We start from the raw sequence: 1,153,433 nt of genomic DNA on the forward strand, positions 1-1,153,433 counted from the left end.
ACCCCATCCTGGGTTCCCCTTGGTGTCTAGTTTTTAAAAATGCACAGGTTTCGTAGGTTTTCCTAGATGCCGGCTGAGCTAGAGACCAAAATTCACAGCTAGGCACTTTGCAAAAAACACGTCAGATTTCAATTAAAAAATGTGGTGTGTCCATGTTGTGTTTCCTGTTGCAGGCACTGGGCCTACCCACACAAGTGAGTTACCATTTTTTATCAGGACACTTGGGGGAATACAGAATAATAGAACAAGTGTTACTGCCCCTTGTCTTTCTCTACATTTTGTTCCCTTCCAAATGTAAGACAGTGTGTAAAAAAGACATTTATTTGAGAAATGCCCTGTAATTCACATGCTAGTATGGGGACCCCGGAATTTAGAGATGTGCAAATAACCACTGCTTCTCAACACCTTATCTTGTGCCTATTTTGTGGAAATACAAAGGATTCCTTGATACCTATTTTTCACTCCTTATATTTCACCAAATGAATTGCTGTGTACTCAGTATACATTGAAAACTCATTAAAAGGTCCAGCTCCTTTACTGGCTCTGGGTACTTATGGGTTCTTGAGGAAACTGCAACTCCTCTATATCCCGCAACCAGAAGAGTATAGCAGACGTAACAGTGTATTGCTTTAAAAAATCTGACATCAGAGGAAAAAGTTACAGAATAAAACGTGGAGAAAAATGGCTCTGTTTTTTACACATCAGTTTCAATATTTTATTTCAGCTGTTATTTTCTGTAGGAAAACCTTGTAGGATCTACACAAATGACCCCTTGCTGAATTCAGAATTGTGGCTACTTTTCAGAAATTATTTGTTTTTTGGGATCCAGCATTGGTTTTGCACCCATTTCGGTCACTAACTGGAAGGAGGCTAAAAGCACAAAGAATAGTAAAAATGGGGTAAGTCCCAGTAAAAATGCCAAAATTGTGTTGAAAGTTCTGGTTTTCTGATTTAAGTCTGCCTGTTTCTGAAAGCTGGGAACAGGGTGATTTTAGCATCACATATCCTTTGTTGATTCCGTTATAAAGGAAAAACCCACAAGCCATTTTTTGCAGTCCTTTTTTCCCATTTTTAAAAAAATGAAATGTTGTATTTTGGCTAATTTCCTGGTCTCGAGGGGAGCCCACAAACTCTGGGTACCTCTAAAATCCCTGGGATGTTGGGGAAAAAAGGACGCTAATTTGGCATAGGTAACTTACGTGGGTAAAAAGTTAGGAGGGCCTAACCATGAACAGCCAAAAAAAGGCCTGGCAACTGAGGGGGGAAAAGGCCTGGCAGCGAAGGGGTTAAAGGAACAGGCCTCAAGTGGGAGATACTAGTGGCAATCACCACAAGATATCACTCTGGGCTGGTGATTGATTACTGTATCTGTGTCATGTGCAGATTATCCATGAATGCTCTAGCAGAGTTTGTCGAATTTTCAGGGGCTCAAGACGAACAGGGATAAATCATGTCTCTAACCTCTAAAGGTGATAGGTAAAGTAGAATGTGAGACAGTGTCAATAATCGAGATCAGAAGAGAGCTGAAATACCTACAGGTTCAAATTTACAACACTAATGATCTGCTACTGGCAGGCAACATCAGTAGAGCACTGTCTCCAACAAGGAGCTGGACAGTTTTTTGCAAGAATCTCCCCCATCATCCATGGTCTTCCATGGGTAGGCTAGCTATTTCCAAACTGATAGTACTTGCCAGATTGCTGAACTACTTTGAAGAACCTTTCCTATTCTCCTGATAGTAATACAGCAGAGAAGTATATGCTTTCCAGTCAGTTTTGATCTGGGATACAGAGAAACGAAGAGTAGCTCTAGGAAAAACCTGCTAATAATAGCTGGAGGCAAGACAAGGGAATCCAGTTAAGTATTATATGGCACACTTCTGCTTTCTCCTAGTGCTGGTGCACTGTGTGCAGCCTAGTGCCAGCACGGCCACCCTTGCAGCATACTGCAAGGGTGTCTGCATTACAAGCAGGATTGTATTTGTGCAGGAAGGGAAATCTTCCTATACAAAAATAATCCTTATAGGTATTTTCCTTTTTCTATGTCTGATACACAATACAGCACACATAGGAAAATGAAGTAATGAGGAGAAATAAACATATCTATCCTCATTACGTCTGGGAGATACACCATTTTTGTGCAATCCAAGTTTTACAGACATTTAAATCTGTAATTGCGTCAAAATCGATGGGTAGATGCATGTGAACGCCCTTGCTTAGCCAATTAAATGCCTCTCTGGCGCAAAGTAGCACAAGGCACCGGTACATGCTACTTTGTGCCACAAGTCACCCTTGCATGGCTTTGTAAATCTCTACTAGCATTATACGTCTTGGCTGCACCAAAAATCTGGTGCAGCCATGACAATTTGTTTTAGTAAATCGGACCCAAATGTCAGAACCACATGGATTATGTGATGGTGGTACTGGTGGACGTTTTGTAATTAAATGGTGTTTTTCAACCACTTGTTGAAGTAGGAGAAATGCACCTGTTAACAGTGCGACATTTCATGACAAGCTGCCCTAAAAAAAGCTGCAAACACCACATGAGGAATAAGGGTAAAGAAACCTTCAAAATCCAAAATGTTGCAGCTCCTCTTAGTACAACAGGAAGGCAAAAAAAACTGTGGGGCATGAGACTGGGAAAGAAGATGACAGATGCATAATGGGAACACATGTTGGAATACCATGGGCGGCTCCTCTGCAATGGCGGAGGAGCGTTGCACCCCTCACCAAGAGGCAGGAGATGAAAAATGAAACAATAGTTCCACTATCTTTTCATTTTCCATCTGCTGGCTCAGCCAGAAGTACAGGGAGGGGTGGGTGGGCTGGGTCATGGGAGGTGGGAGGTGGGAGGGGGAGAATAGGAGAGAATGCACCTAAGTGCACATGTGTGTTTGGCCAGCCATCTGAGGCCGGCCAAACACACATGCGCACTTAGGTTTCTCCAGCATGGCTGTGTTTAACAGCCGGGCTGAAGAAACTGCACAGACCCCAGGGCTGTGTCTGATCAGAAGTCAAAGCCACTCAGACCAGTCTTGGAGCTGCTTTTATGCTATGTTTAGCATGAAAGCAGGACCAGGATTTTTGGGGAGCCTGTGCTGGTGTCCCAGTGAATGATGGGACACCACAAGAAGAGGAGCGTCGAGCGAGGTGGCAGGAGATAGAGGCAACAGAAGGTAAGTGCCTTTTTTGTTTTTATTTTTATTCCTTTATTTCCCCTGCCGCCTTTGTCCCCCGCACCCTGTCCCCATTGAGGTTTGCGGCGGCCGCTGCTGTGGAATACACAAAAAATGTGTCTAGAAATCACATATTCAAATAAACCGATTTAATTGCCTATCGATCAATCAATATTTGTAAACCACGGCTACTCACCCATGAGGGTCTCAAGGCACTGGGGGGAGGGGAATGGCCTCATCCGAAGAACCACATTTTGTGATTCTTTCTGAAGATGGGGAGCAACAGGCTTTGTCTGAGGTGCAGGTGGAGGTTATTCCAGCCTGTTTGCTGCAGTGTAGGTGAAAGATCGACCTCCGGTGGAGGTTTTGCAGATGTGAGGGACGGTGGCCAGGGCTATCTGGGCGGAGTGGAGGGATCTGGCAGGGGTGTTGAAGGAGACGCAGTGGTTCAGGTAGGCTGGTCCTGCGTTGTGTATGGCCTTGTACGTGTGGGTGATAAGCTTGAAGGTTATTCACTTCTCGACCGGTAGCGGTCCTCAGGTGTTGGGAGATGTGTTCTCGGCGAGCGAGGTCCAGTCTGTGTCTGGCGGCGGCGTTCTGGATGAGTTGATGTTTTTTGATGTTCCTAGTTGAGGTGCCGGCGTAGAGGGTGTTGCCGTAGTTGATCTTGCTAGTGACTAAGGAGTGGGTGACTCTCCTGCGACAGTATGCTGGGATCCATCTGAAGATCTTCGAAGTTTGCAGAGTGTGTGTAAGCAGGAGGAGGCGACAGAGTTTATCTGCCGGGTCATGGATAGGGAGGAGTCGAGGAAGATTCCTAAGTTGTGGGCGTGCTTAGTCGGTGCAGGGGAAGGCGCTGATGGATGTGGGCCACCAGGAGTCGTCCCATTTCCGAAGATGATGAGCTCCTTCTTGTTGGAGTTGAGCTTGAGGCAGCTTTTTCTCAACAAAGTGGCGACGGCTTCCATTCCTGAGTGAAAGTTCCTTTTGGCCGTGTCCAGATCTTCGGTGAGGGAAATGATGAGTTGTGTGTCATTGGCATATGACACAATGTTCATACCATGGCTTCTGACAATGGCAGCAAAAGGGGCCATGTATACGTTGAACAGTGTGGTACTCCGCAGTTGACTCCTGTGGGTCTGGAAGTGTAGAGTGGGAGTCTGACCCTCTGCGTTGTCCTAGCGAGGAAGGAGTGGATCCATTCCAGGGCTCTCCCGCAGATTACTATGTCGTGGAGTCTGGTGGGCAGAGTGCTGTGGGAGACCCTGTCAAATGCTGCTGAGAGGTTGAGGAGTATGAGTGCTGTTGTGTGGCCACGGTCTAGGAGTAATCCGATGTCGTCGGTGGCTGCCAGGAGTGCTGTCTCCGTGCTGTGATTGCTGCAGAAGCCAGACTAGGAGCTGTCCAGGGAGTTGTTGGCCTCGATGAAATTCTATAGTTGTGCGTTGATTGCTTTCTCTAATACTTTGGCAGGGTAGGGTAGCAGTGATATGGGCCGGAAATTCTTTAGTTCTGAGGGTCGCTGAAGGTTTCTTCAGGAGAGGGCATATTTTGGCCTGTTTCCAGTCCTCGGAGAAGGTGAACGTGCTGATGGAGCAGTTGATTGTATTATGAAGCTTGGGGGCAATGGATGCGCGCTGGCTCTAATGTAGATGTGATGTGGGCAGGGGTTAGAGGGGGCTCTGGAGTGGGTGCTGTTCATGTTGTTGGCTATTTCCTCTGTGGTGAGCGAGAGCCAGCCGTGGATGGTCTGGCTGGGCTCTGAGGGGTTGGGTCGGTCACAGGTTCCAGTGCCAGGATTTTCCAGGAGGAAGCTGTCGTAGATGTACCAGATCTTTTGGTGGAAAAAGGAGGAGGATTCGTTGCAGAGGTCCTGTGACGAGGGAGATGCCTGTGGCTTCGGAGGGGGGAATCTGTGAACTCGATGACTGAGAAGAGTTCCTTAGAGTTGTGTGAGGAGGAGTTGGTGCACTCCTGGAGTGCGTTCTTCCTTGCGTTCTTGATTTTTCATTCGTGGGTGGCGGTTGTGGCTCTGAATGAGGTGACGTCTTCACTGGATTGGCTGTTTCTCCATTTTTTCTCTAAACGTCTGCAGGTATGCTTTGAGTCTTGGACTTCAGTGGTGAACCAGCTGGCTTTCTTAGGTACGCGTTTGGCTGATGTCAGGCAGAGAGGGGCTAGACTGTTGGTGCATTTGGTGATCCATGCTGCTATGTTGTGGTTGTCAGAGGAGGGACTGAGGGATTTGGCAAACAATGAGGTGAGTTGTTCGTTGGTGATTTTGTTCCATTTCCTGTGGGGGGTCCTGGAGGTGCGCGTGCGGCTGCTGGGTGCAGTGATTGTGAAGTGTATGCAGCGGTGGTCGGTCCAGTCTGGTGTGAAGATGGTTTTGATGGTGATCTGGTTGCTTGAAGTAAAGATGGGGTCCAGTGTGTGTTGTGTGATGTGTGTGTGTGTGTGTGTGGAGACCAGCTGTCTGAGGCCGAGGGTGGTGAGGTTGTCGAGTAGAGCGGTGGTGTTTAAGTCGGTGCGGTCCTCGAGGTGGAAGTTCAGGTCACCGAGGAGGAGGTAGTCAACTGACGCCAGGGCCAGGGGGTAGCGATGTCTACAATGTTGTCTATGAAAGCTGGTTCTGGAGCCGGGTGGCCTGTGCACCCCGGTGCCGCGGATGGAGGAGTTTTGGTTGGAGTGGACCAGGAAGTGAAGGTGTTCCATGATGGTGCAGTGTTCTCCTTGAACGGCCTTGACACGTAATGAGCACTTGTGTACAATGGTGAGTCTTCCGCCCGGGCGGGAGGGCCGGTCCCTCCTTCGGATCCTGTAATTATCAGGTATTGCGATGGTGATATCTGGACCCAAGGTGGGGTTGGTCCAGGTCTCGGTAAGGAAGGCGAAGCCCGGTCGGGTTGTGTCGATCAGGTCCCAGAGTTCGGTGGCGTGTTTGTGGAGGGAGCGGATGTTCAGGAGATGGCAGTAGATGGGGTTGTGGAGATTGTTGGTATCTTTCTATACAGAGAGTACCTTCGGTTTGTTGGGGCTGGCACTGTTGTAGTTCCTGCAGGTGAAAGGTCCGTGGGTGTCCTTGGGGGAGATAGTGCAGCAGTTGTTGAGACATCCGGTGCTGAGGTGGAGGAGGGTCTCGGAGTCGTAATGGAGGCTGTCCAGAGGGTGGTTTAACTATATACATGTATCTCCCAAATTAAATAATAGAATCTATGCTGAAGGAGGATACTCCTGTCCTAGATGCAAAACACTTGAAACAGACATCTACCATATAATGTAAGAATGTTCCAACATAATTGGGCTAGTCTGGTGGCCACTACATCTGAGCTCTCAGGGAGATAGTTAACATGCAATCCAGGAGAATTCCTGTTACAACACATATCGATGGATAAAATCATAGTACCATAAACAAGTTCATAGGTGATATATTCTGGTCAAGAGCAAAATGGCTGTGCCATGGAAAGTGACTGCTGCACCTATCAGGTCCATACAATAGAAGGACCTGTGGAGGTGGGCAATAGCGGAAAATGTGGACACAAAGAAAGGATCCTTTTCACTGGGGCAAGGACCCTTGAAAGGGAAGAAGTCCTGAAGGTACATGTGCAAACCATGATCCGGAAAGAAGAATCTAAGCTCATAACTTAAAAACAAAGAAGAATAAAAAAGCCTACAACACTGGGATAGATGAAAACAAGAATCAAATGTATGAAGCACACTAGTGGCCTCATTCACAAGAAACTGGTGATTGATGCACCAGTTTTCCTGCACTGCCCAACACCCCACGAATGTTGCCATAGGAGCGTCAGACTTACAAGATAGTGCTCAATGGCGCACTGTGTCCACAACTGCATCAGAATTTCTGACACAGTTGTGGTGTTAATCCTTACCATTGCTGCACTAGTGTCAAAAATGTTGACTTGAGTTCAGCAGTTCTGAGGGGGGCCCATTGAAAACAACACAGCGTCACTTTAATGCCTGCCCTGAGCAGGCGTTATTTTTTTTTTGCTCTGGCGCAGTGAAATCTTGTAGATTTCACAGCGCCATTTCTGCAGGGCTTTTTGCAGGGGTACATCTACCTTGCATACATTGTACCTGGTGCAGGTATAATGTGGTGCCAGGCCTTACAAACTGGTTCAATGGTCCCATTGCACCAGTTTGCAAATGCGGCTGTGTGTGAGGGACGGTTTGCACAACCATTGCGTAAAAAAAAAAATTACGCTACTGTGGTGCAAGGGGCTTATACATGAGCCCCTAGGAATCTCAAACAAAAATAAGCATGTCTGCTGTCTAGTTGTTGGAGTTATGTTTGACATTTCTAGGCATACTAGAAATACAAATATTTTTCATTCAAACAATAGTTAAAGTATAAAATGGAAAAGATGTCACAATGTTAAAAAGATTTGAGGGCATATTTACAAGCCCTTAGCGCCACCATAGCTTCACTTTTTGTGACGCTCTGGGGGCGCTGTTCCCTGCGCCATACTTACAAGGTGGCGTTATGCCACTTTTTGTGGCTTAGCACTGCCTTGTAAATATGGGCCCCCCAATGCAGTTTTCTACCCACGTAACACCCATTGCTTTTGACACTACCCCACATTTGCAAGGAAATGTAAATCTGAGGCAGCGACAAAAACTAACAGACAAAAACTAACACGTTAGTATGGCACAACTCCTTTTTGCATTCTCAATGTGTGCTTTATTCTGCAACACACATAGAAAGAGCAAAAGGCCATTAATGATTGTCTAAGTGCAGGAAGGTGTCCCTTTCTGTACAAGAACGATCATTAAATAATGATAATTTGCTACTTCTGTGTGTGCTGCATTCTGCAGCACACATAGAAATAAAATAAAACCACCATTATTGATTGTTTATGTGCAGAAAGAGACACCTTCCTGCTCATAAACAATCATTCCCTGCAACGCACATACCCTTGCACTATGGTGCACAGGTGCCTGCGTTGGTGCTAGGCAGCTAAATTTAGCGTTAGGGGAGACACAGGGGTGCACCGTATTTTTGTAAATACGGTGCATTCCTGTGTTTCTGAAATGACGCAGCGCTGGCAATTTTGGCGCAGCACAGCTCCACTTTCTTGTAAATATGCCTCTTAATGTACACCTGTAAAACACCACAAGACCAACAAAGAATGATTTTTAGAAAGTCAGATTTTGCAGCTCTTCTATAAAACGTATTACGTGACATAAAGATACACAATCTGTAGTTTAATCTTTTCAGGGAAAAGTTAAAAATAGCTACAAAGCAAACTCATTAATGATAAAATATTAAATGCGAATCGAGGGTTAATAATGAACATTTTGATTATGAAACTATAAAATATGGTCACGAAGATTAAAAATGGGGAGCGGTGTGCCTCCTTTTCACTAATTTAATGAAAAAAGTCTATCGCTGAAGGGTAAATAGCATGAAATTCAAATAAGAAAAGATCTATGTGGAAAGAAGGAAGCAAAGGGAGCAAGTCTTTTTTTAAAGAAACAGTCCCAGAGTTAATAACTTGCAGTAGTTCGCATCTCTTTGGTAACACAAACCTGGCACAAAATGTTATGGAGGAATTTAATAGTCAATGCAAATTAGGATTTGCTTTGCATAGAATCCCAAAGTAACGCAAAGTTGAGTTATGTGCTACTTTACATCAAGAGTGTGTCCCAAGGGTTGTGCATGGACGTTCAAACACAATCACACATGGATTTGATGAAAATCACTATCTATGAACATTGATAGACAAGGATTTGTGCCAAAACCATAACACTCTTCAAAGCAGACATAACAAAAATATTTTCATATATCTTCATTTTGCAGCATTCAGGCAAAATGGGAAAGCCTTAAAGCAAGGATCCCCTTCCACTACAAAACCTAGGTGCATATTTATCAAACATTCATGCAATGCAGAGCAGCAAGCAAGAGCTGAATACCTCCATATCTACTACGATGTGGTGCTCTTCAGCTCTCCCCTAATGCTGGTGCACTTGTGGCTGCTCAGCACACACACAGGCACTCTTGCGTCATGCTGCAAAGGTGCCTGCATCATGGACAGGATTTTCTTTATGCAGGAAGGGATACCTTCCTGCAGAAAACAATCTTTTAAGGCAATGTTTTCATGTGTAAGATGCAGAATAGATTGTGCGTTGAAGGAAGGATTAACGAGGGGAAATAGATAGTTCTGCTTCGTACGCCTCACTGGGGAAGGTGCAGCATTTTAACACGTTCCTTAGCTTTAGCAAATCTGCAAATGCACCAAAATCCATGGGTGGATGTATAGGAAAGTCCATGCTCCACCCATGGAAGGCCCCCCACAGATGCAATGTAATGCAACCCAACACAAGGGGCTGAGTTGCATTACATTTTTTTTGCCAAGACATGCAAGGCTGCACAAGTCGACCCTTAATTTGGTATTTACTAAGCCATGCAACATTTTGCGTCATGGCAACCACGATGCAAAATGTTAGTATAAGGGTTTGTGCATCCCTGAACATCTAGAGCCCAGATTTACTATGACACTGGGTGTGTGCTTAGGCGCTTGGCTGCCAGAAGTGTGCATTCACCTGGGGAGAGAAACAATGCACCATATCTAGTAGGTGTGGCACATGTTTTCTCTCTTCCTTTAACTCATGGTGGCGCATCAACTTTAGTGCAGCGTTGGCTTGTGTCAAATAATAGCACATCTGGGCCTGAGTGCTACCTGTTTAATTTTTAATAAAGAAAAAGAAAAGTGTTTTTTGCAGTCACATAATCACAGCAGAATGGGTAAGACAGTAAAACAAGGGCGTGTGAGAAGATAATCAAATATTTATGTAATATAGAAAAGGAGGCTGCATGTTTTTAAAAGGTGATGGAGGAAACTGTATCATCTCCCTTGAATATTTGTCAGATCCCATCTGATATGCTTGAAATTGTCAAATGATTACGAGGGCGCGACAGAATAAAAGTCCTTCATAGCTTAGAGAATACAGGACATTTTAGCATGGGCCTAGGCAAGACTGAGGAATCTCATTCACCCGATTGTAATACTTTACACAAGAGTGATCCCACTTGTTCAGTTCGGAAATAATTCTGTAAAGACCAAAGTTAACTGTACTTCCAAATCTGTCAAATATACTGCATATGTTAAATATAATTCTGGATTTATGAGTATTAAACGTTAGGGATATTTTACAACTTATCCTTGATAAAGTTAGATTGAGGGTTTATGTCCATTAGAGAGCCGCAGCAGACTCTGCTTTTGTTCAACAGCACTTTGTAATATGATTGTTCACATGGCATATGATTGTGGTAAGTTTGGGAATTGATTTAATATACCTTTGACCATAAGGCAGAATAGACAGGGCAAAATATCAAGATGAGTGCAAATCAATTAGAGGGCACAATCGTATTATGATGCTGTCATTTTCTCAAAGTGGGCTCCTAACTGTAATCCCTCCGGAAGTGATGGCTAGTTCCCAGGAAAATGCAGATGAACTGAATTGGTATCTCAGTCCCAGGAAAATGCAGATGAACTGAATTGGCATCTCTCTTCCCTCAATACGGAGAAGTTCTTGATAAACCAGCACTTCTATAGAAAACATCAAGGGGCAGATTAACTAACATCTCACAATGCAGCACAGCAAGGCAACTCGCAGCACTGCACTTAACTCCTTTGTTGCCAGGCCTTTTCCCCCTCAGGTGCCAAGCCTTTTTTCTTGGCTGTTTGGGGCAGTTTGCGCTTAGGCCCTCATAACTTTTTGTCCACATAGGCTACCCATGCCAAATTTGCGTCCTTTTTTCCAACAACCCAGGGATTCTAGAGGTACCCAGACTTTGTAGGTTCCCCTGAAGGAAACCAAGAAATTAGCCAAAATACAGTGTAAATTTCGTTTTTTCCCAAAAATGGGAAAAAGGGATGCAGTAGAAGGCTTGTGGTTTTTTCCCTGAAAACGGCATCAACAAAGGGTTTGCGGTGCTAAAATCACCATCTTCCCAGCTTTCAGGAAAAGGCAGACTTGAATCAGAAAACCCAATTATTCAACACAATTTTGGCATTTTACTGGGACATACCCCATTTTTACTATTTTTTTGCGCTTTCAGCCTCCTTCCAGTTAATGACAGAAAGGGGTGTGAAACCAATGCTGGATCCCACAAAGCTAAACATTTCTGAAAAGTAGAAGAAATTCTGAATTGAGCAAGTGGTAATTTGTGTAGATTCTAGAAGGGTTTCCCTCAGAAAATAACAGCTGAAATAAAAAATATTGAAATTGAGGGGGAAAAAAAACAGCCATTTTTCTCCACGTTTTATTCTGTAACTTTTTTCTGTGATGTCAGATTTTTGAAGGCAATATACCATTACGTCTGCTAGACTCTTCTGGTTGCGGGGATATATAGAGGCTTTAGGTTCATCAAGAACCTTAGGTACCCAGAGCCAATAAATGAGCTGCACCTTGCAATGGGTTTTCGTTCTATACCGGGTCTACAGCAATTAATTTGCTGAAATATAAAGAGTGAAAAATAGGTATCAAGGACACCTCTGTAATTCCAAAATGGGCACAAGATAAGGTGTGAGAAGCAGTGGTTATTTGCACATCTCTGAATTCCGGGGTGCCAATACTAGCATGTGAATTACAGGGCATTTCTCAAATAGACGTCTTTTTTACACACTGTCTTACATTTGGAAGGAAAAAATGATGTAGAGAAAGACAAGGGACAATAACACTTGTTTTGCTATTCTGTGTTCCCACAAGTCTCCCAATAAAAATGGTACCTCACTTGCATGGGTAGGCCTAATGCTCGCGACAGGAAACGCAACATGGACACATCACATTTTTACATTGAAATCTGCATGTTTTTACAAAGTGCCCAGCTGTAGATTTTGGCCTCTAGCTCAGCCGGCACCTAGGGAAACCTACCAAACCTGCACATTTTTAAAAACTAGACACCTAGGGGAATCCAACATGGGGTGACTTGTGGGGCTCTCGCCAGGTTCTGTTACCCAGAATCCCTTGCACACTTCAAAATTCGGCCAAAAAAACACTTTTTCCTCACATTTCGGTGTCAAAGTTCTGGAATCTGAGAGGAGCCATAAATTTCCTTCCACCCAGCGTTCCCCCAAGTCTCCTGATACAAATGGTACCTCACTTGTATGGGTAGGCCTAACGCCTGCGACAGGATATGCCCAAAAATACAACGTGGACATATCACATTTTCCAAAAGAAAACAGATCTGTTTTTTGCAAAGTGCCTAGCGGTGGATTGTGGCCTTTAGCTCAGCCGGCACCTAGGGAAACCTACCAAACCTGCACATTTATAAAAACTAGACACCTAGGCAAGTCCAAGATGGTGTGACTTGTGGGACTTTCACTAGGCTCTATTACCCAGAATTCTTTGCAAACCTCAAAATTTGGCCAAAAAAACACTTTTTCCTCGCATTTCGGTGGCAGGAAGATCTGGAATGTGAGAGAGTCTCCCGATAAAAATGGTACCTCACTTGTGTGGGTAGGCCTAGTGCCTGCGAATGGATATGCCCCAAAACACTATCTGGACACATCAAAATTATCAAATACCAAACTACCTGCTTTTGCAGGGGGGACCTGCGTTTTTGGTCGTGGGTTCAGCAACCATCTAGGGAAACCTACCAAACCCAGACATTTCTGAATACTGGACACCCGAGGGAGTCCAGGGAGGTGTGACTTGCGTTGATTCCCCCAATGTTTTCTTACCCAGAATCCTCAGCAAACCTAAAATTTAGCTAAAAAAATCAAATTTTTCCCACATTTCTGTGTGGGATCACGACACCGGGATAAATTTCCTACCACCCCTCAGTCTCCCAGTAAAAATGATACCTCACTTGTGTAGGTGGGCCAAGTGCCTGTGACAGGGAAGAGCCAAAAACATGTTGAAATTAAGGGGGAACCAAAGCGGGTCCAAAAGGGCAGTTTGGAAAAAAATATTTTAGGCTGACAAGTGCAGCAGAATTTTTATCGGTATAGATGAGACAATGCTGGGTGGTAGGAATTTTGTGGATTCATGCACATTCCGGAAGGTTCAATCACAAAAATGTGGGAAAAATGTGTGATTTACATCAAAGATGGAGATTTGCAGAGCATTGTGGGTAAGAAAATGGTGCGGGGTGCATGTGAAGCACACCACCCTAGAATCACCCAGATGTTTAGTTTTCAGATGTGTCTAGGTCTTGTGGAATTTTCTACATGGCAGCGCCCCAAAGTCCAAAAAGTGCAGCCCTTGTCATTCCAAGTGGGCAGATTTTGAGAGTTAGCCAAGCTCTTGTGGTCCAAATGTAAAACCAAAACCCCAAATAATCAAATGTCCCCTTGCTTGCGTGGGATAAGACGTTTTAGTGTGCGGGTGGAGAGCTGAAAGACTGTTACCCCATCAGTTGGCATCAAGTAGACTTTCTGCCAAACCCCCCGGGTTGTGGATCAGGGGTAATTGTCCCATCTGCCCACTAGTGTGCAGAACAACTTTGACACCATTTATTTGGGGTGGGGGTATAGCCACCCTCTTATTTTGGAAAACAAATCTTCCCTGGTCTCTGGCGGGCTTTCTGCCCCCTTTGGGGGCAAATGGGCCTTCCAAAACTAGGCTGATCTGTCCCCAAGGGGGGCAGATATGGCCAACAGTAATGTGCCTCCATGGGGAGCGACCCTTGTCCAAGGGGCTTCCCCTCCAAACAAAACACACACATACACACACCAATCCCTGGTGCCCAAGTGGTTTATGCCCCCCGGGGGCAGATCAGCCTAATAGAAATAGGCTGATCTGCCCCCAAAGGGAGCAGAAATGGCCTAAAATAAATTTGCCCCCCCAGGGGAGCGTGAAATTGGCGCAAAAAAATAAAAATCCCTGGTGCCCATTGGGTTCCGCCCTCTTGGGGGCAGATTGGCCAAACAAAAATAGGCAGATCTGCCCCCAAGGGGGGCAGAAATGGCCTAAAGACAATTTGACCCACAGGGGAGCGACCATTGCCCAAGAGGTCACTCCTCACATATAACAAAATAAAATAAACAAAAAAAAAATCCCTGCTGTCTAGGGTTTTCCAGCCTAATTACCATAGGCCGATCTGCCCCCAAGCGGGGCAGAAATGGCCTAAAATAAATTTCCCCCCAGGGGAGCGTGAAATTGGCGCAAAAAATAAAAATCCCTGGTGCCCAGTGGGTTCTGCCCCCTTGAGGGCAGAGTGGCCTAACAAAAATAGGCTAATCTGCCCCCAAGGGGGGCAGAAATGGCCTAAACACAATTTGCCCCCCAGGGGAGCGACCCTTGCCTAAGGGGTCACTCCTCACATATAACAAAATAAAATAAACAGAAAAACAATCCCTGCTGTCTAGGGTTTTCTGCCCCCTCGGGGGCAGATCAGCCTAATTGCCATAGGCCGATCTGCCCCCAAGGGGGGCAGAAATGGCCTAGTATAAATGTACCCCCACCCCCCTACGGGAGCGACCCTTGCCTAAGGGGTCGCTCCTCATATATAAAAAACAAATGTAAACATAAAAAAATATATCCCTGGTGTCCAGGGGTTTCTGCCCCCCTCAGGGTCAGATTGGCCTAAATGTAATAGGCTGATCTGCCCCCAGGGGGGTCACAGAAGGCATAAAAATACCCCCCCCAAAGGGGCCGCTCCCCTCATTCAATAATATTTAAAAAAAAAACAATTACTGGTGTCTAGTGGTTTCTGGCCCCGTTGGGGGCAGATTGGCCTAATAAAAATAGGCCGCTCTGCCCCAAGGGGGCAGAAATGGCCTAAAAGTAATTTCACCCCACGGGAGTAACCCTTGCCTAAGGGGTCCCCACATCTTAAAAAAATTAGCCCTGTACCTAGGGGGTTTCTGCCCCCCCGGAGGCAGATCGGCTTAATGGGGGGGCAGAAATGGCCTTAAAATAATTTGTCCCCTGGGGAGTGGCCCTTGCCGAAGGGGCCGCTCCCCTCATGACAATTACCTGTAAAAAAAAAAACTCCCTGGTGTCTAGTGGGCATTTCTGCAGCCCGATCGCATCCCGATTGGGCAGCAGAAATGCTGACAAAGACATCAAAGGAAAGGAAAGGCATTTCCTTTCCTGTCATGTCTCTCTCGGCCCCTCCACGTGACCGGAGGAGAAATGCAAAAGCATTTCTCCTCTGATGAGGTCAGCGCACGATTGCACGCTGACGTCATCAGACGCCACAGGCGTAGTGGGAGGGGTGGAAGGGCACGCGATTCCCTTTCTATCCCTGCAGTGGAGGTGCCGAGCTGAGGCTCATGGGGGGAGCGCTAGCGCTCCCCCCTGAGCCAGTCCAAGAACATACCAGTTACGTCCTTGGTGCCTCAGCGCCGCAGCCAAGGACGTAACCATTACGTCCTTAGCAGCTAAGGAGTTAAAAGGGAGACATTGAAATGCGTCATATTTACAAATATCTGGCACATTTCTGCTGCCTTGTTACACTGACAAACTGTGTGTTGCCTACAGCCAAGGCAGGCAACTTTGCACAATGGTGCAAGGATGCCTGTGTTACAAGCAAGATTGTTTTTTTTTTGTTTTTTTGTAGGAAGGGACACCTTCCTGTGCAAAACAATCCTTAGAGTAATTTTCCATGTTCCGTGTGTAAGGTGGAATGCATTTGTGAAATGTAGAAAAAAGAGGTAAGGAGGAGAAATAGAGATATTTCTCCTTGTTACGCCTGGGTCTGGGAGGCGTACAATTTTGATGCTTTGGCAAGTTTACAACTCTTTGTAAATCCGGGAATGTACCTAAATCCATGAGTAGAGTGTGAGAACTCCCACACTCCACCCATGGAATGCCTCCCTTCTGCAAGGTAACGCAAGGCAGTGAAATGTGCTGCCTTGCTTTAACTTGGATTTAGTACATCATGCAGAGCCATGCAAGGTGGCTTTGCATAGCTTAGTAAATCCTAGTTAAGGGTTTGTGTATCCTTGGATGACGCAACCCCTTAACAAATGCAGGCCAGATTTACTAACATGAATGCTGCTTCTCCTGAGTCAAGAAATGTGGTTGATAACAATTTTATTTTAAATGGACATTTTTGGTTTCTCAACGCAGGTATGTACTTTTTAAGAAGAGGTTTCCAAACTTGGGTTAGTTATTACATTACTTAAACATCGACTGTTGAAAAAAACTTCAGCACTATGGGGAACATTTGCTAGCCCTTTGCACCACTGCTATATCACTTTTTATGACACTCCAAAGGTGCAGAGTGCAGACCCATATCTACGAGGCCACACAAAACCACTTTGCGTGGCTTTTCATTGCCTCGTAGATATGGTGTAAAGCAATGCAGCGCAAGTCACTGTGTTGCCTTACACTGCATCAGGGGGGCGTTCCATGGGCGTTGCAGTGGATTTTCCCACGCAACACCCATAGGTTTTGACGCATTCCCAGATTTACAAGGACGTGTTAACCTGGAAATACATCAAAATTGTACACCTCCCCAGGGGAGGCATAACAAGGAGAAAGATCTTTATTTCTCCTTGTTTTTTCCTATTTCTATGTGTGCTGCATTCTGCAACACACATAGAAAGAGGAAAATGCCTCAATGGCTTGTTTTTGTGCAGGAAGGTGCTCCTTCCTGCACAAAAAACAACCCTGCCTACAACACAGACTCCCTTGCACCACGGTGCAAGGGTGCCCATGTTGGCCCTAGGCAGCAAATTGTGCACCGGCACTGGCTGAAATGACAGGAATGTACTGTATCTCATAAATACAGTGCATTCTTGCCCTTTCGAATTGGCATAGGGCAGCACAGCAAAAAGACTTGCTTACAGTTATTGCATTAATGAGCACTAGAAAACTTTGCTTCTTCACGTGACATGATTAGATTTATCAGGATGTGATTTTCCTATGTTTTTATTGGAATTTTACCCACATTTCATTCCCTGACTTTAATTTTGAGGTTCTTGTCAAATGGTTTTTCCCCTGCAATTTAATCGAGGTAAAGGTTTAAGCTATGACAAACTTGAGTTGATAAACCATTAATTGTTGTGCAAGATTAATTATGTTGTGAGATTTTAACACCTACATAACGAACACAAGTTATTCTTTATTTCAGTTTGTGACAGTGGATGAGAATTATTTGACTGGTTTGGGAGATACATTTAAAAGATAGATGGATAAGTGAGGATCTTTTATATTAGATGGCATTGTGTAACATTGCTTTGTTTAGGCGTTGCAGTAATACACCCGGAAACAGTAAGATGTTACGCGATAAAAGCAGCAGGTCCACATTTGATTATGTGTTTTTTGATTATGAACGTCTTAGTAGGATTTTGTGCTAAAAGCTGTTTAAATAAAGAAAAAGTGACCATTGCTTCCTAATATTGGAATTCGAGCTTGGTCCCTATCAAGCATTTAGGGGCATTTTTATGAGAGGTTTGCGTCATGTTTGCATCAAGCATCGTGGTACATGCATGACCCAAACCTCCAAGTCGTATTTCAAAAGCTACGCAAAGCCACTTTGCGTGGCTTTGAGTGGCTCCAAAAATATGGAGTAATGCAACACAGCCCAAATCGCTGTGCTGCAGTACTCTGCACAAGGATGGCATTCCATGGGCATTGTGTGGGTGTTCCCATGCAACTGCCATGGTCTTTGATCCATTTCCACATTTACCAAACCTGTAAACCTGGGAATGGGCCAAAAAGATTAACCTTTCCAGGAGAGGTATAAGGAGGACAAATATCTTTATTTCTCCTTGTTATTTACTCTCTCTACGTGTGCTGCATTCTACAGCACATTTAGGGTCTCATTTACAAGGCCAGTGGTGAAGGGCAGTGCAGCAAATGCCTTGCTAATTCACCCTGCACTACTGGGGAAAGGCTACAAGATACAGTGCATTTCTGTCTTCTCCCCCATGCTGGCGCACAAATTACTGCCTAGCGCCAATGCATGCACCCTTGCACCACAGTGCAAGGATGCCTGCATTGCGGGGATGATTATTTTTGTGCAGGAAGGGACACCTTCTGCACAAAAACAATCACAAGAGGTGTTTTCCTCTTTGTATGTGTCCTGCAGAATGCAGGACACTTAGAAACAGGAAACAACGGGGAGAAATAAAGGTATTTCTCCCCATTGCGTCAATCTTATGCCACCCCTGAGGTGGCGTAAGACCCTGTCGCATTCCCAGACTTGTAAATCTGGGAATATGCCAGATTCCTTAGGGTTCCATGGGTGTTGCGTGGAAACAACACAATCAATGCAACACCCATGGAACACACCTTTCACAAAGTGTTATGCATGAAAGGGGACCATATTTACAAGGCTATGAAAAGCAATGCAAGGTGGCTTTGTGTGGCCTAGTAAATTTGGGCTGGCACACTGCACCACTGGAGCATAAAAAAAATTACGCTCAGGTGGAGCAGGCTGCTACTAGGCACTCATAAATGAGACTCTTAGAGTGATTCTTTTTGTGCAGGAAGAGGGCACCTTCCTGCACAAAAACAATCCTTCATGCAACAGAGGCACCCTTGCACCATTATGCAAAGGTGTCTGCGTTGGCTCTTGGCAGCCCATTGTGCACAAGGGGGAAAGGACAAGAAAGCACCACATGCCTTAAATATGGTACATTCCTGTCCTTTCCCATTGACGCAGCGCAGCAAGGTGACTTGCTGTGGTGCACTCCACCCCTTTCCCATAAATATGGGCCTTAGTGTACATATACATTCCAAAACATTCTAATGTTTGAAAAGGTCAGTTGTGTGGTCTCAGAACTCTTAGGTCAGTAGTCTTTCTGATAAAAAATAATTTAGTAACTTTTCCTATTGAAGACAATGTTATTGTAGTATATAGTTCTCTAGTAGCCAAGGTCAATGTGAATGGGGAAAGAAATAGTAAAATATGGATGGGGAAACCTCCCAGTAAAGAGCACTAATGATTCAAACATTTTAGCCAATGTTCTCTGGAAAGGAAGGTAGTGATAAGATGACTGGTGATATAAAAAACACTATAAAGATAAATCAGAACGATTGAAGGGAAAGATGTGTTTAATAATGCTTGTGTTCAAATAAATACATAATTTCAACAAAGGAATCTTGGTGGTTTTCCCTCATTTCCTATAAAATCCAATCTAAATAAGCAGTGCATATTTTAGAATCAAACTGGGCCAAATATTTAACCCCTTCACTGCCAGGCCTTTTCCCCCTCCTGTGCCAGGCCTTTTTTTGGCTATTTGGGGCAGTTCGCGCTTAGTCCCTCATAACTTTTTGTCCACATAAGCTAGCCAAACCAAATTTGCGTCCTTTTTTCCAACATCCTAGGGATTCTAGAGGTACCCTGACTTTGTGGGTTCCCCTGAAGGAAGCCAAGAAATTAGCCAAAATACAGTGAACATTTTTTTTTTTTTTTTTAAATGGGAAAAAGTGGCTGCAGGTGAAGGCTTGTGTTTTTTTCCCTGAAAATGGCATCAACAAAGGGTTTGCGGTGCTACAATCACCAGCTTCCCAGCTTTCAGGAACAGGCAGACTGGAATCAGAAAACCCAATTTTTCAACATAAATTTGCATTTTACTGGGACATACCCCATTTTTACGATTTGTTGTGCTTTCAGCCTCCTTCCAGTCAGTGATAGAAATGGGCATGAAACCAATGCTGTATCCCAGAAACCTAAACATTTCTAAAAAAAGGAGACAAAATTCTGAATTCAGCATGGGGTAATTTGTGTAGATCCTACAAGGGTTTCCTCCAGAAATTAACAACTGAAAAATAAGAATATTGAAATTGAGGTGAAAAAAACAGCACTTTTCTCTACGTTTTACTCTGTAACTTTTTCCTGCAATGTCAGATTTTTTAAAGCAATATACCGTTACATCTGTTGGACTCTTCTGGTTGCGGGGATATATAGGGCTTGTAGGTTCATCAAGAACCCTAGGTACCCAGAGCCAATAAATGAGCTGCACCCTGCAGTGGGCTTTCATTCTATACCGGGTATACAGCAATTCATTTGCTGAAATATAAAGAGTGAAAAATAGCTATCAAGAAAACCCTTGTATTTCCAAAATGGGCACAAGATAAGGTATTGAGGAGCAGTGGTTATTTGCACATCTCTGAATTCCGGGGTGCTTACACTAGCATGTGAATTACAGGGCATTTCTCAAATAGACGTCTTTTTTACACACTCTTATATTTGGAAGGAAAAAATGTAGAGAAAGACAAAGGGCAATAACACTTGTTTTGCTATTCTATGTTCACCCAAGTCTCCCGATAAAAATGATACCTCACTTGTGTGGTTAGGCCTAGCGCCCGCGACAGGAAATGCCCCAAAACACAACGTGGACACATCACATTTTTTGACAGAAAACAGAGGTGTTTTTTGCAAAGTGCCTACCTGTAGATTTTGGCCTCTAGCTCAGCTGGCACCTAGGGAAACCTACCAAACCTGTGCATTTTTTAAAACTAGAGATCTAGGGAAATCCAAGATGGGGTGACTTGTGGGGCTCTGACCAGGTTCTGTTACCCAGAATCCTTTGCAAACCTCAAAACTTGGCTAAAAAAAACACGTTTTCCTCACATTTCGGTGACAGAAAGTTCTGGAATCTGAGAGGAGCCACAAATTTCCTTCCACCCAGCGTTCCCCAAGTCTCCCGATAAAAATGATACCTCACTTGTGTGGGTAGGGCTAGCGCCCGTGACAGGAAATGCCCCAAAACACAACGTGGAACATCAAATTTTTTGACAGAAAACAGTGCCTACCTGTGGATTTTGGCCTCTAGCTCAGCCGGCACCTGGGGAAACCTAGCAAACCAGCGCATTTTTGAAACTAGAAACCTAGGGGAATCCAAGATGGGGTGACTTGTGGGGCTCTGACCAGGTTCTGTTACCCAGAATCCTTTGCAAGCCTCAAAATTTGGCCAAAAAACACTTTTTCCTCTCATTTCGGTGACAGAAAGTTCTGGAATCTGAGAGGAGCCACAAATTTCCTACCACCCAGCGTTCCCCCAAGTCTCCCGATAAAAATGGTACCTCACTTGTGTGGGTAGGCCTAGCACCCACGAAAGGAAATGGCCCAAAACACAATGTGGACACATCACATTTTGTCACAGAAAACAGAGGTGTTTTTTGCAAAGTGCCTACCTGTGGATTTTGGCCTCTAGCTCAGCCGGCCCCGGGGGGTGGGGGGGGCAGAAATGGGCTAAAATAAATTTGCACCCCCACCCCCCCCCGGGGAGCGACCCTTGCCTACGGGGTCGCTCCCCTTGCGTGACATTGGCGCAAAAAAAAAATCCCCGGTGCCTAGTGGTTTCTGCCCCCTTGGGGGCAGGTTGACCTAAAATCGGCCGATCTGCCCCAAAGGGGGGCAGAAATGGTCTAAATACAATTTGCCCCCCAGGGGACTGACCCTTACCTAATGGGTCGCTCCCCATCTCTAAAAAAACAAAAAAAAACAAAAAAAAAAAAAAACCCTGGCGCCTAGAGGTTTCTGCCCTCCCTGGGGGCAGATCGGCCTAATAACAATAGGCTGATCTGTCCCCAAGGGGGGCAGAACGGGCTAAAATACATTTACCCCCCCACCCCCCAGCACCCCACCCTCGGGAGCGACCCTTGCCTACGGGGTCGCTCTCCCTTCATGACATTGGCGCAAAAAAAAAATCCCCGGTGCCTAGTGGTTTCTGCCCCCTTGGGATACAATTTTCCCCTGCAGGGGAGCGACCCTTATCCAAGGGGTCGCTCCCCATCTGTAAAACAAAAAAAACAAAAAAATCCCCGGTGCCTAGTGGTTTCTCTAATCAAATTAGGCTGATCTGCCCCCCAGGGGGGCAGAAATGGCCTAAAATAAATTTTCCCCCCAGGGGAGCGACCTTTGCCAAAGGGGTCGCTTCCCTTGCGTGAAATTCACGTAAAAAAACAAAAAATCCCTGGTGTCTAGTGGTTTCTGTCCCCCTTGGGGGCAGAAATGGCCTAAATATAATTTGCCCCCTAGCGGAGCGACCCTTGCCTAAGAGGTCGCTCCACACCTCCAAAAAAATGCCCCCCCTGGGAGCTACCGTTGCCAAATTCTAATACAAAAAAAATATCCCTGGTGTCTAGTGGGCGTTTCAAAAGCCGGATTGCTTGCAATCCGGCTTTTGAAACGCACAGACAGACTTCAAAGGGAAGGAAATTCCTTTCCTTCCCTTTCAAGCCTCTCTGGGCCTTACAGCGCGATGGGTGGAGGCCCTCTGTGATTGTCAGCGCGCTATGCGCGCTGACGTGACGGGGGGTTGGGGGTGGAAGGGGAATCACCTCGTCCAAGGCACCGTAGGGGTTAAGCCAAAGTATTGTGTTTCTTGCCCAGCATCTGTACAAACTTTTTCAGGAGACCCATGTCAATAGAGTTACTGGGTGTCAATTAGAAGTGTTACACTGGTATCCTGTGGCATAACACTACTATTTAACCCAAATACACAGGAGCAGATTTGTCATAGTGTTGCTTTGCCCATGCAAGGGGGCGCAAAGGTGATGCAACACTAAAGTAAAATTTATCAAGCCACTTTTGATAAACCTGAAAACGCAAGGAGGCACAAATCGCTGCGTTGGTTACTCTGCCCTAGAAAACCATTTAATGGGTGCAGCGTGGGTGTTCCCACACATTCACCCATGGATTTGGGTGCCTTACCAGATTTACCATTACTAGTAGACCTGTGAATGCATCAAAAACCTATGCCTCCTTATATGAGGCATAATAAGTAGAACTATTATTAATTCTCCCAGTTATTTCCTTTTTCTATGTGTGTTGCATTCTGAAGCACACGTAGAAAGAGGAAAATGTCTCTCAGGATTGTTTTTGTGCAGGCCGGGACCCTTTCCTACACAAAAACTAAAATCCTGTTTATCATGCAGGCACCCTAGCACTATTGTGCCAAGGGTGCCTGCATTGGTGCTGGGCAGCACATTGTACGCCAACGCAAGAAGATGCCAGGAATTTGCTGTACAATGTTAAGTAAGATGCATTCATTGCATTTTCCCCATCATGCAGTGCAGAAAGGTGATTTGCAGCACTGCTTTGCCTGATGTATTGATAAATATGCCCCTTAATTGCCTCAATGAAAGCTATCTATTGCTAGGCCATCTCTGGAAAAACTTGAATATCACTGACACATCCCAAATTAATCTATACCTGGTTGTTATAAATGCATTAACTTCATCACCATGCCAACCAAAGTACTCCTGCTGTTGGATGTAGCATCAAATAAGGAATGACCTGCTGCCACTGCAGACTTAAAACAAATAACTTTTGCACACCCTTTTCCATGCACCAACCTAATGAACCCTTCCCTGCCCCACTATATATCTTCCTTGTGCCTGCGACCCAAGACCCTTTGGAGGTTATCAGGTGATCTAGAGAGTTGAAGATTTTAAAAGAGGCTACTGAGTTGCTCAAACAAGATTCAGGATCCCTAGGGCATTTTAACAACCCCCTTGCACCATCAGTGCATCACTTTTTTTGACATTTTGGGGCGCAGAGTGAAAACCCATATCTACGAGGCCACGCTAAGACACTTTGCATGGTTCTTTACGGCCTCCTAGATATAGTGTGAGTCAACGCAGCCCAAGTCGCTGTGTTGCCTTACATTGCGTATGGTGTGCATTCCATGGGCATTGTGATGGGTTTCCCCACGTAACACTTATGGGTTCTGACACAGTCCCAAATATAAAGGACATGTAAACCTGGGAATGTGACAAGATCTTATGCCTAACCAGAACACCTGCAACGAGAAGAAATATCTTTATTTCTCCTTGTATTTTTCCACTTTCCATGTGCGCTGCATTCTGCAGCACACCTAGAAAGAGGAAAAGACCTCCATGGATTGATTTTGTGCAGGAAGGTGCCCCCTCCTGCACAAATGCAATCCTGCATGCAACATAAGCACATTTGCACCATGGTGCTAGGGTGCCTGCATTGGCACTATGCAGCCAATTGCTCACCAGCGCAGGGGGAAGGGATGGTATTTACGATGTACAGTGCATTTCTGCCCTTTCGTTGTGGTGCAGGGCAGTGCAGCAGGGTCACTTGCTGCACTGCTCTGCACCACTACTGTTGTAAATATACCCCCTCTCTCTACCAAAAGATGGTGTCATTCTCTTACCCCTAGTAGACCTTTCAACACCCAAAAAACAAATAGCTCCTCTACTGCCAATGGACAGCTGACTAACTGACATTTTTGTAAGATATTGGGGCTATTCATTGAAGGGCTGGAAGCCCCACTCAAGCAACAACTACAATGCTTGCCACGGTGACCACAAAAGTAACTAATTTAACCTGTGGTTAGCCTGCTGGTAGCTTGCCAGAAAACAGTCAGCTTTAACTTTGACTCTAACAGTAATAAGGTATTTATGCAGCACACAATATGTAACGGGAAAACACAACAAAGAAAAAAAAATATTTTGAATGTTATAGTAAAATGATACCAGAATGACAAAAATCCGATCATTAGAATCGGATATATTCAGTTTTTAACTTTTTAGTGAACATAGAACCTAACAGCACACTGTGTCCCTCGCAGTGATCTGGTTGCGCTAGATGGGAGGAAAGTCACAAGTTTAGGCTGACCACAATGGAGCGCAGGTCGGATAAAGAGATCAGGTTAGTTGTGCTGAAAAGTTACCTTTTGAGTCTGGTATGAAGAGTTACATTGTTATTGGAGGAGGTGGCTGAGCATTGCGGATAGTCGTTGATGTAGCGCGAAGAGCAGGCTGGGTGTCGAAGGCAGTTGACGCTGTAGCGTGATGAGCCAGTCCTGCATCGTGTACAGTTTTTGCTGTAGCCACACATTAGCAGTTGTCCTGGGCTGTTACTGTGAAGTGAAGGTCTCATGTTGCTAGTCATCTCTGTTAGTGCAAAGAGAAGGTCTCGCCAGGTGCCAGCCAAAAGTCCAGGACGTGCGAAGGCACCTCACGGGGTTCAGGACCTCACTCCAACAGGGCTCGGGCAGGTCCAGCAGGTTAAGTTACACCAGGTCAGCTTGGCAGTTGAATGGAGTAGCTCACAGAGAAGGTCAGCCAACTGACACTAGGGCTCATATTTATGGGCTTTTGGTGTAGCGCAATGCGGTGTCACCTTGTAGCGCTGTCCTGCGTCAAAACGAAAGGGCAGGAATGTGCAGTATCTATGGCATACAGTGCAGTCCTGTCCTTTACTCCTGAGCTGGAACACAATGGGCTGCCTAATGCCAACACAGGCACCCTTGCACCATGGTGCCCCTTTCTGCAAAAAAAACAAAGATATTTGTCTTTGTTACACCTCTCCTGGGGTGGTGTTATGTTTTGGTGTATCCCCAGGTTTACAAGTCTTGTAAAACTTGCGATGTGTCAAAATCCATGAGTGTTGCATGGGAACACCCACCGCAATGCCAATGGAACACCTCCCTTACGCAGAGTAGGGCAACACAGCGATTTGCATTGCCTTGCTTTACTCCATATCGATGAGGCCATTCAAGGACAGCCAAAGTGGTTTTGTGTAGCCTCATAGATTATGATTTAAAGGTTTGCTCCGCCATTGCATCACAAAAAGTGACGCAAGGGGCTTAAAAATATGTCCCTTGGAGTCACACTGGATCTTCTTGCCTTCATCCCATGCTAACCAGTCTTCCTTCTCAGACAGCAGGGCAGTCCTTCAAGCAGCAGGAAAGTCCTTCCATAACTTCCACAGGTCCAGGAGTGTTCCGATGGGTGGCCCTGGAGCTCTACATTGTATACCTGGTGCCAATCCTTGTGTGGAGGTACTAACTGTCCTACCCCCCACACCTGATCCTGGAATGTTCTTCCCTTCCCTTGACAAGGCTCCAAACTGTCTGGGGTGACATAAGGCAGGGTAGGCCATGTGTCAGATCTGTGTGGGCAGGAAGTACCGCCCTTTGAAGTGTATGTAGGCTGGATACCACCCATTCCCAGTCCTCCTGGCAGGATGACCCATTGTGCCCACACCTAAACTCTTTTTGTGTTACTGTCTGGCAGAAATACACAATTCCCAAGAGCAGAGCCACTCAGTCATGTGACCCAGGACACTGGCTAAAGGCACAAATGGTTGGGACAAGAAAATGACAACTTTTTAAAAGTGGCATCTTTAGAATTCTAACGTGAAAATGATTTTAAATTACAATTCATTAAATTGTAAAGTTGATTTTAAGTGCAAACAGTATATTCCTATCTGCTTCCTATCTAATTAGCACATAGTAAATGTAAAAGGGCAACCACGTGTTGTGGGAAAGATAGGCCTTACCGCAGTAAAAAAACAACTTTAGGAGGTTTTTTTTACCACTGGGAGATGCGAAACTTAAATATACATATCCTACTGTTTAAATACAATGCGCCCTGCCCTATGAGGCTTTTGAGTACACTTTAGGAGTGGTTTATAAGTATTAAACCTTTAGCCCGGCCTAAATATTCAGTTTTATTTTGCCAGGTGGAAATAGCAAAACAGCACTACAGGATACAGTGGCAGGCCTGAGACATGTTGTAATTATCTACTTTAGTTGGTGGCACAATGAGTGCTGCAGGCCCACTAGTAGCATTTAATTTACAGACCCTGGGTACTGGTATTAGCATTTACTAGGGACTTGCAAGTAAATTAAGGGGCATATTTATAAACTTTCACACAGTGCAGCAAGCCACCTTGTTGTGCTGTGCTTTGCTACTTGAAAGGACAGGAATGTGCCGTATTTAACATAATATGATGCATTCCTCTCCTTTCCTTGTGCTGGCGCCCTTTCGACTGCCTAACATCAACGCAGGCACCTTTGCGCTGTGGTGCAAGGGTGCCTGCATTGCAGACAGAATTGTTTTTGTGCAGGAAGAGACACCTTCCAGCACAAAAACAATCCCCTGAGGCATATTCCTCTTTCTATGTGTGCTGCATAGTGCAGCACACACAGAAAGAGGAAAAAAAGAGGAGAAAAAAACATTTCTCCTTGTTACCTCACCTGGGAAGCATTTTGGTGCATTCCCAGGTTTACCACTTTTGGTAAATCTGGAACGCATCAAAATACATTAATGTTGCATAGGAACACCTACACTCCACCCATGGAACGTCTCCCTGGGACAGAGTAACACAACAGCAATTTGTGCTCTGTTGCTTTACTCTAGATTTATTAATCCAAAATATGCCTTGGATTGTTTTCGTGCAGGAAGATGCCCTTTATTGCACAAGAACAATCCCCCTTACAACGCAGGTACCTTTTTACCATAGAGGGAGAAAGAGATAGTCTCTCTCCCTCTTTCTTTCAGCTATCATCTCTCAGCTAGCTCTTTATCACCTCTCTGACTGTCTTCTCAGTTGTTACCGTGTGTTATGTACTTCTCACGTGTCACACCCTCCGTCAGTTTTCTCACCCATCTATCTCTAACAGCTCTCAGGCTTCTCCCATCTCTCAGCTCACGCACTCATCTGTCTGCTTATCTCATCTCTGTTACATGTCCTCTTCTCACGTGCCTCCATACCTCGGATTTCTCACGTGCCCCCTCCCTACTTCTCTCAGCTGTTTATTACCCACCTGTCTCTATGACCCATCTTTCATTTGCTTCCCGCTCCATCTTTGAACTTCCCTCACTAGTCTGTCCCTTCATGGTTTCTTACACCTGTCTCCTACTCTGCCTCACTGGTGAAAAAGAAACAGTTTGGTCTCTTCTTACTTCTCATGTGAAATCCATCACTGAGATGTCTTTCTCACCTCCGTGTATCTCACTGGTCTCCTTATCACCTATCACGTGTCAGTCTCCCACCTCTCTCCCATTCCGGCACCCATCACTACTTCATCTATGTCTTTATATCACCTATCTTTTGCCTATTCCCTTCCCTACTTCTCTCTCAGCTGTCTCTCACTAGTCTCTGTCACCTATTTCTAACCTTTCCACCCTCCCCACCTCTCAACTATCTATCTATCTTGTCTGTTATCCCCTTTTTTCTCAGCTCTTCTCCATCAGTCTCTCTTTAGCACCTTTCTTACACCTGTCTCCATTGGACCCACTGAACTCTATGTCCCTCCTCTCTCACAAGTTTTTTTTATTTTTGCATTCCTCGTTCCTTCAAGCCTGTATTTATCACTTCTTTTTCAAGTGCTTCTAATCCTATGTTTCTGTCTCTCTTAACTGTCTCAAATCTGCTTCTCATGTCTCTGTTCTGTCTTCCTCTCTGTCTGTCTACCGTATGTTGCTCACTGGTCTCTCTCTTCATCATCTCTCACCTGCCTCTCCTTCTCTCGCATATTTCTCTATTACTCCAACATCTGTCTCTTGGTCTGTCTTAGTCAGCTTTCTCAATGTTTCTCTCTTAACTACAAGTTAGGCCCGTATTTATACTTTTTGACGCTAAACTGCGCTAACGCAGTTTAGCGTCAAAAAGTTTAGCGCCGGCTAACGCCATTCTGAAGCGCCATGCGGGCGCCGTATTTATTGAATGGCGTTAGCCGGCGCTAGCAGACCGGCGCTGCCTGGTGTGCGTGGAAAAAAACCACGTACACCAGGCAGCGCTGGCGTTGGGGAAAATGGCGTTAGGGCGTCTTAAAAATGGTGCAAGTCAGGTTGACGCTAAAAAATCGCCTCCACCCGATTTGCGCCATTTTTAACGACGCCCAGACGCCATTTACATGACTCCTGTCTTAGTAAAGACAGGAGTCATGCCCCCTTGCCCAATGGCCATGCCCAGGGGACTTATGTCCCCTGAGCATGGTCATTGGGCATTGAGGCATGTAGGGGGGCACAAATCAGGCCCCCCTATGCCACAAAAAATATTTTAAAAAAAAATATTTATACTTACCTGAACTTACCTGAATGTCCCTGGGGTGGGTCCCTCCATCCTTGGGTGTCCTCCTGGGGTGGGCAAGGGTGGCAGGGGGGGTCCCTGGGGGCATGGGAGGGCAGCTGTGGGCTCATTTTGAGCCCACAGGTCCCTTAACGCCTGCCCTGACCCAGGCGTTAAAAAGTGGCGCAAATGCGGGGTTTTCTGCCCCGCCAACTCCCGGGCGTGATTTTTGCCCGGGAGTATAAATACGACGCATTTGCGTCGCAGTCATTTTTTTGGACGGGAACGCCTACCTTGCATCTCATTAACGCAAGGAAGGCGTTCACGCAAAAAAATGACGCACTTTACTCATACTTTGGCGCTAGACGCGTCTAGCGCCAAATTATAAATATGGCGTTGGTTTTGCGCCGAATTTGCGTCGAAAAAAACAACGCTAATTCGGCGCAAACGGAGTATAAATATGCCCCTTATTGTCTCTGCAGAGCTGTAAGCCACGTTTCCTTGCTCATGCTAACCATGCCTTGAGTAACTGCCCATCTCTGATGTTTCAGTATCTCTCGTTCAGGCTTGGTTCCTGAGTCTAGAAAAAATGGAGGGGCATATTTATCATTGTTGTTACATCAACTTTTTGGCCCCCTAAATTGTGCAAGGGCAACACAACACAAGTCAGATTTATCAAACCACGCAAAGCCACCTTGTGTGGCCCTGCATGGCTTGATAAATCTGGAATAACGCAAGGCAGCGCAAATTGCTGCCTTGCATTACTGAGCCTCAAGACGGTATTCCTTAACTGGATGGTGGGTGTTCCCACGCATCCACCCATGGATTTTGGCGTATTCACAGATTTGGCAACACTGGTAAGCCTGGAAACGTGTGAAAATGCTACGCCTTCCCAGGGGAGGTGCGAGAAGGCTCATCGTTTTCCCTTTCTACCTATGTTGCCATAGAAGGAGGAAAATGCCTCCAATGGTTATTTTGTGGACGAAAGTGTCCTTTCCAGCACAAAAATAATCCTGCCTTCAACGCTGGCAGCACGATGTAAGGTGCCTGCATTGCCACTAAGCATCCAGAAGGGCGCCAGGGCAAAGAAAGAACAGGAATGCGCTGTATGTTAAACATGGCGCATTCCTGCTCTTTCACACAGCACAGCAATGTGGTTTGCTGCACTGCGTGAAAGTTTGCTATATTTGGCCCTTAGCTCAGTAAAGAAAAGTTTACATTTTTGGTACATCTGAAGGTTGTCAACATCTTTTCTCACAGTCTCCGACAACTGTGTACTTTTCTTTTTTTTTTTTTATAGTCATTGCAAACCTCTATTAAGAAACAAATAATTGTGCCTTTCCTTTACTTACAGAGCATGCTCAATCACGATTTCCTGAGGGATCCCCTAGTTGATCAAATCTGCTATTTAAAGAAACTTTTCTTTTGTTAATAAACGGTTTCAGACTTCAGTTGGTGTGTGTGCAGATTTACCTTAACAACAAACACATCTTTCTCGTGTTTGACACTCTATATCTGCAATGTCTCCTTTTATGTTCTCTCTGTTCCTTGAACATCCATTAGCTGTTCCTTGTCTTTAGTATCTCTGCTGTATCCCCCCCTCTCACATACATGGGAACAGCCAGTAACATTGTTTCCAGGTCCTTTCATCCGGCAACAATATATTATGTTGCACGTTTGATCTGTTCTAGTCCTGCTGCAGACTGTTGTGATGCTGTCACAAGACATCCTGCAAAGGTAGTTGAGGAGTACTTTGAGTTAAAGCCTCAGGTCAGGAATGGTTCTATTGTTAAGGATGCAGCTTTTTTCAGTGCAGCTTCTGCTGAATTAATGTGTTATGACAGCCAAATGTGCCTGTTCCCTGAGGGGTTCTGAAAGTTAAAAAGATTTACGACAGCCCGATTACATTCTATTCATGGCACTGCTTATGTAAGTTTTTAGGCCGGAGTTCGCACGTCTAGTGTCACGACTAGGAGGGGCAAGCCAAGGATCGCAGCTGCTACCTCTTGCTACCCCTAAATGATGTCCATAGCTGTAAGATTATTACCAAAGACTGTGCTTCATCATATACAGATGCGGATTAGTAGTACACATCGCACCTGGCAAGAGAACCCCGTCACCCGGCAGCTGGTTTCATGAGCAGCCTGGTTATCAGTAGGTGTGATGAAGTAGTGTGATTGGTTGGATGGATTGAGGGGCATGTCTGAAGTCTGCCTGGAGAAAGACTGCTCCTCAGGTTGACTCAGTCTGCATCCAGGAGTTAGCTGGAGTGAAGCCAAGGGCAGCTGCACAGCCTCTGAGAGTTAACCAGTTCCTGGTTACAAAAATACTTTTCATGCGTGCTGCCTCACGTAATATAACGTTTGTCACATCCCATAATGAGAGAGGGAGGGAGAGAGAGAGAGTGAGTGCGAGTGTGTGTGTGAGAGAGTGAGTGTGTGCCTCAGAAACTACTGTAGCAGCAATGCCTAAGCAGACGTCACCACCCAGTCCTCCTTGACCACAATGGGCTTACTTAAACTCACAGTACACAAGGAGGAGAGGAGCTTCTCAAGCATAAAAGTAGAGGCAATCCACACTTCCAGACCAGAAAAACTGATGGTCTGACAAAGAGAGTCAATGGGAGAACACAACAAGAATAATTGTCTGTCTGTGTCACAGACATCTAAAAAAATGTAATTTGTTAGTGTGGACATCAGGCAGGGGAGGAGGAGGTTGGAGAGTGATCCACCCATGTTCTCGGTCCCTTACTTTTCCCTTGATTTCTCTTATTTGTTGAACAGCCCCTTCCTTGCTTTTATAAAACCTCCCAAGGGAAGACAGTGAGAACATTTGGGTGATTTCCAATTAATTTCCTCTTTCATTTTATTTTGAGTAGTAGACAAATGTAGAACATGTCCACACGTGTGAACTGTACCTCTGACACCAGTCAAAACCATACAGTGTGTATGAAGAAAATATAAGACCCCACGTTTTGGGGCAATGTAATTGATACCCCATAGGAGGCAGCCCTATGCCCTCCTGCCCTGCCAAAACAGAGAGACTTGCAGGTTGCTGTTGAGGGTTGGCCTAGTTGAACAAGTTACTTGCCTTTGATAACACCTTATCTGGTATAGACAGTATTTAGCTGCAGATGCCTTACCTTAGAATTATACCAGGCATCAGACTGGATCCAGAAGTGAGCAGTACCCCTGCACACCAGTAGGTGGCATTGTTCAGCTCAGAGTGTATCCTTGGCATCATCCTCAGCACATATATAGGTGCTACCCAGGCGGGCTTATGCAAGTTTTATTTTTAAGACTTTCCACAGCAGAAGCACAAAGTCATGAAAAACATTGACCACTGCTGTGGAGAACTAGGGCTCTAAAACGGATATAGCCTTGTCTCTAGAAATCCATTTGCAGCGTGGGGAGGGTGGGTGGATTGGTAGGGAATTTTCAGCTGGATATAGTCTCTACGATATAAGACGATACCGAAAGAAGGTAACTTGTTGATTTGATAGAGAATTCTAGCTGCAGATTCCTTATCCTAGAATAGATACCCAAGCTATTCCATGCCTGGAGGTGGGTCTGTGGACCAATTTCAAATGAGGAAGTCCTGAGGACTGAATGGACAAAATGCCTGTCACGATGGACTTGAATGTCCAAGCAGTAGTGTTTGCTAAATGTGTGAAAGGAAGCCCACTTTGCTGCCTAGAAGAGATCTAGGACTGGAACTCCATGTGCTTACGCAGTGGTTGCAGCTTTAGGTCTAGTGGAATGAGTGTGCAAGAACTCAGTTGGTTGCTTCTTGGCCAATGCATAGTAAATTACAGTACAGAGCATGATCCATTTGGAGATGGTCCTTTTCTGCACAGCATGACCCTTTTTAGCTCCGACATACCATGCAAACAATTGATCATCCACCCGGAATTCCTGTGTGCGGACCAGGTAGAATGACAACGCTCGTTCGGGATCCAAACAATGGAGACATTCCTCATCCTTGGAAAGGTGAGGGGGAGCATAGAAAATAGGCAAGGTGATGGCGTGACCTACATGAAAGGGCATGACCACCTTTGGAAGAAGGAAGGCCGTGTGTGAAGCACCACTTTATCAGGATGGATGGATGGATAAATAGGGCATCTTAGATGAAAAGGCCTGTAAATCACCAACTTGTCAGGTAGATGTTATAGCCATGAGGAAAGCTGTTTTGATGGTGAATAACCACTGGGGACAAATATGAAGTGGCTCAAAGGAAGCACACATTAAGAATGTAAGCACTAGATTCAAGTACCAATGAGGCACGATAAAAGGAGAAGCGGGATAAATATGAGCCAAACCTTTCAAGAACCTATGTACAATAAGAGATTTGAAATGTAGGCCAATCAGGTAACCTAAGCCACACATTTCTTCCAATGGCAGGCTTATCCCATTTTGGTGGAGGAACGCCTGGCTGCCAAGATGACAGCCTTTGACTTTCATCCAGAAGTCTGTTATTTTAACTGCTACTGCTCAGTTGCCACACAAGAAGGTGGAGACTGGACAGGTTCACTTGGAGAACTCTCCCCTGCTGGTGCGAGAGAAGATCCTCCCAAAGGGAAAGCCTGAGCAAGGATCAATTACCATGCTCAGTAGCTCTGTGCCCAATCTGGTGACACAAGGATGACTTGGGCCCAGTCGTCTTTGATCTTCTTGAGAACTCTGGGCAGCAGTGATATGGGAGCAAAGGCATACTGGAAGCCTGAGCTCCAATCTAGATGAAACCTGTTGCAGAGTGAGAGCCGCCTTGGAAACTCAGCATGTAAAACTGCTGACTCTGCATGTTCTTGATGGAGGTGACCAGATCTATCTAAGGCTCTTATTACCACTGGAAGAAACCTTGCGGCACCTCCGGATGGAGACGCCATTCATAATCCACTAAGCATCTGTGGCTGAGTTTGTCCGTCCGATGTTCGAAGCGCCTGCGAGGTGTTGAGCCACCAGGGACATGCTCCGATGTTGCAACCATATCCAGGGACTCAGGGCCTTTTGACCAAGGGTCTATGACCCCCCCACCATTTGCTGCAGTACAACATGGCAGTGATGATGTCTGTGAACACCTGCACCAGCCTCCGCTTGAAGGAAGGCCTTCAATGCTTGTCGGATCATCCGCAACTCCAGCAGATTGGTCTCCGATGGAATTTGGACTCTACATCAGAGACCTCTGCTCTCCACCTCTACCAGATGGCTTCCCCAGAGTGACGCATCTGTCACTAATGTGAGATCTGGTTGGAGAAGGGAGAGGGATCTGCCACTGACCCAGTCGTGGTTCATCAACCACCACTGCAAATCTTTTTCAGTTCCCTCCAAGATCTGAACCATGTCTGAGAGATTCACCTGATGCTGTGCCCACTGGAACTTCAGGTCCCACTGCAAAGCCCGTGGATGCCATCTGGCATGTGTCATCAGCAGGATGCAGGAGGCCAGAAGTCTCAGCAGCCTCAGAGTATGTCTCACCAAAACCCAGGATAGAGGCTGAAAAATTGGTATCATAGCCTAAAAATGTTGGATGCACTGCTTGGAAGGATAAACCCAAAACTGCACTGTGTCCAGAACAGCTCCAATGAAAGGGATCATCTTGCAGGGACTCAGGTGTGACGTTGGCATCTTTACAGTGAACCCCAGAGTACACAGGAGGTTCGCTGTAGTATGGAGGTGGGAGACGACAGCCTGGGGTGAGGCTGCATTCAAATGCCAGTCATCGACATTAGGGAAGACTGGCACCCCTGATCTCCGCAGATGAGCTGAAACCATTGCCATCACCTGGGTGAACACACGAAGGGCACTGTTCAGGCCAAAGGGCAGCACAGCACACTAAAAATGCTCATGGCCGACTATGAACCGCAAGCAACGTCTGTAGGCAGGCAGGATGAGGATATGAAAATATTCGTCCTGCAAGCCCAACTCTACCATCCAGTCTCCTGGGCCCAGGGTAGACAGAACCTGAGCCAAGGTGAGCATTTTGAATTTCTTTTTCTTGAGGAGGTAGTTGAGGGGCCACAGATCTAGGATAGGCTGAAGGCCTCCGTCTTTCTTCGGCACAAGAAAGTAGCAGGAATAGCAACCACAACCTACTTCTGGCATCTTTACTCTCTCTATGGCTCCCTTGGCCAAGACAACCACAACTTCCATGCGGAGAAGAGAAAGATGATCCTCTGTCAGTATACCTTGAGATAGTTGCGTGGGGAGAGTACTAATCAGGAAAGGGAGGGAGCAGCCCTTTTGGACCAACTTCTAAACCCACTTGTCAGGTGTTATGGGCTGCCAGTGGGACAGGTGATGATGGATCCTGCCACTAACTGGGTGACCATGACGGTATAAGCTGCAGAATTGGTAGTCGACTGACCCGACCTCTGGCTGCCTGATCCATCTGGCTTGTGGATACTGTGCCCTCAGCTGTGCAGGGGCTGGGGAAGCATACACCGCACAGTGGCTGGGTGGGAACTGGCGTGGTTGGCAGCTCCTTCCACAGCCATGAAAGGGATGAAAAGTGGACTGGGAATGAGACGGGCGGGCGGAAGATAACCCCAATGCAAGGGACATAGCCCAACTGTCCTTAAATCTCTTGAGTGCCGAGTCCATTTTGTCTCCAAAGAGACGGGAGCCATCAAAGGGCATGTTCATCAAAGAAGATGTGACATACCCGGAAAAGCCAGTAGTACGTAGCCAAGCATAAGGACCACAGTCGACAAAACCGCTCAGCCTAGCAAGTTAGTTGTGTTGAGTTCACATTGAGTTGTGAACTTTGCTGCATCTTTCCTGTCTGCTACTGCTGGGGAGAGCATGGCCCGGGCCTCCTCCGGATCCCTAGGCAGCACCTGCACAACTGTATTCCATAGAGCACGGGAGTGGCAGCCCAAAAGGTATGCAGGGTTCACAGTATGCAATGCAAGGCTGGTGGAAGAAAACATTATCTTCCCAAGTGACTCCAGTCTCTTGGATTCCCTATCCAGGAGTGGTAGGGAACACACCAGGGTTGACAATGGATGTGGAAGCATGGACCACCAAACTCTCAGGGGTAAGGTGTTACCTGGGAAAACGTAGGTACCCTGGGGCAGGGCGATGGGAAATTGTCCAGTTCACAGGAGCCCCTGTGTTGGGTTTGGACCAGGTACCCAAAAGGGCATCTGTGAGAGCTTTGTTACATGGAAGGATTGGTTCAGATGACAAGACTCCTAGCTGAAGCACCTCTGTCAAGACATTAGTCTTTATGCCAACTAGGGTAACTGAAGGTTGAGGGCCTCCGCAGCCCTTAGCACCACCATTGCTAAAGACGCTCAGTCCTCCATAGCCACGGTAGGGGGAGAAAGCATGCCAGCATTTGGGGAAGTATGCAGACCACTGGCTTCACTTAGTTCCGCAAACCAGTCCATGTAATTCCTATAAGGCTTGGCTTAAGGGTCCAGTGACACCTCCCATTCCTCCCTGAGGCCAAGCCCATAGAAATTGGGCTGAGGATCCGATCTGGGATGCAGGGCTCCCTGTGAGAAAAGGCCTCTTTTTTACATGGTTAGCCCCCACATTTTACCTGGTGTATGATGTAGCATAGATGTGGTTAGTTCCCAGGGCCCCTGCTAACGATGTTCCCTGTGCCAGAGCTCTTTCCTTAAACTGTTGTGATGCATTGGCACAATTGGAGACACCTTTGGCTGCCACCATAAGCACCTAGTAAATGATACTATTAAGGATAGGCTCCCGAGGGCAGCAGCACTGATTGTGCCACCCTATAGGGCCCTGCATCCAGGAGCACCCAGCACTGTCATTGCAGGCTGAGTGCCCAGATGCAAACCTAAAATGAAAACTTGACATGGCACACTGCCTGTGTGCCCTGTCCACTACACATTGCATGCAATATAGGTAAGTCACCCCTCTGGCAGACCTTCCAGCCCTAAGGTAGGGTGCACTACACTGTATGTGAGGGCACAGTTGCCAAATCTGGGACATAGGCCCTCATTATGTACTTGGCGGTCGAGACCGCCATGCCAGCGGTAATTCCCGCCACCGGCATGGCGGTCTCGACTGCCACATATTGTACACAGTGGGGACCGCCACAGATGGCCTTCCACCACCACCAGGCTACCACCGACAGGCAGCCTGATGATGGCGGAATTCTTTATCCCACAGGGCAGCACTGCAAGCAGTGCTGCCCTCCGGATAAAGAACCCTTGTTCTGCCAGCCATTCCCTGGCGGGTTCACCCACCAGGGAAAGGCTGTCAGAAGGGGTGTTCCAGGGGCCCCCGTGCCGAGCCCCATTGCATAGGCCACTACCCGATTTACGGGCAATGATCTGTGCGACGGGGGCTGCTGCCCCCGCCGCACAGCGGCATTGACGTTGGTTCCATATGGAGCTACGGGCAATGTCCCGGCCTAGCAGAATGTTAATTATTCAGCCGGCGGGGTCTCAAGGGGGCTGGCGGTATGTGACAAGACCGCCAGCATGAACTCCGCAGGGATTCCCGAAGTGTTCATAATGACCCCCATAGTGAGGGAACAGAGCAGCCATTTTAAAATGCATGTGCTGGACACTGGTAAGTACGTGTTTCACAGCAACATGTTGGCCACTCTGAACCATTGGTGTCAAACAACTCAGAATGATAAATCCACACTGGTACCAGTGTTGGATTTATTATAAAATGTACCCAGGGGTCACCTTAGAGGTGCTCCCTGCAAAAGCTAACTACTCTGGCATGGTTGCTGACTGGTTCGATCCAGCCTTTCACCGCCAGACATCCAATCTACAACCTTGGAGTGAGAGCATCTTCTCTCTGAGTTGCAAACCAAAGCCCTTCCTGGGTGGAGGTGCCAACACCCCCTCCCTCAGGAATGTGCACTGCCCTGGCAGCAAGCTTCAAAGGGCTTATCACCTTTGAACCTCGAGCCCCAGGCCTGCTGCTAGCAGCAGATGACAACCCCTTTAGCAAACCCCCACTTTTAGCAGGAGCATCAGCAGGAAATTCAAACAAAGGGTGGGAGGAGTGGCCCCCTTCCATGCACCACCCCTAATATGTTGCCTGCAAGGTGGACACTCCATTTCATTTTCCTCCATCTTGGATGGAAGGAAAATAGCCAATCGGGTATAGGGAAGTGACCTCTCCCCACAGGAAGTCACTTAGTGGGTGTAGCCAACATAAGGTAGACGATCCATTGATCACTACCAGGTTCCCCATAAAATGCCCACTAAATACAGTATTTAGTGGTCATCCCTAGACCAAGAGATCAGATTCAATGGACAAAAGAAGGCCAGCACCACGAAGATCTGAAACATAAGGCATGTGGACCAGCTGCACCAAAGAAAAGGCTCCAAACCCTGCCTGCTGCGCCTAGGACTCTGCAATCTCAGCTGAGGAGCTGCTGGACAACTGGACAACTCTGACAAAGCCTGGAGGTCCCCTGCAGTTTTTGTAATCTCCAGAGAACTCCCTCCAGAGTGGAGGCACCACTCTAAAACCTCAAGAAACCAGCAAGCCAGTGAGGGTCACTTCAGTGACCAGCCACTAACTTCTAAACCGGACACCACAGCTGGACCAAACTGTTATTCATTGACAGCAAGGACAAACCCTGCCAGTGTGTCAAGTTTGGTGGCACTGCACCCTGCAACGGCGAAAGCGGGCAAACACCCTGGGTATTGGTCAGCCAACATCAGACTGCAAGAATTAACAGCCCACCTAGGGCTGCAAAAGGACCAGGAGGAAGCCCCTGTCAAAGGACTTCAGGAACACCCTGGACCTCCCACCAGAGTGCCCCCGTTGGCCTGCAAACGACCCTTGAACCAACTTATATCCTGCTCCTGAGGGCATCCTTGTGCACAGCTCCCGGCTCACTGATTCGCTCTGCACCTGACTGCCTCATGCCTTGCACTGAAGAACCTGTTGTACCCTAAGTATTCCCCATCCTTTGCGACCTTGAGACTCCAAGGGGTCTCCCAAGATTCAACTTTAAACTTACCTGTGCAGTGCTTTCCTAAGTGGTCCCTCGCAGTGGCCCTGCACCAGCTCCAGAGACATTTTCCCGCTGCTCCTCCCGGAATCGGGAGCCACCAAACTTCTCCAGCTGGTACAGCATGCCCACTGATGACCTCAACCAACCTGCAAAAGAAGAACTTGGTAAACCAACTGTACCATTTTATATGTATTTTTAAAGGTGATCCTACATTGATTCCGATGGTGCGTAATTACGCACAAAAAGACTATTTTTATTAAACTTTAAAAATCCATATCTCAGAAGTACTTGACCAATGCCGATGATCTTCGTCTTAAAATGTATATAACAATCTGAAGTATTTTTATAAATTGGTCTCAAGTGATTCTTTTGAGTGTGTGTTACAAGATTGGTGCTGTGAGTACAACAAATGCTTTGCACTTCTTCAAGATTGACCTAACTACTCGACCAAGCTATCTTAAAAATCAGAGCATTAGGAGATCTAGTTTTTACCCTTGTAAACGAACATGTGGTTGGCCTGGACCCCTAGCACAGTGTGCCTAGTTGTGCACACTACATACAAACTCCTGATGCACATGATACTGTGTTGAGTGCGGCCTCTCTGTATATGTATCTGAGCTGGGGAACAAAATGGGGGAGGCGCCTCTGGTGGGCGCCAGGAGCATCGGCATCGGGACTGGCACCGAGAAAGGTCAAGGCGGCATGATCATCCTTGGGGCCCCACAGAGGCCGGTGCCATCAGCACAGAACCAGCAGGGGCTCCTCATGACCCTGTGGTGCCCAAAGGCGCACCAGAGGCGTCAGCCCATTCAATATAACACACACATGGTGTCATAAACTTATTTTAGTTGGGCAGTGGTCACTCTGACTCCTGGAAACTCGGTTAAGTGTTGTGTTGTCCCAGATGCAAGCTCAATCGCTGTGCAAGGCCTCAAATGTAGTCGCTCCTGCATCTCGTTGGCTGACGGATGGGAAGAAGTCAAAGCACAAGAAGAAGCAGAATAAGTCAAAATGTGTTTTGACATACGAGAGTGTCCTAAAGATTTTGAATGCATTGTGGGACTGCCCTCTTGCCTGGGACCTCGACTGACACAGATGCGCAAGCAGGGCTGCCATGAGCTTGAAGGTGCACTCCCTCAAAGCCTTCAGGTTCAACACAAGGGAGTTGGAGCACAACATCGGGTCATGGCCTCGCTCAAGGCACCACAGGCAAACATGATGTTGATTTGTAATGAACATCAGCAAGTGACAGGCGCCGCAGGGCTTGAAGCCAGCCTTCCTGATTGACATTTCTGCCATTCCGGGAGGAAAACCTCAAACAAACTTTGACAAAACATTGGAAAAAAGCTCAGTCAAAAAAGACAGAATGTGTAGCTCTTCCCTGATTGGTGCTGGCTGGTACGGAAAGAACTGATGTCAGCGTGCCTGGGTGGCGCCTATATATGAACTGCCAATGTCACTTCTGGCGTGGACGACGCAGATGCTGCATGCAGAGCTGAACTATGCCACTTACTAGTAAGCAGGGGTACTGCTCACGAAAAATCTTCCTGATACAGTTGGATGCCTGGGATTATTGTAAGGTAAGGAATCTGCAGCTAGAGGTCTCTTTCAGATCATATTATTTCATTTTGAACTACTCTAGATGTTCTCGTTCTTCGCCAATCAGGAATCTACTGCATCTGATATTTAGCCAAGTTCACTCAAGCAACACTCCCACGCAGCTTTAAAAACTAAGGAATAGAGGGCACTGTTGTCATTATTCAACCCAGCTTTTACTAGCTACTAAGACAAGCTTGATCCACCACAAACGTTTCCTTCCAAATTTCTCTGTTTAACTCAGCGTTTTTTAGGGCTTAATTTGTAACATGCAGAAATTAATATAAAATAAAAATAAATGCCATTTCCCAACATTCTCTGGAGTCTGAACAAGACAGCATATGCATGCAAGGTAGACCTTACTGCCCTCATTGCAGCTGAAGCTCCATAATCGCAGATGCACCTGATGGCCTATTATATGCCTTGCCTGTGGGGTTGACAATCAGCCTACCAATACTGTGAATGAGAAAGGTTCGCTCTATTGGTGGTCTTTCTTCGGTTTCTATGACCTTTGTGGACATGGAGGGATTGATCTGTTGTCTCCTGTGACAGTGACCCCTGAAATAAATGCCGGTGGTGACCTACAGCAACCACTTGCAGAAATGAAGATGTGGCTATAATGTATCCACAAGTTAACAACTGCCACTTGGTAGTGTTGGTTAAAGAGAAACAGAGGAAGATGGCAGACAAACCCGCCTCGCTGAAGTTTATGAGTAGTCATATTTTTCTCATAGGTAGGAGGTGACAATATCAGGAAGGCATTTAAGGAAATGTGACATGGTTCTTCTTCAGATATGGGAGCTGAGAGTCTATTTGGAGGTGCTGGAGAGATCCTATCTGCATTCTTGGTTATTTAATTAACAACCATAATCAGCCATAAATGTAAATTCTGACAAGCAAATACTTAAAAAGGAAGTCCTTTAAGATAAATCAAAACTGTGAGCCTGATTTGCTGACTTGAAGCCATGAAGAACAGAGAGCTGTACTACTGTGATTGTAATGGGACCAGCTAAGCTTGGGTAAACACTCTTAGAACGTGAGACCACAGAACCAGTGGTTCTAGTTTACATCCCAAACAGAAGAAAGGTAAATAAATCACATGAAGTTGTGGGCATAAGTTTGGATGCGAGAGAACCTAGCAACCTTTCCTTTAAAAGGATCATAACCTATTATATCAAAACCTCCCAAGAGGAAAAATTAAATTCTTTCCACTTAGTCCATGTCTGAAAAGTGGGGCTAGTTTTCTTTTTCTTTCACACAAACACAGCAAGGCAACTTTTGTGCAGGAAGGTGTCCCTTGAAGTACACATGGAAAGAGAACGTAACACGGAGAAATAAATGTTTTTCCTCGTTATGCCTCTGTCAGGTATGTGCATCATTTTGGCACAAAGCCAGGTTTACAAGTCTTTGATAATATTGGTTTGTTTCAAAATACATGGGAAGATGCATGGAAATGCCCATGCTCCACCCATGTAATGCCTACCTGATGCAAAGCAACACAAGATAATACTATGTGCTACGTTGCATTTCTTTGTATTTACTAAACCACGCATAGCCATGCACATCAACTTTGTGTGGCTTAGTCAATGGCAAAAAGGATTTTGTGTTGGAGCTGCGCCACGTTAGTAATGCAACCCTGATGCAAAATCTTAGTATAGCTGGGCTTTAATATTTGGTGTTCTGATCGCATCGGACATAATACACACATATATACACACATATGATTTATCAAGTAGTCCCTCCAAGTAAAGCCAGCCCACTTGGACCCAAAGGATGGCACATTACTATGATCTCACTGAATTAGGGAGCTAGAGGGAGACCGGATCTATAAAGTGGATGCTATTTCTCGAGTACAGAGTTGCTGATCCATTCAGTCAGGGTTGTAAAACATTTATCCCAGAAGGACCGATCCATGACAGATTTTCCATCTAACCATTGACATGAAGACTGATTGTAGGAAAATATAGCAAATATGTATATCATAAACATCTGGCATGGTTCAATCTTCATTGACCAGGAGTAAACACACTTCTCTTAAGACAGGACACATGAAGGCTGCCCACCACATTGTGAGTATTGGGAGGCCACTTACACTTTTATGCCGTAATTGCAGGTTGTGCAGAGTAGGATGGGTTCTTTATCACACTGGTAAATACCTCCATTCTGAGGTTTTTACTGAGTAAAAACCTTGGCATATTTATCACATTTTTGCGTTGTCCGTGTGCCACACAATGTAGCTCAAGGGTGACGCAAAACCAAGAATGATATTTACCAATCTCTGTGAGGCCACCTTGAGTGAGCTTATGTGGCTTGGTAAATCTAGAGTAACGAGGGGCAGTGCTAGTTGCTGCCTAGCATTACTCTGTGTGGTGGAGGCATTATATGAGTAGAGCATGGGTGTTCCCACGATCCTGCAGCATTCCCTGATTTACCAACACTGGTAGACCTGGATACGTTTTAGAGAAAGGAACCAACAAGGAAAAATAAAGATATTTCTCCTTGTTGCACCTCCGATGGGAAGGCATACAATTTTAAGTATGCTGCATTCTGCAACAACTTAAAGGCATTTTCCTCTTTTTAAGTATATTTTTACGCAGGGAGGTATCCTTTCCTACACAAAAACAATCCTACCTGTAAAGCAGACACACTTGCTCCATGGAGCAAGAGTGTCTGCATTGGTGTGGGGCTTCAGATTGTGCGTTAGCACAGACAGAGGACAGGAGTGTGCCATATCTTGATAGATATGGAAGATTCAAGTCATCTTCCTTTGAAGCAGTGCAACAAGCTGTCTTGCCACGTTGCATGAAAAAATGTTGCATCTGGTCCCCTGTTTAAAACACTGACTGGCTTATTTACAAGCTCCATGGCACAGGGCACCAAGTGATCTTGCTGAGCTGACCTGCGCCACAGGGAAAGGGCAGAAATGTGCTATATTTACAAGATACGTAGCATTTCTGTCTTCTTCCCCCTGTGCTGGAGCACAACGGGCTGCCTACCTTCGATGCAAGCACCCTTGCACCATGGTGCAAGGATGCCTGTGTGGCAGACAGGATTGTTTCTGTGCTGGAAGAGACACCTTTCTGCACTAAAAGAATCCATGGAGGTGTTTTCCTCTTTGTATGTCTGCTGCATTCATAGAAAGAGGACAAAATGAGAATTAAAGCTATTTCTCCTTGTTCGACTCCCCTGGGGAGGTATAAGATTTTGACGCATTCTCAGGTTTACAATGCCTTGTAAATACAAGAATGCGGCAAAACCCATGGGTGTTGTATGGGAAACCCCACCGCAACGTCCATGGCATGCCTCCCTGATGCAGTGTAAGGCATCTCAGCAACTTGCGTTAGGGGTTGCCGTACACCATATCCACAAGGTCATGAAAAGACATGCAAAGTGGCTTTGCATGGCCTTATAGATATGGGCCTGCACTATGCGCAGCCCGTGCGTCTCAAAAAGTGATACACCAGTAGCCCATAGGGCTTGAATTCTGAATGTTTCACCTTTTTTCTAATATATTTTGATGGCTTTGAATTTTTGAAATTTGTTCGGTAAAAACAGTGGAGTGATACAAGTCCTGCAGAACTCGGACTATCATTCAATGCCCAAACTTTTGCATGCACAGCGATCGGAACATAATCTCTAGCTCTTAACCAGGGCCTGCGTGCTGTGGTGACGCCATGGGGCACTGTCATCACAAGCATTTTACCCACCCCACCCAACCTCACGAAGAGACAGCAACTCAGTAACAAAAAAGACCCACACGCCAACCGAAGATCCCCTATATAAGGATAATGGAATACCAATAAATACAAGCTTGCAATTGGAACCCTTCTTCACTGTCAGAAGCCGGTCAAAAAGGGGGAGCAACTAAACAATGCTTGTCTTTTTTGTTGCTACCAGCATTCGAAACCTGTTGCATTTGATGGCTCTGCGCCTTCAGAAGCTTGTTTGCGCCTCTGTAGGGTTTCCTGCAGCCAGCTGGTTTCAGCCTCGCTAAAGGCGTCCGGCAATGTGGTCATTCTTTGCTGCTCTTCGAAGGCCGCCACCCCTCAAGAAAGCATTCTCCGTAAAAGCCCGCTTAGTCAAGATCGATGGGTTCACTGCTTAGATAGACGGCGAAACTACAGCGCCGATGACGCATCCATCCTGCTGCGTCCAGTAATGGGGCCTCAATTTGTATTCCGGATCGGTTTCCTTTTTGTTCACAAGCAGACAAGAACCTTCTTTTAATTTCTCGTTCTTTTATTTCCAAAAAAGCACCACCGCATTTTTAATACTGATAAACATTATCCATATTAAGAACAGCATATATATTTATGCATAGACACACAGGAGTGTCTATACATAAACATATACATATATGTACATGTATGCATAGATCGCAACACATACATAAATATACACCTTTATGTACATCTCCGATTATACAACACAGTCTCTCACTCCCTCGAGGAGATAAACATTTGAGCACTTTATGTTCAATTTACAGTTTGAAATGACATTTGTACATAGGCCTACTCATCCTAAAGTGGCACTTGTTTGTGTATGTGATTCTTACGCCGCACACTGAAGGTTGACTCAGACCCTTTCCTTGTTTTCAGCATAAGCATCCCAGCATTAGAATTCAGTGTGTCCCAAAAATATTTGCCAATGTAGACCGGCAGTAGACCATTATGTTTTGCATCCAAAGTCTGGCACAGCGTTGTTGCAGAAGGCTGGCACTAGTACCCCACTGCTCAATATCACCACCCACAGGTTCTCAGATAAGCCCAGCGCTAGTGGACAGGTTCACCCGTGGGGCTACAGGTAGCAGCTCCCCCACACCCCTCTGTTGAAGCACACAAACACTAGCAGGTACAAATCACCTACTACTCTGTATTATTCCCCCATACACAGCGCTGTAATGCACCCCAATGCGAGCAGACAGCCTAGTGTGCCCTATGAATCCCTCACCAACAGTACTGGTGATTTTACCTGAATGGTAGCACGCAGGGTTTCCTGGTGGTTCGATATCTATGCGTTTAGTGTATTTGGAAATCAGCGTTAGTGACTTCACCCTTATACTAGTGTACAGGATTGTTTGGTAGTCGAATAAATATCCCACACACAACACTTTTAATCCTGTGTCTCCTACCGGGCAGGATTGTCTTGTGTTCCATATCAGTGAGACACAGGTGCCAGGTGGCAGGAACTGATGGTTCAATTGAGTGAAATCCACGCTCAGAGCTCTTGGGACGCACTTCCATTCCTACCACTGCTTTGTGGCTCCACCATTTGTACTGATTTTCCCCAATCCTTTTTTCCCGAGGTTACCTTTTGTTCTATTGATGCCACTCTTCATGCATGTCTTAGCAGGCACTCCCCAAGTCTTGTCTTTGATGCCACTCCATCTGTCATAGTCAATATAAGGCAGAACCTTGGGGAGGTAGGACCAAGTACTAATCTGCCAGGTCTGGTGGCTTAGTGGACTAATGCGTCCACTATAGGGGCCTGTGTTTGACCTCATGGTCACAGGTTCAAATCCCGGCAGGTTCACTCAGCCTTTCATCCAAAATTCTGAGGTCGATAAAATGAGTACCATTGAGTTGGGTAACAATAAACATCTGTTATTCAGCGCCAAGATGCCTGCGGGTGAACGTGCGCTTTACAAATACACATGTTATGTTATGTAATCTCATCCCCAGTCGAATTTACGTAACACATGCTTCTGTTATGCTTTATATAGAACAAGGAAAACCCCAGAACCTTTGAGGGTTAAAGAAACACACACCTGCTCTTCCCTCTTAAGAGGCAGGACATCACCACCATCTCTGTACATGGAAAGGTACTGTGCTCAATCACCTTCACCCCGCAGAGCACCTCTCTTAGAAACTTGGCTTACACGGAGTCAGTATGCAATGTGCAATTGTGATTGTGATTGAGAACCAGATTCATCAAAATGTCCCACAACGCAGCAAGACAAATTGCTGCGCTAGGTAACAGGAAAAGGAATAGAGCAGGAATGGAATGCACCATATCTATTAAGATATGATGCATATCTGTTCTCTCCCTGTGCTGATGCACTGAGGGGCAGATTTATGGAAAGTGGTGCTGCACCGAGTGCAGCAGCATTTTCCCTGCACCCCTTAGCACCGCCCTACTGCCACCATGTGTGCGCCATATTTAAAATATGGCACACTATGGCACAGGGTAGGGGGCAATAGCATAATTTCTCATTACGCTACTGATGTACTCTGCAGAAGTAGCACCAAAATATTGGCGCTACTCCTGCAAAGTACATAGGGCCCCATTCTAAAGAATGGAAGGCCCCTTTTAACACCTGCTCCTGAGCAGGCATTAAAAGTGCCGTCAAAAATGGCACAAAGAAATCTCACAGATTTCCTTACGCCATTTTTCTGGCTCTCCTAACGGGGTAACGCCCCCTTTGCATACATTATGCCTGGCACAAGCATAATGTAGCGCTAAGGGGTACAGAATGGTGCAATGCATGCATTGCGCCAGTCTGTAAATACATGTGGATTTTGGCCTCCTTGGGCCACATTAACGTAAAAAATAATTACATTAATGTGGCACAAGGTGGCGCTAGGGCATTATAAATATGCCCCTGAGTGCTGCCCAGCTCCAATGCAGGCACCGCTGCGCAACGGTGCAGAGTACCTGCAATACAGCAGGATTGTTTTTGAGTACAAAGGGACACCTTCCTGCATAAAAACAATCCTTAGAACCATTTTCCTCTTTCTACATGTGCAGCAGAATGAAGTACACGTACAAAGAGGAAATAACAAGGAAAAACAAAGATATTTCTCCTGGTTACAGCTCTGTTGGGAAGGCAAACCATTTTGACACAATCCTGGGTTTACCAACCTTAATAAATCTGGGATTGTGTCAAAATCCACGAGTGGATGCAAGGGAACGCTCATACTTCACTCATGGAATGCTTTCCTAATGCAGAGTAATGCAAGGCAACAATCTGCACTACCTTGTGTTATTCTGAATTTACTGAGCAATGCAGGGCCAAAAGATGCCTTTGCGTAGCTTAGTAAATCTCACTTAAGCCCTTGCATTGTCTTGCACAACATAACAGCGAAGCAAGGGCTTAGTAAATCTGGGCCCAGATTCTTTTAATTGACAGTACAAGTGGAGAAAATGTGGCTTAGGGCTGCATTGGTTCATTGGGGAAAAAATTGAATCTAATCCTGTCTTCTCGACAGAGGGAAGTTGTGTGATCCAGCCAAATTCCTTTACTCTCCCTTTTCTCAATTTCAGTGAAAATAGGAGCACACAAAACAAGCCGATAAACCAGTATTGAGCATTATGCAAAAAGCTGGACATTTCCCTATATGTATAAATAGTTTCCAACATGTAAGTAGCTGGCCACGTCTCTCTGCATGCATGACCACTTTGAGAGGCATATTTTCCTTTTGATGCAATTGGAATGCATGGTTGAAAAAACTAGCAGTTTTGAAGGAATATTGAGCATTACAAGGCTCACAGCTGGGAACAAAAAAAAAAATCAGGGAAGGGCGGTACATGGGATCTGTTATATGTTCATTGATTGGGAATGACCTAAATTCACGAACGATTTTATTTTAGGAGATAATAGATCCATTCTGTTGAGTTCACACTTCGTGAGTTTATGTGTCTCAGATCCACTTTGAAAGATTAGACTTCAATTGCAGTACCATCTTGGTCACCTACTCAACTGGCATCTCCCTCAGTTTCCCTTAGTCCTGCAACCTGTTATGGTTGTGACTACTCCTGCTTCTGCAATCAGACCAAGGGAAGGCGAGGTAAAAGATTATGGTTGTATAAGCAAAGGGGGTCTACAGATTGCGCCAATAAGCATCAAAGGTTGACCCGAAACTGGAGGAAGGGTGGAGTGGCATCAAATATTGTCTGCATAGAGTGCCAAATATTCTTCCACAAGCCCTATATGCCCATTAGGAAAGTCCTCGAGGCAAACCTTGGGCTAGAGTGGTATGGCACGGTAGTCTGCATTGTATTGCCACGGTTTCTGATTGGCACAGCATAAACCTCTTGCTCAAATGAGTGCACTGGGTTACTGACAAACTCAAAGGCGACTTCTCATTGACAGTCAATAGAGACACAAACAGATGGTTGGTGAATAGCAGCGGAAGATTTCTAGGCCAGCGGTTTCATTCCAGAAACACATCCTGATAATTGAGCGGCTGACTGTAGCTTATTTGAACAGTACCTTGAGAGCATTCTCATCAAAGATAGTGTGCTCTAGGGCGTGAGAACAAGGGCTAAAAATAACACCAACATCATACACTATTAGTCACAGGGCGTGCTGATGCAGGTAACCAGCCACCGAGAGGAAGGCTGTAAAGCCAAGTGACCTTCATGTGTCAACCGTTCTACGGGAACAGAAGCACCAACGCCTAAACCAGCAAAATAATGCCCATCTACCTTGCAAATCTTTATCTGTGAGGATGGATACAAGTGAGGATGAATCTCTCAAAAATATGGGGCAGCTAAAGTTATGCCAGGAACTGTTTTAAGCATCAACATTAGTTCAAATGTCCAGCTTTCATATGGAGAAAGCTTGGCTGTCCTACAAACGTCTTAGTCTCCACACTTTCAAACAGGTCCCAGGCCGGTCCTCATCTTATAAAGTAATGTCTCATCTCGCTGTGCAAGCTCCTGCATGTCCTGCAATTGAAGTGTGCATGCGCAAGAAAGTGATGTTGATTGGAAGCACAGAACATCTCCCATCTGGGAGTTATTTGTACTCTGGATGGGAACCTCTCCTCTACCTGCACCAGATGCATTTCTGCCCTCCAGAAACAGCACAGGGACCTTGCAGGTACATTGCTTCCTGTCAAAGAATGTTAGTGCCGAATGACTGTCAATTTCTACAATACCCACTGCACACATCCTCTTAGTCGTATCACAAAACCTCTTCTTTTCAAATAACTGCAAAGCCTGTCCACATCTTGTGCTTACATGACCCTTCGTACATGCCTCTGTTTCTGCCTGAGCTCAAATGTCAAGATCATTGAAGAAGCAGCAATGAAAGAGAGAAGGCATAGATTTGGGCATTTCTCCTGCCCCTCCATTAACAAAACAGTTCATTTCAGAAAATGCAGAGAGGGTTTAGAGGTTGTACAGAAATACTACATCATGTTCAACAATGTATAGGCTTTTCATCTCACAAACCTTGGCAACATCTGGGTCACCAAAACATCTCCATTGGTAATGACAAAAAAGACGCGCAAGTAGCAGAATGCATCGTGACGTTGGCTAACATGGATGGCAGTGCTGGACCAATCACCTCCTAGTGGTTGAGCTAATAGAGCACTTTATTGGTTTATCTGTAAACCACCGTCACTTCATTTGGCACTGTAATGCCAACTATTTCCCATATGCTACAGCATCTAAGGTGTGTGCAGCAGAGAGTGAGCCCTGTTGTGTGTTGGTATAAAAGTATGACTGCGGTAAGAAGTGGAGAGAAGGTGGTTACATATACCATGCAACACTAAGTCCAAAGACAACTGTTTGAAGTCCCCAGATAGGCCCAGCATATCGTGCCTGAAGCTAAGTAGGACAGGAGCCTTTTAAGATGCTGACATAACAAGGGGACTGAGCGACTGTGGTAGCCCTAAAAGCAAAATATCCCACTCCCCAGCTCAGTCTTCTAGAAACAAGTCAGAAAAAAATGAAGAAATGTAGGATGCTGCTGGCCATCTTGAGTGTCTCTGAGGTGCAACATTGGTTTTTGAAAATTATTGTTCAAAATGTGACTGGGTCTGAAAAGACCTTAAATGCATTTGACTCACTGAATGGACTCCGGATCCCTAACAATACAAATGTGCTTTCTGGCTGTGAGGGACCAACTGAGATGAAAGTAAGGACATGCCACTGCCCCATTGCCTTGATACATCCAAGGAGCTTTTAAAGTCAAAGCTGATATCAGGAACTTTTGAAGGAATTCTTGGGGTTCTGCATGAACACATTCCAAGCAGAATCCAGGAAACCGAAGAAAAGTTAAAATGTAAAAAAAAAATAGAGGGGAGTAGTGGTACTGGAATATCTGTTTTAGTAGGGGATAGGGACTTGTTGCACAGAAGCCAGCAAGACGAGTTTACATTCCCCAGTATAAATGGGCGCAGGCCACCATGTTTTGCTGGTAAACGTCAACTTGTACCCTTAGGCCACCCAGGAGCCATTTTCTTCTTTCAGCTTTTGGGGGCTGTATGAGAGTTGTTCTTTATTGGCTTGTGTAACGGGTGGTGCTCGGTCACAGTTCAAATGCAACCAAGACAGCCGTTGTGTCCTTTTGCTGCAAGTGCCAACGTCCGCCACATCCCATTTGGCAAAGTGCTATCTGGCATCCAACGCGTCCAGGTACTCCAACGAGGCCTCGTAGCAGAAGCGATACTGCTCCTAGTGGTGGGAGAGGAAAGGAGACAAGAAAGGGATTAAACATTATAATGACAAAGGGTAGACAGTCCAGAGAGGGCATGATTCCTCAGAAGCCAAGAGAAGGAGAACAGAGGGAAAAAGATAGGGAGGCACCACGGGTAAGTGACAGCGGCAAGACAAAAGGGCAGGGCAGTACTGAATCAAAGAAGCACAGAAATAGAAATAACAACAAAAAGCAATAATACAGACTGCAGTACTGAACGGGTGTGTGAATGTAACACTTTATAATTTAAACAGACACTTTGCATGGAAACAAAAGCGTAAACCTGCATTCACTACAGCCAAGTTCTTTTAGTCTTTGCTCTTCTTCTTTCACAGCTGGATGGAATTAGGAAGGAGACTTGGGGCCAGATGTAGGAAATTCCGGCTTTGCGACTCGCAAAATGCGAGTCTGAGCGACTCGCAATTTGCGACTCGCAAAGTCGGATGCAGGATGGTGTACCTGACACCATCTGCGAGTCGTAAGGGGGTCGCAAAGGCCCACCTCATATTAATAATGAGGTGGGTCGTAATTTGCGACCCCCTTGCGAGTCGCAGCACTCACAGGGATGGTGGCCTGCTGGAGACAGCAGACCACCATGTCTGTGACTGCTTTTAAATAAAGCAGTTGTTTTTTTTGTAATGCAGCCTGTTTTCCTTAAAGGAAAATGAGATGCATTACAAACGAGTCAGTTTCATTTTTTCAGAGCCATAGTGGCCATAGGACCACTGCCTGCTCTGAAAAAATGTTTTCAGGGCCATTCACAAAGGGGAAGGGGTCCCATGTGGACCTCTTCCCTTTTGCGAATGCGTTACCACCAGTGTGAAACTGGTGGTAACTGCGAATTGCTTTGCAACCACTTTCGCGGTCACAAAGCAATTCTGCATCGCGATGCGACTCGCAAATTGGAAGGGGAACACCCCTTCCTATTTGTGACTCGCATTCCCATTTTGCGAGTCATTAACCAGGTTACCGACTCGCAAAATGGGAATGGGCATTGCGATGTGGCTTTTGCGCCTCGCAAACAGCGATTTTCGCTGTTTGCGAGGCGCAAAGGACTTGCTACATCTGGCCCTTGCTCTTTAAACTAAAGAGATACTTTGGCATGCAGGGCTTTGAAAAGTGTGTCCAGTGAGCTCTAGCCCCGACTCCGTTACTCCACCACTTAGCTAAACATTATGTAGATTTCCCAGTTACAATATAACCAACATGCATCTTATACTTCCGCGAATCAATTGGAAGTTAATTTGCTTAAATCAAAAGTGGTCTCCTTTGGGAGGAAAAAGCACTCAGGCTTTAGTTGGTATTATAAAAGTTGTAAACTTGTTTTTGACCAGTCTTATAAATATTTAGGGGTACATTTCGATTCCAGGGGCAGTTTCGTTAAACATAAGAAGGAAATTTAACTCAAAGGTGTGGCATTGCAGGAGGCTTTCTCTAACTTATCTAAAGTTTTAAAGGGGCCGACCGATCTTCCCCTAATGGAAGTTATGAGAGCAAAGATTATCCCTTCGCTGGCCTATGGCCAAGAAATTTTGTTGGGCAAAGGCTCTTGCCTATTAAATAGGCTGGTCAATACACTCTACAAGAGAGTCTTCCATGTCCCGCGCCTGGCTTCACCCGCGCAGGTACGATTGGAATCTGGGCCTCCGGATTTGGTGGCAGTTGGTGCTTTTCTGAAGTTTTGTTATAAATTGCGTCAGGTCACAGACGGTCACCTGGAGGCAGTCTTGTGGCAAGAAATTAGTGAGTCGAAATCGAAGCGTACTTATTCTCATTTCTTGGTTGAATGTAAACGGCGACTTGATGCAGGTGATCTTTGGGCAAGTAATCCCCCCATTCTCTGTTTAAACTAGATGTTAAAAGGCTTATTCAACTGTATTCTTATCATTCAAACTGTTCCCTCCTCGTTCAAAGGAAGCATGCCTGGGCAGTAACTGAATCCTTTAAGCCAGGTACGTCTTCTAGTTTTTTCTCTTGCTCTTATGGGTTTTGGTTGAAAAAGGCCTTCATGGCCTTAAGGATGGGCGATTATTTTTTTTAAAAACATCTGCCCCAATGGCAGCTATCCCCTGGGGAAGGTGTGACATGTAGAGGCTCTAGTAACACGGACGAAACCATTGATCATGTGGTTTGCCTGTGCCCAGCTTTACTAAAAGAGTGTAGATTTTTGCTTCGGAGCAAATGGAATGAACTGGGAATCCACTCCTGTTGACAGGCTATCATCCAATCTTTGGACCCAGGCAACCCAACGCTAAATGTGTTATTGACTAAATTTATTAAAATTGCACAATCTAAATTCAATGGCGCTGTGAGCAATGAACAGGTATGATCGGAACCTCTTCCAAGCTCTTGCCACATTGCCCATGATTGGTTAGGTCGAGGAGTTCTAACGGCATATGTTGATATTTAGTGCAATTACTATTTAATGCACCATGCACTTTAGGGCTGTGCCTATGTATTTTGTCTTTGTGTATTATGTGGGGTTCCGGGTTGGGTGGTTTGTCTTATTTTTATATTTCTGGTTTGTTTTACACTTTTAGGCATGAATGTCTTCTTTTAATATGTCATGTGTGTTTAATTTATGGTGTGTTTTTAGCATGAATTTAGTCTCTGAGGGCATTTATTCTCGATTGCTTTTTTGCTTTTTTTGGATTGGATGTTATTATCTGTACAATAAATTATTATTCATTCATTCAGTTGCAATACTTATTATTCCCTAATGAAAGGAGGATAAATGATAGTTGAGTTTAGGGGGGCAAGGACTGGTTAAGCCTGAATCGCCATCACCGTGATTTGTCATTACTTTGACCTCCTACTCAAACTTCTGCCCAACCAGTTTGGGCAGATTTTATAGGACGGGCCCACTGGGACAAGGGAGTATAAAGCAAGTAATGTCTCTGGAAGACTGATGAGTCGCTCATTTAGCTGCCTCGTAGGTTTCAAAGAAGGCCACAGGCTTTTGGAAAGAGACAGACACTGTCCTGATTGTGACTGAATATATGCAGTGACTGAAAATATATCAGGGGCATCATCCTCATGATTTATTAACACTAAAACATGTAGGTTTCATTCCATCTGTCAATTATCGCCTTGGTTGGCATCGGGCCAGTAATCCCCTGTAGTCACAAGTGAAGACAGCTTCTGGGAGGTTTACTTCTTTAACGGCAAAGTCAGAGACTCTTGCATCATCACAATTATGGCAGCCTTGATCAGCTGTGCAAGTGTGGTTCCTGGGTTGGAAAATAGGTATGAATATGTACTTGTTAAGTTAGAAATCCCAAACCTTCAAGCACAGACATCAACTAGAGTTACATAAGAAGTGGAAGCTGATACCATTGGTTTTCATTTGGTACCCTTGGCTACGTTGGATTCAGGGGCATGCAGGCATAAATAGAAAATGAAAAATGGTCCAACAGTTCTGTTTACTTTCTGTTTTACTTCAGTATACACTCTTTTCACACCCTCGAAGGCTAATAGGCTGCTGAGTAGCTAAAGGCAGGAGAGTGGGCCAACCATGTGATGATATGGATTCTTAGCAAGTGTGTTGTAATTTCTGTTAGATCTGAAATTCTGTGACTTGATGCCCATGTTTTCTGAATGAGCCGATCAACAGTCAGGGTAGAACTTCCTCTCAGTGCAAGACAGTGTAATGAACGATGGGCAACAAGGTTGCTGATGCTCACTGATCTCCTAGCAAAGGAAATGGAACTAAGAAACAAAGGCCCATATTTATACTTTTTGACGCAAACTTGCGCCAGCGCAAGTTTGCGTCAAAATGTTTGACGCCGGCTACTGCCATTCCAATGCGCCAGCCGGGCGTCATATTTTAGGAATGACGGTAGCTGGCACTGCGGCCTGGTTAGCGTCAAAATAAATGACTCTAACCGGGCAGCAGAGGCGCAGGGAACACTGGGGGTTGTGTGTCAAAGAATGGTGCAAGTCAGGTTAGAGTAAAAATAAAAATGACTCTAACCTGACTAGCGTAATTTTTTGACACACAATCCCCATGGAAATAGACAGGAGTCATGTCCCCCTGCCCATGGCCTTGCCCAGGGCACTTCTGTCCCCTGGGCCTGGCCATTGGGCACAGTGGCATGTAGGGGGACCCAGGTTAGGCCCCCCATGCCACCTAAAATAAAAAATAATAATTACTTACCTCTACTTACCGTAGATGGATCCCCCATCCATGGGTGTCCTCCAGGGGTGGGCGAGGGTGGCACCTGTGGACTGCTTCCATGGTCAGAAACCATGGAAATGAGCCCACAGGTCCCTTAACGCCTGCCCTGACCCAGGCGTTAAAAAACAGCGCAAATCCGGCTGGGCGCCATTTTTTAAGGCCCTCCTCCTCCTGTGCGTCAAAATGACGCAGGAGGATAAATAAGGCGCACATGCCTTGGAGTCATTTTTTGCACAGGAATGCCTATCTTGCATTTCATTAGCGCAAGGTAGGTTTTCACGTCTAAAAAATGATTCAAACTCCATAACTTTGGCACTGGACGGGTCTAGCGGCAAAGTATAAATATGGAGTTAAGTTTGCGCCGAATTTGCTTAAAAAAATGACACAAATCCAGCGCAAACAGAGTATAAATATGGGCCACTGTTTTAAATAATACAACATGATGTAATCTTTTTTTGAAGAGCATCTCTTTCGATGGGCAATATTAGTTGTGATGTCAAAGCTACTGTTCCTAAAAACATTATTCATTTGATTTATAGAACCACCAATGGTCAAAATTGGAACTCACTTTGGCCTACACAGCAAATGTATGTAGCACCTTAGAACATGTGACTGCCTGTGCATGCTGTGCTGCTTGTGTGTGCGCCTCAAGTGTGGTACATAAAATGTGTTCCATTTTGGGTAGGCCTCGGCAGAGTTCAGGGAGTTCTGCTACGTGGAACTCCTTGAAGTGACGAAAAAACTCAGCAACACTATGCGGGGTTCCACAAGCGGCTGTGTTTGGGTAAGTTGCGCTGTTTGCACTGATTTTATTACCAGGAGTTTTTTCTTGCTGTAAAATCAGCCCGAATGGCATCACGCGGAGAGCCAGAGGGTGCTAACTTCTGACTGCCGCTTGAGTAGATTTTCTACTTGAGTGGCAGCTTCTTCAACGTGAGCGGCAGCTTTCTCATCGCAAGCGGTCACGGCCTACTGCAGCTACTCGCGTTCTGAAATATCACTCGCACTTCCCAACTTAACGTTGGTGTGTGCGAGCAAGTGAAAAAACTGCGTCACTTTGCAGAGTTTTTCGGAACTCCACGCGACGTGGGAAAAACTCGGTCAACTCTGCTTGTGGAGCGGAATTCTTCACCCACCCCTAATTTTGGAAAGCCTGGGTCCTACATGAGGTGATATGCAGTGAGGATCACAGTTCATTCAGGAGATGTGGACTGCTGACATTTCTGGGGGCTGGGAAGAAGATACAATGAAGGGATAGTGGCACAGCAACCTCTCTGAACATCAAAGGCTGGAAGGGTGCTAGTCAGTAGGGCCTAGGCAGTGTTTAAAGTAGATGGTGGGTCTGATAAGGCACATTGTGGTATCTGGAGAAAGGCATGCTCTGCATCTTTTAAGTAGTGGAATGTAAAGGGATTCTAGATTCCTGGAAAGGAGACTGGAGAGGCTGAGGAATGAGTTGGAGAAAGAAGTGCTGCTGTGGCAATCTATGTGGATGAGATATTTTGAATTATAATAAAAGATCATCTTGAAGACCTAAACTTTATGGACCATCTTTTCTACACTGCCGACGAGGACTCTGTTTGTCTGGGCTCGCTTCTGAAACCAAAGAAGATTTGAACAAATGTTAAGTAGATGAATTTATTGTATGCAGTGTCACAGAAGGAATAATTGAACAGGATGAGTGGATGGAAGCAGTAGCTAATGATCCTGTGTTACAAAGTGTATGTCATTCTCTCAAGAACTTGTGAGATTCTGAGAGCTTGAAGGATTCTGAAACATTGAGAGGATTCTGGAGTAAGGGATGAGTTGTCTATGTCAGGCGAGTTATTGTTTCGGGGCGGAAGAATAGTAGTCCCAAGTGTTTTGACTAATAAAATAATACAGCTGGGACACACGGGACACCAAGGAATAAGTAAAACTAAAGCTAGAATTCGCCTAAACTATTGGTGGCCAGGAACGGACTTGAGTATAGAGAGAGTAATTAGAGAATGTCCGGACTGCTGTAATAGTGATAAGATTTATAAAACAAGAGTACCATCGATGTGTGTCAGGAGTTTGTCAAGCAGACCGTGGGATGTAGTTACTATGGATATTCTAGGACCAGTTCATGGAAGAGCAGGAAGCAGTTACATTTTGGTTTTAGTGGATCAATTTACCAGGTGGGTCGAGATGGGCATAGTCAGCAGTGTGGAAACTAAAAGGATAATTGGTCTTCTTGAAGAAATTTTTGCTCGAGAAGGATTTCCCAACTCTATCTTGACAGATAATGGTCCGCAATTCATCTCCAAGGAAATGGAGGAGTATCTGAGGAAATTGGGGATCAAGCATAAGTTATGCTCATTGTACCATCCAGAAGGGAACGGAATGGTAGAGAGGTTTAATAGGTGTATAAAGGAATGTGTGCAACTGGAGGTGGCAGCAGGCAGAAATTGGAAAGAAGGTTTAAAAACATTTTTAGTAGCATACCGTTTTACTCCACATTCGACCACTGGGGCAGTCCCTTTTGAGTTGTTCAGAGGTAGAAAAGTTAATACCATATTAGCGCCAGGATGGGTGTCTAGGGACAAAAACAAGGCAGTTTCCTGCTGCTCTCAGGAGGAGCATGACAGGAACAGTGAAAAAGTTTGAGTGGAAAAAAGGAAAGTATATTTTGATAGAAGAAAAAGCGCATGTTCTCTCAATGTAAAGGTAGGAAATGTGGTTTTGATAGGAAACCAATATTAAGTAAGAGTGCGAGTAAATATTGGGGTCCATTTGTGGTCACTAAGTTGTTCAAGAATGCAGTCAAAGTTAGTGACGGATGAATATGGAATCTCAATCGTGTAGTGATCTCTAGGAAGAAAGATGTTTAATTCTTCTCTGTTTTATCTGCAAAATAGTTTTCTTGGAATAATTTATTTTTAAGAAATTCCAATATGTGCTTTTATTGTATCACTTTAATGAACATAGTTTTTTTTTTAGTTTTATGTTTCTAACTATTTTAATTGAGGGAAAGGTGTGTGGTATCTGGAGAAAGGCACGCTCTGCATCTTTTAAGTAGTGGAATGTAAACGGATTCTAGATTCCTGGAGAGGAGACTGGAGAGGCTGAGGATGGAGTTGGAGAAAGAAGTGCTGCTGTGGCAATCTATGTGGATGAGATATTTTGGATTATAATAAAAGATCATCTTGAAGACCTAAACTTTATGGACCATCTTTTCTACACACATGCTATAAGAACACAGAATTATAAAAGAGGGGAGGCTTAGGCCTTTGAACCCTTATGAGGCATACATGGGTGAGGCTGACACCCAGGTATGACTCTGAAGCTGCATCCGTGGCCAGTGTTGTAGGAAGGTCAGGCGAGTGGAAGAACAAGCTCTGTCATTTTTGGGCAGATCAATTACTTGATCTTGTACGTCCTAATGCAGGCAGGGCTTCTATGCTCGGACAACCATAGTCACAGCACAATCAGTAATGCCAGTGAACTCCTGTGGGTGCACCACTGTCAGAAAGCTTGCGCTATGAGGAGCCTCCGCACCAGATATGCCTAGAGTGAGGAAGCTGTAGCCACATTGACTAACAATCCAGGTTACAGATAAACGTCAACCTCTGACTTCACTTCAGGAGGTTACACTGTGGAGACGTGGGATTAGCAGATTGTTTTTAACAAAATAAATATGTTTGGGAACAAAGGCACCCGATATTTTACGAAAGTACAAGCATTATGTAAAGTATTAAAAAATGATTGTACAATAAAATTGTTTAACAATAAAATCCTGGCTGGTAAATATTTTGCTAAAAGACACAGCTAGTTTCGAGATTGGTACATTATTTTCACCATAATTGTGCCCATGAAAATTGTAAGCTTCTCCAATTCGTTTGTTTTTCCCTTGGTTTGAGCTGATCGAGGGGGTTAGTCTAATAATTTCAATCAACTCTAGGGAGCAGACTAGTTTACTCTCTTGGGTACCAATGTGTAGAGACATTTCCCATTCCAATAATTTGCTTATCGTTTGTAGTCTTGAATGTTGTGTGTACAACCCTCTAAATAACCAGATCTGAAAAGAGATATATTCAAGAAACCTCTGCATCTACAAGTGATCTACTCTCTATGACAACAGTGACTGTTTATGGTACTGCCTCTCATGCTGGTGCAAACAATGGAATTGGAGTGCCTCTCTGGAGGCGCATACTAAAGAGTCTTGATCGCTCTTCCAAGGGGCATAGTACAAAATGTTGGAATGGATGGACCAGGTAAGATGTACGTTAGTAACGTAAGGCAGCAAAGCAGCAGTGAGAAGTAGTGGCAATAGACAAACTTGCCGGGGTTGTGCCAGCTCAGGTGCACACAATGGTGCTCACACACCAGGATTGCTGCTCCTAAGGAGATTTTCTCCCAGCTGTTCTAGAATACTTGTTTGTACCCGCCCTGACTGAACGGCACTCACCAAGTAGTCTGCCAGGGTTAGATGTGTATGTGCAGATAGCTCCACGGAAATGTCTATCAGGTTCCCATTGCTTGCAGTCTGCGGTCTCTGCAGATAAATGAACGAGAGCTGAAAAGGCCGCGTCCCCAGGCAGAGATGCCAAAAGATAGACTGGATCTGAGCATTAGAGGGAAGGCTGCACAAACGCAGACACCTCAGCAGGTCTGGAGGAACACTAACAGTGAAGACTATGATCCTTCTGGGTCAGAGTGTACACACACTATCCTTATTTAATGCCACTCCAGGGTGCCCGTGGGCACTTGAGGGGTTACAGAAATCAGTTGCTTAGAACAATGAGGTTGAATGAATAACAGTGTGGCAAGGGGAACCTTTTCATTTGACAGCACCTCGATGGACAAGGGGACCCCAGTTTTGAAGTGAGGAGACAAAGTTTTTAGGATTTGGCCAGGAGAACGCTCCAAAGATCCCGGACTAAGTTCTCCTGTTTGTCCTTCTGCCTGCTTGTCTTCTACATCAGTGCCTCCTACAGTTGCCTGACAGTGACACGTGATACTGTACAAAATACAAAAAAGAATGAAACAATAACGGTCTTGTGTGGCTACACTCGCTCTTAAGCTCCTGTGATATGGTGATCAGCTAAGTTGGATCAAACATTAGGACAAGAGCTGCCCTCTTGCCTTGTCTAATCATTGGATGGCTTCAATTAAGCACTAGTGAGTGCTCAATGTAGGGACAAGAAAACATCTTCAGTCCTGTTCTAAAATACCGCTTTATGGCTTTTTAGGTCCAGCAAAGCAGCGTGCAAGCACTTCTTTTCCGACGTGTTGAATGTATTTGGGCATTTACCCATGCCCACCTCACACCCATCACTTTCACTCGTTCATGGGCTTGCCTTTCAAAAATCCTCTGGTGACATTGGTAAATGCTTTAAGTTTGTCCACCTTGCGGCGGTTTTGTTACCGCTTTGGGGACCGACCCTGTTACATAGATAATTGCATGTTTGCCAATATGTTTGACTGCAAATGAACTTATTTTCCTTTTGTGTCTCACTTTGCGCTCACGGTGGCCATGGCACTTTGAATTGACTTGCTTATTTACTGTTTTACGTTACATTTTCAATTTATGTGGCAAGAAAAGTCCAGTTAGGAATTTAGAACACTAGTAGCTCTAACTCGAGCAAACGCGAGACCTATTGCATTGCAAATGCTTGTTTAACATATTAGTGCTAGGAGGGCCTCTGTACCTCACTTGACACCAGATGTCTTGCAGAAACTTTGCCTAGTTCTCTTTCAAACTGCTTGCACAGGCATTAGAGTTGCTAGTTATAAAGAATTAGTCAGACAAACGAACCCCAACAACAAGTAATGTTATGTGGATGGTTTGGTACCAGAATTTTGGAAAGAGTGAGGCTAGATCAAAATAAACTGCTTCGGTAATGACCTGATTAACCTCATCGGGGAGACAGTTGGAATTAGATCAAATTTTGTATCAAAGCCTGTTCTAGCTGCCACAAAGCCTTAGTGATACAGTATCAGCCTGGTCAGGGAGGGATAGGAATTCTTCAGCTTTCTGACAGTCGTGGCAGGCCAACACCATGAACCGGGTAAGTGCCTGTCACACTGGTACTGAAACGCTTTGCAGACTGCCCTTCTGCACCAGATGCCTGTCACACGTCCTCTGCTTTCCAGGTCCTTTGCTGGGCCTGCAATGAGGAGGTCAGGGGTAACTTGTGGTACCGGTGGTCTGTATGTTTCTGCAACAAGCACAGGATAACTATGTACAAAGGAATAAAGCCCTGGCAGCAGAGTTCACAAGGAAATGACGGCGGATCTATTTAGCCCAGCCACTCGCATTTGCCTCCACACCATTTACTAAAAACGAAGAAAGAGAAGGGGCTTTCCAGAAATCAACCAAAAATAGTTATGGTGCTCTACCTACTAAAATAATAAATACAAAAAACACTAATAACTGTAAAGTAACACTAGAACAAACTTGTCACAGAGAGCGGGTGATTCTGTGCAGCTCTGGAAGGAAAAATAAATCTGTTGAGGTTCAGTGGCGGCCGCTGCAAATGTCAAGGGGAGGGGCGGGGGGACAAGGGAAACAATAAAAAAGTAAATAAATAAATTAAACTTACCTTTCCTGCCGTTCCCACCGACTCCTGCCACCTCACTCTTCGCTCCTTTATTTGGGGTATCCCAGCATTGGTAGAAACACCAGCACAGGCTCCCAGCAATCCTGGTGCTGCTTCCATGCTAAACCTAGCATGAAAGCAGAACCAGGCTTGGTCTGAGTGGCTCGAACTGCCGCTCAGACACAGCCCTGGGGTCTGTGCAGTTTCTCAACACAGTCGGGCTGGAGAAACCTAAGTGTGCATGTGTGTTTGGCTGGCCTGACACGGCCGGCCAACCATACATGCACACCACTCCACCTCCAATGACCCAGCCCAGCCCAACCCAGGCCCTCCCAGTCAACTATAGTTTTATTTTTCATCTCCTGATTCTTGGCCAGGTGGGAGACGCTCCTCCACCACTGTGGAGGAGCCGACCCTAGTGAGGTCATGTTCTGGTGGCGGGGAAAGTTGAGAATCATGTAAGCAGGCAAGAAAGTTCCAGCCACAAAAGGCCATTGCTGGAATTCTTAAAGCTACAGCATGTTTTTTTTTTAATCAGTAGCATTGGTCCTTCATTCTGTCTGCATTATTGAGCACAAGTGGAGAATGAAGGAGAGCAGGACTACAGAGGGGCACTCACACTATCACATACAAGCACCATTCACAAGCCAACAGAAAACTTACTAAGGACTCGACCATATTTGGCTTGTAGTTACGAAGAGTTTTGACGGCAAAAAAGACATCAACCATCTGATGGCAGCGTATCATTTCCAGAATCATAGCTGAGGCACAGAAAGTACCACTGCGCCCACCACCATTCCTGCAGGGAGATAAAAGCACACAGTGAGTCAGAGGATGGTGCAGGAATACAACTATGGTTGCAAGAGATGGTGAAAGTGCTAATGATGTCACCCTCCCTCTCATGTTATTCTAATGATGAAGAAACATGTACTAGCCAGTACACATGGTTAAGTTTCTATTATACATAATCAATTTATGAGACTAACATTTACACACAAAAAAAAGAAAAAAGAAAAATCTGAAAAATTTAACATATTCTTCATATTTTTGTCTTACTTGGTGCTTCCAGACAAAACATGTTTGTCAAATGAGACAGTCTCCCTATGACTTTTTCGGGGCTTAGTCTCAAACAAAGATCTTCCTTTGATAAAAAAGAGATGCCTTTTGCATCCATATACAGATGATCAAAGTCACTGTATGGTCAGCATCCTAAGGCTGACACTTCCCTCATCTTCCATTGTAAAGATAGCACCTCCCTCTCGTCAATCTAAGCCTAGCACTACTCATATTATTTTCTCATCCCTTTTCTTCCCTTCCCACGGCTCTCCTCTGCTATCCCGGCTCGCCCTATAGCAGTGAAAGTTTGGCACCCCTCCTCTCCAGCCGATACAAAATATACCATCTGATACCACACTACACAGCATTCCGCCGTCATGATGTCACATCCTATCTGCTTCAGTACCGACATGACATATGCACCCTCCTCCTAATTTATTTGTGGTTAGCTCCAGAGAGGTGTTTCGATCCTAGCACATCTATTCATTCATCAGTCAATAAGCACTCTCAGAGACAAGCTGAATATTATGCAGCTCTCCCATCGAACTGCTTCATAAACAAGCATAGAAAGAACCTCGCTTTACACACCATCAAAGACAAGCCTTGCCTGGTGTAACTGTGTCCGACTTCACCTCATACGATGATTCACTGTTGGTGTGGACAGACCTTGCCCAGCAGATCTAAGGCATAGAACAAGAAAAGCTTTTCGAATTGCACATGAAAATTCTTCTGATAATTCAGAGAGGCAGGGATGGAATTAAATTTAGATTTTGCCCTGGCCTGCTGTCTTCCACAGTTTGATGTGTCCTTACATCCAGTGGACCAGCGTGTTAGACTTTTCTTTGGAAGTGGTCACAAGGCAATAGCCATGAGGAATGGAGAAATCCCGCCTCCATGTCACTTCTTGCATGAGTACCATACCATGCTACTTTTGAAAAAAGGCATCCTGGCCCATCTGAGATAGGTCTGTGCTTCTAAAAGTCCTGTAGTGTATGGAGGGAAGCAAGAACATACCGGCTGAAGCCTTGCACCTGTCGGAATGCGTCAGAGGCTTGGAGACCTTGCAGAGAATTTGGTTGGTGGAGAACTTTTCATTGGTACCAACGCTTTTACTTACTACAACACTGAATACACTATTATACTTCATTCTAAAACTGACTTTTGTGCCACTTTTGAACAAGGAGGACTCTTTTGTCATCTATTACAGGTAACGAAACCGTTTTTCTATACTATTAATTAGAACTTGCTTTTCTTTTTGTATTGATTTTTTTTTAAAAAGGAATCTGGTGTGGTTCCATGCTTTGTTACCAGAGATGGAATCAAGAAGTTGATGTTAAGTTTACATAAAGGTTAGGTGGGGTTGGTTATACTTTGGGGGAGCTGCACACTAGCCTAATAAATAGTCAAAGGACCTTGGCTTTGCTCCCTACTTGAGAACTACTTTCCATTTTTAGAAATTCCCCTCTTGCTCTGTGGGGATCTCTTTATAGAAAGTACATCTTCGGATATAACACATGATTTCCCAGTAAAGCAGCAAGCTGGGAGAAATGCCATATTGGTGTGGCCCTCATTGTGTTCAATTTTCTTTTTTCACAAACAAACTCTAAAAGGTCGACCCAGAAAAATAAATGGAAGGTTTAGTACGCATTCTCCTAATCCAACAGAATCAATGCTGAGATTTATCAGGGAGAATTCACTTCTTTTGGCTTCAATGTAGAGTACTTTTATATACTCTCCTCTCAGATGGAAGGAAGTGGGAAAGCATCGCCACTGGGCTCCCCAAATCCTCACTTATTTCACTTGTTCAATTATAGAGTGTTAGACATGGTCCTTTTTGCAGGGTCATCCCCAAACCTTTTGCCTCCTTCCTCCCAGTTTTTCCTGACCTGTTTTTGTTTGATTTAGGGCTCTGGGCACTTTACCACTGTTAACCAGTGCATATGCTCTCTGTATAATTTGTATTGGTGATTGGTTTATCCATGATTGGCATATTTGAATTAGCAGTAATTCCCTAGTATAGTGCACCATGTGTGCTCAGGGCCTGTAAATCAAATGCTACTAGTGGGTCTACAGCACTGATTGTGCCACCTACATGAGTAGCCCTGGAAATATGTTTTAGACCTGCCATTGCAGTGTCTGTGTGTGCAGTTTTAAACTGCCACGTTGGCCTGGCAAGTCCACCCACTTGCCAGGCCCAAAACACTTTCCCTTTTAGTACATATAAGGCACCCCTAAGGTAGGCCCAAGGTAGCCCCATGGGACTGGGTGCAGTGTATTTAAAAGGTAGGACATGCACCTGTGTGTTTTTCATGTCCTGATAGTGAAATACTGGTAAATTTGTTTTTCACTATTGCAAGGCCTGTCTCTCCCAAAGGTTAAAATGGGGATTGCCTTGAATGATCATGTACGTGTAATTTCTGATTGGGAGCAGATAGAGATTTGGAGTCTCTGGGCTCACAATTTAAAAATACATCTTTTGCTGAAGTTCGTTTTTAATTGTAAATTTGAAAAATGCCACTTTTAGAAAGTGAGCATTTTGTTGCTTAACCATTCTGTGCCTCTGCCTGTCTGCTGGACTGCAAGTCTGGGTCAGGATGACAGTTGGGCTGTTTGTGAGCTCACTGTAAACAGTCACACAAAGGAAGCTGGGGTGTGTCATGCATATCCTGATAGAGCTTCCTGGGCTAGAGTGGTGGGAGGAGCTGACACTTCCACCAGAATAGGGCTATGCTTGTCCTTACACAATACAGTCTCCAACCCACCTAGAGTGTGTCTTGGACCAGAGCAGAAAAGGCAGGGTCTTGTGCACTACAAATACGTTCCTTTTAAGTCTGGCTACTGCAAAGACAGAAATGAGTATAAGTACTGGACTGCTGACCCCACAACTACAGAACACTTCTGGATCAAAAGGAGACTCTGTCAAGGAGATGAGCTGAAGAGCTGTGAGGAGGAGGAGTGCCCCTTTGTTGTGTGTGTTTTGCTGGTTTGACCTGCAGTTGCTGCTTCTGCTTTGGAGTGGACAAAAACTGGACTTTGCTGTGTATCCCGATTCTGAAGTTTCTCCAAGGGCTTGGACTGAGCTTGCCTCCTGTTAAGAAGTCTCAGGGACATCAAAGACTTCACCTGCCAACCCCTGGGTTCTCTTGCTGAGGACTCCTACTTGCCAAGTGGTGCCCACTGCAGTTCCTGGGTTCTTGGGGGTAAAAGCTGGCAGAAAAACAAGAAGAACCAGGCACAACGATTCGGATGCTTCCAGAACCAGAGCCGCTGCCAGACTTTGTGCCACTGACTGCACCCAAAGCCATGGTTTCCTCTGCAGTGCAATGACCACGACCGTCGCCACAGACCCAGCGCCGCTGCCTAAAGCCGCCACAGCACCTCTGAAGTCCTGTGACATTGTGAGTCCAGAGTGCGTGTCACCTACGTCCGTGAAACCCGACTCTGCAGTGGCGCCTGTAGCCTCATGGTGTGATCACGACACTGCAAAGTCGCCTTATCACGTCTTGGCTCGCTGGAATCATCTACCCCATTGGATCGTAAGGAACCGACGCGTCACCACCGATGCCGCATCACCTCCCCTCAACCATAAGGAACTGATGCCTCACCTACATGGTAGCAGTAAGGAACCGACGCCGCACCAGCAGCCCCTCACCTCCCCGACACTGTGCAACATCTTTGTTTCCTCCTTTCTAAAGTACTGAACCCGTCCATGCAACTCCTTGACTAGCGCCGCACTCCCTCACAAGTGGCGGCGGACTGTTGGGAATTACTCCACCATTGACGTTGTGATAGCCCCAGTTGGCGCTACTGTGTTTCTAAGTGCTTTACTGGGATTAGGGGCCAGATGTACCAAAGGTTTTTTCCCATTCTGTGTCAATGGGAAAATGTGTTCGTACATATGGCCCTAAATCTTTAAAAATCCATATCTTTGCTTGTGTATGTCGTATTTTTGTTGTTTTGGTCTTGTTTTACTTAGATAAATATTGGCAATTTTTCTAAACTAGTGTGGTGTCCATTTATAGTGTTTTCATTGTGTTACTGTGTTTATGGGTACAAATACTTAACAAATTGCCTTTGAGATAAGTCTGACTGCTTGTGCCAAGCTACCAAGGGGGTGAGCAGGGGTTATCTTAGGAGTGTGACTCCCTTACCCTGACTGGAGTGAGGGTCACTAATTAGACAGGGTGTAAACTGACTGCCAACTAGAGACCCCATTTCTAACACAGAACATCCATTTATTGGCACATTCCGAGGTAGGCTGTACTCACAAGCAGTGCACAATGGTCCGGCCCTCTCCACTCTCCTCCTGCCACTTCTCCACCTGTGCCAGCAGGTGCACGAAGGCCTTCTTGGAATCTGGGGTGTCCCGGTACGCCGACCACCTCAGGAACTGGAAATGCCTCACCAGAAGGTGCCCTTCCTGCAGCTGGAGGCAAACAATGAGGCAACAGTGAGTACTGTACATGGACACTCTGTGTACTGAAATATACAGCTTGAGCAGGTACCACCAGCGGGAGCATGAGGGAGCAAGACTGCTTAGAACTGGCTTTGCAAATACAAAGTTGTATGTAAATCTATCTAAATTTTTTTTAAATAAACTGTACTAAACAAATGAAGACCACCTTAAAACGGATGACCGTTAAAGCTAAACAAGGGGGTCTCAATTCAGCTGGGCCCCGAAGAATACTTTCGCAAAACTCCAAACATAGCCGAACCGGAAGGTGTACAATCCACCTTGGGTTGTCAGATCTTTATAAGACGCTGTGATTAGCCACATAAATATGTAACTTGCCCTTTAAAAAAAAACATCTGTGCTGCACATTCCAACCCTTGGAACCTTCAGAAAAGCAAAGCAACGGTGAAGCCACTCTGATCATTTCCTGTCTCCCTCTCATTGGCAGGTACGTGGGGCCACAGGGCCAACTTGAGCTTAAAGGCTCACGGCCTCCTTATGAATGTTTGCTGTGTGTAAGGGCACCAGGACAAGCTGAAGCACCACGAGACCGTGGTAGGGACAGGCTGCAACCATACCATCAGATATCAGTGTACTTCTCTCTTCTACAGCTTTTCAAATTGATGTTTCTTGACGTTTTATTCAAAATCAAACGCATGAATGATGACATTCAGGGGCAGGGGCGTAGCTGAAGGGGGGTGTCTGGGGTGTTACAACCACCAAAATAAATGTGTTCTGTAGTAAATAGTTGGGCACAAATGCTTTCAGTCGCCTATGGTGAGGTGTGTATCGGATTTCACGTGAGATTTTCTCTTACTCTCTCTTTTGAAGGTCTTAAAAAATGTTGGTTCGTTTGAAAAAAATGCGTTTTAAGTACTCTTAACGCACTGCCCCTTATGCCTCCCCAGTGCCTTGCTACTCATATTATGTATTTTCACAAGATACACCAGCGTGATTATTGAGAAATCTGAAGCCTCCCCCCCCCTTTCCAAATCTTCCTCACCGAGTTCCTTCCGTGTGCAGGGGTAGGTTTGTCACAATCGCAAAGCGCAGAATGAATAGATAAATGAAGCAGCGAGCACTTGTGGTCTGGGGTAAGCTTTGTAAGGGCCACCGGTTCTGCTCCCTGTGGACATCTCACCCCGAGGCTGCGAGACTTCGTCTGCCAAATCGTTTTCTTGGATATTCACCTTCTGGCCCTCCGAGTAGCTCTGGCTCAGGTCGAAAGTGATAAATGGTGATTCCCACCTGGCAGCTGTACTTTGACCAGATGCGATGCAATGCGCAAGCAGGGGGCAGTTTCCATCCCGAGTGGGGCAGGTTTTGTTACTTAACACCACCCTCTCATCAGACCATCATGTCCTCTCATGGAAGCCCTTAGCCGTCGCCTGCTCTAATTTAGTTGCGTTTACCGATCACAGAAGACCCCAATCGAAGCAGCCCAATTTCGTGCCCCAGTTTTGGGAAAAGCCCTTGGAAAACAGTGCACTGGGGGTGGGTTCATTTGCACTCACCCTTCGTAAACTAGACCCATACCTGTGAAAGGCGTGAGATGTTCACAGTTCCCCCCGAGCTACCTCACAAGTTGCTAGTCCCAGAGTAGAGAAACAAGCACCGTTGTACACACCCCGCCTTGTGGAAACAAAATACACAACCGCTGCGTTGGCGGGGCACTTTTTCAAACATTCCTCTCCTGCAAATCCATTGGTTCCACTGGGCACAGAGTGCACTAATGGACACAAATGCATCTCCTTCAGAGGATCATTAATTCTCTGGGATCCTGTTGTAGAGATTCGGGTGTTCAATGATTCCTAGGGTAACCCTTTAGAAAACCCCTTAGCCCCTGGTTTCAAATAATATATTAGGAAAACTGGCCTTTAAAATATTTTGTTTGTCCCTATTTTTCAAAGGTTTTGGAGAAAGTGACGTTCTATCGCCCCCTAACACTTACAAAACCTCCCTTGCAAAATAGGGTTCACTCAATATGCCTAACATCTTGAGGGCTGGTCACAGGTCCTTGCACTATGAAGAATCAATTTCAAGGGTGTGTTGCACTGAATGCAATTGTCCTTGTCTGGCCTGATGCACTCTACGCCACTGCACTCTATTATGCACCACTCTGCTCTATGTCAATGCACTCTTGCCCACCGCAGTCTATGCCAATGCACTCTACTCTGTAATTTTCAACTCTACGCCCCTGCACTGTACGCCGGTGTGATCTATGCAGCACCACTGCACTCTACACCATTACACTCTATGCCACTGCACTCAGCCCTGCACCACTCCACGCTGCTTCACTCCACTCTGAAACAATGGACTCTAAACCACTGTACTCTATGCCACTCTACACCACTGCACTCATTCACTTTACTCTGCAATACTGCCCTCTCCAACGCTGAACTCTATGCCACTCTAATCTGTATCTCTGCACTCTGCCACTCTACTCTGGACACTGTACTCTATGCTACTGCACTCTAATATGCACCACTCTAAGTTACGTCACTGCCATCTACAAAAGTGCATCGTACACCGATTAATTCTATGCCACTATACCCTGCAACACTCTATGCAGCTGCACTCTACGCCACTATACTCTGCATCACTCTACGCCACTGCACTCTAAGTCGCTGCACCACTGTACTAAACGTCATGGCACTCTACACCACTGTGCTCTGCACTACTTCATTTGATGCCAATACACTTTATGCCACTCTACTCTGCATCACTCCACTTTTGCCATTGCACTCTGCAGCACTCCATCCATGCCACTGCACTCTACAGCACTATACTCTACACCACTTTACATCAGTCTACTCCCTACCACTCCACACCACTACACTTTATGCCATTCTTCACCACAATACTCTAAGCCACTGTACTCCACACCACTGCACTCTACTATCCAACAAAAATCTATGCAACTGCATTCAACAACGCTGTTTTGTATGCCAGTGAATTCTATGATGCTGCACTCTATGTCACTACAATGTGCACCATTTTATACCAATGCACTCAACACCAGTCTACTCTAATCAACACCACCTCCACTGCAAACCCCTCCATGACACTCCACTCTCCTCTATTCCACTAACTTTTAGCCATGCTAAAGATCAGCCACGCTGTTATACAATAATCTCTAAAACACATTAGCAAAGCCAATAGCTCTTGACTAGGCGGGACCTATTGGTTTTGCAAATGCTTTTTTGTTGTCAGTGGTTATGTCTCTGAGCAGCAGGGAGCCCCTCTACGGCTTTCACACCATTCTACAGAGAGTACTTTATACCACCCTCCTGTAGTTAAAGACTTACCCTGGTGAGATTTTGGACCCGGAAAAGTCTAGCCACAAGGTCCTCATCCGCAGACCCTGAAACAAATTCCACCTCCATTGGGCCATACTGCTGGAGGCCTGGCTCAGGCCAGTACTGGAAGCAGGGCTGTAACAAAAGAGCAAAACAGATTAATGCCGTTTGATCTCTCTGCAGTTCGTCATGAATGTGAACATACACGATTTCGCATTACCAATACACACCCTGCCCCCAATTGGCCAAGGTCATACACTTAACGGAATGGAACTAGAACTTGAACACACCATACATTGAAAGGCTGCACAAAAGACCAAAAAAAGTAAGGGCTTATCTCAGTCTCTGGAGCAACTGCGAGGAAGTGAGTGACCGAGATAAAGCGGCAGAGAGAGAGAGACACTGCTAGCATAATGGGGTGGTGTATAAACAGAAGGATGCGAAGAGACCGAGTGAAAGGGGAGTGGGTAATACTACTGACAGAAAACACTGTACAGATACTGAAAACACGCCTTAGAAAGCACTGTGTTGTCATGCTAATGCTAGAAAGCACTATTCAGAATCGGATGCTGAAAACATTTCACAGAAAGCATTGTGGCGCTGTCTGTCTGACAGAAAGTGCTATACAGATGTTGAAAACATTCCATGGAAAGCACGGCGGTGCCATACTACTGACATAAAGCGTTATTCAGATGCTGAGACCCTTCAGTAGAAAGCACTGTGGTGCCATACTGCTGGCAGAAAGCGCTATACAGGTGCTGATAACATTCCATAGAAAGCACTGTGGTGCTATACGGCTAACAAAGCACTATATAGACGCTGAAAACTTTCAACCGAAAGCACTGTGGTGTCATACTAATGACAAAAAGCGCTATTCAGAATCAGATGCTGAAAACATAGAATAAAAAGCACTGTGGTGCCCTACTACTGACAGAAAGCACCATACAGATGTTCAAAACATTCCATAGAAATCACTGTGGTGCCATACTACTGACATAAAGCGCTATTCAGATGCTGAAAATATTCCGTAGAAAGCACTGCAGTGCCATACTATTGACAGAAAGAGCTATACAGATGCTGAAAACATTCAATAGAAAGCACTGTAGTACCATACTAACGATAGAAAGAGCTATGCAGATGCTTAAAACACTCCATAGAAAGCACTGCGGCGTCATACGTCTGACAGAAAGCTCTATATTGACGCTGACAACATTTCATAGAAAGCACTGTGGTGCCATACTACTGACAGAAAGCGCTGTACGGATGCTGAAAACATTCAGTATACTGCCTGACAAAATCGGGCCAGCCTGCTGTAATCCACGCTACTGAGCCGAGACCGCGGTTTGTCACCAGCTATTAACAGGGCAGCCAGCTTTTCAGAAGCCTTGTGACAAAGGCATTCTAGGAATAATTGGATCTTAAACGGAGTAATAAATCTCACGAGGCATCGAACCTTCCAGCGGCCAGAGGCATCATCCGATAGTATGCTTTCAGTGGCCACACCCGCCTCCCCCACCCGGGCTGCCGTCTGTCCGCAGAGAACCTCTATAATCCGTCCAAGCGGTGGGGGAATTCTTAGAAAGCAGGAAAGGTCATTTACACCCAAAGCTGCGGGGATGGGATGGGGGGGGGGGGGGGGGGGGGAGGGCTCTGTTTACCAGTGAACCTCGTTCTGCAGGAAACTCAACCCCTACCCAATGGAATATGGACGAACCAAGGGAAATAACCGACCCCTCTCCCAAGCGCAGTATGTGGGCATCCTGCTCGAGGGAGCACCTCCTAACCCAGGGAGCATGTACCCTCGCAGCTTCCTACCTTCGTGCAGTGCACATTCCAAAACGGAGCTTTCTAACTGCTGAGAGCGCATACTCTATACAGTGCCCCTCAACCTCACGGAGTGCTTACACCATCATAGAGCTCCCCAAGCTCAAGGATTGCTTATTCCATCACAGAGCTTCCAAACTCAGGGAGTGCTTAACCACTACAGAGCTTTCCAAGCCAAGGGAGTGCTTACACCATCACAGAGCTTCCCATGCCCAGGGAGTGCTTACACCTCCACAGAGCTTCCCAAGCCCAGGGAGTGCTTACACCATCACAGAGCTTCCCACGCCCAGAGAGTGCTTACACCTCCACAGAGCTTCCCAAGCCCAGGGAGTGCTTCCACCATCACAGAGCTTCCCAAGCCCAGGCAGTGCTTACACCATCACAGAGCTTCTCAAGCTCAAGGAGTGCTTACACCCTCACAGAGCTTCTGAAGCCCAGGGAGTGCTTACACCATCACAGAGCTTCCCACGCCCAGAGAGTGCTTACACCATCACAGAGCTTCCCAAGCCCAGGGAGTGCTTACACCACCACAGAGCTTCTCAAGCTCAAGGAGTGCTTACACCCTCACAGAGCTTCCCAAGCCCAGGGAGTGCTTACACCATCACAGAGCTTCCCAAGCCCAGGGAGTGCTTACACCACCACAGAGCTTCTCAAGCTCAAGGAGTGCTTACACCATCACAGAGGTTCCCAAGCCCAGGGAATGCTTACACCATCACAGACCTTCTCAAGCTCAAGGAGTGCTTACACCATCACAGAGCTTCCCAAGCCCAGGGAGTGCTTACACCATCACAGAGCTTCCCATGCCCAGAGAGTGCTTACACCCTCACAGAGCTTCTCAAGCTCAAGGAGTGCTTACACCTTCACAGAGCTTCCCAAGCTCACGGAGTGCTTACACCCTCACAGAGCTTCCCAAGCCCAGGGAGTGCTTACACCACCACAGAGCTTCTCAAGCTCAAGGAGTGCTTACACCCTCACAGAGCTTCCCAAGCCCAGGGAGTGCTTACACCACCACAGAGCTTCTCAAGCTCAAGGAGTGCTTACACGCTCACAGAGCTTCCCACGCCCAGGGAGTGCTTACACCACCACAGAGCTTCTCAAGCCCAGGGAGTGCTTACACCACCACAGAGCTTCTCAAGCTCAAGGAGTGCTTACACCTTCACAGAGCTTCCCAAGCTCACGGAGTGCTTACTCTACCACAGAGTTCCCAAGTTCCAGGAGTGCTTACACCATCACAGAAAATCCCATGCTCAAGGAGTGCTTCCACCATCACAGAGTAATACCAAGCTCAGTGAGTGCTTATTCCGTTGCAGGTCTTTCTAATCACACAGAGTACACATTCTGTCACAAACCTTAATAGCCTCAGGCAATGCATATTCAATCACAGAGCTTTTAAACACCAGCAAATGCGTATTCTATCACAAAGGTTCCTAAATTCTGAGAGCACATTTTCCATCACCATTCTTCCCATCCTAAGAGTGTGCATTTTATATCACTAGGCTTTACAAACTCAAAGACAGCATATTCTGTCACAGAGCTTTCCGAACTTTGGGAGTGAATACTCTGTCAGAGATTCCCAGCCTTAACAAGTGCATACTCCATTGCTGAGCTTCCCAACCCCAGAAAGTACATATTCCATCACAGAGATTTCCATCCTCAGACTATGTAGTCCCGAAGATTAGCAAACCCTGTGACAGAATATGCACTCCCTAAGGTTAGAAAGTTTTGTGACAGAGTATGAAGCATTGAGGTTGGAAAGCTGTGTAAGAGGGAGTGCATATTTAATCGCAGAGCTTGCTAACCTTAGGGACTGCATATTCTATCACAGAGCTTTCCATCCTCAGAATATGTAGTCTCAGAGATGAGCAAATCCTGTGATGGAATATGCACTCTGAGGCTGGATAGCACTGCGATAACATATGCACTCCACAGCTTTCCAACCTTAATGCTTCATACTCTGTCACAGAACTTTCTAACCTCATGGAGTGCATATTCTGTCACAGCATCTTCCAGCCTCAGGGAGTGCCTAATTTATCATATAGCTTTCATAGAACAAGAGTGCAGTGTCTATCACTTTTTGCCTTCTATCCTCAAGGTGTCCATATTTAATCACTGAGTTTCCTAAACCCACGGAGTTTGTATTCAGTCACACAGCTGCCTAACCTCAGTTAGCAAATATTCAATTGCATGGTCTCAGACAGAACTCACAAACTTGGACATTGGTAGTCTATCCCATGGTAAAAAATATAATGCCCTAATTAAGGGGGCTAACAAACCAACATAATCCAAGACCTCCAAATCCCAAGGGTTAACATTTCACTTCTGGGCCCCAGACTTTATTTCTAACCACTTGGTTGAATATTCCAACCCAGGTCCAAGGCATAGAACTTCCTAAAGTAATGGGTTAACAATTCACCTCAGGGCTTTAGGGAGAAACATACCAAACCTACGAGGTTAATAATAATTGTTATGATCTCACACACACAGAATTCCACTCTCAGGGATGAACAATCTACAGTAGGAATAGACCTTCCTCGCATCGGTGGAATAATAATTCACATCAAGGTCTATCCAGTGTTAATGGTGAATAATACGGTTGTATGATGGAACCACGCATGCGACAACCACGCATGCTTGAACAACGCGGTCAGAACCTGGACTGCGTTGTTTCCATGCATGCCTTTACCACGCATGCCTCTACAGCGATTTTTCGTAGTAAAGGCATGCCTAGTAAAGGCATGTGTGGAAACAGCATGTGTGGTTGTCGCATGCCACCCCCTCACCCTAAAAACATAAGTACCCCGTCCTCCCTAAAAACCCTTAAACCCTTAGGAAACTACCCTGATACCCCCCACCCACCCTGAGCCCTAAAACCAACCCCCACGCCCAAAAATAAACCAACCCAACCCCTAAAAGCTAAAACAACCCCGACCACTGCCCCTAAAAACAAAAAATACCCCAACCCCCTACTCCCGCCCCTAAACTTAAACTACCCCGACCCCCAAAAAGTAAAAATACCCAAACCCCTGCCCCTAAACTACTGATACCCCTCACCCCCTCTAAAAACTAAACTACCCTGACCCTCCACCCCTAAAACTACCCCGACTCCCCACCCCTGCCCCTAAAACTACTGCGACCCCTCAACCCCGTAAAACCTAAACTACAGGAACTCTCCCACCCGCCCCTAAAACCCAACCCCCCTACTCCCCTAAATAGAAAATTACCCCGACCCCAAAACTACGACGACCCCTCACCACCAAAAACTAAAAATATCCCGACCCCCCCAACCCTGCCCCTAAAACTACAGAGATCCCCCAACCCCGTCCCTAAAACCGACCCCCACCCTGAATAGAAAATTACCTCAACCCCATACCCCGCCCATAAAAACCCGACCCCCACCCCCTAAATAGAAAATTTCCCTGAACCCTAAACTACCCTGACGCCCCCACCCCGAAAAATAAAAATACCCCAGCCCACTGCCCCTAAAACTACAGCGACCCCCCCCCCACCCCGGCCCTAAAACCCGTCCCCCGCCCAGAATAGAAAATTACCTCAACCCCTCACCCCTTCACTGAAAACCCTACCCCCCCATAAATAAACTGCCCCCAACCTTGGCCCATCCCTACTTACCTAAATGCGTCCTCTCCCGATGGCTCTTCCTTTTTCTCTGCCTTAACCACGCATGTGAGTTGTTCGGCACAAGCGTGGTTAAGGCAGAGAAAAAGGCCTGCGTTGTTCAGGCAAGCGTTGTTCCACTTGTGTGAACAACGCAGGCGTGGTTCCGGACGCGTTGTTCCGGATCTTTCCCGAATAATCCACTTCAGTGTCTCAGGCATGGATCTTCCTAACCACAGGTGTTTAAAAAAGGATGTTCATATCCCAAGGAGTTAATAATCTGCCTCAGGAGTTCAAGGAAAATACCTGATCACCTGGTTTATTCAGATTCACTGGTCCCTACCCCCCCACCTCACACACACGCTTTCAGTCCTAGTATGTTTATATTGGTCTGAGATGAGGTAACGTCAATTCCCCTTTGCTATATTAACATCTTCAGTTTAGAGGAATGTCCATCCAGGAGTCTTTGCCCTCAATAATCAGGTCCGTCATATGTTCATTGTTTTTATAGCCATCGCTAAACATTCTACAACTCTACAGTAGATAATGAAGTGGAACACTGACACATGACTTGTAACTTGTCAGTTTTCCCCGTCTCAATGGTTTGTGGTTGAGTTCACCTCTCCTCATGGAAATACCCACTGACCAGTTACATGTGGTGTTTACTGAATTCAGTTGAGACATAGGACGTTTTGAACCCTGGGCTGCATATTATTAGCCATCCAACAAATACAATTCTAATTAAATAAATAATACCCTTATAAAACACCCAAAAAATGGAATATGGAATCCATATCCACATGAATCTGGAATTCTGTGTGCTACAACTGGAGCGAATACAAAATTACTTGGAAATTGTAAACTTGCATTTCCACCAGTGGTAGGTTCTTTCAGTAGATTAGCAATTGACAATGTCTATTATGAGATCTGGGCAACAATAATCTGCTTTCTTGTAAGGGTTTGCCGAACATTTCAACATCATCACAGTGGGTTCTGAGAGGCACGTCAGAGTGATCACACCATGCAAGCAATGACCAGTTCATAAATAGATGCCTTTGCATCCCAACTTCAGTTCATATAAATGTTCCGATCTGAAATGTTGCCTGACAGAACAGATATTGCTGATTCAGTTCAAGCATGCTTCCTGCTATTCAACGTTGGATACGTACCCAGGCGGAGTTGGACTGATTCAGCTGGTTCAGCATGACGATGGTGGTGCAGCCATAGTCGTACACTAGCCTCCAAAAATCTGTGATGGTGTTCTGCAGAGGGTGGAGGGTTACGATGAACGTGGAGCTCTTGGTGTAACTCTGCAGGGGAAGGAATAAAATATCTGAGAAATTAGGTAAGACAGGCAAATAATTATTTCTTGGGTACATTTGCCAAAGATCAAGGCAATGGAATGGGGAAGGGGAACTATATCACAGGACAAAAATATGAAATCCTCTAATTCGATTCCACTACATTGTAGTAGATGTTAAGAACAATAAATATACAAGACCCTGATGACATAATGGTAGGGAATAGAGGAGACGATATTTTTGTAGATCAATATTATGTCAACATCGTGACATACTATCCGAAATAGGTTTTATTAGGAAATCGTTGATGTCCATGGCTGATGTTGGGAGTACTGCAGTTAGCTGTGGGGATTCTTAATTAAATGTCTTGAAGCCGCTCAGACTGGTATAAAGGAGTCTGCTTTCCCTGCTTGTAAGTCTGTTCATTTGAAGAGCTGCACATGACGGGATTGGAGTGAATCACCACTTAAGCCTGCAAAGCAGTTGAGGATGGTTGAGGTTCCATGGAGAACTACTGCGCAACTCAGTGAAGTAGGAGGCCTTAAAACAGTTCAAACATTGTGGCTGAATCTGCGACTTCACTGGATTCTGAGGCTCTCAGTAAGTTTGAGTCTCCAAGAGGGTGAAATGGACAACTGCGGATGGATGTGAGAGAGATGACTGAAATTTAAGGGCACTTGGGAAATGAGGTGTACCTTCAATGACAATCTATGGAGCTATTCAATGTGGCCATGGATGAGTGTCTGCTGAATACAATTTGCAACTGTGTAACTCAATTCCTTTTAGTCATTTATCCACGCAAATCTCTCACTTACTTTTCGGTGCTCTCCTCAATAGCTCCTACCTTTGAAGCTCAACTGCTTTTCTCCCTCACTGCCCTGACCGCACTGCAGTCCCACCTTGCCTCTTGAGAGCCTCCATTTCCAATTACGCTATTTAAGTACTTTCACTCTTCACATTTCCCTTCTGAAAACTGCATCTGTCGTCCATGCTTGAAAACTCCTACGCCCCACTCACTGCCTCCCATCCGCTTCCTTTGCTCTGCAAGCACTTGAAAAGCTGAGGTCACACTCTGCTTACACCTGGACCCTGACCGCTGCTCTCTCTTGTTCCTTTTATCAAGAGGCATCACTGGCCCAACCTACACACTCCTCGTCCCTCGCTCATTTCGTGCTTCTGTTGGCTGATGACACTGATCTGACCTTGTGGTAACCGCACTTCTTGCGTGTTTTACCCTGGTTTCACCTTTGCTTTTAGGTAATATTCCCACTTTTTCTTTGTATGATAACTTATGCCAGCTTACCTATTCTCATTCAAAGAATCAGCTGTGCAGATGACATTCGCTCTCTCCTGATTCACTAAGGTAACTGAATGCTTGTGTGCAGCATACAATACTTAGTTTGTGCCAATGGTTTGATGTTTGATTTAAATTCAAATTTAGACCCCAGGCAAGGGCAACAAAAGCAGAAAAGGGAGGAAGGAGAATGAAGGGAAAGAAAGCAACACAGTGACCTAGGGAGAAAGCGGGAGGACAAAGACTATGCAAGGGTGTGATGAAGAGACATGATGTGTAGGGTGGTGGGAGGGGCCCAGCTGTGATATTTGATAAACTTGGCATTTGGCAGCTCTGGTGGAGGGCTCATGAGAAACACAGCACTTATTTTATTTTTACAATTTAAGCATTGTAGGGTGACAGATATTTCCCTCTGGCGTCTAATGTCGCTCATTCACTGAAACACACAAATCGTTCCACTGTTTTTATAGGGCACTACACTCTCATTTGCAGGTCTGTCTTTGGTGATGTGAGGGTCACTCTCTAACCTTGAACGCACCACACAGCATCTGACTTCTCTCCTGCATCTCTCTCTCCCCCGCCTTTCACTTGGTTTCCTGCTTTACTCTTCTCTTCCACTGCTCGGCAATCTTTCCATTATCTTAGACTCTGTGCTAACAACCTCTTCCCTCGCTCGCTACTGACGTTTCCATTAAGATACTTTACCCAATTAAAATATCTTTGCAATATCCACACAACATTATCTAAGAGGAAAGTCTCTTATCTTGCTAATGAGCTAATTAGACTTAGTAAACACTGACTCACAAGAAAAGCTTTAACTCTGCTATTGATTCCCGGAAACAGGGAAAGTACTCTGGTGTCAAATGCTTCAGAGGAACTAATCCTCCGGTTTTAACAGAAGCAACCGTCAGTGCTCAAAGGGACTACTGAAATGAAGACACAACAGTCACCATTGATAGGGAGCCTGAAAGAAAGTCGAAGTTGCCACCACTCCTACAGGCTGCTGAATGGAATACAACCAAAACTGCTAACCAAGGCTTCTCAAACTAAGACACAAGCACCACTGCTCATAGGTGCTACTAAAATAAAAATATGAAAGCCAACATTCACAGGTTTCACAGAAGAAGACAGAACCACCACCCCTCAAACAGGCTACTGAAAAAAACAGACAACCGCCCTTATTCATTTGGAGTACTGAAAGGAAGACGCAACCGGCACAGCTCATACAGGCTTCTTAAGTAAAGACACAACTGCCATGGCTCTTACGAGCTACTAAAATCAAAACACAACCACGACGGCTCATACAGGCTACTGAAGAGGAGACTCAATCACCACCATCCATATAGGCTTCTGAAATGAAGACATAACTGGCATAGCTCACATGGGCTAATGATAGGAAGATTCATCCATCAAAGTTCGTGTGGGCTTCTGAAATGAAGACAGAGATGCCAATTCTCATAGAGCTACAGAAAGGAATCACAACCATGACCCCTCCTACAGGCTATGAAAGGAAGACTAGATTGCCACCACTTAAATTGCTGTTTAAAAGTCACAATTCCCATCACTCATTTAGGCTAATGAAAGGGACACACCACTGTCACCAATTATATGGGCTTCTGAAATGAAGACACGTTGTCCACCGTACATGCATGCTTCTCAAGGGAAGACAACAGGCACAGCTCGCAGGGGGTAATGAAAGAAGATCCATCCCCTGTTTTTTTTTACAGACTTCTGTAAGGAAGACAAAAATACCACTGCTCATACGGGCTACAGAAAGAAAGATACAATCACCATCACTCGTACGAGCGACTGAAAAGAAGACTCATTCGCTACCACTCATGTGGCCTTTTGAAACCAAACAGAACTGTTTAAAGGGGCTATTGAAATGAAGACACAACAATAAGAACAAGGAAGGATGACTAGGTAAGGACCTAACCATAAACCCAGACTATTAGAAACTGTGCAAAACCAAAAATGAAAACTACCCTGAGCAGGAACGTAATGGCTTATGTAGAATATCTTTCGACTAGTCATAGTTATTAGCAATTTCAATTTTATTGTGACTTGGTGGTGGCGATGGCTTGCTCCAAGTAGATGCACAGAAAATTTGCTGAACACCTACCCATGAACTGATATCAAATTGAATGCTTGTGCCACTGCTCTTGAATCAAATATAAATTACACTTTAGCAAAAATGTGCTACTGTAATGGAGTTTTATTATGACACTGTAATGAAAAAGTGTTAACCAGAGGCAGAGGTGGTCCCTGCATGGGGGCGGAAGTGTTGACCCACTTCTTTAATCAACTACCCACCTGAACATATATAAAACACATTTGGTGTGGATTCATACCACAGCAGGGCTGGGCTGCAATTCTATTTTTAATTGGCATCAAGAAGGGAGGGGCGTGGCTTTTCCATAGAAAGCTGCAGTACTGTCGAGTTAAAATGAGCATGACAGACTGATAGACCTCTGGACTCAGCCAGCCTGACATACTGACATAGGGTTTCTCACTCCAAAACCACTCTGGGTTGAGGTTATGAACTGGGGTAGCAAAAGCAGCTCTCGTATCTTCACTGGTGCGCTGTGTTGACTTGCCTATCCAATCCCGGCACAGCTCTTAAGCTTTGTAACATAATAAACTTCATAAGGGTTAAGTTGGGATTGTCTCTTGACTTTAGCACAAAGAAACCCCAAGCCCTCCCACAGTGGGTCTAGACAGCGAGGGGCAGGTAGAGCATGCAACATGGCTAATTAGGTGCCATTTTGTTTTAAAGTGCACAACTTTTGTCTGTGTTTTTTGATCATCTTCTGCCCGGGCCTTCTTCCTGGTAGTGTGTGGGAAGATATGGACTGGAGAGGTCCATGCTGACAGCTTACAATGGCCGTCTCGCTCAAAGTGCAAACATTTAATTGGACCTTTTAATGAGGTAAAATTATTTTTACCATGCCTCATGTTCTTCAGGAGACAAACATGTAAAATAATAAGAGGAGGTGGCATCACGGTTAGAGCAGATGACTTTGGAGTGGGAGATCTAGGCTCCAGTCTCTATCAGCTCAACATTCTGAGATTCTGGGCAAATCTTTTAATCTCCTGGTACCTCAAAAATAATGAACGTCACCTTGTCTAATGCAAGCGCCCCAATACCATCGGGTCGAGTCAAAACTGTAAAAAATAAATAACTTGGAAATTGTGTCCAAGCTGACAAATGTTCCTTTTATCCAGTACAATTTTCTTTAGAATTAGAAGATATTTTTCAGACTTTAAACACTGCTACCCCTCTTTAGCATAATCAAAATCAAGGGAGAGAGTTCAAATGGCATTTTCTGATCACTTCACACATCATCGCCGCATCCTAATTACTTCCTTATATCTAATATATTCATTATCTATGTTAGGAATAATCACATTTGGTAAAGAGGCATGCCTGGGAAAGTTTTCAGTGAAAAATATAAATGTAGACATGGGTTGCTACTAGAAATGTGCATTACAAAGAAAGATGCCCTAAAGTGCTGTTTTATTTCACCATTTAAGGGACCACCTATGGTTGAACCACAAAGTCCCTTATACAATACCAAATGTACAGGGTTCTTTGGTGTGGGGGGGATATGGGAGGGGGGTTTGTGTGCACGTGCATGTGTGGGCTTTGCTTGCCTGTCTTCTAATGCTTCTCTGAGGTGACACTGCAGGCAAGTAAGCCACCCTTGGCTGCAGTTCCAACAAGTACACAGTTCCAAGCTGTAATACAATGAATGAGCAAGTGAAAAGACACTTGTGTGCGTGTAGTACCTGGGTAAATTATGACAAATGGCTGAATGTTATCTATCATTCACTTACGTTCTTCAATACAGTAATTACAATTTGCCTTCCCACCCCTCCAGAGTTGTGGTTTGGTATCACGCTAATGTAAAGCCCATCTGCATACATTTGTCTGTGTACGGAATATTAATATTATGGTGTCCTTTAGCCTGAAATCCCCTTGTGCCAGTTGGTGTCACTCGCTTTGCTTACTCTGTGAAGGGAGAAGATTACTTTTACGCACCACCACTTTCAAAAGCCACCACTGTTTCTAATTGCACTTACGTACAGAATTGCGATTTTTGTATTGAAATGTTTTATTGAACTATCAATAAAATTACTATTATTGTTATCAGCAATGTTTTTCACTTACTGCCATTGTGTTGTATCAGTGTTTAATTCCTCTGATGAGGCACTCAAGTGTGGAAAGCATATTGAGGTTGTGCACGAGTGGGGCTCTTATCTTGTCTTAGAGTGTTGTTTCCCAAGCATGTAAAAGGAGAAAGAATGGAGAGCTAGGGTGTATGCAAGCAAGTTAATTTGGTAACGCTACACGATTGTGCCTGACCCCAGATCATCATCTTTTCCTTTACCTTTAGAGAATAACAATTGCCTTTACAGACTGTGTACTGCCTGTTGAAACCAGGGTTTGTATGTATTATCATGCAGGGATGTATTGAATTGTGTATTAAGTATATGGCAGGGTAATGTAGTGTTTGTAAAATACTTGGTTAGAGCTGAATTGCTGTTTTCATAATAAACCACAGATTAATTTAGTAATAGGGCTGTTTTTAAGAATAAGTGGTGCAGCGTAGATTGCATGAGAGTGGAGTGGCACAGAGTAGATGGTTTTAGAGTAGAGATAAGTGTTGTAGAGTGGAATGGTGCACAGATAGAGTTGAGTGGTGCAGGGTAGAGCGCAGTGGTGCAGAATAGATTAGAGTGACTTCGAGTGGATAGCATAGAGTGCACTGTAGTAGAGTGGAGTGGAACAGAATAGAGGGCATTGGTGTAGAGTACAGTGGCATAGCGTACCGGGCTGCAGAGTGGAGTGACAGTGAGGCATGCCATAGAGTGGAGTGGCGCAGAGTGGAATGGACTGGGGTAAAATGGAGTAAGCATGATGTGGTTAAGCAATGCCACTACAGCCACATCTTCTATTGAAATGACCAATACATTTTCACAGACATACAGGCATGCAAACGATAAAATGTGGAAATGTCATCACTTAGTGTATTGATTTGTTTTGATGTAATTAAAATGTTTTCCCACCACACTTCAGGATTGCCATCACCCAGCATGATTGTCATTGAAGTCATCTCACGTTGAAGTCATAGAAAGAAAAGTAAATACCAAGCTCCCTCAGACGACAGAATCTGACATTTGACGTCTGTCTTCGTATGCAGAGCAAATGTGACAAAATAAGAACAAGACTCAAAGGCCTGTTTACAGTAAGGGAGCACTTGGAGTATACTGTAAATAAGGGACTAGCTCAAACTGGACAGCCTAAAACAAATAAAGCCAGCAAACAGAAAGCAAGAAAATGTGAGTTACAAACCACAAAGCCAATGGTAAGGAACCGGAGGAATGCATTCCCATGGAAGCTCTCCCATTGTCTCCAAGATGTTGTCAGTAAACCAGACAGCTGTGCTGTCTGCTAGGCTTCAACCTAGAAATTTCTTACAACATGAAAAGAGCCTTACATTGTACTGAGATGCATCTCTTAAGGCAGTAGAAAATTCATAATTGTAGAGGTCAGGTTCTCCATAATGCAAACTGAACCAGACCAGCTTTGAATTTAGTGGTCTGCCCAGAGGTGTACAACAGCTTGGAAGAAGGTACTGTGTGTGCAAGTTTAATTCAAATGTGCTAACTCTACCAGACTGGCAATGATAGTAGTGATCAGCCCAGTGGAGCCCAACGAGCAAGGGAGGTGTGTGTGTTTGTGTTTGTGTACAAGGCTCTTCCCTGTAAAACAAAAACACTATCAGACCATCATATAATGGTCAGTCTAGTAAAGTCCAAGAGAACAGGAGGAGAAAGGGAATGTGCAAGGCTCTCCCACATGTACACATCCTAAACGACCAGCTCTGAATATAGTGATCAGACTTGTGGTGTCTAACAGCACTGGGTGACTTCTGTGTGCACTTGTTTGTGTTTGCGCAACACTCTTCCACACATGCAAATTTTATCAGTGCAGCTCTGATTATAGTGGTATGTCAAACGGTAATCCACAGGATTGGGGAGGGTGTCTGTCTGCGTGTGAGTGAATGTGTGTTTGTGTGCCTGTGAGAGAGAGTATACACAAATGTCTGTGCCAGGTTCTCCTACACTTGCCAACCTGGCTTGATCTGCTCTTTTTAGGGTCGAGCCTGCGTTGCATGCGCTCGCGCATGCGTATCGCAGCGAGACGCTTTAGTATTTAGAAATGGGCTCGGAGCCCTGTCAACTTCACGTCAGCGTTTTTTATTGGTTTGTGGGCTTGCCTAATAAAATCTGCTTGCTTTCATTAGTGGAAGGCATGCATACGTCATGCCTTTTCTGGTAGCTAGCCCTCCTCGAGCGCACCGACCAAGCACAGAAAACATGCGAGGCTCGCTGTTTTCCATCGGGCTCGTGGACTTCTTTTTCTCTAATTTACGAGCGCGATCTTGCTTGGCAGAAGTCGAGCGCTTTACGTAGTTAATTTTACTTTTTCAGGCTATGTACATAAATGCACTTTTGCCCGATAGGTGAAAAGTCGGGTTAGGAGTTTACAACGCGATCAGCTCTAACATGAGCAAACGCGAGACCCGTTGCATTGTAAATGCTTGTTATATTAGTCAGGTTAGTTGATGCTTTAAGCGGGTTGAGAAAGGGTGGAAGTCTTATTAAGTGAGCTAGGATTCTTTTACAAAATTGCAGCCTAAGTAATTAAGTGTATGGCCTTAAGCATTTGAACGAGTATCCTGTGACTGACACAGCAGAACACCGGACCAGTCTTTGGCTACCTCTGTATGTGTTGTCTCTTAATGCATTTAAACACCACACAACAATGAGTACATACACCTAAAGTAAGCCAGACATATTAGCTTTGCCACAGCTTGTCAGCGCTGCTTTTTATCCACTATCAAATAAATGAGTAACAATAGTGATATTGTTGTGAATAACTTGTATTGAAAATGTTTCAATTCTAAAATTATCAGATGGAATTAAACATACAAAAGTCTATGGAAGAGGGGCTAGTCTTATGAGTTCTTCAATCACTCCTGTTCACCTTTCACTTCACTCATCTGCAATCTCTCACGCTGTTGGGTACTAATCACTTACTCCCTTTTCTATCCACACCTATCTGTCCGTAAACACTCCTGTTTGCATGTTTCACCTCTTTTCTCCATCACTGTTTAGTCAATCTGTCCTCCTGCAAGTACTTTCTTTCATCGCCTCCCCTTCACCATTTTCTCTCTCCTTAGAATTTTCTTTTTCTTTTGTGCTGAGAACATTACAACAAACTCCTTCACACACTTTCCTACAGAAAGGTAATCACAATTGATACATAATCCTCCTCGGCTCTGTGCACTCTACAAAAAGGCCAAGTATCAGATGAGCATGTAGTCTGAGGCAGAAATCAGGAGGGGGAATGGGAGGGTGTACGTCACGTAACCACCCCCAACTTAACAGCTTACGGGAAAATGTTATGTTTTTTTCCTCCATTGAGGATTAAAAAAACGAAAGAGTAAAATAATTCCTATTTATTCTCGTTTTACAAATATCACGAGTATTTTTTCCAGGATGCATAGACCCTCACCCACCTAGGTAGCATGCTTCATCACAGGTCGTGCTTCATGCTGGGTGGGCAGTTCAATACTCAGAAGGCCTCTCAAAAAAGGTCTTCAGAGGCATCCCTACTACATACAGTATGTGTAGCAAAGCGCTGTAAGAAACAGGTATGTTGAAGTACTCTATCAACAATCTCTACCATGCCAGATCAGTGTACAGAGAGGGTGCCAAGTCCCTCACATCCCATGGAGAGCCCTCCCAAACTATAACATGGGTAAGACCCATCACCAAATAGTGTGTTTCCTATGAACAAGATGTATATAATTATTATTATATATATAAACATATATAAAGCACTGACAGAATAGCAGCTCACGTTTTGCTGTGCCCACAATATAATGCATGCTGAGTATGTAAAGTATGCTCACAGCTTTTTACAGTGTGGTTGTGATATAATGATCTGAATGAATATTCATACAGCAATACCAGTTTTATATTGGTGACTGTCTTTGTACACCTACGTGCTGTTTTGTTTTGTAGGTTCATTGATTTAGGAGCACGTGAGCTCCCAAAATGCGGGACACACTTGCTGGGGTGTTGCACACATATATAAAATCAAAGTGCCTTTAAAGCCAAAGGTAGGACTACATGAGAAGATAGTAGGGTCATATATAACTGTCCTGAAGAAACGCCACTTGACCCATCTGGGCAGCAATTCATGAAACATGTCGACCACACAAAGGACCAAAGAATAACTGATGTTCAATTAGTCCGCACTACAATTTAGTCTTGCCATTGATTACCTTCAGAGAATAAAAACAGCACATACTGGCTGACTATAGACAATCCTAATGGGGCAAGGGTAAGAAAAGGTCTCGACCAAAAAGCCCCTATTTTTGAGGGGCATGCTGGGTATTGTCCAGCGTGGACCACAACCCAATAATAATGCATGCCACCTAGGTAGGTAATAGATCCTCGCATCCTGAAAACAATACTGGTGATATTTGTAAAACAAGAATAAATAGTCATTCTTTGCCTCTTGTTTTTTTCATCTCCAACATAACGTCACATTTTTTCTGCCTGCATGTAGTCTGAACACCTTATGACCCACTGATAGGTGCTGTAAGAAATTGGCAGTGCTTTCAGCTTCCAAATCCAACACTGAGAACCGTGTCCATTTATCAACACCCATTCACAACCTAAACTCACCCTGACACTTAGATGCGATTCAGTTACGTGAATGAGGTATGCAAGTAACTTATCTTGCATGAAAAACAAAACTATAGGAAGGCAACATCTAGCAATCAAGGCTCTAATATGCTATGATTTTGCACAGGCCTGCATCACTTTTGTGGCGCAGCCCCCGCGCAAAATAATTTTTGGCATTTACTAAGCCAAGCCACTTTTTTGTGGTTTAGTAAACACAAGATACAACGCAGAACATAGTACTGCCTTGCGTTATATGGGTAGGCATTACATGGGTGGAGCATGGGCATCCCCATGTACCAACCCATGTATTTTAATGAAAACCTATATTTACAAAAACTTGTAAGCCTGGGAATGCACCAAAATGGAGTGCCTATCGGACAGAGGTGTAAAGAGAAGTATCTTTGGGCCAGATGTAAGTAGAAAGCAAATTGCGAGTTTAAAAAAACTTGCAGAAAAAGCAAAGTCTGCATTTCTTTTCTAATTGGCAGTGTTCCTTCTTTCTGTTCCTCACCTGACGCCTAGCCACTTTACCATTCTTTTCCTTTTCATCTGATAATTTGCATCCTTCCTCGGCTGACATCCGGAAACCACTATTTTCTGTTTCTTTCAGGACCACATGAAAGTTTATGTTTTCTTGCTATTTGCTCCCTTGTGGTGCATCACTCATCACATCCACAGCCCCCCACACTCTCTCTGCTGCTCGCACCCTCCTGCTGATCTATGCTTCCCTGGCATTCTCTAGTCCAAAATCTATGGAGGGATGTGCCCCCCTCCCTTGGACACAGTAACGCAACGCAACGCAGCGATTTGTGCTGTGTTATTCTAGATTTATAAAGCCATGCAGGGCCACGCAAGGTATCCTTGCATGGCTTGATCAATCTAACGTAGTAGTTGCGTCACCTTTGCATGGCACAAGGGCGACATAACTACTTGAAAAATATACCTCTCATTGCATAGTATGTTTTGACGTATCATTGTATTGTATGGCCTGTAATTGAATAATATGGTACTGTATGGCCTGTCATGGTTTGGAGTGGATTGGCTTGTCAAGGTATGGTATGGTATGTCTTTGTATGGTATGCGCTGTCATTGTACAGTATTGTATGATCTGTCATTGTATAGTATGGTATGGCATGATATGGTATGGTCTTATTTTATAATATGATATAGACTGTCATTGTATAAAATGGTATGTCATTGTGTGATATGATATGGTATGGTATGGCCTGCCATTGTGTAGTATAATATGGTACGGACTGTCATTTTAAGAAATGGTATTGTATGGCCTGTCACAGTACAGTGTGCCATGGCCTGTCATTGTATGGTGTGGCATGGCCTGTCATTGTATGGTTATGGTATGACCCGTCATTGTATGGTATGGTGTATCATAGTATGGGATGGCGTATCATTGTATAGTATGGTATAGCCTGTCACTGTATAGTATGGTATGGCCTATCATGGTATGGTATGATCTGTCTTTGTAAAGTAGAGTGTGTCATTGTGTGGTATGGTATTGTATGGTATAGACTTTATTTGTATAGTGTGGTATGGTGTGCCACTGTACAGTATGGCCTGCCATTGTATAGTAAGGGATGTAATTGTATGTCTTGGGCTGTCATTGTATAGTATGGTATGGCATGGTCCATCATTGTGCAGTATGGTATATCATTGTATGGTATGTTATGGTCTGTCATTCTATGGTATGGTGTGTCACTGTATGATATGGTATGGCCTGACACTGTATAGTATGGTATGGTATGGCCAGCCATGGTAGAGTATGGTATGGTTCGTCATTGTATTGTATGGTATGATATGGACTGTCATTGCATAGTATGGTATGGTCTGGTTTGACATTGTATAGTATGGTATGTTATGTTACGGCCTGTCATTGTTTAATATGGTATGTCCTGTTGTATTGTACAATATGTTATGGTCTGACATTGTATAGCAGGTATGGTATGAACCTTCACTGTATGATTTGGTATAGTATGGTCTGTCATTGCATACGAAGTTATGGTACGGTCTGTCTTTGTATAGTATCTCCCATCATCGTATGGTATGTTATGGTCTCCATTGTACAGTATGGTATGGAATGGCCTGTCAAAATATGGAAATGTATGGTCTGTCATTTTACAGGATGATATGGTATGGTTTGTCATGACATGGTATGGCCTGTCACTGCATTGTATGGTATTGTCTTACATTGTCTGGTATGGTGTGGTATGTTATAACCTGTCATTTTATGCAAGGGCACAGCATGGCTTGTCATTGTGTAGTATGGCATGGTGTACCCAGTCATTGTGTGGTATAATATGGTATGGCCGTCTTTGTCACTGCATATTACGATATGTTATAACCAGTCACTGAATAGTATGGCATTGTAAGGTAAAGTATGGTGTGGTTTCTTATTGTATGGGTGTGGTGTGGCTTGTCACTGTATAGAATGATATGGTACAGCCTTTTATTGTATAGTATGGCATGGTGTAGCCTATCATTATAAAGTATGGTATGGTCTATCACTGTATTGTATGGCATGGTATCAACTGTCATTGTATGATATGTTATGGTATGACTTATCTTTAAAAATTGTGATATGGCCTGCCTTTGTATAGTATGGTACGGCCTGTCATTGTATATTCTGAACAGTTATTTTATAGTATGGTGTGTAGTGGTATGGCTTGTCATTTTATAGTATAGTATGCAATGGTCTTTAATTGTATAGTATTGTAAGGTATGGTCTGTCATTGTATAGCATGGTGCTGTGTGGCCGGTAGTATAGTATGTCATAACTTGTCATTGTATGGCTTGTCAAGGTAGGTATAGTATGCTATGTTATTGCCTGTCATTGTATACTTGGGCCTGTGTTTGTATAGTATAGTATGTCATTCTATGGAGTGGAATTGTATGGTACAGACTGTCATTGAATGGTATGGCCTGTCATTGTGTTGCAAAGTATGATATGGTATGGTCTGCGTTTGTATAGTATGGTATAATCTGATCTAACATTGTATAGTGTGGTATGCTATGATATATTATGAACTGTCATTGTATAATATGATGTGGCCTGTTATTGTTGATTGTCTAACTGTATGTAAAGGTATGGCCTGACATTGAATATTATGCAATGGCATGGCCTGTCACTGTACCATATTGCATAGTATGGCCTGTCATTGTATAATATGGTATGGCCCGTCATTGTATAATGTCTCATTGTATGATATGGCCTTACATTGAATAGTATGGAATGGCATGGCCCGTAATTGTATGTTATGGAATTGTATAGTATGACCTGTTATTGTAATACTTGGTATGGCCTGTCATTCTGTAGTATGGTATGGTCTGTCATTGTATTGTATAGTGTGGTATGGCATGGCCTTTTATTGTGCACTATGGTATGGTATGGTTTGTCATTGTATGGTGTGGCATGCCATTGTATAGTATGGTGTGGCCTGGAATTGTACTGTACTGTAAGGTACGGCTTGTCAGTGTATAGTATGGCATAGTCTGTCACTGTATAGTACGGCATGTTATGATATAGCCTGTCATAACTTACCATATAAAAGTTATCATGCAGATGTGTGTGTGTGTGTGTGTATGTATATATATATATATATATATATATATATATATATATATATATATATATATATATATATGGAAAATGTCACTTACCCAGTGTACATCTGTTCGTGGCATTAGTCGCTGCAGATTCACATGCTGTGCATAGTCCGCCGTCTGGTGTTGGGTCGGAGTGTTACAAGTTGTTTTTCTTCGAAGAAGTCTTTTCGAGTCACGAGACCGGGGGACTCCTCCCACTTCGGTTCCATTGCGCATGGGCGTCGACTCCATCTTAGATTGTTTTCCCCGCAGAGGGTGAGGTAGGAGTTGTGTATGCTAATAATAGTGCCCATGCAATGGAATAAATACGTATGTACAAAATGAAGGTTTAATGTAATATATTTACAAATGTTCAAGATCTACTTCTAAACGGCTACAGGCTCCCGGGGAGGAGGGTGGGCGCATGTGAATCTGCAGCGACTAATGCCACGAACAGATGTACACTGGGTAAGCGACATTTTCCGTTCGGTGGCATGTGTAGCTGCAGATACACATGCTGTGCATAGACTAGTAAGCAGTTATCTCCCCAAAAGCGGTGGTTCAGCCTGTAGGAGTGGAAGTAGTTTGAAATAAAGTTCTTAGTACGGCTTGACCTACTGTGGCCTGTTGTGCAGATAACACATCTACACAGTAGTGTCTAGTAAATGTATGAGGCGTAGACCATGTTGCTGCCTTACATATTTCGGTCATTGGAATATTTCCTAGAAAGGCCATAGTAGCACCTTTCTTTCTGGTTGAGTGTGCCTTTGGTGTAATAGGCAGTTCTCTCTTTGCTTTAAGATAGCAGGTTTGGATGCACTTTACTATCCATCTGGCAATACCTTGTTTTGAAATTGGATTTCCTGTATGAGGTCTTTGGAAGGCAATAAATAGTTGTTTTGTCTTCCTAATTTCTTTTGTCCTGTCAATGTAGTACATTAGTGCTCTCTTGATGTCTAATGTATGTAGTGCTCTTTCAGCTATGGAATCTGGCTGTGGGAAGAACACTGGTAATTCCACTGTTTGGTTTAAGTGGAACGGTGAGATGACTTTTGGTAAGAATTTTGGATTTGTTCTTAGAACGACCTTATTTTTGTGTATTTGAATAAATGGTACTTGTATGGTAAACGCCTGTATTTCACTTACTCTTCTTAGAGATGTGATGGCAATGAGAAATGCAACTTTCCACGTTAAGTATTGCATTTCACAAGAATGCATGGGTTCGAAAGGTGGACCCATGAGCCTTGTCAAGACAATGTTGAGGTTCCATGAAGGAACAGGTGGTGTCCTTGGTGGTATAATTCTCTTTAGGCCCTCCATAAACGCTTTAATGACAGGTATTCTAAATAGGGAAGTTGAATGAGTAATCTGCAGGTAAGCAGATATTGCTGCGAGATGTATTTTTATGGAAGAGAAAGCTAGATTTGATTTTTGTAAATGTAGTAAATATCCTACTACATCTTTTGGAGATGCATGCATTGGTTGGACTTGATTATTATGGCAGTAACAAACAAATCTTTTCCATTTACTTGCATAGCAGTGTCTAGTGGATGGTCTTCTAGCTTGTTTTATGACCTCCATACACTCTTGTGTGAGGTTTAAGTGTCCAAATTCTAGGATTTCAGGAGCCAAATTGCTAGATTCAGCGATGCTGGGTTTGGATGCCTGATCTGTTGTTTGTGTTGTGTTAACAGATCTGGCCTGTTGGGTAGTTTGACATGAGGTACTACTGACAGGTCTAGTAGTGTGGTATACCAAGGTTGTCTTGCCCATGTTGGTGCTATTAGTATGAGTTTGAGTTTGTTTTGACTCAATCTGTTTACTAGATATGGAAGGAGAGGGAGAGGGGGAAAAGCGTACGCAAATATCCCTGACCAATTCATCCATAGAGCATTGCCTTGAGATTGCTGGTGTGGGTACCTGGATGCGAAGTTTTGGCATTTTGCGTTTTCTTTGTTGCAAATAGATCTATTTGAGGTGTTCCCCAAATTTGGAAGTAAGTGTTCAGGATTTGGGGGTGAATTTCCCATTCGTGGACCTGTTGGTGATCCCGAGAGAGATTGTCTGCTAGCTGGTTCTGGATCCCTGGAATAAACTGTGCTATTAGGCGAATGTGGTTGTGAATTGCCCAATGCCATATTTTTTGTGTTAGGAGACACAACTGTGTCGAGTGTGTCCCCCCCTGTTTGTTTAAATAATACATTGTCGTCATGTTGTCTGTTTTGACAAGAATGTATTTGTGGGTTATCATTGGTTGGAATGCTTTCAACGCTAGAAATACTGCTAACAATTCTAGGTGATTTATATGAAACTTTCTTTGATGTACGTCCCATTGTCCTTGGATGCTGTGTTGATTGAGGTGTGCTCCCCACCCTGTCATGGAAGCATCTGTTGTTATCACGTATTGTGGCACTGGGTCTTGGAAAGGCCGCCCTTTGTTTAAATTTGTACTGTTCCACCATAGAAGCGAGATGTATGTTTGGCGGTCTATCAACACCAGATCTAGAAGTTGACCCTGTGCATGTGACCATTGTGATGCTAGGCACTGTTGTAAGGGCCGCATGTGCAATCTTGCGTTTGGGACAATGGCTATACATGAGGACATCATGCCTAGGAGTTTTAATACCATCTTTGCGTGTATCTTTTGTGTTGGATACATAGCTTGTATCACTTTGTGAAAATGTTGAACCCTTTGTGGACTTGGAGTGGCTATCCCTTTTGTTGTGTTGATTGTCGCTCCTAAGTATTGCTGTGTTTGACACGGCAAAAGGTGTGACTTTGCATAGTTGATGGAGAAACCCAGTTTGTAAAGGGTTTGTATAACATAATCTGTGTGGTGTGAACACTTTGTTAGCGAGTTGGTTTTGATTAACCAATCGTCTAGGTACGGGAACACGTGTATTTGCTGCCTCCTGATATGTGCAGCTACTACTGCTAGACATTTTGTAAAGACTCTTGGTGCTGTTGTTATTCCGAATGGCAACACTTTGAATTGGTAATGTATTCCTTTGAATACGAACCTTAGGTATTTCCTGTGCGAGGGATGTATCGGTATATGGAAATACGCGTCTTTTAGATCTAACGTTGTCATGTAGTCTTGCTGTTTCAGTAGTGGTATTACGTTTTGTAACGTGACCATGTGAAAGTGGTCTGATTTGATGTAGGTGTTTAGTGTTCTGAGATCTAATATTGGTCTCAGACTTTTGTCCTTTTTCGGTATTAGAAAGTACAGTGAGTAAACTCCTGTGTTTTTTTGTGTTTTTGGTACTAATTCTATTGCGTCTTTTTGCAGTAATGCTTGAACTTCTAGTCCTAGAAGGTCTATATGCTGTTTTGACATATTGTGTGTTTTCGGTGGGACGTTTGGAGGGAGTTGGAGAAATTCTATGCAATAACCATGTTGGATAATTGCTAAGACCCTAGTGTCTGTTGTTATTTCCTCCCATGATTTGTGGAACTGGCTTAGTCTTCCCCCCACTGGTGTTGTGTGAAGGGGTTGTGTGACCTGTGAGTCACTGTTTATTTTGAGGGGTTTTGGGACCCTGAAGCTTTCCCCGGTTTCTTGGGAATTGGCCCCCTCTGTATTGGCCTCAAAAGCCACCCCTTTGATATTGTCCCTGGTAGGTAGGTGGTCTTGTTTGTGAGGTGCTGGCTTCTGTGGCTTGACCTCGAAACCCTCCTCTGAAAGTTGTTTTGCGAAATGTGCCAAATGTGCCTCTGCCCTGCGGGGAATAGAGTGCGCCCATGGCTTTGGCTGTGTCAGTCTCCTTCTTTAATTTTTCAATTGCAGTGTCCACTTCTGGGCCAAACAATTGCTGTTCATTGAACGGCATATTGAGCACTGCCTGTTGTATCTCAGGTTTGAAGCCAGATGTGCGCAGCCATGCGTGCCTCCTTATTGTCACAGCAGTATTTATTGTTCTGGCTGCTGTATCTGCTGCATCCATAGAAGAACGTATTTGGTTGTTGGAGATATTTTGCCCCTCTTCAACCACTTGTTTCGCTCGTTTCTGGAATTCTTTGGGGAGGTGCTCGATGAGATGCTGCATCTCATCCCAATGGGCCCTGTCGTATCGCGATAGGAGTGCTTGCGAGTTGGCGATGTGCCACTGATTTGCAGCTTGTGCTGCAACCCTTTTCCCAGCTGCATCAAACTTGCGGCTCTCCTTGTCCGGAGGTGGTGCGTCGCCTGATGTATGCGAGTTGGCTCTTTTACGAGCTGCTCCTACGACTACTGAATCTGGTGTCAGTTGTGATGTAATAAAAGCAGGGTCTGTGGGCGGTGCCTTGTATTTTTTCTCCACCCTTGGAGTTATTGCTCTGGATTTAACAGGCTCCTTGAAAATCTGTTTAGCGTGCCTTAGCATTCCCGGGATCATGGGAAGGCTTTGATAATGGCTGTGGGTGGAGGACAGGGTGTTAAAGAGGACGTCATCATCAATAGGCTCCGAATGTAGAGATACATTATGAAATTCGGCTGCCCTAGCTACCACCTGTGCATATGCTGTACTGTCCTCAGGTGGTGAGGGTTTAGTTGGGTACGACTCTGGACTATTGTCCGATACTGGAGCATCATAGAGGTCCCATGCTTCCTGATCATCCTGGCTCATGGTGGTAGGAGCTGGTGATTGTGGTGGAGTCTGTGCCGGTGATACATGAGTTGACTGTGGTGGAGAGGGTGGTGGAGTTACCCTCTTTACCACCTTTGCTTGTGGTGGCTTGTCTTGTTGATGGAAGTCAAGTTTCCTTTTCCTTCTGATTGGGGGAAGAGTACTGATTTTCCCTGTACCCCTTTGGATAAAGATCCGCTTTTGCTTGTGATCTACCTCTGTAGTTTGTAATTCCTCCTCAAATCGGTGTCTTTTTAGTTGGGAGGACAGTGCTTGTTCCTCTGAGTAGGAACTGGTTTTTGGTTCGGTTGCCGGGTGTTTTGGCACCGAAACCGTGTCTTTAGTTGTTTTTGGCTCCGACGAGATCTTTCTCTTTTTCGGTGTCTTGGCCTCTCGGTGCCGACCATCTTCGGTGCCGCTATCTCTGTGCCGAGCAGCTTCGGTGCCGCTGTCTCTGTGTCGAGTAGCTTCGATGCCGCTATCTCGGTGTCGAGCCTTTTCTGCACCACTCTCTCGGTCCCGAGAGTGTTGCGTGCCTGTGTCTCGACCTTAGTCGGACGACTTCGACACCAGCTCGCCCTTTTTCGGTGCCGATGGACGGTCACCTACTTTATGGGTTATGCCATGGCCTGTTGGCAGTGGCGTCCCCTGGGCTTTGTCTGTTTGTTCGTGTGATCTTTGTTTCGACGTCTTACTCACGGTTGGTTGCTCGTCGACGTTGAATTCTTCGGAATCCGATTCGCGGATGGAGAAAGTTTCTTCTGCTTCCTCCTCCTCGAACCCTTGTTGTCCTGTCGGCGTGGAAGCCATCTGCAACCTCCTGGCTCTTCGGTCCCTGAGCGTTTTTCTCGACCGAAACGCGCGACAGGCCTCACACGACTCTTCCTTGTGCTCGGGGGACAGGCACAAGTTACAGACCAAATGTTGGTCTGTATAAGGATATTTACTGTGGCATTTAGGACAGAATCAGAACGGGGTCCGTTCCATCAGTCTCGATGTTGCACGCGGTCGGGCCGACCAGGCCCCGACGGGGGATCGAAAATACCCCGAAGGGTTACCGGAGCTCTTTAAGGCTCGGTGTCGATTTGCCCTAACTATCCCGATACCGAACGAAACAATACCGACAAATTTTCCATTGATTCTGACTAACTTTCCGACCCGAAACACGGAGCGAAAAGGAACACGTCCGAACCCGATGGCGGAAAAAAAACAATCTAAGATGGAGTCGACGCCCATGCGCAATGGAACCGAAGTGGGAGGAGTCCCTCGGTCTCGTGACTCGAAAAGACTTCTTCGAAGAAAAACAACTTGTAACACTCCGACCCAACACCAGACGGCGGACTATGCACAGCATGTGTATCTGCAGCTACACATGCCATCGAACATATATATATATATATATATTTACACGCACACATATATATATACACACACACACACACACGCCGACATATATATATAATAATGTTTTTGTGCTACAGTTGTACAACTTGTCTGGACAAAACAGGTTGACAAAGCCAGAAGATTTTGTATAGTTAAGAACAAATGACTTTGCAACAAGCTTTTGTAATGCAAAAGGGTCAACTAATACCGTTCAAACGTGCGACCTATTGGGTTTGACAATGCTTGTTCATGAAAAGGGAAGTAACACTCTTCCTCTTCAAGTTTAGCTTTGGCTGAATTGCAGCTAAAATTGAATTAATGACTGAATGTGTGATGCAGAGCGTGCTCCTTAACATAGGGAGCTGCACATATAGGGCAGACAGCAACAGGTGAGGTGGTGCACCAAACTAGCTACCTCCGATATGAGGGCGCAATGCAGTGGCAACATCAGGGCCCTGGTGAATCCAGAATGAAAGGTGAATATCATGGTTCATTGGGGATGTAGGGAATGTGGGGGGCCAAGGGATTTATAAACTCCAGGGCAGAGACCGTTGCATGTTTTTGGCACTGCACCTGCCCGTTGCTGGTATGACTCACAACACATCCCCAGAAAGCCTATGGGCGGGCATGAATCTGCAGCTTGACTAACTGGATCGACCATGTTAGATGGAGAGGTGGCGGATAGGAGCTGGATGACGGACGCCGACAAGCTAGAGGATGCCTCTTCGGTCAACGTGCAATCCTCATTAAGAGGTGGTTCTCTAAGGCAGTCTTCTGTCTGACTTTGTACCGAGCCTTCAGGGTGGAGGGAGAATGGGATATGCAGCTGTCCACACAAGATTAGGAAGTGAATCTGGAACCTTGTGCTGGGTCTGGGGCCATTCAAGCTGTCCTAAGCTTTGGCTGATTTCATGTCACTTTTCCCAGCATGACCAGCATTTACTGTTCTACTGCAGGCTGGTGGTGGTGCCACTGACCAGATTTCAGCTCAGCAGGGTGTTAACCGTGGCCTTGGCAGTGACAGGCACTGATGCAATGCACTGTAATACCCACGCTTCCACAGTTGGGTTGTTACAATTGTGGCTAGCCTAGGGTCACAATCCAGCCAGGATATGTGGAATGGCTATGAATGTTAAAAATCAATTTTTCCTAAAATTGTCTGTGAAATCATGATGATATATTATGGTTTCCACAGTGCTCACATTTATCTTCTTAAATCATGTCTGAAGGCCGACAGCATATGGTGACAAGCGTTGGGAGCATTTTTCGACACTCTTGGGTGGGCTGCTGCAAGAGCGAGAGAGTCAGATTGGTTGATTAAGGCAGAAAGGGAAGTCATGTCTTCCGCTAGTTTGGTGTCGGTACTTCTGCCTGATGCAAGATTTTGAGTTAAGGAATCTGGAAAGGAACCTTCCTCCTGGATCGGATATATCACCACTGTAGTAAACTCCTTCATCTCACTGAATTCTTCACCCCTCCCTGCATAAACACTGTAAATGTTCCATTATTTTATTGTTGATATTTTGACCTTGTACAGTACTCTAGTGTCCTCAGCTAGGTTTGTACTGGACATACATATTTACATGCATTTATAGGAGGGAAAGATATGCGGGTTTATGTCACTAGTACCTAAGCAACTGGGCCTTGAATGCCCATGCTCTAGCTTGGGATGTATTAGCTTGGTCACATATCATTCCACGGAAGATCTTGTTGACTGAACAGGTTTATCTCCAAACAAATGTAGACGGTGGGGATCCTTAAAATTTTAATTTCTTCTAACCTGGTAGGTGGGCACACAGCCAGTTTCCACTCCCCTAGCCGAGGACCACCGGCCACCATTAGAGAGCTCCAGCTGCCAGGCAGAATCGCTGAATCCTTCAGTGTTTCTGCCCACCCAGCAGAAACATTGAAAGCAGAGTGTGTGTGCCGAGTGGCTGACATGTTTTTAGCCCTACTGGGCATTCTTTTCTTCTTCTTTTGTTTTTTTACGGAAACATACTCCCAAACACCTTGAATCTCTTACCTATTATTTTCCTTGCTATTGTTTGTTTCCAGGGTGAGGCAATTGTCCCTGGGAACAGGACTCCCAGTGGTGGGTGGGCTGCCAGATCAAGTGTTCCCAATGCCAGAGCAAGCAAAGGCTGCGCCAATGGAAATCCTGCTTTCCCCACAGTTCTAAATGGGATGGTGTGACCACGAGATTGAAGGGCAGAGCATACACTTTTTTTGTGAGTATCCAGCTTACACCAACCTCTACATTAGGCCCTGGATACTTAAGTGCTTCTCTCACAGGTGCTTAGAAGGGGACCAGTTTGGCAAGGATTTGTACGTGTTGAGCAATGAGCTGTTTGAAGCTTTGATGGTGGCTTTTCCCTGGAATCACACTGCTTTGGGGAAAATACTAAATGGCCTTTTAGTTATGTTTGTCTTGTAGTGAGGTAGGCTCATGGCTGTCATACTTAGTCAGAAAATGTATTTGTTGCAGTTTTCTTTATTACAGGTGCAGGCATTGGCGGGTTCAGGGATGGGGCATATCCAGGGGAACTTTACTTCTAACACAGAATACTCTACCTACAGCTCATTGGGTAAGGTGGAGTGGTAGTTGCACCAGGGATGGAGGTACTAACCAAGTTGCCAAGAACCTCCTCTTGGATTGGGCGTCCTCTGGGTTGCTCCGGGTTGTTTGCCACGCCTTTTCAGGTCGAAGCCTACTAAACAGCGCATCTGTATGGTTTGCTAAATACATCTTGGGGACATTCAGAAAGCTTCCCCTGGTAATGCATTATGCCTGTTGCTTACCATTGGCTTTGTAACTCACATTTTCTGGCTTGCTTTAGGCTCTCCAGTGTGAGTTTGCCCTTCCCAAGGAGCAAAGCCTTTTCACACCAACTCCCTTTGTATTTTTTCACAAGTGCTCCTGTCTGTAAACAGGCCTGTAAATCTTCTCCTTAATCTTGTCCCATTTGCTGTGCATTCAAAGGCGAAGGTCCAAGGTCAGGCTCTGTCTTGATATTTACTTTTTTTTCTCTGACTTCAAAGCAAGAGGATTTATGTGACAATCCTGTTGGATATTGAGGTTAGAACATTGTATTTTTGTAGCAAACAACATTTAAATTAACCGTACAATCATTTCAGAATGAATTAGGAACAAAATTAAGCACATTTTTGTTAATTCTAAAGTGTGTTGGAAACAAATCCTTAAATATGATCAAAACAAATCACTACAATAGGTGAGGCCATGTCCACACATTGTTTGTGCACTGTATAGTTTTATTAGTAAAACTGTCTGTGCCAATGAAATTGTCATTTCAATTGAAAATATGTTGTTGAACAGCAATGTGCTACCACACCATGCATACTCCCACTCTATGCCACTCCACTCAATGCCACCACACTCTGCGCCACTGCACTCTACTCTGCACCACTCCACTCTCCTCATCTCTACTCTACTCTGTACCAGTCTACTCTACGCACATGCACTCTATGCCACTCTACGCTACACCACTGCTTTCTTTGCTGCTGCACTCAACACCACTCCTGTCTAGGCCACTCTAATCTATTCTGCACAGCTCCATTCTATGCCACTATACTCTACCCCACTCTGCAACACTGCTCTCTACGTCACTGCATTCTATACCAAGACACTCTACGCCAGTACACTTTACTCTGTAACACTCAACTATATGCCCCTGCACCCTACGCTTATCCACTGTAGGCCACTTTAATCTACTGCACTCTATGACACTGCACTACACACAACTTTACTCATAACCATTACACTCTATGCCACTCTCCTCTATGCTATTACACTCTACCCTGAATACATTCACTCTATGCTACTTTACTCTAAAACAATCTACACTATGCCACTCTACTTCACTTTGTGCCACTCCATGCAACTGCACTCTATGCCACTCTACTTTAAACCACTATACTCTACACAACTGCACTCAATATCACTTCACTCTGTCACTGCACTGCGCTCTGCACCATTGTACTCTCTGCTACTATACTCTACACCACTGCGCTCTACTACACTCTATTTTGCAACACTGCACTCTCCACCACTGAACTCTATGCCACTCTACTCTGCACATCTGTGCTCTATGCCAATGCACTCTATGCCACTCGACTCTGCATCACTGCATTCTATGACAATGCACTCTACGCCACTCCAGTCTGCTCTACGCCACTGCACTCTCTGCCACTCTACTCTACCCCACTGTGCTCTACAATACTCTATTCTGCACCACTCCTCTCTGCTCCACTGCAATCTATTATGCATTACTCTAATCTACAATGCTGCATTGTACACCACTTATTTCTATGCTGCTGCACTTTACGTTAGTGCACTCTGCGTCAATATACTCTGCAACACTCCATGCCAATAGACTCTACACCAGCCTACTCTAGTATACGCCACTCCACACCACTGCACTCTATTCCACTGATGCTGCACTGTACGATGATGCACTCTGTACTCAGTGCCAATGCATTCTATGGCAGTGCACTCTGTGCCACTCTACTCCACACCATTGGATTCTATGGCAGTGCACTCTGTGCCATTCTACTCTGTGCCACTGGATTCTATGGCAGTGCACTCTGTGCCACTCTACTCTGAACCACTGCATTCTATGCCAATGCACTCTGTGCCACTCTACTCTGCACCGCTGCACTCTGACTCAACTGTATGCCACTTCAATTCAAAACACTGTCACTCCACTCCTTGCCATTTCACTCTACTCTTCAACATTCCACTCTATGACACTCTACTGCTCTTCCCCATTCCATTCTACAACCCTACTCTGTTCTTTGCCATTCCATTCTTTGACACTCCATGCCACTCTCCTCTATGCCACTAACTTTTAGCAATGTTGAAAAGCAGCCACACTGGTGTACAACACGGCTTAAACACATTGGCAAAGGTAGTAGCTCTCACATAAGCAAGACCTATTGGCATTGCCAATGCTTGTGAAATTTTGGGGCTGCTCCCCTGTAAGGGAGCACAAATTATACAAATACAAAAGGTGGGAATTGTTGGTATTCTCAATGATGAAATGAAATGCCATGTAGCTAGACACGTGGAGAAGTGGGCTTATCATCAGTCTAAAGATCTTTATTACTTATTGTTATATTACGACCATTAATTTAAAATCACTTTAACTACTATATACTATATTAATGAAATGGGTGTTTCTTGGAACAGAGATTATTTTGAACTATATTATGCAAATTACAGTACGACCCAAAATACTTTTTCTCCTTCCTCGAAGGAAGTGTTTATCTTGACTCTGGTCATTCTTGAAGCTTGCACCATTGCATCTCACTAATTACTGCTTATGCGCTTGAAACCATATATGTGAACACATTCATTTATCGCCTATACACATTACTTAAAAATATAGGACCAATTTATAGGTATATAAGGATCCAACAACATTTTAATGTTTTTGAGTCATACGTTTATATGCTTACTGTAGGTTATGTGCAGCCTGTCTTGTACGGCTTTGTGCAAAACAAATAATTCTCACCTACCCTCTGTTCTTTAATGCCAGTAGATTGGGTAGTAATAATAATTTGCTTTAGAGTCATTCAAAAACAAGACCTCACAGGTGCGGTTTCCTGGTAATATGTAGAAGGTCCAACCCCTGTGAGCAGACTGAGTAGCCCCTTTTAGTTCTTGAATATACTGAGGAGGGACAGGAACTAGGAATACAGCCGGTCTGGCAAACATTATTCAAGCTCCTGGGATGGTGGCCTTCGTGGCAGTGCTGATGAGTCTAGACAAGGAACTATCGCTTGGAATGCTTCTCTCTTAAGTGACCTGCACACCGGCACCTTAACGCCATTACCCACACACTTAATATCGAGATCCATGCTCCATGGCCCCGCAAGTGACTTACGTCGGTCAGCGCTGCGTTGATGTAATTGTTGCTGTCGCCGTCCATGGAGATGAGGAAGGGCAGGCAGCGATCAGGGGGTAGGACATCCATGCTGCGGTTCTTCTCACGGTTCCGGGGCAACAGGGCGATGCTGCACTCCTCCACATCTAGCTGGGCTGTGACGGAGTTCAGCGTCTGCGGCAGAGACAGCATGCACATGGTAGGCAATCCAACAAAAAGAAAGGCAATTGCAACACCACAATTCAGCTTCAGGGGTTTGCCATATAATCCATTGTTTTAAACTAACACAATGCACTGAGTCAGAGTACTTAACTCTCATTGGGTCACTGGGTGCTGACCTTACTAATTAAATAAGGAGGAGTGGCCAAACGGGCTTGGCTACCTATGGTGGTTATGTGAGAAGGGATAACAAGAAGCCTGCTCTTCCTCAGTGACATGGCCTCAGTCAGTGTTTTTGGAGGATGTTTCCCCGTGCCAAAACTCGGATACACTACCCTCGCCCCACAGCTGTGGGGACAAGAAACTTTACAGGGCTAGGTAAGGTTACTGTTCTCTCCTTACCAACTAAAGCAGGGCGTGTAAAAGGGAACAAGGTGGAAAAAAGGTTGGAGCCAGTTGGCTATATGGGTGGACTCAAGCATTGGTAGAGGTCCAAAACCACCTACGGCTATTATAATCTGTTTCCTTCCTCCATTGTAATGGTGATGCACAATGGAAGTATTAATATTGGACAGCATCAGAGGACCATATTCTAGGTAGATACTGGGAAGGATCAGGGTAGAGTTCTCAGTCGACCCTACCCCCTTTTTACGGCCATAAGCCAATAGCATGTAAACTGCTACACAACAATAACTTTGTCTGCTTTAGATAAATTAAGGAGACCATAACTGAGGACGTGATGCCCTGTGGGTTACGGTTGCACTACAAACCTGGGTCTTATAACCCAGATGCACCTCTTCGTTCCGAGGTGACTTAAAGAGCTAGCTTGGGAGGAAGCCTTAGTTGTGGATGTTAAGTTTGTGGGATGTTGGTTCATTTGAGCACTTCACAAGCCAGTCATAAAGGAGAGGTTTCACCCAACATGTTTTGCGGAACTAAATGGCCCACAATACACAATGTTAGAGTCACTTTTTCCTTCTACACTAACTGAAAGATGACAATTGCCAGCTGCCAACGTTCTACTATTTTCTGTTCTTTACACAATTTAAGTGGAAAAGGCGCATGGTGGTCCATTAATTTATGTGGATGCTGTGGCATGACCGATCAAACTAAACTGTCTATCAAACTAAAGTAAAAAGGTGCTGCTTTTCTATTTGAAACGTGGCAGAGAGAAAGAAAGCAGCTACCAAGTATTAACTTTCAGTAGCAAAAGTTGAAAAAGTGCCAGACGTTACATTGGAGTAATTAAAATATCAAGATGATTCTGAGTTGTGGTCCATTGTTTGCTCAAAATATGTTGCGTGGCACTTCCTCTAATGAATGGGGATCAGAGAACAACTTTTCTAGAGGGCATGTCTTACATTTTGCTCACTGCCACGTTTATTGGGTCCCATAGTCTTGTATTTATAATCACCACAGTAAAAATACAAGTACCAGAATGAAAAGCAAGGATATCTCATACCTGAAGTATAGTCCATTTTCTAGCTACCTGAAATAGGAATGAAACCTCCAACACCTACCAAGCAGAACTGCCACAGAACTTCCCTTTTTACCAGATCTCACCATTCTTGTGAGATGAACCATTCTAGATAGTTTCTAGCAACCTAAGGAACCATCTGGCACCCTGTCCGCCTCCTATTTAATGACTGTGAATGGTACACCGTCATTCTGTTTGAATCCCGCCCACACCACCTCATCCACCCTTCCTCACCTGAAACTCCTCCCGGAGCTGCGAGGAGTTGCTTTGGGGGTCCACTCTCAGCATCTCCTTATATGCCAGTTTGAGCTCGCTCACCGGGACCGAGGTGTCTCCGCACAGACATGCCTCTAGGATGGCATCATGGATAAATATGTACTGTTCCTGGAGGAGGGAGAGGAGACATATTGCAGATTACAAGCACAAATCAAAGACGTGGACATTATTAAAAGACACCTCCCGTGAGCACCCTAGAGGGGATTGTTTCTTATAATTTTGTGAGATCACTGGGAGAATATTGAAACGAATAGTGATGCTGAGTGTGCGACATCTCGTCAATACTTCAATCCTTTGTCTCCAATGACGAGCAGGTGACCCATAGGCAGTGCATAATACCATCATAGGAATTTTTTTAAGTAGGGTTTGGTAAAGTCCTAGTTCTGTGGGTATTTTAAAAATGTTCAAGTTTAGCTTGAACATTTTAGCAAGTAGAAGGCAAGTAATGCTCAAGAGGTGCTAAACTCATGTAATGTTTTAGGTCAATATAGGCCTCATGCCCTTATGTTTCTTTCCTAACAGATACTTCTTTCATCAGCCCTTCCTTTCCCCATCTTACCCAAAGCTCATACTACACCACACCACACCACACTGTGTTTTACATCGCACTGCCCGGCTCCCAAAAATGAGTGTCCTATCACCCTACATTCCTCTTCCCCAAAGCACCAGAGCACGTAATCCCTGCTGACCTGGTTTATTTGTGACTTATCTCGTCACGTTATCCTGGAAAAAGGGATTTTTCAAATGGACATGCAGGCTCAAAACCCCTTCCCCTGCAACCTACGCACAGATCGCTGCAGAAGTCACAATACTGTACATATAAACAGATAAATATCATGTGCATTTATTTGAGGCATAGCTAGAACATGATGTATGGGGAAAAAATCTAGCAGTTTTCTATCACTTTATACCAATAACCATATTTTGGAATGGTAGCAGTCTGTTTCATGGGATTGCCTGAACAGAAGAATATATGTCTCATGTGGTCTGTATTGGCTAGATTTCAATATGTACGTTCAAACCAAAGTTGTGCTGTTACCATGTTTTCTTGCAGCATAAAGGCACGTATTGAAGAAAAAAGGAGTGAAAGATGGACCACTCAAGCATTAGATGATAATCTATGTATGAAGAAAGAACATGACTACATTTTCATCTATGTCGGAAGTAGTTTAGTGTCATAGGTGTATATATAGATCGCTCGTACCATGTAGCAGTAAAACAATGTAGCAGCGCATGAGTATTAGTGTAGGACAAATGTGTGTAAATAGACACAACAGTGCCTGTGGATATTTACCATCTTTGGGGTTGCCTTCATTATATGGATTATCCAGAGTTAATACAAAACAAAGGAAAACTGCCCAGAACTTCCATTGATTATTATATAGGCTCTAACTGGTTGACCTAGGAGCGACAGAGAAGCACTAACACCCATCCTCAATGCCTTTATCGACTCGGCCACATTCCCAGACATGTGAAAACATGCCACTGTCATGTCACTGCATAAGAAAGCATCCGCTGACCCAGTCATGTTTTCCAATTACAGACCTAGCTCCCTCTTACCATACTCAGCAAAGGTCCTAGAGAAACTGCTCAACCGATGACTCACCTATACACCTCAGAAACCACCAGCTCCTCAACACCATGCAGTCTGGATTCAGTCCCAACCAAGTGCAGAAAACACTCATTGATGTCACAGACAGCATCTGCATGACCCTTGACAGGTGAAATACATTAGCCTTCATTCTCCTGAATCTCTCTGCAGCATTTGACACGGTCTCAAACCCCATCCTCATCAGTGGCCTGCATGAGATTGGCATCCAAGGACCCTGTCTACACCAGATCTGCTCCTTCTTAACAGATAGAACATAAGATGCCAGCCTGACACTTTACTTCTCGGAAGTGGCAAATTAATCTGTGGAGTGTGTCAAGGTTCATCCCTCCCCACAGTCTTCAAGGCATAGATGATGCCTCTGGCCAATGTCATCCGCACACAAGACATCAAAATCCTTCCTTATGCCAACGACTTGCAACTCATACTCTCCTTCTTGGACAAGAACCCCAACAAAAGAAACAAGTTCACTGCATGCATGACTAAAGTTGCTATCTGGATAAAAGCCAACTGTCTCAAGCTCAACACTGACAAGATAGAAGTAGCAAGAACACCTCAACACAGGAACTCCAGCTGGTGGTCAGTCGAACTTGGACCCACACACAGCACCCATGCCAAGAACCGCGGAACAATCATCTACAGCAAACTGGACGTTACCACACAAGTCATGACTGTCACTGCATCCTGCTTTTACATCCCGAAAATGCTAAGGAAGATCTACAAATGGCTTCCAAGCAACACCAGTAAAACTACCATTCACTCCCTAGCTACCAGCAACTAGGACTACGGGAACACCCTGTAAATCAGGACTACCAAGTAACTCTCTAGAAGACTAGAAACCATCCAGAACTCGCCAACCAGATTCATCCTCAACCTTTCACACATAACTCACATCACACTAAACCTAGGGAAGCTCCACTTGCTCCGAGTACCCAAACACACTCATTTCAAGCTCCCCTAACCCACAATCAATGCACTACACAGTTTAGGCCCCACCTACCTGAACAGTCACATCTCCTTCACCAACCACCCAGATGCCTTTGCTCCCAGGCCTCCTATCTGCACACACCCAATGTATACACAGAACCAGAAGAGGAGGACTGGCGTTCTCTAACATCACTCCTAAAATGTGTAATGGGCTCCCACTCCACATCAGAGCCTCCTCTTTTCCTGAAGTCAGCAAAAAGCTGAAGATCTGACTTTTTAGTTAACCATCCTACTATAGGCAGGGCTCCGCACGCACACACCTGCTCGGCTCCAGGATACCCTTGTGGGTGATAGTGTGCTTTACAAATACACATAACAGGGAAGTAACCAATAAGAATGGGCATTATACATCAGCATTAGTATATACTCTGATGAGCCCACCCAGGAGTTGCAAAACAAAAACTAATATACTACCAGTCACAGAATTTCCTCTGAAAAGTCCTCCCATGGACAGTAGAGGTGCAACCCAGGAGCAACACGTAGGAATGGCACTATACACCAGTAATATGTGATCTGAGGAGCCCACCTGGGATCTGCAGGGGAGCAACGAATATGCAAACAGGCATAACGTATGCTCTGTGGAGTCCACCCAGGAGTGGCAGGTAGCAACCCATAAAAAGAGTTCATATATAGCCATCTTTGGCATGCACTTTGGGTTGCCCTGCCAGGAATGGTAGGGAGCAAAACATGAAAATGGGTATTAAACACCCAGTAACGGTATACTATGGAGAGTTCACCAGAACCAACAGAGAAGCAACCATTATACAACCAACTATAACATAATTTCAGAAATGAATTCAGTGCAGGTTGAAGGGGGCAGAGCAGGAATTCTTTCCCTAAGCCTTTGCTGGCCCAAAAAGGGAAGAAGCCCTTTACTGCTCAGCTCTTCACCTTGCATCTTGATGCCATGACCGGACATCCTGGCAGAAAAGGTTATATAGAGCTAGGATAAGGGGCAGGCACAAGATGACACATCTGACCCTCAGAGCAGGGCAAGGCCTAGTCGGCGCAGACACAGAAGACAAAATATGACCGAGCAAAGAAAAACCAACAACAAACAGGCTCAGATACCCCCTCTCCCTTTTTTAAATTGAAGATGCCAATGCGTTTCCAAAACGTTTTAGACTGGTACTTTCAATGCCATTAACAGCTCAGGTACTCAGATGCACAAAACAAAAATGCAATAACAGGTTTAGAAAATGTACGCAAACTTACTGTTTTAGCAGGGTACCACCCGACTGAGCCTAAATCCAAGGCAAGACTTCAGAGGGTGGGAGAAGCACAGCAATGGTTGATCTGGACCACTCAGTGGGTTTGGCATCATAGATTATAGTTGGTTAAAAGACGGAGTCAAGGCAAGGCACAGGGTAAGGGGCAGGCACAAGGCCTCTCACCTGATCATCAGAAAGCTATATTTATTTTGTTCAGTTTCCATTTAAATAGTGTTTCCTGTTATGAATGGCCATTAAAGCAGCAATTAGTAATTTAGAAAGGGTTGCAATATTTAGTTCCTGGTAAGATCCTACAGTTTGTATTTCAGAAATTTACTGGTGCGATATATTTCACTTATTGCACGTTTTCCCCTAAAAAAGGGTAATGATGTGAATACTTTTGGTGCTTTCTGGATCAAAATCTGCATCTTCGGTGTTCTGGTAATTACTGTACATGCTCCTCTGGTATATTCAAGCAGGCTTGGCCTGCCAAAATGTACCTGGGGAAAATTCCAGGGGTGCAATTTTTATTATGATGACCCTATTGTTTATCCTAAGCAAAAAAAAAACATTGATCAGAAATACCATATGTGCAGGTGTAGGAGCTACAGCATATATCGGAATTCACAACCATTTTGGACACTTACCTTCTATCATGAAGTATTCCTTTTTATATTTTTCCTTAGGAATGAAAAAAAACACCTCATTTTTTCTGACCGAAAGCTGAAACTCACTTTTTTCAAGACATCCTTCTGGTGACTTACCTTCGGTCTTTTGTTATAGCTAGAGTGTTGCGGAGTGCTCCTACTGTTTATTTGTTGCTGGAGATGGAATGCAATAACAGTAGCTCTCATGCATGCTGATATAATCATAGATACTGGATAGAGGGGAAATCTAAAGCTCTTCCAGCCCAATTGGCAATGTGCGCCTGTGTGCATTTGTGATGGAGTTCTAAGCGCCAAAATCATGCCTAAAAACAGACCCGATTCAGGTGGGAGACTCACGGTTTTTTAGACCGAAATGGCTTAATTTTAGCTGCCTTCCTTCTAAAATGCATTTGTTTAATTGTACGTCAGTATTGAAAATACCTCGGTCTTTTTTAAAAAAAAAACCTCTCCCTCTTCCTTGTTTCAAAATGTTTGCTTGTATGCCTGAGACAAGCTCTCATTCAAATATGGCCGACTTTGTAATGCACAGAAGAGAGTCCAGCCAGTCGGCGTGCCACGGGAGAGCTATGGGGCAGGGAAAGGGATGGGGAGAGGTGGAGACGAATCTGCTCGCGCGAGAGTATAGACCCTTTTCATAACAAAAACAGCTGACTTCCGAATAATGAATTAGTCGGCACTAAGCTGGTTTAGCTAATAAAGTATCGAACTTTAACGTCATTTACATTCGTGGTTTAGTATGACTCCTGGCAGTTTATTTAAAGACTCTTGAGAGTGAGTGAGAAACACGTAGGACAGATTGCAGAAGACACGCTTCTTTTGATGCCAACGAGAAATGTCAGCTGCACGATAGGAAAAAGCACTTCAGAGGGATAATGAAGCGCAAAGGCGGCCAAGACGCCTTGTGCCAAATCATTCATTATAGAAACGCCCGGGGAGTTCTGGCCGATCTCGGAGTGAGGCGTTTACACCAAGCTGAAGTTGCAGAGTGGGTTCTATTAGCAGGCCCACCCAGGGACATCCCTGGCACTTGGAGTTGTAAGGTTACCATTCTGCTTTCACAGTGAAGAAACCCAGGCGAGTTTCCTAAAAGGCTGAGAACTGCTCTTGAACGTGGCAGTCATCATAGTCAATTATTCGTGGATTTTTCTCGTTCTTGTTACTGTTGTTTTGTGTTCATGTGTGCATTTACAGGTGAAGGAAAGTTCTAGAGTCACTCACTGGAAGAAAATATATATTTACAGAGAATGATCATTCATTGTAATGCTTATTTTGCTGTAGAGGATCTCAATAAAATTGAAAGCCTTGCTAAATTATCAGTGTGGGGGATTATCAAAAGTGTTCAATCCAAGGAAGGACGGTGCACTGGCTCAACTTTGCTAATGAGTGACACAGACCCTACCCTAAGGAGACGGCCCCTGGGGTGCTAGAAGGAAGATAACCCCAGTTAATCCTCTTCTACTTTCTTGAAAGTTCACCTCTTGTGCTGGCAGAACGACTCACTTCTTACAATCAACGCATTCGTGGCTCCAGTCTTGAGAAATCACGTCTAGGGCCTGTTTGGACTGCATGCCTGACACCCAAAGAAACCTTTGCTACTGCCTGATACTTTTCCATTTCCTTTAATCATAGCACCCATCTAAGCTTTGGTCGTCCCATGTAGAGTTCCCTCTATGATCTGGGGGAAAGTCCGGTCTAAATAACTATCAAATCTATGGGCACTGGCTACTGAGTTCCCCCTAAATTTGGTGGGGCTACAGTTTAAATACACATCCAGTCTCTGGTCGCAGACTAGAGAGTTCCCCTCTATGGAGTTAGGAGAGTTTAGTTGTTATATAGATTCAGGTTCAGAACTGAAATACTCAAATTTGATGTGCATTTGTAGCCGCAATGACACTCAGGCTACTATGTCAACCTGTCTTTGGCCATAGTTTGGGGGAGGTGACCCTAGGCACAGTAGGGAAAGCATCCAATACACAAATTCCTTTGGTGCCACACTGCCTGTGAGAGTGGTGGCAAAGTTCAGTACAAATGTTTACTCAATCTTTGTTCTCTTTCTAAAAAGTTGCTGGGACCTTCCAGGAGCGGGGAAGATCCCCTAACGGTAAAACCAGTTCGACTTATTTTGATGAAACTGCTAGAAGTTTCCTGGAACTCTTCCTCTTCTGTACCAGTTTTGTATGCACTCTACTGTGTCTGCAGAAAGATGTTCAAGCCGCTTTGCTGTAAGTCTTTAATCTCTCTAGCAAAATGGAATTACTTGGACTTGTTTCTGTGGCTGATTACTGTCCTCTAGGATAGAAAGAGTTCAGCATTCATGGGCTCTCCAACCATGTTTTTTAGACGTACGATCATCCAGATCCCAGGGAAGCCATCATCCAAGCCCATTATAATGTTGGCATTGCAGCTGCAAATGCTAAATTAGGCGAGACCGGTTATTAGTGATGACGACACCTGTCCATGGGTCGACTCCTGCCAAGTCATTTAACAAAGGCTTACGAACAGATGTAGGCAGCAGCATTTTGTCCCTAAAACACTTGGGCCACATGGGTACAGGCAACAGAGAGCTGGGAACGCATTCGTGCCCCATTAAGGACTTGCCTCATGAATATATCTGAAAGACACTATAGGAAATAGACCACTTACAAGTTTATGTAGAGTTTGGCAGATGCCTAACATTCACATGCACAGCTTCCCATCCACTGTATTGAGAAACAACTTGCGTGTAGCTCAGAGGTTTCTTCTGTTTGAACACACAATAAATTATGCGAGGTAGTGGCTTGCCTGTTTGCATACCTCCTTATTTCCAACCTTAATCATTTACCCTGCAGTTGCCTAAAAATTAAAACTTATTGGGCCGCTTAGTATGAAACTGAATAGTTAAACAGGCATTAGAACTACTTCTTGAGGCAAAGGTTCCTCAACTGCAGCTTTGTATTCTCCAGCGGCCATTTTATTTCAAGTGCAGCAGTAATCCGTGCTCTTTTTAAAGAGAGCCCCATGAAGAATTTGCTAGGTATTTACTAAAATCTGAAATATTCTATTAACCCCTTTAGTGTGTGTGACGACCATTGGCCGTCACACGCACACCCTCCCTGGTGTGGGTCACAACCATAGGCCTTCACCAGGAAGGCCTTTGAAAAATGCTCCCCCCCAAACCCCTCCTCTCATCAATCTGTGACGTCAGTGCGCCGCAAGGGAAAAAGGCCAAAACAGCCTTCTCAGATGCCAGGGGGCATCAATGGAAAGGGGAGAGTTTTCATTGATCCTGGCACTGTTTCAGCCAGGAAACAGCACTAGGCCCACCCAGGGATTTAAAATGGAGGGGGAGGGGGGGTCGGACCTTATGTAAGTGCCCCCGGGGGTATTATTTTTCATAAAAGAGAATGTTTCCCCCCTTGGATAAAACAAATATAAAAAATGGAGGGTCGGCCCTCCTGACATGGGCTTACCCCCCTAAGAGGGCATAATTTTTTTTATACAAGTGTGGTTTCCCTTGGTGTCGTGATCGGCTTCCAGGGAAACCACACATGTATATAAAAAAGTGATATTCTCTCTCTCAATATATACATATATATATATGAATATATATATATATATATATATATATATATATATATATATATATATATCAAAACAAATCCCTGTCTGGACAAAACGTAACCTCTCTGAAGAGCTCTAATGAGAGCGAAACACGTGTCAGGGGTTGCTTATACTTATTCCAGGTTGGCTTGAATCAAACCAAATCAAATAAAAAAAAATTATAGAGCGCGCTACTCACCTGTGAGGGTCTCAAGGCGCTGGGGGGGTGAAGGGGAGGGCGGGTGAAGGAGGATCACTGTTCGAACAGCCATGTATTGAGGTTTTTTCTGAAAAGCAGGAGGTCTTGGGTCTTGCGGAGGTTGGTGGGGAGGGAGTTCCAGGCTTTGGGGGCGAGGTAAGAGAAGGACCTGCCTCCTGTGGTGGTGCGTTGGACGCGGGGGACTGTGGTGAGTGCGATGTCGGCAGATCGGAGGTGGCGGGTGGGAGTGTGGAAGTTCACTCTTTCGTTGAGGTAGGTTGGGCCGGTGTTGTGGAGGGATTTGTGTGCGTGGATGAGGATTTTGAAGGTGATCCTCTTGTGTATGGGGAGCCAGTGAAGGGATTTGAGGTGTGGTGAGATGTGTTCGTGGTGAGGGAGGTCTAGGATGAGGTGTGCGGCTGTGTTCTGGATTCTCTGGAGTTTGCGTTTGAGTTTGAGTGTGGTGTCGGCGTAGAGGGCGTTACCGTAGTCTAGCCTGCTGCTGATGAGTGCGTGGGTGATGGTCTTTCTGGTCTCTGATAAGGTTTTTTTCAGCGTGCGGAGTGTGTTGAAAAAGGAGGAGGTGATGGCGTTGATTTGCTGGGTCATAGAGAGGGAGGGGTCCAGGATGATGCCGAGGTTGCCTGCGTGGTTTGGTGCGGGGCCTAGGGTGGTGGGCCACCAGGAGTCGTCCCATATGGTTTTGTTGGGGCCGGAGATGATTATTTCGGTTTTGGTGGAGTTGAGCTTGAGGTGATTTGTTGTCATCCAGGTGGCGGTTTCAAGGAGTGCAGCGTGGAGGTTGGTTTTGGCGGTAGTGGGGTTGCGGGTGAGGGAGATGATGAGTTGGGTGTCGTCTGCGTAGGAGAGGATGGTGATTCCATGTGGTCGGAGGATGTTGGCGAGTGGGTTCATGTAAATGTTGAAGAGTGTGGGGCTGAGGGAGGACCCTTGGGGGACTCTGCAGATGATTTTGGTGGCAGTGGAGTGGAAGGGAGGTGGACTTTTTGGGTTCTATCGGTGAGGAAGGAGGTGAGCCAGTCTAGGGCTTTGTGTCGAATCCCCGTGTTGAGGACGCATGTGCGGAGTGTGTGGTGGCAGGCCGTGGAGAAGTCCAGGAGGATGAGTGCGACGGTCTTGCCCTTGTCGACCCTGGTTCTGATGTCATCAGTACATGCGATGAGGGCGGTTTCCGTGCTGTGGTTCCCAGATTGGGAGGGGTTGAGTGTGTTGCTTTCCTCAAGGAAGTGGGATAGGCAGGCGTTAACTAGTTTCTCCGCGACCTTGGCGGGGAAAGGGAGGAGATAGATAGGGCGGTAGTTGGAGTGGTCGTCCGGTCCGCTTTGGGCTTTTTTAGGAGTGCAGTGATTTTTGCGTGCTTCCAGAGGTCTGGGAAGGTGACGGTGTTGAATGAGGTGTTGATTATGTCGCGAAGCTTGGGGGCGATAGTTGGGCTGGCTTTGTTGTAAATGTGATGGGGGCAGGGGTCGGAGGGGGATCCAGAGTGGATGGAATTCATAGTTTTTTCCGTTTCTTCGTCAGTGGTTGGGGCCCAGGTGATAAGTAGGTTGGGGGGGTCAGAGGGGGGTCTGTGTTGGATGGGTGGGGGGGTGTGTGTGGTTTGAAACTGTTGTGTATGTCCAGGATTTTGCGGTGGAAGTGGTTTGAGAGGGAGTCACAGAGGGGTTGTGTGTGTGTGTGTGGGGTCTATGTTGCTGGCTTTGGGTCTGGAGAGCTCTTTGATGATGATAAAGAGTTCTTTGCTATTTTGGGAGTTGTCAATGCGTTCCTTGTAGTATGCTCTTTTGGTGGTGCGTATGAGTTGGTGGTGTTTGCGAATGGAGGTTTTGAGGGTGGAGGAGTTGGTGGTTGAGGGTTCTTATCGCCAGGCTTTCTCCGCTTTGTGGCATTTGCACTTGGAGTTTAGTGGTGAACCATGGGGCGTTCTTGATGTTGCAGGTGGTGATGTTTTTTCTGAGGGGGCTAGTGAGTCTGCCAGGTAGTGATCCATTTTGTGAGGTAGTGGGCCACAGTGTTGGGGTCGTTGGTGTGGGGGGGGGTTCTGTGCCAGTTGGGAGTTCAAGCGTTCTGTGGGGATCTTGTCCCACATGAGGTAGGGCGTGGTGTGTTGGTGTGTGGGGGGTTTGGCGAAGGAGAAGTGGACGCAGTGGTGGTCGGTCCAGTGGAGTTCGGTGGTGTGGGTCTAGGTTATGTGTTTGCTCGAAGTGAAGATTGTGTCAAGTGTGTGTCCTGCTGAATGGGTGGGTGCTGTGACCAGTTGTTTGAGTCCAAGGTTGGTGAGGTTGTCTAGGAGGGAAGAGGAGTTGTGGTCTTGAAGGTTCTCAAAGTGGGATGGTATTTTACCAGTCCAACGCTGTAATACTGTGCCTGGAGTGGTAAATGGCTTTTGTCATTTTACAGCTCAGCAAGGTTGACACTGTGTCAAACCTATGCTTAAAGCCTTTGCTGTACAAATGGCAAAAGACTTTGGCCCTCATTACGACTCTGGCGGGCGGCGGAGGCCGCCCGCCAGAATTCCGCCCTCCGTAATACCGCTCCGCGGTCAGAAGACCGCGGAGGGTATTATGAGTTTTTCCCTGGGCTGGCGGGCGGTCTCCAAAAGACCGCCCGCCAGCCCAGGGAAAAACTCCCTTCCCACGAGGATGCCGGCTCGTAATAGAGCCGGCGGAGTGGGAAGGTGCGACGGGTGCATTTGCACCTGTCGCGTATTTCACTGTCTGCCAAGCAGACAGTGAAATACTTGTAGGGGCCCTCTTACGGGGGCCCCTGCAGTGACCATGCCATTGGCATGGGCACTGCAGGGGCCCCCAGGGGCCCCGCGACTCCCCCTCCCGCCATCCGGTTCCCGGCGGGAGAACCGCCAGGAACTGGATGGCGGGAGGGGGAGTCGGAATCCCCAAGCCGGCGCAGCAAGCTGCGCCGGCTTGGAGGATTCCTGGGGGCAGCGGGAAACCGGCGGGAGACCGCCGGTTTCCCTTTACTGACCGCGGCTAAGCCGCCGCGGTCAGAATGCCCCGCGGGGCACCGCCGGCCTGTCGGCGGTGCTCCCGCGGCCCTGGCGGTTCTATACCGCCAGGGTCGTAATGAGGGCCTTTGTCCTTATCTAGCTCGGCGTGGATAGCACTGTGCTGATCCTATGCAAAAAAACTTTGCTAGATAAACAGACATTTGAGGTGAGCAAATCTAGAGTGTAGCTGGTGTTGCTGGATGCTCCTTACTGGAGCTGCTCTTCACCTAAACTTGGGAACTACCCAGAGTTCTCTTTTCTTTTTTGTATATATATATATATATGGAAAATGTCACTTACTCAGTGTACATCTGTTCGTGGCATGTAGTGCTGCAGATTCACATGCTATGCATAGGTCTTCTGACATCTAGTGTTGGGCTCGGACTGTTACAAGTTGTTTTTCTTCGAAGAAGTCTTTTTGGAGTCACAGGATCAAGTGATTCCTCCTCTCAGTTCCATTGCACATGGGCACCAACTCCATTGTTAGATTGTTTTCCGGCAGAGGGTGTAGGAAGGAGTGATAGAGTATAGAAATACAAAGAGATGTCCATGCAAATGTAAATGTATACACATATTTACAAATGTTAAACTTGAACGACTACAGGCTTCCGGGGAGGAAGGAGGGTGCATGTGAATCTGCAGCACTACATGCCACAAACAGATGTACACTGGGTAAGTGAACTTTTTCGTTTGATGGCATGTGTTGCTGCAGATACACATGCTATGCATAGACTACAAAGCAGTTAGTCCTCCCAAAAAGTGGTGGCTAGCCTGTAGGAGTTGAAATTGTTTGAAATAATGTTTTTAAGACAGCGTGGCCTACAGTGGCTTGTTGCTGTGAAAACACTTCAACACAGTAGTGTTTTGTGAATGTATGAGGGGTTGACCATATAGTTGTTTTACATATGTCAACCATTGGTATGTTTCCTAAAAAAGCCATTGATGCACCTTTCTTTCTTGTAGAATGTGCCTTAGGAGTGATCACAAGTTGTCTCTTTGCTTTGATATAACATGTTTGTATACATCTAACAATCCATCTTGCTAAACCTTGTTTTGATATAGGATTGCCTGTATGTGGTTGTTGGAAAGCAACAAAAAGTTGCTTTGTTTTCCTAAAATCTTTAGTTCTGTCTATGTAGTACATAAGAGCTCTTTTGAGATCTAGGGTATGAAGAGCTCTTTCTGCCACAGAATCTGGCTGTGGAAAGAAGACCGTCAATTCCACTGTTTGATTGATGTGAAAAGGAGATACTACTTTTGGTACAAATTTAGGATTTGTTCTTAGTACCTTATGTTTGTGCACTTGGAAAAAAGGTTCTTCAAGAGTGAATGCTTGTATTTCACTAACTCTTCTTAAAGAAGAAATAGCTGCAAGGAAGGAAACCTTCCATGTTAAATATTGAATTTGGCAAGAGTGCATGGGTTCAAAAGGTGGTCCCATGAGTCTGGTAAGTACAATATTTAAATTCCATGATGGAACAGGTGGTGTTCTGGGTGGAATGGTGCATTTTAAACCTTCCATGAAGGCGTTGATAACAGGAACTCTGAAGAGAAAAGTATGCTGAATAGTCTGTAAGTGTGCAGATATTGCAGTAAGGTGTATCTTGATGGATGAAAAAGCCAAATTTGATTTCTGCAAATGAAGTAAATAGCATGCAATATCTTGTATAGATGCAGTAGGTGGATCTAAGCTCTTAAATTGACAATAGTAGACAAATCTTTTCCACTTGTTTGCGTAGCACTGTCTAGTAGTAGGTTTTCATGCTTGTTTAATTACTTCCATACATTCTGATGGAAGATTTAAATAACCAAATTCTATGACTTCAGGAGCCAAATCGCTAGATTGAGAGCATTGGGGTTTGGATGCCTGATTTACCTCTGTTTTGTGTTAACAAATCTGGTCTGTTTGGTAGTTTGGAGTAAGGTACTTCAGATAGGTCTAGTAGTGTTGTGTACCAAGGCTGGCGTGCCCAGGTTGGTGCTATGAGTGTCAGGTTGAGTGACGTTTGACGTAATTTGTTGACTAGAAATGGAAGGAGTGGGAGAGGGGGAAAAGCGTAAGCAAATATCCCTGACCAATTGATCCATAGAGCATTGCCCTTGGGTAGGGGATGTGGGTGTCTGGATGCGAAGTTTTGGCATTTTGCATTTTCACTTGTTGCGAATAGATCTATGTCTGATGTTCCCCATTTTTTAAAGTACCTTTGAAATACTTGGGAGTGAATCTCGCATTTGTGTGTTTGTTGGTGATTTCTGCTGAGGAGATCTGCCAACTCATTGTCTATCCCTGGAATGTATTGTGCTAGTAAATGAATTTGATTGTGAATTGCCCATTTCAAAATAGTTTGGGCTAGAAGGGAGAGCTGAGATGAATGTGCCCTACCCTGTTTGTTGAGATAATACATGGTTGTCATGTTGTCTGTTTTTATGAGAACATTCTTCTGTTTGAGAAGGGGTTGAAATGCTTCGAGGGCAAGGAACACAGCTAATAATTCTAAGTGGTTTATGTGTAGCTGTTTCTGTTTGACATCCCATTGCCCTTGAATGGTCTGATTGTTTAGGTGAGCTCCCCAAACGATCATTGATGCATCTGTTGTAATTATGGTCTGAGGCACATGGTCTTGAAACGAGCACCCCTTCATTAAATTGCTGCGATTCCCCTAATGAAGGGACATATGTGTTTGGCGGTCCATCAACAATAAATCTTGAAGTTGACTGTGTACTTGTGACCATTGTTGTGCAAGGCACTGTTGTAAGGCCCTCATGTTTAATCTTGCATGTGGGACTATTGCTATGCAAGATGCCATCATTCCTAGAATCTTCATGATAAATCTTACAGTGTATTGTTGATTTGGCTGTATGAGTGGTATTAACTTTTGGAAAGCTTGTATCCTTTGTATATTTGGATATGCTAGAGCTAATTGAGTATTTAGGATAGCACCTAGGTACGGTTGTACTTGTGCTGGTTGAAGGTGTGACTTTTGGTAGTTTAAAGAGAACCCTAGTGTGTGCAGAGTTTCTATCACATAACAAGTATGTTTTTGGCATGGTGTAAGAATTCTTGATTTTATTAGCCAATTGTCTAGATATGGAAAGACATGGATGTGTTGTCTTCTTAAGTAAGCCACTACTGCTGCTAGACACTTTGTGAACACCCTTGGAGCTGTTGTAATGCCAAATGGCAACACTTTGAACTGGTAGTGTTTTCCTGCTATGACAAACCTGAAGTGTTTTTTCTATGAGCTGGTATGTGGAAATACGCATCTTTGAGATCTAGTGCAGTCATAAACTCTTGTTTTTGCAGTAGTGGAATAACATCTTGCAGAGTTACTATGTGAAAATGCTCTGACAAGATGTATAGATTGATTGGCCTGAGGGTGCCATCTTTTTGGGGAGTTAGCAAGTATGGTGAGTATATTTCTGTTCCTTGTTGAGACTGTGGAACTAATTCAATTGCTTGCTTTAACAGTAGAGATTCTACTTCTTGTTGTAACAGAACTGTATGTTCCGGGACAACTTGTGATATTGTGGTGGAATGTTTGGAGGGGTGGATATTAGTTCTAGGCAATAGCATTTTGGATAATTGATAATACACTGTTGTCTGAGGTGATATTTTGCCAATGAGAGTGGAATTGCTGTAGTCTTCTCCCCACAGCAGATGTGTGGAGTGGATGGGAGGGAAGGAACTCAGTGTTTAGGCTGTGATGTTGTTTGTTTAGAGGATTGGAATTTACCTCTATTTCTGAAGTATTGACCTCTATATGATCCTCCAAACCCACCTTGTTGATACTGGGTCTGTTATGATTGCTTTGTTTGGGAGGTGGAAACCTCTGAGGATTGTGGCTTAAAACCTCCTCGAAACTGGTCTGCGAAAGGAGCCTCTATATGGGGTGGTGGATAAAGCGCCCATTGCTTTCGCAGTATTCAAGTCCTTTCTCAATTTTTCAGTAGTGGTATCCACTTCTGTGCCAAAGAGGTGCTTTTTATCAAAAGGCATATTAAGTACTGCCTGTTGAATTTCTGGTTTAAAACCAGAGGATCATAGCCATGCATGTCTTCTGATTGTGACAGCAGTGTTTATACTCCTTGCAGCTGTATCAGCAGTATCAAGGGCGGATCTTATTTGATTATTGCTAATCGCTTGCCCCTCTTCTACTACTTGTTGTGCCCTTTTCTGGTGCTCTTTTGGGAGATGCTGCATAATATCCTGCATTTCATCCCAATGGTCCCTATCATACCTGGTTAAGAGTGCCTGAGAATTTGCAATTCTCCACTGATTTGCTGCTTGTGTAGCAACTCTTTTCCCTGCTGCATCAAATTTTCAACTCTCCTTATCAGGAGGTGGTGCATCTCCTGAAGACTGACTATTTGCCCTCTTTTTTGCTGCACTGACTACCACTGAGTCAGGAGGGACCTGGTGAGTAATGTAATCTGGGTCAGAAGGTGCAGACTTATACTTTTTATCAATTCTAGGTGTGATAATACTAGCTTTTACAGGCTCGCTTAACATGTGGTCTGCATGTTTAACCATGCCTGGTAACACTGGGAGACACTGGTACCTTGAATGTGTAGAAGACAGTGTATTAAATAAGAAATCTTCTTCTAATGGCTCTGAATGCATTGTTACCCTATGATAAGATGCTGCCCTGGATATTACTTGGGTGTATGCAGTGGTATCTTCTAGAGGAGAAGGTTTGGATGGGTAAATATCTGGGTCATTATCTGGGATGGGATCAGGATCATAGAGATCCCATGGGTCTGCCGTACCTCCTTGTGAATATAAAGAATGTGTTGGTGAGAAAGATAATTGTGGAGATTGAGGAGAAGTATGGAGAGGTAATGGTTTCTCCTTTTGTTTTTGCACCTTTGGTGGTAACTGTACAGAGTCCAATTCCTCTTAGAAAGCCAACTTTCTTTTTGTCTTTAAAGGAGGGGTCGCTTATGGATATGTATTCTGGACTGTCTCTCATCCATAACCTGTAAAATTGGTTCAATTTCAGGCTCTTCCTCAGAAGTCTTATGAGATTCTCTCAATTTTTTTTAAAGTCCTTGTTCCTCTGTATATTAGGATTTTTAGGGCTCTGAAGTGTGTAGTTTTTTTGGTCCAGAATAGGTAGTCGATAGGCTCGGCTCCGAAGCCTATTGCCGAATTTTCGACTCCGAAGAATGGGCTTTTTTTTTACTGGAGTCTGAAACGGTGCCTTCAACAGGTTTACTAGACTCCGAAGTAGAGGGAAGAGTGGCCTTTTTCGGCGCTGACCCCGAAGGGCGGTCGCCAACAGTCTTTTTTCGGGCCGAACCATGGCCTCCCAGCAGTGGTGTGCCCAAGGCCTTTAAATGTTTTTTCTGCAGGGGTGTAGGGGCAGGCATACTCACATGCTGGCCAGCTGTGATGGGTCTGTCGTCTTCTGACTCTTGTTCGGAGACTGTGCTCGGATGGAGATTGCTGTCTGTGCCTGCTTTTCCTCCATGACGTCGAGATGTTCACTGCTTTTCAATGCCATTTGGAGTCTTCAGTCTCTGCGATCTCGGAGGGTCTCCTTTGATCGAAATGATAGACAGGCCTCACAATCTTCCTCCCGATGGCCTGGAGAAAGGCACAAATTACAAACCAAGTGCTGGTCTGTATAGGGGTACTTCGCATGGCACTGAGGGCAGAATCAGAATGGAGTCCGATCCATCAGGCTTTGCACGCGGTAGGGCCGAACAGGCCCGTTTGGGGCGCACGCGCCCCGAAGGGCGGAAACAATTACGTTTCCGACGGTACTACTGGTTCGATGCTAGATGGGAAACGCGGTCGAAACAATACCGACGAGTAAGAAGGTTTTCTATGGTTTTCCGAATCAAAGTCTCGGAGCGAAAGGAAACACGTTTGAACCCGACCGTGGAAAGAAAACAATCTAACAATGGAGTTGATACCCATGCGCAATGGAACCGAGAGGAGGAGTCACTCGATCCCGTGACTCCAAAAATACTTCTTCGAAGAAAAACAACTTGTAACACTCCGAGCCCAACACTAGATGTCGGAAGAGCTATGCATAGCATGTGTATCTGCAGCTACACATGCCGTCGAACATATAAATATATATATATATATATATATATATATATATATATATATATATATATATATATATATAGAGAGAGAGAGAGAGAGAGAGATAGAGCTTTCAGGCACATATAAATTCCAGGCAGCAATACAAATGTCAAGATAACTCTTGTGATTATGTTCCTGCTAGAGAAAGCGATCTGACTTTTGTCTAGTGGCAGTTTTGACACAATAAAGTATCGCATAAAGTTTATATGCCTGCTGCAAAGAACAGATCTGTATTTTATGTGAATAGCTGAGTGGATTAGTAAAGCCAGCCATTACCTGTAATTTGAAACAAATGAAATGTATGTGCGAAGGGGGCTAGAGAGACATAAAGGGCACTTTTGCTGGGTGGTAGCGAGGTAATCTGAGGAGGAGGTCATGGGAGGGGGAGCAGTAAAAATGACTGTCGCACTTGGCGCCACCAATGCTAAAGGCTGTGATGAAGAGCATGTGGCAAGATGAAGTAATAGTGTGTCTTTTCTGTTTTTTTCAGTGTCTTTAGAGAACCTGCTGGTTGAGGGAAGGAGTGAAGGTAAAGTGTCTGACATATACTGTTGCACGGTGTCTGACATATACTGTTGCACACATCACACACACTCACATACACCCACCCACCAGCAATTTTGCAAACAATGTATATGCCTTCTACGTAGGCTAGTGCTTTAGAGGGACAGTTTATCCAGTAGAAGGGATGGTGTCTCATTGGATTGTGCTCAATCTCTAACTCAGGTTATGGAGGACAGCTCTGAGGCTGGATCAGAGACTGAGACAGCATACGAGGGAGAGGACAATGGAGCAGAATCTGGGAGTGATTTCTCAGTTGGCGGAGTCCCATCCGACGACTCCTCTTCCAGTGATTCTGGGGGAGACGACGAGGACAGTCGTGCTGACCCTTCACAAGCACAGTCTGTGCAGTGGGACAACAGCGGGTTAGCCCAACCCAGAGAGCAGGCGCATGCGAAGGCAAGCACAGAGTGCAGTCTTAGCAGCCCCCCAACTTAGTCCCGTCCAAAATTCCACCTTTTACTGGTGACGCTGGATGTAAAATCAATACTACCAGCTTTTTGCCAAATGGCTACATCAATCTTTTTTGGGATGTTGACTTCCTTCTGCAAATTGTGCAGCAAACAAATTTGCTTGCTGAACAATTTCTCAGGGAGCATGGAAGCACTCTAGGTCCCGTTCTAGGGTAAGCCAGTGAACTCTCACTTCAAAGGAGGCGTTGGAGATGTTTTTGGGCCTTACGCTCAAAACGGGACTAGTGCAGAAACCCACCTTGCAGTCCTATTGATCGGCTTACACAGTTTGGGTAACCGCCATCTTCTCACTGTACATAAGCATAGATTATTTTTTGCTATTGCAGCACACGCTGCATTTCAATGACAGTTCTGCTGCATTGTCCCGGGAATATCCAGACCATGACAGGTTATTTAAAATTTGGCCTGTCTTGGAACATTTGTCTACCAGGATTCCGGAGAGCTATACTCCTGGAAAGAATATAGCAGTCAATGAGACCTTGATCCTGTCCAAAGGGCGGCTGCTGTTCAGGTAGTACATCGAAAGCAAAAGAGCTCGCTATGGCATCAAGCTGTTCACGCTGTGTGAGAGCTCTACTGGCTACGTGTACAGCTTGAGAGCATATACAGGGAAGGACTCCATACTAAACAGTGGGGATTGCCCTCCCACGTTAGGGGTCACAAGAGAGATTGTACACCCAGGGATATCCACGGAAGTGTGGCTTATGTGGATTCCCCAAAGTTTTCTCACCTAGAATACCCTGCAGAGGTCAAATGTTGAATAAAAACAATATTTTTACTTGCATTTCTGTCACATAAACTACAGGAATCTGCAGTGATCCGCAAAATTCCTACTACCCAGCGTTTCTTCATGTGTCCTGCTAAAGACGCTACCCCACTTGTGTGCCTGTGCATAGTGCACGTGTCAGGAATGGATCACCCCAGGGTCAACATTAGCCCTCATGCTAGGCCCTTGTGTTATCCATTCTTGTGGTAGGCACTAGGTCCAGGCACACCAATGGGGTAGCCTTTCTATTGGGACAAGTTGGGGAATGCTGAGTGGTAAGAAGTTTGTGGATCCGTGTATATTGCTGTAGCTTATGTCACGGGAATGCAAGGAAAAAAAGTGTTTTTATTCAGCGTTTCACGTTTGCAGGGTATTATGGGTAAAAAAAAAAAAATTGGAAATCCACACAAGCAAAACCTCTCTGGACTTCCCTTTATGTCTACTTTTCAGAAATGTCTGGGTTTGATAGATTTCCTTAACTGGTTCCCGATCCCAGGACTAATTAATACTCTCACCTTAATTATCATTATCACCACAATACGTTTTGGACCCTTCCCAGTCGTGGGCACTTGGCCTAACCACACAATTTTTATCGGGGGATCTGGGGTAAGGCTGGGTAGAAGGAAGTTTGTTGCTCCCCTCAGATTGCAGAACTTTGCATCACTAAAATGTGAGGAAAATGTGTTTTTTAGACAAATGTTGAGGTTTGCAAAGGATTCTGGGAGGCAGAACTTGGTGCCCACCAAGTCACCCCATCCTGGATTCGTCTAGGTGTCTAGTTTTCAAATATGTACAGGTATGCTAGGTTTCCTTAGGTGCCGGCTGAACTAGATTTCAATATCCACATCTAGGCTCTTTGCGATAAATGCTTCAGTTTTCAGGGGAAAAATGTGATAAGTTCATATTGCGTTTTGGGGTGTTTATCGCGGGCACTAGGCCTACCCACAAAAGTGAGGTACCATTTTTATCAGGAGACTTGGGGGAATGCTGGGTGGATGGAAGTTTTTGGCTCCTCTCATGTTGCAGAACTTTACAACTGCGAAATGTGAGGAAAATTTGCTTTTAAGACAAAATTTGAGGTTTACAAAGGATTCTGGGTGATGGAACTTTGTGAGAGCCCCACGAGTCACCACATCCTGGATTCCCCTAGGTGTCTAGTTTTCTAAAATGTACAGGTTTGGCAGGTTTCCCTAGGTACTGGCTGAGCTGCAGCCCAAAATCCACATCTAGGCACTTTGCGAAAAATGCATCCATTTTCAGTGGAAAAATGTGATGTGTCCACATTGCGTTTTGGGTTGTTTCCTGTCACGGGTACTAGGCCTACCCACACAAGTGAGGTACCATTTTTGTGAGGTACCATTTTTAACGAGAGACCCGGGTGGGAGGGACACAGAATTGCAGAACAAGTGTTATTACCAATTGTCTTTCTCTGCATTCACGCCTTCTAAATGTGAGACAGCATGTAAGAAAGAAGTCATTTCATAATTCACATGCTAGTATGGGGACCCCCAAATTCAAAATGTGCAAATAGCCACTGCTTCTAAACTCCAAATCTTGTGTCCATTTCGGAAATATATAGGTTTCCTTCATACCTATTTTTCACTCTCTAAATTTTACCAAATGAATTGCTGCATTCCCGGGACACAACAAAAACTCTTTGCAAGGTGTAGCTCAGTTATTGGCTGTGGGTATCTCAGGTTCTTGGTGAACCTACATGTTCTGTATATCCCCGCAACCACAAGGGTCCATGGATGTAACGGTATACTGCTTTTGAAAATATGCCACAGTAGGAAAACGTTACAGATTAAAACAATTTCATATTTTTTTATTTCAACTGTTACTTTCTATAGGAAAAGCTTGAAGGGTCTACACAAATGACCCCTTGCTTAATTCAGAATTTTGTCTACTTTTCGGAAATGTATAGCTCTCCGGGATCCACCATTGGTTTCATATCCATTTCTGTCATTAACTGAAAGGAGGTTGAAAGCACAAAAAATTGGGAAAATGGGTTATGTAGTAAAATGCCAAAACTCTTGAAAATTTTGGTTTTCTGATTATAGTCTGCCTGTACCTAAAATATGGGAACATGGTGTTTTAGCATTGCACACTCTTTGTTGATGGTTGTTGATGCCATTTGCAAGGAAAAAAACACAGATGCTTTCTTCTGCAGCACTTTGTTCCCATTTTTCCCCCAAAAATGAAAATGTCACTTACCCAGTGTACATCTGTTCGTGGCATTAGTCGCTGCAGATTCACATGTTTGGCACAGTCCGCTGCCTGGTGTTGGGCTCGGAGTATTACAAGTTGTTTTTCTTCGAAGAAGTCTTTTTTGGTCACGGGACCGAAGGACTCCTCCCTCTTCGGCTCCATTGCGCATGGGCGTCGACTCCATCTTAGATTGTTTTCCCCGCAGAGGGTGAGGATGGAGTTGTTTGCTATAAATAGTGCCCATGCAATGGAGTGAATATGTATGTACGTTAAGAGTTTATAATAATTATTTACAAATGTACAGATGTTTAAGATTTATGATCTACTTCTAAACGGCTACAGGCTTCCCGGGGAGGTGGGAGGGTACATGTGAATCTGCAGCGACTAATGCCACGAACAGATGTACACTGGGTAAGTGACATTTTCAGTTCGATGGCATATGTTGCTGCAGATACACATGTTTGGCATAGACTATAAAGCAGTTACCTCCCCTAAAAGCGGTGGTTTAGCCTGTAGGAGTTGAAGTAGTTTGGAATAATGTTCTTAGTACAGCTTGGCCCACTGTAGCTTGTTGTGCATTTAGTACGTCTACACAGTAGTGTTTAGTAAACGTATGAGGCGTAGACCAGGTTGCAGCCTTACATATTTCGCTCATAGGAATGTTTCCTAGAAAGGCCATTGTAGCACCTTTCTTTCTGGTTGAGTGTGCCTTTGGTGTAATAGGCAATTCTCTTTTGGCTTTAAGATAGCATGTTTGAATACATCTGACTATCCATCTAGCAATGCCTTGTTTAGAGATTGGATTTCCTATGTGTGGTTTTTGAAAAGCTATGAACAGTTGTTTTGTTTTCCTGATTAGCTTTGTTCTGTCAATGTAGTACATTAGTGCTCTTTTGATGTCTAATGTATGTAGTGCCCTTTCAGCCACGGAATTTGGTTGTGGGAAGAACACTGGCAATTCTACTGTTTGATTTAAATGGAATGGTGAGATTACTTTTGGCAGAAATTTTGGATTTGTTCTTAGAACTATTTTATTGTTGTGTATTTGAATAAATGGTTCTTGTATGGTAAATGCCTGTATTTCACTTACTCTTCTGAGGGATGTGATTGCAATGAGAAATGCGACTTTCCAGGTTAGATATTGCATTTCACAGGAATGCATGGGTTCGAAAGGTGGACCCATGAGTCTTGTTAAGACGATGTTAAGATTCCATGAAGGAACTGGTGGTGTTCTTGGTGGTATAATTCTTTTTAGCCCTTCCATGAATGCTTTAATAACTGGTATTCTAAATAGAGACGATGAATGAGTAGTTTGTAGGTAAGCAGATATTACTGCGAGGTGTATTTTTATAGATGAAAAGGCGAGATTTGCTTTTTGCAAATGTAGTAAGTATCCTACTACGTCTTTCGTAGAGGCATGTAATGGTTGTATTTGATTGGCATGGCAGTAGTAAACAAATCTTTTCCACTTAGATGCATAGCAGTGTCTAGTGGAAGATTTTCTAGCTTGTTTTATGACCTCCATGCATTCTTGTGTGAGGTCTAAGTGTCCGAATTCTAGGATTTCAGGAGCCAAATTGCGAGATTCAATGATGCTGGGTTTGGATGCCTGATCTGTTGTTTGTGTTGTGTTAACAGATCTGGTCTGTTGGGTAGTTTGACATGCGGTACTAGTGAAAGGTCTAGTAGAGTTGTATACCAAGGTTGTCTTGCCCATGTGGGTGCTATCAGTATGAGTTTGAGTTGGTTTTGACTCAACTTGTTTACTAGATATGGAAGGAGAGGGAGAGGGGGAAAAGCGTATGCAAATATCCCTGACCAACTCATCCATAGAGCATTGCCTTGTGATTCGCGGTGTGGGTACCTGGATGCGAAGTTTTGGCATTTTGAGTTTTCTTTTGTTGCGAACAAATCTATCTGGGGTGTTCCCCAAATTTGAAAGTACTTGTTCAGAACTTGGGGGTGAATTTCCCATTCGTGGACTTGTTGGTGGTCTCGCGAAAGGTTGTCTGCTAGTTGGTTTTGTATTCCTGGAATAAATTGTGCTATTAGGCGAATGTTGTTGTGAATCGCCCACTGCCAAATTTTTTGTGTTAGGAGGCACAATTGTGTTGAGTGTGTTCCTCCTTGTTTGTTTAAATAATACATTGTTGTCATGTTGTCTGTTTTGACAAGAATGTATTTGTGTGTTATTATGGGTTGGAAGGCTTTTAACGCTAGAAATACTGCTAACAGTTCTAGGTAATTGATATGAAATTTTGTTTGGTGTATATCCCATTGTCCTTGAATGCTGTGGTGATTGAGGTGTGCTCCCCACCCTGTCATGGAAGCATCTGTTGTTATAACGTATTGAGGCACTGGGTCCTGAAATGTCCGCCCTTTGTTTAAATTTTTGCTGTTCCACCATAGAAGCGAGAGGTATGTTTGGCGGTCTACCAACACCAGATCTTGAAGTTGACCCTGTGCCTGTGACCATTGTGATGCTAGACACTGTTGTAAGGGTCGCATGTGTAGTCTTGCGTTTGGGACAATGGCTATGCATGATGACATCATGCCTAGAAGTTTTAGCACAAATTTTGCTTGTATCTTTTGGTTTGGAAACATAGCACTTATTACCTTGTGGAATGCCTGCACTCTTTGTGGACTTGGAGTGGCAATTCCTTTTGATGTGTTGATGGTTGCTCCTAGATATTGTTGTGTCTGACACGGTTCTAGGTGTGATTTTGTATAGTTGATGGAAAACCCCAGTTTGTGAAGGGTTTGTATGACACATGTGGTGTCGTTTGCGCATTTCTTTACTGTGTTGGTCTTGATTAGCCAATCGTCTAGGTAAGGGAACACATGTATCTGTTGTCTCCTGATGTGTGCTGCTACTACTGCTAGACATTTTGTGAACACTCTTGGTGCAGTTGTTATTCCGAATGGCAACACTTTGAATTGGTAATGTATTCCTTTGAATACGAACCGTAGGTACTTTCTGTGAGAAGGGTGTATTGGTATATGAAAGTACGCATCCTTTAGGTCTAATGTGGTCATGTAATCTTGCTGTTTGAGCAGTGGAATGATGTCTTGTAGTGTGACCATGTGAAAATGGTCCGATATGATGTAGGTATTTAGTGTCCTGAGATCTAATATTGGTCTTAATGTTTTGTCTTTTTTTGGAATTAGAAAGTACAGGGAGTAAACTCCTGTGTTTTTTTGTTGTACTGGTACTAACTCTATTGCATCCTTTTGCAGTAGTGCTTGAACTTCTAGTCCTAAAAGTTCTAAATGTTGTGGTGACATTTTGCGTGTTTTGGGAGGGATGTTTGGTGGGAATTTGTGGAATTCTATGCAATAGCCATGTTGGATTATTGCTAATACCCAATTGTCTGTTGTAATCTGTTGCCAAGATTGGTAGAATTGGCTTAGTCTTCCCCCCACTGGTGTTGAGTGAAGGGGTTGCGTGACTTGAAAGTCACTGTTTAGGTGGAGGTGTTTTTGGAGTCTGGAATCTTCCCCTACTCCTTGGGAATTGACCCCCTCTATATCCCCTGAAACCTCCCCTTTGGAAGGAACCCTGATATGGTGTGGTTCTTGTCTGTTGGCTGGTGGTGTCTGTGGGTTGGCCACGAAACCCCCCTCTAAATGGAGTTTTTGTAAAAGAGCCTCTGCTCTGCGGGGAGTAGAGTGCGCCCATGGCCTTGGCCGTGTCTGTGTCCTTTTTAAGTTTTTCAATGGCTGTGTCCACTTCAGGGCCAAAAAGTTGTTTTTCGTTGAAGGGCATATTAAGGACAGCCTGCTGGATTTCAGGTTTGAAGCCTGAAGTGCGGAGCCAAGCGTGTCTCCTTATGGTGACAGCAGTGTTGACTGTTCTCGCTGCAGTATCGGCTGCGTCCAGTGAAGAGCGGATTTGATTGTTTGAGATCGTTTGTCCCTCTTCAACTATTTGCTGCGCCCTTTTTTGGTATTCTTGGGGAAGATGGTCTACGAGAAGTTGCATCTCATCCCAGTGAGCGCGGTCATATCTGGCCAGCAGCGCTTGAGAATTTGCGATGCGCCACTGGTTGGCTGCCTGTGATGCTACTCTTTTTCCTGCCGCATCAAATTTTCTGCTTTCTTTGTCCGGAGGTGGGGCGTCGCCAGATGTATGGGAATTTGCTCTTTTGCGAGCTGCCCCTACTACTACGGAGTCAGGTGGTAACTGCGAAGTAATAAACACTGGATCTGTGGGTGGTGGTTTGTATTTTTTATCCACCCTTGGGGTGATGGCTCTTGATTTTACGGGCTCTTCAAAAATTTGTTTTGCGTGCCGTAACATCCCCGGTAGCATTGGGAGACATTGATATTGGCTATGTGTAGCCGAGAGGGTGTTAAATAAAAAATCATCCTCTATAGGATCGGAATGCAGTTGGACATTGTGGAATTCTGCAGCCCTAGCCACCAGTTGTGAGTATGAGGTACTGTCCTCTGGCGGTGACGGCTTTGTGGGGTATGAATCTGGATCATTGTCCGGCACTGGGGTGTCGTATAGGTCCCAAGCGTCTTGATCCTGATTATCTTGACTTATGGTAGTTTGCGCTGGTGAGTGCATTTGTGGCGGTGTTTGTGCCGGCGATGCCTGTTGTAATGGAGAGGGCGGAGGCGTGACTTTTTTAACCACTTTGGCTTGTGGTTGTGCGTCATCCTTGAGGAGACTGATCCTTCTTTTCCTCATTATTGGGGGAAGGGTTGATATCTTCCCTGTGTCTTGCTGGATGTACAGTCTCTTTTGTGTGTAGTCTGATTCTACACTTTGGAGCTCTTGTCCAAATCTGTGCATCTGGCCACTTATTCCTTGTTCCTCTGAGTAGGATGAAGGTGTGGTATTTTTCGGCGCCGAGAGAGAATCTTTTTCGGTTTCGGCACCAACAGAATTTTTGTTCCTTTCGGCATGGATTCTCGGTGCCGATGTTTTTCGGTGCCGGTATCTTGTTTTTGTTTCTCGGAGCCGCTTTCTCGGCTCCGAGGTTGCTCCATGGCGGTCCCTCGACCGGAGTCGGGTGTCTTCGCTATGGGCGTGCCCTTTTTCGGCGCCTTCGACGGGTCGCCTGTTTTATGGGTCGAGCCATGGCCTGTTGGCAGTGGCGTCCCCTGGGCTTTCGTTTTGTCGATGGTTTTACTTTTCGACGTCTTACTCACAGTTTGTTGCTGTTGTTCGACGTCGGAGTCTCCGGATTCTGAGTCCGGAACCGAGAATGTTTCCTCTTCGTCGTCGAAACGTTGTTTTGTCGGCGTGGACGCCATTTGTAGACGCCTGGCTCTTCGGTCCCGGAGTGTTTTTCTGGACCGGAAGGCTCAACAGGCCTCACAGGTATCCTCCTTGTGCTCGGGGGACAAGCACAAGTTACAGACCAAGTGCTGATCTGTATAAGAATACTTACTGTGACATTTTGGGCAGAAACGGAACGGGGTCCATTCCATCGGCTTCGATGTCGCACGCGGTCGGGCCGACCAGGCCCCGATGGGGGAATCGAAGCTACCCCAAAGTCTTCCGATGATCAGTGTCGATGTACCTAACTATCCCGATACCGAACGGAACAATACCGACGCTTTCTTCCGAGATTCTGACTAACTTTCCGAACCGAAACACGGAGCGAAAAGGAATACGTCCGAACCCAACAGCGGAAAAAAAACAATCTAAGATGGAGTCGACGCCCATGCGCAATGGAGCCGAAGAGGGAGGAGTCCTTCGGTCCCGTGACCAAAAAAGACTTCTTCGAAGAAAAACAACTTGTAATACTCCGAGCCCAACACCAGGCAGCGGACTGTGCCAAACATGTGTATCTGCAGCAACATATGCCATCGAACACAAATTTTAGCTGTATTTTGGCTAATTTCTCGGTCCCCACCAGGGAAATCGATAAACCTAGGGTACCTTCAGAATCCCCAAGATGCTGGGGAAAAAAGGATGCAAACTTGGCGTGGATAGCTTATGTGGAAAGAAAGTTATGGCGCCCCAAGCATGAACTACCCGAAATAGACAAAGAAGGGGCCAGCACTGAGGGGGTCTGGGGAAAGGCCAGGCATCTAAGGGGTTAAAAGAAATTAGTGCAACACTCAGTCAGAACCTTGGCTCTCTGGGGCTAGTTGTCATGAATCATTTTTTGGCAAACACGACTCAAAAAGCTAGGTATGAGTTGAGGCAACTGTGCAAGTTGAGGATGACTAGCAGCAGATAAATTCCAGAAAACTCGACTTCACACTTAGGAAATACAGTTTCTATATCTTTCAATATTTAAGTGAGAAGACTTTTTGAATCAGTCTGTAGAAGAAAATGTTATGATGCTAAGGTTAGTTTGCATAGCAGTGAAGTAAAGCATGCCTCTTGTAGAGTGTACCTGCACCCAGGAGGATTTGTTGGAGTCAGTCACTTAGTACTAAAACAAACTTGTCCTTAGATTAAAATGGGCACAGCACTCAGTGACAAGCCATGTTTTCAGTTGCTCAGCGACAAGCTATGTTTTCAGCTGCGTCCTAAACCTTACGTCATTGAAGGTGGCGCAGAGCTGGACTAACGGCCATTCCAGTTGGACAAAGCCACAACATGTTTCCTCGCAAAACGAAGATCACATGGTCAGAGCAGGGAGACCTCCGAACAGCTTGTTGCTTAGCTACATGGGAGCTTTGCCATAACTGGTATCATAAAAGAACAGATACGAACTGCGCCAAGGAGCCCATGAAGGGAATAAAAGAGCACATTGATGTGAATATGATATGAGCTGTGACAAGGGGCCAGTGGAGGTGATGAACAATTCATACTGTGTAAACCCGATACAAGCTGCAAAATGGAGCCAATGGAGGCAATAAGCAGGGAGGTAAAAATGATACAAGGCGCAGATAGAACCGATGAACAATGAACGTTGATGTGAACATGATATGAGCTGCGACAGAAGTGATGGAGGTGATGAATGATGCAGACGACTGCGAGCATGGTAGGAGTTGTCAAGGAGCCAATGAATGCAATGAACAATGCACACTGACATAAATATAATATGAGCTGGGACAGAAAAAATTGATGTAACAAAACAAAAGATGTAAATTGATGCAAGCATGGTATGATATGAGCTGTGGATGAGCCAATCAATGTAATGAGCAATGCACACTGATGTAAACATGATACAAGCTTCATTAAGCGATCCGTGCAGGCTTCAAAGCAAAGGAATCGCCAGAGGAAGTTTATTCCCCTCCATCAGGAGTCACGCTGCAGATTACTTGATATATTGAAGCTTGGCTAGAGCTCCTTGCAGGAGCTACATCATTTTCCCAGAGGCTATCACAGGTAAGGCCAAAGGTGAGGTAAAACAAGGGGTTACAGAGCCGTTTCAGCTTAAAAAAAGATATATATAGAAAATCAAAAATAAAAAAAACTCCAAAGCTCGGCAGCCATATTTCCTAGGTAAATGAAAGATGGAAATCAAATCTGAACCCAAAATCCGCTTCAGCCTTTTTGTCCGACTGGTTGCACTTGCGAGAATATGTCCAATGGGAAATACATGAGCCTTTTAACTTCATGTGTTCCTCCACATTGAGCTAATACAGTTTCCTGAAGTAGGCGATATGTGGTCACTTTGGGCTGTCAGACTGCAACTTTCTGCACCATAAGCCACCGGGGAGGCTGACAGCAGATCCCCCTGCACAGAATGCAGTGCCATCATCCAGGCAGGCCAATAAATAAACAATGAATTAAACCCAGATCTGTGACTGGGGGTGAATGTTTGATTTGTTCAGCATTCTGTCCATCATCTGTTCTTTTTGCATTTGTCACAACAAGTGAGTGAGACAGCACCCAATGATCCTGAGGGAGAAATTGAAGAAACACATATTTTTCTATTAAACTGAACTTGGAGGGAGTGTAGCATCAAAGCTGAAGACAAGGAGCTTTACTAGTCAGGTGGGAGCAGGAAGCAGGCCCAATGACAGAGGCCAAAAAGGAGATCCAATGAGCTCCTCAGTGTCGCCACAACAGCCTGTGATCCTTATGTTTTTCCAAGGAAGGGACAAAGACAGGGGACTACACACAAACGAGCCTCGTCCAGTGGCGCCGGTAAATGGGTGTCTTGGGCATGGGTGCAGCACTGCAGGCAGAGGACAGGATCAGTATAGCTGAGCAGAGGGCAGAAAGAATAAAGGGTATCAGTGGCATTGACACTCCCTGGGAAAACCCATTTAAGAAATGGTGGGATCATCTGCTAAAGACCTCAAGGACGAGGCATTGAAAGACAAAACCCCATATGGTGCCATACCTGCAGCTCTGACCTCTGACAAGCAAACTAATAAAACTGAAAGGTTAAGCGCTGCAAGACAGACTGTGCAAGGAATACAATGGCCCATCACTATAATTAAAGATTGTGTAAGGTCAGATTATTCACTGTCTTCAGGGGTGAAAAGCCTAGGGCGTTCAAACAGAGTATGATGTCTCTTCTACTATTTTGATGACTTTGGGAATCTGATACTGTTAATCGTCTTTGTGCTCTTTAGTTTTTTTTTTTAATCCATTCCTTGTTTCTCTTTCTTTTTTACCATTTTCTTTTGGTTGCACACTAATTGCTACATCATGTTTTACTCTCAACCAACATTGTTTTTCTTTCACCTTCAACCCCTTCTGCTCTTTCTGTGGATGCCCAACATTATTTAATCTGCCTTTCTTTTTTTCTTATTCTTTTATTTTCTCCCTTCTTCTGATCCTCCTCAAAGTCTTTTCAGCTGTTTCTTATTTTCCTTTTTCCTTTCTATTCCTTTTCGGTGTCTCTCCTAACCTTGTTCCTATCTTTCGCTCCTCCCTCATCCGCCTGAACCTTGGCCTTTTCCTCCCTGCACCACCCTTTGTTCATCTAACCTCACTCACATTTTGTGTCTCTTTAAAGAGGGGTTATCCGGCCAGGCATGAGGCTGACGAGTCTAATGCGGTACAAAGTGCTACTCTTTGCTTACAGCGTCGAAAGTAATGCTGGCGAGGCACTGCACCGGTCCATAAAGGACTAGAATATCAACAGGATCACTCGAATTATGCGGCAGGAAAGGACAACATTATGCATCAAAAAATAAGTATTATTCAGCATAGTGTGCCACATTCTTATGTCACTCTTACGTCACTATTTTGCCATTTTTTCACACATGTTAACAGAGTCTGGGAAAAAGGTTTCACCGCATTAGTATCAGTTTAACACAATTGTCAGCAACTGAAAACATTCCTGCCTCAGTGCTGCACAGGGCTGACCACTGCGCAGCACTGTTGTTAGTAATGTCTGATCTATTTGATGTACACTTGTTTGTTTAAACCCTGCAAATTATGCAGATGGTGATGGATTATATGGCAAATGCGGCAAATTCATAATTATACGGAACAGCTGTGGCCGCACAACTACATACGTCCATTGGTCCTGAAAATAACGCCCCAGACAATTAGGTTTTAGAGAGTGGGCTTCTATATCCTAGACTGAGCTACATGGTAGAGCTGAAATTAGGTGACTAGCGATTTCATCTCACATGTGATGATTAGGTTTTGGACAAAGTCAGTCCCATGTCAGGCGAGGTAACGGCCCGTTCAAAAATCTCACCATTGCCTCCCACAGTCGAACTCTGGAGCCAGCACATCGTGTGAGTAAAAAAGCTCAAGCACGGCAAGCAATGGCTGGAGAGAACACAAACGAGTCGAGTATGTTTGGAACAATCAAAATGCAATATTAGAAGATAATAACGAAACAAAAGGGAAGACTTAAGCCCTCACGCTCCGCGACCTGATGTCCCCGCACACAGATGTAGCAGCGCGGAGGTAAAGAAATCACTGCTGGGTACAGCGCTTCTTCTGCTCATCTCGGCCATGAATCACCGGCGCGCGCTCCTGCCGGCGCTTGTAGGTTCGACGGTGCCAGCCGCCAAGGGTTATTGCCTGTGCTTTAAGTTAATGAACACATTACTCTGGAGTAATTGCTCGCTACCTGTGAGCCAGGAGCCTCCCCTCTCACCCTCATCCCTTCACCACCCCCAGCAAGCAGCGCATTAATCACCAGACGAGCACAGCTGACTGCTTCCAAGGGATGCTGTGATACTGCAGCCTCAGACAGCAGTGCCCACTGCGCGCGCTGCCATCTGAGCTCTGGGCCTTCCTGCCAAGGAGGACCGTGCCAGCTTCCGCGGGCAAGGAGCAGACAGCGGCGGCGGCCCCAGCACACAGGCAGGCGAGCAGACAGCAGAGGTACATACACATCCCTCACAAGCAGGCTAGGCACAGCACAGGCAGTAGCAGTACAAACACTTCCCTCAGACAGAGGCGAGCAGGCAACAGAAACACTGCACCCAGACACAGGCAGGCGATCAGACAGCAGAGGTTCAAACACTTCCCTCACAAGCAGGTTATGCACAGCCCAGGCTGCAGCACTACAAACACTTCCCTCACAAGTAGGTTAGGCACAACACAGGCAGCAGTGGTACGGACACTTCCCTCAGACAGGCAGGTGACCAGGCTGCATCAGTACAAACACTCCCCTCACAAGCAGGCTAGGCAGCAGCAGTACAAACACTCCCCTCGGGCACAGGCAGGCGAGCAGACAGCAGAGGTGCAAACACTTCCCTCACAAGCAGGCTAGGCAAAGCACAGGCAGCAGCAGTACAAACACATCCCTCAGACAGAGGCGAGCAGACAGCAGAGGTACATACACATCCCTCACAAGCAGGCTAGGCACAGCACAGGCAGTAGCAGTACAAACACTTCCCTCAGACAGAGGCGAGCAGACAGCAGAGGTACATACACATCCCTCACAAGCAGGCTAGGCACAGCACAGGCAGTAGCAGTACAAACACATCCCTCAGACAGAGGCGAGCAGACAGCAGAGGTACATACACATCCCTCACAAGCAGGCTAGGCAAAGCACAGGCAGCAGCAGTACAAACACATCCCTCAGACAGAGGCGAGCAGACAGCAGAGGTACATACACATCCCTCACAAGCAGGCTAGGCACAGCACAGGCAGCAGCAGTACAAACACATCCCTCAGACAGAGGCGAGCAGACAGCAGAGGTACATACACATCCCTCACAAGCAGGCTAGGCACAGCACAGGCAGCAGCAGTACAAACACATCCCTCAGACAGAGGCGAGCAGACAGCAGAAACACTGCACCCAGACACAGGCAGGCGAGCAGACAGCAGAGGTTCAAACACTTCCCTCACAAGCAGGCTAGGCAAAGCACAGGCAGCAGCAGTACAAACACATCCCTCAGACAGAGGCGAGCAGACAGCAGAGGTACATACACATCCCTCACAAGCAGGCTAGGCACAGCACAGGCAGTAGCAGTACAAACACTTCCCTCAGACAGAGGCGAGCAGACAGCAGAGGTACATACACATCCCTCACAAGCAGGCTAGGCACAGCACAGGCAGTAGCAGTACAAACACATCCCTCAGACAGAGGCGAGCAGACAGCAGAAACACTGCACCCAGACACAGGCAGGCGAGCAGACAGCAGAGGTTCAAACACTTCCCTCACAAGCAGGCTAGGCAAAGCACAGGCAGCAGCAGTACAAACATCCCTCAGACAGAGGCGAGCAGACAGCAGAGGTACATACACATCCCTCACAAGCAGGCTAGGCACAGCACAGGCAGTAGCAGTACAAACACTTCCCTCAGACAGAGGCGAGCAGGCAACAGAAACACTGCACCCAGACACAGGCAGGCGATCAGACAGCAGAGGTTCAAACACTTCCCTCACAAGCAGGTTATGCACAGCCCAGGCTGCAGCACTACAAACACTTCCCTCACAAGTAGGTTAGGCACAACACAGGCAGCAGTGGTACGGACACTTCCCTCAGACAGGCAGGTGACCAGGCTGCATCAGTACAAACACTCCCCTCACAAGCAGGCTAGGCAGCAGCAGTACAAACACTCCCCTCGGGCACAGGCAGGCGAGCAGACAGCAGAGGTGCAAACACTTCCCTCACAAGCAGGCTAGGCAAAGCACAGGCAGCAGCAGTACAAACACATCCCTCAGACAGAGGCGAGCAGACAGCAGAGGTACATACACATCCCTCACAAGCAGGCTAGGCACAGCACAGGCAGTAGCAGTACAAACACTTCCCTCAGACAGAGGCGAGCAGACAGCAGAGGTACATACACATCCCTCACAAGCAGGCTAGGCACAGCACAGGCAGTAGCAGTACAAACACATCCCTCAGACAGAGGCGAGCAGACAGCAGAGGTACATACACATCCCTCACAAGCAGGCTAGGCAAAGCACAGGCAGCAGCAGTACAAACACATCCCTCAGACAGAGGCGAGCAGACAGCAGAGGTACATACACATCCCTCACAAGCAGGCTAGGCACAGCACAGGCAGCAGCAGTACAAACACATCCCTCAGACAGAGGCGAGCAGACAGCAGAGGTACATACACATCCCTCACAAGCAGGCTAGGCACAGCACAGGCAGCAGCAGTACAAACACTTCCCTCAGACAGAGGCGAGCAGACAGCAGAGGTACATACACATCCCTCACAAGCAGGCTAGGCACAGCACAGGCAGTAGCAGTACAAACACATCCCTCAGACAGAGGCGAGCAGACAGCAGAAACACTGCACCCAGACACAGGCAGGCGAGCAGACAGCAGAGGTTCAAACACTTCCCTCACAAGCAGGCTAGGCAAAGCACAGGCAGCAGCAGTACAAACACATCCCTCAGACAGAGGCGAGCAGACAGCAGAGGTACATACACATCCCTCACAAGCAGGCTAGGCACAGCACAGGCAGTAGCAGTACAAACACTTCCCTCAGACAGAGGCGAGCAGACAGCAGAGGTACATACACATCCCTCACAAGCAGGCTAGGCACAGCACAGGCAGTAGCAGTACAAACACATCCCTCAGACAGAGGCGAGCAGACAGCAGAAACACTGCACCCAGACACAGGCAGGCGAGCAGACAGCAGAGGTTCAAACACTTCCCTCACAAGCAGGCTAGGCAAAGCACAGGCAGCAGCAGTACAAACACATCCCTCAGACAGAGGCGAGCAGGCAGCAGCAACAGAAACACTTCCCTCAGACACAGTCAGGCACATCACAAAGAGCAGCATCACACTTTCCTCATATGCACAGAAAGGAGGAGTAGCAAAGGCAGTAATAACACAAAGTAACAACACACACTTTGCTGCCGGTGCTGCGCCTGGCCTCTCCGTATGAGGGACGTGTGCTGCGGCCATGGGCGTAGGAAGTGTGGGGGACGCGGGGGATATATCCCCCCCAGATTTTGGAGTGGGGGGGACACGGGGGACAAGGGTGGGGGGGACGAGGGGACAAAGGATTTCCCCTTCTATGATCTGATTTGCAGGGCCATGAGCGCGGAAAGCGCGACCTATACTGGCCCTGCACTTGACCTGTGACCTGCTTCCAGCTACCTGCGACCAATCTGATCATGAGGGTGATGTCACAAAGGCCACTCTCCCTCTGCCCTTTTGTTGTGCTGCAAGCACAGGAGGAGTTCTTTCACACCTTGCCCCCAACAGCCCACAGCTGCCTGGAGCCTGCACTTCTGAAAACAAAGGGAGAGAGAGGCCCTTTGTTGATTGCTGTCTGAAATCCGTTCCTGCCGCCCTCTAGCCTGAAGATAGCAGCAAGATTTAAATAAGGTAAGGAGGTTTGGGTAATTAAATAAAGTATTTCCCTTACTTTTTAAATAAAGTGCTGTGTTGCTGAGCATCTCCCTTTTTTATACATTATTGTTGGTTCACTGTAAGATATGAGCAGGGCAGGTTTTAGCGCGCTTGTGTGACAATGTCTGTTAGGGCCCTGTTTCTGTCGCCCTCTGTCTCCCTTTCACCAGGGTCTCCGACTGCCACAGTGCTAATTATTGTCCCCTGAGGTGACTCGGTGCTTGAAAGTGGCTTTGAAAGCACCTGCTGGGTGTTCCTTGCCCCGGACAGTTTTCAGGCAACAATAAAAATTTCAATCCGGTGATTAATGGTCTTCCTGGAGAGAGATTGAAGTTTTGTCTAGTGGAAGTTTTGAGTCATCATAAAATAGTACTAGCGCAAAGAGATGCATACAAACTGCGAGGTATAGATTAGAACGTTATGGTTGTTCCCCATTTTTTCATTAACTTAATGTTGCAAAAGGGGTTAATTTCAGTGAAAATCAGTTCTTATTATTAAAGAGAACCCCCAACCATGGCGTTATGTTTTAAATTCTGAGCCTGGGCTTCTCCAGACTTGGTACTCTTAAACTATACCTGCTACCAGTATGGATGGCCTGTGACTCCCACACCTTGTAGTCCTCTGTCTTATGTAACATGTCCTATAGACTGAGTTACACACATATGATGATTCTCTGTGTAATGTCTGTGTGATGTAAAGCGCTCTGACACCCTACACTGGTATGAGGGATGTATGATGGAACAACACATGTGTACATCACGCATGCCTTAACAACGTGTTCTCAACAACGGCCACGTCTTTATCATGCATGCCTTTACCATGCACACCATTACCATGCAAGCCTTAACAGTGAATTTCGTTGTAAAAGCATGTTTGGTAAAGGAACATGCATGGTAAATTCTTCCCACCCTGCCCTCTTACACCTGATACCATACTCCACCCCGCCCAAGCACTTAAAACTCCCCCTTCCCCTCTACCCTGAGCTCTAAAGCCCCCCGCCCTGAGCCCTAAAAGTAACCCTGCCTGTCCTAAATACTACCCCGATCCCATCCCCACCCTAAATCCCAAAACCTACCCTGCACTGTCCTAAAAACTACCATTACTCCTCCGCCCCTTCCCTGAACCCTACAACCTACCCTGCCCTGTCCTAAAAACTACCTTACCCCCTGCCCATGCCCTAAACCCTAAAACCTACCCCGCCATGTCCTAAAAACTACCCGACCTCCCCGTCCTGTACCTTAAAACGAACCCTGCACTGTCCTAAAAACTTCCCTGACCCCACCCCTGCCCTGAACCCTAAAACCTACCCTGCACTGTCCTAAAAACTACCAGACGCCCCTGCCCTGAATTCTAAAACCTGCTCTGCCTGTCCTAAAAAAAACTCTGCCTGTCCTAAAAACTACCCGAACCCCCGACCCCACCCTGAATCTTAAAACCTACTCTACCCTTTCCTAAAAACTACCCTGACCCTGCCCCCACCCTGAACCCTAAAACCTACCCACCCTGTCCTAAAAACTACCTGACCCCCTGCCCTTGCCCTGATCCCTAAAACCTAGCCCGTCCTGTCCTATAAACTACCTGATCTCCCCGTTCTGTACCCTAAAACCTACCCTGCACTGTCCTAAAAACTTCCCTGACCCCACCCCTGACCTGAACCCTAAAGCCTACCCTGCACTGTCCTAAAAACTACCAGACACCCCTGCCCTGAATTCTAAAACCTGCTCTGCCTGTCCTAAAAAACTCTGCCCGTCCTAAAAACTACCCAAACCCGATCCCACCCTGAATCCTAAAACCTACTCTACCCTTTCCTAAAAACTACCCTGAGCCCTGCCCCACTCTGAACCCTAAAACCTACCGCCCTGTCCTAAAAACTACCTGACCCCCTGCCCTTGCCCTGAACCCTAAAACCTAGCCCGCCCTGTCCTATAAACTACCTGATCTCCCCATCCTGTACCTGTAGGAAAGTACCATCTTGCCTGGCATGTTACCCCCATTTTTTTCACTGTATATATGTTGTTTTAGTTGTATGTGTCACTGGGACCCTGGTAACCCAGGGCCCCAGTGCTCATAAGTGTGCCTGAAGGTGTTACCTGTGTAGTGACTAACTGTCTCACTGAGGCTCTGCTAATCAGAACCTCAGTGGTTATGCTCTCTCATTTCTTTCCAAATTGTCACTAACAGGCTAGTGACCATTTTACCAATTTACATTGGCTTACTGGAACACCCTTATAATTCCCTAGTATATGGTACTGACGTACCCAGGGTATTGGGGTTTCAGGAGATCCCTATGGGCTGCAGCATTTCTTTTGCCACCCATAGGGAGCTCTGACAATTCTTACACAGGCCTGCCACTGCAGCCTGAGTGAAATAACGTCCACGTTATTTCACAGCCATTTTACACTGCACTTAAGTAACTTATAAGTCACCTATATGTCTAACCTTTACCTGGTAAAGGTTAGGTGCAAAGTTACTTAGTGTGAGGGCACCCTGGCACTAGCCAAGGTGCCCCCACATTGTTCAGAGCCAATTCCCTGAACTTTGTGAGTGCGGGGACACCATTACACGCGTGCACTACATATAGGTCACTACCTATATGTAGCTTCACAATGGTAACTCCGAATATGGCCATGTAACATGTCTATGATCATGGAATTGCCCCCTCTATGCCACCCTGGCATAGTTGGCACAATCCCATGATCCCAGTGGTCTGTAGCACAGACCCTGGTACTGCCAAACTGCCCTTCCTGGGGTTTCACTGCAGCTGCTGCTGCCAACCCCTCAGACAGGCATCTGCCCTCCTGGGGTCCAGCCAGGCCTGGCCCAGGATGGCAGAACAAAGAACTTCCTCTGAGAGAGGGTGTGACACCCTCTCCCTTTGGAAAATGGTGTGAAGGCAGGGGAGGAGTAGCCTCCCCCAGCCTCTGGAAATGCTTTGTTGGGCACATATGTGCCCAATTCTGCATAAGCCAGTCTACACCGGTTCAGGGGACCCCTTAGCCCTGCTCTGGCGCGAAACTGGACAAAGGAAAGGGGAGTGACCACTCCCCTGACCTGCACCTCCCCTGGGAGGTGTCCAGAGCTCCTCCAGTGTGCTCCAGACCTCTGCCATCTTGGAAACAGAGGTGCTGCTGGCACACTGGACTGCTCTGAGTGGCCAGTGCCACCAGGTGATGTCAGAGACTCCTTGTGATAGGCTCCTTCAGGTGTTGCTAGCCTATCCTCTCTCCTAGGTAGCCAAACCCTCTTTTCTGGCTATTTAGGGTCTCTGTCTCTGGGGAAACTTTGGATAACGAATGCAAGAGCTCATCCGAGTTCCTCTGCATCTCTCTCTTCACCTTCTGCCAAGGAATCGACTGCTGACCGCGCTGGAAGCCTGCAACACTGCAACAAAGTAGCAAAGACGACTACTGCAACTCTGTAACGCTGATCCTGCCGCCTTCTCGACTGTTTTCCTGGTGGTGCATGCTGTGGGGGTAGTCTACCTCCTCTCTGCACTAGAAGCTCCGAAGAAATCTCCCGTGGGTCGACGGAATCTTCCCCCTGCAACCGCAGGCACCAAAAAGCTGCATTACCGGTCCCTTGGGTCTCCTCTCAGCACGACGAGCGAGGTCCCTCGAATCCAGCAACTCTGTCCAAGTGGCCCCCACAGTCCAGTGACTCTTCAGTCCAAGTTTGGTGGAGGTAAGCCCTTGCCTCACCTCGCTAGACTGCATTGCTGGGAACCGCGACTTTTGCAGCTACTCCGGCCTCCGTGCACTTCCGGCGGAAATCCTTTGTGCACAGTCCAGCCTGGGTCCACGGCACTCTAACCTGCATTGCACGACCTCCTAAGTTGTTCTCCGGCGACGTGGGACTTCTTTGTGCGACTTCGGGTGAGCACTGTTTCACGCATCCTCGTAGTGCCTGTTTCTGGCACTTCTCCGGGTGCTACCTGCTGCTGAGAGGGCTCCTTGTCTTGCTCGACGTCCCCTCTCTCTCCTGGTCCAATTTGCGACCTCCTGGTCCCTCCAGGGCCACAGCAGCGTCCAAAAATGCTAACTGCACGATTTGCAGCTAGCAAGGCTTGTTGGCGTTCTTTTGGCGGGAAAACACTTCTGCACGACTCTCCACGACGAGTGGGATCCGTCCACCAAAGGGGAAGTCTCTAGCCCTTTTCGTTCCTGCAGAAACCTCAGCTTCTTCTGTCCAGTAGAAGCTTCATTGCACCCGCAGCTGGCATTTCCTGGGCATCTGCCCATCTCCGACTTGCTTGTGACTTTTGGACTTGGTCCCCTTGTTCTACAGGTACCCTAGATTGGAAATCCACAGTTGTTGCATTGTTGGTTTGTGTCTTTCCTGCATTATTCCTCTAACACGACTTCTTTGTCCATAGGGGAACTTTAGTGCACTTTGCACTCACTTTTCAGGGTCTTGGGGAGGGCTAATTTTCTAACTCTCACTATTTTCTAATAGTCCCAGCGACCCTCTACAAGGTCACATAGGTTTGGGGTCCATTCGTGGTTCGCATTCCACTTTTGGAGTATATGGTTTGTGTTGCCCCTATCTCTATGTTTCCCCATTGCATCCTATTGTAACTATACATTGTTTGCACTGTTTTCTAAGACTATACTGCATATTTTTGCTATTGTGTATATATATCTTGTGTATATTTCCTATCCTCTCACTGAGGGTACACTCTAAGATACTTTGGCATATTGTCATAAAAATAAAGTACCTTTATTTTTAGTATAACTGTGTATTGTGTTTTCTTATGATATTGTGCATATGACACTAAGTGGTACTGTAGTAGCTTCACACGTCTCCTAGTTCAGCCTAAGCTGCTCTGCTAAGCTACCATTATCTATCAGCCTAAGCTGCTAGACACCCTATACACTAATAAGGGATAACTGGGCCTGGTGCAAGGTGCAAGTACCCCTTGGTACTCACTACAAGCCAGTCCAGCCTCCTACAGTACCCTAAAACTACCCGCCCCCACCCTGTATTGTAAAACCTACCCCGCCCTGTTCTAAAACTTACCCCGACCCCACACCCTGAACCCTAAAACCTACCCCGCTCTGCCCTAAAAACTACCTGACCTCCCCGTCCTGTACCCAAAAATCTACCCTGCACTGCCCTAAAAACTACCCTGACCCCCTGCCCTGAACCCTAAAATCTAACCCACCCTGTCCCAAAAACTTCCCGGCGCCCCGTCGTACTCTAAAACCTACCCAGGCCTGTTCTAAAAATTACCTCGCCCCCACCCTGAACTCTAAAACCTATCTGGCCCTGTCCTAAAAACTACGTGACCTCCCCGTCCTGTACCCTAAAACCTGCCCTTCATCAAAGGCAAATGCTAGCTTTGTGCCCACTGTGCATGCGCTAGTGGTTGGCCCTAGGGACCAGATGCCAGTGATCATTTGCAACTCCCGCGATCCTGGATGTTGCCACCGATCCCTGCCAGCACACTTTGGAGGGTTCTGTGACCTTGGTGTCCTGCTCAGGCAAGAAAGGTAAGCTGAATTGCCCCACCATTCATGATCTCACCACAAATGTGTTAAAAATAAAGCCACTGTGTCCAACACGTTGGACGGTCCCTTTAAAAGCTGTACAAAAAGTAATGGATAATTATGAACCTAATCTGGAAACCCTAGAACAATTATCAACATCCAAGTCCAGTGGTGATGTGTCTGCTCGTGCTCGTGGTTTGCTTGCACACTTTCAGAGAGGAACAACTGTCCTAGGTCTTCAGATTGCTCTCCAAATACTGCAGCTTCTGGAATGTTTGAATATTGCCATGCAAGGCCGCCAGCAAACTATATCTGGGCTACTGGCTGCTGTGAATGTAGCAAAAAGTGCCATACTGAAGCTTCGTAATGATGAGTCATTCAACAGTCTGATCCATTCCACTAACCACATGACTTCTAAGTACCATCTTAATGCCATTGAAGTGCCACGACTGCGGCGAATCCCTAAAAGAATAGATGATGGAGCAGCAGAAAGTTTTCATCCTGCAACCGTGGGGGACTACTATCGACCTCAGTACTTTGAACTTTTGGATACAGTTTCTGTTCATCTCACTCAGCGTTTTGACCAGGAAGGCATCCAAAGATATGAAAAACTTGAACAGGTGCTTTTAACAGGCAGTGGCATGGACTCTATTGCTCAGTACAAAGAAATTGACCCTTTGCTGCTCAAAGCTCAATTAACTATATTATCAAGTATGTTCAAGTACTCTTCAGTCCCAGAACTGGCAGACATACTCCGAAAAATGCTTCCAAGAGAGGGAGCTTTCTTTTCACAGGTTGAAAAGCTACTGCAGATTCTTTTAATTATTCCAGTATCTTCTTGTGAGGCTGAGAGAAGCTTCAGTGGTCTCCGCCGCCTGAAAACTTGGCTAAGATCAACTATGTCCCAGAAAAGACTGAATCATGTTGCCATATGCAATATACATAAAGAGATGATGGACTCAATTGACCTACAGACAATAGCAAAACAATTTGTCCTCCGCAGTGAACGGCGCAAGAAATTATTTGACTTTTCAAATTCAAGTTCATAATTTTACCTACAGCAAGAAATAATCATTTCTAATTAGGCCAATTGCATGTTGAGGTTTAGGAATCTCACCAAGAACATTTAGTTTATTCGTCCTTTTTTTGTCCCACCTTTGTTTGCTTGGTGCATGAAGATGCGAGATTTATAAAAAAAATTTGTGCATTTGGTCCAATTACTTTGTGAATGTAAATAACAATAAAGCATACTTGCAAACTGTGACTACAAGCATGCCTTTCTCAATATTTCACTTAAAAACTATGCGATTGTATTTGTTTACCCGGGTGATCTCACACAATGGGCGATTTGTATAGGGTCACTTGAAAGTCCTCAAGGTTGTCCCTGTCCCCCCCAGAAATTTACTGTCTCCTACGCCCCTGGCTGCGGCTACCTGCCCCGCGCCCCACTGTCTGCGAAGAGAGACTGGCTTTCCTCACATTCGTTACAGGCGAGAAGAGGCACTGCACATTTCTCTCACATCGACTTGGTCAGCATCGACTGCGTCAGCAGCAGAAGTACAAAAGCTTCTCGCTGACAGCAGCAGCGCAGAAACTTCCGCTAGGAGCAGGCTAGTTGCCCAGCATTGTGCAGAGGAGTTTCCCCTCATACAGAGAAAAGACTCAGAAAGGGAGCAGCAGAACCTTAACACAGCCCGTGGACAGAAACAGTTGACTCACGCACAGACTTGGCACAGCACAGGCAGCAACAATGCAAGCAACTCTCGTGACGTGCACATGTCCGAAGGCACAGCATGGGCTACAGTGGGGCAAGTTTACGCGCAAGCGCGCACGCACGCGCACAGGTATAAACTGTTCATACACAGACATGCACAAACAACTGAGGCAGGCATGTGTGTGGGATATACATAGTTGGCCCCACCCCTCACGAAATGCAAAGAAAAATACAAGATAGGAAATTGGGAAATAAATAGCACGCAGCCTTGGAGTAACACGCATTTCGAAAGATATTAAAAGCAAGTTGTTTAACATCTCATTTTTAGAAGGGATTCATGAGTTATCTCAGAACTGACAGTTCATGTTGCGCCAGTGATGGGGAGGGTGGAGACACACGCAGCAGAAGGTAGCGCAGCCAGAACACGCGTGTATACATATGCATGGAAGGGAGATGTGATCTTTTCGAAAATGATCCCTGAAATTACTCAGCCACTTCAGCTAAAAATGCTAAAAATATGCAATATTCCTTCATTGAAAACCATGAGAATCAAACAGCTGCAGTTAGCAGCTCGTTGTGAAAAAGCAAAAAATATTTTCAAATTCGATCCTGGGAGCAGCCTCAGTAATGCTTCACCCAGTAGTCACTGAATACATTTTTTTGAATAAAAATCACTGTGTTGGCCCTGGTCCCAGTGTATTCCTCAAATTCAGACTATTAACTGACTTCAGTTATATCGTATTATGCCACTGCTGCAAGACACTCCAATACAGCCGTTTTCTGTGAATTACCCGGATCTCTAACTCAAGAGGTTCTCTTCTGCAGTTTTCCCCTTCATTTCAAATTCTCTTTCGTATGAAATGACTAGGTTTACACTGCCACTTAATTACGTTAAATGCGGTGCACCTTGATGGCCCCAGCAAGGGTAGGTATAGTTCTTAGATGTGCAGATTTGAAATGGTAGAATGGTCAATCACTTAGGTTAAGGGACTTGGAGGGACTTGGAGAGAATGTTACGTTTGTTTATTGAAAAGAAAAAAAAGCAGTGGAGGGAGACGTGTTACTTTCTGTAACAATCGTCACATCATATATCTGTTCTTTTGTTTTTAATTTACATTTCTTGAATATTTCTCCTCCTGATCACAGATGACCATGCCGATACAGTGGCAGGGAAAAGTACAAGCTGGTGAAATAGCTGGTATTCTTCTAAAGTAAATGCATGCTTTTCGTCCTTAACCTGATGGGTTATAGAGATACTTAAGTTCTTCTTCAAGGCTGCAGAACAATGGTCAGATTTATGTACAGCTGATACCCTTTTTGGGGCAAAACAATCGATCATGCACGGCCTCTCTCCGTGCCCAACTAGATGGGCTCCACTCACCTCCGTCTGGATCATGTTGATCCTCCGGGAGCAAAGTGTCTTCACGCAGTTGTAAATGTCCACCACGCCCTCACACTCGGCCATGTCCAACATCACGTCCAGCACGATGTAGCACCCTGTCCGTCCAGTCCCAGCGCTGTGAAGAGAGGAAGATCTTGAGACTTCTACTCACTTAGAGTACTTTAAGGACATCTAATTAAGGCGCAAAAACTTAAAAGTCCTATCGCGATATCCCACCACTGTTGCTTGTCTCACACAGACCCATTGGGGATTTGCTGTTTGTGTTTCTGTGCAACTTGCTAATTACTGTCATAGAACAGAGGACACTCATTACTTTTTAAAGAAAGCAGACTTAGATCTAGAGCTCTTCAGCAGGGTTAGTATGACTGTAGCAACAACAGACCTCTCTATGGAGCTTGAAATGAGGATCATGGCAGTTATCACTTTTAGGAGGGTTTAGCTTAAGCGTGGTGGTTGTTTTCAGCTCTTTGTGGACTTAATCGAAATGCTACTACTTAGTGGAGTTGGGATGACGGACACTGATGGGGATAGGTCTTACGTGGAGGTTGGCATAAATGTCGTGGCTGGACAGGAGTCTCCAGCAGGATCTGCATAAAGGAGGGGCCTGGCTAAAGTACTTAAATTGAGTACAACATTATAATGGGGAGTGACACCAACAATCCACAACTACTGATGAAAATTTTTTATTGGGCCATATTGACTGGAAGATTTTTTTTCCCATTTCCATTTTTTAATGTTGTAGTTATAACGTGGGTTTTGGCAAGCTCATGAATAGGTTTTACCTGCAGTGGACGACAACAGGCCCCGCATCCGGAGGAGTTGAAGCCTTAACTCGTCTGATGAAGGCCAAAAGGCCCGTGGCATGGTAAGGCACCCCATGTTCTGGCCACGACGTGAAGTGAAACTGCTTTACCTCATGCCTGGCCGGATAACCCCTCTGTAAAGAGACAGAAAATGTGAGTGAGGTTAGGTGAACAAAGGGTAGTGCAGGGAGGAAAAGGAAAACCTTCAGGCGGATGAAGGAGGAGCGAAGGATAGGAACAAGGGCAGGAGAGACACGGAAATGGAACTGAAAGAAAAAAGGAAATAAGAAAAAGCTGAAAAGATTTAGAGGAGAAACAAAAGAAGGGCGAAAATAAAAGAATAAGGAAAAAAAGAAAGGCAGATTAAATAATGTTGGGCGTCCAACAACATACGAGGATATAAAAAAGGAAAACCAAATTAAAAAGAACAGACTAAGAGCAAAAATCGTTGAAGGTGAAAGAAAAAAACATGTCGAGAGTAAAATATGATGTAGCAATTATTGTAAAACCAAAAGAAAATGGCAACAAAGAAAGAGAAACAAGGAATGGATAACAATCGGAGAGGACAAAAAAAAGAATTGAATGTAGGAAAAAACAAAACAACAGAGCAAAATAAAGATGGTAAAACAAATGAGATAAAGGAAATGAGCAACTCCAGGCTGAAGAAATTGAAAAAATGGCATAAGAAAGAACAAAATAAAGAGAGTAATAAAAGAAACAGCAACTATAAGAAACCTCAAATGGCAAAAGAAACTGAAAAACAAAGTAAGACATTAAGAGTGAAAATAAGTACGAATCAGTAAGCAAGCAGATATGGGCAAATGACTATTCACCCATAGTCAATGCTCCTGCAGATTTAGACAAAAGTTCAGACTGCTTTAGACAAGGTCTTCTCAGACGGGGATATGAGGCCAGTCTACTATGGATAACGTCCTCACAGTCTTTGATAGGACACTAAATTCACAAAGACAATGTCCCTACAGAGGTGGCAAGAAGGCCAGTCACCCCTCGACATTGTTTCTAGAGATTTCGACAGGCAACCAGACTTCTATACACTATGCCCCCACAGATTTTCAATTAGTGCCACGCATGTGGCCTCAATTAGGACCCTCTTCTCTCTGACGTGAAAGCAAGACAATGCAGCAGCTGTGGATATTCGTTTCATCCAGGTGCAGGGTTGTTTCTGTTGATTAGGGGTGAAGGACATACATCAGGGCCCTTGTAGGAGCCTGTTTCAATGTCAGTACCAAGCCCTACCAGGACCTGCTCCACTTAAAGCCATGTCTGGCTTAGTGCTGGAATGCAAGAGTTATGCCACGAGTACTACAAGAATGAGTCACAGCACAAAACCTTGTTAAGTGGGCCATGCATTCCTTAACTTACAAAGCAATTGCTTTTAGAAAAAATATAGCTAGACCACCGACTTGAAAGCCGACAATATAAAGAATAATTTTCTAGGGGAGGTGATTCACACCAGTGCAGCATAATGGATTCACCTACACAGGCGCCATACCCATAGTTTAGGTACATAGTTATTCATTCTGAGTACAGGAAGTTAATTATCCATCACTGAAACTCCGTGACAGCAATGGAGGACAAAAATACCTAGATCCTGATTTCATAGAAGAGCCATTCCTCCCCTATCACACCCAGGGACACACAAACACAATGTACCCGCTCCATTGAGAAGGTCCGCACTTCATACTCCGCCATGGTCTCGGTTTCTAACAGCGTGATCTTGATGTCACCATAGAGTTCGGAGCTTTCCGGCCAGTACTTGGAGCACTTCACCTGGAAGACATAGAGGGTACCTGAGCTCACTATCGATCAGATGCACAAGCCTTCGCGTGGACAGCAGACTGAGAAAGGGCGCTGTGCATGACATCTCTTTCTTTCCTTTTTTGTCTCATCCCAACCTCTTCTGCAGGTCATGCCATGCTCACCTATTCCTGGTCTGTGCATTTGGGCACATTCTCAAACAAACATTCGTCTCTCACTTGTACTCTCATTGTAAGGGTTGCCATCTGATTTTTTTTCAGTTCTGGGAATGATACATCTCTGAATATCTTTTTTTCTGTACTAGTCGTCCATCTCCTCTACTCTTGGAAGCTTTCTACGTTTCCCCCAGTATTTTAATTTTCTCTCTGCACCAAGATACATGTTGAGCTCTATGACTCACAGAGTCTGGACCAGTTTTACTCTTTCTGCTCCTAAACACAGTAGTTAGATGTCTGACAAACAGCATCCCGTCTTTCTATCAGCGGTAACAGTATTTTATTGCTCTCAGAGTATGTTGCTGTCTCTTGCACTGTTGGCCCCTCCCTCTCACAGGCATACTCTCCGCCCTGAGAGGCTTTCATCTAGTCACTGGTATCCCCCTCTTCTAGAATCCACTGGGTAACGTACCCTTCCCACCTCCACCAACTTTGTTATCATTACTATGCTGGAGCAGTGTTCCTGCCACACCATCCTCCAGAAGTCGTACACCATCTCTTGCTTTGGACCTGCAGGCGAAAAAGACGAGTCAAATCAGGAAATATCTCTTAAAACCTTCCTTAAATGGTCACTCTTTACGGTGATCATAGGTCATGCAACATCGTTCCCTTCAACAGTCCATAAATCCCATAGCCTTTCTTGTACCTCTATGCAAGCGGTCCTTATGAATCTATCACACAGAGCTAGCACTGGGCTTACGGTCACGTGAAGGCACATAGCAGAACAAGCTCTGTCCTTACAGACACACGAATAGCACAAGTTTTTCAGCCATTTGAAGACAGATACAGCATTGACCGTGGTCACCATGTGAGGGAATGGTGCTAAACCATAGTATTGTGTGCAGGATAACATCCTGCAAAAACATGTCCAGAATATCGAGTAGCATTATATCCTAAGGTCAGCATATATAGGTTTACAATTCTTAATACCACGTGTCTTGAAGATATATACAGTAATATTAAGATGTGTTTATGTCTGTGTCAGTCCACCTATCTACTGAATTCACAGTTTTATCATGAATAATTTTACAACAAATGTTACAGTGATATTATCAATGATGTCATAAAAGAAGTAATGAGAAATGTAATTTCTGGGGTAATTAGCAGCGCATGGCGAGGGCGTGAGTTCTAGCTACCTTAGGTCACGAGTTATAGTTACTTGAAATAACTAACTATAACTGCTGAATTTCTATTGTTTGCACTTTTAAAATGTGAGCCTAACTAGAACGTCCCTGTAGCCTTTTTCCAGTGAATCTCTATGTTTTTTTGTAACAAAGAAATGTTAATTACTATACATTAATCTAATCACAGCGGTGCATTGTCTTTGGCGGTGGACAGCAGGGGTTGGCCGCAGGTCCTGGCCTGCAGCCAACCCCCCTCTAACCACCCAAATCTATGCCATGAACAGCATTTGGCCATGCGCAGCAGAGGTTGTCTTCAGAGCTTGACCTGCAGCCAAACCCCCTGGACCACACTAGCCCCACACCACGCACGGCCAAAGGCCGTGCGCTATGCGGACGGGCCCCTATTGAAACTCCAAACCCCGCACGACCAAAGGGGTTTTGAGCTTAAAGAGGTCAAAATTAAATACATTTAGGTGGGCTGCACGGACCCATGGGCCATGGGGACCACCACCACCCTGGGCCAAACTAATAATATTTTTCTGGTGGCCACGTGGACTCCTCTCGGGCCCCAAGGACCAACATCTCCCCAGGACAACATAAAAAAATATAAGATGTGGCAGCATAGACCCACCCTCATGCCCCGAGGACCACCACCTGCCTGGGGCTACATTCTATAAACGATGGAAGGTGGCGGGGGGTAGGAGGGTGGGGGAGGGTGTGTGGGGGGGACCACCACCTCCCTAGGACAATATATAAAAAGTATATGGGGGGCACACAGTCTGTGCCCCAGGGACCACCACATTCCCAGGGCTATTGTAAAAATATCTAAAGGGGAGCCACAAGGACCCCCAGGACCACCAACCCCCAGGGCAAAATACTTTTTTTTTTTTAAATAAAAGGAAGGGGGCCACGAGGCACCCTTCCCTAGGTAGATTTCAGCCCCGGGGAACCCATCCCCTGGGGCCCTGCCACATGTTACTGTGTGTCCAGGGCAACCAGTGTAAACTTATGGGGACCGCGAGGAGAGCCTCAAGCCCCCCGCAGTGCTACCTGCTCCTGTCTGCTGTCTCCTGCTGGAGTCATCATTGCTTCTGCATGCAGGGAAGCTACTACAAATAGCAGCTCCCTGCGTGCAAATGCAATGTTTTCATCTTGAGCCCTGCCTGTACGTTACGGGCAGGGAAAGAGATGAAAACTCTGCTTTCAGCAAGCAGGAGCATTTTTAGAGCTCCTGCTTGCTGAAAGCGGAGTGTTCGCTTTTGCTTGGTGGGAGTTGCCAGCTCCCGCCAAGCAAAACCAAACAGCTACCTCCTGAGGGTGTGTACCTCGGCCAGTCACAGGAGCCAGCTTTCGGGGGTGCTGGTTCCCAGGGCCATATATGGCTCCAGGATGGGGGCAGTGCAGCACCCATCCTTCTTTTAATTTAGCCCCGGGGAGGTGGTGGCCCCCAGGGCCAGGGGTCCACAACAGACTCCCTCCTCATTACATATTGTTGTCCCGGGGAAGTGGCGGTCCCTAGGGCTCGGAAGGGTCAGAGCAGCCCCCCCATCTAACTTACTACAGTGGGCTCAGGGGAGGTGGTGGTCCCAGGGACGTCCGCGCAGCCCTCACACATTAAATAATTGTAGCCCCGGGGAAGAGGTAGACATCAGGGCATGGTGTTTACATTGACAGTAGCATACAAAACGTTTCCATTTTGCAGCCTAACACTGTCTGGTTGTAGGTTTTCCTGCTTCTCTCAGAATGTTCATACATTCTGGCAGTAGTTTTACGTAACCAAACTATATGACTTCGGGAGCCATATCGCAAGGTTGAAAGATTTGGGGTCTGGATGCCTTATCTGTCCTTGATTCTGAGTAAGAAGGTCCGGCCTGTTTGGGAGCTTCTCGTGTGGAACTGGTGATAGATCCAGAAGTGTTGTGAACCATAGCCGACGTGCCCATGTGGGAGCTACAAGGATCATAGTGAGAGATGTTTACATGAATTTGCGAACTAGAGATGGGATGAGTGGGAGAGGCGGAAAAGTGCAAGAAAATATCCCTGACCAATTTATCCATAGGGCATTGCTTTTGGGCTGAGGGTGTGGGCATCTGGACGCAAAGGTTTGGCATTTTTGTATTTTCTGCGGTGGTGAAGAGGTCTATTTGGGGTGTTCCCCACTTTAAGAAGTGCTGTTGAAGGACTTGTGGGTGTATTTCCCATTCGTGGACTTGTTGCAAATTGGTTGCCCATGCCTGGGAGAGACTCTGCCACTAAGTGAATGTGGTGGTGAATTGCCCATTTTCATATTGTTTGAGCAAGATGTGACGCATAGAAGAATGTGTCCCCCCTGTGTTTTGCAGATAATACATGGCTGTTATGTTGTCTATACGGACTAGAACCACTTAATGAAAAAGGCGTGGAAGACAAGCCTTCAGTGCTAGGAAGTCTGCTTGAAGTTCCAGGTAATTGATATGTAACAACTGATAACTGGGATCCCGTATACCTTGTGTTGGGAGGTGAGCTCCCCAACATCTCTGTGATGAGTCTGTAGTCAGAATGATTTGAGGCACAGGGTCTAAAAAGGGTCACCCCTTGGAGAGATTAGTGGAATCCCACCATTGCGGAGAGTGGTGTGTCTGGGGGTCCAACAACACTGGATCTTCCAGATGACCCTATGATGAGACCACTGACAAGACAGATGCTGCTGTAGGGGACGCATATGCAGTCTGGCATAAGGTACAATGGCAATGCAAGATGCCATCATTCCTAATAGTCCCATCACAGTTTTCACTGTGTAAGTGTGGTCTTCCTATAACTGGGAAATCAAGGTTTGAAAAGTTTGAATCCGAGCTGGACTTGTATATGCTAACTCTAACTGCACATTGAGCACTGCTCCTAGATAAGGTTATATCTGCATACGTTGGAGATGGGATTTTTGAAAGTTGATTGCGAATCTCAGAGTGGGAAGGAGATCCACTGTTAGTTGAGTGTGTAGCTGACAGTGTTGTGATATACTGGCTTTGATGAAATTGTCGGTACTGAAGACTTCTGTTGGTGTGAAGGGATCAGCTCCAAAGCATATGTGGAGGCTTTCTTGGTCGGTGCTGAAGTGATTGGGTCGATGGGTCGACTTGATTCCAAAGCTATATGTGAATCGACTGAGCCAGAGGTCGATGCTGAAAACTACATAGTCTTGGTTACCTTTGGTTCTGGGTCAGGAGGCTGCGCATTCGAAGGTGATTTTGCATCCGAAGGTGATTTTCAGATCCGACCATGGCGGTCCGGTGACCTCTTTGTAGGGCTTTTTCAAAGTCATCAGAGAGTAGAGGTTATTCTACTCACAGGTTATGCCGACATCACTGGTTAACTTTCAATGTCAGATTGTCCATCTGACTCAGAGCCCTCGATGGAGAAGGCCTCCTCTTGGTGTGACTCCTCCTGCGCATGTTTTTCCTTAGAGATATCAGACCTGTCGTCTGGAGTTTCGGACGCCATTTCCAACTGACAAGCTCTTCGGTTCCAGAGCGTCTTGTTCAAGGGAAAGGAACTGCACGCATCACAACTCTGTTAGTTGTGATCCAGGTAGACACAAATTACACACCAGATGTTGGTCGTTGTGGGGAACTTTAGAGTTGCATCGAGGACAGAACCGAAATAGAATACGTTCCATTAGCCCTGAATAATCTGACTCCATGTGGAGGAGTAAGCCTGAGATGGGCAAGGACGCGCCAAAAAGCGGCGAGTTGGCTCCTGGAGCTGAAATTCAGACCAACAAAGCAATAGAGAGAAAACGTGAGGTACAATACCGTCGCTGATAGAAAGACGGAAGAGAACTTTTCGGAATTGACGGAGCCAAGAGAAATCGAAGCAAGAGGAACACGTCCAAACCCGATGGCAGTGAGAAAACAATCTAAAGACTTGATGCCCATGCGCAGTATCACCGAGAGGAGGAATAACTCGATCCTGTTACTCTAAAAGATTCTTCAAACAAAAACAACTTGTAACGCTCCGGACCCAACATTAGATGGCAGATTTATGCAAAGCATGTGTATCTGCAGCCACACATGCCATCAAACAAAATGCTTCTTCGCACTGGTAGGGTCCCAGGGGGACTCCTGGACCAAGGCTAGTGGCTCAGGGTATCCCTACCCTGGCTCCTTTTCTTTTCTTTTTAAAAAACATTTTTATGGTAGTCTCGGCTGAAGCAAAATGGCTGTTAACACTTTTTGGTTGAAGTGTTGGCAGCCAATAAAATCTCAGCACAAGATTGGAACTATTCGCGAAGTTGTTGTGACCCAGATATACAAATTTGAATTTCCCTTAATATCTCGAACATTCCTGAAAGGATTTACCAATATATAAGTAAAAGGGTGATATGCAGATTAAAAGCTATCTTTTTGCCAAATATGGTGCAATTCGGTCCAGTGGTTCAGGCATGTCTAAAGAGTCTAGGGTAATTGACATGGGAAACACACTTTTTTTTACCCTTCATCTTTTTTTTATCCCCGCCTGACGGATCAACCCAAAACCTTCTATGCACATCAAGACCCAACTTCACACTTTTTATGGAAAATTCTGTGATGATTCAAACTGCACCAAAGATATAGCCAAATCAAAAAACGCTTCTTCAATGGAAACTAGGTGCTAACTATAACAACCTACTGGCGATTGCCAGTAGGTAATTATGTATCTATATTCCGTAATCAAGGGCCAGAGGGACTGAAACACGTTTGGAATGTTTCTCTTGCCATTCCACTATCGTGATGTGAATAAAAAAGTAAATTTACTCCTGATGTGAGAGAGCAACTCAATTTGTTTGCATCAGTAACAAGTTTACAAGGTAAGAGCAGCATGAGCGCATGAGTTGCTGTACCACTGAAGCAAGTGCACCACATATCTGACACAGGACCGCCGTGGAGATATATATATAGATATATATATATATAAATATATATACTTACATATATTCACAAAAACACACTCTCAAAGTATCCTGGTAGTGCAGAGACAGACAAAGCTAGCAAGGAACTCTTGATCACATTTCCCCAAATATCAGTGTCCACTGTCGACCCTGACCATGTGGCAGGAGAAAGAGGAGATCGCACACTCCTTTCACCCAAAAGATTCACTTTGTATATTAAAAGCACAGACTTACCTTGTGTGGCAATGAAGTGATTGGACCTGTGATAGCCCTGCAAGAAGGAAATGAAGTGTTGAGTTATAGCTTGCTCTTGGTTACCTGTCACAATGTTCCATTTTCCAATAACACCTTCTACGGGACATTAAAAATGATTAATAAAATGGTCAGATATATAGCAATGCTAAAGCCAGCTCTGAAAATGCCTGCTGTGGGCAGACTATTTTCTTCAACCAGGCAACTCAATGTCCATGTGGTGGCTGGGGAAAAAACATACCTGCACCACTTGATGGCCCTATTTAACCGAACACTTGCATTCACAATAAAAAATATGTACTGTAAAGCCTATTACACTATCCGCTGATTGTTAACCTGAATCAGCAATATCTGCTCTAAGGAACCAATAGCCATGTGAAAGCCAAACATTTAACTATGTGCTAAAATTACTAAACAAGTCAAACTAAAGTGCTCTTGAACGACCTGGAGTCAAGGAGATTGTGTGGCCTACCAATAATGCAGCAGGGTGCTTCCCAAGATGGCACTGTACATGTTCATTGCCATTACTAAGCAAGCAAATAATAATGCAGACTAGAAAATATTCTCTTTGCTGGGTTAAAGTTGCACTTCCACTTTTACGAATATAGCAACTATTTGATTAAAGAAACTGCAAGAGAGCTTTATTCTAGGGCAGGTGACAAAACACACTTGGGAGTGGGGCATTCAGCATTGCTTCATGGTGCAGGAACTACTGACATTTTTGCACTTACTCCTCTCAGCAACGATCCCTTCAATCCACCCTTTACATTTTCTTTCAGTCTCTAGGACCTGTAAAAACCTTAGTAGAAGAAACACTGGGAAACACTGATATTTGTACTGAGAGTTCCCTGTTCAAATGGGCATGGCTTCGCCCCCACATTTATGATATACAGTTAATCGAATGGCACAGCTATGTAAGGTATGATAATGTAATGGAAAGACAAGGATACTTTATCATGAAGGGACCCATTCAATAAAAAATATTTTTTAACTTATAATTCAAAAACTGGCTGGAACAAGATTTTAGGAATGCTGCAAGGAGAAGTACTTTAAACAAACAATTGTAATGCAATGGGTCTCACATTTGTTCGAGTTAGAGCTATTAGCGTTGTAAACTCCTAACCAGACTTTTCTTGCCACATATTTTGAAAATGAAAAGTAAAACAGTTTCACATAAGCAGGCCGATTCGAAGCGCCACGCCATGAGTGTGAAGGAGACACACAAAAGGAAAAAGATGTTCGCTCGCAATCAAACGTATCGGCAAAAGTGCAATTACTCATGTAATAGGGTCGATGGCCAAGGCTTTAACCAAACAGCCCCAAGGAGAGACAAACGTAAAGCATTTACCAATGATAACAAAGGATTTTTGAAGGGCAAGCCCATGAACGAGTGATAGTGATGGGTGTGAGGTGGGCGTGATTAAAAGCCCGAATAGATAACTAACCCCACGTCGGAAAAGCATCATTTGCGCGCTGCTATGCTCAACATAAAAATGGAAATGTGGCTTCAGAACCATCACGTTCAGTGACAGAATGTTAAATTCTAATTCATGCACTTATCCTTAGACAGAGGACCCTAGTTTGATTGTTTCTTTGTCAGTAGTTTCAAAATACCTTTACAATGGGGAAGGGAGATTTGCAAAGTAGTCTCTCGAATTGTCTCTTGGGTATTTATCATTCTTCCACGAACTACTTTTAGTGATCAAGGAGCTTGCTAAAATACACGAGACTGTCAAAAATCAAACTTCCACAAAACATGAAACCTTTTAGGATGCTCTTAAGTGGTACACACTCCTGTCAAGTGACATGAACAAATCTAAATGAGGTCTTAAAAATATACACTGCAGCACTCACAAAACTAATTTCTGTGTGGCAAGTCCGGATTTTGTTTATTTTCACTCCATGTTGATTTACTAAGTTTCTAACTTTGAAAGTGCTTCCTCATTCTGTTTAAAATTTCTCCCTTTTAAAACAGAGAGAAGGTAACATAAAAGAATTGTGAATATCTTCCTGTGAATTCAAGATGTAAAGGAGGACCACCAGTTGCTATAAAGCAGTGGTTCTTAACCTGGGTCTTGAAGGTGCATGATTTTTTATAAAATGAATATTAACAGATTACTAAAGTGTATATTGTTAAGTAAAAAACAAAATGGAATATTGAAAAATGTAAAAAGCACTGTGAAATGAGGGAATGTTGAACTTTTGGCAAAAATATAAGTTAGTATCCCCAGGTACATTCCTAAGGTAGCACAAAGTGAGAAAGCAGCGTCTAGTATGAACACTTGGTGCCTCATATAAATAACCAGCAGCAGAAAATGCTAACTGACACACTGCATATTGCTTTGTCTTTTAGAAAAAACACATTTTGAAAAGCTTTAACCTTCCCATTAAAATTAGGATTTTTACACGTGAATTAAATACAATATTTGTTAACCTGTGTGCTTATTTCTTTATTTTTGTGTATTGTTTTGAGTTTAAAATGATAGAAAGTATTTAGACCAGGCTTCCTGTAGTAATTCAGTAGGGGTCCAAAGAAGTCAAAATTATATGAACCACTGCTGTGGAGAGTTAAATGTAACTTAACAATGGCTTGCACCGAGGATACTAGGCACTCATGTTAGCAGCAGTGTGGCATTTTAAATGAAAACATATATATAGTCTGGGTTGGAGTGGAATCTTAAGATTTGATGCAGGAATGTGAGGGTGGAGAGATTCTGGGAGGCGGATGGAGAGGCAGTGAGTGAGCTACAGTAGCGTCTGCTACTACTTAATGTTATAACTGACCTGTGAAAGAAGATTTCTGTCAACAAAGGCTCGTTTTCTCCTTGCTATACCGGCGACAGGCTGAGGGAGATGATCTTTGCACATTTGGACATTGCTTCCTGTGTTGATCACAAACTGGTTTTCCTGCTCTTTTGGTGGTTTCAGGACCAGTGGATATCTTTCTGGGAGCTTAGGTTGTGCTTCCATACTGCTGCGAGTCATTTGAAATTGACTTCAACGCTTCCTTGTTTCCGATACTAATACAGGAAATATTACTTCTATTTCCTGTAGAAAATTGACAGAACCCAGAGGCCATTTTGGATGGTTGGGCAGAAAGAAGACAACAAGGGCAACTTCCTTAACCCCTTCTCCGCCACGGACGTAATGGTTACGTCCATGGCAGCGCCCGTGTGGCGCCATGGACGTAACCATTACGTCCGCCCCCCCACCCCGCCAGGCCAGGGCTGAAAGGGGAATCCCTTCCCCTTTCACCCCCACCCCCTGACTTCAGCGCGCGATCGCGCCCTGATTTCATGAAAGGGGGAAAGACGCGCTGGAAGCCATTTGCTTCCAGCGCGTCTAAGGGAGAAGGTGAGTTTTTCACCTTTGTGCGGGGGGGATGCCTCAGAAAGAGGCATCGAGGGAAAGGAAAGGGTTTTCCTTTCCCTCGATGTCTCTTTGAGCATTCCTGCTGCCCGACACAGCAGGAATGCCCACTAGACACCAGGGATTTCAGTATGTGTGTGTGTGATATTAGTGCAGGGGAGCGACCCCTTGGGCAAGGGTCACTCCCCTTTGGGGGCAAATGTAATTTTCGTCGTTTCTGCCCTCCTTGGGGGCAGATTGGCCCTATTTTTAGGCCGATCTGCCCCCAAGGGGGGCAGAAAGCCACTAGACACCAGGGATTTTATTGTTGGTTTTTATTTTTTGTGTTGGGGGCGGCCCCTTGGGCAAGGGTCGCCCCCAGGGGCCCACATGTATTTTTAGGCAGGTCTGCCCTCCTTGGGGGCAGATTGGCCCTATTTTTAGGCCGATCTGCCCCCAAGGGGGGCAGAAAGCCACTAGACACCAGGGATTTTATTGTTGGTTTTTATTTTTTGTGTTGGGGGCGGCCCCTTGGGCAAGGGTCGCCCCCAGGGGCCCACATGTATTTTTAGGCAGGTCTGCCCCCCTTGGGGGCAGATAGGCCTATTTTTTTTAGGCCTTTCTGCCCCCAAGGGGGGCAGAATCCCAATAGCGCCAGAAATATTATGTTTGTATGTGTGCTTTGTGTTGGGGGGTGGCCCCTTGGGCAAGGGTTGCTCCCCCTGGGGGGGGGGGCAATGTATTTATCGTCGTTTCTGCCCCCCTTGGGGGCAGATTGGCCTTATTTTTAGGCCAATCTGCCCCCAAGGGGGGCAGAAAGCCACTAGACACCATGGATTTTATTGTTGTTTTTTTTTATTTGTGTTGGGGGGCGGCCCCTTGGGCCCATATGTATTATTGGGCAGTTCTGTCCCCCGGTGTGGGTGGGTGGGGTGGCGCTTGGCTGGGAGTGTGCGTGGGGCTTGGCTGGTGGTGTGGGTGGGGTGGCGCTTGGCTGGCGGTGTGCGTGGGGTGGCGCTTGGCTGGCGGTGTGCGTGGGGTGGCGCTTGGCTGGCGGTGTGGGTGGGGTGGCGTTGGCTGGCGGTGTGGGTGGGGTGGCGCTTGGCTGGCGGTGTGCGTGGGCTTGGCTGGTGGTGTGGGTGGGGTGGCGCTTGGCTGGCGGTGCCAGCCAAACACCAGTCCACACACTCATCAGCTGGTGTGATTGCTGTATCAGGCATGTGGGCGTATGAAAGTGATGGGCCCTTGACTGGCGCTGTCTGTGGATGAGAGTCTTGTAATGTGCTGGGCCCGTGGCTGGCGGCGTGAATGGTCTTGTGCATGTCATGTATGAAAGGTGTGTGAATGGACTGTAAAGCGGTTGGTGCCTTGTCGTGGCTTTACAGCTCACGAGCTGTGAGTCATTGGTTCAGTTTTTTGGCCTTTCAGTTATTACCAGTGCATTTCACTTTTGTGAAATCTCTTATTAATAAAATTTGATCTACTGAACCATCACTCCCCCTCGTGCCAAATTCAACCAGTATGTGTGGTACAAGTGACAAAACCTGCTCCGCTGTAATCAGGTGTCGCAGCACACTTGAGGCACGCTAGGTGTCTCAGGTGGGACCCCGATGATGAAGCATGCCACCAACTTGGTTGGTGGGTGAGGGGTCTTTTTCACATAACCTAAGTGCGTTTCTTTTCACAATTTTAGTGTTTGACACATCACAGACGTATGTGGACACATCAAAATGATATATTACAAAACTACCTGTGTTTGGGGGGGAGGGGCCACCTGTGTTTTTGGTCCTGGGTGCGGCCTTCATCTAGGGAAACCTACCAAACCCAGACATTTTTTAAAACTAGACACCCCAAGGAGTGCAGGGAGATCTGGCTTGCGTGGATCCCCCAACATTTTCTTACCCAGACCCCTCTGCAAACCGCAAAATTTGCTTACAAAATCATATTTTCCTGACTTTTGTTTGTACGATCACCGCTCCAGCACAAAATTACTACTCCCCAGTGTTCCCCTCAGTCTCCCAAGTAAAATGACACCTCACTTATGTGGGTTCCAAAGCAGAGTCAGTCTAAAGATGTATAAAAGAATATGTCCTTATAAACTCGCTGTGCTATCCCCTCTATCTTTACAAGTTTTGGGCCTTATTCTGTTGCAGGCACCTAGCCCACCCACACAAGTAAGGTATCATTTTTACTGGGAGACTTGGGGGAACGCTGGGTGGAAGGAAATTTGTGGCTCCTCTCAGATTCCAGAACTTTCTGTCACCGAAATGTGAGGAAAACGTGTTTCTTTAGCCACATTTTGAGGTTTGAGGATTCTGGGTAACAGAACCTGGTCAGAGCCACACAAGTCACCCCATCTTGGATTCCCCTAGGTCTCTAGTTTTCAAAAATGCACAGGTTTGGTAGGTTTCCCTAGGTGCCGGCTGAGCTAGAGGCCAAAATCTACAGGTAGGCACTTTGCAAAAAACAGCTCTGTTTTCTGTGATGTGTCCACGTTGTGTTTTGGGGCATATCCTGTTGCGGGCGCTAGGCCTACCCACACAAGTGAGGTACCATTTTTATCGGGAGACTTGAGGGAATGCTGGGTGGAAGGAAATTTGTGGCTCCTCTCAGATTCCAGAACTTTCTGTCACCGAAATGTGAGGAAAATATGTTTTTTTAGCCAAATTTTGAGGTTTGCAAAGGATTCTGGGTAACAGAACCTGGTCAGAGCCCCACAAGTCACCCCATCTTGGATTCCCCTAGGTCTCTAGTTTTCAAAAATGCACAGGTTTGGTAGGTTTCCCTAGGTGCCGGCTGAGCTAGAGGCCAAAATCTACAGGTAGGTACTTTGCAAAAAACAGCTCTGTTTTCTGTCAAAAAATGGGATGTGCCCACTTTGTGTTTTGGGACATTTCCTGTCGCGGGCGCTAGGACTACCCACACAAGTGAGGTATCATTTTTATCGGGAGACTTGGGGGAACGCTGGGTGGAAGGAAATTTGTGGCTCCTCTCAGATTCCAGAACTTTCTGTCACTGAAATGTGAGGAAAATGTGTTGTTTTAGCCAAATTGTGAGGTTTGCAAAGGATTCTGGGTAACAGAACCTGGTCAGAGCCCCACAAGTTACCCCATCTTGGATTCCCCTAGGTCTCTAGTTTTCAAAAATGCACAGGTTTGGTAGGTTTCCCTAGGTGCCGGCTGAGCTAGAGGCCAAAATCTACAGGTAGGCACTTTGCAAAAAACACCTCTGTTTTCTGTGATGTGTCCACGTTGTGTTTTGGGGCATATCCTGTCGCTAGGTCTACCCACACAAGTGAGGTATCATTTTTATCGGGAGACTTGGGGGAACATAGAATAGCAAAACAAGTGTTATTGCCCCTTGTCTTTCTCTACATTTTTCCCTTCCAAATGTAAGACAGTGTGTAAAAAAGACGTCTATTTGAGAAATGCCCTGTAATTCACATGCTAGTATGGTCACCCCGGAATTCAGAGATGTGCAAATAACCACTGCTTCTCAACACCTTATCTTGTGCCCATTTTGGAAATACAAAGGTTTTCTTGATAGCTATTTTTTACTCTTTATATTTCAGCAAATTAATTGCTGTATACCCGGTATAGAATGAAAACCCACTGCAGGGTGCAGGTCATTTATTGGCTCTGGGTACCTAGAGTTCTTGATGAACCTACAAGCCCTATATATCCCCGCAACCAGAAGAGTCCAGCAGACGTAACGGTATATTGCTTTCGAAAATCTGACATTGCAGGAAAAAGTTACAGAGTAAAACGTAGAGAGAAATTTATGTTTATTTCACCTCAATTTCAATATTTTTCTTTTTCTGTTGTTATTTTCTGTAGGAAACCCTTGTAGGATCTACACAAATTACCCCTTGCTGAATTCAGAATTTTGTCTACTTTTCAGAAATGTTGCGGTTTCTGGGATCCAGCGTTGGTTTCATGCCCATTTCTGTTACTGACTGGAAGGAGGCTGAAAGCACAAAAAATCGTAAACATGGGGTATGTCCCAGTAAAATGCCAAAATTGTGTTGAAAAATTGGGTTTTCTGATTCAAGTCTGCCTGTTCATGAAAACTGGGAAGCTGATGATTTTAGCACCGCAAACCCTTTGTTGATGCCCTTTTCAGGGAAAAAAACACAAGCCTTCTTCTGCAGCCCCTTTTTCCCATTTTTTTGAAAAAAACTAAATTTTCACTGTATTTTGGCTAATTTCTTGGCCTCCTTCTGGGGAACCCACAAAGTCTGGGTACCTCTAGAATCCCTAGGACGTTGGAAAAAAAGGATGCAAATTTGGCATGGGTATGTGGACAAAAAGTTATGAGGGCCTAAGAGCGAACTGCCCCAAATAGCCAAAAAAAGGCTTGGCACCTGAGGGGGAAAAGGCCTGGCAGCGAAGGGGTTAAAAAAGCATGCAATTCTGCATGTCTTGCAGCTATTTTGAATGGTCGGGCAGGGGGAGAAAACGAGCAGTTTCTCATAAAGTATGTTACAGAGTGTATTTGACAGTCATTTTGGAAGTTGTCTTCAAGTTCATCCGCATATGCTTGAATATATAAAATTGTGATTTATAAGGGTATTTTCTGCTTACGGTGACAGGCACCAACAGTGTTAATTATCTACAATTGCAATAGCTCACCTGCTTACGGTGACAGGCATACCAACAGGAGTAGATAAGATCCACACTGTATTTTGGCTGTACAACCTCTATATTGAGGTGTCTGTTCTTGATTATTGCATGTCCAAAGATATGTCAATTTTTTTATATTAATTTTATTTTGCCATGTCTTCTCGCGCTCCACCCCCAGCGTTTCTTCAATGTTCTGATGAATTTGCAATGTCATGGGAAGATTGGTTTAAAGTATTTCCGGCTTATGTAGAAGTTCTTGAAAGGGATGAATGCCTTCCAACTTGGAAATTGGCCTTGCTAAAACATTGTTTGGGAGGTGTTGGTCTTAAGGAATTCACAAATCTTCTTAAACTAGGAACCAATATCTGGCTTCCTCCAAGAATATGGAGGACAATTAATGCAGCACCTACAACCATCCTCTCAGTATCTGTTTGATATGAACCATGTCACCATTTCATATACCAATTGATTACTTGATCCCTCATTGGCAACAAAACTGGGAGATACTGTATGAAAGGACCCGTGGCACTTTGCTGGCAACTGGATGGCACAGAAACAATTTATAGCAGCACACTAAACAATCACTCAATGCTAACTAGACATGGCGCTTAATCACCAGACCACTTGGTGAGGCTTGTGACACTGGGTTTCTTGCAGTGCACCTGCAGCAAGTACACCTAGATTTTCAAAGCTGTACTTGGATCTGGGGTCTTTCATGGGCCACAGAGCCTTTAAGAAAGTTAACAGAAGTGGTCGAAGTGCCCCTGAAAAAACTAAATTGACCAAGAAGTGCTGTTACAATTTAGTGCAATGAAACATTGCTATAATTATCAGCAGTTTAGGTTAGACCAGAAGAAACCATGCCTGTGGCAACTTGGCACTACAATGGAATTCGCAAATGCAGTCAACATGTAATGACATCGACAAGATCACTGATGCAACCTGCGAAGGCATCTTTCACTGTCTGAGGGGTCGCTTGGACTTTGGGCCTGAGGAAGATCCCACGATGAAGATTCTGCCCCTTCCCCAACAATAGAGAGTGCAGCTGCGTAATCATAACTGTGTCCAGGCCTCCTCCTCTCATCTGACCCAAAGATGTGTGCCTGTTCAAAACTGCACTGCCAGAGGATCTTCAAGAGACTATTGGGCTTGGCAAAGACAATCGCTGCTGTTTTTACAAAGAACATGTGTTACCATGCACATGGCCGAGAGCACTGCTAGTATCAGACCCAACCGACAACTCATCGTCAGAAGAGACTGCACAATGAACTAAAAGAAGTACTGTCTGAAGCCAAGACCCCTGACATATATAAGAACTTTAGCAGACACGGGCTTATCTATAATCTAAATTGTGACCACTCTCTAGCAAAATAGTCAGGCGCAGCTCCTCTGTTAGGGCGGAGGACCGTCTCCCCCCTCCAGCAGCTGCAAAATCTTTTACCAAAAAACGATAATAAACTATGTTTATTATCGTTTTGCGGTAAAAGAGGTGGGTCCACAGGCTTGACGAGCATTGAGGGGGAGTGCACAGCACTCCTCCTCACTGAGCATGTATGCTTGGCCGTCCGTCTCGGGCTGGCCAAACACACATATGCAGTAGGCTCTCTCCAGCCCAGCAACACAGTTGCTAGGGCTGAAGAGAGCATACACAGGCTTCCAGTCTGCCTGGGAGCGCCCTGGCTGGGTGCTCCAGCCAATCCTAACGCTGCTCTGAGCAGGGTCAGGATTGGCCGCAGGATAGGCTGGAGCCTGTGCTTGCAGCCTGCGTTAGGGGAGCACCACTGAGGTGACGGCGGCGGCAGCGCTGATGACGGCGACAATGAAGGTAAGTTTATTTATTTCTTATTTTTAATTAATTCAAACCCCCCCCCCCCACGTGCCACCCCATCACCGGTTAGCACCGCAAGCAGCTCCCGAAAATAGTCACTGTCTCGGGGAATTGAGAGGCCATAAGGCTTAGTCTTAGAGGCCTCTTGAATGTCTTATGTCCTGATCTTGTTGAAGTATCTAGGAGTAACAGAAGATAAATATTAAGTTATCAACACCCAGATTTACCAAGAAGTAATGCAACACAGTGCAGCAAGTAAAGCAGATTAACAACTCAGGCGCAAAGCGTTTGTAAATCTGGGCCTAAGAATTACGGTGTACTTTATTTTTACTTGCTGCATTTCATGTGCAGTATTAGGCTGTGTGTCATGATTAAAGTGTTGTTTTCTGCTACAGTAAAATCACTGTTTTGGCTGAGTTATTGACTTAATATGTTTAAATGAACTGTAAGTTTCTACCCTACACCATCTCCCTGACTAAGCCTTGTACCCCTGAACTTTGCTACTCTGAGAGTCTGCTGCGAAAGGAGTGCACGGTTTTATGTCCAAATATAAAATAAAACTCCACGGCACCAGTAGGGAAAAGGCAGTTACAAATGGACCGCAGTAGATGGGGACTCTCAAAAATATTTCCACACTATAAGTCCAAACATACACATACACACACACTGAAGGGTTTAGCACCAGAATATTGTGAGAAAATATTGCTACAAAAATATTAACTTTCGGAATATCTGCACGGTAAGTAAGTATAAGTGAGTATAGGTTTATTATAATTAACTTCACAGCTATGTACCTTGAGTATTCTCAAGGTACATAGACGTGGAGATACTAATTTTAAATCTATACTTACCTTTGCATACTTGATGATGTTTAGGTAGTTAATAGTTTGGATGCAGTATTTTTGGAGCACGATAGCTATGTCCACAATATTCAGACATACAACCCAAGAGGAGTGAATAGACAGATGCAGGAACACACACATCTGCCTATAAAGGCACAAGCCGGACCAGGGCGAGAGGTGGGAATCAGTACTTTGTCAAAGCAGAGGGATACTTACTTCTCGGTTTATCCGGATCTGTGTGACCCCAAAGCGGGCACGTCAGGAGGAGAAAAAGAAGAGCAGAGACAAGGAAAGTTAGAGGAGAGCATTGAGGAGAAAACAAAAGCTCAAAAGACAGCAGGAGATATGGGCACCTTGTCACAGAGTGCAATAGCACCAGGCAGGAGAATGTGCTTTCAACTCAGTTTTAAAAAGTCTCTCTTCACACCACCGCACCTTTAAGTGTGTGGTACTCACATCTATGTAGTTGGCATTGATGTAGTCTGCATTGGGATCCCCCTGCATGGGGTGCAACTTCACTCGATGACGATCATCTTAAAAAGAAAAGAAAGGAATGCAATGTCACATTGTGGAATTTACAAAAAACAACTAACTCGTGAAAAGTCAAATGCTGGAGAATGTTTAATTGTTTATCTCTGTCGCCAGTTTCTGAATATTGATATTCTTCATTAGATGCCCAAAGCAAAAATTACTAAACAATGCTCAGACAACGATTTATTACTTTTCCCATCGAAACACAACCGTATAAGACCATTCTGTCGCCAATTAACGAGAAATGCCAGGGCCATTTTTGTCACCAATGTTTGAAAAGTGCTACATGACAATAAGAGGATAGAAATGAAACCTATTATAACATACACAGATTCATTTCAGAGTGCTGAAGGAAACCACTGATGCCACCTGGCCTTAGGAATACAGGGTGGGCAGCCACAAAGTAATCAACATGGGAATGCATGCTGGCAGGCTACCGCCTTCCTCTGGACGTCTGGATGAAAGGCTTATCTCATTAAGGGTCTTCCATTAGCTGGAAAACTAGCGGGCTCTGTAGTCACTCATCACATTTGCTGCTGACATCCTTAACTGTGTCTCTGGGTTCCAGGAAACACTACATAGACAGTTTTGGCCTTTGGTTGTCTGGACTGGGCCACCATTCTCCCAGGCCCCAGCAAAAAGTTGCACCATGGAGCAGAGAACTCCTTTATCTGCCAGTGAGGTGATGGAGCAACTACTCTCTAAAAGGGCCATCTCTACCATTCAGGCCAGGGAAGCAATCAGTTCCTCTGCTTCTGCCTGCCACCTCAACCTTCACCAACTTGAATCAGGGTGTTGTTGATCTCCAGGTGGACACCTAAAGGAGGCTGTAATCCCACTTACTAAAGTAGGCTTCGTGGACATCTGCCAAAGGGTGAAGTGATGGCAGTGTCAGGCAGGAGGGGAAGCAGACCCATGAGGCAAAGTGACAAGTTCCAGTGTCCACTAGGTGGAGGTACACAGAAGCCTCACAGGGCAAAAGGTGGGGGCATCGTTGTCTGTGGGACAAAAAGCACATTCCAAATCAATAGAACCCATGCTCTCACACGTCAGGTCCTCCCATATGGTCCTGGGTTCCCCTTTGTGGGACTTCCAAAATATCTGGGCACCTATTCGATCTCAGCCTTACACACCTGGCACGACTGCTGTATCACTACAATTGGAGATTTATTCTCTGGTGGCCACCTCCTCACATTTGAAAAACTCCAGGAAGACTTTCACCTCCTGGCAGGGCAGTTACTCACTTGTTGTCAACTCCATCATGCCTGTCTCCAAGTGTGGCAAATTAGAGATGGGGAACCTCCAGTTGATACAGTGATTCAAACTCTACTCACGATTAGTGAGGGTCAACAACTAATTACATGGTTATATAAAGCTCTTAGAACCCACACTGGCGCTTCACTGTCACCTTCACTCTAAATGCGAAGATGACGTAGGGAGGGTGCTCCATAATAAGGAATGGGAGCAATCGCTGGTCTTTCCACACACGGTTTACTGCAAAGCGAGATTTAAAAACATACAATTTCATTGCCTACTTCAGGCATCTCTCACTACCATGCAATTGAACCAACACTTTCCAACATCAAACCTGACCTGCCCTATATGTCAATCAGATGCGGCAGATCTGCAGCATATATTATGGTCCTGCCCTCCTTACCTACGTGCAGGCCACACCACACTACTTTGCAAGAGACTACCGAGCTCCCAGACTTGAAAACCTAGGAGGTCAGTGCCTAGGCATTTTTAAGTGCAGGAAACACAACATCGTTCGTACACGCTTTGCTAGTTTAGCTCTGCTATTAGCCAAAAGGTTCCCTTACCATCCATTGGCAGTCCCCAAAACCACCACCCTTGGAGGCATGGCAGGATGCAATGAAGAAATAGGGAACCTAAGACGGCACGGCTCTTTGTTCTGAGGAGGCATATCACATACGGAGACGTCCCATCTCTCCAGAGTTGGACACCTTAATTACAGTTCATTCACCTCTTTACCCCCGGGGACTCTTCCCCAAATTCTACCACTCGGAAGCCTTCCGCCTGATGCCAAACTAAATTCACACTCCGCATCTCATCCCCCCAACAACTGAGGAGCTATTCTATCCCCCTTTCATCTTTTGCATATGTGAAACACCTTCCCCATGCCCGCTGCTCAGACTCACTTCGTTTTACAATCACCTTGCCACTTTGTGGAGGTGAGTCACCCTTATGCACCCTCCTCTACATCATTTACCAGCACCTTAGTAGTACCTGTCTCCATCCCCATCCCTCACCCCGTCCCATCCCAGTTCCTCCCCTTTTTATTAACGTTCATCGTTCTCTTGAGACATACTAAATATTCTATGTCACTTGCAAATGCTATTATTGTCATTGTGACTTTTGCATACGTTTGTTCAAATGACTGTAAAAGCTTGGTTTTCATTTTGCCTGAATGTCAAGGTGAAGAAAAAAAAAAAAACAATCTTTAAAAAATACAAAAACACAAAGCACGCTCCAACAGTGATTGTCCACATCAGCAGAGAGTGTACAGATGACGTGGTCCAATTGTTCAATAAGAACAACTTCAGAAGAGAGGGTAAAAGCGAGGTTATGTCTACCATTTACAAGGTGCGTATCCCCGCACGTGACTAGACTGTCACCACTGTGCTACTGGCAGATGTAAACTGACCTTCCAGGGAACAGGTTTCCATTGACACCACTGCAGGGCATGGAAAGAGTATGTGCATTTCTGGAATGATACTGGCTCTTCTTTAGCCTCCTCCCCCTTCAAGAGACACCACCCCGTCGACAAAGTCCTTAATTTCCCAGAAGGCCTGCTCTCACCTGGCAGGGGAACATCTGGGTGGTATAACATCAGGCCAAAGGCTGCATCCTGCACTTGTTGGGCCCAAAGGTAAATCCTGTTCTCATCAGTCTGAAGCTTTATCGATGAAGAGTGTTTACGGATGGCTTTAGAATTGGAATCGGTATTTTTCTGTGCTCGGGGACAGGAATGAGATTCTAAATCAATCTCCCTTTGCACATGGGTCAGGAGTTTGCAGACACCCTATAAGGTCAATGGGAGGAATGAAGGGTACCCTTGGGAGCATTTGATCGTGTACTGTAGGTAATAACTCTTATCCTTTCTAGGAGAGGGATGCTCTTTTTTCACTTATGAAATTTCTAGGGAGGGCAGGTGGAATTTATGCAACAGGATCGGCTACAATATTCAAGAATGAGCAACATTTTCAAAACATTGTGTGGCAGGACTGTCTCGCTGTTTTGCCATTTTAACACAGTTAAATCAAATACATAAGCTCATTAGTATCATTTATACACCTCAAAACAGCGATCATCACCTGATCAGTGACCATTTTCATTTTGCAAGGGGTCTCCCACTGCGTGGCACCACTAGTTCACTATTTCTTGGTAACTTTTGATCCGTTTGAGCCAGAAACATTTTTAACTATGCAAATTATACAGAAAACTCAATGACTTGAACAAAACAATTCCAGTGGTCTTGCTTTAAGGTTACATGTGGGTGTGCTTTGATGCGACTGAAGTTGTACTTCCTACGGGATCAAAATGGTAAATACTGGGTTGTTTTCATGAAGATTGAATTCATTGACAGCTCTGAATAAACAATTGTGGCAGTCTTGTTGGAATGGGCGAGGAGGGCAGTACCAATGATTGGAGATGGCGGTGTGGAGGTATTGAGGCTAAATGTGGAAATGGAGAAAGATGGATGTACCTTTGCATCTCAAATCATCTCTGCCACAGAGGTCACCAAAACAAAACCAGAACCAGAGAAGTGGTTCCTTAAAACTAAAGTGCACATATTACAATAACAAATGTGTCCGTTAACTAAGGGTGATAGATCTGTTCTAAGGAGCCTTGGTTCTGTATTTGTCTGATAACTGTTCTGACAGACCTGCACTTTGGGTGGCGTTTAAATTGTCTGTGGTGAATCAGGTGTGTGATAGAACATCTCCTGTGAACAAATACCTCCATCTGTATTCACACAAAACAGAGTCAACATATCTTGGGTAAATGTAAAGAAATGCCTCATTTTGCATTGTCATCCCTACAGTTTCAGACTGATGGTGCTAGTTTTCCAATTTTGAAGGTGCACGGAGTCCTGCCAAGCAGGCCTCAGTGCCACGGCTTCGACCCTTAAAACATGTGTCTGATTGGTTCACCCACAATTGGCATTAGTTAACTGGCACCAGGGACACTTGGAACCTGTAAGTTAAAGTGTCCCTTGTGGACTGCAGCACTTAGTGCCACCCAGAGGGAGAAAAAGCAAAGCATGACTCAAAGCCTACCATTGCTGGCTGGCAGACGTTTTCAAACTGCTAAATCAACTTTGCCATTTAAAATAATGACAAAGTCCAGACCTTCCTTTTAATATACATGTCACTTCTAAGGCAGGCTTATTGAGCCATAAGGAAGGAGGCTGTATATTAACAAGCATTGGGAAAGCCCATGGGTCTCGCCTATGCAGGAGCTCTTGGCGACCTACAATGCAGTGGAGTAGTTTAGAGTGTTGCATAGTGGAAATGAGTGGTGTGGAATGGTGTTGAGTAGAGTGGTGTAGAATACAATGACGTAGAGTGCACTGGTGCAGAGTAGAGTAAAAAGTAGAGTACAGTGGCATAGAGAACAGTGGCATAGAGTGGTGCAATGTATAGTGCCACAGAGTGCAGTGGTGTAGAGTGGAGTGCTGCAGAATGCAGTGGCGTGGAGTGATGCAGAGTAGAGTGGCATTGCGTGCCAATGGTGAAGAATGCATTGGCATAGAATGCAGCAGAGTAGAGTGTCGTAGAGTACAGTGGTGTAGAGTGGCGGTGAGAGCTGTGTGTAGAGTGATGTGGCATAGAGTTGTGTTGAGTAGAGTGCAGTGGCATGGTGTGCAGTGGCGCTGAGTACAGTGTGCAGAGTAGAGTGCAGCAGCATAAAGTGGTGGGGAGTAGAGTGCAGCGGCATACAGTACAGTGAAGTGGACTTATGTAGAATGCATTGGCTAGGGTGTTGCAGAGTTTAATGGCATAGAATGCAGTAGCATAGAGTGCAGCAACACAGAAAATAGTGGAAAAAGAACAGATGACAGACAGAATGCATAACAAATCAAACATTCACCCCCAGACACAGATCTTGGTTTAATCCATCAGTTTTTTTGCTCACCATGCCATTCCAGTTTGGACCCAGCCATTTTCAAATCAGTCTTAACCCTGCTCTCATGGAACAGTACAGCCCGAACTGCCAGGCCAGGTTCTCCCAGGACCAGAAAAAAGCATCCTGGGACCGGTTTTGGGGAATCACCCATAATCAGCCAGGCTAGCTTGAATCTGGTGGCATAACAAGCATGGAAACCACGTCTGGCAAACCCTTCCCACTTAGGGGGACAAATACAAAAAGAACAGATGACAGACAAAATGCTGAACAAATCAAACATTAACCTCCAGAATGCAGCAGAGTGGGGTAGAGTGCAATGTTTCAGAGTAGAGTGTCAGAGTACAGTGGTGTAAAGTGGGGGCGAGAGTTGTGTGTTAAGTGCAGTGGCGTAGAGTAGTGTTCAATAGAGTGCAGTGGCATAGAGTGCATTGTTGCAGAATATATTAGAGTAGAGTTGTGCATAGTAGAGTGTAGTTGCCCAGACTGGAGTGGTGTAGCGTGAATTGGCAAAGAATGCAGTGGTATAGAGTGTACTGGTGGAGAGTAGAGTGCATTGGCAGAGTAGAGTGAAGCAGAGTAGACAGGCATAGAGTGAAGCGGCGCAGGGCACAGGTGCGTAGAGTGGAGCAGGCCGCAATGGTGCAGAGTGCAGTGATGTGTAAAATGGAGTGGTGTAAAGTGGAGTGGTGTAGAGTAGAGTATGCTTGGTGTGGTAGCAAAATGCCATAACCGACAACACATTTACAATTAAAATGAGAATTACATTTGCACAGACATACAGTTTTACTAGCAAAACTATATAGCGCACAAATGATTCTGTGTGGAAGTGGCATCACCTAGTGTATTGATTTGTTTTGAGAAATAATAAAGTATTTGTTTCCAACACACTTCAGAATTAAGAAAAAATGTGCTTCATTTGTGCTTTCCTAATGCTGGTATATTCTCAAATACTTGCACAGCTCATTTAAATCTTGTTGTGTGCTACAAAAAAAAAACCCTTCCCTATCCGCAGTTCCAGGAAGATTGTCACCAAAATCCTCTCACTGTGATGTTAGAGAAAGAAAGTAAATGCCAAGCTCTGTCAGAAGACAGAACACGACAAGAACGTGAACAACTCCATGATGGACAAGGAGCCCACTCTACTTGAAAGAAAGAGGGCATCTATGCCTTAAAAAAACAAGATTATCTTTCTCTCGAGAAAGTAGATAATCTTTCTAGCAGGAAGTAGACTTCTCTATGAGGAATAAAGAGGCCAGATTCACCAGGAAGAAAGAAGGGAGCAGTACCTGGAAGAAAGAGGACCTCTGTGACAGAAATAGGTCAACCTCATGCAGTAAAAGAGAATCACTCTCCTGGTAAGAAAGAGGACGCCTCTACCAGGAAGAAACAGCCCGGCTTTAACACCACAAATGAATCCAGTTCTACCTAGAATTAAGAGGCTACCCGTACCCAGAAGAAAGAGGACAATCAAGAAAGAGGCCAGATTCTTGGGGATTAAAGATGCTGCCTCCACAGGGAAGAAAGAGGCCAAGTAACCTCCATGAAAATGTTCACTGTACCAAGATGAGAGCCAAATATACATAGAAGATACAGGGTGACTGAATCCAGAAGAAAGGAACAGACTATCTACCAAAAACTGACAGACTATCTACCAAAAACTGACAGATTGTCTACCAAAAACTGACAAACGTAACCTAGAATAAGCAGACTGATTCTATCTGAACCAAAGAGGCTAACTCCACCATTGGGCTCCTTCTTAGGAAGAGAACTGATTTGTTATGCCTTCAATCCCATATTAATATAATTGTGTACATTACTGTCACTCCTCTGCAATAATGGAGGCACATGTAGCAAGTCAAAAGAAAAAACCGTGTGTGTAACTGGGACTAAAGCTTTCACTTTGGGATTTAAAGTCCAGAAACAGAGGGACCTCTGACACATTTCAAAAACAGATCTGCCTTAGGACGAGGAGGACAGCCAACCAGTCAGTGAAATAGCAGGTGAGTGCAAAGTGTTTGAAACAAAGGCATATTCTAATCCGTGACAATTACAGATACGGACTGAATCCCTCTTCATATCATGTACATAGTCCATTCAGTGGCCAAATAAATCCCCTTTATCTTTACAGTTGAAACAAAGATGTGCGAGTTACATTCATGCCAAGCCCTGGCCTGAATTCTGACTGGTTGTATCTTGGATGGGACCAATATTTTTGTTCCTATAGCTGAAGGGAAGGTGATCCTTATACTTGCTTCAAATCTCTAGACTAAAATATAGAAGTAACTGCTACATGTATTTTACCAGACTGGGACTGCATTTAATCAATCAAAGGTAAGTTGCAAGTCCAGGTAATCAGGAGACCCTGGTGTTAGTACATCAGCACTTCGAAGGAAATCTAAGTTGTTAATTTATGTAAAATATCGATTTACAAATGTAGGTAATTGGTGCACATGCTGTTGCTATTCTTAATCCGGTATAATATAGCAAAAGTTCCATGTTGCTTGTTTTCCATGCTTCCAACATATATGTACGCGCTCGAGCGGGCATTGATTGGTAGTGACATCTTTATTGGTTTACTTACAGTTCTGCATGGTATCCTGTCTCCCTTTGACTTTCTCCTTTTTCTTCGACACATCCCATCCTTCAAAGAAACTCTGCAATGAAGAACATAAGTCGTGTGAAAAGGAGTTGCTGGATGCCCTCTATAAGGGCCAGCCAGGTATTAAAGTAATATTTCTCTTAACAATATACTTAATTTCCCAAAACAATTACTCTTACCATTTCTAACAAAGACAGAAACAATACAATAAGACAGGTTCTACTCCAGGGAGTATTACTGACAGAGGGGTCCTTCAACATGTTCACTGTCTTCCCCCCACCATAGAAGGAGTCATGCTTTATCTCCTCGAGCTCATAGATGCAGGAACCTTTCCTCTTCTCAACTGCACTAAAGGTACAGGGAGTGCAGAATTATTAGGCAAATTAGTATTTTGACCACATCATCCTCTTTATGCATGTTGTCTTACTCCAAGCTGTATAGGCTCGAAAGCCTACTACCAATTAAGCATATTAGGTGATGTGCATCTCTGTAATAAGAAGGGGTGTGGTCTAATGACATCAACACCCTATATCAGGTGTGCATAATTATTAGGCAACTTCCTTTCCTTTGGCAAAATGGGTCAAAAGAAGGACTTGACAGGCTCAGAAAAGTCAAAAATAGTGAGATATCTTGCAGAGGGATGCAGCACTCTTAAAATTGCAAAGCTTCTGAAGCGTGATCATCGAACAATCAAGCGTTTCATTCAAAATAGTCAACAGGGTCGCAAGAAGCGTGTGGAAAAACCAAGGCGCAAAATAACTTCTCATGAACTGAGAAAAGTCAAGCGTGCAGCTGCCACGATGCCACTTGCCACCAGTTTGGCCATATTTCAGAGCTGCAACATCACTGGAGTGCCCAAAAGCACAAGGTGTGCAATACTCAGAGACATGGCCAAGGTAAGAAAGGCTGAAAGACGACCACCACTGAACAAGACACACAAGCTGAAACGTCAAGACTGGGCCAAGAAATATCTCAAGACTGATTTTTCTAAGGTTTTATGGACTGATGAAATGAGAGTGAGTCTTGATGGGCCAGATGGATGGGCCCGTGGCTGGATTGGTAAAGGGCAGAGAGCTCCAGTCCGACTCAGACGCCAGCAAGGTGGAGGTGGAGTACTGGTTTGGGCTGGTATCATCAAAGATGAGCTTGTGGGGCCTTTTCGGGTTGAGGATGGAGTCAAGCTCAACTCCCAGTCCTACTGCCAGTTCCTGGAAGACACCTTCTTCAAGCAGTGGTACAGGAAGAAGTCTGCATCCTTCAAGAAAAACATGATTTTCATGCAGGACAATGCTCCATCACACGCGTCCAAGTACTCCACAGCGTGGCTGGCAAGAAAGGGTATAAAAGAAGGAAATCTAATGACATGGCCTCCTTGTTCACCTGATCTGAACCCCATTGAGAACCTGTGGTCCATCATCAAATGTGAGATTTACAAGGAGGGAAAACAGTACACCTCTCTGAACAGTGTCTGGGAGGCTGTGGTTGCTGCTGCACGCAATGTTGATGGTGAACAGATCAAAACACTGACAGAATCCATGGATGGCAGGCTTTTGAGTGTCCTTGCAAAGAAAGGTGGCTATATTGGTCACTGATTTGTTTTTGTTTTGTTTTTGAATGTCAGAAATGTATATTTGTGAATGTTGAGATGTTATATTGGTTTCACTGGTAATAATAAATAATTGAAATGGATATATATATTTTTTTGTTAAGTTGCCTAATAATTATGCACAGTGATAGTCACCTGCACACACAGATATCCCCCTAACATAGCTAAAACTAAAAACAAACTAAAAACTACTTCCAAAAATATTCAGCTTTGATATTAATGAGTTTTTTGGGTTCATTGAGAACATGGTTGTTGTTCAATAATAAAATTAATCCTCAAAAATACAACTTGCCTAATAATTCTGCACTCCCTGTATTCCTTGGGCTTTCTTTCTGTTGGCCCACTGATTCCAGGTCTGGTACCCACTCAGTGAAACCTCCAGCCTTAAGTATTTTATTTGGATTTAAATGGATACAAAAAAAAGAATGTGGCTTGGTCACCGGAGACCAGTGCTCACGTCAATGGCTGTTATAGTACTGGTGCTGAACCAAACCTGAGGTTGGAGAAAGAAAGATGAACAACAGAACAAAGAATCATGGGAAGGCGTGAGTGTGTGATGGTCTCTAGGAAGAGGTCACAGATTGAACTATTCCAGTGAAACTATTGATAACACTGTGGCATGAAAAAGCTGATCCTCAGCATAACCTTATAACGTTTTGATTTCTAAGTCGATGCCATGTGTATTAGGCATTACCTTCTGCTGTCGAAGATGGGAGCAGCACTAGTTTATTCTCAGTTTGGCACTTGCCTTAATTTAGTTGGCACAGGGGAGGCACATTCGCGTGGCACTATGAAGGGAAAAAAACAACCCCTTCTGTATACCTTACATGTGCCAATAGGTCAAAAAGGTAAAATGCATCCAAAATCAAATGCAGAGCCCCCCCCAAAAAATGTAAAATTACATTTATTTAAATAACATTTTGATTTAATTATTCAATATTAAACATACTTTCATATAAAGATATGAACATGCTTTCTCAATATTATAATATAACAGACATATGTAGGTGCGTAATACTCAAATAAATAGACTCCTCCCTCCTGATCAACAGTCCCTTGTAACAATCATTCCACTAAATTCATACCACATTGCCACTGTTTAAAAGAAAAAGAAAATTAATATCTTAAGGGTGTGAACAATTGCAGTAGGCAGTGGTCTCTTTGCACTTCATCACGTCAGTACCACTGCAAGCACCACTGCAAGCACCTCAAAAGAAGGTGGCTTAGCAACAAAGACCCAGCCGACAGAACTGCGTACAAATGAGCACTCAACCTACATCATGGCCAAATACGTGAGATGGAAAAAAAAGCCCTGGCATCGCTCATCAAAGCTAACCCAACAATAGCAGAAGCAGCAAGTAAAAACCCCACAAAGGCAACAAGTAACATCTCTCCATCTCAGGCCCTATGCGACAGCCTTGCATATTTTTTTCACGACAAAAATGTCTACAATATACAGAAACGTCAACCCACCAACTCAAGCCTGAAGATGTTTTCAACAGCCATACCTGCACACACACAGCCATCTCAAGGCTTACCACCTGAAAACACCTCACCACTGGGGACACATCATGAAGTCCAACTACTCAGAGGCCCTACCCGATCCATGCCCCCCATCGTATCTTCAGCCTAGGAGCACCCAGGATTGGATTTTAACTTTCCACCCTACTCAACACCTTGATGAATTCTGCCATCTTCCCTGAAGACTGGAAGCACACAGAAATCAAACCCCTGCTGAAGAAATCTTCAGTGGTACCCAGCAAACTCACCAACAGTCCCATCTCCCTTCTTCCTTCTTCCTTTTCTGGCCAAGGTAATTGAAAAAAACATTAACCAACCACACACCATCGACCTCGAACACTATCACCTCCTGGATGGCTCCCAATCTGGTTTCTGCAGCAACCAGAGCACTGAGACAGCCCTGATCGCTGCCATAGATTACATCCGGCCCCTCCTCGACAAAGGAGATTTAGCGGCCCTTATCCTCCTCAATCTCTCGGCAGCCTTCCACACCATCTCCCACCACACGCTGAATGCCAGACTTCACAATATACGCATCCAAGGAGCTGCCCTTAGATGGATCGCTTCCTTTCTCTCCGACAGAACACAATGAATTCACCTTTCATCCTTCAGCTCCAGACACAAACCAGTCATCTGCGGAATTCCTAAAAGGCTCATCACTGAGACTCACTCTTCCATGTCCCCCCCTTGCTAACATAGTGAGATCCCACAGACTCAACATTAAATCCTATGCCAACAGCACACAACTCATCCTCTCCCTCTTTGGAAGTTCCACTACCACCAGAACCAACTTCCATGATGCATGACCAACTTGGCTAACTGGATGCAGAATACCTGCATGGAGTTCAACACAAACACGGTGGAAGTCTTGATCTGTAGCACCAATAACTCTCCTTGGGACTGCTCCTAGTGGGCCACAGAACTGGGTCTCACTCAAACCCCAGCAAAGCATGCCAGGAATCTCTGTATCATCTCGGACAGCAAACTCACCATGAGATCCCAAATCAACACAGTGTCACCCTCCTGCTTCTTCACCCTGTGCATTTTACGTAATATTTTCCAGTGGCTTCTCCAAAACAGGAGACGCACCATCACCCAAGCCCTCGTTACGATTTGACTGGACTACTGTTGCAGAGTCATCTTTTGCCCTGTTCAGTCCCATTCTTTTGTTGCTGACTGGTGCTGATAACTGTCTCCGACTGTGACCTGGGCTCTGTCAGCCAGACCCAGGCCAGTGCAATGTTAAAACATACACATGTAGTTGAGTACACTAGGTATTAGGGTACCCTTCCAACTGGCATAACAGACCCTGTAAGTCCCTAGTATATAACAGGGCAAGGGTGTACAATATGCCTATAAGCCCCTAGTATATAAGATGGCATGGAGATTAGAGGCCCAGGAGAAGTTTTGCACTTGCATGTGTGCACTGCTGTATGCTGTCTGTCCTTTTACATGCAGGACCGCCTTTCAGCCTGTCTTTAAAAGTTAAATTCATACCATTTGCATAACAGCCCCTATAAGTCCCTAGTAAATAATATGGCAAGGGGATGCCAGCTACCTACAAGATCCTAGTACATATTAGGGCATGGGTGTAGAGGCCCAGCAGAATTGCTGCCCTTTGCATTTGGGCCCTGCTGGAAGTCTTCTGTCATTTTTAAATGCAGCTCGATTCTGCAGATTGCATTTAAATGTAAATGATATCCCAATTCGACTTCGGTGATATGGGCACTTTAAATATGATGATCTACCTTATTTTCACATATTAGGTACCCCCCCCCTCCCCGGGTCTCCCCTAGGTGTCCAGGAGGGAGTTTGGGGGGGAGGGGTTAAGTAACTATAAGCAGGGGCCTAATAAAAGAAGTTTTTAAAAACCCTGGATAGGGAAAAAACAATAATTTCATTCCCTCCAACCCCCATTATAGATACTGGCCTTCACTGCAGTACTGTATTTCATTGTGATTGTAGTAAGGAAAAGCCAGAAAAGTCACTCAAGGACTTAATATTTGTATTGATAAACCCAGCAATTTGACATTGAAGAATTTATCCCAACTTGTACAGAAAATAAGTTATGAGGCTTTTCTTTCTGTAAGCCAAAATCCAGCCTTCTGAAGGTCCTGTCTGATTGGTCAGTGCTAACAGGATTAGCAGAGCTGCTTGATTAAGTGATAAGTGGCTGTCCAGGGGAGAGCCCATCTGGTGAAGGGCATCTCTGGGGCAACACAGGAATGCCAGAGCAGAGGAAGGGGTAATAAAACATACAGCCTCAAAGGAGAGCAGGACAGGAGGGAACACCAGTTCACCTAACCCCTACCTTCTGGACTCCTCAGCCAGATACAAGGCTTAAGGAAGGAATTTGCAGATGTTAGGAGGAGGAGATCTATGGAAACGGCCACACTGGAGGATGGTTTAGTCAGCTCTTAGTGCTCTGCTGAAATTTCAGCCATCATGGATTTTGGAAGAATGGTGTTTTCTGGGACGGGAATATGCCACACTTTGGAGGGAGTGGTCATGCATCTGGGTGTCACTCAACATTCTTTTGGGTGGGGTGCCCCCTTCCTGATCCCCAGGAGCTGGGAATAAATTTGTGAGAGGTGCATAGCCTCTCAGATCTGCTGCCTGAAACTACAAGAGAAAGAAGGCCTGCCCTGCTGGAATATGCATCTGCACCCTTGGCGTGCACTTCTGAGTGAACTATGCCTTCAGCACAATCTGGTAATACACCCCTGGGAACGGTTCAAGAAGAACTCAAGAGTGGACTACCTGCAGCTAGAGGTTAACAGAGTTTTACTCACATCATCCCCAGCAAGAGTCCCCAGCCTGAAGTGCATCTAGTGGACTTTTAAGGATTTGGCCCGGTGCATTGTGGGAACTGTGGTCCAACTTTCCAAGGACCAGCCAGGAGATTCTGGACCCTTGGATTTGTGTTTTGGACTCTCTGTAACCAGCGAGGACTTCAGAAAACACCTCCTGAAGTTTGGAGAATTTTGGTAAAGTTGACACTTTGTGTTTCTAAGCACTAGAACGTGTATATTCTTTACAAATTCATATCTCTGGCTCACTAGATTGGATATTTGTCATTTTGGTGTCTATTTACTCATACAAATATAACTATTTTATAAATTGGTGTGGAATCTTTATTGTGTGTTGTGTCTCACTTATTTACTGTATTGGTGTTTTTGAATGCTTTTCACTTGTGTCTCGTAAGTTAGGCCTGCCTGCTTGGTTACAGCTACCAGGGGTTGAGCAAGGGGCTAATTTACTTTACTGAACCTATATTTGGTAAGTGGCCTTATTGCCAGTAGTAGGTTCATACTTACCACTACCAATAACCCCTTTCCAACATTTTGGTGTTCAGCGGTGTGGATGAGGACTTGTGTTCAAGTTACACCATACAGTGTTTAAGTTGAGATCAGTAAAAATCCAGTAAATTGCTTTAGAACAAAATTTTTGATTTTTTAAATTTAGACTAAGCTGATTTTTAATTCATTGTTTTGATTTTTCTATATTTGTTCTAAGTCAGATTAATAGTTGTTGTGACCCAAAACTAGGGATACCATTGAGCTGGACCTGGCTGAACTGACTAAACTCAATGTAGCTGAACTAAGGTTTTGCGTAAGGCTAGGGGGGTACCTGCCACTACCAGGATTAAGGTGGCAGCATTGGTTAGTTCCCTGAAGGCCTGGGCCAGGTCAGTCCAAGAGAGGGAAAGGGAGGAGGAGGTGGCGACCCCCTCCAACTGCATCACAGAGGAGGATGAGGAGGATAGAACTTTCATTGCTTCCCGTACTAAGTCTGTCACTTCACATGGTGGGAGGAGGGCAGGGGCCCCTACTCGGGAACCACCATTGTCCCTTGCAGAGAGACAGCCTGAGGCCCAATTAGCTTTAATGGCTTTGGAGCAGAAGAAACTAGAGTTGCTAAGGAGCAGTGGGAGGAGAAAAAAGCAAACAGAAATGGTGGCAGTGCCAATGAAGAAGATGTTGAGGTGCCCACGGGTGGGCGGTTTGATTCCAAGCTTCCCAAGGGAATAGTACCCATGTACATAGACGGGGGCAACATTGCCAAATGGCTAATTGCATTTGAAAGGGCCCTTGGGATGTGGAAGCCCAACCCAAGCAGTGGGGTTCACTCTTGTGGGAACTGATTTCAGTAGCTGGGAGGGACCCTCCAGTGGGAGGAGGCTAAACCCTACACCTAGATGAGAAGATGCTTAGTTGAGAAACTTGGCTTGACCCCAGAGCAGTACAGGATAAAGTTCAGAGACCCCCAGAAAGTGAGTACTCCATCTTGGGTGGATTTTGTGGACACCATAGGGCGGGCACAAGAAGGCTGGATTGTTGGTAACCAAGTGAGTACATATGATGGACTGTGGAATTTGTTTTTGAAGGAGTACAATTTGACTCGTGTACAGGAGAGGTTACGCCAGTATCTAGTAGACTGTGAAATGTCTAGTTCTAGGGAACTAGCCAAGGCAGCTGATGAGTGGGCCAGAACCAGAGTTTCCAATCAGCACCAGGGAAGTGACCAGGAGAAAGGAGGACAGGTCCCTGCCCAGGGGAAAGCCCAGTGGGAAAAAGGTAAAAAACAGGAGTCCTCCCCAGACCCACCAAAATCTGTGAAAGGAAAAAGGGGAGGGGGGAGGGCTGAGCCAATCCAACTTCAAGGGGAGAGGGTATCAGGGAAAGAATGGTAGGTTCTTTGATCCCTCAAAGTTGGGAAAGTGCTTTGACTTTGGTCAGCCAGGGCACAAGAGAGGAGAAGCTGTCTGCACAAAGAAGCTCTACACTGTTGGGCAGACCCTGGGGATTGCTGGTGTAAGTGTGGGGGTGGAGAGTGCCCCAGAGAGGGGTAGTGAAGGGGCAGAGGCAACCTTAGTATCCTTTGGTGGGGTGGAATTTGTAACCCTTGCCACTTTACCTCCAAGTATGGACAAGTACAGGCAGAGGCGTAACATCAATGGAACTGAGGTCGAGGCTCAGAGACAGGAGCCAGTGTGACTGTGGTGGGAGATACACTGGTGTCTCAAGATCAGATGCTACCTGGTGAGTTTCACCAGGTGACCTAAGCAGACAGCAGGACCAAACTCCATCCAATGGCTAAGGTGGATTTGGAGTGGATAATTGTGACAGGCCCTAAGAAAGCAGCTGTGTCACCTGTCCTTCCAGTACAGTGTTTACTGGGAAATGATTTTGAAGCTTCTGAGTGGTCAGAAGTGGAGAGAGGGCTTCATATGAGAATATTGGAGCTCCCTGACTGGATATGTGCTGTGACCAGGTCACAGACTGCTCGGAAGAAAAATGCTGGACACTTGGACCCTGCAACAAAGGGCCAAGCCTCCATGGACAAGGGTGCTGGGTCGGGTGAGCTAACCTAGGGAACTCCATAGGTACATGAAGAATCTGACTCTGATGAAGAATCTGACCTCTGGGGATGAGACTCCATACCTAACAGATCTATCAGACTTGGCAGAACTGACAGGAGCCGATGGACCCTCCAGAGAGGAGTTTTGCCAGGGGCAGAGCGGCAGATTGCTTTAAAGCAAGAGAAAGGGGATGCCAGTCGATTTCACAGGATCTATTGGGAAGATGGGCTACTCTATACTGAGGCCAGAAACCTCAGGGAGGGGGACCACCAGGAGGTTGGTGGTGCCCCAAAACTACAGAGAGTTCATCCTGACTGAGTCATGATATCCCCATAGCAAGACATTTGGGGGCAGAGCAAGACCTGGAACAGGTTGGTAAACTATTTTGATTGGTCTCATATGTCTCAGAAGGTAAAAGAGTTTTGTAGCTCCTGTGTCACCTGTCAGCCCAGTGGCAAGACAGGGGCATGCCAAGGCTCTCTTGATACCCCTGCCAGTGATTGAGACCTCTTTTGAGAGGGTAGGGGTGGACATTGTTGGTCCCCTAGAACCACCTACTGCCTCATGGAATAAGTATATCCTGGTGGTAGTGTATCATGCAACAAGATATCCTGAAGCAATACCTCTCAGAACAATAGCTGCCCCTGTGGTGACTAGGGCCCTGCTTGGTGTGTTCATCAGTGTAGGTTTTCCAAAAGAGGTTGTTTCAGATAGGGGCACAACCTTCCTGTCCAGCTATCTGAAGGCGATGTGGGACGAATGTGGTATTACCTATAAGTTCACCACCCCATAGTATCCCCAGACCAATAGTATGGTGGAGAGGTTTAATAAGACCCTGACAGGCATGATTAATGGGTTGTCTTAAAACAGGAGGAGATGGGATGTTTTCCTTCCATGCCTACTGTTTGCCTACAGGGAGGTCCCACAAAGGGAGTTGTTTCAGTCCGTTTGAGTTGTTGTTTGGGCATCCTGTGAAAGGGCCATTGTGCCTGCTGAGAGAGTCTTTGGAGAAGCCTCTCAAGGAAGCAGAGGACAATGTGCTTGACTATGTGCTGGGGAAGTTCCCAATCATGGCAGCGTACATGTACAATGCAAGCTGGAAACTGGAAGCTAGCCAGGAGCTCATGAAGCACTGGTATGATCAGAAGGCTGCAATGCCTGAGTATATTCCAGGACAACTGGTATGGGTGTTGGGGCCTGTAACTCCTAGGGCCCTCCATGACACGTGGACTGGGCCCGATCCAATCATTGAAAAGAAGAGTGAGGTTACCTATCTGGTAGACCTTAACACCCCCAAGAACCCTCATAGGGTCCTGCATGTCAATAGATTGAAACCCTACCATGACAGGGCAGGCATGACCATGTTTAGGGTCACAGATGAGGGAGAAGAGGAGGAAACTGGGCCAGTGCCAGACCTCCTCTCCAGTGATGTGCAAAATTGGTCAGTAGAGGATGTGGTACTCTCTCCCAAATTTACAGACCAACAGCACAGAGAATGCAAGCAGGTGCTGGAGCACTTTACTGGTCTGTTCTATTTTACCACAGGTGTCACTGATTGGTGTGTCTACCACATTGACAATGGTGACAGCCAACCTGTCAAAGTATACTGTACAGTTTGGCTGACCATGTCAGAGAGAGCATTAAGGCTGATGTAGCTAAGATGCTCTAGTTGGGGGGTAACTGAGCCTTCTGACAGTCCAGGGGCTAGTCCAGTGGTGCTGGTGTTGAAACCTAATCCCTAGGGGGGAAAGAAGGAATTAAGGTTCTTTGTGGACTACAGAGGACTGAATGCAGTCACAAGGACTGATGCTCACCCTATACCTAGAACTGATGAGCTCATTGATAGGTTAGGGGCTGCTAGGTATCTGAGTACATTTGATTTGACCTCAGGATACTGGCAGATTGCCCTCACTGAAAGAGCCAAAGAGAGGTCAGCATTCTTCACACCAGAAGCCATTACCATGTAGTGTGGTCAGTTTTACGTATATTTTGCGCATTAGCTTCAGGCCTTAGGCCTCTGTGCACTTTGCCCTAAATATATTTTATTCATTTGCTAACAGCTTAGAGCCTCTGTGCACTTTACTCTAAATGCTTTCTATTAGGCTTCGTACTGTTATTTTACAGAATAGCCAGTTCTACGGTGTTGTTTTTTATTCATATCACACTGTTTTGCCTACTTCAGCACTGGAGTTCTTCATAACATATTCACTCTGTGCTTTAGTCAAGGATACAGTCTGGTACATTGCCGATAGACGTGGTAGGAGTCTAGACTTGCCATTCCTGCGTAGGAACATTTTGTGATACCGATGACATGTTAGTTATAAAATCACTTCCTTGTCCCAATACATGCAAGAGGGAGATTCCGACCAGGGAACCACAACTAGACGCTGACTGCCTCGTTGCAGATGCTGAACCAGATCACAGGCCTTTGCTCAGGTTTGAGTGTGTCCGTCTCCCTAGTGATACAGAAAGGCAAGCTGAAAGCTTAAGATGCTGTGCTCCAAATAGAACAAGCAGAGGGAGAGTAGAAACGGTTAGGAATTATGATAGCTTTATTTCTATGTTTTACTCTCCTGGTTACTATATCAATCCTACTATGTTGTATTGTTCTGGTTATTGCGGCTCACGCCTTAATATCTAAAATACAGTTGTTTTATTAAAACATTATATAAAACTTATATTGTCTTTGTCATTTGTATATGAGACCATATTGTGAATGAGAGAGTTGGTTTGGATCTGAGTGACCACGACTTCCCTGAGAAGTTCCAAAGATGTCATGCGCTCGGCTGCCCAATCATTTCTTCCCCGTGGGAGAAATGAGGCACTGCTAGTTAGCCGGAGCAACAACCGGATTTAGGGTGACAGAGACCCTTACACGTGGGTCAGACTCAGTCCCCCACACCGTTATCGATCCTGCTGCCTAGAAATCCAGTAGTCTCATTTAGGATAATGAGAGCCCACGCGACATGGCGCCGCCAACGTTTGGTCTGGCTCTAATGTTTGGGTCCGACTGACTCTCTCGGTCTCGTATATATTTTGACTCCTCGGTTCCGTATACGGAGACGTCCGTGGGGCTGAGGGTTTCCGCCACAACAGGTTGGGTACATCCTCATACTTTGTGGTTGGTTGTTCAAGCTTGAACTTTGAAAGGAAATACCCCGATATTGGTGTGCCTTCTCTGTCCTAGAGCTATTATTGTTATACTAATGGCGAATCCAGTTGTAATAAATATACAGCTTAATATGCGATTGCCGCTCACGGGTCATCTGATAGCACATGGACTGACGGTCCAAGGGGGTCCGGTCACTTTTGTGGTGGACGCCCATGTAGCCTATAGAACAGAACTTTTTTATTCTTGGGTCGTATTTCCAGCAGCTGATGGGGATACAACTACTTTTCACGAATATACTGTTGCGAATGTCCCTGGACAATACAGGGCTTATGCATACTTAGAAATACCTTTATCTTATCAAGAAAACCATAATTGGCTTGATGGCGCCCTCCCACATTCAGTAACACCAGTAAGGTTAGGTCCGTTGAGTAATGATGGTCCGACCTGGCCTTTATTGGCTACATATACACCATATCCTGGAGTGGCAAATGTGGCAGTGGCTGAGGTGCGTCGTTTATATGTGGAATTAACTGCAACGTACAGACGATTAGTTCAGTTTGTGATGCAGACATTAAATACTAATGCAGCGCGTGCTGCTCCAGCTCACCCACATGCGGTGGTACCGGGAATCAATCCGGCCACTGTACACTCTGTAATTGGCAAAGTACCGGCTAAACGTGAGGAGACTCCATTTTGGCTGGTGCAAAAAATTAATACGCTGGAAGCAGTATTTCCCCATACGGGACCTCAGGATAAGCATAGAATTTTGACGATGTGTTTGCCGTATGGGATGGTTCCTACGGTGGATCTTTGTAATACTTGGGGCACGGTGTTTGCCGCACTCTATACTACAGCACACGGTACACCGACTTTGGCTAATTTGCCGGAGGTGCTTAAACAAATTCAGGATGAATATGGGGCTGCCCCTGCCTTAGATTTAGGAATGCAATTGATGGGTAATTTTGACGCTGTTTCTTCTATTATTTTGAGTAATCTCAATGGGGAGGCTGTAGCACTAGCAGTGCAAATGCGTCTTCGGGACGTTCCGCAGATTAATCAGGAGCGGGAACTTCTGAGAATAATAGCTGAAACATATTCTAGTATTGGTCATGATAGCCTAGGGGCTCGACCGCAGAAGCCACAATTGCAGGGTAAAAATAATAAGGATAATTCTAAGCAACAGCAACCTGAGGGTGCGAAAAAGCGCTGGGATAAGAAACAGCAAACACCTAAGAAAGATGGTGGGCAGTCTCCGCAACCGGAGACCCCGCAAAATAAGTATAATCTCAGGAATAGGGATACTTTGAAGATGCCTGATAGATATCAATATACTGATACGCGCCAATCTCGTTCCTTTCAGGACTCCTCGGAGAAAAGAAGTGAGAGAGGTGGGCGGTCAGAGCGGAGGACGGAGTACGTGAAACCGAGACAGGATTCACAACGCTCAGCGGAGGTTTCTATTAAACAAGAAGAGAAACCGCTGCAACAAAAACAGCAATTTAAAAAAAAGAAAGTGGCAGCAGTTTCAGTTAGACATGCCGCTCAAGAAGAGAGTTCTCTTGACGAACAAGACATGGGCGTTAGCGCTGTTAGACAGCGCGGCAGAGGTCACAATAGTTTGCTGGAGTCTTCTAGAGCATCTGGAGGCGAAAGCAACTGATGACTTCATACAAGTCGAGACGGCGGATATGCGAGTCTCTGATCCTGATCAAGTATATCTTGTGACTCTACGATTAGAAGGGGACATTGACCGCGTTGTACACGCCATCTTTTGGGACCATGTGGTGAAATCGTATGATGTCCTGTTGGCCGAACAAGATTGGCCACTGACTTTGTTCGCGACTGTCCGGTTGGGGAGGAGGTTATTGCGCCTTCCTTTTCACCACTTGTTCCGAGAGAACTAGCGGAGTCATATGGTAAATCATGGGCTCTAGCACAAGCCCCCGCCCTATATAGAAATAATGTGGGGTGGGATAAACATTCACCTTATCATGTCATTCCCATTAAAGGAGAACCTCAGCCACAGCTGCAATATCCTATTAAATTTGAAGCAAGGGCATCGGTTCGGAAAATTCTTACACAATTGGAGTACCAAGGTGTGATTGAGCCTTGTGTCTCGCCGATGAATAATCCCTTATTTCCGGTTGCTAAACCGGACCATTCCTATAGGATAGTGGTGGATTACAGACATTTGAATAGTCATACACGCACATATGCAATACAGAATTCACATAGCGCTGCGCTTATGAATAATATAGTGCGTAAAAAATACAAAACAACCTTGGATATCTCAAATGGATTTTTCTGCCAGAATATAGCACCCGAAAGTCGGGACTATACCAGTTTCAGTGTGTTTGGCTCTCAGAAAAAGTTTTGTCGTTTACCTCAGGGGTATAAGAATAGCCCAGGACTGTTTTCGGCTCGTGTGACTGAACTTCTGCACGAGTTGGACCCTGAGGCGTTATCATATGTTGATGACATTTATTTGACGGACTATGAGATTCTACAACATCTCAGACGCGTATCGCGCATTGTTGTGGGTTTTGCTGATATTGGTTATAAGTTTAATTTTAAGAAATCGAAGATTGCCTTCCTCAGTGTTATTTTCCTGGGATATGAGTTATCGAGTGAGGGCAAGAGCCTGGCGCCACATTTTTTGGAGAAATGTGCTTTACTGCAGCCTCCTAACACGGTTCGGAAGCTCCAGTCATTGTTGGGGTTTCTGAATTTTGGCAGAACTTACATTCCTGATTATGCTACACGTATAAAACCCTTATATGAACTGATTCGCCCGAATTTTTCAAGTAGATTTTGGACGATTGAGCATACACACATACTGCGAGAGTTGCAGAATGATCTCTTAGCGGTTAAACATTTACACACACAGGACAATAAAACTCATTTGGTCATCAGGGTGATTCCTGGGGCTGTTGGATTTACGTATGTCACCTTTAATGAAGGGGAGACAGTCCCGATAGCATACAAGTCCCACTTGTATTCTGCTGCAGAACAAAGTTTTGCACAGACTGAGAAAATTCTCACTGCAGTACAGATGGCGGTGATCAAAGAAAGACCGCTAGCCCAGGGCCAACGCATTATTGTCGTTTCCCCAATTCCGGCCTTAGAGGCTGTAACAAAAGCGAGTGTTCCTAATTCGAAAGCTTTACACCCGCGGTGGATACAATGGGCTACGTCTTTGACGGCCACTGATGTGGATTACATATTTGACCCTAAGCTGCAGACTCAAGAATTTCTTCAATATGAAATAGAGTACCCAGTTCCTGCTGGCACATTGCCTATTGACCAATATGAAGTGGTCATGTATACCGATGGCTCTGCGCAACCGGTGGTTGGGACTAAACAACAGTATTCTGCTGCATGTGCGGTGGTGAGCGGGACTATGGAGGGGGAAGTCTTCTGCCCCCGACATACTTATACTAAAACCTTGGGAGATTGCACGGCGCAGGTGGCTGAGCTCAAAGCTCTTTTGTTAGCGTTGGAGCATGCAGAGCCGGCGATATTGACCTTGCTGGTCTGTGACTCCAACTACTGTGTGCAATCCTTCAATGAATATCTGCATTATTGGAAAATGAATGGGTTCAGAGATTCTAAAGGCAACACCATTAAACATAAATTGTTGTGGGGTAAGGTTGCGGGTCTGAAAGAAACGCTTCCTAAAGTCCATGTTGTACATACACTTGGACACCAGCGCGTTGGAATACACGTTGCTGGGAATACTTTGGCTGATGAGGCTGCAAAGTCGGCAGTGGCTATCGCCACTGTAGCCGCGGTAACTCGTTCGAGTTCAAAACCAGACATAGAGATTTCGGCTGCCATAAAAGCTACGGCTGATGGCACGCCATTTCCTAAAGGATTCCCTTCTAAATATAGTTACTGCTTGAGTGGTGCACTAAATGCTGTTGTTAATATTCCAGGCGTTGGTGTACGTGAGTTACCGAATAAGATTGAGAGACCTCGATTAATTTCTGCAGCACATGAAGGGGTGGCATCTGCGCATGCTGGTGTGGCTGCCACGATTTCACTTTTACAGGCCCGTTATTGGTGGCCTGGTCTCTATAAGGAGACAAAGCAGTATGTCCTTTGTTGTGACGTCTGTCAACAAATTAAAGCATCGTCGGCTAGACGCCCGCAGCAGACTCCTCTTCTGATATCAAATAGACCATTACAGTGTGTGTACTTGGACCATTGTGGTCCACTGACACCAGATAGTGCATACAAATACATATTGGTTGCTGTAGATTCGTGCTCCAGATTTGTGTGGGTCTGGCCACAGCGCTCGGCTGACGCTCGGACTGTTATTAAAGATTTGCGTATCTTTGTCGATACATTTGCAGTTGCGGCTTTTCATTCAGACCAGGGCCCTGCTTTTGCCTCTAAGGCATTCAGGGACACCATGGCTTCGTTGGGGGTCCAACTCCAATTCTCGTCTCCATTTCATCCTGAGGGAAATTCTGTCGTGGAGCGTTTAAATCGTGATTTAAAGCAATCCTTAACAGCCAGGGTTATAGGTACGGGTCGTAGTTGGCTAGCCCACCTGTATGGAGTACAGAGAGCACTTAATAACTTGCCTAGAAGGTCACTGGGGGGTCGTACTTCATATGAGTGCCTGTTCGGAACACGAATGTATGCTCCTGATCTAGATGGTCCTGGTGTGGAGGCGGCAGATACGCCCTTTGACATAAATGATTGTGTCACTGTTTTGTAGGATTTACAACAATTTCGTGAAGATAACTCTTCTGCGAGTGCTGCCTCCTCTGGAATTAAGGATGAGCCAGTAACACCTACTGGTTGGATACCCAGGGTTGGGGATCTAGTGCGTGAAAAGGTCGCAGTAAAGAAAGAATTTGGTCCTTCTTATCGAGCACCTGTCCCGGTGTTGGGGGTGAGCGGCACGAGAACTGTGATTTTGCCGCCGCTGCAAGGGGCCAAAGGAAATCGTTTTGTTTCCATTGATAATGTCAAGTTACAACATGTGGCCGATTCTGCACAGCAGACCAAGAGGGACACCCAGTAGTTCCGGCATCCCTCTCACTACTGGGGAAGAAGTCCCGCTGCAGGTGATTTGCACCGACCCTGTTTCCTCTCCGAGCTTTGGGGAGGGTGGAAGATGATCTTGCGATTGTTCCACAGTCAACGATTGATATTGATTCTTTTTCTCAAGTTGCTGTACGTTCTACTGATGTTTCTGAACATGTGATTTATAGCGTACCTAGGAGAAAACCTCCATCAGCTTCCTTGTTCACTGTTGCACCTTTTGCAAGAACTGCCTCTGGCTGCTTCAACGACGCGGATGAGGCTGTATCCAGCTCTTCGTCTTCGCTGTCTTCAATCCGAGGTCCACGTAAGCTACTCAGTTGGCTTAAACGTACATATTTTGTTATTCCTTGGAACTATTTGTGGCTTTTTATGGCTGTACTGACTCTTTTTTTATGGTTGGGATTTGTGGTTACCTTTTTTCTAGTAATACATGGTCATTTTCTTCCTGATCGATCAGACATTGAGCACGTGGAGACTGTGTTGAGACCACATTTTTCGTCTCATATGGTTCGAAGAGACTTATCCAATGTGAACATTTCTGCAATACCAATTCCGGATGGGATTGTGTGGGATAAAGTAATGTTTGATATATATGGTCCCACTGAATTGATTCAAATACCGTATGTTCTTAAGTTATCAATGAATGATATTGTTATTCCAGGCATTGTTTCTGATGATTGGGATGTGAAGACAGTAGATGCTATGCTAAAAGATTTGCAATATTATACTGTCTATGACGATGAAGATGCTTACCAATTTAGAGATAATCATGGTGATATGTTTTGCTACACCTATTATGGACACCACTTTATTCACAAAGCGAGTAGCCCTAAGTCCATCTTTAATTATGTACAATGGGAACATTGCTCGACTCCTCCACAAGGGAGTTCGAAAACGTATAATGATAAATTTGCATATTTTTCTGGGCATGATCAGCGAAATGCTAAGTCTTACTATTTTAAAGTGACACCGCATTCTAATAAGCAAATTTTGTTGACCGATACTAAATTACTGTATTCTAATTCGTTTGTATCTAAACTTTCGGTCGAAGGATATGAATACTGGTTGAAGACTGTTGACTTGAAAAGTGTTTGGGGTACGAAAAATTGGCAGATGCAAGGCAGAGATACATTATTTCGAGCATGCATTATCCCTGTGCAAATGACTTTCCTCAATGACACAGTACAACAGACTAGTTGTTTGGGCTTGGCATCGATTAGAGAATTGACTTTGCCTAGTATACCTGTCCCTTCTAAATTAAATAACTGGCAGCACTATGTGAATGCTACTTTTAGTGAATTTACGCATTGGGTCCAGAATGGTACGCTTAACGCTTCATCGTTACATCCGGGCGGGTGGTTATTGTGGCCTGTAGACACTAATCAGTGTCATCAACGTTTTGTTACCTCTTCTGGGGGGTTCAGGACTAGTAGGGCAGACCCTCGTTACATTTCACCAGAACATGCTGATATAAAAACTACATACAGTGTGGGGAAACTTTGTCAACAATGGTTGAAGTACTCCACGCTGGGTGCAGTTAAGTCACACCTCAAGTTACTGTCTAATGGTACTGATTTACAAGATTTCTTATCAGGTCCCAAGGTGCCCCGGAGAAAAAGGTTCTTATACGAAGTGTATAATGAGTTTTGGAAACTTTCCCAGCAGGAGGCTGCAGCCCGGTTAAGACAGATTGATCAAGAAAATCTGCTGCAGACTTTGTCTGTTGTTGATAATGGCATGCATACCCTTTCTGACCGTGTTTACACGATTGACAGCATTGTCTCTTCTGCTATTGACATTATAAAATCAGACATGTCTTCTTTATATCATGGGTAGAGTCAGACACGATCTATCATGCAGCTGGGTTGGACTCTTCAGACCTTGAAGGCGGGTCGCGTTCCATGGCAGCACATTCGTGCCAGAGAGATCTTTATCTCCTTTAATTTAACTCGTCAACAACAATTGATGGCTAAGAAGGAAGCGACGTATGTTATGTTAAATATTGAAAAGTTGGAGAAACTGCCTTTTACGGTGGCTGAGATTCCGTCAGCTGAGTGGTTGATTCATGGGGTTATTAATTTGCCTATCTCCACTCTGCAATTTACTTCTTGTTTGAAGCACATTCCGGTGGGTAGATATGAACTATTGGGTGACAGTTACATACACAAGGTGTGGGAGCTTCCTTTTCAGTACAGATGTGTTAATGGTTGCGGGAAGTTTTTCTTAGCGGTAGCGAATGTGAAGCTTCTGTTAGCCATTCCATGGTTTGTAAACAGCTGTCCTTGCACGGAGCGTGTAATGCTTCGATTGCTAACTTAGCTTGTTATCTGAAGGGAGTTCCAGTCCCGGTAATTAAAAACACTTTCCAGGTGCTTTCTAACGGCAGTTACATTGTTCTTAACAGCGAACGCTGCTGTGGCATGCGTGCCGGAATAGTTTACGTCGTTGTCGTCAACAAGGCCGTTATGTGCTGCGGGAATGTGTTGTTTCCCCCTACTGAATTTAGGGAGGTAGCGGACATCTGGCCTCATATTGCTACTTCCAAGGTTGATTTCGACAAGTTGAGTCGGCTGAAAGCTTTATTGTTTCAAAAGCATGTGGCCCTTACATCTGCTAGCGAGACCTACGCACTTCAAGTGGCAAGGTCATCGGCGGAGATACAGTCCCTTTTGAATACTAACTTTCCGAGTCACTTCGGTGAACTTGTGGGACGTATATTTAATGCATCCAGCACTGCTGGTATTGCTCATTTTTTCAAAGCCGTTGGTGTTGGTTTCGTTCACACCTTCTCTTCCATATTCGGTTTGATACCTTCGGCTATACACTCTATTTTCGGAAGCATTTTTGGGGGTTTCCCGATTACTTTGGCTTTATTGGCTGGAGTTTTGCTGTTGTTGCTATTTTTTCGCAATGGCTGTCCCGCCGCAACGAGATCCTGTATTGCTGCTCCCGTCAGCACAGCTGTGTCGTGAACGCATGATGCAGTGTTTTGGAGCAACACTCCTGGCTCATCTGGAGTGTGACTGGTCTTTGTCGTTCCGACCGGTTTTGGATTGTGTGCAACCCGTGTTTCGATGCCTTTGGTGCTCGTTTGAACATGCACTGGCTTTCTGTCTCTCACTGCAGCGCTCTCCAGTGGTTGATCTTGATCTGTTGATGTTCCCGATTAGGGCTCATTCCCAGACTTGTGCACTACGCTTGCGTTTGCGTCGTGAAGCGGATTATGAGATTCCCTTCCTGGAGGAAGATGGTTTTGTCTCTTTCCTTGGCACTACACGGGGTGCCGCCCTGAATGGTTTTGGGGCTTTGGAACACACCTGCTCCATGGTACTTTGTGGCGTGGATCTTCCGATATTGACCTATCTCGAAGTGGAGGAGCTTCTACGTTCTATTGCTTCTGTCTGACAATTGGATTTTTTTTCTCTCTCTCCCGACTAAATTGACACTATATTGCAATTCGCTCTATCGTCACATGTTTCCTAAATTTATGGCTTTGTTGTCTTCTCATCTTGTCGAAATGTTGGGTTTAAATTTAGGTCATGTTTTTTTTTATTTTTTTTTATGTTGTTGGAACCACTTGCTACCGACAAGGGGAGGGTGTAGTGTGGTCAGTTTTACGTATATTTTGCGCATTAGCTTCAGGCCTTAGGCCTCTGTGCACTTTGCCCTAAATATATTTTATTCATTTGCTAACAGCTTAGAGCCTCTGTGCACTTTACTCTAAATGCTTTCTATTAGGCTTCGTACTGTTATTTTACAGAATAGCCAGTTCTACGGTGTTGTTTTTTATTCATATCACACTGTTTTGCCTACTTCAGCACTGGAGTTCTTCATAACATATTCACTCTGTGCTTTAGTCAAGGATACAGTCTGGTACATTGCCGATAGACATGGTAGGAGTCTAGACTTGCCATTCCTGCGTAGGAACATTTTGTGATCACGATGACATGTTAGTTATAAAATCACTTCCTTGTCCCAATACATGCAAGAGGGAGATTCCGACCAGGGAACCGCAACTAGACGCTGACTGCCTCGTTGCAGATGCTGAACCAGATCACAGGCCTTTGCTCAGGTATGAGTGTGTCCGTCTCCCTAGTGATACAGAAAGGCAAGCTGAAAGCTTAAGATGCTGTGCTCCAAATAGAACAAGCAGAGGGAGAGTAGAAATGGTTAGGAATTATGATAGCTTTATTTCTATGTTTTACTCTCCTGGTTACTATATCAATCCTACTATGTTGTATTGTTCTGGTTATTGCGGCTCACGCCTTAATATCTAAAATACAGTTGTTTTATTAAAACATTATATAAAACTTATACTGTCTTTGTCATTTGTATATGAGACCATATTGTGAATGAGAGAGTTGGTTTGGATCTGAGTGACCACGACTTCCCTGAGAAGTTCCAAAGATGTCATGCGCTCGGCTGCCCAATCATCTCTTCCCCGTGGGAGAAATGAGGCACTGCTAGTTAGCCGGAGCAACAAGCGGATTTAAGGTGACAGAGTTCCTTACACGTGGGTCAGACTCAGTCCCCCACACCGTTATCGATCCTACTGCCTAGAAATCCAGTAATCTCATTTAGGATAATGAGAGCCCACGCGACAACCAGTTCACAGTAATGCCCTTTTGCTTAAAGAATGCCCCTGCCACCTTCCAAAGGTTAGTGAACAGGGTCCTGTCTGTGTTGGAGCAGTTCAGTGCAGCATATCTGGATGATATAGCTGTGTATTGTTCCACCTGGCAGGATCACTTAAACCACCTGAAGGAAGTGCTTCAGGCCGTGCAGCAAGGAGGTCTGACTATTAAGGGCAGCAAATTCCAGATAGGGCAGAAGTCTGTGGTGTACCTGGGTTACCTTGAAGGTGGAGGCAATGTACAACCTATCCAGGCCAAGATACAAACCATTTTGGATTGGAAAGCTCCTACCGCCCAGACACAGATCAGGGCCTTCTTTGGTCTGACTATAGAAGATTTGTTCAGAACCATGGGACTATTTTGGCTCCCTTGACCAAGCTTACCTCTCAGAAGAGGTCAAAGAAAGTGATTTGGACTCAAGACTGTCAGAAGGCTTTTGACACTGTGAAGGCTGCCATGTGTTCAGCACCAGTGTTGCTGGCCCCTGATTACACAAACAAGTTTGTGGTGTAGACTGATGCTTCAGAGCGAGGAATTGGGGCAGTGTTGGCACAGGTAAATGATCAGCGGCTTGATCAGGCAGTTGCCTTCATTAGCAGGCGACTTCTCCCCACAGAACAAAAATGGAGTGCCATCAAGAGGGAGGCCTTTGCTGTGGTCTGGTCCCTGAAAAAGCTGAGACCGTATCTGTTTGGTACTCACTCTGGTGTTGAGACTGACCACAGACCTCTCAGGTGGCTCATGCAGATGAGGAGGGAGAATCCCAAGCTTTTGAGGTGGTCCATTTCCCTAAAGGGGATGGAGTTTACAATGGAACACAGACCTGGGGTTGCACATGCCGATGCAGATTGACTTTTAAAGATTTTTCCACATTGCTGATGAGGACTACCTTGCCTTATTGCCAGTGGTAGGTTCATACTTACCACTACCAATAACCCACTGTCCAACAACTACAGAAACACGCTTTATGTGGGAATCGAGGCCCACCTAGTCCAAAGACTACAGACCTTCCAGAATGCCGAAGCAAGGCTCATCCTGGACCTTCCTTGTCGCATCCACATCACCCTCTACCTCAAACTCCACTGGCTTCTGGTTCAGAAGAGATGCCAATTCAAGCTCCTCACCCACGAGTTCAAGGCCCTGCATGACTACGGACATGCCTACATCAACCACCACCTGAGATTCTACAAACCCTCTAAACAACTCCACTTTGCCTTCCTTGAGCTGGCCCATACCCCCTGCATACAATGCAGCAGAGCAGGAGGATGCCCCTTCTCCTACCTCACAGCCAAGCCCTTGAATGGCCTCCTCCTGCACCTCGGGACTTCCCCTTCTGTACACAAGTTATGTAGGATGCTGAAAACCTGCCTCTTCGACTGACACCCTGCCAGATCCTGGATACCTTCATGGGTGACTAGTCACTCTCTACAAGTCAATTGATTGATTGGGGTGCAAAATGTGAATACAGTTATAGTATTGCAGTTGCAGAATACTTTATCCATTATCTGGATGAAGTATGTACATACAATGTAAGTATTTACACATTAGAGGTACTATGCAAGCAAAAGAGGCTCAGTGTATGTGAGAGGTTGAGTGGTGATGTGAAAGGTGTGTATTACAGTAAGCAAGTCACAGTATTTTGAGCCGTGGAGGGTGGGATTTGAAGTATGGTATGACTGCAAGAAGTTAATTCAGTACAGTGTGGAAGATACAGTATGTGTGTAGTTGGTGTAGTGAGAGTGAAAGTTATAAGAGGTGTGAAAGGCTAAACAAGGGTTCAAACTGTTCACTCTAGATGCAACAGGCACAGTATTTGTGTACAAAGCGCTGTATAGTTTTAAGAGTTATACTATACAGTTACTAGGTACATTAAGGATGTGATAGGTTCAGTAAGTGAAAGTGGGACAACAGATGTATAAGCGCATTGGAGAAAGAGACAGGGAATGCTACAGTAAAGGTGAGACAGAATATGAGCATGTGGAACAGTATGACTGTATAAGGTCCAAAAGATTGTAAAAAATACAATATCAGAGTAAGAGGCAAAATTTGTATAAACGTAAGAGAATTAATATGGAAGAAAAAGGCAGCGTCGGACTGGCCTATAGGGCAATCAGGCAGTGTCCAATGTGCTGACCTGACTGGTCAGTATGTGGGCTGATTTTTTGTCTGTTTGTGGGTCTGTTTTATGGGCCAGTGGGCCATTTTTTACTGTTTATTTCCATAATACTAAAACAAACATTGCCTGAAGCAAGCTCAAAATCCATGCAGTTCAAAACATTCCCCAGTTTGAAAAGATGGGCCACTTTTTATCTACCTAATGAACAAGTTACTTACCTTCGGTAATGCATTATCAGGTAGAGACAGGATCTAGTCGCAGATTCTTTACCTTAGTATCCTCCCCAGGCACCAACCTGGATCTGGAAACTTTTGCCAGAGTATGTCTGCGCGTCGGCAGAGGGTGCTGCACAACTCCCTATTGATGTCGTCCATCGGATGTGATGTCAGTGGAGTCAATATAACTCCCTCGCTGACGTGCTGGGTCAGTATCTTCTTTGACTATTTTCTGCACTCAAAATGTGGAGCCACAACAGAAACTGCCGATCAAAACCGAAATCTTTGAACAAAAGATATTTTTGTGTCAAATAATCACTGAATTCTTAATTCAAGGGGTTGATTTCCACAATGAAATCTTCTGAGACAAAAGAGGAACTCAGTTCGCACAGCTGGGAGGATGGAATAGTCATTAAGGAATCTCAGTCTAGATCCTGTCTCTACCAGATAATATGTTACCAAAGGTAAGTAAATGGTTCATCTGATAGAGACATCTAGTCGCAAACTCCTTACTTTAGGGTCAGATACCAAAGCACAGTAACACAAAGGAAAGAGTGCGAACTGAGTCCCTCAAAAAAGTCTCCAAGTATCTCAAAATCGAACTATAAAAAGAGAAAAAAGATCAGACAATTATAATAATTAAAGAGAGTAATAATATACTCTACAACATCAAAACGTATGAAATTAACTATGGGTAAATAAGACAATAAAACAAGACAGCATGGAAATAAGCTCATCAGGTTTTATTGTGGAACCACACATGCCGGAACAACGCATGACTTAACAACGGAACCACAACTGCGTAGTTTCCACGGATGCCTTTACTACACATGCTTCACAATGGATTTCATTGTAAAAGCATGCCTAGTAAAGGCATGTGCGAAAACGCCTGCGAAACTGCATGTTTGGTTCTGTCATGCAATCCTCCCACCTGCCCTGAGGCCCAAAACTATCACCACCCCTAATACCAAAACTACTACGATTAGCCCAGGAGCCCTAAAAAAAAACCAAATTTATTAAAATACCCCAAAACCTTACCCCAGCACCTATAAACTAAAGTACCCCAACCTCCCACCCCATAAAACTAAACTACCCTGACCTCGCCCACCACGCCCCATAAAACTAAACTATTCTGACACCCCCACCCGCCCTAAAAAAAACCACAAAAAAATATAATTAAAAAAAACTTTTCTGAACCCGCACCTCTGGCCCTAAAAAGTAAACTAATTCAAAAGGCCAGGGCACTCGTATGAAATAAAATAAGAGTCTGTGCAGTTAGGTTCTTGGTCTTCGGAAAATCAATATATAATCCAAACAGAGTTAAAGTTCAGTGTCTTTTTTGTTGTGCGAGGTTTTCATACATGTTCATCACATCAGAAAGATTCCATATGTGGTCATCACAACATCATCCAACAGCCAACACGTGTTTCGTCTACGAGAAATTAATCTCATTGACTTCCTCAGGGCAAAATATAAGTAAGGTGTTAACATGAATAGATGGCTTATCCTAATCAAGTAAATCTCTTCAAGATAATGTACGATCAATAGAGAAAGAGTAGTGGGAATCACGAGACGGGGGCAAAACACTATTATCCCCGAGTCTTCGTGAGGGAGTACTCATAAGTCAGCACGTATGGATCCAAAATCTTTTACGGTGCGATCTAGAAGAGAAGATCGCTATACTAAGGAAGTAGTGACAAGCATAAGCAATATGGCATGAATCTAAAAGTAAAAGGTCACGTACCTATAAACAAAACAGTTATTTTGGGTAAATTCTTGTGTTGGGGGCGCTGTGTCTTGCTCCCCGATAATTAAGCTAGAGGTATAAGGTATAGAAGAGACACAGAGTAAGGTCTCAGGAGTGTGTGTGAAACTCCTCGGCATGACGCTGTTAGGTATGGAGTACCCCAACCTCCCACCCCATAAAACGAAACTACCCTGACCTCGCCCACCACACCCCATAAAACTAAACTATTCTGACACCCCCACCCGCCCTAAAAAATAGAAAAAATTAAAATAAAAAACTCTTCTGACCCCGCACCCCTGGCCCTAAAAAGTAAACTACCCCGACCCCCCACCTTTAAAAACAAAACTACCCCAACATCCCCTACTCGTGCTGAGCCCTAAAAAAAAAAACAACCTCCCCACCCCTGCCCCTAAAGACTAATGTACCCTGACACCCCACACCCACCCTAAGCCCTAAACCCACCCCCCTGCTAAAAACTACCCACCAACCCTACCCCAACTCCATTTACCTCACTGTGTCCTCTCCCGATCCTTCCTCCTGTTCTCTCCTCCCTTCTCTTGCCCTTCCTTAAACCTTCCTCCACCCCTTTAAAAATAAACTATCCCGCCCCTCACCCTAAGCCCTAAATAAAAAAAAAATACCCAAACCCACCACTCCCACCCCCTATATTTTTCTTTTTAATGAACCACTGCATATTCATTTTAAATACTGAATCGAACAGTACAAGTGGAACCTTGCAACCACTGCAGATCCATTTTGAAAGGAAATAGGGCATTTGCCTTTGCTTATGGAATAATGTGTTATATATTTTTTAGTAGTGACAAAAACAGAGTACATAATGCTGAATCGAGCAGGGCTTTTTATGTTTGCTGATTAAAACAATTCACATGTCTTTTCCTTGCTACTTAGAACAGTAAACATTTCTATTCCTAAAATAGACAGTACACATGTTGTCTCATTGCTGATCAGAATGGTGCATGCCAGTCCATGAAATTTATGCCCACAGTTACCAAGTATTATCTAAAAATATACCTAAACCCCCGCCACCCCTTAGAAAAAAATATCCCGCTCCCAAAAATCCCTTAATCCACCCCCACCCCTGCCTCAGCCCCACTTACCTCACTGTGTTCTCCGCTTCCTCTCACAAAATGAATGGCTTTTTCTGTGCCATATGCGTAGTTCTGCACATGTGTCGTTAAGGCACAGAAAAAGCCATGCCTTGTTCAGGCAAACGCAGTTACGCTTGCATGGGAAATGTCTGCGTCATTGTTAAGGACGTTTCCAAGCTCATCCAGGTTAGTATTTCAATTGTATATCAGAAGCGACATTACAACATTGAAAGTCTTCTATTTAGAAGAAAACTGGTCTAGTACATGAGAAATAGACTATGTACCTATAATAATACCTATGAGGAAGTACATCCTCGCTAGTAAAGGAACTGTGTAAAAAAACATTATAAAAAATTATATAAACGTTAAGAACATGGATATAGCATCATCCATGATCAATATCATTTAAATTATATTCTTAGAACAGGTCTAGAGTGATGAAAAAGACCAGAAATCATAAGAATGCGGGTGAGCCCTAGCATATTTCATGGGTAAAGGCTCCTGGGGGGAACCACTGATATGGAGTCATAAACAATCAAAAAACATGGAATAACGAAAATCAATATGTGTTAGAAGTGAACTACAGAATTGAATATTAAGCTACTTGTTCCCTTAACGGGTTGAGAAACAATGCAAAAACACCCTGTTAATACTGTGGAAAGGACCACAGTCCATAGTAAACATTTGGGATATAAATACACTTTTCCCCCATGAAAAGTAGAAGAAACATCTTCAAGATATTACTAATATATATTTCCACTGACATAGGAGTTAAACAGACAAACGCCCATGTAGTATCAATGCAATTACCAGTCGCCACTAGATAATTATAGTTAAGACCTAGATTGTATATAAAAAAGCATTTTTGTTGTTTTTACTTGCCTATATCTTTGGTGCTGCTTGACGAATCTTCATGAAACTTTCCAAAAAAATTAGCCAGTGTTGTCAGCTGCTGTCTGTAAAGTTTCTGGGTGATTCGTCTGGCGAGTGGGGGGGGTGGGGGGGAGAGGATGTGAGAAAGAGAAAGGTTCCCTAAGCACTTTTTCCCCATTCATTTTTCCATAGGGATTTTGAACAGCGATAACGCCGAAACTACTGGACGGAATTACACTAAATTTGGCAGATACGTAGGTCCTGGTCTAGAAAGTGACCTTTTTTTTTGTTTTGGTGTAAATCCATTTAGTAGTTTTTGAGAAATGAATGGGAGATGCATCTCCCCATCTTGTGCTGAAATCAATTGCCTGTCAACACTTCAGCCAGGAAGTGTAGGCAGCAATTTTGGGACTCAGTAGCCGAGTCCCAGAAACAAATGTAAAAAAAAAGAAGAAAAGGACCGGGTTACAGACATCCTGATCCCTTAGCTCTTGTGGTGGAGTCCCAGAGTGACCCATCTGCAGTGCTAAAAAGCATTAAAAAAAAATATTTGCAGCAGACCGCTGAAAAAAAATATGAATTGCGGGCTCCCACGCTTCGTCTTTAAGCCCCCGGATGGGCCAAGTCCTGGGGTATTGTTTTAATGGAGTTTAATGGAGTGTGGGGGGGCACCTACCCCCCCTGCTGCCCTGGGGACTGCCACCTCCCTGGGTAAAGTAGAAATTATGTGCAGGGGGGCTGCGCTTCGGGGACCACCACCTCCCTGAGGCTAAATTAATTATTGGCATGGGGGAGGCCTGTTGACCTCCACAACAGCCCCAGCGACCGCCACCTCCCCCTGGCTTTCATAGTATTCAGTGTGGGGGGGGCGCTACCCAGGGCAAAGATTGGAAGAAAAAAAAAGTGAAGGTGTTTCAGACCCCCTGTTGTCCCAGAGACCACCACCTCCCCATGGCTATACTTGTTGGAGGGGGGCCACATGGCTCCCTCAAGGAGGCATTGATGGCCTTAGGGAAAACATCCCCCAGTGCCTGCTTCTGCTATGTCCCAGAGTGCCCACTCTCGGGACATAGCTGTTTGCTGTGGCTTGGCAAGGCACAGCAAACACTCCGGTTTTTGATAGTGGGACCTCTCAAACAGTGGGGTTTAATTTCTGTTCCTGCATGCAGATATCCCATAAAGCGCATGTAGTAAAATAAATAGGGGCCAACTTACAACAAGTAGAATCATGTTAAGATGAAAACAGTTGTACCTATATTAGGTATAAATAATTAACCTCATCAAACATAACATTTATAAATATCTCCATAGAGAAGAAGTACCCCTGAAAAAGGTAAAACCCTTCCGAAAATAAGGAAGTCTTGAAAGCAAGTGCAAAAACTTACAATTCCAAAGAGTCCATATATTAATTAGCCTACACAAGAGACTGAACAGAATCTACAAAGAGATACATCTCTATGATGACCCACTATCAACTGACATAAGTCAGGAAAAAAATAATGTTCAAAGAACATGTCAACACTATAAAATAGTCTACACTAAAGTGTAGAAAACACGAAAACTGTGATGAGTATCTAATATGAAATCTTTAAGACTGAAACGGGGAATGTCTTAAAGCCCCCAAGAAGACACTTCCTGCTTATAAAGTATCCAACCTACCAAAATTAGAAGATCTGATATTACCATATCATAGGTAAAAGTAAATATACACCTCAATTAATGTAGATTAAACGTATTCGACAGTACAAAAAGCACTTAGTAAACAAACGCCCTTAGTATTGTAGAATTCTTATAAAAAATCTCTTTGAACAGAGAATAAACTATGTACTGACACTCCCAAAGAGCTGGTAATATTTCCGCTACCCTATAAGGAACACTAATATAGTCCATAATTTCACAAGTTAGAAAAGAACTTACTCTGTAGATGGAGTGAATCTGTACCCTCCATTGAAGTTGTAATGTCTCACAATCCCATGTTGTGTATATTACATAGATGCTCTCTAGCATACTAGCAGATAATGAAATACTCTACTTAGAGTATGGTATATACCATAAGGGTAACAATTCTTAAGCACAAGTTTACTTCAGAGTAAAGTAAATGATATTACCTTGATTCAGGTGTAGTAAACCGGGACAAACCTCTAAGCTGTTTTTATTGACAAACGAAGTAGAAAGGCATTACTTTACATCAGGTAATGATGATAAAAAAGAAACCTTGAACATCAGGAATGAAAAGCTCCACTGGTTTTGGGGGAATTAACACTTGAAAAGCTCGACCCACTGGGCATTTCAATGAGGTTATAACAAATATATATATCTAACTGAAAAAGCCTCCCGGCCCTGTCGAATTTTAGGAACAAGTAACACCCTACTAACAGTAGAGAAGTTATGAACTAGCCAAAAGAGGAACTAAGCTTATTTTGTGCTCCACCCCTGCTGTCCTGAAAATGCCGTAAATGTAAATCAGCCTAAGCACCAAATAAATTGGCACCATCAAATGGCATCTCAATCAATGTAGATTGGACTGGCTCTGAAAACCCTGAGGTACATAACCAGGCACGGTGATGTAGCACAAATGAGGAAGCCATAGCTCCCCCCCATAGAGTCAGTGGTGTCCATGCTGCAGGGAATGATTAATTTAGCTGCATGCGGTCCATCGTGAACCATACGAGTAATAGTACTCCTTATGTCTTCCGGAAGTGAACGTAAAAATGTTCGCCAATAAGTCCCATGAAGAATAAGAAAAACATCCAAGCACACAAGATGTGTTCACAGAGCATAGAGCTGGACTTGTGGAAGACAAAACATGCCTGCCACAGACGTCTAGACTCCTGGAGTCTCTATCAGGTGGAGCATGTTGGTGAGACTCCATAACATGGAAAGCTAAAGTGGCCTGTGCCACCAAACTTCAATGAGTGGGGTGTCTTATTAGATAGGGCGGATCAGCAGAGGAAGGTCAGTGGCTATGGGATATAGCCCACTCAACAGCAGCACCAGTATCAGGCTTAACCCACGTTTCCAGCAAGACATCATGTAGCACTTTGCTATAAAGAAGCACTGGTTCAACCCCTGTGTGACTGATGGATGACATCAATTAGGGGATCTAAAGCTAATTCCACTGAAGAAAGAGCCCAATCCAACACTTCTGCAACCCTTTTTTGGAACTCTGCAAAAGAGGAGCTCGCCTCCATAGCAAGTCCATGGGGTGAAAGTAGGCCTGAGGCTGGAGAAGAATCCAAGCCACTGTCATAGCCAGCTGTGGTGAGGGTCAAACTCCTATACTGCCTGTCCACCATGTCCCTCAATAGGAACCGCATGAGGGAATCCTTCTGGAATAAGGCCAGGGATGACAGGCATGGTTGGCACCGTCCCCAACATCAAGGTGATTCCCCGACGTCAACTTCGACTTCAGATGGAGAGAGGGATGCAACTTCGATTGGCGCCACTAGTGGAGTCGCGGGAGTCGGACGACCAGATACCAGTGCCGAAGGTGGAAACCCCGAAGGGCTGAACACGGGTGCCACGATTTGTCAATTGACGCCAAAGCACTAACTGAAGCCGAGGGCGAACCCGCTAGCGTGGATATAGTCAAGGCACATCATACATCCTTGAGACCCAGAGGGAGGGGATTGACCAAAGAAAGCGTGAAGTGAAGCATAATATTCATGAATCAGGTCTAGAGTCACCCTGGCTCCTTGCAAAGGGGCAGACTCCAACCTCATCTCCTCAACCAAGGAATGAGGGGAGGTCATATGTGTTTAAGTCAGCAACTTATGTGACTTCAACCACGTGCAAGACTTATCTTTGGACATCGATGGAGAATGGCGTCCACAGGAACGACTCCTTGAACAGTGCAGTGAACCGACATCAGTCCGAGAAGGAGACGTCATTCGATGGGAAGACAGAGATGACTGACATCCGTGTAGCTAGAAGCTTCATTCAATGCTCTCATAGAGCTTTCTGCCATTGTTGCTGACAGGAGTTGCACTCGTTGGTGTCATGGTGCTCACCCAGGCACCATATGCAAACGGAATGGGGGTCCATTGCCAACATTTGATGTCCAAAGGACCTGCAGGGATTAAACCTTGAAGACCTAAAAAGCACACTGTTTAATATGACAAAAATGTCGAAGTAGGCCGAAGAATTGCCTTATCAGATCCGCGTTGCAAGCACGGAATAAAAAGAACTGATGTTGGCGAAGGAGTTATATGGAATCCGCTCATGTCACATCAGGTGGAGGACATAGATACAGAGTTGTGCGATGCCCTCTCCTGATGCGCAGACATACTTGGGAAAAAGTTTCTGGATCGAGGCTAGCGCGTGGGGAGTATTACGTAAGGAATCTGCGGCTAGACGTCTCTATCAGATTTAGTAATGGGACTACTTTATTTATGTGCCCCAGCACATTTTCAGTCTCAGTCCTACTCTGGAAAAAGGTACCATATTTTCTGCTGAAATGGAAGGGCTCATTAATCAATTACACCCTGTAGCCAAGGGAGTTTTTGGCCTGACCCGAATGTTGCTGACTGGAGCAGGCTCCCCTTTTAGGGTTGCATGATACAACCACGCATTCCTGAACCGCGCATCCCTAAACAACACAGTCTGAACCATGATTGCATCTTCACTACGCATGCCTTTACAATGAATTTGGTTCTAAAACCATGATTTGTAAAGGAATATGCTTGGTAAATTGCACAACACAGCCCCCCGCCTTGTGCTCTAACACCCGATACCCCAGCCCTACAATACAACCCGCCTGAGCCTATAAAACAGCCCCTACCCTGAGCCCTAAATCCCTGCCCCCCTACTAAAAACTACCCCAACCCCAGCCCTCTGCCCTGAGCCCTAAAACTGCCTCTTACCCCCGCCTTGCGTCCTAAAACCCAGCCCCTGCCATTAAAACTACCCCAACCGCCGTGAGCCCTAAAACTGACCCAGCCCTTAAAAAACACCCCTTCCCCTCCCCCACCTCTGAGGCCTAAAACCGCCCCACCCCTAAAAACTACTCCCACCAACCCGGCCTCAGCCCCACTCACCTCTACCAATCCTTCTTGTTCCTGATCTGCCCATCCAGTCTGCTCTTTGCCTTAGCCACGCTTTTGGGTGGTTAAGGCAGACTCCAGGCAGATTCATGATTAAGGCAAGCATTGTTCCGCTTATGTGGAAATGGCACACTTGGCTCACACCACACTGTAAAGGCCGTTTCCCCTCTTTTAGCAATAGATAGTAGTAGACAGTAGTATTGCACAACTAATGCATCAAACATCAATTCATTTAAATACAAACTGAAATTAATCCATATTTACACAAGCAACATAAAAATAAGCCAAAGCAACCTACTGATGAAAACAAACTCTAGCTTAGCTGCTCCAAATTCTATAGAAAATAGTCCCATTCACATGTTTCAGCACAGAATTGTTTTTAATGCACTGTGTAAAGAACATTAATTTAATTACATGCATCATACTCAAATCTAATGCCAGTATCAACACGGACAGCTAACAAAAATGCATTTAAATCCACTTAGTTAAATAAAAACAATTGCCAAACAAGTTATGTGAAAATGCACCTGCTTATAATCTGCCAAATTAAATCACATTTGAATAACAGCTTAAACAAAATCTAAACAAACTGCATTGAAAGAAACTACAGTGACATAAGAATTTAAACATGAAACCATAGTATTAGGAAGGCAAATCATCTGTTTTAACTGAATCAAAATTCAATTTAATTGTAAACAAATCAAGATGGCTTTGGTACACCATCTGAAATTAAGGTAATTAGATTGCATATTATTATCCTACCAATGTAAGAAAAAGTATTCCACATAATATAAACAAATAAAAAGATGCCTTCAGAACAAAGTCAATTATCACACTAAGTAAAATACAAGTTCTATCTAAATGGAAAATAAGTGTAATTTATAATCCAGTTTGTACTGTAAAAAAATAAAAAACAAGCAAATGAGGGCAGTGATGCATGGAACATTGAGGAGTATTATCTGAACTCATACTGGGATCTCATTTAAAAAAAGCCCACGGCTAACGTTCACGGTGAAGAGTTTTCAAGAAAACCAAATGTGCTTATCTAACCAACCACTAACATACAGAAAATGCACAATACGCAAAAATGCTTAACACTGTCCCAGAACTCACTTATTAACATGTCAACTGCAGAAGCCCATAAAGAAAAGCTTTAAGAAAATAGACATTTTACTCTTTCAATTAACTGTTAAATATCACATATAAGCACAGCAAGGTCCTGCTTCGATAACAAACATAAATCAGTGCTGGCCACTAAATGAAAACCCAAACAGAAGGCACAACCGTGGAACATACTCACATTCACTTAGTATTAGCGTGCTAAAGTCTGAAACTGTAATTGCTGTGTATTTTAAAACAAAATCAAAAGAATGCATGTACGTCCAAAAACTGAAATCAAAATTAATTCAGATTCAAGTTGGAATCTATTACAAACTTTAAGACTATTGCAGTACTCGACTGGGAAATTAATTAAATGCAGTTTCCTATTATAACAGAAGGAAAATATAATTGAAACACAGGTGATGCAATAAAAATAGAACGTAGTTAGTACAGTAAAAAGAGCATTACATATTTAGACTCCAGAAACTCTCCTAACAAGAAAACATATTTCAACACATTTGCGAAACCAAATGAATGCAATTCATCTATAAAAATTAACAAAATAATTCAGGTTAACACAACCTTCCTTATTATAGTGAATCAAAAATCAAACTAATTAGAATCCAAATATCACACAACTACAAGAGAACATCCAATTAGCATGGTTAATCAAACTTTGGTGCTATGCGACACCCAATTCGAAAATCAAAATTATCTGAATGTAAATGTCTACTATAAATACAAATTGTGCAGTAATTCATAATTAAAAAAACAATATTAACCAATGTGTGCAATTGCTCAATTAAACAATATTTATATCCCCTTGAAAACAAACATGATGGCCAACAGCGCACCAAAAAAATGAAGTTATTTGAACGCACATGTGACATTTTGACAAACATAAATGTAAACAGCCTTTTCGGTTGGAAACCAGAATTGGTTTGCATGTCTACGACTTTCAAATATTGAAATCATTTCAAGAACTAGGTACTCTAAAAGTCCCAAAACTAACAAAAACCTTCATTAGAACACCAATATTATTAGTTTTAAACATTGCAGCAATACAAACATGAGAGTAAATAAATTTAGAAGACTGATTACTGTACCAAACATGTACGAAAGTGAACTACATGAATTTTGAGTAATAAATCATGAACAAAACAAATCAGAATGAAACGATTGCATAACAAAAACAAAACGAAATACATCCCCAATCTGAAAAACTAAATCAATTGTGCATCAATTGCAACAACAGAATTATAAACGACTAGACAATGGGTTCAGTTAATCTACTAAAGTGGAATATATTTGGATTCTTTGACTGAAAAACACGTAGCAAGCAAAAAGACATATGGGTAACTGCAGTAAGTCTGATGTGTCGCTAATTAGATTGTAATAGCATCGTAATACAGATAAAGAGTCACAATCCAATGTGAACGTAAAATCAAAATGGAAGATTGCTCAGGGTGATACACTAAACAAACATAATGAGTACACATGCAAACATTAGTTTTCTTTAACTTTAGTACACTTATGATCTACTTTGGAAATACAACAAATGGAATTTCAGAAGAATGTACTGGAAACCACACACAAATTTGAATATATGCAAAATCACAGTGGACATTCATGGAGGACGAAATGAAACTATTGAAAATGAAACATTAACCGAATACTACTACAAACATTAGGGTATTTGGATCATTAAATCAGAATAAAAAAAAATATATATCAAACTTTGCTATTAAACAGCACTTAATAATCAGGACCCAAAAATCAAGATACCCGACTCAAACATTGTTACTTCAAATAAACTTAGATGAAAAATATATTCAAAAATCCTTGTTAAAACTCAGAAAAAATCTGATAGCACTGCAAATGCCTCTAAAACAAACTATAACTTAAAGGGTACTGGAAAGTAGGTTAAAAACAAAAGGTTTTTGATGCACTTTGGTTACTTAAACGAAAAAAAAAAAAATTAATAAACAATGTACAAAAACAGATCATAATGCCTTAGGTATATTATGTAATGTGACTAATCAGAGTGCACTATCACCCTGACACAAAAAGATGAAGTGTATAATCAATCTCCACATTAAATGCAACTTTGCACAATTTGAGTTTTACATTAAAAAAATGAAATATATTTGACGGAAATATGTCTATTAAAGCACAAAGGAGAAGCTAACACAAATGTCACATGCACACAATAAATGTCATTATTGTGAGACTACTGATTTGGAAATGACATTGAAAAGTTTTTTTTCTTCTAAAACCAAAATAAAATATATATGAATTACTATGTGTATGAAAAAAAATCGATTGTGTTCAGCAATCCTAGCTAACTGCATTTTATCAGATTACTACCACAAACATGAAAATGTTTTATTTGTCTCAAAGTAAACTGAGAAGTGATATCAATTTGAATGCATTCTATCCTAAACCAAATCTGACTGCCTACAGAACACCGGACCAGGTTTTAAATCCACTTTCTGTACTAAGGCTGGAACTACATCTATTTCAAGTGCAATTTGCATATGATGCCAAATCTTCATGTAATTACTATAATAAATGTAGTATCAAATCAATGCAATTAAAACCTTTTTACTAAATAAAGTAATTCAGATAATGTTCTTGAAATAATTGATGTAGAATGTCATCTACATAATCCAAATTAAGTGAAACCGAAACACACTACTCAGCCAAAAAAGGGCCACTTCTTTTCAATTAGATATCTGAAAGCAAACCTAAAACATTATGAAACCAAACCTAAAACGAAATAAAAGAAAATTAGAATTAGAAAATGCTACATTGATTTAACTATAAAAATGAATCACCAGGTGTCGACAATGGGAGCAGATGTTACCTGCTTGACTAATTCCTGTGAACCTTGGCAAATAATCACCCTGTACCTCACCCACTGTGCCAAAATGGTGAGTGCTTAATACTTGGATAAATAAATGTGCTCAATGCCAGATAAAAACAAGACTTTTGTCTGTACATCAGTAGAAATGCTGCTAGAATTGGAAACTCTGTAGGTGTATGACAACCAGGTAATTATGATGTGCTCAAAAAAGTAAATGAAATGACATAAAACAAAAAGACACTATTTACCAAAACCCATACAAAAGCTTCATGACATGTAATTTTTGTATTGTTTCAGGAAAGAAATTGAGAGGGCACTAGTAAAGAAAAAAGAAACTTCAATTGTTGGGAAAAAATTATTGCAAGGGGAGGTTCTCTCACCTGGGGCTTGTGCCCTTAGAGAAAAGGAGACAGTGTTCTCATATTACTGGTTCAAGGATAAATGCTTTGTATCTGAAAAGTGATTTGTTCCCTTGATGGATGGAGCAAACGTGTGGCTACCCAATACCCATTACAAACAGAAGAGCAGCTGCTCAGTCATTTATATAAACAAGCATTGGCAAAGCAAATAGGTTTTTTTTTCTATGTGAGATTTATTGGCTTTGCTAATGTTTATTTAGCCATGTTGCAAATGGCTGAAAGTAATGTAAAAAAGCTGCATGACAGCCAGCGTTGTCTGCGTTATCGTGCTTTTTAAAAAAAAAATCAGTTAAGCTGCACTGAAACTAGCACTGCTGTATAACTTAGCGAAAACACACTGACAAAACCAATAGATCTCGCATAGGTGAGGCCTATTGGCTTTGCCAACGCTTGTTATGGAATGCCATGTGGTAATTTCTAAGTATTTCTATAGTGTTTACAACGGCTGAAATGCTAATGTTACAGAATGGAGACTGCCCTTACTGTGTCCAGATTCAGAAGCATTTTAGCATCTTAGGACCATACAAAAACTGTGAAAATGTGCCATAGAAATGTGCTGAATGTAACATAAGTTGTAGGTAGACAGAAAAGTCCAATAGGTTACAGCTTTTATTACAGTGATGCTTTAGGCTCTGTATTACTTTGGGTGCAATGGTTACAAAAGAACCAAAAAGCACCAGTGACTGATTGATTAGTTGTAAAATATAGAAATAACCAGTGTTCAATGGGTGTCCTAGACCTTTTGGCTTATGTGCCACTGCATCTGCTGCACCATTCAAATCATGGCCCCTAGTGCCTGCAAGTTAACTGCGCTTGTGACTGCTTGCTCAGTAGCAACATATACCATTAATTGATGCTCAGTGGGTTCCCTAGAGCTTTTGGCCCCTGTGCCACTGCACCATCCAAATCATGCCCCTAGTGCCTGCAAGGTAACCGTGCTTTTGATTACTTATGCCACTGCATCTGCTGCACCACTCATATCATGGCCCTACTGTCTGCAGCTGACATGGAGAAATCGTTCATATCCAGCAATGTATGTGTTCTGAAAAAGACAGTTGCAGACTGAATACAAAATTATTTTGTAGGTAAACAAATAAAAAAGCTTTCATAAAGAGTGTCTTTAAATGTATCCAACACTCCAGTAGAAGTGGCCACAGATATCAAAAAGCATATGCTTTACACATCAAAGTGAAAACCAACCATTGGTAAATTGTGTTATAATGTGGCTGGCTCTTTCCTGTGAAAATATCTTATTCTATATCTGACAGTGAATGAGCCATAAACAGTGTAAATTGCCCAAGATCATCACATGTTAGGCTGATGCTGAAACTGAAATGCGGTTTTGTACTTTGTTCCTGAAAAAAGGCAGTTTCACAAATTAAATGGACTCACGACAAACAGAAGAATTTTGCAAAAAACGTGCAAATGTTTGTGCAGATGAAGAAAGAACAAGATATCCTTTGAGAATTAAAAAACGGCAGAAGCAGGCTCCATGGAGAAAGTGAACTGCATTCCTTTTTCCTAAAAATGCTGTCACTTTGAAGTCAGCATAAAGCAAAGTAACCAGACTCCCAGGAAAACACAGCTTGACCTTTGATCTTGATCTTTAAATGCCCAGCAAACGTGACCAGATAAGATCAAGATTTAAGGGCCCAAGGGCCCGTTGACAGAAAAGGAGTTGTGGAAGTATTCAGTGAACATGGCTTTCTCATCAGTGAACAAAGTGAACCTGAACAGCCTAAAGCTAATAAAGCCAGTAAATGGGAAGCAAACATGAGTTACAAACCACAAAGCCAATGGCAAGCGATGGGCAGAATGCATTCTCTCATGTCAAATTTCTGAATCTCCCCAAGATATCTTTCGCATACCACACAGCTGTGCTGTCTAGTAGGCTAAGACTTAAGGAGTTTGACAGGAGCCTACTGAAAGTACAATGTTTCCTATTTGAAGTCAAAATCACAATTAGAAGGTTTAATTTATTGGAATATGTGCGTTCTACCAGCTGCACTATATGCATAATTTTGTACTGGTGAATCCTGCATAATACAGGACACTCACAGGAGGCCTTACCTCATACTCCTGCTTGAAGCCGTAGCCCTCTGCTGTCTTCATCTGGTTGATGTGCTGCAGCAGATCTGCCACTCGGACTGCAGGGTGCAATTGGCCTGTGTGATAGGGGGACCCCTTGCGTCCACATGGTCGGCGAGGTGAGCCACCCAAAAGGCTGCTGGATTCATTGACGACACTGCTGCGTGGATCTCCTTTGGAGTAAGACAAAATCACCATAAGAGAATTATAGTCAAAGAAACCACCATACTCTGTTGACATGAATTCAAACAAATCAACCTCACACAAATACATATGGCATTGAAAGACATATCATACCTGGTAAACTAAGTAAGATGGGTTACTTGGAACTAGAGGTAGCATTAAACACACAGTTAAATGTTCAAAAACTGTGCTACTCACTACACAGGTGAATTTATTTCAAACGACTAATTAAACTATTAAACTTTGACCATTTCCTCTGACCTCGTACCCTTTCTGCTTCTCAGTCTTCTGAATCAGCCCACCATATAAACATTTCTACTTGGGTCCCAAAGAACGGAAGATGGAAACTATATATCTGAATTATGGAGTATGGTCTCTGGGTATAAACTGGACATATCCTGACAGCACATTCAAGACAATCTGCACCGCTGATTCTACGCATGACCCTGAAAAAGAGTTTCTTATCTAAACCTGCAAAGACCCCCTCCGCCACCCTCAATACAAGTACCCACACACAACTCTGCCAATGTGCATAGATATGGTCTGCAGAGTTACAAGCTAATCCATATCTGGAAACATTGAGTGGGTGGATCTGCAGACTTTTGGCCTGCAACTGCTGGCCATCATCCTTAAAAACTGGCATACTCCCACTACTCTGACAATGGATGGGTTTTACCAAATAGCTCATGGTTAATGTACTACAGGAGTCACACCTATATTTACCTAACATGTAATAGAATAGGATGCAGGCAGAAAAAGACCCACAAAGGCCTCTGCTAATCCACTTTTGGGAATGCCACGACTTGGTCAAAAGATGTACATGTAGCTGACAATTGGCCCTAATAAACTAGGGCAGCCTTCATGCACTATTGTTTTTTTAGCAAACAGAACAAACATTGGCAAAGCCAACAGGTCTCCCCTATGCAAGAGTTATTGGCTTGGCCAATGTGTTTTAGCCATGTGGTTCACCATTGTGGCTGCAGTTCAGCATGGCTAAACGTTAGTGGGATAGAGGAGAGTGACATGTAGTGTTGTAGAGTGGAACGGATAAGAGTAAAGTGTTGTAAAGAGGGGTGGCAGAGAGTGTTGTGCATTGGAGTGGCACAGCGTGGAGTCGTTTAGAGTGGCATACACTGGAGTGGCATAGAGTGGACTGGTGTAGAGTGCATTGGCATAGAGTGTTGCAGAATATAGTGGCATATAGTGCAGTGGCATTGTATTCAGTAGCGTTGGAGAATGTAGTGGCGCAGATCAAAGTGGTGCATAGTACAGGGCAGTGGTGCAGAGTGGTGTGGTGCAGGAAAAAGTGGTGTGGAGTGGCATAGTTGAGTAATGCAGAGGACAGTGGCGTAGAGTTGAGTGGCAGAGAATGCAGTGGCACAGAGTCCAGAGTAGTGTTGAGTGGCATATAGTGGTGTAGCATAGAGTGGTGCAGAGTAGAGTATAGTGCCATAGGGTGCAGTGGCATAGAGTAGAGTAGAGTGGGGTGGAGTTCAGTAGTGGAAAAGTGCAGTGCTGCAGAGTAGAGTAGAGTGATGCAGAGAGGATTACAGTGGCGTAGAGTACAGTGATGTAGAGTGCAGTGGCATAGAGTGTAGTGACAGACTGCATGAATGTGGAGTGCAGTGGCAGAGTGGAGTGGCGCAGCGTGAAAGTGGCGTGGAGTGCAGTGGCGTAGAGTAGATTGTTTCAGAGTAGAGTGAAGAGGCATAGAGTGCAGTGGTGCAGGGTACAGTGCAGTTGCATAGAGTGGCATACAGTGTAATGTGTAGATTGAAGTGGTGTAGAGTACAGTGGTACGGAATAGATTACAGTGGTGTACAATGGATTATCAGAGTGCAAGGGCGTAGAGTGGAGTGTTACAGAGTAAAGTGCCTTGGCATAGAGTGTAATGGCATAGAGTGCAGTGGCGTGGAGTGGCGTAAAGTGGAGTGGTGCAGAGTAGCGTGCACTGGTGCAGAGTTGAGTGGCATAGAGTGAGTATTCATAGTGTGATAGCACACTGCCATTACAGACAACACATTTTCAATTGAAAGGCCCATTACATATGCACAGACATACAGTTTTACTAATAAAACTATACAGTGTACGGATGAAAATGTGTGGCTAATGCATCACCTAGTTTAATGATTCGTTTTGATCATATTAAAGTTTTTGTTTCCAACACACTTCAGAAATAACAAAAATAGTGCTTCATTTGTGCATTCATAATTATGATATATTCTGAAATACTTACACAGTTCATTTAAATGTTGTGTGCTAGAAAATAAAACCTCTTTTCTACCTCCAGTGTCCAGCCAGATTGTTGCATAAATTGTCTCACTTTGAAGTCAGAGAAAGAAAAGTAAACAAGTGCCCTTGGAAGACAGAGCCTGGCATCTGACCACAGTCTTTGAATGCACAGCAAATGTGACGAGATAAGAACAAGTTCTAAAGGTTTGTTAACAGAAGCAAGTTTGTGGAAGAATACCGTTAACATGGTTTATGCAACATGTGGGGATGAACTGAACATGGAGAGCAAATAAAATCAGCAAATGGAAAGCCAGAAAGTGTAAGTTACAAACCACACGTTGCAAAGGCTGAAGGAAGATGGCCAATAAGGAGCTATAGAGACTTCCCAGATGACAGCGATTGGCCAGTAATGGAGGAACATATGTCCATGAGGTGACCCAAGGATAGGTAAGCCTATGTAAACCAATAAAATAGCACTCTGAATGAACCTCTGCTCTTCACGTGCTGATCCTAAATAATCACCACTTCTAGTGATACCATTTAATATTGCAATATAAACTGAAACACCAAGGTAATAAACAATGTCCAAGCCACAACCTCCTGCTATACTCCACAGAACCTACCTAGTTTAACGAGGTCTGAATGGCCCCTAGACATCTATGATGCCCAGTACCCCTGCCAATTATACTACCCGCTCTTATAAGGTCTTGAAAGTGTTTCCAGGTTGGTAGTGTTTGTGGACAAATGTCATTTTATTGAAGATGAGGCACACAACATCAGCATAAATTGGTCATAAAGTAGTGGAAACCACATCAAAAACTACTTACGAAAAGCGTGAGGTAAGGATTGCAGTGTACAATGACAGAAAAAAGATACTAAATCTTTGGATGAGATCGAATGAGCAATATAAGCCTAAATGCTCAGTACCAATAAGAACCACCTTGTAGCTGTTGGTGGGACAGGGACCAGGCTGCATGTCGTTGTGGTTTTTCATGAGCATGAATCCAGCTTCAGGCCCTAACAAAGTGTCATATACTAACATTGGACAGCTTCACTTGGGTCTAAAAATGTGGGGCGGCTGTTTCCCAACTTCCCCAGCTTTCATTCTATGCCATTCACCACTGGTCATGAGCATAAGAGCCAGAGCAGCAATACAGGGCAAGCTCTTTTTCAGACCGCTTATGCAAGCGATTAATAGCATCAAGAAAACAAACAGACATCCACTATACAGCATATGATATAGAATTTTAAACAGATGGGTCAACATGGCAAAAGATCCTGGAATGACAAAGAATAAATCTGGTGAAACAGACGTGAGGCAATAACTTTAGCAAAGGGATATGGTCATTAAGTTATACAGAGGTGAAGCTTGAAGCGTGGGAGGAGATGTGGGTGATAGGTCATACAGGTGTACAGACCAATATGACAGTAGGTAATGTAAACACAAATTGAATATTGTCAGCATAATGATATGTCTTCATATGTAAATTATACAGCAGATAAGCCAATGGACAGACATAAAGATGAAAACGTAAATCAAAATCAATCCTTGCAATAATCCCTATGCCCTGGAGTGAAACTGAGAGAAAAAGTGTTTCAAATAGAAAGTAATCTGTCTGCCACACAGGAATATACCGATTTCAAGAAGCCCTTTCAATAGATAGACTTTCAAGAGGATGTAGCAGAATGGAGTGGTCAGTGGTGCCATAGGGGACAGAGAGGTCCCAAGAAATGAAAGCCTTCCTTGCAGTCTTTGTCTCATCATTCGGAGGTTCTACAAGAGGTGGTAAATGGGAGTGGAAAGGGCCCATTGTTCCACATTGAAAAGGGGTCTGTAGCTGTATTTTTCCCCGGTAACTGAGAGTCTGCATGTATTTTTCACATTCCCATTGGAATAACTCATAATTGGATGGTGCAGGGATGAACAATCTGCAATTCCAGTGCCTTTACTTCCAGCCCCCTGAGTCGCCGAACTGGTAATCAAGTCCTACATGGGACAATGTGCTTTCACTCATAAAAGTTGAGAAACTTTAGTTTTTACCACATCAGTTCCTACGGACTATCAGCATGTGAGGTTAGAAAAAGGTTCTATAGATATAGGAACACTTTGCTGTGGTACATTAAGCCAACCGTTGGGGAATTGGCTATATATCCATCTGCCCAATTAGGAAGGGAGGACATGTAGCTGATTTTTACTGCCCGTCAATGCCAGACAAACTAGGTGCAGTAAAAAGCACAAAATGCCCCATTCGAAGTGACCCCCATAGCAAGGGGGCACTTTTTCTTTTTAATTTTCAAACACAAAAACCCACCTTGGGTTTTTGTGTTTGATTTTTTTTTTTTTAAAGGCTAAAAACGATGCCTTTCAGCTTTGTCATGTTTGACGGAGCCATAGGGCAAAGTTCCATCGCATTCAACAGGAAACTGCCTTGACAGTAGTACCTTTGAATGCTAGAAATGTCTGTCGGCCCGATGGACATTTCTAAATTTGGCTGTCGGAACCACCGCCAGTGCAACAGAGTATTTTATTCTGTTGACCTTGTGAAAAACGGCTCAACCACCAAGAATTAAATCGGGCCTAAAATCACAAAAGTGACCGAAGATCCGGGACACAGTGGCAGGGGTCACGCCTAGACTCCAGATATGACCCATCCGCCAGAGTAAAAAAACTCAGGGAAGGATATTGGGGGTGAAGAGGCTATCATACTTGGGCAGTACAGTTACAATTACGAGGTTGACACAGTCCTGTGTGGACAGTGAAATAAGTGAAGGGTGGAATAGTTGAAATAATCTCAGCTGCTTGTAATAACTCGGAAATCCTCCTACTCTATCGTTTTAGCTTGTCTGTATCATTGCAGATGGAGGCCAATGATATGGTAAACAATCCAGGACCAGTTTTAACCCTGTAGGGGCAAACAATAAAAGACCCGCCCAAAACCAGATTTTCATACGAATGCTCCCTCTCTCTAATACACAGATGAACTAAAACACAATGGCCTGGAATGTGGTCCAGAGTTATTATCAGTGGCTGAGATTAACATCCATTTTTATCTAGGCTGCTCAGTTCTGTGTGCAGCACTTTGGCTGCATGCCTTTAGGCCAACGATAAACTGCTAATACTTTATATTCTCAATATTACACTTTCACAAATATAATAAACAGAATAATTTAATTATTCTTGTACTTCAAGGATCTGAGTGCTAAGGTGAACATTTGCAAAAACACACTCAGTGATAATTCTTCTGACCAAGTTTACAGCTGGCTGGGCACCGGGTTGCTATGATGTGTAGTTGAATATGGCAAAATCGGGAAACGTTTCCATATGACTCCAAGTTCCTAAGTTGGGGAAATTTGTAATAGTGAACTTTCACTCTCAGTATGTGGGGGAAGTGGTAAGACCACACTCGTCATTTAAGATGAGTTTGTCAGGAAGCTAGTGCCCCAAAACTCAATCACAATGATATCTTTATAATAATGACTTCAGAGAAATCACTAAAGCATTGTTTGATTTAAATCAGACTACATACCGAGCTGGAAGCATCTCCTCTGGCCAACAGCCATCTATTCTAAACCCATTTTAACAGACACAAATATAGATCAATGCGGAATTATTGGAATGTGACATCTATAGAACAGAACAAATCAGCATTTCATATATTTAAAAAGACCACGCACCAGAACCCGGTCACTTTTCACTACATCTCATTTCAGCCTGTCACTCTCCTACTAGAGTTGCAACTAAACTGTGAGAATCACAAAATAAATTTTTAAGACAATAGAGAAGCCACAGGACCTGTCCTTCAAAAAATGCTAACTTCAATACCAAACGTGTAGACTAACCAAATTACTAACCAGTACCTCTCACTGAAAAAGACTGGAAAACATTACCACTAGGCTTGAAACAGATACAGTAAATGCCTTTGAGCAGAGCACCTGTGGCTATGGTCTTTAGAAAATGACTTATTTCTAAGCAGTGAAACCTAGGGAGCCTGATTAAAGGCTCATATTATTGAATTATTGCGTTCCTTGAGTTCGAACTTAGGTGAAGCTTGGTTGCAAGGACTGAGAATAGCATCTTAGTTGGAGCAAATGAGAGCATCAGTCGTGGAATACTTGCTCTCGTTGGCATTAATAGACTCGGTCACAGAATAACATCTCAGTTGGTAACAAGGTATTTGATTAGGTAACAGCATGAATACTAGGGACCTATCTCTATAATTGTTAGCAATGGTAGGCAGGGAGCTGCAGTAGCATCTCAGTTGTTAAAGTTGGCAGGCATGGACCTGGAGTAGCATTTTAGTGGTTGACACTGGCAGGCAGGAAACTGAAGTAGTAGCTCAGCTGGTAACATTGACAGGCAGTGACCAGGAGTAGCATCTAAGGGCCTGATTTTTATACTGGTGGTAAGCATACTCTGTTGCAAATGCAACGTAGTATTCTTATTGTCCTTATTATGGTCTGCCTGCCGAATTTAGATGCAGATGGACAATAGTTTGGCAATGGTGTAGACTAATCTGTCTCCAATGCGGCTAAACTTGCCGTCGGCATGACAGAGTAAGGACCATCGGAGAAATGGCCCTAGGTCTGCTCGCCAAAGATAGATGGATGGACAAATAGGTATTTTTTACTGCCCATCATTGTCAGGAAAACCCTGGTGGTAAGGGGCAGTTAAAAGTGAAAAATGCTCCTTCGCAATGGGAGATTGCTACCATGGTGAGGAGGGCGTTGCTTTTTATTTTGAATAGGAAAATCTCACTTCTGGATTTTCTTTTTTGAAATAAAAACAAAAATAAAAAATAAAATAAAATAAAAATACTTTTCATGTTGATGTAGCCATGTGTCAAACTTAAAAAAGCACTGACAGGAACTGCTGTGACAGGAGTTCTTGTAAATGCTTCAGAAATGATTGCCGGCTGGGTGGTCATTTCTAAATTTGGTGGGTGGGGTTCCCGTCAGTTCAACAAAGTAATATACTCCTTTACCCTGATGCACTTAACCTCCACCCATCCAATTATAAATTGGGCCCTTAGTTGTTAACATTGGAAAGCAGGGACTTAAAATTCCATCTTAGTTGACATTGGTAGGAAAGGTCATAAAATTCCACCTTAGACGTTAATATTGGTAGGACGGAATAGAAAGTGACATTGAATAGGTGATTTCTTGATAAAAGTGATAGAATGGTCTGGAAAAACAGGCTTTATTGGTATGAATCTCAGAATGGAAAGCCAGTTAGTCACAAAATGATGCCACTAATTTGGCAAACAGGCATTAAAAAAAGTACATAAAGCGGTTTCTTCAGATCATGTTAAGGAGCATATTCACAAAATGTTTTTGCAGTACGCCTGTATAACAACTATTATATACATTTTTAAAAAGTCAAAATAAATTATTTTAATTTAACATTTTTCCCTATGGGGTTCTATATTAAGTCTGCCTTCATTATTTTCTATGGGATGGTGTTGAGGTACCAGTTACTGGGTATGTATGGTGCTGGACATAATAGTGCTCCTTTTTTGTCTGTAGTGAGTTAACACTCGTAAATTCGGTGCCATCCAGTTTCAGCGGTTGAAGACATGTAAGTCTACACTTTTGATTAACTTTACACACATAAGCAGTGAACAGTCAAAGTAGCAAAACTAATCTAATGTCTGAGTAAACTTACAAATGGACAAATGGAGATTTACTTACGTGCAAGCTAATATAAGGATTAGCATCACACAGTTATCAATTCCACTATCACTGCAAGCAAGAAATATCCAGGATATGAGCTAGAGCAGGCTAGTAATCAATTTAATTAAACACTGAACTTCCAGAAGGAATTCCTTAGACTGACTACAGAAACTAAAGGGAAAATCAGAGAGGGGTGACAGGCAGGAGATAGAAGAAAAAGGGAATTACAAGGAAGGAGTTAAGAGAGAAAGATGAAATTTGGTGAGGACGTAAACAGGGAAGTGGGGTAGAGCTGGCAAAAAAATTGAAGAAGGGTGCAGAGTAAGAGTGGAAGGAAGGCAAAATTAAATGGGGGTGATGTATACAACAGAATGAACATGTATGGAAGAAAGGCAGGGAGATAGTTTGAAAAACAATGGATGGGAAATAGGGTAAACAATGCTTCCAAGAAGGTGGTATGAATGGAAAGACTGGAATAAAAAAGGAAACTGAAGGAAGAGAGGACTAGAAAGGAGGGGTAGAAAAAGGAAATATAGAGTGACATAGCAGGTTAAAGGAAGGATGTGAAAGAATGAAGAGAGTAGGTAATGGAGGAAAAAGGGACAAACAAGTATGGAAGGGTAGACAGGAAGTGAAACATATGGAATTTTAGAGGGAAGGAAACAAAGAAGGGGGATTGTCAGAGTGAGTGACGAAGGAAGTGTAAAAGTGAAGGCCTGGAGGGAGAAAATGAAAGAAGTGGAGTAATTACCAGAACAAAAGGAGGGTAGAAACAAAGAGAGACAGGGAGGAGGAACAGAAGGAGGGGAAAAAAAAGGAGAGAAGACAGAAAAGGAAATCAGGAAGGAAAAAGGTGGATGGAAGCAAGAAATGGATGAATAAGGGGGAGAAGTCAGGATGGAGGCTTGCAGAAGATAGAAAGATTGCTGCGATAAAAGACAGTCAAAGAATGAATGTGCAAATGAAGCACTGATGAAGTATAGCGGGAATAAAAACAAAAGAAAGAGCAAGACGTTGAGAAGGAGAAGCGCATGAGTGGTTAGACCACGGACTAATAGAAAAAGGAGGACCTAGCTGGGGGGTGTAAAAAATACAGCAGCCATTTTAGGACCGTCCTTTATAAGCTGAAGACAATTAAGGGCTGATGGGCAGCTGTCGGCGGCAGCAGGCGGAACACTCTCAGCGATAATGACTAAAAATTTAACAAAAAATAGGATGAGGAAAAAAGAATAGCTTTGCCCTCTGGGCTGCTGCTGCCGTCTACAAGACAATGACTGCTGGTAACTGGATTAATCCGGGACTCTGCACTGCCGAGATTTGATAAAGCAGCGCTGGAAGATGCCAGAACAGATGCCATTAGCATAAGGCTTAAGAAGGGCAAGCTTGGGGGGGGGGGGGGGGGGGGGAATTTGTGCGAAGAGTTATCAGCAGACAGGTGAGTCCAGGAGGCAGGAGCTGAGGAGGGTTGTTGGAGCTCAACAGTAACCCTTTCTGAGCCTGGAACTCCGAGGACTGTCCCCAATAAATTACTAAATTCAAACTCTGAAGCAGGCCAAGAACAGACTATAAACTTGAAAAACTCACCCTCGGTGTCAGAAGGGGTACAATAGATCAATATAGCGCAATTACTTGAATGTGCTGCATGTTAAATACACTATTTCCCCCAACACATATCCAACTGTTACACTACTTAGTCAGAGGGCCACACGATATGATCTTGCTACAGCAGATACAACCACAGATGAGACATCTAGGCAGGTTATCACTCAGTGTTTTAGTGTGTGGTGATTCGTTGCTTGCACTGCGAGAATGGGCTGCCTGGGAAAAGGATTTCAGAGACTGTTTGAGCCAGACCCCCCATCAAAAATATGCTCAGAACCATCTCACACGGGATCGACAGTTACAATCCTAAAATCACCTAGCGTTTCAGATTGTGGTAGCAATGTGACTTCTACAAAGCTACTGCTTGCAATCAATGAGACATATCCATACCTCACACTTCCATACTGGTGTTTAGTGCCACTCTGGTCTCATGCTCTTCAGGGGAACTGACATCTCCATAATGGCGGCGGAAGTGGAATTTTTAATTAATGTAATGTGTATCTAACTTTGAGGGTGGGGCCTGGCTGAAGCATAGCCTCTCCTATGCTTCAGCCCTACCCTATCCTCGGCCTCCCACTCTTAAAGGGCAAGGAAACATGTAACAGATTAACATTCTTTGAATAGCCAATTCTCTGACTTCCCAAGTGTAAACTTTCCTTCTCCTTCCTTTTATCAAGTATCCAGAGCAGTGGCGTAGCGTGGGGGGTGCCGGCCGCACCGGGCGCAACATCTGGGGGGGGGGGGGGGCGCGCTCACACTCGCGAGTGCTAAAATCTACGGGTTAGGGGGCGCAAATTACTTGCCTTGCCCCGGGTGCTGACAACCCACGCTACGCCACTGATCCAGAGCATTCACTTCTTAAACATAGCAAAACAGTTCACCAACATGGTGAATGTAGCTGATGGCGTCATGTTGTGAGCATAAATTATTAAAATAATTAACAGCTCTACCAACCTGGCATCGGCCCTAATTTAAAATGCTATATAGTAGGAACTTGCTGAAGGTATGAGGAGAAAAGCAATGAATCCTGCCTTCAACTTAGGAGAATTTGATGAACAAAATTTAGTGTGAAATTATCTGTTGTATTAAGCATGTGTTTGATTTTTTGTTCTAATATCATTTGTTTGAAATTGGTTTTTGCCCCAAAGACTCTAATGAAAAAATATTTGATCTGAAATTAAAAGTTCTAAAAAATAATTGAAATGCTAACATGAAAGGACATATTTATAATATAAAAAGACATTACATTTTAATTAAAAATATATTTTGACGGCACACGCATAGTCAGAATTACTTTATATCAAACACATTTTTTTATTTTAACATTGGAAACCCTCTGTATTGCAGACTCTAGGAAATTAATACTTCCCTCGCCGTGGCTTAAAAAACAAAAACAAAAAACGCTTTCTGTGCTTTGCCCATAACCACTCTTTAAATGGTCAAACATTGCTCACTTCCGGTATTCAGGTCTCCATCGCTTACCTGCTTGACTTGCGCAATATAAGTACCAATATATACACACAAACATGGTCTATCAGAGTAAAATAAAGCATACATCTAACAGGTTAATGCACTAGCTGCAGGTAAATGGTAGGACCCCGCAACCTAAGTGGTGCATCTGCTACGATTGCCACCCAACAATATCCTGAACCTCACTGTTCTAACAAAAATACATTTTCTACCTATATTGGTACATTTTTTCTTTTGCAGAATAATTTTTGTAGAAGAGGTTCATTTCTGAATAGGAGGCACCTGGAACTTGCTTTATTTCTTGAACGAAAATGACTTTGTTCTTTCAGTCGAAAAAACAAAGCCAATTTAACAGATAATTTGTGGATCTGAAATTTTACATCAAAGCCGATTGGAACATAAAACTGACTGGTTTACATGACAGTGATAATACATCATTGTCAAAAAAGAGGATTAGTCCAGATGACTGCTTTGTCTGGGAAGAACATTGCGAAAGAAAGATCTGCAAATAGGGATAAATTTCACTGAACGCCTCCTGCAAGAGGCGGGTATCTAAGAGGCAGAGCTATGGCTGCTGATATCAGTGAACGCATGCCCTAAGGTAGACCTTCCTGGCTTTACAGCAATGGACTTTATAGTCCAAGGTAAAACTTCACAAACAGGCCGATCTACGTAAGACCTGAGTATTCAGAACTTCTATGCAATGGGAAGCTTTGACGGCCTGGAAGCACCAGTTGTAGGAAAGACAGTAAAATGACCGAAAACCCAATAATCTATGCTACATTAAGTATGATATTGAGATTTAGCTTCCCAGCATAACAATGATGCTGTCAAAGCCAGGCAGTTGGCCTTCTTCGACCGCTTATGGGCTGATATGAGAACAGCAACTGGAACAGAAAGATAGGACACCACTAATTGGTAAATGGTATTTCAGTCCATTAAGCACAGCTTAATAGCTAGATATAGAGGTAAAGGTTTAACATCACGGCACCAGGTGATGAAAAAGATGAAGACAAAATTATTTTCTTCCAGTTCCCCTCAGAAAAAGTATATATTCTTCCACTTTGACTGTATGTGCGTTAGCTTTTTACAGACGAGATAATGTTTGGAATTTAAATTCACAGTTCAGGTCCTTAAAACATGTTTAAGATCCTTTCTTATCAACACTTTGCACAAGTCTTAAAAATATATAACTTACTAAATCCAGGCACCGCACACAAAGACACACAAAAAAACAAAAATATATGTGATTTCCGGAAAATCTTGAGTAAATGAAAGTAGACCATGAAAAGTTGATTGTTAAAATTAGCATGCTATTTTTTTCTTTTTTGTTTACATGTGTCTTACTTGTGCGAGTTAGGGAATGGATTCCAGTATTAACCACTGGGATGTGCATATAAGTTCAGAAAATCAAAGCAAAAATGTGACCCATTCCTTCAAAAAGTAAAAACGCCAGTTCTTATGCATATGCTTTTATTTGTTCTTATCACATTTGTTTTACCCTGGCGAATGGATGTTTCCCTAAGTGGTGCTAAGGCAAACTGAATTACACCAGAGGCGTCACTATTAATGGTATGCCTCGGTTATTCTAAAGGTTTGGACTAGCAGAGAGGGTGGCTTTTGGAGGCATACAGGCTTCACGGCGTCTGCTCATACACTGACTTGAAATGCTCTGTATTCTCAAACATTCCTCATCAAGGCCTATCTGAGCTTACATCTTTCTAATCTGTACATATCTTTTTTTCAGTTACATTTTTTGATGTTGTCAACCTGTATTGTTATTCAAGCTATGGCCTCCAACGCATGTCCACCCAAGGCCAGTTTTAATTTCAGAAGTGTAAGATGATTATTGCCTTTATAGTAATGAGATACTTTGCAAACAAGTGGGGTGCATCAATTTCACTGGGGACTACTTACATTTAGAAGGATTTGGAGGTTGTGCTGCAACCTTAAATCCGGATTCAAACGGAAAATCAGTCGACAATCAGGACACTCCCTTGCATACTTTTCTGCGCCGTGAGAGGCTTTCACATATTTTATTGAGATGTGGGGACGTCAGAGTTTACCCATACAACTCCATAAGTTATTTTTACATGCCCATGCCATGCACGGATTCCTGGGATCAACTGACTTGGCTGCAACTGCGACACAAGGACCTTATTCTGAACCGATATTGTGTTATGCTGCATACTACGGGCCACGTTGTCAAATTCTTCCCTCGGCCATACATAAAAGGCCTAGCAAAATCAGACAGCCGCAGTGAAAGCTTCCCTTAGACATTGCACAGGTCTGCACAGGTACAGTACAGGATTACAGTCACTTATAAACAGTGACGCAATTCACAACCTCACTTCCGCTCCCACCTCCTCCCTCGAGCAGGTGCAGTGCACCCATACAATTTCAACTCGTGTTCTGGTTGAGAGTGCAGCTCAGACCCCAGCTAGCCCATACAGTCACAGGCCTCTCCAATGAGGGTCTTCGGAGGGAGGTGGTTTAGTTCAGATTACAAAGGTGCGGTCTGGATTATCTGGATAGCGAACCGAGGTCAATAAATAATTCGAGGCACACCTTAGTGTAAATCAAGATGCCGGGGGCGGTGCTGAGAGGTTGTCTCGCTGGCAGGTTTAGTCGGGCGCTGAGGCCGGAGAGAGGACCCAGAGGAAGCCAGGGTGGCTGCGAAGAAAGTGTCCTGTCAGCGCCTCCACAGCAAATGGCGCTCATCTTTGGAAGGCCTCTTCAGTCCGAGTGAATGCTATCAATGGCTGCTGTGCCAAGCAGCTTCCTGGGCCGCTGAGAGGGCTTTCTGTGTCGGGCACACGGAAGATAAAAGGGGCATTTAAGTGCCATCAAAGGCGCTGTGTTACACATTTGGGTGGTGGGAAGGCTCAGCTGTGACTAAGGAGTGCCTAAAAGGCCTCAGTGTGCCATAGGACGGCGAAGGTGGCAGGCAGCAGGAGGCACCCGCAGCAAAGACTGAGCAGACAGAGACCTTTGTTCGGTTGTGCGATGGCTAGCACGGACAAGCCATAATAACGAGGGTAACTGGCCACTAGATAATACAATAGTGTTAGTAACAATAACAACCACAGTAAGACAACAAAATACTAGAGCAGCAAGGAGATCCACCCACCACTGCATAGCAAGCAATGAAGCTGCACACAGAAATAACACCCGCTAGACACAAGAGGGCTACCTTAATAGAGAATGCATCGCTGTAATATCAGCTGACATGGGCTAGATCAGTGGTTCCCAACCTTTTGACTTCTGTGAACCCCCACTATAGCATTACTGGAACCCCCACTCAATCATCATTGGAATACAGGGACCCCCACTGAGTAATTTCTGAAAGCTGGGGACCTAACCTGTTAATGTTATTTAATTTACTAAGCAGTCGCGGATCCCCTGAGGAGGCTTCGTGGACCCCCAGGAGTCCCAGCACCACAGGTTGGGAACCACTGGGCTAGATGAAGGGAGGCAAGTAACAAACCCCCACACAAACCACCATGCAAAGATAAACCAATAAATACTGCACACTCACAATGGCTGGGTTGCAGATTGCAAGACTTAACATTCCCATTATGGAAAACCTCCATAGAGATGCCTCAAAAAGTTTAGTTCACACACCCACATGAAACTAGATTTTCGAATACATTTCCCCTAGTGGAAAACTGTAGCTTGTTAATCACAACCACAGGCCAAAGTAATTGCCGAATGCTGCCCTCTATAAATACACAGTAACGCAGCACAACACGGCTAGACTTGTAATAAATAAATAATCATAAGGCAAATACATATAAACAATATTAGCAATGGTAAAACAGTATAAATGAAAATACTAATATTAAAACAAATACTACAATTAATATGAACAAAAAAATAGAACAATTGTAGCAATGAGAAAGTAGCAATAATAAATATATAACAAGCATTGGCAAAGCAAATAGTTCTCACCAGTGATGCGGGTGCAAGGCTATTGGCTTTGGCAAAGCTTCTATGTTTTTGCCATTTCTTGACACAAAAAAAAATGAAAATAGTTAAATTTGAAGGTGCATGTTTGCACAAGAACAGCGGCCACCTGTTGATGGCTTTTGTTATACTTTAGCTAAAAAATAATTCAATATGGCTGCTGCACGTGAATACACAGGCAAAGAGGACTTCCACTGCAGAGTGTTTTTTGTGATTAACTACAACCAAAACCATTTAAAGATGGCTGCCGCACGAGCTTACACACACACACGTGGCCATGTTTTTTGTTATACTTAATTATGCATTTAAATGTCTGAAATCATTGTCTGGTCATTTTCAAAAGGTAAATGTGAGTGATGAAGTATGGGTGAAACACCCCCAATCGAAGTGAGCAGCCATGGAGCTGTGCACAGCTGCAAAACCCTAAGTTAAAAATAAAATAAAATAGAAAGTTAAGCAGGGGATGAAAGAGCGAAAGATGCATCAGTTAGAAGCGAACGAGCAGCAAGGAAAGAAGCAGAGAGAGATGTAGACGAGAAAATAGTATCTCATGCACTGGAATGCAGGCAGAAGAAAACAGAAGCAACCAACAGAATGAGTTCAGGGAGTAAATTGCTTATGGGCTAATCCATGATGTGACTGAATGTCGCAAGCCAAGGGTTGCAAGAACACAAAGCCAGTGGCATGAAGTGGCTGACCAAAAGTCCCCTCAAAGCATAGGTTTAAGTGTTAAGCCTGTTGTCGAATATGTTAAAGTGTTAGAGACAATAGGTCTGCCAGCAACAGATATCTAAAGCAGTATGTAGAAGAGACCTAAAATATTAGCTATACGATTGAAATAACAAAAATAATAAACAATAGAATACCAAAATTAATGAAAACACTAAAAGAACTAGTACTGACAAAAAGAATGAAAATAGAAACACAATAATAAAAAATAATAAATAAAAACTATTCATAATAAATACAAATCATAATAAAAAATAAAAATAGTAATGAAAATAATTATACAAATAAAACTGGAATATTATTAGTAACAAGGATAAGAGCATCCATCTGCTGACTGCTTTTGCATGAACTCTTGAATTCTATAGTTAAAATTCTACATTTAGGACCCAGATGGAGAGGTGACTGTGAGGTGTGAAAAAACATTCAACAAGACTAGCGTCTCCAAAGACCTGCTGGCTATACTAGAGTAATTTCCCGTATGACGCTGAACGGTGTGTGCAGCTCAATGGCCGTTGAGGCAGAAGACAATAGGTTTCAAGTTGTATAACCTTAATTCTCTCAGAGAAGACTGAAACCCTAGATCCAGGGATCACAACAAACTGTGACACCAATACCAATGAGGTTAATGCACCGCCTATGTCTGATTACACTGGAACTCATCTCACTAGACCAGAGGTCTTCAAACTGGGGGGCGGGCCCCCCTTGGGGGAGGCCTCAAGTGATCCCGGGGGGGCGCCAGGCTCTGGTCAAAAGCAGCATTATACAGATAACAGGTCTTTGTTTTAAGCAGAAGCATGTTATTGCATTTTTAAAAAGGTAACAGTACTTAACTGCAATGTTTAAATAGGTCTAAACATATTTAAACATTTCGGAGACCACTGCACTAGACACTCCATTTATAATCTGACTACAGATCCCTAGGCACTTCTACTTACAGACAGCCAACGCATCACAGGGTAAAGCTGCGTTTCTGTTGCTGCACTAAGACTTGCCTTATTATGCAGAACTTGTTGATTTCTTATTACAGAAACACGTCTGTCAAATATTTCAAGCCAAATGTGTGTGACTCAGACTTTCATCCTCTTTAGTTTGGAAAAAATGAGTGCCAGTGTGTTGGGAAATAACATTTTTTGTAAAATTAAGTGGCAGGAGACAATGGTGTTGTGCGTGGCTTTAGATAAAGCCTTCACTGTGCAGGAGGACTCTTACTGGGACAGACTAGATTGAGTGATGGGAACCTGCTTCTTGTTAAAGACACAAGCCTTTTCTGCTATTCCATGTAAACCAAGTCTCATCATAGCCCAAAGAATACCACTGCACTATATCAGCAAGCACAAACAAATGCACCAAGCTCAATGATATTGGGGACACTGGTCCGTAGATGCAGAAGACAACCAATGAATCCTCTTCTAAGGAATGGAGTGTCAAAAAGTGTAAAAGCGCTACAAAAAATACCTACACATAATGTACACCGTGAGAAATACGTTTCTTTTTATTATGTCACCTCTCATTCTCCTCCCCTACGTGCATAAGTTCGTCCACATTTTTCATTATGAAATGTAATTTACAAAGTGGTGGAAGCATATATTGCCCATAACTAAGGGCATATTTTGCCTGGTGCTTTTATGAAGTCTGGGTATTATAAGACTGTATTAGCACGTTAACTGTGGAGTCTACCAAAAAGCAGTACACACAGAAGCTGGGGAGGGAAAAGGCTTTTTTGTTGTGGGCCCACTTAAGTCGTGACCCTAACACCATAAATAGTTTCTTTTAAGAACTCCCTCTGGTACGTCCGAACCAAGAGGTTGAGTCTGCCCTGGTGGCACTATCCTACCAGGGTGGGGAGAGGTGGTCTATGTTGAAGCATGACGTAACTAAGTGTGTGTACCACCTCTTCCAAAAAGGAGGAACCCCCCAACGTATTCAATATAATATTTTTCTATGAAACTATTTATGGTGTTAGGGTCACGACTTAAGTTAGTGGGCCCACAACAAACAGGCCTTCTCCTGCCACCCCTTGTGTATACTGCTTCATTGTGGGAAGACATGTGGAGGGGCTACGTGTTCAATCCCACCCAAATTTACTAAAGACTATATTGTGTGAATGTTCTGACCACAGAACAGGCATTGGCTGGACAGAAGGTTATAAAAATGTATTCCAGACATCTGCATCAGCCATGCACTAGTAACCGCTTTTAGAGGATTCTGCTTTACAGTATGCATAGCATGTATATCTACAGAAACACATGCTATAAATGGAATATGTTACTTAAGTTATAAGTATCTGCTTGTAGCATGTAGTGCTGTAGATTCACATGTGCTCACCACCTCCCTGAAGCAGAGTCCCAAGATGGCTGACAACACTTCTGTTACTGAAGTTTTATCAGCCAATCAGATATCTGCACAAGATCGGGAGGGGTCACGAATCCTTCGCGTCTCTATATATACAAATTTGGATTTCCTTGAATTTTTCAAAAACTACTGAACGGATTTACACCAAATAACAAAAAGGCCTCTTTCTCGACAAAGAGCTACCTTTCTGCCAAATTTGGTGCAATTCCGTCCAGTGGTATTTGCACTATCGCTGTTCAGTTTCTCTTATGGGAATGAACATTGAAAAAGCTCAAAATTCCACCCCTCCCCTTTATCTCGGCCCACAGATGACAGATCACCCAGAAATATTACAGACAGCAGATCATGTAATTGTCAAATTTTGGGGGAAAATTCAGTGAAGATTCGTCAAGCAACGCCAAAGATACAGACAAGCAAAAAACAGATTTTTGTATAGAAACGAGGTCCTAACTATAACTGCCTAGTGGCGACTGCCACTAGGTTATATATGTTTATATTCCAAGGAAATGTGGTCCTTTCCCATTAGCTTTAGACAAGGAAGCTGGTGCCCGACGCTGGTCCTGAAACAAAAACTTGGGAACATACGAAGATTGTTTTTTGGATACAAAAAAATTATCCTTTATTTCACTCTTCATAGCATCATGTTAAAAAAAAAAAAGGTTTGGACTTCTGCTTGGAGTGTGTGTATACACACACACACACACACACACACACACACACACATGCACACACACACACACGCACACACACGCACATAAAGTTAAATCATAAGAGGAAACAGTACTCCAATGCAGAACACAAGTTATTGTGATGTGGAACAACGCGTTTCAGCTTAGGAAGCCTTTCTCAACAGATCAACCTGCCCAGTTTTGATGCTGGAGAAATTATACTGAATTATTATCCGAATGGTGTGTGGCACATTCCGTTGAAAATCTGCAAATGACTTTGGACTAGTTAGTAGGTAAATAAATAAATACACACACCTATTATATACTATAACAACCCTGTAACCTTTGTTTTTTTAGTGAATCTTCCTGCACCAACATGTATGCCCTGTTCCATTCCCCTTCCTCTAGCGGTAGCTCTAGATCTGCATCCCACAGCGCACGCACCTCTGAGATTTCTATTCGTCTATCTCTTTTTAGGGCTGCATACACTCAGGAGAGGAGACTTTGGGCCGAGCCCGGATCCAACAACATCTTCATCAAATGGGACTTTGAAGGTTCCTCGGGGAAGGAGATCCAGATTTCTCAAGCAGTGCTCGATATACTGGCAGACTGCAGAAACTGTCCCTGTCCGACTCCGAAATGTGTTGCAGCCTTCTCCAATGTGACAAAAGTACCATTCTGATATAAATCCCCTGCACTGTTGCAGCCACCTATTCGCTAGCTGATGAACTCCATTGTCTCTGCGATGCACACAAAAGGGTGCTGCCATCAAAGTGGTAGCAGGCGTACAAAAGGTGCTCGTCAGATCACCCAGGTGACCGCCTGCTCCCATAACCAGGCCACCTGTGAGACCACAAATGGAGCACCCACTGGGAGCCCAGCACCACTCATAAGTGTTGGGAGCTCTGCTATTCACACTGTCCCGTCCCAGTTAGGTCCTCTGTCACACCAGAGACCTGCCATATAATATAAATGAAGATCCGGCACTCCCAACCCACCGTCTACCAGATCTAGTTTCAGTACCTCGAGATAGACCCTGCTCCTCTTGCCTGCCCAGATCAGGGACACAAGCAACCTATCTGTCCGGTGGAACAGTGTCAGTGGCAGCTCACAAAAAGAGTTCTGCATGACATATAAGCAATGAGGAAGGAATACCATTTAACCAAGCGCGACCCAGCCTATGGCTGACAATGGGAGTGTAGTCCAGATTTGGACAGAGGCGTGGAGTTCATCCGTTACTCTCCCCACGTTCAAACTATACTGTAACCGAGGGGAGTGAGTCACCCCCTTATCTAGATATTGAAATGCCTCATCTCCCATGCCAGACCCACCTGTACCATCTTAAGCCTGTTAACACAGAGGCAGGAAACCGCTCCAAAGTAATCCATAAGGCTCAACAGAAGAGGGACAGAGCGCTTCGGATCCGTTACATAAACTAGAGCATTATCTGCATATAACAATATAGTATGCACTCTGGTCGCCAACCTTGATACCCCATGCTCGGACCCTTGCCCTAAGCTGCACCCCCCAATGGCTCCATTGCTAGTGCAAACAGAAGCAGTGACAGCGGGCTACCCTGCCTTGTACCCTGCTCTTTGTGCAGGGGGTCAGACACTGTCGCCCCAGTGCGCACCCTCACTCACGGTCACACATACAGCAGATGTAAACATGAGAGGAAGCTCGGCCCAATCCCTATTCGTCACATCACCTCCCATAAATAATCCCATGACAGGGTGTCAAAACCCTTTTCAATGTCCAAGGCTACTAGAGCAGCCCGCATCTCTGGGCCTCTAGTTTCCTGCATCACGGGGGTGGGGGGTATCCGCAAATTCATATGCGTCCCCCTCCCAGGCACAAATCCACATTGGTCTTTGTGCACCAGGTGCGTAATCACTCGACACAATCGCATTGCCAGTACTTTAGCAAGTTATTTTACATTAACATTTAACATCGACAGCAGTCGGTAGGAACTGGGGTCGGTTGGATCCCTTCCCTGTTTTGGTATCATAACCATGGATGCCCCTCATGTGCACAGGCAATGCTCCCTCCCTATGCACCTCGCAAAGCATCTCCTGTAGGCTAAGGAGAAGTACGGCCGAGTATGCCTGAAAGAACTCTGCCAGGAGACCGTCTGGACCCAGCGCTTTACCGCGTGGCATTGCCTCCTGCAATTCTTCCAATTGTATGTCTCCCTCCAGATCACCTGCCTGCGCCTCCGTCAACCTTGGGAACTGGAGGCTAGCCAGGTACCCATCCACTTGGGATTCATCCACACGCATTGGCGAGGCATATACAACCCTCAGGTGGTCGCTCAGCTGAGAACTGACCCGTTCCTGTCCCAATATCATATCTCCAGGTGGCCCACAAAGGGTTAGAATCAATGGTGGAGGCTTTGCACGTTTTAGCAGCCACGCTAACATACACCCTGACCGGTCGTCCTCCCAATGCAACCGCTGTCTATAATCTCTGCGCACTAGATTCTACAATCTGTTCCACGTCACCTCTATCCATCTATGTACCTCTAGAATTCCCAGGTTCATCCACAGCACCGTCCCCTTCTCGACTCTGCAATAGCTCATAGACCCCCTCCTGCTGTGCAAGATCCCCTTCCAGCTTCCTCCGTATACCATACACTTTCCCAATACTCACTCCCCTCACAACTATCTTTAAGGCCTCCCATTTCATTCCACGGGTCCGAGCCGTGTTCCAGTTCTCCCTGATGTATCCCTGCAGCTGTGCCAGCACATCTACCCTATATTCAGGGTCCCCAAGCATCTCAAGACGCACACGCCACAGGGGGACAGCCGGTCTAGAGGCACTAGTCTCACACTCCAGCACCAATGGGGCATGATCCAACAGAAATCGCACCTGATATGCAGCTTGCCAAACAGTCAGGGAGCCATCACTTGCAAGCAGAATATGGATCAGCCTACTATATGCTTCATGAGCCGGCGTATAGCAAGAGTACGTTTTAGACAAAGGATGAAGCTCCCTCCAAACGTCCACCAAGTACAGCCTTGTCATAATTTCCTGAAGACTAATGATCATGCGGGGTTTAGTGCCCGTCGCAGCCCACACCTATCCAATGTGCCATCCACAACGCAAATGAACAGACCACAGGATGGGCATTCCAACATAGGTTAATAATTCCTGTTCCAGGGCCATAAAAAAATCTTCATCATCTGTGTTCGTGGCATACATATTAAATATACAGCATTGACACCCATCTAGATTCACATGCAGGAGGACATACCACGCCTGTCACCTGACCCCACAGCTGGAGTGCTACCCCCAGGGCCACCCATATCGAAACCCCTCTAGCATAAGATGAATACATAGATGAGTAGAGCTGGCCCATCTATTTTGTCTGTAGTTTTTGTGCCTCAGCATCCATCAAACATGTCTACTGTAGGACAGCGATATGTAAGCCAACTCGTCTGAGGTATGAGTGGACTAACATTTTACAAATGAGTTCAGTCCTTGCACGTTCCACGTAAGAAAGCGCACTAAATCACTCATTGGGATCTATAACAGTCCGCAGTCATAGCAGCCCCCCCTGCCATTCCTCCCCCTTCCCCGCTCCACCCAGACCCCCCCCCCATCTCCTGCTCATCGGTCTCATAGTCCGGCAGCCCCCAGATTCACCTCTGCTCTCACTGTCCAGCGCCATCTCCCATCAAGCTGCACCAATCTCCCGGCTGTAGGCAGCCCCCCTGCTGCAAGCCATCCTCCAATTTCCTCCTTTTCACCCGGCGCATCAATCTCTGGCGTATTCCTCTGTAGACAGGCAAATGCCGCCCTGTCCCATATCACAACTCTCGCTGCACCGATTACAGGCACTCACCACCTCCTCCGCATTTAAATCGATGAAGATGAATGGAGGGGGGTGGGGGAAGCAGGAGTCTGGACCCCTCTCTGCCCCCTCCGCAGTACCCTCCTCACCTCTGTCCCAATCCTCCAATTCAGGCAGTGCTGTCCGTGTCTCCGCAGCACTGCAGTAGGCCTCCACTCACCACTACTTCCCCCTCCGCAGTAAGCCAGCAGCTGAGTGTCGTGCGACCTCACATGTGGGAGCGCGCCACCAGCCCTGGGGTCTCTGACGTCCCCATCTCTGTGTGCTGCCTCCCCCGTGGCCAGCTTGTGCCCATCTCCTCAGCTTCGTGTCAGGGACCCCCTCACACTCCGGGCCCAAAACCTCGACCGACCGCACTGGCCATCTTGCGGAGCTTCAATTACGGTTCCGGTCATCGCTCCTCTCTCTTTGGGGCCGCACTTCGGCCCCCTCAACCTCCGCACACGAACTCCCCGATTTGCAGGGCCCAGGGGCAGCAGGATCATGCATTATTCTGTACTTGGAACGGGAGCACTAGCTCAGAGATCCCGATCAGCCATCTTGCTGGCCACGCCCATTTCTGTTTTTATCATTAGTAAAATGGTTTAATTAACTATGCACTTTATAAATAAACTTGAAACATATATACACACACACATAGAGCTATAGCTATATTTTTAGATATCTATATATAGATAACTATCTCTCTCGCTAAATCTCACTCTCTATCTCTGTCTGTCTATCTCTCTCTATATTTATCTATCTTTATATATTCTTCTACCCTCCCCAAGCCTGAAAAGGCCTCAACCCCACAGCATGCAGCCATTCCCATCCCCCAGGGCAAAAATCAAAAAAAAGTTAGAGGACTGCACGTCCCTCCTCCCCAACTCTTAAAAAGGGCTTGGGTAAACCATCCCCCATGCCATCAAAATAATTTTAAGGGAGAGGGGATGCATTTCCCTCCCTGAAGCCCTTAAAGGCCCAATGCCCTGGGGCCGGCTTAGTGACAGTGTCCCAGGGAGTCCACCACAGGGACACAGGAGTTTCCCTGCTGGCACCAGCACAGGCAGGAAAGCATCTTTATGCAGGAGCATTTTAAAAATCTTCTGCCAAAAGGGAGCAAACATGGAAGTCTGCTCCTACCTGGTGCAGAGTGTGGGTGGGGAAACAGAGCACATATTGCTCCTGCCCAGATCGAGCGAGCAGAAAACAGCTGCTCTCTCCAGGTGGGAGCAATGCTTGCTCCAACACCATGCAGGGAGCAGGCTGGGGCCACGGGGACCCTGGGGCTCCCCCCTGCAACCCCCAACATGATGGTTGGTGAGTGACCCTTTCTAAAAACATGTGGTCCTGGGGGATTGGTTCCCTGGGGCCTTGTAAGGCTGAGGGGGTGTGCACGACCCTCCCCTTTTTTGTTGAACTAGGCCTCAGGTGCTGGGGTCCCGGGCCTGATAATGCTTGGGGCGGGGAGCTGCACCCCCCTCCTTAATATATATGTTTTGCCCCTGGGGATGGGTTCCCCAGGGCCTATTGGACAACCCTACACTGTGTCCCCAAAGGCTGTGCACAGCGTGGGGTTCTCTGCTTGCAGGGGGTTGTCAACAGGGCCTAGCCTGTGGCCCGCTCCCCACTGCACACAGCATACGGCCATGCACAGCGTGGGTTTGGCTGCCTGCGGGAAGGAGTGGTGCTGGTCACAGGCCCTGCGGCCAATCACGCAGCATGGGGTAGCTGCCTGTGAGAGCTTGGCAGCAGACTCCCCACCATGCACAGACAGGGGTTGGCTTTACGTATGGTAACAAAATATTACTTTATGTTGGAAAAAAAAAACTAGAAAATGACTGACAGGTTATTGTAATGTTATAGTTAGGTGAATTGTTCAGTAGCAGTATAACGTTTTAAACTCATAAAACCACACAAACTAACCAGTTATAGTTATCTTTAGTAGCGATAACCCGCGCCCTATGGTAACTATAACTCACGCCCTCGCTATATACTGCTAATTACCCCACATATTACATCAGTCATGACATCTTCTAAGACATCATTGATAATATCACTGCAACATTTGCAATTAAATTATTGATGAGAAAATCTTAGGGCTCGTTATATTTACTTGAGATAACTATAACTGGTGAGTTTCCATGGTTTCGAGTTTACAATATTACTTTGTTACTGAACATTTCACCTAATATATTACTTGACTTAAAAAAAAAAACTAGAAATTCACTGAAAAAAAACAAAGGTTAAAGTGACGTTATAGTTAGGCATGGTAATATTTTACTTCGCATTTAAAACAAACTCAGAAATTCACAAAAAAAAACACAAATGTTAAAGTGATGCTATAGCTAGGTTGAAAGTGTCAGTTTAAACATAGGGGCATATTTATACTCTGTTTGCACCAATTAGCGTAATTTTTTTTTTACTCTAATTCAGTGCAAAACTAACTCCATATTTATACTTTGGTGCTAGACCCGTCTAGCACCAAATTTATGGAGTTAAAGTCATTTTTTGGAAGTGGAAACCTACCTTGCCTTAATGAGATGCAAGGTATGCGTTCCCGTGCAAAAAATGACTCTATGGCCTTAACGCCATATTTATACTCCCATGCAAAAATGGTGCACAGGAGGGAGGAGGGGTCAAAAAATGGTGCAAAGCTTGCTTTGCCCCGTTTTTTAATTCCTGGGTCAGGGCAAGCGTTAAGGGACCTGTGGGCCTATTTCCATGGTGGAACACCATGGAATAAGCCTGCAGGTGTCCTCCCCAGGGGCACTCCCACCGACACCAGAGGAACTGCAGAGGATGGGGGACCCCATCCCAGGTAAGAACAGATATGTACAGGTAAGTATTGCATTTTATTTTTTAAAGTGCCATAGGGGGCCCTGTAATGGCCCCCCGTACATGGCACAGGGTGCAATGGTCATGCCCAGGGGACCCTTGTCCCCTGTGCTGGCCATTGGGATGGTGGGTATGACTCCTGCCTTTTGTAAGGCAGGAGTCATGTGGCATGGTAGGTTTAGCACTATAAAATGACGCTAATCTGGTTAGAGTAATTTTTTTTTTTTTACTCTAACCTGCCTAAAGTAATTTTTTGGTGCTAAAGCCCCTTCTTCTATACCGCCAGCCCCACCCAACTAAAGTCATTTTCTTTTTACTCTAGCCTACCGTTTGCACCGGCTTGCACCATTCCATACATATGGTGCCCGGCTGGTGCACAGAAATGGTGCAAGCCGGTGCTAAACTTTTTGGTGCAAAACTGCTTTAGTGCAGTTTTGCACCAAAAAGTATAAATAAGTGCCATATTGTTTTAAACTAAAAAAAAACTGAAATTCAACAGTCAAGTTATTTCAGTGAACTATAACTTGCGCGCTCACCATTCACTGCTTATGACTTACATAATACAATACTCATGACATGTTCTGTTACAGTCTTGATAACATTACTAATTACAACTGAACTGACATTCATTGATGACAAAACTATGCATGGCATAAGTGTAAATTTCAGTGTTGTTTTTTTTTTTAGATTAAAACAATACTGACATTTTTACTCAACTATAACGTCACTTTAACCTGAAAGCCCTAGCTCCATCCTTTCTGACAGTGATGCTGTGCAGACAAATAGCTTGGAGCACACCAGATTGAAAGTATTGAAGAAGAAGGGGCAATTAGGAAATAGAACATCTCACACTTTCAGTCAGAGTATTCCATGCCCGATTGGAAATTCAGTATTAAATGGTTCGAAATGATAAGTACATTTTTCCCTCAGGTGGATTTTCATCTGTCGAAGTTGATTAAAACAGAGAAAAGTATATACAGGGAGTGCAGAATTATTAGGCAAGTTGTATTTTTGAGGATTAATTTTATTATTGAACAACAACCATGTTCTCAAAGAACCCAAAAAACTCATTAATATCAAAGCTGAATATTTTTGGAAGTAGTTTTTAGTTTGTTTTTAGTTTTAGCTATGTTAGGGGGATATCTGTGTGTGCAGGTGACTATTACTGTGCATAATTATTAGGCAACTTAACAAAAAAAAATATATACCCATTTCAATTATTTATTATTACCAGTGAAACCAATATAACATCTCAACATTCACAAATATACATTTCTGACATTCAAAAACAAAACAAAAACAAATCAGTGACCAATATAGCCACCTTTCTTTGCAAGGACACTCAAAAGCCTGCCATCCATGGATTCTGTCAGTGTTTTGATCTGTTCACCATCAACATTGCGTGCAGCAGCAACCACAGCCTCCCAGACACTGTTCAGAGAGGTGTACTGTTTTCCCTTCTTGTAAATCTCACATTTGATGATGGACCACAGGTTCTCAATGGGGTTCAGATCAGGTGAACAAGGAGGCCATGTCATTAGATTTCCTTCTTTTATACCCTTTCTTGCCAGCCACGCTGTGGAGTACTTGGACGCATGTGATGGAGCATTGTCCTGCATGAAAATCATGTTTTTCTTGAAGGATGCAGACTTCTTCCTGTACCACTGCTTGAAGAAGGTGTCTTCCAGGAACTGGCAGTAGGAGTGGGAGTTGAGCTTGACTCCATCCTCAACCCGAAAAGGCCCCACAAGCTCATCTTTGATGATACCAGCCCAAACCAGTACTCCACCTCCACCTTGCTGGCGTCTGAGTCGGACTGGAGCTCTCTGCCCTTTACCAATCCAGCCACGGGCCCATCCATCTGGCCCATCAAGACTCACTCTCACTTCATCAGTCCATAAAACCTTAGAAAAATCAGTCTTGAGATATTTCTTGGCCCAGTCTTGACGTTTCAGCTTGTGTGTCTTGTTCATTGGTGGTCGTCTTTCAGCCTTTCTTACCTTGGCCATGTCTCTGAGTATTGCACACCTTGTGCTTTTGGGCACTCCAGTGATGTTGCAGCTCTGAAATATGGCCAAACTGGTGGCAAGTGGCATCGTGGCAGCTGCACGCTTGACTTTTCTCAGTTCATGGGCAGTTATTTTGCGCCTTGGTTTTTCCACACGCTTCTTGCGACCCTGTTGACTATTTTGAATGTAACGCTTGATTGTTCGATGATCACGCTTCAGAAGCTTTGCAATTTTAAGAGTGCTGCATCCCTCTGCAAGATATCTCACTATTTTTGACTTTTCTGAGCCTGTCAAGTCCTTCTTTTGACCCATTTTGCCAAAGGAAAGGAAGTTGCCTAATAATTATGCACACCTGATATAGGGTGTTGATGTCATTAGACCACACCCCTTCTCATTACAGAGATGCACATCACCTAATATGCTTAATTGGTAGTAGGCTTTCGAGCCTATACAGCTTGGAGTAAGATAACATGCATAAAGAGGATGATGTGGTCAAAATACTAATTTGCCTAATAATTCTGCACTCCCTGTATACCATAAAGAAGCCCAAGCCATATGTTGTAATAATATTGCAAGTAAGGAACATGTTCCACGTAGACGATTGTGGCCTTGTCTGTGGAAGGTCATAGACCTCTTTTACTTGCAATTTTCTAACATGTCACTGGTCTTCAGATGGATGTATGATGGAACACATGCACTTACCACGCATGCCTTCATAACGCAGTGAGTACAACGCATGGTCATTACCACACATGCACTTACCACAAAATGTTTTTACAACGTATGTCTATACCACGAAAAATTTGTAGTAAGGGCATAGTTGGTCAAGACATTTGCATGTTAAAAAGTAGAGGTAAGTAACACCTTTCCACCCAAAAACCCTACCTACCATAAACCCTAAAAATTAACTTACCACCCCAAATCCCATACCCACCCTTAAGCCTAAAAATGCCTATTCCGCCCAAAAAACATAGCCAGCCTAAAACCTAAAAATGCCCTTACCACCCCAAATCCCATACCCACCCTAAAACCTAAAAATGCCCTTACCACCCAAAACCCATACCCTCCCTAAAATGTAAAAAAGCCTTAATCACACCAACACCCATACCCACCCTAAAACCTAAAAATGCCCATACCACCCCAAAACCCCTTACCACCCCTAAAACCTAAAAATGCCCTTACCACCCAAAATCCATACCCCCTAAAACGTAAAAATGCCTTAGTCACCCCAACAACCGTAACCACCCTAAAACCTAAAATGTCCTTACCATCCCAAAAACCCAAACCTACCCTAAAACCTAAAAATGCCCTTACCTCCCCCAATGCCATACCCACCCTAAAATCTGACAATGCCCTTACCACCCCAAATCCCAAACCCACCCTAAAACCTAAAAATGCCCTTACCACCCAAAAACCCATACCCACCCTTAAAACCTAAAAATGCCCTTACCACCCCGAAACCCATACCCACCCTAAAACCTAAAAATGCCCTCACTCAACCCACTTAATACTTACCTGCACTTATCTTTAAAACCTTTACCACGCATACACCTTTACCATTTATGCCTTTACAACAACATTTGTTGTAAAGGCATGTGTGGTAAAGGTATATTTGTGGTAAAGACATGCGAGGTAAAGCATCTTGTTGCATTTGCCACGTTCTAAGTGATGTTTCCCCTTCAGACTGTGGGATGCGCCGCCCTGGGGGGAAAGGCAGGATGAAATAAACAGCTAATGAGGCCCTGCCCATGGGGCTGATGCAAGAGTCCTGCGGAGAAGACCTCAAAGGAAGGGGGGCAGTCAAGAGAACACAGCACTTAAGTTTGTATTAAGCAGTTTCTTTTTCTCGCATTTTAATGGTTTTGCTTTTTAGATGTTTAGGAAAAGAACACACATCATTCAATCTAAAGAATTACAGCTATTTTGTTAAGGGCTTTTCGGATTTTCTTTCTAAAGTTCGTCTTCAAAAGCAGTTTCCTTTGATTGTTAAATAACTATTTGCTGAGACTGCAGACTAAACAAAGTTGTAGAACAGGACAATATCTATAAGACAAAAATGTAGTTCACTTAAAGGCAGGTAACTCAAACACCAAGTTTATACAATGTTTGATTTCATTCGCATGCCACTTCATATCATTGCACCATGCTGCCTTAACCTGATTCCACTGTTTGCTGGCCTTGCCCCCACTTCATCTAATTCTCACCTGCAGGCCTTATAATGGTCACCCCTTTTTCTTCAAATCACTGGGTGGGGGGTATTCCCGCTCCCCAAATACCTGCTACACAAGTTGTTGGGCAGGGCACTGTGAGGCAGAGGCAAAAAAGTAGTAGCACATCCACTTTCCTATTCTCATTCTTCCCCAGTATACCCAAACCCCACCTCCATCTTTTCAATCAGCTGTGCAGTGGGTGCCATTACTTTCAAGCTCCCCTGCTGTCCTACAGACCAGCTTGTCCCTGGGATTAGAGTTTCATCCCCTATAAATGCGGAATTGACTATCTGTAGCTCATGTAAGGAGGTGGTGGGCACGGGAGGGGCCTATGGCCCCTTCATACAACAATACCCATGAAGAACTCCTTATCCTTCCCTTGGATGGACGGGACTTCTGCTACTCTCACACTCAACCACAGAAAACCACCCTAAACTCAAGGGCTACTCGCCTCAGCTACCATAGGATGCTCAGCTGTGTCCACATGGAGACAGCCCCTCACTTCAACACAACTAGAGTAAGTGCAGCTTGGTCCAGAGATAGACAACTCCTCATCTTAACACTAATAAATACACCTCGTTTAGTAGCATACTTACCCTTGCCTCGATCTACCCCTTTAAAGGTAGGAACAGTGGCTGAATCTTGCTCAGGAAGGGAGTGGCGGAGGGGAATGGGCTTTGTATAACAAAGTTTGAAGACCATTGTAACATATGGTTGTGGTCCTTTATGCAAACAACCTTGATAAGAACTTACTCATCAAAGATGAGATGTGGACACCTGTGAAAATATGGACTCACCAGAGATGTAATTGGACTGTCAAAAAATGAGAAAAAAACAAAGATCAGATAGCTGCGAATAAACCTCCTGCTTAAATTGAGATGAACTCCCAAAGATGATTCTGTGCCTCAAAGGATGAGAAAAGATGAGACTATCAAATACTAGAGAGGACTTCCCAAAGCAAGATAGGACCTCAGAAGAAAAGTCGAAATGACCCCCAAAGATAAGGTTGGACCTTCTAAAAAGAAATAACGTAAGATGAGAGGGGACTTCCAGAGGTAAGCTGGGACCTTCAAAACTGAGAAGACATGATGAACAATGAGATGGGACCTCTGCAGATGAATCAGGGCCACCCTAAAAGAATGGAAAATGAAAGATGACATGGGAATCCTAAAAATAGTATGGTGCCATAAAGAAGAGATGGGACTTCCAAAAGGAGGCAGTAATCCAAAACAAAAATGGTGAAACCCGGAAAGAGGAGCTAAGTTTTCCAAAGAAAAGATGAGACCATCAAAGATTAAAGATAACTTTCAGTGAGGAGGTAAAAGGATACATCTGTTCATTGTGTGTAGTGCTGAACATCCACGTGCTTTGCAAACTCCTGCCATCTGTTGTTGGGTCAAGACAAGTTGTTTGTTTCAAGAAGGCTTCAAATCACAGGATGCAGAGAGCCTTCTTCCTTAGTCCACAATGCACCGGGCCTTGACTCAACCCTTAAATTGCATTCCCTACTGATGGGTAAATGTGCAAATCAAATGCGGTCTCACAATAAATGTGTCCTTTGTATTGTAGCTAGTTAAAAGAAAAACATGCTGGCATTTCCCATTTCTGGGGAGGTGGGAAGGTGCATGTGAATCTACACTACAAACAGATGCTTATGGGGTAAACATTCAGTTTGCAATGTGTGGCTGTAGATGCACTTGCTTCACATCAACTACAAATCAGTATCCTTCCTGCAATGGTTAGGTGAGGTAGTTGTTTGAATTAAGGTTCTTAACACTGTTTGACCAACTGTGGCTTGTTTGCACAATAATGTTCTGCAAATGTGTGAGGTGTTGACCACTCTGATGCCTTACATATGTTAGCTAAGGAGCTGTTACCCAAGAACGCCATGGTAGCCCCCTTCTTATGAATAAAGTGTGCTCTAGGAGGCACGGAGAGCACTCTCTTCACCAATCTATCTTGCTATATTGTTTTGGAAATTTCCCGACTTCTATTTAGCATAGCGTTACCAATTACAAGTCAAGTAGTGTTGTGGAAGAATTTTGTCCTGTCAATAAAATATGTTATAAATAAATAAGTGCCCTTTTCATGTCTAGTGAGTGTAAAGCCCTCTCCTAAACCAAGTCAGGTTCTGGGAAAAAATGGGAAACTCAATAGTCTGTCTGATTCGAGAGGAAAAGAGAAACGTCTGTGGGTGAAAACTTTGGATTAGTACAAACAACCACTCTCTATCTCTATGCACCCGTATAAAGGGCTCCTGGATATTGAGTGCCTGTAATTCTGTACCACATCTTAATGAAGTAATAGCTACCAAGAAGGTTATTTTCCATTAAAAGAAATGTAACTCCACTCATTGCTGGGGATCAAAAGGTGGTCCCGAGACTAGTGAGAATCACATTCAAGTTCTACGCATGTACTTTAGGCATTCTAGTGTGTATGACCTTTTTCATACCCTCCATAGAAGCTTTTATTACTGGAGCTCTAAAAAGAGATTAGCACTTCCTGTTCTGCAGATATGCGACTGCTGCTGCCAGGGGTAGGGGTATAGAGGTATATGCCAACCTTGTCTATTGTAAATGTAAAATATAAGAAACTATATCCTGAAGTAGTGGTTGAATCCCTTCCACTTGGCAGCATAGCACAGACGTATGGTAGGTCTTTGTGCTTCACACAGAATGTCTGGAAGATTTAAGTATCCATATTCGAAGTCCTCAGGTGCCAAATTGCAAGATGTTATTTCCTAGAGTCAAGGTGCATGATTAATCCCTGATGTGAAGTGAAAAGGTTCAGTCTGAGGGTGAGATTTGTGTGAGAATAGATGGACCCCTCTGATACGCCGCGTACCATGGATGCCTGCTCATGCTGGTGCCACCAGAACGAGAGTCATGGAGACTTGCCTCATCTCCCTGATCACATTTGTGATGATTGGGAGAGGTCTAAAACTGTACACAAATATCCCTGACCTCCATAATGCATTTCGAATAAACTGTGGGTACTTGGAGGTGAAGCTTGTGCATTTTGCATTTTCCTACATGGGGAAGAGTTTGACTGTTGAGCTCCTCCACCTGTGAAACTACTGCTGTAGGACTTGAGTATTAAGCTCCAACTCGCACACTTGGTAAGACTATCTGCTTAGCTACTCTTGGAAGGTGATTCGCTAGGAGGTGTATGTAGTGACAATTTGCCCACTGCCAAACCTGCTGTGATAGAGTAGACAGCTGAAGAGAATGTGAATAATACACTATTGTCATGTTGTTGGTCTTTGTAAGGACTACCTTGCCTGGACAACATTATAAGAGGCTTTGACTGCCAGGCAAATGGTTTACATTTCTAGGTAGTTGATGTGCCTGTTCTGCTGGAAAATAATCCATGTACTTTGTACAGTCATTTTGCCAAGATGTGCACTCCATTATATGAGTGATGTGTTGGTGGTAATGAGCACCTGCAGAAAAGGGTCCAAGAAAGGCTTATCTAATGATGGGTTGTTTGTGTCCCACAATTGCAAAAAACGCTGGCCACTATCAGCACTAGGATCATCTGCTTGTGACCATTGACTGGCAAGGCAGCATTGTTGGAGTGGATGCATGTGTCATTTGTAATGTGGGGAAATTGCTATACATATCATCCCACGCATTTTCATTACAGTTCTTTGTGGCAATGGGTGAGAAGACTGAAGAGAGGCAGCTGTTGGAATTGCATAAAACTGTAGTTTGACGTCATCTTTCCTAGTGACAGAGTTCAGGCCTGACCCAAAAAAGAGTTGGATCTGTTGAGGTTATAGAGTAGATTTCTTTACACTCGTAATAAAACTTAGACAGTGTAAAGGTTTGAGTGCTGTGTGTGCTAGGCATTGCTTCCTGCTGCTGCTCTTGATCAGCCTGTCCTCTAGATAAGGGAAGATGTGTATGCTCCTCCCTTTTGAAGTGAATGACCACAACTGCAAGATATTTGGTAAAGATCCTTGGGGCTGTTGTGGCCTGAAAGGGTAGTGTGAAATGATAGTGTTGACGACTTACTACAAACTGGAGGTGCAAATAATGTACTGGATGGATAGGGATGTGGAAAGTCTTTGAGGTCTAACACAGTAAAAGTCTTCTTGTTGAAGCAATTGGATGACATCCTCCAAGGTGGTCACATGAAGGTGGTTCGACAGGATGAATTGGTTGAGCATCATGAGGTGTAAGATGAGCCACAGTTTTCAATCCTTTTTGGGGGTGCGGAAATACATGCAGTATACACCTTCCTCCCTCTGATGTAGGGCACTGGTTATATGGTGCCCTTTTGAAGAGGGCCTTAAACTCCCTCTTCAAGAAGCGTGAGATGTTGCTGGCTGAATACCTTTCAATGTGGTGGTATATTGGGTGCAGTGGTATGAAATTCGAGGCAATAACCATGATGGACTGCTGCAAGCACCCATTGGTATGAGGTGATTTCCACCCAGAATGAGTGGAAAACACTTATCCTTCCACCGACTGTTGCTTTGTGATGAGAGGCAGGGAGAAGATGCTGAGCGAGTCAGTGTCTAGGGGTGGAGATTCTCTCTGGAGAGCCAACCCAACCATTGTTATCTCTAAAGCCTCAACATGAGTATGCCCTAGAGTTCCAAGGCTCATGTAAGATCTGTTGCTGTCTTTGGTATGTCTGTGGTTGGGAACCTTGACTTGGTTTTGTTGCCCCACTTGAATATGGTCTACACAAAATTACCCTTGAGATGCTACTCTGTAGGTCCCCCATTGATTTGGCAATAGTGAGTCTTTATATTCTCTAACACTTAATCTGACTGGGGACCAAACAAATTTTCCTCATTAAAAGGAATGTGGTGATGGTGTTAAGGCGCCTTTGGTTAAAACCTGATACTCGGAGCCAAGTATGCCTATGGAGCAAAATACTGGTATTTACACTATATGAGGCAGTGTCTGATGCACCTAGTATGCTGTGGATATTTGCATTGGACATCACTTGCCCCTCTGCAAAAAGCCCCTTATCATGATTCCTGCATGCCTCTAGGAGATGTGGCGTTAGTGCCTTCATCTCCTTCCAATGGAATGTATCATATCTTGATAGGAACGCCATAGATTTTACAAAGCATCACTGAGTGGTGGGACCTGCAACAATCAATTTCCACACAGGCATCTATACAACTGCTTTTTTCATTCAGGAGTGGGGCATCCCTAGTGGCCTGTGCTGTTGCACACTTTCTGCCATATACATCAGTGTGTCTGGAGGAACCTGTCCCCTGAGGTAAAGTAGGTCTTCTGGAGAGGCCTTGTATTTCTTCTCGATATGGAGTGTTCCTGACAGGGTCTTTAAAGTTGTCATGGCCGACGTAAGCATGCCTTTTTGCAGTCTTAAAAAGGGTCTCAACTAGGAAATCATTCTACTCAATGACGTGCATCCTGACCTTGTGGTGTCAAAGCGCTCTCTATATTACAGCATGATATGCTATGGTGCAGTCCTGTGGAGATTGTTTTTCTGGGTAAGGCTGTATGTTGTGATCCTCAGAGGGGGTCGACATGGTAGTGGGTTGCTCACATGGGTCACCATACACATACCGACTTCTTGGGTCTGGGAAAGAGTGAACAGACTCCTCTTGAAACTCTGGTGGAGGACAAAGAAGCAGTGGTGAGGGTGCACTAAATGATGGTGTGTTAAACTGGTGAAGAAGGTGGTAGAGATAATAATGCAGGATGTAGTGCCTGTTTCGGTGTGGTAGGCAGAGGTGGAGGCTGAGGAGGTGTTAACTGCTTCTTGTGCCCTGGGTGCCAAGGTGCATCCTGTACACGTTTTTCCTCTAAAGTGAGCTTTCGCTTCCGTTGAATAGGAGGCTTTCCCGAGATTCTTCTCCTGTCTAGGTGAAAATGAAACGTAGATTTATATAGCGCAGCTTATCACCCATGAGGGTCTCAAGGTGCTGACCATGGGCACAGGGAGATTAAGTGATTTGCCCAGAATCAAAGGACGTTGTGCGAAGGCTCGAACCCAGATATCCAGCTCCGAGGCAGTCGCTCTGACCGCTGCGCTGCTAAAAAGGCATTTTATCTGTCTTTAAGATGTTCCGCCAGTCTTTTGAGAATGGGGGGTCTCTGAAGTTTCTGACTGAGTGATGTTCGGCCTTGACTTAGGTTCTGACTGTCTGCGAAGTTTTCAGCTCTGAAGATGGAGGCCTGGGGACTTTTAAGTTGGATGGCATTGCAATGAAATAGTATATGGCTGCTGTCTTGGCTCTGAAACCTTTCATAACCTCTGACCGGGACCTGAGGATGATGGTGGGCCCTGCAGCTTTTTTTTTTAGCTGGTTTCAGGCTGGATACCCAACGCCACTAGGAGCGGTGCTTTTCCCCACCACACGGTTTCATGTGATGTTGTGTTTTTTCTCTGTGCTATGGGTCAGTACCCACAGACCTCAGCATCTTCTTTGTAGGTGGCCCTGCCTGCTTCAACTCCAAAGGGTTGTGGCGTTCTTCGTTGGAGACCTCTGACGACACTGTTTCGAGGCGTGATGTGTACTCTGCGACTAGTGCCTTCCGGGGCTCCAGCAATTCTTACTCAATGTTGAGGGGGCCCTGTTCCCCAAACAGGTCGGAATGTTCAACAGGAATTCATGCTGCATTCTTGAATGCACCCAGCATCTCTCTCTATAATACTCTCTATGCAGAAGTTGCAGCGGGACTCCGGTGTTCAGGAGAGAGAGAGAGAGAAAGGGAGACTGGGGTTATATATTTCATGCTGATCAGATCACAAGTATTTAAAGTTACAATGTGGGCAGAATTAAAAAGGAATATCCTCCCTTCTGCCAACATTCTCCGAGGACATGTTCTCGGTTTCTGGACTAAGACCAGATCAAGTGCAGTATATGGAGCCAACCAGGCAGATCCAAGTAAGGCGATTTTTATATTTCCTCCAAGAATGACAAACCAACGAAGGGCTCAAAATCGCCACGAGCAACCACATCGTTATTGGAGCCTTTGCTTCCCACAAACGAAACTGATGGTGGAAAAAAACAACGTAAGGGTCCACAAAGCGCAGGGGCTAAGGGAAAGGGTCACTGGACATCCCATGGCTTGAGGTTTCTGTGAAGAAAAACAACTTGTAATGTCCAGACCCAACACCAGGTGGCAGGAATATGCAAAGCATATTTATCTACAGCCACACATGAAACGAACATAAGAACTTTAAAGAAGAGACTCTTCTCCACAAAAGCTAAATGAAGCCTCGAAAACACATTCTCTGTGAAACTGCTGTCCCTGTAGAAGCATGACACAACGTAGGCACCTGCTGCAAGCTTGAAGACTCTCTATTCTGTTATGTTATTATTTGCTAATGTGATATGTACACAGGTTCTGAATAGAGTGCAGAATAAGTCACTTTGTCATTTCCATGCCCAGAAAGGGTTCCAACTGGGAACTGCATTCTTCTCACCACCATAGTACAGTTGTATGTCACTGTAAAGAATGGTGGCACGTCATGGTGTCACTGCCACCTAGGCACTGCAGTGAAAGTAAAACTACTCAACATTCCTCTATGAAAATGCAGCTGCATTGAATTTGAAAAGTACAAAAGTAAGTGTATTAACCATAACATTAAGGCTCTTGCTGTGCCAAACATCATAACTGATAGAGTGTAGCTTGGCGGTGCCACTATGTATCTGAAACAAGAGCGTGAAAGGGTGGTTACTGTCTGTTGGTCACAACTTGGTGGTCACATTTTGTATAACATGAAGTGTTTTTATATAATTACTATACTGCAAAGCTTATGAGTGGAGTGCACCACTGGATATAACATTTAAGTAACGTTTCATGTATATTTATTTGAAACAAAAGCTTTGAAAGTATTGTTCTGCATTTTGTATATTCTCACACGTAATGCTTAAAATTCATTTAATCTGGAAGTATATTTGTGTTTTATTAACTTGGCTGGAGTGAAGGCCAACAAATATATTTTTCTTTTCACATGTAACTTTTAATGTGGAGTTTGTTGTTCTTAAATGTTTTCTCTCCGAGGTGTAGGTGTTAAGATCTGAGATGGAGTTAACAAGAAGCTTATTGTGCTTGAGAGATAAGAGAGCCTGAGACGAGCTATGCAAGGATGAAGAGGCGTATTCTGGAAGTCATAACTTTAGAAATTGCTGAGACCAAAGAGTATCAAGATAGGATGTAGGAGGTCTCTGAAAGTTGTAACTTCTAATTAAAATTAATTGGGAGTTCAATCGAGAAGCTTTGACTGATGTCATCATCTTGGGAAACTTTGATTTAAAGAAGGTTTAGTTAGTGAGAGAAGCAGATTATTTTCACCCTTGGAGCTGCACAAACCTTTCTTAGGACCACACATTTTTGGTGTCGCTTTATGCCACCACACCTCTCCTAGCAGAATATTCTACAGAATTTCTGTTTGCAGACCCTTTCTCAAACACTCTTTTAGAATTAGAACAGTTTAGGGTTTAGTTTAAGTGGTTACACAGGAGAACTTGATTCTGGTGACCAAGAACCACATGATTTTCCTGATTTTCTGTACTGTGGCAATCGAAGTTTAGGTCTTGTATATGCTGACTAAGTTTAATACTGTACAATGCTTTAATTCTCCATTGGTGGTTATATATCTATACTATGGTTTTGAGACTCATTTATGTATAGTAGACTTTGAGTCGGTAATAAAGCCCCTAAGAATCTCTGATTTGACTCCGAATATTATTGTGTGACATTTGGATTGCACAGAAATTGTTTAAATGATTTGATAACTGTTACTCTCTACCTCTTGGAACATAAGAAAAGATTCATTGGACCCCAAAAATAGAGCTAGGGCCTCAGACTCTATCATAACCGTAACACAACCTTAGAGCTCACCTTAAATCTAACCCAGCCCTAACTATGTCCCAGACCCTAATGCTTACCCCAACTTTAAAGTGACCACATACTAACCCAGGTTTAAGAACACCCTTAATCTCAAACCTATCATGTACTCCCCACAATGCTTGGCCTAACATGTACTAATCCTAATTCTTTTCCTCCCGTCGGCAAAATCTACTATTTACTAACACTGACCCAGACATAAGCTCACCATATAAAAACCTTTACCCTAATTGTATCCTTACTCCAATTCTGCACCTAATCCTAAGCTTAACACTACAACTTTTCTATAATCGAGCCCCAACCATCAATATCCCTGTAGTTTCTTTTTTAGAGGTAGGGACAGCCTGTGTGGTGACATTCTCACTATTGTGCTGATGTGGTGCATTTGAGGTACTGGGAAAGCACCCGACAGCTGCTGAAGCAGCAATAAGGTTGCACATTAGCCAGAATAGGCATTATGCATCCTTACCTCTGCTAAAGCAGGAACACGAATTAAGCAATTGACCTTTCACTTTTAGGTAACTTATTATAGCACTTTTGTACACCGGAATCATTTGCATCTCATCCCAAAGCTAGGTACAAAACTATGCCAAAAGGAATTGTACATTTCCACTTTTATGATTAGCTATTGTGCACCTATGTACGGTTAAATGGGAGTCCAAATACCATGTTTTTGGTCTAGTAGGGAGTGCCCTGGTGTGTATTTGGGTTCCAAGACATACAGGGGAATACTTGGCAGAAGCATTTAAGTATGGTGGGAGACTTCCTCTGGGTGAGTTGGGTAACCCATCTGCTTTCAAGAGTTCACGCAATACCCTGGAAGTGAAACAATCCATGTCAAGATGGAGATTCTGCTCATGAAATGTCAGATGTCTCCGTAGTGAGAGAAGCTTTTTCTGTTTCACTCTAGGTCGAATTTCACATCACTGAAGGGTGTGGGTGCCAGATCAAGGCTTCAGTGCTTTCATCCAGGAAGAAAGGGGCAAGGCAGTCCAAGTATTGTGACTCAGTGCAGGTGAAAAACAAGGAATTGAACCATTTATCACTGGGACTTTTCTATCAACTTAGACTTCGGAGTATCCGTCTACATAAACAGTGAATACCTAATAAACAAACCAATGTGTTGGTGCTTATTTTATTTGATATCAATGAAACTTTGAAACAGAGTAATGAAGTCAGCATCTTCCAAGTCTTAGAACCCATTAAAAGAAGTCTGGGGGGTTACGACAGGGAGATGAGTGAAACAGGCCAGATGCAAGAGTGCACAGACCACGCCCAAAGACCTGGTTATTACAGGAGGGACTGTTTTTGGTAGTAAACATTAAAGTATGTTTAACAGAAACTAAAATATAGGGCATGGTAAAGTACAACATTAACAGAAAGACAAGCTATTTCCCATAGGGCCTGTGTTAGGACAGCAACAGTATACTTTGGTCAAGATGAAGGGTAGCAGCTCCAAGGGCACAGCAGACTCTTGTCTTACCCCAGTTATAGGGCAGGACTTCGTCATTGTCCTCTTGTGGAATGGAGTGAGCTGTGCCTGCGGGATGGACGCCTCTCCCTTCTTATTAGAATAGTAGGAAAGCACTTGCCATCCATTCTCCTCCAAAGCACTTTGGTCAAGGAAGTAGGTAGCAGTGGTCACTCCTGCCTGTCCATCTTAACCAAAGAGGTGAGATATGGCACAGTGCTACTGCTCCTGATGTCCTTGATGTGATATCAGTTGGACATTGGTTACCATGCTTCTTACCCCTGGTGCTGTAGCTGTGTGTTTCCATGAAAGAGAGGCCCAGGCGCTCATCATCCTGCAGTGTGCTCTGGTCAGTGAAGCTTCGGTCCACTGCTGTCATCATGTGTGTCTTCTCGTGCCGGTAGTTGATGGCAGTCTTTGTCATGGTAACAGGCTTCCTAAGGAGGAGACAAAAGCATTCCAGGTCAAACAACCTTGTCACCCATATCTGTGCCAGACTTTGTCATGATGCCTAGCCCTCTTAAAGGGGCATCTGCACAGTGTCTGTTAAGTCAGCCATGCTCCTTTAAAGACTAATATACTAGCAATATCATATATTTGTGCTCAAGCTGTACCTCTCTGCTCTCCAAAAAAGGAATACTGCCTTGAAAAACTGCAAATCTTAAACCTTGCCAGTTTTGACAATAGCTGTTCAATCTTCCTAGAAAAAAACAAATTTTCCCTAATCTAGACAAATTGCTTCATTGTTAACTTAGAACTGACAGCAGTCTATACATATCATTATACCGCTGCAAAGTCACTTTAGTCACATTAATTTAATAATAAAATAAAACATTGTTTTTTGAGACATGTTCTAGACAATGCAGACAGCATCTGCATGTTGAATAGTAATAACATGTTTTAATACACTATCAATTGTTGCAATTTCTAAACACTGTAAATAACAGATATTACTATTATCTAATTTAATGGTACTTATCTCCAAAAGCACATAAGGCTGACTGAAATTCCTGACACCTACCACACCAGATGTCAGAAATGGGTGTGTAACACTTTGAGCTCCCTATGCTGCTAAAGAAATAATACTAATCAGTAAATCAGTTAAAAAACTAGGGAAAAATGTTATTAATGTAGATACTTTTTAAAATAATGTATGCACTTAATTCATATTTCACTAGTATTAAACATACTTTAAATCTCATTCTGTTTGTGAAAAACATGAGTTATTTATAGACGGGTGGGTACCTATTGTTAAAGTTCAAGTTTATGAGTTCATCTCACTGAGTATTCAACTCGAAATGTTGTGAGGCTATTAACTGACATGGCACCCTTTGGCGCTCCATAAGCAAGGATGCGAATGTCCCTGATTCTATAGGCTTTCTAGAAATCTTGCTTAGCCTGCAAATGTCCCTTAATGCTATAGGCATGTCTTCAGTTCACCTACAGTTGCTGAACTCTCAATGCCCTCTCTAAACCTTTCCAACTCTTTCCTCCATCTCCTAGATCACAAACGCTTTCCATAAATCTTTTTAGCTCCCATAATGTCCACAAAGTCTCAAGGCTTTCACTAAATGTGCTAGCTCCCTCGATGACCCTAAAAGAGATCTAAACTGTGCTATAATCTCTCAATTGGGCGGAACCTTAATCTAAGCAGTCTCTAAATCGTGACCCTCAACGCTTTTGTGCTATTAAACTTTTCACTAAAAAAGGTTTTTAGCCTTTTAGTTTTGTCCAGCGCTCGGCGGACTTACTGTAAAGTCAGAATTTGCACAGTTCCTGGCCAAAATCCTTGATGTAGCTAAATACACACATTACATTTATTTGGAGAAAAGGGTCTTTCAATAGCTAATGCTTCCTTATGTAAATTAAGCTTTATATGAAAACCAAATACGAAAAAATATTTGTTTAAAACAAGATAGAAATATGCTTTTAAGTTCTCATTATCTCTACATTATTCCTGCTTTGCTATCTTCACTATTTAAAAGTGCAGGGAAGGGGTATAGTCCTCCTGCCCTCACACTGTTTCTTGCTTACTACTTTGTATCTAACATTGAATACTATTTTCAAGCATCAGAAAGTCAATACAAATTCATCTTTTACTTTTCTAGGTGAAGTTAGCTTTTCTGGATCATTGTTCTAATTTGCCCACTGATTATATCGCACTCTTCCCCTTTTCGCAGTTACGTTTTCCACCACATTTACATTTAGAGGTGTTATTTTTATTTATTTTTAAGGTAACAGAGCGCTTTACAGAAGTTAAGGTGATTCTTCATTGTTACTTCATACAAACATTAAAGGTAACATATTAAAGTAGTCGAAAAAAGCAATAATCCTAAAACCACAGTGAATTAAGTCATCCAAATACATTTAAGTCAAATGCTTGAAGAGTGAATGGGCTGAAAGATTTTGAGGTGTAAAATGGAAAATTCATGTGTCAAAAGTTAATGCACGGGGCAGCCCCAATCAGGGGGGCCCAACTTATGGCGACGGTGCTGGGGCAAAGGAGAGGGAGGGTAGGGGTCGGGAGCAGCAGGCTCACCAACCCCCGCCCTCCCACAAAATCACAGCCGATTGGCTGGGGGGCTGCCGTGGCCCCAGAGGCACTGTTTGTGCTTCCGGGGTCGCGCACTGTTACGATGTCACAGGGGCCGGCCTTGAAAAGGCAGCTTTGGGAGGAGAGCATGTCTCTTGCTGGCGCTCGCAGACCGGACTAGGGCCCCTAGTGACCCCCACCTATTTTCTTTTGTTTGTTTTGTATGTTTCTTTGTGCAGGTGCGGCAGGACGAGCGCTGTGGAGGCAACGTGAGTGGCCCAGCAGGTCTCATGGGGGGCCATACGGGTTTGAGCTGAGCTCACCTGACCTAGGCTGCTGGATGAGCGGCCTGCTGGCCAAAAATGTTTGTTTGGGGAGCGCTGGGGGCCCTGATTTTTACCTAGGTTCTCCAGTTGGTATTTTGTTTTAGGGATTTTTTGTGGTGCTTACGTTAGGGTGGGGGGCCCCCAAAGAAATTCAATTTTGGCATCTGGGGGTGTTTAATTCAGGCGTTTTTGCCCTGAAGGAAGTTTTTTAGGTGCAATAATTTGTTTTTCTGATTTGTTGTGGTGGTAGCCCCCTGTTGGGTGATGCAAAGTATATTTTACTGTGCCCTGTTAGTGATTTTGGGCTATAACCACTTCGGTGAGGAGTCGCTGCTCGTTGTTTTGCAACATGACAGCAAAACAGTCACACACTGAGGTGCTCCTAGAGGCATTGATGCTAAGAATGGATGCTATGGACCAGGCCATAGCATCCTTGAAGGCACAGCCATCTTCTTTGGGATGGGGGAGCTTGTGAGCAGGCAGATAGGCCCCGGTGAGCCGGGGTACCACCTAGGGAAGCGTTCTCCCCGGCTCCGAAGAGGGTGCGCGGGCAGAGGAAAGGGACAGGGGCTGGTGAAAAGCGAGTAGAGGCCACCCCGGAACAGGTTTTAGACTGCGCCGGACTACCTCTGGGCCATTCGGGGGTTACTGCGTCCCCTGGTGTGGGTGCGGGGCAACCCTGGAGTGGTGGTATGGGTCACCTGACAGCTCAAGACGTGACCCAAAGCGTTGTGGTAGAACCAGTAGGCGCAATCGCTGGTAGGGACAGAGGTGTGTTTAGGGAAGGGGGGACCAGTCAGCAGGATCTGGTGGGACACTTGGCGTTGGTGTTGCCATGGCTGTCTGAAGTGGGGTTACTACCTATCACTGTGTTAGGGGGAACACTGTCAGGGACTAGTGCGGGAGACGCTATGGAGCAGGCTTGACGTTTGGTTTCCCAGATAGGTACCGCAAAAGGTGGCCAGGGGTCCCGAAAGGGCCAGGATCAAGCAGTAGTGGGGCTGGGGGTTTGCAGGTTGCCAGCTCCTTGTCCTTAACTTCTGCAGGGGGCGGAGGGCCGGTGACTCCTGCTGCAGTGTCCGCAGCCCAACCGGTTACTCCTGCGCCAAGCACATCTGCACAACAGTCTGTTAATGCCCCAGCAGTGGTGACCTCTACAGCAATGTCTTCTCTGGCCTGGGTTACAGCAAATTCAGGTACTGATCACTCTTCTCCCCTTATGGACCTGAGTGATGTTCGCTTTGAGCATGAACAGTTGGGGCTACATGTACCTGTGGAGGTGAGGGAGAAGATCTGGAAGGAGGCTTACATTGATATCTTCGATTTACTGGTTGAAAAGGAAGATAAGGAGGTAGTGAAGAGTTGTAAAGAGTGTGCACATTCAAGAGAGTGTCGGCATGGGCCTCAGAGGAGGAAGGTTGAGGAGTCTCTGTCCAATTGGGTGGGAGCTTTCTCCATTAACCAGGCGGTTTTAGCGGAACGTTTCAGTGACCTGGGTGCCCAGTTAGCCTGCAATCAGAACAGTGTCGTGGGGGTGCATGATGAGTATGGAGGCACTGCATGAGAGAATACAATAAAGAATTCAGGAGAATCAAGGCAAAAAAAACTTCTTTGGGATGGGATCAGATACACATAATCACTTGGTTGAGATAGACGAATCGCTTCAGGGTCCTGGTCACCAGCCCTTTCGTGGGACCCCAGGGACGGGCTCGGGCACCGCAGGGGGGGGTTCGGGCCAAGAGAGGGGCTTGCTGAGACTTCAACTGGCGCACTTGCTCATGTTCCCCTGGTACCTGCCTTTTCAAACACTGTTGTTCCTTTTGCGGCCAGGCCTCCCACCCTGATTTCAAGTGTTTCAAGAAATCACAGGATAAGGGTGCCAGAAAACAAGAGTGACCATTCGGTGGGCATTGGCCAAACTGTTTCCTTTTTTGTTAAGGCTTCATCTCCCATTAATCTATTGGATATGGTTCCTCGGCTTAATGCTTACCCCAATCAGGCAGCAGCGCAGGTTTTGTATTTGGGCTTTAAAGACGGTTTCAGAATACCAGCTCAGTACTACGTCGGCTGCCCCACTGCACAAATCAGCTGTCTCTGAGGTCCAATTCCAGGGTGGCAGGGGCAAAAATCCTAAAGGAACTGGGATTGGGGCGCGTAGTGGGACCTTTTGAGGAAGTTCCCATGCAGGGTTTTGTCTGTTCTCCTTCAGGGGTGGTCCCCAAGAAGAAACCTGGGGAGTTCAGGTTGATTCACAATTTGTCGGCTCCAAAGGGACAATTGGTAAATGAGGCCATTGAGGGGGCATTGTGTTCTGTTAGGTATGCTTTACTAGATCAGGCAATTCAAATGCTACAGGAGCTGGGGCCTGGGGCTTTGATTTCAAAATCTGACATTGAATCCACATTTCGGGTGTTGCCGGTGCATCCCAACGATTTCCATCTATTGGGTTTCCAGTGGGAAGGAAAGCATTATTTTGATAGGTGTATGCCTATGGGCTGCTCGGTGTCATGTTCCTATTTCGAGAAGTGTAATACCTTTCTGGAGTGGGTGTTTAGGGAACAGACACAGCACCGATGGGTTTCCCACTACTTAGATGATTTCCTTTTCTTGGGTCCCCCTGGATCTAATCAGTGTGCTGATGTGTTGGAGGGTTTTAAAAAAAAACTCATGAAGGATTTCGGGGATCTGCTAGCAGAAGGGAAGATAGTGGGGTCCTGTTCTATGATTGAATTCTTGGGGATAGAGTTGGATTCAGTGGCAGGTGTGTCTAGATTACCTTGGGAGAAAGTGGTGTCTTTCTCGCAGGCGCTGCAGTCATGTTTGAGGGTGCGGAAGGTGACACTTCATCAGTTACAGTGCTTGGTGGGACAGCTCAACTTTGCGCTGCGAATCTTACTCATGGGGCGCCCCTTTTCTCGGCCCATTGCTCAGGCCGTGTCAGGGCTTAAGGCCAAGCATCATCACACCAAGCTTTCCAATGAGGTCAAACAGGATATGAGGATTTTGGAGACATTTCTATGTGACTTTAATGGGACGGGACTGTGTCCGCCTAGATCCAACGAGGAATAGGACCTTTTCACAGACGCGGCAGGCAGCAAAGGATTTGGGGCTATATTTGGTAAAGCCTGGTGCACTCAGCAATGGCCCTTGCTCTTGATCCAGGAGGACCTGGTGGCTAAAATTGGTTTCTTGGAACTATTCCCAATTCTAGTGGCATTGTCAATTTGGCCGGAGGGATTTCTGGACCAGTCTGTGATTTTCTGGTCAGACAACATGACAGTGGTTGAGTGCATTTACCAGCAGGCAGCCAGGTGCAAGATGATCCTAAGGCTGCTGAAAGAGATAGTGTTACTGTGTTCGAGGTTGAATGTGACCTTCAGAGCTAAGCACGTACCTGGTGTTTTGAATAATGCTGCTGATGCACCGCCCCGTTTTAAGATGCAGGTTTTCAGGTCCCACCTCCCGGGAGCGGAGGAGTTCCCAATGCCCTTTCTGGAGGATCTGTGGCAGATTGGTGCCAAGGAATACCAGACCTCGTGGCAGCCAGCTTAGCACCCAGAACACAGAAGGCTTATCAGGGAGCATTTGCACTATATATTAATTTCCGGGGTGGGGTGGTATCGTCCGCTTGTTTTGATCAATCTTCAGTCTTGGCATTTCTGGAGTATCTGAGGTCGGAGGGGAAGTCCGTTGCATGCACCAGGTGTCACTCTGCGGCTATTTCTTTCTTTGCGCAACTGTGGGGGGTGCCTGATGGTACAAAATCATTTATGGTTAGAAGGGCCCTGAAGGGCTGGCAACGCATTCAGGGCTATAAGCCAGACTTTAGGCAGCCCATAGATACGGCAAAGTTGGGGGCCTTGCTAGTCGTTTTAGATCGCATTTGTACCTCTCCTTGGAAAGTTGCCTTATTTAGGTCAGCCTTTACCCTGGCCTTTTATGGGGCTTTCAGATTGGGTGAGCTAGTGGCGCGCAATAAGGGAGACACCTCTGGAGGCTGCAGTTGGCAGATATTCATTGGCTAGAGGGATCTGGGTGTATGGTGATCAACGCCCCCGCTCAAAGATGGACCAAGATGGGGGGGGGGGAGACCACATCCTACTGCTTTGAGCCCTGGGTAGTGTGTGTTGTTCTAAGTAATTTCTAGGTCTTTCTAGCACAGCGCACACTGGGGAATATAGGCGCAGTCTTGGTGCATGCAGACGGCACGCCACTTGTGAAGTACCAAGTACCAATTCTCACAAGTGCTCAAGCGCTCTCTTGTGGCAGCAGGTTTTGACTCCTCTGACTTTGGCACTCACTCCTTTAGGATAGGAGCAGCCATGGCAGCAGTGGCAATGGGGTTCTCAGGAACAGCAGTTAGGAGAATTGGAAGGAGGACCTCGGATTGCTACAAGCGATATGTGAGATTGCATATGCTATGAGTTCATGTCCTTACGTCTTGTTTTCTCTATACTCTCTGTAGACGCCCAGGACGAGTGGTGAACGGTCCCGAAGGCTGCGGTGCATGCAAGAGTAGTTGGGGACACCAAAGTGTGGTTAATTGGGCACTCTCATGTCTGATGAGCAGGTGACCTATACATAAGGAGTGCCTTTGCGTCACGTGCATCAAAGGCTGGTTTTCGCATCTCTTTCTTTGGCCGAGGCGGGCTGCGGCTCACTCAAGTAGGTTCTGGAGTCAATGCTGCCGTCAGGCTACTCGTCACCGGATGTCATCATGCTGCACCTTGGGGGTAATTATCTTGGGTGCCGGCGGCTGTTTGAGCTTATAATATCGGAAGTTGGATGGTTGGACAAAAAATTCCCACAAGCGGTCATTGCTTGGTCGAACATGAACCCTCGGAGTCTGTGGAGGGGCGGGCTCTCAGTTAAAGCCCTCAATGATTCAGTAAAAAGAATCAATAGCAAAGTGGCCAAGTAGTTTCGGACTACAAGGTTGGCTGTGGTCTCGCATGGCAGCATTCAAGGAGAAAGGTTTTTCTTGTGGGACAGAGTCCATCTTTCGCACCATGAAATGTTTTTGGAGGATTTACTCGCCTGGTTATGTAATCATACTCGACCTCTTCTTGTGTGGGGGGGGGGGGTGGGGGCCACATCGTTGGTCAACAATGTGGGCCTGTGGCAGGGTGAGATCATGACTGGGAATACAATTGGGTACCTTTAATTGCAGGAACTGGGAAGCAAGCTAATTGGACCCTCCAAGGGGTACTGGCTGGGAAATGAGGACGACATACAGTGGCGCACGAGGTTGTGAGCGTTCACTGGCATCTGGCTCTTAGGGCCAACCACCTGCACATGCGCACAAGGTCTGAAGCAAGCACTGGCCCTTGGTGGGGGGTGGAGTCTAAGGTGGCAGGAGTGCCCGAGGTAGGTGTTCTGGCGGGCAGGTGGGTCCCCTCCACAGTAATCCAGTTTGGGAAATGAAGAGAACACCCTAATGGAGACACTACCCCTGGGATGCATAGTGTGAGGAGGGGGAGGGATTGGAGGTACTAGAAAAACAGTCATGATCTCATTCACAGCCACCAACATTGGGTACACAGGAATGAACTGTTTTTTTAGTCAGTGTCAGGAATGTGGATGCATTAGCATACTCTGTTAAGGCTAGGTATCCATTGAAAAACTCTGTAAATACTTTGTGATTATGATTGTGGTTACTGCATTTAATTTAGATGATTAACAATTTCTGTCAAATACGGCCGGGGGTCCACGACCTCAAGAGAAGTGTCTCTGAATTTTTAAAATAGGCTCAGGGGGAGGCTGAGTGGTGGTTGGTGGTAGCAGGCCTCAGCAATACCCGGCCATATGTAACATTAGGACTCTCAGCTTCTCTTGTAGCTTTAGTAAGTAGGTTGTGTTTTGATGGGGGGGGGGTTAAGGCATTCTAGATCTTTCTTGCATTTCCTGAGAAGGGACATTTCCAGGGGTTCCCTTTTTTGAATGCTGGAGTTTCAAGCAGGAGTGTGGTTACGCTCCTTAGAGATCTCTGGCCACTTGAGCTGTCCTATTTATCGCCATTGACAAGTGCCCTCCTTAACTAATGTTAGGACGCCTCCCTACTTCCCATACTGCGCCGCTACATGCCCCTGCCTCTAACGGCCCCCTAGATGTAGCCCCTCATATTATTCTACCCAGGCATCAATTCTGCCAGCTTCCATCTCTTCTTCTCACATGCTTTGCTACTTGCTCATATCATATTCTTTTCACTTTTCTGAAGTGAAGCCTCGGCACCAGTCGCGCCGTTGCTGATCATGTGATAAATTTGTGGAAAAGTTGCACAGAAAACTAGTTACGTTGAGATCCTTGTGTTACTGTTGTTGTAACTTTCCCAGGGTAATCTTGCCCAAGTGATCATTTACCCAAAAAGCCAAACAGATAAACTAGAATGGCGACGTTTAATTTGATTTAGGAATCTGTCCATTTCCATGTACACTGATTCATTGACCTGGTTTATTTATTATTCTAAGTCCAGCAATAGCCATAATGGACTCTAGTGCCCTTCTCTGCAATGGAGAGGCTATGAGGTAGCTATGTTGTCCAAGTAAAGGCTTGCATTCAAATGGAGGCAGTCTTATCGTATTTAATATTCCATCAAGAACCTACCTTTAGTTTCCCCAAAAAGGTTCCACCAAAAGACCTAATAAAACATTTCTCAATGCACAGCCTCATTTACAGAAGCTGATTCACAATAAGAGACACCAAGGCCCTCATTTAGAGTTTGGCGGGTGGGAGAGGCTACCCGCCAAACTCTTTCGGATGGAAACCCACCACTCTGGTTTTCCACCTGCTGGCCCTATTTGGAGTTTCCCACTGGGCCACCGGGAGAAAACAGCGTTTCCAACCCGCTGGCCCAGCGGGAAACTTACCACAACATTGATGCCGGCTTGTAATCAAGCTGGCGGCAATGTTGTGGTGCGTCGGGTGCAACAGCCTGTAATTCGGTCCCGGCACCCCATCTCTGCAAACGTTTGCATGGCAGTGGAACCGCCATGCAAAAGCCGGCATAGAGGGGACTCGTAATCCCCAGGGTAGCGGATTAAGACCGCCAGGCGGTCGGCCTTTCAAAATATTGCGGTGCCGGCGGTTCGACCGTGGTGCTTTCACCACAGTCTTAATGTGGAGGTCGGACCCCCACTTTGGCGGCAGTCCAACCACCACACTCGTAATGAGGGCCCAAGTCATTGCTATCAAACTCCCTGCCATACACAATTTAAAAAAAATTACTTGCATGAGAACAGACGCATCATTTGCTTTTCACTTGTTACAGTTTAAAAGCCCTAATTGTTGAGAAAAAACATTAATATATATATATATATATATATATATATATTTTTTTTTTTTATTTTTTTTTTTACTTTTTGCAGCTTGAACTTAACATAGCTTGGGGCTACTTTATAACGGATAATACAATGGAACGTTATTTAATTCTGCCACTTCTCTATGCCTCAATTACATGTATTTGTGAAACATTATGAACTGTTAATTGCAAAGAACATTTAAGATTCAATGTCAGTTCACAGCAAAAGATATACCTCATCTTGGTGCAGAAACTAAGAGCCATATTTATTAAGGGCTTGCGTTGCCCTTTGACTCATGCAATGTGGCGTAAAGCAAGTACTCAGTATTTACTAAGCCAATCAAAGGGATCTTGTGTCTCTGCATAGTTTAGTAAATCCAAGGCAGTGCATTTCACTGCCTTGTGTTCTATTGCAGTAGGGAGGCGTTCTATGGGTGGAGTGTGGGTGTTGCCATGCATCAATCCATGGATTTTGATGCATTCCCAGATTTCCAAAGAACTGTAAACCTGGGAATGTGTTGAAATGATATGCCTCCCAGAACCAGGCCTAACAAGGAGAAAAGTCATTATTTCACTTTGTTACTTTCTCTTACCCTGTGTGCTGCATTGTGAAGCACACATAGGAAGAGGTATATGCCTACAGGGAGTGCAGAATTATTAGGCAAATGAGTATTTTGACCACATCATCCTCTTTATGCATGTTGTCTTACTCCAAGCTGTATAGGCTCGAAAGCCTACTACCAATTAAGCATATTAGGTGATGTGCATCTCTGTAATGAGAAGGGGTGTGGTCTAATGACATCAACACCCTATATCAGGTGTGCATAATTATTAGGCAACTTCCTTTCCTTTGGCAAAATGGGTCAAAAGAAGGACTTGACAGGCTCAGAAAAGTCAAAAATAGTGAGATATCTTGCAGAGGGATGCAGCACTCTTAAAATTGCAAAGCTTCTGAAGCGTGATCATCGAACAATCAAGCGTTTCATTCAAAATAGTCAACAGGGTCGCAAGAAGCGTGTGGAAAAACCAAGGCGCAAAATAACTGCCCATGAACTGAGAAAAGTCAAGCGTGCAGCTGCCACGATGCCACTTGCCACCAGTTTGCCCATATTTCAGAGCTGCAACATCACTGGAGTGCCCAAAAGCACAAGGTGTGCAATACTCAGAGACATGGCCAAGGTAAGAAAGGCTGAAAGACGACCACCACTGAACAAGACACACAAGCTGAAACGTCAAGACTGGGCCAATAAATATCTCAAGACTGATTTTTCTAAGGTTTTATGGACTGATGAAATGAGAGTGAGTCTTGATGGGCCAGATGGATGGGCCCGTGGCTGGATTGGTAAAGGGCAGAGAGCTCCAGTCCGACTCAGACGCCAGCAAGGTGGAGGTGGAGTACTGGTTTGGGCTGGTATCATCAAAGATGAGCTTGTGGGGCCTTTTCGGGTTGAGGATGGAGTCAAGCTCAACTCCCAGTCCTACTGCCAGTTCCTGGAAGACACCTTCTTCAAGCAGTGGTACAGGAAGAAGTCTGCATCCTTCAAGAAAAACATGATTTTCATGCAGGACAATGCTCCATCACACGCGTCCAAGTACTCCACAGCGTGGCTGGCAAGAAAGGGTATAAAAGAAGGAAATCTAATGACATGGCCTCCTTGTTCACCTGATCTGAACCCCATTGAGAACCTGTGGTCCATCATCAAATGTGAGATTTACAAGGAGGGAAAACAGTACACCTCTCTGAACAGTGTCTGGGAGGCTGTGGTTGCTGCTGCACGCAATGTTGATGGTGAACAGATCAAAACACTGACAGAATCCATGGATGGCAGGCTTTTGAGTGTCCTTGCAAAGAAAGGTGGCTATATTGGTCACTGATTTGATTTTGTTTTGTTTTTGTATGTCAGAAATGTATATTTGTGAATGTTGAGATGTTATATTGGTTTCACTGGTAATAATAAATAATTGAAATGGGTATATATATTTTTTTTGTTAAGTTGCCTAATAATTATGCACAGTAATAGTCACCTGCACACACAGATATCCCCCTAACATAGCTAAAACTAAAAACAAACTAAAAACTACTTCCAAAAATATTCAGCTTTGATATTAATGAGTTTTTTGGGTTCATTGAGAACATGGTTGTTGTTCAATAATAAAATGAATCCTCAAAAATACAACTTGCCTAATAATTCTGCACTCCCTGTATAAGGTTCCCCTTCCTACACAAAGCAAATCCTGCATGTAATGCAGATTCCCTTGTGCCATGGCGCAAGGTGCCTGAGTTGGCGCTAGTCAGCACCCAGTGCACCAGCACAGCAGAAATGTGCTTTATCTTTGTAAATATGGTGCATTTCTGATGTCGCTCTTTCACAGAAGTTGGACTGCTGTGTTGCCTAAAATGTTAGTAAATTTGCCCCTAAACATTTACCTGAAAGTATCTGCTAAGTCAGAATTTGTTTGGCTTTCTTTACACAAATTAGTACACTCAAAACATACATGAATTTACCGCCATTGTGAAGCTTCACCCTCACTTGGGGAAAGAAATATGTGATATTTACATTCTAATCTAGTCTCTACAGAACCCGTTTCTTAAACTGATTGATGTGTTAGTAGGACTGGCTTGCAATCCCAGAAAGTAGGAATCGAGCAGTCTTGCTTGGCGGACCAGTGACTTTGGCCCAGACCTACCAGTTTTCCAAAGGCACTGGCCTAAGGAAGTCTAGCTTCACATACCAGCCCTTTAAGTAAAACAACCATAGCGCAGCAGGTGAGGACAAAGGACAGGAGCATAGCAGTACACTTTTCTGAAATTTTTGGTGAACAATAGTAGGCCTTCCTCAAAAGTAAACACCTATAGGGCTTATGGATATACCTAACCAACTGCATGGCTGTGCCATTTTGGAAAACTGTACATCAAAGAAAAGTAAACAGTATGAACTCATTGTACAGTCCCCGATATATAGACTGAGGTAATTTATTAAAAACTGGGTGCAGAATAAAAGGTGCATACTTTTTAAGAGGCACACAATGCACTTGAAGTCCATTGAGTTTATACAAACTAGACCCATGTTATAGGAACATTAACGTACATGTAGAAAGAAATCAGCTGTTTGTTATGGAAAGTTTAGAGAATGCATTCTGGCTTGCATAGGAAAGCATTTCTTTAAAGCACCAACAAACCATAGCGCACCCTTTTCTGTAGAATGGCTCACCTAAAGATGGCCACTGTGTAAAATAAGGGGTTCCAGTCTTTAGGTACCCCTTTAGAACTGGCACCTGTGGTCTTTCTGAATGGGACTCAGAGTAGAAACCCAAGGAGATGCAGCCATAAATCCACCCCTCCTCAAATCTGCTAACTCCAGTGGAGACATTTGGTAGTAAATGGAGCAAGATTCTCTACCACACTATTGCACTCTGCTCTCCTGTGGACTATTCTGCAAACCTTTGTTACGTTGCTCGACCGGCTTCTCATATTTTAAAAGTATTTGTGCCTTTAGCTGGGTGAATGTTTCTCATCAAAATCTATTTATCATTGTGCTTCGTCCTTGACACTGCACTAACTATCTATCTTTACAAAATTAAAGAACATTACACGGAGTTCAGAGGTCATGAGGTGTCATTTCCCGTAATGTCACCCGGGGAGATGTAGCTTCTATGCATAATTTTTTAAGAAAGGATGCTATCATAGCTAGGTCAAAACTGAGGTGACACAGTGTGCAAATTTACAATGGTTTGGGATGCGGCCCGAGAAATTACCAGTGGCTGAGATTAATTTAAGTGTGCCATCCATCACATTTTTGTATACTTTATTGTGTTGCCCTAAGTCATCATTATGATCATATAGCACTTATAGAGTGCATGGCTACCCGTTGACATCCCAGCGCTAAGTGCGTCACCAGATGTCCAAAGCATTAATGATGGAAGCCATCAAACAACCATGTCTTCAGGAGTTTCTGCAAAGGAAGTTCAGAGTTTGTTGCCCGTAGAGAGAGGGGCAAAGAGTTCCATAGCAAGGCAACATTGTATCGAAAGGAACAACCTCTACGTCTGGCTTTTTTGATAAAGGGGACCACTGTAAGTCGAGAATTAGTGGACCTCAGATTTCTGGTAAGAGTATAGGGAGAGATCAAAGATTGACATATCGCAGAGCCATTGTCCAGAAATACATTGCGAGCTAAACAAAGGGATTTGAATGCAACCCTTTGAGCCACAGGGAGCCAATAGAGAGACATGAGAGCTTACTGAGCTGACTATCGTCTTGGACTATTATGGAGCAACCGGGCCGCAGAGTTCTGTACGACCTTCCGTTTCCTCAGAACAGATTTTTGGGGTTCCTAAATGCAGGGAATATGCGTAGTCCAAGCACAAAAAAAAAATCAGAGCCTGGACAAATATTCTTTTGGAAGAGGGGGGAGCAGATGAAGGATTTTCATACATTGTTGCAGCTAACTTTGTAGCCTGAATTTCCATGATCAGTGCTTTGTCTAGCCAGAAGCCTAGGTTTTTTATAACTGGATGAGGCAAGGGAGGAGTGCCTAAGATGCTGGGCCACCCCAGGTCCAATTGTGGGTGAGGAGAATTCCCCAGGATCATATGTTCCCTCTTTTCTTCATTTAATTTTAGAGCAGAGTTATTCATCCGGTTGGCCACAGCCTCTAGACATGGGCCTAGGGCCCCGGAACAGGAGTCCTGCTTGTGTGAGAAGGCGAAAACCAGTTGTGTGTCGTCTGCATATGAGATTATAGAAATCCCGAATGACAGAACAACATCGGGTAGAGGGCATATTTAAATTGAACAGTGTAGGACTTACTGAGGAACCCTGAGGGACTCACTTGTTCAATGAAAAAATGTCTGAGCTGCAGAAGCCCTCAAAAACCTGAAAAGTCCTATTCCTAATGAAGGATTGGAGCCAGGTGAGGGTGCAGCCCGCAGCTCCCATATTACAGATTATCTTAATAAGAAAGTCATGGCTGACAGTGTCAAATGCTGCACTGAGATCGAGGAGGACAATGGCAGCAGTTCCTCCTTCATCCAGCAGCATTTTAGCCTCCTCAACCTCTGCCAGGACTGCAGTTTTTGTCCCAGTCTGGGTGGGATGAAGAATGTTGTGAGCCTCAAGATATTCTGAGAGATGCTTATTCACATGACTCCAGTGCTTTAAATGGGCCGGTACTGTCCGGTACTGAGTTTTTATTTGAGAGGGTGAGTACCGGCACATCTCAGGAAAAACGTAATACTTTTAATTGGAGAGTACCGGCACTTCTCGGAAACAAGCAGGTACTCTGGCACAGAGTACCGGCACTTTATTTTTTCCATTTCAAGCACTGCATGACTCTCCAGGGCTATGCTTAATCCAAGTAACAGTAAAATGGGCCTGTAATTCCCTAGGTCAAGGGGGTCCTGATTAGTTTTTTAAAGAAAGATCTGATCAAGAGCTTTAGCTAGGATAAATGGAGGGATGGGTTCCTGCAGGAAGCCTGACTTAACTTTATTTAAAATAGCTGAGAGATTCTTGAACGTCATTTTAGGAAAAGTCCTAAAGACTGTGTTAAAGACCAGCTGGCCCTCACTGCAAACCATGGGGTTAGGTTCTAAATTAGGTGAGCGAAAAGTAAGGCAGATATCATCTGATTTTTTTCTGGAAGAGCCTTGCAATGTCATTGCAGCAAGATGATGAAGATTCGGGGATTGAAGAATTAGAGGGTGGATGTAAAACAGTTTTTAACAATCTGAAATATTTCTCTATGTGCATTCAGGGCCATTTTTATTTTTTCATTATAATATGTGCTCTTTGCAGATTTAATATCACAATGATACTTTCTAATGAGCTCCCTGTATTTTGCTTTGCCAATTTCTGAAGGTCTCTTTGCTTTCTATCATAGTTGTCGTAAGGTTCTGAGATGAGGAGTATACTACAGGGACCGATTTAGATTTGGTATAGCTGATTTGAGTTTTTATACGGATTACTAAATCCAAGGATTGATTAATCCAGTGTGAGAACTCTGTATAAACCAGATTAGGGTCTGAGTTGAGTTCAGGTCTGGTTGTAGTAAGGATCTGTTTCCATGAATCAATATTGTGTTTAAACCAGCAACGTTCTGTCCATGTACTACAACTGGAAAGAGGGCAAGTGAGATCAATGGTGAAGCGAATCATAAAATGATCAGACCAGGTAAGAGGAAATGGGCCCTGGATCTTTAACAAAACCTCATTTGAGAAAACCGGGTCATTCGAGTGCTCCTTTTCATGCGTGGGACCCGAGACAAGTTGGGTAATTCGAGTTGCCTAGAGAGATCCTGCAGAGTCCAGGTGCTTTGGTCCCAGCGATATCCCCCAGATGGATATTCAAGTCTCCCAGCAGTGTTAAGTTAGGTTTTAGGTTGGCTAAATTGGCGACAATCTTTGAGAGAGTGTCCAAGACTTCGCCACAAGGACCTTGAGGGCGATATAGCAGAATTTCTGAGCGGGTCTAAGTGGGACGGGAATGCCCAGATATAGGTCCCGTGCACAGTGTAACTGGAACCAAGCTCCACCTGGCTGATGAGCCCATAACTAGGCAGAAACTGGTCTGAGGTTGCTTGTGTTACGGTTTAGTGAGGACCTGGCTTGGCAGTTTGGGCTAGACTATCTGACTGGACCAGGGTCAAGGTTGATTTGCATAAAGATGGGTCCAAACTGAAGTCACATGGTGTGCAAAATAACAATGGTTTGGGATGCAGCCCCAAGTAGTTACCAGCAGCTGAGATTAATTCAAGAATTCCGTCCATCACTTTTTTTGTATACTTTAGGCTATTGTCAGTGCCTTACCTGTGCTGTGTCTGAGGGAAGCTTGCACTGCTCCTGACACTTTTTGTATAAGGAGAGAACCAAAGGAATATTTTACTAATGTTTACTACTGCACTATGTACAGTTGTGCTGTCTGTGTGTTGAACCTGCATGGTTTCTTCATCTGCTGCACCTGTTCTGTGTATGCAGGCACTCTACCACTTGGTGTATGTACTGAGTATGTTATTTGTGTGAGGAAAGCTTGCACTGCAATTGTGGTTTAACTGTTACGTATGTGCTCTAGGGCTGTTCGTGTGATGGGAACATGCATAGTTGCTTGATAGCAGGTACCTATTGTGTGCGAGGGAGGGAGACTTGTGTGGCTGCTTTGTGTTATACCTGTTCTATATGTGCTGTAGAAACGCTGTGTGCTGGGAACATACAATTGATCGATCGATGTGCCCTACCATCAGTGTGCGAGGCGTGCTTGCACTGCGCAGTGTCTGTTCTGTATGTCAGGGATGCGCTTTCTACTGACGTCTTTGCTGGATATGTTCCATGTATGAAGGAAGCCTGGACTGCTGCCGTTGCCGATCTTTAATGTGCTCTTTGTGTCTGAGAAACGCTTCCCATGCTACTGCCTGTCTCGCATGTATTCCATATCTGAGGAATGCTGGCACTGCTTCTCTTGCCTTGTTATGCCTGCTGTGTGTGAGGGAAGAAGCATTCCCTCCTGCTGCCTGTGATGTACCTACTGTGTGTGTGAAAGAAGCTCCTGAGAGTACTCTATGTGCTGTACTACTCTGCGTGTGAAGGAAGCTTGCACTAGAATGTATGTGAGGTACAATAGCAGTTGTGCTGGCCTCTCCCGTTGTTGTTTGTAAGCAAAGCTTAGGTTGCTGCTGGACATGCAGAAGCTGGACTGTGTGTGAGCAGAGATTTCACCGCTGCAGTACGTGCGGTGACTCATCTGTGTGTTGGTTAAACTTGCAGTATGAAAAAAAAGTATAGAGTAAGAAAAACAAGGGCGGGTGAAGCTGAATTTTAAAAAAATGGGTAAAATGGAAAGAAAGAATGGAGGCTGAGAGGAATGAAGGAGAGGAAAGAGCAAAGGAGTAATGGGACAGAGAAGGAAAGTGGGGAGGAAGCAAAGACGAAAGATGCTTCAGAATGGAGGCATAATGGAAGGAATGAGGACTGGAACGAAGGACTGGCAGTGTAAGCGAGGGAGGGGGGCAGGAAGGCAGAGAAACTAAAGTAGGAGGGAATGTGAAAATGGGAATAAAGAACCCAGAGAAGGATGCAAGGCCTGGAGCACGAGAGTGGGAAATGTGGGCTCCACATTGATACTTAAGAAAGGAAAGAAAAATATATTCGTGAAAAGAAAGGAAATCAAAAGAAAACCACGCAAAACAAAGGAATAAAAGTGCGCGTGCGAGCATAGGCCTGAGCGGCAAGGAGTGCAGAGTGAAATACTCACGGGTAATAAGAGTAGGAATAGCGGTTCCTCCTGGCCAGCGTGGAAAGAAAAAACAGCACAAGCTGAGTCAGCGCTCTTCCTCGGGGACAGAAGAGGAGCAGAATTGCCCTCAAAATGCCTCCCCCAAAACTGAATTTCTGGCCTCTCCGTGCACCTTTTGGCCGAATTCTGAATCCACTTCCGCATTTTGGAAATTCATGCTGCAGATTGTGTTGTAATTGCATCTACATTGCGCTTACTACCCCTGACTAGCCATTGAAGCACTTACTTTTCCACCTCTGTACGGCAACAAAAGTGCATCCCTTTTCCTCTGGGCACAACCACCTGTTTAGGAATCTCATTAAAAAATCCCACTTAATCAGTGCCTAATCTTAGTCAGCGGTTGCAGGTCGGACCAGAATTTATTTTTCCTCAAAAGACTTTGACCCAGAGTAAAAGAAAAAAAAAGGGTTATTGGAGTAAGAGAAAGACAGAAAAAGAAAGCAAAGTTGAAAAACTTGGAAGAGTGAGGTAAAGGGGCAGGGAATGTATGGTGGTGGATGAAGGAGGCATGAGGTGGAATCAAGACTACGCAGCCTTGGTATTCAGCACCAACATCCCCCACCCCTTACGTTTAATATCACCCGCTGTGGGCTTCTGAGCAAAACTTTGGGCCCTGGCACGTATTCTTATTTAAATTAAGCACCGTGCCCCTAATGTACTTATGCGACTCTTTGTGCCTTCACCTAGAGTAACTTCTCACCAAACATGTGTGCAGCAGCAAAATCTCAAACTGTGGACGGTGCTATGCTTCACAGGCCCAACTGAAAGATTTCTCATTGGCACTCGCAATAGAGAAAACAAGACCACATTCTATGCTAGCTTCTCCCAATGCTCATTAAACTGTCTAAGAGATGACCTGTATTTGTTGGCTCTGCTAAAACATAGGTCCAGTACACCAAGGCCTGTATTTGCAAAGGTTCTGCATTAGGTTTAGATTACTTTAACGCAGGCCCGGCGAAAAATTATTTTTGGTATTTACAAAGCAACACAAATGGCTATTAGCATTGCTTTGTAATAACAAAAAATAACAGCATGCAGAGCATTGCTTTGTCTTGCCTTACCTTGCAGTACTTTGCGTCAGGGAGGCATTGTTCCATGGGTGAATCAAGGGCATTCCTGTACATCCACCCATAGGTTTTTGACACAAAATCCATATCTCCAAATTCCTGTAGACATGGTTTTATGCCAAGTTGGTGTGCTTGCCTCAGGCGGGTGTAAGGAGTAATATCTTTCTTTTGCCTTGCTATTTCCTCTTTGCATGTGTACTATTCGCACACATACAGCGAAGAAGTAGCCTCAAAGGCCAGTTTTTGTGCAGGAAGGTGTCCCCTTTCTGCACAAAACCTACCCCGACTACAATGCGGACACCCTTGCACTGTGGCACAAGTGTGTCTTTGTTGGCACTAGGTAACAGAAAGTATGGCGGCACATGGTGAGAACGGAAGTGCACAATTTTTAGAAGACGTAGTTCTGTTCTCTCACGTTCACCAACATTGCAACTTTACCTCCAGCATTGCTGTATTAAGTCTTTGTAAATCTAGGCGCAATTAATTTTTTTATTATTTTCTTTGTAGAATAGTTTGTCTAAATATCAGGCCTATATTTATAGATGAGTCCATGTTTTGTAATAAGCTCATGCCCCACCCAAAAGAGGATTCTTTTCCCTCTATCGAGTTGTAGAGAACGCACTTATGCACCACCATAGTTGGGTAGTAAACAAACATGCCAATAATTTCCACTTATGAATTAACATAAATGAAGCAAAAACCACGCAGGCTAAACCTTACTTACTATCTAGTAAAAGAAACAAAAAGCAAGGACATACAACCCAAATTAGGTCAGACCTAGTCCATGCACACTAATTGACACAGTGAGCACACACACACAAGCATGTAGAGGTGGGTGAGCCAACAAATTAACAAAGAGAGCCGAGACAAGTGTCACTCTGGCTCCAAGTGTATGAGCCAAGCCCTGAAAATATTTGACCTGTAAATCATGTAGCAAACCGTTAGAGTATGGTAAGTTGTCCTCAAAGTTTCACAAAGCAGATGTCTTTAAAAAGCAAAAGAAGTACTTACAAAAAATGAACTCAGAAATATTCCTGCCTCCAAATTCTATCAGTGAACTAAGAGGCACGTCAGTTGTCATGTGAACTGAATAGTTGGCCTAAATTTCTATTATAGACGGTGCAACCTTACAGGCTATTAAATCAAAAAGAAGACTTTTTTTGTACAGCATAGATCCAGAACTCAAGTATTTGAAGGTGGTCCCATATGAGGTATCAAACAAAAAGGATACTCAGTGACATAACATATTTGCTGTGGATCACACAATTTAGTCAAGCCGGGAAGCTGGACAAGACCCCAGAGTTGCCGGTTTCACACTGTACCATTCAACCACTAGCTGGGTATCTCTTTCTGCCTTCAAAGATTAATGCTTTGTTCTTAGTCTTGGAGGATGAGATTGCAGCGTGGTTGAGAGGCACAATCCAACTTAATGCATTTTTACATAGCACGCACCTTACACAAGGATATAACAGCGCTTTACAATAGAGACAGACTACGTATTATGGTTTTTTTTTTCCAATCACGGGACATATGCTGGGATTCACAAGATGCTGAGCCATGACTGATTCGAACCCAGCTTCCAATGATACATGGTCAGCAGCTGTAGCTTTTGGGCACGAGGTTCCCAGAGGACCTCGAAAGGAGTCACACATTCGGCTCAAGCTTTCAGTGGCTCGCCCACCTCTTCTGGTATGGATACAACCTCATGGGCATATATCACACATATGTACCACACGCCCCCTCAAGGACACATACTGCATACACTGGCATGGGCACAGCAAGAGTCCAAGTTCTATGACCCTTCACTCCTTTGCTTTTTTCATGTTTTAAAGTCTGCAAACCTCCAAAAGAGAAGAGGAAATCGGTGGTTGGTCTATTGCCAGGCGAACAGTGACTCCTAAAGGAGCAAAAATGCCTCATCTGTCGAATATGAAATTTGGGACCAGAGGTAGGGAAGAGTCAGGTGTGATCGGGGTCTTGGTGTGGCGAATAATCACAGGACCGTGAAAGTGGTGACGGGAACACAGGAAATGAAAATAGCCAGTCTCTACTTCTTGTTAAAGAGAGGGAGTCATAGTCAATCTCTGCACCCTGTGGTGGCAAAGAGCTGTGCGAGGCCACCCAGCGCTTCCCTCCATCGGGGCCTGAGCTTGCAGCAAGCTGCATTAACGCTGCGGGTAACGGCCCAGTCTGCGAGATATCCATGAGTGCTGATGGCAAATGGATCGTGAAAGGCAAGCAATTACACAGACACATTCAACATCCTCTTTCCGTTCTTCCTGTTCTCCGTAACAATGTCCAAGTGCAGCCACAAAGCCATGGATCTAAGCAGCCCTGGAAAAAACGGTCGCTCAATGCATCTCGCTACAATGTGTCTGGGTTACCGGCGTGACACTGGCCAGCGGTGCAAGCCCCAAGGGCCGCCATGTGCACCGGGCGGGCTTCTTTCAAATTCAGTGAAATGCCCCTGGTTGCTCTAGGGAGGCAAAACGCCAGCCCCAGGGGCTGACAAGTACTGACACCCAGTGCTTAATTTGTAAATAAAAAGGTGCCGGTGCTCAAAGCTCCCCTCTTAAACAAGGGGCTGTTGCAATTAAAAGTGCGAGCACATAATACTGAGGCAGCGTAAACCTGAAGCCACCTCGGGCCTCTTCAATCCATTTACAGCCACCCCCTACCCCTTCAGCTTACTCTTGTAGCTTCCTGCTTTTCCCCTTTCTGACGCTTTTTTTGTTTTTCTCTTCCTCCGCCTTTCCCACATGTCTTTTGCTCGGAGTAAATGCTTGAGACAGAAAACTAAGCCCTGGCCCTTAGTAATAAGTGCCCGTGCTCAGCACCGGAAACAACAAGCACAAATTAAGCACTGCTGACACCACACTTCCAGAGCAAGTTGCACTCAGGCTAAGCCAATGCACCATTTTTTCTAGACTTCACTTCCAGGTGTTAGGCTCCTGCCTGCATGTACAATAGTCTGGACTCCACTTCCAGTGGGACAGACTCTGCACTCTATGTTTTGAACGACACAGGACCTAACCCGATCCTATCCCCTCATGCTCTGCAAAGTGCAGACTAACCTCATCCAGCACGAATGAATGTTCCCCAGCTCCTAGTACTGTATGTACCACTTGCTTGTCACTGCTATGTTTTACAATGAAAATGTGCGAAGTGCTCTTCCTCACGAGGAGGCTAACCTGGTGTTCACCCCACCACTAATGTTACATGTATATTTTCTATTGGTTGTTGATACATTCTGCTTTATTGTAAATCGCTCTGATGCCTACAGGCTATGTACACACTATATAAAATGGCAAAGCAATAAATAAATAAAACATTTTAGACATCACTGCTAGTATGATGTTAGACTGCCACCAAGTGCAGTCTAAAATATACTGCCGGGGGAATTTTGACCTGTAAATCCTCAGCATCCTAGGGGGCTGCTAAACACCTGCCCGCTCTCAACATTCTCTAGACATCATTGCTGGCGTAGGGATGGGGAGGAGGTGTTAGACTCCTGTCAAACTACAGCAATCTCCACACTCCAGTATAAGAGGGGCGATATTGCACGTCACACTGAATGCACCATTCTCTCCATTTCATTGGCAGTGCACTGCCAAAGGGTAGATGATTCTTATTCTCACTACATGTTGGGGAACTAGATATCTTTCCAAAGGGACATCTGTGAGTGTCTCCTCTTTCCACTCCACAATGACGTCATCAACCTCACCCCTCCATGGTTCTTACCCCTTGCGGATGGCCACTATGATGGCTCCAAGAAGTATGATGAGGACCACAAGCCCGCCGGCACAAATACCAAGGATCAGCCCCATCTCCTCCGAGTGCTGCGTGACTTCCATGGCGCGTTTGGTCTCCTTGCAGGCCGCTGAATGTTATGGGAAATGAGAGAACAGGGCAGTTAAAATACCAGCCATGGCATGAGCAAGAAATCACATGCACCAACTGTGTTAATGCCGTGAAGTGCGACCTAGGCCTTTTGGGTCTTGGAGTCCACGTAAAATCCATACTGTGAAAAGAAATTTAAACACCTACTAGTAAAGTCTCCCCATATATCCTTCCTCCCCTCATCAAAACAAGGCGTGAGTGTGGGTCATTTTAAGGAGGATCAAAACTCTGATCCCATGTTTAAAGTAAACACAGCATTATCATGGAGCAAACAGAACTCATCCTGAAACTAAAGAAAGTCTCTCAGTCAACAACTTTGTGTTGAGTGCAGCAGTTAGGTCACAAAAGAATTTTGGGATGGAGGCAGGCAAAAACACAATAGGATTAGAAAGGTTTCAGATGTAATGCTTTAGTTCTTGATGTCACAGGGTGTCCACTTCTGCTGTGACCCAGCCTGCACTGATCCCCTGCTGGGAAAAGGCCACGCTAATACACAAAGATTTCTCCAGCCATGACTTACTGGAACTCTTTAACATGCTAACTCCAGATGAAGGCACGCTCCGCCCCAAACTCACTTCAGCAGTCTGACTCTCCCCTGTGACAGCAGACTATTCGGTTGCACTGTCATAACGGACTTGCCTGACCATAGACTATCTCTACTGGCCTTCAGAGCCACTGGCCTGTCTGGACCCTCTCCATGTTACAAAGGTCTGTCCACCTTTGCACCTGGGTTCATATTTTGACCCAAGGTTTGACTCACGCAAACGTGCTCACCCATTCAGTCACTCGTGTTCATCTCACCTTTCCTGGCGATCCGGACACAATTCAGACGGGTCTCCTAGAGAAGGAAAGAAATAAAGACATCTGAAATCACTATAAACAGATCTCATTCTAGACGGGAGCATTATTTATTGCATTGGATTGTACAATCCTATTTGCAGATGGGTTACCAGATAACTCCATGTCACAGGAATACAGTAATCTAGTACTGGGTCTTCATTTGCCCGTGAAAACAGGATGTTGCAGTTTTCCAACTGAAATAAAGTACCATGTACTTTGTAACGGCAAATCCCGGAACTGGATAGAGGTGGGCTCAGTGTATAGAGTGATCTGTTATTTTCATCCCTGCATTCGAAGAAATGTGGCAGACTAGCACATCAACACCTGACTCGAAGTGAGTTCTGCAGATTCAAGGGGTGAATAACAAACCTTTTTCCCCAGGCGTACCACTCTTGAGAAGAGTCCTACAACCCTCCATGCCAGTGCTTAATTTGTAAATAAAATTGTGCCGGTGCTCAGAGCTCGCCTCTGAAACACACAGCTGCTGCAATTAAATGTGTCAACATGGAATACTGAGGCAGCGTAATCCTGAAGCCATCTCGGGCCTCTTCAATACATTTGAAGCCACTCCCTTCCCCTTCAGCTCACTCCTGCAGCTTTCTGCTATCTCCCATTGTGACTCTTTTTCGTTTTTCTCTTCCTCCATCTTTGCCAAATGTGTTTTTTGCTCGCAGCAAATGCTTGAGGCAGAAGAATACGCGCCGGCCCTCAAAAATAAGTGCTGGTGCTCAGCACCGGAAACAACAATCACAAATTAAGCACTGCTCCATGCTCCATCCAACACCACGCAGTACAAACATTTTAACATCTTTCTACTTGACAATGTCTTGAACTGTGAACTATGGCACAGTCTGTGTGAGAGACATAATAAACCACACCAGACAGCTACCAAAAATAAATATGGCAGCTCACAATAGATCGGTAAATTACGTTTTTTATTTGGCATTTAATGCATTACATTGATGCACCTGACCCTTTCAGCCTAAGTATTCGGTATAATGTTTGGAATAGTTCAGTTAGTGCACATGCTGCAGATATTACTTGTTAGCAACACGAAGATTACAGCTGAGCAGACACTGCCTGTTTCCTATGATTCCTAAATTGATAAAATTATCCCTTCTGGGTTGGTTAATGATAGTACCCAGACACTTAAACGGCAAAGACACTTCACTATGGCAAGGACAACATAATTCTATATTTTTATGATAATCAGCATACTGCTGACACCGTAGTAGCACATTACTTGTGATATAAGTAGTAGTCGGGAATAACCTATCAAAGAAGAGGTCTGACATGAAAAAAAAATCAGAGGTAGCCTGTAGGAAATTAGAATAGCTGCGTCGTGGGGTAAAGAACAGCCTGTTGTAGCTACAAAGCAGAGGGCCCGTAGGCAAGATCGGCAGGTGGCACAAGGAGTGGGTGCAGGTAGGGGGAACTAGGGCGATCAGAAATTGATTTGGTCTTAGGTGCCACACTGGTGCATTAGGAGAGAATATTAAATTTTCATTGACTTCTCTTTGTAAGATTATGACTTCTGATAGTGAACTCAGTGATCAGTGCAATGGCGGGAGGAAGCTACCTCACTGGAGCTTGTGGCCTACAGGTTCCACACAGATCCTGACAGTAGCCTACAGTAGCCTACTAAATCACTTTAATGGGGACATGTGAATAATGCACTTGATACAAATCTCTGTAAAAGGTTTCTCAACTCCCTCACACCTATACGTATCCTACAGATGAGTTGAAGTTGTGTGCATTTACCTAGATATTACTGACTTGGATCAGAGCCTGTGACCCGCACCCATATATACATCTTTAGAGTCACTATATGAACCCAATGAACTATTTTTCAATGATGGGAACCAATCAACTGTCAGTCAAAAAAGAACTCTGAATGGGGTAACATAAACCCATATAGGGTCTTGCACATTTCATTCACATTGTAATCTTTAACATACATAGCAATCTGCTTCTCCTGCTACTCTGCTATATTTGTTAAGGCATTCACTGTTTTCAATGTTCTCTTCTTCGGGGGCCCCCTTTCACGTTTTTGTTTGTTTTGTCTGCAGGCTATCCTTATATCACTTTTTTGTGATTTGTTATTCTTTCTTAATTTAGGTGTTTTGTCATTCCTTTAATTTACTATCTTTCCTCTTACTCTTATGTATTCCTTTTATTTTGCATTCTTTTTGTTTCTTCATTCCTACAACTTTACGTGTTTTGTGTTGTGGCACAGCCGAGTCATGACCTTCGACTTTGAAAAAGTTATGAGTGGGACTCCAAACTTCACATCGCCCCTAAATGTGCCTGATTTAAATTATGTCTGTCCTGGACTACATTTAAACTCGTGCAATGGCAACTTCATCTGTGCTTAAATGTTTGTGGACATATTGTACTCTTTAAATATTGGAGGGAATGTTCTACACTTTTTTCAGATTCCTTTCAAGTGAACACCCTCTCTTACTTTATCATCTAGATGAACAGAACGTCTTCATTGCTCCCTATTTATTTCATGCAAAGCTGAAGTTTAGACAAACGACAATCCTTACACATACTGTGTCAAATTTAACAGCCAGCCGAGCATGAAAGTGGCCTACATCCTACTGCTAAAACATGTGTTTGCCACAAAGTGCTGGCTATATTATGCCTGTTTAGCCACACTTTCTAGTTACCTATTTTTTCTACATATCTGAGAGCTTTGTGGCCTCAATTCCTAAAGTCATGGCCGTCACAAAGGTGTGGAAGGGGGGCATTATGCACAGGGTCCCACCATTTACAGGGCCTCGTGGTTTTTGAGCAAAAGGAACATATGGATTTATAACTGAGCAAACCGACCATCTTTATTGCTAATGGGGCAAATTGCTGGACCATCCTACTAGATGGCAACATGGTTTCTCTATATTAATACTAAGGAACAGGTTCCTATAGCACCTTTCACCAATGGAAGAAGGGTCCAGAGGGTCCCACATCGGCTTGGACCAAGGCCTGACAATTGATTCTCACACGCCCTGCTTAAGGTACAACTGTATCCACACGGTACTGGACTCCATGCATTGGGTAAGGCAGAGGACGACTACAGGATGGTGTCCATGAGTTGGAAGTGAGTTCTCCCATGGGCCATTCTAGCGGAATTGTGAGAGGGGAGCAGAGGAGGGGAAGGCTCTTTGTTGGTGGTCTCAAAGGGCTTTTGGACCTAGGGCTCGATTAACCATGAAGCACACAGTGTGTGTGTGTAGTTCGAGAAGGACTGCCTTCTGGTCTCTTTCTTTCTGCACTTCCTGATTTGGATTCTGGTGGGGTTACCCCTTCCTGTCCTGCTCTTGTGAGACGGCCCGTTTCCTTTCTACAAGGTAGGCTCTTATAGCAGAGAGAGTATTGCATGGAGCACTGAAAGTATTAATTAAGGTAATGATGCACTGTAATGGTAGGCGATAACGTACTCCACTGAATAAGATTGCCCTTACCATGAATAAAAAATATATAGTAAGTCATCTTGATATTGCATGCGCTTATAGTCCACAAGGCGACAGATGGACGTAATAATATGAAATAAATGAATATAAGAAGATCACCCTAATTACTCGCACAACTGATTGGTGTCTTGCAATATGCGTACACATCTGCAGTATTACAGGAAATACTTTATCACGCACTTATTAAACAACGGGGCGCGTGTCACGTTGACTTCTCTCTGAAGTCTGACGCCAAACCCACGGCCCTCTGATCAATAATGCGCACAGCCGCATCCTCTGTACATCATGCACCAGAGTAACTGCGCGGAGACAGGCAATGCAGCCACCCGCGCTGTGGCCTACACCCCCTCCCTGCCGGAGCCTGCACCCGGTCTACGGCAAGCCACAAATTATCTATCGAGCCAAGGCTGGGGCAGATGGCCATTAAAAGAGGAGAAAACAAGCCTCAGTCGATTAACAGGTTGAAAAAGGGTTGCCTCTCACCTTGGGTCTATAGAAATAAACAGATTTACTGCTCGGCGGGGGCTGGCGCGCCCCCCTCTAGCCCCACGGTGACAGTAAAAGTGCCAGATCCGCTGCTGCTCACAGGGCGCCCGTGCGTTGATCAAAACTCAGGCAGAGGATCCGGCTGCTTGCTGAACAGGAAGCTGTGCCCGAGTGTGTGGCACGGCCGTCCTCCTGGCTCTTCTCCATGGCCCTGCTTTGCACGTCGCTCTGGGACACAGCGATACGACGAGTTAGAAGCCTCCAGGGCACTTTCAAACCACGGTGCCAAATAAACTGCTCAATGCCATGCTGGTACAGCTGTTGTCGCCACCATCACTGCAGCGCCATGTATGCATCAAAGTGTCCACTATCAGCCATACTCTGGAAGCAACAAAACCTTACCCTATGCTTATGAAGGGGGTGCCCAGGAGAAAGTAAAAATCAGCAGACATACTACTCCTACCCACTCTCAGATGGCACCAGGACCAGTCAATGAACAGGCGGCATGCTCCACTACCCACATCAGGATGGTAGCCATGAACTCTAGACTTTCAGGACTGGGGAAGGGTAAGAGCTTCAGTCTCCATCTTAGAAAGACAGATGTTCAGCATTTCCCTGGAGGAAACAGGTTGCTGCCATAGACCCAAGGGACCTCAAGGACCTCAAGAACTTCCGGCCTATCTCCCTGCTCCCCTTCCTGGAAAAAGTAATTGAGAAGGCTGTCGACAGACAATTAACTAACCCGCTTCCTTGAGGAGAACTGCATCCGGGACCCTTCCTAATCCGGACTCCGCAGCAACCACAGCACTGAAACCACCCTCATCGCCGCCACCGACGACATCAGAACCATATTGGACAGCGCCAAAACCACGGCCCACATCCTCCTGGACCTCTGGGCCGCGTTTGACACCATCTACCACCACACCCTACGCTCCCCAGGGTTCGTCCCTCAGCCCGACCCTCTTCAACGTCTACATGGCCCCGTTCGCTAACATCGCTCGATCCCACAACCTCAACATCATCTCATATGCCGACGACACCCAGCTGATCCTTTCCCTCACCAAGGACTCGCCAAGACCTACCTCCACGAAGGAATGAAGGCCATCGCTGAATGGATTAAGAGCAGCTGCCTCAAACTCAATTACGACAAGACAAAAGTTCTCATCTTCGGGTCCACCCCCTCAGCATGGGATAACTCCTGGTGGCCTGCCACCCTCGGAGCCACTCCGACTTCCACCGACCACACATGCAACCTTGGATTCATCTTGGATTCCTCACTATCCATGACCCAGCAAGTCAATGTCATCTCCTCCTCCTGCTTAAACACCCTCTGCATGCTCCGAAAGATCTACAAATGGATACACACAGAAACCAGAAGAACAGTCCCCCAAGCTCTCGTAAGCAGCAAGCTGGACTATGGCAATGCCCTCTACGCAGGAACCATGGGCAAACTCCAGAAGAGGCTGCAACACACCCAGAACGCCTCCGCAGGCCTCATCCTGGACATCCCCGCCACTGCCACATCACAGACCACCTGAAAAACCTGCACTGGCTCCCAGTCAACAAGAGAATCACCTTCAAACTCCTCACCCATGCTCACAAAGCACTGCACAACACCGGACCAGAATACCTCAACAGACTCCTCTCCTTCTACACCCCGACCTGGCATCTCTGCTCCGCCGACCTCACCCTCGCAACCGTCCCACGGGTCTGCAGAACTACAACCGGCAGTAGATCATTCTTGCACCTCGCCGCCAAAACATGGAACACTCTTCCCACTCACCTACGCCAGACCAAAGACCTCCTTACCTTCAGGAAACTTCTGAGGACCTGGCTGTTCAAGCAGTAGCAGCACCTCTCCCACCCTTCTCCCCCTCCCTTCCTCAGCATCTTGAGACCCTCACGGGTAAGTAGTGCGCTCTACAAATTCCTGATTGATTGATTGATTGATAGAATGAGCTAGAGGGTGACCTCAATTTAATGAGAGGTTGCACCTTAATCTGCACAGATACAATTGGGGTGCGTGTCCTTTGGCTGATTTAATAATAAGTGCCTTCAGTCTTTGAATTTATATGTACCTCATTTACACTTTCAGATGTCATTCTGAAAATCCTACACAAATCTGATCTATGGGAACTTGCACTAGACAGCAGGTTTTTGATGATGAAGGAATAACGCATTGACAAATAAATGAAACACCGGCCACCAAGACAAACTTCCCAGCATCACAATTACTCAAGCACATGATTTGCCTGGTTAAGACTTGTCAAAGCATAGGACTGTTAGGAGTGCAGTTTCCGTAATTAAAAAAAGTCCAGCTACTGGTTTTCTGCTATGAAAAATGCTGTAAACAAACCTCAAACAGAACAATTTTGATCACCAGCCGCCATGATGAGTGGCCTTTTATTTACATGTGTGATTTGGGGATTTAGGATGTTGTTAATGATATAACCAAAGAAGACTGTGAAGGTTGCATTGCCACATATGTGTGCTTTAACAAACCGTAGACCTTCATGATCTGGTCATTTAGAAAATGGTTAATGGAGTATTCAAGAAAGTAGTAGGGGTCTTATTGACATAGGCATGAAAACTACCATATTAGAATTGTGTGGATTTGGGACATAAGAAAAGTTTAATTTTGTTAGCAAATTACGCAGTATGGATATTTATTAAAATATGTGTCTGCTATACAAAACCAAACAAACCTGTTGGTTGGTCACATAGGCAACTGTTAATAGCGCTCCCAGATAACACTAATGTTTGTACTCAGTTTACAGTTTGGGCATAGAAGATTGTACAGGCGCAGCCAGTAAGGTTGCTCAGTGATCGAAGATACAAAATGGACAGAATCTGTAGTTGATAGCTCCAATAAGCAAACTTGCCAAAGTTAACAAGGAGTTAGTTTTTCAATAATAATGGTCTGAAAAACAGTGCATTGGCATTACACTTGGACAACTCTCCAAATGACTACACCGAAGTCAGCTGAATGTATTGTAAACAGAAAGACCTTGGGGGTTATTCTAACTTTGGATGAGGTGTTAATCCGTCCCAAAAGTGACGGAAAAGTGACGGATTTACCACCAGCCGTATTACGAGTCCATTATATCCTATGGAACTCGTAATACGGCTGGTGGTATATCCGTCACTTTAACGTCACTTTTGGGACGGATTAACACTCCTCCAAAGTTAGAATAACCCCCCTTGTGTCATAACTATTGTGGACTAAATATGTTTTCCACAAATATTTCTCCTAGGAGCATAGATTTCTACTATTAACTCCAATGGGGAAATATATTTGTAAACAATCTTAAGGTCACAATATTTTTGTGAGACAATATTTAGGCCATGATATTCTGGTGCCATACCATTAACAGTGCTCTAGTGCATTTCAGAGGCACAGACACTGAATGACACGTGAATACCTATACCACAGCCTCCTGGCATGCACACAGGTCCTAGCACATGGTTGACACTGCCAAAGACTTGAATACTTTCAAAGTCAAAGAGCTTAATATGTGGTTGATGCTTCCCCAGGTCTATTGTTCTGTCAGTGCCATTGTTTTTTTTTTTTAGAATCTCCTGGGAAAACACATGGTGATATTAGAAGTAATCTCTTGCTGGTCCTAGAGTTCAGTGACAGAGTATCTACAGGATTTCAAATTTGTGACATCAGCACTCTCATGATTGTCCTAGTCATCTGCCAAAGAATACCTACAGGGCCAAAGCCTGGTGATCTCACGGATGACTGCTAAATGAGTGAACAAATAGGTAGCTGAATGGGAGAGTTGGAGTAACTGAGAAAGACTACTTGTATAGCATAAGTCACTATATATGCACATATGCATATGGTGTTCAATAGTACAAACCTAGCCAAAAGACAACAGAGCACTGTACAAGGTCAAAGACAAGCATAAATACAATGTGTGATGAGAGGTCATGGAAGTGGGGGTGTGGATGGTTAATGCATTATGATGTAGTGTTCTTTAAAGAGGTTAGTCTTCATCTCTTTCCTAAATTAGGGTGCTCTTGAGGCATTCCTGTGGGATATAGAAATGTTGTTCCAGATCTCGGGTGCACAGATGGAAAAGAAAAAGGCCTGCTGCCTTGTTTCTTCTACTTCATTCATTTTTAGTCTGCAGTCTGATGGTGTCCTGACTCTGGGTGTGTCCAGAACCACGAAAGATGGAGAGCTTGTCTGCAAAAAATTGGGGTACTAGTCATCGTAGCTTTGTGAATGATATAGCTGATATGAAGATGGTGTAGACTGGTAAGGGAGCCAACTGAGTTCCATCAGGTTGGGGGGGTGATGTAATCATATTTCTCCAGCCACTGGAAGAGGCATACTGTGGTGTGTAGGATGACCTTAAGGAGTGTAAGTGTGGAGTGTGGGAGGCCATGGAGTAGGGCTTTACCACTATCCAGAATCAAGAGTACGAGGCTTTGAACAGCAGTGCTGAAGTTGCTTTCTGGAAGAGTTTCACTTTCTTTAGGAGAGAGCTGGTACCAGTATGTCTTTTTGTGGTTCCCTGAAGGTGGGGTCGGGATACAATGTGAATCCAAGTAAGTTGACATTCAGTGAAAGTTGGGGTTCAAACCCATCAAGCTTCATGTAATTGAACCAGGTTTGTACTGTTGCTTGCTGTTTTAAGAAAACAACATAAAAGTTGTCTTGGTTGGTTTGAGCTTCAGCTTGGCAGGTGGACTTCAAGGTCTGGGTGAAGGTTTTGAGGCATTGGATGCCTGAAGCAGGAAATATTTAGAGTTGTGTATCATCTGCATATCGGTGAATTGTGAAGCTGTTACCTGTGAGTAACTAACCAACCCACTTATTGGAAAATTGGCACAAGTGAATGTGAATGTGTATAAATGAAGGGGTGAGTCACACATTAAAAAGATACCTACCTGTAACACCAAGGGTATCCGCAGTAAATTCATAAACTCTGAATAGTCTGTTTATTAATCACATGAAGATCCCTAGATTAGAGAAACTTCAAATGTATATTTCAGTTAGTCTCGCAGGTTGGAGAACAAATGAATAAATGGATGAGTAAATCAGTACACAAGCAGTTGGGTGGGAGTCTGAGTGACTAGGGTCACTTGCAGACAATAAATGAGTAAGCATGTGATTGAATACTTGCAAGAATGGTCTTAATATATGAATGAATGGCCTGATGAAAGCATGGATGAGTGAATTAACGTGTGACTAGGTGAATGGAAAGGTGATAAGATAAGTGGGTGTGTCAAGAGATGCATGAAAGAGAAGATAGACTAACAAGTGTGTCCTAAGATAAATGCATGAAATGGTATTGATGGTCAAATGGGCGAACGACAATGTACATCTTTTAATGAGTGCACACATAAATGAATGTGTAGATTTCAAAATCAAAGACAAAATCCAAATTGCTTCAGGATGCTCTGGCCTTGGATAAGTGCTTTCATAATCTGGCACTTTTTATAATGAAATGATGGAAGTCTTGATAGGTGAATGGTGATTGAAAAGAGTACATAGTGACTAAACAAACATATATACTCAGATAATTTTTGCTTTAGGGCAGTTGATGGCAGAAACCAATATGCCCGTTGAATTAGACGTATCATCAATCATCATACAAACCAAACTGTAGGTATGGCAGAGTCAATTTATGAGTTGGTAGGTTGATGGGAGTTGATGAATGGGTTAGTGAACCGAGTACTTTGCTTAGAGTACAAATAATGAGTGGATGAAAGATTCAGAATGTATACTAGGTTCTGACTGAATAAGCAGGAAGAAAGTGGAAATTTGATTAGGTAACATGATTGGATATTTCACTTCATGAACCAAACAAGTCCCATTTCTGGAGGCATTATTTCAACATCTACTGATGCAGTGGCAATAGCTGGCCGACAGGGCGCTGCATAGATCACTCTTACCCCTTTCAGGTGGCTCCGGGCTTGAAAGTAGATGAGATAGGCCTTCTTGGGCTCCAGTGGTGGGTTCCAGTAGCCATTGTAAGTCTGATTGTCACCTACAATGAAGGGTGTGGCTTCAGGAAGGCTGCTGGGTGGGAGCTCAGCCCCAAAGTAGTGCGAAACACCCTTTACCATAGAATCATCATAGGTCAGTGGCACCAGAAAGCACTCATGGCTCCCCAACTCGCGTTTCACCTTTCTGGGACGGTCTTCCTCCACCACAACCTGATAGGTACTTAACAGAGACAAAACCAAACAGCAGATGATGTTAAGTTGAAGAACCCAAATACCTTTAAAGGTCCTAACCTTCAAGAGACAGTATACAGCTGGGAAACACCATCTATGCTACTAAAGCAATCAAATAACAAACAGCTATAACAAAAGGCACACCATGGTTCATCTGAGACAAACGTTTGATCAATAGACTTTTGTGGCAACCTGGAAACTACTTTGTTCATTTGTGTTACATTTGTCACAAAACTGAGAACAAGATTTAAAAATCGTGTTGCACACATCCAGTATATACAACTATAGTGTACAAAAATATTTTACAAACATAAAATCCCAATACTGATTCACAGAAGGAATTGGTAGGACTTTTTTTTCAGAAAGTGTATCTAAAAGCGTGGTAGTTCCACCAGTAGAATTACTATAGTTGCAAGTTTAGGAAATTGTGAGTACATCCTGGTTGGATAATCCCTTAAACTGAAATGCTAGTCAGTATTTGTATACCCCTTGCAAGTATTTTCCCTTCCTCGAAAGAACATAATTGGGTTCCTGTTAAGGTGTCATTCAAGAAGGAACAATCCCATACCAACATCTACAACAGGTCCCTTCTGGATCGAATCTGGGTTTTTTCGTTATTCCTCATATCCTAATAATAGGTGAAGTGTTTATCTAGCCAATTTGAATATATGTAAATTGCTGCATTATCGGACATCCAAATGGCACTATCACAAAACATGACAGTTGCTTTATAAAAAAGAAAAGTCATGAAATTCAAGCTATAAAAATGATTTCCCAACAAATTGTGACATAAAAAAGTAAACAACATTAGTAATAAGCGTTGGCAAAGCTAATAGGTCTCACCTATGCAAGAGCTATTGACTTTGCCAATGTGCTTTAGTTATGTTGTACACCAGCATGACTTCTCTTCAGCATGGCTAAAAGTTAGTGCCGTAGAGGAGAGTGACCTGGAGTGTTGTAGAGTGGAATGGCAAAGTGAGTTGTAGAGTATTGTAGAGTGGATTGCCAGAGTGTGTCGTGTATTGGAGTGGCATAGTGTGAAGTTGTGTAGAGTGGCATACACTAGAATGGCACAGAGTAGAGTGTGTGGGTGTAGAGTGCATTGGCATAGAGTGTTGCAGAGCATAGAGGGGTAGAGTGCAGTGGCACTAAATTCAGTGGTGTACAATGCAGCATTGTAGAACGCAATGGCGTAGAGTGGTGCAAAGTAGAGTACAGTGGTGCAGAGTGGAGCGGCGCAGAGTGAAGAGGCATAGAGTAGCATAGAGTGCAGTGCGTAGAGTGGTGCAGAGTAAATTAGGATGGTGTGGTGCAAAGTAGATTATAGTGCCGTACAGTGCAGTGGCATAGAATGGAGTAGGGTAAAGTGAAGTAGCACAGAGTAGAGTGGCATAGAGTTCAGTGGTGGAGAGTGCAGTGTTGCACAGTAGTGTCAGAGTGCAGCAGCGTAGAGTGGCATAGAGAGCAGTGGCATAGAGTATAGTGATGCACTTGAATGCAGTGGTGTAGAGTGCAGTGACAGTGCAGTTGTGTAGAGTCAATTGGCACAGAGAGTAGTGGTTAAGAGTAGAGTGGCATAGAATGCAGTGTGAGTGGAGTGGTGCAAAGTGGTGTGGCATAGAGTGCAGTGGTATTAAGTAGATTGGAGTGGTGCAGAGTACAGTGCAGTTGCATAGAGTGGCCTAGAGTGTAATGACGTAGAGTAAAGTGGTGTAGAGTGCGGAGGCACAAAGTAAATTAGAATGCCATACAGTGGATTGGGGTAGAGTGCAGGCGCATATTGTTGAGTTTTACAGAGTTAAGTGCAATGGAGTACAGTGTATTGGCATAGAGTGCAGTGTTGCCAAGTGATGTAGAGTACAGTGGCGTAGTGGAGTTGTGCAGAGTAGACTGGCGTAACCTAGATGGGAGTGCTGTAGAGTGCAGTGCTGTAGAGTTCAGTGGTGAAGAGTGCATTGGCATAGACTAGAGTGGTACAGGGTAGAGTAGAGAGGCGAAGCATGAAGTGGCGTGAAGTGGTGTAGAGTGCAGTGGCATGGTGTGGAGTGGTGTAAAGTGGAGTGATGCCGAATAGAGTGCAGTGGTGTGGAGCAGAGTAGAGTGGAGTATTCATGGTACGGTAGCACACTGCCATTACAGACAACACATTTTCAATTGAAATTACCATTGCACTTGCACTGTCATATAGTTTTAGTAATAAAACTATACAGTGCACAGACAAAAATGTGTGGAAATTGCATCACCTAGTGTAATGATTTGTTTTGATTACATTAAAGTATATGTTTCCAACACACTTCAGAAATATCAATAAATGTGCTTTATTTGTGTTCCTTATTCTGACATATTCTGAAATACTTACGCGGTTCATATACATGTTGTCAAATGCTAGAAAAAACTCTTTCCTACTCCCCAGTATCCAGCAAGGTTGCCACATAAATCCTTTAGAAGTCAGAAAAAGAAAAGTAAAGAAGCGTCCTCTTGGGATACAGCGCCTGACATTTGACCTCCGTCTTTAAATGCACACCAAATGTAAGGAGATAAAGACAAGATTTACAGGCTTCTTTACAGAAAGGGAGCACGTGTAAAGATACTGAAAATATGGTTTGGGCAAGGGAAGGTACAAACTCAAGCTGGGCAGCCTAAAAAAATAAGGCCAGCAAATGGAAAGCAAGAACATGTTAGTTACAAATCACAAAGCCAATGGCAAGCAACAGGCAAAATGCATTCTTAAGCCAACTTTCTGAATGTCCCCAAGATGTCTTTAGCAAACCAGACAGCTTGGCTGTCTGGTAGGCTGCAACCTAAAAATGTTAGACATAACTATAGTACTGCTATTTTCTGTCTCCTGGTAGATGGCATTCACAGTTTTGCTCCAACTGCTCGACACACAGTCCCACACATCTACCTTGGCTGTACCTGTACTTCCCATTCCACTCTTTGTTGCAGCCATCTATATGTCAATACCATCTCACCCTACTCATCCATATGTCAATACCATCCCATCCCATCAGCTATCCTTCACTGGCCCTGTATTACACCACCATCTCACTCATCTTTCATCTCTCGCTCAAAACTGTCCTACCCAACCTGCTCCCTTGCCTTTCTCTATATATCAGTATGACACCACCCGGTGTGCCTCATGGTCTTGCCCCTTTAATGAGTACATGCTGACACTTTTCCTTCATCGGCCAGCCTATTTCCAAATGTACTCTACCTCCTCCACTATCCCTTTCGCTCTACCCTTTCAGCTGAACGATGCTGTCTCTCCCCAACCCTCGCAGTTCAACCACACCGTCATCATTTGCCTTACTCTTCATTTTCAGTGTCACACCCAACCCAATGTGATTCCAACTGATTGTCTGGCTCTAAGCTATCCGCCTGTTTCAGTCCACCTTCACCGTCTCGCTCCTCTCACTGCTGTTTCCCTGCACTATTTATCTCTACCGCTGGCAATTCCTCTTCACCATCATGCCTCACCTCCTTCTAGTGTCCCCAACCTCTCACCCTCACCTAATGGGGTTGTCATGACCCTGTGAAAAGATGGCGCTAAGGAGGGATCCTTCCACTTCTAAGGACCTGGGAAAACGAGTACCCTCGCATTCCAGAAAGAAGCAGTTGGCCGGGGTCAGTAAAGGGCTCTCTTGCATAAAGGATGGACTGCTACCCACCAGCACTTTGCCCTTGGCATCATGCCATTGACGATGCCACAGAGACTCAGCTAACATAAGTCATAACTCGATGCTGCTCCCATTACTCAGCCTGTCTCAGCGGTCAAAGCACATCGTGATATGCACAACACTCCCTGCTCCAGCCAGGCGTGCCTTGTGGGGGTAAATAAAAGCAGAAATCTATGAGCCCATCGCTGTAATAACTGCAAAGAAATTCAGGCCGAGCAACATAAAGCATCTTCACCCTGCGTGGTGACAGCGGGAAACAGATGGTATTCACGATCCACGTAGCGAATCCCTTTCCCAGCAGCATTATCGAGATCTGATATAGTGGGGGATGAGGAGCGAGAAGGTTATTTTACCATAAGTCCGATAAGCACAGCAGTGTTGCGGCTGACCTACAAATCTCTCCTTGGGTTCGGCTCCGCTGCGCACCACCGCGGATTGCGGGCATCTCTTTACAGCCTCATCCATCTTGTGGGGAATCCCACACTACCTGTACGGCCAAAGTTCACAGGGCCATCTCGACCACTAGCTCCCGATAGTCCCTTTTACGCGAGCCAGGCTTTACTAGAGCTAGTCATCATCACTACCCCATCACATCGGTTCCTCTTCAAAATACTTTTGACATTTCATTTTCATTTCAAACGTGAGCTGGTGAGAAGAATTAAGATTTTTGGACTTCAGCTTCGAGACGCGGGCCAGACATGACACTTGTGATCTACAGCATATATTGTATAGTAGTACACAAAAATGTAACGCCTCCCATGCGCTGTAATGGCAAGACACCACTGCTTCTGTTATTTTGAGCCCATCGGCCCAAACCGATCCAACAACGGAATGCCAAAATGGATGTCAGCCACTAGACACTGTTGGTAGTGTGAGGCCTACTTTGGACTTCTGTCCTGGCTGCAGCTGTGAGTGAGACTTATGTGCTCAATGGCCACCTTCATAAGACAATGTGGCCACTGTTTGAAAATTCTTACAAACGTGTTTCTAAGGCCCCAGTTAGAAAGCTAGTTTAATCCCCGATTAAACTGGGGGCGGAATTACCAAGATGCAGAAATACCACCTCTGTAGGTGGGGCCATGGGTCAGGTTGGGGCGGTTGGGAATGTAAAATATCAGCTCACCAGTTTTTTGTTTTTTTTTCACATTGTGTACCACTACAATTTGATCCAATTCAGGGTTACTACTTTTCCCTGCACCACAAACTCATCCTGATGGAAAAGTGTCATCACAACCAAGGAAGACTGCTCGGGGCTCTCAGAAACTAGGGACATCCTGCAGTTTCAGACCCAGAGCTGTGACCTGCTGTTCATGCTTAAAGCAGGAGGTCCGTGAAGGGGCTGGCTGTTGCATGCCAGATTCATCCAGCTGAGGAAGATGAAGACGACCCCGAAACGTACTCCCAGCACCTTGAATCCAAGTATCACGGCATGGACTTAAACCACCATACATGGAAGGGCTGATGGCACACTGGTTTTTGGCACAACACAAGTGTGATCCATTGTACCCTGGTCATTAGCTAATGCTCCTGAATATGTTTCAAAGACTTGACGTTTGAGCTGCAGAGACTGTGTTAAAAAAAATATCCCATTAAAGAGATGTCAATATCATTTGAGCTCTATCCCAGGGGATGGAAAAAAGCATCCTATTCTGATCTAATTTCCTGTCTTGTTTCCCCCAGAGGTTTGTAGCTCCACAGGACTCTCCACAAACAGTGGCTGATGCTCAGTGTACCTGAAAGGACTGAGCTCTATAAAATAGAATGAGGGCCTCTAAGAGGAAGGTGGAAATGGCACATCCATCACAAGCTAATGGATGGTGCCTCCACCCTGCTCAATCTGAGAACCGAGGAACATAGGGCTATATTTGTACTTTTTTAGCGCCGCATTTGCGTCACTTTTTGACGCAAAAGTGGCGCAAACTTACAAAATACAATTGTGTTTGGTAAGTTTGCGCCACTTTTGCGTCAGAAAATGACGCAAATGCGGCGCTTAAAAGGTAGTTTTCATGATGGTGGAGCTGTCACTGGGCCTGCAGGGGTGGATTGGAGTCGGCCGAAAAGCCCTGTTTATGCCGCATCTCCAAGCTATTCCTGCTGGTAACTGTCGAGGCCTTCCATGCAGGCCAAGGGGGTGCTTCACAGAAAGCACCATGCATGGGGGCTAGTTGCTATCGTATTCCTTTAAAAGAACCCCCCGTTGGAAGCGTGTCGTAGGAAAGCAGAAGCAGGGTGCCTCAAAACCTATCTATGAGGGACTTTGTCCAAAATCACTCTCATATTTTATTGTTTAGCGAGCGTCTGCGAGCCAAACGCCTGTCCTGGAACACCTCGGCAGGTGCATGCGATTATAAATAAATGCCCCACCTGCTCTCACTCGGCTGAAAATGCAACCTTATCTCCGCTGCCAGGTCATGGGAACTGCACACACCTGCCAGCGGTTGCTTTTCACAGCGCAGAGCTAGGCCGGATCCCCAGGGTGTGATATTACGGGCCATTACCGGCCAGAGCAGAAGAGCAGCCAGGCCTGATATTGGATTTCTGTCATGTCCTAAGGGGGCCTTAGAACTGACACGAGACAGTTTAACAGAGTCTGGGATGGTCAGCTGCCTTACCCTGGCTAATGCGCCCACTACGACAAGCCTTTAATTGTGTGCGCAAGGTGAGTGCTGCTGGAACCGAGCAGACATGCAGCGCTCTGGTTCATTCTACCAGTGGGGGCGTAAGGGAGAGAGAGAGCTGCACGTAAAAGAACCTTCAGAATAAATGTGCCTAATGCACGTCGCCTGCAGATCACATGTACACAATTAGCCAGCCAGTCCAGAATATGCTGATTTCATTCATTTTTTGCACAGTTACTCTACAAGGGCGAGTTTAACCCTGGAGATACGCAGCTACTTTCCACGTCCAAGAAATAAAAAAATCTTACTTTAGAAAAATGATACATACCTTTTAGGTCACATCTACACACCGCTTTAGCTGTCTGTTGTCGAAGACCTACTTTCACTAATATGTACATTTATTTGCTGGGTTACTGGTTCAGCCTTTTGCTCTTTATTGGTTGGGTTTCTGGTCTATCTCATTTCACTTCTTATTCAATGGCTTTCCTCACTATTATCACCCCAGGCGAATTTCTTCTTTATTGTGTTCCGGATGGATAACTTGGTGTCCTGTGGTGCTATGGCAGAGTGTCAATGCCCCCTCCCTGCCCCCATCTCCTCCCCCACCAGCAGAAGCAGCTGCAAACCTTTTACAATAAAATGATAATAAACTATGTTTATCATCATTTTATTGTAAAAGGGGTGGGCCATGGGGCGTGACTTGGACTAAGAGGGGAGTGCTGTGCCGTCTGGGGCCGGCCCAACATACATGCGCACTGAGCTCTCTCCAACCCGGCACTGTGTTGCCCGGTGGGAGACAGCAGGCAGACACTCCCAGGCTGTCTTGGAGTGCCAAGCCAGGGCTGGCCACAGGGCAGGCTGGGAGTCTGTGCCTGCAAGTGGAGCCAGAGGAGCAGAGCGGCGTGGTGCATTACAGTAAGGTACGATTTTTAAATTTTATTTAATGCTATGCTTTGTGTCCCACCCGCTCCCCCACTCGCCACACACCGCCCCACGCATGGAGAGCCGCGACTGCTTGTGTCCTTCCTCTGCTTGCATTCAGGGAGGTACATGTACCTTTTCTTTTTACACTTCAATGGAGTGCCGGTGTTTTTTGTTCTTTCCTTTGTGCGCTGCTTCCCCCCTCATTTACCAAGCACTTCTACATTCCTGTGCTGTTCCCTCCTCCCCAGCACGTCAGTGGCTTCCCCACTCATCCCTGCCCAGATATTATTCTCCACTGCCCTTAGACACATTTTTAAATTATGTTTTATTTTTCAGTTCTAGACTGGTGTTTGCCACTGTCGAACAGTAAAAAAAAATAACTGTCATGTTGTATGTGTGCTCATGAGTGCTGATGCATGCATACACGTCATCATGCTATACCACCTTAACATCATGATGCATATGCATGTTAATGTCATTGCACTTTTTTATTTAAACCAATATTGAACAGCACTGTCAACAAGCACTGGCAATTACCAAACGTTTGCCATTGCTTGTTTAATTGAGCCATGCTGCAGGTGGCTCCGAAAGGGCACCACATCTTTTCTTCCTGTACAATACCAAGCAAGACAATGCAAAGTAGCACATTGACACTGAAAGGAATGGATGGGAAGAGTGCAAGACTTGGTAGAGGAAGGCCTAGAGTCAGAGTAATGAAAGTTTCCTGTAAATAATCACGGAATTACCATATGATTCATCATCACCTTTATTCTTCGAGGATCTGACAAGCTCCCAATAAATGCCAAAACAGACAGAAGTATTGTGCCTGGCAATGACACATCTTTGAAAAGAGATTCAGAAACAGCAACCACTCGAATGCAAAACACTGCAACTGGAAATTGCACTAGGCAGCTGTGGAAAACCCTGTCTGCTTACAAATCAGAAGGCACAGACCTAATCTTGAACCGGAGCCCAAAATGGAATCAAACGTCCTTTTTCCTGGGCCCACAGAGCAGCTGAGTCTAGGCAAAAGCCAAGCTCAGCACGCATATCAGGAAGACTGCAACTTAGCCAGATGAAACAACCTGCAACTTGTCAAGCTGCCTACAGATAGCCAAATCTATGGAGGCGGAAACCTTGGTAAATACCACAGCCATTGGGCCATGAGTGAAACTGCCACAGAAGAATACCTAGGAATGCATACACTCTTTCATGCAAGTGGCAATGGCAAGACATCAGATCCAGGTCTGCAACAAGAAGGTCCGGTGAAGACTCAAGGCAGCCAGTGCCACAACACCAGTAGCAGGAGGGAAACAATTGAACAGCTATAACCAGGCTGCCCACAAGTAGCCAAAAGGGGACGATTTGCCTCCCAAATTACAGCCCATTTAGGAAGGGTCATGAAGAACTCAAGCCACCAATGTGGAGACAAGCCACAGAAAACATGGGCTCAGTGTGGAAGAGCGTTTGTGACCAGGAACGTTTCAGCTGAGCTGAGGAGAGCCCTGGGATGCAGATATTCTAGGGAGGAAACACCAAGAAGGGTCAACCGGAGACCAAGTCATCCTGCATGCTTAGAACACTGGGAAAAATAACAATAGGCAGACCTATGTGAATGGCCAAGCCATGGAGCAAACCGCAGTACCCTTGCCCCCACCAAAAGGGCCTCACAGAGGCGTGCAAGAGCCATGACACGCCAGACAGCACCAAGACCCCAAACCTGTAATGTACAGGCAACAACAAACCAGAGTAAGTCTCATAAGGAGACAATGACCAAAAAACACTTACCAACTGCATGTTGAACATAGGCAGCAGCCTGGATCACTCCAATGATAAGAGCAGCTGGGGATGGGTGTTGTTGGGCCTGCCAGTGGGAACCTTCAGCAAGCAACTACTCAGGCAACATACAGAATTCACAAACAGGCTAAGTTGGTAAAGCACCTACCTCAATCATAATGGTGGCACAGCAGGAGACCAATACCAAATGGAAATTCACGTCACCCCTAACCGAGTGCTAGCACCAAGAGTGCATGACCCAAGAAGTCGAGGGTAGGATCCAACCTGTGGAAGACATGAGGCATCCAGAGAAAAGAAAAACAGATGCAGATCCGTTGCAATAATCACAAAAGGCCCAGTACTCAACTGAGAGAAAACTCTTTCACCACAGGAGGGAAAGCAGAGAGTAAAGAGCCAGGAGTAAAACAACTGACAACCTCACCCTAACCATTCATACACCCTGTAGACCCGGGAAGCAAAGCCTCACACCACACTGGGTGGAAACCACCAAGAGTAGAGCAGACACTGTGTAAAAGAGACGGCAAACACAGGGCAACATCGGATGGCCCTCTCAGGGAATGCAGACTTGGATTACACCAAGAGAAATTACACAGATAATAAATATTATATCATTTAGTGAAAGGACACCCCATGACAAAAATTTGGAAGCAATATGAGACGAAAAGAAGCAGCAAGCAAAGAGTAGAAGCAAGCAGACGTAAAAAAGGAACACACACAAAAGAACAACCCAAGGGCCTGAATCAGGTCTTAAAAAAGGAACCTTTCACACAAGACTGTTACTTGGAGGGTCCTTCTGCACTGTGTGTATTCCTCAAACCCAGGTGACCTGGCATAACCAGCCGTGCTAACAAGGGCCATGATCTACTGAAAACCCCAGATGTATGGCAACACCGCATGACCACGGCCCAAGGGCAGCACACAAGGCTGACAGTGTACGTGGAATCTAACATCAAATGTTGAAAAACCTACCCTACCCTGAATAATTATCAAGAAAAACTTCACAAACTGCATGCCACTGCATGGGAACACCACAACAACCCCGACCCCCAAATGCCTAGATAAACTACTAGCTGTGGGCTCCAAGGAGTAGTGAGCTGTGGTCCACAACGCACTTCCAAACCTCACCAGTTGTAGTACGCAATATGACTTATAATACATTATAAAAGAAGGGATGCATACAGCACAAAATGTAGACCACCTTGATAAAAACATCGGTAATGCCTTCAGTTGATAGATTATGCAAGCACACAAACGGTCTATATAGTAGAGAGGGGACCAATGCAACAGCCACGTCTGGACCCCAGCCTCAACAGCCAATGATTCACTCTCACCAGGTGAAAAAAGAGAAAGAACAGCACCCCACCACAAAAATCCTGGAGACCAAACCGTGAGTGTATCCAAAAAGAACATAAACCAGTCCCCATTGACAAGCCTGCCCACCACAAGATATGGGACTACAAAGCCCTGCAAAAGAATCAAGAGTTCCAACATTAAAAAAGACAACAACAGCAAAACGTGGGCCAGCCTTGCCTACAATCATCAGCCACACTGAGGGCAACGGTGAGCCTGCAAACAACTAATACACCAGGATGCAACTGGTAAGGCCTGCGGGATCAAAACAGCACTATGATCGTAGTCTCTTGACCATGGTGACCACAAGAGTAGTACAAATACTCCCAGATAAGGGGCATGCAAGCCAGCATCTGTCCAGCATGCTCTGGTTAATTCATGCCACACCCCACATGTACAGGAGTAGACACAGCCTTGCACACCAGAGAAACTGCTGTCAGAGTAGAAACCACCCAGCACAGCAGCATGAATCAGTGGGAACCCTGCCTCCACTGGCTAACCAAACCACTCTACGCCCAAGCGCCACGAAACATGCAAGCTAGTGCAGTGACAAGGGGATGAGCTTAGTGGGAAAAGGTTTTATTGAGGTACTGGAGGACATTCTTCTTGAAGGCGAAAAGAAGTTGCATTTCTCCAGGGTGAGCCTCACTCTCACAGAGAAAGGGCTGTGGATAGGAAAATGCACAAAGTGCTAACAAGCACCAAGTAGTTGAGCAAGACAAAAACGACTCTGCTAACCCCACTGCCTCCTTCTCACATCACACACCTTATGTCACTCATAATCCACCTTAAAGCATGCATCACCTATGTAAACTTGCTGTAAATAAACCTGACCGATTTATACAAACCAGTCACTGCTAGGTGCATACATTAACCTGTTAGGTTAAGTGATTAATGTAATCCTTTGCTAAGTGCACACTTTATAACTATCAATAACAAAAGAAGTATGACCAAATAGTTAGGGGAAAGCACATAGTGTAGCAAACCATATTAATGATACACATGTTTATATTAAGGATGAGCAAAAAAGTGTTTTTAAAGTTATTTTTGCACTTCTACCTCTGCGGTGCAAATAAAAGATGGACTAAAATAACTATCACACTCTGCAATTTGTTTTCAGCAAAATGTTAACTTAAAGATTAAAGGTGGCACTTTTTTTCACTAAATGTTAGTGTCCGCCAAAACAACTTTTAAGATATTAAGTAATACTTCTAGAGTTCAAAACTCGAAAATTGGAGACCTTTCACTAAGGATTGTTTAACGAGAAATGCTAATCTACTTTTAATACATTTTCAGAAAAGCTATTTTCTAAGTACCTCAGTTAAAAAAAATTCTTGCACGGAAAAAACAGTTTGATAGGTAATTGTTTCACAAAATTTTAATTTAAAAAATGGGGGCAACAGAATAAAGAAAACAATTTCAAAAATCTGCAGTTGCATGAAGTAGTGCATGGGTACATATGAAGGTTTTCAAGCATACAAAAATTACTGCCTTTCTGTCAGGAGTTCCCACCACATGGTGGTTAGAGCCTAGACAAGAAGAGCTACACTTTTAACACCCCCTGAGATCATGTATAAGGCAGAAGCGTCCACAGCTGGTCCCCGAGGCCCGGGTGCATGACAGGTTTTCAAAATACCTATTTCTATGGAAATTATTCCCATGATGAATTTCTGTGAATACACTTAACAGAACTGGATATGCTGAACATCCGACATGGATTAGGTCCTTGTGGACCCCTGTTGTACTCCTGGTTCTCTCTTGATGCTGCGCTCCAGATCATGACATCTGCTAACGTCATGAGTCCTCAGCTCCCCTTTGCTCTCTGCTCAGCTTTCATAGGCCAGAGAATTAACAAGCCATATATCTCCATATGGCGATGAGGAAAGGCAAACATACAATACAACATTCTACAAAGGTTGTTTTTGCATAAATATATACATATGCCGAGCTGTAGATGGTTGCTGAACATTGTCAAAAAACATTGCATTTGCAAATGGCAGTCACAATCAGATGAAGGTCAGTAATGGTCTACTGCTCAAATGGCTCTCAAACCAGCAGCTCAGATACCAGGTGCTAGCAGGGCACCACTACTTACCCTCAGTCCATTCGTCTTGCCGGGGAGAGTGTTCCCTTTTAGTCCCTCTCAGTGACTGTCAGCAAAGTGCCTTTCTCGTTGGGCATACTTGACTATGCCCTAGTGGCATTTGCCTCCTCGTCTTGACAAATACAGACAGAAATCAATAGCTCCTTGAGGTACCCATAGAACAATAATTGGCAGTCTTCATACCTGATGGGGGCCCCGCGGCCCAGCGCCGGCCTCAGCAGTACTGTGATAGTGTTCTCCGACTCCCCCAAGGGTGGGGGCATATCTCCGTAATCAAAGGTGGGTGCTAGGAAAGAGAATGGAAACAATCAGGTCTGGCATTGACACAGTAAGCATAAGGGCAACACATCATAGTGACACTCAACAATGGTACAGATTTAGGGTAAGCATGAGTGTGGAACAAGGTACAAGGCACGATATGACTTAAGGGACACAGTAGGAGGCATTCTCTGGTATGAAGACAGAGGTTAACAAGCATTTTCAATGCAACGGGTCTCGCATTTGCTCGAGCTAGAGCTATTAGCGCTGTAAAGAAAAAAAACGCAGCGCGATCGCACTATGTAAAATGCAGCGCAATTGCATGGAAAATAAACAGCTAAAGTAGTCCGGACACCAGGCTGAAAACATCGAGCCTCTTATATTTTTATTAATTTACCGGTGCTGTGTAGGTGGGCTAAACACCGGAAAAGGCATGACATATGCTTGCCTTTCACAAATGAAAACAAGTGGATTTTAAAAGACAAGCCCACGAACCAATGTAAGTGACTGACGTGACATGGGCCTGGTCGGAGCGCTTTCCACTCGCCCATAAAAAGGAGAGACCCTATTCTGGGAAAGCTAAGGTACAAAAATAACATTCTCAAAAAACTCCCACATTTTAACTTTTTTTGGAGTAATTCATATTCAGTATTCTCCCTTATGGATTTTAAGTAATCATGATTGCCATGGTATAACAATCATTTTGAAAATCAAATTTAAAATTCGAAAGATGTAGATGAAAAACATAACCAATGAAAATATATTCAACATATTTAACATCTAAAGTAAATATTTTCAAAATATGGTTATTGTAATTACAAACCATCAATACACATCTTTATTAATTATAAGAAATCACATTTTTATATAGCTCATGTATGAAAAATAAAATCAAGAAAAACAGAGCTTTCTCGTTTTAATATAGACAAACCGTCAACAGTTCCTATTGCACAATTCCCACGTGCCATACTCATACTGGTCATACTCCAGTTAGTTAGCAAACACTTGAATCAAATCGGTTTATGTTCCAAAATGCCTAAGTTTCTTATGAGTCTGACTAACATATCCCTGATCATGAAAAGTATTCTAGCCAGACTCATTTGAGACTTAAAAATTTGGTATCCCGGGAATTGGAACACCTTTCTCCACCAGGCTTCAACCCTTCGCCACTTCCAAGATCTGAAAACCAAGTTCTCAAGTAAGACCTAATCGCTCGATAACCAACTTAAAGTCAGACCCCACTGAAGAGTTCTGATACCCACCCCTACCTGCCTGCCCACAGGTTTACTCCTACCCGCTTTGTAAAACGTACCCTACCCACTGTGTAAAACATACCGTTCCGGCTTATCCATTTCCCACCGTCAAAAATCAATTGTGTACAACACTACTCTGCTCTTTAGTTAGTTTTGTGCTTTATTAGTCACAATCATGCACAAAAACTGCAGCAACTTCCCCCAAGTCAATATATCCAGCTCGCTACCACAATTTCACCAATTTAGGTATATATAAGCATGTGTGCATCACCATTTTTTAACTCCACATATACGTACCTTATATATGACAATAGTAAATGTAAGCATCCTTATACATACTTATGCTCTCAATATTGTGGGCAGTTGATACTGTGACCACTATTTGGCCTCTTGATACTTTTCCTCCTCAGTATCCTGACATGCAATCAATGAGATAAAAGAAGGATACTTCGGGGGCACCTTCTGTATTTGCTAGAAATGTCCACTGTTATTCTTGGTCTTGGGCAGGAAATAAAAGGAAAATATCACTTCTCTGTAACCATCGTTTTACAGCTTGTCACTGGGAGAGAATGTCATTCCATGCATAATCCAGCCATTTTAAGGTGGGGTTAGAAAGTTGCAGTTTGTTTTTCTAGTAGTATCTATGGGTCTTACATTGCCTGAAAAGAAAATTTCCTATGTAAGACTTTTCCATGAAACTTTCAGTGCACTGTAGAACGACTTCCACTTCGAATGCACTTTTTCTTGTTACAGCGGTTCTAAGCAAACAATGTGTTTGGAGGCGGAATCTAGACAATAAGGCCGTTTTTCATGTTAAAATATGACGTGAAATCAAAGAGAAAGCACCAGAGGGATAATACAGGGTGGATGACAGAATAGTAGACTAGTACTCCTGGAGAAGCTGATGTGATCTGTAAAGGCATTTTCTTATTTTTTTTTTTTAAGAAAAGGGATAAGACTGTCTCTCTGACTAGAAGGCAGAAGTCAGCTAAGTTTGCACCAACCATTGATTGGTTTTCACTGGGACTATTTAACTTGCATTGGCCCCTCTGTCTGACTGACATCACTGATAGGTACTCCATGCACGGCGCTCGGGTTCAACAGTTTTACATTCTCTCAAAAGGAAAATTATCTTCTGCATGGATACCCCAATGGGTGACAAATAGTGCTCTACAAATTTAGTGATTGAGGGATGTATTTAAAGGCTAGGACACTAAAGAGAATTGAGAGAATTTGGATGATTAGGGAGCAAATGGGATTAGCCTTGCTAAACTCATGTAGTGTGCTCATATGTATTATTTGTTTTCTGAAGGCATGGTGTTGTATTTTCTAAGCACTTAGAGTGGTCTTTTCCCCAAGAGACCTGCACGGTGGTGGCTCTGGCCTCTGAGCTGGGCTAGGAGGCAGCTACCCACACTACCACTGTGGTCTGATTTAGCTAAGAATATCCCCAGGGGATAGGCCGATATTAAGTAATAAAGAGGGTGAAGGTGTGAGTAGTGATGCTAGAGGTGGATGAAGGAGGAAGAGGAGGGCAAGGTGGAAAAGGGGGCAGAGGTATAACACAGACCTCCTACAGTCACTGTGGTAGGGGACAGGCAATGCCTCAGGGGAAACTCAAACATCAAGGGGTCTCCCCCCCCCCCCTTTAACCCGAGGCCAATGAATATTTGAGATATATTACATTCTACAGGCAGGGGCGTAGGAGACACTAAATTTCTGGGGGGAGACAAGGATAGCCTTGGGGAATTTTCATTGACCCTGTAGAAGGTGCCCGTTGTCTAAGAGCTGCAGGCTTCGATAAATGTATAAAGTCTGTAGTTCTGAAGTGAAATAGCAAGAAAGGAAGACATGTATCGCAGTTTGTAAGTATGCTTTACTATTCATTACATTCTGGAAAATAATTAGAAATTATGTGGAAAAAACATGATCCCTGCTTTTTTTATGAACTAAGCAACGAGGATGGGAGAGAAAAAAGGAAGAATAAACAAAATGTTCTTAGCGATATTCAAAAAACTCAAAATGTAGCTGGATTAATCAGAAATAATTATTTCTGCTGCAGGCATTTATAATAAAATCCTGAACTTTTATTTGAAAAAAACAGTTTTTTTCTATGGCAAATTCTTTTGTTGTTGTCTGCATGTCAAATTATTCCAACATCTCTTTATATACTTTTCATATGGCGTGATTCAGTCTTTTCTGGGACATAATTGACCTTAATCAAGTTTTCAGTCGGTAAAGCCCAATGAAGTTTATCCAGCCTCAAAGGAGACTAAGATTACCTGTTTGGGGTTCTCAACCTGTGTTTAAAAAAAGGTTTTCTCTGTTGGAAGCATGTTTTCAAAGAATGACTGCAAGTTCTGGCTTTGAAGAGTACATAAACATACTTGACAGTATAGGTAACTGAGGTGAAGGTAGCAAATGGTCAGTTTCTTGAAATTGAGCAATGATGCCTTGTGTGTCTCTGTGCCCATTTTTGAGGTTTCAGTCCATACTGTCACTCTCTACAATAAGCCATCAGTCTTTTAAAAGACAAAGCTGTAATCACACATTAAATTTTTATGTGTTTGAGTAATGTATCATGCTGTAAGGAAGTCACCATTCCTCTATTACCTCGACTAAGCCTTGGCTGCCCACAGTTGCTACTCTTTAAGAGTGAGTTGTATAAAGGCTTAGTGAATTGGAATTTAAGAGTATTGTAGGCCATGGGACACCAATAAGTATCTGTTATACATGGCCCTCAATGAAGGGTCACTAACAAACTTGTTGCTTTCGCCCATCCTGTTTTCCAAACCTGTTTTTGTTGGATTTCAGGACTCTGTGCACTTTACCACTGTGAACCAATGGTTAAGTGATTGTGCTCTCTTCTTTGCACATGATAAATTGGCTTACATCCAATTGGCTCAGTTTATTTACTTATAAGTCACTAGTAAAGTGGTACTACATGTCTCCAAGGCCTTTAAATGAAATGCAGCAAGTGGGCCTGCAGCAGTTATTGTGCCACCCTCTTAGTTAGCCCTTCCAAACAATGCCTCCCGCCAGCCACAGCAAACTATAGTGTAGTTTTAAAATGACATTTCAACCTGCTAAACCTTCATTTTCAATTCATATGTCACCCCTAGCTAGACCCTAAACATCCCATAGGGCTGGGTGGAGCATATTTAAAATGTTGACCATGTGGTTTTAAGTTTTACACATCCTGGTAGTGAAAACCTCTGAAATTCATTTTTCACTACTGCAAGGCCTGTCTCTCCCATAGGTTAACATTGGGTTACCTTATTACATTTAATAAGGGATAACCTCAATTGGGAACAGGTAGGAAGGTCGAGTTTGGCGCCTAAAGAATTTTAATTCAAACCCCTCTTTAATGTTAAATTGGATTTTGAAGCTGCAATTCTGAAAATACCACTTCTAGAAAGTTGACTTTTTCTTTTTCTAACCATTTGGTGCCGGCAGCCTGTGCCCTGGGTCACACAACTGGATGTAGTTGGCAGATGGCCTTTGAATATTCCTTCCAGACATTGAGACAAGGGGGGGATTAGGTGTTGACAGGATGGGGTGGACGGAGCTGTTTCCTGGCCCAATTACATTTAGAATGGGTTGCCTCAGCAGACTCACAAAGAACTTGACTCCAGTCTAGTGTAACCCCAGATCTCTTGTGATCTGGCAGGGAAAGGAAGAAAATTCCAGAACTAAATGTGGGGAAGGCTAGAAGGTTCTCCCACTTCAAAGGCGGGCACCAGCTATAAATATTAGACCCTCAAATCAACTCTACAATACACTCATGGAACTGTGGAAGACTACATAAGGACTGCCTTGTACTCCATGGTACTACCTTGCTGCTTTATGTATTCTTTGTTTCTAAGGGGACTGTGCTGTTGCTTGAGGCCTACCTCGTTCTTGAGAAGACCGCCCTGTTTCTTGGGGCCTGCCTTGTTTCTTGAAAGAGAGAGGACCATCCCTTTGGATTGAGGATTACCTGAGTGACTCTAATGGTCAAGTGGCTGCCCTCCTTTTATGGGCTACAGGGACACAACAAGCCCCAGGGGCCTCATTGCACTGCCCACCTGACCTGCTGCAACTGGCCCTTCCTGGACCTGCAGTTGGACATGCCTGAGGCCTGCTGATCTCTGCTGGAATGAGTTCCTGATCCCCAAGAGGTTCCCATCCCAAGTCCTGGACCCCTGACTGGCATTAGTTGAGCTCCTGGAAAATCCTAATTCTTTGAACTCTGCGCGTATGACTTTGAGGAGGTCACCTTTTTTTTATTGTCCATGTATCTGGCCCACACTTCATTGTGTTGAGTCTGAATGTATGACTTCATCCCTGTCTACCAACCAGATAGCCACAGGTAGAGCTTTCTGCTTCTTGTGGCTATTTTTACTTGGACCTTTAAAACTGCATACGCTTCAGTACTACTGATTGGATTTTTTACATTATGGTCTCATTTTATTTATTACATTTTACTCTATTTTCTAAACTGGTGTGGGGTGTTTCTTGTATTGTGTTTTCACTTTACTGCCGTTTGAGTGCCGCATAAATACTTAACACAGTGCCTCCGAGTTAAGACTGACTGCTTTTGCATCAAACTACCAGATAATTAAGCCCAGGTTAATTTAGTCACTTCTGTGGTTCACCCTGACCAAGAGTGTGCTTATTGCTTGAGAAGGATTTTCACCCCACTCAATCAAAAACCCAATTTCTTACAGTACCCGTCATTCAATAAACACCTACTAACTCAGCACTCTAGAAGAAGCTTGTCAAAGAATACAAGCACTCACAAACAATGCTATTAAAAGAATCCTTGACCAGATCTCCAGCTGATTATTCACTAGCATTAGCAGACAGCACCGCTCCATTAAACATACTCATGTGTGTTTGTTTTAGCCAAAGAACCATAAGATTTAGAATCCCAACTTCTCCATTTTAAATAAAAAGTATGGCGTATTAAGCACTGCATTAAAATGTGCACAATGCTCTCAACAGCGGCATTTGTCCACAAGGGCATTTTCATCAGAACCTACATCACCATAAGTACAGTGCTGTGGAGGATGTGGAACCAGGAAAAATAATTATTCCCAGCCTAACCACTAACAAATTGTGTACTCATGGTCAATAATATTTTCAGTAGATAACTTTGCTGCCATTTGCTTTACCATTACACAGGAGATGTAGGGAGGATACTACCACAGGCAGCTGAACTGTATTACTTGCTCTAATGTGGCTGCAAGGTGGAGATCCAGGCACTGTATGCAATCAATGCAGCACAAAATATAAAATACAATAAAAAAAAAAAAAAAAAACTTTAAAACGTTTCTGTCCAGTGTGCTCGAAAAATTAGTGCAGATGGATGCCATGAGTGTAGAGTGATCACAAACTAAAAGCTGAAGATGTAGATAAACGTGACATTAAATATGCCTTCTGTATGAGATGCTCACAAAATGAGATGCACAGTGTGTGTGTGTATTGGAGATAGATACTTTACAAATGTGAAAAGCCTGATGTGAAAGAAAGAGATGCATAAAACTTAGTATGTGAGATGCCTTCAAAACAACATGCTGTATGTGTACATGTATATGTTCGCAAAAACGAGATGCAGTGTGTGTGAGACTGGTCATACAAACACAGCACTTGCTGTGTGAGGCACAGTGTACCATATGTCGTGGGATGCTTAAAAACAATGAGAAATGTGGCACCGGCTTGTGAGAGGCTCACAGAAATTCAGTATATTAAAATATATCAAATGAGATGAGTGTGGGTGATGCTTGGTTCATAAGCAAATCTAAGGTCTTCTTTGGAGCCAGTAAAGGCTTTAATTCAGAATCATTTGAAGCTTCATGGTGTCAAAGAGTAATTCTTTTTTTTAAAGGCATTCTGAGATTATTACCAGTCCAGGAAAGGTGTGCACTAGGTACAATCCGAATGTGTTGTGCTAAAAAATATTTTTGAAAGCACTGTGAGCAATTAAACATTGAGCGGCAAATTTGTAACCTTTGATACATCATAGCACAGTAACCAAATTTGCTTTCCTGCATCATTAGGAGAGAGTAGAACTGCACAATATCTACTATAACACCAGTTTTGTCTCTCCCTGTGCTGGTGCACAATTGTCTTCCTTGCGCCAATGCTCACAGCCATGCACTTTGGTGCATGGGAGTGTGTGTTTGAAGTTAAGTATAGGTTTTTTTTAGTGGCAGGGTACCCTTCTGTACAAACACTATGCTTTAACGGTTTAATATTTTTGCTGTCTGTGTTTGCTGTGAAGTGCTGTACATGCATAAAGTTTCAAAAGTTTAGAGAAAATAAAACTTTACTCATTCTTTATGCCTGCCTCAGGGAGGTGCAAATGTTTGGCACAAGGTCCTATCTACCTCTTTTTTTTTTAGTAAATAAGGCTTTGTTTGAAAAAAACATGGATGGTTGTATGGAAATTAAAGGTGGATGAGCCACTGAAAGCTCAAGCCAGGTTCAAGCCCATAATGAGCTAAACATTGGCTTCTGCCTGCTACCCTCCCTTTACCCAGGATGTGGAATTATGTCAGTAAAAAATGCGTGTGATTTTCAATAATGTAACTGGTGCTCACATAAAGCGCTCCAATACCTTTGGGTTGAGTTCGCGCTATACTTCAAAAACTGTAGGAAAATGCACTGAGAGTTCAAAATAGAGCCTTAACATAAGGATGAACTAATAGATGCCTATTTAATAAATTGAAGTCATCACAGCTTTCCTCCTTATATTGTGTGATCTTTGGCAAATGATTCCACCAAAACTATTTTTTCTTCACTACCACCAACGAGAGCACATTTAAAAATATGAGCTCAGACTACCAGTGGTAGAAAACTATCACTTTTAACAAGTACTTCCCAGTAGAATTTGATAATGCTCCCTGTTATTGTTAAAGCATTCACATCTTAAAGAAATACACAATTGTGAAGAGATTTATCATATTTTATGTGATGTTTGTTGTATAATTTACATAGCATATATTTTCAGGGCTTGGCTCATGCACAGGCTCTATGATGCGAGCTAGACCCTTGGCTCGGCTCGGCTCTTGCTCAGTTCTCCCTGTTAATTTGTTGGCTCACCCCTCCTCTAAATTAACCAACTGAGATTTACCCAGAAAATATGGATTGCCCACAATTCAGGGAGGACCAAATTATGTGACATTACTGACTAAATTATGCTGCAGTAAAAAGCAAATTGTGCTGCATAATGTGACTCTTTTTGCGATGGTATTACTTCATTATATTATCAATTTTACAATCCTTATATTGTAAGGGCAAACGTTTCACCTCATTAGTACAGGTTTCACGCCCAAATGTTGTATATATATTTTATGTTGTGATCAGAGTTGTGCTCCTACCATGTGCTTTTTCTGCTCTTATGCATGAATTTGAGGTGAAAAGGGATGAAAGATAGGTTGCTCTCGACTGATTCTAATGTATGGATGGAAGAGTGTAAATTCCTTGTGGCCTATGTTTGGACTATTGTGGTATGAGACGACGGGTACCAACCTTCAGAGGTGCAAACGCAGTGTTTCATGTAGTCAAAAGGCCCATTAAGTTCACCCAATCCCTCTCAAAGCATCTGACGTAGGGGGAAAGTGTGACATGCACTTTACAGTGCAACAGGGCCTATAGCACTCATAATACTCTTTGCTAAACGCAACAATAACCCGGAAGGAGAAGAGTGGATAAACATGGAGGGCTGGGACATTAAATAAAATCTGCTATAGAACCTGATGACAGAATATAACTTTTTTTTTATTAAAGATTCTGATTAAATAGTGTCTTATGTTATGAATGATTTTAAGGTGCTAAGAAAATAACAAAATACATTACCTTTTATATTCTGTCAAATTTTTATTATACAGCTCCTTGGGACTCACAAGTGATAGGAAAGAGCTATAGAAATACCAAAATAACAATACAATGTAACTGCCTTGCTCATTTGTATTTTAAAGGAAACTTATACCCTCTCCTTTTTAGAAGATTAGTTAGTTTGTGACAAGGTACTTCTGCAGTATATTTGTCAATGGGGAGAGATATGTTAGTGAAGCCGTTTATCCCTGTTTATATTCCACATCAAGTATTTAAATGACTCCTTGCAAGTTGGCTGAAAAGAGTGTGATACTGCAGGGGGCACTTGAAGCAATTTAAAAAAAAAGCATCTTCTACAAAGCAATTAAATAAAAGAAAGGCCTATGAATGACCTGTGAAGTACTAGAGTGGAGCACACAGATCAGATAATCCTCTGTGTCATGGAAGCTGCAGCAGCCCGGGCAATGGGCTTTTTGAGCTTGGATTCGGAAAAGAGTCAGCAGCCCGGTTTAAACTTCATTCGTTTTAAGTTCTATTGCTTTTAATGCACTGAAAAACGAATTAAGTTTAAACAGGGACTGCATCACTGTCTCTTTTTAAACTTCAGGATCATTTGTCCCCCATGTCCCCCCCCCCAACCCTTATCCCCCGCTTCCCCCCACTTCCAAAATCTGGGGGGGAATAAATTCCCCATGTCCCCCACATTTCCTACATCCATGTCTGCAGGGGGAGGCCCATCATTTTGCGTTACGCTACTGAATGTGGGCTTCGCACAGGAAAGGAAAAGGCGTGAGGATGGTCAGGGAGCTGAGGTGTCAGATGAATTTATAATATTTTCTGCTCATCTGTAAACAACCCACAAGACCATAATCTCGACGACATCCACATTCCCATGTAGAACATGAGTGACAGGGGATGAGTAGCATTACCGCACCATGCAAGATTGCGCACAGCTCTACTGGGGAAGCAGATGGCTTTCATCAGCATCAAGAAGACAAAAGTCATCTGTGGAAACATTACAATACCTTCCTGAACATCCCCATCATTAACGCCTTTGTCAATTTAAGACTACGCCCTTCTTTGCTTAACAGGCATTTGCACTGGGACCAAAGGGTCCAGGGAGGACTCAACTACCTAGAAGCAATCGCAAGGCAGTCTCGACCGGCAGCCATACATAAAGCAGTTGTGCAACTTTCAAGTTAGATGTATCAGAGGAGAAACAATTCAGGTTTGCTGTGATCCACCGTTCAGAATGGATCTTCGTTTGGGCAATCTCCAGTGTGCTTCACCACCCCTTTCCATTGTATGTACGTACAATTCATTTGTGTTTCTTGTAGACTCAGCAGTATTGCTTTCATTTTTAAGACTGCTGGTATTTTCTTCGCTGAGGAGTCATCTAGCGGTGCTGTCTTTGTTAAGCTCACATCCATTAGCCTCACGAGGCAATCAACTAATTGTGTTATTTCGGTCATGTAATCTTTTAAAGCCTCCATGTAAGTTATCTTTTGTACAAGCAATAACCTGCTGTGGTCTCTATTGGCTGACGCTACGAGTAATTAGCACCGCTTGACACTATTGTTGAGAGCAGCAATTTTGCTGGCTTCCTCAGGGACTACCAACGTCTTACGAGTCTGAAAAAGTGTTGCGACACAAAAACTAAAACACAGTTCTCGCTGTCAAAAGTGTTTTTCTTCACAAACTGCAAGAGGCAATCAATACAAGAGGCTCAATGTTATTTTTCTCCAGTTAGACTAGGTTATGTTATGTATTATTTGAACTGAGCTTTACTACCCGTTCTGTGGCGCTTTAATGGTTTCAGACTGAGTGCCATTTACAGGTCTGGGATTCGCACGGACCGGACTCACGGTGGTCTGTTGACATTGTATTTGGTTGGGTTTTCTTTTGTTTCGAGGGAAGCCACACTAATTAGTGTCTGGCACGTGCAGGAGGAGCCAGAGTATTATTTATTGATTGATTACATTTGCTAGAGGCCAGCTATATCCTGTTTAATCTTTGTGAAGCATTAAGTGCATGGATGGTTATGTAGAAGGATATTGCCTTTCATTCCATTCTGCTGGGGTGTATGGTTGGCAATCTCTTGACTTCGGGTGGCAGTTACATGTGGAGGCACCTTTTCCCTATAAGTTCCTTTGATGCAGTGCTATCTACATTGGTTTATGGTAAATGTAAGTTAACTAGTTGTGGACGGTTGATATGTAGATTGGTGAGACAATATGGATATAACTTTGAGGTGCAGTGCTTTGCTAACTATATGGCTTACAGTCGAGTTGTGCGCCTGATGAAGCTATCAGGTTTACTCATTTATCTGTAGCATTAAAGGTGGCTTACGGGTGTGCTTTGGCTCTAGATCATGGGTACTCAGAAACATTTTCCCAGGGGCCACAAAGTTTAGTCTGCGGTGTGACCGAGGTCCGCACTGATGCTACCAGCGTGGCGATCAAAGGGAGGAGGGGGCTCTGGATGGGGAGGGGTTGTGGTGTTATGGTGGGTGTAGGGGGCAGCAAAGCTTATAGATCTAGTGGCTGAATCGCTCAATGTGAAACCAGAAATTGTGGCATTAATCCCAGCTTTGCCACTTTACCAAATTGTGTGATCCTAGGCAATTGTTTTATTTCACGTTCCCTTCATTTTCTTCATTATTGTATGTAGGAGGACTTCACAATGCATGACTTCAGTATGTGCGCTGTGCGAAGCCTTCTCCTGTGTTTGATTTAATAAACTATGATGTTGTTCATGTATAATAGCAAATCAGGCCAATCAGAGAGTGCAGATAACAGACTTGCCTCTTAATTCACTATTGGCATTGTTATCAAGGTGGGGGTAAGAATGAATTTTTCTTAATTTATGTTTGAAATCTATTGTTCTTAAAAAAAAAAAAACACTTCTCCATGCACTTATATAATCTGATGTAGTAAAAGGAAATGGTCTTGTGTGTGTAAATGAAATACACTTTTTGAATTTTTAAGAACGCTTATCATAGTTGCAGACATTTGCTGCAAGATTTCTTAAAAAATTAAAGTGTTCCTGCAGTTAAGCGGTTCAGGATAAATTCCTAGTTTTTAAATAAAATATTGCCTGTTGAGTCCAGTAAACAGCAACCTAGTGCTACTGCTGCCATGGGGACCGAATGTAAAGGTCAAAAGGGCTGCATGTGATGACGCAGAAAAAGAAGGTCTGACATATATTCATGTATACCGTGTAATCAATACATATAATGAAGTGTGATTTTAATAAAGAAATAATGTACGAGGGAAATTGTGCCCTCGGGGTAGTTCGCCATCATTATAAACGAGCTTTATTAATCACGAGGTATTAAAAAAAAAATGTAGTAATCCGTCATAATCGCAAATGTATGCCATGATTTCTTGTTTGAAAACTGTTTTGCTTAGCTTAAATTTAGTACAGGCTTTGGCCTAGTTGCTTGGGTTTCAAATTCTAACTGCGTGATTTTTTCCTTGAACTAATGAAACATATATTCTTGCTTGAAGTTGTATTTTTCCAGTAGAAACTGGCTGGTACACTTATCTCCAAGGTTTCGTGCTAGGCCGGTTACATCCCCTTTGATACAAGGTCAGTCTCTGCAGGTGCGGACAATGAAGGTACAGATAGTAAAATAATTGGCAAACCATGATACAATTTGTGTTCCAAGGCTCCAAGGACAGTGTATGCATAAATGAGCGCTAGTAAAAGACAATTTTTGATTGGATAATTTGAAGCCAACCTATGAACCCTCCAATGGAAGACCCTGCAGAATTTGGAATGTTTCTTACTTAAACCCACCGGACAAAGAGAAGTCAGCCATTTTCCTCGATGCCAGTTTGAAGCCTGATGCCAGACTCCATTTTGGACGACACCCTGATGCCCTTTTCTCTATCTGAGAGAAAGAGACTTTAAGAATTCTCACCCTAGAGACTTTAACTTTGATTTGCCCCCCCCCCCCCGTTTTGCCCATACAGTAACTTTGCCCCATTCTCCTTGCCGCTGCAAGGAAAACTTGCCCTTAACTTTGCCCCTTTGAAACTTGCCCCATGCTGATCAACCGGTACCTGAAGGACGAAGACTTTTCTTGAATGCTGATTGTATTTGGTAAATATGAAAGGATAAATGTATTATGCATTGTGTTTTTCCTTTTAGGTACCAACTGCTATTTTGATAGGATCCTAGCTAGAAGTTTTCCAAATTTGTGTTGACTAAATTCGTTTTGCATGAAGTCCCACATGCCAATGCTAATTAGAGGTTAGTCGAGGTACTCATTCAATGTATCATGAAGAATTGAAATCTTGTTATGCTGACCGAATGTATGCAATTAGTCAAATACAGTTAGTCACATTGGTGATTTGCATTGCTATAACAGAGTGTATCATCATTCAGATTTTGCGTAGATTGCGTTTCTTCCGCCGTTATGGACAGCTAGTAATGTTCATATACATATACCAATTGGTTTTGAGACATATATACATCGTGCTAGCTTTGTTAATATAGGGAAATAAATTCACTAACTTTTAATAAACTGGTGTGGTTATTCATGACTGAAAGGTCATGGTGCGCCGAAATACCAACTGTTATTGATTTCTGATGTGTTATATTGATCTATTAATTGAGTACTGATTACCGATTACAACAGTTATTGATTATTGATCTGAATGACTCGACTATTGAGGATGAGGAGAGCCCGACTCGGTTAAAAGATTCACCGACCTCCAACGTGTCCAGGTACAGGTAATTTATAAGGGCTGGACACGTTATCAGTAGATAGTAGCAGAGGATGGTTTAGCCCTTTGGGACCCCATCCGAACAATAGACAGAGTCAGGTTAGAATTTTCTTTGATAAAACAAGTTGGAGAGATGATGATTCCCTAAGTCCCCAATGACTTTCCCGGGATCTCGGAGCTTGCGAATGAGGAACATGGAGGTATGAGAATGGTCTCAGCATTTCTAGTGACGGTATGAGTGAAGTTAGGGTTTCGCGCTTGTACAGCTTATCGCCGCAGATTAATTGAGAAGTTTGTGAGGACTTAAGGGGTTAAAAGATATTAGAGGACTGTTCCTCCAAAGGTGTGAGAGTAGGGAAGTCGTCGAACTTCACGCGTGTGTAGCGCTTTGAGCAGAAAAAAATTGTCCACGTGGTTGTTGATGTTGAGACGGGCCCTGCGAGGTCAAGAGACTCCGGAGTATGTTGAAAAGTGTATGTGACACTTGTTTGATGTTGTGATCTGGTCGGTTTAATAGGTTGATCGGGCGTGGTCAACAAGTCGGTATGAATGTTGCAGAGTGAAAGAAAACTTTGACTTTGAGATTTGACGAATTCTAAAGTGCACTAGAATAGTTCATTGATCAGTTGAGAGTAAAGTTTGCGGGTCAAATTTTGCTTGCGAAAGTGGGAAACCGAGAAAGATGGAATAACTGCCGAGGCTAGTGAAAAATCCCTAAGGGATATCAAAGATACCCGATTGGAAGAAAATGATCAAATTATTTTTGTCGATGGTTCATGTTTAAGAGATGCACTGGGTGTATTGAAAGCAGGGTACGCTGTATGCACAGTAACAGGTGTTTTGGAAGCATCTTGGCTTCAAGGAGTTTACTCTGCACAAGTAGCAGAATTGGTAGCCGTTACTAGAGCTTGCCAACTTTCTGCATTGATGAAAGTTACTATTTACACTGACAGCCAGTACGGGTTTGGAACAGTGCATGATTTCGGACAATTGTGGTCACAGAGAGGCTTCATGACCTCTTCAGGATCGCCAGTGAAAAATGGCGAAAGAATAAAAGAATTGTTACATGCCATCCAACTACCAGGAGAAGTAGCAGTGGTAAAATGCAGTGCACACTCGAAGGGACAAGATTATGTTTCTCTGGGAAATGGATATGCGGATCAAGTCGCAAGGTTTTGCGCATTGAACTGTATATTGCTTAGGGATGAATGGAAATTGATAAGTGAACCAGAACTCGAACCAAGCGAAATATTTGCTCTAAAGGTGATAGATACGATGGACAAATTGAAATCCCTACAGAATGATGTCAGTGAGGATGAGAAACTCTTGTGGACCAAATCACAATGTGTAAAGAGATTAGATGAATTATGGGTTTCAAGTGAAGGGAAATTTGTTCTTCCAAATAGCCTTTTGACACAGATAGCCAGATTTTACCATGGACAAGCTCATCTTGGGAGGGATGCCATGATTAGGTTGTTTAAAACTGATTGGTTTAACCCCAAATTCCGTCAAGTTGCTGAAGCAGTTTGCCACTGTTGCGTCATTTGCCAACAGATGAACGCAGGGAAGGGAACCGTAGTAAATTTGAGCCACATTGGAAGAGCAGGGGGTCCATTCAGCAGGATGCAAATGGACTTCATTGAGATGCCTGTGCATGGAGGCTTGAAATATGTGTTGGTGGTTGTGTGCATTTTTAGTCACTGGATTGAAGCATACCCTACACGCAGAAATGATAGTCTCACGGTCGCAAAACTACTCTTGAGAGAGTTAATACCACGTTTCGGATTCCCGATCTCTTTAGAATCAGATAGGGGAAGTCACTTCAATAATGAAGTAATAAAATTGCTTTGTGCAGCACTGAACATTGAGCAAAAGCTGCATTGTAGCTACCGCCCTGAAGCATCAGGTCTAGTGGAGCAAATGAATGGCACATTGAAATCGAGAATGGCGAAAATATGTGCATCGACAAATTTGAAATGGCCTGACGCATTGCCCTTGGTACTAATGTCAATGAGAAACACCCCTGACAGAAAGACTGGACTGTCCCCACACGAGATTCTCATGGGCAGAGCTATGAGACTTCCAGCAGTTCCTGCAAATGCACTTTTGAATATTACAGATGATATGGTGTTAGACTACTGCAAAGGTCTAGCTGATGTGGTTCGATCTTTCTCTCACCAGGTGGAGGTAACCACCTTGCCACCGATCCAAGGTCCAGGACACGCCCTGAAAGCAGGTGACTGGGTCGTGATAAAGAAGCACGTGAGGAAGTCGTGTTTGGAACCCCGTTGGAAAGGACCTTTTCAAGTGATTTTGACGACTACCACCGCTGTGAAGTGTGCGGGAGTTCCCAACTGGATTCACGCCAGTCACACAAAGAGGGTGTTGTGTCCCACAGATGAGGAAGTTGAAGCGCTGAAGTTACCAGTACCTGATAACAAAAGTACCAAGCGCTGAGGCAGAGCAAAACAGAACTAGAAGCGAACAGGCAGAAATAGAGGAGGGAGAAATATTCTCTGAGGACGAAGCAACTGATTCACTTGGGGAAGGCCAAGGAGGAGCCTCAGACAGCAACGAAGCAGCTGAAGGTAACAAAGAGCCTGAAGCAGCTGAAAGTGACAGAGAGCCTGAAGAAAGTAACGGTGACAAAGGGCTCGAAAGAGGTGAAGAAGCAGGAGAGCCTGATCAGAGGAGGGCTTTCCCAGAAGCAGACGATACAGAAAAAGAAAAGGAAAACCTGATTGACTCCCCAGAAGGAGGGGACAAGACAGAACAGAACGGAACTGCTCAAACTCCTTCAGAAGAGATTGCAGGTCCATCAAGTGGACCCAGTGCAAAAAGAAGGCCAAGCATATCGCCAATAAAATTAAGAACTAGAGAAACGTTGAACGACAGTGAAGGGCCAAGAGTGAAAGAGAAAAGAAAGGAAGTGTCTGTTGTAGTACCAACAGCAAGTGAAGAAAAGGACTTGGCCAAAGAGGAAAGTACCAGTGAGAAAGAATCAAAGAGAGATGCAAAACTGAAAAGAAAAAGGATACCGAACAGGAGGTATTCCGGTCCGGAGTGGGCGTACGTAGCCAATAACGATTGGTCAGACAAATTCGTATCCCTCAGTCTTGAGAACGAAGAGGCAGAACTTCATTTTGGAAATAAAAACTTTATGGACTCTGTTGATTGAAACCATTGATCACCTGATTGACTTTTCAACCGGCTAAGACATTGCTAACTTGATTGACTTTGAAACCGATTTTGAGACAACGCTGCTAACCGATAAGAGACTAAGCTTCTAAAGAAAACTGTGTGAACATTGAACTCGTTCAGCTTTGTAAATACCTGCAAATACGCTTTGATAAAGTGTCTTCGACTTTCTGATTCTATACAGATCACGACTAGCTTCACTACACAGGGGCGTAAAATGAAGTATTGTAAATATATGTGTATAGGCTTAATAACCGCATGCGTACTAATAATTGTAGCAATAGTTCTTGGAATGCATGGTAAAAGTGAGAGTGAGACGAATTATGCTTCTACTTCTAAACCTATTATCGTTACTGAACTAACAGCTCTGAAGAGACTCGAGCGAGACGAGAGACACTTGCATGATAAGAAGGAACTTTCATCTAACGTTTTCTATCGCTTACTGAGTGAGTATGTTGAGACCATGGATGCGAAAGATTGTTATGTGTGTACACAAATACCTACCTCAGTAGTGGAAGGGGTAACGTATCACAGCATGCCTCTTACGTATGGAATTACATGTAGTATAGTAGCTTCCAGATTTTACGCTCAAAAGGACATTCATTATTTCTATACTAATTACGATGTTACTTTTGCATATGTCCCCATAATAGGGCACCTAAGTAAGATAGCTCGAAATTATTATGCCAAATTAATGAGGGAATTCTTCGAACCGATGTCACCTTTTCACACAGCTCACGCACATAGAGAGAACCTTACATGCTTGCTTTCACCAGTAGAAATATAATTTTTAGACCGCACTGATGATAGGAAGAATGAAATGAAGGAGAAATTAGAGAGGGAATTACACGAAAGGACGTCTGTAGATAATTATGCTTTTGCTGCAATAAAGACACAAGGGAAAATAGCTTTAGATACATTGCATGTAGGAAGATTTTGTATACATAGATTTCCATCATATTATGACACAGTTTTTGTGGGAACGAGTGAATGTAAACATACGTATGCATTTCAATCTAAGTGGACGTTCATGCTGAATGGACAAGACCCAGTTATTCCTGGAGTATATTATATTTGTGGACTCAACGCCTATTATCGTCTTCCTAAAGGATGGTATGGGAGGTGTTATTTGGGAATAGTGTTCCCAATGGTTTACCAACTAGACGACTTAAAGAAATTTCCAAGGCTGTCTGAATCACATCGTGTTCAGAAAAGGGAGACAGCTTCTGGTGTGGTAGGAGATATATTTGGAGCATTGATTCCTTCAGTAGGAGTCATATTGAATTCAATCAAAATATGAAAGTTGTCTACTATTGTGGATAACATGTTGACAAAGTTTTCAGGAGCTATAATCCTGATGGATGCTGAACTCGCTGCAGAAAGAGCTATGACTCTCGGCTTGCCTTAGACATTCTTTTAGCAAAGGATGGCGGCGTTTGCAAAATGCTTGGTACACGTCACTGTTGTACATATATACCAGACAACAGTGGGAAAATTAGAACGATGCTTACAAATGTAACTAAAGAAAGTGTAGATTTAAAGGAATTGAAAGAACCCGGAGTTTGGGAGAAAGTTGGAAAAGGATTTGCTTCTGTGGGAAATTGGCTCAGCAATGTTTGGAACGGATTGTTACTAAAAATAGTAAAGGGAATATTGATAATATTAATTTGTTTATTAGGCTCTTGGGGAATATGGAAAGCTTTCAAAATGTTAAAAGCAAGGAACAAAAGAAAAAGAGAAGAGAAAATAGAGAACAAAATGGTGGAAATATATAGGGAGAAGTCAAAAGGGACTAAAAGAAAAAGGGAATTGACTGAAGTACCAAATTGCTATACAGAATTTTAATGGAATAAAATTTGTGGGTAGATTTGATGTGATGACATAATTAGTCATCAGAGGAGGGATTGATGACGCAGAAAAAGAAGGTCCGACATATATTCATGTATACCGTGTAATCAATACATATAATGAAGTGTGATTTTAATAAAGAAATAATGTACGAGGGAAATTGTGCCCTCGGGGTAGTTCGCCATCATTATAAACGAGCTTTATTAATCACAAAGTATTTTTAAAAAAATGTAGTAATCCGTCATAATCGCAAATGTATGCCATGATTTCTTGTTTGAAAACTGTTTTGCTTAGCTTAAATTTAGTACAGGCTTTGGCCTAGTTGCTTGGTTTCAAATTCTAACTGCGTGATTTTTTCCTTGAACTAATGAAACATATATTCTTGCTTGAAGTTGTATTTTTCCAGTAGAAACTGGCTGGTACACTTATCTCCAAGGTTTCGTGCTAGGCCGGTTACATCCCCTTTGATACAAGGTCAGTCTCTGCAGGTGCGGACAATGAAGGTACAGATAGTAAAATAATTGGCAAACCATGATACAATTTGTGTTCCAAGGCTCCAAGGACAGTGTATGCATAAATGAGCGCTAGTAAAAGACAATTTTTGATTGGATAATTTGAAGCCAACCTATGAACCCTCCAATGGAAGACCCTGCAGAATTTGGAATGTTTCTTACTTAAACCCACCGGACAAAGAGAAGTCAGCCATTTTCCTCGATGCCAGTTTGAAGCCTGATGCCAGACTCCATTTTGGACGACACCCTGATGCCCTTTTCTCTATCTGAGAGAAAGAGACTTTAAGAATTCTCACCCTAGAGACTTTAACTTTGATTTGCCCCCCCCCCCCCGTTTTGCCCATGCAGTAACTTTGCCCCATTCTCCTTGCCGCTGCAATGAAAACTTGCCCTTAACTTTGCCCCTTTGAAACTTGCCCCATGCTGATCAACCGGTACCTGAAGGACGAAGACTTTTCTTGAATGCTGATTGTATTTGGTAAATATGAAAGGATAAATATATTATGCATTGTGTTTTTCCTTTTAGGTACCAACTGCTATTTTAATAGGATCCTAGCTAGAAGTTTTCCAAATTTGTGTTGACTAAATTCGTTTTGCATGAAGTCCCACATGCCAATGCTAATTAGAGGTTAGTCGAGGTACTCATTCAATGTATCATGAAGAATTGAAATCTTGTTATGCTGACCGAATGTATGCAATTAGTCAAATACAGTTAGTCACATTGGTGATTTGCATTGCTATAACAGAGTGTATCATCATTCAGATTTTGCGTAGATTGCGTTTCTTCCGCCGTTATGGACAGCTAGTAATGTTCATATACATATACCAATTGGTTTTGAGACGTATATACATCGTGCTAGCTTTGTTAATATAGGGAAATAAATTCACTAACTTTTAATAAACTGGTGTGGTTATTCATGACTGAAAGGTCATGGTGCACCGAAATACCAACTGTTATTGATTTCTGATGTGTTATATTGATCTATTAATTGAGTACTGATTACCGATTACAACAGTTATTGATTATTGATCTGAATGACTCGACTATTGAGGATGAGGAGAGCCCGACTCGGTTAAAAGATTCACCGACCTCCAACGTGTCCAGGTACAGGTAATTTATAAGGGCTGGACGCGTTATCACATGCGGCCCACGGGCCGTACTTTGAGTATCACTGCTCTAGATGAATGTGCAAATAACTCCTTTTGTGGTGCAGTCACTGCATTAGTGTACATGTGCATATACAGACCACCGCTGAAGACCAAGTGTGGAGAGAAGGGGTACTAAAATCTCTTCAATGGCCATCCAGACACATGTCCATTAGATGCTACAGGTTGAAGGGATGTCATTCAAAGTCCTTCAAACCAATACCTAATATCTGGATGACATGAATGGTGCCTTGCCAACTTGTCTCTCATTTGAAGTGCTCATCTCAGCACCGTTTCTTTTCACAGAGCCCCCTATGCACAAAGAACGCCATAATCTAGTCTTGATATTAAGTAAAACCCCACAAGTGGGACTAGTCACCGATTTGAAAAGGCTTGCTCCCTACCCCCAGGATTCACGATGGCTCTTGAACAATATACTTCTGTGTTTAATTTCCTTATAGTTTGACCCCTCAGCTTGGTGTAAAGTTTCCTTACAGTTTGAGCCCACAGCTTGCTGTAAACACCGAGTATAGTACCGCGGATTACTACATGTACCTGATATATTGGTGGTGACTTCAGTTAAAGCTGTTTGCCCAAAGCCTTTGCCAGTCCTAGCTCGCACGGAGAAGAGATAGGTGGTCCCAGGGTGCAGGTTGGAGAAGACGTGGTAGGTCTCGTTGCGCAGCTTGGAAACAGTACGGCGGGGTCCTGGCACATTCACTGCTGGGTCTGTTGACTCAATGCTCTGGTAGCTGATCTGTGGAGACGGGTATATGAATACAGATTACTTTAACACCATAATTTTAGTTGGTAATACCTGACCCACCATTGTGACCTCTATACCAAATAGACCAGCTATTTCAGACTACCTTGCTCCAGTGAGGTAAGTACCACAAAGGACTGCCTATTCTCACTGCCTCTGACTCTACTCCAAAGAGGTGTGTGCTCACACAAAAAACTTGAGGCACAACAATCAACCCCCCCACACACACTCATCACCCTGGGCAACAGCAAACAGGGGAAAGATAATATATGGTAGGATGTTTAACTAGAGCTTAACTTTTTATGATTTTAAAAGACATGAAAGGAACAAGAGCCCGTAGGTTCCAAGCACTGGAGCAAAGCCAGTCAGATACCAGTCTCTGCTTGAACTGTCACTGACTCTTCTATAGCTCTAGCAATCTCTCAGATAAACATGCCTGAATTCTCTGAAGTAGGCCAATACACCTCTACAAATGGATTACTCAAATATTCCACAAAAAAGGAAGGGCAACCAGCAGTTCCAGGGAGGATGGCCTGTGAGAATCTGCAGCCAGAAGGTTGAGCTGCTGGAATAACAGGTGTAGGCCATGACCAGGGTGCAAATAAGGAAGGCTCACTGCAAATAATAAAAAGCAAAGTCTTATGAAGCAAAAATATGTTTAAGAAAGACACACGTATGTGCTGGAAGTGGGTCATGAGAACTGCAAAACATGGTGTCTGCTCATCGATTTGCTCATTTTCACCCTAACCAGAATACATGCCCATTGGAGCCAGAATCCCACACGTCTCAACTCCCTTCTGATTACCCAATATGGCACCTCACTCTGCTCCTATCGTCAACAGGCAGGAAGAAATTTGCCAAATCTAAGAGGATGAATTGTAACCTCCCAAACTGACTGGAAGACATTGTAGGTTTCAGGTCGCTCCAACTGCTCTTTAGGCCAGCCAACAAAACTGATCGAAACATCCCTTTCCACTTTGGCCTGAGTAGTGTGTAGGGGATTTTGTTGTTTCCCAAGACAGGTGGCAAGAAAAAAAAAAAAACTCTTCACATTCTATTTTGGGACAGCGGATCACAATCCTGGGAAGTTTAAACTGTTTTTGCCTTGTAGTGAAACATTCCTTCCAACCCTACACTGCTTTGTGTGTAAACCAAAGATCCCTCGTATCTTCTCATTTCTCTTCCTGCTTCGTGTACAGCTCTATCTTTTCGCTCACAAGGCGTTCTGTGACCACTCTAATAAAGGAGGGAACCTCATGAAGGAAAGAAGGAAACAGGGGCCCATATTTATACTTTTTTTGCGCCGCATTTGCACCCCTTTTTAACGCAAAAGCGGCGCAAACTTACAAAATACAATTGTATTTTGTAAATTTGCGCCTCTTTTGCTTTAAAAAATGGTGCAAATGCGGCGCTAAAAAGTATAAATACAGGCCAGGGTATTTTGGCTGTCTTTACGAAATTTTGAAACTGTTAACCCCCTCTCATAAAATATACCAGGAAACAACTAAAATGACTGAAGGTTCATCCAAAATATTTGAAGTGACATTTCATGTGTAAGAACAACCTAACAAATAAAAATGCCATCTAAGTGGGATGATAGCCAAGAAGACCATGATGGTGGACGTCTTTTACTGAGGTTCTGGCTCATAAACCCACCTCCATCCTCTTGCTGGACTGAGATCAAGCACTGACAACCCAAGCCTTGCTAGTGGCAAGGACTGGGACTGACCGAAGAGGGGCCGATTGGGGCACATGAGGTGCAGAGAGACAGCCAGGTTGTGGCTGTCCCAGGAGATCGTTTGTGGTTGTTGCTGTCTGGTAGCCAGGCCTGGAAGAAGCCCTGTGCTGCAGTGCATACACAGTCGGGGCGGAGAGGCCCAAGCAATACCAGAAGACGGCTTGGGCCGAGCGATCTGCGGCTGCGCTGCAAAGAAACAGAGCGGTGTTCTGTGGCAAAACAACCAGACGCAGCAGGGGGCTGAGAGGGGGATGGCCATGGGGCCGGCCCGAGGAGTACATGGCAGTGACCAAGGAGAAGGTAGCTGTGGGGTCTCAATGGCCATGGAGGTAGGCTCGGCAATTATTCTGGGGAGGTACTGAAGAGATGATCCCCAGCAGGGAACCTTAGTGGCTACCACAGCCCCATGAGTCCAAAAAGGAACCGGAAAGGAGCGGCGGGAGACGGAGCCTCAAATATGGGGGAGCACAAATTTTGCCACTCCCTCCCTTGAAGAACCTGAACAGCCGCCGTGAGCCCAGGGAGTGGTCTCTTGGGCCTCCCCCACACAGGAGCAGAAGAGTCGCCACTAAGGAGTCGGAACCAGGGCCTGGCTGCTAGTGAAGCCTCTGGGCTTGTGGTTCACTGGAAAGGGATCCGTTGCTATCCCAAGGCTAGCGAGGGGCCAATCTCCCAGAGAGTAGGAGGCATACAGTAACAGTGATGGAGCAGGCTGGGACCACCACAGACTGCCGGTTAGTGGACTATATCCCAGTGATGGGTAGCCTTGAGGGGTCACAAATACGTTGATTGCCGTAGCTGCAAGTTAGGATGCCCTCTGGGTCTAAAATTATCATAGGGGTGATTTTAACATGGCAATGGCTCCACACATCAACTATTTAAATGCCCCATGGGCTGACTCTGAAAAGAAGACCCACCGAGCAGACTGGGCATAGAGTCTAGGGCTCTGCGAAATTTGGCGCCTTTGGCATCCTCAGGAGGCACACCTCACACATACCTCAGTGGCCCCAAAATGTGGTCACACCTAGATTACTTTTTTATTCCTGCCACTTATCACAGTCGCATATGCACTACCGAGTGGGATCCCAAACCACTCACCTGTACTGTTATAACTTGGGGATTCCGACCATTGTCACAGGCTGATATGGTGATTGGAGGCTTAGAGAAGTGATCCACCACTTATCAATTGAGTTAAATAAACAAAGGAACAGTGGATTCGTCTGACACCTAATAGGGGGGCACCAAGGCATGTATTTGAGGAATGGCAAGACGCACTTCAGAGCTAATGGCTGACAATTGACGCAGCAGTGGCGGACCCTCGAATCAAGTATTGTAAACTAATAGTGGGTGGGCAGTCGAGGTGAAATCAAAGAACGCCAACTAGCAATTGATATGCTGGCTTTGCAACAGCTCTGCCTTAATGAGGCACAAAAATGGTGGACCTCTGTGCAGAGTAGGGTGTATGAATGAGGTGATGAGTGCAGTAAACGTATATTGGCTAGCTATGAGCGGAGCTGAGGCAAGGGTGATTTCATGGGTGACTGACCCAAATGGTCGTAGGAAGGTAGGAGCACGGGTGAGAGCGAATGCCTTTGCAGATTATTATGCCACACTATATGACCGAAGGGAGGGGCCCGCCAGGAAGTCACTGACTTCACTCATCAGGGACCTGCCTCTTCAGCATCTGTTGGTACAAGGCAGAAGGGACCTTGACCAACCCCAAACGGCAGAGGAACTCAGACCTCCTTCTCAGACATAAAGACAGGCAAAATTTTGTTTATAAAAATAATGCAATCTGTGAGAGTCCTCCAAAGGGGGGTAAACCTCTGCTGTGGTGCTGTGTATTTCTGCTGTGATGCTTCAACTACAGAAATTGCCATATAAACCAGACAAAGGCCGACTGGCATATAGAAAATTAGGGAATTTCACACTTGCATGTGCTCTTCAAAGGCCGATAGGGCTGGGGCCAGAGTCAGCAGGCATGACTCTAACCCTGCCCCCACCACTACACTGCCCCACTCACAGGCATAACACAAGCTCCCCTGTGGTGAAACGGGGGGGGGAGGTGGGGGTAGGGGGAAATAGGGGGTCAACCCTTGAGGGGCCTCCAAGCCTTTAAGAGAAGCTCATCTCAATTTTTGTGAGATATGGGAGACTCAGGGGCCCCTTTTCACATTCTTTAATGGGGCCCTATCATTTTACGTTTCCTCACTGGTCCCACTAGGAAACCTTCATATCTGGCCTAAAATATTTGAATGTGTTCATCGCAAGTCACAAATACACAATATCATTGACTTAGAAAGAAATACTACTATCTTAAAAAGGTTTTGAACAAATACTTGGAGATGTTGGTCTCACCTTCGGTGAAGTCCAGACAAATTACTGGGAACAGCTCTGTGATTTACTGAATAAAAGTCAAGACTGCATCCAAAAGTGATAACCTGTACCCTGTATGCCACAGAACCCACCTCCTGAGAACACTCACCCTGAACAGCTACCATGTGTTAGTAGGAGTATGCAGGGCTTTTTTTGTTGGCAAAATGCATTCGTTTATCAGCATTTGCGAAATTTTCCGGTTTACCTTCACACATTCAACGTTTTCTTGCCTTGCACAGTAATTTTCACTGCATTGCAAATTAATGTTCACTGTAATCAAACCCAGCCAAGATTTAAATTGGAGGCAGACATTTTCACTACAGGTTTATTTTTTTCAGAGCTCTTCCGTGAACAACCCCAAATATATATGTGAATTGTTTTTTTCCAAGCTGACCTTATGCGACTTAAACTGTGTAAAGCGTACAATTTTGCAACTTAGTAGACCCCATAAATCAAGGAAATGAAGAATCCCGGCTTTACCTCTGGCAGTGAGTAGACTTTTGCGGCTCTGCAACACAGGCACTATGACAAGGCCTGCAATGAACGACCTGTCCTTTCTTTGTTTTTAAATCTCAGGAGCTCCTGACAATCTTTTCTATGGCTATTTGTTGACATTCAAAAGCAGGAATATGTAGGTGCATCTGAAAGCCTCCTCCATAAAGTCACAATCACATTTTAAATCCGGCACGTGTAGGGTGCAGCGGTCCTATTCGTCAGGAATATAGCTTATGACATGAATATTGGATCAGGAGAGCTGCTACTGAGTAGGGTTGCCACATGGCTGTTTTTCTGGTGGCACACTGCTATGTTAATGTCCGGCTGGTACAAAAATAAGCAACATTTCTTCAAGTCAGTATTTTTAGCCCATATCTGTACATACTCAAACACCAAACATAAATATAAAGCACTTTTAAATATGTTTTAGGGCTGTGTTTATAATATCCGACTAATGATGAAATTAAACAAAGGCAGAAAAGTCATGTTACAAAGAGAGATTTTGTGAAAGTCCTCTTTAGGATCATGCCCAGGTCTTTGCAGACTCTAAAAACAACAACAAATGTCCAGTATGTTTCTCTTGGAAAGGTGGCAACCCTATTCGTGGTAAAGGTTTTAAATTTAAAGAAATCTCAGCACTTGCTAAATTCCCAAAGGTTTAGGGTAGACAAAAACAGAGAAGGGACACAAAGTCAAAAATAATTTGGTACGTGTTCTGTGTTAACTGAAAAGCATTTGTCTGACCTTGTGAACTGACGCCAGGCTTTCTAATGTAACACCATGCAAGCTCCCCTTCGCACCCTGCAAGATGTCAGAATTATCAATGCATTTCCTAATTACCCGATTGGTTAAAATGAACAGACATCCTGCCCTAGGCTCCGCCTTCTAACACTGTGCAGCACATTAGCCGAGCTGTAATGGGATGTGCTACTGCCCCCGACTCGAGGGGGAAATCATGAGGCAAGTAAGCTCATCCAATCAGGAAACAGACTTGTGATTTTTGGAATAATGATTAGCTGCTGGCCTACTAAATTTCGGTTTGGCAATCCTGTTGTGCGAGATGAATGTAGCAGTTCACACTTCCTGAACCCAACAAGCCACAATAATCTGATGCAAATCCGGGGCGAGCTGCGTCGCTCTGTTCAAAACCTGCCACTAGCCATGATTCATAATGAAGAGAAAAGCAAGAGGGGGCGGAGGTGATCAAAAGCGACCGCCGCCATAAATCAAATGGGTGAATGGGGAGATGGGGGCTGGCATCCGAGCTGCCACAGATTTTAATTGGAAACGTGTTGGAACAACAGAGGCAACGAAAAGAGAGCGGAAATGCCAGCGGCAGAGCTGGTAAAGTGGCATATCCAGGGTACTGCCAGGGCTTTGAGGAGCCTTTAAGTGGTATCCCAGGGTTCATGAGTGTCACCTACAGAGAGAAACAACCACAGCCCTCATTTGCATGTCATTTCCATCCTGCATGCTCAGCAGGCTGCACCTTAATGCGGGCGGAGAGGGCGAAGGCGCAGTGAGGGGCGCGGAACTTATTCTTGTTGATGAAAGGATATGCTGACAGACAGGTGAGACATGGGAGGGGGTTCTGTACCTGGGGGATTGGTCTAGGTGACATGTCAATCCATCATAATGTGTGAAGGGTTCAGTTTAGACAGCATGGAGGAGTAGGACGGTGAAGGGAGATGGGGGTGCCTGCAACAGATTCATTAATACATTTTCTTGAGAGATGGCATAGGGGCACTGTTGCAGCACATCTTTTCACAGTGGTGTGAAGGGGAAAAGGATAGCCATGTTGACAGTGAGACCCCCAGCAGGAGCAGGAAACCGCTTTTCATGGATGACCTCTCTCCAACTACTTGGTGCCTAGAGAGGGACAATTGCTGGATCGCAGCTGCTGGAGCTGGGATACCTGAGTAGAGGACAGTAACCCCCCCTACCCTCCTCCGTGGGGGTGAAAGAAAAAAGGACCCATTCTCGGAAAAGAGGGATGAGAGACTGCTAATCTCTCTGTTTTTCCAAGTGGGAGGGGTGTCAAAGACATTTCTACGTCGTTTAAGGGACAATGAGGGCTGGTTCCAGGGGAATACTAGACTATACTGCTGACTAGTGTCACACCAATGGAATGCGATGAATTGTCTCTGCAAGGGAAAAAGCTTGCCCCCGTCCTGGCAAAAGGAATATCACAAATTGATGAGAAAGAAAAGCCCTTGCACAGTGCTTAATTTGAGTCAGTGGTTTCCGGTGCTCGGTCAACACCGGCTTTATGACAGTCTGCCACATGGTGGCACCATTTAAAGATGAGCAGAACAACAGTTGTTGACTCATTCAAGCTACATTAAAAACAACTGATACCTACTACCCTAGCCATTCTTATAGCTTTGGGGGCCTGGAATAGCCTGAATTATCACACTTCGAGGAGTGTGATGGTTAGTTGTGGTGGTAGGTACTATCGTTAGCAGCATTGCAGTGGCAATGTGTGGTGCAAGCTACAGTGCCCTGACACTTATTTCTTTCTTTCTTTATTTTTAACAAAATATGCACTGGAGTAGCACCAGGAAAGGGGTAATTAGTAAGTAGAAAGGAATGTGTACAGTAAAATGGTGGTATGGGGGACGGCAAGACTACCTGAAGGTACATATTGCTGTTGATATTGAGTTGGGGGTTGGATGAGGTCTTCGGTGGATGAGGGTTCAGTGGAGTGAGGCTTTGTTGGGCAAGAGTGGCTGCAGACCCTGGAAGAAGATCCCTATAACATGGGCTAAAGTTGAAACTGTGGCCTGATGTGTTCTATGGCAATAACCCTATGAGCCGATGTGCCTCAAAGGAGCTCAGCAGAGACATTTTTAGAGCACCCTGAAGAAAAAGCACAGTGAAGAGTGATCAGTTTCTGAGCCAGGAGACAGGAAGGAAGAGTATGGGGAATATTCTTCCAGACCATTCCTTGACATGCCACATGTATCTCCTTGTCCATACACAAAACCAAACGTGTACCAAGTCAGAACTTATACAATAAAATGGGGCTAATATGTGGAAGAGGGAACTAACGTAGCAAAGAATTGAGGAACAGTAGTAAGAACAAGAAGGGGATGATGGGGTGAGAATTTAAACAGGCAGCTGCAGCCCTTCAAACTTTACTTTATTTATCCCAAGTACAGGCCACACCAATTACAAAGTTATACAGTGGAATGTCAGAACATGTGTCTGCAGCTGTTGTCTCCCTAGGAGAGAACACAAACGTATCTAGGTGGATGCTGCAATGGAAGATATTGTGCAGCGTCGCCACCGCAGTATGATTCAATAATCAGTGAACCATCCACTAAGGCTGAAACCCATTTTGTTAGCACTGGACAAATACAACCACAGTGCTGCCTCTTCTCCACGCTAAAAGCAACAAGTACCGGCGAGGAGTGGGATGGAAAACAGTAGAAGAAGCACGTTTATGTTTTTCTTAAGCTTATGAGCAGGCAGCGCTTTGGAATAAGTGCAATATCCTCTGAAAGCATGATAGCAATTTTGTAATGTATGAGGCGGGCAGCAACTGCCAAATAACTGGATCCTAGGATCGCACAATTGATCCACGTGTTGCTTCTGTATCCATATGGATTCTGTCCTCTGCGGGGCTTCTAAAGTTGGATCCCACAAGAAAAGGTTGGAGGAGCTCCATTGAACTTAAGAAAATTCCTCTGCCATAAACCGCAGCAATTGGACTGCCAGATTTTGCTATAGATTTTGGGCTAACATGTTTGCTACTACCCTTACTTAAGATATAACCAATTTGTACACAGACAATTTGGTCTGTAATTGTTTGGAATGTGAACAAAGCTAAAATGTCTTACCCAAGACTACCCAAGGTGGTTAAGAGGGGATTAAAAATCAGGTCTCTTGTTTACAAAAGTTACTATATAACCAAAAGAGCCCCTCGCCTTGACAGTATAGAAGTAGTCATTTCCCGCCTAACCCTTGTCTTTTACCTCATACTGTGTGATGAGTCCATTGGGCTCTACCGGCTCTTCCCACTTCAGGAATATCATGTCCTCCAGCGGCGTAAAGGTAAGCGACTCTGAAGCGATACCACCTGGAACTGGGAAAAAGAAGCAAGCACAAGGTGACCGCCCATCGAAAAATTAAGGTTCAACTCTCTAGCACCAAGTAGCGGCAGTATCATTTATTGTACAGACTGACACAGCATTTTCATTCATGATACCAACAATCAACACCACGCCGACTTACACCTACCACAAACGTATTTCCATCTGCACTACTTCCCATTTATGGGAAATGAACACTGCAAGTCTGGATTGCACAGCGCATATTTAAAAACCTGACTGTCAAACTTTATGCATTGCATTTTCTAATTAGCCTTCAAAACCTCTGCTGTGGTTAAAAGCAATATGTTAATTTATTTATGATCCTACCTCTTCATTGTTTGTCTAAGATGTCCACAGAAAATCATCATCATCCTTTAACATGCTAAAGTGTTATTTGAGTGTGATGGTTAAAGGCATTTATATGAATTTTTAATGTTTGCACATAATTACCACATAGTTTGATTTTATGGTATTTTGTCAGTGCATTTATTTGCATTTTTGCAATATGTCGCCATTTGAGAATCCTTAGTGCTTTGGGGAACCTTATTGCGGTATCCACAATTTTAATTCATATTTTACAATTACCAAAACTATTTGGTTCATTATGTATTATTTTTTTTTGATTGAAGGGCTTTGTGCCTCACAACTTGCTTTGCAATTCGCAAAACGTTTTGACTGGTTTGCGAATCACAAAACGTATGTACATCTGGCCCATAATTGTTTGTATAGACTGCCAAAATCCTAGCTGTACATAAATATTACGCTATAGTGGCATTTTAATTCTGTTTGTGAAATCCCTAATTTTGTTTTACGAGAAATTCATGCATTGTTTGATTTTATAGATACAGAGCACAGCCACATAAATGTCCCTCAAGGGCACAAAATCTCAATGGGTACCTACCAGTAAAAAACTTTGACTTAAGGCAGTGGTTACCAACCTTTTGATTTCTGTGGACCCCCACTTTAACATTAATGGAACCCAGGGCCCCCCACTGAACCATCATTGGAATCCGGGGACCCCCGTTTGAGTCATTACTGGAAGCTGGGGACCTAATTTGTCAATATTTGTTAATATTGTTTAATTTTCTAAACAGCCGCGAACCACCTGAGAAAGCTTCACAGACCCCCAGGAGTCCCCGGACCACAGGTTGGGAACCACTGACTTAAGGCTTTTACCACTGTGTAAGTTTGCTATACAATGCAGCACGTGCAAATTTCGAAAAACTAGGAGAAATTGTAACATCTCTCCTTGATACGACTGCTTCGAGAAGAAGTCATATTTTGAGGAAATCCAAATCTACCAATGTTTTTAGATAGGAATTTATTTGTGTCATAGTCCATGGATGGTTGCTTGGGAACTCCTGAACACCATCCCATGGAATGCCCCCTTGATGCCAAGTAAGGCAAAGCAAGGCATACTATTCAGCGCAAGTCCTGATTTGCATTGGATAGTAAATTCCACTATAACACTTTGTGCTGGGTTTACGTCACAAACCAGATGCAAAGCATTACTAAGTCTGGGCTCAGGTACATCTGGGGACAGACAGGACCGACTGAAGCTCCTTTGCATTACAGTCCAGATCATGGATAATAAAGGCCAACCAAAGTTGCAAATCCTGAAAAGGGTTTCTACCGCTCTTCTACCTCCTGCTGCCTCTGAGTAATCCTCAAAGTGCTCTTGTAGCACCAGGGCACTTCCTCGTGGTGAACTTCACATATTAATTGACAAAGGAGTCATGTGATGGTTTTCATCTTGGTTAGGGACAGGCTCCTCCCTTCTCTGGGTTGGTCTTTTCCAATAGGCCACTGAAACAGGCTTGTCCCAAGCCTCCAAGGAGCAACAGCTATCGGGCTACGTCTGATAAATCATGTTGCAGTGTGTGCTGGTGCAGCAGGATCTTCTGAAGTCAAGATGAAAATAAAACGCTTGGCCCAGAGGACCCATGCTTATCTTGGTTTGAAGACAATGGGAAGAAGACGAGCCAGCCAAAGTCCAGACCTACTTTTTAAGTCAAAATCGTCCTTCAATCACGAGGAAGTCAGTGTTGTTTCTTTGCCCTGTCCTTCCCCAGCTTTTCTGGAGTCAGGCAGAATTCAGGCTTGTCAGAACTGGCCAAGTGTTTAGGATTCCTGCCATGCGTGAGTCACAATGCTCTAGTTGCCAGGCAACGACCGACCTAAACAACAAAGAAAGAGTGGGCTTGAGTGAAGAACAGAGGGACAGGTTGTTCGGGAAAGAGACAGCGTTGGTCCCCAGCCATCCACAGTGATACAGGATCATACAAGGGGGCATTAAACAAAGGGCAGAGTGTATTTAGTGCACAATGTGCCACTGGTAATGCATTTCAACTTTCCAAATGTTTCCATTGTAGATTTTTATTTTCTTTGTAGTGGAAGAGACTGCATGGGTCGTAGAGTGAGTTCATGTCCACTTTGTGCGACAGCATCCTTCAGAAGAAACCACCATCTTGTGTGACTCCCACATAGGCACCTGCACCACAGCACATGAAACACACAAATATTTTTTTTAAAAAGGCAAGAATCAGGGCTGGACGGCTGGGCTTTGTATTCCACCAGGCAATTTCTTGATGGGCTGGAGCCTTTGGAGGCAGGTTTTGAAAGCCTGGGACCCCTTCTGATGCCTTTGCCACTTTCCTGAGCTTCCCAAAGTTAAATGCAGGGATTGCTCAATTGAGAGAAAGAGAGGGAGTGGAGCGGTAAAGAGAAAGTAATCAGAGGGGAAGAAGAGAGAGAGGAGAAAGGAAGGATGGAAAGAGAATTTGTGCAAGATGACAAAAGGAGCAGGGTTAATTTGAGCGTTTTTGGCAGACCTGCTTTTGGTTTATGAGTGCAGCCCTTGTAAGAACCCTGGTTATGGAGGACAGATAGGATTTTTGAAGACAGGGCAAGTAGAAAGCTTTAACATCAGGTGAGTGGGAATGAGCTGTCTACCTAAAAAACCACAATCACTTGCCACCAATCACCACATAGCATGGTCTCAGGGGGTGGTAACCAAATTCAACAGAGGGTAAGCAAACCGTTTCAGCTGAGCCTCCCACTGTCTTATCGAGAACCTTATTTAAAATAGTGAATTAGCAGGTTGTTGTGTCTACTGTGGAGAAAAATGTAAGGCAGGCTAGACACATGCACAGAGCTGTGCGGCACAGAATGTTTATGTCATGCTTGGGACCTCTGTCCCCCAAAACCACAAAAACATTTCCAGTTGCAAGACTAAGGGGGTCATTCCGACCCCGGCGGGCGCCGCCCACCGGGCGGAAACCGCCCAAACACTGCACCGCGGTCAAATGACCGCGGCGGTGATCACAACTTTCCCACTGGGCCGGCGGGCGATCTCAAGCAGATCGCCCGCCGGCCCAGCGGGAAAGCCCCAGCAAAGATGAAGCCGGCTCCGAATGGAGCCGGCGGATTTGCTGGGGTGCGACGGGTGCAGTGGCACCCGTCGCGATTTTCAGTGTCTGCTTTGCAGACATTGAAAATCTTAATGGGGCCCTGTTAGGGGGCCCCTGCAGTGCCCATGCCAGTGGCATGGGCACTGCAGGGGCCCCCAGGGGCCCCACGACACCCGTTCCCGCCAGCCTCTTCCTGGCGGTGTAAACCGCCAGGAACAGGCTGGCGGGAAGGGGGTCGGAATCCCCATGGCGGCGCTGCATGCAGCGCCGCCATGGAGGATTCCCTGGGGCAGGGGAAAACCGGCGGGAAACCGCTGGTTCCCCTTTTCTGACCGCGGCTTTATCGCCGCGGTCAGAATTGCCCCGGAAGCACCGCCAGCCTGTTGGCGGTGCTTCCTCTGCCCTCTGCCCTGGCGGTTACAAACCGCCAGGGTCAGAATGAGGGCCTAAGTGCTACATCATTTTCATTAACATACAATTTCTCACACTAGACAAACGGTCAATAATGGGGCCCCCCAGAGGGTTGCATGTCACCAAATCCACGGTGTAAATGTCGCCATACAAAAATATCACATCTACTGTATCACTGGGTAAGTATATCACAACTCTTCTTATCTTCATACCCACTTACACAAGGCTTACTATATGATGTGGAGGTTGGGTTGATTTAGTAGTTGCAATATATTTGCCACATAATATAGTGACCCTGTACCCGTCTCAGAACGCTTCGTCTCCCTTCACACCACACCACCCTCTCCCAATACACAAACAGGCCTCCTTATTAGCATTTGAATCTTTAGTAAAGTTAGAGCACAATACATTGGGGATCGAGACCGTGGATAGGTGAGGAAAGATGGAGAGAGCAAAACTGCCAACTAAAAAGCAACTAAAAACCAATCCACCTATGCAGAGGGGGCTACGAGAAGCACCTAAGAAGCACATTTGAATCTCACCCCCCTCCAAACCCCTTTCCAAAAAATAAAAATAAAAACTTGCTGAGTCTGGTGCAGGTGTCCTCATGTGTTTTCACACCCCTTAATGGACATCGAGTGTTCAAAACCTCGAAGGACAAGCTAGATTTCTAGCTCGTCTTCCCTTCCACCATGTGACATTGGCTCCACACTGGGTGACTGTGTGAAAGAATCTGATATTGTGGGATACAGTGGCACCGTCTGGGTTGACAAGTTTGGGGGTGATTGCCTACAATGAAAAGGCCCTAAATTATGAGGCAGCCAGCCGGAGGCATTGGTCAAGCTATTTCTGGATGCTTTTCTCATGCCTTTGTTCTATCTCAGGCCTTTAAAGCTTCCTCTTACAGTTTTGTTTCTAGCACCTCCCACCCTTGAAAGAAGGCCTTCACTGGATGACCACAATTTCCCCCGAGATCTCTCTGTTCCATGGTTCTGCTCCCGCGTACTAAAGCCCTTAACTCTAGAATCCTTTGGCCTTCCTCATTACAGCACAGTTGCAGTGGGGTTGCTGCAGGTTTGATGGGGATTAACTAGGCGCTGTCTGCTATGCATAGATTTCTTGCGCTAGATTTATTAGCAGAATCTGACACCCTATTCCAGATGAGGCAGACAGATATGAATGCAGGTGGCCTCTGGAAACAGATATAGTACCCCAGATTAGGACTCCAAAGATGTACAGAAAAATTGACATGTGGCCTCGAGAATTTGCCATTATACTCCAGATGTGGACTCGTGAATTGGAGATCATGCCTCAGGGGTGGAAAACCAAATTCAACACAATACTCCAGTTCTGGGCTTCAGAACGAGGTGCAATACCTCAACATGTGCTTTCAGGAAATAGATACAATTATCCAGATAGGTCTTCCTGAACTGGACACAATAGCCCAGCAAAACCCAACAAGATGCTTCACACCTGAGCTGTGTCTATGGTATAATAGGCAGATCCTTATAAGTGACTGACATTGCCCCAGCCCTCCTTGCTTTTTGGAAGTACTGTCCTTGAGAACAAATGTAAATTTCCTTCAAACCCATTCAGTCTCTATGTCCTTTTAATCCATTGTCTCTTACAAAACAAGATGCAACACAATCTCATACATTGCATCAAGTCAATTTACCTGGCTAGCGAAACTGCGTGCAATGTAATCCACATTGGTTAGGCTATGGACAACCAATGGACGACCCAGCAAAATGAAAATCTACAAGTTAGTCCATCACACAATACACTACAAAGACAGTTAGCAGGATCAAACTCCTGTAACTTCCACATTAATCAACAATGACGGTTTGTAAAGTAGACACCTAACACCCCTCTACCAACCCAGCAAAGTGAAAACCAGACTTAACAGGTCGATGTCAATCATAGAACCATATGAAATTGGCACACAGATGAAGAAGACACTTCATTGCCATACTGAAAGTACCATGCTACATGTAATATGCTGATCACATAACAATAAGGAGGCATGCTTCATGCTACTGCCTTTCTGAGCAGGCCCTACTCCCCCAAACTCCCAACAAAATCACAAGTGATGTGTAGACCCAAAATACCATCTGAAGCTCAAAGGAGGGCAAGCACCTTTGGGGGCTGGCCTGTAAAGATGATATCCCGCCCACAAAACAATACAAGAGAATCTGTGTCCTCGGAAGTAGAAACTTATTAACAGTGTAGTCCTGGTGAAAATTTAAATCGGCGACTGCAATCAGTTGGTGGCGCTATTGTTTTTAATTGTCTAACGAACAGTAAGGAAACGTTTCAGTAACATCTAGCAACCAGCTGTTTGTGTCAACTGGTTCCAGGAGAAGGTTTATGTAATCAGTGGAATCCCATTCGTTTTCTTCCTCTGGACATTTGGGAGTCAGTACCCAAAACCATACACCACCGGAAAGTGCTTAATTTGTAAATAAAAAGGTGCCGGTGCTCTAAACCCTTCTCAAACACGTGGCTGCTGTAATTAAATGCGTGGACACGGAATACTCAGGAAGCGTAACCCTGAAGCCATCTCAGGGCTCTTTAATTAATGTAATGCCACTCCCTGCCCCTTCAGCTCACTCTTGCAGCTTTCTACTTTCTCTATTTGTGACGCTTTTTCGTTTTTCCCCTTCATCCGTCTTTCCCATATGTGTCTTTTGCTCGCAGCAAATGCTTGCGGCAGAAGAATAATCCCCGGCCCGCAAAAATAAATGCCGGTGCTCAGCACCGGAAACAACAAACACAAATTAAGCACTGCCACCGGATTAAGAGGAACACGTTGCAACTGGACAACCGGAATTTGCACCTGCGTTATGTCTGTGCTGAAGAAAAGCCTCTTTCAGCCAAGTGCAGAGCTCAGTAGGTGTGCACGTCAAGAATGAGACAATTTTTTTTAGGGCAACTGGGAGACAGATCACTTTTTACAGATGTACCCAGAAAAAAAGTAGTGTGTGTAGATTTACATTTAAAAATCATTACAATTCTTTATTTTTCGTCAGGGGGGTGAATATTTTGTTCAAAACAAATCATTTTCCCAAATAGGTAAAAGTGAATAGATCAAAGTCATTGTGAAAGTTCACTTGTTTTCAAACTACATTTTTTTTAATTCCCTGCTGATCCCATCAGGTGCAGCTGCTCCATGCTTGAAATATTTGTAATGACATTCACAGGAAATGACATTCACAGGAAATGAAGCTTTGCAAAAATGTTGAAACATCTGACATAGCAACAGATACAGTGTTTTCAAAGAAAATAAAGAATGCAATGTGCTTTGCAGGGTTTCATTTGTGCAAAGTTGCGAAGATTGCCGGTTCGCAACTCCCTACTTTGCCAGCTTGTCATTTTAAACACTGCTAGCTTGCACTTCAAAAAGCTGCCAGAAAAGATCTTGTCTTGCAACGGAAATGTTCCAACTGCCGCACAGGACTGACAGCATGCCGCTCTGTAGCTGGTGGCTTACCATTACTTTACAAGCCACAACTGGCCTTCCCTGATGCCAAAAGTCCTAATGTAGCTGGCTGAGGAAGGACGTGGTCCATCAGGTGGCGGCCAGGTGTTCCCTTGCTGCCTGTCACTCGAGCCCCTGCTACACTGAGTGACAGCAAGGAAACCAGTTCCTACAGCTACACATCCCACAGGACATTTGACTGCAGAAAATGCACAAATGTGTGATGCTAAATTGTCTGCCTTTGCCAGCCTAGTTAAAAATGTGCACACGCTTACACATTGTGACAGTCAACGTTTGCATGATAGATCTGTAAATTGGAAAAAAAAGTGGAGTACTAGTACTTAAAAAAACAGATTACCGGGTTGCAGGTAAGAATTGGGTAGCAGGATGGTTGAAGAAGCAACGCAGCTGAAGCATCATGGTGGGCATGTGGGAGGAGCAACACAAAGGAGAGAACCAATTTGGAGCACAGAGGAAGCACACCAGCTAAAGTGTGTGTTGGACCTGGCCCTTTCGCTGGGTCTCCCCCAGATTTTTGCCATCAGTTGCTGAACTCATTTTTGTTTGAATAAGGACTGTGCACTTTCTCCCCTGCTAACCAGAAGTAAACTGCTTGCACTTGCTCTGTAAAAACATGGTAGAATTGGACTCTACCTGTTTGGTACATTTAAGTTCCCTCGTAAATTGCCCTTCATGTACTGAGGGCCTGTGAATGGTACTAGTGGACCTGCAGCCTTCACTGTGCCACCCACAAAAGAAGCCTTTTATAACATGACTTAGGCCTGCCAGTGGAGCCTGTAGTGCAGATTTAAACTGCTGTTTCAACCTTTCAAAATAAAACCTTTGCTAGGAATAAACCTTGCTTTTTAGGTCTCAGCTAAATAGCACTTGTGCTGTCTCACTGAGATGTTATGTTTAATCTGCAGGCTTCAGCCCGCCCACAGGCTTCCCATTTGCATGCTTCAGTGTCTATCACATATTTTTTGTCACCATTTGTCCATAGCATGCATGGTCAAGCCTCTTCTTTTGTTTAGCCCCCCCCCCCCCCGATTCTTGGACCACTGACCAAGTAGTTCTAAACATCCATTGCTCTTGTTTTTAGAGCATTTTAGGAACTACTTTTTTCTTTGTTTTTCAGCACTCTACATAGTGCTTGTGTTCTTACCAGCTCCGTCTACTCCCACCCACCCTCACCCCCCAAATACTGTTCCAACTGTAGGGCACGTTTTATTGTTGCCTTCACGTGCTCACCCTCCTTGATAACAGCTGCACATGTGAAGGCACCATGAAAGTGCCTCTACAACATGAGTCAGAATTCAATGCTTGCTCTTTAAGTCTAATTTATAACAAAGGTAGGATTGCATCAACAATTCAAATACTGCCAAAGATTCCCAAACTACACTTTTGTTAATGTGATGTATTTTCTATGTGTGAGTGCAGTGCAAAAGCTTGCCTCCTAGTTTGCCATAAGCTTTCCTCTTTAGTGTTTCACCATGCTTCCTCTTATAAGCACGGGGAGGTTATGGTTAACTGCTTGAGTGGCTGACTTTGAAGCTGGAGAATCAGGTTCGAGTCTCAGTGACAGGCTTAGCATCCTGAGATTCTGGGCAAATCCTGTCTCATTTTATACAGTTGTTTTTTAAGCTGTGCATCTAACTGTGAGGATGAGTGGGGGGCAAGATCACCTGGCAATAGCATTGCAGCACTGACAAACAATAACATATGCTTCTGCAGAGTAAACTTGCTTTAAAAGCTGAACAGTTAGGGGAGCTGTGACTGCGTGGTCCTGGGGAGTCAAATGGTATTGAAATTATTTCATGCTATGTAATATAGATGGACAAGTATCTAATAGTTTTTTGCCAGTAATGCAGATCACACAGCTTTACTATTTGTTTCTATTCTCTAATAATAACCTCAGCAAATACGTTAATCTTGTCTGAGGTCGGAAATGCCCCACTAAAAGTTTTAATAGTGGGGCCAAGTTCACAACAGTTTTGAAAGGGTGCAAATATGCGTAATACCCATTTTTTTCTGTGTGAGTGTGGGGATTTTCTTCACTTTCCTGAGAAATAGTTGTTTCACCTTAAAGGACATAAGCTGATATGTGCCAGCAACTCCATAGATTGTTAGTAATTATGGGCCTGATTACCATCTTGGCGGAGAGGATTCCTCCATCCCAAATGTGACGGATATCCCACCCGCTGTATTACAAGTTCCATTATATCCTGTGGAACTTGTAATATGGCGGGTGGTATATACGTCACATTTGGCACAGAGGAATCTCCTCCGCCAAGGTCGTAATCAGGCCCTATGTCTTTCTTTGGTAATGTGCATTGCTATAAATGTGTTTTGTTGTTAATTGAGGTTGGAAGAATGACATTTTCTTACTGTCTCAACACAAATCAAAGCTTTCCCATCTTCTCAAAACATATAACCAGCATCTGGTTTACATGAGCCAGGATTGCACCTAGAAGCCTCATTGTTCTGCCACACCAGTGTTAGCAAAGTATCACTGCGACTATATGTCACTACAAACTCTAGCACTGTCCATCAATATTTCAGCATTTAAAGAGGCACCCTTTCTTGTATTTTGCTTTTCAAAAGTTACAAAGTGGTAACAACCTGATGTGAACAGGTACTCAGGCAATCCTTCAAAGAATGTATTTATTTAATTTGTTTGAGCCGACTTTGCACAATGATCCTCATCAGTTTCTTGACTATGTCTGCATGTAGCAATCATTTAATTTGTCTCAGTGTACAAGTGATTTAATGCATCATTTCATGGCATTGGTTAGCTCGTTTCCCATGGATTCCTGTTTGGCAGACGAAAGACCCAAAGTATTGAATAAACTGGCTTGCACAGGTTCACACAATGTGGTGCAGTGAAGATGCCAGGACCGGAATACAGGTCTCCTGGTTCTACCTTAAACTAGAATGTTGTCATACATAGTATCTCCAAGCTTGACCTACACCGAGGGGTATACATTTTAATTATTACATGTTTGACTATGATTAAAGAAGATAGGTAACCGTCTTTAATTTCTTTAATGTCTTGCTGTATGCAATGGTGTTTTTTTGTGTTGTATAACAACCGGCTGATAGAACCTGTTAACGGAAGATCAGGCAGTGATAAATATTTCATTAACTTTCATGGACATGCCTCTGTCACTTTGCTAACTACGGTTTACATCTAATTGATGCAAAAAGCGCTGCCTGTGGCTTGAAGCAAATTGGTAGCTCTGCATTTCGATAAATGTTCTATTGGGTTTAATTCATAGATGTATTGGGGCACAGATGATGTGGTGACATTTCAACAATGGAATCAAATTTGCGTCACTTGTTGGTAGTTTAATTTGTTGATTTTCCCAGTCCATAATTTCTTGTTAAAAGATTTGCAGGAACAAAACGTTTTTAGGTTGATGCCTACCAGACAGGGCAGCTGTCTGGTTTGCTAATGCTATCTTGGGGACATTCAAGAAGCTGATATAGGAATGCACTCTGCCTGCTGCTTGCCATTAGCTTTGTGGTTTGTAACTCACATTTTCTTCCTTTAGATCTGCTGGTTGTATTTGTTTTAGGCTGTCCATATTGAGTAAGTGCCTTCCCTTGCCCAAACCTTATTTACAGTATCATTCCGAGTGCCTCCTTTCTGTAAACAGGCCTGTAATCTTGTGCTCATCTCATCACATTTGCTGAGCATCTAAAGACTGAGGTCAAATGTCAGGCACTGTCTTCTGAGGGCACTTGTTTACTTTTCTTTCTCGGACTTCAAAGTGAGAGGATTTATGTGACAATCTTCCTGGACACTCGGGGCAGGAAAGATTTTTTTCTAGTACACAACATCATTTAAATAAACTGCTTAAGTATTTCAGAACATATCAGAATTAGGAGCACAAATGAAGCATATTTTGTGTTATTTCTGAAGTGTGTTGGAAACAAATACTTTAATATCATCAAAACAAATCATTACATTAGGTGATGTAATTTCCACACATTTTTGTCTGTGCACTGTATAGTTTTATTATTAAAATCTATGTCTGTGTAAATGTAATGGTCATTTAAATTGAAAATCTGTTGTCTGTAATGGCAATGTGCCACCACACCATGAATACTTCACTCTACACCACTATACTCTACATGGCACCACTCGTACCCACTGTACTCTGCACCACCCCACTCTATGCCACTTCATGCTATTTCTCTCTACTCTATACCACTCTACTTTAGGCCAATGAACTCTTTGCCACTCTACTTTACACAACGGCACTCTTTGACAATGCACTCTTCACCACTCCAGTCTAGGTCACACCAGTCTACTCTGCACAACTCCACTCTACGCCACTGTACTCTATGCCACTCTGCAACACTACACTCTAAACCACTGCACTCTGAGAATAAGCTCTACCCCAATGCACTTTACTCTATAACACTCAAGTCTACACCCCTGCAGTCTGCATCAATCCACTATACACTAATCTGCTCTGCCCCACTGCACTCAATGTCACTGTACTCTATACCACTTTACTCCATTCCATTACACCCTATCACTCTCTACGCAATTGCACTCTACCCTGCACCACTCTACTTGAGCTGTCACACGCCCTGATGTCACAGGCTGTGATACCAAGCACCATGATGTCATTTGTATATTAGCTAACTTGGTTAGTGCCCCCACTTCTTTTTTAGGAATTATGCTTTGGCAGAGATAAAGGCTAAGGGCATGAGAAGAGAACATTTTCTAGTAATGGCTTTTGAGAACTCAAAAAGTAGTACAATGAAGGTGGGCTACATTAACTCAGGTAAGAAGGGCAGGATTTTCTTGTCAGGCGAAGTCCGTTATTGAGGGAGTCAGGCGCAAGTGAACCGTACTTCAACTGGTTGTGACATATACGTGGTGTTTGATGCTCAAACAGACAGGCAATACCAAACTCTGTATCTGGACATCAAGTGTATCGAAGTCAGTGAAGACCTTTTCAGGACAGTCTAGGTTTAAAGGATGACTATCAGCCCCCTGAATTCCAAGCGAGGGATGATGGGGAAAAGGAGCTTGTTTGAATGTGTGATATTTTCAGGTGGACGTGCAGTGCCTGCCATTCACGGTGAAGGAAAACACAAGTCCCATTTCCCATTAAATTATTTGAGCACTGTACAATAAGGATATCCATGCTGATGCCACTAGAAGCTATTTTAAGTCTTGCAGAACCTTAAAGTGATTCGGTTCTTAGCGCACTCTTATTCATTCAGTGACTCTCTGCATGCTGTGATATTAAAGAAAGTGAATGCATGCTGGTAAACAATTCTAGTGTGTTGGCACAGCCTACAGTTAACTTGCAAAGGTAGGTGCCTCAGGGAGCGCTGATCAAGTCAAGGTTTTGAGGGCTCTGTTGCGTGGGCAGGATTGTGCGTAGCAGACACAAACAGAGCTACAAAGAACTCGAGGACCTGTGCAGAGAGGCGGATGGGCCGGGGAGGCTGCAGCTGCACTGGATGATCGCTGAACCTCCAAGGGGCCACATGGCGGCTACAGCCACCTCAAGCCACAGTGAGCTGGGCAACCATGCAGCATGCAAGCACGGCACCTCACCAAGTGATCCCTGCTGGGCAGCCAAGTGCAGGGCCTGGCCGTGGCGGGAGGGAGGCTCCCCAGACCTGGGTGCAAGGAAGCAGGGTCCACGGTGACCCAGCTCCGGCTTCTGCTGAAAGAGGATGCCTGGTTGATGATGCACAGGCTACGGAAGCACAAATTAGAGGAGCTAGGGCAGGAGGTGACAGAGGAGGACCTCTGCATGCATAGCCCTGGCACGCTGCACATGGACGGCCAGAGGATGCTGAAGGCTGGCCACAAGGTTGGTGCTTTTCAACGCAAGTGCCATAGAGATGTCCCACATGTTCAGTGTCCCATGCTTCAGGGTGGACGCAGAACTCATGGCGCAGAAGGTCCCCAACTGTACCTGGCATGGGCATTGACTTTGACATTGACATTGACACCGGTACTGGCAGACGGGGGCCACGCATGGTGTGTGTTTTCATTCTAGGGCATGGGTGGGAAGGACATGAAGGCACGGAAGGAAGGTGTGTCCTTGCTGTGTATAACTACTCACTGGCTGAACGCAGGCCCAGATTGGAGTTACTCACCGGCTGCTGTCAGCTCAGATGCTCTCTGTCATAGAGCTCTGTTTTGTGTCATGCTGTTGTGTGTTTTTTTTCCATTCAGTTTTTTTACTTCGGGCGGTTATCTGGCAGAGGCCTTTTCATATGTGAGGTGCAGCGAGCTGTTGAGTACGTTCTCTCGGGCAGCATGGGTTTATGTTCTATCAGACTAGCATCTGTGTTTGCGAGCACAGCAGTGAGGATGTGTGTGTGTGTCTGTGTGTATGTGTATGTATATATATATAATATATATATATTATTTTTAATTTTGTGCTGTGGATTTGTGCCCCCGTTGCGGCAACATGTTTTTTTTTGTTTTTTTTAAGTGCTTTTTTACCCTGGAGAGGTCCCTCTGGGCTAAGGGGTCAGGGTGTCCCTACCCTGGCCCCTTTTCATAGTTTTCATATTTTTTTTTTCAAGGACTCAGCTGAAGCAGAATCCCAAGTTGGCTGCCAACACTTCCTGGTTGAAGTGTTGGCAGCGAATCAGATCTCAGCACGAGATAGGGAGGATTTGCGAAGTCTTTGTGCCTCCAGATATCTATATTTAGTTCTCTTTTAATATCTAAAATAAAACTGAAACAGATTCATACCAAACAAAAAGGGTTCTTTCTGGACTGAAAGCTACCTTTCTTCCAAATTTGGTGTAATTCTGTCCAGCAGTTTGTGCTATAGCTGTATTCAAAATTCCAATTGTAATTAAAATGAGAAATGCACTTTTTGTGACACCCCCCCTTTTTCTCAATCCCTGCTTGATGGATCACCCCAAAACTTCCCAACTACAACATGATGCTCTGGAACATTTTTTAGGAAAATGTTGTGAATATTCGTCAAATGGCACCAAAGATATAGGCAAGACAAAAAATGCTTTTTCTATGGAAACATGGTCTTAACTATAACTACCTACTGGTGACCAGAAGGTAATATATATATTCACTTAAAAAAACAAAGGTTACAGGTACGTTATAGTTAGGTTCTGGATTTACTCACAAAAAAACAGAGAAATTCAGCAGTTATAGTTAGAGTTCTTTCAAGTAACTATAACTCACGCCCCCCCATGTACAGTTTTTAATTAAAATTAAAAAAAATTGACTTCTAATGTTTCATTGATATTTTTATTGATGTTATAAAAATTGTCAAGAGTGTTGTAATACCTGGGGTAATAAGCAGTGCATGGCATCAGGGCGAGTTATAGTTACCTTAGGCGCGAGTAATAATTCTTGAAATACCTAACTATAACTGCTGAACATCTCTGGTTTTGAGTGAGTAAATTCAGAACCTAACTATAATGTCCCTATAACCTATTGTTTTTAAGTGAATTTCGACGCCCACACTACCTCCCTGGTGCGGGTCACGACCAGTGGCCGACACCAGGAAGGGTGTTAAATCCTCGGGTGCGTTGCACCCGAGGTTTTTTTTTTTTTAATACCCAGGAGACACAGAAGCTTTTCCGTGTCTCCCCCGCCCCCCACCCGCCCCTTTGTGACATCAGCGCGCCTCCTTGTTGATTTCCCCATCGGAGCAGGAAGCGGCGATAATGCCGCTTCCTGCTCCGATGGGGAAAACGGCCCCAAACGGCCTTCCCCACGTTCGGGAAGACCTCGTAAGAAAGGGGAGACTCTCCCCTTTCTTACGAGGCCTTCCTGAAGGAGTTTCCTGGCCAGCTGCTATCGGGGGCCAGGAAAACCCACTAGACACCAGGGATTTCACTTGGGGGGGCCGGCCCCCTCGGAAAACGGCCAGCTCCCCTCGGGGGCATATTTAAAAAAAATAAGGTAGGTGTCCCCTGGGGGGGCGCGATCGCTTTCGATTTTTTATATAAAAAAAAAAGAATAAGAAAAAAAAGAAATGGACAGGGGGTCGCCCGTGGGCAGGGCGACCCCCTGTGGGGGCAATATTTTTTTTTTAGTTGTTGTAGGGTTTCCCTGGGGACCATTTTGGCCCCCAAGGAAACCATACAACTACTAAAAAAAATATAGATCTATATATATATAAAGATCTCTATATATAGATATATCTATGTAGATATATCTATCTACATGGATATATCTATAGATAGATCTGTATATATATATATATATATATATATATATATATATATATAGATCTATAGATATATCTATGTAGTTAGATATATCTATATAGAGATAGATCCATATATATATATTTGTATATATATATATATATATATATATATGTATATACATATATATATATATAGATCACTTTTGTCAATACATGTGTGGTTTCCCTGGGGGCTGCGATCGGCCCCCAGGAAAACCAGACCCACATATAAAAGTGATATATATATATATATATATATATATATATATATATTTGCCACCAGTTGTCTTGCAGTTGCAGCTTGCGTCTTCAAAGCAATGCACATACTTCAACTGACGCATTTCAACTGTAGCTTTTAGGCAGCAATAAAAAAGTCAAGTATTGTGATTATGTTTCTGCTACAAAAGGATCAGACTTTTGTCTAGTGGCAGTTTTTGTGCCATAAAGAAGCGCAGAAGGTTTATATGCCTACTGCAAAGAGCAAATCTGTATTTTATGTAAATAGCTGAGTACATTAGTAAAGTCAGCCATTACCTGCGCTATAATACAAATTAAATGTATGTGTGGGGTAGGGGGCGGTTATGGAGAGATGAAGGGCACTTTTGCTGGGTGGTAATGAAGGAATCCGAGGAGGAGGGAGTGGGAGCACCAATAATGATTGTTGGACTGGGCGCAGGAGGTGCTAAAGACTGCGACGAATGGTATGTGACAAGGTGTTTTTTGAGTGTGTTGAAAGAACGTGCTGATTGAGGGAAGAAGAGAAGGTAAGGTGGCCTCTACTGTTGCACGTATCTCACACACACAATCGATTTTGTGACAGTCTACGTAGGCTAGTCTTTTAGAGCAACAGTTTAGCCAATAGCAGAGATGGCATCTTGATGGATGACTGCTGCCGTCACTCGGGTTATAGAGGACAGCTCTGACATAGGATCAGAGACTGAGACATCAGATACTGAGACAGCATCTGAGGGATAGGACAATGGCGCAGACTCTGGGAGTGATTTTTCAGTCGGAGAAGTCCCATTCGATAACTCCTCTTCCAGTAAATTATGAGGGAGGTGATGAGGAGAGTCCTGCTGTCCCTTGGCAAGCACAGACTGTGTAATAGTGGGTTAGCCCAACCCAGAGAGCAGGTGAATGTGGAGGCAAGCAGAGAGAGAGAGTGCTCTCTTGGGAGCTCCCCAATTTAGTTCAGCCCCAAATTCCACCGCCCAAATCGTATTGTGGAGACATCAAAATGATCTATCACAAAACAAACTGGTTTTGTAAGGCAGGCACCTGTGTTTTTGGTCCTGGGTTCGGCGGCCATATAGAGAAACATACTAAACCCAAACATTTCTGGAAACTAGACATCCGGGGGAGTCCACAGAGGTGTGACTTGTGTGGATTCCCCAAAGTTTTCTTACCCATAATACCCTGCAAAGCTGAAATGTTGAATAAAAGCTCTATTTTTCTCGCATTTCTGTCACACAAACTACAGGAATATGCTGGGATCCACAAAATTCCTACCACCCAGTGATTCCTCACCTGTCCTGATAAAAACACTACCCCACTTGAGTGCCTATACCTAGTGCCTGCGTCAAGAATGGATCACCCCAGGGTCAACAGCTGCCTCATGTAAGGACCAACATTGACCGTTGTGTGATCTATTCCTGTCGCGGGCACCAGGCCTACCCACACAAGTGAGGTACCATTTTTATCGGGAGACTTGGCGGAACGCTGGGTGGAAGGAAATTTGTGGCTCCTCTCAGATTCCAGAACCTTCTGTCACCGAAATGAAAGGAAAAAGTGTTATTTTGGCCAAATTTTGAGGTTTGCAAAGGATTCTGGGAAACAGAACCTGGTCAGAGCCCCACAAGTCACCTCATCTTGGATTCCCCTAGGTGTCTAGTTTTCAAAAATGCCAAGGTTTGCTAAGTTTCCCCAGAAGCCGGCTGAGCTAGAGGCCAAAATGCACAGGTAGGCACTTTGTAAAAAACACCTCTGTTTTCTGTGAAAAAATGTGATGTGTCCACGTTGTGTTTTGGGCCATTTCCTTTTGTGGGCGCTAGGCCCACCCACACAAGTGAGGTACCATTTTTATCGGGAGACTTGGGGGAACGCTGGGTGGAAGAAAATTTGTGGCTCCTCTCAGATTCCAGAACTTTCTGTCACCAAAATGAGAGGAAAAAGTGTTTTTTTGGTCAAATTTTGAGGTTTGCAAAGGATTCTCGGTAACAGCACCTGGTCAGATCCACACAAGTCACCCCATCTTGGATTTCCCTAGGTGTCTAGTTTTCACAAAAGGCCAAGGTTTGCTAGGTTTCCAAGGGTGCCAGCTGAGCTAGAGGCCAAAATCCACAGCTAGGCACTTTGCTAAAAACAGGTCTGTTTTCTTTGGGAAAACGTGATGTGTCCACGTTGTGTTTTGGGGCATAACCTGTCGCGGGCGCTATGCCTACACACAAAACTAAGGTACCATTTTTATCGGGAGACTTGGGGGAACGCTGGGTGGAAGGAAATTTGTGGCTCTTCTCAGATTCTAGAACTTTCTGTCACCGAAATGTGAGGAAAAGGTGTTTTTTTGGCCAAATTTTGAGGTTTGCAAAAGATTCTGGGTAACAGAACCTGGTGAGAGCCCCACAAGTCACCCCATCCTGGATTCCCCTAGGTGTCTAGTTTTCAAAAATGCACAGGTTTGGTAGGCTTCCCCAGGTGCCGGCTGAGCTAGAGGCCAAAATCTACAGCTAGGCACTTTGCAAAAAACATGTCAGATTTCAATGTAAAAATGTGATGTGTCCATGTTGCGTTTCCTGTCGCGAGCATTAGGCCTACCCACGCAAGTGAGGTACCATTTTTATCGGGAGACTTGGGGGAATACAGAATAGCAAAACAAGTGTTATTGCCCCTTGTCTTTCTCTAAATTTTTTCCTTCCAAATGTAAGACAGTGTGTAAAAAAGACGTCTATTTGAGAAATGGCCTGTAATTCCATGCTAGTATGGGCACCCCGGAATTCAGAGATGTGCAAATAACCACTGCTTCTCATCACCTTATCTTATTCCCATTTTGGAAATATAAAGGTTTTCTTGATACCTATTTTTCACTCTTTATATTTCAGCAAATGAATTGCTGTATACCTGGTATAGAATGAAAACCCATTGCAAGGTGCAGCTCATTTATTGGCTCTGGGTACCTAGGGATCTTGATGATCCTACAAGCCCTATATATCCTCGCAACCAGAAGAGTCCAGCAGATGTAATGGTATATTGCTTTAAAAACTCTGACATTGCAGGAAAAAGTTACAGAGTAAAATGTGGAGAAAAATGGCTGTGTTTTTTCAGCTCACTGTCAATATTTATTCATTTCAGCTGTTATTTTCTGTAGGAAAACCTTGTAAGATCTACACAAATGACCCCTTGCTGAATTCAGAATTTTGTCTACTTTTCAGAAATGTTTAGCTGTCCGGGATCCAGCATTGTCTTCACACCCATTCCTGTCACTAACTAGAAGGAGGCTGAAAGCACCAAAAATTGTAAAAATGGGGTATGTCCCAGTAAAATGCCAAAATTGTGTTGAAAAATGTGGTTTTCTGATTCAAGTCTGCCTGTTCCTGAAAGGTGGGAAGATGGTGATTTTAGCACCAGAAACCATTCATTTGTTGATGCCATTTTCAGGGAAGAAACCACAAGCCTTCTTCGGCAGCCCTTTTTTCCCATTTAAAAAAAAGAAAAGAAGATTTCACTGTATTTTGGCTAATTTCTTGGTCTCCTCCATGGAAAACCACAAACTCTGGGTACCATTGGAATCCCTAGGATGTTGGAAAAAAAGGACGCAAATTTGGCGTGGATAGCTTATGTGGACAAAAAGTTATGAGGGCCTAAGCGCGAACTACCCTAAATAGCCAAAAAAGGGCTCAGCACTGGGGGGGAAAAGGCCCAACAGCTAAGAGGTTAAACATAAGGTAATTTTCTTTACTCTATGTTAATCCAAACACCGCCATGCACAGCATTAGGCCGTGCGTGGTGGGAATTGGCCACAGGGCCTGGCCTGCGGCCAGACCCTGAGGCCAAACCCCAACCACCCAACCCCACGCTGCGCATGGCCCGTAGCTGTGCGCAGCAGGAACTGACTGCAGGGCCTGTCTCTTAGGGTGTGAGAATAGGTGTGAGATTGTGTCTCTGGATGTGAGAGTGGCTGTGAGAGTGTGTGTCTGGGTGTGAGGGTGGGTGTGAAAGGGTCTGTGTTGGTGTGAGAGTGGTTGTGAGAGTGTGTGATTGCGCTCCAATAGATGAAAGATGTATTCACCTCCACAAACGATTTCAGATTGCTTTTCAATATTGCAATATTGAAATATTTCAATATTGCATCGCAGAGTAAAGACGCTTTGACTTTGCCAAGCTCAGGAGTTAAGATCATTTGTCCTTTCCAGAAGTGGAGTTTCAACTGGGGCACCTGCTATGTTTATATTTGTAAGTGCTCTCTGTTGAGGTTTCATTTCTGTGAAATGAGCATCATGGCCAGAACGGAAGCTCACCTGCTCATTTATCAACAGTTTTTCACAAAATGTCTACCCAACTGGGGCACTTTCTACTGGTTAGTTAGTAAGTGCTACCGTGTTGGTTGAGTGTCCACTGTGGGGGGAGAGCAGCCCCACTCCCCTGGGCTGATCCCTGCCCTGTGGACCACATCTCCTGGGGCCCAGCCTTCAATAAATGGAGGAGGGGGACCCCCTCCTCAGGCTGATCTTGGCCCTGGGGACCCCATCCCCCAGGGCCCACTACCATTCCATTGAGAGTGTGCGACCCCACCCTCCCCAGCTGATTTTGGCCCTGGGGACCACATCTCCCAGGGCCTGGCCTCACAATATATTTTTTTTTTCTTTGCTGGGGCGGAGGCCCCCACCCTCCCAGCTGGCTTGACCCCATCCTGCAGACGCCAATATTGCTGTCACAGACAGGGAGCTGTTAAAGATGCAGCTACCGGTCTGTGAGAGCAATAGTTTCCTCTGTTTCCCTGCCTGCATATATGCAGGCAGGGAAACAGAGGAAACCTCTGCTTCCAGCAAACAAGATCTGTTTGACAGCTCTCACTTGCTGGAACCGGAGTGTTTGCTGTGACTTGGCAAGAGCTGACTAAGCTCCTGGCAAGTCACAGTAAACAGCTATGTCCTGGTGGTGGACACCCAGTAACATAGCAGGAGCTGTCTCTGGAGGGAGGTGGTCCCCAGGGCCAAGTATGGCTCCACGAGGGGGACCCTGTGGCCACCCTCCAACCCTTGAATTTAGCTCCAGGGAAGTGGTGGTCCCCGGGGCTGGGGGTCCACAACTGACCACCTATCTTCTTTTATTTTAGCCCCTTGTTAGAAATTGCCCTGGGGAGGTGATGGTTCTAAGGGTTGCGGGGAGAGGGGCGCTAGACCCCCTTCTATATTTTAAACATTTTACCCTGGGGAGGTGGTGGTCCCTGGGGTGGCCCTCACATATGATCAAAACAGCCCAAGAGAGATGGCAGTCCGTAGGGCATGGGGGGTCTACAGCCCCCCATATTATTATTAAAGCAATTTGTCCTGGTGAGGTGGTGGTCCCCAGGGCATAAGCAAGCCCGGGGGGGAAGGGAACCCTGTGTAGCCCCCTCCCTCCTTTAGCGCAGAAGAACACACTTTTTTGTTCATATTTTTGCCACTAATTTGGGACATCTTTGCAAATTTGTGGCAATTTGTTTTTTTTTTAATGGTTGTTGGAAAATGGGTTATTCGTAAGGGCAGGTAGGTACCTACACTTAGCAATAGGCCACTAACCCCCCACTAAGGTCCAGTTAGGTCTCAGTAAATTAAACCCAGCTCAACCCTTGGTAGCTTGGCAACGAGCGTCAAGGCTTAACTTAGGAGACAGAGTGTAAAGCATTCAAATATCACAAAACAGTAATTAAATAAAACACAGGAAACAGTTTAAAAATCCAAAACCAATTTATAAAAATAGATTATATTTTTATCTTTAAAAGGACACCAAAACGAATATAATCGGATAGGGGGAACCGGAGATATGAATTTTTAAAGAATTATTATTTTTTAGCGCCTAGAAACAAAAAGCGCCAATCGGGTCATCTGGTTGCACCTTGACCGGGGCAAAGTCAAAGTTTCAGGCCGACCGCGATGGAGCCCTGCTCGGCTACAGGCCGCGGGAGGCCTCGGTTAAAAGTTTACCTTCACACTTAGGGGGTTATTACAACTTTGGAGGAGGTGTTAATCCGTCCCAAAAGTGACGGTAAAGTGACGGATATACCACCAGCCGTATTACGAGTCCATTATATCCTATGGAACTCGGAATAAGGCTGGTGGTATATCCGTCACTTTAGGGACGGATTAACACCTCCTCCAAAGTTGTAATAACACCCTTAGGGGGTCATTCCGACCCCGGTGGGCGGCGGGCGCTGCCCGCCGGGCGGAAACCGCCCAAACACCAACCGCGGTCAAATGACCGCGGGGACCATTCTAACTTTCCCGCTGGGCCGGCGGGCGATCTTCAAAAGATCGCCCGCCAGACCAGCGGGAAAGCCCCAGCAAAGATGAAGCCGGCTCCGAATGGAGCCGGCGGATTTGCTGGGGTGCGATGGGTGCAGTTGCACCCGTCGCGATTTTCAGTGTCTGCCAAGCAGACACTGAAAATCTTAATGGGGCCCTGTTAGGGGGCCCCTGCACTGCCCATGCCAGTGGCATGGGCAGTGCAGGGGCCCCCAGGGGCCCCACGACACCCGTTCCTGCCAGCCTCTTCCTGGCGGTGTAAACCGCCAGGAACAGGCTGGCGGGAAGGGGATCGGAATCCCCATGGCGGCGCAGCATGCAGAGCCGCCATGGAGGATTCCCCCAGCCGGGGGAAATCTGGCGGGAAACCGCCGGACCCGGCTGGGCGACAGCGGCTTCACAGCCGCAGTTGGAATACCTTATGTAGCACCGCCAGCCTGTTGGCGGTGCTACCTCCGGCCTCCACCCTGGCGGTCTATGACCGCCAGGGTCGTAATGAGGCCCTTAGTCTCTTTTTCAAAGATTTTTCTTCAGCGGGACGAACCTGCCAGTCCATTTCGACCTCCTGGAGCCCTTCTCCGGATACGCGTCGCGGGAATCCTCGTTGGAGATTTTTACCTTCGGACTTAGTCGTTTTTTCGAGGTGAAAATCCTTCGACCGGGGTAAACCTGGATCTTGATCTGACGTCCATGGAGCCCTCCTCGAATACGCTGGCTGGGAGGTCCCGGTCAACTTTTTACCTTCGGACTTAGTCTCTTTTTCTGAGATTTTCTTTACCGGGACGAACCAGCAAATCAGGCCGGGTCGCAGTTGAGGCAATCCGGCTAGAGTTGCCGCGGCGGGTCGGTCCCTCTATGGAGCTTTTTTTCAAAAGTTCTCCAAACTTCTCCACACTTCTGGGGCTTCTCCCAGATGTCCTTTTAAGGTTCTTTTGAGGTCCACAGCTCACCCCAAGGGTCTAGAGGTTCTGAGATGGTCCTTGGGGGTACGGACTACTACTCCCAGAATGCACTTGGCACAAACTCCTTTTTGGCCACTGGGCAGTGGCCAGCTGGTTGATTTCTTCAGGAATTGGTGCAGGGGACTCTGGATAGCAATTTTTCACCTGTAGCAAACAGGGAGTCCCTCATTGAACCAGTTGAAGCCAGGCAAAGTCCTTCTTGTGGTGAAGCCCAAGTGTGCAGCTGGTGCAGTCCTTCTGAGTGCAGGTTCCAGGTGCAGGCCAGGGGTCCAGCAGGGCAGTCCTTCTCCTTTGGTTCTTCCTTGTTGGAATCTGATGGGGATCTGAACTGTGGGTGCAGGTCTGCCAGTTTTATCCTTCGCCTGGGTGAAAAGCAGGGGGGTCATGGTTCTCCAATCAGGTGCAGGGTCCTTCCCCCTGTGATGACCACTTCCTGGGAAGTGTGGCAACAATCAATCCCAGGAGGCAACATTCTCCAAAAATCCATCATGGCTGAAAGTGATTTTTGGAGGTTACATCTGGCTGAGCCCACCCAGTGGTGTGGCTAAAAATCATAAACACACCCCTCTCCTAATCAAATCATGGGGCACCTAGTTGTCTGGGGTTGCAGGATGTGGGGGTGTTGCTGGTTGCTCCAAATGTCCTTCTCTGCCTTTGAAGACCAGTTTGGCAGCCCTCCCCCTTCCTGCCTCACCATCTGCTGAGGGGAGATTCCCTCCCACAGGCACATTCCTTTGTGTGAAGCCAGGCCACTTCACACCTCATCAAGCAGCCTGGCCAGGCTGCTAGAGGCTTGCCAATCAGAGCACAGCACCAAAAACAATGCAGGGCTGAAATTGGCAACTTTTCAGGTAAAGTTTAAAACTCTTTACCTGAACAAGTTATATTAAATCCAACAACTGGAAGTTGTGGGATTTATTACAACAATTAATTTGATACCAAACTCTTGGTATCCATCATTTAAGGAGACTTTAAAAATTAAAATAAAGTCTCCCCATTCTAGCCTATGAAGGCCATTTACTACAATGAGGGAAAAACGAATTTGGCTGTTTTTACCTCACCAGGGCTTATAAAACTATTTTTATAAGGTCCCTGCTTATAGTTACATGGCACCCAGCCCTAGGGGCACATAGGGCACACCTTAGGGGTGACATATATAAAAATAAGGCAGTTCAAGACTTTTGAATTAAAAGTAGTTCCAAAGTCGAATTTGCATATAACTTTAATTTAAAAGCAGCCAGCAAGTCAGGCCTGCCTTTAAAATGACACTGGGCACCTCAGCAGTGCACCTATGGGTGCACTACCTATGCTGTGGTCCCTAAACCTACATGCCCTACCATATACTAGGGACTTATGGGTAGGTTAACTTAACCAATTATAATTAGCCTAATTTGCATATTGATTTTACACAGAGCACAGGCCCTGGGACTGGTTAGCAGTACCCAGGGCACCATCAGAGTCAGGAAAACACCAGCAAAAAGTGGAAAATGGGGGCAAAAAGTTAGGGGGCCTCTGCAATCAGCCCTGTTTTCTCACAATGGTGCTCTTTTGTCCTGGCGTGGTCCTTCTGGGACCCCCAATGCCAGTGCTAAGGAGACAGGGGGTCCCTACCATGGCCCTCTTTTCTTTTTTTCCCACTTTTTTTTAAGGAGTCAGCTGAGTCCCAAGATGGCTTCCAACACTTCCTGGTTGAAGTGTTGGCAGCCAATTTGAGCTCTGTGAATCTCTGCTTTTATTATTCACAAAGTCGTCTGGGAGGATCCATGGCCCTAGAAATACAAATTTGGATTTCCTTTAATTTCTCTTAAACTTCTGAATGGATTTACACCAAATAACAAAAAGAGTAATATGCGTACCGAAAGCTACCTTTCTGTCAAATTTGCTGTAATTCCGTCCAGCGGTTTGGACTGTAGTTGTGTTCAAAACTCCTATGGGAATTAACATGGCAAACATGTTTTTTGACCCTTCCTTTTTCTCAGCCCCCTCTTAATGAATCACCTCAAAACTTTCCGAGCGCAACAAGTATCACCGACACCCTCTTTTTGGAACATTTTGTGGAGATTCTTCAAACAGTGCCAAAAATACAGGCAAGTCAAAAAAAAATATCCTATGGAAATATGGTCCTATCTATAACTACCTATTGGAGACCGCCAGTAGGTAAGATATATATATATTTTATTTTATTTGGGGGAGGGGGGCCGCATGGCTTCCCTCTCCATGTCCAATCTCTGCTCCGGGGACCACATCCCTCGGGGCTCAGCCTAACTACTAATTTTTCCTTTGGGAAGGGGCCAGATGCCCCCCCAGGGCTGATCTCGGCCCAGGAGACCCCATTCCCGGGGCCCGGCCATGTGACCTAGGTGACCTCCTCCCCTCCCCCCCCCACCCCCCCCCCCCCAGGCACCCAGCCACAATGTTCTTCTTGGTGGGGAGGAGGCCCCCACCGTCCCAGCCGGCTCCCCACCTCCTGTAGTGCCGGCATTGCTCCCATTCTGTGAGAGCAATATTTCCTCTGTTTCCCGGCCTGCCTCACTGCGAGCAGTGTTTGCTCTGATTTGGTGGATGTTGTCAAAGTTCCCATCAGGTCACAGCAAACAGCTATTTCCCATGGGTGGGCACTCCAGGACATAGCAGGAGCCAGCTTTGGGGGGGTTAGCAGTTTCCAGGGCCAGCATTGGCTCTTGAGGGGGGGGGGGCCACATTGCCCCCCCTCCAACATTAGTAGCCCTGGTGAGGTGGTGGTTCCTGGGGCTCCCCAACAGACCCTCTATGTCTTTTTAAATTAGCCCCAGGGAGGTGGCTGACTCCGGGCTGCAGGTGCCCCCCACACACTTTTGGTTTATTTAAAGTGTTGAGGAGGTGACAGTCCCATTGGGCTAATGACGTGATTTGTTTGAAGCCCGAGGAAGTGGCGGCCCATGGGGCTGTGGGGGGGGGGGACTGTGCAGTCCCCCTCACATACATCTAAATCGGTTCCCCCGCGAGGTGGTGGTCCCTGGGGCTTTGGGAAGGGGGGCTCTTTGCGCCCCCATCCGCATTTCTCCCATGGCCCCAAGACTTGGCCCACCAAGGGGGCTTAAAAAAAAAGAATGGGAAACCGCCATTTTTTTTAAACATCAGATGAATCTGCGAATCCGGACCCACTGATTTTTTGGCACTTAAAAAAAACACTTTTAAGCCCTGGTAGGGTCCATCTGGGACCCCAGAAGCAGAGCTAAGGGGTAAGGGTGTCCCTACACTAACCCCTTTCCTTTTTTTAAATCGTTTTTTTCTGGTACTCAGCTATCTGCAAGGGGACAGATGGCACTGCGGAGGATCTGTGTGTCTGTAAATCTATATTTTTAAACTTTAATTTCTCCAAAACTACTAAAGGTATTTACACTAAATCACAAAAGTGTGCTTTTGGCACCAAGATGTAGCATTCTGCCAAATTTGATGCAATACCGTTCAGTGGTTCTGGTAGTGGTCGTGTTCAAAACTTTGAAAAATACCTTTGACAAAGAATTGGGAAAAAGCATTTTGGGAGCCTCATTTTTGCTCTGCCCCTCCCTTGAGAGGTCACCCTGAAACTTCCTAGAAAGCAGCTGAACTGAGCAAAGTATAAGTTTTGTAACTTTTGTTAAAACTTGTCAAGTGGCGCCAAAGTTATTGAAAAAACAAAAAAGGTCCGTCTATGGTGAAAAAAAAAAAAAGTCTTACTATAACCACCTAGTGGTGACCGCCACTAGGGTGGGTGACCGCCTCTAGGTGATATATATATATTTATATGTATATATATATATATATATATATATATATCTATGGTGGGAGAGGGAGATTGCATGGCAAGAGAAGCATGAAGACTTTCTGTCAAACATCATCATCTGGTTGAGGTACATTGGGAGATTGCATGGCAAGAGAAGCATGAACATTTTCTGTCAAACATCATCATCTAGTTGAGATACATTGACGATTTATATATAGTCTGGAATGGTACGAAACAACAATTTCTGGAGTACTTTCATGAAATTAGCAGAAATTAATGTGGTTTGAAATTTATATATACCCTTGAATACCAGCAAATAGACTTTTTGTACATTCAAATTTTTGTACATAACAACAAATTGGAAACAACCATGTACAAGAAACCCACTGCCACAACTAGCATTTTACATGGATCAAGTTTCCATCCCAGGGCGCTGATAAAGAGCATTCCATATGCAGAATTTGTTCGTACAAAAATGAATTGCTCTTTGGCAAATTACTTGGAAACTCAATTTATGGAGGTGAAAAAGATTCTACAGAAGAGGCTACCCATCAGCCTTCATTAAACAAGGAGCAAAAAGAGCTATGAGCAAGACACATTGAAATCCTGATGGAGAAACCACCAATCATCTCAGATGATTCTGAAACGGCAAGGATAATTACCACCTATAGTAAGGAATGCAATGATATCAAGTGAATATTTCAAAGACTTTGGCATATTCTTCTGAGTGACAGGGACATGTCTAAGGCGGTAGGACCCAGACCACAGATCACATTTGTCCTTTAGCGAAGGAAAGCGCCTTCGCTAAAGGACAAATTGGTAAGGAGTCGTTTTGCGGACAAGCGACCTGAAAACTGGTTGGTTACACAGAATAAAGGTTTTGTGAAGTGTTACACCTGTAAGGCTTGCAGAATTGGGAAGAACATAAGTGTCAGTGACCCCAGAGGGTAAACAGATACCAACTGAACACAAAATCACTTACAGTACTACTTTTGTGGTCTATGTCATTGAATGTATATGAGGTCTCACATATATTGGGAGGACAACATGTCTGCTTAGAAAAAGGATATTATAAAATATACGTGCAGTGGAGTACAAGGATGGGAGTTATGTAATTGCTAAACATACTTTCACACTGAGGACTGGAGGACAGTGCGATCCTATGGAAGAGCACATGTGCCCCAAAATTAAAGAGATGGTGACAGGACCTTACAACTTCGTAGGTTGGAGGGTAGATTCATTACAAGGTTACAAACTAAGACTCCAGAGGGCCTCAATGCTGATGAGGAACTTTATGTACATCTACAGAGTAGTGCCATTGTCACTTTTATATATGGTATCTCTACACCAGATGTTCTGAAGTCACTTATGCTTTATATGATTACATAGTAGTTGGATGTAAGATTACCAAATTTACACAAGGTGGGCCTTTAGCTACCATGATGTTTTTGATTGTATGCATACTGTCAATACCTTATGAAACTTTAAATACATACTTAATCGTATGGTAATCACATAGCAGCCTATAGTAGTAATTATCACAAGGTCGTTTACAGTGAGCTATGTATTGACACTCCGCCAGGATTGCGTGTGATGTGACCAAGGTATAGAGTTTTTTTTGTATATGATCGGCATTCAGCCAGGATTGTATATGCACGTGACCAGGTCCCAAAGTTTGGGCTAATAGTAATGCGCATACTGTGATGTATCTACTTATAAAGAAACACACTGTTGATTTACCATTTATGCTGTGATAGACATGGAAACTATAACAATTCTCAGTTTAATTATAAATCATGAGTGACAGCCATGTTTAAGCTAAATCAGTGCCTCTAAATATCAAATTTTTGTTATTTTAATGGACTTTGGGCCTGATTCTAACTTTGGAGGACGGTGTTAAACCGTCCCAAAAGTGGCGGATATACCACCTACCGTATTACGAGTTCCATAGGATATAATGGACTCGTAATACGGTCGGTGGTATATCCGCCACTTTTGGGACGGTTTAACACCGTCCTCCAAAGTTAGAATCAGGCCCTTTATGTCCCAAAATGTCGCATAATGGGCAGGATGGGCTCTTTATTTAATTAACAATGAAGAGGGACTCACTGACCATGACCAACACTCTTTGGAGTTGAAATGCGTTGATGTTTGCTGTACGGAAGAAAGACTGTGCAATAGAAGAGAACATTGGTGTGCAGCGTTTTTTTCTACAATTTGTATACCACATTTTGAGGGGCATTGGTCTGCCCCATATTGGTTGCACTGACAGCTGTGTACACCGTGAAACCAGTTTGACTGTTTTGCTGTGTTATACATATTTTTTATTTTACTGTTAGGCGCTTCTAGCTGGATTGTCCTCCCACTGTGCTTCTTGGTTGAATTTGGCCTGCTTGATCAGGTTTGTATGCTGAATGATAGGCTGCAGTTCAAAGTGTCAGGTAGAATCTATGTGATCCATTGATCCCCCACCCTATTCCGATGTTCTCTGAAAACTGTTTTACTGGCTGTGGCACGAGAATGGCTTTCAGGGTGGTTTTGGCCGAGACATAAGGAAAGATAATTTGTCTCTAAAGTAGATATAGGCGAATTGTAAATGGTGGGGAGAATGAAGGAAGTGGGACGCACGTGCTAACAGAAAGCCAACAGAGATTTTAATACTGGGCACCAGCATTTCAAAATCAGTTAACCTGGGGTTTAGAAAATTCAGTTGTTTTGCAACAATTTAGACTTTCTGTGAATACAAACAGGATGATCTTTTAAAACATATACTTTCAAGCGCATTTGGAACTTTGTGTCCCCCGCCATTATAATTGAAAGACGCCAGGGTAAAGACATTTGATGCGATAACAACCACATATTCGGAATATACAAGGAAATGTATTAAGATAACGGGCAGTCAGTCATTTAAAAGAGGCAGACAACCAGATATACATTGACATTTATGACTTCTGCATTCGAAATTGGCTTTAACGTGGAAAAACCTAAATGCAGTTGAAAATCGTTCGGCGTAATTTATTAACAAAAGATGAATGAACACTTAATGAACTTTTAATAACACGATAAGCGACCATTATTAGAGAAGACATAGCTAGTTTAGCCTGCTGCAGCCCTAAAAGGGCTCGCTGTTTTCACAGTCGGTCTGTTTATGTTCAGCAGAGGTCGGTGGGTACAAGGCAGTCGCTCCCCCTGTGTGAATTCCGGCTCTGAAAGCCGGAAGTAATTAAACTAATTTTCACAAAGTCTAAAAGTATGAACGGAGGACATATATGAAAAAGAGTGGCGTGAGATATTGGGGGGGATTACAAAATAACATGGGTTGATGGTCTTTATCTCCTACCCGCTTTATGCAGACCGATGCACAGTGCTTTACACGCGCTTTTGAGGAGGGGTCTTGCCAGTCCCACACCCACAAATATTGTGGCGGTGTGGTCGATGTAATCTAGAGAGCCTACGGACCCTGGCGTGCTCCAGAGCGGTGGCCGTGGGGAGGGAACACGTGAGATGCTGCGGCAGAAGCGACACCATTAAAGATTAGAGCTTCGGAAAATGACGACTGTCAGCAAGACGGATGCCATTAGGATCAACGTCCGCCGCGTGCGCCCAGGGCGTGCTCATCCCGCGCTTGTTATTAAGGAGAACACAAGAGGCAATTGGCGCTGCTGACAGATCTGAGTCATGAGCAGACAGTGGTCCGCCTTGGGCTCCCAGGCCCGGCTTTTCATTTAAGCGGGACGCGCAGCTCTGCCCACCAAGACGGGAGATGGAGATGAAGTGCGTGGCACGAGGGGCCAGCGCTGTCACTCACCACAGCTGGAAACAGCAGGATGGAAGGGTTGCCACCTTTCTAAGAAAAAAATTACTGGCCATTTGTTGATTTAGGAGGCCGGGGTGGGATACTAAATAGGACTTTACACAAAATCGAATGTATTTATTCCAAACATGACTTTTCTGCCTTTCATTACTTTAATTGTTAGTCAGGGATCGTTAACCCAGGTCTACAACAGTTTTGAAAGTGTTTTCTCTTTGTACTTTGAAGCTGAATAGGTAATGGTTTAAAATACCAGACATTAAAATACCAGTGGTGCTGGTAGAAAACCTGCCAGGTGGCAACCCTACAGGTAGGCTAGCAGAAGGTGACCTTACTAGCCAGCTAAAGTAGCCCATCCTCATGTGGACCTGAGCCCGGCATAATACTGTCCCCTACTGTGAAGGTGCAGGTCCAGTGAGACACCCTGTCACAGGGGTCTCCCACGAACCTGTTCTAGTTCATCATGATTTCATCTGGTGGCTTCCGTGTCAAGGAGAGCACTGGGTATCTGCTCTAGTGTGGCACCAGGCAGGTTAAAACTGTTCCAGGCTTACGAGTACCCAGAGAGCTCCTCTTTCCACCTTCAGTGTAGGAGGCTGGCCTGGCTTGTAGTGGGTACCAGACGTACTTACACCTTGTGCCAGGTCCAGTTATCCCTTATTAGTGTAGAAGAGGTGTTTCTAGCAGCTTAGGCTGATAGAAGGTAGCTATGGCAAAGCAGCTTAGGCTGAACTAGGAGACATGTAAGGCTCTAACTATACCACTGGTGTCATATGCACCATATCATAAGAAAACACAATACACAGATATACTAAAAAGAAAAGGTACTTTATTTTAATGAACATATGCCAAAAGTATCTCAGTGAGTACCCTCAGTATGAGGATAAGAAATATACACAAGATATATGTACACAAACCAAAATTATGCAGATAATAGCAAAAGGAAGTAATGCAAGCAATGTAAAATTACAGTAGATTGCAATAGGAGCACATAGGTATAGGGGCCACACAAACCATATACTCCAAAAGTGGAATGCGAACCACAAATGGACCCCAAACCTATGTGAGCTTGTAGAGGGTCGTTGGGACTGTAAGAAAACAGTGAGGGTTAGAAAAATAGCCCACCCCAAGACCCTGAAAGGTAGGTGTAAAGTGCACCTACTACCCCCAGAGAGCACCGAAGTCGTGATAGGGGGATTCTGCAGGAAGAACAAACACCAGCAATGCAACACCAGTGGATTTCTGGACCTGAGTACCTGTAAGACAAGGGGACCAAGTCCAAGAGTCGCGACAGTGTCGAGAGTGGGCAGGAGCCCAAGAAATGCCAGCTGAGGGTGCAAGGAAGCTGCCACCTGTTGGAAGAAGCTTGGTGTTCTGCAAGAACGAAGAGGACTAGGAACTTCCCCTTTGGAGGATGGATGTCCCACATCGTGAAGAAGCTTGCAGAGGTGTTCCCACGCAGAAAGACCGCAAACAAGCCTTGCTAGCTGCAAGGGTCGCGGTTAGGGATTTTGGATGCTGCTGTGGCCCAGGAGGGACCAGGATGTCGCCACTTGGATGAGGAGACAGAAGGGGCGCCCAGCAAGTCAGGGAGCCCTCACAGAAGCAGGCAGCACCCGCAGAAGTACCTGAACAGGCACTTAGAAGAAAAGTGAACCGGAGTCCACCCAAAGTCACATAAGGGAGTCCCACGACGCCAGAGGACAACTCAGAAGGTTGTGCACTGCAGGTTAGAGTGTCGGGGACCCAGGCTTGGCTGTGCATGAAGGAAATCCTGGAAGAGTGCACAGGAGCCGGAGCAGCTGCAAATCACGCGGTACCCAGCAATGCAGTCTAGCGTGGGGAGGCAAGGACTTACCTCCACCAAACTTGGACTGAAGAGTCACTGGACTGTAGGAGTCACTTGGACAGAGTTGCTGAGTTCCAGGGACCACGCTTGTCGTGCTAAGAGGGGACCCAGAGGACCGGTGATGCAGTCTTTTGTTGCCTGCGGTTGCAGGGGGAAGATTCCGTCAACCCACAGGAGATTTCTTCAGAGCTCCTGGTGCAGAGAGGAGGCAGGCTACCCCCAGAGCATGCACCACCTGGAAACAGTCGAGAAAGCCGGCAGGATGAAGCGATACAAGGTTGCTAGTAGTTGTCTTGCTACTTTGTTGCGGTTTTGCAGGCGTCCTGAGCAGTCAGCAGTCGATCCTTTGGCAGAAGGTGAAGAGGGAGATGCAGAGGAACTCTGGTGAGCTCTTGCATTCGTTATCTGGTGAGATCCCCAAAGCAGAGACCCTAAATAGCCAGAAAAGGAGGTTTGGCTACCTAGGAAGGAGGATTGGCTACCAAGAGAGGTAAGAGCCTATCAGAAGGAGCCTTTGACGTCACCTGCTGGCACTGGCCACTCAGAGCAGTCCAGTGTGCCACAAACACCTCTGTTTCCAAGATGGCAGAGGTCTGGGACACACTGGAGGAGCTCTGGGCACCTCCCCTGGGAGGTGCAGGTCAGGGGAGTGGTCACTCCCCTTTCCTTAGTCCAGTTTCGCGCCAGAGCAGGGCTGGGGGATCCCTGAACCGGTGTAGACTGGCTTATGCAGAGATGGGCACCATCTGTGCCCATCAAAGCATTTCCAGAGGCTGGGGGAGGCTACTCCTCCCCAGCCTTCACACCTATTTCCAAAGGGAGAGGGTGTTACACCCTCTCTCAAAGGAAGTCCTTTGTTCTGCCTTCCTGGGACAGGGCTGCCTGGACCCCAGGAGGGCAGAAACCTGTCTGAGGGGTTGGCAGTAGCAGCAGCTGCAGTGGAGACCCCGGAAAGGCAGTTTGGCAGTACCCGGGATCTGTGCTAGAGACCCGGGGGATCATGGAATTGTCCCCCCAATGCCAGAATGGCATTGGGGGGACAATTCCATGATCTTAGACATGTTACATGGCCATGTTCGGAGTTACCATTGTGACGCTGTACATAGGTAGTGACCTATGTACAGTGCACGCGTGTAATGGTGTCCCCGCACTCACAAAGTCCGGGGAATTTGCCCTGAACGATGTGGGGGCACCTTGGCTAGTGTCAGGGTGCCCACACACTAAGTAACTTTGCACCCAACCTTCACCAGGTGGCGGTTAGACATATAGGTGACTTATAAGTTACTTAAGTGCAGTGGTAAATGGCTGTGAAATAACGTGGACGTTATTTCACGCAGGCTGCAGTGGCAGGACTGTGTAAGAATTGTCAGAGCTCCCTATGGGTGGCAAAAGAAATGCTGCAGCCCATAGGGATCTCCTGGAACCCCAATACCCTGGGTACCTCAGTACCATATACTAGGGAATTATATGGGTGTACCAGTATGCCAATGTGAATTAGTAAATTTAGTCACTAGCCTGTTAGTGACAAATTTGGAAAGCAGAGAGAGCATAACCACTGAGGTTCTGGTTAGCAGAGCCTCAGTGAGACAGTTAAGCATCACACAGGGAACACATACATATAGGCCACAAACTTATGAGCACTGGGGTCCTGGCTAGCAGGGTCCCAGTGACACATAACAAACATAGTGACAACATAGGGTTTTCACTATGAGCACTGGGCCCTGACTAGCAGGATCCCAGTGAGACAGTGAAAACACCCTGACATATACTCACAAACAAGCCAAAAGTGGGGGTAACAAGGTTAGAAAGAGGCTACTTTCTCACACTCAGTGAGTAAACTGACAGACGAATTTGGTGTCTGCCTGGTTGGTGGCACTTCAGTTAATTTAAACATTCAGCAAGTCATATCAAAACCCTACGAGCACCATCTATAAAGCTGTATTGCACTGCACTGTAATTGCATTTATACAGTGCTTACTATCCCTGACAGGGCATCAAAGTGCTTTCTGGCAAGCAGAACTCTACTCCAGAATGAAATGTTAGTGATAAATCCTGAGGCTATTTGTTATTATTGGCTATTGGGATTAGTCTTTCACTCTGGGGAAACTGTTCTATGCATTTCCTCCAGTTTTTTGTGTGATAGAATTAAGTAAATAGGAGCTAGATCAGCTCATTAGAGTGCGCTCACACAAATGGAACGCTGGTTGATTAGAGGAAGTTAGATATTGTTAGACTGCAAAGAATGGTTACATAGGAGAGTTTGTGTTTTATGAGAAAACACATGGGCAGACTGCAGAATCAAAGTAGTGAGAAAAATAGACAGGCTTGCGCCAAAGAAGCCTATAGTCAGAGACAGTAAGGCAGGTTGAGGATGGTGGGTAAGGGGAGGGTCTTGTGGTAGAAAAGAAGAAAAGTGAACAATCAAAGTCAATTTTCATGCAGGCTTCTAGGACTATATTGGGAGGAAGACTTTTGAGACAGCATGCAATCTCAGAATGTAGAATCTGCAGAAAAAAGGGTTGGGGCAGGAGATATATGTTCTAGCATCTTCCACTGTTCCATAAGAAAGTATTTTTTGTATTTGCCTGTAGTCAGAAAGACCAGAATGTGTGACTATACTTGATTATGAGTACTAGCTGATATAAATTAGTGATGCTCAAAGAAAGGGCCTGGGGGCAGCATGCGGCCCTCCTGATCTTTACATGCAGCCCTGTGGTCAACACCATAATTGGGCTGCTGTTTGATCAACTCAGCACTAACATTCAAAAATATGGTAAATAAAACGCATGCATTTATTTAAAGGTTAACTAAACTAAAGAAAAACAATAACAGGTGTCCTGCGCCATTCAGGTTTAGGACATTTTTGCAGTAATCTTTCAGCAAAAGTATACAAATATGATAACGTGCTTTAAAATTCAAAAAGTGTATTTCAGAAGAATGCAGAACCTTTTAACCTTAGTACATCAGACAATATCAGTGCATTGAGAAGTATGTTTTTTAAAAAGTGATAATTTTACAACATTATTTTAGAAGCATTCATGGTATCCCCCAACCAGACAACAATGTCATTAGCGAACTAAAAGGCAAGTCATTTGATTTGTACATCTACATCCTTTGGATGGCCTGGGTTGCTATCATACACAAAACATAGATTATTAAATCAAAGACACGCACACATTCAGAAGTCATGTATTTTGAGGTCCTCATATGTGATAATGAAGAAAAATGAGAGAAAGTGAAATAAAACAACAGCTTAGTATTGCACAATTTGGGCACGTGGGGAAGCCAAGGTTTATCTAGGTTTCTTTGGTTTCACACTATGCAATTCAGCCACAGGATATACATGCTTTGTGTCCCTTACTCACACCTTACCACCCCCTCGACCGCCACACTGCTGGCATTAGTGCAGCCGTCGGTCACATCACAGACCAAAATGTTTGCCAGTACCCATGACATAAATTCTCTGATGGATAATGTTGGGTAAAACCAGGCCCTACTGTTCTTCTGACCTCTAAGTGATTCACAATGGCTCTAATCTTTGTAAACAGGAAATTCCATGGTTTGGCAGGTAGAATAGAGAGAGTAGTGCAACCAATGGCTTTCTTCCTGTAAGCAGGAACTGGTAAATGTGGTGCCAGCCTGGAATGCAAGAGTGCTGGGTATTTGGTGATTTTCAGCTGAAGGAATTTTGGTCCTTTGCCATTTACCACTGAAGATGCATGCAAACTTGAAAGGGGATCTTATTGCAGTTGGGAGTGAGTGCTTCATTGTGCAGAACTTCGATTGAGATAGCTTGTCCACTTGAGCATTCATGGAAAGTCAAAGCCAGTTGCAAGATTTCATACTTCTCTGTCTCTTTTTGGAAGATGTTGCATTTGATTCAGCTATAAGGATAAGAGGATCGTTACTTTTCCATTCATTGAAGACCAGTATTTCTATTTTCTTATGTCATTAAGGTTTTCTAATTTGAGAATTATTCACTTTCATCCACATTTGAAACCAATTTCACTTGTGCTTACCACAGCAGTTCCTTGTTTGGGTATTTGACACTGATGATCTTGCTTTAGTAGTGGATTATTTTTTGCCTTCTTTATGTACCATTATTTATTTGGCCTTTTTGTATGATTATGTATGATTTGTCATTCTGTTGTGCACTTGTAGACACATTTTGTATTCAGGGTTCTTGGATTTGAGCCATCTGTGTTCAAGTGTTGTATCGTTCTCAACTCTTGATTTACCAGAGGAGCCTTCTCTTTCCTTTGCCTAGTTTAGAAGTCCTTTTTGGTATTAGTAAGTCAAAGGTTAAAATCTCACCTAAACACCTTTAATTGGAAAAGTAATTTTCAGTATAAAGACTGAGGGGGTCATTCTGATCCTGGCGGTCCATGACCGCCATGGCGGAGGGCGGCGGAAGCACCGCCAACAGGCTGGCGGTGCTTCCTGGGCTATTCTGACCGCGGCTGAAAAGGGGAACCGGCGGTTTCCCGCCGGTTTTCCCCTGCCCCAGGGATTCCGCCATGGCGGCGCTGCTTGCAGCACCGCCATGGGGATTCCGACCCCCTTCCCGCCAGCTTTTTTCTGGCGGTGTCCACCGCCAGAACCAGGATGGCGGGAATGGGTGCTGTGGGGCCCCTGGGGGCCCCTGCCCTGCCCATGCCACTGGCATGGCATGGGCAGTGCAGGGGCCCCCTAACAGGGCCCCACAAAGATTTTCACTGTCTGCTGTGCAGACAGTGAAAATCGCGACGGGTGCCACTGCACCCGTCGCACCCCTGCAACTCCGCCAGCTCCATTCCGAGCCGGCTTCCTCGTTGCAGGGGCTTTCCCGCTGGGCCGGCGGACGGCCTTTTGGCGGTCGCCCGCCGGGCCAGCGGGAAAGTTGGAATGACCGCCGCGGTCTTTTGACCGCGGTGCGGTCATTCGGCGGGAACCGCATGGCGGGCGGCGACCGCCGCCCGCCGCGGTCAGAATGACCGCCTGAGTGTGGTTATGGGAGATTCCAACTCATGTATGTTTAAATTTATTCTGCTGCCTTTAAATTATTGTAGGGTGGTGAAATTGAGTTGGTATTTTATGCGGGATCTTGACTGAGAAGGTGATGATTATCACTACACATGACTAGTGGATTTTGTTGTCTACTGATTTGCTGTGCTTTTGAGAAGATGACATCTAATGCATGACCTAACATGTTGGTGGGTCCATAGACAATCTTGTTTAAGCTTTGAGTCTTTAGTTCTGACATAATGGCCTTTGGTTGCGGCATGTTTCGTTTATCAAACTAGATGATTATATCACCAAGTATACATTTATTGGCCAGGTTTGTTGATAAACTTGACGATGTATCCAAGAAACCATATATAAGAGCTCTGTTGTTGGTTGGTGGCTCATAGAGCAAAAGGAAGTTGCAAGTGAAAATGTGACTGGGCTTACATCTCGTAGAGAAAAGCTGCACAACCTTGTATAGTCATCTGTTTCATCTAAGTAGCTGTTACTGTACCCTTAAAGACAGTAGCAAGTCCCCTTACTTTATTTCTTTATCAGCTGTGTATAACAACTTCATATCCAGGCCGGATAAACTGATGAAGTACGGGAGTCATACATTTTCCCAACCAAGCTTCTGTGATGAATAAAGACCGCGGCGGGTATTACAAGTTTTCCCCTGGGCTGGCGGGCGGTTGCTGAAAAACCGCCCGCCAGCCCAGGGGAAAACGACCTTCCCACGAGGATGCCGGCTCGTAATCGAGCCGGCGGAGTGGGAAGGTGCGACGGGTGCAGTGGCACCCGTCGCGTATTTCAGTGTCTGCAAGGCAGACACTGAAATACTTTGCGGGGCCCCCAGGGGCCCGCGACCCCCCCTACCGCCATCCTGTTCATGGCGACTTTCCCGCCATGAACAGGATGGCGGTAGGGGGGTCGGAATCCTCATGGCTGCGGAGCGCGCTCCGCAGCCATGGAGGATTCACACGAGCAGCGGAAAGTCGGCGGGAGACCGCTGACTTTCCGCTTCTGACCGCGGCTGAACCGCCGCGGTCAGAATGCTCGTTGGAGCACCGCCAGCCTGTTGGCGGTGCTCCCGTGGTCGGTGGCCCTGGCGGCCACCGGCCGCCAGGGTCAGAATGACCCTCTATGTTTTTGGTAGGGCAAGTATGAATCAGAGTGGGTTTGTGTAATTGGAATTGGTGTAGAACTGTGTTTTAGTGATGTGTTGAAACTGAAGTGAGTGCTGTTGTGATGCAGTTTGAGTCATGCAACATTTGTGCGACTGTCGATGTGTGTCTTTCATGTTTGTTGAAAGTGAACAGGGAATGATTATGGGGTGATGCAGGAGAATAAAGATTTAATTTTATTGTTCTGAATTCAGCAGTTTAATGAAAGTTGTGAATGGGTGGGTTTGTGATGTTTTGTGTTGTGAGGAGGTGATTAAGGTGTTGGATGGCCTCCCATCCATGCATTGTGAGATGCATGGATGGAGAGACAGGCAATAATTTCAGGTGACACTAATGCACCAGTTCCCAATTTTTGATGCTGTGAGTAGCCATTTTGCTGCACTCTAGTGCTTTCTCTTTCTTGTAAGTATGGCCGGCCCTCTGCACAACTTCCTAATGAAGGGCGATTGGTGCATGTGACCGTCCTTGTGTACTCCATGGCAGGCCACCAGGTGTGGGTATCCAGCCTGAAACTTGAACTCCTTACAAGGAGTTGTTTTTCAGATATTGGGCTTGGGGATTCTAAATCACTTTCAGCTGCCATTCAAATGAATTTCACTTGTGTCCACCTTGGCAGAAAGTCAGCAACTCAGTGCCTGTTCCTGAGAGATTGGTCACCAGCAATTCAAATCATGCCTCTGAAGTGATTGGAGCAAAGCCCCTGTCCAGCTCTCTTTGGAAAATATCAAACACTGGACTCTTTGATACTATACCTCGAAAAGATAGTCCTTGCACCACACAGGAATCTGCACTGATGTTTCAAGAGAGTATTTGTCATTACTTGCTGCTGTTACCATACCTTTTCCTTCTTTGCACAGATAGTGAGATTATCTGCCTAAAATGATGATGCACCCTGGCTGTCTACCTGTTGAAGAGCTAGTGGAATGAACAAAATCATCTCTCAACAGAAGTAAACATTGACCGTTTAGGGAGCACCAGCCCACTGAGATGGTGGATGCTGTATCAAGAAAGATAGTGGTGACTGAGTGGCTCAAGTGGCCTTCTAATTTTGGAGATAAGCAGGCACTGATTGGTGACACTACAACCCTATACCAATGATAAGACATTGTTAACCTCCTGAGAGACCCTCCAAACTACCCCCACCACTCATTTCTACCTCCGACTTACGGATGAATGTTGCACTTTGTGCAGCGAACACTGGGCGGGGTGTGAAGATTCCCAGAGACATTTAGGTCCTAATTTAGATATTGGCGGATGGGTTACTCCGTATCAACAGTGACTAATATCCAGTTCGGCAAAATCTAATTCCCATTATATTCTTTGGGATTTAGATTTCGGCGGATAGGATATCCATTACCGTTGTGACAGAGAAACCTATCCACAATTATCTGACTCAGGCCCTTTGGTTTGCTGAAAGACTCTGACCATTCTGGCTGAGAAATTTCAGAGTCCGTGGCCTATGAACAACACTCCAAATCCTAGGCAGTAAAGACATCCACCATTTTCTTTCTGAAGCCTCCAAATCCTTTTCATAGTGTGCCTCTGTCCTGAGGTGATCAACCAGAAATCTCATTTGTTGACTGCCACTGATGGATTCATAGACATAATCAGTCTTTTGCTTGGAACCCCAAACGTACGCTTCTGCCTCTGTCCTGAGGTGATCAACCAGAAATCTCATTTTTTGACTGCCACTGATGGATTCATAGACATAATCAGTCTTTTGCTTGGAACCCCAAACGTACGCTTCTACTAGACAATTCCACAATGAGACAGTGCAATATAAGTGATCCTGAAACCGTATATTCCTAACCATGACTGCAAAATTCCCCTAAGCTGAAGCAGCTAGGAAAGACTGCTTCAGTTTGGAAAATCTAGAGTCAGTGGCCCCTTTTGCCAGCCAGGTAGCCTCAATCAACCGTACAAGCAGGCACAATGGAAATCATTGATTAATTTTGCTATAAACCCTTTCTAAAAGACATCTAGTTCCCTTACAGAGTTTGCCTTTCTAATTTGTCCTTTTTTGATTCTCAGCCCAACTGAAGAAAAATAGTCAAACCTCCTGAGGTACCCTGAATCCCTACCAGCCAACCAGAGATTCTTGTGGCAAACTTGTCTAGAACCCAGCCCAGTGCACTAATAATTGTCTGGCTATTTGTAAACACAAAAAATGATTTCCCAGAGCCCTGAGTGCTTCGAGTGTCTAGGGTATAGTACCCTAGAAATTGTAGTAAAGTGTGAATCAAATACATATCATATGACATTTTCCTTGTCAATACTCCTGACTTGATATTTTCTCTTTTATTGTGATAATGTGCCATATTGTATCAGTGCTAAACCTTCGTATAAGCTCTTCTGAGTAAGCCTTGACTGCTCAACCAGAGCTACCATTGGATCACGAAGAATATTCAGAGAGCCTTGGATATTCAAGCAACAGTATCTAGCGATCTGAGGCAATGAGAAGTCAAGGAAGTTCCAGCACAGACACTTCCTTCTACTCTCCAATGGCTCGAAGATCTCAAGAAAGTTCTGGTTGCACATATAATACCCAGGAGCTGAATAAAAGCTTGTCTCTAATTTCCCTGTTACAGGCGACTTGTGATGTCCCTAGTCATGTTTAGTAAAGAAATTGTATAGCTGCTCAATTGCAATAACTTATTACAGTTGAATTCTGACATCCTAATGCCTGCTGCCAGAGCCAGCAGCTAAGGAGAAAGTCGGAAAATTGTACATAAATTAAGCTGCATTTTGAAAAAAGGAAAATGAAACGCAGCTTTGCCTTCTGCTTCGTTTTTGTACATGAAGAGTGATAAGAAGATATTAGATAGCTATGGCAAAATGTTAATTTTTTCAGGTTTACTTTTTGCAGGCTTCAGGTCATTACAGAAAAGACAGAATGTCTGTACGTGATTCTACGCTTTTTGAGCTATAGCTTTTTTAAAAAAAAAATCTAACTTGTACTAAACTGATTTTACTATCTTTGCAACACATATAACTGCTTTTTGGTATTTTTAATTTTGCTCTAGACATTCTAATTTTAGTCTATGGCCCTCATTCTGACCCTGGCGGTCCTAAACCCCCAGGGCCACAGGCAACGGAAGCACCGCCAACAGGATGGCGGTGCTTCAGTGCCCATTCTGACCGCGGCGGTAAAGCCGCGGTCAGAAAAGGGGATCCGGCGGTTTTCCGCCGGATTTCCCCTGGGCCAGAGAATCCTCCATAGCGCCGCCATCGGGATTCCGACCCCCTTCCCGCCATCCTGTTCCTGGCGGTAAAACCCGCCAGGAACAGGATGGCGGGAACGGGTGTCGTGGGGCCCCTGGGGGCCCCTCACTGCCCATGCCACTGGCATGGGCAGTGCAGGGGCCCCCTAACAGGGCCCCACAAAGATTTTCACTGTCTGCTATGCAGACAGTGAAAATCGCGACGGGTGCTACTGCACCCGTCGCACCTCTGCAACTCCGCCGGCTCCATTCGGAGCCGGCTTCCTCGTTGCAGGGGCTTTCCCGCTGGGCCGGCGGGCGATCTTCTGGCGATCGCCTGCCGGCCCAGCGGGAAAGTCATGTTTAAAATCCTTCATTCATTAGAAAAGGCACCACACCGAGGCTATATGTGGTTTGTGTGACTGGTTATGATGTTACCATGTTTTATGACGACTAAAGTACCCCCTGCTTTATATAATTTAAGGATATTGTAAGTCACCTCGGAGTTCCATGACCTTATAAAGGAACGCCTCCTTCAGCAGTGCTCCTGTATATTATCAAGGAAGTCCTTGTGAACTGCAATATCCTTATAATGTACTGCAGGGGGTACTTCATCCAATATGTAATGAACACTGATCTTTTTCTTTGATACCGCAATGTTTCAGAGATGTTAATTTATAGCTCGGAAAACTGAGGTGCAGACAAAGATCAGGCAGCATGCCAACAGCAGACCAGGACTTCAACTTGATTCTCCAAATTCTGTAGTTTTAATGAAGAGTCCTGCTATCCTCCTTGCCGTCCGTGTGCTCTGGCGTCAGGAGCAGAACAAAGAATTTATCAGCCAACACTTAGAGAAATATTTCTGGTAGCAGCTGGCTGCCTGGTACACAATCTTGGATGCCCATTTTATGGAATTTCTGTCTTGTAAAAAAAAGAATAAAAGGGGGATACTTGAAGCTACATGACCATCCATTTTTCAAAGAGCACAATTCCTCTTCTAGGAAGAGCCCCAAGCCAAAATGCTGGGAGAGTGCCCTGTGTTTAAAGTAAAGGACTCGTATCATGTACTTCAGATCAGAGAACGGAACATCCTCCAAATAATTCAGAGAAGGATTAACCTTCTTGTGTTTCAGACAATGGCCTTTAGTAAATAACACAATGGATAAACAGCTCTGTATGCATGGGGCAGAAGGAGCTTCGTCAGACTTCAGACAATGGGATAACCTCTGTGAGGAATTGACTTTGGTATGGAGCCTGTGGTCATGTGCCAGTAATGTCACTTGCACTCCTCCCCCACTGGCTGCAACACCGGGGTGCTCTAAAATTGGATAACTTAGTATATATGACACCTGACTCTCATAAGTAGCAGTGACAGCAGTACAGGCTTTCTCTAGGAGGTGGAGAGGTTTACAGACTCAAATAGCATATGCGGGTAACACATGACTATAACATCAATGTCCAGTTGGTGCCATGACTTCTAATAATGGAAAATACCTTTACTTACAAGTAAAATTGCAGAAGTGTAGTCTGTTGGGAAAAGATGCTCTAAACCCTTGATACATCATGTAGTATGGTTTTGTGGTCTTTCTCTTTTCGCGATGTCCTGCTTTGCAATGGTATGACTTCTACTGTTAAACTGGCCTTCTGGGGGAGGTTTTTTGTTGGAAACAGTGGTGAGTCTGGTTGTTACTGCCTTGTGTGTGATTCAAAAAGTCTCAGAGTTGATACTGGTTTGTAAGGAAGGCCCATAGGAGTGATGTGCTCAGACTTTTTTAGTTCGTTTATTGGGGTTGATTGGTGCATGCAAGTCAATCTGCAGTGTGCCAGAGTGAGGCCTGGATGAAAAGGATAGGGCATTCACTCTACATGGACTAGGTTCATAACTTGGATGATTATTCTGCAGTCCTGGAATAGAATATTATATTATGTGCAGAAGGCATCTGATATGAAGTTGTACGAGTTATGAATGTGAAGGAGAGGTCGCTGTTGATGAGGAATCAGAGTAATATCATGCATGTTGAGAGTTAGATTGTGAATCTGCCCACCTTCATACTGCCAAGCTATGCAGAACCCTGGTAAGGAAGAAATTGGTGAACGAGGAAAACAACTAAAAGACTGATGTTCTCCTGAAAAAGGGGCTAACCCCTGAAATGCTTTTAGAGTTGAATCACTTTGTACAATTCCTATTTTTGCTAGCTATAGCCAAAGTGGATTTAAAATGTTGAATTAATCACTGAATAGTTAGCAAAATGTAAAGAAATAAAAGAAGAATGCATTTTTAAAATTCAACTTGAAACACAAATTAGTTCACGGTTATGACGTACCATTTTCTAGAAAAACAACCAATAGCTAGCCTTGCCAGCTTCTCTTCAAACCTATTCCTGGATTTCAGGGGGTGTGGTGCCGGTGGCAATGAGGATGAATTCAGTTTCTGTCCTATTCAGTTTGTAGTAGGCACTCAACATGCAAGCGTGGATTAGCACAAGCCACGATGTTGAGTATAATCTCATAAAAACCTGCATAAGCTGATGAGGGCTTGATAGTAAATGTAACAAGTCACTCTAGATTTAGTGCAAAGATGAATCATAAGACTAATGATGTCTGTGGTGTGCAGAGAATTGCCCTTAACTGAACACTCCCAAGTTTAGTGCTACATTTAGATCTAAAACTGGTTAGTTTGTCAAAGGAAACTTTGGCCTTGGCTCAGTGATGAGGATTGTCTTTCTGACAAACCGTAGGCAGGTGAACGATTGCTTTCTCCAGTACCTACCCCTCTGTTTAAATGCATCAAAGAAAATGCCTTGTATGTAGTGTGTTCTGCTTCTGTGGTTATTGCTCTTTGATAGGTGGATCTGGCTATTGTGATAAATTTTCGGTCTGTGGAGAGAAGAGTTCTCATTTTTGTTCAGGGTTGTCCTTGAATTGGGTTTTCTGACGTTTATTTTCTTGGATCACGATGGACAGTTTGCTTTTCATGAGTTCTTACACATACCAGTATGTGTGGAGATGTGTAATAGATGAATTGCAGTTTAAGAGGGCTTGAGTGTTCATGATGGCATTTGCGTCAAACTGTAACAGCCCTGGAAAGTGCTGACATTACTCGTGAATGGGTTGTGGTAGCCAAGTGCAGAGTTGTCATTCAAGTGTCCCAATGAAAAAGTCCCTGAGGAGTCAGGATTGTTCCTTTTGATTTGCTTTGTCCATGGTGATTGAGTGGTCTGTAGTGGAACAGCCTGCAACATGGAAGGGGTTGGTATGTTTCAGTGGCATCAGAGACTGACATCTGTCTGAAGGAATGGGGGCAAAGACCAGGTCCAGGACGCCTCCTAAGACAGAGCTTGTTCACTGATGTTCTGTATAAGGTTTGGGGTGTTTGAGAGATTAAAAATGACTTCCTTTGATTTTTGGTCGATAGGTTTCCGAGGAGTTGAGGGACTGCATAACTAGATTATTGGAGAGTTTGCTGGATGTGGTCAAGATGAGATGTCTGAAATCCTGATGAAACGTATCAGTTCAAGGTGGTCCAAAGGTGGTCCACAGAGACAGTTTCATTCAAGTTCTTCTGGTACGATTAGGAGCTAGACAGCGTCATGATGTACAGTTCAAAGCTAAAAAGCAGATGGTATTTGGAGGGTGGGAGGCTAAGGTGTGCATGCACAAGTGTCTGTGTGTAATGCTTAATTTGTGCTGCCGGCAGAACACTGATACTTATTTCAAGGCAAAGGTCACTATTAATCCAGCCAGTGTTGGCTCATAATTAAGATAGTCAGCATCAGCAACCCCAGCACTTACTTAGCACAAGGCACTGAACAAGGTGGAGGGAGTATCCATTAAGGGCACAGCCTGCAGCCAAGACGGCCTCAAAGAGGCAGGACAGGTTCAACTCCCTGTGCGTTGTCATCACCTCAGGGCTCGTCACCTTGCCTAAATACAGTTTCCATTACTTGTCCTTATATGTATCTATTTACATTTGCTCTGAGACTGCTCAAGCTTGGCGCATGTGCAAGGGTGTAGAAGTACACTGCAGGGCCCGCGTCTTGTTACAAAGATTGGACTGATGACACAGCTCTGTACCACACTGGCCAATAACCATGCAGCTTCTAATATGCTCCTTATAGATTAGCCAATGTGTGGCAACGCATGATTTTAACCCCTTGCATATGTATATGTGTCAATACTACATTGGGACCTGGTGAAGGAAGATTTCAGAGTTGCTTTTTTTCAGTTAGTTCGCTTATTGGTGCTGGCGTGAAAAATGGGCAAGGAGAACAGAGTGGAAGCTGCAGACCGTGTCACTTGAGTGACTAACCTGCGCAGAGTAAAAGAGGAAATGTCCACTTATTTACCTATGTTGTGTTGACTAGTAAGTCTACAAAAATGTAGAGCCAGGTAGTAGGAAGAGTACGAAGCTAGTAGGAAGAAGAGATCAGAGGAATGTTACGTTGTTGGTATTTTTTCTTTTGATTAGCTCTTGCGCCCTAGTCAGACCTCTCAGTAGCCTGGTACCCGGAGATATAAATTAATTTCCAAGGATATTAGGGTCTTCTTGCTTACAGCAGTGTTTAACAACAGTTGGGAGAAGTACTTCAAATGCTGAACTCAAAAGGAAAATGTAAGTTTTTGCCTTTCTACTTTGAAAATTTTGTCTTCAAATTCAGTATTTATTGCCACAAGATCCAAGTTCGGTTAAGAGCAAGTTTTGTATGTTTTGGACTCTTATTCAGTCTCAATGCGTCGGTGTTGCTCATAACGACCCCGCCCGCTGAGGGCCTTTTTGCCTGTATCTGATCCCGCGTAAAAGGAATTCTTGGCACAGGCCATGTTTTCAAGAATGTTTTTTGACAGAATGCCTGGTTCCTGTGTTGCAGAAGCACAGACGACTGGGATAGAAAACAGGCCCGGGCATCAAAATAAAAGTAGCTAAAACCGTTTGTGAATTAGGACAGTTCTGAATGTGTACACACTCTGTATAGGTGTTGTTTTGCAACGTGAGGCAGACTGCATGCATTTTTCCTTGCTGCAGGCAATGTTTATGGTAACGTCAGGGAAATAATTAGTAAAAGCCGACCAACGACACTATAGAACATGCCCAGGAATAGACAAAAGAAGGCCCCACACACTGACCTATTAGACCAGCCTTCTGGCAGTGTCAGATCGACTTATAGATTGACATTTAGACTAGTCCGAACCTGTGCAAAAATTTAAAAAACACTGATTGGGGCATCAGACACTCGGATATATATCTCAAGTCCATGGTGTCTTCACACTGATGGAGATTTGTCACAGTGGTTAAATCACAGAGGTTAAAGACCAACCAACCCACTGTGTTGGTCCCCTCAGTATTAACCACCCCTCAAACTTGTTAAGTCTATGTCACCTACCTCATCATCGAGGTCTATATGTGTAGAAATCTGTAGCAATGGAGAACTCTCCTCATTTTTAAAAGGCTCCCGAGAAAGGTGGCCTTATTAGATTATCCAATTTGCTTAACTTTGGCTGGTGGGTGGTGCAAGTGGTGAAACTGGGCGACATCAGAGATGAAAGCTGGTGGCAGGCTACTAAGAAAAAAGTTGGGCACCTACACTTTTGCTTTTTCTATTAAGAGAGAAAGAGATTGAGTGGAACTAGGCTATTTTAGAGGCACACGAAAACCATATGAAAGTGACCACCAATGAATACCACATTACACAGTACATTACATTAATGCCCCAAGAGGCATCAACAGTGGGTGCCATGTTGCACAGTGCTTCACACTGAGAAAATGAGAACCCCCAGGCCAGCGATGGTTGCCATTCCGGAATGCTTCACGGAAAATCATGCCAAGGTGAAGTGAGTAAGAGATGACAGCCACGCTGCACAGCACAACACACTAAAAGGTGACATCTCCAGTTGTTAACACACTACACAGTACCTCAAGCTGAATCCACTATAATCACAAATGATGTGTCTCATGCTGGGATGTCTCAAGGTAAAAGCAGTCGGAGCTGTGTGCCCCAGGCCCGAGCTTAGGAGAACCCATGCTCCTATTACGCAATATATGGAAATAATAAACAAGCATTAGCAATGCAATAAGTCTCGCATTTGCTTCAGTTAGAGCTATTGGCATTGTAATCCGCAACTGTACTTTTCTTGCCACATAAATTGGTAAACCCTGCCTCATTATTTAGTCTTTTCCTGCCATATAACTCCAGTGGCCCTGCATATAACTAAAGCACTTCCATTTACCTTCTTCCCCTATCTGCAGCAAAAAATGAAAATGTTGTCATTTAGCATTTTAATTTACATCTGCCATGCTAATTCCAGCAGAATACCACTTTCACCACCCCACTATCAGAGTTGCTGGCTGGCTAACACAATTTCCCCCCAAAAAGACACAAGGCAGCCACAGAGGAGAACTAAACTAGAAGGGTCACCCAAACATATCAAGAGTGTTCAAACAGTCACAGTGTAATATGGATGTTAAGTTGGCCTGAATTATGGTCATAATTATAACAAGGAGAGATTATTAAAACATACACACTTTATCAGAAATAAACTTTTCGCATTAGACTGCAATGCTCAAAACAGCCCCTAGAGGGCACCATTACAAAAATATAATTCGTAAGAAACATGGCCATGTAACCATATTGTTAGCCCCTAGAGGGGATAACCCATGAAAAAAATGGGAGATAGCAATGCAGTATAACCATATTCTTAGCCCCTAGAGGGCATTTTTAGGGCTAGTAGGTCTACTGCAATTATATTACAAACAAGGCTTTTAAAACAAAACTTCTCCCAGCTGCATAACAAAAGTTCTAGTCATGAGAAAGCTCAAAAGACACCAAATGGTAGGAGTAGTTATGGGACTCAGGGATGATGTAGACATAAACAGCGTTTTGAAGGTGGCCCCATTGTCCTAGTGCCACCACAGGCTGAGTTATGCGCAAAAATATTTTGTATAAGTCATGTCCTACAAAGCATTATTGGGCAAGTTTCTGCAAATATTATAGTATGTTGACTGCAATACTCAGAACAACCCTTGGAGGACACCGCAATAAAAACAGCATTTGGAAGAAACATGGTCATGTAACAATCAGCCCTTTGAAAGAATAATCACCACATTTTCAAAGCTAGCAGGACTATTGCAATGATATTACAAATAAGACCCATAAAACATAACTTCTCCCAGCCGTAAAACAAACATTCCTGCCATGAGAGAAATTAAAAAGATAATGCATGGTGGTAGGGCTTATTATTTTGGAGTCCCCACTAATATAGCGTGGGGGCCCAGGGATGATGTAGACAGAAGGAGCACATTTTGGTCATTGTTTCGAAGGGGGTCCCTTTGCCCTAGGGCCTCCAAAGGATGTTATGAGCAAAAATGTTTTGTAAAAGTAATGCACTGCAAAGCATTATGGGACAAGTTTCCATGCAATAAATATTTTAATATGTTGATATGACTGTAATGCTTAGAACAGCCCATAGAGGACACCACAACGAAAACAGCATTTGTAAAAAAAAAATTGCCATGTAACTAGTTAGTCCCTAGAGGGAATAGCTACACAAAAAGAAAATGGAAATAAATAATGCAGTGTGACCATATAGTTAGCCCTTGAGAGCATAGCGCATTACATATTTTCAGAAGTAACAGACCTATTGCAATGATATTATTAAAAAAGACCCTTAAAACACAAGCTATTCCCAGCTGGAAAACAAAAGTTCCAGCCATGAGAGAGATTAAATAGACACTGAATGGTGAGTGGGGTTATTATTTTGGGGTCCTCACTAACCAAAAGAGGATGTAAACAGAACTAGCACGTTGTTGTAAAAGTTTTGGTGATGGTCCCATTGTCCTAGGACCACCGCAGCCTGAGTTATGAGCAAAAATGTTTTGTAAACAAAGTATTATGCATTGAGTTTCCAGAGTGCAGTGAATATTGTAGTATTCGGGAGAGCCGCTTTCGTTTTGAGGATTTCTGTTTTACCGTAAAGCATTTACCAATTTCAAGTGTAATAAGGAGAAAGCCACAAGAAATTACCTATTCGGTAACTGTGAACAATGTGACCAGTACTCCAATACTAAAGATTGAGTTGATGCTGCTGTGCCTTTCGTGGTGTGAGTGCTATGGCCACTTTGCAGCACAAAGGTGAGAGACAAAACAATTGTTCGCCCTCACTGAAGTATATCAGCAATCGTGTAATAATCCTTGTAACGGGCAGTCTGCAAGCAGTGACAAAAACAGCCTCAAGGCGAGACAAACGTAAAGCATTTACCAATGATATCAAGTGGTTTTTGAAAGGGAAGCCCAGAAAGGAATGAAAGTGATGGCCGTGAGATGGGCGTGGTAAAATCTCACAATACTTACAACATGTCAAAGCGCTTGTGGGCTCCACCTAAAAAGGTGGCCTAACCAACTCCTTCACGATCAGCTAACACAGCCACGCAACGTAGTGGTGCTAAATACTGTGTTTTTCATTTTCCGAGTGAACATTCGAATTCGGAGGCGCTCCTCCCGTTACAACCCAAAGAGGGGCTCGCAAAAAGCTTTTGCTCCGAGACCCACAAAAGCTTATAGAAGGGCTGGTGCAGTGGTGCCAAGCTTCAGTGAAACACAGACAGCCCACAATTGACATATCTCACAAGTGTCAGCCTGTACAAGGTCAAAATGAGGAGACACATCTGATTGGTTCCATGATGTAGACTGCGTAACTCGGAAAAAATATCCTACTGCCATTTTGTGGAGCTCAACACACCATAATGAAGCCACACAAGACATCATTGATGGGTGTAACACCACACTGGGCATCACAACTAACCCACTGGTGACCCCTGTGATGGAGGCTCCTGAGCCCATTCACACCAACAGTGACAAGTGCCATGTTGAGCAGTGCATCTCACCAAGTCCTAAAATTACACATCCCACAACTGTCACTGTGTTGAGAGCCTGTGGAGTCCACGAGAACCACCAATGATGAAAAATACAATTTATTATCTTGAGACCATGAAAAGCCCTTTCTGATTGGTGTCACGGTGCACAATATGTCAAATTAAGTCCTAACCCACCATAGCCATCGGTAACGGGTGTTATCCTGCATAGTCCTTTAGAATTAACTCATAAAAGCCAGATCTAATGCATTCATGATGCCGAGTGCACTACACTGAGCACAAGAATGCCATATCCCGTATGAGCTAGCCTATGGCGTAGGAATGATCACAGTAGGCCTATCAGAACAAACTTCATTGTTACCCAGCTGTCCAGAATCATATCTGCAATCTGCAGGTTACATACAAATCATTGCAGCAGATATTGAAAGTGCTGAGCTATGTAACTGGATAGATAGTGATATAAACCCAAGTGCAGTCACATTATTTGGTGAAACTGAGGTATACAGTAGAGATAACACACAAAAGGAGAGCACTGGGAGTGTTGCTAACCCACACCACCTCCCACAGGAACCTATATAATCACTAAAGGTGTGGGGTAGTAGGAACTGAGGGTAGGACTGGGTCGGTATTCCCTCAGTGAACGGTGTTAGTTAAGTCCCTTTAGCTTCTGAAGCGGGGAAGTCATGGTTGGAAAATGTCCAAGCAAGGGGGTGCTGTATTGTGCTACAGGTGGAGGGGGCAGTTCCCTTACGGACTAGGTTGTCTCACACACATAATAGTGTCTTGCTTCATCATTTGACCACCTAGCCCCACCCAAGTAAGATGATACTACTTGGGCGGACTCAACCTCTTGGTTAAAAGAACCAGAGGGAGTGCTGAAATTAGACTGACTGGATAATTACTGAGATCCAGATGGGGTGAAAAATAAAATTACCAAGCAAGTCACCAATTGCCACTGCTAGTTTTAATGGGGGTGCATGCTGGTAAGGCTAAGAATGGGGGGGGGGGCTCATTAGACCAACATGACCAACATGTTTCTGCCCTCACAAAGTGCTGGTAGGTCAGGGGCATTCGTCAGGGTCGGAGCACACGCAATAAGTGGGGTGCTCAAAGTGAAGAATGTATGGCCTACCTGAACAAGTAGTTCATGGTGGGGTAGGTCTATAATAGCTAATAGATAAACCACAAATTATTAAGAGTGAAAAAGTGGCAAACCACTGCACACAACACAGCAATAGGTGATAGTGTATGGAAAAAAAACACACACACACATGCAAACGTGACTTACCCCGGAGGTGGGGGCGATTTGCCTCTGGTCTGGCTAGTGCCGGGGGGGGGGTTCCCTTGTAGTCATACTCTGAGGAGATTAAGGGTTTAACGTAGGGGAAAGGAAAGAAAAGCAACAAAAAGAAAAAGAGCGAAGACACACAGAGAGAGACACATAGAGCACCAAGGAAAACAGGAGGAAAAGGGAGTGGGACAGAAAAGAAGAAGAGCAGGAGAACCAAGATAGGGACAAGAGAAAGAGAAAAAGGCAAGGGAGTAAAGGAATGGAGAAACAATTAAAAATAGGAGAGAGCCAGGGGGGGAAGAAAATGGGGGAAGGAAAAGCAAAACGGAAGAGGGGAGGAGCGGAGAGGGACAAAAGAAAAGAAAGCCAAGCTTGAGAGAAGTACAGAAAGAAAGAAAAAGGGGGACCACGCTTGAGAAGAGAAAAGGAAAGGAAGAAGATATAAGATGAAAAAGGGTGGGGAGAGGGGGAGAAGAGGAGAAGGAGGAACCAAAGGGGTGAAAGCCAAGCCAGGGGGGAACTAAAAGCTACAAGAGAGAGGGACAGCAGGTCACAGAGAGAAAGAGATCCATAGGGCAAAGGGGACCCAGACTTACCACTCCAAAGGGAATACCATGGGGGGTACCTACATGCCGGAGCCAGGCCGCTCTGGTACTGACTGGAGGGCTGGCCTGGTACTTATGGTGGACGGTGGCCAATCGGTACGAGGCTGGGGGCGGTAGCCAAACCCCATCAGAAAAGTGAATCAGGTGTGCCTAGCGTCATTATACGGTAGGCGTACCGACTCGTGGAAGGTTTTCAGGCCCGCCCATATCCTGGCCGCGCCCTCTGAGGGGGTTGCGCTGGATCGGGGACCGAGCAAGGCCCTAATAGGCCCGGTGAGGCGCGACCATCCGTGGGACCCATGGGGATTGGAGTCCCGCGGGGTGGGCCGTGCCTAGACGTTGCGTGGTTGTGAAAGGTGCTTCCTCCACGGTGCAGCTGGTGCGCGTGGGGGAGCGTCCTACGATGACGCGTCGCGGCTAGCGCGGCACCTCACTAAAGACCAGGGGACTCTGGGAATTGGAGTCCAGTGGAGAGCGCCCGGTCATCCGAGGAGGATGACCAGGTGGAAAAGATACATAATAAGGGGGGAGGAGGAGGGGAGGGAAGGGGGAAAGGGGAAGGGGGAAAGGGGAAGGGGGAAACAAGAAAAAAAGAAAAAGAAAAAAAGGAAGAAGAAGGACGCGGACAGAATGGTAAAGGGGGAAGAGAACGGGAAAAAGAACGGGGGAAAGGGGAAAAGAACAGGGAAAACACGAGAAATGAGAAAAGAGGGGGGGGGAGATGAGGATGGGGTTAATGAGGAAAAAGAAAAAGAAAAAGGGGAAAGAGGGGTATTGGGCCGCGGGGGGGCGAGGGAAAGATAGGGAAAAAAGGATATATCTAGAAGCAAGGATAGAAAAAAGAAAAGAGGCGGGGTGTATGGGGGGGAGAGGAAGGAAAAAACAGAGGGGCAAACAGTAAGAACGGGGGAAGAGAGAAGAAAACTGGAGAGATGAGAGAGACATACTAGAAGGGGAACAGAAAAGGTGTAAGAGGGGGGGAAGAGAGATTGAAGACGGGGAATGCAACAACAGCTTTTCTAACAGGGGAGTTAGGGAAACTACTCAGGTAAGCAGGGATGCTGCGCTGAGTCAAGGACAAAAAGGATGCTAGGTCGTGATTACCATAATAGGGCATTTCAGGGCACATGGAATAAGGGATCGTCAAGGAAGTTATCTGATGCAGGTTAAGTGCTTGGTGGGGATTGTACGGGGCTCTCTCATTGCAGGGAGGAAACCATATTGGTGTCTGGTCGTCAGCCTAAGGCTGACCATTGAATGTTGTCATTCAATCCTATAGTATCCGTTCGTAGTCTCCATATCCATCTCTGTTCGTATAGTAGGAGTTTCTGTTTGGCATTGGTTGTTGTAGGTTTTAGTTGGTCCAATACCACCCACTTCATGTGATCGGGATGGTGATTATTAGAGATGTAGTGCTCTGTGAGTCTCGTGGCATCTCTTTTGCAGCGGATGGTGCTCCTATGCTCGCAGATACGTGTGCCCACTCTTCTTGTCGTCATCCCAATGTACCTTTTATCACAGGGGCATGTGATCATGTACACCACATTTTTGCTGTTGCAGTTCGTTAATTGTCGGAGTTCCCAGGGTGTTCGTAATCCCAAGTCTAGTGTGAGTTTTTTTTTGGTAAAGGCGCAAACACTACAGCTACCGCATGGGAAGTGTCCTTTGGGGGGAGGAAGATCCCAGAGGGTCTTTTGTCTGCTTGTGGCGGGGCTTACCCGTGGGCGGGTATGTACGATCATATCCCGGATGCTTTTTGCCTTTCTGTAGGCATTCATTGGGACCTGAAAGGGAAGATCCCCGGAGGTGAGGATTTTCCAGTCTTTGTGTATTATTTTTTTGATCATATTGGACGCTGGGTTGAAAGTGGTCACACAGATCAATGGGTCTCCCTTATTGGTTCTGCTACTAGAATGCAGGAGCGTCTCCCTAGGGCTCACGCGGGCATGTTTGTCGGCTCTCCTCAATAGGTGATTCGGGTATCCTCTTGATCGAAGTTTGTCGGTGAGTTGTTGTGCATGTTTTTTGTAGTCCGTTAGTTCGGTACAGTTCTGCCGAAGGCGGAGAAACTGGCCCACTGGGAATTTTTCCCTAAGAGAGCGTGGATGGAAGCTCTGAAACTGAAGGAGAGTGTTTCGGTCAGTGGGTTTGTAATATACCTCTGTTACAAGGGAGCCATTCCTTTCAGTTATTAGTAGGTCAAGAAAGGAGACCACCAGGTCACCCAGCGTGGCTGTGAATCTCAAGAAGGGATTCAAGGTGTTCAACTAAGTGATAAAGGTGGTTGCTTCTTCCCTTGTGCCTCTCCAGATGATCAGGATATCATCGATGTATCTTTTCCATAACCTGATATGGTTGGCATATGGGTTCTCTTCAGTGAGGACCATTTCTTTCTCGAAGTGGTCCACATACAGGCATGCCAGGCTCGGTGCGAAGGTACTCCCCATGGAGGTACCCTGGATCTGTAGGAAAAAGTTTTTATCGAACTCAAAGAAATTTCTGGTAAGAGCCAGATGGGCTAGGTCCAGAATAAATTCTGGAGGGGTGATGTAGTTCCAGACACCCCTGTTTAATAGGTCATTGACCACTTCTAAGGTTGCCTCCTGTGGAATATTGGTATATAGTGATTCCACATCCAGGGTCATGAGATGTTCTTTTTCTTTGTCAAATTCAAGGGTGTTTAGTAGCGCGAGCACATCTGTCGTGTCTTTGAGGTATGTGGGAATTTGTTTCATGAATGGTTGAAGGAACCAGTTGCAGAATTGGGACAATGGTTCCAGGATAGAGCCAATCCCGGAGACTATTGGTCTTCCCGGGGGTGGATGCTTATTCTTATGGATTTTGGGCAGAATATAGAAGTACGGGGTTTTTGGGTTGGGTTGAGTGAGGAAGGAGGCCTCATGTTTGGTGATCCAACCGTTATTCGTGCCCTTATCAATCAGGAAGGTGATCTCTTCCCTGACCTCTTCTGTTGGGTCCCTTGATAGTCTCTTATAGTGATGGTCATTGTTTAATAGGCGTAAGCATTCAGCATTGTACATCGCCGTGGGCATTATCACTATAGCCCCGCCTTTGTCGGCAGGTTTGATGGTGATGGAGGAGTCATTGCTAAGATTGTGGAGGGCTGTGAGTTCTTCGGTGCTGATGTTGTGGAAGATCTCCCTCTGTGTATTCTGTAGATCGTCGATTCTCCTGCTCACTGATTTTTCAAATGCCAATACTTCGGGTGGCATTAGGTGGGAGTGAACTTAGATTTGGGACGTAGCCCAGTGTTCTTTTCTCGTTCAGTGTTGGGTTCGGGGTTCTGGAGAAAGAAGGTTCTCAGCCTGATCTTACAAAAGAACTCTGCTAATTCAATCCTTAGTTTAAAGACGTCAAGTTTCGGGATGTCTTATTTGTTTCCTCTAGTTTCTTTTTGAATGCCGCGGCTGTAAGTCCAGTTTTAAGGTTACTTTCTGCCACTTTAATTTGGATCACCAGGGCATCTGATAGTCCCCACCCCAAAACTTGACGTCTTTAAACTAAGGATTGAATTAGCAGAGTTCTTTCGTAAGATCAGGCTGAGAACCTTCTTTCTCCAGAACCCTGAACCCAACACTGAATGAGAAAAGAACACTGGGCTATGTCCCAAATCTAAGTTCACCCCCACCACCCACCTAATGCCACCCGAAGAATTGGCATTTGAAAAATCAGTGAGCAGGAGAATCGACGATCTACAGAATACACCGGGGGAAGATCTTCCACAACATCAGCACCGAAGAACTCACAGCCCTCCACAATCTTAGCAATGACTCCTCCATCACTATCAAACCTGCCGACAAAGGCAGGGCTATAGTGATAATGCCCACGGCGATGTACAATGCTGAATGCTTACGCCTATTAAACAATTACCATCACTATAAGAGACTATCAAGGGACCCAACAGAAGAGGTCAGGGAAGAGATCACCTTCCTGATTGATAAGGGCACGAATAACGGTTGGATCACCAAACATGAGGCCTCGTTCCTCACTCAACCCGACCCAAAAAAACCCGTACTTCTATATTCTGCCCAAAATCCATAAGAATAAGCATCCACCCCCGGGAAGACCAATAGTCTCCGGGATTGGCTCTATCCTGGAACCATTGTCCCAATTCTGCGACTGGTTCCTTCAACCATTCGTGAAACAAATTCCCACATACCTCAAAGACACGACAGATGTGCTCGCGCTACTAAACACCCTTGAATTTGACAAAGAAAAAGAACATCTCATGACCCTGGATGTGGAATCACTATATACCAATATTCCACAGGAGGCAAAGTTAGAAGTGGTCAATGACCTATTAAACAGGGGTGTCTGGAACTACATCACCCCTCAAGAATTTATTCTGGACCTGGCCCATCTGGCTCTTACCAGAAATTTCTTTGAGTTCGATAAAAACTTTTTCCTACAGATCCAGGGTACCTCCATGGGGAGTACCTTCGCACCGAGCCTGGCATGCCTGTATGTGGACCACTTCGAGAAAGAAATGGTCCTCACTGAAGAGAACCCATATGCCAACCATATCAGGTTATGGAAAAGATACATCAATGATATCCTGATCATCTGGAGAGGCACAAGGGAAGAAGCAACCACCTTTATCACTGGTTTGAACACCTTGAATCCCTTCTTGAGATTCACAGCCACGCTGAGTGACCCGGCGGTCTCCTTTCTTGACCTACTAATAACTGAAAGGAATGGCTCCCTTGTAACAGAGGTATATTACAAACCCACTGAACGAAACACTCTCCTTCAGTTTCAGAGCTTCCATCCACGCTCTCTTAGGGAAAACCTCCCAGTGGGCCAGTTTCTCCGCCTTTGGCAGAACTGTACCGAATTAACGGACTACAAAAAACATGCACAACAACTCACCGACAAACTTCAAGCAAGAGGATACCCGGATCACCTATTGAGGAGAGCCGACAAACGTGCCCGCGTGAGCCCTAGGGATACGCTCCTGCATTCTAGTAGCAGAACCAATAAGGGAGACCCATTGATCTGTGTGACCACTTTCAACCCAGCGTCCAATATGATCAAAAAATTATAAACGAAGACTGGAAAATCCTCACCTCCGTGGGGCCTTCCCTTTCAGGTCCCAATGAATGCCTACAGAAAGGCAAAAAGCATCCAGGATATGATCGTACATACCCGCCCATGGGTAAGCCCCGCCACAAGCAGACAAAAGACCCTCTGGGATCTTCCTCCCCCCAAAGGACACTTCCCCTGGGAACTCAGACAATTAACGAACTGCAACAGCAAAAATGTGGTGTACATGATCACATGCCCCTGTGATAAAAGGTACATTGGGATGACGACAAGAAGAGTGGGCACACGTATCTGCGAACACAGGAGCACCATCCGCTGCAAAAGAGATGCCACGAGACTCACAGAGCACTACATCTCTAATAATCACCATCCCGATCACATGCGTGGGTGGTATTGGACCAACTAAAACCTACAACAACCAATGCCAAACAGAAACTCCTACTATACGAACAGAGATGGATATGGAGACTGCGAACGGATACTATAGGATTGAATGACAACATTCAATGGTCAGCCTTAGGCTGACGACCCGACACCAATATGGTTTTCTCCCTGCAATGAGAGACCCCGTACAATCCCCACCAAGCACTTAACCTGCATCAGATAACTTCCTTGACGATCCCTTATTCCATGTGCCCTGAAATGCCCTATTATGGTAATCACGACCTAGCATCCTTTTTGTCCTTGACTCAGCGCAGCATCCCTGCTTACCTGAGTAGTTTCCCTAACTCCCCTGATAGAAAAGCTATTGTTGCATTCCCCGTCTTCAATCTCTCTCCCCCCCCCTTACACCTTTTCTGGTCCCCTTCTAGTATGTCTCTCTCATCTCTCCAGTTTTCTTCTCTCTTCCCCCGTTCTTACTGTTTGCCCCTCTGTTTTTTCCTTCCTCTCCTCCCCCCCCATACACCCCCGCCTCTTTTCTTTTTTCTATCCTTGCTTCTAGATATATCCTTTTTTCCCTATCTTTCCCTCGCCCCCCCGTGGCCCAATACCCCTCTTTCCCCTTTTTCTTTTTCTTTTTCCTCATCATCCCCATCCTCATCTCCCCCCCCTCTTTTCTCATTTCTCGTATTTTCCCTGTTCTTTTCCCCTTTCCCCCGTTCTTTTCCCCGTTCTCTTCAACGCTTTAGCATTCTGTCCGCCTCCTTCTTCTTCATTTTTTTCTTTTTCTTTTTTTCTTGTTTCCCCCTTCCCCTTTCCCCCTTGCCTCCCCTCCTCCTCCCCCCTTATTATGTATCTTTTCCACCTGGTCATCCTCCTCGGATGACCGGGCGCTCTCCACGGGACTCCAATTTCCAGAGTCCTGTGGTCTTTAGTGATGCGCCGCGGTAGCCGCGACGCGTCATCGTAGGACGCTCCCCCACGCGCACCAGCTGCACTGTGGAGGAAGCACCTTTCACAACCACGCAACGTCTAGGCACGGCCCACCCCGCGGGACTCTAATCCCCATGGGTCCCGCGGATGGTCGCGCCTCACCGGGCCTATTAGGGCCTTGCTCGGTCCCCGATCTGGCGCAACCCCCTCAGAGGGCGCGGCCAGGATATGGGCAGGCCTGAAAACCTTCCACGAGTCAGCACGCCTACCGTATAATGACGCTAGGCACACCTGATTCACTTTTCTGATCGTGTTCGGCTACCGCCCCCAGCCTCGTACCGATTGGCCACCGTCCACCATAAGTACCAGGCCAGCCCTCCAGTCAGTACCAGAGCGGCCTGGCTCCGGCATGTAGGTACCCCCCATGGTATTCCCTTTGGAGTGGTAAGTCTGGGCCCCCTTTGCCCTATGGATCTCTTTCTCTCTGTGACCTGCTGTCCCTCTCTCTTGTAGCTTTTAGTTCCCCCCTGGCTTGGCTTTCACCCCTTTGGTTCCTCCTTCTCCCCCTCTCCCCACCCTTTTTCATCTTATATCTTCTTCCTTTCCTTTTCTCTTCTCAAGCGTGGTCCCCCTTTTTCTTTCTTTCTGTACTTCTCTCAAGCTTGGCTTTCTTTTCTTTTGTCCCTCTCCGCTCCTCCCCTCTTCCGTTTTGCTTTTCCTTCCCCCATTTTCTTCCCCACTGGCTCTCTCCTATTTTTTCTTGTTTCTCCATTCCTTTACTCCCTTGCCTTTTTCTCTTTCTCTTGTCCCTATCTTGGTTCTCCTACTCTTCTTCTTTTCTGTCCCACTCCCTTTTCCTCCTGTTTTCCTTGTTGCTCTATGTGTCTCTCTCTGTGTGTCTTCGCTCTTTTTCTTTTTGTTTCTTTTTGTTTCTTTTTGTTGCTTTTCTTTCCTTTCCCCTACGTTAAACCCTTAATCTCCTCAGAGTGTGACTACAAGGGAAACCCCCCCCCCCCGGCACTAGCCAGACCAGAGGCAAATCGCCCCCACCTCCGGGGTAAGTTACGTTTGCATGTGTGTGTGAGTGTTTTTTTTCCAAACACTATCACCTATTGCTGTGTTGTGTGCAGTGGTTTGCCACTTTTTCACTCCTAATAATTTTTGGTTTATCTATTAGCTATTATAGACCTACCCCACCGTGAACTACTTGTTCAGGTAGGCCATACATTTTTCACTTTAAGCACCCCACTTATTGCGTGTGCTCCGACCCTGACGAATGCCCCTGACCTACCAGCACTTTGTGAGGGCAGAAACATGTTGGTCATACGTATTTCTTTTTAGACTCCAAGAGACATTATCCTCTAATGAGCCTCTCCCCCCCTGTTCTTAGCCTTACCAGCATGCACCCCCATTAAAACTAGCAGTGGCAATTGGTGACTTGCTTGGTAATTTTATTTTTCACCCCATCTGGATCTCAGTAATTATCCAGTCAGTCTAATTTCAGCACTCCCTCTGGTTCTTTTAACCAAGAGGTTGAGTCCGCCCAAGTAGTATCATCTTACTTGGGTGGGGCTAGGTGGTCAAATGATGAAGCAAGACACTTATGTGTGTGAGACCACCTAGTCCGTAAGGGAACTCCCCCCTCCACCTGTGGCACAATACAGCACCCCCTTGCTTGGACATTTTCCAACCATGACTTCCCCGCTTCAGAAGATAAAGCGACTTAACTAACACCGTTCACTGAGGGAATACCGACCCAGTCCTACCCTCAGTTCCTACTACCCCACACCTTTAGTGATTACTAAGGTATACAGCACATCTCTAAGCAGAGCAAAAGCCAGTGCCGTTCAGGGCCTGATTACAAGGGATATGGAGAGGTATCAAACCCACTCAGGATAGTGCTGTAGGCCCTTCTTAGTCTGCGGATGTCTTTGGGTGGGAGTTTATTAGCTCCCCAAATATTCGAAGACATCAGGTCCACATGCAGCAGTAGTACGAGGGGAGCAGAAAAGACTCCATCCAGATGAAAATATACCAGCTCTGCACTTGCGCCATTCCACACTCTTGCACCACTACCGTGAAGAAAAGGACCCCAACAAATTTACCACTTGCCTCAAACATGTGGTTATTGGATGCTGATTAAGGCACACTGTTTCCCCCAGAAGGGTAAAAAACACATGGAAGTGGACCAGGTATACAGGGTCCGCGTGACGCCCCGTTCATGGGGAACAACTTGCAATCTCTGCATTTAGGTGCAACGCAGGCGTTATATAAGCAGGGTGCCCTCTAGGGAAATGTGAAGATTTTGCAACAGAAAAAATCTGAAGATTTTGCAACAGGGCAATGCTTTTGAAATTCTGACAGGGGAAGTGAAAACACCTGCAAAAACTGGACTGCCTTGAATAGAAACTCAGTTATGCAGAGCTATCTACACAGAAGGCATGATTAAACAAAACATAAGACAAGCTTCTTCACCTGGCACAAACAGGATGAATAAACAAAAAACCTACATCTAAGGTCCTGTAAGGCTTCTGAAAAAAGCTAAAATTAACAGGCTTTGGCAAAGCCAAGAGTTTAGGTTTAATGCGCTAACACAAGCAGCGTAGGTGCATTAAAGGCTGACAAGCAGTCCTTTTTTAAAATTCCTATTTTGTAAAGCAGTCAGTCATGCAACTAAAATGCACGCACTGGTGAGGAGGCCTAAGGATATACCCAAACAGCCAATAGCATTAGGTGAGAGATGAATGCTCCACTGGATTGTGCCAGGAGGTGATTGACAAAGTCTCAAACTGGTTTAAGAAAGCCAAAGGTTGAAAGGGACGGACCTAAGCCCATTCTAAGAATTTTGTAAGCAAGAGATCTGCTTGATAACTGCACTCTCAAAACCCAGGCCTACAATTCGACCTCTTGTTCATGTTCCAGACAGCAGCCAAATTACTACTCTTCTGCATCGCTCCTAGTGAGACCGGATATTTTATTCCTGTACCCACTGTCTGTCAACCTGTCCGCACTCTACAACCACACAACACTGGCTCATACTACCAGTACTCTGCGCCAAGTACTCTACCTCACAGTGGCGGCTCCTCTGCTATGGTGGAGAAGCGTGCCCCCGCCAGCAGCAGCAGCTGCAAACCCTTTACTTCAAAACGATAATAAACCATGTTTATTATTGCTTTGTAGTAAAAGGGGTGGGGCATTGGGGATGACAGCCATTGAGGGGAGTGCACAGAGCACTTCCCTCAGTGCGCAAGTATGATTGGCCGGCCATCTCAGGCTGGCCAAACACACATGCACACTGGGCTGGAGAGAGCAGGCACAGGCTCCCAGTCTGCCTGGGAGGGCTCTGACTGGGTGCTCCCAGTCAATCCTAACGCTGCTCTGAGCAGCGTCAGTATTAGCCGCAAGACAAGCTGGGAGCCTGTGCCTCCCTGTTGAGGAGACAGAGATGCGGTGGCGCGGAGTGGAGGAAAGTTTTTTTTTTAATTTATATTTTTGATTTTATTAATATTCCCTTCCCCGTGCCACCCTCCCCCCTGTAACCTAGGCGAGCCGCGACTGCTACCTCATATTGAACGGCAGCACTAGTGTATAAATGCTCTCAACAAAATAAACAAATAAAAGTTATATGGTTGCACTACACATGTTTACCTTGGGTTGTAGTGGCAATGAAGCGCAGCACCTGATCTCACCAGAGCCTTTCTCACCATGCCTGTATCAGCGGTGCCAGTTTATTTGTAGAGTACTGTTCACACTCAACTGTGCTTGCTAGAAAGTTGATCAGAATTGATCTATAGGTGGAAACTCATGGATGCACATCGTGAAAAACCAGTGCTAGCAAACTGATCTATTGTCTTGGGCACTGGATGTCCTGCACTTCTGAGGAGCAACAAAAAAGCAAAGTAGGACTACTCAGAGAGGCTGACAAGTGAGGGCACATTACAGTTGCAAAATGGCTACAGACCACCTATAAGCCAACAAGTGACCACCTGTCTGCGCACCTTCCAGGGAAGGTTTTCTCATCTTTGGGCACAATGTTTATCACCATCACATTTGTAAAGAATTCAACAAATTTGAGGGTCTGGCATTCGAGCTGTGAGAGTCAGGCCACCATCTTTCAGTACAAATAGGTGTTAGGACACTAAAAGAGGCAAATAAATACATCTCAGATTTAGTAACAAGGTGATACACAGTGCATGAACCTGGATGGATAAGTTCGACCACCTGCTGAAACTCTTTTCAACTTAACCGAACCAGGATATTATTATCCAAGGACCTTAACAGCCAAAGAAAAGGCAATTCTTTATCTGGTTTCCTTGAAATCATGAGCCTGGTGGCACACTCTTTGAGGTGCCAGGGGCAATGGTGTGAATTAACTCTTACTTGTGCGGCTAGTCAGTGTATTCTATTTATGGTTAGCCTTCTTTACATCCTTTCAGATAAATGTGTTAGTGGCCAAATCGCTGAATTAAGTAATACTCTTAAATTGAGAACATTAGTTTGTTATGCCTTCTATCAATAGGTTGAAATCTAGCAATATTTGATCTATTTTGTTCATTCAGTAATCAACAGGCTCTTCTCAGATATTTCAAGCAGTAATCTGATGAAGAAATGATCAAATTTACTTTGCTGCACAGTCATTTGGGAACTGAAGAATACTCCAAAGGTCTTATAAATGGACCTAGGAACTACATTACCCACTCTTAAATTGAAGACCTATAGAATTTACATTCTTTAAGGGTATTCTTGTCCCATGATCAAGAAATCTAGCTTCAATTCTTTCAGAATGAACCATTTCCTAAACATCTAGGCCTTAGTTACAAAGAACACTTTCTCCTCAATCTTGAGATCTTTAGCAAGGCCTTTTGGTCGGCGAAAGACCAATTATGGGTCATCAGCTTATTATGGAAGCCAACACCCATTGGCTGCAACAGTGAATGATGAGATGCAAAGTATATTTGAAAAATATGGAAACAAAAGGTGACCACTGAGTGACACCATGGCTCAGCGGAGCCAATAGGGTTGTGAAGTCACCAACACACAAAACCCGGTCTATGACAGGCGGAAGATCGAATCCACTTTCCTGCTTGATCCCTCACTAGAGAACCTCTAGAAATGCCCCTGTGGTAAGAGCCTGACTCTTAAAGTGTTCAATCTTAGGTCTGCATGGTGCTCTACAAATGTGGCAATAATTTACCAATTTGGGAAGGAGTGTTCAGTTGATCAACTGACGGGAGACCTTCTGCTATAGCTGTGAAGGTCCCAAAACAATTAATTTGCCCACCCCCACTCCCTGCAAATGAACAAGTCAGTCAAACAGAACGTCGCACTAGCCTTATTATTGTTACAATTCCTTATGTCTTTTTATTGAACACTTGAACAATAATGACTTTAATATCAGTTTTTCTAGTCAACATAGTGACTCTAGAGTTGACTTCCTGTACATTACCCTGTACATTAGTAACCATAGAATATGTTCCAAAATGTACATAAAACGACAACTTGCATTTCAGTATTACACGCCAGCAGTTCTCAAACTCAATCTCAAAGCAGAGCTATCCCCTATGGAGAAGCCACAAGAACTAGACGTAATTGCAATCATGATGGCAACTTCTTTAGTGAATTATAAATGATGAAACAACGCTTTCTCATACATGGCTATCTTAAAGGCCTCTTAAGGGATACCAGCAACAGAATTAGAAAAATAAAACGGGAGACTCTCCTCACTGCCCCCATTAAAGGTAAACACAAGGAACACAACAGTCTGTTTCTCATTACTCCCTACATACTCTCAGTCCTCAGATCTATAAGATTCTTCTCAAACATTGGCCTTTTTTACTAGCCAATCACACACTGAAAAACGGGATTACTACCAGACCGAGCATCACACACAGTAGGGGTAGTACATTACGAAACCTTTCATGCCGCAGCTTTTTCCCACCTGTAACTAATGAAAGATGGTTACCCAAACCACCCTGTAGTTTCCACAAATGTGGGCATTGTAATATTTGTTGTTATACCAAAGATAAAATTGTCACCTTTCAATATAATACTAAGGTATATCACAAGATCTCTATATTTATGAACTGTAATACCAGATATGTAGTGTATTGTCTAATATGTGTTTGTGAACATATCTATGTGGGTAGTACCATCAGGCCTTTCAAAGAAAGAATCCAGGAGCACATTAGGGCCATTAGACACAATAACACAGATTATTCTTTTGTAACACATTACAATTCAATACATGGCCAAAGGGAAGTTCTGGGGATCACTGCTCACGGCAAAGGAAAGTTCTGGGGATCACTGCTCATGGCATTGACACAATAGGTTCCTGTCCACGAGGAGGAGACAGGACCTTAATGTTAAGATGTATGGAGAGTAAATGGATGCTTAAACTCAGAGTTGTCGAAGAGGGGCTTAACATCGAGAAAGACTTACATGTCTTCCTATGAAGTATGTTTACTGTAGACTGCAGCAATGCATGTGTTTATTACATATCTCTTCATTTCCAGCTGTGTATATTTGTGTATTTTACCAGACATAAATATTGTATGGCTTTAGCACATAAGCCTCTTTTTTCCCCACTTTCCTATGCCTATGAGACATTTGTACCAAGAAAAAGACCTGTCATATATCGACTTTGTGGTATTTCACAGCAATATTACCTCAGGTACGAGTTTGTTAGCTTGCCTACAACTTTTCTGTATCTGTCACATTTCGCAAGTTTACCGTACCTGTGGTTTTGGTCGCATTACCCTCTTACACTGTTCTGTGCTTTTATGTATATATGTTTTATACAGATGCACCTTTGTGCCCACTTTTAGTTTTTGTACCCTTTGTAGCGCTTCTAGTATGGTTGTTTAACTGGGATGTTGTATCTTAGTGACAGCGTCTCCTACACATTTTAAGATTTTAAACATTCTCAGAAACTATATGTCCCAATATATGTCCTCATTTGCTTCCTGTCACATGGTGTTTTTATGTTTACACTCCTGACTTAGGTGTCTGGTATGATATGGGAATCAGCTTGCTGTAATTTTTTGCCGTACGTGCCTTGGTGTCTGCACATTTGCCAATCTTGACCTCTCAGGATGCCTCTTTACAGCCCTGCATGTTTTTAGACACGTTATAATATGGGGTTTCTGCCTCTGGCTTCCACGCTCGTCTCTTTACGAAGTCCTCTTTCTACTTCCATGATATTTGTATTTATATAGAATGACATGGCGTCGCTCGTACAATCTACACATACACTTACTTGTACTAGGCGGCGCCAACCTTAGACAGTAAGACTTATATCTGCATATCTGTCTCGTGGCTTGTACTGTACCCGACTTAGGGTGTTTCCACATGTTATTTACATTACCTAGATGCTGTTCCTGATTATAACCGTTTTCTTTCCCGGGGTTTGATTAACAGTGTATTTTCACCCTATGTTTACCGACAATTCACATATTAAATTTAGGCCATGATGTCTCGTCAGTGACCTCGGTTTCCTTGACGCTCTGTCAGTTTTGTTTTTTTTACTAGACAATCCGAGACAATATGGGTGTACGAGTTTTATGTGACACTGTCCTTATTACTTTGGGGCCTCCAACTTTCTTTGTAATATCGCCACACTTTGGGCCCACACGGAACATCGCTTTATGTAGCATGTTTCTGGACATATTTGTGGTACTAGGATGTATTCATGTACGGTCAATTATATGTCCTGATGGTTTGCTTACCGGACCTTTTATTTCCTTCTTGAACAGACAATTTAGATCATATAAATCTTTTATTCAGACGTTTGACTTTGGACACCCTACTTTATGTTTACCCCTAGTTCACATATTGGATATTGTTTTTTCCTGTCCATCCCGATATATATGGAATTACCATATTCCAATAAATATCTTTGTCATTTTTATTGTGGTCACTTTGTTTTTTTTTAGGCTTATCATGGCTGTGTCCATTTCACTTACTGGATTTACTCATTATCCTCCAGTCCTTGGAAGACATACTCGGGAACATGGGATCATTTCTTTAATATTATATTGTTTGCTAACATATAGGGCCTCATTCCTACCCTGGCGGTCCATGACCGCCAGGGTGGAGGCCGGATGAAGCACCGCCAACAGGCTGGCGGTGCTCCATCCTGTATTCCGACCGCGGCTATGAAGCCGCGGTCGCCCAGCCGGGTCCGGCGCTTTTGTGCTGGATTTCCCCCGGCTGGGGGAATCCTCCATGGCGGCGCTGCTTGCAGCGCCGCCATGGGGATTCCGACCCCCTTCCCGCCAGCCTGTTTCTGGCGGTTTTTACCGCCAGAACCAGGCTGGCGGGAACGGGTGTCATGGGGCCCCTGGGGGCCCCTGCACTGCCCATGCCTGTGGCCACATGGAATGGGCAGTGCGTGGGCCCCCTAACAAGGCCCCAGCAGGATTTTCACTGTCTGCCACGCAGACAGTGAAAATCGCGACGGGTGCCACTGCACCCGTCGCTCCCCAGCTACTCCGCCGGCTCCATTCGGAGCCGGCATCCTTGTAGCTGGGCCTTTCCCGCTGGGCCGGCGGGTGCCCTTTTGGCGGTCGCCCGCCGGCCCAGCGGGAAAGCCAGAATGGCCTCCGCGGTCTTTTGACCGCGGAGCGGCCAAGTGGCGGTTCCCGCCAGGCGGGCGGCGCCAGGCGGGCGTGGCCGGCCGCCCGCCAAATTCAGAATTGGGCCTATAGTATGTCCCTTTTTTCATATATATTTCTTCTCCTTATTTAAACTCACTGGTGTCTTGACAGACCGCACATCTCAGTGAATGTAGGCTGCATGTTTTAACGCATGTGTGATACCATTTTATTTGTTGTTCTGTAATGTATTGGCTTTACGGGCTACCTATTCAGGACGCTTTTACTTATCTTTATTACCCATGAGCCATGTACAACTCACTGGTCAGCGGTTTCCAGCACAGGAATGACACATTACTATACATACACTTGACACTATAAAGTTATGCCCTCCACTTCATGGGATTATGACCTCACACCTTAGAGGTACGCATGTACTCTTTCTCTTATTCCTCTCCCTCGCCTCAGAATGATTTTTGATCACTTGATTGGTCAATGTGCACGGACTTGGGCATGTCGAAGCAACAATCAGATTCCCTGTTGACTTCTTTTGATCTGACTGTACTCCTATTGCATGTCCATCTTGCAGCCTTGAGGAAGTCTTGAAGACGAAACAGGTGTCGGCTGTTGTCCACTGGTTTGCTGTGTTCACTGGATTCATGGTGCCTTGGATGAATAAAATCTCACCTATATAGAGACGTTTACTTGGATCTTTGACTATTTACATTGTACAGAAAACTTTTCTTTTGGGCACTTGTGGTGTGCCTGGGTATACTATTATCAATATCTCCATGTTGATTGATTCCTCAGTCAACTTAGTTGCACCCGAGGTGGTTGGGTGTTTTACCAGTTTGGCACCCTCGAAATACTATATGTGATCCTTTATATTGTTTTCCCAAGCACATTATATACATATGCAGGAAGTGCGAACCTGTATGCATAGCCACCTTTTTTGTAGTACATATTACTGTTATTGTTAATTTGAGCACATCATCAATGGTGCTTTGGCCTTGCATGAATACTTTATCTATATATGAGGGAAAGCACATGGGCTGGTTCACTTATCTCTAGGGCAATTTTTATAATCTTACACATATGTAACCCTGTGCCAGACAGAGCTCCAAAATGTTTTCCCTGCTTCAGTGACACAGAGGCACCTGTAACCACAGAGCTCCAACACAGGCAGTGGTCCAACACACTTACATGGCTGTATTTAGCCAGGGACACTGTGAAATCTCTCTACCCCTATAAATCAAGCGGAGCTCCTTCGCCTAAACAGGATTACAGTGATACAATACGTTGTTCACTCTCTGGAACATCTTACCATTGTATCTTATGAAAAGTATTCTTTGCAAAGGTTTCCACCAAAGTTCTTCATGTGTATTATAGCAGTTATAATAAATTACATATTCAAAATTTCACTGGGATCAGATGACAATCTAAAAGTCAAGAGGTGGATTTTCCTCTAGCAATAACATTATGGTACTATGGGTACCCTTATTGACCACAAAGGCGCTCAGTCACAGTTCCGAATTCTCCAAGGAAACTTCAACCTCTTACCCATCTGATGTCAATACATTGAGCACCATTACACTGGGCAACAAAATCAGCTGTTATAAACAGAGCTACCAAACATCAAAAATGTGACAGCAATCACAGTATTAAGAAAAAATAAGTTCTTACCATCTTCATCGGTCTGGAATGTCACTTCTTTGCCCTCCTTGCGTCCCTCTGGGTTGGCGAGTACCAATTTGACATGCACATTGCGATAGGGACGCAGGTTCTTGAGTGTGTAGCGGTTCAGGCTCCGTTCTATTTTGACACATTCCCGCACAGTTTGGTTGCGTCCGGGGTTGCCTAGGTAGTAGCGGTAGCAGAGAGAGACACTATAGCTGTGGCAGCGGGTCACATTGTATCCTAGTGGCTCCCACTGCAAGGTCAGTTGCCGTGGCTGGATCTCAGCAAAGCTCAGATCTTTTGGGGCTCTCATCGGCTCTGTTGAGTTGTGAAGAAAAAAGGTAAGAGGAAAGGGAAATTGTTAGGACACTCTCAAAGACCAAGTCATCGTTTGGTGCAGATACATTATTTTCACTTTAGGGGAATGACACAACCAATGTGGCATATATTGGCCAAATGAAGGCAAGGATCAACCCACTGAAGGCTAAGATCGACCTAATGAAGTGAAGGAACAGCCCCTTCAAGGGAAAGATCAATTCACTACGAGGTAGGACAAACTTACAGTGAGTACACATGTTTCAGGCATTACTGTCGAAACTTTACCTTAATGTGGCACCAAAAAGTTGTCAGCACTAACAGCTTTCTGTAACCTTATGAGACATTTTTAATCTTTATGGTTGAAAACATTAGTGAAGAATGTGTCCAATATTAATGTGAGACCACAAAACATGAAAACATCAGTATGTTCATAGTTTCGTCCATGCATTATGGTCATAATGTATGTTTTCTTTGCCGGGTGTTTTAATCTACCTCACAAACAGATGGTCATATATGCAAAGTTTACTAAGAACAGAAACGATATGAGTGAAATGCTGAGACCATATTCTTTAACTACTGGATGGAACCATATGTTTCTTACTTAGTGCATAAGTATTTGACCGGCAGAACGACGCTAGAACAGAACAACTCAATCACGTTTATATTTATGGTGCATCACTCAAATCAATCATGTCTAATCTGAGCTATAAGAGAACCCCAATGGGGGTAACTTTACAAGTAATCCCTCCTCCATGGTTCATACTCGTTAGGAACGTGACCCCTTTTAATAGCTAATCAGTTTTTCTATATCTGTTGGGGTATTTTTTTGCATTGATGCATTTATCTTGCTCTTCAAATTTCACGGGGGGGGGGTGCCAAAGTATGCTCTTGAACTTGTAATGATGATTTAAACAAATAATTTATTCACAGTAAGCAAGAATTGTTACTATTTACAGTGTCATTGAATTTTATTTCCTTTGCATGGGATTGATGGCAGCCAATGTGCATGTATGGTGGGGGACTGTTTCACGCTTTAGTCCCCATTTCTGCCTTCTGCAGGCCACGATTCCATAAACCACAACACTGGGATCCTATAACCATGAGTTCACATGGAAGGGAAGCCTACTTCAGATAAACAGAACAATTTCTGGTACCACCAGTAGCTGCGTTCTTCCCTGACCAAGCTACAGTTTTACCAGCAGAAAGACTTATTCATATTTTCACAGGGCTATCAGTATTTTATATCCTTAGCAAGGACTACGCCTTTTACTGTTTTGAAATTAAATATTTCCACAACATTGTATTAGCATCCAAAGGTACAAAGAACCTTCCCCCCACTCTGGGAGGATCTCGTGGACACCCTTGCCTTCTTCATCAAAGGACTGTTTGCCTGATGTATAATCATCAACCATGCCTGCATAGCTCTTTGAAGTAGTGCAATACAAATAGATGCCATGCTCCAGTCTGGTCTAAAAAGAACAGGATTTTACTACATTTCAGAGTCTGCACTGCACAATTTCACAAATCTGCTGGGTTCGCCCCTGGCTTGAGGTTTGCCCTCAGTAGCAAAGGAGCAGTCCCGGGGAAGGACTCTGAATGATGAGGCTATCACATGTGGCTACCACATCTACTTCAGTGCATGGATGTTCGGTACTCAAGGTACCCCTGCATTCTGAGAGGGAGCAAGAGTTTCCTCAATCAGTGCCAGGATGGCAGCATTTTATCTTCTGCCGCTCGCCCTCAGTGTCTTTCCTGCAGCACTTGCGCAGCGCACATATGTGGTACATGGTAGGGTCGGACTTACCAGATGTAGCAGAAAGGATTCAAGAGCTCAGTTCCTATGCTACCATAGCTCTAACCTGCAGGGCATGGTGCTCTCCTTTATTCGTTCATGATGGAATATAAACAAGATGGCTACTGCCCTTTATAAAAATGACAAACAAGGAGCCTGCACAAAGGTGCAGTTTTCACAGCACAGTCACAAGAGTACTCGGCTATACCTTATTTCAGTGGCGGCCGGCAGCTTTAGGAGGGAGGGGGCGGGCGGGACACACACACACACACACACACTCATTCGTTCACACATAAACACGCACGCACATCCATTAATAACACTCATACCATTCAAACATGCATGCACGCACCAAACATTCATTTTAAAAGGTAGCACACTCATTCTTTCACAGACACACGCACGCACGCACATCCATTAACAACACTCATACCATTCAAACATGCACGCACGCACCAAACATTCATTTTAAAAGATCGCACAGACTCATTCTTTCACAGACACACGCACGCACGCACATCCATTAACAACACTCATAACACTCAAACATGCACGCGCACACCAATAATTCAATTTAAAAGATCACACACATACACACACACACACACACACACACACACACTTACCTTCAGCCTCCAGGTCCCAGGAGGGTTGGGACTGCTGCCTTCCCTCATTGGCTGACCTTAGGTCAGCCAATGAGGGAAGGCAGCAGTCCCAGCCTCGTCACAGAGTGGGATGGGGTCAGTGAGACTGCTGAACTCACCCCACTCTGTGACGAAGTGTCACTGATTGACACTCGCCCTGGGCACTTCAGGGCTTAGACCTGAAGCGCCGAGGGAGAGTGTCAATTGGTGACGCTTTCCTCGTCACCCAGGGGAGGGCCTTGAGGCACCTTTGCTGAGCCGAGGAGGTCACGCCCATAGGAGCTGTGACCTCCTCAGCCCAGCAAAGTTCAGCTCAGGCAGCCAGGAGTGTGCGCAAATTGCACATGTCTGCTCCTGGCTGCCTTAGCTGAACATGGAGAGTGTCTGTCAGGCTGACCTTTGTTCAGCCTGACAGACACTTCATGGGGGGCAAAAGGTGGGGGGGCGTGGCCCCTCCGCCCTAAAGGACGTGCCGCCGCTGCCTTATTTCAGAAGAATCCAAAATAAAGAATACCAACCTGACACCCAAAATGGTCAAATTGCATTCCAGGGAATTCCCAGGATTAGGAAAACACTTTCCCTCAAAAACAAATTAACAAATTCAACAACAACAAAAAATGTTAAGAGAAGGGGGCAAGAGTGACAAGAAAATGACACAAGAGAAGAGTGGGGAAAAATGGTGTTATTAATCGGAAGAGGTAAGGATATTAGGCTGTAGATCCTTTTGATGTACATCAATATGTATATGTGGGGCTACAGTAGCCAGCGTATAGATAATTGGAAAGGTACCAGGGTACAGGTAAGGAAAGGAGAACCAGGGCATATGCAGAGAAAAATTCCTAGGAAACAGGTGGGAGTAGCAGCAAAAGGTTGTATGTAGTGGTAAAGTAGTGCGATGGAGGTAAAGTAGATTTCGGGTAGGGCTTATGTATACTACAGTAAAATCAGTGGTAGATGCACAAGGTAATAGCTACAGTGCAGAATCTAATGTGTAGTTATGAAAAACTAGGCTCTGGACAGGCCTAGGGGTACAATGGTTCAGATGGGTAGCAGGAAGTATATATAAGAATATATCTATAAATACAAGGTAGGGACTGGGAGATTATTGGTCCAGTGCACGATCTCCCAAACTAAACCTGTAATATCGAAAAAGGGGTGCACTGTTCCATAAGAAAAAGGGGGAAACAAGAAAACTAATCGAATAAGGAATTGGTGAATCAATACTGAGTAATCTCAGGAGGGCCCTCAAGCACCCACTAGGGTGACAGGCATCATCAACGGGCTCGCTCCTCACCAGACTGGCACTGCAATGCCTGGCGGGCCTCCCAACATTCTGGGTGGCACTCAACCATTGGAAATTCGCTAGCAACGCGGGTCTGGGAACAAAACTGAGTGAGGAAAGGAGAGTGTAGAATAAGACAGAAAAATCTTAAAATTAGCTCTGAACCTGGGCCATTATTTTAATGTGATAGAAATTGGGTTCAGGCCAAGATTAAAAACAATAAATATAAGAGTGTTACTGGAAATAATGTACCGTCACACTCTATATTTCAGGGAAGGTAGTTAGCCTAATCCTGCATGATCAACATGTTTCGCGTCTGTAGTTGGTCACAAAGTGATCCAGTGACGCTTCTTCAGGACCCACACAAAAAAACTATTGATTATTAAACTACTTCTCCTATGTGTCAATAATAAATCAAGTGCACATCAAGTCACTTACAGTGTAGAAGACAGAATATGTCTAAGTCAATTGGTCAGTACAGTCGCCCTGTATGTAATCAAAAAGACACGGTACAATTAGTGCCAGTGATCAAACACAGAAAAAGACACAATTACAAAATATTATAGTGACAACCACCCTAACCCATGTGAAAAAATATATAAATATCAAGGTATTGCAATGCTTACCATCCCATGTTAAAGATTGGGCTCCCTAGGTCTGCGCTAGCATCAACCAAGGAGAACAAACTGAATGGAGATAATAATGATATGTAATAATGTGAAACCACATAGTAATACATAGTACTGAACAAGTCTAAGAATGTCTGTCTGACTTATAATGTTAAATATGGTATGAGACACACTTGTGCAAAGAGATGTGTGTCTTCAACATTTCTAGAATTTGTAAAATGACATTGACATGGAAAAGAGAAAGTATCCAAATGTGCTTGGTAGCAATGTCTCTAACCTAGAGAATGCAGATGCTGTAGACCGAATAGCTATCTTCACAATAGGTTACATAAAAGTCATATTGTCAACAAATATGTATAGCAGGCACCGACGTATTGTATCTTGGCCCTTAATGACCTATTTTCGTGGAAAATGTGTGCTAAGATTGTCACAGGAGGGCCTCATGTATGTATCACATATCCATTCTTGTTTCTAAAGATGAAAAAACGATAAAAAAACGATAAAAAAACGGTGTCCAGCAAAGTGCGGCAAGATCTAGACTGAATCAAGGTGGCCGCCCAATCGAATTAAGGACACCATGTAAACGATGAATAAAACAACGTGAGGAATAGGTGATACCTTATGCTAAACAGACCACCACACAAATCGCCGTAGTCCCGTGCTTACTTGTTTTGTCCTTGGTTCATCGGGAAGAACCTACCCCCCTGCCGCGCGCCTGTAGACAGCGTTTCGGGGCGGTAGGAGGTTATTTAAGCTCGCGCTGTATAGTGTGAGCACCCGGAACAAACCGGCCGGTTGTTCCGGGTACTAGAAATCAAGAGAGGACTCGTATCACGGCGGCCATCTTGGGGAAGCATCGAAATATCGAGTGATTGTAGCAAATAGCTAATCCTGTCTAAACTTCAAAGACAGGTTACTATAGCGGCCATGTTGAATCAACCAAAACCGGAATAGCACAAGAATATCCAGTCCATGTAATGGGGCTGGAATGACACAGTAACAGGAGGCACCTTTTCATTGTGATAAAAAGAGAAATAACAAAAAAGGTCAAAAATAATAATGATCAAAAATAATTAAGTAATGGAATGTTGCATATTGTGATAGATAGAGGGGGAAGGAAGGAGGGGAAGTCATCCATGTTGAAGCTAAGATATATATATATATAAAAATATATCTCATGCATGGTCTATAGGAATATCTTAACTGGTAGTGCTTGTGGTGCTTTACAAGAAGGTCTAGACAAACTAGTGACTATCACTCTGTCTAGGTGTTAACGTAATGTCCTGGGAATATGATTTAGGGTGTTAATAAATTCCAAGGTATATCATCGTTCAATCCTTCATTATGGGTTTTCAATCGGAACACCCATCTCTGTTCAGTCTTAAATAGATAGTTAGGGTTATTGTTGTCACATCTTGGTACTTGTAGTACTATCCACCACATATCGTCGGGGCCATGTTTCGCCTCCAAAAAATGTGCACTTTGTGGTGATGCGGGAGCATCTGATATTGCTCCGGTGTTCATTAATACGTAATTTTACTGGGCGAGTAGTCATTCCGATATAAATTAAGTTACAGGGACAGGAAATCAGGTAGATACACTGTCGTGTATTACAATTAGTATGTTTGTTTAGATGCCAAATCCCGAAATGTTTAAGATCAATGCTGTTTAAGCGTTTGGTAAGTGGACAGACATTACATGTGCCACAGGGGTGATGACCCATCACTGGAGGTAGATTCCATAATGTCGTTTGTTTTTGTGTCTCGTTGGGCATACGAGGACGAGTGTGGACAAGTAGGTCTCATACGTTTGTTGACCTTTTGAAAGCAAAGAGGGGTTTTGGGATTCCCGTACCACCACTCTGTAGTATGTTCCATCGTTTGTTAATTAATTTTTTGATGGTATTGGACAATGGAGTAAAGGTCGAGACACACGTCAACCGTGTTTCAGGATTTTTAAGTGTTGAAGATAACAGAGCCTCCCTATGGTTGTTGCGGGCTCTTTTATACGCAGAATTGATAATCTTGTCAGGATAGTGTCGGTCCTGTAATTTATGTTTCAAATCACGGGATTGGATATCAAAGGTTTGAGTAGTACTGCAGTTCCGTCGTAACCTCAGAAATTGCCCAAATGGAAGATTGTCCCTCAATGCTTTTGGGTGATGACTATCGTATACCAGTAAACTGTTACGATCAGTGCTCTTATGAAAGGTAGTGGTGGTAAGTACACCATTGTCAATTTTGATCACCAAATCCAAGAATGATACTTGTGTGAGAGAAGAGTGGGCAGTAAATCTCAGGAAAGGATCCAGAGAGTTAATCCAAATGGTGAATTTGTCAATTTCATCATAAGGGCCATTCCAGATAATGAGAATATCATCAATGTACCTCTTCCATAAAGAAATCTTGTTATGGAATGGATTGGATGTTTGTAATATAAAGAGTTTTTCAAAATTATACATATACAAACATGCCAAACTAGGGGCAAAAGTACTCCCCATTGATGTCCCTTGAATTTGATGAAATAAAGAATTTTCAAATTGGAAGAAGTTGTTTTTCATTGCAAGAGTGGCACACTGCATAATAAAATGGACAGGGGTAGAAGATGTCCATGTGCTGGCAAGTAGGGCAGATTCCACTACTTGTAAAGTCGAATCCTGTGGGATGTTTGTATATAGAGCTTCCACGTCAAGTGTGATGAGAGCCTTTGCTTCATTGGATAAGTTAATGTTCTCAATCAGGTTAAGAACATGAGTCGTATCCTTCAAAAAAGTGCTTGATTCTTTTACCAGTGGTTGAAGAAAGAAGTCACAGAATACAGAGAGGGGCTCTAAAACAGAACCAATGCCGGATACAATTGGTCGCCCAGGAGGTGGGAGAGTCCCTTTATGTATTTTCGGCAGACAATAGAAGTATGGAGTCCTAGGATGAATGGTGTCTAGAAACTCGGCTTCCTTAGGAGATATCCATGCGTTGTTTCTAGCCTCTTCTATCATATTTCTGATAGTTTTTTGTAAATCAGCAGTAGGGTCATGAGTCAAATCGGCATAGTGAATCCTATCACTTAAAAGTCGTAGACACTCCTGTCTATAATCTTCGGTATTCATAATCACGATCGCTCCCCCCTTGTCAGCTGGTTTTATGATGATGGATTGATCAGAGGCTAGATCTTTCAGGGCCTTCTTCTCGTTGGAAGGTAAATTCATGAACGGTCTGCTAGGACCGATGGTGGCTAGATCAGTCATGACTGCTTTTTCAAAAGTCAGTACTTCAACAGGGAGGGAATGTGAAGGGGGAACAAAAGTAGATGTATAAGAATATAGCCTGGGTTAGAAGCATCAGGGTATAGGTAGGTATAGGTAGGGAGGGAGAAACGTACGAGGGTGTAGGCATGGGAAGTTAAACTAGGCTATAGATGGATGGAGGTGCTATGGTACAGATAACATAGGATTTCAGGTACTAATGTGTAGGTGGGGAAGAGTAAGGAAAAAGGGGTATATGCTGGGACTAGGGTGCTATGGTCTAAATAGGGGTAAACATACAAGGGTAAAGGTGATGGAAGAGGTACTGAGGTAGAGGCAGGGATTAAAGCGGTAGGCTAAAGGTAAGAGGTACATGTATTATCGAAACTAGAGTGTAACTGGGGTAGAAGTACAAGACAATTGGTAGGGAAAGAGAATAGGTATAACAAGAAAGCAGCTGAGGACAGGGTATACGACCAGCAATGAAGACAGGAAGAAAAGAAGATAAAAACTATGTGATCCTGGAAAAACAAACAGACTACAGGAAAAACGTTGACATGAAGGGCATTTTCTAAAAATGGGTTCAACATTCAGATAATGCTATCCTTTTGCAAACACTCCGTGAAGCAGGTTTGTGGACCGAGTTTCTCACGAGCAGGCTTACTTAAATGAGTTGTGCTGCAGAATAATACAACCCGCGTACTATCCTCCCACTACTAAGGCTCAAATGTCCAATAGTTATTTTAGAGTCTTTTCCCTGCACAGCTCCTGCGTTCCCTTATAAAGCTCAGTTCTCTTTTAGCCTAGAAGCAGCTGTCCAGGCAAAGGGCTAGGCCTGGCCCCAGAATGAGACTGCAAGCAACACCAGTAGTCTTAGCTCCTTGATATACCTCTGTAAAAAACTGGTGTCCAGAGATTTTATTTTTGATTTGTATTTGTGTTTTTGTATTATTGAAGTAATTTAGCTTGGGTAGACATTGCTAATGCAGGCCGTTTCTTTCTGGACGACTTCATTATTAAAAATGTGTTGCAGTGGTGATGTAATATTTCAGGAACCGGGAGACCTATATACTTCATTTTGGTGTCAAAACATAGGTTTTGGGGGTCAAGTACTCCTATAGACACGGAAAATAACTCCTCAGAGCAGCCCTTCCGACATTTTCCAAACTGGTGACTATATAATGATGTGTTTAGCCATCATATTGGCAATTTAATTTAATATTATTTTTGTTTCAGGTTTTCCATTCATTCAAATGTGTAAACATGAGCGAAGCAGGGGGTAGAAGAGGATCTTTACCTCCTGAGAGAGTGTTGCTAACTACAAAAATCAGCAAGAACAATTTAAAGAAATGTCATGAAAGATTTGGATTTTGGACTTGATGACAAATTTTGTAATGCCCCAGAGCTCCGCAAATCATGGGAGTTAACAAGAATGCCCAATGTTGTCTTTTTTACATCATTGCTTAATATCAGCAAAGCAAAACTGTTACAAACTAAAGTTCTTGAGTTCGGAACAGAAACTGACAACATTGATGATGGCTTTGAAGATGTAAGTGAAGAAGTGGAAGACAATCCCATGAACTTGAGGCTTGAGCTGTGCAAATGTACTGTCTTTTTCAAATCATGTTTTATGAATTACATCACAACAAAAAGAAATCTCTGCTACACATGATGACTACACACACAGTCTATAACAAGAGGAAAAGTAGAGAGCTAATCACTTCAATGAATAGGATTGGTGTATCAACAAGTTATAATGACATAGTACTGATCAGGAACTTGTTAGCAGCTCATGCTGTAAAATCTTTTGAATCCGGCAGCACAGCATTTCCAAGTCACTGTAACAGGAAAGGATTTACAATTGCTGTTCTTGATAATTTTGATTTTGGAGACAGCTCTTCTTTGTCTGGAACATCCAGTACACACTACTGCCATGGTGCTTTTTTAAGACTGTACCAATGAAGTAGCTGCTGGAAAACAAGCTGTGTAAACTGTAGGCATAAACAATTGAAGCTGCAAACTTATAACCCAACTGCCTTGCCAACATGTGCAAAATCACTACTAGCCATTGACACACCCCAGTCTACCAGAAAGTTTAAAAGTAGCTGAGGATGTAGATCTTCTTTTACCTGATGCTGTGGTTCGCAAAGCTGATTTACCCGAATTCATCACATTGCTTATTTGGTGCGGATTAAAGGATGAAGAAAAGTGAGTTCCTCTGTGGGCTGGAATTCATGCTCTGATCTCCCAGAATACTGTCCCACTAAAGAAGGTTGGGTTTTTACCAGTAAAACCATCTCCAGTCACCAACTATGCAAAAGTATACACAGCTCTAAAAAAAAACAAAAATGTGTGTACTCAGCTTGATGACTAGCCTATCCTGTCAATTACTGGCAATAAAGGTGTTTTCTGTATTGTGAGTGACATTTTTATGAGCAATCCAGTAGAATTTGATGATCTTTATCCAATGATGGGCATTTTTCACATGACAAAAGTTGCATTGCGGTGTGCAGGAAGGTATCTCAGTGGATGTGGTACAGACTATGCACTTATTGAGGCTGAAATCTTTGGAAGCAAAACTGTCCAGTCAGTACTGAGTGGAACTCATTAAGTTTGTTCGTTCGTTACAAGGTATGCTTATCATATCTGAGGCTATACAAACATTGCATTGGAATGCTTTCTGAAACAAGAATTACAAATTAGGTTTTTCATATCTTATCTCAGAAGAGAGGAAGGCACAGGGTGCACTTCATTCAAAAGACATAATACAGAGCAAAGCAATGTTCAATCCACTCAGTTCAAAATCAGAACCAAGTTTGTAGAGTTTGTCAAAGAATGTGAAGACAAATCTGATTGTTGCAGGTTCTGAGGAAATGTTTTACACATGATAGCTCTAATTAGAAACTTGGTACATGCTGATCCGCAAGGTGATTGGGAACTGCGTGAGACTGTTGCTGTGTTTTGTGAATTAGATTACATAAACTACCTGAAATATAGGTCTTGGTATTTGGAAAGAGTGAAGAAGCTAGAAGTCGAAAAACTATACCTCTACAGAAAATGTATCCAAAGACATTTTGTGGTAAAAGACAGAGAGGGAAGGTTCAATGCTGTGGCTCCAGATATGAAACTGGAACAGCCGATCCATAGATCACAGAAAAGCTCCACGGGAACTGATGGTCAGATACATAAAAGTAAACATGTTCCTCAATTGCAGCTAGTTTACCATGAAGTCCATTCTATTTGCAGTGTTTTCAGAGAGATATCAAAATTATTGGACCATTGTGAAACTTCCTCACCATGAACTTGTGGGAAAGTGAGGGGAACATCTTAATAAACATGTCAACAGCCTTCTTTATTTCATGCAGCAGCAATGACTGAGCCTGTGCGGCTACACAACTTCGTGCCTAAACAATATGTAGATAACGGTATAAAGACACATCTACTAGATGTCCTGGAACATGGATCGAAACGATACGCAGAACTGAAGCAGGAGAGATTTGTATTGAAAGAGAAAAAGCTGTTTGACAAAATCACCAAAGCTAAACTTCCACGCTTTAATTGCCATGATAAGAGAGTCGTCCAACCAGCCACTACAAAACAGGTTACAAAAAAAAAAACGTTCGCAAGCACATAGAGATGGATGTAGCAAAAGAAAGGGGTGAATTTATCAAGGACATTCTGTTGCATGATCTTCTTTCATCAAATGCATTATTTGATGGAGATGCTGCAACCAAACCAGTGAAGCACAATCACGTACAAGAGCTTAAAAAAAAAAAAACTTTTACCTGAAGTGTTTCAATTCGAAAAGATGTCCTCATTGAAAACTGCTGTTGTTGTGGACTATACGTCTTAAATGTGAATGGTCAAGATTTCCTCCTTGCAAAACGTCGGAGAGGTTGTTCAGACTGCTCTACAGATATAAAAGCCAGTGTGCACCTTGCAAGAACTGCACATTGTCTTTGAGAGTTATCTTGAACTCTGTCAAAGAATGTGAGAGAATCAGATGAATGTCTACAAGTGGAACAATTGACCTTGACTGCATCGAACATTCTACACCTATACCTGTGCAAATTGATAAATAAGGGGCCATCAACATCGAAAAAGATGAACTTGGAGATATTAATGCACCAAAACATTGATGATGCTTCAGTGAACACCAAATTTCCAATTATTGCAAGAGGAATAATTGTCAATGAGGAATTAATGCCTCCTGAAATATATTGAAGAGCTGCGGGCCATATTGTTCAAGAACTTAAGAGCAAATTGGAGGAGACTGACCTTCGTGTTGTGGCACATGTTGAGTGGGCTGTTTGAAAAGGTTCCAGTTGAGTCATTGGTACTGTCAAATGACACAGATGTTATTATTGTGCTACTTAGATTTGTTCATCGTCCTTCACAAGTCAAGGATTGTCAGAGTTATGGATACATTATGGAACAGGCGAGAAAGGACACTTAATCCCACTTCATATTCTGTACAAGAAACTTGTTCCAGAGATGTCCAGGATTCTTATCACGGCACATATTCTTATGGGTGATGACATTATGAGCAAAATTGGAACAAAGCTTCAAGCTTTAACTGCTGAACCTGTGAAGTTTCTAAAAGGATTTGCTAAGACAGAAGAAGAATGTGACTTTAAAGACGTAGAAAAATACCTTGTGCATGTGTGGAAAACAAATTCTGACTGTCACACATTTGACGATCTTCTGTACAGTGACTTCAAGAGATCAGTCCCACTAAGTGACCTTCCACCGATGGCATTTTCTGTGCGTGGACACATTGAGAGAGCGTTGTACTTGATCAGAAGATGTGTAAATCTTATGGTGCATGCATATGTAGAGAAAGATCCGTGTGAATTTGGTTGGGACGATATTGACGGGGTGCTAAAACCTACAAACTTTCTAAAGTCTCTACCCACAGAACTTAAACATACATGTATTTGCAAAAGGTGTGCTACAAAAAGATGTCTCTATCGTTATGCTCTTCTGAAATGTTCAGCATTCTGCAAATGTACCACAAGCAATTGCTGAAAGAAATAAAGTGAAGTATGAAAATATGTCTAAAACAGGAGTGAAACATTATTTTTTTCATATTCAGATCATAAACATTGTTTGGTGTATACATAAAAGGATTAAAAACCATTATTATTTGTTTAATTTCTATTTATGTCTCTTCTTACTCTATTGTAGCCGCCATTTTCGAAAATAGCTGAAAGGTTGCCCTGAGAAGTTATTTTCTTTCTCTATATGACTACTTGACCCCCAAAACCAATGCTTTGATACCAAAATGAAGTATGCAGGCCTCATGGTTCCTGAAATATTTCATCATCAATGCAACATGTCTGCCACTTTTAAAAATGTCATCCAGAAAAATTCGGCCCAGATCAGCAATGTCTACCCAAGCTAACTTACTCCTCTAATGACCCAAAAACAGAAATCAAAAATGAAAATCTCTGGACAGCAATTTATTTATCATAGAGGTATATTAGGAGACTGGGATTACAGATCACTAGCAGCAGTTCAGATGGGCTGCTTTCATATTTGCATACATTTAGCAATGTGTTATAATAACAAAGATGAAGAAGAACAAAAAGACTCTGCTCCAAGGGCATGCAAGTATTAGCCACAGTAAATAAGGAGCATTGGCTCCAGTATTTCCAAACTATTTATGAATTTTCCTCAGTTTGCAGGGTACAGCCAAATATCGACCCATTGCCCGCTTTGCCAAGATTCTCAAACTACGGGTCCCTGAAGAAGGCCAATAAATATGAAACACCTCTGCAGTTTCCTCCTATCTACTAATCCTGCGAGATATAGTTGAAATGATTCATATATTTCCTTTGTGCTGGCACAGACAAGTGACAGGGTTTGATTCGGAGAAGTCTCTCAGGCCTTACAAGGATAAAAGAACGGATCCCTTGAGACCTTAAAAACTCATACTTAGAGCCCCTTCTCCCGTTTACACATGGTGGATGAGCCATAAAAAGATGATAAAGTATGTTGTATGTACAGATGACGCAAATGTTGTCCACGTGATAGTACTTTGGGCCGCTGCTCCGACACGTTTCTAACCTAAATTCAATTAACTCTTTCAAATGATAAAATCTATGGCTCCAATATCAACGGGGTTGCAAGGTCAGGAAGCACTTGCTCAGTTTTCTTGAGCGATGAAATGGCATTTCAGCATCCTGGGAGGGTGTGCAAATACTCCTCAAATGAAAACACGCGGTTGGTCATCCCAGAGTAAGTATGCCTCCCGCTCATAAGCAAATACATCAATTGAATCTGTGATGCTATGGCGTGGGCAGTAGTAGAATATAATTCCATGAAAATGGATTTCATGGAGACGACGAAAGAGGGGGCTAACCCTATCAATTTTTTGTGTGAATGTTAGTCACATTAACTTTTTCAGACCATAAGTTTTTTTTACAAGCTATATTTTTAATGGCATTACGGAAAAGCAACATATATTTTTGAGCTTGACACAAACCTATGTTCTTTTCAGAGAAACATATGGGTAAACTGTTAACCTATATTCTTTTCAGAGAAACCTGTGGGTATACTACCATCTGCCAGATCAGTGGTAAGCATGAGGACTAGCTCAGGAAACCTGGGGGATATCACCTACCAAGCTATGTCTCCTAGGGCAGGAACCGTAACTGTCTCCTATTAATCTGACAGGGAAGGTGCTAAAGAGAGGATCCTCACCAGGCCCCTGCTGCTGTCTGGGGTGATTTCAAGGAAGTAGATTTTCATGGACAGTGTATCCACTCCACTACATATCACAGTGAGCGTGTTTCATGCTTGTAGATTATCAGGGGGATATTTTCACTGCATGTTACAGAGGACAAATCTCCACAACATTTTTTTTATCCGGTAGCAGAGTGAAATTGTTTGTTGAAGCTTCATCCCTCTTAAAGCATGCCAGTCTCGCCGCACTGAAAGACAGTCAGAACCCTTCTTAAATTGAAGCGACTTTGAGATGAGAACATCACAGAACTTTAACTTTGCACCTCTGAACTTAAAACTGTTATTCAAAGGAACATCTGCAATTGCAACATTTCTGACTGTGGGCTCCTCTTCCTCGATGAAATGTGGCAGTTAGTTGTGAGATGTGCAGAGATCATAGTTCTGCTTCCAACCACAGTAGACCTATTTTTTCCATTTTTGTAACTTATATCTTTGAGATAGTTTGTTATTCAATAGGTAGTTTTTATTTCTTCACATTTCTCGGCTCCTTCTCCAAGCTAAAGGGTAGCCACAGCCTCATCCTCATTAGCCCATGGCAGTCCATGATCTCGTACGAGAGCCGTGCTGCTTATTGGCGGAGTGCCCATGCTCCTCATTACCTGCAACATCTGGAATGGGAGCCTCATTATGATAACTAATTAAACTCTTCCCTTGCTGGGCCGTGTGCACAATCCCTGTAGTAGCGCGAGCTCGACATGTCATCGGTGAGGTAGGCACAGATCTTCCTTGCCCATGGCTTCCCAATGGCACACTGAGCTACCACGTCAGAGCAACAGATTGGCATCCAGACCATGTGTTGTCTGTTCCGTGACAAACCAGAAACATTTAAGCAAGTCAATAACAGATTGACCAACACTGCTTCTTTAAGGGGGGTGAAAAATCTCCCATTTTTTGAGTTAATATTTTTTCCTTTTTTCTCCTTCCAAAGCACATCCTCGCTTTTCCTGTAGATTAAGAGTTTTGCCTCTTTTCCCTCAAAATCCCGCTTCTTTACGGTCAGGATCAAAGCACATCTAAAGGCTGAAGAATCCAAAGGTTTCAAAATTCCGGATTTGTGGCTAAATGTTTGTGTTACTGAAAAGAAATCAGGACCAAAGCATGAACATGTATTTACACTGATGTGTCACTGAGATTGGCCAGAATAAAAAAAAACTGAATTTCAGAGCATGCGACTCACAGCCTATGAGTATGACTGAATGAGGAAGCTATCCTTCAAGTTATGAGACTTTCAGCTAAAGAGTGAGTTTTGACATGTCTATATTTCCACTGCTCTAACTCTGTAATTCTTGTCCTAGCATCTGTCACCTACGGGAGGAAATGTGGTACTTGTGAAAGTGGGTTTACACCGGTAAAAGTGAATTAAGCCTGAAAGTGTCTCTCCTGACTTCAGAGCTGGCCTTTCCTCAGATAGCACCATTGGTGACACAAGATTTGGCGCCCTTCCTCCAACTTGTCACCTTTAATTGTCAGTGTGTTAGAAAAATGTGAGGAGTAGGCGGAAGGTAAAAGGATACAAGAGAAAGGAGAAACAGACTTCAGAACAGTGTATAATACACCTTTCTTTAGTGCCAGGTTGGGGATAGACAGCTGCAGGTTGCTTCCTAGCTCCTGTGAAGGTCATCGCCCCAGGTGTGGGCCAGCTCGACCGTGCTAAAAGTCATCCGTGCCAGTCTTCAACCAACAGGTCTGGTCTGCTTCTCACTAAGGGGCATATTTATACTCTGTTTGCGCCGGATTTCCGCCATTTTGTGGGGCGCAAATCAGGCGCAAACTTAACTCCATATTTATACTTTGGCGCTAGACCCGTCTAGCGCCAAAAATATGGAGTTAGAGTCATTTTTTAGATGCGGGAAACTACCTTGCGCTAATGAGATGCAAGGTAGGCGTTCGAGTCCAAAAAATGACTCAAACATCTGTGCGCCATATTTATCCATCTGGGTGAAAATGGCGCACGGGAGGGGGAGGGCCTTAAAAAATGTCTCTAAACCCGTTTAGAGTAATTTTTTAACGCCTGGGTCAGGGCAGGCGTTAAGGGACCTGTGGGCTCACTTCCATGGTCAGAGACCATGGAAGCAGGCCACAGGTGCCCTCCCCTGCCCCCAGGGACACCCTCGCCCACCCCTGGAGGACACCCAAGGATGGAGGGACCCAGCAACAGTAAGTAGAGGTAAGTGGCAGTAAGTATTTTTTTAAATATTTTAAAGTGGCATAGGGGTGCCTAACTTGGGCCCCCCTACACGCCACTGTGCCCAATGGCCATGCCCAGGGGACATAAGACCCCTGGGAATGGCCATTGGGCAGGGGGGCATGACTCCTGTCTTTGCTAAGACAGGAGTCATGTCCAGGGGCTTGTGTGCCAAAAAAATGGCGCAAGTCAGGTTAGAGTCATATTTTTTTACTCTAATCTGACTTGCTCCATTCTTTGGCGCACAACCCCCATTTTTCCCTACGCCTCCGCTGCCTGGTTAGCGTCATTTATTTTGACGCTAACCAGGCCACTATGCCTGCTACTGCCATTCCTTAAATAAGGCGCCCGGGTGGCGCGTAGGAATGGCGGTAGCCAGCGTTATACTTTTTGACGCAAACCTGCAGTAGCGCAGGTTTGCGGCAAAAAGTATAAATATGGGCCTACGTTCCTTACCAATGCTGAGGTCTATTGGTAAAAAAGACACCCCAAGTAAACAGTCAGAACTCCAGAACTGTAGACCAAAGAGAACTGCTGCATGACTACAAGCCTAAGTGAACAGTCAGTGTCCTAGAACTGCAAGTTAAATTAAAAAGTCATCACACTGGACTTGTTGCATCAAACGAACAGTCAGCACTCTGGAAAAGCAGACTCAGGTAAACAGTGAGTGGTCGTTAGCAGTAGGTCCTTGCAAAAAGTCAAACTCTGGAACTGTAGGCCCAAATGAAATGTAACTTTAAGTGAACAGATGGAACTGTAAGCTCAAGAACAGTTCACGCTCCATAGTCAACCCTGCAGAATTTGTAGTCCCAGGTGAAGAGTCAGCTAGGAGCAAATAAAAAGAGTAGTGAGCGTGGATGAGCATTATTGAGAGACAGTGGTTTAGTGAGACTGAAGGCATGTTAGGACTCGGGTGGAGGGCTGGATAAGTAGGTCATTTAGTAAGTTTACATACTTCGTGACAGACTTAAACAGTCTCTGGCCCAAAAGTCTGACTGCACCGGCAGAGGTCCCTCAGTTTTGTCAAAGGTGGTTCAAAGGCGGAGGTGTGTGCAGAGATGAGTACTGGAACGGCGTCGGGAAGTGGAGATCAACCTTTCTCTTCCCAGTACCAGTAGGACTGTCTCCAACTTTAAGTGTGTGGATGACGTCATGCGATCACATTTTCAAGAAAGTACAATAAGAAGTACAAAGAGTCAGCTTTAAGTCAGTTCCTTTCTACCCCTGGCTTTCACGTGTTATTTGTGGTTTGCCATTGATTGGATTGATGTACAAGACTGCTTTAAATAAAAAAAGAAACTACTATGGGAAAAGTCTGAAATGAATGATGTTGTGATACTTTTTGATCAATGGACAAGGAGTCCAATAAACACCAGAGTTCAGTTACAATATAAAGTACACTTTTTTAGGGTACAGCTTAACTATGCTAAAACTGTCTGTCAGCAAAGGGGCTCTACACCTAGCTTCCATATTTTTGTAGCCCAAATAAAGCTTCATTTTAGTATTTTGTTTGTAGGATAGCCAGAGGCCACAAACCAAGTGATCCAGTTTATTCTCTTTCCCTCGTCTCTCGCCAGCCCTCTCCCTCTCTCTACCACCCCAACCCTTTGTTTAGGTCTTTCCAAGGCCCTCCTTCAGTCATCTCACATGCTCACACAGTTGTTTCATTTCCCGCTCTCACCTCGCTCCTTTATTTTCGTTTTAGTAAAGACCTTTTATAATCCTCCCCCAGGGACCAACTCAGTCTCTATCTCTTCGTCTTCTGGGCCTGCTCCATTGGAACATCCTTACTGGCATACTATGGGCAACGCCCTTCTTGCAATCAAAACTGACCTCGAAGGTCACCTCATGCAGATAGAGGCCCGGAGTAGCTGAATATCCCATTGTTGACTTTTCACAAACCTGGCATTCCATCAGTTATCAAACAAATCACATTATATACTCCACCTACAATAGGTTGTGCCCTCACTTTAATTTCCTACCACTGAGGCTGCCCAACCTGCTGAACTTATATACCGTAAGGTTTGCTGTGTACAAAATGTTGGTTCAAAATGCTATTGATTCAATCAGTCCTCAAATGTTTTGTAAAATAGCCCCACACATTTTTTAGAGCAACAGCATGTTCTGTTTTCTGTATACCATATTCGATTGAACAACTTTAAAATACAAAGCCAGCTGCTAGACAGTGCTGCATATTTATTTCTGTTAAATTGTGTTACCATTTTTTTCTTGCTACATTTCAGGTCTGCAGTTCAGAGTTACAACAGATCCAGGCCGCGTATAGGCGTGGCCTAACTTACGGATTGTCTCTGTGGGGCGCACCGCTGTTTTGGAATAACAAGAGCACCGCTTTTATGGCTACGTTCCTTGCTTTCCCACAGGCTTCTCTGATGCGTCCATGCTGTGGTTGTACATTGGAAGGATCAATGTGAAGCAGGTGCTGTGTTCTGAAGGGAGGCTGCACGGGGCATTCTCTCTGATCATGATATGTGGTGATGGCGCAGCTCAGCAAGAGAGGTTTTTGCAAGCTTGCATGTCTAAATCACATCAATAATGCAAGCCAGATATGGTAAACCGAATGCTCTGAACTTTGAGCTGTTAAGAAGTGTTTGTGGCCGGTGCTGCTGCAAGTTCAAAAGAACCATGGGGCATAACAAGAGGCGCTAAGGGATACAGGAAGTGTCCGTTTACAGGGTGATCCACATTTGAGGGATAAGAGGGCACTGCAGCGGCACAGAGCATTTGTAATGGTCAATGGAAATGAAAATCTGCTTCAGTTCACAGCGAAGCAAATTATGGTCATGTGATTTTTATCATGCCATTCTTTGTCCCCTGCCCTCAAAAAATATTGGCAAAGCCTTTGAGACCTATTGGCTTTGCCCATCGCATTTAGCCACCAGGTATAGCTTCAGGAGGCTGCGCAAAGTGGACAAAATAAAAAGGCAAAAAGGCAGTTGCATCATTCCATTGATACGTCAGAACACGTGTGTTAAAGGAATGTCAGGCCGTTTACTTGAACTTTTTATTTATAAATCCGAGATAGCACGCACCATTTTGAATGGTAGATATAAAATGAAGAGGTTTTTTTTTTTTTAAATAAAGCGCCATTTAAAAAAAAAAAAGGGGGGGGGTTTGGTAGGTGGGAATAACGTTAAAGCTGGTGAGGGGAAGAAAGGAAAAAGCAGCTCACGGAGGGGTGGGGAAGAAGCACGAGAGGGAGAGAGCACTAATGATGCATACAGGCAAAGGAGAGCAACACAGAGCACTGTGTATGGGGAGAGAAGCACATGGACGGAAGAGCAGCCCAGGGGGAGAGAAGCACACAGACAAGAGAGGACAACAAGGAGTGAGAGAGGAAGAGAGGCACATGAGGGAGACAGCAGAAAAACATATGCACTCATGTAGTGCTTAAGTAAAAAAAAAGAAAAAAGTAGCTCCCTAAAAGTGAGAAGTGGAACACTACAAGTGAAAAGGCTATGCTCCAGGAGAGGGACAAACACAGAAGAGGAAGGCCTACACAAGATGTACACGGCAAGCCATTAAATAAGAAGCAAGCGAATGACAAAGTCAACCTTTGGTAAACAATGGGCGGGCTTTACGCCCACTGTAAGTTCTATGTAAATTGACAAAAGGTCTTTGCCAACAAGACAGCTTGCATGGTCTGGTAGGCTCAATTTAAAAAAGGAAGCAGCACTATGCTGCCCTCCTGCAACTGCTGTGATTCCCTCTTCTCACTCCCACAGTATGTGTGTCAAGTCACCCTTTCCATAAAAGGTATCAGGCCTGTGCTGCCCTGGTGCAACTGTGTTAACTAGTCCACACTGCATTAAATTCCCACTTCCCAAGTGTTGAGCGAGTGTGAACTGCCAGTGCACTCAAATGTCATGGCTGTGGTGGTTTGCTGTTAAAGCTTCAATAACTGCCCCCCTCAACAAATGTTGGGTCTGTGCTGCTAATGATTCAATTTCTGCACCACCGCCCCAACAGCTACCTGCGGTGATGCTAATGCTTACATTTCTATTGGATAGGCGAGGCAAGAACAGGTGCAAATATCTTCAGCAAGGACGAAAGTAGCTCCTGGAATATGCTGTGCTCTCGTCAATGCCCTTAGAGATGCCGCCGGATAATGCAAGAAGGCAGACAAGGATCACACACTATGTCATTAATATTCTGCTGTATCCTCATTTTCAGCAGGAAACAGGCAGCTCGAGCCCCAGGGCATCTCAAGGCGTGTTGGAGTGAGGATTGCAAGTGGATGTCTAGGCGCAGGCACCACAGGCAGTTTTGTAGTTGCATATATCTTCCTGATTAGTGCTGCCACTGCTGCACTCTTGCGTAATCCATTGCCTGAACAGCACTATCAGTGTCAGGATCAGTATATAGCATAAGGAGGAACCCATGGGGAATTGGGCCTAACGAAGTGTCAACCACAACCTCTGGAACAGTTCATTCACATAGCAAAATTAGTCAGGATGAACACACACTTACAGGGGCCCTAACTCCAACTGCAAGAGAACAGATACCTAATGTTGTGGGCCAGGTGTGCTCCACTAGGAGGCAGGGTGGATGCTGGAAGATGAAGGTGACCCCAGACACAATTCTGCTGCACAAGGTGTGTGTTCTGTGAGGGTGCTTTTCAGGTGGATGCACTGAGCAAAACCTTCTGAACCAGGTATTGAACGAGTCACAGACTAATTTTACTAATGATTGCTGTAATGTGTTTATCTATTGCCTTGTTATATTTTTAAGTTGATGGCTGTTTACATAACATATGTTTTATAGGGTATGTATAGTTGATGTATGTGCATATGATTTGCATAAAAACGTAATGATTCTTCACAGTATTAAATATTCTGCTGTAGTAGGTATATAAACAGGTCTCTCTGGTGTGTTCTAATTGTAATTACAGGTAACAGAATGTGTAGATTTGTCACACTGCTTGACAGTAGAATGGTCTCAAGCACTTGGCTTCCTTTTCACCATTAAATAAGTCAGCTCTTAACTGCCTTTAGAAAGACTGTGTAAGCTACATTTCTTAAGAGCAGAATTTAAAAGTGTTTATTTTCAACGGATTTACATTCACAAATTGCATGAAAAAATTCTCCACCTGCAATATTCCTTAAAATCCTGCATTAAAAATTAACATTCTATTAAACTTTTGGTAATGTCACTTACTGCCATACCATTTTTAAAGAGCACCTCTGTTTCCCATTCTTCCTTCTCTCTGCCTCTTTTGTATACAAATTTCCCTAAATCTCGTGCCAATCCATCTTAATCCCAAAAACTAATGGAGTGACCACTAACGTTAAGATCCTGGGTGCTCTTCGTTGAGTGCTTTGGCGCCTTGTAAGGGGTAGTAGGTGCTGTATAAATGCAATTTAAACAATTTAATATAATGATTATGGTCTTTGAGAGAAGAGGAGCAACCTTCAAGAACAAAACAGTTCAAGTGCATGTTACATAGGGATTGTTCCTCATTCCCGGTATCCTGTCTGCTTATTCCTTCTCTCCTAAGCCCGATTACACTACATCCCAACTGTTACCCTCAGCACTTTGAGGTCATCTTAGGGTGGCATATAGCTATATGAAATAAACAATATAACACATGAACAGGTATCTTTTAGATACCAGCATCCTTCTCATTGAACCAAATGGCCATCTTCCACTACACATCATGATGCTACCTGAAACTTGATGGCGATTCACTGGGGGAGATGATTCATTGGAGCAGCTGGTACTTGGTAAGTAGAGGAATAGTCTGAGGTGTTGTAACAGATGAGCTACAAACAATCAGGTACTAAGGCATGACAATGTGAATGTGTTATAGTCAGGCACTGGAACATGAACTATTAAATGTATTATGGAGACAAGTCCATGTCCAAACAAGTACAGTGCATGCCATCCTCCTCGGATGACCTCTAATGAGAGTATAATAAATTCCATAAGTTGTGTGTGCTTGATAATGTCTGAAAATATACTGAGGACAACAATTATCTGGGACCCAAGAGCAGTATAGTAAAATTGTGAAAACTGCAATGAAATGCAACTAAAATATGAAATCTAATCTGGGATTATCATCTTAATCTCTTGTTTTATAACTGAAACCTGACTCCCGGACCATTTTTCCCCCCAGATATTTCGATTTATGCTCCAGATCGATATCAAATTAATCATCTCAAATAGCTAAAGAAAAGAACCAGAAACATTATCCTTATTTCTCCTATTCCTGTCACTCAGTGTTACAGCACTATGCCTCTTGCACTTGGAGATTCTAACCTATGACACTAATATGTAGTTAGTTCTCTATGACGTTTATATGTGGTTAGATACCACTGACCTTCTACACACCAAAGATCTCTTTGATTCATTCACTGTGCATGACGCTGCCAATTGTTACATCTAGTACACATTATGCTGGGCACAGTGTTGATTTAATTTTCTCCACCTCCAATTATGTCGAGTATCCAACCTTCCCAATGGTGTGGTCTAACCACATTATTTAACTTCTGATACGCCTGCCACTAAACCTCCCACTAACATTGCTAATAAACATAGATGGGCACAAATAAGGGCACAATTCAAACACTATTTAAGGCAAACAGATAAGATATTGGCAATTGCCCTAAAATCAACTGCAGAAATATTAGAAGCTGGCTTTCTGTTTCTGCCCTAGATTTGGGTGTCTCTGACAGGAACATCTGTTTCTTCTGTGAATGGCCATCTGTCCCATGTTCCGAAGACGAATTAGCAGAGGCCAAGTGAGAACGAGAAGACATAGAAAGTAGGTGGCGGCCAACCTATGATGGTATTGAAAAAAAGACTTACAAAGCGGCCCTTATGTACAAATAAGATAATTAAAGAATACTGGACCAATTATTATGGCAAGCCCCTTAGCTATGATTAATTCTTCTAAGGAAGTCATCATCATCTTAAAGAGTCTGGTGCAATGTGCCTACTGCTCGTCTGCTACTCTGTCCTCACCCACTCGCTGTGAAGATCTCACTTTACTTCGTCGACAAAATCAAACACATCTTTCACCTTAGAGTTTTACATACCTCTTCTTCTATTAAGGTATCAGCTACAGCAATTAACCACACTGAAGCAGACTGTCTCACCCACTCTAAGCATGTCGCAATGCAGGGTGCACAATCTGCTCTTCTCGGAGTTTTGAGCAATGCATGGCAATGAGGTTTTACTAGTATCCATGCTGGACCAGCTTTAAAAAATGACTGAAAGTAGAGGAGCAGCTGCCCTGACCACACAAAATCTTTTAGCAGCTCATTGTTCAGAATGATAACATGAGAAACAAATAAAAACTTTGAATTGACAGTCTTCCTTCCTTAGCAATCGCAATCAAGCGATTACTCTCCCTCCCTTCCAATTCTCTCTTCGATCACTCATTTGTGGTGGACCATAGGGGCCCTGTGCCAGCCCTGCTCTTTTTAACCTTCACATTGCCCCTTTGGCTACTTGGATTCGCTCCCAGGAGTTCTCTTTCATGACACCTAGAGATAGCACTCAAATCATCTCGCGTCTGTATAAATGCTTTTGCCACTTGGATGAGTAAAGGGTCACTAAAAGTACTCTAACAAAACAGAAGTTTTCACTTTGGTCAACTAAATGCTGGTACCAGGCTTGGTCCTCTTCCAGTAGCTGCTGGCGCAGTGCATAATGTTGCTTTTCTTTTTGATCACTCGGTCACTGATTCTACTGAATAATAGGATCAGCAATATTTGTTTTTTCTATTTACATATGTTAAAATAAATCATTTTCATGCTCCTTCCTTACTGTACTCTAGGCAGTAACTGGACCTTGCTTGGAGTACTCCAATGACTGATATCACGAGCTGCCCAACTATATGATTTACAGTTTGCAATAAGTTTAAAACAGTGTGACAACTTTTGCTGGGTTTCCCCACACATGCATTTATTTTAGGTCATGTTGCCAGGGTACCCTAGCTCCCTATATCTAGTAGGACTGTCTTGAAGAGCTCCACATCTGCCATAATGCCACCAATGGCAGAGAACTATCCTTTCTAGAAGCACCTTTTCATTCTTTGCTCTGTCCACTGCACTTTGCTTGTCCTCAGCTTGTCTATGTATCAAGGATGAGAAAAACCTGATTTAGAGGCTGATCCTTCATTTACCTCACAGCGAAGACGCTAAACTGGTTGTCTGTTGCTCTCAACAATGAACCAATCACCTTGTCTTATGGCTTTTCAGTATTTAGCGAAGCCATCACTCAGTCCAGGGTAGGCGTTGCTGCCAGTGCACCCTATTTGTTATTTGTGCACTTTAAAAATACTATAAATAGAAACTCAGAACTGACTATAGAAAAGGTTCTGGAAGTATTTTTGGAGGCCTACACCAGTAAGAATATGGCTTGGTCGTCTACTTTGTCTTTCCTTCTCAGCTTGAATTGCCTGCCAGCTGAAGGCAACGTTTTGTAATGTCTTGTAGTGGCTGAACATGGGGAACTGTAAGAAAGGAAATATTTGGCGCATTTCCTGTTACAGTTCCATGTTTGGCACATTTACTGGTGTTTTTAGGAATTCTGGTCCAACAGAGAAAGTCCTAAAACCCTGTATCGTAAGGAGTCTCGCCTCTGTCTTAAAACTGAATGAGGAGAATGTCCTTAGCCATGTAAGTGCCTTCATTAATTTGGAATACACCACCACAGACTAACTTGGGGTCTGGGATAATTCCGGATAAAGCGTACACATATGCATAGCAATTTGTAGGAACCAGGAGTCCTAACGATTTATTAGCATTGGATACAACTCGAGGAGATTTAAGGTAACCAACCTAAGTTGACATAGGAAGCATAGGAGCAACAACGAACTTCCTCGGGAATTGGCACCTTCTTTGCCAGAACTCATTTAAAAGTTTTTTCTACTTTAAATCTCTTTATAAAGGATTTCTCCGTAAAAAATAAACAAAGAATAAAACAGGATGTCACTCCACCAACATTACATAGTAGAAACTAGTTTTTGGCATCAAATTAAGGATACAGAAGCTCGTATCCCACCAGGGCGTGGCCCTGTGTGGCACTCTCACATTTCGAAACACTTTGTCCACTTATACCAGCACGAAAAAATGTATCCCGGTAGTCTACGTGTTAAAAACAAAAGAAAATTATCTAGAAAGTGCCCAGAAATTACTTGTGCGTCTGTAGAACCAAAACAACTGACTGACAGACTTGCCACCTTCCCTGGTTTCCAGCCTTGTTAGTTAAATAAAACTGATGGGCACACAAAATTTCGATTTCTAGACCAACAAACCAATGAATGAGCATAAGCAATGATTTTTGGTGCAATTATAATGGGCGGGTTGGCAACAGATTAATCAGCATGTCTCTGCTTTATTTGGATTTTGGCCTCATAGATTGAAATGCTAACAAGGATTTCTTCCCCTCTCCTAACAGGTGTCGAGGGGGGTTTGTAGTTGATTGTTAGGCTAGGAGTTGGTAGTTTTCACACCAGAAAGAGGGGATATTGATATTCCCAATTCCAAAGTGATGCACTCCAGGGTATTTTGGGTGCACAATCCATCGGCCTCGGTCCTGTGTAACTCTTGAATGTCCTGGAATCACGTCTCCCAATCCCATTTTTTAATGAAATTACACCAGCAGGCCAAGACGTCTCTGGGTTCATAGAGAGGATTTGTCACATTGGAAACCATTATATTGTATTTGTTTTGGATCAGTTGGTTGAGAATGTACTGCAAAGAATATTTGGGATTCGAGCAATATGTGGTCAAAATGTCTTGAAGAATGTATTAAAGTGTTTGGTGCAATCTAGTCAATCTTCATATGCCCCTATAGATCTATCTATTTACACTTCCCACCTTCATCGGTTTGGGTGGATTTGGGGGTAGCCCTTCCATGACGACCTTGTCTTATATCCCCGCAAGTCTTCTAAGTATCAGTGGATTTCAGTTGTGGAAAGAGCAGCCACTGAGGGTTGTGGCAGTTTCCTCTCTGGGGTTCACTAATGTCTCACTTTTGCCCAAATGATTTGTAGTAGCAGTTAGTAGTGTCTGCATTATTTTTTACTAGCATTCTGCAGGACAAAGAATTATACGTATCTGTTTTATCGTTTAATAAACCCTTCCAACTTCTCTTGAACTCCTGAATGAGGTATAACAGTTCAACTTCTTTATTAAAACACGTGAAGAAGTTTGTAACTTCACCAGAGTTGAGTTTTCGTGTACAAAATTATTTGTCTGTAGATCTGTAGTAATCAGACACGAACAGAATCCAATAACTGTTTCCCGAAAATGACAGCCTTGTTCTCATCTTTAAAGGCACTCTCGAGATATCAAAGCAGTCGCTCCAAAATAACAGCCCTGCTTATTGACAACCCCGTGGAGCATGAGATCTGCAAGACACAAAATCTTTTCATGCACTCCAGATCGATCCTCAGCTTCCCAAGAGATAATTAACAACTCTGCCAATCCACACTCTGTCTCTCCAGCCCTCAATCCTCTGAACCCGCCATCTGAGTCAATCCCCTCCCCGGATGTTCCGGGTCTCGTGCTTTGCACACAGTTGCAGACAAGAAGAAGTCATTAGACGAGGAAGCAGGTGCGTGCGCCACAAAGGTTGTGTGCTCTGTCAGGAATGAAGTGAGAGTGAAAGAAATGAGTCTGAGTTTGGAAGAGAGTCGTTGAGAAGGTTAGTGGGAATCTATGTCTGCTCAGAAGATTGGCCATCAGGGACAGTGGGCGCTTAAAACCTACATTCTCACATTGCAGAGGGGTCAGAACACTTCCGCTCCTGCCAGGCAGCTTTCTGTGATTGCAGAGTCCCCACGGATACACAGTACTCAAACCACCTAGTCAGTAAGAGCTGGACATATGGGAGCGGGGAAGACATGACTGGAGTCTGCGGAGACAACCATAGGAGTGTAATGAGGCCTGTGCCGCGGATGGCATCTAGTGCTTAGGTAATAAAATACACGTAGAAGGCTCAAGCAGTAATGAAGACCACCTCCCCTCCCCCTAGGGTCTTCGGAGTACTTCTCCACTTGGCTAATCAGGCCTAGTGGGATGGGTTTAGGAATCATGCCAACCCCATAGCAATCAGCAGAGCACGGCCCTTCTGTTAACTTCTTGTTTAAGCCACCGGAGACATGCTGCGTAGACAGCTTCTAAGAACACCACTTTGCCCCCTGACTACCCACTGCTTTCTCAGCAAGTGTGAAGAGCCAGTAGGAACCCTCTGCTTGAAGCAGCGAGACTGCAAGCTGTGCTTGGCTGTCGCTTTCACTTTTCCATAGCTACTGGATCAACCCGATCAACCCAATCTAGCCAACCCTGCAGAACCTCCACTGGCTCCCACTTCCACCGAGTCCCTTAGGACCTCTGTTTCAACCCCTTGTGGCCTAGGTACTGGCTCTTGAAATGTGAGTGATCACAACCAAACCCTATCTTTCGGATCTCATTTGTTTATAGTTTTCTTGATCTATTTCTAACTTATTTACCTCACACCAAATTCACCATTGCATTTATGCACAAAAGACAAGCGCCCCTGTGCTAGGAAAGGATTATGATGCTCTTGTAATGGCTGGTTATGACTATACATTGCTAATTAAAAATAACAGTAACAAACTGGCAGAGCAGAGAAGCTAAAGTTTAACCTGATAGAGGCTTGAAAACTGACTTGCCAATGGCCTCCTAACGACCCCTTGGCTCACCATTAACAGCAGAGCCCAGGCTCAAAGTTAGTACTTCACTAGAAGTGCTGGGGGTGGAAGGATGCGGCCCCCAACAAATACGATGCACTTTAGCCTGTACATGAAGACACTAAGGTATAACGTTGTGTTCACTTAGACTGGGATTTGTACGGATGTCTGTTAAAGTCTGTTGCAGGTAAATGAAATCTTAGAAGTGGCTACAGGTTACCTAATGGGTCACTGTAGTGTTTCAGTTTATGGCAGTAGTATGGATGCAGAGTGTGTGCCCGGTGACCAAGTGCCCTCAGTTTGGCAATACAATCCACCAGTTTTCAGAAAGGGTCGACCGAGCATAGAGGGAGGCAAATTTTCATGTGTTCTAGTATAGAATTACTCAGGCTAGGAGAAAGAAAATGAGTCAAAACAGGTAATACTATGTGTAAAAGTTACATTTAATTCCCCTTAGTGTCTCAATCTCTTTTTTTCTAGGTTGATGAACACGCTCTATTAGTTTAGTTCATTCCGAGACCATCCATCCTTGCAAAATTGTAATCTAACTTTTAAGTTTGCAGAATGCTCCAGTTATCAATATCTGGCCACTCTAGCAGTTGCAACACTCATCTTGATGCATAGTTTCTGAATTAGGAATTTGTGGTAGTGCCGAGTCCCAGTGGATATAGCAAACCATTCATAGTAGGAATGTCAGAATTGATGCTGACAAGCATCCCACCAACAGATAAAGCCAAATGCAAAGAATCTACATTAATTCTGCCACCAGAAAAGCTGCAGACATACATCCCATTTACCGCGGATTTAATGCAGCCACAGGGAATCTGCAGATTTTACATTACAGCATAATTCTAAATCAGGCCGTTTTATTTCTGTTTAATTAGTTTTTGATACAGAGCCAAGTAGACCTACAACATGGGGGCGGAGCACTTTAATAATTGAGGAAAAACTACATTCCAAGAGAGGATAATTAACTATGCATAACAGAAGTGCAAAATATTAGTTACAATTAAGTTTGCTATGTAGAACTATCTCTAACGTTTTGAGTTTTATGGATCCAGAATTCAAAGGGAGGTAAGAGTTTTTGACAAAATACCCCAAATAGTTAATGCGAATAATAAGAGGCAGAAAGAGCAGAGATCTAATTCTCGTGGGAAGACAAATGAGCTTCAAAGATTACAAATGGAGTAACACAAATAGACATAATTATGCTACATCATTCTCTTTCCAAGTGTCAAGGAAAATCCACCCAAGTGCAATTTGGTCACAGACCAGGGCAGCAATTGCTCAGAAAGGTTCCATCAGACTTGACAAGAACATTCACAGATGAGAAGTATTCACATAGGAGACTTTGGATGGCCAATTAGAGTTGCTAAGTTTACCGGAGGGAAAAAAAACGTAATCAGCCATTTGTTCACATTTTAAGATTCTGCAAAGGCCTGAACACGAGACTTATAAAGGACTTTATATTACATAGCACTAATTCATTTTAAGGTGGCTTTCCTCTCTCTGTTTACTTTAAATAACATATGTGGATCATTACCACAGCTCTAGAGCACATTTTAAAAATCATGCTACAGAAATCTGATTTTTTTTCGGTCTTGCCTAAGACATAGCACGTGCCGTAACCTTTGAGACATTTTGGTAACTAAAAGCAGCTTGGAGCCCTCATATTCCTTACCATTTGTTGGCTTCATTGCCAGCCTCATTTCCTTGCTTCTCATTGAAAAGCATGTGGCAGTTTCTCTTTCTCTTTGAGAGTTTGTCCCTTCCCCCAGAGCAAAGGTCAAGTGCTGATTGTTTTATTAGTGCCCTTCTGCTGGTCGTGCTTGGATTGAGGCACTTTTTTAGGTCAAGCGTAAGCGTACAACCTCTTGTATACTTTTAAGTATACTTCTTCTGTGGGCTTCCAGCTACTTCATTTGTTAGTTTCCATGTCATTTAAAAATCCTTGTATGCCAGTGGTCAGCCATGCCTCTTTGTCCCTCCTTCTGTGTGGGAGCAGGGGCCAACTACTGTATAGTTGAGCTTTGTCCTCTTTATCTGGTGTGTAGGGGACTTTTTTTTTACTTTGGTTTCCTGCTCTTGCTTGTTCAGGGAAGCTTCCCTTTGAATTTGCAGAGCATTCTTCCTCTGAGCTTAGCTGTAAACAAGACTATACATCAGGCTCTTATCTTGGTCACATTTGGTCTTTGTAGGCTCTCTGTACCCACTCTCAGCTGCCTGGCTTCCGCCCTTCCTTGGCTTGGATTTTCTTTACCAAGACTGCTTGCCTCTGTGCTGAGAGCAAGGGCGGAGGATCGCTTCTAATTGCTCATAGTCTAAGCACCCAGCCCTACCAGGGCTCCACAATCCTTAGATACAGTGCCCACTTCTGCGCCATACTGGGACCTCACTCGCAGCTCTATCAGTGCACCTCAGTTCACACACTCCAAGCCCTTAGCCGTACCAGTGCCAGGAACCCCACACACGATGTTTGCCAGAGCACCTCAGTTCTCGCAGTCAGTACACTCAGCTGCTACCGTACTGGGACCTCGGTGTGGCTCCATCAGTGAATCGCGTTTCACATACTTCAAGCCCTCAGCCTTGCCAGTGCCAGGAACCCCACACATGCTGTCTGCCAGAGCACCTCCGTCTTGCAGTCATTACACTCTGCTGCTCCAGTATTGGGACCTCGGGTGCAGCTCCATCTGTGCACCGCAGTTCACACATGCAAGCCCTCAACCATGCCTGTGCCAGGAACCCCACACACGCTGTCTGCCAGAGCACCTCAGTTCTCGCAGTCAGTGCACTCTGCTGCTCCAGTACTAGGAACTCGGGTGCAGCTCCATCAGTGCACCGCAGTACACACACTCCAAGCCCTCAGCCATGCCAGTGCCAGAAACCCCACACACCCTGTCTGCCAGAGCACCTCAGTTCTCGCAGTCAGTACACTCTGCTGCTCCAGTACTGGAACCTCGGATGCAGCTTCATCAGTGCGCCTGAGTTCACACACTGCAAGCCCTTAGCCGTGCCAGAACCCCACACATGCTGTCTCCCAGAGCACCTCAGTTCTTACAGTCAGTACACTCTGCTGTTCCATTACTAGGACCTCGGGCACAGCTCCAGCAGTGCACCTTAGTTCTACCCTGGCGAGGTCACTTCCTTTCCTATACTGGGACCCCGCTCACATACAGTTCCATTACAGCAGCACAATCCTAATATTCAGTCCTACTGCCAAGCCAATACTGGACCCAAAAGAGCAAAACACTTCTCAGCCAGTGCATCTCAAGTCTAACATCCAGCGCCACTTTTGATGGGAACCATCATAGCTCCAACAGAAGGCATCCAATCTAACATTCAGTGCACATTTCTTCTCAGTACTAAGGCTCACACACACGCCCTTCAGGACTCCTCCCTTCTGTGGTTCAGAGGCAATGCCACTCCCATGCTGGGCCCCACTCGCAGCTTCACCAGGGCACCTTCAGGCTAACACTCAGCAACACTGGCACGCCAATACAAGGTTCCACACATACCTCCATTAACATACCTCACTTCTGACCTTGTGTGCCCATTATTATTCCAGTACTGCACCCCACATACAACTCTGTCAGCGCACCTCAACCCTAACCTGCAGTGCCCCATTATTCCAATATCAGGAATTACACAGCAGTCCGTTTCTCATTCCTCACCCGCTGCCTTCCTGGTATTCCAGCCCTGGGCCGGGACACCGCTCTGTCTATACCCCCAATCCTGATCTGAAGCACCCCAATATTGATGTTTTGGGGTTCACATACAACTCTGCTAATGCACCCCCTGCTGTTCTGCAGTGACCTTGCTGTTCCACACTCTGACTTCTGTTTGAGGACATGGGGGAGCCAATTAAATATATTCTCAGCTGCCATCTTTATTTTGAAGGGTCTGTTTCACCTATCTCACTCCGTTCTTTCCTTTGTTCTGTTTACTCTCAATGTTTTCTTTCTTCCCCACTTTTCTCTTTGCAGCTCTTAAAATCCACATGTTAACAGTTTTTCTCTTTCTTTCTACAGTTTATTTCTACTCCGCTCCCTTTTTTCCATTTCCGTCTTCCTCTTGCTACCTCCTCTTTCAAACTCACAAAAACGTGGTTATTTCTTTCCTTGTGTTGTTCCTCTTTTTTTTTCTTCATCAGTCGTTCATTCTTTCACTATTTTTATCTCTTCCCTTCATTCTTTCTTTGTCTTTTTTATTTGCTCTTTCCTTTTTTTTTTTTTTTAGAGCTTTCTTCCGTCCCTTCTCTGGTGTTTTTCTTATCTTTATTTGTCAATTCCCATTTTACTAAAAATCCCTCTTTTTCCCGTCTGTATGTGGAAGCCACAAGTTACTTGTTGGAACCTGAAGTGTCAAAGTGGTTTTCCCCTTCTGTGTCTGTGGGAAATGTGTCAGTACATACATGCCCTGGTTCTTTTTCTGCTTCTCTCAACATCTCTCTTTTTTTCTCTAATGTTCATTTTTCTCTTTCTTTTCACATTTCTTTCATTATTTTTTCCTCTTTATTTATCGTTCGCTAGCTTCCTTCCCTTTTTTCTTTTGTCTCACACGTTTGCTCTATTTTTTCTTAGTAGTGCTTTCGTTTTCTAATTCTTCCTTTCCTTTCTTTCTTTAATTTCTTTGCGACCCCTTCTCTTTCTTCTTTTTATCTGTTGTATTCCTTTTGCTTCTCTTTTTCTGCCCCATCTGCTGTCTCTCCTGAGGCCTAGTTATTAACGAAACAACAGGTGCAGTGGCACCGGGGGCCCAGTGACCTATGGACCTCATTCAACTCTAATTACTGCAGAATTTTCCTACCATTTTCCTTTCTTACTCCCAGGCGCATGACACCTTTACTACGCCACTTGTCCTCTCCATCTTAACTCCCGACTCCCTCTTTCCTTTCACCCTCCAATCAGTCCCAAATGATATTTTTGTGATGGTGTTTTGAGCATTACACACTAATGCCAAAAGTTTATTTCTGATAAAGGTCTATATGATAATTGTATATGTTTTAAGAGTAAGAAGCTAAATGGAAGTGCTTTAGTTAAATTCTGTGCCACTGGAATTATATAGCAGACGAAGACGAAATTATGAGGCAGGGTTGACCAATTTATGTGGCAAGAAAAGCCTAGTTATAAATTTACAATGCCAATAGCTAACTCAAGAAAATATGAAACCTATTGCATTGCAAATGCTCGTCTTCTTTTTCTTGTTTACCCTCCCTCCCCACTCCAGTCCTTGTTCACCCCCTACTGTCATTGTTGCTTGCTCTCCCGTTGCTTGCTCTCCCGTTGCTGTTATTTGCACCCCCCACCTGTTGTTGGTTTTCTCACCATCGTACTTCCATGCCTCTCTTTTTTCCCCCTCCCACTATTGCTGCCTGCACCCCCTACCTCCTGCCAGAAAAAAAACCACAACAGCAGCCAGCGCTTGCTGCATCATAGCGCTTGCAGTGTTTGTCTCCCCTACTGTTGTTGCTTAACCCCCTACAGCTCCTACCAGAAAAAAAGGCTTTATGATGTGACCAGAGAAAGTATTTTCGGATTTCAAGCATAGAGAGGATATTTTTCTGATTTTTAGTCATGTTGCAGAGCAGCCACACTGCTCTATAACATGGCTACAATACACCGTCAAAGCAATCTCTCTCCCGTAGCCGAGAATACTGGCTTTGCAAGTGCTTCTTCAGTGTCTCACAGTACACCAGACAGAGCAAAATAAGCTCTACGTTTTTCTCAAAGCTCTGTTCTCAGAAATTGGCTCTTGTGAACTTTGAAACTCACAATTTGATACTTGGAAAATATTGATATTTTGCTGCCAAGTTACAAATTTTCAGGCACAACATTTTTGTGCCAATGGCTGAGGTAACTATCTTTAGCTCATTCCTGTTCATATCTTTTCACCGCATAGTAGACCGGCGGCCTTGCTCCCAGTTTTCTCTCCAGGAAGAGAGAAAAGGAGAGGGGTACAGAGGGAGTGGGTAATAAGGGAGCTATAAAGAAGAGAGAAAGGGCATGAAAGAAAAGAAAAAGATGAGAGCCGAGGACAGGAAAAAGTGAAGGCACGGATGAAGGAAATAAGGATGAGCACAATGGGCTTGGAAAGAGGAAGAAAAGGGGCAAAAAATAAGGATGTCGGGAGAGGAGGAAGAAGATGAGGGTAAGTAAGAGACAGAAAAGGGGAGAGAAAGAGGAAGGGGACGGAGGAGACTCGGAAAAGGATGAAGGAAATGAGAGAGGGATGAAAGAAATGAGAGGGATGGAGACAGGGATGAGAAGAAAAGATGGGTAGCATGATGAAGCTGGAGACCTGTAAACAGGACCTACATATAATTAGTGTAGAAGGGGACACGGGAGACCAAAGTGTGATGGGCCTAATGTACCCCATTCATATCAATATTTTAATACCAATCGGGCGGGGGTCAGTAACCTTGCTTGCATTGGGCCCTTGACACTCAGGCACCGCCACACCACTGGATGGGGACTGGTGCTGGGTGGTACAGTCCACCCATTGCCCTGCACAGCATTTCGTTAGAGTGGGGAACGCCGCAGATGCACTTTTGTTTTGCAAAAAAAACTTTGCAAGCTTCATTTTTCCGCGGCTCTTGCAAAGTTTAAAACAATATGTGAAATTAGTAGGCGTTATTCTTGGCAACTTCATAGGCTTAATTGACATAGCCAATAACAGAAGAGGAGGCAGGCCATTTTTAACAAGATAGTAGACTGAAGTTTTATTGACTATTACATAGCACTGGACACATAAGGGTTTGGTCAAAATATACTTGGTTCAAGCCCTCAGGAAAGGTCAGAAACGGGTGCAAACGAAATAGACCAATTCAGGTAAATTTTTGGGCAGGTGCATTTCCTACTCTCGGTAGTAAGATAATGCTAAACTGACCATTTCATACTCTGCTCTCTTCAGGTGAAAGGCATCCACGCATGCCAAGAATATGCCTCTGAACAGATGGATGATGACCAACGATAGTCCATGGTCCTCTGCTGACGCCTGCTGAGAAAAATGGTGCTCAAAGTGCATCCTTTGAGCCACTAGTACTGAGTCCTCCATGCAGCTCTGGATGTACCTGGGGGCTATGCAGCACCTTAGCAGAACTATAGAAGTAGGTGAGTGCGCCAAGTTCTGGTTATCGTCTACCCCCAGTTTGCAGGTTGCTGGTTTTCGTACATCTACACGCACACCTATTTATTTCCGGAAGCTGGTAACATTTCCCCATGATTGCCCATATTTCCTCGTGAGAGTGGTTTAAAGCTGAGAATCGACGTGCACGTTCATGTACCTCATAAAAAGATTTAGCTGCATAGATGTGACGTCAACAATCGTACATTATGTTTTCCTATATATCCTCGGCTTCACTGTAGTGTCATAATGGATATTTTGGCTAGGGCTTATTTATAGAATATTTTCCTACTGCATATTCTGGCATAGAACGCTCTAAACTTTATCAGTTTGCCTCCCATGGGCAATGCAAAAAGTGACATCTGCAAAATCATGTGGTTTTCCGCCTTTGGATGAGTGAGTGTGTCTTTTTTCCGTATATTTCCCTAAATAACATCGGGTGGCTGGGGCGCATGACTGGACTGATGAACTTCATAAATATTTTAAAAGGATCCTCTGTGGCCAGGCAGTGCCCTTGGGGGACTCGGGCGTCTCTCAGATATGAATGAGGGCAGCTTGAGTTCTGTGTTGATGCGATGATGAAAGCTACTTCCAAACTTAGCAGGATCCATCTTTCTGGTGGCAACCCTCCTGTCAACATTCTGCGTGATGATCAGCAACATAAAAATAAAGCTGCCCTAGATATTATTTTTACACGCCGAATGCTCTCACTTATTCCGGCTCCTAATGCTTCCTACTTTCGGCGTCTATGTGGTTCTCAGGCTAAGAGTGTGCAAAATCACTTTTTTTTCCTCATGAAATTATCTTTGTTATGCTATAAAAAATTCTTAAGCACAACGATCGCAGCAGCTTCTTGGCACTGATAAAAAAATAACCACGGAGGGGTGAGATCACCCTTTAACAAGTTATGTATAAAAGATTAATAAAAACAGCTTTGATAAGCTGAGTTTTTAAATCTTCTTTGCACCGGGTGAAGGTTGTCAGAGTTCCTAGGTTTCCCCCAAGTCTATATTTAAGAAGCTGAACCAGTCCAGGATTTTACTTTTCTTTCTGAGACTTGTACTCTTGTTAGCCCATTTTTTAAAAGTAGGACTACAAATCCGAGAATGCAAAGCTAAAGCTGTACTGTTTAAGGTATTCACACATCGACCTGGGAATCTTGAGAGCTATGGATTATTTAACCTTCTGGTTCAAAGTTTCCTTAGAAGTATAATAGAGGGGTGGCACATGTCGCGGGGGGAGAGTGTTAGGGACAGTAAAAATAAATAAATAAATAATAAACTTACCTGCCCCTCTGTGATCTGCCGCTCCGGCCGCCTCTCATCTTCTTATCTTCTTCCCTCCACAACCAATCTCAACGCTTCTTTCTTGCTGTTGCACGAAAGAAGTGCAGCGACAGGCCTGAGCGGGCAGAAATGCCCTTGGGGAGGGAGTGGGCACTGTGCTTGGTCTCCACCCGGCTGTAAAGTACAGCCGGGTGGAAAGTTTCTAAGTGCGCATGTCGGCCGGCCAAACTGACATACACACTTAGAAGCGCACCACTAGTCCTCCTCCACTTGTTGACATGGAGGAGGCAGGCCCCGCCCTAAGAAAGCAGAAAATTAAACGGATAATAACATACTTTTATTATCCCTTTATTTTTCTGCTTTAGGCAGCGGGCGAAGGTCCTCCACCATAGTGGAGGGGCCACACCGGATTGCAGGGTGTTATAGCTCCAAACTCACTGTGGATTGCAATCGGGATACAACTCCTTGCTCAATGCAGTCTACAAAGTGTAATCCAGGCTGAAACCTGGCACCGGTGACAACTGTATATTCTATCCCAAATCATAAGAGTGTAGAACATACGATAAGTTATGTACTGATGCATCCTGGGAATTTTCATGGTCAGTTACTTTTTATATTCCACTGTATTCTGTGGCAGCATCATTAGTGGGTGGTAGGTGTTTGTTGGATGAATGTATCTCGGACAGAGGTGACTGCTTCGGTCTGAAAGTACACACTGTATATTACTGAAGTATGGTGCTATACCATTATACACGCAAAAACAAGGTGATGGATGGAACGCTTGAATTAATCTTAGCCACTGGCAATCACTCGGGGGCTGCATCCCAATCCATTGATTTTTGCCCACCATGCCACCTCAGTATAGACCAGAGGTCTTCAAACTTTTTGATGCTGGGACCCCCTCTCAAGTTTTTAGGTGTAAGGACCCCCCCCCCTGACAACAATTTCTACAACCTGGTACTCCTCATCGTCGACAATTATAAACGTTCCCTATTACCGCGGCAAATCATTTTTACGGTGAGGAAATAATATTAAACAGTGTTTAGCAAACCACAGATCAGTGAGTGTGGGGGCGTGGTCAAAGGTGTGGCTAAAAACAAAGAATGCTGTCCACGTTATACCACCTTTTATTTTCGTTACTTTCAGTCATGCTGTACAGCAGCGCTACAGGTGTACAACCTGGCTGATACACATTGGCAGAGACAATATCTCTCCCATAGGCGAGTCCTATTGGCTTAGCTAATGCCTGTTTTATTGGCTGTTGTAAGGTGGCAGGCAGAACTTAGGTCGGTAAATACAAAATTGTAAACAATGGAATGCTAGGTGCACGAAAGTGCTTTTGATGTAGCAAAGTGACCAGCATCAAATGACAGCTGCCAGGCCCTCCAAAGAAAAGTAAACAAGAAAAATAATCGAGATGACTGAGAGGTTGTGGAGCAATAGAGACTCATGGGTGGTTTTCCCTCTACATGGAAATGAATTTAATTTGTAAAAAGTTGTAGTCGAACAGTAATTGGGAGCCCCTGGAAAGCAGCACAGTGCAAGCTTTCTTAAGCAAATTCACTTCTGCACCGAAAATTCAATTACATTCAATTACTTACAGCCCACCTGAGGAGTCACAGCTCGGATCTGTACAGTCACTGGTGGTGGTGGGGAAAGGACGGTGATAGGCTGGAGGGCGGGGGCAGGTTAGCACCACCAGAAAGGACGAACCCGCATGGAAAAGTATCATGGGGGATTGATTTCAGTACACAGGTACTATGGGAAAAAGAGGATGTCTTTTCAGAGCAGAGGTACTAGCAATTTGGGTGTTTAATCCAGTACACAGGTACAATGGTGGTATTGGCATCAACAGGAATGCATGGAATCGCTGACTGACGTACGTGTAGCATAAGAAACACAATGGAGCACTGATCACAGTAAAGACGTGCCATCTAAAATGCCAGGTTTTTTGACGTGGAGTACACAGGTACCATCAGGAATATAGAGGTACTGATTCCTGGTGAATACATGGGGCACTGACATCAGTGCATAGGTACCATAGCGAATAGAATACAAGGGGGACACAGGCATCAGTACACCAGTGTCTTGGGGACATCGGTGGTGTTTTCACATCACAGGTACTATGAGGTGGGGAAAGGGGGATTGACTTATCATGGAGAATACAGACCATATTGACCTCCGTTGACTGTCCCCATGCATACAGACTTTAGTACACAGGTACCATGGAAATTATAATGGCTTTTGACCTCATTTCACTGGTGGTATGGAGAATAAGAAGGGCGTTTTCTTCAGTACACAGGCACCATGAAGTTTTAAGGGATAAAGGGAGCATTCACACAAGTACCACCGAACCAGGGATAAATTAAATGCTACTCCAATACAAAAGTATCAGAGGGCACATATGGGGTGCTGACACATTGCTGTGGGTATTAAAGACAGCAAAGCGAAGTACTGAATTAAAAACAAGCATACCAGCGTGGTATTGGTATCAATGGGAATACATAGTGGTATTGCTGCTAGTAAAGAATTACAAAGGGAAAACTAGCTACACTGAACATATTTCAAAGGAAGTAGTACATATTTTGTCTTCTGTGTACTGGTACAATCAGAAACACACGGTTATGTTGACTCCCGAACACCGCTATAGTTGGGAAAAGAGGCGGCAATGACATTAGTACACAGTTACAGTGGAAAATACAGGGGGGATTCTTTCATTTCACCAATATCCATGGTGCATACACAGGCACTAATGTCTCTAACACAAGTACCATGGGAAATATAGAGTAGTATGGGCTCCACAAATGAGTATCCCAGAAAACAAAGAAAATTATTAGCTCCAGGGCCCAAGGTAAAAGCCTGCGTGAATGTATTCCAGACCACAGATACTAGTGAGAATACAAGGCATCATGGTCTCCAGTATAAAGTTTTATTGGGTAATGCAGACACTATTGAATTAATTACAGAGACATTGTGGGAAATACAAAGAGTAGACTCGTGTACACAAGTGCTGTGGGAATCATAATGATTCCAGTAAACTGGTGTACCTCTGCCAAATTACCTGCTGATTTAACATTCTGAATACTTAAAAAAAGGGTAAATTTGTTTTTTAAGCATGTTTTCTTTTATTTGGTAGGCTGGAGAAACATGAACGTTTCAGGATCTTCAATGTGAGCAGATATTCAACCTTTATGGTCTGGCTCGACAATGTAGCTCTCACCCGACAATCATGTTAACATCAATGGAGAAAGGCTATGGCCCCGCCCACAAGGTGGGAGCCACATGGGGTACATGTTGTGATTGGGCCAAAGTTATATGCTTACACAAAAAATAGTACTTGCCCTCTGCACAGCTGTGATCAGTGTGCGCATTTATCCAGCTGCCTAAGTTTAAACTTTCAGGGGCACACGCATAACACTGGAATGCTATTAAAGGGTCTTAGATAATGAGATACTTTTTGATGTTTTTCCTTGGCAGCAGCTTGGATAAGTGGGTGGCAGTCAGTAACCTCCATGGATTCTGGCTTGACACTGCAACCCTTTACCTACACCAATATTATTCTACAGTTCTTTGCTTCCACACAAATATGTATTTATTCCCATGCTATGTACCTGTAATGCTTTATATTACCATGCAACATTCCTTTAAAGCGAGACCTACTGCCATTGCCAAAGCTTGTCTGAGTATCAGAGGGACTCCCTTGGTGAAGAAGTACTGATTCAAAAATAATTGGTACCATAGGAAAAAGGGATCTTTCCTCCAGTGTTAACATACAGTGGCAAATACAGGGGCGTACTGACTTCTGTATGCATGCACCACGGCAGGTAAAGCTGATGTTAACTCCAGTGCACAAACCTGGTGTGAGAAAGAGGGCAATACTGCCAAAAAGTATCTGAGTACAAGGTGAAACAGAGTGCTACGGACCTTCAGCATCCATGTGTCATGGGAAATTGAGAAAAGAATGAGCTCTAGCAAGTAGGATTGGTACAGAAGTCACTGCAGCTGGAGTAGCATCAGCAAAATACGACATGGCAGTGGTGTAGCTGATACTGCTCAGTTTGCTGCTTCGGGAAGCCTTATAGAGTCGTTTGGGCAGGAGGAGCGACCCCGATGAATACTAATCACTGGCATAATCCAATCTAGAGAGTACCAGTGAGATGGTTGTGGGAACTAGGGTTGGTCCAGGCATGGAAATTGTTTCTTTAGAGATTTAAGACAAAAGAACCCCACAGTTATTGTTAGGGGTCACCTAAGGGTCACGACCAGGAGACTATTGTTTTCTAACTCTTGGACAATTAGCATTACATATTTTATCGAACATCAACCATAGAAACATATCAAAGTAATACGTCACATTATTTTAAAGTATTATACCAAGTTGCCAAGCAATAATTGTCAACATTTGCAAACAAAGAAACCTTTTTTTAATTAAAAATACACCCAAAACGTGCCTAATAGTCTACCAAACCTTATCTGAGACGATCAATTCCTTCAAAGCATGTTCAGCACAATACGTTTGGCAAATTTTATGAAACATAAATTTAACAATTTTTGATCATTGCTAAAGTTGGAGCACTACAATAAAGGTACGTGCTAGTGTTTTTATTTTTCCCCACGTTGCACAATATATACTGTACAGGTGGCTTTCTTTTTCTACACCCACTGACACTGTAAGCATCGTCAAGGCCCTACGAGTCTCACCTCTTCTGTTTTCTAAACAAACTATAGTCAGTTCGAAGGCCAGGCGTTTCTCACCAGGTTTTAATTGACTATAAATTGTATAGTCTCTCTTCAAGAAGAAAGAAAGACTTATCAGCCAACCTAAACCCTAATGCATGCCATCTAATTTCCCAGCTCTTGTTTGAATGCCTTCCCCACGACTACTTGATTATAGTAAACGGGCTCATAATCTAGCAGTTTAATCCAATCCACACATACAGCATCCAATCATCCTTCCCTGGATACAGTAATCCTCTTAATTTGTTAATACAATCTGTAGTGTGGCATTTGGGTCAGCCTGATATAGGCTTGTGATATTAAGCCTAACTCTCTGCAGGCTTTCTCAAAGACTGAAGGAGACATGTTTGTTAAAAGTCAAATAGCACTCCTGCACCAATAAAATATGAGGGCACTTTACATGCAGATCAAATTAAAACTCAATTACAATGAAACAGATAACAAACAATGAGACTCCAAAGTGAGAATTTTTTGTCTCACAGAATGTATGCCTGTTAAATTTATTATCAATTAAGAGGCCGTGATGCCTGTAGTTTTTAACAACCAGTAGTCTGCTGCCATTTAACCTCCATGGACTCTGTTTATTAGCATTGACATGGCTCATTATCTGGCCTCTCTGGGGAGACAATAAGGGAATAACGAATGTTATTCGGTGTGCGATGAAACTATGCGATTTTGTCTACAAAATGTTATATTCCCAGTCAGGTGTATGTATGTATGCGTGTGTGTGTGTATATATATATATATATATATATATATATATATATATATATATATATATATATATATATATATATATTTTCCCAATTTAGGTGGAAACAGAGATCCTAAGCACAATTTAACATGCAGATCACATAGATACATTCCGGTCCAACTCCACATCTAGATTTCATCAGCCCACCCAGTTCATTTTGAGTCACTTTTATTTTAACTCCAATTATATAGTTTGTTTATATAACCTCATCAATCTCTGATGGTGCTGCCATCTTTAATAACTTTCCTTGCAAACGGGCTCTATCCACAGTGTAAAAGACTGTTGAGTAATCCACAAACACACAGTGCATCAGACAAAAATCTCTCCCAAAGCTGCAACTAACCGGCATAGTAAAGGAAGTCTGAAACGTGTTGGAACTCCATTAGTGTTACTTTAAATTGCTTCGGCCATATATTTTCTTGCTCGCACTAAGAACGCTGACAGGCAGTGCCTATATCAAACCCTGAGCTGTTCCCACCTCTTCTCTTTCGAGATGAAAAACTAGCTTGTTGAGGCACAACGTTTGCATATTATCTGACTATTGGAAGGTTGTTTCACTTGAACTCATGAGCTCAGTCTAGGCACCTGCTTGTAGTTTTTGGATAATCACATGACCCTATTAAGAAACAAGAGCACACTAATGTATAAATGCGCGATTTGCTGTTGCTCAGGGAGCTTCCTCTATTCCCTTGTGCTATGGGAAACTTTGGTGGGTCGAGGTAACTCACAGACTATTAATTTTCTCTTAATAAAGCCTCTCACACATCGACTAGTGTGTGAGTTTCTTTAACAGTCTTTCATCACACTGTGCATAGCAGAGATACTTGTAAAAAGCACTTTATGTCAGAAGGACAACATTGGCTCCTTTAAACTACTGTTTCGGTTTAGTAAGCAATATCCAAGGAAAATTTTTGCGGGAGGTCTTAACACAGCTAAAAGCATGTTACTGAGATTCGCCTTTGGACCCTTTTTATAAACTGGCAGCGGCTCTCCATGTCTCCAAGTAAATGGGTAATCCACTGTTGAAATACAATGCAACACTTGTGGCAATGTCAAATGGCACCTTCTGGGACAAGACTTAAAAACTACACTTGGACAAACTCATTTCAAGTTTGTACAAGCTGCAGTCAGGTGTGCTTAGTCCTTGTATTCAAATGGGAGGGCTTGGCGCCTATTCAGTGAGCTACCACTGACTGCAACTTATGACATGTGACTTTCAGTCAACAACTGATATTAATTGCTCACTGCCTCTTACATCATGGCATGCTAGCAATTTCCTAACTAAAGATTTAGGGCCATATGTACGAACACATTTTCCCATAGACACAGAATGGGTAAAACCCTTTGATACATCTGGCCCTTACTGTCATCTGGCAGGTTTGCAACCATCATCATGTTCCATTTACTCCCACAATCTACAATTTATCTTTAATGCTGAAATGAACTATTCATCATACCACAGTCTATTTTTGAGCATCTGTCGTCCCAGTTCATTGCAATGGCTGACTGCGTCTTACACATGCCTCCTGAGAAATACATGTTGGTTCCCGGCTTTTCTCGGACAGATGAAGATAGAAGGTAAACAATGCCTCAAACATCGTGGGCAACCCACTACCAGCCTGGATGGTACCACTTACAGTTTTGTTATTGATAAATGATGATTTATTTAAAACTTTCTTCAAAATCAACAGGTGGGGGTCATTCAATTGACCAATGTCTCCTTCTATTTATATATACCTGCATTAGAATTAGCTATCAACATTGAGGTCGATGGTCGCTTTCTGATATTTCTTTAAAATTGTATTCATTTAATAAACTAGTTTTATCTGCTGCCCGGATTGGTTGTTCTGGATGATCTAATTCACTCCCTCCATTCAGATGTAAAGTTTCCTTAGCATGAAACAAAGTATAACATCACCTCTTGCCTCCCCCATTTAAAGGCCCAGAATCGCATCTGGTAATTAGTGACCTTGTTCTCCTAGGATCTGATTTATAACAGAGGAAACATTCATTTTACAATTTAAGTCAGCTGATTGATCTTTGGGTTGAGGGAGATATTGCCTCAAGCTTAGCATGTTCTTGCTTGACTAACTTGAAGTTCTTACTTCCATCGGGGAAATATGAATTTGTTGATACCAAATTTTGCTCTAGTTGGTAGTCCAATAGTGACAACAAAGAAGAGTCGGAATATCAACCTATTATATAAAGGGATTTAAATGGCTCTGCTAGCTTTAGTTTTATTGCAATGATATGCACAGTGCCTAGTTCATTTAAAATGTTATTAATAAAATAACATAGATAAGTGCAGAGCCACAAAGTTTCTGTTTGGAGCCCACTGTCCAGTGCCAGGGTTGACAAACAGCAAGATGTCGACCTAAAGATATATTTCATTATTTCTAGGCTCTCAAAATTGTATACGTCGGCACTCGTACTCCTGGATTATTTACAATAAACGTAGATCTTTATCTGACATCTGCATTCTTATCATGATTATTTGATCTTTTGACAAAATGATAACTCAAATATGAAACAGCAAACACATGTTTCACAAATTAATCTCTTAAAAGCCTTTTCTCAGGGCCTAATCTCTCATTATCTCTGCGCATTTAATGTCTGATCGGGATTCTATAATCAAACAAGTTTAATATTTCAGGCCTTGTTAAACCAGCATCTGTTCTTGCTTCAATATAAACGTGTCTCAGCCGGTCTGGTTACCTATTGCAATCGGATCCAAGGTTACTCACTATTAATCTCACTTTATACCTCTTTCTTCCACCTCCCACATCTTGTGTTCTTTACCTCATTGCTGTAGATTTATTTTCATATCGGCTAACTCCAGATATCAGTTTTCACATCTTTCTCTCCCTTCATTTTTCATTTTGGGTCTCTCTCTTTTAGCCTGGGTCAGAATTTAATAATGAAAAATAATTCATGGTCCCCAAAAATGTGTCCTGGTGTGCATCACCTGCAAACTGCGGGCAGAAATTAGGCAGGGGTTATCCACTGCAATCAATAACCAATCTCCTCCTCTGCCTCTGCTTCTGGAGGGGGACAATTGCACGACTTCTGAAAAGTGGGGTGCTGAGTAGGACTCAGAGGTATTTAATATATGGGCCAGACCATCTGTGGTTGGAAAGAAACAGATGACATCTTCCTAAACCCTCATTCAACCCCGCCACTCACCCTCCCACCACACCTGCACAGAAGGCGCCAACACACTTACCACCTGATCAGACAACGTCCATGCCCTCCAATTTTTTCCTCAAGAAAAGCATTCATCGCCATGAAAAATTAGACCTGCTGAAGGCTTTTCCTGAATGCAATGGATTGATAAATTGGCTTTAAGACACAGATTACTTTTCCCATACTATTGAATTGTTCACAGGATAACCCCAGAAATCTTCCGTATTTCAGGGCCCTTGTTTCTCTCTCCTTATCTCGGGGCACTAATATTTAAGCCTTGATGATTTTGTAAGGATGGGTTGCACAATCCCTCCAACCTTAGCCGTTTCCTCATACTCTGGACTCTTCTTTATGTTCTCCCCACTAGCTACAGTAAAAACCTTACCTCTCTTCTTACTTTCTCTTTCTTAGTATTTTACTTTTTTTTCTTTCATTATAGAGGTGTCTTTTCCAACCCCCCTCCAATAAAACCCTCTTTTTTCCACCACCTTTCTTTAATCTTGCTGTTTAAACTTCAAGTTCTTTCAGCCCCATAATCCCCACCACTTTATATTCTCACATGTGCTAATCTGTACTCTTTCCACCCAACCTGATTACACTTCACTTCTTTCTTTAGCCCCAACTCTACTCTTCCTAGGTGGTTGTGAAATAACTATGAAAACATCACATCTTTCTTAGGGTGACTAGGCATCCCGGATACGCCAGGACCGTCCTAATTTTTCACCAGCTGTCCCAACAGATTTCAGAAAATTTAGCTCATGTTCCGGTTTTTAAAGAGCATCACTTGAAAACGGTGGGAAGTGTTCTTTTTGTTTTCCAAAGTAGATATGCTGAGCAGGTGTTACTGGAAAGCACAGGCATTACACTGGCTTTAAAAATTGCATTTTTTTAATGTTCTTAGTGCCTCTGCTGTAATTCTATGCTGGTGAGTGCTGTCATTCTGTGCGCTCGGTTAAAGAAAACATTGCAGTCCTTCTATTTTTGTGAATTGTCCCGATTTTTGGCTTTAAAAATTCTGGTAATCCTAATCTTTCTAGATATTTATTTTTGACGTTTCTCTTACATTTTTGCAGGAACTTTTTTTTTTTTTTAATTCGGCAAAACCCAGGATTCAATTTAGTGTGCTGTGGATTGTGAATGTACATGATCAAGTTTTCATCAATTTTTTTGGTCAGTTTGGGATTTCATTATAATTGAGATTTGTCAGTCTGGATTTGTCAGATAGCTTCGAATGGACGGGCGAGTAGAACAGTGGAGCAGGATGGAGCACAGGGGTACAGGACGTGACTGTGGCACATTAACCTTGCTAGCATGGTCTGTATTTCTATGCAGTGTAAGCAAATCACTCAGTGAATATGCCGATGCAGAACTATTCACTGAAAGATCTACATGGCAAAAACTGTTCTTTTTTAAGTCACTCAATGGACAGAATTTTTTTTTTTTTTAAAGTCAAAGCTGCCCCCGGGCATAGAGAACCACCTGTATTTGGACTGATAAGATTTGCTTCGATCTGTGCTTTAAATGGCCATGCACTGTCCAATACTGAGGGCCTGCACGTCTTTCGTTGGAAAAGGAGAGAACCTTCCGATCTGGTCACTCCTTCTCCACATGAAATGGGAGAGTACTGGTAAGGAGCAAACAGGTACTCTAAATTGTGAGTATTTTGTGAAAACTGAAACCTGCGCTTCCATATTTCCATTTAAAGCAGTGCCTTAGATGTAATCCAAGGAGAGGTGGCCTATTCACGCTAGCTGGCTTCCCAGTATCCAACCTGAATGGTCCTATCACAGGGACCTATTCTAAATGGCTGGAAGCAAGGCCAGCCTAACATGCTGTCCAGTCGGATAGGGCCCGTGTTAGAACCATTCTGATCGCCTGGTAGCTAATCAGAATAGCTGCTGCACAGACTGCTTGCGACTTCCCGGTGACCCGACAATCTCAGGCCTATTCGAACCACTTTGGATCGTGCCTACCCCTTGTAGAGGCGGGAAGAGGGGTATATAGTGCGTGATATGCAAAAAACATCCATCTAAAAAGGCAAATTGGCTTCAATTTAACACAGACTTTAAAAACAAGCTTCGTGACACCAGGCACTGACAGCTTCAAGCTCTGGGTCAATGGAAGACTTCTTGCCATGGAAGGCCCGGGGCGACGGACCGACCACCGTAAACCCTTGTGGTTCGGGAGCCCGGAGCTATTTATCTGAATTATCGGCTCCGGTGGCTCTGTCTGGCCAGCGCTGGGATGCGAAGCCTTCCTCCTGATGGGCTGTTATTCATCCGATGGCCGCGCTGGAAGCTTTCGCTCATGTTCCGGTTTCCACTACCTTGGGGATATTCTGTTTGGCTCCAAACAGCGACAGTCTGTCACCCTAACAAGCTTTTCCAGGAATTTTAAATGGTGGTGTCTGCAGCCAGGCACCAGTAGGTCTCCTGTGTTTTGGCTCGACGCACGACTTGTCCAACTTAAAATATCACTAACCACTGTTAAATTGCAATGGCACACACAACTATCAGCCGGAAGCGTGAATCCAAGGCGTTGAGAAACCAAACCACACATTACATCAAGATCGTGTGTGAAAAGCTGCTACGCATGCTGGATAGAGGACCTACATTTTATCTCCTACTTGGAGTGCGGACAGATGACAAACAGTCTTCATTTCCTCTCTCACGCGTAGGACGGAAGGATGAAAAAATGGCTTCGCATCTCTCACAGGGCTGATGGAATTATGACAACAGCGCCCTGTTTTATATCCCACACTAGTGATGAAAGGCGGACAAAAGTCCTTCAATTTATGTCCCCATAGACGGGATAAGATTGAAAACCGGCCAGCATTTTATCTCCCACAGAAGAACAAGACTGACAAAAACGCCCCTCGTTTTATTTTTCTACAAATGAGGGTATTTTGTTTAATTACGCTTGTCGTGGCTCCCAGTGAAGGATAACATATGGACACACGAGTGTAAAAGGGCCCCATGCCTCGGCCTTTGACACCTACTTAGCATGCAGGGCTGAACTCTATGGCTCGGGGAGTCTCTCCTCCGATGTATGGCAATTGTATTCCTAGCTGATCCCTGGTCTAGCGCTACTGGTTGCTCGAATTCCTTTCTCAATTCATCCTCGTTTCTTTTACCTATAACCCACTGCACTCTGGGATTTGTAGCACTGGGAATTGTAAGCATAAACGATATTGTCAAATTGCCTGACTGGGAACATGTGTTACCCCAGGATGCCATTTTTTTACGAATTGAGTTAGTTCGAGTAAATGGGATCTTAAAAACGTACTGAGCTTTATCTGACCGGGCAGCTCTCATGGTGTCGCAAAGGAGGAAGATCTGGACAGAGACTTTCCAAACAATTTAAAATGAGCTACAGCCGACCCAGGAGCTCAAAAGCTGTAGCGATGAGCTTTAACACCTGACCGGATAGCTCAAAAACTGTGCAAACGGAGCTATACCTGGCCCGACAGCGCCAAACTGTGCAAAGGGAGCTATGACTGGCCTAAAGCTTCCATGCTGGATATAGGGCCAGATGTAGCAAAGGGTTTTACCCATTCTGTGTCTATGGGAAAATGTGTTCATACATATGGCCCATAGTCTGCTATCTGACCGAGAGCTTCTCTATTGCAGTGGCCGAAGTGCATTAAAACAAGTATGGGAACTGTGATGCTGTGAGCAAATGGGTGGGGGCTAAAAAAAAAAAAAAACGGAATATTCAGTAATATATTTTTTTTAGGTTTTTTACCTTCAGGTAACTACAAATAAAACGAAGCACAGCTCACATTAAAAATAAATGCAAGTTAAGTTAATCAGGGGAAAATGCACTACCATACATTTTGCAACCTCTATTAGTCAGTACACCACAGAAGTCTGTGTGTGTAACCAGACAACCACAGAACTGAAACCAGGTAACTGCAGAGACGAACAGTGACTTATGTAAGTTTAGTGCTAAGAGACCCCAGTTTGTGACTGAACACATTGTGAATATGTAATTATTTTAAAGTTTCATTATGCATAGTATAATATAGGCTGCTAAAAATGCGTCAAAAAGTTTAAGATAAAAAAAGTGCTTCTAATATATTGATTTTAGTAATACCTAGTTATACGTAGTGCTGTCCTTTTTATAGCTGTCCTTTAAAAACATACACTTAATAGCTCAGCTGGTAATTCTCTTGCAATACCACTTAAAAATAAGAAATTTGTGTCATCAGTAAGCTTCAAGTGATTCCATCAATTTAAGCCAATAACGCTTCCAAGCGCCCTTTAAATTTGCAGACTGACCAGTTGTGCAAGTTTACATTTCTTTCAGGGAAGCAGGCACTCTAGCAAGAAGGCTTGTTAAGCTGTCTGTCATTCCCTCTGCTGCACAGCACAGTTGTCTCCTTTCCTTGTACTGGAGCTGAAGCGTTTCAGGTCTCAGAATTAACCATCCTGAGTCAGTTGTCTTTCCAGGAAAAGTAGGGAAACAGTTTTTCTTAAATTAAAAAAGGACGGGCAAGTCGTGCCCCTTAGATCCCACACACTTTGCCCACTTCTCTACTGTACAAAAAGAGCTACATCTGACCCAATAGCTCCCAAGCTCTCTGATGCTTTGTGGGTTCCAGAGAGCTCGCTAGCTGCCGGAACTGATATACATCTAATTAGAGAACATCTGACCTCTATGAAAGGGACCAGATTTGACCAGAGGCCTCCCAGCCTAATGAACAGAGTTGCATCTTACCAATGGGTTCCAAGCTACATGAACTGGCTGGGGCCCCAGGCATGGGAGCTGGCTTTGTCACCCTTGTGGGCCCGATGACTGCATGAATTGGTGATGTTACACAGAGAGCTCCTATTTGTGAGAACTGGCCATGTGTATCCTACTTGAGGGCTCCCAGTTGTATGAACAAAAGTTTTACTGTTAGACATTAACCACAGATAGAGGCAACAGGAGTCATGATGCACGTGAAATATCATACTATGGGGCTCCCAGGTGTATGAATTGGCCTTCCCACACCAAGGGTTCCTATATGCTTGATGCTTTTCTAGATCCTCATTACGTGCATTGTTTGTCTATCTAGTACTTGTGTCCACCAAAATTCTTTGATCTAAAAAAAATAAAGTTTTACACCTGGACATCGCCCTTTGGTCGAGTTTGAATGACTAATGATGATGATTTTGGCCATGTCACGCCCAAGGGCTCCTAGGAGTGGTGAAGTTGAACTCAAAGTCATTGCAGCTGTTCAGATCTTAGTTGGGTATGTTTCAAGATGTGTACAACCACAAAGGATCACTACCTTCTACAGAGAAAAATGTGAGTGCTTGCTGTTGGAACAGGATTGTCCTTAGGAAGACTGGCTGCAGGGCGCTACCCAGCACAAACACCTTACACATATACACGACACATACATAATAGCCATGCCTACCTGCGCACTTGGTCCTGCTAATCAAGGGTGGTCCTGGTCGGCCCGTGCCCCCTTCGCCTGGCCGGGTCAGCAGGACGCTGATCTCATATTCAGAGTCCGGATCCAGGTGCCACAGTTTGTATGTCTGCATGTTGACCACATGGATCTCAGACCAAGCCCCTGAAGTCAGCCGATACTCGATCTCCTTGCGCACGATTGGCCCATCACCGGTGATTGAATTGGTGTTGAGCTGAATGATCAGGTAGGTGGAGCCGGCGCGGAGCAGCTGTGGTGGGGCGATGGGGGTCGGTGGCTCTGAAAGAGGTCAAAGGGAAGGTTAGGTCTAACACTGCAATGTCATCCACTGTATATACCAATATATGTTAACTTTAATCATATAAATAGAATTAGAATTAGCTCAGCTCTGGATGTTTCAAAAACAGAATTCATTTTGTTTCTCATTTTTCAGCCACCGTCAGGGATTAGTTTCCTCGGCTTGAATAAATATTATGCTCGTACCGTTCTGACATTTTGATGTTCCATATTTACAGTTTAAGCTGCATCTCTCTGCCCTCCTAATTCATTTTCCATCTCCATTACCCTTTTCTGTTTCCTGTACACATTAACCTATCAACAGTCTGTGCAGCGACAAAAGAAAGCATTCTATTCTCACCCTGAGAATATCAGCAAGTGCAGAGCTTTCTCTCCAACAGCGCTCTGCTTTACTTACGTTTAAGGGACGTGCCAGTTGCCAGTAATGTGACTGGAGCACCCCTCCAAACCTCATGTCCAGCACTGAATGCTCCCCACATTCAGCGATTGAAGTGCATTAAAAAGAAAAGTATGGGAACTGTGATGCTGTGCGTAATGGGGGTGGGGTGAGTGAGTGTGGGGGCAGGGTCAAAGACATGGTTAAAAAAACTAAATATTCTGTAACTTTTTTCAGTCTTTCACCTTCAGCTATCTACACGTAAAATTACACACAGCTTAAATGAAAAATAAATGCAAGTTAAATTAATAAATAGGAAATGCACTATTAGGTATTATGAAACCTCTATTGGTTAGTGCACTGCAGAGGTCTGTGTCTGTAGCCAGTGAGCCACAGAATTGGATCTGGATTGGTCAGGTGGAGAATAGTGGCTTGTGTATGTTTAGTGCTGTCAGGTCCCAGTCTAGTACAGAAAGGACTGTGAATATGTAAGACATTATTTTAAAATTCTATTACACACAGTATAAGATAGATTGCCACATAATGCGCACACACATTTTAAGGTTAAAAAACAGGGCTTCCAAAATCTATATTTTATTAATACTCAAACTGCACGTAGTGCAATTTCTGTTATATGCCTTCCCTTTAAAAGCGCACACTTCACAGCTCAGCTGGTAACTCCCATGCATTACATCTCAAAAAGAATAAACCTGGGGCATCAGGAAACTTCAAGTGGCTCTATCAATTAAAGGAAGTAGCTTGGCTTCCAAACACCCTTTACACTTGCAAATTAACCCAATGCTCACATTTACATTTCTTCAGGGAAGCAGGCACCCTGGCAAGAAGGCATGTTTAGCTGTCTGCCTCTCTCTCAGTTTCACAGCACAGGGCAGAAAAAGGCACATTGCGCTGCTCGAGCTATACTTTAGCACTGTGAGCACATTCTGCGCTGATAAATGTGCGAGTGCCACCACATGATGTGCCAGAGGGCACAACTACTTAAGTTGATTTTTCTGCCCTCGTATAGATTTTCTACTCAAGCAGCAGCCTTCTGACCGTGAACGGTCACGACCACCCACATTGGAAAAATCTCTCTGTATGTCTTCCTAGCAACCAAAAATCAAGCTTGTGTACTCCACGTGGGCAGGGAGTTGGGGTGATGGACCAGAGGAGGATTTTTTCATCATGACAGTGTAATATCTATGCTTTAATTAGAATATTACCTATTTTACTATGATGACATCTATTCCTATGTTTTATGTACTGTGTTAAGGGTGATCCAATGGGCAACAGTGTCAAAGACTGCATTGAGGTCAATGTTAGAAACTGGGTCTCTAGTTAGCAGAGGTTTGCACTCTGTCCAAGCATGGACCACAATCCTGGTCAGGGCAAGTAACATACACAATGAACATTTACCTGTGCTCACCCCCTGGGAGCTTGGCACAGAGCAGTCAGGCTAAACTAAAGAGGCAATGTGTATAGTATTGTTTACACACATAGTAACACAGTGAAAACACCACAAAATGACTCCACAACAGCTTAGAAAAAAAGTCAATATGTAACCGAGTCAGACAACACCAAAAGAACAAAAATCCAACATACACAAGTCAAGTTATGACTTTTTAAGGGTTAGATCAAAATGCTGTGGTTAGAAGACAACAGCTCCAACTGGGACTATCTGGTCGCGCTGGACCAGTGCAATCGAAAAGTGCAGTCTGACTGTAATGGAGTGTAGGCCGGATACAGGAGTCACACAGACCTGCTGACAGTACCTTTGTTGCATTGATGCTCGGTGACAATCTGGATATGTTAAACTTGAAAGTACATGTCCAACTTTTTAAATACACTGCTCTCTGCCCTTGAGGCTAACCAGGGCCTACCTTAGGGATGACTTACATGTAATACAAAGGAAGGTTTGGGCCTAGCAAGTGGGTACACTTGCCAGGTCGAAATGGCAGGTTAAACTGCACACACACTCTGCAATGGAAGGCCTGACTCATGCTTGAAAGGCTACAGTAGTGGGTGGCAAAAACACTGCTGCAGGTCAACTAGTAGCATTTGTCTTACAGGCACTGGGCACACATAGGGCACTTTACTAGGGACTTACTAGTAAATCAATATGCCAATCAGGGAGAACCCAATGTTACAATTTTTCAAACTGAGCACCTGCACTTTAGCACTGGTCAACAGTGAAAAAGTGTAAAGAGTCCTAAAGCCAACAAAAACAGGGTCAGAAAAAGAGAAGAAAGGCAAAAATCTGTGGATGACCCTGCAGGAAAGGCCATTTCCAACAGTCAAGGAGAATTAGCAGGTATGATTCTCGAAACCAGGATACTGCTCTGCTGCTGCAGCAGGAGAGATTCAGGGATGAAGAAGCACAACTAGTTCATGGGTTAGAGGGGGGTGGGAGCTTTAAAAAAAAAAGCCATCAAATAGGACAGGACATTTATAAGAGATATTTCGCCTCAGGCTTAGTAAACCCAGGCCAAGTTTGTGTCACATAACTTCACCTCTTCCAATGGAAAGGGGCCACAGTTCTCTGAGGGGGGCTGTATCATGATGGAGAAAGCTTGCAGCCTCTGTTGAAAGAATAGGTGAACACAAAATGTATGATGCTCAGAGCACTCATTAAATGCCAATTGAGGCACACAAGCATTTGTTACCAAGAGGAGCTTTTTCCATCTGGAATCATACACTGAAACTTGACCTTTATTAGGGAATGGGTTTTTAACTGACATATGTTAAGCAGTGTTTTAAATCCATTCACATTCTTTGCATATTTGAAATGAATATTGCCCGGTGCAAATGAATAAACCTATTAGATTGTTGCACCAGCAGCAGGCAGGCTTGCCTCTTTGAGATCCTGCATGTACTGTGTTTGTAATTACAAGTTTATCATGTCATTTTTTTGTTTTGTTTGGATGTGTTGTATTACAGTATTGGAATCTGCATACCACATGCCTGCCATTGCAGTGTAGTGCCTGGTACAGGCAGTGGGGTCCCATCCAGCGACCTGAAGTGAAACCTTCTTTAGCTTCACTGTCTGTCTGGGAGCCCTTACTAGATGAAGTCTGTACACCCCAGGTTAATGTAGAAAGCTGCATTCTCCACTGGTGGCAACACAAACTGGGTCTATACTGCTGACACCACAAACCAGCTTTCTCTACTGATGACATCACAAACTGGGTGAACCCTACTGAGACCACAAACCAGCTTTCTCCACTGATGGCATCACAGGCTGTCCCTACAGATTATATTAAACGGAATTTCCCTTTTGATGCTATGCTATGTTATGTGACGTGGTATGATATGCTATGCTATGTTGTGTTACATTGTGTTATGTTATGTGTTAGAAATAGGGTCTCTGGTTGGCAGTCAGTTTTCACTCTGTCAAAGCAGGGACCCTCACTCTAGTCAAGGTAAGGGACTTACACTCCTAAGGCAACCCCTGCTCAACTCATTGGTAGCTTGGCACAAGCAGTCAGGCTTATCTCAAAGACAATGTGTAAAGTATTTGTACCAACACGCACAGTAATACAGTGAAAATACTACAAAAGGGACACTACACAAGTTTAGAAAAATAGCCAATATTTATCTAAATCAAACTCCCAAAAGCCACAAAAATCCAACATACACAAGCAAAGTTATGAATTTATGAAGTTAAAAAGAGTTTTAATCCATAGAAATCAATGGATGCGTTATTTTTAGACAAAGTATGTGGTTTGCGTAAAAAATAAAGCCGCCCGGGTGAGCGTGCATCAGAAAAGTCAGGGATCTGTCAATTCTTTACTCGCAAGTGAGGCTGTGCGTCGTTTCTTCTCTGATTGGGTAGGTGATGCGTTGTTTTTCTCTCCCGCTGAGGAGCTATGCATCAATTTCTGGATGGGGAACCTCGGGACCGTGCAGGTTCACTGTGGTTTCTATGCTCAGTGACGATGCGTGTGACATTCCAGCATACGGCGCTGAAAAGCCGTGCTGTGTGGGCGATGGGTTGATTTTGGCAGCTGCACAAGGGTGTTGCATTGATTTCCCAGCCGCGATGTAGGTGGTGCCTCGATTTTTCAGCCGCAAAGCAGGTGGTGCGTCGATTTTTCTCCTGCATGGCTCCTGTGTGTGGATTTCAGTCTTGGTTCCACCAGCTTCTCCTTTCACAGGCCAAGGGACTGGATTAGACACCACTTGGCAGGGAAGGAGCCTCAGCAAGAGAGTCCAGATGTTGGCAGAGGAAGTCTTTGATGGCCCTGAGACTTCAGAACAGGGGGCAAGCTCAATCTAATCCCTTGGAGACACTTCACAGGCATAAAAACACAGCAAAGTCCAGTCTTTGTCCTCTCAAAGGCAGATGCAGCAACTGCAGTCCTACCCTCAAAGCACACTCACAGGTAAAGGGGCAGTACTCCTCCTCCAGCTCTTCTATGCTATGTTGTTTTATGTTGTGTTGTGTTGTGCTATGCTATGTTGTGTTATGCTATGTTGTGGTATGTTATGCTATGTTATATTGTTATGTTGTGTTATGCTATGCTGTGTTAAGCAATATTGTGTTATGTTGTGTTATGCAATGTTGTGTTATGCAACGTTCTCTTTTGCTATGTTATGCTATGCTGTGTTATGCTATGTTGAGTTATGTTATGCAATGTTATGTTATGCAGTGTTATGCTATGCTATGTTGTGTAATGTTGTGCTATGCTATGTTGTGTTGTGTTATATTATGTCACGCTGAGCTATATTGTGTTATGCTATTCTATGTTGTGTTATGTTATGCGTGTTATGTCGTGCTATGACATAGTATGTCATGATATGCTGTATATATTGTGTTATGTTATGCTATGTTGTGTTATGCTATGCTGCGTTATGCGATGTTGCGTTATGCGATGTTGTGCTATGTGATATTGTGGTATGTGATGTGGTATGTGATGTTGTGGTATGTGATGCTTTGCTATGTTGTATTGTGTTATGTTGTGTTAAGCTATGTTGTGTTGTGCTATGTTGTGCTATGCTATGCTGTTATGTTATGCTATGTAGAGTTATTTTCTGTTATATTATACTATGCTATGTTGTGTTATGCTATGCTATGTTGTGTTATGCTATGTTGTGTTATGCAATTTTGTGTTGAGTTGTTATGTTATGCTATGTTGTGTTGTGTTGTTATGCTATGCTATGCTTTGTTGTGTTATGTAGTGGTATCTTGTTATGTTATGCTATGATATGTTAGGCTATGTTGTGTTCTGCCATGCTATATTGTGTTATGTTATACTATGCTATGTAGTGTTAGGCATGCTATGTTGTGTTGTGTTATGCAATGCTATGTTGTGTTATGCAGTGCTATGCTGTTATATTGTGTTATATTCTGAATAAACAAGTAGGATTTATACAACAAATTCATGCTGTTGTGCCTTTTCGTGCTGTGAGTGCAATAACCACCATGCAGCGAGAAGCGGCGAGACAAAAGAAATAGTTCATCCACGCTGAAGTATATCGGCAATCGTGCAATTATCCATGTAACAGAGGTAGTCTGCAAGGCATGACAAAAAAAGCCTCAAGGCAGGACACACGTAAAGCATTTACCAATGATAGCAGGTGAGTTCTGAAAGGCAAGCCCACTAATGAGTGAAAGTGATGGGCGGGATGTGGGCATGGTTAAAAGCCCACAATACTAACAACAGCTAAAAGTGCCCTGCGCGCTCAAGCTAAAAGGGCCCTTAAACCACAAACTATTCCCAGCTGTAAAAAAAACTGCTTTGAGAGAGCTTAAACAGGCACTGAATGGTGGGAGTGGTTATTATTTTGGGGTTCCCACTAACCTAGCCTGGGGACCCAAAGATGATATAGAAAGAAAGAACATGTTGTCATGAATGTTTTGGTGTTAGTCCCATTGTCCTAGGACCACCACAGGCTGAGTTATCAGCAAACATTTTGCAAAAGTAATGCCCTGCAGAGCATTATCAGTCCATTTTCCAGAGTGCAGTCAATACTGTAGTATCTGCTCTCCCACTGTGCCAGGAGAGCTGCTTTCACTTTGAGGATTTCTGTTTACTGTAAAGCATTTATCAAATTCAAGTGTTTAAGAGGATAGCCACAAGAAGCTGCTCTGATTAGGTAACTGAACAATGTGACTTGCGCTCCAGTACCGCGGATCAAGTTCACGCTGTTGTGCCTGTTAGAGCTGTGAGGTCCATAGCCACCATGCAGCAGGAAGGGGAGAGCCAAAAAAAATAGTTTGCCCATGCTGAAAAATATCGTCAATTATTAATTTAACAGGGGCAGTCTGCAAGGCGTGACTAAAACAGTCTCAAGGCAGGACAAATGTAAAGCATTTACCAATGACATCAAGTGATTTTTGAAAGGTAAGCCCACAAATGAGTAAAAGTGATAGGTGTGGTTAAAAGCTTACAATGCTTACAACAGGCGAAAGCGCTTGTGCTCGACTTAAAAAAAGGGCTTTGCAACAGGTCCCTATCAGGCCTTATAATCATGTCCTCAACTTTACTGCCAATAAAAACATTGGTTGACTTCTGAACAATGAATGTAAAAAAAAGTTAAGGTAATTCTTGCAGCAATTTAGTCTCTGCTTATATTTTGCATGCATAACAGTCTTGGGAATGCAAGATTAAGTAAGCTATTTCCAGGATGTTTTATTTTTCCATTTAGCATATTACTCTTTTAGACTGCACACTTTGAACTGAGTCGCCTCCCAGGTGTTTATAACGGGCCACAATTGACAGCTCGGGATTTGGGGCTGAAAGCAATGCGTGTTTCTTGCAGTGAATGCCAGTGGGTGAATATGGGGTTCAGAATACATGTTCATCCAATCCTTGGCCTCTCTCAGAAAGCACAGGGTAATATTCCCGTTGCAATTATGATTCTGTGCAAATGTGTTAAGGAGGTACCCAGATGTCAAAATATTGACAAGGCAAAAATTTTAAAAAATGCTGCGTTTGGGTGTGAGTAGGTTGCATGTTTAGGGATTGTAAAGTGAAAGAGATGCAAGGAAATGCACTCACAAGAGTGAAAAAAGGGTGCTGAGAAGGAAAGAGGTGAAGTGTAAAAAATGCAGATGGATGAGATGTGGAGAGAATAAGGGTATACTTGTCTAACAGAGTAAACATAACAGTACTGATGGTGGCACTCTAAAGGACCAATACCCTTTCCACATGCCTTAGTAATGTCTAATTCACAGTCTCGTAGTTTCAGAATTTAAACATTTTCAATGTTATTTACAACAAAATCATTGTTACTCATTTATTTTCAACAGCTAACAATCACTGACAAAGCCAATATTCACGGCTGGTTTTAGGTTAGCCAGTTGTTGTATCATATCTGGATGCAATAACAGAAAGAGCCGAAGGAACCCAAATACGGGTCGGTGGCACAATAAGGGAAAGGTAGAAACTTAGTTTAAGCCGCTATTTTTTGTGGGGAGCTGTTTAACTTCAGTTTAAATTAAATAACCAAACCTACAATCTATTAGGTGATTTCTATTTATTCCTGAAATATACTAAATCCATTCAATGTGCAATTCTCTTTCAAAAGTCGATATTTTATATTTTTAGCAACTATCTTGAATCAACATAATATCACCAAGTAAAATCATGCAATGTGCAATTCAAGTACCAGTACACATTAATTGTGATATTGGTATTGATTGTATTTGAGTAATTCTGGCTTTCCAGAGTCTACTAGTTTTTAAATCCTGTTGTAAGCAGATGGTCTTGTAATAGATGTCCCCACATTGTTTACAATTCAGAAAGCAAGTTAAAGCCCTAAAGAAGCTGCTTTTTCTGCCGCGAAACACGTTGGCTGATACAATGTTGGTTCAGGAGAGCTGTTCATTATATATAATATTGACTTTTAAAAGAGAGCTGCACATTGTATGGTTTTACTATGATATCTCAAGAATAAATAAGAAAACAGTTAATAGATCATATGCAACGTTTTGTTTACTCAATGTAAAGTGAAGGTAGATAGATACCTCCTTACAAAAAGTATTGGTTGTTTTGAATTATCGACTCGTTTAGGCACTGCTCTAGTAGGTGGTAGCTAGTGCAGGGCCACCAGCATCCAAGTGCCTAAATCTATTAAATATTACTTTAAGACACACCCAGTGCTTAATTTGAGCCGGTGGTTGCCGGTGGGAGGCACCGGCACTTATTTTTGAGGGCCGGCACTTATTTTTCTACATCATGCAATTACTGCGAGCCAAAGAGACATATGGGAAGATAGACGGAAAAGAGTCACATAGGGAGGAAGCTGCTAGAGTGAGCTGAAAGGGCAGAGTGCCTGTAAATGGATTGAAGAGTCCCGAGACGGCTCTAGATTTACACTGCCTCAGTATTCTGTGCTCTCACGTGTTTCAGATGAGAGCTTTGGGCAACAGCATGTTTTTATTTACAAATTAATCACGGGACACGCCTCCTTCTGAAATGAAACTCTGACTAGACGAGAATGTGCTTTTAGTGGGAGAAGATGGCACTGGTGAGCAGTGGGATAAACTGCCACCAGGGTGGCACATTTCGAGGCTGAAACAGCTGCCTACTAGTCTAGACTGCAGTGATCTCTAGCTAACCATTTCACCAGCAACAAATCCACTCCCTATTTCTCAGAGCACCTATAAACCATTATATTTCAGCCTTCACCTCGAGGGGGCGCTACTACGCCGCGGGCATGACTAAAACGCAGTTAAACCTGGCAGGAGGACGGGAAGTTCCGGGGTAACCGGTCATTAAGAGGCGAAATTAAAATCTTTGGCTTCCCTGAGCAAGAACAAAAGAGGGACTACGTTAATGCCTGTTAATCCTGCCGAAATCCAATCCCCGCGCCCATTGGTGGGGAGGGGGTGCGGGCACAAGCACTCGTTCTCGGGATCCGTCTCTCCGAGCTGCGAGTCAGGCTCCGCGACTGAAATTACCAACCGGGCGTCGGGGCCCGGCCGCTGCTGGGGCTCCGTCCGTCAAAGCGGATTAATTCCGACTGGCTTTGTTTCTCGCTGGGTCGCTGTTCTCCTTTCTCCGGCACTCCAGTGTGAAACAAATTAATTACTTGCCGTCTCCGGCGTAAACAAATAAAAGAAAAAAACAGAGAGCGGCGATAGAGGGCAAGAGAGAAAGGAAAAAAGAAATAACGAGAAGGAAAGCGAGGGAGCGTGCTGAGCGGCAAGGGGCGAAAGAAGGCGACGGAAGGTAAGCACAAATGAGCGAGGAACCGGAGAACGGCGAGTGGGGACACAACCAGTGAGGTGAGGTTTGGAGACAGAGATAGGATCAGAAAGAAAAACGAGAAGGAAAGAGAAATAACTAGAGAAGAAAAAAATGAGAAAACATGAAAGTAAGCGCTGGTAGCGTGTGCCGGAGCGTGTAGGTCACATATAGGTTAGGGTTGTCACAGCCCTACTACTAGTGTGCATGGACGTCAGCTCAACAAAATGCCGGAGGTAACGAAGGAGACATCACACACCCTTTGACCTTCCTTTTCACATACAAATATATTCACACATAAACTCTCTCACATAAACACTGTCTGCAAACACACACACAATATACATTTAAATTATTTTTTTGACTTAACTTAATTTGTATTATAATAGAAGTACAAAAATATGTTTTTCTTCACTATTAGATTAATACAAACTTGATCGAAAACAAGGAGAATGGCGCCACAGTGGACATCCATAAGGAAGAGCTATAGACGAGCTGCCGCTCTATTCCAGCCACGGATCTTGCGCCCTCATCCCCCGAGGCCAGGGGTCGCGAAGGCAAAGCCAGAGAAGGGGCAAGCCAAGGGTGACGCCTGGCGACCCCTAAATGACTCCATGGTAGTGTGTGTGTATGTCTATACACAGGTTACATGTCGACAAGGGTTATTTGTGGAAGTCACACACCTACTAGCAGCGTGAGTATAATTGGCTATGTAGGGTCGCCTATAGACTAGGGTAGTTTTTATCAGCAGTGTCCCATTGTGTCTGCAGGCCACACATGGGCCAGGGCTCAGAGCTGCTAGCAGGGGTTACATGCCACATGTGGACTAGGTCTGTCTGTGTAAGGCGCACAGCTCTTAGTAGTGTATGAGGGCAACCTGTGGCCTAATACTGTCTGTGGAAGAGACAGAGCTGCAGCTGCTAGCAGGGGTTACATGCCACATGTGGACTCGGTCTGTCTGTGTAAGGCGTACAGCTCTTGCCAGTGTGTGAGGGCAACCTGTGGCCTAATACTGTCTGAGGAAGAGACAGAGCTGCAGCTGCTAGCAGGGGTTACATGCCACATGTGGACTCGGTCTGTCTGTGTTGTGTAAGGCGCACAGCTCTTAGCAGTGTGTGTGGGCAACCTGTGGCCTAATACTGTCTGTGGAAGAGACAGAGCTGCAGCTGCTAGCAGGGGTTACATGCCACATGTGGACTCGGTCTGTCTGTGTAAGGCGCACAGCTCTTAGCAGTGTGTGTGGGCAACCTGTGGCCCAATACGGTCTGTGGAAGAGACAGAGCTGCTAGCAGGGGTTACATGCCACATGTGGACTCGGTCTGTCTGTGTAAGGCTCACAGCTCTTAGCAGTGTGTGTGGGCAACCTGTGGCCTAATACTGTCTGTGGAAGAGACAGAGCTGCAGCTGCTAGCAGGGGTTACATGCCACATGTGGACTCAGTCTGTCTGTGTAAGGCGTACAGCTCTTAGCAGTGTGTGTGGGCAACCTGTGGCCTAATACTGTCCGTGGAAGAGACAGAGCTGCAGCTGCTAGCAGGAGTTACATATGCCACATGTGGACTAGGTCTGTCTGTGTTGTGTAAGGCGCACAGCTCTTAGCAGTGTGTGAGGGCAACCTGTGGCCTAATACTGTCCGTGGAAGAGACAGAGCTGCAGCTGCTAGCAGGGGTTACATATGCCACATGTGGACTAGGTCTGTCTGTGTTGTGTAAGGCACACAGCTCTTAGCAGTGTGTGTGGGCAACCTGAGGCCTAATACTGTCCGTGGAAGAGACAGAGCTGCAGCTGCTAGCAATGGTTACATGCCACATGTGGACTAGGTCTGTCTGTGTAAGGCTCACAGCTCTTAGCAGTGTGTGAGGGCAACCTGTGGCCTAATACTGTCTGTGGAACAGACAGAACTGCAGCTGCTAGCAGGGGTTACATGCCACATGTGGACTCGGTCTGTCTGTGTAAGGCGCACAGCTCTTAGCAGTGTGTGAGGGCAACCTGTGGCCCAATACTGTCCGTGGAAGAGACAGAGCTGCAGCTGCTAGCAGGGGTTACATATGCCACATGTGGACTAGGTCTGTCTGTGTTGTGTAAGGCACACAGCTCTTAGCAGTGTGTGAGGGCAACCTGTGGCCTAATACTGTCTGTGGAAGAGACAGAGCTGCAGCTGCTAGCAGGGGTTACATGCCACATGTGGACTCGGTCTGTCTGTGTAAGGCTCACAGCTCTTAGCAGTGTGTGTGGGCAACCTGAGGCCTAATACTGTCCGTGGAAGAGACAGAGCTGCAGCTGCTAGCAGGGGTTACATGCCACATGTGGACTAGGTCTGTCTGTGTAAGGCTCACAGCTCTTAGCAGTGTGTGTGGGCAACCTGAGGCCTAATACTGTCCGTGGAAGAGACAGAGCTGCAGCTGCTAGCAGGGGTTACATGCCACATGTGGACTCGGTCTGTCTGTGTAAGGCGCACAACTCTTAGCAGTGTGTGCGGGCAACCTGTGGCCCAATACTGTCCGTGGAAGAGACAGAGCTGCAGCTGCTAGCAGGGGTTACATATGCCACATGTGGACTAGGTCTGTCTGTGTTGTGTAAGGCGCACAGCTCTTAGCAGTGTGTGAGGGCAACCTGTGGCCTAATACTGTCTGTGGAAGAGACAGAGCTGCAGCTGCTAGCAGGGGTTACATGCCACATGTGGACTCGGTCTGTCTGTGTAAGGCTCACAGCTCTTAGCAGTGTGTGTGGGCAACCTGAGGCCTAATACTGTCCGTGGAAGAGACAGAGCTGCAGCTGCTAGCAGGGGTTACATGCCACATGTGGACTAGGTCTGTCTGTGTAAGGCTCACAGCTCTTAGCAGTGTGTGTGGGCAACCTGAGGCCTAATACTGTCCGTGGAAGAGACAGAGCTGCAGCTGCTAGCAGGGGTTACATGCCACATGTGGACTCGGTCTGTCTGTGTAAGGCGCACAGCTTTTAGCAGTGTGTGCGGGCAACCTGTGGCCCAATACTGTCTGTGGAAGAGACAGAGCTGCAGCTGCTAGCAGGGGTTACACATGCCACATGTGGACTAGGTCTGTCTGTGTTGTGTAAGGCGCACAGCTCTTAGCAGTGTGTGAGGGCAACCTGTGGCCTAATACTGTCTGTGGAAGAGACAGAGCTGCAGCTGCTAGCAGGGGTTACATGCCACATGTGGACTCGGTCTGTCTGTGTAAGGCTCACAGCTCTTAGCAGTGTGTGTGGGCAACCTGAGGCCTAATACTGTCCGTGGAAGAGACAGAGCTGCAGCTGCTAGCAGGGGTTACATGCCACATGTGGACTCGGTCTGTCTGTGTAAGGCTCACAGCTCTTAGCAGTGTGTGTGGGCAACCTGAGGCCTAATACTGTCCGTGGAAGAGACAGATCTGCAGCTGCTAGCAGGGGTTACATGCCACATGTGGACTCGGTCTGTCTGTGTAAGGCGCACAGCTCTTAGCAGTGTGTGCGGGCAACCTGTGGCCCAATACTGTCAGTGGAAGAGACAGAGCTGCAGCTTCTAGCAGGGGCTACATATGCCACATGTGGACTAGGTCTGTCTGTGTTGTGTAAGGCGCACAGCTCTTAGCAGTGTGTGAGGGCAACCTGTGGCCTAATACTGTCTGTGGAAGAGACAGAGCTGCAGCTGCTAGCAGGGGTTACATGCCACATGTGGACTTGGTCTGTCTGTGTAAGGCTCACAGCTCTTAGCAGTGTGTGTGGGCAACCTGTGGCCTAATACTGTCTGTGGAAGAGACAGAGCTGCAGCTGCTAGCAGGGGTTACATGCCACATGTGGACTCGGTCTGTCTGTGTAAGGCTCACAGCTCTTAGCAGTGTGTGTGGGCAACCTGAGGCCTAATACTGTCCGTGGAAGAGACAGAGCTGCAGCTGCTAGCAGGGGTTACATACCACATGTGGACTTGGTCTGTCTGTGTAAGGCTCACAGCTCTTAGCAGTGTGTGTGGGCAACCTGAGGCCTAATACTGTCCGTGGAAGAGACAGATCTGCAGCTGCTAGCAGGGGTTACATGCCACATGTGGACTCGGTCTGTCTGTGTAAGGCGCACAGCTCTTCGCAGTGTGTGCAGGCAACCTGTGGCCCAATACTGTCAGTGGAAGAGACAGAGCTGCAGCTTCTAGCAGGGGCTACATATGCCACATGTGGACTAGGTCTGTCTGTGCTGTGTAAGGCGCACAGCTCTTAGCAGTGTGTGAGGGCAACCTGTGGCCTAATACTGTCTGTGGAAGAGACAGAGCTGCAGCTGCTAGCAGGGGTTACATGCCACATGTGGACTTGGTCTGTCTGTGTAAGGCTCACAGCTCTTAGCAGTGTGTGTGGGCAACCTGAGGCCTAATACTGTCCGTGAAAGAGACAGAGCTGCAGCTGCTAGCAGGGGTTACATGCCACATGTGGACTCGGTCTGTCTGTGTAAGGCTCACAGCTCTTAGCAGTGTGAGTGGGCAACCTGAGGCCTAATACTGTCCGTGGAAGAGACAGAGCTGCAGCTGCTAGCAGCGGTTACATGCCACATGTGGACTAAGTCTGTCTGTGTAAGTCTCACAGCTCTTAGCAGTGTGTGTGGGCAACCTGAGGCCTAATACTGTCCGTGGAAGAGACAGAGCTGCAGCTGCTAGCAGGGGTTACATGCCACATGTGGACTCGGTCTGTCTGTGTAAGGCGCACAGCTCTTAGCAGTGTGTGCGGGCAACCTATGGCCCAATACTGTCCGTGGAAGAGACAGAGCTGCAGCTGCTAGCAGGGGTTACATATGCCACATGTGGACTAGGTCTGTCTGTGTTGTGTAAGGCGCACAGCTCTTAGCAGTGTGTGAGGGCAACCTGTGGCCTAATACTGTCTGTGGAAGAGACAGAGCTGCAGCTGCTAGCAGGGGTTACATGCCACATGTGGACTCGGTCTGTCTGTGTAAGGCTCACAGCTCTTAGCAGTGTGTGTGGGCAACCTGAGGCCTAATACTGTCCGTGGAAGAGACAGAGCTGCAGCTGCTAGCAGGGGTTACATGCCACATGTGGACTAGGTCTGTCTGTGTAAGGCTCACAGCTCTTTGCAGTGTGTTTTTGCAACCTGAGGCCTAATACTGTCCGTGGAAGAGACAGAGCTGCAGCTGCTAGCAGGGGTTACATGCCACATGTGGACTAGGTCTGTCTGTGTAAGGCTCACAGCTCTTAGCAGTGTGTGTGGTCAACCTGAGGCCTAATACTGTCCGTGGAAGAGACGGAGCTGCAGCTGCTAGCAGGGGTTACATGCCACATGTGGACTCGGTCTGTCTGTGTAAGGCGCACAGCTCTTAGCAGTGTGTGCGGGCAACCTGTGGCCCAATACTGTCCGTGGAAGAGACAGAGCTGCAGCTGCTAGCAGGGGTTACATATGCCACATGTGGACTAGGTCTGTCTGTGTTGTGTAAGGCGCACAGCTCTTAGCAGTGTGTGAGGGCAACCTGTGGCCTAATACTGTCTGGAAGAGACACAGCTGCAGCTGCTAGCAGGGGTTACATGCCACATGTGGACTCGGTCTGTCTGTGTAAGGCTCACAGCTCTTAGCAGTGTGTGTGGGCAACCTGAGGCTTAATACTGTCCGTGGGAGAGACAGAGCTGCAGCTGCTAGCAGGGGTTACATGCCACATGCGGACTCAGTCTGTCTGTGTAAGGCGCACAGCTCTTAGCAGTGTGTGCAGGCAACCTGTGGCCCAATACTGTCAGTGGAAGACACAGAGCTGCAGCTGCTAGCAGGGGTTACTGGCCACACGTGGCCAAGGCTGTTTGAAGAGGCTCACAGACCACGTGTAAAGGTCGACTAGACAGCAGGGGCGTTTCGAGGGGTCAGGTGCCATAGGTTTCTGTTAAGAACACAAGGAAGTGTGCATGGTGGCGTGTGGCTTGAGGGGGTCTTGTTCGCAATCACTGAGCCAGTACCACCCGTGTGCAGGAGACAGAGGTGGGACGAGAATGAAGTGGGAACATTCTCTGTATATGCAATAGCCTATATCGTCATCAGTGGAAAACCTATTAATAGACAGTACAACATGCAATAATAAAACACCAGTTCACGGAGAAAATTCTACATGAAATCACCAGATAAAGTAGATCAATTAAATAATTTCACCATAAATTCACGTGCTTTTAGATAGCCCATAGATGACTGAGTGCTCATTTTCCAACCCCTTTTAATTTTACGAATAATCAACCAAGCAGAAAAGACATAATGAAACACTGTGGCATAGAACTTCTTTACCCTTGACTTTGGGTAGAAAGTCTTAGCCATTTGTGTGTCCAGTAGGATTGGGAAAAACCGAGTTAAGGAGGTCAGCAACGACTGTAACAAAAGACACAAAGGGCTGGGAAGTGTGGCCAAAGGGGAAGGTAAAATCTGGAGTCCGTGGGCACTAGAGCATAAGAGGAGAAACATGGACGTAGAATGGTACAGATAATGTAGGCATGAGCAGGGTCAGACTGGCCTATAGGGCAATCAGGTAGTGCCCGATGGACTGGTCGGCAAGGTCAGTGTGTGGGCCTTTTTTTTTTTTTCCAGCAGTTTGTGGGACTGCTTTATGGGAGGGTGGTCTGGTTTTTACTGTTGATTTCCCAATTACCACAAGTAATGCCTACAGCAAGCACCAATGCCTGCAGTCTCGCATGTAACACACCTTTACAACTAATCTTTATAAGTTCAAAGTGCCCTGATTTGCAAACATGGGCAACTGTTTAGCTACCTGGTTCGCTAATGGGGGCCACTTTTATTTTGGTGTACAGGCCTATTTTTTGCCCCAGATTGACCATGGGCATGAGGCCTACACCTACTGCTCACCTAGTTTGGCCCCGCATTGATACAGAGTGGCACACACAGCTGTGACTGGCTACCTCCTTCCAGGATTCCCACTGATGTTGAGGGATCAGAAATAGAGAGATCAGAGACTCACCTTTCACTATCAGCTCGGCAAAGTTGGAGACACCCGAGCCCCGGCCGGACTGTGTCACGCAGCGGTAGAGGTCTTGGTCTTCTTTGGTGGCCTCCTCCAGTCGGAAGGACGCCTGAAACCGACGGTGGCTGATGTGCTTCACTGATGCTACTGGAATGATATTGCCATTCTGCCGCTGAGAAGAGAGACACATTATTAATAGCGCCTTTTACGAGCCTTTATATGCTTAGCACTGCAGGGCTTTAGGAAAGTGTGTCCCTGTGGCTGCCTCTGTCAAAAGGAAACTGCACAAAGTCATTCAGGCAAACCTCCAAGCAAGGGCTGCTCTTGGTCGAGACATCTGGAAGGTCTCTTCACAAGGGAACAGCGACAAAGGGCGTTTCCCCGTACACATGGGATTTTTTGTCTCTTAAGGTCAGAAGGACTTCCTGGCGCTGAAGACGTATTTAGAAAGAGCTGGACCTTAAAGCCTTCCTAGACAGATCCATCCTCAGCTGGCTCAATGGAATGACTGAGGTGGCCATGTTATCAGCTGCGCTTTTACGGCTTATGCTAAAGACAATGCAACAATTCGACAATGCAGTGCACTTAACCAGAAACCTCTGCTCCCCTCCCGAAATTCCCTAAACACCACATGAATCAGAATGAGGAAAGGAGTTCTTTAGGGCATGGTAATCCCCTGGTGTAATTTGTGTACAAGATCTCGCTGCACCTGTAGCTTCTGCAAAACTCTGAAAAGTACCTTTTTAAGAAAGCTGCTAAAAAAGGAGAGGGTGGGTGCCTCCGAGTGGCGGCTGACACATATTGAATGGCGCAGTACAGGCCATACCTACAAACTGCAAAAGCTGCGCAGTGGTAGCCACATAAACAGGGTCTGTTTAAACAAGCTCTGGCTCATCTCAGTCATGACTTTGCCTTCCGTCAGTAGTAATGGTCCTTCACCCTTTTCATTTACATCTCTTCACCTGGGTGCATCACTCTGCTTACCTGCATCAGGAACCTCTCAGCCTCCGTGGCCTTCCCAGCCGCAACACACTGGAAGGTGGCATTTTGGCCTGCGTTTACTTCAACCTCCCCGAGGCGGGAAAAGTGAGGCGCTCTCGCTGTTGAAGGAGACAAATGATCAGGATTAAGAAACCCTCACCAAACCAAAACAAACATTTGCAATGCATCAGGTCTTGCGTTTGCTCATGTTAGAGCTGATAGCGTTGTAAACTCCTAACCCGACTTTTCACCTATCGGCAAAAGTGCATTTATGTACGTAACCCAAAAAAGTGCAATTAACTATGTAAAGCGCTCAACTTCTGCCAAGCGAAATCGCGCTAGTAAATTAGAGAAAAAGTAGTCCACGAGCAGGACAGAAAACAGCGAGCCTCGCATGTTTTCTGTACTTGGTCGATGTGCTCGAGGAGGCCTAGCCACCGGAAAAGGCATGACGTATGCATGCCTTCGACTAATGAAAGCAAGCAGATTTTATTAGGCAAGCCCACGAACCAATCAAAAATAGTGACGTGACGTCGACATGGCTCCGAGCCCTTTTCTAAACACTAAAGCGTCTTGCTGCGATACGCATGCGCAAGCGCATGCAACGCAGGCTCGACCCTAAAAAGAGTAAGAATCTCTGTGGGTGAAGTTCTTCTTGAAGGAGTCCCTCCACTAATGTTGGGCCCAAACAAGAGGTGTCAAAAGTCGGTCTATGACTATAGAATCTATGCTAGATTTCCACACTAATCATAGACTATGCCAATGATTTCCACTTGGAGTCAATGTACGTAAATATATTTATTATTTGATCTATGAAAGGGTTTAAAAAGCCATACTTACATACGATTAGATATTTACACTAATTCATTGTTTTCCTAAAATAAACAAATATGTACACAAATTAAGTAACTATTACATGATCACCTGCCTCTGGTAGGCAAAAAATTATTTAAAATAAAAAGCACAAGGGCAATTATCTCCCAGCAGTGATTTTTGCCCCCCCCCCCCCCCCACCCCATACATCGAAGTAAAATCCGGTCTGAATACTGTGCCATCATGGTTATCCCAGATTGGATAATCTCGGGAAAAATCCTTCTAATTACAGCTGTAATGAAACCTATGCTGCAGGCTGTTAGCCATCAATACTGCAAGAGATGCAGTGACCACTGCTATCTTGTGTAATGCTAGTGAAATAAACAAAACTTCCTCGAGTATTTAATTACATAAATTAGGGGAAGATTATAATTGCATTTGGATGGAAATTAAATCCCTCGTGGACTGCTTGAAAATATGGCATGGATCCCCTCTCCTCTTGGATCTGCCCTTGTCAGCGTTGGGCTAAACCTTTCATAGAGTAGAGCCCCTTACCTGCACATTAATGTAGTGGCTAAACAATAAACACTCAGAAAGTTGGCCAGGTGATACGCTGGCAAAACTCTAATTTTGCAAATATACCTTTGTATTTGTATTACCAACCAATTTCTGTAGGAGCGCTGATGTAATGCCTATGAGGCAGCTATCTAAGGAAAGTACTAAAACACTCCAATGGGAGCATGGTCCTATAAACTATGGGCTAAAACATTTCTATGGGTGTGCAGCCCTCCAATGTCTGGACTGAACCATTCAAATGGGAATACAGCTCTTATTGTATAAACTGAACCATTCCTCTTGGAGTGTACAGGTACTGTATAGACTGAACAGTTTATATGGAAGTACAGCTCTCTAAGGCACACAATGAACAATTCTGAGGGAGTGCAGTAGTCTAAGATACAGTCTAAACCAGTATCTCCCAAATTATGGCTTAGGACCCACTGGGAAGTTACAAGCCAATTTTTGGTTGGTCCTGCTCTATATTTAAGCAATACTTCAAATGATTAGATCTATTTGCGCAGCAGTGCAAAGGTGCTGAACAATGTCCTTAAATCCAATTTTGAAACAAACCCTTGCAAGAATTTCCCAAAAAAGGCTGGATAAGCCTTTCAGTAGTTGTTGCTGCTCTTCTTTTATTTCACAAAGTGATATTAACAGCAAATGCGATCGTACACAGCCATAGTACTTCTGTATGACATTCACACCAATTAAGAAAAACAGATGTGGCCTAATGGACAGAGCTGCAGACTTTATATCTGGAGAACCAGGTTCGAGTGCCAGCATTGGCTCAAACGTCCTTTGATTCTAGGCAAATAACTTAAACTCATGTTTTTATAATAAAATTAATATGACCTTGTGTAATATAGGTTGGTCCTTGTGTAAGGTACTTCAATGCCCTGGACTGTGTTTGTACTATATAAATCTCTCTATATGTTATATATCTGCAGGATTTTTCAGAAGCCTTGTGATTTTTAGTGAACAGATTCCACAGGCCAGCACCACACTCTGAAAAGTGTTCCAGATGCCAGTGTAGTTTACCATCTGCCACTTCTAAAGCAGATCAATATCTTGGCCACAATCCAATATCGAAGGGCATGGTCAAGGTCATAAAGTTTACAAATAATTGCTATTATATTAGAAAAATTGCCCTGCCTCCTGATCATTAAAGCAAAGTGGGTTATAAAAGTTTGTCTTTCTAAAAATTGGGTCATGGTTCTATTGGAATATAGCCCTCAAATATATAGGGCAAACAATACATACTGGATTGCAGCCATCAAATGTAAAGACTAAATCTTTCCTACAGTCTTCTAACGTATGGACTGGGACATTCATATAACAGTATAACACTGTGCATCACAGAATAAATAATTTTATGGGAGTTCAGTCTTCTAAAGGCTAGAATGAATTGTTCATAGATCTAAGAACAAGGCAGACCTAACAAGGTTGAATCAGCATGAGACAGGTAAAAGAACAGGAATAAGAACTCGTATGAGCAGTTGACCACTCACTCGTCATTTCAAGACTTGATTTTGGGAATGCATTATTGTCTGGAGTTCCTTAATCCTCCTTAGCCCCAATTACAGCAGTACTTGATTCGAGGTCCAGGTTAATCAGCTCTGCAAGTAAATTTGAACACATAACCTTTTTTTAATTCCACAAGCTGGTTTGGTGTGCCTTATGGCTAGAATTGAATTCCAAGGCTGCTGCATGTCCAGGAGGTCATCCACAGAAGCACCCTGCCAGATCTTACTGAACTTCTCAATACCTCTGATGGTCAAAGAGGTCTAAGAAGTGGTACATCTCTTCTGCTTGAAGCTCCCTACTTAGTTCAGAACCTCATCTGCTCTCTGGAAATCCTCCCCTCAACCATCCCACTTCCCCAGTTACATCACCCATCACTACCATCCGGAAACAACTACAGGTCCACCTGTTCTGATAGTTCCTACTCTAATGCCCACAACACGTTAGAATTCAATCACGAATTACTTTACCTTTCATTGTTCGATGCAGAACTTACTGCTAAGTTGTTCTGCATGCTTCCTCATCTCGAAATAACCCTTTTTGTTTGCTTTCGGAAATGTTTTAATGAATAGCACCTTCCTACTGATGAGTTCCAGATGCGCTATATAAATATACAAAATAAATAAGCTGAGGAGGCCAAATATATCACTGCTTCACGGGGAATCTCTCTCTCCATACGGACATATGGCTCCCTGAAATCAGCTGTACAGAGAGTGTGTGAACACTGCAATGGTGCAAGTTTTTTTTTTAAGAGACCTCTTCTCTTGCCTGGACGTACAGCTACTAGTCAGGGGCTGAACATAGGGCAGATCCCAGTTGTGCCAGTCCTCTGTGAAAACACCTTTTCTTTTGCATGGATATATAGTCCCCAGACAGGGCAGAACCTACCTCTGCCAGTCCTCTGTGAAGAGAGCCCTTCCATGGCATGGAACTACACTGGCTGAACACAGATGGGGCAGATGCCAGTTATGCAAGTCCTCGATTAAGAGACCGCTTCTCGTGCATGATCCTATAGCTCCCAGACAGCTGCTGCAGAAATCAGGGCAGATAGTAGCTGGGCCAGGCCTTTTGCATAGATGTATGGCTCCCAGACACTAGACATATACATACAGGGCAGAGTCACACCTGTGGCAGTTTTTCATGAACAGCCCTTCCATGGAATGGATGTATATGTAGCTCTCAGACACCAACGGGCCTACGTACGGCTGATCCAGGTGCCCAATTTGCCCAAATTGGTTATGATCACGGCAGGAGCGATGGGCACAGCAGTCCCCCCGGGCCGAGGGGCCGCAGTAATCAGGTCAGTATGCCTTTGTCACGGCGAGTTGACAGACAGCCGGGCCTCCCATCTTGTTTGCGGTTTTCTGCTTCGCAGAGAGGCAAAATAAGGCACTTTGCATTTTAATAGCATTTTCTCTTTAGAATAAAAAGACATTTGTCTTTAAGTGACAGTGAAAATTGACGATTTCATACAGCACTGCGGCTCTCAAAGCGAACTGTGGTCACAGATGAGTCTTAATGAAGCCACGAGAAGAGTCAAAAACCCACACCTAAACTGTGGAGGGCTAAGCGACAGAAACAGTGAAGCAAAGCTGGCTTTTACTCACGGTATCACCAAGCAGGACGACCTACACCGGTATTGAACCTTCCTTCAGTCTCACACACGACCCCTAAACATATGGGGCAACTGAGTGAGGACTGCAACTTGTCTCTAAGGGTCACTGAGACAACCGGGTCCACTAGAGCTTGGGCTGGTATTGTGACAAAGGCAAAACCTGTTGAGACTGCAGTATTAGGACCACAAAGAATACCTGCCCCCTTTGGCTGAAGCCATATTCCATTCTGAGAAATCACAAAAAAATGCTTCAGTGCTAGATGGACTATGTTGCAGTTTACACACCAAGTCAATAATGACCAAACCTAAAGGATCAAAAAAAATATTTGAGAGGACACCTCACCCACAATTTATGGTGTGCTTAACACTCCTACATCAGAGAAAAATAATATTGCTATGGTGGACTCAACTAAAAAGGGGGTTCTTAAATTTTGTTTTTTTCAGGACAATCCCAAGGGTCCAGATGTAGTTTTAAAAATACCTAAGGGCATACCCAAAAGATTTCCTTTATTCATAGGTACCCTTGGTAGATCCTTTTTGTCTAGAGTTCCAATATGGAAAGCACCGCCTATAGTAGACAAGTGTATCCCCCCAAAAAGCTGATTCATCTTGAATTTGTTTCTTCTTACGTGGACTGGAAAATAAAATCTCTCAGACCTACCTGGGAGGTTAGTTCTAAACCGCTGCCTATCCACCAACGCCCTCCCCATCACACGTGTGGCCAGATGGGTGGCAGTGGGCCTAGGAAACTTATAGACCATGAATTTCGTTTAAGAGGGAGTTATTCTGTCCACCATCAAACTCCACAGTCTGCAGATGTTCTGCGAATTCACCCTGCCCCGCCCTCAGCTTGGCTTTGTGTGATCATAGATGGGATTATGCTAGTGCTGATGGTATTTGCAGGCCTTTAAGTGGATTAGTGGTCTGATCTTCGAAGCATATGCAGGGGAGGCATGCAGGCATTAAACACGGTGTTTGCAATTGGAGAACGACAGAGGAATTGAACCACTTGTCATATTGCCTAATAATACATTACTGTTCGAGGAGTGTATTATGCTCTTTGTTGGGATTGGCAGTAGTACCCACATAAGGTCCTTAGGAAATATGTAGGAAAGCAGCCAATGACACCAGTTTTCAATTATCCATTATTCCATAAAAAGACAAGGCCCTTAAAGCAGGTTTGTGACTGTGAAGGTTTTTATTTTCCTTCAATTACTCTGTAGCTGTAAAGTGAAGTAAGATTGAACACCTTTAGTTTTCGTCTTTTGCCATTTTGATTCTCATCTTTCCACTGCATTCTCTTGTACCGCACAGAAATAATATTGTCACTTTGTGCATGTACAAACACTTAGGAAACCCCGTTCTCCTACTTACAAACACAAAACACGGGCTCATATTCAATACAAGGCTCGCACCAAAAAAAACTAATTCAACTAAAAGCCCACCCACAGCAACACAACACTGCAACCCTAACATAAAATGCATATTAATTAATGAAACGTCTGCTCAAGCACATACACCATCGATCACTGATCACATAACTCACAAAACAAACATGATATTTATCGCAGAGAACTGGTTTTCCACATCTCTAGTTATTTAAGTCCCTAAGGGCTAAAATATTGTGCACCAAGACAGGACAAAGAGAGCAAAAGTTTGTAATGTAGTCATACATAACTCAGTCTGAGATGTACATACACATTTCCCTTATACAACTCTTTGGAACTCATGCTAGGAACGGACAACCTGACACTCAAGAAAACCACAGGTTTGTACATCATTCAATGGCCCTCAGGATGGAGTCTCACCTTCTGCAAGCTCTTCAAAGACCTCATCATGTCCATCACTTCTTATTATTCAAATAACATGTTTCTGGGGAATTTCAACATTCATTGTTAGAGCAACAAAAACCCACTTGTCCCTAAACTAAACAAAATCTGAAACCTACATGGATCCTCTTAATTAAAACTCCCAACACACAAAAAGGAAACAGTCGACCCGATGAAACCTCACAAGTTCAGAAAAATCTTTGCTTCTTGACTGGATCAACCATTGCACAATCCCATTTCACAACATATACCTTCAGATCTTTAAAACTTGTCAAACTAAGCCAATACAAATTTGGAAAAGTAATTCAAATAACTCTAATCTGTACCTCTCAGAAAATTTAAAAATCCTTGGCACAATATGAAAACATGTCAATCTAAACTTAAAATATCATCCAACCTGTGCAATTCATCATCTCTAAACACCACCAAGAAATTACATCCCATCTCTAAAAGTCAATAAAGAAAAACACTAAGCTTAATAATATATCAAAGAGCTACATGTAAGTTTAAGAAACAGCAAGGGAATTGTCCAAGATGCAAACTCCTGAAACTCTACAGGTGTTGAAATTCAGCAAAAATACCACAAGGGAAAAATGCATTGCAATTAAAGCCAATTACTTCAAGAAACAGATTCAGGAATCTTCGAACAGACCCAGTGTGCGATTCCAAACAATTAACACTGCTGGAACCAATCCAGCAGCCAAACATCCAGTGCTCAAGAACAAATGTTATCAACATTGCAAAATTCTTCTCCAACCAAATATAAAAAATAAAATCATATAATCAGAAATGCAAAAGTCAGTCTGGATATTCCCGAAAGCAACATTAAACACTGATCATGCTCAAAAAAATCTGACACTCATGACATAATCAATATGATATCGCCAATTAACACTTCTTTGTTGGTAGATAACCACGTCCTTGCAAATGTACTAAAGTTTTGCCCAAGGCCACCTTCCTGGGCTTAAGCCTCGTCTCCAAACTTCCTTTCTAGAAACAGTCATTCAAAATCAGTATCTGCAATTACTCCACACATCTCCCACAAGGACCTCTTAAACCCCTACCAACCAGGATTGTGACCTAAATTCAGTACGGAGACGCCAACTCTCCAGAAAGCTGTTGATATCCTCTATACAACAGGAAACAGTGACACATGCCTGTGGGTAACACTAGATCTATCAGTAACTTTTGACAGCACTGTCCATGACATACTTTTCTCTATACTGTGCTTCAGAATGAGAATTAAGGGTTAAGTACTACAAGGGTTTGAATCTCTCTGCTTGTTAAAATAGGTTCCTTCAGCTCTCCTACCTTAGAAGTTCTATCATTTTGCCTTTACTATTCAATCTCTACGTGGGAATCTCTTGGTCAGATGATACAAAAAGAGATCCTGATACCCCAGTTTGCAAAAGATAGAGCATAATTTAAGGAACATAGCACGGCTGACATTATAACTTTAAAAATATTTCTAGAAAATGTAATGGACTGGATGAGCTCCTTTTCCCTAAAATTAAACCCAGCAAAAGCAGAATTTCTCATCCTCTGCTCAGTGAGTACATCTATGCCAGTCCAAAAGTCCTTCGATTGGAGATTCCCAATCATAACACGCAAAGACAATGAAATAAGTATTCTCATGCCAACCGCCAAAAAACTGAAACCAGCTCTGAGAATCTAATCCACATTCCCAACCTGCTGTCATTTTGAAAGGCCCTAAACCCACATTTTCAGTCTCCACTTAGCAAGTCAGACTCATTTTTAAAATATTGTTACAGTTCCTGCTCTTTGTTACAATGTGTTACTTGTGAAGCTAGCTGCTGCCTTTGTGGCTAGGTCCATTTTATGTAAATGTATTGAATAAGTAAAAATGGTGGCCAGAGATGTGAGGTTGTATGCACTTTCTGACTGACAATGCTCTGTGGAAGGGAATATGGGTGAATGATTTCTGGACCAGGACCAGACTAACACCTTGCCCTCTTTAGTAGTTGATCCTGCTCCAGTTTGGACAATCCAGTCTAAACTACCAAGTCAAGTCCTCTCTGAACCAAAGTACAAGCAACCCATGACAGATTTCGTCCTACGTATGATTGGGTCTAAACTGAGGTTACATGGTGGGCAAAAAAGACGATGGTTTGGAATGCTATCCCGACCAATTGCCAGTGGTTAGACAAATTGCTTGCATTTCTCCCATCACCTTTTGTGTGTTTGATGTTACTGTACCTCAGACCAGCAGCCAGGTTAGAAACTACATTCAATGTTTAAGCATAGAGCCATGGTGTGGTGAGAAGAGTAGGTGATTGAATAGACCTGGAAAGGCTCAGGATGCGAATTTCAGTCCCAACACAGGCATCAGAAGAACAACCCCATATATGGAAAACGATGAGATGAGGGATTGTGAATGAAAATCAACATCTTGTGGGCTTCTTCCAGTGGAATCTGGATACAGCCTGTAAGCCCATACGTTTTCTGTACACCCCCATTTCACTCCAGAAACAAGGGCAGCTGGAGAATACAGATGACAATGAAAGGGACTGGTAGATGGTCACACCCATAGCAACAGCCACCCCTATGCTATACTAGAACTTGCAAGCATACAGAGCTTTGCAAACAGCACATGTGTTTAATGTACAAGCTTCCCTCAGCACCTAAGGTGTCGACACTATGGTCATCTTTACGAGTTTGGCGAATGGAAAACTCCGTCCGGCAAACTCCCGACAGGATGGCCGCCGCCTACGCGGTAACCTCCCCCGCTAGGTTTCCTGCTAGGTCGGCAGGTGGAAAGTTTCAGCCCACTTGCCTCGGAGGAAACAGGCTACAGCATTGTCTCCAGCTCGTAATCAAGCCAGCGACAATGCTGTCTCCTGCAGAGTGCACCAGCACCCTCACAATGTTCTGCATACAGTGAACATTGCAATGGTGCTGGGCAGGTGAGCCCCCTGCATCTGTTCTCCAACAGCCTTTTCAAGGCTGGTGGAGATCTCCGCCACTGCCAGACCACCGGGATCCAACACTGTGAGTGTGGCGGTCTCTAGACCACCACACTCGTAATGATCCCCTGTGCCTTCATTATGAAGGTTGCATACATGCTTTTGTCAGGCCTCAGTAGACGTTACCAATGGAGTACAGCAAAGGCTGTGCTCCGAAATATACAGAATGCCAGTACCAGCCAGACAACCATCTTGTAAGCAGTCAAGCGATAGCAGTGCCTTAGGACAAGCAGAGAGAACTTTGAGGCTGTACCTTCTCCTACCTCAAGGCTGGACTTGAAACCAAGATCAACCCTGAAAAAATGTTTGAATCAGCACCACAATTGATTGTGTGCGCAAATATACCTAGTGAGCCTACCTCTGTGGACTCTGTAAAAGTTGTTCGCCCACAAAGACATTTAAAATAGGTCCAATTGGTGTACATTAAAGCACCGTTTTTTCCCCAAATATATTAGCTAAGCACTTTTAGGGTTGAACAGCTCATCAGTTCCTGAAAGCAGCCACCAAGCTTGCAGCCTACCGGCTGATCATTGCTTTAGTTTATGTTCCATAGCTATGAAAAAAACAATCACTAGAGAAGTGTGGATGACTGTATTGGTGTTTTTTAGATTTTAGCTCTCCATTTGATTTGATTGATCGGGTCCTGCTATGGGAGGCATTAAATAATTATGAGATCCCGAAAGATTTACTTTAAATCCTCCAAAAAACCCACAGAGATAATTTGGCTCAAGCTGTACTCGATCTAGATGGTTCCTTCTCAAAGAGGATCGATATAAGTAATGAATTGAGGCAAGAGTGTGTTTTAGCCCCTATTCTCTTTATTTCTGGCAGTCCTTCCTAATATCCTATCACAATCAAACAGTTTCAGCCCCAAAATGAATGGCAGACATGTAAGTTGTATATTATATGCGGATAACTTAGTAATTTTTGATGTAACAGAATTTGGACTCCAGAGAAAGTTAGACATATTTTCGGACTACTGCAGGAGGAAAAAGCTAAAAGGCAATATGGATAAGACCAAAGTGCTCCCGTTTGGGGAAAAAGAGGATAACATCTGCCTGGATCTTAAACAAAATGAAAATTGAGGTAGTTCAGAAGTATAAATATTAAGGGATGTGGTTTTTCAAAGACTTACGATGGAACGATCAGCTAACTGCAATAGATGGAAGGGCACTCTCAACTGAAGGGGTTCTGAAGAATTTTGATAGGCGCTATGGTCGTCCCTCACTGCATTTGGAACTGGCAGCCTATCATGGTATGATAATTTTACAGCTTCTGTACTGTGCGGAGGTGTTTGGTTTTGGAGGTAAAACAGACTAGGATCTTGAAGAAGAAAAGTGCCTCAAAAGGTTATCTGTCCCTCCATCCACAGTGGTGCAAAGCCATTAGAATGGAAGTGGCAGACGGGAGGGTCACATTTGGTATGTGCAAGGTTATTACAATTTTGGAAATGTTTAGATTGCGAGGAGACCTAAAAAATATCGCCGTTATGTAAAAGGGAGACTCTAAAAAGTGAGTTAACATGGGCACGAGTAGTCAGAGAAAGGGTTTATAACTGCTGCAGGAAGTTGAAAATAAGCACAGAAGATGGGATCGATCAGATAGGGATTAGTAGGGCTGAGTTCAACAGAATAACAAAACAAGACTCTAGAGAGGAGGATATGGTATGCCTAGAGAATAAGAAATCTGTCTCTCACCTGATGAACTCATGGATAGGTGACAAGACTTTCCCCTATCTGGAGAAACCCCCAAATTTACAGATGTGGCGCAGCCTTCTGAAATTTAAATGTGGGATAAACCAATTTCTCATCTCAGAGGTGCAGGGATCATTGATAAGCAAAGATAGAATCTGTGAATGTGGCCTTAATATGAATGGAGGGTTAATACATATTTTGGTGGACTGCCTGTGGCTTTAGTGCAAAGAAAATTGTTTTTAAAACCTGTCCTAAAATATTATTATATTAAAACCCGGGTGGAGGCGATCAAAGTACATTGTGAGATGTATTTCCTGGATGTAACGTGCTATGGGGTGATTTTTAGTGTCTGTGGATACCTTTTTATGCTAATTTGTTTAAATAATATATTGAGGGGAGTGATCCTTTCATCAAAAAGTAGATTTTAAATTACACCTTTTTAGAGTTAATTATATTTTTATGTATTTGGAGGGGGTGACCTTTAATTGTATGTAGTCTTTGGAGCAGCAGAACTACAATTGATGGATTTATAGAGATTTTAACTAAGTTTTACTGTGAGTGTTATTCAATTTTAGATTTTTATTTAAGTTGTGGAGATGTGTTTTATGAATTTCTGCTTAAAGACCACAGTCTAAATAAACATATGTTTTTGACTGACTGACTTGCAGCCTACAAAGGAAATTCGAGAGTGCCAAAGTAACCTCCCACCCCCACCATCAGCTTTGAGTTCTGGAGATCGCTGAACCTGGTATCTTGGTGGGCCCTCTGATTGGGGACAGCTGTACATGCCACAGGTCGGATATTTCTCAAGATAAAAACATATACTACATGTGACAGCTAGCACCATCCGCTCTGTACGATCAGCCCTACTAACGTCCTATAGTTACATAAAATCCTGATAAATACATATATATTTGTACAGCTTTAATGGTTTGGAGACTTTCAGGCACGTGACAAACTGCATAATTTGTAATACTTATTTTTTCACTTTTTTTCGTGCTTTTCACTTTTTGCTCAAAAGTAAGAGAGCTCTTGCTTTGTATCTGCTCTGACGCAGCATCTTTACTAAGTGAAGAAAGAGAGAATGGCTATTTATGAAACTGCACCACCTTCTCTCCCCAAACTGTCGTCATGAGAAAATTAAGTTATCACCTAACCTCTAGGATCAGCTGTCATAATTTTAACTGCTCTCTTTACTTGACTGTAAATAAAATCCCTTTCTTCTTTGGAGCTTTAGCTTACTTTAATTTTGTGTTATTTAGTGTGCCATGCTTTGCCAGAAGTATTAATCTGCTATCACTTGATAGAGTAAGCCTTGACTGCTCAGCCTCGCTACCCACGGACAGTCAAGTGCGCAAAGGGAGTAAAGGGGTGCAATATTGTTGGTGGCCCTTGTTGACCAGCAGTGAACAACGGTATTTTTGTTCAGTGACCATTTACTGCTGCAGGAGCCAAGTAAATGCCTCTGAAGCATCACCTACAAACAGAGCAGGTGCAGTGCAGATCGGAATAGTGCATTGTTTGCAGAAAACAGACTTATCACCGGCTCATCACAACACAATCATTTAATGTGGAGGAGAAACAGACTGTTCTGCGCAGAAAATATAGAAGAACATAATACACGTATTAGGAGATTGTGCAATACTTACAACAAGGGTAGTTCAAAAGCAAGATGTCATCAAGCCCAAAATAGCCTTTCCGACTGCTGGATACCATGGCTTCAAAAAGCACCTGGGCAGGGGTTGGAAATAAAGTTGCGCATTAACTTTTTATTACTTCAAATCTTTCTGAACATAATCATTAAGTGGCACAAAATATTCTGCAGCATGCTAATATTTTCTAACAACTACCATGTCCTGCAAAATTCATCTGCCCACTACAGCATTCTTTGCGTATCGATACATAGCCCGCCACAAGTGTGTACTGTTCTATATTGTGTGTCGAAGTGATCAGCCTGGAACCAGAGAGGCCACCTGGAGAACGAGGTTTGTTTCAAATGACATCACTGGCGTGGGCATTGCTGGCCAGCAGAGATCATAAGATTTTCAGTGTGGCAGTCTGCTAGGACAGAAATGTATACTGTGTAAGAGTCAGATGAGTCTGGGAAATGTGTTGACAGTCCAACATGGCGACACTCGTTATGTCCAATAGTCATGGCATTGAGTCAGTCACAAGGCAGAGATATCTACTTTGTGATTAATTGATTCTGGCCTATTTTTCTTGAATGTTCTGGCTACTGAGAAATGTTCTGATTTCACAGCAGGCCAGGACACCTCTGGAAGTTCAAGATCAATAAAGCAGGAGCTGGGTAATGGTTGCAGTTTGAGACATAATGAAAGAACATGGAAAATAAAAATTATGCCTCGGCCCCAGAGGGGTCATACGTCCAGTGTCTAGTGGATAAGGTATATGCCTTTCTTCTGAAGGGACTGGGTGAATGCCTGTAACACCAGAGAAGTCAGCCCCAGAGGAGTCAGGTGCGGGTAGATCAAGATTCTGGAGGCCCATGCCCCTTTCACGATCGAAAAACAATCTTAAATTCCGTTCACGAAAGTAACCTAGCTGCAAATACTCGTAACTTAAAGACTGCCAATATGGAGAGCACCCTTTATTGTACACCATCCAACAAATGCAAGTCAAACTTCCAGTCATCAAAATTGACCACTTTAAGTTGTGTACTTGTCAACTCCCAAAAGACAAATGTGCGCCTCGAAGGGCTAGATTAGCTGCATTGGAAAGCAGACTGCTTTTGTCAACGAAAATCTCATCAGCTATGATGGTTCCACAAGGTTTAAGAGGTAGTTTGTAAAAAATAAATATTCTATTGCACACCCACCAATACTGCACGGATTCAAGTATCACAGCAATGCTGTTCTACAAATAACCCTGCATTTGTAGTATTTGGAGACATGTTGACAGCTAAAGCTAAAATTAGTCTGCAAATCCTATATACTTGCAGCTTTCGGCTACTCCATGAACAGGGGCATGAAATCCAAAAGGAAGAACTGACCTTTAAAAAAGGTGACTGAAAGCTTACTGTTATCTTAGGAGAAACTCTCCAAAAAGGACCACGCTTCACACTCTGAAATATTTCACAACAAAGGCATGACTGCATAAATCTTATGCCAACTCATTTCATCATTCAAAAGAAAGAAATATCTACGCCAATGTATCTTTCAAGGTATGATGCACTTAATTCAGCGTCAGTGATGCAACGGGTGAACAGGTAGGTAAGAACTGGTTCACAATCAAAATTTAGCACCTACCTGGAGACATTCACACCCCTTTTATGGACATTGGCTTTTAAAGCAAAGCATCCAACAAGCTGGAAATCCACTCTTTACGGTGGTTTCCAGTTCATTGTCCCTTCCACCGTGTGATATTGGCTCCTCACCGAATGACTGTGTGAAGGAAGGTTAGCTTTGCGTGCTACACTGTGGCACCGTTGCGTTGGGAGGTCTGATGTCAGTGTATCACCAACAGTTTAAATATTGTGGTCTAAATATCATTTAAAGAATTATCACTTCAGCAGGTGTAGATTTTGTGTCATTAATTCTAGTGCTCAATTTATGCAAACAATATTTAGAACAAACTTTTGCCATACAATACTTATGCTATAATGTTTTGGTACCTCACCCTGACCTGAGCAGGGTGCTCGGAGTGACCTCATAATGGGCAAACACTGGTAAGAGGAATAGAGATGCACAGGATACAAACAAGGACGTAGCTTAAAGGGGGAGAGGGGGCACTTGGGGTGCTATACCATCCTAACAAACGTAATTTGTGATAAATAGTTGGGTACATGTGCTTTCAGTCAGGTATGGTGTAGTGTCTGTTGGATTTCACCAGGAATATTTAGACACACAGACACAAATGAACACACTCTCCCTCTCTCTGGGCCTGAGATTCTGGCGGAGGGGAATACTCTGTCACAAATGTGATGGATATCCCCTCAGCCGTATTATGATCCCATAATATCCTATGGAGAACATAATACAGCGGATGGGATATCGGTCACATTGTAACAGAATATTCTATCCGCTGAGATTTAAATCAGGCCCTCTGTTTAGAAATACTTTTAAAATGTTGGTTATTTCACAAACCAATGTGCCTTTTCTTCTACCAATCTGTATTCCTCGCTCTTTCCACTGCCCCTTAACCACCTCTCCTGTGCCCTGCTTGTTGTATAATGTATTTTAACATTATATGCCACTGTGATTGTTGAAAAATCTGAAGCTGACAGACCCCAATCTTACTGACCAAGCTACACCCCTGGAGACAAATCATTCCTCACCAAGGCTGCTACCTGACATAGTTCACTAGCTAGATTAGCAATGACAGTAGCTAAGCTGCCTCAAGAAAAGGTCATAATTGCCAGGGCCTTGGCCATGAATAAGGGAAATTTCTGTAAAATGGTACCCTGAGACAAATCACTATAGATTGAAGAGGGTGGGGTTATACTGCTTACAAAGGATAAGCAGGACGACTGGGGTAAGAAACATTCACAATAACTAAGCTCCAATGTGCCTTCTTTATTCTGCTCATTCTCCCCCAGGCACAAGCGGTGAAGGATGGAAACAGAAGGATAGATTGCAACCAGGACAGAGACTTGTGGAATGGGGGCAGAGCAAAATGCCTGTGCCTTAGACCAGTGGTTCCCAACCTGTGGTCCGGGGACACCTGGGGGTCCACAAAGTTTCCTCAGGGTTTCCTCAGGGGGTCCGTTGAGATTAAATAATCTCAACAGATTAGGTCCCCATCTTTATGTAATGACCCAATAGAGGGGGGTCCTTGGATTCCAATAAAGATTCAGTGGGGGTCCCCGGGTTCCAGTAATGATAAAGTGGGGGTCCACAGAAATCAAAAGGTTGGGAACCACTGCCTTAGACAATTCCAACAGAAGAACTGAGCCAATCAACCTAAAGAGCAGTCTCTGAAGCGAGATCTATCAGATGAGCTAATGTGCCAATACATGTGAACAGAGGCATTCACAAATGCTCTTTACATGCAAAATGGTGCTATCCCTTTAAACTCTGCTCCACTGGGTTAGTGTATGCTGGGAAAAATAGCAAAAAGGATAGCTTTCAGTATAGAATGTACATAGGAGATAAAGAATTGAAAATCATTGTTGAATGTGTTTTTCAGCTGTAAATAGTCCCTCATGCATTCCACTGTAAGCACTACCTGGAAGGTGGAATGGTAGACTAAATGAACACAACATGAGGCAGAGTACATGCATGGAGCGTGAGCCCTCGCTATGACCAGTTTGAGAAATTTCTAACAACACGTCCTGCAGAAAGCAAATACCCTGAACCATTGGATGTCCCCAAGGACAGTAGGTTATGTCATCAAGATATCACCTTAAGAACTGAAGTCTCAATAGGGGACCAGCACCTGAATACTAAAAATGCTGCATCTGTGTTTTCAGAGCTCAACCACAGTCAACATGTCAAGAGACAACAGCAAATCTCTTGTTCACAACACAGTATTTGTGTATCTGGTAGAGTTCAAACCTGGAAGATTTCATGACATGCTGTTATTTCTGACTGATCTTTCCTAGAGGGACAATGCAACCCTCAGAGACCATCTACACACATGTGGAGACATTAACTTTAGATCAGTTGTTGAATTCCTCGAGTCTGCGCCATACTCCATGGAGCATTAAAAAAACATATCTCCTGGTGATTGTATGCCAGAATATTGCTAACCAACATATCTATCGTCTGACATAAAAATAATGGCTGAATATTGTTTACAAAACACTGCAATCTTGAGTCTACAACTTCTATTATTAACTGCAAAGGGGCGATATTTTTTCTAAAGGACTTTTAGGACACAGTACTTTTGTGAGATGATATCTAGGTGCAGGTGTTCACGTACCGCAACCACAAGGCAGATTAACGCAACATGGACGCGGTCCTTTTATCGCTCTGTAAAAACCATCAGCAAGGCTACGAGCATTTCAGACAGTGTCAACCGCTAGAAAACAACTGAGGGCACATTGAGCATTGCGTCCACTTGCAATTATTTCCTCGAAAAGCAATTCTGTGAGGTAACTAACCGGGCGGATATCCTACAGATTGCGAATCATTCTGGGAAAGTGCACGTTTTCTACTGCTCAATCCCAGGTCCATCCTTCCTGTGCTCACTACGACTAAAACCAACAAGTAAAACACGGACAGCGACTGATTAGCGGCTGCCATCTGCTGGTAAAGCAATCCCTGCTCATGGCGGCAGCAGTGCACGTTGAACTGTCGGCAAATGACAAAATCTGTTGCCATGAGGACACAATATTTATCCTTCAGTAGCAATTACATGTACCTGAATAACCCAACGAGATTCACACCTTCATGGTCGACTCCACCACCCCATCTTCCAGGCATGAACCCCCAACGCTAGATGTCTGTTCCTCTAAATCTCCCACTTTCTTGAGCAGATGTGCGTCTCTCTAAAAAGCCTGGACGTGGGATTTGCAACGTCAACAGGGAGTGTGATTTAAGCAGACAGATTTGGTCTAGCCTGGTTAGGCCAAAAACTTAGCAGAACCATAAATGTAAGCAGCAAACTAGGAAAATGTGTCAAGGTGAATTGTGCTTTCAAATTTGCTACCTGCTTAAAATGCCTTTTAGAAGGACATGCTGTATGCTGAGGCCAGCTGTAAATTCTGGAACAGGACTCAAAAGATCCTGAGTGCGCAGACTCGGCCATGCAGATCTTGCAGTGACGTTCGCTAAAGAGTGGAATATCAGCACAATAGAAGCAGGGGCTTGAAGACAAGGTAAACTTTGCCCACACAAAGAGGTTCATTGTGCGGTTCCCAAAGGGTTAGTTTAGAAAATGATAGGGATGACATTTATAATCCCTATGACCCGATATCCAGTAGCAGTTATCTGATCAATTTAACAACTGATATTAGCAAAGGAAGCCACACGTGCGTGGCTCTTAATAATCACCATTTATCAACATCATGAAGCACCAAGAACTCAAAGATTTCTCAAAACACCCTTCATCAGTATTAATGGTTAGGTAATGTCACCTCCTGTAATACTACTGGGTTCGTTAAATGTAGGTGCACAAATTGTGGCCCCTTTTAGCAAATCCAATGTATGGACATCTGGCCCATATATCCTTACGTTTCTCAATCTCCTTTACTAGGCACATCATGTTTCAGCCATTGCGCCACTCTATGTACCTGGTACTCATTTGGCCAGAAAGTGCTGATGGCCAATTCCGCCTGGTGCCACTGCCGTCCGTGAGACCCAGACACATTCCAGACAGCGCTGCCCAGTGGACCGCCATTGACCTTGACGTAGACGTTGAGGGCACCAGGGCTGTGCCCATCCCGGCTATACATGAAGTAGCTGAACTGCAAGCAGTGGGTGTCATTCTCACTGAGGGTCTGGAAGAGGATGTGGGCCCGCTGCCCCGGTGCATGCTGAGAAGAATTCACCACCAGATAGGAACCTAAACATGGTAGAAGGAAGGGGGAAAAGCAAAGGCATAAGAACACAGTATGCATTGCAGCCTGATTCACCACCAAGACAAAACAAGCATTTGTAATGCAATAGGTCTTGCGTTTGCACGAGTTAGAGCTATTAGCATTGTAAATTCCTAACTGGACTTTTCCTGCCACTTTAATTGAAGAGGGAAAGTAAAACAGTTGACATAAGCGAGCTGATTTAAACAGCTGTGGCCAGCATGAGCGCGAAGGAGAGACACAAAAAGAAAAAGAAGTTTGCTTGCAATCAAACTTATCAGCAATCGTGCAGCTATCAATGTAACAGGTGTAGTATGCAAGGCAGTGACAAACCCACCCCAAGGAGGGACAAACGTAAAGCATTTACCAATGATAACAAACGATTTTTGAAAGGCAAGCCCAGGAACGAGTGAAAGTGATGGGCGTGGGGTGGACATGGTTAAAAGCCCACAGTACTTACAACAGGTCAAAGCGCTTACGCTCGACCTAAAAAGGAATCTGTGAATCCAAGGTTTCTGAATGTCCAAAACTTGCATAATTGTGGACATTCACATAATATCAAGGGGCACCATGGCCTGATCTGCCCACACCCTGCCCCTTGCATTGGCTTCATATCTCTGCAGTACTAGTCTGCCCTGGGGCATTATTTTATAAGGAATAAATGGATTTACAAGTGCAGGGTATCCTTTTGTGAATGATTTGCACGTGTCAGAATTAAGACCTTGTAGTGCACCCATAAAGGCTACTGTACAAAGGTTCATGAAAACTATAAGGAACCAGCACCGTATGATCTTTCTGGACTGAACTAATGAACCAGCAATCTTTCTAGAGGACGGAACACGAAGGCAGATCTCTGGGGTTTAAGGGCCAGACTCTGGAACACCCTTAACACCATCTGGAGGGCTCATGCCAACCATATGAAGTTCATGTAACTCTTGTGCATGTCATTCAGGTGAACTCAACACAGCCCAGGGATCGTCCTAGGAGGATGTAGGACTCTACTACTAAAGTCAAGTGTAGGTAGATTTAGCAGTGAAAATAGCTTTGCGAATCAGGCCCTTGATTTTCATGTGAAAATATCAAATCCGCAGAATCGGCATGTCAGAATAGCACTTGCTCTGTGACTGAATACAGCCTACACCATGAAGGGTTAAACCCGCAGAGCTTTACATGAAAGGCGGTATTAGGAAAAACATTGGGATACCCCCTTACAAACACACTGCTGGACAGGTTTTTGACTAAATAGCTAGGGGTGGAAGGGGGAGGGTCAATATTAACCATACATGTTCATTGAGATTAATGGCCTAACTATTCCTAGAAAGAGAGAGGAGGGGTGATGAAAATATAACAAAGAGATGCGAAAAGTGACAGAGAGAAACGAGGTGGGAAACCTGGATAAGATTGAGAAAAAGAGGCAGGCTTTGTTAGAGGTGACAGTGTGCTGGGAAGAAGATTGTTGCAATGAGGAGATGAAGCGAACGTAGAATTAAAGTTGAAAGACGGGGACTAAAAAAGGAGAAAATAGCGACAAGGAGATTATAAAAGACAAACAAATGGTAAACAAGAAATGACTATACCAGACAGAAAGAAGGAAAATAAGTGCGGAATGTAAAATGTAAGGAATGACGTGGAAAATAACGAACAAAGGCTGAAAGCAATGGGGAGAGAGAGGGCCAGAAGGAAAAGATGAAAGAAGGGAGAAAGGAACGGTGGCCTGAGCTCTGACGTTTTCAGGGTCCTCACTTGTGTAGTTCAACCCATTCAGGATTTTATTTTGCATTTTGGGACTTGTAGTTTGTAGTGGAATAATCGGGATTACAAGTGCCAAATTGAAAAGTTAATACTGGACTGGAGGAGTTACTCATGCATGGAGCTGGGAAAACAGAGCTTTGGAGGTGGGAAGGGGGAGAGAGGTGGTGGGAATGGAGGAAGGCGGAAGGGACGAGGAAAAGAGCGATAGCAGGGTGCGACTAAGGAAGGGAGGAAGTAAAGAGGAGAGGTCGTGAAAAAGGAAAGCAAAACAAGCTTGAAGAGAGAAATTGTTGAAATGGAAAAGGAAATACGATATGGAGAAAGGTGGAAGAGAGGTGGAAAAGAAAAATGGAAGGGCGTGCGATGGAAGGAGAGAATGGACAGAAGGTGGAAGAGTGTGAGAGAGATGATAAAGTGGAAGGGAAGGAAGGAAGCTATAGGAAGGAAGAAGAGAGTGGGAGTGGAAGAAGGAAAGCTGAGCAGTGGGAGGGAGTGGGTTAGAAAGGAAGGAAGAGAGGGAGAGATCAGAAGAAAAATTGTTGAATGGAGGAATAAATGATTGTATGAAGAAAGGGACGAAATGGAGTAATTGGAGTGAGCGATGTGATTAATTGGGGAAATGACTGGGTAAATGCAGAGAAAAGAGAAAAACAAAAAGAATGAGAAATAGGAACAGGTAGGCATGGAACGTGAAAGTGTCGAAAAAGAAAATATTATTTTCAGTTTGCTTTCCCATAGTTCTTGGACATCACATCTCGTTTACTGAAAGTGGTTCTGCGAGGACAAAGTGCCATCCACGAGTGATAATGAAAACGCAGTGGTAGGTCCCGTGCCAGCAGGCAGGCTGCACCCTCCTTACACCCCTGATTGGGGCTAGTAGTGCAGAGGGCCGGCCACTGCCTCCATGACTACCCTCGGCTGCACCCACGGGCCTGCTCATCTCTCCATCACAGATGCAGCAGCAGAGAGTTTGTTGGTACAATAATACCGCCGCCAAGTAGCCCTTTTTCATGCGTGACACCATCAGCCGAGGGTCTTATTGGGATTGCAATTCGGCCCAGGCAGTTCCAAAAAAGTGGCCCACATTTGCGTCCGTGCCCTTTCATGAAACATCATTTGCCCAGCCTCATTAGACGCATTTAAAAATGTTTGGTAACAAGTAGCTTGAAGACTATAAAACCAGTAAGATTGGTAAAAACTAAAAGCATTGCATTTTGGCCAGGCTGGGGAGGTGAAATAGAGTGTCCCAAGGGTACAATACTTGATTCGGCTAGGGTTGCCACCTGGACGGTTCGGTATTTTATTATCCTGGCCGGTACGAAAATGAAGAAAATTTGCTAAAGTTGGTCTTTTTTTCCTCTGATCAGTACAATTTTAAACAGTCAACATAAGCAAAAAGCACTTCATAATGTTGTTCTAAAGCTGCTTTATTCATCCTTGACTAATAGTTAAAATAAACAAAAGACAGAACACCCTTGTTAAAAAAAAAATAGAATGTGGACGTTTTATATAAAGTGTTCTTTAATTATCATGCTCTCGCCTTGCAGAATCTTAAAACATGAGTACATTGAGTTTCTTTTTTAATTGCTTTTTTGTAGTAAAGGGTGAAATAGATGCAAGGGCATTGGAGTAATTTACACAAGCACCAGTTTCACTACACAAGACCAAATCCATTTGTGATTTATGAGATTAAGTGATTTGCTGAGAATCACAGAATGGCGAGTCAACAAAGGGACTAGAACTGGTTTCCCAGTTCCTAAGTCTGCAGCTTTGGTCACAACCCCACATTCTCTCTAGTTTAATGAAGGCTTTAATAAAGGTTGCTCCACGGTGAGGCCAATGCAAATGCACACCCACCCTCCAGGAAGGCATGAAAGACAGGGTTGAGGTGACAACAATATCCAGCCCCCAGCAAGGCTGAGGTTCCTTCTCTTACTTCACCCCCTCCAAAGCCCACTATAGCCTCAGGGCAATGGCCTGGCAGGGGCAGGATCAAGAAAATGCACACAGCTACTGCTTGAGGGGTTGTGGTGTAGATGGCTTATGGCCACAAGATCACCTGGCCTTGCACCACGGCCCCTGCATACTTCCACCATCCCTTGCCCACCATTGCCTGAATGTGATGGCCTGCTGATGGGAAAGACACTGCTTCTGGGACAGGCCTGCTCCACAGGGGGTGGTGGGGCGACGTGAGAATGGTCCAACAGTCAGAGCAACGTGTGGCCCCCACTGAGACCGATTCTCAAATTCACCACCCCTCCCCTGCCCACCTTGGACTGACGAGCCTTGGCTTAGCAGGGGAAGAATGAAGCAGAGAGCCTTTAAAAACAAGCATTGGCAAAGGCAACCGGTCTCGCCTATACAAGAGCTACTGGCTTTAGAAATGTGTTTTACCATGTTGTACAACAGTGTGGCTGCTGTTCAGCATGGCTAAAGGTTAGTGGCGTGGTGTGCCAGAGTAAAGTGGGGGAGTGGAGTGGAGTGTCGTAGAGTGAATTTGATGGAGTATCGAAGAGTGGTGTAGGGGGAGTAGCGTGTTGTAGAGTGGAGTAGAGTTCAGTGGCAGAGAGTGTAGTGTAGTGGAATAGAATAGGGTGGAGTGGATTGGGATGGAGCGGACTGAGGTAGTAGGGAGGGTTGGACTGGAGTTGGATGGATTGGGGTAGAGTTCAATCTACCTCACTCCAATCCACCTCACACCAATCCACCCCGGATTGGTGTGGGCTGGAATGGATTCGTGTAAAGTGGATTGAAATGGGGTGAGGTGGATTGGATTGGGGTGGATTTGAGTGGGGTGGATTAGATTGGATTGGGGTGGGTGGTTTGGGTGGGAGTGATAGGGCGTGGGTGCAGTGGATTGGATTGGGGTGGACTGGGATGGGATGGTTTGGATTGGGGTGGACTGGAGTGGGGTGGATTGGATTCACTGGACTGGAGTTTGGTGAATTGGATTAGAGTTGGGTGAATTGGATTAGAGTTGGGCGAACTGGATTAGAATTGGGTGAATTGGATTAGAATTGGGTGAATTGGGTTGGGGTGGATTGGATTGGAGTAGGGTGGATTGGAATGGGTGGTGTGGAATGGAATGACGTGTTGGATTGGGGTGGATTGGAGTGAGGGGGATTAGATTGGGACAGGGTGGTGGATTGGAGTGGGGTGGATTGGATGGAGGGGGATTGGAGTGGGGTGGGCTGAACCGGAATGGGGAGGGGTGGATTGGATTGGGACAGGGTGGTGGATTGGAGTGAGTGAGGGGGGATTGGAGTGGGCTGGGGTGGATTGGGGTGTGGTGGGCTGCAGTGGGATGGATTGGAGTGGGATGGAAAGGTTGGATTGGAGTAAATTGTGTTGGATTGGAGTGGACTGGAGTGGTGTGGGCTGGATCAAATAGATGTATGGACTTGAGTGGGGTGAACTAAACTGGGATGGGGTGAATTGGATTGAAGTGGGGTGGATTGTATTGGGGAGATTTAAGTGGAGTGGATTGGATTGGAGTGTGCTGGATTGGATTGGAGTGGACTGCACAGGAGTTGATTGGAGTGGGGTTGGCTGGATATATTGGACTGGAGGGTTGTGGGCTGAACTGGGATAGGGAGGGGAGGATTGGAAGACGTAGAGTGAGGTAGACTGGAGTAGAGTGTGGTGGACGGGAGTGGAGTGGATTGGACTGAAACAGGGTAAGGTGGATTGGGGGTAGACTGGATTAGGGGGATTGGATTGGAGGAGGTGAAATGGATTAGGGTGGAGTGGTTGGATTGAGGTGGGTTGGATTGGAGTGGGATGGATTGCATTGATTTGAGGTGGATTAATTAGATTGACGTGGGTTAAATTGGATTTGAGTGGGGTAGACTGGAATGGGGTGGATCAGATTGGACTGGAGTAGGGGTGGATTGGATTCACTGGACTGGAGTGGGGTGGACTGGATTCACTAGACTGTAGTAGGGTAGATTGGACTGAAGTAGAGTGGATTGGATTGGGGCGGGGTGGATTGGATTGGGGTGAGGTGGATTGGATTGGAGTAGAGTGGACTGGAGTGGGATGGGTGGACTGGAATGGGATGGGTAGACTGGAATGGGACAATGTGGTGGATTGGACAGGAGTGAGGTGGATTGAAATGGGTGGGGTGGATTGGACTGAAATGGAGTGTTGTATGGAATTGTGGTGGATAGGAGAGGGATGGATTGGAGTAGGTGGGCTGGATGCACTGGAGTGGGGTGGGGTGGGCTGAACCGGGATGGGTGGGTGGACTGGATTGGGAGAGGGTGGTGGATTGGAGTGAGTGGGGTGGACTGGAGCGGGGTGGATTGGAGTGAGAAGGACTGACGTGGGGTGGGGTGGAATGGATTGGGGTGTGGTGGGATGCAGTGGGATGGATTGGGGTGGGGTGGGAAGGATTGGAGTGAAGTGTGTTGGATTGGATTGGGGTGGATTGGATTGGGGTGGATTGCAATTATGTTGGGTGGACTAGATTGTATTTGGGTAGATTGAAGTGGAGTAGATTGGACTGGGCTGGATCTGTGTGTGGTGGATTGGATTGCAGTGGGGTGAACTCTGTGGATTTGGGTAAGGTGGAATGGACTGGAGTGGGGAAAATAGTTTTGGATTGGAGTGGGTTGTTTGGGATTGGAGTGGGGCAGGTTGGAGTGAGCAGACTGAAATGGATTGGAGCGGGGTAGATTGTTTTTGATTGGTGTGGGACAGATTGGAATGGGGAAGATTGTTTTGGACTAGAGTGGGTCAGATTGGAGAGGAGGATTGGATCTGATTGTTTTGGATTGGAGAGGGGCAGGCTAGAGTGCAGCAGATTGTTTTGGATTGGAGTGGAGCAGACTGGAGTGGGGCATATCGTATTAGGGTGGATTGGAGTTGGGTGGATTGGATTGGAGTAGGGGTGGACTGGGTTGGTGTGGGGTGGACTGAATGGGAGTGGGGTGGATTGTGCTGGGGTGAGGTGGATTTGATTGGAGTAGGGTGGACTGGAGTGGGATGGGTGGACTGCATTGGGAATTGGGACAATGTGGTGGATTGAAAATGACTGGGGTGGGGTGGGTTAAAATGGGTGGGGTGGATTGGAGTGTTGTATGGGATTGGGATGGATAGGAGAGGGGTGGATTGCATTCAGGTGGATGGATTGGAGTGGGGTGGTCTGGATGGACTGGGTTGGGGTGGGCTGGACTGGCTTGGGGTGGGCTGAACTGGAATAGGTGGGGTGGACTGGATTGGGAAAGGGTGGTGGATTGGAGTGAGTAGTTTGGATTGGAGTGAGAGGGAATGACGTGGCGTGGGATGGATTGGATTGGGGTGTGGTGGGATGCAGTAGGATGGATTGGAGTGGGCTGGGAAGGATTGTATTGGGGTGAGGTGTGTTGGATTGGGGTGGATTGGAGTGAGGTGGATTGGAATAAGGTGGATTGGAGTGAGGAGGGGCGGACTGGATTATAATGTGTAGATTGAAGTGGAGTGGATTGAACTGGAGTGGGGTAGATTGGAGTGGATTGGATTGGAGAGGCTGGATTGGACTCCGGTGGATTGGAGTGGGCTAGGCTGGATAGATTAGATTGGAGTATGGTGGACTGAACTGAGGTGAGGTGGATTTGATTGGAGTAGGGTGGACTGGAGTGGGATGGGATGGGTGGACTGCATTGTGAATTGGGACAATGTGGTGGATTGGACAGGACTGGGGTGGGTTAAAATGGGTGGGGTGGATTGGAGTGTTGTATGGGATTGGGATGGATAGGAGAGGGGTGGATTGCATTCAGGTGGATGGATTGGAGTGGGGTGGTCTGGATGGACTGGGTTGGGGTGGGCTGGACTGGCTTGGGGTGGGCTGAACTGGAATAGGTGGGGTGGACTGGATTGGGAAAGGGTGGTGCATTGGAGTGAGTAGTTTGGATTGGAGTGAGAGGGAATGACGTGGCGTGGGATGGATTGGATTGGGGTGTGGTGGGATGCAGTAGGATGGATTGGAGTGGGCTGGGAAGGATTGTATTGGAGTGAGGTGTGTTGGATTGGGGTGGATTGGAGTGAGGTGGATTGGAATAAGGTGGATTGGAGTGAGGAGGGGTGGACTGGATTATAATGGGTAGATTGAAGTGGAGTGGAATGAACTGGAGTGGGGTAGATTGGAGTGGATTGGATTGGAGGGGCTGGATTGGACTGCTGTGGATTGGAGTGGGCTAGGCTGGATAGATTAGATTGGAGTATGATGGACTGAACTGGGGTGAGGTGGATTTGATTGGAGTAGAGTGGACTGGAGTGGGATGGGTGGACTGCATTGGGAATTGGGACAATGTGGTGGATTGGACAGGACTGGGGTGGGGTGGGTTAAAATGGGTAGGGTGGATTGGAGTGTTGTATGGGATTGGGATGGATAGGAGAGGGGTGGATTGCATTCAGGTGGATGGATTGGAGTGGGGTGGTCTGGATGGACTGGGTTGGGGTGGGCTGGACTGGCTTGGGGTGGGCTGAACTGGAATGGGTGCGGTAGACTGGATTGGGAAAGGGTGGTGGATTGGAGTGAGAGGGAATATGTGGCGTATGATGGATTGGATTGGGGTGTGGTGGGATGCAGTAGGATGGATTGGAGTGGGGTGGGAAGGATTGTATTGGAGTGAGGTGTATTGGAGTGAGGTGTGTTGGATTGGGGTGGATTAGAGTGAGGTGGATTGGAATAAGGAGGGGTGGACTGGATTATAATGGGTCGATTGAAGTAGAGTGGATTGAACTGGAGTGGGGTAGATTGGAGTGGATTGGATTGGAGAGGCTAGATTGGACTGCAGTGGATTGGAGTGGGCTATGCTGGATAGATTAGATTGGAGTATGGTGGACTGAACTGGGATCGAGTGGGGAGGATTGGATTGGGGTAGAGTGGGGTGGACCAAACTAGAGGGCGGTGGAGTGGATTGGATTGAAATGGGGTAGGGTGGAGTGGGGTAGGCTGGGGTGGGACTGGAGTGGGGTGGGGTTGACTGGATTGGGGTGCAGTGTTTGGATTGATGTGGGTTGGACTGCATTGAGGTGAGGTGGATTGGATTGGCGTGGGGTAGACTGCATTGAGGTGAGGTGGATTGGATTGGCGTGGGGTGGACTGCATTGAGTTGAGGTGGATTGGATTGGCGTGGGATGAACTGGATTGGAGTGGGGTGAATTGGATTGGCGTGGGATGAATTGGATTGGTGTGGGGTGAATTGGATTGGCGTGGGATGAATTAGATTGGAGTGGGGTGAATTGGATGGGAGTGGAGTGGATCAGATTGGGGTGGATCAGATTGAGTGGGGTGGATCGTATTGGATTGAGTGGGGTGGATTAGATTGGGGTGAGGTGGACTAGATTGGGTGGATTGGAATGAGTGGGTTGGATTAGAGTGGACTGGGGTGGATTAGGGTGGATTGGATTGGGGTGGAATGGATTGGAGTGGGTTGGAGTGTCGTGGAAGGGATTGGAGCAGGGTGGATTGGGGAGAGGATGTGGTGTAAAGGCCAGAGCTGCTGACTTTGGAGCTGGGAAACTAGGTTCGAGTCTCAGCATGAGCTCAACATTCTGTGATTCTGGGCATATCACTTTATCTTCCTGTGCATACAAAAACATGAATGTGTCCTTGTGTGATATAACAGATGCTCATTTAAAGGGCTCCAATACCTTCGGTCAAGTTTGCGTTATATAAAACTGCAAATCAAAATAAAATTGGAGTGGGTGGATTGACGGGTATAGGGTGGCTTGGATTGAAGTGGGGTGGATTAATTGGAGAGGGGTGGATAAGATTGGAGTAGATTAGGGTGGTTAGGAGCGGTATGGATTGCCCTGAAGTAGAGTGGATTAATGTGGACTGGAGTGGGGTGGATTAAAGTGGATTGGATTGGAGAGGATGGATTGGGTAGTGTGGGTGGACTGGAGTGAGGTGGACTGGGTAGCAATGGACTTGATTGGAGTGGGTAGATTTGGTTGGAGCTTGGTGGGTTGGAATGGAGTTGGGTGAGTTAGATTGGAGTTGAATGAGTTGGATTGGTTGGAGTGGGGTGGATCGGGTTTAAGTGGGGTGGATCAGACTGGAGTGGGGTAGACTGGACAGGAGTGGGGTACAGTGTATTGGAGTGGAATAGATTGGAGTGGGCTGGATTGGAGTGGTGTGTGGTGGATTAGATTGTAGTGGGGTGTACTGTGGTAGAGTGGGGTCAGGTGGAATGGATTGGAATGGGGCAAATTGGAGTGGGGCAGATTGTTTTGGATTAGAGTTGGTTGTTTGGGATTGGATTGGGGTAGGTTGGAGTGGGGCAGTTTGCAGTGGGGCAAATTGTTTAGGATTAAAGTGGGGCAGATTGGAGTGAGCAGACTGAAGTGGATTGGAGTGGAGTAGAGTGTTTTTGATTGGAGTAGGACAGATTGTTTTGGACTAGAGTGGCCTGAATGGAGTGAGGAGGATTGGAGTGGGGCAGATTGTTTTGGATTGGAGTTGGGCAGACTGGAATGGGGCATATTGTATTAGGGTGGATTGGAGACAGGTGGACTGTATTGGAGTGGGGTGGATTGCATTGGGGTGAGGTGGATTGGATTGGAGTGGGGCAGATTGGAGTGGGCGGATTAGAGTGTGTTAGAAATGTATCCTGTCCAAGTAGGGACCCTCACTGTAGTCAGGGTAAGGGAGTCAGACAGCTAAAATAACCCCTGCTCACCCACTCGGTAGATTGCCTCTGAGATAAGCCTGACTGCTTGAACCAATGTGTAAAGCATTTGTACACATACTCAGTAACACAGTGAAAACGCCACAGAAGTACTCCACAACAATTTAGAAAAATAGCAAATATTTATCGGAGTAAAACAAAACCAAAACAACAAAAAACAACATACACAAGTAAATATATGAATTTTCAAAGATTACATGTTATTAAAGTCCTAAAAAACACAATAGCTCTAACTGGGGCTTTCATGGCATCTTTACGGTGTCGGTCCCAACAGTCCAAGACCACTCGAATGGGAGTGCGGGCCGGCCAAGGAGTTACATGGACCTCCCCACATACAATACCTTAGAAAACAATGAGGAAAAAATTGCGTTGCACCGAGTTGGGGAGGTGAGACATTGCTGGAGCCAGTGGGTGTCGGTTCCTTACTGCTACCAGGGGGTTAGGCATCATTTCCTTACTGCTACACAGGAGAGGTGAGGTATCAGTTCCTTACCATTGCAGGGTAGGGGTGCGGCGCTAGTGGTGAGGCGTCAGTTCCTTCTGACAAGGCAGGGGTTGATTAGTCCAGTAGGTCAAGATGAGAGACATCAACTTTGTGGTGTCGCAATCACACCACAGGGCCAAAGGTGCTGCGGCGGAGCTGGAGTTGGATGTGATGGACATCTGTGACACAGCACTCGGGACTCACGCTGTGGCAGGACTTTCGGGGGCACTGCAGCAGCATCAGGCCAGCAGTGTCGGTCGCAGTCGTTGCACTCTGTGGGGACCACGGTTCTGGTGCAGGCAGCATCATGGAGTCAGATAGCGGCGCCAGTTCCAAAGTCATTCTGGAGTCGATATGCTTGGTTTCTTCTTGGCTGCACCAGAACTCACTCCTAAGGGACTGGATTTGGCACCATCTGGCAAGTCAGGACTCTCAGCAAGAGAACTCAGGTGCTGGCAGGTGAAGTATTTGATGTCCCTGAGACTTAACAGGAGGCAAGCTCAGACCAACCCCTTGGAGAATCTTGGAAGCAGGATGTAGAAAGCAAAGACCCTTACACTCCCAGGGTAGAAGCAGCAAGAGCAAGCCAGCACAGCAAAGCAACAGGCAAAGTGGCAGTCCCCTCTACAGCATCCAGCTCTTCTTCCTGACAGAATGTCCCCAGCCCAAATGGATTCCAACTTTGTGGGGTCAGAGGTCCAGTACGTATACCCATTTCTGTATTTGAAGTCGGCAAACTTCAAAGAGAAGTCTGTGTAGTGTACAAGACCCTGCCTTTCTCTGGCCGGGCCTCAGACACACACCAGGGGGTTGGAGGCTGCTTTGTGCAAGGACATGCACAGCCTTATTCAGGAGCAAGTGTCAGCTCCTCCCTCCACTCTAGCTCAGGAAGACCATCAGCCTGGTGATGGGCGATCAGGATGTGCAGGGCATACCTCAGCTCCCTTTGTTTGACTGTCTCAAGTGAATTCCCAAACAGCCCAACTGTCAAACTGACCCAGACAGGTATTCCACAGCCAGGCAGAGGCACAGAATGGTTAAACAAGAAAATGCCCACTTTTTAAAAGGGGCATTTTTAAACTCACAACTCAAAAACCAACTTTACTAAAAGATGTATTTTTAAATTGTGAGTTCAGAGATCCCAAACTCCCTATCGGCTCCAAATGGGAAATAACACTTAAAAGATATTTCAAGGCAATCCCAATGTAACCCTACGGGAGAGATAGGCCTTGCAATAGTTAAAAACAAATTTAGCAGTATTTCACTATCAGGACAAGAAAAACACACCAGTACATGTCCTACCTTTTAAATACACTGTACCCTGGCAAAGGGGCTGCCTTCAGCCTACCTTAAGGTTGACATGTAGTAAAAGGGAAGGTTTAGGTCGAAATAGCAGTTTAAATCTGCACACACAGACACTGAGACTTGTTTACAGGGCTACTTATGTGGGTGGCACAATCAGTGCTACAGGCCCACTAGTAGCATTTGATTTATAGGCCCTGGGCAAATATGCCAGTCATGGAGAAAACAATACCATTTAGACAGAGAGCACTTGCACTTTAGCACTGGTCAGCAGTGGTAAAGTGCCCAGAGTCCTAAAGCCAGCAAAAACGAAATTCAGCACAGGATCAAAACCAAGAGGTCAGAAGTAAAAAAAGACACGAGAAACAAACTACACCAAGAGCTGACAGGTGCTGTATAGGAGTGAGGCAAATTTGAGTTGGGCGGATTGGACTGGGGCATTTTGTTTTTTATTAAAGTGGAGCAGATTAGAGTGGGGCAGATTACATTGGACTGCAGTGGGCAGACTGGACTGGGGCAAATTGTTTTGAGTTGGAGTGCTGTAGATTGCAGTGGGGCAGATTGTTTTGGATTGGGGCAGATTGGAGTGGAGCAGGTTGTTTTGGATCTGAGCGGTGCAGATTGTTTTGGATTGGAGTGGGGCCGACTGGAGTGAGGCAGATTAGATTTGGGTGTGCTGGAAAGATTGGTAGGGGTGGATTGAAGTGGATTGGATTGTAGTGAGTGGTTTGGATTGGAGTGCAGTGGAGTGGGGCGGTTTAGAGTGGGGTGGATTAGAGTGGGGTGGATTGGGTTGTACTACACAACTGTGTGTTAACGTACCATTCCAGAAATTACACATAACAAAAAAACAATGTTGCTTTGCAATATTTAGAACAAGATAATCGTCATCTTTTCAGAACAACGCACATGAGCAAAAAGAAAATAAAACATAAGTCCAAAGTGAGAAAAGATGACTTTGCAAAACAAACGAGTTAGCTATAAAAAATAAAACTTTTCAATTATGTTTGCCCTGTTGGGCACGTTTTTGCCAGTCACATGCCCTTTGTTTGCACAGCACTAGAAGTTAAAAGGAACAATTAGTACCTCAATCAGGTCGGAAGCAGTAGACAGGCACTGATTAAGTTTAATCAGTCAGTACTTGGTCCCTGCTCCACACAAAGAAATGGAATTGATGCTTGGACTGCAGTGAAGAGCTAAGAGACTGTAAAGAAGAGTGCCGCACAAACAAACAAATGGTAAGCAACAGGTGGCCTCTAAGCCCTTTACTGTACACAACAGAGTCTTGCAATTGAAACTCATGAGCTAGCGCATGCACGCATAGGCTCGACCCTAAAACCTCCCAAAAAATGGCCCAGAGGTCACCTTAAAGCACTGGCGCAATGCCCAGCTGCCTGTCTTCCCAGTCCAACCTTGATTTAGCCAGTCCAGGCTTTTCCACAAAAGCACATTGCTGTCTCATTGCTAAAGCAGGAAAAAGTCCCAGAATGCATGCATAACATGCTGCTTTGTGGCAGTTATGTGGGAGTAAAATAAAGAGAAAAGGGCGGTGAGCTGTACCTTACCTTATTGTGATGCCACGTGGCTCCACGCCTCACATGACATTCAGTGGCCTTTAGTAAATTGGTTTAACTTTTGCCAAAATTGGGCCTGCAGGTCCTAGACTTTTAAGTTGTTGGCTGCCCAGCCAACACTGGATAAAGGTTACACAGGTGTACATGGGAGCAGTTGGAATCCCTAGAGCATGTTCCCCACGCAATGTGTGGTCTTTTGGAAAGAAATTACGTTTTCAGGGTAATATGCACGATTTTTCTTTTACCATGAAGTAATATTAAATGTAATTTGTGTTCAACATGTAGGCTTGAACTATTAGTAACTCCTGAATAGATTAGAGGACATATCTGAGCAGCCATGCACATTTATTTAGTGTACTTTAGTAGCATTACTATCTTCATGTGTTTTAAATACAAGCAAATGAGAACTTGATTCAGAAAGAGAGTGGCAAAAGAAAATCACAAGAAATCGGATGCACTTGATTGATAGTTCATCAGTATCCAATGTTGTATTTTCCATATCAGAGGTTGTGATGGTTACTTGTGTTAATGTTCATTGAATAGAGCAGATGGATTACACAGCCAACTCGTTTTGTCCACTAGAAGGTGCACATGCCTGGGGGTTTCTCAAGGCTCTAAGAAGGAGACAACAGAATCAATACTGATTTGCATGTGGCTGGGTCCAAACTGAGGTAGCATGGTGTGCAAAATAATGACGCACTGGGACGCGGCCTCAAGTCATTACTACTGGCTGAGATTGATTCAAGCACTCCATCCATCACTTTTTTTTGTATACTTTTGGATGGCAAAAAAGGCAGCCAGACCTACATCAGGTGATCCACAGGGGGCTTAAAATCTGCAGCACGTTAGCTATTCCACTAGTGCAAGATGCAGCAACAAAAACTACATCTTTGATTCTTACTTTCTAACTCTTTTTTAGCCCTGTGATGGTTTTGTAAACGTCCATGAGGTTCCATATACTTGAGGTAAAGGCCAGGAAGCAGCCTACTGCCACTGGGTGACACAAGAGATGAGGACCCTGGGTGTGTTCTCCTTCCACTGGCATTGGCCGGGTTGGCGTAAGGGATAAAACTCTGAATGTTCTTGTTGCACCACTATTGGCGAGTACACAGGGCGAAGAACCAGGAAGCATTGTCACCAGTGTTTACTTCCATAAGAAGGGGGCAAATGTCACATTGTTCTCTGGGCCATTCTCCTAAAGGGCCCAACATTATGGGCAAAGCAGGCAGAAAGTCATAGGCGAGGCATGTTTCACAGCACAGGGCACTGTAATTTTAGCCCGCACATGTTACATCTAAGCTGTGAGAGCCAGGCAAGCTGCGCTCACTGATGACTGGGTGTGGGCACTCTGAGACCTTGTGTCGCAAGCTGCACGCTCAACACCCAACACTCTCCCACCTCTTTGCCAGCCTCAATAGGGAGTGATAGAGATTACTTGATTGGTCCCATAATTCTCTGCAGCGGCCCAGAAATTGTTCCATCCTATGACAGGATTGGCTGAGGAGCCAAGGGAACCTGTAATTACCTCAGCCTTGACCTCAAGCCCTGCAAGTGTCGCTGATGACCACTAAGCCTGAGGAATCTATTTTTTAATTAAAAAGGCATATTCTGTAATATTTTGGATTGTTTCACTTAAGCATATCATATCAGTGCACTGAGCACCCTTTATTATAATTGAGGGTAAACTATCTCCACTGTGCCCTAACAACTTTTTAGGTTAAGAGTGCAAGTGTTCTGATCTGTTGTAATCTATCTGTGGGCTTTTAACCATGCCCATTGAACTCCCATCACTTGTTTTGTGATCTTGTCTTTCAAAAATTATTTATTATCATTTGTAAAAGCTTTATGTTTCGCCCTCCTTGGGGCGGTTTTTTTACCGCCTTGGGGACTGACCCTGTGGAACAGGTTACTTATCTTCCGTAACGATTTATCTGGCAGAGACATATTCTAGTTGCAGATTCCTTACCTTAGATTTTCCCCCCAGCGTCAGACCAGGTCTGGAGATTTTTCTTCGAGCAGTACCCTTGCGCACCCTCAGGTGGCGCCAGTCGACTCCGCGTTTGTCGCTGATGTCATGGTCACTGTGATAATGTCAGGGTCGTACATAGGCGCTGCCTTGGTGCAGTGACGTCAGTTTATTTTCACGACTTTCCATGCCAAAGTGCGGAGCCATGAAGAACACTGAAATGGTGCACCAGAGCTAAGGCTCTGAAAAGGGAATCCCCATCCTTAGAAATCAGTTTGCAAGCAGGGAGGATGAGGGGGTCAGTAAGGAATCTGCAACTAGAATATGTCTCTACCAGATAAATTGTTACCGAAAGTAAGTAACTTGTTCATCTAATAGAGACTTCTAGTTGCAGATTCCTTACCTTAGAATAGATACCCAAGCAATGCCATCCTTGGCGGTGGGCAGGGAACCAAGATCATACTAAAAAGTCCTGCAGGACTGAACGACCAAAGTAGCAGTCTCTGCGGACCTGATTGTCCGGGCAGTAATGTTTTGTGAACGTGTGCAGGGATACCCACGTTGCTGCCTGGCAGATGTCCAGGATAGGAACTCCACGTGCTAACGTTGTGGTAGCAGCAGTCATTCTTGTGGAGTGAGCACGCAAGCCCCCAGGGGGTTGCTTCTTTGCCAAAGAGTAGCACAGTTTGATGTAAAATAGTACCCATCATGAGATGGTACACTTCTGCACCGCCTTCCCTTTCTTCGCACCCACATACCCAACAAAGAGTTGTTTGTCCACCCAGAAATCTTTAGTATGGTTGAGGTAGAACACCAATGCTCTTTTTGGATCCAGAAAGTGGAGTCTCTCCTCCTCATGAGAGGGATGTAGGGGTGCGTAGAAAGTAGGTGAAGTGATGGATTGGCTACATGAAAGGCATAACAACCTTAGGAAGGAGCAGAGGTGATAGCAACAAGAAATGCAGTTTTGAGAGTAGGGAGCCGCAAGGGGTAATTGTGTAATGGCTCAAAAGGGGAACACATCAAGTAAGTGAGGACCAGATTGAGGTCCCACTGAGGCATAATAATTGAAGTGGGAGGAAACAAATATGTGAGTCCCTTAAGGAATCTACCAACAACAGAAGATTTGAAAAGGGAAGGTTGGTCTGGCAATCTAAGAAAGGCTGAGATAGCTGATAGGTAACCTATAAGGGTGCCCAAAGCAAAGCCCTGCTCGGCTAAAGAAAGGATGAACAAAAGAACCTCAGAGAGAGGAGCAGAGAGGGGGGATCAACAGACTTGTTGGAACACTATGCCAGAAATGTATGCCAACGACAGGCGTTTTGGTGGAGGGACGCCTGGCTGCCAAGATAACATCACAGACTTCCGCCGGAAGGTCAAAAGCTGTCAACTGCCACTGTTCAATCTCCATGCATGAAGGCGAAGATTGGATAGTTTCGGGTGGAGGACCGTCCCCTGTTGCTGCGACAGAAGATCCTCCTGAAGGGGCAGTCTGACTGGAGGATCTGTGGCCATGCTCATAAGGTCTGGGAACCATACTCTCCATGCCCAGTCCGGAGCCACAAGGATTACTTGGGCCCGGGCGTTCTTGATCTTTTTCTGTACTTTGGACGGAAGTGGTATAGGCGGGAAGGCGTAATGGAGGCCTGAAGGCGACGCTTTTCATCTCAAGTGGATGGCCTAAGGTCCACTTGAGATGAAAAGCGTTGCCTAGCGAATGCCCCCTTGAAAACTCCAACGTGCAAAAGAGCTGACATTGCACGTTCTCTCTACAGGCTAACAGATTTAACCAAGGCCCTCCCCACTGCTGAAACAGACCTTTTGCCACCTCTGGATGTAGACGCCATTCATGATCGACTATGCATAGACGGCTGAGTTCGTCTGCTCTACCATTCACAAAGCCCACCAAGTATTGAACTACCACGGTAATGCCCTGATGCACCAGCCATGTCCAGAGGCACAGAGCCTCTTGACAAATGGTCCACTCCGCCCTGTTTGTTGCAGTACCACATGGCAGTAGTGTTGTCATGAACCCTTGCACCGCCTTTCCTTTGAGAGAGAAAAGGAATGCTTTCAATGCAAGCCTGATCACCTGGAGCTCCAGAAGACTGATGTGGAGTCCAGAATCCGCCAGAGACCAAACACCTCTGATCTTGATCTCGACCTCTCCCATGTGGCCGCCCCATCCCAGGAGTGACGAGTATGTCACTAATGTGAGATCAGGTTGGGAAAGGGAGAGGGATCTGCCATTGCCCCAATCTGGATTCGAAAGCCACCACTGCAGAACTTTCACAGTCCCCTCTGAGATCTGGGCCATGTCAGAGATTCCCCTGATGCTGCGCCAACTAGATCTTCAAGTCCCACTGCAGAGCCAGCATATGTCATCTGGCATGTGTCACCAGCAGGGTGCAGAAAGCCATGAGGCTCAGTAGCTTCACAGTCATTTTCACAGAGACCCAGGATTGAGGCTAAAACATTAGAATCATAGCCTGGTTATCATGGACTTGCTTTTCTGGAGGATAGGCCCGAAACTGCACTGTGTTCAGAATAGTTCCGATGAAAGGGAGCATCTGAGAGGGAGTCAGGTGTGACTTTGGCATGTTTATAGTGAACCCCAGTGTGTGCAGAAGGTTCACCATAGTCTGAAGGTGGGAGGTGACACCTTCAACAGCCAGTCATCGAGGTAGGGGAAGACTAAACCCCTGTGCAGATAAGCTGCAACCACGGCCATCACTTTCGTGAACAACCGAGGGGCGTTTGAAGGCCGAAGGGGAGCACAGTAAATTGGAAGTGCTCGTGACCTACCACGAAACGCAAGTAGTGCCTGCGGGCAGACAAGGCGGGTATATGGAAGTAAAGCGTCCTGCAAGTCCAGCGATGTCATCCAGTTTCATCCAGTTTCCTGGGTCCAGGGCAGACAGGACCTGAACCAGAGTGAGCATTTTTAATTTCTCCTTCTTGAGGAAGAAATTGAGGGCCCGAAGGTCTAGGATAGGACATCAGCCCTTGTCCTTTTTGGGCACCAGAAAGTAGCGGGAATAACAACCACAACCTACTGCTAGTGCAGAGACCCTCTCTATGGCTCCCTTGGCCAAGACAGCCACAACTTCCTCGCGGAGAATTGCCAGATGATCCTCCGGTAGGCAGCCAAAGGATGGAGGCATGGCCAGAGGGGCAGTCTCAAAGGGGAGAGAGTATGCCCCTTTGGAGGATCTGCAAAACCCACCTGTCCATGGTGATGGATTCCCAGAGGGGAAGGTGATGGTGAATCCTGCCTCCAACTGGTCTGAGAAGAACTGACTAGGAAGGCTTGGAGGCTGCAGCAGTGCTGGGGGTGGACTCTGGTTCCCTGTCCCACAAGCCCATGGAATTCTGTGTCCCCGGTCACGAAGAGGCTGAGTAGTACGGGTGGCATTGTGGCTGGGAAAGGGACGCAACAGGGAGCCCCTTCCATGGCCAAGAAAGGGTCGAAAAGCAACTGTTGTTGGCGAGGGGCAGTCAAAAGGCCAAGGGACTGAGCCGTAGCCCGGGACTCCTTGAACCTCTTAAGCGCCGAGTCACCTTGTCTCCTGAGGAGACTGGTGCCATCAAAGGGTATGTCCATAGGGGTTGTTGGACATCCCCTGAAAAACCAGATGTCCTCAAACAGGCGTGGCGCCTCAAGGCCACTGTCAATGCAACCGATCTACCCTGAGAGTCGGTCGTATCCAGCCCACAGCAAATAGTGAACTTCGCCACGTCTCTCCCATCAGCAACAGCTTGAGAAATGATAGCCCGGGCCTCGTCCAGGATCTGCGGCAAGATCTGTGTGACTGTATCCCACAACGAGTGGGTATTGTGGCCCAAAAGGCATGCTGTGTTCACTGACCGCAACGCCAGATTGGAGGAAGAAAACATCTCCTTCCCAAGTTGGTCCATTCTCTTTAATTCCCTATCCGGGGAAGCGGAGGGGAATGTGCCGGATAAAGAGGAAGCCTGAATCACAAGACTTTCAGGCATGGGATGTTGGGACAGGATTTTAGGGTAGTTTAGGGTGGGCCAATGGTGGTGGGTGACTGCCCTGTTCACATGAGCCCCTGTGCTGGGTCTGGACCAAGTACCCAGAGGGACATCAGTGAGGGCTTCATTGAATAGGAGTAGAGGCTCCGAAGTGGAGGTTCCAGACTGAAACACCTCTGTCAGGAAATTAGTCCTGACCGCTACAGTGGGCAGCTTGAGGCCAAGGACCTCAGCCACCCTACCGACCACCACTGAATAGGAGGCTCCCTCCGCCGTAGCCACGGTTGGAGGAGAAAGTATGCCAGCATCTGGAGAAGTATCCAGACCACTAACCTCGCCCAACTCCTGTGCCCAGTCCATGTTAGGGTCATCCGTCTGGTATTCATAAGGGTCCAGCGACCCCTCCAATCCCTCCTCATATTCATAATCATAGGAAAAAGGGTCAGAATCTGATCTGGGCTGAGTAAGCCCCATCAAAGTCAAAAGCGGCGTCGACCGACGCCGTTCCGGCTCTGGGAATTAGGATTGGGTTGACGTGGATCGTGGTCCCAACCAACGTTGAGAACCTTGACAACTCAGCCGGCGCTGGGGAAGGTCACAATGGCACGACTGGCATCGGAACAGATCTGGTGGCAAAACCGGAGCGGCCCTTGAAGGCCAAGGTCAAAGCCGCCAACATGGAACCCAAAGGACCCCTAACAGAGCAGATCCAGAAGCAGGCTCCTCGGACGGAAGCCTAGAGCATCGATGCTCCTCCTGCATCACATCAGCCGAGCGATGGGGTGAAGTTGAAGAATGCCTAGCCTTCTTCGACTTCTTCTTCTTACCTGAGTGACCTGAAGACCTGGAAGAAGACGAGTGGTGGTAACTCCACGGGCGGTATTGAGACCTTCCTTTTGAGCAAGACAGGGAGCAATATGAAGTCTAGAGCCGGGCCGCCAGGAGCTCCAGGGACCGCTCCCTCAAAACCTTCAGAAGCATGGCCCGGCAGTCTGAGCACAACTGAGTCATGGTTGTGCTCCAAACAGCATAACCAGGCCCAGTGTGGATCCATCACTGACAATAATTGGTGACAGTCCTGGCATGGTTTGAACCTGATCTTCGGGGACATCCTCGATGAACCAAAAGTCACTAAAAAAACTTGACAAAAGCGTTGAAATTGGTCAAAAAATTACCAGGGTAGCTCTCTTCGGATCAGAACGTGGCTTGGAAAGAAAAGAACTGACCTCACAGTGCCAAGGTGGCGCCTAAGTACGCCCTAACGTCATCACACCGACTACAACACTAACGACGAACGCAGAGTCGACCAACGCCACTTGACAGCACGCAAGGGTACTGCTTGAAGGAAAATCTTTAGCTCCAGTCTGACGCCTGGTGGAAGGTAAGGAATCTGCAACTAGAGGTTTCTTTGAGATACATTGATTACTGCACAATTGCCGATACGTTTGACTGTGATCAAACTTCTTTTTTATTTTGTCTCTTCGTGCTCATGCTCATGGCAGCCATAGTGCTTTGAATCGGCTTGCTTATGTCATCAGTTTTTCTTTTCATTTTCAATGGCAAGAAAAGTCCAGTTAGGAATTTACAACGTTAACAGCTCTAACTCGAGCAAACACGAGACCCATTGCATTACAAATGCTTGTTTTTAATTGGTGACTAAAGAGGCAGGGCACTTCTGTGCTTCCAATATAAAACTCGATGCTGTTATTGATGGAGCAAAATTATGGTCTACTAAACCATGTACGTGAGAGGATTTTGTACAGTGCGCATGTGTAACTTAATTACTTTCAGACGTGCTCTCAGATGTGCTAATCATTGAAAAAGAGGTAAGATGAAAATAAATAAGTGCGTGCCCAGGGTCGCACAGTTTGTTCAAGCTGGGTTTGAAACCAGATTGTTTGGGTCAGGGCTTTGCCACAAAGCTTCTGACTGGCCCGCCAGCATTGGCCGCCACAGAGAATGATGGATGACCTATGATGGGCACTTTTCATGTCACCTTAGACATGAGCTGGTGAAGCCAAGCTCCGGGGTCTGAGCCAGCGACTGAAGCTCGTTCCCCGTTAACGAGCAGCGCCCGTCCTCGCTCGACGGATGCATGTGCTTCGAGCTCGCCGCCGGGGTCCCCCGTTGCTGAAATGCGATGCTGATATTCCATTCTCTGCTTCCCGGGGCCGCAGACGAGCCGCTCAATTCCATATTCTGCAATTTTCATCCCTGGGAGCTGTTCTTATTCTTTATCGCAGCAATCACGTACCCCGCTGCTCCCCGGCGCAGATGGAGCAGGCGGGCCGGAGACAAGTGAAGCTCCGCGTTGCTCCTCTGGCGTGCGCTGCCGCTGTGAGGCCCGAAGGCCCCGAGAGCGGGGGCCGGCAGTGTGTGGAGCCGAAGCGGCTGGAGCTGGCAGCGCCGCCCAAGCACCTCTGCCAGTGCTTAATTTGAGCCGGTGGTTTCCGGCAGGGTGTCCGGCACTCATTTTTGAGAGCCGGTACATTTTTGCCTTCACGCATTAACTGCGAGCACAAGACACATATGGGAAAGACTGAGGAAGAGGAAAACGAAAAAGCGCGACAGAGTGGGGAAGCAGGATGCTGCAAGATTGATTTGAAGGGGCAGGGAGTGGCTGTAAATAGATTAAAGAGGCCCCAGATGGCTTTAGGGTTAGGCTGCCTCAGTATTCCGTGTTCCACATTTAAATGCAGCAGCCGCGTGTTTAAGAGGAGGGCTTTGGTCACCGGCACGTTTTTATTTACAAATTAACCATTGAGTCCTCTGCCCTGACCTCGAGCGTCTAACGAGAAAACACCCTGTGCTGCCCAATTACACCGGCAGACTAATGTCGACAACTGTATATAAAACCATATCATCTCTCACTGCACCGCAGACCTATCTGCATAATATAACTACAAACACACCGAGACACCGAAGCCTCTAAACCGAGCACCAGCAGCCTAATGCCGACAACTGTATATATATATATATATATATATATATATAATCTCGCTGCACCACTGCTGTAGCTCTATGATGTAACTGCAAAAACACAGACGCCGAAGTCTCCATACCAAACACCGGCAGCCTAATACCGACAGCTCATTATATAACCTGTCACCGCACCGCGGGTGTATCTCTAACTACAAAAACACAGAGAAACCGAAGCCTTTATACCGAACACAGCAGACCTATGCCGACAACTCTAGCAGCCCACTATCTGCCTACATTGTATCACTCACCCACATCGGTCGCTGTCACTCACCCTCATCTGTCACTGTATCACTCATCTTTACCATCTGTCGCTGTAACACTCCCCACATCTATCACTGTATCACTCAACCACATATGTCACTGTATCACTCACCCACATCTGTCACTGTATCACTCATCCTCACCATCTGTCACTGTAACACTCCCCACATCTATCACTGTATCACTCATCCTCAGCATCTGTCACTGTAACACTCACCCTCACAATCTGTCACTTTATCACTCATCCTCACCATCTGTCACTGTAACACTCACCCTCACCATCTGTCACTGTAACACTCCCCACATCTGTCACTGTATCACTCACCCACATCTGTCATGGTATCACTCACCCACATCTGTCATGGTATCACTCACCCACATCGGTCACTGTATCACTCACCCTCACCATCTGTCACTGTATCACTCCCCACATCTATCACTAACACTCACCCACATCTGTCACTGTCACACTCACCCACATCTGTCACTGTATCACTAACCCTCACTATCTGTCACTGTAACACTCACCCGCATCTGTCACTGTATCACTCACCCTCACCATCTGTCACTGTAACACTCACCCTCACCATCTGTCACTGTATCACTCACCCACACCTGTCACTGTGTCTCTCACCCTTTGCTTCTGTCAGTGTATCACTCAGCCACAACATCTGTAACAGTATTGTTTCCAATGTTTACATATACAGTGTGGGCTTTGGCTCCACTTAGAGGGCTTAACTCTCTTACCTCATGCTGTTGGCTGCATGGATGTAACCATCCGCATACACTGCAATGTATTAGGGATTATGTTACATATTCAAAGTATGCTCAGTCTTCACACTTTGATGTATTTTGAGCGCAAGATGTGTTATTAGCTTTTTAACAATCACATGAGATACCGAATTGGTTCTTCAAAGATGTAGATTATAAATGTTCATTTAAGGTCAGTTAACTAGTTTAATCCTTGTTCTAAGTGGTTTTCAAACTTTAGTTCACACACCTAATCATGTAATAGAAGAACAGATGCATATTTACTAAGGTACGCATTATAGAAAGATGTAAGAAAATGGGGAAAGAAAAAAATGTCATAATTACCTACTGTACACATTTTTAATGCTACGCAGCCTTCATGTTTTCCATTGTTGTTGTCAAAGTTCAAGTGCAAGCCTGACCCTGAGATGGCCGATTATTGTCGTTTATCCCCGGATGTCCAGAGTCAAGAAGGCCGCCGGAAGTCTTATACTAGTGAGACAATCAGGAGGCAATTTCTAAGTGCTAATACTGAAATTATCATGAACCTCATGCAAGTGTACTGCTAACATTTGCTTTGATACGCCTTCGGGCATCAACTTAATGGGTTTCAAAGATAAAGAATGACAGAAAAAGCCGTCTTTAGCCCCACTGGTACATCGGATGGCACATGAATGGTTCCCAAGCTAAACTACATAAGCGAGTGCCCTCTCCTTCTCTCAGCACCTCACCAACGTGTAGCCCTTTGGATGAGTGGCCTAAGCTGTTATCCCCCCCTTGCCTTGACTGAATCGCCTCACTTGTTCCCCTCTTCTGTCTCCTCTTTGCACCCCCTTTGCATTATATTGGCGTACTTTGTAGAACAGCTCCAATACCAGGCTTTCTGTCCCACCTGGGCTCTACTCTCTAATACTGTCCCGGGTCTCTCCCCAATCCACTCTCCTCTACTACCCCAGGGCCTATCCCAGTTACTCTCCCCTACTGCCCCAGGGCCTCTCCCAGCTCTACTCTCCCCTACTACCCCAGGGCCTCTCCCAGCTCCACTCTCCTCTATCAATCAATCAATCAAACAAACAAATTTCTTAAGCGCACTACTCAACCAGTAGGGTCACAAGGCGCTTGGGGGAAGGGTTCCTGTTCGAAAAGCCACATTTTGAGGTTCTTTCTGAAGGTTAGGAGGTCCTGGGTCTTGCGTAGGTTGGTGGGGAGGGAGTTTCAGGTTTTGGTGGCGAGGTGGGAGACTCTACTGCCCCAGGGCCTGTCCCAGTTACTCTCCCCTACTGCCCCAGGGCCTCTCCCAGCTCTGCTCTCCCCTACTGCCTCAGGGCCTCTCCCATCTTTACTCTCCCCTACTGCTACAGGGCCTCTCCCAGCTCTACTGTTCCCTACTGCCCCCTGGCCTCTTCCACCTCTCCTTCTTCCCTACTGCCCCCTGGCCTCTTCCACCTCTCCTTCATCCCTACTGCCCAAGGGCTTCCCTCAGCTCTAAGCTCTACTCTCCCCCACTGCCCCAGGGCCTCTCCCAGGTTTCCCTATGTCACACTAATATGCGCCCCCAGACCACAGCTCTTAACACCCCCCACCCTTTCTGTGCCGTCATCTCCTGTGTTTGATCGTGTTCTTCGCCGTGCCGGGTCCCTACAGAGGCTCTCTGTATCGTGATTAGTATTTTATTTTATCTTGCATGATTCGCTTTGCTTCCAATAAGCTGTCTCTGTCTTTTCAAGCCCAGGGGGCTTCTGGACCACTTCTGTACTCAAGACAATTGTTAAATATTCAATAATGAAGTGACGAATGTCCTCACATCATGGTGCAGGGCGGCTCAACCCTCTCGCGCACACACTTTTCAGACACCGGTAGTACTGTCTCACACTTGCATACATCTCAATGCGGAGTCCGTGACTCGACTCCCGATCTGCGCACGCAAACTGTTTCCACTGCACAAGGCCTGATCCTGTAAACACGGTCTCCCACATCTCGCAGACTCACAACTGACTGCACCCTCAGCATCTACCCGGTGCAGACCTGCACACCTTGCACTCCCAGCACCCCAAAGCCTCAAAGCTGCCTGCACTCCCAGCATCTCAGACTCACATGATTGTACCCTCAGCACCTCGCAGGCACAGAACTGCTTGCTCTCCCAACCTCTGCACTGCTTAAACCACCAGCATCTCGCAGACTCAGAAATGCGTGCGCTCCCAGCATCTCACAGGCTTTGAGTTGCTTGCACCACTACAGTGTTTCGCAGACTCACAGCTGATTGATCCTCTATTTCACAGGCGCAGAACCACACCCCTTGCACTACCAGCATCTTAAGTTCTCAGTGCTGCTTGCTCTCGCAGCAGCGCACAGGCCCAAAAGCTGCTTGCCCGCACAGCAGCACACAGGCCCAAAAGCTGCTTGCCCGCACAGCAGCACACAGGCCCAAAGATGCTTGCTCTCGCAGCAGCACACAGGCCCAAAGCTGCTTGCCCTCACAGCAGCACACAGGCCCAAAGATGCTTGCTCTCGCAGCAGCACACAGGCCCAAAGCTGCTTGCCCTCACAGCAGCACACAGGCCCAAAGCTGCTTGCCCTCACAGCAGCACACAGGCCCAAAGATGCTTGCGCCCTCACAGCAGCACACAGGCCCAAAGCTGCTTGCCCTCACAGCAGCACACAGGCCCAAAGCTGCTTGCGCCCTCACAGCAGCACACAGGCCCAAAGCTGCTTGCCTTCATAGCAGCACACAGGCCCAAAGCTGCTTGCCCTCGCAGCAGCACACAGGCCCAAAGCTGCTTGCCCTCACAGCAGCACACAGGCCCAAAGATGCTTGCTCTCGCAGCAGCACAGAGGCCCAAAGCTGCTTGCCCTCACAGCAGCACACAGGCCCAAAGCTGCTTGCGCCCTTACAGCAGCACACAGGCCCAAAGCTGCTTGCCCTCACAGCAGCACACCAGCCCAAAGCTGCTTGCCCTCACAGCAGCACACAGGCCCAAAGCTGCTTGCCTTCACAGCAGCACACAGGCCCAAAGCTGCTTGCCCTCACAGCAGCACACAGGCCCAAAGCTGCTTGCGCCCTCACAGCAGCACACAGGCCCAAAGCTGCTTGCCTTCACAGCAGCACACAGGCCCAAAGCTGCTTGCGCCCTCACAGCAGCACACAGGCCCAAAGCTGCTTGCCCTCGCAGCAGCACACAGACCCAAAGCTGCTTGCCCTCACAGCAGCACACAGGCCCAAAGCTGATTGCCTTCACAGCAGCACACAGGCCCAAAGCTGCTTGCCCTCACAGCAGCACACAGGCCCAAAGCTGCTTGAGCCCTCACAGCAGCACACAGGCCCAAAGCTGCTTGCCCTCACAGCAGCACACAGGCCCAAAGCTGCTTGCCCTCGCAGCAGCACACAGACCCAAAGCTGCTTGCCCTCACAGCAGCACACAGGCCCAAAGCTGCTTGCCTTCACAGCAGCACACAGGCCCAAAGCTGCTTGGCCTCACAGCAGCACACAGGCCCAAAGCTGCTTGAGCCCTCACAGCAGCACACAGGCCCAAAGCTGCTTGCTCTCGCAGCAGCACACAGGCCCAAAGCTGCTTGCCCTCACAGCAGCACACAGGCCCAAAGCTGCTTGCGCCATCAGCTCTGACAGTTAATTGCACCCACGGTGGCTCATAATGTAAAATAGTGGTGCGGCAGGCACACACACACTGATCCACATGCACACTCACAGAAACCCATCCTTTCACAAGAGTGCACACATAACCAGGGGTGACTTTAGCACTGGTGGCCCCCGGTGCAAATCAGTTTGTTGGTGCCCCCCCAATTACCACCCCATGACACAGATTCCCTTACAACCACCCTTTAACAGTGACCTTCAAGTCCCCATAAACACACTCTCTCAGATGCATTAAACATTTGTATTATAGCGCCAGTCATACTAGTGTAGGTTAAATTTTACAACACACATTACATAGAGACAATCATCATAGTTTATAAATTAGTGTATAGGAATTGTTACATAAGACAGAGGGCTGCAAGGTGTAGGGGTCACATATCATCCACCCTGGTAGGCAGTATAGTTTAAGAATGCTTGCTCTGGAGGAGCACAAACTCAGAATTTAAAATGTACTGAAGTGGTTGGGGATTCTCTTTAATACTAAGAATTGATTTCTACCCAAATTAATCCTTTTTGCAACATTAGGATAATGGAAGTCTGGGGGAAAAATCATAACGCTCTAATCTATTCCTTGTAGTTTGCATGCTGTTCTTTGATTACAGTTAATTGCTCACTGTTCCATATCACAATTTTAACATATAATCTGCAAGTAACAAAAGGATCTCTGAAAAAAAACAGTAACTCACTGACCTATTTGGATTATATGCACTTTGTGATCTGCATGGTACAGGTTCTTTGCAGCAGGTAAATTAACCCTCTGTGCTAGCCCTATGATGAGTCAAAGCTCCCACTAGACAATGCTGCAATCTCTCCAGGAAGAACATTAGTCACTGGAGTTATCTTGATTATTTTTATTGCTACCTGAAAACTGTTGGAGGCAAGGAATGCAGTAACAAGCAGGTGCTTTTAAAATCATATTATACATGCAAACACAGCGCCCCCACCCGAAGTCAGCACCGGGTGTGGTAGCACCGGCGACACCGCCCTAGAGCCTGCCCTGTACTTAACCCCCATTCACAAGCACATACACACACACATGTGCACATACACATACATTAATGCATGCACCCAACCTTAAAAAAATGTAAATAAAAAAAGTACTTACTGGGTGATGGCAGGATTTATGGGTGGCGGGAGGAGGTGGAGAAGGCACTGAAAGAGCTGGATGCTTCAGGAAGGGAAGGGAAAACAGGATGATCCTGCCACCCTCCTATCAACCGGGTGACCTTGCAATGGGTTAGCCAATAAGAGGAGGCCCTTCTTCACCTCCTCACAGAGTGGAATACAGTCAATGAGTTGCTGACCCCACTCTGTGACAAGGTGTCATGACAGACACTCAGCCTTGGGCACTTCAAGGCTTAATCCTGAAGCCCCCTTCATAATGAAGGGGAGGCTTTCAAAAGACTTTTCCAGGGTGATGAGGTCACTCCTTTAGGGCTGTAAAATCTTCAGCCTGACACAGCTTAGCTCAGGATACCAGGTGCCTGCACATTTAGCGCATGTAAAACACTTTGCTGCCATATCCTGACATGGTATGTGTGTTTACCTCAGCCTGGCAAGACAGATCATATTTTGAAAAAGGCACATCTCCTCCACACTTAATAACAGGCCATCACTGGATTGCACTTTCAGCATCTTGCAGGCCTGCCTGCACTCAAGAGCATCTTGCAGGTTCCGAACTGCTGGCAATTCAGATCCTCATAGACTGACAGCTGACTGCACCCTCAGACCTCACAGGCACTCAACTGCTCGCACTGGTCTCAAAGCCCCTGGGCTACTTGCTCTCCCAGTATCTCACAGCCTCTGAGCTACTTGCACCCTATGCATCTCGCAACCTCTGGGCTGCTTCCACTCCCAGCATCTCGCAGCCTCTGAGCTGTGTGCACTCCCGGCATCTCGCAGCCTTTGAGCTGCTTGCTTCCTCAGCATCACAGTCTGAGCTGCTTGCACCCTCAGCATCTCATAGCCTCTGAGCTGCTTGTACCCTCAGGATCTCATAGCCTCTGAGCTGCTTGCGCCCTCAGCATCTCGCAGCCTCTGACCTGTGAGCACTCCCGGCATCTCACAGCCTTTGAGCTGCTTGCTTCCTCAGCATCACAGTCTGAGCTGCTTGCACCCTCAGAATCTCATAGCCTCTGAGCTGCTTGCACCCTCAGCATCTCATAGCCTCTGAGCTGCTTGCGCCCTCAGCATCTCATAGTTTCCGAGCTTCTGGTGCCCTCAGAATCTCACACGCTCCAAGCTGCTTGCACCCTCAGCATCTCGCAGCCTCTGAGCTGCGTGCACTCCCGGCATCTCACAGCCTTTGAGCTACTTGCTTCCTCAGCATCAGCCTCTGAGCTGCTTGCGCCCTCAGCATCTCACAGCCTCTGAGCTGCGTGCACTCCCGGCATCTCACAGCCTTTGAGCTACTTGCTTCCTCAGCATCAGCCTCTGAGCTGCTTGCGCCCTCAGCATCTCACAGCCTCTGAGCTGCGTGCACTCCCGGCATCTCACAGCCTTTGAGCTACTTGCTTCCTCAGCATCAGCCTCTGAGCTGCTTGCACCCTCAGCATCTCGCAGCCTCTGAGCTGCGTGCACTCCCGGCATCTCACAGCCTTTGAGCTACTTGCTTCCTCAGCATCAGCCTCTGAGCTGCTTGCGCCCTCAGCATCTCACAGCCTCTGAGCTGCGTGCACTCCCGGCATCTCACAGCCTTTGAGCTACTTGCTTCCTCAGCATCAGTCTCTGAGCTGCTTGCGCCCTCAGAATCTCATAGCCTCTGAGCTGCTTGCGCCCTCAGCATCTCACAGCTTCCGACCTGCTGGTGCCCTCAGCATCTCGCAGACTCCAAGCTGCTTGCACCCTCAGCATCTCACAGTCTCTGAACCGCTTGCACCCTCAGCATCTCATAGCCTCCGGGCTGCTTGTGCCCTCTGCATCTCACAGCCTCCGAGCTGCTTGCACCCTCAGCATCTCATAGCCTCTGAGCTGCTTGCGCCCTCAGCATCTCATAGTTTCCGAGCTTCTGGTGCCCTCAGAATCTCACAGCCTCCGAGCTGCTTGCACCTTCAGCATCTCGCAGCCTCTGAGCTGCGTGCACTCCCGGCATCTCACAGCCTTTGAGCTGCTTGCTTCCTCACCATCAGTCTCTGAGCTGCTTGCACCCTCAGCATCTCATAACCTCTGAGCTGCTTGCGCCCTCAGCATCTCATAGCTTCCGAGCTGCTGGTGCCCTTAGCATCTCACAGCCTCCGAGCTTATTGCATCCTCAGCAGCCTCCGAGCTGCTTGCACCCTCATCATCTCAGTCTCTCAACTGCTTCCACCCTCAGCATCTCATAGTCTCCGTGCGGCTTGTGCCCTCCGCATCTCACAGCCTCCGAGCTGCTGGCACCCTCAGCATCTCACAGCTTCTGAACTGCTTTCCCACTCAGCATCTCACACCTTCTAAACTGCTTTCCCCCTCAGCGTCTCAGAGCCTCTGAGCTGCTTGTGCCCTCTGCCACTCAGACTCTGAGCTGTTTGCTCCCTCAGCATCTAACAGCTTCTGAGCTGCGTGCACTCCCAGTATCTCACAGGCTCTTCTTGACTTGCATTCCTCCTACCATCTCACAGGACCAGAGCTGCTTGTAATTCCAGCCTGGAAGGTAGGGAAATTGAGACCCATGAACCTGATTTACAAGGTAAAACTGAGACCTTAAGTCGAAGTTTAAACTTCAGGTCTAAGTTTACCTTTGTGAATCAGGACCCATGAGTCGATAATAGTAACATGTTATTTTCAGTGCTTAGATGGCAGACTTCTGGCAGAAAGCACTATGCAATAACAGGTTTTTACTTTTATGTTACTTCCAAAAGTCCAGGGTGTGTGTATGAGGCGTTTAGTATAGGAGTACTGTAATGATAGCTCCTGATGTATGAACCGTTTACTATGATGGGGTTTCCCTCGTAGACTGCAACGTTGAACTCCATTAACATCGTCAGCATTCTCCAAAAAACATAACAGATACTTAGGAGATTCGAAACTGGTCTCATATCTCACCACTGCAGCTGGCGACATTAAGACTGAAACTTGTGCACCAGCGAGACGTGGTGGGTGGAAAGAGCTGAAGAAAGAGCCCTTGAGCACGGAGATCCTTGGGTAATGGAATACGAAGGATGTGAGAAACAGCTGACAGGTAAGGCTGCTGTCCCGGATGGGCCAATCTCAAGTGGCCTACTGCCCAAGCAGCCAGTTGCAAACTCGCTATAGTCTTTTGGACAGCCCTCCTCCACAAATAGTAACAGGGCTCGACGACCGGAAAGGGCGGGCGCTCATCTCGCTCTTACCATGTCTGGGGTAATTGTGTTCCTTCAATTCCAAGGTCAATGCCTCGATGCAAGGTCATTGCCTCTACTGCAAATGTTCGCTACCTCTGCCAAAACGATACCGTCACGTCAGGGAAAGCTTTTTCATTTCTATTTCCGCTGCTTCATTTAACGCACAGTTTGACTTGGGCTTAATGTGAAATCTCCCCTGATATACGCCACTCGTAATGGCGTCTTTTTGTATTTACTGCATTAGAGGAGATCATTTGGGAAACTGTTTATCCAAAGCAGATACTTAGCCGCCGGGGTCGGAAAGCAGTTTAATTGCAACTTTTATCGTGCCCCTAAGTAATCAAACCAGTGTTCAAAGGAAGGCGCTTTGTAACAGAAAGCCAGTTTTTGGAGTGTCTCGGGTGGAGCTCAAGAGAGGAAATGAAAAAGATGGCTGACAAAAAGACAAAGCTGTGGCTTCCGCTGGACAAATGCACTACACTCTAATTGCATCGGCTTGATTACCAGAAAGTAAGTAGTTGCATTCACCTTGTGAAGCTGTAACTTTGATTTTCCGAAGGGTAAACAAATTGATGATGCCACCAACCCTGGGCATTGAGCAAGTTTCTTCACTTCCAACCAAACGCCCAATAAAATAAGCACTAGAACATGCCAATACTTCAGGCTTCTAAATGTAAATTAAATATCAGCCATCAAAACAAAACTACTCTCACATGCTTCTTACGTCAGACCTCTCCCCGTTCTCCTGATACCAATTCACTAGCTAACTCCTTGACCTAGGCCCTCCTATTGTACTGTCATTCCCTTCACTTGCCACCACTATCTGTACTCTAGCAATTCCACCTGGTCCCCTACTAACATATGTACCCCCCCTTGTTCTTCATCTAGTCTCCACATCATTACTCTCCACACCTCATTCTCTTTGCCTTCGTTATCAACATGCGCTGATGGAGCCGAAAAATGATCTGTTGGTATTATATGAAACAAGATGAATAGCCAAACCCTGTTTCTTTACAATTGGAGCATACCTCTGTATCCATACAAGTTTCAAACTTTGAGCCTGGTGCCTTTCTGGAGAATACCAGGAAGTACTCTTCACTTTGTCTTTAATATAATGCTTTCAAGTTTGCAACTTTTCGCTATGCCCTAATAGTCTGGTTGGTGGAACATTCCCCTTCTAACTTCTTGCGTTACTGTTCTTTGCTCAAGTGACATGACGGTCAAGGGGGCAAAGTACCAACAGAACCTTCCCCGCAAACTATCCATCTGTCCTGATCATACGCCAATGACTATGTAAGACATCTCAAATCTCTGGCCCTCTTGTAAATGGACTGGGACAATAACATTTACACTTGCGACCCTAAGAATGTACCGGGGTTTAAGGAAACACAATACTACCTAATTCCCATGGTGCAATCTCAACCCTCACTCCTATTGAAATTAAATATTAAATTAAAACTATAGTGTGAGATCTAGTTTGATCTCTGTGATAACTTGTTGGAGCCCATTGCAGACAAGGGTTACTTGTGTAAGATTGTGTCCCCAGCAAAATCAAGAATCGACTCCAAGGTCGGTATGATAAGTGCATGTACTAATCCAGTGTGACATCCTGGACAATACCAGAAGGCACAATTCTGTTATTAAAGTGCATACATCAGCTACAGTCAGGAAACTAATAAGTACATGACAGGTGCAGAAGCCAACGTGTGGTCTGTGGACCTGGAGGTAAACCTTAGCACAGAAACAAAACTAAGCCCCAAATATATACCTTTAGCTCCTACCCCTCAAGGTAGTAAAGTCAAGCAATCCAAGTCTTATCCAGGAACATTAATGTGGCAGTAGAGACTCTAAAAACTCCCCTACATACATTAACGACTGAATGTTCAATCAGCGCTTCCGTTCATAGTAAGTATATGTACATTTCTTAAATCACACACACAACTTAATAGTGTACATAACTGGTTCAGAAACAGCAGCTACAAATAGCGACAGGGATTTATAACCACCCCGAAGTAACTATAGAGGTTAGTAGTGCTGGCAGCTCCAGAGATTGACAACCTTGTAAAATGTTTCTTCTGCCACAGTTCCCAGTCAGTCTCAAGTCCCCCTGTAATACATAAAGCAGTCTCATAAGGGAGATTGCCTAAGCCAGGGGCCCGTGTGTACTGGTGTTCACCTAACCTTTACACTAAGGGTAACTAAGGAGAAAAGAGCAAACAGAATCTTTGGTTGTTAGTTAGTTTATGGCACCCGCCTGCGGCATTCATGGGTGGCAGCTGGTCCACAATAGGTTGAAGGTGTGCACTAAAATCAACAAGCAGGGACCTCACCCCTGTTCCACCAGCTGGTGCTAGTTATGGCAAATACACTGGAGGGACTCGGGAGGAGGCAGCAACAGCACCAGTCACAGAAGTGGTGATGGAGTGCCAGTGTTCTCACCTCCGTTAATTCTGCAGCCTGAGATGTTTTCTTAGGCCCAGACACAAAACTCGCCAACTTTCCCAACAGTGAGGTGCCCATCTCTGGTGAGTCTAGATGTCAGTTCATCTGTTGATGCTGCTGTCCTTTGGCATTTTTGCGTGTCTTCCAGAAGGGCTGCATGCTGGAGCCTGGTAAACTTTCAGCGCTGTGTGCCTCCACAATGTTCATCTGATGTTGAGGGACTTTGGATAGACTTGAGTTCCAAACACTTTTCCAACCCCAGAGCCACACAACTTGTATACGCTGTGATACCTTTCAGGGTCTATAGGGCATCACTCTCATGGAAAAGTGCAGGTCCCTTCCCGGGTGCACAGAATACTTTTTCTCCTCCTCTTCACCTCAGTTCCTCAACAGCCCCTCTACATAAAGCGGTACACCCCCTCATCTATGTCCCTCCTGAGTATTCGGTTGGCTCTCTCCCTTGAAGCGGTATCCAGGCACCCCCATCTGGCCACCCAGATAAAAGTTCTCAGGGTTCTGGTTCTGAGCCTTGCAAGGGAAGGTTGCCATGTCTGCCCAAATCCTACAGCATAGTGAATGACTTGGTGCCACAGATGTGTGGAGACCCTGGAACTCTCCACACTGGCTGGAAGCCTCTGCCCCATTTTTTTTTTTTACTAAAGTGGCTTTACTGTTGTTGAGTTCTGAGACAGGTTCTGGGACGTTCTGCGATTTTGGTGATTCCTCGCAGACTGGTCCAGCCAAGGTTATGCCAGTAGGTGTGAGCAGGGAGGTGTGGTGGAGATAGAGGTCTCCAGACAGGAGAAACCCAAAATAAGGCCACAGAGGTAAGAGATGATGGGCCACTAAACTACCTGTTTAGCCAAGAGGAGTAGCCATTCCAGAGAACAAGAAGTTACTTATTTCAGAGAAAAATATGCATCAGGGCTTCCTGATTTACTAGGGATGCAGAGAGTAAGTAAGTCTCAGGAAGATATTTGTGAGATATCTCTGGAGAGAAACTCATGGAATAAAATGGTTTACACAGCTCACAGGACAGCATTTGTTTAAACCCAGGTGTGATGTGTCACAAGGGTAGAGAAATCCTCAGCTCCCACAAAATTGCTTAAGGGCAACCCACCTGCAAATTGTAATGAATGCTACCAGGCACACTGTTCCTACAAAAATATTTAGGAGGTCAACCCAGATTCGAAATACGGGACACACGAAAGATACTTAGGCCCATATTTATACTTTTTTAGCGCCGCATTTGCGTCATTTTTTGACGCAAAAGCGGCGCAGACTTGCAAAATTCAATTGTATTTTGTAAGTTTGCGCCGTTTTTGCGTCAAAAAGCGGCGCTAAAAAAGTATAAATATGGGCCTTAATTTCAGGAAAAGACACCTGAGATTCGTGTCTGTTTTAAGGATTGCTCGACGAGCCCGGTGCTGCTTGGAATGTCCTGTGATTGGCCTGCAGGGCGTCCAGGGCCCGGGGCGTTAATGCGTACAGCTTATGCGCACAAAGAGCAGCTGTATATCACGTGTTTCTCTGTGACAGATGACAATCAGTATTTCCACCATTTCACATTGATTTTCTAGGTTAAAATGTGCATGTTCAATATAGTTTACGTGTACCTTTCTGAGCCAACATCTAACCCACTAGGAGAACACGAAGTGCGCAACTAGAGTGAGAACACATCTTTGTCGCCGTGCAATATCACTACAAAGGAGTTAATTAGGCGTAAGGTATCCCAGGAAGTCTGAGAGCTAGGAACTGGTATTAGCAGATCAGCGCATCCCCGAAAATGAACCACAGCAGCAGGAGAGGCTGGCAAATGGGGAGAATCGAACAGAGCCGCGGAGAAGTCAGAGACGGTATCTCATCTCTATCCTAACCATCCCCGCGCTTAAAGAGGGGCCAGCAAGATCGGTTTCATACTGGATGCGGGAACAAAATAAGATTTCTGAAGGCGCGGAAAATGAACGAAGATGAAAGCGAAAGAGGAGACCGAAGAAGGGCAAGGGAGGAATTCAGGAAGGAAAAGTATAATAGATGAGTGGGATGGGGAGGGAGAGTAAAAGTGGGGGTCGGTGGCAGGATGAATTGAAGGTAGGAACACTTGCAAGAGCTACACATGAAAGGAAAGAGGGGATGAGGATGAAGGCAACGCAGCATGAAAAGAAGATAGAAAGGGGGCGATGAATTTAAGAAAGAGAAAAGAAAAGTGGGTATAATAAAAAGAGAAAGTACAAGAAAAAAGAACAGAAGGTTGAAAGGGAGACGGGGAGAAATAAATGAAGGAAAATTACACGGGTGAGGGACCATGACGTCTAAAAATGGAAAATAAAGTAAGGGAATGGGGAAGAAAGAAAAGAAGAGTTACGAGTTTAAGGAGTAAGAAAACAGGCAGGAAAAAGGTGAAGAATGTAGAATTAAAGAAAAGGAAAAAAAGAAGCATGGAAGTGAGGGAAGGATGGCCGAAAGGAAGGGAGTGGAAGTTGTTAGATGCGACTGAGAAAGGAAGCTATGAAAGAATGGAGGCATGCAAACAAGCAAAGGAAGGGTGTGAGCATCGACCAAAAAAAGAAAAGCAAAAATCAAATAAGAGGAAAAAGGTAGGGAAGGGAGAATGAAAGGTAAGGGAAATGAGTGAACGGAGAGTCCAGTCGAGACTGACATTGGAGATGAAAGACAAAGCATACTTCTATTTTTGAAAAGCGATAAATCCTTGCTAGAGCTCTGAGAACACTCCCTATGTGCTCCTTATTAATACACAATTGGCTGTGGTTGCCCGGAAACCACAGGCGTTTGCGTTCGGGCCGTCTGTCTTAAGCAATGACTCCCAATAGCAGAATCCTGTTTCTAGCCCCCACCTGTCACCAGCTGCAAGTCAACATCCTCTTATGAGAGAAGAGATGCCAAAGCGCCAGGGCAACAGCGTGTCAGACTGGGCCAGGAGGATGCTTGCCCGGGGGCCGGGGGTGTTTATGGTGGGGGCAGAGAGTGTGGTTCTAGGGTCCAGGGAGCATGGCAGCAGATACTTAAAATAATTCCTCTCTCCAGCCCATGCAGATTACAGCAAGCACAAAATCACCAAATACTGGACCTAAACAAGCACAGAAATGGTAGAATAAGAGCAACCCCCCTCCCTGTCAAAGGCAGAAAGGCAAGCATCTTATATACAAAACAAGTACCGAACTGGCAGTGGAGCTATCTTCACAAACACACACAGCACATACATCAACAGTGCAAGATTCATAAACACAGAATAGGCTAAAAATTAAAGTGACGTTATACACTTCTCATAAACTCACAAGAAAAGAATTAGCCAGGGTAACAGCAATACCTCGGTATGACCCCTACAACTGATGTAGGAAAGGGAAGCACAGGGAGCAACACTGCAATACTCCTAACCACACAGCATATGCAGCACTTGTAGAAGCTGTGTATGCTTCATTCACATAGAAATGACACAGGATCAAAGCATACCAGAGGCATGGAACAAATAAAGCACATACATCAACACAACAAGCTTCACCCACAAACACGTCAAATTCTATCCATTTTTTCAGTTAATTTCTAAGGTTTTTTTAATGTAAAGTACGATATTACAATTCCTATTTATAATGTCTATTTAACCTTCATTGGTTTCAGTGATTTTTTTTTGGTTTAAGATGTCTTTTTCTGCGTGCAGCTTGGGATTTGGGGCAGGGCCTGGCTGTGCCCAACCCGTGAGCCCCACTCCCCCCTCACATCCCCTCCGGTGGGCGACACACCCAGCCCACTGTTGCCCACGGCTGAATGCCATGTAATAATATAAATTGCTTCATTTTTGACCTTTTGAAAGGGTCAGAACACTAAAATATAAAAAACTGAGCTATTGGCTTTATCAAGGGGTCAGCTCCTTAATATACCTATTGTCTTTGCCAAAAAGTCACCAACCTCTATAATGAAATGTATATTATATGCATTTTTACATTGCAATGCTTAATAAGGGTGACTGTCAGAAAATGTTTCAAATAAAGCGTTTAAAATACATTACCATGTCTAAGTCTCAGTTTATAATTTTTAAGTACACAAAATACAGTCATAGAACAGACCACAAAGGGCCCCTTTGCTCCTGTGGAAGGGCATGCAGCTCAAGCTCCGAGTGCTTTGAAAATAATGACAAGCTCTCCCGGGGTCATGGATTCGGTGAGCCAGGTCACTCATAGCATTTTTGTTTAAAAAAATGTTGCTAGCATGGCTTCTCTACTTCCTACAGCCCGAAAGATAGATCAACAAATCAATCGATCGATGGATAGATAGCAGTGGGACGGAAAGGTATCCCTACCCTGTCCCTATATACGTGGTTTTTTAAACCTTTTTCCAGGTCCATGGAATGAGTTTCTGAGTCCTAAAATGACTACCACCACATCTTTGTAGATGTGGTGGTAGCCTTTTAGACCTTACCTTTACATCTGTTGGAGCCATGTCCCTCCATATATATATATATATATATATATATATACACATTATTTTCCTATGGGAAATTGCATGGGTAATGTTTTGGTAACCATCTCCATTTTTCTTGGTCCCTGCTTGACGGATCACTCTGAAACTTTCCAGGTGCAACCAACCTTTGGCCCATACCATTCAGTATTTTGGTTTCTCTTTCTTCATGTATAAAGACAACACATAATTTGTGCTAAAAGTTTCAGGTAAACCCAAATTAAATGCTGCTAGGCTTCATGAAAGACTTAATAATGTTGAAAGCTGGACGTAATTCAACCAATTATAACTTAAGAAGACAACTTTTGCATCCTTTCAAATCAACCCCTTTTGGGAGCCTCCTTTCAAAGTCCAGGTCTGTTGTCTATAAAAACGCAAGAACAAAAATGGATACTCAACTAATCAAATCAATGCAGTTATACAATCATGTCTTTTTCAACTCTGAAATGGATTTCGTCTCTCGTCTACTTCTTCCACTAATGTACAAACTTGAATGCCTTCATTTCCCCTTGCCTTGTTTATTGTAATGCCGAATAATCAGACATCCCACTTTATGTTATTCAAAAACTCCACTTGATTTAAAACTTCGCAGTCAGGGTGGTAACCGTTTTGAGGCGCAGTGACAATATCTCTTTAGCATATTTCTCTGGCACGTGTTTCTCTGCACTGGCTGCTGAGGGGCTTTTCCCTTTCAAAGCATTTTGTCCTTATGATTCCAGACCACCTTCCCCAACCCAATGTCCCTAAGATAAGGCGTGCTACAATTGGTCTTTTTCTGCTACACCTACCTTCAAGTGGAATTCTCTTGAGTCCTCAACCGTTAAAAAAAAAAATTAGCTGAAATTTAGAAACCCCATAGAGGCTTGGCTTTTCCCTCATAACGTTTTAAACAGGATTGAATTAATTATTTTTACATTTCACTGCAGTGCTGTTTGTTACAGCCAAAAAATCATCAGGAGCAGGCTGCGCTCTATATAACCGAATAACAATATAATATAACATAATATAATATCACAGACAGTGCTCCAACACTTTAAAGTGAATACTGCCCTCAAAACAAACAAGCATTGGCAAAGACAATGTGTCCCAACTTTTAGTCTGAGTGCGGTGCTGTTTGCTTTGCCAATGTTTGTATGTAGGGTATTGTTTAAAATACTGGAGTAAAGCAACAACATATGTTATAGTATCTCAGATCTACATATGAAAGTCAATGTCTAAGCTTTTTAAATTGTAAAATTTTTTTTCAAACACGTTTCAATCAGGGAACGCTGGACAGAATTTATATAGAAAACAGATGTGTCAGAATGTAAGGGAACAGGCTTGTCAGCGCATAACTTGCTTTCAACAGGATGCAGTCACTTGATCCCCTGTAGTAGCACAGGGAGAAACTCTATTGGTCTCCTGGAGAAGTGTCATGCTCAGCCAACCTTCTGCCTCAGACAGCAGCAGAGTGAGTGTAGCAGATGGCTGTTCCGCCAGTGCCATAAAAGCCTTAGTGTGTCAAAGCGTGTGCTTATATGCAATATGTGAAATGCAGGCGATAAAACAAAAACAGACAAACCATAGCACAAATATCCCTATTGCTTTGGTTTTACCAATAAGTTGGAAAGGGTGGGGAGCAACGCAGCACAAAGGAGGAAATTTGAGGTGGAGGGGGCAGGGAATCAGCACAAGAGACAGCTAGAAAACACAAGCACTCTCAGGCCTGGCAGCTCACATGGTGCTACTGTGTGATGCACAATATCAGCTCCCTTCACACAGGCACCAGGTGAGGAGCAGATATCACACAGTGGCATGGAAGGCAAGCTGGAAATCACTGCAGAGAGTGAGTTTCTAGCTCATCTACTGAGGCACTGAGCAGTCAATGTCCATTAAGGGGTGTGAAAACACTCCAGAACATCAGGATAAAAAAAGCTTTTTTGAATGGAACTGGACAGTTAGTGCTGGGAGGGGGCAGAAGTGCCTCTTATGTAGATTTCAACACAAGGCCCTGCACCCTCCAAAGTCCCACCTCCTCACATGGTGAACTATTTTTTTTAAGTTGGCATTTCTGACTCTCATGGAGTACAGAAAGAAAAAGAAAAAAGTAGTTCCATAGATGTGAGCAGCAGAAGAAAAAACTTTGTCCAATCAGAAGGACCATAAAGCAACTATGGTGCAGGAGAGGGACAAACAAAAGAGGATTAAGTTAAGCCAACAAATAGGCAACAATAAAATGAGAGCAATAATAAAGCCAACTAAATGAATGAAATGGGCAGGCTAAAAGCCCATTTGAAGCTCACGCTCAGCCTTTCACAATCATCCAGCCTGAACTGACTGGTAGGCGAGACCTATAAATGCTTCACAGCACAGAATGACAAATCCAAAAGACTAAATCATAAACTACAAAAGGACAAGAAAAATCGATTATGGCCCAGTCAGCATGACAGCATACCATAGACACTGTGGAGCTCATAAACATCTGATTACAAAATGAGGCAGACTACTTTCTCACCAGAATTTTTATTCTGTGCAACATCCAATAGAATTCTAAAATCTGAGAGTAACTTCAATTAAGAGCATGGAAAACTAGCAGTTTATAAACATAATTGCATTTTTTTCAGATAAGAAAACTCAAATCGCTGGTTTAGATGTTAGGGCTAAAGACCTGTCACACATGATAACAACATTATAAACCACCACAGATGTATCCATTTTTGAGGGTTCCAAGCTCATCGTAATTGGGAAATGAATCTCATTAGTAACAAAAAACGAAGGGGAAACATTAATATGTGAGATGGCTGAATGTCACAGATAGGCATACTTAGGAAAGTATAGATTTCTTAGTTCCACATCTTTTTACCTTGATGACATTGCTAAATCGATACAGTGGAATTGATATAAGTGCAGATCACTATTTAAACTTTGATATTACACCTATGAGGTTCCTTTAGTGACAGGAACCGCTAATTAGAGGCCATAATTAAGGAACATGGCTGCACATGGTAAGACAAGGGTTTCATTAAAAAACCCACTCAATACATCTATAAATTCTGGAATAATTCCTACAGCCTTTAAAAGAGCTGTAGTGACTATTGTAGGCAGATATTAAAGTTGCTTGAAAAATGAATCAACAATTACAGAAATTGTTCACTGAGGACAATCATCTCCTTGATTCAGACCTGGCAGGATACCTTCCAGACCATGATTCAGTTAATCACCAAAGCCAATCTTAATTACAAGTGAATTAAGTGACCTGTGATGTGAGACTTGAGGAATGAGGGGTACAGGAGATCTACCTCAACTGGGTCAGATATTTCCTGCTTTCAAACATCGTATTGCTCCTTTCTCCAAGAGATGACCAGTGGTCGCCTTTCCCCATAAGTTATGAGTTTTGAGACCCCACTCATGAGAATACTAAATTGCTACGAGGTACTTCAATATCTTTAATTTTATGATGATACCCAGCTCCTCTTAAGGATTGTTCTACCTTGATCTCCTTTGGCAATGCAAGGCATCTCATCAAACTTTGGAATCAAACACTGGATGTGCAAATGCTGTTTTACCGCAAACTAAGACAAAACAGTAGGTGGACCAGCCATGCAAGGCCAATAGAAATAAGACCTTCAGAGCTAGTAATACCACCAACATCTGTTAAAAAGGAAAACAAATCTGTCTGTCAGCGTAGCCAGATTTGATGGCTGAAAAAACACAAGGTCAGAAATAAGAACCATTGTCTCCAAATCATTGATTGGGCCTTAACTTCCTAGAGGAGCACCACACTCCTCCCAGCCTTCTCTCTGCCCCCTAAAACTGGAGCTTAATTATGGGCTTCTAATCACTCTCTACAGAGACTTCATAATGTGCCACTGGGAGCCCCAATAGGGCTGACGTGCAGGACAGGTCATGTACATGTACCTTTTAGCTCACTGCAGTGACTGTCTCTTGCAGATGGGATGTCGTTTAGGGGGGAGAGGAAGAGGGAGTCTCTCTCTCACACAGTATGTCACACAGGCCCTGTGTGTATATGTCTCCCCCTCTCTCAAAAGGCAACATAGAGAATAGGCCCTGGCTTCATTTCTCTGGATAGGATCAGCTGGAATCCCTAATTTAAGTACTACATTTTAAAGATGCAGGAGTCCGTTGTAGGAAATCATCTAGTGGCACATCTCATATATTGGTATATAAGTAACCTGCCTAAGCAAAGCACGTGCCATGCAGTGAATCTTCTCTCTACTGCCAAGGGGCCATTTCTGTGGCATACATAGGATGAGCAATTTTACATAGCATAACAAATGGTCTAGTATATTTAAGAAGGGATTTGTGAGATGTTCTCTCTGAAGCTGTATAAAGTGGTGTGTAAAGGATACCCCTCAGTAATCACTGATTACCCCAGAAACCAATGAACAGGCCTTGTAGTGCTGGGTATTTATTGTATTTTATTTGGTAAAGGATTTGTAGCTGGAATATTTTTCTGAAATAAATGCTTGACTAAAGCTCAATGGGCCCTAATTGCAAACAAGAAAAATGGGCCCCATCTTATTCTTTTTTTTTTAATGGAAATGTTTGGAAAGCAGCAGGCTCTTCATACTCCATTGCACCTGCTGCCCTATTGAAAGCTACGCGTCCGCTTGTCAATGTCATCATCCCCCGCAATTGGGAAGAATTGTGTTTTAAGACAGCATGAATCGAAGCAGAGTCTGGCAGTCGATCGGACCAGGCCCGAGCTGCTTGGTGTCTATTACGACTTTCATTGGGGCCCCATCTCTCCATAGGTAGGAAGTAACAATTACACCTTCATTCATGGCCCTTTGGAGAAAGTGTGTGAAAATCTACCACCCCTTACAATACAGAAAACTCTTGTAGAACAGTGCAATTTTGGCGCCCTTTGAAATACAGCTATAGAGATTGTCACAGACTCTCTTGCTTTTAAGTATTTTGCCCTCATGCCATTGAGAGAATCACTGTTGTTACAGGACCCGCATTTTTGTTTGGAGTTGCTGTGACTTCGACAATCGCATTCTCGGGCGATTACACACTATTCATATGCTAACTTGATTACCTTGGCATTGTTCTCTTTGCACTTAACCAAAGTGTTTTTTCATCCCTCCTGCCACTCCCATTGATTGTCGCTTAGAGCTCGTGCTCTGCTGGTCTGTAATTTTTCTCCATTTAATTTTCTATTTATAATTTGCTATTATGCTTTACTGCGGATTGCAGATTATATGTATTTTAATGGGCCCAACCAGCATAAGTATGACAGGAGTTCTTTTTGCTCAGTCCTACACTAGGCACTCCAGAATATCTTTTGATATAATCAGCTTGGGACAACTTGTGTTATGGGAGTACAGTGGAATCATTCATTAAATGACCCATTTTATTCATTACCACGTGTAAAGCACCCCCCGTGCCTAGTTGCCTTTTCACACACTATGTAAAAATCTACAGATAAAATTCAAGAAACAAATGTCTAACAGATGCAGGTCTTATTATGGTTGCCTGTGTAAAGTTGGGTCGGGGAGATGAGCAAACGGCTGGTAGGTTTTCATTACAGTAACTGGTGAGTGGTATGTGTGCCATGCTAGCAAAATATCCCACAGCAATTAAAATTCAGAGCTCACTTCTCTGTTTGGTGAACAGCTGGTCTGGCACGACTGAAGAATAAGGAGCCCTCTGTGCACGTGCAAATGCCGACGGGCATTAAATAATTGGGATGCGATGGCACAAACACCATTTGCAAGGAGGCCATTGCCACCCAAAGGAATTCTTGCCCAGAACAGTCTCACTACAATTCATAATAAAAATAATACGAAAAAAAAACACCCAATGAGCAGAACCCTCTATCAGAAGCAGCGATGGGGAAGCAGCATGCGCCAAACCAGCACTGACAAAGTCAATAGGGCCGACTCCAATTGATAATAAAAAAAAAATCCAATTACATTTTTTTCCCCTTAAGTTGGGTAACGACCAAAATAGAGTTCCCTCTATAGGTCCCTGTTTTCTTGCTTCATCTGAGCCCAACGCTTGGAGGCCATGGCCTACTTTGTAATATACCACCCGCAGTATCCTGCAGGTGGTCTAGTTGTAGTTACCCATGCACGCCCAGGTTTAGGTTCGATTCTGCATGCTGCGCGTAAAGGAATACAAGCGCAGGTGTGTGGTTGAAGAGTTCAGTAGCGCACAAGCACGTAACCCAAGCGGTGTCTATGTCATAATTTTCCTGCACTACAAGTGTTGGCCCTAATGTCCCAGGCCTGACACTACCTGGCATTGAGGCGGATGGTCAGCCCATGGCCCCCCTCTCCTAAGGACACATGGTCGTCAGCGCTATGGCTTCCCATCAGAGATCCCTGTACTGACGCTGCCCCCACCAGCAGATTGCTCAGGGCCTGCAGCCAGTTACTGGCCCACCAGGGGGGGTGAAAGGCACGTGTGCCACGGGGAGGTGGCCCAAGTATTGGATAGCCTCCTTGCTCAAGAGCTTTTTGACAATTAGTGTTGGATGGTGTGGATCAGCCCCAGTCAAGATGTTGATTTCGCATCCCTCTGACCCAACACGCCACCCAAAAGGCCAGACGGCCTCCAGCCAACATCAATACACATGCACAGACTCTAGATCATCATCAGTTAGGTGTGACCGTGCATTTCACTACCCAGCGTGATACCTCACAGCTGCAACATAGGACTGAAAAGATGCAACAAGTGCGTGCTGCCAGCGGGGAGAGACAAAAAATGGGGAAAAAAACATTACAAAATACAACATGAAAGTAGGGTAGAATAAGCATCAAGCCACCAACGAACCTACGCAACATCCTGTGGCTGTACTACATGCCCTGTAGTGACAGTGCTTGTGCCATGAGGTGATCCCCTGAGCACGGCCAGTGCATTCAAAGACTACCAACCACGCCACAGTACACCTTCATGTAACCTTGACTGTGATCCCAGCCATAGAAGCGTTTGTGGTAGAACGTGTCCCTTCATCCCTGGCACACAAGTGGAAAGACTGGGTGGACCGCCTCCAATTCAATTTCAAGGGCATCGACATCGCAGTTGAAAGACATTGGGGGTGATTCTAACATTGGCGGGCGGCGGAGACCGCCCGCCAATGTTCCCCCTCCAAAATACCGCTCCGCGGTCAAAAGACCGCTGAGGGTATTTTGGGATTTGCCCTGGGCTGGCGGGCGGCCGCCAAAAGGCCGCCCGCCAGCCCAGGGCAAATCGACCTTCCCACGAGGACGCCGGCTCCGAATGGAGCCGGCGTAGTGGGAAGGTGCGACGGGTGCAGTTGCACCCGTCGCGTATTTCAGTGTCTGCTTTGCAGACACTGAAATACTTTGCGGGGCCCTCTTACGGGGGCCCCTGCAGTGCCCATGCCTTGGGCATGGGCACTGCAGGGGCCCCCAGGGGCCCCGCGACACCCCCTACCGCCATCCTGTTCCTGGCGGGCGAACCGCCAGGAACAGGATGGCGGTAGGGGGTGTCAGAATCCCCAAGGCGGCGCAGCATGCTGCGCCGCCTTGGAGGATTCTGACGGGCAGCGGAAAACCGGCGGGAGACCGCCGGTTTTCCTGCACTGACCGCGGCCAAAGCGCCGCGGTCAGAATGCCCTGCGGGGCACCGCCGGCCTGTCGGCGGTGCTCCCGCCGACCCTGGCCCCGGCGGTCTAAGACCGCCGGGGTCAGAATCACCCCCATTGTGTCCTCTTATTACATCTTGGGGAAAGGGACATCCACAAAATATGCAAGATCCTGGTTGAGGCAATGCCCAGGACATATGCAATGTTAGTCAGAGCTCTAAACTTGCACTTTGAACCCATGGCAAATAGAGACTATGAAAGATTTGTTTTTCAACAAGCCCACCAGGAGCCCAAGGAATCACTCTACACCTTCCATAGTCGACTAAAAGAACTTGCTAATATCTCTGGGTTTCACAACGAACAGGAAGAAATAAGAAGCCAAATCATACAAGGCTGTTCATCTACAAAACTGAGGAAAGCCATTCTCCAAGAATTGGGGAAGTCCCTCCAAGACATTTTAATTCTAGTTAGTTCAAAAGAGCTATCCAAGGCATGGGCATCTCACATGGAAGCTGCCCTGCACTGGACTATTAAGACGGAGCCAGTCAATGCATTCCAACCATGTCGCAAACCTGTAGCTCAGAAAGGTTCCCCGGAAAGACAAAAAGTATGGAGGTGCTGCAGAGGGCAACCCCACAAACTAAACAAGTGCTCCACCAAAGGTAGGTAATGCTTGTCCTTCGGCAAATATAACCACTTTGCAAAGGTCTGCAGGTCATCAAAAGGCAAGCCTCCAATAGAAACTGTCCAGGCTGTTGTCGAAACTCCCAGCAAGCCAGAAGACAGGGACGATGATGTGGAAGAATACACAGTGCACATAGTCTTTGCAATGGGAGTGGTAAAGTCAGCTCGCCGTCCACTCCCACAATGCCAACTCAAAGTTGGGCCTCATACTCTCACAGCAACGATCAGCACAGGGGCATCCATTGACCTTATGTCTGCAGATACCAACTGTGCCTTACTCAAATCCCCACACCTAGGAAATGCACAAATGAGAGTCTGAACATGCGCAACCATTACCCCTGGTAAGAGTGTTTTAAATCACAGCGATCCCTAAAAGAGGCTGGCATTGACATCACCCTCTACGTGGCCGATGGAGGACATTGTATGCTGGTCAGTGGACATACGGCAGAGGCGCTGGAACTACTATTGTTCACCTTTGGAGTACAAGCTGAAGAACTGTCAACTATCCTCGAGGAATTTGCATTATCATTCTGGCTGTCTGAAGGAAGTGAAGCTGCACATTGACCAGTTCACACAGCTGGTAGCCCTGCAACACCAACATCACTTTTCACCTCAGGCCGAAGGTCGAGGAAGAGTTTGAGACGCTGGAACCCACTAGAATAATCAAATAGGTGACAGGCCCCACACTGTGGGCGTCCCTGATCGTAGTGCAAAGAAGCAGAATCAGCCAGGACAAGTCTCCATCTTGTGGACATGGGACTTCCCAACGTCATAATCAAACAGGAATACCATCTTACCCCCACGGAGGACAACATATTTAAGGAGCTCAGCGAAGTGAAATGGTTCTCAAAAGTTGACCTTCGTTCCGATTATCGCCAACTACCACTCCACCCGGAGTCGAGATACATAACAACATTCTCTACCCACATTGGCCTGAGGAGGTTTTGCAGCCTCAACTTCAGAAATCCTGAGCCACGGAAGTCTTCCAGAACATGGCCTTGGGAATGCCTGCTGGCCTACCAGGAGTCAATAATGTCACCGATGAAGTCTTGATGTATGCAAAATCAGTGTGGGAGCACCATGACCATCTCCAAGGAGTTCTTAAGAGGATCCAAGACTCAAGGCCAACTCTTTATCAGGAGAAATGTAAATTCTTGAGGTAACGGATCCGTTTTTTTGGGTACACCTTCTCAGCAGATAGAAGTAGTATCAGATCCAGAGAAAGTACGGGATGTGCAAAAAGCCCCAGCACCCACCAATATTTCTGAAGTACAGAGCTTCCTTGGTATGGTGAATTATTGCAGGAGATTCAAACCAGACCTCACAAATGTCACCCAGCCTCTTCAGGAACTTACCAAGATGACTATCCCATGAGCCTGGGGTGCAGTGCAAGAAGAAGCCTTCTATAAAACTAAAGAAACCCTGTCAGCAGACACCACACAGGCCTATGTCAATCAGCAGAAACCAACAATCATTGAGGTGGACGCAAGCCTGAAAGGACTTGGAGCTGTCCTCACCCAACAACTACAAGGAGCCTGGGCCCTGGTTGCCTACACTAGCAGTTCCCTCACAGAGACAGAACAACTATATTCAAAAATTGAGCAAGAAACTATACCCTTCCATTGGGCCTGCAGACACTTTCACCTTTATGTGTATGGGCACCCTTTTGTGGTCACAACTGACCACAACCCCATGGTACCTCTGTTCCAGGGCTCAGCATCCAAACCACCTCCTGGCATAGAAAAATGGATGCTTCAGTTATAAGAGTACGACTGTTGTGTCGAGTATAGACCCGGTGCCATTAACCAGGCAGACTACCTCTCCTGCCATCCCTGTGCGGCAACTCCTAAGGAAGCAGAGGAGGTGGAAGAGATTGAAGAGAGCGTCTGGTACATTGATGAGAGGTCCAGGCCACTACAGCTATCTTTTGATGCCATACTACAAAGCCACCAAAGATGACAAATGCCTACAACTGGCAATAGCAGAAGTCCAGTCAGGAAAATGGCAAACTCTAAAAGCACACCTATCACAAAAGACCCTGGCAGCAAAGAGGATCCTAGAATCCCTTTTTAACGTTCACCAAAAACTCTTGATGGACTCCAGTGGGTGCCTACTGAAAGGGCCCTGTCTCGTAATATCCTCTAGCCTCACAAGCCAGGCTATTCATTTGGTCCACCAGGGCCACCAAGAAGTAGTCAAGAACAAGAGCAGGCTTCGCACAATGGTCTGCTTCCCAAGCATAGACGAAATGGTAGAAGCAGCAGTAAGGTTCTGCCAATGGTGCCAGGTGTCTGGGTAACTCACAGAAGCAGGCCTGCAGCCGCCAGGAGTGGGTTCCAGTTTGGACTTTGGTCACCTTCCTGATGAGAGGCATGCCCTGGTACTAATTGATGATTACAGCAAATGCCTGGAGATTGAACTGGTGGGATCATAGATGGACTCAGAGGTCATTGCAAAGATGAAAATGAGTGCCACTTATGGTCTCGTTAGAGAATTATGGTCAGACAATAGACCACTGTTTCAGCCGCAGGATTTGCTGACTACCTACAATCCTGGGGCATCCAGCATCGCAAGATAACACCCCGCTGGCCACAGGCCAACAGGGAGATAGAACGGTTTATGTGTACCCTAAAGAAAGTGGTCCACATAGCTCATGCTGAACAACAACCTATGGAAAGGGAAATCTATGGGTTCCTACGAGAATATCGTTCCACCACAGGGCAAGCTCCAGTACAGGCCAGCATGGGGAGCATAGTCATTGACACCATTCCACACGACCAAGCATGGACACCAAGCCCTGCTGGTGATGAAGTGGTCCTTCGTAGGAGGACAGAGACAGATAAGCAAGTCAGCACCAAGAGAAGGGCTCGGCCCTCTGACATTAGGCCCAGAGACTCTGTATTTATTAAAGACTGGAACCCTGTGGACTGTGGTGAGGCAACAGGGCACAATAGTCACAGCCCACAGAGGGGACGAAGAACTCACCTGCAACATCTCTTTCTCCAAAAGAGCCCCAGGAGAGCTCCTGGAAACTGCTGACGCTGACTTCCACACAAACACTGACCCCTGTCGGAGAGTGGAATCTGGGTAATGTCACCACCTAAGCCCCTGACCCAAACAGAGAACTTTCATAGCCCAAATGGAGGGCAGTCAGATCTGAGGTCATCAGAAGACAGCCAGGCCAACAGGTCTGGGACAGCATCCGCTACTTAGGGCTCCTCAGGATGCAGTGACCATCTGAGATACCACCTCAAAGATAACCAGATGCCCTCTACCTACCTGAAGAACTTTCTAGTGTGAGGACTCACTTTAACTGTGAGATGACCCTGCAGAGAGAAGCTCAAGGCCCAGAGTGTGGTAATTTTATTGATTTAATACTTGTGCATTCTATAATGATAAGTAAGCTATTACTTTGCATTTTCTTTAAGTTGGGGAAGAATGTAATGTAGTACCCAGCAGGGTGGTCTAGTTGTTGTCACCTGTGTATGTATGGGTTTTGTTTAGATCCTGCGCGTCAAGTTAAAAAAGCGTAGGTGCATGGCTGAAGAGGTCAGTTGCACACCAGCGTGTAACTCAGGCAGTGCCTCTGCCATCATTTTTCTTCACTACACGTCGTCCCAACACTACAAACTTGACCATCAAAGACAGTTTAGCTTTGTGTGGCAAGAAGTACTACCACTCTCATCCGAAGCATGCTCTTGTTGACAATATAACGAACTTTTAAAAATAACTATTTCAGAAATGCAATGTCTCCTCTTTTGCCTTCCCTCTCATCCCCTTCGAAGTGTAGCAGCTGCCAGTCCATGTTTACACTTTCATTATCCATGCCTTGCTGCTTAACAATGTACTCTTTTCTCCTGGCGCAGGAAGAGACCTATGCAAAAGAGTGACTCGTCCAAACGACATCAAAACTTACGGTATGCAGTCTGCAAACCTAAGGTTGCCTCGAATGCAATTTCTGCACATGGGCTTTCTCGAAAGCTCTCAACAAACACATATGAAATGCTTCCATGTTGGTATTTTTTTGGTTTCTCTCTTAAAGAGAGTATGATGCTGCCATTTTCTTAACAGTATATTTCAAATATGTTATTCTCAAAAGAGAAAAGGAGCTAAACCTTTCTTCAGCTAGGATAGAAAACTAATTAGGTTCATTAGGGGATCACTTTACATAAAAATGCAAAATTCCTGATGGAAATTTTGGAAAATCTGTTTCAATGAATAGAAATCAGCATTGATTGAAATCTCACTGATCGTTTGAGAGAGCAGACTTTTCCTGTGTCCCACATTGAACCCAAGATGGTGCCACCCTTTGCCATGTGGTGTCAACTGCACAGAACTGCCCCCCTCAGTGAGAAAAAAGGTGCCCCACCACCATGCATAATGAACATCCTCCGTGGCTCTGGCATCCGCCACTCTCATAGGCACACATCCACATATTTATCTGCGAAACCTGCCAGCGAGGTACAACCACACATCTGGGGCCCTCTTTTTACTTATCAAAATGCCTACAGTAAATAACCACACAGAATACACAAATGGGGTGAGATTGTACCTATAACACTGTTGGCACAAAACACATACAGAGGCAAAGCCCAGCCGATGCCAGTTCTGCATTTGGCAGACTCACCCTGCTACCTTAAATCACACTTGCACTTAAACACAACAAAATCCGGCCTTAGCAAGATTCCTTTATTTCCCTTTAATATTTGGAGCATGTGCAATCAATGAATATTACAAAATGTAAAGTTGAAAAAGTTAAAATGCTGCCATCCAAATGTCACAGGCACGTTCTTTCAAAGAAACAAAGTTAAAAGGGACTGTTTGCAGCACTGAACCACGAGTTTGGTGCACCAGTCCTGGCACTGACACACATTTTTAACTCGCTATGCACGTGATTAGGAAAAACTGGTGTCACTCATAGTACAATGCAGGCAATGGCTGAAGTGGTCTGACCCATGTTGCATGCTACTGTGGGTAGAAGCAAAATTGTGAATGATACTCTAACAGAGTAATGGATGAAGAGGGAAGACCCAAAGCACCTCTATGTATGTGTAAGTATGGATTTTTATTCATGATTTTTTGAGTAAACGAGGCTGAAGTAACGGCTTCAGCTGTCTGTTGGTCAGATCTACAAACCACTGAACAAAGAATTTTGACACTGATCAAGTGTGCCACAATCCGTAAATGCAAGCCTAGGAGTACTGTGGCAGTTAAATTGGCTAAAGAGAACATTCGAGGAACAAATTGTTGTATTTATGTATGAGGTATAAGTGAGCCCATCAGAACTGCTTATAAAGGCCTAACTGCTCTTTTCCTAGTCAATTATTTTGTAAATTATATGCCTTAATTATGCACACTCAAAGTAGATACTTTTAAACATTTGACCTCTCAAACGTATCCTGGATGGTCCTGGTGTCGCTGACTGACTACTTTCTTCCTGTTAGCAATGTAAAACTACAGTGAAAACTGTACAACTGTGGCCGATCAACACTGAAAGAACCTCTCAGTATTCACTTTATGTTCACTTTTTTCTACCACATGGCCTCCGAAATACAGCCAAAGCAAAAAAGTAAAGTATTCCGATTGTCTCTGTCAAGTATGTGTGTTTTGGCTATTACCCCAACTTATTCCAAGATGGCACCAACGTGACGCCGGCTTTGGTTCCCCACCTCCGAGGTTCTGGCTTTTATACAGGAAATTTCCTTTGACGAAATTCTCATCCTGTCAACAGGAATATCACAAATAGAGCAGTTTGGCCTTTAAAATGTTCTTTTTTTTCCAGACCCTCACTGGAGTTGAATAATAGTAAACCACACCTCATAGGCATCAGTGCCTGGATCAAATGATGTTCAAAAAGGGTAAAATACTAAATAAAATCGAACCAATATGAATAAAACTAAAACGAAGAACAATGCTGAAATATGAAAATATATCACAGTTCATTCAGTGAGTTGTGAATGTGCTAAAAAAGTTGAAAGAGCAATGTTTAGTAAAATCCAATTTTGCCAAGAGCGACTGTTGGAGAAAAGCTAATCTTCTGAATCAAGAGGACTATCTTCATGGAAGGTACTTTACCCACATTTATAAGAAAATCCCTCAAGTATACCATAATCATTATACTATCACCCCCACTCCAACCCCACAGCAGCACTCAGCCATCTGAAGGAGATCGGCACAGTCTCAGAGGTGGGGTGCATGAAAGTACAGCAATGAGATGTGTCCTGAGGGCGCTTCTAAAAACATCTGATGCTAATCTTTAGCCAAAAAGTAAGGAATTTCCAAAGCATGCTATCAAGCAGAGAGGATATCTTGCCTCCAACTCTTTGCCTGTGTTGAAAGAATGGACAAGTGCACTAGTGAAAAAAACATGGATTCTATAGTCACAAAAATCGAACTTCAAAGTTCACTCACCTCAAAGAAACTGACAAGGGCTAATCCAATTTTAACACATTCTCCCACAATGAACTCACCAAAGAAGTGGTAGGAGTTCCACCTTTCCTCTCAGGCACCCCACCCCGCTATCTGTTGCTTTCTGTCAAGCCAATAAGGACAAATATAATATTTTCTTTCCCTTGTAGTACATTCATTATTTGAATTTTTTTGAGTCTATAGCCCACACTCACCCGCTGGGAAGGATGACTTCGCACCAGGAGATGTGGAAAGCGTGCAGTGCGAAGGTGACTTCCACAGCTCTGGCCGCCAGTCAGGCAGGTTCTCAAGCATATCTCAACCCTCCAAACCTCACTCACAGTGTAGCAATTGCCAGACGGAGTGCTGGGGGGAAGGGCAAACTCGCTCAATTTCAATTTAAGAAAACTACCTTTTGAGTAGTTCATCCTGTGCTTGCAAACAAGGATTAAGAACAGCAGGAAGCAGAAAAAAGTGAAAGAAGAAGATTGATACTTATCACCACAGAAACTGTGCTAACAAATCAATGCAAAGGATATTAAAAAAACCTAGTCTGCTGCAATAGCAGGATACATTATTGCTTTTGTATGCATATCACAAGAAAATCTTCCTATTCAATAAAGAGGTATGGGCTTGCGCTGTGCAGGACCAAAGGTCACCCACACTCTATTATTTATGAAGTAAATTTGGTATCCTGGGGTATCACCATGGTCTCACAGCTGGAGACACATGGCCTATCATTAATTAATCGGATAGAGAACAACGCATATTAAACACTACTGACCAGTGTTGAACTGAAACACATCTGCATCTAGTCCTCAGTCACTCTCCTGACTGAGGACTAGATGCACCGATGAAAATGGACAGTTAATGTAAAATGGTGTAGACTTACTACAGACGGGGACTGGTGACATCTCTCATGTGGGCAAGGGGCTTAGAAATTCCACATTCCAAAATGAAGCTCTGTTTGTTAGAAGCAGACCAGGAAATGTATGTGGTTTGGCAATTTCAGTTTGAGGCCGCAGCCTCTATGATTACCTGCTTTCAGAGGTGTATCCCGGTGCATGGTGCCGGGGTGCTGAGTGCAGTCCTGGTGTTTTTTGGTGGCCTACTTGCCTAGTCTGTTTTTGAACTGCGGTGTAGGGATCACTGTGATTTGCACATTTTATTACTGAGGATGAGTGGGGCTCTGGTGATTGGCTGGTCATGCGTGGTTGGTCATTCTTGTCAGGTTAAGGGGAGTTTAGTGAAAGCCTGTCTTTCTGCTGCTTGGCGATTTCACTTTTTTTTCCAGCCTTTACAGTCTGGACTGCTGTTGTGCACGGTGCATTGTGATTTGGTCCCATGCTTAGGTCCATAATAAGGATGCCAGGAGGAGTGAAGAGGGTCTCCAAGCGTGCGCATGCACGCACTCACTCACTCAGGTAGATATGGAGGAATTTCTGAGCATGATAGATGCAATGGATGAGACTTTGACCCTACTGCACCCGCAGGCCCAGCAGGGGTGGGGGGGGGAGCGTTTGGACCCAGTGGTGCCCGCAGAGAAGCAGAGGAGGCCAGGGGTTGCACCCAAAGTGGCATTCCCCCTAGTGAAAAAGCAAGGTAGGGGTCAGGGCCCAGGGAGGGAAAGGAGTCCCAGCACAGGTGTCAAACCAGAGGTCCTGCATAGGTGCAGGGGAGTATTTCTGGTGTAATGGTGCCCGCGGCAACTAACACCATTGTACAAAAAAGCAATAGTTGCATAGCAATTAAGATCACATCTGCGGGGGCAATGGACAGCCCAATCTTGTTGCAAATTTAGCCAGTGTCTTGCCTTGGCTTTCAAAGGTAGTGATGTTGTCTGCACCTTTAATGAGGGGGCGGTACTGGCTAGACACATGGTGCAGGGGGCAACAGTTATTAGTACCTCACGCACAAGCAGCATGACGCAACAGTACTGGTGGTAGTGGGGGCCCGCCCTCTCCTCAGGGGTCAACACGAACAGGTAACGGTGGCACCATTGCAAAGCATTGGTTTGGGGGTGATGTGTGGTCCATGATGGTGTGGCACCAGATTGATGTGAACAACTGGCTGTGCTTTATGAAGGCACAGAGGCTGAAGTCTGCACCTAGCCAGACAATTCCCGGCAGGATCAGGGGTGAGCAGTAGCTCGGGGAAGGGGCGAGGGGGTAAAGAAGGGGTTCTGTTGGGATTGCAATAAAAGATCCTGAGCCAGACACCATGGAACATGCAAGTTCAAACACTGTTGTTCCTTCTGTGCCTCCCTTCACAGCCCAAGTCAAGTGTTTCAAAAAAGTCAAAGAATAGAGGACCCAAGAAGCAGGAATGATCACCCCCCTCAAGTCAAGGCCCCTAACCAGGTTCACTGACAGGCAATGGTGCCATGGTTCAATGTCTACAACTCCGCACTGGAGCAGTCCTTGTATGAGGTGCAGTCTTTGTATGAGGGCTTTCAGGATCTCAGCAGTGGGACTGGGGTCCCATACTGCAAAAATCAACAGTCACTCAGGCCAATCATAGCACCACCAGGTTTAAGATTCCGAAGGAGTGGAACCAGGAAAGGGCGGCGGGTCATTTTGAGTATTTTGTCTGTTCCCCATTAGGGGTGGTCCCAAAGAAAGACCCAGGAGAGTACCACTTGATACACAACCTATCTGCACTTAGGGATCAGTCTGTTAATGAAGATAATGACGGAGCTCCAGGGGGTCACAGTGCTTCAGGAGCTAGGGCCTGAGATGTTGCTAGCGCAGGCACACATAGAATATGGCTTTAGGCTACTACCAGGGCATCTGGATGACTTCCATGTACAGGGCTTCAAATTTGAGGGCTCATTCTATTTTGACAAGTGAATGTCCATGGGATGCTCAGTCTCTTGTACCTACTTCATGAAGTTCAGCACACTTTATTGAGTGAGTATTCAGACAGAGGTCGGGGCACCAGTGGGTACCGCGTTACTTTGGTGATTACCTTTTTCTGGGTTGCCCCGTACGGCAGAGTGTGGGAGGGCCTTACAGTCTTTTCAGGAACTGATGGGAATTTTTGGGGTACCCCTGGCACACGGTAAGACCTATGGGCCAGGTACAAATATTGAATTCCTGGGGATTGAATTGGACTCTGAGACAGGTGTATCTAGGCCCCCCCAGGGAAATGTCAAGGCCTTTTTCACAGGCACTGGAGGAATAGCTTGCTGCTAAGAAGGTGATTTTGCATCAGTTGCAGGTGGCGGTGGGCAAATGAATTTCACTCTCTGCACCATTCCCATGGGCCGTCCATTTTCCTGATCGATTGCCCAGGCCATGTCTGGTCTGAATTTGAAGCAACAACATAGAAGGTTGTCAAGTGAGGTCCACCAGGATATGAGAATCTGGGAGGCATTTTTGAGGGATTTCAATGGTACAGTAGTGTGGCCAAGTCCAGCGAGGACCAATGAGGAGATAGGTTTGTTTACAGATTCTGCAGGCAGCGAGGGCTTCAGCGCCATTCTGTGTACCTCTTGGTGTGTTCAACGGTGGCCAAGGGAGTGGGTGGAGTCTGGGTTGGGGGGGACCATTGGCTTTTTTGAACTCTTTCCCATTTTGGTGGCCCCCACGATTTGGCTAGAGCAGTTCCGCAACTAGTCCATAATATTCTGGTCAGATAACAGGACTGTGGTACAATGAATTCATCAACAAGCAGCCACGTTCAAGATGATCCTGAGGCTACTTGAAATACATTATAATTCTGTGTTTAACGTTGAATGTCAGTTTCCAATCCAAACATGTGCCTGCTGTATTGAACAATGCAGCAAGTGCTTTGTCTCGTTTTAAGATGCAGGCCTTTAGGTACCACCACCCAGAAAAAGAGGAGTTCCCTACACCATTTCCGGAGAAACTGTGGAGGCTTGATGCCCTAGTATACAAAGCTCATGGCTGCCAATTTATTACCCAGGATAAGGCGTGCTTATGAGGTGGCATACTGCACATTTCGCAAGTTTCAGGAGAGCGCTGCGGTCAGGGATTGGTTCTCACCCAAGTCAGTAATAGCGTTTCGGAGGTCCTTGAGAGAGAGGAGGGGTGACCAGTATCTTACACCAGACTGCATATTGCGGCAACATCCTTCTTTGGAAAGATGCTAGGGTACACAGATAGGACAAAAACTTTCCTGGTTCAGAGGGTGCTGAATGGTTGACAGCATTTGGAGGGAGGCAGGTCAGGATCTAGGCATCTCATGGACACTGTAAAGCTAGCAGCCATTATGTCCAGTTTGGAGAGCATTTGCAAATCACAGGACGAGGTCTGACTTTTCAGGGCAGTATTTTCCCTGGCATTTTACAGACACTGAGGGCAATTGCGCTGGTGGCCAAGAATAAGGGAGGCAGAACTGGTAGTCTGCAGCAGGCAGATATTCAGTGGCCAAACAGCTCCTTGGCAGTTACTATTACCCATTCTAAGACCGACCAAATGGGTAAGGGTGACCAAATTCTGCTACACAGGGCCCCAGGGAATGAGTGCTGTTGGCTAGGTAATCTGGAAGCCTTTCTGGCCCACCGGCCGTAAGGAACTGTTGGCCCCCTTTTTCATTCATGAGGATGGGTCACTACTTACAAGGTTCCAGATTTCTAGAGTGCTTAGCGTTACCTTGAGGGCGGCAGGTCATGTATGACCCTGCAGAGTACAGCTCACATCATTTAGAATTGGGGCTGCCATCCCTGCTGCGGGTATGGGGCTGGTGGGGCAAGCAGTGCAAAGGACTGGCAGGTGGAAGTTTTGACTGCTACACGTGCTAGGTGAGATTGAACCTGTTGTAGATGTTCTGCCACAAATTTTCCATTCCTTTTGTAATCTCCTGTTAACACAGGTGGAAGACATGAGGAGTTGATGCGGCCGCTGGATACTTCGTCACCTCCTGTCTATGCAGGGAGTGTTACAGAAGTGCTGGTGTTACAGTGAGGAGTGAAAAGTTTTACTATTCCACAGGTGATTACGCAGCAAGGGCAAGGAAAGGGAGATATCGGCTGACTTTCTATGGTCAAAAAGGGCTCTGCTTGGCCCAAATAGGGACTGCATTGGACAGAACCTTGCCCCAGGGCCTTCCAATCCCAGGGATTATAATCGTGCATCTTGGAGGCAATGATTTGATGCAGCTGGGAAGAAAGGACTTATTTGAAATGGTTATTTCAGAGTCTGGTTGGCTCACAAAGATGTTTCCTGAGACCATGATCGCGTGGTCCAACATTGTTCCCAGGTTGAAATGGACAGGTGGTAAGTTGGTCAGAGCCCTCACCAAACTCTGTTAAGCGGTTAAACAGGAAGGTTGGTAAGTTATTTAGGATTGATTGGTTGTCATCTACACCTCATGGGTGCATCAAAGGTGAACTTTTATTTTTGCAGGATAGGGTCCACTTGCCTAAGGAAGGTAATGCAATGTTTCTTGAGAATTTGTTAGCATGGTTAGTCCATCATCCATGGTATGGTGGGGCGGCCAGATGGTAGGTGAAATATGCTGGAACGTGGTGAGGTCATATCACTGGGGACATTTCAGGCATCCTTTTATATCAAAATAACAGCTGTGTCACTATACCCTTCAAGGGGTGCTGGTAGCAAGTCCAAAAGAGGTTTCAGTGGCGCAGTGGGATGGGTGCAGTCGCTGACATGTGATCCTTACCTGGCAACCACCCAGGCAGGCCCAGTGGGCGCAGGCTAGCACAGGCACTTGGGGGACAAGTAATATAGGTGTTGGTGGTGCCAGAGGTATGTATCCTAAGGGCAGCCTCGCCCCCTTCACAGGAACTCCCCATTTGGGAGGGCAGTTGGTGGGCTTCTCTCATAGAGGGGGTGGTGGGACCATCCCTGTTCCTTTACGGACGAGGGGTTTTAAGAGGAAGGGTCTTGAAACTAGTCATGATCTCACTCGGAATGGTAAAATGTTGTGGTTGCACAGGAACAAACTAGTTATGGTTAGGTAGCTCCCATGTACTACAGTCTCTGTTAAGGCTAGGTCTGAATTGTGTGTACAAATTGTAATTATTGTGGGTTACTGTGCATAAAATGTTAAAAATTGTGCTTTTGTGTACATGTGTAATAAGTACAGCCAGGGTTTTTATGACCCCTAACTCAAAGAACCAGACTTGGGCTTTGTCAGTGACGTAGGTATGTTGGGGCAGGTGTGATGTGGGGGACTTCAGGGGACATTGGAGACTACCTGGCCATATTGCAGAGGCTCCCCTAACTCAGGAAAGCTGAGGCCCGAATTGGGGTGTCGGCGGGAGCCACTGTGGGCTTTGGTGGTCAGCCAGGGGTGCTGGTTGGCCGGCCGGGAGCATCCCGGAAGCACTAAAGTGCTTCCAGGGTCAGTCCCACCTAGCAGGGTGAGACACGTCCCTTTAAAAGGCAGTGAGCGGGTCTCTTTATTCCCACTCACTGTCTACAGCGCTTCAATGAAGCCCTCTTCGCTCCCCCAGCAACAGAAACACAACAGCAAGTGCACGCTTCTCGCTGTAGCTATTCTGCACCACAGCCCCTGTGCAGCCCAAGGACATCACCGAGAGCTGCAAAGGCTTCAGCTTTTGTTTTCCCATCCATCATCCGCAGAGTGAGGGGCACAGTGGGGCGCTGTGGTCGGGTGTGGGTTATAGTGTAGAGGTATGGTTATTCACCTAATCCTTTTCAGGAGCTGACTGGGATTATACAAAGTCGTTGTGCTTTTCTAATGTGATGTCTATCACCTTTTTCCTCTTGCAAGTCATAATGGTATGTCTATTTAAGTTGGTTGCCAGATGAGTTCCTGATTGGTGGAGACATTTCAGGTTCATGTACGGCATCCTTTTAAACCAAAGTAATAGCAGCGTCACTGGGTCCTCCAAGGGGTGCTGGCAGCAAGTCAAAAGGCATTTGCAGTGCAATGGGTGAGGGGCGGGGAGGGGCGTTTGGAGGCAGTCACTGACATGCATTTCTTGCCTGACAACCACCAGCGCAGGCGGCACAAGCTAGCACAGGCCTTGGGGGACGAGGAATGTGGGTTTAGGGGATAATCTCATTTGGAACGGTCATGTTTTGCTGGTTGCAGTTAGGTAACTCCGATGTACCAGAGTCTCTTTTAAGGCTAGGTCTCAATTCTGTAAACAAGATGTAATTATTGTGGGTTACTGTGCAAATAAAATGTTAAAAATTGTGTTTTATATGAAATAAATACGGCCAGGTTTCTTACGACATCTAAACCAAATAACTGGACTTGGGCTTGAGCATCAACTACCTGGTCACATTGAGTTCTGTCCCCAAAAAAATGTCAGAAAGGGGTTTGGGAGGGCAAGTAGAAATGACGCTCATTTTAGTGAAAATATTTCACATTTCCCTGGAATCGGGTGTCTGGAGGAGACTTTGATGGAAAAGTAACAATGATTCCACAAATAAATCAGGCCATAGAAAGTTGATGTACAAAAGTTAACAGCCATCACTCGGATGTACATCACAGTAAATGGACATCATCCCAGACAGATTTCATACATGGCTTTTGCCTGGACAATATTCGGGCTTGAACCCAATCCAAAAAATAAATGTTGCAAAATGAACTAAAGGACACTTTTCTGCTAAAATCTCCGCCCCTGTTTTCAGTTGTAAAACTATTCGGATTTAGTGAAAAGTGAAGATCTTGGGTACTTGGCTACCTAAAGTTCATACATTTTGCCCCCATTTTATGCCTAGGTTAAGTTAGTCTAAGACAGTGGTTCTTACCCTTCTGATTTATGTGGACCCTCACTTAATCATTACTAGAAGCTAGGGTCCCCCCACTGAGCCAAGTTCCTGGAAGCCAGGGACCTTGGCCTTAGCGTTTGCGATCATTTGAACCACACAATATACGTAAAAATACAGATATAAAGCATTCCCCAAACAAATACACAAACTATGGAATATTACATTTAATTCACAAATATATAAAAACAATTTTAATGAGAAGGTTGGAGCTTTTCCAAATTAATTGACACTGCACAATGTCCATGCTATATTCAATTTGATTCAATTTGCTCCCACAAATCAGTCTGAGGATACTATTTCAATTTTTAGCCTACCATTTCAAGTCCTTCAAATTTATAGAGCTTTTTAAAAAAATACGATTTTACATTTGTTTTTCTATCTATATACACTTTAATATTTCTGTTACTATTATTGATTTATTTAAGCAGTCGCAGACCCCCTAATTAGGCCTCAAGGACCCCCAAAGGTCCCCAGAACACAGGTCAAGAGCCACTGGTCTGAAAAATCTCACAATCTGAACTCCCTCCTAGAGAACTTGGAAAACGTGTGGTATAAAGGGCTTTTGAGTAAAAGATTCCCTAATCTTACACCAACAGCCTCTCTTTAAAAATCGAGAACTATTTATCATAATTCAGAAGCTTTAGTCTGGTAAATTATCAAGTTTGCTCCACTTATACGAAAGCTTGAAGAATATCAGTTATGTATAAGGAGCCATAAAGTACAAGGTTGCAAAATCTGAATTCACCTCCTCCTTGCTTTGAAATTAAAACCTGGAAAATATTTGTCCTAGTTCTGGAAATGCTTTAAGTGTGTCCTCTTTCAACAGCCCACTGCTTTTGGTCGACCACAAACTCCTGTGAGTGATTATAAATGCACAGAGAGAGATGGTCTTAAAATCTGAACTTGCAACCCGTCCTTTGCTTTCCTTCTTTTAATACGTCCCTGTTTGAGATCTTTTTAGCAACTTTACATTTAACATTTGGAATCTTCTCATTTTGGTTGTCTTCTTTTTATGTTCTTTATACTATTTGTCGTCCTTTGAAATACTTTTGTTTGGAAACCATAAAATATTTTTTATTCTGCTCCTTTAGGTTTGCAGTTTTGCTTTGCCAGATATTTTTGTGTAGGTCCTCCGTGCATTTTGGCTTTTTTTGTTTATGATTTATTTTTTGCCCACTTCTGGAAATATTGCTATTTTGCAATTTTTTTCATGTCGCCCTTTACTGGGAGGGTAAAAACATAGGCTGCCATGTCACATTGAGATCATAAAGATCTATTACCCGATGAAAAGCAACGTCAGTTTCTTTTAAATTAAGAACAGCGCGAACCACAGAGTAGCCAGTGATTAAAGGACTGTAATAATTACTCTACGCTGCATAGAGTGCTCAATCTAGAGAAGTCAATCAGGGAATAGGTATGTGGTCCAGGCTACCAATCACGTCTGCCTTATGACCAGAGCATGCTTGTACTAAGAAATAATATCTCAAAAGTGTGGTCATCAACTGAAATTCTTGCTTGCTTGTACGTGCTAATCATACATATGCAATTGGTGTAGAATGGCTCTGAAGCCTGGAGAGGCATGCATCACAATATTCAGAGTCGGGGCTTCTCAAGCCACGATTTAAATGTAAATTTTTAGGTCTGGAGCTAGCCAAGATATTTTTATTTTACTAACATCATATATACAATATATTAATATGGGCTTTCAGCCAGTCTACCTCATGCACTGGTCTGCTATTCTACCATTCATATTTTCTTCCACCCACTACAGAAGACAAAATGGGGAGTTGAATCAACTCACTTCAGTTATTGGCTAACTTTACTGTAATAGATGGCATTCTACTCTAATCACAAGGAGCGCATTCACACACAACGTATTTCCCTTTAGTGCCAGGATCTACTATCGAAATGTGTGCATTCTGAGACCAAAAAATATTTTTGCTTTTAGATAATATCTTTTCATTTTACATTGGCCAGGACCCAACTGCTCCCCGATAATACACTTTTACAAAACACACACTGCATGCCGAAAGGCTGAAACCACAGCCAGAAATGTTGGCTTTTTCAATATAGTGCTTATTACCTTTACTGGTGCATAAGAGAATTGAGCTCTAAGAAGATGAAGTGGTTTATTGTGACCTAGATAACACAGTATAATACTGAAGTGATGAATGAGGGGAATAGAATAAGAATTAAAGTAATGTGGTTTGGCAAGTGGGCATTTAACCACATCTGAAAATAACAAAGAATGGCAAAGTCAATAGGTCTGACTTGCATTTTGCTTCCTGACTAAAATATAAAACAAGCCTGTTGCTAAAAAACTATTTAAAAAAATCAATTCTGTTAAAAATGCATCTGTGCAAAAAAAAAATTCAATGTGTGTTAATTTAGTGTAATTTTGAGACATAACATAGTACCTCACTCGCTGTAATGCAGGCACTCTAAATGGGATGGGAGAATGCACTAAACAGCCAACAGAATGAAATGAGAGAGAAAAACTACTGCGGGTGGAGCCAAAGCAGACTCATGTATAATTTAAACATAGGTAACCATAGGTCCCTCAGATAGCTGCAGTCTCAAGCCGGACATAAGAAAAAAAGGAAAGTCAAGTTATTTCCCCAAATGTATGTTATTAAGGTAGACTAGGGGCAAATGTTGTTTGTGTAGCACTGCTGATACAGTTCCATATGCAGCCTGACAATAAATAGCTATGTATACTCTACCACAAACTGATATTTTTTGCCGGATACTGAAGACAGGCATTGGCAAAACTCAAGCAGGTCATTCCTAGATATCCTACCAGCAGTGGCGGCCGGCAGCTTTGGGAGGGGGGCGGGCGGGGCACACACACAAACACACACACACATTCACACACACACAGAGACTCATTCTTTCACACACAGACATGCACGCATGCACGCACATCCATTAACAACACTCATTCCATTCAAACATGCACGCACGCACCAAAGATTCATTTTACAAGATCACACACATTCATTCTTTCACACACACGCACGCACATCCATAAACAACACTCATAACACTCAAACATGCACGTGCGCACCAAAAATTCAATGTAAAACATAACACACATACATACACACACACACACACACACACTTACCTTTAGCCTCCAGGTCCCAGGAGGGTTGGGACTGCTGCCTTCCCTCATCCCAACCTCGTCACAGAGTGGGATGGGGTCAGTGAGACTGCTGACCCCACCCCACTCTGTGACGAAGTGTCACTGATTGACACTCGCCCTGGGCACTTCAGGGCTTAAACCTGAAGCGCCCAGGGAGAGTGTCAATGGGTGACGCTTTCCTCGTCACCCAGGGGAGGGCCTCGAGGCACCTTTGCTGGGCCGAGGAGGTCACGCCCATAGGGGTTGTGATCTCCTCAGCCCAGCAAAGTTCAGCTCAGGCAGCCAGGAGTCTGCGCAAATCACGCATGTGTGCTCCTGGCTGCCTGACCTGAACATGAAGAGTGTCTGTCAGGCTGACCTTTGTTCAGCCTGACAGACACTCTTCATGGGGTGGGGGGGCGTGGCCCCTCCGCCCTAAAGGACTGGGCCGCCACTGCCTACCAGGCATCCCTTCCATAAGCAGGCACAGCATGTCCCCTACTTTTTCCATGCCTGAAGCAGCGTCCAAGTTTCTAGTCGTGGAGGGAATAAATGCTGCTACTCAAGATGCAGACGAGTTAAAGATCAGGATATCTTAATCCATTTCGCAGATATCTAATCTAACCTTTATACTGAAGACCAGGGCCGGCTTTAGGACTGGTGGCGCCCTGTCCAACAGTTTATTTTGGCACTCCCTACCCCATGACCTCCTCCTCGGTTTCACTTACTACCACTTGGCAAATATGCCACTCATCTCTCCCTCGCTCCTCTTTCACAAACATTCATGTGTTTTAAAGCACTTTTAAAGGCTGCCTTTACTAATCAACTCAGCTTTCCACATAAAATATAGGGGCATAATTAAGAGTTATTTTTATTTTTTCACTAATGTGGCGTTACAAGGCCAAAAATACCGTGCCATATTTACAAAATGGTGCAAATGCATGCATTGCACCACTTTGTATCCCTTTGGGTTACATTATGCCTGCGCCAGGCATAATGTATGCAAAGGGGGCATCCACTGTTGGGGGGGGGGGGCAAGAAAATGGCGCAAAGAAATCTGACAGATTTCCTTGTATCATTTTGTTCCGGCACTTTTAATGCCTGCTTAGAGCAGGCATTAAAAGGAGGCTTCCATTGGTTACAATGGGCCTCTGGGTGCTTTGCAAGATTAGCGTCAACATTTTTGATGCTAATCCTGCAAAGTGCCAGACTAGCATAAAAAATTCTGGCGCTAGTCCCCTAACTACTGCCTTGGTGAGCCGTATTTTAAATATGACGTACACATGGTGGCATTAGGGGGGTGCTAAGTGGTGCAAGAAAAGTGGCTCAGCCCTTGTGCAGCACCACTTTTTTCAAATATGCCCCATAGGGACATATTTACGAGGCCCTAGTTCCATTCTAATGTCACATTAATGTCATTTTTTAATGCTATTGTGGCGTTAGAAGACCAAAAACGCTGCGCCATATTTACAAAAGCATTGTGTCACTTTGTAAGCCTTTATGCTACATTATGCCTGCACTAGACAAAATGTATGCAACGGGGGCATCCCCCCGTTAGGGAGGCCAAAAAATGATGCAAAGAAATCTGTCAGATTTCTCTGTGTCATTAGTTTCCGGCACTTTTAACGCCTGCTCAGAGCAGGCATTAAAAGGAGGCTTCCATTGGTTACAATGGGCCTCTGGGTGCTTCACAAGATTAGCGTCAACATTTTTTATGCTAATCCTGCAAATCGCTGGACTAGCGCAAAAATTCTGACGCTAGTCTCCTAACTACTGCCATGGTGCACCGCATTTTAAATATGACGCACACATGGTGGTGTTAGGGGGCACTAAGGGGTGCAAGAAAAGTGGCGCTGCACTGTGTGCACCGCCACTTTTCTTAAATATGCCCCATAGTTCTGTTTTTAGCAGCAGGCATATTAACCCTCTATGCTTCTTTATGTTGAGTCAAAGCGTCCACTGGGCAAAACTCCCATGTCTATCCATAGCAGGAACATTAATCACAAGACATTTTAATTGTTTCCTGAAGTCTGGACGCACACGAAACTTTTCAGCAGGTGCTTTTAAATTGCAAGTTTCTGAAGTTATTGCTAAACACATCGCCCCTCTGAGGTCAGCGCCCGGTGCGACCGCACCACTCGCACCGCCCAAAAGCCGGCCCTGCTGAATACACTCTTCCCTCTCCAGAGCCTCTTGATTCTTTTTTCAATACTACTCCAAAATCTCATATTCCACTATGTGATTTATCCTTTCTAGAAGCAGATATTTCCTGTTCTGAGATTCGTCTTGCTATGTCCAAACTCCCCAAAGATAAAGCTCCAGGGCCAGACAGTTTCACAATCAAATGTTATTTTAAATGTTCTAATCTTTTGGTTCCCAAACTTCTTACACTGATTCAGCATTTTTTCACATCTGATACTATAATTGGCTCTTTTTCTGAAGCTATGATTTGTTTAATTCCCAGGAAGGATAAGGATCTGATGGAAAGAAAAAACTAAAGCTCCAATACCTCTGATTAAAATGGATTGCAAAATATTCTGAAAACTTACTGTGCTTCGTGTCAATGACCTTCTTCCTTCTCTTATTGGTATTGTGCAGTCTGGCTTTGTCAAGGGTCATAATATTTCTGATAATTTTCGCACCTTTTTAAATATTATTCTGTGGCTTCTCGTATTAAATAACCCTTAACCGCTGTCAACTTGAATGCTGAGAAGGCTTTTGACTGTGTAAATTTGGATTTTATGTTCAGCACCATTATCTGGCATGGTTTTGGACCCATATTTCTTCATTTTTTCAGAATTATTTACACCTCTCCCTTTACCTTGGTCTTCACTAATAATTTACAATCTTAATATTGTCCCCTTACCATGGAAACCAGACAGTGATATCCCTAATCTCCATATACTTTTTATTCTTGTTTTGGGACCTTTTTTAGAATCTTTTTGACAATCTCAGATCATAACAGGATTAACAAATGGCAAGCTTCATATGAAATTCACTGCATGATATCTTACTTTATATTTCCAATCCTCATGCTTCTGTTCAAGCATTTTCAAACATCTCTCTCATTTTTCTGCAGTTTCTGGCTATCGACAAGTCTGAAATCATGACACTTAACAAGTTCTTTCTAAAAGATATGTTCAAAGACGCTAGTTTTCTTTGGCATTCCTCAAAAATCAAATGCTTGAGTGTTCTTTATTCTCCCTCCATCAAAGACACCATTAAAATGAATTTAAAACATAATATTTCTACTTTATCTGCACTTGGTCACCTTTATTTCTGGCCTGGTGGGGAAGATTAGATACGATTAAAATGATGTTTCTGCCTATCATTGATTTCTATCTACAGATGCTCCCTGTTTGTTTACCTGTCAGTGTTTTCCAGATCCATTAATGGTTTACTCTCCAAATTTGTATGGAAGAAGCGAACAGCTCGGATCTCTCTTTCTCAACTTAAAAATTCTAAAATACAGGGAGTGCAGAATTATTAGGCAAGTTGTATTTTTGAGGATTAATTTTATTATTGAACAACAACCATGTTCTCAATGAACCCAAAAAACTCATTAATATCAAAGCTGAATATTTTTTGAAGTAGTTTTTAGTTTGTTTTTAGTTTAACTATGTTAGGGGGATATCTGTGTGTGCAGGTGACTATCACTGTGCATAATTATTAGGCAACTTATCAAAAAAAAATATATACCCATTTCAATTATTTATTATTACCAGTGAAACCAATATAACATCTCAACATTCACAAATATACATGTCTGACATTCAAAAACAAAACAAAAACAAATCAGTGACCAATATAGCCACCTTTCTTTGCAAGGACACTCAAAAGCCTGCCATCCATGGATTCTGTCAGTGTTTTAATCTGTTCACCATCAACATTGCGTGCAGCAGCAACCACAGCCTCCCAGACACTGTTCAGAGAGGTGTACTGTTTTCCCTCCTTGTAAATCTCACATTTGATGATGGACCACAGGTTCTCAATGGGGTTCAGATCAGGTGAACAAGGAGGCCATGTCATTAGATTTCCTTCTTTTATACCCTTTCTTGCCAGCCACGCTGTGGAGTACTTGGACGCGTGTGATGGAGCATTGTCCTGCATGAAAATCATGTTTTTCTTGAAGGATGCAGACTTCTTCCTGTACCACTGCTTGAAGAAGGTGTCTTCCAGGAACTGGCAGTAGGACTGGGAGTTGAGCTTGACTCCATCCTCAACCCGAAAAGGCCCCACAAGCTCATCTTTGATGATACCAGCCCAAACCAGTACTCCACCTCCACCTTGCTGGAGTCTGAGTCGGACTGGAGCTCTCTGCCCTTTACCAATCCAGCCACGGGCCCATCCATCTGGCCCATCAAGACTCACTCTCATTTCATCAGTCCATAAAACCTTAGAAAAATCAGTCTTGAGATATTTCTTGGCCCAGTCTTGACGTTTCAGCTTGTGTGTCTTGTTCAGTGGTGGTCGACTTTCAGCCTTTCTTACCTTGGCCATGTCTCTGAGTATTGCACACCTTGTGCTTTTGGGCACTCCAGTGATGTTGCAGCTCTGAAATATGGCCAAACTGGTGGCAAGTGGCATTGTGGCAGCTGCACGCTTGACTTTTCTCAGTTCATGGGCAGTTATTTTGCGCCTTGGTTTTTCCACACGCTTCTTGCGACCCTGTTGACTATTTTGAATGAAACGCTTGATTGTTCGATGATCACGCTTCAGAAGCTTTGCAATTTTAAGAGTGCTGCATCCCTCTGCAAGATATCTCACTATTTTTGACTTTTCTGAGCCTGTCAAGTCCTTCTTTTGACCCATTTTGCCAAAGGAAAGGAAGTTGCCTAATAATTATGCACACCTGATATAGGGTGTTGATGTCATTAGACCACACCCCTTCTCATTACAGAGATGCACATCACCTAATATGCTTAATTGGTAGTAGGCTTTCGAGCCTATACAGCTTGGAGTAAGACAACATGCATAAAGAGGATGATGTGGTCAAAATACTCATTTGCCTAATAATTCTGCACTCCCTGTATATGGTGGAGGCAATTTTCCTAATTTCACTCAATATCACTCCGCTTTTACTCTTAAGCAAGTCTGGTCTTCGTTAAATTGTTCCTCATCTTCCTCTCATTCTCTTTGGCACTCCCTTGAATTGTCACTAATTTCCCCTTCTTCTTTCCTTCAATTCTCTCTTATAATCGAGAAACTCAGGTCAATGTCCTCTCCTCTACTAAGCCTCTCTAGTAACATTGTCAACAAGTTTATCACCCACACTTATACTCCCTCACAGTTATCATTATTAACTCCTATTTGGTTTAATCCTAAAATCCCTATACCACATAAAGTTCTTATATGGTCTCCTTAGCTTGCCAATGGTCTTATCTCCATATCTCAACTCATTCAAGGTAAATACTTCCTCCTCTTTGAAAACTTACAATGCAACTTTCACATTCCGTCCTCACATTGAGTCAAATATGATATTTCCATTAGTAATCTTAAACAAGGCCTAGATCCTTCCTTGATTCCATCTACATTGTCCATCAGCAACACCTCGTCTCCTGACTTCTTCTTGGAAGTAACAGCTTATTACATTTATAAGCAGTTTTCTTCGTCACACTCTCATAGAATTAAAGGGAGGGTTGAGGAGGCCTGGGAACTAGATCTGCAGTTTTCTTTTCCTATCTCCTTATTGAACAGAACATGGCACAAAATACATCATACCTCTCGGTCTGCCAGTTCCACTCAAACCTTTTTTTTTTTTTAACAACATGTTTTTAACTCCCTGCTCTCTACACAAAATGAAACTCTCTACTACTAATAAGTGTTGGACTTGCAATGCCCCTACTGCAGATTTTCTCCATATGTTCTTGTTATGCCCAAAGGTTTCTTCTTTCTGGCAGAAGGTATGCATGAAATTATCCAAAATGTTCTCTTTCATTGTCCCTTTTTAAATTCTGCTAGTCGTTCTAAGCAGGTGTTCAGATCTTTGGTCAGATAACTATGATAAAGGAAAATTGATGGATCTTCTTTTGTCTGTGGCTTTTCAACTCATTACATCCAATTAGAAGAATTCTAATAACAGCTCTTGTCTTACATGGTGGAATTTGATTGGTCATAATCATAGATTGGACACTGCTCACTCTCCCACGTTACAAATAGCCATTAAAATAGATTTGTTGTGACTGCCTTTGATTTCCTACCTATCTAATTATAAACACAATCAACATCAGAAATTCTGAAGTTTGTAAACCTCCATAAACTTTTTCCCCCTCACATCAATATCAGTACTCATAAGCTTTAATTCCCTTTCCCTTCTCATTTTTCTAGTTCACCTCTCCCCTAATACTAAACATTGACATAAAATGCTATTTCTTATAAATTGCAAACATTCATTTATCTGCATATTGGATAAGATGTATTATATTTCGTGAACTTATGATTTATAGTTTGTATTCTATAATTATCTCTTCTTCATCTTAGCGCTTTCATATTTTGGACATATTTTATTGTTACATGTATGTTTAATTCTTAGCATTTTCTCAATTTCTTTAATAAAGCTTATCAAACTCAAAACAAAAAAAGATGCAGAGGAGCCTCACACAAAGTAATGACTGGATTGGAGCATGCAGCTGAAGACTACCACCCATTCTGCCCACCTTGTCTGCAGCATACATCCCCTCCTCCTTCCTACAGACGGGAGTAAGTATCAAAATGACTTTGCAAGGGCACAGCAACACGATCAATGGCCAATAACAGACTCTTCTAGTCCAAAAATGGTGCCTTCAAACATCTGGTGTGTCGCACAACATGTAGAAGGTGACAGGTTGAAGCAGGCAGTACTCTTCTAGCAGCTTTTGACTGCCATCCACAAGGTCCAATTGGCACCCACAACCTGCTCCCACCTGCTACTGGCACTCGTAGCGTATGGAAGGTACGTTGCAGCTGGCACAGCAACATGAAGATGTGACTAACTCCAACTTTCATCTTTATTGAAAAGACGCTTTGAAACATCTGGTGGGTTGCGTGACTGCTCAGCATGGTTGAAGTAACGCTGAACATATTAACACATAAGAACTGTTAATTCGTAGTGTGATTTATTTAAAATGTTCCCATTAGGTGGGTGCAGTGCTGGTGCTGCTGAAAAGCATCTGATTCATAGTGGTGGTAACAGAAGTGTTCTGTTTATTAACAGGTCAATGGCAGTAAACATGCTTACCTCAGACACACACCCCTTAAATCACTAGGGTCAACATTTGAAAATTGGGGGAATTCGTTTAATTTTCACGGCCAGTTCATCTACAGAAGTCTGTTTCCAATGTCAGCGTTATGCATTTATTTGGTTGACAAGGAGAATAAAATGTTGAATAAATTCACTTTGATTTGTCCATCATAAGGACATTCTGTGACCAACGATACTGAGTGAAAAGCATCCTCTAACAGGTTGCATCTTGGTGTCCGATAAAGTCTTCTTACAGAATCCTTCTAAAGCCTCAGCGTGATATGGAACTCTCTGGCTAGTGGTTTAGGAAAATCCACCTGAGCCCCAGAGTATATATTCTTTCAAAAGATTAATCCACGGAAACCTTTTCTTACATTATGAAAGCCTCCCATGGGCCCTAATGAGAAAAAATGAAACTGGGCCCTCTTCCAATGAGTAAAAGATTGGCGAGTGGACTCTTTCCACACGCAGCACTTTCTGCTCCCTTGTTAATCAGTAAAAAGACGGGCACAATTGGAGTGAGGAGGGCTCTTCCCACACCTGGACCCCGTTCCCCCACTGCACTACTGATGGCTACGCCCGATTACACCGCTGTCGCTTGGGCTCCAGACACCTCGCGCTGTCTGTTGTGTTGAGGGCCCTAGGCCCCCATGCTACTAAAATAGACAACACGTACACTGTTTCTTAGTGGGTATAACTGGCCTTGGGCACGTGCGCCCGGCCCCTTTTATTGACAGGGTCACCTGACCAGTGACGCCTGTGTTGGGTGGGTGTGGGGTGTACGTGGGAGGCCAGCCCTCAGCAGAGAGGCTGGCCAAACACTAGAACGTGTCCAGCAGGACACTACATTCCTCCAAAACTTTAAGGAACAAAAACAAAGTCCAACCTGAAAGAGAAAAACACAGTAACAAAAACACAACCATCAGTCTCTCGGCCTCGAGAAGGCAGGCCGCAGGATTGCCGTGGGCAGGTGCAGCTGGGAGCACCCGGATCCTTCGGCATGAGTTCATGATTTAACCAGTCACAGCCGGGCACGAACACAGTGTGGAAGAAATCCGGACTCTGACAGTCAGATGGTTGGACAAGTGTCCACAGATGCACTGTGCTTCAGTCCTGTGGGCACTCGTGGCGAGGCTGTTGGTGTTTACAGTTCAATTTGTTCAAATAGGGCGTATCATTCGAATTGGGTGCGTCATTCGAATTGGGTGCATCACGAGCGTTGGTGGAGTCTACTGTGAATCTGCTTGCCGAGACATCCTGGCTTCACGAAGGCCAATCCCTTGAAGACGGATGACATCTGTGATGGCGTGAGGTCCTCCTCTGAAACCTTTGTATGTTCTGACCCTCTAATGGCAGAGCTGCTTCCAGACCACCTCTCGGTTTTGGATTCTTCACTATGGAACTTCCTCGAGGCCTTTTCGATGGGTTTGCCACGGGATTGGCATGGACTGTGCTGGGCTGCGTGTGGGCCAGCTGCCGGCCGCTGCAGGCTCTCCGACAGGAGCCATGGTCAGATCATTCGTGCAACCACAAGGGTGGATGTTCCATGGTCAGGGCGCTTGCCGACATGGATCAGGTGCATGCGGGCTTTCAGACGGTCTCAAGGCAATTGTCTATCACGTCGCCAGGAGGGTGTCTAGTTCACTGAAGACAGTCTTGGTGGGCTGTGACCTGTTGGAGTCCCCATTGCCCAGCGTTGCTTGTCTCCTTGACTTCATCGGTGGGGCAAAGTCCAGTCCTCTCTCAAGCTTGAGAGGCCCCTTGTCTGGGTTGTCACGGGACTGCTTGTGGCCTGCGCTGGGGCTGCTTGTGTGCCACATGGGGCAGCTGCAAAACCTCCTAGGATCCACTGCCTAGTCACTCGTGCAATTACAGGGGTAGATGGATCTGGGTCATGACTTGCTCTTGTCACCTAGAGCAGGATACAGACAGGGCGAGCAGTTGGTCATTGGTTGACTGGTTCTTCAGAGCATTAACGCAGAGATGTAGGACTCCAGTCTGGTTGTTTAACTGCTCCTTTGATGGATACCGTGATGCACATGGCAATGATGGTGCTTGCCATTCGGAGACCTGGACGACAAGTGATGTTGCTGGAGTGAGGGTGATTGGAGGGACTTCGCCATAGCTAGTGCAGTCTTTCTTTTCCTCATGTGCAGATGCTGGCAGTGATGCCATCTGCTTTAAGCAGCCGGTGACAGGTGGCTTGGACGGTCACACTGTGAAGCGTGGGGCAAGTACGCGGTTCGCGCATGGCGTCTTACGTTTGGTACTCTCGCTGAGCTGTCTCCAGTGACGTCCCCGCACCCCTGTGGCAGTCTTGTCTGTGGGTGCACTCTTTCTTTGTTGTATGAGTCCTCCAACTCTCCACCCTGTTGATCTTCTATTCTTGTTCTTCTGTGGTCGTCAGGTGTTGCAGTGTGACAGGTGATGTCACACAATCTTCTTTCTTCCTTCTTCATAGCATGGTGCTGCGCCACGCTTTCTTCTCCTTTGTTGTGTGGACCTTTAGAAGGTCCTGTCCTGTCCAAGGACTAGGCATTTCTCAGTGTTGCTGGGTGGCATCGTGCCACTTGGGGTGTGCGACTCTCCTCTTGCCTGTTGCGAGCCACTGCCGACTCCGTCTTGAGGCAGTGTTGGGGAGGACACTCCTTGTGCGACTCTCCTCTTGCCTGTTGCGAGTCACTGCCGACTCCGTCTTGAGGCAGTGTGGGGGAGGACACTCCTTGCTGAGTCTCTGGCCCGTTGCAGGGCAGTGACGGAGGGTCACTTTCTTTTCCGCTTCTTCTTCACTTGAGGGCGCAGTGCTTGCGCCCCAAGGCAGTGCTTTCTTGGCACTGGGTCTTGCTTGAACCTGCGTGTGCTTTGCAGGGTTGGTCGCTTCTGATGACCTTCAGTGTGATGGGCCAACGGTGGCCATCTTGTGTTGCTGAAAGGCCGGCTGGCACGGACTCTTGTCCCGTGCGTTACGTCACGCTCTCGGGTGCTCTCTCCAATTTCGCAGGCGCTGCCTTAGTCGTCACGTTCTCTGGCGCAGCTCTCTGCGCATGTGACAGTCTCTTTTCTGGGCGTCCTATGGTAACGCCTGGCATGTCCCTTTCTTGTCTTGCGGTGATGTCCATCACTTCTGGGGCATGTGGCGTTCTTTCGACGGTGGCAGCGGACGCCCGCCAGGGGCTGCGCAGTCCATGCGCGCTCTACTCGTGCCTCACGTGGCACTTGCGTCCATTTGTCATGGGTGCAGCTTGGTTGGAGCAGCTGCAGTCTTTTCCTTGCTTGTGCAGCGTCTTCCGCGTCGTGTCCTTCTTCCTCGCCGTTTCCTTCTAATGCGCCATTTCTGTCCAGGGGCGCACTCTCCGTTTAGAGCAGTCACTTTCTGAAAGTGCTGCTGTAGACTTGCCTTCATCCAATCTTGTTTTCCTTTTAACCCAGGAATAGGGTGCAGTACCAACTTTGGCCACTGGATATCAGTAGTGCACTTTTTCAACTTAAAATACAGTCTTTCCTCCTGCCGGCCTCAATTGTTTTGTAACAGACGCCGGTGAAGCCTTGGTGAGGAACCATGCTTCGAGAGAGTTCCTCAGGCTGGGGGAGGCGTGCAGGTAAGTGCACTTTTCTTTCTTTTTGTACTTTTCAACAAAACAGAACCTCGTGGTGAGGGGGGGCACTCTGGACAGTTTCCTTGTGTTTGGTGCGTGTCAGCACCTCTCCCTTTCTTTCCCCGCATTTCGCTGTGTTTCTTAAAGGGGGGGGCGCGACCTTGGGCATGTTTCACATTTTGTTTTTTTCCGTGTTGCCGGCAGTGCTTCTGCGACATTCCTCACGCTGCGGGCTGCGTTGCCGGCATTTATAGGGGGATGGCAGCCTTGGGCATATTTCCTTATTTTTTCGTGGTGCGCGCCAGCACCATTACGTATCCCGCGTTGCGGCCGCAGCAGCTGTCCTTTGTGCTGCGGGCCGTTTTGCCGGCATTTTCTTTGGGGTAGGGGCGGCCCTGGGCATGTTATCTTCGGTGCGGCCACATTTTGGCAACTTCTTCTCCGCACAGCGTGCGACACCTTTAAAGCAAAAGGGGGAAACGCACCCCCCGGTCGTTTTCTGCACTTTTGGTGCCCGTAGGACACGCCGCGGACCGCGCTATTTCTTGGGGGTGGGCGCGACCGGCCCCAGTCACAGTTCTGCGCCCTTTTCTTCACGGTGCGGGACAGTACCTCTGCGCCATCCTCCTCGCGCCCGCAGCAGTCCTGGCAGCTCTCTCTTGCCGGGCTAGGGCCAGCGGCCGGGGGGGGGTGTAGTGCCACATTTGGGCCGCAGCAGTCTTCCTCCCGCTGCGTGCCATTTTCTTTCCCCGCTTGGCGGCGGCGGACTTCCTCTACCCCCCAGGCTCACCTCTTGCCCGGTGGGTTGTTGGGCAGTCTTCTCGGTCACTTACTGCCTTGCAGGGCCGTGGCAGGCAGACGGCAGCCATCCAGCATGCTTTGCATGTTCTTTCTCCCACGAGGAACAACGAGGCGCTAGGTTGCAAGAACGTGGGGTAAGACCCCCTCGTCGCCAATGTTGTGTTGAGGGCCCTAGGCCCCCATGCTACTAAAATAGACAACACGTACACTGTTTCTTAGTGGGTATAACTGGCCTTGGGCACGTGCGCCCGGCCCCTTTTATTGACAGGGTCACCTGACCAGTGACGCCTGTGTTGGGTGGGTGTGGGGTGTACGTGGGAGGCCAGCCCTCAGCAGAGAGGCTGGCCAAACACTAGAACGTGTCCAGCAGGACACTACATTGTCTACGTGAATCGGGCCTACTAGTATTTCAAGGAGGCCTCGTGCTCAGGCACAGCCGGAGCAAAGCAGCTCACTGGCGGGCGGCCAGTGGAGTCTCACCTGGATCCTGGCTGCCTGGCACTGGCGGGCTTCCAATGAAAACTCATTTTCATTTCAGGCTGCGGGTCTCGCATGCCAAGTGTTCCTTGGAGAGGTGGAGGCGGAGATGGAGTGTTCCTCGGCAGCCAGCCGCGCGAGAGGGCTGCTGCCAGGCGATAAGATTACAAGAGGGGCTTTTGGAGGAGTTCCTTTAAACAGTAATTATTTACTGGAAGGGGAGGTTCCCCCGTCCCCCTCAGCACCGGCGGGGTTAGCTGCCATCCGACATCTGGCGCCAACTATTCGACGTGCGCAGGTGCTACAGAGAGCGAGGGGGCAAGGAGGGGGTTCAGGGAGAAGGCGGAGAGGGGAGGGGCAGATTAGTGAGAGGAGATGAGCAAAGACCACTTGTGAGCCATGGCAAAATGAAAGGACAAGACAGAAGCCCCGACGTCGAGTGTTAAAGATGGGGAGAGACTGAGGAAAGTAGATCACAGAGAGGAAGAGGAGCGGGTGGAAAGGCAAAATACTGAAGGAGACGAGAGTAGCAGCGAAGGAAAAGGATGAAAAAACAAGAACAGGCGTTGACACAGCCATTAGGTTCTAGGCTCGATCTCAAGCAATGACAAAAGCAATACAAAATGCCTACTGTAGTCCAAAATAGTTAGAAAAAAAAGTGGATGGATGGTTTTATGTATGCAATGCATGGATAAAAACAAATTGAATGATGACATTGCTCTGATCATATATGAAGTAGTCCATTATACCTTTAAACGAAGCGGAAGAATACATCAAACGGCCAATATAAAGCTAAGACTAATGTGGGTACGTTCAAGACGTGATTGATAACATTTCAAATCAAAGGCCAAAAGTTTCCAGAGCCAAATAAGCCAGTGGACGACGTAGGCTAAACAAAAACTCATTTAAAGAAGTAAATAATGTAATATGTTCACCAGGAATGGCTCAAGCCACTTATTACATGTTACATCTTCTAATGGTAGTCGCTGGCACTATTACACATTGGACCCAAAAAGGAGAGAGGAAGATACGATAAAATAAAATAAAGGGGTACACAAGAAAATAAAACAAAGGTGAAGGAAAGAAAACCAAAGTGAAAGACAGAGATCCAGAGAGAGACATCCGAGAAGGAAAGTAGGAGAAAACATGGAGGATGGAATTAAACAAGAAAGCAGGAAATATGGGTGAAGGGCAATAGAAATGGGGAAATAACAGCAAAGAAGAAAGCTACACAATGAAGAGCCGCGAAAGTGAAAACGTTTGGGACAGAATGGATGAAAGAAAGAAGAACAAGGCTTTTGGATCACCATGGAAACTGGTAACGATGCTACAGCAAACAGTGGCAAGGCTAACAGTTTTAGGTTTTGAATAAAGAAAAGGTTTTCTTAGACTTCCCTGACATACTCATGATAAGTAAGATGCAAGCACCCTCTGTATAGTATTGCAGAGGCCCAGGCAGATTGTTCTGCTGCCTTTCTTGGTAGCTGCTTTTCTTGTTATGCTCACCCTCTCAAACTGTTAACTTACTCCATCACTGCTCCACTATCGACATTCTGTCTGCCAATGTCCTTCCTTGCACTAGGGCCCATGACACACAGGCTACACCTAGTGAGACTACTCGTTCGTAATTTATACAGTCAGTCCGTAAATTAACCCTAATGTCTGTTGTTCATGACTGATGTTTGAACTGATGGCATTTGCCCATAATTTTAGACTTTTGCTAAAAGACAAAGGCTAATGCCAACAGTTCAGCTTCAATGAAAGGGAAGAAATCTCCTATGCTGTGATCCTGACGGAGTGGTAGACAGCCAAACAAGAATCAAGCCTTCTTGCCAGGGTGCCTACCGCCTAAAAGAAATGCAAATGTGTGAGCAATTGGTTAATCTATAAATGCAAAGATTGCTTGGAAGTCAGGTTGGGTGTCAATATATGGAGTCACTTTAAGCTTCCAGGTGACAAAGATATATTTTTGATAGGTATTCTAAGGGTGTTAAAAACTGAGCTGTGGAATGTGTGCTTTTAATGGACAGTTATAAAAAGTGTTTGCACTAGTTACACTCTGTGTATTACTAATATCTATATTTTGGAAGCACCGCTTAGATCTTTAACCTAAAATGTATTTCCACATTTTGTGGCAGACTATCTTATACTGTGTGTAATGCAAGTTTGAAATAATGACATACACATTCCACAATACGTTTTATGACAGTTAGGGGCCTCCTAGCACTAAAAATACACAAGTCACTATTATCTGCTGCACCACAATGAATTAAATTCTATGGGCCTTTGGTTAGACACGCAGACATCTGCAGTGATTACATTTACCAACAGAGTTTTTGTGACAAAGTAGTGCTTTTTTCACTGATTAGTTTAACTTGCACTTATTTTTATTTTCCATTTAAGGCATGTGTTATTTTATATGCAATTACCTGATGGTGAAAGATCAAGAAAATGGTTACCGAATGATTTCCTTCTTTTTAGCAACGCCTTTGACTCTGCCTCCACGCTCAGAGACCCTCATCCCCATTAAACTCAGGATAACAGTAGCCATACCTTTTCATGCACTTTGACTGCTGCATTGAATAGCAATGTAAAGTATGAGAAAGTCAGTGATAATAACATATGAAGTCCTACCTTCCCTGGCCTTCACTGTGTATTTTTATTTTTTTAGATACTGTGTCAGATTAACCGGTGATCTTCATTTATTTAATACAGTGTATTATTCATCTCAGAACTGTACAAAAAAACCTGTCCTTTGGTGTTTAACGCGACTGAGAAAAATAAGTTGATCTAGTCAGTGGCTAATTGCACTGTGTGAGACCAGGAAACGTGGGTTCAAATCCTGGCTTTCCCACATGACTGAACTGTGTGATCCAAGTCAAATCTGTTTATTATATGTGACTCATTTACCTAATAGTGACATTTAAGAGCACGTAATTCAATTCCTTATGCTTTCTGAACAAAACCCTCACTTGTATAGGCTTTAATAGTCTATAGTGTTGTAACATCCATAGCAAAAATATTGGTTACAATGTAGAGGACACCAGACAGCAAATCACTTTTTTCACTCAAGGCATTCTCAGGAGGGAGGATTAATAAATGGTTTAAAGTTCATGTTTTTAAACCTTCTCTTCAAAGAAATGTCAATGCAGTGTTTCGATTTAGTGTACTATACTGAAACCGTAGAAACGCTGTCTGCATTTTAATAGCTTTATCATGTTCTGAAATTGTGTTTGTTGTAAAATTTACATTACAAACATTTTGAAGATTCTTCATGTTCTTATGCACTTATGAATGAGAAAGAACACTGGTTCAGTTTTGGTTTGACTGCAGAGCCGTTTCAAGACATGGACCTAGTGGGCAAATGACCAGGGCCCAACCTTCCATGATGCCTGGCCCCTGCCCATCTCCCACGATCAATGGACCATTGCACCAGCAGAGTTAGCCCAGGTTGGTGGGTGCTGCTTGTTCAATCGATTAACATCACTTAACAGTCTCTCTGTTTCTGGCCTCTCTGCTGAGACTACTCTCTAGGTACACAATACTTTCCAATACTCATGGTGGGCCCATCTTGTCTGGTTTTAAGCACTCTCCCACCTTGTTCTTCTCTTCCTTATTTGTCTGCTTCTTAGAGATTACTTTTTTAACCATTTGCTGTGGATCTTCCATCTGTTCTCAACTCCATTCTGCTCTTTAATTCTCTTTGTGTAGTGATCCGGGTTCCCACTTCTGTGATAAATGTAGAGTCCCTGACACTGTAATGTAGCAGTCAGGCCTTCTTGGTGCTGAGTCTACAGACAGGTTGTGGGTACCTCACAGCTCAATAAAAGGTGTGATACTGTTGCATGCACTATCTAATCTGATCATTAATCTTTTGGGGGTTGACATCTAGTGGAGGGTGAGGTAAGCAGATGTTTTAATTAAGCTTGTCTTAACTAGCTGAAGGTTAAACAACCACATACCTTAATGTTTCCCAAACTGTTTGCCATGGATTTTAAAATGTTTAGAAACATAATCAAAATGTTGCTGTTGCTTTCTCTCTAACAGTGATTGGGTAGATTTGGGTTGGGGTAATGCCCTTGACACTGTGCTCAACTGGATCAATCTACTTTTTAAAAAAACCTGACCACCTGAATGTAGCTTACCCAAACACAATCACATACAAAGCACAGTGAATAAATAGTGCAATATAAAAATAGTACAAATGCACTGATAAAGTAGAGTGGGGTATTTACTCTTTTCAGAGGTGAACATAAAGTTGACCCTTTTTCCTATCCTAATTTTCGTTCCTGAATGTTGACCCTTTGCCCTGAATTTTTACAGTCCTGCCTTGAATTTGCCTTCATGCCATATGGTCGCCCCTAGACACCATTGGCCTTCTTGACAAAGAAACAGTCCACTTCTGCTCTCATAACCCAGCTGACCATAAACTCACTCAATGGCCATGTATCTGCATTTCACCCTGTACCGCACTCCGCTGGCTCTGCACTAGGTGTCTACTATACACACACTTCACACAGCCTCTTTGCTTGGCGCCTATTTTTTCATACACTTTAAGTGTGTCTGTCTCACTTTGTGCCCAGCACCCTGCTCTGCCAGTCTCTGTGAGCCCAATTGTAATTTCTGCTACACTCTGGGCTTGGTTCAGTGCTGTGCCACGGAGCTCACTCCATTGCCACATGCTCTATGCCCAGCTACCCTCTTTGCCACATTCAGTCCAAACCTTCCCCCTCCCCCACACAGACTCCTATGCGCATTAGCTGGTTAGCATCTTACTTGCTACGGCTGCCAGCAATGGAGTTAGCTACTGCTGTGAATCTGATGTTAGCATCCCAGCGGGCCTTTGGTCTGTAATGAAACATTTAATGAAATAAGCCAAGAAAGCAAAATAACAGGGCACGCCAATCACCCAGGCTGCCGAACTAACAGCAACCCTGGGATAATCAAGACTGAACGAAGTGCCTGTCCTCCCCCGCTCCTTGACAAGAGAACCTGGGAACACAACGTTGCTCATAGAAAACCCGGGAATAACGTGCGATTCAACCTTCAAGCTGAGCAGACTGATAGACTCGACCAGAAAAAGGGCATTATTTGGCAGTAATGGGGTGTTATCTAAGGTCCATAGAGAAGTGATCTTGTGAGCAACAGCCTTCTGTTCCCACACTTTGATAGAAGACACTGCAACAAGAAAGTGAACACAAAATAAAATAAGTGGAATGGAATGCTCAAAATAAGCAGGTCAATCAGGTTACTCGGAAAGGGGCATTAACAGACAGTAATGCCCTGTTGTACCACGTGCGCAGAAGTAAAAGTAACATTCCATAGATCATTGAGAGTTTATTGACAGGTGACCGTGGTAACTTATTGCCTGGCAGTAATGCCCTATACCCCCTCACCTTTTGACAACAATCTCTAGAAAAAAGTGGGTTGCTCTTAGAACCCATGTTATAAACACAATGGTATGACCTGTCTTTAAAACAAGAACAAATAGGGGGGGGGGAAAGCAACACACAAATTGTGGGATACGAGAGCACTGGAATTTCGCAAGCTGCTGGGAAGACAAGGGAGTGGCAGAGATCTCAAACCGATGGTGTAAGCCAGTGGTTCTTAACCTGTGGTCCAAGGAACCCTGGGGGTTGGCGAGATCAACTCAGGGTCTGCAACATTTTTTTTCAAACAAAAAGTAATAATAAAAGTAATAAAGTATATACAAATAAAGAAGCAAACATTAAAAATGTAAAACTTTCTATATTTGATTGATGCTTAAATATTGAAAATATTTTAATATTTAAACATTTATTTTGGTGTATACTTGTTTTTATATTTTTGGGTATTATTTTGAAGTTCAAATCATAGAAATTGCTGAGGACAGCGGTCCCCGGCTTCCAATGATTTACTGGAGGTCCACAGACGATATAAAGTGAAGAACCCGTAAGTGTAAGCTATATGACCCAATCCATAATTGTTTCTTCTATACAATTCCTAATTTCAATCAGAAGGCCATTCCCTCAATGTGCAGTGTTTAAATGCCATTAACATTCCTTCACCACAGGCTACACCGGTCATTACGTGCCAGGAACTGACATAGGACACAGGCCAGGGCTTGTTAAGCAACAGTCCAAGAGGAACACAACTTGGCTGTAAAATTTGCCCTTAGAAAATCTCGTCACTTAAGTCGACCCTTCTTGGTCTCAACATGCCCACTATAAAACAGAATAGCATTTAAAGTCCTCTCACTCAAGTCAGATATTTGCGTCCTCAAACTTGCCTTCTTCACCTCAGGAGACACCTTTAGGCAAAAGGGCAGTGAATACAATAAGGAGGCAATCCAAGAAACACACTATCTTGGTAGAAAGGCTGTGGGCTTGGCACTATGGGAAAGGAGACAGAGCGAGACAGATGCTGGCTAAACTAATATACCAGTTCTGAGCTAGTGACCATCTCACAGAATTACTTGACAGCTGGCAGGTTCCCCGCTCGATCCGAGTGTCTTAAACACATTATGACTACCTTTTTGCCGACCTCTATAATTTTAAGATAGCCCATGATCCAGTCTGACTGGACAAGTATCTGGATTCAATCCAGCGTCTTTGGCTCGAAAGCACCATTTGCCAGTATCTTGATGTCTCTTTTTCTCTAACAATATAGTGCAAGTGATACAAGATATGCTCGGAGACAAGGTATCAGGACTGGATGGCCTGACGATCACTTTCTACAAACAGTATGACCAACTTCTCAACACACATCTCCTGGCAGTGTATGAGGCAGCCCTGCAGATGGGCACCATACCCCCCACATTATGCAAGGCAGTATTCATCATCATACTGAAACCTGGAAAGCCACCCAACCAGTATCTCTCATATCACCCTCCTTCAATGATTAATGTGGACAATAAAATCCTCACCAAATTACTTGCAATCCACCTGGTGCCACTGTTGCCCAATAGTGTCTGCCTGGACCAACCGAGATTTGTACCCGAACAGAATACATCCCACAATCTACATACAATGTTTGCGCTCACGCATTCCGTCAATCCCAGCTTAAGGTGACGACTCTTACTCTATGCCACCAAGGCATTTGATGCTCTGAAGAGTCTCTTCTTGTTCCAGCTATAAAGATGACTGGGTCTCAGTCCTCGATTCATCAGCTGGATTAAACTCCTGTACAAGCTGCTGTGTGCTAGAGTGCCCATCAACAGCAAGGTCACTGCCCCCATCCCTATAACTAGAGGTCTGTCCCCTCTCCCCTATCCTCTAAGTCACAGAGGCTCCTTTGTGACAGCACTTAGAGGCAAGCAGCATAATAGTGTTTGCATTCAGATGATATTACCACATGTCTGCGGAACCCCCATGCTGACATAATCTCGGCAATCCACACAGTCATCTGATTCAGTGGCTTTTCAGGAATCCATATAAACTGGGCTAAATCAGTTATCTTTCCTCTTACCAGTGGTACACACTGCTTTTTTGGGGGGATTGCCCACTACAGTGGGTGGACAGCCTGATTCGCTATCTCGGAATATTGATCAGAAGAGATATGGATGAAATATCGAAAACTATCTACGGCACACTGATGAAGTGGCTAGAGGAACGAGTGCCAGTTTGAACTCACCCATCTTTCTCTATAGCTCAATGGATTGCTCTCACTAAAATGCTCACCCACTCAAAATGTCTATACCTATTGTTGGACCTGGCCATTTTTCCAGGGTTATCCCCAAACGTTTTGCCTTCTTCCTCCTATTTTTCGGGCCTGCTTGTGTTAGCCTTAGGACTCTGGGCACTTTATCACTGCTAACCAGTGCTAAAGTGGGTTGTACGATGGAATGCCGACTGACAAAACAACGGGTGCCTAAACAACGAGGTCGGAACACCGACCTCGTTGTTACTACTAATGCCTTTACCACGAATGCCTTAACAACGATATTTTGTTGTAAAGGCATTCCTGGTAAAGTCATTAGTAACAGGCACCCATTGATCCTGCATGCCTCACCCCACCCCCCCAACCCCACCCCAAAACCTAAAACCCCCGACCCCCCACCCCCTCCCCAAAACCAAAAACGCCCCACCCCCCAACCCCACCCCAAAACCTAAAACCCCCGACCCCCCACCCCTCCCCAAAACCAAAAACGCCCCACCCCCCAACCCCACCCCAAAACCTAAAACCCTGATCCCCCACCCCCTCCCCAAAACCAAAAACGCCCCACCCCCCAACCCCACCCCAAAACCTAAAACCCCAACCCCCCACCCCCTCCCCAAAACCAAAAACGCCCCACCCCCCCAACCCCACCCCAAAACCTAAAACCCCGACCCCCCACCACCTCCCCAAAACCAAAAACGCCCCAACCCCACCCCAAAACCTAAAACCCCGACCCCCCAACCCCCTCCCCAAAACCTAAAACCCCCCACTTACCTGTGTCGTCGCCTCATCTGCATCATCCTCCTCAGCCGACTCCCTTGTTTGTACCTTAACCATGCATGTTCGTTGTTCAGGACATGCGTGGTTAAGGCACAAAATAACGACGTCGTGGTTAAGGAAAGCGTTGTTCCGCTTTCGTTAACCAGGACTTCGTTATAAAAAAGTCGGCATAAAGGATGTTTCCCCTAAAGTGCATATGCTCTCTGTCTAAAATGTATTGGTGATTGGTTTCTCTATGATTGGCATATTTGATTTACTAGCAAGTCCCTAGTAAAATGCACTATGTGTGTCCATTGCCTGTCAATCAAATGCTAATGACACACATAGGAGATGAGTCCTACCTGTAACCGTCATTTACAGCTTATTCCTGTTGTGGAGTCACAGGCTGTGCAGACAGAACTTCACAAATTGTTTTACCCCAAAGGTTCTTTTGGATACCACATAATTGACTCTCCACTAGTCCACACTAAAATTCACTCTACACCTCAACACAGACTGCATCTTAAATTTTGACTCGGACAGGTTTCGCCAAGAAGGAATTCTGATGCTAGTGTTGAAATCCTACACTCTGAAGGCAAAATGCGATTTACTAACCACACCTGGAGATTACATTTACTAGCGTTTTTCAAACCAATGGGTGGTGACTATGGTGGGACTGCCTATGACGCATTCATAGTCTCAGGCCAAGTCAATCAACTGTAAGTCACAACCAATTTAAGAATGCTGAAAACTGAGATATTACGGTAATGGCACTTTCAGACTCGAGCTACTGAAGGACATACAATCACACCTATAGAGATTTGGGGAAACCTTGGACTAGAACATTTTATCTTACTGAAATCTACCCAAAGAGGCAGGGTTCAACATCTTGAATGGCTCTGGCTAGAATGTTCCTTTGGTAGCCCAGGAGTGGCCTGCCAACTGCTTTCCATCCTGCCATAGAGCAGTAGTCACTTTTAAACTTACAAACGGCTTCCTTTATACCATTATCGAAGCCAAAGCTTAAACACAGACCCTTCATCCTTCTGAAGTCGATCTTATTTATACCAAATAAGACACCATTCACCTATCAGTCCTTTCATTAGCCTCTGCCATTCTCATTCGGTAGAATTAAATGTAGCACACTGCTCCCAAAAGTTACTCTTTTCAAACAATACCATTCAACCAGATCGCCTGAGGTAGTACTCTACATGCAATTGATTTTCCATTGCAGTTAATTTAATTAAGATCATCTATAATGCAATTTCTTACATTTTTACAAGGTTTTGTGTAATAGAGGAGTTTCATTTGAGGAAAAACTCGGGTGCCTGAAATGTGCACTCAGTGACTTATTAATTTGCACTCAATGACTTGAATTAACATATAACATTTATTTCCACAATCATGTTTTGGTTTTGGTTTCTTCCGAAGTTACAAAACCGTAGTTAGTACTATGTACAACTCCTTTGCAGCTTCTGGTGTTGGTATGTTATTGGCAGTGCCTTAACACGGTCCCTACTGCAGCCTCCTTCCATCACCCGTGTCAAGTCACTTGATGTGCAGAGCAGACACTAATTTCATCAATTTGACCCGACCAAAAGCCAGGGAATTATTTGCACTCTGCGATATATCTATTTTTTGTATTTTAGGTGCTTTGAATAGAACTATTTGTGCCCTCACATAACCTTAGTGCACTGACATATACAGAGGGGAAAAAAGACAGTGAAACAAAACTGTAAAAGTAACCAACAAGCCTCCACAGGCCAGGAGGACAAGTCTCTCACCACTATCCTATATTCTTAAATGGCGGGGGAGGGGGAGGAGGAAGGGGGCGTATCCAAATTATTTCCTGCAGAGCTTGCCTTGAAGAAGTTCACTAAATCGAACGGGCTTCCTTACTTTAAATCAAACTCTTTCCTTGGGCTGGTAAAAAGGAAAGCTTTTTTTACTAGGCTACAAAAAAGGACACTCGCTTCTGTTGGTATACCACAAAATTTCCAGACAGGCTCTTTCCTTTGAAAGACCCACTTAGGATGGGGGCGTGTGCGTCATGAGTCAGGCAGGCAAGTGACTGGCGTGTGTCACCCGCCCTGTCTTAAAAGCGGTAAAACATAAAGAAGTGTAATCCTATTTTGAAATTAAAATAACAAATAGTTAGAACTCAACACAACTTACTTGTCCACAATTTAGTACGAGGCATTTCGGGGCTATTGACTCCATCTGAGACATTTTTGTCGTTTTTAAAAAAAATTCTGAATACAGCAATCAATACGCGAAAAGTGGTTTGGGGACCTGAGCAAAGTCAGGAGCTGCACTGCATTTCACATGACACATTCGTTGTATTTTTTTTTTATCCATTTGAGCTACACACATTGTAGAGTACCCCAATTATGCAGAATCTTTGGCAGGCTGTGCATTACTTGGTAGGAGCAGCAAAACTCACGTCCAGATTTTAGGCGGCCTGTAAAATATCCAACCCATGCTGCAGTGCTTAATTTGCAAATAGAAACGTGCCGGTGCCCAAAGCTCTCCTATGAAACACGCGGCTGCTGCAATTAAATGTCCGAGCACAGAATACCTGGGCGACGTAATCCTAGATCCATCTCTGACCTCTAATCAATTTCCCCTTCAGATCAACTCTTGCAGATTATTGCTTTCGCCCTTTGTGAGACTTTTTCGTTTTTCTCTTCCTCCGACTTGCCACTGTGTGCATTTTTATGCTTGAGGCAGAAAAATAAGTGCCGGCCCTCAAAACTAACAGAGATGGGAAGAATGAAACGGAATATAGGAGGGAATGACGGAGAAAGGAAGGAAAAATGAACGGAGGGTGAAGGGAAGAAGGCAGGGGAGACGGGGAACAAAAGAGGGGCAAAGTAATAATTAAACGAAAGAAAATAAGACGGGGGTGTCGGGGGATGGGTTAAGTCTACTAACGTCAACAGACAAGCAATTACTAAATTAAGGGATGGAGTACGGTAATTTGCAACATTGATGGCCCTACAGCAAGGCCACAATTTTCGTATTATCTCGGCCTCCCCCGCCACCAACCCATGAGCCGCGACTGAGAACACTACAGCATGGATGTGGGCGCGAGGGCAGCAGTACGGGCCCTGGGGTGATCAGGTGCGATATGGCCGTCTAAATCAGGCCTCTCTGTGGCGGGCGGGTGGAAAGCACTTGCATACAGCAGCTTCTAGAAGCGAACAGGAGGCTCGTGCCAACGCCGGACAAGCCAGCCCATCCTCCACCTGCAGCACCTTCTGCGTGCAACTTCACCAGACTCGCCCTCGGCCCACCTATAGCCTCCGCGACGCCGTTGTCAGACGCTTCTTCGCGCCTCCAAATTACCCACCTGAGCCGTGAGCGGGAACGCAGGAAGTAATGTTCTCTGGCAATTAAAAAGGGATTATAACTATTTAAAAAAATGCGTTGCCCAGGTTTTCCCTCTAGTTCTTTTTATAGCTTATCAGAGAGGAAGAGAAGGAGTTGGTCCTCCCTCATGTTCTCCACATAAACCACCTTCCCACGCAGAATGAAGCTTCCTAGTTTACAATCTAGTGGTGACTCCGCAAAAGTCTACCATTTGCACTGAACTCCTCTACAAAGGATTGGCTTACAAAAGGCAGGCCTCGAAGGGGCGGTAATGGGTGTTATTTCTTTCTACAGGTCGGCATACGGTCTCAAAAATCCACCACAATATTCCTAAAAACCCTGCATAGACACCGACTTAAAACTTCCAATTCTCGACTCTTTTTCCTTTAAAGCCACTCACCTTTCTTTTCATTCAATGCATGCCTCCTCTCTGTGCATAGCCTATGCTAAGTCACACGCTTCGTTGCCTTAAGTCCTACTATTGTATCCCTACAAATTGCCCATACCCTAATTTCAATGATCACAACTTCTCCTTTAAAAGTAATACCGCTGCAATCTAACAATACCTAATGTTCTGTAGGTCATCTAAAATTTTGCCAATAATTGCATGAATTTACATACCCCAGATCACACCTAACTCCTATTAACTGAAACTGAAGTAAATGCATGCATTGGTGTCTTTAACCCCTTCGCTGCCAGGCCTTTTCCTCTCAAGTGACAAATCTTTCTTTTTGGCTATTTGGGGCAGTTCATGCTTAGGCCCTCATAACTTTTGTCCATATAAGCTACCCACGCCAAATTTGCGTCCTTTTTTCCCCAACATCCTAGGGATTCTAGAGGTACCCAGAGTTTGTGGGCTTCCCTGGAGGAGACCAATAAATTAGCCAAAATACAGAAAACATTTCGTTTTTTAAAAACAAATGGGAAAAAGGCTGCAGAAGAAATGGCACCTAGGAAACCTACCAAACCTGTGCATTTTTGAAAACTAGACACCTAGGGGAACCCAGGATGGGGTAACTTGTGGTGCTCTCACCAGGTTCTGTTTCCCAGAATCCTTTGCAAACCTCAAAATTGGGCAGAAGAAACACTTTTCCCTCACATTTTGGTGATAGAAAGTTCTGTAATCTGAGAGGCCTACTGCCCGCAACAAGAAATGCCAAAAACACAACACAGACACATCACATTTTCCCAAAGAAAACTGACCTGTCGTTTACAAAGTACCTAGCTGTGGATTTTTGCCTCTAGCTCATCCGGCACCTAGGAAAACGCAGCAAACCTGGACATTTCTGAACACTAAACACCTAGGGGAACCCAGGATGGGGTAACTTGTGGTGCACTCACAGGTTCTGTTACCCAGAATCCTTAGCAAACCTCAAAATGTGGCAAAAAACAAATTTTCCTCACATTTCGGTGCTGCAAAGTTCTGGATTCTGAGGGGAGCCACAAACTTCCTTCTACCCAGCATTCCCCCACATCTCCCAATACAAATGGTACCTCACTTGCGTGGGTAGGCCTAGTGCCTGCAACAGGAAATGCCCCAAAACACTACGTGGGCACATCAAAATTATCAATTACAAAACTACCTGTTTTTCTGTGTGTTTGTGGGGGGGGAGGGGCAGCGTTTTTGGTCCTGGGCTCAGCAGCCATCTAGGGAAACCTACTAAATCCAGACATTTCTGAAACTAGACACCCCTGAAGGAATCCAGTGAAGTGTGACTTGCGTGGATCTCTCAGTGTTTTTCGTACCTAGCCTCAAAAAACCTCAAATTTAGCTAAAAAACAAAAAATAATATTTCCCCACATTTCTGTGTGGGATCACCGCATTGGCACAAATTTCCTACCACCCAACGTTCCCCTCAGTCTCCCGATAAAAATTATACCTTACTTGTGTAGGTGGGCCTCTGACAGGGAAGAGCCAAAACATGTCGAAATTCAGGAGGAACCAAGGCGGTTCCAAAAGGGCAGTTAGAAAAAAAATATTTTTATCAATATAGATGCAACAATGATGGGTGGTAGGTATTTTGTGTATTCCTGCAAATTCCGGAAGGTTCCGTCCCAAAAATGTGGGAAAAATGTGCGATTTCAAGCAAAGTTGGAGGTTTGCAGGGCATTGTGGGTAAAAAAAATGGTGCTGGGTGCATGTGAAGCACACCACCCTGACTCACCCAGATGTTTAGTTTTCAGATGTGTGTAGGTCTCGTAGATTTTTCTACATGGTAGCGTCCCAAAGCCCAAAAAGTGCAGCCCTCACCATTCTAAGTGGGGAGGTTTTGAGAGTTAGACAGGCTCTCATGGCACAAGTGTAAAACCAAAACCCCAAATAGTCAAATGTCCTCTTGCTTGCCATTGGGATAAGATCTTTTAGTGTGCAGCGGGAGAGCTGAAAGACTGTGATCCCCTTCAGTTGAGGTGGGGGCATAACCATGCCAATACTGGTTGGTAGCCACTACCCAACTTTTTTTTTTTTAATTCCCTGGCATCTAGTAAGCTTTCTGCCACCCCCCTCCCCCCCGGGGAGTGGATCGGGGTGGATGGGGGTACCCACTCTCTTTAAAAAAAAAAAAACTTCTTCCCTGGTGGGATTTCTTCCCTCCCCCCCCCCCCCTTGGGGGCAGATGGTCATTACAAAAATAGGCCCCTCTACACACACACACACACACACTGGTGCCTAAGTGGTTTCTGTCCCCCATGGGGGTAGATCCGGCTAATAGAATAAGGACAATCTGCCCCCAAGGGGGGCAGAAATGGGCTAAAATAAATTTGTCCCCCAGGGGAACAACCCTTGCCTAAGGTGTTGCTCCCCATCTGTAAAACATTTTTTCTTTTAAAATCTCTGGTGCTAATTAAAATAGGCAGATCTGCCACCAAGGGGGGGCAGAAATGGCCTAAAAATTTGTTTCTCCCCTCCTCCCCCTAGGGGAGCAATGCTTGCCTAACGGGTCACTCCCCTTGCGTGCAATTGGCGTAAAAATAAAACATCCCTGGTGTCTAGTGGTTTCTGCCCCCCGGGGGCAGATTGGCCTAATAAAAATAGGCTGATCTGCCCCCAAGGGGGACAGAAATGGCCTAAAAACTATTTGCCCGTCAGGGGAACAATCCTTACCCAAAGGGTCGCTCCCCACGTGTAAAAAATAAATAAAAAAATATCCCAGGTGTCTAAGGGCTTCTCCCCCCCCACCCCGCCAGGCGGCAGATAGGCCTAATTAAAATAGCCCCCAGGGGAGCAACCTTTGCCCAAGGGGTTGCTCCCCTTCATTGTTTACTTTATGTAAACAAACATCCCTGGTGTCTAGTGGGCATTTCTGCAGCCCGATCGCTAGGCAATCGGGCTGCAGAAATGCTCAGAAAGACATAAAAAGGAAAAGCCTTTCCTTTCATGTCTCTCTGTCCGCCCCAACCCCCAATTGGAAGAGAAATGTTTTAATTTCTCTTCCTATCGCACTGGAACCTGAGCTTCCAGCGCGATGGGGGCAGGCGGAAGGGGAAGCAATTCCCCTTCCATCCATGCCCAGAGGGAAGGGCATGTGAGGCCCTAATGGGGGGGGGGAGGAGCAGGCGATGGGGGGGGAGTGCTAGCTCTTTCACTGAGGGCCAGGTGGAGGACATAACGGTTACGTCCTTGGCACCCGAGCGGTGCTGCCGAGCACGTACCCATTACGTCCTGGGCACCCAAGCGGTTAAGAGCACAAGACTAATGTTAATAACAATAACCAAAAAATACTAACTAACTATCGTAGCAGGACGTTGCTCCTGTGTTCGGGAGCAACGTCCTGCTACGATACCTGTTCAGGGGTAGTAACTATCCAAATTATTTCTTGACCTCTTCAGGGTAGTAACTATCTAAATTATTTCTTGCAGAGCTTGCCTTGAAGAAGTTCACCAAATCGAAGGTGCTTCCTTACTTTAAAGCAAACTCTTTTCATGGGCTGGTAAAAAGATAAGCTTTCCTTACCAGGCTAAATGAAGTTACAATACAATGCAATTCATAAACCTCTTACTTTATAATTTTACCAATTCCATAACAAGGTTGAGCAGTCAACTGCAGTTCATTCAGATTGTATAATAATTTCTTTATACTCATGGCTACTGGAATTATGTTATTCCGCGTGTTTTTTCGCATAATTATGACTTGCAGCATTTGCCACATAATTCCTCATCTGCAGATTTTAACAAAAAAAGAATCAATTTCTAGCTCAAACGGATCAAAAGTTACTAAAAATTTGATTTTATGTGTTTGCATGAAGTGGAAGGCCATTCGCAAAGTTTAACTTTTCAAATTTCAGTTGCTTATTTTTAGGGTCAAGCCTGCTAGTGCATGTGTCTCGCATGCGAGACACTGTTGTGCTCAGTAAAGGGCTCTCAGTTTCCACTCATGTTTTTATTTTGTTTTTGCCCCTGGGCGTTGTTGTCAAAAGATGACAATTAACTTGTCCGAAATATGCGAGACCCTTTGCATTGCAAATGCTTGTTCTATTTGGTTGTCCGACTGGTACTAATTAAGTGAAATCTCTGTTTAGACAGTATTACCACGTGTAAAAATGACAAAACAATCAAGTTAATACTATCATAAGATGTGCCGCATAACGCCACATAATTTGACTTTTCTGGGTGCATAATTTTGTCAACCCTGCCACACAACTTAACTCTCCCCTGTTGCATAATTGAAGTGGCTCTGCTTATAATGCTTGACACTCACACAAGACAGAACTGCTGTGGGTCATATCCATTACCAGGTGTACAGCATCAAACCACCCTTCACCAATTGAACAGGAATGCAATAACTGAAGGGATCTGCTACATGCCCCTGGTCAATAGAGAACTTTAATTTATTCCACCACTGTAGGTCCCAACTAGCTACATACCATGAGCGCTTTTGATATCTCACAGTGATAATTAGATATGGGATGATATTACCATCCAAGCACTTCTCTCAACTAGGTCTTCATCCATTCTATGCCTGCCCAGGACCATAAACTTTAAACTAGATTTCGGAGTATGGACAACCCAGAACAGTAACCAGCTAAGTAGACTATTACAATAAGAAATAACATAAGGGACCTGCAGAGCTGCTCAGTCACCGAAAACTAACTAACACACTGATCTCTCAAACATCATCCTTCACACATGTACGCGCTGCGTCCAATAACACGTTAATCACATCTCTGTAATCATCATGCATGACATGGAAACATTTCCCATACAGGATCAAAACAAATACAACACCCTTCCATCCACACATCTTAAATGGTGTAGTGTGCTACCCATGCAGGCATGAACTTCAGCGCCCCACATAGGGGTAGTAAGTGCTATATAAATCTTGTTCTACAATACAATACATTTACTTGTTCTGCCATGCAGGCTTGGGCAGCGCTTTGAGTGAGATGAAAAAGGTGAAAGGCTTCCAAAAGAGGTGTGGACTAACAAGCATAATTAGAAACCATTTTCAAGTGTGTCCTATCTAAATAATGTTGTTGCTCAAAACATGTAAACTAAAATCCTGTGCTTCCCACGAGTGTCTCTCTGTGACCTTTGTGTTTCTACATCCAGACATACAACACAAGAGGCATATACCTTAAATAAGCCAGAATTTGAGCGCTGGATAGCACAAATGAACAACTACTTAGTTGTGAAGAATTAGAAATGAAACTTTTATTTGTGAAAATATGATACTGTGAATTAAACATTACTAAGGACTATGGGAATGGTATCCGTTTTCAGTCTCAATTACTCCATTCTTCCATTCACACCACTTTCTCAGCAGTCTGTTCGACCCTTGTGCCGTTTTCACCGCACACCTTCCTAGAATCCTCTATTTACACAACTCGCACCTCTTTTCTTCCCCCTCCAGCACCCTCTATACTGGGTCTGATAATCTCAGACCTGTCAGTAGGTAACAATTGACAGCGAAAGGGGTCCTTGTGAAGCCTTATATTAATGTCCTTAATTTTACAGGCAAAACATGGATTGATTTCTGAATAATGACTGCAAAAACATTAAGGTATTCCATGTCAGCGATGCAGACCCCGTTTACGTTTCACTTTTTTTTTTTAACTTAATCTTGCATTCCCTTTCAGTGTTTGCTTTTTCTAAGGCCCTTTATTTTCATAATTCTTATCTGTGCCGCATAACACTCCTGTATAGCGCATACTGTAAACAGAGACGCCTCTAAGTGTCTAGATGAATTGAGGTTGTGAGTGGGTGATTGTTATGGGCACTTTGAAAGCTCTGGAGATTCAGTTGCTCAGAAGTGATTGTCAGTTGGTTATAAAAGGGTTCAGAATACATGTACATCCGTGGCCTCGCTGATGAGTGCACACAACAATGGTTGCCTATGCCAATTGCAATTGTAGGCAAAAGTGTGCGACACTCACATAGTGAAAAAAGAAAATGCACTGCTTACAAATGAATAGGCGTGCCGCGTGTGTGGGGGGGTGAGTAATGGTGGACTTCCAGGGTTGCTTCAGCCAGCATAGGGAAATTCCTAGTATTTTGGCAGAGAAAACTGGGATCTGGCCTATACTCCTTTAGTATGATGGCCATAGATGGTACCTGGTGACATCCATTGCCACAATGGTGGACAATAATGGGCATCCACATAATTATGGTGGGCCTCAGTGGTGGCAGCCTCCAACACTACATTGCCTGTTCCTGGAGTAAAATTGGCATCCCTTTCATCTTATGACCAATCATATTATATAATGTCCATCTATCAATTCTGGTGGCCTCCTCCAGCATATGGTGCGCATCTCTAGCACAGTATGGACAATCCTGGTAGATGGTGGCAATCCCTGGCTTGTGATGGAGATACATACATATGCAAGGCAGGATGAGTCAAAAACTGTGTGCCAAAGAAACATATTTATTATATATAAAAATTTGTCACGGCGAGGGGGGTGGTTGCTAAAAGGTAAACATGCTTTCATGAGGAAAGGTGGGCATTTTAAGAATGCAACACCTTGATGCTCTGGCAAAGTGCATTTCCAAAATATATTTAAACCCGATATGCTAGTCATGTTTTCGTCATTACTGCGGCCTGAGGCTGCAACATTGTTTAAACAGAAGTGACAAGTCTGCTATCTGAACTTGTACTTCTCTGTAAAAACGGTAGTAGCGTCTAAGGTTTGTTTAACACCAAGGACAATTCTGTGTACACGCTGAGACTTTGAGCTCTGTGTAACATTCAGAACAGGGATGTGAAAGTCTGACTTTCACCAACGTGAAGTAGGAATGGCTAGCTTCTGTTGTGGTGTTACAAGAGGGAGGCTTCTACTAAGGCTGGTTAAGAAGTGCTGTCTTTCAACTGCTTGGAGTAGGCAAGGCTGGCTTAGGCTAAAGAGAGGAAGGTAGGGCTGACTTCCACTAATATGGAGTAGGGCAGGGCTGAGTTCTGCTAAGAAGTAGGAAGGGCCGAGTTTCACAACTGAAGTAGGCAGGGCTTGCTTCCGATAAAGTGAGGTAGATAGGGCTGGCTTCCAATAACCTGGAGTAGGCATTGCTGGCTTCTAACACAGTGAGGTGGGGATGGCTGGCTTACAATAACAGGGAGTAGGTAGAATGGACTTCTGCTAAGATTGGGTAGGAAGAAATGGCTCCCAACAACAGGGAGCAGGCAGGTCTGGCTTCAGCTATGGAGAGGTGGGGAGTGAGTGACCTCCACCGGCATAGTCTTGGCAAGACTGGCTTCTGCTAAGGTGAGGTAGGAAGGGTTGGTGTCCACCAGTGTGGTGTAGGAAGATCTGGTTCTTGCTATTGTGAGATAGGAAATGGAGGCTTCTGCTAAGGTGATATAAGAAAGGCTGGATTCTACATAGGTGCAGAGAGGTTTGGGCCGTGCCAGAGAGGAGTCAAGAGTGAGCTTACCATGAGGAAGGTCCGAGGCCACATGTTGAATGCCGTAGTTGCGCACCAGCTCCCACTCGAAGTCGTCATCCTCTCCCTGGCTGTATTCACACTGGGTGGTCTCTCCATCCTGCTCGAATGTGCATCCGGCTGTAGGAGGAAGCAGGGAGAGAAGTCAGGAGGGAAAAGGGCTTTCAGGTCAAGATACAGAACACATCTGAAACGACGCACACCAAGGGGAGGAAGCAGGGGCACAATGGAAACCAAATTAGGCCCCACATTGCACGAGATTACAAGTAGAATGGAGCCCTGGGGGCTTTCATGTGAGGTTATGACAGCCCATCTATCTCAGAAACCAGCCCACTATCCTGTAATACTCTAGGAAAAGGCCAGACAGGTAGACTGGGTAGTCTGTTCCTCAGAGGAATATTCAACCTGCTGTTCGAAATGGGAACATACATACATTACTTGGCATTATAATTATTTCCATATTGGCACAATCTCATATGAAACAAGGATTGCCAAATCCTGGCATTGCTCGTCACCCTTTTTTGGCTTTGTTGGTGCTTGCTTTGTTAAGTTTTTTGTAAAACATTATTATTGAAGCTGTTGAGCACTTGTTAATCCAAAAAGAATAATCAGTAACGAAAAGCAAACATATTTTTTGGTACGAAAAATCACACATTGCTGTAGTGGTCCCCAACACTGAAGGAAATTACGTTTGTGTGAATGTGCTCTTTGTCAACGTGCAGAATGCCATCACTCACAGTGAAGTGAGCCAATGGCTGAAGTGGGCAGGCCACCGTTTTATGCTGTATGCTATAGTGAGAGGAACAAAAATGTGTAACACAGAACAAAAACAGACCTATGGATGAACATTTCTGGCAGAAAGCCCCAATAAGGAAGTATATTATAAATATAGTTTTAGTAAAATTCAAAAGTCGTGGCAGACGTTAAACCTAAAAATAGAAACAGGCCTCGGAAAGGCAAGAACACAATGGACACCATTCCTTGGACAACCGGGATGAGAGGTGGAGGGCTCTTTAACACCATGCTTAAGGGTTTGTTTGGACTTCTGCAGGGTTTATGTGGATGGCCAATTTCAGGGGTGCCTAGTTATGTATACTTCTTTTACAGATAAATGTTTTTGTGGACCTCTTGACTGAGAGAGTAGCTTGCCAGTCCTTTGTAATCCTTCTAAACTAAACGTTGCAACCACTCCATCGAGGTCAAAAACGTTTGGTCTAATATAAAAGCCACAATACACTGTCAAAGTCCAACAAACAGAAAGAGGTAGAGTCCAAATAGTAAATTATCATCTTTTGTGCAGCCACAAAAATGTTGGAATCACAACTGGCACCAACCATGCACAAACGTCAGAAATTAAAGCAAAAACGGAAACTTAAAGCTTGTCCTTCCTTGATGTAGAGCTTGTCCTTCCTTGATGTTTAGTCTTTCTTTGACAAACTATTTACTGGAGCGTCACATGGTGTGTAGGTTGCTTGCTTGGGGAACTTGGGGAGAACAAAGATGGCCCAAACAATTTAGCAGCCCAGTCTGCCACCAACTGAACAGCGAGTTGGTCCCACAGATGGGCTCTCTCTACCTTAGTGATTGCTGGGTTTATAAAGCACAGCACATCCATTTGCACAAACTGGGTGTCACCATTGAAGACAGTTTCTCCTCGAGTACCCATCATGACAAATGGTCCATTTTGGCTCTTGTTTGATTGTTCTCACCAATCGTGCAATGGTGAAAAGATTGCTGATCTGGATTGTTCACTGCTAAGACACTTCCGATAGAGGTGGCAAAATTGAACAACGTTTTGGCGCACACAAGGGCATTCTCGCTTGGTTATGCCTGGGCATTTATCTGCTTAGCAATCAGAGGGGAGGTATGCTTTCATGTACAAAAAACATGCAAGATATTAGTTCAATGGATCAAAGTTCGCACATGGCATTTCTGAACTAACCAAACACTTCTATGAGTGAGTGAGAACTGTGCATCCATACACATAAAAGAAAGACAAACATTAGGAACAAGCATTGGCAAAGGTAATATGTCATGCCTATACATGAGTTATTGGCTTTAGAAATGTTTTGCCATGTTGTATACCAGTGTGGCTGCTGTTCAGCATGGCTAAAAGTTAGTGGCATGCAGTGTCAAAATGGAGTGGGGGAGTAGAGTGTCATAGAACAGATTTGTTAGAGTGACATAGAATGGGATAGAGTTTTGAGTGTATTGTGATGCCCTTAGAGTTGAGTAGAGTTCAGTGGGGGAAAGTGTTATAGATTGGAGTGGAGTGAGGTGGAATAGGGTGGAGAGGGTTGGAGTGGATTGAGGTAGTGGCACTGACTGGATTGAGTGGAGTGGATTGAGGTAGAGTGGGGGATTGGCGTGAGGTAGATTGGACTGGAGTGTAGTGGATTGGATTGGATTGGGGTGGAGTAGGGGGGATTGGCGTGAGGTAGATTGGAGTGGAGTGGAGTGGATTGAAATTGGGTGAGGAATTGGACTGAGGTGGATTTTAGTGAGATGGATTAAATTGGATTGGGGTGGGTGGCTTGGACTGGATTGGAGTGATAAGACTAGAGTAGACTGGTTTGGAGTAGGGTGGATTGGATTCACTGGATTGAATTGGGGTGGACTGGAGTGGGGCAGATTGAATTAGATTGGAGTGGGGTGGCCTGGAAAGAAGTGGGGTGGGTTGAATGGAGTGGAGTGGGTGAATTGGGATAGAGTGGGGTGAGTTGGAGTAGAGTGTGGTTGACTAGCATGTGTGGTGTATTGGAGTGAGTGGATTGCAATAATGTTGAGTGGATTGGATTGAGGTGTGGTGGGCTGCAGTGAGATGGATTGGTTTGGAGTGGGTTGGGGTGGGGTGGGGTGGATTGGAGCAAATAAGTGAAAGTTACATTTAGAAAATAAAACTGTGCAATTTTGTTTGTCCTGGTGGGCACATTTTTGCCAGTCACAAGCCTTCTGATTACAGGGCATTAGAAGTTAAAAATAACAAAATAGAACCTCAATCATTTCAGCCACAGCGGACGGGCACTGATTAAGTTGCTTGGTCCCTGAGCCACAGACAGAAATGGAATTGATGCTTGGCCTGCAGTGACGAATTAAGAGACTGTAAAGAAGGGTATCACGCAAACCAACAAATGGTAAGTGACAGGCAGGCCCCAAGACTTTTTACTGTACACAACAAACTCTTGCAAGCGAGACACATGAGCTAGCACATGCACTTGCAGACTCGGACCTAAAAATGTAGGTAACCCAATATTTTGAATTCGTGTGAGATTGTGCTTTAAAAATAAAAATGAAAATTCCATACAGCCCTACTCATACCATCCTACAACCCAATGTTGGTGTTTGACTTTGCCTATGTAAGCGGGGGATCTGTTGTTTCAAAAGCATGCCTTTTAATTCACAAAAATCCTAGTTACTTTAAATACTAAAGAATTAAGTACAACTAAACACAATTGTATTATATTGTGATGGTACACCTGTGCCAATACTAAGTCACCCAGTCACAGAGGTGAAAGTGTCTGTGTCCTATGCCAGCCCTCTGATCCTGCCCATTCTCACACCGCCTAAAGAGATTGTTGCAAAGCTATTTATCCTTAGAAGTGAACGGCTCGATTCTGTGGACCAGTGCCCTGAGTCAGTTCAGAAAGGGAAGTGAGAGAAGAGGCTTGGGTTCCCGACTATGTGCTAATCCCATTAGTCGGTCTTCCTTAAAGGGGAAATAATCTTTATCAGAATATCAATCTAGCGAGCTCACTCATCTCCAAAGGTTAAAGGCTTTCTAGCACTCTGGCGCCCTTTTTCTGGCCAGGGCTGGCATATGTCGAGTAGGAGGGGAGCACTGTGTCTCTACCCGCAACAGAAGGGACGATGTGCAATGCAAAGGCAACATTTCATTGTTATCAGGGTGAAAGGAAACATATAAAAATGACATTTGTTAACCACGTCAGGCTCTGCAGCACACCCTTTCTCAAGGCTTGTCATGCTGATGTTATATTTTATATTGAACTACTTAATACAAACCTAGATTTACTATCTACTGCTCCAGAGACTCGCATACTAAAGCTGCGCAAATCTGTCCCCGAAATCCTGGAGGGAGACAGATTTTTGTATCGAAGCATGCTGCAAACAAGAGTTCTGTCGCTCCTAGGGCAGAAGACAGGGTTTCATCAAAGCACCTAGCCTGGTACCCAAGCCGGAGGCATTGCCATGGGAACACTAAGCCCAAGTATTCAGTTTCCTGTGAGGACCTCCTTCCTGAATCCGGTCACCCCAGAAGCAGCACTTAGCCAAGTCAGGTGTCCCGAGAAACTCTTCGTTCAAACACCATTTTCCGCTGTGGACAAACAGTTAAATGTCTTCATTATTGAAGCTCTGGCTATAGGCTTGGTGGAGACATGGAAGGAAGGCTGCTTCCTGCACCTCTCTGGCCTGCCTCAGTATAACTCAGAAGTAGAAATGATCTCCAACTCATAAGTGATTCTTCTCTCACCCCTAACCTCCATCTGACTTCCAGCTCTTTCCATCTCCGCATCTCGCTTGCCTCCCTTGATCCCCTCCCTATTACCTGTCATGCGTCCTCCCTCCTTATCTGCTAGTCAGCCCTCCCAAGCCTGGGTACTCTCAAACATAACTCGATCCAGTAACATACCAGCGTTTTAGGGAATATCATTCCACTAACAAGATTCCCTCTCTACTCCTTCTTTTCTTCCTCTTAGTCCCCATTTACCTACTCCCTCCTCACCCCACAGTACTCTGGGAATACTTTTGGATGGGTGGCTACACAAAAGAGTACCATAAAGCTTACCCACTGAGCTGAATAACCCTGTATTCCTGTGAAAATGCCCCACGCTGGCACACCTTGGTGAAAGCTTCTATATTTGTTAATTGCCCGAGCTTCCCTAGAGGTAAACGTTTGTGCGTCTCTGTACAGGTCCACTGAGCAAGGTCATCCGAAAATGTGCGCGTCACTGTGCCAATCCTCTGAGCCCATGCAACATTACATGTTAACAGAGTTAAATCTTGGCGCCAATCCCCTTATCCATGCACCCCTAGAAATTAAAGTGTGTGCACTACTGCCTTAGAAGTAAAAAGGATTTAAATCTCCGTTCCAGTCCCTTGGGCCCATCCATCGTTTGAGGCGAAAGGACTTAAATCACTGTGCCAATCCCCTCAGTTCATGTATCCCTCGAGGAGAAAGTTTGCATCCCTTTGCCCATCTCCTGAGCCAAAGCATCCTTTGAGGGGAGGGTATTTCACCTCATGCCCCCGTACAGGTGAAAGTTTGTGCATCTCATGTGCCAATCCCATGACTACATGCATCCTTTGTGAGGAAAGGATTTAAATCCCTGTGTCAATCCACTGAGCTGAGAGAAAATTCTCTGTCTCTGCAGCAATCCTCTGGGTCCATGCAGAGCCAAATATGAGAGCCTTTGTGCCTCTGTGCCACTCTGGTGAGCTAATTTTGCACCAAAGGTGAAAAGCGTCATCTCTCAGGATCCATATCATGAACATTATACTCTGGTCATGCATCATGCTTCTGATGCCATGTCTCCCTAGACGTCAAATTATATGTTTGTCTATGCCATTCCCCTAAACCCATGCATCTCCATTCTCTATATTCCGACATCCTGTGACTTCACTAGCTTCGTATCGCTGTGCCAATGCCTGGAGCCCACACTTACTAAGAGGATAGCTGCTTTATATTTCAGTGCCAATCTTCTGAACCCAATCTGTCCCAAAAGACAAAAGGCTCTGTATATCTGTGTCTTTTCCTGAGCCCTTGCATCTCTAGTGGTGAAAATCGATGTCTTGCGGTGCCATTGGCCTCAGACCACGCATATATATGAAAGTCTTTTTATTCCCATACCATCTCTCTGATACTGTAGCTGAAACGTAGTATTCTTCTGCATGTCAACATATCTTCAGAGGTCGAAGTGGGCAGGATCAGAGGGAAACAACATGCACGTACTTTAACAAATAAATTCCCGATTTTTGTGTTAGGGGACAACAGTCCTAACAGTTAAATCCTACCGTTGAGATGCTTCGGTTGAAAAGGGAGGGGTCTCATGTGCTGTGAAGCCAGGGAAGGACAGAGCTAAAGAAGAAACACGGCTTCTTACCAGGGTGCCTGCTGCCTGAAAGAAATTTAAATTAGTACAACTGGTTAATCTGCAAATGAAAAGGCTTCTTGGAAGAGAGATTTTGGCTTTACAGGGAGTGCAGAATTATTAGGCAAATGAGTATTTTGACCACATCATCCTCTTTATGCATGTTGTCTTACTCCAAGCTGTATAGGCTCGAAAGCCTACTAACAATTAAGCATATTAGGTGATGTGCATCTCTGTAATGAGAAGGGGTGTGGTCTAATGACATCAACACCCTATATCATGTGTGCATAATTATTAGGCAACTTCCTTTCCTTTGGCAAAATGGGTCAAAAGAAGGACTTGACAGGCTCAGAAAAGTCAAAAATAGTGAGATATCTTGCAGAGGGATGCAGCACTCTTAAAATTGCAAAGCTTCTGAAGCGTGATCATCGAACAATCAAGCGTTTCATTCAAAATAGTCAACAGGGTGGCAAGAAGCGTGTGGAAAAACCAAGGCGCAAAATAACTGCCCATGAACTGAGAAAAGTCAAGCGTGCAGCTGCCACGATGCCACTTGCCACCAGTTTGGCCATATTTCAGAGCTGCAACATCACTGGAGTGCCCAAAAGCACAAGGTGTGCAATACTCAGAGACATGGCCAAGGTAAGAAAGGCTGAAAGACGACCACCACTGAACAAGACACACAAGCTGAAACGTCAAGACTGTGCCAAGAAATATCTCAAGACTGATTTTTCTAAGGTTTTATGGACTGATGAAATGAGAGTGAGTCTTGATGGGCCAGATGGATGGGCCCGTGGCTGGATTGGTAAAGGGCAGAGAGCTCCAGTCCGACTCAGACGCCAGCAAGGTGGAGGTGGAGTACTGGTTTGGGCTGGTATCATCAAAGATGAGCTTGTGGGGCCTTTTCGGGTTGAGGATGGAGTCAAGCTCAACTCCCAGTCCTACTGCCAGTTCCTGGAAGACACCTTCTTCAAGCAGTGGTACAGGAAGAAGTCTGCATCCTTCAAGAAAAACATGATTTTCATGCAGGACAATGCTCCATCACACGCGTCCAAGTACTCCACAGCGTGGCTGGCAAGAAAGGGTATAAAAGAAGGAAATCTAATGACATGGCCTCCTTGTTCACCTGATCTGAACCCCATTGAGAACCTGTGGTCCATCATCAAATGTGAGATTTACAAGGAGGGAAAACAGTAAACCTCTCTGAACAGTGTCTGGGAGGCTGTGGTTGCTGCTGCACGCAATGTTGATGGTGAACAGATCAAAACACTGACAGAATCCATGGATGGCAGGCTTTTGAGTGTCCTTGCGAAGAAAGGTGGCTATATTGGTCACTGATTTGTTTTTGTTTTGTTTTTGAATGTCAGAAATGTATATTTGTGAATGTTGAGTTGTTATATTGGTTTCACTGGTAATAATAAATAATTGAAATGGGTATATATTTGTTTTTTGTTAAGTTGCCTAATAATTATGCACAGTAATAGTCACCTGCACACACAGATATCCCCCTAACATAGCTAAAACTAAAAACAAACTAAAAACTACTTCCAAAAATATTCAGCTTTGATATTAATGAGTTTTTTGGGTTCATTGAGAACATGGTTGTTGTTCAATAATAAAATTAATCCTCAAAAATACAACTTGCCTAATAATTCTGCACTCCCTGTAATTGATAGAGCCATTTGAAGCTTCATGATGACAAGATTTATTTGTCTTGTGAGGTAATGCAAGGGGTTACCAGCTGAGTTCTGGAGTGCATTGCTTTTAATGCACTAATAAAAATGTTTGCAGTAGGTACTGTCTAACTTTGTTAATAAACTCTATATTTTGAATGCATATTTATCTTAAACCTTAATCTTTTTCGAGAATTTTACAGCAGCATATCTTATGTGTGTACTTTTAAATGTAAGTTTAAAATAATGAATTGCACTCCTGCTATTTGTCTGTGTGTGCATGGGATGATGTGAGCTGCCTTTCCATATATAGTGAAGTATACTGGGGTTGTGGTGTTTGTAGCTTATTTGACAGACCAACTCTTACAGGCCTGTGGTGCTTGCTGGATCTTTGTTGTAAGGGTGTTTTCTTCAGCCTCTCCACTGTGTTCATTCCGATAGGTCCTCCCTTTGTTGCTGTGGGGACTCTCTCAGGTTTTGTGTCCTGGCTGCAAGTTGGACCTTCAAGCTGAAGGCGTGGGATGCACTGAATGTGCTTATTTTGGTTGCTGTGCCCTTTCTTGTTTGTTTGTTTAGTCTGGATTCTTGTGGCTTTGTTCCTTGGTTGAGTGAGAGCTTGACCATGCCTTTACCTAGTTTGCCTGCTGTGTACTCCTCTCCTCCTCGTGCAGTGTCTGATCACATTCAGTATAAGGTGCGCATAGTTTGCCACTGCTTTTGACTAACACAGCTTGGTTTCTTGCTTCAGAATGCCCAGTATTTCAAATATTACTTCTCTTCTATTCTTGAGTAATTTGCTTGCCTGGCCTCATCTGTGATTTAGTGTGAGTAGGCATGCCTTGGTGCATCACATGAAAATATTTCATCTTCTGGGCTTATCGTCCACAGTTGGGTGCTGGGTCTGGCCACTTTGAAGGGTGTCCTTTCCCTGTGGTCTTCTTGGGTTTTATATTGTGAAACTCTTGTTTCTTTGGGCTCGGTCGTACACTTCTTTAGGTTGGACAGTGCTCTGTTGCTTTGTTGGCAGCTGTTGGCCCTGCTTTTGACTTCTCCTTTGGTAACTTGCTTGACTCGATGTGCTGTTGTGCCATTTTGGTGTGAAGCTGTGCCTATTTGCAGCCTTTCCCTTTTGACTTCAGTGGTGCTTGGGGGTTGGTTTTTTTTTGGGAGACTGCCTCCTGTGCCTTCTTCTTTGGCATTACTGTATCCCTCCCTGTCTCAGTAGTAGGGTTTCTTGATATTCTTACCCATGTCTTCTTGTTGCTTGAGCTGGGGAGTGCCTGCTTTGCTGGAGGGTCTTTATGGTGGTATTTTTTGGTCTATTCTGGCTCTCTCCTTGCATGGCCATGAACTTGTGCTGCTGCCTTTGACTTCTTTGGCTTTCTTGTTGCCTCTTTTGGTTGCTAATGCAGGTGTCCCTTAAAGAGCGTCCCCGCTAGTTTGGGCGTTCTGATTGTGCTTTCTGCCTCTGGTCTTGTAGGGCTTGTTTGCTTCCTTTGACACTGGCACTTCCGACTTTATTGACCTTTTGGGTCTGGACCCTTCTCCACTGTGAGAAGACTTTGCCCCTTTGGGGTGGCTACCGTAATGAGAGATTAAAGCTTGTTCTGCCTCCTTTTGTGTATACTCATGACCTAAGGTCTGGGACAGGGAAGTATCCCTGCTGTGTGCCCAGCTTCAATCGCAGACTGCTGGGCTGATTTGGTAGTTGGCGGAGGAGGTTTCATGGTAGAGGTGGTCCTTTATAGGTGCATTTTAAAGGGAGGACTTCACGTTTTTATCCTTTTGGGTATGCAAAGGGGTGCCTGTCTCCACTGTGTGGACACACCTCATGATGCATGGATTGGGACGAGGTAGGAGAGTCATGATAAATGGCAGTAAGTAATCAAAGCATTCTTTCAATATATAACAATTGAATGCAGCGATCATTAAGTCTTTAGAAGAGCACTGGGGTGGGATGCAGAGGCCATTCCATGGTGCCAGTTAAAAAGGTGACTTTGTAAGCCAGGAAGGTTTCAACTGTAACTGTGGTGTGATGGGGTACACAATGGTTCTTGGCACTAGGCGTAGAAGTGGCTCAGTTGGCTCCCTCTCGTCAGAGGCTAGGCTGGGCAGGATCACAGGTAGCAGGGGCACCCCTTGTACTGATCTGTCAGGCAGAAAAGGGCTGCACTAGAAGAACAGAGGAGCGCACCGGAAGAACAGAGGACCACACCAGACCTCACTCCAACGGCTCTTCAGAAAACCTAGCCCGTGCATCGACGGGAACGACAGAGAGTACTGGCTCACAGATACACTATTCATAGAGAGTTTGGACTTCCAAAACGAAAATCACTGACAGCAACCATTTCCATGCTTTGAAAACTGCTCTTAGCCCTCTAGGCCAGGTCATATTGATTAAATCATTCCTGGTAAACTAGCCTGTTTCTGGGTAGAAAGGCATATGTATTTTACCGAGATGCCCGGGAACCTCCTCAGAGAAGAAACAAACATTGGCAATGTCAAAAAGAAGAAAAAACATTCAGTTGCATAAATGTGGCAGGTGTGTACCAGCAATGAAAAGTAAGTAAAAAATTAAACACAGCTGTGGGTTGTCATGATGGAATGGTACTGTTCATAGCGCCACAGCTCTACTGATTCAAAATGGGGAGCAATATAGGGGCCATCTTGGATCAGTAAGGCAGTGATAGTCTACACAATACCTTTCCCTAAAGGCCACCAGTTGTAGAGGCAATGGCCGGATAGAATGTAATTCACTGTAGATGAAATGAGCCTTGTAGCCCTGTCTGGAGAGTTGCTGAGCACTCCAAAAAAAAAAAAGTAAATAAAGATGGTCTATGGAAGAAGGCAGTTAGAAACTAAAGGACTAGCACATAAGCCATGGCACTGACACACTCGCGGGGCACATGTAATCAGGGCAAATTGCAGTCACGCACAGGCCAAGAGAGTCACTGGCTGAAGTGAGCTGAACTATTGCCACATTCTATATGCTAGCACTGACGCAAACAGAATGCGAGTGACACTAAAACAGACCAAGGGCTGAAAAAAATGATCCAAAGTCCCTCTACATATGTATATTTATGCATGTCCTTTTATTATTTTTTCTCAAGAGCTGAAGACAGCTAAATGTTGCATGCCAGATCTGAAACCTGCCTTAATATATATACACAATTAAATCACTTGCATAAAAGTAGGTCTATGTACTAGATTAAAGGTGACAAAACCACATGTAACCTTCTCTAAAGGTGCAAGTAAAGATTCTCACAGTGCAGATCTAGACAGGGGGCTTGTCAGAGAGAGATAAACACTAAAAGACTTGCCGACTATGGTAATGTGTGAGGTTCCATGTAACAAAATATTTGTTCACATACTTTACCACACTGTAACAGCAATCCACTCATAAAGGCCTATTGACTTTAATATATGCTTATAACATGAAACCTTAGACTACTGTGCTTGTCATACCATTTCATAATAAACAGATTTCACCACTGGTATCAGACATCATATTTTTTTTATCAACTAACCCATCAGGCCTATAAACTGTATTTTTGGCTTATTACTGTAACTAAAGTGGCCCTAATATATCGAGCATACACCAGAACTTAATTTGTAAAAGAATGAGTGCCTGTGCCCAAAGTTCTGCTCAGAAGGCCGAGGCCAGCACTAGTACAACAAATACCCAGGCACCTAGTCTGGAATCCACCTCATGCCTCCTTAATCCTGTACCAGACACTCCATATCCCTTTGTCTCAACTCTCATTTTTCTCATTTTTCCCCTTTTGTGAATTATTTGCTTGTTTGCTCTTGGGAAATGTCTGATGAGGAAAAAAAAGTGATTGTTCCCAAATATGAGAGTGCGGGTGGGCCCTGCAGGCAACAGTGCAAATATTCTACCCCAGCTTTGTCAAAGGGGGTAACCAATCCCAAAACCATTATTTACTATGGTAATCTGTGAGATTATATGCAGAAGTGCAATGCTGTCCCCAGCAGTCCCTGAGGTGCAGGAGGGCCCCCCAACCTTTCAAGGTGCCTCCAAACCTTCAAAGGGGAAGGGCAATTCAGGCCATGGCCTATTTACATCTATAAGATATGGGAGACTCAGGTGCTCCTCATTACATACTGCACGGTTAGTCATCATTTTGTATTGCACCTCTGATTTTATATTTAATACTTATCTACAGTAGTGGTTCCCAACCTGTGGTCCGGGGCCCACTGGGGGTCCGCAACTGCTTAAAAAATTAAATAATATTAACAGATTAGCTCCACAGCTTTAAGTAATGACTCTGTCAGGGGGGTCCCCGGATTCCAATAAAAATTCAGTGGGGGTCCCTGGGTTCCAGTAATGATAAAGTGGGGGTCCACAGAAGTCAAAAGGTTGGGAACTAGTGATCTACACGCTTTACAACAGTGGACTACCAAGCGACCCTTAAAGGCCCATTGTCTTTGATATAGTTCATTCACAATAAGTAACTCAAACCCACTGCATTTGTTTTATCTTTTCAAGATTACCAGATCTGTGGTATCTAACATATGGCATAAATGGTTTATCGCCATAACACACTTGAGACCTACTACACTCATCAGAGGCCTTCCAACAAGGCATAAAGTGCAATGCAAGCACTCTTTTTCCGTGAAAGCACACATCTTCCGCCCAGTCAAATTCTGTAGTGAAGGTAACCAACATTTAGGCAGGGCTAAGGTGTGTTTCTTTTAGCCAGTTTCATGTTTATTACATAAGGTAATGAGATAGCTGTGCATCAAGCTGGCTCTTGAGAATCCTTATCAAGTTACATCCGTTTAGAGCAGTTTTGGGAATGGGATGAACACAAACAGGATTCCACTGCTCAACAAGGTCTGTTTGTGTATGGTATTTGTGTAGTACGAACCTAGTTGAAAGGCAGCAGAGTGCTGTATAGAGTCAAAGGCATGACCAGAGAGTTAATCTAGGCAAGGTTCTGGGGGGACAGAAGCAGTGCTTTAAATGGGACGGTACTCACAGGTACTGAGTACCGGCACTTCTTATTTTTCTCACTCTGAGTACCGGCACTTCTCTGCTGCCAAGGAGAGTACCGGTACCCATGAAAGGTAGTCTCATTAGCTGGTAGTGCTGGTGAGCACTGGGCTGTCAGAGTTGAACCTGCCTCTGACGGCCCTAAACTGACCCTGCTGTGCTATTCAGCAGGGATTATGTGCCTAATGTGTGGGTATTCACTATCACGCTGTGTCTGACAGAACGGGGTCCATTCGGGCCTTCTGCTTTCCATCACATTTACACAATTGTGTGCATTTGTGTAAACACAGGAATGGAGGCAGCAAATGAAAGAGAGAGAATCTGAACACCTTAAGGAGGACTGTGTGTAATGCTTTGTGTCTGCGTGTCTCTTTGTTTCTTTCTGTGTGTGCACGTTCAAGAATATATAGTATTGTGCAAAACGACAGCAAATAACAGTATGGCATTAAGATAAATATCATTGTGTTTCGCTTTCATTTTGTGTAACGTGTAAACTTGTTTTGTTTATTTAAACACATTTCTCATGGGCCTTGGTATTTGCTGCAACTGGTATATAAGACTAAGTATCCTCATGTCTTGCTCTTAGCCCCGCCCCTAGCCCCACCCACCACACTACTAGTTCATGTTAATGAGTACCTGCACTTATTTTTTCCCATTTAAAGCCCTGGACAGAAGTACTAATTATGTTGCACATTCGGCTCCCTAAAGGCAAGAAGCTACTTACGTGACGCAAATACACAATAATGGTCACAATGTGCTTCTTATAGGGACCAGGTCTGGCTGCTGGGGCCACTACACATGCGTGCTGCACAGCGTGCTGAATACGAAAATCTAGAAACAGATACCAATTAGGTCACCTCGGTGAGAGAGGGGATACAAGGGAACGGCGCATGAATGGTTAGCGCTCTGAGCAAAATGAAGGTTTGACTCTGGAGTGCTTCCCGGTCTTTAACAAAAAGAATACTTTTCATGCCATAAGTTAACCTCGCCTTATGAAAGGACTGGCCTTGGGGGCAGCATCGGAACCCTCAGCCAGCAGAAGGCGGGCGCTGCTGTGTCACACTTACTGGGTCGGAGGGGTGCAGAATTTACAGGGTGTCTTGCAAAAACAGATGACCCAAGAAGGGGGCATATTACTGCACGGATTGTGTAATCAACTTCCATCTCGACCTCATAGTCCCACGGGGGGGCAATAAAGAGGGGAGAGGGAGAGGGAGAAAATAGTCATGATAAAGGGAACGAGGGAGAGAATGGACAGCTGGACAGGCAGGCACTTCTAGCTGTGGCAACGAGAACCAGTGGCATAACGAAACTTGAGGGGGGCCCCCCTGAAAAATACATGAAGGCGCTACCCACCAGGCAGGGGGCGCTGGTGACGCCTAGTGCGTCAGTCTTTTTTTACCCTTCCCCCATGACCTCCTCCTCCACTACTTCCCTATCTAACGCTCTCCAACAGTGCCCCTCACCTCTCCATAGCCCCTCTCTGACACACATTTATTTTTCTCTTAGTATGGTACAGGTTCTTTGCAACAGACACATTATCCCTCTACACTACTTTATGGTGAGTAAAAACTGCCACTAGACAAAATTCAGATCTCTCACTAGCAGCAGCATTAATCACCAGCTTTATAGTGACTTTTTATTGTTGCCTGAAAACTGCTGAATGCACAAGCACATTTTCTTAACTCTAAACCCATAAGTTATTTTTAAACACAGCGCCTGTAGTGCCCTAAAGCTGGCCCTGCCCCAACGTTCTGGACGCAGTTATGAGCCCTCAGGACAGAGTGCCTGACGGGGTCCCTAGGAGCTCGGGTGCCCCCACACACACCACGGGGGTATTGTTGCGCCACTGAAGAGAACATGAAGGAAAAGGCTAAAGAGATGCGAGAGTGGAAGCAGGTGAGAGGAAAGGAGAAGGTGGATGAGATAAATGTAGGGAAAGAGAAAGCATACATGGGAGGTAGGGGCTGAAAGAGACAAGATTAGGGGAGAGGTCAAACGGGGAAAGGTGGATGGGATAAGGAGAAGAGGGAGAGGTGATACAGGGAAAAGAGAACGGGGAGGTGAAATATGAAGAGGGAAACAAAAGGGAAGTTTAGGGTGTGAAAAAACAGGAGATGACAGAAGAGATAAGTCAGAGGATCCTTGGAGTAAGGCCGGAATTTTCTGTGTGGGAGGCAGAGTGTGTGGGAAAGATGTGGTGTAGGAGGGAAGGGAGACCTACAGAAAAAGAATGACAAAAATTAAGTGTGGAGGCAACACAAACGTCACGCAGTAGCACAAATGGAGAAGGTAGATTAATAGGATCACCCATCAGCAAGAAAAGAGGGAACGAAATCCGGAGATTTCTCGGGGGGGGTTGGCATTAGAAGGCCGGTAGGGCTGGGGTTTACCTGACGTCTGACTGCACTTTCAAGGGCCCCGTTCTGATGGGTAACATCTCAGTATGGCCTATGCCTATCCTCCCCTGGTCAGTGCGGCGGTGGAGGGTGCCCCGACGTTTTGTCAACGAGTATAACCATTAAGGTTTTTTTTGTTGCTATTTGAACGAGTTCACCGAGAGGGGCCCGGCTTCGGGAGGTTGCAGTAAAAAGCTACCATGGCCTGTTGCCTCGTGCACTTGGCGGGCAGTGCGGGCCGGCACTGCGGCGTGACATCATAATGGGACGTTGGAATGTGCTGATCAAGGTGGTTGGCTGGTGGGGCATTACACGTCACACGCTTCAACCACTTGGAGGCAAGCTCCTCACCGTTCAGCATCGCTCTCGCGGTTAAAGATCCTTTTTTACATTTCAACGATACAGTTAATTTACAAACACAATTACAATAATTATTTCGAGAAAGAATAATAAGCATTAAAAAGCTCATTTCGGAAACGTCAGACACCAAGTCTATTGAGTTTCCCAAATCCATTTGTGACGAGTTCCTCCAGTCCAGGTTTCTTCTTCACGTTCTGTGAATTGTAGTCTTGTTCATTTCATTTTACAACTAGGACTACAGGTCCCAGAATGCAAAGAAGAAACCTGAACTTAGGCAACTTATCGCTTATGGACCTCGAAACCTTAGCAGCTGTGTCAGCTCTGTCCTCTCGTGCCAGAACTCACAAATACACCTAATAATAAAAGCCTGGATGCGGGTCTAATTCAGCAGCCGCGCTGCACCTCATACATCATCTCAGCCTCCTATACAGTCCCTTCACACTTTGAGAAGAGCGGCTGCTTAGTCTGCTGCAGCATCATGGGGGCTCTGTAAGTAAGTAAAAGTTTATTATATGATAATTGAAATCTTCACAATAACATTACAAAACATGAAGGACATTTTCAGTGTGTCGCACTTAAAAGCCCTTCGATAGAGCAATATCCAAACCATTTCAAGCGTTAGTGCAAATGCATTTTACTAAAGGTGTGACGTACAGTGCCCACAACCTAATGGCCGTCTTTCAAGGCAATGGATGCGCTTGTTGTATTTTGGTATCACGGGGGCTCTGTACGCTACCCTCTGAATTGTGGTGCCACTCTGCTCCAGGGCACCTCTCATCTACCTCTGACCAAAGCTCAAATCACACAAAATACTGCCTTATCCTTGTAGAAACACACGTCGACATTAGTGGAAAGGAAACCGGGGGAGAAATACAACCAATTCAGTCTTCTGCTTAGGGTTCACAATACATCTTTTGCTAAATCGTATTGGTGCCAGTAAAACAAAAACTACATAAATGCAACAGGGCAAACCTTTTCTTGGAGACTCCTGCCAGATGCCGAATACCAAGGCTCAAATCCACACACAACTATGACACTTTCTTCAATTCAACTTTTTATTTATGTTTTGGAACTTAATTGACGTCCACTTAAGAATAAACAATAAAACAATACTTTTGTCTCTACCACTCTTTACACCTAAAATCTAGTTGGGCATGTTTAAAGTTTTTACCGTAAAATAGTTCTATAAAAGTGCTCAACAATACTTTTTCCGAACTTAAAGTTGCATGCTGCTTTACTCCTATAAAAGTACAAAAAGTAAAATAGTGCAAATACTCGCATCAGTGAAATTAGAATATCGTTAAGTAAAAGAATATTAGGCAATTTAAGGTCATTACCAGACATATTTGACCTAAAAGTGCCCAGGTATAAATAAAACACTATAAATGAAGCAGTGAAATACAATGTATACAAACACAGACAGTCTAAAAGGTTTCCTATCTGCCCATAATACTGCAAATATAATCATGTGCACAAAATGGAATATTCATACTGTAGGCCAAACCCAATTCTTCCTTATGTGCTTCTTACTAAGGTGCTTTGCTTCCTAAGCTTCGGTTCTTACTGAGGTACTTCGCTTCCTAAGCCACATATAAATCATGAAGTTACAGACGAATGGGAACGTCATTTGCCTTGTTCGACCTCACCACAAAACCCCACATATGGACATATGACGGATACTACTGCCCTCTCCCTTATGAGATACAGGTATAATAAAGTGCATCATTACACCGGAGCCACCTAATTATTTTGTCTCATATAACACCCAATGCCTGTTAATTTATGAATCAGTTAACTTGCTTTTAAGCGTATACATTTAGAATAAATATAAAAAACATTTGAAGAAGTTAAAAATTCAGAAACAAAATAATTTATTAGGTGGATCATACAAGGCTCGGAGGAACTCAGATGCGGACAACAGAGAGAGCTGAAGACAAATTGGTTTTAGCCAATTACGCCGGGATAAGGCAAGAAAAGGGCAGACTAATAATACGTAGATTAAGTCTTGAGTTTCGGCAAGGCAAAAATTGCACTCTTTAGCTGTACCTTGACATTTTGCCAGTAGCAAATTCAAGGGGAGAAAACCTTGGCAAAGCAGCATCCAAAAACGCCTAACTCTATGTGGAATATTCCATGTAATATAAGGTTGTGTTTTTGTTATTGCTAGGGTATTTGCTAAATTCATAAAATACCTTTTTTTTTACAGCTCTCTAGGTCTAAGCGAAAACTCGGTGCCCACATTGCCTGCTTCAGGTTAACTTTCAAATGCAATGGAGGTAGTTCCAGGACCAGACTTCGGTCCAGCTCCAATCTTTCAGGAGTGTAAGAAAAGTTCTTACAAAAGGAGCATTTGGCCATACTCTTTTCTGAGAAGAGTTCCTTCTTTAGTATAGATCTTATAGTGTTTTCCTCACTCCTTATAAGTGAAACAGCCAAATGAATAACCCCTGCTAAACCTTGAACATACACACTTCGGAGCTCATTTCCAGCCTTAAAGCCGCCACTGAAACAGAAGTGTGAACACACATGAGTTTTCTAAGGATTTTTCCTTCTGACTGATTCAGGAACCCCCGTTTAGAAATGTCTGTGAATTCCAAACCATACCGAAGGGATGCTGGAATTTTGACTCAATATACTGATAAGAGATATGAAAAGTGCCTTCTCCAATGTAGCTGTATATAGGGCCCCTAGACCTCTTGCCTGACAGTCAGCCTTCAACTTATTAGAGGCAATGTTAGCGACATCACTAAGGTACCCGCAAACTATTTTCCCTAAAAGGGATATGATTTCACTATTTCTATTTTTTGCTTTCCCAATGACCAATGGAAATTGGGAAATGTCATCGTTTTTTTTCCCCAAGAAGCAGAGACCCTTACTTTCTTCACCCACCATGTACTTTTGGTATCTTCATCTCACTCTTCGCATACTAGACAGTGCATATGCTGTCTCTTATGAGATATGTTGTTAGTTTACCGTGGGTTTACAAACTCCTATTACATACCATTGGCTGGCTTCATTGTCACACTCATGTACTAGCGTCTTATTCATTAGCTTGTGTTTGCTTTATTTCCTCTACTTGTGTTTGTCCATCACTTGGAGCATGGATTAGTTACTTTTCTCCTTCCATCGCTTTTTTTTCAGGCGCTATTTTTTAGGTCGAGCAGAGCAGCGCACATATGCTGCTTTTCCGACGTGTTGGTAGGTATCTGGGCTTTTAACAACGTCCACCTCACGCCCATCACTATCACTCGTTTGTGGGCTTGCCCTTCAAAAATCCTTTGATGTCATTGGTAAATGGTAAATGGTTTACATTTATCCCTCCTTGGGGAGGTTTTGATACCGCCTTGGCTATCGCCCCTGTTACATGGCTAATTGCACTTTTATCGATAAGTTTGACTGCAAGCTAACTTCTTTTTCCTTTTGTGTCTCTCCTTATCGCTGATGCTCATGGTGGCCAAGGCGCTGTGAATCGGCTCACTTATGTGACACTGTTTTACTTTTGATTTTCAAGTTATGTGGCAAGAAAAGTTCGGTTAGGAGTTTACAACGCTAATGGCTCTAAATCGGGCAAATGCGAGACACATTGAATTGCAAATGCTTGTACTTTTTGTTTAAGCACTCCACAAGAGTGGATGTGTTTTCTAGCTGTCTCCCCTAATGTGCTTCTCTTCCCCCCTCCTGCATGCTGTGTTGCACGGTCTCTCTTTCTCCTTAGCTTCTCCCCTGCTCACCCCCATTGCTCGCTTGTCTGTTTAATTTTCCTCTATGTTACTTTGTCTCTGTTAGCTTTCCTACCCACTTCCTCCATGTCGGTTCATCCCCACTGTTGCCCCCTATGTTGTTTCACCATTCAGCCCTCTGTTTTGCTTCCACCAGCCCCTTAGTTGTGTCCCCCGATATTGCTTCCACCTCCTGCCTCATACTCCATGTTGCTACGTCTCAATGTGTTTCTCTCTTTGGGCTTTACTCTCAGAGAAGCTGAGGATATTTGGATCTTCTTCACCAGGGAGCAAATGGCTTGTGTTACTTATGTATCAAGTTCACCTTCGCAAGGGAACAAATACTGCAGCTCCACTTCAATAGGGGTGCAGTTTTCTTACGCCACTGAGCAAAGCTGATGCATCTTCTTTTTGCTTCACTCAAGGACTACACAGTTTATCATCACCACAATATTTCGGTCACGCCTAAGCGACTGTTTTTAGCTGTCTATAGGCAAAAGGCCTATTGTGGATCACAGTGTTGTAAGTGGGTCTCTGAAAGGGGCTTGCCTAAGTAATTAAGGATGTGGCTAAAAACATGTGAACGACAATCCTCTGTTTTACATAGCATGCTGCCAGACCAGCATTTGGGTGCTTATCTGCTATTGCATCTGGACATATCAATTAACAACAAACATGCCTAAAACAAACCAGACCTATTGGCTTTGTGAGTGCTTGTTAGGATTTTCAGACACATTAGTAACAGCACTTATTTTGTTGTAAAGAATTAAAATTATTAGATTTGGTAATTACAAAAGGTCCATATGTGATCATAACTATGTGCACACTAGAGAGAGGCCAACAAGAGGACGAGCATGTAATGTGCACACTTATGGCCTACTAACTCACACTGTCTTCAGCCCCTTCATGAACACCCTCCCACAACCAGAACTTACCCGGACGCCTAAATACGATTCCGCTCACATGTACCAGACAAGCATTAGAAAGCCCAATAGCTCACCCTTTTATAGCTGAGACCTCTTGACTTTGTCAACACTTAGTAAAGTAAATTACAATATGTAACTGCACTAAAGCAAACAGAGTTTAAAACTGTTAACAAATGCAAGTCCTTATTTACGTGAAATATGCAAAGCATATACAGTAACATATTACTAAACACTGGCAAAACCAGTAGGTCCCACAAATGAGACATGAAGGCTTTTCCAATACATGCTTACTCCCACTGTTTCCCTTTGTCAGAGTCTTTCTACCATTCTCTTCCTCTTTCTTTCTCACTTTTCTCACTTTTCTGCCTTTCTCTCTCTTCCTTTGGGTCAGAGCGTGATGATGAAAAATTAAGCTTGGTCCCCCTTCTTCTCTGATAACAAAACAAACATTGGTAAAGTTATTGAGTCTGTGAGTTTAGCCTTGCCAATACTGCATCGGCAAAAAGAAAAAAATGGGTCTTGCCAAGCTCAACAGCCTCACCAACAGTAAAAAAAGAAGCTTGGAACCCCCAACTTAAGGATGAATATGGATGTATGTATTGTGACGCCACGGCGGCCCCAGCATGATGTATGCATGTACACACAATCACTGTACATGTGCACATATCCAACGTAATGCTGAGATGAACATTAAAAAAAAATACCATTCAAGATGCCGGATGCCCATACTAGAGTGGTAAATTAAAAATATCTAAAAAGTGTACAGAAGTGATTTATTTAGAAAGAAGTGGCCCAGTAGCAAATTGCAGTTGCTGAGCCATTTAAAAATCATATTTTTACTAGATAATGTAATGGTGAAGAATGAAAAAGTAGAGCAGGTGGGAAGGGGAGGACTAGTCAGAGCTGTCGAGCGGAGTGCGCAATGGGAAGCAGGGAAGGAGAAGCAAGGTAGGAGCTTGGTGGAGGGAGGCAAATAAATAAATAGACCAAAAGTATCAGAGCAGTGTGGGAAGAGGTCAGGAAGCAACAGGAGAGTTGGGAGGGGGTAACATGGAGAGCAAAAGAGGTGGGGATGCTATGGGAGAAGCCACACACAGAGGCAAGAGTAAGAAGATACATGCTCTCCCATGGAATGAAAGAAATAATGTAGTTCCCTGATGTGAAGTAGTTGAAGAATACAAAATAACCCAGTCACAAGGATTGCAAAGAAGTTGTGCTCCATGAGAGGGGGAAAAACTATTGAATAAGAGGCAAGGAAATGAGATTGAGAAGAAACAAGTAAATGAGACTGAGAAGAAAGGCAATCAATGGTGAAATATGAGGTAACCACAGGGCTGGCTCTAAGGTGGTGAACACAGTTGCAGCAGCACCTGGTGCTGTCCCTTGGGGAGGCATATTTAGAAATAACACAGGTTTAAAAAAGCACTTACTGCAGAGTTAATTGTGTGTCCAGTAGACTTCAGGCAACAATAACATTGTCAAGATACTTCTGGTTATTAATATTCTGAATAGAGAGAGAGATCGGAGTTTTGTCTAGCAGCAATTTCCTCTCATGAAAAAGTAGTGCAGAGGGTTAATATGCCTGCTTCAACGACTGGGTACCAAATTGTATTTTATGTGGATCGCTCAGTAGGTTACTGCCTTTGTTACAGAGACCCTTTTGCTACTCGCAGTTCGTAAGTTACAACCCTGATATAGCACAGTGAGCTATGAACTGTCACCAAAGAACTGCTTGCAAATTACATGGTATAGGTTAGAACGTTATGTTTTTCCCCAGTCTTCCATTATCCTAACGTTGCTAAAAAGGGTTCATTTGCATTTAAATACATTCCTATTAGTAAAGCCAACCACAGTAGTAAGTTTTAAATTATGAGTTTGTGCTTCTCCAGACCAAACACTCTTAAAATGTACTGCCTACTGGTATCAGTGACATGTGACTCCTACACTTTGGAATCCTCATTGTCTTAAGTAACATTTCCTATAGACTGATTTTCACGCATATGATTCATTGTCTCCATAAAATGTGTAGGTGACGTAAAGTGCTCTGACACCCTACATTGCTGTTAGTAGTGCTATAAAACAAATGAAATGCAACGCATGTTAGAAAGAGGCAATGGAGAGATGAGGGGCACTGCTGGAGCGTGGTAGTGAGGGAATTAGTGGAGAAAGAGTGTTTTTGATGGGGGCACCAACAAAGATTGTCACACAGGACCCCACCAGCACGGAAGCCCCCTCTAAGTATTGTTATTCAACACAGTAGGTCTTCAACAGTAGATACTTTAAGCTGTCTGTAGGTGGAATCTAAAAATTATTCATCTCTATCAATCCAGTAACAACTTTGCTTGCAAAACTTAAACCTTCTATTCTGCCTTTCAGTTGTCCCATTCTACTTTGCAATATTCTATCAGCACTCCTTACCATGCCTTCAAATTCCATTTTGGAAACAATTGCAAAACCTCTGTTCCAAATTAGGGCTTGATGTAACAAGCCATTATTCTGTCACAAAGCTGGCGATCTGCAAAATCATATAGCTTGCAACTGTAAAATGGTTGTTTGCTATGCACTAAACCCATTTTCCAATTCAGTAATGTTACAAAATTACAAAATGGGTTCAGATATCCACACTGAATGTCTCTTTGGAAAAGACATGTTTAAGGCATCCCTTTCAAATAGCGATTTGTTAAGGTACTTATGAATGTTTTGCAACTGAAATCTGGTTACAAAACCTTGAAATGTAATTGATAACTCAAAGAAGGTGTTAACCCATTCGCAAATGGTCCCCTGGAAACCCCTTCCCCTTTGTGAATGTTATAAAGGAAGTTTGTTGGGGAGAAGACACTGTTCAAGGGGACCACTGCCAACTCTCAAACAAAGAAAAAAGCATTTCTTTTCAAATGCAGCCTGGATCCCTTAAGGAAAACAGATAGCACTTAAAAAAAAGTTGCCTTTATTCAAAATGCGATCATAGACATGGTTGTCTGCGGACACCTGCAGGCCATCATGCCTGTGAGGGCATTGAATTGTAGTGAGTCTTAAATTAGGAACTTCCTCATGAATAATAATTAGGCCTGGGCAGAGTTCGCGGAGTTCTTCTACGCGGAACTCCATGAAGTGCCCATCAAATTCTTCCACGCTACACGGAGTTTCCAAAGCGGCGGAGTTTAGGTAAGTTGCACTGTTAGCGCTGATATTCAGTGCCAGAAGTTCCTCCCGGTCTGTAAAGTCAGCGCAAAAGGCATCGAGCTGAGCACCAGAGGGCACTTACTTCTTTCTGCCGCTCAGATAGATTTTATACTTGAGCGGCAATTTCCTCAACATGAGTGGCAGCTTTCTAAACGCGAACGGTAGCGGCCTGCCGCGACCACCCACATTCAGAAAGTCCTGTGTTCGTTCACGTTCTCCAACTTAACGATTTCGCTCACTTGCCAACTGAACATTTGCGGGCTGCACAAGTGAAAAAATTCCACTCTGTGTCGCTCCGCAGAGTTTTTCGGAACTCTGCATGGAGTGAGGAAATCTCTGCGAACCCCGGCGGCGGAGCGGAATTCTTCCTACCCTTAAGATTAATGATGTAGGTTGGATTGCTATTCGCAAAACGTCAGTGTGCAATTTGCAACCGATTTTTGCAAATGGAAATTTTGTACATCAGGCCCCAAATGGCTTATGCATGAGCATGTGAAAAGAAATATATTTGTTAATTCAATTGTTATAGTCTAGACTTGCCCCACTCAATCTGCTATTTTAAAACATGAAGTTTGTGAACCTCTGTCAAACCTTTTATTGATATTAAACTCTCCTTCTCACTTTGTTATTGTCTTCCAACTATATTACACTTACTTTGATGACAAGATTTGTTTCTAATTTCATCCTGTGTTTTTTCTTTACTCTTCTTTTTCTTTCGTTTTTGATTGTCTTGCTGTCCTCTTCCTTTTTCTCTTGAACCTACAGCTTCTAGTTATTTTTTATTACATTATTCCTGTGTATAGCAACATAACATTCAATGTTTATCGGTTTCAATATTTTCAAGCTATATTTTTATTAACCTGAAAAGGACGTGAAGTTTTAAGGATATTAAAATTAACTATTTCCTCCAATAACAAGTTTTAATTTCCCTTTTAACTTATTATTCATGCATGTAATTTATTGATGCTCTTAGGGGCATATTTATACTCCGTTTGCGCCAAATTTGCGTCGTTTTTTTCGACGCAAATTCGGCGCAAAACTAACGCCATATTTATACTTTGGCGTTAGACGCGTCTAGCGCCAAAGTAGGAGGAAAGAGCGTCATTTTTTTGCGTGAACGCCTTCCTTGCGTTAATGAGATGCAAGGTAGGCGTTCCCGTCCAAAAAAATGACTGCGCCGCAAATGCGTCGTATTTATACTCCCGGGCAAAAATCACGCCCGGGAGTGGCCGGGTAAAAAAAACCCGCATTTGCGCCGCTTTTTAACGCCTGGGTCAGGGCAGGCGTTAAGGGACCTGTGGGCTCAAAATGAGCCCACAGCTGCCCTCCCATGCCCCCAGGGACCCCCCCTGCCACCCTTGCCCACCCCAGGAGGACACCCAAGGATGGAGGGACCCATCCCAGGGACATTCAGGTAAGTTCAGGTAAGTATAATTTTTTTTGCCATAGGGGGGCCTGATTTGTGCCCCCCTACATGCCACAATGCCCAATGACCATGCCCAGGGGACATAAGTCCCCTGGGCATGGCCATTGGGCAAGGGGGCATGACTCCTGTCTTTGCTAAGACAGGAGTCATGTAAATGGCGTCTGGGCGTCGTAAAAAATGGCGCAAATCGGGTGGAGGCGATTTTTCAGCGTCAACCTGACTTGCACCATTTTTAAGACGCCCTAACGCCATTTTTCCCTACGCCGGCGCTGCCTGGTGTACGTGGTTTTTTTCCACGCACACCAGGCAGCGCCGGTCTGCTTGCGCCGGCTAACGCCATTCAATAAATACGGCGCCCGCATGGCGCTTCAGAATGGCGTTAGCCGGCGCAACATTTTTTGACGCTAAACTGCGTTAGCGCAGTTTAGCGTCAAAAAGTATAAATACGGGCCTTAGTGTTTAAAAAACCTCAATGAACAATGTCAAGCTTGAAAAAAACAATAAGCATGTCTCAGCCACATGAATAGTAATGACCACTCTGTTATGCCTTATTCTGGCCCAGAGGGTAAATAGCCCAGTTTGCTACCATGTAGCTACTTCTGGAGGAATTGGTATGGGGAGCAGTATAGCTTCACATTCTAGAATTCAGTAGTGTAGCTCACAGGGTGGTATGTACAGTACACCACCTTGAAATTCAGCAATGGGCCCCGCAGGCATTATCACAAAATGCATCACCCTCGTATTCAGCAGTTTCTCCCTGAAATTCAGAATTTCGGGTCATTTGATTAGCAGAAGATTCCTTCACTCAGTTACCCAGAAGCCTTACCCACCCTGATACACAAAGGTAGCAGTAAGCAGTAGAGTGCATCTCCCTGATACTCTGCAGTCTCTGCCTCTTGAGTGACAGCAGAGTGCCCCTGATACTCAGCAGTCTCGACCTTTTGAGTGACAGCACAGTACATCTGATGCTCAGTAGTTGAGCCCTCGTTGGTCTCTTTGGTACTCACTAATTGGGCCCACAAAACCCACAGCACAGAGCCCCTATAATACTCAGCAGGCTCTCCCTTTTGTGTATCACCTCGGTATTTAATTCTGATACTCAGCAATATGGCCCACATGGGTAGCCACACAGTACTTTTCTCTGATACTCTGCGGTTTGGTCCACATAGGTAGCCACATAGTACTTCACTCTGATACTCAGCAGTATGTCCCAATTAGAATGAATGAATGCACAAATTAAAATTGTATTTGTAAAGTGCGGTCTGTCGCTCAAACAGTACACAGTACTTGTCTCTGATACTCTTTCTGGTACTCAGCAATGCTGCACACATGGGTAGAAGCAGATTACTTTCTCCTGATAGTCAGCAATCTTACCCTCTTGGGTGGCAGCACATCACTTCTCTCTGATACTCTGGAGCCAGGTCCACACTGTAAGCAGCATAGAACCTCTCTGATACTCAGATGTCTGGTGCACATGGGTGGCAGCAGAGTACTTCTCTCATACTCAGCAGTCTCGAACACACAGGCAGCAGCACAATACTTTTCTCTAATCCTCAGAAGTCTGTCCCACATAGATAGCAGGACAGTACTTCTCCCTGTTAGTCAGCAGCCCATCCCTCTTGGGTTACAGCACAGTATTTCTACCTGATACTTGCTAATGTGACCCACATGGGATACAGTAGAGGACTTTTTCTTGTGATACTCAGCAGACTCATCCTCCTGTGTAGCAGCAGAGTACTTCTCCATGCTAGTCTGCAGCCCAGACTGCATGGGTAGTAGCGTGGTACCACTCCTTAATACTCCACAGTCTAGCCTACTTCAGTAGCAATCCAGTACTTCACTCTAATATTCAGTGATCTGGCCGACATGGATAGCAGTGCAGTACCTTTCCATAGTACTTAGCAGACTTGCCAACATGGGTGGCATCCTAGTACTTAAACCTTATGTTCAGCAGTCTCGCCCTCTTGGGTAACAGCACAGTACTTCTCTCTGGTACTCAGCAGTCCGGTCCACATGGGTAGCCACACAATACTTCTCTCTGGTACTCAGCAGTCTGGTCCACATGGGTAGCCATATAGTACTTCTCTTTGATACTCAGCAGTAAGGCCGACAAGGGTAGACACAGTTTTTCTCCATGACATCGTAACAGCAGAGGACCTTTTCCAGTGATAGTAGTCTCGCCCCTTGCAGAGGGGCACAGTACTTGCCCCTTCTATTGTCTAGCCCAGCCCACATAGATAGCAGCATGGTACTTCTCCCTGACCCAGGTAAGTAGCAGCGCAGTACTTCTCTCTGATACTTAGCAGTCTCGTCTGCATAGTAACCAGCTGACTACTTTTTCCAATACTCAGAAGTCTCACCCCCCCGCCCCCAGGGACCAGAACAGCATTTCTCTCAGATACTCAGCGGTCTGTGCCAGAAGAGTAGACACACAATACTCTGTGGTACTCAGAAGTGAGGCCCACAGATGTAGCAGCACCAATCTTGTCCCTGATATTCAGAAACTTGGCCCAAATGGCTAACAACACAATCTTTCTCCCTTGCACTCAGCAGGCTCGCACGCTTGGGTAACATCGGTGCTTAATTTGTAAAAGAATAAGTGCTGGGGTCCACTTCTGAATGCCTGGGTTGCCGAATACCAAGTCTATCGGCTATTGATTCCACCTCATGCCTCTTTCTACCGCCACCATACTCTCAAGTCCTGCGTCCTTTTAACCATTATGTTCAGCTCTGGTGAAGGCTTTTCTTACGCCTGCGAGTAATGGGCACTGATGCACAATGAGATGTGTTCAAGATCCTGCGGTTTTCCAAGTGATTCCTCAGGCCACAAACAAGCTAGCAGCCCTGACCCCCATTTGGGACAGATCATCCTAACCACACAATAAGGGCGAGCACCAGTAAGATTCCCTAAGTTCCCTTGAAATGCAATAATGTGTGTTTTCATATAGTGTTTGCCTCCACTGTTTGATAAATAACAGCATTGTAAACTTCCAGGGGCAGACGACCTGGTGCACAAGCAGTGCAATTTTCCATTTCCGTAATAACAGCCACCAGTGCAAAAACAGCACTTCACTGACATAACCCAGTACCTAAAGCCTGGTCCCACCCAGCCAGTGGAAATGTTTGTACCAGTCGGGTAGCTGTATGCAGTCCAAGAAGAGTGGAAGTTACAGTGGCGGCGGCCGCCTCAAGTACACTGAGGGTAGCTTACAGCTGGACTGGTTTGGCGTCAAGTGTAAAGTCCTATTACCCTTTGTTTAAATTACTGCACAAGCTGTGACTCCCAAATTCGTCCTGATCTTTCCTAACCCGACTCGATCCAATACAGCCCCCTAGGAGGCCCCATAAGGTGCACCAGGCGCAGTGACAAATGCATGCAACTTTAGAGTGATATGAGGGCAAGACTTCCTCGGGTCACCGTGACAGGCCTGATTAAATCATCATGCGCATTGCCTAGTGCCTATATCAACATGGGCCAGCCTGAAGATATACCTAGCAGTTTATCCTCCACAGTACATCTTTAATTTTGTATTTGGTACCACCACTAACTGGAAAAAAACATTTGTAGGTCCGGCCCTGTAAAATAAGTGCTGGTACTGGGCACCAGAAACCACCGGCTCAAAGTAAGCATTGGGTAACAGGATAGTAATTTCCCCCTGATGCCCCTCAGTCTAACGCACCTTTGCAGAAGCACAGAACAGTTAGGGTGACCAGATTTTCATCAACAAAAACCGGGACGGGCACAGGCATAAACATAGAAATAGGAAATGTCCTTTTAAATATATATATATATATTTACATTCCCTCCCCTTTCTCCCTTTCTATGTAGAGCTCCTGGGACAGGCTGGCCCGGACTTGACGTACGCTGGCTCTGATTTACATCTCATTAAATCCTGCTGTGCTGCTTGAATGAGGCGAGCCAGCACAGCAGGAGAGGTTCAACCAGTGAACTTCTGTCCCCGTTTCTGAGAGGGCCGGTTAAAATGTGAACTGGCACAAAACTGTGATTAATGTCCAGCAGGAGCAGCTTGCGGTGCTAAAGAAGGGCGGAGCTCACACGTGGAGGGGAGGATTAATTTCTTTTAAAATGACCTGAATCGTCACCGTCATACTGCTCCTGTCCTGTGCAGATATGCTGCAGACACATGCTCCCAGCCTGCGGCCAGTCCTATGCTGCTCAGAGCAGCGTTAGGATTGTCTGGGAGTGTCAAGCCAGGGGCTCCCAGGCAGACTGAGAGCCTGTGCCTGCTCTATCCAGCCTGGCAACACAGTGCCGGGCTGGAGAGAGTCTACTGCACATTTGTGTTTGGCCAGCCCGAGACAGCCATCCAAACATACACAGGCAGTGAGAGAGAGTGCTGTGTACTCCCCCTTGTTGAGCCTCACAGTCTGTGGCCCGCCCCTTTTACCAAAAAAACGATAATAAATATGGTTTATTATAGTTTTTTGGTAAAAGGTTTGCAGCTCCTGCTGCTGGCAGAGAGGGGGTGGGGAGGACACTTCTCCGCCCTAGGGAGCCACGCCTGATGTGCAAGTTCACCACTCCCTCAAAAACCAGGATATTTTTAGTGTTAGATGGAAGTGTCGGGACACCAGGACACTCCTCCAAAAACCGGGACTGTCCGGGCAAATCCGGGACGTCTGGTCACACTAACAGTACTTTATCCTAATCCCCAACACTTTGGGCCCTTCAGAAGCAGCACAGTACATTACTGACATTCAAAAGTGCTAAGCACTACACTGGGCATACTCGTCAAAAGAGTAAACACAGAGAAATATCAACAGAGATCGGAGGTGGCAGGCGGCCAATGGGATACCGATGCCAGCAGCTCTTGAAGGAGTTAGTGGGTGAGATAAAAAAAAAAAAAAGTATACTAGGCCCCAGTTGGTCTGGTCAAGAACAGCAGGCCTTGCTGTCCCTGTGCAGGGTGCCAAGGGATTTCCCTGATACTCACCTTCGGAGAAGAAATATGCGCAGGCTGCAGTATGGCAGTTTCTACCTTGACTATGAAAAAATGTCTATTCTACTCTCCTCGTTGTGTCTGAACGCCCACCCCTCCCCGGACAGTTCAAACTTTAACAATAAATAGGTCTTCTATTTTATTTGTATTCTTTTGGACATTTATGCTCTCTGTCGTGTTTTGTTCATGTCCCTATATGGAGATGGACTTGTTTTCGAAGCCGCTGCAGTGAACATCCTGGCAAACATAGCGTCCAAGCAAGATACCAAACCTACTACGTAGGGAAACCAAGAGAACCTCTTTCCAAAACACCCTAACACACATACACACACACACAAGGAAGTATTCTAATGGAGACATTGTTAAAAAAAACTGTGTTGCATACCAAATTACAATCTGTGGAAGTTGAGAGGTCCTGTGTCCCGTCAGGGGTGTGATCTAAAATGATGGCCCCCAAGTCCCCTTCCCCACTCCCTCCTCCAGAATCTGGAGAGACCTAATTGAATCTCCCACATCTCATAGATAGTCTTTGGCCTTGGGGTGGAATAGCACCCCTGAATTGTTGAAAGTGTGTGTGGTGGCGGGGGGGGGGGTCGTTGGGGTTTCAATCGCCCTCCACCCCTTTTGAGCACCCCCAAACACTGTTAAAAGTGAAACTGGAAGTGCGAGAATTTTCTGCCAAGAAGCTAGGACCCGTAAGAGAGGTGATGTGATCTATAATATCGGGCCACTTTGAAGTTCTGAAATATGCATGTACCTCACACCTTTTGTTTGTGTTTTTTTAGTTGTGATGAAACGTGTTACAATGAATCGAAAATCTAAACATAACCTGACACGATTCTCCTGTCCAAACTACTGAGCTCAGAAGCAGAGGAAAGTTGAACTCTTTGGCGTGGAATTCACAAATACATTTCATATCAATTAGTTTAACAGTTTAGGTACAATAGTTTTAAGTTCCCATTTTTGCTGCAGAACATCCAAAAGCCAGAAACAATATTTTAGCATAAAATAAGGAGCCATATTTTTCCTAAGGGAGGATAATAATGTTATGTGTAACATGTAATCAGTTCTACATACAGTAGACGATCTGCTTTTGTCAAAACTGCAATATTCAACAAGCAGTGGCAAAACCAATAGGTCAGGCTTACATTTTCAGTCCTTCCTAAAATATTGAAAAAAAGCCAGCTGCAGTTTAAAAAAAAAACTTTAGCGATGTAAAATACTCCCTTCATGCATCACAGTGCAAGTAGCCCATAGGAGTGGGATGACACACTAATCAGCAAATCGCATGAAGTGAGAGAAAAAAACACCATTGGACTTAGCCAAAGTCCAAACAATGTGTATTGTAGAACATTGAAACAATTAATTTTCCAAAAATCGATGCCGATGAACTAGAACAAAACAGGTGCTTGCTTGGTCCATTGGGGTTCCAAGCACCAAAGTAAACCTAAGATAAACGCAACAGTACAGACTGCCACGTTTAATTATTTAAAAAGGTTCACATTTTCAGGCAATATTGGCAGTTTGTTGCTATAAAATATGTAAAATCACAACTTGCAATTTCACATAGTAAATACTATAATTAAGGAGCCATGCTGAGTTTGCTAATGTTCAAGACCACACAAGCCTATTGTAAAGACTTATGAAGGTAACCATCCAGTCTTGAAAAACAGTGATCAAAGATAGTGGTTGACAACAGATATTGTCTTGCAGTCCTGCATGTTTATTTGTTGTTAAAAGGCTTTTTGACAACTACCTAACAGTAATAAGTAAATAGTTTTGAGACTTCGTCTCCTACACTCAACCATGTTTCCAAGCTGATTCTTTTGATTGCTTAAGAGGCCCTGCCTCAACTCTGTTGTCAAAGGGAGAGCATGAGATAGCGGAAGCATAAAACACAGCTTATCACATGACAGTTTGTTAAGTTTTAGACTTGACAAAGGAATCAAAACCTTCAACCAAGGTGACTATCACCGTGAAAGAGCCCCCCTCCAACTATATTTTTGGACTATATTTTGAATGGACAATACCAATGATATTGTTCTTCGTTCTTATCTCTTAAATCTATTCTTTTTCCTCTTTACTAGCAAAGTACCCCCAAGTTCTAATATCATCCTTGTTCAAAGAGAGCTCTCTAGTAACAATGTGATCCCTAATGCTCATGGTAAGTTGTCAGACAATATGTGGTAATAGCACATGTCAGAAATAGCTGCAGAAGCCACAAATGAGTCATGTTTTGTGTGCTCCTTGATTCCCCACGCTACTCATTCAGACAAACTACACTCCAAAAAGGAAGTACCACAAGATATATCTTGCTGCCTATCACACCTGTACTTAAGTAGAATAAAAGCCCAAATGCAATTGATGCACATCAGAGTAGTATGCTTTCTATTTAGTGCCACAAGATATAACACATTGCCAGAAGTACTATATATCCTTACAGGAAGACAAGAGATAAGAGAGGAAATAACACTCATGACAAAAACAGAACATCCCACCACCGTAGATTGGTCACAGATGGTCCTACATCTGGGTTTCCTAGGGATTACAAACCCACCAACCTAGTGTAACAGCTATCCTGCGAACCCCTTGCTCTCAGATTATGCCCGCAGGCCAGGGATAAGAGTCAGAGGATCAGTCTTTGCTCATAATCAGTGGCATCCCGACATAGCGTTTTTCTGTAGGGCTATGCCTTTGTGGAATGGCACTGACATTAGCTAGCATGTCTTAAGGAAATGTACCCCGATCTGGGACAAAAGCATTAAATGCTACACCTGGGTAGATAGCATTGCAAATCCTTAGTCTGTTATGAAACTAACTTCTGTCTCCTTATGTTTCAGGGGAAACAGGACCCTGGATGTAGGATGGACTATTGATTGCAAGGTCACAGTCTTCCACACCGACTTGCAGGGGGTCACCTCCAGCCTTATGGACTTCTTCTGCAGGTGTGGAGAACTACTGTATGCCCATTTAGTGCCTAACTGGGGAGAACTTTGTTCCATGGTAACTTTGCATGCTCCAGTTTTATTGATACCTGGAATAAACATATCCGCTTTGCATAAGCGCCCCATGAGCTGTCCAACAACCTTACTACATCAAAGACGGAAGAAGAAGAACTATAGAATAGTATGGCACAAGTACATGGAATTAAATCCCTTAAGAACACCGCTTGTTCAATGACGCTGAGCTTTTGTTTGGGAGCATCTTGCCATTTGTCCAAGCTAACGAAACTGCTCGTTGGCTCCAGATCACAAGGTGGGAACTCCTCAAGTCATTAACACCACAAACGAGGGGTTAAATACCATAAAGGAAGAACTGCATGCCCTAGGGATAATGGTGCTGCAACACAGTTATGTACTGGACCTTATGACAGCCATGCAAGGGGGGGTTATAGGTACCACATGCTGAACGTTTATTCCAGCAAATGACGCAGAGAATAGAACTTTGTCAGAAGCAACACGAACACTACATAATCTACAAACTAATATGATAGATGAAGGAGGTGCCCCAGATAGTTGGTTTAGTGGATGGTTTTCAGCAATAACATCCTGGGTGTCAGGACTGTTGGCGGCTCTGTTACCAATGGCTGTGATATTGCTACTGACATAATGTGTATTACAGGCAGTACTAGCATATGTTAGGAAACTAGGCACTAAGGTGGGAGGGATGTTTCAATTAATACACCAGCACAAGCAGTGGGTTCTCACTGCAATATGTATCACCTAGTTCCAAAGGCAGACCAAGATTTAGATAAGATATTTGAAATATCAACTAGAGGGGGAATGTTGTAGGAAATGTGAAAAATAAATGATTACTGCAAATAAGAAATGTGAAAACGTTGTGCAACTTCAAGAATCAAAAGAGGCTACACCACTGTTCACATTCAAATAGCGGTTTAGGCCAAACCCTGACACTGACACAAGCAAGGTGAAAGGTTCATTCAAGGTTGTAGCAGAGTAAGAAACACGAAAGGATCATCTGTTAAAGGCCAACTCATGTCTGACCAACCTGCAGATATTTACAACATTAGCACATGACTCCCCAGCACACTCTCAGTACCTACAAACAGATCGCAGACCGATTAGATACTGGGCACATAATTGAATTAGCCCAAAGCACACAGGTGTGCGATTTACAATGGGTGAAGGGAAGAAACCCAAACTTTCAGGAGTCTCGGACCCACAATTCTGTCAGAACACACTTCAAATAAATAACATTTACAAAAGAGCATGTACACATTCATAGGTCAAAGAATGCTCGGTCATAAACCTTTGTCAAATGTATAATAAAGAGCGAGTAATGTCTTAAATTAGAAATTCAGGATTATGGGGTCACATGGTTTGGGGTGTTTTCCATGTTATTCTGTAAACTTGCAAGTTATCCATTGGTAATCGTGTTTTATTAAGTATTGTACTGATTTGTATTTTTGAGCCTGTCTGTGAACAGGCCTTTGAGGAAATCCGTAGAGGCAGCTTGGGCCAGGTTGAGGTGCCGCTGGCAGTGTTTTTCTCCCTCTTGCGACAGTTAGTTAATGCTGTCTTTGGAAATGCCAAGAAGAGTCTCTGTGGTCATTTCTTAGTCTAAAGAGTGTATTTGTCCACCCAGCAACAAACATACACATACACCTGCAGGAAAAGACTGGTGTTTCAAGAAGGCAAAAAATGGAAGCCCTGTGCAGCTTAAAAAGCACTTAGCAGGAAATATAATTACTGACATTTTCCAAACGTAAGACATGAAATTACTTCCAGAATCTCAGCTGCAGGCTGTTACTATTATGTGTACTCTTAACGTCTGTATAGCCCACAATATTAATAAAATTAGGTGATTGAAAAGCATAACAAATTGTTTCATTATTACAATATTAAAAAAGACATTAAAAACAGTAAACAAAAAATATATTAGCTGATAATCGCAAATTTAATATAGTCTACAGCTGAGACATTTATATTTAAGCTTGTGTGGCTGGTCTTAGATGAAGATGCAGCATCCCCTCCAACTGATCCAAGTTATAGCTCATCAAGGGCTGCAAACAGTACTACAGATGATGCACCCAGACCTGGATGAAACCAGCTTGTAACACGTTTTTATAGGTTATCACAAATTTGTGAAGCTGGTTATAAATAATGATCAGGGAAGCTGTGATCTTGGGAGACAGATTACCAAGATTGTTTGATTTAAAGTCGGATTCTTTAAACAAGCACTGGCAAAACCAGTAGGTCGCGCCTTTGGGATCGATTAGTTTAGCTTTTTGATTTTGGTGGTGCTGTACAGCATTGTGAGGCTTTGCATCATCCTCAAAATAAAAAATAAAAGAAGCTGTAATGGCGGTCACATAATTCGGATGATGCATACATTCTCCAGAACGCCTGCGTTCGCCACTGGAATGAGGGATTTGCTTTAATTTTGTATTTACTAATACAAGTGGCAAATGCCCTTTGGATCTGTAAATAAAAATATGAAGATTATTTAGCACAAAAGTGCCCCTTAAGTAAAAAGGACTGCTGGTGGTGAAGAAGGGTAAGGGAATACAGAGGTGAAAGGAGGAAGTGGAAAACAGCACATAGAGGGCTAGGGCAGAAGAACAAAAGGGAAAGAACACCACAGAAGCTCACAGACAAGAGAAAGTAACACAGAGCACTAGGTAAGGGAGAGAAGCACATGGACAAGAGAGAGCAATGTGATGGGGGAGAAGCCCAAAGGAGAGATGGCGCTACAAAGATGGGAAAAAAAACCACAAGGAAGACAGCTAGAAAGCACATGCACTTGAGAATGCTTAAGCAAAAAGAAATGAAAGAGAGTAGAGCTGAGGGGGAAAAAGGCAAATGGCAGAGAGAAACACAGAGCAGGAAGGGCGAAATACGCATACAAGGGAAACAGCTGGAGAATGTGTAGTCTTAAGGACTGCTCCAGCAAAAAGAAAAAAAGTAGTTCCCTAAAAGTGAGTACTGAAGGGAGTGAAGAAAAGAGGCTATGTTCCACGGAAGGGACAAATCTAGATGGACAAGGCAAGCCATGAAATAAGAAACAAGCAAATGAGTGCTAATAAAGCCAACCAATGGCAGGCAACTAGCAGGGCAGTGAACTCACTGTAAAATATTGCTAAGCTGCCATAGGCCTTTTTCAGTCACACAGCTGCAATGTCTGGTAGGCATCGCCTAAAAAGGAACTAGGACTGCTGATTCAATGAGGGCAGAGATCAGGCCATATTACAGTGAAGAATTAATGAATTTCCAAATGCCCTTACCTACTGTTGAAACCAGGAGTGGCCCCTCCAAGAGAGTGGAGAAGCGTCACCCCACTGAAAAAATGCCCTAGAGCAACCTGTCCTGAACCGAGTGTAAGGACTTGGCGGGGCAACCGCTACAGAGTGGCAGCAGAGAGCTCTGTGCTTATGTTTAAAGTGCACATGTCCCTTTGGCTGATTGGCCAGCTAGACATGCGCAGTTTAAAATTCTCTAACCCAGGGTTAGCGAAAGCACAGGCCTCCAGTGCTCTCAAGAGTGCTGAGAAGGGCAGCCAGACATGCGCAGTTTAAACTTCTATACCCCAGCTGTCTTAATCCGCTGGGTTAGCAAAAGCACAGGCCTCCACTGCTCTCAAGAGTGTTGAGAGGGGCCGCTCCATCCAATCCTGATGCTTCTCTTGTGCTGTTTAACAGCATGAGAGCAGCACCAGAATTGGGAAGTGCAGTTTCCTGGGTATGGAGCTTCAAGGAGAGAAGATACCCGAGTGAGCAGACATTGTGGAAAGTCAGGAAGGTAAATGCAATTTTTTTATTATTATTTTTAATGCCACCCATATTTTGCCCGCCCCACCACCCTAAATACATGCCACCCGCCACTGTTTGAAACAAGGACTTTGCAGAGCTTGCCAGAGAAATTTCGGGCTTTTTCACTCTATGTCCAAGAAGACACCATCTTTCAGATGGTCATAAGCTGCAAACAGTATTTAATGGCTCGACCCCCAGAGAAAGAGGTCTTCAAAGCATCACCATATCACGGTAGGATACTGAATCTAGGAGAAGAGAAATCCACCCTAGAATCACCATGTTCGCTATATATACCTGAGAAGAGCACTGTTCGCTAAGCCACATTATATTAAGCTAAATATTTGATTAACATAAGCTGCTGATTTAGTGGTTCAGAATGATGAGTTACGAATGTGGACCCGTATCCTACATTACATTTTCAAGGCATCAGTGCAGTCCTTCCTCCAGAGCCACTCTAAGTGGCCAGCAAGTTGATTCCCCTTTAACAGTTCATTATAAGACCACTTGTCCTGGGCTTTCTTTTCATGGAGTCGAAGCCATCTTTATTGGATCTTAGCTATTCAGAGAGGTTTCTAATGAAGATGACAGAGCAGGCAGAAAAGCTTGAGGGTCAGAGTCTGCTGGGAGATTAAAGGAGGTTAACGAATGGGCTAGAGAATGCGAAGAGACACTTTCCCGCATCTCGGTGTTATTGTATGTGACTGACTTGGTTGCAGCGTAAAACCGATGAAGGCTACCTCATCAATAACAGAAAAATATTGAAATATTTCGAATTTGACACTTTATTTCCTTGAGGCCGCTCAGTGCATCTGCCTGTCGCAGTTAACTGAAATGAACTACAACTATATAGGCTTAACTACAGACACTCAGATTTAATTCAATTAAGTGACTGATGCATGGTTTATATTTGCTTAACTGTGGTGAACTTTTTTTCCTTGGAGAACACCTATGCATCCACAAAATGTAAATATTAAGATGTGCTACTTATAACAGGCTTCTCCGAGTAGCTTGTGAGTTACTGGTAGCGGTCTAGCTACCTATAGGCAGCTCTTCTTTGTGCGACCCAGCCCACTAAATCAGATGTTTTTGCTTGACTGAATTTGTGCATGTATACCAAAATTAAAAAGCATGAATTTGAGACGAAATTGTGTGTATTTTCAGAACGTATGGGTTATTTGGCAAAATATCGTTGAAATGTCAAAACATATTTACAGCTGATGTTTGAAACAGCTTTGGGAGACCTATCACTCATAAATTTACCTTGGTGCAAGGGCCATTGCAGCTATATCAGATATATATTTACCATGTAAACCTTTTTTACGTTACTGATGGCACCTATGTTTGACAAACTGAGGTGCTCACTGCTCATGTCTTCCATGTGGCCGCCACTAATGTAGTGTTTCGTGATGTATCTACTATTAGTATTAGTAGCTTGGGATGCTTTTCATTGAACACAAGTATCTCTTATTGCAGAAAAGGTTGGAGACCCGTGATCTAAAGGAACTGAATGAAGGAATGAGGAAATGTAAAGGTTATAACTGGGATGGTTAAAAGGGTAATAAAGGTAGATTTCATATTGCACACCAGAGGTGTGTTATGGCTATGTTGTGGGTAAACGCAGTTAAAAGACGCCAGAAACTACTGATCCGAACCCATCTTTTTTTGCGAGATGGGCCATGAACACACCTTCCCTTGGATGTAAAAGTATCCTTCGTTCAATCAATCAGTACTTATAGAGCACTGCTTATCACCCGTGGGGTCTCAAGGCGCTGTTGTGGGTGTGCTGATCACATGTGGCTGACGAAAGCTGAGATTACAGTATGAAGCAACACACCAAAAAATTCCTTGTTCACTGTTGTCTATCACTGATTTACTGGGTACAGTTACGAAGCAGGAAGTGTTTACACTATGGGCTCTCATTCCCACAACAAGTAAACTCACTTGTCAAGGGGGGCGTGTTTTGATTAAGCATGGTTTGAACACAGCTTACTGTTCCTCGGTCACTCACTATGGCCAAACGTCAACACTTGTAATCCTAGTACAGTGCTGGGAAGAGCAGTAAAGAAGCTGAAAAAGGCTGCAATATGATGCTTTAATGGAAGAAGAGGAGACCATTTTATATCCCAAGGCGGGTCTGCATTGGCCACCCACTACTGTAGCAGGAAATCTCAATTTGCTTTTGTTAGGTTGAGCCTACCAGAGAGCATAGCGAAAGACATATTATTAACAAGAGCACACAGGGGCTTGAAACCTTTCCATTGCTTACCATTGGTTGGCTTACCTATCAGTCTCATTTGCTTGCTTCCTAATCGTGTACTGGGGTTTCAATGGTGTTTTACTCCCTCCCATGGAGCACAGCCTCTTTACCCTCTCATTTGATTGGCTTGCTTCTTTGCTTCCAGTGCTTGCTTTTCAAGCACTAGATTTAGTTAATTTTTGGTTAAGCACTCCATGAGAGTGCATGGTTTTTTTTTCCCGTTGCCTCCCTTATTTACTTCTCTTTCCCTGGACTCTATTGTGCTCTCCATTACCCGTGTGCTTTGCCCCGCACCCATCCATGTTGCTCTCGTGACCTCCCCCCATTGCTTTCTCAGCAGTGTACTTCTGCTCCACCCTCTGCACGGTGCTCTCTCACCCATTGTTTTGCTTTCTTGCTCCCACCCTCCATGTTGCGTCCCGTTCTCCCACACGACCCTTCTCTGTTGTCCTTTGCTTCCCCTCTCCACCTCATTGCTTCCCCTAACACTGATGTCTGTGTTTCTCCACCCACAACCTCCAGATTGCTCACCCCCACTCATCCTTTCTTTTTAATTGTCGATCCATATTCGATAGGCAATTAAAATGAAAAAAGCAGTAGCGTCATTTTGTAGACATGCGCATGCGAGGTGTACACGCCTAAAAATGTGGCAGTCACCAGTGTCATAGATGTTATTTTCCCCTCTTAATTAGCGATACTACACAATCTTGGGGATGCGGTACATCATGACTAACAAATATTGACAAAGCCAATAGGTCTAAATGGCGAGACCTACTGGCTTTGCCAATACGTGTTTTTCAAACTAAGCATTATACTTCAAGTCGACAGGTGACACCTTTCAACAAACTCCAACATTACCTCTACAACACAAAAAGGAAGTTATATCCGTTTGTTGAAAACATCTAGCTTGCAGGTTATACATTTTTAAAAGGTTGATTTGCTGAATATGCCTCTTAGTTTAAAACATGTTCTTGTTTGAGTAAAAACTCCCCAAATCACAAAAGCTTCAGGCAGATCCCATTGGCATGAATAACAAATATTTAGAAAACTTAGATATTGCTTCATTTTCCAGAGACTTAATTGACCGAGAATGTTTCCTTTGGTAGCAACAAAAGCTGCGGTTTTATGTTTCTTAAGGTTCATGCTCAGCACCTGTACAATATTACAGCGCCACGAAGTCGGTTAAACCCCGTTTCCTATAAAATATACAACTTGAACAAATTACGCTGAATCCGGAGCCCAGGGCTAGTAAAACATAAAAATCTCGAACTTGGAGAAGACTGTGGAATAAAACCCATTTAGGGCCCCAAGTCGTCTTCCGTTTGTTTGCAGCCGGGCTCATGAATGGTGGCCTTGTTTTGTTTGTGCTGGCACCTGTTCAGAGCAGTGTGTTTACAGACGATGGTTGCCAGTACCCGTCCGACTTCCGCTCTGCCAAATCAGCACCTGCACTTCCGGAGGCTGTTTTGAAGATGAGAAGGAGGCCAAGGAACCCTCTTGCAATCACGTTAATCATTCATCTAGCTCCCAGTGCGTGCTGGATTGTTTCTTGGCACTTGCATGAGGTTTTATTATTCAGTACCATGCTACTTATCTGTGGTAAAAAGAAGAATTTCCCCTGCCAGGAGTAGAACCTGTTACCAGCAGGTTGCACGCAAGACTCGGCAACCAGGGCCCAACCGACTGTGCTACTGGCCTGGCTTAAAGAGGAGCTCAGAAAACCACTCGTGAAATAAAAGTCTAAATATAGCAGCACATGTTAAAACCTGATGCCATCTTCAGGTACTTTTTAAGGGAAGACAACGTTTCGATTTGGATATTGAATGGTGCGTGGGACAGCGAACTGCCAACGTAGTCAGCCCAACTATAAAAGGCTAATATGCATATTTTTGGGATTTCTGTCCCACCTTAAAAACACTTGTGATGCAGTTCTTCAGAAACCAGTCCATCCACCATTGAACAGATGGCACAAAGCTGCCACTTTCTCCTAGCAATGCCTGGAAATCTGCCTGATGGCATGGGTTCGGAATTGTAAAGAAAAATGCAGAGGTCGCCATTCCTCGTCTGATCCTCGTAGTCCTCTTCCATTGTTTTACGATTCTTCCTCAGACCACTGTGGGCCCCACCACTAAGCAAACAACCGGTGTCCTGAGGTACGGCCTTTCCTGCTGGAGATGAGTTGCACCCACAAGCCTGACCCTATCAACACTGCACTCTCCTTCATCATAGACATGTCCAAGAGCAGCACAGCCCCTGCAGCGTCAAGACTGAGGCACCTATCTGGCCTCATGCGTGACACCCACACCTCCTGCGTACTCACTCTAAACACACGCTCTCCCATCCAGCCATGTTTTCTGTACTTTGTCACTGTGCTCGAGGAGGGCTAAGCACCGGAAAAGGCATGACGTATGCGTGTCTTCCACTAATGAAAGCAAGCAGATTCTAACAGACAAGCCCACGAACCAATGTAAGTGACTGACGTGACATGAATGGGGCTCCGAGCCCTTTTCTAACTACTACAGCGTCTCGCAAGCGATATGCAAGCGCGTGCTACGTGGGCTCAACCCTAAAAAGGCAGATGGTAATGCTGTCAGGGCTTTCTCAAAGGCTTGTTAGCCCCACCAAATACGACCTTTCTCCCTTTCAAGTCATTTCAACCACTATTTAGTTCACATGCATTGTCATGGGGGATGGAGGGATGGGGGTTAACGGTACTGTTGGGGAGGTGTTTAGTGAGCCAATACTGCCTCACCCACACCTCCCAAGCTTTTCTAAGGACAAGTTGCAGAACTGCAAAGGGACATGAAGGGTTCATCCCGGAGTGCTTGAGGACTGGAGCAAACACAAGAGATTTGCACGCCCATACTCAACTCGGGCAAGCAAGCGCCTTCATTTATAAACACTAATTTAAGGTTAGATACCTCTGAGAGTGACTTTACACTGGTAATAAACTTTGCTCACATATCCAATTTTGGGAGAGCAACTGTTACTCCAGGGACAGGAACATAGCGCTTGAAAGCAGGGAACCCCAGGATGTTTAGGCATATTTACAACCATATCTGTTTTTTCAGTATGCATGTTTTTTAGTAATGTAGCCAACATGTCTACGGAGAAGAAACATAGATTTTGCAATGAAACATATCTACAATCAGTGCTTTAAATGGAAAAATAGAAGTGCAGGAACTCTGTACCAGAGTTCTTGCTTGTTCTGAGAAGTGCCTGTTCTCTCCAATTAAAAGTATTACGTTGTTCTTGAGAAGTGCAGGTACTCTCTCTCTCAAAATAAGAAAGTGCCGGTAGTCTGTACCGGACAGTACCGGCCCATTTAAAACACTGTCTACAATGGATGTTTCGCTGGAACAATTGCACAAGTAGACGGTTCCAGTCAGTTGTAGATATTTTTTTTTATCTATGCGGAACTATAGGGTTGGTTCCACATGGTACACAGTTACACGCTAAATTGCTCAGGGTGTGCGTGTACGATTCGTTTTAGCCACGGTAAAGAGTGTTAACCCGGATTTGTGCGGAATAAACAAATCTTTGAACTGTTTCCATTCCTCCCTCCGCAGCCGGGACATCCCCCGCCTTCGGAGCACATTGTGTACGGTTTGTTGTGCAGCTTCCAAAGGGGCACTGAACCGCTGGTAACTGGCAGTGCCGGAGTGTATTAAACACACAAACTCTTTGTTCTAGGACACGAGGATTACAGAGAGCACGGCTGAGCGCGCAGGGGCTCCCCAACCCCGTGGGCACAAGCCCAGCCAGACGCTGCTACACAAAGGGATTGTTCCAGGAAAAGCGCCTTGTTACGTTCCGTTAAGCACCTCTACGAAACAGTGGCGTACCAAGGGGCCCATGGGCCCTGTATATCACTACCCTGCCACTGGGCCCCGGTGCCACTGCACCTGCTGCACCATTGACAGTTACACCCTTTTCGAAGAAACTGGCAACACAGGGCTGGCCTGCAGGGAAACTGGCAAAATGACAATCGCTAGCCCAATATGGTTTGGGCAGAATCTCCTCCGCTACAACCAGGGCCCCGTCCTCTCGCAGTTTTAGAACTTTACTCCTAAACTTCCTCCTACCTTTGGAGAAAACGTCTGACTTTAAAATGGCGATTGTTGCTGTGTTTCCAGGAATTCTCTTGCAATGCTGTCGTCAACTCCATTTTTGCACAAGTAAAAGTACATGCATGTTTGCTTATGCATCTGAAAATCTCTACACGTTTACATTTCTTTCAATTCTGTCTATAGGGCAAATACTTTACCCCACTGGAGAAGCCCCCTCCCATGACGCCCCCAAAATTGAGGATGTTCCCATCTCAAATTTGGCAGAAAATTTACTCCACTCATTTACAGGAGTAAATCTCTTGACACTTTGAAGGGTTGGAATACCCACAAACAAGTATTTAAATACATCTTTGAGTGTAAATCCATGTTTTGCGATTACAACCGTGAATGTACGCTCTTAAAAAGGTGCCTTTTTGCACCTATACATTTTGAATAGGGCATAAAGGGTTTATTTATTCATTTTTTTGCAGATGCTGCAGTCTTTGGCTCAGCCTATTCTCAGATCCGGGATATGGTTTTATTTATACCACACTTGTAGCACATTTTTCCTCACTTTTAGCACTGTAAACATTTGATGTTCATTATTGCCTATCTTAGAAGTACTCATTACATAGTCCCAGAAGGATGACAGCCTGAGACGGTTCTATTTGGATTCCACTTTGTAACCCAGATGCCAACAGAGCATGTTAAAACTGCTCTCTACGATTGGCTCTTGTCACTATAACGACTGCTGCCAAGCTGGCTACAAACTCTTCAGCTCTCTCTTAGCCACAATCGGCACAAAGAAGGGCGCTATTGTAAAAACACAAGGCCTCTTCATCAGGACACTACTTAGTCCAAAGGCACTGGAGAGTAGTGAGAGCTGTCTGGGCCAACCTTCCCTACTGGGACAGACAGCAACCTCGAATCCGCGGCCATTCAGTCTTTGGCCTCTCTGCTGAGACTGCTGATAGGCTCCACCAGGCACTACAAGTAGGTATTTAGGCCCATATTTATACTTTTTTAGCGCTGCATTTGCGTCATTTTTTGACGCAAAAGCAGCACAAACTTACAAAATAAAATTCTGTTTTTGCGTCAAAAAGCCGCGCAAATGCGGCGCTAAAAAAGTATAAATATGGGCCTTTGTTTTTCTCTGAGTAAAGTGGTTAGCTATCCACTGTCAACTCGTCTCACAGAAGCAAGATTGTCTGCAAGGTTTCTCTCAGGATGTATTCTTGAAAGGTGGGAGTGACATTCCCCCACTTTGGAATACATCCTCTGGGAAATCCTCCAGTCAGCATAAGAACTTGTCACCAATGCAGGCCAAGACCTGTCTGCAGACACCCATCGGCGGTCCAGATCTTCTAACTCACACTGTTCCACTGCACAGAGCGGATATCACATGGTGAAAGTAAAGGTGAACTGGAAAACCTTGAACAGAGTGGGCTCCAGCTCGTTCTGGAGGTTCTGCACTGCTGATGTCCATCAAGGTTTTTACTAACTCCCAAGACCATCAGCATAAGCCTCAGAAGACTAGTCTCTAAGTCCCGCCCACTCCCCTTGGCCAAGTCCTTTCCATTGCTGGAAGAGCATTAATGATCTCAATGTCCCTCCCCCCACCAGGCCCATAAAGCTCCCCCCTCTCATCCCACACCATGTCAACATTTGTAAGTTTGGCAGGTCTAGCCCTCGCTCCAGGGGCAAACGCACATTCACAGACACATACATCTGCAGAGAAGGGCACTAAGGGCCTAGTAACAGGACCAGGACCACTGGAATTATGCGGCTACAGCTTTTTTTGCATAATTATTGATCTGCCACATAATTCCTAATTAGCTGCATTATCTGCAAAAAACTGTTTCTAGCTCAAACGGTTCAAAAGTTACTAAAAATTAAAGAAACACGTGTGCAGTGGAAGGCAATGGTTGACTAGTGACTTTTCTGTTGCTTGTTGTTATGTTCCAGTGTTATGCTATATCTAACAGTGTTAAGTGTAAAAATGACAAAATATTGAAGAAATACTATCAGAAAATGTGCTGTATTATGCTGCATAATTTGTCTCTTCTTGCTGGATAATTTAGTCAACTCTGCTGCATATTGTGTCCCTCTCTGGCCACAGAATTCCAGTAGCCCTGAAGAGAAGCCAATGCTTTAATTGGAGATATAACAGTGCAGGTACTCACTATTTAGAGTACCTGTTTGCTCCATAGAAAGGCTAGACCTCTTCTCATTAAATATATTGCAGCAGTGCTGAGAAGTACAGGTGCCCTCCCTTTTAAATGTAAAGGAGTGCATATACGCAGTACCAGACAGTACCTGCCCACTTAAAGCACAGCACAGAAGATAACAGAAGTCTCCAAACATCCTACCCTCTCCTCCACATATGGGTGCCATATTACTGAATATTACCTCAACACTACCAATCACCTGAGTCAGATCATGGCGTTTCTGAAACCAAAGGATTACCTTGAAAAATGCCTGAGAGGCCTTTGGAATGAAACTGACCACGCCCTGCCCTACTGGTCTGTGAGAAACCCATTCCACCGACCTGTTAGCTCCAGAGCAGAGACAGACCTAGTTTGGCTTAGGCTCTCTAAACATGGACCTACCTGCATTGCCATGGGAACTTGAGGCCAGACAGAGAACAATAACAGTGATATGGTTGTGCCGCAACTGCACACAGTGCTGCCCCTGCAGCACCAATATGCATGTATGTAATGGAGCTTCTATGGTGCACGCTCATATAGCAGCCAGGGGGCCCTGTACACAGCAGGAAGAGGGCCTGAGCACACAATGTGTGTGGGTGGGTTATGGGTCCTCTTTATAGCTTGGCCCAGGTGGGAATAGGGAGCTGGGTGATTCCGCATGGGTGACCCAAGAGAAGAGCGAAAAACAGTAAATACGCACACTTGGACCTTCGCACGCTCAACCAGGAACATGCACATGCATGGTCCAGCAGAGATGTACATGTTATGGAGCACCTAACAAAGACAGTTGGCCTGGTCTTAAGTCATTGCTTGGAATCTTGTGGCAACTGGATGGCACAAACACAGGCTATACCAGCATACATGAACAACTACATACTAACCAGACAGATCTGCCAGGACCAATGAGATCTGCCACAAATTACTAGTCAATGGAGGATTTAACAAAGTCCACACTGTAGGTCCCAAATAGTCACATATTCTGTGCACTGACATCCTATTCTATCATCCTAAAAGGATGATGATAACACAGTATATCTTGACAAATCTATTCACTGTTAATGTCTCTTAAAATAAAGTAGCCAAAATCTGAACAGACATAGGGGGTCATTCTGACCCTGGCGGTCTTTGACCGCCAGGGTCGCGAATGACGGAAGCACCGCCAACAGGCTGGCGGTGCTTCCAAGCCCATTCTGACAGAAAACCGGGACCGGCGGTTTCCCGCCGGTTTTCCCCCGGCTGGGCGAATCCGCCAGGGCAGCGCTGCCATGGGGATTCTGACCCCCTTCCCGCCAGCCTGTTTCTGGCGGTTGTCACTGCCAGGAAGAGGCTGGCGGGAACGGGTGTCTTGGGGCCCCTGGGGGCCCCTGCACTGCCCATGCCACTGGCATGGGCAGTGCAGGGGCCCCCTAACAGGGCCCCATGAAGCTTTTCACTTTCTGCCTAGCAGACAGTGAAAAGCGCGATGGGTGCAACTGCACACCCGTCGCACGCCCGCAACACCGCCAGCTCCATTCGGAGCCGGCTTCTGTGTTGCAGGCCTCCTTCCCGCTGGGCCGGCCGGCGCTAACTTGCTTAGCGCCGGCCGGCCCAGCGGGAAGGTTGGAATGCCGGCAGCGGTCTTTTGACCGCGTAGCGGCCAAATGGCGGTTCCCGCCTGGCGGGCGGCAACCGCCGCCCGCCAGAGTCAGAATGACCGCCATAATCTCCTCCAGCATCAACCACTCAACTTTCAAATCCAACCAACAAGATTACACACTGGGAGTCAACAGGTCATAGCTCACTAATCTATTAAGATAGGGATAACATCTCAAACCCTCTCTTCTGTGGAGGAAACCTTACTGGTCAACGTATGGAAAGGGGTGTCTATCTTTGCCTCTCTGCCTGTGTTCCCCATTGTATTAGCAATGATGTGGATTCAGGGCAGGAAGTGTGGGGTATTTCATTCCCCTAATAAATACATACTCTACTTAGTGGTTAAGTCCACAGACACTCAGATGGGCATGGTAAGGACTGTATTGGATATAACTGGGGATCAGTAGCACTAAAGAGAAATAAGTTTGTTTCTTTAAATCTTTGAGTGGTTTATTTGGATCAACTGTTCCTACACACGGACACGCACTCTTTGCCAACATGTGCATTAATCCACGATGCCACCTTACTGGTGCTGGAACCAATTTCCTGCTTTTTATACAAGCATAGCCTGCTACAGACAAATGTGATGGATATCCCGCCCGTTTTATTACAAGAGGATTATATTCAGTGGTACTTGTAATACGGATGACTGGAGATTGTCACATGTGACTGAGTAACCCATCTGCTGAACTATAAATCAGGCCCTTAGTCTCCTTAAATATCTCATTGCTATTAAAGCCTTTTAAAAGAAGGCGACATGGCCCCGATTTAGCCTGGGAAGATCAACTAATTCCACCCCAGCTTAAACCTGAAAGCACCCCGTCACTTACACATCCACTGGTGTTAAATGCTCTCAATTTGAAGAGCAGCCATGTGAAGCGCCTTGGTGGAAACAAGTGCCTGACGTCCCCCCCTTGGTTCTGGAAGATTCCAGGAATGTACAGAAATGCAAGGGGGGAATGACCTCAAAGATCACCTTCTATGCATGTACAAGCACTCCCTCCTACTCCTTGACAAATGGGAATCTGCTCTCCGGTACCATGCATTAATGTAGTATTGAAAAGGGAATCTCCAAGAATTTTCTTTTTCAAGTGGCATTTGCACACATCATGACAGGTAATCCTGGGACTCCCACAGCGCAGGAGTTGCAGGAGTTATGTCTCCGGCCTACTGCTCATGGACAGCATGCCAGAGGAAAATCCCAGGGAATTCTCTGACCGCAGAGAATGAGTTTGGCAAGCCCTTGTTGGCGACAAGGATACAGCCATCTGATTGGTGGTACCCTGCTGCTCCCTTCTAATTGGAAACTGGGAGGCAGTTGGCAGAATGTTGGTGGTGGAAAGCTAATACCACTAACAACAAACACATCAGTTGAAAGACTCTTCACCACTCCTATTGGTCAGGATTTAGGCAGGGACTGTACCTTTTCCTGAAGCAGAAAACATGCTCCACAGACTCTGGTATTGAAGCTCCAGCCCACTGCCACTCTGGAACTCTCAGCGGCCTTCAATACACTCCTCTGCGAGACACTCCTGACTATTGAGAGCTGCTTGGCCTTGGTCCCAGAGATCTTCCTTCATCCCAAACAGGCCTCAATTAGCCCAGATTGATAATCTCAGGTTTCACTCGTATATGATGCACCTTAAGCCTCAAGTAAATCACTCAAGCTCTTCAATTTCTACATGTTATGTTAAAATGCTTTTAGTGGAGTGCATGTTTAACCATAAGGGTTACCTCGCAATAATGAGGAGAAGAACGTGAAGACCAAAAGCCCGGCCTCTACCCCATCAGATGTGAAACACCATGTTTTGATGCGCTTAACGGATATCTTAAGATCAATGATTAGTCTAACAAAAGGGAGCAAAGAGTTGCAGAACTGCTGGGGTACGGGCATCAGAGGTGTGAGTCTCTAGACATCCCTAAAGACATTAAACTCTGACTGAGCATCTCATCGATCAACAACTCACCTTACTGGAGTCATCCTCTCTAGCCTCCAACACAAATGTTGTCAGTTAGAATACCTCTTGTTCCAACACAGGAAAATATCACAGAATACCCAAAATCGGTGATATTCATCAGACTCCACGGATCTCTCTTATTCTGCTACTCATGGCAAATCCTCCAGATTCACTCTGAAATCCCAGAATCTCATTGCAGAACATGTCTGCGACCTCACCACAGCGACAGTCTCCCAATCAGACTCCTATAGAAGAACAAGTTATTGATCACTCTCTCCACCTTCTAGTGTGTGGGTCAACTCTGGAGGCTCCACATCTAGACATAGGGGGGAACACACCGCTTTTTGGCCTCCTGAATTCAGCGCTGGGCCCACACTGAAAGCCGTTCTCCAGTCTTCAACTTTAATGCTACATCACCAACTTTAAGTCACTCTATACTGGCTTCTGCTCCATTACACTTCACTTTTAAGATCTGTTGCAAAATTTGCAGGGAGCAACATTTAAAAAAAAAAACCTTCTGTTTAGTGTAAAGTATTTCCTGCATAAGACCCCTTTCACCTAAACCCCACAAGGAGAAGACCAAAACTCTAATACAATCCTTTTCCCTTCACAACACATGAGGCTTGGAATTCTACATTCAGGGTTCAATTTCCCTCCCATTCTCTTCACCTGGTGGAATAATGCCAACCTACCCCAAAGCAGTTTCAGGGGTACTTTGTGAGGAGCACCTCACGAGTACCTTAAATAAAACTTTAACGCTTTTCAATTTCAGTTAAAAGGACGCAGCTCCTCCATCCTTCTGCACAAGCGATGCTTCTTGCTAGCTATACGGGCCAAAAAAAAAACACAAAAATGAATTTGATATCTTTCCACGCAAAATTAAGCGACACAGAGCAAATAAAGGCAAGGAGAATGGAAGAATTCGGGGTCCCGGGGGCAGATCCAAAGACCATTGTCGTTTAAAAGCCATTTTCTTGTCAGCCGCCATGGAAACACCAAATGAAATCAGTCAGGCTCCATTTGAGTCTTTTACTGGAGAATGTCGATTCTGCACGCCCGGGCTGGCGGGGGCGGCCTTGCCTGCCTCCTCCCGCCAGGGCACCGCCACGCTGGGCATGATGAGGACGAGGGCATCGCAGGCCAAGGGCCTGTCTGACAGAGGGCTCAAGTGCCCCCCTCCCCAGTCTCTCGACATGGAGGCAAAGGTTACGTGAAGTATCGCTCCCTCTTCTCCTGACTCAGTTACCCTGTCATGACCCCCCTCCGGAGTTATCCACATACCCGTGTCCCAAACCACCCTCTCGTTCACTCACCACACTCACCTGCCCTGTCATTAACCACCCACCCTTTAAGAAAGCACTCAATCAATCAAAATCACCTTCTGACTGAATAACCCGTAGGAATCTCACTCGCCTGCGACCTCGTGACTCGTGCACAAGATCTTACTCACACAAAAAAGCTATAAAAGGAGCGTGAGTGCCCATGTCACGACAGAGGCAATGGCACACATACAAGTGCTCAACTTGCGCTCAAGCAATAGGGTGGGAAATCCTACTGAATAGCCAGGGGTGCCATCTCAGTCACTTGTGGCCATTTAGTACGGTAACCTCTTCACTCCATGTCCTCAGGGTCTTCCAGTCTCTAGGCCTGCTCTTTCGTACCGCATCCTAATGCATTGTGGATGTTGTAGTCTGAGTCTGCGCGTATTGTATTTTTTTGGCGTACACACCTGATAGCAATAACTTGCAGCAGAAATGATTGCAGTCACATGTTCCCGACGACATGAAGCCAGGTCTCGCCCATGCCCCCCAGCACCTGCGCCCTGACATATCCATTGGTGCACCACAATAATTCTCCACCTGGGCCTGGTAGGTACTGTGAGCCTAGCCATGATCCATCCTTCAACTCACTCACCATTGTCACTGCAGCATACTAACTGACCCATGTCACGAGAGACTCTTCATCCAATCCTGGCTTTTTAGAAAGAAAAAAAACAATTTGGACTGTGGGGCATGTAGAGGTTTGATTCAATTTTAAGTACCAGCCAGCAAACCACAACAATCAGTTTACTGTTGACCAGTCTTGGGCGGTTTGTTTCAATCCGTCATAACCCAACTTTGTTTTCCTCAGTTTTTCGCATGTGCAAGAAAAGAAGTGGGACGTTTTACCAGTTTGTGGTGGTTCGTGGTTGGTTGTTCATCAGATAGAACGGAGGTGGGAAAGGAGAACATTGCACAAACTCCGCAGAAATCTTCCAAACTAAGCAAATTTGTGAACCAAAGTGCCAAATTAATTCCGCAAGCAACATATTCCACTATCACATGTTGCCTGCTTTTTACCATTAAGGTTATTCAATCCATCTTCAAAACTATTTGGTTTATTTAATGGTTCTTGACTTTCAGAGTCTCTCGGTTTCCAGCTGTTCATGTTGCTTTTTTGGCCAGTGCCTTAATTCTTGTGTTTCTTTAAAAGCAGAACGTGTGTGGTTGTTTCTGCCTTGCTGCTGGTCCACATATTCTCGCATCCTGGCTTATTTGACAGGTCTCCAGAGACCACTTTCAGCACTGGGCAGCCTGCGCAGCTCCATCAGTGCACGCAACTCTGGCCTTTAGCACTGTGTGCTGTTCCAGTGGGAGTGCCCATGCACAGCTCTACCAGTGCACCTCAATTCCAACCTACGGTGCAGACTGTTATCAGTGCACCTCAGTCCTGTTCTGCAGCACTCTCTGCCGTGAGTAGTATACCAGCTGTTTCAGCACTACCTCATACAGCTCTCTCAGTGCATCTCAATCTCACACTGCTATACCCCCGCAGTACTGAAACCTTCACACACCTCTGGCAATGTCAGAGCTGAACTTCAGTACCCCTTGTTACTCCGGCCCTGAGCTCCATGGAGCTCTGGATGGACAGCAATCCCGGTCTGCAGCGCCCTCTCTGTTCCATAACTGAACTCAGACAGAGCTCTTCTGGGACACCTCAATCCCGGTCTGTAGCGCCCTCTGCCGTGAGCACTGAACTCACACAGAGCTCTGCAGATGCACCTCAATCTCAGTCTGCAGCGCCCCCTGCTGAGGCACCTGGGTCCCGGTTTACAGCGCTCCCTGCTTTTCCAACACAGAAACTCACATAGAACTCTGCAGACCTCAGGCCCAGTCTGCAGTGTCCTCTGCTGTCCCAACACTTGAGCTCACGCAGAGCCCTGCGGAGGCACCTCAAGCTCGGCCTGCAGCGCCCTCTGCTGTTCCAAAACTGAACTAACACAGAGCTCTGCTGAGGCACCTCAATCTCCGTCTGCAGCGCCCTCTGCTGTACCTACACTGAACTCACATAGAGCTCTGCAGATGCACTTCAATCTCGGTCTGCAGCGCCCCCTGCTGTTACAACACTGATGCTCACACATAGCTCTCCTGAGGGACCTCGGTCCCGGTCTGTAGCGCCCTATGCTTTTCCAACACAGTAACTCACATAGAACTCTGCTGACCTCAAGTCTAGTCTGCAGCGCCCTCTGCTGTGCCAGCCCTGAACTAACACAGAGCTCTGTAGAAGCACCTCAATCTCGGACTGCAGCGCCCCCTGCTTACAACACTGGAGCTCACACATAGCTCTGCTGAGGCACCTCGCTCCCGGTCTGCAGCACCCTCTGCTGTCCCAACACTGAACTAACACAGAGCTCTGCGGAGGCACCTCAATCACGGTCTGCAGCGTCCTCTGCTGTACGAACACAGGAGCTCACACAGACCTCTGCTGATGCATCTAAAACAGGGTCGTCTCCCTCTTTCGGCTCACTATATTTTTCTGTCTTGTGGCCCTCGCAGTGGTCAGTAAATGACCCATGCCCTACTCTACGACAGCCCAGCTAGCTCAATATTTGGGCCCTTGCACACCTCTGCCAATGCACTCAGTACCGCCCGTGGCCCTCCTGGTGTCTCAGGCCCACGCCCCACAGACAGCTCTGTCAGTGCACCTCATTCTTGACCAGGAACATTCAAGCTGCTCTAAACCTGTCATCCAGACACAGGCTTGTCGTGCTGAATGAAACCCCTGGTACTCAGCACTGGCAACAATCAAGGGAGTAGCCAGAAAATTAAAGTACCTCACCGCCCAACTTTGAAATGAAAGCTCTGAGGGCACAAAGCAAGTGAAGCAAGTGAGTTGACAGCTCCTTAGAAGAGCTCCCTCGTCTTTTCCATCCAGACATCGATCCAATCATCCTCTCACTCTTCCATCCACCTGCTTCTATCCACTATTTCACCCTTTCATTCTTACATGCATTTATTTTTTCATGCATCATTCAATCTTTTTCCATTCCATCTTTTACCCCTCCACTCTGCCATCCATCCACCCACCCATTCTATCTACTATCCACCCATCCACTCTGCCATCCATCTATTCACCCCGCCATTCATCATCCTTCCATCCAGTCTACCATCCATCCATCCACCCACCCATTCTATCTACCATTCACTCTGCCATCCATCCATCTATTCACCCTGCCATTTATCATCCTTCCATCCAGTCTACCATCCATCCTTTCACTCATTCGTCCACTCTCCCACACATTTGCTCATCCTTTTAGCCAGCCATCTATCCATTCCTTTGCCATCCTTTCACTCTTCCATCCACCCTCTGATATCCACTATTTCACCGTTTCATTCTTACATCCATTCATTTTTTTCATGCATCATTCAATCTTTGCCCTATGTCCTGGGCCATTCTTTCACATGTCTATCCACCTATCCATTCACTCATTCTTTCACCCATTCATCCATCTACACACGCATACATTCACCGTCATCCACCCACTCGCCCCTTTATCCTTCCTTCCTTCTGAATATTTCTTCTTTTGTTTGCCTTTTCTTTTTACCCATCTGTCCTTCCACCTTGCTCCCGTTGGCTCTTCCATTGACCTTCCAAAGCGGGGCGGCGGGGGGTGGGGGGCACTCTTACACACTCTACCAAAGCACCCGCAGTCTGACACACTACTGATGGTCTCTTCTTTGGCTATGGCACAGAATATCTCTATTGCCGAGGGGGAGAAGGAACCCTTAGCAAAAGAGGGTTGGGGGGGGGGGCGAACTAACATATCTCTTGGGTTCGGGAAAGGTGACTGAGGTTTGCATGTTCTGGCTCGGCGAGGAGAGGGTGCGGGCATGCAGCAGAATGCTGAAGGCATTGGGGCTGAAGTAAATGTGGTGGGGTCGCGAGGGCGGCAGTGATATGCTTCGAGGCCGAGCATGTCTGCGTCCGACGATCAGTCCCGCGGTGAAGGGCGGATGCACGTGGCAGAGTAGGACTCACAGCCGGGCCCTGCGCTCCGATGCAGACTGCATCTCTCGCATCAGCACCAGCATCACCCCCCAGCGCGCGCGAGCAGACTCCGCTTCACTGAGCTTCAAACGGGGACACCGCTCCGACGAACCCTGCGCGCTCAATAGATTTCGCGCAGGTAAGAAGAGGACAAGCAGAGAACGCCATCTGCTGATGTCAGGCTTAACACCCCGAGCGGCACCAAAACGCCTCATTTATATGAATTTATAAACCTGTCGGCATCGATTTCACTTAAGTGGCAAACAATTGCACTCCACCTGCAGCCATTGTCACTTCCTTGCAAGGAAAGCAAAAATAGAGCACGTTTTTTTCAACATTTTGAGGAAAGGTGTGTGCTTGTGCGGCTAATTGGGTGGGGGGCCATTCTCAATGGAAACCCACAAACCAACACAACGTCACAGTTATATTGGATCAAGTGCCAGAGCACGCCTTTGGCCCTGGCCACTGCTTGCCAGTCCTGACCTTTCCACTAACTGCATATTGCATTCTGGGGATGGTAGTACGGTGAGAATATACGGCTGCATATGCACTCAGACAGATAGACCAAGATGAGATCCAGCAAAAATTATGACCTAATTAACAACGATACAACACTCAACATAAAAACAGTAACCGAACCATAAATATATCGATGTTTACAATAAAATAAAAAAACAGATTCTCAGTATGGTACAATAATTTGAACTAGCGTTGAAAAGCAATGGACTTCCTTAATATGAAAAACTATGACACAGTATCTAGAGAGCAGCCTCGAGATTCATACTTGACCTCCCACACCACACACACATCTCACCCCACCTCAGAGAGATCCACTGGTTCCCCATTCGCAAACGTAGTCAAGTCAAACTCACCACGTGCACATACAAAGCCTTATACAACACTGGCCCACCATACCTCAACAACCGCATACACTTTCACCAGCTTGAGAAACACCAATGCTCAGCCTCACTCTGACTCACACGTCCCCACATTCACAAGAGCAGAACAGGAGGTAGTTAGTTCTCATACATCACACCAAAAACATGGAACGGCCTACCACAAAACATCAGGGCCTACTCCTCACTTCCGCAGTTCGACAAGAAGCTGAATACCTGTGTCTTTGAAATACTCTGAAAGGCCACTCCCATACACACCTGCTCAAGAGCCTGGATACCCTCACAGGTGTTTAGTGTGCTATACAAATAGACATAACATACATGCATTCCAAGCATGTATAACAGAATTCAATTGTTTTAGCTAATAATGCAGGAGTGGCTAAAGTTGTCACATGACATGATGTCTGTTGGCACCTGTGAGGCCCATGTTGTGCTTTGTGTTGTCATAAAAGCAGCTTCAATGAAAAAGGCAGATACGAAAGCTGGGGCTCCATAGCTTTTGGTACTTATGGCCAAGGCACTTGTTACTTTGGCAACATCTCCCAATAGTTTAATGAATGCACTTTTCAGTTACTGAAACCATGCTTACTCCAAGTGCCTCCGTGTCATGGACGTCAACTGGCCCGAAGCCTAAAGGAGACCTTCGGCCTCTCTTGTTTTGATGGGTATCTTGGGCTTCTAGGCTGATGGGTACAATAGGATCATTGCATTACAAGATCTAATGTTTTTAGAGCTGCTGGATTAAGGTACATGACTGGCATGGGACAGACTGGCTGCAATGCTCAGCCAGTCTTAGCATGGATGTGTTTCTTCCTCTCCTGGAACTTTGAAAACAATGTAATGGACTGTAACTTGTTAGGAGTTGCCTGAGTCCCTAATGAAAGATGACACGTTGTGCAGTTCATGACAGACTGTTCCTATTAAGGCAGGATCAAGGGTGATTTGCATACAATTGCTCCTTGGTTGTTCTATGGCAGTGGAACGATGCCCAGAGTGATTACCAGTGCTGATATTAATTCAAGCATTAGACCCATTGTCTTTTTTTTTCCCCCCCTCTAATGTGATGTAAACTCTGATTTGGGGCGTGTGCTTGGTATAAGAGCAAGCCCACGTAGTAAGGGCGGAGGTTGCACCCAAGAGAAGTGGCCAGAAAAGGTCTCTTTAGGTTGAGCCTACAAGACAGTGCATACTGTGGCTTACCAAGTACACAGAGGGGAATGGAGCCTATCCATTGTTTATCATTGCTTATCTTTCCTGTCATTCTCATTTGCCTGCTTCTTCTTAGTGTCTCAGCTTGTCAATCCTGTGTCTGTCTTTCCCATAGAATACAGTATTTTTACCATTGCTTTGACTGGCAAGAATTTCCACGGCCACTGCTGGCTTTTTAAGCACTACTTTTTTATTTTCTGTTAAGCACTCCATGGGAGTGCATGTGTATTTAAGCTCTCTTTCCCATGTAAATGTCTCAGAGGGCACTCTTTGTTAACCTCTGTTGCCCGAGTGTTCTTCCCCGGCCCACTCTCTGTTGCGCTTGCCTGTGTACTTCTCTCCATTGCCTCCCCACACCATCCCTCTTGCTACCCCACTCCACACCCTATACGTCACTTTCCAGTCCCTCCAGCCATCCCTGTGTTGCTCTGGCTTCCACCTTGTTTCTTAGTTTTCCCCCATCCCAAGCATTGCTTTTGCTTCCCGGCCCCAACTTTCTATGTATTGCTTTGGCTCCATCCCCTGCCCCCAGTTGCTTTCAGGCCACCCACCCCCCTCTCAGGGGGACAGATGCAGCACAGATTGGCCAGAGGCAGCCAAGGGTTAATGCCAGCAGTTAAAATTAAACTTTGAGCCAGAGGGAAAACATCTTGCTTCCTTCACCTGGTCCCCTGGCAGCCTCCTGCCATTTCCTGACTCATCCACAAGGATTTCTGCTGTCTCACCCATACAACCATTGAAGAACAGGAGAGGAGAGTGTTCCTATCTTTTCCTAGGTTTAGTAATGTGATATCCTACATTGTTGCAATATTTATTCTGACTGGCCACCTCAAAGCACTACTGAGGGGTTTTAGCTGGAATTGTTGGCCTCCTAGGATTATGCTGACTACATGTTTTAAATGTACGTTAGATGGCGGCATGGCAATACTGATTATTAGGTCATATTATAGGGCATCACACCTTGTAGTCTTGAACGAGTGGTGGTTTGTTGGGTTTGGGGACCTGGCTTATGCATCTGAGGGGTGGGCAATGTAGGGAACAGATCTTTCCCACTTTCTGTTTGGGGGTACGATTCTGCTGGAGCTCCTTCCAGCCATGCAGGTGGTGCCTAAGACTTAGGGTGACACAGGCTGGACTGTTCCTAGAGGAGCATGGTCAATATGGATTTCCAAACTGAGGTGGCCTGGTGGACAAAAGAATGATAGGTTAGAATGCTACCCTGCATGCTTGCCAGAGGTTAGAGTTATTGTAAGCATTCCTCCTATCACCTTTTTTTGTGTATTTTATGTACCTCTTTAAGGGGGAAAGAGTATGTGTAGACATAGACCCCTTGCTTACTATGCCACTAGAAGCAAGCTACACTAGACTGAAGAGCCCCAATCAGGCCAAAATCAGGTTTGGGTTGCTTGTGTTCTGGTTCGGGAGGACCTCCTCTGGCAGTTCAAGTTGCACTCTTCCTAGTGAAGCAGGGTCAAAACTGACTTGCATAAGGTCTAAACTGAAGTGGCATGGTGGACAAAAGAATGCTGCATTGGCAGGCAACCCCTAGTGATTGCCAGAGGTTAGATGTATTGCAGGCATTCCTCCCATCACCTTTTGTGTGTTTAACATAATGCCCTAAAAGGCCATGGTTATGCCCAGACATGAGTACTGTGCTCACTGTGCCAATGGAACCAAGCTACATCTGACTGACGAGTCTAAATCAGGGCAAAACCTGTTTTGAGTTGCTTGTGTCCTGGTTCAGAGAGGACCTGGCCTATCAATTTGGGCTGGACTGTTCCTACTGGAGCAGGGTCAAGACTGATTTCATATGGCTTAGTTCAACCTGAGGAGGCATAGTGGGCAAAAGAATGATGTGTTTAAATGCTACCCAAGCGATTGCCAGTGGTCAGACTCACTACAAGCAATCCTCCTATCACCTTCTGCCTCAAGTAATAAAAATAGAAAATCATAAAAAAACATTAGCTGAACAATAACTAGTAAAGTCAATACATCTGTTGTTAGCAAGCATGATTTTTTTATTTATTCAGACATACAAATATGTGGAAAATATTGACATCAGTCCTGACAATCAGAAATGTGTGCTGGCGCTGAAACGCCCAAGTATCACGGATATAATGCTTTCTTGACAATAAGTGGCCCAAAGCAATGAAAGGCGTTATTTACAATGAAAAAAATTGCACTTTTCCAAGGCAACAAAGGTTGTGCACCAGAACATAAATACCTTTTCATGACTTTGCGCAGCCTTGTTGCAGCTCAAGGTGTTGATAAATCTGCCGCCCTTCATGTTTGAAAGAACTCCTTCCTGCTTCCTAACTGTACTTGACAAGGGAGAGAATCAAAGAAGCAAACCAGCATCTCTGAGGGGAGTTTAGAAAGTCTCACTTGAAGGGTGGAAACTCGTCTGTGTTTCTGCCTTGAACTCTCAATTCTATTTGGTATACTGGCCTTGGAGCTTGTTAACTAGGCACTTAAAACATTCCTTTATAACCCCGCGCATGTTTCTTTATCACCCAGTGAACCATGGGAAACAAGTACTGCACTTCCCCTGGTTTCTGTCACTCCCTGAGCCAAAGACATCAGGGTGAGCAAAGGTGGTTTGCCACATGCACAGATAATCTTACATGTTGCACCAAGACCCAGGGGCGGCTCCTCCGCAATGGCGAAGGAGCATTGCCCCACTGACTAAGAGCCAGCAGCTGAAAAATAAAACAGTGTTTTACTATTGTTTTATTTTTCAGCTGCTGGCTCAGCCAGCATGTGCAGGGAGGGGCGGGGCAGGGCCATGGGAATGAGGGAGGAGTGGAGTGAGTGCATTTAAGTGCGCATGTCGGTTTGGCCGGCCATTTTAAGCTGGCCAAACTGACATGCTAACTAAGGTTTCTCCAACCCAGCTGTGCTACAGCAGGTTTCAGTACACTGTCTAAACGGCAGACCAAGTCGCTCATACCAATCCTGACGTTGCTGTCATGCTAGTTATAGCATGAGAGCAGTTCCAAGATTGCATGGGGGAGCATGTGCAAGTGTCCCAGGGCCTGTTGGGGCACCAACACCATCGGGAGGGAAGAGGAGCCAGGTGGCCGGCAGCGACGGACATGTACGTTTTTTTGTTTAATTTATTTTTTATTTTATTGTTTCCTCCCCCACGTTCTCGACCCTCCATGAGATTTGTGGCAGCCACCTCTCCCAAGACCACATGTGAAACCTGTGCCAGATGTGCCAGGATTGCCTTGCTGCTACTAATGCGACCCATACCAGCCATCACACAAGAACTAACTGTCCTACGCCTGTCACCAGCAGAGCTGGATCAGTCTACAGGGCAAACTGGCAGTGCCAGAAGGCCTAGTATGACAGGTTAGTGTCCAAGCCGGCGTGGGCCGAGAGGAGAGCCGCTCCAGCCTCTAGGTTGGGCCCAGTGGGACCCCGTGTCTATCATTTTATGTAACTACGGATATACCAGTTGACCATTACTTACGAATACGGCAAGTTGCACAGTGCCAAAGACAGGAGTACTAGCCATAAAATATGGCAAGACTGATTATGTACATTGGAACCAATGCAATATTTTAGGGGCTACAGCAGCCCTAGTGAAACCATTCTTCATCCAAGTCTGAATCTATGAGCCTTGAAAAAGTCCGCTAGGACGAAACACGTGTTGGCTGTTGTCTGTTCTTGGATTAAACACCCCTTGCAACTCTACTCATTTTGGACTATGTATTTATTATAGAGACTCAGAGTGCCCTGGTCCCTGCTTCTTTCTTAAATTTGTATTTCACAGCACAGTCCTTGGGTGGTCTCCTTCTGGGGCTCCATCTACGTAACCTGTGCAATTTTGAAACCCTTTGTGGTTGGGTTTCTCCAACCAGGTTGGCACCGCGCACAAATACAGGCTACGCGACTTGAAATTGATTGGCTTCAGATGTGCGACAATATAGCATTAACCACTTCCTTGTTATGAATGTGTACTGACAGGTTAGTGTGTTGGCTGGTTTTTAGGCAGTTTGTGCACCTGTTTTATGGTGTGGTTGGTCAGATTTTACTGTTGATTTCCCTGACATTAGCACAAACATTTTCTGCAGCAAGTAGAAATGCATGCAGGCTCCCCATACCTTGCAAAACACCTATATAGCGTGTCTTTACAAGTTCAAACTGCCCCGCTTTGCAAATGTGGGCCACGTTTTTTAGCTACTTGGGCCCTGATTTATACTTTTTGACGCAAACCTGCACTAACGCAGGTTTGTGTCAAAAAGTATACTGCCGACTACCACCATTCCTAAGCGCCAGCCGGGCGTCATATTTAAGGAATGACGCTAGCTGGCGCTAAGGCCCGGTTAGCATCAAAATAAATTACGCTAACCCGGTAGGGGAGGCGTAGGGGAGACTGGAGGTTGTGCGTCAAAGAATGGCGCCAGTCAGGTTTGCGTCAAAAAAATTTACTCTAACCTGACTAGCGTACTTTTTTGACAACTCCAATGGACATGACTCCTTTCTTAGCAAAGACAAGAGCCATGCCCCCCAGCCCAATGGCCATGCCCAGAAGACTTATGTCCCCTGGGCATGGCCTTTGGAAACAGTGCCATTGGGGGGGAGGGGCGGAAAGTTTTACCCCCATGGCACTTTGAAAAAAAAAATGAAAAACTTACTTGGACACAACTTTGGATGGGTCCCCCCATCCTTGGGTGTCCTCCAGGTGTGGATGGGGTGCCTGGGGGTGTCCCTGGGGGCAGGGGAGGGCACCTGTGGACTGCTTCCATGGTCTCTGACTATGGAAATCAGTCCATAGGTCCCCTAATGCCTGCCCTAACCCAGGTGTTAAATAATGGCGCTAAACAGGCTTAGCGCCATTATTTAAGGCCCTCCTCCTCCTGTGTGTGATTTTTGTACAGGAGGATAAATATGCCCCTTGATTTGCTAATGGGGGGGGCACTTTTATTGTGGTGCCCGGCGTATTTCCTATCCCAGTCCGACCTTGGCCACCAGAGGCACTTCTCAAACAGTGCTGCCCATGCCACGCTGCCTGCCAGGCTCAGGTGCCTAGGTATACCCGGCTGTGAAAGCCCTTGAGTCGGGATCCAACTTCCAGGGCGGGGGTGGGCCCTGCTGCCGTGTGGTCCGTTGATTTAATGAACCCCCATAAAGAGTTGGGACTTGCTCCCAGAGGCCTGTGCGTGCCAGGAGTGTGCAGCTGCTATTGGCAGGTTTAATTCTTCCACTGTCGAGGACTGAAAGGAAAGAATCCCGGAGCCAGCCAGAGTATACACGAGCCCCGCTACTAATACTTTCCAAACGTTATGGTCTGCAGCCTTTCTTTGGGTGCCAAAAAACCCATAGATCTCAATAGAAAGCAAATATGATTTATGCGGAAAAATATACCTTAAGCGAAGACGACAATCTACTGACCTGCCAAGCCGGGCCTGTAGCAGGCTTCTAACCACAGACCGCCGCCTCCCGGGCTCTGGCTGATTGTCTGCCCTTCTAGTAAGGCTTGTAGCAGACTTTTAACCGCAAAAGCCCTTGTTGCCGGCTCCACGAACAAGGCATGTGGCAGACAGACGTCCAGGCCCAACATACCCCCCCCCATTTCCATCGTTGCCAGCCCCCTCTATCCCCCGAGCTTCAGTGGACCCCGCCTCACCTGGCCTGAGTGAATCCGTTGTGGGGGGCGGGGGGGTATGGTCCATGTTCTTTGCGGGGGTTGTGTGGGGGGGAGCTCTAGTCCCTTGTTCTATCCGGGTTCACCGGGTCAGGGTTGTGGCAAACTTCTAAACACAGAACTCTCCTTGGCTCCAGCCCGGTGCCCCCTGTCAGGTCGGTAGCAGGCTTCTAAGCAAAGAAGCTCCGTCTAGGCCCTCGTGACAAGGCAAGCCGCAAACGTCAGACCATAGAGCACCTGGTCACCCCTCCCCACCGAGGGTCCCTGTCTAGACCCGTGGATTCTGGGGGTGGGGGGAGCAGTGACTACAACTCTCCGTGACAATCCTCTAACAATCAATGTGGGGGATGAACTGGCGAGCCACTCTACCTCGGTCATGACATAAGCTACCGAAGTGACTGCATGAGAGTGATTTCCTGGATCTCGCCACCTTTAAACCTCCACTAGCGGTCCTCCTCGAGGCTAACGTTACAACATCCCAAAGAAGGAAAAGGTGGGAAATGGGTTCCCATCAGAAGGAAAAAGAGCTACAGTTAAAGGGAAATGGCAAACGAAAAAGAACATGCAACGAAGCGAAAGAACGTGAAAAAAGACAGAGTATAAAAAAAAAAAGTATAAATAGGTGAGAAAAGGAGAAGGGAGGGGAAGAGAACGGGATGGAGGAGCACGACAGACGCGCGCGCGCGCGCGCGTGCGTGGATATAAAAGCCCGCCTCCGCCCTATTAGATTCCCCGTTGTCAGACTCTTTCCATATTCCCGCAAGAGCGTCAGTTCCTCTCAGTGAGTCAATCACTGCGAGAGAAAAGGCGACAGATCGCGGGTTTCTCGTCTTTTGTCTGAAATTAGTCAAGTGGAAACCTCTGACACAATGAAGGCTCGCTTGGATTCTCTCTCTCTCTCCCCCTCTCTCTCGCTATCTCTCTCTCACACTCTCTCTGTCTCTCTCTCTCCTCTCTCTCATTCTCTCTCTTTCTCTTTATATCTGTCTCTCTCTCACCCTCCTTCTCTCTGTCTCTCCCCCTCTCTCTCTCTCCCTCTCACATCCCCCTTAGTCTCTCTCTCTCACATCCCCCTTAGTCTCTCTCTCTCTCTCTCTCTCCCATCCCCCTTTCTCTCTCTCTCTTCCTCTCACATCCCCCCTTTCTCTCTCTCTCTCTCCCTCGCACATCCCCCCTTTCTCTCTCCCTCTCTCCCTCTCACATCCCCCCTTTCTCTCTCTCTCTCTTCCTCTCACATCCCCCCTCTCTCTCTCTCTCTCTCCCTCGCACATCCCCCCTTTCTCTCTCCCTCTCTCCCTCGCACATCCCCCCTTTCTCTCTGTCTGTCTCTCTCTCGTTTTATCTTCTCTCTGCCCTCCTGAGAGCAGCCGCTGAGGTCTACGCCGCCCTTCGTGCACTCGAGGGGAGTTTGGGGCAGGTAGCTCTCGTAGCATCATGGGAGCACTACCCGCGTTGTATCCACCATGACCTCATGCCTCCTGCCGCCACAAACTCTTCAACCATAGGGGGCAATGTGTCCATCACTGTTCACTATAAGTTGCCATGTGTCTACCACGTAGGGCCCCAAACTTCCCAATCATCAGTATGTCTCTTCATACCACCACCCACCACGTCAAGACTCAAGCTGCTCTTCCACGTGCCACACGCTGTCCAATCACGGGACTCGATGTGCCCAGTTCTAGCCCCCTTTCCCTGTACCCACTGTTCCTTACCTCAAGCCACCTGGCATCGCCCATGGCTTCATTCCTTCCACAAGCTGCCAGCCATTGCCCAGCACTCTCTTGCCACTCGCCGTGTACCTACGCGAACCTACTCGCCTCTGACCAATCACTTACTGGCACCAGACACGTGTCCATCAGTTTTAAAGAAAGAACAGGGAGCTAGGACCTTGGATGGCATCAGCCACGTCTGTTTTAGTGTTAGAATGTGGCCTGGTGACACGTGGCAGCAGACACGTGTCCATCAGTTTTAGTGTAAGCACAGGGAGACTGGCCACAGGTGGCATCAGCCACATGTCTGTTTTAGTGTGAGAATGTGGCCTGGCCACACGTGGTAGCAGGCACGTGTCCATCAGTTTTAGTGTAAGCACAGGGAGTCAGGCCACAGGTGGCATCAGCCAGTGTTCGTCCATTTTCAGCGATGCCGGAGCTTAGAGGGTGGCGGCTTCTCGGCAGCTCCGGTTTCTTTCCTGCCTGCAGAACAGCTTGCCCCCGCAGGCACAAAGGCCTATCGATCGCGACAATACCCCGGCTGAGCAAGCAGGGAGCACTGTGGTTTTGGAGGTGACGTCAGTGAAGGGTCGGACACGTAAAGTCCACGAGCAAGGCAAGTCACTGAAGAACGAGGGCCCCTGGGGCCACATTATATTGTTCTGGTGTATGTCCTGTTAGGGCTGGGTGGTAAGATGGCTTTGCGCAAACCAGGACGGTTTACAAAAATAAAGCGTGCTCGCCTTCCAGGCAAAAGTGGCGCCTACACTGCGCTAGCACAGTGCAGCATTAAAAGGTGGAGATGTGATGTGAAACTGCCACTCTACCTTTCGATGCAAGGGGGCTGACCTCCTCTGGCAGTGGGGCCTGGATCCACTGCAGGCGGGTGCAGTGTGTGACTCCCCTTGCCTTTGCTGGGATGCTTGAGGAGGTTCCTACGACCACGTACCACTTCGCAAGGGGTGCTCTTGGGACACACGGACTGTGCACCACTTCATATGTGCTCTATGATCAGTCGTCCGCAGGTTTGCTTTTGCCGCGCCATCATCTGCAGCCGGCAAGGGGCGAGTCACCCCCCTCCCCCGCCAGCAGCAAGAGCTGAAAACCTTTAAAAATAAAACAATAATAATTAATATTGTTTTATTTTTAAAGGGGGTGGGAACATGGGGGTGGTGAGCAGTGAGGGGAGTGCACAGAGCACTCCCCTCAGTGCGCATGTGTGTTTGGCCAGCCCGCGCATAGTTTGGCCAGCCGTCTCTGACCGGCCAAACACACATGCGCAGAAGGGCTCTCTCCAATCCGGCACTGTGTTGCCCTGTTGGAGAGAGCCCTTCAACTAATCATAACGCTCCAGCCAATCATAACGCTACTTTGAGCAGCATCATGATTGGCCGCAAGGCAGCGGAGAGTGGTCTGCAGTGCAGCGGAGAGTGGTGGCTAAGTCAGGTACGTTTAAAAAAATATATATATATATTTTCAATTTTTGTTTTATCCTTCGCCCCACCTTTTTTCCAAGTCGTGAGCCACGACTGGCAGCAGGGCATAAGGGAAGGAGCAGGGGTATCACATCGCTCTCAGCAGGTTTCACTGGACAGTTTCACAAATCTGCTAACTACTCTTGTGGTGTCCCTGAGGGCTCGGCCTCATCTCCAGCCTCATTAGTTTGATCTTTTGCTGTGAGGATCTATACTTATGCAAATGACTCCTAACTATTAATTAGACTGAACAAATCTGCTAATGATGCCTCTCCATTATAATATTGTTTAGTGATTGTACATTGCTGGATGAGTAAACATTGGCCGAAATCAAACACAGACAATACTGAGATCCTGGTAAACACGTGGAAACTAAGTTGATCACCATCTCACCTTCTGCCCCCCCTTCACTTTGTGACTTGCAACCCTGTGAAATCTTGCAGAAAGCGCTTGGGAGTCAATATTGATGCTGTGCTGCAGATGGATAATCCGGTCTCTTCAGTGGTTTCATCCTGTATTTACCACTTATGCCGTCTTCAGCCCCACTTGTCAATACTTACTGCAGATTGTAGACAGCTTTGTATATCAGATATCAAAGGCGCACCAGCAGAATACTACAACGATCTTTATTTAGGGATGAAAAAATATTTGTTTCAAAACTTCAAGCAATAGAGAACTAGGTTGGTGGCAGGTGCGCCCCAGAACTGTCGTGCGTTTTTTTTTCATCACAAACTATATGAGTTGCCTGCCTAAAATCATTTGACTTTCAAAAATCTCTCTGTAGTACAGCACTCTACAGACTTCTTAAATAAATACCTCCCGGGTATCCTCGTTCTGCCAGCCCGTTCTCTCTAGTCAGGCTTCGTTTTCACAGGTTCCGCGTAGGGGGGGGGGGGGGGAGTATTTTCAGCTGAGGCCCCACATATTTTGAATTCACTTCCTCACAGCATGTAGGTGATTGTCAACACCTTCCAATCCACGAAACCGCGCAAGACACGACTCTTCCCGCCATTTAGTTTCCAGTTGTTCTTCTGACTTATTCCACATTGCTTAGTTTTTGCAGTTTAGTATCAAAAGACCTCCTGGCTGTCAGTGTGCTTTACTTTATAAAATATTGTAGCAAAAAGGTGTTTCCTCCTAAGCACTGAGCCACGATACTCTGCAAATGGAGAAACGTCCTCTTGGGATCATGCAGGTACAAGATGGGCGCTGGAAAGATCCATGATGCAGTAGGGGCTGCACAGGCGTCTGTTGCCCAAGTTCCGATACCAGGAGCTCCGGGCCAGAGACGCACTAGGAGAGTCCATTTATTGCACCCCGGAGCAGTGTGCGTAATGTGGCCCCCGAAGTGTTGTTACACCTACAGTCCTGGACACCTCGATCGTGGGTGGAGCTTGACTAGGGCGCAAGCGCACACGTTCCCTTTTACTGAGTGGGTGAACGGATGGGTGTGGCCGACAGCCCTTTAGAGGACATGTCCCCATGGCCACTACATCTCTGTTTGGGGGACACCATTACAAAAGAAGGGATCCTTATGGGACCGAGAGTGAAAAAAAATAGAGGACGGAATCCGAGTGGGGCTGCCAGGAATTGATTAAAAACCAAGGGGTGGGGGCCCTTTGCGAACAGATCTGCCAGTGCGAGAGAGAGATCCTAGCACTTGGCTTTGCCAGCACACGTTAGTCCTGCCATGCTTTCCATGCACCCACAGCTATATCAAAGGAGGGTCCCTGGCACACTGCTCTGACAGCTTACCTCAATCGCGATGTGCAGCCTAGCTGCTATTGAAACACCTATAAGATGTTTCCATAGCAGGCACCTCAAACAGCTCTGCTAGTGCACCTCATTCACGCATGGACAAAGACAAGAGGTCTGGCCTTCCCAGGCTTGTGAGATAGTTATTAGTTTTTTATTTACAAGCACTGCCACATAATAAAAAGAGAAACACGTTGCCACCTAAAATAGTCCCCAAGCTTGCAATACAAACTTTTAACTTAAAAACATTCACTGATGTGGCTGCTTATTAGTGATATTTTAAAATAACATAGCTTACAGCTAGGCCATGCATTTTATTATCCTTATTATTTGTGAAGGAAACAAGAGTAACTCACCATCTAACCAAGCGCTCAAATTACAGACTGCTTCAATGTCACAATGTCACTTAAACACTCTCTAACAGTTACTATGAGGAGGAGATGTGAAATAAAAGAAATCACCATCTAACTGGATGCAGAAGTAAAACCTAAACAAACAACTGCTATTTAAAGGCAATATAATGTCACTTTTTCACTTTATAGCAGTAATTTTAAAGAGCAGACCAGAGTAAATCACCAACAGGGAACCAAACTGCTGACTAAAAAATAGCTTCTATTAAAAGCTACTGTAATAATTACAATACAGCTTTCTCACTGAAGAGAAAGGAACTACTTCTTGGTGGATATGAACAACGTACATAGGCTTTGTTCCGTCATTCAAAGTGAGGGGAGTCAATGGATAAAGTGGAACGACCCATTACCCATACTGAATGCTTGGATGGGTAGAGGTAAAATGTGAATGATTACTTCACAGACCAGTGAATGAAGCCCGCTGAGCAACAAACCCTATGTGTATGTATACTATGATTTTTTAAAAAAAAATGGCTTATGAGACAACTCTCAAAGGCCAGACATAAAAATAAAATTAACAGTCCAAAAATGTGAACTTTCCTTTCCAACTATACATCACAGAAGACTCTAGACTGTAATGCTGTGATCCTGTTCCTAGCTCTGTGCACATGGAGGACCCATCTGTTATTACACTTATGTGGCACTATCTGGGCAATATTAACCTCTGTTCCTAGGGTACACCAGCCCACATTTCAACCTCAGGATTTTCCTTTCTGTACATCTTCCAGGTGTGGAGGTTCTCAATACCAACTCAGCTCCCACCCACAACCTTTCCATCCTGTGCCCACTTTCTATGTCAGGGATCCTTCGGTAGAGCCACCTCTTACTCCCGTAGAGGAATTCGGAGTTGTAGTACAAAGGAGTACCTACTATCAAACACAAAACTGGGAAGAGTTGACATTATGGACCGTTGGCCGCACCCCAGAACACCTGCCCCAGAAGTGACATCATCAGTGCCCAGAAGTGACATCATCTACATACAATTATCCTTTCATTCTATCTCACCCTCTTTTCAAACACTTTTATTGTCTCACAGTAACGGTTTTTATGTAAGTGGAGAAGTGGGGGCAGTGAATGCTTCTAAACAACCTTGACCTGGAACTCTGTAAACAATCTCTCTCTCTCACTCATTTTTGCATGAATATATCAATGTGTCCTTGCTACCAGGCTGAAAATACCACCGCTCTCTTACAGTACAGTTTTCCCACCCTGTTCTGCCACCTGCATTATGTAGGTGCCAATGTACAGGTTTACTTGGGCCTTTTATGGATGTGTTTAGCAACGAGGGTATGCTCAGGCTCTCACCCTGGGGGTGAAATAGATACTTAGGTCTTGCAGTGATGGAACAAAGGCCCCCACAGCCCCTGCGATGCGGGACCGCCTGCAAGCTCCAGCAGGTCCCCTCCGCGCAGCACCCTAGCCTGAAAGCTCATGAATGAGTGCGGGGGAGGGGGCCCTTCAAGGTCTTTGCAGGGGGCCTTTTACAGTTTCATTACACCACTGAGATGTTGGTATTACTACAGCAATGCTGTTTTGGCCATTTATTGTGCTGCTACATACCCCCAATTCTACTTTGTGCTTAAATTGGGATTACTTAACTCAGTCAGTTCCAGGGCCTTTTTAGTTCTGTTATAAGCTGTATCATTCCACTCCTGCAAGAAGGTCGATCCAGGCATTTACTATGCTTTTTAAAGAAAACAACATCCTCAAGTAACCGTTGAGTGCCTTCTTCCCTACCTCATGTGAATAAGTCATGGATACGACCCTTTGTCATATAGCCACACCTCCAGTGAAATATGTCAAGCTCTTCGACTGCATTTAAACCTTTTAGGTATACGCCTTTGTCATATCTCACCATTCTATTACTGGTGATCCTCCCTACCAGCAACTTAGCTCTGTCTGGGCAGGTCAAGGTATAGTGCCTGATTATCATAACCAGAATATGTTATCACACAAACATCATATTCGAAGTATTGTTTACAAAACATCAGCCCATTGGAGTTAATAACAGGAAAATTGGACCTAAGTCAACAGTACTTTTATGAAAAACATTTAGGACATGATATTTTTGTCAGACAATATTTCTGTATATAATATTCTGATGATCAATCACACTTCAAATCTGACATGAGACACGCCTTCCACTTTAGTACTGAATGGTTACCTATCAACAACTGAGCTCTGCCAATGCACCACAGTCCTGGCATACTGAAGCTAATCCAGTAGAGAAACCCATGCTCAGTTTTGTTCTCACTTCAATTCTTCCTTTATTCCCCCCCAATCTCCCGCTCAATCCCACAGTCTACTTTAATACTCCCAAATAAAGCAATCAACTGCCAGTGGTGGATCCCAGCTCTCCCTCTCAAGCCTCATTGCCTGTTCATATGACTCCATGAGCAAATGATAAGTGAGTATGATATTGAAAGGATGGTTTAATTGCCTTGCTGATGACCTGCATTGGAACCTCCGTCCTAGCGCTGCAGAAACCCATCATTACAGCCACCAGAAGCCAGGCGAGCTGATTAGCTGCAAGGAAAAGCGCTGGGTGGCATGTGAATTGATGGCGTGGTGAGAGAGCTTCTGTCAGGAGTCTGTGTCACAGGGCATCTCCACTCTGTATATGTGGTGTGTGTGTGTGTACAACATAACCGGTCCCTCCTGCACACCCAAATAAATGATCAGTTGCATTCTCTAGGTCATCAAGGACAATGTCATGACAGGTCTTGCTGGTAACTGGGCCACACAAGAAGATCATCAGCACCTACACCCTTTTGTGGAATACATGGCTAAAGTATCATCTACCACAGAGTACAAGGATATTACAAGAGACCAGGGAGATCTGTGACCACTCAGCAAAACATGGTCAAAGGTCGAGATCCTATATAAGGTAATGGAACTATGGGGGGGCTTGGAATATCCTTTTAATGCATGGCAGAGGGTATTTTATTCCTTTTAATGCATGGCCACACCATAGTCCTTACTCCAAATCACTTAAATCCTTGGAATCTTGCTCTTTCAGGGTATGGATGCAGATGTGTAGAATAAATATGAAACGTATATTGCTAAATTAAGTGCTACTCTGCAGCTGAACAAAGTTCCAAAACATACTATAAGCAGTTCAATGCAAGTAATTTGAAAAGAGGTTGTAGTTCTAATGCGTGCTGGCATGCAGAGAAATTCCTCCTTCAATGTAATGAACTCTAGCCCTGAAAAAAATAAACTTGTTTTCAAAAATATATCCTTTCTGTTAATGATTGTTCATTTGGGAGAAAATAAATCGGAAGTGTTGAAAATCAATTCCTTTATAGTTCTCATCAATGACCCCGACCTCCTTTCGCACTGCCTGCTGCCTCAGGCTCCAGGTATTGTGACATCAGAAATCAATTATAGCAAGTTACAGTAAAGTAGCTATACCGTTTTCCTATTATAAGTGAGTGGTGATGCAAAAGCTAGACAGTTATAATAACAGGACAGGTTGTATACCTAGATTTCAGCTTTCCATACATTATTAAAAAGATGCTTTTATGTATACATCACCATCCAGCAATTTCTCTCTGGGCATTGTAAACAACAACATTTAATGGTGCTCAATGTACCAGCATCCCAAAGATGGAAGGCTGAACTGACCTTGCCTAATTCAGACTCATTACCTGGAGGTCACTGCAGATGTCACTGATGAGTGCTCAACTCACTGCATCATCTTTCGAAATCAAGGAAGGTAGGTAGGAGAGATTACCACTGTGTGGTCTTCACGGCCACAGGGGAAATTATCACTGTTTCATTTCTGTCCCGCCATTCAACAGAGAGCACAGCAGCTTTTCATACAGTCCATTTGGACAAGTGGGGAGACGGTCAATGTGATACTGGTATTTTAGCGCCTCCCGCAGCAGAGTGTAAGCACTGCAACTTCTAATGCAGTCCATGAGGCGCGATGCTATCTTTTTGATAGTAGTGCCTGGATGACCCCTCAAGCTGGGTTTGGGCAATCAAGCTTTTAACTCAACCCATTTGGTGGAGAAAGTTCATCCTTTTGATACTGCTTTCCTTAGGTACTATACAGGGACTGGCCCTAAATAACCCAACTGGCTGGCCATAGGCACTCGTCGCAGTATTGTTTTTTCAATTCTCTGTCGGCCAGTGGACCTCTCCGTGTGCCTCAGTCACAAACGATGCACCTAAAACCAATGACAGGTAAGGCAGAGAACATGTGAAGTCACGCCGAACTAAATATTTGAAATTTGCCCCCCTTTCTCTAGTTTAATTTACTATACTAAGTACATCCATTTGGCTCCTATTAGCAGAATCGATTGTCTCACCATTTGATTTCAGCATTGTACTGTCTGACAGAGTAGAAATTAAATGACACATGCTGCAGTTCACAAAATGGACAATTGTAGATTTTTTGGTGTGAAAAAAATGCCTCTGTCTATTATATGTGTGTATGCACGAGTGTGTTTGCTTCATTACATAATATATCTCATGGTTCCCTGTGAAATATGGCTTTCATCATCATAATGACACCCCCAAACCACTTTGTAGAGCTTTATTATGTTTTTACTCCTCGCATCTTCTATGACATCATTGATAATATTACTGCAACATTTGCAATGATTACTGATGAGAAAACTGTGCATGGCAGGGCAGGGGTGCGAGTTATACTTACCTTAGGGTACGAGTTATAGTTACTTTAAGTAACTGGCTAATTTGAGTTGTTTGTATATTCAAAATGGCATGTGTTTATTGACATTTTCATCTAACTATAACTGTCCCTTTAACCTCTGTTTTTTCAAATATATATAACTATGTATATGTATGTAGGCACGTATATAACACAACACGCAAAAGGTAATCGCAAACAACCTGCTAAGGTAAAGCTGACACAAAAAGCTCCTCATCAAACAGCTGATTAACAGCTCACCCAAACAGCTTTCTCACAAAACTGCTACCAAGTAACAGCTCCCCTATATAATCACAAAACAGCTACTAGGTAAGATCTCACTAATAGCTTACACAAATTGCTACTCCCAAGAGACTGAGGGCCTGGTTGTGTCCTTGGCGGAGGGGATTACTCCGTCCCAAATGTGACGGATATCTCGCCCGCCATACTACAAGTTCGATTATATCCTATGGAACTTGTATCACGGCGGACAGGATATCCGTCACATTTGGGATGGACTACTGCCTCCACCAAGGTCGTAATTAGGCCCTGGGTGTCCACTCCAACAGCTACCAACAAAACAACTACTGAATAACAGGTCACACACACTCACGAAACAACTGCTAAGTCATAACTCACATATACTCAACAATGTGGAGCCCATGCGCATCAGTCTTTGGGCCATGCTACAGTCAAAGTGAAACTGAAACCTGATCACCAGGAACTCCCATGTATTACTCACAGATGAACAAACAATCCATTCTTAGTTACTGACCTGGCCAGGCTTGAACTCACTCCTCAAGATGCTAGGATCTGTAACCCAGGGCTGTGCCTGGCTGGTCTATGGGAAGACTGGGACACTTTCCGGCTGACCAGTGCTTCTGAATTGCCCGTTTAGTAGAGAAATAGTATTCTTGGCCCCACCACAATCCCATCATGTCCTTCCACTTTTCTGTTCACATTAGCCTGGAGTTGAGTCACCCATGCTTCTATGACACAACAACGACAGAGTATGATGCGGCTTATACAAATATACCCAAAAGCCTTAAAAATGCTCTAATCATGTTACCTTTTATGGTCGTTATGTCTTCTCTGTGACTCTGAACACAGGAGGTATGTGACTTCCAGTCATTTCTAGTGGAGAAGTCTAGCAAACTACTACCCTAAACTTTTAAGAAGCATCATACAATTTATTCCGAAATCAGTCCTCAAAGTAAATCCTAGTGCAAGCCCTGGTCCTCTCCAAAGTTAAAATCAGTAACTCGTAAATCAGTCTCGATTTCCACCCCTGAAAGCGTGGTGCCCTCTCCTGCCCGACTCCTGGCAAAAGAAAGTTCAACCATGTGAGTGTTGTTCTTGTCTCACTACGCTGCCTGCCCCTGGAGGCCGGAAGCACTTTCAAGAGCCGCGGCATCACATACAAAGCCAGTGATATGAACACACGCTCATATCTGGCCTCAGCACTTACTCTGCTCGTGAAGTAAAAACGCTAAAAGTCAAAGGATTTTTACACCTTAGTCTACCAGAGGTCAAGGAACCCTTCACGCAGAAATGTGCCTTTTCAGGAAAAGCCCCTAAAATCTGGAACACTTATGCTTCCATCTAAAGGAAAGGCCAAAGCTATGTTAAATGTAAACATGGTTTAAAAAATGCCTGCTATTTAATGGACACTTCCCTTACACATGACTTGATCAGAACCAAACCATGAAGCGAACATTTCAGCCTACCTCTGTTTGTTTTTGCATATATGTCTTTTATGCACTACATGATGTAATTAATATCTGTACTATACGATGACCTACGTCCCTGTGCTTATACCATAGCTCTTTTGCTGCATTCTGTACTCACTTGTTTATTGGAAAGTGCTCTGATGCCCTACTTTGGGCTGAGAAGCACTACATAAGAAAACACTAACAAATAAAAAGCTCTGCCATTACAGAGCGGAACCCTAGAAGATTTTTCAGGATTCTTCCCTTTCGTGCGTTGATCTAAACATAGCTATGGGTACACAGACATATGTAAATCACTCCATTTGCATCTAACCTAATTTACAGACTTCCTCCCAAGATAGCTCCATGATTTGTTATTGGCTTGCAAAGAGCCATTTAATTGGTATGCAAAGCGTAAGCATAACCACTTAGCTGAAAGCAAAGGCATATTGTAGCCTTGCTTCTAATGCACAACAAGGAGGGACTTCAAATGTACTCCATGCTTATGACTTGGCGGTGCGATCTATTTTGCACCTGTGGGGAGAAGTGCATTGTGCCCTGCCGCAAAGGTGAGTAAATGGTGTTCCGTGGAACACATTCAAACAGGACATGAAGGAATATAGGGCCAGATTTAAGAGAAAATTATGGTGTGCGTCGCTGTACCAAATATGGCAGCGTTGCACAGCATCATTTTCACCACGCAGCGATGCGCGGTATTTAATAGAATACGGCACACCTCTGTGTCTCCCCCTGCGCTGAATTTGGTGTTGTGCCAACGCAGCAATCCTTGCACCACAGTGCAAGGATGGCTGTGCTGAAGGGGAGATTGTTTTTGTGCAGGAAGGAACACCTTCCTGTACAAAAACAATCTTAGATGGTCCTTTGCACTTTCTATGTCTGCTGGAGAATGCAGCAGACATAGAAAGAGCAAAAAACAAGGAGAAATCAAAGCATTTCTCCTCGTAGCACCATGCTAATGCCATCCCTGGGGTGGCGTTAGATTTTGGCGCTGCCTAAGGTTTACAAAAACTCATAAATCTAGGGCCATGTCAAAATGCAATGGGTGTTGCTGTGGCACGCCCACAGAAACACCAATTGCACGCCCCTTCCATGCTAAGTGCTGCGTGTGAAGGGGCAGTATTTACAAGGAGGCGTTAAGCCACAAAAAGTGGCTTAACGCCACCTTGTAAATACGGTACGGTGCAGTGCATCGCAGCACCGGAGTGTCACTAAAGGTGACGCTCCAGTGGCGCTAGACGCTCCTAAATATGCCCCATAGTTTGACAGAGGAGGGCTTTGGGGTAAACCCTGTCTGAGATAGAAGGGCGAGACTGTTCTCTGCTCAGACCAGCGGAGGTGGGACGCGTGGTGGAGTCAGTGATGGATGCAAACGCCCTGCTGCGCTCCAGAGCCCAGGACCTGATGAAGGATACTGTGGTGCCTGAATTTGTGTTGCTTGGGAAGAAAGTGGAAGAAACCAAGCACTGGCAAAGCCGATAGGCCTCACTTTTATAACATACGTGCTAAACTATTAGCTTTGTTAATCCTTGTTAGTAAAGCATTGTTAAAAAAGTAAACAAAACAGTTTAAAAATTCTGGTAGAAAAGCAAACATACCTTCAGGTTTTTCAAAACTGAACACTGAAATCAATATTTTTATTTTGTATAAACAGCATCTTTTTCAGATTTCACACAATAATTTTTGATTCGAATTTTAAAAACCCATTGCATATAATCTAACTAAAAAGTTGCACAGATGAGTAGTTGCAGGCACTTAAAAGAGTATATCAGTTTCTAAAGTACTGTCAGAATTATAAGGAAACCACTTGCCATTTACTTTCCAAAGAACTAGGAACTGAAACAAATGCTCTAGTTATTTGGCGAACTGCGTGAAGCAGATTTATGGGACTCTGGGAAAAGAGGCATCTTTCGGACCACTTCAAAACACTTTCTGCCTCACTGGAAGGCTGACTGAGTGCAGCAGCCTGTCTCTCCCTTAGCACCTCAAACGCTGCCTGATTGTGCAAACGTCTCTGCTTTCAAGAAACGGTGGAAGGCAGGAGATAAAAGAAAACCAACCCAATAAATAATGCTGTTTAGCAAACCTGGTAAAAATATACCTGTTGCAGTACTTTTATGGACAAGCCACGAGGGAAGGTGAAGCAACACAGAGAGGATGCCTGGGAGTAGGGATAAGAGAGGGTGAAACAACACGTGCAGTAGAGAGTAAGACTACACATGCAGTGCTTGAAGCAAAAAGTAGTTCCTTAATGTGTTTTGTCTAAGTATAAAAGGCATCCATGTCTAATGGTCGAAGAAACAGACAGGTCTGTGCAGTAGTGACACCCACCGACCAGTCACAGTAGCGCAGTTTGATTTCCTGCAACGAACAGGATTATATTGTTGCAATAACGGCACTTTGTATTGCAAAGGCTGAACACCTGCAGGGAGCACGCAGGCGCAGCAGTGCCACCCAGTGGCCATTTACACTATGGCATGGGTAAACTGTGGAAAACGCCCACAACCAGAAACATCACTGTAGAAGCGGCCCTCCGATATTAGTTACAGTCTGTCAGTCCAGCTAGGAGTAGGCAAACCTGATACAGCAGTGAAACCCAGAGGTCAGTTGCGAGGTACTGGATTTAGGAGACAGACATTGGTGCATTAATGGCCACAGCATTGGGGCACCTACAGAGAGCAGCCACTGGATCAGCAGCGGCATCCAGAGGCTGGTCAGAGTATTACAATGCCGGACTTTTCATAGGAAGCAGACAGTGCTATAACAGCAAGACCCACCCCCTAGGTGACGTAAGGCGGTGCATGAGCTCCCACAGGAAGCGGCTAGACACGGCACCAACATAGCAATTAATCCCAATGTTTTGACTAATTTTGTTCGCATGGAGAATAAAGGATTCACCTCAGTTGAGGTGGCAATAATACATTTTGCTTCTTGTTCACCATCTCTGGGGAGTAAAGTATTCACTTGCATGTCATTACCCTGGAGGATCAAAGGTAAATGATCGTGCTGATTACCCTTAAGAGGTAAGGATTCATCTCACTATTACTCCTCATTGCCTCAAGGAACAAATATGTAACTTTGTTTTATTTCCTTGGGAAATAAAGGAGTCGCCTCATTTTCATAGGCCTCTGGAACAAAGGTTTTATATCATGTCCATTACTGGATGCAGTAAGACAGGAGTCTCCAAACCTAAGGCCCAACTGGAGGGATGTGTTTTGATGATAGGGGCTCATGGTCTGACCAAAAGAGCATGTTCCTGGGGAACACAGACAAACATCATGATAAAACCAGTGTAAATTTCCATAGTGAAAGCAAAATGCCTATGGTCGTCACAAACGTTTGTAAACATTCCTGACCTGCTGGGGGTAGGTGCCAACGTGGGGTTTCAAATAACTCACAACGGCTCACTCCTTCGATTCTCATAAAGGATTGCGCTGTGGATACTTCTAGGGCAGTGCCTCATTTGTAAATAAAAACATGCCCGTGATCAAAGCTCTCCTCTTAAACAGGCGCCTGCTGCATTTAAATGTGTGAGCACAGAACACTGAGGCAGCGTAATCCCGAAGCCATGTCAGGCCTCTTCAATCCTTTTACAGCCACTCCCTGCCCCATCAGCTCACTCTTGCAGCTTCCTGATTTTCCCCTTTCTGGCGCTTTTTCGTTTTTCTCTTCCTCCATTTTGCCCATATGTGTCTTTTGCTCGCAGTAAATGCTTGAGGAAGAAAAATAAGTGCCGACCCTCAAAAATAAGTGCCAGTGCTCTGCACCGGAAATAACAAGCACAAATTAAGCACTGTTGTAGGGTAAATACACATAACTGCAATGTTTAAATTGCTTAATATGCTCAGAGCAGATACGTGGACCAGTGTCTTATGCCACACCGTCAGGTAATACAAGCATTTTTGCCGACAGCATATTGCATTTTGGGGCTTGTGGTCTCATCTTTAATGTTGCGAGGGTGGACTCAAAATCCCAGCATGCCAAGAGCTTTTTTTTCTGAAAAGCCTGGACTGGGCCTCATTATCCCATGGACCATTTGTCAGGCAGGAACTAATGTGGCAAAACACGAAAAATGAATGAACATTTTGTCAAAATTCCTTTTACACCTTCAAAAGCCTCTTTACATTTTGCCTCATTAGCTTAGTCTATACTTTCAATTTCTGACATGGGATTTATTATAAGAAAAAACTAAGATAGAACATTGCTCTTGGCCAATTATTTTAATATGCACCTCTACCTTGCAGTCTAACTTCAAATGCTTTGTTTGTGCGATTGTGCGCTATGTTTTACACTGTATATATTTAGTGTGATGAATTGGAAAGCACTCCTGCAAATAGCGTATACCTACACTTGCTCTGTGGTGCATCCTCGAGCCACACTATAATTATTCAGCTTGATAGCAGTTGATAACATTTTGTCGAATAATTGTGAGAAAATGCTTTTGTTATTTGCGAGACCCAATGCAATCGTTTTCGACGAGCAGGGTTGGCATTTCATAGTTTGAAGCCCATTGCAATAAAGATTTTACCTCATTGTCATGCCCTGGAAAATAAAATATTAATATCGTTTCCATTGCCCTATGGGATAAATGATGCACCCGGGTTCCATTACCCTTTGGAATAAAGTATTCACATCGTTTCTGAACGTCTATTGAATAACGTGTTCACCTTATTATTAACCAGTGGACTAAGGGCACCATGCATGTTATGCTACCCTGTGATGGGGAATAATGGATTCTCCTAATTTCTATTGGATAGGGTATTTCTCCGCTTGAGTAGACCAACCACTGAGATCGTATTGCTCTCTCAACTGGGACTAATTGAGCAGTGAGAGTCACTGCGCTCCAAAGCTCTGCACTATAAGATCGGCATACGTTTGAGAGCTAGCTCTGCTGTCATGATTTCTTGATGGTTATTAAACACGTTTTCAAACTCATGACAGGCTCTTTGCTGGAGGCTGTGGCAGAGCCCTCTCTCTCCTAGTGGTGCACAGGTTTGCCCTTCATGTGCCACTTGATGCTGTGGAAGGTCGCTACACAGATACACGTTATGTGGAAGCACCCACACACTGAGGCCCATATTTATACTTTTTTAGCGCCGCATTTGCGTCATTTTTTTATGAAAAAGCGGCGCAAACTTACAAAATATAATGGTATTTTGTAAGTTTGCTCCGCTTTTCCGTCAAAATATGACGCAAATGCGGCGCTAAAAGAGTATAAATATGAGCCTTAGTGCTTTAGTTATGTTTATGTTTAAGTTTTATGCAGCAAATCTGTGAAATTACCTTTCAGAAAAAAAAAACCAAGTATTAACCAAGACCATCTCGAATTCAGGAAGGCAGTAGGGATGTCAGATGATGAAGGGCCCACCACCCATCAGAAAGAACTGCCGACCAGCAAAGAGATTAGGGACACCTCAGAACTGAGGCTTTCATCTTCTGGAGAACTAGAACAACATGTCTCAAGGAGGCTAGGCACAAGAACACATGCAATCACCTCACTCTTCTTCCACACACTGCAAGCATTACAGCAGCAGCACCCACAAACGACACAATACACTACATCATATGCCCACGAGTGACAGGATACACTCCATCACATGCCACCCTTTCAACCAAGCACACAAAGCCTTGTAGGCTTAAGCATCATCACTCTTTCTTGTTTCTAAAGAAATACAAACCAAGTTACAAATAGCACAACATATCTCTCGTTATCTCACAATGACATTCAAATATGGGATGATAGTAACCAAGGCCATCCCAGCAGTTCTCCCCACCATTTCTTCCTCCAACTATGCCAGCAGAGGACCATAAAAAGAAACAAAGTATCTCAGAATTGACATCCGAGTGCAGTAAACAGCTACGTGCACCGTGATGATAAGAAATACCACAAAAGGGACCTGCAGAGCTGTTCAAAGCTAACAGCTAACTGAAAACCATAAACTGCGTGTCTGTCTCTCTGCCTCTTCATCCTCCACAGTGCTAAGTGCTGTGCTCCCTAGCATGATCACCGCACCTCTGAGGTCATCATGCACAACATGGAGACATCTCTCATACAGGATCAAAAACAAAGACACCACCCTCCAAACATACACCCTTCCTTGCATAGCTTGCTGCCCAAGTAAGCAACCACTTAAGTGCACCACAGAGGCATACAAGCGCTACATAAACAATGTGATATAATAGTACCTAAAAGAAGTTTACAGACACCACAGAAAGTAAAGAGAATCAAAATTGCAACCCTTGGTCGATCGAACTCCAGATTTCACAGCAGCAGTAAATTTCAACAGCCAGGAGGGTGGAGGCAGAGTCTCTTCCATTTCCACAATTGCCCTACCCAACTATTTGACAGTAAACCCAAGAGAATCAGTGAACAGGCCTCCATGGTGAGCTGGAATTATCAGACAAGTCCTTCCTGCGTTTGTCGTCTGCTCCTGTATCAGTATACAGCCAGCGCCCAGAAGCAGCGCTGGAAGCTGTGGTTGGTGGTGTACAATTCACATGGTCATCTTTAATATGGGGGGTCGTGATAAATTCTTCTCTGGTCCAGTCACTACACCCTGTTCCTATATGCTCACTGCCAGGACGGTCACGCATTCTGAGTGAAAAAAGTATTCCCGCTGACCTGAGGTCCGCTCAACAATACAGAATCATTAATTATTCCCAACAGAGGTGCAAAATCAAGAAGAAATGTTTCGGGTGACATTCACTGTGAATCCAGTTCTCTAAAATAAGTCTGCCAGTGAAAAGGTGATAATTAGTGCTGAAATGTGACAGTTGTGTTGTGAAGATCAAGGATTGACCGACCTGGACCTACAATAGAATATTTTTCCAAAATGGTTGGAAAGCTAGTTAAGCAACCAAGTTTACTTTACCTAGAACCATTCCGAAATAATCCTTCTGGCCACTGTTGAATAATCTAGCACTAAGGATCTAAAATATCTATGGAAGAATCATCAATCCGCCATCTGTGACCTAAAAACATTATGAAATAATGCATCTGAGGGTCTCTAAATAAAACTGCAGCTAAACCAGTCTACCATCATGATGTACACCGCTGTGGAAGCACCACTGCACAGCCTACGATCTGGAAGCACCGTGGGACCAATGATCCACCCTCTGGAGTTACCGGACCTCCAAATCTAAAACAAAGTGGACTAGTTCAACCCATGCGATGTAAAACCACTGTGGAGTCATTCAGGCTCTATGACCTACCGCCACTGTGTAGTCAGAAGGTCACTCTATTATCTAGATCCCCTATTAATTCACTCTCTTTGACCTATATAATCCCCCTATGATGAACTAGATCCAACAACGCACCCTCTGCTATCTAGAACGTTTGTGGAATCATACAGCACCTGTGATCCAAAATCACTGTGCAATAAGTCAGAGCCCCCACCCAACCACTCTGGAAACAATGCAGGCCTCCAGCCTCGCTCTTTCCCAGAACCACTGTCCTCTGCGTCATCAAGTTCTCCTATGGTCTTGCCACAGCGTGATATCCACCCTGCCACGTCATCAGTGGCCTCCTCGCCTACCCAGCCCTTGTGACTTCTAGAACATTCTCTACTCTCTCTACTATCCAGGTCCACGTAGTCTACGACAGTGTGATGTTTACTGCCCAAGCGCTATGATCCCTCAAGCACGTGAATTTTAAGCACAGACCATGGCGACAAACACCCGCTCTGTAATTCACAGACATCTCCCAGCTCATCTCCCTCGCATCCTTTCAAAGTGAAACGAGAAGAGCCGCGGTGACAATAATTAAAAGACAGAATGATAAGGAATTAGCATTTAAAGAGCACGCCAAGTCCCCGAACTACCTCCCCGGGCCCGCCTCTGAAGCAAACGTCCCCCTCTAGGCTTCCCAGCCCATCCTCGGGATAAAGCGAGGCGTTTTTCGAAGACGCGTGTCAAATGAAGCATAGCGGCGCCTGGTACCGCAGTCCCATAAAGGGATTCGGGTGAACTACGAGCCCCCCTCCAGCGCCAGAACAGTCTGCGAGAGATAAAAAAAAATACAGACAAGCACTTTTCAGCTCAGCAATCAGCAGTTTCATTAATGCCTCCCTCGGACAAAGAGACAAAAATGAACTCGGCAAAAATAACAACGAACGCTGAAACTGCCGGGTGAGGAGACCAGGCCCGGCGAGGAACCATCTTTCAACTCTGTGGCGAAGGATAAGAGCGGGGATGAGCCAATGAGCGGGTCGGGCTGCACCCTGGACCCTCCCACCCCCCATTCTCCATCAGCTGGCAGGTGAGCAGAGGCCAGGCTGAATACTCGGAGCCAGGTGAGGGCATCTCAACGTGCACCCCTGTGAATCCGAGCTGCGTCACAGGTGGGAAGGTGCTCAGGGACCGGGCCGCACTGGCTGCCCCCACTCCACACTGTGAATCACACCTCCACTCGGAGCTGTACCACAGGTGCGAAGCTGTTCAGAGACTAGGGCCCCACTGACAGCCCCCACGCTCTGAATCACACGTGCACTCAGAGCTGCACCATAGGTGCGAAGGTGTTCAGAGACCAGGCCCCACTGACAGCCCTCACCCCACACTCTGAATCACACCAGCTGCCAGAGCTGCAGCACAGGCGTTCAGGGACCTGCTTTGGAACACATACAAATGTGGCTCACACTGTTTTCAGACAACTCTGTCTAAAAGCCAGGACAGGAGCCAAATTTGACAAAATCTGCTGGGACAGCTGCCGAAAAAACGGGAATGTCCTAGTCATTGTAGACATATCCGATGTGCCAGACTCGGATATCCTGGGCCACTAAACACCACGGGAGACCGAACAATATCCATCATGTGCCATTCCAGTAAAGCCTATAGGTTGGCTTACCCAACGGGTCAGGATGTGGTGCATGGGTCTGAAATGCCAACTTTAGCAATAGGGAAACCAGGTTCAAATCTCAGCATCTGCTCAACATCCTCTGATTCTGAGCAAATCGCTTAGGCCCATATTTATGAAAAATGGCGCGCAACTGTGCTAACGCAGTTGTGCATCATTTTTATAACACCAGCTAACGCCATTCCCTAATGCCATCCATTCGCTTTATTTATAAAATGGCACATGATGGCGCTAAGGAATGGTTAGCGTCTTACAAAAAGACCCTAGCTGGTGAGGGATGGCATTAGGGGAAATGGCGCTAGTGGATCAGAAATGACGTTAGGATGGTTAGTAGCAAAATATCTGCCGCTAGTCAGCCTAGCGTCTTTTTTTTATGCACAAGCAGCCAAAAAATGACTCCTGTCTAAGTACTGACAGGAGTCATTACCCCTACCCCAATACCCACCACAGGGGACCAGTGTCCCCTGGGCAAGCCCTACATACCCAGTGCCAGGCACACCACACACATACACAAACACTTATCTGCAACTTACCTGGGATAGGCTCCCTCCTCCTGTAGTGTCCCTGTGGTGTGGGTGGTGGTGTTGCCGGTGGTTGGGGTGGATGTCTTTGTGCCCATTCCATGGTGTTTACACATGGAAATGGGCCTAACAGCACTTTAACGCCTGGTCTGACCAGGCGTTAAATAATGACGCTAAACGGGCCTAGTGCCATTATCTAGGCCCGTCTCCCAGTTGCGTGCCATTTCTGCGCCTGGAGTTAAATATGGCGCTGGGGGCTAGCATCATTTTTAGGAAGGGAATGCCTACCTTTCATCTCACTAACGCAAGGTGGATTGACGCATCCAAAAAATGGCGCTAACTCCAATATTTTGACGCTAGACAGATCTAGGGTCAAAATATAAATACAGAGTTAAGTTAGCGCCGCTTTAGCGCCAAAATAAATGGCGCTAAGGCGACACTAACCTTCCATAAATATGGGCCTTAACCTCCTCATGCCCACAATACAGCGCCTTGAGACCCTCTGGGGAAATTAGCCACCTTTACAAATCCCGCATTGAACCAGCACTTTAGGCAGTACACTGACACCTCATGTGCACAACATTGCATTAAATCCATATAGTTGGCAATGAACAACACTCAGCAACTGCACCCCAATTATAGGTGTTTTTAATTACCAGCAGTGTATAAGGGGCCCATAGTCCTTTCTTGCAAAACGGCTAATCGCAACCTGGCTGTGCCTCTGCCTACACAACAGACACATACCGGAGAGCCAGGGAAGCATATTCGCTCAGAGGCACAACATATTCTGAATATACACTGTGCTAGTGAACAGGGCATAATGATGAGCACAGAGTGTGCACAGTGATGTTGCAATGGTAGGAGGATGTTGGCTCTGCAATTGTGCATACATTATACTTTGGACCACAAGATATACAAACTCAAGTGCTGACAATACAAATCTTTTTGTGTTTGGTAAAGAGAAAAGCTTTTTTCAAGCTTCGCTGAGGCAGAGGAAATGGATAATCTCTGGGCATCAGCATTGCAAGTTTCCTCGGTACATGCATGCATCCAAACATGTGTCACATGCATAATAGAGGTTCAAGGTTCACTTGTGCACAGGTTCAGGTGCCACATGTGCATCAGAAGTTCAATCTTCCTTAGCACACAAACAGGTGTCAGATGGGTATCAGCAATGTTAGAATCCTTTGTGTACACAAACAGTGTCACATGGACCTCAGATGTTAAAGCTTCCTTTGTGCATAGAAACCTGTGCACATGGGCATCAGCACTGCAAGCTTCCCTTGTGCACAAAAACAGGTGTTGAATGGGCATCAACAGTGCAAGCTTCTTTGCATGCAGGTGTTGCATGGGTATCAGCAAATCAAGCTTCCCTTGTGTACACAAACAGGTGTCACGTGGCATCAGCAGTGCAAGCTTCCCATGTGCACACAAACAGGTGTCACAGGGGCAATAGCAGTGCAAGCGCCCCTTGTACACAGAAACTTGAGTTGCATGGGCATCAGCAGTGCACGCTTCCCTTGTGCACACAAACAGGTGTTGCATGGACATCAGCAGTGCAAGCTTCCCTTGTGCATACAGTGTCACATGGGCAACTGCAGTGCAAGCTTCCCTTGTGCACAGAAACTGGTGCTGCATGGGCATCAGCAGTGCAAAGCTTCCCTTTGGCACACAAACAGGTGTTGTATGAGTATAAGCCATGCAAGCTTCCCTTTGGCACACAAACAGGTGTTGCATGGGCATCAGCAGTGCAAGCTTCCTTTGTTCACACAAACAGGTGTCCCACGGCATTAGCAGTGCAAGCTTCCCTTGTACACACAAACAGGTGTCACATGGGCAATCACAGTGCAAGCTTCCCTTGTGCACAGAAACTGGTGTTGCATGGGCATCAGCAGTGCAAGCTTCCCATGTGCACACAAACAGGTGCCACATTGGCAATAGCAGTGCAAGCTTCCCTTGTGCACAGAAACTGGTGTTGCATGGGCATCAGCAGTGCAAGCTTACCTTGTGCAAATGAAATGGTGTTGCATGGGAATCAGCAGTGCAAGCTTCCCATGTGCACACAAACAGGTGCCACATTGGCAATAGCAGTGCAAGCTTCCCTTGTGCACAGAAACTGGTGTTGCATGGGCATCAGCAGTGCAAGCTTACCTTGTGCAAATGAAATGGTGTTGCATGGGAATCAGCAGTGCAAGCTTCCCATGTGCACACAAACAGGTGTCACATTGGCAATAGCAGTGCATGCGTCCCTTGTACACAGAAACTGGTGTTGAATGGGCATCAACAGTGCAGGCTTACTTTGTGCACACAAACAGGTGTTGCATGGACATAAGCAGACCAAGCTTCCCTTGTGCACAAAGTGTCACATGGGCAATTGCAGCGCAAGCTTCCCTTGTGCACAGAAACTGGTGCTGAATGGGCATCAGCAGTGCAAACTTCCCTTGTGCACACAAACAGGTGTTACATGGAAATCAGTAATGCAAGCTTCCCTTGTACACACAGTGTCACATGGGCAATTGCAGTGCAAGCTTCCCTTGTACACAGAAACTGGTGTTGCATGGGCATCAGCAGTGCACGCTTCCCTTGTGCACACAAACAGGTGTTGCATGGACATCAGCAGTGCAAGGTTACCTTGTGCACACAGGGTCACATGGGCATCAGCAGTGCAAGCTTCCCTTGTGCACATAAACTGGTGCTGCATGGGCATCAGCAGTGCAAGCTTCCCTTTGGCACACAAACAGGTGTTGCATGGGTATAAGCCGTGCAAGCTTCCCTTTGGCACACAAACAGATGTTGCATGGGTATAAGCCATGCAAGTTTCCCTTTGGCACACAAACAGGTGTTGCATGGGTATAAGCCGTGCAAGCTTCCCTTGTGCACACAAACAGGTGTCACATGGCATTAGCGATGCAAGCTTCCCTTGTACACAAAAACAGGTGTCACATGGGTAATCACAGTGCAAGCTTCCCTGGTGCACAGAAACCGATGTTGCATGGGCATCAGCAGTGCAAGGTTCCCTTGTGAACACAAACAGGTGTTGCATGGGCATCAGCAGTGCAAGCTTCCCTTGTGCACACAGTGTCACATGGGCAACTGCAGTGCAAGCTTCCCTTGTGCACAGAAACTGGTGCTGCATGGGCATCAGCAGTGCAAGGTTCCCTTGTGAACACAAACAGGTGTTGCATGGGCATCAGCAGTGGAAGCTTCCCTTGTGCACACAGTGTCACATGGGCAACTGCAGTGCAAGCTTCCCTTGTGCACAGAAACTGGTGCTGCATGGGCATCAGCAGTGCAAGGTTCCCTTGTGAACATAAACCTATGTTGCATGGGCATCATCAGTGCAAGGTTCCCTTGTGAACACAAACAGGTGTTGCATGGGCATCAGCAGTGCAAGGTTACCTTGTGCAAACAAACAGGTGTCACATGGGCTTCAGCAGTGCAAGCTTCCCTTGTGCACACAAACAAGTGTTGAATGGGCATCAACAGTGCAAGCTTCCCTAGCACACAGAACATGCACAGAATGGCCAGCAACAGTCAACTAAATGGTCATACGTATGCTCAGTATACACAGGTAGCAGCAAAAAGAGATATGCTCTCGCGACACAGGTGCAACATGTGCAATAGCAATGCAAGCTCTCCACACATTGAGGAAAAATGTTACAGTAAACGCCGTCAAATACCCCTTTTTTCAGGAGAAAGTTACAAGTCACACCCAGCACTCTCGTTGCTGCCCCATGTGGCTCAGGCCAAGGTGGAGCATGGAGTCCCAGGGTGTGCCCCACCGGTGGCACAGACCGAGGTAGGTCCGAGCCTTTGCATGGTGCTCAGGCTTACATGGAGGGATGGGAAGCTGCAGTGTGTGACACGCTTGTGACATAAGTACAGGCTAGGTGGATTGCAGCGGTCAGACTAAGTACGTCATGGGGAAAGGTTTGCCACCTGATAGGTTTTCCACTGCACCATCGTCACAACAATAAACAAAATAACCTAAGGTTGGTTTTTTTAGCCTTTATCTGTACATTCTTCAAACAGAAAATATAAATAGAAAACACTTTTAAATGTGTTCACAGCTGTGGTAGTGATCCGTGATTAGTAATTAAAGTAAACAAAGACAGAAAATTCATGTTACAAATGAATAAATACGATTTTTGCAGTTTTACTTAGTAGCACATTCAGGCTTTTGCAGACTCCTAAAACAACAATGAATGGCTAGTATTTTAATCATGGAAAGGTGGTAACCGTACTTGGAGAGGGGCATGTTCGCATAACCTGACTCCATCAACGTGGGACACTAAAGTCCTACTACTGCCTCAGGCACAGTCCCTCCATGTTTAAATGCACTGGCAGAGCCCACCCACTGATTTAAGGAAGGGACAGCTAAATACCGGGTCTGTGGCACACTCACGCCCTCGGACCTCACAGTCAATCATTAACTTACAAGAGCTTCCTTAGCCAATCTGATGAAAAAAAGAACCTACATTAAACTTCTTCCTCACAATGGAATATGTTAGCACTTACCTGATTGGCTGATCGATGAAGACCAAAACACAGATTAGCAGGTGACATCACACAACTACCTGTTGTTGTGTACATGGCTGCGCACATGTGAGCAATATGGTGAGTGACATGGGGACAGGTAAATTTAGAGAGTGGGAAAGGATGTGGTGTAAAAGCCAGAGCTGCCGACTTCCCTGTGTCTATGAATGTGTCCTTGTGTAACGTAACTGGTGCTCACGTAAAGTGCTCCAATGCCTTCAGGTTGAGTTCACGCTATATAAAACTACAAAGATAAATAATAAATAAATAGGACTCGGGTATTCAGTTTCTGGCAGCTTGGCAAAGTGCCACCTGTTCAAACCTTGCAGGTTGATTTTCCTGAAGAGAATCAAGGTGTGCAGTGATTTTACAATGGGCCCCCCCAACTAATTCCCTTGTTGAGTTGACTCAGCATCTATTAACAGGTTTGCTAATAATAATACAATTCCGTAATCAACTAAATGCTAAATGAATACTAGATCATGAGAACCTACGTTGATAGTGCATTTATATAGCACTTACTACCCCTGATTAAGTGTTGAAACAGCACTGCAAGTTTCATCTTGATTTTAGTTAACAAATTTAGTCTATTTCTATACAACTGCCGCCTCTGATTTCCCTCACAATATATCAAGTGCTCTCAGTGGCTGACCCCATCTCCACATGATTGCTGTCAGGGTGTGGACAGGCCCGATGATGAGGCTTGGCACAAAAGGTGGGTCAGGGTTGTATTTTACAAGTATTCACTGTAACTAAACATGCACTAGTGACGAGCCTAACCCATGGGCTCTGTAGCTTAGCTATGCTGTTTAGGGAGCATGGGGAAGCAAACAGGAGGCGCGTGTGGGTTGAGTAGAGGGATGGGAGTATGGTGGATGAGGAAGACATCACCTAGAAATGCCAGAGCCCGTGGTGCGTTTGTGGGGGGGCGAAAGTAAAATGAAAGAGTGAGGCGCGAGGAAATGGTTCATGTGATCAGTAGAATACTTTCACAGAAACCAGAAGACGGTCAGCAGTGTGAGAGCAAGGTAAGGGTCACTCACCCAAGCGCTCTTGGGAAGCCACCTCAGGGCCCAGATGGTGGATGAAATGGATCAGAGAGGAACTGATAGACCTCTGGGTGAATAACAGGGCTATCCCCGTGAGTTGACGAGAGCCAGCGGGAGGTTTGTCAGGCGCATGAGTTAACTGTTTACCAAACAACCTTACTAGCTTATTGTACGTTTATCCTATGGCTAGACTGGTTCAGGAATTCGCTCTGCTGGTGAAGCACAGCCCTCTTAACCATGACCAACAAGACCACTGCTGAACCCAGAAGGATCCCTGGTAGAGATTTCATGATGGTAGTGACGTGTGTGGGTGACTAGTCTAGTATGTGTTTCTAGTGGCTTGCATTCATGTTGGTTGAATGTATATAGAGCTTTGATGGTGCCCAACCCTGGCAAATGCAGACGCATTCGGAGTGCTTAGACAGTTGCATGGCATAGCAGGGTAGTTAGAAGTAATTTTAAATTATTTGGGGGGGAGTCTCTTGTAGTTAACTGTGTTCCCAGTTTAGACCAGAAAACTGAACAGCGGAAGCTTCTCTGCTTTACTGCCTAACCAATGACCTCCATCCAAAGTAAAACTTGCCCTCTCCAGGGCCACTCAAAGCTGGCTGACTCGCACAGTTATCCCTCAGGTCTAGCAGCAGTGTCACACTTGTAATTCAGTTGCGCTGAACCTCATCCATCCTCTGTGCGGAAACATGCCGATCTGCATAATGCACAACTCCCAGGCTCGCTTTTCAGTCTGCCAACCTTCCAGTGCCCAAGTGGGATGGGCAGAGAAGGTGTCGTAACAGGAATGGGCCTCGATGCCAGGTGACCTACAACTGTCGGCGAATAGTCCCGAGGACGGCCCAAACACAACGTTTCAAATAAACCATAATGCCCTTTGCTCATAGAAGCCCTGATTTGCGGCACTGATGGCCCCATCTGTTCTCAGAGAAAGCTAATGTGCAAACATGATGGCTCCTCGGATGCTGCCGTAACAACCAATCGGATCCCGGAAGGTAAACTGCCAAATACAACACATTTGCATAATAACTCACTTATCCTTCATAACCTTAAACATTTGCCAGCAGAAGGCAGGCAGGGGAAACATCACCAGCGTGTAGTCACTCACCCGTGCCTCGCGACAGTCGGGCTAAGCACACCACTGATCCGCTCTTGTTCGCAGCGTCCATTAACGATGGCCTGGTGCCAACAGATGATGCTATGAAGCATCATTTAGAACAGACACCCAAATAGAGCCATACTCTCAGGAAAATACTCCAATAAAGATGAGGGAAATTGATCCTTACTTCAGTCTGCTACTCAGTCTGGCAGGGCTGAACGCCCTTATCCTGTCACAGCAAAGCAATATTCTCATCCTGCTTTCATGTGTCCAAACCTACAGTCTCTCTTTCTATTGCACAAAAAGGGTGAAGGTTTGGAGGCGGGGTAGAGAGGATCATAAGTGAAACAAAAACATAGATCTGATGATGACTGGGTTAAGAGCTGATGGGACTGAGGTCAACAGAATGGGTGGACAGTGAGGTGTTTGCATAAAGTACAATTTGGGTAAGAAAGTTGCACATGGTGGATATTGTGACAGGGGCCTGCTAAGACAGAGACCATTTCGAATATGTCAGCCCATTCTCTGGTCCTCCTGTTGTTTCTTTTCAGCTTTTCGCCATGGGCTAAGATGTGCTTAGACTTGGTAACACACTGGATTAGTTATCCCAATGTAGTAGCTGCCTATTGCAGCATCAGTCCCAGGGAACATGGCTTGCAGCTCCCCATTGCCCTCTCTGAAGGCAAACAAGCCTCTCTCTTGTTCTGCCTTAGTTCTTGTGCCCAGGATCCCGGCACCATGGTTCACGCTGACAAAACTGCCTGTTATAATTGTGAAAATTGTGAAAATGTCTCTTGAAATTTGTGAAAAATGTGGCAATAAGAGAATAACGTCTAGTGAATGTACTTTTTGATTTTCCATACATAGATTTTTTCCCTGTCCTGGGTTTCTCGTTAAGACATCTGGCATGGTCTGTTGCATCAACGATGCTGGTGTGGGGCAACTGGAAGGAAGAAAACATTTTGAAGACCATAGAGTCTACGCAGCAAGAAGAGAGTCTCTGGGTTACATTGCCCCTTTTGCTGCTGTTCTGGTGACATCTGCTTTGTGTCCAAAATCACACCAGGAAAATGGTGACATGACCATGCATGCCATTTGCCATCTCTAGAGCTCTCAGTCCAACCAAGAGAATTGAAATGGCCTTGTGGACAGACACTCAGCTCCTCCAACCCTGTCTGGTACAGTTAAGTTCAGACAGGTGACCTCCTGTTGTAATGATCTTTCAATCCATGACCGGGACTGGCCCATTAGCACACCTCTCTAGATCTCTCACAGGGACAGGCCTGTGTTACAGATCTCCCTGGACCCTGCTTCCATTGAGCGGACCTCATGTTGTACATCGCTGTGACCCATGAAGATGTCTTTGACTGTGCTCTGAAGAGGAAAGCCCCAATATTTGTCTCTGATTCCCTGGAGAGGGTAGTGACCCCACACAGCAGTGACCGCACTCTACATATCACCCAGGATTCTAAGGGCCCTCCCCCCTTGTTGTAGATCTCTGAACTCACAGAAAAAGTCACCCTCCGTGTTGAAGTTCTGTGCATACTCACTGAAGAAGACAGTCTCCACGCAGCAGGCTGCAGCTCACTCTAAATCCTCTAAAAGAGACAGTCAGAAGCTGGATAAGACATCTCCACGTTGACGCTTTCTCTGACACTCTTACAGCATATCGCCCCCATGACATACCTCCTCTGGAGTCACTCAGAAGAGACAGCTCTCCTGCTGCAGTTCTCATTCACCCCACTGGAGGGCAGCCTGATTACTGTGAGCATTTTAATGCTAAGAAGGCAGCAATGCTTAGTTTTAGGAATAAATATATAAATAAAATAGTAAAATAGGTGCCAAGGCCCAGGTTAATGCAACCGCAGCTGCACCCCCTTTTTCCACTATCAGAGCTGCAAGTTAACAGTAGCAATGGCATGGATGCCCTGCTACAACTGTTTTTGAGGCATAAAATGATGCTAAACAGATGTACTCTGCTGAAAATAGGTAGAGCGCGCCACCGTGTGATAGACTGTCATAATAAAATGCCAGCGCTAATAAAAAAATAAATGCTGGTGCCCAGCACCGGCAAACACCAGCACAAATTAGACACTTGGAGGGGGCAGTTCCTATTGTGCCGCAGTTCTCTCTTTCTCTCTGTGGAGAGGAGATTCCTTGTTGCAGCTCTCTCTGGCCCTCCTGTGAAGGGGCAGACTCTAAACACACCCCACAGACTTCCTGGGTCTTCTGGAGGGAACAGTCTTCGTGTAACAGCTCTCGCTGACCTCCCTGGAGGGATGCCCCGTGCTGCCGCTCTCCTCACCTTCCCCTCCAGAGGTCAGCCCTCGACTGCAGCTCCATCTAGCCCCAGGCAACGCATCTCAACTCGGCGGCCTGCTCCACGCCCCCTCTTCCTGGTGACTTGCTGGAGACAGCAGAATGTCAAATTACCAGCTCTGCTGTGACTATCAGCAATTAATTTCGCCAACAGCGAGCAAAATTAGAAAGTCAAATATCAATAGACTTCCTGTCTGTTCAAGGCAGCAATCCGCTGTGAGGAGGGGGCTGGGGGCGTTCAGGTTTACCTGAGATTGCCAGAGCACCTTGCAGCTGGCGGACACGGGCCTCTGCTCTTGTTTTGTTGTCTGCCGGTGCCCCGCGCCCTTCTGGGGGAACAAGGCCGCAGCTCCGCGCTTTTGTGATGCTTTGTGGCCGGGGACAGCGCATTTCACCCTCCACTGACCTTAATCCCTGGAGCTGAGTCAGATGAAAGGTACACCGCACGGAGGCGCGGGACGACGGGACAAATGCAAAGCTCATATCGACTTCTGAGGACACGGGCGATGACTCCCCGGGGTTCGCTTGTTAGTGGAACCAAGGCGCGGCTGGCAGCTCTGGAGATTGGGAGCGCGGCGGGCGCACCGGGGCAGGGTGGGGGTGCACTGACAGAGCTGCGGGTAATGTGCGCCCCAATGCTGAAATGACAAAACTGTGCCACTGATTAGGATAGAGGTGCACTGGCAAAGCCGGGTGTTATGTCAGCGACAGTACTGGAATAACAAAGGGCACTACTGTTCAGGGTGGAGGTGCCCTGGCAGAGCCGGGTGTTATGTCAGCTCCAATACTGAAATAACAAACGGTACTGCAGCTCGGGGTGGAGGTGCAGTGGCAGAGCTGTGGGTAATGTGCGCTTCAGTACTAAAATAACAAGGGGCCCTGCTGGCCTGGGTGGAGGCGCACTGGCAGAACTGCGGCCAATGGGCGCCCCAATGTTGAAATAACAAAGGGATCAAGCTGCTGGCCCTGGCGGAGACCACTGGATGAGCTGTGTTAACGTGAACCCCGATACCGGAGTGGAAGAGGGTTCTGCAGTACAGGAAGGAGCTGCACTGACAGAGGAGGGAGTAAAGTGACCCTCGGCACTAGAAAAGGAGGATAGAGGGACGCTGGAGAGCTGGTGCACAGGGAACCACTCTACGGGAACAGCAAGGCTCCCTGCAGAGCAGGATGGCGCTGCCTTGCACTGCAAGGCCCTAGAGAGGTGAACATAGGGTTTCAGTGGAAAAGCATCCTGTAGCAGCAGCACGCACCCAGGGCAGGATGAGGTGCACTGGCCGAGCTGTGCGCAATGAGAGCCCTCGGAGTAGAATATCAAGAGAGGCTGAGGTTCAGGATGGGTTTCACTGGCAGATCTGTGCAATCTTGGCATCAATAGTGTATCCATAGCAGGTGTTTCAGGGCAGGAAAGGTGGCTCTGACAGACCTGGATGAAATGTGAGTTCCAACGCGGAATACTGGGGGGGCTGAAGGTCAGGACTGAGGTATTTCGGCGTTACTAATCAGGCCTGTGGTGCAATGACTGAACTGTGTGTGAATCATAGTGACGCAACAGCCAGGGTGCTGCAGATCTGGATTGAGGTCCTCTGGAAGAGCACAGTGTGCGACTCCCACAGCTGAAATACCAAGGGCAACACTGATCAAGGCAGAGGTGCATTCACAGAGCTGTGTGCGCTCATTCCCTGGGGGCTCAGCAGGTGAGCACTGAAATGCACTGGCAGAATAATGATTAAAAAAAGGCCCAGTATTGTAATAACAGTTATAGTATGTTGCTTTGTTTAGCACACTAATGACCCAAGAGGGTATCAAGGCGCTTGGACAGGTGTATGGTCCTCTAGGTGCTTATAGGAAGAGCCAGGTCTTCAGCTTCTTGCGGAACTCAACAACGGAGGATGAGGCTCTGATATAGATGTCGTTCCATGCCCAGGGCGTGATGTAGGAGAAAAAGCAACCCCTCCAGTTACTTTTGAAGATGCAAGAGTGTGTGCGAGTGAGAGTGAGGCAGAGGTTAGGTGTCTCATGGGTTGGTGAAAATGTATGACGCTGTTCAGGTATTCTGGTCCTGTAGTGTGTAGGTCTTTGTATGTGTACGTGAGAAGTTTGAATTGGCTGTGCTTGTGAATGGGGAGCCATTGAGGCTTCCTCGGGGGCTGTGTGATGTGGGTGTGGCGTGGGAGATTGAGTATGAGTCTTGTTGCAGTGTTCTGGATGGTCTGGAGTCTGTGTAGGTATTGTTTGGAGATTCAAGAGTAGAAAGTGTTACTGTGGTTCAGCCACGTGCTCTCTTGGTTCGCCAAGGTCGACCCTTGAGAAAGGCTACAGCCTAAACGCATAAGGAGAAGACATTTCTATACAGTTAAAACTTGCAAAACTATCAGGAGTGTCCGGAATCCCTACAATATACAGGAGTGTGAATTCATGTTGCAGGGCGAATGGAGCCTGACCCGACCACCGTAGTATCAACCAACGTAGTATCAGCCTGAGGAATTTCTGGTGATCAGAGTGGGTTTTACCACTTGAATAATGTAGTGCCTGCACCCCAGCTGTCAAGCTGCCAGACTGATCACAGGCCGATCTGTATGTTTGGTTGTAGTGTGTCCGGTGTGGGAAGAGTTGGGTGTGACACGCGAGGTCCTGACACGTGGTTTGGTCGTATCTTGGCAACCTTGTCACAGCCAGTATGTGTGCCAATGTTTATAGAGGTGCGTGAGAGGAACAGAGCGTGCTTCATGCAGCACTTGTTCCCTGGGTCTCGTTGATGAATCATAGCAGGGTAGCTGTGAAGGCTTTGGTCTGGAGCATCCAGCTCTACAGATATCACCAGGCGGACTATGCTGGGAGGCTTGTTCCTCTGTCGCTTTGGTACTTGGTTTGGCTTATGCAAAGTATGCTTGCTTTGTTTGAGGGATCTGTCATTGTGGTCTAGTGGGTGGATTATTAAGGTTCACCCCAAGGTCTAAATCCAGGCGAGCCAACGTTCAGTAGCCTTCCAGAGGAAGAGGTGTTTTTGTATTTTCCTTACATAGAGGGGTGAAAATTTCCAAAGTTTTCTGGCGTGGAATAAAAGGGGTGACCTCCCTTTTGTAAATTGTGAAGGCGTGTCACTTCCCTTTGATGAAAAGCTCAATCCCTTGGAGACAGAGCTTTCTCTTTGAATACGGAACTCAAGCACAGGGGCATGGGTCTCTTTTCTTCTGTATGTCACCTCTGTCGGGTATGAAACTCTCTTCCTGGTTAGTGGAACTCTATTAATGGGCTAGGGCCCGCTAATCCTTAGATATGTAGCTTCTCCCTCTTGGAAAAGCGACTATCACTGAGGAGTGGCACTCCATCTCTTGGTGCACTCTCTCGAGTGTGGTGCTCTAGCCCAGTAGCGTGGAGCCGCTTCCTTTGGATGTACACCCGTATTATGTCACTCCAACCCTTTAGTGTGGAGCTCGAGTCCTTCAGTGTGGAGCTCTATCCCAATAGTGTGGCGCTGCTTCTCTTGGATTGAGGCCTGTATCCTGTGGGAGTGGAGCTTCAACACTCTATCCTTGAGTACAGAGCACTATCCATGTATTATGTCACCCCGTCTCTCGAGTGTGGAGCTCTAGCCCTGGAGTGTGGAGCTCTAGCCCTGGAGTGTGGAGCTCTAGTGCTTGAGTGTGGAGCACTAGCCCTTGAGTGTGGAGCACTAGCCCTGGAGTGTGGAGCTCTAGCCCTGGAGTGTGGAGCTCTAGCCCTTGAGTGTGGAGCTCTAGTGCTTGAGTGTGGAGCACTAGCCCTTGAGTGTGGAGCACTAGCCCTGGAGTGTGGAGCTCTAGCCCTGGAGTGTGGAGCTCTAGCGCTTGAGTGTGGAGCACTAGCCCTCGGATGGAGATCTCCACCACCTTGGGCATGGAACTCTCTCTCTGCACAAAATAACTCCAACTCTTTCATGTGGAGCTCTCCATTTACACTCAGCTGTGTCCTTCTGGTATGAGGCTCTGTCATTGGGTGTGGATCTCCCTCCATGTAGTACGGCACCTGCATACCTTGTTCACAGAGCATTACCCCTCTAGGTACGGAACTCTATTTCTGTATTAAACAAATTTAGGATGGGGTGCCTATTTCACCACCTGCTGCAGGTTCACCCAGATAAGTGGCTGTCAGCCTTTAATTAGTCAGGGTGCCACAGGTCCTTTGCCCTTTGGGCACTGTCACAACATGAGGGCTTCGCTTCCGCCTTGGCCAGGGCTCTCAGAAATGCACACTGAGTTACCAGGCCCAGCAGTGGGTGGGTTCCAAGAATAAACAATGAGTAAAGTCTGGTTTTGATTTGCTCACTCCAAATCACAGTGGCCGCCTGTGTCACACATGGTCAGAAGTTGAACCCTTTTAGAGTGAGGTAACGGGTGCCTTGTCAACCCAGAGTAGGCTGGAACCTGCAGCACATCATGTTAGGAGCCCCTAGCGGCCTTCTTCCAGCCTGATGCACGGCGTGGCCTAGCTGGTGCGACCCTCCACCCAAGGAGTGAGCAAGTGTATGTTGCCCTCTGCGTATCACGACCCTGTGTTAGCACCAATGGGGCTCCAGCGTTATGCTGCGATTGCGTGTCGCCCTGACATGATGGTTTCGGCGTATGTGGCAGTGGTGAGTGTGTCCTATTGCACTGCTACACTGTGGCTCCCTGTGCTGTTGCTCCTACTATGCTGATCTGCCTCTGTCCACGCTGTCATCTGTTACCTGGTACTTGCTTGCTTAGTTCATTGTGCAGGTGTGAAAAATGCAATCAAGTTATTTACAAAAAAAAAGAAGCTAAAGTTGTCATCAAAACTCATCAAGGACATTCTTGGAGCATCCTAGCTTTTATTGAGGCACTTCTGAGGGCACAGAAGACTACACCACACAGAGCCTGAGTGAGACCCTCAAGATATCTTTATCTAGTGGCGCCTAGCCTACTGCTTGCTGGGCTCAACCCGCCATTAGACTTGCTGCTCTAGTTATGGATAACTGTCCACTGCCTATCTTTACTACTTTCTAGACTCTCTTACGCCCTCTGGTGGACACTTATTCTAAGTACAGCCCCCCCCTTGTGATGAGTTGTCCTGCGCCCCAGCTGAGCCGCGTAGGACAATTGTGAAAAGAAGTGTACTATGATAGAACTGTTTGGATGCTTTTTATGTGTGCCCATATTTGATAAAGCATTGATTTAATCATTTTGCCCCACATATAAGACTTCAAAGAATAATGATACACAAGTGGATTGAATGTGACACCCGACTTTCGATAAGACCGTCCAGTTTAGAGGGAAGTGAAGTATGGGGAGCCTCCAAAATCTCATGAAACTATTTGACCAGTCAAGAGCCACGATTTAAATTATATGAGGAAGCAAGTAGAATATTTTGTTACAATTATTAAAATATATTTGAAGAAGAGACTTTGTATGTAAATGTACCTCGTGTGCATAGCCTGAAAACATGCCATGTCTCTGGCCCCCCTGAAACTACTCCGGGACCCCTATTTTAGAGGTATTTGGTTAGTACATTTTACTCGAATTTGGTTTGGGCCTTAGGGTTGGTATCTCTTGACGTTACTGCACTGTGATTGATGATCCCTTCATTCCTGGCACCTCTGCCTGAGTTCAGCCTCAAGTTCAGCCTGCGCCACCTAGAGGTGAGCCAATGGTAGGCAAGGATACTAAAACAATGCTTGTTAACCTGCATTTCTCGGTCAGTAGCTAAACTCAACATTGTGGCAACTAAGAAGCATATTTATAATGCCCTGGTGCCACCTTGTGCTACATTAACGCCATTATTTTTCACGTTAATGTGGCCCAACGAGGCCGAAATACCCACGCCTTATTTACAGGATGGCGTAATGCATGCATTGTGCCACCCTGTAACTCTTTTCGCTACATTATGCCTGCACCAGGCATAATGTATACAAAGGGGGCATTCCCCTGTTAGGGGAGCCCGAATAATGGTGTAAGGAAATCTATGAGATTTCCTTGCGCCATTATTTACGGCACTTTTAAAGCCTGCTCAATAGCAGGTGCTAAAAGGGGGCATCCATTCTACAGAATGGAGCTCTATGTACCCTGCAGGAGTAGCGCCAATATTTCGGAACTACTCCTGCAGAGTACATCAATAGCATCATGTGAAATGACGCTATTGCCCCCTACCCTGCGCCATGGTGCACCGTATTTTAAATAAGGTGCACACATGGTGGTGGTAGGGGGTGCTAAGGGGCACAGGGAAAGTGGTGCTGCACTCAGTGCAGCGCCACTTCCATAAATCTGCCCCTAAGAGTTTAACCTCCCTGCCACTACCAGTTATGGCCTAAAAACAGGCGGGACCTGTCAGGTGTCAGAGCAAGCAGTAGTCGAAAACTGACTCTGAAATGGGTAAGTACTGTGCCCTATATCCATGGCCTAAACTTTACATGCAAAAAACACTGGTGGATTTCTAAACAATGACTGAACATACCCTTGGGAACCCATGTCAAGGATGCATTCCCTGTTTACATCACACATGTTTTACTTCTTGCAGTGGCAAATAGTGTTTAATTTTATCCAAATGTTATGTTTCTATAATATTTTCCATGCAACATAAGCCTCTTGTTTAGTGCAATCTGTGCACTGAATCGCTTCTTGGTGAGTTCATATTATCAGTGGGTGTTCATGACCAGGCAAGCTTGGGAGCTCTGAAACAGAAGCTAAAGGCAGCCCTAGTTGTGTTTACATTGTCCATCACTGGGTCATAATGGTATTCAGACTACATGCTCATTCTATCATAGGCCTTGCTGAAAGAGCACAAAGCAGTAGTTACATGTGTGCCAATGGTAATTACCATTTTATATGAAAGTGTGTGAAGGAGGTCCAGTGCTGTTGAATAATTGACAGAACCAAAGGAAAAGAAAATGCTGTGTTTACAGGTGAAGTAAAATGTGTGTGTTTGTGAGAGGGGTGGCATGGCAGTGCTTATTTTGTAAAAAAACAAGTAAATGTGAGGGCTCTTCTCAAGAGATCACTTCAGCCTGCACCGCCCAATGCCCCTGATAGCTCTGATAATGACAGTACTGCCACAACTACTAACCATTGCACTTCTACATACGTGAAAATTCAGACTATTGCAGGCCGCCCAAAGCTATAATAATGGTGTGAGTGGCAGGTTTTATTCTTTTTAATACATATTGACTTTCTAAACACTGGTGTTGTGCTCATTTCAAAACTAGACAGATAGTGCCCCCATGTGGTGGACTGTGGCTAGACCCTGAGTTGACAATTAAGTGCTGGTGCCGAGCACCCAAAACCACTGGCTCAAATTGAGCAATGGGGCATGGTAAAGGGATGGTGATGCAAGAAAGTACATACAAAAGGACAAAGTGGAAACACTAAGCAGGGAGATGGTGCAAAATGTGTAGATCAGGGATTACAGAAATATGTGGGGAGAAAAAGGGCATAACTGTCTATCAAAGTGAGAGGGTAGAGAAGAAGGTTGTGTGAAGGGATATCAGGCGTAATTGACCCATTTTGAAGACCACTACCCTTTTACCTGACCTTAGTAATGTTTAACTCGTAGTCTCATATTTTTTAAATTGAAACATTTTCAATTTTAATTAACAACAAAAACATTGTTACTCATTTATCGAATCCTTGTAACATTCACCAGCAAATACAGTAGGCCTGGCTTGTTTAAGGTGTATGTTGGTTGCAGCTGCGGCCAGTCCTTATGAGGCTGAAGGGCCATGCTCCTCCACCTTTTGCCAAAGCAAAGGTCAGCCTGACACTCTTCTTTTTCAGGTCAGGCAGCCAGGGGTTGGGCATGCGCTATTTGTGCAGGCTCCCGGCTGCCTGAGCTGAACTTTGCTGGGCTGAAGAAGTCACAGCCCTGTGGGCATGACCTCTTCAAACTAGCAAAAGTGCCTCAAGGCCCTCCCCCTCATGACGAGGGGGAACATCACCGATTGCTTCGGACCTGGGCGCTTCAGTTTTAAGCCCTGAAGCGCCCACGGCTGAATGTCAATCAGTGACACCTCGTCACAGAGTGGGGTGGGGTCAGCAGTCTCACTGACCTCATCCCACTCTGTGACAAGTTGGGACTGCTGCCTTCCTTTATTGCCTGACCTTAGGTTAGCCAATGAAGAAAGGCAGCAGTCGTAACCCTCCTACCACCTCCAAGGCAAAGCTGAAGATAAGTATGTGTGTGTGTGTTTTTTTTGGGTGAATGCATGTTTGAATATTTGATAATGAGTGTTGTGAATGGATGTGTGTGTGCAAGAGTGTGTGAATGAATGAGTGTGATTGTGCATGTGTGCCCGTGTGTCCTGTCCGACCCCTCTCTCCTAAAATTGCCAGATGCCACTGGTTGGTTGTTGTGTAAAATGTCTGCATGGAATAGCAGGAAGGTCATTAACAGTCACCCAAAAGCTGGTCAGGGGCATAATGAGTGAAGCACGGGATTCTAGTTCACATGTTTTTTGCTATGCTCTTAATTACATAGGCCATGCCATTTGGAATACATTCCTAAATAGGGTGCTTTGACCAAGCCCCTTTTAGAGATTTACCTCCTTTTACATCCTGCTTAACGCACCGAGTCAAGTAAATATAGGTAGAATGCAGCGAGTATCAGTTACTGCTGTAGTAACAACTACAAATGGGTTTTGAGACTATAGGGCCATCCTAGGTGTCTTTGTGCATTGTGGTATTACAAAAACACAACAAAGGCTGCTGGGGACCAGGAGCACTTGAAGGTCCAGCATACATGCTCCTATGAACAATATATCAATGACCAAGGTATGCAGTTCCTTCCAGACCAATATTAGGCCATGGAGAAGAGAAAAAAGGGGGTACAAAATGAGAAAAAGACAAAGCGACACAGGTTGAAAAAGGACCCCAGTAGTGGAACAGAAAACTGTTATTTTTCGGAAGAAAAGCCGTCACACAGCCAGATGGGTGTCATACTTCATCACAGGGCTTGCTCCTGATCGAGCAGGTTCTGCAATGCTCGACGGGCACCCACAGGGGGGCTCTTTGGCAGAGATCTTTTTTCCCAAGCTGTATGTGAAGTGTATGTGTAATTAGGGCCCATAGTGTAGATTGGTGTGTGATAGTGATGTGCAGCTAGGTGTGTGTCTAAAATGGTTAAGTAGTCCTCTAAATTGAATTTTATTCATTGAGTCTACTTGTCAAGTTAAAAATGTGGTGACTATCATTAGATCCAATGGTCGATTATAGATATGTTTGAAAAAGTGACTCCGTAGGAGGCAGCGCCCGGGTAGGTAGATTGGTGGAGTCTGCACGACGACCTTGACACTAAGTCAGCATCCGCTCTTCTCCCTAGTGAGGAGGCAGGAAAGCTACCCCAATAGGGTTGGTTGTGCCTTCACAAATTCCTTTTTGTATGTACCATTACATTATAGAGAGGTTAACAGGAATGGGATACTTTTAAGATTCCAACCATTCTGTAGAATAGGCTACACTGGTCCTGACGAACTTCCACTTGATCATTACTGACTAAATTGAGGCAAGAAACATGTTGACCTTGTTTTTCAAACAGAACTATCATTGCCTAGTGCACTTAATGATAGTCACCACGTTTTTAATCTGACAAGTAGACCTTTGTATTTTTCTCGTTTCCCCCCCCCCCCTTTTTTTCTCTTCTCCGTGTCCTAATTTTGGCCTGGAAGGAACGGCATACCTTGGTTATTGATTTGCTGTGCATTGTGGGACACCAAGGTGTCCTGGCTTCCTTGGGCACGAGGCTCTCCATCTTGGCCAGGGAGCCCAATGCGGAAGAAGGACTCACTCCCTCGGAAACGTGTGTACCAGGGGTTTGTCATCCCTTTGAGCAATGACCGCCCAAGGTGGCTCTCTCTTGTCACTCTCTCTCAGTGATTCCCATAGCGTCAAATTAGACTGTCACTGCGTGTGCCGGGGACTCGGAGCCGTGACCAGCGCCATCCATCACGGCGACAGAACCGATTCGCCGCCTGCCTTTCTATCTTCCCCCAGTTTGCAGTTATTGGAGCTTTGAGGCGGTGATGTGTATTGACAGGCTTTGGCATGCCGCGTCGGGACGCATGCAGGGCTCTCTGAGCTGGATGGACAGCAGGGGAGAGGGAGAGATGCACTGGCACTGTGGGGCGAGAGGGAGGGTGGAAGGAGGGTATTCAGTTATTGCTAGGGATGCAAGCGGGTGATGAGAATTCTTAGGAAGATTTTACTGTAAGCCTGGGTGTCCAATGTCGGTCCATGATGGTCGGACCCTTCAGAAGACACATTTACATAAAAATGAATCTAAATGGGGACCATTTACGTGAACATCTCGTTTGGATTTGCCTCCCGTGGTCCAACACTGGGCATCCCTGCATTCAGGCACCAATGGGGAAGGCAAGAGGCCTGTAGCCTGGCTCCCGGCTCTACCACCACTCTGTGCAAAACTCCTGTTTCACAATTCTACTGTTTTTTTTTTTTTTTTAAAAAGCATCCAATAACACTGCCGCGACAAAACGTGGCATTGAGATCCAATGGAAATGTAGAAAATAGAATGTAATAATGATATATAAATAATAAAAGAGATTTGAAAATGCAATATCACAAGAAAGCAGGGAAAACGCCCACACTGGGAAGGCAGACAATAAAAGCCCTGAGCCCCCCCAGCAGATGAATCGTTATGTACTATTGGGTATTTACATAGTGCAGGGTGATGTAAAGGGTCAAAGTTTAGGATAAGGTCAACGAGTGATAGCAGAGTCTGCTGGATACAGGCTTCTTACTGCTTTGTGATGCAGGCCTCTTTAGGGAGCAGCTTTGGGACGGTTCTGATGGATACAGGATGTTTTTACAGACCCTGGGCCATACAAAAGAATCCCCAATCCAGCCAAAGGTTAATGTCAGATGGGAGCCCTTTTCGAAAAGTCAAGTAGGAATGTGATAGGCCATGTGAATGCCAGAATTATAGGACACCACAGAAAAGTCCTCTGGATTTTAGGCTACATACCAGCTACTGTTGTGAAAGCAGCATCGTGTTTGCATTTCTGGCCCATTTAGAGAGAAGGAGAACTTTGTCGTCGCCACAGAAGGGATGGACCTGCAATAACCAGACCAAGGAGAGGAAATGACATATGGGACAAAGTGCTGAACTTTTTATCAATCAAGAAAATGAGTAACAGGCTTTTGGAAGCCTTTTCGCGAGATGCAAATATAGGAGAAACAGATTCAGAAGGTACGAAAGTTATTAAAACCACATCCACAGACTGCACCAAGACTCGTCCAAAACTGAAACTAAAGAAGTCCAGGAGAGAGTGGGGGTGAAGTTACCAGGCAGACTTCAGTAACTGAGAAGCAATTTCTCAGGTGGGTAGGGACCAGGGTGGGAGAGTCAGCTAGCTAGAATAAAATTAAAATAAAGTAGTGTGTGGCTACTGCTAATGTTACCAATTCCCAGTCTTGCCTCTTTGGCAGCTTTTTACTCATTTAACAGCATCTCTCCTGCAGCATGTCACCATATAGATTACTGGCCCCTTTCTAATTACTCACCTTTTTAGTGTACACCCAGCTGCCCCTATGGCTGGGTTGGTGCTTTGCATCTGCCTGTATGTTTTAGTCCTTAAAGCACATCTACCTTTTACATACCTCACCCATCACATCACTAGGCGCAGTATCTAATAACATAGTACGATAAGTGCACGTCGGGGGTCATTGCATACTAGATAAAAACACTTCCCCCAGAGGCTCAAAACAAAAACAATTACGTTCCAACCACAAACCCTAAACGTATCTTCCTATCCTTCTGGGAAAGCATGTGAGCACTCCACGTGTGGGTAGTAAGTGCTATACAAATGCTACAAACTATTTACTATATAACTATTAAAGCAACAATGCGAAATCGGGCAACTTCTAACTTTTCATACTTTTTAAAAACTATAGTAAATTGTAAATCTTGAGAAGGTTTTTTTTCTTAGGAAAAAAGTAGCAGCTTCTGGGAAACCAGAAAATGGAAAAAACTGCCACAAGGGGCAATGAGTGGATTGTTGCTGATTGGCCGATGTGCCTGTCTGATCCCAATGGGTCTCTTTTCAGTGCCTAAGCTCTACCTTGTTACCTTTCACCCCTATCAGGTAAAGTCAATTTTGGCAGGTCCCAGCTACACCATCCCCTATGCTCAAGCCCCCATGCTCCAGCCCCCATACACCCTCTGGTACTGTCCTTTCAACTACCATACTTTATAGTAGAATGCCCTGCCCTACGTGGGTGGTACACCCTGCAGCTGGAAATCAAGTGTGTGAACTGCAGACATTTTAAAGGGCCACCCAGTGAATGATGTCACAATTGGTCTTAAAACCCAAGCAGACGTCATCTAAGAAACATCCCTGAATGCCTAACGTTGATGATTGCTATAGATGCCAGAGTGAGTAAAGAGAACTGTTGTTCTATGCACTGGATACTCCCTTTAACATTTATGTAGGCAAAGCCAGGAAACGTAGATGGCCTTTGAAGAGAAATGTCTGGATTGCACCAATTTCCCAGCAGACAGGAAACCCTTAGCCCCTTCCCTGGTATAACCAGATATCATCGGTGTACTCACTTATGAATGGAGAAGATGCTGTTGAAAAGTAACTATGTTAAATCAAAGGCAGTCTGCAAGGACACTAACCTGGATTTATTTTAGTGGGTAAAATAACTCTCTATTTCGTATAATCCAGCAGGCAGGTCTCCTTCAGTTTCTAAGCTCAAAATAATAAGTGATGATATTACCCAACTGAATAATGCTCATTTGGCCCACCTTGAAAAGTTATGCTACCCCCTACAACTTTAATTCGAGCGATCTGGAAGTCACTAGTAAGACAAATCATAAAGAATAAGTGATCAAGGCAGACTGGGTACAAGAGACAATGTGAACTACCAGCATTCATATTGGAATATCCACATAGGTCCTCCATTGGACACTTTTAAAACCAAAATCACTCATTCTGGTTGCTGCTCGTAAAATGAAAACACATTTAACATTTCTCGATAAAATGATTTATGTTTGTTCTATAAAATGTGGCTCTTTTTGCCTAACTTCCTCGTGAATTTTTATTGTTTGTATTTATTTTACTGCAATGTTTGTATGGTTGGTTGTTACACATTACATCTACATTCAGAGTGTGCAAAAATCACCTAATTTGTTTTTGCATAATCACATACAATTCTGTAAATATTATGTGAAATTACATGAACTGCAAAATCTGCATTTAGAGCTCCAGTTTAGTGCAAAATGCATCCTCTGATCCATTTTAAACCCGAACATGAATTTCACACTTAAAAAATAGCTCGAAAAACACAGGTGCCACGAACAACAGCTGCTTACATTCTGGTTGTTCACGTTGTTCCCTTCCTGTCGCACTAAAGCTGTGTCAAACGGCATAATCTCTGGAGTTTTGTATAATTAGCAGAACATGTAATTCCCAAAATTACGCGGCGTAAAGGAAATTTCGGCCCAGTGTAATCATCACACACACCTTTGAGGAATGCCTTGTTGATCAAGAAAAAATACTGAAGATGAACTCAGTTTATTCTTATTGAAACCTGTTTGCCTTCAGGCAGTGCTGTGTTAAAGTGTAGTCGCGGTTCTGATTTCTATTTTTATGTATTTTTTCCCACGCACAAAACGGACTAAATGGTATTTGTAGGCAGAGAGCTTTGGAGAAAAAAAGATCCCAAGAATGTCATAAGTAGTTAATAAAAAGTAAAGTTTTGAAGGCTTTGCAGAGGGACAGTAGTGATCCTGTTTCCAATTGTTCGTCGGGATTTTATTTCAGAGTTTCTGCCCAGTAACAGAAACCTCCTACCGTCCCTTGATTTGTGCTAAGGAAGAGCTATCGCAAAGGAGAGATAACTACATCTCTGGGTGTGGCTGGTACATGTTTTTCATTTTTTGACACAGGTGTAAAGAGGCAGCTCCTTTGAGTCATTTACAAACCAGAATGTGGCTTTCGAAAACAGCAAATAAATATATTTTCCGCAAATCTATGTTGTGGGGTTCTTTAATGAAGCACACTGCTGCCTGTTAGAAGGGCCGTAGTCGTGTTACGTGGCTACATGAGAGGCTGTCTTCCAGAATCGACACACATGACACATGCCTCGCCGCTCACTGCTGGCCAGATCCCTCCTGAAAAGGATCTGTACACATCAAGGCGCACACACCTGCCGGGCTAAGCTGCACAGTGCATGTGAGGCCTGCACAAGGTCACACATAGCAGATAAACACTGGCCCGGGAGCAGCAAGTATTACAGACAATTACGAAGCTACAATTACCAAGTAATTAAAAATGGTATTTAAGATCCAGGCGCAGCAGTGAAGAAGAACACACTAAGGCTAGAATTCTGGTGCGAGTGGTTTCAGTGACTGCCCTCAGGGAGAGAACGACAGCCAGGAAATACTCAGATCACTACAATATGAATAAAAATAGGAACGTGAGGTCATTCGGTACAAAATGTCTAGGCGCACCTAAAACCATTGTTTGCGAAATGAAACTATACATTTTCAGTTCTTCTAGTGCGCTCTATGCTACTGTCAGCTCTTCCCACGCGCTCGCGTCTTTTGCAGGTTGAAGAGAGGCTCGGGGAGCTATACTCCTTTCCCTCGAATTACAAAGTTTTGGCAAGTGTGGAAGCTGGATCGAGACTTCATGCTAACACTGCACAGATCGGCCACTGGACCCCGGCAGACCATCAGAAGTGCCTACGGGTGAACCTCAGAATGAGGTTATCTGTGGAACTTGTCTGATTGACTCAGAAAACACATATACATCTCTAAAACCCTAACGACTCTCTAGGCGCTACCGATTTGAAGGCGCAGCAGCACAGCTAATTCAAGAGATTAGTAATCGTGTCCGGAACAAGGATGGAGGGAAGTATAAAGGCAGGGTTGAGAGCCGATAGGGTATTTAAGATTATGGTAGAAAGGTCCGAGGACGCTCAAGCCTCTGCAGAGAATCCCGATTTTAATTGAACGGACAGACGCAGTTTAATCTGGCCCTTTCTTTCCTCGTCCTCACGGTCAAGAGGACATTGATTGAACGGACAAGCAGACTGAACTCTTTTCATCAGCATAGAGCATCACATTGAACACATGCCAAGGCTTTAAGGGGCTAGCACACATAGGCTGATGACTGATTGTGCACGGTGCAAGGATGACCTCGTCTTTCCAGCAGAGAGGCTAAGCTCTGAATGGGCACGCCCACATCCTTCCAGCAGAGAGACCAAGGCACATATTTATACTTTTTTAGCGCCGCATTTGCGTCATTTTTTGACGCAAAAGTGGTGAAAACTTACAAAATATTTTTTTGGGACGCAAATGCGGCTCAAACTTATAAAATACAATTGTATTTTGTAAGTTTGAACGGCTTTTGCGTGAAAAAAAGATGCAAATGCAGCGTTAAAAAAGTATAAATATGGGCCACAATTGTATTTTGTAAGTTTGCGCCGATTTTGCGTCAAAAAACGACACAAATGCGGCGCTAAAAAAGTATAAACACGAGACCAAGGACTGGATGCACACTCGATTTTGTTCTCATTGTGCAAGTAATCCCTTCGGTGGTATACAAACAGCCTGCCCTGGTGCGCGCCTGGAACCCGCTAGAATTGAATAAAATGCCATCTTATTATTTTTAATGAGAAGATTCGCCCATGAAATTGGTGCCTGCCTCGCGGGCGGGATCAGGCGCAGTCCTGGGCTTTGTTTGTGCTCCGAGCTCAGACAGGCCTCTCTCTCAGTCAGGTCAGGTGTGGCTGCAGCTAATAAGGTCTGGTCCTACCTACGCTGTCCAGCGCCTCAGGCTGCCCGTCTGTGCGCTGCATCCGAGGACAGCTCGTGGCTACAGATGCACGTCTCCGACTAATTGAGGCAGAATTCTCCGGGACTAGGCAGAGGCTGTGTTTATTTGTACAAATTGGGACCTGTAGGTAGAAATGTGGATTTCAGTAGCAGATTGGGAGCACCAGGCCCTTCCATCAGACCCTTACTCCACCAATATAATATGCTCTTTTCATATAGTGCTTACTGATATTGTCTCTCTTTGTAGCGCTGAATATATTAAATCAATTGTTATCTACAATCCCACATAACTATAAAAACTATAGAGACAAAAGTACTTTCAAAATGTATTTAGAATACAAGCTCTTTTTACAAATAGTACTCATTTTACCATCTTTGAAAAAGTGACTGATTAATGCCTGCAATTCAAACCTGTGTGACCTGAAAATTACTCAGACCTAAGTAGAGGGTGCTCAAGCTACTGAGCTACAAAGTCCCAGCTTTAACCTATTATAGGAAACTCCCATTGGTGGACTTTCCCCAGATAAATGTATAAGTAGCAAAAGTGCCTGCCTCTGGTCCAAACGAGGAAATTGCCACACTCTATCACGGTGGTTCCCGACCTTTTGCCTTCTGTGGACCCCTACTTTATCAGTAGTGGAACCTGGGGACCCCCACTGAATCATTATTAGAATCCAGGGACTCCCTCCCATGAAGCTGGGGACCCAATCTGTTACTATTAGTAAATGTTCTAAGCAGTCGTGGCCCCCCTGAGGAGGTTTTGCGGACCCCCAGGGGTCCTCGGACCACAGGTTGGGAACCACTGCCCTATTGGTTGGGAAGTAAAACACAACCATAACGTGGGTCCCTAACATTTTTGGACCCCAGTGCCACTGCCCCTGCTCCACTGTTGATAACTAGGGCCCAGTACAGCATCTTATGCAGCAAGAAGGCAAGAGGAAAGCTTGAAATCAAGACCTGCAGAACAGTACCCATTCCTCATTTGGAGCGGCTGGTAACCTATCATTTTATACAAAACCAGAGCATAAGTAAAACTATGCGTAGTTATCAATGCCAGTCTTGCCACACCGTGGCACTTTTGTCTCCTACAAATACCAGGCAGGTAGTGTAGGACAAATGCCCAGTCTAGTGACACATATCTTAGCATCTCTCTTTTGGGCAAAGAGTATGGGGCCTGTTGCCAAGCACATGTACCATGTTAAAGAGCAGAGCTACTTCAGAGTCCATCTTTTGCTTCTCGCTTCAGAATGTTCACCCATCGGGGTGAGCGGATCTCACACCAGGGAATCACACCTTCCACCCCCCCCTGCAATCCCTGCAAGAGCATGGATCGCAAGGGGGCTGCGCAAATGACCGTATGGTACAAGAAAGTGTCTGGATGGATAGTTGGCTGGATGAATGGGAGAGTGCATAATTGGATGAATAGGTGAGTGAGTTCATGAATGGATGTCGACAAATTACACGAGTCATGTAGACTGAGACCTCTGACAGCAGTAGCGATAACATGCTAAAATAAAACAATAAACCAGTGCAAGCTGTATACCGATGTACCAAACCCCCCCACCCAATATTTAGCAAATTTCCACTACTATGCCAGTGGTAAAATAAAAGCAGGAGCTGTGTTAAGCATAGTTCCCTGGGATGCAATGAGATGGTGCAGCCATTTTATGCACCCCCAGGGTACTATGGTATTACAGAAGAGCTCTAGACGCTTGTGCGACCCCTTCTGTAATACTGATACTGGCAGTGCATAAGTAGTACCAGCACTATCCTGAGAAGGCATTTCCCCATTTGAAGGACCCCATACAAATAAGAGAATCACTTTTCATCTGCACCCACACCCTATTATGGACGTGGCCACAGAGGCAAACAGGCACACAGACAGTGCACCTCAAAACGTGGCACATTGTTTGTGCGATTCCTGAGGGCAGCCCTCTGGAAAGGGAACAATGGGTTCCGTGGATCTCGAAGATACCCCTCTGCAGGCAGGTGCAGGCAAGTGCAGTCACTCACTGCACCTTCCCACACAGGAAGCTCTGTCCCCTCTTTAAAGTTCAGGTGGCTGCCGCCTGCAACGTGAAACACAGAGTGGCTTGTAAGCAGCTGCTTCATATTTTACTGAATAAACTGCACAGTACAGCTGCAAGTTCGCAGCTGCTCTGAAGGGCAGCATATTCATGGAAATAGAATGCTCTTTCCCTATTTGAGACAGGCGCAGCTGCTCAAGGATGCACTGTGGGACAAATAGGGACAGTGAACCCATTACATAATAGGGACCTGGGTGTGACCACCATCATCCCTACAATGTGATACACAATAGCACCATTAGATCAGTAGAATCATTACACAAGTGGGTGTATGCCACTATGCAAAGTTACCACCACACAGCTTTAGAAATTGGTTCGCATTTTATCACCGTTTGGAAGGATTAAATTCTGAGGTGATTTAGGATTGGAACCTGCACCTTTCAAACCGCACACAGATCCCAGTAGTGAGTGTCTAACTCACTGAGCAATATTATCAGCTATCATTATAACAACAGCCATGCAGACCAGCCAGAGGAAGAACCTGTGCATGTGACTGTGGGACCATTACCAGATGCAGACACCTACACACTAGGACTAAGAAGGCACAGGCAGCTTTTTCCATGACTCGTACAAGTCTCATACACCTCATACACAGATACACAGTAAACAATTTTAGGCATGCCAAATGTAAATCAGGCACCGTAATGGGCGCATCCCTTGATGTTTTCATAAAACAACTTTATATCCTACTGCATAAGGCCTCCACCTCCCACCTGTACTCCTCTTATTGGTCATTCTGTGAAGACAAAGTCAACTATTAATGGAGTTGCTTTCTTGAACCAGCAATGCAACGCCTCAGTCACCTAATCGCATTCCATCACATAACATAAACTTTTATATCACACTTCAAACCTCCCTTCTACCGTTCTGAGCGCTGGAAATAACAGGTATTGCTATTACCCAATTTATTGGTACTCAATTTACTAACATCTGAAGGATTGTAGGCAGAGCAGGCCTTTGCCGGTATTTAAATTTGTGATCTGCAGATCTCCACGTCATCTGCAATTGTCTACCTCAACGAGTTATCCTGCTGGTTCAAAATGCACCAGCATATGTCACAAAAAATATCAGGGTTCATTTTTCCGATGTGAGTCTCACACATTAGGGTGCAATCTCACTCACTAAGTATAAGTTTCCCACCTTTAGGCACATACTCACTCGGTAAGAGTTACTATGACACCTTTAAGTACAATTTTACTTTCTGGGAGTCATAACCACACCTTAGAGCAGAGTCTTACCCGTGAACACATCACGGTCAACCATGGGCTGCTGCTGTAAAGCTTTCTGACATTGGGATCACGGTCCGGCCTGGGACTTGTTACAATCCTCCCTCTCCGATCGCCCTCAGCAGGTATGTCTCGGCGGATTTGTTATCTCCTCTCTCTCCATCCCCTGCGGGGACCCGCAGGGTACCTCGCTTAGTTCCACTCTTTTTAATGTTTATGTTAAGTCCCTAGCAAGTTTAATTTGATCCTATGGCTTCTCGCTTACTTCCTATGCTGATGACATGCAAATTGTTGTCTCTTTTGCAAGCACTGACTCCACTACCGGGACCAGATTTTTCAACTGTAGGCGCACTGTCAGCACATGGATGTCAAACAATTGCTTGAGACTAACCTCTAACGAAACAGAAGTGCTACTTTTTGGCACACACCCTTCCTTCTGGACAGACTCCTGCTGGTTGCAGGAACTAGGCCCCCTACTATTTCCAGTCTCCAAGACACGCAGTCTGGGAATCCTGCTTGATAACAGACTGTCTTTTTCTGACCATGTCAAGTCAGTAACCTCTTCTGCTTCTTCTATGCTCAGGCCCTTAAAAATAATTTCCCCATTTATCCATGGTCACTCACAGAAACTGGCCGTTACCTCTTTGGCAACGTCCAAGCTTGACTATTGCAATGTTCTTCTACTCTGCGTCCAACAATCAGTTTTAAATAAGATCCAATCTCTACAAAACACCGCTGCTTGCTTACTCCTCAACATTCCCAAATACCTTCCGGTCTCTGATCATATCAGAAACTGCATTGGCTTCCTGTAAGGCAGAGAATTGTCTTCAAAGCTCTCTGCCTTACATATAAAGCACTTTAGAATCAAGGCCCCGCTTTTTTTAAGGACAAGATTAAATGGTACAAACTAGGTAGATCACTCAGGTCTGCATCCTGTCTGTTTTCTTCAGTTCCCAGGTATAAAGGACTCACCTGGGGCGGCAGAAGTTTCTTTAGCAGAGCTTCCAATGCATGGAATGCTCTGCCCAGCTTCCTGCTAGGTAGTACTTCAGAGTTCTTCAGCTATCGCCTAGACACCTTCGGATATTAGCAGCACTCTATAAAAGATCTTAGCTAAACATCAAAAGTGATTAGCACATCCTCTAGCACACTCTTACTCCATGAGACTAGTCATCACACTTTAAGAATTAGTTGTAGGGAATGACTATCAGAGCTTGGAAAACAGTCTCACTCACTTTGAGTGACTATCACACCATGGAACTCAATCTCACTCATTGAGAGTGAATATCACATCTTGGCACAAGCACAGCCCCTCTCAGTAGGATTGACTATCGCACCTTGGCTTAAACTATATTTCCTCGTGAGTGGCAATCACCCATTGGAGCCAAGCCTCTCCCACTAAGAATAGTTGTGACATCATGGAGCACGATTTAACTTTTTGAGAGTGACAATGATAACTTGTAGCATAATCTCCTTCACTGAGAGTGATTATCTTATCCTGGAGCAAAATTGCACTCAGTGGGATTGCCTATCAAACCTTAACATAGACTGTGCCTTATCTGTAATGCATATCATAAAACGGAGTGAGGCTCACTCATAAAATGTAACAATCACTCCTTGGAATACAGTCTCACTCGTAAGAAGTGACCGTCACACCCCAGGACACAGTCCTACTTGTAGAAGTGACTATCAAACCTTGTAATAAAGTCTCACTCATTAGAAGTGACTATCACACCTTACAGTACAGTCTCTCTGATGGTCTGTCGCAATAGGCAAGTCTAAGAAAGTCTCACACCTGGAAATCATAATTTTCGAGTCACAACTCTAAAACTCACTCCTTTATACTGTCGGACTTTGAGGTTTGTTTTAGATAGCTTTTCAAATTTTACGTTCACTCTGGATGTACCCCTTCCCACACTCACCCCTACCCCTCCTATAACCTATTCAGAAACTAGGGGTAGTGCATGCTATAAAACCTTAGACAAAATACATTTTAAAAAGTATACAAAAAAGCATTTGTTATGTTACTGGTGTTTTATAGAGCGCTTGTCACCCATGAGATTATCCAGGCGCTGTGTAGTCCATGTGTGAGGCCATCCCCTGGAGAGCTTACTCAAAGAGCCAGGTTTTCAGCTTCTTGTGGAGGTCAAGAAGAAAGTTGTGGGAGGTCATTCCAGGCTTCAGGAGCCGGTATGAGAAGGCACCAGTGTTTAATTTGTGTTGTGTTTTTCCAGTGCTGGGCACTGGCACTTATTTTTGAGGGCATGCACTTATTTTTCTGCCTCAAGCAATTTACTGTGAGCAAAAGACACATATGGAAAAAACGGAGGAAGAGAAAAATGAAAAAGCGTCACAAAGGGAGAAAGCAGAAAGCTTCAAGAACGAGCTGAAGGGGGTGGAGTGGCTGTAAATGGATTAAAGAGGCCTGAAACGCGTCCTCAGTATTCTGTGCTCGTACATTCAATTGCAGCAGTTGTGTGTTTCATAGGAGAGCTTTAGGCACCGGCACATTTTTATTTACAAATTAAGCACTGGAAGGCACAATCCTCCTCCCTGCTCTGCTTTTGTGTATGAGTGGAATGTGTGCTAGTGAGAGACAGGCAGAGTGGAGGTGTATGGAAGGTTGATGGAAATTAATGTGGCTGTTCAGGTAGGCAGGGCCTCTGCTGTGGAGGGCTTCGTAGGCGTGGGTGAGGAGTTTTAGGTGTGTGCGCGTATGTATCGGGAGCCAGTGGAGTTCCCAAAGGTGTGGTGTGATCTGGGCTCAGTGTGACTTGACAAATCCACATATATGACTTTGAGGTTGAAAGACTGGGAACAGATGTGACAGGACCTGCCAGCCTACGGCGAACATGTCCGCATGAGAACCCATTCCCAATCATTCACACTCCCATTTCGTATAATACTGAGTGCCCAGACACAATGTCAGCTACGTAAGTATGGCAGTTTTACTACAGCTGCTGTGGCTGACCCCACCCCTCCTCAGAAGTTACTGCGTACATTTGATGGGTGTCATCTTCGCCACACCTTGCAGAGTTAACCAAAACCACCAATGTTACTGCATCCTAAAAGTAGTATAATTCAAAGCTACTGCATAATTTCTGTGGATAACTGGTTAGGTTAATATTTGTTCCTAAATCTGCAGACATTTATCACAACATAGATGTTGATATATCCAGGAATGTTTGTGCCAAGCTAGGTAATTACTGGTGATGGAGAAACAAAGGTTCAAAAATACAAATGTATTTGTCCCTCTGTATAATTAAAAAATCACAGAACAGCTTAGTGAAATCTGGCACGGATACATAAACTACTCTAATTTACTTCCTTTGTTTGAATGACGTGAATCCGCTCAGCATTTTTTAGAAATTCATTAAAAAAAAGTGAAAAACGAGGCCCTAACATTATGACCTGAAATATGTTTTGTGCATTGTCCCCCCAGGGCTGGTTTCTGTGACCACCCATAAACAGAAAAATTCTATGTTTACGGGTTTTGGACTGTGTAATTTCTTCCCTTAACGTGAAGATTTTCAGGCAATTTTTAAGGATTCTGAAAGCACAGGTTAGTAAGCAGTCTCAGTAGCAAACCATAAAGTGCCATAAATAAAGATTTTTTTCAGTGACTATATACATTAGCTCGACTTTAGGAGCTTTATGTACTACTGTTACACACACACACACATATTAGCATCACAAATGCCACCAGTACACTTGCGAGTGAACACACCTAAAGCCGCACCGACGAGCAGCACTTTTGGTCTATGACTAGTGGGGCACAGCACCACCGACAGCTCCAGCATGGAAAGTGAAGAACGGATCAGTCCCGATGTGCACCCCCCTTTAGACATCATGGGCGCGGGAAGCAGCATGGGCAGCAGCGTTGGCGACGTCGGACAACACTGGAACTCTCCAAGCTAGGAGGCTCTGACGGGGGTAGATGGCATCGTGCCTCAGAGGGCACCACCTCAGAAAGGCTGGCAGGGTTGAGTCAGTTGATGGTATGTACGTGGTTGTTAGTTAGCTCGAGGTCAGCTCTACTGGCTTTTTTGGGATTCTCCTGATTTACATACAGACTAGGGTTCCTCCGAATACATGCGGCAAAGGCAGTCACTTGGCAAAACTGTGACAGCCTCTGTCCCCGTCTTCTCAGCCTCCAAAAATTCTTAGCCTGAAAACAATATCAGATATTCCTAGTAAGAAATGCACTGTCAATGTGACACATTGGGTGTACTGACTGCGAGGGATGGACAAATATTAATCGTACGGTATAAGGCCGTTTTCACTCTTCATTTTCACTCTGCACAAAAGATGCTGGGAATTCTGTCTGCCATTTAACCAGACTGCACTATGTCCGCACTACGCCCAATCAGAGTGGCCTACAGAAAAGGAAGATTGCATTGGTTTAAGCTCTAGGGTGTTTCAGATTGGCTACAATGAGGCCAATTAGATCAAACCTAGCATTCAAACAAACATGTAGCTTGAATATTTTAACCCCTTCCTAGACTAATGATTTGGCCTGGAATGAGAGGGTATTTTCTTTAGGGAAGTCCTGGCACTGTCCCTACTGGTCATTTTTTAAGGTCTTAGCTACAGATTGCAACCCATTATGTACAATATCGATCCTGAGAGTTGGCTCTGGGTCTGCACTGGTTGGCTTTGTTGTTAATTGCATTTGCTGGTTTCTTATCCAATGAATTTCCATGTTCTGCTTGTTTGTTCTATAGCTGCTTTGCCATCTTTTTGACTCTATGACGTGTATCCTTCAACGACTGATATCAAGGAACATGTATTTTCTTGCTCTCATGTGTTGCGTCCACCCTCCTCTCGCTGCCCTTCTGTTGGCTCCCTATTGTAAAATAAAAATGAAACAAAATGGTCACTGTAGCATGATTAAGTATATGTGTGAATGCATGTGTGCGTATACATCATCATGCGTGGGGCAGCCATTTTGTCTTTTTTATTTTTTGCCTGTTCTGTCTAGCATTGGCAATAACCTTTTTAGGGCCAGTGCGCAAGCGCTTTGACCTGTTGTAAGTATTGTAGGCTTTTAACCGCGCCCATCACTTTCATTCGTTCCTGGGCTTGCCTTTGAAAAATCACTTGACGTCATTGGTAAATGCTTTACGTTTGTGCAGCCTTGAGGTTGTTTTTGTCACACCTTGCAGACTGCCCCTGTTACATGGATTTTTGCACGGTTGCCAATATACTTCAGCATCAGCGAGCTATTTTTTTCTCTTTTGTTTCTCCCCTTCATGCTGCATGGTGCCCATGGCACTCACCAGCGAACAGGCACAACAGCATGAACTCGATGGGCAGTGTTGGAGCGCTGGTCACATTGTTCACAGTTACCTATTCGGAATCATTTCTTGTGGCTCTCACCGTAAAACACTTGAAATTGGTAAATGCTCTATGTAAAATAGAAATCCTCAAAGCAAAAGAAATCCTCAAAGCAAAAGTGGCTCTCCCAGCTCAGAGGGAGAGCCGATACTACAATATTCACTACACTCTGGAAACTCGCCCCATAATGCTTTGCAGGGCATTATTTTTACAAACCATTTTTGCTCATAATTCAGCCTGTGGTGGTACCAGGACCACCTTCAAAACATTGACCACAATTGTTCTTTCTGTCTACATCATCTCTGGGTCCCCACATTATGTTAGTGGGGACTCCAAAATAATAAATCCTACCACCATTTATTATCTTTTTAAGCTTTCTCATGGCTGGAACTTTTGTTTTATAGTTGGGAGAAGTTATGTTTTATGTGCCTTGTTTGTAATATCACTGTAATATGTCTGCTAGCCTTGAAAATGTGTTATGCATTACATCCTCTAGGGACTAAATATATGGTTACACTGCATTACTTTCTCCCGTTCTTTTTTCATGTGGTTATGCTATCTAAGGGCTGACTGTATAGTTACATGACCATGTTTCTTCCAAATGCGATTATTGTGGTTTCCTCTAAGGGCTGTTCTGAGCATTGCAGCCAACATTCAGTAGTATTTGTGGCACGAAAACTCGCCACATGATGATTTGCAGGGTATCACTTTAACAAAACATTTTTGCTCTTAACACAGCCTGTGGTGGTCCTAGGACAATGGGACCAACTTCAAAACGCTCTTTCTGTCTACATCATCTCTGGGTCCCCACACTAGGTTAGTGGGGACCCCAAATTAATAACCAGTCCCACCATTCAGTGCCTTTTAAGCTTTCTCATTGCTAGAACATTTGTTTCACAGCTGGGAGAAGTTTTGCTTTAAAGGCCTTGTTTGTAATATCATTGCAGTAGGCTTGCTAGCCCTAAAAACACCCCCTAGGGTCTAAGAATATGGTTACACTGTATTACTTTCTCCTGTTTTCTTCATGGGGTATGCCCTGTAGAGGCGAAAAATATGGCTACATGACCATGTTTCTTACAAATTATATTTTTGTTATGGTGCCCTCTAGGGGCTGTCGTGAGCATTACAATCCAGTGACAAAAGTTTATTTCTGATAAAGGTGTATATGATAATTGTATATGTTTTACTAATCTCTCCTTATTACAATTATGACCATGAGTCAGGCCAATTTAACATCCTTATTACACTATGACTGTTTGAACACTCTTGGTATGTCTTGTGATGGTGGGGTGGTGAAAGTGGTATTCTATTGGAATCAGCGTGGCAGATATAAATTAGGATGCTAAAAGGCAACATTTTCATTTTTTGCAGCACCTAGAGGAAGAAAGTAAGTGAAAGTGCTTTAGTTATATGCAGGGCACTGCAATTATGTGGCAGGAAAAGTCAAAATTAAGAGGCAGGATTTACCAATGTATGTGGCAAGAAAAGTTCAGTTATGACTTTACAGTGCCAATAGCTCTAACTCGAGCGAATGCAAGACTTATTGGATTGCAAATGCTTGTTTCTTTTTCCCATGCTGAACAGTATCGAGAACAAACATTAGCAAAGCCAAAGGTCGACACTTACTGGCTTTGCTATTGCTCGTTCTGGCAAAGGCAGGTCCCCGTGGACAGAAACAATTTATGCTGAGCAACCCTAGAAATTACTGTCTAGTTCTAGGAGGGGAAGGATACCAGAGAGATAAATCAGCAGTACCTGGATTAAGAGAAATGTTATTCCGAAAAAAAGAAACTGCTAGTTCAACAGACTGAGTGCTTAACAACATTTGTGTAACCAGAACCGCATCTATTGCCAAGCAGCTATATTTCATCACCATTGGCTGTCTTTGAGGATCCTGCCAATAGGCCTGTGCACCAGCTACCAGAGTGCTGTAGGCTGGGTACAAGTACCTTCTGCCAGCAAGGACATACACTTCAACTCCCCCATTTAGTGTGTGTCATACTCTTTTTTTAAAGAAGCTATTAGCCCCATAAAAAGCAGCATGGCTTCAATAGGATCAGTATTTTTACACATCAGTTTCACCTCCTAAATTGGTCCCTTATTTTCCTACAATAGGGTCACTTTCACGTATTTCGGACTCCATTCTCATTTACGAACCACCGGATTAGCAAGCATGGATGGAATAGTTCTAAAGGAGTGCTTCTCCTACTTGGGAAAGACAGTCGCCTTCACTTTTACATTCGACCTTTCACCTCCCAGGGTAACTTTGTGACGCGCGCTCGGCTGCAAAAATGCAGAAAGTCTCCCAGACCCATCAGTCTGTGGTCTACGGGGGTTCAAGTTAAACCTGCCCCTCGTGCTAATGAGACCCGGGCCCAGCAACTCGGAGACAGTAACAGCCAAAGGACACGAGCCGGGCCTCCGGCGAGGTAAAACAGCGGCGCGCGCCGCCAGGCTCCACCTCATTAATAAAAGAAGATTTTTGTCCCTGGAAATATCTTCGGATATTCAGGGAGAGGCTGTCTCAGAGCCGAAGGTGAGCGATGTATGATGAAAAGAGCGGCGCGTCTTTCACAGCAGCAAGATACACCGCAGGGGAATTCTGTACCTGCTACCAGAGCAGTGTACGGCCTCCTGCTGAGTATTGTACACCAACAACCAAAGTGCTCTACTCCTGCTAGCAGAGTATAGTACACAGACTACCAAAGTGTTCTAGTACTGGTAACACTGTATTATTCACCAACAACCAAAGAGTTGTACTCCTGCACTCCCTCTAGCACAATATTATTGTACACCAGCAACCAAAGTGTTGTACTCCTGCTAGCGCAGTATTGTCCACCAACTACCAAAGTGTTGTACTCCTGTTAGCACTGTATTGTGCACTAACAACCAAAGCGTTGTACTCCTGTTACCACAGTATTGTACACCAACTACCAAAGTGCTCTACTCTTGCTAGCATAGTATTGTACACCGGCTACCAAAGTCCTCTACTACTGCTAGCACAGTATTGTACACCAGCAACCAGAGTGTTGTACTCCTGCTAGTGCAGTATTGTCCACCAACTACCAAAGTGTTGTACTCCTGTTAGCACAGTATTGTGCACTAACAACCAAAGCGTTGTACTCCTGCTACCACAGTATTGTACACCAACTACCAAAGTGTTCTACTCTTGCTAGCACAGTATTGTACACCGGCTACCAAAGTCCTCTACTCCTGCTAGCACAGTATTGTACACCAGCTACCAAAGTGTTCTACTCCCGCTAGCACAGTACTGTACTCCAGCTAACAAACTGCAGAACTCCTGCTAGCACAGTATTGTACACCAACTACCAAAGTGTTGCACTCTTGCTAGCACAGTATTGAACACCAGCTACCAAAGTCCTCTACTCCTGCTAGCACAGTATTGTACACCAGCTACCAAAGTGCTCTAATCCTGCTAGCACAGTACTGTACACCAGCTAACAAACTGCAGAACTCCTGCTAGCACAGAATTGTACACCAACTACCAAAGTGTTGCACTCTTGCTAGCACAGTATTGAACACCAACTACCATAGTGTTGTACTCCTGCTAGTGCAGTATTGCACACAAACTACGAATGCTCTGTACTCCTACTAGCACAGAATTGTACACCAACTACCAAAATGCTGCACCTCTGCTAGCACAGTATTGTCCACCAACTATCAGTGTGGGACTCCTGCTAGCGCAGTATTGTCCACCAACAACCAAAGTGTTGTAATTCCTTGTTAGCACAATATTGTCCTCCAACTACCAAAGTACTGTACTCCTGTTAGCACAGTATTGTACACCAACTATCAAAGTGTTGTACTCCTGCCAGCACAGTATTGTTCACCAACAACCAAAGTGTTGCACTCCTGCTAGCACAGTATTGTCAACTAACTACCAAAGTGCTATACTCCTTCTAGCACAGTATTGTCAACCAACTACCAAAGTGCTGAACTCCTGCTAGCGCAGTATTGTCCACTAACGACCAAAGTGTTGCACTCCTGCTACCACAGTATTGTACACCAACTACCAAAGTGCTCTACTCTTGCTAGCACAGTATTGTACACCGGCTACCAAAGTCCTCTACTCCCGCTAGCACGGTAGTGTACACCAGTTACCAAAGTGCTCTACTCCTGCCAGCACAGTACTGTACACCAGCTAACAAACTGCAGAACTCCTGCTAGCACAGTATTGTACACCAACTACCAAAGTGTTGCACTCTTGCTAGCACAGTATTGAACACCAACTACCAAAGTGTTGTACTCCTGCTAGCACACTATTGTACACCAGCTACCAAAGTCCTCTACTCCTGCTAGCACAGTATTGTACGCCAGCTACCAAAGTGCTCTACTCCTGCTAGCACAGTACTGTACACCAGCTAACAAACTGCAGAACTCCTGCTAGCACAGTATTGTACACCAACTTCCAAAGTGTTGCACTCTTGCTAGCACAGTATTGAACACCAACTACCAAAGTGTTGTACTCCTGCTAGTGCAGTATTGCACACAAACTACGAATGCTCTGTACTCCTACTAGCACAGAATTGTACACCAGCTACCAAAGTGCTGTGCTCCTGCTAGCGCAGTATTGTCCACCAACAACCACAGTGTTGTAATTCTGCTAGCACAATATTGTCCACCAACTACCAAAATGCTGCACCTCTGCTAGCACAGTATTGTCCACCAACTATCAGTGTTGGACTCCTGCCAGCGCAGTATTGTCCACCAACAACCAAAGTGTTGTAATTCCTTGTTAGCACAATATTGTCCTCCAACTACCAAAGTACTGTACTCCTGTTAGCACAGTATTGTACACCAACTATCAAAGTGTTGTACTCCTGCCAGCACAGTATTGTCCACCAACAACCAAAGTGTTGCACTTCTGCTAGCACAGTATTGTCAACTAACTACCAAAGTGCTATACTCCTTCTAGCACAGTATTGTCAACCAACTACCAAAGTGCTGAACTCCTGCTAGCGCAGTATTGTCCACTAACGACCAAAGTGTTGCACTCCTGCTAGCACAGTATTGTCCACCAAATACCAAAGTGCTATGCTCCTGCTAGCGCAGTATTGTCCACCAACTACCAAAGTGTAGTACTCCTGCTAACACAGTATTGTCCCCCAATTACGAAAGTGTTGCACTCCTGCTAGTAAAGTATTGTCCACCAAATACCAAAGTGTTGTACTACTGCTAGCTCAGTATTGTACACCAACAACCAAAGTGTTGTACTCCTGCAAGCACAGTATTGTACACCATCTACCAAAGTATTGTTCTCCTGGTAGCACAGTACTGTTTAACAACTACCAAAGTAATGTACTCCTGCTAATGCGTATTGTACATCAGCTACTAAAGCACTGCACTCCTTCTAGCACAACAGTGTACACTAGCTACAAATGGTATGTACCTAGCAGAGTATGGTACAGTGTCTATTGAAGTACTGTTCTCCTGCTAGCACAGTATTGTACACCAACTACCAAAGTGATGTACTCCTTCTAGCTACGTATTGTATGCCTGCCAGTAGAGTATTGTGCAACTGCTTGTGTATTAACATGGGTCTGGCATACGCCGGCTACCACAGATCTGTGTGCCTTCTACCAGAGAAATAATACTGTATGCAAGCCACCAGGGCCCTGGACACCAACGAGAAAACTAGTGTATACCAAGTACAAGGGACTTAAGTATAGTATGTAAACTACTGTTGAATTGTGCTCCGGCTAGCAGTGTATCAAATGCACACTACCAGCGTACTGTAGCCATGTGACAGCATATTGTATGCCAGCTGCCTTAGTATTGTATCACTGGTACTATAGTACTGTAAGGAAGATACAGGAATATTGTAAGAATGCTAGCAGAGTGCTGTCTCTCTGTTACCATAGTACTATACTCCTGCTGTCTTGTACAGATACCAGAGTGCTGTATCACAGTGACCTGCCTATTGAACGGCAATTAGCTAATTATTGTATTTTACACCTTATATCAGAATAACATATAGCTTCACAGAGCACCGTACTCCTGCTATAAATATGAAATCAAAGTATTGTTTATAGTGTTGGAATATTGTAAGTCAACTAACAGATTATTGCTTTATAAACCTCATATCAGAGTATCGTATGTCATACCAGAGTACTGTACTCCTGCTATACACATGCGACCAAAGTATTGTGTTTATACTGTCAGAGTATTGTACGTCAACTATCAGATTATTGCACATAACATACCCAACCATTTTACACCTTTTAGGAAGTATTGTAAGCCAGCTATCAGAGTAATAGTCTCCCACTGGGCAATTGTTGTACTCTAGTATTACTTCTGTTGGCAGAATATTGTAAGCCGGCTAGAAGGGTCCCCCAACTGAAAAGCCCCATTGAGGGTGAAAACGGTCCTGAGTTGCTTGTGTTCCGGTAGAGAGAGGGCCTGGCTTGGCAGACCGGGCTGGACTGTTCCTACTGGAGCAGGGTCAAGACTGAGTTAACAACAGAGAAGTCTAATCTGAGGTGGCATGGTGGGCAAATGAAGGATGGGCTGCAAGGCCGCCAGAGCAATTGCATTGGTTCGACTTACTCCAAGCCTTCCTCCCATTACCTTTTGTGTTTTAGAGTATCGTGAGTATGACATTACAGTGTTGGATACCATCTATCCCGAAATTTACGCCTGCTGACAGAGTATTGGACTCTTGCGAGGAGAGTACGGCATCCATGTTGCTATTGTACTGAATCCTGCTACTAGAGTACTGCATGCCTGCTTAAAGAATATTGTATCTCTCATAGCAGAGTATTTACATCTACTAGAGAAGTCTTGTATGTGTGCTTCCACTGTATCGTAAATATGTACCAGAGTATTGGTTCTTTGACAGCAGAGTACGATATTCATGCTAGACATGTATTGTTTGCCTGCTAAGGGTGACAGGATCCAGGCACTGCAATATTGTACGCCTGCTAACAGAGTTTTGTGTGCTTCTCTAAGGGAATTGCATGCCTGCTTCTATGTACGGTATGACTGCTACTAGAGCAGTGGTTCCCAACCTGTGGTCCAGGGACCCCTGGGGGTCTGCAAAGCCTCCTCAGGTGGTCCGCGACTGCTCAGAAAATTATTCAATATTAATAGATTAGGTCCCCAGCTTTCAGTAATGCGTCAGTAGGGGGTCCCCGGATTCCAATAATGATTCATTGGCGGTCCCCGGGTACCAGTAATGAAAAAGTGTGGAACCACAGAAGTCAAAAGGTTGGGAACCACTGTACTAGAGCATTGTATGCCTGCCATTCCATTACTGTTTTCCTCCAAGTGGCTTAGCTGTCAATGTACACGTTCCACCAGCCCTCTCGGGCACCATTAGAGCACACCACAGCGGTCTCTCAAATATGTGGATCTATTTTAACATTTTAAACTGTATGCCCTCCTTCATCGTTCTCAGCTCGCCCCCAAGGCGTTTTCAAGATGTATTGGAATTCTATGAAGTGTAATTTATTTCACAATCAAATTGTAACACTTTTCTTCAAATCTTGCAGCCGTCAATTGATTAATTAGTGTTAATTAACATCTCAAGCGCGACCTTCTGCACACGTTACCATTTCCCAAATTAACAAAACGAATTCAAACACAGAAAAACAATTACTCAACTGCGCTAAATATTTTTTCTAACCCAAAAGACGAATTTTAAAAAAATGAATCACACAAAAATGATCATACCACAATCTGTAGTTCTTGAAGTCTAAGAATACAGAACACCTGGTCCCAGAGTGTTTGTATATGTGCTATCGGAAGTTTGTGTGCACAGCACCCGTGCACTGTATTCCCACTACTACCCTAGTATTGAAACAGGCTGCCAGAGTATCATGAGCCTGGTATGAGAGCATTTACACTTCCTAAAAGGGCATTGTGTGCCTGTTGCCACAGTAATATATGACAAGTCACTGGAATTATGTGATTCTTTGCCAATGGCATTCTTTGCATAGTTATGGATTTGCCACATTTGGTGCATAATCCATCTCTTGCTGCATAACAGATTTTAACAAAAACATTGATTCTAGCTCAAACGGATCAAAAGTTACTACACATACTGCAACAGGTAGTGCTGTTCAGCAGAAGGCACTTTGCAATTGTTGACTAGTCACCTTTCAGTTGCATATTACTGTATTTTGGTGTTAAACTAGTACTAATAAGTTGGCTAGACAATGTTACCTTGTAAAAATGAGAAAATAATGAACCGATACTATCACAAAATGTACCGCTTTGTGCTGCATAATTTACATTTTCTTTGATCATAATTTAGGGAATATTCACACATAATTAGGTCCTCTCTGATGCATAATTCCAGTAGCCCTTAGTATATGATTACTGCAAAATTATTATATGCTTGCTACCAGTCTGTTGCTCTTACATTAAACATTAAGAGCCTGGCAATGAAGTAACATATGCCTGCTGCCACTAATGTGGAAACCCTTCTAACGAGGGAGACATAAAGAAAAGACCAGATAACGAACAGTCCTGAGGCCATGCATTTTGGTTTGTAGAATAAGGGGCATATTTATTTTTAAGAGTTCTGTCGCACTCGAGCCATGAAATGGGGACCAGAGAGAAGCAACCCTTAAGTTAGATTTACCAAGCCATGCAAGGCCACCTCGCATGGCCTTGCATGCCCTAATAAATATAGAGTAACATAACGCAGCTCATATCACTGCTTTGCATTACTTTGCCCTGGGAAGGCATTCCATCGGTGAAGCATGTTTGTTCAGACGCATCCACCCATGGATTTTGGAGCTGTCCTAGATTTACCATTACTGGTAGACCTGGGAATGCATTGAAATGCTACACTTCCCCTTGTGAGGAGTAATAAGAAGAAATATAACTATATGTTACTTCCCCTTTATACGTGTGCAGAGGAAAATGCCTTAGGGGATTATTTTGTGCAGGAAGGTATGCTTCCTGCATAAAAACAATCCTGCTTACAACGCTGGCACCCTTGCACCATGGTTCAAGGGTGCCTGCATTGGCGCTATGCACCACATTTTGCACCACTGCAGAGAGAAGACAGGAATGCACCATATTATGTTAAATATGGTGCATTCCTGCCCTTTCCCTATCACACAGCACAGCGTGGCAAGGTGACTTGCTGCGATGCAGAATTATTTAATAAATATGCCCCTTACTCTCTTGGCGTAATTTAATTACATTCACAATTTAAAACAATTTACAACACAATAACATGTGGGAAACCTATTTGCAGTGTAATCTAGATATTACTTCTCCTCACCTAAATCCAAGATTAGAGATTATTTGTAAACTCATGAATAAGCTATTCAGGAAGTCTTCCCTGCACTGCATAATCCAGCACCTTCTCCAAACCAAGGACAAAAACTAATTCTACCTACTGGAGAGCAAGGCAGCTCTGATGAAGACCTGGCCACACAACAGTGGCAGATGCATTGTTCTCAGGACCTCCCAAAGCCCTACTGAGAATTAACTCTGGCCACTCAGGCCATAATGTGGTCTCTTGGTGCAAGCCCATCTCCTTCATTTCCTTGGGCCTTAACGCGGCCTTAACATGGCTACCCCTTAGAAGAACTGCGAACAGTCATGTAGGCTCCTTCTTCCTCTCCCCCACAACCCCCCAAACTCCATGCCCCCAATACCACCAGCCCCCTGGCATTACTACAACTTCAAAGTCCAGCATTTGGGGGAGAGACAACCAATGTTGTGTGAAATTTGATGTGACATGTCAAAGTTGTCTACCTGTAACCTTAACAAACATAAGCTTACACAGACACAGGCTCACCATAGTGCACCTACCATTCAGCCTACCTCCAAGGGGACACACTATGTCATAAAAGGCCCCAATGGACAAGAGCCCCAGCCCCTTGCAAAACTGACAGCAGCTCTGAGTAATCAGGAGTGAATTGTGTCACGCTGAACACAATGGCAGCTCAGCAAAGAGGACCTACAAAAGCAACACACACTGGCAATCCCATTAGATCTGGCTTATGAATTCACTACAAAGCCAGACCTAAAAATACATGTAGGTTAATGACTATTCTCTTCCCATCTGTGCTGCTGCCAGAGAAAATCTTCATAAATTACCTGGTTATATAAGACACTTTATTAGCACCACAATGTAATGTGTGCCCTGAAAGTTCAACCTCAGGCAGCTGGATAAATAAACAAAATGATCAGGAATGCAAGGAGAGCAAGCACTTTTTTGCTGCTAGTGTACTGCCTGTGTGTCTCCAGAATGCTGCAGCATGCAGCCAGTGAATTGCATGTGTGTCTCCAGAATGCTGCAGCCTGCTTCCAGGGCACTGCATGTGCATCTCCAGAATGCTGCATCCGGCTGCCAGGGTACAGAGTTATTTTCCCAGAACGTTGCAGCCTGCTGCCAGGCATGGTAGTGTATGTCTGTCTACAAAACGATGTGCTTGCAGCCAAAAAGGTATTGTACATCTGCCTCCAGAATGCTGCTGCCTGCTATCGGGTATAATATTCTATTTCCAGTATGCTGCTGCCTGCTGCCAGGGTATTTCATATCTGACTCCAAAATGGTGCACCCCACTGCCAGGGTAGTTCATTTCTGACTCTATAATGTTACTGCCTGCTGACATGGTATTGAACATCATTCTCTATAATGTGTCTGCCTGATTTCGAGGTATAGCAGTGTTTCTATAAAATGCTGCCGCCTGCTGTAATGGTATAGTAGTCTATTCCATATGTAGAAGCTTGCTGCCAGGGTATAATGTCTGCCTCCAGAATGCTGCTTCCTGTTGTTGAGGTACAGTAGTGTATCTCCAGAATGCTGCCGCTTACTGACAGAGTATTGAATGCCTGTCCCCAAAATGCTGCTGCAATGGTAACGCACGTCTGACCTCAAAATGTTGCAGCCTGCTGCCAGGGTATTGCATGTGTACCTCCAGAATGCTGATGCCAGGCAGGGTATTGTATGTCTGTCTCCAGAATGCTGCAGCCTGCTGCCAGTGTATTGTATGTCTGTCTCCAGGGTTTTGGATGTCTGTCTCCAGAATCATGCATCCTGCTGCCAGAGTATTGGATGTCTGTCTCCAGATGTCGGACTCAGGAATGCTGCAGCCTGCTACCAGGGTACTGGATGAAAGTCTCCGGAATGTTGCACCTCCTGCAAGGGTATGGGAAGACTGTCTCTAGACTGTTGTGCCTGCTGCCAGTGTTTAGGATGTCTGTCTCCAGAATGTAAATCAAAACAGGTACAATGTTCCTAAGTAGAAGGCAAAAAACACGGGGGCACTTCTAAATTTAGAAGCTAGAACCCTCACACATCAACTGGATGTCATGCTTCATCCTCGGGTCTGCTCCTCGTCGGGCTGGCGCTGCAATGCCCGACGGGCCCCTCGAGTGGGCTGTATGCCGGAGATCTTTTTGAAGTGCAGACCAAGAAGATAAGTAGGAATAATATCAGACCATCTGTAAAGCTGCTATCAGGGTACAATATTCTATTTCGAGGATGCTGCTGCCTGGCTGCCAGGGTATTTCATATCTGACTCTAAAATGGTGGACCCCACTGTCAGGGTAGTTCATTTCTGACTCCAGAATGCTCCTGCCTGCTGACATGGTATTTAACATCTTTCTCTATAATGTGTCTGCCTGATCTCAAGGTATAGCAGTGTTTCTATAAAACGCTGCTGCCTGCTGTAATAGTATAGTAGTCAGTTTCATATGTAGCAACTTGCTGCCAGGGTATGTAATGTCTGCCTCCAGAATGCTGCCTCCTGCTGTCGAGGTACAGTAGTGTATCTCCAGAATGCTGCCGCTTACTGACAGAGTATTGAATGCCTGTCCCCAAAATGCTGCTGCCATGGTACTGCATGTCTAACCTCAAAATGTTGCAGCCTGCTGCCAGGGTATTGCATGTGTACCTCCAGAATGCTGATGCCAGGCAGGGTATCTCCAGGGTTTTGGATGTCTGTCTCCGGAATTATCCATCCTGCTGCCAGAAAATTGGATGTCTGTCTCCAGATGTATCACCCAGGAATGCTGCAGCGTGCTGCAAGAGTACGGGATGACTGTCTCCAGAATGCTGTGCCAGCTGCCGGGGTACTGGATGTCAGTCTATAGAATGCTGGAGCCTGCTGCCAGGGATTTGGATGTTTATCTCCGAAATGCTGCAGCCTACTTCCAGAATACTAGATGTGTGTCTCGAGAATGCTGCAGCCTGCTGCCGAGGTACCGGATGTCTGGCTCCAGAATGCTGCAACCTGCTGCCAGAGTATTAGATGTCTGTCTCCAGAATGTTGCGCCTGCTGGCAGGATACTGAATATCTTTCTTCAGAATGCTGCGACTGCTGCTAGGGTACTGGATTTCTGTCTCCAGAGTGCTGCACCTGCTGCCAGGGTACTGGATGTTTGTCTACAGAATGTTGCAGCCTGCTTCCAGGGCACTGGATGTCTGTCTCCAGAATGTTGCGCCTGCTGACAGGGTACTGGATATTTTTCTACAGAATGCTGCAGCCTTCTGCCAAGGTATTGGATGCCTGTCTCCAGAATGCTGCGCCTGCTGGCAGTGTAATGGATGCTGTATCCAGAATACTGCAGCCTGCTGCCAGAGTACTGGATGGCTGTCTCCAGAATGCTGCAGCTGCTGCCAGGGTATTGGATGTCTGACCCAGGAATGCTGCAGCCGGCTGCAAGGGTACTGGATGACTGTCTCCAGAATGTTGCACCTGTTGCAAGGGTATGGGAAGACTGCCTCTAGAATGTTGTGCCGGCTGCCAGTGTTTTGGATCTCTGTCTCCAGAATGCTGCAACCTGCTGCCAGGGTATTGGATGTCTATCTCCAGAATGCTGCAGTCTACTGCCAGGGTATTGGATGGCTGTTTCCAGAATGCTGCATCTTGCTTCCAGGGTATTGGATGGCTGTTTCCAGAATGCTGCAGCTGCTGCAAGGGTACTGGATGTTTTTTCTCCAGAATGCTGCAGTCTGCTGCTAGGGTACTGTATGTCTGTCTCCAGAATACTGCAGCATGCTGCCAGGGTACCGGAAGTCTGTCTCCAACCAGGGTGTTAGATTTCTCTTTCCAGAATGTTGCGCCTGCTGGCAGGGTACTGGATATCTTTCTCCAGAATGCTGCGCCTGCTGCCAGGGTACTGGATGTCTGTCTCCAGAATGCTGCAGCTGCTGCGAGGGTATTGCATGTCTGTCTCCAGAATGCTGCAGCTGCTGCCAGGGTATTTGATGTTTTTTCTCCAGAATGCTGCAGCCTGCTGCTAAGATACTGTGTCTGTCTCCGGAATGCTGCAACATGCTGCCAGAGTACTGGATGTCTGTCTCCAGAATGCTGCAGCCTGCTGCCAGGGTGTTAGATGTCTCTGTCCAGAATGCTGCGCCTGCTGCCAGGGTACTGGATGTCTGTCTCCAGAATGCTGCAGCTCCTGCGAGGGTATTGCATGTCTCTCTCCAGAATGCTGCAGCTGCTGCCAGGGTATTGGATGTTTTTTCTCCAGAATGTTGCAGCCTGCTGCTAAGATACTGTGTCTGTCTCCAGAATGCTGCAACATGCTGCCAGGGTACTGGATGTCTGTATCCAGAATGCTGCAGCCTGGCGCAGGGTAAGAGTATTACATGGTGGCTTCCGTAATGCTGCAACCGGCTGCCCGAGGACTGCACGTCCACTGCCATAGCGCTGCAACCTGCTCTCAAGTACTCCACACCGGTTACTAATAGTAATGGATAGTCTTTTACTCTCCGCATCAGCGACACCAAATACCTTCTCTGAAGCGCGGCTCAGAAGTCAAATAATCAGTCATTTGTACGAATCTGCTTTCTCAAATCGCAGATGGAAAAGTTTGGGTGAGAGATCATTTTAACGGAGAAGTGAACATCCCTGGCATGGGGCTGTACAACCCAGTCTGACCTGAAGCCAGAACGGGGTAAAAGGACATTTTGTAGCTGTGCTCACACTTGCAAGTGGAGAGGGGAAATTCAGTCACATCATTCCAGGGGAGTTTAGAAACTGCGTGACCTTCGGGAAAACTGGAAGCGCTCTATCAGTCCAAAAGCTGACGTGTGAATGACTCACCCTCCACCACCCCTTCACAGTTCTCTCTCCCCGGGCCCTTTACAATAGGTCAGCATGTCAGAAAAGTTCCTCCTGAACATGGAGGCCGGTCCGAGCCCAGTGTCAAACTGTATCTTCCCGAGCCCCACAGGACTGGCACAAAGGTCGCTGTGTCTCCTCTAGACTGGGCACACATGCAAGCCAGTACACCTTTCCTCTTGTGTTTACATGACAAACGTGTGTACGCGCAGCACGTGCCGAGGGCCTCAGGGAAACGGTGTTCCCTGTCAGATGGTACTTAAGTGGGAACTTTTCCTAAATGTTGTGTGGATGGGATGGCTAGAATACCTTCAAAAACACAAAAGAAAATGAACCGATCAGAAAATGTTTAAAGAAAATTGTCTTCAAGTTTATGGAAAAGCAATGTGTTGTTCTTCAGAAAATCAAGTCTTGGCTACGCTTCTCTCCCTGTCTTGTGTAAAGGACCGGCCAGAGCCAAGGAGACCAGGTACCTGCTCTTATCCGGGGCAAAGGGTGTGTGAAGGGGCAGACATCTGCTCCTGCTGGCACAAGAGTAGTGGGAGTGGACCCCAGGGGACATAGGCTGTTTGTGTAGCAGAAAGCCGCACGGCCTGGAATGGGCTCCCTGGGGCAGAGGCAATGTGGGTCAAGGACATTTTAAGGAATTGGGGGCCATGGTCCAAATGTTTTTTTTTTTTTTTGGGGGGGGGGAGGGGTTGTTCGAATAGTTTATAATGTTTTCATAATGTATAATCATATTTCAGCTTCTTCGAGCCCTCTTTAGCCAGGTCACTGACAGTGCACGGACACACAATCGTCCACATTCTAAATGTATTTACATTTAATATTCCAGGATAGCGACGTGTGATTTCAATACTGTAACGCAACAGCAGCTCACTAACAATACTGCAAATAATCTCTGTGACCCTCTCCCGTTTTTCATTTGTGAGGTCCTGTTTTGATCTAAAAGATTTTTTGAGATGTTCCATGAAACAAACACAATATTTATCTGCAAAATATCTCTATTATACTCTCATACATCACCCACACAAAAATAAATGACTGGAAACCGGTATTTAAAACAATCTGTTTACGAATTATTCAAAGTCACCAAGGCCAGGGTATCTGCAGAACAGAGCTGGCTGTATCGGGGGTCCCCTGAAAGGCTGGGGCACTGGGCCAGAGCCCACTCTGCACAACCTTAACACATCTCTAGTGAGGGTGCAGGATTCCACTTGCTCATAGTGAAACATATGGTATGTGGACAGTAGATACTATTCACTCGTGTTTTGTGAAGGGCCTCTGTTATCTTTTCTTAGGTGGAAGAGGTGTATGCATGTGAAGGGCCCAGGGGTCTGCTCTCTCACAGGGTCAGGGTGTCCGAGGAAGCTTCCACAGTCATGAGGACGCAGCGCCCTCCGCAGGGCACAGAACATGTTACAGGCTGGCATCCGAAGCCATGCCAGCTTGGATTAGGCTCAGCTCCGCAGCGCGGCTGTGACCCTGTCAGTATGGGCGAGGATGCCAGCCGCGCTCCGCTTGGGTACCACTGACGCACATCAAAGGCCCGGCGGGTGAACTAGAGAGAGCCCCCTCAGTGACCCCCTCGCATTTTAAAAACGAGATCACAAAAACAGTCACGCAGGATCTTTTCAAAGAGCAAACACGGGAGCTGATGTTTGCAGCCGGACTGGCAGCAATGAAACTCACTGTTCTCGACAGCTTTGAGGGCTCGTGAAATCTGTGTAGCCTCAAACATAGCTCTGCTGTATAAGATCGGAGCTCCCGAGACTGCCTAAGGGAAGGACAGGTCTTCAGGCGGGGGGCTGAGCCTATGCGTTCTCTGTAACCACAATGAGAGGGTTTGCTATCAGAGCTCGTAAGATCTGTATACCTTGAGAGAACTGTGTTCTATCTGAGACTGTGAGATCTGGCTAGCCTGAAGGTCGGCAGAACAATAAAAGGCCTGGTCCTGTACGATCGCCTTGTCTTGAGCGAACAGTGATGCTCTTAGGCCCATATTTATACTCTGTTTGCGCCGGATTTGCGTCATTTTTTTTTTACCCAAATTCGGCGCAAACTTAACTCCATATTTATATTTAGACGCTAGAGCCGTCTAGCGTCAAAATATTGGAGTTAACATCATTTTTTGCCTGCGGAAAACTACCTTGCGTCAATGAGATGCAAGGTAGGCGTTCCCGGGCCAAAAATGACTTTAATGCCCTTGTGCCTTATTTATCCTCCCGTGCAAAAATCACGCACAGGAGGAGGGACTTAAATAATGGCGCTAAGCCTGCTTAGCGCCATTATTTAAAGCCTGGGTACGGGCAAGAGTTACAGGACCTGTGGGCCATTTTCCATGGTCAGAGACCATGGAAACAGCCCACAGGTGCCCTTCTCTGCACCCAGGGACACCCCCACCCACACCTGGAGGACACCTAAGGATGGGGGGGACCCATCCCAGGTAAGTCCAGGTAGGTATTTTTAGTTTGTTTTTCAACGTGCCATAGGGGGGCAAGTCCCCTGGGCATGGCCATTGGGCTGGGGGGCATGACTCCTGTCTTTACTAAGACAGGAGTTGTGTCCATGGGGGTTGTGCATCAAAAATATGACGCTAGTCAGGTTAGAGTCTTTTTTTTACTCTAACCTGACTAGCACCATTGTTTCTCGCACAACCTCCAGTTTGCCCTACGCCTCCTCTACCCAGTTAGCGTAATTTATTTTGACACTAACCGGGCCTTAGCGCCGGCTTACGCCATTCCTTAAATATGGCACCAGACTGGGGTCCTGGAATGGTGCTAGCCGGCGCTATACTTTTTGACACAAACCTGCGCTAATGCAGGTTTGCGTCAAAAAGTATAAACCTGGCCCTTAGTGTCTGGAACACGTGTGTGACCAGGACTGCTGTATGAAAGCTAAGAGTGAAATCTGTGTAAAGTGAGGCTTATCTCTGCAATCAGAGACGTGAGCCTGTAACTATAGGGATATGTCTGCTGTCTGAGCCTGTAAAATCTGCATAACCTGAGAGACAGCAGTGCTGTCTGACACCTGAGATTAAAACATCAATGTCCAGTAAGACTGTGGAATCACAGGCTTTGGTACAACCAGAGAACCAGCTCTGTTTTGTAAGGCTTGACACTATTAATATATATATGTTCCATGGGAAAGCTCTGTTGTGTGGCTTGTGGCCTTGTGTGATCTGTGTAGCTTGATGGGTAGTTCTGCTGTCCTGAGATGTTCTTGAGAAAGCAGCGGGTGTTGGGTTTAGTACCACACGAGGCAGTATTATTCCGGATACATTTCAGAAACCGCTACCAAGATGTGCCCAAAAGGTGAGTGCATGGGTAAAATGCACATCTCATTATGTTTTTAACATTAGACTAGACCAGAGGTCTTCAAACTTGGGGGCGGGCCCCCCTAAGGGGGCCTCTAGTGATCCCACGGGGGGGGGCAGGCTCTGGCCAAAAGAAGCGTTATAGAGATAACAGGCCTTTGTTTTAAGCAGAAGCATACTATTGCATTTTTAAAAAGGTAACAGTACTTACCTGCAATGTTTAAATAGGTCTAGACATATTTAAACATTGCCATCTTTATAAAATAATTGTGAAAAATTCAGAGGGGGGCCCAATGATTTTTATTTTTCAACTGAGGGGGCGCGGCATTAAAACGTTTGGAGACCACTTGACTAGACATTATGCCAAGCGGGGCGCGCGCTTCGCTTTCTTCCCACAAGGTGGCACTGGCGATGCTGCTTGCTTCCTGGGCCCAAGGAGGCTAAACCAGAGGGTGATGGCGACAGCATCCTGAACCGGTTTGTCCTGGGCAAGCCACACCTCACGCACGCAGGACCACTTGGGGTAGTGTCAGCGTTGGGTGCTGACACATTGGCCAGATCAGTTGGCATGTCCTTGCAGGAACCTTCTAGCCAACTCGATCATGAATAGGTAGCATGAAAAGGAAAGCAAGGAGGGAGTGAATGGTATTGATCGCACATCAAGAACGGTGTCCGCAGTGGCAAAAATGTATAAAAGTGAGAAATGGTTGGTGTGTGTGGTCTGGTGCCCTACTACCAAAAAGGCACTGTAAAGTGTATCAGGTACACAACATGGAATGAACAGAGATGACCAACGCACTCATGTATCGTATTGCTCAGTTAAAGTACAATGACAACTCACTCTACAGCTTCCATAGCCTTGATAAAGTCACAGGTGTGACGAAACACGAGTCGGCTGTATCTGTTGAGATTTCACTGGCTGTACCTGTCTGGATGTAACTATGAAGTGACGACTACAGTTCGACTAAGGATCTACTGGAACTTAACGGAGGACTTTGCATTATCTGTTCTTGACTTAATATATACAACATGCATTATACTATAACTGAGCAATACGATACATGAATAGGTAGCAGGTTATACGCTCGCCTAGCTGCTTGGTCCTTTGAGGGAAGCGGTGGCCAGATCCTGGCGAAGTTGCCCGGACTTGTGATAACATAGTCACAACCCGGCTCAGTGGCAAGGGCAGAGCAGCTATGGGACACCTTTCGCCCCATTTGGAAGTACTAACGCAGTCACTTTATTCTTACAGGGACTGCTGACGACGACGACATGCTCAAAAACACAGCTGCCATATGGAAAAACAGGTGGCCAGGCAGACACAAAACAGCTGACATGCCTCAGCTCTGCTGGGGATCTTTCCTCGACGTGTTGCGGTCGGTGGGAGAATCGGAGTACTTTCCGCATCAAAGCCAAAAATCTTGCTGTTTACGCCAGCCCTCAATATTCTACTTTGCACAGGCAGAAACGTGTGGGCAAGATTTTCAGAGTGCATTTTTTTCGGGGTGCATCCACAGCAAGGGCCTTCCTAGACTTCAATGCTTCTTTTCACAAATTCACCAACAGAGGAAATACTTGCCACCCAAAAAACTTGTAAAACATTAAAATTACCTCACTTTCCCTATTGTTCACACACCAAACCGATTGGCATTGCGAGATCATGCCAATATGTGACATACAAATACGTATGATGTAATGTAAAATAAACCATGCGCAGAAAAAGTGCATTCTGCTACCAATAGAAACGTTTCTGTCCCACAGGTCTTAAGACTTTGGTGGCAGCCTGTACCTTGATAGTCCAGGTGAGGAGCAGGTTGGCAGAGCTCATACGCTATGGGCTCTACCAAATTTGCTCGCACAACTACCAACAGGCCGCAAGGCATAAAGAGCACCTTCATGGAGTGTTGGCTTTCTAGACAACGTGTTCGATTCTGGGGTTTGTGCTTTCGCCTTTTTCACTACGGTACAGGCCTACATGTCCCAGCATGCAAAGCGATTTTTGATTAAAAAGATAGGACTCTCTGATGGTGGCCTTCTCATAACAAGGGGCCAGTTGGGAGCTGTGTTCATGTACAAGGCATGCCGGGTTCTTATGGTTAGGTGGGGTTAGAAAAGAAAATCGAATACTTGAAAGTCCCCCAGGACACAAAAATGAAAGTCTCTGGACAGAAACTTCAGGCATAGCGCTGTGAGGCACTGAGCCTTCCACTGCACTGTAAGAATAAAACTGAGCTACACCCAAGGGTAGGAACGTGACCTTCTGTTGTGTTGGCATGTGCCAAGGAAGTGACCTGGTTTCAACAGGTGGCTTGTTGAGAACATTTATTTGTATTGTACACACAAAACCGATAAACAGTCACAGTGTTTAATAAGGAAATACAGAGAGTGAGACGCAGAGCATGAAACAACAAGTAGTGGAAAAACCAATAGGTCGAGTGTTGCCTGTCAGCTTTTTGGTGTTTTCAGTGCTTGTTTTACCATAGGTTTTGCAAAATTCTCTTGTATGGGGAGCTGCTGGGCCGCCACCAACACTAAAAAACACTTGCGCTAGCTAAAAGTAAAAAATATGTTTGGGATCATTAAAGCACACATTTCCCTAGTAGTCCCTAGTGCTGAAGGGAACTATGGTGTGTGTGTGTGTGTACTCTCATATTTAGCATTTTAACCTTGGTGTAAGATGATTTGAAAATACATTTACTCCTTGATCTGCGTGACACACACTTTATAGGAAGCTTCTTTTGTTGCATGAGTTGTATGGAGCACCTCTCACTGCTCTGAGAGTTGCACTGTTGTACACTTACTGGGTGCTACATGGTTGCACACCTAAGGAAAGCTGCATAGTAGCAGCGCTACTGAGAGCTTGTGCGTCTAGAGAGCGCTGCACGTGTAGACATAAGAGCTGCACAGTAGCACCCCTACTGAGAGCTTGTGCGTCTAGAGAGCGCTGCACAGTGTAGACCTAAGAGCTGCACAGTAGCACCCCTACTGAGAGCTTGTGCGTCTAGAGAGCGCTGCACGGTGTAGACCTAAGGGCTGCACAGTAGCACCCCTACTGAGAGCTTGTGCGTCTAGAGAGCGCTGCACGGTGTAGACCTAAGGGCTGCACAGTAGCACCCCTACTGAGAGCTTGTGCGTCTAGAGAGCACTGCACGTGTAGACATAAGAGCTGCACAGTAGCACCCCTACTGAGAGCTTGTGCGTCTAGAGAGCGCTGCACGGTGTAGACCTGAGAGCTGCACAGTAGCAGGCCTACTGAGAGCTTGTGCGTCTAGAGAGCGCTGCACGGTGTAGACCTAAGGGCTGCACAGTAGCACCCCTACTGAGAGCTTGTGCGTCTAGAGAGCACTGCACGTGTAGACATAAGAGCTGCACAGTAGCACCCCTACTGAGAGCTTGTGCGTCTAGAGAGCGCTGCACGGTGTAGACCTGAGAGCTGCACAGTAGCAGGCCTACTGAGAGCTTGTGCGTCTAGAGAGCGCTGCACGGTGTAGACCTAAGGGCTGCACAGTAGCACCCCTACTGAGAGCTTGTGCATCTACAGAGCACTGCACGGTGTAGACCTAAGCGCTGCACAGTAGCACCCCTACTGAGAGCTTGTGTGTCTAGAGAGAGCTGCACGGTGTAGACCTAAGAGCTGCACAGTACTACACCTACGTGGGGCTGCGCAGAGTGCTGGGACCAGCATTGCTGCATCCCTCATAAGAGTTGTACTGATGTCCCCCGTACTGAGAGTTGCACAGTTGGACACGTTCTGAGACTGCATGGGGTACACCTGCTGAAAGGTGGCCTGTTGCATCCTACTGACAGGTGCACGGCGTACACCCACTGAGAGCATCCCGCCATACACCTACTGAGATTTTCAAGGCGATGCTCTTCTAACAGATTGAAGAGACTCTCTTCTCAGGGTAGGTCTGTAGAGAGCCAATGTGTTCACCACCCTCTGAGCCGGACAGCTGGACCCCTCCTTAGATCTGCAGAGTTACATCCCTCTGATGCCTGGAAAGAGTCCAGCATTATGCCAGTGTTAGCCAGTAAATTTTCAAAGTATTTAATGTTCTGCGAGCTACAAACCTTTAATCACTGCAGGGGTGGGGCTGTCAATAATCAACGTATTCAGTGCACGAGCTCCTGATTTTACCCAGGGACAGCTCGCCCTTACTGCTATCATGGCTCCGCCCTCCTCGTTCTCTGCCCTATGTTTATTACACCAATGGTAAGCGAGAGCCAATTATTCACTGGCCCCTTGCAGTGGGCAAGGATCAACAGCAGCCTCGGGCACTGAGCCTGCCTGATGGTTGGGCAGACACATAGGGGCACCTGTGCCAGCCTTCGACAGATGGCCCAGGGCTGGTTAAGTCCCAGCTCCGGCCTCGGGGGCTCTGAAACACCCAGGTGCCACCCCATTAGTGATGCCCTGAGCATCACCCATAGAGATAGCCGTGGGCGCTTTAGGCTTAAGTCTTGCAGTGTCTCGGGCTGTCAGTCACTCAGTCAGGAGCGCTACTGACCTCAACCGACACCGTGACGGGAGAGAGTGAGGTGAAAAAGCGAGACCAGTGATGTATTGGACAGGCCTCAGCTTTCAGGTTTCTTCTTCATACTAGAGTCGAGAGAAGACTGTGTACCGGCCTCAGGATCCACGCACCACCAACTGAGGACCTGAGGCAGACCACTGTAGGCAGCTGATGTTCTCCAATATTGGGTGCCCGTGCATGTATGTGGGAGACTGTGTGCGTGTGTCGGAATGAGTGAGAGTGCAAGTGAGAGAGACTGAGTGAACCTAAGAGTGAGTATGTGCGTGACTGAGCACAGTGGGATTCAGAGCGACAGTCTGACACAGTCTGACTGTGAGTGACAGTGAGTGAGACAGTATGTGAGTATGTGGGTCATTGAATGTGACAGTGTGTGAAAGAGACGGGTTGTGAGACACTGAGCGAGACAGTGTGAGGATGTGAGTGCGACAGTGAACAAGTGTGAGGCAGCATGTGTGTGTGTATGTCTGTGTGAGTGAAAGTGGGTGAGTGAGAATAAGTAACGGAAAGTGAATAAGGATATGTGGGTGACAATGAGTGAGTGAGAGGTAACCGCACCCACCCAAGTCCTCCTAGAAGAGGTCGGCTCACTCGTGTTGCTGCAATTTGGGGGAAGTAGTTTGCCCAGCTACTTCCAAAGATCTCCAGCTGCCACTACAATTTTTTCATGGGAGCCTGGGAGCTTGAAATACACAATTGCAGAGTTTGCTTGAGTGAGTAGTTCCTACTTTGGCTTTTATGAGTCTGTGAATAAAGCACTACAACGCCCTCTGGTTGCCACTGCTCTCAATTCAATTGCGAGACAACAGATACCCCACAATACCATCAGGGAAGAGATTTTATTTTGTATTTATTCATTCATCTTCTCTATAGTGCGAAGTTCCTAGGACATTCCCTCCTACAAGGAGTTCTATGTTGAAGCGCTTTAAAACAAATAAATATTTGTACACGAAACATATTTTGTAAGCCATTATTGTGATACACCATTCTGTAAAATTACGACAGTTCTGGCTCACCCTTCGGTCACACTGGCCGTGTTGTATGGGCGCTTTAAATAGGAGCACAGGGGGGGGGGGTAGGGGAGGGGGGGGTGTTGCATACACCCCAAAAACATAAACATACTGGGGTTCTGAAGGTGAATGGCCAATAAAGATGACTTTACATTTTGTTTTTTTTCTTGTCATACTTGCTGTTCGTTCAAATATAGAAGTCAGTTTAGTTTTCTTACAAATTGCTGCTTATTCTTTTAACATGGATATTCGGGTTTAATTTTCATTCTAATACTGCAAAGTGCAAGGATTTTGTCAAGTGAACTATGCAACAATCTTGCTAGTGTGGAAGGAAAGGAGGATGTCGATTTCTTCTAACCCACAATAAAATGTAAATATCAACAAATGTACTATACAAATATTTTAAAATTTAAAAAACAGGAAAGCATAAATGTAGCATTTTTTTTTCTAATTCTGAACTGTGATGGAAACAAAGATGTTAATAGAATCAAATCAAGGCACTACTTTATGATGCACAAATGACAAATATTTGCTGGCGCTCAATTTCCACAGTTTTATCAGTCAATCTGAACGTCTGTGCAAATGTACTTCAAATGTAAAATGTGCTGTCTGTAAATGACAACGTCCTACCGCACTAGGCTTTATTAATATATTTAGGATGACGTGCTCCTAAATGCAATGCCAGCTGTGTACTACGCCCTTACCACTCTTTTGCTGAATGGTCCTGGCTCGTTTTTGTGTGACATTTGAATTTTTCAGAATCTCTGTGAGTTTGCTGGTGTAACCCCCAGTCTGAAAACTGATCAAGCACCACACTGTCGTGTTGTCGAATGGCCGATATCTGGCACGGATGCTTGCTGGCGGCTTCCGGGCCAGTGAACACAACTATCCAACGTCTTTTGAGGGCCGGTTATGGGCCCTCCAGATTACATCTAAAAATACCCGCTCGTGTGAAGGGATGAGACATGCACAGAAGGTCAGGTCTCCGGTCGCCACAGCACTCCGTGTGGTCTTTGGCACTTGACTGCATTCCTTTGGCTTCCGTTGCCCGGCTACAGACCGACAGCAGGTGGAAGCCGAGATTCCCCTCACAGCATGCTCCATGAATACATCATGATAACAGATGTCGTTTTTTGTTGCCTCCTCCTCTGCCCTCCCTATTCATCCATTATAGATCGCCGCATTAACATAATTAACAACCAATTCCGTGAGACAAGCAATACAGGCGGCGCACGAGGGACTCGACCTGCTCACCCGAAGTGCAGCACTAGCAGAATGCTGCCCCTGGGGCGCACCTCCAGGGGCTCCTGTCCACACACACCTTGAGTCATCAGAATACGGAATGTGCAAGTGATGGGACAGCAGCGCGGACTCCTGGCGGCACAGAGAGCAGCGGTGCGGGTTCAGGATTGCTTCGGCGGGATTACAGCAGGGCAAGCTTCTTCCTCACACACAGTTCAGGAGCACCAAAGACAACAGCAGTGCACACTTCAACCACACAGCGGTCCCACAAGGGCAGTTGCTATCCAAGCACCCCTTGCAGATAGAAAAGGTACAGCAACGAAAACATCAATACTAGCTAGGATCCCACAAAGAGGAGGCACATAGCGTGCAGCACCAGTGCAAGCTTCCTTTATATTGAGAAGTAACACACCACATGCAGAACCAGTGCAAGCTTCCTTCACATCGAGAAATAACACACCACATGCAGAACCAGTGTAAACTTCCTTCACATCGAGAAATAACACGCCACATGCAGGACCAGGGCAAGCGTCCTCACCATCGAGAAATAACACACCACATGCAGAACCAGGGCAAGCTTCCTTCAAATCGAGAAATAACACGCCACATGCAGAACCAGGGCAAGCGTCCTCACCATCGAGAAATAACACACCACATGCAGAACCAGGGGAAGCTTCCTTCAAATCGAGAAATAACATGCCACATGCAGAACCAGGGCAAGCGTCCTCACCATCGAGAAATAACACACCACATGCAGAACCACAGCAACCTTCCTTCACATCGAGAAATAACACGCCACATGCAGGACCAGGGCAAGCGTCCTCACCATCGAGAAATAACACACCACATGCAGAACCAGGACAAGCTTCCTTCAAATCGAGAAATAACACGCCACATGCAGAACCAGGGCAAGCGTCCTCACCATCGAGAAATAACACACCACATGCAGAACCACGGCAACCTTCCTTCACATTGAGAAATAACACTTCACATGCAGAACCAGTGCAAGCTTCCTTCACATCGAGAAATATACCACATGCAGAACCAGTGCACGCTTCCCTCACATCGAGAAATAACACACCACATGCAGAACCAGTGCAAGCTTCCTTACCATCAAGAAATTATACACCACATGCAGAAAGAGTGCAATCGTCCTTTACATTGAAAAATAATACACCACATACGGAACCAGCGCAAGCTTCTTTCACATTGAGAAATTACACACTGCATGCAGAAGTAGTGCAAGCTTCCCTCGTATCCAGAAGAAGCACAACAAGCGCATTACCAGTTCAAGTTTCCTTCCCATGCAGAAGAGGCACATCACAAACATCATCAGTACAAGCCCCACTTCCATACAGATGCACACAACTTTTCTCATGCACAGAAGGGGCACATCATGTGCAGAACCAGAGCAAGCTTTCTTCCCATGCAGAAGTGGTACATCAAAAACAGCACAAGTGCAAGTCCTTCTCCCATACAGGTGCACACAGCTTTCCACACACACACAAGGGACTCATCAGATGAAGTACTAGTGCAAGCTTCCATTACTTGCAGGAGAAGCACATCACCGGGAGCACCAGTGCATTGACTCTTCCGTACAGAAGAGGGATATCACATGCAGAACAAGTGCAAGCTTCTCTCACACCCAGAAGAGGCACACCGCATGTGCACGCTTCCTTCCTATGTACCAGTGGTATGTCACAAGCAGCACCAGTGCAAGCCACCCTTCCATATAGAGGAACAATGCTTTCCTCACACACAAAAGGGGTGCATTACATAAAGCTCGCCCACTCACATAGTACAGGCATTTCACTAGCAGCTCAAGAGCAAGCATTTCTCTAATACAGAGAAGGTACTTCATGTTAGGCACCAGTGCAAGCTTCTCTCCTTCGCAGGAGAGGCATATCACTGGCATCTCAAGAGCAAGCGTTCCTCCAATGTATAACAGGTACTTTCCATGAAGCATCAGTGGAAGCTTCTCTAACTCACAGGAGAGGTATATCAATGGCAGCTCAAGAGTAAGCATTCCTCCAATGCATGAGAGGTACATCACACGAAGAACCAGTGCAAACTTCTCTCACTCATAGGAGAGGTATACCACTGGCATATCAAGAGCAAGCACTCCTTCAGTGCACAAGAGGTACTTTCCATGAAGCACCAGTGCAAGTTTCCCTCACTCACAGGAGAGGTATATCACTAGTAGCTCAAGAGCAAGCGTTTCTTGAATGCATGAGAGGTACATCCTATGAAGCACCAGCGCAAACTTTTCTCAGTCACGGGAGAGGTAGATCACTGTTAGTTAAAGAGCAAGCGTTCCTTCTATGCATGAGCGTTACATACCATGAAGCACTAGTGTAAGCTTCCCTCACTCACAAGAGAGGTATATCACAGGCAGCTCAAGAACAAGTATTTCTTTAATGTATAAGAAGTACTTCACATGAAGCATCAGTGCAAGCTTCCCTCACACACAGGAGAGGTATATCACTGGCATATCAAGAGCAAATATTCCTCTAATGTAGTGGCTCCCAACCCTTTGACTTCTGTGGACACCCACTTTTTCATTAGTAGAACCCGGGAACCTTACTGAAGCATTATTGGAATCCAGAGACCCCCCCAATGAGTCATTACAGAAAGCCCGTGACCCAGACCTAAACATCGTATGTGACTTAGACGGCAAAACAATACACGAAAAATACGGAAACAAGAATTCCAACAAACACATACATAAAGGATAGCACATTTTATTTAATTAGCATACACATAATATAAAATAAAAAACTAATTTTAATAGGAAGGGTGGAGCTTTTCTAACTTCAATTGAAGCCACACATCGTCCACACTTTATTCTGTTTGATGCACCTGAACTGCTCCCACAAATCAATCAGAGGGTACTAATTTAATTTTTAGCCTCCAATTTTAAATTCCTTAACATTTACATTATGTTTTAAAATTTCAGCTGTACATTTAGCCACTTTATTTATATACACTTTTTAATCTGCTAATATTGGTTGATTTTCTAAGCAGTCCGAGACCCCCTGAGGAGTCTTTGCAGGCCCCTAGGGGTCCCCGGACAATAGGTTCAGAACCACTGCTTTAATGCATGGAGGTACTTACCATGAATCACCAGTGCAAGCTTCTCTCACTCACACGTGATGTATACCACAGGCAGCTCGAGAGCAAGCATTCCTCTAATGCATGAGAGGTACTCCCCATGAAGCACCAGAGCAAGCTTCTCTCACTCACAAGAGAGGTATATCAAAGGCAGCTCGAGAGCAAGCATTCCTTCAGTGCATGAGAGATACATCACATGAAGCACCAGTTCAAGCTTCCCTCACTCACAGGATAGGTATATCACTGGCAGCTCAAGAGGAAACATTCTTCCAAGGCATGAGAGCACATCCCTTGAAGCACCAATGCAAGTCTCTCTTACTCATCAGAGAGGTATATCACTGTTAGTAAAAGAGCAAGTGTTCCTCTAATGCATGAGGTACATCCGATGAAGCCCCAGTGCAAGCTTCCCTCACTCACAGCAGAGGTATGTCACTGGCAGTTCAAGAGCAAGCATTTTTTAGTGCATGAGAGTTATATTGCACGAAGCACCAATGCAAGCTTCCCTCACTCACAGGCATATCTCTATCAGCTAAAGAGGAAGAATTCCTCCAATGCATAAAGTACTTTACATGAAGCATTAGTGCAAGCTTCCATCACTCACAGGAGAGGTGTATCACAGGCAGGTCAAGAGCAGGCATTCTCCTAATGCATGAGAGGTACTTCACATCAAGCACCAGTGCAAGCTTCTGTCACTCACAGAAGAGGCTTTTCACTGTCAGCTAAAGAGGAAGCATTCCTCCAATGCATGAGAGGTACTTCACATGAAGCACCAGAGCAAGCTTCACTCGCACACAGGAGAGGTATATCACTGTCAGCTCAAGAGGAAGTATTCCTCCAATGCATGAAAGGTACTGCACATAAAGCACCAGTGCTAGCTTCTCTCACTCACGGAAGAGGCATATCAGTGCCAGCTAAAGAGGAAGCATTCCTCCAATGCAGGATAGGTACTTCGGCCCGTATTTATACTTTTTTTGCGCCGCATTTGCGTCGTTTTTTGACGCAAAAACGGCGCAAACTTGCAAAATGCCATTGTATTTTGTAGGTTTGCGCCGTTTTGCGTCAAAAAGCGGCGCAAATGCGGCGCTAAAAAAAGTATAAATACGGGCCTTCATATGAAGCATCAGAGCAAGCTTCTCTCACTCACAGAAGAGGCATATCACTGTCAGTTAAAGAGGAAGCATTCTTCCAATACATGAGAGGTACTTCACATGAAGCACTAGTGCAAGCTCTCCTCACTCACAGGAGAGGTGTATCACTGGCAGCTCAAGAGCAAGCATTCCTCTAATGCATGAGAGGTACGTCATATGAAGAACCAGAGCAAGCTTCCCTCACTCACAGGAGAGGCATATCACTGTCAGCTAAAGATGAAGCATTCCTCTAATGTTTGAGAGGTACTTCACATGAAGCATCAGAGCAAGCTTCCTTCACAGGAGAGGTATATCACTGGCATCTCAAGAGCAAGCATTCCTCCAGTGCAGAAGAGGTACATCACATGAAGCACCAGTGCAAGCTTCTTTCACAGGAGAGGTATATCACTTGCATCACAAGAGCAAGCATTCCACCAATGCAGAAGAGGCACTTCACAAGAAGCACAAGTGCATGCAAGCTTCCCTCATTCACAGGAGAGGTGTATCACTGGCATCTACAGAGCAAGCTTTCCTCCAATGCATAACAGGTACTTTCCATGAAGCACTAGTGCAAGCTTCTCTCACTCACATGAAAGGCATTTCACTGTCAGCTAAAGAAGAAGCATTCCTCAAATGCATGAGTGGTACTTTCCATGAAGCACCAGCGGAAGCTCCCTGAACAAATGAATGGCACATCACAAGCTGCACCACTGCAAGCTTTCCTCACATATGGAGGAGGCACGTCACATGCAGGACCAATGCAACCTTTCCGCCCACAAAGAAATACGCATCCTACACAAACAAGTACTGGCATACAAGGAATAACAGACTCAATGCAAGCTTCAGTATGCTGGTGAAGCGATGCATTGCCTGCAGTACCAGTTTCCTCACTCAAAGAATAAACTGAAGGCATCACCAGCAGAATCTTCCCTCTCCCACAGAAGAGGCACATGACTGGCACCACCAGTGCAGCTTCCCTCACTCATAGGAAAGTTATATCACTGGCATCTCAACAACAAGGATTCATCCAATGCAGAGGAGGTACTTCCCATAAGCACCAGTGCAAGCGTCCCTCACTCACAGTATAGGTATAGCACTGTTAACTAAAGATAAAGCATTCCTCTAAAGCAGAATATTACTTCACATGAAGCACCAGTGCAAGCTTCTCTCACTCATAGGAGAGGCATATCATAGGCAGCTCGAAAGAAAGCATTCCTTCAATGCATGAGGTACATCTCATGAAGCACCAATGCAAGCTTCGCTCACTCGTAGAAGAGGCGTATCACAGGCAGCTCGAGAGCAAGCATTCCTTCAACGCATGAGGTACATCCCATGAAGCACCAGTGCAAGCGTCTCTCACTCGTAGAAGAGGTATTTCGCAGGCAGCTCGAGAGCAAGCATTCCTTCAATGCATGAGAGGTACATCACATGAAGCACCAGTGAAAGCTTCCCTCACTCACAGGAGAGTTATATCATTTGCACTGGCACAAGTTTCCCTCATGCACAAAATACACATCACATGCAGGACCAGCGCTGGCTTCCCTCACACACTGAGAAGGAAAGAAGGAACAGCAAAGATAGCAAGAATCCAAGTTCCCACCACACACAGGGATCCAGTACCAGTGTGCTCTTCACATCCACCAACCCCCTGCAGCAGGGACAGCAGAGTAGGGTACTCGCAACACACAACACAACACAACAGTAGTAGTGTAAGCTTCCATCACACACACAGAAAAGTTCAATTATAGTCACCAGTCAGAGAAGTAAAGCATGAGCAGCAGCTAAGCAGATCCTTAGAACATACATGTACTATGTGTTCAGCAGCAGTGTAGGCTTCTCGTTATGCAGATAACAGTACAAGCTGCAGCAATTGAAGTATCACTCATAACAAGTACAGTACAGACAGAAGCGAACAGGTAAAGTACAGCCATCAGCAATGAAAGCTTCTCCCATACAAACATTAGGAACAAGTAAGAGTACTGCAAGCTTCCCCAACACAAAGTATAGGCACAAATAAGGGTAATGCAAGCTTCCTCACACAAATATTAGGTACAAGTAAGAGTAATGCAAGCTTCTCTTCACACAATGGTTTGACAAAAGTAAGAGTAATGCAAGCTTCTCTCACACAAAGATTAGACACTAGTTAGAGCAATGCAAGCTTCCCTCACACAAAGATTAGGAACACTCGCGTTGGCAAGGTGAGTCCTATCAGGTCCAGCTATTTTTAATACACTTGTCCCTTTTGGCTAGTTGACATGTTCTGTTCAGTTGAAACGTGGAGGGGCAATAAAAGATGCCTTTAAATCTTGTTCTTATGTCACATTTGCTCTGTGTTTACAGACAGAGGTCAAAAGTCAGTTTTTCTTACAATTAATTTTCCTTCTGACTGCAGAGTTCCAGTACTTTGTAAGGTGAACTGTGTGACCTGCTGCTTAGAATGTAAAATAAAAGGATATAGGGTGTCAGGTTTTTCCTAACACACAACATTTAAATGACTAAGTCAACTGTGCAAACATTTCAAAATATATTTCAGTAGTTGTGAAAGCCCTTTTTTATATTTCTGTGATGAAAAAAATGTTCTAATAGGATGAAAACAAATCTGAATACTTTCGGTGTTGATGTGCAAAGGATATGTTTTCTGAAACCCAATTTTCAAAGATTGTTAATACACTATATAGTTTTATCAGTAAAGCTGCAAGTTGTGGAGAGGTTTTTAGACATTTCTTGGAAAGTTACTGTGTGGCAATGTTGTTAGTAAACTAAAAGAAGTCCTAGGTTATCTGGGCTAGACGTCATGGGTATGTGGGCTAGATTCTTGTGATGCATGCAGCAAACGTTAGTCTACTTAATCACGCAAGAGGTTTTTTTGTACTGCAGAAATGCTGAACTCACATATTTGAAGGTTCAATCATATGTGAGAATGAAGAATAAGGTGACTCTGTAAACTATTTGCCTAGGATCACACAATTTGAGACCTGTTTATGGGTCAAGTACATTACAGTTAAGTTGAGTAGATTATTTAAGTTACTCAACCTGTAGGTCTAGTAACATTTTTATGATTTATTTTAGCCCAGAAGGAGTAATGCAAGCTTCTCTCATACAAAGATTAGGTACAAGAAGGAGTAATGCAAGCTTCTCTCACACACAGATCAGACACAAGAAAGAGTAATGCAAGCTTCCCTCATGCAACAATTAGGCACTTATAGGAGCAATGCAAGCTTCTCTCACACAAAGAATAAACACAAGTAAGAGCAAGCTTCTCTCATACAAAGACTAGACACAAGTAAGAGTAACGCAAGCTTCCCTCACAAAGATTAGGTACAAGTAAGAGTAATGTAAGCTTCCCTTACACAAAGATTAGGTACACGTAAGAGTAATGCAAGCTTCAATCACACAAATATTGGGTACAAGAAGGAGTAATGCAAGCTTCCCTCACACAACGATTAGGTACAAGTAAGAGTAATGCAGCCTTCAATCACACAAAGATTGGGTACAAGAAGGAGTAATGCAAGCTTCTCTCACACAAAGTTTAGGTACAAGTGAGAGTACAGTAATCTTCCCTCACACGACAATTAGGCACAATAAGGTGCAATGCAAGCTTCCTTCACACAAAGAATAGATACAGTGCAGCCACCAGAAATGCAAGCATCCCCCAACCACTGAATATGTACAGGAGAGATCTGATACAGGTGTATGTATGGAGGGATTAGGCCTGATCTCTGATAAAAGTGGTGATTCAGCAACAGAGACACAAAAAGGATATATATGGCTTTTAACATCTGAATATAGATTATAAACCATATTATTAAGCTTGTTAGAAAAGCATAAGTAGTCATTTTACTGCATCGGTATTTGGCAGAAACCTTGAGAAAAGTATATTTCACCCAGATGCCCACTTTCGATAAAGTACTTGTAACACCACTCTAATGTGTCATAACTGTGGGGTCCAGTGTTTTTCTAATTTGATGAAAGCCCCTGGTCTCCGTCTAGAGTTAGCATTAGTGAGGTGATGTCCCACCGCTATAGGAGGACTGGGAAGGTGGGGGCTCATATGGCACATAACAGTGTACATTTCCAGTCCATCTGCAGGTGGTCCACTGTTCCACCACCATGTGTGCTTCGACTATGTCTCCCTGTGCATCTCTCTGTCAAGGCTTCGTGTCATAGGTCTGGTGAATTTTCAAGGTGAGTTGTTATCGTTTCAGTCCGGGTGACGAATTAAAGCACTACCCTATCTCATTTCCATGCATACCACTCTTTGCTTTCCGGCGTAGTGCCATACACTCGTAACTAACCCATTTCATTACAGCTTGCTGCATTTATCCCGTTAAGTAGTTTACAACCTAGGCTTTGGTGAATACACCTTTTGTGGAGAGGGAATCTGAGTTCCATTACTTGGGGTTTAGACTGAGTGATGACCTGCAATGACATAAAGTAGAATGAGAAAGTGTGGTGGTGCTGACCCATGGACCAGGCGCACTAGCCACGGTTTTGGCCTGGTTAGGGGACATGCTATTTCTGCATCTTTAAACAACCTAAAGCAGATGCTGCAGCAATGTAGGAGCTGGGCCCTGTGGACATGCATCCTCTACCAAGATCCCTGCTACAAGGCCATCAATTGCAGCATTGCACAGATTTCGCAGGTTCAGCTCTCCCTTTTCTCCCCGCTGGTTGTCTGCATAGGTTCACCTCATTTCCCACACCCGCCAGGTGTGCACATCTCAAGCTCAGCTGTTGCAGTGTCACACTGACATTTTCACAGGTACACAAATGAAAAGCAGAGTCTGTTTTGCGCAAAATTTACAAAATCTTTGTCAATAAGAGAAGCTGTGAGAAGTCTATGACACGGGTTAACATTTCCCAAAGTCTGTACATAACGTGCGCTGTGAGGCGAACATCTAGGTATGAGACAGGGACTACTGTACACCCAAAAGGGTGCACGCTGAGGCCTCCATTCCAAGCATACAATTCTCACTAAGGGACTAACTGTTGTGTGGCAGACATATAGTCAGTGATGGCTGGAGGACTTTTAAAGTAGTGGTGTGGAAATATCTGGCCACAATTTCAACAAGTGAGCCCACCTTCCCCCAGAGGAAGGGGACTGGGTAGCATGTGAAATATTTTTGAAAACAGTGGTTGATATTGTCTATTGTGTATCACAGGTTCCATATAAATTGGCTAAAAGCATTATGATTTACAGTAGTTTCTGAAGGGACATTTGTTGACTAACCCAAAACGTATGTAGTGTTCACCCCAATAAAACACTGATGTTGACAAAGCAGAACATTTTCAGACCAATTTGTCTAGTGAATGTATACATATTTATATATATATTGAGAAATGCTAGTGTGCCTCATCAATTCGCAAATATAGATTATTTACATGCTCTTCAAATAATCCATATATGCAGTTTAAACAGATGCCATATCATTTTTCATCATGTATATACCAAATGACTTCACTTCAAGCTTCTTCCTTTTTCCCTCTCATGCCAATTTTCGGTCACATTTTAAATGTTGCAAGCAAAATTCATTGTGACTGAGAATTAGCAATGGAGGGGGCATGATGGAAAATGAAAAGATACCATAACATCAGGCAGTCCAGTATAGATTTGGGCTGCACGGTAGACATATCTCAAAAGCTGAGACAAGACAGCTACCCTTGGGGTTACAGAGAAGTTATGGGTTTAGACAGGAGGCACCTCTATAAGCTTAAGCCAACAAACCAAACTTAAATACTGAGGTCTCAAACACGAGTGCTGATGAAATTGTTATTAAGAAAACATAACAAAAACAAAGAAGAAAGGCATCCAAGTGAGTGTTTATTTAACATCAATAGTACCAAATGTCTGAAGGCACCAGGGGAAACGTTTCAAACGCCATGATATTATTCTCAAAAAACCTATCAGGCCCTCTTCAATCTAAAAAAAAAATACAATGGCTAAAAGCAAAAATAGTGTTTGCTTCCTATGGGACACAGTGCCACAGTAGTCTCTGGCCCTGAAGGGAACTACTATGTGTGTGTGTGTGTGTGGGCCTCTCGTGAAAGGGCAGAATGCTGCCACTCACAGTGAAGCTAGAGCCAGCCAGTGGCTGAAGGAAGCTCTGGTTCAATGTCCCATGCTGTAGTGGACTGATGAAAAACCATTAATGACACAACAGACCAATGGATGAAGGTGGCTGGCTGAAAGCCACTATAGGTAGGTACATATAAACATATAATATTGGTACATTCAAAGTGTATTGGCTAACACCAGACTTAAACAAGCATTGGCAATGCCAATATGTCTGGCTTGGAAGGAATGCTGTATGTTAATGTGAAGCATTACAAGGGATTAGCATGGGAATAGATGTGTATTTGTGTGGGAGGGAATACCAGTAGAATATTATTGGTGTAGGTTAAAAGGCCAGGTGACAGTTTCACTGACAAGCCCACATAAAAATCCATGTAGGTTAATAACTGCCTTCCTCTCATCTAAGCTCCTGCCAGACAAAACATAAATGATTTAATTATCCAGTGACACTTTAATAGCATTCTGAGGTCATGTGTGTGTCCCTGATAGTTCAAGCTTAGGCAGCTTGATTAATAAACAGAATGATCACAGCTGCATGTAAGGCAGGCACTTTTTTGTGGAAGCAAACATATGCACTGCTGACTCCCAACATGTGGGAGTCAAAGCCCCTCGCAAGTGATGTTCACATAATTGTTTGGCCAGCGCTGTCAAGCCAGACCATAAACAATGGCACATAACACGGAGACAGAGGTAGGGTTACAATTAAGAAGTGAACAGCCAATTGACAGCATCCGCCAACTCAGAAAACGGTTCAAAATCATACTAACAGCCCATTATCAGCATTTCTATGATGCTAACAGGTAGAAAATGAAAGGTAAATTTGATACTTGGGCATATTTTCTTATGAACAGTCCAAATGCTTCCTACAGAGAGCTGCTAAGCATTACTTTGTGGTCATCGTGCGGAGCAGCACAGCAGGTGTGAAAACATTGCTGCCTTCTCTGGCCGTGATGGTCATGCTGTAGCAGCTGCTATTGGTGGCAAGTGGGGGGGAGGAGAAAAGGGGGCGGAGGGATCTGAGGGGGGGTTAAATAACAAAAAATAAAATAAAAAAGTACTTACCTGCCACAGCAGGCCGCAATCTCAGTTTTCTTCTGCTCCGGTCCCGACTCCTGATTCCCCACGGGCTAATGCACACTGCGCAGGCTACCAGATGCCAATCACAATGCTGCTCTCATGCTGGTAATACTATTTACCACTATGAAAGCAGCGCATTAATTGGCCTGAGTGAGCTGGTTTAATGCTCGCTCAGGGCCTAGGAGCCTCTTCTACACCTGGCTGTGCAGCACAGCTCGGGTGCAGAGATCTAAGTGCGCATGTCAGTTTGGCCGTCCTTAAACAGCCAGCCAAACCAATCACGGACTTCAGTGCACACTACTACTCCTCCTCCCCCTGCTGTCATCATGACACCGCCCCACCCTAGACTCTTCAGGCTCAACACAGTAAGAAAAATAAAATGAGAGTAGAATGGCTTTATTATCGTTTTATTTTTCATTTTTACCTCTGCTGGCTCCCAGCAGGTGGGGTGACACTCCTCCGCCATAACGGAGGAGCCGCCGCTATGGTCATGAGAGAAAGACACTGTGACCAGCCCGGAGAAATAAATCTGTAATGTGCTGCCCTCTTCTAAAACTGGGGTCTGTTTCATTCACAAATATTCCTAAAACTGAACTGTCCCAGTAAATCAGGACTGGTAATTCCTGATGCTGTGTGAAAGCAGACACACTGGCAGAAAGAGAACGTAGCACAATGCGTGACATAAAAGCCTCACAGAGGCAAACACACAGGCTCAACATAGTACGCTACCTAGTGGTTAGTGCTGACTGCACCGAAACTGTAAACATAGCACTAGTTGTACATTCTGGCCTTTCTGACAGCAGATTGCACAGTAGCTCCCTGAGCTGCACCAGCTTTGTGTTTGGAAACCTTGCATTTCTGCATCTGTTCTTTGTTGCAGGTGTGTCTGCAGTGATGCTGCCTGTGCTGTTGTCTGTTACTGCAGCTTACATTGCTGCCATCTTAGATGTGTGTGTTCTGCGTGTGAAGTAAGTTCGTCAGCTGTGTATGTTTCTGCCGTTGCTTTACATGCTGTGTGTGGGGTAAGTTTCCGGGGCTGCTGCCTCTGTTGTGCCTGATGTGTGTACCCGTAGCATGTACACTGCCCATGACGTCACTATATTTGTTCTGTGTGTGGAGTAAGTTGGCAATGCCGCTGCTTGCCCTCTCTCTGTTCTGTATGTGCCAGCTGTATTTGCTGTGTTTGTGAGGGAAATCTGCTGGCTGTCCTGCAGAAGCTGCTCCTTTGCTATGGCAAAGGAGCTTTGCCCCCCTGGCTGAGCCAGCAGCAGAAAGTTTACTATTGTTTTATTTTTCTGCTGCTGGCTCAGCCAGCAGTGCAGGGAGGGGTGGGGCTGGGCCACGGGAGGTGGGAGGAGGTAGCACCTAAGTGCGCATGTGTGTTTGGCCGGCCGTGTTAGGCCGGCCAAACACACATGTGCACTTATGTTTCTCCAGCCCGGCTGTGTTTAACAGCCGGGCTGGAGAAACTGCACAGACCTCAGGGCTGTGTCTGAGCGGCAGTCGCTACCACTCAGACCAATCCTGGCACTGCTTTCATGCTAGGTGTAGCATGAAAGCAGCGCCAGATTCGCTGGGGAGCATGTGCTGGTGTCCCAGTAAATGCTGGGACACCACATCCAAGCAAGAGGAGCAGGAGATGGGTGCATCGTGGCTGAGGTAAGTTTTTTAAATTATTATTATTTTCACCCCTCACTCCATCTCCGTTCCCCCCACCACTCCCCTTGATATTTGAGCCTGCCGCCGCTGCTGTCCTGCCTCATGGTGTCATGGCACTGTCTCCACACCCTTCTCAGACACGACTAAGTAATGATGAGGCCTGAATTCATCAACACTGCGGCTCTCGGCTCCTCCCATCCTGGATTTAAAGTACACTGCAGCAGACTGTCAGACGGAGCGGGTTGAACATGCCTGGCCCCCTGTCTATCACCGCATATGTGGGTAACCCAAGTCGGGGCAGCTGCCAGGCCCAACATGCCAGGACGCAGGTGGCTCCCGTGGAAAGAGCCTGGATCGCTCCCGGAACACTCTGCTCCGAGGGCTACCATTAGAACATATGAGATCTGCGAAGGTTGAGAGATAGTTCTGCTGTTTGAGGACTTTACTTACTGCATGAAAGATTTGCGCAGTTTAGGGATAGCTCTGCTGTCTGTGAATTAGCCTTAGAACATGACAGATCTGCTGTCTGAGTGCAGCTATTAGAACCTGTAGAATGTGTGTACACTGATGTACAGCTCTGTTGATTTAGATCCATACCTGCAAGGTAAATGAAATCTGCTGCTGGATGCTTAAAAATATACGATCTGTGTGATTTAAGGAATAGGTCAGCAGTTCTGAAATATGTTTTTTTAAACTACAAGGTAACTGTTTCAAGAAGCCTGAGAGAATAGCACTGCTGGATGAGACTGGAACTCAGAGGAGCTCTGCATCCCGATAGAGAGCTCTGCTGTTTCAGGCATCGGAATACACGGTATTCGTCACCTGGCCTTTATAACTCCTGCGTTTTGCAGATATACAGTCTCATTAATCTAGGAGATAGTTCTGCTGCCAAGGCCAGACCACACAACATATCTGCAAAGTAGGGATGGTACTGCTACCAGAGGTTTAAACAATCGAGATTCCTACATCCTGGAAGCTTGTTCTGCTGTCAGGGACTTGAATGCACAGAATATTTCTATCCAAGAAAAACCTTTGCTGACAGTGACTTGAACATAAAATATCCAAGTAACCAGGATAATAGCTCTGTTGACAGTTTTTATCATATAAAATGTATGTTATTTGATAGGTAGCTCTGCTGTCAAATATTTAAAGATTCAAGATGTCATCAACCCAGGAGACAGTTTTGCTGAAAGAATCTTTAATGTTTAATATCCCAGCAGCTTTAGAGATAGCTCTGTTGTCAGCTGTGTGAACAAATAAGGTATGTGTTACCCAGAGACGAGCTTTGCAGCCTTAATTGTGAAAATGTATGTACATATCTACAGGTACTTATAAAGAGTTAACCTAGTTACAAAAATAAGTGCTGTAGACGTTGTACTTTCTGTTCTATTCCTCACAACCAGGACTCCAAAACTGATTAGATTCTTGCTCATTGTGTAATGTCACATGTATTAATTTAGCACATATACGTAAGCCTTGTGGCACTGCAAATACAACACGTAAGTAATGGCTGAAGTAGTCAAAATACATTAGAACTGTAAAATTAAATTAGGCCCGGATTACAAGTTGTGCGGTTAAATCCATCCTGTGCGTAAACGAGTTTTTATTTGGTTTTATTTAACACATCATGTTAAATAACGTAACTTTCGTTATCTTTCAGCAGGTCAAATCTGTCGAAATTTAAAAGGGAAAATGTGTATGGTATTTACATTACCATGCGGATTTTGGTGTGTTACACACCAAAATCCACATGTTATTCCCCCAATAACTCATGTTATTCCCCCAATAACTCATAATAGGAGCTATTTATTGCACCCGATAAATAAAGAACCTTAGGGTGTTGTTATTTATCAGGTGCGATAAAACGCATCATTACTTTTAATCAGGCCCAAAATCAGATATCATGAAAGGGGGGAACCTTACCGATTAAAAATCCGGATTTTTAGATCTTTCATAAACCTTTCACAGAATTAATTCAGCTCACAGGGCAAAGGGGAACACACTCCGCCCTTTTGCTGCAGGCACTGAAATTGCCCTCTTGGTAAAAGTGACCAATATGATTTTGGAAACAAAAAGCTAGAACGGGCAGGGTGCAAACATGACCTGTTATATGCCATCTGACCTCGGCGTCATTGACTGCCCCAGGGACATGGTCATGGCTTTGAAGGTGATTCTGCTCCTTAATGTGGTTTCGCTAGGGCTTAGGATCAGCCTGGCAGCAGGGCTGTGGAGTGACTTCAAAGCATCAAAGCAAAAAGATCTTGGCAATTTTGGGCACTTAGGTCTCAAAAGAAAAGCCAACTTCCAAATAGAATACCCAGATGTGGGCGCACTTGGTAGGTGGAGGGGAAGGGCCCATAATCTGCAGCCACATAACTTTCTCCCCGGTGGACATGTCTTCAGGGGTGAGAACCGGCTCTGCTTTTTTGGGTTGGAGGTTCAGAAAGATGTTAGCGTCTACTAGCAGGTAAGAATAAGGTAGTTTAGTCATGGTCCCCTCCATCGTTTTGACAATCCGAATATCAGCTCATCCAGATGTATCATTATAACTAACAGAGTTTTTAAATAATACATTGCAACCACAAAGAAGTGGGAAATATTGCCTTTATCATTAGTGTGTAGATATTTAGGAAGTAAGCCATTTTTAAGTCAAGTGTGCAAGCGCTCTGACGTGTTGTAATCTCTGGGCTTTTAACCACACCCATCGCACGACCATCACTATCACTCGTTCATGGGCTTGCCTTTCAAAAATTCTTCGTTATCATTGGTAAATGTTATACATTTGTCCCTCCTTGGGACAGTTTTGTTACCGCCTTGGTTATCGACCCTGTTACATGGATAATTGCAGGTTTGCCGATACGTTTGACTGCGAGCAAACTTATTTTTCCTTTTGTGTCTCTCCTTCAGGCGCTTTGAATCGGCTTGCTTATGTCAACTGTTTTACTTTTCATTTTTAATTTATGTTGCAAGAAAAGTCCAACGACTTTACAAAGTTAATAGCTCTAAGTCGAGCAAACGCGAGACCCATTGCATTGCAAATGCCTGTTACTATGGCTAAAACGCTGCCTAATTGTATAATCCTTTTCAGGGGTCTTCAACCTACGTCCACGCTCTGTTTTTCTGTAGGAAACTGGATAAGTAAGTTCATCCTTATCTCAAATAGATGTTTGTCACCAGTGCAGGTGGCCTTTCCAAGTTAAAACTTTACCACAAAAAGGACAGCCATTCCTAGAATGATCCTCTCAGTTGTCCTTCTCCACGGTTCACCAAACATCTAGTCTTCCCCAAACAGAGAGCTGTTAACAGTGTCCCAGACACCTGAGGCATCCATCCTAAGGCAATCCATCTAAGTACACCCAGCAACCTAGAGCTTACTCCAGGTTACTCCTGTTTGCTAGCAAATTGGTAACCAGAGGAATAGCGTTTACTGCCTGAGGCCAGAACCTGACAGATCTGTCGCTAGAAGGATAACGTCTGAGACCCGAGCCTGGAAAGTCAATGAAACCTGTTTTCAGGGTCTAAATTGATATATAATTAGAAGGATAGCTTTGCTGTCTGTGGCCCGAACCACAGCCCTACTGCCGAGGTCTGCATCCTAGCACATCTGTAAATAGAGGTATAACTCTTCTGTCAGAACACCGATTATAACCAGGGACACTACAATTTTGTGACAAGGGAAGACCAAATAATGCACCAGGGTTGAATAAACTATGCGTCAAGAAAAGGCAAATTATGCAGCGTAAAGAGGCACATTTTGTGGCAGTACTATGCCACTAGCTTGACATTTTTCAACACGGTAACAGTGCCTGGGTAGGTGCCACCTCATTAGTATCAGTTTACACTTAAATACAGCAATCAGCAATGGAAAGGTGACCTGCAGCTGTGCAGCAAAGGGCCTTCTACTGACGAGCAATACGCGCAGAAGCATTTTAGTACCTTTTGATCCATTTACGCTAAAAACATTTTTTGTCACAACCTGCAAATTATTCCGAAGCTGATGGGTTACGTGGGAAGTGTGGCAAATCCATACTTATGCAAAAAACGCTGAAGAATCACAGAATTCGAGTAGCCCTAATTATAACACATCTGTCCTACTGCTTGAGGTGTACATCCAAGCACATCTGTAACAAGAGACAGTTTTTTTGTTGGAGTATGAGACCTCATAATTTGTACTCTTGGGGTATAGTTCTGCAGGAAGAGGCCTGCATATAACAGATCTGTAAACACAAGATAGATTTGCACCCTAGCTGATTTGTAAACCTAAGCATAACTCTGCTGAAAGAGGGCTGGACCTAAAAGATCTGAAACTAGAGAATAGACTCTGAGACCCGAGATTGGGAAGTAAAGAGAATCTGCTCCTAGAAACATTACATATCTGCAACACACAAGAACATGCCACCTAGTCTCGGGAACTAATGATCCGCGACCTCTGACATCTCAGCTGTCTCAACCTAACACACATGTAAGGGAATTCTCAAGTCTCGGGCAACGCAGCTGTCATGAGCCTGGAAATGTAAAGCATTCCTCAGTTTCAAAACAATTTGGGACTAAGCAAGAGCAAGCAACATTGTTTCATAAGGAACTATCTACTTCCTGTAACAATAGTTTTGAAGCCTGAATCTCTTCTTGATTCACATGAATCCCTCCCGCCTCCCAGTAAAGGTGAACTGGAACGCAGTGTGCAGAAACTAATAGCAAACATTGTCAGTACACGCTCACAACACAATCCCTGAATATAAGTGATAGCGGAGAAGGGCTGCCGATGCCTGTCCCCATTGTTATGTCTGCTGCGCCCACTGAGATGCCGGGGCCCTGTGCGCAGCTTCTGAAGGAGGAATGAGAAGGGGAGAGGAGGAGGTGCGAGGGAGGCCTGCAGACAAGCGATCGGAAGCCCGAGAGTTGAAAGAGCTTCAGAGAGAAAGGAAAAAATGCAGCCGCTATGAACACAAAAAATAATAATACTGGAACAAGAAAAGAAATATGAGGAAAGCAGGCTTGTTTTTCCACAGCCACGCCTGGCTTCCATGCAGGTCTCAGCACACTGGAGGTGCAGTCAGCGCCTCTTCCCTGTATTGTTCTAATTCAAGGTCAGGGGTTCATCTGTGACTTCCTCAGACATGTCTCCACCTAGTTCAGGTGTCGAGCCACACAACACAAAGGCTTACCAGCCTAGGGCTGGAGGGCATGGGCAGCATAAACACTCACCCTCTGATGTACCTTCCAGGATACATTTCAGTTGGTTTGTGGCAGAGGCCTGCCTGCGGTGCAAAGAGAGGGTGTGTGCGTGCGTGATTGCGTGCGTGCGTGCGCGCGCAGCTGGAGAGGGATGATTGTACAGCTGGAGAGGGGCATGTAAGGCAAGAGAGAAGTAAATGTAAAGCAAGAGAGGTCAAGGTACTTATGGAGTGGAGTTAAGAAGAGCAATTCTATACATACCTATTCATATTTACCCTGTTGATATTTTAGTTGTAAATAGTTTTGCTATAATATCTTTGTAGCTCATTATTTAAAGTTCTCGAATCAGAAATGCAGCCCTCCGAGAGGCCTGATGCACAGCCTGAGGTAATGTTTGTGAGAGGCCCGACACATAGGCCTCAGGTCATCTTTATAAAAATAAAAATAAAAGCTCTGAAGCACAACCTAAGGGCATCTTTCCGAATAGTGAGTGTCTGACAAAGAGAGAGAAAACACACAGAAGCTGAAAGCAAAGCCATTAGGTGTGGCTTAGCTGTTCTAATGAAAGCAAACATGAGCTACACAAATGCTCTTGCAGGCTTCGCATGCAAAAATTCTCTTCACCTATTGGCTTTGCTAACGGTGGGGAAAAAGCAGCAATAAAGACTTGCTTTCTGTATAGACTATAAGAGGGGATAAAGAACTAAATGTGACGAACAGTGAGATATTTAAGCGTACTTAGCAAATATAAAATAGTCCCTCATACATTACAATGGAAAAGTCCTTGGAGGGCGGAATGATCCATCAAATAACCTGAGGTCGCACGTGAATGATGAAGACATGACACACAGTGTCAGGTGTTGAATGTGGGTGAGGGGCTGAAAGTCTGTTGTGACGTCTGTGACAGGCCTGACACACAGCTTGCTGTCATGTCCATGAGATGAAGCACATACATCCTGAGTTACATCTACAGGGAGTGCAGAATTATTAGGCAAATTAGTATTTTGACCACATCATCCTCTTTATGCATGTTGTCTTACTCCAAGCTGTATAGGCTCGAAAGCCTACTACCAATTAAGCATATTAGGTGATGTGCATCTCTGTAATGAGAAGGGGTGTGGTCTAATGACATCAACACCCTATATCAGGTGTGCATAATTATTAGGCAACTTCCTTTCCTTTGGCAAAATGGGTCAAAAGAAGGACTTGACAGGCTCAGAAAAGTCAAAAATAGTGAGATATCTTGCAGAGGGATGCAGCACTCTTAAAATTGCAAAGCTTCTGAAGCGTGATCATCGAACAATCAAGCGTTTCATTCAAAATAGTCAACAGGGTCGCAAGAAGCGTGTGGAAAAACCAAGGCGCAAAATAACTGCCCATGAACTGAGAAAAGTCAAGCGTGCAGCTGCCACGATGCCACTTGCCACCAGTTTGGCCATATTTCAGAGCTGCAACATCACTGGAGTGCCCAAAAGCACAAGGTGTGCAATACTCAGAGACATGGCCAAGGTAAGAAAGGCTGAAAGACGACCACCACTGAACAAGACACACAAGCTGAAACGTCAAGACTGGGCCAAGAAATATCTCAAGACTGATTTTTCTAAGGTTTTATGCACTGATGAAATGAGAGTGAGTCTTGATGGGCCAGATGGATGGGCCTGTGGCTGGATTGGTAAAGGGCAGAGAGCTCCAGTCCGACTCAGACGCCAGCAAGGTGGAGGTGGAGTACTGGTTTGGGCTGGTATCATCAAAGATGAGCTTGTGGGGCCTTTTCGGGTTGAGGATGGAGTCAAGCTCAACTCCCAGTCCTACTGCCAGTTCCTGGAAGACATCTTCTTCAAGCAGTGGTACAGGAAGAAGTCTGCATCCTTCAAGAAAAACATGATTTTCATGCAGGACAATGCTCCATCACACGCGTCCAAGTACTCCACAGCGTGGCTGGCAAGAAAGGGTATAAAAGAAGGAAATCTAATGACATGGCCTCCTTGTTCACCTGATCTGAACCCCATTGAGAACCTGTGGTCCATCATCAAATGTGAGATTTACAAGGAGGGAAAACAGTACACCTCTCTGAACAGTGTCTGGGAGGCTGTGGTTGCTGCTGCACGCAATGTTGATGGTGAACAGATCAAAACACTGACAGAATCCATGGATGGCAGGCTTTTGAGTGTCCTTGCAAAGAAAGGTGGCTATATTGGTCACTGATTTGTTTTTGTTTTGTTTTTGAATGTCAGAAATGTATATTTGTGAATGTTGAGATGTTATATTGGTTTCACTGGTAATAATAAATAATTGAAATGGGTATATATTTTTTTTTGTTAAGTTGCCTAATAATTATGCACAGTAATAGTCACCTGCACACACAGATATCCCCCTAACATAGCTAAAACTAAAAACAAACTAAAAACTACTTCCAAAAATATTCAGCTTTGATATTAATGAGTTTTTTGGGTTCATTGAGAACATGGTTGTTGTTCAATAATAAAATTAATCCTCAAAAATACAACTTGCCTAATAATTCTGCACTCCCTGTATAAGAGGCCTGACAGACAACCTGAGGTCAAGATAACTTTTAATGACCGAAGCACGGCCTGCTGATAACCAGTGTGAAATGACTTACACGCAGCCTGAGGTGAGGCTTGACAGAGCCCGACCTCCCCTCCTGAGGTCATGCCTCTGACCTAGAACTCCAGCTGCCCTCAGTCAATGCTTATAAACAGACGTGCAGAAAACTAACCGCCATACGTCATTAGGCAACAAAATGTCCATCCCAGAGCGCGCCCCTGAGGTGCTGCTAGTAGCTTCTGGGGGTCGAAGCTCTCCCTCCCAAGCACGCCAGACAAGAGTTTCTGGGAACTGAGGAGTTTTCTACTCTGATACCAAACGGGAGTAGGAGGGGTGTGTAACAAATAACCAGGCGGCGCCGATTTCTCGAGTTTGTAATTTGATCTCTCGAGCTGAAAGGGAAACGGCACACATCTTGTCAGGAACTAGGACTGCCTCGAAAACATCTTTATTCATCGATTCTCCCGTGGAAAGTCCCCGGGAACTCACGGCCGAAACTTTGCTGGGAATACCGGCCTGCAGAGACCCCGACGCTTCGCATAGGCCGCAAGACCCGAAAAAACACACACTGAAAGGCCGCCATTTCATAACGAGGTAAAATGCCTCGTCACAGAAATACGACAAGTCGTGACTGTCCCAGGTCTGCCTGAGAGGGTGCTAAGACTCCGGATCCCCTCCCCACAAGAACGAGTTCTTCTGTCCTTATCAAGAATCCCCCCCCCCCCCCCCCCCCCCCGGACCGCGGAACTAGTGTGATCTGTCAATCAGTTGTCAACCCTAACAATATTTCTATCAGTGCGCACGACTGCAGGCGCCAAGCCATGGACCGCTCATTTATTCAAATACTGCACCCGGCCTTCCAAAGGCACACGACGCTGACAAGCGCAGTGCTTCCAAAAACTATTTACAGCCCCATACAAATCTATCCTCTCTTGGCAAGATAATCAATAAAGCAGACAAAAGAAACAACGGCACTTTCCCATTCCTTTAACACTCAGACTTCAGATCACACTGCAGTACCGAGACATCAGCCTTTTGGAGAGAAGACAATGCACGGAGGATAGCGGAGAGCAACTACCCTTGCCTCCAGCTCCTCTTGGATTTGTCAGCTGCCTTCAACAGTATTTCCCACCAACCACTGCCGCAAGCATGGCTCACATGGCACATGGCTATGTCCCTCTACCCAACAGAAGCTAGTTCAGATGACCGCCTCCAGAGTCCAGTGGATGCAGCTAGTGCTCTAAGTGTGTGCGCTGATGAGGAGTCCAGCTACAGGGATTGGGAGAGACCCTGCACCCTTCATTTGGCACCCATAGCTCTTTCATTCTTTCCGCAGCAAACAGCAAGACCCTGTGCAGCTTTTTATTTTCTATTAAGTGCAGACACACATGAGGTCCCTGCCTATCTCGGGAAAAGTTGTGCGGCAGTTTGGTAGAGAACATCTATGGTTGCACTTTCTGGACACCCACTATCTGGACACCTTGGGCATCGGTAGTAGCCACATTTCCTAGACCAGTAGTAACCCCTTCCTGCTAGCCATGTAAAGTGACCATGAGCTATGAACTACAGGTCATCACACTGTAACGCCGAACCGCCGTAGGCCTTCTAAGGGTTGGAGCAGGACACCCGGGATCAGGTAAGACCCTCTGAGGAAGGCATCCGATGAAAGTGGTTCCACACATTCCCTCACAACCACACTCTGCAGGCATGCCCCCTGGTGTGATCCTCTCCTGATGAGCCAGGCCAGACTTCCAGGAAGCAGCAACAGAAACCAAGCCCACCCACAGGGATGGGCCAGTGCTGATGATGTATGCCAGTCATAGGAGATGGGACCTATCTGTCTGTAGCAATGTCACACGTGTCACTATGTCACAGGGCATGAGGCAACTGACGTGGCTTGCAAGCCGTACGTTGATAGGACAGGACAGCCAAACAAGAACATTTTGCAATTAGCTATATTTGTCCGTATGCACAATCTGTCAAGTGTCCAGGATCACTAAAAAAGTGCCAGTTGTGCCCCCCAACACCCACTGAATCAAATGAATCACTACAATAAAACCAACATAAATGAACCCGTCTAGAGCCCATTGCATAACTACCCACAGTCTTTTGAGACTAGAAACAGCGTGGTATAACAAAAAGGAAAATCAGTGCTTAATTTGAGCCAGCAGTTGCAGGTGGGGTCCACCAGCACTCAATTTCAGGGATCAGCACTTATTTTCCCTCATCGGACTTTGACCCAGAGCAAGAGAGAGAAAACACACAAATGAGAAAGACAGAGAAAAAGAAAGACAGAGCAAACCTGACAAACAAAGACAGGACCCTGCATGAGTGAACTAAAGGGACTGGGGGCGTTTGATGGTAGATTAAAGAGCCATGAGGTAGAATGAAGATTACACAGTCTTTGTATTTGGCATGCTGACATTGTTGGTGGGCGTCTGAACAAAACTTTGAGCCCCCACATATTCTTTTACAAATCAAGCACTGAAAGGGGTAGATTATCCTTCTAAAACTATGAACTTAGGCTCTAGAATAGTGTTTCCCAAACTGAGGGCCGCAAGCCACTGGTGGGAAGTGAATGTCCGAGCAATAAATAAAGAGGCCTTTAAATTCTGTATTTATCTCTACATTTGCTGTGCATCAATGACAGGGGTCAAATGTCAGACTATGGGCCTGATTCCAACTTTGGAGGACGGTGTTAAACCGGCCCAAAAGTGGCGGATATACCACCTACCGTATTACGAGTCCATTATATCCTATGGAACTCGTAATACGGTAGGTGGTATATCTGTCACTTTTGGGACGGTTTAACACCGTCCTCCAAAGTCGGAATGAGGGCCTATGACTTCTGACAAATTGTTCCTTATTTTTTTACATGGGGTTTGATGTTTGCAAACTTCTTTCACTTTGCAGTCAGAGAAAGAGAAGTAAAGTGATTTATGTGACAATTTTGCTGGAGTACAGAGTGTGTGTGAAAGGAAAGGGTTTAGGGTGTCATTTTTTGTAACACACAACAAATGGTAAATACCTGTAAATGAACTGTAAACATTGAGCAGATTGGAAAGCAAAAATGAAGCACTTTTTTGTAATTTTTAAGTGGGATGGAAATAAGGATTCTATCTAATAGGATCACAAATCAAGACACATTTTCATTGTGATGCGCAAATGATACATGTCCACTGATTCACAATTTCCATGCGTTATCGTTTGTGTGTAATATAGTTTTTTCAGTAAAACTGTATGTCTGTGCATAACTAGTGTCATGTCAATGGAAAATAAGGGGTCTCTAAATGACAATGCACTACCACAAGATGCTTTAGTTACATTCAAAAACTATCCCACCTCATGTCCATTAAAGCAAGGTGGGTCAAAAAAAGTGTGTCATGCTAAAAATTGAGCCGTGATTCTAAAAAGTTGGGAAACACTGCGCTAGCAAAACATCCGACCTACGAGCTGACTCAATCACTAGTTCCTCAACATCAGAAAGGAGCTGCAAACTTCTCTCTTCAATAATATCTTATCTGACAGAACCATTTGGTGACTCCATTCTGGATAGCACTTGAACAAAACCCCTCCTGGTTCTAAGTCTTGCTCTCCTCATGTCAATAGACACAACGAACCACTGCTCTCTAGCTACATTGCCCTGAACCCTACAAACACTGCGCTAGCAAAACAGACCTAAGAGCTGACTCAATCACTAGTTCCTCAACATCAGAAAGGAGCTGCAAACTTCTCTCTTCAATAATATCTTATCTGACAGAACCATTTGGTGACTCCATTCTGGATAGCACTTGAACAAAACCCCTCCTGGTTCTAAGTCTTGCTCTCCTCATGTCAATAGACACAACGAACCACTGCTCTCTAGCTACATTGCCCTGAACCCTACTGGGCGCAGTGTAGGCCTAGGCTAAATTTCCAGTACAACAACATAATTTAGCACAATTTCACAAATTTCATGTTAAACTACATTTTCAAAATTATGCTATTATGCCACACTAAGACACTGCAAATAAGCCTTGGCGTACACGGGTCGAGTGGGCCCTTTAAAAGGGCTGTAATCGCCTCAGGTGCAGTGGGGCAATTGCGTAGACAGTGTCTGGTGTATACCCTACAAAGGAAGCCCGTATCCTCACTGACCGCATGCTTTCATCTTCTAAGCGCTTTAAGGCCCGAGTGGGGGAGGCGACACGCTTCAAGGTTGTAGAAGAAATTGCGCTCTATATTCTGTCGTTTAGTGGCTAAACGAAGCTTTCACAAGGTCAGGGGTGGGAGCACCCCTCGTTGTCGCCCATAAATGCGCACCGACCGACCTGAACAATTCAGCGTCCTCTACACAAGGGTGGGCGCCCCTCAAAGGGCAGGCACCGGCGGAGTTCCCCGTCTTTCCTGTGAGATGCGGGAAGGGGCTGGCGGAGAGCACCAGGAGCAAGAAGGCAGATGTAAATAACAGATTAAAAACAATAACTAGCAATTACTGCAATCCCGAACCGGCAATAAATGCCGCTCCCGACCGGGGCGTTCGCTTTAATGCTGGTATTTAGCAGTGCGGATCACTCCCTGCTGGTTTCGCCGTTTTCTGATGTTTTAACACAATGTCAACATTCTCTCTGCAGACACAATAGGGTCACTGTGCTGAGCTACGACATCCGCCCCTGCTGCATACCCCAGCTCCTACGCACGGCTCCGCCGAGTCACCTCAGCCCTGACCCGCGAGCCCTTCCCTGTGTGCCGGGGCGGTGACCCGCGCACCCACTCCCGCTGCATTCCGCTGATTCGACACAATGCTCCAGCCCGGGCCTGCAGACCTACTCCGACAGGCACTGAGACAGAGAGAGCAACGGCGCCATCCCTGCCGCATCTCACTGCCCCTGAAGCTCTACCCTGACCCCCGAACGCTACAGGGGCGCCCAGGGCACCCCGCCGAGGCGGTAACCTGCGCACACACTCCTGCTGCATTCCGCTGATTCGACACAATACTCCAGCCCGGGCCTGCAGACCCAACTACCGCAAGCCCCCAGGCAGAGAGAGCAACAGCACGACTCCTGCCGCATCTCACTGCCCCTGAAGCCCTACCCTGACCTGCGTACCCCGCTTTCTCCGACACCGGGGGTGAATGTGCAGAGACAGTGCGCTCGTTCTGCATTCAGCTGTTTTACCCCAGGTCTACTGAAATTATGTGATTCTGTGGCCGCAGCGTTTCCTGCAAATTAAGGACATGCCGCATTTGCCACATAATTCATCATCTGCCACATACCCTACAGATTTTACCCCCCCAACATTTTTGGGGCTCAAACGGATCAAAAGTTACTATATTTGTGCGCAGTGGATGGCCCAATGGAAAAGTTGACAGATCGATGACTTGAAACCTTCTCCTGACAATGTTAACGTGAAAAAAGACAACATTATGAAGTAATAGTATTACAAATGTGTTGTTTTATGTTGCATAATTTGAATTTCCTTGATGCATAAATGAACCTACTTGAATAACCTGATCCTCCCGAGGTAACTATTCCCAGTGGCCCTGGCTTGTATACAACTGAGCTACAGCATGCACTGCCGGACTTTAATTACAAACCCTGCTCCTAAACACACTGAGACAGAGAGAGCAACGGTCCTCATTCCTGCTGCATTCTACTAACCAATACTACACTACTCAGTGAATGTATCGTAGTCCTGACAGGGTCCTGCACCCTACTTTCACTCAATGCACCTCAATCCTGAATAACAGATCCCTGCTACATCATGCAAATCTGCCAATGGACCACACCAGCCATGTGTATCCTCTGTCCTTACACGCAACTCTCCTTGTGCACCCTATTCCTGATCTGCACCCTTGCTTCATCACACAGCTCCGCTACTGCATCCTAGGCCTGTCCTGCATGCCATCAACTACTGCTGCACACATAATCGTGCCGGTACAACACAATCCTCCTGATCTCCCTAGGCCCTACAGACTGATCTGCTGTACATCTCTGCCCTGACCAGCAACCTCCCTACAGTATACACCAAGCTCACCCACTTTATCTCAAAGCAGACTTGCATTCCACTGTTCTTTCACCCAGCTTGACTGGGGCATCTCTAGCCTGACCTGCTTCCCTCCTGCCTCGCTGGGAGGTGCTGTACAAGGGGCAGTTTAAATATTGGGGCGATTGGAGTATGATATTTCAGACAAGATCGCAACCCTTTGTTTATAAATAGAGCATTTGTCACCAGACAATTATGTGATCATCAGAAGAGAGGGTTTGGCTCTGTCCACATATTTTGGGAGCCAGAAGTACACGTTTTCATTGAAAAAAAGTGCTTGCCCACCACACAGCTGTGAGCACATGATATTGTGCCAGCTGTCTGAGCCTGAATTTTCAGGGGCACATACACAACATTTCAATGCTTTTAAAGTGTCTTGGATAACTTGACAATTTATGTTGTTTTTCTCTGGCAGCAGGGCAGGTGGAGAAAGGCAGTAATTTACCTATATGGATTTTTAGGTCTGGCTTCATAGTGCAAATGTCAGATGACCTTTTAACGTACACCAATATTAATCTACAGTTCATTGCCTCCACACAAATGCATTTTAATTCCCATGCTATATACTTGAAAATCTTCACTTTATTGTGCTATATTCTTTTAAAGCCAACCCTATTGGTGTCGACTATGCTTGCTTAAGTTTCACTCTGGTGGTTGTAGTACTGACTTTATTGTCAGTTCAGTTCGCTTTATTGTTTAGGCAAAACACCAGTTACAACACAAAAAACAAATAAGCACTTTCACAAATGAGTCAAAAGAGAGCGTAACAGTTAGTTTCACACAATCAGTTTCCCAACATACCAAAATACCACTATGTGCCTTAAGCACGGACCCTGCTTAGCATGGAAACTGAAACCCAGCTCTCTAAAGCTGCATTAATTCCAGGGACACTACTTATATACAGCATACATATGAGTTTTCACACTCTCCAATATTGTAAATAATTAAAGTGCAAGTGCCGGAACGCATAAGGAATTTAAAGGAAAAAAGACGGTAGCGCGAGAGCGCTACCTACTCGCAGCTGCATGAAACAAACTGAGAGCTCAGCTTCTAGTGTTAGAGCAGTTTTAAAGCTGGGCTCTGAAGTTACAAGATTTGTTAGCCCTTGCCCTCAGAAGCAGTTTTCCAGAACACCGCCTGCTGTTCAGAACACTGGAACCTCCTCGGCTGGGCGGCCCTGCGGTTCAAAAGGCGAGCTTTTCATAGAAACTTGTACCAGCTGTTTCACGGCACCAATATGGGAATACATGACTAAATAGCGCCTACACTTATTATCCATCCCATGCCGTAACCTCCCGTGCTGTGTCAGAGACAGGATCGCGTTTATGTCTTTTGTTGTTAATCTAAATCGCTGTAAATGTAAAGAGGGTATTACTGAGAACTAATTAAAGGCTCCTGTGATCCATCTCCCTGCTGAACGGCCCTGGGCCCCTGCAGGCGCTCTTCACTGATGCCTGGGGGTCTGACAAGACAGGAAGTGATGCCAGGAGTTCAGAGTGCAGGGGGATCAAGACGTGGTGGCTCCCCCCCCCCTTGGGCACAGCAGTACTGCCTGCCTGTCCCAACAGGAGCTCCAGCCGTCCAGGCAGCCCCCATCCTCTGCCTCACACTCACCTGCAGCCAGGCTTATCTTATTGCTCTACGCTTCAAAGGCCCAGAGGCCGACCTCCTCCAAAACACCCCCGAGTCTCCATTTACATCAGTGGAACAGCCCGCTCAAATGTCTGCATCCTGGCAAAGCCTTTATGGATTGCGTCGGTAAAGCAGCATCTAGGGGAGGCAGGAAAGGACATAAACATTTGGTATCCTGGCTTAATTACTGTCTTGTATTATAGCATTTACAGCGCCTACTACGCTTATATGGGGATCTAAAGCGCTTGCTTACATGGGCAGGAAGCTACGATGTGTAGGTTTTGTGGCTGGAAGGTGATGTTTTTGTTTTGTTTGATCATGTGTGGGAAATGCTTGCATGTCATGCGTGATGGGCACCAGGATGGGTGCGGTGATTGTACGCAGGTACCGCTTAGAGTGGTGGATGAGGAGACGAGAGAGGAGAAGTGGGGGAGGGGGGAGAGATCACCAACACAGACCCATAACTTGCATGAAATATGCAAAACAGAAAATCGCCTCCTGGAAGGTTTAAGACACTTTGGTTTTACGCCCACCCCCCTTGGAAACAAAAGCAAAACGGGATCTTGTTACAACCAGCTAAAAGTACAATGTCAAATAAAGACTTTTCAGAATAATAATTTTGACGCAAGCTCCAGCACAATCAAGGTTAAAGCGCTTTGAGGCAGCTACACTTCATGGGACAGCAAAGCAAGTAAAAACCGCTGCTTTTGGCGGTTAGTCCTATTGAAGTCAAACGAAGTTATTTTGGAGGATGAAAAAAGATTGCATAGCGTGTGACCCTAACGAAGTCTATGGGAAGCATTTGGTATGAAGAGGCTAACAATGAGGGGTGCGCAAAATGTGCGTAATTTGCTTTTGCGTAATTACGTGGTTTTTTTCTTCAGAAATTGTAGTGGGAAATGGATTGTTGCGTTCATTTTGCATGAAAGAAAGCATTCCGTGCTAAAAACAAAATACCACCAAAACACAAGCACACCAAAAACAGACGTCAGCCTTAAAGATCAGTCCAGGAGCATTGCACAGATGATCAGTGCCATTTTGTCGCTCTCGCCAAGATAAAGTGCCATGTGTACAACATGTCTCTAATTCCGGACACATGCTGGTGACGCAATAAGGACACCCTCAGGCTGCTGTACATGGTCTTACAACTGCGGGAGCCTTGGGCCTGACCCAGGGCCTCCGGAATGGTAAAACATAAACACATAAATAACAATTATAGTAATCCTGACCTGGCAATGAACGTCACACCCCACAGAGGCTTATATTTTATGTGGGCTTTAACTAAAGAACTCTTCGTGCTGATTCTTTCACTTAACTGCTGTTTTTATAGAAAGCTGCTCTGTTCGTTACAGACATGATGGTTCATGTGCAAAGCCTCAAAGCTACTGCTTTCCCCTCCCCCACTGCTCCTGTGCCTCAGCCATGCTCACCAGCTTGGGGACATAGCCAAGGCAAGCCTAAAAAGTGAGCGGAGTCCATCCACCATGCAGTCCAGCCACTCTGGGGCCCATTCGAACCCCTGCACCACCGCATCTTTAGCAAAGGACTGCAACCCATCAGATCTGTGCTCACCTTGATCCTGAAGACCACCCTCACTGAAGCCAACAGCCTGGATGTCTTTAAACATGCCTGTAAACATGCCATAGTTCTCTTTCTCGCCAAGACGCCCTCTGCGGACCAGACAATGCTACCCAATTACAGACCCATCTCCCTGTTACCCTACCAGGTTAAAATCCTGTGGAAGTTGATCAACAAGCGCCTAGCCTACCACCTTAATGAAAACCATCTCCTCGATGTCACTCAATCCAAGTTTAGACCAAATCACAGCAGGAAAAAAGCCCTTATCGCCACCAGAGACAACATCCAGATGATCATGGACAGAGGAGGCACTGTAACTCTCGCCCTACTGGCCCTCTCTGCCGTTTTCAATATTGCATCCCACCCCATCCTCAGCAAAAGACTACATGAAACTGGCATCCAACGTCCTGCACTTCTCTAGATTTGCTCCTTCCTGACTGGTCTTACCCACTCTCTCTGGGATGTAGTGGTCAGACACTCACAACCTCATCTATGGAGCACCACAGAAATAATTTCTCAGCCTGACCTTCTTCAACAGGTGCATGATCCTACTCACCAGCATCATCCGCTGCCATAGAATTGACGTCTTATCCTACACTGATGACACACAGCTGATAATCTCCCTCTCGGACTGACACGACAAAAGACATGATTTTAGGCAGAAAATCTCAGTGGAACTCCACTTGATGGCCAGCAGATTGGATCCACAGCCACTTCAACTATCACCACCAAAGTCAACGCCATCAACGCTTCCTGTTTCCACACCCTGAGGATGCTGAAGAAAATCTTCAAATGGCTCCACACTAGCATCCACAGATCTGTCACTCAAGCCCACATCACTTGGAAACTGGACTACAGGAACGTCCTCTACACAGGAATCAGCACATATCTGACCAGATGTCTCCAAAATATGCAGAACACACCAGCCACGATCGCACTCAACCTACCAGGCCTCACACACATCACCCAGCACCCCAGGGAGCTCCACTGGCTTCCCATACATAAAGAAGCTCTTCTCAAACTTCTTATGCACACTATAAGAGTCTTACACAATACTGGCTGCACCTACCTGAAGCCTCAACAACTGCATCACATTCCACAAACTCACCAGACACCGACGCTCAGCTGTGCTCTTATTTGCACACACAACCCACGCTTAGGCAGAACTAGATGAGGCAGTCCGATTTTCTCTTACATTGCTCCTAAAGCCTAGAACAACCTGCCACTAAAAACAGAGCTGCCTCTTTTATTCTCGAATTCCACAAAAAGAAAAGGTGAAGATGTGTTTTTTTAATAGGCCTTACCAGTGTAGCCCAAAGTAGGACCAAGCTTGCTTCTGCCTAAAGCACCAGGATACTCTCCCAGGTGATAGGGTGTTGTAGAAAAAAACATAGCAATGAAAGATTTCAAGCTTGTAGAAGACCTGTACATTGTCTGAAATGCAAACCAAAGGTAAGTGCTTATTAGGCAGAGATCGAGTGACCACAGACTGGAAATACAGAGCGGACAAAACAGATCCAACCAAAAATCCACAGAGGCCAGAACCTACATCAATGACACCTAAGAGCTGAAAGGACCAGAGAGAATTTCCTTCACTGGTCCAAATGCAGACATTGAATTGCCACCACTGTTGCTTGGAGGATGTGGGATAAACAGCCAGAGCTTAAAAACAATTATTCATGGCATAGTAAATGACACCAGCAACTCTTAGTGATAACAATTATATTCCACGTTTACTGATTACACTGGCTGGGTTAGCTTTGGGGTGATTCAGGTGTCAGCCGTGAATACAATGAAAATCTGCCACATTCATTCTGAGAAAGCTAAAGTTGTTCTATTGTCAGGGCCACTGGATTTATGCAATTTTGCAAGAGGCATGGCACAAACAGGCAGCACACACCTGGAAACAGCCAGGAAAATAAAAACATACAGTTCTACTAAGTAGTTCCTTGCAGCCCATGTACGTTTTCTTGGACTCCTGGGCTGACATAGAAGTCAACAAAATACTGTATGGTACTGCTCATCCTGCAGCCTGACTGAGGCCCAAGTATCTCCCACATATCGACCAGCAATTTATGCTATCCCAAGGAATACATTCACAAACATTTGTCATTTCAACTCATCCCTAATCTGAGGCTCCATCTGCAATTCATAGCCCAATGCATGGTTCTCCTAACGCCCATCAACACAGACCCACGTCAGCCACATAATGGCTGCCACACATAGCTCTTCTAAAGCACCTACACCGTGACTTGCAGCACACCAGAACCACTACTTTCTATCCCGTACAGCTCTTCGAATCAACCACAAGTTGCAGCATCTCAAGTGCTGGCCACAACCCACAGCATTTCCCATGTACCTCAAACCCAGTCTGCAAGAGTACCTGTGCTAGTTGCCACAGCAAGCTCTTATCAAGGCACCCCAAAACTAACCACCATCAACTCCATGGGCTACGACACATAGTTCTTCTAACATCCCACCACCCAGACCTGCACCAGACCAGTCTTCACTCTGGCTGCCACATGTGGCTTTCCCCGTGCAATTCCATCCCAACCTGCAACAACTTCCTTAGAGGCCACAACACACAGTGCTTATTATGCACCTCGGCCCTGGATGGCAGCAGGGGCAGTGCTAGGCACCAGGAAAAAAACTCCCCTAATGCACTAAAACCCAGACCACAGAAGTCACAGTACAGACTGCCACACAGAGCTAACCTAAAACACCTCTTCTCTAGGCAGCAACCTCATAAGCATGGACCATTGCATATATCTCTCCCAATACCACTCCATATTTTCCTGCATGAGCGATGCTGAAAGCCAAATATGTCAGCATTGAAACTAAAACTTTTATAGATTTAGACTAAGCTCAATTTTATGTAAAGCAAATAATCAAGCTCTGCCGGCCTCAGGGCACTGGGAAGAACTCACCTGTGCTACACCACTATTGAAATAATCACAGCTTAAGCTTTCTGGCGTATGTTCAGTTACATTTAGTAACTTTTATGTAAGATCTAGAACCAATTAAACTGTAAAATGAACATATCACTGAGTGCCCATCCCTTAGACACCTGTTTGAGCTAGCTAGGGGTGACTGCTGCTCTTTGGTGCCCAGGGTGCCACTCTTGGTACCCAATGACTCAAGGATCATGAAGGCAGCAGAAGCAAAAGGAATTAAAGAGACATGTTTAATTCCCGTTGTTCCTTCCCTGTGCCTTACCATTATCATCTCTGCAACATACAGAAGGCTCTTTCGGGGATTAAGGAGCAACAGGGCCTTAATTCCATGATCAAACTGGAGGTTGACAGGTCAGTGATGTCGCTTCCACTACCCCAAACAGTTATGTTGATGTGCATATCTCACTCTATTCCAGTGGAAATGAGGTGGCCTATATGACTGTAGGTACCACAACAAGGGCGTGGAATGTATCACTGGCTCATATACAGTGTCATTTTCAATTTTTGCCACACTGCTGTACAAAAAGCAATCTTTTATAGGATAGAGAAGTCTTGTAATGAGAAATAAATATTTATTTATTTAAGTATTTTCATGGCATGCACATATGACCAGCAGACGCTACAGTGCACTATGGACACTAAGGCTCCCAAGGATGGGAAAGAGGACAATTGGGGTGTTACAGTGGTTCAGGATTAAAAGCTTGGTGGAAGCAGGGATTCTTCAGTTGCTTTCTAAAAGACCTGTTCTTGTGATCTTTGAAAAGAAGGCTTGAAAGAGGCTTCCAGACGGAAAAGCATTGATGGTGCAGATATCTTCCCCTAAACCATTTTATTCTAGACAGCTGTGGTTCAAGATATTTTGAGGCAGGCCAAACTTAACCATCTGATCTGGCAATGTTAGGTGAATAATCTGGAAAGGTGGTCCAAGGCTGTGTCATGCAGTGATTTAGGTACCACATGAAGGGTTTTAAGGTCAATCCTTTGCTTAATAGGGAGCGGGTGGGATTAATTTAAAGTTGGGGTGATGGAGTCTGAACCATTTAAATCATATGAGCCATGATACAAAGTTTTCTGCTCTTCGTTGATAGGTACGCGATTTGGCCAGGAGTCCCTCATAAATACCACAGGAGTAGTCAATTATGTAATATAGTAACCGCTATAACAAGGGTGATATGATAATCACTTTGGAGTAAAGCAAGTATTCTTCTGAGGTGGCAGAGGTAGAAACATTAATTTGGTTACAGATTGAACCAGGGCACAGGAGGGGAGTTGTCTTAAATTCTAACACTTTTCTAACAGATAGTGGAGGTGGGATTTCTGCAATTATGCAGAACCAATTGACTCTCAATTATTTTTAATAAATCAGAGCTTGATTCGACCACTCCCTATGGCCAGTTTTATTTTATGAGGTCGAGCTAGTTTTAGATTCTACTCAACCCTTAAGTGGACAAAGAACAGGTGTTCTGTTCAGTCAGAAACTGAATTAGCAATTAAAATGCCTTTAAATCCTATTCAGTGTTCCAGGATTTTGTAAGATGAATGGCCTGACCTATGTGAAATGAAAGGCTTTTGGTATCAGGTTTTTCCTAACACAAAACATTTATATAAATAAGTCAACTTTACAAACATTTCAAAATATATTTCAATTGATGAGAAAGACCATTTTCTACGTCTGTGTGATGAAAAAAATATTTTAAGAGAAAGAAAAAAGTTAGAACACTTTACTTGGTGATGTGCAAATTATAAATGTTTTCTGAAACCCAATTTTCACAGATTAGTGTTAATACACTATATAGTTTTCTCTGTAAAGTTGCAAGTTAGTGGGAACGTTTTTGGACATTTCTTGGAAATTTACTGTCAGTAAATGTCAGTGCTCTACCACATCACACTTTAATAAAATGTTTATTAAAAGTGAGTGTTTAAACATAAACTGAGAAACACTCTTGCACTGATGGCAAAACTATTAATAAACTAAGAGGCAAGTCATGCATGGATCATGTGTACCCTATAAATGGGCTGGATTTATTATACATGGAGCAAAAGTTTAGTATACTTAATCAAACAAAAGAGGATTTTGTTTCCAGCAGATATGCTGAACTCACATATTTGAAGGTGCACTCATGTGAGAATTAAGAAAAAGATGACTGTAAAATACAATATTTGCCTAGGGTCACTCAATTCAAGACCCATTTTCGGGTCAAGTACTTTACAGTTAGGTCGAGTAGATTATTCAAGCTACTCGACCTGCAGGTCTAGTAACATTTTGTTGATTTTTTTAGGCCTGTAAATGGTGGCACTCATGAATGTCAATGTTTTTTCTATTTCTTTATTTCTCCTAATGTATATTTAAGAATCAGTCAACATACATGTGATAGACAACATTAAGGACATTGAGGGGTGTTGGAAGAAGAGCCACGTAGCTACTGAAAAGGGCAGTGCAAGAGGTGATCTGCAAGTTTACCACAAGCAATATGCATGAATTTGGATAACATAAGAATGAAATTGGACTGTAAAGGTCTGAATCACTGGCGCACAACACCTCCCAACCTGAATGTAGATTAACATCAGGACAGTGGAGTGCTGGAGTCAAGCAACTAAAAAACTGATGACAGGCCTAAGACGATCGAGGCTCAGCTACAGCCACAGTCTCTAACAGAAAATTATTTTTCACTGCTGTGTATAAAGATTGTTGTGGCCCTTCTCATCCGTAGGAAGCCTGATTGGAGGTCACTTAGGATGTTTTTGGCTTATAGATTGAGTTGGTTGAGACTACTGACTCCATGATTTAAGTGACAACTGCAAGACCAGAAGTCGCTCTGGTGCTTACTAGATTATATGGGTACCATTAGGATTCTTGAGTAATGGTGTGGTGATAGCATGTTCGAGTTTGTCTGATAACACTTTTGACAGCAGAGAAGTGATGTTGAATCTAGAGCTGGATTGCCCACCTTTACATGGCTTTGTCTTGCAGGGATCAGAAGTACAGGTGACCAGCTTGAGTTCATTTTTGATCTTGTTGACAGCCTTTGCCCCAATATGGATGAATGAGACCCTTGAGGCACGGGTATGTGGAGATAATTTAGAGTTTTACAACGGTGAAAAGGAAAGTTTTACATCTGAACAGAGCCTGAAGGTTCTGAAGGTTTTGTCATTGAAGAAGGACATTAGGTCCTTGCACAGATGTTGGGAATGGTTCACTTGTGGGTTGGGTGAGGGATTGTGACCATTTCTTGCAGCATTCAACGGTTCTTTTAAGGGGATGCTAACTTAAAAGACACAAAGCTGGAAGTATGCTTTTTATATGGCTGCTTTGAAGATCGTTTCCTGACATATTCTGAAAGGTTCATTGGAGGCGTTGTTGGCTTAAATGATACACAACTTGCTTTTTTTGCTTTGCCTATGACTCTATGACAGCTTTGAAGCTTCTTTTGTGAATTCAGCATGACATTTTATCAGATGAGAAGCAAGACTTTTCTGGCGACTTTTGAAAGATGTGCCTTTTCTTTTTAAGGATGGGAGCTCTTCAGAAAACCATTTGCTATGTTTAGCTTTGTGTGATATACACTTAGAAAATCAAGCTTGACCAATGCAATAAGTGTGATATAAAGGAGGGTGATCAAAGCAGTTGGGTGAATATTTTTGATGGATGCAACTTTTTCCAATGCTACCACTCATGAGTTTCGATTCAAAAACCGTAACTACTAACATTTGTAGACAAGTCTTTGTGCCACAAAAATACGTATCTTGAGGGACAAGAATGGGAATGACCATGTGCCTTCCATGGAACGCACCCATGACACAAAGATATGTAAAGTAAAGCAACATGTTATTTGTGTCATTTTTATAGAACTTTCGAACACAGTTTTAGCCTGGAAAATAAATAGTTTAGTAAGACTTTGAGCCCGTTCGCATAACTTTTTGTGACCATGCACTATTCGCCACCCTGGCATTCTGAGGTGCCAAGCCGTTGGCTTCTGAAGAAAAATTTGGGCCCCTGCAGTTTTTCTTTTACAAATTAGATACTGGATGCAACTAACAAGCATTGACAAAACCAATAGGTCCAGCTTGTTTCAGGTGAATGTTTGTTGTGTGATATGTCTGGATCGGCAAGTGCAGAAATCTCACGCGCTGGCCAGGTTAGGTGCAGTGCTTTAAATAGGCCTGTACTGCCCGATACTGAGTAACGGCACTTTTTTATTTTGAGACGTCGAGTACCTGCTCTTCTCAAGAAAAATGTAATACTTTTAATTGGAGTGTACCGGCACTTCTCAGAAACACTTAATTTTTTTCCATTTCAGGCTCTGGTTAGGTGGTAAAATGGTTGACGCACATGATGTCAGCTCATGTTTTAAGCAGTGCCCTTAATTACACGCCACTTGGAAAAGATTGAGTACATTTGCTTTCCAAGATTCTCTGCCTTGTTCATCCTACTTAAAGCACGAGTTGCAAACAACACCTAAACATCAATATAACTGTGGCCTGTGCCCCTGTACAAAGGACTCTTTTCAAAGCAACATTTTCTTCGCGCTCTAGACTGAAACAGGCGTTAAACTGACAACCCCGGGCTTTGGAAAGCGGCCGCGAAGGTCCTGCTGAGCCCGGAGTCCAGGACAGGCGCGGCGGCCCCCACAACAAAACAAACGGCTCCTGCTGTTCAAATCTCGGAGCTTTCAATTATCGCCTCCCACCTGCTGCAGAAAAAAGCTCCACAGGCGAGAACGGGAAGTGTTTCTAGTCAGAAGGTGAAGAGAAAAGAAGCAGGGCCAGGCTCAATGCCTCTTGAGCGGCAGTTTCGCAAGAAATCTGCACTTCGACTTGCCTCTTTGGCAAGCCGAATCCTAACAGCTAAGCCGGTAAAAAAAAAAATATATATATATATATTTTTTTGGGGGGGCCATTCCCATTGCTCGTTACGGCCCCAAGTTTGGAGATATCGCCTGGCTGGAGCTGTCAACGAGGGGAGGGTGTGTAAGTCGGGGGCCCTGGGAGGAGCGGCTGCGTTTTGTAAGAGAGAAGGACAAGTCAAGGAGCCCCAGACACGTGAAAGGCACGAGAGCCCGCCCTGTCTCATGCGCGTTTGTTCTCAGAGCTGCCCACGCGCGTGCCTCAGACTCCTCCGCGCTCACCTGTCACACGCCGCATGTGCCACATAAACCATCCCCTGCAGCATAATCTGAAGATTGTATCAGAAAAAAATGTTGTTTGAACGGATCGAAAGTTAACAAAAAACGCAATGAAACGTTGCACCAAGTGAATGGCCCTTTGTAAATGTTGATTGGTCAATTTTGTTGCTTATTGCTATATTTGGGTGTTGAATTGGTACTGATGAGGTGATGTTTTTTTTTTTCAAACAGTGTTACTAATGAAATAATACAATCATAAAACATGCCGCATAACTCTGCATAGGTAGCCTTTCCATACTGCACAATTCACTCAACCATGCCTCGTAATTTGATCCTCTCCTAATGCATAATTCCAGTGGCCATCCCTATGTTACTTCCTGACCGAGCAAAAGAGAAAGAATCAATCAATCAAAGAACTGTTTTCCGAAGACTGAGTAAAGGAGCCCGAGAACTAGGCCCTCAATTACATTTTGCATTGGTCTCTATACCATACCATCGACAGTTTCAAATTACTTTCAATTTTAAAGGATACACAAAGTTTTGTCGCAGAAACACTGACGGAAACTTTGGCAAATGGAGGCATTAGTCTGTCCACACTAATTACTGACCTTGATACATCCACAAATATTGTGTTGCTTTATAAGCAGCTAAAAAGGGGGATTTCAGATGTAAATATTATCACCGGCCATGATGCACCGGTGCAAGCAGTGGGCCGACCCCCATTCAATTTGGCCAACAGAAGGCAACCATGAGTATCATTCTGATTACACACAAGCGTTTTTTTCGCACACAACATTTCATATAAATCCAGATTATTGGATTTTTTATATGAAGCCTATTTTTTGTTGCTCTTCCACTTATACAGTTTTGCTTAGTGTTGTCTCGCAGGAGACTGGTTCTAGTAGAGAATGTCTCCCAAAAACTGTGAAACTGGATGTCTGACACGGCTATATGCCTCTGTGCTATCAATGTTCACTGCGTTACATTAGAAACTGCATGGAAAACAGGTGTTTCACATGACTTTTGTACGCGAGGGTATACCTTGTCTACAGTTTTCATTCAGAGTGCAGTGGGATGGTACTATAATGATCGTTTTTTATGCATTCGCCTTTCTTTCTGGAATAGTCTGTATATTTTTAAGATAAACCGATCCGATCTTTGTAAATATAAATTAAAACAGAATAATGCAAAATTGCCACATGTACCTTTAATTTAGTAAAAACGTGCTTTATTTTTACCGGTCTCCCATACAATAATTATAACTGAATGGTTTTCTTTGCCGGCTTAATGATCACAAGAAGCTCACCCAACCCTGTTAAGTAAGGAACTAGCGGACTTGAGATCAGACACACATAGCACCCTGCAGACCGCCCTGAACCCCCGGTTCTAACTCATAATCCAATCATTCAATCTCTCTATTGGAGTGGAATCCTGGGGTGTTTATTACCTACCTGATGCATTGTGAGGTGCTGCTTTTTACTAGCGTCCGTGTGTCTTAGTTGGGCTACAGTTGTGGCCCACCATTTAATGGTATTGTCTGTAAGGCCGTCAGTGCAACCTAGAGACGGCCTCAAACCGCTGGCAGAAGGAGAGGAAATGAGACACCCGGGGGGGGGGGGAGGGAAGAGAGGTCGAGATCCGAAGGATCGTGTTTTAGAGGCCCCACCACGCCGAGGCGCTCGGCTCCTTCTCTAAGGCGAGGCCATTCTTCTTCTCTCACTTTCCCGCCACAGTCATACTTCCGGGATGCAGCGTGCATTGCTGTATCTTAGATGCTACCGGTTTCCTTGCCTGCTCTGGGGCTCATGCCACAGTTGACACGCCACTGGGTGCTTCATTTCGAAAGTTTCGACGGCGCCGTCTGCTGGCGCTGCTGAATGCTGGGGCTGTTGAATACCAGAGATGCCCAGTCTTGTTTCCGCTTCCCTCTTGTTCTTTACACCACCATACAATTCCTGTCTCTGCAGGTTTTCAAATTCCTGCTTTCTCACTTTGTCACTGTTTTCTTACTTTTCTGCTCTTTTTCCAAAAATATGTGCCAGTGCCCTCCGCCTGCAAACAACAGCACAAATTAAGCACTGGTGCGTCACCCTGCTTCCTTGCAGTTCTTGCTAAGTACTTTAAACCCGGCCTGAGGGTTAGAAGCAGCAAATGCTCCCCAATCCTGACTAGTGGCTCATGCTTCTCTCAACAGCTTTAGCAATGCACCAAATGCTCCCCAATCCTGACTAGTGGCTCATGCGCAGCAAATGCTCCCCAATCCTGACTAGTGGCTCATGCTTCTGTGAACAGCTTTAGCAATGCACCTCTGTCTTGACTGGTAGCTCTTTTTCCAACAACAAGGTGATGGATAGAATGCTTGACTTAATCTGAGCCACTGGCAATCACTCAGGCACCTTTCACTTCACTGTTTTTTCTCGCCATTCTAGACAAAGGTCCGCCTTATGCAAATCAGTTCTGATGCAGCTTTCATGGAAATAGTCTGCCCCAAACTGCCAGGCATGGCTCCCTTTAGAAGCAACCACAGGCAACCCCAGAACGGTTTCAACCTACTTTGGGCTCCTTAGTAGGATGCAGCTTGAGTCGAAATGCACAGTGAGCATGGAACCCATGCCTGGGCATAGCGGTCACACTTAGGGCATCACCTGCACCAAAAACAAGGTGATAGATGGAATGTTCAAATTAATCCGGACCATTGGCAATCCACATTCCAGTCCATCATTTTTCACCACCATACCACTCTAGACAAAAGGCTACCTTATGTAAATTTGTTCTGGCCCTGCTCCTCATAGGAACCGTACATCCCAAGCTGCCAAACGAGGTCCCTCAGAAGAGGCCACAAGCAACCCAAGACCTTGATTCTTTTGCAAAGTGAGCACAAGACCCACATCTGGGCATACCCCCTTGCAATTACAGCACAGCTGCAACAACAGCGAGGTGATGGATGGAATGCTTGAATTAATCTCACGCACACTGGCAACCACTCAGGCTGTATTCCAGTCCATATTTCTTCACCCACCAAGACAAATACTCGCCTGATGAAAATCAGTACTGACTGATCCTCATGGGAACAGCCCATCGGGAACTGTCTGATGAGGAACCTTCCAGAAGAGACCACCTCTTCTACACAGCTGCGCAGTGGCCCTCAATCCTGAGAGGCATCTATCACCAGCCCTGCACACATATCTAGCCCTGCACACATATCTGGCCCTGCACCCCAGCCTTGACCTGCTGCTACCCTTAGCTCAACCACCAGCTCTGCACTATTTCATTCTGAGCCAGAGATCTCAGGCACAGAGCTTTGCAGCTGTACCTCACTCCTGACTAGTTACTGTCCAAGGCTAGTAATAGGTGGCAGGCCAGAGTTAAAACACGATGTGCAGCCACCACTAGACAGAACGTGACTAAAGTCCAAAGTTGTTCACTTTTTACAAACTGTTCTTCTAAAAGACAACATGTAGTGCTACCTCTAGAACTCTAAAGTGAAAATCCTTTTAAGCTGTGAAACAACTAATGTCAGAGGTTGACCTGCTTCTGAGCTTCCGGAACAGGCGGACAGGCAGCTGCTCACACAGGTAGCACGCTGCCCCAGAAAAATAACTATTCACAGGAACATTGAAAACATGAAGGTGTAAATGGCAATTTTGTTTCTGAGAACGAGTTATTGAATCACAATGAGTCACACCTAAGTGAAAGTGCTTGTTGTTATCTGTATTTTTGTTTTTTTTAAATCAACAGCAAAATATAAAGGCCCCGTTTTCCAGTGCCTATGAAAATCACACTTGATAGTTGAATTTATTGGTGTGATACAGCTGTTACAAGTTTTGACTTGAAAATGGGGCGTAACATGGATTTTGGTGCCTAACATATCAAGGTGCTGACTTGTTAAAGGATTCCAACGAGTCTATGTCTATGGAGAAGCGAGGACCCAACACCCACATGCTCCATTATTTACCAGGTCCTGTTCCTCATGTACATATTCTACAATCTGGGAGGTCTGACCTGTTGACATTTAATGGGGGCTGTGGAGTTTATCACACGTGGGAAGTACCTAGTGTGATAGACTCTGCACCATTACTGAAAGAGAGGTTTGCTCAGGGTTCAGAAGTTTGAAACCCATTTGTAATCTGGGTCAAAGTCTCCTGGAGTCTGTAAAACAAGCCCAGATAGATTTACTGACCTCAGCCCTCAGCAGCGTCCCAGGGGGTTGGCACATGGTCCTTAAACTGAGCTGGAGGACCTCAGATCAACCTTTCGACAGTAGTCCTCTTCAGGGAATGGTGTTCAGGGCTGGAGTCAGAGACCGCATTGGGGCACTTTCTGGGTCCCGCTCAGCCAGGCACATAACAGGAGAGTGGAGCAGCCACACCTGCCTGTAAATCAAGGGTCTTTAAACTGGGGGGTAGGCCCCTCGTGGGGCAGGGGGGGGCTCAAGTGATCCCCAGGGGGTTTAGAGGCTCTGGCCAAGAGAAGCATTATGCAGGTAAGAGTGCTTTATTGTAAGCGGAAAACAATTTATTGCATTTCTAAAAAGGTAACAGAACTTAACTGCAATGTTTAAATAAGTCTAGACGTGTAAACATTGGCAACTCAATAGAATAATTCTGAACATTTTTGAGGAGGGCCCAATTTGTTTTCCCTCACCAGGGAGGAGCATTAAAAAGTTTGAAAATCACTGCTGTAGACTGAGGAGCCTGTCTTTGTTAGTGCCTGCACTGATGAAGCCTGCAAGGGCCCCCCTTCTCGTGCAGAAGGGGGGTGGGGGTGATGACCTCAGGGCAGTGTGATCACCTTAGCCAAAGCAAAACACTGTTTTCAGTGACACCCGAGCCACAATCTGCTAAGGGCCTTGGTGGGATTAGATCTACACAGTCAAGATGCTTTCCTCTGGCACACACATCCTCTGCACTTTGGAGGGCTGGAGGGGTCAGGAGGGAGGCAGGAAAACCAGGACAATAGGGCAGAATACATTGCACACATATTTGAATACATGTGTTAAAATTGTCAATGACTTAATCAAGTCCATTTGTTTAGATACTTACCCAAGGTTGTTATTCAAATTGCAATTTGAACAATCCTTTGGTTGCACGGGCCTTTAATGATGATGATGATAATAATAATAATGATAAGAAGAAAAAAAAAACAACAATAACAGTAATAATAATAACAACAATAATAATATTAATAATAATAATAATAATAATATTGTAGTGTCACTGCGGGTGGGGAAGCTGGAAGACAGCTGCCCAGTACAAAGGCTGGACCACTTAATGCCATCCACTGCATTGTACCTTTTGGGGTGACTTCTTTCAAGTATCTTAAGTGGGGTTGATTTCAGGGGCCTGAGGCATCCTGCGGGCAGGAGCCGGTTATGTCCTGTTGAAAGGGTGGCCCGCCAGCTTTAGCCTGCCGCAGGTATGGCCCTCCTGCTGAGGAGCATGGGTCTGCATGTTCCGAGCACAGCAGCCCTGCTTGCAGGGACAGGCTAGCAGCACTGCTGAGGAGCGCCAGTACTGCTGGTAGAAGTGCAGCTGACAGGCAGGGGGTATCATGGGACAAAACAAGACCGGGTAATTCTGGGGATAATTCCACCCAGAATTTGTCGTGGTTTCACCTGCTTTCAGTCCCCTGGGGAAGTATACTGGGCCAACGCATCACTCCACCTTCACATCTATGGACAGAACTTTACCTTTCTCTTATCAGTAAGCAGATCACTGTAGGCTCCCATCTAAGAACAGGACCCCCCACCCCCCTGTGAAGACATTACTGTATGCTTCTCTGAACAGAAAGATCCCTACGAGTTTACATAGCTTACATGTTCTGGCTATGACCAAAGCACGGCGTGTTTTCACCTAGGAAGAGATCAGATCTCTGTGTGTCCCTTTATGTGAATAGAACCCATATGTTTGTCAATTAACAGATTCCTGTATGTTTCTATCATTGGAAAGATCCATCTATGTGAACAAATTCATTGCTCCATCACTGAATATATTTCTGTAAGTTTCTATGTACAGGCGGCAGTATGTTTATATCTTTGAATAGATCCCCGTAATTGTCTATAGACAGATTCCTGTGGGTTTCTGTGAAGAGATGCTGTATGTTTACAGACATGGAGAGATCACGCCATGTGTACATCTATATCCTTAAACTTTTTTCTACCAGGAACTAATGCTCTCGGCTCACGAGCTGCAAGGATGCTCACAGCTAAAGAGCCCCGCTCACGAGCTGCAGGGATGCTGCCACCTAAGTGGGGTCCCAGGTTCAGGATCTGCAGGGAGGCTCACTGCTAAAGGAGGCCCTTCGCTCACAAGCTGTAAGGATGCTAACAACTAAAGGGAGTCACGGCTAGTGAGCTGTAGGGATGTTTATAAGGATGCTCAGAAGTAAATGGTGTCCTTGGCTCACGAGCTGCAGGGTTGCTACTCAGTAAAAGGAGTCCTTGGCTCAGGAGCAGTAAGGATGCTCACAGTTGAAAGGAGTCCTAAGCTCACAAGCTGCAGGGATTCTCACAGCTGAAATATGTTCTTAGCTCACAAGCTGCAGGGATGCTTAGAAGTAAAGGGAGCCCTTGGCTCACGAGCTGTAGGGAGGCTCACAGCTGAAGGAGGCCCTGAGGGGCATATTTATACTCTGTTTGCACCGGATTAGCATCATTTTTTCAACTCTAATTCGATGCAAAACTAACTCCATATTTCTACTTTGGCGCTAGACCCGTTTAGCGCCACATTTATGGAGTTAAAGTCATTTTTGGGACATGGAAACCCACTTATGCCTTAATGAGATGCAAGGTAGGCATTCCCGTGCAAAAAATTACTCTATGGCCTTAACGCCATATTTATACTCCCATGCACAAATGGTGCACGGAGGGAGGAGGGGTCAAAAAATGGTGCAAAGCTTGCTTTGCCCCATTTTTTAATGGCTGAGTCGGGGTAGGCTTTAGGGGACCTGTGGGCCTATTTCCATGGTGGAACACCATGGAATAAGCCCACAGGTGCGCTCCCCAGGCCCCAGGGACACCCACACCAGAGGGACAGAGGAAGAAGGGGGACCCCATCCCAGGTAAGTACAGGTGAGTATTTAGCAGAATATGCAGTACAGAGATGCAAATATTTTGCATAACGGAACTGTAGGCGACTGAAAGAACCCTAGATGTGGGCCAAGCAGATGACACATTAACATGACTCCGGGTGGATAAAATAACTCTAGATACGGGCCAAGCACCTCCTCCAATTCAGAAGCTCTATACATGACACACATATGAAGGGCCACTGGAATTATGTGAATAATTATAGATTTACCGCATTTGCTACATAAACCATCATCTGCGCATTAGCTGCAGAATTAAACAAAAAAAATTCAATTTCAAGTGGTTCAAAATGTACTAAAGATGGAGTGACGTGTTGCCGCGCAGTGAAAGACCCTTTGCAGACATCTGACTTACTCCTGCATTCCAAAACAAGTCAGTTGTCACCTTTTTGCTGCTTATTGCTATATTTGGGTATTAAAATGGCATTATTAAGGTGCAACCAACGCTGAGACAGTGTTACCAAGTGTAAAATGACAAAATAATGAAGTAATACAAAATACAAAATGTGCCGCATTAAGCTGCATAATTTGTTTTTTTCTTGCATAATTTACTCAACCCTGCTGCCAACTGGACAGGTAAGCCAAATTAAGGAAATGACCCATCAACATAATGTGCCAAAGGAAAGATATTACAGGCAGACTCAGTCAAGCTCTGGGACAACCTAGCCCAGCAATTTGGAGATCAACCAAACTGTCAAATATTGACAAATTAACCCCCTATTTTATTTTAAACAGAACAGCATGCGCTCCCCTCAACAGTGCTGCCAGGCTGCAACGCTTCTGCCAGGCATTTGCAGCAGGGCTAATACACTTTATGTTCGGCATGCCCGTCACATATTCGCGAGAGAAGTAAAAAGTCTCATCCTAGAAGGAACAACTCGCAGTCCCCGCAAACCCGCGCGTGCGGTGCAAGACGCGTCATTATTTGATGCTCACGCGCAGCTTGTTTTTAGAGATGACAGGCCTGAGGGTGGAAGGGAAGCGGGGTCTTTCCGCAGCTCGCCCGAGAAGGCTTCATGATGGAAACGGAGCCCCGCCCCCTTGTGATTACCATAACATTAATTTAGGTTACAGATAACGTCTTCCCAAGCTGTAAACCTGGAATGTGCTACTCAAAACAAAGGAGGGGGGGGGGGGGATTGCAAGAGGTAGAAGAAACAGCGGGGAGGGGGGGCAAAGAGGCGGGGCTAGGAGAGAGCAGAAAAAAGAGGAGTGTGGGAGAAGGTAAAAAGTGGAGTATGAGAAAGCAGAGAAAGAGGTGGAGGAGGGAAGAGAGGGTGGGAGGTAAAAGAGACAGGAAAGAAGGAAGAAGGCGTGAAGGTTGGGGTAAGAGACCGCGGGGGCGGGAGGGGTGGTGCGTAGGAGAGACGGCCGAGGCAGGAAAAGGGCGTTAGAGCCGGGGGCTAAAGGAGACATCAAAGAGTGAAGGCAGAAGGGGTAAGAGAGAGGGAGAGGGGCAGAGAAGCCCGGGTTCACAGAGGGGATGGTAAGGGAACAAGGAAGCCGTGCACCAGCCTACACGTGGCCCCACCGGATACGCACCAGCCCTCATGGAACTGCAAAGTTATTAGTGCTAGGAAATCAGAGGTGGAAGGAGGCACACAGATGGGGGGCTAGTGAGAGACTGGAAGGAGCTGAGGGGAGAGATGGGACTTGGGAGAGAGTTTGTTGTAAAGCATTTAAATCCCCTTTGCCCTGACCCTCGCCCTCTCCGTCCTACAGCTCTGCTGACCTCGTCCTCACATTGGCTCCGGCCACCTGGGAAGTCATTTAAGCGCCTCCATCCAATGTGGGGGGGGGGGGGGGGGGGGGGGGGGCACTCCCACCGCACAGAAACAGAATAGAACATCAAAGAAACTCTAATCCAGGGTCTCTAAAGTAACCCCCCGGGGCTGCAGGGTTGTGAGGCTAAATGCAATCTGCGATACACCTCAAACAGACCCCCCACCCCTCCGGGGACAGTCAGATGGATTCGTGTAGGGGAGGGGGCGAGGAGGCTCCTAGGTCGAGCGGAGAAGGGAAGCAAAGGGTGGGGGGGGGGGGCGGTCTGTAGCAACATTGTGAGGAGCGTTACTGACATGGAGCTTGACTCCATATAGCGCTTTATTAATGTCAGGTGCGTCCTTTTGTGTGTTATATGTGCACATGTGCAGTGTGCCTTATGCTATTACACATGTGCGTGTTGAGTTGGTCATTATGCCCCCTCCACTCCCTCTACAATTGTTAGACATCTTCTGTGATGCTGTGCATCTGGATATATGGTTTATGCCGTGGCATTCTTCAAGGACTAATTTTCGACGCTACTTAACCAAAAAAAAAAAACAGGTATGCAAGGGGTGACATTTGTGCAGCAAGTTAAAATCACCCCAAAGAGGCCTTGTGACTAACAGGAGAGGTGCCCCCATGTGTTAACTAATGTGCAATCTTTGCCGGGTTAAACAGACACGTTTTATGTCTGTTTCATTCAACTAGTGAAAAACTGTGATTCACCCTCTGCCCTGTGGCACACAACTCGTGATGTATTCACAGCACATAGAGTTGCACAGATTAAGCGTTTCTCTAGCGGGATTGATCAGATTTAGGTTAAAGGCCTATTATTTGTAAAGTTGTTCAGTGAGATAAAGCATCTGCTCTGCGGGCTGCACGTGTCTCAATAAGAGAGAAAAGGAAAATGCTCAAGGACGCAAAGATACATAACATACAGCACGCCAAAACAAGATAAAATCTCCAACATCACAAAATTAAAAGAAATATTGGGCCATATGTATGAACACATTTTCCCATAGACACAGAACGGGTAAAACCCTCTGATACATCTGGCCCATAATGTGCTCATGCGCAAAGAGCTATGTCAGCGAGCACAACACATCCATTGAGCGCAACCTATCAATTTAGTATTTTTTGTAGTACGAATAATGCCACACTCGGCAATACCAGCATAGAAAGCTCCTATATGTACGTTTACTTCTATTTTTATCAATAGTGTTTGCAGATGGTAATGGAGGATGGATTTGCTGTTTCATATTGCCACTAATGGGGAAAAAGCTTACAATAAAATCAGTTTTGCTACTGAACTCCTAGGGTCTGAGTTACAAAGATTTGGCTATGAGTAGCTGTGACATACTCTCATAGTACTCCTGATTTACGTCTAGATTACAGAAGTAAGCCAGGTGTGCTGCTGCCTTGCTACTTGATTTCTCCTGAATTTTAAAAATATGCCAGAGATACTACAAGAGTAAAACTCCCATGGGATTGCAAAATTTGGCTGATCAATTCTGCTTGTTCTGTAAAGACTTTAGCTTGGAAGTTAACGTTAAGAAATCCAAGCCTATGATATGTAGTTCTAGGAAAATAAAAGTAAAAGAGACCATTTCAATGAACTCCATTCCTTTGGAAAGGGTCACTGAGTATGATTACTTGGGGATCAGATTAATGGATTTGGGTAGTTGGGTTGCAGCTATCAGAAAAGGGGCCCATATTATAGGCCAAAGAGGGGGAGCCCTAGGACGCAAAGCTAGGACTGCAGTTAGTCCACCTTTGAATCCTATTCTGGAAATATATAAAGTCCAAATTCTAGGTGCTGCACTGTATGGGGCTGAGTTATGGGGTTCTCAAAGGCAGTTGGATATCCTCCAAATTAAAGAGAATCACTTTTTTAGGTACATAACTAGGTTTGGGAAGGCTACACCGATGATCCCTCTCAGACTTGATCTCGGAACAAATAGTATCAAAGATGTAGCAGATCTGAGACCTCTCTTATATTGGATCCGCCTATGGAAAATGGAAGAACTGGAACCTTTCCGAGAGGCAATAAAAGATCCTATAAAGACCCAGCACAACTGGAAAAAGATCAGCTGGTTGAGGGAGATGAAATTGGCCTGGGACGAATTGGCTTTCTCCCACTTTTGGGAGAGACCCGAGTCAATTCCCTCTAATGCTATTTCATTAGTTAAACAAAGTTATTGGGAGAAGGCCAATGCGGAGATCCTCCAAAGTAATGGGGTAGGTCGACTAACTTCTGAGTTCCTGCTCGCAAAACAAGAACCATGGCCTGAGCAATTTTTTGATCTCCCAATACCTGCTTATGCCCGTGTCTTATTTCTCCAGTTCAGATATGGAACTTTACCAGTCAGCAGTTTTACTGCTCGATGGGCGAAGAATAGTTCTGAGGCAAATAAGTGTTTAAAATGTAATACACTGGAGGAATCAATTGAAGACCTTTTGTTTTTTTGCCCTCTATATAAGAGTCTGAGGGAAAAATGGATCATTCCATTGTGCAAAGTGTTGCTATTATATGATCGAGCTAACGCCTATAGAATTTGTAAATATGATTCATCTACATTGGTTGTAAGCACGGTCACTACATTTTTGACAACAGCTTGGTCCATTCGTTACAGGGCCACTCTTAGTGTCTGATTTCTAATGTTGAGTCACATAGCAGGAATAATGGGGAACAATAGTTTGTTATGATTTTTTAATGGTCTTTCCCCTTTTTCCTGTTTATATTCATTGGTTATAGAGATTAAACTCTTTTATCCAATTTTATTATAATTTATAGTGATAACACTATGATAACAAAAGTACATGTTCTTATTATTTTTAGCTCTTAAGGTCAATGGTTGAGATAAAGCACTTATTTATCAATCTATTTACTGTATAACAGCACATTGCACTTTAGACTGTTATGACTGGATTAGTTCCTATGATTCATGGCTGAGATATAGCATTTATTTATAGATTTACTTATTGTATGATAGTACACTGTACCTTGGACTGCTAGTACTAGAATTTTTTAATATGAACGGTTTTGGTTACAAAATGTATCTCTCTTTAGGATAGTGGTATATTGAACCCTAGATTAGTAGACCTGAAATTATTCTTACATTAAAGCTCTGATTTTATCATGCTTTTATATATGTATTAATGGTTCAAAATACATTCCATTTTAATAGATGCGAATGGGAATCCAATAGCCTTGAGTAGGAGTTTGCTATAATGTGCTGTCGACTGGTTTTATCTACTCATATTATGACTGTAATGAATCAGGCCCTGTGAATTTTAGGTTTGAAATTGTTTAATTTTAAATTAAAATAGTGTAATAATAAATATAAGCTGATGTAATCTTGCCTCCATTACATAAAGTAAACTTAAGCTTCCTGAATCACAATGGGGTTGATGTTACTTACTCTTTGAGTACTTCTGACTTACTCCTGTGTTCCAAAACAAGTCAGTTGTACTACTGCCTTACTTCTGAAATTAAGGAGTAATTGAGCTGTACTACAAGAGTTAGGGCCTGATTTAGATGTCGGTGGAGGGAATACTCCATCACAAGCTTGACGGATATCCCGTCTACCGTACTACGATCCCATTATATCCTATTGGGATTGTAATATGGCAGACGGGATATCTGTCACGTTTGCGATTGAGTATTCCCTCCGCTGACATCTAAATCAGGCCCTGAGTCGCAACTAATCACAACAAAATCTTAGCTACTGGGCTCCAAAGTGTCACGGTTATTTGACCACAGTAAAATCTTTTTGGGCAGTTCATTAGTACAGTAGTAAACCTGTGCTGGGAAAGCAAGAATACGTATAAGTGCAGATTTTCTACTTTTCATAATTCACGCACATTCCCTGTAGTGCACCTGGAAAGCTGATGCTCAGGTTTCCAGGTATACTTCTACGAATGTCTTGTGACTTCTGCCCCTAGCCCTCGGCTCAGTTTCCCCTCTGTATAATTATACATTGAGTAGAGTTATGCATAGAGGGAATACATCCCTCTGTACAAATGCACATTTTTTTATTTTCTCTGTGGGGAAAACATTATTGCCTACTGTGAAAGTCCTTCCCCTGCAACCTCTTCTGATCTGGGGATTATCTGTTCCTCTTCCCATTCTACTTTTGGGGATACTCACCAACCATCTCCATGGTGAGAAAGGGTCAGACTGGGCGTTCCCATACTTTCAAGGCTAACCGTCGCTTGAGTTACCCATGTCCTAGCCTTTGCACTGGATATACTACTGGGACTGTGTCATCACTCACAGCCAATGATACCTTTGTGACTTGGTCCCCTTTTTCACATAGCACCACAAGCGAAAGAGCCCATTTCTTATTAAAATAATGATCCCTGTAGCTGTAGGTTTAATCCCCTCTTGGGCACAAATTTACAATTTTCTCCAAATCATAAAGTTTCAAAAGTACTCCTTGAGTCCTGTAATAGTCAGAGGACCCATTTCACAAAATATTGGCTGTGATTTACCCTTGTGGTACATGTAGATTACTCCTGAACTCCAGGAGTACTGAGACAATGACATACCTACTCAATGCAACATCATTATGAACTGGGCCAACTGATTTTCAAGAATGCTCATGGAAAAAGTTTGCACAGTCTGAATTAGGTGTATATGCAGGGAATTTCAATATCCAAATGTATAATTGTAAAAATAATATAATTATTTGCGCAAATTGCATTTTCTTTAGTGCAACTACACATTCATTTATTTGTTTAATGTATTTTTCTCCGCTAAACCCACCTCGAACACTCCCACCAGATTTGGTAGTATTCTCTTCCCATCCCAGTGTTGAAACAGATTTTCTGACAGGAAAACATTTTCAGTTGTTCCCAGTGTGGAAAATAGGTCATGGCAAAGTATGTGAGTAGCCAAAGCTGCGTGAGTTTATGTGTGTTCCCAAAATTGTGGATATCACTGTCTTGAAATGCTTACTCCACAGGAAGAAAGTGTACTGTTTCATACTAGTGCGCCCATACTAAGATAATACTGCATGCACAAGAGCCCTGTATGAATGGATTTCAGAATTTCTTTATTTGAAAAGTGAATTTACAATAACAGGTCCGGCCATTCTGTGTGTGCAAATTCAATTTACACAAGTGGAAATTTCCATGCGAATTGCAACCAAAGAGTTAATGTATTTTAAGTGCAGCACACATACTTCTGGAATATTTGAAAACACTTGTGAAGTCTAGTTTGCAAACTTAGCACACAACTTTATGTGCATGCTTGTTAGAAATCTGCAGTGTGCTTTAGCATTCGCCTTTCACACGCTTCCCTGGAGCATGACTGTTGTGTTATGGTGATTTGTATAGCTCACTAATCACCCAAGGGGCTATCCAGTGCTTGGGCAAGGTGTGTAGGTGTATAGGCCCAAGGTGCTTCTACAAAGAGCCAGATCTAGCCTGAGGTACTGATGTGCTGAGGGAGGTAATTCCATGTCTTGGGTGTGATGTAGGAGAATGAGTGACTGCTAGTTTTGCTTTTGCTGATAGGTGGGCATGTGTGCGAGTGAGACAGAGCGCAGGTGTCTGGTGTGTTTAAGTTACACTTTGGAGACAAAGGGAAATAAAACAGAGTTCTGTGTTTAAATAATTACCAACAGTTTGACAAAAGGGTTCGCATGATATGTTCCAGTCTTTTAAAAATACATCAAATGTTGCAAAACAAAAAATAAGCCATGGGCCTTTTGTTTGGTTTGTTTTTGTTTACTCTACATCTGAACTTTTCAGTGTTACCAGAGGGTGTTGTAGCTCCTCCCACATCCCTTCCTCCAGCGCTACTGCTTGTGTTTGTTGTTTATTGCCTGTATTTATGATCACCAGATGTGCTTGTGTCTGTTGTTGCCAATCCTATATTTGGTCGTTATTGCCTAGATTTAGGATCCCTATATCCGTCTATGGCTTTTCACCCTGTATAGATCATTTTATCAATGCATTTATTTTTTGCTGGTGATTGTGAAGCCTGTGTCTGTTGTTTCTCGTTCCGTGTTGGTGTTTATTTTCTGTGCTGTTTGTTTCTCCCATTGTATCGGGCGAGGCTGCACCTCCGCAGCTCCCTTCCACACAGCAGCAGGGTCCATTCACACAGCTCCCCCTGGGCTGCGCAGGCAGAGGGGCATCCCGGAAGATGAAAGGAGATGGGAAGCGTGAGGTGGAGGGCATTCCAATCTATTGGGGGAGGGAGTGGGGTTGGGGGGCGCTAACGACAAATACATGTGGCAGGTGGCGGGGCCCTGCAGGCCGGTTTTGTGCAGCTTTGAATCCTTAGCTAGGCCCGCCCAGACTGGCGGGTGGGAGGTTATCACCGTTCTTTTAAATAACAATCCCAAGCGTTCCTGTAGTTGCTGGAAGAAAAGGCACACAAAGGGTAACATAACAACTCAAGGCCTGTGGAGAACGGAACCCCTGGGAAGGTGGCGGGAGCGGCGGGCATGACACACTGTATCATCCTTGGCTGCCCCCCAGGTTTTGTGTAAACTTTAATGAAGAGACAGGCTGTTCGTAAGACGCACTTTCTGCAGAAGGCCCTGTCGGAGCTGAAAGGGAACACCTCCCCGGTCTTGACCCAGAATGCCTCGCGAGCGGCCTGCAGCTTCCCCCCCCTCCCAACCCCCCTGCACAGCCTCCTCATGACAGACACCCCAGGGTCCGTGTGTGTCTGGTCCGGGCCTTCTGCCACAACCTTTCACACTTGCACTCTGCACATTTCCTAGGGTGACACTTTGTAAGCACTGTATGGAGGCTCTGGGGGTGGTTCAGGTACCCGGCCCCCACTCTCTGCGAGGGACCATCCTATTATGGGTGCCCGGGCCCTATTCTCTGCAGAGGGCCTTGCCCCTCTTTGAAGATTGGACCCCAGGCTCTGTTGAGGGCTTTGTCTCTGATGTCAGTTGAGGGCCTGACCCCCGAGGGGCCAGATAGGGTAACTTGCATCTTCTCGGTTCCTTCGGTCGAGCGCGCGCTGTGAAGCGGCCGTAGGACGACCGAAAAAATCACTGGTAATACCGAAGTGAGCTTGACATGTGATGACTGCCACATCAAGACATAATATACACGTCGAGGCAGAGCATGAATATTGCATACAGACCTGGAGCTCAGCTTTTGTTGGGCTTTACCCAGTCCATAAAAACAAATGCAGGGGGTTGAGCCATGAAGGCAACAACCTCCAGAGGATGCGTGATCATTAAAGAAACATTGTAAATAACTGGCAAGTTTTGTATCTGTTTTGTGTGTCTCTAAATTCTCCACAATCCCTTTGCCTTGTTGGAGTCTCTCGCAAATGCCACCTCCTCATCTGCCATCTGTTTCTGTTTGAGAGCTGAAGACACTGGGCAGGTGGCCTCCGCCTGCCCCACACCACATGGGCATGTTTGTCACGAAGGACACTGAGTCCCAAGTCTTGTACACAGACATCGTCTTCTACCTTTTGAGTCCGTTTATTCAGTGTAAAAAGACCAGAAAGCATTTAACTGAATGGATTTAGAAGTCATTCAAAAGTAGAATATTTGGTAATTTTTTTCCAAACAGAACCTTTATTTTTCGAAAATGCTCCGGCGTATATGCATTGACGACCCGGGGAGCGCAAGGGCAGTTAATAATTGGAATCCCAACCAATGAAACAGCTTTCCATGCAGGAGCGAACGTCCCAAGAAGCCCAAAGAATGCTGAAGTGCACACGGGTCTCTATAATCCGGGCCTAGCGGCCTGAGCTGACCTTCACTGTCCTTCGACTCCCCTCCAATGTATCCGGGGCATCCGAATGCTTCCGTGGGACTCAGCCAGCACCGGAGATGACGCGCAGAGCAACCTGTCATCCAAGGAGCGCTCTTCTTCATGCCGAGCAGCGCCCCGACTCAAAAGTTGGCACCTTTAATTACTTCTAAGCGCATCATAGATGCGTGAAAAAGAGCACATCTTTCAGTCTCCCGACCGCGTCAGAATAACAAGCTGGTCGTGTCGCTAAAAAACTGTGCTGTTATCAGTAATCAGGCGTGTCCGTGGATGACTTTAACAAAGGGTCTGACCTATTTGTTGCTCTGTGCAACCCGCACAGGAATTTGATAGCAGCAGAATCAAGACGTTGGTCGTAAGGGCTTATTTATTTCATTTTGTATTTTAAAGCGCGCCACACACCGGAAACTGCGTCAGGCCGCTCTACAAAAAGCAACATGGCGGGAATGTCAGCGTCCCTTACAAGGAACAAAGTAACAACCATCGACACTGTGCACAGGACTTCACACAGCAGAGCATGAACAGATCACAGTCAGCACTCTACGAGCAGAAGAAAGAAATGTAGAACTGCGAACAAAGGAGGTGGTGTGGAAGAGCAAGGAGAATTATAGAATACTAGGATGGGCCAGGAGGAGTCAGGAAGGAGAGAAGGTGGGCAGTTTGAACCAGTGGTTTCCGGTGCGGGGCAGGCACTTACTTTTGAGGGGTGACACTTATTTTTCTGCCTCAAACATTTACCGGGAGTAAAATTCACACATGGGCAAGACCAAGGAAGAGAAAAATGAAAAAGCGTCACATGGGAAGAAAGCAGGAAGCTGCAAGAGTGAGCTGAAGGGGCAGGGAGTGGCTGTAAATTGGTTAGAGGCCTGAGATTGATTTAGGATTACACCACCTAAGTATTTTGTGTTTCAGAGGAGAGCTTTGGGTACCGGCAAGTTTTTATCTACAAATTAAGCACTGGAGGGGAGTGCGTAGTTATTAGACCTCAAGGCAGCTTCTGCCTCTCTTAATCACCCATCCTCAGGGTCTAGATCCCTGGTGGCACCAAAGTGAGTAAGTTCCTTTCTACTGAGGGGGGCTCCCCGCTCACTGCTCATTGCCCTACCAGGGACGTAGCTTCCGTCGACAGGTGCAGCAGGTGCAGAGGCATCGGGGCCCGAGGCCTGAGAGGCTCACTAAACCCTGATTATTGTATTTTACAGATCAAATAGAGAGGGGAGCAGCATTTCAAACCTTGCACTAGGGTCCACAACCTACTAGCTATGCCACTGTGCCCTACCCTCTCAGCTGCATGTTCAAGTGTTAAGAAATCTCATTTCCTATCTATCCTCTGCTGAGCCTCTGGTCAGGCAGGGCTGCTGTCAAGGACTCTGGTTCTACGTGTGTGCTCCTGATGTCCGGATACTCCTGTGTCTGGGGATGAGTTGCTATGAGCAGAAACTCTCAGGTAGGAGGTAGGCCTGGGAGTGGATGGGTGACCACTGGTTCAGGTTAAAGTCAGATAAAACAGTGGTGGCGGTGCAGACCTCTGGTCAGACGTCTACAGACTGCACCCACAGCCTTGCAGGCATCTGTCAGTCATTCACCTGTAAAGGTGGCCAGGAACCTGGACTTCAATAGTGAAGGGGAAACATTTTTGCCTCGCAAATATCAGATTTAGCCTGCTATTTTAATTGAGAAAAACCCTACTCTACCTGATGGGAAAGTAAACAGCTAGCCTTCTCGGCCATCACTTGCTCCAGTCTTGGGCACTGGAAGACCCTTTATCTTGGACCACCCAGCTTTTTGTGGCAATATCTCCAGGCCGTCTAAAGCCACCACGTAAGACTTGCAATAGGAGCCCAAAAGTCATTCATGCAAAACCTAATCTCCACATCTCCATTGGCTGCTGCCCAAGGCCAGGAGAACATTCAAGGGGTCATCGTGGTTCATAATGTCATTTATGGGAATTCCCTCTTCTTTGCCCATCACAGGCTCTGGTTGTATCAACCGTAGAGAGCTTCACTCCTCCAGCTACGGTCTAGTTAAAGTATTTCCATCAAATAAATAGATGTTTCTCTCTGCTCACGGAGATCCCTTCTTAACCACCTTGAGCCAAGAACAAAGTTGTTGAACTTTCTGAAAAACTGAAAAATTGTCTCTTCCCCTTCAATGTTAACAGACTGCTAACACTTAAACAAATGCTTTTTCATCTAGTGCCATGAAACCTTGGCATTATATGCACTGGACAGACGCCAATTTATGTAACACAACAATATAAAAGGCCAATATTTTTTATTTCACACATATATGCCCCAATTAGTACATAGCTTTCATTTCCAGGACTCTGTGTAAAATAAAGAAGCAACTATGGTAAATGAAGGAAAGAAAAACACAAAAGAGACATTATTTGGATTGTTTATGTATTTTAATAGTGGTGATTGATTAACTTATTTTGCAGATGAATGGGGGAGGGGGGAGCATGATGGTGGCTAGGTATTAGGTCTTAATCTCTGTTTGCTATTCTCCAATGTATTTCAGAATCTCTTCATTAGGGACTCTCTACATGAAAAAAGGTGTGTATGTTTTATACCTGTAACCCACCTTTCATTAAAAAAATCTTACACCAAGTGGACTCTTCCTGGGATCTGTTCTGCCTGAGGAAAGGCAGACCAATTTTTTCACTGCAAACCGCAAGACAGTACTGTTTTTTTCAAGTTCCCTCGCACGGTTAGGATTTTGATATCAATTCTTAGCAAAAAAGGCTCATTTCTAGATGCTAAATATGGAGGCACGCGCTGTCTGCCGAAGTTATGGCTGAGTGAACTCTACATAAAGTGGTTTAGAAAGGTTGTTCGTGCTTCTGCAACTTTAATGGCTCTCAAAATAGTCTGTTTATAAGGATGTTAGGCACCTTAGGAGCCATTAATCCCTTTCCCTTCTTAGAAGACACAATTAATAAACATGAAAATAAAATCACCGAGTCTGGCAGCAGGTGGGAGTGTGTCGCGAGGCGAGACGTGCTGCAGGTGCGGCGCGCGGGGTGCCAGAGCCCCGTAATGAGCGCACTCCTGCCTGGCAGTAGGATTAACACGGGGGCTGGGGGCTGGCTGGGGCCGACAGAACGGCGCTTCGCGCGGAGGAGCTGTGGCGAGGCAGGTACAGCGCTTCGAAGGCCTGGGGCAGACTGACTCAGAGAAGAGCCATTCGAAGAGCTGGGACAGCCTAACCCAGAGAGCAGCGTTTAGCGGGGTGACGTGGAGCGCATCACTTCGAAGAGCTGAGACAGGCTAGCGCAGACAATAGCGCTTCGAAGGGCTGGGGCAGGCTGACAGAGAACAGCGCTTAAAAGGACTGGGGCATTATAACGCAGGGAGCAGCGCTTCGAAGGACTGTGATAGTATGACGCAGAGAACCGCGCTTCTAAGGACTGGGGTAGTATGATGCAGAGAACAGCGCTTCGAAGGGCTGTGGCATTATGACGCAGAGAACAGCGCTTCGAAGGGCTGTGATAGTATGACGCAGAGAACAGCGCTTCTAAGGACAGGGTTGTATGATGCAGAGAACAGCGCTTCGAAGGACTGTGATAGTATGACGCAGAGAACCGCGCTGCAAAGGGCTGGGGCAGTATGATGCAGAGAACAGCGCTTCGAAGGACTGGGGCAGAGCTAACATAGGGGACATCACGTAATAGAAAGTTTGGGAAGGGCTGGCACTGAGGGAACTGTGTTTCAGAGCAGAAACTCATGCCCTGAATGTAGAAATGCCCACTCGTCGGCATCTGTTGGATACACAGAACAAATAGGGTTTCCAGCCTTACCCTCGAGTCCCAGGCACATGGAATACTGGTCCAGATCTGGATGCGTCACCCGGAGCATAATGTCCAGCTCTGGGCATCACATAGGATTGTGTCAAGGGTCTCACCTGGAGGACGACTTTCAAATAGTACTGTTTTGGATTTGACCCAGAGACATATCTAACCTTCTCACTAGCCTCACACTATTGAATAAAACAAATATAAGCTCGCGTCTGTTTACATACATAGAGGGTGCTTTGGGCCAGCCCTCTTCCTCTGTTGGTGTGATCGTCAGTCATTTACATGTCGATTCTGCTCACCAGAGCATATACATTATGGGTCAATTAATCAGCCGATTTCAGCCAGTCTCCCTTGCGCTACGAGCGACAGCATTTCGCCTGATCACAAGTATACCCTTTTCCTGAAAAATGTGCACTTCAGTGCTAGGGCTGGTGAACATTTACTTAGCTCTTCCAAAGTTTTTTTGTCTTTCTATTCCTTATCCTTTTTTTACCCATCCTGGTTTGTTTCCACTATGCCTTTAGTGTACAATAATTCACACCCAGTAGTACATTTCCTTTGCACTGATAAGTGCGATCTGCATAAAAGGGTTTCTATTCATGTTTTAATAGGGAGCACCTATTCTGTTCTCTTAAAGTCGTACCCAATGGTTATTATTCTATTTTTTTGTAATCTAGGAGTTTAGCAGCAAGCATATAACAGTCGCATTTAGGCAGTGTTTTCTTTTTTATCTGAATTTGCGTGACATACGCCTGCAATAAAACAATTAAAATAACTTTGACACTAACTAGCTTGCTAAGGTCAGACCTAATGGCTTTGCTAATGCCTGTTTTCCACTCAACCAATGCAGTCGATGAGACACACTCCCTGGTGTTGCATGAGCAGTTGAAAACTTCTTTGAAGACATTTAAAGGAACATATTTCCCAAGAGTTCTTTGGTAAGGATTAGTACCAAGGCCGCAGCCTTGATATACTAACATGGCATCCAATCCTGTGAGATCAAGTGGTTTCCGCAGACTCAAACAACTTAGTCAAACTGAGGAGCCAGGGTGAAGACCCAGGTTCCTTGGTTCCACAGTCAGTTTCACATTAACTATGTCACATGCCTGCCTCGGGCTTTATTTATTCCTTCTTAATCGATAAACCTGCTCTTGGCGGCCCTACTGTCTGTTCACTGGTTCCTAAGTCTGGCTTTTACAAAAAATTGATTTTCTGTAATTTGTCCACTGGCCACCGACTTCATGAATAACCACTATTAATGACCCTATTTCAGAAAAAAATAAGCAAGATGAAAGCATACAGAGAATCGATCTATGTAATGTGTGATGTGTGTTTTTTTTAGGCAAATCGGTTTAGCCTTGAACAAATGATACAGTTCAAGAGGACAGAGGGCTTGTGTATTATTCTTGAAGATTACAGTAGTCACGGGACCAGACTCCCACGGAGAGAACCTTGGCTATGAAATTCGTACAGGGATAACAAGAGACACTAGACTCCAGCACACAACACCATATTCCCGAATAGCCGGGGAGACACCCTACACAAGCCTCCCAGCTGAGAACCGTAGACACCAGGCTCATGCCAGAGAGAACCTTCGATGTCCAACCCTGGACTTTCAACTGGGAAACACCAAAAGACAGATTCTAGACTCCCGACGAGGAACACAGGACATCAGGTTCTTCCTGGGAAAATTTGACACAGACACTAGACTCCCTCTGCAAGAACCCTGCATACTACAAAACTCTAGAGCGGATGTACTCAACCTTTTGACTTCTGTGGACCCCCACTTTATCATTATTGGAATCCAGGGACCCCCGACTGAGTCATTACTGAAAGCTGGAGACCGAATGTGTTATTTAATTTTCTAAGCAGTTGGAGACACGCTGAGGAGGCTTTGCGGAACTCCAGGGGTCCCCTGAACACAGGTTGGGAACCAATGCTCTAGAGCAAGGAAGTTGCCAGAAAATTAAATGCCCCCCCACACACCCTTTGAAATAAAAGATCTGATGGCACAAAGCAAGCAAAGCGAGTGAGCCAACCACTCCTTAGAAGAGCTCCCCTGTCTTTTCCATCAAGATATTTATCCATTCATCCTTTCACTTTTCCATCCACCCTCTGATAGCCACTACTACACCGTTCCATTCTTACATCCATTCATTTTTTTCATGCATCATTCAATCTTTTCCCATTCCATCAATCCAGTGATCCATCCCTCCACTCTGCCATCTATCCATTTATTCACTCTGCCATCCGTCCATTCAACCTGCCATTCATGTATCTATTCGCCCTGCCCATCCATCCATCATCTTTTCATCCACTCTGCCATCTATCCTCTCACTCATTCATCCACTCTGCCACCCATTTTCTCATCCTTTCACTACCTCATCTATACATTCCTTTACCATCCTTTCACTGTCTATCCACCTATCCATTCATTCATCCATCCATCCAAATACTGGACCATCCTTTCACCGGTCTATCCACCTATCCATTCACTCATTCTTTCACCCATTCATCCATCCACACACACATGCATTCACCCACTGTCATCCACCAACTCTCCCCTTCATCCTCCCCTTACCCCTTCCTTCGACTGAATATTTCTTCTTTCTTTCCCTTTTCTAGTTACCCATTTTTCATTTCTCCTTTTTCCAGTTTGTTCTTCTATTGACCCTGTATTCCTTCATACTGTTATTTATGAGATTTTGTCTGGCAAGATTATAACAGAAGAGGCCCATAAAGAGCTCCACCACCACTGTAGTTCTAGAGTGCCAAAAGGGGAGCACCAGACACAAGACTGTATGGAAAAAGCAAACGCTGTACTGCTGCTGGGAGACATCCGAGAGCATACTCCAGAAGGCCGGAACACTGGACTACTGACTCCCGCTTTTGGCTAGGGGAGTACCGCTTTCCAGCCTCATGACAAGAGACTCTTAAGCAACAGTTGTATCAGGGATTCCAGTTTGGAGCTCTGAGGGGGCGAGTTCAAAAGAAGTCCTCTGAGTAGGTTGAAGTCCAATGTTCCACCTTCTGGAGTTTGCTCACCGATGATCCCCCTCAGTAGGACAGCATCAGGCCCTGGCTTTTCTCTCCAGTCAATAGCGACCTTCACTGAGATTCTAGCAGGTGCTTCCAAGCCATGCGTGCCCCAAGAAAGTCAAGGAAGGGGCCAAGAAAGAACCTTCTGAAAGTCACACATGCGCCCATGAGCTCTAGGAGCGACAGTGGGTCCGACAGTGAATATCGCGCGGATTACTGCTGGAAAGGGGAGACCATGCCATCCAAGGAACACGTCAGGGGATTACGCACACCGTGTCCGGTTACACGGTTCCCAAAGTATCTGGTTTCACAAGTTCCCTTTTAATTCAAGGAGGAATCTCTTTGTCCATCAACACCGCTCTAGGCGTGTTCTTGGCATCAGAAAGTAATGTCGCACAACCACACGTGGCCATGAAGAGAAGACGACAGCCTGTGACACACAGACAGGGCACAAGCACCCGAGTAGAACTTCAGAGATTCTTTACAAAGAAAGCAGCTTTAGAGGGAACGTAGAAAGGCCTGTCAAAGAACTGCCTCCACTTTCTGCACTAATACCATATACCGTACATAGACTACAACTCTTAGTCAGTCTGCTTTAAGCTGTCTGTTTACATTATAAAAGATATCCCATTGCATACAATTTCATTTGTTATAATCAAAGACAAAGCAATTGTGAAATAAACCCCCCTTCCTTCTGTGCCGATTGTGGCTGGTGTTGCTAAGCAAACAAATGTGATGACCAGAACCTATTTTTCATCATCAGAACATGACCTAAAGCTAGAGAGCGAGACAAGGAGAGAAGGAAGAAAAGAGGAAGATAGGATAACAGTGACTAAGGGAGAAAAAGAGGGATGAAAAATAACATGCAGAAGAGAAAGAAAGAGAAAGGAAGGAAGTTAAGTTGGTGGACGAACAAGCCATGAGGTGGCAACAGAACTAGACAGCCTTGGTATTTGGCAACCCTGGCACCTGATCCATTACATGCTATTTAATGCAAGGTAATGCAAAGTAAAGATAGAGCTAAATGCATTACATCAGCAAATTTGTTGAAAAAATGAGACATATATAACATTCACAGCTATAACCTGCCACTTTAGCCAGACCAGCCTGACCATGTGGTATCGACACATGCACAACATGGCAACAAACCCATATAGTTGGCACGGCAGTGTCCCATCAATGGCCGCATTCACACGGATAAAAGCCTACCCCAAAGAGACAGCTGGGTATGTTAATGAGTCCTTATTTTGCACAAGCACATGGGCCACGGATAATAAGACTCAATACCCCCTGGAAGTGCCAGCCTGGATGATTCATTTGCTAAAATAAGCTCTGACTTGACCAGGATAGCACAATGGCTAGGAGTAAATGGTCTTAAACTGAATGAAAAGAATACAAAACTGACGCTTTCAGGACCTGTAAACTTCTTTTCCCCCTGTCTGCACTGCCCAGCTCCATACGACTTGTTAGGAGTTACCAAAAATTATTAAGACATTGTAAAATCATGGCACCACCTGGGCTGCTGATGTGGCTAGGACATCAAACAAAAAAGTGCAAAAGAACTACTGCTTTAACATACGCCAACTTCTCTGACGCATCCACTTTCTACTAGTTGACTGACATTCAGCAGTCACTGGCCCATGAATATACTTGAAACTTGATTGATGCAATGTCCCTTTGTAAGGGTTTCATGACCGTCAATTGGCACCGCTTAACTGTGTCCACAGCACCAATGTGTGGCTCCCACCTGAGGCCGACTGCACACTGCCTACCAGTCATGGTAAGGAGAGACTTTAAAATTCTCACTGTCACTCATAAATGTCTTCATGGCTCCCACCCAAACAACCTGTCATAAGATCCTCGGATGTTGTACCGATTGCCCATTGCCCTCTGCGGATTTATCACTGTCAGTGGCTCCCAGAACCAATTGTGGAGCCAGGAGGAAGCAGATTCATCATGCTACCACCTCGACTCTGAAACTATTTCATGCTTCTTCCAAGAGACATGTATTCCTTCACGGTATCCAGAAAAACATGGAGGAGCTAGTTTATACTGATGTTCTCACATTATTGTTGGCTGGTTTGTGAACTTGGTCACGCCTGTGTATGGTTCGGTTTGTGGAATGTGTGTTTAAATATAATGAAAATAATATGAGATAGTGTAGCTATCGTGACAACACACCACACTCTGCATCACACTACTCTAACAGAGCCAACAAAACACATAATTCAGACTACACCACATATTAATGTGCACGGCACTGCGCCCAAGCCATTAATGGGAAAAAGTTGCAGTTAAGAGCAAAAAACTACTCCTCCCTAAATTATCTCTCACAAATCACACAGAACATCAGTCAGATCACACCCTCGTACTAATGCACACAAAACGGCACCAGAGCCACACAAATACCAAAGGTATTAAACAGTCATCCCTCAAAAAACACACCAGGACACTTTAGGTAGACACAACACTGTCTCTGTGAACATAACATCATTGAAGGTATATCACTTGCAAAGAAAACAGACCTGTAACACATACCAAAGAATGTGTAACAAAAGAACACAGTAGACGGTTCACTGCACCTTCATACACTGCAGTGCACCATAGCCACACTGCTGGAAAAGCGATGTCGCTCCCAACAAATCCTGCGTCATACTCTCAACTCTGACAGTATCAACAAAACTTGATGCTAAGTCTTTTCAACACCCATGAACTCTCTACACATCACCATAAGTATGTCTCCGACTAAGGGCTGACTTCTAATTACTGATTGCAACACACTGGAGGAGGCAATGAGCAACAGTCCACCCTTACTGAACAGAATAACAGCAAAGTCCTTTATAACACTCACCCTAAAACATAGTACGCTACAAAACCCATTGCATGCTCAGACACCCTTGTGCCTGTGACAGTAACCATATAAAACACTACTAATCACTACATGGAGCTAGAAGCTTGTTATAGACCAGACACAATGGAGCCACAACACTAGGATTCTTTTCATAGCTAAGTCCCAGAACATGAAGAACGCTACCTCCACCCAGCACAGACTGCTAAAAGTCCATGTACAAATGGGAGATGAGAGCTATGCAAATGCTGATCACACAATTTTCCTTTTTTGTCTCTGCCCCTCTTGACTAGGGTTCCTTAACTCTTTATGAGAGCAGAAATCCCTGAAGCCCTCGATCTTTGCATTTCAAATCTTACGTCATACCTGGTTCTAAAAACAATGTTTAAGAAGCAAAGGAGAACATTGATAAATATGTAAGTCCGAACCACAGTTTTCTTAGGACATTCTGTATTTATACTGATAGAAAATAGATGCAGAGTGCCTGTGTCTACGAGCTTAGATCTGATCACCTGCTGCATAATGGTGAAAAAAGTGTGCTCACGGATTGTGATCTGCACGTCTTTGCAGACTGCAGCCCGGATGTGGACCCTACCTGCCGAGCCGCCAGAAATGCTAAACCATATACATTTGTAAAGCACTAAAATCCAAAGGTGTCCAAGTAATGTCTATGTTCTTCATTTTGAATTAGTAGGCCATTGGAGAAAGGCGAGTCTTTAGGGCTGGGCTTAAATTGATCAAACCTATGAATTAGTCTAATGTCTAGTTGAAGCTTTTCCAATGAGATGCTGCTAATCACGTCACTTGCTGTGGATAGACAGGCTAAGGGTGTTGTTGCTCATCCCTATTCACCCACATTCCTACAGATAATCCAAGTACAAGGTCTGAAGCACTACGTAATAGCCAATGCCTAACTAGTAAGAGAAAAAGTGCCGGTTGGCTCTGCTCAGAAGCTACGGCCGGTGCAATTGAATGTCAGCGCTCCGAATACCATGACTGCATAGTTCCAAATGCAACCCTTGCCTCTTCATTACCAGACACTTAGTGCCCATTTGTCTCATTCTTGCAGGTCACTGTTTCTCCTTTTGTGACAATTTTTCAGTTTTTCCCTTCCTATGGCTTTCCATTTTATCTATATTTCACTCTCTTGCTCTGTTAAATGTCTGATGCTTTAAAATAGGTACCAGTTCCCCAAAATGAGTGCCGGTGGCCCCGACTCGCAACCCCCGGCTCTGCTGAAGCACTGACAATATCACATTATGATTTGAATCCCTTTTAGGGATGTTTCTGAAAGCCGATCGGCTCTGCACCAGCCTTGCAAAGGCTCTGGCCTCTTGTTAAGTCTAAAAGTCCCCTAACACTCTCTCGAGCCTTAGGAAGCACATACTACTAAAACGTTGACCAGCATCCAAACAGCAGTGCTCAGCTCAGAACATCTTCTATTTGCAAAGAGTTTTTTTCTGCAACCTTCACAAACTTCTATGGAAAACTTGACAACTTTGAGGTTGCACATTTTTTTTGTTTGTTTCGCTCCACTCACGTGAATTTTGCAACAATTTATCATATATCCTTGTTCAGCACAATAGTCATGCATAAGATGTATTTAGAAGGAAACTGTTCTGCTGTTAAATGCAATTGTGTGTGTAGAATAGCTCTGCAAAGGATAAACTTGCAGTCCAAAGTTGGGCAAATATCTGTCACTGTGCATTCACAAGCTTTGCTAAAGGCGTGAAAGACGAATACCTCAGCAGGTATAGATCAGCAGGATTTTTATAAGTGTGAAAATCAGCTGTTCATGCGGTGAAAATTACCTTGCAATACAAAGAAAAATGTCACAGGTGGCAAAAAAACTCAACTGGCAAACATTCCAAAGTTCGTGAAGCTAAAAATCAGGACCATTTGCAAAATGTCGCTGCTGGAAAAAAGGGCACTGGACACACGCCATTTTAAGTGCATGAAGTGCCTCACAGTGGCACATCAGGGCACGAAGGGGAGTATATTTGTACTCAATAAAGAGGCACATTCGAACCTGCCTCCAAGGGCACCGGTACTAACCGTCCTGGCACAACAGCAGACGTAGTGATGCGCAATTCATACAGCCGTTTGCCCATCCCAGGAGGAAAAGCAAGGAGCTAAGATGGCATGTGAAGGGCACTGCCATCTCAGCGGTACAACAGGCACAATGAAGCATCCCTACCCGCCACTGAGCATCTGGTGAGCATGACTGTACATGACCACTGGGCCCAAAAGAAATGAGAAACAACACGACCAAGAGAGTTAAACACTCACCACAGACATGTATGGCGATGTGTAGCTCACCACAGCAAAACCAACTCTAGCTTTCCTTCTTCTGAGGTCGGTAGATTGAGTACCATTTTATTTGGTAGTAACAACATCTGTACTTTAGAATGTTTATAAATGACAAAATGGGTTACAGAGCGAAGTTAGTATTTATTGGGCAGAAGCCAGGCAGCTCTTCCTGGTGTAATAATCCTTTTAAAAACCCAGAATAATAAACAGATGCGGGATGTGCTATAGGGACATGAGGATAAGCTCGTCTTCATACTCGGTCAGGTCTCCCGTAGTATGAGGAAGGCCGGCTGGCCCTGTACACTGTCAGGATCTGTACAATGCAAGCACGGAATGTATCTATAAAAAATATAATAAAAACAAAAAAGCAAGGCCGCTGTCCCCTGCTTGTCCGTTCTGAGGTTGCGAGCTCCACTAGGACCACCAAGGAACCAGGAGCACGTCTCAGGGGCGGAGGCAGTGCCCGAGTCCCCGCCGCCACGCCTCCGCACGCCGCAGTACATGTAAACATTCTCGTATTCCCCCAGACCACCTCCCCCCTGTTCCTCTCAGAGCTCTGCAAGGCCTCGGGTGAGTGCAGGCAGGACCTGGCCTTGTGCGCTGTGAAATAGGATAGCGTGTGCGTCGACGAACATGTCAGTGTGGAGACAGAAACCCTCTGCCGTCAGACTGAGCCCAGAGGGCACCCGTCCCTGGAGCTCTCAGGGCCCAGGTACAGATCCGGCCGCGGGAGGGGCTCCGGACGCGCTTCTCACCCGCCCTCGGCAGGAGCCTGCCATGCGATTTTTATTACAGACGGAGCCCGTGCCAGTTTTAAGTTTTAAACAACAACCCTCCTTCCCAAGAACTGAATCTGGGCAGGAGGCCCTGAATGTGCAACCAATGAAAATAAATATTCTGCAGCAGGTCTCAAGCCGAAGAGACAGGAGCTGCCCCTAGAGTTTCACTTGTTTTAGGGGACTTCTCCTTCCCCTGTGCTGGTGTCACTGCGTCCCCTGCCCCCCTTCCCGCCCCCAGTGTTACTGCTTCCCCTGACCTTCCCCCCCCCCCCCCCCCCCAACACACACACACTCTGCCTCTGGGTGTCACTGCTTCCTCTGGCGCCCCCCAACCACACCCTGGTCTCACTGCTTTCCTTGAGCCCTCACCCCCTAAGTATCACTGCTTCCCCTGACGACCCCCCCAAGCCCTTCTCTCAGTGTTTCTGGTGGACTTCTTCTCCGGGACCGGTTCACTGGTTATGGTTGAAGGTTCTCCGACCTACTTTGAATCATCCCGGCGGCGGGCTCCCCTGGCACCCAGTGTTACTGGCTCTGTGGGTGACTCTACCTCACAGGCTCTACTTCTCTGGTGCTGTCGCGAGTGCCTTCGACAAGGCCAGCTTCACGGGTTCTTGTGGAAAGTATATCCCCCGTGTTACGCAGGTGGAGTAAAGGCAAGATGGCAGATGTAAAGTCTCCTGCCCCCATGTGTTCCTTTACTCCGGCCACCAAATCCAAAATCAGGCCCTCTTTTTAGAGTTGCCTAGTGGGGAAATGGGTTGGAGTGCTACCTTCAGCGATTGCCAGAGGTTTGACTGCTTGCAAGAATTTATCCCATCATATTTTGGGTGTTTGCCAGTAGTATGCCTGGAAACCTGAGACTGCCACAGCTTTCCAACCCTACCACAGCTTTCTAAGCCTACCACTGCCAAAGTTGTGAATTTCAAAGAGTAGAAATGGGCATCCATTCTATAACCTGGGTGCAGATTGACTATATTTTCAGAAAAACAATCACTATGTATGTTTAAGTTCCTGATCCAAAAACAAAATGAACAAGTTAACACCGCTTTGTGAAATCAGAAGACTAGGAAAACCAACACAGACATAGCAGACCGACTCAGGGCCTGCAGACCCAACTACAAAACCAAGAATACACTTATTTGAGGGGGGGGGGGGGGGACAAACCCCAAACACTCTCCCCACCCACTGAAGCTATGGCCTGATTGTCTCTTAAAGAGTTAATATGCTTGTGAGACTTTTTTGCAATGTTTCCAGTATGTCTTCATTATGTTAAGAGGCCTGCCTGTGGAGATGGAATGCATAGTGGTATAGAAGATTGTGATAATAAAGGTCAGCCTATCCCCACACTGCCGCCCCCAAAAAACCCAGTGGTGGCAAAGCCAGTAGGTCTCACCTATTTAAGAGCTTTTGGCTTTTACAATGTGTTTTAGCCATGTTGTACACCAGTGTGGTTGCTGTTCAGCATGGCTAAAGGTTGGTGGTGTAGAAGAGAGTTGCGTAGAATGTTGTAGAGTGTGATGTAGAAGAGTGGAGTAGAGTGTTGTAGAGTGGAGTGGCAGAGAGTGTTGTGTATGTGAGCGGCATATTGTGGAGTCGCATAGAGTGGCATACACTAGACTGGCATAGAGTAGAGTGTACTGGTGTAAAGTGCATTGGCATAGAATGTTGCAGAGTAAAATGGAGCAGAATCAATGGCATCAAGTACAGTGGCACTGAATTCAGCGGCATACAATGCAGGGTCATAGAATGTAGTGCCGTAGCTTAGAGTGGTGTGTAGTAGAGTGAAATGGTGCAGAGTACAGTGGCGCAGAGTAGAGTGGCATGAGTAGAGTGGCGTAGAGTGCAGTGGCGTAGAGTAGCATAGAGTGGAATGACGTAGAGTTGAGTCATGCAGAGGACAGTAGCACAGAGTAGAGTGAGTGACAGAAAGTGCAGTGGTGTAGAGTGCATAGTAGACAAGTGCTATAGAGTGCAGTGGCATACAGTGGTACAGAGTGGAGTAGCATAGAGTGGTGCAGAGTAGAGTACAGTGCAAAAGAATACAGTGGCATAGAGCATAGTGGTGTAGAGTGGAGTAGGGTAGAGTGGAGTAGTGCAGAGTAAAGGGGCGTAGAGTTCAGCAGCAGAGAGTGCAGTGCTGCAGAGTAGAATGTCAGAATGCAGTGGTGTAGAATGGATTAGAGTGGCATAAAGAGTAGTAGCGTAGAGTACAGTGATGCAGAACAGAGTGCAGTGGCATAGAGTGCAGTTGTGTACAGTGCATTTGGCGTAGAGTGTAGTGGTTAAGAGTAGCGTGGTGTAGAGTGCAGTGGTTTAGAGTAGAATGGCACAGAGTGGAGTAAAGCGGTGTAGAGTGCAATGGCATAGACTAAATTGTTTCAGAGTAGAGTGAGGTGGCGTAGAGTGGAGTGGTGCAAGATAGAGTGCAATTGCGAAGAGTGGCATAGAGTGTAATAGCATAAAGTGGTGTTGAGTGCAGTGGCACAGAGTGCAATGGTGCAGAGCAGATTAGAGTCACGTACAGTGGACTGGCGTAGAGAGCTAGAACATAGAGTTCAGTGTTACAGAGCAAAGTGCATTGACATAGGGTGTATTTGCATAGAGTGCAGTGCCTTAGAGTGCAGTGTTGCAGAGTGGTGTAGAGTACAGTGGCACAGAGTGGAGGTGTGCAGTGTAGATTGGTGTGGCCTAGACTGGAGTGGTGTAGAGTGCATTGGCGCAGAGTGTAGTGGTGTAGAGTGGACTGATGTAGAGTGCACTGACGTAGTGTGTTGCAGAAAATAGTTGCCTAGAATCAATCGCGTTGAGTGCAGTGGCAATGAATTTAGCTGCATACAAGGCAGCATCATAGAATATAGTGGCATAGCTCAAAGTGGTGCATAGTAGAGTAAACTGGTGCAGAGTGAAGTGGCACAGAGTAGAGTGGCACAGAGTAGAGTGGTATAGAGTGAAGTGGCATAGAGGAGAGAAGCGTAGAGTGGTGCAGAGTGCAGTGGCGTAGAGCTGAATGATGCAGAGGGCAGTGGCACAGAGTACAGTGAGTGGCATAGAGTGTAGTGAAATAGGGTGTAGAGAAGATGAGTGGCATAGAGTGGAATGGTGCAGAGTACAGTAGCATAGAGTAGTGCAGAGTAGCGTATAGTGCTGCAGAGTGCAGTGGCTTCGAGCGGAGTGGTGTTGAGTGGAATAGGGGAAAAGTGGAGTAGTGCAGAGTAGAGTGGTGTAGAGTTCAGTGACAAAGAGTGCAGTGTTGCAGAGTAGAATGTCAGAATGCAGTGGTGTAGAGTGGCGTAGAGAGCAGTAGCATTGAGTACAGTGATGCAGACTAGAGTGCAGTGGCAAAGAGTAAGGTTGCGTAGAGTGCATTGGCGTAGGGTGCAGTGGTTATGAGTAGAGTCGCACAGTGTGCAGTGGCATAGAGTAAAGTAGAATACTGTAGAGTTCAGTTGTATAAACTAGATTGTTTTAGAATAGAGTGAAGTGGCGTAGAGTGGAGTGGTTCAGGTAGAGTGCAGTTGCAAAGAGTGGCATATAGTGTAAAGGCATAGAGTAAAGTGGTGTTGAGTGCAGTGGTGCAGGATAGATTAGAGTGGCATACAGTGAATTGGTGTAGAGAGCAGGGCAGTGAGTTAAGTGTTACAGAGTAAAGTGCATTGGCTTAGAGTGTACTGGCATAAAGTGCAGTGGCACAGAGTGCAGTTTTGCAGAATGGTGTAGAGTACAGTGCCATAGAGTGGAGGTGTGCAGAGTAGATTGGTGTGGGCTAGACTGGAGTGGTGTAGAGCATAGTGGCGAAGAGTGCAGTGCTGTAGAGTAGAGTGGTGAAGAGTGCATTGGCATAGTGTAGAGTGGTACAGAGTTGAGTAGAGAGGCATAGCTTGCTGTGGTGTAGAGTGAACTGGTGCAGAGTGCACTCCGTAGAGTGGGTCAGAGTAGAATGCAGTGGTGTGGAGTGGTGCAGAGTAGACTGGAGTAGCACAGAGCGGAGTATGCATGACATGGTACTGCACTGCCATTACAAATAACACATTTTCAATTGAAATGGCCATTACATTTGCACAGACATACAATTTTACTAATAAACCTATATAGTGCACAAACGAAAATGTGTGGAAATTGCATCATCTAGTGTAATGATTGTTTTGATCATATTAAAGAATTTGTTTCCAACACACTTCAGAAATAATAAAAAATATGCTTCATTTGCGTTCCTAATTTTGATATATTATTAAATACTTACACGGTTCATTTAAATGTTGTTGTGTGCTAGAGAAAATCTCTCTCCCTAGTATCCAGCAAGATTGTTACATAAATCCTCTCACTTTGAAGTCAGAGAAAGAAAAATAGGCAAGGCCCTCTGAAGGCAGTGCCTGACATTTGACCTTGGTCTTTAAATGCACAGCAAATGTGAAAAGATAAGAACAAGATTTAAAGGCTTGTTTCCAGAAAGGGAGTTCGTGGAAGAATACAGTAAACATGGATTAGCACTAGGAGGAACAAACTGAACCTGGAGGGCCTAAAGCAACAAAAGCCAGCAAATAGAAAGCCAGAAAATGTGAGTTACAAATCACAAAGCCAATGGTAATCAATGGGCCGGTTGCATTTCTACCTCAGCTTTCTGAAATTCCCTAACATGTCTTTAGCAAACCAGGCAGCTGTGCTGTCTGGTACACTGCAACCTAAAAAGTGTGCTTTGGGCACTCTGGCTCTCAGGGGTCGAAGCACATGGAGCTTGGTGTCAATTGGTCCTGTGGTTTTGCATATGCCTTCACCAACCTTCTAGCACTATGTCGCCAGGAAGCCAAATATAGCGAGGACTAGTAAGATGTGTGGGTGGTAGGGAAGCGCTGTGAGGACAGACACTGACCCGGGAAGTGAGAAACACCCTTCCCTCAAACATGAAAGTCATTCTCACACCCCAGACTACATAGCAACCTGTCACACCAAACGCAAGGCTGACCCACCTCCAGCAAAGATGTGCCGCTGCTTCTGGTTCCAAAATGCCACGCCCACTTTATACTACACTGAAGTTGCGACTGTCATCCATTCTTTGATCCCACAGCGGGTTAGGGTAACCAGGCATACCAGATTTGCCAGAACAGTCATGGTTTTTTGCCATCTTTCCCAGCAGATTTCAGGAAATTTAGATCATGTCCCGGTTTTTAGAAAGGGTCGCTGGAAACTGGAAAACGGTGGGAGGTGAACTTTTTAGTATTATAAAGCAGATTTAATTAGCAGGTGTTATCAGGAAGCAGTTTAATTAAAATGATACTGGCCTTAAAACTTGCATTTCATTTATGTTATTAGTGCCTCTTCTGTAATTCTAAGTTGATAAGTGCTGTCATTCTGTGCGCTCGGTTGAAGTAAAATTGCAGACCTTCTTCTATTTTTATGAAATATCCTGGTTTTGGGCTCTAAAATTCTGGTCACCCTATCCTGGGAGCCCTAACAACACGTGTATATATTTCTCTCTTTTGGCCTCCCCCCTTCTTTTCACACCCCTTCCTCTTAGCTTTCACCTCCCCTACACACCCAGTGCTTCTAAACTGCCCGTGGTGACGGGACGTCTTCATTTCTTTCTCCTATCGCTTTCTGGCCGAGTTCTCTCCTCTGCGCTTTCCCTCCTTCCCCCAGTGGCGTAAGGAGACTCTCCCCCCCCCCCCCTTCCGCAAAGTACATGTAGGGGCCCCCCGGGACCTAGTCAGGGGCCTACCGCCGGTGCACAATGTACTGTGTTGAGGGGCCCCTGGAACTCGGGGGCCACCCGCACCTCGGGGGCTGGGGGAGCTTTGTTGCGCCACTGACTTCTCCTCAACTACAGAGTGGCTTTGCATTTTATTAGAATACCGTTTTTTAATGGAGGCACATTTGTTCTTCCCACGACGGGACGAGTACGTTTGCCACTGTTATGAGAATAAATTACCATTGTGAATTGGCTTATTGAGATAAAGCGCGGCAATAAATCTAACCCGTCCTTATTACACTCTTAAATTGATATACCGTAATCGATATGTGCGTGGGTAGCGAGGTGCGACCTCACGTTTCTTTCAGGCGCGTGAGGGGGGCTCTTGCCATGCAGTGCCCTCGCCGCCTCCCTCTCCTTCCCCCCAAGACAGCACATGTACCGAGGCTCGGCTGACTTGCTCATAGACCCCATTTCAGCGCTCGGTGAGTGAGCATCGGCGAGACGAGCGCCCCTCGCTCGCGCGCGCACCAGGGAAGCTGATTGCGATGTTGCGCTGCTCACTGGTGCAAGCGCCGTTTCCACCGGGTTCTTGGAAATTCCGTTAGCCTAGGACGGCCTGTCTGTGCGCGTGACTGCACGTAGGGGGCTCACACGAGTCGGGCTTGTTGCTTTTCTCTGTGTATCTTTGTGTAAGGACTGGGGAGAAAGACACACGTTTTGTACAGCAAGCGTTCCACAGGCCTCCGAACAAGGCAGGACCAGGACGCGAAAATCTAACCCACAAACACCTGTGGAGTCGCCGACCCTGTTCCAGCCCCACAGAGCGGTGACTTTCAGCGGCACGAAGCACGTCCCCTTGGAGGGGAGCGGAGTGTGCAAGCCTTCCTTGGGGGAGAATCAGGCAACGACCCATTGACATTTGTGAGCCATGGTGGGAGGGGGCTCATCACATTCTCGAGGCGGCCATCATTTTACATTACAGCACTGGTGATTATGTATGAAAATCACTAAAAAACCTGAACTGAGGCAGCCGCGTACATCTTGTAGCAGTTTTACCAAATGTGAAACAGTCCCACTGACACAGCTATCTCCTCACAAACCACGTGACAGATTTACACAGTTTCACACATCCATACATCCAGCTACAGATGTATAGACCCAATGCCTAATGTACACACTCTGTGACAAATCCATCGACCATGACACAGAGTTACAGACTACGCCATAGACAAACAGAGCTAGTAACAGGCCAGCAGTACATGTGACAGACATATAGACTGTGAATAGGCCCACAGACCAAGCCACAGCCATACAGATCAACTTCTGACAGACTTACCTACCCTATGATTGACAGACCCAATCAGAAGGCGAGAGGGCCTGCTGCTGCCTTGCATGCGCTCAGTCCCTCTGCCGACACATTTTGCCATTCTCGGAAGAAAAGTGGACCCGGGCTCTCCGACGGGTCACAATGTGGCCCACATCGTGGCCCACCGTGCTCTAAACCAGCAGTTTCTTAACCTTTTGATTTCTGTGAACCCCCAGTGAACACCGCCCTAATCAATTTGCAAAGTTTGAGACGCAAAATGATGTACTGTGAAACACAGAAACAAGTATATATCAACAAAATTACGAAACATTTTAACACTTTCATAAAAATTGTACAAAAATCGAAAAGTTAATTTTAAAGGAAAGGTTCGAGCTTTCAAAACGTGGCTTTGTTTTTAAAAGAAGGTGCGATGCGCCGCGATCCAGGGTATCCCGTTGTCTTTTTGCTCTTAAAGCATCACACTCTTTTGTCAGTGCAAATCCGTGCTCCAGCTGAAGCCACCAATCGGCCATTCTAGATTCCATTTGTTGTACGCGTGTTGCTGCCACGAATGAAGCTAAGGATACTAACTTTACACAGCACTTTAAATGTTTCAATTTTACTTTTTCTCTTTATCATGTATATATAGTTTATTAATGTGGCTCTATTATTTAATTCTCCAAACAGTCGCAGAACCTAAGGGGTCCCTTGAACCCAGGTTAAGGACCGCTGCTCTACATCACAAATATTCAAATTCAAAAAAGAGAAACACAGGACCTTTCAAAAGGGTTTGCATCTGGGCCTGCCAGGCGCCCTCTTTTCAGCAGGTATTAATCCTCTTCAGAGCACGAGGTCTCTGCAGTTGCCCCCCCCCTAATTATGTGCGCCACGAGCTTCCGTTTCGGCGCTGCTTTTAAATCCGAACAGAATGGAGCGGGGGCGCCTCTTGTGCGCGCTACATTTATCCTTCTGGCGCGTTATCAGAGGTTCCCCGCTCCCTCTCATGTTATTACACAAACACAGGCGAGCAGGTGTGAGCAGCAGATGGCAATGAGGACGGGTGCACGGAACACTTACAGCAGCTTCAAAAATACCCTTTCCCCCCCATCATACCCCCCCACGACCGTTAGGCCCCAATCCGCATCCCTTACCCCAGCGCCTCCCTGCCCACAACCTCAGCCCACATCTACATCATTCACATCCCATGTGTGATTTACCCACAATGCTAAACCCCACATGATCCTTACCACAGCACTCCACGAGAACAACTTACTCAGGGCTTCAAACTTTCCCTGTTACTTCCGCTGCCCCTTTCTACAACTCTAATCTCAGCCCTAATCTCTTGCCCCTACCTAAAAGTATTATCTCTGGTCTCCCCACACACAGCAAGCCTTCACCACGGTCAATCAATCAATCAGGAATTTGTAAAGCGCACTACTCACCCGTGAGGGTCTCAAGGCGCGAGGGTCAAGCTTCCACCCACCCGCAACTTTTACACTGGTCTCCCAACTACAGCCTTTAATCCCCCCAACCTACCTCCCACTACCCTTAGCCATCATATTCGTACCCCTTGTAGTGCTGGAATAGAGTAGGAACAGCAGCATCCCAGTTCTGGCACCTATGCCTGTGCCAGAAGACGCTGGGCCGGCTCCTGCAAACAATCCAGTCTGTTTCCCAGTGCAGCGTGCCAACACTGGCAGTGCTGTGGCATCCGAGGGTTTACAGCGCATCGATGCGAGTGCATCAGCGCGCCCCTTTCCCGCCTGTTATGCCTCATTTCACAGATAATCCAATTTAATTTGTGTAAGTGGTGCTGGCTGCGTGCAATGGGAGGCCAAGTGCACCACAGCTGGAACATCCGTAGTGGTAGCCGCACAAGCAGCCCATCAGCAGCATCGAATACATCCCCTGCTATGAACCTTCACAAGTTCATTCGTGACAACAGAGATTTTCAAGTGGATGTGGCAACTAGAGAATGGCCAGGCGCTTATAGCTGGTGCATTCACTTACACCAGTCTGTCATCTACCAGTGTTACACCTGCATATGCATGGGAAGCGCCACCTATCTTTAGATAAATTATAGTCCAAGACAATTTAAATTTCTGAGCAGTCAGTCAGAGGATGGCATTTCATTTGCTTTTTCTTATTTATTTAATTTTGATCTTAAAACAGTTCTTTATTGAAAATCCAAAATAATGACATTCTGCACGTTTCCCATTAATTTGCATAATTCCAAATGTTTTAATTGTGCGCGCATCAGGCCAACATGAGTTTCTCCCGATAAACATCACTGCCAAGGGGGCCTAAAGCATCTTAGGAAGAGTCACTGGAGAAGTGCATTCAGACACATGGTTCACTCAGAATGCATTACATATGTATGTGGTGGAGCTACCATAACACATCTATCATATTAGCACTTGAATAAGGAGTAATAGGAATTTTGCATGAGAAAAATATTGATATATGGAAAATTAGTGTTGACAGTAAAATCACTTTTGTCATTTATATTACATACAGGGAGCAGAGAAAGCGAGGAAGAACAGCAATTGAGTGAATGCATATGGAGGTGTGTGGTGGGTGTTTTCCGCTGCCCTAGCAGCTACTTCCGGGGGGATCCGGCACTCCAGAGAAGGCCTCAAACCAGGTGTCATCTACTCCTTTGCAAGCATTACACTGGCAAGGAAAGAGCATGTCCCTGGAGCCTAGCATGTCCTTTTCTATTCGTTTCAAATGTTTAAATAAACTAGCCGATTCCACCATAAATAGTTCCCCTTTATTGGCGCAACTTCTCCAGAACAAGTACTATAATACAGTATAAAGAGCGATCCCCTGGGACACCGCCCTGTTCGAGGGCCTTACATGCTGCTTTTAATCACCGAAGAGGTTCTCAGTAGCAGTCTGTTTGGAGAGCAGAGCTTTACATTAATAAAACGAGAGGTAGATGGGGGTGGACAACTTGTGTACTGGGCATTTTTATTAATGAATGGACTGTTACCCTCATCTCCCCCCCCCCATGCAGCATTTGCACTAATTACAGTTTACACATATGTTTCTGCCCAGGAATGGACATGCCACCCACTTAGAGGATGAGTAAGATCTCTTTTTCTTTCTCTCTCTATATATACTTACACATATGAAATTAATCAACTATAGTTATCTTAAGTAACTCTAACTCGCACCCCCGCCATGCACAGTGTTGTCATCAATGATGTAATTTTACATGTTGCAGTCATGTTACCACTGATGTCATAGAATATGGCATGAGTGATATAATATGTGAGGACATGAGCGGTGCATGGCGAGTTTGCGAGATCACCCCCCTACTGTGCATGTGTGGCCATCTCCATTTCTTTTGATAACAAGGCTTGGGTGAAATTGTGGTTGAAAAGACTTGAGCTGTAAGGTGGCTCTTAAAGATTATTTGTACGCTTTACAGCACCAGTCGGGCAGCTGCAAATGCCTGTTAATTAAAGAGATGAGTACAGCTGTCTCTTTGATACATTTGGGAAAACTGCATCTGTGGGAGCAAGTGTGTGGCCAAGGCACTTGTCTGTGATCAAACATTTGAAATAAAATATATAAAAACAGTCTTTCCATCATTCGAGATACATAAAATGCAATACAGGGACAATGAGACCTGTATTTAAGTGTCAATAGGCAATGTTGTTTGTGCTAAGCTGTGCTTGAGCAGCAGTGAGATTCAACGCATAGAGGGACATGGCATGCATAAGAAAATGGCGGTGTTGCACCATCAATTCACCAAGACTGGAAACCAGATATATGTGAAAATGAACGTAAAAAACGGTTCAAATACTTGTTTCAGTTTATTTGAAACGTGGTCTTTGTACATGGACATGACTCACAGTGCTTGAAAATTGCCCAAACCCAGCCTTTGAAAACTAAGCGCCCCACCCCACCACCAAACACTGGTTGACACCAGACACAGAGCAAACTAATCTGTGATGCACATCTCGCCAATCGCTCATCCCTCAGCATTTTATAAATAATATTAAACTAGTAGGTAGTATATGATCAGGGATGCTCGACAACAGAGCAAAATAAAAAGCTCAATAAAAAACCTCGCGTCCTGTTCACAGTGCAGTTTCCCCTGCGCGTCTGCGAGTCACGGCACAACAGATTCTTTTAATGTCAGAGCCAGAGGAAAAGAAAACAAAACACAGTCGATACCAGCTCTGTTCTTTCGAGAAGAAGAAAGAACTCAATGTCAGGCTTCAACAGGGTTAATATTGACATGCCCTCATGCAGTCGCCCAGAGGGGTGTTATTGACAGTTCACGTGAAGGCGTCTCGCTCTGTGTGTTGTGGTTGGTGATGCATACAAGTGGAACGCTACAACAGCTCTCAGACCACACCACACCGCCCATCTTCAGAGTTACCAGCTCGATATTGAGTCAGTCTTGACTGTAGGCAGCACCAAGGCACTAGACAACATTTGCCAGTGAGGCCCAGCAGCAATTGTTTAGCACACGGCATACATGTCCCTTGCCTGACTAACAGGTGGCACCAGTCTGGCTCCAGCAGTCAAAGCATGTCACTCAGCTAACCTGTCCCTTGCCTGACTAACAAATGGCAGCGAGTTAGGCCTCAGGAGTCAATGCATGGCCTGCGGTTAACCTATCCCTTGCCTGACTAACAAATGGCAAGCTAACGCCTCGCTCATTATGCTGCCAGTAAAAAATCAGCACCAAAGTGCTCAGTACCTGCTCCAATGAAAAGGGAAAGATAAGTGAGTATTCTCTGTGCAATGCTTCTCACTCTGAAACAATCCCTTCTCCCACATCTGCTGTGGCCCTTGATGTAGCCTTTCCCCAACAGCACCAATCTAGTTTCTTCAGCTCCTGCCTCTGCTCCCTCCGAACATGCCAATGGACAAGATACAAGATGAGGGTCGTGTCCCGTCTATGTTGCATTTTCCCTGTGGCCTTACGAGCCAACTCATACTTTTTGCAGTGTGGGCACAAACAAATGCCTTCGCATTGAGATGGAAAGTGCTGATGGGATGGCTGATTTTGAGATACTCCCAGAAGATTCATTGGGTGCCTGAGGGATGCTGGTCTAGATGTGTGTGGCAAAGCTCCGAAAGATTGGGGAATCAAGGAGGGCATCTGATAGAGCCTAAGGGGTGGAGGACAGATGGTTTCAAACTGTCATAGAGACACTCGCTCTTTGATTGGTTGGCGCTAGACCATGTGAAGCTGGCCTGTGTTTGGTTAAGATTTAGCACCTGGCTGGGACCTCTCACTCACACATAGTCCAGGGCCACAGGAGGTTAGATTGGGTGGCAAGGCCTTGCCCATGCTGGGTACGGGATCCAGTGCAATGCTTGCCCTAGACGGAGCCAGATTATTCTCAGGGGACTGACGGTCTGAGACCAATATATGCTTCCCAGGTTGGATTTGGACTTTTATTGAGTTGAGTTTATAGAAGCCAACAGTAGCCCTGCAGCCAATAGCACTTATCTTACATCTTAGGGGAACACCAGGTCGTCAAGGCTTTCACACAGACCACGTTTTTGTATAGGAAACAGATTTAAAAGGGAGAACGTTTTAAAAAAATGGTGCCCAGCATACAAAAAGTTCCGGCAAGGAATGTCTATTTCCTGCTGATAGAAGCGACCTAGATGTGGTAGAATGCTTAATTTGTCCTAAACTTGTCCTTAACCAAAAAGGGCCATGACAGATGGCAGCACCCCCCTGGAACACATTCCAGTACAAATCACCTCCCACAGTCACTGGTAATATAGTAATTTCGGTTGGATTAAACAAGTGCAGGTTCCTTGATTACAAATTCTACACATTTCTCTTGGTCATCTTCTCTAAAGGCATTACAAGAGTTTGCTTTTTTTTCTAAATATTTATCGGAACAGTCTCGAAGATAACATGCTATATCTGCATCATTTAGGGTCACAAGGTCATTTTCAACAAAGAATAACAGATTTCCAGGTAACATCAGTGGAATATGAGCTGTGAGATCCAATACACTTCTCGAAAGAATTAAAATATTCTATTGGAAGCAGAGAGAGTTCCACAACCCAGGCAAGAACCTGAAAAAGCTTGAAAGATGGCAAGATCTTTTCTTGAATCTTTGGATCTGTAGGCAATCATTTTCTCTGCTTTAAACTTTATGAGATCCTTCAGACATTATCAGTTTCGGCACGATATTTAGAGGGATTTAAGTGCAGCAACTTAGAAATTAAACAGTCAATCTTACTTATATAATTTGCCTCGATCAGGAGACATTTTTGTAAGATAGGGCCTGTGTCTGGTGGTAAACTTTACAGGAATTTGAGATTAACCTGGCTGCAGCATCGTGGACAGCCTTTAACAATGCCATTTGGAGGACAGGAGGGAAGGGTATAGCCTTAGTTAAGGCAGGAGAGGACAATGTAATGAAATGTACTATAGGTCTGAAGGTTCAGAGTTTCTAAGAAGATTTAGTTGCAAACAGGCCACTTCTACCAGATTTTGGACATGGCTTCAAGTAAGTTTCTAGTCTAATATGATCTGGCTGATTTCACAATCTGAGGCTGAACCTCAGCTGTGTGGATTGTGATTGTCTTTCTAATTTTTGTTTCGTAGTTTAAGTGAGAGAAGAAGAAATTCGGTATTGAATTAGTTTCAAGTGTCTTCTTTTCAGCCACACTTGTATGCAGGATAAACAGGAGGACAAGACTGAATGTCTGAAATCTGAGGTTAGGTTGATGTATGACTACATTTTATCTGCATTGAGATGATGCTGAGTTCCTAATTGTGTTAGATGTCACCCCAAGGGGTTCAACAGAGATATTGAACTGTAAGGATTAAAAAATGAGGCCTTATCTTTATGCCACAAGTTACAGGGATGGTTTTGGAGAGAAATACTCCAATCCACATTTTACACACTGACACCTCTAAGTGTTATGATTCGAACCAGCTAGCTGGAGCCTTGTTATTCACAAGCCTTCCTTTGAACACATAATGAAGGATTTCCTGGTCCGGTGTATCCAATGACTGCAAAAATGAAAATGCAACAGTCATAGATGCTCCTTTGCTGTGACCAGAGATGAAACCAGAATGAAAGTTACAGATAACACTGTTTCCTTCCAAATAGTCCTTGAGCCCAGAAGCAGCACAGTTTCAGATGATTTACATAAAACATGGCAAGACTGTGATAGGACAAGAATTTGCAAGGCAGTTTGAACTACCCTTCACTATAACAGCAGAGACCATCTGCAAGGTACCTTTCTTCTGGAGCCCGGGCACCTCTGTCTGCCAGGCACCCACCTCTACACAGAAAGAGACACTCGCCAGGCACTCTTCTTCTGGAGCCAGGGTCCCTCTACCTGCCAAGTACGCACCCCTACGCAGAAAGAGACTCTGCCAGGATCCCTTTTTTTGGAGTCAGGGCCCCTCTGCCTGCAAGGCACCCACCTCTACACAGAAAGATACACTTTGTCAGGCACCCTTTTTTTCTGGAGCCAGGGCCCCTCTCGGTGAAAGGCACCCACCTCTATAGAGAAAGAGACACTCTACCAGGGACCCTTTTTTCTGGAGCCAGGGACCCTCTCGCTGAAAGGCACCCACCTCTATGGAGAAAGAGACACTCTACCAGGGACCCTTTTTTCTGGAGCCAGGGACCCTCTCGCTGAAAGGCACCCACCTCTATAGAGAAAGAGACACTCTGCCAGGCACCCTTTTTCTGGAGCCAGGGCCTCTCTGTCGGAAAGGTACCCATCTCTACACTGAAAGAGACACTTTGCCAGGCACCTTAGTCTGGATCCAGGGTCTGTCTGCCTTTCTGGTTCCAGAGATCCGCTGCATTCCAGACACTCTGGGGCAAGAAACCCTCCGCCTGTCAGGCACCATCCCTCTGGGGCAGACAGTCCCTGCCTGGCAGGGCAGGGCTGCCTTGGAGAAGGGTCTGTGAGCCCTGGGAAGGAAGCCGTGGTGCTCTCCTTTCAGCAAGGTGAATGGTGCAGAAGACTATCCGCCTAGGGATGGGTGCTGGAGGGGGCGGGGAATCCTTCCGGGTGAATAATGCATTTCCTGCTAGTGGGGAGTGCTAGGACAGGCGGTCTCTGTGTGCTAGGGACGGGTTGTCTGGGTAACACAAGGAGCTGTGTCAATCTTGGTATTGGCTCACGGCACACGAGAGGGATACAGAGCCAATGTAGCTACCAACCCTCCCCCTCCTCCACCCATACAACATTCACCAACACAAGCCAACCCATCCTAATAAACGTTAAATATCTCGAATTCATATGTGACGTGTATAATGTTGGTTTCGCAATTAGGGTTGCCGCCTTTCCCTGGGAAACAATACTGGGCATTTATTTACTCAGGTTTTAAGGTTTTGCAGAGTCGGGCATGATAGTTAAATAGAAGGTTCTGTAAAATCGTCCCTAGTGGTTTCTAACTTGGCTTTGCCGTCTTTGTTACTTTGTAACTAACGGTCATGGATCATTAAGGCAGCTCGGGAAAACTTGTTTGAGTGTTTTCTGCGTTTACCTGCTATTTTAAATAGGTATTTTAAATATGTGCTGATAAGAGTAAAAATTGCTTTAGGCGCGTTTAGTAGTTTTTGTACCAAACGAGACATTGATATACCGGTCATGTTCGTAAAAACTCGGCCAGGTTCAAGCCGCAAGTTGCGCTTCAGTTTCAGTGCTGGCGCTTAGGTACCCAAGAGCGTCATATGCCAGAGGGAAACCTGACTTTAGTAGCCATGGGCTACTGGGTGGTTTGTATTACTGCTAGTCCCATCCTACTGCCTAGAAACGTAAAATGTAACCTATACTCTTTCACTCTTGAAAAACTTGAAAGATCAGGCGTGTTTTAAAAAAAACGAATAAACCCCTCTACCGGGGGCTTAGCTATCACTGGCGCAGCAGGTGAAGTGGCACCAGGGCCGAGAACCACGTGGGGCCCATTGAACTCTTGATTTCTGCTGTATTTACCAACCAGCGCTGCATCTAAAATATGTTACAGGGTTGAAGGCACAGAGCTCGTTGTTAGGCGATAAAAAAATGTTAGGAGAACGCTGGTGACTATTATGCTTTCTGGAGAGATCCCAGATTTCTTAAGTTTCTGTTTTGATTCATTATAAAGTAGCACAGAGGGTTTATGTTCCTGCTCCAAAGCACAACATAGCATACAGATGTAATCCAAAGCACATCATAGCATGCAGATGTAATCCAAAGCACATCATAGCATGCAGATGTCATTTGTATGACAGCCCAGCCTGTTTTTGCCACAGAGATTCTTGTGATAAGGTCATAAATTACACTCCTTACAGCAGAGGACAGTGAGCCATGGAGCAGCATCAAACATCTGCCTGCAAACTGCAAGCCTCGGTTTAGAAACGCATTGTTAATGTTCTCAATTGTTCCTTATCTTGAGGTTGTGGAAAGGTGTGTCTATTCTTACTACTGCAGACTATGCCAACTACTGTGTTATATTTAAAAGGCTGGGTTGTGTTTCTCTAAACCAGGCACTCTAGGCGCTATAAAAGAAATTACATGGAGGGTCCCGCGGCTAGCAGGATTGGACGCAGGGTAAGTGGGGGAGGGAGTACGGGGTGGGTTTAAATAGGGGGTGGGAAAGGGGGACCGACATCTTCCGCGCCAGCCTGCACGAGTGGAGGGAAGTCTTTGGCTGCCCACCCCTCCTACATGAGAAGGTGGAGGTTTAAAGGTTGGATTTTGAGGATAGTTAGGGTTTCTGGGGTGAGCTCCAGTTAGGGCAGGTTGCAGTCAGGGTTTAGATGGCAGTAGATAATGGGAGGGTGGAGAGTCAGATGCAGGCCTGGCCACCCTTCCGGGGGGACAAAGAAGCAGGTGATGGATGATAGCGTGGGGGATGCCAGAACCAAGCAGGGGATGAAAGGAAATGGGGAAGGTGTAGGTGAATTGAAGTGGAAGATGAGTGAATGCATAGTGAAAGAATGAAGGGGAAGATGAAAAGAGAGAAGTTCAAAGGGTTGGGGGTTGGGTAAAGTTAACAGTTTGCACTTCAGGATATATAATGTTTGTGTATGACATGAAAACCTGTCCTAAATAAATGGCCTTATCCACTAAGTAACCAGTGTGTCAGTGATTGTGTCTGCTGAATGTGAAAAGGGGCTGGAAGAGATGAGGGGCCCCCCTGGAGGCAGGTAATGACCGTGTAGTGAAGGGGGCCATTGAGGGGGCGTCACACCGGCCTCCCCTCCGTACTCTGCTCCCCCACTCAACTTCCGCCCAACCAGCCCCTCCTCTGAACACGGCCCCTCCTCGGGGCCCCTGCGTGTCCTCACGTTTTCCTCCGGCGCCCCTCCCCCTTCAGACCAGTTTAAACATCCTCCCAACGGCCCAGAGGGAGAGGGATTTGAGTTAATGAAGCCCTGGCTTTGCTCCTGAGGCCCCGCCTTGGCGGACCTGACAGGGGAATCCGCTGAAGGGCCGACCGGAAGAAGCAGGTTTGGGAAGTTTAAAATCACAACTTCCAGGGCAGGTCACGTTATAAAGCTGAGCTTCGCCCGGGGCTCAGAACGATGCGCTCGTGATTACAGCTCGATCTTGTGTTCTGGGGCGTAGCTATCAGTAGTACGGCAGGTACTGCTGCACCGGGGCCCAGGAGCGAGAGGGACCCTCTGCATCTCCATTATATTTTACTACCCAGTTGGGTAGGTGGAAGCTGTTTGTCTTCTGCGCCACTGATCGGCCGTCCGAATTCGTGGGTTACAAGGGTGTTGACGATGACCCGCAACTGGAAATAAATATTTTCGAGTGCGCCCTAACTGTGTCAAAGGAAGTCACTCCTTTCGGTCGCGCCCTCCCTCCCCCCCACGGGTGCGCGGAGGTCGGTAAAGAGATGTGGGAGCGGAACAGTCCAGCACGGGGGGGGGGGGGGGGGGGGGGAATACCGAGGATCCACCAAGAATGGGGCGCATACACACCAACCCCTGGCACGAGGGCGCCCACACACTCCACCGACCCAACCAACAGACCATGGGCCTCCCCACTCGGGTAGTGAGCGCTGTATCCACCGACTACGAACCACACTAATACATACCCCGACTGCGGAGCCCGCGTAGACGAACATGGCTACAGGTTGAAAGGCGCTGAGATGCACAGCTTACTTACACAAACACACATCACGTTTACATGTTACTTGACCATAGAACACATAAGAAGCCGAACTAGAGGGCGTGCCTTCATAGAACCCGACTACACGGCACGTTTATAAGGAGTGGGTAGCCAGTGTGTCACCGGCCCTTGTGCCGCGCAGGAAATAGCGCATCTGGCAGCTGTTCGAACTGTGGACCTCGGAGCCACTGCACATGCTGCACCAATGGATGCTTGCATGCACAGAACCCGAATACACAACACGTTTATAAGAACCCCGACCAGAGATCATGCTTACACGAATCTCAGTACATAGCATGCTTCTAGGCACCCACATAGAAAGCACACGTAAGGAACACAGCGGCACAGCATGCATGTAAGGAACGTAGCATTAAACGCATTTAGACGAATCCAATCCTGACCCCAAAGCACGCTTAGGCAAACTTGACTACAGAGCATGGAGGGAAGACTCACTGAAGGAACGTGACCACAGAGAATAACTCGAGAACAGAGCAAGCTTAGAGAACCAGGTTGCAGAGAGCGCTTGAACAGAACTCGGCTAATGAACAGGAGAATAAGAGAGCGCAACTATTGCGCATGTGTGCAAGGAAGCGACTACAGGGCACCTTTCAGGAACCCAATTACAAATTATGTTCACGAGGAACCCTACTAAAGAATACACTTGCGACAAAGGTGATTACAGAAGATGCTTGTAAGGAACCCGACGACCAAGCACATCTAAACTGATCATAACTACGGGATCCGTTTCTAAGGTACCGGCAGGGGTGGACCGGAATTGGCCCAATACTGACTTGAGTGATGGTCCCTTCCGCCTGCAGAAGGTCAGAGATCACGCTTATACAGTCGCAACAGGAGAGAAGTGTTAAACAGAGCTCAACCACACAGGAGGCTTTTATGAGCCCAGAGTAAGGCACTGTTACAGGGACCCTAAGACACTCACGTGCCTGTCACCAGGCACATGGCAAACCTGCATTAATCTGCGACCTTCACAGCCCCTTCATTCGGACCCTATCTACGGGACTCTCCCATACAGACCCCAGAGTCAAAGGACTCTCATAGGGGCACAGACTACACAAACGGCTTATACGACCCACTACAGACCGGGCGGATACGTGGCACACGCACCGAGGGTTGAGAAGGCCCCTGGTGCCAGAGAACGCTTACACAGTGCCAGGCTGCAGAATGTCCTCTTGTCAGTCCCTGCTGAGGTGCTGAGCACCGTGCACCTGGGTCACAAGGAGCTGCAGCACTCACTGCAGGGGATCTAACTTACTGCAGGGGCTCGCGGGACACCCCCGTGCACAGCACGCACCAGTGAACGTAAAGGCGGAGCGCGTCCGTGATCCAAGGCGCCGCACCAGGGAACGTGCTCTCAGGGCCAGAACTTTGCAACACTTCCCTACGACCGAGAACGCAACACGGACCCAAGGTGCGCGCTGTGGACTGTGGTCCCACACTGTGAGATATGCTACCAGGGGCTCAGTGCTTAATTTGTAAATAAAAAACACAAGCAGGTGCCCAAAGCCCTCCTCTTAAATATGGGGCTGCTGCAATTAAATGTGCGAACACGGAATACTGAGGCAGCGTAATCCTGAAGCCATCTGGGGCCACTTCATTCCATTTACAGCCACTCCCTGCCCCTTCACCTCACCCTTACAGCTTTCTGCTTTCTCCCATTGTGACGTTTTTATCTTCCTCCATCTTTCCCATATGTGTCTTTTTGCTCGCAGTAAATGTTTGAGGCAGAAAAATAAGTGCCGGCCCTCAGAAATAAGTGCTGGTGCCCCGCACCGGAAACAACAAGCACAAATTAAGCATTGCAGGTGCCAAACTATCTAACATGACCCTGGGATACCTACTGGCTCTGGACTGTGATCCCAGGGGCCACACTTGAAGATGTGCTCACAGGGGCCACACGGTGTAACATGGCCCTATAGTATCGGCTGGGGACTGTGCTCCCAGGGGCCACACTGTGGACTGTACCCCCAGGGGCCACAATGTGGGATGTGCTCCCAGGGGGCACACTGTGGGATGTTCTCCCAGGGAGCAAACTTTGTAACATGGCCCCAGGGGTACCGCCTGTAGACTGTACTCCCATGCATCAGACCAAGGAAAATGCCCTATACCTTGGACTGTGCTCTCCGGGCCCCCACTGTGGGACTGTGCTCTCAGAGACCAGACAACACAATGCAACACGATCCCATGGCGCAGACGATGAAATCTGCTCCCAGATGGCAGGGTGTGGGGGGCTGTGCTCCTAGGGACCGGGCAATGTGGCGTGCTTTCAGGCGCTAGACCACAGACCGTGCTCCTAGGCGAAAGTCCGTGGAGTCTGCTCCCAGGGAAGGGAGCATGGGCGATGCTTCAAGGGGCGAGAAAATAGGGGCAACACGATACAACACAATCACAGGAAGCAGACCAGAACATGTACCTAGGTGACTACACTAGGGGACATGCCCCTAGGACGGTGATAGACCGTGAACTGTGCTCTCATTGGCCACACTATAGGACGTGCTCCAAGTGACCAGACTATGGGACACGATCCCAAGGGCCAGACTGGGACATGACCCTCGATGACTATCAGGGGCCACAGTCCGAAACGTGGTCCTGGGTGACAGACGTACACTGTGCTCCCAGAGACCAAACTACGGTGCGTTTATGAAGCCGAGCACGGACGCGCTCCCGGACCAGTCTACATGCTTCCTGACCACATACCGCCCCCCACAGACCGCACGATGTGACACACTCGGAGGCGCCCTGACCTCGGAATGTGAGATCCTCCAGCCTTGGGACAGCCCGTGTGCACCCAGGGTGTAGCTGGCACACACCAAACGTGATTCCCGTACCCGAGGAACAGACGGCGGAACATGTACACAAGGGTCCAGGCTAGCGAGCGCTTTCTCTCGGACATCCCCGCCGAGCAAAACACCTGCCCGTAATCAAAAAACTGAAACCCCACCACTCCGAGCCCTAGTCCCAGCACTTCCTCAGCCAGAAAGCGCTTCGAGTGGGCTCAGTCGGCCCTGTCCCGCTAGGCACAGTTCGTTTGGTATTATGGGTTGTCCACCCACACTGACTTGTGGCCATCGCCGCTTCCGGGCAACTCAGTCCTATTCACTGGGATCCACCCGGACCAAAAAACGAGTAACAAATGAGGAGAGGCGCTCCATGGTACCGTTCTGAACTCTTAGAAAAGCCCTCAACTGGCTCCTGAAAGCGCTACAATCTACTCCCAGACTAGGTGCTACATTACGTGGTGAAGATGAGCAATAAAAATATTGGGCTTGATTGCCCTGTTCGCTCCTCCGACAATTTCCATATCCCCACACCCAGATTGGCTTCCCAGCACCGCAAAAACGGCCAGATTTCCATTTGGTGCGCGGGAGGAGCTAGGAACAAAGTGGTTGTAAGGTATTTACTACGCACAACTCCCTGCAGTGAATGCTACTGGGCACGAGGGGAACAAGTGGGTCAGAAAGTCCACCCCTGCACCAAAGGCAAGCATCGTGCACTGACCTGTGGGAGTCTCCGTCTCCAGGGAGCAGACCTGCAGGGTCAAGGCCAGGAGGAGGGGGGTGCAGGCGTGCATGCTGGCATGGTACTCCTAGCAGCTCTGACGGAGGTCTCCTGACCTGTGGAGGGCCCTGCCCTAAGGGCTCCCCTGAGCAGAGAGAGAGGGAAATCTCCTGACCCTCGTGGTCTCCCGAGCTGCGAGTGGTCAACGATCCAGAAAAGGGGCGGTGGGGGCTCTCCCCTGTCCTGTGTGAAGTGCCCGGTCCCGCGCGGGATATCCTGTGGCGGGGGCCTCCTGTCCCTCAAAGGGACCCAGATCTATCACGCAGAGAGTCTCCTGTCCAGCTGTAGACTCCTGTCCTGAAAGAAAGGTGCCCTGTGCAACAGAGAATCCTCCTATCCCGCAGAGGGGGGCTCCTGTCCTCTGGGTTTGAGGATCCTTTCGTCGCTCTGCAAGACTCCTGTCGTGCTCTGGGCTTGCAGGGGCGGCAGCCGGGCAGTGCAGTCTCAACTCCAGCTGAAAAAATACCACATGAGGCTGATTGGAGCTGAAATCTGTTCAGTCACCGACCTGACGTCAGGCTGGAGCAGGACAGGCAGAGAGCGAGCGAGAGACAGGCATCCGCAGCACGGGCAGAGGGCGCCCTCTGCTGGCCGCAGGTAGACAGCACAACGGCTGCCGAGAGAAGAGGGCAGGATCCACTCCCACCTCACCCGGGCCTCAGTGTTCTCTGAGTCAGTCACTCCGACAGTTAAAACTCCAGTACTCATTTGTGTATGAGGCTTCCATATCACAGCCAGGGTGAAATAAAGAGCGTCAGCAGACCTTACAGCAGCGTCATTACTGCAGGTGCGCAGGAGAGAGACAGGTCATACAGGACCAGTACTGTGGTCTCGGGAGAAAAGGCCCAGGGGCGGCTCTTGCAGAGCCACATCTGTGAGGGATCGAGAGGGCAGAAGGTGCAGGAAAGAGTGCGACAGCAGTTCCAGATAAAACAGAGTAGCGGTGGATGGAAGAGGTGGGAGAGAGGTACGGAGAGAGTAGCGGCCCTCCCCGAGCCAGCCTTGTGCGGAGTAGGTGAGAAAGACCGCACATACAAACTCTATGCTATGGGAGGGCCGGGGCTGGGAAAGCCATCGCATAACTAGTGCTTAAAGGGATAGGCCGACGTAGAAGTTTTTACAGAGCCTTTACTGCGGGGCTTGAGAGGGGGCGTACAATGGCAGCACTTGGCACATAGCAGCAGGGATGCCAACAATATGCCTACAATGATCACCGTTAAGCCGCCTCCAGTGTTATGCAAGTATGACCACCATCATGCCATTCGTGTACAAAATGTTATGAATTATCAACATAATGAAAGGTACAGGATTAAGGCAAATGTATGTTTAATGTCGGTCCACCATTGCCCAAAATAATGCAAATACCACTATCGTTCCAGAAACATCTTTGTGCTATGGATGTCCCCTCTATTCCAGGAATTAATTACTTTCATTGTGTTGTGGTGAACATCATACCAGGGTTTGGTGCCATTGTGCAATGGATGCCCACAGCTTGCCAACAATACCACCATACTTCCACGACAGCATTTATTCAGGGGTGAGGGCCACTATTGCACTGATGCACAAAACATGGCAAGAATGTGTATCATTCTTTTACATTCAGCGTTACACTAGAGATATACATAACCATATCATGGACGCCCACAGTGTGGCAGAAGTTACAATAATTATTCCAGGTCAGCAGTATAGCAGATAGTCAGCATGCCATGGATGCCCACTAGATGCTGAGGAATACCAGCATTACGTGGTGCCAGATTTTTGGCAATGGACACCTTCTCATGGATGTCAACGAGTTGGAAAGAGTTACCACAATTCTGTAAGTTCCAACATTACACCACGAAAGGGCAATGGGCATCACTCTATCGTTGTCCACATGTTGCCAAGATTTGCCAGAGCTTTTTGAGGTCGAGCATTCCACCAGTGGGTGTATTAGTGACAGCACACTCTTCATACATGTACTCACACAAACATGCACACTCACACACACACACAAGGACACGCACAGCTTCAACAATTTTTCACACTTATCTTATCTTCTTCCGAACTGTCTTCCGTACTCGCACTGGAGCTCCCAACTCATATACTGCTCCGTGATAGGAGGGAGGGGCTTATTAAAGCGCCTCGGGAGACCTGGTGGAGAGGCAGGTGCTAGTGCCTAGAGCCTCGGGGGTAAGCCAAGAAGGAGTTCCTTATGGCGTGTGGGTAAGAGACAGTGTTTTGTTTAGGAGGGGATTGGGGGTGCGTAATTTGGTTCCTCGTGCAGCGGAGGAGTTGCAGAGGAGTAGCCAGAGTGATTGGATGGCCATAGGAAGGGGCAATCGAGCAAATATTGGTGATCTTGTGAATAGGATCTGCAGTCCACGCCATTGTAGGAAGCGTTGGTGTTTAGAAAACTCCACTCTGGCAGAGGGATTCCTTTTCTGGGGACTATTCTTACCAGAAAGATTAGCAGGAGGAATTTTTCTTTTTGTCCTTTGCCATGCAGGTGGAATGATTCTTCCACCAGCATACCAAACTTCCCCTTGGCCACATGAGAGGGGTCCTTTTCGGAAAACAACCACAATAAGTTCACCTCAAGTGACCACTAGGTGGCACCATTGATGCGAAAAGCTATAAAGTTGAATCAGGAGAGGAGAAACAGAACAAGCATTGGCAAAGCCAAAGGGTCTCGCCTAAGCGAGAGCTACTGGCTTTGGTAATGTGCTTTAGTCATGTTGTACATCAGTGCAGCTTCTATTCAGGATGGCTAAAAGTTATGGTTTGGAGTGGGATGAGGTGGAGTGTGGCGGAGTGAGGTGGAGCGAGGTGGGGAACGAGGTGGAGTGTGGTAGATTGGGGTAGATTGAGGTAGACTGAGTCGGGTAGATTGAGGTAGAGTGGGGTGGAGTGAGGTGGTGTAGGGTAGATTAGGGGAGATTGGAGTAAAGTGGGCACATTGGGGTAGATTAGAGTGGACTGGGATATATTTGAATGGAGTGGAGTGAGGTGGATTAGGGTATATTGGAGTGGAATGGGGTTGATTAGAGTGGAGTTAAGTGGGATGGATCATAGTGTGGTAAACTGAGGTAAATTGGAGTGGAATGGAGTGGGGTAGATTGGAGATGAGTAGGGTAGATTGGAGTGGAGTGGGGTGGATTATGGTAGATTGGAGTCTGGTAGATTGTGGTGGTGTAGATTGAGGTAGATTGGAGAGGAGTGAGGTAGATTAGAACAGAGTGGGGTAGATTGGAGTGGAGTACATTGAAGTGGGGTAGATTGGAGAGTAGTGAGGTGGAGTATGGTAGATTGGAACAGAGTGGGATAGATTGGAGTGGAATACATTGAAGTGGGTTAGATTGGAATGGAGTGGGGCAGAATAGAGTGCAATAGATTGGAGTGGGGTAGATGGAGTGGAGTAGAGTGGGGTTGGGTAGATTGAAGTGGGGTAGGGTAGGTTGGAGCGAGGAACATTGACGAACATTGGTGTGGATGAATTAGTTTGGAGTTAAGTAGGGTAGATTGGGGTTGATTGGAGTGGAATGGAAAGGGGTTTATTGGACTCAAGTGAGGTAGATTAGAATGAATGGGGTAGTTTGAAGTGGGGTTTATGGGGGAGGAGAGGTAGAGCTTGGAGAAGACTGAAGTGACGTGGGGTAGATTGGAGTGGGTTCAATTGACATGAAGTAGAGTGGGGTAGATTTGAGTGGAGTGGATTGGGGTGCAGTGGGGTAAATTGGAATGTAGTGTTACAGATTGGAGTGGAGTTCAGTAGGGTAGATTAAAGATGAGCGGGGTTGATTGCAGTAGAGTGGGGTGGAGTTGGGTAGATTGGAGTGGGGGAGTGAGGTAGACTGGAGTGGGGTAGATTGGTGTGAAATGGGGCAGCTTGGAGAAACAAATGGAGTGGGGATGATTGGGGTAGATTAGAGTTGGGTTGATTGGAGTGGGGTAAATTGGAGTGGAATGGAGTGTTGTAGGTTTGGGTAGATTAGAGAAGTGGGGTATACTTGAGTGTCATAGATTGAGGCTGGCTGACGGTGAATGAAGTAGGGTATGTTGGAGTGGAGTGGGATCGATTGGAGTGGAGAGGGGTAGACTGCAATGGATTGGAGTGGAGTGGGGTAGCTGGGGTAGACTGGAGACAATTAGGGTGGATTAGAGTTGGTTTAAGTTGGAGTGGGGTAAACTGGGTTTGATTGGAGTGGGGTAGATTGGGGTGGAGTGGGGCAAATTGGGTGGATTTGAGTGGGGTATATTGGAATGGAGTGGGATAGACTGGACTGAAGTGGGGTAGGCTATAGCAGCGTTGGGTAGATTGGAGTGGAATAGATTAGAGTGGGATAGATTGAGGACTGGGGTAGATTGGAGTGGGGTAGAATGGGGTAAATTGGGGAGGGGTAGAGTGGTGTTGGGTAACTTGGAGTGGAGTGGGATGGATAGGAGTGGGGTGAAGTGGGGTAGATTGAGACGGAGTGAGGTAGACTGGAGTGGGGTAGATTGGTGTAGACAGGAGTGCAATGGAATGGCATAGATTGGAGTGGGGTAGATTCTAGTGAAGAAGGGTAGATTGGGGTAGAGTGGAGGGGTAGATTGAGGTAGAGTGGAGTGGGGTAGAGTAGGGTAAGTTGGAGTGGGGTAGATTTGAGTGGGGTTAAGTTGCGTGGGGTAGATTGGAGTGAAGCAGTTTAGGGTGGGGTGGGGTCGATTGGCGTGAAGTGGATTGGAGTGGACTGGGGTATTTTGTGACAAAGTGAGATAGATTGAGAGGGGTGGATTGGGGTGGAGTAGGGTAGATTAGAGTTGAGTTGGGTAGACTGGGGGTAAATTGGCATTGAGTGGAGTGGGGTAGATTGGAGTGGAATGGGGTGCATTGGTGTGGAGTAGGGTGGTCTGGGTTAGATTGGAGTGGGTGTATAAGGGTAGCTTGTAGTGAAGTGGTGTAGACTGGAGAGGGGTAGATTGGGGTGCATTGGAGTGGATCGAATGGAGTGGGGTAGATTGGAGTGGAGTGGGTCGATTGGAGTGAAGTGGAGTGGATAGATTGGAGTGGAGTGGGGTAGATTGGAGTGGGATAGAGTGGGGTTGGATATAATGGAAGTGGGTGAGGTAGACTGAAGTGTGGTACAGTGGGGTAAAATTGCGGTGGAGGGAGGTCGATTGGAGTGGAGCAGGTGAGATTAGGGTAGATAAGAGTGGAGTGGAATGGGGTAGAGTGAAGTGGGGTAGATTAGAGTAGAGTAGAGTAGTGTAGGGTAGATTGGGGTAAAATGGAGCAGAGTGGGATAGATTGTGGTAATGGGGTGAATTGTGGTGAATTTGGGGTATTTTTGGGACGGGGTGGGCTAGACTGGGGTGGAGTGGGGTAGATTGGTGCAGAGTTGGGTAGAATGGAGTGGAGTTGGGTAGAGTGGGGTAGACTAGAGTTGAGTGGAGTAAGGTAGCCTGGAGTGGTGTGGAATGAGGTAGATTGGGATGGAGTGGGTTGGGCTCTGTTGATTGGACTGGGGTGCATTAGGGTACCTTTAAGTGGAGTGGGTAGATTGGATGGCAGTGGAGTGGGATAGATTGGGGTAGAATGGAGTGGATTGAGTAGAGTGGAGTGGGGTAGATATGGGTAGGCTGGAGTGGAGTGGTTAGATTGGTTGGATTGAACTGAGGTAGATTAGAGTGGAGTGGTGTAGATTGAGGTGGAGTGGAGTGGGATCGGTAGGGTAGGTTGGAGTGGGGTAGTTTGTGGTACATTTGAGTAGGATAGGTTGTAGTGAAGTGGGGTAGACTGGAGTGGAGTGGAGTTGAGTTGGGTGGATTGGAGTGGGGTAGATTGGAGTGGGGTGGATGGGAGTGAGGTAGAATGGGATAAATGTGGGTGGGGTAGAATGGTGTTGGGTAATTTAGAGTGGAGTGGGATAGGATTGGGGTGAAGTGGGGCAGATTGGGACGGAGTGAGGTTGATTGGAGTGGAGTGGGGTAGATTGGTGTAGATAGGAGGGGAGTGGAATGGAATGGCATATATTGGAATGGAATGGGGCAGATTAGAGTGGAATGTGGTAGACTGGAGTGGAGTGGGGTAGATTGAATTGGAGTGCAGTAGATTGGAGTGGATCAGAGTAAATGGGGTTGGAGTGGAGTGGGGTAGACTGGAGTGGGGTGAATTGAAATGAGGTAGAGGGGAGTTGGATAGGTTAGAGTGGTGCATAGTGGGGTGGGGTAAATTAGAGTGGAGTATGTAGGAGTGAAGTGGGGTGGGGTAGATTTTAAGTGGAGTGGGGTAGATTGGGATACATTGGAGTGGAGTGAGGTCAAGTGGAGTGTGGTGTGGTCGTTTAGGGTAGAGTACAGTTGAATGAGGTAGATTGGGGTAGATTGGAGTGGAATGAGATGGATTGAAGTAGAGTGTTGTATGGCAGATTGGGGTTGAAGGGAGTGTAGTCGGAGTGTGGTAGACGGGGGTAGATTAGAGTGGAGTGGTGTAGATTGGGGCGGAGTAAGGTAGATTAGGGTAGATTGGTGTGGGGTAGATTCTGGTAGATTGGAGTAGGATGGGGTAGATAGGAGTGGAGTGGGGTAGATTGAAATGCAGTGGGGCAGACTGGAGTGGGGGAGTGTTGAGTGGGGTAGATTGTGGTAGACTGGAGTGGGGTGGGGTAGATAGGAGTGGAGTGAGGTAGATTGGAGTGCAGTGGGGTGGACTGGAGTGGGGGAGTATGGACTAGGGTAGTTTGGGGTGTAATGGGATAGATTGGTGTTGAATTTGTAGATTGGGGTTGGACTTGAGTGGAGTAGGGTAGATTGGGGGATTGTGATAGATTGAAGTTGGGTGGATTGGGGTGGGTTGGCCTCTGAGCTCCGCCAGTCTGCTTTAAAGGGCACATTTGGTGTTCTTCTTGCAAAATCTTGTTTGCACCTGGTTTTGCTCTGGTGCAAAACTGCACAAAGGACAGGGAGTGACCCCCCTGTCCAGCTCCTCCCTTAGGGAGAAGACCAGAGCTCTGCCAGGTGGCCACTTGATTCTGCCATCTTGAAAATAAAATGTACAGAGGCCCCTGGGAGCATTTGACTCGTTAGGCCAAGTAGATGACGTCCCTGACCCCCTATGATAGGTGGGTCGCTTCAGACAGTGACCAACCCCTTTTTAGGGGTACTTAAGGGCTCCCCCACGGGTGGGTCCTCAGATTCATCAAGCAAGGCTCTACAAGGAACTCTCTGCAAGACATCTCCTGCTCCTGGCCTCTTGAACTGCTGTTGATCTGCTTTGGAACCAAACAAGTCTGCTTCTGGTGGGAAGGCTCCCATTGCAACATTGTTTTTCTGGATCCTGAAAGAATTCTGCAACATCCAAGGCAGTGCATCCTCCAGCGCCACAAGGACTCTGTTTGCACCGGGAAGCACGAAGGAATCTCCCATTGGTGTGAAGGAGTCACTCCCCTGCATCCACAGGCACCTCAGGACAATGTCAACCGGCTGGTGGGGTCTGCTGTCCCACAGAACTTGAAAGGCTTCTGCATCACAGGTGGTGGGTCTGTGGCCTTCTCTGGGTCCTGCTTGTCTTCTGATCAACTTGGGAGGCTGTGGGCTCCTGCTCCTGCCACTGGACTGGAACACCTGTGCACCGTAACTCTTGCTCTTGCCAAGGATTGTTGACTCTTCCTCCAGGAAATCTTCAGGTGCCAAAAAGCCCCGGCCTCCAGCACTCTGCAACTCCAAGATCAATCCCTGTCCTGCAACTCCTACGACATGGGACTTCTGTTTTGTTGTGCTGCTGAGGCCTCCTTGTGACTCCCTTTGTCCATCGCCTGTGAGTCACTTGTGGGGGCTCTGACAACTTCTTCTGGCCTTTCTGTGGGCTGAGGGCCAGCCATGACTCCCATAAAGGGTTGAGTCCTCTGGACCTTGCTGATCCCGAAACTCTGCAAACACATCTTCAGCTCCTGCTTGCACTTGCCACTGCTTGTTGGTGGCCTCGCTGGTCATTGACCCTCCTGCAAAAATGCAACAGTCGAGGGACAGCTCATAAATGACTCCTGGGATCTTCTAGAGCTCCTGGACCCCGCTGCTGGACTTCTTCCTTCACTGACGTGCAGGATCTTCGCCTCTAGGAGGGTGAGCATTGCCACCTGCACCACCTAGGCACATTCAACGGTGCTGGACTCTGTCCCCTTCCTTTACAGGTCCTCCAAATCCAGAATCCATCTCTGGGTTCCACTGGCCTGGTCCATGGGTTGGGACAGCAGCTGGACAGTCCGAGGCTTCCATTGACTTCAATGAGAGTCCCTTTTCCCCTCTGCATCGGGGTTCCTGGTGTAGGTACTCCTGAATTCTGGGTATCCTGGGGCGAGGTCACTCTCCAACATTCCACCTGTCTGCTGGTTTTATCAGGATCTGCTGGTAAGGGTCCTGAAAGACACAAAATCCACCCACTACTCCCTGTGTTAGTATATGGGGCGACTGGATAGGTAACTCCTCTGCACCTGGTCACTGGGAACACTTGCTGTACTTATCTCTGGTGTTTTCATCTTTCTCAAGCTCCTAGCTAACTACCATTCTCACCTTGGTTGGGTTCAGTATTTTGCATTCCACCTTCTTAGTATATGGTTTGGCCCACCAAAGTGCCCTGTATATTTTATGTTATTTCTGCTGGCTATTTTGTCTATATATTGTGTGTAGATATCTCCAAAGGGAGATATACCAATGCTAGTCTAGTAGTAGTGCTGTAATAAAGTATCCTTTTTTTGTGCAACACTTGTATGGTTCTTTCTTGTGAGTAAGTTACTGTCTGTCTATTGTGGTATTGCGAGTGCTTTACACAACTCCTTTATAAGCTTCAGCTGCTCGCCTCAGCTACTCCTAGAGAGCTATTTACACCTGGACACCTATTCACTATCACTAAGGATTGCCTGGACTCAGTAAAGGGTTTCACACCATAGGTGTACACCATAAACTGAGCCAGCCTCCTACACCAGTCCCCTGTGAGGGTGAGAGGCTGCAAAAGAATCAAATAAATGTAACTTTAAAAAAAATCAAATTAATTTAAAATAATTCTACACCAAACTTTTAACATTTTTAAGACATAAGTAAATTCAATCTTTGTATTGTAGGTGGGAGTTTAATAAATAAATCTATAAAATTACATTTAATTTAATATATTTAAAAGGCTTAAATGTATAATTCCTATTTAGGTACTAGTTTAAAGTTATTGCTAGTAATTTTTCACATGTAGGAGGGGTTCCCCAATACTTGGATGGAGATGTCCTTGTGGTTAAAATATAGGAGGTTATTACAACATTGGAGGAGGTGTTAATCCGTCCCAAATGTGACGGTAAAGTGACGGATATACCACCAGCCGTATTACGAGTTCCATAGGATATAATGGACTCGTAATACGTCTGGTGGTATATCCGTGACTTTACCGTCACTTTTGGGACGGAGTAACACCTCCTCCAAAGTTGTAATAACCCCCATAGAGAAATATTAAAACGTTTAATAAACAAAAAAAAGGTTAATGTTAAATATAAATGTAATTTAATTGTATGTATTTATGTTAAATGTAAAAAAAAAAAAAAAACCTTCTACAGCAAAGGTAACCTAACTTTTAATTAAATATTTAAATAATGAAACTATAATTATGGTGGTCATTACAACCTCGGCGGTCTTTTAACAAGACCGCCGAGGGACCGCCGTGCGGAAGACCGCCAGTAGTGGCGGTTTGCCGCTCGGCGTATTATGACTGTTGGCTGCTCACCGTCCTTTTTACGACGGAGAGCTGCCATTAGCCATACTGGCGGGCGGCGGGGAAGTGGAGGTTGCTCCACCTCCACCGCCAGGCCAACAGAACACCGCCCAGCGAATCACGTCCTGTGATTCGGCGCAGCGGTGTTCTGTTGGCGGTGTGGTGTCGGCAGAGCAGCCCCCATGGCTCCCGTCCCCTCCCGGAGGATCGACGGACACGGTAAGTCGATCGTCCGTTAGGGGAGGGGGGTGGGAGTGTGTTGTGTGGGTGCATGGGGGTGTGCGTCTGTGTATGTAGAGGGGGATGTGAGTGCGTGTATGCTTGCGGGTGTGTTGTGTGTGTTGGGAATGTGTGCGTGTATGTCTGTATATGGGTGTGCGTGTCTGACTGAGTGTGTGGATGTAGACATGTATGTTGGTGTGTGTGCGTGTATGTGTGTTGGTGGTGCCTGCGTGCTTGTCGTGTGTGTGTAAGTTATGTGATGTTGGGGGTCGGGGTGGGGAGGGGGGCCCTGCCACCTTTGGGGGGTGGCAGGGGTGGTGGGGGGTGTAGGGGAGGGAGTCGGGGTGGGTGTGGGGGGTGGGGGAGACCCCTATCAGTGCCAGGGAAGGAATTCCCTGGCACTGATAGGGCTTACTGCCATGGATTTCATGGCGGTTCCTACCGCTGGAAATCCACAGCGGGAAGCCGGGTCGAACTACCGGCGGCGGTATTGTGATGGCCGCCGGGCTGGAGACCCAGGTCTCCAGCCCAGCGGTCGTCTCCGCCCTGGCGGGCAGAATGGTGAAGCGGCGGATGACCATGGCGGTAACCGCCATGGTCATAATGCTAAAAAAAAGACCGCCAGCCTGTTGGCGGTCTTACCGCCGCTTTAACACCGTCCGCCAGGGTTGTAATGACCCCTATATTTTTAAAGTTGAACACAAGCCAAAGTAAAATGTTTCTACTTAGGTATTATGCATTGACATTACAAAAGGCTATTATAGAACTTATTTAAATTAATGCAATTATCTTTTAAAAATAAAGTTTTATTTATTTCTAAATTAGAAAAAAGAGTTGTTAAAATAGTTAACCATAAAATAGTATATATATCTTTATATATATTTCTACCATTATATTTAATGTGATTATATTTTTCAAAAGATGAAATAAATTAACTTTAACATTATTTCGTCTGAGGTTCTATTTATTTTCTATGGGAGAATGCTGCAGTATCAGTGTTTGGCCATGAGTGGTTCTAGACTCACTCTAGATCTGAGCCGGAGTACACTTACTACTGTTTTGGTTCCTTTTTCGCTGTAGTAAATTCACACTCATAAATTTGGCTCCACTTCCTTTTTCAGGGATTGGAGAGAGGTAAGTCTGCATTTCAGGGCCCTTGGTCTTTCCTTCTTCAGGGGTTAGAGGACCTCATGTCAGACAAGCTAGAGTGGGTCATGTCAACTGCCGACTTTTAATTCCCATCTCACAAAGTTTCCCCTCATGTATTTTATCCAATGTTAAAAGAATGTTTGAATATCAAATTGAGGAATTTGAAAAACCCTGTGATAACCCCCTTCCATTTTTGCTGCTTAGTGACAAACTTTTAATATTCATGGAGGAAGAATACCTGGAAGAGGCTCCATCTCTGTTCCGGAGCTGTAAATCATCCAGAATTCCACCAATGTCATTCCAGGTGAACTTAACCTGAGATTTTAGGAGGAAAGAAGTCAGACTTTGGAGCTTTCACTGTATCTCTTGGTGCTCTTAAGTCAAGCCGATTGTAGTAGGGAATACCAAATCCCAAATATTGACGGGACGGGGTATTGTTACCACTTTATTGAGGGACAAAATATTGAAAGGTAAATGCAGGGAGGGAGGTAAGGATTTGCTATTCTTTACCCCACATCTATGTGCCCTGAAGATACATATCACCAAGGTACCTATATGTCGAGTTAGGTATAGAGAATATGTAGAAACATGGCTTTCAATATTTTGCCCCTCAGTATTGTGGCAAAGATATTCTGTCCCATTGATATTTAAGATTCAATTTTCAAAGCTTAAGTCTGGAAACCCGGTGAATCATTCCAGAATATGTATGTAACTGGTATCCGGTGGTCGCTCATCCCTGTTCCACTGAAATTAATGAACTCACTGTGCGAAGGGATTACTCTAATTTTTTATTTGTTAATTGTGGTTAGGTCAACTATACTGTGGTTTGGGCTGATGGATGTTCTTCTCCTTTTTCGGCCTTCGTTCACTGTTGTAATGGTCTTTTCTGTCCCTTTTCTTCCCAGGTGGTGCTGCTGTCGGAGTACTTCATACCTCGGTACAACAGCACAGGAACAAGGAATCAAGTAAGTGGTCTCTGGGGTTTTTAGGGAAAAAGGGGTAGTGCTCATGAGATAAAAAGGAAAGGGTTCCACTGTGGTGATACTGTACTTCTAGGTTCTCCTCAGTGTTTCTGTAATACAAGGCCCAGTGTGAATTGGGTGCCCTTGCATGCAACCTTATTTGGCTCTGTATCCTTCCCCTCTCCCTTCCTCCCTTCTTCCCTCTTCCCTTCCTCACCTAAGAGATTCCATACCTTGGACAGCCACGTTTCTCCTGGAACATTGTTGGGATTGCTCATCTGTTCTCTCCTTTGTTTCCGCTCGACTCCTCCGCTTGCTCTGGCTTTTTGCGGGTCACTCCTCCCCTCGATGTCTGGTTCTTCTCTGTCGTTTTTCCCCCTTGCTCCTTCTTGTGCACTCCTCGTCCTTTCGGAGTCCTCCTCCTCACGACACTCTGCGTTTTGTTTTACCCGGCTCTTAATCCGGAAGTCGTAGAGACTTCTGGGTGGTGCACTTTTCGTGGTACCCCCAACAGACCGGGAAAGCAGCCAGTCCTCATCCGCGGCTCCCGTGTCATCCTCCCTGTCTGCGGCTCCCTGATGACAATGCATAAATAGATTGATCCTGCAGAGTGAGGAACCTGGATGGCCGTGTAGTTCTGTGCCCTCTAGCACAGAGTTTGGAGAAGGTTGACCATAAGAATAGCGGTCTGGTTAATTCACAAGCTTAGGGTCTATTTGACTATCTGAGCAGAGAGGCCTTGAGAAGGAGCACTACTTGCAGAACTGAGGTACTCTATCAAAGCTACGCACTGTACAAAGCTGGTCTCCAAGAGGATAAACAGTATTCCCGTACCCTATGACCCTGGGCATTTAGAGGTTGGTGGAGAGACCCTCCAAAGTGAGTGTATTGTTGCACAGAAAAGTCTCCATAGGGGAAAATGTGCACAGAAAAACCACCTGATGTAGAGTATATTTGTACACAAGACTACACCATGCATGTTTGCTGAAAAGCAGCACAAAAACTCAAGAGGCAGTACTTTTACTCTAGTGATATTTTGACAACTGGTGCACTATGTCAGTAGTCCGAAAGCAGTGGCAAATAAGTCAATATAGCACTGAAGTACAATGGCCAAACACAACCACAGAGGAACACCTCGAAAAATAGATCCTTCGCTCCTCAAGCCAGAACCAGCTCTGGGTTGTCCACATAGATCAACAACTAACCACACAGCGCACGTGAGGACGGACCCCTCGGTGCCCCAGAAGCCTCGTGTCCCACAGTGCCTCACTAACTCAGCAAAGTGGATTTGATGGCTCAGCAGCAGCCTCAGCTTCCGGTGGTCCGCACCCCTTGCTACAACTCCAGCTGGACGGCAGCTTTTCGTCTATTTCCTGTTTTCATCATCACCGGGACAAGTGTCCTCTCCCCTGCCTGCAGGTGCCTCTCGGGTGAGAGCCTCGGCTCCTACTCCAGCTCTCTGGACTGCAGAAAAGGAGCTCCTTTTCCTGCTTCCATCACTGGAGCTTATCTCTCAGGTGCTTTGTCTGCTTCCTTGTCCCCTTTAGCCCTGCTAAGTGGTTGAAAGTAAAATACGGGAGACTCTTCTCTTTCAAATAAGTCTTACATTTCACTCGTTTTTTTCCCTTTAGTGCCTTATCTCTGTTTATTCATCGTCACCACATGCAGCACCAGATGTTCACACACTCAAAGCATGAGCTCCTTCACTGTAGGATTAGAGTATGAGGTGCGTGAAGCGGCTCTTCTGCTCAGTGATGGAAAGCATGAACTCTATGCCGAGGGGCTGTACAGGTTACACCTCCATATTAGCGCCTCCAAGTGGAAGCAAAAAGGCCTTCCTGCTCAGCCTTGTGATCTCAGACTCTTCCAATTGTCTCAACAGCACTCTCACCCATTGACAACTTACTCGACAGGCATACATCAAATGAACCTCACCTCTGAGCAGGGAAATGCCACACACGCGGCACCGCTGTTTGACAAGTACAACTATGAGAAAAAAGGGCCTACCGAAAGCCTAAATAAAGTCTATGCACACATCATAAATGAACCAAGTTGGTAAAGAGGATCTTTAAATTCCCTTACTCGAGTGTGCAATAGGTGCCAGCTCACAGGAGGTGCCTTCAACCTCGTTCTGGCAGTGCCTACATAGAGTATGGAGATCGGGGTATGGGATTGGTCCTAGAAATCTGTGTGCTTCGGCATGGGTCTACTGAGGAGTGAGAAGACATAGGCTCCAGCCTAGGGTCAGCAGGTGGTCTGATCATCCAAGGACAGCATTCTCCAATCCAAAGCTTTCAATGTACACCGTATAGACTCACAGTAAGAGTGTTCTCCATAAACTGTTCCTGGGGATACTTACATCTTACATTCACACCTGCTCAAAGGGTGGGAGAAACTGGGAACATTGTCATAACGTAATATGGAGACGTTTCTTGAAAGTTGCATAAAAATCGATGTATTACATGAAACTCACTTGGCCGTTGCCCAACAGTTAAATTGACTGTGAGGGCATGCCCCACATATGAAAATCATGCAAGTAACAGAGGGAGACTCGTTTGCAGATGAAATGTCTCGTGGTAACAACATACATCAGTTCCACAGTGCCTGCAAGAAATGTTCTACTCTATCCCACCTCTCATCGGAGACAATAATATGAAGAAAAAAAAATACAACGGTCTAAATTGGGAATTATGCTAGTTTATGCTCTTTTTTTATAAACAAAAAATACCTGGACTACTGGTAATAACCCCATCACATGAGTTTCACCTCTACAAAATGTTCCAGGTATCAGGCACTATAAAGAACTCTATTTACAAGCCTTAATTCTTCGTGAAACAGGGTCCACAACAATGCTTAGCATAGGCTATGAGAGACATCTTCTGCTGCCCAGGACATCTGCTCACTGGATCCTCACCACCTGTGCTAGGACACATGACTTTCTTCTCTGCTCACTGGATCCTCACCACCTGTGCTAGGACACAGGACCACATCTTCTGCTCACTGGATTTTCTCCACCTGTACCAAGACACAGGACTACATCTTCTGCTCACTGGATCCTCTCCGCCTGTGCTAGGACACTGGGCCACATCTGCTCACTGGTTTCTCTCCACCTGTGCTAAGACACAGGACCACACCTTCTGCTCTCCAGACCATTGCTTCAACTCTGCATTCTCTCTATCTGTGCTAGAACACAGGATCACATCTTGTGCACCTAGACCATTGCTTTACCTTTGGATACACTACACCTGTGCTAGGAAATGGGTAAGAAACTTCTATGTACTTCTTCAAAAATATGGCAGTAATCCAGGGAACGAGTAAACAAGATTGTTAATTGTGGGCCCTATGCGGTCAAACAACAATACTATTGTCTGTGTAGCAAACTGGGCTTCTTTGCAGAGGCATCCCACATTTAGCCCCCATTTGAACTGCTAGATGCGGTTGTTTTTGACTTGTCAGTGTACTGAGGCCTGCTAACCAGGCCCAGTACCAGTGCTCTTTCCCTTAAAATGGTATGCCAAATTGCTTAGGCCAATTAGCAAGCACCTTCCCGCCCTTGTAAGTCCCCAGTAAATAGTACCCAGGAAAAGGGTGGTAAAGGGGGTACCGGGGCTGCAGCACTGATTGTGCCACTGAGTACCCTAAGTAAAAGAGATGCTGCAGAGCTGCCATGTCAGCCTGCATCAGCAGCCTGCTGCTCGAGTGAGACTCTGCCCACACCAGGTACAGGCAGAGTCTCTGTTACTGCCTATGGATGGGTCAGTCACACCTAAGGTAGGCCCCCTCTAGCCTGGTGGCACAGTGCACTGTTCCATGAGTGAGGGCACATGTGCAGGAGCACATATGCCCCTGTGTTGGCATTTAAACTGCAATGCTGACCCAAGCAACCGGCAGTCCATTGGACAACATGGGCTGGCATCTGACCACTGCTCAGATGTACAGCTCTGCAATGGCCCAGCCAAATTGCATCATGTTTGGTATCAACCTCTGTGCTTTTTAACCCTGAACATGATGCCCATCATGCTCAGGCAGCACCCTTAGAGTGTGCCCACCAAGTTACCCAGTCCTGTACCGTTTTGGTGGGCTCTCCTGAGCCGCTGCCACTACAGACAGAAGTCTGACCTTCTGCCAGTGGTGCTAGCACCTTGGCAGGACGTAAGACAAAGGACCTGGGCAGGAGGGAGGTCACACCTCCTCCTTCCCAGGCTGGCTAGTGAGAAACGCATCAAGGCGGTGAGCCTCAAAAGCTTTGCCTGCCTTTGATGGGCAAGTAGTTGTTCTCCCAGTGGAGGACAAAGCCTTCCCGCCCTGCCCAGTCAGGCAGGTGGGAAATTAGAAATGCAGGAGGCGTGCACCTCCCTCAAACTAGCGACACCTTTGAGGGTGGGCTAGGAGGTCTGCACAGCCAAGGAAGGATTCTGCCATCTTGCTAGACCCTTAGAATTGTGGGTCTGGGTAGAAAGTGACGTACTCCCCACAGAAAGTCATCACTGCAGAGGCGGACTAGCCGCAGGGACAGTAGCCCATTGGCCACTGTCCCTCACACCCTAAAACGCCCCCTAAACCAGGATCTAAGGGGCTCCCCTAGAACCAGAACTTAGATCTTACCCAGAGAAGAAGAAAGAAGCACAAAGAGATGCCTGCACCAACAACAGGACGTGGACTAAAGCCCCAGCGCAAAGAAGAGGACACAAAGTGACCTACAGAGACCACTACTGGAACTGTGTGCCTTGCGTGTGCTAGTGGTGGAAACTCTTTGGTCCCGACCAGACGGACCCCTGTGGACACCGAAACTCCAAGGAAGACTCCCCTGACTGGTAGCATCTGTACCCTGCAAATTACAGGAGTAAAGAAGTGCAGAGAAAGAAGAACCGTGACGTTATGGGCTCTGAGTGCCTGAATCCCAAAGAAACTTGGTTTCTAGCATCTAAGGAGTGGGAGTGAGTCCTGTGTCATGTTTCTAGCCTCCACTCCCCACTAAATGACCTCCAGCCCCCAGAAAGCTTGTGAACGACGCTTGCAGCTACCAAGGCTTGTTGGACACCCGTGGTGGAAACCGACGGCCACATGATGTTCACGACTCCAGATCAACCCCCCCCAGCATAGGGACCGATGTCGCCAACGACCCCCTTTCTGTGGATTTGCAGCCTGAAGGAAGTGACTTTGACTGGAGCAGCAAAGCAGCTTTGGCACGACCAGCCCGGTGATTGACAACTAGGAAGTACTTCTGCACCCAGAGCCCCCAGAGAAGGTGGTGAAGGTTCAAGCGTCAATTCCTGCCCCCCCAAAGACCTCTAAATCTGAAGTGTAGAGTGTGAGTCCACACCCAAGTCCAGTTTTGTACAAAGTGCAAAATGCACCAGCCATTGCGGACCGTTCAGCTCCTAGGACAGCCAAGTCACCTCTGCAACTGGACTGCCTGGGCAAGGTAACAAAAGTTTGGCTGCTGACTCTTTGTCTAGGTCCCAGCAGCACTGTAAGTTCCTGTGGGTTCGCCAGAACTCACCCTTGAAGTGCACACTGCTATTTTTCCTATTTACTTCAATGGAAGCCCTTTAAATCTGCAAAGTACAGTATTTTACAAAGACATAAAAATTCACAACTCCGGTTGCACGAAAGCTACAAAGTTAGTTTTGGTGCCTAAATTAAGATTAAAATCTAATCTATTTTTCAAAATTGGTGTCAGATTTCTGTCAAGTGGTGTCATTTACTTATCAGACATGCTGGTAATGTGAAATGCTTTGCATTTGTTCCTCTAAGTAGCCTGACTGCTCTTTGCCACACTACCAGGACTGAGCTAGGGTTTGCTGAGAGTGAATCCGAGTCCACTCGTGGGAAATGTGTTGGTATTCCATGGTAAGACTACCTAGTCATGCCGTATAATACCTTCACCTTGCTACAGCCTGTCTCACTCTTATAGGTTATTAAGTGTTGCCGCTACATTGTTGTGCCACGTTTTCTCTATTACTGCGTCACTGTTCCTCATGAAGACAAGCTAGTCCATGTCACAGTGTGCACATAGGAGCAGAGTAAAATGATGGGAGGCTTCTTGACAGACCTTTTTGCTAATCTCACATAAGGTTAAACAAGAGTTGAACAAACTCATAATTCTTTCCAAAGTCAACCACAACGTTTCATTGCATGCTTTAGGTAGAAGGGTCAAGTGCATTCATAAGAACTCTACTTTTGAGCATTACATCTTATATAAAGTGCAACAGGCAAATATCCTTATAAAGTTCTTAAGGTTATTGTTGGTATTTCAGTTGAATTCTGACAGCAGGATGCACCTGTGATAAGAAATTGTGTTACTACTCACTTGTAATAGTGTATTACAAGTGAATAGTGATATCCTGGCGTATAGTGGGCCTCCCATTGTTGGGATGATGAATCTCCTCCTCTCCCCTCTGTGACCTCACCAATGTGATGAAGCTTCCTTTTTGGATCAAAAATGTGACCTATCAGTGGGAGGAAAGGCTGTGCATGCCGGCTGCCGTTCAGTCACCTCCCACAGACTGTCGGAACACAAACACTGTCACATTCTGCCACTTGAAAAATTGACGCCCACCCTTTTTTAAAGAGCACAGAAAGAATAAACATAGCCCATCAGGTAAGAGGACCCCCTCACATGGATTAACAATCCAATTTGCCCCTTGATTGCGTCATACAGATTCAGCAAATCACCCCAGAGTTAGTTAATTTGTAAGTAGTACTTGATATATCTTTTACTCATTAAAGACATTCTGCTTTTGATCTCTACAGAGAAGAATTGCGTTGTATTTCCTATAGAGGGCATTGTTTTTGTGGAACACCAATTTTAATGTTATTTAGGGAGCATGCCCTCCATTAACAGAGCAGTGTAGCTGGGTCGGGTGATTTTTATGTGCAATGAGTAATGTAAATATTAAAAACATTGAGTGGTGCAATAAATATCTACAGCCAGTGAAAAATGTCCTTTAGTACTTTATGCACAGTTTCACTAGTAACATGTTGCAATGGACAACCAAATTGTGCAGCAGAGCTGGCCACATTATTTGGAAAGAAAATGCAAATTATGCTGCATAATTGCAGTACATTGGGTGTTTGTATTATTATACTGTGCGGACTTTTTAATACACTAATACTGTCAAAGCAAGAGCGTCACCTCATAAGTACCACTTAAACATCTGCAAACAGCTATCAGCAACGGAACTGTGACCAATTAAAGATTGCAAGTGGTCACTCACCAGCAAACACTTTTTTCAGTAACTGTTGATCCAGTTGAGCTAGAAATATTTCTTGTTGAAATCTGCGAATTGAGCGGCAGAGGGTGGATTATGCTGCTCTAAAATGTATCCATAATTATACTGAAAACACCGTATCCGCACAGTCGCCTGCTTCCTGTTATGTGTATTATGTACTCGCATTAGAAGATTCACTACACATCACAAGTGGGCTTGTAATCTTTCCTTTTGACGTGATTGCCGTTTTCATCACCTACACAAAGGGATCTGACAAATATTTGGCTGTATTTGCAATGCTTAACAGAATCAAGCTTTTTTTAAATGGAGTGTATTTGGATATTTGTTTATTTTTGAGCTTGAGATGTCCTTCAATGCCTAAAGGAATGCTGTTGCTCAAGTGAAATACTGCTTATACTACTGCAGTGCAGATATTGAAGTGAGTGATTTCATTTCTGCAGTTAATGTATTCATTTTTGTATTAGAGGACCGTTTGTTGGGCATATGGAAATTACTATTTTTATCTTTCTGGGGATGTGAAAACAGGCATTATCCCCAGATCCCGCCAGTCCTCAACCAATTCATTACAAATGGAGAATACCCAAGCTTGCAGAACCGGCCTTTCAAAAACAAGGGAAATAAAACCAGTCACTAAAGGACACCACAACAAACATGCAGTAATCAAAAAAGTTATTTATAAACAAAGCAAGAGACACAAAACCAGGTCAGGAGCAGACAGCTCGCAACACCCACAAGCCAAAACTAGTTTCAGCCCCCAACATATTCTGCAAATGATAGTGCCTGACAAAGGTGTTGGACGAAGTCCAGTTAGCTGCCCGGCAGATCTCAGAAATGGAAACCCCTCGTAACTCTGCCCAAGAGGCTGCCACCTCACTGGAGGACCTACCCTAGACCCCGACTGGAGGAGGGACCCCAGACACAGAATATGCCAACTCAATTGCCTCCTTGTGCCATCTGTGATAGACAATAAAGAGGCCTTCTCTCCACCGAGAGGAAGCTCGAAAGGAAACAAACAAAAAGAACATGTCTGGTCCAAATATAACTGCAAAGCCTATTTAACATCCAACAAAGACCAATCCAAATCCACTAAGGCTGGCAAAACCACCTCTTGTGAGGGATGGAACTTGGAAGCAACCTTCGGAACAAAGGCTGAGTCCAAACATAACACAACCCCATCATCCATAAAGGACAGACAGGGCTCCCAGGCCACTATGGCCCCCAACTCACCAACATGCCTGGCAGAGGTCACAGCCACCAAAAACACCACCTTGAATGCAACAAACGTAATGTCAGAGAGCTCCATCTGCTCAAAAGGAGCCGAAATCAACCCCTCCAGAACTAATGGCAGATCCCAGGAAGGGAAAAGGGGCTCCACCTCTGGACGAGCTAGAGAAAAACCATGGAGTAAACAAACCACCAAGTCATTCACATCCTCCAAATTTCCCCAAGAATGGAATGCCTTAATTGCTGCCCATTGGGCCCACAAGGTGGACATAGCCAAATGTGTCTCAAAACTCTCCCACAAAAACTGCAGAACAGTCGGAAGAGAATAATCCAAAAGAGACACCCCAACAGGTTCAAAACAGAGCTGAAAATTACTCCAAACCAGCTATAAGATTTTGAGGTAGCAGGCTTCTTACAGCGTTGAACAGCGACTGCTAAATGCTGTGGCAGACCCTTGCGGGGCAAACCCCTTCTCTCAACTTCCAGACTGAAAGGCACAACCGCAGGATATCTAGAGATGGAACCGCCCCACTGATGGGAAGGGGAGCAAGGAATCAATCAAGGACCCTAGATTGCCATCACCCTGAGAGTGGGAAACCATGACCACCGATGCCAAAGAGGCCCCACCAGAATCACCACCAGGGACTCCCCCGGTAACCGAGCCAGAAACAGGGGAGCCAACGCCACCAGAGAGAATGTATACAATCGGGCCAGGGAACTGTCAAAGCATCCACTCCCCAAGCTCCCTCTTGACTGGCCAAGTGCAAAACCTGGGAACTTGAGTATTGAGCCAGGAAGCAAATCTTTCTAGGTAAGGAACACCAAACCTCTTGCACACTTGATGAAACACTTCCCTCAATAGGGAGAGCTTCTGACATATAGGAAAGAAGTGACTGAGGGCATCTACGATCCTATTGTCCACACCCCACACATGGAGTGACACCACGGTGTGAAGATGGATTTCCTCCCACTGAAACATTTGCAGGGCTACTGCATTTAGAGACTTTGAATGAATATGCCCCTGGTTGTTGAGGTATGCCTTAGTCACTAGGTTGTCTGAACTTACCACCAGATTGTGCCCCTCCAGAAGGTGCCAGAACCCCATGACAGCCCAAAAAACTGCCATCAACTCCCTCCAAATGAAGGACTGCCACCCTTCCTGAAGAGACCACTGAGCCAAAGGGTCCCCCCTCCCCTGGACAGATTGTCCTGCACCGTCCACCACCTCAAGTCCCCCAGCCCAGCAATGAGACATAGGTGCCAACAACTCGAAGTTCCTGGAGTGAGGATCCCACAAGGACAGCAGATGCAGCCACAAAGGACAAGGAACGGCTGGGAGAAGGAGTGAACTGGCACATGATAATATGCGTCCTGTAATCCAGAATGCACATGAAATGCTCTTGAACCACCAGAGGAATTATGTGCTGCAGCATCTCCATCTTGAAGGGAACATGACTCATACTTGTTCAGCTCCTTCAAATCCAACACTACCTGGAAGACCTCTGTGGATTTTGCCACCAGGACAATGGTGGAGTATAATCCCTGACCCCTCGCCAAAGGGGGAACCTCCCGAATGGTCCACTTCTGCAGAAGAGAAAGGATTCCTTGTAGTAGGGTGTCCTGTTTCACCAGGTTGGAGGGCCATGGAGTCAGGCACACCAGAAGAAGGAGGAAGCTCCCTAAACTCTATCTTGTATCTGTGCAGAACAATGTCCAAAACTCAAGTGTCTGACTAAACTCCCTCCAGGCCTGGAGGGCCCACTGAAGGCAACCCCCCAATTGTATGCACCTGCTCCACCATATAGTCAGGCGTGAGGTGTGGGAGCGGGAGACTTCAGCTTTTGCTCACAACCACGTCCTGACGGAAACCTCGCCTGACATTGCACAAACTGCCTCCTTGGTGGATGGCACAATGGGGACTTGCACTTGGACAAAGGCCTGTCATCAGCACTGGATTTCAGGGACGAGGAATGCTTTCTCTCTTTAAACAGTTTATGAACTTTATTCTCCACTCAGCCTCAAACAAAACCGACCCCTTGAAGGGCAACTGGAATGCTTAAGATTTCTGCACTGCATCCGTTCTCCAATCCCTCAACACCAAATTGCACTGAGCCACAACAAAGCCACCTTCAGCAAGAGTCAATCCCCTTACAACATCAAAAGATACATCAGACAGGAATTCCACACCACGTTCAATAGGTTCCAGAACACAAGACAAGTCTGAAGACGCATCTAAAGCCCTATACAATGTCTTGAGATCAAAGATAAGGGACTGGGCCACATATGTGACATAAATACCAGCCCTAAGAGCCAGATGTGTCCCCAAGTACACCTTCTTAAGGGAGACATCCACCTTGTTATCCATGGGTTCCTTGAGCACCACATGCTCTGCCAAAGAAGTATGACCCACCAAACTGGCCACAAAGAAATCAGCAGGAATTGAGCATAGCAAGTCTTTCTGCATATCATGCAAGGGATACAGCCTAGCCATAAAATGAGGCATTAAAATCTTATCAGGAACCCTCCATTCCTGGGTCAGCACCTCCTGGATACAGGGATGCACAGGCACATAAGCAGGCGTTGGACTCTGGAATTGACACCGTAAGGATGTAGAGGAACATTCTGGAAGGTCCTCCTCCTGAAAACCCATGTTGGACTTGACATGGCAAATCAGGTCAGGCAACTGGTGCCTGGAGAAGTATTTTCCCCTCTGCTCCTAAGGACCTGGACACTCCTTTTCAGACCCCAAAGAGGGAGAAACAACTGCAAGGGGGACTTTCTGCCTGCCAGCCTGCCCATTTCCAAAAAGGTCTCACGAGTAAGAAGTAAGAGATAAGTAATTGGTTCATTACCCATCACTCATTCTCCTTATCCCAGTCTTTACACAGTTGAGAATATGACATCATGGAGTGGCAAATGTTCAGCAGGAGGAGCATTAAGGACGAGTTTAACGCTCAGTATAAACTATACTCAGTGTTAAACCTGTCCTGTTTTTCCTGAGGTTGCTCAAACCTAAAATATCTCTAACATGATTGAAAATATCTTAAAGATGTGTCCAGTGCTTAATTGGAGCCAGTGGTTGGTGATGGGGGCCGCCAGCACATATTTTTATGGAACGGCACTTATTTCCCTGCATCAGATATTTACTGAATGCGATAGGGGGAACAACACACAGATCAGAAAGACAGAGGTAGAGAAAAATGGCAAAACTGTCACAAAGGGAGAAAGCAGGGACCTGCAAGAGCAAAAAAAGGTGCAGGGATTGTCTGACAGTGAATTAAAGACTACCAGCCTTGGTACTGGGTACGCTGTTCTTTAATTGCACCAGCTGCCAGCTTCTCAGAAGAGGTTCGGGCACTGGCACTCCTGCTGTTAGCAGATGGTAAACTATGCAGCGGCCCATGTGTGAGGTGAGGGTGGTGTGGGGGATATGGAAGGGAAGGGAAAGCTATGTTCTGGCAGAAGAAAATGTGAAAAGGGGCTTGGCTGTAGATGCAGCCAATGGCTCATACATTGTTCCAAGCAGAATGTGCCCTGTAAAATCCACTTCAGTGTTCCAGCACCCAAAAAAAACCAAGTGCACGAAATTTGGCCCTCTCAGAATCAAAGGTAGTGCCATTCCATAATGTAATTCACCTCTGCCTGACTCATAATTATGGCCCTATAACTCAATTTAAAGTTTTAAATGTAAATATGTGAGATTTAGTTTACATATGAGAAGGGTCTCCACCCAAATACCTCTAGGAAACGTTCAGGTGCTACCAACTCCCACACCAACTCCACAGTGAGTAAGCAAACTTCCTATTGCCCTATATGGAAGATTTGTCATAAGCAAGTGTAAGAGCGCCAAGAGCTATAATGGAGTTATTATGCTGCTGGTTTGAACTACAGTTGGCTGCATGACCTCTGAATGTTATGGTATTAGTGACGGCCAGGTAGGATTATGCATTAGTTTACAATACTCTTTATCACGCAGGCTAGATACATAGCTTAATATCCATTTACTGAATCAAAATAAATACCAATAACTTAGGAAAGAAGCCTTCCTGACGTGTAGAAGAAAAAGGTAGCTAGTTCACGTGGAAGATTATCTCTTACACAAAAGTTAAGTACCCAGGATAACTGCAGCTTTAGGCCTCAACCTTCAAAAATTATGATCAAAGACATTTTATTGACCTCCTCCCAAGCTATTTCCAAACAGGCAACCTAAGTTAAAAGCAACACTCAGCAACTACAAAACTATCAAAGAGTGACAGTGAAAAACAGAGTTGTAAAGTTCACTTTTCATGGTGGAGCCTAGTTTAATGCAGGGTAAGTGGAAAGGATTAATGAATTTTATGTCAATACTACAGGCTCAACTTTGAAATTAACTCTTCACTACAGAACCTCTAAGTGCAAATACCGAGTGTTATACCTGGCATCCTTGATGTGGTTTCCCCCCAAACATTTTGCTGGCCTTGGGATTCTGCACACTTTACCAATGCTAAAGCGATTGTGCTCTCTCCTTAAAAACATGGTGACATTGGCTTACACCCAATAGGCATATTTAATTTACTTGTAAGTCCCTAGTAAAGTGGCACTACCTGTGCCTACAGCCTGTAAATTAAAAGCTACTAGTGAGCTTGAAGCACTGATTGTGCTGCCCACTTAAGTATCCCTCTAAACATGTCTCAGGTCTGCCATTGCAACCTGTGTGTGCAGTTTTAAATTGCCATTTGGACCTAACAAAATAAACCTTCTTGCTAGGCAAAAATCTTCATTTTTAACACATATAAGTCACCCTTAGGCCCTGGACCCTCTAAAGGGCAGAGGGCAGTGTATTTAAAACGTTCGACATGTACTTTTAAGTCTTACATGTACTGGCATTGAAAAACTCTTAAATTTGTTTTTCACTACACAAGGCTTACCACACCTATAGGACAACATTGGTGTTACCTTATTACATTTAATACTCTGTAACCTCTAAATGGGAACTCAGTCCATGTTTGGTGTCTTTGGTTCTTTGGAACTGTAATGAAAAATCCTCTTGTAGGAGGCTGGCCTAGTTTGTAGTGGGTACCTAAGGTACTTACACCTTATACCAGGTCCAGTTATCCCTTATTAGTGAAATATAGGCAGTGTCTAGCAGCTTAGGCTGACAAGGGGTAGCTGTAGCAGAGCAGCCAAGGCTGAACTAGGAAACATGCAAAGCTCTTGCAATACCACTATATTCACACAGTACTTATACACAATAAAAGAGAATACTCAGTGTTACCAAAAATAAAGGTACTTTTTTTTTAGTGACACAAGGCCAGAAGTATCTTTGAGGCAATACTCCTTCTGGAGGTAAGTATTATATACAATATATACATTAGTAACCAAAATCAGGTAAGTAATCAGTTATAGAATAGATTGCAATGGGCCTAGGGGCAACACAAACCGTATACTAAAATAGTGGAATGCGAAAGTCATATTCCCCACTAGGCAAGTGTAGTGTTTAGAGGGGCGATGGGAGTGTAAGAAAACACGAAAGGTAAGTAAAGTACCCCACCCCAGAGCCCAGGAAAACAGGAGTAAAGTACAGCAAGTTTCCTCAGAACACACTACAAGTCGTGATGAAGGATTATGCAAGAACCATGCAAGCCTTCAAGCAACCAACGATGGATTCCTGGACCTGAAGACCTGTGGAGGGAGGAGACCAAGTCCAGGAAGAACAGGAACCCCTGCCCACCTGGAAGAAGATGCAAAAGTGGATTCTCCAGTTGGAAGAAAAGTACAGAAATGCACCAAAGAAGATGGCTGCGGGTTCCTGCTTGATGCAAGAGATGTCGTACATCAAGTCATTGGATGCAGGCTGTTTGCATCACTGGATTCCGCCAACAAACCTTGGTTCATGGACGAACGCATTTTGCATCAAAGAGGAGCTGTCCGGACCCAGGAGGGACCTTGGGGTCTCAACTCAGACTGAGGAGTCAGAGGGGGGTTCTCAGCACTTCAAAGAGCCCTCAGATGACCAGGCAGCACCCACTGTAGTCCTAGGACACGGGCACAAAGGAGTTGCAAAGTGCGGTTGTCGCAGCACTACACAGAAGGATCCCATGCTTCTGGAGAACAACTCAGAGAGCTGTGCGTCGCAGGATAAAGTGCTGGGGACCTTGGCTACGCTGTGCACAAAGAACGTTTGGAAGAAGTGTACAGAAGTCCAAGGAGCTGCAGAAGACGTGAAGCACAGGGGTACTGTCTGGCACGGGGAAGGCAAGCTCTTACCTCCACCAAATTTGGACAGCTCGACCTTTGGACAGTCAGAGTCACTTTGGTCCAACACCTGCATTCCAGGGATCATGGTCACCAACAGGAGAGAAGTACCACAGTACCGGTCGTCAGGAGATTCCTTCGGTTCTTCTGGTGCAGGGTGAAGACAGGCAGTCCTCAGAGCGTGCACAACCTGGAAACTGTTGCAGTTGCTGGCTGGAGCTGCAGCTGCAAGTCACAGTAGCCTTGCTGGATACTTTGTTGCAGTTACAGCAGTTCCTGGAGCAGTCCGCGGTTGATCCGACGGCCAGAAGCTGAAGCAGAGGATGCAGAGAAGTCCCTAAATAGCCCTGAGAGGGGGATTGGCTATCTACCCAGGTATGCACCTATCAGGAGGGGTCTGTGACGTCACCTGCTGTCACTGGCCACTAAGATGCTCCCAGAGGGTCCCCACACCTTGGAATCCAAGATAGCTAACACCAGGGACACTCTAGAGGCACTCTGGGCACCATCCCTTGGGTGGCGATGGACAGGGCAGTGGTCACTCCCCTTTCCTTTTTTCAGTTTCGTGCCAGAGCAGGGACTGGGGGTCCCTGAACCGGTGTAGACTAGATTATGCAAGGAGGGCACCGTTTGTGCCCATTTAAAGCATTTCCAGAGGCTCTGGGAGGATACCCCTCCCACCCCTGTAACACCTATTTCCAATGAGAGAGGGTGTAACACCCCTCTCCTAAAGGAAATGAACTGTTCTGCCTTCCTGGGATTGAGCTGCTCAATCCCCAGGAGGGCAGAAACCTGTCTGTGAGGTGGCAGCAGCTGGGGCTGCAGTGGAAACCTCAGAGAGCTGGTTTGGCAGTACTGGGGGTCCATGGTGGAGCCCCCAGGGTGCATGGAATTGGTCCCCCAATACCAGATTTGGATTGGGGGTTCAACTTCACAATCTTAGACAGCTCACATGGCCATATTCAGAGTTACCATTGTGAAGCTACATATATGTATTGACATATATGTAGTGCACGCTTACAATGATGTTGCCGCACTCACAAAGTCCGAGGAATTGGCACTGAACAATGTGGGGGCACTTTTGCTAGTGCAAGAGTGCACTCACACACAGTAACTTTGCACCTAGCCTTCAGTAACTGAAGGTTAGACATATAGGTGACTTATAAGTTACCTGGTGCACTGAAAAGGGCTGCGAATAGGAGTGTTTGTATGAGCTCCCTATGGGTGGCAAAAGAAATGCTGCAGCCCATGAGGATCTCCTGGAACCCCAATGCCCTAGGTAACAAGGTACCATATACTAGGGACTTATAAGGGGGGTCCAGTGTGCCAATTAGAATTGGAATATGGAGTCACTCAACCATAGTGACAAATGTGGTACACAGAGAGAGCATAAGCACTGAAGTTCTGGTTAGCAGAACTCCAGTGACACAGTCAAGCATACTGACAACACATATAGGCCACAAACTATGAGCACTGGGGTCCTGACTAGCAGGATCCCAGTGAGACAGTAAAAACACACTGACAAACAGGCAGAATTTGGAGGTAACATGCCAAGAAAGATGGTACTTTCCTACACCTCTCTTATGGTAAAGTCAGATTCTAAATTACAATTTTGAAAATGCCACTTTTAAAAAGTTGGCATTTTTCTGCCTTAGCCATTTAGTGCCTGCAGCCTGTCTGTGGGTCACATGAATGGGTGCAGCTATCAGTTGGGCGTTGTATGTTCCTCATAGACAGTCACACACACTAGCACGCTTAGGTGTGCCTAGATGGGCTATCACTGGCAGGATGAAAGGGCAGAACTGGGCGCAGCCCTAATTACACTTGAGTAGGGTGTGTCCTGCCTCCACACAAAGTGCTACATACCCCCTGTAGTTAGTCTTGAGCCAGGGCAGGGAAGGCAGGAAAGCTGTACACTTCAAAGGAAAACCTCTAGCAGATGTTCCCACTTCAAAGGAAGACCCAGGTTCAAATATTGGACCTCAGACACCAACTCTGCAGCACACTCTTGGGCTTGTGAAGACTGTGCTAGGAAGAGGGACTGCTTTGCAGCGGAGAGGACTTTCACTCTGCTGGACTGCTGCTCTCCTGGACTACTGCCTTGCTGAACTGCTGTCTTGATGGATTGCTGCCCTGCTGCGCTCCTGCCTGAGTCAATGGGATTTGGACCTGCACCTGAATACAGGGCCCCCAGAGTGTTTCCAAGGGGGAGTCTGAGGTCCTCCTGTTCAGAGCCATAGGAACATAACAGGCTCCCTACCACCTGCACCACCACCCAGATCCAGCAAGCCCCTGACCATCAAGTGGTGTTCCCCAGGTCCTGGACCATCAGTGTGGTCTCAGACAGGTTGAATTGAAGTTTTTGAGCTTTTTGCGACCCCACACAGGCTGGTTCGTGTCACATTCATATCACTCACAGAGACCACCAATGCAAAGTTCTGTCAACCCAATACTTCATGCTACAGCATCAACTGCTTGCAGGGAGAGCCACCACAAAGCTACGGCCTGCCAGCTCATAACAACAGGATCTTCAAAGTGCAGCGAAGACCATCAGTGGCGCCATGCCTGCTAGTCGCACAACATTGCTGACCATCCATGATGTTTATCTGCCTCTTGCGGCCCCCTCCACTGAGAACAGGACTCTGTGCTGGACTGAAAAGGTAACTCTTCACGGGGGCTAACCATGTCCCTGTATCTGATTTGTGATTTTCTCCTGATGACGCACAACAATGAGTGCTTTGGGCTTTTTGGTGCTATTTCCACCTAATCCTTCAAAATTCCACGTCTAGTTCCTCTGACTAGATTTTTAACATTTTGTTCTTGTTTTATTTATTGCATTTCGCTCTATTTTTCAAAATTAGTGTGGGATTTTTCTTGTTTTGTGTTTTCATGTTATTCTTGTTTGAAGTGCTGCATAAATACTTTACACATTGCCTCTAAATTTAGCCTGACGGCTGTGTGCCAAGCTACCAGAGGGTTGAGCACAGGTTAACGTTGCGTTTGCTTGTGCCTTACTCTGACTAGGACTGTGGTTGCAGCTGGAGTAGGGTTTCACCCCCGCAAGCAGTAAGGCAATTTCTCATACCAAACAAAGGAAACATCACCTCAGTGTGTGAATATATAAGTACATTTGGCATAGACAGTCCGCTGCTCGAACGGAATCTATACATAGCGTTTTGAGGTGGATTCCAAGTGACAGCACTGCCCTCTAGAAAGCAACCATAAAAAGTGTGCATTTGAAAACGTGCACCTCATCTTTCTACTTTATATCACAAGCTTGCATTTTTCAATCTCACCAAACCCTTCCCCATGCCCTGACGGGGTTCAGTAAGGGCCAGATGTAAGTAGGTCCGATTTTGCGAATCGGAAATTGCGAGTCGGTGCGATTTGCAATTTCCGAATCGCAAAATCGGATGCAGAACGGTTTCTCAGACACCGTCTGCGATTCGCTAGGGGGTCGCAATGTCCCACCTCATTAATATTAATGAGGTGGGTCGCATTTTGCGACCCCATATAAAGTCCCTGTAGTCACAGGGATGGTGGTTTGCTGAAGACAGAAGACCTCCATGTCTGTGACTGCTTTTTAAATAAAGCCGTTTTTTATTTTTATTTTGCAGCCAGTTTTCCTTAAAGGAAAACGAGTTGCAAAATAAAAAAAATAACGAAACCATTTTGCCCTGAAAAACCCTTTTTGGCAACATTCATAAAGGGGAAGGGGTCCCATGGGGACCCCTTCCCTTTTGCGAATGGGTTACCACCAGTGTGACACTGGTTGTAACTGCGAATTGCTTTGCGACCGCATTCGCAGTCACAAAGCAATTTAGCATAGCGATGCGAGTTGCAAATAGGAAGGGGACCCCCCTTCCTATTTGCAAGTCGCATTCACAGTGTGCAAGTCGGTACCGACTCGCAAATTGTGAATGAGCTTCACGATCGACATTTTGCATGGCGCAAACTGCGATTTTCGCAGTTTGCACCATGCAAAATGCTTCCGACATCTGGCCCTAAGTGTGAGACAGAGCCTCCGATCCTCCCTTCAGGACACAAATCTCCAAGAAAAGCTTTCGCCAACATCGACTCATGTGAATGGGCAAGTGATTGTTTTAAAAGTAGATGGGTTCTATAGCATTTGTACAGCGCTTACTGACCAATTTGGAACGTGGGGGACTGAAGCGCTTATCAGCACTGACAGAACGCTACACTGTAGAGAGGCTGGTTTGGTTGCGTGTTGTCTTTGCAATAAGCTTCTGTAAGAAATGTTGCTTTGCTGAACAGGATGATCACCGAGGTGAGGGTATCATGGATTACAGCTGACGTCATGCCATTGAACCCTTAAATCAATGTTGGAACCGGTCATGCACACCTGTTGTTTGTGACTCACTGAGAAGATGGCGCCGGCCCACTCTGTCTCATTGACGACGGCACCACATTCTGCCTGATCTCAGCATCAGAGTCGCACGGCCCCAGGGCTCCTCGGCTGTCATTTTTTTTTATTTTGAAGCAGGTTTTAGATTTTTCCGCTTGGCTGGTTGAAGGGACGCAGACAACAGCCTAACACCTTTTGCCAGCCGGACTACAGGTGGCACCCTGGCAGATGAGACGGTGGCCGGAAAAGTACACGGCGGGGAGCTCCTGGATTAGCACAGCTTCAGAGGAAATGGCTGGTTTTTGAAGTTAGTACTGCGACCCTGCTAACCCTAGCCAGCTCCTTCTTATCTAGTGGTACAAAAAGCTGATGAACATGAGATTGATGCAGCGGGTGGCAAACTATAGAGTGAAAACTTCCGACAGGCCAGTGCTTCTGAATAGGGGAGTAGCCTACATTGGTGCAGCAGGTGCAGTTGCACCGGGGCCAGGAGACCTGTGCTGGCCACTCTAGCTTAAATAATTCTGTATTTCACCGTTGAAACGGCTGCCAGTGCCCCATTTCCTGTCATGCTCCAGGGTCCATGCTTCTGCTTCTGAATGACTCAGGGTTGGAGCACAGACAGTCCCTCGACGTTTAGGGTAAAATATAAGAATCATTCTTCTTCAGCCTTAGAGGCCGTTGTGTTTAAGGAGTGGCATAATTTCCACCACCAGTGTACCGCTCCTGACAAGAGCACGCGTAGAACCGGGTTGGATCTTTGCATATGCTAGTTGGATATGAGTGTGTGGAAGTTTTTTTTTCACTGCGAAGCTTTCCGAAGTTTAAAATCTTTACCCTTCACAAGGCTCGCACAATTTCTGCTGCAAAGGTTTTCTGCCCATTGCAAAATAGTTTGTCACTACATTGTGAGATTATTTCCAATTTATTTAAACCCAGCCAAGATGGAAATTACGGGCAGAAATTTTCAATGCAAATTCACCTTTTGCAAAGTTTTTCTATGCAAAATAGCAAACGTATCTATCTATTTATGTATTTCTACTATGCTGCTAATCCTCATGCCACCTGAGTGCTTATGTAATGGTAACTGTAACTTTCAGCCTTCAAAGAGAAGAGTTTTAACTTTCCTTCTGAATGGCATTAGGTGTTCAAAAAGTACTATTCCTTCCACCGAGATACTCCACAATGTGTATGCTTGTTTGAAAAAAGAATGACCACTTCTGCTACTACTGTAGCTCTTTTATGGTGGATGAACTGATAAAGAGCTTGCAACTGTACTTTAGCTGTCTTTCAGCTGGTAAATGTGCAAGATTTTCTTCAAGGCAAAGTATAAGTCAAACATCAGACTCAAGATACCAAATTTACTAGTAATTTGCACAATCACTAGGGAATGGGGTGCCTGGGGCTTCTCCTGGTTCGGTGAGGGGGTCCTGCGCACCCCTTTTCCCCTTCATTATATTATCACCCCCAGAGGATGGAATCCCCAGAGGCTTTTTATGCTTCGGGAGGGAGGCTGTACAGTCCCTCTTCCCCTTCAATAACATGTCGTCCCCAGGGGATGAGGTTCCCGGGGCTCTTGGAGGTTTGGGAGAGGGGCCACATGCCCCTTAAATAGATGCAGCAGCTCTCCCCAGGCCCTGGCCCACATGTTTTAAAAAAAAATAGAAACTGGGGGGAGACCATGCTTTCTTTTACAGCAGATTTGCAGATTCTCCACAAATTTGTGGCAAAATTTATCAAAATAAATATTTTTGCCCCCAGGCAGGATCCTTCTGGGACCCCACCACCAGGCCTAGGGGGTCAGAGTATCCCAAACCTGTCCCTATGTCTTTTTTTGATTTCTGTAGGACTCCGAGCTGAGTCGAGAGACCTAAGATGACTGCAGCCACTTCCTGGTTGATGTGGTGGCAGCCAAAGATATCTTACCAGGAGATCGGGTCCACAAATCCACCGCAGTGTAATATTTAAAACGTTTTATATCCTTAATTTCTTAATAACTACTGAACAGATATACAGCAAAACACAAAAGCACTAATTCTGGACCAAGATCAAGCCAACTTCCTAACTTGGTGTAAATCTGTTCAGCGGTGTGGACTTTAGCTGTGTCTAAAATTGCTGAAGAAAAAGTGAATGGTGAAACATGTTTTGGAACCCCCTATTCTTCGGCCCTAGCTTGACAGATCACTCTGAAACGTTCCATGTGCAAACTAGTCAAAAACAAACACCTCTTTGGAAAGGTTAGTGATGATCAAACGGTGCCAAAGTTATTAGCAACACAAAAAAGGCATTTCCTATGGAAACACAATCCTAACTATAACTACCTAGTGGTGACCACCTGTGAGTAATACATGCACACACACACACACACACACACATATATATATATATATATATATATATATATTGTTACCTAGTGGCAGTCGCCACTAGGTAGTTATAGTTAGGACCTAGTTTCTCTAGAGAACGTTTTTTTTACTTGCCTATATCTTTGGCGCTGGTTGACAAATCTTTGCAGAATTTCTCCAAAAAATAAGGTGTTCACATCAGCAGCTGCCTGGTAAATTTTGAGGTGATCCCTCAGATGGGGCTAAGAAAAAGGGGGGGGTCCCAAAATGCATTTTCTCCATATTACTTTCCACCGGGATTTTGAACAGGAACAGCGGCCAAATCACTGGACAGATTTACACCAAATTTGGCAAAAAGCTAGCTCTTGTTCCAGAAAGCAACCTTTTTCTGATTTGGTTGAAATCAATTTTTTATAGTTTTTGAAATATTAAAGAAAAAACAAATTTGTACGTATAGGGACGCGAAGGCTCCGCAAACCCTCCCAATCTCGTGTTGAGATATGATTGGCTGCCTGCATTTCAATAAGGAAATATTTGCAGCCAGCGTGGGACTCAGCTTCTGCCGAGTCCCAAGAAAAAGGTAAACAATAAGAAAAGGGGCCAGGATACGTTCACCCAGACTCCTTAGTTCTGGTGTCACAGCGAGATACCTCCCAGCCCGGTGCAAAAAAAGCATTAAAACATTTTAATTGCAGCAAATTCACAACCAGGTCGTGAATCCGCAGCAACACTTTTAAAAACAAACAAGGCAGCATCATTCGCTGGTTTTAATGAAGCCCCTGGGTGGGCTAGGTCCAGGGGGCATGTTAAAATAAAGGAGCGGGGCACCACCTCCCAGGGGCTTATTATTATTACTATGCAGGCCCCCCTCAGCTTCAGGGATGGCCACCTCCCCAGGGCTTAAGTTATAATGAATGTTGGGTGGTGTGCACCCCCGCAATCTTTCGGACAGCCACCTCCCTGGGGCTTTATTAATAATAAAGTCAGTGTGGTGAAGCAGCTGCCCCGCAAACCCAGGGTTTAAGTGATAATAAAGGAGGGGTGCTGCGTAGCTCCTCCCAGCCTCAAGGACCACTACCTCTCTGGGGATTAAGTAAAAATGAAGTTGGGGGCCACGCAGCCCCCCGTAGCCCCACGGACCATCACCTCTCGGGCCTAAGTAATATTGAATGCAGGCGGAGCCACGAGGCTGCCCCGCAGCTCCGGGGACTGTCACCTCCCCGGGGCTTAAGTGATAATGAAGGTGGGGGGTGTGAGCCTCCCCCACACCCCAGGGAACTGCCACCTCCCCGAGGCTTAAGTAATAATGAAGCTGCGAGAGCTGCGCATCCCCCTGCGACTGCCACCTCCCTAGGGCTTAAGTAACAATGAAGGCAGGGGAGCGCGCATCCCCTCGCAGCCCTGAGGACTGCAACCTCCCTGGGGCTTAAGTAATTATGAAGACGTGGGTCGCTCGGCCTCCCCGCAGCCCCAGGACCGCCACCTACTTGGGGCTTAAGTAACAATGAAAGCGGGTGTGTGCAGTTCCCCTGAAGACCCAGGGAATGCTACCTCACTGAGGCTTAAGTAATAATGAAGCTGGGCAAGCCGTGTGGCCCCCCGTAGCCCTAGGGACCGCCTTCTCCCTGAGGCTTAAGATTAACATTGAAGGGCCCTGCCCCCCCAGCAGCCTGGGGACCACCATCTCCCCAGGGTTTAAGTAATGATAAAGGCGTGGGGCCGCACAGCCCCCGCCTTCAGCCTCAGGGACCACCACCTCTCGGGCATTAAAGTAATAATGAAATTGGGGGGCTGCACAGCCCCTCCATAGCCCTGGTAACTGCCACCTCCCTGGGGCTTAAGTAATATTGAATGCAGGGGGAGCCACGTGGGCGCCCGCAGCCCTGGTGACCACCACCTCCCTTGAGCTTAAGTAATAACGAAGGTGGGGGAGCTGCGCAGCCCTCTGCAGCCCCAGCGACTGCCACCTCCCTGGGGCTGAAGTAACAATGAAGGGTGGAGGGGGCATGCAGCCCCTCCGCAGCCCTGGCGACTGCCATCTCCCTGGGGTCTTAATTAATAATGAAGACGTGGGCCGCATGGCCCCCAGCAGCCCTAGGCCCACCACTTCCCTGGGGGTTAAGTAGCAATTAAGACGGGGGCTGCGTGGCTCCCCGCAGCACCAGGGACCGCCACCTCTCTGGGACTTAAGTAATAATGAAGCTGAGCAAGCCCCGTGGCCCCCCTGCAGCCCCAGGGATCAGCACCTTCAAGGTATTCAGTAACAAAGAAGCCGGGGTCCCTGTGCCTCTTCTCAGCAGCCCCGGGGACGACCTCCTCCCCGGGGCTGAATTTAACTAATGAAGTAAGTACATCACTGAGCCCGGCCCTGGGGGACACAACCTCCCTGGGACTATTTAACCCTGGAGGGCCCTACGCCCCCTCGCAGCCCCGGGACCACCACCTTCCAGGGGCTGAATTTAAATAATAAAGGAGGTACGTCATGGAACTCTGGCCCCAGGGACCACCACCTCCTTGGGGCTATTTACCATCGGAGGGGGGCTGCGAAGCTGCCCTCGAAGAGCCATAGATGACCCTGGGCACCGCCACCCTCACTGGGCTTGCTCTTGCTATGTCCCAAGGTGTCCTCCCCCGGGACATAACTGTTTGCTCTGACTTTGCAGGACCTTACAGCTCCTGCCAAGTCAGAGCAAACACTCCCCACCCAGCAAGCGAGAGCTGTCAAACAGCTCTCACTTGCTGCAAGTCGAGGTTTCCTCTATTTCCCTGCCTTTAGACATGCGGTCTAGCAGCTCCCTCTCTGTTACAGCAGTGCAGATTCCCGCAGGAGGTGGGGAGCCGGCTGGGACTTCCGGGGACTTCAGGCTCCCCCGCGGGCCCATTTTACACGCCTTGTGGGACACCCAGCACATATGGCTGGGGCATGGGGTCCTAAAGGCCGATATCAGCCCGAGGATGCCCCCTCCCCAAAAAAGTTTTTTAAGGCCAAGCCCCGGGGGTTTGACCCTGCAGCCAACCCCCACCGCTGTGGCAGTGGTTGGATTAACATATAGTAATGAAAATTACTTTACGTTAAAAAACCATAGAAATTCACTGAAAAAAACAGGTTACCCAGACGTTATAGTTTGGAAATAGAATGAAAAAAACATAGAATTTCACCTGGTATAGATAGAGTTATCTCAAGTAACTGTAACTCATGCCCTAAGATAACCATAACTCACGCCCTTGCCATGCACTGGTAATTACCCCACAAATAATTGCACTCATGACATCTTTGATAACATCATTGATAATATCAATGTCATATTTGCATTAACATTTTTGATGAAAAAACTGTGCATGGCAGGGGCGTGAGTTATAGTTACATTATTACTATATATGTTTTTTTATTATTTTTGTAAGATAGGGGACGGAGTGCCAAGTCCTAAAATAGCTGTAGCCGCATATTTGTTGCCAATCATGTTGCATCTTTTGATCTTTTGGATCAACAAATGCTCTGTGTCTCTCTATGTATACATACATTTTAAACCTGAATTTCTCAAAAACTACTGAACAAATTTACACCAAATAATAAAAAAATAATAAAAAGTACAGTTTCTGGAAAAAGATCTAGCTTTGTAAAATTTGGTGTAATTACATTCAGCTGTTTTGGCTCTAGCTGTGCTTTATTTTCATATGGAAAAATGCATGGGAATAACATTTTTTGGGCCCGGCTTGATGGATCACTCCAAAACATTCTAGGAGGTAGCTGATGTGGATGAGACTTTAAGTAAATATGTGATATGTGTATTTAAATCAAAACGTCTTGGGTAACACAGATCTATTGGCCTGCATTGGCTGCTACCCTCGCATTTCAGAAAGAAGGAAGGAAGGAAGGAAGGAAAAAAGGCGAGCACACAAAAATCAAAGCCTGAAAAAAAGCAAAAGAGAAACTTGGAAAGAAAAAAAGAAAAAGAACAAACGAAGGAAGGAAAGATAAAAAATGAAAAAAGGGTTAAAGGAAAGAAAAACCAAAGAAAAAAAAAAGGAAAGAAGGAAATATAAAGGGATGAAGGCAAAAAAGAACAAGAAAGAATGAAAGGTAAGGAAAGGAGGAAGGAAAGTAGGAAAGACAAAGGAAGAAGAAAAAGATAGAAAGAATAAAAGAAATAACTAAAGAAAAGGGAAAAAGATGTGACAAAAGAAGAAGACAAAAAAAGAAAGATGGAAAAAGTAAAAAAGAAGGCAAAAAAGAAAGTAAGAAGGAAGGAAAAAAGTACGTAAGGAAAGAAACAAAAAAGGAAAGAACGAAAGAAAGAAAATGGAAAGAGTGAAGGAGGTCTAAAGGGTTCACAATATAAAATGTTGGATACTAAAACCCACATTATACCCCATCTATGTTTATGTAAAACTGTTACAAGTGTGCTGCGAAGAAAACAAAATAAAGTTTGGTTTTCTTCCTGGGTAAAACTTGATGAAACAGAGCCCAGGAACACACCACTCTGAAAGATATTGTGAAATAGCAACAGTCTACTTCAAAATGAATTTACAGCAGCTTTAGAAGGAGACAGGAACTAATAAAGCTGGACTCTCAGCCTACTTAAGCCTCTGGTTAACGCCACTTTGAGTGATTTCATATTGTCCTTCCACAAGGTGGCCATCCGCAACAATGTCATTCCCTTTAGTGCCAGTGTTGCCTGATGTGATAGTAGGACACTTTTGAAGTGAGCCCAGGGCACATTCCTGCATTTTGCGTGCGCCCACTAGAGCCCCATGCTATATGCTCTAGTGGGCGCACGCAAAATGGGACTGGCACAATAGCAGACCAATCAATGATGAGAGTGGCTGAAATCCCTTTGAAGTAAGTATACTGTACATATTATTGTAGTTAAAAATGTATTCGCTAATGCCAGACCTACATATCCTTTTCCTATGTAAACGTGGTCCTATTTATAACTACTCCCCTGCGACCACATCCTGCATCCTTGAGTACTAAAGGAAACCCCATACTGCTCCTAAATACCAGTGGTGTAACAAAGGAGCTCGCAGCCCCTGTGGTGCGGGGGGAGGGGGAGCTCCAGGGGCGGCCCTCAGCTCACTACCCTGGCCTGAAAGCTCCTTAGTGAATTCTTAGGGGGGTCCTCAATGCACATTGCAGGGAGACCCCCTCAAGTTTCGTCACACCACTAATCTCTGAACTCTAAGAAACCCACTCCTACCTCTACCTTCAAAAATATTTTGCAAATAATGCATTTTAACCTACCTCATTATACGATATTTAGCTGCGGTGGTAAATGTAGTTTAAAAACCTCTTTGGAAATGGCAAGTGTTGTAGCAGGTGCGTTGTAAGAAGCATTTGTTGAAAGTTGAGGGAGTGCTACAGAAAAGAAAATTAGACTTGGTGGCAAGCACCATAAACATTGGAAGCGCAAATATATTCTGCAAAGGCTTTTTATAGTGAGGCATTATTCGCCAGTGGTTGTTGAAGCTCAATTTATTGAGTTTGAAAAGATGAGTGGCTGAGTTGGCCAATATGGGACTGGAGCCTGAAGCTTGTACTAGGCACTGAACAGTCACAATCAGTCATTCACTGCTCTTCACTGTAGACCTGAGAGCCTAAAGGTTCAACATAGTGATAAGAAAGTTTAATTTCTTGGTCAAACAATTCAAACCAGGTGAGTCCACAGCTAAAGGCAGCTCTTACTGCTCGTGCTGTGAGTGTTCTGTGTGCTGCACATACTGTGTCAGTTCAATGTTTGAGGTAAGCTTGCATGGTTGCTTCCCATGACGTGCCCCATGATGGAGGAAAATTACCATTCCTGGCAGTCCTGGAGTAGGGAAAAATGGACTCTGGGAACCCATAAATGGGGAATCTGTTTGTGAGGTGGGGTTACACTGGGCAGAGTTATGAAAAACAGATTATGACAGTCTACTTATACATTTGTTTTTTTAAACTTCTGCTACACAAAAATATGGCAAGAATGAGAAACATGACTGTAAATTTGCCGTGGAGTACTAAAATGGTCACAAAGAGAACACATTTTAAAATATCTTATGGGATCAAAGCACCTTCTGCAGAGATCTTTGTAATAATAATGGTAGGATAATTCTGGTCATTAGTGTACTGGTTGGGGAGAGCTCTCCTTTGTCTAGCCACAGTTTTAACTCATATATTAGCATAAATATGCTTGCTGTAAAGTACATAGTATAACACACAGCTCACAGATGTTATTTTATGTAGAGTGGGTTACTGTTCTTGACACAGCAGTCCTTTTGTTACTTGCAATTCTTATGTTGCAGTCTTTCTAATATAGCACAGTGAGCTATAAACTGGCATCAAGGAGCTATATGTAAACTGCAAGGCACAGTGTAGAACCTTCATTCTTATTATTTTTCCACAATCTGTCATTATTCTAAGGTTGCTAAAAAGGGTTGATTGGGTAGTAATAAAGCCTTATTAGTACAGACAGTCTCAATTACTTGTGAAGTGACATCAAGCTGTGTACCTTTGTTATCCTCCATTACATCAGCATCTAGGTGTTAGGCTCCAGACAGGTCCTAGGAGGAATGATACTCGAAAAAAGGAAGACTAATGGCCCTTTAACTCAGGCATTTGTTTTGGGCCCAGCAGGAATTGAAAATACAAAAGCCCCTTCTCTGCCAGCAGGCTGTTGCTCGGAATAGAAAGCAGGTAACGTGTGCTTCTAAATGTGTCCCAGTGTGGGCAAATCACACAGGAACAAATTCTGCATCTATCACTGGTCCAGCCCAGATGCCCGATCTGGCTCAATAATAGCTGCCAGTCCTGGGATCTAGCTGAATCCTTCTAATTTCTTGCACTGACTCCTGGAGCGCATACTGCACACATTGTGCTGCCCACGCTGAACTGTTCAGTGTGTTAAGGAATCCTGCACTACTGCTGTCCGTGGACTGAGAATGAAGCATCTATTCTATTGTGGTCACCAGGGGTTGCACGTGGTCCTTATGGACGTATGGACCAGGGGCATGTCGTCCTTATGGACGTCGGTTGGGGCTATACTTTCCTTGTTTACAGTCCGTTTGTTTACACTAATGGTGAATAATATTATATTATTCACAAGGGTGTAATAAAAATGGAGTACAGTTACCTGTAATAGGACCCTATCTGACAGCTAAAGTAAGTAAATAATACTTTTACATTTCGGGGAAAAATCTTCCCTTGTGCACCTCTAAGCATGGGAGAGGCACTCTTGGAAAAAAGAGAGGCTTTCCAATGGTGCCGCCCCCCAGCCCCATCTCCCACAAGAGGATACCTCCTAAGGGATTGTGACCAGCCCTCAATCTCCATGTAGGAATTCTTCCATTAAGCCAGGGTTGGCTGAAAATGGGGTGACCCCCTCAGCACTGGGGCTACCATCATGGGCCCAAAATAATTATTTTCCTTTTTGCTTCCCTGGTTAGCTGATCGGGCTCCATCAGGAATGGTAAAGGCTCCCCTAGCAACAGGGACAATGTTAGGTGCCTTTATTTTCATTGGTGCATGTGTTGGAGCCTAACACCATCCAGTGCAAATGATCCTGGAAGACAGGCACCTTGTAAAGGGGACATTCTCCATATGCTCATCCCAAGGGATTTCTGCTTGGGGATCAGAGTTGGATCAAGATCCCTGAACAGAAGGTCTATACTAAGCCACCAAGGTATTTATTGAGTGGTGGTCCCCTGGCATTGGGGCTCAAATAATCAGAGGGCCAACTCATTATAGCACAAAGCTGAAGTTCTCGGAAACTGACTGAGATAGAACAATCAGTTCAATAGTTAGCATCCAACTTAAAGTGGATGAGAACAGATACATATCTACCTTGGCTCCTTTTCTGACTAGCCAATTCTGTCTTTAAAATTGTTCAGTTTTAATTTGAATTTCACACACAAAGCTTTCAGCCAAAGGATTACCTCCAGCCATAACAACATTTATTGACTTAGTATATTTGAGCTACTATGTTATTAGCAACTGTTGGAAATTACTCTTTTTGCAGGGGTATCCCCAAACTCTTTTCCTCTGACCTCCTGTTTCTGACTGTGTGCTCCATTTCGTGTTTTACTGGTTCTAGGACTCAGGGCACTTTACCACTGATGACCAGAGCTACAGTGTGAGGTTTCCCTGTGTAAAGTATATTTATGATTGGTTTATCCATGATTGGCATATTTGATTTGCTAATAAGGCCATAGTTTAGTGCACCATGTGTGTCCAGGGCCTGTAAATCAATTGCTACTAGTAGGTCTGCAACACTGATTGTGCCACCCACAGGAGTAGCCCTGCAAATATGTCTCAGAGCTGCTACCACAGTGTCTGTGTGTGCAGTTTTAACTGCCAGGTCGACCCGGCAAGTGCACCCACTTGCTAGGCCTAAACCTTCCCTTTTACTACATGTAAGTCACCCCTAAGGTAGGCCCAAGGCAACCCAATGGGCAGGGTGTAGTGTATTTAAAAGGTAGGACATGTACTGGTATGTTTTACATGTCCTGATAGTGAAATACTGCTAAATTGGTTTTCACTGGTTTTCACCATAGGGTAACATGGGGATTGCCTTGAAATAGCTTTTAAGTGTAATTTCCCATTGGGAGCAGATAGAGATCTGGAGTCTGGGGTCTCTGAACTCACAATTTAAAAATACATTGTTTGGTGAAGTAGGTTTTTAAATTGTAAGTTTGAAAATGTCACCTTCAATAAGTGAGCATTTTCTTGCTTAACCAATCTGTGCCTCTGCCTGGCTTTAAAATACACATCTGGGTCAGGATGACAGTTGGGCTGTTTGTGAATTTATTCTAGATAGTCACACAAAGGGAGCTGAGGTGTGCTGTGCATATCCTGAAGGATTTTCCTGGGCTACAGTGGTGAGAGGAGCTGGCACTTGCACCTGAATAGGGCTGTGCCTGTCCTTACACAAAGCAGTCTCCAACCCCATGGAGTGTGTCTGGGGCCAGGGCAGAAAAGGCATGGTCTTGTGCACTACAAAGATTTTTCTTTGAAGTTTGCCTACTTCAAAGGTAGAAAGTGGGTTAAGTACTGGATCTCTGACCCCACAAAGTTATAACACTTCTAGACTGAGGACATTTTGCCAGGAAGAAGAGCTAGATGCCATAGGAGGGACTGCCACTCTGCCTGTTGCTTTGTTGTGCTGGCCTGCTGCCTGCTGCTTCTGTCCTGAGCGTGATAGGACTGGACTTTGCTTCCTACATCCTGCTTTCCAAGGTTCTCCAAGGCTTGAACTGAGGTTGTCTCTTGTTAAGGAGTCCCAGGGACATCAAAGACTTCATCTAATAGTGCCTGGGCTCTTGTGCTGAGAGTCCTGACTTGCCAAGTGGTGCCAGCTCCAGTTCCTGGGACCTTGGAAGTGTAAGCTGGTGACCTGAAGGAGAAAATCCATGCACTGACGGACAGAGACAGAAAAATCGATGCCGTGCCTGTTCCACAGCTGGAGAATCAACGCATGTCTGTCTCGCAGCTGCAGAATCGATGGAGTGCCTGTTTGACAGCATCTTCATCAACACATCGCATCTGAATTTCCCACCCATCTATCTAACATTCAGTGAAAGGTAGCTTATTAGAAATTTTGACTGGATTTTGGGTAGACATGTTGCTGGTGAGGAGAGTTATTCCACTCTGATGAAGGCTCTTGCCGAGCATAGTGATAATGTGAAATGTGTAAGAAAGACAAGTCCACTTGAGCTTATCCAGGCTGCTATGGGGAGGTATTAATTAAGGTTCACCTTCCCAGCAGTGCAATTTTATTCAGATCTCACAGCAAAAATAAAAGCGTTACGAAATAGTCAGGATTTAGATTTATTATCATAGATATCATGTGTAGGTAGAAGCCAGAAGGTCAGGTAGGAATGACACACACAGATCAGTACACCAAGCCCTACTCACTTAGGCCATACTACAACCATACAAATCTCCAAACACACATACATATCCACCTATAAATCTCTTCACTTGAGGCAATTGCGTGGAATGTACATGGCAGTAAAAGTGGGAAGGGAAGTTTCCAAGTTCATGAGGGTCCAATAATGAAGAACGCCACACAATGTGGGCGATGGTCAGCCTACCTTTGTATCTTTTGTCACACTGTCAAGACAACAATTGATACACAATGACAAAGTGGGGAAATGTAATGTATACATTCCTTGTGGAATTTCTGTATCTCTGCTCTGAGACCCAAATTACCTGGAACGACTAAATTTATAGCCTTCCACACTTCTGCTGACTATATGTTATACGTTACACATGGGTGTGGTTTTTGTATTGAAGAGGGGGCTCTAAAACTGCTCCATTTGCAGTGAAGATTGATTTCACTTAGAGAATGTTTATAGAGTATTTGGGGCTCGAGCTGGCTGACACCTGGGAAACCTACTATTCCCAAGCATCCTCTCATTAACATGGAGACGGTTTCAGCATTTGGGTACTGATTCAACTGGCAGCTACAGAAAACGTACCACCCCCTCACATTTCCTAAGCCTAGATTCCTTAAGGAAGTCCACGGTTGTGTGGCTTGCATGAATTGCAACATGTTTCCCAGTCCAGATTCCCAATCTCAAAACTATAAGCAAGAAAAAAAAATCAATTTTCCCTTCTTTTATATGGCGATAACTGAAGTATTTGGATCTTGGGTCATTCACAACCTAGGGAATTCTACTTACACCAGTGTAGGAAATCTGTCTTTTTCTGCTTGGTCATCTCTGATTTCCCCCTACTTTCGCTGGACTCTGTGCCCTGTAACTTCCTATAACATGAGTAAAGTGCCTATGTTCCCCTTTAAAACATGGCTAAAGTGGCTAACCCTTGATTAACACAGCTAACTTGCCTGTAATTCCTTAGCATGTATTGTAGAAAATGCACCCAGGACGTGGGAGCTAAATGCTATCTGTGGGCAGCAGCACCTATTATGGCATCCACATAGTGGGCCTGGAAAACATGGTTTCAGGCCTACAATGTGCAGCTTGACTACAACAGCCTAAAAACCTGCCGTCACACCTGTCACAATATTCATTTGTGACACATGTGTAACCCAGCTCTTAGATATTAATAAGACCCCACTAACCTATTTTTACTAAAGGCTGTAGATGAATGCTAAAAAATGACAAAGTTCAGATTATACACTTTAATCTATAACTTTTGGCAGCAAACTGTTAAAATATTCAATACATTTTCTTTAATTAAAAGTCCAATAAATTGGTGAAATTAGACTTTTTAATAAATATTTAAGAAAAGTAACTTTGAGAAGGTTACCCTTTTCCCACCTAACTCACTTGGAGGTTAATTTGCTTTAGGTCTCCAGCAGCTGCCCAGCCACTTGATTGGCATTATTGATGTAGGAAAACTGCACCCAGAGCAGGAACAATGGCCTGGGTGGTGGGATGTGTTTTTCTTCCTCTTACAGGAAGACCAGTTAGGATGGACCCAGGAATTCATTAACTTCTAAAGGGTTCTGCCCTTTCACAAGTAAATGTTAGATGAGACCTGGAGAAGGCAACTCTTTGTCCCCCCCAGTCAGGCTGGCACCAAACCAAGTGGGAGAGGAGCTACCGCCAGAACTGATTTTGAGTGGCCAAAGAGGAGGTGACTGCACATTTTCGTGGCCACACATCTAGATGTACACAAAAGTGGTCCACAAGGGAGGAAAGACTTCCTCATCCTGGTCTTTAGGAGTGAGTGGCACTGTGGGATTGCTTACAGTGGGTTAAACAGGAACTGCTGAAAAAGTGCGTATGGTTTCACCTTGGAGCTTTTACTCTATTAGTTAAGAAGAAGCCAGTTGCCTCCCCTGTACTGGACCTGGAGGGAGTTCTGTCTCTTAAGTGCTGTGTTGCAAAAGTCTTGGGAGCCTTAGAAATGACCCAGAGATACTCATGATCTTTGGAGCTGTCATGGGACCTCGCAGCAAAGGTGTCTTATTTTGATGCGCCTTCCTTGTACACAGCTTCAGACTTGTGTGTTCTGGAGAATTTTGAGCTCCATAAAGAAGGCTAAGTAGAAGGAAAACTCTTTGACTGGGACGAACCCACTTGGCACATCCGACCCATGCTTCATCGTGGTTGGCCAAAAATCATGTTCTACTGCTTCCATTCACTATAATTGACACCTTGTGCTTTTTGGCACTATTTTCACTTAACATTGTTGTTTTAAAAAAAATCATATCTATGTGTCTCCTTATTGGATTTATGTTTTTTTATGTACTTTTGTTTATTACAGTTTACTACTTTTTCTAAAATGGTTTGCAATTTTGCATAAATACTGCACACATTGTCCTAAGTTAAGCCTGTCTGTTCTGTGCCATAGCTACCAGTGGGTTAGGTTCAGGTTAATTTATTGACTTTAGGATTCACCCTGACAAGTTAGTGTTGTTATTCCGTGATGGGGTGACCATCTACCTCAAATAATAATCCACTTTGTTACACCTAGGAGTCAAAGGCTTGCATGAATCCCACTGGGTTTTCTTTCCCAGAATGCACTGCCAAATATCAAATTTATCTAAAAAAAACAATTTCTTTTCTGTTTCCATAGGAGATGGCCACCATATTTGGTTCTTGGTCAGCTGGTGCCTGGGGAACCATACTAACCTGCAGCATTTCCAAATATTAGAAAACTAGGAGAGGCCACAGTGGTGTGGCCTGCCTGGATCCCAACATAGTTGCTTACCTAGAATGCTCTGCAAATGTAACTAGATATATTTTTTATAAGAGTTGTACAATCAGAAGATCAATCACAGAATAAAATTACAGTACACGACATCAATGATATAACCCCAAAAAACTAAAATCAAAAACAAAAGACGAAGAAAAAAGACAGTGAATACAGATATATCTGAAACAGATGCTCAAGGGAATAGATTAGGCCAGACCTAGTTGAACCACGCTTGAGCCTTGAGGTCTCTAGCATTATGAATGGCAGCCTCAAGCTCATAAATCTGTGTAAAGAGAAACCATCATTCAAAGACTGTAGGAGAAGTAGACTGGAACCACACTCTTTCGATACATAAAAGGGCTGTAATAATCTCAATGGAAACCACTGAAATAAATCTCGGGTTAATATCATGCTTGTGCCCCACAATAAACTCTTTAGCAGACCACTCAATAAGACACTGCTGGTGGTGAGTGATTTCTATTCCACTTGCAGATCCTATAGTATAACATACACAGTGTACAAAACTGTTGCAGCTTGAGACTTACTGAGCACACAGAGCAATTGATGACATCAAACACAGCTGAAATTTAATCAGCAAGGATAACCTGACCAAGCCAAGCACCACACTTAATAGCTAAGACAGACAGAGCAATCATCAGCCCTATCTGCCGTCATGATCCGATACAAGACCCTGATTGAAGGTTGGCAGCCTAATGTGTAGAGGTACACCAAGATGTCTCAATCCGCATTCAAAGCCATAAAAACTGGATTGCGAGTGAAGAAAACATGAACTTGCAAATATTTAAAAAGGACTGCTGGGGAAGATCATACAATGCTTGTAATGTCCAGAAGGAGCATACCCCAACCAAGTCAAAAAGCTGATCAGCTGCTATGATGCCTTGCCTCACCCATTTTTTAAACACTGGGTCCTTAAAAATAGACAGAAAAGAAGGGTGCCCCAAACTGGTGTAAGCGAGTGAATATCCAGGAAGGAGAACCAGGAGCTAATTTCATGTGAGATCCACACAACATCCCTGATTATCTTGAACTGTACCCTCTTGAAATAATTATGGTCTTTGCATCAACTCAAGGCGAATCTATCCTCGGGCACTAAAGCCAATTGATACCTATAGCTGTCAGACTCATGATTCGTAAGGATATTTTTAAGGCATGAGCAAAAGGCAGCCTAAAAAATACAACTTAAAATCTGGAAAATAAAAACTGCCTTGATTGGGCAAGAGTTTTTAAAAAACTGATAGCCTGTCTAGCCCCAGATAAAACTACCAATAGCCCCTTCAAGACATCGGACAACTTACTTGGCAAAGGAATAGCTCTACAGAGATGAATACATTTAAGTTAGATTTTCATCTTTACAATATAGCAGAGTCCAAGAATGCTAACTGGGAGGTGATTCCAAGACTCCATCTTTGCTATTACTGATTTTAGAAGAGGTTCAAAATTCATAGGGACAGTATGCTCTATGTTAGCACAAAGCTTAACCCCAAAATACGTATCAAAGTTAACTAATCCTGTGATTGGAAGACTAGGCTGGAAGTTAGCAATAACCTGTTTTATAAAGATTACGGTTATATCCAGAGACTGCCCCAAACCTTTCTGTTTGCTTTCCAACCTGCTCCATTGCCCCGTTAGGATCCATGGAATAAATTGCAATGTCATCAGCGTATGCACTCATTTTCAGCTCGACCACGTTGAACAGAACAGGGGAACTTGAGCTATAACTACACAGATACCATAGATAAGGTTCAATATAAAGGGCGAAAAGCAGAGTAGATAATGGGCAGCCCTGCCAGGTGCTTTCGAGAGATACTGAATAAAGAAGAGAAATGTCCATCGATAACAAGATGAGTCATCGGCCTCTGCTAGGTAGACCTAACCAAAGTGATGAACTGGTTACCAATCTCAAATGCTGATAACACATCTAGAGAAAGGGCCAAGACGCTCTGGCAAAAGCCTTCTTGCCATTCAGCAAAATCATACTGAGCCGGTTTCCAGTGTTCCTGGCCACGACAAAGATGGCCACAGCTGCATTAGTGTGCTGTGTAGTGTTGCAGCCAGGTACAAAACTGTGTTGTTGTGGTGAAACTAAGACATTGTTTAGAGGTGCTAAAAGAGCCGCCAATTAGAAAAAATCTTAGCATCTGGGTTAATCAGTGAAATTCGGCTGGTATGATACTGTATCTTATGGCTGTTTCTCTTTCTTAGGAAACACAACTATATTAGTGAGATTCCATGAAGCAGGGACCTCAGAACCCCTATCAATACTAGCAACCAAGCCAAGAAATAGATGACTTTAGATATCTAGGAATATTTTACAGAATTCCAACGGCATAGCATGCTCCCCGGCGGCCTTTCCGCTTGGTAAAGCCCTGATAGCCTTTTCAATTTCCACAGTAGTTATACCCTCCTCCAGTTCCTTAGATTAACTTATATCCAGGGACAACAGGCCTGCCCCCTGGATATATTAATTTACAACAGATTGCTCAGCAGAGCCACATAGTTCATTATAAAAATCTGTGAACTGTTCAGCGATAGTGCAAATGTCATAATAAAGAGTAACCTCATTGCCCTTAATTCTCTTAATCAAATTCTCATTCCTCTTTTCCATACTCTGTTTGGCCAGGAACCACCCAGAGCGTTCCCCGTACTCATATTGAACCACCCTGTGTTTTACATACTGCGAGGCCTCCTTTTCATACAACTATTCCAGTGGAGCCCCAGGATCAAAGAGTACATATGTACCTCATTGACAGTTTGATCCCTGATTGCCTGAGCCTGTTGATATTCGGCCGCAGAGAGCTCCACCTATTGAACCTGGTCACTCTGCTGGATAAACCGATAGGTAATACCATTGACAAAAGCCTTCACTGCACCCCAGATGATATGAGGGGCAGCAGATTCAGTGTTACTAAGGATAAATGCATTTAAGGAGTCTGCATCCGACAGATATAAGCGTGATTAGGGAACAAGGATGTAGACAATGAAAATGCCTGCCTCACCTTACTGACCTTTGGGAAACACAGGTCAAGAAAGACGGGTTATGATCAGGTGTGATTTTGGGGCACACCTCCATGGTAAAATATTCCAACAGCCGCCAACTAATATAGATGAGGTCAGTCCATCAGTAGTGTCTATGTGGCGCAGAGAAAAAAGTATACCCTAGAGCCCTTGGATAAACAGCATGCCAAACATCAGCCAAACATGAACTCACACCAGATCTTGGATGACAGCGCTAGTCTTGGCCATTCGGTGTAACGCCACCGAATTAGTAGTATCTAATGATGCAATTAAAGTCCCCAAGGAGCACTTTCTTCTCTGACCAACTTGACAGCTCCAAATTCAGCAAATAAAACAGCGCAAGGTCATCAAGATGAGGCCGTAGATAGCAGCTACTGTAAGATGCCCCATAAAGATGTTCAGCTGGGTGATAGCCCACCTACCATTAGGGTCAGATGCCGTTCTCTGCACTGTATATTCCCACCCCTTAGAACAGAGAATCACCACGCCGAAGTATGGAAATTGATTGACTACTATACGTAACAAGGTCGAACCCTAGCTGCCTAAGTGATGACTGATCCTTTTTATGCCACATGAGTCTTTGTGAGACATCCAATATGAGGCTTATATAACAAAATCTCTTGCATTACCAGCCGTCACATGAGGACTAAGACCAGCAACGTTCCCGCAAATAATCCTTAAGTGTGACATGACAGCAGATTAACTCGACAAGACCGAATACTCTGGACTGACGCACAGATACTATGCAAAAGCATACTCATGATTGTATAAACAATTTTCTCTCACTCCACCCCTCACCCCACAACACCCAACCTCTGACCCAACAGTTCCAAAACCTCAAAAAACTAAATGAAAACCAAAACTTTAGAAACAATCTAAAGCAAACAGCAAACATACCCTTGCCACGGGGAAAAATCATCCCTCCCTCAACCTTTCACACCCATCAGACAGCCACAACGCTACCTACCGACCACCTACAAGAACCCTGAACACTGGGTGCCCACCTATAGTGGATACGACCATCAAGAATTAGATAAAGCAAATAAAGCAGAGCCAGTACAGACAGAACTGACTGAAAGTAAAAAAAACATAACAAGGTTATTAACAAATATCCAAGTATATAAAACAATAAGAGTTCCAGAGCAGTTAGTTCTTATCCCCTTTATCCCCCTTATCCCGCCATTGCTTAAGTATCTTCCTGGCCTTGAGTTCTGTGTGACAAAATTGAATATGGCAAAAACACCTGAGCACTGACTGCCTTTAAAGGATCAATCAGTTAGTGCAGCTGCCACCGCCTCTCCATTGTGTACTTGCAAAAGTCTGAACTAACAAAGAAAGTTACTGAATCCACATTAACAGGGGCAGCTGACTGGGCTTTTGTAAAGATTGCCTGTGGAAGCAAGAAGTTGCCCTTTGTACCTGACAATCCATATCCCAGTCAGATAGTTCGGGGAAAGCCTTGCCAAATAGCTGAATTATAATTTGACGAGGGTCATCCCCTTTGCTGCCCTTCTGGATCCCAAATAACTCTTAAATTGTTCCATCTCTCACGATTCTCTAAATCTTTAATCTTCACTTGTAATTGTGTGAGGCGACCCTTGTGGGCTCGGATTGACTGAGCAGAGACTAATGACTTCTTCTGTATCAGTCACTTGCTGCTGAAATTCCAAAACTTGTTTTGTAAGGGCAGAGAAATTACCAGTCATTTCAGCGACAGACTGCTGAAACTCTGCCCTGCCACTCCTCATCTAGGCATAGTGTTCCTGTGCTTCAGCATGCAGTGCCTTCATAAATTGAATGATTGTGGCCAGAGTTGGTTTTGGAATGGAAGAGTGAAGGGCTAAGGAAGGCCCCCTATCCGCAGGCTAATGAACCAGCTGACACTTACCTAGATGAGCCCCCATCCAGGGTAAACAGAAATATACTGGGTCCCCCCAGAGGTTGAGACATGTTCAGATGATGATCGTCAGGGAGTTTTGAAGATTTAAAGTCCGGCTTCACCTTAACCCTTCACTGCAAAGGGCGAACAGGGGTGGGCAAATGCACAGGTCCATTCTTTTTAAACCTGACTCCCTTATTGCCTCTGGAGGCCCTCAGATCAGGAGATTCCTTGACCATAGCAGAATTAGATGACAGAAGTAAGGGCGCAGGGCCGCCTGTCTGATTAAGAGAACAAACCAGTACTGTGGCTCTTATTGTTATATTTTGGTGAACCCAACTCCCCCTTGTCTGTGCATGACAGCTTAGCCTTAGATGAATCCGCAAAAGGATGCCCCGCTATTAAGTCAGATATAGTCTCCTCCGATATTGCCAATACTGCCAATGCTGCTCTCATGTGTTGTTCCTGAGTCCCCAAGAGCAGCACTCAGTTCACTCTCCTTAACAGAAGCCTGAGCTTGAGCAAGAGTTTCAATGTCAGGAGTATTGTCAGAAGTGTCTGGAGCAGAGACGTCAGAGGGCAACAAACTATTAGCAGACAAGGAAGTGTTGAAGTTACCAGCAGGCAGCATACTCGTGGGAGCCTCATCTATTGATACAATGCTGCCGAACACCAACTGTTGGCTGACAGCTGGCTTGGTAGAAGCAGTGAGTGCCAGAGGAATACAGTAGCAGCAGGGCAAGGATTATTCAGTGCAGGAGTCAACACATAGAGGGCCTCGGGCCACAGATCCCCAGCCAAGGATGACGAAGCAGACGGGGTGATGAAAGCTATGAGAGTGATGTGTCACTCCGCGATGAGCAGAGATGAAGCACCACCGGAGCCTAAGAGCCTTGTCATAGGCAGCTAATCAAATGCGGGCACCAGAGCAGAGACGTTTCCCCACTGTTTGCTGCTATAGAATGCCACCAGTGTGGGCCAGCCTGCTTGTTAAGCAGGATGGCTTTCACCCCCAGACACCGAGAGACTTAACAGGTGCCATAAAACTCCATAAAGTGACACAGGGGATTGAAGTTGTGCTGCAGCAATACATCGAATAGCCATGAGTGCAGCGCTAAGTGAGAAGGTACATCACACACCAGTGACAAGGGTACTTCAACAGCTGATATTGAACTAACGCTGAAGTATGTGGCCCATGACAAAAAGCCCTTTACCAGTCCTAGCAATGTCAGCAATATCAGCGCAATATAAGTGTTTGTCTTACTGCTGCATGCCACTGTATCTTGCCATTTCTTTCTGTGTATCTTAGCTGAGATCCCAACGCCTCCAATATCTCAAAGAATCCACCGCTGCTTGCCACTCACCAGAGGGGAGAGACAGGCAAAAAAATAATATTGTAGCAGTAGTCTATCACTACAATAACAGCAGAAGTACCTGCAAAAGAAGCCATAGCCGCAACATTGTAGTAGCAGCGGGAGTCCTGGGAGGTCAAAGCAGGAGAGGAGCACACACACAGTAAATGTTACTATGCAGCTGAAGAAAGTCAATTTCTACAACTTTATGGGTCACACAAATTAGAGACATACAGCCAATGGCAAAAGCCTTGCCCTCCAGAATTTCCACACTTCTCCCAATAGAAATGATGCCCCACATGTATGGGTGGTTCTATTGGCTGTGATGTATCAAAATTATGACCTTCAAAAGACCACATTAACGTGACATTAACTTCCCAGAGTCACAATTTTCATCTGTTGTTGTCTAGTATGGTAGGCTGACCCAAATTAATTGGGTACTCGTTTTATTGGTGAAAGGGTGATAATGCTTAGTGGTAGTCCATGCTGGAACTTTACATTTGTGAATGTGAAGAAAATCCGTGATTTCACCAATCTTTGATGTTTGCAGGACATTCTGGGTATGGAAATGTAGAGGTATGTACAGAGGCCACTCCACACCGGGCTCCCAATAGGTGTTTAGTTTTCCGAAATGTCTGACTTTGGTAGGTTTCTGTAGGTGCTTTCGCACCACTGGCCCAAAGCCTGCAGCTTCCCTCATGCTCAGAATGTTTGATATTTAAAGGAGGGAAGAGTGGGATTGTTGGTTGATAGGACTTGTGTCTATCCACACAGATTCCAAAAACACTCACAAAAATGAGTGGACAAAAATGTGACTTTAGCCAAAGTTTGATATTTGCAGGGTTTTTTGAGCAAGGAGAAGTAGTGTGAACTACAAAAGTCAGGCCTCATCGGACTCCCCAGACGTCTATTTTACAGAAATGTCTGGGCTGCCAGGATGCCCTGGGTGCCAGCCCCAGGCCCAAATACCACAGCTGCCAACATCCCCTGAATAACTGAAATTCATAGACAAAAAATGTGGTATTTGCACGTTGCATTCTTTGGCCTTTCCTGGCCTAGTCGATTGCTTCACCCACACAAGTAGGGTATTGCTTTTATTGAGAGAAGCAAGGAATAATTGGGTCTTATATCCTTTAAGATCTCCACAGACACATTAACTTTTTTCACAAAAAAGTGAATAAAATCTGTCATTTTATACAAAGTATGAAGTTTATAGGGTCTTTAGGAAAACAAAAGAAAGTAGTGTGATCCATTGCAAGCAGCAGCACCCAGGAATTTCCCCAGTTGGATGATTTTCAGAGATTTCTTGGGTTATGGGTCTACAGATTTCCTGAAAATATTGTTTTTTTATCATGCACCAGCCTCCAAGGACCAAGACATGCAGGGCCCTTACAAATTACGTCTATGCTGGCTCGCAGAATGTATGTAAAAAATAAATTCATCCACAGAACCCTCACAGTACCCCTTTGCTGTAACTAAAAGTCAAATATTTCTATACAGTATTCAGATATCCACAATACGTACATTGCAAATATATGAATATGTACTAGAGCGCTGTGTTGATTTACACAGTGTGCTGAAACCTCAGTACTGAAATGCTCACAGTATTCTTCAAATGCTATTGGCACAACACATTCCAGAAGTGGGTTGAAGGAAGTTACTCTTTCTGATAAGACAGCTCATGGAATTAACATATCTCATAGATTTGCTCAACCAGCAGGTTCATAGTTTCAATCTCAGAGGGCTCATTTAAACTTTTAACCATATGTGGTTGAAAAGATGAGTACTACAGAATACAGTACTACAGAATACAGAATACAGTAGAGCAGCGGTTCTTAACCTGTGGGCTGGGGACCCCTGGGAGTCCCCAAAGCCTATTCAGGGGGTCTTCAACTGCTTAGGAAATTCAATGATATTAAAAGATGAATGAAGTACATATAAATAAAAAAAACAAATGTACAGTAGAAATGTTTTAAATGTTCTGTAAATGTGAAGGAATTTTAAATTAGAGGCTAAAAATTAAGTTCGTTGTCACGATTCACCCTGGGCTTACTGTCGAGGTTGGTGAACGGCCCCGGTTCCTGCAGGTCCTGCTTTGGCCGAGGTAGGGGCGACCCCTTCCGGTAGCCACGGTGCTGTTTGACAATAGTAAGCCACTACAGTCCCAGAGGAAAAACCCCAAAAGGGTAAAAAAACTCCAACAGGAACTCCCTGAAACAGAAGGAGGACACAAAGACGTTAGGACTGAAGATACTGGAGTTCAGGAATACTGGAGACGGAAGACAGGTCAAGAATAACTGGCTTCACAAGAGGAAACCAGCCGGAGCGTGACTACCACCACAGGAGTGTTGCAACGCAATGAGAAAGAAGCCAGATTCCCCTAGACAGGAAGTGAAAAACAGGAAGTAGTAATACCACCATCTTGGATTGGGGAAAAGGTCATGATTAATAATAGAGAACATGCGTCTGAAAAAGAGAAACAATGCATGCAGGGAAGAGAGGAAGTGAACAGCATGCTGGGAAAGGGAAAAGCATGCATAAAAGACAATCATGTGCAGGCATCCGGCTTTTGCCTGTGTGACTGGTAAGTGAGGGCAATGAGGGTTCCCCGGGGAATCCCAGACATGTGTTGGTTAGTATAGTGTTGCGCGCGCTGAACGCGCTATGCGCGGCAAGGTTTGAGACCCGACTCGGTGTCTCTTCCCCTGCCGCGCCTGCCCTGGAATTGGCAGTCTAAGAAAGGGGGCGCGGCGAGTGCCGCGACCCCTGACTCGAGCCGCGGCTTCCCCCGCGGCCTGCCCGTAGTGCCCAGAGTGCTGCGCCGCGGAGGCCCGTGTTCGCAGCCGCGGCGCGACATTAGTATCCTCAGATTGATTCGTGGGAGCAGTGCAAGTCCTTCCTATAGAATGAAGTATGGATGGGAGTAGCCTCAACTGAATTTAGCAATGCTTCAAAATTCCTATTAGCGTTTTTATTCTTTTATATATGCTTTTGAATCAAATAAACTATTTCATCATGCATGTATTTGTTTGATGAATGCTTGTTTGTGTATTTCTTGCTGTTCAAATCATTGCTTAGGTCCAGTGGAAGCAGCTTCCAATAATGATTTGGCGGAAGTCCCCAGACGTTCAAAGTTTAAGAACCACTGCAATAGAGTAATCACAAAGCAGCCTCAGCTGCTACGAGGCAGCTCCCTGACAACGCTCACATTATACATATTCTGTCTAGTTCAGTGGTTCCCAACCTTTTGACTTCTATGGACCCTCACTATATCATTTCTGGAACCCGGGGACCCCCACTGAATAATTATTGGAATCCGGGAAACCCCCCACAGAGTCATTACTGAAAGCTGGGGACCTAACCTGTTAATATTATTTAAGTTTCTAAGCAGCCGCGGACCCCCTGAGGAGGCTTCGCGGACCCCCAGGGGTCCACGGACCACAGGTTGGGAACCACTGGTCTAGTTCATCTCTGTACTGCAAAATGTCACATAAAATACTGTTTACATTTTGCCCAACAACCAGTAAAAAATAAACATTGCAGTTTATGCAAGTATCTTACTCTCTCTCTGTCATATAAAAAGGAGTTAGGAGTATGGCAGCTTTGTAACACGGAGAAAAGTGCATTCCATATAAAACTGCTTAACCTGCAGATTTGAAGGCCAACATATTTCCTCATGGAACTGAGCCTGAAAAGGTTAATGTGAGTGCTTCACAGACTTAATAATAACGATAATTTGACAAGTTCCAGTCCCTGACAAATGGTAGAAGACAGCTTGCTGCACAGAACTGGGTATCACAAGCAGATAGTAGGTTTGCACCTTTGCAGGACAAACCTGGCCGTTCAACCTTCTAGAGTAGACAAAATGAATGTATTTAAATATGGCAATACAAAAAGCTTAATTGGGTGTTAAAATTTAGCAGAATAGATACAAATTCGAAATTTAGCCTCAATTCCTAATGAAAGGCAGCTGGGAAACGTAGGCAGATACACAATAAAGGCCGAAGCACATTCATGACTTTCCTCAATAAAATCTCTTCACTTTATTCAAAAACAAGTCACCCTTTTGGCTTTGTCACTGTTTGTTTTGATTTGTTGTGGGTTTTGCAAAACGTTATTCTTTGGGAAGCAGCTGGGCCTTCATCAATCTAAAAGAACAAATGGCTAAAAGAAAAACTTTTTTTGGTCTCAAAAAGACACACTGCAATAGTAGAGGTGGACAAACCAACAAATTAGCAGGGAAAGATGAGCCAGAGTTGATCCAAGGGTCTAGTTTTGTTTATAGAGCACATACACGAGCCGAGCCATGAAAATATTTGCCATGTATATATTGCAGCAAATATTATATAAACATATGATAGTCTCCTCGAAATTCAAAATGTATTTCTTTAACACGAGAAAGCATTTCACCTTAGTAGGTCAGTTTATAGTACTGCTTTGAGAGGCATTTTTAAAAAGTTATAGTTTTAAACATAAATTTAGAAACATACCTGCTCCCCTCCCTGACGACAACAATATTAGAAGACTAAGAGGCAAGTCAGTTGTTCTATGTAACCCTACAAGTGGTCTAGATTATTTTTTTACATGGCAACATTATTGTCTATTAAACAAATATAAGAGATTTTAATAAGGTGCACATCCTGAACTCATGAATTTGAAGGTGCTCTTGTATGTGATGACTCAAAAGAAGGCTCATGAAGTAATATGTTTGCATAGCATCACACAGTTTGGTCAAGCTGGAAGGCAGGATTGGTTTTGGTTTTTCTGGTTTCCCATTGCGCAATTCAGCAACTATATTGGTGTCCTTTTTACCCTTCTATTTTAAATCAAAGGTAAATGCTTTGTCTTTCATTTTTGCTCCATGAGGTTAGAATGTTGGTTACAGGCCAAAGCCACATGAAAGCTTGGCTCATTTTGTGCTCAAGGGTTCACGGGGACCTTGAGTTCAGCCAGAGCCAGGCACCTGGCTCAAGCCTGGTTTAAGCTTTAAGTTGTGTGCCGACCACAATATGATAGCAGTCCCTGGTACTTATGGGTACCATTTTGTGTGTGGATCTGTTACTTCTGAAAGGGGGGAGAATGCTGTCACCCACAGTGAAGTTAACCAGGGGCTGAAGTGGGCTGACCAATATACCTGAGTTGTATGCTGTGGCGGGCAGAATTAAAACTGATATGTCACAATAACAGACCAATGAATGTAGAAGACTAGCTAAAAACCTCTATAAGTATATTACAGAATTAATTGTATTAAAATAAAAAAGTATTGGCCAAAGCCAGACCTACCTACAAAAGGAGGTCTGTTTCTGTGTGAGTGTTTGTCAGAGAGTTAGGGGTGGCGGAGGGAGAGAGACTCCAAACTAGCTGCTCACAAAAGAAACAAATGAAACGTTTATCAGGTTAGACAGTGAGCGGTTTTAATAACTGAACGGTTTCTCTACTGTAGCTGCTCACCAGCCATCAGCAGTGTAGCAATGCATTTATCATTCCTGTTCTGTTTTTCTTGGAACCTGCTTGGGTGGGGGCGGAGCATGGCACACATCATCCGACAGCTGTTCCATTATTTGCAGCGTCTCTTGTGCAAGGTCGGACTGGAAACCAAAAACAGCCCTGGAAAATGTTGCCAGAACAGTCCTCATACTGAAGGTAGCGAGTGCAGTGAGCAAGCCTGGCCACTGCAAGGTGGGTAGGGTTGGAGGTTCTCCCCTCGAGAAAGTTTTTGAGAAAAATGCAAATATGGCGTGCTAAAAACACATTTATCATTATAGAACCTTGTCAAATTGATGGATGGATGGGAGACATGGCTACGTGGCTCAATGAATGAACGAATAGTTGGAGGATGATGAGTGGGTGAATGGATGAATTCAAGAATCGATGACAATGAATAATGACTTTTAGCTATGCGAAGCAAATTGTCTTAATGCATTGACAAGGGGTGGGTGCTCTGGTTTTCATTTGAGCTTTTTCATTAAAACATCCCTAATACCAGCAATCCTTATGAAACATATATACCCCGGAAGTATTTAACAGCGCAATGGTTTAACGCCTCAAACACTTAAACAGCATTAAGCTTGCACAATGCGAAACCGGAAACCTTATCTCAATCCTTGCTTTCACTTAAACACATTGTGTGATACTAGACATACTCCTTTCATGTGCCTCCTTATGATTTGTCATCATAGGAGAGTACCTTGAAATACATCAGTTCATGGTGTCAGCTGTACACAAACAAAAGACTATGGGCCACATGTAGGTTGCTTTCTGCACGTCACAAAAAGCAAATTTCGCTGTTTGCGACATGCAAAAAGCACATTGCGATGCACAAACCCAGTTTTGCGATTCAGTAACCTGATTACCGAATCGCAAAACGGGTGTGCAACATTCAATTAGGAAGGGGTGTTCCCTTTCTAATTGCGACTCGCAGTGCAATGTAGGATTGTTTTGTGACCGCGAACGTAGTTGCAAAACAATCACAGTTAGCACCCAGTTCAAATGGGTGCTAACCCATTCGCAAAAGGGAAGGGGTCGCCATGGGACCCCTTCCCCGTTGTGAATGCCACTGAAAACATTTTTCTGAGCAGGTAGTGGTCCGGACCACTGCCTCAACTGAAAAAATGAAACGAAAACGTTAAATTTTTTGTTTTTGTAATGCATTTCGTTTTCCTTTAAGGAAAACGAGCTGCATTACAAAAAAAAAAAAAGACTGCTTTATTGAAAAGCAGTCACAGACATGGTGGTCTGCTGTCCGCAGCAGGCCACCATCCCTGTGAGGGCCGCCATTCTCAAGGGGGGTCGCAAATTGCGACCCACCTCATGAATATTCATGAGGTCGGCATGTGCAACCCCCTTGCGAATCGCTATCAGTGTCATTGACACTGTTGTGCATAAGGTTTTGCGACTCGCAAATTGCGAGTCGCTCTGACTCGCAATTTTCGAGGCGCAAAACCAAACGTACGTACATGTGGCCCTATAACGTTACTCCATGTGTAGTAACACCAGAGGACATGTAGGAGGGGAAAAAAGCAACTGACTTTCCTCTTGGTTCACTCATAACATTATTGCCAGTCCGTGGAGGTGGGGGGTTGAATGCTTCTGAGCTCATGTTTAGAATCCATCCCTTCTAACAACTGCCACTTAATGCTGTGGTATAATTTAGCATATTAAACTGGAATCAATTGCAACCGTCGTGCTATAAACAAATAAATGATTTCATCATATATATACGGGACTCTGTATCTGCATTAAAATTACATATATTTTTATGGCTGCACTCTGAGAAAGCAGCAACAGACCCCTCACCCTTCTGCCTCACGGTCACCACTGCTTGAGGCGACCCTGTCCGAGGCACGAACATGCAACAGTACACACGTTTTCGTGCAAGCTAATCTGACTTTGCAGCTTTACAACAGTGTATTTTGCAGTTTTGTTTTTTTAAATCAATGTAGGCAGGACACACGATCGGCCTCCAACAACAAAACTGGTCCACATCACCAGTAAAACTACCCCCGCCCCCATCTTTACAGCCTAATGGTGAGAACCAGTTAAGTCCCAGCACAAGTAAAACGCTGCTAACTATACAGCTATTCTGAAATCTTGGTTGTTGCGTGACAGGTCAGCGTGTACTATGTTCAAACCACAAACGCTAGTTGGCAATAGCAATGACAGCAGAGTATTATTCAGTTATTTCAATGCCATTACCCCTGCTTCAATAGAAATCAACGGGGAAAACACATTCCCAATTTTTTTCCAAATCTCCCACTTTTTCTGAATTGTTGGTATGTTTGATTATTTCTCACAATTAAAAAATATTATACAGCAACGAAGTTTCATGCCTCGGGTAGAGGTGAGCCAAGTTGTGAAGTGGTGTGACTTGCAGCTTCACCCCTGATTTTTGTTTTCCTTTTTCCACCCCTTACATTCTGGAGAGATGCTCTCTCTAAAGTTGACTTTATTTATTTTAACTATTCTTCAAACAGAGAGGTCTCGGAGACTTCCCTATGATCACTGATTAGCCACTAACCATGGTAGTACATTTTTTTAGATGAACAGTAGCTAACTGATTAAAATGTGAAATGAAACACTTCAAAACGCAGTAATTTGTTGCAAAAAGATATCACAATCAATTTAATGTAAGTCACATTAAAAACTGATTGGTCTCACAATAACTAAAAGTGGAGACATTTTGCTTTTCCAATAATGAATGTCCTATTTGCCATCTGGGGACAAATTTAATTATCAAAGTATCTAAAACATTGTAATAGTTTCAAAATGTTTTGTGTGTGCCACTGAAAGTTCTAGCTCTGACATCTGGATAAATTAGCAAAATGATCACAGCTGCATGGAGGGAAACGTTTCTTTTTGTTGAAGTACACAGCTTCCGCCCTATCAAAACATATACTCCTTGCTCCCAACATGAGGAAGGAGCCAAAGCCCCTCTCTAGTGCTGCTCATATAATTGTCAAGAGACCACTGCGCTGTCAAGCCAGACAATAAAAATAAGCAAGTTCCCATAAATATCTCCTTTCTGCTCCTCACTGTTCCTTTGAGAAATGAAGCTCAGAAGATTGAAAATCCTGTTTTAATTTTCAGAGTTTTGTTTAAACTGCAGCTGTAATGATGCTATGCGACCTGCCTTTCACCTTGGCAGCTGGCTCTGTAAGCAGGCATTATGACATCACAACTTCACTGTAATAAGTTATTACAGCTCAGCAGCTACACCATTTCATTATCAGAGATGACTATAGACATCGCAGTTTGCCTGTAATAAGGAAATTAGAGACAGCCCTTTATACATGGATAGCATTTGCTTACCTCTATTGCATTAATATAACATTTAAATAAAGTGAGCATAAATGAAATCCATTAACACAGTTGAGGATATCCTGAAAATGTTTTCATGGATCACGGTGTTCTGGACCCATGTAGACACCCCTACATTAGACATTGATGGATACATACTAGACAGGGGGGTAGGAAGTGCGGATACTGAAGAAGAAGAAGATTTTGATGTCTCTTCTGAAAGTTTACCGATTACAAAGGATGTGAATGCTACAGAGGTTGGAAGCATACAAGAGAAGGGGCGTCTTATCCTTTTGTCATTTCCATGGATGTCCAGTTTCATCAAGCTATTATAGCGGTTTAAAGACAGATGATGCAGCGCGCACTGGAAAGAGCCATCAAAGCCTGAGGGAATGGCGATGTCCGCAAGCATGCAACTTACAAAGTAACACAGTTTTAGAGTCACACTCAAAGAATTCACAAATTGTGAATAGTCACAAAAAATAAAACAAAGCACCTCAGAACAGATGACGAGCAGGTGCAGACTATACAAGATAAATCCATGGTGATTCGCAGCTTCACAATGGCAGCCCTTCATGCCCTGGTGCAACAAATGAGGATTTTGGTTGCGAGAGAATTTATAGATGAACTGGCAATTGTATTTGAGCAGCTTGAAGAGGACGTGTGTGGAAGGTAGGTAATCTTTGATGTCATTGCAATACCCCCAAAGTGCCTTATCACAGGCATTTCATCTGTTTTTAAAGGTTAGCTGCAAAAAAAGCAACACAAATATATAGACGCCTCAAAATCATTTATAGAATTGGAGTACATCAATAAGAAATTTTATGACATACATTTTCCAGACGCTGTGAAACGAGGTAAAGTCACATACTGTTCTTCCTCCAGCAGAAATGTATTATATGTTTAAAATAGGAAGGGCCATTATTCAATGGACGTTCAGGTGGTCGACAGATCTGGCAACATCTTCATTGATTTAGTGGCACATTGTCCTGGAAACGCACATTACTCCTACATTTCCCGTAGCAGTGTCCTTCGTGCCCACCTTGAGAGAGGTCACCTCGGAGTTGGGTGGGTAGCAGAAAGGAATGCCTTGCATTTTGTTTTTTACAAAACCCACCTTACAATCGCCTTCCCAACACTTGCCTGTTGTTTCTCACATTTAGGTAACTGTGCATATGCCATTCATCCTTGGATATTGACATCATGTTTAAATTCTAGATAGGTGAAGGGAGACAGATTACACGAAGCACGTCTGCAGGCTAGTCTGCGAAGACGTGCACTCTTGGAATCCTTCACAAAACTAAGTGAAAACTACTGAATGACCGGGGTCGAAGTGACCACCAAAATCTATCCTAGCAAACATGATCAACCTAATTCCACACTGCAGGAGGCCATGATTAAAAAGGTGCTAGAAAAGCAAACGTAGGTTATTGAAGACAATCCTGCTCGGAGAGCAGCCCCACATCGTGGCACCCATAGGAGTAATGCCAGAATAGCCAGTTCGGCCCTGTGAATGGCCCCGAAAGGTAGTAACATGTTCCCTGTTGCACAACATAAGAAGGAGTCTGCAAGTAGAAGAAGACGGAATGACATCAAAGCTCCCAATGGACAGGAAGTTGAAAGTGCTACAAAGGAAAGGGATTATAGAAAATCAGAAACTGATGAAGCTGGTGAAGTCAAATGACCACAAAGTTACAAAGTGCACAAACAATTTCTTCTTAGATAATGTAACACTTCTGACTGTGTTTCTGCCATACCAAGGCATTGTAAATAACAAGTGTTATGATTACACAATTTAATAATATTCAAACTATCTAATTTCATATCACAGTGGATGCCATCACTGAGTGATTAGCTCACTAAGCTATCTTTTGGCAACATTGCCATGGTTATTTCACTTGTGCTATACATACGTGCAAAAAAACTCATACTTGTTATTTCAGAAATGTAGTCAGTGATGATGCTGTGAGAGTATAAAATTATGAAACAAACATGCCACCGTCAGACAAATTGTGTAAGGGTTAACTATAATCAAAGGTATTGTCTCGAAAAGAATGCAGGGACATCACCTTCATCCTGCCAGACACAGTTCCCTGAATATATGAGCTTTCCACAAGCTTTCCATGTTTGGTGCTTCTAGTCATCACTGTTAGGACAGGCACACTGCTTTGACTGGAGACTTACTCACTCTTCTCAGTGGGAAGTGGGATCCCACACATGGAGATATTTGCACCCTGCAGCTGCTCCAGTACATATGTCAGCTACACCAGTCCCCTTGTTGTGTCAACATTGGGGTTTCTGACGAAAAATTGCTAACAAAAATAATTTCAACAAAAAATATTTAGCAACCCAAATATCAACTTTATATACTTTGTATTTAACGTCAAAAATATTGAAACAAAAACATTGAAGACAACAATATAATTTAAACAAGCATTTGCAATGCATAGGTCTCACATTTTCTTGAGTTAGAGCTATTAGCGTTGTAAACTCCTAACTGGACTTTTCTTGCCACGTAAACTGAAAATGAAAAGTAAAACAGTTTCATATAAGCAAGCCAACAGCCACCATGAGGGTGAAGGAAACACACAAAAGGAGACAGAACTTCGCTCGCCGTCAAACGTATCGGCAAAAGTCCAATTATCCATGTAACAAGATCGATGTCATGCAAAGTGCTTGACTACTGCCCAGCGAGATCGCACTGAGTGAGAAATAAAAAGGAAAAGTAGTCCAGAAGTCATGCAGAAAACATGGAGCCTCGTATGTTTTCAGTAGTTTACCGGTGCTCTTGACGAAGGCTAAACACCGGAAAAGGCATGACATATGCATGTCTTTAACTAAAGAAATCAAGCAAATTTTAAAAGGCAACACCACAAACCAACCAAACTAATGGCGTGACACGGGCATGGTTAAAAGCCCACAGAGAGATTAAAACAGGGGCCAGAGCGCTTGTGCGCTCGACCCTAAAAATGGATATGTATATTGAATTTTAACTAATATACAATATTTTAACTTTAAAACATATAGCACATTCAAAAATATTACTAAATTTAACAAATATATATACACATAAAAATCTATATCTTACAACAAATAAAATATATTATTTTAAATAATTGCAAACAATAATAAACAAACAAATAACAAAATACTGTTTAAGCATACATAATAATAATACACATACAAAATGATAATATCAAACCAAAAATAAAGAAATAAATTAACAGAACAAATGTAAGAGTGATAAGACCTGCACTGGGGCTCATCTGTAGTTCAATCATTAATAATCACAATTAGCAAGTGCTCAGCCAGGAAGGCAGCCTATCTCTTGCCTATCAACCAAGAGACAATTTCCCTAAGATGCAAATAAAAAGAGAGGCCAGTACACCAAAGCACTGAGCTAAATTCTTTCAGGTTCTTGTTGTTCTTGTCCTCTTTAATAGTTCCCCACATATTTCAAGTTGTGGCCAGACAACATGTTTCATTACATTTGCTATACCGCTTGACTTCATCAGGACTGTAATGACTTAACTGATATATTTCCCAGAAAGATGTTTGTAATGTTCAATTAAATGTAGCACATCTTAAAGAATGGTATCCTGTAGCATATGTATCTAACTCATAGTGTCGAAATAAAGGAATAAATTAACAAACTGATTTATAAAAAATGTATAATAAAAATATTTTGCATTTACGTAACCGTTAAAATTAAAACAAAACGTTTATTAAAACAGTTTTTAAAAAATCAAATAAAAAAATCAGACTTAGAGAGGTGAAATTCACTATTCCCATTCCAACGTGAGAAACAGTTGAGAAGGTGGTGGGCTCTGGAGAGATCAGCCTTACTATTCCAATTCCGACATAGGCAACAGTAGGGAAACTGTTGGACTTTGGAGGGGTTACAGTTACAATTTCCACTCCAATACAAAACTTTGGAGGGGTCAGATTTACTATTCCCACTCACACATAAGTATAAGTAGGAAACCTGAGGGACCTTAGAGGGTTTACATTTATTATTCCTACTGCAATGTAAGCAAATGTAGGGTAAGTGTTGATGTGTTGGAGTTGAAGTTTTGAAGGGTCATATTTACTTTTCCCACTTCAACATAAGCAACAGGAGGGAAAGTGTTGGACGGGGAGGAGGGTGATTAAACTTACTATTCCCACTCCAATCTAATCTACAGTAGGGGGGTGTTACACTTTGGAATGGTAATAATTATCATTCCCATTCCATTGTAATCAAAATTAGGGAAAGTGTTTGCCTTTGGAGGGGTCGGCTTTACTATTCCCTCTCCAGTCTAAGCAACAGTTCTCTCTACAAACTCAACAACGTGCTACTAACTTAACAATTTCTATTTAAATTTGAAAAGTGTATTTCATATCAAAACTTGTAAAGTATACAAAAACAAATTAAAGACAAATGTTATTATAATACTAATAATATGTAATATTGAAATAACTAATATATATCAAATTAATTAAAACCAATACTTTATACTTCTATAAATAAAACAATATTATATATATATATATATGTTTAAAAAACAATATTAAATAACTAAAAAGGTGATTTTCACCTATATTCTGTTCCACAATATGTTTGACCTCACAATATTTGGAAACACGCCTGCTTTTTCTGTCCTTCCTCGGCTACAACAAGTGAAAGAATATGAAACTGCAGGACTGAATAGCAAAATTCAGGATATGGCAGCCCTGTGGAGAGTACAGCCTCAGAACAGGGTAGGAGAAATCTCCGCACTAAAGCTGACACATCTTAGGAGATTGCAGTCCTAGGAGAAGAGATGGAATCTTCAAGAAGGAGATGATAACTCTTGGGTCATGGGTATGGTAAAAGTGTCAGGAGATGGCAAATTCTCCAGAGGTGGCAACCCTCAGGGAATGCCATCCTTCAGGCACACCGGATGGGGCAAACCTCAAGCACTTGAGAAGAATAAGTCAGGAAGATGGGAATCTTCTGGATAGTACATGACATCCCTTGGGTCAGGAATTGTCAGGAAGTGGCACCCCTCCCTCAGTAAAAGACAACCATCCAGAGAAGGCAAACTTCAGCTAAGAGATGGAAACCTTTTGGGCAGGTAATACATGGCAGCCCAAGGCCCTGTCCGTAGGGCCTACTTACCTTTATATATGTTTGTGATGGTTGAATGGTTAAATTTGTATACATAGAAATGCTGAATTTACAGCCAATCCGTCTCATTTATCTTCTCATCGCCCCCCCCTCCTACTGCAGCATGGCACTTCACCATGCCATCATCTCATTAAAAGGAAGCCTTGCCATGACAAATAGTAATCTGGTGTATCAGTTAGAGCAACTTAAATATTTACCTCCAGTCAACCAGCAAGGATAGGGCGTCTGGAGAAAAAGAAAACATATGCTCCGCCAAGTAATTGAACACTTCATGCAAAATCTTGACAAATCTTGCCATTTCAAATTGTCTGACTGAGTCATTTTACCTTGTTAGTTATTTTATATAGCCCAGTTGTTATTGATCTCACTGAAGGTGGCTTGTCACTCGCAGAAGGCGAAGCCATTTGTTCAAGTTAATATGATATCTTACCATGATGCTCAATCCGCAGACCTGCACTGCCTGAATTTATTGCATTGGAAACAACATAAAAAGATAGAAAAGGGTGCTCCATTTCCACGCCCTCCAAAGCCACGGACGGCCCCTGTCGAAACATGTGCTTCTGCACATCGCTACTGCTTGTTTTTCTTTGATAAAGAGAAACAAGCATTTGTAATGCAATAGGTCTCACATTTGCTCAGGTTAGAGCTATTAGCATTGTCAATTTCTAACTGGAACTTTCTTGCCACACAAACTGAAAATAAAAAGTAAACAATTTGACATAAGCTAGTCGATTCAACGCGCTGCTGTGAGCGCGAAGGATAGAGACAAAAGGAAAAAGAAGTTCGCTCGCAGTCAAAGTTATCGGCAATAGGGCAATTATCCATGTAACCGCCCTAATGAGGAACAATCTTAAAGCAATTACAAACGAAAAGAAGCCCATGAACGAGAGGTAGTGATGGGCCTGCGGTGGGCGTGGTTAAAAGCCCAGATACATACAAACACATCGGAAAAGCAAAGCGTGCGCACTGCTAAGCCCGACCGAGAAATGGTTTGTGCCACTCAGCCTGCTCCTAATTTTCCTTTATTCATCAGCATGTTTTCTTTGACCCTATCCTCCTCTATCCAACAACCCGTCTTTCTCTCTCTCTCTGGCTCTCGATATTTTTGAATACATTTTTAATAAATTCTAGTTATAGAGCCAGAAGCAGGCAGAAGTAAAATCACTGTCCAAAAATAGTCAATCTTAGCAACTTGCAAAATGGATTGCCTCAACCGTATGTTTGACCGCAGCAGTGGTGTTGGCTGGTGGAGCTACTCAACTGAAGTCATATTGATTTTAAAGAATTAACTTGTTCTCCAGCCAGCAAACGTAGAAAATACTAAACCCTTTTGGAGTGAGAGTACTCGTTTGCCTCCTTCAGGGAATACACGAAGGCTTTAAAGCACATTTCCTATAACCTGAATTCAAAATTATATGGCATTATTATTTATGGGGCACTTTCTCTTTCTAAATTGATGCTGATGCCGTGAAATCAGCACAAACAACCAGTGGAAAGACAATTCAAAGCCTTGTCAAGCTACATAGCGTCGGTTACTCATTTTATTTAAGATAGAGCTGAAAGTGGCCCAACAGAAATGCGTGTGTTACCTGAAACCCAGACTGCACAAAAATAGGTTCACTTAATGCTCTGCTCTGCTCTTCATAATCTTGATAAGTGGTATGCTTGCTCAAATTTCTCTCTTGATAACTCCCAAAGATCACAAAGAGATCTGCCACTGATAACAGCTACATTTATTCACCCATGCTTATATTTTGATAACATGTAAGTTCGTTTATCTTAATATGTACATTAGAAACATTATGTGGCCAGTTTCATCCATGAGAACATGTGGATACTTGTGTAGCAACAGAAAAGTTGTTAAAGTGATACACTGGGCAGCGGAAAATATAGCAAGCTTACACACTGTGTAATGAACAGTAGTATCACAGAGGAATACAGTGCTCCTTTTAAAAGCAATGCCTAAGATTATTACTGTGCTATGGTTTAAATAGCCTTTAATATATTGTAAGATTCAAATAAGTGATGGTTAGAATACTTGAATTTTAGTTACTTATTTGATGTATTTATTTATTTATTTATTTATTAGTTTCCTATAGCACAGAGCACCCAAAAATATGAAAGCGCTTTACATAGAACACGCTTGGCATGTAGTATACACTGAACATTCCCCAAAATATATTAATAACATGGCAACTAGATAGGTGTCAGATAAAGATGAGGTAAACAATCAGGAAATACAGAGTCTGATTCACAAACTGCATTTTGTACATAAAGTGGTACGACAGTAGTACTACTTAATACAAAATCCAATTCACACACCTACAAGTGTAAATCTCTAACTCTCCTATCTTTTCTATGGAGAGATCCTCACACATGTATGTTTACTGCTTAGTAGGAACTGTGGGAGGGAGTAAGGGGAGCAGCTGGAGAAAGGGGCATACTACTAAATGGGAGGGAGAGGAGGGGTTTAGGGAGAGCTAAGGAGTGGTGTATGGAGGGACAGACACCCACCCACAAACGTGTAAGCCCATTGTAATTCATAAACTGCACTTCTAAAATCACTACAGCCAAGAGGGACCCAAAAAGCAGTAAATGTACCCAGCTCAGAAGTGGAGCACGTTCAGTGCCGCACATGGCCAACTATAGGTACTGCAGCACCCTCATATAGAAAATAATGGAGACAGGGACTTAAAATAAAACCCCATAGGAAATAGCGGTGTTTTGGCTTTTTCAAAATATATATATATATTTTATTTAATGTTAAAAACATATATAAAGAAAAATAAATATAATTGATTTTTTTTTTGTTTTTGTTTAGTGGTATTTCTGTGACTAAGGGGGTTATTCTAACTTTGGAGGAGTGTTAATCCGTCCCAAAAGTGACGGTAAAGTGACGGATATACCACCAGCCGTATTACGAGTTCCATAGGATATAATGGACTCGTAATACGGCTGGTGGTAAATCCGTCACTTTTCCGTCACTTTTGGGACGGATTAACACCTCCTCCAAAGTTAGAATAACCCCCTAAGCAACAAACAGTGCGTGGTTAGGTCCCACATCGCAGGCTATGCAGCCAGATGTACATTCATATAGCAATGTATACTAATCATTTACAGAGTCATTTGGCCCATCTCGCAAACAGTTTACAGTCCAGCAATTTGACCATGCCTCAGCTAATTCCTGCCCAATTACAGATATCGTTTTACATTGAGGTTCGATGATTTCCGTTTCTTTCCAACCCATACCATATAAGCATTAACTTGTTCAACAATAAAAAGAAATAAAAGAAATAGTACGACAAATCAAATAACAAAATGTGTGCTGTCTTAATAAGTGGTTGTCGGTGGAATAAATAAGACAAGTAAACTGGAGCTAGGTGTACGGGAGATTGGGTCCAATACCTGCCCCCCCTCCTCTCAGCAGAGTAGTATAATCCAAGCCCAACTGCATTTAGCCAGTCATGGTCTCCTGACGTGCCATCCTTTTCCTAGGCCACATCTCGCCCAGCCTCAAGGGACGCCCCTTCCCCTCCAGTCAAGCATGCCCCCTCCATTTCTCTTCTTCGAGCTTCCCATTCCACCAGAATGTCGCTCCAGAGTGGCGCCAGAGGTCGCGCCCCGACACCCCGGTCCTCTTCTCTGCGCAGCGCCTGTAATTCGGCCTGGGCCCACACTGACACATCCCGCCTCCAGTCCACCAATCGCGGGCCCATCGGCGACTTCCAGGCCATGGCGATCCGGCGCCTGTACAAGACCAGGGCGAGATCCAGGAATCTCGTGCCCACCCTTTTGGAGGATGGCCTCTTGTGTGAAACCCAACAAACATAGGTAGGGATCTAAGTTCAATTGCTTATCGAGTGTTTTCCCCACATCCGCAAGTACTCCCCTCCAACCACTCTGCATGGGATGGCACTCCCAAACCATATGGTGAAAGCCTGGGTCCATCGTGTCACATCTAGGGCACCCTCTAGGTTCTCCGCTATATATCACTCTAAGCTTATGTGGAGTGAGATATGTCTGATGTACACAATTGTATTGGATATATAGAAATCGTGTATTCCTGGAAACACTCCGAGCGTATGCTAATACTTTCTGCCATTCCACACCCGTCAAATCCTTGCCCACTGCTTCCTCCCACATCGTCCGCAGTCCCCGCAGCGAAGGTAGTGTAGCCGCAGTGAGAGCACCATATAATCTGGTAATTAGGCGTGCACCTTCAACCGCCGTTAATAGAAGGTGTAATATAGTATGAGTTTCTGGCTCTGCATTCACAGTGTGCCACAACCTACGCATGGCCAGTACCAACATCCAATATGTAAAAAACTGCCCCTTCGGCACTGCACTCTCCCCCACGAGCTCCTGGAAGGGGCTTAAAATTCCGTCACTAAAGAGATCCCCCAAAGTTTGTACTCCCACACGGTTCCAGGTTTCCAATCGCCCCAGCAACACAGTGCATCCCTACACCACTAGGGGGATACCAGATAGTGGCATCCCAGGTGAATAGGGCACCTGCGTACCAGTGCGCATCAGGCATCGCCTCCAGCAGGAGAGGGCCACCTGCAATAAAACAATCCCCCTAGGTATAGCCTCAAGGGTGCCCAGCAACACTGCCACAAGAAGATCCGGTCACGTCACTCCACTGGATGTAGTCATATCCGTCCACTGCCTTCCTGTTAACCATCTAGCCACCCATTGAAGCTGACACAACAAGTAGTAGAGCTCAAAGTCTGGTACAGCTAGTCCGCCCTCCGAGGTAGGTCGGCGGAGGGTGGAGAGGGATGTCCTCTGGCGACCCCCATCCCACACAAGGTCCCGAAGGAGCGTGTTCAGGTCTCTGAACCAGGCCACTCGTATGTTCACCGATATATTGACAAAGTAATGCAGTAGGCGGGGTAACACAATCATTTTGGACAATGCCACCTGGGCCATCATTGAAAGCTTTAGGGAGCGCCAGAATGTCACACAGGATCGTAAGGATCTGAGTGCTGCCCCAAGATTTCGGTCATGGAGGTCACTCATATCGTGACATACCTGCACACCCAGATATTTGAAGGAGCGAGGAGCCCAGAGGATATCTGTTGGACTGGAGGAGGGACATCCTGCGCCCTCAGTCATTGGAAAAACATATGTCTTCCTCCTATTTACCAGTAGACCAGACGAGCCACCGAACCGCTTAAGGAGAGCGAGGGCCCATGGGATCCCAGATTCACCATCCCATAGATAAACCAACAGGACGTCTGCATAGAGTGATATAATATGCTGTTCGCGGCCCCATGATATCCCTCAGCCACTCCACTCCTCTCGGAACTGCGCCGCCAGGGGCTCGATGGCTAGCGCAAACAATAAAGCCGAAAGGGGGCAGCCCTGTCTGGTGCCTCGAAATATTGAATAAGGCGCTGATATCGCCCCACCCACCCGCACCCTCGCCACCAGGAGACAATACAAGAGTTCTACCCATTTTATCCAGTTCTCGCCCAACCCCATTCGGACCATTACTTCCTTCAGGAAGCCCCAACGTAATGAATTAAATGCTTTTTCGAGGTCCACTGATAACAGTACAGCCCCGGGGGTCTCTTCCCACGTGGGAGGTGCAGGAGAGCAAAGAGCCTTCTCAAATTCAGGGAGGTATTGCGTGCAGGTATAAAACCCTTCTGGTCCGCATGAATGAGACGAGTGATAAGAGGTAGGAGTCTATTAGCTAGGGCTTTACTAAGGATTTTAGCATAGATAGAGGCCTAAAATCAGTCACCGATGCGTCCTGTGACTCAGTCTTAGGTAGGGGAATCACCAGCGCCTCTCTCAGAGATCCAGGCAGAGCCCCCGTGTCGTAGGCCTCAGCATATAGATCAACCAACGCAGGAGCTAGCAAGTCTACGTAGGTCTTGTAGAACTCCATAGGGAGTCCATCGGAACCTGGTGTCCTGCCTGCCAACAGTGTTATGGCGGTTTTCACCTCCTCCAAGGTGAGCGGTCCTCCCAACAGATCCCGATCCTCCGGCTCCAGTGTGACCAGTGGAAGGGACCCAAAATGACATTCTAAGGATTGTGGAAGTGCCTCCCCAGGCCGACTGTAAAGGGAAGTATAGTATGTCTTAAATGCGTCAGCTATTTCAGGCGGGCCATAAACATACTTCCCCTCTACTCCCTGCACACTCGTAATCGGGGCGCTGCCTCTTTCCGCACGGACCATGCAAGCCAACAGCCTACCCGACTGTATGGATATCATATGCTGCTTATAATCGTGGTAGTGTAACCTCTCCTACGTCTGATGGAACGAGATCTGTACCTGGTGTAGTTTGCATTGTGCCGCCAAATCCGGTCCTTGTTCCACCTCCCTATCATGTAGCCTATCATGTAGTTCCTTTTCCAATTGATTAACCTCGCACACCAGCGTACGTCTAATCCCCACTGACTGTCCCAAGCAGTAACCACGCATCACCACCTTTAAAGGCTCCCACTCTACACAGCGCGATGTGGTGGAGCCTCTGTTAATGCTAATATGCTCTGAAAGGTGTGATCTGGGCCCCTCCGTGTATACTGGGTCCTCCAGAGCCCTTGGCTGCAGCCATCGCAATGGAAGAGACGCTCGTCTCCCCTCACTCTGCCAAGAAATGAGCAGCGGGCTCTGGTCAGATAGTGTATGGCCCCGATATTCCGAACCTACAATCTCATGGGTGATGGAGCCCGTGCATAGCACATGGTCTATTCTTGTGTGAAGCCCAAAAGGTTCTTCCAAAAGGGAGTTTGCTCCTGGTTAGGTGCATACACACAGCACAACACTATAAGTTTGCCTTGTAATCTACCCTCCTCTAAGACATATCTATCGTCAGGGTCTAGGTCCACAGATGTTGGCTTGAATGGAACCCCAGCCCTCACCCAGATCAGAGCGCCCCTTGGTACACTGAGTACGTTGTGGCAAACAGTTGCCCCCTCCACCTGCGTCTTAACTTATCTACCTCCCCAGTAGTGAGATGTGTTTCCTGGAGCAGTGCAATATGTACCTCCCTTCGTTTGAGGTATGCCAGAATCCTTTGACGCTTAGTAGGAGACTCCATCCCCCTTATATTCCATGTTAGCAATTTAAGAGCCATTACGTGGTATAGGTTAGTGCATAGGAGGGCAGCCACCCCCTCAAAACACCCAATCACACAAATCTCCTCCCCATGTCCCACACAAGCAACTGCAAGAATTAGATCCAAAATAAATAAGCTCCAGCACACATTACAGTAAGGAAACCATAATGCCCAACTCCCACTACCCAAGGCAATACCACAACAGGTGGTTGTCCAGTAAAAACAAATCAAACATATCATTAAGAATAAGTCAATAGGTCATTTCGTGTTCTCGCCATCCAGTGAATAGCGGTCGAGAATCAAAGTTGGGGACTGTGGCCATCAAAGGCCCTTATATAGGCATATGCCTCCAGTGTGGTGCAGCACCCTTCAGTATAGCCTCAGCACAAGTCATCTGCTATCTGGGGGTCACCCACGGTGCCGCATCCAAATGATGTGAATCTGAGTCAATAGAGTGAGAGCGGCGGTCCGATTCATCTCCACTAATCTCTTCAGCAGAAGCCGTCCACTGTCTGTCCGGCTCTGTCCGAGCAGGTGTTGGTCTTGTTCTTGGGCGCAATCTATTCCGCTTCCTCTGCGCCCTCCTGCAATCTTGCCGCAGTACCTGACCCCATTGAGTGTCGGAGTTGTCTGTCGCCATATGCGTCTCCAGCCATTCCCAGGCCCCTTCCGGCGTCTGAAGGAACGTGGTGTGCCCCTCCAATATCACCCTGAGCCTGGCCAGGAACAGGAGTGAGTATTTGACGCCCGCTTCCCTCAAGGCCCTCTTTACTGCTGTATAAGAAGCATGTCTGGACTGCACTTCTGCCGTAAAGTCCGGGAATAATGTCATCAATCCATTGTTTACTAAGAAGGGCCCAACCTCTCTGGCCCGTTGAAGCAGGATATCTCTATCTCTGTAGTGGAGTAGCTTGGCAACTACTGTTCGTGGGGGTCGCCCCGCCTCGACAGCTTTTGAAGGCACCCAGTGGGCCCTCTCCAAGGCAAAGAAGGGGGTAAGCAGACCCAAGGCAACCTCTTGTCGCAGCCATTGTTCAAGGAAGGTTACTGTATCTGCCCCCTCAGCTCCCTCCGGAAGGCCAATTATGCGTACATTGTTCCTCCGATTGTGGCCCTCTGCGTCCTCGGCCAGACGTTCCAGTCATTGAACCCGGTCCGTTAGCTGCACCACCATAGTATGGAGGTCCTGTTGCGCCAGTGCCAGATCCGTGAGCGTAGCTTCAGCGCATCGTACTCAGTCAGCAAGCTTCTGATGGTCTACTTTCAGCAGTCCAAGTTCCACCGACAACTGTCCTATTTCTGGCTGAAGAGTCATTTTGGACTCCTCAGTGGCGCCCAGGATCTTGTCCAGCGTATCTTGCAGGGAGGGTGGAATCGGCGTAATCATGTCTGACCGGGTTGGATCTCCGTCACGGCTTTTCCCTTACGATTTCCCCTTCAAGCGTTGTTTGGTAGACATACGGGCCAGCTGTACGTCCCCCCAGCAGGCAGCGAGAGCCACGTAAATCACTCAGCCGGCTCCCCGGGTCAGCACTGCCAGGGATAGTCTGCTATAGTGGGGGGTCAGACCGCCAGGATAAACCTCACCCCGGTTGTCATCTGTTCACTACTCCCACTGGTCCCCAGGCGGAGTTTCGTAGAAGGGATCCCCACCAGGGTGCTGTCACCAAGGGCTCAACAGCTCCTATTCTCAGCGGTGTCCTCTGGGTGGTGAATTGTTTAACATATTAGTAACACTGGCTCATTGTCCAGCAGGCCCAGTCTGACGCTCCTTAGTCCGCACTCCGTGGGACAGCCCGTCCTCACTATAGGCCGCCCGCACCTTCAAAGACTCTGTGGCCCACCGCCACCTAGCCACCCCAGGGGTGCCCCCCGTCTGTGCCTGGGGTTCCACACCGCTCATCGTGACCGCAATCAAGCATAAACGTCTCCCCTGGCTCCTCTTGTGCTGCCCGTCAGTGAATTCTCAGCTACTTCTCCGGGCCGATCCGGCCTTCGATCGCCTACAGCCACCGCTGTCGTTACAGGTCTCCGTTCTGTCGCACCAATACTATAGTGGCTCACATTCCGCCACTCCGATGCGGTACGTGGACTGCACGCTGGTCTGGGAGCAACCCCCCCCCTTCGTGCTAGGGCAGTTCCCCTCGTCTGCAGATCTCAGGTGCGCACAGCGCTAAACCAGACCACACCACACCTTTCGTGGGCCTCCGTCATGTTCAGGGGATGCTCTCGGCAGTTCTGATGTCCTCACCGGTGCCCCCTGCGGTTTCGTGCCGGCTCACCTACCGCCACTCCGATGCAGTTCGTGGACTCCCCGCTGGTCGGGGGACGACCCCCTTTCCTCGTGCCGGGGCCGTTCCTCTCATCTGCGGTGCAATGCGCCGCTCTGCAGATCTCAGGTGCGCACAGGGCCAAACTAGGCCGCACCACGCCTTTTGTGGGCCCCCGCCCTGTTCAGGGGATACTGTTGGCAGTTCTGATGTCTCCACATGTGCACACCGTGGCATCGCACCGATGCTCCAGTGGCTCACATTCCGCCGCTCTGATGTGGGTCGTGGACTCCCTGCTGGTCTGCGGCAACCCCCTCCCTCGTGCCGGGGCCAATCCTCGCACCCGCGGTCTCAATGCTCCGCTCCGCAGATCTCAGGGGCGCACAGTGCCAAACCAGGCTGCACCGCGCCTGTCAAGGGCCCTGCTGTGCTCGGGAAATGCTCTTGGTAGTTCTGATGTCCCTGCTGTTATCACTAGCACAGGCTTCCCCGGACTCCCCCGGGGGCTGATCAGGCAGGATAATTACTGGGCCCGGATGGAGCGAGTTTACTCCACGTCCGCCATATTGCCGGTCAGGCCACGCCCCCCCACATAAATATCATTGATAAATATAATTTTGTGTGTAGCTTAATTAGAAATTGTTAATTTAGTAGCAGGTTGGGGGGCGTGTAGGGAAATAAGGTTGGATTTTTTTAAAAATGCAAATTGTTTTAATTGATAATTATTTTTATGTAATTTATTCTTTAAATTAATAAGTGCATGTATTAACTGATTGTTTTTTAAAAATTAATTATTGATTTTTAATTAATTAGTAATTGGGTGATCAGTTTACTTAATTATCAAATTGTTAATTCATTTTATATTTTTTACATTTTCATTTATTATTTTTTGGTTAAGAATTATTTAACATACATAATTTGTTATAATATTTTGTAATAATTGTAATTATTTGTCATGTTAATTTTTTATAGTAGTAGTGAAAGAAGGTTTTAGTTAAAATATTTTTAATATTTGTTAATTTTCATTTTCATTTATAATTTAAAATACATATTTCCTAATTTACTCTCAGTTGTTTTACACCTGTTGAATATGGCAAATTAAGTTGACTTTTTTAGTCTTCATTTAAATGTTTAGTTTTTGTGAAACAGAAGTAGGAATAAGTACATCTGATCCCTCCAAAGTCCAACACTTTCCCTGCTGTCGCTTACATTGGAGTGAGAATAGTGGATTCTAAAATTCCAAAACTCTCCTTCATTTAGTTTACATTGGAGTAGGAATAGGTAGCCTGATCTAATCAAAGTGCAAAACTTTCCATAATGTATCTAAAATAGGAGTGGGAATGGTAAATCTGACCTGCAAAGTCCAACACTTTCCCTACTGATTCCCGGTTGGAAAGAATATTTAAAAATTTTCGGTTGTTTTTTATTTTAATTATTTATCAAATTAAATAATTAGTACGTTTTTAGTTTATATTCTACTTCTTATGTTTTCACATACTTTGCTTTAGGTTTGTTATATATTTATTTATTACATTTTATTGTTAGCAATAATAATTGTAATCCCATTCATTTGTAATAATTGCTTAAATAATGTTTTCATTTTTAAAGTATGTTTTTCATTTTAATTTAAGTTTTTATTGAATTTTTAAATGTTATATATTTTATTTTTTATTGTATTATTATTTTGAAGTTTTTTGTCTAAATTGAATGAATGTAATGTTACATACAGTAAAATCCTGTGATTAAAAACTCTGATAGAGAAACAGACAATTGATGAGAGCAGATTCAGAATGTTGATGGTGTTGTCGGGTGCTCCATATAAAGGAACAGCTCTCCACCTAAACTTGGGAACTACTTGCTTTTGTCGCATAATTTGCACGACACTCTGAGCTTAACATGGTATTGTCTTGGCTTATACTGGGAGCTCCCTTGTGGCTGGACAAAGCTGTAACCCTCTGATGAGTGCTCATTAGAGAGACGTGTGTCAGTGGCTGATTTAATTCATTCCAGATTGGCTTGCATGGTATTTTACAAATCCAAAGATGTAATACTGTATTTGAAGTGGTAAAAGGCTTTTGTCATTGTTCAGTTCGGCATAGATGGCACTGCTAACTATATGCTTAAAAACACTTCTAGATAAACAGACATTTGAGGTGAGCAGATTCAGGGTGTCCGTGGTGTTGTAAGGTGCTCCATATAAAAGAGCTGCTCTCTACCGAAAATTGGGAACTACCCTGAGATCCTTGCTTCTTTTTTTGCATATATTAAATACATATATTTATCTGTTTTGACAATATTTTGGTCCACAATATTTCTGTCTCTATATTTTAGTAGCTTACATACAAAGTAAACAATTTTCCAATGTTTTTCACAATATTTTTGTTTCTGATTTTTTGTCATGCAACCATGACATAGAGGAAAGATTAAATTCAGAAACAACTTTACAAAGAAGTAAGAGATGTGCGCTACATTACAGAAAATAACAATATAACGTAGTTTCACTGAAAAGGTCTGCAGCGCCCAAACTCTTCTAAAAAGTATAATTACAATGAGAATTTTTTCCGTGCTCAGCATATGCACATGTTCAAATGAAGCCCACCTGAGGAAAGTGGGAACTAGACTTGATACCAATTGAGAAGTAATAGGAGTAGAATTGTGCCAAATGATGACATCAAAGGCTTGACAACTGCACACCCGATTGGGCCTGATTTAGAACTTGGTGGAGGGGAATACTCCGTCACATATATGATGCTTGTCCCGTCAGCCATATTACGATCCTTTTATATCCTATGGAGATTGTAGTACGGTAGACAGGATATCCGCTACATTTGTGATGTAATATTCCATCTGCCAAGTTCAAAATCAGGCCCTAAGTGACTTAAATAGAGCCCTGTCAGTGGCATTGCAAGAACACCACTGGCAGGAGTCCATAAGTCAAGCAAGCAAAAGTTCCCCCAATTTCCTTGCTAGATGGTCATAAATAGAGTGCAGAGAGGTCCTTAAATTGCTGGCCCCAGTGCCTCACCACCTCCTGCACTATTAATACCTATGGCCCTGATCCCGGCAACTGGAAACCATCCCGTTGTTTTGTTAAGTTGGTTGCTTTGCTGCTGCATACTAGCAGTCTTGTTCTATTTCTCCCTGCTGGAAGTTCATTTTATAAAGATAGGACCCTCAAGAGGCAGAAAATGAACAGTGCACAACAGCTTTTCCACCCTGCTGAAAATCCTACTTCTAAGAGATGAGCTTTCGCTGTACATGGAATGGTTGTACGGTACAAAACTGCTCACCATAACAATGCTCTTATTACAGAATTTACCACTACATCATATAGGTACATTTTATTTGTACAGCACAGAAACTGCGCTGCTTGCAGTTACTAAGAGTGCAGCTTGGCGGTCTGGTCGTATTAGATCTATCTGCAGCCTTTGATATTGTTTCATGTACCACCCTCATCAGATGACTCCATGCATTGGGATTTGCAACTCATGCCTTAGCTGGCTGTGCTCTTTTTTATGTAGAAGTACTCAAACAGTTATCAGGTACTCCTCCTCCTTTTGGGTCCTCCTCTCATACCATTTATTTTGGCACTTCTATTAGCCCTCCCATGTTTAGGCATCCATAACTATTCACTTCATCTTCCCCAGGTGGCTCAGAATTCTGCCTCCTATCTGTTTCATCTCTACTCAAAGACCTCCACTATTATCCTGTGGCAAAAGGTCCATATTTAAAGCACTTTGCCTAGTTCGCCAGGCCCAATGTCATACATGGCCTTCTTACATCCAGAGAGAAATCCAACCATATCTCCCAAAGTGAACTCTATGGTCTGCTTGCTCCAATATGGACCTTATCTTATGCTTCAACCTGTTCTTTTTATTACTGACAAACAAAACACTGCTTCTCTTCCCTCTGACCATAGAACTTTACCAGCTGAATAACTCTTTCAAAAAACAACAAACTTGATTATTTCAATGGCTGTAATGTCATCCATATTTTTACTGTGGGCCCTATTATGAGTTTGGTGAGCTTGACTACCTGTCCGCCAAACTCCGACGAGGTGGTCGCCACCATACTTGTGACCTCCCTGCCGGCCCCATTAAGATTTTCCCACTAGGCTGAGAGGTGGAAACCAAGCTTTCTGCCGGTCAGCTCAATGGGAAAGTGGCAGCAGCACTGTCGGCGGCAATGCTGCTGCATGCAGGGGATTCCAACACCCTTGAAATGCGCACTGTCTTCGGGCATGGGCAGTGCAGGGCCCCCCCTGTGGCTCCCTGCACCTGTTGTTCGCCAGACTTTTCATGGCGGTGGTACCGCCATGAAAAGGCTGACAGAGAACAAGGTTGTAATCAGCAGGGCGGCGCAGTGTTCAGCACTGCCTTGGCTGATTACAACCTTCACCTGCTGTCAGCCCGTTGGGATCGAAGATCCTGGCTGGGACAGTAGTAGGTTGGCGGGTCTGCCTGCCAACCTCGTAATGGGGCGGTCAGACGCCGCAACTGCGGCGATCTGACCACCGCCATGACATTAGCGTTCCCCAGAACATCAGTGTCGTAATCAGGCTCTAAGTGTCTTTCTTTTTTTGCTAGAGTTAACCCATGCATTTGGTTGCTTATCCTTCAGAATGCCCATTTTGAGGCTCTGCCCTGCACTACAAGTTCAATGCAATTCAATCCAGGTCAATTCACTTACCTACATAGACAATCCCTCCAACCTATTTTTCACATCAACTTCTTTTTTAGTCTTATTTATTTTTTAATGGTAATTGTATATATAAGCCCTTTCTTTTTGGTCTTTTTAAATATTGTACATCTCACAACCCAGCTCTATAAATGTATTGAATCAATTAATTGTTAATTATTTTTAATTTAATGTAATCTCTTACCAGTTGATTAAAAGTACACAATTTAACATTTATTTTCCCACCTAATCCGAATCAATGTTGTATGTTTAACAAACTTTTAGTTGAATTAATATTTGCGTAATAAGATATCTCTAACTTTTTAATTTATGTATTTAATTTGTAATTAATTTACTTTAACAACCTAGCAATTACCTCTCCTTCTACTCTGTGTGTTTACTCCAAAAGCAGTTAATTATAAATATATACAACTTTTTTAGTTCTATTTTTTTATCTGTGCATTTGTAATTAGTCTATCTCGAAGGACTGCCACTTGATCTCTCCTTTTTTTAATCATCATTGTATAATGTTAATTGGATTTATTTTGATTTGATTTTAATCAGTAAATGTGAACCCAAAGGTTCCATTCAAAATTAATTTAATTTCATATTTTAATATGTGTATTTTATTACTAAGGGGCTAATTACGAGTTTACGAGTTTGGCGGACTGACCACTGGACTGCCAAACCCGCAGGGATGAGGCTGTCTTCAAGACAACAGCCGCATCCCTGTTGTATTATGATATTTTCCACTGGGCTGACTGGCGGAAACATCGTGGTGGAAACACTGCAGCAACATTGGCCTCTGAACCGTTAGGGAGCCAAGGCCAATGCCACTGCAGACAAGCACCCTCAGAATGCCCACTGTCTGCATAGCGGACAGTGCACACTCAAAGGGTGCTCGCAGGGGGGCCCTGCACTGTACACAACACGATTGCGGGCAGTCCAGGGGCACCCTGTGGCCCGAGCTCCGGCTTTCCGCCAGCCTTATCATGGTGGGGACCCTGCTATGAAAAGGCTGGTAGGAAGTGGAGTTGTGATCAGCACTGCGATGCCGAACTGGCCATCTCCGTGGCTGACCACAACCCTGATTGCTGCCAACCAGTCAGGATCTACGATCCTGACACTGGTGGCGGTTTTCTGGTGGTCCGACCACCAGGATCATAATCTGACGGTCAGACCACCTCAAGCCTCTTTCATTTAATTTATTTAACACATTCAACTTAAAATCATGTAACCTAATTTTCACTAGTAATTCAGTTCTCCAAAATAATTTAAGCCAATTTAAATTATTTTCATATACATTTTTATTTATAACCATAAACAAATGATTTTACTTACCTATGTCAATGAAATAGTCAAGGTATGTGGTGGGAGGGCAAGTGGTTAGCCAATATTGTGGAGGAGATGTGGTGGGTGGGTGTTACAATGAAGCAATGTAGTGGAGGGGGGTTACTGCAGGAAATGGAGGGGGCAGAGCTGTACCTGCATGTCCCCGCTGCCCCTCCAGCCAAGGGTGGCCCTAAGAGGTGGCAGAGGAAACTAAGTAGCCATCTTGCCTTCTAGGGAGCGGCATCCAGCTTCAGGGAATTGAAGGCAGAGAAGCTAAACTTCACCTAGGACGAAGATGAGAAACTTGGCCGCATAACAAAGGACAATGTTCCTCGATTTCACCTAAAATCTAAACCATTCATTCAAACATTTAAACTTCACACAGCCCTAAATAAATGTCACAGAAGAAATAGTATTATAGAAGCCTTTCTGAATAAGTATAACAAGCGGTACTCGAAAAAATAGCTCTTGTTCCATTGTTAAACTCGTTTACAATACACTCCCAGGACTAGGAGAGAGCTGGAAGATCATTATTATAATTATAATTACTCCTCCAAACTCTCCCTTCCGAACTCTTCTCTCCCGGGCCTTTCCTTTAGCAGGGAGGTATCTGAGCAGCAGGGTTCAAGAGCTCCTCGTTCATGCATATAGCGCGTTCTGCAACCGCCTCCTCCTTCTACCTGTACTGCTTGTTCCTGAGTCCCTGCTGCGGCTTGGAGTGCCTCATCCTGCTCCCGGTTCCATGTGCTCCTGCCCCTAGCCTTCCTTACTGTCAGAGCTGATGTTACTGTTGCATGCCGTCTGTGATACTTCTCATTGCTTCCCGTAGTTCCGTGGTTGGTTCTGCTGCAGCGTTTTGTGCTTTTACTTTTTCCACCTTTCTCTCATATGTTCCAGGCCTTACTGTCTTAATGCTTCAGATCATAGCGCTTTTAGTACTACAATATCTAGGTCCAAACCAACTTTCCTCCATGCAATACAGGGTTGCGTGAAAATCAGCAGCGCAGCGTTGTGCAAACAATAGAAAACTGCGGCTCCTCATTGACAGAGAGCCTGCGACTTTCATCATCTGCGCACAGACCAAAAAGACTGCTTAGCTCCTATTCCTATGCAGAAACAGCCTCAGAGGAGCACAATCCATTAAATGTATCCTCAGAGGTGCAGAAAGAGTGCAGAGAGCCCTAATGCAAGTGTGAAAAAGGGGTCCTTAGGTATAGTTAACATCAGTACATACATGAGTTGGTGCATGTTTTGACACAGACGCACCCAACTTGCATTCATGAGCAGGTCGTGGCCCTTCATTGTGTGCAGCACTTTCAGTGCAGCACCAGGGTCAATCTTCAGCCTAACAAATTTAAGGGACTGAAGGGTGTTTGAGGTTGCCGCTCTATTTTGCTGTGCACCAATATGAATCCTATTCCTCAAACCTTTTTTCATTATCACCTTGAGGCAGTTCTTTAAATGCACTGGTACTCACAGGTACTGAGTACCAGCACTGCTTATTTTGATCACTTTGAGTACCGGCTCTTCTCTGCTGCCCACAGAGAGTACTGGTACTCCTGAATGGCAGAGGCTCATTGCTGTTAGTGCTGCTAAGCAAGAGGCTGTCTGACAACCAAAGCGCCTCTGTAGCCCAAGCTGAGCTACTGCTGAACTATTCAGCAGAGGCTTATTTGCATATTTCCAGAGGGTTTCCTATCACAGTGTGTTTGACAGAGCAGGGTCCATTCAGGCACTGGGCTGTCAATCACATTCACACTATTGTGTGCATTTGTGCACACACTGGAATCCCGGCATCCTGCTGACAGTGCCAATTAAGAAAGCCACAAGAGATTAGGGCTGTGAAATAGCTTTAATCCCACCTGAGTCTTTCGAGTGAGTATCTGGGTGTTTGCTTGCTTGTGTGTTCCTGTCTGTGTGTGAGAGAAAAGCGAGTGATAGAGGAGAGAATCCTGGTCACTCAAGAGGTATTTTAAAGGAAATTAATGGAATGTTTTGTGTGCACACTCTGCTTGTTTCTTTCTGTGCGTGCACTCACAAATATATAAATATCCAGCCAAATGCAAGCATATAAGAGTATGGGATTAAGAATCTGCCTGCAAATATTACAAAACCAGGAAATATTAGCATATCACTATGTTTGGCCTTCATGTTGTGTAACAAGTTAATCTATTTTATTAATAATACATTTCACATGTGTTTGATATATGAACTGGTACTGAAGCAATTAATAATGCTGTTATGCCAGTCAGTTTCCAGGGGCACACCACCTATTAACTCTATGGGGTCAATGGCTTGGCTGCATTCATGGTTTAGAGGCTTCCATTGTGATTTAGGGCCTGTCCCCAGCAGGTCTTCACAACTCTCTTTGTTACCATATGTAAAGTTAAAAAGCCTCCCACATTTCACCTTGTGAAGAAAGGATGGCCCCTGAAAGGCATCCCTATCACACCTTATTTACAGTGTGCGGCTACATCCAGTATGGACCTTCTCAGGCATTTTGGTCCACCCCTGCTGGATGCTTTCAAAATCAGCAGCCAGGGAAGAGAACTAGGGGCACTTTCAGTTAATTTACATAAACCAGCTCAGAATTATGCCAGTTGCACTGCAACTTCATAACAATTATTAATAGAATCACTACATCTGGATGACTGTAAAAAGCATTGATGTCTTGTGTTGAAGATATACATGCCTCCGCATCAGGAGCAATCAAATCTATTTCTCAGCGAAGCTGGTTAACATTTAAAGCCTAATTTAAAAAAAGTGGTGCTGCACGCAGTCCAACACCACTTTATTTGCACCTCTTAGTGCTCCCCTAAACTCCACCATGTGTGCGCCGTATCTTAGATACGGCATACCATGGCGGTAGTTAGGGGAACTAGCATTAAAAAAAATTATGCTAGTTCAGAGCTTTGCAGTATTAGCATCAAAAATGTTGACGCTAATCTGCAAAGCCCATTGAGGCCCATTATAAATAATGGTGTGCCTGCTTTTAATGCCTGCTTTGAGCAGGAGTTAAAAGTGCCAAAACAAATGACTCAAAGAAACCTCTTAGATTTCTTTGCACTATGTTTTCGGCCACTAATGGGGGAACACCCCTTTTGCATACATTATGCCTGGTGCAGGCATGATGTAGCACAAAGGGTCACAAAGTGGCGCAATGCATGCATTGTGCCACCTTGCAAATTTGGTGCAGCAAATTTGGCCTCGTTGGGCCACATTAGCGTAATAAAAATATGCTAATGTGGCACATGGAGTTGCTAGGGACTCTTAAATCTGTCCCTTAATGAGATCTATGGCCAATTCCCTGTACATAATGTTGGTGCATTAGTATCACGTATCTCATTATGCAGTGCTGTCTCAGTCCATCTAAATAGAAAGTGGTAGGCAAGATCACTCAACGTTGTGGCAGTATCTAAAAAATTGGGCCTACTATCACAAAGCACTCACCCAATATGACTCAGCACTTGTCTAATATATCAGTGGCATAAATTCACATACTGCCCTATCAATACCCAATATACCACAGTGCTGGAATCACATAACGCTCGCCTGCAACACTGTCCAGGTCTAATATTACACAAAGTGATGCGCAGTGCGCACCGTTCAAAATCGGTAAAATTCATTCCAAGGATCCTTTTTGCATTGTCTGGTCTTGCCAGTCCATATAAATTCAATAGGCCTCATGAATATATCCCTTGCATGCAAGAAGAAATGAGGATGAGCCCTTAAAATGAAAACCCCTTGAACACTACGGTGCTGAAGGGGGGTGGGTGGAAGGGGAGTTCCAGTATTGCACAGGTATGAATTGGTGTTACCTAGTTGGGTAAGTGTGTATTGAAACTGCTCTGCAGAAGCTACACCCTCAATTTCCTTCGATGGTAGGGGAAGATAGGTGGAAGGACCATGACCACTCACATTTCACACCCTACTCTATACATGGCAACATATTGGGAATACCTAATAATTTTAGATGCATATGCATTCCAAAACTGTATTTTCTCAGCTTTCATCAGGATAAAAGAAGCGTGAGAAAGTTGAAACATAATTTTAACTTCCCTTTCTCTATTATGAGGTTTTGCATGCATGCCATTAGGAGCTTAGCCCTGTCTTAGAACTTGCCGGAGGGGTTACTCCATCACAACAGTGACGGATAGCCTATCCATCGAAATCGAAATCCCATTATATCCAATGGGATTTAGATTTCGGCGGACAAGATATGTCACCACTGTGACGGAGTATCCCCTCTGCCAAGTTTTAAATCATGCCCTAAAAGCTGCTCTTCATCAGCTCACCATGATTTTCTCATTATCTGTCCTCTGCAGAAAAAAGCACTGAGTGAAGATCTAAAATAACTGACCCACAATTAGACAGGGCGGCGCTAAGACCCCATGTCACTGGCACAAGACAGTACATCAATGGTTCAGGATTACTACTGGCCTAAATCACAGCAATGGCTCAAGATCAGATAAGGATGCCTTAAAAACAAACTGTTTTGAGCCACGTCCACTCATTACTAGCCTAACACAACACAGCAAGGGTCAAGATCACACAGTGACGAGCCAATTTCACATGTTGTTGGGCCGAAACCAACCACTCAGTAACCCCAGATCATCCAATAGTTAATCAACATAACACGGAGCAAAGCTAAGAAGACATACTAGTGGGTAGAAATTATCATCACGATTCTGCTGATTATTATGTGCAGTTCTAAACCTGGTAAAATTGTACTGAATCTCTTGAGGCATTGAGACGATTGTCCAATCTAATCTTTCCCTTGCAATGGACTGCATACATATTTCTGAAGATCATGATATCATACTAGCTGTTAAGTACTATGTGCCACATGTGCAGAGGGAATCTGCACATATGGTCAATTTAAGACTACTATCAAGGACAGTATGAACACTCAATAGTATAAGTGTCTCATGTATCATCAGGTCTCGAATTTAGCCGCCCCAACCCCACCCATTAGCCACACCCATTGCTCATTTTAATGAGCACCTGCACTTAATTTTTCCCATTTAAAGCACTGCCTTGAGGCAACGGCCATCTTGTGACAGCAAGATGTCTGTCACAGTTGTAATCTGTTTCTGTTGCTTCTTCACCACACTTGATGCCTCTTGTGTACTCTTCATCTGTTGCCCTGTACTTGAAGGGGTTTCTTTCTTAGCCCCCTCTGCTATTCCCAGTACACACTTAAAGTCCCTTGTCCTTGAGCTGCACTGGAAGCACTGTTACGCCCTGCTGTGACATAAGGTTTGCAGAGGAAGGTTAGAGATCACAGGACTCAATTACTTCTTGGCCCAAGAGACCACCTAAACTCTGCATGTGGGTCAACGACTTTCACTGGACTTTAGAACCCCAGGAGAGGACTCAAGCCTGAAAATTTGAAATATTATATTACTAAAATGTTGTCATGCAAATTAAAAAAAGGTGAAAAACAAAGGAGACAATGGCCCAGCACACTGTGGATGCCAGTCTCTGTGGTGTAAGAAATAAAGGACTTACATCTCCAGTATGTGTGGCACGTTAATGGAGTTGTAGTGTCACTACTGGGAATGATGCCTAGTGGACCCTTGGCTCTAGCATGTCTATATTTCTAGATGAAAAATCTCTTGAAAGAAGGGTCATTTGGAACTGGAGTTTGAGATCAAATGTTTGAGGCCTAAGGTTGTGAACGTTGTGCCACTCCAAGACAACAGGTTTTACACCAAGCAGGTAGGATCTGTTCAACTTTTAATTATTTAGTAGTTCATATGGCGAGTCCCAGGTGCTAAAGGTAACAATACTTGAAGTGTTTAGCGATCCATTTCTATTTGAGGATGGTAATACTGAACTAAAAACATGTCATTGATCATTCAATATATTTCATAAAGTAGAAGAAATTTGAAAAACAAAATTCCTTATGCATTGCCTAGTGTCATTTATAGATTTTCATTGCTCATACATTTGTTCTAACTGTTATATTAGGCCATCTTATAACTGTTTGGGCGGCAACTGATATTAACTTAGAATGATTCAAATCCTGAAGAATGCTTTCTCATCAAATAAACTGAAACAAGTAGGCACACGTATTCTAATAATGAAAGGTGTTATGTTCTTTTTTCTTTGTTCACTCTAGTGCCATTTATAGCACACAGTTATGGTGGATATAATTTGGCCATGAAAAACTGACATTTCTTTGCTCTATGCACCAGGTAAGTGCATCCATCCATTCCTCCCTCTTTACGTACGTGATGTGAACAACTTGTGAACTTGATCCAGAAATCCCTGGATAATTGGTAGAATTGGTCATAGCCAATAGTGATTCTTGGTTGTTCTAGATGTCCTTCAAACCTACTTTTAACCCAGATCATGACCTAGAATTATAATTAATGCTGCAGGCGGTAGGGCATAATTTAGCACCCAAATGGAGTGAGTACACAAGCTGGATACCGGGGCTTCAGAAGAAAGTACTACTGTGCGTGCAAAGGAGTGGACCTGAATTAATCAGAGTTCACACATTTCACATATGCAACTAGGGCAGCACTCCTGATTGTGAGAGTGCACAAGGAGTGAATTACAGTTCACATGCACTACTGGGGAAGCACTGCTGGTGTGGAAAGAAGTGAAACCAGAAAGGAATACAGTTCAGATCTACCAGCACTCCTAGGCATGGCAAGGACTGCAGACAGAATACAAAAGAATTTACATGCAGTACTGTGGACTGAAGGAAACATGTCAGGGTGTGGGAAGGAGTGTACACGAAATAAACCAGAGTTTGCATGTATTTTTATGGGAGCATTCCTGGGTGTGGAAAAGTAGTGCACATGGAATCCATTAGTGTTCCTGTACACTACAGCAGACGAGGGGCAGCACTCTTGAGTGAGGGCGGGGATGCTCACGGAAAAAAGTATTAGACCTTCTCTGCACTACTGGGGCAACACTTCAGTGTGTGCAAACGAGCGCACATCAAATGAATCAGAGCTCACTTGTGCTACCCTAGATGAGAAGTAGCACTTGTGAGTGGGGAACAAGATTGTACTCAGAATGTATCAGATTTACCTACCACTCAATACCGGCAGGTAGTAGACCCTGGAGCAGAAATTATGAGTAACTAGCTGGATGAGGAAACAGTACCCTTAGGGAGGAATTTTATTTGTTAATTCAGAAAACAATTATTTTTACTTGTGCATATCTTAATTTGTGCAAGTGGAAATGTGGCGATAGTGTTCTAGATGTTTCCCAATGCTGTAAACACATCCTCTGTACTTTTAGACCCACCTCTTGGAATCCACACATGGAATAGCCAGTCATGCAAGAAGGAAAAATTCGCAAGTGATCATTAAGAGGGATGAAAAAGATGTGTAGGAGTCTGTAAAAAGGGTGTAGCCAAAGAAGCTTAACTGGGAATCATTCGCAATATGCAAAGCATATGTAATGGCGGGGCCTTAAACGTATAATCTAGAATCATGTATTTGAAAAATGTTAAATGCCTGAATTGAAAAAGAGTGTTGTAAAGTGCCCTTTTTGGATGGTCACTCCCTCTTTTTGCTGCTTGATGCTGTTGCTTTTCACCTTTAAGTCTGCTGAGGCCTGCTAGCAGGATCTCAACACAATTCCTCTTTCCCTAAACTGTACACTAAAATTGCATAGGCCAATTGGCAAGGACTTTATCACCCCAGTAAGTCCCTATTAATTGATACCAGTAGTGCCCATGGCAAGGATGGTAATGGGGTCACCAGGGCTGCAGCACTGATTGTGCCACCTTGGGTGACCCGAGTAAAAGTGAGACTGCAGAGCTAACATGTCAGGTTGCACTAGCTGTCTACTGCTCGAGTGTGACTCTGCCCACACCAGGTGCAGGCAGAGTCCATTTCCTGCCCATAGACAGGTCAGTCATCCCTAAGGCAGGCCTCCTATAGCCCAAAGGCAGGCCTCCTATAGCCCAGGAAGCAGGGCGCAATGTACTATGAATGTGGACATATATGCATGAGCATATATCACCCTGTTATAGCATTTAAAATGCAATGGTACCATGTTATAGGATAACATGGACTGAAACCTGGAGAGTTCAGGGATGTCCAGCTCCACAATGGCCCGGACAGTTCCCCCCATGTTTGGTATCAAACACCTTGCTTTTTAACCCTGATCACAATGCCCGTGCTCAGGATTAAATACCATGTGCCCTGGTGGCTCTCTGCTGTTTCTGCGGGTTCTCTCGAGCCTCAGCCACCACAGACAAGAGTTTCCCCTCCTTCTGTTTGTGCTAGCACTTCCCCAGGATGGAGACAAGGGACCTTGGCCAGCAGGAGGTCAAACCTCCTCCGTCCCAGGATGGCTACTGTGAAAGGTAATCAAGGAGGTGAGCCTCAAAGGCTTCCCCTCTCTTGATATGTAATTACTTGTCCTCCAGTGAAGGACAAAGCCCTTCCTGAACTCTCCAGCTGGGCAGGTGGGAACATTTGCTCTGCAGGAGGAATACACCCTTCAAAAGGCTAGCCGCACCTTTAGGGTGGGCTAGGGGGTCTGTATAGTTGAGGAAGGGTTCTGCCATAACCCTCAGAGGTAGTGGGTTCTGGGTAGAAAGTGGCATCCTCCCACAAGAAGGTGTCACTGCAGGGGCATACCATCTGCTGGGACCAGTAGCCCAGTGGCCACTGTCCCCTTTAACGCCTCCTAAACTAGGATATAAGGGGCTACACTGACACCAGACCCCTAGTTCTTACTTGCAAAGGAGAAGAGGCACAAAGAAGACTACATCACCGACAACAGGGCCTGACTCCAGCCTCAGCATGAAGAGAGGACACCTAAGTGACCTAAGGAGAAAATTAATGGAACACAGTGATTGACGTGTGCCAGTAGTGAAAAATCATTGGTCCCAGCAAGAGGGACCCCTGAGGACACCAGAAGCCAAGAAAGACTTCCCTGACTGGTGGTACCAGTCCCATGCAACTTGCAAAAGTAATGCCATGCTGAAGTCGAAGAAGTGTGACCCAATTGGCCCCTTATGAGTGAGCACAAAGAAACTTGGGGGGTTATTCTAACTTTGGAGGAGTGTTAATCCGTCCCAAAAGTGACGGTAAAGTGACGGATATACCACCAGCCGTATTACGAGTTCCATAGGATATAATGGACTCGTAATACGGCTGGTGGTAAATCCGTCACTTTTGGGACGGATTAACACCTCCTCCAAAGTTAGAATAACCCCCTTGGTGTCCAGCATCCAAGGAGTGGGAGTGAGGTCTCTACCACGTTTCAAGCCTCTACTCTCTTTTGGACGTCTTCCAGCTGTCGAAGTGCCTCTGGACGAATATGTGACAGAACAACTAGGTCCTAAACAACTATAGCCTAAACCACTACTGCTAAACAACTAAAAAGTCTCTACAACTAAGTACTGAAAAACTACTGTCTAAACAACAATTGTGCCTGAATAACAATTGCCTAATAACTAATAAACCATAAAAACCAAAAAGAAAACCATACCTTAAAATTAGTTGTTCAGGCAATTGTTATTCAGGCACAATTGTTGTTTAGTCAGTAGTTGTTCAGTACTTAGTTGTAGAGACTTTTTAGGTGTTTAGCAGTAGTGGTTCAGGCAAGTAGTGGTTTAGACCTAGTTGTTCAGGATGTTTTCCATCTTATCAGATCTTTTGTAAAATGTTTACTTGCAGATGGGGGATGGGCATTTTCGATTATGCCATTTGCAGCATAACAGGGGTTGTAGCTTTCTGTAATGTCTGTAAATAAACACCAATAACATTCATAACAAATCAGGGAAAAATGTCAACACAGCTAGGTAAGGACATGAATATATGGTCTGATATAGACCAGTTTCAATAGATGTCTAGGTCTTGCCTGAGACAGAGCATGCCCTGTTGCTTGTGAGACATTTTGTATACTCACGGGGGCTTAGAGCCCTCCAATTGCTTACAATATTAATTTTCACACACATTTTCTTGCCTCTCTTGGGTCACTGAATGCCCCTGGAGCATGGATCAAGTACTGCTCCCTTGCCCAGTCTCCTTCCACTGTTCGTGCTCTCAGAGCTACTTTTTTCTTTTAGTTGCAGCACTTCATAAGAAGGCATGTGTTTACAGGCTTTTTCTCTGCTCATCCTACTTCGCATTGCTGCTTCCCCCTCCCTTGTTGTAGCTTGTCTCATCATACCTGCTCCCACCCACATTGTTCCTTGCTTGTTCCGTCTATTCCACACTTTCCTGCATTGTTGCTTGCCTCTCCCGCCTGCCCCCTCCTGCATTGTTACTGCCTACCCCGAACTTACTGCATTGGTGTTGCTTGCCCTGTCCCTCCTACCCCCACCCACACTGGGGTTATTTGCCCTGTTCTTCCTGCTTGCCTCCCACTTTTTTGTTCCTTGTCCCATCCCTCTTGCATTCTTGTTGCTTGCCCCATCCTCCCACCCTTCCCACTTTGTTGTTGCTAGCCTCATTCCTCCTGCCCCCTTCAGCATTATTTTTGCTTGCTCTGACACTCTCGCGTTGTTGCTTTCCCCCTTCTGTCCTGCCAGAAAAAAACACAATGATGCAGCCAGTGCTGGCTTGGTCATTTTGTTTTTTCTTTTTCTAACTTTCAGCCATGCTGCTGTACAGTATGGATAAAATACAGTGACAAAGACAGTAGCTCTCATTTTGGCGAGACCTATTGCTCTGCTGGTTCTGCCAATGCTTGTCTTACCTACTGCCGGTGCTGAGCGCTGACAGGACCCACCCCAGTTAAAGCCTTGGTTTTCAGCACACAGACCTGCAGCATAGCTCCAGGAAGAGGTGATAAATGTGAATGCTACTTCTTGTCAGCAGTACCAGACATTTATAGCTCAATGTTGAAAAATAGTAAACTACTCACCTGAAGAAATGGCATTACTTCTATCCAGTAGGCCACTGATGGCCCTTGCAGTGCAGCAGCTGCAGCCTGTGCTGCACTTGTTCAAGCAGGGTGCTTGAAAGTGGTGTTGCAAGAGGGCCATCTAAATTGCACCATGTTGTAGGTTAGAAATATGTTCAGGAATAGCAGTAGAAGGACATCATCTTTCCTTTCTGGGTATCTTTAGACATGTCTAACTGTTGCTGCTCAGATTGGTCTGGTAAATTATGCATTTTGCAGTTTGTCTAGGGAGTGTTAATGTTAGGCCATTAGCTGTGAGATGCACACAATTGCATCTGATACGTGATCTCTGCTCTCTGAAACACTGGATTGTTTAACATGTGATTGTTAACAGAAAAGAAGAAGAAAGCTAAGGAACCCAATTTTAGTTTGCATTTTGGAAATGTTCACTTTGGCAGTATGACATAAGATACCATCATCTGTTAGTTTATTTCAGCCAATGGCAGGCATACTGAATGGTGGGTTTGTAGCTTTTTTTAACAGTTTCTCCATAGGCTTAAAAAGCCCAGCATAGAAAGTGCTGTTGGCAAGTGCTAGAATTGGCCACTAATCAGCTTTCTTTTAAAATTTAGAAAAATAACCCTGTCTGCAGTTTTAAAATGTTTTCAATGTCTATTACTCCCCTTTAAAAAATGCTTGTTTCATACATATTAAAAAACAAACTGTGCTGATATATTTTGTGATGGTTCACTCTTTTACTCACATCATTCATTAACACAAACATTAGCAATATGAATCATTTTTTCGCATGTGTAGTGTAAAGTTTTATACTGAGCTTCACAACAAAGGTACAACATGGATAGGCAGCAGCACAATCTTCCTTAACACAAATAAGTTAAGGGCAGGTGGCAGTAGTAGAAGGAACATAACAAAATGCTCTCACACATACAGGGCAGACACAACACAGGCAGCTAGCACAATAAAGAGTGGGTAAAAAATGTTATGATTGTTGTAAGATTTCCATAAACTTACAAGAAGAACAGAACTCCTGAAAGAAATAGCCAAACCTCTTATGAAGTTATCATACATTAATGCACTCATATAGGATGATGTACCGCTCAACTACCAAGTGTACTATGCTTCACCAGTGGGTTACATTTCATGCAGTGGAAAGCATTCAAGAGTAGCCAGGTACACTGGTTGTACTGTCTTCTAGTTATGGGCTCTCTAGATTGGGTGTAATTATGTGACTTATGTCCACTTTTACATTTTCCTTTTGTTTAACTGTTAGATTTGCATTGCAATTGTGTGTGAGTAAGCTAAACATGCTGTTTAGTAGTGTCTCCTTACCACAGGACTAAAAGCAGGAGGGCTGAGCAAGTGACCCTACTTCTTTATTCCATAGGCATGTTTCAGTGCTCAAATATTGTCCCTTGGGGTCAGGCATCTTCCTCTGAAATATACATTTCTTACATTCTTACATTAAATATTGTGAAACAGTCCCTGCTTCCTAGTGCATGTTCAGAAGTCTCAGAAGGGGATAGAGGTAGGGGGACATGGGGCAAATTATTTCAGGTACAACTCCTCGAAGAGGTCTGTCGATGCACCATTGGCAAGGCTGCACTCACATGCATCATATTTCTTAGGGTAAGTCACTGTATTCATAGCATGTGCTATGAAACAAGGCTTTCCCACAATGCCAAGCCTCACTGTCATCTAACTGGGTGTGGGATGCAGGGGTTCATAGGCCTTGAGACCGTAATCCATGCACCCAACACGAAAGCATCTCCTGCTTGGCTACCAGCGCCAATATGACAGGAGTACTAAGGCAGTGCTAGCTAGGTCCCATCACTTTAGGCAACTTTGTCTGTGTTGCATCCTGTCTTGAAAAGCAGTGCCATAGAGACAGAGAACAGCTCTGAGCTCATCGAGCTCATCCTGGACCTCGTGCCTTGCTGAAAGTGTCACTGACTGCCACTTTATTTATAGCTGTGGTTAAATCTTTTACATAAAAAAAGATTATTTTGGATTGTTTGACTTTAGAACCTTAGATTATAACACTGCCCTGGGTGACCTTTATTACACTCTATCAGCCACACCTTTTCTACTGTGACAGTCTTATTAATGACTCAGAGGCAAGTCAGTTGTCTTGTTTCTGTCATATAAGCCATTATTTTTATATATGGAGCAACGTTATGGTCTATTAACCATACACAAGAGAGATTGCTGGACAGTGTGCATCCTCAACTCAATAATTTCAGGTGCTCTCAGGTGTGGTAATCATGGAAAAGGAGGTACAGGTAAGAAAAAATAATCACCTAGGGTCACACTGCTTGGTCAAGTTTGGAAGCCAGGATTAAAACCTGATTAGACATTGATCTATTTATCTTTACATTATATATTATATTATTTATATTTATCTATCTATATTGTCCCTTCAGCCCTGATGGCAGTTGTATTACTGACACAACAGGCAAGTAAGTTGTTTTGTGTCACCTATACAAGGCCTTAATTAACAGGCGCAACATTATGGTCTATTGAGCAATATACAAGACAGGCTTTTATAAGTGCACCTCCTGAACTGAATTATTTCAAGGTCCTCTCAATTGAGATGACCACAGAAAAGGAGACAGAAGGAAGAAACAACTGTGCCCAGGGTCACACAGTTTAGTCAAGCTGAGAAGCTGTGACTGGAACCAGGGTCTCTGTGACAGGGCACCACAACTAGTTTTGTCCTCAGTCCAACAAAAGCTTCTGACTGGCCTGGGCATGAAAACAAGTGTATTCAACACACCTCTTTATAGAACAGGTATGTCTTGGGCAAAAACAGAGCAAGCGTCCCAACTTAAGAGGGCAGGTACAGCTAGAGTAGCATCCCCACAAGCATATCCCATCACAGGATAGGTTGAAATTGGGCAGCAGCAGAATGGGCTTCATTTTGTCTCAGAACCTAGTCTGTATGGCATAGCAAAGCAAGCTTCCCTCTCTCACAGAAGGCAATGCGTGCAATCTTCCATTACGCAAAAGAACAGAGATTTCATCAATCACAGAACATGTATACCTTTAAGTCATTAGTGACACATAGGTTACTGACAGATATCTGGAGTTGGTGCTTAAGTCGCTGAAGTTACTGTATAGACGGATAAGTGAGTGAGCATGTAAGTTTTGGCACTATTCTCACTTAGGTGATATTTCGAGTCAGCACCCTGAAAGCCCTGCTGTTGTCAGACCAGCTACATGTGTTGATTCTTTGGTGTTTCGTGTACTGCGAAGTAGACCACCTAATATGTCATTGTTATTTGCGTGCAGCCAAACTACACTGTAACTATGTTCTAAACATGCAGACAAATGCCAACTTCTTGGAAAAGGTTTTGAATGTATGTGCACCAGGTACAGAGGAATCCCAGACTCTGTACTGCACCTGTTCAAAATATTGAGGGCCGTAGTGCTGCAGACACCCCTAAATTACCAACTCATGATAATCTTTCCCACCCCCAGGGCAAGAAAATCACAGCTGAACCCTCCTCTTCCTCCTGGCACTGGCCCTGGTCCAGACAGGAACGGAATTAAGGTTATGTATCCTTGTCAGTATTTGCGCTGCCCAGTGTTGAGAAAGAACCACACATATGCACCGCTCCCATCTGAGCCTGGGCTTAGTCAAAGTGACCCTTCCTTGGATGTCATTCATGAGAGGATAAGATCCTAATGAAGGTGGAAGACTGATGCACATTCATCCTCTATGGACCTAGACTTCACGAAAGGAGAAGGGGTTGGAGGGTAGGGGAATTGGACACAACTAAGTATCCCTGATAACAGTCAGCCTTCCTGAGCATTAGGAAGGCTGGAGTATCCTGGTAATAACATCCCTTTACTCTGATGTCCGACCCATACGCAAGTCAAAGCAGTTCCAGAGACAGATAGTTTTTTTATGTGAAGATGTCGTCCATCCATGACCAAGTGGACAAAGACGCCCAACTTGTCACCAAGAGATGAAGAAACCTTTAGACGAGGCAGTGCCCTTCCAATCTCACAGCTGCCAGGGTTTGACGTTGATGCAGAAGCTTCGGCAAATAGTGACGTAACGCAAAATGGCGGCCCACCCCTGCAGAATATAATGAGGGCCTGGGGTTGCCACGTTTTTCAGAGGTTGATTGGCCTTGTGCTGAATTCGGGGCCGGCGGCTTCGCGAAGGCCTATACCCACGAACCACAGAGGCGACGTTACGCCCCTGACCCTCGTTAATCGCTATAGTTCAATTAATGAGAAGTGCATATACGCGCCACCCTGCTAGACTGCTCACCATTGGCCAAGGCCGTTCTGCGCGCCCCTGGCAGCGTCTTCTTCCTCGCACGTCTTAAGTATGTTACGCCACAAGCTTCTCCGCGTGAAGGTACTCCACTCCGACGTGGAATATGAAGCATTATTATTCCACTCGCTCCTGGCTCGTTCTAGTGGACTGTCTGGGGTTTTAAAAGTAGCATTACGGTTTTATTAAGTACTGAGCAACGACGAGACAGAACACAGTGTATTTCAACCCTGAGCAGTGTACCTCCCAGCCCCAGTGGGACAGCACTCCGGAACAGCATTTGCAGTGTTATACAATGTTTTTCCAGCACTGAGCGGTACATTAGCAGAACTCCACCGAAGTTAACTGTGCAATGGCGTGCCTGCTCTATAATCTACTTTGCGTCATTTGCTTACTTCTATTCTGCTTTGTGTCTGGGAATGATGATCTTTACGGAAATGGTTAAAAAAGAGAAATGTAAAACTACTAAGATATTAAAAGAACTCCAGATTAGAAAAACAAAATGCCAGCGTTTGTCAAAGGCTGGCGAATAGTCTGGTATTTCAGCTCGGGACCCGAAGATGTTTGTCTATGTGCCTGCTGTGTGATTGGTTGGCGCGAGATAAGTGCAGTGGCTGAGATCTACGTTCCATAATAAATCTCTGGGATACAATTCATATCATTTGGAAAGAGATTGTTAAAGGGCAGTGTGGGATTGGATTGGGGCCCGGAAGGCGACAGACAGATGACGAAGAAGTAATTTGAATAATCAAAAGCATTGATTTAAATGTAGACAGACCTTGCACTTGGAGTGGCACAGGCCCTGGTTTGATGACCATAGTGTTGGCCAATTTAGAAGAGAAAGGCCTTGCATGCACATGCATCAGCTACTGGTTAACTGGTCTTCAATGCATCTTGCATGTGCACCTATTGCTTAAAATGACTGAGCATGGGCCAGCCCTAGTACAATTTTAGGGCCTAAGTTATGCCTTCCATGGCCTGCTGGTGTATAGGAGGGTGTAAAGATTAAAAGATAGCCCTGTCCTATCTTTTTATGTGCAGAGTTCTCAGCCCCAACTGCGGATTCTTTGCAGTCGTAAACTTACTATTAACTTGTTGTTTGTGATTACCAAAAAAAGCCATAGACTTACATGAAGTATAAATTTACCTTTGTGAATCAGGCCCACAGTCTGCTGTCACAAGTGGCTGCTTGTAAATGTGGTATCTTCAGTTCCATACTTTTAATACTTTGGGCCCCGATTACAAGTTGGACAGAGCAGTGTCTTTTGGTGGGATAATACTCCGAATTATAAGTGGCCTGGTGCTCCTGAGCTTAGAGTTCTTGGGTTAGGGAACTCCTGACTCAATTTTGCTGCTGAGAAAATCCGGTTGATAAAATCAATTTAGGCTTGGGCTGAAAGTACAGCACAGCCCTGTTTGCCAGTCCCTGTCTGCCCCACAGATAAGGCACGTCGGGCACATGTAATGCTTCCCCTTGCCATGCCACACTCCTTTTCCCTGAGCCACCTTTCACACAGCCTCCTACCCACCCTTCCCCCTTTCACACACCCCATAGAAACACATAGCATTGTTCAGGACAGGTAGTAAATGTGAAAGTGAATCCTTATTGAATTGAGAATTCTATGTGGACATTTGCTTGGAAAATGGTGTCCACAGAGTTATTTCCTTTTTGATGGGAATGACCCTGTGGTAGCCACATTTAGGCGCTGTGATGCAGTCTGTAAATGCTGTTTTCAGCCACACAGTATTTTAGTTGCATCACTTGAACCCTGATTACAAAGCTGCTGGATGTTGGTTCAAGGATACTAGGTAGGAATGAAGGGAGAATATCTGATTCCAGTTGGTATCCTCACACTAAAAATTATGACATTTGTCCCTGAAATAACAATTGAACCTGGGAATACTGGGTCCATGTGACCTAGGGGGAATTTATACTGTTATTTTCCACCTGCTCAGAGCAGGGTTGGTGTTGGTCAGGGGGTTCTTCTGTCTACCCCCCTCCTTCCAAGTGGTGCTGCAGGAGTCAAGCCGCTCCACTTCTGCCTCAGTTCCACTTGGTGTGGATCTGCACCTGGTGAAACTAGGCCATACATTTCTGGACATGGAATTCTCGGGTCTGAAGACATTGATCTATAATGTACGGAGCAATACCCTGCCTGAAGTTAACGCTCTTAATGGGATACTGCCAATTCTGATTCTCGTCACTGTCAAGTAAATGTTATAAATAAAATGTTTGTGTTTATTATCAACAATGTTAAGAAGGAGGACATGTGATTGAAATTGAATGCTGACAAGGACAAGTGTTAGGAAGGAGGTGAGACTCCACAGTTTCACCATGTGGTCATGCGCTGCACTAATTATGTGAAGTGCCCAGTCTCCTTCGAGTAAGAATAATCCTTCACTGTTACTTCGTATGTGTGTAGTGGGCATCTTCATCCTGTAGTGATTATAGTCACACCTTCATATGCCACTATATATGAGCAGGACAAAGGTCAGGTAAACCTTAAATTAAATTATCCTGAAAGGTTAGTGCTTCTAAAATATGAATAGTGTTGAGGTGCGCCCGATGTGTGTCTGACTCTTTCCCACCATCAATGGACTAGCACAGTCCCTGACCCTTCAGGCTCCAGTCAATGTTCACATAAGCTAGTTCACGTTTAATTCCAGTGAGGTCCTTAGACTGTGTGGCAGCCATTGATCAAACTCATCCCTAGGCCCAAGGTCATTAAGGGGTTCTGCTGAGCTTCCATTGCTGTTTGCTGTTCTGTGGTCACAGACTCATCACTATACTGAATGGCAGATGGGAAGTGGCATCTTCCGGGCTTCATTATCATCTTGCTTAGCTTCTTTTCACAGGGATGTCTCTAATGTCAACTGCAGCAGGCTCTTCTGGCCTTCTGTTTGAGAGCATAACCCTTGACCACTGCGCACACAGCAGGAGAAGGGTGTTCTGTTGGGCACCCTCTTGATGGAGCATCACTGGGCACCAGGTTAGGCGGAGCTGGTCCAGTTTAGGTGTCACCGAGATGCTAAGGGGGTGTGGAACCCATTGTACCACAATTGTAACTGTCATTTGGTACCCAACGGTGGAGCAAAGGGGCCATTGTCTTGCTTGGATTAGGGCGCATGGCACCCTTTCTACTCCCCTCCCTGTCCTCCTCTGATAAGCAGCACATACATGTGACTTTATTTAAGGGCAGCGTGGTAAGAAGCATTGTATGTGATTCACCATCCACCTGCTAGCATTTGTTTTGCAGGCAAAACACTACCAAACCAATCGCACTGTCTCACACCACCACTACCTATATGTCAGAACCACCCAGATAAATCGCTCATGAACACACCACCCGTCATGCACACAGCATCAGATAATAACTGACACCTGGATAGTGATTTATAAATAGACAATACTTTATTCCTGACCGAGCAATGGACAGCTGCCTGCCCAATTCAGAAAAAAGTAGAGTCCTTTAGCTCACCTATTCATACTCACATGATTCTACAAAGATCTCCCAGGATGAAAGCAATTTCCCTTCAAACTACTCCGTTCTAACCACTTCTAAAAATTGCACATTTTCTCACGGGTGTAGCTATCAGTGGTGCAGCCAGTGCTGTGGCTCCAGGGCTCAAAGGAGAGGGTCTGCTCTGCACTGGCTCTAGTTAGTTAACAGGCCTGGTAGGCTGCATTCGTGCTGGTTGGACTGCTGTTTGCTGTGAGTTGAATTGCTTTGTTATTGGGTGGTTGCACAGGCAACCATACAGTCGGAAAGCACCTCAGTTCTAGTCAACGCGAGTGCAGAGGTGAAGATTCCACATGTGTGACTTCTGGAGATTGGTGGCTGGCCACTGTCATAGTTGCAGAGAAAGTGATCACTAGTGAAATCTGGCCTGCTGTAAGGATTGAACTTACCCTAGGCCATCTTGAATAGTTATAAAAACCGATTCTTGGTGAATAGTCTCTACTTCTGTACCTTGGTGACCAAGACAAAGCCAATTCACCACTTAAGGCTAATAATTACAATTCGTTCCCATCCTCTGTGTTGCAGAGTACAGTGCAAGTAAGGTTACTGAGTTTCCTGTTACTAATTGCAGTCACCAGAAGATATCTCAGAGGGTTAATGCTCCTTCCCCAGAGATCTGATAGTAGCATGCAGGTCACAGATTCTGATTTAAGTAAGATAGCTCGATGTTTCTATGTACCGTCCCTATGCAGAGACCTGTGTGTTTCCTACAAGTGCAGGTTCCACATTCCAATCATAGTAAAACTGCTACGAGTCAATTTCACTGCTGCAGAACTGTGTGTGTGACCTGGGAATTGAAGATTCTAACTCCAGCTCGGTCACTTAGGTATTTAATGCCTGTAGATGCCCTCCGAGAGCCAAAGCTGGGTTTAAAGAGCACGTCCCTCATAAAGTATGCTGCACGGAGAGGACATGCAGAATCCATGATGGAGTAAGAGACTGAGGACCCACCTTTTGTACCCAATGACTCAGTGAAGAGAGTCCCATCTAATTACATCCGTCAGTGAAGGGATGCTCCTGGGGTTTCATACCACCACATTTAGTCAATGATAATGGAACCTCTGCCCACCTGGAACAACTATGCCTCAGTGAATAAATGGCAATATGAACCAATGTGTCAGTGAGACCACAGCTTAGGTTTTCACACCGCAGAGTAATATCCCTTTGACCAAACTCTAGTGAGGAAATGGCCTTTGGCATCCACTTCACAGTAAAGAGTTCACCGTAAGAATTTCCTAAAACCTCACACCTCATTGAGTAAATGCAGCAGTCCTAAACTTTCGTATAGAGATGGTATTCCAATCGCATGCCTCAGCGAGGCGACAATCTCGAGCCCCTTTCTTTGGTGAAGCGATGCACCTGGGACAACAGGCATTAGGGAGGAGGCTTTCTAGGGGCCCTTTCGCCTCATGGGACAGATGTTGTTGGGACTCAACATCTCACTGAAGAGATGCCCTGGAACACACTCTTTTAGCAAGGAAACACGCATGGAACGTCACTAGTGTGTGAGAAGACACATTCCTGAGATGGTGTGGAGTGTTTAGATACCACTTCTCAGTGAGAAGAGATGCTGGGGACACAATACTACAGTGAGAAGACATCCTTTGTACTTCGCTCATCAGTGATCTGACATTCTTATTATTGTATGCCTCATAAAACACATTTCTCACAAATGAGATGTTGCAAGAACCACATTTCGAAGAAAGGAGATACTTTGGTACCTGATGTCACAGGGGTGAAGGTGCCTTGGGAGGAATATGTGACAGAACAACTAGGTCCTAAACAACTATAGCCTAAACCACTACTGCTAAACAACTAAAAAGTCTCTACAACTAAGTACTGAACAACTACTGTCTAAACAACAATTGTGCCTGAATAACAATTGCCTGAACAAGTAATTTTGATATATATTCTAAACAACTAATAAACCATAAAAAACAAAAAGAAAACCTTACCTTAAAATTAGTTGTTCAGGCAATTGTTATTCAGGCACAATTGTTGTTTAGACAGTAGTTGTTCAGTACTTAGTTGTAGAGTCTATTTAGTTGTTTAGCAGTAGTGGTTCAGGCAAGTAGTGGTTTTGACCTAGTTGTTCAGGATGTTTCCCCCTTCGGAGCGCTCCTGTCAGTGAGAAGGCACCAGGCAATCCAGGACTTAGCAAGGAGGCATTAGTTGAACGCCAGCCAGCGCCATAGTGAAGAGACAGTCTTACTACCCCATGCCTCAATGAAGAGACAGGTTTTGACCCCATGCTTAAGAGAGCATAGGACATCATGCCTCAGTGTTGAGAGAACCATGCATACAGTTGCTCAATGAGAAGGTCCCTTCAAGTTCAGTGATCAGACGCCATTTGCAATCCATGCCGCAGTGGGGAAAAGCCTTTAGGACCTCTCTTGCATTATTGATGAGATGGCCTTTGGTCCAAATATCTCAATTAGAATTTACCTTGCATTCCATGATTTCCGTCAGGAGACACACTTGAATCCCACTCCTCAAAAAAAGACCTACGTTAGTGCCAGGGTATTTGTAGCTCTAGTATTTATAGTTCTTCCATGATTAATATAAGATGTTTGGGATTGTCTCTCTGCAGCTTTAGTGTGTCTTTAATGCCTGCCTGTTATTCTTTGCATTTGATTGTGAGAAAAGTCTACAGTTTGGAACCCCTATCGCTAACGAACCTGCATTCTAAATGCATGGCCGACCCACTGTACCTGTGATGCAAATGTACTGCGGACAGTGACCCACACCTCCTGGCAGACAGCCACTGCAGACCTAATGCACCTACAGCATGAACAGGCACTGCTGGTCTACTGTACCTGATGCACCTTAACACACTGAGCCTCCAACATAAAGACACTGCCAACGACTGCACCTATAAAACAGGCATTGCAGGCGTACAACATCCAAAGTACAGAAAGCCCGCTCACAGGGAATCCGAACACTGGCACACCTCTGTTTCTGCCTCGCAAAGGTGTTGTATTATACAGGCACTACAAGCTGATTGTGCTTGTTACACACCACCAATACCACCCAACAATACTTGAGAGAGTCACCCCTTCTGGGCGACAGGGGCAGCTTCCACACTCTCCTATAGACATTCTCCAGAACTGCTGACTCACCACTCCTGTGCAGCATATAGACCCCCCTAACCTACTGTGTTTGTGACACACACACACACAGCAGATCGATTTAGACTGTGTCACAAAGGCAAAGCTCACTTTGTGCTTGAGACACACATGCACTTCTGATTGTCTGCGCCAGCAGCACACAGATACACTGAGGACCCACTGCCAATCCATTGTGCTAGTGACACACGAACATTGTTGATTCCCAATGCCTGTCAACAGACATGTTTTACTGTCCCACTGTATGTGCTTTGAGCTATTTCCAAGAGAATAGATACTCAAAATATGGCCCGTAGGCCGCATGTGCCCCTCAGGCCTATACATGCGTCCCCCTGTGCAACAGGTGCACAGGGCTGCTGCTGTTCACTCAACTCAGTTCTAACAGTAAACAGATCTTAAAGAGGCAATGGTTTATTTCAATGTTAACTGGTGCCAAGGAAAGAAAATAACTAGGGAGCCCTCAGCTTCATTTTAGAAACAGGTTCAGTTTTAGACATCTTGCAGCACAAGTGTGAAAATATAAAAGTCCCTTCAAAATTCAAAAAGTGTATTAAGTTAACATTCAGAACCCTTTCACCTAATTATAATTTATTATATTGTCATTGAGAAGAATTAATTTAAAAGAGATAGTTTTCAAACATGAATTTAGAAACATTGATTTTCATCCCTACCCTGACAAATGTGCAAATAGTGAATTAAACAGGTAAGTAAGATGTTATGTGCACTGAGTGGTTTAGGTGCCTAATATACATGAACAAGATTACAGTTTATTAAATCAAACTCAGGAGCAGACTTGTACAGTGCAAACTTGAAATTTCGCTGTCCTCCTATCTGATAATGAAGAAAAAGGAGGGAAAGTGAAATTAAGCAATTACCTGAGATCACAAAATTTGCAAAAGTGGGGAAGCCGAGGATAATCCAAGTTTTTCTGGTTTCATATTGCTCAGTTCAGCCACCAGATGCATATCCTTCGGTTCGCTTACCAACACCTAACCGCCAGCACGCCCAACTCCCTTGCTCCACCGCCATTCCATTGGCATCAGTGTGGCACTTGGGCACATCACAGACCAAACTTTTTGGCTCCAGGGAAAATTTTTGCGAGTTCTCATATCCTAGAGCTTTCAGAGGGACAAAATCCAGTGTGCCTATCACTCATGCCTGGCTATCGCATGACAAATCAGGGACACTGCCATCTGTTGTGTCTATGACACAGACACTGCTTATCCATAGTGGCATGTATATAGACCACTCCTGATACCCACATGCATTTCTGAATCAACATGCCGGTAACTCAAACACTGCTATCTCACTGCATTAATTAAACGTGTAGACATCAGAGATCAGCTACATGGAGCACTATTCCAACCTGCAGTGCATGTGGAGTAGAGGTACTGGTTCCCCATGCTTGTCTTCACAAGCACAGCCAATCCACTGAATATGTGGACCACTATTTAGTCCATTATACCTGCATCACATATATATTGAAAAACCCAATATTTCTGAAACATGCACAGGGAACTGGTGACATCTGCTTCCATCACACACTGCAGCTCTTCACTCACCGCAAACTGAGGGGGGTGGAGGTGCCCCAGAAGCAATGAAAACTGAGGCCAGCAGTGTGACGAGCGCACTGCAGCACCATTTTGATTTTGTTATACACTAAACTTGGGTAGAGGGCTCAATTTTCTGTACTTGCATTGAGGCCCAGGGTTACTAAATACTCTGTACTATTCTCGCACAACCAAACATCGACAAACATCAGAAACAATTGATTCATTCCATCCTAGTTCCACAACAAAGGGACATCCAGTTTAAGAACGTGCTACGATGGCATGGAACTGATAGCCCTATACACATGGGAGTAACATATAATATGTTATATGGCTACAGGGAAGCATGCACAAGTGGGTTACTAGGCCTCCAGGAGGTATGAGGGGCTTGTTGCGTGCTTGTTCTGCTTGCTGACTCTCTATTTCACAGACCTCTTTGGGTCCTTACAGTGAGTTTCTCCCCTCTTTTTGCTGGCTCCCTGTTCACAGGTACATGACAGGGCTGGTGAGCTGTCTCTGCTGCCTTGTTCCCTTTTAAGAGGAACGTCACTGAACACCTATGGTAGCCTGATTAAGAAAGGCAAAAACTACAATCTTATTTGGGCTATGGGCTCTTATCTGTCTCTACTCTGGTGCTGCTTTGTATGTAACCCCTTTTTAGGCCCCGGGAACACCATCCCCGGAGCTGTTCATTTTTTTAAAAGTGGAGGGGCCAACAGGTCCCCCTTCCCTGATCCTTCTCCGGCCCTGGGGACCCCCATCCCCGGGGCTGTCTGTTTTTAAAAAGGGAGGAGCCAAGCCCCCTCCCTCCTGAGTCTTCTTTAGCCCTGGAGAACCCATCCCTGGGACACATCGGTTTCCCTGCCAGCACTGGTGAAAGCAGGGAAACTTGTGATTGCTCCTGCCTGGCAGAAGCTTTTTCAAAACTCCTGCCAAACAGGAGCAAATACTAAGCTAGCTCCCAGCAGATGCGTTGGACCTGACCCTTTTTAGAGGGTCATCCCTGAACTTTTTGCATTCCTCCTATTTTTCTGACTTCTTTTTGTTGGCTCTAAGACTCTGAGCACTTTATCACTGCTGATCAGTGCTAAAATGCATGTGCTCTCCCTTCAAAATTTGGTATGACTGACTTACACCTAATTGGCACATTTAATTTACCTGTAAGTCCCTTGTACAGTGGTATCCCTGTACCCAGGGCCTGTAAATTAAATACAGTGCAGTGCGTGCAGAGCAGCTTGGCACCCAGAGAAGTAGCCTTTCAAACCTGTCTCAGGCCCGCTACCACAGGCCCAGCATCCACAGTTTACTACCACAGGGACCTGCCATCTAAGTTTACTTGCCCGGCCTGGAACTCCCCTTTTACTACATGTAAGTCACCCCTAAGGTAGGCCTTGGCTGGCTCTATGGGCAGGGTGCTATGTATGTAAAAGGCAGGACATGTGCCTGGTTGTGTGGCCTGTCCTGGTAGTGAAAAATAGCCTATTTGGTTTCTCACTACTGTGAGTGCTGCCTTGCTCATAGGATTGTATTGGAAATGACCTACCTTATGTCTAGGTGGTATTGGTCAGGGTTCTGCAAAGTCGGTCCTGGAGAGCCGGGTCCATGCCAGATTTTTAGCAACATTTTTCTAAAACGCTTTTCCTGTGGAGCAGCTGACCTAACTACGACTGGCCCACTGAGTATTTTAAATACCTGCCTATGCCTACAGTCTTTAACACAGTTTAAAAGCAACCCACCTTTAATGGTCGATTGGCTTTAACACACAGGTTATGTAATAAATACATCTGACATATTGCCTGTGCCTTAACTTTTAATAATAAACAGACCATTCCTATGGCATCTGAAATACATTTTCATAGTGAACCAATCAGGCACACATCTGTTATCATTTCCCTGTCACCATAACCAACTCAAACTTACGGTATTGCACTTAAGCTTTCTCACAAGCCAATCATCACTCAAACTGTCACAAAACTACAAAAGTATAAAAAAGTACAGTTGGCAAAGCAAAATGCCATTTCTCTTAAGAATGTTCAACATGGAAATTTTTTGCAATCAATATATCAGGTCTACTGCATTTAGCATAACTTTCCATAAAACACAATCAAGCCTGTAATCTTTATCATTGGTGTGTTAAGTGGGTGACCAACACCAGAACCTTTGCCTACTATAGTTATCTGTGAGATTACATCTAACATAATACCTGTCTCAGCCTGTAAATTTAGTGTGATAACAATCCCCCTTTTAGAGTCCTATTGACTTTAACCCCTCGGGTGCCTTAGACGAGCTAGGCTCGCCCTTGGCCACGTTTGCCATGTGCCAAGGATGAGCCCAGCTCGTCCTGCACCCGGCCCATACCTCCCCATCGGGCGTGGAAGAGAAATCTGATGATGTCAGCGCACTCACAGTCTTGTTAGACCTGACAGCCTTAGGGTGGTCACCCCTAACCTTTTGTCTGCCTCCCTCCACTTTTTGGATAATGTTTTTGATGGTTTTTAGACTCCCTGCACTTTACCACTGCTAACCAGTGCTAAAGTGCATATGCTCTCTCCTTTTAAACACGATAACATTGTATCATACCCAATTGGATTATTTAATTTACTTATAAGTCCCTAGTAAAGTGCACTACATGTGCCCAGGGCCTGTAGATTAAATGCTACTAGTGGGCCTGCAGCACTGATTGTGCCACCCACTTAAGTAGCCCCTTAACCATGTCTCAGGCCTGCCATTGCAAGGCCTGTGTGTGCAGTTTCACTGCCAATTTGACTTGGCATTTAAAAGTACTTGCCCTAGGTAATCCAGAGGGCAGGGTGCTGTGCAGACTAAAGGCAGGACATGTATCTGTGTAGTTTACATGTCCTGGTAGTGTAAAACTCCTAAATTCGTTTTTGCACTGCTGTGAGGCCTGCTCCTTCATAGGCTAACATCAGGGATACCCTCATATACTGTTTGAGTTGTAGCTGCTGATCTGAAAGGAGTAGGAAGGTCATATTTAATAATGGTAATACAAAATCCTGCTGACTGGTAAAGTTGGATTTAATATTACTATTTTAGAAATGCCACTTTTAGAAAGTGAGCATTTCTCTGCACTTAAATCCTTCTGTGCCTTACAATCCACGTCTGGCTAGGTTCAGTTGACAGCTCCCTTGTGCATTCACTCAGACAAACCCCAAACACAGGATGCTCAGCCTCACCTGCATACATCTGCATTTTGAATGGGTCCTCCTGGGCTGGGAAGGTGGAGGGCCTGACACTTGCATGTCAAAGGACAGTAGCCTGCCCTTAAACAAAGGGCTGCAACACCCCATACTGGGACCCTTGCAGACAGGATTGAACTGAAAGGGGACCTTGTGCACTTCCAAGCCACTCTTTGAAGTCTCCCCCACTTCAAAGGCACATTTGGGTATTTAAACAGGGCCTCTGCCCCTACCAACTCAGACACTTCCTGGAGAAGAGAACCTGAACCATAACCTGCAACCTGCCAAGAACTGCCTGGCTGCCCCAAGGACTCACCTGACTGCTTTCTGTGAATGACTGCAGCTTTGCTGTTGCCCTGCTGCCTTGCTGCTCTCTGGCTGTGCTGAGCAGTGCTCTCCAAGGGCTTGGATAGAGCTTGCCTCCTGTTCCCTGAAGTCTCAGGACCAAAAAGACTTCATCTCTACAAGAAGAACTCCTTGTGCGGTGGAAATCGACGCACAGCCTGTCAGAAATGGTGCACAGCCTGCATTGTTGTGAAATATTCACTGCACGCTGAACCGAAACGACGCAGCCTGACCTTGCAACGAGAAGATCGACGAAGCGCCAGCGTAGTGACTGGAAATGCGATGCACGGGCCACTGGATCGACACACAGCCGAGCCGGAATGACGCAGCCTGACTTCCAGAGAGGAATTGATGCAGCGCCTCCCGTGCGTTAGAAATTTCCACGCAATGCCCACCGGATCGATGCAGCACCTGTGACTTCGTCCTGTCAGTGCTGGATTTCAATGAATCGTCCCCGGGGCGTCCGAAAACCTCACAACCTGAAGAGGATCCAAGACCGAGCACCGGAAATCGATGCAAAGCCTTCCCTGCGTGAAAAATAAATGACGTGTCGTTGTGTGAGGCCCGAGAAATCCTGTTTTCCATGCAACTCCTCCTCTGCGTTCTTTGCATTGATTTTGAATGTAAACCAGGTACTTTCTGCTTGCAAGAGACATTGATTGCTTTTAAGAGACTAAAGACACTTTATATCATTTTACAGTGATATCTCAATATATACTTATTGCATTTTAATAGTTTTGACCTACATTTATCCAGATAAATATTATATATTTTTCTAAACACTGTATGGTGTATTTTTGTGGTGTTCTACTGTGTTATTGCATGATTTATTGCACAAATACTTTACACATTGCCTTCTAAGATAAGCCTGGCTGCTCAGTGCCAAGCTACCGGAGGGTGGGCACAGGATAATTTGGATTGTGTGTGACTTACCCAGACTAGAGTGAGGGTCCTTGCTTGGACATGGGGGTAACCTGACCGCTAATCAAAGACCCCATTTCTAACATTGGTGATCAGTGGTGAGGACAGGACTTGTATTTGTGCAGTAACATACAATAGCTAAGTGTTCACCTCCTACCCACAGTTGAAGGTCAACTTAATTTTTATCTTTTTCTGCAATTTCGTTTTCTACCTGACATTCTTTAACTAAAATCCTCATTCAACATGTCTCTGGCTGGGTCTCAAGCAGGAGATGAAGAATTTGATCTAGCCATGCTGGAGACCTACACTGTTAAACAGCTGAAGGGATTCTGCAAAGATATGGGAGTACCTACCCAAAAGGCCTCCATAAAGGAGGAATTCCAAAAGGTGCTGAGGGCCTGGGCAGAAGCCCATTCTGATGAGAATGTTGAGTCAAGAGAGGGTGGTGGAGAAAGCTAACAGGTGCTCGCACATCCGCAAGAGTATAACAGCCGTAGTATCAGAGAGTAGTCATATAAATGAACAATGTAGTAGTGGGTGCCAGGCTAGCCAAAAACACCTGCCACCACAGGTGTTTGAGGGCCACTCACAAAAAGTGGGTGGTTGCCTATATAATACAAAAGGAGTGGCCAGGGCACACCAGTGTTGTAAATCCAGAAAATGTTCAAGAATTGAAGGTTGTCCGGTCCAATAGAAGTTTATTATAGATGCAAGTAGGTAGTAGAAATCTCAATCACAGAGATTGCGTAGTACAAGGTATCAAAGTATCCAGAACAGCCAGATGGTAACGAATAAGCGGAGTTACAATAAAGTAATCAAATGTAACAAAAAGTCCATGCAGCAGAAAACAGCCAACACGTGTTTCGTCTTCAAGACTTTGTCAAGGCTGTGGAAACATAGATGAACAATTCATGCTGGTTGGACAAGTGAAATTGTACATGTCGCAATAACACATCTATATCCATTGTGAAGAAATAAGAAAGAATATCCGAGAGTATGTGCAATGGTGTAAAAAAACGAAACATGCAAAGTGCATAGGGATGCGCATAGTCAATGTGAGACAGGGGAAGACAAATAAGAAAAATGAGAGTACCTAAAGGGGTCCCAAGGTAGTGAATCAGATCAAGTAACATAGGCAGACCTGCTAAAATAATCTGGAATAAGATAAATAGAAAGTATCCTGGGAGATAGTATCATCATTGATGTGACTCAGAAGTGTGCCAAGGAGCGCGTGCATCTTATTTATGAAAAAAGTGATTCTAAAATTGAGCATGCTAAGATGTGAAGCAGAGTTCAGAGACAAAAAAATAATAATTATATATATCAAAGTGGAAAAGAAGTCATCAATAAAGGCTATGTATCTTAAGATGTATAAAGCGTATAAGTAAGTACGGTTGGAGCAGACACGAAATGAGGTCTGCAATGTATCTCCAGGTGAGGTCAAATAATATTGACTCGAAGACCATGGGCCATGATAAGCCTAGGGTTTATAAAGAAATAAAATTATACAAAATTATTTAAATATTTTTATGGGTAAAAAGCCAAAGAAAAAGAATTCAAATATGTGTGTTGTCAGAAGTGGTATAGTAATCCCATATTGAGCTTCAGGAAGGTGAAAATAAAGCAACCCCAAAAGTATGATCTATGTGCGTGTAGTAAAAATTTTAAATAACAACCTAGTCAGTTCAAGCTAGGGGAGTACCCAAAATGCGCTAGAGCTACGTGTTCACACTATTGTTCAGATAAATGTTACAAACGGCATTGACCAACATGGTATGATTCCGCCTAAACTTGGGGATGTTCCGAGAAGCAGAACAAAGCAAAAGAGAAAGTCACGGGCGGTAGCGCAAGGCAATGTGAGCCACCTCGCTCCGTGGATTGGAGCAATCCGTGTGTGAATGAAGTCTGAGAAAGACTCAAAAGTGGAGTGAAAGTCCCTGTAAAAGGGAGCGGGTCATGAAGACGATTGGGTCTAAAATTTAGAAATGTTCTGGGAAGCGGAACAGAACTAAAGCCAAAATGCCACGGGCGGTAGCGCGAGGAAATGTGAGCAGCCGCGCTCCGTGAGATTAGAGTAGTCAGCATAAGAACGGAGTCTGTGCATAGACTAAGAAAGTGAAATAAAAGGTCCCTGTAAAAGTGAGCAGGTCACGTAGCAAACCAGTAACATTGGTAGTGTCTTACCTCAAGGTTTGTGGACAAAGAAAACGTGCCGGTCGCGTCGGGAGTAAATCGTATGTCATGCCTAAAGGGTGTTGGTGCACATTTTTAAAGGCTAAACCCGGTTGGGGAGAAAACAGTAAAAATAGAAAAGGGAGTATAGGGGAACGGCGAGTGGTTAAAATAGCCCAAGGTGGGGGCCATCTTAAGACGGAGTGCAACATTCAAAGACAAACGGACTTGGAAAGTGAAAACAAAAAGACCAAAGAAGGGTGTGGTGATAAGAAGTGGATGTCATGCATAGGGGTTGAAAAGACAAAAGGTATTGCGTACAAAATGCAAGATGATAGTATTAGAAACAAAATAGTAGTGGCAATACAAACAAAAGTAAATATCAAGTTACAAAAAGTTGAAACATTGGGCTTAATATAGGCAAGTATGAATGGGGTAAAAACCGCATCAAGTACATCAGCAAAGTGGTTTACAGTAGCAATTACCAGTAAAAGTTGGCTAAAATACACATGTAGGGATAATCATTGGCGAGTAGTGTAAGATGATAGGTGATGCATATAGCCGAGTATTACAGAAAAGTGTATAGATCTTTGTCAACGTTAATGCCCTCTTCTGCAGCTCTAAGTCTGATGATCCATCTGCTTTCTAATTGTCTAAGCCGTAGAATTCTGTTGCCACCTCTGGGTAGTGTACTCACTGCATCTATGCCATGTATGCTAATGCCTAGTCTCTCTTGCTGCCCATGCCTGGCATTGTAGTGCACCGCAAAGGGATAGTTCACATTGTTGTTGCGAATGGCCCTGATGTGTTCTTGTAGTCTCTCCTTAAGTGGTCGGATGGTGCTGCCCACATAGATGAGACTACAAGCGCAGACTATGCAGTAAACTACAAATTTGGTGTTGCAGTTGATGAATTTGTTGATTTTGTAAGTGACTGGTGAGTTGTATTGGAACATAGTAAGCTTGTCTTTGATGAAGCAGCACATATTGCAATGTCCACATTTGTAGGATCCATGTGGAGCTGGTGGTAGCCAGGTTTCAATTTGTTCAGGTGGGAGGAAACTGTGACAAAGATGATTTCGAAGGGATGGTCCCCTGCTATACGTAATGTTTGGTCTGGAATGGAGACTTGTTCTAAGGAATCCATCCGCCAAAAGGAAGGGCCAGTGTTTATAAAGAATCTTGTAAATGTTAGAACTAAGTGCATTGTAAGGAGTAATAAAAGATGGAGGTCTGGGTGAATCCCTCTTTTTGGTAGATGTAACCTACAAATCAGATCTTTTGACATGGTGTATTCTATTATTTGCTCGTAATAGTGTATCATGTGAATAGCCCCTCCGTGAAAATCGTGTGTTCATTACTCTAGATTCATCATGGATTCATTCATCAAGACTGTATCTTCACTACAGTTTCTCCTAATCCTGGTGAGTTCTCCATATGGAATGGCCTTAATTTGCGAGGCCGGATGTGAGCTGTTTGCATGTAAAATGGCATTGCATGCCGTGGGTTTTCTGTATAGTTTAGAGCAGATTTTGTCGCCTTTGATATAAAGTGTCAGGTCCAGAAAGTTAACATGTGATGTACTATGTTCTTCTGTGAAAGTAATGTTGTAGGAGTTTGTGTTAAGATGTTGTACAAAAAGGTCAAAAGTGTCTAAGTCTCCTGCCCAGAAAAGGAGGACGTCGTCGATGTACCTGCCCCAGTAAAGTATGTGTTGAGTCAAGTCAGGTGGGCACTCTCTCCATATATGTAGCCATTCAAAGTAGCCCATGTACAAATTTGCAAATGAGGGGGAAAATTTCTCCCCCATTGCTACACCTTGAGTCTGTTTGAACCATGTTCCTTCATGGACAAAGAAGTTTTTGTCCAGAACAGGTTCAATTAAATCTAGAAGCATGTTGGAGTGTTCTAGGAAAGAAGCTTCACGTGTGTCAAGAAAGTGCTGAACAGCGAGTAAACCCTTATCCCTTGGTATGCAAGTGTATAGTGAGGTGACGTTTAAAGTCGCTAGGATATGTCCCTCTGTCCAGTCAAAATCGCTCAGTTTACTAATTAAATCCTTCGTGTCTCTGATGAAGGAAGGAAGGTTACCAACCAAAGGTTGTAAAAACAGGTCAATGTATTCGGAAATTCTCTCTGTCGGTGAGCCAATTCCTGAAATAATAGGTCTCCCAGGCTGAAAGAGACCTGGTTTGTGTATTTTGGGTAGAATGTAGATGCAGGGGGAGGTAGGGGTGGGGTTGTAAATGTATTTAAATTCCAAATCAGTAAGTAGACATTTGTCTCTCCATATAGAAAGTGTATTCATTATGTGTTCATTGGCTTTGGCCAAAGGATTATATGACAGGGCAGAGTATGCAGTTGCATCATTTAATTGCCGGTCAATTTCCTTGATGTAATCGGATCTGTTCATGATGACTATGTTCCCCCCTTTATCTGCCTCATTGATGATGATATCCTTATTTTGAGCAAGGGAATGCACAGCTTCTCTCTCAGGGTAGGTGATATTATGTGTGATGCTTTTATGTCCTGTGCGGTATAGATCCTCAAGTTGGTAAAAGTCAGCTGTGACTCGTTTATGGAAGATGTCAATGACATTGTCGCTTCCTAAATTGGGGGTGAATTTAGAGGAGGTCTTGAGACCACTGTCAAGGTATACGTACAGATCAATGTTTAGGTCCAATGTAATGTCTGTGACGGATGGGGGTAAGTCCAACAAGGATTCTAGGGAGAGAAGGGTCTGAATGTCTTTTATGTCTTTGATAGTGATGTTACTGTTGGATAATGGTATAGGAGGAGATGGGTTGGTATGGGTTGGCCTGCCTTCAAAGAATTTGCTTCATGGACTTTTTGTTACATTTGATTACTTTATTGTAACTCCGCTTATTCGTTACCATCTGGCTGTTCTGGATACTTTGATACCTTGTACTACGCAATCTCTGTGATTGAGATTTCTACTACCTACTTGCATCTATAATAAACTTCTATTGGACCGGACAACCTTCAATTCTTGAACATTTTCTGATGAGAATGTTGACGAGGAGGGTCCAGAGGATAGCCCTTCAGAGGATTTTTTGCCATTAGTGGAGGATGTTACCACTGTGATTGTGCCCCTTGCCAAACCAGGGAGCAGTGTCTCTGATCAGTGCCTGACCGCAGAGGAAAGGAGAGAGGAGAGAGAATTACAATTACAAATGGCAAGGTTAAAAAGTGAAGCTCAACAGGAGGAGAGGAGGGCAGCGAGACAAGCCAAACAGGCTGAAGCTAAGAGAGCATCCAAGCAAAGTGAAGCTGAGAGAGCTGAAGCTGCAGCTGAGAGAGCCTTGGCTGAAAAGAAACTTTTGTTGGCTAATGAACTGAGTCTCAAGGAGCTGGAGATCAAGGCAAGACAGTCTGAGTCAAGCAGTGATGGTGGCAGCATTCATGCAGGACCTGTTGGGGAGAGAAAGGTTTGTATACTCAAAAATGTGGTGCCAAGTTATGTGGTGGGAGATGACATTGATAAGCAGTTGGCTGCCTATGAAGTTGCACTAAGGGCTCATGGGACCTCTGAGAAGCAATGGGTGGTGGCCTTGTGGTGTTATGTACCAGCAGTGGGGAGGAAAACACTCCTTACACTAGAGCCGCATGATTAAAATGTCTATGCACCCATGAAAGCCGCTTTACTGGCCAAGTTTGGGCTGACTCCTAAAAAATACCGTCAGAGGTCTAGGGACAGGACCAAACTTTCCACACAGACTTGGGTAGATGGTTTTGATTTCTCCAATAAGGCACTGAATGGATGCGTGCAGGGCAGCAAAGTAAATTATTATAAAGTATTGTATGATTTGATTCTGAGAGAGCATATGCTCAGTATTTGTTTTACAGAGATGTGCCAACACTTAGTAGACAGTAAGCTGACGGATCCCAGGAAGCTTGCAGAGGAGGCGGACCTCTAGGTTAGCACCAGAGTGTCCGAAAAGGTATCTCGGGGGACACCCACAAAGGTGGTCAGGGTTCCCAACAGAAGAAAGAGGGGGGAGAAAAACTTAAAGATAAGGAAGTCTCAAAAGACCCCCAAAACAATTCCCAAGGGAGGGGTGGTAACCATTACTCATCTAAATTTGGAAGAAGCCAGGGTACTTTGATAAGAAGTTAGGGAAGTTCATCCCCAAATGCTTAGAGTACTATCAGCGTGGACAATCTAAATGCGGCTCCCACTGTCCCAACAGGGCACAGCCCACCCCTGGAGGGCAGACACCTGGGTTGGCTAGTGTAGCGCTCGGGGGTGGGGAGAAAGTCCCAGTTAGTCTTGGGGAGCAGATAGAGGGGTCCCTAGTAGCCCTGGGAGATAAGAAAATGGTGCCAAAAGCCCACATGCCTGCAAATACTTCCAAGTATAGGCAGTGGGTCCCCATTGATGGGCAAAGGGTGGAGGCCCTGCACGACACAGGAGCCAGTATGACTACTGTCAAGGGTCAGCTGGTGTCAACAGAGCAGATAATCCCTAATACATTCCACCAGGTCATAGTCGCTGACAATTGCGAGAGTCACCTGCTGGTGGCTCTTGTTCACTTTGAGTAGGGGGCAGTCTCTGGTACTCTAAAAGTAGCTGTGAGTCCTGCCATGCCTGTAGATTGTCTGTTAGGCAATGATCTTGAGCATGCTGCCTGGAAAGAGATCCCACCTGGAGATGTTAGGTTTGTCTGAGTGGGTCTGCATGACCACAAGGTCCATTGCTGCCCGGGAAAGGAATTAAGGGCATTTGGAGCATGGAACAATGGCCCAGACAGCTATACAGAGGAAGGGCAAGAGGTGCGGGAAACCCGCCTCAGGTATTCCCACGGTGGTGGACGGGGTCCCAGCGGAGGAGGCCCCTGAACCAACTGGAGAGGATATTGCTGACCTGGGCAACCTGCCTGAACTTGCTGGCTGGCAAGTAGAGGGTGGGCCAACCAGGGAAGAATTCTGAAAGGTGCAGAAAGAGTGCCCCACCATTGAGGGTATGAGGCAACAGGCCGCAGCCAAAGCAGCAGGTGAAGCCTCTGGCGATCACCATATCTATGGGGGAAGTGATCTGCTTTTCAGTGAGCCTAAGGATCCAGCCATTGGGGCAGCATGTGTGCTGGTGGTACCCCAGTGTTACTGGGCCTGCCTACTGAGCCTGGCTCACGGCATCCCCCTGGCAGGACATTTGGGCAAAGACAAGACCTTTGCCAGGCTTGTGACCCACTTTCATTGGCCTAGATTGCAGGTAGTCTTAGATAGATTCTGCAGGGCCTGCCCCTCCTGCCAGGCTAGTGGGAAGACAGGGAAAAGGCATAAGGTCCCCCTGATCCCACTCCCTGTCGTTGGCACCCCCTTTGAAAGGGTGGGCATCAATGTCATTGGTCCCTTGGACCTCAAAACCGCCTTGGGCAACAGGTTTATCCTGGTTTTGGTGGACCATGCCACCCGCTACCCAGAGGCAGTCTCTCTGACGACATTGACTGCACCGGTGGTGACCAGAGCTCTGATGGGAATATTTACCCATGTGGGGTTCCCAAAGGAGGTTGTGTCTGACAGAGGCACAAACTTCATGTCAGCGTACATGAAGTCCATGTGGGATGAGTGTGGGGTAATCTACTGGTTTACCACCCCTTACCATCCCCAATCCAATGGGCTTGTTGAGAGATTCAATAAGACCCTAAAAGGCATGATCACTGGACTACCTGAGGCCATGAGGCCATGAGGCGTAAGTGGGACGTCCTCTTGCCATGCCTTCTCTTTGCTTATAGGGAGGTGCCCCAGAAAGGAGTGGGGTTCAGCCCCTTTGACCTTCTCTATGGTCACCCTGACAGGGGACCACTAAGCATAGTGAAAGAGGGCTGGAAGAAAGACACCTCCCATGATGTGGTCAGTTACATGCTGGCCCTCCGCAACCGGACACAACGCTTCTGGAAGCAGGCCAAAAGTAACCTTGAGGCCAGTCAAGAGGTGATGAAGGAGTGGTATGACCGGAAGGTCACTCTGGTTGAATTCTCACTTGGAGACAAAGGGGCATATTTATACTCTGTTTGCGCCGGAATTGCGTCGTTTTTTTTGACGCAATTCCGACGCAAAACTAACTCCATATTTATACTTTGGCGTTAGATGCGTCTAGCACCAAAGTCCATGGAGTTTGCGTCATTTTTTAGCGTGGACACCTACTTTGCGTTAATGATATGCAAGGTAGGCGTTCCCGTCTAAAAAATTGACTCTGAGGCATGTGCGCCGTATTTACACTCCCGGGAAAAATTCACGCCCGGGAGTGGGCGGGTCAAAAAAAATGACATACGGCCGCTTTTGCGCCGTTTTTTAGCGCCTGGTCAGGGCAGGCGTTAAGGGACCTGTGGGCTCGGAAGGAGCCCAGAGGTGCCCTCCCATGCCCCCAGGGACCCCCCCTGTCACCCTTGCCCACCCCAGGAGGACGCCTAAGGATGGAGGGACCCATCCCAGGGACATTAAGGTAAGTTCAGGTAAGTGTTTTTATTTTTATTTTTTTGTGGCATAGGGGGGCCTGATTTGTGCCCCCCTACATGCCACTATGCCCAATGACCATGCCCAGGGGACAGAAGTCCCCTGGGCATGGCCATTGGGCAAGGGGGCATGACTCCTGTCTTTGCTAAGACAGGAGTCATTTCTATGGGGTTTGGGAGTCGAAAAAAATGGCGCAAATCGGGTTGAGGCGAAAGATTTGCCTCAGCCTGACTTGCCCCATTTTTTGGCGCCCAAGCTCCGTATCCCCCTACGCCGGCGCTGCCTGGTGTACTTCGTTTTTTTTCACGCACACCAGGCAGCGCCGGCGGCTAACACCGGCTAACGTCATTGAATAAATACAGCGCCCGCATGGCGCTTCAGAATGGCGTTAGCCGGCGCTAATTTTTTTGACGCAAAACTGCGTTAGCGCAGTTTTGCGTCAAAAAGTATAAATATGGCCCAAAGTTTGGGTAACGGAGCCAGTAGAGCCTAGAGCTCTCCAGGACTGCTGGACTGGCCCATTTGAGATCAAGGAGCGGAAGTGGAAGGCCACTTACCTAGTGGTTCTCAAGACCCCTAGACACCCCCTAAGGGTCCTCCATCACAACCAACTCAAGCCTCATTATGAGAGGTCTGAGGTCAGTATGCTCCTTGTGACAGATGAGGGCATGGAAGAGGACAGCGAGCCTCTCCCGACCCCCTCTCTGCCAAAGAAGGTGATGGGTCAGTGGAGGGTGTCAATCTCTCTGACTCCCTGACCCTAGATCAGAGAGGAGACTGCTACGAGTTGTTGGAGCAGTTCTCTTCCCTGTTTTCCCTTACTCCTGGACTCACCCACTTGTGTGTCCATGATAGTGACACGGGAGACAGTCCTCCTGTAAACAACAAAATTTACAGGTTGTCAGATAAGGTGAATACCAGCATCAAGGAGGAAGCCGCCAAGATGTTGGCCCTAGGCGTGATTGAGAAGTGTCAACACCAGGACAGTGCACGCTCTACGGGCGACTAGAATGCAAAAACCCAACACTCTCAAGATAATGTAATTTATGCTTTGTACTGATATGTTATTGCTTAACCTTTTGCATTGCAGAATTCAATCCAGAAAATTCATTCTTAAGGTGCTTATAAATACTGTTCATTTGCAATGTATTGCTGCAGGCTTTTAGAGTGAGTCAGGGTGTGGTCCCTTTCCAGAGGCTTCTAGAAACTTTCCCTGCAGCATGCCTGGGTGTGGTTGTGGGCTGGGCCAAGACTCTATAAAAGGGAGCCAGCCCAGCTCCACGTGCTCACTATTCAGAGGTCCCGGTGCTTAGCAGCAGCATCTTCCTGAACTCCTGTTCCGGTGGCCTACCTTGACCTTCCAGGCCTCTGCGCTTCATACTACAGTGGTGATCCTTAGTCAGGGCGGTAAGACCGAGGTTGGGCTGGGCCCCTGACCCCGTAATCGAAGACGCTCAAATTCTTGGGCCTAATTCTTCATGTTAAAACAATTGGCTCCTGCGCGTGTAATTATGCGTTTTGGATGTTTTCATGGCATTTGCATGCTCGCATTCGAATCAGCAAGACGCGTAATTCTTTCCTCGTGATTAATTCATAATATTCATTGTGTGCTACCGTTCCTTGACAGTTACATGGTGGCCATCGAATCGGCAAGATGCGCGATTCGTTTCCTAATGGTTTAACCCTTGATGTTCATAGTACGCTACAATTTCCTTGGCAGTTTCATGGTGACATTCGAATCGGCAACACGCGCAATTCTTTCCTTGTATGTAATTCTTGATATTCATTGTACGCTACCATTTCCTTGGCAGTTTCATGGTGGCATTCGAATCGGCAACATGCCCAATTCTTTCCTTGTGTGAAATTCTTGATATTCATTGTACGCTACCATTTCCTTGGCAGTTTCATGGTGGCATTCAAATCAGCAACACACGCGATTCTTTCCTTGTGTGTACTTCTTGATATTCATTGTACGCTACCATTTCTTGGCAGTTTCATGGTGGCGTTCAAATCGGAAACACGCGCAATTCTTTCCTTGTGTGTACTTTTTGATATTCATTGTACACTACCAATTCTTGGCAGTTTTCATGGTGGGGTTCGAATCGGCAAGATGCGCGATTCGCTTCCTAGTGATTTAACCTTTGATTTTCATTGTGCGCTACCATTCCTTGGCAGTTACATGGTGGCATTCGAATCGGCAAGACGCTCGATTCCTTCCTCGTGTTTAATTCATGTCATTCATAGTGCGCTACCATTTTTTGGCAGTTACATGGTGGCACTCGAATCGGCAAGACGCGCGATTCTTTCCTCGTGCTTAATTAATGTTATTTACAGTGCGGTACCATTCTAAGGCATTTCCTTGGTAGTATTCGGGTTGACAAGTCGCGTGATTTATTCCTTGAATCTACGTTGTGTTATTTCATGGTGCATGATCCTTATATGGTGTTTAATACTTATATAAAAACCTGCAATGTGCGCAATTCATTTTCCAATGTTTTGAGAGAACACAAAAAGACCAGAATTCTAAATGTAATGTTGTGTGTTCCTGATATGTATTCTTCAAATAAGATTCATATGATGGTTCAGAAATTACTCAGATTGTTTCCTGATTCTCATGCTAAAGAAAGTACTTGAATCTGAAAGTTTTATCTAACTTCTCTTGTTTCCCCCACAGGTATTCAGTCATCTAAAAGCCTATTCATTTTAAGTTTATTCTTAGGTTGTTCATGTTTTCAGAATGACGATGCCTAGAGTCATAGCATAGTACTGATTTCATGAGATGTAATTTTGATGTTGTGTGTTTTAACCTTTTGCTTCCTACAGGTCTCCTTCTCAGCTGTTCCCTTCCTAATCCCCTTTTCCCCACTTGGACTCTCTTAGACTCTGTGACAAATCTAATCAGAGTATTGGAGCTGTCTTGTGGTGGAAGTGTTGGGAACGTGCACAGACCCGAGGATCTGATGACCCTGACAGAATAGTGAGCCCACAAATTATTATCCTCCTCGTTTGTGTATGTTTTCAGCATGGCCACACTAGACGAGGTAGTCAAGGCTATCACCCAGCTCCAGTCAGAAGTGGTATCATCAAAAGATTTGACAATTAGCCTAGCTGAGAGAGTGAGTTAGTTACAGGATAAGGTAGAGAAGAAGGAACAAAGTCCCACAGGTGTTTCTTGGCCAGGTACTTCTTCTCAGACTTCTGGAGGTAATCCAACAAACATTTCCCTCAATGTTCCTTCAGCTATTTCTTTAGCTCCCCCAGAACGTTTCTCAGGTGACCCTTTGAAAGCGCAATCTTTCCTGGTTCAAGTGGAACTACACTTCACCTGCAGACCACATACTTTTCCCGATGCCCAGTCCAAAGTGGCTTTCTTGTTGTCATATCTGTCTGGAGATGCAGCTACCTGGGCTATTCCTCTTGTGCGTAAAGATAGTCCCCTGTTGTACAAATGGAGAAATTTTGTTCGTGAGTTTGAGAGCGTTTTTGATCGTAGAACTGTAACACTGTCAGCAGATCGTGAACTATTAGACTTACGCCAGGGGAATCAGGACTTAGTGTCATATTTAGCCAACTTTAATCGGCTGTTGGCTGAGACATCCTGGCCAGAGGAAAAGCAAGCAGCCTTGTTTTACAAGGGACTCAAAGAGGAGTTAAAAGATATATTGTCGCAAATCGACCCGCAACCTACAGACTGTCAGGAATTAATAAACCTTGTCTTGAGGCTTGATCATCGTTTAACTGAACGAAGAGGAATGCGTAAAAAGACTGAAAAATATTCCTGGAGAATTCCCAGAGACTCAAGAAATCCGAAAGAATGAATGCCTGAACCGATGGAGATTGGAACCATCATGAGACCTTTGACCAAAGATGAAAAGGACCTACGCAGAAAAAATGGACAATGTCTCTATTGTGGGCGGAAAGGTCATTTCGTCAAAGACTGTTCAATCAAACCAAAGAACAAGCGAGGTCCAGTTCAGAAGGTTGCAGCCAATGCATCTGTCGAGTCGGAAAACTAAAACACCCAAGATGCAGAGAAGGGGTGCTCTTGGGTGTCACAGGGGACCCTTCACAATCTAGACATCTCAAACTGGGAATAAGAGTTCAGGTTAAGAAAAATACCTATTTCAAGAAGGCTCTAGTCGATTCTGGGGCTACCGTGAACTTTGTTGACGCTTAATTGGTTCGTGCATGGGGGATCCCATGTATTGAAAAGAAGACCCCAGAAATCATCCAGGCAGTCGATGGAAAACTCTTGCCTGTAGGTCCGGTAACTCTTCAGACTGTCCCCTTGTCGGTGATTTGTGAAGATAAAAATCAAAGAAAGAAACATAAAGAGGAACTTATCCTTGACGTGATCTATGCTCCCCAGTATGGGATTATCCTTGGCTTGCCATGGTTAACTTATCACAATCCAGAGATTAATTGGGTAGAACGAAAGGTTGTGTTCTCATCTGTGCTATGTAAAGAACGATGTCTCCAAAGGACTCAAGAATCGGAAGTTCGCAACTCTTACATAGCTACCGCTGCAGAGAAAAAAGTTCAGTTGCCCAAACACTATTCATCTTAAGAAGATGTATTTGATGAGAAAGAAGCAGAGAACTTACCTCCTCATAGATCTTATGACTGTCAAATTGATCTAGTCCCAGGTGCGATACTTCCCAACTGTCGTGTGTATGCCCTGTCAGAACATGAACATCAACATTTACGAAAATACTTGGATAATTTCTTAGAGAATGGTTTAATCCGCCCCTCTAAGTCTCCCACAGCTTCTCCTTTGTTTTTTGTTCCGAAGGTGAATGGGGAGCTTTGAACTTGTATCGACTAGAGGGGTTTGAACAAAATCACCATCAAGAACAAATATCCTTTGCCTCTAATTCCGGTCTTAATGGAACAAGTAAAGAAAACAAAAATCTACACGAAGCTTGACCTTCGAGGTGCTTATCATTTGGTCAGAATGAGAGAGGGTGACGAATGGAAAACAGCATTCAAAACAAGATATGGCCTTTTTGAATACACCATCATGCCTTTTGGTCTGTGCAATGCTCCAGCAGCATTTCAATTTTTCTTAAATGACGTTCTTAGAGAGTACCTCAATATGTTTGCCATAGTCTACATTGATGACATTTTGATCTACTCAGACAATGAAAATGAACATGTCCAACATGTCAAGAAAATTCTGGCAGCCCTTTGTAAACACCATTTATATTGCAAACTAACCAAGTGTGAGTTTCATGTTATCACAGTTGAGTTTTTAGGGGTTATCCTTACCCCTCAAGGTATGGTGATGGCAGAAAAGAAAGTAAAAGCTGTATCTGATTGGCCCACCCCAAAGACTGTTCGTGATGTACAGTGTTTCCTGGGGTTTGCAAATTTTTACCGGAGGATCATAAATCATTTCTCCCAGACAGTGCCTCCAATTACTAAGCTATTAAGAAAGAAAGAAAAATGTGTATGGTCCCCAGAAGCCGATCAAGCCTTTTCAACTTTGAAAGAAGCTTTCTCCACTGCCCCAGTCTTAACTCATCCAGATGCGGATCGACCTTTCATAGTGGAAGCTGATGCTTCAGGTGTGGCGATAGGAGCAGTCTTGTCACAATGAAACAAAGACACTGGTCAGCTTCATCCTGTAGCTTACATGTCTCGGAAGTTGAACGAAGCCGAACAGAACTATGTCATTGCTGAAAAAGAGCTTCTGGCGATTCGTGATGCCTTTAAAGAATGGAGACATCATTTGTTGGGTGCCAAATATACTGTCACAGTATATACTGATCATCGCAATCTTCAATTCATGAGCTCCGCCAGACTTTTGACTCCTCTGCAATTATGCTGGATGCTGTTTTTTGCTGAGTTTGATTTTGTGGTAACCTACCGACCTGGTAAAGATAATCGCAAAGATGATGCCTTGTCCTGCCAAGAGTCTACCACATTGCCTGCAGTTCAAACCCCCAGAGCTATCATTGCTCCTGACAAGGTCCTAAGTATCATAAAAACAGAAGATTTCTTTGAAGACATCCGCAATTCATTCACTGTTGAAAAATGGCAGACGTGGGCCCCAGCCGATCCCAAAAGGTCAATCAAGCAAGGATTACCCTTTCATGACGCTCGTTTGTTCGTGCCCCCTACCAAACTTCGCAAGATAGTGTTTCATTGGTTTCATGTTATACCTACGGCAGGTCACCCAGGTACTCCTAAAACTCTTGAATTAATCCAACGCTCTTTTTGGTGGCCTACCTTAACAAAAGATGTAAAAACAATGGTAAAGAACTGCGAAGTCTGTACTCGCACTAAAACAAGTCATTCAAAACCGAAAGGGTTACTACACCCACTCCCAAACCCCAAATCGTCCGTGGGAGCACATTTCTTTAGACTTTATTACTGGTCTGCCAGTGGTTCAACAGCATTCAGTAATTCTGGTGGTAGAAGATAGTCTCACGAAATATGGACATTTCATTGCCTGTAAGAAATTGCCCACCTCTAGTGAACTGGCAACTATCTTACTGAATAGAGTGGTTCATTATCATGGACTGCCAAAAGTGATCCTCTCCGATCGGGGGTCGCAATTTGCCTCCAACGTCTGGAAGACATGGTGTAAAACACTCCAAGTGACATCAACACTATCTACTAGCCACCATCCTCAAACAGATGGTCAAACGGAGAGACTAAATCAGACTTTGAAGCAATACCTACATGCTTACGCTGAAAAAGCACTTCATTCTTGGACATCAATACTCTGGTTAGCTGAGTTAGCCTACAACAACTCTTTCCACACTTCTACTGGTGTTACACCCTTCTTTGGTTTGTTTGGCTATCATCCTGACACCTTGCCCATCACAATTCCTCAAGAAAGTTCTCTTACTCCAGCTGTGTCAGAAACCATTCAACATTTGCATCAAACCCAGAAATTGATTCAACAGCATTTAGAAAAAGCCAAACAAAAATACAAAAAGCATTATGACAAGAAACATTGTGAGGGACCGCAGTATCAACCAGGTGACAAAGTGTGGCTTTCCACAAAACATATAGACTTCAAGAAGAAGCACATGCTCAACCCCAAATTAATAGGTCCTTACACTGTCCTTCAGCAAATCAATCCTGTGACCTATAAACTGCAATTGCCCAGATCATTACGGATTCATCCAGTGTTCCATACTTCCCTCTTAAAACAGGGAGTCTAAAAGGTCCGCCCTCATCCAGCTCCTGTTCTAGTACAGGGGGAAGAAGAATACGAAGTCAAGAAAGTGTTGGATTCTAAATTGAGAGGGCGTAACCTATGGTACTTAATCTCATGGAAAGGTTATGGTCCTGAAAGTAACTCATGGGTCTCTGTATCTGATATTCATGCTCCAGTACCTGTGAGATGCTTTCATCGTCTCAATCCAGACAAACCGTGCCCTAGAGCGCGCCTGGGAGAGGGGAGTACTGTCAACATCAGGACAGTGCGCACTCTACCGGTGACTAAAATGCAAAAACCCAACACTCTCAAGATAATGTAATTTATGCATTGTACTGATATGTTATTGCTTAACCTTTTGCATTGCAGAATTCAATCCAGAAAATTCATTCTTAAGGTGCTTATAAATACTGTTCATTTGCAATGTATTGCTGCAGGCTTTCAGAGTGAGTCAGGGTGTGGTCCCTTTTCAGGGGCTTCTAGAAACTTTCCCTGCAGCATGCCTGGGTGTGGTTGTGGGCTGGGCCAAGACTCTATAAAAGGGAGCCAGCCCAGCTCCACGTGCTCACTATTCAGAGGTCCCGGTGCAGAGCAGCAGCAACTTCCTGAACTCCTGTTCCGTTGGCCTACCTTGACCTTCCAGGTCTCTGTGCTTCATACTGCAGTGGTGATCTTTAGTCAGGGCGGTAAGTCGGAGGTTAGACTGGGCCCCCGACCCCGTAATCGAAGACACTCAAATTCTTGGGCCCAATTCTTCTTGTTAAAACAATTGGCTCCTACGCGTGTAATTATGCGTTTTGGATGTTTTCATGGCATTTGCATGCTCGCATTTGAATCGGCAAGACGCGCAATTCTTTCCTCGTGATTAATTCATGATATTCATTGTGCGCTACCGTTCCTTGACAGTTACATGGTGGCCATCGAATCGGCAAGACGAGCGATTCGTTTCCTAATGGTTTAACCCTTGATGTTCATTGTACGCTACCATTTCCTTGGCAGTTTCATGGTGGCATTCGAATCGGCAACATGCCCAATTCTTTCCTTGTATGTAATTCTTGATATTAATTGTACGCTACCATTTCCTTGGCAGTTTTATGGTGGCATTCAAATCAGCAACACACACGATTCTTTCCTTGTGTGTACTTCTTGATATTCATTGTACGCTACCATTTCTTGGCAGTTTCATGATGGCGTTCAAATCGGCAACACGCGCGATTCTTTCCTTGTGTGTACTTTTTGATATTCATTGTACGCTACCAATTCTTGGCAGTTTTCATGGTGGCGTTCGAATCGGCAAGACGCGCGATTCGCTTCCTAGTGATTTAACCTTTGATTTTCATTGTGCGCTACCATTCCTTGGCAGTTACATGGTGGCATTCGAATCGGCAAGACGCTCGATTTTTTCCTCGTGTTTAATTCATGTCATTCATAGTGCGCTACCATTTTTTGTCAGTTACATGCTGGCACTTGAATCAGCAAGATGCGCGATTCTTTCCTCGTGCTTAATTAACGTTATTTACTGTGCGCTACCATTCTAAGGCATTTCCTTGGTAGTATTCGAGTTGACAAGTCGCGTGATTTATTCTTTGAATCTACGTTGTGTTATTTCACGGTGCACGATCCTTATATGGTGTTTAATACTTATATAGAAACCTGCAATGTGCGCAATTCATTTTCCGATGTTTTGAGAGAACACAAAAAGACCAGAGTTCTAGATGTAATGTTGTGTGTTCCTGATATGTATTCTTAAAATAAGATTCATATGATGGTTCAGATATTACTCAGATTGTTTCCTGATTCTCATGCTAAAGAAAGTACTTGAATCTAAAATTTTTATCTAACTTCTCTTGTTTCCCCCACAGGTATTCAGTCATCTAAAAGCCTAGTCATTTTAAGATTATTCTAAGGTTGTTCATGTTTTCAGAATGACGATGCCTAGAGTCATAGCATAGTACTGATTTCATGAGATGTAATTTTGATGTTGTGTGTTTTAACCTTTTGCTTCCTACAGGTCTCCTTCCCAGCTGTTCCCTTCCTAATCCCCTTTTCCCCACTTGGACTCTCTTAGACTCTGTGACAAATCTAATCAGAGTATTGGAGCTGTCTTGTGGTGGAAGTGTTGGGAACGTGCACAGAGCCCCAAGATCTGGTGACTCTGACAAGAAGTCTAATAGTCCCTGGGCAAGCCCTGTGGTACTGGTACCCAAAGATGCTGCACCCGGTGCCAAGCCAGAACTCCGGTTCTGCGTGGACTACCGGGGTCTCAAGTCAGTCACACAGACTGAAACTCACCCCATCCCCGAGCTGATGAGCTTGTAGACAGACTAGGCGCTGCCAAATTCCTCAGTACTTTTAATCTCACATCAGGGTACAGGCAGATCACCTTGACTGAGTGGTCTAAAGAGAGATGTGCATTTTCCACACCTGAGGGCCAGTACCAATTCCGAGTGATGCCCTTTGGGTTGCAAAATGCCCCCGCTACCTTCCAAGGATGCCTTCTGCACAGCCTACCTAGATGACATTGCCGTCTATAGTTCCAGCTGGGAGGAACACCTGCTCCACCTCAAGGAGATGCTTCAGCCTCTGCTACAGGCAGGCCTGACCATGAACGCTAGTAAGTGCCAGATTGGTAAAGGTTCCGTAGTGTACTTGGGACACCTGGTAGGTAGTGGCAAGGTGCAGCCACTCCAGGCCAAGATTGAAACTATCAAGGCCTGGCAACCACCTAGAACAAAGACAGAGGTGAGAGCCTTCTTAGGCCTCACCGGATACTACCATAGATTTGTCAAGGGCTATGGAACCATTGTGTCACCCTTGACAGAACTGACTTCCAAAAAGCAACCTAGGTTGGTGAATTCGACAGAGGCTTGCAGAAAGCCTTTGACTCCTTGAAGGAAGCCATGTGCCCGGCCCCCGTGCTCAAGGCCCCTGACTACTCCCAGGAATTTATTGTGCAGACAGACGCTTCAGAGCATGGAATAGGGGCTGTTCTAGCACAGCTAAATGAGGAGGGCCTAGACCAACCAGTAGTCCTTATTAGCAGAAGGCTATTACCATGGGAACAGAGGTGGAGGGCTATTGAGAGAGAAGTATTTGCTGTGGTGTGGGCACTGAAGAAGCTGAGACCATACCTGTTTGGGACTCACTGACAGACCACAGGCCCCTCAGATGGCTCATGCAGATGAGGGGCGAAAATCCTAAACTCTTGAGGTCGTCCATTTCCCTACAGGGGATGAACTTTATGGTGGAGCATCGCCCGGGGATTGACCACGCTAGTACTTATGGTCTCTCCAGATACTTCCGCCTTAGCAATGAGAGCTCCCAGGAGGTTGGGTAGCTCCCCTCACTTTCAGCTGGGGGGGACACATGTTAGATCTGACAGCCTTAGGGTGGTCACCCCTAACTTTTTGCCTGCCTCCCTCCACTTTTTGGATACTGTTTTTGCTGGTTTTTAGACTCTGTGCACTTTACCACTGCTAACCAGTGCTAAAGTGCATATGCTCTCTCCCTTTAAACATGATAACATTGTATCATACCCAATTGGATTATTTAATGTACTTATAAGTCCCTAGTAAAGTGCACTACATGTGCCCAGGGCCTGTAGATGAAATGCTACTAGTGGGCCTGCAGCACTGATTGTACCACCCGCTTCAGTAGCCCCTTAACCATGTCTCAGGCCTGCTATTGCAAGTCCTGTGTGTGCAGTTTCACTGCCAATTCGACTTGGCATTTAAAAATACTTGCCAAGCCTAAAACTCCCCTTTCTCTACACATAAGACACCCCTAACGTAGGCCCTAGGTAATCCAGAGGGCAGGGTGCTGTGTAGACAAAAGGCAGGGCATTTACTTGTGTAGTTTACATGTCCTGGTAGTTTAAAACTCCTAAATTTGTTTTTGCACTGCTGTGAGGCCTGCTCCTTCATAGGCTAACATTAGGGCTACCCTCATATACTGTTTGAGTGGTAGCTGCTGATCTGAAAGGAGTAGGAAGGTCATATTTAGTATGGCCAGAATGGTAATACAAAATCCTGCTGACTGGTGAAGTTGGATGTAATATTACTATTTTAGAAATGCAACTTTTTAAATCCTTCTGTGCCTTACAATCCACATCTGACTAGGTTCAGTTGACAGCTCCCTTGTGCATTCACTCAGACAAACCCCAAACACAGGATGCTCAGCCTCACTTGCATACATCTGAATTTTGAAAGGGTCTTCCTGGGCTGGGAGGGTGGAGGGCCTGACACCTACATGTCAAAGGACAGTAGCCTGCCCTCACACAAAGGACTGCCACACCCCCTACTGGGGCCCTGGCAGACAGGATTGAACTGAAAGGGGACCTTGTGCACTTCTAAGCCACTCTTTGAAGTCTCCCCCACTTCAAAGACACATTTGGGTATCTAAAGAGGGCCTCTGCCCCTACCAACTCATACACTTCCTGGAGAAGACAACCTGAACCAGAACCTGCAACCTGCCAAGAATAACTGCCTGGCTGCCCAAAGGACTCACCTGACTGCTTTCTGTGAAGGACTGCTGCCTTGCTTGTTGCCCAGCTGCCATGCTGTTCTCTGGCTGTGCTGAGAAGTGGTCTCCAAGGGCTTGGATAGAGCTTGCCTCCTGTTCCCTGAAGTCTTGGGACCAAAAAGACTTCATCTCTACAAGAAGAACTCCTTGTGCAGCGAAAATCGATGCACAGCCTGCCAGACATGACGCACAGCCTGAATCGCTGTGAAAAATTCACTGCTCGCCGAACCGGAATGACAGAGCTGGACTTTGCAACAAGAAGATCGACCAGGCTAGCGTAGTGACCGGAAATTCGACGCACGGCCCACTGGATTGCCCCACAGCTGAGCGGGAACGACGCAGCCCGACTTCCAGAGAGGAATCGAAACAGCACCTGCTGTGCGGTAAATACTTCTACGCAACACCCACCGGATTGAAGCAGCCCCTGTGACTTTGTCCTGTCAGCACCGGATTTCAATGCATCATCCCCAGGGCGTCCGAAAACCCCACAACCCGCAGAGGATCCAAGACCGAGCACCTGAAATCGACGAAAAGCCTTCCCTGCGTGAAAAATAAACAACGCATTGCCGTGTGTGGCCCGAGAAATCAACGTACACCTCCCTCTGTTCCACGCATCTCCTCCTTTGCGGTTCTTTGGGGATATTTTGAATGCAAACCAGGTACTTTGTGCTTGCAAGAGACATTGATTGCTTTTAAGAGACTAAGGGGGTAATTCTGACCCTGGCGGTCATTGACCGCCAGGGCCAACGACCACGGAAGCACCGCCAACAGGCTGGCGGTGCTTCCTGGCCAATTCTGACCGCCGCGGTCAGAAAAGGGAAACCGGCGGTGTCCCGCCGGTTTTCCCCTGGCCAAAGGAATCCTCCATGGTGGCGCTGCAAGCAGCGCCACCATCGGGATTCCGACCGCCTTCCCGCCAGCCTGTTCCTGGTGGTTTACACCGCCAGGAAGAGGCTGGCAGGAACGGGTGTCGTGGGGCCCCTGCACTGCCCATGCCACTGGCATGGGCAGTGCAGGGGCCCCCTAACAGGGCCCCAGCAAGATTTTCAGTGTCTGCTTGGCAGACACTGAAAATCGCGACGGGTGCCACTGCACCCGTCGCACCTCAGCAAATCCGCCGGCTCCATTCGGAGCCGGCTTCATCTTTGCTGGGGCTTTCCCGCTGGGCCGGCGGGCGATCTTTTGCAGATCGCCCGCCGACCCAGCGGGAAAGTCGGAATGCCCCCTGCGGTCATCTGACCGCGGGGCGGTGTTTGGGCGGTTTCCGCCCGGCGGGCGGCGCCCGCCGGGGTCGGAATGACCCCCTAAAGACACTTTATATTATTTTTACAGTGATATCTCAACATATACTTATTGCATTTTAATCGTTTTGACCTGCATTTATCTAGATAAATATTATATATTTTTCTAAACGCTGTGTGGTGTATTTTTGTGGTGTTGTACTGTGTTATTGCATGATTTACTGCACAAATACCAAATACTTTACACATTGCCTTCTAAGTTAAGCCTCACTGCTCAGTTCCAAGCTAATAGAGGGTGGGCACAGGATAATTTGGATTGTGTGTGACTTACCCTGACTAGAGTGAGGGTCCTTGCTTGGACAGGGGGTAATCTGACTGCCAACCAAAGACCCCATTTCAAACACTTCTTCTTCAGATGCTGCATTTTGTTGACAATGCTTTAGCCTTGCCACGAGATCACCCTGACTGTGACCGTCTTTTCAAGGTTAGGCCTGTCCTTTTTCATTTTGTAGATCGGTTTTTAGAGGTTTATGTTCCAGTGAAAGAAATATCTGTCGATGAGTCTTTGGTCCTGTTCCTTTTTTAAGCAGTACATTCCTAGCAAGAGGGCACGTATGGAATTAAACTGTATATGCTGTCAGAAAGTAATACAGGATATGTGTATAATATCCGGGTCTACACTGGTAGGGATTCCTGTATTGACCCCCCTGGTTGCCCGCCCACTTTTTGAGTTACTGAGAAAATTATGTGGGAACTTGGTAGACAACTGTTTAACAAAGGTCACCATTTGTATGTAGATAACTTCTACACTGGAGTATAGTTGTTCAAGGAATTGTTCAGAGTGGACACTGTTGCGTGTGGCGCAATCCGCTCTAACCAGAAAGGCTATCCAAAAAACTTGAGAGGGGACAGTGCAGTGCCTTGTGGAATAATGAGCTGCTAGCTCTGAAATTATTGGCGGACAGAAGGGATGTCTACATGTTAACTACCATACATGATGAGAGTACTTCACCTGTGGCTGTTTGGGGTCAAGTTGCTGACATGCGCAAACCTGTGTGCATTTTAGACTACAATATGCACATGGGTGGTGTTGATAGAATAGACCAGAGGTTGGAACCTTACACTGCTCTATGTATGGGCATCCATTTGTTTCATTTAGCAACTTTTAATGCTTTTATTGTGTTCAAGGATTGTTTCCCTGAGTCAAAGAAGAAATTTGTTAAATTTCAGGAGTCGGTGATAGAGAGCCTTGTTGTGGTGGAACAGGCAAGAGTTCCTAGAGTAGCAGTGGTGGAGGATGTGGCTAGACTGAAAGATCACCACTTTCCTGATCACATTCCTCCCACTCCCAAAAAAGACTTTCCCACTAAGAATTGTAGAACCTGTGCCCGAAGAAATATCTGGAGGGAGACTCAGAACTACTGCCCTGATTGTCCTGCTAAGCCTGGGCTGCGTGCGGCCGGCTGTTTTAGAAGTTACCACACCCAAAATAATTATTGGGAACTACCATGAGTGAAAACTGCCTGTTCTGTTTTGTTTTATATTTTTTGTTCAGTTTTAAGGTTGGCATTACTGTTATCCATTTAGGTAAAGCTTTTGAGTTTGTAGTTTGTGCTTATTTGTAATTAGTTAGTGATCTCTTTTTTGTTTTTTTTAAAAAAGTGATGGCGGTGTGCGTGGAGTGGCGCTTGGCTGGCAGTGTAAATAGCGACTTCCTGTTGACCATTGCAAAACACTGCCAGCCAAACGCCATCAGCTGGTGTGAATGCTGTATCAGGAATGTGGGTATATGAAAGTGATGGGCCCTTGAATGGCACTGTCTGCTGATGTGAGTGTTGTAATGTGCTGGGCCCGCGGCTGGCGGTGTGAATGGTCTTGTCAATGTCATGTATGAAAAGTGTGTGAATGGACTGTAAAGCGGTTGGTGCCTTGACGCAGCTTTACAGCTCACGAGCTGTGAGTCATTGGTTCAGTTTTCTGGGCTTTCAGTTTTTAACGGTGAATAACATTTTTGTGAAATCTCCTGTTAAAAAAATTTGATTTGCTGAACCATCACTCACACTCTTGCCAAATCCAACCAGCATGTGTTGTAAAAATGACAAAACCTGCTCTGCTGTAATCAGACGTTGGAGCACACAAGTGACATGTGAGGTGTCTCGGGTGGGACCCCGATGATGAAGCATGCCACCAACTGTGTTGGTAGGTGAGGGGTCTTCTTAACATAACCTAAGTGTGTTTCTTTTCACATTTTTAGTGTTTGGAACATCATAGAAGGAATGGACACATCAAAATGATCTATTGCAACACTATCTGTTTTTCAAGGGGGGAGTCACCTGTGTTTTTGGTCCCGGGTGCAGCGGTCATCTAGGGAAACCTACCAAACCCAGACACTTTAAAAAACTAGACACCCAGAGGAGTCCAGGCAGGTGTGGCTTGCGTGGATCCCCCAACATTTTCTTACCCAAACCTCTTCTGCAAACCTCAAAATTTGCTTACAGAAAGCATATTTTCCTCACTTTTCTTTGTAGTATCACCACGCCTGCACTGTCTGGGTCCCCAAAGCAGAGTCAGTCTAAAAATGTATAAAAGAAAAAATTGTGCTTATCAACTCGCTGTGCTATCCCCTCAATCTCTACACGTTTTGGGCCTTTTCATGTTGCAGGCACCTGGGCCAAACACACAAGTGAGGTATCATTTTTATCGGGAGACTTGGAGGAACCCTGGGTGGAAGGACATTTGTGGCTCCTGTCAAATTCCAGAACTTTCTGTCACCGAAATTTGAGGAACAACTGTTTTTTTGGCCAAATGTTGAGGTTTGCAAAGGACTCTGGGTAACAGAACCTGGTGAGAGCCCCACAAGTCACCTCATCTTGGATTCCCCTAGGTGTCTAGTTTTAAAAAATGCACAGGTTTTGTACGTTTCCCTATGTGCCGGCTGAGCTAGAGGCCAAAATCCACAGCTAGGCACTTTGCAAAAAACAGCTCTGTTTTCTTTCGGAAAATGTGATGTGTCTACGTTGTATTTTGGGGTATTTCCTGTCACAGGTTCTAGGCCTACCCACACAAGTGAGGTACCATTTCTATCGGGAGAATTGGGGGAACGCTGGATGGAAGGAAATTTGTGGCTCCTGTCAGATTCCAGAAGTTTCTGTCACCGAAATGTGAGGAAAAAGTCATTTTTTGCCATATTTTGAGGTTTGCAAAGGGTTCTGAGTAATAGAACCTGGTGAGAGCCCCACAATTCACCCCATCTTGGATTCCCCTTGGTGTCTAGTTTTAAAAAATGCACAGGTTTGGTAGGTACCCCTAGGTGCCGGCTGAGCTAGAGGCCAAAATCCACAGCTAGGCACTTTGCAAAAAACAGCTCTGTTTTCTTTGGGAAAATGTGATTTGTCTACGTTGTGTTTTGGGGCATTTCCTGTCGCGGGCGCTAGGCCTACCCACACAAGTGAGGTACCATTTCTATCGAGAGACTTGGAGGAACGGTGGGTTGAAGAAAATTTGTGGCTCCTCTCAGATTTCAGAACTTTCTGTCACCGAAATGTGAGGAAAAAGTGTTTTTATGGCCATATTTTGAGGTTTGCAAAGGATTCTGGGTCACAGTACCTGGTGAGAGCCCCACAATTCACCCCATCTTGGATTCCCCTTGGTGTCTTGTTTTAAAAAATGCACAGGTTTGGTAGATTTCCCTAGGTGCCGGCTGAGCTAGAGGCCAAAATCCACAGCTAGGCACTTTGCAAAAAACAGCTCTGTTTTCTTTGGGAGAATGTGATGTGTCTACGTTGTGTTTTGGGACATTTCCTGTCGCGGGCGCTAGGCCTACCCACACAAGTGAGGTACCATATTTATCGGGAGACTTGGGGGAACGCTGGGTGGAAGGAAATTTGTGGCTCCTCTCAGATTCCAGAACCTTCTGTCACCGAAATGTGAGGAAAAAGTGTTTTTTTGGCCATATTTTGAGGTTTGCAAAGGATTCTGGGTAACAGAACCTGGTGAGAGCCCCACAATTCACCCCATCTTGGATTCCCCTTGGTGTCTAGTTTTCAAAAATGCACAGGTTTGGTAGATTTCCCTAGGTGCCGGCTGAGCTATAGATCAAAATCCACAGCTAGGCACTTTCCAAAAAACACGTTAGTTTTCAATGTAAAAATGTGATGTGTCTTTGTTGCGTTTCCTGTCGCGGGCGCTAGGCCTACTCACACAAGTGAGGTACCATTTTTATTGGGAGACTTGGGGGAACAGAGAATAGCAGAACAAGTGTTATTGCCCCTTGTTTTTCTCCACATTTTTTCCTTCCAAATATAAGACAGTGTGTAAAAAAGACATCTATTTGAGAAATGCCCTGTAATTCACATGCTAGAATGGGCACCCCAGAATTCAGAGATGTGCAAATAACCACTGCTTCTCAACACCTTGGGCCACATGTAGGTAGGTTCCAAATTGTAACTTGCAAATTGCGAGTCAGAGCGACTCACAATTTGCGAGTCGCAAATCAGAATGTAGGATGGTGTCCCTGATACCATCTGCGACTCGCAAGGGGGTCGCAAAGGCCCTCCTCATTAATATTCATGAGGTGGGTTGCAATTTGCGACCCCCTTGTGAGTGGCGGCATTCACAGGGATGGTGGCCTGCTGTGGACAGCAGACCACCATGTCTGTGACTGCTTTTTAATAAAGCAGTTTTAGTTTTTTTGTAATGCAGCCCGTTTTCCTTAAAGGAAAACGAGATGCATTACAAAAAACGAAAAATTAAACGTTTTTGTTTCATTTTTTCAGAGCAGGCAGTGGTCCATAGGACCACTGCCTGCTCTGAAAAAATGTTTGCGGTTCCATTCACAACAGGGAAGGGTTCCTTCCCTTTTGCAACTGGGTTAACACCCATTTCAAATGGGTGCAAACTGCGATTGCTTTGCGACCGCGTTCGCGGTACCGAAGCAAACCTGCATTGCACTGCGACTCTCAATTAGGAAGGGGATACCTCTTCCTAATTGCGACTTGCAAACCCGTTTTGCGATTTGGTAACCAGGTTACCGAATCTCAAAACGGGTTTTGGGCATTGCAAAGTGCATTTTGCATGTCGCAAACAGCGATTTTCACTGTTTGCGATGTGCAAAATGCTTTGAACATCTGGCCCCTTATCTTGTGCCGATTTTGAAAATACAAAGGTTTTCTTGATACCTATTTTCACTCTTTATATTTCACCAAAGGAATTGCTGTATATCCGGTATAGAATGAAAACCCATTGCAGGGTGCAGCTCATTTATTGGCTCTGTGTACCTAGGGTTCTTGATGAACCTACAAGTCCTATATATCCCCACAACCAGAAGAGTTCATCAGACGTAACAGTATATTGCTTTAAAAAATCTGACATCGCAGGAAAAAGGTACAGAGTAAAACGTGGAGAAAAATGGCTGTTTTTTTAGCTCAATTTCAATAATTTTTTATTTCAGCTGTTATTTTCTGTAGGAAAACCTTGTACGAGCTACACAAATGACCCCTTGGTAAATTCAGAATTTTGCCTACTTTTCAGAAATGTTTATCTTTCCGGGATCCAGCATTGGTTTCACACCTATTTCTGTCACTAACTGGAAGGAGGCTAAAAGCACAAGTAATAGTAAAAATGGGGAATGTCTCTGTAAAATGCCAAAACTGTGTTGAAAAATGTGGTTTTCTCATTCAAGTCTGCCTGTTCCTGAAAGCTGGTAAGCTGGTGATTTTAGCACCACAAACCCTTTGTTGATGGCTTTTTCAGGGAAAAACCACAAGCCTTCTTCTGCAGCCCTTTTTTCCCATTTGTTTGAAAAAAACTAAATTTTTGCTGTATTTTGGCTAATTTCTTGGTCTCCTTCAGGGGAACCCACAAACTCTGGGTACCTCTAGAATCCCTAGGATGTTCGAAAAAAGGACACAAATTTGCTGTGTGTAGCTTATGTGGAAAAAAAGTTATGAGGGCCTAAGCCCAAATAGACACAAAATGGCCTGGCACCTGAGGGGGAAAAGGCCTGGCAGTGAAGGGGTTAACAAATGCTTTTCACGATAAGTAAACAAAGCATACTCCCTTTGTCATAACGTTTCATAATAAACAGACCACTCCTGTGATCTCTGGCATAACATTTCTCAGCCCACCAATGAGGCCCAAACACAAAAACCCTTGCCTAATACAGTAATCTGTGAGATTCCAAGTAATAAAATTCCCGACAGATGGTTTTAATACAGAGTATTAACAATCCACCTTTAAGTCCATATCCATGTTATCATATGCATTTCATAATACATTTGTCAGGCCTACAGTCTTTATCCTAACATTTCATAACAAGCAATAAGGTCTATAACATAGGCCCTCATTACGAACTCAGCGGGAAATCCCGCTGAGTTCGGTGCTGGCAGTCGGAACATCGACTGCCAGCATTTTGAAGACCCCGCTGGCCATATAAACAACATTCCGCTGGGCCAGCCAGCGGAAATAGTGTTTCCGCCAGCTGGCCCAGCGGAATGCTGGGCCTGTACATTGCAGACGGCTCCACGTGGCGCCGTCGTCAATGTAGCAGTGTGGCGGGTGCAGCAGAACCCGTCACGCATATCACTGCCCGTAAATCGGGTAGTGACATGCGTGACGGGGCTGTGCACAGGGGCCCCTGCACTGCTCATGCCAAGTGCATGGGCAGTGCAGGGCCCTAGGGGGCCCCGGGGCACCCATTCCGTCAGCCTTTCCCTGGTTGGGGAAACTGTCAGTGAAAAGCTGGGGAACACAGGTTCTTTATTCAGCAGGCACGCTGCTTGCAGCACTGCCCTGTCGGATAAGGAACTCCCCCGTCAGCAGGCTGCCTAGCGGCGGTAGCCTAGTGGTGGCAGAGTTCCACCTGTGGCGGTCTACCTGTGTTCATTATATGGTGGTCCGGACTGCAATGCCGGTAATTTCCGCCACCGCCGGCATGGCGGTCCAGACCACCAAATTCATAATGAGGGCCCTAGTGTCCTTGGTGTAAGCGTTCATGTATTCTGTAAAAAAAATTACCATTATATACAAAATTACAATTGTCAAAGCAATATGAAATTCCCCCTAAAAGAGTCTAATAAGGATTAATGTAATGCACATCTTCTATCCACACAGTTTGTTCGGGTGAGTCACCTACCCCGACACCTTTGCCTACTACAATAATCTGTGAGATTCCATGTAAGCAATATACCTGCTTACAGGCTTTAACACAATGTACTAACAACCCATCCTTAAAAGCTCATTGACTTTAAACATGCTTCTTACAATAAATAAGTCAGGCCTACTAACTTTACAATAATGTTTCATATTAAACAGATCAACCGTATGAAATCTGATGTAGCCTTTCCCAATGAACCAATAAAGTCTATAGTCTTTTCCATTGCCTTGACACCATAAGACAACACAGGCCTATTCAAGTGCACACAGACAGGAAACCATCAAGCATGCAGCTATAAAATTACAAATATGTAGAAAACTATGTTTGCAGAACAATATACAACCCCTCTAAATAGAGCTTAGCAAGAACCACCACTGGTTTATTAGAGTGAGTGGCCAACACCAGCACCCTTGCCTATTATGTTAATCTGTGAGATTACCTGTAACAAAATACCTATCTACAGCCTGTAGCACAATGTCATAACAATCCACTGTTAAATGCCTAATGGTTTTTAACAAGGTAGGCCTTCTGCCTTTTTCATAATTTCAAATGCTATATCTCCTAAGAGGACCTAACAAGAATTCTCACAGAATAAATCTTCTAAGTCCACCGTTTGTCACAAGGGGTAACCAACAAAGAAAAACCCTTCCTGCTACTTAATCTGAGAGATCCCATGTAACAAAATAATTTGTTGCAGGCTTTCATAGAGTTATAGCATTCCACCCTAAGTGGATCAATGTTAACATATGGGGGCCTATTTATACTCTGTTTGCGCTGAATTAGCTTAATTGTTTTTACACTAATACAGTGCAAACTCAATGCCATATTTATATTTTGACACTAGAACCATCTAGCGTCAGAATATTGGTGTTAACATCATTTTTCAGATGCGTGAAACCTCCTTGCGTCAATGAGATGCAAGGTAGGTGTTACCGTCCAAAAACTGACTCAAACTGCTTAGCGCCATATTTATCCACCCAGACAAAAAAGACGCATGTGTTGGAGGCGTACCCAAAAAATTACGTTAACACCGATTTCCGTCAAAATTTATCGCCTGGGTCAGGGCAGGCATTAAAACGAGGCAAACACATCACTACTTAAGGAGAACACACAGATGCAACATTAGCAACCCACAGGAGAAGATGGAGGTGATACTGATCCAGCTTGCGAGACAACGCAGAGGACAGCAACAGCTACACCAATCACCACAACTACAAGGTGGTCCACAAAGGCAATGCTGAAGGCAGGAGAGGCTCTTCAGAACCAGGACAACCCTCCTTAGCCTCAGGTACCAGGACATTATTAGGACCTACAGACTGAACCGGCAAGCCATAATACACCTGCTGTACCACATTGAGCCACAAATTACAGTCAGCCTGCAGACCCCACACAACATACCACCTGTGACAAAACTTCTAGCTGTCCTTCACATGCTGGCAAGTGGGTCCTTCCAAACAACGGGCGACCTGGTTGCTGGTGTCTCACATCCGTCGTTCTCTGCAATCCTGCCAAAGGTGTTAGATGCTATTATCTCCCTGCCACCCTGCCACATCATCTTCCCCAACACCCAGCAAAATCAGCAGGAGAACAAACAGCGGTTTTATCAAACCATGGCTTCCCGCATGTGCTCAGTGCAATTTACTGCACCCATGTCCGGCATGTACCACCTGCAGCAACCAAGCACTTATAGCGGAATCACAAGCACATGCATTCCATTAATGTGCAGGCCACAGTGGACCAATGGGGACTATTCATAAACATTTTGGCCAAGTGTCCTGGGAGTGTCCATGATGCCTACATATTCTGGCACAGCATGATCAATGAACAATTCCAGGATGGACAATTTGGAAATGGCCCACTTGTGGGTAAGTCAACAAACCTAGCAATATACCCACAACACACCAACCCTGTCGGACACACAAGATATACACCACTACATTAACAAATGGCCAGGGTAACACAAATGTGCAGCTAACAACATATATGCACCATGCTGCAGTATAGCACAATCAGTGCACACCACAAACACATACACCCACATGTACGTAACACACCCACAACTTAACAGGCACACTATGGGAAGGACAGGTGCAGACATGTACCCTTTGCTAACAGAAGGACTACACAGACCACTACAAGTGCCCACAGGTTGCCTGCTATGTACACTTCACACAGAGTACACCAAACAAAGAATAGCACAGACATGTCTATGGCATACACCATACCCATGTCATGTAAGTTCCAAATAGGCACAGATCCCTCAAGTCATGCCGTGTAAATCACTGCCAGAACAAACATCAAATACCAGACAACTTGCACCTATACCAACTACATCTCATCAACACATACCTGACTTACCTCTAGTGTGCAGAGACATCTGCCTGACGCATTGGCTCCCACACATAGGAATACAAGATCAATGCCCATCACATACCATGTGCCAGATGTGTGATAAGTGGTACTACACCTACTGTAGTGCCACCTCACATGCAACACTCTCTGACTCACAAAACCATCATGTCTGTACTAGATACAATAAATGGCCCACCATGGGGCAGAGTCACTTTCAGACATTACAGATCATGGATGCCATAGTGGGACCCTGTAGGAGAAAACAGGGCATAACTGACCTCACATGCACTGTGCCAAGGGACACATTTGCTAAGCAGATGAGCTAAATCCCATAGCCTACACTGTGCATGTGTTGAGAGTATAAATGTGGATTCATGTGTTGGAAGATAGGAGAGACACTGGTACTTATGTTGATCATCCTGTAACAATGGGATACACACTCCCCTCATCGCTGCCACAAACAATAACTGCCACTCTGGATCCCTAGGGGACCTATGTAAAAGCTCACAGTGTCATGGCCTGCACTGTATGTACAACTTGGCAGATGACCATTTCATAATGACTTGAAGCCACATTGTAAATCGGCCACCCTCCCATGCTGTATGTAGTGTGGAAGGGGTGTGCAATGTGTGTCGCTGCAGGTCTGTCACCACATAATACATAGTATGATGATGCTGACTTAGATGTAGCTGTCACCTCAAATCTGAGGCAGTGCCAACAACGAACACCACGCCAGGGGTGCTGTATGTAGGTTGCAATAAGGAAGTAGACTGTGCTTTGAACTCAGATGATTGTGCCACCAATGTATGCTGCATATTGCTGCACACAAAGAAAGAGCCAATTGGCCATCAAAAAAGCATATGTATAGGGTGGTGTCCCTTCTTGCACAGATACATCTCCCTCCACAAGGAAGCTAGCCAAGTACCCTGGTGCAAGGTAGGTAGTACAGGTGCACGGCTGTATATGAGCAACTAGCACAGGGGACAACAAAGTGTTGCCTAGTAACATGTCACACATGGGGCATTCTTGCATAGTCTAAATGTTGCAGGGCAGTGCAGCCAATTTTGGAGTCATGTTGTGCATTCTCACTTACCAATTTCAAAGGCCCTAAGTGTCGCACATCATCTGCAATGACACATGTCAAAAAGGATGAGATGTCCAGGCTCTGTATTGCTACCATGTTTCCACCACATCTGACCCCATTATGTTGTGAGGATGTGTCATGTCCCCTCTAGTGATAGCACACTGATACAAAGGTGCACTACACAACGCATGGTACATAGATTATGACCATCCGTTTGGAATCCAAATCATATGTCCTGGGTCCTTGAGTCAAACACAAGATTGTCATGTCCAACAACTCAGTGCACAAGGATAGGTACTCACAGCATACCACAAACACATATGAGTCACAACCAACTCAAAATATCAACTGCCCTGCTACATGACAAACCTGTTGCAAGCCCTATCAACAACTTACTCCTTTAATCTTTTGCAGCTGATCAGGGTTATGTCATACAACCATGGACAATGACCCCATTTCCCAACCCAAGCACAGCAGCAGAGCGTGCATATAATGAGGGACATCGGAGGACACAGACTATGACATTTGGCATCCTGAAGTCAAGATTCAGGTGCCTGGACATCACAGGAGGCAGCCTCCTATATGCCCCACATATACAGCTGCAAGATTATTATGACATGTGCTATCCTGCACAACATATGGGTGCGGATGAATGTCCCCTTATATGAGCAGGTTGATGACCTGCCTGAGAAGGAGGAGGAGGATGGTGAGAAGAAAATGAGGGGGCACAGCACAACACAGCTGCTGGGATACGCAGCAGACTGCACATCATTGAGAACTTCACTTAATAATCATGTAACTCACCTTATACATTTTGTCAATAAACACCTAACTTAGTCACACAATCTAGCTTTGGTCTCTTCAGTCGCCACAACATTTACCTCAGGATTGTGAGTCTAGCCTCAGGGAGCATGTTACAAACACTAAGCTGCAGAGTACTGTAGCAACATCACATGTGATGTGTAAGATTGACCTGCTATCATCACACACATCACAAATAGCCTCATCACTTGAATGTGACAACTGAAGGACACAATCTATGGAACACACCATATTATTTACATCCATGTTGCCAACTTGTACAACAGTAACTCATCACACACAACTACAACCTGTCCAACAAGGCGGTAAACAAGGGCCCCACACATGAGGCAGTGGATGTCAAAATATAGTGAGACTGTAATGTTTGACCAGGCCACTGACACAACTCATTGTGAGAGTTGCAATGGCTGCATGAAGCATCTGTGACAAGGGGGGGACATCATTGGTGACAATGGTCATCATGATGAGTCCAGGTATGACAAGCAATGACAGAAGTGGGGATTGCGCAGTACATCCATGGAAATCAGTTCTACCACTGCCATGGGGCCCAATCCTGACACAGGATACACATGACCTCACACTTTGCACGGACACGTCTGTGGAATGCACATCAGCATGGATGAGAACATATGCAGCTAGGGCTGCAGGTTCACCACACGAAAACAACAAACACTGCTAAATGTAATGACTTTAATCTGACTATTGTGTTCAAAACATGATATAGGTGGAATTTAGGCAGAGTGTCAATCACAGTATGTACCACATATGTACACATGTCAGACGTATGTGTAGTCCACACACGTCACCATATACTCAAGATCAACATATGGAGACAATTGTCGGGTAACATTTCCCAAATAGTATTCATCAGCCATCATCAACAATGCCCGAGCTGCGTATGTCATCAAAAATGTTATGCTCTGTAAGACAACTACACACATCACATAAGTAAACAAAATTCACAATCACATACCATAACTGTTGCATAGTACTGATTGCCATACATTTGTGGATACACTGTTGTCGCACATGCATACATATGCATGACGTGAAAATATTTGCATGCTGTCGAGTCTGTAACACACACAACAGTGTAACAGACCACTCATACCCAGATCACATTGTTGCATGGACTGCCACATGTGGCCAAACACAAAATGCCACACTGCAGCCCAGCCCATTTCATTGGTATGTTGATACAGGGTGCATACATAGACAATGGAACAAAATCATGCAATCAGGAATAGAGTAAAAAAGATGACGCAAATGCGTCAAAAACATTCGCAAACGCAAAGTATATGACCCATGGGCCTTTAGCATGAATTCCACCTTTGCACTCGTCTCAATGCTGATTTACTGTTAAATCGACACAAAAAGGTAATGCGTCAAAATGAAAGAAGCACGTAGGTCATGCGTCTGAAATACTCATGCAAATATCAAATGTGTCAAATAAATACACTCATAACAGAGAACATGACGCACGGGGACAGGAAGTGAAGTAATAGGAAATCCTGTTTGCAACCATGGTACAATGGGTGTACTTTCGCTTTCTTTTTATAGTCTGTGCCCCTTTTGGCTGTGTGGTTGTATCCTGGAATCGTTGGTGTCTTCTTGCTCTTTATTGTATCTTGCATTGTCCCTCCTTTTGTGTTTTTTGTATTTTTGGCTGTACTTCGTCCCAGTGTTTGTTAATTTTTGTGGTTTTTGTATCTATCATTGTACTTGTACTGTAGGGTGTCTGTGCGGGATAGTTGTTATGTTGGGTTAGTTGGGATTCTTTTTTGGGCCTTAAATGTCCTTTATTTTAACTTTGTTTATAATCATTATTGTTTTCAACCTGTACCTGAGAGGAGGATGGGGGAGGAGGAGCTGGGAGGCTACATGTGGCTGGTAGCCCACTACCTGACAATAAGGTTGGAGATGGGGGGCCATGTGATTCAGGGCTACAGGATGGAGGCAAGGTGGCTGCGGTGGGGCAAGGTGCTCCACCACCTGAAGAGGGTTACCGCAGCAGCCGCAACGAGCAACAGCTGAAGCATCACTGGGCAGATCTGGTGGCCAGGGAGCAGGATCTGCTTGACCATCTTGGTGTGGTGATCGGTGGCCCTGTTCGTGAGTCTCCCATTGGCAATGCAACCTGAATGAAGTGTAACTGCGCCAGTCTAGACATGGAGTTCACAAGTCCTATAATTTTACCAATGCAGGTCCGATGTTTGGTGAGTCATGCACAGCCATCACTAAGTCACACATTTTAGGGGCCATGGCAACACCTGTGCCCCAGCGTAATGTCATGTATGATAAGCCAAGACACCACCAGCATACCATATGTAACTGGATTGTGATAACAAGGTAGGGCAATCCATATATAGCGCTACATTGTCATCATTTCACACACATTATCCCTGCGATGGTGTTAGCAAAGGGGGCATACCCACCTTAGGGGGCATTGGCAATGGGGGATTTGATACCATCAGACAACTTTGACACATCAGTCATGGATTACTCAGCGCATGATCATTGCAGGCTACAAATTGAGCCACTTGTCCATCACAAAATGCCTCTGTGTGCCTTGCAGGACAAGCCAGAATACCTGAGTCAGTTGTCTTGCAGAGCACCAGGGTAGTGTCATGTGTCCGTCACCCAGCTCACCCTCATACCATGGAGTTCCATCTTCTAAAAACTGCCCCCATATGGTTGTTGCAAGATGTAGCACTACATGAGTCTCGGGCCCAGTGTAAGTGTGCAGATATTTGGCTCTCACTCATCTGAGTGTCAGTGTCATCGTGAGTTTGCAGTGGTGTGCACTGTCTTCAACCTGGATAATTAGCTCAATCCTCTAAAGTAGTACACACTGTAATATGTTGTCCACTAGTAGTGACAGTGATATGACACTAAGCATGGTTTCCCATCCATATCTTACAGATGGACCTGCCCCCTACACCATCGGCGAGGTGGCAAGATTTGAGGACCCAGATGTATCCAGTAAGTGTGATAATGTCTGTCCGGTGTAGTGATTGAGGCTTTTGTGTGAGTGAGTCATGTGTGTTGCACACAATGCTAGAAGTGATGAGCTGTCAAATGATCAGATATCAAAGTGGGCTGGATGGTGACATTGTTTTCCATTTAAGGGTCCCCCATGCACGAGCAGAGAGTCATATCTTGTGAGGCCTCTGGTGCTCAATGGGCAACATTGTGTAAACACGGTGATGACAAAGCACATGTAGGCCCAAATGTGACTTAGAAGTGCACCAATGTGAGAATATTGGCACTGGGACACGGTCATTCTCATAACAAAATGATGCACCATTTTGAACACAAATTGGTGCATCCCTGTATTGTAATGTACATGTAGGACTGGGTGGGCAATTGTCCCCCAGCATGGTGCCCCATATTTTGTACTCCATTTACAGGACACTTATATGGAATGGAATAGGCGTGCATGCAGGTCAAGGCCAGACGTGTGCTGGCATGGATATGGGTGTGTAAGGAATAGTAGTGGCTGATCAGATATTGATGGGTGTCTACACCTGGACACATGTATGTAGATGTGAAAGACCTATGGATGCCAGCTTCCTAGTTGGCAGCCCTCCTAAAATATGGTCCACTTCCTGACTCCATGTATGAGTGGGAATTCCTTGGTGGATGACTTGGACAGTTGAGATGATGGATTGCATGGCCGTCCCCCCTGAGGCACAGGGGGTGAGGAACAACAAATTTGTAGGTAGATGTGATGCTCACAGTGTAGGTGACAGTCATTTTGATCAGGCTTGCATTTGTACCGATCAACACTGACCCCTTAAGGTTACCAACTGCATCCCATACTCCCAATAACATATTCAAGTTGCTTGTGATGTATAGTTGAAAATTAACACAGATGATGAGGAATAGAGGCCCTGATCTATGTGAAGGTGATGCCGCCTGTGCATTGTTACACATGGAACAAAATCAATGCACACCTAATTTGCTTTGGTTCCTAATCTTGTTGTGAGTGGCTTTGGTGTCAATGAAATGATGCTAAGACAGCGTTGCCGTTTCATTCATCTGGGCCATTGTTGTATCTGGAATGTGAGTTTGAGTGCACGTGCAATTCGATGAGTGAAAGCTAATAATCTGTACATACTCCACACAATGCTGACACTGATGGTTGCCTGTCTCAGTTTAAACTTAACAGCTGCCAACATGAACAATGAGGAATTGCGGGTTTTTCAGAAGAGGGCAGTCTGCTATAGGCACATCCTGGCAGTGGAATCTGGGTTCCAGAGTAAGGCACGCCGTTATCGCACAGAGCGATCACCGGTGAATGCCGGGCATTCACCCACGGGGGACCCACACTGCCTAGGCAGAAATGACCAATCACCACAGCTGTGCAGGGGGGCACAGCTGCCACCATTACAACAGCCCTGGCTGCTACACCCTCAACATCTGTGCCACAGCCCACCCCACCTGCTGCTATGGACATGAGTGTAATTAAGGACCTACAGAAGGATGTGACACTGGTCCCCCAAAAATTGGACAGTCTTGAAAAGGAGGTAGAGAAGAACACCAAGAGACTAAAGTTCATCAAGAGGAAACTCAAGATGGCCAATCTGTAAGTAGCCTAATGACTCTCACCCCCAGTTCAGTCTCCTCCCTTCTCATTTGTTTTAATGTTTTATAGTGGGTTTTAGAGTGTTAGTGTCAGGTTAGATTAGGTTAGTAGTGTAGTTAGGATAAGTAGGTTTAGAGGATGGGTTTTCTACTTTTTACATGTTACTTTGTGGGTGGGTGGGTGGGGATGATGTTGGGGCATTTATGTGTTTTTTATAAGAAAATAAATATAAAAATGACAAAAGAAAAAATACCAAAAAATATATATTTGTTTAGATATAAGTAGTATATGTGTAGTTTAGTATATATTGTCCTGCATGTGTCTCGTGATATAAGGGCTTTGGAGGGCCAATGTCTAGAGTGTGCTGTTAAATGTGTTAGGTAGGTTTAGCATAGAGTAGTTAGGGTCAGCTGTTGGTTTTGTATAGTTAGGATAGGTGAGGTTAGGTCAGGCCCGGTGTTCTTCGTTCTTTTTAGTTTAGTTTAATTCTAATTAAACATCTGTGGGTACTCCCTTACTTCATGTGTCATATGCTTCGGTCTCAGGGTCTTACCATGGGTGTACAGTAAAAATTGTGTGTTGGCCTAGGGATTCCGTCCTGCCTCCTGTTCCCTCTCTTGACAGGTTAATCACTTTCTTACAACTGAGCTGTCACATTAGCAGCTGCAACACATCTACTTGTCTGTGCATCTTCTACCTAGTGTACCCACTACTCAAGGTGATTATGGTAATCTTGTATTGGACAGGTAGGGGTGGTAATTCAGCTGTCATTGTTTGGGTCCTCTGTCGGAATGTTGGGCAATGTGGGACCTGTGACAACAGCCTAGATTTCATATCTATCCTGCTAAACTGACCAGTGTCAATTACAGATGAGGTTAAGTACCTCTGTTTCACACCAATGTGTTCTACAGGTACTCCCAGCTGACGATATTGCCCGAGAACTGTTTCTCAGCCATTCCTGTCGTATGTAGTGGGTGAAGCATTCATGTGTTCAACATTTTTGACATACTCAGTGAATAGCTTGTAGGGGATAAGGCCAGCATTGAGGTTCATCATGTAGGAACCTTGTGTGTAGATATGTGCCCCCATATTCCTCCACTCTTGCACTGACACTCTGTGACTAAAGACATGTTACACACATCACAATTCCTAAGCTTAGTAGATGTGTCACAATGCACAAAGAGATGCTGGTTGTGTAGGTGGTGTTTAATTACAAGTGTCGTAGTACAATATTTACAATTTCCTGGCCTGAGACCCCATTAGTAGAATCCATTCAATTGTGGCACGACACAAGTCCAGGGTTGAGAGACATGTAATGGGACATGCTTGGGTAAAGTGTCTTTCAGTGCAGGGGAACATAAATTGCCAATTGAAAAGTGAGAGACAATTGCAGTCCATAGCAGAAAGGTCAACAGTGTGTCAGTGAAGAGTGCATATCTTCAACAGTGCTAACACTGGCATGATGTCCAGCACAGGTCAAAGGAAAACACTTCCAATGTGGCATGGGCTGGTGCCCTTGATGGTGATAGTGGGAGGTAGATGGGGCCACACACACTTCAGTGGTCGAAGATGTCGACTCCCAATTCCCGGCAGCTGCCATCTGTGGAACTACATATGGCATCACTGCAGCAAGGAAGACTTGCTGAGTTTTTAGTATAGCAGCAACATCCCTGTGTTAGGTAGCCATGTCTGCTCTGAGGGAGACCATTTCCCAGTGCATGATGTCCATCTTGTCCTCAAGCACGCTGATGCCAGTTTGGGAGGGCAGTTGTTGTGGCCTCTCCCTCATGGCAGCAACTATGTCCCTCAGACACTCCTGGACTCCATACATTGGGGAGTGTGTGACTCAGTTGGCTGCATTCTGTTCAGTAGCTGTAACCATGCACGTGCGCATACTCTCTAGGCTGGCTGCCATAGTTTGCATTCCCACCCGCACCTCCTTGGTCAGCTCCTTCTGGACTCCTACCACTGTCCTCTCAAACTGGTCCCTGGGTCCTCAAAGTCCTTAGCTGTGTCTGTGCAGGTTGTACTATTAGGGTGCTAAGTGGGGCCTGTGGGATGTCTGCTAGATCAATACTCCTCCTTGCGACTGGAGGTGGTGTTTGGAGGTTTACAAGGACTTCTTGGCTCTCTTGGCTTATGGTTGGCAGCTGGTCATCCAGGTTATCAGGGTACTCCAGGACAGGCAGATCCGCAGGAGAGCCATCATCCTCTGCAATGAGATGGTGTAAAATCAGCCTATCTGGGTTGTGGCAGTTGATATGTCATGTCACTAACTTAATATTTCAGGCTCATTGTCATCTTAGGGCCAGATTTATGGAAAAGTGGTGCAGCGCGGTGCTGCGCCAAAATTGGTAGCACTGCGCTGCGTCACTTTAGGAATGCAGGGATGTGCCGTGTTGTCCCATGCGCTGGCGCTAAATTCAGCTGCCAGCGCCAACAGAGGCATCCTTGCACCATCGTACAAGGATGTCTACGTTGAGGGGTGTTATTGATTATGTGTGTGAAGATGCCCCTTCCTGCATATAAACAATAATGGTGCTTTGGCACTTCTGTGTGAGCTGTAGAATGCAGCACACACAGAAGTGCCAAAGCGTAATTTTCAAATGATTGTTTATGTGCAGGAAGGGACACCTTCACGCACATAAACAATTATTTCTGGCATTTTTCTCTTTCTATGCGTGCTGCAGAATGCAGCATGCATCGGAAAAGCAAAAAACTAGGTGGAATAAAAGTATTCCTCCTCATTGCATCCTGCTAATGCCACCACTGGGGGTGGCATTAGATTTTGGCACTGCCTCAGATTTAACAAAATGTCATTAATCTGAGGCAGCATTAAAATGCAATGGGTGTTGCTGTGGCACACCCACAGCAACACCCATTGCACGCCTGTTCCACGCACAGTGCTGCGTAGGAAGGAGCCGTATTTACAAGGTGACGTTAAGCCACAAAAAGTGGTTTAACACCACATTGTAAATATGTCTCAATGATTAGCGTCACAGGAGCATCACTAAAAGTGACGTTCCTGTGGTGCCAGGGGCCTATAATGCGCCCCTTAGTTCCAAAGCATTGTTCCTGTACAACATGGCTGCAGTCTACAGCCCTATGCCCACCTACGTGTCACATGTATGGAAGCCAAGTTGGCACAATTGGCTGCGTCATATTTTCTAGCTGTGATGTCTATCCTTTGTGTGGCTTGACACCATCTTGTCATTGTCAACCCTCCCTATGCATCCATTTGCATGATGTGGCCTTGCAATGGGTGTTGCTGTGCTCATGCCACAGCACCACACATGGCAATTTTCACCTTTCACAGTCTTACATGTTTCACATACACCCATGCGGTGCTGAGACCTTGCAACACACCAGGGATGGCATTGCCAGGACACTATGCTCTTGCTACTATTGATGGCTCCTCATGTTGTTGTTTGTGTATGTGTGCTACATTGTGTGGCACTCATGGACCTGGCAGAGTTCAATTACATCTTCTGTCTGTGCAGGTGTGCTTGCCTTCTTACACACCTATGTCCTCCCCCTCAATGCAGCCCTCCTTGCACTATGATACATGAGTGCAACATGGTGACAGTTCAGCTAATTTGACAAAAGCACAAGGTTAGACCCAGGGATGGACAGCATGGGTATGATATGTCTGCTGTGTATGTCATTCTGTATGTGACAGTGCCTGATGGTAAATGAGTCTATGTACATAGCCAGTTAACAGGTGTTGTACTTAGGTCAGGGCCTGAAGCTAGTTTGAGGCACTTCTGCAGGTAGTCATACTGGTCCCTCATTTCAAGTGTGTCAGTCCTATGGGCACCTGAATGCCATTGTGTATTTGACCACCCTCTACAGCACAGGTGGTAGTGCCAACTGTTATCAATGTGGAATGCCCCATAGGCCATTGGCCTGGCAGGTTTCCAGCAGCTTACAGTCTGGCAATGCCATCTGTCCTGTGACACCATACCAGTATTACATTCAACACTACCCTCAGGGTCTGTTTCCACATTTCCACCAGCCTTTGCATCGCAGTGAAACCCCCATGCAAAGGTTGTTGGTGATGTGGTGTGGTGTGCCGCTGGGTGCCCCAGCACAGCCCATGCACTTGGCATGGGCAGCGCAGGGGTTCCCATGCCCAGGCCCTTTGCCCTTTCCACTGCCTTATTTGCAGGGCTGAGTTCTGCGTGTCCTGTCACACCCAATGCAGCCCAAAACTGGCACTGAGTCTATTTGATCCATCAAGAATGTAGTAATAAGTGCCCCACATAACCACCATGAACAGACAGCTTTCCTGCTGTCATCCCAACGTGTGACTCATGCTGGCAACTGCAAAGGGTCCACTGAACTGGCAGTCTTACCAACACCGGACTTGCCCATGCACCATCCTCCGCCCGTGGATGTAGAATTATATGCCATGTGTTGTATGTTTGTGTTTATTTCTCCATGCACATATGTCTGACATGGTTGAGTAGTTGTGGGCTCAACCTGTGACTGTCGTGACCTACTGTTTGCTATCTGTGGTACATATTTTCTGTAATGGCACATTTCAGTTCAGCATCAAGATGTGTGGTTCAACACTACTTCAGTTTAGTTGGTCTGGGTACTGGCATGTTACCAATGATACAGGTCCAGCCTGCTATGTACCCAGCGCCTGTTCAGTTCATTGTTCCATGCACCTAGGGACACCCTGACTGTATGATGAGTGGTGGCTGCCTCACGTGGATGTGTTGTCAATATGCGGTGTGGTGGTGCTACCAGCACATGTCTGGGTACTGCTGGAACAGCTGCAATGACTTGTGTGCTGTGAGATGCCGCACACATGCTTTTGGGCAATGAGGCAAGGCAGTTGCAAGGTGTTACTGCAAGGGACACTACTATGACGTAAGTCCAGGAATGGTATTGATTGACTACCTAGTCTCAGAGGTCTTGGTTGTGTTGGTAGTGTTGATATGACTATATGAAAGGGATGTTGTGATGACACAACCAGTGGCACAGTGATTATACATGCTATCCATCCCATGTGCTGCATATGTACATGTAGGTATTTAGTCCTGGTGTTCAACATATGTCCAGGTTGTGTATGTGTTATGGTGCATGGCACTACCAAAGTGTAGGTACATGTGTAGCATACGTCAGCATGGTGCAACTTGCTTAATGTGCATTGTGTCCCTCTGCACTCCTTTGACATGCATTGTGTGAGTCCCATGTCCCTCCCACTTCTTGCACTTGACATTTTAGCATAGATTTCCCCCATGCAACTTACCCTGCATTCGTGGTGTTTCCTGGTAGTCCGCGCTGTCCTGTCCTGCAATTCCTGTGATGATTTCCTCTGGGATGACCGCTGCAACCATCTCCTCCATCTCATCCAAGTCCTCTTGGGGTGCTGGATTCCCACCTCCAGTTTGCAGGGCTGCCTTCCTCTTCCGTGCCATTTGTTCCTTTGTCCTTTGCTTGTAGTCATGCCAGCATTTCTTGCACTTGGTTACAGTTCTCCTGACCTCTGTCACACTGTTAATCTTATCCACTATCTGCTGCCAGATAGCCTCTCTCCTTCCAATTGGCAATTTTGAGGTGACGAAGAGTTGATGTTGAAGCTCCGTCACCTCTCTCCAGTATTTCGTGCTCCTCTGTGCTGAAACAACACTCTCTTTTTCTTCTCCCTTCCCTGGGTCTTGTCTGTGTCCTCCTACCTGGTTCCTGGTTGAATGGGGTCTCCCTGGGGTCTCTCCTTGTTTCCTGGCTCCATTTTGCCTCTCCTTTGCACTGTTTTCTCAGTTTGCACCTGTATTTGACACTATTGCAGACAAAAATGGTGCATTTCTATCTTGCGATGTGTTCACCTATCGTAAAACGGATTAAAGTCATTTTTCCTCTGCTAACGTCATTTTGCCTCACGACAAGGCGCAATGGTTAACATTGGGAAAAATGATTCTAACCAATTTTTAGCCGCACCCAGCGTCATACTATAAATATGACACCCGGGTGGCATTAAAAAATGGCGCTAGTCAGCGGTAAACTTTTTGACGCAAAACTGCTTTAGTGCAGTTTTGCATCAAAAAGTATAAATCAGGGCCATGGTTTTCACAATAAATATTAGGCCTGCTTCTATTACAGTAACTTTTCAGAATAAACAGATCAGCCCTATGGCCATGATCGTTGGCTCACCATTATAACCATTTTGGTGATGCTGTATTGAGTATAAGATTTGCCACATGCCAAAAAGTGCAATGCAGGCACCCTTTTCAGTGGAAGCACACAAACTTGGCCCAAGCATTACTGTACTCAGTGGAACTAACGTGGATGTTGGCCCCTGTCTCAGGCTCTGAAAGTTCTTTTTTTGTTGATCACATAAGGTCTGACAACAGACATAAACATTTCACTTCTAACTGTTATTGGGAAACGTCGACTCCGTAACGGGGTTGCTAAGTCAACTAAAAGGTTTTACATATCCAAGGCAGCAAAATTCAGTTATCACAGACTGTGAGACTTTGGCAAAAAAAGGTTTTCATGTTCTAAAGGTCCTCAGAATGCGCCCATCTCAGAATTCATGGCAGCTCAGGCATGAAAAGAATGAGCTCTTTTGTTTAATATGTAACCATTAAGGTGAGATTCAAGACAATGTTTCCACAGCTGGGAGATATGTGAGGGATATCTGGCGCAGTCAATCGGAGAGACTGTCTTGTGATACCGCTGAGGGTGCTATCATTGATGGCATAGTGGATAAAAGCCCATCTTCTTTAGAGGAATTTAAGATGTGAGTATGTATGCAGCAAAGATAAGATATATACTCTGAAACGTGAGATATTCCACGTATTTTTCAGTGATTGAGATATGTGTTCATCTGAGAGCTCACTGTATCCCTTATTACAGGAACAAAAGACACAAAAAAGCGTGTTCGCTTTCCACTGATGCGCAACATCCGCAGCGGGAACTGGTGGGCGGAAGAGTGAAAAGGCTGTCAACCTTTGTGAAACCAAAAGCCAAGAGCCATCATGTGATGTGATATTCTGAATGAAAGAGAATAGCTTCACATATATATGTGATGCAACCAGGGCCAGTTTTAGGGCGGTGTAAAAGGTGCGGCTGCACCGGGTGCTGACTGGATTGGGGGGCTGAGCTCAGGGGGGCGCTGTGTTTAGCAATAACTTAGAAACTTAGAAGCACCTCTTGAAAAGTTTCTTGTGCGTCCACCCTTCAGGAAGGAATTCAAATGTCAAGACACCGCTTGTGATGAATGGTCCTGCTAGGGAGAAAGATGGGAGTTTTGGCTAGTGACAGCTTTGACTCCTCATAAAGTAACACAGAGGGTAAATATGCCTGCTGCAAAGAACAGAACTATATTTTATGTGGATAGCTGAGTGAATTAGTAAAGCCAACCTTCAAAAGCGCTTTTAAAACAAATGGAAAGGTAGGCTATAGAGAGATGAGGGGCACATTTGCCGGTGGTAGTGCAGGAATCCGAGGAGGTGGCCATGGGGTGCGGGCACCAAGAAAGCCTGCCGAACAGGGCGCCACCAGCGCTAAAGCCAGCCCTGGATGCAACCTCCTGCTAGAGGATTTTCAAGATAAGGTGATATTCACTTAGGAAAGAGCCAGGCCTACAGCAGGCGTTGAATTGCTGCAGAGAGGTGCAATAGGTGCTGCACTTTTGAAGACTAGGTGCAGGGAGAAAATGAATATTTATTATATATATATATATATATATATATATATATATATATATATATATATATATACACATAGCTTGGTGTCAATCGGCAAATGGCAAACCCCGTTGCAAGTGTTAGGAATGACCATAACAGACTGGATAGGTCCTTAGTAGTACCGCATAAACACAAGTTAAAAAAAATGGGACCAGGGAACCTGAGTCAGTGGGGTATGGGTGGAAAGTGACAAGGAGTTAAGTGATAGCAAGGAGGCTTTTAAGTATATATCACATGAGAAGTGGTCCTAGGACACAACTTATGGACAGGGGGTCGTGCACAAAAGGGTGAACACAGGTCAAGACATCATCATGAAAAAGTTCTTAATTTAGGTAGAGTTTGCCATTTGCACAGGAAACCAACCACAGTCTTCATGGTGGAGTGTTAATTACTGCACCATTAAAATGTGCTGTAATGATGGAACTTCTTGTCGCTGCAGAAATTGGTAGCAGGTGTTATTATTCAAACTTAAGTACTCCTTATCTACAAATTAGAGTTGTAAGAGAGTGAGTCGGCCATGAAAATAAGACAGAATGGTTATATCCAGGTCTCTGAAGTGGATTACCAGCAAAGACATGAACAGGTTAAAACAGTACTGGATATTCGAACCTGCGAAGGGTAAATATTCGCCCTTCATGACATGCGGAAATCTTACTGTGGTTACTCAGGCTGGAGTTCATGAGGCACTGTCTCTTCCGAGTCATCCACCGCCTAGGGGCACAGTGTGGAAATAGGTGGATGGTTTGCGAATTAAGTATTGTAAGGGTTCATGTGCACGTGCCCCAATTATATGTCTGGATAACCCTATACATAGGGCACAAGCCCTAAAAAACAGAAGTGGGTGGACTAACCAAGTTAGACATTATGGCGTGTGACATCACAGCAGGTGACGTCACAGAGTGTGACATCGGATGTGGCATCACAGGAAGTGCACCAAAACCCATGACCTCACAGGGAAAGACATCACAAGACGAGGCATCAGATCTTAAGACCTCCGATAAATGATTAGCAGATCTGTCATGAGTACATTTTAGCACGTTTAAATATCTGAAAAAATTAGATTTTACAATGGGTTTCTGCCAAAATAGTGATGCAACCCTGACACAAAATCTGGGCTACAACTTATACATTTTAGGCTATATTTATGAAGGTTTTGTGTCACCCTTGCACCACACAAGGGAAGGAAGGGGGCAAAACCAGAGTCATATTTATCAAGCTACGCAAGGCCCTGCATGCCTTGATAAATCCAGAGTAAGGCACAACATCGCAAATCGCTCAGTTACGTAACTGTGCCCCAGGGAGGCATTCCATGTGTAGAGCGTGGGTGTTTCCATACATCTATCCATGGATTTTGGCACATTGCCAGATTTACCATTAGTGGTAGACCTGGGAATGCGTCAAAATGCTATGCTTCCTCAGGGGAGGCGCAACGAGGAGACATTTGTTTATTTCTCCTTGTTTTTTAACTCTTTCTTTGTTTGCTGCATTCTAAAGTACAAAGAGAAAGAGGAAAAGGCCTCAAAGGATGGTGTTTAAGGAGGAAGGTGTCCCTTTCTGCACATAAACAACCATGCCTGCAACGGAGGCTGGCCAAACACACATGCACACTTAGGTTTCTGTTTTAAACACAGCCGGGCTGGAGAAACTGCACAGACCCCAGGGCTGTGTCTGAGTGGCAGTCACTGCCACTCACACCAATCCTGGTGCTGCTTTCATGCAAGGTTTTGCATGAAAGCAGCACCAGGGCTGCTGGGGAGCCTGTGCTGTTGTCCCAGCAGTGAATGCTGGGACACCAGAAGAAGAGGTGCGCAAGGCGGCAGGAGGCGACAGGAACGGAGGCAAGGTATGCGCTTTTTTATTTTTCATTTTTACCTCGTCTCCATCCCAAACCTCCCCCCTCCTCCCCGTCCCTTCCCTTGAGTTATGCATCGGCCACCGCTGGATAATTCTCATCCAGAATACTCGAACAAAATGTGGCCTAATGACCCCTTAAATCCCTTCTTTGTTTTGGGCCCAGCTGGAATTTAAAATAACAAAGCCTTGTCACCTGCACGTTGCTGCTCAGAACGAAAACAGACAACATTAAAGCGCTGCTGAATGTGTCCCAGTGTCTGAAAATTACACTGGGACAAATTCAGCATATTTCAATGAGACAACTTCTTAGCAGAGTTGACAGTGTTCACCTTGTGATAAAAGTGGGTAGACGCTGTCTATCCATGTGTACCTTTGACTTGTGCCCTTCCTATACCTCTTGTTTTTATCCTGGGTGTCTCCTGCTTCAATCTGATAGGACAGCCTACCATGTACAAACTTTTCAAACAGCTGAAGCTTATCAGAGATGTAGGATGGCCTTTGCCATATGAAAGCCCTCCCGCACAGTTCAAACAAATTCATGGATTTAAAGAGGAAAGCTGAGTGCTCCATGTCGCAGTCATATCATTCAGTGACGTCTTGTCAACATACTTTTGAACTATTAATAAATAACTCATTCAGTAGCCCCTTACACTGAAGAAAACAAAAAAATAGCCTAGCTCTTCCTGGATGACATATCACTGCAGTAGCATCAGTGGGATTCGTAGCATGTAGCAAGGTGGCATCCTTCTCAACAGGACTTAAGACAAACAAGCGGGCTGGTGATTATGGTATTCTCCAGGGATATATTGGTATACTGCTGTGGTAGACTTTGTCTACCTAAGTGTACGTCAGTAGAGAAGGTTTGGAAGTGGTCACCGACAGCCCTGGACCTCGGTCTTTGAGCACTTGGAGGGGGCCAGGACTACCCTTCCCAGCTTCCCCTGAGTTGGGTGAAACAGTTGCCAGCACACCGCACCAGGGGGGTGCATTTAAGGAAGCATGCAGCCATGTGGCATAAGATTCTTTCATCGTTTTACAGCACTTTGAGGGGGCCAGGACCTCCCCTCTCAGCTTTCACTGAGGTGGGGAAAACAGTCACCAGCACTGTGTCTGAAGGGTGCATTTAAGCGCATAGCAGGTTGCGCCCTAAGAGCTAGCTTGTCTGAGTCCTTCCGTGGCCAGGCATGACTGGGCTGGGTCATTCCCCTATCGTCTTCGTTTTGAAAGGAAGTAAGTGAACATACTTCCATTTTTATCAAAATCTCCCTCTTAAGTTACTGCCAGTTTAGGATTAATTACAGACAGGAGCAATGAAAATGACTAGCAAGATAATGGAAGAAAGACTGGAATCTACCCAATGAGCAGCTACATAGGCACTAACCATGGTAAACTATCGGTAGTCAGTCTGACCCCACAGCAGCATAATCCTTAACACAAAAGCACTCTAAAACCAACTCGTGTTTCTTATTCTTCACTCTCACCAATAGAAAATCCTTCACCCTTGTTGTTGCACACTCCTCCTGCTAAAAAGAAAAAGGGGTCGACAAAGCAAGTGTTACATACAGAGATTAATAGATTAGAGCTGAGTTTGACTTCCTGTTGTTGGAAATTGCCATTTTTGCAGGGTTATCCCCAAACTTTGTTTTGCTTCTGACCTCTTGTTTTTGATCCTGTTTTGTTTTGCTAGCTTTAGGACTCTGGGCACTTTACCACTGCTGACCAGTGCTAAAGTGCTCTCTCTCTTTATTGGTAGTTGGTTTATCCATGAATGGCATATTTGATTTATCAGTAAGTACCTTGTATAGAGCACCAGGTGTGACCAGGGCCTGTAAATCAAATGCTCCTAGTGGGCCTCCAGCACTGATTATGCCACCCACATGCGTAGCCCTGAAAACATATCTCAGGTCTGCTATTGCAGTGCTTATGTGTGCAGTTTTAAACTGCCATGTCAACCTGACAAGTGCACCCACTTGTCACACCTAAACCTTCCCTTTTACTACATGTAAGGCACGCCTAAGGTAGCAATTCAGCCTCATGGGCAGGCTTCAGTGTATTTAAGAGGCAGAAAATGCACTGGTGTGTTTTACATTTCCTGATAGTGAAATACTGCTAAATATGTTTTTCACCATTGCAAGGGATATCTCTCGCATAAGGTAACATGGGGATTGCGTTGCAATATATTTTAAGTGTAATTTCCCATTGGGAGAAAATAGGGATATGGAGTTTGGGGTTTCTGAACTCACAGTTTAAAAATGCATCCTTTGGTGAAGTTGTTTTTGGATTGTAAATTTGAAAATGCCACTTTTAGAAAGTGGGCATTTTCTTGCTTAACCATTCTGTACCTCTGCCTGTCTGTGGAAATACACATCTGGGACAGGATGATAGTTGGGCTGTTTGTGAATTCACTCTAGACAGTCACACAAAGGGAGCTGAGGTATGCCCTGCATATCCTGATGGGTCTTCCTGAGCTAGAGTGGTAGGAGGAGCTGACACTTGCACTTGAATAAGGATGTACCTGTCCTTACATAAAGCAATCTCCACCCCCTGAAGTGTGTCTGGGGCCGGGGCAGGAAAGGCAGGTGATTGTGCACTACAAAGCCTTTTTTGGACGTTTACCTACTTGAAAGGCAGAAATAGGTGTACGTACTGGACCTCTGGCCCCACAAAGTTAAAATCCTTCTGAACTGAAGACATTCTGCCAGGAAGAAGAGTTGGATGCTGTAAGAGGGACTGCCACTCTGACTGTTGCTTTGCTGTGCTGGGCTGCTGCGTGCTGCTTCTGTCTAGGAGTGAAAGGACGGGACGTTGCTGTCTACACCCTGCTTCCAAAGGTTCTCCAAAGGCTTGGACTGACCTTGCCTCCTGTTGAGAAGTCTCAGGGACATCAAAGACTTCATCTGCCAGCACCTGGGCTCTCTTGCTAAGAGTACTGACTTGCCAAGTGGCGCTAAATCCATTTCCAGGACCCTTGGGAGTGAGTTCTGGTGCAACCAAGAACCAGTGCCGATGTCCGACTCCATGCCGCTGCCTGCACCGGAGTCGTGGTCCCTGCTGAGTGCAACTACCTCTACCTGCAACACAGGCCTAGTCATGCCACTACATGAGTCCCAAGTGCCATGACACCCGGCTCTGACCACGCTGCAGCACCTGTGGCCCTGTGGTGTGATCGCAACACCGCAAAGTCGGTGCCTCACGTTTTGACCTTCTGGATTCATCTACCCCATCTTGTTGTAAGAAACTGATGCCTCATCACTGACACGGCATACCCCCCCTTGCAACCGTAAGGAACCGACGCCTCACCTCCCCAGTAACAGTAAGGAGCCAATGCCGAACCAACTCCAAAAACTCCTCACCTCTCTGACTCAGTGCACATCACTGTTTCCCCGTTTTCCAAGGTACTGTACCGGGAGACCATGCAACTCCGTGACCGGCCTGCACTCCCTGGCAAGAGGCGTCGGACTGTTTGGAATGACTCCATCATGACATTGTGATCGCCTCAAGTGAAACTATTGTGTTTCTGAGTACTATACTAAGATTTAATCTTTGAAAATTTGTATATTTGCTTGTGTATGTTGGATTTTGTCATTTTGGTGTTGTTTTATTCAGATAAATATTGGCTATTTTCTAAAGTGGTGTTAAGTACTTTTGTGGTGTTTTCACTGTGTTACTGTGTGTGTACAAATACTTTATACATTGCATCTGAGATAGGCCTGACTGCTCATGCCAAGTTACCAAGGAGGTGAACAGGGGTTATCTTAGCTGTGTGACTCCTTTACCCTGACTAAAGTGAGAGTCCCTACTTGGACAGGGTGCAAACCACTGCCAACTTGAGACTTCATCCCTAACACTTATATTCAATCTCTTTCTCGTGAAGTAAAGAGCTTGGAGGAAATTATAAAGATGGCCGTAGAGGGTATAAGGCTTTATAAACGTGAAGCTGAGATGTTGAATGTAATGGATTTTCTACAAAAACAGCACAACATCCCTTGTTCTCCACCTCAGCAGAATGGCGAAACAACAATAGAACCAGCAGGAAACTTGGTAAATAGGGGTCCCACTTAAGCTTATAACATCAGATCCTCACTCCCAAAATTTCAGAAAAATCTGGACCCTCATACTGGAGAATGGTCCAATCCTGGGGAATACCATCAATAAGCCTAGGGCAACAGCACATAGTGAGCCCTAGTCAAAGCTTTACCCCGGGCTATTTCTACAGAGCAGACTATTTTCTATCAAATTGAACGCAGTACTATTCACAAACCCAGCAAAGTATGATGAGCCAAAATCCTTTGGTCCCAGTGAGTAATCATTTTACCCCACTGGTATCACTGAATGAAAATGAATGACTCATCAAGAATAATAGGACTATCTCCACATCTGATTTAGGGAATGTTAAAATTCATCAAAATAAAGCAACAAAAGCTATTGCTGCAGCGCCACGGAATCCTAGCTATTATTTATACTGTATAGTGGATACTACACTAGAGGTCAATGGATCTAAGCGACATAGGTTTGAGGGGATGCCATCAATGTGTAATGTAAGCATCAACAATAATTAGCATAATCAAAGATTTTAAATCTCAAACAAATGACCACACCATTTTATTAAGAAGGATTATAAAATGAATTTCCCTAGATTAACAATGCTAATGTTACGAAGATAACTCTCAAACACAAATGGTAAGCATATAGAATTAACAAAGGTTGATTAGAATGTCTTATATTTCGAAGTTTAATCAAAACAACCAAACAAATAATCTCCAAAAGAATTACACTTATTAATAATACTAGAACTGGTAATAATGGCAAAGTATACATTAGTACAACACTCAAAAGATGTCAATATAAACCATGAGCATTTTGAGTTAAAACCGTCTCTAACCACAAATTAGCATTAACATGTTGAGCTTCCTGTAAAAAGAATTCAGAAACACAAATTTAGGAAAACTCTTTAACTCGGGTTATTATTAAGAAAAGTATTATTATTAATTTGCAGCAATCAAATTATAAGTTGCAGCTGGTACATGGAAAGCAAAAGAGACACATATAACATTACAATGACATACATTTCCAAATTGATAGCAACAAGCAGTCTACTTCAGCAAGGAGACACCATCAGATATGTCTTCAGAGGAATAGGGCCTAACATCAGCTAAACCCACACTGCTAATATGACTCGAACATCTACAACTTCGATTTGCAATCTAAAGTCTGCCTCTTCTCATCTGCCTCTTTTCGTCTGCCTCTAGAAAATTCTACCTAGGTTGTTATACTAATCTCTAAAAAGCTTATGATTGGTCAGTTCATGGGGTGGTTACGTTTCAGCCAATAGAAAATGTAATTGATAACCTAAAATGCAACAATATTACATTAACTAAAACATTTTCTCAACAGTAACTTTTCCTCTTCCGTCTCGTCTGTAGCTCCTTTGTTCCATCTCGTCTAAACTTCTCTTCCCAGGAAGAAACTTTTACAGTTGTAAACTTCACTTCCATCCTCGAGGAAGAAATCACGTATTAGTTACATTCTCAAACAATAGAACATTCAACTTATGCAATGCTCAGTTAAAATATGGCCTTGTAAGACATAATGCAGCAACCCACTAGCGATAGCTGTGGACACATCTATTAAAGCATCGAATACACTTTTATATAAGCATTGAATTATGGAAAATAACCGCAACATTTAGTTAGAACTTTGCTCAGTTAGAAACAGAAAATGAACTGTGGCGACCATTTTCAAAAGTCACCTGTTTTACACATTAATTTATTATACATTTAGTATACCAAAATCATTAATAAACATTTTAGAAAATTCGCACTCTCACAATCCCTCCTCTGATGACTATTTATTTCATCACATCAAACTATAATAAATTCATTTATTATCATCAATTTTCAAAATTTGGTCTCATTTATTTTAACATTATTTCTCTTTGTCCTTTTATTTTCTCTATAAAATGTATTCATTTGAATTTTAAAATTCCTTCTATTCTTTTTAAGTTTTCTTCTTTTTAAACATTTTATCATTTTATATAATTCTCAATTTCCAATTAGACAAAATACAATTATTGACACCCATTTTGCCATTGTCAAAATAATACTTCTTCCCACATTACTAAACCAATTTCCCACAGCTTTAATTCCTTTGCCAGCTTCTTCCCAAACTGTAGTTTCTGTTAGTTCTTTTAAATCTTCTTTACTAGTTGTTATGTTTTTTATCAGTTCTTTAACTTTTCCTGAATTGTCGGGTATAAATGAACAACAATAATTCAAACCAAGTAATTTACAAACTCCGCCCCTTTTGCTAAAAGAATGTCTAACGCAAGGCGGTGCTGAAGTGCCATAGCTCTTGTAGCAGCCAATTCTGTGTCTAGAAGAATAATAGCTCCAGAATATCTTGTCAACATGTTATCCACTATTGTAGACAACTTCTGTATTTTGATTTAATTCAAGACTACTCTCACTAAAGGAATTACAGCCCCAAAATGTCTCCCACAATGCTAGAAATTGATTCTCGCTTGTGTCTTGTTTGAAATTTCATTATTTCAGGAATCTTACTCAAGTCTTCCAACTGATAGATTTTCGGAAAGGCTATTCGCAAGTAACATGTTCCATTCTATCCTCTAGGAAGACGGTAATATGCATTTCTTCCACAAATATAATAAATTCCGGGTACTGGTGAGTCCTGTCCACTCATTAAAAACCCCACTTACTCCTAAACATAAAAACATGTCTACACTCACTCTTTCCTACAAACACTCTATCATTCTTACTCCAAGGTCTGTGTATACAAAGTCTTCCCACGTGTACAGCAACTATTGTTAGTTTCTCTTGTTTAGTAATATCAGTATAAGCATAATAAACTCCAGGTTTTCTACTTATTGCTCCCTTATCTATCTTTGCCTTTATTTCTCTTCTTCTATTGTCTGTGTTATCTAAATATTTCTTTTCTACAGGAGTTAGTAAACACGTCAGATTATTTCTATGAGCAAAAGCAGTACCAAAGGTTAAAGTAGTCTCAAAGAAATCTCTCATAATAAATATGTTATTATCTTTGGCTAATCTATTCAAATAATCCATGACAGGTACAAATGATAATACCATGTCATAATTTGAATAGAAACACTGAATATATTCTTGATTATAGAAACGCGTAAGCAAAAGACTGCAATTAATAGTGTAAGTAGCAGGCAAACTATGGTAGGTAGTTTCTTCTTCCACTGAAGTCAGAATCTGTGTACATACATAACAATCTTTTGCGTCCATCATCTCAACATACTCATGCAATAAGCGATAGAAAACATTAGAAGAAAGCTCTTTCTCTTCGTGTAAGTATTTAACCTTGATTCTAAATTTACCTCTTGACCCAAGGGTAGGTCGCTCCCCCTGCCGCTGCAGCTCCTCCAAGTTCCCGAGTTCCTGTGTTCCTGAGACCCACCTAACTGTAAGTACCCCCCTCCTCCCAGCCCCTCGCCCTGCCCCGCGCCACTCACCTTCTCTCCTGCTCCTGCTTCTTTTCCTCCTCTCTGTCTCTTCCTCCTCGCCCCCCCTCTGCAATCTTCTTCTGTGTTCTTCTGTTCTTCTCTTCTGTTCTTCTGTTCTTCCCTTCTGTTCTTCTGTGTTCTTCCGGTCTTCTGTGTTCTTCTTCTCTGTTCTTCTCGGTGCTTCTGTGTTCTTCTTCTCAGTTCTTCTGTGTTCTTCTGTGTTCTTCTCTGTTCTTCTCTGTTCTTCTGCTCTTCCGATCTTCTGTGCTTCTGTCTTCTGTTCTTCTGTCTTCTGTTCTCCTGTCTTCGGCTCTTCTACCTCCTCCGTCTTCTTCCCCCGAGCCTGCCCTCCTGCTCCTTCCTCATCCCCCTCCCTCACTCGCCTCCCCCTCTCTCACCCCTAGCTAACCCGTTCGCTATCTACCTCCCTCACTCCTCCTATCTTCCTATCTCTCTAGCTCCCTATCTCACTATCTAACTCCCCCACTCTCCACCTCCTCCTACCTACCTATCTGTCTATCTATCTATTTCCCTATCTATCGACTTCTCTATCTATTTTCTCTATCTATTTCTCTATCTCTCCCCCCCTCCCGCCACCCCCTCTACTACCTATCTCCCTATCCTCTCACTCTACCTCTCTCCCTCACCCACCTCTACAACCCCCCCTCCCCTATCTTCACAACCCTACTCCTATCTCTCTCCCTAACCTCCAAACCTCCTAACACTCACCCTCCTCCACCCTAAACCCCCTCCCCCAGCTCCTCTCACTCTACCTGTCCCCCCCCCTCCCTCGCGCTTTCCCGCCGCGACCTCCTGCACGCCCCCGCCCCCCAGCTCCCATTCGCCCCCAGCTGACCCCTCCCCCCCCCCTCCTACCTCTTATGGCGGCCGCTGCGCGACAGTGGTAGCGACCCTTGACCCAAGGGTAGGTCGCTCCACCTGCCGCTGCAGCTCCTCCAAGTTCCCGAGTTCCTGTGTTCCTGAGACCCACCTAACTGTAAGTACCCCCCCTCCTCCCAGCCCCTCGCCCTGCCCCGCGCCACTCACCTTCTCTCCTGCTCCTGCTTCTTTTCCTCCTCTCTGTCTCTTCCTCCTCGCCCCCCCTCTGCAATCTTCTTCTGTGTTCTTCTGTTCTTCTCTTCTGTTCTTCTGTTCTTCCCTTCTGTTCTTCTGTGTTCTTCCGGTCTTCTGTGTTCTTCTTCTCTGTTCTTCTCGGTGCTTCTGTGTTCTTCTTCTCGGTTCTTCTGTGTTCTTCTCTGTTCTTCTCTGTTCTTCTCTGTTCTTCTGCTCTTCCGATCTTCTGTGCTTCTGTCTTCTGTTCTTCTGTCTTCTGTTCTCCTGTCTTCGGCTCTTCTACCTCCTCCGTCTTCTTCCCCCGAGCCTGCCCTCCTGCTCCTTCCTCATCCCCCTCCCTCACTCGCCTCCCCCTCTCTCACCCCTAGCTAACCCGTTCGCTATCTACCTCCCTCACTCCTCCTATCTTCCTATCTCTCTAGCTCCCTATCTCACTATCTAACTCCCCCACTCTCCACCTCCTCCTACCTACCTATCTGTCTATCTATCTATTTCCCTATCTATCGACTTCTCTATCTATTTTCTCTATCTATTTCTCTATCTCTCCCCCCCTCCCGCCACCCCCTCTACTACCTATCTCCCTATCCTCTCACTCTACCTCTCTCCCTCACCCACCTCCACAACCCCCCCTCCCCTATCTTCACAACCCTACTCCTATCTCTCTCCCTAACCTCCAAACCTCCTAACACTCACCCTCCTCCACCCTAAACCCCCTCCCCCAGCTCCTCTCACTCTACCTGTCCCCCCCCCTCCCTCGCGCTTTCCCGCCGCGACCTCCTGCACGCCCCCGCCCCCCAGCTCCCATTCGCCCCCAGCTGACCCCTCCCCCCCCTCCTACCTCTTATGGCGGCCGCTGCGCGACAGTGGTAGCGACCCTTGACCCAAGGGTAGGTCGCTCCCCCTGCCGCTGCAGCTCCTCCAAGTTCCCGAGTTCCTGTGTTCCTGAGACCCACCTAACTGTAAGTACCCCCCTCCTCCCAGCCCCTCGCCCTGCCCCGCGCCACTCACCTTCTCTCCTGCTTCTTTTCCTCCTCTCTGTCTCTTCCTCCTCGCCCCCCCTCTGCAATCTTCTTCTGTGTTCTTCTGTTCTTCTCTTCTGTTCTTCTGTTCTTCCCTTCTGTTCTTCTGTGTTCTTCCGGTCTTCTGTGTTCTTCTTCTCTGTTCTTCTCGGTGCTTCTGTGTTCTTCTTCTCGGTTCTTCTGTGTTCTTCTGTGTTCTTCTCTGTTCTTCTGCTCTTCCGATCTTCTGTGCTTCTGTCTTCTGTTCTTCTGTCTTCTTTTCTCCTGTCTTCGGCTCTTCTACCTCCTCCGTCTTCTTCCCCCGAGCCTGCCCTCCTGCTCCTTCCTCATCCCCCTCCCTCACTCGCCTCCCCCTCTCTCACCCCTAGCTAACCCGTTCGCTATCTACCTCCCTCACTCCTCCTATCTTCCTATCTCTCTAGCTCCCTATCTCACTATCTAACTCCCCCACTCTCCACCTCCTCCTACCTACCTATCTGTCTATCTATCTATTTCCCTATCTATCGACTTCTCTATCTATTTTCTCTATCTATTTCTCTATCTCTCCCCCCCCTCCCGCCACCCCCCTCTACTACCTATCTCCCTATCCTCTCACTCTCCCTCTCTCCCTCACCCACCTCTACAACCCCCCCTCCCCTATCTTCACAACCCTACTCCTATCTCTCTCCCTAACCTCCAAACCTCCTAACACTCACCCTCCTCTACCCTAAACCCCCTCCCCCAGCTCCTCTCACTCTACCTGTCCCCCCCCCTCCCTCGCGCTTTCCCGCCGCGACCTCCTGCACGCCCCCGCCCCCCAGCTCCCATTCGCCCCCAGCTGACCCCTCCCCCCCCCTCCTACCTCTTATGGCGGCCGCTGCGCGACAGTGGTAGCGACCCTTGACCCAAGGGTAGGTCGCTCCCCCTGCCGCTGCAGCTCCTCCAAGTTCCCGAGTTCCTGTGTTCCTGAGACCCACCTAACTGTAAGTACCCCCCTCCTCCCAGCCCCTCGCCCTGCCCCGCGCCACTCACCTTCTCTCCTGCTCCTGCTTCTTTTCCTCCTCTCTGTCTCTTCCTCCTCGCCCCCCCTCTGCAATCTTCTTCTGTGTTCTTCTGTTCTTCTCTTCTGTTCTTCTGTTCTTCCCTTCTGTTCTTCTGTGTTCTTCCGGTCTTCTGTGTTCTTCTTCTCTGTTCTTCTCGGTGCTTCTGTGTTCTTCTTCTCGGTTCTTCTGTGTTCTTCTGTGTTCTTCTCTGTTCTTCTCTGTTCTTCTGCTCTTCCGATCTTCTGTGCTTCTGTCTTCTGTTCTTCTGTCTTCTGTTCTCCTGTCTTCGGCTCTTCTACCTCCTCCGTCTTCTTCCCCCGAGCCTGCCCTCCTGCTCCTTCCTCATCCCCCTCCCTCACTCGCCTCCCCCTCTCTCACCCCTAGCTAACCCGTTCGCTATCTACCTCCCTCACTCCTCCTATCTTCCTATCTCTCTAGCTCCCTATCTCACTATCTAACTCCCCCACTCTCCACCTCCTCCTACCTACCTATCTGTCTATCTATCTATTTCCCTATCTATCGACTTCTCTATCTATTTTCTCTATCTATTTCTCTATCTCTCCCCCCCCTCCCGCCACCCCCCTCTACTACCTATCTCCCTATCCTCTCACTCTACCTCTCTCCCTCACCCACCTCTACAACCCCCCCTCCCCTATCTTCACAACCCTACTCCTATCTCTCTCCCTAACCTCCAAACCTCCTAACACTCACCCTCCTCCACCCTAAACCCCCTCCCCCAGCTCCTCTCACTCTACCTGTCCCCCCCCTCCCTCGCGCTTTCCCGCCGCGACCTCCTGCACGCCCCCGCCCCCCAGCTCCCATTCGCCTCCAGCTGACCCCTCCCCCCCCCTCCTACCTCTTATGGCGGCCGCTGCGCGACAGTGGTAGCGACCCTTGACCCAAGGGTAGGTCGCTCCCCCTGCCGCTGCAGCTCCTCCAAGTTCCCGAGTTCCTGTGTTCCTGAGACCCACCTAACTGTAAGTACCCCCCTCCTCCCAGCCCCTCGCCCTGCCCCGCGCCACTCACCTTCTCTCCTGCTCCTGCTTCTTTTCCTCCTCTCTGTCTCTTCCTCCTCGCCCCCCCTCTGCAATCTTCTTCTGTGTTCTTCTGTTCTTCTCTTCTGTTCTTCTGTTCTTCCCTTCTGTTCTTCTGTGTTCTTCCGGTCTTCTGTGTTCTTCTTCTCTGTTCTTCTCGGTGCTTCTGTGTTCTTCTTCTCGGTTCTTCTGTGTTCTTCTCTGTTCTTCTCTGTTCTTCTCTGTTCTTCTGCTCTTCCGATCTTCTGTGCTTCTGTCTTCTGTTCTTCTGTCTTCTGTTCTCCTGTCTTCGGCTCTTCTACCTCCTCCGTCTTCTTCCCCCGAGCCTGCCCTCCTGCTCCTTCCTCATCCCCCTCCCTCACTCGCCTCCCCCTCTCTCACCCCTAGCTAACCCGTTCGCTATCTACCTCCCTCACTCCTCCTATCTTCCTATCTCTCTAGCTCCCTATCTCACTATCTAACTCCCCCACTCTCCACCTCCTCCTACCTACCTATCTGTCTATCTATCTATTTCCCTATCTATCGACTTCTCTATCTATTTTCTCTATCTATTTCTCTATCTCTCCCCCCCTCCCGCCACCCCCTCTACTACCTATCTCCCTATCCTCTCACTCTACCTCTCTCCCTCACCCACCTCTACAACCCCCCCTCCCCTATCTTCACAACCCTACTCCTATCTCTCTCCCTAACCTCCAAACCTCCTAACACTCACCCTCCTCCACCCTAAACCCCCTCCCCCAGCTCCTCTCACTCTACCTGTCCCCCCCCCTCCCTCGCGCTTTCCCGCCGCGACCTCCTGCACGCCCCCGCCCCCCAGCTCCCATTCGCCCCCAGCTGACCCCTCCCCCCCCCTCCTACCTCTTATGGCGGCCGCTGCGCGACAGTGGTAGCGACCCTTGACCCAAGGGTAGGTCGCTCCCCCTGCCGCTGCAGCTCCTCCAAGTTCCCGAGTTCCTGTGTTCCTGAGACCCACCTAACTGTAAGTACCCCCCTCCTCCCAGCCCCTCGCCCTGCCCCGCGCCACTCACCTTCTCTCCTGCTCCTGCTTCTTTTCCTCCTCTCTGTCTCTTCCTCCTCGCCCCCCCTCTGCAATCTTCTTCTGTGTTCTTCTGTTCTTCTCTTCGGTTCTTCTGTTCTTCCCTTCTGTTATTCTGTGTTCTTCCGGTCTTCTGTGTTCTTCTTCTCTGTTCTTCTCGGTGCTTCTGTGTTCTTCTTCTCGGTTCTTCTGTGTTCTTCTCTGTTCTTCTCTGTTCTTCTCTGTTCTTCTGCTCTTCCGATCTTCTGTGCTTCTGTCTTCTGTTCTTCTGTCTTCTGTTCTCCTGTCTTCGGCTCTTCTACCTCCTCCGTCTTCTTCCCCCGAGCCTGCCCTCCTGCTCCTTCCTCATCCCCCTCCCTCACTCGCCTCCCCCTCTCTCACCCCTAGCTAACCCGTTCGCTATCTACCTCCCTCACTCCTCCTATCTTCCTATCTCTCTAGCTCCCTATCTCACTATCTAACTCCCCCACTCTCCACCTCCTCCTACCTACCTATCTGTCTATCTATCTATTTCCCTATCTATCGACTTCTCTATCTATTTTCTCTATCTATTTCTCTATCTCTCCCCCCCTCCCGCCACCCCCTCTACTACCTATCTCCCTATCCTCTCACTTTACCTCTCTCCCTCACCCACCTCTACAACCCCCCCTCCCCTATCTTCACAACCCTACTCCTATCTCTCTCCCTAACCTCCAAACCTCCTAACACTCACCCTCCTCCACCCTAAACCCCCTCCCCCAGCTCCTCTCACTCTACCTGTCCCCCCCCCTCGCGCTTTCCCGCCGCGACCTCCTGCACGCCCCCGCCCCCCAGCTCCCATTCGCCCCCAGCTGACCCCTCCCCCCCCCTCCTACCTCTTATGGCGGCCGCTGCGCGACAGTGGTAGCGACCCTTGACCCAAGGGTAGGTCGCTCCCCCTGCCGCTGCAGCTCCTCCAAGTTCCCGAGTTCCTGTGTTCCTGAGACCCACCTAACTGTAAGTACCCCCCCTCCTCCCAGCCCCTCGCCCTGCCCCGCGCCACTCACCTTCTCTCCTGCTCCTGCTTCTTTTCCTCCTCTCTGTCCCTTCCTCCTCGCCCCCCCTCTGCAATCTTCTTCTGTGTTCTTCTGTTCTTCTCTTCTGTTCTTCTGTTCTTCCCTTCTGTTCTTCTGTGTTCTTCCGGTCTTCTGTGTTCTTCTTCTCTGTTCTTCTCGGTGCTTCTGTGTTCTTCTTCTCGGTTCTTCTGTGTTCTTCTCTGTTCTTCTCTGTTCTTCTGCTCTTCCGATCTTCTGTGCTTCTGTCTTCTGTTCTTCTGTCTTCTGTTCTCCTGTCTTCGGCTCTTCTACCTCCTCCGTCTTCTTCCCCCGAGCCTGCCCTCCTGCTCCTTCCTCATCCCCCTCCCTCACTCGCCTCCCCCTCTCTCACCCCTAGCTAACCCGTTCGCTATCTACCTCCCTCACTCCTCCTATCTTCCTATCTCTCTAGCTCCCTATCTCACTATCTAACTCCCCCACTCTCCACCTCCTCCTACCTACCTATCTGTCTATCTATCTATTTCCCTATCTATCGACTTCTCTATCTATTTTCTCTATCTATTTCTCTATCTCTCCCCCCTCCCGCCACCCCCCTCTACTACCTATCTCCCTATCCTCTCACTCTACCTCTCTCCCTCACCCACCTCTACAACCCCCCCTCCCCTATCTTCACAACCCTACTCCTATCTCTCTCCCTAACCTCCAAACCTCCTAACACTCACCCTCCTCCACCCTAAACCCCCTCCCCCAGCTCCTCTCACTCTACCTGTCCCCCCCCCTCCCTCGCGCTTTCCCGCCGCGACCTCCTGCACGCCCCCGCCCCCCAGCTCCCATTCGCCCCCAGCTGACCCCTCCCCCCCCCCTCCTACCTCTTATGGCGGCCGCTGCGCGACAGTGGTAGCGACCCTTGACCCAAGGGTAGGTCGCTCCCCCTGCCGCTGCAGCTCCTCCAAGTTCCCGAGTTCCTGTGTTCCTGAGACCCACCTAACTGTAAGTACCCCCCTCCTCCCAGCCCCTCGCCCTGCCCTGCGCCACTCACCTTCTCTCCTGCTCCTGCTTCTTTTCCTCCTCTCTGTCTCTTCCTCCTCGCCCCCCCTCTGCAATCTTCTTCTGTGTTCTTCTGTTCTTCTCTTCTGTTCTTCTGTTCTTCCCTTCTGTTCTTCTGTGTTCTTCCGGTCTTCTGTGTTCTTCTTCTCTGTTCTTCTCGGTGCTTCTGTGTTCTTCTTCTCGGTTCTTCTGTGTTCTTCTCTGTTCTTCTCTGTTCTTCTGCTCTTCCGATCTTCTGTGCTTCTGTCTTCTGTTCTTCTGTCTTCTGTTCTCCTGTCTTCGGCTCTTCTACCTCCTCCGTCTTCTTCCCCCGAGCCTGCCCTCCTGCTCCTTCCTCATCCCCCTCCCTCACTCGCCTCCCCCTCTCTCACCCCTAGCTAACCCGTTCGCTATCTACCTCCCTCACTCCTCCTATCTTCCTATCTCTCTAGCTCCCTATCTCACTATCTAACTCCCCCACTCTCCACCTCCTCCTACCTACCTATCTGTCTATCTATCTATTTCCCTATCTATCGACTTCTCTATCTATTTTCTCTATCTATTTCTCTATCTCTCCCCCCCTCCCGCCACCCCCTCTACTACCTATCTCCCTATCCTCTCACTCTACCTCTCTCCCTCACCCACCTCTACAACCCCCCCTCCCCTATCTTCACAACCCTACTCCTATCTCTCTCCCTAACCTCCAAACCTCCTAACACTCACCCTCCTCCACCCTAAACCCCCTCCCCCAGCTCCTCTCACTCTACCTGTCCCCCCCCCTCCCTCGCGCTTTCCCGCCGCGACCTCCTGCACGCCCCCGCCCCCCCAGCTCCCATTCGCCCCCAGCTGACCCCTCCCCCCCTCCTACCTCTTATGGCGGCCGCTGCGCGACAGTGGTAGCGACCCTTGACCCAAGGGTAGGTCGCTCCCCCTGCCGCTGCAGCTCCTCCAAGTTCCCGAGTTCCTGTGTTCCTGAGACCCACCTAACTGTAAGTACCCCCCTCCTCCCAGCCCCTCGCCCTGCCCCGCGCCACTCACCTTCTCTCCTGCTCCTGCTTCTTTTCCTCCTCTCTGTCTCTTCCTCCTCGCCCCCCCTCTGCAATCTTCTTCTGTGTTCTTCTGTTCTTCTCTTCTGTTCTTCTGTTCTTCCCTTCTGTTCTTCTGTGTTCTTCCGGTCTTCTGTGTTCTTCTTCTCTGTTCTTCTCGGTGCTTCTGTGTTCTTCTTCTCTGTTCTTCTGTGTTCTTCTCTGTTCTTCTCTGTTCTTCTCTGTTCTTCTGCTCTTCCGATCTTCTGTGCTTCTGTCTTCTGTTCTTCTGTCTTCTGTTCTCCTGTCTTCGGCTCTTCTACCTCCTCCGTCTTCTTCCCCCGAGCCTGCCCTCCTGCTCCTTCCTCATCCCCCTCCCTCACTCGCCTCCCCCTCTCTCACCCCTAGCTAACCCGTTCGCTATCTACCTCCCTCACTCCTCCTATCTTCCTATCTCTCTAGCTCCCTATCTCACTATCTAACTCCCCCACTCTCCACCTCCTCCTACCTACCTATCTGTCTATCTATCTATTTCCCTATCTATCGACTTCTCTATCTATTTTCTCTATCTATTTCTCTATCTCTCCCCCCCTCCCGCCACCCCGTCTACTACCTATCTCCCTATCCTCTCACTCTACCTCTCTCCCTCACCCACCTCTACAACCCCCCCTCCCCTATCTTCACAACCCTACTCCTATCTCTCTCCCTAACCTCCAAACCTCCTAACACTCACCCTCCTCCACCCTAAACCCCCTCCCCCAGCTCCTCTCACTCTACCTGTCCCCCCCCCCTCCCTCGCGCTTTCCCGCCGCGACCTCCTGCACGCCCCCGCCCCCCAGCTCCCATTCGCCCCCAGCTGACCCCTCCCCCCCCCTCCTACCTCTTATGGCGGCCGCTGCGCGAAAGCGCAGCGGGCACGCCGCTGGCGCGCCAGAGGCGCGCCAGAGGCAAGCCCGTCTGCGCCCGTCCGCGCCTGGCCCGCGCCCAGCGCCACGACCCCTGGTCCCCAGCTCCCCCAAGCCCGCTGATCCGCTACGACCCCACCACCCTCCACGCCCTCAACCCAGGGCGCTCCAAAACCTGCTTCCTAGCTCACCCCAAACGCACCCATGGACCCTTCGCCTGCAACTCCTGCAAACGCATCTTCCACCACGCAACTACCACGACCACAAGCCCACGCGCCATCAACCACCTCAAGTGCATCCTGATCAACGCTCGTTCCGTCCACAAGCACGCCGTTGAACTTTGGGACCTCCTGGACTCCACAGCCCCGGACGTCGCCTTCATCACGGAGACATGGATGAACGCCTCCTCTGCTCCAGACATCGCTACCGCCATCCCCGAAGGCTACAAGATCTCCAGAAAAGACCGCACCAACCAAGTAGGAGGAGGTGTCGCCATCATCTTCAAAGACTCCATCAGCGTCACCACCTCCACCGAAGACCCCCCCCTCGCCGCTGAACACCTGCATTTTCAGATTCGCACCGACCCAAGGACCACCCTCAGAGGATCCCTCGTCTACCGTCCTCCCGGACCTCGCGCCTCTTTCAGCGACGCCATCGCCGACTTCATCTCCCCGCACGCCCTCGCCTCACCGAACTACATCCTCCTAGGCGACCTCAACTTCCATCTGGAACAAAACAACGACCCCAACACCACCACCCTGCTCGACAACCTCGCCAACCTCGGCCTCAAACAACTGGTGAACACCGCCACCCACATCGCCGGACACACGCTCGACCCTATCTTCTCCGCCAGCAAACACGTCTTCTTCAGCCACACCTCTGCCCTACACTGGACCGACCACAGCTGCGTCCACTTCACATTCCGACGCGAGACCTCCCACCTCCGCACTCAACCCATCCCTCATCGACAGTGGAACAAGATCCCTGAAGAGCAACTCTTCTCCGCTCTCGCCGCCAACCAACCCACCCTCACCACCGACCCCAACGACGCAGCTCTCAACCTCACAAACTGGATCTCCAACTGCGCTGACAACCTTGCTCCCCTCAAACGCACGCATCGACAGACCAACACCAAAAAACCTCTCTGGTTCTCTGACACCCTCAAAGAATCAAAGAAAACTTGTCGTGCCCTTGAGAAGGCCTGGCGCAAGGACCACACCGCTGACAACATGACCGCCCTCAAGAACGCTACACGCGAACACCACCACCTGATCCGCACTGCCAAAAGGAACTTTTTCACCGACAGACTAGACAAAAACAGCCACAACAGCAGAGAACTCTTCAGCATCGTCAAAGAGTTCTCCAACCCCAGCGCCAGCGCCAACGCCGTCACGCCCTCACAGGATTTGTGCGAATCCCTCGCCACTTTCTTCCATCGCAAGATCAACGACCTCCACGACAGCTTCGGACACCAGACCCAACCATACACCACTGAACCCGCTTCCCCGGACATCACCCTCAACAACTGGACCCACATCAACACGGAAGAAACCAAATCCATCATGAACTCTATCCACTCCGGCGCCCCTTCGGACCCCTGCCCGCACTTCATCTTTAACAAAGCCGACGACATCATCGCCCCGCACCTCCAGACCGTCATCAACTCTTCTTTTTCTTCTGCTACCTTCCCCGAATGCTGGAAGCACGCTGAAGTCAACGCCCTACTAAAGAAACCTACGGCTGACCCAAGCGACCTGAAAAACTTCCGCCCCATCTCTCTTCTACCTTTCCCAGCCAAGGTAATAGAAAAGACCGTCAACAAACAGCTGACCACCTTCCTGGAAGACAACAACCTGCTCGACCCTTCACAAACCAGATTCCGAACCAACCACAGCACGGAAACCGCCCTCATCTCAGTCACAGACGACATCAGAACCCTGATGGACAACGGTGAAACAGTCGCCCTCATTCTCCTCGACCTCTCGGCTGCCTTTGACACCGTCTGTCACCGCACCCTAATCACCCGCCTACGCTCCACCGGGATCCAAGGCCAGGCCCTGGACTGGATCGCCTCCTTCCTCGCTAACCGCTCCCAAAGAGTTTACCTCCCTCCGTTTCGCTCAGAACCCACCAAGATCATCTGCGGCGTACCTCAAGGCTCATCGCTCAGCCCGACACTCTTTAATGTCTACATGAGCCCCCTCGCCGACATCGTACGCAAGCACGACATCATCATCACCTCCTACGCCGACGACACCCAACTTGTACTCTCCCTCACCAAGGACCCCGCCAGCGCCAAGACCAACCTACAAGAGGGTATGAAGGACGTCGCAGATTGGATGAGGCTCAGCCGCCTAAAGCTGAACTCTGAAAAAACGGAAGTCCTCATCCTCGGCAACACCCCGTCCGCCTGGGACGACTCCTGGTGGCCCACGGCCCTCGGCACCGCACCGACCCCCGCAGACCACGCCCGCAACCTCGGCTTCATCTTGGACCCTCTTCTCACCATGACCAAGCAAGTCAACGCCGTGTCCTCCGCCTGCTTCCTCACTCTCCGCATGCTCCGTAAGATCTTCCGCTGGATCCCCGCCGACACCAGAAAAACCGTGACCCACGCCCTCGTCACGAGCCGCCTGGACTACGGCAACACCCTCTACGCCGGGACCACAGCCAAACTCCAAAACCGCCTGCAACGCATCCAAAACGCCTCGGCCCGCCTCATCCTCGACGTACCCCGCAACAGCCACATCTCCGCACACCTGAGACACCTGCATTGGCTCCCAGTCAGCAAAAGGATCACCTTCCGTCTTCTCACCCACGCACACAAAGCCCTCCACAACAAGGGACCGGAATACCTCAACAGACGCCTCAGCTTCTACGTCCCCACCCGCCCCCTCCGCTCCGCTGGCCTCGCACTTGCTTCCGTCCCTCGCACCCGCCGCTCCACGGCGGGTGGGAGATCTTTCTCCTTCCTGGCGGCCAAGACCTGGAACTCCCTCCCCACCAGCCTCAGGACCACCCAGGACCACTCCGCTTTCCGGAGACTCCTAAAGACTTGGCTGTTCGAGCAGCGATAACCCCCCCCTTTCCCCCCTAGCGCCTTGAGACCCGCACGGGTGAGTAGCGCGCTTTATAAATGTTAATGATTTGATTTGATTTGATCAGTGACGTATCCGTTATATCTAAAGAACTATCCATCTTCATAGTTTGGTTGGCACCATTCATCTCATAGACAGTCACCCCTATGAACAACAATAAACACATTAATACACTCACTACTGCCAAACCAATACTTACAACTTTACAATAACTAATTCTACTGTTTTGGTTATGTGAGTTTCTCATATTTTCCATAGTCTAAATTTTTTTTACAAAAACAAACATTTTCAAAAGTTTCAAAAATTCGAAACAAACAATCAAAATCCCTCCTATTTTTTTTTTCTCCAAAAAATTCATTCACTCTGGACAGTCTCTTTGTCAATTTCAGTATAGCGACTCGTCAAATCCAGTTATTTATTTGTCAACTCCAGTAAGTATTAATGTCTCTCTTAAGCACGATTTTTCATATAATTTTCCCAATATCCTTTTCCAAAGTCTTTTCTCACAATCTTCACGTACCAAAGTACACATTTTCAATGTCTCTGTCAAAAAAATAGCTCAAACATTCTTCTTGTCAGTCATTTATAATAAAGTATGCCCATTCTTGCCCTGCATATCTCTTGCTTGCAACTCTCTTTCTTTTTGGTCTTCTGCCACTTTCACCTTCTCCACTTGTATTTTCTCCTTCATACAATTCCTTTTCCTCTTGAATTGGTGGAACTACATTAACTCTTCCACTCTTTGAGCTTTTCTCTAGCCAGTTGTCTCCTTTCAATGTCTTTTTCGTCAACAATTTTCTCAAGATTGAGTCTTCACTTGCCTTTCAACCGTTTTCTTCTGACGTTCCTGCTAATGGTTCAGGATGAGTATAATCCTTTTGGGCGGGACTACCCTCAATTCCTCTCCCAATGGGGTCTGTCCTTTCTTCAGTTTGTTATGTCAAACCACCTGCTTCCGAGGACACCCTCCTCTGAGTAGATCTTCTTTTAGTTGATTCTTTCTGATCACTCTCATTCGGGGACACCCTCCTCGGGTCAGAATCAGTCTTTTCACTTTCTTCTTGGACTGACTCTTCTACTCCTTTTACAGATTGTTCAACTTCTGTATTTTGTTCTTTCTAGTCTGTTATAGGAGTAGGCACTTCTCTGTTGTTTTCAATGTACTGTTTACTTTCTTTCTCTTTGCTTCCAGTGTTTTCAACTGCTGGTAATCTCAACAGTTCTTCTTCTCTTTCTGTTGGATCATGCACCTTTCTCGTGTGGCTTGCATGCACTCAATTTGGTAAACCAGGACACTTTACAGTTGTCGTTGTAGTGAGCACAATTTGATAAGACCCTTCCACCGTGGTTCCAGGCAAGACTTTCTCACGTGCTTCCGTATGAGCACCCAGTCTCCAGCTCTCAAGCTGTGGCCTTGACCTTGCATTTGTTGTACTGTTGTTGCATCCACCTGATGAAAAAAAGACCGAACAACATCAGCTTATCTTTTGCAATAATCTAGCACCATATCATCTATAATATTCACAAGTGCATTTGCAGGTATTGCTGGCAATCTCAGTGCTCTCCCCGTCAAAATCTTGTGTGGAGACAACCCAGTCTTCTTGTCATGAGTGCTTCTCATTGACATTAGCACCAGTGGTAAAGCATCTGGCCATTTGTCGATGCACATACTTTTGCCAAAAGTGATTTTAATGTTCCATTCATTTGCTCCACACGTCCTGAAGCTTCTGGGCGATAACTACAATGTAGTCTCTGCTGAATGTTTAATGCTGAAAAAAGCAATTTTATCACTTCATTATTGAAGTGTGTTCCCCTAGCTGGTTCAATAGAAACCGGGAAAATGAAAAAGTGGAATTAGTTCTCGCAAAAGTAACTTAGCTACTGTAAGACTGTCATTTCTCCTTGTTGGTTATGCCTCACTCCAGTGACTGAAAATGTTTAGTTTAGTTTAGTTTTAAGGATTTATAAAGCGCGTAGTGACCCTAAGGCATCCCAGCGCTAACCTAACCTGACCAGTGCTGACAACCGGAGAATTCAGAGAATTACCTACAGAAAAGAATGGTCTTAAGTTTTTTTCTAAAAAGCTGCTCTGAGGGTTCATAACGGAGTTCAGAGGGAAGATCATTCCAGAGACGAGCTGCCTTGGTGGAAAAGGAGTTGGCCCCCCATGCTCTCTTAGACCGCAAGATGGTCACAAGTCGAGAGGAGGAGGATCTCAGATTTCGAGAGGGGGTATAAAGATATAGCCGCTTTCTAAAGAACATCGGACCCTTTTCTTGAAGGGCTCTGTGAACAATGCATAGGGCTTTGAAATGGGTGCGCTGCTTAATGGGGAGCCAGTGAAGTGTTGAGAGAGCAGGCTTAGCGGATAAATGTCTGGAAAGATTGATAAGAAGCCTGGCAGCTGCGTTCTGGACTGTCTGCAGCTTTTTTATGACATAAGCCGGGGCGCGGAGAAAAAGTGAGTTCCCATAGTCCAGACGGGAAAGGATCAGAGTTTGAACGAGGATTCTTCTGGCCGTAGGGGGAAGAAGATTAAAGATTTTCCTAAGGACTCTTAAAATGCCAAAGCATGTAGAGGAAACTCTTTTTGCTTGATAATCCATGGTCAGGCGAGAATCCAGCCAAAAACCAAGGCTTTTTACCTGGTCCTTGGGAGGAGGAAGATTGTTGAAAGCCTCAGAGTACAGTGAAAGGGGAGGGGCTGGGGGAGCATTGCCTAGTACAATGACTTCTGACTTTCCATCATTGAATTTAAGTTTAGACTGGATCATCCAAACTCCAATGTCTTTCATACAACGCAAAAGGTTGGCCGCCGACGAATCCCCAGAACTAGATAGTGATACCACAAGTTGAGTATCGTCGGCATAGGTGACCAAAGATAGATTGTAGGGAGCGATCACTTTAGCCAGCGGGGATAGATAAACATTAAAAAGAGTTGGACTCAGGGAGGAGCCCTGAGGAACTCCACAAGTCAATGGAAAGATATTGGAAAAGTAGGCTCGATCCAGGACTTGAAAAGATCTACCTTTGACAAAAGCGGACAGCCAGGACAATGCTAAGCCTCTTATCCCTAATTCAGAGAACCTACAGCAGAGAAGGTTGTGATCCACCGTATCAAAAGCTGCGCTGAGATCAAGTAGAATCACGGCTACATGAGACCCTTGGTCCAGAAGTTGCCGGGCTGACTCCGTCACTGTAAGGAGGGCTGACTCCGTGCTATGATGGGCTCTGAAGCCCATTTGAGTGGGGTGGAGGAGTTCATGGCTCTCTAGGTAGCTGGTTAATTGGTGGTTAACATGTTTCTCCAGGATTTTTGTTGAAATGGGAAGGAGAGCAATGGGTCTATAATTCTCCAGCAGAGATGGGTCCAGTTTCGGCTTTTTTAAAAGAGGCTTAATAATGGCATGCTTAAAAAGTGGGGGAAGAGAACCTGAGGATAGGGAATGATTCAATATGTTTGTAAGGGGAGGTACAATAATATCTGAAACTCGCGAGAGGATGGAAGGAGGGGCGGGGTCTAGGGGGAGCCCGATTTAATTTGAAGAAGAAGGTTGGTAGTAGCAGTATCCGTGAGAGGTGCAAAGGCGGTTAATATGCTTCCGGAGAGGGAGTGATCCATCGTTTGGTACCCTACTGTCCCTGGGGAAGGAGAAGAAGAGAACCCAGAGTATATCTTGATGACTTTGTAATTGAAGTGAGATGCCAGGAGATTACTGTATTCAATGGAGGGCTCTGTGGGAGGGGTGGGCATAGGGGTTATGGTTAATTCTTTAAAAATCTGAAAAATTTCCTTTTGTGAGCAGGAGGAGTTTTCTATTCTTGTTCCGTAGTAAGAGGACTGGGCGGCTTTAATGTTTTGGTGGTAGAGTTTGATAGATTGCCTATATATTTCTCTATCGGTGGGACTGTAATTCTTTCTCCAGGATCTTTCTAACTTTTTGCACTTTTTTCTTAATTCTAATAGAGGAGGAGAAAACCAAGGTTTAGCCTTATGGGGGGGCTTGTTAGGTCTTGACTTGATGGGCAGAATACCGTCCAAAGAGGAGGAAATCCACTCATTAAATAAGTCTGGGGAGGTGGGGGGGCTGCTGACCCCAAAGGAGGTCTGGAGAGCAGCGCGCCAGTCCCTAAGAGCCAATTTTGACCAAATACGACCAGAGATTGAGGAGGTAGACTGTACATCTAGCGTAACCTTATAAGGGAAAGAGAAAGATAAAAGGCAATGATCCGTCCAAGTTAAAGGCAGGGACGGCAGGGTGGTAAGAACAGGGAGATTACTGAATAGGAGGTCCAGCGTACGGCCTTTGGTATGAGTAGGTCCTATTACGTGTTGAGTTAAATCAAGCGCAGAGAGGGACGCCAGTAGAGACCTGGCGTGCGGACAGTTTTCATTATCAAGGTGGATGTTGAAATCCCCAAGAATAGTAAAATTAGGGGATTTACAGATAAGACTAGCTGCGGCTTCCGACAAGGAATCTAAAAAGCGAGTGCAAGGTCCTGGGGGTCGGTAAAGGAGCATACCGGAAAAGGTAAAAGTGGGGGAGAGATAGAGAGAGAAAATTAAGCTTTCACAGTCCAGGATATCAGAGGGGTAGGTGATACACCGAAAGGTATTTTTGTAGATAATGGCTATACCACCACCTCTTCCATGGGGTCGATCTACATGCACCATAGAGTAGGTGGAGGGTAGAGAATTGCAGATATCTACCGCTGAGTCATTGCCCAACCAGGTTTCGGTGAGAAACAGGGCGTCGGGGGAAAAATCTTCTATGAGGGTATAAATGTGAAGGGAATGCGCTGGTAAAGAGCGACAGTTGAGGATCAATATTTTGCTCATTTGGGGTGGGGGGTAAACGGGGGGTAGAGCGGCCTTAGAGGAACTAGGGCAGGCCGGGCAAAAAGGAGAGGCATAGGACCCAGGGGGTATTGAGAGGGGTGGGCCAGATCCTGCCCCTCTAAGTGCGTGAAGCTGCAAGGGAGAGTAGACTAACCTGTCTGTAGTAGAAAGAGCAGCATTTCTGGGCTCTGGGCACTTCAGGGCGCGGACGGGCGCAGACGGGCTTGCCTTTGGCGCGCCTTTGGCGCGCCAGTGGCGCGGCCTGCGTCCTTCCGGCATTAAATGAGCCAGGGGAGCCGAACGAGGCTCAAGGGCCTAAAAACAACTAGACCGCTAACAAAAATGGCGGTCTAGTCGGTCCCAACCAGGAAGTAGGGAGGTGAGAAAAAAATGAGCAACCGGAGACCACTGAACACGGGCCCCGAGGTTGCTATCAAGCAGAAAAACCAAGTTATGCCCCCAAAGACACACACAAAGACAAGGATGTGCCCCCAATACAGGTGAATCCAACAAAGAATAAAATATTTGTTTTTTTCATTCCCTTATATTTTTAAAAAGAATTGCCCCAAAAAAGAGTGAAAGCCAAAAATATGGCCTTCAGAAGTTAAAATGCCCAACAAACAGTTAAAAAAACATTTGTATCTTAAATATAATAAAAGATGCTTACACGGTCAAATCAGGTGCCCGGCCTGCGTCCTTCCGGCATTAAATGAGCCGGGGGAGCCGAATGAGGCTCAAGGGCCTAAAAACAACTAGACCGCTAACAAAAATGGCGGTCTAGTCGGTCCCAACCAGGAAGTAGGGAGGTGAGAAAAAAATGAGCAACCGGAGACCACTGAACACGGGCCCCGAGGTTGCTATCAAGCAGAAAAACCAAGTTATGCCCCCAAAGACACACACAAAGACAAGGATGTGCCCCCAATACAGGTGAATCCAACAAAGAATAAAATATTCGTTTTTTTTATTCCCTTATATTTTTAAAAAGAATTGCCCCAAAAAAGAGTGAAAGCCAAAAATATGGCCTTCAGAAGTTAAAATGCCCAACAAACAGTTAAAAAAACATTTGTATCTTAAATATAATAAAAGATGCTTACACGGTCAAATCAGGTGCCCGGCCTGCGTCCTTCCGGCATTAAATGAGCCGGGGGAGCCGAACGAGGCTCAAGGGCCTAAAAACAACTAGACCGCTAACAAAAATGGCGGTCTAGTTGGTCCCAACCAGGAAGTAGGGAGGTGAGAAAAAAATGAGCAACCGGAGACCACTGAACACGGCCCCGAGGTTACTATCAAGCAGAAAAACCAAGTTATGCCCCCAAAGACACACACAAAGACAAGGATGTGCCCCCAATACAGGTGAATCCAACAAAGAATAAAATATTCGTTTTTTTCAAAACACACAATCACCAACACATATTTCAAACCAGCACACCGAGGCATCTCAATGAAATCCATTTGCATTCGACTGAATGGACCTCCTGCCATACCTATATGTCCCATGTTGACAATTGTTCCTTTGCCGACATTTATCTGCTGGCAAATTACACACCTATGGCAAACCAGCTCAGCCACTTGCCTGAATTTTGGATTGTACCAGAACTGTTTAAAACGCCTGATCATCGCATCTCTCCCTATGTGTGTCTTACCACAATAGTGCCTAGCCATTTGGGTCAACAAGCTGTTTGGTAAGGCTACTTTCCCCTCTACTGTCATCCAAATTTCATCTTCACTTTGAATACAATGATGTTTTATCCAATCCCTACGGTCTTCTTCTGAAACATTGTTCTGTATGGCTTTTAATTCCTCCAGTGTCTCAACAATCTGCATTGTAAAATGTGTGTACACCTCATCATTTTCAGACATCAATTCCCAATTTACCTTGAATGAAATCCCATTCAGAGCACAACATTTTGCAACCTGGTCTGCATAAGCATTTCTCAATGTTACATAATCTTGTCCTCGGTGGTGTGCACTGAATTTGACCACAGCAATTTTCTCAGGCTTCTGTACAGCTTGTAACAAATCATGTATTCTTTCTCCATTTCTCACAGTTGAGCCCGAAGAAGTCAGGAACCCCCCTTGTGACCAAATGTGCCCAAAATCGTGTACAATACCAAATCCATACTAATTATCAGTGTAGATCGTTACTTTCATCTGGTCTGACAATAGGCATGCTCTAGTAAGAGCCACCAATTCTGCGACTTGTGCAGAAATGACTCCTTTAAGACATGAAGCTTCTAGTATGCCAGTATCTGCACACACTGCATATCCTGCTTTTAAGGCACCCTTGTTGTCTCTGAAGCAAGAACCATCAACAAAGAGAATTTGATCATTGTCTTCCAAACAAGTGTCTTTAATGTCATCTCTTGGTTTGGTGCATAGTTCTGTCACCTCCAAACAATCATGTTCAATGTCATCTATTTTATTTGGATCTTCTCCCTCATTTGGTAACATTGTTGCTGTGTTAAGCACTGTGCACCTTTTGATCATTACATTTGGTGCTCCAAGAATCACTGTTTCATATCGTGTCAATTTTGCATTTGTCAGGTATTGCATTTTTGACCTGGTCAAAAGAATTTCTGTTGAATGTGGTGCCATTACTGTCAGAGAATAGCCCATCACAATGTTTTCACTTTGAGTTATACTCTGCTCAACTGCTGCAACTATTCGTAAGTATCCTGGTAAGGCTGCTGCAACATTCTCCTAAATAGCTGAAAAATATGCTACTAGACGATTGACACCACCATGTGTTTGTGTCAAGACAGACAAAGAACATCCATCTCGCTCATGACAAAACAACATGAAAGGCTTTGTGTAATCAGGCATACCTAAAGCTGAAGCCTGACACAAACTCTCTCTCAGTTCAGTAAATGCTCTCATGGATTCCTCATCCATCATTATGGGATCTGAAACATCCTTATGTGTCAATCTCTGCAGTGGCTTAGAAATAGCTGAAAAAAATTAGAATCCACTGGCGACAATATCCTACCATCCCCAGAAACATCCTCAACTCTTTCTTTGAATCCGGTATTTTCATTTTCACTATTGCCGCTACTCTTTCTCTTGAAATTCTCCTTGATCCTTTCTCGGTCAAATGTCCCAAATATTTCACCTCTTGCTGACAATACTGCAGCTTAGTAGGAGATACCTTATGACCATTGTCTCCCAAAATGTTCAACAAGGCAATCGTATCATCTCTACAACCTTCCTTTGTCTTTGATGCGATCAATAGATCATCAATGTACTGCACTAATGTTGATTGGTATGGCATCACCAATGACTCCAGGTTCTTTTTTAAAATCTGATTGGAAATTGATGGTGATTCTGAAAACCATTGAGGAATTCTACACCATCAATAGACTCTGGTCAGGAACTTGAAACAAAAGAGATATCTGCTGTCCTCAAGTGAGGTACTGAAAAGAAAGCTTGGCACAAATCGATAACTGTGAACCATTCTGCATCACATGGAATCTGAAACATTATCACTACTGGATTTGGCACAACTGGACAACATTTCACCACAATTTCATTTATTTTCCTCAAATCCTGGACAAGTCGAATGTTCCCATTCGGCTTTTTCAAACCCATTATTGGTGAATTATACTGACTGCTCACCACTTATTTCAAAACTCCCTGTTCCAAAAACTGTTCTATCAAAGGTCTTATCCTTTCAATTGCCTCTCTTGTCATTGGATATTGTGCAGTCTGCGGAAACTCTACATTTTCTTTCACTGCTACTTTGACTCCTTCGACTCCTTTAATCAAACCAAAATCTTTTCCTGAAAAGTCCCAAACTTTTGACTTAACTCTTTCTTGTAGATCGATTGGCAGATCTTTCTTTAAAAAAACTAGAAAGAAGCTAATTAAATCTACCGAATGGTGATCCTCATTTGCCTGTTCATTTTTATCTGTCTGATCATTGAGATCTAGCAAATCAAATTCTCGAGAGACCGTCCTTTTTCCAGCATCAACTGACAAATCTTCTTCTTCATCACTGTTTGTCTCAACTTCAATCCCTTTTGTTGAACACAAAATCGAACAATTTATTTTACACAGTAAGGCCCATGTTTATACTTTTTGACGCAAACCAGTGCCGGTGCTGGTTTGCGTAAAAAATGTTACTGCTGGCTAACGCCATTCCTACACGCCATGCGGGTGCCTTAGTTAAGGAATGACGTTAGCCGGCGCTGCGGACTGGTCAGAGTCAAAAGAAATGACTCAAACCAGGCAGCGCCGGCGTAGGGGAAAATGGGGGTTGTGGGTCAAAACATGGTGCAAGTCAAGTTTGAAGTAAAAATCATGCCTCAAACCGGAATTGCACCACTTTTTGACGCACAACCCCCATTGAAATGACTCCTGTCTTAGCAAAGACAGGAGTCATGCCCCCTTGCCCAATGGCCATGCCCAGGGGACTTTTGTCCCCTGGGCATGGTCATTGGACACAGTGGCATGTAGGGGGCCCAAATTAGGCACCCCATGCCACTTTAAAAAAAAAAAATAATACTTACCTCAACTTACCTGTACTTACCTGGGATGGGTCCCCCCATCCATGGGTGTCCTCCAGGGGTGGGTGAGGGTGGCAGGGGGTGTCCCTGGGGGCAGGGAAGGGCACCTCTGGACTCCTTCCATGATCAGAGACCATGGAAGTTAGCCCACAGGTCCCTTAACGCCTGCCCTGACACAGGCGTTAAAAAACGGCGCACATCAGGCTGTGCGCTGTTTTTTAAGGCCCGCCCTCTCCTGTGCGTCAAAATGACGCAGGAGTATAAATAAGGTGCACACGCCTTAAAGTCATTTTTTGGGCGGGAACGCCTACCTTGCATGTCATTAACACAAGGCAGTTTCCCGCATCCAAAAAATGACTCACACGGAGGAATTTTGACGTCCATGTGCTTGGGCGTCAAAGTTTAAATACGGTGCACGGTTTGCGCCGAATGTGCGTCAAAACTTTTGACGCACATTTGGTGCAAACAGAGTATAAATATGCCCCTAAGTCTCTTCCCAATAATGACACTGGACTAGAATCACAAACAACAAAGCTATGGTAATCTCTAAAAGTTCCAACTTTCACAAGAACTGGTTCTGTAAGAGTATTAACCAAATGTTTATTTGCAACTCCTACTATTTGCACTGTCTTCTCTGAAATCGGTATGTCTGGGACTTCTACAGTTCTTTCTGTAGAGTGTGTCGCTCCTGTAGCGACCAAAAAATTAACCTCATGACCATGTACTTCACCTTTTACATAAGGACCTCTCTGATCCACTTCTAGTGATGCAGCTATCATACACTCCTCCTCGTCTGAGCTATCCAATGGCCATTCAACTTTTATTTCATCCACACTGTGTAAAGGAAATTGTTCAGCTGTTTTTACACTTCTGCTCTTATCCTGGTTTGTGACCACTTGCGAAAGCATTACCTTTTGCTGATCCATAGGGCTCTGTATCATTTGAACCTATCTCGGCATGTGCCTTTGCTGTACAGGCACCATCTACACCTGTGGCTGCATTTGTACCTGATGTACCTGATGTTGTGCATTCTGCACTTGTTGTATTCACTGTAAAGGCTGAAAACCTGGCATATTAATCACATTGTTCTGGAAATTTTGATTTTGACCCCCCATCCTAAGTCCTCTCATGCTCTGATATGAATTGACACCGTTTGTCTGTTGTACAATTCCTCTTTGATTTAACATCGAGCACTGTCTCTTCCAATGTCAAATTGCTCCGCAAATATGACAAGGTAATACCTTTTGCCTTTGCTGCTCATCCTGCATTAACACCCAACTCAAATCCACATTTCTATTAACTACCGGAAGCATAAATCCACCTCGACCTCTACCTTCGACCTTGACTCGAAAACCAACCAGTTCCCTGTGGCAGCTGTTGAAAATGTCCCTGTAATCCTGTCTGTGCAGCCTTGATCTGCATCACCCTCGCTTTCTCTTTCAGGTTTTTCTGCTTCATCTCAATTTCATCACTACAGTATTTAGCATACTGCAACACCTCATCAATCGGCTTTGCTTGCCAGCAAATTAAATGATTTGTAATCATTTGATTTATTTCTGGTTCCAACCCTTCAATAAACCTGAACACCAAATGATTCATGCTCTCTTTCTCAATTGTTTCCACACCACTGAATTGAACGCCTTCAACAACCTTTCATAATATGCATGAACCGATTCCTTTCCTTCCTGTGATGTTCTATCTATGCGTTGCCAATCAACATTTTTCGGCGAAACGCTCCTTTTCAGAAACTCAATGACCTTATAATAATGTTTCATTACTTCAGGAGATGGCGCACCTGTTTTCAAATCTCTTTGTGGTTCGCTCGTTGGCCAATCAACACTCCTTTGGCATTCAATCCACAAATCTGCTGGAACAAGAATATCAAAAAGTGTATTCAGATCTTCCCACAGACACTTTGCAAGTTGAAATGACAAATCAATGTCATAATCGTCTGCTACTTCTTGTAACTGCTGGTAAACTCTCTTTGCTCCTCGAGTATTTATTTTACATAGATATCTCAATTGAGCTTCAGTATAGATCTCGAGTCTCCATGTTCAATCTCACTCTGTTTATTGTTTCTTTCTCCCTGTCTTTTCTCTCTTGCATTTTTGAATTACTTAAATCTTCCAACCATTTTCTTATTTCCTGTACTGACAAACGTTTCAATGTAACTCCATTAGCTTGTGCACTTTCTCGCTCTTGTCCTGAACTCGCATATTGTTGTGGAACCATTACTCTCTGTCCCTGACTATTGTAGACTATAGTCCCAGAATTCTCAATAGGAAACAAACCTATTAAGAATTAGTCTCATTCAAGCTTTGTTCTTGTCTAGGAATTAATTTTTCCAAAACTCCATTCTGAACATTAATCAATTAACTCACTCCACTACACGTGCATATAATGGAGTTACTGGACCCATCCTAATAGGTACAGTAATTGCATCCGGATTAACTAAGGATCCAACCCTCTGTATCTGTCCTGCACCCATGCTCTGCATTTGTGGAATCTGTATTTGAACAGGCTCTCTTATGTTCATTCCTTGCTGACCTGGTGATAACACTAAATTAGCAGTTGTCCTCACAATCTGAGCCTCTGGCTGTATTTCAGGAGTGTTTATTTCGAACTGCTGTCAGTGAATCATTAAAACTACTCTGCATCTGAACTCTCTCGTTATTCAGGCTACCCCTTGATAATTCAGATGTAGATGGTGCAGCAAGAATTGTATTACTAATTCGACTCCCATTTGAAAAATTATCACTTCCCTGATTCGCATTTGGTGGAAGATCAGTCTCTAAAAGAAACTATCTCATCTTCACCCATCTCATCGTCATCATTAAACATGACTCATTTCAAGTATTTCAAATTTTGTTCTTTAGTCTCTGTTGAACCCTTTTTCTTTTTCTTCCCATCTTTTGCTTCATCCTCATCCTCATCCTCCTTTGATCTTGCAGGAAATAATCTAATCCCTTGTAATGTTTCTACTCTTCACCTTCTCTGCTCTTCATCCTATCTAGCTTCTGCTAAGGTCTTTTCCACTCTCCTCATTTTCTTTTCAAAATGTTAATGCCTGTTGCTGTGTGGCTACCAGTTCCCAAACCGCTAAAGCTTCGTATTGTGCTGGCCTCGGTGAAGGTTTTAAACTGTACATCTTTGACCTCATATTATCCAAAATTCTCAAATTGAACGTTCTATTTTCCAGAAAAGCCAAACAACCTTCCTTTCTTGTGTTTTTGACCCAATGTTTAAACCTTAGAGATGCTCATGCTCCCTTCTCCTCAAACACAATATATGCCGGAGTATTTTCTGGTGGACAAATCTCTCCTTCAAGTGCCGGAATATACTCATCACCTCTCAGCGCGCTTCTCAAAGCCTTGAAAAACTTCATTTTCGACTGAAATTTATTTAAACCTGATGTCCACAACAAAAATTATTTATGAATTTTATTAAACTAAGCAAATACAAATAATAAATCAACTGTAAAGAAAGAACAACCAGTCATGAAAAGTGACTACATTCCCACAATCCCCTTCGACCCTCTCGCCTTCCAATCGTGTTACTCTGTTGTCGGACTGATCAACGAATCTGTGCGCAACCCTTCTCACCAATCGACCAATCCCAGCGCTGCACCACTTACGTCATACTAATACATACATCTCTCCTCAGTTTGCTCGGTGAGACACTGACAAAGCCTATTGTACCGATTCCTTTCACAACCCACTCATAAAATCAACGCAGTATTAATTTGCGAACTAACTTAAACCAAAAAATAAGAAAACAAATTTGCTCATTTACTACAGGAAGGGTAATACAATCGCTTCAGAACCTTCCAAAGTAACCTTCAGCTTTCACCTACTCTTTTTCAATGTTCTCACAATCGTGAGTAAAATTTGAACTGTGAACTTCACTTCTCAACTGATCCTTGGTCCCAGTGCACTTAGTACTCACCAAGTCTTCAGTATAATTCCAATCACACCAATTCTCGCAGACTCGACTTACCAATCATGCCGGATCGGTCTATTAAATGAACGAATTGCAACATATACCAAGGGTCTCACTACAATTGTCAATATACTCCGGAGTCCCAGACCTCTCTCCATAGGTCTGTCATCAACAACCACATGGATAATTTTTCCTGCATCAAGCACCACACTCAAATGAAGAACGCCGCTTCCCCACTCTCATTTCTATAGGAGTATGCCCACTCCATCTAAAAATCTACTTGAGTATCTCCACTCCTCTAAACTCATATTCACCTCAGTCATCTGCAAATTAGCTAAAGCTGTGCAAGCGCAAATCACTCCACTCAATCCGACCAAACACCGTTAAGAACATACCCTTCGACCTAGAGGGTCTCCAAGAACCAGGGAAAGTCATTTAAGGCAACTAGCAACTCATCTTGTTAAATCCGTATAACATTTTAGATAAAAGAAAACCCAACAAATTTTATTTTCACAAAGAGAACTTTACATTAACCACATTATGACATCATCAAGCAATGACGTAACCGTAATCTGCTACCAAAAACTGCTGCAGTGCCACGGAATCCTAGCTATTATTTATACTGTATAGTGGATTCTGCACTAGAGGTCAATCGATCGTAGCAACATAAGTTTAAGGGGATGTCATCAATGTGTAATGTAAGCATCAACAATAATTAGCATAATCAAAGATTTTAAACCTCAAACAAATAACCACACCAGTTTATGAACACGGATTATAAAAAAAAATTCCCTAGTTTAATAACGCTAATGTAACGAAGATAACTCTCAAACACAAATGGTAAGCATATAGAATTAATAGTGGTTGATTAGAATGTCTTATATATCCAAGTTTAATCAAAACAACCAAGCAAATAATCTCCAAAAGAATTACACTTATTAATAATACTAGAACTGGTAATAATGGCAAAGTATACATTAGTACGACACTCAAAAGATGTCACTATAAACCATGAGCATTTTGAGTTAAAACCCGCTCTAACCACAAATTAGCATTAACATGTTAGGCTTCATGTAAAAAGAATTTAGAAACACAAATTTAGGAAAACTCTGTCACTCGGGTTATTATTTAAAAAATGATTATTATTAATATGCAACAATCAAATTATAAGTTGCAGCTGGTACCTGGAAAACAAAAGAGACACATATAACATTACAATGACATACATTACCAAATTGATAGCAACAAGCAGTCTACTTCAGCAAGGGGACACCATCAGGTATGTCTTCAGAAGAATCAGGCCTAACATCAGCTAAATCCACACTGCTAATATGACTCGAACCATCTACAACTTCGAACTGCAATCTACAGTCTGCCTCTTCTCATCTGCCTCTTCTCGTCTGCCTCTAGAAAATCCTACCTAGGTTGTTATACTAATCTCTAAAAAGCTTATGATTGGTCAGTTCTTGGGGTGGTTACGTTTCAGCCAATAGAAAATTTAATTGATAACCTAAAATACAACAATATTACATTAACTAAAACATTTTCTCAACAGTAACTTGTCCTCTTTCGTCTCGTCTGTAGTTCCATTGTTCCATCTCGTCTAAACTTCTCTTCCTAGGAAGAAGCTTTTACAGATGCAAACTTCACTTCTATCCCCGAGGAAGAAATCACTTATTAGTAACATTCTCAAAAAATAGAACATGCAACTTATGCAATGCTCAGTTAAAATATGGCCTTGTAAGACATAATGCAGCAACCCACTAGTGGTAGCTGTGGACACATCTATTAAAGCATCGAATAAACTTTTATGTAAGCATTGAATTGTGGAAAATAACCACACATTTAATTAGAGCTAATCTCAGTTAGAAACAGAAAATGAACTGTGGCGACCATTTTCAAAAGTCACCCATTTTACATGTTAATTCATTATACATTTAGTATGCCAAAATCATTAATAAACATTTTAGAAAATTCACACTCTCACACAATCCAAACAACAGTGAGGGAAAACAACATTTCTAACTATATGGATTGTTTACTGGAAATATCATTAATATCATGGAATGTAGCTGGTCTGGAAAATAAACCCTCAAAAGATGATTGGGCGAAATTTGTAAAGGAAGCACAGATAGTCTGTATACAAGAAACATGGATAAGAAAGACTTTTGATGTGGATGGTTTTATTTTGTTGTGTACATCTGCTGCAGAATCTATTATGGAAAGGGTGAAGAGCGGCCTCACTATTTTGACTTCGACAGGAGTACCCTTTAACGTTCTTAAACATCTCTTATGTTGCCGTTTTCCCAGCTAGTGCTACTAAGATTGGATAGAAAGCCTGATATTTTGATAATTACCTATTACTACAATATATCTGATGCCTTAAGGCCAAGGTAAAAAAAGGCCCTTGAAAATGTATTATATGCTTTTTCAGGATGCGAAGGATGTGTTTAAAATATGGGCAGGGATTTTAACCTACCTTGATATTCTGTAGCTTCAAACAAAGTATGTGGCCTCCATTACGCACAGGATGAAGATATTGACCATTTCAAACATTGCCTGTACGGTTCTGCTCTAAACAAATGAATGTTTAAATACAATATGCACTTTACAGATTTCATGTTTTGTATGAGATATTTTTAATCCTCCCACTTTCATTGGGAGAAGAGGCCAGAGCAACATAAATCACATTTTAGTCTACATTAACCAAAGGATTACTCCAATTAAACATCATGTGGGGGATAATTGCGTTAACGATCACAATCCATTCATCCTAATCCTACAACTGCAATTACCAGTGTATAAATGTCGATAGAGTAATAGCCATCAACCTGGTAGGGCAAAATACTACTAGAATAAAATGGTCAGGAGTTGATCCTGCTCATTTTACCACAGAGATAAGAAAAGAGAATAAGGACCATATTTTTCATGCCTGGATGAAAAAGTAGATAAAGGGTCAATCACTGCTGCTCATGTTTGAATTTCCAAATCTGTCAGCCAACACTGGACTAAAGAACCTAGGGGTGAAGAGCAGAGATCAAAATGATGGTTTAACGAAGGCATGAAAGGACCTAATTATACTGCTGCACACTTACCCAAGTCATCGTGTAACAATTCTCAACAGTTGAAAACCGTATGAAACAAATTTAAAAGATTGGAAAAAGAACTACAAGAGGAAGCTTTGGCAAATGTAATACAGGCCGCACAAACTAGGGATAACACAATATTCTGGAAGACTATTAACACTTCCCCTGTTAGGGATAAGTCTACACCCAACTTGGATAGCTCAATCTCGGCAGAGGCATGGGTGGATCATTTTCTCTCTATGCCATTTTCAGATGCAGATTGAGACTAGGTGACACTTATGGATATATCCCAAATCTGCATTGTTTTTCTATAGAGGAGGTTGATAGAGCATTAGCTAAATACCCACAGGGTAAAGCGCCCAGCCCTGACGGAGTCCTGTGGACATCTACAAATACCTTTCTCACCTTTGGGCACCTTTGCTCACTAAGGTTTGTAATGCAGTCAGGTCGGGTGGTATACCACCCACGTGGACCACATCTTTAATTATCCCAATTTTTAAAAAGGGCTAAAAAAAAATTAAGAATTGTTATAGACCCATTTCTCTGATCTACTCAGTTGTGATATTAGGAAGGGTCCTTCTTTAAAGATTGTAGCAATGGGCAGAGGAAGGACAACATACTGCCTAATGCGCAATATGGTTTTTGAAGAGGACTAGGGACCATAGAATAGTGCCTTAATTAAAACCTCCTGATGGAAAAGTACACAAAAGGCTGATGCAGGTGATTTATACATGTGTTTCATGGGCTTAAGTTGTGCATTTGACTTGGTAAACTCCATCAAGCTATGGAAATACATGATCTCTTTGGGGGCTCCGAAAAACATTGTCTCTCTTCTAGCACATATGTACAGCAATTTATCTGTGAGAGTACAGGGTGGCCCGCAGGGGAAACTAACCAGACAATTTAGGATATGAAGAGGAGTAAGACAAGGATGCATTCTGGCCCCTTTTCTTTTCTCACTTTATATTAATGGAATAGATGAGAAATTGCAGTCACTCGGCATCGATAGTAGGACTTTGCCCCACACTGATTCTTCTATACACAGATGAGGCAGGCTAAGCTTGCAGCATCTTATCAATTCATTCACTGACTTCATGGAAAACATAGTCCTAAATATAAATCAGAGGAAAACGTTCACCATGTGATGTCAAAGAAGGAAAGGGAAGACATCCATTTTATATAAAGGGAAACAAGATCTCAAATACAAAGCTAATTTTGTTACTGAGGCTTACGGTTCTCTGCAGATGGGGGCTGGAAATCACATAGAGAAATCAGCACTGTCAACATGCTAAGGAATAACTAGGTGGTTTTCGGATTTTCCATCAAACTTGGGACCAAATCAATGCAAGAAATGTTAACTTTTTAAAATGCTAAAGCGGTTATTGTTGCGATGTACGGTGCAGGAGTATGGGGGTTGGAGGGCAGTAAAACTCTTTGAAAGACAGGAGACTAAATTCCTGAGAAGATTATTAGCAGTACCCCCACTCAACTCCAGAAATCATCATACACCTAGAGTTGGGCCTTCACCCCATGATGGATATTATAGAGGTCAAACTGTTGCTATTATGGCACTCAGGGCCTCATTTACAAGAATCTGATGATGCGTCAGATTTCCTGCGCTTCCTGCACATCCCCTAACAATGCCATGGATGCACTGTATTTACAACACAGAGCTCCATGAAGCACGTTTTCACAGATGCGTCAGAAATTCTGATGTATCTGTTGACACTAAACTCATGCATTGCTGGAGTAGCATCATTAAACTGATGCAACTCCAGCTATGCGAGGAGTCTCCCATAGGAAAAAGCCCTGCGTCAGTTTTTCGCTAGAGCAGGCGGTAAAATTTTGATGCAGTGAGTCACAGAATGACACAGTAAAATGTTGTAAAATTCACTGCTTCAGTTCTGTGTGGCTTTTCCTGGGTGCCTACCCAGCATACATTATACCTGGCGCAGGTATAATGTGATGCAGGGCTTTACAAATGGACGCATTGCGCCCAATGCATACGTTTGTAAATATGGAGCAGTGTAGTGCACTGCTGGTACCACCACTGCGTCACAAAAAAATGATGGAGTGGTGGCATAAAGGGCTTGTAAATGAGGCCATCAGTTTGTTCCAAACCAGAGGCTCAATTCACGCAATTAATACTCAGGGACTATAGGAGAATGGACCAGGTCCAAAAAATATAATGGTTAGCGTACATCAGAAACAGTTTAAACCTTTAGATAACAAGGATAGGAGACTGTGGGAGAACCCAGAAAACATTGCACAGTTTTTAAAAACGGCTGTAAAACAGCATACCCTGGAAAGGAGTGCTTAGAAAAACTGAACAAGAGATTAGACCAAATGCACCATGATGACTTATGTATCAAATCTTAGATATCTGGGACTACAGTTACATCAGGTTGGTCTCCAATGTACATGACAGATTTCTCTTAACTAGAGATGATTGTCTATAATCCATTAGGTGGTCGCTTTCATGACTAGAGCAAAGTGGGTCTCCAATGATGTCAAATGCCCATGTGACAACGTCTTGAAACAGTCCACAATGCATCTTACACTCTTTTGTAAATTTTACCTTGAATGCAGGGAAAAGTATTTGAAACCTTTGTTTTTAAGAGAATGGCTGTATGATTACGAGGAGGCATTTCAATCTTTGATGGACATGAAGGACACTATGGACCTCATTACAAGTGTGATGGTCTTAAGTCTGCCACACTCACGGTGGCGGTCTTACTGCCGCGGGCCCGGCGGTGAAGACCGTTGTATTACGAGACTGCAGACCAAACTGCCACAACTCTGCCAGTACTGCACCTCCTGCCCGGCGGCAGCCGTAAGACCGCCGGCGGTATTACAACTCGGCAAACTGTCAGGCTTTCCACAGCGATCTCCCTGCCACAAAAACCCTGGCGGTAATGCACCTGGTGACAGGAATCGCCATTCCTGTCGCTGGCACACGCACCCCCACACGTCCACACCCCTGCAAACACCCCCACACCCTTCCACACACATGCAGACACCCGACCCATCCACACACATGCAGACACCCCCCACCCATCAACACACATACAGACACACACCCCCAACCGCACGCGTACATCCAGATACCCCCACTCGCTTAATCACAAACACACACTCAGACACCCCCAATTCTCACACATACACTCATTCAGACACCCCTTTCGCTCACAAACATACATTCAGACACCCCCATTCGCACACATACACGCACGCAGGCACCCCCATTCGCTCACAAACATGCACTCAGACACACCCATTGGCACACATACACACACTCAGACAGATACCCTCACCCCTCTGCAAACAAACACACGCACTCACACCCCGACACACCGCCCTCCCCTCCGCTTCCATTCGGACACACACAACCTCCATGCACACATACATACACACACGCACTCAGAAACACCCATACAGCTACATATACAAGCACACACCACACACATGCACATAACACCCTATCCCCCTCCCCCCCTTCGGATGGTTCAGCTACTTGTCTCAGAGAGGTGGACAACGAGGAGGGGATGGTAGTTGGCATTTCCACTGCCAGCAACGCACCACCGTTCAGGAAACCACTGCCCCGTATTACGTATCATAATACGGTGCTGAGTCCTGTTGGCGTGGCGGTGCTGGCGGTGGAAACGCCTCTCTTCCGCCGTCGACCAGGCTTATAGTGTCAGATTTCTGCCCCTAAACGGGCAGAAATCCGACTTAAGTACTAATATGGTGGTCTTCGGCGACTTCGGTGTTCTTGTGAAAAGACCGCCAAATGAGGGCCTATGTTTTGATATGCCAAAGAAAGGAAAAGACTATTAAACCTAGACACAGCCCCTTATCGGTATATTACACGGTCTAACTTTTCTCCCCTGGGAAACTTTGGGCCTGAATTATAGTTTGGTAGATGGGTTACTTTGACAAATATCACATCCCCCTTATTATGATGTCCATAGGATTTAATGGCATAGTAATATGGCGGATGGGATATCTATGGAGTAACCCCATCCACCAAATTCTAACTCAGGCCCTTTGTTTTTGAATGTGAGAATTAACTTTCAGAAAAATCAGAAAGCTTTCTTTTAATTCAATATGTGCACTTCACTTCAGGTGAAATGTGTTTAAAAATGAATATTTAAAAGTTTTATGATATATTTTAAGCTGGTATGATTGTTAAGGCAGAACCGAGTCCCAAACTATTTGCTATTCATTTACCTTTTCCCTATCTTTTAATGATGGAATTGTATTGTGCTGTTGTGATTTTATGGTTTATTTGCGATATAAACATAATAAAGATTGAAATTTGAATTTGATCTCTTGTATCTTTTTCTGAGTTCACTACTCTATTATATGGTTTCACTTGTTGGCATCAACCAGAGACTACCAAAGTGCTAGCTCGAAAGCGCCTGTATGGTCTACTAATTGCCTACTTGAACGTGCATGGGTACACGTCAAGATGAGCGAAACATTCTTGCTGGCGAAATTCCACTTCTAAAAGGCCTCAAGCAGGATTTCATTTTGATGTCCTCCTTGTTTAACCTGCACAATTCTGACCTTTTAATCCACCTTCAGTAAGGCAAATGTTTCTATCTCAAAGTTCTCAAAGTAGGTAACCAGCATCTTATGCGTGTGACAAACTCTCGTTTCGATGTACACATGGTCCAATAAATGTTTGCATTTTAAATAGAATTTAAATAATAGTCCAATGTAAAGGGTAATCACTATGCTTACCTTGCAACAACTCTTACATCAAGTAGTTTAGTCGAATTTCATATTCACCAGCAAAAGACATGAACTACAGTCAATGGGGTTGGCTTTACGAAAATGTATATTGCTTTGGGGAAGAGGCATTTAAACCATCTTTAGGATATTTATGAGGAGAAAGGACTCCTAGCACATTTGTATGCTATTGAGTTTTTACAATTTGGTAATCTGTTGTTTTTCAGTACTATTTGGGAGAATGTCTTAAAAAAGAGAAGGGGTTAGCTTGAGCTCTGCATTTAGAAATGGGAAATAACGAGTACATCGGTTAAAGCATATAGGGCAAATGTGTGCAAGCCGTATTTCTTTAAGAAAGTTTTGAGTTACAAAACACCATGTGAATCCTCCCACGCACCAGGACAAAGACTCCACAACAGAGTGATTTTCTCAATGGGTGAGTATTGTTGGTAATTAAGTGAAGAAAGACACAAATTATGTGCTGTGCCTTGTGAAGAGACAGGAAAAAGTTACAACATCTTCATTTATTTCTCACTTCGAGGGTGGAGGGAGGGTGCAAGTGAATCTACAGCATTACAAGTAAAGAACAGATGGTTACAGGGTAATATTTTCCATTTGTAGATCAGTGCCAATTCCTGCTCCTCGAGAAAGTGGACTAATGGGTTATATCAGAAATCAGGACACAAGCTTATCTGATCTGACTGGTGACTATGACAGAAACCACAATGAAGAGCTGGTCTTGACTCCCTTCTACAAGTCTCCAAAGTTACAGGAGCAGCTGTCTACTAGGCTTCCTGATCAATGTCCAGCAATTGAGACAGGCTCAATCTCCCAGTGCAACTGACCTGCAGCACATACCCAGATGAAGAGATTAGTTTAAACTTTTAGTGAAACAACTCGGGCCTCTTTCCCCAGACAAACAACTGGATTCAATTTGGCGGTGCAATGGAGTCTACCCAGCAGAGAATCCTGTAGCAGAATGAAGGCTTAATGGAGAGTTGTTGCATAAACAGTTTGATATGAAAAAAGACGAGGATGATGAGAAACAAATAGTAAAGACAAATGCTATAAAGGTCTTGGTTTTGGGACTAACCCAACATAAGGAAAATCGCTGAGCATCACCTCAACATTCAGCGGTAAACAAGGAACTGGTGATGGTGATATAAAGGGATGGGAGCAAGCCACATCTATGACATTCTAGGCATATGTGCACACTACTGCAATCCAGAAGTGATACCAACAGTTTGGGAATGGGAAACAACCAGGTGTATATCACCCCTACTTTTAGTATTTAGATTTGACAACCTGTTTGACTTTTGGGATCTGAAATGACAAAGAAAACTACAAAACAAGTCTCTGGTATTGGCCGTCAGGGCTAGCCATTATTTATGAATTTTCATATACATCGTTAATGGTCTTTATGTCTTCTGATGTAATTTTGTGACATTATTCCGAGTTCTTTTTTGTGCTACAAATAGCCTATATTTTGGCAAATGTCTGAAATAGAATAAAGGATATGCCAATCACCATATTCGTCCCTCAAACCTAGAGGTTGCCAATCATTTTTTTTTACTGTGCATTATTCATATTTTGCAAGTTCGAGCGTGAGATGCTAATCAACCCTTCTTGAAATCCGAGTGGATCACATCCAGACTCCAATTAAGAAACTTAAAATCCTGGCTTCCCTGCAGGAATCAAATCAAAACAAGGTCAGCGTTTACACTGCGGCCTGGGCTTTCTGCAAGCATTTTTAGAAGAATTATTTTGTCGTGCATGTGCTTGAAATAAAAGAACAATTATTGCTTATTTTGAAAAATGATATCGGAGACTTCCAGGTATAAAATCCCATCCAAGTGGTGGGTGGAATACCAGCCAAGTGGCCGCCCTGGCAGCAGCAGATTTTGTGGGCTCTAATCGCGCAGGAGTGAGGAATGGCATTTAGCGAGCAAAGAAAAGAAAACACATTTTCAAAAGGCAGGAAAATGCATCAGAACTTTGGGCTTCGGCCTCTGGGCCAATTTTTTCCGCTGCATGTAATCGCGACCTCTTCAGTTACCAGCACAAAAGGATGATGGACGAGTGCTGAGCAATGCAAACACTCTCCCCCAGTCACAGATCTGGGTTTAATCCATCGTTCTTTTGCTCACCATGCCACCCCATTAATGTTACAACAACTAAACTGGGGTGAATGTGTTGGGCTTCGCCCCTGTGGTGTGGGAATCCACCCAATCCCAGGAGGGCATTACATAAGTACACAACTGCGATGGACCTAGCCTAATTTGAAGTTTTGGGCGCTCCTCACAAAACTTTTAGACCCATATTTATACTTTTTTAGCTCCGCATTTGCGTAATTTTTGAACGCGAAAGCGGCGCAAACTTACAAAAGACAAGGGGCATATGTATACTTGTTTTGCGCTGAATTTGCGTCATTTGTTTATGCAAATTTGGTGCAAAACTAACTCCATATTTATACTTTGGCGCTAGACTCGTCTAGCACCAAATTTATGAGGTTAAAGTCATTTTTTGGACGTGAAAACCTACTTTGCATCTAATTGATGCATTCAAGTGCAAGAAATGACTCTATGGGCTTAGCGCCATATTTATCCCCCGTGCTAAAATCACACACGGGGAGGAGGGGTCAAATAATGGTGCAAAGCTTGCTTTGCGCCATTATTTAACGCCTGGGTCAGGGCAGGCGTTAGGGGACCTGTGGGCCTATTTCCATGGTGGAACACCATCAAATAAACCCACAGATGCCCTCCCCAGGCCCCAGGGACACCCCCACCCACACAAGAGGGACAGCGGAGGATGGGGGACCCCATCCTAGGTAAGTATAGGTAAGTACAGGTAAGTTTTGTTTTTTTTTAAGTGCCATTGGGGGCCCTGAACTGAGCCCCCTACATGGCACTGGGTGCAGTGGCCATGTCCAGAGGATCCTGGTGCCCTGTGCTGGCCATTGAGGTGGTGGGCATGACTCCTGTCTTTTCTAAGACAGGAGTCGTGATATGGATGGTTTTGCATCAGAAAATGACGCTATGCTAGTTAGAGTAATTTTTTACAAATCTAATCTGCCTAACGTCATTATTTGGTGCAAAACCCCCTTCTTCCATACCGCCAGCCCCACTCGGCTAACGTCATCTTTTTTTTTATGCTAGCCTACACTTTGCACCATTCCACCAAATATGGTGCCCAGCTGGTGCTCAGAAATGGTGCAAGCCGGTGCTAAACTTTTTGGTGCAAAACTGCGTTGGTGCAGTTTTGCACCAAAAAGTATAAATCAGGGCTTAATTGAATTTTTTAAGCTTGTGCCGCTTTTGTCTCAAACAATGACGCAAATGTGGCGCTAAAAAAGTATAAATACGGGTCTTACTTCGAAAGCCATAATCTCGCAGAGACAATTTCTATGTTCTCTCCTCACCCTCATTTCATGGCCTAGTGCCAAGGCTCCTCTTCTGCTGAAAAGTGTAGCCTGCTATCCTGAGCTGTGTTTGTTCTGTTTCTGAATTACAATATCTGCGTCACACCTTAGTCTCTCACTGTACATTCAGACTCAATACAGGGGCATATTTATACTCTCTTTGCGCCGAATTTGCGTCAAAATATTTGACGCAAATTCAGCGCAAACCTAACACCATATTTATACTTTGACGCCCGACCACGCAAACGTCAAAATTCAGCAGTGTGCGTCATTTTCTGGATGCTGGAAACCGCCTCGCGTTAATGACATGCAAGGTAGGCTTTCCCGTCCAAAAAATTACTTTAAGGCATGTGCTCCTTATTTATACTCCTGCGTCCTTTTGATGCACAGGAGGGGGCGGGCCTTAAAAAATGTTGCACAGCCTGATTCGTGCTGTTTTTTAACACCTGAGTGAGGGCAGGGGTTAAGGGACCTGTGGGCTCATTTTCATGGTCTCTGACCATGGAAGCAGTCCACAGGTGCCCTCCGCTGCCCCCAGGGACACCCCCTGCCACCCTCGCCCATCCCTGGAGGACACCCATGGATGTGGGTACCCATCCCAGGTAAGTACAGGTAAGTTGAGGTAAGTCATTTTTTATTTATTTTTTAGGTGGCATAGGGGGGCCTAACTTGGGTCCCCTTACATGCCACTGTGCCCATTGATCATGCCCAGGTGACAGACGTCTTACCAAAGACAGGAGTAATTTCAGTGGGGGTTGTGCTTCAAAAAATGGCGCAAGTCCGGTAAGAGCCATGTTTTTTTACTCTAACCCGACTTGCACCATTTTTTGACACACAACCCCCATTCTTCCCTACGCCTGCGCTGACCGGTTAGAGTAATTTTTTTTTTTACTTTAACCAACCCACAGTGCCGGCTACCATCAATCCATAAATAAGCCGGCAGTAAATTTGTTTGAAATAATAAAGGTATGGGCCAAACTTGTCCATGAGTTATCAGAATTCTTTTTATTATATGTATATATATATATATATATATATACATTGTTGAGGACACAAATATATCGAACTGGTGGTTGCTACAGTCTACAGCCAACCACCGCTACTGGTGTAGATGTTTAAAAACACTGTGACAGGAAAATATTTGTCCCAATATTATTAAGTACTAAATTTATCATGACAAAAAGGACAACGGAGCTTTATAATTTGATAAGTAGCTTGTGTATCAATGGTATTGTTTATTTACTTATCAGCTCCAATATTGACAGCTCCCACCAAGCCTCGAGATGGTGGAACAGTTGAGGGTATAGGCATTGCAGATCGAAATACACCCTTAGTGTCTCATAGGTAATTATGTATTTAAATCGCCCAAATAATGACAGCTCCCACCAAGCGTCTTTTCAAACAGCTAACGAAACTCTGTCTACTCGCGTCAGTAAGTACGTGAGGGCAAGATAGTAAGTAAGGATTGTCCAGAGTCGGGCGACCTTGAAAGTTGTAAGAAGGATAAGCCATAAGCCACAAAACCGTAAATACCCATTACGGATTATTAATCAGGCCAGAAAAAGAGCCCGAAACATACCGAGAGATATCCTCCTGAACACAAATTCCCGTGAACCACAACTAGACTGACTTGTCTCACCACCTTCACCCCTTTGAGTAACCAAGTCAGGAAGACTATTAAAAAACATTGGTCCATTCTGAACATTTCAGGTGAGGCTTTAGCCCACCCTTTGTTTGCATTCAAACGCACACAAAACATTCGGGATCTAGTAGTACACACTAGATCATCACTACAACGAAACCAAGATAACATACAGTCTACATCATGTCTGGGGGTCGTAGGACATTATCCCTGTGGCAACTGTAATGTGTGCCCTCTCTCGATGCATACCCAGGAAGTGGACCTGGGTGTGAGGACACCATGGCGACTAGTTGCACATACAAATTGCCGTACCAAGAACTGCATTTATATGATCACCTGTCCATTCAGTCTTCGATACATTGGGATGAACACTAGAATGGTTAAGGTATGCATTAATGAACATCGGAGTACCATGAGATGCCAGCAAGCAGCAACGAAGTTGACTAAACATTTCATTGAACTTCATCACACACCTGACGACCTGAGATGAGTTGTACTGGAACGGATAACAAATAACAAAGACTGTACTAGAAGACTTTTTGAGAAAGAACAACGTTGGGTGTTTGGATTAGAAACACACCGGACCGGATTGAATGATGACATACCTTGGTTAGAATGCATTAATCGCTAGTTTGTTTGAATGCAAACAAAGGGTGGGTTAAAGCCTCACCTGAAATGTTCAGAATGGACCAATGTAAAAATAAAGGTATGGGCCAAACGTGTCCATGAGTTATCAGATTTAAAAAAAAAAAAAAAAAAAAAAAAAAAATATATATATATATATATATATATATATATACATTGTTGGGGACACAAACATATCGAACTGGTGGTACTGGTGTAGATGTACAACCGTTTTGCCGGCGCTGGTTTGCGTCAAAAAATTTACTGCCGGCTAATGCCCTTCCAACGCGCCAGGCGGGCGCCTTATTTATGGATTGGCATTAGCCGGCGCTGCGGGCTGTTCAGAGAAAAAATAATGACTCTAACCAGGCAGCGCCGACGTAGGTGAAAATGGGGGTTGTGCGTCAAAAAATGGTGCAAGTCAGGTTAGAGTAAAAAATCATGGCTCAAACCGGACTTGCGCCATTTTCTGACGCACAACCCCCATTGAAATGAGTCATGCCCCCGTACCCAATGGCCATGCCCAGGGGACTTCTGTCCCCTGGGCATGGTCATTGGGCACAGTGGCATGTAGGGAGGCCCAAGTTAGGTCTCCCTATGCCACAAAAAAAAATAATAATACTTACCTCAACTTACCTGTACTTACCTGGACATGAGCCCACAGGTCCCTTAACACCTGCCCTCACCCAGGCGTTAAAAAACGGCGCACATCAGGCTGGGTGCCGTTTTTTAAGGCCCGCCCCTTCCTGTGCATCAAAATGATGTGGGAGTATAAATAAGGCGCACAGGCCTTAAAGTCATTTTTTGGACGGGAACGCCTACCTTGCATGTCATTAATGCAAGGCGGTTTCCCGCATCCAGAAAATGATGCACACAGACAAATTTTGACATTCGCGAGGTCGGGCGTCATTGTATAAATATGGTGCAATGTTTACGCCGAATGTGCGTCAAAATTTTTGATGTACATTCGGTGCGAACAGAGTATAAATATGCTCCTAAGTCTTTGGAATCTATGCTTAGAAACCGCTAAGAATCACACTTCTCAAAGACTTTAACATTTTGCATCTTTTCAATGGAGATGTACTGCTTACGTCATTGAACATACTAAATCTCTGGGTCTCATGCTAGATAAAAATTTGAACCTCCAAGTACACATACAAAGAATGTTCAGGACCAACTTAAGCACCTTCAAAAGGCTGAACCCTTTATGCAAAAATCAAACTTAAAAAACACAGTTGTACAGTAAGTGGTAATGTCGATACTCTGCTACGGCAATGACTTGCTCATATGTAGACCCAAGGGAAGGCAGTGGTACACACTGCAGCAAGACAGGTCACAGGAGTGAAATTCTTCAATACCATGTCCACAGTCATTAAGACTTTTAAATAGCTCCTGTTTAGCACAAAGTAGATCCAAAAGGGTCCTCATCACCCACAAAGCTATTCACCTTGCCATCCACAAATACGTGGCATGGAGGAACCTTTCTCCACAAATTCCTGGCTCTATGCTTTTGGAACAGCCCCGGTTAAAAAAACACAATAGAACCATATCCAAAATGTTCTCAGTTTATGCCCCGAAAACATAGAACACGGTCCCCCAGCGATAAGGACAGACTTCTTTGGAACGATTGAAAATAGAACTAAAACACTGAAAAAATTATATCTACAAAGGTGATGAGGTACCAGACATTTGTAGATTTTTCTGCCTGAAGAGCCTAACAGTTGTGGATCTTTCTGCCTAAACAGCCTGTTTCTCTAGGTTCTTGTAAATTTCTACTTCTACTCATATTATGCACAGACGTATCAACTAGTAACTTAAAATGTACAACTAAGTGCTTACATTTCTCTTCTATCTTGTTTAAATCTAAGAACGATAGTCCCTGAAAAACCTTATGTAGATTTTCAAGAGTATTGTAATTTTTTCATGCGAAGCACTGTGACATAACAAGGTCTGCCATGCGCTAAGTAAACTTGCAATAAAAATGTACTGAATAACTGCAAAAACAGACTGTCAACTCTACAGTTAGTTTATCAGTGCCTTGAACCAGTCTTTCTGATGTATTCTCATAATGGCAATGGTTCCTTTAAAAGCCAGCTATAATATTTGAGGTACAAGGGCCAGGGGAACCACTGTGCAGCATCAGCCATCAGCAAGTATCTGCCACCTTAGTCAAACACGCTGAGCCCTGAATGAATCAATTACAGTAGGTGACACTGCCCTGAAAGTTGAAGACATCAGATAAAGACTGTGCAGTTGCTACAGACTTCACATCAGACATAGTTGTGGATCAGAAGCACTTCCCTTACTCAAAATTACTAGTCAAAAAATTCAAAGTCTGACTTCAGGAGCAACATACTGTTTCTTTCATGTAGCATCAGCCAACTCCCGTGAATCCTACTTATAACTGCATGAAGGTGCATATACTGCTGTTCTGCTAAAGTGGCATGCACGATAATGGCATCACTCATGTAAATGACCCCAGGCTTACAACACTACCTCCCGTGTGGCGTTCTGAAACACATCAGCAGCGCCGGAAAAGCTAAAGTGGAAGCTCTTGTAGCTTTGGTGGCCAATTGAGTTGAGAACATGGACGTGTATTGTGAGTCCATGTTGTCAAGCATCAGCTCACGATAATCAGCATTCAAATCAAATCTATCTTGGAACACCACTTGGACCACTCACTTGAGCAACTACGCCATCCACGATGGATGTGATGTGCCTCTCTCTTTCTTCGGTATGCATAGGTCAGCACATGGACCTTGCCCCACCGTTTGGGATACTGTGGGACAGATATTAGGTAGATGCAGGGCACAGGGCGTCCCACTCTTTCTTTGCCACCAGCACATTCCGGATCCATAATGCAGTGCACATGAAATGGAATTTGTCAGTAAACGTGCCAAAGAATCTACAGAGTTGTTAATATGCAGCTTGGAACTGTTTGTTGCCTTTCAGGTAATCAATACCTTGAAATATATTGTTACGTTTCCACGGCAGGTTTTCCAACTAGCACAACTGATTCAAAAGGCAAAAGTGATGAGCCGAAGACTCCGAGCAGCTTTGTAGCTTAGCAGTGTGCACCATCCATCTTTGTGATGAAGAATCTGGCTCGGATAGTACACTGCTGGTCGATGACATCAGTGATGAAAGGAGGCAATGTGCTGCCCTAAGCATATATCTTCATTTTGGTCGCTGTTATTTTCCACTTCAGGAGCAGGATGTAGTGACGCGAAATTCTTCCATGCTCTCCCACACACCGATGAGCCGGTATCAATCAGAGTGAAAATCGCCAGACCACGCATGATCACTTCGCTCTTAGAAAGTGACTTTGAAGGTTTTGCTTCTTCATCAATGACTGATATGACATGGGTGGGTCATTCATCGTCCTCTTTACACTGCCCTAACACTTCCTGATTGGACTGGGTGCTAGCTTTCTGAAGAGACTTTACTCTGCGTCGGTTCATTGATTTATGAGCTGGATTGTGGGACACTGATGTTTAGTGACACTGTTTGTCAATGTGATTGAGTTTTCTGCACGCAGAGTAGCTGTTTCTTTTGCTGGGCAGACGGATGCTTACTGGAGGGCTTTTCCTCCACATTAGCTGCTCTGGCCTCTATTTCTGGATGCAGATTTAGCTGTAGGGTGAGAAAAGACCTCGTTTGCAGCTATGTAGATGCTTGCCAGTTCCCACACACAGACACGAAAGTCATTGATAGATTCCTTCACACCTCCTTGCCTCACCAGTCATTGGCTGATTCCTTAGTAGTGAGGATTGGATAGAATAACAAACTAAGGGCCAGATTTAGAGTTTGGCAGATGGGGTTACTCCGTCACAAATGTGATGGATATCCCATCCGCCGTATCACAACCTCCATAGGCTATTATGGGGTCTTAACACAGCGGAAATAATATCCATCACGTTTGTGAAGGAGTAACCCTCTCCGCCAAACTCTGAATCAGGCCCTAAGTGTTTGGTTCCACCATCCCTGCGTCGTAGTCATCAGAGGAGCCATTTTCAGGGCACACAAGAAAGCTCTTGAGCATTCCTTTTCCTTAGAGATGCAACAGTATCAAGCGTCAAGTGCCATTACCAGTATTTATGAGGGCTGAAAGATAGTTTTACACCACTGCCACTCATAACCTTCACCTAAGTGCCATAGAGGATGGTATGGCACTGCAAATTACCATGCAGGTGTAGCATTGGCCAGTAGGGGGGCAGCAGCCTTCGGTACCTTTAACATGTCAATAAATAGAAGAATCCATGAGCAAGGACTGAGCGAACAAGGCATAGGGAGGTTATGATGAGCAGTCACAGGGAGCTAATGTCACAATAAGAGTCAATGGATACGTGTGAATTGTGCCCTGTCAGTGCCCTTGCAAAGGTGACTTGAAAGTGCAAACCACCCAGGTGCCTAGCGAGGCAGCGAGAAGGTGAATGTCAGAGGTGAGCTTACAGAGGTTAGTAACCTCACAAGATGAGAGCTTTGAGGACTATCTACCTCATCAAAACTTGCACGAGTTACACCAGAGTGGATAATCACAGCATATGCTCCACCTTGGTACCCAGAATCAAAAGACAATGACATATGGTTATGGTCTGATTCAGAAAGGTACCCCCACTCTTAATGCCCATAACCTCCCCTCTTGAAAGGACCACTCTACACAGATCAGCAGGCAGGTGAGACCAATTACTTATATAAGTCACTTCAAGCTGACATTTAGGAAGACATTGGCTATATTTTTCACATGGGCAGTATATTATGAACCTGCGAATGGCCCACACCCTTCTATTTGCACAACCCCCCCACCAGCATAATATCCACATGTCGAATCCACTGATGACAGAAAAACATGCCCAGGAGTGGTCACCTCCGTCAAGGACCAAGGCACAAAATGACCATTGTTCCCACTTGTAGAAGACTTGAGCCAACTGTCAATTGTGCCTATCCAACCGTTGTGCACAGCTGCTTGTACCACCAGTATCTTTCCAGGCACCTGGCAACCCCCATAATTTCCGACTTCCCCCACAGGAGACAGGCAAAAATGATAATGCAGACACCACTGTGGCTTGCTCTAAGGTCCACTCATTTCTACCTCTTCCTTCCCTTTCCTGATAAGAATGCTCAAAGCCACACACCGAAGAAACAGAAAGGTTCACAGCAGACACAAAGCAATTAATGATGTGGAGCCCATTAAGTGCCCCCCTTGTCGCCACGAAAGCAAACTAAACCAGGGAATGGCACAATACCCTGTCCAAGCGCTGACAGCGCCCAGGAAAGAGGGCAATAGGACAATGATCTGACAATCATGTCTGATCGACAAACCCAATGTCAACATTCCAAGAAGAAAACATTCCATCCTGTCACTTAGATGCAAAACCAACAAGGTCGTTGTGGGGCTCTACGTGTGTCTGCTAGGTTCCTCTCTGTTCCTTATTCTATAGGTAGATGTTTCTGTGCAAAGCCAGGAGCTGGGCTAGGATGACTTGGTGGTGTTGTTCAAAGGAGCACACACAAGGAAGAGAATCAATTGGTTGTGAACAAAGAAATCACAATCCAATTTGTGGCGCAACAATATATATTACTGCCTGTAACAAAATCACCCTTGTTGAACAATCCCAATAAATTTCACACCAGTGTAACGACACAACACAGCTAAAGAACATACACCATATAACATTATTTTTGGCTATCCGTCCACAGTAAGTAGGAGGTGCCCAAACGTGTAAATATGTCACTCTCAATTCACATCACATGCTGCTGGAGTCCATGTCCCTTTTGCCTGCCTAAAGCTGGAAGGAATTGGGTGCTGAATTATAATACTTCCGTATGCATTTGAGAGGCTGGCCTAATTACTGTAAGTCTCTAAAGAGCATCACTTTTTGCCACCTTTCACTTGTCCTTGCACCTCTTGCTGCAGAGGACTAGATTTTGGGCAGAGAATTCACCCGAGTACCCTGTATTTACATTCTCTGCCTGAGTTCAGGTGACTCAAGTACAGATAAAGTTATCGTGATATCCTCAATGACATCATAAAGCTGACTATCTCCTTCAGAATAAGTGTGGGTCTTCCAAGACATTACCTGAGCCCTTGTCAATTGGAGTGGGTTTCTAAAAGTCCCCTCTTCAGTGTTCTCTTCTAACTACACCTAGAACTATTTACAGCTCCTAGGATGGGACAGGTGAAAAGGAGGATTTTACCCATTAGTCACAAGGCTGCCTCTCTACCCACGCTAGAAACCAAGGAGAAGGGCGGCCCCTCTGAAGCATACCTGGTCTTTAAAGACCACAGTAGGACTGAAGGCTTCTGATTCGAAACAAGATAAGTCCAGCAAAAACTCACAACTGAAGCCTTCAGATAAGTCAACGTGCTCTACAAAGAGCAACACTTTCTCTGAAACTAAATAAACACACATTGCTCTTCACAGTTTTTCGGACAGTTTGTTGGGGGGGGCTGTGTGTGTGTAACTCCTCTACCCTATGCTCTGTGGGGCTACCCTGTTACATGGATACTGTCCTAGAGAAGTGGTCTGAGATTGAGGTGGACACCCAAAGTGACTTGTTTGAGAGAGAGGCTATTGCTGTTTTTACCCGGGCTTTGTGAGATAAGTGCCATTGTACATGTCTCCTTCAGACTGAGATGCTTATCTGCCTCACCAGTATAAAAGTTTCTGTCAGCTTCCCTTGACCAGTGGCTTTCACTTTTAACAGTGTTTATTATAAGCATAAGGACTGTGTACATCGTGTAAATGGTGTACAGTGAATTCAAAGCCTGTGTACATGTCTGACATGGTGCAGAAGGGAATACAGTGTTGGCTTTCTTTGTGTATCACAACATAAAATGGTGGAGGGCTTTGTGTGAAGCAACCAAGATCTTTGGTGACGTGGGACGCTACACCTTTGACTTCCTTCTTTTCCCCTGCGTCTAAGTGTAGAAAGGGCCAGAGTGGAAATCAATGTCTGCCTTGGCAAAATGTCTCAATTCAGCCCCATGCTGCAGGAGGCCGTAACTACAATGGGTATATAGGTTGAGTCCTGGCAGCAAATCCTGCTCTGAAACCAGCCCCTAGCCTGCAGCACCCAAAGAAAATGCCAGAGTGACAGACTAGCTGGTCTGGTCCTGGCTGTATAGGTTACAGTTTCGTTCTGGTGGGCGTGTCAGATTCCTCCTTTAATTGTTGGCCTGAAGTTCCCCTATGAGAACTCTTGGAGCTCCACCTCTGCTTCACCAATGATTTGGCTTTCTGTCTGGAACCTAATAACAATCTGTACCAGAAGGGACCCATTTCTGGAAGGGCCCCTGTTGTCCATTGCTCTGGCATGTGCTTATCATATTGTAGTGATCTGATTGGATGAGCTCCTTTACTTTTAAACTATGCTATAGGGCTGAACAGTCTGCCTATGGGATAAATACCATCCATGTTCACTAGCACATGGTTCCACACTGACCACAGTGAGTGATGTACACCAGTACAAATGGAGAACTTGCTGGGTTCCATGGCCAGAGTCTGCTGACTTCCTCCCCCATCTCAATGAGGGCTGGTTCCGGTTCAATATTCCTTTTAGACCACTGTTCAGCTGTCTGGTGAAGTGCCCTGCCTGCTGTGAGAAAGGGTTATGGGAGCACACATTAGAGCACCCTACAGTGCAATTTTCAGAGGATCTTTGGAAGCTGCTGAGAGGCCTGCGTTGGTCAAACACAAGAAGTTGACATCTGATGAGCAGGAGAGAAAGCATCAATTTCTATCAACATGGTCTGTGGCATGGGAAAGAACCATCGCTCGTAGCATCTTGTGATGGGTATCCTTTGTTTCTGACCCAACCAGAGAGCAGGGAAAACGTTTTGTGCACTTAGCCGCTTCCCCAACACCTTGTGAATTACCTCAGTCTCATCTTCTCGCTGACGATTGTTGTACATGTAGGTAAGTGAGGCTTTGGGTAGCCCAGCGCACCATACCGCATGTAAATATGTTGTTCCACTGTGGAGACAAGAGGGTCTCGTGCATTGTATTTGTTCTCTATCCAGCAGAGTACATACTTCCAGAGCTGTGGATACCTTTTGGAATAAATCCAACTGTGACTGGAAGTTTCGCAGTTATAATGGTTATGCTTAAAAACAACTATCTCTCTTTTCTTTCTCTCTCTCTCTCGTCTCTCTCGCTCCACCTCCTCAGCCCCCCACCCCCAGGCAGGAAAATTCCAAGGTACAGTGAAGACTCAGCACTCCTTAATTTAATCAATGAAAGAATGGGATTTACAGTGCATATGTGTTGGAATCAGCTTTACCACTCTCAGCCCCACCGACAATGTGGAATCTCCTGGAGTCTTCCTTATTTCCATATATGCCACTGTGCACTTGATGCTGCCCTGTCACCCCTCTTATGTGCCACAATCAGCATTTCTAGGTCTCGGTGGGCTCTTCTGGCCAATATGGGAGGCTGGGTTTGCTTTGGGTCTGAGAAGTTTCTGTTGGTTACCCACAGAAACTGCACAACAACTGATAAGATTGGAAGGGGTGCACATTGTCTTTCCCCCATACTGCGAAACGCATTCATACAGTTCTCTTTGAAGTCAAGCGGCTGGGGCCCATGATCCCGAATTGTATCTGAAATAAATGAGCTTATGCATTCATTCTTGATTTTCGACATCCAGGAGCTTAGTTGAAGTCTAGAGAACCAATAGTCACGAGAGCTCTAGAAAAAGCACTGCAAGCGACCAAACACAGAGAGAAATAGAGCACTTGGTGAATAAGCACAATAAATTAGGGGTGTGCAAAATTCATATAATTTGTTTTTGCATACCTATGCCGCAAAATTTAAGCAAAATTACGTGCAATTACATAAAATACAAAAATGGCGTTTGGCAGACTGTGCAATGCGTCCTTGAATGAGGGAGTTCATTCTGCACTAAAAGAAATAGAGCAAAAAAGACAAACACACTATTTGTGACATTGAGAGCTCAGTATCCTCTGTTTTCCCTGGGACCCTTGAACTAGTGTGCATCCTACTTTCTCATGTTAAGAAGCTGCTTTATAGTTGAACAGACTGCACCAGTTAGGTTTCAAAAACAAGAGATAATTTTGTCTGAACTGTGTTCCGAGCCAGGATGGCTACTGATGCAAACGTATACTTTAACCACAGGTTTGCTCTGTCGCATCTTAGGTTCAAGATATGGTATGCCCAGGACATTTGGTGAGGGAGGCTGAATAAAGAGGGGCCCACTACATAGGAGTCTTGGCAATGGAGGGCCATGTGGAGAAATGGACGCAGGCCAGTCTCTCCACAGGAAGCTTCAGACCGGAAAGAGACGGCCTGAGGCAGGATAGGCTGGGGGGGGAGGAAGGTGAGGGAGTTAGTGTAACAAGGGCTACCCAAGGGTAGGTCGCTCCCCCTGCCGCTGCAGCTCCTCCAGCTCCTCCAGCTCCTCCAGGTTCCTGAGACCCACCTCGCAGTAAGTACCCCCCACCTCCCAGCCCCTCGCCCTGCCCCACGCTACTCACCCTCTCTCCTGCTCCTGCTTCTTTTCCTCCTCTTTGTCTCTTCCTCCTCGCTCCTCTTTGGTAATCTTCTTCTGTACTTTCCTTTTCCCCGTCTTCTCTCTTCTTCTGTGTGCTTCTCAGCCTCTCCTGTCTCCTCTCTTCTTCCTCATCTTGTTCTGTGGTCTTCTGCCTTCTGCTCTTCGTCTTCTGTATCTTCTTCTGTGATCTTCTGTCTTCTGCTTCTTCGTCTTCTGTATCTTCTTCTGTGATCTTCTGTTCTTCTGTTCTTCTGCTTTCTCCGTCTTCTGTCTCTTCCCGCACCTGCCCTCCTGCTCCTGCCTCACCCCCCTCCCTCACTCGCCTCCCCCTCTCTATCACCCCTATCTACCCCGTTCACTACCTGCCTCCATCACTCCTCCTATCTACCAATCTACCTATCTCTCTATCTAACTCCCTCACTCACCCCCTCCTCCTATCTACCTATTTTTCTATCTCTCCACCTATTTCTCCATCTATCTATTTCTCTATCTCTCCCCCCGTCCGACACCCCCTCTGTTACCTATCTTCCTATCCTCTCACTCTACCTCTCACCCTCACCCACCTCTACAACCCCCCTCCCCTATCTTCTCAACCCTACTCCTATCTCTCTCCCTAATCTCCTAAAACTCCTAACACTCACCCCCCTCCACCCTTACTCCCCCCTCCCCCAGCTCTTCTCACTCTACCTGTCCCCCCCCTCCCTCGCGCTTTCCCGCCGCGACCTCCTGCAGGCCCCTGCCCCCCAGCTCCCATTCGCCCCCAGCTGACCCCCCCCTCCCTCTTATGGCGGCCGCTGCACGACAGTGGTAGCAACCCTTGACCCAAGGGTAGGTCGCTCCCCCTGCCGCTGCAGCTCCTCCAGCTCCTCCAGGTTCCTGAGACCCACCTTGCAGTAAGTACCCCCCACCTCCCAGCCCCTCGCCCTGCCCCGCGCTACTCACCCTCTCTCCTGCTCCTGCTTCTTTTCCTCTTCTCTGTCTCTTCCTCCTCGCTCCTCTTCGGTAATCTTCTTCTGTACTCTCCTTTTCCCCGTTTTCTCTCTTCTTTCTGTGTGCTTCTCAGCCTCTCCTGTCGCCTCTCTTCTTCCTCATCTTGTTCTGTGGTCTTCTGCCTTCTGCTCTTCGTCTTCTGTATCTTCTTCTGTGATCTTCTGTCTTCTGCTTCTTCGTCTTCTGTATCTTCTTCTGTGATCTTCTGTTCTTCTGTTCTTCTGCTTTCTCCGTCTTCTGTCTCTTCCCGCCCCTGCCCTCCTGCTCCTGCCTCACCCCCCTCCCTCACTCGCCTCCCCCTCTCTATCACCCCTATCTACCCCATTCGCTACCTGCCTCCCTCACGCCTCCTATCTACCAATCTACCTATCTCTCTATCTAACTCCCTCACTCACCCCCTCCTCCTATCTACCTATTTTTCTATCTCTCCACCTATTTCTCCATCTATCTATTTCTCAATCTCTCCCCCCGTCCCGACACCCCCTCTGTTACCTATCTTCCTATCCTCTCACTCTACCTCTCACCCTCACCCACCTCTGCATCCCCCTCCCCTATCTTCTCAACCCTACTCCTATCTCTCTCCCTAATCTCCTAAAACTCCTAACACTCACCCCCCTCCACCCTTTAACCCCCCTCCCGCAGCTCTTCTCACTCTACCTGTCCCCCCCTTCCTCGCGCTATCCCACCGCGACCTCCTGCAGGCCCCGCCCCCCAGCTCCCATTCGCCCCCAGCTGACCCCTCCTCCCTCTTATGGCGGCCGCTGCGCGACAGTGGTAGCGACCCTTGAACCAAGGGTAGGTCTCTCCCCCTACTGCTGCAGCTCCTCCAGCTCCTCCAGGTTCCTGAGACCCACCTCGCAGTAAGTACCCCCCCACCTCCCAGCCCCTCGCCCTGCCCCGCGCTACTAGCCCTCTCTCCTGCTCCTGTTTCTTTTCCTCCTCTCTGTCTCTTCCTCCTCGCTCCTCTTCGGTAATCTTCTTCTGTACTCTCCTTTTCCCCGTCTTCTCTCTTCTTCTGTGTGCTTCTCAGCCTCTCCTGTCGCCTATCTTCTTCCTCATCTTGTTCTGTGGTCTTCTGCCTTCTGCTCTTCGTCTTCTGTATCTTCTTCTGTGATCTTCTGTCTTCTGCTTCTTCGTCTTCTGTATCTTCTTCTGTGATCTTCTGTTCTTCTGTTCTTCTGCTTTCTCCGTCTTCTGTCTCTTCCCGCCCCTGCCCTCCTGCTCCTGCCTCACCCCCCTCCCTCACTCGCCTCCCCCTCTCTATCACCCCTATCTACCCCGTTCGCTACCTGCCTCCCTCACTCCTCCTATCTACTAATCTACCTATCTCTCTATCTATCTCCCTCACTCACCCCCTCCTCCTATCTACCTATTTTTCTATCTCTCCACCTATTTCTCCATCTATCTATTTCTCTATCTCTCCCCCGTCCCGACACCCCCTCTGTTACCTATCTTCCTATCCTCTCACTCTACCTCTCACCCTCACCCACCTCTACAACCCCCCCTCCCCTATCTTCTCAACCCTACTCCTATCTCTCTCCCTAATCTCCTAAAACTCCTAACACTCACCCCCTCCACCCTTAAACCCCCCTCCCCCAGCTCTTCTCACTCTACCTGTCCCCCCCTCCCTCGCGCTTTCCCGCCGCGACCTCCTGCGCGCCCCCGCCCCCCAGCTCCCATTCGCCCCCAGCTGACCCCCCCCTCCTCCCTCTTATGGCGGCCGCTGCGCGACAGTGGTAGCGACCCTTGACCCAAGGGTAGGTCGCCCCCCCTGCCGCTGCAGCTCCTCCAGCTCCTCCAGGTTCCTGAGACCCACCTCGCAGTAAGTACCCCCCCACCTCCCAGCCCCTCGCCCTGCCCCGCGCTACTCACCCTCTCTCCTGCTCCTGCTTCTTTTCCTCCTCTCTGTCTCTTCCTCCTCGCTCCTCTTCGGTAATCTTCTTCTGTACTCTCCTTTTCCCCGTCTTCTCTCTTCTTCTGTGTGCTTCTCAGCCTCTCCTGTCGCCTCTCTTCTTCCTCATCATGTTCTGTGGTCTTCTGCCTTCTGCTCTTCGTCTTCTGTATCTTCTTCTGTGATCTTCTGTCTTCTGCTTCTTCGTCTTCTGTATCTTCTTCTGTGATCTTCTGTTCTTCTGTTCTTCAGTTCTTCTGTTCTAGCTGTTCTTCTGTTCTTCTGCTTTCTCCGTCTTCTGTCTCTTCCCGCCCCTGCCCTCCTGCCTCACCCCCTCCCTCACTCGCCTCCCCCTCTCTATCACCCCTATCTACCCCGTTCGCTACCTGCCTCCCTCACTCCTCCTATCTACCAATCTACCTATCTCTCTATCTAACTCCCTCACTCACCCCCTCCTCCTATCTACCTATTTTTCTATCTCTCCACCTATTTCTCCATCTATCTATTTCTCTATCTCTCCCCCCTGTCCCGACACCCCCTCTGTTACCTATCTTCCTATATTCTCACTCTACCTCTCACCCTCACCCACCTCTACAACCCCCCCTCCCTTATCTTCTCAACCCTACTCCTATCTCTCTCCCTAATCTCCTAAAACTCCTAACACTCACCCCCCTCCACCCTTAAACCCCCCTCCCCCAGCTCTTCTCACTCTACCTGTCCCCCCTCCCTCGCGCTTTCCCGCCACGACCTCCTGCACGCCCCCGCCCCCCAGCTCCCCTCCCCCCCTTCCTTCATATGGCGGCTGCTGCGCGACAGTGGTAGCGACCCTTGACCCAAGGGTAGGTCGCTCCCCCTGCCGCTGCAGCTCCTCCAGCTCCTCCAGGTTCCTGAGACCCACCTCGCAGTAAGTACCCCCCACCTCCCAGCCCCTCGCCCTGCCCCACGCTACTCACCCTTTCTCCTGCTCCTGCTTCTTTTCCTCCTCTCTGTCTCTTCCTCCTCGCTCCTCTTCGATAATCTTCTTCTGTACTCTCCTTTTCCCTGTCTTCTCTCTTCTTCTGTGTGCTTCTCAGCCTCTCCTGTCGCCTCTCTTCTTCCTCATTTTGTTCTGTGGTCTTCTGCCTTCTGCTCTTCGTCTTCTGTATCTTCTTCTGTGATCATCTGTCTTCTGCTTCTTCGTCTTCTGTATCTTCTTCTGTGATCTTCTGTTCTTCTGTTCTTCTGTTCTTCTGCTTTCTCCGTCTTCTGTCTCTTCCCGCCCCTGCCCTCCTGCTCCTGCCTCACCCCCCTCCCTCACTCGCCTCCCCCTCTCTATCACCCCTATCTTCCCCGTTCGCTACCTGCCTCCCTCACTCCTCCTATCTACCAATCTACCTATCTCTCTATCTAACTCCCTCACTCACCCCCTCCTCCTATCTACCTATTTTTCTATCTCTCCACCTATTTCTCCATCTATCTATTTCTCTATCTCTCCCCCCGTCCCGACACCCCCTCTGTTACCTATCTTCCTATCCTCTCACTCTACCTCTCACCCTCACCCACCTCTACAACCCCCCTCCCCTATCTTCTCAACCCTACTCCTATCTCTCTCCCTAATCTCCTAAAACTCCTAACACTCACCCCCCTCCACCCTTAAACCCCCCTCCCCCAGCTCTTCTCACTCTACCTGTCCCCCCTCCCTCGCGCTTTCCCGCCGCGACCTCCTGCACGCCCCACCCCCCAGCTCCCATTCGCTCCCAGCTGACCCCTCCCCCCCTCCTCCCTCTTATGGCAGCCGCTGGCGCGCCTGAGGCGCGCCAGAGGCAAGCCCGTCTGCGCCTGTCTGCGCCCGTCTGCGCCTGTCTGCGCCCGTCTGCGCCCGTCCGCGCCTGGTCTGCGCCTGGCCCGCGCCCAGCGCCACGACCCCTGGTCCCCAGCTCTCCCGAACCCCGCTGACCCGCTACGACCCCACCACCTTCCACGCCCTCAACCCAGGGCGCTCCAACACCTGCTTCCAAGCTCACCCCAAACGCACCCATGGACCCTTTGCCTGTAACTCCTGCAAACGCATCTTCCACCACGCAACTACCACGACCACCAGCCCACGCGTCATCAACCACCTCAAGTGCATCCTGGTGAATGCTCGCTCTGTCCACAAGCACGCCGTTGAACTCTGGGACCTCCTGGACTCCACAGCTCCGGACGTCGCCTTCATCACGGAGACCTGGATGAACGCCTCGTCGGCCCCAGACATCGCCACTGCCATCCCCGAAGGCTACAAGATCTCCAGAAAAGACCGCACCAACCAAGTAGGAGGCGGTATCGCCATCGTCTTCAAAGACTCCATCAGCGTCACCACCTCCACCGAAGAAACCCCTCTCGCCGCTGAACATCTGCATTTTCAGATTCGCACCGACCCCAGGACCACCCTCAGAGGATCCCTCGTCTACCGTCCCCCCGGACCGCGCGCCCCTTTCAGCGACGCCATCGCCGACTTCATCTCCCCGCACGCCCTCGCCTCGCCGGACTACATTCTCCTAGGCGACCTCAACTTCCATCTGGAGCAAACAACGACCCTAACACCACCGCCCTGCTCGACAACCTCGCCAATCTCGGCCTCAAGCAACTAGTGAACACCGCCACCCACATCGCCGGACACACGCTTGACCCTATCTTCTCCGCCAGCAAACACATCTCCTTCAGCCACACCTCCGCTCTACACTGGACCGACCACAGCTGTGTCCACTTCACATTCCGACGCGAGACCCGCCACCTCTGCACTCAACCCATCCCTCGTCGACAATGGAACAAAATCCCCGAAGAGCAACTCTTCTCCGCACTCGCCGCCAACCAACCCACCCTCACCACCGACCCCAACGACGCAGCCCTCAGCCTCACGAACTGGATCTCCAACTGCGCAGACAACCTTGCTCCCCTCAAACGCACGTATCGACAGGCCAACACCAAAAAACCTCTCTGGTTCTCTGACACCCTCAAAGAATCGAAGAAAACTTGTCGCACCCTCGAGAAGGCCTGGCGCAAGGACCACACCGCTGACAACATGACTGCCCTCAAGAACGCTACCCGCGAACACCACCACCTGATCTGCGCTGCCAAAAGGAACTTTTTCACCGACAGACTGGACAAAAACAGCCACAACAGCAGAGAACTTTTTAGCATCGTCAAGGAGTTCTCCAACCCCAACGCCAACGCCGTCACGCCCTCACAAGATTTGTGCAACTCCCTCGCCACCTTCTTCCATTGCAAGATCAGCGACCTCCACGACAGCTTCGGACACCAGACCCAACCAAGCATCACCGAACCCGCACCCCCGGCCATCAACCTCAACGACTGGACCCACATCAACACTGATGAAACCAAAACCATCATGAACTCTATCCACTCCGGCGCCCCATCGGACCCCTGCCCTCACTTCATCTTCAATAAAGCCGACGACATCATCGCCCCGCACCTCCAGGCCGTCATCAACTCTTCATTTTCTTCTGCTACCTTCCCCGAATGCTGGAAACACGCCGAAGTCAACGCCCTACTAAAGAAACCTACGGCTGACCCGAGCGACCTGAAAAACTTCCGCCCCATCTCACTCCTGCCCTTCCCCGCCAAAGTAATAGAGAAGACCGTCAACAAACAGCTGACCACCTTCCTGGAAAACAACAACCTGCTCGACCCTTCACAAACCGGATTCCGAACCAACCACAGCACTGAAACCGCCCTCATCTCAGTCACAGACGACATCAGAACCCTGATGGACAACGGTGAAACAGTCGCCCTCATCCTCCTCGACCTCTCGGCTGCCTTCGACACCGTCTGTCACCGCACCCTAATCACCCGCCTCTGCTCCACCGGGATCCAAGGCCAGGCCCTCCTTCCTCTCAAACCGTTCCCAAAGAGTTTACCTCCCACCGTTTCGCTCAGACCCCACCGAGATCATCTGCGGCGTACCTCAAGGCTCATCGCTCAGCCCGACACTCTTCAATGTCTACATGAGCCCCATCGCCGACATCGTACGCAAGCACGACATCATCATCACCTCCTACGCCGACGACACCTAACTTATACTCTCCCTCACCAAGGACCCCGCCAGCGCCAAGACCAACCTACAAGAGGGCATGAAGGACGTCGCAGATTGGATGAGGCTCAGTCGCCTAAAGCTGAACTCTGACAAAACGGAAGTCCTCATCCTCGGCAACACCCCATCCGCTTGGGATGACTCCTGGTGGCCCACGGCCCTCGGCACCGCACCGACCCCCGCAGACCACGCCCGCAACCTCGGCTTCATCTTGGACCCTCTTCTCACCATGACCAAGCAAGTCAACGCCGTGTCCTCCGCCTGCTTCCTCACCCTCCGCATGCTCCGCAAGATCTTCCGCTGGATCCCCGCCGACACTAGAAAAACCGTGACCCACGCCCTCGTCACGAGCCGCCTGGACTACGGCAACACCCTCTACGCTGGGACCACCGCCAAACTCCAAAAACGCCTGCAACGTATTCAAAACGCCTCAGCCCGCCTCATCCTCGACGTACCCCGCAACAGCCACATCTCCGCACACCAGAGACACCTGCATTGGCTCCCAGTCAGCAAAAGGATCACCTTCCGACTTCTCACCCACGCACACAAAGCCCTCCACAACAAGGGACCGGAATACCTCAACCGTCGCCTCAGCTTCTACGCCCCCACCAGACTCCTCCGTTCCTCTGGCCTCGCGCTCGCTGCCGTTCCTCGCATCCGCCACTCCACGGTGGGTGGGAGGTCCTTCTCCTTCCTGGCAGCCAAGACCTGGAACTCCCTCCCACCAGCCTCAGGACCACCCAGGACCACTCCGCATTCCGGAGACTCCTAAAAACCTGGCTTTTCGATCAGCAGTAACCTCCCCCCTTTCCCCTAGCGCCTTGAGACCCGCACGGGTGAGTAGCGCGCTTTATAATTGTTAATGATTTGATTTGATTTGATATAAAGGAAGGGGCAGGGTCGGGGATTGGCCTCTTCGCAGCTTGTCGCTCTGCTGATAGGTTTGGAGCCGATCTCCGGGAGTAGGTGTAATTAAGTGTTAAATGGCCCCTGCGCAGGAAGCAGCGGCTGTGCGGGCCGCGCTTCACGTGTTGGGTGAAGCAGGTCGCAGTGATTTGCTCAGGCCTGGTGTGTTAGACCAGGCCTGGGTAGGTATGCAGCGCACTACGGGCGCTGCTACTCATGGCGTGGAGGCAACGATTGCCGCTTGCCGCACACCGATTAAGAAGGTGAATAAGAAAGTAAAGGGAGGGTGAGAACATTGTAAGTCTGCCGCCCCCAGGGCCGAAAAGTGAAACTGGGGCAGTGGGGGAGCCTGAAGGTCAGGAAATACTGGTGGGGCAGGGGAAGACTATTGAGGCAGCTGCCGAGACGCCTGGGCCCGGTGTCCAGGGCCTGATTGCAGATTTAGATACCACTCGAGGTAAGGTGAGGCGTATTGGGCATGTGGACATGGAAATGCCCCTGGATTTGTCTGTGGGCTGCAGTCTGGCACGGCTGGCAGGAAAGGCTTGGCAGGAGGGTATGGGGGGGAAGTGAAAGGCCAGAGTTAAGAAAGCCCAGGGGGCAGAGAGCAGGGCCCAGGCGGGTGTTAATGAAAGAAGGGTGGGGCTGACAGGTATGGTGCCCACATTGGAGCTGGGGGAGTCAAGTGGAGTGGGTACAGGAGGGGAGGTTTGCCAGCAACAGCCCACCACTGACTGGTCAGCAGTGGACATTGAGGCTAGGATACAGGAGCAGAGGAAATTAGTGGCGGAGACAGAGGAGCGGTGGGTGCGCTTGTGTTAATAAAGGGGTGAGGCAGAGGGTCGGGCCAGGCAAGCCAAGAGAAAATCCAGGGGGCCCAGTGAGGTACCCAGAAGGCGTAGCTTGGGGCACCGCAATTAGGTGTGGGTCCCTGATGAAGAGCAAGGTAGGGAGCAGGAGGCTGATGCGACCTGTGGTGTGGGCAGCGCAACAAGGCGCACACGGCCATGTGCGGCACGGAGAGTCAATGCCAGCAGCAGAGGTTGGCAGAAAGGTTGCGAAGCAGCAGGGTGATTATGGCCTCTGGACGTTGGCCTGAAGCAATAGAGGGGTCTTCGGCGGACTTCTGTATGCCACAGTACCGCACGAAAGGAGCAGATGGCAAACGCCATGGGGTCCACGGGATGGTCGGTGTATGTGATGCGGTAGATGCGGAGGGTGAGAATGATGAATGGGGAATGGACGAAGAAGACATGGTTTAGCTGGATTATGACAAGGGTTTGGATGAATGGGAAGACGGGGAGATACGTGACAAGGAGGTGAGCGGGGCGCAGTAGCGGCGCAACCCCCTCTTCTTTTCCTGTTTTACAGACATCAAAGAATGGAACTGGAGTGCAGGAGTCATCGCGCACAGGAGCGACGGGCCCAAGGCCTTGTTGGACGAGAGTACTCGGGTTCACGGAGTACAAGGTAAGGGTGCTGGTGGTCCCCCTGGGGTGAGTGGTGGGGAAAGGCTGGTGCAGCCCCATTTAAGCCTATTGGAGTGGCGGATGAGTCAGTACATGGCGCATTGGATACCAGTGCGGTATCGGTGATTGGGAAGAGGCAAGAGGCAGAGAAGGTTGCGACACTACAGGGTGTAAAAGGGGATGTGGTGGTGACCAGGAACAAAGAAAGTTATTCTAAAGATGGGGATAGCCATAAGAAATGGCTACCCTACATGGGTTTACTGATTCCGCTGGAGTCCCACATGGCGGAGAATTGAAGGCCTGGATATGGAACATGAGGATGTGGATGTATTTAGACTATTGCATAGAGACATTCAGGTTTAGGAAGGTTCAAAAGAGGAAGAGTGGGAACTGGCGCAGAGGCCTAGGGTGCCTATCACCATCGATAATTGGATCTCGGCATTCCTGATATATGCTAGTATTTACTGTGAAAAATACGCGGACAGAGCGATCGGCATGTTTAAATACATGGATATTATTCGCAAAGCCCAAGTGCATTATGGTGGTTTTGCATGGTTAAGCTATGATGAGGAGTTTCGGGCTACAGTGAGAGTTAACCCTGACAAACCGTGGGGGGCTGTGGACCCAGAGCTATGGATGCAGTGGAAGGCTGCGTCACAGTCTGCTGTGTCCACTCATACAGCGTGTGGTCTTCCTGTGGTCTATAGGCCCTTTCAGCAGCGTCCCGCCCTAGTAGGGACAGGCCAGGTACCAAGAGCACCATTTCCTAACTCAGGAGCTTGTTGGAATTTCAACAAACGGTTTTGCTCAAGGCACCCTTGCAAATTCAAGCATGAATGTTCAAAATGTGGGGGGAGACATCCAGTCACACAATGTTTTTCATTGGCCAGTCCAGCGGAGCAGTGGAGATCTTCCAGGAGCAGAGGAGGCCAGGGCACTCCTGGGCCGAAGGGCACCTACTCCAATTAAATTGGATAGGTTACTGCCCTGGTTGCGCATGTACCCAGATACGGACATGGCCCTCAAACTGGAATGGGGTTTTAGACAGGGTTTTCAAGTAGGGTACCAGGGGCCATGAATGAGGAGATGGGCGGAGAATTTGCAGTCAGCGTTGGCCATGCCTGACATGGTAGCAACAAAACTGGACAAGGAGGTGGCAGAGGGCAGAATTCTATGTCAGGACCGGAGGCTCCGATTATGCTTTCTCTTTCTTTACTGACTTAAACAGCAGCCAATCAAATACAGGTAACAGAAAAAACTACAACACCCAGGACGCCTAACATCCTGTCACATGGTCCAATCACCGTCCATGTCCTCTGCTATGAGTCCTTTGACCTATGAAGTCACTTCCTCTTTCTTTGCTGCTTCGCAGCAGATAAGTACACGTTTATTTTCTCTCCTGTATTATTAATGTATTTTGAGTGATTTAACTTGTGTAATTTGCCTAAATAAGCGTCGCGATTCAGCGCGCTTTCATGTTATTTGTTTAAGCGCCCTCGTGCCTAGTATTATTGGCGTTTTGCCAATTTATGCAGCCCGTCTTTTTGTGGAGCGGGAGCTGAGCTGCCCTCGGGCAGTCTCTTTTCTATTTTTAGCGCGCACATGCGCGCGCACGCATTATCGAGCCGATCACTCCAGATTGGAAATCGATTGGCTCGTGTATGCTGCGTGTTCGTCTGTGCCCATTCCCTCAACATAATCTTGCTCCCTGATGCCCAGCAGATAAAAAAAAAAAAAGCTCACTGGGTTGTAAAATAAAGAACAGGCTTCTGCCTAGAGTGCATTTCAGGTCGCTCCCTCCACACTTTAATTTAAGGGCTCCTTTTCCTGGCCTGAATTTGGGGTTTTTGCGCTCCCCCGATTGGACTCTTGATTTAAAATAATTTTTCCTCCTCAATACTGTTGCTGCCCTTTAACCATGGCTCAATGGGATGAGCAAGAAGCTGAGTACTACACAGAGGAGTTGGGTAATCAACTTGAAGTTGATCTGGTGGAAGCCCTTGATACCAGGGTCCAACAATCAGTTAATGATGCTCTAGTGAGAGCTCTGGGCCCTTTTTCTGGGCAAATATTTGACCTCGCTCGATCACAGGGTTGGTCTCAGGGACAACAAGAACCCCAAAAAGTAAAAGATAAAGCAAAAAATCTGGAACCAGGAGCAGAGGTCAGTGCTATTCATGCTGACGCTTTCGAGAGACTGCGGAAAAAACGCAATGGCGAACACAATTACAGTTCGAAAAAAGGAATCCCCCTTTCTTCCTCTTCCTCTGATAAGACTTCCTCCTCTGACGATTCAGATGGTTCTGATGATCCTGTACCGAGTAAGAAAAGTAAGAAAACGCCCCCCCCACTCCAGGTTCTGGACTTTGATCCTATAGAAATTATTCATCCCAGATCCTCCAATTGGGTTCCCCCTCCCGAAGTAGCGCAATATGTTCAAGCCAATTTGCGAAAAAGCTTCGATAAAGAAGTTAGGTCACCCTTGAAGGCGGAGTGCCCCAGACCTGACCTGGAGGGCAAGGTGTCTGAGACTCCAGAGATAGACCCCACCATGGTCACCTTCATGAAAAAATTTGCTAAAGATCCTAAAAAAGGCTTAGACCGCTCATGGCGTAGCTGCCAAGACAAACTATTGGACCTTTCAGGACCCTTGACTAAGATCCTGGAATTGGCGTATGTAGCCAAAGAATCTGGTTCTCCGGTGGACACCGAAGTCCTTATCGGGTGGGCACAAAGAGCTGTATGCCTATTAGGTAATTCTAACTGTGCCATTTCAGCAGAACGAAGGAAATCTGTGCTTATGCGCATTGATCCCAAATTATCGGATCTTGCGTCTTCAGAAGTGGGACCTTCTGCTGAAGGACTGCTCTTTGGATCCTCATTCATTAAAGACCTAGCCAAGTTCTGCTCCACTTTTTCTTCCCTTGACAAAGCACAAATGTCACTCAAGAAGGTTTTCAAACGAGGCCTTTTTGGCAAGGCTGGTCGTTACGGGGGACGTATGTCCGGCCGCAGCTCCTTTAACAGTCCCCAAAATTACTACCCAAGAGGCAGAGGTGGTTGGTACGGACATCAAGACTCCACCTTCTACCCCAAACGACCCAGAGGGGGTCGACCCCGCTTCCGCAGGGGTCATCGCAGGGGCCAACAAGGAGCCATTCAAGACTCAAGTTTCACAGGTGAGCATTATTCATTTTTCTCAGGTCAGACTTGGGGGCAGAATTGCATCTTGCTTAACAAATTGGAAACGGATATCCAGAGATCCATGGGTTCTCCAAACGGTAGAGGGATTTCGACTAGAGTTTGTCAGTACCCCCAAACAACTCTCCCCCCCTTTACTAATGTGTTTTTCCCAAGCAAATCAACATTTTATAGACAAAGAAGTGCAAGCTCTCTTAGACAAAGGAGCCGTACAATTTGCTTCCCCTCATCCTTCCGGTTTCCTCAGTCCTATTTTTGTAGTAGACAAGAAAGGAGGAGGTCACCGCTTAGTCTTGAACCTAAAGGAGTTCAACCAGGGGATCCTATACGGACACTTCAAGATGGAGGGTATCCACATGCTAAGGGACATCCTGTTAGAAGGGGATTGGATGGTTCGTCTGGATCTAAAAGATGCCTATTTGTCTATTCCAATTTTTCCTCCCCACAGGAGATTCCTACAATTCCAATGGAAGGGTCAGTGCCTGGAGTTCCTGGCACTCCCATTCGGTCTGTCGTCAGCCCCTTGGTGCTTCACGAAGCTACTGAGACCAGTGATGGAATGCCTCAGAACCAAGGGAGTCAGATTGATTATATATCTGGACGATATTCTGCTGATGGCTCAGTCCCCTCAAGTCCTAATCTCGCACTTGGATTGGACCATCAGTCTCCTTCAGGATTTAGGTTTCCTGATCAATGTACAGAAGTCATTGTTGAAACTCTCACAGATAATAGAGTTTCTGGGCTTCCAGATAAATTCCACTTTATGTCAACTTCTCCTTCCCTCTCAGAAGATACGCAACATCAAGAGAGAAATGAGATCGGTTTTAACCTGCCAGACCGTATCATTGAGGACTATAGCCAGAATAGTGGGCTTATTAGCTTCATCTATTCAGGCGATATTCCCTGCTCCCCTACATTATCGAGCACTTCAAAGGCTCAAGATCAGACATTTACAACAGGGTCTGAGTTACTCAGAACAAATCCCATTGACTACCGAAGTAAGATCGGAAATTCAATGGTGGCTTTATCATATGGAAGCTTGGAACGGCAGGGCGATTTTCGGCTCTCGCCCGGAGGTAGTGATAGAATCCGATGCCAGCAAATGGGGTTGGGGAGCTCGTTGCAACTCCCTAGTGACGGGGGCAGATGGTCAGAATGGGAACAATCCCTTCACATCAATTGTCTGGAACTTCTAGCGGGTTCATTGGCCATAAAGAGCCTCTCCACGCAGAAAACAGTTTGTTGCATACTATTACGGATGGACAATATATCGGCAGTGAGGTATGTCAACAAATTGGGAGGCACGAAGTCCAGAATCCTGGAGGAGATTGCCAAGGACTTCTGGCATTATTGCCTATCTCAGCGACTAGTAGTCATAGCGGAATACCTACCTGGGGACCAGAATATCATAGCAGACTGGAACTCCAGATACCTATCAGACTCTAGCGATTGTAAGTTGGACCCTCTGATTTTTGTTCAGGTAGTCAAGGAATGGGGCAATTGCGAAGTTGACCTGTTTGCATCACGTCTCAATTGCCAAATTCAAAAATTTTACAGTTGGCGTCCAGACCCTTATGCATTAAAGACAGATGCCTTTCTTCAGGACTGGTCTCAGTTTCGAGGCTATGCGTTTCCTCCTTTTCTGATGATTGCCAGAGTTCTGGCTCAAGTGCGGAGACAGAAAACAGAGATTGTTCTGGTGACTCCGTTTTGGAGAGCACAGTCTTGGTTCCCCAGTGCTCTTCATTTAGCCTGTGCCTCCCCTCTTCTGATTCCTCCTCGTCCGAATCTTCTCTTGAGTCCAGAGGGCCTTCAACATCCTCTGATCTTGTCAGGGAAGTTAACACTTCTAGTCTGGTTAATTTCAGGTCGAGATGGAATACCCCAGATGTTTCGCAACAAGCTGCGGAGTTCATTAAACAGGCCTGGGCCAGTAGTACCCATAAGAGATATGATTCAGCCTGGCGCAGATGGTCTAGTTGGTGTGATGGAAGGGATGCCAATCCAGTGGAAGCACATATTGGTTTGATTGTTAACTTTCTAGCAGAACTAGCTAGCTCAGGTTTGGCTTATCGGACGGTCAATAATTTTAGATCTGCCATTACAGCAGGACATTCGCAGTTAGAAGGTAAGCCCATTGGAGAACATCCATTAATTTGCAAGCTTTTGAGGGGTATACGTCTTTCAAAACCCCCTCAAGCTAAATATACTGTTTTATGGGATGTTAATATTATTTTAAAATTCCTTGATTCTTGGCCTACCAACAGATATTTGTCTCGCAAGCAGCTTTCAGCTAAGCTAACCATGCTTTTATGCCTTGTTTCTTGCAAAAGAGTTTCAGACGTCAGAGCCTTAGATTTAGCAGGTAGAACTTTTTCACCAGAAGGAGTCTCCTTTTCGGTGACAAGAAGAACTAAAACAAATTGCAGGTCAGTATCCTATCCAGTTTATACTGAAAATTCAAAATTATGTGTTGTTCAGTGTTTACAGGATTATGAAGTTGTCACAGAAGAATTTCGACAGGATGCTAAAGGTCAATTGTTAATTGCTTTGCAAAAACCTTTTAAACCAGTTTCCTCAGCTACTTTAGCTAGATGGATGAGATGGCTGATGAGTGAAGCAGGTATTGATACCTCTGTTTTTGGGGCCCATTCTGCTAGAGGGGCTATGGCTTCAAAATCATTTGCCTTAGGTTCTCGTTTAGAGGACATAATGAAAGCTGCAGATTGGTCTTCAGAAAATACTTTTCGTAAGTTTTATCATAAACCTGTATTGGATGTAGCTAGTGTGGTGATGGAACAGCTTTAAACTAGCATAATCGGAGCCTCCGGTCCTGACATAGAATAAAAAAAATTCTAGCTGTCGCGTCAAGAATTTTCAATTCTATTAAGGACACGGAGGCGAGGATTATCCCTCCCTTGTTTATATATGGAATATTTATTATCAATTATTGGGCATATCTGATGATATATTGTTATTTAACCCTCCCATTATTTTCAATTATAAAGTTTGAGATAATGTATATGTTATGGGAAATTACCTACCTGTTTATTGTTACAGCTTCTGATCAGAAGAACGCCTGAAATTCGTAACCTCAAGGAAAGTTGTGTTATTATGTTATAACCGGTTGTTTCTCCGGCATGGAGCCATCCAAGTTTCGATTCTTCAGTATGGAGAAGAAGTTCATGACTCCGGATCCGGGTGGCCCATGGAGGATCTTATGGTCTCACCTTTGGGTGTGGTCCCCAATAAGGCAAAAGGGGAGTTTTGTTTGATACACCATTTGTCATGGCCGGAAGGGGCATCAGTCAATGATTTTATTTCACCTGAAGATACCAGGGTGGTATATGCCTAGGTAGATGACGCTTTAAGTACGGCTCATAAGGGGATGCAGTAAAGGTGCAGCGTTGGCCAAGTGTGACATAAAGGCAGCTTTCTGGCTGCTTCCCATCTACCCTGAGGATTTTTCTTTGCTAGGGATGCAGCTGGGTTTGGGCGATTTACGTGGACAGGGTGCTTCCTATGGGGTGTGCAATTTCTTGCACATTGTTTGAAACCTTCAGTACTTTCTTGCAGTGGGTATTTGTGCAACTGAGTGGGCATCTATTTGGATGATTTTCTTTTTGTGGAGGCGCCACATTCAGGAGCGTGTGGTAAGGCATTGCGATGTTGCAAGAACTTGGCTCAGGAGTTTGGGGTGCCTCTGACACAGGAAAAGATAGAAGGACCTAGTTGTGTGTTGTCAATTTTGGGCATTGAGCTGGACACAGCGACATTCATGGCGCATTTGCCGGTGGATTAGGTTGCTGAAATTTCTGCACCAGGTCAGGTTGAGACAGAAGATAGAGCTGCATGTGGCACAACCGCTCCTGGGCTACCTTAATTTTGCATGTCGGGGGTATGGGGAGGAAGGACATTTTGTAGACCCATGGGGCTGGCGATGTCTGGTGCATCCCTTCCTCACCACAGGATTTGGCTGACGGTAGATTTGGGGGAAGACATCAAGGTATGGGAACTTTTTCTGACAAGGTTTAACAGGGTTTCCCTGGCTTTTCGGGAAGAGGACACAGTGTGGCAGGTGCAAATCTTTTCGGACGCTGCAGGGGCTTCTTAATTTGGCCTTTTTTGGGATGGACGTTGGTGTGCAGAACCTTGGCTAGCACATTGGTTAAATCAGGGCAGGAGCATTGCATTTTTTAAATTCTTCCCACTGTTGCTGGCTTTGGTGGTGTGGGGTGAAGAGATGGCAAACAGGATGGTAATGTTTCATGTGGACAATTTGACAGTGGTTAAGTTGGTGAACAGACAGAGGGCAAAGGATCTTAGAGTGTTGCACCTTTTACGTAGATTCATGCTGCGCTGCTAGTCTTTGAACATCATATTAAAGGCTGCATTCATTCCAGGGGTCAACAATTCTATTGCAGATTCACTGTCTCCTTCACAGTGGCAGCATTTCCGCGCATTGTCACTGGGTGCAGAGGAACACAAGACTGCGGTTCCAGCAGACATTTGGGAGTGGGGGGAGAGATGGGCATGAAACTGGTGGCGATGTCGCTGACTGAATCCACGCTGAGAAGTTACCGTTTGGCATGGTTGGAATTTCAGGATTTTGAGACGAATAGAGACTGTTTCTGGTGGCAAGGGAGGGGTGTGCTTGAAGCACGTGTCGTGCGTTTTGTGTTATATCTGATCACAAGGGTTTGTCGCCAGCTATGACTGGGGGGTAAACTGGCAGGTGTGTCTTTCTATGAGAAGTTGTTTTTTTGGCAGGGACCTGGCAAAGGATGACATTTTGCCAAAAATGTTGAAAGAGTGGGGCAAAGCGCAATCAGGGCCAGGAAGTATGGTGCGTGAGGCTATTACGTTCGAGTTATTGGTTCAACTGTTACATGTGTTGCCTGTTTGTTGTGTGGATGCATATGAAGTAGCACTTTTTCGGTTGTGTATGAAATGGATGTTCTTAGGGGCATTCCGAGTGTCTCAATTCCTGGGGGTTGGTAAGGATGGTGGGATTCGGAAAGGAGGATGTGCGACAAGAGGAAGCACGTTTGGGCATTTGGTTGAGACGCTCGAAGATGGACCAGTTGGGGAGGGGCAAGTGGATATGGTTCGATAAAGGAGGGGGATGCATGTCTGATGCAGGAATGGGACTCTTTTTCAGATGCACGTTTCTGAGCAGGCACAGGATGTTTTTTGTCACATGACTGGGAGGAAGCTTACGGCTTTCCAGTTGTTGGCTGTGATGAGAATGGCTTTGAGGTGGGTAGGAAGGCAGCTGGGTAACTTTGGCACTCATTCTTTCCGGATTGGTGCTGCTACTGAGGCGTCTCGTTTAGGCTGGGTTTGGGAACGAATCCGGCGCTTTGGCAGATGGAGGTCAAAGTGTTGCAAGAGATATGTCAGGGCTGAGAAGGGGTATTGTGCGGGCAAAAGACAATATTGCAGAGCGGGGAAGGGGGGGTGGGTCTTTGTCATACATTGATATTTGTTTATTTTTCTAGGTTGTGTGTCTGGCCCGGAGAAAGCAAAAGTGGAGACATGGCTAGTTGGACATTAATTTATTCATTGGGCCATTGGGCGTCAAAATATGCTGAGAAGCAAGTTTATGGACAATCACTGGGACTGCCGAGTAGCAGACATGAGGTGTTGTGGTGGGGGAAGACCGGCATGAGGTGGGGCAATTTGCTTCCTTTTATAACTGCAATTCTGCCGACATGGGGTTGTCTGGACGTTCTATATTGCACCTAGGGGAAAAAGACTTAGGGGGTGATTCCGACAGAGGCGGGCGGCGGTAGCCGGCCACCTCGCGGGAACCGCCATATGGCCGCTCCGCGGTCGAAAGACCGCGGAGGCCATTCAGGCTTTCCCGCTGGGCTGGCGGGCGACCGCAAGGAGGCTGCCCGCCAGCCCAGCGGGAAACCCCACCCCACGAGGAAGCCGGCTCCGAATGGAGCCGGCGGAGTGGGTATGTGCGACGGGTGCAGTTTGCACCCGTCGCGTATTTCAGTGTCTGCATTGCAGACACTGAAATACACAGTGGGGCCCTCTTACGGGGGCCCCTGCAGTGCCCATGCCATTGGCATGGGCACTGCAGGGGCCCCCAGGGGCCCCGCGGCACCCCCTACCGCCATCCTGTTCCGAACAGGATGGCGGTAGGGGGTGTCAGAATCCCCCATGGCGGCGCAGCAAGCTGCGCCGCCATGGGGGATTCCAAGGGCAGTGGAAAACCGGCGGGAGACCGCCGGTTTTCCTTGTCTGACCGCGGCCAAACCGCTGCGGTCAGAATGCCCGGCGGGGCACCGCCAGCCTGTTGGCGGTGCTCCAGCATCCCCGGCCCCGGCGGTCCTTGACCGCCGGGGTCGGAATGACCCCCTTAGTTTGATTATCAGGGCTCACCCTACTGCAACACATGCAGATGGATCTGACACTACTGAAGCACAATATGCATGGGACTTGTTTTGTATGGACTGAGGTTGTGCCCAGAAGGAAGTGGAGAGGAGCTTTGAAGCATGGGGCCATTTAGCGGGCCAGGAGAAAACTCAATTGGTCTATGCGGGTGTTCTGTAGGACGCAGGCCATCAAAGTGCTGACACATGAAGGCATTAAAGAGAGTGAACAGGGACTTTTTAGAGATGACGGGTACATTTGTTGAACATGGGGAATGCGCATTACATGATGGAATTGCGTTTTTTGCTGACTACCTTGTGGGGGGAGAAGCTATGGAGGAGTGAGCCTGTTTGATTTTGTGTTGCAGTGGGGTCGCTGGTAGGGCAGCAAAATGCCTAGAGGGTTTATGCTGGGTGGCAGTAGATAGGGAGGGTGGAGGGTCAGATGCTGGCCTGGCCACCCTTCCACCGGGGAAAAAGAAGCAGGTGAAGGATGACAGAGTGGGATGCTTGTTTTCAGGTAGGGGACAAATGCAAAGGGTGATGCATGTCAGAATGGAAGGGGATGCTGGGTGAACAGAGAAGTAGGGAAGGTAGTGAGATTGGAAGACGGGGGAGTTCAAAGTGAAAAGTTTGAAGTGTTCAATCAAGTTACGGTTATGTTAATGTTTATGTTATGATAGCAAGCCTGTCCTAATTAACGGCCTTTTACACTATGGACAAGGGTGTTGAAAAAAACCATGAACTCCATCCACTCCGGATCCCCATCGGACCCCTGCCCTCACCACGTCTTCAACAAAGCCAGCGCAGCCATCGCGCCCCACCTCCGGAAAACAATCAACTGTTCCTTCGAGACAGCAACCTTCCCAGAAAGCTGGAAGCACGCCGAGATCAACGCCCTTCTGAAGAAGCCCAAGGCGGACCCCAAGGACCTCAAGAACTTCCGTCCCATCTCCCTGCTCCCTTTCCCGGCAAAAGTGACCGAGAAGATTGTCAACAAACAGCTGACCCGCTACCTCGAAGTCAACAACATCCTGGACCCGTCCCAATCTGGTTTTCGCAGTAACCACAGCACCGAGACCGCCCTCATCGCCGCCACTGACGACATCCGGACCCTGATGGACAAAGGAGAAACAGCTGCCCTCATCCTCCTGGACCTATCAGCAGCCTTTGGCACGGTCTGCCACCGCACCCTATCAGCACGCCTCCATGACGCCGGTATCCAAGAGAAGGCCCTGGCCTGGACCACATCCTTCCTCTCCGGCAGAACCCAGAGCGTCCGCCTCCCACCCTTCCGCTCCAAAACCACTGAGATCATCTGCGGCGTCCCACAGGGATCCTCCCTCAGCCCGACACTGTTCAATATCTACATGGCCCCCTCGCCCACGTCGCACGACAACACAACCTCAACATCATCTCCTACGCCGACGACACCCAGCTGATCATATCCCTCACCGAAGATCCCGACACCGCCAAAGCTAACCTCCACCGAGGAATGAAGGCCATAGCCGACTGGATGAAGGACAGCAGACTGAAGCTGAACTCAGACAAGACGGAGGTCCTCATTCTCGGACCCACCCCATCAGCCTGGGACGACTCTTGGTGGCCCACGTCACTAGGCACAGCCCCGGAACCCACGGACCACGCACGCAACCTGGGGGTCATCCTCGACTCCACTCTCTCCATGACCAGGCAAGTCAACGCCATCTCCGCGTCCTGCTTCAACACCCTCCGTATGCTCCGCAGGATCTTCAAATGGATCCCCCTTGACACGAGAAAAACCGTTACCCAGGCCCTCATCACCAACAGATTCGACTACGGGAACACCTTCTACTCAGGAACTACAAACAAGCTCCTGAGACGACTCCAACGCATCCAGAACGCCTCGGCCCGACTCATCCTCGATGTCCCCCGCCGCAGCCACATCACACTCCACCTAAGAGGCCTGCACTGGCTCCCCATCAACAAAAGGATCACCTTCAAGCTCCTGATCCACGCACACAAAGCACTGCACAACACCGGACCCACCTACCTCAACAACCGACTCAGCTTCCACACCCCCACCTGAAGCCTCCGCTCAGCCAACCTCGCCCTCGCCACAGTCCCCCGCATCCGAAAAACCACAGCCGGCGGCAGATCCTTCTCCTACCTCGCCGCCAAGACCTGGAACACTCTCCCCACCATCCTACGACAGACCCAGGACCTGCTGGCCTTCAGAAGACTCCTCAAGACCTGGCTCTTCGACCAGTAGCACCCCCCCTCCCCAGCGCCTTGAGACCCTTGCGGGTATGTAGCGCGCTTTACAAATGCAGTGATTGATTGATTGATTGTTGAGTGCTTATGTCCTGAAGAAATGTATGCTGTTCTGCGCCCCCACAAAGTTGGCACAAAGAAAATAGGACTTGGCAGGGCAGGTGAAGGCTCATCTTTCATGCGCATAGGAGCATGCATCGATGATATAGGCACCAGGGGAGTCTGACATTTGTGTAATTACATGAAATTATGTGGCATGCAATATTTTAGCGTGAATTGCGCCCTCATATTCATTTTGGATGAGAGAATGCATTTCACGCTACAAATATAGCACAAAAACACAAATGCTGCGAACAACAGCTGCTTGCCTTCTGTTTTGTCCCATAGTTCTAGTATTTCACCATCATAACTGATGACAGCATTGATGTAATTTAACATGTGATGAGCGATGTAATATGGGAGGTCGTAAGCAGTGCCTGGTGGCGTGCTAGTTAGAGTTACCTCACTAAACTATAACTGGTGAATATCATTTTTTGGCTTTTAAACACCGATTTGTATCTCATTTCAGCACCTAAATATAATACAACTCTATTTTCAGTACATTTCTGTTCTTTAACATAAGGTAAGAACTTATTACCGCATTAACTTTACCCCCACTTAACTCTTTGATTTTTTTCAGAATTTTTTTTTTTTTTTTTTTTTTATTGTTACCATGGTCAAGGTTAATCACACACCCTTACCTCTTTGGGCAGTCCACAGCCAATACCCCGTGAGTGCAGGCACTGCTCCCAATCCTTCCAAGGGGGGCAACCATTCCACTGCACACAGCCTTTGATTGTGCACAGGAGGAGGTCAGCTGCAGGGCATAGCCTTTGGACAGGCCCCGTTCCCAACCCTGCTGCACGCAACCTTTGGCTGTGCAGAGCAGAGGGTAGACTGCTGGTCCTGACCTTTCTACTGCAGCTAACCTCACCACAACGGTCCAAGTGTCCGCTTAGCAAATAAGTGCAAAGCTTCAGGCATGTGAAGTGGGGTTTGCCTCAGGCAATGTTTACCCCCCAATCCACGAGAGGCCACCCCACATCTTCTTCACATCATGCAAGCTTTAACCCTACAATACCGCAATACAATGCAAGCCTCCCAGAGGAAGCTCGCACAGTACTGTGGTAGCAGGAGGTGGAAGCTTGTGCGGCAGTGGCACTTCCTAGAAGGGCCCCACAAGAGTCTTGTAGTACCCCTAACCTGAATTGCAGGTTTATGAGTTGATGATATTTACTTGCCATAATTCTGTGAAGATTTTGAGACCTGGTACATATTCGAAGTAGTGATGACCCACTTACAAATGTTTGAACTCACAGTGTGATTGAAAGCACAGCTTAAAAGTTGTATGCCATTGTGCTTATGTCACCAATGCGTGTAGTGTAATCTACTAAACAACAGAGGGTTTTCCTTAGGGTCTACCCGAACGTGCCTTATCAGTGGCTAATGCTCATTTATCAACTTTTGTCTTAAATTTGTGGGGCTTGTTAGGTGTTTAATAGGATGGTCCCATTAAGGTGAATAGAGAACAAACACGTTTTTTGAAGCTATTTTTGGTTTAAAAATTGGGTGACCTCTTTAAATCTATTGAAGTGTTTTGTTTGTGAGCTAAGTGAATATCAGCAAAAAGTTAATGACATCCATCATTATGGTACCGCTGAGACATGACAGATATATATATTTGGGTTATGCTCATTATCAGTTATTTGCTTTTCCAAATTAGGGCACATATGTATATATCATTGATAGTAATTCAATAACCTACATTTTTATTTATTTATTTAAATAGCCACAAATAAATAAAAATGTAAGTTATTGAATTGCTATCAAACCCGAAAGCCTATCACACACTGTCAAAATTGATGGATGATGTTATCAGTGAGGTTGCCAATGATGTAATTTGAAACATTCGGAATGATGTCATAAATTATGTCATTTTACTTGTCATGCGTGATGTAGAATAGGAGGTCATAATCAGAGTATGATGGGAGCACAAATTATGGTTTGCGCACTGAACTATAACTGGCAAATTTCAATTCTTTTTCATTTTGTAAAGGTTAGTTCTTGTGTTAATTTGTCACTTACCTATAACGTCACTTTAACCTTTGTGTTAATTCAGTGAATTTCTAGTATTTAAAAAAAATGATATTTTAATTTTGGTGTGTGTATAGGAATTGTAGGGTGGATAACTGCCATGTTGCACAATCTATGTCTGTGTGCACTGCTCTTAGCGAACAGTGTCAGGCCTCAAATATCTAACTACCTCTAATCTTTTACAGGCAATCAACCTTAGCCGACAAAGCACAATATAAACTATCCTATGGCAAAACTAGTTAATTAAATCATTACAATTATGAACATTATCTATTTTTACTTGACTAAGGGGTCAATTTATGTGTTGTAAAGAGGCAAATCTGTCACAATGGTGATGGAGTTCTCTTGCCACCAACATATTGGCCTGCCCACCAAATTTAGATGTGGGTGGACCATAGTTTGAAAATATCAGAGACTACTCTGCCTCTGCGGTGGCCAAACATCTCTGACAGAGCAAAGACCATCACAGAATTGGCTATATTTCCGCTGCCCAATTTATATGGGCAGAAATATAGGGCCTGATTACGACCGTGGCGAATGGGATACTCCGTCAAAAATGTGAGGAATATCCTGCCTGCTGTTTTACAAGTTCCATAGAATATAGTGGAACTTGTCATACAGCAGGGGGGATATCCGTCATGTTAGTGATGGAGTTTCCCATCCCCCCAAGGTCGTAATCATGCCCAGAGTCTTTATTTACTGTCTGTCACCCCATTCAAAACCTGACGGTAAGGGGCAGTAAGTAAGAAAAAATGACCCCTGCTCCCGCCATGGGAAATGACTCCAATCCCACTTTGGGATTTTCATTTTGAAAAAAAAAAAAAAATGTAACTTTAACAGATGGCTTCATCATGTGTGACAGAGACTTCTGTCAAAGTTACAATGAATTTAAAGGAATCACCATGACAGCCATTCCTGCCAGTGCTGGAAATGTCCACCAGCCACTTCTGAATCAGGTGGCAGTATCTCCCTCGGGGCAACAGCATAATTTTCTCCGCTACCCTGGCACAGAAACGGGCCATCTGCCAGATTATAAATTAGACCCTTAGATATATCATTCAGTTGAAGCCTACCAACAAAGCTACAATCTTACTGATAGTACAAAAAATCATGTTAATCAGTATTATTCACTCAAATTACAACATTTTAATAGAGGTCTTAAATTTCCAGAAAGAAGACCCCACACCAAAGTTCTGGTTATAATTAACCAATTTAGTTCAAAGCATTTAAAAACAAGCTCCCTGATAAACACCACAAGTCCCAAAGATAAAAAAGAAAACAATAACATTTTCAATTCAATTTTTCAAGGCAAACAACAGCGGGTGGTTAAAACATTGACATACGTTTTGGTGGATGATTTCTAATGCATGCTCCGTTTTCATCGGGACCAATGGTTACATAATTAAAAGAAATGTCAGAAACCTTGAATTCTGCATAATTACGTGAGGGTGTGTGTCATTACATGGTGTATGGGATCCGATGAAACTATATCTTGCTTTTGAAAATGTATATATGCAGGCTCAGAGAAGACAATCAAACCCTAATAAAAGGAATTCAATGAAGACCAAGGTCAAGCACAATAACACTGAAAAGCAGAGCCAGCCGCCTATGGTCGAAAGATGAAATAGGCACCTTCTACAAGAAAACAAGGCTACACCTAGGACCACTATCTAAATCAAGCAGCGGACATGACCACACATGTCCAGAATGAGCCCATAATGTGAAGTGCATTCTAGCATAATATTGTCCTATACAAGTTGTCCGTAGAATGATAATATCCAAGTCCAACATCCAAAGGAATTAAAGAAAAAGTAAAATAAAAAATAAGTGGATGACTAACTATTCGGAGATGAGAAGGCTGCTCAATCCAAGGGAAGTCTCTGGTCTGGTGCAGGGAAAAAAACGGCTACGCTCCCTATGAGGCCTTAACTTGTGGTTAGGGCTCCATGGATATTATATGTGAGTTATTTGCTTATTTCACACCCACACACTAAGGGGCATATTTAAGAAAAGTGGTGCTGCACTGAGTGCAGCGCCACTTTTCTTGTGCCCCTTAGCGCCCCCCTAATGCCACCATGTGTGTGCCGTATTTGCACTATGGTGCACCATGGCGGTAGTTAGGGGGCTAGCATCATAATTTTTTATGCTAGTCTGGACCTTAGCAGGATTAGAGCAAAAAAATTTGCAGCTAATCCTGCAAAGCTCACTGAGGCCCATTGTAATCAATGATGTGCCTCATTTAATGCCAGCTTTGAGCAGGCGTTAAAAGTACTGACAAAAATGATGCAAAGAAATCTCTTAGATTTCATTATGCCATTGTTTCGCCCCCTAATGGGGGACGTCCCCTTTGCATGCCTTATGCCTGGCACAGGCATAATGTAGCGCAAAAGATTACAAAGTGGCGTAATGCGTGCATTGCGCCACTTTGTAAATACAGTGTGGGGATTTTGGCCTCGTTAGGCCACATTAGTGTAAAATAAATATGCTAATGTGGCGCTAGGGGCTCTTAAATATGCCCTTTAATCGTACATCATGTTTCCTGAAGAAAGCCATGGAACCCCACAGGGACATTGAAGGTAAGAAACATATTGGCCCATCCGAGACTGTAAGGATAGTTATGTCCGGAGATTCATGCTATATGTTTTAACGTTACCATGTAATCTACTTGCTAAATACATTACATTGTGTTTCCATAGGTAATTTTAACATTGCACCCTTCACATTGACCTAGTTACAATCATCGAGCCCTCCGTAAAAAAGTGAACATCTTGTAGTGGGGAAGGTCCCTGCAAAGAGCTCTGTACAGAATGCTCATCAAGTACTGCACCCCTCATCCAATGAGGAACATGACCCAATGATAAAACTTCATTGGGTGAGGGGCTGTTGGAAATGGCCCTTTTTGCAGGGTTATCTCCAAACATTTTGCCTTCTCCCTCCTTTTTCTCTCATCTGTTTTTTTCTGGTTTATTGTCTCTGCACACTGCTGATCAGTGCTAAAGTGCAAGTGCTCCCTGATGTAAATTGTTTTGGTGATTGGGTTATCCATGTCTGGCATATTTGATTTACTGGTAAGTCCCTAGTAAAGTGCACCAGAGGTGCCCAGGGCCTACAAATCAAATGCTACTAGTGGGCCTGCAGCACTGATTGCGCCACCCACATGAGTAGCCCTGTAAACATGTCTCAGACCTGCCATTGCAGTGTCTGTGTGTGCAGTTTTAAACTGCCAATTTGGCCTTGCAAGTTTGCCCACTTGCCTGGCCCAACTCTTCCCTTTTACTACATGTAAGGCACCCCTAAGGTGGGCAGATACATTGTATTTAGAAGGTAGGACATGTACTGATGTGCTTTACATCTCCCAACAGTGAAATACTGCCTAATTCGGTTTTCACTATTGCAAGGCCTATCTCTCTCATAGGTTAAGATGGGGGCTGCCTTTAAATAACTTTTAATTGCGGTTTCCCTTTGGGGGAAGATAGAGATCTGGAGTTTGGGGTCTCTGAACTCACAATTTAAAAACACATATTTTTGTAAAGGTGGATTTTAAATTCTCTGTTTGAAAATGCCACTTTTAGAAAGTGGGCATTTTCTTGCTTACACCATTCTGTGCCTCTGCCTGCTTGTGTATTCCATGTCTGGGTCAGACTGACAGTTGGGCTCTCATGAATTCCCTCTAGACAGTGACACAAAAGGAGCTGGGGTGTAGCCTGCATATCTTGACGAGTCTCCAGGGCTAGAGTGGGAAGGGAGGAGTCAACACTTACACCTGAAGGGCTGTGCTTTCGCGCGCTGACCTCATCAGAGGCCTTCCCCCGGCGCTGGAAGCTCAGCGTTGATCACGTGGAGGGGCAGAGAGGCATGAAAGGAGAGGAAAGGCGTTTCTCCTCCTTTCATGTCTCTCTGAGCATTTCTGCTGGTCGATCGCGATGCGATCGGGCAGCAGAAATGCCACTAGACACCAGGGAATTTTTTTTTTTGTTTGTTATTAGAAATAAGGCGAGCGGCCCCTTAGGCAAGGGTCGCTCCTCGGGGGGCAAATTATTTCTAGGCCATTTCTGCCCCCCCTCGGGGCAGATCGGCCTAAAATGAATAGGCCGATCTGCCCCCGGGGGGGGGGCAGAAATCCACTAGACACCAGGGATCATTTTATTTTTAATTGTTTTCATTTTTTTAATGTTGTGGGAGCGACCCCTTGGGCAAGGGTCACTCCCGGGGGAGGGGGACAAATTATTATTAGGCCATTTCTGCCTCCCTGGGGGGGGGCAGAAACCACTAGACACCATGGATTTTTTTTTTTTTTTTTGTAGCAGCGCATAAGGGAGTGGCCCCTTGGTCAAGGGCCACTCCTGAGAGGGGCAAATGACTTTTAGGCCATTTCTGCCCCCCCTCGAGGCTGATCAGCCTAAAATTAATAGGCTGATCTGCCCCCGGGGGGGGGGCAGAAAACCACTAGACACCAGGGCTAATTTTTTTTGTTTATTTTAATTTTTTTATGTTTGGGGAGCGACCCCTTGGGCAAGGGTTGCTCCTGGGGGTGGGGGGGCAAATTATTATTAGGCCATTTCTGCCCCCACAGGGCGCAGAAACCACTAGACACAAGGGATTTTTTTTTTTTTGTACTTGCACATAAGGGGAGCGGCCCCTTGGGCAAGGACTGCTCTCCAGTGGGGCAAATGATTTTTATGCCATTTCTGTCCCCCCTCTAGACATCATGAATTGGTGTGTGTGTATGTGTGTGTTTTGTTTTGGGGGCAGCCCCTTGGGCAAGGGTCACTCCCCAGGGGGGCCCATTACTGTTGGCCATAACTGCCCCCCTAGGTGTTGGATTGGCCTATTTTTGGAAGGCCCATCTGCCCCAAAGGGGGGCAGAAAGCCCACCAGAGACCAGCGAAGATTTTCTTTTCAAAATAAGAGGTTGGAGGTATGGCCATACCCCCACCCCAAGTAAATGGGGCCAAAGTTGTTCTGCCCATCAGTGGGCAGATTGGGCAATTACCCCCGATCCACACCCCGGGAGTCAGAAAGTCTACTAGATGCCAGGGAATAAAAACAATAAAAGAAAATAGTAGGGTGGTGGCTACCAAACAGTATGGGCCTGGTTATGCCCCCACCCGAACTGAAGGGGCTAACAGTCATACAGCTCTCCCCGCACACTAAAACATCTTATCCCATGGTAAGCAAGAAGACAATTGATTATTTTTGGTTTTTGTTTTACATTTGGGCCATGAGAGCTTGGTAACTCTCAAAATGATCCCACTTGGAATGGTGAGGGCTGCACTTTTTTTTTACTTTGGGAAGCTGCCATGTAGAAAAATCCACAAGACCTCGACACATCTGAAAACTAAACATCTAGTTGATTCCAGGGTGGTGTGCTTCACATGCACCCGCACCATTTCTTTACCCACAATGCCATGCAAACCTGCAACTTTGCTGGAAAGCACACATTTTTCCCACATTTTTGTGATGGAACCTTCCGGAATCTGCAGGAATCCACAAATTTCTTACCACCCAGCATTGTCTCATCTATACCAATAAAATTTCTGTTGCATTTGTCAGCCTAAAAATGGTTTTTTTCAAACTGCCCTTTTGGACCCACTTTGGTTCCCCCTCAATTTTGACGTGCTTTTGTCTCTTCCCTGTCACAAACACTTGGCCCACCCCACACAAGTGAGGTGCCATTTGTATCGGGAGACTTGGGGGAACACTGGGTGGAAGGAAATTTGTGACTCCTCTCAGATTCCAGAACTTTCTGTCACCGAAATGTAAGGCAAAAGTGTTTTTTTAGCCACATTTTGAGATTTGCATAGGATTCTGGGTAACAGAACCTAGTGAGAACCCAACAAGTCACCCCGTCTTGGATTACCCTAGGTCTCTAGTTTTAAAAAATGCACAGGTTTGGTAGGTTTCCCCAGGTGGCGGCTGAGCTAGAGGCCAAAATCCACAGGTAGGCACTTTGCAAAAAACACCTCTGTTTTCTTTGAGAAAATGTGATGTGTCCACTTTGTGTTTTGGGGCATTTCCTGTCGCGGGCACTAGGCCTACCCACACAAGTGAGGTACCATTTTTATCGGAAGACTTAGGGGAACACTGGGTGGAAGGAAATTTGTGGCTCCTCTCAGATTCCAGAACTTTCTGTTACCGAAATGTGAGGAAAAAGTGTTTTTTAGGCACATTTTGAGGTTTGCAAAGGATTCTGGGAAACAGAACCTGGTGAAAGCCCGACAAGTCACCCCATCTTGGATTCCCCTAGGTCTCTAGTTTTCAAAAATGAACACGTTTGGTAGGTTTCCCTAGGTGGTGGCTGAGCTAGAGGCCAAAATCCACAGGTAGGCACTTTGCAAAAAACATCTCTGTTTTCTTTTAGAAAATGTGATGTGTCCACTTTGTGTTTTGGGGCATTTCCTGTCGCAGACACTAGGCCTACCCACACAAGCGAGGTACCATTTTTATTGGGAGACTTAGGGGAACACTGGGTGGAAGGAAATTTGTGGCTCCTCTCAGATTCCAGATCTTTCTGTCACCGAAATTTGAGGAAAAAGTGTTTTTTTGGCCATATTTTGAGGTTTGCAAAGGATTCTAGGTAACAGAACCTGGTGAGAGCCCAACACGTCACCCCGTCTTGGATTCCCCTAGGTCTCGAGTTTTCAAAAATGCACAGGTTTGGTAGGTTTCCCTTGGTGGCGGCTGAGCTAGAGGCCAAAATCCAGAGGTAGGCACTTTGCAAATAACACCTCTGTTTTCTTTGAGAAAATGTGATGTGTCCAAGTTGTGTTTTGGGGCATTTCTTGTCGCGGGCACTAGGCCTACCCACACAAGTGAGGTACCATTTTTATCGGGAGACTTGGGGGAACGCTGGGTGGAAGGAAATTTTGTGGCTTCTCTCAGATTCCAGAACTTTCTGTCACCGAAATATGAGGAAAAGGTGTTTTTTTAGCCTCATTTTAAGGTTTGCAAAGGGTTCTGGGTAACAGAACCTGGTGAGAGCCCGACTATTCACCCCGTCTTAGATTCCCCTAGGTCTCTAGTTTTTAAAAATGTACAGGTTTGGTAGGTTCCCCTAGCTGGCGGCTGAGCTAGAGGCCAAAATCCAAAGGTAGGCACTTTGCAAAAAACACCTCTGTTTTCTTTGAGAAAATGTGATGTGTCCACTTTGTGTTTTGGGGCATTTCCTGTCGCGGGCACTAGGCCTACCCACACAAGTGAGGTACCATTTTTATCTGGAGACTTGGGGGAACATAGAATAGCAAAACATGTATTATTGCCCCATGTCTTTCTCTACATTTTGTCCTTCCAAATATAAGGCAGTGTGTACAAAAGACGTCTATTTGAGAAATGCCCTGTAATTCACATGCTGGTATGGGCATCCCAGATTTCAGAGATGTGCAGATAACCACTGCTCCTCAACACCTTATCTTGTGCCCATTTTGGAAATACAAAGGTTTTCTTGATACCTATTTTGGACTCCTTATTTTTCAGCAAATGAATTGCGGTGTACCCGGTATAGAAAGAAAACCCACTGCAAAGTGCAGCTCATTTATTGGCTCTGGGTACATAGGGTTCTTGATGAACCTACAATCCTTATATATCCCCACAACCAGAAGAGTCCAGCAGACGTAACGGTATATTGCTTTCAAAAATCTGACATTGCAGGAAAAAGTTACAGAGTAAAACTTAGAGAAAAATTGCTGTTTTTTTACCTCAATTTCAATAGTTTTTTTTTATTCAGTTGTTATTTTCTGTAGGAAACCCTTGTAGGATCTACACAAATTACCCATTTCTGAATTCAGAATTTTATCTACTTTCCAGAAATGTTTAGGTTTCTGGGATCCAGCATTGGTTTCACACCCATTTTTGTCACTGACTGGAAGAAGGCTGAATGCACAAAAAATCGTAAAAATGGGGTATGTCCCAGTAAAATGCCAAAACTGTGTTGAAAATTGGGTTTTCTGATTCAAGTCGGCCTGTTCCTGAAAGCTGGGAAGCTGGTGATTTTACCACTGCAAACCCTTTGTTGATGCCAATTTCAGGGAAAAAACCACAAGCCTTCTTCTGCAGCCCTTTTTCCAATTTGTTTTTTAAAAAAACGAAATTTTCACTGCATTTTGGCTAATTTCTTGGTCTCCTTCAGGGGAACCCACAAAGTCTGGGTACCTCTAGAATCCTTAGGATGTTGGAAAAAAGGACGCAAATTTGGTATGGGTAGCTTATGTAGACAAAAAGTTATGAGGGCCGAAGCGTGCCCTGCCCCAAATAGCCAAAAAAGGCCTGGCACCTCAGGGGGAAAAGGCCTGTCAGCAAAGGGGTTAAAGAGGGCAAGGACTGGACTTTGCTGGGTAACATGCTTGTGAAGTTTCTCCAGGGGCTTGGAGTAGAGTGATTACCAGGAAGGTTCCCAATTAATGAAAGCTGCTATTAAACGCTTTAGGCCCAATGACAAAGCATGTGTGGGCTAAAAACTGTATTCATTGAAGTAATCTATTGTATTGTCTCTAATGGGTTGCACGATTAGTATAGTCCGTCCCTTGTCCTCCCTCTTGTTTCTGTTCCAGGTGATTTTCGGTTGTTTGAGGGATGTCGGCGCTCAGATGTGTGGGGACAAGAAAAAGAGAGGACCAACCACAGGTAAGTCTATTGATCTTTATCTTTTTGGGTGACTTATTTCTTATACATGCACAAAAAATAGTGAGGGAGTGGGTACCCCTTTGAGGAGGTGGGATACTAGTGCAAAGGGTAGGGAAAACAAAGAATAAGTGTGACTACATGCACTGTGTCTCACAAACTGCACCAGCCAGCATGGATCCTCAATGTTACTTGGGCTCTCACAATTGCCTTGTGTCTTCCCCAAGCTCCCGTTTTGTATACTGGGGTTCTACCTGACCTCTTTGTGCCTCCCCACCCCCTTTTCCCAGTCTCCAAAATGGATAGGCCGCAATTGGGCACATACCTGCGAAAGCCACGTCCCTCCTAGGACGTGGCGGGCTTCTGGGTCTTGACTCTCTGAACCTCTTCGCTTCTCCGTCTGGCTGCTCACTTTGGTGTCTCTCTCCTCTACCTAGCCTTCCGCATCCTCCGTCTCTGCCTCTCCTTCCGTGTCCTTCGCCTCTGCCTCGCCTTCCACATCCTCTGCCTCTTCCTCGCCTTCTGCGTCCTCTGCCTCTGCCTCACCTTCCACGTCCTCTGCCTCTGCCTCACCTTCCGCGTCCTCTGCCTCTGCCTTGCCTTCCATGTCCTCCGCCTCGCCTTCTGCGTCCACCTGTCCGTCTTCTCTTTTCTCTCTTCTTCCCCTTATGGCTGTGTGCCCTTTATTACGTCAGTACGCATTGTTTCCTCCAGTCCCCTTGGGGCACCATTCTGACAGACCCGTTCCCTCTTCTTCTTCTTCGATGGGATCCCTTTCCCCTTCACATTGAGCTTGCCTTTTGTTGGAAGTCTCAGGGATATCAAAGACTTCAGCTTCATCTGCCTACCTCACTGGGAACTGTGTATTTTGTGCTGCAAAAGAAGAAATACCACTGCGACGCCGACAACGACATAGCTGCCTGCACCATGACCTGACGATGCCACACAGAGCCATGTCCCATGTCGCACCGCAACCCTGCTCTCACCGATGCCGCCACCTGATGCCACCGCTGCTTGCACCATGCCCTGTGAGCCCCGCACTCCGCATTGCCTTGATCACACTGAAGCTTTGGCATCCCCAACGAAGATGCTCCACGCTGACACCTGTGCCGCTGCCTGCATCGTGGCGTGTGGACACCGCTCGTGAAGTACATGAAGCACTGTCCCGTCCCGCACCGCAGCCCCGGTCCACCGACGCAAGTGCCATTGACTCCAGTGCCGTCAACAGGCACCCCTGTCTGCACCGTGACACATGGGCCCCGCACGGAGCCCACCCCGTACCGTCGCCTTAGGCCTACTGACAACATCGCTTCAGCATCGACAACAATGTTGCCTGCACAGTGACCTGGAGACACCACACGCCGCATCGCCCCATTTCACACCGCAGCCCTTTTCTCACCGACGCCTCGCAAACCCCTCACCGAGCCGTTGCCTGTAGGTGACCTGTGGGCACTGTACATTGCATTGTCCCGCTTCACACCGCAGCCCCGATGCCATCCATCCGAGCGCTCCTGACTTCATCATCAGCCCCGAGTTCGATATGCAACATGTGTGACTTCAAGTGCCCTACAACCCCCGCACTGACCTCCAGAACGGACGCCTGCGAAGCCGCACTCCGGATCTCATCACGAGGATCACAACGCCGTACATTTCCAAGTACTGATTGTGTGTCTTCCCGACACCATAGCTGGCCCACGACACGGTGGCCAGCCTGAACTGTTGGATTTGTTGTTCATGACACTGTGATAGCCACAGATGGAGCTATTCACTTTAAGGAACTGTATTTTTAAGTAATTCTTGCAAACTTCATATCTTTATGTTTGAATGTTGGATTTTTCTCGTTTTGTTTTTGTTTTACACAGATAAATATTGGCTACTTTTCTAAAACTGGTGTGGTGTCCTTTTGTAGTGTTTTCACTGTATTACTGTATTACTGTATGTTATGTGCAAACGCTTTAAACATTGCTTCTGGGATAAGCCTGACTGCTTGTGCCAAGCTACCAAGGGGGTAAGCAGGGCTATCTGAGCTGGATATCTCCCTTATCCCTACCAGACTGAGGGTCCCTATTTAGACAGGGTGCTAACCGACTGCCAACTAGAGACCTCATTTCTAACAGGGGCCATATATCTTAACAAGCATTTGCAATTCAATAGGTCTCACATTTACTTGAGCTGGAGCTTTTGACATTTTAAATGTATAACTGGACTTCTTTTGCCACATTAATTGGTCTACCCTGTAGCATATTTGGTACTTTTTGCCACATAATTCCAATGGCCCTGCTTATAACTAAAGGGCTAGTAGGCCTACTGGGATATTTTTTTTCCAAACAAGCCCTTAAAACATAAACTACTCCCAAGTGCAAACCAAAGGTTCCAGCCAGCCAGCCATAAGAGTGCTTAAAAATACACTGAATGGTGGGAGGGGTTATTATTTTGGGGTCCCCACTTGCCTAGTGTGGGGACCCAGAGATGATCTAGACAGAAAGATCACGTTGTGATGAACACATTTTGAAGGTGGTCACATTGCCTTAGTTATGAGCAAAAATGTTTTGTAAAAGGATTACCCCACAAAGCATTATGGGGCGAGTTTCTGAGTGCCACGAATATTGCAGTATGTTGAGTGTAATGTTCAAAACAGCCCCTAGAGGACACCACAATAAAAATAGCATTTCTAAGAAACATGGGGCCAGATGTAGCAAACCATTTGCGACTCGCAAACGGCGAAAATCGCCGTTTGCGAGTCGCAAACGTAGGTTTGCCATGCAGAAATGCATATTACGAGTCGTTACCGACTCGCAATATGCATTTCCGACTCGCAAATAGGAAGGGGTGTTCCCTTCCTATTTGCGAGTCGCAGTGGGATGCAATACCGTTTGCGCCCGCGTACGCGGTCGCAAATGGCATCGCAGTTACCATCCACTTCAAGTGGATGGTAACCCACTCGCAAATTGGAAGGGGTCCCCATGGGACCCCTTCCAGTTTGTGACTGGACCCAAAAATATTTTTTCAGGGCAGGGAGTGGTCCAAGGGACCACTCCCTGCCCTGAAAAAATACCGAAACTAAAGGTTTCGTTTTTTTTTTAAGTGCAGCTCGTTTTCCTGTAAGGAAAACGGGCTACACTTAAAAAAAAAAAACTGCTTTATTTAAAAGCAGGTCACGAACATGGAGGTCTGCTGATGTCAGCAGGCCTCCATGTTAGCGATTGCCTATACTCGCTATGGGGCCGCAATTTGCGACCCACCTCATGAATATTCATGAGGTGGGTCATTGCGACCCCATAGCGAGTTGCAGTCGGTGTCTGAGACACCGTACTGCATACGAATTTGCGAGTTGCAAATTGCGAGTCGCATGGACTCGCACTTTGCAACTCGCAAATTCGTCAGTTGCTACATCTGGCCCATGGTCATGTAACCATATAGTTAGCCCCTAGCGGGCATAACCACATGAAAACAATCTGGCAGAAAGTAATGCAGTATAACCGTATATTTAGCCCCTAAAGGGTGCAGTGCACTACACATTTTCAAGGCTAGCAGGCCTACTATAACAAATAGGACCCTTCAGATAGAAACTACTCTCAGCTGTAAAACAAAACATCCAGCCAAGAGAGGGCTTAAAGATACACTGAATGGTGGGAGTGATCGTTATTTTTGGGTCCCCACTAACCTAGTTTGGGGACCCAGAGATGATGTAGACAGAAAGAGCACGCTGTTGTGAACTATTGTTCTAGGACCACCACAGGCTGAGTTATGGGCAAAAATGTTTTGTAAAAGAATGCTTGCAAAGCATTATGGGGCGAGTTTCCGGGTGCTTCAAATATTGTAGTATGTTGACTGTAATGCTCAGAACACCCTCTAGGGGACACCACAATAAAAATAGTATTTATAAGAAACATGATCATGCAACCATATAGTTAGAACCTAGAGAGCATAACCACATGAAAAGAGAATGGCAGAAAATAATGCAGTGCAAACATACATTTAGCCCTAGAGGGCATATTACACTACACATTTTCAGGGCTGCAGTCCTACTGCAATAATATTACAAACAAGGCCCTTAAAACCTTAACTACTCTCAGCTATAAAAACAAAAAGCTCCAGCAATGAGAAACCTTAGAAAGACACTGAATGGTGGGAGAGGTTATTATTTTGGAATCCCCACTAAGCTAGTGATGGTCTAGACAGAAAGACTGTGTCATGCTGAACGTTTTGGTGGGGGCCCATTGTCCTAGGAACAACACAGTCTGAGTTATGGGCAAAAATGTTTTGTAAAAGAATGCTTGCAAAGCATTATGTAGTGCAGTTCCCGAGTGCAGTCAATATTGTAGTATTGGCTCTCCCGCTGTGTCAGGAGAGCCACTTTGAGGATTTCTGTGTTTTTTTTACGTAAGACATTCATCAATTACAAGTGTTTTTGTGAAAGCAATGCGGCGTGAAGGGGAGAGTCAAAAGAAGTTACTCTTATTAGGTAACAGTGTGAACAATGTGACCAGTGCTTTAATACCACGCTGTTCTGTGCCGTGAGCACCATTGCCGCCATGGAGCACGAAGGGGAGAGACAAACGAAAAAAATTATTTGTCCACACTGACAAATCCATGTAACAGGGTCAGTCTGCAAGCCAGTAACAAAAACAACCCAAGGATAGGCAAACGTAAAGCTTTTACCTATGACATCAAGGGATTTTTGAAAGACAAGTCGACGAACGAGAGAAAGTAATGGGTGTGAGATGGGCATGCTTCAAAACCCTCAGAATTCCTACATTAGGTCCAAAAGCGTTTGCACGCTTGAGCTAAAAAGGGTTTCTCCTTAATTTGAGACTTTCCTAGAACTTTATAACTGTTCAGATCTACAGAAATGCACTGACAAGCATAACATGATTCAGAATGTCATACATTGTTTTTTTTGTTGATTCCCTTATACTGTAGAGGGGACATATGACAGACTGACCAACCTCTCGTTCCCTTCGTTTTGTAGAAGAGGTTCATTTAGGCCCAGTGCCTGCATTGATTGGCGGTTCCTTCTCCATAGGTTTGCTAGATGCCATGAAACATCTAGATTGTAATTTTATCCAGATGTCTCTGTAAACCAATAATGGCAAATGGCATTCATGGAGTTTCTGTTAATATCTATAGCCATTGCAGCTGTTTTAACTAGTTTTCATTTTCTGGCCACTCAGATGGCTGATTTCATTTTTATTTTTTTTCATGCTTAGGTACCTCATTACTCCTGTGGACCTATAAAGTAAATGACAACGTGCTGACTCACTCATGCTGGGCTTTTACTTCCTTTTCTGGGTACCAAGTAGGTCCCATGTGAGAAGCAAGTTAAAGAAAAAGCTGTGTTTGATGTGAATGGGTCATTTTATTTTAAGTTTGAGTATCAGGGTTTTCACACAGACACAAATAAGCAAACTGTCTTGTAAGTTTTAGTATAATTTCTTTGTATTTAGGTGTCACAATGCCACAACACCTAAAAATGGTACAGCTGTACATATGCCTTATAGTTATTGGTTGAAATGACTGTATTACTGAATTTAGGAGCAGTTTCACCTCTTTACCCTCATTAGGGGCTTGCAATGGGGTGTGCGAACATGCTGTGCTCTGCCCTGACCACCTTTTTGAAGAGATCCATTTTGGGGTGTTGTTTTATCAAAGAAAATGTAAAACATGCCATCTACAGGGGAAAATCAATCACACCTAGATCCTCAGAATTAGGAGGAGCAAGTGAGGACCATTCCAGAATCCATTGTCTGGCAAAAAAAATTCTGTTCTGGCTGGGAGAAGAAACCGTCTATAAAAGGGGTCACTTGCAGCTTACGCGACAAGGGATTAGCCAAGGTACAGTAAAAAAATACTCCTTTGGAAAATCTGGCATGAAGAAGCATTTGAACACGAGGCATTGCAGTCAATGCAATGCTGCAAAAGAAGGCAAGAGGAGGAAGAAAGTATTTTCTTCTGCAGCAGGACCTTTGCTGTGACCTGGAGATTCTATACAACACACATCTTGGCAACACAAAGGGATCCATCCTACTCCAATATCAAGAATTAATTAACTTTTCTGTTGGAGTCTGTTCTGTACAAGGGGCACAGCAGTGGCTGCCCACTAACCGGTCTGCAATTGTTTTTTTGTGTGTAATCAAGGGCAAATGGACTATTTTATCTTTTAGAGTTAAACCACCAAACAAATAAAATCTCCCAAAAGTTTCTAAAAACTCACAAAAGTTTCTTTTTAGAACCATCTTTAATTGTTAAAAAATAAACAACAATTTTATGTTGTTTGTCCTGTCTGTGACTTAATGTTAACCTGTATTGTTATGGGGCTGATTTAGAGTTTGGAGGATGGAGTTGACACCATCAGGATAGCAGAGGACAGTACATCCACCATCCCAAGGTCCTCCATGGTTGTGCCCGGTTTGGGAGCAGAGTTTAACTGACCATCAGACAGCTGAAAGCTGTGCGCAGCAGGGGGTTTGGTTGGCATAGGGAGGCCGGGAGCTGCACACAAACCCCTGTAGACAGCCAACCCCCTCTGCATATGGTAGTACGCAGTGGGGGTTGCAAGCAGCACCCTACCTCCCCATGTCCAAAAAACTCTCCTGCTGCACACAGCCTTTGAATATACACAGAAGGGTTTGGGAAGCTGGCCTGGCCTCTGGCAAGACTTGCACCCAACCCCCCTACAGGTCCCCATCCACCCACTGCACAAGGCTTTGGTCATGCAGAGCTAGGATCTGAACTCAGGGCCTGGTCCTCAGCCAGACCATGCGTCAATCCCTGCCACAGGTTCCACACCCTTGATGTGCACAGTCTTTGTCCATGGGTAGCTGGGGTTTGGACACTCCAGTCCTGCAGCAGGGGCCAACATCCCTTAGATGCCTGGCCCTCGTTTCTACTCCTTTTTGGAAAACAACTTTTCTTTGAGTGCCACAGTACTCTTCTGATATCTGGTGCCCAAGATTCCACAGCATGGTGCAGCACCAAGCATGCTTTTATGGTACTGCGTTACCAAAAGGCAAAGCTTGTGTGGCAGCATCTGTGGGAGTCCTGCACTATCTCACAAGAGAGTCACTCTGGGTCCTTTATATATGTTTACAAGTTTAGGTAGAAGACCAGTTCTTTTATATGGAGCACCCTACAACACCAACAACACTCTGAATTTGCTCACCAAAAATGTCTGTTTTTCAGCAGAGTTTTTCAACATAGGATCAGCACCCATCCACGCCAAGCTAGAAAGTGATAGATCGTTTTGCCATTTTTGCAGCAGCGTTAGCACAGTGCCATCGACAACCAAGCTGAAAAACAATGAACGCCTTCTACCACTCCAGGCCCATCATTACAGCTCTGGATTGGTACAATCCAAGTCAACCTGAAATTAATAAATGCAAACCCTGACACATGTTTCACTGTAGTTAGAGCTCTTCAGAGAGGCTTATCTTTGTACAGGCAAAGGGAGCACCCAGTATAAGTCAACAAAAAAAAAAACCTTTAAGCTTATAGCGCCGCATAAATTATGCAAAAGGAAAGCAGAGAACTCTGGGTAGTTCCCAATTTTAAGTGGAGAGCAGCTTATTTATATGGCACAACCTCCAACACCAGTGATACTCTGATTCTGCTTGCCTCAAATATCTGTTTTCCTAGCAGACTTTTTAAGCATAGGATTAGCACAGTGTCATCCATGCCGAGCTGAAAAACAACAAAAGCCTTCTACAACTTCAGTCACATTATTACAGCTTTGGATTGGCAAAATACCATCCAAGTCAACCTGGAATGAAAAAAAGCAACCCATGGCATAGGTTACACTCGAGTTAGAGCTTTTCAGAGGAGTACAGCTTTGTTGTGCCCAAAGAATCACCCAGTATTAGTCAAAACAATACCCTTGCAGGCTTAGAGTTCTGCATACATTATATAAATTATGCTAAAAAAGCAGGGAATTCTGGGTAGTTTCCAAGTTTAGATGAAGAGGAAGCCCCCCAGAAACCCCAATACCTTATTTAAAAAATAATAATATTATTTTTTTTCTTTACTACCCAGACTTTCCTGCATCCTTGTTTGCATAATTTATGTAGCACTCTAAGCCTGAAAGGCTATGGCTGATCATAGCTTTGAGTGTGCATAGTGGGGGATGGCTACCGAAGGGAAGGTCGGGCATAGAGCCTGCAGCCAGCCCCATGTGGTGCATGGCCAGAGGCCATGCGCGGCATGAGGTTGGCTTTATGTATGGTGATAAAATATTACTTTACAGTAAAAAAAATTAGACATTCACTGAACAAAACAAAGGCTAATGTAGTTTTATGGTTAGGTGAAAATTTCAATGACAATGTTATGTTTTTAACTAAAAAAAACACTGAAATTCACCAGTTACAGTTATTGCAAGTAACTATATCTCATGCCCTACAGTAACTATACCTCACGCACTCACCATGCACTGCTCATGACCTTACATTTTACATCACTTGCGGAATAGAACATGCCACAAGTGATGTAAAATGTAAGTAAGGTTATAAGCAGTGCATGGTGAGTGCCCTAGAACACGGCATGATTGATAAAATCACTTCAAAGTCTGAAATTACATAATTGGTGACAACACTTTGCATGGCGGGGGCACAAGCTATATTTGTTGAATTTCAGTGGATTTTTTGAGTTTGAAAGGTTAAGTTGCTACTGAAATTGTCACCTGACTATATTGCTACTATAAGCTTTGTTTTTTTTTCAGTAAAATTCACTTCTAGAGATATCCCTTATACTGGTTGTGGAATCACAAAAGTGCCGCTAAAAATAATTAGGCCCATTTTTATGAAGCTCTTGCATTGCCCTTGCATCGCACAAGGTGATGCAATGACAGTACAACAACTTCAGTAATATTTACAAAGCCATGCAGGGCCTGATTTGCAAGGGCTTGCATAGCTTTCTAAAGTAATGTAATGCAAGGTAGCTGGTTACACTGCATTACATTACATTCAAGCTGGGAGCCACTCCATTGGTAGAGTATGCGCTTTATTATCCATCCATCCATGGATTTTGGCGCATTCTCAGATTTACAAAGACTTGTAAACTGTGGGAATGCATCAAAATGCTACCCTGCTACACCTAAGGAATGCCAAGTGAAGCGTAACGAATAACGAAGAGCATTATCTTTATTTCTTCTCGTTATTTCCGCTTTCCATGTGTGCTTCATTTTTGCAGCAAACATTGAAAGAGAAAAATGCTTCTACAGATTGTTTCTGTGCAGGAAGGTACCACTTCCTTCACAAAAACAATCCTGCCTGTAACACAGGCGCCCTTGAACTATGGTGCAAGGGTGCCTGCATTGGTACTGGGCAGCACACAGTGCGCCAGGTGAAGGAGGGCACAGAAATTCACCATATCTTTGTAAATATGGAGCATTTCTGCTCTCTCCCTTTCACTCAACACTGCACAGCCACTTTGCTTGTCGCCCTTTTTTGTGCGAAAATTTAGTAAATGTCCCCTTTGCTTCTACTTTGTCCTTGGAAGGTCTCTGCCCGTTGAGCAATTTTCGACAGACAGCTAGTTACCTGTGAGGAAAATGTGAGAGGATGTGTAAGGGGAGGGGAAGGATAATGAGCAAGTATTTCTGCTACAACTGAGACGACAGAGTTTGAAGATGTGCGCAAGAAATTTCACACCAGGTGCAATTGTCTCATCCGAACCCCTGCGGTGGCCCTGTTCGAACATTTTCGGTAGAAATTAAATATAGCTGCTCGCAATTGTGCTTTTGCTAGCAATTATGTTAAATTAAAATAAGGATGCATAGCTATTAACGGTCCCGAATTCCCACGCAGGTGTTTTCATTGTGGTATTTCAGAGCGAGGCGCTCGGTGTAAACGAGGGCCACGGCGCTGTCAGATATTGAAAATCTTCGGTAGTTTGTACGTCAGCAAATTAAGGCGATGCACAGGTGGTAAAACTGGCTTAATCTCTTAACTGTTCAACCTTTGGCTCTCTCGACGCCTCGTCAAAGGTGAATCGGGATCAGTGACGTCTCTAGAAGAGTTCGATTTAGGGGAGGAGGGCATACGAGGTGCATTGCTGTAAAGCGTGCGCACATACATGTGCAAGTTACAAGTGTGTATGTATATGATGTAACACTCTGTACAGGGAGTGCAGAATTATTAGGCAAGTTGTATTTTTGAGGATTAATTTTATTATTGAACAACAACCATGTTCTCAATGAACCCAAAAAACTCATTAATATCAAAGCTGAATATTTTTGGAAGTAGTTTTTAGTTTGTTTTTAGTTTTAGCTATGTTAGGGGGATATCTGTGTGTGCAGGTGACTATTACTGTGCATAATTATTAGGCAACTTAACAAAAAAAAATATATACCCATTTCAATTATTTATTATTACCAGTGAAACCAATATAACATCTCAACATTCACAAATATACATTTCTGACATTCAAAAACAAAACAAAAACAAATCAGTGACCAATATAGCCACCTTTCTTTGCAAGGACACTCAAAAGCCTGCCATCCATGGATTCTGTCAGTGTTTTGATCTGTTTACCATCAACATTGCGTGCAGCAGCAACCACAGCCTCCCAGACACTGTTCAGAGAGGTGTACTGTTTTCCCTCCTTGTAAATCTCACATTTGATGATGGACCACAGGTTCTCAATGGGGTTCAGATCAGGTGAACAAGGAGGCCATGTCATTAGATTTCCTTCTTTTATACCCTTTTTTGCCAGCCACGCTGTGGAGTACTTGGACGCGTGTGATGGAGCATTGTCCTGCATGAAAATCATGTTTTTCTTGAAGGATGCAGACTTCTTCCTGTACCACTGCTTGAAGAAGGTGTCTTCCAGGAACTGGCAGTAGGACTGGGAGTTGAGCTTGACTCCATCCTCAATCCGAAAAGGCCCCACAAGCTCATCTTTGATGATACCAGCCCAAACCAGTACTCCACCTCCACCTTGCTGGCGTCTGAGTCGGACTGGAGCTCTCTGCCCTTTACCAATCCAGCCACGGGCCCATCCATCTGGCCCATCAAGACTCACTCTCATTTCATCAGTCCATAAAACCTTAGAAAAATCAGTCTTGAGATATTTCTTGGCCCAGTCTTGACGTTTCAGCTTGTGTGTCTTGTTCAGTGGTGGTCGTCTTTCAGCCTTTCTTACCTTGGCCATGTCTCTGAGTATTGCACACCTTGTGCTTTTGGGCACTCCAGTGATGTTGCAGCTCTGAAATATGGCCAAACTGGTGGCAAGTGGCATCGTGGCAGCTGCACGCTTGACTTTTCTCAGTTCATGGGCAGTTATTTTGCGCCTTGGTTTTTCCACACGCTTCTTGCGACCCTGTTGACTATTTTGAATGAAACGCTTGATTGTTCGATGATCACGCTTCAGAAGCTTTGCAATTTTAAGAGTGCTGCATCCCTCTGCAAGATATCTCACTATTTTTGACTTTTCTGAGCCTGTCAAGTCCTTCTTTTGACCCATTTTGCCAAAGGAAAGGAAGTTGCCTAATAATTATGCACACCTGATATAGGGTGTTGATGTCATTAGACCACACCCCTTCTCATTACAGAGATGCACATCACCTAATATGCTTAATTGGTAGTAGGCTTTCGTGCCTATACAGCTTGGAGTAAGACAACATGCATAAAGAGGATGATGTGGTCAAAATACTCATTTGCCTAATAATTCTGCACTCCCTGTATAGTCTAATCTTTCCTGTCTTTTCATTTGCTGCATCGTGGGCGATTTGCCTTCTTTCTACCCATGCAGGACCTCTTCTGTATGGAGAGTGCATAGTGCCCTGAGATGGCGCTTTGTTACTGAATGTGTGAGATGAGTAAGCTACGAGGGCCACGGTACCTCGCCCTGAATCACCTTCAGGTGCTCAGCCTTTTATAGAAATGTTCACATTTTTCCAGATGAGTGAAATGAAGCATCGTCCAATTTATGAAGCAATGTATTTGGCGAAGATCACACGTGCGTTGAGCGAGCATGCCACGGTCAACAATTACTTCGATACTAGGACAAATGCCTTCCACGAACACTTCAGGACACTGGCAATCACCCGGATTTTGCCAGTCTGCCTAATGACATGATATGACCAATGTTATGGGCCTGCGTTAGTGTCCAGTACCTACAGGGCTCCCTTGTCATTGGCATGAAATAAAAACCTCCTCAGACCAGCTACATACTAAACCCGAACAGTTTCTTAGGTACACCTTCTAGACTACCTCTCAAGGCCTGTATTTTACTCGAAGGACTGCAGAAATTAGGGCATGTTGATTTTTTTCTGGATCCTGATCACAACTTTACTATGTTTGCATCACGTGTGTAGCACCCTGAATCTCTCGTTTAGTTATCACGTGTGCTGTATTGCACTGAATGTAACAATTGTTCACTAAATCAGAAGAATTAAATGATTGTTCACCAAATACAAATTGAAACTCACAAAACATGTTTTTTTTCTTTTTTTTTCCATTCTCTGGTTTCTGTTATGGTTTATCTCTTATTCGCTTTTTTCTCCATTCTCACTACAATTAATTTTCTCTTTATTGCCCTTTCTGTTTTGTGTTTTAATTAATGTCAAATATCTACTTAATTATCACCATGCTTTTCACTAATACTTTGATTTCTTAAATAAATACACCACCACCTTGAAAATACCTGGGTGCCATGGTATAAGGCAAAAAAATGTTGGCTAGCAATTGGAAGAAGAAATAATCAAGCATTTAGACCTGAATAATTGTTACGTTATTCTGAGTACAGGTTACAAATTGAATGCTAAAATGTTTTACGAAGACATTAATAAATATACTAGAAACATCTAATAAAAACTATTTTGATATCTGTATACAAATCCTTTGAATTAAAGACACATAAAGGAGTACACTTTTTGTGTAAGCGGGCACAAAAGGATCAGCTAACTGCGTTTAGGGCTTCCACCTGGATTGCATGCATAATCAAACACTGATTACATGCAAAATTGCTATGGTCTTCTGGTTTAAATTATTACATAAATGTAGCCACTTAACCACCTATCCTGGTGGAGACTCTACTGGGTGCTCTCCAGTAAGCTTGAAATAACCCTGCAGTGGTGTCTAGTGACAAAGGTCCCCCTTTGCCTACTGGTATGATGGAGCAACTGCCTAAAACCACAAGCGAACTACCTACAGGACCCAAGGAGACCCTCAGCACATGTAATGGCAGGGTCACAAGTCAAAATAAGGCAACAGCACAAACTGAATCACCTGTAGGTATTCAGATTTCTTCTAAATGTTGTCAATGCAGATAAATGCAGGCCAAGAAATACAGTAATTTGCCCAGATTTACCCAGTTGCATTGCCTTAGGAAGACATCAGGACTGGAACTATGGTCTCCTAGGTTTTATAGTCTAGAAGTAAAAACCACTCAACACTATTTCTCTCTAAAACACTCAACAACATCCAATCACAGTCTTAACAAGGCCAGACACTCAAGAATGTGTGAGAGCCACATAATTCAAAAGAAGTAATTGAGATTGACATATGAGGAGTGCACATCTCCGCAGTGCCCCCGGTTCGACAGTTAATCATTTTAAAGTCATGATCCCTGAGGATTGAATGAAAACTGTGGGGCTTATTTATGAGAGGCTAGTGCTGCCGGATCGTCACTTTTTCTGATGCTCCGGCAGCGCAAGCCTCTCAACCATTTCTATGAGGCTACCCAAAGTCACTTTGTGTGTCTTTGAATGGCCTCATAGATATGGAGTAAGGCAAACCACTCACTCGCGAATTCGCGAACAAGCGGTCTCGCTAATAGTATATGGCTAACTCTTTTTTTACTTACACAAACACGCGACATAGCATATTCCACGACTCGCTTAGCGGTAAAATAAGATCGACATTGTTCTCTCACTCCCCGGGCATTGGACAGTTGAGATAGACGGGACTTTTCTGTCTATGGCTGTATGCTTGCATGTCGACTATCTGTTTCTATAGACTAGTGTGGGCCATGCGCTCACTTGTAGTTTAAGGTTGGGGTGATGTACCGAGCTCCACCTTCATACTACATTTTTTACAAAGTGGTTATGGACTATGTGACAAGATTAAATGTATGATCAGATTTGTTCAACAATACTTTTGACTTAATTGGTCCCTTGTCTATACTTTGTACTTTTTTTACTTACCTTTGATAGAGCGGTTCCGTCTCTGGTCGGGATTTTAGCGTCCTCATGAGGCCCTTTCTCAAAATGGGATGGTAAGCCCCTCTATTCCATGCTGAATGAATTTGATCACGTCTTTTGAGCGATAATGGATTTATTGAATTTTTATTGTATTGATACTGGGCTTTTTGACTCACCTGTATATATCAATGCATATTTTGCTGTTCTCTATGTCTGTCTGTGTGTCTTCTTTATTTCAGGGCGACCTAATAGACGACTGACAGCGACTATTTAATGCATACACTGTAAGTGACCTTCCAGCACTTATTGTTATTTGTTTTTTAAGGAGAAGTTATCTTTTCTAAGGTCCTGAAGAAACGCCGCTGGATCTTTGACAGACCATTTAGGCGTGAAACATGTCGACCCCTTAATGTTAGGATCGAGTAGTTCTCCTCCTTTCCTCACTTTTTGTTAAGGAGTGTGGGGCACATTACTCCCCTTTAGACTCCTTGATTCAATTTTTTAATCTTGGCCTGACTCCTACATATAGTATTAAAGACATTTGGTGTTCAGAGCCAATTTTAATACACCGTTTACTCTCCTTTCTTATCACCACATATTATCACATTTCACTGACTCTACTTGATCAGTAACATCATTTTCGGTCATAGAGCCTACCACCTTCGAGTGGTGGCCCGTCGGATATTGCAGTGCCGGTCCGGCGAGGAGTCAACCCGATGATGATGCTCAGCATCGTAATTGATGCTTGAGGGTACTCCTGATGACACTAATTGCCCGTGATGATTAACATAGGCAGACACTCTTGGAACAGTATACTTTTTGTGATATAGGCTTATATGTAGGGAGCACGTATACTGGACCTTTAATTCTCCCAGTCCCTCTTTCTTATTAGCATTTTGTACAGCAGGCTTGCTGTGGGACCAATCATTAATATATTTAGGTTTATGAATTGACCATGGATAATTTCCAAGGCCTCAGCTTTGACGACGACGTTGTCTCAGCTATTTTACAGACCCCGTCTATCCTCGCTCATGAAGGTACTGTTCCTTCAGGTAGCTTGAAGGAAGACTGGGACAAATTATCTTCGCTCAAACGTGATCTGATTAAAACCATCATGCATGGGACTATTATGACTGAATATTTAAGAGCAAATATTGCACCAAACGGGTTACTAGTTTCCAACATGCCCAGGATTTTCCTGCATGATTTGGCCTTCAGGAAAGACTGGGCCCAGGTGGCATGGAAATGCACCCGCGACTGGTTGGTTTTGATTATCAACACTTCAAAACGACTAGCTGAATCTATTACTATTCAGATTAATTGTGTAGAAAGCTCCATCAAAACCACAGTGACGTTAGCGGCTTTTAAGAGCCGCCTTTCGGAAATTAATGCTGAACTTAGTGATACGAAAGAGTTCCTTACTCAGCAGAAAATTTCCAAACTCCAAAAAGATATAGGCAAGTTTGAACGGGAGAAGGTGTATCCATACATCAAAGATGACTTTGAAACAGATACTCAATCTCGATCATCAGACGAGTCAACAACTTTTAACAAACAGAAACCACGTTATTATAGTAGTAGCTCATCTTCTGACGGATGGAGTACTGATGAAAGTTCGTCTCAACCTTTTTACAACTGTCCTCAGTACCCTCATAACCAACCGATGTTTTGGCAACCTCCGTATCCATTTTTCCAGCCCCGCCCGATGCCACCATACAGTCCTTTTTTAGGCCACGGCCCGGGCAGAGGCAGAGGCAGAAGGAGAGGAAGAGGCAGAAGAGTGCATTGGGGACGAGAGGAACCACAGATGATCACGAGAAGCCAGAACAAGACCGCTCCTCCAAAGACTTAGTGGTGAATCTGTCTCATAGGCAATTGTCAGAACACGAATCAAAAGTCCTGAATAGAGGCTTAGGCTTCGTGCCAACACCCCAGGAAGATCTCTTCCGTCTAAATTGTGAATTATCTCAATTTTTAGAAAAGTTCGACTAGACTTTTTCTTTAAAGATCGACCCGAACCTGTGCCCGTCAACGACTCAGGCCTAAAAAAACCTTCTACCTTCATGCCCCCAGTACACTCTCTTCCATGTGAAGTTCTGGCTTTCGAAAAAGCTGTCCTTTCTGATCTTGACCAGGTTATGCCTAAACAACCATTTGTGAATTTACCTGGCCCAGAACGTGAAGCTCTTAGAACTCTATCGAGAGATCCATCTATAGTAATTAAGCCAGCTGATAAGGGAGGGGCCATTGTGATTATGGACACAACCGATTATAGACAAGAATGTCTTCGCTTGTTAAGTGATTCCACGTACTACGCACCTCTAAAACGGGACCCTACAGACAATCTACAGTCCCAGATCATACGTATGATTAATGAGGCAAAATCTAACGCTTGGATCACTTCTAAGGAAGCTGATTTTCTGACTACTAGTCACCCCCGGATCCCTTACTTCTATTGCTTACCTAAAATCCATAAAGGAACCTTACCCCCGCCTGGTCGCCCCATAGTATCAGGCATTGGCTCACTTCTGGAACCACTCTCCACTTTTTGTGACACATTTTTGCAACCTTTAGTTAAGAGTTCTAGTACCTACCTGAGGGACACTAAAGATGTCCTCAATCTCATAGAGACTATCAATTTATCTACACGGGTCGAGGTTTTGATTACTTTAGATGTTGAATCTCTATACACAAACATCCCCCAGGCAGCAACTCTGCAGGTGGTCGAGTCCGCTCTTCTCCATCAATCTTGGACTTCCCCGACCCCGGTACACTTTATAATGCACTGTGCTGACCTGGCTATGACACAAAACTTCTTCCAATTCGAAGACTCACTCTATCATCAGATAAGAGGTACATCTATGGGTAGCACTTTCGCTCCCAGCCTGGCATGTCTATACATGTTTCAGTTTGAAAAACTCTTCATTTTACCATCCACTAATCCCTTTTATGACAACATCCAGTTATGGCGTCGTTACATAGACGACATCCTGATTATCTGGCAAGGACCCCTACAGGCAGTTGACCCATTTATCAACTGGATCAACGCTTTAGATCCTTTTCTAAAGTTCACAGCTCATGTCTCCAGCACACAAGTGTCGTTCCTCGATTTAAGAATTCAAATTGTGGAAGGTAAATTGGTCACTGATACCTTTAACAAAATTACAGATCGGAATAGCCTGTTACTTTATGAGAGCCATCATCCGAGAGCTTTACGTGACAACTTACCTTTTGGCCAGTTTTTGAGACTACGCCGGAATTGCTCTACGATAGAAGCGTTTGAACGACAAGCAGATGAATTAAAAACTAAATTACAGGAACGACACTATCCTATTAAGGTCATTAAGCCGGCTTATAAAAGAGCCCGCAACAACCACCGTGATGCTTTACTGGCACCTACTACACGGAATGACCAAACACGATTGACCTGTGTATCTACTTATACCCCGCTGTCCAACACCCTTAAAAAACTTATTAATAAACGGTGGACCATTCTACAGAGCGGAGGGGTCCCTCTGGATAAACCATTGTTTTCTTTCAAAAGATCTCCGAATATCAGAGACATGGTGATCCATACACGACCATTTGTATACGATAAACCACATGAGCAGTCCACTTTATGGAATTTACCTCCTGTCTCCGGACATTATCCATGTGGTTCCTGCAATGTTTGTCCCTTAACTAAAAAGGTAGACATTCTAAATCTGAAACATGTAGGTTCATGGCGATTGACCCAACATACGAATTGTAAAACCCGGAACTGCATTTACTTGATAACCTGTCCATGTGATCTACAATACGTAGGTATGACGACTAGACCAGTCAAACTACGTATTAACGAACACCGTAGCAACATTAGATGCTCGAGAATCACTACAAAACTGAGCATACATTTCTTAGAAGCGAATCACGGTCCTAATGACCTTTGGTGGGTTGTTCTGCAAGTACCCAGACGTAACGATGGTGATCCCAGATTTCTATTGAGGACTGAACAACGCTGGATTTACAAATTAAAAACAGCTGACACAGGTCTAAATGACGAGATCCCATGGTGCACCCTTTCATCGTAACTGCCTTATGACTGACACTGAAGCTCGGTACAGAAACTCAGTTCTGTACATGTTCTTTCTGAACTGACCTGTTATTTAAGAGACAACTTTAGGATGTTCTGCCAGTGGGACAGTTAAATTCCTTTTTTGAGAGATCGTTTACCATTTGATATGACGTACAGTTTTGTTCCCACGACCTGTCCGTCTCTTTAGTTCATAACTGTTTGCCAGTGTCTCAGTAATTCTGATCCAAACAATATGGTATCATTTCTAATGGGGTACAGGATAATAATAAGTACGAATCACTTTGACAACCTAGAACGAACGTTCAGAATTTTTGTTCAAATTTTTTTTCTGTTGGAACCTTATTTAGTACTGTCACAGTAATCCTGAGACACTCAATTTGGTACTATTTATTAATGGGTTCTAGAACAATTATCAGTAAGAGCTAGTTGTTACCTCTAGACCGAATACAACAATTTTATGGTTTGAGCCATATGTGTTTTTGTGTTTTTTTGAGTCGAGTGAAATAGACTCCACTCTAGAGCGTTGCTCGAGACGTCAACTGTGAACATTTAGAAACCACTCCAATATGGCGGCCGCCATTTTTCATGAGACTTGCTCTTATTATTGTGTGTCCCTCTTCAGTGTCGTTCGTGAGAGACACTGCCGATTGAACTAACGGAGCTTTAAAACACACCGGCTTCACGTTTCTCCTGTCTTCGGGGACGCGCCCCAGGGTAGGTGCAGTGCTGACCAGTGACCATTCTCAAGTAAGTCAGTGACGAAGAGGTAGCTGCAGCGGTTACCTCTTGACTGTTTTCTTTTCCACTCACTCGCGAATTCGCGAACAAGCGGTCTCGCTAATAGTATATGGCTAACTCTTTTTTTACTTACACAAACACGCGACATAGCATATTCCACGACTCGCTTAGCGGTAAAATAAGATCGACATTGTTCTCTCACTCCCCGGGCATTGGACAGTTGAGATAGACGGGACTTTTCTGTCTATGGCTGTATGCTTGCATGTCGACTATCTGTTTCTATAGACTAGTGTGGGCCATGCGCTCACTTGTAGTTTAAGGTTGGGGTGATGTACCGAGCTCCACCTTCATACTACATTTTTTACAAAGTGGTTATGGACTATGTGACAAGATTAAATGTATGATCAGATTTGTTCAACAATACTTTTGACTTAATTGGTCCCTTGTCTATACTTTGTACTTTTTTTACTTACCTTTGATAGAGCGGTTCCGTCTCTGGTCGGGATTTTAGCGTCCTCATGAGGCCCTTTCTCAAAATGGGATGGTAAGCCCCTCTATTCCATGCTGAATGAATTTGATCACGTCTTTTGAGCGATAATGGATTTATTGAATTTTTATTGTATTGATACTGGGCTTTTTGACTCACCTGTATATATCAATGCATATTTTGCTGTTCTCTATGTCTGTCTGTGTGTCTTCTTTATTTCAGGGCGACCTAATAGACGACTGACAGCGACTATTTAATGCATACACTGTAAGTGACCTTCCAGCACTTATTGTTATTTGTTTTTAAGGAGAAGTTATCTTTTCTAAGGTCCTGAAGAAACGCCGCTGGATCTTTGACAGACCATTTAGGCGTGAAACATGTCGACCCCTTAATGTTAGGATCGAGTAGTTCTCCTCCTTTCCTCACTTTTTGTTAAGGAGTGTGGGGCACATTACTCCCCTTTAGACTCCTTGATTCAATTTTTTAATCTTGGCCTGACTCCTACATATAGTATTAAAGACATTTGGTGTTCAGAGCCAATTTTAATACACCGTTTACTCTCCTTTCTTATCACCACATATTATCACATTTCACTGACTCTACTTGATCAGTAACATCATTTTCGGTCATAGAGCCTACCACCTTCGAGTGGTGGCCCGTCGGATATTGCAGTGCCGGTCCGGCGAGGAGTCAACCCGATGATGATGCTCAGCATCGTAATTGATGCTTGAGGGTACTCCTGATGACACTAATTGCCCGTGATGATTAACATAGGCAGACACTCTTGGAACAGTATACTTTTTGTTATATAGGCTTATATGTAGGGAGCACGTATACTGGACCTTTAATTCTCCCAGTCCCTCTTTCTTATTAGCATTTTGTACAGCAGGCTTGCTGTGGGACCAATCATTAATATATTTAGGTTTATGAATTGACCATGGATAATTTCCAAGGCCTCAGCTTTGACGACGACGTTGTCTCAGCTATTTTACAGACCCCGTCTATCCTCGCTCATGAAGGTACTGTTCCTTCAGGTAGCTTGAAGGAAGACTGGGACAAATTATCTTCGCTCAAACGTGATCTGATTAAAACCATCATGCATGGGACTATTATGACTGAATATTTAAGAGCAAATATTGCACCAAACGGGTTACTAGTTTCCAACATGCCCAGGATTTTCCTGCATGATTTGGCCTTCAGGAAAGACTGGGCCCAGGTGGCATGGAAATGCACCCGCGACTGGTTGGTTTTGATTATCAACACTTCAAAACGACTAGCTGAATCTATTACTATTCAGATTAATTGTGTAGAAAGCTCCATCAAAACCACAGTGACGTTAGCGGCTTTTAAGAGCCGCCTTTCGGAAATTAATGCTGAACTTAGTGATACGAAAGAGTTCCTTACTCAGCAGAAAATTTCCAAACTCCAAAAAGATATAGGCAAGTTTGAACGGGAGAAGGTGTATCCATACATCAAAGATGACTTTGAAACAGATACTCAATCTCGATCATCAGACGAGTCAACAACTTTTAACAAACAGAAACCACGTTATTATAGTAGTAGCTCATCTTCTGACGGATGGAGTACTGATGAAAGTTCGTCTCAACCTTTTTACAACTGTCCTCAGTACCCTCATAACCAACCGATGTTTTGGCAACCTCCGTATCCATTTTTCCAGCCCCGCCCGATGCCACCATACGGTCCTTTTTTAGGCCACGGCCCGGGCAGAGGCAGAGGCAGAAGGAGAGGAAGAGGCAGAAGAGTGCATTGGGGACGAGAGGAACCACAGATGATCACGAGAAGCCAGAACAAGACCGCTCCTCCAAAGACTTAGTGGTGAATCTGTCTCATAGGCAATTGTCAGAACACGAATCAAAAGTCCTGAATAGAGGCTTAGGCTTCGTGCCAACACCCCAGGAAGATCTCTTCCGTCTAAATTGTGAATTATCTCAATTTTTAGAAAAGTTCGACTAGACTTTTTCTTTAAAGATCGACCCGAACCTGTGCCCGTCAACGACTCAGGCCTAAAAAAACCTTCTACCTTCATGCCCCCAGTACACTCTCTTCCATGTGAAGTTCTGGCTTTCGAAAAAGCTGTCCTTTCTGATCTTGACCAGGTTATGCCTAAACAACCATTTGTGAATTTACCTGGCCCAGAACGTGAAGCTCTTAGAACTCTATCGAGAGATCCATCTATAGTAATTAAGCCAGCTGATAAGGGAGGGGCCATTGTGATTATGGACACAACCGATTATAGACAAGAATGTCTTCGCTTGTTAAGTGATTCCACGTACTACGCACCTCTAAAACGGGACCCTACAGACAATCTACAGTCCCAGATCATACGTATGATTAATGAGGCAAAATCTAACGCTTGGATCACTTCTAAGGAAGCTGATTTTCTGACTACTAGTCACCCCCGGATCCCTTACTTCTATTGCTTACCTAAAATCCATAAAGGAACCTTACCCCCGCCTGGTCGCCCCATAGTATCAGGCATTGGCTCACTTCTGGAACCACTCTCCACTTTTTGTGACACATTTTTGCAACCTTTAGTTAAGAGTTCTAGTACCTACCTGAGGGACACTAAAGATGTCCTCAATCTCATAGAGACTATCAATTTATCTACACGGGTCGAGGTTTTGATTACTTTAGATGTTGAATCTCTATACACAAACATCCCCCAGGCAGCAACTCTGCAGGTGGTCGAGTCCGCTCTTCTCCATCAATCTTGGACTTCCCCGACCCCGGTACACTTTATAATGCACTGTGCTGACCTGGCTATGACACAAAACTTCTTCCAATTCGAAGACTCACTCTATCATCAGATAAGAGGTACATCTATGGGTAGCACTTTCGCTCCCAGCCTGGCATGTCTATACATGTTTCAGTTTGAAAAACTCTTCATTTTACCATCCACTAATCCCTTTTATGACAACATCAAGTTATGGCGTCGTTACATAGACGACATCCTGATTATCTGGCAAGGACCCCTACAGGCAGTTGACCCATTTATCAACTGGATCAACGCTTTAGATCCTTTTCTAAAGTTCACAGCTCATGTCTCCAGCACACAAGTGTCGTTCCTCGATTTAAGAATTCAAATTGTGGAAGGTAAATTGGTCACTGATACCTTTAACAAAATTACAGATCGGAATAGCCTGTTACTTTATGAGAGCCATCATCCGAGAGCTTTACGTGACAACTTACCTTTTGGCCAGTTTTTGAGACTACGCCGGAATTGCTCTACGATAGAAGCGTTTGAACGACAAGCAGATGAATTAAAAACTAAATTACAGGAACGACACTATCCTATTAAGGTCATTAAGCCGGCTTATAAAAGAGCCCGCAACAACCACCGTGATGCTTTACTGGCACCTACTACACGGAATGACCAAACACGATTGACCTGTGTATCTACTTATACCCCGCTGTCCAACACCCTTAAAAAACTTATTAATAAACGGTGGACCATTCTACAGAGCGGAGGGGTCCCTCTGGATAAACCATTGTTTTCTTTCAAAAGATCTCCGAATATCAGAGACATGGTGATCCATACACGACCATTTGTATACGATAAACCACATGAGCAGTCCACTTTATGGAATTTACCTCCTGTCTCCGGACATTATCCATGTGGTTCCTGCAATGTTTGTCCCTTAACTAAAAAGGTAGACATTCTAAATCTGAAACATGTAGGTTCATGGCGATTGACCCAACATACGAATTGTAAAACCCGGAACTGCATTTACTTGATAACCTGTCCATGTGATCTACAATACGTAGGTATGACGACTAGACCAGTCAAACTACGTATTAACGAACACCGTAGCAACATTAGATGCTCGAGAATCACTACAAAACTGAGCATACATTTCTTAGAAGCGAATCACGGTCCTAATGACCTTTGGTGGGTTGTTCTGCAAGTACCCAGACGTAACGATGGTGATCCCAGATTTCTATTGAGGACTGAACAACGCTGGATTTACAAATTAAAAACAGCTGACACAGGTCTAAATGACGAGATCCCATGGTGCACCCTTTCATCGTAACTGCCTTATGACTGACACTGAAGCTCGGTACAGAAACTCAGTTCTGTACATGTTCTTTCTGAACTGACCTGTTATTTAAGAGACAACTTTAGGATGTTCTGCCAGTGGGACAGTTAAATTCCTTTTTTGAGAGATCGTTTACCATTTGATATGACGTACAGTTTTGTTCCCACGACCTGTCCGTCTCTTTAGTTCATAACTGTTTGCCAGTGTCTCAGTAATTCTGATCCAAACAATATGGTATCATTTCTAATGGGGTACAGGATAATAATAAGTACGAATCACTTTGACAACCTAGAACGAACGTTCAGAATTTTTGTTCAAATTTTTTTTCTGTTGGAACCTTATTTAGTACTGTCACAGTAATCCTGAGACACTCAATTTGGTACTATTTATTAATGGGTTCTAGAACAATTATCAGTAAGAGCTAGTTGTTACCTCTAGACCGAATACAACAATTTTATGGTTTGAGCCATATGTGTTTTTGTGTTTTTTTGAGTCGAGTGAAATAGACTCCACTCTAGAGCGTTGCTCGAGACGTCAACTGTGAACATTTAGAAACCACTCCAATATGGCGGCCGCCATTTTTCATGAGACTTGCTCATATTATTGTGTGTCCCTCTTCAGTGTCGTTCGTGAGAGACACTGCCGATTGAACTAACGGAGCTTTAAAACACACCGGCTTCACGTTTCTCCTGTCTTCGGGGACGCGCCCCAGGGTAGGTGCAGTGCTGACCAGTGACCATTCTCAAGTAAGTCAGTGACGAAGAGGTAGCTGCAGCGGTTACCTCTTGACTGTTTTCTTTTCCACTCACTCGCGAATTCGCGAACAAGCGGTCTCGCTAATAGTATATGGCTAACTCTTTTTTTACTTACACAAACACGCGACATAGCATATTCCACGACTCGCTTAGCGGTAAAATAAGATCGACATTGTTCTCTCACTCCCCGGGCATTGGACAGTTGAGATAGACGGGACTTTTCTGTCTATGGCTGTATGCTTGCATGTCGACTATCTGTTTCTATAGACTAGTGTGGGCCATGCGCTCACTTGTAGTTTAAGGTTGGGGTGATGTACCGAGCTCCACCTTCATACTACATTTTTTACAAAGTGGTTATGGACTATGTGACAAGATTAAATGTATGATCAGATTTGTTCAACAATACTTTTGACTTAATTGGTCCCTTGTCTATACTTTGTACTTTTTTTACTTACCTTTGATAGAGCGGTTCCGTCTCTGGTCGGGATTTTAGCGTCCTCATGAGGCCCTTTCTCAAAATGGGATGGTAAGCCCCTCTATTCCATGCTGAATGAATTTGATCACGTCTTTTGAGCGATAATGGATTTATTGAATTTTTATTGTATTGATACTGGGCTTTTTGACTCACCTGTATATATCAATGCATATTTTGCTGTTCTCTATGTCTGTCTGTGTGTCTTCTTTATTTCAGGGCGACCTAATAGACGACTGACAGCGACTATTTAATGCATACACTGTAAGTGACCTTCCAGCACTTATTGTTATTTGTTTTTAAGGAGAAGTTATCTTTTCTAAGGTCCTGAAGAAACGCCGCTGGATCTTTGACAGACCATTTAGGCGTGAAACATGTCGACCCCTTAATGTTAGGATCGAGTAGTTCTCCTCCTTTCCTCACTTTTTGTTAAGGAGTGTGGGGCACATTACTCCCCTTTAGACTCCTTGATTCAATTTTTTAATCTTGGCCTGACTCCTACATATAGTATTAAAGACATTTGGTGTTCAGAGCCAATTTTAATACACCGTTTACTCTCCTTTCTTATCACCACATATTATCACATTTCACTGACTCTACTTGATCAGTAACATCATTTTCGGTCATAGAGCCTACCACCTTCGAGTGGTGGCCCGTCGGATATTGCAGTGCCGGTCCGGCGAGGAGTCAACCCGATGATGATGCTCAGCATCGTAATTGATGCTTGAGGGTACTCCTGATGACACTAATTGCCCGTGATGATTAACATAGGCAGACACTCTTGGAACAGTATACTTTTTGTTATATAGGCTTATATGTAGGGAGCACGTATACTGGACCTTTAATTCTCCCAGTCCCTCTTTCTTATTAGCATTTTGTACAGCAGGCTTGCTGTGGGACCAATCATTAATATATTTAGGTTTATGAATTGACCATGGATAATTTCCAAGGCCTCAGCTTTGACGACGACGTTGTCTCAGCTATTTTACAGACCCCGTCTATCCTCGCTCATGAAGGTACTGTTCCTTCAGGTAGCTTGAAGGAAGACTGGGACAAATTATCTTCGCTCAAACGTGATCTGATTAAAACCATCATGCATGGGACTATTATGACTGAATATTTAAGAGCAAATATTGCACCAAACGGGTTACTAGTTTCCAACATGCCCAGGATTTTCCTGCATGATTTGGCCTTCAGGAAAGACTGGGCCCAGGTGGCATGGAAATGCACCCGCGACTGGTTGGTTTTGATTATCAACACTTCAAAACGACTAGCTGAATCTATTACTATTCAGATTAATTGTGTAGAAAGCTCCATCAAAACCACAGTGACGTTAGCGGCTTTTAAGAGCCGCCTTTCGGAAATTAATGCTGAACTTAGTGATACGAAAGAGTTCCTTACTCAGCAGAAAATTTCCAAACTCCAAAAAGATATAGGCAAGTTTGAACGGGAGAAGGTGTATCCATACATCAAAGATGACTTTGAAACAGATACTCAATCTCGATCATCAGACGAGTCAACAACTTTTAACAAACAGAAACCACGTTATTATAGTAGTAGCTCATCTTCTGACGGATGGAGTACTGATGAAAGTTCGTCTCAACCTTTTTACAACTGTCCTCAGTACCCTCATAACCAACCGATGTTTTGGCAACCTCCGTATCCATTTTTCCAGCCCCGCCCGATGCCACCATACGGTCCTTTTTTAGGCCACGGCCCGGGCAGAGGCAGAGGCAGAAGGAGAGGAAGAGGCAGAAGAGTGCATTGGGGACGAGAGGAACCACAGATGATCACGAGAAGCCAGAACAAGACCGCTCCTCCAAAGACTTAGTGGTGAATCTGTCTCATAGGCAATTGTCAGAACACGAATCAAAAGTCCTGAATAGAGGCTTAGGCTTCGTGCCAACACCCCAGGAAGATCTCTTCCGTCTAAATTGTGAATTATCTCAATTTTTTAGAAAAGTTCGACTACACTTTTTCTTTAAAGATCGACCCGAACCTGTGCCCGTCAACGACTCAGGCCTAAAAAAACCTTCTACCTTCATGCCCCCAGTACACTCTCTTCCATGTGAAGTTCTGGCTTTCGAAAAAGCTGTCCTTTCTGATCTTGACCAGGTTATGCCTAAACAACCATTTGTGAATTTACCTAGCCCAGAACGTGAAGCTCTTAGAACTCTATCGAGAGATCCATCTATAGTAATTAAGCCAGCTGATAAGGGAGGGGCCATTGTGATTATGGACACAACCGATTATAGACAAGAATGTCTTCGCTTGTTAAGTGATTCCACGTACTACGCACCTCTAAAACGGGACCCTACAGACAATCTACAGTCCCAGATCATACGTATGATTAATGAGGCAAAATCTAACGCTTGGATCACTTCTAAGGAAGCTGATTTTCTGACTACTAGTCACCCCCGGATCGCTTACTTCTATTGCTTACCTAAAATCCATAAAGGAACCTTACCCCCGCCTGGTCGCCCCATAGTATCAGGCATTGGCTCACTTCTGGAACCACTCTCCACTTTTTGTGACACATTTTTGCAACCTTTAGTTAAGAGTTCTAGTACCTACCTGAGGGACACTAAAGATGTCCTCAATCTCATAGAGACTATCAATTTATCTACACGGGTCGAGGTTTTGATTACTTTAGATGTTGAATCTCTATACACAAACATCCCCCAGGCAGCAACTCTGCAGGTGGTCGAGTCCGCTCTTCTCCATCAATCTTGGACTTCCCCGACCCCGGTACACTTTATAATGCACTGTGCTGACCTGGCTATGACACAAAACTTCTTCCAATTCGAAGACTCACTCTATCATCAGATAAGAGGTACATCTATGGGTAGCACTTTCGCTCCCAGCCTGGCATGTCTATACATGTTTCAGTTTGAAAAACTCTTCATTTTACCATCCACTAATCCCTTTTATGACAACATCAAGTTATGGCGTCGTTACATAGACGACATCCTGATTATCTGGCAAGGACCCCTACAGGCAGTTGACCCATTTATCAACTGGATCAACGCTTTAGATCCTTTTCTAAAGTTCACAGCTCATGTCTCCAGCACACAAGTGTCGTTCCTCGATTTAAGAATTCAAATTGTGGAAGGTAAATTGGTCACTGATACCTTTAACAAAATTACAGATCGGAATAGCCTGTTACTTTATGAGAGCCATCATCCGAGAGCTTTACGTGACAACTTACCTTTTGGCCAGTTTTTGAGACTACGCCGGAATTGCTCTACGATAGAAGCGTTTGAACGACAAGCAGATGAATTAAAAACTAAATTACAGGAACGACACTATCCTATTAAGGTCATTAAGCCGGCTTATAAAAGAGCCCGCAACAACCACCGTGATGCTTTACTGGCACCTACTACACGGAATGACCAAACACGATTGACCTGTGTATCTACTTATACCCCGCTGTCCAACACCCTTAAAAAACTTATTAATAAACGGTGGACCATTCTACAGAGCGGAGGGGTCCCTCTGGATAAACCATTGTTTTCTTTCAAAAGATCTCCGAATATCAGAGACATGGTGATCCATACACGACCATTTGTATACGATAAACCACATGAGCAGTCCACTTTATGGAATTTACCTCCTGTCTCCGGACATTATCCATGTGGTTCCTGCAATGTTTGTCCCTTAACTAAAAAGGTAGACATTCTAAATCTGAAACATGTAGGTTCATGGCGATTGACCCAACATACGAATTGTAACACCCGGAACTGCATTTACTTGATAACCTGTCCATGTGATCTACAATACGTAGGTATGACGACTAGACCAGTCAAACTACGTATTAACGAACACCGTAGCAACATTAGATGCTCGAGAATCACTACAAAACTGAGCATACATTTCTTAGAAGCGAATCACGGTCCTAATGACCTTTGGTGGGTTGTTCTGCAAGTACCCAGACGTAACGATGGTGATCCCAGATTTCTATTGAGGACTGAACAACGCTGGATTTACAAATTAAAAACAGCTGACACAGGTCTAAATGACGAGATCCCATGGTGCACCCTTTCATCGTAACTGCCTTATGACTGACACTGAAGCTCGGTACAGAAACTCAGTTCTGTACATGTTCTTTCTGAACTGACCTGTTATTTAAGAGACAACTTTAGGATGTTCTGCCAGTGGGACAGTTAAATTCCTTTTTTGAGAGATCGTTTACCATTTGATATGACGTACAGTTTTGTTCCCACGACCTGTCCGTCTCTTTAGTTCATAACTGTTTGCCAGTGTCTCAGTAATTCTGATCCAAACAATATGGTATCATTTCTAATGGGGTACAGGATAATAATAAGTACGAATCACTTTGACAACCTAGAACGAACGTTCAGAATTTTTGTTCAAATTTTTTTTCTGTTGGAACCTTATTTAGTACTGTCACAGTAATCCTGAGACACTCAATTTGGTACTATTTATTAATGGGTTCTAGAACACTTATCAGTAAGAGCTAGTTGTTACCTCTAGACCGAATACAACAATTTTATGGTTTGAGCCATATGTGTTTTTGTGTTTTTTTGAGTCGAGTGAAATAGACTCCACTCTAGAGCGTTGCTCGAGACGTCAACTGTGAACATTTAGAAACCACTCCAATATGGCGGCCGCCATTTTTCATGAGACTTGCTCATATTATTGTGTGTCCCTCTTCAGTGTCGTTCGTGAGAGACACTGCCGATTGAACTAACGGAGCTTTAAAACACACCGGCTTCACGTTTCTCCTGTCTTCGGGGACGCGCCCCAGGGTAGGTGCAGTGCTGACCAGTGACCATTCTCAAGTAAGTCAGTGACGAAGAGGTAGCTGCAGCGGTTACCTCTTGACTGTTTTCTTTTCCACTCACTCGCGAATTCGCGAACAAGCGGTCTCGCTAATAGTATATGGCTAACTCTTTTTTTACTTACACAAACACGCGACATAGCATATACCACGACTCGCTTAGCTGTAAAATAAGATCGACATTGTTCTCTCACTCCCCGGGCATTGGACAGTTGAGATAGACGGGACTTTTCTGTCTATGGCTGTATGCTTGCATGTCGACTATCTGTTTCTATAGACTAGTGTGGGCCATGCGCTCACTTGTAGTTTAAGGTTGGGGTGATGTACCGAGCTCCACCTTCATACTACATTTTTTACAAAGTGGTTATGGACTATGTGACAAGATTAAATGTATGATCAGATTTGTTCAACAATACTTTTGACTTAATTGGTCCCTTGTCTATACTTTGTACTTTTTTTACTTACCTTTGATAGAGCGGTTCCGTCTCTGGTCGGGATTTTAGCGTCCTCATGAGGCCCTTTCTCAAAATGGGATGGTAAACCCCTCTATTCCATGCTGAATGAATTTGATCACGTCTTTTGAGCGATAATGGATTTATTGAATTTTTATTGTATTGATACTGGGCTTTTTGACTCACCTGTATATATCAATGCATATTTTGCTGTTCTCTATGTCTGTCTGTGTGTCTTCTTTATTTCAGGGCGACCTAATAGACGACTGACAGCGACTATTTAATGCATACACTGTAAGTGACCTTCCAGCACTTATTGTTATTTGTTTTTAAGGAGAAGTTATCTTTTCTAAGGTCCTGAAGAAACGCCGCTGGATCTTTGACAGACCATTTAGGCGTGAAACATGTCGACCCCTTAATGTTAGGATCGAGTAGTTCTCCTCCTTTCCTCACTTTTTGTTAAGGAGTGTGGGGCACATTACTCCCCTTTAGACTCCTTGATTAAATTTTTTAATCTTGGCCTGACTCCTACATATAGTATTAAAGACATTTGGTGTTCAGAGCCAATTTTAATACACCGTTTACTCTCCTTTCTTATCACCACATATTATCACATTTCACTGACTCTACTTGATCAGTAACATCATTTTCGGTCATAGAGCCTACCACCTTCGAGTGGTGGCCCGTCGGATATTGCAGTGCCGGTCCGGCGAGGAGTCAACCCGATGATGATGCTCAGCATCGTAATTGATGCTTGAGGGTACTCCTGATGACACTAATTGCCCGTGATGATTAACATAGGCAGACACTCTTGGAACAGTATACTTTTTGTTATATAGGCTTATATGTAGGGAGCACGTATACTGGACCTTTAATTCTCCCAGTCCCTCTTTCTTATTAGCATTTTGTACAGCAGGCTTGCTGTGGGACCAATCATTAATATATTTAGGTTTATGAATTGACCATGGATAATTTCCAAGGCCTCAGCTTTGACGACGACGTTGTCTCAGCTATTTTACAGACCCCGTCTATCCTCGCTCATGAAGGTACTGTTCCTTCAGGTAGCTTGAAGGAAGACTGGGACAAATTATCTTCGCTCAAACGTGATCTGATTAAAACCATCATGCATGGGACTATTATGACTGAATATTTAAGAGCAAATATTGCACCAAACGGGTTACTAGTTTCCAACATGCCCAGGATTTTCCTGCATGATTTGGCCTTCAGGAAAGACTGGGCCCAGGTGGCATGGAAATGCACCCGCGACTGGTTGGTTTTGATTATCAACACTTCAAAACGACTAGCTGAATCTATTACTATTCAGATTAATTGTGTAGAAAGCTCCATCAAAACCACAGTGACGTTAGCGGCTTTTAAGAGCCGCCTTTCGGAAATTAATGCTGAACTTAGTGATACGAAAGAGTTCCTTACTCAGCAGAAAATTTCCAAACTCCAAAAAGATATAGGCAAGTTTGAACGGGAGAAGGTGTATCCATACATCAAAGATGACTTTGAAACAGATACTCAATCTCGATCATCAGACGAGTCAACAACTTTTAACAAACAGAAACCACGTTATTATAGTAGTAGCTCATCTTCTGACGGATGGGGTACTGATGAAAGTTCGTCTCAACCTTTTTACAACTGTCCTCAGTACCCTCATAACCAACCGATGTTTTGGCAACCTCCGTATCCATTTTTCCAGCCCCGCCCGATGCCACCATACGGTCCTTTTTTAGGCCGCGGCCCGGGCAGAGGCAGAGGCAGAAGGAGTGGAAGAGGCAGAAGAGTGCATTGGGGACGAGAGGAACCACAGATGATCACGAGAAGCCAGAACAAGACCGCTCCTCCAAAGACTTAGTGGTGAATCTGTCTCATAGGCAATTGTCAGAACACGAATCAAAAGTCCTGAATAGAGGCTTAGGCTTCGTGCCAACACCCCAGGAAGATCTCTTCCGTCTAAATTGTGAATTATCTCAATTTTTTAGAAAAGTTCGACTACACTTTTTCTTTAAAGATCGACCCGAACCTGTGCCCGTCAACGACTCAGGCCTAAAAAAACCTTCTACCTTCATGCCCCCAGTACACTCTCTTCCATGTGAAGTTCTGGCTTTCGAAAAAGCTGTCCTTTCTGATCTTGACCAGGTTATGCCTAAACAACCATTTGTGAATTTACCTGGCCCAGAACGTGAAGCTCTTAGAACTCTATCGAGAGATCCATCTATAGTAATTAAGCCAGCTGATAAGGGAGGGGCCATTGTGATTATGGACACAACCGATTATAGACAAGAATGTCTTCGCTTGTTAAGTGATTCCACGTACTACGCACCTCTAAAACGGGACCCTACAGACAATCTACAGTCCCAGATCATACGTATGATTAATGAGGCAAAATCTAACGCTTGGATCACTTCTAAGGAAGCTGATTTTCTGACTACTAGTCACCCCCGGATCCCTTACTTCTATTGCTTACCTAAAATCCATAAAGGAACCTTACCCCCGCCTGGTCGCCCCATAGTATCAGGCATTGGCTCACTTCTGGAACCACTCTCCACTTTTTGTGACACATTTTTGCAACCTTTAGTTAAGAGTTCTAGTACCTACCTGAGGGACACTAAAGATGTCCTCAATCTCATAGAGACTATCAATTTATCTACACGGGTCGAGGTTTTGATTACTTTAGATGTTGAATCTCTATACACAAACATCCCCCAGGCAGCAACTCTGCAGGTGGTCGAGTCCGCTCTTCTCCATCAATCTTGGACTTCCCCGACCCCGGTACACTTTATAATGCACTGTGCTGACCTGGCTATGACACAAAACTTCTTCCAATTCGAAGACTCACTCTATCATCAGATAAGAGGTACATCTATGGGTAGCACTTTCGCTCCCAGCCTGGCATGTCTATACATGTTTCAGTTTGAAAAACTCTTCATTTTACCATCCACTAATCCCTTTTATGACAACATCAAGTTATGGCGTCGTTACATAGACGACATCCTGATTATCTGGCAAGGACCCCTACAGGCAGTTGACCCATTTATCAACTGGATCAACGCTTTAGATCCTTTTCTAAAGTTCACAGCTCATGTCTCCAGCACACAAGTGTCGTTCCTCGATTTAAGAATTCAAATTGTGGAAGGTAAATTGGTCACTGATACCTTTAACAAAATTACAGATCGGAATAGCCTGTTACTTTATGAGAGCCATCATCCGAGAGCTTTACGTGACAACTTACCTTTTGGCCAGTTTTTGAGACTACGCCGGAATTGCTCTACGATAGAAGCGTTTGAACGACAAGCAGATGAATTAAAAACTAAATTACAGGAACGACACTATCCTATTAAGGTCATTAAGCCGGCTTATAAAAGAGCCCGCAACAACCACCGTGATGCTTTACTGGCACCTACTACACGGAATGACCAAACACGATTGACCTGTGTATCTACTTATACCCCGCTGTCCAACACCCTTAAAAAACTTATTAATAAACGGTGGACCATTCTACAGAGCGGAGGGGTCCCTCTGGATAAACCATTGTTTTCTTTCAAAAGATCTCCGAATATCAGAGACATGGTGATCCATACACGACCATTTGTATACGATAAACCACATGAGCAGTCCACTTTATGGAATTTACCTCCTGTCTCCGGACATTATCCATGTGGTTCCTGCAATGTTTGTCCCTTAACTAAAAAGGTAGACATTCTAAATCTGAAACATGTAGGTTCATGGCGATTGACCCAACATACGAATTGTAACACCCGGAACTGCATTTACTTGATAACCTGTCCATGTGATCTACAATACGTAGGTATGACGACTAGACCAGTCAAACTACGTATTAACGAACACCGTAGCAACATTAGATGCTCGAGAATCACTACAAAACTGAGCATACATTTCTTAGAAGCGAATCACGGTCCTAATGACCTTTGGTGGGTTGTTCTGCAAGTACCCAGACGTAACGATGGTGATCCCAGATTTCTATTGAGGACTGAACAACGCTGGATTTACAAATTAAAAACAGCTGACACAGGTCTAAATGACGAGATCCCATGGTGCACCCTTTCATCGTAACTGCCTTATGACTGACACTGAAGCTCGGTACAGAAACTCAGTTCTGTACATGTTCTTTCTGAACTGACCTGTTATTTAAGAGACAACTTTAGGATGTTCTGCCAGTGGGACAGTTAAATTCCTTTTTTGAGAGATCGTTTACCATTTGATATGACGTACAGTTTTGTTCCCACGACCTGTCCGTCTCTTTAGTTCATAACTGTTTGCCAGTGTCTCAGTAATTCTGATCCAAACAATATGGTATCATTTCTAATGGGGTACAGGATAATAATAAGTACGAATCACTTTGACAACCTAGAACGAACGTTCAGAATTTTTGTTCAAATTTTTTTTCTGTTGGAACCTTATTTAGTACTGTCACAGTAATCCTGAGACACTCAATTTGGTACTATTTATTAATGGGTTCTAGAACAATTATCAGTAAGAGCTAGTTGTTACCTCTAGACCGAATACAACAATTTTATGGTTTGAGCCATATGTGTTTTTGTGTTTTTTTGAGTCGAGTGAAATAGACTCCACTCTAGAGCGTTGCTCGAGACGTCAACTGTGAACATTTAGAAACCACTCCAATATGGCGGCCGCCATTTTTCATGAGACTTGCTCATATTATTGTGTGTCCCTCTTCAGTGTCGTTCGTGAGAGACACTGCCGATTGAACTAACGGAGCTTTAAAACACACCGGCTTCACGTTTCTCCTGTCTTCGGGGACGCGCCCCAGGGTAGGTGCAGTGCTGACCAGTGACCATTCTCAAGTAAGTCAGTGACGAAGAGGTAGCTGCAGCGGTTACCTCTTGACTGTTTTCTTTTCCACTCACTCGCGAATTCGCGAACAAGCGGTCTCGCTAATAGTATATGGCTAACTCTTTTTTTACTTACACAAACACGCGACATAGCATATTCCACGACTCGCTTAGCGGTAAAATAAGATCGACATTGTTCTCTCACTCCCCGGGCATTGGACAGTTGAGATAGACGGGACTTTTCTGTCTATGGCTGTATGCTTGCATGTCGACTATCTGTTTCTATAGACTAGTGTGGGCCATGCGCTCACTTGTAGTTTAAGGTTGGGGTGATGTACCGAGCTCCACCTTCATACTACATTTTTTACAAAGTGGTTATGGACTATGTGACAAGATTAAATGTATGATCAGATTTGTTCAACAATACTTTTGACTTAATTGGTCCCTTGTCTATACTTTGTACTTTTTTTACTTACCTTTGATAGAGCGGTTCCGTCTCTGGTCGGGATTTTAGCGTCCTCATGAGGCCCTTTCTCAAAATGGGATGGTAAGCCCCTCTATTCCATGCTGAATGAATTTGATCACGTCTTTTGAGCGATAATGGATTTATTGAATTTTTATTGTATTGATACTGGGCTTTTTGACTCACCTGTATATATCAATGCATATTTTGCTGTTCTCTATGTCTGTTTGTGTGTCTTCTTTATTTCAGGGCGACCTAATAGACGACTGACAGCGACTATTTAATGCATACACTGTAAGTGACCTTCCAGCACTTATTGTTATTTGTTTTTAAGGAGAAGTTATCTTTTCTAAGGTCCTGAAGAAACGCCGCTGGATCTTTGACAGACCATTTAGGCGTGAAACATGTCGACCCCTTAATGTTAGGATCGAGTAGTTCTCCTCCTTTCCTCACTTTTTGTTAAGGAGTGTGGGGCACATTACTCCCCTTTAGACTCCTTGAGTCAATTTTTTAATCTTGGCCTGACTCCTACATATAGTATTAAAGACATTTGGTGTTCAGAGCCAATTTTAATACACCGTTTACTCTCCTTTCTTATCACCATATATTATAACATTTCACTGACTCTACTTGATCAGTAACATCATTTTCGGTCATAGAGCCTACCACCTTCGAGTGGTGGCCCGTCGGATATTGCAGTGCCAGTCCGGCGAGGAGTCAACCCGATGATGATGCTCAGCATCGTAATTGATGCTTGAGGGTACTCCTGATGACACTAATTGCCCGTGATGATTAACATAGGCAGACACTCTTGGAACAGTATACTTTTTGTTATATAGGCTTATATGTAGGGAGCACGTATACTGGACCTTTAATTCTCCCAGTCCCTCTTTCTTATTAGCAAGTCTCTGTGTTGCCTTACTCTGCACTAGGGAGGCATTCCATGGGTGTTGTGTGGGGTTTTCCAACACAACTCCCATGGATTTTGACGAAGCCCTAGATTTACCTAATCACGTAAACCTGGGCCAATTTCAAAACCTTACCCCTCCCCAGTGGAGGTGCAACGAGGAGAAACATTTGTATTACTACTTGTTCTTTCCTCTTTCCATGTGTGCTGCACTCTGCATCACACATAGAGTGAGGAAAACACCTCTCAGGATTGTTTTTGTGCAGTAAGGTGCCCCTTTCTGCACAAAAACAATCTTGCCTCCATCACAAACACCCTTGTACAGGTGCCTGAGTTGGCACTAGGGAGCCAATTATACGCCAACGCAGGAGGAAAGGACAGGAATGCCCCTTATTGCATAAATATGGTGCATTCCTGCCCTTTCACATTTGCGTAGGGCAGCACAGCAAGAAGACTTGTGGCACTGCCCTACGCCAATTCCTGATGAATAAAATCATGAATCTGTAATGACCTGGAGGGTGGCGGTCATCTTATGCTGCATCACTCCTGTGTCTTTCTGAAGAGCAACCAGACATGGAGCGGAGAGACAAGAAGGAATTCAAAATCATCAGACATAAGTGCAGCTATCATACTAACCAAAGAGCAGAAACATGTATGCTGCATCTTCCTCTCTGTTCAACAATGGCTCAGTCACTAAAACCAGAGATAATCTTTCCCAAAGCCTTGCAGATCAGGCCAACAGCTGACAACTGAAAGGAAAGATGCCATAGCTCCATTCTAAACCTGTTGAGACACCTCAAAATAGTGAAGCCCCAAAACACGACAAATAAAGACCACAAGAAACAATGCAAGACTTTACATTTTCTTTTTTGTTTAAAGTGGTAGATAGCCATTTACTCATAAACGTGCAATGGGTCTTGCTTTATTCAAACCGAAAAAATGCATAAAAATATTAGTGCTTAGTTCTGTTAAGGAAAACCAACTCGCCAGAGGTCTCATACACCTATGTGTGTTTAGGTTGAGCACAGCAGCGTGCTTGTGCGCTGCTTTTCCAATGTGCTGATATGTATCTAGGCTTTTCACCACACCCACCGCACGCCCATCACTATCACTTGTTCATGGGCTTGTCTTTCAAAAATCCTTTGTTTTCCTTGGTAACTGCTTTATGTTTATCCCTTCTTAGGGCGGTTTTGTTACCACCATGGCCATCGACCCTATTACATGGATATTTGCACTTTTGTCAATAACTTTGACTGCGAGCAAACTTCTTTTTCCTTTTGTCTCTCTCTTCGTGCTTAAGGCGGTGCTTTGAATCGGCTCAATTATGTCAACTGTTTTACTTTTTGTTTGCAGTTTGTGTGGCAAAAAAAGTTCAGTTATGATTTTTTTTTCTACCACCAACTTGATCCAAGGACATTAGAGCGAACCAGATTTTGTAACACAGTTTTTCCCTTTAGTAAGGCATTCAGAAATACTGAAATTTAGGTGATTTGCCCTAAACCACAGTGTTGAATCAAGGTCATGATTTGAACCTGGATCGCATTTTTCATAGTCAGCCGCTCTAGTCACTAGGTCCCATCTCCTCCCCATGTGTGAAACAGAAGAACATTTTAATTATAAATAGGAGGTGAGGAAATGCGTGCCCAGAGATAGAACAGAACTGCAAAGGAACGGCAGGCCTGATCACACCCGCAGATGATGATCATAAAAAGCTTTGACTTTCAATTAAGAATGTGTCATACTTTGTACAGCAAAACCAAAGCACCAAGACAAGATGACAATGGCCTAGTAGTTTAGCTGAAATCCCAAAAGGAAACCTCTCCAGGGCTTGTAGCTAAAGTCTCGGCAAAACCGTCCCATTTGCTAAAACCAAACGTGTTGAAAAAACATGTTGAGACAAGGCGGTCCAAATTGAAGAAGGAAGTCTAACAGTAGGCGAAAAATGCAAGGAGCAGAATTGACATTTTCCAATAAGCAGAAAACTGTCACAGAAAAGGAAGAGGAATTTTATGCCAGGACCAGAGGTGAGGATTAATCCTTCTAACTCTCCTTTATTGCCCAACAGCTGCTAATAATCTCTGGCGGTTTTCTCTCGTTTTGCGCTACGTTATAAGTTTCTCACGACAATGTGGTTTTTATCATGTCATGTGAATTGTCTGTGTTTTAATGCCTCAGTGTGGCGTTTTAACCTTTTTTTCTTCCCGCCACGGTTATGGAGACAAAACAGTGTAGAGCAGTCCTCTGACCAGTATGAGGGAGACCTTTAAGTCTAGTTCAGAGTGGGGGGTAGCTCACTCCCAGTCAAGTGTTGCATGGTGGGACATACCCTCTACCGCTGTCATACATACCCATATAAATACTGATTCTGGACAAGTGAGCCCTCCTCCACCTAATTGTAGACACGTGGCGCTTCGAGTTAATTGCACACACAGACATGAAGCATTGCTGCCACACTCGGAACTGCGTCACCGCAGTTCCGTCCTTTATTTATACACTCGTGCTCCGTGCCCCTCCCGGACACGTTGAGCACGTTAACATGATACAGAGAGCCCGTATGGCTCTCAGTTCCTCTTTACATCTCCCCCATGTTTCACTCCACATGGAGAGGGCTTAATCAAAGGAACCTAAACGAACACTAACCTTTGTAGTACGACACACTTTTAAATGAAAAGATTAAACTAACTCGTTCTCGTTAATAACACATTTTTGATAATACCCCCCACTATGTTTCTAGGCACCCAGATCATTAATGTCACTCACAGAGTCCCTTTTACATGGCCGGGGTTGTGGTACACTGTTCCCAACATTTCTTCTCTTCATGCAGGGCATTTACGCTTGAGCAAATTGTTCACCAAACAAAATCTTTTAGATGACTACTCGGCACAGGATTAGGGCGTAAGTTATATCTTCCCCTTCTGGTGTTACCGCTTCCATGTTCCCGAACCGAACCAGGTTCCACCGGGTCAGTCCCAGTAGGCTCCGGGTCATTCTTCCTCTCTTCACCCAGAATAGGTGACTCCTCAAAGATGTCCTCCATCTCCTCACTTCCACTGGTCAACTCTCGTAGACCAGCCCTTTTGAAATGTGACACGTTTCTCGTGACTCTTTGCCTCCCTCGGGCTGCTGTTATCATGGATCCCTTAATGCCGATCACTTCCCACACCTCAGGCTCAAAAGGCGTTCGGAACTTCCCTCCTCCGCGCCTACATTTCACCACCACTCGATCTCCTTCTTGGAAACCCCTATACTTGGATCGTCGTTGGCTACTCGCCCTTTGGTTGGTAGCTCTTCGCTTGTTTTGAGTAGCTTTTATATCCAATGCTGGAGGTTTCCATTTAGGGTAGGCAGGAATGCAGTCGCGTGGAGACACCTTGAACATCAATGATGAGGGAGCACAACCAGTCGTACTATGTGGAGTTTGACGGTAAGCACTTAGAAATTGATAAAGACATTGTTCACTGTTCTCATGTTTCTCCACTCCAATCCTAAGAGCCCTATTCAGAGTTCGCATGAACCTTTCTACATCTCCATTGGCTTGAGGCCAATAAGGCATTATCTTACGATGACGAATCGCCAGTCCCTCGAGATAGGACTGAAACTCTTGTCCATGAAAAGGGGGACCATTATCCGTTCGGATTTCATCAGGCAGACCAAACAAAGCAAAAGTCTTTTGTAGAACGGGCCTTATATTTTCAAACGACGTCGATGCCACCACATCCACCACTGGGAATTTGGTATAAGAGTCAATTAACACTACCGTCAGTCTTCCATCTGGGAAACTCCCAAAGTCCATGCTTACTTTAGCCCACGGTTTCAGAGTAGCCGGTTCGGTTATTACTGGGCAAGTCGGAGGTTCTATAGACGTGATGACACACGAATGGCATTTCCCTACCATCTCATCCACCTGCGTATCCATTCCTGGAAACCAGACTTTAGCTCGTAACCTCGCTTTTGTTTTGGCAGCCCCTTGATGTCCTTGATGAGCCAACTCGATGACCCTTGACCAGAGACACTGTGGAAGCACAATTCGCCGTCCTCTTAGAATTAACCCATCACCATCCATAGACAGCTCATCTCGCACCCTCCAGATGCTCTGCATAGCCACCTTTTGCACAGGGCATGACACCTGGGTCTTCTCTAGAAAATTCTTCCATTGTTTGCGACCTAAGGCCTCTTTGACGGCATTCAACAGCACATCGTCCTGTGTGGCACTCACAATATCAGTCACGAGAAGAGCATTTGGACATGCCGACTGTACCACCATGCTCACAAAAACTTCCGTATTTTCTTCTTCTTGTTTCTGGCGACCATCAACACTATCGGGAGACGGATGTCGAGACAGATAATCCGCCGGATTATTAGCACCAGGCCGATACACTACTGTGAATCTATACGGCTGAAGCAAAACTGTCCACCGCTCTATTCTCGGAGGTGCAAGACGCGGACTACCCATAAACAACGGGACAAGAGGCTTGTGATCGGTTACTACTGTAAACTCATGTCCATACAAATACAGATGAAAATGGCGGCATGCCCATCGAATTGCTAGCGCCTCCCTCTCAATCTGAGCATATCGGGTTTCCACCGCCGACAATGCCCGGCTGGCGTATGCAACGGGGATCCACTCCTGATGTCGCTGTTCCTGTAAGAGCACAGCTCCCAGCCCAACGGGACTCGCGTCAACTACCGCTTCCGTTTTCCTACTCGGGTCAAAATATGCCATCGTTGCTTTATCTAGTAAGGCATTTTTAATCTCTATAAAGGCCTGCTGAGCACTGGAAGTCCATTCCCACCGGTGTTGCCCTTTCGTGAGCTGTCTCAGCGGTTCAGACATGGTGGCAAGTTGGGGTATGAACCTTCCACAATAAGTAGCCATTCCCAGAAAGCTACGAACTTCTGTTGGGTTCAGCGGAACAGGGGCTTGACGGATAGCTTCAGCCTTCCTGGGATCCACTTGCAAACCTTCTTTAGAAAACACGTACCCAAAGAACTCTACTGAGTTTTGAAAGAAAGCACATTTCTTCTTATGAAGTGTTAGTCCTGCCCCAGCCAATCTTTTCAATGTCGCCCTCAGATGACGATGGTGTTCTTCCCTAGTTTTAGAGTATATCAGAATGTCATCACTCAAGTTAATCACTCCTGGTAATCCGGACAGCGTTTCTCGAATTGCATTCTGAAACACTTCAGCGGCTGACAACACTCCAAAACTTAATCGTTTGTACCTTCGCAACCCTACATGCGTCGAGAAAGTAGTAATGTTCCGACTTTCCGGCTCTAGCTCTAGCTGATGGTAACCGGCATTCAGATCTAATTTGGAGAACCATTGGGCTCCATTCAAATCGGCAATAATATCATCCATAGTAGGGGTTATATGTCGCTCTCTCTTGATAGCCTTATTAGGCAAGCGCATGTCTACACACAGACGGATCACCCCCGGCTGTTTGGGTTTCGGCGCTATCACCAACGGTGACACCCATGGTGTCGGCCCATCCACCTTTTCAATGACTCCTTGTTCCTCCAAGGACAACAGCTCTTTCTCAACACTCGGGCGAAGATGAAACGGCACTCGACGATGTCGCAAAGCCACAGGGACTACATTGGGATCAATGTGCAACTTGATGCACCTTCCTTTCAAACGACCCAGACCTTCGAACAACTGCGGAAACTCCTGGAGAAGGCACTCCACTTGAGTATCATATACCTGACGCGCAAAGAACACCAACTCCAAATCTTCGGCCGTGTGACATCCAAGCAACGTGCCACGATCTCCAGCTACCACATAAAATTTCGCCTCTGTCGATCTGTTTCCACTACTCACAGCCACTTCTACCGTTCCTTTAAGGGGGAGCGGATCTTTACCCCCATAATTGTATATTTTAGTTGCTGTCATGGTAAGTGGCGGGGCAGGTACCAGCTTTTTGAAGAGGGTTTCATCCATGACATTGACAGACGCTCCCGTATCAATGAGTACCGACACCAGCGTGCCATTGACATGTACCTCACTCATGGGTGGGGGTCTCCTTTTCCCTGACTTTCCCCCCGTAAAAGATATTACAAAAATGTCTTCTTCGTCGTCCTCTTCACCAACTGGACCACTCGCCATCGTTAGATCCCTAGCATCCCCCACACTTTTCGATACAGCCCGGACATTCGTGTCCCTTCCTTTCGGTTCTCCGGGCTTGTTCCTCCTGGATCTGCACACCTTCGCAAAATGATTAGCTTTCCCGCAGCGATTGCACGACTGACCTTTGGCCGGACACCCCGCATTCTGTCGATGTTCATAACCACAACTCCCGCAAACTCTCTCACCGGGTCTGCTGGGGTTCAACTTGCGAGGTGTGGCCGGACGTGTCTGAATAGCCTCTACTTGTTCCTCCTTGACTTGAACAGCACGAGTCGAAGAAGCAGCAGCCAACGACTGACCTCTCACCGCCGCCATCGCATCAGCTCGCACTGCCGACAACTCATGTGACCTCGCTAAAATCAGAATATCGTCAAGGGACATGCCCTGTTGCCGAAGGATAAGCTTTCTTAACGCATTGGACCGACATCCTTGAATAATCTGCGCTCGGATTTCTTCTTGCTGGTTCAGACCCGTGCACGAACTCGCTAGTTTCCTCAATCGGGCGTAAAACATATCCATAGACTCTACTTCAGTCTGTTGCGCCTGTCTCAGTTTGAACCTTTCATAATCCGAGTTAAGTTGAGGATCAAAATATCTATTCAACGCCGTCACTGCTGCCGGAAAGTCCGACCTGTCACCTGTAAACGGCAACGAATCGAACAACTCTTGTAACTCGTCTCCCCCCATCAACAGCATCACCGACCTGCGCACAGCTCCATCCATTTCTCTGGTAGCGCAAAAATAGTTTTCTAAGCGATTTATCCACAGACGCCACCTGGGCGCAGCAGTGGCCGGGTCAACCAATTGACTAAACGGTGGCAACAAAGTAATCGAGGAGTGAACATTATTATTTAATTGTGCTGGGAGTTGTGGATTCCCTGGTGGTTGAGGAGGATTGGCATTGCCCACATTATCTGGTGGTGGGGCACTCATTTTCACACCCCCTTTTAGTCAACTGTGCTACAAAAGTCAATGATGTCCCTATGCTCCTTTATTTATCAACTCTTTTTCTTTTGTTGTTATTCTCTTTCTTTTATTTTCTTCCATGCACTCTATTCAGCCCCTTTTTTTTTTTTTTTTTTTTTTTTTAGTCCGGTTTTTCCTTTCAACCGACGCCCGTGTCCGTGTCGGCTGTTCTCTCAGCTGAGACGCTGTTGCTTGCAGCGCTCAGCTGAGAAGACACATCTCCTCGTTGGCGCTGCTCAGCTCAGGCCAGACGTGCCTGCGAGCAGCGCGTTCTCAGCGCTCTAGCTGCCCCACGTGGCAGTCTGCTCAAGGCGGGGCCGGGACCGGGCTATCCCTTTCAGCCTGCCGCGACTGGGAAGCGGCACGGCAGAGATCTCGTTGCCTGGGGCGGGGTCACGCTGCCAGGGCCGGGCTTTTTTTTTTCTTCAGTCTCCCAGATTGGGAGACCGCGGGGCACGTGACGGTCTTCCCCGGGACGGGGCGTGCCGCCGGCTCACCTTCTCGTGATTTCCCCGACCGGGAAATTCACGCCTCACCGCCTTTCACCAGCAGGCCCTCGACGGCTTCACGACCAGGTACCTCCCGGGGTCATTTATTTCACTTGTTTTCTTGGCGGCTGGCTCCACCACTCTCCCGCAGCAACGCCGGTACTCCAACATGTGCGCTCCTTCACGCCAACATTACTTTCCGACTAGTTTTTTTTTCGAATCCCACTCGTCGCCATTGTAGACACGTGGCGCTTCGAGTTAATTGCACACACAGACATGAAGCATTGCTGCCACACTCGGAACTGCGTCACCGCAGTTCCGTCCTTTATTTATACACTCGTGCTCCGTGCCCCTCCCGGACACGTTGAGCACGTTAACATGATACAGAGAGCCCGTATGGCTCTCAGTTCCTCTTTACACTAATCAGTGCCAGAACGCATATTTATATATTCACTATCGGGTTCAACATTCTAGCGCTTGTGGGCTGTGTTTTCTCCTGCCGCAAATACACTCTTTATATTGCAGCCTTTTTGAGCCATTCATTGCCAGGCTATTGTTTTGTCACTCCTCAGACATAATGCAGATGGACTCCAAAGAAACCGATGAGGAGACGGAGAAATGTATTCCCTGGAATGGGAATTTATCCCGAGGCACTGAACACCTCAGTTGAAAAGGTGGTAAACAGTGCTCTGGAACCTTTTGAGAGGAAGCTGAAGAATTTAGTTGGTAGCTATAATGATAGCTATACTGAACCTCATTCCTGTAGGAAAGACTTTAGTATAGGGGTGGCTGCCACAACATCGCAAGGGGGGAACAGAGGGGGAAACAAATACAAAATAAATACAAAATAAACGTAACTGTTCCTGCTTCTCGCCTCGCGCTCCTCTTCCGATGGTGTTGCTGCCCCAGCAGTCCCCGTGACACCACCACAGGCTCCCCATGTAATCCTTGCTCTGCTTTCATGGTAAACCTAGCCTGAGAGCAGAATCAGGATTGGTCTGAGTGGCTTGGTCTACTGCTCAGACACTGCATGGGGGTCTGTGCAGTTTCTCCAACCCAGCTGTGTTACACAGCCAGGTTGGAGAAACCTAAGTGCGCATGTCAGTTTGGCCGGCCTAAGACAGCCGGCCAAACTGGCATGCGCACTTAGTGCACTCACTCACCCCCCCCCTCCACGGACAAGCCCCGCCCCTCCTTTCAAACCCTGACTGAGACAGCAGCTGAAAAATAAAAAAATAACAAACTATCATTTTATTTTTCAGCTGCTGGCTCTTAGCCAAGGGTGTAACTCTCCTTCGCCATTGCGAAGGAGCCGCCTCTGCTTTAGTCTCCTGAAGGGATCACCACCACCCCACAGGTTAAAGGGTCCAGGTTTTGCCAAGGTCAAACAAAAGTGGGAGCAACCAGATGGAGTGTGGGGGTCCTTTGACTGGCTTCAAGTTCCTTTTTTTGGCCTGAGCTAAGGTCACAGAAGGCTGTGAAGTGGATCTGGATGGACAACCTCTGGGTGATTTGGCAGCAGTGCCACACCTATTAATGGACTTGATCTGGTCCAAATCCCAATAGACAAGGGTTAACAGACACTGAGGATTTACCATTGAACTCAGATCACGGATATGATGATGGCAGACCCTGGTGCTCTAATCCTGAGCCCAAATGGAAAAAAATGGATGACGAAGGAGAGGCGTTGAAGTCCCCTCCAGATAAGTTAGACATGGAGGATATCATTCATCCTGGTTCATCAGAATGGTCACCAGTGGACAAGGTGACAGAATATGTACATAAACCTATTCACTAGGAGGTTGAGAGCAGTTTGAGGGTGGAATGTCCACAATGAACCTTGGAAGGGAAAATGGTCGCTACCCCGTAGATAGAGGCTGGATGGCTGTCTTCCTTTGCAGGTTTCTCATGGATCCAAAAAAGGGATCAATAAGTCCTGGCAAGCATGGCAGGAAATACAGTTGTATGTCACAGGACCACTTACAAAGATCCTGGACATGGCAGAGGAAGCAAAGGGCTCAGGATCCATTATTGTCCCAAAAACTATCCAGCTGGACTCAGAGAGTCGTAATTTTCCTGAGCAATGCCAACTGTACAATCTCAATAGACCGTCACTACAAATTAAGGTTGACCCAAAATTGGGAATCTTGGCCTCTTTGTGGGTAGGATTGGTTACTCAGTGATGCATTTTCAGAGAGCTCTTCCTTAAAGAATGAGAGAAGCATGCATCCACCTTTATATCCCTGGACAAGGTCTAGGCTTCACTTAAAAATTCTTTGGCCAGAACATTTTTGGAGGGGCTGGAAGAGGAAGAAGATGCTCTGCAGGCCGGGTCTCCAACCAAGTTCTTTACAGAGAGATAAACTATAGCAAAGGACAGTGGCAGGATCACAACTGTTTATGGGGATTCTTCCAGTCTTGTGTGCCTCCTGAGGTTGTGGATACAAGGATTCCTACAGGGGTTCCACAAACCCCTCCGGAGGAATTTCTGGGAAGTCTGATCCCTTCTACCAAGTGGAGTTAAGAAGGCAGTTAGCACTGTTCTCTCACAATAGGCAAGAACTGGCCAACACTGCTTGGGTTCTACAGATGATCAAAGGGTTTCATATAGTAAACAGCAGAGAGTTTAATGGCCGGTCTCCAGACATTTTAAGATGGAGGAAATCCAATGTCCCAGGAATGTTCTCAGGTCAGAAGAATGGATGGTCGGTCTGGACCTGAAGGATGCCTGTCTCACGGTTATGATATTTTCCCCACATTGCAAGTTCTTGCAGTTTTGGTGGAGTTGGCAGATGTTTCACCAAGTATTCACACCTGAGATGAAGTTCCTCAGCCTGAGTGGTGTAAGATTAATCTTTTAGCTCAACAGTATGAAGGATCAGTGTCCCTTAGGAATCAACCACCAAGTGAAAATGGCAGTCCAACTTCTTCAGGATTTGGGATTAATCATTAATGCCGACAAATCAGAATCAGCGTCAAGGAAGGTGGCTTTAAGGATGATCCTAGTGGTCATCCCTAAAGCCCCCTAACAAGAAGAACATCAGGAAAGAAGTCAAGAAAACCCAGACAAGAACAAGAATTTCTCTTCAGCTAACCTGGCTAGTGAGACTTCTCACTTAATTGATACAAACGATTTTTACTGATCCACTTCACTACAAAGCGCTCAGCCTCTGAAAATTTTCCATATGAGAAGAGCCCTATCATACACAGAGCAAATGTATCTCATGGTGGAGACCAGGGAGGAGATCCATTGGTGGCTACATCACAGAGAGGGATCAAACGGGAGGCAGTATTCAGATCATCTTCATGCCTGGTAATAGATTTGGATGCCAACAGGATGGGTTGGGGCACCAGATGAGGGTATTGGTCTACCAGAGGAATTTTGGCAGAAGATGAACTAGCATTACATATTAACTGTCTGGAATTTCTGCAGGTTCATTTGCGGTCAGATGCCGGACAAAGAACAAGGTGAAGTACTGCGTAATGTTAAAAATGGGCAGTGTGTCTGAGGTCCATCATATCAATCATCTAGGAGGAACAAGATCAAAAGTTCTTAGAGAACTGGTGAAAGCCTTCTGGCCCTACTACCTGAAGAATCATTCAACAGTGAGAGTGCAGTCACTTCTGGGTTACCAGTATGATTCAACAGATTGGCAGTCCAAACAATATCAAGATTCTAGATGCTGAATCTGTGACTTTCCAGGCTCTCATGAACAGGTAGGGTCCATGTTGGATTGATCTTTTTTTGTCTCAAGATTAGATCACCAACTCCTACATACTACAGAAGGAAATTAGACACAAGAGCTCTGGCAACTGGCAATTTCCTATGAGAGTGGGACAAGAACAGCAACTATGCTTTTCCACTGTTCTCCACAATAGTTAGGGTGGCCGCACAGGTAAGGAGACAGTCAGCAAATCTTGTTCTCATTATTTTGATCTCAAGTTTAGTTTCTGGTTCTGATGAAGCTTTCCTGGTATTTACCAATCCCTCTCCCCCTCTGACAAATCTGAGAGATACTCAAAACCGGTCTCACCGGTTAGTGGAGGAGGGATCACTCTAACTAATGCCATGGAGCATTAGAAGCAATGCTGCTTCCTAATCAAGTAAAACTCTTCAAGATAATGAATGAAGATCATGCCGAGGAGTTTCACACACACTCCTGAGACCTTACTCTGTGTCTCTTCTATACCTTATACCTCTAGATCGCACTGTAAAAGATTTTGGATCCATACGTGCTGACTTATGAGTACTCCCTCACGAAGACTCAGGGATAATAGTGATTCCCACTACTCTTTCTCTATTGATCGTACATTATCTTGAAGAGTTTTACTTGATTAGGATAAGCCATTTATTCATGTTAACACCTTTTCTTATATTTTGCCCTGAGGAAGTCAATGAGATTAATTTCTCGGAGACGAAACACGTGTTGGCTTTTGGATGTTGTTGTGATGACCACATATGGAATCTTTCTGATGTGATGAACATGTATGAAAACCTCGCACAAGAATAAAGACACTGAACTTTAACTCTGTTTGGATTATATATTGATTCTCCGAAGACCAAGAACCTAACTGTACAGACTTTTATCTGATTTCATACGAGTGCCCTGGCCTTTTGAACCCCTTTATATTCTACCAATGAGCAACAGAGGGCAAACACCAGATATACATTGGCTACAAGCAGCCTTTGAAGTGATCTGAAGTGTCCCTCCATGCACATCAATCAGTCGGTCAATCAGTGTATTTGTAGAGCGTGCTACTCACCCGTGAGGGTCTCAAGGCGCTGTGATGGGGGGGAGCTGCTACTGCTCGAACAGCCAGGTCTTGAAGAGTCTCCTGAAGGTCAGTAGGTCCTTGGTCTGCCGTAGGTGGATGGGGAGGGTGTTCCATGTCTTGGTCACGAGGTAGGAGAAGGATCTGCCGCCGGTTGTTGTCCTGTGGATATGTGGGACGGTGGCAAGGGCATGTTCGGCGGAGCAGAGCTGATGGTTCGGGGTGTAGAAGGTGAGACGATCATTGAGGTATGCTGGCCCGGCGTTGTGGAGTGCTTTGTGGGCATGGGTTAGAAGTTTGAATGTAAACCTTTTGTTGACGGGAATGCCAGTGTAGAATTCTAAGGTGGGCTGTGATGTGTCGGGGGATGTTGAGGATGAGGCCTGCGGAGGCTTTCTGTATCCGTTGCAGTCTTTTCTGGAGAGCTGCCGTTGTTCCTGCGTAGGGAGCGTTGCCGTAGTCCAGTCTGCTGCTGACGAGGGCCTGGGTAACCGTCCTTCTGGTTTCGGTAGGGATCCACCTGTAGATTTTGCGGAGCATGTGGAGGGTGCTGAAGCAGGAGGACGAGATGGCGTTGACTTGTTGGGTCATGGAGAGCGATGAGTCAAGGATGAAACCCATGTTGTGGGCGTGGTTGGTGGGCGTTGCTGCGGCTCCCAGCAAGGGCGGCCACCAGGAGGCATCCCAAGTGCAGGGGGTGGGGCCGAGGATGAGGACCTCTGTTTTATCTGAGTTAAGTTTTAGTCAACTGTTCTTCATCCAGTTGGTGACGGCCTTCATACCCTCATGGAGGTTGGTTTTGGCTGTGGCAGGGTTCTTGGTGAGGGAGAGGATCAGCTGGGTGTTGTCGGTATAAGAGATGATGTTGATGTTGTGAGATTTGACGATTTTGTCGAGCGGTGCAATGTAGACGTTGAAGAGTGTCGGGCGGAGGGAGGAGCCCTGAGGTACACCGCAGATGGTCTTGGTGGCTTCAGACAGGAATGGAGGGATGCAGACTCTCTGTGTTCTGTCGGTGAGGAAGGAGGTGATCCAGTCCAGGGCCTTTTCACAGATCCCTGCATCGTGGAAGCGTGTGCGCAGGGTGTGGTGGCAGACGCTGTCAGAGGCGGCCAAGAGGTCCAGGAGGATGAGGGCTGCTCTTTCGCCTTTGTCCAGGAGGGTCCGGATGTCGTCGGTAGCTGCGATGAGGGCGGTCTCGGTGCTGTGATTGCTGCAAAAGCCGGATTGAGACGGGTCCAGTGTGTTGTTTTCGTCCAGGTAGTGGGACAGTTTCCTGTTGATGATCTTCTTGAGTACCTTTGCTGGGAACGGAAGCAGGGAGATGGGCTGGTAGTTTTTGAGGTCCTTGGGTCCGCTAGGTGTTTCTTGAGTAAGGCGTTGATCTCGGCATGCTTCCAGCTTTCCCGGAAGGTGGCGGTCTCGAAGGAGCTATTGATGATCATACGGAGTTGGGGGGTGATGATGGAGCTCGCTCTGTTGTAGATGTAGTGTGGGCAGGGGTCAGAGGGAGAGCCGGAAAGAATGGTGTTCATTACTTTGATGGTGTCGGCGTCGTTGACGTGTGTCCAGGAGAGCAGAAGGTTGGTGTGGTTGAGGAGGTTGGTGGGGTTGGAGGGCGATGAGTTGGAGGTGTTGGTGGCTACTGGTGAGGTCATGTTGTTGAAGCTGTCGTGGATGTCTGTGATCTTGCGGTGAAAGATGGTGGCGAGGGAGTCGCAGAGGTCTTGCAAAGGTGGGATGTCGTTGGTGCTGGAGCTGGGGTTGGAGAGTTTCACGATGTTGAAGAGCTCTTTGCTGTTGTGCACGTTGTTATCAATACGTTCCTTGAAGGAGGATCTCTTGGTGGCTCAGATGAGCTGGTGGTACTTGCGGATGGCGTACTTGAGGGCTGTGTGGGTGGCTGGTGTCTTTTCCTGGCACTACTTCCTCTCGAGTTTGCGGCAGTCCTGTTTGGAGGTTCGGAGGTCGGTGGTGAACTTGGTGGCCTTTCTGATGGTGCGGTTGTGAGAGGGTTTTTTGAACGGGCGAGAGTGTTGGCGCAGTCGTCGATTCATTGCCTGAGATTGCGGGCGGTTAAGTCGGCGTCGGTGGAGTCGGCTGGTGGGGCTCGGGCAAGGGCAGAGATCAGCCGGTCGTTGGTGATCTTGTTCCAGCTGCGGCGGGGGATCAGTTCCAGGTGGAAGTGGGTGGTGGGTTTATTGAAGGTGAAGTGGACGCAACAGTGGTCGGTCCAGTGGAGTTCGGTGGTGTGGCTGAAGGTGATGCGTCTGCTGGTTGGAGAAGATGGGGTCATGTGTGTGTCCGGCAGAATGGGTGGGAGATGTCACAAGTTTATTGAGTCCCAGGTGTCAAGGTTGTCGAGCAGGGCTATCGAGTTGCTGTCATTGGTGTTTTCGAGGTGAAAGTTCAGGTCCCCCAGAAGGATGTAATCTGTAGAAGCTAGGGCTTGAGCGCTGACGATGTCTGGGGGATCTTAGATGAGGGTACCCCTGAGGATGGTCTTGGGGTCGATGTGGATTTGGAAGTGCATGTGTTCAGCGGTGCTGAGGGTGTGTTCGGTGTTGGTTGAGATTCTGATGGTGTTCCTGTGGACGATGGCGACCCCTCCTCCCAGTCTGTTGGTGAGGTCTCTGCGGGTGATCTTGTAACCGTCTGGAATGGTTATGGCGATGTCGGGAACTGAGGCTGGGTTCAGCCAAGTCTGTGTCAGGAATGTGATGTCCGGGGAGGAGGCGATGAGAATGTCCCAGAGCTCGATGGCGTGCTTGTGGACGGAGCGGGTGTTGAGAAGGATGCACCTGAGGTGGTTGCGTCTGCTTCTAGTGGGAGAGGTGGTTGCTCGGAGGTTGGAGAAGTTGCAGCTCCGGGAGGAGAAGGGTCCATGGGCGAGCTTTGGTGAGGCCTGAAAGCAGATGGTGGAGCGGCCGGTGTTGAGGGCGTGGAGGGGGACGCGGCCACAGGGGATGCAGCGGCAGGGGAACCACAGGGGAAGCCCAAGGAATGGGAACAGGGCAAGAAAACAGCAAAAAAGGGACAGAAAAGAGCAAGAAAAACAGAGAAGCAGTGAAAAAAGAAAGTGAAAAAACAGACACAAGGCAAACAGACAGACAATACTTATGGCACCACTAGACCACCAGGGATGAGGCGCAGGTGGGGGCCTGCAGATGGAGGAAGTCTCGAACTCGCAGTAGCAGCTGCGAGAGCGGGAAGAGGGAAGCTTGCACAACGGTGGAGCTGTGCGGCGCGGGGAGCGTCTCCTGACCTCAGAAGCAGGTCAAGGGTTGCTCTCCTCACCGTGCAGCGGCCACCATTAAGAGGGGGAGGAGGGAGGGAGGAGCAGCTGGAAGGCGGGAGGGAAGCGGGAATGGGCAATAAGAAAGAAGGCTTGACAGAGTCAACCAAGTCACCTAACCGTAGGCGGGATGCACACACCTGAGACTTACTGTGCAGGTGCTCTAAGCGGCAGGAGGGAGAAGGCCGATCTCCAAAACAATCAGTATATCTGAGTACAAAGTGCGTGTAAGAAATGCACTCTATAATCAGAAAAGCACAAGGTAATGGTGCAGACACTAGGGCCTTAAAAATGAGTGAATCAGTGAATATAATCCCAAGAAAGGGGCCTCTGTTTTACATGCTACCTGAAAGGGTCAGAACTTAATAATTTCTAATTCTCGGGTGGTAAAATGAATGCTTCTTGAAGGTCGCTGTATTTTCAAATTGGCATTCTGATTCAAGAGATTCTCTGGTGTCTTCTTATCTCCATTTGCTCACACTCAATAGAGGAGTAGGCGATAAATGCCCCATACTAAGAGAGGGAGAGGAAGAATGCTACACAACAACTTAGTATTTCCCTCACCTAGAAGCTGAACAACACATTAGAAAGAATATTTCACTTACATCCTGTACAACATATAGTTGGCCATCACCGTGGTACACATTTCATTTCAGGAGGCCCCTGTGAGCCGCCAATCAAAACAACAAAACTTATTATAGAAAGGATCTTTCATATCTCCATTCACAACAAAAACATGCCAACAGTATTAATCACTATGATGACACCAGCATCACAAATGTAGACAACAGATTACTGAGAATATCATACATAAGCATCATAAAGAACATACAGGACAGATCACCACAAACAAACAAATTGAACAGCTTGGGGGCAGATTGAGCGATCTACCGACCTGGGGTCCTACACATGAATAATTTATTGCCCCTCAGGGATAACCCTTGCCTAAGGGGTCGCTTCTCTAAAAAACATAATGCAGAAGAAATCCCTTGTGGTCTAACGGGTTTGGAACCTGCAGGGGCAGATCAACCAACAAAAAGGCCGCTCTACCCTGAGGGGGGCTGAAACATGGTTAAATGATTGCCCCCCCCCCAGGGGGGCCAAAACATGGATGAATTATTGCCCACCAAGGAGTGACCCTTGCCTAAGGGGTCGCTCCCGTGAAATAATGCAGAAAAAATCCCTCATAGTCTAGGGAGTTCTGGCCCCCCTGGGAGGGCTGATCAGCCAAAAAACAGCTGATTTACCCCCAGTGAAGACAAAACATGGATTCATTGTTGCTCACAGGGAGTGACCCTTGCCTAAGGGGTCGCTCCCCTAAAAAAATGCAAACAAAAACCCCCCTGGTGGTCTAGTGGGTTTTGACCCACCAGGGGTGGGAGGGGGGCAGCTCGACTGAAACAATGGCCGATCTACCCCAGGGGTGGTCGAAAAATTGTTAAATTATTACTCCCCAGAGAGCACCCTTGCCTAAGAGGTCACGCCCCTAAAATATTGCAGAAAACATACCTAGTGGTCTTCCGAAAAGAACACGGCAGTCTTATCATATGCTGCGAACCACTACTCGCGCCGTTTCTCGCTGACTCCCGTAGTCTGGGGGTAGTACAGGTTGGGTCTAATTTGGCCCCTCTGATATTGTGCTCACATACTACAGATACTTTTAAGGATACAGGAGTTATGCTGTAGAAAAATATCTGTCCCCTGATTTTAAGGGACAGTTATGCACCTTGTTTGGACTACTCTTTGACATTGATAAAATATTACCATTGGAGGGGTAACAGGAGTTACTGTTGTTACCCAAATATTAGTTCTGAGCCTTAAAAAAGTCCGTGAGGACGAAACACGTGTTGGCTGGTTTGAATCCATACATGTCTATTCTATTATGTGGACTTAATTATTTTGGAGATGTCATCATAAAGGATTAAAGAGTTCTACTGAAAATTCACGTATCTCGGACTTATCTTTTTGGAGTGCCCTGGTTGCTTCTTTTTCCTGCATACCTAGTGGTCTGGTGGATTGATTCCTGCTCCACGACCGCAGGCCTCACCCTTGATCATGGATCAGGAATCAATTCAAAACAGGCACGGGGGAAAGGAAGAACTCCTTCCTTTCCCATTGTGTCTGTTTTAAACAAAAGAATCCCTGCCCTCCCCGGAATAAGGACTTACCGTGTCCTCTCTGCACTGCACTGGAATCACAAATGGCTTTCTGCGCGGTTTGGTTGCATGTGATGACGGCGGCAAACTGTGGGTGCGCTGACATTATCAGATCTCTGATGGGGGTGGGGGTGGCAGCGGAAGCACTTCTGCTGCCAACCCAGGTGGGGGGTTGTAAACGGAGGCCCACCGGGGAACCCCAGCACTCCCCATGGGCAAGTCCAAGGAGGGAACTGTTCCATCCTCAGCACCGAAGGGGTTAAAAGGTACTTGTGGACAGCTAGTGGTACCCATCTATACTAAACATGGATTGTGGACTAAACAAGTTGCATAAACTTAACTTGCGTACTGTATTGACAAATTAACATAAACTATCATTAACTTTTATATTAACTTGTTGAACATTAAAATATGTTTCAATTGTAGTAGATTCTATCCTACGTGTCATTATACATTTTTATGTGTTCTTGCTGATTCTTTTGGGAGTCTTCTCCGGCGGTTTATACAGGAATCGATCCATTTGTTGGTTTATTCGCTCCTTATGAAATATTTTAAAACCACCAAATAAAGGATGGAGTAACTGTACGATCTAAATTAGAATTATTTATTTGGCTTGGTATTATAATTTACGGTAATCAAGGCGCCTTTAATATTATTGGAATGATGGAATATTCCTGAGATGCTAGCATGTCAGATTTTGGTGGCAGTACTACCCAGCATGACGTGTAATGCTAGTTAGTAGCCAAAAAGCGTGGTTTCGTATCGACACAGACGCAACGGTCTGTTTGTATAACAATCTTACTGGCTGGGGAAGAATTTGTCTAAAGAAAATGTTGATTCGCTAGCATAATGCGATTTTATGTTGAAAATAAGTCAGGTCATCACATTTTCTATAATAGAGAAAGAGTTTGCTATCACGTAGATTTTATTAGATTTAAACGTTATGAGGTACTTTGACTTTTTACAGAATCTCTAAGCAGGCAGCTACAAGGAAAGCAGCAAAATATGACAGCAGGATGGAGAGATAGTTACATAAAATTACATTTGTGGCACTTGCCACTTTGGCTGTATTACGTAGTTTATGTTAATGATACAAACATATAGAAAATGTAAGTGACAGCACTTTATCGTGATACATTGAGACAATTGCATATATATGCATTTTGTGCCATTAAATTGTTACATATTAATTGATGATAAAATACATACAAGAAAATACACAAACTTAGATAATTATACAATGAGATAATAACAACGTAATGCATAATTTATACAGCAAGAAAAAGAAAGCATAATATATTCTGTGCACATCGTGCCCTACCTAACCCAGGCAAGGGCATATTCAGTTGTGCTAGCCTGCCTATTGTTAGCAAATGCCCAAGTTTGTGTTGCCCCTCAGACCTAGTTCCATGTAGAGCATTACCTTAATAAATCCAAAAAGTATATTTTTGTTTAGTTGAATTTTACTTATGAGTAATTCAGCTTTCTTTTTGCAACGGGAATTAATTGTTCTCAATTATTTTGTGACCAGGTAGCAGGCAAAGATTCCAGTTACTTGACTTCAATAACCAAGGGCCCCTGATCCTCAACCAAGAATAATGTTGTACTGTCTTTTTCAATTTTACCATTCTGGACAAAGGTCAGATACTTTGGATAGAATAGAAGGATAAAAGAGCCAAGCCTGCCTTTTTCATGCAAATGCAAATCACTTTCATGTAGAATGTTCCTCATCTTATTATCCAGCTGATCTGGAGTAGTTTTCCTAATGTCACAGTAATGCCCCTAAGCGCCATGCAATTAGCCAAGCTGATGCTGAGGAAGGAGATGCATCTTTCAGCAGACGGCCATCACTGACCCCCGAGCAGACCTTCAAGGAGCAAGAAGGGGAACTCAGAAGAGATCTGATAAAACTCTCAAAGTTTTTAACAAGACTGATGTTTGCTTTATCCTTTGACTGCATGTTTAACAATCTTTTTTTTTTTTTAAGTACTCATTTTTGCTGAGGACTCAAAAGTACATTGGTGTTCAAACTTGTTAGGGCTTGCTCTAAGATTGCACGACTAAATCCCTAGAATAGGCACCCAGATGAGCTTTTCCTTGTTGGGGGATGTCACGTCTTACAAGAGCCAGATTTTGCCGCCCCCTATGTGACTAAATAATTGGTTGACATACCTTTAAAATGGGGCTTAAAATTTGATGCTACTCTATAGCTATAGCCTGGAGGATGACAAGAAAGCTTAAACATTGAAGCCTGAATCCAACAGAAGCAATGAGGGGCATATTTATACTCCGTCAGAGCCGAAACGCACAATCAGCGCAAGCGTTGCCCTGTATTTAAACTTTGACGCCCGAGCCCGCGGACGGCAAAATTCCGCCGTGTGCGTCATTTTTTGGATGCGGCAACCCGCCTTGCATTAATTATATGCAAGGTAGGCGTTCCCGTCCAAAAAATGGCTTAAAGGGCCGTGCGTCGTATTTATGCTTTCGGGCAAAAATGACGCACGGCTGGGAGGCGGAGCCAGAAAATGACGACCAGCCCGATTTGCGTAAAAAATTAACGCCTGGGTTAAAATGGGGCAAACACACCTGTATTTAATCAGAACACACAGAAAAAACAGCAGAGCAGCAGAGCAGCAACAGGGAGGTGATTCTAATCCAGCATGCATGCAGACGCAGAGCCCAGCAGCAACAACTGCAGCTACAACAACACCAGCAGGGACCCCAAAGGCAGCGCAGAAGGCAGGAGAGGATATTCCGCCCAAGAACAACCCTTCAGGGCCTCAGGGAACACAACATCATACAAAGGTACCGGTTGAACTGGCAGGCCATTCAGCAGCTGCTGCGAAACATTGAACAGCAGTTGGCCCCCACTTTGGTGACACCCCGCACCATCCCAACAGAAACAAAGCTGCTTGCCGTACTTCACATGCTGGCAAGTGGCTCTTTTCAAACAACTGGTGCCCTGGTTGGCGGAATATCACAACCATCATTCTCCGCCTTTTTGCCCAAAGTACTGGACGCCATCATTCGACTGACACCCTCCACATCTGCTTCCCTAACACATGCCCTTGCTCATTCCGATTTTTACTTGCATCTTAGGGTTGGACACATGGACGTCACATTCAAACAACCAAATGTACAATAATGCTTCATGTGATGTACACACACACCTGGTCAACCAACAAATTAGTTGTCAACGCACACACTTTGAGCCAAAGGCAATTAGGTATTGTACATATGTGTGTCACATTGCTATCCTCTCCTTATGGCAAACATGCACAATTTGTGCCACACATATATGTAGGACTCACTTATGACCATCTATGACGTCAGCCAACTGTAAACATACTGTGAAGGGTGTAGTGGATGATGTTCCGCTGCAGTATGATGTCACACATGTGAACATACACCATCAACACCATACTGTCTTCAATTAGCCAATCTCTGATGTGTTCCAAATGTAAAATAACCAAAAAGAAGTAAAAATGCTCCAAACCAGTTAATGCACTGTAATTTTGACGTCCCTAGCGGTGTGCGTCATTTTTTGTTTACCAAAAACTGTATTTGCGTCATTTGTTTTTACGCACAGGAGTGAAATATAGCCCGCATCCAGATATTTGTACAGTCCATGTATCATTATGTGGATGCGGGTTAATATTCACGTCTGTGCGTCCCAAAAAATGACGCAAATACAGTTTTGTGCAACAAAAAATGACGCATAACGCGAAAAAGGCGTGACTTTTCATTCAGGAAGTGATGTAATAGGATATCCTGTTTACAGATCATGTACAGTGGGTGTACTTTCACTTTCACTTTGCAGTCTATGATCCTTCTAGACTGTGTGGCTGTGTAGGGAGTGTTGTCCAGAGATTTTGTGCTGTATTTGTCCTGTGTGCTATCTGTAAGTCCTTTTGTGAAATAAATTTTGTTTGTGTATACTGTAGTACTGTGTTTTGTCTACATTTGTCCATTTATCTTGTGTATTTCTTGTTTGTGGGAGTCTGTTGTGGGTAGTGTTAGTTTGGGGATAGTTGGGCTCTTTTTTCTGTCTTTTTAACCCTACTTTCACCCATTTCCCCTTTCTATTTCTTTTACCCCTATTCCTTCTCTTCAATTAGAAGTATGTCTGGTAGGCCACGTCTTGGCAGGATGGGTGAAGAGGAGTTGGGGGGCTTCATCTGGCTGGTGACACATTTCTTGCCGCTCATGATCCAGGCAGGGGGCAGGGTCATACAGGGGTACCCTATAGAGGCGCGCAGAATCCGGTGGGGAAAGGTGCTCCATCACCTGCAGCGTGTGTATGCCAGCCAGAGGAGTGACCACCAGCTGAAGCACCGGTGGGCTGACCTCATCACCAGGGAGCAGGATCTCTTGGACCACCTGGGAATCATGATTGGTGGCACTGTTGGTGAGTACAACTATTGTTATTGTGCACAAATGAATGCTCTGTAGTGACATCAGTGGAGTATTGCAATGTCTGCCAGCTAACTTGATGACTGTGTGTAATTTTGGGGACATATAAGGGGATCATTGATGCACTATGGCAAGGATCACAATTGCTAGCTGTCAGGTAGCACCTGCTCAGCAAACTTACAGGTAACTTTACCATGTAGGAAATTGGTGCGGCCTTTCTGTCAGCACAGCTAACAAAATAGGAGCCAATCATGTCTATATAGGGTACTATTGACAGAGAAGTACAGATGTCCCAACATTTAGGCCAACTATGTTGACGCAATTGCTAGACTGACTTTAGAATCACTATATGATGCTGAAAATGAGTGCTGCCTTCACGACAATTGATAATAGCAGTGGCTCAAACATTGGTCTCGTGGGTCTGGTGAGTGTGGAAGGAAAGCATTCACAGAAGTACTATGAATGTGTGGGATTATTGTGTTTCTTAATCTTTTTGGATAAATGTCAGTTCATGATTTGAATACATTGTGTAAAGGTGTAAGGTGCCCTCAGCTAACATCGTAACATGTTTGTTGGAATCGGTTGAGCCACAATCCAAATATGGATGGCAGTCCAAGTGTATGCACATGGCTTTACATCTCCATGGTTGGTGCAAATCACCATAGCTGGGCCACATCAGTTGACTATACTGTAACAACAGGATGGCTTACAGGAGTCCCTGCCCCTCCCTCTGTACATTGGGCCTATGTACACTAAATGTGTCATGGCCACATGACATGTTTGACTGGTAATGCATGCCTCAAGTAACCAGGCGTTGGATGTTTCTCTTGGATGCACATGATGAGACGATTACACTCCATATTTTTTAGTGCTCACCAATTATGGGGCAAGTTTGCAACCACATGATAGTTAGGGCCAATGTATGTGTGCAGATATGTGTGTAACTGTCACATGAGACCCATGCTATGTACAAGTTGGCCGTGAAATATAAGATGCAGTACCATCATGTCTGAATGGCTGCCATTTACTTATTCAGCCTACACATTGTAAATGATACTGAAAATGTTGCACTGTGCACAGATTTTGAGCACATTTCTTCCTTCCATACCTTACAGGTGGACCGGCGCCCTACACTGTGGGAGAAGTGGCGACATTTGAGGACCCCAACCACTACAGTAAGTGTTGATATTTCTGTTATGTGTTGTGTTTGCTGGTTATGGACTCGTGTGAGTTGGACGCATAGCAAGGTGTGATGCTGTGGGCAAGTTTTTCACTTGTTCCATGAGTGGGAATGCAATTTTCACATGTTTTGAGTTAGACAATGCGTATCCAATTGTATCATGTAGGTATCGTAGGACATCCCTGTAGGCCTCACTGTGAGTACAGGGGATAGTCATGTCTCTGACACTTGTATCACCAAGAGTCGCAATGGAAGTCAGCCCCTATTTAGTCAGCCTGTCAGACCCACATTCTCTAAGATTGGTGGAGCTAATAGCTTCCCAATAGACATCTGCTTCACTATTTACCTACGTAATTTTGAAACAGTAGGTAGAACCTCCTAGCATCATGTACTTCCACATGTAGTGCATCAAGTCTGTGGAACCTGAGTGTAATGGCCTAGGTGTGCATCCAATTCATGATCATGGGTGTTCTAGCAACTCTGTGTCTGATGTAAGTCAGGCCTCACTGGAAGTATATGTTGTGTACTAAGTTCTGATTTTCCTGACATGTCGGACCCTATGAGTGCTCTAGGGTTTGCTGACTCCAAAATGTAGATAGACCTTACCTGTGGTGTGTCTGTAGAGACAAACATGTGTGGATTAGCCTATACACTCCTCAGTGTACATGTTGTTGGCAATTTATAGTTGTGTATCCACCGCCCCCCTCAAACACGGCCATGGGTTTGTGAATGGGGTACCTAGTATTGATGCTACCAGTATGTTACACATACCTGTGAAGAAGTGACGGTTTGGTTGCATACTAGTATACACACTCAGGTTTGACACTTGGTACCATACTGGAAAGTCCAGTTACAACTTGCAGACCATGTGGGTTTAGTTTTGCTTTCCGTACACTGACATTTGTTGCCCAGCTCTTGGTGGAGGATATGCAGCATGATTCTTAGATGTTAACTGTCAGAACTCAGATTGCAAGTCAAGGCCAGTTGTTACCCATCTTGTGGGTTATGAATGTGCTTTGTGTGATGTGACCTTTGTTGTCTGGCCTGCCATGTACTTCCTCAGGGACATTTGATGCTCTGTATCGTGATATGAGCTGTTAGAAGTACAGTAGATGTATTGTCTGATTAACTTGCTGTGCTGTTTCACACAATGCAGTTACTAATGTGGCATATCTGCATTTGTCTTCACAGCAGCTAACATGACTCCAGACCAGGTCCGTGAATTTCAGCGTCGGGCCATGCGATACCAGCACATCCTGCTGGTGGAGTCGGGGTTCCGGAGGATGGCCCGGCGATACGCCAACGTGCCCCCGGGGCATGGCGAGCCTTCCCACAGGGTGGGCCTACTGTGCCCACCACAGCCACCACAGAAACAACCACCAATCTGAGCCAGGTGGCCCCACCCACAGCTGCCTCTGTTGAATCTACATCTGCTGGACTTCCTGGCCCCAGCATTGCCACCGGTGCAGGACAGCCCACACAGACCTCCTCCACCGGTACCCAGACTGCCACTGCTCCAGCTGTAGACCCTGCAGCCTTCAATAGACTTGAAAACAAGATGGACAAAGTGCTGCGCAAGGTGAGCCACCTGAGCCGGGACGTGCGGCACATTAAACGGCGGGTCAAGGATATCAAGAGGACCCTCCGGAGGGCCAACCTCTAGACAGTTGAATAGATGGACATGATACCCTCCCCTCCCTCCTCTTTCCTTGTTCTTATACTTAGTGGGCTTAGGGGGCTTAGTGTTAGGTTAGTATAGGCTGTTAGTTTAGTCAGTGTTAGTGGGTGGGGGTAGGGGGTCCTGCTTCTTTCTTTTTTGACTTATTACATGTGTGGGTGGAAGGCTATGTTGGGGTTCTTGTGTGTAAAAAAAAAAAAAAAAAAAAAAACAAACATTAAAAACAAATTCACTAAAAAAAATATATTTGTTTAGGATAGTATAGTATGTGTTTAGCTTAGTATGTGTTGTCCTCAATGTGTCCCGTCTCATAAGAGGGGTGGGGGGTAGATGTTTAGAACGTTTTGTTACATGTGATAAGTAAGTGTAGCTTAGGTTAGTTAGGGACAGTTGTGGGTAATGAGTAGTCAGGGTAGATTAGGGTAGGTAAGATTTTTCCCTCAGTTTCCTCATCTATGGTTAGCTTTTAATAAATATTTGGTTACCCCTTAATAGTATGTGTTGAATGGTACTTGATCGTGGGTTTGGATTCCGTGTACATCTCTTTTGTACTATAACATCTGTGTCCAATGCTACACACAAATCCCAACTGAGCTGTACGATTGGCAACCAACCCAGAGCTACCTTGCAAAGTGTCTACCCTTTGTTGCAACCACCAATCACAGTTAATATGGATGACAATGTGTTTCTCTTGATAAGTGTGTTTTCAAAGTCACTAACAGTGCTTCCAGACTTGATATTGGGGAAACAGTTTTAGGTCTGACTGCAGTGTGATGATCATGCACACCCTTGTAAGATGAGTTTTCATTGGCAATCTTGTATTCTTGTCTTCATGACCCTCATACATCATTTGTGACACAGTTCGGCATGATTACCTATTTGTATGTTAACTCAGACACCTTCATTTGTGCAGTTTTTTTAGTGTTTACTTAGATTAGTGTGGCATGTTTATTGTGTTATTTTTGCACGTTGACAACATTTAGCGGCACTATTTGATGACTTAGTTATCCCCTGAGGAAGCATTCCTCTGTCCAATGCAGCATGATGGTGTATGGTTTCTCACTTCATCAGATTATTCCCTCAGGATGGGCAGAGTATGATGCAATCATGGTCACTGTGCAGATTTCACTAACTACATAATTTCTGGACAGTTGTATTGACAAGCTACGTTATTTGACAGTAGAGACATTTCACTTATCTACTGCGCAGTTGATATGTCACATTACCCAGAGACAGATTTGTTGTGTAAGTGCTATTTATTGACAAGTGCTGTAGTGCTATATGTACATTGTCCATGATTGTGAGTCAATTATTGTCATATCTTCCATTGTGATCCAACACAAGGGTTTACCAAAATGCTTTTGTCATGCTGGGGTTGCTGTTTCAGACAGTGCAGAGGGACAGACTTAGCCAATGAGTAGGAGAGAGACAATCACTGGGCTTGGTGACAAGTTATACAGTGGTTAGCAGAACAGTGCTTGAGTACAGTTGTTGTAAGACTGTCATGTTTCAAAACGCAGGACTTTGGTAATAGTTTGCCATGTGGCAGGGACTAGTGCTTCAGGGTACTTTTCCTTGTGAATGTGATCTGTTCCATGTCTTCTTCTTCTGATGTGTGTGTTGCCTGCTTTGTCCTTGTTATTGTTGGTTGTGAAGGGGCAACACACACCTCAGTGTTAGAAGACGTGGAGTCAGACATCCCGGTGGCTGCTCCCTGTGAAGGTCTTAAGGGCAGTACTGCAGCAAGGAGGGCCTGCTGGTTCTTGAGAATAGCAGCCACATCACGATGGTAGGCAGCCAGGTCGGCCCTGAGGGGTTCAATGTTGCATTCGTGCACGTGTTGACAGGATTGCTGTTGTAGGTGTTGGGTCAACTGTATTACAGCTGTGCTGATTTCCTTTTGGGTTTTCTCCAGTTCCTGCAAGATAGATGTTAGGGCTTGCATAGCTGCTGCCTGATCTGCAGATTACATCATGCACGAACGCACCCCCTCAAGGCTGGCTGCCATATTTTGCATCCCCACCCGCACCTCCTTGGCCAGCTCCCGCTGTACTCCAACTACAGTTCTCTCAAAGCTGGTGCCTGTGTCGTCTGAGTCCTCAGCTGTATTGGAGCTGGCAGGTCTTACAATGGGGGTGGTGGGTGGATCCTCTGCGATGGCTGCTTGTTCTGTGCTCCTCCTTGTGACTGAAGGTGGGGTCTGGAGGGTTTCAAGGACCTTTTGGGTAGTCTCCTGGGGAATGTTTATCGGCTTGTCATCCATGTCATCAGGGAAATCTGGGACAGGCATATCAGCAGGAGATCCATCTTCCTCTGCAATGAAACAGGGTAAAATGAGTGTGTCTGTGTTGTGACAATTTTGACATGACATGCATGCCTTTTGATGAATTCACTTTGTGATCTTGTTTTGTATTAATATCTGCAGTCCTTCAGATGGGCATTGTTTCAGGCCTATGGCCCACCTGTGTGTCACATGTATGTTATTGAGTTATCAGACTTGTCAGCCTCACTGCCTCTAGTTGTTGCTTTATGCCAAATAGAGAATTGCCACCTTCTTTTCCTACTCGACCCTCCGTGTATATCCATTCTCATGGTGAGACCTTTCACTGGCTGTGGGTGTTCTGATGGCCCTGGCAGCACACTTAACTATCAGGACCTGCCCCAATCCCTGATCGTTCACATCGACTTAAATGTAATTGACATGTTGCATATCCTATGCATGGCATAGTTATGATCTGATATGGATGTTGACATTGTTAATGTGTCCTGCTGATGTTGGGTAATGTGTGTTACATTGGATTGCCCTGATAGTCGTATCAGTGTCCTATTTCGTCCTCTGACTGTGCAGGTGTATTTCAGTGACCAGTTACATGTGTCCCCTCCTCAATGCTGTTGTCTGAGCAGTATGACATTTGTGATGTTGCCTTGTTACCCAGGCACAGGATGGACCCTGACATATGCAGCATGGGTGTGTCCTTAGTGCTGTGTCGCTCCTATTGTTGTTTACTTTGGCTGATGTTTGTGACAACTATGGGCATTGACATTTGAGTGTACTGGGGCCTTTGTCTTGTTTCAGGAGATTGTTGCAGATGTCATCCTCACCCCCTAATTAAGGTATGTATGTTCCATGGGGAGGTTACTGCCATTGGCTACTTGAGTTGCACACAGATCAGAGGTGGTAGTGGCAACTGTTGTCGCAGTTACATTGCAGTTGTCGGTTTGGCTAGAGGATTGCTAATAGGGCCCTAGTTAATGTAGGAGGTATGTTGGCTGACGAGTGCCAGGATGTCAGTTTGACGTAGTGGCCTTCCCTCCTGTCGTGGCTTTCCCTTTGCTCCATCGTTGGCATGACAGCATGCCCCCATGGGACTGTTGTTGGTGTTGTGTAATGGTGTGCCCCAGGTCTTCTCAGAATGGGCCATGCCCCCCTGCCGTGCCCCTTTACCCATGCCACTCCATGTATTAGATGACTTCCATGCAATGTGTAGTAGGTATTTCCCCCCCCCCGGTTGCAGTCGACATTAGTGCATTTCAATTCCCCATGTGACTTACCCTGCATGTGCGTTGTCTCCTGGTAGTCTGCGATGTCCTGTCCTTGAATCCCTGTGACGATATCCTCAGGGATGACGACTGCGACCATCTCCTCCATGTGGTCCAGGGCCTCCTGGTGTGCTGGACTCCCCCCTCCAGTCTGCAGTGCTGCCTTCCTGTTCCTGGCCATCTTTTCACTGGTCCTGCGTTTACAGTCATGGCAGCGTTTCTTGCACTCGATGACTGTTCTGCGTACTTCAGCCACACTGTTAATCTTGTTGACAATTTGTTGCCATATAGCCTCTCTCCTACTGATTGGCAACTTTGATGTGACAAACAGTTGGTGCTGGTGTTCTGTCACCTCTTTAACCAGGATTTCCTGCGCCTCTGCACTGAAGCGACACTTTCTTTTCTTCTTAAAAGTGTCCTGGTTCTTGTGTGGGTCCTCCTGGCTGGTTCTTGGTCTGCTGTCATCTTCCTGGGGTCTGTAGTGGCATCTGGGATCCATTTTGGCTCTCCTCTGGTGAAATGGCTGTGTTCGCTGTGTTTTTTGACGCTATTGCGTCAAAACAAACGGCGCATATCCGGTTTGCGGTGTCGTAAATCGACCCACAGTAATTTCCGCTGCGTTAACGTCGTTTTCCTTTACGACTTGATGGCGCGGTGTGCGTCAAAAATAATGACTCCCACCTATTGTTTGCGCCGCTGTGCGTCAAAGTATAAATATGACGCCCGCACGGCGCACCAAAATGGCGTTAGCCGGCGGTAATATTTTTGACGCAAAACTGCGCCGGCGCAGTTTTGCGTCAAAAAGTATAAATATGGGCCTGAATGTTTCTGCACTTCTCCGTATCCTCAGCCAACTACCCACAGTAGTAATATGTTGATTAAATATCTGATTGGAGAAAGAGGAAAAAGGACGAGAGGGAAACAGAGACGCTGGATAGCACTACTCTGATTTATCACACTGGTGCAGGTCATAGCGGGTATGAAAGAGAAGATAAATGGCTTTAGTACATGGTCACTATATTGAATTGTGTCACTTACTATAGAAACTATATGCCTTTCCGAAAATCTCTGTGTCTCAGGCTCCAGTGCTTAATTTGAGCCAGTGGTTTCTGGTGCGAGGCACCAGCACTTATTTTTGAGGGCCGGCACTTATTTTTCTGCGTCAAGCATATACTTTAAGCAAAAGACACATATGGGAAACACGGAGGAAGAGAAAAACCAAAAAGCATTGCAAATGCAGAAAGCGGAAAGCGGTGAGAGTGAGCTGAAGGTGCAGGGAGTGGCTATAAATGGATAAAAGAGGTCAGAGATAGTTTCAGGATTACGCTGCCTCAGTATTCCGTGCTCGCACATTTAAACTGAAGTAGCCACGTGCCAGAGGACAGCTTTGGGCACCCGCACGTTTTTATTTACAAATTAAGCCCTGTCAGTCTCTCTGTGTTAAACTGAAACTAGACCATAACTAATATCTATGTAAACACTGTTATTCAGGACGTTCAAACAATTGTACTGCCTCCTCTGGCAAGGTAACTACTGTCTATTTTTATGAGTGCAGAGTCTCTGGTGCTGATATATAATCATGGTTTGCAAAACTGTAATATAACAAACATTCATCGAAATCAAACAGTTTGCATTGATACCATGTATTTGCTTCCTTTTTAACCAAATTACTACCTTAAATATGATATTTATTTTGTGACTTATTCAACTGTACTTTATAGTGAAAAGGATCATTTTCTTTTAATGTGAAGACAGTGATTTCTGTTTCCTCACACAAAATAAGATCCAAATAAGCCTGGGCGTTGCTAGGTCAATAAGAATAGGGGCTTTGAGTTTCAGATTTCCCAACATTCACTCTGGCACATAGGGGGTTATTCTAACTTTGGAGGAGGTGTTAATCCGTCCCAAAAGTGACGGAAAAGTGACGGATTTACCACCAGCCGTATTACGAGTCCATTATATCCTATGGAACTCGTAATACGGCTGGTGGTATATCCGTCACTTTACCGTCACCTTTAGGGACAGATTAACACTCCTCCAAAGTTAGAATAACCCCCATAATGTTGAAATACATTATATGACAAGCATGGTGCACAAGAGGGGCTTAGAGGCAGCATAAAGGGAGAGAAATGCAGATTGGTAGTGGCACTAAGTGAGAGAAAGGAAAAACCACAGTTTGTGAAATAACCAGCATTTTTAAGTATTCCCAAACAGAGTGAGGGAGAGAGTGTTTGTGCATTTGTGTTTCTGTGTGTAAAATTCCTGGTGAAATCCGACAGACTCCTCACCATGCCTGACTAAAAGCCCCTGTAACCAGCTTTTTATCACAAGGTACATTTGTTTGGGGGGGGGGTGTAACACGTGTACACAAAAAGTATGGGGAGACAAAGAACAGACCCGCAGGACCTGTTCAACCTCTAATAAAACCACTCTTTTCTGTGATCCAGTCAAAATGACACATGGTTGTGATAACCGTGTACTGGAGACCTATCTCAGGGGTTCCTCCTCACGGAATAGGTGGTCTCACACACATTATAGTGTCATGCTTCATCATTTGGCCACCTATCCCCACCCGGGTAGGACAATACCACCTGGGCAGACTCAACCATGTTTAAATGGTGGTTAAATGAACCCTTAGGGAGTGCTGAAATAAAGTTTTTCTGGAAAATATGGGGATCCAGTTGTATGAATAAAATTACCTAGCAGATCACCAGTGTGGATCACATCTTTTAATAATGGTGTCTGCTGGCAAATTAAAAACAAAGCAGGGACAATTTTGAGTATAATGACTCATAGTGTCCCTCTAATCCTAACGGCCAACATGTTTCTGCCCACGTGTCTAGCCTCTACTGGTCTGGGGCATTCTTCAGGGCCTGGGATCCCTCCTGAGTACAGTGCGAAGAAAGGCCTATCCAAAATTAACGGTGAAAGGCTCATGTATAACACACTCCAAGCCTACCTGAGTATTTACTCAAATCTGGGAGGCCCTAAACTTTAAGGGCAGCTGGCCCCAGATCTGGAGTATGGGATGATGCCCCTTATAATCACACATTCGTCAAAGGGAACAGTCGTCTATAGCACCTACTCAGGCCCCCTCCCAGCCGTTTGTGTAACACTCCACACCCCCCAACCCCAAAGCTACGCCCCTGCAAATAAGTGGGCCAACGATAAAGGGCCTGGTAGGGTCAGGACAGTCCGTCACAAATGTGATTAATATCTGTTAGCTTTATTCAGCTACAAGGAGCTTCAGGGACCGCTCCCTCAAAGCCTTCAGCGATATGGGACGGCAGTCTAAGCATGACTTCGAATCATGGTCATGCTCGAGACACCAAAGGCAAACAAGGTGTGGGTAAGTACAACATGGCGCGGTGACAGGGCCACACGGCTTGAACCCTACCTTTCTGGATGACATCCTCGAAACACCTTAAAAAATACTTGACAAACTGCATACTGTGTAGCTCTCTCTGGATCAGCGCTAACTGGTGAGGAGAGAAAAGAACTGACGTCCGCGTGCCTGGGTAGCACCTATATAGGTGTCAGTGACATCACATCCAGCCCCAATGATGCCAACAACGCCACGTGGAACCAAATGGAGCCACATGACGTTGCGCTCATAGGTATGCTCAAGCAAAAGTTTCTGGATCCAGTCTGACGCCGGGGGAAAGTGAAAGGTTAGGTATCTGCAGCTAAAAGTCTTTATCAGATGTTTGCATTTGTGTGCCAATGTGTTGTACGTCTTCCAAGGACATGAAACCTTTAATCAAGCAGCAGACATTCTGGTACCACTTTAAGCTTTTCCCCTGTTAATGTGGTTCGATTCTTCATTGGCAGTGGCGGCCCGTCCTTTAGGGCGGAGGGGCCACGCTCCCCCACCTTTTGCCCCTCATGAAGAGTGTCTGTTAGGCTGAACAAAGGTAAGCCTGACAGACACTCTCCATGTTCAGCTCAGGCAGCCAGGAGCAGACATGCACGATTTGTGCACACTCCTGGCTGCCTGAGCTGAACTTTGCTGGGCTGAGGAGGTCACAGCTCCTATGGGCGTGACCTCCTCAGCTCAGCAAAGGTGCCTCGAGGCCCTCCCCTGGGTGACGAGGAAAGCGCCACCAATTGACACTCTCCCTGGGTGCTTCAGGTTTAAGCCCTGAAGTGCCCAGGGCGAGTGTCAATCAGTGACACTTTGTCACAGAGTGGGGTGGGGTCAGCAGTCTCACTGACCCCATCCCACTCTGTGACGAGGCAGGGACTGCTGCCTTCCCTCAAGGCAGCCAATGCTGCCTTCCCTTAAGTCAGCCAATGAGGGAAGGCAGCAGTCCCAACCCTCCTGGGACCTGGAGGCTGAAGGTAAATGTGTGTGTATGTGTGTGATGTTTTAAATTGAATGTTTGGTGCGCGTGTGCATGTTTGAGTGTTATGAGTGTTGTTAATAGATGTGCGTGCGTGTGAAAGAATGAGTGTGTGCGATATTTTAAAATGAATGTTTGGTGCGCGCGTGCATGTTTGAATGGTATGAGTGTTGTTAATGGATGTGTGTGCGTGTCTGTGTGTGAAAGAATGAGTGTGTGTGTGTGTGTGTATCCCGCCCGCCCCCTCCCTCCTAAAGCTGCCGGCCACCACTGTTCACTGGCCAACTCCACTTAAGCTTTGAAAATGTATACTTTCATTGTTGTTAACACTGAGGTTAATACTACTACCTTTCAATCAGATTTTGCATTTTTGATAATTGGTAGGCACGTGTTTGGAAGCCTGAAGAGACAATCTCCAGTGGCTTAATAATCTCAAATCTGAACATCCAATGGTGAACTGGCTATGCGTATGTTGGAGTTACTGGATGGTACTGAGGGAGCGTAGCTCTTATACTCAAAAATTAACATGAAATGTTTATGAACTAATGCATAATAATGCCGCATAGAAAATGTATTAATGTGTTATTGCTAAACACTCGCTTGAAATGTGCCCACGGGGAGTGGCCAGCAATGTATACAATGATTAATGAAGCTGACTAATAATGAAATAATAATACGTTTAAAGTATGGTTTTACACTAATATTAAGAATTATATGTTAAGGTTTTGCTAATAAATCATTAAGCCTTAGTTAGCCTGAGCCGAGGCCTAGCTGCCCGGTTTCATATTAAATGTGTTTTTCTAACGTGCAGTGTGCTGACTTGCTGAAGGACATGTACCCGTACTTTTCCAAAGCTAAAAGATGAGTGTAACTGTAGTAGATCTGTTCTCACGAAATTCGACATGCTCAATGAAACACTTTTGCTGAATGCAACAGTGTAGACTGGTTACAGGTACAAGGTCGCCTAAACCGGTACAGACAATGGACCTACTGACTGAAGATGCGAGAGGACCACGAGAGTATGAAATCATACCGGACATTCTACCCGCTGGAGACGTCAATCACAAGAACCAATAAACTACGTCAGAACTGTTATGGGGTGACAAATTTTGATATTACCAGTGAAACCCATTGGATGGAGATAGTGGGGTGCCAACCCTAACCAATTAGGAATTAGGAGACTGTACAACAGAAAAGGGATAAAAACCTTTGACACGAGAAGCCATTAGGGAGATGCTGTTGTGAACTTTTGCTATGACCCAGACACTTTGTCACTCTGCAGAGATACTTTGCTGTTTGGTTCTTCAAACCATCCTTGCCCTTGTCTTGCCCATCCTACACTTCTCCTCCTTATGAGGGAAGTGTCCCTACTTACCCCGTCTTGCTGAATTCCCTGGCTGATGGCGAATCAACTGATGTCCTGAGGACAAAGACTGACACTGTATGCTGACCCATTACGGAGGGAAACTATTGATGATAAAATTGTAATTGTCTGTTTGCCTTTCCTTTCTAGGTACCAACTGCTTCTTTTGACAGAGACCATAGAAAGATGTTTTTCCAAATTCGTGTCACAAAATTGTTTTGCATGAAGCCCAACATGCCAATGCTAATTCGAGGTTAGTTGAGGGGTTCACAAAGCGGACGCAAATAGACAAATGACTGGAACAATGCTTTGTTGAATAATGCTCTAATGATACTCTGCTAAGGTTAATCTATGTTGACGTCGTGCTATGTCTAATGTTTGTGATCTTTGCTTTGATGAAATCTTATTTGAGTTGCCATATTATGACAATGCTGATGTGTTTCATGGTTTTGAGACTAATAAACTTGCTAGAAGAATTGTAATCAATAGGGAATAAACATCACAAAATCGTACTAAACTGGTGTGGTTATTCATGACTGAAAGGTCATTGTGGTTTCTGAGTCTAATTGATGACGTTATTGACTTGTTGATTGACATGTTGATCAGCTATCTCTTCCTAAGGTGTCTTCAATCAGGGTCAAAAGATTAATTGGCCTAAAACGAGACCCAGAGTGAATAAATTAACTAGAGTGGGACGCGTTAGCAGTTCTTGATGCTGTTTGATACACTTGCAGTTCAGTTCATGCATACATTGTCATCATTTATGAATTTCGGTGTAGCTCATTAAAAAATACTGATCAAGTTTCTTGGTCTCTGAGTAGTTTTTCTACGACCATCTCTCTGTCACAAGGTTCCCCAGGGACTGCTGAGAAAAATGTAGCCATCTGTCTTTTAGTACTGTTCACTTCTATTTTAATACCATGCAAACAAACCTTTGCTTTTTTAATGCAATCTGCTTTTTAACTCTTTTTGTTTTGCTTATCAATATACCACTTGGGTAGCTTAGTCCTTCTTGTTTGTTGTTTATAGTGCCATAATTCATAAACGCACCGTGTTTTTGCAATGCTACACTTGGGAGTCAGAGAACTGTTGTCATATGAGTGAGCACAGAGGGATCTCAGTGCAGAAGATGTGAGACTCATTGTAACTAAAAGTTTGTTATTGCGCCAGTAAGAAAGTACAGGGAAGAAAATAACTCTTGAGGGGGGAAATTTGCATCTGACTAGGCCGGAGTACTTACTCTAAAGTTTTTTAAATAATACTATGCTAACAGGCTGGGAAAATCATACTCACAATCATGTAATCGACTGTGTCTTTTTGATAAAGAGTGATGGCTTTGGTTCGACCCCCATTGAGTGAATCTCTGAGTTTCAAGGCTTTATGTAAATCACTCTCCTTATAAAACGTCTGCAATTCATATTACACAGATCCTGCCATCTGATTAAAGTAATTTTCAGCGTAACAAATTGGACAACTGAAAAAAATTCAAAAGCATACTGGTTCTCTCTCTATCAGCATAGTCGCCTCAGAAATGGCACCCTGACTTTAAACTTGCTGCTGATTATTTTTCCACTGTGCTCTAAACGCATAAAGCATTGACTTTTGTTAGGCATGAAAAAAGGAGGTGCAGTAGGATTGGTATTCCAGGTTCTCATAGTCATCATACTTTTAAGTACACATAGGTGTTTTACCGTGATATTTGGGTATACCTAGTTGTTTTACCATGCAACTGACCTTCACTTGTGGCTTCAGCTAAGGACAGAGCAACGTAATGAAGCAAGCTGACATGGTAAATGTATTTCTGGTGAAATATGCCAGGACTGATACTTCGGGTCCGAAGATATTTCCTGATCAGAGGCAATAGAAACTTGCTGTCTCCAAAGAAGGAGATATTTTAAAGGAATGCTTAAACAGGGTTATAACTAGGAGTGTGCAAAATTATTACCCAGGGTCATTTACCATGCCTACATGGGTGCTGCAAAATGTGCCATGCCAATGTCACTGGTGACATTTTGTATTTAAAATAAATAAACAACAAATGCCCCTTCCTTCATGTGACATAATGTCCACAATTCCAAGCAGCCTTGGAAGTTCCAATGAGTGCTGATCTGAAGCTTCAAGCCCAGTTAGGGCTACAAGAGGCCAGATACATTTTTTCAGATGTCTTGTTTGTGGGTCAGATATCCAGCAGGTCTGGGAGTTGAAACCCTTGACCTTAGGCTCCATTTTCCAGGCCAACTTGTCAGAAAGTGCCTGAGACAGGATCCCTCGTGTAACCAGAGAACTACCCTGCTTGGGAAGATGAAGAAGCTATGACTGGGGCTGGAAGCATGTGTACCAGGGCTCTCTGGCTGCGTGCTGTGTGTGGCTGCTTTGTCATAAGGCTGCCTGAGTTCACTGCCTCGAGCACTCACTTCCACAGCTGGTCCTCTGACTCCCTATTGGTGCTAGTTTCCGTGCTGGTGCCAGTAGATTTTGGTCTATGATCTGAGAAAGAGTTTTTTGCCATGACTGTTGTTTTAAAAAAAGGACTCTCCTTCTTCAGCCCATGGAATTGGTCCACTTCCCAACTCTTCAGCATCTGACTATGACCTCAGCTCAGACATGGTGACTCGCTGGATATAAGCATATTACTAAGAAAAAAACTAACCCTTTAGTAATGACAAGGGAAGAGCCAAGGGCTAAATCCCCAACTGGGGGCAGGCATAGGAAATGTGGTGTACATAAGACCGACCGCAACCCCTGGTGTCGCTCATGGTGCCCAAGTTGTCTGATTGAAGCTCAGCCACCAACAGTGTTAGGTTGATAGCAGCCCCTGGTGCACCAGAAGTGGATGTTCTTTGAGTTAGGTAGCTTGGGAATGCAGCCCAAAGTGAGTGGTAAACTCCACCTCAGGCTAAATAGGGGCGCAAGGCCAATAGCCAACAATTACAGTAAGGGAAAGTTTAAAAGAGCTTTTAAGAGAGAGTTCAGGAGGGCATGAGACCATCAAGAGGTAGACAGGTGTGGTTGGTGCAGTTCACCCGGAGGATTCAACACAGTGTGAAGTTCAGCCACCAAGAAGGGATGATTCCCTCTGCAGGACTGCTGCCTGGGCAATTCCAGACACTGCAGCATGCATTTACTCCACAGCCCTGCACCACCACCAGCTGTGGGTCAGCTGAAAAAGCTTTGGTATGGTATCTCTGGCAACCAGATGACTGGCGGGCCAGTCACTTTAGATAACACTTGTTTGTGTCTCCCACCAGGTTCTGTAAGCCCCACTTTGTTGGAGCTTGATAGTCAAAGAAAACCTGCTTCCCAGACATGCCCAAGAGAAAAGGGGGTTGGAGGGGCTTAATCCTCCTTAGCTCTCCAGACTCAGGCACCAGGAAGGTGGAAGGCACTGACCGAGCCACCCTTAGCCAATGGACTGAGGTGAATGTCACTATCCAGGGAATGGTGGCTGCAATCTGAGGAGGATGCTTATGTCCCTCTAGGATGTGGAGCGGAAGCAATGCCCCTGCCAATGCCCAGCCAATGAGCAGATTCTGGGGGAGGGTGGCGTCAGGTTGAGAAGGAGTCTAGTTTTCATGCAGGCTGAACAGTTCCAGTAATCCAAATGAGTGGCAAGCAAAGCCATGGCTTTCACCAGGGAGGCTTGGTTCCTGCAGCCCAGGGTTCCACACTTTGGCTGGGGTCATCCTCCCTACCCGGGGTAGGGTGGCATTGGAAGAAGGATGAGTCTGGGGCTCTTGTGGGCTGAAAGGCTCCTGTAATCTTCTGTGAGAGGCAGGCAAAGACATATTTTTTCCTTAGGAGGCCCAGCCACTGAATGCCAGGTCTCCAGGCACCGGACAGGCCCATCATCCCCAACTGGGGCAGGGTGGCATCAGACAAAGAAGGAGTCTGGGTCTCCTGGAGGCTGAACAGCTCCTGTAATCTCCCCTGGGAGGTGGGAGAGCCATGACTCTCACATGGGAGGCTTGATCTCTGAGGGCCAAGTCTCAAGGCACCGGACAGAGACACCTTCGCCAACCAGGGCAAGGGTGGCATTGGACCTGGGAGGAGACTGGGACTCTTGCTTGCTGAACCGCTCCCATAATCCCCCATGAGAGGCAGGCCAACTGTGGCTTTTGCCACAGAGGCACGATCCCCGCGTGCCAATGGTGCTAGCCATAAGGGCCTAACCGGGGCAGGTTGGCACAATGTTCACAAAGGTTTCTAAGGTTTTAAGATGTCTACCAATTTATTTGTCGGCGTCAGGTTGGCAAAAACCTTTCATTCTCAAGGCCTATCCAGCCAATGGATAAGTATGAGTTGCCATCTCAGTAAACCACGTCACCAGCCAAGCAGGCCTATTCTGAATTATGCCCAGACGTATTTATAGCACATTATAATTCTCCTTAGTGAATCAATATTTAGAGAAAGCAGAAGTTGACGACACTTCCCAATCGACCCTTCAGTGTCTCGAAAATCCTGCGAGGAGAAGGAAATACATTTACCCTTTAGACAGTGGCAAGGTTCCAGTTATTGCACTTTTGAATCAATCTCTTGCTATCCTTTTGTGTAGGAACTCATCAACATCCCAACATTTTTCAAAACATTATTTTATGGCAGATTTAGTCGGACTGTTTTCTGAGGATTAGAAGCGGTGGTGTTCATCGCGTGGAAGTAACATGGAAGATAAAATAGTTTATATTTCCCCATATATATTCTTTTTCATTATGTCAATTTGCTAACTCTAAGCAGCACTCCTACAATTATGAATATCTAACCCTTGCTAGTATATTATGTTTTATCAAAGGCTCTAGCACATCAGTAAAACCAGGACAATTAATCTTTTTTTCTTCCAGGAACCAAGCATTTATACTTTTTGGTAAACAGTTACGCCAAGCACGCTCACGTGTCAGCATTCTTGAGAGATAGCCATTGTGCAAGGTTTAAAAAAGCAGAATCTAAACATGGTCTAGCAGATTGAAGCCTGAGTGATGTAATGAAATGTACTGGTGAATCTGGTAAGAAATAAGCAAACTTATGCAATTGAAGGGAATTCATCACTCATTATTTCCTAGTACATTTTATGACAAACGTACAAATGTGATTCAACTTTCCTGAAAATGTTCACATTTTGATGAAAGTAATGAAGCAGTATCTTCTAGAAATTCAGCATTTGGTCTTTGTAAGAGTCACAACGAGAACTTATTTTTTTTGTCCCTCGGGTTGTTATATATTCTGTGTTGTAGAATACAGGCATGGGTGTTGTGGCCACATAGTTCTGTTCCTGCAAAGTGTTAAAGTAATGGGAGAAAAAACATTGGTTTAGGTGATTTATGTTTAGAAATTGTATGGAGATGATACATCTAATATTGGGAACTTTGAATGTACTACAGAGGTTTCCTACTTTCAACGATAAATTAACAGGAACCTTTTCCTTCCATAATTCCTTCACCACAAAGTAGTTGCTTTAACCATTCTCACAGCTAAACCATGATATCCCTGTAACCACTTGTGACACTAACAAAACAACCAACATCTTGGACACCTGCAAAGACCATTAGCACCATTTATGGGTCTATGCGAAATGGGATTATTTGAAAACAAATCTGCGTGCTGAGGAAATTTGTTTATGCATTTTATGCCATAAAATGGTTTTTAAGCAGGTGAACAAGTAAGGTTTTTAGAGCACCTCGGGTCTCTACTACTGAAATCAACCACCTGCCTTCGGGTTATAGGGCCATTTGTATCATACATTTTTACGGTCTCAAATGGACAAATTGGGCCGTTTGTGACCAAGAAAATGGATTTTGGTATGTATTAATTCCAATTTGCGATTCGGTAACATGTTACCGAATCTCAGTTTAGAATTGTGAATACAAACCTATTAGGTATCAGGAAGGGGATTATTCAGGGTGTCCCTTCCTAATACAAAATCACACAGGTATGTAGGAATGTTTTGTGAACGAAATACAGTCGCAAAACATTTGCATTTTACCATCTACTACAAGTAGGTGGTAACCCATCCGCAAAAGGGAAGGAGTCCCCAAAGGACTGGTTCCCTTTTGTGAATGGTAGCAAAATATATTTTTTTAATTAATATTAATGAGGTAGGTCGACTTGAAACCTACTAGGAAACGCTAAATAAAACTCATGGAGTTTCATACATTCAAATAGCGATTACCTAATTGCAATTCACAAAGAATCACAATTAGGTAATCGCTATTTGAAATAATGATACATCTGGCCCATAGTACCTTAATCATCACACCTGAAAGCATTTTCAAGTGCAGCTGTGTCTCGCAAAGTGGCATCCATATTAAGGGCATTGAGCTCTTAGTATGCTTGCTCTGTCAAATTAGCATAATTGTTTTGGCCATCATTGTATAAACCCACCAAAAAACTGACCAATCTCAAGTTTTTCTAATTTTGTTGTTTAAGTCAATCAGTCATCTTCATTTCTTTCCAAAGATCTCGCTAAAAAGAACAAAAATTTATAGTTACCATTACATTGAAAAGTTATATGAAGGGCTGTGGCATGCCCTCTTGTTTTTGAAGGTGCCTTAGGGCGCCTCAAATAAAATATAGGTTTGGTCTTCAATGGGCAATTTTAGTGGTATGGATCTTAGGCCCATGTTTAATAGTATGCCCCTATTAGCGTGCCACCGTTTGGTAATTTCCATATGATTCAACAAACAGTTCTCGGGAAAAACACATACACAGCCTCTGCTGATGATCTTCTCTTTTTACAGAAGCTGGCCCCAGAACTGCTGAGGTGGTTGGCTGAGGGGATGCCAAATGATGAAGCATGTTACGTTGCATAGGTGAAGGTACTTTGAACTTTTACTCACAAACTCTGCTGAGTGAAACTTGGTACTACAGCATAGGATATTCTGGATCCTTTGCAACCATTCATATTCCTCAGACATATGCACTTGTGCCCTCTCTTTGGGCATTTGAGTCTCATTAGGTAAAGACTGCAAGTACATGGGGTGCCATTTTAACCTCTCTCCATTTCTTGTCTTTCATCTGTCCAAAATCTCTTCCCAATATTTTTAGAAAGTTACCAGTCTGTCACAGGCATTTGTTACTAGTGAGCGATAGACCATGGGAGTGTCTTTCCTTCCCAATGGTTCTATCAGCAACTTTGCTTTTAGAGGGCTGAATTCAGGAAGGACCATCAAATTGGCATGCCGCAACTAGAGATACCTGTAGAATTTCTAGCGATGGAATTGAAAATTCTTTGTAATCTGCTCAAAGTATTTCATGTAATTAAACTCTCTTATGTCTCCAAGATTGCAGATGCCACTGAGGTCCCACTTCTGGACCCCATACAGTTCAGACAAATGTTGCAGCTATTTCTCTTGCCATAGGTGTGTTTCACTTGTTAGCATATCCTCCTACCCAAATCTGCACAGTGCTGTTTTCCATTAGTTGAGTACCACTCTGTTGGAGGGTCTAGAACCTTCAACCCATACAGGTAGCCCAACAGGATGCAACCTTTGAAAATCTATCACTCTAATCTGATGGCCAAATCTTCTTTGAAGTCTAGTAGCCAGTTGATTATATCTATTGGATGTATAACCCAATAATAGAGGCATATACACACCATGCCTAGTCTGCCATTGAACATCAATTGAGTGAATTTTATCCCAGGATACACTTTGTTGTATCGCTGCTCCTAAGAAAGAGTGCAATAGATCCTGGACTATTTCAAAGAATCATTCAAGGATTTTGAATGGGTAATCTTGAACTACACAGAGGAACCTTGGTAGTGCCACCATCTTTAATATTTTAACACTCCAGGTAATATAGAAATGAGAGTGTTCCAACCTTTGAAAGTCCCTTGAGAGGACCTCTGTGATTGAGTATTAAGCGTCCAACATCATGCTAGATCATTATTAACATATAGTTCCAGATATTTAATACTTCAGTCCTGGACATGTAGTTGGAATTGCCAGCCCCTTAGTTTCTCTTTCTCCCATACAGAGATGAGGACTAATTTGTTTCAATTGCCTACTAGGCAAGAAGATACCCCCTACATGCCCAGGATCTCTATCAGTCTCTGTCCCATCTATGGTGAGTAGCGGAAACAAGGAAAAAAAGGAGTAGATTGGCTGCCCATGATGACACCCAATCATCTACACCACCCTTTCACTTGAAACCATGGACCAACATGTGCCACTTTGTCCAGGCTATCAGAGGCTCAACTGCCACATTAAAATGCAAGGGTGAAAGAGGGCATGCCTGCCTTGGTTCCCTCTAAATAGAGTGAAGAGGCTTAGAGTGGAGAAGCATAGAGTGGAGTGGCATACAGTGGAGTGTGTGTTGTAGAGTAGAGTGGAGTGGCGTAGAGTGGAGTGGAGTGTTGTGTCATAGATCGGCGTGTCATAGAGTGTCTTACAGTGGAGCAGTGTAGAATGGAGTGTCATTGAGTGGAGTGGCCTATCATAGAGTGGCATGTTGTAGAGTGAAAGGGAATGTCATAGAGTGGAGTGGTGTGTTATAGAGTTGAGTACCTCATCATAGAGTGCACTCCATAACATGCCACTCCATTCTGTGATACTTCACTTTACGACATGCAACTCCACTCTATGACATACCACTCTACTCGATAACAGTCCACGCTACACTGCTGCATGGTAAGACACTCAACAACAAGCCACTCTTATTGCAAATGGAGTGGCTTAGAGTGTAGTAGAGTGTTGTACACTAGATTAGAGTGATGTGTTGTAGAGTGTCTTTGGCACATATCGTTTTTGGAGATTTCAATAGACACCTCAGTACTTAATAGACAATTTTGCAAAACTTCTGCTGTATTCTGTAAACTTTAAAAAAATATATAAATCAAACTACTTTTTCCTACCTCTACAGGGTTTGCTAAACTGCCTCATTAAATTCTATGCATTTAAAAATAGTTATTAGCTACATGTTCCATTAAAAAAAGAACTGTACACCACAAACTCTACGCTATGACACAACACCCTATGAGACAAAACTCTATAACACGCCACTCTATGAAATGCCACTCCACTGTAATCTATAACATGGCACTCCATTCTATGCCACTAAGCTTCATGACACTCTATGACACACCACTCCTCTCCACTTCACAACATGACATGCCACTCCACTCTATGACACACCACTCCTCTCTATGACACTCCACTCAACTATATGACATGCCAATCCACTCTTCACAACCTCACTCTACAGCATTCTACTCCACTCTATGTCCCTCTACTTTAGGCCACTCTACTCCACAGCACAGCACTCTATGACACGCCACTCTACTCCACTGTACAACAAGTCACTACACTCTACAACATGCCACTCCATTCCATGACACACCATTCCACAACACAACACACCACTCCACTCTACGACACTGCCCACCACTCTACTCTGCAACACACCACTCCACTCTATGACACCTCACGCCACTCTATGACACACCACTCCATTCTATGACATGGCACTCCACACTTCACCACTCCACTCTACACCCCTTCACTCTAAGACACTCTACAGCATGCCACTCTTTGATATGCCATTACACTCTACAAAACTCCACTCTATGCCACAACAATCTAGGCCACTCCACTCTATACCACTCCACTGTATGCCATGATACTCTATGCCATGACACTCTAAGCCACTTCTTTCTATGCCACAATACTCCATTCTATGACACTCTCTTCCACCCTACCCTATAACACTCTACTCTATGACACTCCACGCCACTCCACTGTATGACAAGTCAGTCCACTCCACAAAAGGCCACTCCACTCTACACTTCTACACTCTACACCCCTCCTCTCAAAAAAATTCTACAACATGCAACATTATGACATGCTACTCCACTCTACTCTATGACATGCCACTCCACTCTATTCCATTGTACTCTATGACACTTCATCCCATTCTATGACACGGCAGTCTATGAAACTGCATGCCACTCCACTCTACAACATGCCACTCTTCTCCATGACACCCCACTCTATGCCCCACCACTCTAAGACACTCTACAACATGCAACACTGTGACTCACCTCTCCAGTGTTCTCTACAAGACAGTACTCATCTCTTTGCCATTCCCCTCTACAGTATTTTAATCCACTCTATCTCGGTCCACTTTAACCCATTCTTCTCCACTCTACTCCATTCCATGATACTCCACTCCACGCCACTCTACGATGCACCACTCAACTCTATGACATGCCACTCCACTTTATGACATGCTACTCCACTCTAAGACAATCCACGGCACTCCACAACAATCCACTCTATGACGTGCCACTCTACTGTACGACATGGCACACCACTCTTTGACAAGCTACTCCACTCTATGACACACCACTCCCATTCTACAACATGCCACTCCACTCTTCTCTAGAACACGGCACTCCACTCAATGCCACTCCACTCTATGCCACTCCCTGCAATGCCACTCCCTTCTACGCCACTCCAATCTATTCAACTTCACAATACACCACTCCACTTTACACCTCTATGCTACAACACTCCATGCCACCACACCCTACATAATGACATCTACGACATGATACTCTACAACAATACAATTTATGTCTCCACTACTCAACTTTGCATCACTTCACTCTGTACCTCTCCACTGTAGCACACTTTGGGGGTCATTCTGACCCTGGCGGCCAGTGGCCGCCAGGGCCACCGACCACGGGAGCACCGCCAACAGGCTGGCGGTGCTCCAACGAGCATTCTGACCGCGGCGGTTCAGCCGCGGTCAGAAGCGGAAAGTCAGCGGTCTCCCGCTGACTTTCCGCTGCTCGTTTGAAGCCTCCATGGCTGCGGAGCGCGCTCCGCAGCCATGAGGATTCTGACCCCCCCTACCGCCATCCTGTTCATGGCGGGAAAGCCGCCATGAACAGGATGGCGGTAGGGGGTCGCACCTTCCCACTCCGCCGGCTCGATTACGAGCCGGCATCCTCGTGGGAAGGGAGTTTTTTTTCCTGGGCTGGCGGGCGGTCTTTTGGAGACCGCCCGCCAGCCCAGGGAAAAACTCATAATACCCTCCGCGGTCTTCTGACCGCGGAGCGGTATAATGGGGGCGGAATTCTGGCGGGCGGCCTCCGCCGCCCGCCAGAATCAGAATCACCCCCTTTATGTCTCTCCAGTCTACCAAGCTGTACGGCACTCTACTCCACTCTATGTCACTGCGGTCTACAATAATGTACTCCACTTTATGCTACTCCACTTTACTCCACTCTGTGACACTCTCCTCCACTCTACTGTATGACACTCCTCTCAAGGACAATCCACTCTACAACACTCATCTCCGCCATACTCCAGTCAATGTCACTTCACTCTATAAGCCTCTACTCCACTCTATGCCACTCTGCTGTATGTCATGATACTCCTCATACGGATTCTGAACTTTCAAGAAAACACAGTGGTATAGAAAAAATGAAAAACAATTAATTGCAAATTAAACAGCAATGTATGATTTCAAACAGATACTTATATAAAAAAGAACAGAAATTCAATGAAAAAAACAAAATTTGAGTATAAGTTATAGTTAGGAAAATGTAATGAATTATTCATATAGAAACTCAACTTAATTTACACAAATCTTAAAAATTCTAAAGATAGAGATATAAATTAAAGTTATAATTTGAGCCCTGTCCAAAATTTACTATAACTTGCGCACCTCCATTCACAGTGTTGTCAACTCGTTAGCCACACTACATTAACTATAACTTATGCCTTAACCATGCACTGCTTATACCCTTTCTTATTAAGTCATTTATGAGAACATGGTGCAAGGTAGAGGGGCAAGATGTAATCAAAGCTGTAACTATACCTCTATAAATCCCAAGGCCTGTGTAGATTAAGTTTTTTTTTTAAATACAAATGTTTAATTAGGTTTTCCTTACTGTAACTTTTCCTCAATCATTTTTTCATTAAAATCTATCTATCTATCTATCTATCTATCTATCTATCTATCTATCTATCTATCTATCTTTCAATATACCAGTACCGAGAAGGTTTCCCCACCTGGGGCCAAAAATGCAATGTTCTTTTTAGCAGTACTTTGGGTCCATGGAGGATCTGTGGAACATGGTCAAGTTAAAACAAAAGGTGTGGGCACCTACTCATTACAAATAAAAAAAAAACAGGGGTGGGCCATGGCCTAGGAGTTGGCACATTGGTTAATTGTAGAGTTGAGCCATGCAGCACCACTCCGTGAGGCATTTTCAGACCCCACAGACCCCATCCCTTGTGGCTGATTTACTTATTTTGGGGAGGGGGACATACATATCTGCTACTTGAGCCATTTGGGGGTCTCAGGACCCCATTCCCCATTGCTGATTGTGGAGAGCACATGTGGCTCACTCCATGACCCTTTCAAAGGCCTTGTGGACCCCATCCCCTGGGCCATTGTATTTATTTTGGGGAGAGGTGCATGCAGCATTCACCTTGAGCCATGGGAAGGCCTTGTGGATCCCATTCCCTTGGGCTGGCTTGATTATTTTGGGAAGGAGTACATGCAGCTGACCGCTTTCCAAGCCAAACAAGGGATCTGGGGACCCCATCCTCCAGGATCAGAAGAGAGCAGTGTTCTGGGACCCCTTACTCTGAACACTGACTGTTAGACCTGACAACCATAGGGTGGTCACCCATAACTTTTTGCCTGCCTCTCTCCACTTTTTAGATTCAGTTTTTGCTGGTTTTAAGACTCTGCACACTTTACCACTGCTAATCAGTGCTAAATTACATATGCTCTCTCCCTTTAAACATGGTAACATTGGATTATACCCAATTGGACTATTTAATTGACTTATAAGTCCCTAGTAAAGGGTACTATATTTGCCCAGGGCCTGTAGATTAAATACTACTAGTGGGCCTGCAGCACTGATTGTGCCACCCACTTAAGTAGCCCCTTAATCTTGTCTCAGGCCTGCCATTGCAAGGCCTGTGTGTGCAGTTTCACTGCCAATTCGACTTGGCATTTAAAAGTACTTGCCAAGCCTAAAACCCCCCTTTTTCTACATATAGGTCACCCCTAAGGCATGCCCTAGGTAACCCGTAGAGCAGGGTGCTGTGTAGGCAAAAAGCAGGCAGTGTAACTGTGTAGTTTACATGTCCTGGTAGTGTACAACTCCTAAATTTGTTTTTACACTGCTGTGAGGCCTGTTCTCTTCATAGGCTAACACTGGGGCTGCCCTCATACATTGTTTGAGTGTTAGCTGCTGATCTGAAAGGAGTAGGAAGGTCATATTTAGTATAGCCAGAATGGTGATACAAAATCCTGCTTACTGGTGAAGTTGGATTTAATATTACTATTTTAGAAATGCCACTTTTAGAAAGTGAGCATTTCTCTGCACTTAAATCCTTCTGTGCCTTACAATCCATGTCTGGCTGGGTTTAGTTGACAGCTCACTTGTGCATTCACACAGACACACCCCAAACACAGGATACTCAGCCTCACTTGCATACATCTGCATTTTGAATGGGTCTTTCTTGGCTGTGAGGGTGTATGGCCTGACACTTGCATGTCAAAGGACAGTAGCATGCCCTCACACAAAGGACTGCCACACCCCCTACTGGGACCCTGGCAGACAGGATTGGACTGAAAGGGGACCTTGTGCACTTCTAAGCCACTCTTTGAAGTCTCCCCCACTTCAAAGGCATATTTGGGTATTTAAAGAGGGCCTCTGCCCCAACCAACTCAGACACTTCCTGGAGAAGAGAACCTGAACCAGCACCTGCATCCTGCCAAGAAGACCTGCCTGGCTGCTCAAAGGACTCACCTGTCTGCTTTCTGTGAAGGACTGCTGCCTTGCTGTTGCCCTGCTCCCTTGCTGCTCTCTGGCTGTGGTGAAGAAGTGCTTGGATAGAGCGTGCCTCCTGTTCCCTGAAGTCTCAGGACCAAAAAGACTTTATCTCTACAAGAAGGACTCCTTGTGTGGCAAAATTTGACGCACAGCCTGCCAGAAACGACACACAGCCAGCACTGCGGTAAAAAAATTCACTGCATGCCAAACCGGAATGACGCAGCCCTACTTCGCAACGAGAAGATCGATGCAGCGCCAGCATGGCGACCCGAAATTTGACGCACGGCCCACCGGATCGACGCACAGCCGAGCCGGAACAACACAGCCCGACTTCCAGAGAGGAATCGATGCAGCGCCTACAGTGCAGTAAAAAATTTGACGCAACAGCCACTGAATTAACGCAGCACCTGTGACTTCATCCTGCCAGCGCAGAAAATCCACGCATCGTCTCCGGGTCGTCTAAATACCCTGCAACCCAAAGAGGATCCACGACTGAGTGCCGGAAGTCGATGCACAGCCGTCCTAGCATGAAAACTAAACGACACATCGCCGTGTGCGGCCTGAGAAATCGACGCACACCCCTTTGTTTCCACACATCTCCTCCTCTGAGGTTCTTTGCGGAGATTTTGCATGCAAACCAGGTACTTTGTGATTGAAAGAGACTTTGTTTGCTTTTAAAAGACTTATTACACTTTATATAACTTTTACAGTGATATCCGAAATATACTTATTGCATTTTAATCGTTTTAACCCACATCTTGTCAGATAAATATGATATATTTTTCTAAACACTGTGTGGTGTATTTTTGTGGTGCTATATGGTGGTATTGTATGATTTATTGCACAAATACTTTACACATTGCCTTCTAAGTTAAGCCTGACTGCTCAGTGCCAAGCTACCAGAGGGTGGGCACAGGATAATTTGGATTGTGTGTGACTTACCCTGACTAGAGTGAGGGTCCTTGCTTTGACGGGGGGTAACCTGACTGCCAACCAAAGACCCAATTTCTAACACTGACTGGTTGTCTTCCTGAGAGAGTGCTGTCAGAGAATATGAACTTAGCTCCCTTGCCATACTCTCCCGGGCAGGGGACACAGCTTTGTTCTGAGCTCGGTGGGAGCAGAAAATAAAACTGCCAATGCTGGGGTGGGAGCAAAGCAATAGAGCAGGCTCCGGCTGTCACACAGGATGGGTGCTAGCTGGAGAGCAGACGGGGGCCTCAGGCGACTTGGGGATCTCCCTGCTGCCCCTAACTATAGATATACTGTTGGAGTCCCAGGTGGGACCAAGACACCCAAAAAATAATTATTACAAATATAATGAATATTAAATGACCAACAAAAGCTGCTCATTTATTATTCACTGATTCCGGTCAGAGTGCCCCATAATTTCCTTTGATGGCTTATATGCACATTACTTGCTTTGTGATACCCTAATCTGGCTAGGGGCACCACCAACATGTTACTAAAGTGTTGTGGGGAAGCTGCAAGGAGCACAGCAGCCCTGCAGGAACTTTACAAAATGCAGTATGGGCCTCATTATGAGTTTGGCAATCCGTGGACCGCCTTGGCGGTATTGGCGGTTAGACTGCCGTCAGGTTGGCGGTCGGACCGCCTGATTACGAGTCATGCTGGCCTATGGATCAAACACTTTGGTTCTGCTGGCGCTGCCAGGCAGCACAGACCACCAGGGTCACAAGGCAGCACAAACAGGCTGGTAAAGCCAGTGTTGCCGCCGGACACATTATAAGGTTGCACACCGCTAATGTGACTGTGGCGGTCAAACCGCCACATCTCAGCAGGCGGAAACTAACAGTATAAAGGGAGACATGCAGCTATAGGCAGCCTCACATGTCCGCTGCCACCAAAGAGCCCATCACACACGTCCTGCTGCTGTTGTTGATCATCGAAGGTGCACAAAATCAACACTGCCGTGGGTGCAACCAACCGTCAGTGCACACACCTACCTTTGTTATTAACTGCACCAGCAGATTGTTGCACTGTCATTCCCATGAGATGGGGGTCACGCTACGGGCACTAAGTATACCTCTTATTGTGTCCCAGATCGGAATCACACACAAAAAAAGGGCGCATGGCCAGTCACAATACACCACCATTGGGCCACAATGTGGAAGTGCAAGTCAACAAAGCACATACAGGTCCAACTGCATGGGACATACCTCTACATGAAGGAGATGCAAGGTACACACAGCTAAATGGACACATGCACAGGCAAATGCAAACAAAGTTAGCACAATTGAACACACTCCATGTCTGCACATGTCTGCACAAACAAAACTCAAGCTGACACATATCAGATAAATACATAATCCATATGTGGTAGGGAGGGACAGAAATATGGCTTCGAGGCTTTGGTATTTGAGAATTGTGGCATTTATTGAAAATAAAATGAAACAAAAACAAGGGAAATATCGTTAGAACAGTCAAATTGTTTAAACTATTTTGAGGTTGGGTACACATCTTCATATTGGGTCTTGACTGAAGTTTGGTTGTTATACTCTTCTTCTCTTTTTTTGTTTCTTTCAGGTTTCCGGATGGACGCCTGCCAACACCCTTGGAGGAAGGAAAGCAATGTGGTAAGTATCAAGGTCCTTTTTCTACACTAGACCATCACCAATATACCCAGTAGTGCTGAGGCATGCGAAGCAGGGAAGACACTCCAATCTAAATCTGTGTTCCTTTTTGGGAAACCGTGAGTAAACAAACAAAACATTCAATATCAATTAGCTATGCGTATTTCATGCCTCTCCACACACTTGTTCTTGTTATCTCCATGTTATGACCTTATCCCAGAAAAAAAGGGTGATGAACTTCTCAGTCTCCTGATTGATTGGCTTTTCCCTTATTTTTGGAGATCCTTTGACAAAGTCAATGGTATAAAGAACAAAGCCCCAATAGTGTTTCTTCCCATTCATTTGAATCCCAGCCTGTGATTATTGGTGGCACTAGCTGTCCCCTCCCCCACTCATCGCCGGATGCCACAACTCTCCGTGAGTTGTGGCGAGCATTTGCACGATGTCAGGTATCGTCGGACTCCACCAATCTTCACACCAGGCCACTTCCTCGTCTAGAGGCTCAATGTCTTCTTGGTTCTCTTCTGCCCCAGACTCCTCCCCACCGGTCTTGCTTTTGTGGTCTGAATCTGCCAGAAACTACTCTGCTTCCCCTTCTGGTCCATGCTGCGATTTCTCCTTGTTTCCTCCGTCCACTCGTTCAGGCCCCACTTAATTCTCTGTATCGTCCTGGATTCGTCCCATTTCTCCACCCCTTCTGGTGCATTGCTTTCCTTCAACCAATCAGCCTCCTTGCAGGGGAGATTGCGTCACGGTTTTCACTGGGCTTACCGTCGAAGTTGAGGAAGGTTGGGGAACGATCGCGGTTCCGGCAGGTTCTGCTCTGGCCGAGGTAGGGGCGACCCCTTCCGGTAGCCACGGTGCTGTTTGACAATAGCAAGCCACTACAGTCCGTGCCCTCCAGAAGGAGTCCCAGAGGAAAAACCCCAATAGGGTAAAAAACCTCCAACAGGAACTCCCTGAAACAGAAGGAGGACTCCAAGGCGTTAGAGCTGAAGATCCGGGGTACAGGAAGACTGGAAACGAAGACAGGTCAGGAAATACTGGATTCACAGGAAGAAACCAGCCAGAGCGTGACTACCACCAAAGGAGTGTTGCAACGCAATGAACAAGCAGCTGAATTCCCCTTATATACCTCTAGACAGGAAGTTGGAAACAGGAAGTAGAAACACCACCATCTTGGATTGGGGAAAAGAGTATAATAGTGAATAAAGTACATGCGTCCAAACAAAGAGAAACAATGCATGCTGGGAAGAGAGGAAGTGGGCAGCATGCTGGGAAAGGGAAAAGGCAGGCATAAAAACACCACCATGTGCAAGTATTCGGCTTTTGCCTGTAGACATTGGTAAGTGGTGAGCAGATGTTTAATTCATTTAGACTGAAATGTAAAGCGCACTAAATGCGCTATCCGCGGCCAGGCCTGAAACCCACTCGGGGTCTCAAGCCCTGCCGCGTCTGCCTTTGCGGCAGAACTTAAAGAAGGGGGCGCGGCGACCCCTGACCAGGCTTATTAATCTTCCCGCGGCTTGCGCGCAAGCCGCGGCTTCTCCCGCGGCCCGTGTGCAAGCCGCGGCCTCTCCTGCGGCTCGCACACAGACCGCAGCATGAAAAGAATGCCGCGCTGCGGCGGCCCGCGGCCGCCGTAGGAGCCGCGGCGGCCGCGGCATGGCAGTTTGCTTCTGGGTTCTCGAAAGTCCTTCCTTGTTGTTTGTGTCAACTGAGGATCATGCGTGTTCTGGTCAGCATTTTCTATTTCTATCTTTAGATGTCTCACTTTTGGAGCAGGAGCGGACTCCTGTAGGGGAGGGATGTCAGGTAAGGAGGGGATTACGGAGGGCAATTCATCACACCATATCAGGGAGACAAGTCTAACACCATACATGCTCACATTGGATATCACAAGATGAAACACCATAACAAACAGTACACGGCCAACTCAAGTGAAGTTGACTTCACTGACCTTTTGGCAAGTGTCTGTTGCTCCCTCCAGCATAGCCACCACTGCTGCTGTTGCTGTCGCTTCACAGAGCCTCTGGCTCTGTGTTCAAGGCCACCTCCACCCTCATGCACCCACCTGTGCCCCATTCCTGGTGGCCTAGTGGCCATCTGCATCTGTCAGGTCTGTCTGCCTTTGATCTCTTTCATTCTTTTTTCTGTACTGTCTGTCTTTTATCTCTTTCGTTCTTTTTTCTGCACTTTGCCTTTTTTCTCTTTTTCTCTCCTTTCACTCTTTTTTTCCTCCCTCGCTTTCCCCACTACCTGCCGCCCCCATGGCTCCACCCTTCACCCTCATAGCGCTTCCCACCCTCCTGCCTCCCAGCTGACAAATTCCCCCCTCCCTCCCCCTCTTAAGGGTGGCTACTGTGCGGCCACGCCGAAGGCTCACCAAAGGCGCACCCGTCTGCGCCTGTCCACGCCTGGACCGCACCCAGCGTCACAGACCCTGGATCTCACACCACCCACCAATATGACACCAGGACTCTCCACGCACTGAACACTGGACATCGGAGCACCTGTCACCCTGCTTCCCCCAAGGACACACATGGACCTTTCTCCTGCCACCATTGCCACCTCACTTTCTCTGCATGCCAAATGCCAGACCTCACAGCACCAGAACCGCTTCCAGACCACCTCAAGTGCATCCTCCTCAACCTCCGCTCCCTGCACAAACACGCCATGGAGATTTGGGTCCTGATAGACACCACCCATCTGGACATTGCTTTCTTCACTGAGACATGGACTAACACAACATCCAACTGGACTTCGCCATCCCCAGAGGCTACGCAAGGACCATCCATCTAGCTCCATCGCCCACAAGACTATCCACCAACTGACGATCAACATACAGGAATTCACCCCCATCATGGAGCACCTCCACTTCCAAGTGCACACCATCCCTAAGACCAGCACCCGCGGCACCCCCATCTATAGACCAACCAGACCATGCCGAGGGTTCATCGATGCCATTGTTGACTTCATAGCCCCCCATGCACATGCTTCCAGCAACTACATTCTCCTCGGCGATCTCAACCTCCATTTCAATGATCTCAGCAGCCACATCGATCACCCACTACCTCTGCAAGACCATCAACTGCTCTCTAGAGTCAGCAACCCACCCGAAGACTGAAAGCACACTAAGATCCACCCACTTCTGAAGAAACCCACAGCCGACCCAACAGATCTCAAGAACTATAGCCCCATCTTGCTGCTGCCCTTCCCAGCTAAGGTCACCAAGAAATTATTCAACACTCAGCTATGCCAACACATTGAGGACAACAATATCCTGGACATCTCCCAATCAGGATTCAGAACTAACTACAGTACCAAAACGGTCCTGCTCGCCGCCATAGATGACATCCGCTCCGTTCTCAACCTCTGACAAACAGCAGCCCTCATCCTACTTTATCTTTCAGCCGCCTCTGATACAGTGTCTCACTGCACACTATGCGTCAGACTCCACGCAGCAGGCATACGCAGTAAGGCCCTTCGATCGATACACTCCTTCCTGACAGACAGAACACAGAAAGTCAGACTCCCACCACACCTGTCAGAATCCATTGACATCAGCTGTGATGTACCCCAAGGATAATCGCTGAGCCCCATGCTGTTCAACATCTACATGATCCCACTCGCACTGATCGTCATGAACTATGGCATGAATATTGTCTCTTATGCTGATGACACCCAGCTGGTCATCTATCTGACCGAGAACCCCTCAACTTCCAAGAAGAACCTTAGGGACGGGATGGAAGCAGTAGCCACCTAGATAATGGAGAGCTGCCTTCAGCTGAATTCCGACAAAACCGAGATCCTCATCCTGGGACCCTCCTCATCAGCCTGGGACGACTCCTGGTGGCTCTCAACACTCAGCAGGCTCTCCACCCCTACAAACCACACACAAAACCTCAGCATCACCCTTGAGTCAATGCTCACCATGACCAGACAGGTCAACACCGTTGCCTCCACCTGCTTCTACACCCTCCTACTCATACGGAAGATCTTCAGATCGATACCAACAGACTACTGGAAAACCATGACACATGCCCTAATCACGAGCAGACTTGACTATGGCAACGCCCTCTATTCCGGAACTTCCAAGAAGAACCTGAACAAGCTGCATCAAATTCAGAACGCCGCTGTAAGACTCGTCTTGAACATCCCCAGCCAAGAACACATCACAGAACACCTAAAAACCCTCCACTAGCTCACCGTTGAAAAGAGGATCAACTTTTAACTCCATGTGCATGCCTACAGAACCCTCCACGACAGAAGACCCAGCTACCTCAACCACTGCATCACCTGGTACTCCCCTTCAAGACGTCTCTGCTCATCCCAGCAGTCGCTCGCCAACGTACCCCGCATAAAGAAGTCCTCAACTGGATGAATATCTTTTTCATACCTGGCAGCAAAAGGTTGGAACACCTTACCACTTCACCTCAGACAGTTGCCATTGCTGCCTCGGTTCAGGAAGGACATCAAGGCCTGGCTCTTTAATTGATCTCTGAGGACACACCCCTCAACACCTTGAGACCCAATGGGTGAGTAGTGCGCTCTAAAAATGTATGGTTGATTGAACTGGGTGGGGAGCAACAGGGAGGGTGGTGTTAGTACGGGGTTGGTGGACAAAGATGGTACCGGGAGACTCCCCGATTGGTCCACCACCACTAGGGAGTGTCCTCTGGAGGAAGAATCCGATGATGAAGAAGATGTTCTGGTATCCCCCGTGGCACTCCTCTCGTCTCCAAGCCACTGGGTCCCTCTGTGTCTGTAGTGTCTTGACCTAAGATCCTGTGACCAGGTGCATTCCCACTCGGCTGTGCCCCATCTCCTTCACTTTCCAGTGCTGATGCTGCAAATACAAAAAGAAATAGGGTCATCACATGTCCATGATCACACTTGAACAACAGCTCAGATTAGAAAACATCAAGTTGGCCCCAGCAACAAACTGCACCTAAGTGTCCATACATGTGCCATACCACATGCATGCATACCATCTGAACTGTCAACAGTTGCCCACAGAACAATCAGGATCTCAGACAACTACAATAGCATGGTTGAAGTTGTACAATCACAATAGCTATTCAACAAGTAGGAGACCCTATCACCCTCAAAGCTTTGCCCCAGGAAGCATATCTTGGTTACCTGTTGTCATACAATACCAAATGCATTACAACAGATTCCAGACAAGGTCATGAACACATCTATTTGTCACATACATAATGACCCAACAATAAGAAATGATGCTCAAAATCCTGCCATGTTGATGATGTAAGTGCAATAGCCTAGAGAAGGTGACATGGAAATACTCATGTCACCCTGGAAGCAATTAGACTATGCACAATTCACCAAGTGATATTTGTCCCAACCGAATCATGGAGGTAGTATTAATGTTGCTCAGATACTCTACACATGTGGCATGGAAATGGACATTTTCCATCATGTGCAGTATATCAGTGAGAGATGTTCCCAAAATCCCCAACACAATGAATCAGCAAGCCCCAGGGTAACCACCACTAATGTCTGGCACCCCCTAGAATGACATACTCTGAGTGCATCGGTAGACACCATTAGTCCCTTGGATGTTGGAGAGGACCAGAGATTTGCAAGTACTTGTAGCAGGCCCTCAAAATGTTGCCCAATTGGAAGCTATATCATTGCCTCCATCATGGTCATGCAGACCCAAATTGGTGTCTGTGGATGAATGCTTGTACCCCAAAACATGTGATTTCCTACATACCTGCAAGTCACTCTATGATGCTGGCCAACAGTCAGGTCACAAACCTCACCCATTACACATGTGCTGTGCACTTTTCCCACACACATTGCCACATCAAGGACATAGATTTTCACATTGTTGCTCAAATCTCAAGGCCTACCTGTCACGTCCTTCGTTGCTACTGCAGCTGTACATGCCAAATTACATGCAATGATGCCTGAGGGAATGTGTCAGGCAATTAACAATGGCCACCACCAGATTGCTGGCCATTAGGTGGATCATGATCCGACAGGCACCCCGCCCACTTTGGGAGGACATCCCCAGCTGGACCTCAGCGATCTTCTGGGCCCAGCTTCTCATGTCCTCCCACCTTTTCTTGCAGTGGGCACTCCGCAGGCTGTTGACCCCCAGGTCCGCATCTTACTGGCAATGGCTCTTCATAATCCCTTATTTTGATGGGTGTTGACCTGTATGGATGTAAAAGACAAATCAAGAGATCATGATCACAGGTTTCTTCACAAATGACTGAATCACATACATGTCAGTATCATCAAGCTAGGACTTTCCTATTTGTCAGTACTCCCCCAGTGTGACACACAGAAGCCAATAAGTACAGGGACATGAATACAGACATAATTATTTCCATCTGCAGACTAACCCACTACCCTGCTCATGGCCTACAATGACTATGCAAGCTTACTGATATCATGTAGCCCATGCTCTAGCAACCTGTACTGTGATGTGAGCCACTATGAAACCATCACACATATGTGGCTTCCGAAGGGTAAATTCCTTAGGCATGAATGGACCAACACATTCACACACTGTGAGAATAACTCACTGCATACAGTCCCTACAGGCAACTGCCAGAGTACAAACTCAAACATTACACATGAGTAACAATGAAGAGATTCAGACATGGTGGGTACAAAATGTGTCGTCCCTGTCTATGTGTGGATATGTGGACTAACAAATGAAGACTCATGCCACTTCAGGGGTGGGGTTCTGTGCCATGTATGTGTACCACGGAACACTCCTTTGGATATATGTGTCCATCCTACAGAGATGACATCCAATAAACCAAGGCATGCGTTGTACAGTCTCTACAATATGACCGAGCTACTGAGTCACATATCATGGCCTCCCAGAAATCAACACACTGTCATGTGTGGCTGGCATTTGTGCACTAGGCCTGTACAGGACAAATATAACCTATGGGAAGGTAACAACACAGCTGTGGGAGTTATGAGTCAAACACACACATTGACAATAATGCTAAGTGTGGATGTGGCTTACATTAATGACACACCTCTGTAGCCATTCCTAATCTTCTCAAAGGAATGAGGCTTTCTGGGCAGGATTTGCCACCAGAGCCTCATATGTGACACATGCCAGAATCTGCCTGGGTACAGGGAGTGGGCTCAGTGCCACAGTTGCGAAGCCACAGTAACTCCACTGACTCTACCCCAACATAGACTAGGCCCCATACTCGGAGACACATGTGACAGGCCCTGGTCTCTGCAGGCTGAGATGACAGAACCTACATGACACTCAATTTCCATTACTTCCATGCATGACAGTACATCATGGAGCCAACAGCAATTTAGCATGTGGTGTGTGTGGCAATCTGAAGGGCTGATTGACTCATAATATGCCTTCCACACAACAGTTTAGCAAGGGCAGATGTATTCAGAAATCTGTGGCACAATACATATTGCTCTCAACTGACTCATACAGCTTGCCTACTTAGCTCATGCTGTCATACACATACATGTTGTCTGACATTTACAACACTCATGAGGAAAGAGATGACAGTGAATGGCAGTAATGTCTCCTCACCTAGTTATATGCATCCAACACAAGGAGGATCTAGAAACACAAAAACCTCATGCAACACAATGTGACTGAACTCAACACATGGCACTGTCCACCAATACCTGCACTTTGTCCCTCCCATTGATGCCACACAGACTACAACAAAAGGCACATGAGTAGCCAAACTGGTACACATGGCCACATTCTAGCCTGTGAGGAGGGGAAAGGATGGTTATGTATGGAGAAAATTGTGCACATGAGGTACTTACCTGCTCCTCTGGTGAACCATAGAGCTGCCCATACAGGGAAAGGACTTCAGTCACTAGCCTCT

At 45.1% G+C, this 1,153,433-nt stretch overlaps 1 protein-coding gene across 3 annotated transcripts; it reads right to left on the reverse strand.

Annotated features, from left to right (window-relative positions):
* Window positions 1-49,477: 49,477 nt before the first annotated feature.
* On the reverse strand, window positions 49,478-814,694 carry PTPRU (protein tyrosine phosphatase receptor type U). Of its 3 annotated transcripts, none has more exons than XM_069225125.1 (31): window positions 814,122-814,694; window positions 584,582-584,710; window positions 488,464-488,735; window positions 482,921-483,002; window positions 470,261-470,376; window positions 469,274-469,448; window positions 452,463-452,756; window positions 401,462-401,773; window positions 332,185-332,294; window positions 323,391-323,592; window positions 302,250-302,352; window positions 289,312-289,585; window positions 279,404-279,440; window positions 278,444-278,582; window positions 255,472-255,629; window positions 215,097-215,287; window positions 176,228-176,300; window positions 168,421-168,497; window positions 168,181-168,198; window positions 157,307-157,343; window positions 151,458-151,555; window positions 150,726-150,842; window positions 149,031-149,185; window positions 148,228-148,363; window positions 104,565-104,714; window positions 102,695-102,868; window positions 77,010-77,150; window positions 70,414-70,539; window positions 66,921-67,078; window positions 62,260-62,395; window positions 49,478-50,834 (listed from the first exon to the last, which is right to left on the reverse strand). In XM_069225125.1, exons 1-31 carry the CDS (start codon window positions 814,192-814,194, stop codon window positions 50,772-50,774), a joined length of 4,326 nt encoding a protein of 1,441 aa, XP_069081226.1. In that variant the 5' UTR covers window positions 814,195-814,694; the 3' UTR covers window positions 49,478-50,771. The 3 variants fall into 3 exon arrangements, with proteins under 3 accessions (XP_069081226.1, XP_069081227.1, XP_069081228.1); XM_069225126.1 differs by lacking the exon at window positions 814,122-814,694 and adding an exon at window positions 799,512-799,575; XM_069225127.1 differs by lacking the exon at window positions 168,181-168,198 and having other exon boundaries at window positions 814,122-814,658.
* Between the last annotated feature and the right edge of the window lie 338,739 nt (window positions 814,695-1,153,433).

The sequence above is a fragment of the Pleurodeles waltl genome, chromosome 3_1 (assembly GCF_031143425.1).
Source record: "Pleurodeles waltl isolate 20211129_DDA chromosome 3_1, aPleWal1.hap1.20221129, whole genome shotgun sequence".
NCBI classification, from domain to species: Eukaryota; Metazoa; Chordata; class Amphibia; order Caudata; family Salamandridae; genus Pleurodeles; species Pleurodeles waltl.

Excerpts from the sequence above, each read along its gene's own strand:
- PTPRU (XM_069225125.1), bottom strand. The coding sequence starts at position 814,194 with ATGCACGCCTGCACCCCCCTCCTCCTGGCCTTGACCCTGCAGGTCTGC. Across the intron at positions 469,449-470,260 it reads CTGAGAGGTTCCTGATGCAG|CGGCAGAATGGCAATATCAT; the intron begins GTAAGCAGAGTG and ends CTCTCTTCTCAG. Across the intron at positions 255,630-278,443 it reads ATAGTGGCCATCCGCAAGGG|GAAGCCTGTTACCATGACAA; the intron begins GTAAGAACCATG and ends TCTCCTCCTTAG.